The sequence below is a fragment of the Schistocerca serialis genome, chromosome 9 (genome assembly GCF_023864345.2).
Source record: "Schistocerca serialis cubense isolate TAMUIC-IGC-003099 chromosome 9, iqSchSeri2.2, whole genome shotgun sequence".
Classification (NCBI taxonomy): Eukaryota; Metazoa; Arthropoda; class Insecta; order Orthoptera; family Acrididae; genus Schistocerca; species Schistocerca serialis.
The window spans coordinates 350357654-351371022 of record NC_064646.1 but is presented as its reverse complement, the minus strand read 5'-3'; the positions used below and the strand labels follow the sequence as shown (position 1 = coordinate 351371022).

The following is a 1013369-nucleotide window of genomic DNA, read 5'->3' as shown; positions in this document are numbered from 1 at the left end:
AATCAATAAAATTATATTTTAAAATTTAAACCCAATATTACCAAGGCATTTACCCCCAAAATGAAATCCAGATTGTGAAATTCATTATCATTATTTCTGGCTCTCTTCATTCCTTTATACATTCGCTTAATATTACTATCTTTAAAAAATAGAAAATCCCAGTTAGTTATTACTTTGTTAAACCTGTCTGGTAAAATAATTTTAAATCTATTCTCAAGCTCCATACAAATTTTCTCTTCATATCTAGTTTTTAAATATTCACATCCTGTAATGTAATACAATTCATTTACTTATATCTCACTAATCTTTTTAAACTAATTAGAACTGCTTGCATTATTCAGCTTTTTCATTAGAGTTTCCATTTATATAGAACAAAAAATAACAATATGAAACATTTTCACTCAATATAAATATGACTAGAGTGTGGGATGAATTTAAATTTGGTATTTTTGTTCATAGAAATAATAACCAAGAGAGAACAAGCTCAATGTCATATTTGCAAAGAATGTTTTAAACCATCTTTAATTATAGAACATTTGAGACGTGAGGACCATACTGAAAGTATCAGTATATTAAAGCAAAATTATAAAGAAGAATATGAAGTGAGATTAATAGATATGATAAAACTTATATAGAAATATATTAGGAAACAAAAAACTCAGATTCTCTCTTTTTATGACTCTAAAAATGTAGTGCATTATAATTTACCAATAAACAATTTACCAAAAATAATGCAAAACTACATTCAACCCTGTTCATTATTTTTAATACTTTCTCACTCAATAATTAGAGATTTAAATGATAGAGAATACAATTAAAATCAACTAATAAATTTATATCATTAGTATAAGAAATGTAGTATGAATTTTATTTTTACATTAGCAGATACAGAAAATTTACTTTGAACTTATTAAAACTTATCAAATAATAAATAATTTTAATATCGAGAAGGTACTGTATCATAATTGTCCAGAAATACTCTTTTATCATACTGAAATAAGAATTCATTCTTAGTCAGTGTATTAACAACATTTTTACTATCAACATATCTAGTGATCTGACTGTATTCTAACTGTATCTTCACTTAACTCTCAATTAATCTTATCATGGATTTGCCATTCAGCTTTTGAATATTCTTATAATTTAATGTAAGTCCCTTTACTTTCATCTCAGTGCTTTTATCATTTTCTCAAAATAATAACTTTTTGGGCCAGTTGAATCCCAATCTTTAACCCAATAATTTCATAATTCACCAGTCCAACCGTTTAACATACAATCTTTTTCCACAGTATTTTCACACTTATGAATATATACTATATTATCTGTATCAAAATATATAACAGATTCTCCCAGTTCACCTAACATATCATAAAACCTAAGCCTTGTGTTTGATGTAGCGAATGCAGCTATAAAAATATTTGTAGGTGTGTTATTTTCCACATAATAATCCTTCAACTTCAAATTCATTTGAACTATATTGTCATTAAGAACGTTTATATCTATATTATCTAATCAATCATCCTATAGTATCTCATAAAATGGCTGTAACTCAGTTAAATATTCTATTTGAGTCATATTTTGCCTTTGCACAAATTTCCCCCATAATGAATTAAGACATATCATGCCAACAGCTCGTTTTCCTGGATTTTCCTTTATTCTATCAGGATCTAATTTATCTTTAGCTGATTTCATATACCCTTCATCAGTTTCAAATTTATGTGGACTTGTTTCTAATTTTATTTTCAGAAAATCTTTCACATAATTTTTAAACAACATATTGCGTTTATTTCTAAAATTCCAAACTTCTTAGACATCTAAAATGTTATGTCCTTTTTCTACAGCTTTCTTCACATCATCAGCCATCCAAGTTCCACAAAAACTTATTTTGTCATCATTGTGATTGCATTTATTTATTTTTTTCTTCCACATATTTGACACATAATGGAAACAACAATTTTTCATTTATTCTTACTGGTAAAACAGGATGATACAATCCTTCAGATGGCACTACTTTACATTTTATTACACCATACCGAATTTTAGAATAATATCTTGGTCTCTATATTTTTCTCAGATGTTGTCAGGATAAAAGTCATAAAATTGCACAGTAGGATTAAGACAACATACATCAATATATTTTATTTTTGTGCTAACTCCATCAGTTTTAGTTCTTAATTTCATTGCAGTTGTTTGACCACCAGAAAAAGTATCTTGTGGATTCAATGGTTCAACAATTTCAGGTACCTGTTTTAATTCCTTAAGCCCTTGATACTCTGGTGAGTTAAGTCAATTACATTCCCACACATCTACTAAATTAGATCCAGCATTTCGTATTTCTGCGCTTCTTGTTAAAGTCTTTTGACAAAGGTCAGCCGTTGTGTCTTTATTTTTATCGTTAATTGTCTCACGTTTAAAACATTTTTTACAACCCTGCCTGAAACACCCATGTTATTGATAAACAGTATTAGTTTCTTTATCAAAGCTACATTTGTGTTCTTTAGATCTCAAACAAATATTCTTACTCTTTTACATTCGTAACCTGTTTCACAAACATCTTGGTGATTTTTAAGCACTCTTCATTATAACAGTATCTATTTCAGTTTTCATAGTATATCTTGTTTTCCACAGTTTCATGTTCTGGACCTTTACATAGCATACAGATTTTTCCTACTATTTTTCAATTATCTTTTTCTTTGTTGTTGTATGGTTTATTATATTTATAAAAGAAATATGCTGATCCCAAGAAAGCCTTCATACTGTTAATTACATCAAAATTGTTGTGATCATTATACAGATATATCTTTATTCCTTTCTCAGGGGCACTACACATAACTGAATTGAACTTCCCATCCAACATTTATTTAAATATTCAACAACTCTTCATAATTTTTAATGTCATCTAAAGTAAACCCTTCTTCATTGTATTCACTTAATTGATTGTATAACAATTAACTCATTTCGTAATTTGTATTTATGTCCTTCTCTAATTTCCTTAATCTCATTTGTACTTAGTTCTCTACCTAAGATATTTGTCTGGTATGTTAATGCAAGTATTGTTGCTCTAGAACCACACAGATTATCATTATTATTAATTCTTGTGATACACTTTTTAGTATTTTTGTCTTCAGATAATTTTGTTTTTTTGCCTTTATTGCCATGGGGAATTGCTATCATCTGAATATTAAATGAGGTATCTGCTATATCAATAGCCTCATCAGATGTTAATATATCTCTGATTTTATTGCACAAAACTTGAGTAGATTCTCGAATGTTATCTAATGTTGTAGAAATTGGAGAAAATTTTTTTTTTAATTTTTGGATGATCTATTCAACTTATCTCCTTTTTGAAAGTTAGTTTGAGTGCTTTCGTTACACAATCTGTTTTCTCAATAATGGTATCGAGCTTAGCAACAGTAGCACCATTAAAGACAATTTTATAGTCATCAGACCAAGCCCAAAATTTTTCATTAACTCTCGATTTTATTTCTTTTATATCAAATAAATGTTTCTTAGATGGCTCAGTCTCTTCTTCCTGCTCAAATAGTTTGCTACTGAATGGCTAAATTTGATCAAATCTCTTTATTTTTTCTTGTCTTGGTGGTTGAGTTTTTTAATAACATCATCAAAACTGTAGAAATAATTTATATTTGGTACATGTTTTAGTGTTAAGCTAGCTTTTTGGAATAATTCTGGGTGAAATTTTAACTTTTGTAAACCAATAGCATTAACTAACTCTGATTTCTTTAATTTTCTGTATCCTCTAATACGAAGATTTTCAGCTCTAGCTTTGAGTTTACTTACTATCACATTATCTAGAGTTCTTGTAGGAGCAGGTAAATTATTTGACATGATTAAATTAATTAAATCATATGTTCTAAATCTGCAATACATTCATAAGTTATTCTGTCTGCAATACTCAAGCTTCCATTTATCGAGATCAAAAAACATTAGGTTTGCAAAAAACGAAATCAAATATTTAAGAAGCTGGTCTTTTTATGCTTGATTGGTCGTAAATGTCTTTAGAGATCAACTATAATTACTTCTTTTCCACATTTACATACCGTTTTTCTTTTTATCTTATCTTCTAGTTGGCAAATCTTATATTTACTTGACGGTTTGTTATTAGATAAACTGTTAAAGTAAAAACAACTAAAATCTTTAATATCTTCAAAGGTTATACATTTTATAGAATTATCACTATCATCATTTTTCATGGATAACAATATTTTAGAATACTCCTCATACGAAATTTGTTTTAAATGTTCTAATATTCAGATCAAGTATATATTGCTCACACACAAAGAATTTTGATACACTATTTTTCTGATAAAGATAACCACATTGTTTACAAATATGTGAATGCTTACCCAATGTATACATGTATGAATACAAATTATTAATCGACTTCTCTTCTTCGCTTGTTTTACACTTCCTGAATGTCTCCAATTATAAAGATCATTTTTCATTAGATTAATGAAATTATTTCTTAATAAATGAATCCACTTTCATGTTGTTGTGGCACAGACAGTTGTTAGGTAAACAATTTACACTCTTAATTTATTTCCTGTCACCAGCATTTTTATTGTGTATTTCTTATTTCATTTATAAGTTTGCAGTACAATACACATTTCATGAAAAGAGATTGTACTCTATAATGATACACGAGTTAGGAAATAACAGAACTAAATTTTATATGATATTCCAGCCAGGAAAGAGAGTTTTAGAGTTTTAATTTATCTAACATTTTTAATCTGTATAAATGATGTTGATTCCATAGATAGCTGAAGCAGTCTCAAATACATCCACTACTTTTTTTGTGGTTCAGAATCACCTATCATGAATATATTGGAATTTATTCCAAGAAAATTATCAGATAAATTGAGGTACTTGGTTTGAAGATATTCTGGTTCCATTGTTTAATCAAAATATATTTTAGTAATGAATGACATATGTTTTATTTACTTTTGAATTTCAGTGCCTTGATGCCAGCTGCTGAAAAATTAAAACCAGGGCTGCAGAGCAGCACCCCAGAAAATTTTAAAAATATCAAATGACATTTAATTAGATCTTTGACAAATTATAAGCTAGAAAATACTAGAATAAACATGATAATCCTTGAGCTTTAGAATATGAATATATCCAAAATAAGAACAAACAATAAACACAAAATAATTTAGTTCATAAAACTTGGATTTTACTATCTGTTAGGAATTTAAAAAAATAATAATAAGTTTAAGTACTAAAATTGATGATTAAATAAAGGATTATTATACAGCAATTGAGAATATATTAGTTTATTCTCTCAACTACATAAAAGAAATATGAAACTGTTTGTGCTAAACAACTAGCCAATGAATTTGAAAATAAATTAAATATTGAATAACAAGAAAAGAGAATAACTACAACTAGAATTAAAAGAAAAGAAAAAGGAAGTCTATATTTAAAAGATATAGTACATGATGTAGTGGAAATGAAAAAGAATAAATTATTCACATTGAGATATCTAAGCAATATGCCAAGAAAAAGTATTTTAAAGTTGGTGGTGTATTGTCCAAAAATCATTTTTCAAAAAGAGTATCCAGTTATAATAGTGGAAGTGAATGAACTGATTCCAAAGTAGTAGGACATATGCTTAATATTTATTTTGGTGTACACCAAGTAGATAAAAGTAAATAAATGTAAATATTCACTTTAACAGTCTATCTTATTTTGCTGAGAAATTACGTGATCAGTCCAATGATATAGTTGACGAAATAAATCAGAAAAGAAAAAATATATTTATGACGAAATTTTTAATGTGCCCACAAAAGAATTTTAATTTATCTAATATATTTTTACTCTACATAACAACAAGCTTGCATACAATGGTAAGCAAGCAGCTGTCATTATTGATGAAACAGTAATCTGTGGATTAAAGCAGAAGATGTTAATGAAATATTACAATATAAGAATACTAAAAGTGGAATTAATAAAAATCTTGATGTCGATGAAACAAATATATTACAAAATATTAAGGGAGCCGTCAGTCCCCTTTAAGAGGCAATGAAAAAATACTACATTTATCAATGAATCTGGATTATATTGTTTAAAAAAGAAGAAGCAAAGGCATTCAAAACATGAAGTATTACCAGCAATTAGTGAACATGGTGAATACAAGATTAGAACAGAAATGATATATTCCTACAGAAATCATACAGAATTCAAAAATTATTGTATATAACGACTAGAGAATATAAATAAATTGGCTGAAAACGAGTAAAAAATTGAGAGGAACTGTTGATATGGCTTAAGGACCAACTTTTGTTCTTTTGAGATTATATGGTTTTAAATATGAATATTATGTTAATTGAGCAAAATTTAAAAATGTACAAAATCAAATAGATATCAGAAATAAACATCTAAATTGTAAACAATTTTTGTTGTTGTTTGTTGTGGTCTTCAGTCCTGAGACTGGTTTGATGCAGCTCTCAATGCTACTCTATCCTGTGCAAGCTTCTTCATCTCCCAGTACTTACTGCAACCTACATCCTTCTGAATCTGCTTAGTGTATTCATCTCCTGGTCTCCCTCTACGATTTTTACCCTCCACACTGCCCTCCAATTCTAAATTGGTGATCCCTTGATGCCTCAGAACATGTCCTACCAACCGATCCATTCTTCTAATCAAGTTGTGCCACAAACTCCTCTTCCCCCCAATTCTATTCAATACCTCCTCATTAATTATGTGATCTACCCATCTAATCTTCAGCATTCTTCTGTAGCTCCACATTTCGAAAGCTTCTATTCTCTTCTTGTCCAAACTATTTATCTTCCATGTTTCACTTCCATACATGGCTACATCCCATACAAATACTTTCAGAAACGACTTCCTGACATTTAAATCTATACTCGATGTTAACAAATTTTTCATCCTCAGAAACGCTTTCCTTGCCATTCCCAGTCTACATTTTATATCCTCTCTACTTCCACCATCATCAGTTATTTTGCTCCTCAAACAGCAAAACACCTTTACCACTTTAAGAGTCTCATTTCCTAATCTAATTCCCTCAGCATCACCTGACTTAATTCGGCTACATTCCATTATCCTCGTTTTGCTTTTGTTGATGTTCATCTTATACCCTCCTTTCAAGACACTGCCCATTCCGTTCAACTGCTCTTCCAAGTCCTTTGCTGTCTCTGACAGAATTACAATGTCATCGGCGAACCTCAAAGTTTTTATTTCTTCTCCATGGATTTTAATACCTACTCCAAACTTTCCTTTTGTTTCCTTTATTGCTTGCTCAAGATACAGATTGAATAACATCGGGGATAGGCTGCAACCCTGTCTCACTCCCTTCCCAACCGCTGCTTCCCTTTCATACCCCTCGACTCTTATAACTGCCATCTGATTTCTGTACAAATTGTAAATAGCCTTTCGCTCCTTGTATTTTACCCTTGCCACCTTCAGAATTTGAAAGAGAGTATTCCAGTCAACATTGTCAAAAGCTTTCTCTAAGTCTACAAATGCTAGAAGCGTAGGTTTGCCTTTTCTTAATCTTTCTTCTAAGATAAGTCGTAGGGTCAGTATTGCCTCACGTGTTCCCACATTTCTACCGAATCCAAACTGATCTTCCCCAAGGTCAGCTCTACCAGTTTTTCCATTCGTCTGTAAAGAATTCGCGTTAGTATTTTGCAGCTGTGACTTATTAAACTGATAGTTCGGTAATTTTCACATCTGTCAACACCTGCTTTCTTTGGGATTGGAATTATTATATTCTTCTTGAAGTCTGAGGGTATTTCGCCTGTCTCGTACATCTTGCTCACCAGATGGTAGAGTTTTGTCAGGACTGGCTCTCCCAAGGCTGTTAGTAGTTCTAATGGAATGTTGTCTACTCCTGGGGCCTTGTTTCGACTCAGGTCTTTCAGTGCTCTGTCAAACTCTTCACACAGTATCGTATCTCCCATTTCATCTTCATCTACATCCTCTTCCATTTCCATAATATTGTCCTCAAGTACATCGCCCTTGTATAGACCCTCTATATACTCCTTCCACGTTTCTGCTTTCCCTTCTTTGCTTAGAACTGGGTTTTCATCTGAGCTCTTGATATTCTTACAAGTGGTTTTTTTCCTGTAGGCAGTATCTATCTTACCCCTAGTGAGATAAGTCTCTACGTCCTTACATTTGTCCTCTAGCCATCCCTGCTTACCCATTTTGCACTTCCTGTCGATCTCATTTTTGAGACACTTGTATTCCTTTTTGCCTGCTTCATTTACTGCATTTTTATATTTTCTTCTTTCATCAATTAAATTCAATATTTCTTCTGTTACCGAAGGGTTTCTACTAGCCCTCGTCTTCTTACCTACTTGATCCCTTAGAACTTAGAACTACTTAAACCTAACTAACCTAAGGACGTCACACACATCCATGCCTGAGGCAGGATTCGAACCTGCGACCGTAGCGGTCGCTCGGTTCCAGACTGTAGCGCCTAGAACCGCTCGGTCACCCAGGCCGGCCGAGGTCCCTCAGCCAGAACTGATATAGCACCAATGTCTTTTGTATCATCAACCAGGTCGAAAAGGATTACACCTATTGTAACGCAATTTTCGTGGCCATTGCTGGGTTGGAGCAGTGTCTACAGTTAAAAAGGATATGTCAGCCTTATGGGGGAGAGTCTAGTACAGCAGGTGGCATGATTTTCGCTGGGTGGTCGTAGATACTGGTCAGCTCTATCTCTAGGTGCACATGTTCTAGTGCTGCACTAATTCTTACACATACGCAGTATATTTGGTTGAAAATCGGTAGCTCTCCGAATTTAGCTATGATGTCACAAAATCTAGTAACGTGGTGGTGACTTATCGAGGGGGTTACCTATCGTGGTGTGCTATTTCTTACGCATTAAAATTCCAGTTAATCAGATGACTCAGGACTGGACCTAATCCAGATAATCAAATATCCAGATACTTGGATAAATCATGAAAACTGCTCAAAAAAGAAAACTAAATTTGTGTATACACACTACTGCAATATTAGTTTAATGACTACAAAACAATGTTGATTAGATTTTGTCCAGAACTGTACTTACAAACAGTGTCAGTTCTTCGACATATCCATCAGAATTAGGTGTTTTGATCGTCCCCATTTGTTTTCATACTACAAAGTCACGCATTTGCTTCACGGTAAGCAGCTGCATATATTCACACTCAGCCTGTCATTCCTATAAGTATGAACAACTCACCAGCTGACGGTCCTGAGTCTACGTCAGTGTCAATTTCTTCCTCCTAGTCATCAGTCTCTTCTCTCACACTTTGAATGATTTCACCATCACTGGGAATCAAGAGTCCAAAGAACCACAAGCAAGTCACTCACCTACATCCTCTACACTGCAGTTGCAACGTCCAGGAATTAACGAATGGAGCTTTCTTATGTCCTCAAGTGATATTTCGTCTTCTGTTACTTCTTTTTCTTCCTCTTTCTCCTGAAACTACTTCTTTTCATCGTCATCATTCTGTACCTCATCTGTAATTGAAATCCCTTTCAATTTATGCGAAGCTCTTTCTAATGCGTTTGTCCTCGCTAAATTCCACACTCTACCACAAGGTGGCTTTCTGTGGGTGGGCAGGTGGATGGGTGTGCTGTCTGAATTAACATCACCTTATTGCCTTCTTTCCCTGTAGTCTCTGGTATTTTAACTTCAGGTATGGAAAGTGAATTGTATCATTGACAAAACAAAGTAGCAGTCATCCAGGCCTTTGGAAGATTATTGTAAAATATGGGAAGCTTTTTAACATTCTTGAAAGCTCAAGGGTTTTTCAATTTTCATATCAACACAAGGGGGTATTCTGCCAGATTTATAATTCTGACGGAATTAGAATTAGCAATCAGCACAGTAACTCACATTTTACTAACCTGATGGATAGTAACACTAAGTTTCCTTTTCGCAGCTAAAGTTATTTCAGGCAAAGCCTATAAATAACGCCTGTCTCATCCGTGTTGCATGAAAGCTCATGGCCACGAGAGTTTGCATCAATTTTGAATTTTTCAATAAAATTTTCTGCTGCTTTTGCATCTGCTGATAGTTTTGCACTACTTAAAGCGAACTTATGAATACCGCAGCTTGCCTTGAAAGACCACAGCCAACCATTACTTGCCTTAAATGAAGACAAACTGCCGATTTCCTCGGCTAAAAGTTTTGTTTTTTCGCGCTCCGCCCTGAACGCGGTTTCCCAATGCTCGCTGCTGCAAAAACCACTTGAATACAGCCTTCTTAAGCTCTTGTTTTCTGCTGTTTCACATACTTTTCCTTGACGCTCTCATCTTCATTTTTATGTCTGAAATTGTCGATGTTTCCATGCTGAAAATATCAGCTAGCTGTTTACCACCCATTGTTCAAGAACTTTTGTTTTGTCTGTCAGCGATATGACAAAGCGTTTTTTTTTCCTTATGCTGCACAATAAATTAATGCACATGCGCAAAACAAAATAAAAGACATGGAACATGGAACGTATAATAACAAATTGTAGTGTGTTTAAAATTATTTGCAATTTTTGACAGTTCGGCACAGGGCGAGTAGGGGGAAGCATAGTTCCCAGCCGAGCGCATCAGTGGCCGGCAACAAAAGCCACGCCTACCCTACGTCGCGAACGTTAGTGGCGGCCAGGCAAACATTCTTTGCAGGTAAACAAACGACAGTAATGAACAGAGCAGTCAGATCAATGGTCTTTTATACATACTCACAGTTATGGTTTAGGTGGAGCGACCCCTAGGGAAGAACGTCACTGTACTCTTCCTCGGAACTGGTACTGCCCTTGACTGAAATTATCATATCTTCAATCAGTCCTTCACGAATCCAGGTCTCCTCAACCACCTTCTCCATATGGCTGACAACTCGAGACCAGTCCTGTGGGCTAACACTTGCAATGGCTTCTTTTGTCACCGTTTCAAGCTCACTGAGCGTAAACTTCTTTTTAAATGAAATGAATACCCTTAGCTGCACACAGGCGTTGATGTAAATCAACGGGGACAGCTGAAACTATGTGCCCCGACCGGGACTCGAACCCAGGATCTCCTGCTTACATGGTAGACGCTCTATCCATCCGAGCCACCGAGGACACAGAGGATAGTGCGACTGCAACTGACACACCTCCCATGAGACCCACATTCGCAACTTATTGTCCCGCACTTTATTCATAGTGCCCCAGCCCATTATACTCATTATTCGCGGCTTTACTGCCTATTCCCGTAAGAGTTCGGGCACTGTTTGTGCATCTGCACAGAAGAAGATGGCCAAATGGCCGGTTAGCCTTAACTATATATATATATATACACTCCTGGAAATGGAAAAAAGAACACATTGACACCGGTGTGTCAGACCCACCATACTTGCTCCGGACACTGCGAGAGGGCTGTACAAGCAATGATCACACGCACGGCACAGCAGACACACCAGGAACCGCGGTGTTGGCCGTCGAATGGCGCTAGCTGCGCAGCATTTGTGCACCGCCGCCGTCAGTGTCAGCCAGTTTGCCGTGGCATACGGAGCTCCATCGCAGTCTTTAACACTGGTAGCATGCCGCGACAGCGTGGACGTGAACCATATGTGCAGTTGAGGGACTTTGAGCGAGGGCGTATAGTGGGCATGCGGGAGGCCGGGTGGACGTACCGCCGAATTGCTCAACACGTGGGGCGTGAGGTCTCCACAGTACATCGATGTTGTCGCCAGTGGTCGGCGGAAGGTGCACGTGCCCGTCGACCTGGGACCGGACCGCAGCGACGCACGGATGCACGCCAAGACCGTAGGATGCTACGCAGTGCCGTAGGGGAAAGCACCGCCACTTCCCAGCAAATTAGGGACACTGTTGCTCCTGGGGTATCGGCGAGGACCGTTCGCAACCGTCTCCATGAAGCTGGGCTACGGTCCCGCACACCGTTAGGCCGTCTTCCGCTCACGCCCCAACATCGTGCAGCCCGCCTCCAGTGGTGTCGCGACAGGCGTGAATGGAGGGACGAATGGAGACGTGTCGTCTTCAACGATGAGAGTCGCTTCTGCCTTGGTGCCAATGATGGTCGTATGCGTGTTTGGCGCCGTGCAGGTGAGCGCCACAATCAGGACTGCTTACGACCGAGGCACACAGGGCCAACACCCGGCATCATGGTGTGGGGAGCGATCTCCTACACTGGACGTACACCACTGGTGATCGTCGAGGGGACACTGAATAGTGCACGGTACATCCAAACCGTCATCGAACCTATCGTTCTACCACTCCTAGACCGGCAAGGAACTTGCTGTTCCAACAGGACAATGCACGTCCGCATGTATCCCGTGCCACCCAACGTGCTCTAGAAGGTGTAAGTCAACTACCCTGTCCAGCAAGATCTCAGGATCTGTCCCACATTGAGCATGTTTGGGACTGGATGAAGCGTCGTCTCACGCGGTCTGCACGTCCAGCACGAACGCTGGTCCAACTGAGGCACCACGTGGAAATGGCATGGCAAGCCGTTCCACAGGACTACATCCAGCATCTCTACGATCGTCTCCATGGGAGAATAGCAGCCTGCATTGCTGCGAAAGGTGGATATACACTGTACTAGTGCCGACATTGTGCATGCTCTGTTGCCTGTGTCTATGTGGCTGTGGTTCTGTCAGTGTGATCATGTGATGTATCTGACCCCAGGAATGTGTCAATAAAGTTTCCCCTTCCTGGGACAATGAATTCACGGTGTTCTTATTTCAATTTCCAGGAGTGTATATATGAAGAAGATATCTGTGCTTTCGGACCTGTCCGAAAGAACAGACACCTTCTTCATATAAATTTATTTTTGCCACACTACCTGTCACCTGCGGCCATATGTCCTCAATAGGATTTAAGTGAGCGTGATATGGAGAAAGCCTGATTACATTATATCCTTTATTGGTAGCCAGTTCGTCGACCTGATAGCGTGGAGTTTTTGGCTCGTAATGTGCTACAAGTTACATTAACTCTGCCTTATTCATGCTAGGTTCAGCTTTATCCAATGGAACATTTATTTGCACCCAGAACAAATCTTCCCTCCACTGCATTGTTGGAGCTTTATCTATCACAACAGAGTGGTATGGCCCATTGTCCATAACAATTGTCGTATTTGGAGGAATATCCTGTAGCAGAACATCAGAAAACCACTTCATGAAAACTTTGGCATTCATTTCCTCTTGACAGTCACCTTGCTTCCTGGAACGGAACAGCAATAAACAATTTGGAATTAAACTAAGAGCAGAGCCAGCGTGGAGGACGATTATCGCTTGCCTATCGGTGCTTTCGCCGTTCCTTGTGTTGGGCGATCCATCCACCACTTTGTCAACGTGTGACACGAATTAACCCACGTCTCGTCCACCCACACAATGCCTTTGAACGAACGCTCCTCACTACACGCAGATATCGGCGTCTCCACGTCAATAAGTCACTCCTCTCGATGATGAGTGTCCGAGACGAGAACTTTTCGTGCCAGAAACCAAGCTCGTCCAAACAGTTTCGAAGTGACGACCTACCCTCACTGAACAGCTTTGCTTCTTTGAAGCTGAGAAGAGATTTATTTGAAATTGGATAATCCTTGCGCTGATAAGGGTACATATGTCTTCGAATTGCATCCTGCTGGAACGCACCGATCTTCGATACCCATGAGTCACAACAATTTTTCTTGCCAGGAGTTTCTAATAAACAGATGTTGCTTCTTCACACGCATCTTCCTTTCTTTCCTTCTTCTTGCCAATTCTCAGCACTGTAGATCGATGAATGTTAAGTTCAGCAGCTGTTCTGTCCACCGTTCTTGTAACATCTAAAATCGGACCGTCGTTATTGCACTCGAGTTCAAAATAATTGTGCACAGAGCACGCAAATTCAAGACCTTGGCCACGGATTGGAATTCCCTTTTCACACCTCGTTATCTTCGCAGCCAGTGAATACGTTCTTCCATAACCTCTTTTAGTGCGAATCTCATAGTTGGACATGCTGCACTGTTATTATCAACCCAACGCCAACACAAAAACATTCGTTCGCAACACCAGACCACTACAGAACACTTCAATGACAAAAGATAACACATCACAAAGAGAGCTAACGAACGCAGGAGCATCTGAAGGGCGTCACCACGTGGCACTGTTTATTCCCGGCGTGGCAACAGAGGCGCTTTACCAACCGAACTGCTGGCAGCGTGTTAGGGAGAGCCGACTCGCCATTGGTGTTACCTGGGCAACAGCGCCACGTCCCCTCCTGTGAGCCAAACGTCAAAGTCGCAACTTATTTTAAACGCATCATAGTGTATACGTTAAGATCATGACACAGACTGATGTAGGCTGCACAATGAAAGGCATCACAAATCCAACAATGCATGTATTGCATGTACAACAATATGTGTATCTATTGTTCTGTCTTTTAATAGATTCTATGCGGACTGATTGTAGTATGATAAAGAAATGTACAGAGTACTGTACATTGTAACAACTATCGAACAAAACCAACAATTATAGTCATACAGTATCAGTTTCTCCTTCCTCAAAGTCATCAGGATAATTGGTGAGCTGGATAGTTGGAATTGGATAACTGGAGTTCTGCTGTACACGTATTATCTTGTATCTTCAGTTGGAAATCAGTAAAACTGGAGTTGTTATAGAATTTCCTTTGATGACATTAACGTGACATGACATCATTATTTCTACTGTGTTCGTTTCTGACAGGTACACTGTGTAGACACACGTTTGTACATGCACACACACACACACACACACACACACACACACACATACAGTCAATACGGCATTGACATGAGATCTTGACAGAATCCACATAATCCTATAAACTATGTAAAACAAATTACAACATGCAACAATTTGTGAACCCGGAAATCCGTTGCAATTGCTGCATATGTACAGAAACTCTGTCTCCTCCATCTTTCTGTCCATCTCATCTCTCCCCCTTTCTTTTTCCATCTCCTCTTTCGCCTGTCATCTATGTATCATCACCTCCTCTCACTTTCTGCCATTCTTCTCCTCCTCCCTCCCCCTCTCTCTCTCTCTGTCCGTCTCCCCCTCTTTCCCCTGTTCTCTGTGCATCTCCTCCTTCCTCTTCCTGTCATTCTTCTCCTCATTCCTCTCTCTCTCTATCCATCTCCTCTCCCCTCTCTCTTTGTCTGTCTCCTCCTCTTTCCCCTGTTCTCTGTGCATCTCGTCCTCCCTCTTCCTGTTGTTCTTCTCCTCCTACTCCTCTCCCCTCTCTCTTTGTCTCTCTCCTCCTCTTTCCACTGTTCTCTGTGCATCTCCTCCTCCCTCTTCCTGTCATTCTTCTCCTCTTTCCTCTCTCTCTCTATCCATCCCTTCTCTCTTTGTCTCTCTCCTCCTCTTTCCCCTGTTCTCTGTGCATCGCCATCTCCCTCCTCCTGTCTTTCTTCTTCTCCTTTCTCTCTCTCTCTCTGTCCATCTCCTCTCCCCTCTCTCTTTGTCTGTCTCCTCCTCTTTCCCCAGTTCTCTGTACATCTCCTCCTCCCTCTTCCACCTTTCGCAGCAATGCAGGCTGCTATTCTCCCATGGAGACGATCGTAGAGATGCTGGATGTGGTCCTGTGGAACGGCTTGCCATGCCATTTCCACCTGGCGCCTCAGTTGGACCAGCGTTCGTGCTGGACGTGCAGACCGCGTGAGACGACGCTTCATCCAGTCCCAAACATGCTCAATGGGGGACAGATCCGGAGATCTTGCTGGCCAGGGTAGTTGACTTACACCTTCTAGAGCACGTTGGGTGGCACGGGATACATGCGGACGTGCATTGTCCTGTTGGAACAGCAAGTTCCCTTGCCGGTCTAGGAATGGTAGAACGATGGGTTCGATGACGGTTTGGATGTACCGTGCACTATTCAGTGTCCCCTCGACGATCACCAGTGGTGTACGTCCAGTGTAGAAGATCGCTCCCCACACCATGAAGCCGGGTGTTGGCCCTGTGTGCCTCGGTCGTATGCAGTCCTGATTGTGGCGCTCACCTGCACGGTGCCAAACACGCATACGACCATCATTGGCACCAAGGCAGAAGCGACTCTCATCGCTGAAGACGACACGTCTCCATTCGTCCCTCCATTCACGCCTGTCGCGACACCACTGGAGGCGGGCTGCACGATGTTGGGGCGTGAGCAGAAGACGGCCTAACAGTGTGCGGGACCGTAGCCCAGCTTCATGGAGACGGTTGCGAACGGTCCTCGCCGATACCCCAGGAGCAACAGTGTCCCTAATTTGCTGGGAAGTGGCGGTGCGGTCCCCTACGGCACTGCGTAGGATCCTACGGTCTTGGCGTGCATCCGTGCGTCGCTGCGGTCCGGTCCCAGGTCGACGGGCACGTGCACCTTCCGCCGACCACTGGCGACAACATCGATGTACTGTGGAGACCTCACGCCCCACGTGTTGAGCAATTCGGCGGTACGTCCACCCGGCCTCCCGCATGCCCACTATACGCCCTCGCTCAAAGTCTGTCAACTGCACATATGGTTCACGTCCACGCTGTCGCGGCATGCTACCAGTGTCAAAGACTGCGATGGAGCTCCGTATGCCACGGCAAACTGGCTGACACTGACGGCGGCGGTGCACAAATGCTGCGCAGCTAGCGCCATTCGACGGCCAACACCGCGGTTCCTGGTGTGTCTGCTGTGCCATGCGTGTGATCATTGCTTGTACAGCCCTCTCGCAGTGTCCGGAGCAAGTATGGTGGGTCTGACACACCGGTGTCAATGTGTTCTTCTTTCCATTTCCAGGAGTGTATGTATGGTTTTAATCTTCAATTGGGTAGGATTATAAATGTTTTGACAATTCAGACTCTGTAGTATTATTCTAATCATAAGTCCATAAGATTCACATACAACTTTCCTGTTTCCTATCAAAATCGACTGTGAGAAATAAAACGAAACAGCACATTTTTGCAAATGCAAATTTTGTTTGACATTAGACATAATGAGGAAATATATGTTTATAGGAGAAACAATTTGTCTAATGGTTTAAATGCCTTGGAAACACAGTTAAAACTGACTGCCAGAAAGAAAACTAAACCACATATTTTCACAGCACAGCATTGCAATTTTTTTCTTGCAGGTTGGTTTTAATAGTACATCGGGACAGTGTTGTTTAGTAAATATATAGCCTATGTCCATCTGAATGTTTATTAGAGTGTTGTGCAAAAATTTGAAGTAAATCGACCAAGAAATTTTCGACATTTTTGCAACAACATTGGCCTATCCTATAATATATGTCATACAAAACTAAACTCAACTCACGCCGTCTTTCGGTGACGAGTGACCGTTCGGTAAAATCCGGCCGCCGTGTCATCCTCAGCTGTGGATGCAGATAGAAGGGGCGTGTGGTCAGCACATTGCTCTCCCACCCATTATGATGGTTTTCGTTGGCCTGAGCCGCTACTATTCAGTCGAGCAGCTCCTCAATTGGCATCTCGAGGCTGAGTGCACCCTAAAAGATGGCAACAGCGCATGGGGGCATAGATGGTCACCCATACAAGTGCCGGCCATGCCTGACAGTGCTTAACTTCGTGTATGTCTAAATATAAGTTTTATTGCAGCATCATATAGAAATTGAGGTGAATCAGTAAAGAATTTTTCAAGATTTGTGCTGTATGTATTACATTCATATTTATACAGAATATAGATTTAAAAAATATATAGCGATCTCTGCCGAAATATTTAGCAGAATACCGAGCAAATATTTGAAGTAAATTAGTCAAGTAGTGTTTGAAATTTTTCCTAACATCTATCCCCTTCATTTAAAGTGTGGATATTTACAGACCATATATATAAAAATAATGAGTTTTGGTCCAAATCTTCATCAGATCATTGTTCAAAAATTTGAAGTGAATCAATCGGGAACATTTTGAGTATTTTGCTAACCACTTTCCCTTTATGTAGTATGTCACATTTACATACCACATATATTGAAAACATGTAGCCTATCTCCATCTGAATGTTTATTTGAGAGTTGTGTAAAAATCTCAAAATAATTGCTAAAGCACTTCTGGAAATTTTTGACTACTGCTTTGCTTTTTATATTTTAAAAATATGTAGCATATGTCCTTATGAATGTTTATTAAAGTATCATGGAAAATTTTAAGTAAACCAGTGAAGAGCTTTTAGGGTTTTTTGTTGAGACCTTATATACCTGTATATATACACACATCCAAATGTTTATTGGATTATTGTGTCAAAATATAAACTAAATGGATTAAGAACTATAACAACATTAAACTATGACTTACTTTTATATAGTAGTATATATATGGATAAGATTACTTACATACATGCCTGGGTGTGGCCTTCTGCTAGTGCAGTAAATGACGAAAATCACTTAAAACTAAACTGTCACTAACAAAATGGTTCAAATGGCTCTGAGCACTATGGGATTTAACATCTGAGGTCATCAGTCCCCTAGAACTTAGAACTACCTAGACCTAACTAACCTAAGGACACCACACGCATCCATGCCCGAGGCAGGATTCGAACCTGTGACGGTAGCAGTTGCGTGGTTCCAGACTGAAGCGCCTAGAACCATTCGGCCACTCCAGCCACCTGTCATTAACATATAGCCATAGCATAGAACTCTAGAGATGTGACTCAACACATAATAATTAATGTGCTATTCACAAATAGACACAGGCTGATTCTCTCCCTCTGCTACCCAGCTCCAAAGTGACTCCCACACCCTCAAGTGTCCTGGTTATGAAAGATGAAACTGGCTAGGGGCTTCTTCAATTCCAATGGTCCAGGCGGTGGGGAGGGGAGTGGTGAGGGGTTTGTGGTTCCCCGGGTGACCTTGAGCAATTACTGTTGGTTCTCCAGAGGAGGGGAGTGGCGGTAACCTCGAAAATAACTTGCCACATAGGTAACCTGACACTGGATGTGTAACATGACACTGGAGGTGATACGACTGATATGTGCCCAGGTTTTCCTTGATAACCTATATATTCCCAGGAAAGAAGTCGCTGTAAGTGACATGTCGCCTGTAGGTGTCCCAGGACCAGCCCCTGATTACTAGCAGATGATGAATGTAACCCAACTATTCTTTGCTTGAATCAAAAACTGCAGCTTGCCATTCACAATGTAACACACACAATGATTGCTGTATTACATTCCAAGTCCTTCCAGGATGCTCTACATACACACTTTTCTGACAGCCCAAAAAAACACCATTAATTGACAGAAATCGTCAAGCCATTGGGAGCTGCCTTTAAAAAACAGTAAGAATATTTGATGTTTGCTGCTGCTCACAAAACCTTAACAGAGGTTTCACAAACTGAGACAATCATCCCTCAGCCCCTCCATGAATCACAGCAACTTTTCGAAGACCCCTCCAAAAAATAGATTCACAGAATTTTGCCATGGGCTTATTACTATTTAGTGATATTCTGGAAACAATGGAATAACTTTCCTTGTACTGCAGTCTACAGTATCTGTATTAGTGCATTAACTGCAATGAAAGACATGCCTGGTGTACATCTGCAATCTGCTCAAGTTGAATATTCAGCTACAAAAACATTCATGGGTCATGTTTTATTCAAATCTTCAAATAAAATAGTTGAATTATTCACGAATTTCAATCAGCGAGCTTAAGGAATTAGTGGACAACTACAAAATTTTTTACTCTTGGTGCTAATTTACTCTTGAAAGAGTGAGAAGTTTAAAATAAAATGCAGTGGCCACAAGGAGAAAATGATATTTGGTGTTGACAAAATCGAGTCATTGTGTAAAACTGAGGAATCAGTTCCTTTGAACAGTGACAGCTCTATTGTTGTAAAACCAAAGGAATGTCAAAAGGTCAGTCAAGTGAAAAAGAAAGATTTTGTTGGCAAAAATTTTCATGAACTAATGCAAAGGATATAAGTAGCATCAGTAAATTCATCATTTTTTTTCTTTTTCCATCATTCCTTAGTTGTTTCAAAATTCATAGAGGTGTGTTAAGTCTATGCAACTTTATGAAATGCAGTTCGTATTTTGCCATACAAGTTTTGCTTCTTTTATTTGTGAAGCATCCTCAGTAGCCTGTAATATGTGTTTCCTTTTATACATAAAATAAATGTGAGACACAATAAAACTAACTGAATAAATCAACAATCTTCCTACAGACATAATTAATGAAATAGACAAAACCTTCAAAGCAATCACATCCTAAAATTACTTCCAATTTGAAAAGGAATTTTATTTACAAAACTATGAGCTTTCGATGTGGTTCCTAATATAAGGAACATTCACAAACATCTTCATCAGCCATGAAGGAAACATCTTTGATACAGTGATCAAATACAAAGGATCCAAATTGTTTATGGGTACAGGTATGAAGATGAGATTATCTGCATGGTAGATGAACCAACAAGGATAATACACAAACTTCACACAGACATACACAATATACATAAAGATACTCAGTTCACCACAGAAAGAGAACAAAAAAAGTAGTATCCAAATGAGAGTTCTAATGCAAAGAGCAGATTGGGTTACACATTCCAGGATGCAAACCAAGATTCCAATTTCACACTATCTCCCCACCAGATATCTATGCAAAATGAAATTTTTATTCAAAATTTATAAATCTAATAAATTTTATTCTCTAAAAATGAGAGAAAACAAATCTCATCTGCTTATACCAAAAAACCAAATTCTCAATTATTTAAAAAAAAGACGATCTGATAAATTTGACTCTTTATAAACAATATCTATCAAACATTACATATCTATACCATCAATTGAAATTAAAATTTAAAAAACTCAAAGCTACATTTTAACAGTAAATGTTTTAAATTCGAAAAAATTCAGTTTCCTTCAATATAAATACAACCAAAAAATGAACTCCAAAGCTGAGCTATTTCAAAACTTAGAAAATTATAGTAAAGAAAAATATGGATTGAATTATAGAGATTTACAAAAATATTGTAAAGAATATGGTTATTCAAATGTAATTAGGCCAGATCTGATAGAATTTATAGATTATTTCAACAAGAAAAAATGAAGAAGACGCCCTAAAATATAAAAATAAAAAAAGAACTTCAACCAATTGACAATACTGATAACAAAGATAACGATAAAGATTTGAATGAAATCTGTAGAAGATCTTCATAACATCTGTAAAACAAAAAAATTATTCTAAAATTAGAAACAGAGAATTTATCGCTTTATCGAAAGCCCTGAAGATAAAATTAATGATAGTGACAATGATTTGAGCAAAAAATCTTTAAATGATCACGAAAAACATGTAAGAACAATTAAAACTGTTTTTGAGTTTTAATAAACAAAAATTAATAGATCATATCAATAGATATGAGGGTAAAATTAATAATAAGGATAACGAGGATTATTTTCGAAAGCTTCTACCAGATTAAAATGAAACAAAAAAATTATCAGAAAACTTGACCAGCTTTCAATTTTCTAGATGATTAAGATTTTTTCAAATCACTTAAACATTTTTGTAGAAAAGGTTCTCCTTTTAAATCAATTAACAATTAATTAACAATAATGGCAATAGTTATGAGCCATAAGAATTTTTTAATCAAATTAAAGAAGAAATAATTCAAAGGAGAGCAATGAAAGTTCACATAAAATTTTATTTTAATTTTAAAAGACAAGATGAAATACAAGAATTTAATTTTAAAACAACTAATCAATCTTTACTACAAACAACTGACTTCGAAGATTATTATAAAAATCAATGAATTATTTATTAGCCCAAATGGAAGAAATGTAAAGGAAAAAACCTCATTGGTCTTTGTTTTATATAGATAGTTTAAAATTAAGTGTTAATAGACGCGTTCAATTTTTGGTTCGTGTTATATCGATCTACCACAAGTAATTGACGATAAAAAAGCGATTATTAATGTAAAAATGCAGATAAAATATTCTGTCTTTATTCAATAAAATCATCTTTATACCCAGCAGAATGTAATTCAGAAACAATTAGTAAATATAAAAATATAGGATTAGAGTTAGGTGAAATATTTGAAAAAGAGAAAATTAATCTTCCTTTTCAGTTAACAAATATTACAATATTTGAAAAAAAATCAAATATTCCAGTTAATATTAATGCATATGAAAGCAAAGATGAAGAAGGACCAAATATTGTATACCCTATTTATCATACTCACAATAAACAAGAAAAAAATATTAATCTTCTTTTAATTATAGATGAAAATAATTCACATTATTGTTGATTAAAAATCTATGTAAATTAATTAGTACACAAACAAGTGAACACAATGGAAGAATTTATCTTTGTGATCTAAATTTAAGATATTTTTATTCACAAGAAAAATTAGGGAATCATGGATCGATTGCAAAGAACATAAAGAAGTAAAAATAGATGTGCCTTTTCAAGGTCAAAAAACTGAATTTGAAAATTATGATCATTCATTAAGGATACCTATTGTAATTCATGTAGATTAGAATGCATCTTAAAATAAATTAACAATTGTCAAACAAATCCTGAAAATATTATATTAAGAAATGTAAAATCGCCCACCAATTTCATTCAGTTATTATGTTAAATATTCTAATGGTGATTCTAAAAATCTGTTACATAAACTGGAAAAGAAGTAGCAAAAAAATTGTTCAATAGTTAAAGGAATAATCTAGAGAAATTGAAAAAATATTCCAATTATAATGACAAATGAATAAATTTTATAAATTTACAAACTTGTTTCATTAATGAAAAAGAATTTACTATTGATGAAAAGAAAGTAAGAGGTCACTATCATTTAACAGGAAAATACTACCGATGTGTGGATTAGCCACGACAGCAGCTAAAACACCTACTTGGGCATCATCATTTGTTGCAGGTCGTGGTTGATATTTCACATGTGGCTGAACACTTCCTGTTTCCTTAAATAACGTAACTATCTGGCGAATGGTCCGGACACTTGGATGATGTCGTCCAGGATACCGAGCAGCATACATAGCACACGCCCATTGGGCGTTTTGAACACGATAGCCATACATAAACATGACATTGACCTTTTCCACAATTGGTAAACGGTCCATTTTAATGAAGGTAATGTATCACGAAGCAGATACTGTCCACATTGTCGGAATGTTACATGATACTACGTACTTATATGTCTTTGACTATTACAGCGCCATCTATCACAAAGTGAAAAAAGTGGTCCAACTAAAACATTCATATTTCTTTACATACTACACGAATATGTAATACAAAATGGAGGTTCCTATTTAAAAAACGCAGTTGAAATCCGTTTGACCTATGGCAGCGCCATCTAGTGGGCCAACCATAGCGCCATCTGGTTTCCCCCTTCAAGCTAGACAAGTTTAGTTCTCTGTAGTTTTTTCGTTTGACTCTTATTTAGTGAGATATTTGGCACGGTCACACTCAATGGACCACCCTGTATAGTAAGGACTGACTCAACAACACCCCTATGTTTTAATGAAATAATACTATTTTTATCACAGAACATGGTTTATATGATCCAATAATGGGGTCAAAACTTCAAAAGAATTTAAAAAGTGGTTACTCAAAATGTTTCACAATCAATTTGAACATCATGAATATAAAGATTACTGTAAAACGACTCTATAAAGGCCAAATAAATCATTGAAGAGAGTTAAATAAAATTAAGGATAATTATACGAATATAGGAGATGAACGACTTGAGAGAGGTATAGAAATTTTACGTGGAACAAATGAATGAATAAATAGTTTACTACCACATGTTGTTCCTCAATTAAGTGAAGAAATTTAAGACCAACTTTTGTTATTTTAATATTACAAGATTTTAGTTATGAATATTCTGTAATTCAAGCACAATTTAAAAATGTGAAAAATCAAACAGATATTGTCAGAAATACACATCTACATTCCGAAGATTTTTAAGAAATAATGCTTTACCAAATTAAGTATATTTATGTCACCAAATGAAATAAATGTAATTACATAATTGTCACCAAAATTGTTTCAATACATCAGATAATTATTCAAGACAACAATTGTATGATGATGTAATGACATTTTTAATAAAAAGATATAAGGGAAACTATACACTACCTTTACCAAAATTCAACTTTTGTACTTATAACCGAAGTCAGCAATCGGGAAAATCGACTGTTTCTAGTAGTATAAAAATAAATTTCCAAGTACTTTTTAGTTTATAAATTTAGAATAACACTCATATCGATTTTTATAGATGTCTGACATTTCTAAATACATTCCATCTAGTCAAAATTAAAATCTTCAAATAATCCTATCATTAAGTCATTTTTGCTAAGCTTTACTTGAATATCAAAATTATTCTATCTTCTTTAATGAAACAATAAGCATAATGAATATTATATTCAATATCTAACATGTTTAAATTTTCAATAACACTCTCCATTTATATATAAAAAATTTTATTAACATTGTAAGAGATTACACTACTTTTATTTACCCAGCTATTGAGTGAATTGTCAAATCTTAACCATTTAACATATTCTTTACTACCTTTCTTATTTAAAGCTTTTTCAACAAGATAACATCAGGAAAATGTTTTCAGTAGTTCTAGTTCATAAAAAAAAACATTTTCAGTTTCAAAAATTTCTGCTGACCAGTTCACAGTATCTCCTTTTTCGATAGTTCCTTTTAATTTACATATTCTTAATTTATCACCAATTTTACTTTTAGGATCAGTATCTAACAAATTAACCACACATACAATTTTCATTGAGATTTCTATTTTCTTGGTTTACATCTTTCAGGTTTATTTTTATCATCGAATGTTATGCCATATTATATAAGTGAATTATTCAGATAAAGAAATTATTCAGATAGTGAAGGGAGACGAAAATTTAGAAGTCATGGGTGACTGGAATTCGATAGTAGGAAAAGGAAGAGATGGAAACATAGTAGGTGAATATGGATTGGGGGTAATTAATGAAAGAGGAAGTTGTCTGGTAGAATTTTGCACAACTTAATCATAGGTAACACTTGGTTCAAGAATCATAAAAGAAGATTGTATACATGGAAGAAGCCTGGAGATACTGACAGGTTTCAGATAGATTATATAATGGTTGGACAGAGATTTAGGAACAAGGTTTTAAATTGTAAGACATTTCCAGGGGCAGATGTGGACTCTGGCCACAATCTATTGGTTATGAACTGTAGATTAAAACTGAAGAAACTGCAAAAATGTGGGATTTTAAGGAGATGGGATCTGGATAAACTGAAAGAACCATAGGTTGTACAGGGTTTCAGGGAGAGTGTAAGGGAACAATTGACAATAATGGGGGAAAGAAATACAGTAGAAGAAGAATGGGTAGCTCTGAGGGATGAAATAGTGAAGGCAGCAGAGGATCAAGTAAGTAAAAAGACGGGTGCTAGTAGAAATCCTTGGGTAACAGAAGAAATACTGAATTTAATTGATGAAAGGAGAAAATATAAAAACACAGTAAATGAAGCAGGCAAAAAGGAATACAAACGTCTCAAAAATGAGATCGACAGGAAGTGCAAAATGGTTAAGCAGGGATGGCTAGAGGACAAATGTAAGGATGTAGAGGCTTATCTCACTAGGGATAAGATAGATACTGCCTACAGGAAAATTAAAGGGACTTTTGCAGAAAAGAGAACCACTTGCATGAATATCAAGAGCTCAGATGGAAATCCGGTTCTAAGCAAAGAAGGGAAAGCAGAAAGGTGGAAGAGTATATAGAGGGACTATACAACGGCGATGTTCTTGAGGACAATATTATAGAAACGGAAGAGAATGTAGATGAAGATGAAATAGGACATATGATACTGCATGAAGAGTTTGATAGAGCACTGAAAGACCTGAGTCGAAACAAAGCCCTGGGAGTAGACAACATTCCATTAGAACTACTGACAGCCTTGGGAGAGCCAGTCCTGACAAAACTCTACCATCTGGTGAGCAAATAGTTTGAGACAGGCGAAATACCCTCAGACTTCAAGGAGAATATAATAATTCCAGTTCCAAAGAAAGCAGGCGTTGACAGGTGTGAAAATTACCAAACTATCAGTTTAATAAGTCACAGCTGCAAAATACTAACGCGAATTCTTTACAGACGAATGGAAAAACTGGTAGATTCTGACCTCGGGGAAGATCAGTTTGGATTCCGTAGAAATATGGGAACATGTGAGGCAATACTGACCCTACGACTTATCTCAGAAGAGAGATTAAGGAAAGGCAAACCTATGTTTCCACCATTTGTAGACTTAGAGAAAGCTTTTGACAATGTTGACTGGAACACTCTCATTCAAATTCTGAAGGTGGCAGGGGTAAAATACAGGGAGCGAAAGGCTATTTACAATTTGTACAGAAACCAGATGGCAGTTATAAGAGTCAAGGGGCATGAAAGGGAAGCAGTTGTTGGGAAGGGAGTGAGACAGGGTGTAGCCTCTCCCTGATGTTATTCAATCTGTATATTGAGCAAGCAGTAAAGGAAACAAAAGAAAAATTCGGAGTGGGTATTAAAATCCATAGAGCAGAAATAAAAACTTTAAGGTTCGCCGATGACATTGTAATTCTGTCAGAGACAGCAAAGGACTTGGAAGAGCAGTTCATCGGAATGGACAGCGTCTTGAAGGAAGGATATAAGATGAACATCAACAAAAGCAAAACGAGGATAATGGAATGTAATCGATTTAAGTCGGGTGATGCTGAGCAAGTTAGATTAGGAAATGAGACACTTAAAATAGTAAAGGAATTTTGCTATTTGAGGAGCAAAATAGCTGATGATGGTCGAAGTAGAGAGGATACAAAATGTAGACTGGCAATGGCAAGGAAAGCGTTTCTGAAGAAGAGAAATTCGTTAACATCGAGTATAGATTTAAGTGTCAGGAAGTCGTTTCTGAAAGTATTTGTATGGAGTGTAGCCATGTATGGAAGTGAAACATGGACGATAAATAGTTTAGACAAGAAGAGAATAGAAGCTTTCGAAATGTGGTGCTACAGAAGAATGCTGAAGATTAGATGGGTAGATCACATAACTGAGGAGGTATTGAACAGAATTGGGGAGAAGAGGAGCTTGTTGCACAACTTGACTAGAAGAAGGGATCGGTTGGTGGGACACATTGTGAGGCATCAAGGGATGACCAATTTAGTATTGGAGTGCAGCATGGAGGGTAAAAATCGTAGAGGGTGACCAAGAGATGAATACACTAAACAGATTCAGAAGGATGTAGGTTGCAGCAAATACTGAGAGATGAAGAAGCTTGCACGGGATAGAGTAGCATGGAGAGCTGCATCAAACCAGTATCAGGACTGAAGACCACAACAACATATGTGAATTAATTTAGAAACTAAGTCAGACAATTTAAAGTATAATAGAAGTGCAAATTTTTCCACATTTTTATTCTTTCAATGTTCTAATAAACGTATCAACAACAGTTGCTTTTAATTCACTAAAAGTTGAATGATGGTTTATGCCTATATTTTTCATTAGTTCTTGAAATTCTTTATTGTAAAGTTCTTTGCCTTTATCCGTTTGTAAGTTTTTTCGTAATCTAGCGATGAATATTTTTTAAAAGCATCAACTACATTCTTACCGTTTTTACCTTCAATTGGAATAGTTCAAGCAAATTGTGAAAAAACATCTATATTAGTTAACAAATATTTGTATCCTTCATTTATTTTTGAAATTTCTTTTGGATTACCTGAAGCTATTTCAAATAAACCAGCTTGACATAAATCATCTATTCAAAAGGAAAAATAAATTTTTTCTTTTAAAATTCTCTCTGATTGGTTCATGTAAATCAATAATAATTTGTTCACGAATATTTGATCTATTACCTACAAAAAAATTTTAAGGCAATTTATTTTCTTATTTTTCTAAATTGAACAAAGACCATTTTAGTTGCTAATCTATGAGGACTGTGTGTTTCAGTAAAATATTATTGTTTCAGTTAAACCTAATGTTGAATTTGGTGGATCGAAAATTTGTGAGTCAAATCATCTTATACATATTCCAATTTTTGACACTAGATAGAATTTAGAAATAACAATAACTGATGAAAATGTTAAATTGATTGACTTCACTGGTGCTTATGTAACAGCTGTTGTTTGTAATGAATTAATAAATTTTCCCCTAATAAATCATGAACCAAATAGAGAGTTATCAATTTTACTCATTTACCATTAATGATAAAAAATAATTTAATTCTCCATAACATGGAAAAAGGAATTAATAGGTAATATTTGTGATGGATGGATTCATCCTAATTGCTCAGAACTTTATTTGGCCTTTGATGGTAAATCTAATATCAAACAAATTGATAATTATTTATTAAAATTGTTTCATGTTATTACAATTGAAAAAGGAAACAATATTTTTTTCTAGAATAAAACATCCATTTATTTCTTCCTCACCTCTTCTTTGATTAACTTCATCCATATCAAATAGATTAAATATGGAAGGACATATTCTTAAGAATGGTAAAATTAAAGCCAAACACACTGATGTGCTCTATCTACAATAATTATTTGGTGGAATTCTTAAAGATCATAAAGAAACTATGTGGGTGGGTGATTTAACTAACTTTTGCTTGGAGTTCAAGAAAAGTTTAAGAAGATTCTAATCTTCATTGGACTACTAATAACAATAGTAATATGTTCCCAAAAGAAGGTAAAAATGTTGTCAAAAGTGTGGAAATTTGAGTTCCTGTTGTTAAATATGAACCAGAATATTTACCTGAAGTAGAACAAGCAAGACTGAAAAATAATGAAATTCAGAATTCTTTCGTTCAACTCCAAACAATTGAATTTGCTAGATTACAATTGAAAAGAAATTTTGTAATAAATAATACTAATTATTATAATTCTAGTTAATTTGATATGTCTTACTTTATTTTCATTGTTTTGCAAACTAATCGAAAAAATAATCAGTTACATGATCCTTCTTTATCCAGTCACATTAAATTACAAAATACAAATACGAAAAATGGAAGAAATGAATTATGGAATCTTGATCTTCCAATTGAAGCTTATGATGATTTTAGAGATTTTAAAAAAATAAACCAATTAAGTAACGATGTAACTGTAAGTAAATTCTATTTTATTCAAAATTATTCTATCTTATTAATTAATATGTCTAGAAGAATAAATGTTGTAACTACTCAGAAAACAACAATGAAATTGTATGCATTCTTTAATGAAAAAAACCTAATGATACTATTGCATATGTTGTTAAGTATGTAAAATGAATTTGCTTATGATTCCCATGCTAACTGCAAATTTTTAATTACATAAGTGAATAAAAAACAAAAGAATAAAGAAATTTTCACTTCATGTTTTCATTTCCTTTTGAAACATAAAAGACTAAAGAAATTTTCACTTCATGTTTTCATTTCGTTTTGAAAACTTGAAAAGATGAAATCTGAAAACTTTAGGTTTCCAAAAATTAAAATGTTTCCCTTTAAATGTTTCAGTTTTTGAAAACCTTTAATTTTATTCTATACAAATAAAACCAAAACAAAACAAACAAAATCTATAGCATTGAAAATCTAGTAAGTGAACTTAACAGTTATATGAATGGTTGTGTAGAATTGTTCACTAAATTATCAAAGTTGAAAAAACATAAAGCTTACAGTGTTTCAAAAGCTGAAGTTATCTCAACTAAATATGGTGAAAAAGTTTTATTACTATTAGATGACAAATTTAACATCATTCTTCCAGGTCATTACACAAAAATCTTTTCAGAAGATGAAGAAAAGTTAGATAAAATTGTTGGATTAAATTTTATTTATCAAGGTAAAAAACAAAATAAAGTTTGTTCAATTCATGTTACTGAAATGGAATAAATTTTGGAATTTTTATTTATTTTTTAAATTTTAAATGAAAATTTTTTTTACAGTTATTGATAAATTTTTGGTGGGGGATACTGCAAAAATTAGAGTTTAGTTTATATCATGGAATTTTTAATCCAATATAATCTGTGTCAAAACTCTCATTTGGATACTACTACAAAAGCAATTACATTTTTTGGATATAACAATGAAGAAGACAATAATAAGCACACATTTGATATCTTCAGAAACCCAACAGCCATATATACAGTTACACATACTTCATCCAACCACCTGCAAAATCAAAAATTAACAGCCCTACAACATATGTTACACAGACTAAATAATATCCTATTCAGCACACAAAACTATGGAAAAGAATTACGAACAATCCAACACATAGCCACAAACAGTAGTTACAACACCTATATAGTACAAAGACACAACCAAAAAATCAAAACACAATTAAAGAAAAATAAAACCAGCAGAGAACACAAAAATCAAAGAACCCCACAGACACTACAGTACACACGGAAAAACAAAACAATAATACTCGTGACATGACTGACAGAAAGAAATGGTGCACTTTAACATAAAAACACACAGGATTGAGAATATATTAAAGAAACAGGGATTACACATTAATTCCAGAACAAGAAACACAGTACAGTCACATTTACAAATAAAACGAGACAAATCAGATAAATACCAAAGAGCAGGTATATACTAATTAGAATGCTAAGAATGTGTATCAGTATATCTGGGGATGACAGGCAGAAATTTCAAAACTAGGTATAAAGAACATACAGGAAGTGGGAAGTATGATAACAACCATTCTACCTTTGCCAAACACCTGATAAAATATGGACATGAATTATCCAACACAGAACAATACATGAAAATTATTAGAGTGAACAATCACATCAAAAGACTCCTGTAATTACAAGAAAACTTTCACATACAAAGAGCACATGGAACGAAAAAGAAAATAATTAATGACCAAATAAATATAAGCAATAACTCTATGATCATATCAAACCACACACGCAACACAGACAAAAGACGAAAAATAAACACACAGTGACGAGAGAGCAGCACAACACAGTGTGAACATGCACATATTGAGCACTAAATGAAATTTGCAAGTGATGTGTTATAATAAATGTAGGTGAAAAAACGCCGAAATCGGCCAGCTGGAGCATGGGGACTAATGAACACATTTCAAGAAACACACATAGGGACTAACAACACTAGAAACCGTAAGTAACGTCAAATGATAATTTAACATTTCGATATTTGTGATACAGAAGTTGTTTCTAATCCAAAAAACAAGAGAAAAACATGACAAAATGTAACATACTAACATAATGTCACCTTTAAATAATATTTTTATTGTATATATAAAAAGAAGCCAACTTTACTGGCCGCTGAAGATAATTCACAAATAAAAGAAACGAAACACGTTTGGCAAAAAACAAACTGGTTTTCAATTAGTTGCAGAGACAGAACACGTCCATGAACACCAGTTTTCTGTAGAGTATACTCTCATTAAGCTCTAGAACAGAATGCAAAAAAAAACAATTGCTTCTATTATGTTTAAGTTTATTATGGACCATGTTTAAATGATTTTCCATCTGAACAAATTGCAGCAGAATGGATAAGAGCTGGACATCATTCCGCAAAAGATGACTCACATAGGAGACAGTAGGTACAGAAAAAACGTCACGTCAAAGTAAAGTATTTGCATAAATTTGGTGAGTGGGTTGTTCTTAATATTTACATCTAGCAGAACAAGTACATCTTCATTGTTCCTATGCATCAGTCTTAATGGTACTACTAATAGAGGGCGCCGCCGCTAAAACTAGCTCGCCTCCTGTTGAATGCGAATGCAATATTTCGATTTCTGAAATAGTGTAAACAGCTACAACGATGGACAATTTTATGCAATAATCCATTGTTAGTATTCTTCTGTCGGCGTTTCAGTGAACTTCATCAGTGAAGTTTACGGTCTGCAAAATGAAGAAAGCATTGAATCTATGGAAGCATTTGTGAAAACAGGTTCGATTAAGGAAACTCGCGAAATTTTCGGGGTCAAATATCCGGATAAAGGACTACCAGCAAGAGAGCAGTACAGAGTCTGTATGGAAACTGGCGCACCTATGGATCTACGCAAAATGTAAATCGACAAAGAATTCCTTCAGTTCACACACCAGAAGTTATTGCAGACACTCGCCGAAGAATTACTCAGAAGAGGAGTAGATGCCAGTGGATATTAAAAAGTCTTAATCTGAAGTCATATCGTATGACGGTTGTATAGGAATTACGGGAGGACGACGGAAATCTGCAGGTTCCACCACGTAGCTTTCAAATAACATCAGTGATGGTTTGTTAGACCCTTTACGTTACAGGAAGAGTGATGAAGCATGGTTTCATTTTTCCAATCACATGAATTCACAGAACATGAGGTACTGGGCAACGGAGCATCCTGACACTGTGTATCAGCAACTACACTATCATGAAAAAATCGGCATGTGGTGCGGTGTAACAGGGACGCGCATCATTGGACCGATATATTTGGACCGACTGCATATATCAAAATTTTTGACACATTCTATGCTTAACCCACTGAATATGAGAGATAATACTGCTTCCTCCAGCAAGATGGGACAACATACCACATGTCTAAGATATCCCTGGAACGGTGTCCACATCTACATCTACATCTACATCTATACTCCGCGAGCCACCTTACGGTGTGTGGCGGAGGGTACTTATTGTACCACTATCTGATCCCCCCTTCCCTGTTCCATTCACGAATTGTGCGTGGGAAGAACGACTGCTTGTAAGTCTCCGTATTTGCTCTAATTTCTCGGATCTTTTCGTTGTGATCATTACGCGAGATATATGTGGGCGGTAGTAATATGTTGCCCATCTCTTCCCGGAATGTGCTCTCTCGTAATTTCGATAATAAACCTCTCCGTATTGCGTAACGCCTTTCTTGAAGTGTCCGCCACTGGAGCTTGTTCAGCATCTCCGTAACGCTCTCGCGCTGACTAAATGTCCCCATGACGAATCGCGCTGCTTTTCGCTGGATCATGTCTATCTCTTCTATTAATCCAACCTGATAAGGGTCCCATACTGATGAGCAATACTCAAGAATCGGACGAACAAGCGTTTTGTAAGCTACTTCTTTCGTCGATGAGTCACATTTTCTTAGAATTCTTCCTATGAATCTCAACCTGGCGCCTGCTTTTCCCACTATTTGTTTTATGTGATCATTCCACTTCAGATCGCTCCGGATAGTAACTCCTAAGTATTTTACGGTCGTTACCGCTTCCAATGATTTACCACCTATGGCATAATCGTACTGGAATGGATTTCTGCCCCTATGTATGCGCATTATATTACATTTATCTACGTTTAGGGAAAGCTGCCAGCTGTCGCACCATGCATTAATCCTCTGCAGGTCCTCCTGGAGTACGTACGAGTCTTCTGATGTTGCTACTTTCTTGTAGACAACCGTGTCATCTGCAAATAGCCTCACGGAGCTACCGATGTTGTCAACTAAGTCATTTATGTATATTGTAAACAATAAAGGTCCTATCACGCTTCCCTGCGGTACTCCCGAAATTACCTCCACATCTGCAGATTTTGAACCGTTAAGAATGACATGTTGTGTTCTTTCTTCTAGGAAATCCTGAATCCAATCACAAACCTGGTCCGATATTCCGTAAGCTCGTATTTTTTTCACTAAACGTAAGTGCGGAACCGTATCAAATGCCTTCCTGAAGTCCAGGAATACGGCATCAATCTGCTCGCCAGTGTCTACGGCACTGTGAATTTCTTGGGCAAATAGGGCGAGCTGAGTTTCACATGATGTCTTCACTGAAGAACGAACTGCCAGCAAACATTTATGGCCACCACAGTCGCCGCATCTAACAACATGTGATACTTTACGAGGAAGGTCTATGAAACAAATCCACACACAGTAAAGGAACTGAAAGACGAGACTAGCCCTGAAGTTGCCACCATCCATAACCGACCTTTTTGCCGGATGTATCTGTATGTGCTTAGATGTGCACAGCTGTGCGTTGATGTTGCAGGCGGACACTTTCGCATTTTTCATTGTATGTAAACATAAGTCCATTTGAGGTCTTCGTTTCTGTAATTTCACTGCACTTCCTTTACACGCACAGGGGCCACCCTGTACTACTACTACTAGTGTCTGTCACGAAATTAAATACCTCAAGGTTAAACCCCTGCAGTCGACCGTCAGTAAGCGTCAGTCATTCGCCTGCCTCGTATCTTTGTTGCCCGGCCCCTCCCGTCGGAAGTTCGAGTCCTTCCTGGGGCATATGTATGTATATATGTGTGTGTGTGTGTGTGTGTGTGTGTGTGTGTGTGTGTGTGTGTGTGTGTGTGTGTTTTGTTCTTACCATAAGTTAGTTTAAGTACTTTGCAAGTAAAGGGGCCAATGACCTCAGCAGTTTGGTTCCTTACAAAGTCACACACATTTGAACACTTTTGTTGCCGCACATACATTTGTTAACGGGGCAGCATGTCAGCGCCAGATATATGTTCAGTGTTACCACGCAATACCATGTGTTCAGGTGTGGTTTCCGTCTTCCGTGGAACGGTGCACTGACGTGCATTTGGTTGTGAGCAAAATGAAGGAGCAAGGGGCTACTCCGGTCGGTGTGCGTATAGGGCTTTCAAATGACATTTGAAAACAATTTAAAATTATCGTATCGAATATACTGCAGCTTTTTGCTGATCTGATCAACAGTGAACAGGCCAGGAATAATATAAATTTCGTGCTAGTTCATAAAATGACAAGTTGTGGTATTTCCAAACCGACTGTATTCCGTGTTAAGAGTGCAGTAACATCGGCAGAATCTCTCTAGGTGTGAGCACGTGTTTTGATTGTCCAAGGAAGTGATATAAATAAAAACGGAAATTAAAGAATTTGACGATTTCGACTTAAATTTAGTGCGTACAATTGTACTTCGATACTACGACAGTGGAGGGCATCTGACGCCGAGGGGAATACAGGAAGACTACGTTAAAAGTTAAATTATTCTCGCTCCGAGACTCTGTTCTCTGTCTTCCTCGCTCACCTGGATTTTGATTCAGAAAGTGTAACAGTGGACGATAATTTGGAGTCGAATGAAGAGACACAGCAGCAGCAGCAAGAACGAAGATTTGGATAAAATGCATTTATTGCCTGCTGAGGACAACAGTCTTGTAGCAGAGTCGATAAAACTCGTTTCAAAAAATATATATATTTTCCCCTTCAACGTAAATAGGGACCTGACAGTATCTAAAATTACTTTTGTATAACGTATATCGGCGATTTGGGTGATGGGTGCTGTGACGAAGAGTAAGGGCTGCAAAAAAAATTTCTGGGTGGTAGGGTGCTATTAAGGCGAGCCGTCAGCACTAAAATCCTTGCGGCGGCGCACTGTCGCACACGGATTTTCTCGTAAATAAAATGCGTTCATACGTAACACGATACAATAACGATGTCTCAGATGTTGCCAAAATTAATTTCATAGTTTTTTTACAACTTTCTTGCTGGAATTTCTACAAGACCCAAGAGAAGCAAATTCATTAGCGACGACATATTTCGTTATATAGGCGGAAGAGTTTCACACATCTTACGGTATTTTATTTTTTATCTCGAAATGCTTTTATAGGATAAAATATGCATCACATGCGTCTGTAAACTTTGAGGATGTTCTTATATTATTTTCAGTCTAAATATGGCAGTGGTTCTGTTTTTTCCACAAGCTAAAGTAAAAAACAAATTTTTTTCGAAAATTTCTTATAACTTTAGCCTCCTTTTTCATAGCAGCTGACAAGAATTTCCTTTTGGAAAGCACTCCATCATTTTCTAGACTAAAAATAGAGATGCCTAACACGTTTTTCGAAATTTTTACTAACATTTGAAGTTATCACTAACTGGAGACTCTGTAAGACGGTGAGATGAACTTGACCAGCCAATTTTCGTTTTACTTTAATTTACTACGTTTTACATAAATAACAGACTATTACTGCTACTACTACTCGTATTACTATTACCGTAAAACAGGGTGACTTGGGACACTTTTTGTGTTTCTTTAGCTATTTCTCAGAGCCCATGCAACTTATGAAAAGGGTATGTATATCAAAAGTTAGGTCTGGGTCAGTAGATTACATTTATGTATCAAATATTATCTTAAATTCGGTCATTTATTTTTAATTTAATTTTTTGTTGGTGTTCCAAGTCACCCTGCAGGGTGGGGTGACTTGGGACATGTGGGGTGACTTGGGACAACTACAAATATTTTCCACAAAACTGCATTCACCTCACCAAAGAGGTGACTGGGGACTGTGAAAATGTTTTTCTTTTCTCATTTTATATTTGTGACACCAATTTTAGTGTCTTTTAAGATGAAATAATCAAAAGAAATTTTTATGATATTTAAAATAGTGTTTCACATACATAAAAGTACAAAAATGAATTGTTTCATGTTGTTTTTAATTACAGTAATTAGATTTTTTCACATTAGGTGCTCTGCAGTTTCATACAGATACTTGTAACGACCATGACAAACAAAGAGGGGAACAAGTTTGCACAGAACTTCTTGAATGTCTTCTATATTTGGAAAGACATAAATGTCTGATTGCTTCTGAGACTTTCTCATAAATGAAGTTTTCACTTTGGAATCTTTTATGGCCAATATTTTCCTATGAATGTTTTCAGAACAACCTGGGATTTTCGTCCAACATAGTTAAACATTACAGAAATGAAGTCTCCTTCATTTAACTCATCCTCTGAAGTGATAGGTACTGGTGTATTAGTTTCTCTAATTGCGGCATCTGTGTGCTCATTGTATTCATCAGTTGAAAGATGATCATCTGTGTCATTATCATAGCTCGGATATTTTTCACTCTCTGATCTTAAATTGTCTTCAGCAGAAGGCTTAGAAGTTGAAGGTAGTAATGGAGCATTAGTGTCACTATTGTCATGAGAGTGTGAGTCATCAAGATCATTGGAATCTACATTTGAAATGCTTTTGCCAGGTGGAACAGAAAGTCTCCTTTTTGAATAATTCGTGCAAAAATGTATGAAATGCATTGTCCAGTGTTTGAGAGTCATGTTCATTTTCAGTAGTTTGGGAATGAGTTTCAAGACCTGTTGTGGATTGAATGGAAAAATTCCAGTTTTCTTGAATCCGGCTTTTAAGTTGTGTCTCGTTTGGTCATTGTAATTCATAGCATTGAGCGTCTTCTTCAGTGTTGCTGGAAATTTGTCCTTCGTAAAAGGACCCCGATTCTTCAGCTTCCATTCTTCTAAAACTTTGCGCCACTCAGCCTTCAGTGGACGGAAGTAAGCCACGTTAAGAGATTAGCACAGATGTGTTGAATTGGGTGGCAGTAATATAAATTTAATGTTATGCTCCCTGCACTTCTGTAAAACATTTATGGAGATATGACTGGACAAGTTATCTCCTATTACAGCCTTCGGCACTTCTTTGGACAGCTTTTTCACATATGGAAGTTTGATTCCTTCGAACCAACCTGAAAAAAAATTTCATTAAACCATGAAGTTTTTGAACATCCATTAAAGTGCACCTTTTGGGCTGCCCTGCTTCCAAGTATCATACACATGCGATGCACCATAAACTACATAAGGTGGAAGCAGCTCACCACTAGCTGTGCCACAGAACATGACACTAGTACTACTTTTTGAACTGTCCATTATACGGTACACACGTTGTGATCCTCTTCAGCCAATGACCCTTTTAACTCCAGGATTGTCAGTAATGTTGGTTTCATCACAATTGATTATTGCTTCAGGAGGAATGCCATCTAAACTTTTTTGAAGTGCAGAAAAATATTCTTACATCATTGTTTGGTCAATTCTAGCACACGTTCTTTTGATATTCATACACCATCGCTCAGACAGATTTTGCTTGTGTCTTTTTAGGAAAGACATAATCCGGTCCCATCCTGGAAGGTTGTTATTAAACTTTTTCACTCTTTTCCCCAGCCTGTCTAGATATTGTTTGACAATTACTCTAATATCCATTGAAGTCAAGGGAAAACCCCACTCACTCACAGTTACCAAATTGCTTACTATGGGGTCCTCCTCATGAGAACTGAGAGAAGTTTGGCCACCAGCTTTCTTGGGTGGAGAGTCATTTGCTGATGATACCCATCGGTGAGTAGACCTCTTGGGGACACTATACTTATCAGCTGCTTGTCTTACAGACAAAGTTTTAGCTTGAACATCTGCCACAGCTTTTGCAAGATTCTCCATAACATATCGTTTGTAAGGCCTACCACCAACCTTCCTAATATACTCGCTAGGCATCTGAAACAACATTAACAGTTTTCTTGTAGATATTTAAAGTGATATGTTCTTCAAACTATACTGAAAAACCAAACACACTGATAAACAAGTACACACAGTAATATCAAATGTGATGTAACCTAACATAACCTAACCTAACCTAACCCCTTAACCTAACCATAAAACAATAAGCAAATACTAACAATGACTCCAATGTGTATAAGAAACACCAACAACTTCATTTTAATGCGCTTTTGTGCATACAACTCTCTTTAGTTAAGTCTAATGAAAGATTTCTGCCAATCAACGACATGTCCCAAATCACCCCAAGTTTGCTGTCATTTTCAAAGCCGAAACTTTCAGTCCAAAATATGGGCCTAAATTTTCATTTTTCCATGGTTATTATTAGAGATAGAAGTGGGGATCTCATTTAAACATTAACCACATTTCCACTATTAATCCATAACAACCAGCAGGCCTCCCTATTTCACTATTTTTTTGTTAATATTTCGACAATTTTCAAATATTTAAAAGTAGTACATATATTGATAACAAGTTGTTCCTCTCAACCTGAGGATATCAGCACACCATCACATAAACGATAACAATGGGCAGAACACAGTTCTGGCCACCCACTGCTGCCACAATAATAAAAAAGAAAACAGTGTCCAAATGTCCTGAGCCACCCCACTGTCCAAAGTCACCTCGTTTTACGGTATTACTGCAACAAATGTAACACAAACACTGATTCTTTCGTTTCTCCACCTCGTCAGAAGTCTGAGTTGAACACTGACCAGAATGTTTTCACTTCTAACTTTTCTTGTACGAAACTGTCATATTTACCACATTTCTTTATTGTATTTTCTAGATTCCGTAGTTATCCGAAATTCCGGGCAGAGGACTTCAGTAAAGTATATCTCTGTACTGTATTTAGATTGTCTAAATGTATCGACAATTCGCGTGTTTGTCCAGCGTACAATTACAAACAACACACTAGAAACTGAAAAGGTAAGTAAAAAATGGAAGACAACGTAGGCTATCTCAATAAAGAAAAAGCAAATCGTAACCTATGAAACACTGATTGCTGGTTTAAATAGGAGTTTTCAAGACGCATCTGTAATTCTTGCGCATGAAAAGCAAATGATATTTTGAAGCAAGTTAGTTCATTGCAAAGAAAATGTTGCATTTACGGCAATTACGGAGAAGTACGACAAAGGAAGTCATATCTGCTATTAGAAATTGTTCAAAACCACACAACAATATAATGCTATAACAAAAGAAATCTAGCTTACAAATCTGAAATTCTCTTCAAAAGCAATGGTAATTATGCCCTCTGAATCAGTTTTAAAACGTTTATTTACGTCTACTACAGTTTTTTGTCTCTAAATATACATTACTGGCCACTAAAATTCCTACACCACGAAGATGACGTGCTACAGACGCGAAATTTTGCCGACAGGAAGAAGATGCTGTGATATGCAGATGATTAGCTTTTCAGAGCATTCACACAAGGTTGGCGCCGGTGGCGACACCTACAACGTGCTGACATGAACGTTTCCAACCGATTTGTCATACACAAGCAGCAGTTGACCGGCGTTGCCTGGTGAAACGTTGTTGTGATGCCTCGTATAAGGAGGAGAAATGCGTACCATCACGTTTCCGACTTTGATAAAGGTCGGATTGTAGCCTATCGCGATTGCGGTTTATCGTATCGCGACATTGCTGCTCGCGTTGGTCGAGATCTAATGACTGTTAGCAAAATATGGAATCGGTGGGTTCAGGAGAGTAATACGGAACGCCGTGCTGGATACCAACTGCCTCGTATCACTAGTAGTCGAGATGACAGGCATCTTTCCCGCATGGCTGTAACGGATCGTGCAGCCACGTCTCGATCCCTGAGTCAACAGATGGGGACGTTTGCAAGACAACCATCTGCATGAACAGTTCGACGACGTTTGCACTTTACAGCAGCATGGACTATCAGCTCGGAGACCACGGCTGCGGTTACCCTTGACGCTGCATCACAGACAGGAGCGCCTGCGATGGTGTACTCAACGACGAACCTGGGTGCACGAATGGCAAATCGTCATTTTTTCGGATGAATCCAGGTTCTGTTTACAGCATCATGATGGTCGCATCCGTGTTTAGCGACGTGGTGAACGCACATTGGAAGCGTGTATTCGTCATCGCCGTACGGGCATATCACCCAACGTGATGGTATAGGGTGACATTGGTTACACGTCTCGGTCACCGCTTGTATGCATTGATGGCACTTTGAACAGTGGACGTTACATTTCAGACGTGTTACGACCCGTGGCTCTACCCTTCACTCGATCCCTGCGAAACCCTACATTTCAGCAGGATAATGCATGACCGCATGTTGCAGGTCCTGTACGGGACTTTCTGGATACAGAAAATGTTCGACTGCTGCCCTGGCCAGCACATTCTCCAGATCTCTCACCAACTGAAAACGTCTGGTCAATGGTGTCCGAGCAACTGGCTCGTCACAATACGCCAGTCACTACTCTTGATGAACTGTGGTATCGTGTTGAAGCTGCATAGGCAGCTGTACCTGTACACGCCATCCAAGCTCTGTTTGACTCAATGCCCAGGCGTATCAAGGCCGTTATTACGGCTAGAGGTGGTTATTCTGGGTACTGATTTCTCAGGATCTATGCACCCAAAATTGCATGAAAATGTAATCACATGTGAGTTCTAGTATAATATATTTGTCCAATGAATACCCGTTTATCATCTGCATGTCACCTTGGTGTAGCAATTTTAATGGTCAGTAGTGTATTAACAAACTATATGAATATACATATCTCTTTGATAAATATATATGGCAGTATCTCTAGCGCAGAACACTCGAAATGTGATAAGAGTATATATAATAACCATAAGTACGCGTTATACTGGAAAAGGTACATCTGTAACTACAAAAATGCACATGTTTACGTTAGAGTGATGTCATCAGAATAACACAGCAGCACGCACATAGCAAATGACAAAGTTAAGATGGCACAGAACACGAAAAACGCATTTCGTAATAGGAATTATTTCCCGAAACTTGAACTGTAAGTGCAGCTACTCACAGATGCCCAGTTTGGACTGTAATTATCGTATGGGAGCGAAACTTGGCAGATATGTTAATCCGTTAATGCGAAACCGATCTGCGCTAGAACAAGATAGTTCCAGCTTTGGCCACCAGATGTAAATCTGGCGCGGTACAGTATCTCATCGACGTCTCCGGTGCTCGTATTGAACAAATTGTGCAAGTGATAATTCCTAATAAAGTCAACACTATTTCTTTCTCGCTTGTTCGATCTTTTCTGCCCACGTCCTGTTTCTAATTCATTACATAAGTAAACATTTCTACTAGTCTTGCTTGTATTTACAGCGCCAGATTTGCACCTGGTGACCAATATCGGAACTAATTTTTCAACTGTGAATCGGTTCCGCATTAACACATTAGAATATCTACCAAGTTTAGGTGTCCTACGGTAATCACAGCCCACACTGGATTTCCGTGAGTAGCTGCATTTTAATTATAACCACCTCGTTGCAGATGGCCATCTATACTGCTTTACAGCGCGAGCAAACTTTCGACCCCCACATTTTGTGTTGAGGCGTGAACGTCGTGGTTGCAACAGCCGACTATCTCTGCCATTTTAAGAGACGCTCGTTCCCAGACGGCAGGCCATAACAATATGCCTTGTGTCAAATTCGCTTATGTCAGTGGCGTCCCCCATTTGCGACCCTTACCGTCGCTAGAATAATCCCATTTTCTCATCTACTCCCCTTATACAGAGTGAACATTAATAAAACCGACTAACTGCAGGTCCTATGAACATGGGTCCGGAAATGATCGGTGTGCGCGCAACGACGACAAATCGTCCAGAAACACAGTACAGAGCTGTATCACATCCACTTCACAACAGATGTTCATAGTGGCCTACATGGGATTGCAGGTGACAGGGATAGTAGCCGTTGTAATGCAGGATTCACATAATCGTTCTTTGGCTTACACACTGTTGATGGGCCACTTACCTGGAGAGTGTTCTAGGGTTGTCTCAACATAATGTAGAATCCGGTCCTCCAAATCTGGTGTATGGACAGTCCGCCGTCTCCCTGCACGTTCGTCTGTCTGAAAGGACCCATGATCACACAAACGCCCAAACAGGGCTTGACATGCTGTGTGATGTGGTTGGTACAGTGAGAGTACTTGTTTTGGTACAGCGCTGCTGCCTCTCTACCGTTTCCACCTGCTTGGTCATACGTAAACAACATTTCGGCTTGTTCTCGACATGAATACCGAACCATTCTGCTGCTTACAGTACGCTGCCTCAATCACACAGCTTGAAACACACAAGGAACACACGACACGTGGTCAGATGAAATTTCATTCGTCAGCGCCATTTCCATGGCAATGATGCATTTCCAGGTACATGTTCATAGGGCGTTTTTAGCTCCATTTCCAGTCAGGAAGCCGTTCCTGCAGATTATCGGTTTTGTGAATGTTCACCCTGTGTACATTCCTCGCCGTATCAAGTGCCCGCAACGCCACCAGGCAGCATTCAATTTTGTGTGAGTTTTGTTGAGAGTCCACAGCAACTTAGCACTTTTCACAGCACGCTATCCCCGCCTCGAGTATGGGCTGCTGCGTGAGAGGATAGATAGCAGTTGTGACTGAGTTACTTTCACATATCACCATGCCTACTAAAATGCTTTATCGCTACGGCGTGCAATATTGTTTCCTAGATAACGTTGGCAACTGGCGGAAACTATGCGTACATAACGATTTAAATGAAACTAATTATTGTTTAAGCAAGCTGTTTCAGGGATAGTGTCATGAAAAACAGCTGCTCTAGGTGTTAAGCCACAGTCCAGTTAGGTTGTGGTTACACTGAGTTGCACAAAAATGGCTCTGAGCACTATGGGACTTAACTTCTGAGGTCATCAGTCCCCTAGAACTTAGAACTACTTAAACCTAACTAACCTATGGACATCACACACATCCATGCCCGAGGCAGGAATCGAACCTGCGACCGTAGTGGTCGCGTGGGTCCAGACTGTAGCGCCTAGAACCACTCGGCCACCCAGGCCGGCCTGAGTTGCACAAATTCGCAACTTTCAAGGTTATGATTCAGAGCTATACCTAACAATTCGCAGTCTTCTACAGAGACTGAGATTTAATTGAGGTAACATTTCTGAATAGGTCTGCTTACATAATTTCATCTGGCGTAAAAGGTGTGCATTCTTAAGCGCAATCGTTAAGTAGACATCACACGTAAAATTCGCGACCTCATTATATTTGTTTTGTTATACACTGAAGAGCTAAAGAAACTGGTACATCTGCCTAATATCGTGTACGGTCCTCGCGAGCACGCACAAGTGCCGCAACATGGCATGGCATGGCATGGCATGGCATGGCATGGCATGGACTCGACTAACGTCTGAAGTACTGAAGGGAACCGACACCATGAATTCTGCAGGGCTGTCCATAAATCCCTAAGAGTACGAGGAGGAGGAGATCTCCTCTGAACACCACGTTGGAAGGCATCCCTGATAAGCTTAATAATCATCATTTCTGGGGAGTTCGGTGGCCAGCGAAAGTGTTTAAACTTAGAAGAGTATACCTGGAGAAACTCTGTAGCAAATCTGGACGCGTGGATTGTTGTATTGTCGGGCTGGCATTTCTGAAGTCCGTCGGAATGCACAATGGACATGAATGGGTGCAGGTGATCAGACATGATGCTTACGTACGTGTCATCTGTCAAGAGTCGTGTCTAGACGTATCAGGGGTCTCACATCACTGCAACTGCACATGCCACACACCATTACAGAGCCTCCACCAGCTTAAACGGTCCGCTGCTGACATGCAGGTCCATGGATTCATGAGGTTGTGTCCACACCTGTATATGTCCATCCGCTCTATACAGTTTGAAACGAGACTCGTCCCACCAGACAACATGTTTCCAGTCATTAACAGTCCAATATCGGTGTTGACAGGCCCAAGCGAGGCGTAAAGATTTGTGAGGTCCTGTTATCAAGAGTACACGAGTGGGCCTTCGACTCCGAAAGCCCATAACGACGATGTTTCGTTGAATGGTTCGCACGCTGATACTTGCTTGTGGCGCAGCACTGAAATCTACAGCAATTTGCGGAAGTGTTGCACTTCTGTCACGTTGAAGGATTCCCTTCAGTAGCCGTTGGTCCCGTTCCTGCAAGAGCTTTTTCCGGCCGCAGCGATGTCGGAGATTTGATGTTTTACCGTATTCCTCATATTCACGGTACAATCTTGAAATGGTCGTACGGGAAAATCTCCACTTCATCGCTACCTCGGAGATGCTGTATCCCATCGCTCGGGCGCCGACTATAACACCACGTTCAAACTCGCTTAAATCTTGATAACCTACCATTGTAGCATCAGTAAAGTATCTAACTGCGCCACACACTTGTCTTACACAGTATAGGCGTTGCCGTATTCTGCATGTTTACGTATCTCTGTATTTGAAAGCGCACGCCTACACCAGTTTCTTTGGCGCTTCAGTGTGTTAGAAGGTAAGATATATAATTTAGGTGTTGCATGTTACTGCATATAAATACAAAGTGTCACGTGACTGATTATTCACTTGGTAACACTAATAGCAGATATAATACTCAATTTGAGAAGAAGTATTATTAAAAATCAAGGGTGAAGAGAAGTAGTCAATGAATTGGCACTCAAGATACTGTCGAGAAAGTTGTTAAAGATTAAATAAAGAAAAAGAATGCTTGTTAAAGTTGAAGGCATCGAATGGAGGAAGATAAAATTAACACTGAAATTTAATATTGGTTATCCGACTTTGCTTCACTGAAGTATCTCTATTGCCGATTGTTGCACAGATACGAAAATGACTTAGATATAAGATAGTGCGAACCATAAATGAGCTCGTTTGCTTGAAGAAAGGTCACAGGACTTTATGAGTTATCCCCCTCAGATTCTACATCTAATATGTGGAAGAAAATGGTCCCTCTTTTGCATAAGGGAGGTCACCAGATACACAAGCATGTGAGATACATAGAAAACGGCACCAGTTGTTCCAGTCTATAATATCACAAGTTAAATGCCTTTGACTTCCAAAAAGTCTTCGACGTAGTTCGGCAATTAATATTAATCACAAAGAAAGGACGAAATGCAGGCACACTTGCAGATGATCAGCGTCTGGTGCGAAGATTTTCAGGCCATCGACATAAATAAATACAATACCGTGCAATACAATAAGCGTAAATGAACGTTGAGATGTGACTTCGTTCTAAAAGACGATAGGCGACCAAGGACTGAAATGGATGCCAGATTCAAATTTATTGAAAGACTCCTTAGTGTAATTCGCGCAAAAGAGAGATCGTTGAAGTAACGTTCGTTCAGGCAATTCTTGTTTACTCTTCGACGGCCTCAGTCTACAACCAAGTTTAATCAAAACAAAGTCACAGGAGATCCCATGAAGACTCGCACGATTCCTCACAGGCTTCTTTACTCCACAATAATGTTCAACATACTTCAAGAAATTCCTGTGCCTATGTTCCGAAAGGGGTTAAAAGCAATACTCCTTTCACTATAAATCTTGCGTAATGAGCACATTAGAATCAGAGAAATTGGGGCTAATATATCAGTGAATGGTATAAGGCAGGAGGAAAACGCTTCTGCTATCCCACGTACCCTACTCGTCCCTATAGACAGTTTGTCTGATCGATTCTGTTTGGTGCGACAAACTGTTAACGCTAAATTGCAATTGTCACATTGCTATTGCAGAGATTGATGCCAAATACATGCAAATGTCTGCAAATAAGAACAAAGGGGTTAAAAGCAATACGGCTTTCACTATAAATCTTGGGTAATGAGCACATTAGAATCAGAGAAATTGGAGCTAATATATCAGCGAATGTTATAAGGCAGGAGGAAAACGCTTCTGCTATCCCACGTACCCTACTCGTCCCTATAGACAGTTTGTCTGATCGATTCTGTTTGGTACGACAAACTGTTAACGCTAAATTGCAATTGTCACATTGCTGTTGCAGAGATTGATGCCACATACATGCAAATGTCTGCAAATAAGAACAATGAACTCCTCAATCATGTACACTCCTGGAAATGGAAAAAAGAACACATTGACACCGGTGTGTCAGACCCACCATACTTGCTCCGGACACTGCGAGAGGGCTGTACAAGCAATGATCACACGCACGGCACAGCGGACACACCAGGAACCGCGGTGTTGGGCGTCGAATGGCGCTAGCTGCGCAGCATTTGTGCACCGCCGCCGTCGGTGTCAGCCAGTTTGCCGTGGCATACGGAGCTCCATCGCAGCCTTTAACACTGGTAGCATGCCGCGACAGCGTGGACGTGAACCGTATGTGCAGTTGACGGACTTTGAGCGAGGGCGTATAGTGGGCATGCGGGAGGCCGGGTGGACGTACCGCCGAATTGCTCAACACGTGGGGCGTGAGGTCTCCACAGTACATCGATGTTGTCGCCAGTGGTCGGCGGAAGGTGCACGTGCCCGTCGACCTGGAACCGGACCGCAGCGACGCACGGATGCACGCCAAGACCGTAGGATCCTACGCAGTGCCGTAGGGGACCGCACCGCCACTTCCCAGCAAATTAGGGACACTGTTGCTCCTGGGGTATCGGCGAGGACCATTCGCAACCGTCTCCATGAAGCTGGGCTACGGTCCCGCACACCTTTAGGCCGTCTTCCGCTCACGCCCCAACATCGTGCAGCCCGCCTCCAGTGGTGTCGCGACAGGCGTGAATGGAGGGACGAATGGAGACGTGTCGTCTTCAGCGATGAGAGTCGCTTCTGCCTTGGTGCCAATGATGGTCGTATGCGTGTTTGGCGCCGTACAGGTGAGCGCCACAATCAGGACTGCATACGACCGAGGCACACAGGGCCAACACCCGGCTTCATGGTGTGGGGAGCGATCTCCTACACTGGACGTACACCACTGGTGATCGTCGAGGGGACACTGAATAGTGCACGGTACATCCAAACCGTCATCGAACCCATCGTTCTACCATTCCTAGACCGGCAAGGGAACTTGCTGTTCCAACAGGACAATGCACGTCCGCATGTATCCCGTGCCACCCAACGTGCTCTAGAAGGTGTAAGTCAACTACCCTGGCCAGCAAGATCTCCGGATCTGTCCCCCATTGAGCATGTTTGGAACTGGATGAAGCGTCGTCTCACGCGGTCTGCACGTCCAGCACGAACGCTGGTCAAACTGAGGCGCCAGGTGGAAATGGCATGGCAAGCCGTTCCACAGGACTACATCCAGCATCTCTACGATCGTCTCCATTGCTGCGAAAGGTGGATATACACTGTACTAGTGCCGACATTGTGCATGCTCTGTTGCCTGTGTCTATGTGCCTGTGGTTCTGTCAGTGTGATCATGTGATGTATCTGACTCCAGGAATGTGTCAATAAAGTTTCCCCTTCCTGGGACAATGAATTCACGGTGTTCTTATTTCAATTTCCAGGAGTGTATAACATCCTATTAAATGGAGATTAAATAGATATCCGCAAACTATCAGGAATCCATATTAATTTTACTATCCGGTCAGGTACCAGAAAATACATAAATATCCGGCAGATATCGGATTTTCAATAAGTTATGAAAATGTCAAAGTTGACTTAAGTAAATTTATATGTAAGACACCATAAACAAAAACAAAACTACTGTCTTCAAATCAAAAGATCATTTATTCGTTACGCAAAAACAATTAAAACTAATTTAAAGGTAAGATATGGAGAATTAACAGTTTCTCTGAATTTAAGAGGTAATAAGCGATTTCACTTGCTCTCCGGGCGCTGCCAATCAAACTTTCTCGAGACGCTAAGTATTACGAAAAGCTTGTGTCCACTAGCAAGTGACTTCTGTATGCACTTGCTAAGGTGTTTACATTAGAAGAAAAACTTGCTCAAATTTACTTCTTTCAGTCACTGCGACAAGGTTATTTCACAAACTTGCAAGTACGTGTTGCGGCAGTGCAGTTATTCTTAAAAATCAGAGCAGTCGCCACTGTTGTTACATTATTATTATTATTATTATTATTATTATTATTATTATTATTATTATTATTATTGTACGTAATGAACAAAAATCGTGATGAACACAAAAATAAAAAAATATAGAAATATTTATAAAATTACGTATTGATGATACCAAGAAACGCTATTCACTTAACTAAAATCAGAGGACTTAACTTAGATTAAAAACTTCGAGGATATCGTACGCAAATTTCCAACGTCTCTTGTCTATTGTCTAATCAACTATTCGATAACAGGTGGAAAAATGCGGCGCATATCTCATCAAGAGACTACCTTTTAATTGCTCTTCGATTTTTGCAAGCAGTATTTATTATTTTTTATCACATATGTAATGAATTTACATTCAGAGTAACATTAGATTTTAGCTGATTTCTGTTCAAGTTGTCTGTAATGCCATTCTGATATTCTTTCTGATGAAATAAATTTATTGGTAAACTCATTTCACACTTCCTCAACTGGTGGTGCCAATTATGTGTATTTAGGAGCTCCAACTGCACATTTGTTTCAGCATATTTGTTTTCGTGCCATTCTCCTTTCCGACACTGATATTTTCGCACCAATGCTGAACACACACAACTGCCGTACATTTGAGAAAAACTTCCACGAAATGACAAATTCTGCAAGTACTTGCAGAAAGATGCAAGAAACTAGAACGAATTTTCACCCTGCAGTTCATTGTGTGCTCATTTGGAACTTCCTGACAAATGAAGACAGTGTGCCGGCAGAGGAGTCGAACCTCGAACCCCGGTCTGGCACACAGTTTCAATTTGTTGGAAGATTGATGCAAGAAACTTGTTTCCACTTACTAGTGAACTTCTTGAAGTTGACGAAACTACCGGACGTTGACGGAAAAAGGGGGCGGTGGGGGGGTGTTGCAGACGTAATACTCCACCCAGTTCTGCAGTTGTATATATGTGCCATACCACAAACTTCGACAGAATGCCTAATAAAAATGACTGCGATGTTGGAGTCGTGCAATGGCTCAATGAGAAAGGCTAACGTCTATCTAAAATAAAGGAAAACAAACCAGCCGTGAAAATGTACGCTGTAGGTAAAATCGCTGAGAGCAGAGGACACAAAAATGGTCTGTTTACGACCCTACAAATGCGACCTAATTCCGATAGAATAGGCGTGCGTCAAAACAAAACAATTTCAGTGAGAACAGTGTTGAAATGGTTGAAATGGCTCTGAGCACTATGGGACTTAACATCTGAGGTCATCAGTCCTCTAGAACTCAGAACTACTTAAACCTAACTAACCTAAGGACATCACACACATCCATGCCCGGGGGAGAACAGTGTCACTGGTGACATTTCGAAGGAAAGATTGGAGAAACTAGTTAATACTGCTTTCCTTTCAGTTACTGCACAGGACTGGCAAGGATACTGCACGAAAGCGCAGCAGCAGGAGCACGAGTATTGGACGCGGGATGGAAGAGTGAAAGTGGCCACCGTTGAAGTTGTTAATACTACGCCCTCTAGCGATGATGATGACGACGGATGATGATCTTGAATCAACCACAAATGACAGTGATCTTTAGTGAAAGTATTTTTGAAAGCTCTTTCAAGAACAGTTAATTAAACTTTGTAAACATTTACTGCTGTGCTGTGTTGTGTTTAATAAATGTAATGTGCAAACTGATTCTAAAAACGAGTTTTTGACTTTCGATTTATAGTACCATAAGTTGTACATTCATCTAGTTTTGATTTTCATTATTTTCGATAGATAAATAACACACAAATCGCAGGTAAAACTCTCGAGCATACATCAACAAATTAGGTGATTTCCGATCCGACGGAAGCGTCAGTTAAGCGGGCAATACCTCCGCGAGAGCACAAAACGCAGGTAGTGGCGCCAGCACTGCTACAGCAGCCCGCGCTGCCTTCCCTCGCCCCTCGGGAGCTCACATGCAGGGGCACGGCCATTTCCGACAGCCACCGCGCCAACCGTCAACTTACCGTGCACAATCGGTAAGTCAGGACCCTTTGTCTCATCCTTACCTAAATAGGCCTACTTATTTAAAACGAGGCTCAGAATTTTTTTCATACAAATATTGGTTTTACTAAAATGGGAGTTTTACCACTTTATAAATATATAAAAATTCGTAGACGAAAAACATTTTATTGTCTCTTGCCGCAGTGGATCACCGGTTCCCGTGAGATCACCGAAATTAAGCGCTGTCGGGCGTGCTTCCAAACATTGTGCGGCAATAGTTTGATGAAACAATAACGGCTCTTTCAGCCTATCTATTTGCTGTACTTTACATTTGTGATGGCAAACTGCAAAATCAGCACCAAGCGTCGATCCTCTACATTTCGATGCAATTTTGTAGCACCGTGACTTCCTAACCTCCGAGTACGACAGCGTCATCCGCAAATAGCTTCATGAAGCTTTCGATGTTATCCATTAGGTCACTAATATGTACTACGAATAGAAATAGTCCTAAAAAACTCCCTTGGCAACGGCCTTGCAGCAGTGTATAGACCGGTTCCCGTGAGATCACAGAAGTTAAGGGCTGTCGGGCGTGGTCGGCACTTGGATGGGTGACCATCCAGGCCGCCATGCGCTGTTGCCATTTTCCGAGGTGCACTCAGCCTCGTGATGCCAATTGAGGAGCTACTCGACCGAATGGTAGCGGCTCCGGTCAAGTATATCATCATAACGGCCGGGAGAGCGGTGTGCTGACCCCACGCCTCTCCTATCCGCATCCTCCATGAGGATGACACGGCGGTCGGATGGTTCCGGTAGGCCACTCGTGGCCTGAAGACGGAGTGAGTAGGCTGTAAGTCCGTGCCAAAAATGCGCCTCACAGCGCGTCATGGTTTGGGAGAATCGTTGTACAGACTTGTGGCTATTTCTAACACCCATAACAATAGAAAATTCTTAACTTACACCCAAACCTCCAGATGGCGGACCCTCAGATCGGCACCAAACGTTGTGTGTCGATAGAGTATCAACCAACACACCGATATTAGCTCGCGCTGTGTGCTGTCGTCCAGTAGAAGATGCGTAAACGGCAGTTAAAGGTAAAACCAGAACTATGGAGTATAGGGAATTCATATCTATGACCTGTGAATATGAATATCGTTGGTAGATGCGTAGTTAGACCGTCGATCGTCATACTACAGGTCCCACGTTCAACTGCCATTCAAAAGGACGCTTCAGAGTTTGTAACATCGTTCTCTGTAGTGTGCTTTCGCTTCGTTAGTTGAAAGTAGCAAACCAATAGAGTAATTTAGATAGATAAGTGTGGTGATATCTATACAAATGTACACTATAGGTTTGCTACTTTGAACTAACGAAGCGAAAGCAGACTGCCAAAAGAACATCGTTACAAATTCCGAAACGTCCCTTTACATATAAGAATAATGTTCTCCCATATAACAATTTCATGCATAAACTGTTAAAAAAAACCCTATCAATGGGTTTCGAACTAGGGATTTTTAAAACGATGATTTTTTTAAGGAACCTTCCCGGCGCGAAAAGGGAGGTGTGGGGACACTGGTCAGGGGTCGCCCACCCTACAGGAACAAAGGAAAGCGTGGGGAACGTGAAGAAGAGCTACAATGAACGCCATTTATTTATTTATTTATCTTTTCGTTCTTTTTATTTTTATTTATTTATTTATTTTTGTCATTAATACAACAGAGAATATCAGAAAACCAGCATCACGTGAGGATGGCACAGCAAGACGGCACACTGAGAACAACATTCCGATTACCAGAGATATATCGGTTTTAAGTGTGAAAGAAACGGAGATCAACTCTTCATGGCAGGAACACCCCAGCTATGGGGTGGGTTAAGAAAGACACTGCAGAGTAAATTGGAGAAAAATTATCTGTATTTTGGATTGCGGACCACTGCCCAGTGGCGTTCATTAAGGAACTGCAAAAAGTCGAGGATACTTTTCTCGCCATAAGCAAATAAGTAGTGTGCTTCGTGTCAACAAATCCCCCTCACAGAGTTCGCCTTTGCTTGATGGAGGTATCCCACATCTGGAAAGAGAAGCAGCTGAGTAAGTATCTGATGAGGAGTCTTACTGGTAATTAGGAACAACGTCTGTCACGCCAAGAACCAGACACATCTCGCCGATCTGCATACCAGGCGGTGCTCGTCGGTGTCTGTAACATCACAGTCAACACACAATGGGGTGTCTCCGACGTGAATCCTCTGAAGATGTGACTGGCATATTTGCTTCCCACTGACAGTAAGGTACCATGCAGACTGGAAGTCAGTGTCAAGATAAGAAGGGCACACCGATCACCAAATGGCACGCCAGTCGACATGGGGAAGCTTCCCTTAAGCCACATTCGGTGACCTGTGCTGCTGAAGGAAACTGTAGATCATCCTCGTGCAGGTGTTAATTTCAGCACGATATCACAGTACAGATGTATCTCAGTTCAAGGAAAAAGTGGCGGAAGTAGAATAAGAGTGGTGGGACAGCCAAAAGTTGGATAGGTGCTGAGAGAGAGTGTGGCACTAGGGCTTCCATCAGTAGGCTGGTAAGGCAGGCAGGACTATGGCGCCACAACGTAATATGAGAGCCAATGTAAAGGGCTACTGCTCTGTGAGAGACATGATACAGACCTAGAACATCCCTGAGCCATGGGAGGGTGAGGGTTTTGTACCTTATCCTGAATAGCAAGCTGTGGCAAGCAAACTTACCCAATGCCACTAGCATGCAGCAGACCGTGCCACATGGGGAATACCAAATATAGATTTACATATTGTGTGCATTGCTGAAGAGCGAGTGCTCGTAAATGGTGATGTAAGAGCCCAGCTCATAGTTGGGAAAGTAGACGTCAGCAGAAGAGTGCGATTGTCGCCGCAGATCACTTGCGAAATCGAGTCCTTAGCATAGGAGAGTATCAGCTACATGCAAAGGATCAGCGGTCTGCAGGAAGTGCTACAGCCATGGCGCTCGATTTGGGGACATTAAGGCTGCTACCAGAGGCTTCGCCGTAGGTGGTAACCCAAGCCAGTGACTTCCTGTCTTCAGCACCACTACGAAGGATGATAACAAGATCGTCTGCATACGCAGGGTAGCTGGATACATGGTCACCAAGAGACACCCCAGAGAGGCATTGACGGAGGCCGCATAACTATGTTTCCATGGCAAATGCATACAACAGTGCAGACAGCAGGCAGCCTTGATGCACTCACTAATGGATTCAGATCAGAGGAGTTAGACAGCCATTCTAGACTATATGAGATGTAGCTCCATGAAGGAGATGTATTACAACATCGACAGTCGTATCAGGGTAGCCCATATTGCAGAGCAACCCTCCCACAAAGTCGTGATAGACGCGATCGAACACCTGGTTGAAGTCAAGAGCTGCCGAAAATCCAGGCGACCTGTTCATAGAACCCACCTGGATAGCTTCATGGACTTCGTCCTCCATGACGGTAGCAATCAGATCCATTGTCGCATCCACAGGAATCAAGCCAAAGGAGAGTCTGGAGACTGTTGTAATGTTGACAGGGCGGTTACATTGTTCAGAGTACAGCATAACAATGTGCATGGAGGGCAGACACGATATCCCATTGGGTATCAAAACGCTGCCCGTCATCAGTCGTGAAAACATTAATCAAATTCCTCTGACAGCATCGTCATTCCGCTATTAGATGATACATAGATGGACACTCTTGCACTAACCCACTGTGTGTGTGCGCCCTGGCCATAGCTTCTTCAAGGTGGCAGTGAGAGAGGGATGTGAGCTGTGCCTTGGCACAACTCGCTATCACCTGGTGCTCTGGCGAATACAGAGCCATAGTACATTCCTGGAGAATGGTGAAATAGAATCCCTGAGCCCATCGCTGCCAAGTAGCAACCTCCCTTCCGTAACCAAAGGCCTTGTGGACAGCAGACTTCGCACAGAGCACCCACCATGAGAAGGCAGACTGATAGGCACCACGGCATTGACGAAAAGCTGCCCATGTGGTCTCAATGAGCTGCTGGCAGTCAGGTGAAGTAAGGTGGACCATGTTAAATTTACATGGTCACGCCACACCCTTTGGTGGCAGAGATTGATGGCGCAGATAGATGCGTCATGGTCAGAGAACACAGTGGGACAGATTTCAGCAGCCAGCACCTCACCTCATTGACAATATTGCGGGGGATGTAAACACGGTCGAATCGCCTGGAAGAATGGCTAGTGAAATGTGTAAACCCCAGACGATCGCCATGAACATGCTTCCAAGAATCCACTACCTGAGGTGCTAATGAACTGTTGATAGCACTGTGCAGAGAGAGTGTCATGTGGTAGTTGGTCTTTTGGTGCAGTTGCAGTCGCCTACCATGATCAATACATCCTGCCGACCAAGGAACAGAGAAATGACTGTCTCTGAGAAGGAGGTGGAACGTTCAAGGTGGGGACCCAAACAAGGTGGGGCACAGACTTTGACGATCCTGACGGCACTAAACGTGAGAGCCATACCCCTGGCATCACGGAGATACACAACTGCATCAGCGAGGGTACCATCATGTAAGAGAATCGCCACCCCACTACAAGTAGGGGAAGCATGAGAAACATGTGCTGTAAAACCATGGGGAGCACAGAAAGTTGCAACATGCACCTCCTGAAGGAGAGCTACATCAACATTCTCAGTATACAGCATGTCATGGACTAGAGCCACTTTGTGGCATACGTGAATAGTTTTGACATTTACGGTGGCTATGCGGTAAGTCTGAAAAGCTGCCATCTCCACGAGGACAGGCGATTCAAGCACGGGGGAAGCACGGGGAACTCCTTGTTAGGGCCCCCCGAAAGGGCACATCACTGCGACGGGGAGGGAGCCGACTCCACCATGGGGCTCCATCCTCAGCATCGACATCGTCCGCCCAGGAGACAGACGTGTCACTCAGCCGGTTCAGTGGAACATTATCAGAGGTGCGCCCACAGGTAGCGTCAGACACAGAAAGGAAGGCAACCATATCAGACGGAGGTGGTGGAAGGTAGGTGTTTGGAGGTGGACGCTGACTTGAGATAGAGGCAGGGAAGGACGTCGCATCGTCAAGAGTCAGGGCATCAGAGGACTGCACGCCGTCAGTAGCAAGGTCGTCATCCTGTGCACACATCCGATGGATGCGGTCTTCAGAAGGGGTAACAGCGCTGTCTCTTACGTTTCCTCGGCGAACGTTTTCCTAACATGCTGTTTCATGATCAACAACCATGGGATCGGAACAGACAGCTTGTGCCTACAGACGGTCATCGTTCGTTTGTACTGCCTCCGGCAGGGGTGTGGGAGAGACAGGCAAAATGTCCATCGCGTCGTCGAGAGGAGCCGACACGGGTACCGACTGATTCAGAGGTGGTGTAGCAGGCAGCGCTACCGCAGACACAAGTATTTTACAGCGGGCGCCGCAGGAGGAGCGACGTCTCCGATCAGCGCGTGAACCAGTCTACGTCGGAGGCATTCGGAACGGACATGGGCGTCCTGGCCACAACCTGAACGAGAGAGCGGCTGGCAATAGTACATGACGACAACGCTGCAGCCGGCAATAACCAAGTAGGAAAGCACGTGTTTCCGTAGTTCAATTTTTATCTGACGGACACCATTGAGGAGGCTGTACGTTCCGAATGTCTTCCACGTTTCAGCCACATGAGTAACGACGTTGCCGTAGCGTTTAAAAGCTGCTACCACAGCATCGGACGGTACTTCAAACGTTAGTTCGAAAACCCGCAACGTTCGGAGGCCAAAACCAGCGTGATCAACCAGTATAGTACCTGTATGTCCGTCAGAGTATCGAAACTTGAGATCGTTAGCGTGACGCCGTCACCACATCGGCGCACAGTTCGTCATTCCAAGCTTTATGTACACTGTAGTACTAAGGATTGAAAAACGTATTCCGAGAAAGTCTTGTGGCGGGAGACGCATTTCATCCCGTATAAAACGTTCAACTTCATACGCCCTTGGTAGTTCGTAATCTAATGTAAAAGTTAATTGTGGCGTGGCGGTAAGAAGACGCCATGATGGTCAGCGAAGTCGGACTCTTGAGACGAGCCGCTACGCTGAAGTAAACAAACGCGCGGTAGCTCGCGTAAGAGGCAAGACGCAAACAAGGCATATACGCCTCACAAAAGCCAAAGGCCGACTGATCTTAACATTTATAGCTCTCAGATACGCTTTTCCTATACTCCGTAGTTCTGGTGTTACTTTTAATTACCATTTCCAGATGTTTTACTGGACAACAGCGCACAGCATGAACTATATCGGCGTTGTGGTTGATACTCATCGACATACAATGTTTGGTACCGATTTGAGGTGTGTGTGCTAGAATTTGAGGGTCATTACGACAGGGTTTTGTAAAAAATGTCTGAAAAAAAAGCATCTAATTGAAAAACATGTCAATTTCTTTCCCTAACTTCTAATGTTTAAAACTTATATAAACTTCGAATAAAAAAAGCCCTCGGTAAAGTCCCCTAAATTTAATTATCTTTCATTTAAAAAATGAAATGAATCGGTTAATCTGTAGAGGCGCTTTGGCGCTGGAAAATACTGCTTCGAGAAAAATGCGTTTAGTTTGAAGTAACATAAAAACGTTGTTTCGAATGTTTGATAATCTGTGATCCCACGACAATAGAAGCATCGTTCCTTTTCCTCAGACATGCTCTGGTTGTGAATTTGGTGCTGCATTTTTCCAATCCAGGCTCTTTCAACAAACCGACCCGTTCCTTGCTTCGTGGTGTCCATGCGTTTCCTGTCGGATAAATCCGCCAAGTTTTTGCTGTTTGTCCCTACGACGATTCGTAACACGTTCATGGCGAGCATTGGCACCATGGAGTCTAAATAACAATGAAGGGGGCATTCGGATGGGCAGAACAATTTTGTCCGCAATATCTCCTGCAACTCAGGTCACATAATTTTGAGACGGCGCATTTTAGTCCCTATGGTGCTTAGGGTATTTTGAATGTCATTACTTCGCTGCTACTGGTAGATCACCGTCGAAAGTACCGTGAAACTTGGTTTACAGACGTCTTAATAATCTAGTATCAGGAACTGAGGTAGGCTTCAGGACTTTAATGGTATTGTGCTTCTTCGCCACAGTATCATAGCTCATACTCCACTTTATTTACAATTTTTCTGTTGCGGCGTAACACGTGACACCTAACATGTTTTACGTTTTCTGTTGCACTTATTCATACTCTCGAATATCTGTTCTAATTAAATATGTCACAATGACACTGCAGATGGGTTCGATTCCCGGCTGGGTCGGAGATTTTTTTCTCCTTAGGGCTTAGGGACTGGGTGTTGTGTTTTCCTCATTATAATTTCATCATCATCATCATCATCATCATCATCATCATCATCATCATCATCATCATCATCGGAAGGCAACCGGAAACCACCACTGGAATCACTTCCCTAGCAGCTGATGCGGTGGGCCTCTCTGACGAGGCTTTCCCCATGACAAGACCTGCCGTAAGGCCGCGCACAAAGTTTTTTTACGCTGCAGAGGCGCCCGAACGCGAAAACAATGATTTGGAATTATGAAACTTAACAGGAAACACGGTAAGCGATTTGCACCATTTGCTTGTCCATTATCATCAATTTTTCTTTATTCACTCTTCTGCATGTTATAGACAAGCAAAATTACTATAACGTTTTTTCTGCATCTCATCAGGAAAGAAACCATACACTACATACAAAAAAATAAAAAAATACAAGCAAAATGCTCGGATTTTGGAGTAATAAATGAAATGACAGCCAAGAATATTCTTTTACGTTTTCTACTGCACATCATATTGTTAAATCCGTTCTAATTAATCTCGTTACAGTGACACTGTAGGAAACTGTCATGTGCAGAAAAATGTAAGATACACGCAAGGGTTTGACAACCTGCAAAAATTGGATGAAATTAATCAGGCTGTGATTTATAAATTTTATCTGCACATTAACATACCATCAATATGTATAATCTTACAGGCAGTTTACTTACACTTGCACATTTATCTAACACTTGTCTCGTTAATACATGGCCACGAAATCGCAGGAATTATATGTACAATATAAGACTTCACAATACCGTGTTTCCATATTTTTTTCAACATGTAAAGTGCCTCATATCAACACGGCATTCACAATATTATACATTTATTGTACGTATCTATGCAAAGTAACTGATTCTTGAAACTCCCTGGCAGATTAAAACTATGTGCCGGACCGAGACTCGAACTCGGGACCTTTGCCTTTCGCGGGCAAGTGCTCTACCAAGTAGGAGACGAGGTACTGGCGGAAGTAATGCTGTGAGGAGGGGGGCGTGAGTCGTGCTTGGGTAGCTCAGTTCTGAAGTTTTAACACTGTACTTGCCTGACGAAACAATGATGTATTTTCTGTGTGAGCCGAACAGCAGTAACTGTACTTATAACACAAGATCGGAAATGTTTATTGTTTTGGCTGTCATTTTTCTCCTATTCATTATGTAGAATTACAATGGCCTTACTTTAATATTATATTCTTTACTACGAAGATGTACCGCATTTGAAGAAGACAGACTCTATAATGCACATTAACAAGTCTATGTTACATTTGTGTCATAATTTATACGTAGAGTCTGGTCGGTGTGAAGGGCAAATGCCGATTAATTGTCAGTACAGGTAAAAGCAATGAAACATTCCCCCTACCACATCCTTTAACCACGCAGTGGTGGCGCTACTTACAACTTTGCCCCTGACGCCTGCGGCCGACTTCACGGTCGAATTCAGCGGCGACAAGTAAAATTTGCCAAACATTTAAATTTTACTGCCTCTGTAACTAATTTTGTTTGTTACTGAGCAACAAAACTACAATCTTAAAGAGCCATTAACGTTTTGGTTTCGGCTATTAGTTTCTAGCTGCATATTACTATAAGATACGACTGAGCAACGCAGGCTGCAATTTGACGAACCCTGATCTACACTGAAAATCCAAAACATTATAACCAAATCCCACCACGACGTTGGATGTCCCTGGAGGCGTTGCGGTCACGTGTCGCAGTAACAAAAGTATGCAGCGAAGCAGACAAGGGCGGAGTGTCACCCTAGCGAAGATATGGGCTACAAACGGGGAAATCCATTGAGATAAGCGACTTTGAGAAAGGGCAGATTATTATTACGCAGAATTTATGAACGAGTTATCTCGAAAAGGCAAAGCAGGTCGAATGTTCATGTGCTACTGTCGTGAGCATCTACGAAACAGAGGTAGGAGCACGTGCAAGTGTTTCGGGGCACAGCGTTCATCTCACATTGTTGAACATGGAGCTCCGCAGCAGACCATCCCTCTGTGTTCACATATTGACCCAACGACTTCATCAATTACGATGAACAACGGCTCGAAATGTGCAGCAAGCCACGAACGCAGGCTTGTGCGAGCAGTATTATGCTACGGGAAACATTCTCTTGCACTTGCACGGGACATGTAGTAATCGAAGACACGTTGACAGCTGCGAACCACCTCCATCCATTCATGCTTGATGTCTTTCTAACGGCGATGTCATCTCTTAGCAGCATAAATGTCCGTGTCTAGGAGCCAGAACCATATACAGTGGTTTGAGGAGCATTATGGTTAAGTCACGATGCCTCAGCGACCAAAATTCGCCTTGCGTAAGTCGCATGGAATCATCTGGGTCGCCATCACAACGTACGCGAATCAACGGCCCGTTATTTACGGGAATTAAATGACCTGTGCATGGACATCTAAAGCAATATACCTCCACAAACCTACCAAGAAACTGTCAGATCCCTGATACGCAGAATCAGTGATTTATTTACTTTCAAAAACGGAAACACAAGCTATTAAGCAGGTGGTCATAATGTTTTTACTCACCAGTGTATATTTCAAGGATGCAAATTACGTAAGAAAATCATTTTTTCATCGGTCTCGACAACCTTCTCTTACTGCTGCAACATATATTACTCTGAATATGCAGCAGAGTACAATATTGTTATTCCTTCAAATGTTTTCAAAAGCTTAACGCACTGCTCCATCAAACACCACTGATGAAACGCCAAATTACACTGTCCATTCATATTAACGTGACCACCTGTCATAAAAGCCTGCAAACCACCTTTTGCAGCCTGGACCACTGCAGGAAGTGTGAGTTTCTGGAAGGTACTGACAGAAATGCGGAACCATGTCGACTAGTGCCGTGGCCAGCTGCACTAGGTTTCACGGTCTAGGATCTGTGACGCATGCAATCTGATCGAGGTGGTGTGGTACCACCTAGATTGGGTTTAAATCGGTGGAGTTTGACAGTGTGGGAAGTACGGTAAACTCATACTGGTGCTCTTAAAACAACGCCATACACTGCAAGCTGAGCAACACGTTGCTTTGTTCTGCTGGTAGATGCAATCGTGCCAAGGAAAAACAAGCTGAATGTAGGGGTGGACTTGACCCTCAAGGATAGGTGTATACTTCGGTTGATCCACTGTGCCTTGTAGAATTGCATCATCCAGGAAATGCCATGAAAACATCCCCCAGGCCATAACGCCCCTCCTCCCGCCGGTTCCTTCCCACAATTGTTGCAGGGTGTCTGCTTTCAGACGTTCCATTCCAAACACACCAACGCAAAGTAGTCCCATGGAACATGAAACATCAAACATTCATCTCAAAAGGCCACCTGTCGCCACTTTGTAGATGTCCAGTTACGGTATTTGTGTGCAGGTTCCAGCCTCCGTCGCTGATGAACAATCAGCATGGGTGCATGAAACAGATGACTGCTGCAGAGGTCGTAAACAGCAACAATCGCTGAACGGTCATCAAGGTGACACTATTGGAAGTCCTTTGGTTCATTTGGGCAGTCGGCTGCCTAACAGTTGTACGTCTGTCTTCCTGTACAAATCTCCACAGCCATCATTCACCCATGGCCTGTAGTGCACCACAGTTACCTAAGCACGTTTTGGATAGCACAGTATGCTTTAATCATGGTGGCATGCGAAAGTTTTACCAACTTAGTCAATTAGAAAAATTGCCACCCTTGGCCCAAAAGCCCTTTTGGGCGTCAAATCACTCCGTTTCCACATTAAAACTGCACTGTTTTCCGCATCTCCAGCAACTTGCTTTATATACCTTCCACTGTTAGTGGTGCCACCTGCCACCGAGTGGTTGCTGCAAGCTGACATCGAACATAGACGGTGACCACATTAATGTTGCTGGATCACTTAGTAAGCTGTCGTGATCAGCTAAATACAGTGACAGCTGTTTTATTCCATCAGGCATTCTATCATATCGTTTTCTTTTTCCTAGCTTTATTTTCACAGGGTTGGCATGTTAATCTGGACTTCAAAACATTAATGGTGAGAGTATCAGGATAACCTTTGGGGTTTTTGTGTCAATTACATCACAAAGGAATTTCCTTTCACATTGTTGATAGTCAATTTCCCTACTTCGATGCTCAAGACAAAAAATGGCTCTGAGCACTATGGGACTCAACTGCTGAGGTCATTAGTCCCCTAGAACTTAGAACTAGTTAAACCTAACTAACATAAGGACATCACAAACATCCATGCCCGAGGCAGGATTCGAACCTGCGACCGTAGTGGTCTTGCAGTTCCAGACTGCAGCGCCTTTAACCGCACGGCCACTTCGGCCGGCTGCTTAAGACAAACTTTTTTTGGGGGCTGGTTGAACATAGTGCAATCAGGGCAGCATCTCTACCTTTGTTCATTTCTTAGAACATATCTGAATGTTTCATTTTCAAACAATTTTTCCATAACTTAAGTATCCCTCAGACAAAAAATATTTCATTTGGGTTAAGAGAGGTTTATGGTGTTATCAGTATAATATATAACCAAAACAAGTTTAAATACACAGGGTATTCAATACATAGGTACCTACTTAACAATATCATATTTAAGGGCAAACACCTCGCATAGTAAAAACAACAACAAAAGTAGTGCCCGGTACGTACCACCTCTCTTCATCCACCACAAGAAATTTACGTTGGCAAATGGTGAACACTGTCACAGTTTACATTAAAATTTTCAAAAATGGTGTTTTCTTATTTGTCTATAATTAAAACTTCTTTTAACAGTGAGACTGCAATTCACAAGAAATCAGTCAAGTTAATGTCATCTGCTGGTGTCCCAGGTCGCAAGATCACCCATGCCTGACCACCATTGGCTCCCTCAGACCAACATATTACGAAATGGTCCTTAGCAATGTTTAGCCGATTATCAGACTACTTATAGGATGGCCAGAATTAATGTATCTGGCCTATCAACTGCTGCTGCAAATAGATATTCTAGGCACTCTTAATGTCTTGCTCATACCAGTCTGACAGGATTTCCTGGCTACTTGCAATAATAGGGTGACAAGGACCTTATAAAGACTTGCCACTGCACCCAATCGTAGCCTGATACACCTCCAAGTAGTGTTATAGACCACACCGAAATCCTTAGATTAGCTGCATGTCATGCTCGTGAACCCCCTAGCAGATACCTTCACTCCTAATGATACAACAGGTAATTCTATCAACAGTATTGTGATCTTAGTCAAATCCGTACAGGAAGGAATTAAGTAACTGCAGATTCAAGAACCTTGACGAGATATTAATCATGAACTCTGTTCTCCCAACGCTAGTCATGACAAACACCAAGATAACAATGGCTTGTACAAGCACTCTCAGATTGTGGCCAGGGGATTAATAGTACATCCCCCCCCCCCCCCCCCAACAAGTTGAAAATATGACCCGCCCTCCAGCATTCAGTTTAACAATGTAAGGAGTTTTCTTTAGCCGCCGTGAGAGGACTACGACATAATGTAGTCGATTATATACTGACCAGCTGTCGTGTAACCATCCGTACGCCACATATCCAAATAATCTTCTTGGACAAACATGCACGCTAATGCAGAGTTAAAGTTAGATGTTCGAGGCCAAATGTTCCAGCACTGCCTGGGTTTTTTCACAACACTACAATATTTGTACAATAAGTATTACATCTGCTACTGAGCACCTCACACATCACTTACATCTTCTGGCTGGGGTCATATTATTCTCATCGTAGTGTTCTGGAATTCACAAAACCTCTTCTTGGCACCTTGCATAGTTCAGATTGATTACACTCTACATGCAATACTCCTACGTGTTCTCCAATCAGCCCACTTTACAGACTAACCGATTGCAAAGAAAAGTACTCTTCATTCTCATAAGGATTGCTTGAAGAAGCATATTCATCACAAGACTTATGAATCACATCCACACTGTGATTTGTTAATTCCTGAATACTACAACAATACTAAAATGAGCCAACTGACTTGATAGCTTCCTGTTAGTCTTAGTAATACATATCTTTGGTTCCTTTTGGCTAGTATTCAAAATGAAAGGTACATATCCAGCTGGGAAGATGTTACAGAAGTGAAAATTTTTGGCTGCAAAGTCTATGATGCTGGTAGATGGATCTCAATATTGGTACAGGTCATATCCATGGACGAGGGAAAAATAATTACTGGATTTTTCCCAGAATTCCCAATTAAAAGTACACTTCCTCCCAGGTGAAAATACACTTGTTCCATGTTAAGTGAGAGTATACTTTTCCTCGAAACTGTAAAACTTATCAGTCTTTTGAATGGTTATGGTTTTATACACCAGCGTAGGACAGAGATGCATGGAAAAATCTCTTAAAAATGTATTTAATAATTTAAAGAGGCTACATCTTGTATAGATTGAATTTGCTGAGCAATAAATAAATAAAAGACATTATTTGGTCTTAAATAAGCCAAAGTGCAGAGCCACGCCTCTTCACACAGTATCCCTCTATCACACATCACTGTATTTTGCTCTGTGGAATTCAAACGTGTAACATTTTGTAATGGTTGCCATCACACTACATTCAGGACAGTGGAAATTAAAATGTCCTGTGGTGCCTCTCCTCCTCCCAGCCTGCTGTTTTGACAACTTGCCCCTGCTCAAAAAAAACTCGCAATACTTGATGGGGTTATTTGTAACTGGGAGAACAGGAACACTTCAGAAAATTTGCACTCTTTATTGTCTGTTAGCTAATACCTTGATGTTCTGTGTGACATAAAATTAAATATAGGATTCACACAACTACTAAAGACAATAGACAAGCAAGACAGTACACATTTCTTCAATCCTTAAGTCCTTGCACTGCTTTTCTCACTAACCTTAGTACAGCTTCACATGGCGTGCTTTCATTTCGGGAAAGAATCTATTAGCTCATCAAAGTACGTCCAACGTTTAGCTACATGAAAAAAAAAAAAAAAAAAAAAAAAAAAAAAAAAAAAAAAAAAAAAAAGGCCATTGTCTAATACTGAACAGCTATTAATACGAATAGTACCCAAGACTGGTGTGGTTTCTCAATCTGATTACATGTATTTTGTCACCGTCTGCTAGAAAACATGAAATAGGTCTGCCTAATACTGCAGCAATTTTAACACACACTGAATAAACTGCACCATTTTGGCAACATGGTCATTTTTATAACACAAAAGAATGTAATCACGAAGTAGCACTATCAAATGCTTATTAGGCCTACTTCAAGCAAAAAGTTTCTTGCTAGGAAATAGTTTTACATTTCATTCATACACTCTGGCTTCTGAAGCGCGACATCAAATAATAGTACAAAATTTTTATATAAATTTGGAATCGTCATATTCTTCCATAATTTGTGTGACATCCTCATTTCTTCTCCTTCCTCGTTCTAACAAACAATATCATCATCACTAATTCTGTAACTATTCCTGCCAGGGTTAAAACTTATTCTCCAGTTAACTTTACTAACACTGTCACAAGCGCCCTTTTAGTTATCCCGCGTTTACTCTCCGTTTAGGCGTTATTACGTGTTCCTACAACATGTTTTCCACACTACTCCCAAAATAGAACTTAAGCGGCTGCTAGTTGGGGATTGTACAACTGGCTCTTACCAGGGTAGAGTTCTGGCAAAAAAATTTCTGCCAAAATTTCATTTTCTTGGATACACCGAGAAGATAATATGTAATCTTTCCTACCTGTTATTCAACAGGGATGTGTTTCAAAATCATATGAATAATCAATAGACCAACGTGCGCTGGATGCTAGGTGCTTTGTGAAACAAAGTCCCCCCCCCCCCAAGAAATTGCCAACCCGGGAAGATACCCCACATTGTCTCCCACCCCATGTAAATTTTGTTTCCAGGTAGTATCTGGCAGCTTGTTGCTATTGCTTATACAGCTAACTGCCACACTTCTGTAGCCAGAAGCAGGAGAAGGTACTACTCACACACGACCAACTGCGCATGCACATGAGCTCGGTCGCAACTGCTCAAACGAATCTAATGTAAGCAGTTGTGACATCACACTCATCAGAGGCAATTAACATTTTGCTGTTGGCAGACACTTGTGGGAGCACTGTGTTTTTTTGCTTTATATGGCGCATTGCCTTACCAACCGTAAGTTTTATTTTTGTTTGTTTTCCTGTCATGTTTTATTGCTGCAGTATTATTCTGCTGTAGCGAGATACAGTAATATCCCTTGTTAGAGTATTGGTTCTTAACAGTCAATATTACAAAAAGTTAACTGAAAACTAAAACAATGAAAAATTCACAGAATTCTAAAAAACTTCCAGGTTTTTCCCAGTCTTCCCCCAGATGAAAGAATTCCCAGGTTTTTCCCGGATCTCCTGGGTCGTATACACCCTGTGGTAGCGGCAAACTACCCTATGAAAGTCCACAAGTCCTAGGTTAACAATTCAAACGCAGATGAAACTCGAGTGAGTCCCTTTAAATTCAGCATAAGCCATGGCAAATTAGTGTGGGAAGGGAAATGCAGTACAAAGCTTCAGGGGAGCAGGATAAGTGCAAGGCTTGAGAGGCAGGGTAGTGGGGAGGGTGCAGAAACACACAGCTTGAGACAGAGAAGAAAATCTTTGCAGAAGAGCATTCCTATATTCTCTGCTGATGTGTGGAGTGCTTATGAACAGGACTACCGCAACACTGACACTGAAGTGTTGCTGCTGTCAGAGAGAAAATGCTATTTCAGTATTTCAACTTGAGAAGTCTACTTTTATCGCTGTCTACAAGAAGAATGAGGTATGCTGATTAGCGATACTTCTCCCTGTATTCAATGGAAGCAATCTTTTCACACTCTAAAACTAGTATATAATGTTTGTCACCAGTATTCATGTAGTAAACCTCATTTTTGTCTACTACTGACTTGCACTGTATCTCTAGCAGTTAAGGTGCAACAGATAGCAATGTTACTATCACACTTACCTGAGTAACATCCAAAAAAATAATTTTGTTAATATAGATGAATGATATTCCACAATGATACATCATTAACTGCACAATATGAGATTTCAATCAGTTTGAACTTCAGATCTCTGATCACCAAACTTTCTTTCCTAAATGACTATGCGATATTTAATACAAGCTTCTAAAACTAATAGTCATGTAAGAGCAACGTTAAACATAATGTTCCTTTACTCTTAGGGTAGCACATTTAAGTGATACACATTGAATTTGAATAGAAGTGACACTGTCCCATTTTCAGTCTACAGCTCTCTCTCTCTCTCTCTCTCTCTCTCTAATTACAAATGATCAATGTCACTAAAACCATGCACTTGCACACTTGCATACTTTGGTTACATAAACTAATTTTTGTGTGCATTTTCATATTAACTTTTAATTTTTTCATCTCGAGCACCGAAAGTTTCATTCCAAAGCAAACCTGCATGTTAAGGGCAGATATAGGACAAAATTGTGAAAAAATTAGAAGTCTTTTATTGCGTAATTTATTAGATTTTGTCTAGAAATATGTTTTAAATAGGTTTTTCTGGGCATTTGCACCTGCCCTGCCACGGCTTTCTATGCTGTAATCCACACCACCTCTACACTAGAAATTTTTGGGGCATTAATTTCTTGTTCACACAATCTAAACTGCATACCAGTCTATGAGGCTCTCAAAGTTTAGCTCTGCTTGTTCCTTTGTTTACAACATCCTTTTTTTAATAGTATGTCCTACAAATTTATTTCATTTTTTAGTTTTTCATATATCAATCTTTCTTGCTCCATATGGGTTGTAACAGTGGATGCCTATTCAACAAAGTGAGAAAATGGCAAATTTCACTTGTAAAAGGTACAGAAAATTTAAAAAAGTGTTACCGATGCTCCTCCAAAGTGTGAAGAATGATTTTCAACAAGAAAATTAGTGAAAGAATTGATGACGCTGTGTACAGTGCCAAAGATGAGTTTTCCAGTGGATTTCGGTTAACTGACTCGGAAATACTTGCCCATATGATTAATGTTTTATGTGGCAACTGTGGGTCAAAGGGTCTCAAGACTGTATGATGACAGCGACAGAACTGGCTTTGTAAGTACGAGGGTCAGTCAAAAGGTAATGCCTCCTATTTTTTTTTCTACGTTTAATTGTCAGGAAATTTAAATGCAATTACATAGGTTGAAAACCACAACATTGAGGATCATTTTGTCATTTTTCAATGTAATCTCCGCCCATCTCTACAGTTTTGGTCCATCTTTGAACAAGGGCATGTATCCCAGCACGGTAAAAATCACAGCTCTGCTTCCTAAGCCATTGACGCACGGATATTTTGACGGCCTCCTCATCTTCAAAATGAATCCCACGATGAGCTTCTTTTAGTGGCCCGAACAGATGGAAGTCTGATGGTGCCAGGTCAGGGCTGTATGGGGGATGAGGCAAAACTTCCCATCCAATTTTGACAATCTCGTCAGAGGTGTGACGACTGGTGTGTGGTCTTGCATTGTCATGCAAAAGAAGAACATCTGCCATTGATTTTGTTGGGCGAACTCGCTGAAGACGTGCTTTAAGTTTGTTGAGGGTTGTGACGTATTGAACAGAATTTATTGTGCATCCCTGCTCCAAAAAATCAACCAGAATCACACCCTCTGTATCCCAGAAAACTGTTGCCATAACTTTCCCTGCCGATCGCACAGTTTTGAATTTTTTCTTCCTCGGCGAGCTTGTGTGACGCCACTCCATTGACTGCCTCTTTGATTCGGGTTCAAAAAAATGCACCCATGTTTCGTCCCCGGTCACAATTTTTTTCAGAAACTCATCTCCCTCCAAACGGAAGCGCTGCAAGTGTTGGGAGGCTATTGTTTTCCTTGCCTCTTTATTCTGATCGGTTAACATTCTTGGAACCCACCGTGCACAAACTTTTGAGTACCCCAATTGTTTAATAATCGTGATCACACTGCCTTTACTAAGAGAAATAATGCGACACACTTCATCTGCAGTCACCCGACGGTCACCACGAATGATGTCATCAACTTGCTGAATGTTGTGTGGAGTCACTGCACTCACCGGCCTGCCGCTCCGCTTTTCGTCAGTCAACGGTGTTTGCCCTTCAGCTTCCTTACAACGACGAACCCATCGTCTAACAGTGCTGACATCCACTGTCACAACACCATACACCTTCTTCAGTCTTTCATGAATGCGTATGGGCGTTTCACCTTCTGCATTCAAGAATTCAATCACACAACGCTGTCTCAAACGAACATCGATGTCGGCCATCTTACAAACTTCTGCTGTGCTGCCACCTGTTGACACAGAAAGTTACTACTGCAGTGGATTGCAGAAGAAGGTTTGAGGATTGGCGCCAAATTCAAATTTTTCACTTAACTTAATTTCTTTAAGTAGAAAAAAAATGGGAGGCATTACTTTTTGACCGACCCTCGTAATATGCATATTTTGTGTAAAAGCTTGTAAATATGTTCAGTTCAGTTCAAGAATTCTGCTCTCCACGGAAAGATGTACGAGGCGAATACAAGATTGTGTTACACCATGCGATGCTTATGTGTAAGCGAAGAAGGCACAAATTTGGTTTATGCTAGACGAACCAGTGAATAAATTCAGTGATTACAACAGAACACTCCTCCCTCAGTGCTCTTGAAGTTAAGTGCAAGGACGACATGAGAGCAGCTCTTGAGGAAGCTGTAGATAGTAAAAAAGAAAGGGGTGAAGGACACTGCGTAGTGGAGACAGATGTGTGTGTTTCTTGTAATGGAACCTGGATGAAGAGAGGTCATGCATCACTTCAGTGTATATCCAGTCACTGGAGTGGATACAGGAAAAACCTCTAGACTTCCAACTAATGAGCAACTATTGCTTTCAGTGTGAAACAAGAAACAACAATGACAGCAGTGAAGAAGAAAGGTGGCAGCAGCTGGAATGGAACTAATACTCCAAAAGTCAGCTGAACAATATGGTGTTAGGTATGTGAAATATCAGGGTGATCGAGATTCCAGGACTTTAAAGACTGTTTCAGAGACCAATCATTATGCCTCACGAACTAAACTTGAAAAACTGGGATATGTGGGGCATATTCAAAACCATGTGGGGCATATTCAAAACCAAATGGGAGAAAGGTATCTTTGAGTGAAAAGAAATGAAAGGCAAGAAATTAGAAGATGAAAGGCAAGAAATTAGAAGACTGAAAGCCATTGGGAAGTGTTAACAGACTGCCAAACAAGAAAATTCACACTTTCCAAATTTGTTATGGACACACTATCAGGGATAATTAATAGTGTGAAAAAACGCAGCAAGCTGTGTGGGCAATATTCTTTCACAAACTTTCCACAGATGATAATCCTAAACATTCCCTTTGTGACATATCATGGTACAAATATCTTCAGGCAGAAGCCACTGGAAAGCCATATACCAACAAACATGGTTAGTCACTGTTTTAGGTGTTATAAAACCAACTTTCAGGTACCTAGCCACTTCTTAACTGCTGAAAAACTATGTACATGGGAAAAACAGAATACAAATGAGAGCTACGATCACCTTATATGGATGTGTTGTCCAAAAACAGTATATGTGTCCTCAATTGTTATGAGGATAGCTGCATGTGATGCAAATCTAGCGATCGGTAGTGGAAGTGTAGGTAGAACTAAGTGCCTGCAGAGATTGGGCTTCTATCCAGGTGCATTCACACTGAAGACACTCAGAAGCATCAATGAAACCCGACTCGACAAAGCTCAGGCAGTAGAATAAAAAATGCAGAAGTTGGCTAGGCAAAGCAGGCAGGGGAAGAGATTCCACCAGGAACACAAGGAAGAGAATAAAGATTATGGATATGGACTGCATTAGTCACTAAAGGTACAGCTATACTGTCAAAAATTTAAATAATATCTTTAAATGCAAATTGCTTTAAACTGACTTTTTTGGGCGATATTCCACTTTTTCTTAGGAACCATAAAAACTGACACCCTGAAATTTGACAGGGTTCTTAAGATATACTTACTGAATAATCATATGCGGGGAAGATGGAGTAGCCCCAGGTAACATGAAACTGAAAAATTAATTTCAAAGCAACTATGACCTTCAACAAAAATCTATTCCACACAATTTATTATTAGCCTCTTACACTGATGTAAACAGTGAAATTCCAGCTTTATTGCTCGATCAGTTTATGAGAAAAGGTACATTATAGAAATAATGGCAATAAAAAAATTCAAATACTTATAAAATGTATGTTGATGCGCATTTTCAAACAAAAATTGCAGAGAACATAAAGCATTATGTTGTACGTAATAGTCTCAGGTTCTACTGGTTTTTTGCATTTTGCCCTGCATCTGTTGTAATCAAGTTTGGCCATCACCAATTCTGCTTTTTGTGTGTGTGTGTGTGTGTGTGTGTGTGTACCTACCCACAAGAACAGAAGCATTACAGAACTGACAAATCTGGCTTCTATTCGAAACACTGAAAACCGCTTTCTGATTATGACTGGCAACATAATGTCACCTCACTTGTGTTGCACGTCCTTTTAGTTAAATCTGTTGATTTGGGTGTAACTTTTGGCTTTGAGGTCTTCTCACAGTGGATGCAATCTGTTAGAACATTCTAGATGCTTACCACAATGCCAAATTTCTGTATTCCCACATTATCAAGACAATCAAGAAATTTATGTTCAGTGTAGAACTGGGTCATCCCTCTTTTACATGAAGTGGTCATATCCTATAACCGATTAACACAAATTTTGCTTGTTACTATGTACAAGTGTGTGTGTGTGTGTGTGTGTGTGTGTGTGTGTGTGTGTGTGTGTGTGTACACATTTGTATGTTATTAAAACAGTTATTAAAATACAAGTTTTCATCCTTTGCGTGCCACCTAGTGCAACGAGCCTATACAGTGTGTAAAGAGAAATTTATATATGGTTAGTCCAACTTCATTATTTAAAACTTCATAGGAACACATTTTGTAAGCCTCACTTAAAAGAGAAATCATACTCACTCGCAGAATTTGACTGAATTATGATTTAACGCAAATATGAAATAGAAAGTAAAGTTATATCACAATACTGGAAATACATAAAGGAAACAAGGAAAAAGGGAACAACAGAACAATAGCACCTCTTATAAGAAAACTGTACAAAGGTTCTAGAACAAAGACTTTACTGCATAAATAAAGAAACCAATGCATGTAACAAAGTTATGCCAATTATCTGAAAATGCCAAAATAAGTTTTCAAAATCTGTCCATTACAGGATCTTCCTCTTATAAATTTAATAAACAGTAAGAACAATTTTGAGTACCGACTGTAGAATATGTATGGGTGTTTTCGAATGTGCAGTTTTAGAATCAAACAGCCTTCAACGTTTTCATAAATTACTATTTCTGTCTTGCAAAACAGATAAAGACTGGTATGGTTAACAACCAAATGATTAAAATGGGCTCAATATACAGAAGACAATACAAACATAGGTTTTTACACTTCTCATATGTCTACCCTCTGTACACATGAGATCCATAAGTTTGTAAACCTTTCCATTCAAAGCCTGTTTTAACATTTTGCTGCTCTTCAGACAGCTTGAAACTTTTATCAAGCATAAGAGCAGAAGATGTAAACAGCCTTTATGCAGTCATTATTTTTTTACTTTATTTTAGACTTACAATGTATCATAGACTGCTGGATGTGAGATAGCACTCACACATATAAGGTCTGATGGCAATGCTTAACTGTGTCGCGAAAGCCATTTGCTATTTATAACATCGGATATATCTTGCTTAATTTCATGATTTTATCATTATTACTCAAAACTGGAACTAACAACATGATTTCACATGTCTTGTGGTAATAACAAAGATAGTATTTAGTAACGTCTTTAAAAACTTTGGTCGTGGTAGTCAGTATTAAGCAATTAAATATTTTAATTAAACCAAAGTATGAAATCAAACTCATTATTCTGTAAAAGTCTGATACCACAAGATTTGTGATTTGTTTTCCGGAGAGGGCCATCATGTTCCAACCGTTAACATATACAGTTTTAACATAGTTCCTACAACTTTAAAAAGCAATTTTTGTTTCTTCTGTGGTTCCAAAGCACAGATAAATTACATCTGCAAAAAACAAAAACAGAATACACGAAAGCCACTTCATTCAAATCTCAGTTTCTGACTGCTAATTGTTGCTGTCCATTTCACTAGTATATTTTTACACAAGTTAGCTGTGACATTCAGACAGCGCTGCCGATGTCACACAACGTGTGCCTCTTCACTGATGACACAATATCAGCTTCGCTTGCCACACTCAAAAGTCTTCACGATCATTTATCCACAAAAAATGTTGATTTTTAGCAGGAAAACTGGTATGTGCATTTTCGATTACACATAATATATGTACATACAAACTGATTACATTCCACAGGTCCATGAACCTATAAACTCATAACATGCAAACAAATCAATTTAAAACAACTGCCAACAACAGTTTTTTGCTTTCATTTTCAAAAGTTACAAGGTAACTTCTTAACACACACACACACACACACACACACACACACACACACACACACACACACACACACACCTGCTCACTCACTCTTCTCAGTATACCCAGAACACGCGATAATTTATCACTTACTATCACATGCATTCCCCTTCAGGCTGCTTAAATATAACACAATGAATAACCACTGCCTAACAGTCATCTTCCCAGTTTCTCGTAATATGGCGCACAAAGCAAAGCAACTTTATAATTTTCATTTGTGTTATTTTATTGTCTTAGTTTTGAGTCACTTTCTGGGATACGGACAAAAAATACATCCTCAATAATGTGAAGTCTGTCACTTTGCTCTTCAGTGTGGCACAACAGTTTTCAAAATACTTTTCACTATTAACTTCCCTAACACTCTCACTTCGCCATGTACAAACACACATTTCAGCAATATTTAACAATAACAACATGCTGAAATATACCTCTATAACACTCATCTGTGACAAACTGTTGAATTCTATGAGCTCCTATTGGTAAATTCACAGTTTTAAATGCAAGTTACTTGCCTGAAGCCCTTTAGTTCCTTGCAACAAGAAACTAAGGAACATAAAAACGCAAATATATGCACAAAAAAGAAAGTTACAATGCACAAATAGCACTGTATTTTATAGCAAATCACAGCTTATATGCACTTTTTCATTGTCCACTGTAATACCGGACTTTGGCTCCAGACTGTACCGCTGTTGATGACATCTCCTTCAGAACATCATCCCACGCTGAAAGAGAGAGATTGAACTAATTAAAAAAGACACAGTTTCACACTGAAGAAAGAAAACACACATCAGTTATGTTGCTGTAATGTTTTTTATACATCTTTAAACCTCTTTCTACTGGAATGTTGTCTACAAGCATTTTCTCTCTCCTGCATGAAGTTATACATTTCAATATCATTAAGATAAAAGAGAAAATCTATGTTATATTAGCCAAAAATATGTTTGAAGACAGTGAAAAAAAAGGCCCAATGAAGTTGGCAATGTCAAACAACAGAATGCTAGTCACCTCTCAATTTCTAAGATATGTTAGTTCTACAGAAGCTTTTAATGGAGGTCTTCAAGTGTTAACTTTAGTATACTGCATGAATCTTTTGTCTTTTTCATCCTACATTCCCTTTAGATATCTTAGTTTCTGATGTAATTCTCCACTAAAAAGGAGAATAATAGCAAATATGAAAGGCTCCAGTTATAATTCCATTTTCCCCTCTGCATTTTGGGCTTTACATAACTACCTCTCCCTCACTCTTAAATAACAGTGTCACCAAGGCCAGGCACACACTTCACTTGCTCACTATACAAACTTGCAGCACAGTGAAGACTTGCCAGCCTTTTTAACTACCATACCATAATGATGCAGCAGCACTGACTCTTCAGTACCATTGCTGAAAGCTGTTTTGTTGGACTCTCAGATGGCTATAAAAAAATTTTTAAGTAATTCCTGTTCAAGCCAAAGGACAACTAAACGGTTATCACAGATACTTGGGTCACTGGGGTACTTGCTATAAGACTACCCACCACAAGTGCCCAGTTGATAAATTGTTGATATGCTACAGAAGTCAGAGGTTCAGTACTCAGTTGGTCCTAAGTTTTTTCTACGACTTGCAGATTTTCGTGTCTGGCCATGATTTTATGTATATAATACATGCAAAGTTGCACCGTGGTTCAAAGTGCATATTAAAATATAGGTGCCCCTTAAACTTGCATGTTAAGTCAGTTCAAAGACCTGTGAAGGCAAAGATAAGCCAACATGTAACAGGATTGTGCCCACGTGGGTTATCAGTATAAAAACAGAATACAGTATTATCTGACTACTTGACCAAAAGAATTTCACACCTCCACTCACAGCCCATATTGTGATAAACCAAACTTGCTCCCTTCACAATTTGTTACAATTTGAAAGTGTAAGGGAATAGTAGATCTCCATTTAAAAAACATCATGAGACGAAGATGTCCAAAGGAAATATTTTTATAACTCTTTTATTGCAACCGGATTTAAGGTTGTTAATACTATTATACACAACACTGCCCAAAATGTTGCAAGGTGTAGGGACAGTATACGTATATTTAAACTATGGCAACTCAGAATGAAGTTGCACACATGCAGCAGCAACTATTGATTGTTTACTTTGTCTTACATAAACCAATCAGGCACGTGCCTGTCCTGTATCCTCCTCTAACCCAGGTTTCTGGCCAATTTTTCCGAACTCCACTAGTTTCCCTGATCTCTCTCCATCCTCCCCCAAAGTCATTTTCCTTCACTCTTCTTCCTTCCCCTTCAATTCTTCTGCCAGTGCCACCACTTTGTCAGTAAATTGTTTTATTGATTCAATTACTTATATCTATGTTGAGCTTTCTTTTCATTAACAGCATATACAGTCAATTCATTCTTTACTCTCATCGATAGTCACATATCTATTTTGCTATCAACTTTCTTTACATCTAACTCTCACTTCCTTACAGTAACTTTGTCTATGAAGCTACAATAAATCGACTCATTCAGTAGTCTTTATTGTGGCTAAAAGCATACGAAAATGGCTTCACAACTGGAGAGAAAAACTGTTTTCTAAGTCAGTGTTGTAATTCCAGTTCTGGCTGGAAAATGATCTGCAGATGTCTCCCCCCCCCCCCCCCCCCCAGGTAAAAGGGTTAAAGTAGTAGTAATGATACCAAGCACCTGTGAAGTTTAAAGTTTTCTTGCCTTTCATTAAGGACATTACTGATCGCATAGGGAAAAAATCTTGAAAAAACTAAGCACAGTAATCTACAAATCCACCAAGAAGATACAGAATCAGCTAAAACTGACCAAGGATGCTTGCAAACTGCTCGAAAAAAGTACAGATTTATAGGATTCCGTGTAGTTGTGGGGAGGTGTACATGGGCACTACAATAAGAACAGTCAAAAACTGACAGAGCACAAGAGCAATTGTAGAAGGGGTAGATGAACTGGTGCTCTGCAGCTACAAGACAACCACATCTGTTCTGGCAAGACCAAAGTACTGACAGCCACAAGCAGGTACCATGAAAGGCTATACAGAAAGGCCATAGATACTTATCCCAGGAATTTTGATAGAAAGGAGAAAGGCATTAAATTGAGGGACATCTGGATGTCAGTGCTAAAGACGTGTGTCAGTCTTTCGTCATGGGGGGATAGCAATAGTGGTCAATGGCACCCAACAAAGACCAATTGGGCTCAGGTGTTTCAAGCATGTGACACCACGGTACTACGTGGGAATATATGTAAACAGAATTGAGCTGCCATCAGTAGCGAGCCTGGGAGTGAAATAGACATTCAAAAAAGCTACAGTCCCCTTTGGAATGGCCTTCCACAGATGGGAATAAAACATTGGGGTCACTTTATAAATAGCCATGAAAGTCCACCCGGGGCTGAACCGCACAATAACCTTGAAAGAATGGTTCGGTGTGGGGCGGCGGAGGGCTGAAGTGGACTGCAGTAGTCTTCGTGGGGTTGTGGACCACTGCGGCTGTGACAAGGTCAGAGCCTCTGTCATTTCTAGGCCCCCGGTTAACATACAATACAACTAAAGAATTTTCACATTTCAATAATCTTAATGTAGGTTCTTCCGATAATCTTTCAGACTGACCCTCACACGTTATACTTGTAGCCATACACATCTAAATATGTAAAAAGATTATGTAGTGTTATAGTGTAACAGGATACTGTGGGTCACGTCCTGTTCCACTGAATGAAGAATTGTCACATCCGTTAAAGACGTTTAAGTAAAGTATGGGGGTGTAATATCGACAGACATACTGTGTGTGCCAACAGAGAGTGTGTACAACAAAAGATGTAGCCGCAGTGTGCAGAGGCCAGGAGACTGCCGAGTACTAGCTGAGCTTCTGGTATGCAGTCTATGTAACCAGAAGAGGCTCACACAATAAATAGTATTATGAATATCTTAGGAGAAAAACAAATGATATTTTTTATTGTAATTTAAGAAAGAGTTTGTATTACTGTGGGATCGGTGTCTTAACATTATGTTAATGGATTGAATTGTAAATGCACTTATGCAATAAACACATGGAAACGAATGGTTGAAAGTCAAAACACATGTTCAGTTGTCACTTGATAATTTCGTATAAGCCATTAGTTGGAAAGCTTTAGCAATTTCCTACAGCAGAGCAGATGAGTCTGAGAATCACACACGGGTGTGGCACAGCATGGCTGGTCCACAAAATTCTATATGGCATCCAGAATTCCATACAAGCCAGATTCGTAAAAAAAAAAAGTGACTGATTCTTTAACAGAACATTGCGACACACACAGTACAGGAGGCAAGTGAAATAGTATTGAGCAATACCAAACTAAACTCAACCAAAAAACATGACAAACCCAAAATGGTCATTTGTTTATTTTTCACTAAGCATGTATGCAAAGAAAATTAAAGTTGCTACAGGCAACAAGAAAACAAACGATGATACGGAGCTATGCAGTTAGTTGTGAATTTAAATTGAAAATTGCTAACCAGTATCAATTATATTACAGTGTCATTTGATGTGAAAAAGGGATAAATCCCATTCCAATTACTGACAAGAAAGAATTTCAACGGAGATCTTATCTGCGAGACACCGAAATCGTCAGTACTGCAGCATGCTACATCTCAACAGAACAAGCAGAGACAATCTTCGACCACGGACGGCACACAGCCACCTAATTACAGTCTACAAACACAAACGGCACACTGCCATCAGCTGGCACAAGCAGCCACTATTTGATGAGATACTACATGTGCTGAGCAGTTGTCATACTGTGTGTGTGTGTGTGTGTGTGTGTGTGTGTGTGTGTGTGTGTGTGTGTGTGTGTCATCTATAAGAAAGAAGCCTATACACAAAGTCATTTACGATAAATACATAAAACACCACACAAACACACACACACACACACACACACACACACACACACACACATTTATGGCCTACTATCTATTGTCACAAGGCATGGCTTCAGAAACAAACGTGTGGCTTTGGAAACAGAAATAAGTGAGATTTTTTAAGTTGCTGAAGTAACAACTGGCTGATAACAATATACAGTTAACAGCATTAATAAAAATTACAAGAAACTAGTACTCACGTAACATCAGATTTAAAAGATGAATTGAAAGAAAATAATCACAAAAAATTTTTTGACGCTTTATACACTAAATTCAAGACTGAGCACAAATTTCAAAATGTTATCTTTGACCTGACAGACAAACTGGATACTATAAATACAACAACAGTACGTTAAGTTAAATGCAAAACAGGATACCATGCAAGAAACTATTTCTAGTAAGGTAACTGAAGCGGTAAAAGAGGACTTCACAGCTCAGACAACAGAGCAGGCAATGAAGTTAACAGATATTGACACAAAGGTTAACAGTCTCACAGAAACTTACCTGATAAAGTACATCAAATAGTAAATAAAGAGTTTAAGCAATATTTTCATAAATTAGACTTAAGTCTGACAAAGTACAACTAGAGATTTCCAATACGAATATGTGGATACACTCTTTAGAGCACAACAAGCTCTTAAATAATGACAACACACTGAACACTCTAGAAATCAAACTTCAAAATTTTGTAAAAAGTACAAGGTGTTTACAGAATAGTTCAAAAAGTGTGACGACAATGGACTACTCTCATGACGTAAGAAGGACATTAACAAATGACAATTCAGTTGCATCACATTTTCGAGGGGAATAAAGACTACATCAATGAAATAATGTACGACACACTAAATGAATCACATAAATCATGATGAACGAACCCAGTGGGTTATCAATGCACATCGAGAACACTCGCATGCAAGAAATTCATATGAAAACAGTTATCTTTACCACAGGGCAAGGATAGTGAGTAGGACAGAATACCTAGAGAGAGGAGAAAGGGGTGTTGAAATTATAACAGAGGAAAATTTGAGGTAACATATTAACAAACCTCTTGGTTCTTGTTTAATAAAACTGTTAAAGATGCTGACCAGTACTGTCTGACAAAAAATAAGGTCTACAAAGAATGTGGACTCATGGGATTGGATATTATGCAAGTAGACAGATCCTGGAGTGACTAATCTCTACAGTAGGTCAGGTCCATTCAGAACAGAAATCGTCACTACCACTTTTATGGAAATAGTTGAGGGTGGGTCACTTTCACATACAAATAAAAGTAAGTTGTGCCGTACTACCTAAAAAAATGGAAATGGGGTGCTTCAGCTATGACGCAATAAAGAATTTAAATAGGAGTTAGAGGGAGAAGTGATCAACGCTATGGAAGAGGATATCGTACGTAACTAGAAAAGATAATTAAGGAGATTTATATATACCCAAATGTAACTTGAGATATCAAGATCTACTCTGTTGTTGTTGTTGAAACACAATATATAATGAGATTTTCACTCTGCAGCAGAGTGTGGACTGATATGAAAATTCCTAGCAGATTAAAACTGTGTGCCAGACCGAGTGTGAGTCTCAGTCCGACACACAGTTTTAATTTGCCAGGAAGTTTCACAATATATGACTTCTTGCTCTTAAATATAAGAAACCTTTCTATGTTATAAGCCAATAAAATGAAACATAAAGCTAACTCTAAAGAAATAAATCTGTGAGGTTTTATTTTTCTTATCCGTGAGGATAACACACACTCACTCACTGTGTACCAGTAATAAATCTATACGTAATAATATTATAAGGAACACTTATTAATGGTATAACAAAATAATACAACAATTGTATGTAATGAGTAGAAAGTGACAACCTGGAGAATGAGATATAAGAAAATTTACTAACCTATGTAATAATGCAATAAGGAACAAAATTAGCATCAACAGGAAATTTAATAAAAAGGTAATTATGTGCAATGAAATATGTCTAAATTGCATACTATAATAGAAAACGATAAAGCGACATCTTTAGCTTGTACATAGGGATAAGTAATGCAACAGGACATTGTGGGTTGAGTCCTATTCCTCTATCTGAAGAACTGTTGCTTCAGCTAAAGATGTTTGTGATGTTGAAACAAAGTGGGGGGGGGGGGGGGGGGGGGGGTCAAATACTGACAGACCTACTGTCCCTACAGAGACAGCAAACGAGGAAAGATGAAGCCGCAGTGCACGGAGGCCAGGAGAATGACTACAGCGGAGTCCTGATAATCCGAACCCTGATAATCCGAATGTTCGGTTAACGTGAACATGAAAAAATGTTAGTCTAAGTATGGAAAACTGTGCAGGATACTGCCGCGCGCGCGCACACACACACACACACACACACACACACACACACACACACACACACACACTATTTACACATTACAGTAAACATGTATTATAAAAATTGGCAAGAAAACATTAGGTTTAAACAACGCATAAAATTGAAAGAAAAGCTGTCAAACTTACTAAAATACAGCGGACATTTTATCCCTACTTTTTAGATTACAAAAACTCTGTCATTGTTTTTTGGCATAATGAAGACAGTCTGTTATATGACGCATAGTTGCGCCATTGTCTCAAACATCAAATCAGCAGGTGAAGCAGTGGACTGTTGCTCCAAATAACGTAGCGCAAGGTCTGCTCCGTCACCGTGTGGTACCAGCTCTCCTTTCTCACTTTCAGGCTCATTGTCACTACTGTCACAGTGGTCCACTTCTTCCTGTCTTGAGTCACAGCAACTAAATCAGCGTCAGTAAGGTTCTCCACACATGCCCCTTCCACTTCCATCCACTCATCCATGTATCCTTCACTAGCTTCTTCACATCCAGGGGTTGTATCATTTGTAGTAGATTTTCCTCTTGATTTTCAAGTATGTTGTCTTGAAATTCAAGACATGTCCACAGTTTTCTCCATGATTTTCTCAGAATATTTTCTGACATATTATGCCATGCCTCAGCGGCCCAATAAACAACATCCTTCACATTAGTCTTTTTTATTTTGTCCACTAAACGAATGCTATTATCTTGGATCAGCATTCTTAAAAATTGTTTTCTGTAAATAGGTTTTAACGTTTGCAGTACACTCTGGTCCATCGGCTGTAGAAGTGGTGTAACATTTGGCAGCAAAAACTTTGCCACAATTTCTCCATCACAATTCCTCAGTGCTGGGGTGAGATGGCGCGTTATGAATCAAAATGATTGCACGGGGAGACAAATGATTTTCCTTAGAAAACCGTCGAACAGAGGAACAAACTGGCCGTGAAACCATTCTTTGAACAGCTTCCCATCCATCCATCCATCCATCCATCCATCCATCCATCCATCCATCCATGCTTTTTCTGGTTGTGATAATATATGGGCAGGTACTTCATGTTGCAGTTTTTAAAAGCTCTGGGCCTAGCAGATTTGCTGATCAGCATTAAAGGCAGCTTGTGATTACCAGCAGCATTGCTGCACACTAATAAAGTCACACGATCATAGCACATTTTAACACCTGGAGCATGGTGGTCCACTCTTGATGCCAGGCTTTTTGTTGGCAATGCCCTAAAATTAAGGCCAGTCTTGTCAGCATTATAAATTTGTTGGGGATAATACTTTCCCTCTCTTATCATTTTTTCAAACTCACCCAAGTATTCCCTCGCTGCATCACGGTCAGAAGAAAACTTCTCTCTGTTAATTGTTAGCTGACTGATTCGATGACGTTTTTTTAATCTGTCCAACTAACCCATACTCGCACTAAAAGACTTATCACCATTCATTAACTTGTTCAGGTAAACAGCCTTCTCCTGAACCAGTGCTCCACTCAAAGGAGTTCCCCTTTCTCTTTCTTGCATAACCCAATGGAAAAGATCTTCATCCACTTTATCGTACTGGGACTGTTTCAAAGTCTGCCGAATTATCGATTGTTTTCCCGAAGACGTTGCACAGGATTGTTCAAGTTTCACTCAGTTTTTCTTCCAATCATGAACGGTTGCTTTATCAACACCCAGTTCTGTTACCAGTTTAGATACATTCTCACCATTGTCTATGCGCTTCAAAGCATTCAGTTTTTCTTCGAGAGTTAACATTGTATGTGTCTGTTTACTCATGACGAAAGTACGTAAACCACTACACCTGAACGAATACAGTACAACTGTTACACGTGCCAGCAATCGATAACTAACATAACCAAGCACTTTGTGAACCAACTGGCAAAGCACTGTCCTCGGTCACTACAAAGGTCTCAACAATGCACAACAACAAGGGCAGGGAGTGAGAGTGAGCCATTGCTCCCACACTCGTTCCCATTTGTTACCATGGTGTACCTACTTATCTGCCTGGTATACTTCAGTCAAGAAACTCGTCACCATAATTTCAGCTAATCCGAACAAGGTCCGGTCCCAATTAGTTCAGATTAGCGGGATTCTACTGTAGCTCCTAGGCATCTGATACACAGCCCACAGACAGAAGAGGTGCATAGAGAAAACAAGATAATAACAAGATAATGGAGAAAAATGAATGATTTTTTTTTATTGTAATGTACGAAAGTTTTTGTATTGTTGAGACTGGCAGCACTCTTGAGTTCTTATAGGCAAAGAATGTATTAATGTCATGTGACTGACCTGTAAATGCAGTTACACAATAAACATCTGGAAATTGATGGTAGAAAGTGAAAATGTGTTTACTCATCATTTGATAATCTGGTATAAGCGGTTAGTTGGAAAGCATTAGCAATTTCCTGCAGCAGAGAAGATGAGTCTGAAGTGCACACGGTTGTGGCACAGCATAGCTGGTCCACAAAATTCTACACAGTGACCAGAACTACAGACAAGCCAGATGTGTCATTAAAAATAAAAAATAAAAAACATTATGTAATCCTTTAACAGAACATTGTGGCTGTACAGAAGGCTAGTGAAGTAGTACTGGGTGATACCAAACTAAACTGAACCAACTAACATAAACAAAACCCAAAATGGACATTTTATTTATGCTTTATGGTACAAACTACACGCATGATAAAATTTCGTTTAACAAGTATTTACAGAGTTTCTTCAAGAAACAGAATTTATATTTGTGAGAAGATGGTTGTAACACCGAGCACTTTAATTTAGATGACTAATACAGCCTCTGTAGATGAATCTGTAAACAATCTTTGAATCACTACTTTTCACGTTACTTGTGACTACGTACCTAGCAGAAACAATAACAAACCGAAAAGCTCTTCACACAATTGGCATAGCTGTATCTCAAAAACAACATGTGATCACATACGGCAAGGCGTGTCAAAATATGTCTTCACTGAAATTTTCTGGCATTTCTGAACACCTCACCCTAGCAAGAGATTTTACATCTATATAAAGTTGCTTTTAAACTAGCATTTGCTTCCCATAAGGCAATCTTAATCAACAAGAACAAAACAATACACAAGATAATGGCACAAGTGAACTTTTTTTCTTACATACAAAAGCTCCAATCATCAGTGAGATTCAATAAAGAATTATATTTTACTGGCCTTAATTTCAACCACCCATGAATAATGGGCTCACCACGACAGAATGGAGTGACTTGACTGCCTTAACAATACAGCCAGCCATACTATATGTTCAGCTATGATGGAAGTATATATGGGGAGAGGCCATACTAACCTATGGTTCCTGAACAGGGGCAGGCAGCAGGCTTTTTAGTAGTCACAGGGGCAACCACCTGGTGGATCTAGCTTTGTAACATTAGCCAATATGGCCTTGTTGTGGTGGTACTGCAAAAGACAAAGTAAGGGGAGAAACTACAGCCATTATATTCCCTGACAACATGCATCTCTACTGTATGGCTTAATTTTTGTGGCATTCTATGGGTAAAATATTCCAGAGGTAAAAATGTGGGTAATGAGATGACGGACTAAAGATGATGTCACCAAGAAAAACCGAACCGTCATTCAATGGGTAGGACCGTGAAACGACAGTTCCCTTAATCGGATAGGTAGTTTACAGAATTTAATTAATGAGATATGGTTAAGTTCAAGATAGATACACTGGGAATTAAACAAGTTGATGACAAAAAGAAGAGCAATTGAGGCGAGCACAGTGGTTTCAATACAAAATCAAAGAACAACTAATGAGGGAATAAGGTCGAATAAGAAAATAGGAATGTGGTGAAGGTACTATGAACAGCATAAAAAATGTATTATCGTGGCCAAGATATACAAAACCGACACACCAGAGAAGAACACGTTTTATACACCAACTAGCTTTGAAAACAAACTGAAAGAGTGTATGCTGAATAACATTATTTATGTAATTAAGAGAGGGTAATTTAATCATGATGGAAGACTGGAATTCAACAATAGGAAAAAGGAAGAGATGGAGAAGTATTAAACATGAATTAGACGAAAGAATGAAAGACACTGTTTGGCAGTATTTTTCATGGAGACATTTACTTTAACTATAGTGTATGAAAGACAACAGATTTCGAAACCAGACTTTAAGCTGGAAGATATTTCATGAGCGGATGTGGACTCTAAGTAACTGGTTATGAAATGGAGATTAAAACAAACAAAACTGCAAAATGGTTGCAAATTACGGAGATAGAACATTGATTAGTTTAAAGAATCGGAGGTTGCAGCGAGTTTCAGAACTGACAAACGGAAACAGAACACAAATGGGTAGTTTTAAGATATGAAATAGCAAAGATATCAGAGGCTCAAATAGGTGCCAAAAAACTGCTAAAAAATGAGACTGACAGAAATACAAAACGGCTAAACAGGAACAGGTAAAGAAAATATGCAAAGGTGTAGCATGTATGACTCAGGGAAAACTGGGTACTACCTGAAAGAAAATTAAGAGAGACGACGGGAGAAAAAAAAAAGCAGCTGCACAAATATCAAGAGCTCATATGACAAGCCAGTACTAACCAAAGAAGGAAAACCTGAAAGGTAGAAGGAAAACCTGAAAGGTGGAAGGGAAACCTGAAAGGTGGAAGGGAAAAAAGGCCACAGAAGACAAACGAACTTTAAAGCAAAATTATAGAAAAGGACAGAGTACAAAAGATGAGATGCGAGACGATATACTGCAAGAACATCTTTACGGAGCACTGGAATACACAAGTCCCCTTGAATGGATGGCATTCCCCTAGAATTATAGAGACCCTGGTGAGCACAATAAGATACACTATAACATCTGCAGACTTCAAGAAAAATACAATAACGTCAATACCCAAAAGGTAATTGCTGACAGTTGTGAATATTACAGAATTATTACTTAAAAAAATGGAAAATCTATGACAGAATAATGACATTATGGAAAGAATAGATTGCTGCTCACCATAGAAAGGAGACGCCGAGTTGCAGACACATCAACAAAACGACTGTTCTATATTTGGGCTTTTAGCCGAACGGCCTTCTTCCAAAGTAGAAACACACACACACACACACACACACACACACACACACACACCACTTTCTTTGGCTGCTATGGCTGGACTGCATACAGAAACTTCTAGTGTGTGTGGTAAAGGATGGAAGTAGGAGGTGGAGGACTGAAGGGCAGGACCAAAGCATGAGTCAATAGGCTGGTTCAAATGTATGTAGGTTGCAGTAGTTATTCAGAGAAGGGGATTCCACAGGATTCGTTAGTGTTGAGAACTCAATCATGTCAGTCTTGTGACTTTGAAGATCACAACAACAAAAATTCAGTAACAATTGTTGCGTATTTCACTACTGTAAGTAATTTCTTCAAATACATGAAGTAGCTTGCACTGAGCATTTCCTTCGAACACTCCCACAGATCGTAACAGTCAGCTCTACTTCAAATACAATTTCTCTCTAATCCACCGTTTCCTGTAGTCAAAATTACAACAATCTTGTTGGTTTTCAACTGCAGTGAACTCTTAGCACACGCATAGGAGGCAACAGTATGTATGTCTACAATAACTGAACCATAATAAAAAAATGTCTGAAGGGTATGAAACAAAATTCCTAACTGAATTCCTGGTTTTTCTTTTTTACTTCAGATGTGTCTACCAATCATTTCCACTAACCAACTGGACCCATGAGAACAAATGTAGCTAATGCCAAACACACACAAAATAAGAACTGTAGGATAATTAAAGTAGAACAAACAATGTTGTGGAGATTGACAGGATATTCTGAACAGAAACTGGATGTATATATGAAAACTATAAATATGTAACATTACTGAACACAGCCTAACATATATTAGCAAGAGTGCTGAATGGAAAAGTGCACAGAAAATTTCTAATGGGAATACCAGTGTGGTTTTCAACCAAACATACACACTTCAGACAAGCTGCTTGTCCTTACACATACAAAGGAAAACATTGTGTAGATATGATGCACAGCAGCACCTATTAGTAGTTGATTCTTGTCAGTCTTCTAATAATCTTTTAGGAGCGAACAGTTAAAGAGGTACTATAAACTGCATGTCTGTGACAAGAAGGTTAGTGAAGTTGCAAAGGCAGGACAGAAATGGTTCAAATGGCTCTGAGCACTATGGGACTTAACTTCTGAGGTCATTAGTCCCCTAGAACTTAGAACTACTTAAACCTAACTAGCCTAAGGACATCACACACATCCATGCCCAAGGCAGGATTCAAACCTGTGACAGCAGGACAGAGACAAAAGTGAAGGCAAATGACAAAAATGTCATGTGCATTTAACTTTACAGCTAGAGTGAAACCGGATGATACATAATGCAATGTCAAGTTGAAGAAGACAGCATAAACCAATTAAATAACAATATTGTGTTCAGATATAGATTATATTGCAACTGTGGCTAGAAATGAGAACACCCTTAACCCTTTAACTGCTCTGGACGTGTTAACACGCGCGCCTTTGTACCTGTCCCTGTGTGCTCTGAAAGTGTTTATGAGCACCACCAGTCGTCCTATGCGCAGACACGTTCAGAGAACAAGGTAGAAGGACTGGTTGCACACGTTAACACGTTCAGAGTACCAGGTAGGAGGACTGGTGGCACACGTAAACACATTCAGAGTACATGGTAGAAGGACTGGTGGCACGTGTAAACACATTCAGAACACACAGGGACAGGTACAAAAGCACACGCATCAACACGTCCAAAGCAGTTAAAGGGTTAATGAAATTCATTAAGTAATAAGGAGCAAAAACTGGACTCACCATAAATAAGAAAATACATAAGATACTGACATAGTTTAAGGCCAGAACACCAGCAGATGACATAAGAGCCTCTAACAATTCCATTACAGGTTTCAGCTGCTTGAATTATCTGGGTGTCCATTTAGTTGCAGCTTATATGTTGGTTACAACATGTGGAGAGAGTGGCAGATAACATTATGCCTGAGAGAATAATTACAGATAGGTAACATTCCACTCGAAGGGAGGGGGTGCTGATCAACGGGTACGTGGATGGATCTCATGTCAGTTGACCTACTCACGACATGTTCTATATTGTAATCATGAATATCATCTATGCAATCGGATGGAAGACAAAAGTAGTGAACAAATGTATGGAGGTGAACCGATGAAGCAGTCAGGGCCCATCAGCAAGTGGTGGTGGTAGACGGGTATATAACGCAAAATGCAAAATTCATAAATGACAACATCTATCACTGCGCAGGTAAGTGAGTACAGTTATTATAGCTGTCCTCGAACATCAGACTAATCTCTCAGCTGTGCGCTCCAAGTTTCTCCCAGCACATACAATGTTCAAATAACTTACAGAAAGCAGACAGGTGACATCGTCGACAACTGCCGATATTTTTGAGAGGTGCACACCCTGTTCTTTTCAAGGCAAAGCTGCAGCATAAACATGCTATGCAAGGGAATTTATAACCCTAATTAACAGAACAATTCTGGAAAGAAACAAACAAGTGCACACACAATGTCAGAAGTTATCAATTGTGTAAATTAACAATCAATAGGTAAGGTAGCATTAATTCTGTCTCTGTTTTATGGCAAAGGAGAGAACAGGATTCCCCACTGTATTTAAACAAAAACCTCTATCTCTATTTATCAGGTTACTTGCTAATTGAAACTAGTTCCTTAGTAACATCATCCCAATTTTTGGAAGAGCATGCCAGATCTCTGTGGTATGTTCCGTAGGAAGGCCAGTACCAAGGCAATGTTCTGCAACAGCAGATTTGCTCTGCTGTTTTAAGCATGTGTGACACTTATGCTAAGCATATCGATCCTCCACAGTTTATTCAGTTGGTCCAATACATGAGACATCACAACTACAAGTAGTATGGTGGACCCACCTTACACAAACCAATTTCATTCGTTACAGAAACTGAAGAAGGCCCTAATCTTACATTGTGGTCGAGAAACACATTTCTCATACTATTTTCATAAAATATGACCAATACTGTATGAAATGCTCTGTGGGTAAGGCAAAAAGGTCATAGACTTTGATGCCACAGTGGTCAATAGTACAATGCATATTTGATCAGTCATTCACTTTAACCATTCTGACTGAAGGTGACATCAAGATGGGCTAACTCAGAAGACAAAGTCTTGAGTGAGTGAGATGAAGTGGGCCCTGTGAACCTAGGTACAAAGCAGCCCCTCATGCTGAGACAGATGGTGATCACTATCAGCCTGCAAATAAAAGTCAGTGTGAGGGAGCTTGCTACAAACAGCATGCCCAACGTAACATTAACTTTCCTCCTGACCAACACACCAACGCAGGTAGTAAGGCAGCCGTCCTTACCCACCTCCATCATGAAAAGAATATTTGGGTAGATTAAATTCACATTTCTAGAAAGCCGTTCAAATTCTCACTGACATAATGCCAGACAACAGAAGTATCGTCTACATATATGAAATAAACCTACAGGTTTCAAAGCTGCCCACTCAAAGGCATGTTCCTTGAACTCTCCACGAACTAGCAATAATCGGTGACAACAGACTTCCCACCGTAACTTTTATCTGTCTGCTTATAGTACCAATCATCGTATACGAAGTAAGCGGGAGTCAGCATGTCAAAATGAGTTCCCGATTCAACACCAGACCTAACCTCAATTAACTAACAAATAAGACAAAGGAATATGACTGGAGACAGAGACCACTTCGAAACTATGGTCATTCCAACTCATTCCCTCTAACAGAAGTAAATAACTCAAGTTCGTAGTGTTATTGTGGTGTCACCGCCAGACACCACACTTGCAAGGTGGTAGCCTTTAAATCGGCCGCGGTCCATTAGTATACGTCAGACCCGCGTGTCGCCACTGTCACTGATAGCAGACCGAGCGCCACCACACCGCAGGTCTAGAGAGACTTACTAGCACTCGCCCCAGTTGGACAGCTGACTTTGCTAGCGAAGCTACACTGACCGATACGCTCTCATTTGCCGAGACGATAGTTAGCATAGCCTTCAGCTACGTCATTTGTTACGACCTAGCAAGGCGCCGTATTCAATTGATATTTATTATGTGAAGCATGTATCATCAAGAGAGATGTTCTACAATTGTGGCTTAAAGTTAAGTATTACATCATCTACGTACTTTATTTGCAATTCTCAAGATATTGTCCTGTTCCAGACCTCACGCCAGTCAGCGTGTAATTAAACGTGTGCATTTCGGCCTCCTCTAGAAACACAGTGTTGGCTCTTCTGCCAACACTACAGTTATGTTTGTATTGACCTACTTCAGGATCAACAGAGTCCCAAGTCGTTTTGCTACACGGTATATTGGAGCACCAGTGTTACAATCAGTCTAAGAGCAATCCATCCTTGCTGAGGTCCATAAGGAAGGGATTCCTCTTACACTAACTGTGAATGACTTGGTAAGCAGTAGGTAGTTTTAATCAGGTCTCTGTCTTCACTTGTGTTTCTCCGATTCGTTACGGTTAACTGGTGTTTAATTAAGAATCAATTTCAATATGTGTTGATGTCCAGTTACTTACAGAAAGGTGGAGTCGCAATCGGAAGCTCTACATGTTACCTACAGAGGCCCCCAAAAAAATGTACACCCAGTTCGTCAGGCTCTATATAGAGATCAACATTGTCTTTCGATTTGAGTAACAAGTGTGTTGTATAGTCTTAAACTCAACAGATGTTAGCACTTTTATCTCGGTATTGAGAAAACAAGATGGCTGGAGCATGCTTGACATTCGAGCAATGAAGATGTATTGTGAAGTGGTTTTTCAAGTTTGATATTGCCATTGAAGTGCAACGTCAGTTGAGGCGGGAGTATGAAACAGAACCGCCAACCCGCCTAACGATTAAACGCATCATTGACAAGTTTGAATTTCATGGAATTATTTGTGATATTTAGAAAGGAAGATCAGGAAGACAGCGTACAGCCACAAGTCCTGCTTCATCGGCTCTCATGTTGGAAATATTTGTCAATTCACCACAGAAGTCTGCTATGCAATGTGCATATGAAGTGGGGATTAGCAGTACAAGTGTACGAAGAATTCTGAAAGCTGCAAAGTGGAAAGTTTACATTCCACCATTACTGCACGTGATTAATGACGACGATCCTGATTGCCGAAAGCAATTTTGCGAATGGTATCAGCAAATGGTAAACTGATGAACAATTTGTGACTAAGGTAGTGTAGAGGCAAAATTTAAACTTAATGGAACCATGAACTGGCATAATGTGTGTACTGGACACCGGAAAATCTGCACGTTTATGTGGACGAATTGGGGGTTCATGTGTGGTGTGGACTATCATCTAGGGGCTTAGTAGGACCCTTTTTCTTTGATGCTGCTGTCACTGGAGACGTGTACCTGGAAATGTTACATCAATTTTGCTAAGTATACGTGCACTTTATGGAAGTGATTTAGAGGTCTTCTACCAATAGGGTGGGGCACCACCACACTACCACCTAGCTGTACGTGCTTTTCTGGATGACCGTTTTCTGTGGCACTCGATTGGCCGAAGAGGGCCCATTGTGTTTCCTTCACAGTCACCAGATGTAACACCTATGGACTTTTACTTGTGGGGAACTGTGAAAGATAACGTCCATTGATGTAAGTTATGCATGCTGGAGGAACTTCACCAGGAGATTGCAGAGAGATGTGCAGTGATCTCCACTGTAAAACTGACTGATGTAGTTGCAACAACCGCTCGCCATTCTGTTGTGTGTATAGCCACCAACGGTGAATATTTTTAACATTTAAAGTAACCATGTGCTACACTGAAGGTTGCACAACATGTGTGATCAATCTTTAAATTTTAAATAAATACATAAGTAATGTTTTTCAGTCCTTCAAGTGTGTATACATTTTTCTGGTGGACTCTGTATTTTGCCTGTCTGTTTCTGGAATAGCTAAGGGAACTTGCCTTGGAGTTCGTGGCTTTGAAACCCGCGTGTTTTCAGATACACAGATGAAACTTTTGTCGTTTGGCCTCATGGCAGTGAGAATTTGAATGACACAGTGAGAATTTGAACAACTTTCTGGAACAGCTGAATTCAAAGCACCTGAATATTTTTTTCACTGAGGTCACCCTTGATATGTTGGTTAGGAAGAACGTTGATGGTACACTGGGACACGCCATTTATAGGAAGCCACTTCACACCGACATATCTACAGGCCAGTAGTTGTTACTGTCTGGTTCAATGTGAAGGGTGACTTCATAGCTTAGTTCACAGATCCAAATTCATATCAGACCCTGTTAGTGTCAGCCGAATTTGTCCATTTTGAGGTTACCTTCCATCAGAATGGTTGCAGTGAAAGATCAGATGTGCATTGCATTATTGATCAACAGTGCAATGGGTGTGTAATGATAATACCAAGGTGGCATGTAAGCCCACAGTCTTCTTGCCTAATGCAGCGAGCATTTCCAAGAGGATTTGTCACATGTTGCAGAAAAATAATGTGAAATCTGTTCATCCACCATGTAAGGTTAGGATTTTTATGTTCTGTTAATGATTCTCTCTGTCTGTGTAAGGCGGGTGTCTACCGTATTCTTTGCAGTTTTAGTATGTCATTAGTCAGAATATCAAAGCTGCGGAGAATCGATGTAATGAGCTTAAGTGTCACACATGCTTACAATGGCCGAGCTAATCTGGTATTGCAGAACTTTTGTCTTGGCGCCAGTCATTCTATCACACAGAACATGGGAGATTCTGGCATGCACTTCCCACTACTGGGGTAGTGTTCTGGAACCAGTTGGATTAAATTAGCAAGTAACTTTAAAAACAGATATGGAGGTCTCTGTTTAATTTCTGTCTCGAATCCTGCTCTCTCCCCTTGTCAGAGGCACAAAGTTAATGCAACCTTACCCATTAATAATTAATTTTCAAAATAGGTAACTTCAGACATTAGTTGTCTTTAGTTGTGTGATGGTGTTAGTGTTCACAGCCTGTGTGTGTGTGTGTGTGTGTGTGTGTGTGTGTGTGTGTGTGTGTGTGTGTGTGCGTGCGTGCGTGTGCGCGTGCTCCAGAACTGCTGAATGGCAAAAGTCCTCTAAGGGCTGAGCAGGGGGTGGTCCAATTCCGTCAGATTCTACTTGTTTGTATCAGTGTTAGCAACATTACACTCAATTAGATTATTATACTCCAAAGAAATACCTGTTTAAAATAATTCTGCCCTCACAAAGTCCACAAAACTAACAAAATTAAAAGGAATTGCTATGCCTGTTTTAAACTTCTTCCATTCTTCGTTTCAATTTGTAACATTTTTCTTTTCTGGTTGTGATTTGTTTTGTGTGTAAGTCAGTATCCCATTTTTTCTTTTCTGGTTGTGATTTGTTTTGTGTGTAAGTCAGTATCCCATTATTATTTGCAGGAAGTTTCACTGGTTTCTCAAGCTTTCAATTTATTCAGCTCACACTGCTCTCAGTTCTTTACCGATTACTTTAGTCTGGCTTGTGGTAAGCAGCCTATCTGCCACACACACACACACACACACACACACACACACACACACACACACACACACACCCCTATTTCTTTTGTGATATGTCAGGAGAAAAATAATGAACGTTATTTGCTTTTGGTAGTGACACTCTCTAAAAATAAATCTTAGGTGAAATTTGGTGCAATCACCTACAGTTACAGTAATTTTGAAAAATCTAGACACGTAGTCCAGTTGTTTTAGGCACTGTTATCAATACTGGCCAAAAAGCTACAAAAAAATTCAACATATCATGACTAACAGTAAACAATACCTCCTTACACAGAAATGAGTCTTATAAATACACTGTCACATACTTTATGAATGTTAACTGTTATTAACTAGATACATAAAATATTGCAGTTACTTACCCATGCCCACAAAATCTACTATTTTGTCGTAATTTCCAGCTTGGACAGCAGGTTCCCGGAACCTGGCAGAAAAGTCATCACCCACACTGGATGCTCTACCAGTCTTATCAACCACTGGGGAAACTCTTGGCACAGATGCACCTGTTTCATCACTGGAAATTTGTGCATCATTCTCCAGTGGAGATGACAGGTCATTTACTGCGTCAGAACCTGATGCTTCCTCACCATCTAATAGAAGCAGCTGTTCATTCACCTCAAAACCAAATGTCAATTCCACTGGTGCTGAGTCTCCATAGTTTGTTCCACTATCATCATCATTCATAATGATCACTGGTGGACGAGGGCAGCTTACAGATGACACTTTCCTGCTCACCGACCTATGTTTTGCTGGAGGTGGCACTGTACTTTGACTTACAGGTGTGGGATAAATACAAGGTGTAGGAGACATCTCATGATTTTGAGTCACTGATGAGATGGTATGTTGTTCAGGCTGTGGACTGGAGTTATAATTGGAGGTAGGTTTTGCTTCTTGTGAAGCACTGTCTTGACACGGAGATTTTTGGGAGGATGGGCAAGATTGGTTCTGCAATGGATTAGATTGAAGCACAGTTGGTAACACTGTATTCAACACTTTTGTATCTTGCACTGCTGTAGGCACTTGATTAGGCAAACACACTCCTGCTGCAGGTGAGTTTGCCTGCTGTCCTTGAGGCAGTGAATCACAGTTACCAGTTACTGAACTTTGCAAAGGAGCAGCTTGCTGACAAGGAAGTTTACCGAGTTTCCGTTCCGCTTTATCACACACCAAGCTCTCCTCCAGTGACGGATATTCACTGTCAAGTAAAATGTTTACGGGATGTTCTGGTGGTTTCGCATGGGTTTTAGGGTTAGATTCTACTTCAGCAGAGTAAGGAGGCACTAATTTGAAATCTGTAGTTGTGTTCGTCATAGCATCCTTTTTCGTACGAGAATCAGGGATGGGGTTTAAAAATTTGGCAGAAGGTTCAACAGGATCAGTGTCTTGATTCACACTAGATGCTGGAGAAGTATCGTCACCAGATGTTGAACTATTTGGGGCATTGGTGCTTGCATTGCTGTGACTACTGTTAGCACTGCTAGAGTTTGGTGAGGCAGGATTGTTACCCAATTTTGAGCCACTAACTGGGGGAGCTCCAATATTGACTTTGGGTCCAGTTATAAATTGTGGATTACTGCTAGGAGTACTTGTGGAAGAAGTAGTTGGAGGAGATATAACAACTCCTTTAGGAACAGACACTGCTGGCCACTTACTATTACCAAAACCAACACCCCCGTAAACACCTTGTGATGTGGTAACATTTACAGACGCCATTTTTGCAATGTCTGCGTACGACGCCTGAGGTGTTGAGCCACTGGATGTCGATGTTTGGTCCAATGTGGGACGCGCAGTTGTTGAAGACACTGGTAGTGAATGGACACTGTCTAAGTCACTACTGTCAGACTTATCTGATGGTGGTACACTGGAAGTCGACTTCCGACGGCAGTGTTCAGGTGAACGTGGACGACGGTACTGATAAAGCACAACACTGCCACCACTATCATCAGCTGTTCTGTCATGTGGAGGGAAGCCACTGTTACCATTGAATGTCTTTTTCTGGTGGTATCCACTTTCACGACTTCCTTGACACACTGCTGGATACTGAGTTGTGTTATACTGCCCCCCACCAGAACGTCTCCCATCGTCAGCAAACAACGTTACACCAGACGAAGGGTTACTCCGAATACCACTGCTACTGCGTCGTTTCTTCCGACGCTTCTTGCTTTCAAACACACAGAAGCCTGTTTCTTCACCAGTTCCTGAAACACTGCCACTAGCTGGTGCTGGTGTCGCATCACGTTCAGGTCTGCGCCTATCATCACTCACTGGTCCCCTACGTTTGCGTCCACCACCTGGATGAGACGAGGAACTGTCATCTGTGGAGGAAACAGCAGCCTCGTTACAGGAGTATTGATGGTCTTCTGGTCCCCACGAGCGTCTGTCTACTCCAGAAGTACGGCCAACTGAGTCAATTTCTTGTAAAGTTTGTTTCTTCATTCGACGTTGGACTGAAATGTTTTCTGCGTGAAGACCACCTGATTCTGGACCAGCTGTCAGATCCTCTATCTTCCTGTTGGATATTTCTTCCATGCTGTTTGACTTCTTTAGTTTGGATTCAGTGCTTTTGTCAACAGTAGGACCATTCCGATGTTCTTTGGGAATCTGTTTGCTACTTCTAGTACCTTTCGCTGGTTTCTCTTCATCCTCGTCAATTATTATACTGCTGTTGGCACTCTTCTGTTCTTTCCTTGGCTTTGTTCCAGCCACTATCTCATCCTTACGGAGATTATTACGTTGCTGCTTGTTGTTAAAGTTAAGAGGACCATTACTGTGAGATGAACTTTTCGCTTTTCCTTTGCCTTCTGTATCAGACTCTATGAACTTAATAAGTGTGTCCAGATCTCTATCACCTCGATACCCTTCAATGTTATGTGACATGATGAAGTTGCTCTCATTATTTGTCTGTGGAAAAAGAAAACTTAAGTTACCACAGAGAATACCAATATTGCAGCACACTAGTATACTCTCTCTCTCTCTCTCTCTCTCTCTCTCTCTCTCTCTCTCTCACACACACACACACACACACACACACACACACACAGGGAAAGTAATATTTACTAAATGTTTATTTACTGCTGAATATATAACTTCCCAAAATTGTCAAAGAAAGCTGCTCAACAATGGAATTTTAACACATATTATGGTTAAGGCAAGGTAAAACAGAAAAATTATGTTTTCGGATTTTTATCCCATTATAAAATGTGCAATTTTCTCAGTAAAATGATATAGAAATCAATTATGAACTCACATGCACTATATTTTATTAGTTTCTTCCTCTAGAGAATGTTTCTATGAGGGGTCACTCAATAATAATGCAACAGTTTTTTCTGTAAGCGGCTTGATTTTATTTACGATCCAAATGCACCAAACTAGTCCCCACTCTTCGCTACAAAATCCCATTTTTCAACATAACTATTCAATGTGATGGCCTTTTGTCACCTACGCTCGCATGGTACCACTCCACTAGTCAATGACGGAGCCTATGTCTTGCTTCACCAATAACCTCCCCATCATTCACATACTGCTTTCCACAGAGTGCATCGTTCACTGTGTCAAGCAGATGGAAGTCTGAAGATGCGAGACCTGGACTGTAAGGTGAATGAGAAAAAACAGGCCAATGAAATTTGTGAGCTGCTCTAGGGTTCGCAGACTTGGGTGAGGTCTTGCGTTTTCACGGAGAAGGAGACTCATTTGGGTTTTTTGCGGCAACAAACACAAAAACATCAGTTCTTCACTTTCTTGAGGTTAGGCCAATACACTTCACAGTTGATTGTTGCACCATGAGGGAAGACGTCAAACACAGTTAAATCCTTCAGCATCCCACAAGGCTGTCATTATTTTACCAACTGAGAGTGCAACTCTGAACTTTTTCTCTGGGAGGAGAGGTGGTGTGACACACACCATGGATTATCATTTTGTTTCCTGTGAACATTTTTCATTGCCTGTGACAATGTTCAACAAAACATTGTCACAATTAGCCTTGTACCAACGCAAGTAATTCTGAACAGGCGATCCTTCGTTGCTCTTTATGGTCTTCTATTAATCGGCAAGCGACCCAGTGAGCACATACCTTTGAGTTTCCCCAACTGGTGCACAATTGTTGCAGCACTAAAACCAGAGACATCCAGTTGTACAGTAAGATGTTAGATCATGATCAGTCTACCATCTCTAATGAGAGCATCGGCACATTCCAACATTGCAGAAGTTACAACAGCTGTGACCAGCTGGCCGATAAGTTTGTGCAACTATGCTTCAATGATTAAAAGATGCCATACCCAATGACTCCCCAAATATATGACTCCCCAAATATTTGTTCACAGACAGGTCACCACAGATATTCTGCAAGTGCCTATGAATGTCTGCAGTGATCTGGTTTTCTGTCAAAAGAAACCCAATGATAGCGCTCTGCTAGGAAAGCACATCTGTTACTGACAACATTTTCAAGGCTACATATAGTGCCGCCCACCTATCTGAATTTCATCGAACTATAGAGACTGAAGAGGGAATTTCCACATTGTCCCACAACACATTCTGCATTTTTTAAACCAAAACTGGCCTAGAAAACGTATGTTTGAGTATTTACTGAACACCCCTTGCAGGTGTTTCAAGTGTTAAAAATTTTACATGCTTTACGTCAAGATCAAAGGAAGTCATTTTTTGTATAGAAGACTGTGGATTGCAGTATCACAAAGGAAGAATTGCCTATTTCTCTTGGCAGCACTGTAGCTTTTAATAAATATTTTGTATTTATAGGAGGGCCAACATTTTTCTCCAGGAAAGCAAAGATTCTAACAAACATCATTTTGAATGAAAATAATGGAACCCAGTAAAATACCTATGACAGGAGCTATGAAGGAAAAAAATGGTTGATCTGAGGCCTTTATGGTTATTGAAATTTTCAGTTGATCCACAAATGAAAGGGGCATTTGTTACACCCAAGTCCTTAGCTGACTGGTATTAAGAAGCATAGAATACTGTAGTAGCCACTTGAGCCTTACAGTGGAAAGATTACAAATCTTCGTGTTGGTCACATCCAGAATAGCATAGGTACCAAACCAAGGAAGTTTAAAGTGATTTTTTAAAACAAATTTTCTGAAACTGAAACCATAAGGAGTAAGTCGACAAACTTATTTATGGACTACAACAATACTGTAGGATGGTCATTACATATAACACTGCTTTGTTCAGAATGAGGTATTCAGTATTAGATTCTTCCACAAAGTGTTTGATGATATGGCAAAGCATTTGATAACAAATCACAGATGACAAACTGATACATCACAGACCAGATTCATGGTGCTACTACTCCAAGGCCCAGTACTCAACCAAACATATCATACTGCCATAAACATTTCATCCCAGCAGCAGTCATTGAATTCTAAGGCCCACTTACAGAGGCATGGCATATCCTGAAGCGTTTAAATATCTACATTGGCAGACCCGCAAACCAAAACAGTCTTCCAACAATCTCATATGGACTCACATTCCTAAAATTGTTTCTGCTGGGACACTAAAATGGGGGGTCTGTGATGCTGTTACTGATTTTAATGATAGCAACATTGGTATTGTGAAAGTGCTATATGAGAATTAATCCTGCAGTAAACAGGACCAAGGAACTTCTACAGATGGACAAGGTACACATCAATAAAGAATAATATACAGCATAAAATGCAGGATGCTACCAGATGAGTTAAAGGTTAAGCATGCATAGCATGTATTCAATAAGTTTTAGCCATCTCAAATTTAAGTAGCTGCTTTTGAAAAATTGAGTTTTTCCTTAAATTTCAAGTACAGTATTCAAAGTCTCAAGAAGTTTAACCCCCCCCCCCCCCCCACACACACACACACACACACACACACACACACACACACACACAGGAGGGGGAGGGGGGGGGAGAGAGAGAGAGGGGGGGGGGGAGAGAGAGGGGGGAGAGAGAGAGAGAGAGAGAGAGAGAGAGAGAGAGAGAGAGAGAGAGAGAGAGAGGGAGAGAGAGGGGGGGGGGGGGGAGGGGAGAATAGAAAAACAGCATATTTTAAATACAAATGGAATTATTTTGGAGAAAGTACAAAAAAATTATCAAAAATTTAACTCATAGTTAAAGTTTATTTCCCATTAACCAGTGGTTGAAATGCAACAATTTTACTACAGTACACTAACAATATAACATGTAATGTGCAGTAAGCTTTATAGCCACTGCTACAGCTGTATCTTAAATACAGCTACTCAAATTAGGGTTTTTCCATGTCAAGTGTCCCAGTTTAGAACATGCTCCCAGCTCAACCATATTCAATTTCGATGAAATTTATAGTCTGTACATGAGGAACCTAAATGAGCTTTTGCAAAGCTTCAGGTTCACTTGTAACTTCATTGAGGTACTAGAGTCATTTTTGTGAAGACCACTTTTTCGGAGACTGAAAAGTAACAAATCTTCAAGTTTCGTATGCCACTGTTCCAAATCTGTAAGAGCTAACCCCTTGCTTCTGGGCATAGTGGTACAACTTCTTGTACTCTAAATATGGATGATGCAAGTAAAGTTCAGAAATCAATGTTTTTGGCATTATCTCAGTTCAAGGTAGGCAATAAATCATATTGCCACAAATTTCCCCCATAGTTTCACAAGGCATAAGTAGTGAGGAAAGGATCTATGGACCTGATCTTTTGCAAAACTACTGTCTGTGTGGCTGTTAGAGGTCTCACAAATTAGGGCCTAGCTTGTGTGTTTAATTACTGTGTTACTTTCCTGTGAATTTGCTAAAAAATTTGAATGCACAACGTTTAAATTCATGGGTCTCAAAATGGAAACCTGCCATATTACATCCATTAACACCCAATCAACAGAGCCCATGTCATTCAATTAGAAATAAATATTTCCATTTTGGTCTCTCTTTGGGTAAGGTGCAAAAATTTCACCTAAAGTATGAAACTTTGTCTATTAAGTATTCATTGTTTAAATATTCACTGTGCTGTTTATTTGGTGAGTAATAAAAATTGAAACTTGTCTGTGATAGGCTAGTTGTTTGATTCAGAGGAGGGGGCCAAACAGGAACGTCATTCATCCTATCGGATTAGGGAAGTAAGGGGGAGAGGGAAGTCAGCTGTGTCCTTTCACAGGAACTATCCATTTATTTACCTGAAACGATTTAGGGAAGTCAGAGAAAACTTAAACCAGGATGGTGGGACGCGGGTCTGAACTGTTTTCTCCCGCATGAGAGCCCATTGTGCTAGTTTGTGATAGGTTCACTGCTACATTTAACTGTACTAAAACTGCTACATAACTTCTTTGTGAATATTAATTTCATGCTTATTAATTTTGTTGACCAAGAAATGCTGATTCCCCATGCCTTAAAAGGACTAAAAGCTGCAAAGGAACTTTCATTATAACAGCATAAATTGTTTACACGATGGAGTACACACTACTTAAAACACTCAACTACACTTCCATCATGAAGCTTTACTACTACAAATGTTTGAATTTTTGCAAAGATCATGCTGCAACCCTTTTGGTAGGAAAACGCATACTTCACAAAAAAGTTTACGCCCAATTAACATGGAAACAGCTGACCAGCTAAAAAGGAAAACCATATCTGATATTAAACCAGGCTAGAAAATGGGCCCATCCTGTAGAAAAGAATTTGATACAATGAAACATTCGCAGATGGGTGTTATGCTTCAGTCAGTTGATGATGAGACTAATATTTCCCATAATTTGAATGCAAGCTTAACAGCTGTTGAAATATCACCGTTAAAATTTCAACGAATCACCGTTAAAATTTCAACGAATTAGTGCAAGAGAAACCAAAGGCCACATAAAGCAAAAAATACATCACACAGAAGGCGCAATTAAGAAAATTGCAGCAGTTGGAGGATTTGATCCCAGTGAACTGGAGCCACTATACATAAGCAAGCAATGCTTGACTTGTTTAATCAGCTGATCCAAATATTGAAAGAAAAATTACATATTTCAAACCATAATGAGGAAATTCAAATTTTGACCTTTGTTCCCCAAAGCTAAGTCTATCAGAAAAAACTACAGAAGAATTGTGTGTTCCAGAAAGAATGGTAAGAAGGGCTAGAAAGTTAAAAGCTGAACAGGGAACATTGGCACAGCCCACAGGTAAATGTGGGGAAAAACGTTATGAAGGCAAGAGGAAGAACTCAGCCAGATTTGTCTAGATAATAAGGACTATATTCCTGTTCGACTAGATGGAGGAAAGGTTCAAAAACACAATTACTTGTTGCTGTGCATCCTAAAAGTTTGTTTACTGTAATAAAAATAGACTGGAAATTGGATTCTCCAAATTTTGTGAATTAAGGTCAAAGTAGTGAGAGACAGTAGGTGCAGCTGATTCACATTCAGTGTGCACATAATACATCATCAGAATGTGAAACTAATGTTCGCGCACAGTCCAATTAAGAAACGCTACAAAATTTTGCTGGGTAAAACTGTAATTTGGAGAAAGAGGCTGCATGCTTCACTGCTGTGAAATAGTCCAGCAACATAAGCTCTAAAGGAATATTTGGAAAGTGTTTTTGCAGATACTGATCCTGAGGATCCAATTTAGTTTAAATAAGGGATTCACACTGATATGAGGTACACTTGAAACCATAGAAATGACAGCTGATTGACCCTTTCTGCTCACCACTATATTGCAAAGCATCATAGCAAGCAGTTGCAATTGACTAAAGACAGCTACAAATCAAGAGAATTGATTAAATTAATGGATTTTGCTGAAAATTATAAATTATTCTTTTACTATCTAAGGTGCAGTTCAAGGATTTCCTTGGGAAAATAGCCAAGCTATGTTACATCTATTTGTCATTTACTACAATGATAATGAAGAAATAAAAAAGCATCAGCTACTGTATAATTAGTGATTGCCTGATATGATACAGTTGCAGTGCATGTGTTTTTAACTTACTTGATCATATCCCTGAAGTGCATTTTCACAGACATTAAGCATATTCAGTATTTTAGTGACGGTTCTGCTACCTCGTACAAACATTTTAAGAACTTCCTAAATCTCTGCCATCATCAAAAAGATTTTGGCATTACTGCGGAATGTTTCTTCCTTTTTTCCAGAACAAGCCCTGGGAAATCACCATGTGATGGAATTGGGGGCACAGTTAAGTATTTAGCAGGAAGAGCTATCCTTCAGCGTCCAATTGAGAACCAAATCTCAATGTCAACTCACCTATCTGAATATCGCAAAGCAATCTGCACAACACTGAATTTATTTGTATCAAAAAAGAAATTATTGAAGATGCAAAAATCAATTAAGAAAAGCATTTTGAGGTTGGATGTAACCTTGCTTGTGACAAGAGAGTGTCACAATTTTGTGCCAATCGATGAAAAGCAAATTCAGATTCGTAGCATATCTAATGAAACATTATCCTGCAAACGCTGACCAAAATGCTAAAGTTACTTCTGAACATGTTCCCATTATACTTAACCATTATGTTGCTTGGATTTATGATGAAAAATGGTGGATAGGAAGTATCTGTGACGTTTCATATGCAGGAAAAGATGCCTTCACTAATTTACTGCATCCTCATGGAAATGCTCAACTGTATCATTCACCTGTTGATGAGACAATGCTGGAATCCAAAACAACGGATAATTGCAGCCATTCCACTTCCAGCTCCATGAATGATGGGGCAGGAATATAGTTTGCCAGAAGTAATAGTTTTGGAAGTCAGCAACAAATTTAAAGAATTCATCAACTGAAGAATTCTGCATCATGGTTTGGAAACCATAAAGAGACCCAAACAAGGCTTGGGAACCTGCTAGACACCCACATTTAGGCTTGGGAACTTGCAGTAAAGAAACCCACCTGTGGCTGACCTTGCCTGACTGTAGGGCATTGCCCCTTAGTAACGGGGTTGCTAGTCAATGCAGTTGGTAGTAGTGGCATAGCCACCATAGACGAAAATGGAAATAAGTATTTCTGTTAGAAAGAAATTTCCTCTATTGACTGGTGGTTAATGAACGTAACGTGGCGTCCATTTTGAGATGTGTCACTTTAAACACTGCTGTAATGTAGTACATTCACATTTTTAGCCAATTTATAGGATGGTAGCACAGTAATTAAACACACAAGCTGGGCCCTGATTTGTGACATACCTATCAGTCCCATAGACAATAGTTTGGCAAAAGACCTAGTACATAGTTCCCTTTCCCCAATACTTATGACTTGTAATCTGTGGGGTAAATTTGTTGCAACACGATTTGTTGCCCACTTGCATCATTTGTGTGTTGAGCACAAAAAAGTTTTACAACTATGTCCAGAAGCAAGGGGCTACCTCCTTTAGATTAGGAACAGTGACATGCCGAACTTTAAAATTTCTTCGCGACTCTTTAGTCTCCAAAAAAGTGGTCTTTACAAAAATTGCTCCAGTACCTCAACCAAGCTACACGTGAACTTTTCAGAACTTCATGTAGGTCCCTCAGGTACAGACATTATAAAAACCACCAAAATTGAAGACGGTCGAGCTGGGAGCACGTTCTAAATTAAAACACTTGACACGGAATGATCCATTAACAAAAGTTAACTTTATCAATATAGGGCATTCCAATTCCCCTTAAGTAAATACAATATTTATTCCATAGTCATAACCAGCACAACTGAATGGCCTATCTCTGCAGTTTTGTCGATAGCATAACTATTAATATGATACTTTCAATTAAGCATCAAACAATATGATGTAAAACCAATGACTTTTAACTAATTATTAAGTATATCAGCACAACTGGTACCTACATATTCTGAAAGTAGAACCTGTTGCTTATCATACAATAACTACTTCTACTTAGGTTGCAGTACAGCCTGCAGAATGTTACAAGTAATCCAGTCTGAGGGCTATAAGAAATGTCGACTTATGTGGTCCATTATATAGTAGGTAATACAAGAAAGAAAGTCAAGGAAAATCATGGACAACATAGGGAATAAGGTGCAGTAACAAGGAAACAGATCACTGTACTTTAAACAATCATTACAACACGTTTCTTTATCGTGGAGGAAATCAACTGGTAGAGAAATGTCGAGTATGTGGTATGGGCGTGGGGAGTGTTACCTCACTCAAAAAACAGGCTACGAAGCACCCACCTGTTACAAGAAACAGGTACAAATCTGAAGGAAAAGATGTAAGAAATTAAATATTTGAAAAGTTCTGCAATTAAAATATATCTACAACAATAAGAATAAGAATAAGGAGGATGAAAGAAACAGCTCATAAAATATAGACTGAATCCTGCCTGAAACAGTTCACATTCAAACTCTTGTCTAAAACTAATTTCTGGAAGGTTTGGGTAGGAAGCTATGTCAGCAACCTTACACTGAGGAATGCGGTCACAGAAAGGTTCTCTACACAAAATCCAGAAGATGCAGAAAATAAATAAACTGCACCCTCACAAAGTCTGTCAACAGTTTACATAGAATTTCTTAAGAATCCACACACTTATTCCCAAGCTTCTTATCAACCACCAAAAACACACACACATAACCATCCTGTCCGTCCTTTTGTAGCACATTTCAAAGCGTCAACTGAACACATCCAAGCTCAGATATATCACCAACTGCAATGCATCAGAGTTTCCTATTCTTAATGAAAGATAACATTCTTGGGCATCTTAAATCTACACCCACCCCCCCTCTCCCCCCTCCCTCACGAAAGCTTCCTGTTTTCTCTCTTTACACCATCCCACAGAACATGCTTCTGATCCCTATAACACAAACTCTCCCGAAGTCCCTTGACAGCCTCCTAACAACCTTTCACTGTCAAAGTAACCAATTATCAACATTAGCCATAGCTGCTTCACCTTTACACACCAGAACACCTAACACATAATAGGGTGACGGTACTGGGAATCAATACAGAGTCATCACAAGTCAACATGAGCTGCAGAGTAGAGGCATTCTGCAACTAATTCAAAGACAAAAAATTTCAGTAACACTAACTAATGCATACCTGAAGAGGTGTTCCACATTAGCAAAGATGAACAACTGGTTACAGGTATGAACTTCATAGCCCATTTTTTTTGGACTCGTTTCGCAGTATTGGAGATTAAGTGCTCACAGCTCTCAAGCTATGCATTTTAGAGCCCTTGATTATTAGACTTTTTGCTTCGAACAATCTTTCTTCTCGCATCTCTTAAATATTAACCATTCCTCCTGGGACACACTGTGTGTATTCCTTGCAGAGTAACGAATACACCCCGAGACCAGGTTCTTCCTGGGCACAGTTTGAGGACATTATTATTATTATTATTATTATTATTATTATTACTCTTTCCTTTCTCAGATGTTATGTCTGGTTAGAAATGGAAAGTGACGCGGACCTTCATCAAACGTGACTTCCTTTTAACTGTACGGTATATGTTACATTGCATTTAGGAACTTTCGGGTAATTGAACATGTATCAATAATTACAGATTTCTATAGTTGTATATATACGTTTGGATGTAGCTGTATTGCGTTGATGTACTGGTGGATATTGTGTAGTATGACTCCTGTAGTTGATAGTATAATTGGTATAATGTCAACTTTATCCTGATGCCACATGTCCTTGACTTCCTCAGCCAGTTGGATGTATTTTTCAATTTTTTTCTCCTGTTTTCTTCTGTATATTTGTTGTACAGGATATTTGTTTTATGGATATTTCGATTAGTTGTGTTAATTTCCTGTTTTTATTTGTGAGTATGATGCCAGGTTTGTTATGTGGTGTTGTCTTATTTGTTATAATGGTTCTGTTCCAGTATAATTTGCATTCATCATTCTCCAGTACATTTTGTAGTGAATACTTGTATGTGGGAATGGGTTGTTTTGTTAGTTTATATTGTATGGCAAGTTGTTGATGTATTATTTTTGCTACATTGTCACGTCTTCTGGGGTATTCTGTATTTGCTAGTATAGTACATTCGCTTGTGATGTGATCTAGTGTTTCTATTTGTTGTTTGCAAAGTCTGCATTTATCTGTTGTGGTATTGGGGTCTTTAATAATATGCCTGCTGTAATATCTGGTGTTTATCGTTTGATCCTGTATTGCAATCGTGAATCCTTCCGTCTCACTATATATATTGCCGTTTCTTAGCCATGTGTTGGATGTGTCCTGATTGACGTGTGGCTGTGTCAGATGATATGGGTGCTTGCCTTGTAGTGTTTTCTTTTTCCAATGTACTTTATTCGTATCTGTTGATGTTACGTGATCTAAAGGGTTGTAGAAGTGGTTATGAAATTGCAATGGTGTAGCCGATGTATTTATATGAGTGATTGCTTTGTGTATTTTGCTAGTTTCTGCTCGTTATATAAAGAATTTTCTTAAATTGTCTACCTGTCCATAACCAGGGTGTCTACGTGGACAAGAAAAAAAAAATTCCCGAATTTTTCCCGGTTAAAAACACAATTTCTCCCACATGAAATTGTGTATAAAGCGGGTGAAAATACATCCGGGTTAAGTAACAGTATACTTTCCCTCGGAGCTATAAAACGTATCAGTCCTTTGAATCGTAAAGGTCTTATACCGGCGGAAGACGTCCCACCACTTTAGGAAACGAAATCCTGGAAAAACAATGAGTTTGGAAAGTTGTTTGATGCCAGACAATTATTTTCGTATTGCGAAAGTATTTACACAAATTCCACAAATTACAGCACGGTAGCTTCCAAAACTCTAAAACAGAGATTGCGTTGAGCGATGCACTTTTGTCAGCCAGTCATAGCTCATGTCACGTGACCTCGCTAGCGAATGACGGCAGTTATTCAGAGCACGAGGCCTATGAGAAACACAGGCCGCGGCGCATACGTTACGAAGTTACGCCGAGCTCGCCCAACTCAGCTAAGTGCGTTTCTACTCCAGTTAACTCTTAAGCAGATGTGTATGTACGAACGAGAATTGCATCGTCTATTGGCATCCACTGTTATTAGTCCTACAATGATAGGAAGTCTGTAGGCCTACTAACAGGCTCTAATTTGGTAATTAAAATCGTGCCAAAATGATTATCAGTTGCGTAGAAAAGTCGAACTGTTCTGGCATGAAGAGACTTGTGACATCACTCAGTAACACATTATGCACATTTTTTTGAAGGTCAATTACACTTTTTGGCATCGATTGCATAATTTTTTATCTATGAAAGAACAACATTAAATATGAAAACTAACCTGAAGCTCGGTCTTTTTTTTAGCGTGTGTTACATGTTAAGTCATATCAAATACAAATGTGCCGGTAAAATTTTAAATAGTGGCATAAATGACTTATCTTCTGGGTCCGACAGTTTTCAAATGGCTAATCCTCAAAGTGTTACGTTTTGGTTGGTTGTTTTGAGGAAGCAGACCAGACAGCGAGGCCATCGGTCTTATCGGATTAGGGAAGGATGGGGAAGGAAGTCGGCCGTGCCCTTTCAGAGGAACCATCCTGGTGTTTACCTGGAGTGATTTAGGGAAATCACGGAACACCTAAATCAGGATGGCCGGACGCGGGATTGAACCGTCGTCCTCCCGAATGCGAGTCCAGTGTCTAACCACTGAGCCACCTCGTTTGGTTGTTACGTTTTGAATGAGAGTTATAACGCCCTGTGATTTAAGAAATTCACTGCACATTCTTACACGTAACAAATCATCTTGCATGGAAATTTACTTTGAAAGTAACGCATCTCAAGCCACTATTCGTAATATTTTCAGGTGATCTGTTAGAAATTTAAACAATTGTGACGTCACGCGCATCGAATGCACGTTAGTTGTTACGGACGTGCTGCATAATCTTCGACCTACAGCCTTTGACACTTTTCGGTGTCGACAAACTGGTCTGTGCATTGTGTAAATTACCCATTTTCTATCCAACTAAACTTTTATTTTGGTGTTATTCTCTGATTTATGCTTCATTGCTGCAGTATTATTCAGCAGTAGTGGACTAAAGTTCTTTGTCAGCGTATCTGATCTTACACGCCAAACCTACTAAACTAACTGAAATCTAAAACAATGAAAAATCCCGGAATTCTAAAAAATTCCCGGGTTTTTCCCGGATCTCCCGGACTTCCCGGGCCGTATACACCCTGATATTGTAGGTTTTTATGTCGATAAATCCCTTTCCTCCTTCCTTTCTGCTTAATGTGAGTCTTTCAGTTGCTGAATGTATGTGATGTATTCTATATTTGTGGCATTGTGATCGTGTAAGTGTATTGAGTGCTCCTAGGTCTGTGTTACTCCATTTCACTACTCCAAATGAGTGGGTCAATATCGGTACAGCATAAGTATTTATAGCTTTTGTCTTGTTTCTTGTTGTCAATTCTGTTTTCAGTATTTTTGTTGGTCTTTGGCTATATTTTTCTTTTAGTTATTCTTTAATATTTGTATTATCTATTCCTATTTTTTGCCTGTATCCTAGATATTTATAGGCATCCGTTTTTTCCATCGCTTCTATGCAGTCGCTGTGGTTTATCCAATATATAATCATCTTGTTTAGTGTGTTTTCCCTTGACTATGCTATTTTTCTTACATTTGTCTGTTCCAAAAGCCATATTTATATCATTGCTGAATACTTCTGTTATCTTTAGTAATTGGTTAAGTTGTTGATTTGTTACTGCCAGTAGTTTTAGATCATCCATGTATAGCAAATTGTGATTTTGTGTTGATATGTTCCAGTAATATTATATCCACAATTTGTATTATTTAGCATGTTGGATAGTGGGTTCAGAGCAAGGCACAACCAGAAAGCACTTAATGAGTCTCCTTGGTATATTCCAACCTTAATCTGTATTGGCTGTGATGTGATATTATTTGAATTTGTTTGGATATTAAGTGTGGTTTTCCAATTTTTCATTACTATGTTTAGGAACTGTATCAATTTAGGATCTATTTTGTATATTTCCAATATTTGTAATAACCATGAGTGGGGTACACTATCAAAAGCCTTTCGGTAACCAATGCATGCGCAGTGTAGCGACCTTTGTTTAGTTTTAGCTTGATATGTCCCCTCTGCATCTATTATCAGTTGCTCTTTACATCCTCGTGCTCCTTTGCAGTAGCCTTTTGTTCTTCATTTATAATTTTGTTCTGTGTTGTGTATGTGTCATTAATTTCTGTGTAATGACTGAAGTTAATATTTTGTATGTTGTTGGTAGGCATGTTATGGGGCGATATTTTGCTGGGTTTGCTGTGTCTGCTTGATCTTTAGGTTTCAGATAAGTTATTCCATGTGTAAGTGTATCAGGGAATGTGTATGGGTCTGCAATGTAACTGTTAAATAATTTAGTTAGATGTGAATGTGTTGAGGTGAATTTCTTTAGCCAGAAATTTGCTATTTTATCTTTTCCAGGGGCTTTCCAATTGTGAGTAGAATTAATTGCTTGGGTGACTTCATGTTGTAAAATTATCACTTCAGGCATTTGTGGTATCATCTTGTATGTGTGTGTTTCTGCTTGTATCCACCGTGCATGTCTGTTATGTTGCACCGGGTTTGACCATATGTTGCTCCAGAAGTGTTCCATGTCTGTTATGTTTGGTGGATTGTCTATTTTAATGTGTGTCTTATCTATTGTCTGGTAAAATTTCTTTTGGTTTGTGTTGAATATTTGGTTTTGTTTCCTTCTACTTTCACTTTTTTTTGTATCTTCTATGTCGTTTGGCCAATGCTTATAATTTCTGCTTCTTTTCATTTAATTGCTCTATCACTTCTTGTTGTGAGATTTTACCTAACCTTTTTCATTTTTTGTCTGATATTTCATTTCTTATAAATTGTGTTAGCTGTCCGATGTCTTTTCTCACTTTTTCTATTCTAATCTGTAGCCTGTGTTGCCATGCTGGTTTTGTGGGTTTCTTCTGTGTGTTGGTTGGTTCTGATCTCTGCCTAGTGTGTATATTTAGTGTAGTGAGTGCTCCTATATAAACCAGTAGTTGTAACTCTTCCATAGTTGTATTTTCATTTATTTTGTTGTGTATGATTGTGCTGATAGTTGTTATTGTTGTTTCAACTTGTGGGTTATTTGGGGGTCTATTCAAGAATGGTCTAATATCTGTATTTTTGTCTTTGTATTCTATATATGTCAGCTGAAATTTTTCTCCTGTATCTAACGTGTGTCACTTCGTGTTCTATTTGTGCTTGTTCTGGTGGCTGTCTTAAGATTTCATTTTCCTCTGATTATTTAATTGATACCTGTTGTTCTTTGTTTGCTCTGGGATGTTTGAGTCCATTACCATATTTTCTTCTTCTTCTTCTTCTTCTTCTTCTAATTGCACATTATTTTGTTCCAGTATTTGTTCTACTTGTTTGATGTTTTCTAATTCTGACTGAGGTATCCTGTTATTTTTGATTATTACAAGGATCTGATCAGCTAGTCGTCGTTCTGTTAAAAATTTTAATTCTGGGTATCTGGTAATAAATGTTGTGTATACTTGTGAGCATTATCCTGTTGTGTTGGTTCCTAACTTTGTTGCTTGGTAATAACAGAACAAGAGGTGTCGGTTAACTTCATCTGACCATCTCATCCTCTGTCTGTTTTCCTTCTAGGGTGGTTGCAGGAAGCATATCCTGCAAAACACCTCTATTTGGATTTAAATCATTTTCCGTGTGGCTAGCAGTGTCGTTACCACTGTGGATGGGAATAGGGTTCAAGTGTCATCCCCGACCATGACAGCACTTGTCGAAGGCTTCATTAGTTCTGTCCTGAACCAACTAATCACACTAAAAGGCGGGTTAGTCCTATTAGTGGTTTGTTCTTTCCGTCGCCTTTTACGACTGGTAGAACATACCGGAGGCCTATTCTTTTCCCGGGCCTCCACGGGTTTATTATTATTATTATTTACTCATATCAAGTTATTAGTGAGGATCCAAACACACTGTCACTCACCACTTTCACAGGGCAGTTTGTGTCCGACTTGGGCCAAGTCAGCACCAACTAAGGCTAAAATTCCTTACTGCCAAAGAAATTTCACATGCTACAGTTTTGCCACATGGAGGATTGCCAGCTTTCAAATTGCCTTTAGCATTAAGTAGCAGTAGATCTGAGTATGGTCTACAGCATGACAAAGATATCCATTTTTGTGCAATACTGCAGGGTTATTTGGATCCTGCCACCAAAAATGTGCCCCTAAATTCTATAAATGAGAATGTTTCCTCCAACCTGTCCTCACATCTCATCACCCTTCACAACTTCATTTCTGTTTGACCAACTCCTTACTATAGTGCTGTTTGGGGGAATTAAATGTTATTTTCATTAGGTCCTTGTTCATCAACAATCTGTGTGACTACATTTTCTTCTCTTTTTCCTCCCATGTATTCATCAGTCTTCAATTACACTTCTGTTTCCAGTTTTCTACATCTGCGTACATACTCTGGAACCCACTGTGTGGAGCACAGCAGGGTGTGTCTTGTACCACCACTAGTCATTTCCTTTTGTGTTCCAATCACGAACAGAGTGATACAAAAACAATTGTCTATGTAACTCCAGAAAAGCCTTAGTTTCTCTTACCTCTGTGATCCTTACAAGAAATTTGTGCTGGAAGCAATAGAATCATTCTGGAAGTCAGTTTCCAATGCCAGTTCGCAAAATTATCTCAACAGTATTCCTCAAAAGAATGTCGTCATCTTTCCAGGGATTCCGATTCAAGTTCATGAAGCACCTCTGTAAACTCTCAAGTTGATCAAGCCTACTGGTAGTACCATCTAGCAGACCGTCTCTGAATTGCTTCAATGTCTTCCCTTAATCTGACCTGATGGAGGATCCTTAAGACGCACGAATCGGTCACACTAGTGTTCTACATGCAATCTCCTTTACAGATGGGCCCCCTTTCCTAACCTTCTCCAAATAAACCATTTGCCTTCCCTACTACTGTCCCTACACATTTGTTCCATTTCATATTGCTTTACATTACATGCAGATATTTGATGAACATGACTATCCTGAGAGATGTAATGAATGCTGTATATGAACATTCCTACTCCTTCGCATTAACTTACATTTTCTACATTTAAGGGCAAGCTGCCATTCATCACACCTACTACAAATTTTGTCCAAGTCATCTTGTACACGCATGCAATCAATCTAACACAACCCTCCTGTACAACACAGCGTCAACAAGCCACAGATTGGTGCTCACCCTGTCCATCAGATCATTCATATGTATCCAAAATAACGGTGGTCCTACCACACTTCCTGTGGCTCTATTGACAATTCCTTGTCTCCAATAAACACTCGCCACTGAGAACAATGTACTGGATTCTATTACGTAAGATGTCTTTGAGCCATGACATATCTGGGAACTTATTTCATATGCTTGTACTATCATTAACAGTCTGCAGTCTAACACTGTGCCAAAATCTTTCCGGAAATCTAGCAATGCAGAATCTGCTTGATGCAGTTTAAGGTTTGCAGGATACAGGGCCGAGTTTCGCATGAGCAATAACTTCTAAAACTTTAGCGATTTGTGGACAAGATTTTCCTTCTCAGGAAAATTATTATTACCAACTGAGAATATGTTGAATTCTGCAGCAAACTGATGCTAAGGATATCCAGTCTGGAATTTTGCGGGTCCATTACTCTGTATTATACACAAGCGTTGCTTGTTCTTTTTTCCAGTCGCTTGAAACTTTGCACTGGATGAGAGATTCTTGGTAAATGTAAGCTAAGTAGGGGGCCAACACTGTAGCATACACACTGTAAAACTTAATATTCCATCCAGACCTGGCAATGGTGGTAGTTGTATGCTTCATGCATTTATCTTTTTACGGATGCATGAATTTTTGCGCTATTTATTGATCCAACAGTACAACAGTCTCGACTTCCTCAGAATTTCCCATATTTTGTTATTAAACCACAGTGGATCTTTTCCACCCTTAATCCACATCCTGGGCAAATACTTCTACAGAGCACCATTCACAAAGGGTTCAAACTCTGCCTGTAATTCCTCTGTGTCCATCATATTGTAATTAAATGATGACCATTCATTGCCCAAGTGGTATAGTATCATCATCATCATCATCATCATCTATGCACTTTCTACCAAAAATCCTTCAATGGTCTTTTTGATGGCTTTATTAACTTAAGTAACCATCATAATCACTAACTCCCGTCTCTATACTGAAACCATAGATAAGTTCAGGCCCGTTTGTAACCAAAAGGTCTAAATATTTCAACTGCATGTGAGCTAGCTGTCTAAGAACATTTTTCGGAAAACTGTGTTCAAAAGTACTACAGAAGATTGCCTGTTCGTACCACCTGCAATGAGTCCACAGACATCCCACTCTATAATTGAAGAGGTCATGTCTGCACTAGGTGTGCCCGCTTGTGCAAGTGTGTGTGTGTGTGTGTGTGTGTGTGTGTGTGTGTGTGTGTGTGTGTGTGTGTGTGTGTGTGTGTGGGGGGGGGGGGGGGGGGGGGGGTCTTTTCTGAAGAATGCTTTGGCGGTATGTGAACACCCTTTTCATTGTGTCTATCTGCAACTCGACCTGTCATCTTTACTATGAGTAGCCATCTATGCTTTCATCATGTTGTTGGTGTTCCAACCTGGAATTCCTGTTTGGTCTTCCTATGGCTCATTAATGCTATGGCAGCTGCTGTTAAAACAACTAGCTGTCATTCTGTTATTTTCATCCAGCTATAATTAGTAAAATTGCCTAAAGCGTACAACAATATTAGAAGTCAATACCTTTAAAAAATGCTTTTTACCTTCCTTTTTTCTTACTGTATGTGTCTTTAGACATAGATTCTGTAGTGTTGTTGTATGTGGGCCCCCGCCCCCTTCTCCTCTCACTATGTATTAACAAACCCTTCTCCCACACAAAAATTAGTGTTTGCTTCAACTCCTTCCTCTCACCAGGTGATGAATGTATGCTCCAGCAGGTTTTTTTTAGACAATTATGCTTGCTTTTGACCCTATGACTTCTACGAACTTGCTGCATTTTCTGCTGAGTGTGGCTATGTCGTCACCCTATACTGCTACCTGTACTGCGAGACTGTCCTCTGGGCACTGGATTTGCCATAAGGTCAGGCTCTCCTGTGCTGGATATTTCTGGAGCACTGAACGTGGTGATTTTGTCTGCTGTTCTGGGTTTTGCTATTGCCGATACAAAGTAAACACAGTTACTCTAACCAGTTAAGTTTTTCACAATTGAAACTCATTTAGAAATGAATCACTGCATAAACAAACACAAAGGTACGTCAATATTGTTTTACACCTAACAAGGGAACCTCCCCATCGCACCCCCCTCAGATTTAATTATAAGTTGGCACGGTGGATAGGCCTTGAAAAACTGAACACAGATCAATCGAGAAAACAGGAAGAAGTTGTGTGGCACTATGAAAAAATAAGCAAAATATACAAACTGAGTAGTCCATGTGCAAGATAGGCAACATCAAGGATAATGAAAGCATAAGTGTGCCGTGGTCCTGTGGTTAGCGTCAGCAGCTGCGGAACGAGATGTCCTTGGTTCAAGTCTTCCCTCGAGTGATAAGTTTACTTTATTTATTTTCGTAAAGTTATGATCCGTCCGTTCGTTCATTGACACGTCTGTTCACTGTAATAAGTTTATTGACTGTGTTTTGCGACCGCACCACAAAAGTGTACAATTAGTTGACGAAAGGACGTGCCTCTTCAATGGGCACCGAAAACATTTAATCGCAAGGTCATAGGTCAACCGATTCCTCCACAGGAAAACACGTCTGATATATTCTATACGACACTGGTGAGGGCATGTGCGTCACATGACAGGAATATGTTGTCGACCCACCAAACTTATACACTTGGCGAATGGGTAAAAAGATTCTTCTACATTGCCCAATTTAGGTTTTCTTGTGGATGGGAGAATTACTCCCAAAAAAGTGATGAAAACATCAGAGTTTGTCACATAAACTTCAACAAATGAATCCAACAGTTTCACAGTCGCACACTTTTCCCTGTGCTTTGTCAAAACATATGTTTTTAACATTTTCAAATTTTTCCGTGTGTATACTGTCAAATCCTGCATATGTCCAAGCAAATCTGAACATGTCCTGGAATTCTGAAGAGCGAAATTGATTATGTGTGAGCGCCTGAACTATGATAATTGTCTGAAAATAAAAAATAAAATTTTACACTTGAAGGAAGACTTGAACCAAGGACCTCTCGTTCCGCAGCTGCTCACGTTAACCACGGGACCACGGCGCTCCTGAGCTCAGATCATCCTTGATGTTGCCTATCTTCGCATGGACTACTCAGTATATTTTGCGTATTTTTTCATAGTTCCACACAACTTCTTCCTGTTTTCTCGATTGATCTGTGTTCAGTTTTTCAAGGCCTATCCACTGTGCCAACTTATAACTAAATCTGAGGGGTGTGTGATGGAGAGGTTCCCTTGTAAGTAGTACACTATCACTGGAGTTTTTAGTAGAATTTTAGAACACTATAAGGAAAGCAAGGTGTCACTTGTATGCACCTCAGTAACCTAAGGAGTGTTCTTTCATAAATCTGATGACCTACACTATGTGATCAAATGTATCCGGACACCCCAAAACATACGTTTTTCATACTTGGTGCATTGTACTGCCATCTACTGTCAGGTACTCCACATCAACCTCAGTAGTCATTAGACATTGTGAGAGCAAAATGGAGCACTCCGCGGAACTCACGGACTTTGAACGTGGTTAGGTGATTGGGAGTCACTTATGTCACACGTCTGTACACGATTTTTCCAAACTCCTAAACATCCCTAAGTCCATCGTTTCCGATGGGATAGTGAAATGGAAACTTTGAGGGACACGTACAGCACAAAAGCGTACAGGCCGACCTCGTCTGTCGACTGGGTCGACACACACACACACACACACACACACACACACACACACACACACACACACACACACACACACACAGAGACACATATGTTTGCTTGTGTCTGGATGTGTGTGTGCGCGCTGTCAAGTGTATACCTGTCCCTTTTTCCCCCCAAGTTAAGTCTTTCCGCTCCCGGGATTGGAATGACTCCTCACCCTATTCCTTAAAACCCACATCCCTTTGTCTTTCCCTCTCCTTCCCTCTTTCCTGACGAAGCAACCGTGGGTTGCGAAAGCTTTTTTAATGGTCTATCTAAAAACGCTTTCCCGTTTGGTAAGTCACAGCATCTTTTTCTCAAGATACTGGTTTTTATGTCTACTAGAGAGTTGTGCACATGGCACCACTGTTCTATCCATGCACAGCATGAAGTATATGGTCGTAACATCTATATTACAGTGAAACTCTGCTTTTACACTTTTCAAGGGACTTCAAAATATGATGCAAACTGTGTGAAAATGAAAAATGTGGGAAATAATGTTTTAAGCTGTAAAAGTTACGTATAGGATACCCCCTTCCACTTTATGTATGATATATGAACGTATCGAGCACCAAAAGACTTGTCAGGGATGTTTTTACTATCTAATTAAGATTTATTATCTAATAAAAACCGCTGATGTAACTGGAACTGATAACTGTTTGGGAAGTACAAACATTTGACTCAATTTCATGTCATAATCGATGTTTTTGAAAGCCTGCAGCTGTCATTCACTATGTAAGTAATGAAATACTGCACTAATTAAGTATTTTTTCATGCTTAGCATGATGCATTTCGAGAATTTTTCTCATTGTCAAGTGCAAATATGTATTTTGTATGGTGTTTGAATATGTGTTATTCTGCATCTCTTGCAATGTAGTCGTCTTTTTGAGGTTATCAGGGACTGTGCCTGATCAGTTATGTAGAAAGCCAGACACACACGCAAACTATCACTCATTGTTTGTTTGTGTAACAACACAAAATATACATACATAAATGAATAGAGTGCCCTGGTGTCAAGAAACTTAACCACTTAGAATTTGTAAACAATACTGGATGGCGTACATCATGCCAACATCATATTTTCTCCACAAACATTTTTTCGTAATGCGTAAATAGCAGGAAAATTATATGTTGACGAAAAACCAGGTTGTTGTTGTTGTTGTTGTTGTTGTGGTCTTCAGTCCTGAGACTGGTTTGATGCAGCTCTCCATGCTACTCTATCCTGTGCAAGCTTCTTCATCTCCCAGTACCTACTGCAACCTACATCCTTCTGAATCTGCTTAGTGTATTCATCTCTTGGTCTCCCCCTATGATTTTTACCCTCCACGCTGCCCTCCAATACTAAATTGGTGATCCCTTGATGCCTCAGAACATGTCCTACCAACCGATCCCTTCTTCTGGTCAAGTTGTGCCACAAACTTCTCTTCTCCCCAATCCTATTTAATACTTCCTCATTAGTTATGTGATCTACCCATCTAATCTTCAGCATTCTTCTGTAGCACCACATTTCAAAAGCTTCTATTCTCTTCTTGTCCAAACTATTTACCGTCCATGTTTCACTTCCATACATGGCTACACTCCATACGAATACTTTCAGAAATGACTTCCTGACACTTAAATCTATACTGGATGTTAACAAATTTCTCTTCTTCAGAAACGCTTTCCTTGCCATTGCCAGTCTACATTTTATATCCTCTCTACTTCGACCATCATCAGTTATTTTGCTCCCCAAATAGCAAAACTCCTTTACTACTTTAAGTGCCTCATTTCCTAATCTAATTCCCTCAGCATCACCCGACTTAATTAGACTACATTCCATTATCCTTGTTTTGCTTTTGTTGATGTTCATCTTATATCCTCCTTTCAAGACACTGTCCATTCCATTCAACTGCTCTTCCAAGTCCTTTGCCGTCTCTGACAGAATTACAATATCATCGGCGAACCTCAAAGTTTTTATTTCTTCTCCATGAATTTTAATACCTACTCCGAATTTTTCTTTTGTTTCCTTTACTGCTTGCTCAATATACAGATTGAACAACATCGGGGAGAGGCTACAACCCTGTCTTACTCCCTTCCCAACCACTGCTTCCCTTTCATGTCCCTCGACTCTTATAACTGCCATCTGGTTTCTGTACAAATTGTAAATAGCCTTTCGCTCCCTGTATTTTACCCCTGCCACCTTTAGAATTTGAAAGAGAGTATTCCAGTCAACATTGTCAAAAGCTTTCTCTAAGTCTACAAATGCTAGAAACGTAGGTTTGCCTTTCCTTAATCTTTCTTCTAAGATAAGTCGTAAGGTCAGTATTGCCTCACGTGTTCCAGTGTTTCTACGGAATCCAAACTGATCTTCCCCGAGGTTGGCTTCTACTAGTTTTTCCATTCGTCTGTAAAGAATTCGTGTTAGTATTTTGCAGCTGTGACTTATTAAGCTGATAGTTCGGTAATTTTCACATCTGTCAACACCTGCTTTCTTTGGGATTGGAATTATTATATTCTTCTTGAAGTCTGAGGGTATTTCGCCTGTTTCATACATCTTGCTCACCAGATGGTAGAGTTTTGTCAGGACTGGCTCTCCCACGGCCGTCAGTAGTTCCAATGGAATATTGTCTACTCCGGGGGCCTTGTTTCGACTCAGGTCTTCCAGTGCTCTGTCAAACTCTTCACGCAGTATCATATCTCCCATTTCATCTTCATCTACATCCTCTTCCATTTCCATAATATTGTCCTCAAGTACATCGCCCTTGTATAGACCCTCTATATACTCCTTCCACCTTTCTGCTTTCCCTTCTTTGCTTAGAACTGGGTTGCCATCTGAGCTCTTGATATTCATACAAGTGGTTCTCTTATCTCCAAAGGTCTCTTTAATTTTCCTGTAGGCGGTATCTATCTTACCCCTAGTGAGATAGGCCTCTACATCCTTACATTTGTCCTCTAGCCATCCCTGCTTAGCCATTTTGCACTTCCTGTCGATCTCATTTTTGAGACGTTTGTATTCCTTTTTGCCTGTTTCACTTACTGCATTTTTATATTTTCTCCTTTCATCAATTAAATTCAATATTTCTTCTGTTACCCAAGGAGTTCTACTAGCCCTCGTCTTTTACCTACTTGATCCTCTGCTGCCTTCACTACTTCATCCCTCAAAGCTACCCATTCTTCTTCTACTGTATTTATTTCCCCCATTCCTGTCAATTGCTCCCTTATGCTCTCCCTGAATCTCTGTACAACCTCTGGTTCTTTTAGTTTATCCAGGTCCCATTTCCTTAAATTCCCACCTTTTTGCAGTTTCTTCAGTTTTAATCTACAGCTCATAACCAAAACAATACTGGATGGCGTACATCATGCCAACATCATATTTTCTCCACAAACATTTTTTCGTAATGCGTAAATAGCAGGAAAATTATATGTTGACGAAAAACCAGGTGCAAATTAATATTGTGAGCACAGGAAATTTGACGGGATCGATAAAAAAATGTCAAACAGCGCGAATTCCGGGAACGTAAAACGTGGTTATACGGTATTTCATAAATTGTTCAAGACATCGAAATGAGGCTTTTTGCAAATTATAGCACGCGAAGAAGTACCTATATTGTTGTTTTATTAATACTCTAAACTTTGTATATTGACGGGATATAGACATAATTACAATTTTTTCGATGGAAAGAATTACTACTTTTAAAGGCATTGCAAACATTTAGCAAGACCTTTTTTGTGTTGTGTCAGAAGATGTAATCACGAAGTAACTAAATGTTTTAATTATTTCTGTTTCCACTGAGGTCTTTAGTTATTTACAAACTTTACAGATATGTGTAATGATATTAGCTTGCAACTAGTCTCTCCAGCAACATTATTGCAGCAGTATTTATGTGGAGTCTTCTGGTACGCTACTTTCATTCTGTGACACCAAGTAAAGTATAATTGCCCATCACCATCTTCATGCTTTTTCCTCTGTACAATCACAACAGCATGCCATTTATGCAGTCGAAAATGAAGATGAAAACAGTAACATCACAGCAGCAAATGCACACAGGCAAAATGACTGAAAGCTGCTTAGCACTCAGGGCGGAAACATGGCTTCTTAGCCAGTAAATGTGTCACACACTAATGCATCCACGGCACACAGAGGTCCAAGCAGCTGACTGTGTTAATATGTAGGCAGCACAAAGGCAGCAGCAAGATGCACTCATATACATGTTTAGAGTACCTGACTGAAGGTTCAAAGGCGCACATAAATGTGTCCACGGCACCCAGGGACAGTAGCACCACTATGCAGTAACACAGCCAGAGCAGTACAATGGTTAAGTAAAAATCCCCCCCCCCCTCTCTCTCTCTCTCTCTCTCTCTCTCTCTCTGTGTGTGAGTGTGTGTGTGTGTGTGTGTGTGTGTGTGTGTGTGTGTGTGTGTGTGTGTGTGCGTGTGTGTGCGCGCGCGCGTCCTTCAAATTCTAGAATTCTTGCAAAATATTAGTGCTTGGCATAAAAATGCACATTTTGCAGCTTTCTATCAAACTCAGTTTTGATTGTACTCTGAAAAAATGAACCTATGGCAAGTAAATTAATGTAATGTGTGTGTGTACCTGTATAGCCATGTGTGTTTCTGTTACATTTCTATCACATCATCGTTAACATCCACCAGATGATTAGATAACTAAAGGTAATAATTCCTAGCAGAAAGTACTATGGACAAACCACATTTTAAAACACTGTAATGTTTTTATGATAAATTACCTTAGTTCTTCGAGTTTTGCTCTTCCGTTCATTGCTTTGTCCAGACTCCAGTCGATTCACTGCATTACCATTCTCATCAAGAGATTTAGCCTGCACATAAAGGGACAAGTTATCACTAAATATACATTTAACTCGTGAATGTTGTGGAAACGTTTCCATTCTTCACTCAAAACCTTTACTTGAAACAGAAGAATTGAAATTATTTTCAACTACTTAACACACCTTTATATCTGAAGGGAAATCCTTACTGCCCTGGAACACTCGCCCCACTTGCTCTGAAACAAATGTAAATATTGGCATTGTTAGACACCTGTCATACATAATCACAAGCAGTAGTAATCAACAACTCTGTTGAGTACAAGTTCCTTTATTTTCAGGACCATATTTTAGATGGTTGTTACTTATAGTTGTGCTTAAAGCTACCAATAAGTAATGTAATATTTCAATTACGTGGAATGCTCTGACAGATTTCAGCAGTGGAAAGGGTCATAGAACGATAGTTTCATTGCAGATCAACACACTGTGGCCAATGAATGTAGTACAGCACTTCAAACTTTCTACTGAGACCGTATCATCGCAAATAACAAGCTTCCTAAAACTGTGCTGGAAGAAACTTTGTGGCATTGTGCACACCTGTTCTTGTCCTGTCTCCACAACCCAGTCATCCAACAAAAACTGATTCACTCACTCACTCCCTTTTACCAGCCCACAAAGGTGAAAATCTCTGAGCTAGCTCAGGATCCCAGAAGCCCAACAGTTCAAAACCACAACTTTAAATGCACTTAATTGTTTTAGCACTTGCCTGAGAGGAGCTTCCTGGAAACTTGTGCCTTTTGAAAGGTTCTCTCTCTTTCATCTTCATTTTGTGTTTCAGATATCACAGTAACTGTGTATTCACTTCCTGACATTCAGGAATACCGTGTCAACAGTGGTATCAAACTTTCCTGAAGCAGTTTGGCTTGAACCCCTTTACTGTAGCCACAAAGGAATGTTTCCACAGCTTAATCTGGTTAATAGGGACCGACTAACATCTCCTCCTTTATTACTATGTGGTCCAAAGTCTTCTTCCACTTCAAAATGACCGAAATCTGGTTTTTGAATGTCCAAACATTCCTGAGTGTGTGTCTTATCAACTGATGTACTTAACAGGCAAAAATTTTGCAGTATTTTAATAGCTTTATAGTTGACTGCAAATTCTGAGCCATGGCTGATGTTCAACATATGTTGAATCTTGACAAATCACTACCTCAACTTTCTTGCTGTCCTTTTACATTTTTTTTAAGTAAATAGCTTGAACAAAAACTTAGCTGCAAATACATATCCACTTCTTACGTAATTTACCCTCTGTAATTCTTGCAGAATACTGTAGTTGCAGACCCCGTCACATTACAAAAACCAAATTGCTTATCTCATTTTTTCTTAGGTGCATACAAAGAATGTGGTGATAAAATGCTCTGAAATTTTATTTGAACTGAATCATTCACTAACCAACACAGCAAAAGTCCTAGAATTACAGTGAGGTTAACGCAAGACATTGTCGAGTCAAATGTTGCTAACTACAGAGTGGGGTTGGGGGCTTTTCACTTGTCAAGTTGCCCTCAGATATGATCACTACATTCTACTCTTGAATCTTAAGGACATATGTTACATCTTCTTAACTCTGAGTTCCTCTGATGTCATTCACACAAATATTTTACATTAGAAGGTTGTGAAACTGTTGTTTGGATTGTCACACCACCATTGTCGATCAAGAGGTAGCTGCAGTTATTCGAGATATTTGTTCACCACACATTCTTGTGTTATGTGAATTATGCATGTACTGCAAGTATTGTTGAAGGTTATTATGCTCTGTCCCTGTTGCATTATTCTGTGTTCAGGACAGTATGAAAACACACAATTAAGCAGTAAAATTTAGGTCAATATGGCAGATAGGCATCACTAAACAAACTCTGAAATTTTAGAACTCTAACAATGGCTTTCAAATCACACATTCTTCCAGACAAAAACAATTTTTTAAGATCAATATTATTCGTTAAAGCTAGAAAGTGGAAGGTCAAAATTGGCTACATTTGCAGTTACTTGTAAATTCCCATAGTAATTGGTTGAAAAAGGGGAGCAGAGGAACAAAGTTAAGAGAGACACCCAGTATCTCGAGATGCCACAGTAGACTGACTCTCAGCATATTCTTTTCCTGAGAAACTGCTACCAACAGGCAAGAACACACGCCACTAGAAGACACAATGTTTGTTGTGAATAAAGAAAAGCTGCAATAAATGAATGTATGACTGTAGAACATCTAGCACAAACTCAGTTTTTTAATTAGTAAAATGAAAAACAAATTAACATTGCACTAAACAAACATTACTTGTAAGTGGAGTGTTTAGCAGTGTCAGATGAGTGATTTCAATTCAGTTGCCTATCTTACACTGCAAATTACAAAAATTCTGTGAATGTAAGAAAAAAGTTATAATGCTGGGAAAGAGTATGGTTAGAAATCGTATCTACAAATTCATACATGCCTTACCTGCATTAACATGTTTATTCTCAAGGAAGAAGAATTGAAGTTGACGATTCCTAAATAAATTGTTTTTTAGTGAATTTAAAAAAGGAATCAGTATAGCAAGTATAGTAACTCAGTAGTAGTAGTAGTAGTAGTAGTAGTAGTAGTAGTAATCTGCAGATCACTTTTACAAAAATACTGGACACTTCATGGTATTACAGTTTAAGAATGAAAATACATAAGTCATACATACACATTTACATACATAAGATTTAGTTCGTTAAGAACGTGACAGGTAGTTGGCTATAGCCCTACAGTAGGTACCATTCCAGTGTTTGCCTGAAGTAATTCATGAAAACCATGGGGGAACTTTAATCAGGAGCTTCCAGCCTCCTGAATACAAGACCATACTGTTTGTCCCTAGTGTACAATACTGTTTGGTGAAGACATTTCATACTGTAAGACCACACACATTATCAGCTAATTGCTATTAACAGACCAATTTGTAACACTGGCTGATAGAATCAGGTTAAGATAGTTTTCAAGACAGGATGATGATGATTCAAAATTTTGTCCAAAAATGCACCAATGGTTCACTTTAAGAGTTATCATTTGATTGGATACTGCAAAAATGACATACCAGGCATGTTCTAATCTTATAACTATTAAATTTCTACGACAGTGAACATAATTTGGAATTTATGGTTATCTGACACGGATTTCCTTTAAATGACATCCTGTGAAAGGCAATTTTATATTTACTCTATTATTATTATTATTATTATTATTATTTTGAAGTGACAATGATACTAGAGAAGACTGTCATAAACAAAATTTTTGAAGTAAACATGGACAGTTTGTAACTGACAACAGTTTCTGTAATATTACATTGCAAATAAATATAGTCATATCAAACAATACGAAGTCCATGTTGGAATATCAACAAAATTTTACAAGGATAGATTGATAATCACACTGTACAGAGTTGTAGACAGGCACACTGAGAAGACTTGTTACACACTGAGCTTTCGGCCAAAGCACTCTACTTATTCTTCAGTAAGGACTGACTGAAAGACCAATGTAAACGTATTTTTTTCCACGTTAATTAGCAACATACTTTCCCTTGGAGCTGGCTTATAACATCCCAGCATGTTAGGAAATGAAACCCAGCAAAAAAGAAAGGGTTTTTGGAAAGATCTTTCACGTGCAGCAACATGTACACTGTGTATTTTTGTACTATGGAAGTGTAAATACGAATTCCACCAAATACTGCACAGTAGCTGCTGAAGCATTGAAACTGAGATTGTGATCCGTTTTTGTCAGCCAATCATACCTATCCTTATCTCGCATCATCTCGCCAGCCAATGATAGCAGATATTCAGAGCATAGGACATGTGATGTAGTCAGCTAGTAGCAACATCACTGTTAAGTAGTGTGAACACACAAATAGAAATAGTTTATTGTTTAATTAACAACTGGTGTAGCTACAAGGGAACCCAAGCTTTCTGGTCTTTTTTAGCGTGTGTTACCCTTTAAGATACGAGAGACACAAAAGTTTCAAATAATAGCATAAATAGGTGGTCTTCTGGACACAAAATTTTTCAAGTGGCTTGTCCTCAATGTGTTACATTTTTTTTATGCGGGTCAAATGCTCCTTGATTTAAAAAATTCATCAGACATTCTCACGTGTAACAATTGATCTTGCAAAAAAGGAAATTTGCATTGGAATTAACGCTTCTAAAACTAGCAATCGCAACATCTTCCCTGTGACCTGTTTGAAAAGTAAACAGTTGTGACATCATGCTCATCAAAAGCAGTCTGTTGTTACAACATACTGAATAGTCTATCATAAAGCTATTGTCACATTTTGCTGTGTGTGTGTGTGTGTGTGTGTGTGTGTGTGTGTGTGTGTGTGTGTGTTCATTGTTGTAAATGGCAATGGCACATTTTCTTGGCAACTAAAGTTTTATTTTGATCTTATTATCTTGTTTGCATTTCATTGCTGCAATATTGTTCAACAGTAGTGGGCTAAGGTAAAATTCTTTGTTACAGTCTCACTTCTTACCAATCAAAATTAGAATTTTTAAATGAAAACTAAAACAATGAAAAATTCCCGGAATTCTGTAAAGTTCCCAGGTTTTTGCTGGATGAAAATTTCCCAAGTTTTTCCCGAATATCCTGGCGTATGTATCATTTTCACTTCCTCTCTGGTCATTATTTCCATTGTTCTTAATATGTTCGCCTCCTTCCATTTATCTATTTTAATGCTTTGAATGCTAGAACAGCTTCTAATCTGGGAAAGACTAATGCATCAAAACACCTTAGTACAACAATTTACAAAACATTTGTATCTAGTGACATGAATTGCTCTTTAAATAACTGCTACAAAGCAGTTCAAATCACTGAATACACTTACATCTCTTTTGCCAACAAAGTGGTCCATCCACTACAATATGGTGCACATACCTCAAAATACTCAATTTTGTCACACCACTTTTCTTCTAGCCACCTCAATTATCAAAATAGTTAAATAACTGAAATTAGGGCTTGCAGAGTGTATTGCCTGTGTACCATCTGCAAATGGAAAAGGACATGGGAATATGAATCTTATCCATCATGTACCCTTCACTGCACAAATGTCTCATGATACACGAATGTAGAAGCAGTGGGTTAGTCTATCTTGGTTTTGGAAAAATATGCCTCAGTAATTCCCAGTTCCATACCACACCACAACCTTTTCACTACAAATGAATATTTCACAAATTTACCTAGACTGTTGCCTTCCCAGTGTTGAAAGCTGGCTCTGTCAAAACAACTATTCCAGGAAATGTATTGGTCATTAGGTGTCAGATCACCCTGGATCTTTTGAAGTAACATTTTTCAAGAATGACAAATCCCCCCCACTCCACTTTAACTCAAATGATTTAAATTTTGAACTACAAACAAATTTTACATGAAATTTGTCAGGTTTCAGCTGCCCATTTTTACCAAAAAAGTATGAAATTTGAAGAGTCAGCTTCTGCAGTGTAACACCCTGAATATATTAATACTTTCTGCTAGTCTCAGTTTTATTATCTGCATATGGTTTCTTATCCATATGTTACTACTTTCATGAAATTAATTTGGTTTCTGTTGAAAAATCTCCGATTGTTGTCATACACGTTTCTCAGCATGAAGATAATTGCCAAAAACCAATGAGAGCTTTTCAACTAACATACTCCAAAACCATATCACAGCTCATTCAATTTTAATGTACAGTCTAATGTATTAACAATTACAAGCTATAATGAAAGCACCTACCATCACCCAGCACATGCTGCACCTGCCACAGTAAGTGTGACTACTCATTTAATACCATTTGTTATCATAATAGTTAACACTGCGTTAAAAATGATCATATGCTAGACTCTCAACAATTTCAGAAGCAGCAGCTAAGGTATCGACAATTCAAATTAACTGTCATATCAATCGAAGCTAAATCCTTCACATACAGGTAAGATCTCCACACACAACAAAGAACAAATGAATATTAACAGGGAATCTTGCATCAGTGGTAGGAGTAAAATTCAGTTCCAACTACTCACAGATGACTTATCCTCCTGTCAAAGCAACAGAATAACTCAAATATCCATTAAAGAAGTAGCAAAACAACTAATAATTTAATTACAAATGTGATAAATATATTACCTGATCCAAGAGACGTAGCAATCCAGGTATTTGGTGGTAATGATAGGACACTTAAATGTTGCATCTGCATTGGGTAATTGTTATGTATTGCTACACCAGATTTCGCAGCTTCTGCCCCCACTGATCGTTTCAACACTGCGTCATTTCCTGCACTTACACAAAGTAGTGAGTCAGAAACCAGCAATTTCTCACATTTTAAAACAACTCAATGTACTATTAAGGTCACGTCCAAGCTACTACACCACTGGACATTCATAATTACAAAGCTACTGACCTTTCGTTGCAGCAGAGGTAGTGGAGACTGTACGTTCCTCCTGGGCACCACTGCCACTGCGAGCAACTGAACCCATGATGCACTTAACGGAGTTGTAGGACGACGCCAACTGGAGAGGGCTCTGGTCGACACCATTTACCACAGGAACACTTGCGCTGCCCTTCTCCCGCTGCAAGACAACCGGCAGGCTCCACTTTTACATGCAACAAGGATGGAGCCCGAATTTTGCTACCACCATTACATTCTGCTTATTGCAAAACCTATTCTCCTAGCTCTTTTCTGACACTTAAATCAACAAGCCAACTTTATCTTTAACTCTAAGAACATAATACATTATACATTATTTTAATCCAAATGACCTTCATGACCCCCCCCCCAACACACACACACACACACACACACACACACACACACACACACAAAAATGCTCATCATACAGAATTCTCAAGGCTGTTTACCCCAAAATGTACAGTTTTCACCTTTGACAAACCTACCAGATCAAAGAAACACATTCTTTGAGATATTGGTGCCTTAAATGCTCATTTAAAATTGATGTGCACTGCTTGTAATGATATCTCGTTACTGTGAGAAGTACAAGGCTGCAAAAAAAAAAAAACAGTACAGAAAAGAAATGACATTACAGAGAAAAAGAAATTGACAAATACTGCCCCCCCCCCTTCCTAACAAGCTTCATAAAAGTATACAGAAAAAGGAGGGGAGAAGCAATTGCAAATATGGAATCATTTCCTTCAAATAGCATAAGCAATGTGTGGAAAAATAAGTATGCCACTTCCTGCAAGCGTTCTATTTCATGTAGTGTTCTCAGACGTTGATCTCTGCTTTCTCACATTTCTGTTTAGTAACTACATTTTTAAGGTGTAAATGCCAACATTAGCTGTGTAAGATTACTTTAAATTTAATAAGCCAGATCAGTATTAAGCAGTACACACATGTACAAACAGTCGTTTGTAGAACGTATTTTAAAAGACTGTTCATATGACACCCTACTTAACAGTATCAATTACGATGGACAGATGGCCAGTACTGGCCAGCACAATAAATTTAAAATAAATCCTATGCTGCCAATGTCAACATGATAGCTGTCAAAAATTAAGTTCCCCTATTCTGCGCAAGTTGCAGGGCACCAAGTGTATTAAAAATTAAATATCTTCCTTCTCACAATTTCCTCTCCTCTTCCCTTATTTCCAGGAAAGCTGAAGGTTCCAACTACACAACTTTACTTATCCACTGTAACTATAGCTTTATTTTTTATTCATGTACATATAAAAATACGCCTGCATTTTAAACATTTTTTAAATTATGAATGTGAAGCAATGTGTAACTTGTGTCCACTGGCAGTTGTCCAGTGAAACTGGAAAGGTAGAACAACATGCAGCTGTAGAAATAATTCTGTCACAATTTTGCTCTTGAATGGAAAAAAGGCAAATTGTGCTGTGATATCTGGCACCCAAATTAAAATTTCAGCATAGATCCATAAACTAAAGAAACAAACGAAACATGAAATAAAAAATAAATATGAAAAATAGAATTTAACAATCTGATTTCGGTATGAGAACTTGACTCTCTAGAAAGAAAATACAGATTCTAGCTTTGTCGTTCAGTTCACTGTTTAGTACAGGTTCACTATCAGTTAATCAACAATGTTACTCAGGGTAAGGTAATACATTTAGGATGTGAATGCGACACGAGCATACAAATGCCACACACAATTTGAATTACAGTATACTTCCAATCGTTCAGAGTAATGTGGGGGGGAGAAGAGGCACGAATAATCGAGACATTTTCAAATATGAATCTGGGATGACGTCTACTGGACAGGTTAGTAGTAACGTCGGCAGGCGACTTCTGCACATGCTCAGGCACAGTAACCTTCCATTGCTAGTCTGGCTTAGGGTTCACCGCTGCCCCTACCAGCCGGCAACCTGCACAGCTGCTCCCTGTGGCACGACACGTTTGCTTTCTTTTGTAACACACGAAAAATCTGCACAAGAATTATAAGGAGTACACACTACTGCATATCGTTAAAATGTGAAAGTACCTGTCACCAGCATTCAACATATGTAACCCTTGTACGACGTAGTGCATTACTTTGAATGGGGGAAAGGGCTGGGGGGGGGGGGGCGGGGATTGGGGATTATACAAAGATAATGTAACTTACCAAACGAAAGCGTTAGTATGTTGATAGACAAACAAACACACACACACAAAATTCGAGCTTTCGCAACCTAAGGTTGCTTCATCAGGAAAGAGGGAAAGACCAAAGGATGTGGGTTTTAAGGGAGAGGGTATACACTCCTGTGTGTGTGTGTACCTGTCCTTTTCTCCCCCTAAGGTAAGTCTTTCCGCTCTCGGGATTGGAATGACTCCTTACCCTCTCCCTTAAAACCCACATCCTTTCGTCTTTCCCTCTTTCCTGATGAAGCAACCTTAGGTTACGGAAGCCCGAATTTTGTGTGTGTGTTTGTTTCTCTATCAACATACCAACGCTTTCATTTGGTAAGTTACATCATCTTTGTTTTTAGATATTTTTTCCTACGTGGACTGTTTCCTTCTAGAGCTGTTGAAAGGCAATTTCATGCAATTTCCAAGTCACCACATTTCCAAAAGGATAAATGTGAAAGCTGCTGACTGACTCCCATGTTGTACGGAACGCATTCATTTCTAACCAGGCTTTCTTGTTATTATGGACTTCCATCCAGGTGTGTGTGTGTGTGTGTGTGTGTGTGTGTGTGTGTGTGTGTGTGTACTGAAATACCATGACATTGTGTGTGTGTCACTCTCAACTTGTGGCGAATACTGCCAGAAGATGCAAGAGTGACACCCATTGCAATGTCAAGAAATTTCAATACGGTCACCCACAGGAAGTCAAAATGTAAAGCAATGTACATACAACCATTTGAACAAACCAATTTCAGTGGGCTGCATTACTGGTATCTCCTTTCTGTTAAATGTCTGTATTTCACATCTCTATAGAGGGTCTAAATTATTATTCTACTGTAAAACTGTTCATTTTTCTCTTCTGGATAAGGCTCCTGAACTACTGAAAATAATGCCAAGTCAGGCTGATGAAAGAATGTGTGACACCTAATGCACATTATGTGTAGACGGGACACACTAGTACCAATCTGAGGTCAGGGACTTGTAAATATTGCCAGTGATAGTGCCACATTGCTAATCCTACTACTCAGGCCAATGACTTTCTCTTAACTGCAAAGCATTTGTTACAGATCACAACATACTGATTTAGCACAATCTCACAACACAGTGTGAAATGTTGAATTTTGTATTTGACACTATGAAAGCATGCCCTCTACTTCAATCTGAAGGAAAGTAGCAAGGGGCACTACCGTGAAGAGCCTCTCTCTTTTAAGTTCGTGTGTAGCATAAAGTTCTTATGTAGCACACAACACAATTTTGAAGATGAAACAGCAGACCTCAGACGACAACAACTCTAGCTCTGAAAATTGAAACAACCTTTATGAAGAAAATAACTAAAGAGAAGTGTGCTGGGAAATCTACAGGAACCAACAGCTACTCTTTCAACTATAGATGAAGAGTCAGTGTGTGCTGCTAAAACAAAAGAACTGGATCAGGGTTGCCAAAAGTTTCCCCCAAGTGAAATTCCATTTCCAGACAAGTTTCAGCATTTTTTTCTGGCAAATTCTGATATCAAGGATAAGTGAAGATTTAAGTTAACAATCTGTCTATGCAGCTATGGTACAAGAAACTATAGAGCAAACGAGGAAATATCTATAAACAACTTGGAAGCAGGAAATGTTTCTTGACTGGAGCAAAAATCTTAAGTACTAAGATCAACATCTTAGATGGAGGAAGCAAGACAAATTGTATATGTTTTTCATTAATAACAGTAATGTTACTTCAATAAAACAACACAAATTTGTGATAAAAAATGTCGCAAGACAGATTTAAAATATCTTCACTGATTTCAGAGATAACCTCATAAAAAGGTAGGCCTCTTGAGAAGAGTGTATAAGGCGGGGAAGATTTGTGTAAACGAACACTGCAGGTGACCGCCTATAAAACATTGCTTCTATGTTTGTTATTGTTGGTTATTACCCATGTGTCATAACCATTATTTTACAAGTATTGTGGTTTTTCATTCGAGAAATATACGAGTACATAGTGTACGAAGCGTCAGTTACTACCACAATTTTCTTCTTCACATCGTCCGTACTTTCTAACATATAACCTACTTCTGAAGAGCCAGAATATACTATAAAAAATAAAATGTCTATAAAATGCCACACTGTAGAATGTACTTGCAGTGAGAAAGTCCCAATTCCTGAAATCCATCACCTATGGCCTCTGGCCTGCTCAGGATCACTAGTCCTGGGCCCATGGATAAACCATGAAAATCCCCTGCATTACGCCACACACAGACCCGGCTTGCAGGCATATCGGTGAGACTAGATCCAATGGGCAGGGCCTGCACATTAGTGGGAACCAAATAGCTTCAGATCGTTAGGCCCAACACGTTACAGATACCCACATATAAGGCCTGCGGTTTCCGACAGTCGTGGAAATTGACTCGTGTGGCCAGCTATTCACGAGCCACAGACAGCATGTTGATGAAATGAGACCACAGTGATCAATCCATGCAACAGGTTACTTGCTCAAATACTCTGAGAATCAATAACTAGGACAGGTAGCAACTCGCTGTAAAGATGATTGCTAAGCCACACACAGATATGCACAAAACACAATTACACTCTCTCAACTAAATTTTCAGTCTGAGTTTTTGTCAGGAAAGGAGAGTACACACACCCTCACACAATCACTTAGACAACTCATGTGCACATGACTGCCGTCTCTGGTCACTGTGTCTAAGTCTCTGAAATTCAGATCCAAACAAACCTCTCCACATGATTGCTGCCTCTTGTCAGCAGCTGGCTGGGCCTAGTGGCAAGAAGTGGTGGCAGCACTGACTGCAAGTTGAGGTGAGTTGTAGGAAGGAGAGAAGTAGTAGTAACAAGAGAGTAGGGAAGCAGCACATGTACTCAGCTGCACCCAGCCAGCAATGATGCACGACACCTCAGTAAACAAACCATTTCATCTAGCGAGACAAAAAAGTGATTTTCCAGCTCCAGCTCCTACTTGTATCCACATAGATTTATGCGAATTACCGGAATCAGTCTTCAATGCTAAATCATGCAGGAGGAGTTTGTTGGACCTCGAGCTCTCTTTTCACAATGAAAAGTGGCAAATCATACCAATCTCCCCCCCCCCCCCCCCCCCCCACATACCACGATATTGTAGGTAATCATAACACTCCTATTCAACAGGGTATGTCTTCCAACACACACTTCTTGACATTATTTCTTTTTTGCCATCAGAGGTTATTTTGATTACAAATCAACACTTCAACTTAGATGCACTGTCTTAGTTAACAACAGGCATCTAATATGTCGTACTGTTAATAACATTTCTTAAGACAAATTGTGTAGCCTTTCTAAAAACACAATGGCTACAGAGAAGACGAAAGCTTTGGTTAAACAATAATCTCATTTATGCATACAGAGCAGTGCCATCTTATGTTCTGAAAAGGAGAGCTTGTGTATCTTTGCAGAGAACAAGAGAGAGAGATTTACTGATTACACACACACACACACACACACACACACACACACACACACACACACACACACAGAGAGAGAGAGAGAGAGAGAGAGAGAGAGAGAGAGAGAGAGAGAGAGACTCTTGCTTGCTCTTGTCTTTTGTAGGCTTGCTCCCAGTACAGTGAACAGACTCAGAAAGAATGACAGTAACCTTTCTTACTTTCTGAAACATTTGCAAAAGGTAGGAGAGGTGGGCAGCACATAACATCAGAACGAAGTATGGGGAGAACCTTCTTTTCGTATGCACACATTACATGGGTTATGATTCCTGAGAGTACCTACTGACCACTGCATATCTATCTCTCTCTCTCTCTCTCTCTCTCTCTCTCTCTCTCTCTCTCTCTCTGTGTGTGTGTGTGTGTGTGTGTGTGTGTGTGTGTGTGTGTGTGTGTGTGTGTCTGGATTTAGCATAATCAATGTTTCATTTCTAATTAATTGGGTAACAACAAAATATACATTATTTGTGTGTTACAAATGCTATCTAAGTAGTAGTCTGACAAAGCCATTTACGTGTATTCTAAATGAAAATAACCAGAAAAAGTGCTAAGTAAAAACTAGGAAAGCATCAATGCAGACCTGTAACAGTCCCAGTGGAAGCGTAACGGTGGTGTCAACTTCAGAGTCACGATTCGATATACTTTTCCCCCCAACTTCCAATGTGGCGTGGCTGGTAAAATTTGGCACACGAGGCGCCGTCTCTGATCTTTGCACAACCTCCAGCTCTGTGCCGATTTCACAGTCCGAACCACCAGCCACCCCAATATCTCGTCGGTCTGAGATTGTTGAAGTAGGAATAGGGCGTCCACCATCCGAAGCACCACACACACTATCACCGACAGCAGTACTGTCAGTATCACTCGAGGAGTGGCAGACAGGCAGGCTAGCGATGGCACCCGGCCCGCCCCCGCACCTGGCAGGGGCGGTGGCCGCTGCCGCCAAGTCTTCAACTGGTGCAGATGCAGGATCTCTCCGCCGCCTTCGGCTGTCCTCAAGGAGACAGTCACCACCAACGTTCACATTGCTGGGGAGCGAACCCCCCTCACGCTGACGTGCACTCACACTGGTAGCCCTCTGCTCCTTCTGGCGGGCGCCCCGCCTCCGCCCTGCAGGTCCGTGCCCACCGAAGCCCGTCGTGTCGAACTCTGAACTGGCAGCGTGGACTAGGTTCTGCAGGGAGCCGCCTCTTGTCTGACGCTCAGAAACAGCAGTGACATCTCGACGTGAGGGAATACCTCTCCGGCGATTTCCACTGTAGCAACGTGAACTGGCAACACTGGCAGTTCCGGAAGTAACACTGGTACAGCCACTGCGGCGAGAGTCACTCTCGTCTGCCTCTACTTCCTGTAGAAGCTCCTGTAGTCAACATTAAAATTGTGTGTAAGTAAATGAAATATTCAGAAGCAGTACTTAAGTTTCACACACACACACACACACACACACACACACACACACACACACACACACACAGACAGAAAAATCAAGCTTGCACTGTGTGGACGAAAAGCTAAAGATACCGTCCTTACCAAACCATTTAAAATATCAACCTCTCTACAACAAATTAAGACCACCCTGTTATCTACCTTTAACAAACTGTAACTCAGAAATTTCACATTTCAAAGAAAGGATGATTGAAAAGGGGAGCAAGCAATCATCCAATCATCTCGCCTCTCTAAACAGAATGAGAATGGAAACACTTTCAAGACATTAGATTAATCTAACAGTTAAGTGAACAACTTCACAAAACTTAACAGGAGATGAGGTCAAAGAAAGGTTTTTCAACAGGTTAGACCACATGAAATGCAGCCACAAGAAACATGCAACAAATAAGCACCTCTTGCATTCACAAGGTCATATTTTCTATTAGCCACCTCTTAGCTTTAAACCTCACAGTGAACTACAAGGAAGTTTCTTAAACATTCTTGAATAAATGCGAGTCGGCTGCAATTTATTCGTCTCATCACCATTAATTCTATGAAGAAATACTATCACTGTTCGAGCATGGCACCGAATTCCCAAGACTGAGATGTATAAACATAACACTGCTCTATAGCCCAAGGTTAATTCAGTACATTTAATTATTCAGATGTTTTGAGTTCTCCTTAGTAGCTAGTAGCTCCAAAAGCTAGTAAAATTTTCAACGATCTTCCTGGTCTTGTTCATGTAATCCATATCCGTGGTGTGGCTTTTCCCTGCAGGGAACAGTTATTGTTTGATGAGATCAAAGTCTTAGTCTGATGTTTTAAGACATGAGTAATCTTGCTCTCATCCCTCTCCCTTGTATCTAATGAAATACAGGCATTAAATGAGCAATTTAGGGACTGAATTTCGAAAGCACATTCTATCAAACAATTTGTTTTTGTTTTATGTTAATGGAATGAAGCTGATTATCTTTGTAATCCTATAGTAAAATGTCCCAGAGAGAGAGAGAGAGAGAGAGAGAGAGAGAGAGAGAGAGAGAGAGAGCATGTGCAAGCTATCAGTTACATGGGCACCCATGGTCTATGAAGAAAAATCTGTTTTAAACTAAACTTGTGTTTCCCTAGTTCTGTCTCTCTCTACTGCTTAACACTTTGAGTGTGCAGCAAGGTCAGTAGGTCACCAATTCCACTCTTCATGTCCACAATTTTGCAATATTACAACATAAGACTCTGGCAAAGACACATATCATTTATTATAACAAGATCACAATCTAAGGTCACTGTACAGTAGGAGAGTTTGGCAGATAAGAAACTTTAACTAAGGGAACTTATCTGAGTTCTCCAAATTTAGTGAAGAGCACTGAAGCAACCACAAATACATGTTTAATTAAATTTTGTGCACTAAGAACTAAAGGCACAATAGAACACTTCAGTAATTACAAAATTAGATAATCCCATCAATAGTATTTCCATCTAATGATGATATGAATGTGAACGAAATTAGATAGCTGAAATATTGAAAACTGTGACAATGTGCATCTACTCTTTCATTTTTCATGGGCAAGTAACATTTTCATTCATGGGATGCACGTTCCTGTAAAGTAAGTAAGAATATCTAAGACTACAAAATTTATTCACAAACACCAGGTAATAGAAACAAAAATGAAGTACAGAAGACATTAAATTATAGATAACATCAGTAGACACACACTGAAATACATGCGCTATAGCATTTGAGTAACTTAACCAAATCTCATTTCCCTCTCCCCCCCCCCCCCCCCCCCGCCCTTACAAAACCATGGAATGATTAGTTGTGGAAAAACTAATCTGCATATTTTTATTCTTTGTATTTAATATTCTACTAACTTTCACCTTCTACAATAAATAGAGGGCACTAAACAGAGTACTCTGAGATAAGGGAAAAACGACAGGAAAGGGGCATTTCCAGCAGCATGGTGCTTATAATGAATTAAGCACGTGTATGTGAACATGTTTCTTAACAATTGCTTGTCCAGCAATATCTTGAAAAATGAGCAATTGTCTTCTCACTTACACTTTTGGTTAAAAATCACTGGGAGCAGTAACTACAATGAAGAACTTAGATCTAACCATCCAGAGCAAGCTAAATTGAAAGGACTACATAAAATCTGATGCCAGGCTGAGATTCACTGAGAGAATCTTAAGTGAACATAACCAGTCCACAAGTGAAGTGGTTGACAAAACTTGTTCAAAGACTGTACATTCCATGAAAGGAGGATATAAGATCAACATCAAAAGCAAAATAAAGGTAATGGAATGCTGTATGATTAAATTGGGCGACACTGGATAATTCAATTAGCAAATGACACCCTGAAAGCACAACCTACTTGTGTACCAAGTAACTGACGATGGCCAAAGTAATGATGATATAAAATGTAGACTGGCAAGGCAAGAAAAGCGTTTCTGAAGAAGAGAAATTTGTTACCAGATACAAATTAGTGTGATAGGAAGCCTTGTCTTGAGGTATGTGTCTCGGATGTAGCTTTGTCGGGAAGAGAAACTTGGGTGATTAAGTTGTTCAGACAAGGAGAGAATTGAAGCTTTTGAAATGTGGTGCCACAGAATAATGCAGAAGATTCGATGGGTACATTGCGTAACTAATGAGGCAGTACAGAATAGAACTGAAGAAAAGAAATATGTGGCACAATTTGACTAAAGTAAGGGATTTGTTGATAGAACATTTTCTGAGGCAGCAATGAATCGCCAATTTAGTACCAGAGTAAAGTGTGATGGGTAAAAATGATGGAGGAAGACCAAGGGATGACCACAGCAACCCAATTCCATAGGATGTCAGTTCTAGAGGCCGTTCAGAGATAGAAATTCTTGTATAGGATAGAGTAGTATGGAGAACTGTGTAAAACCAGTCCTGAAGATGATGACGACAACAACAACATCCAGGAAAAGTGAAGTAAGCTATTACTTCCAACACACACGTCAGCGTGGTGCTGGTAGACGACTGCAGAAAAATTTTAACTTCGTAGGAGGATTTACCAATGATCAGTCTTACCATGAACCACTGCAAATGGATCATGGAAGGGAAAGTTCATAGTGTCTGTCGTACCCTCCAATACCATCTTCTAGGTGGCTTTCGAAGAATATATGCAGACGTGGAGTTTACTATTCTTTACATTTTGTGAGAAATTCTCTCAGATCGAGCATTATTCACTACAAAAATTTGAAGACATATAAAGATGCAACAATATTAAGTGACTGGAAGTCCAACAAATTTACAGAAAACGTTTCGTGTAAACCATGACCCTAATATAAAGAACCTGACAAGAAAGTGAGTTGTTCAAACCATACAAGGTTCATAAGAATCTGACAACCTATTGTAGACTTAGTTGAATTTCAGGAGATGGTGTTTGATCACATAGAAAAATATTAATCAATGAACAACCATCATCCTTCATGCAAAATTAACATTTCCAGCAGCAATTAGATAACCTACTTTTAACAATGTGTGTGAGCAATGTAGTGAAATTATTTTTAACCAAGAGTTCTGTAAACAGTTTAAACAGCACAGTGCCACATTCCCTACAATTTGTATCAACCATCAACAAAGCCTCTCAGCTGTTAAGTTTTTTTTTTCAACTCGAGCAGAACACATACCCAAACTGATGAAAATCGGTGTGCCATTTTCATCACAGATCATCAGAAATGGTCACCCTCATGGACTGGAATCATACTGATGGCTTATTTGCTGCCTTTCCATTTAAATTGCACACACACTACTTTGAGATCTGCTACAACAGTGGTGGTTTTTCATAATGACTGCATGATGCCATACAAATGTTAATATCTGTTAGTATCTGAACAACACACCTCAGTGTTTAATTGCCAAAAGAGATACTGTCCTACACTTACAACATCAGAGGAAATAATAGAATCTGTGCAGAAACTCTCAAAAAGTCGTGTAGGTCAATAAAGTTTGTTTCTAACCACTACTTCCTAATCTCTAGGTATTGTATTGTGATTCTCTATGATTTCTAGTTTTGACCTTAGAAGTTTGGGACACTATTTATGACCAAATCAAAATTTATATTTCTTGCAAAATGCTTGGAGGTGTGGACTACAAGTATTTTATGGGCTCTGAATTACACAAATTAACGAGTCATCCTGGACAAAAGGTTACTTGGTTTCACCTCCAGTGATGAATCATTTTGCTGCAGAGTATGAACAAGTGCTAAAAATGTCTGTTAATCAAACTGGGCAACTAAAAATATAATTTAATGTTATCACCAAACTTAGCATGAATAAAGATCTCTATCCAATTACACAGTGTTTTATCAGTTAAATTTCCAATGCTGAAAGCTAGGAGACATGGAACTACTCCATCTAAGAAGCTCTAACAGGAATGCTGTTTTCACGATGTAAATGTTTTTACATGTATTATGAAAAATAATAAGTGCTTTTGAACCCACAAGAGGTGAATGAATTCATTAAAATATGTTTGGATAGAAAATTTGTACAGAGTATGCCACAGTTCCTTTTCCGTACAGCGTGATAAATTTAGATCTAGTTGAAAGTGGAAGCAATCATCAAAACCATGAAATACAAAAGCAAGATGCCTATCTTCAGACAATCTGTACTGGCAATATCCAAGGTGAATAGAAATGCAATTATGTGGAGGGATGAGAGATGGAGTGCGGGGTGGAGAATTTCCAACACACTTAATAATGTTAGATACATGAACCAACACACTGCCACTTAAAACGAGTGGAAGTTCATCAAAGGTCGTGTTAGTACGATCCCTTTAATGACACTCCTTCCAACTACCACTGACATTAACTTATAAACCAAATGATTTTGAAAAAGATACAATTCAGAAGAAACAATGTAAAAAAAAAAGGGTTATCACAAATTGATGCACATAAACGAACCACAACATCCGTAAAATTAAGGATAGCTTTGGGATGTGCAAGCTGGATTTTCTTACACAAATTTGTAAAGTTTATACCTGGAAACAAAACTAAGACATCACATGGAATCAACATACAATTAACACAAAAAAAAAAACACTGCAGGCTGAAACTACTCCATCTGTTACTCACCTTAACAGATAAAAACCATGTCACTATTACCCTATTGTGGGCCTATGTTAGTGTCTCATTACATCAAATAAATGGTACAATTTTGACTTATTCTTGACAAAGAGTAATCCGTAAAATACAGCACCCACACTCACCCTGAACAAATCACTTTTTCCTTCACGATCTTTTGGACACTTGTATGTAATTGCTTCATCCAACAGAGCTTTCAGCTGACCATCATCCAAGTTAGACACATTAGGGTTCTTCTCTTCAACCTGAAACATGTTTGTCATTAACTGTGCTAGAGAGAGAGAGAGAGAGAGAGAGAGAGAGAGAGAGACCCAAGACTGGGTACAATACTTCTCAGAACTAGTTAGGCAAGCTAGTTTAAAGATCAGCTAAAGACAAGAAGTTAATCTTATAAATTAATGTAAAACCTACTTTGTTAAACAAGCACCACAATAGCTGACTTCTCACACATACTGCAGGGGTCGATAATTTGGTAGAAGTCTAGTACTTCGCAAATCATAGCAGTAATACTATACAAAATATGAACATCACTTCTCTTTAAAATACATACACGTATTTTGTTTCTTTTATACGGCTGCCTCCCCTATGAGTGGTGAAAGTAAGTGAACTTACAGTTTCCACTCTTAAGCCATGCAGGTCACTGCTAGGATGCCTTTTGTTTGTGATCTTACAGCCTAATCCCAGCTGTCACCATATAAATCATATTCTTTGAACATACTCTATGACTGCTCCAGCAATACAATAATTTTTGTCAAATGTGCATGCTGATTGACAATCTACATTTGGGGTTAATTTAATGTCTTGCTGAAATCCAGGAATTTCTAAATTAAGTATAGCTGGTTGCTATAACATATTTGGCTTTTTCAGCCTAGTTTCAGCACTGGAATAGTTTATACCTGTACACAATCTTTATTAAGGGCTGTCAAGCTAATTACAATCTTGTTTTGAAGCATGGTGTACTTAATTTTTTGTATGCATTTTCAATTAGTAGTTTGGATATTTCATTCCTGAAATACTGTATCGCAAAGCATAAAATGAAAGAGAGAGAGTGCCTAAGGAACAAATCTACTAGACCTTTGCTGAAGCAAGCATGAGGTGGTGAGAACTATCATCCTCTTTCTGATCTAATCTCAGCAATGGGCACACAGACAATCAATTTCCTTACATCAAGTGTCATACTTTTACTCCTCCAGTGACTTTCTGTGTTTTGTGTCAATTAAAACAAGTCACTTTTCAGCTTAATCACCGAATCTGCTATTGCTATTACCCAATTTACTCCACAATAACTATTAAGAAAAACAATACTTCAATCTGTTGTATGCAGAAGTACTTTGGCAATATACGCAATAAACTGACATAACAGCAAAGATTGAAAGACAAGACAAGACAATTCACATCTAAGAAAGAAAATGTCAGGTTACCTCCAGTAATCTGTATGCACTCAACACAAACCCAGAATACACTTTTTTCAGCTTTCTAGTTTAAAAAAATTTTGTCTTCTACTTCACAACCGAAGTGAAATGTTTCTTAATTCGATCTGTTGTTTCACTAATTAGTGGGACTAAATAGATGGTATAACTAGTTCATTTATACTATTAATTTTACAAAAAATGTTCTTCCCACTAAAGTCACAAGTATATTCCACATATGCGCAAATATCTTTAGAATATTTTTAACCTTAAAAACTTACTTCACGTTACACATGATCCAATAAATTAATATAATGGAGCAACGCTTTTAAGAAGTAGCTCAGTTATAAAACTACTACTAATTCTACTGTGAAATTATGATTAGTGGCTAACATCAATTTCCGACGAAACCATGGTATATTATTTAATGCGGTTACAAAAATCCAATAGTAACTTAATAGTTTTCACCCCGGTCGCGTTTACATCGTCCCTAATCTATAATACAAACTCCACGTGCAAACATCCGATGAGAGCCGCGCAATGATACCTTCATGCTTCTTACCAAAGAGCAAACTAATTAAGATTTACAAATTAGAACTGCATTAAATGTGCTTTTTTTAAATACTCTTCGGCAAATACCAGAAACAAAAATTTACCGAAAATATGGAATTAGAATAGCTGACCACACATGCGATTCAACTACCGTACAAAGCACGACTTCACAAATGAAACATGGACATTCATGGTCATTTCTAGCTATTTGGAAAGTTTCTCACTTCTAAACAATCTCCCCCTCCCATTTTCCCCAAAACTCGCCCCAAAACTTAAGTTTCCGTTAGACAAAAAAATTCTCCGTCTACCCTCTGAATGTGATTTTAAGTCCTGGAAGCAGTTCTCTGAACATAACACGGATTAGAAATGGTTTCATTACATATTAAAAAACGATTGAACTTAACTATTTCTATTACCTCTATTGCCGGTGACGTAATTTAGGCCGTTCGCTGTCCAACTGGTATGTCATCAGTTGCTGAGGGTGGAGTTTCTGACGTCACAACTTTTTTTATAAAACCCTGATTTACATTTACTTCACTTCGTGGCCACACAACTGCAATAACGAATACGATACACTGAGATAATAACTACAATACGAAACCTCACTTAGATTCCACAAGTAGGACTGAAACGAGATACAGCAAAACACTGCGTCACTGCGGTTTTAGCTCTTCAAATACACTGCGTATAATGCTTATAAAATCACAAATTGCATCGGAACACTGTTGTCTGTTACCAAAATCTTGCTAATATGTATTTAGATAGCAGTGTCGAGCTTATATGGCACCGCAATTATTGCACAATTGCGACCACGCTCGTCTTAGGTCCAGTCACAAGGTGGCCGCCATATCTAAGCGATAGTTCCTGTATCGACCGGCAACAGCGCCACGCGTTGTGCGAAGAGATCGCAAGTCAGCTATGGGGAATGGAACTATCGATTTCAGTTTACCAAAGGATAGTACTGTACTTTGGTTTCTAAATATCGGTACAAATAACTAAATATTTTCAAGCCAGTTGCATAATTCCGAACTTGCAGTAATATATCTAAAGAGAGACTCAACCCCTGTTAACAGAAAAATACAAGCTAAAATTCTCAGCAGAAGTAAGCTGGTAAATGCCAATGTCTTAGCTAATCTTTCAAATGGGAAAGTGCTGGCCGAACACTTGCTTGTCAGCATGATACATGGCAGAGAGAGAGAGAGAGAGAGAGAGAGAGAGAGAGAGAGAGAACGAACTTACATACTGACAAACATTCTAAGGATTTCATTTCGAAAGCACATCTGTCTACATTTGAAAATTTGAAAGTGTCTTGCCTGTAGCCTCATATTTTACTTTCTTGTATGGATTCGTTATTCTTTTAGAGGGAATTATGAACCTCCAAGAAAAATATTTCATGGGCGATGGGTCAATATTTACTCACCAGCAATTAGAGAAAATTTTTATTAACGCTGCATAGTACGAACAAAACTTAATACACCGACGATTGATCTGTTCACAATTCTCAATATACACCTCATAAAGTGGCGCGTGCCATATTCACCATGAAAAGGCACTGGGACAAGAAGTGTTTCAAATAATAAGTGAAATGTCCTTTCATCTTACGTCTTCTGAATCACCTGTTCCATTATTAACCCTCGAACGGCAACGCAGGTGCAAATATGTTACCAGCTTTTTTAAATGCTCATTGTTTTTGCAGTAATGGAGATGCTTTAACAATGATTTCTAAGAAATTCATAACTTTCTAGTTCATAGCAGTGTCTGCCTATATGAAGTGCATCAGTGGTCCAGATTTGCAGAGCGTCGCCTGTCGTTTAAGTAGTTTTTATATAATGACTAGTTTTCCTTGAACATCTGTTTTGTGGCTCTTTTTAATAATTATTTATTGTATAAAATTTAATTCTATATTAGGATGCACCAAATATTAACTATTTCGTAAAGAGGAGTTATATTGTTCCATAAACTAAACATCACACGAGTTAAATTCTCGGTAAATTTCTTGCACAATTTGAAAATTAATATCACTCTACAATACATTTCCTCTTCATGGCTCAGACATGGTTCAGGGTCTAACAAACGAGGAAATAGAAGAACTTCTTTCCACAACTAACGAAGATCTTTCTGATATTTGTCTGTAGTCCTCATAACGCTGCCAACTTTTAACTGTAGCCAAATCGAAGGACTCTAAAATGTGTTATTATTTATTTAACGCGATAATCACTGTTAACACTGCGAATCAAGGCATTTCTGCGAGCCTTTACTTTCTTTGCTAGTTATATTTTGAAGTTATACTTCTCTTTTGACTTCACAGCTTTAACAAGTTCTTTCCTGTTGTCGGATTTTTACAATTTTACCACATTTCACACGGTAGTTAAAATTCGCTAGTAGTTGGCTTTAACCATTTCCACTTTCAGTCTGGTTCTTTCGATGCCCCAGGAACACACCACACAAAATCCACTCTACAAACACATTGGACGGTGGCACTGCTAGCACAACTTTCAGCAAATTATATACTTTGCATCTCTTAAAAAATATCACCAATTTGTTTGAAATGTTTTGAGTCTAATAAGTCATTAATGAATGGCAAGGAGTCATTTGGTAAATATGTTCGTCACCGCTAGACATTCCAGAATCCTAGTATCGACTCGCTGAGCATCTGGCAAATTTTGCTTGTTCATATTGCGGACATGTTTGCAGTTCTTGTAATCTACATCCATACTCCGCAATCCACCTGACGGTGTGCGGCGGAGGGTACTTTGAGTACCTCTATCGGTTCTCCCTTCTATTCCAGCCTCGTATTGTTCGTGGAAAGAAGGATTGTCTGTATGCCTCTGTGTGGGCTCTAATCTCTCTGGTTTTATCCTCATGGTCAACTTCAACAAAAGCCCGTACTGAGCTACTGAGCGTCTCTCCTGCAGTCTTCCACTGGAATTTATCTATCATCTCCGTAACGCTTTCGCGATTACTAAATGATTCTGTAACGAAGCGCGCCGCTCTCCGTTGGATCTTCTCTATCTCTTCTATCAACCCTATCTGGTACGGATCCCACACTGCTGAGCAGTATTCAAGCAGTGGGCGAACAAGCGTACTGTAACCTACTTCCTTTGTTTTCTGATTGCATTTCCTTAGGATTCTTCCAATGAATCTCAGTCTGGCATCTGCTTTACCGACGATCAGCTTTATATGATCATTCTATTTTAAATCACTCCTAATGCGTACTCCCAAATAATTTATGGAATTAACTGCTTCCAGTTGCTGACCTGCTATATTGAGCTAAATGATAAGGGATCTTTCTTTATATGTATTCGCAGCACATTACACTTGTCTACATTGAGATTCAATTGCCATTCCCTGCACCATGCGTCAATTCGCTGCAGATCCTCCCGCATTTCATTACAATTTTCCATTGTTACAACCTCTCGATATATCGCAGCATCATCTGCAAAAAGCCTCAGTGAACTTCCGATGTCATCCACAAGATGAATCCGAAGAAATTCTATGTCGATTAATAATTTCTGTTATCTGTACAGAATCACTTTCCACGTGTTTTATGGTTTTATTATGCATAACATTGTGGATAAAATAAATGTAACTCTTTGGGAGTGTTACTTTATCGTCCACTCCACTGTCGTTTTCATGAGCTACCACTGTCCAAATATGTTTACCAGTATTTCTTCACCCTGGCTTAGAAATTAGGACTTCTACAATGGTCAGTTCTGGAGCAATCTATCTACAGTAAAAAAAAGAAGAGTCAAAATGCGAGTAGGAACATGACAGTAGTGTTGAGTACTCTGACTGCAGGAACTAAAAAATGAAGTTCCCCCCCCCCCCCCCCCGAAAAAAAAGAGCTGACACTCATAACAAATATCCTTAATTTATTTACACAAAATTGTCAAAGTTACTACACCCCTAGCGAATATGTAGCAATTGTTGAAAAGCTAGAACCATTTGGAAGCAGATGCAGTTTCACATCTTACATTCCAAGTACACCTGCAGAATATGGCATGAAAATGTATGCTCTACGTGATGCTAAAACTTTTCTTGCAACTTAGTTTGCTGTGGGCCTTAATGCCTATCAATCAGCCTACTGATGGCGTAAACAGATTGGCAGATGCAATTTCAGGGTCAAACAGAAATCTCACTACCAATAATTGGTACACTGATTCAAGCAGAAATCTGACAACTGATAATTGGTACACTGATTACTCACTAGCATTATCTCTTCTACAGAAGGGCGTCACTACTATTGGTACACTGCGTAAGAATAAAAGGTAAGTGCTTAAACAGTTTATACAATTGAAGTATCATGCAGTTGCTTGTAATATTATTGGCTTTCAAAAAGCCATTACTCTTGTCTTGCATGTTCCTAAAAAGAACAAGTCTATGTCGGTAGGTTTCAACAATGCATGACGAAGGGACTGTGGGTGAAAAGACAGGGAAGCCTACGTTAATTTTAGATTATATGACGCGAGGGGGAGTACACCCAATTGACCAGTTATGTGGCACACACTGTTTCCCGAGGGACAAGGAGATCGCCATTGGCTCTTTTTAAGCATTACTGAACATAGCAGCAATACACGCCTCAATAATTCACAAAGCCAATCAGCAGAATGAACCAGCCAGTACCAGAACATTTTTGAAGAATTTGGCTCGTCAAATGATGAGACCACATCTAGTTACTGTATCAGCTAATGTGTCACCGCCACTAGATGTCAATGCACTTTTCAGAAGATTAAAGCTGCAAGACCAATGACAAGGAACTTCGATCGCAAGGAACAGACAATGACGTTCAATTTGTGAAGAGTTACGCAGAAATTTACACTTTCAAAATGGAGCCCCTGTCATTGTTTCTTGTGTGCAGATCACTCAAACACCACAACTGTATGTCAAAATTGTGAAGAGGGAATCAAATATCAAAAGTCTGAATTAAATCACTGTATGTGACAAAATGTGTACCAAGTAAATGACATTGCTCTGTTATGTTTATGGATTAGATGGTTTTCTCGCTTACAGACATGATGGAAATTATAATAATTCTGTCTGCATTGTTAGTAAATACTATGTATGGCCTTTAGCTACATTTTCGGCTTTATTGTGGTTTTAAATTTACTTAAATATGTGTAAAGATTATTGTGCAATCCCAAAATAATGTTACATTTCTTTTATTTATGGGCCTAAAATCATTTATGTACTAATTCAAACACTATTAAATGTTATATGTATACCTTTATATACAAACTATGTTTACAATTACTTTCGCTTTGTAGCTATACCGTAGGTTTCTAACTCTAGAAACGCAGTGGTAGCAAATCTGCACCGTGCTGCTGCGCGGAAAGTTGAAATTACTCGAATGCGAGCAAGATGGAAATATCCAACTGGTTACTTTGAGTGGTAATATAAATGTTTATAGTTTTTTCAATGTCTTTTCTGTCATGTTCACTATTTACCACAGAAACTGACAAGAATTAAATGTGACAATAATGGAGAAACCTTAAAACACTAGTAGTTCAGTGCTCAATTTCGACGGGTTTCGGACAACGGAGTACAAATCTCGAAACTGATTCAATAATGACGGTGGCAACTTCTAGTATCTCCACCACCACCTCCTATTCCATTTGAGGAAATATTATTTCTGAAAACTTTACGTTCCTGCACAAATCATCCCAACGAGGCAAAATTTCCGTTTACGACTTTCCAAATGTGGGCTTATCTGATGTTCCGCAGATACAGAACTTCATCCTTTCCGTGACACTGCCCTTGTACATACGGCGAATAGCCGTTAGCTACTGTACTCTATGAGATTTTCACTTTATAGCATCATAACTTTATTCCCGATGAAACAAATAGGAGAGTAACCAAGTATTATATTACGTTATATGTCCCGTGAATAACAGTATGAATTGTTTTCACCCAACAGTCGTTAAATAATAGGCATTAAATAAAACATTGTTCGATTTTCATGTTACTTAAATATTCCGACGGTTGGTAGTGATTTGATCGTTGACGCCAAGTTCATACTCCTCAATTTGGAGGCAGGGTTTGCTCACAAGCGCGATCGGCTGCCCAGACGATACAATCCCACGTAAAACTAATATCGTGATTTTACATAACGAGAAAGATCAATCATACAGACAAACTGCTGCTACGAGGGCCCTTTAGAATCTATATTCTAAAGGAGCAACCAAAGACGTTAACTAGATGAATCTAATACGAAATATAAAAAAGGATCCTCCACTCAGTGCACTCACATTAAAAAGCGAGCTTCTAAACGACACGGGAAAGAACGTACATCCTCAGCCGATCCGTACAGCACAGAGATGCTGGTTACACTGGAAGAGTGGCTACGAAAGAACCGTACGTGAATGAACAAAATCGAAATAAGGATCTCGACTTTGCTAAAGAGTTTATGAAGAATGAAGAAACATGGTAGAACGACATCATTCTTATAGAAAACTAAATTAAATATTTTTGGGTCGAATGGACGGTTGATGGTGTGGCGGAAGGCGAAAGAAGCACTAAGTGACCAATGTTAATGCCGGCTGTAAAGCATGCAGGTGGCATTGGTCTTGTCTGTGGCCGTATCCATGTAGAGCGAACGAATTAGTGTTCACCGATAGTATTATGGTCAAAAATATCTATCTGCATATACGAAAAACAGTTCACGCCAAAGTGTTAAAAGTTTTAGCAGGACAATGACCCGAAAGAAATCCTACATTGTGCGCAAATATTTGTTGTATAACTGCTCGAAAGTTTTACAACCACAACATTATTCACCAGAACTCAACCCTATTGACAGGGTGTGGGGAGAACTAGAGTTATATATTAGAAGAAGAAAAAAACATCAATATCTTCCAAAGAAACTTAAAGAAGCATGGGACGGTCTATGTAATGACTACTTAAAAAAGATCACTAGCAGTATGCTGCAGAATTTGTTGGTGGTGATGATGTTGATTCGAGGTGAGGGACGCTTGACATCTTGGTCATCAGCACCCTGACCTGCAGCTTTTGGAAGAAGTGGTGCAACAACTGGCTGCCCGACAAGATATTGAAACATTTTTTGCACAAAACTTGCCTTGAAATAATTGGTTCTGAAACGTATTCAAATATTAAAAGTGAAAACTGGGTCGATTTTATTTAATTGTATTATTAAGGATCTTTCGTGAGTTATGTTGACAAAGTTTATGCTCATATTTACAAGGGACATAACTTAATGTAATAATTGTTTATGAGTTTTGTTTGTTTGATAAGGATAAAGTCACGATACCACAAAATAAAAATCTCAGTGTCCGAATATTAACGTTACTCACTTTTATGTACATAGACGTTTAAAAAAATTCCTCTCGCCGTCAGTCTGCGCGTAATTTGTATTCCGTATGGAAAATAGTGGTTGACAGAAAGGTGAAATCAATGCAATACCAACGCATTTTCCACAACGGTGCCCAGAGCGAGAAGTGCCCGGGGCTTACTTTGTGCCCAACCTTTAAAAATCTAAAAAAAAAAGTAAAATTCGTTGATCTTTGTTCGTTCTTTTTAAGGAGCGTCTTTGGTGCAAGTAGGGTCCAGAACCTGAAATTATCATTTAGCACATTCTTAGCAATATCAAGGCACTTTCAATGTTGGTTACAAAACGAGTGTGGGTATGGCGAGTGGTCGGAGAACGTCATCTGATAGCGCGTGGAGTGCCAATAGTAAAATTCGGAAGGGGTGGTGTTATGGTGTGGTCTGTTTTTCATGGAAGGGGCTTGCACCCGTTGTTGTTTTGCGTAGCACTATCACAGCACAGGCCTGCATTGATGTTTTACACAGCTTCTTGCTTCCCACTGATGAAGAGCAATTCGGGGATGGCGATTGCATCTCTCAACACGATCGAGCACCTGTTCAAAATGCACGGCCTGTGGCGGAGTGGTTACACGACAGTAATGTCCCAGTGAAGGACTGGCCTGCACAGTCCTGACCTGAATCCTATAGAACTATAGAACACGACTTCGTGCCAGGCCTCATCGACCGACATCGAGACCTCTCCTCAGTGCAGCACTCCGTGAAGAATGGGCTGCCATTTCCCAAGAAACCTTCCAGCACCTGACTGAACGTATGCATGCGAGAGTGGAAGCTGTCATCAAGGCTAAGGGTGGGCCAAAACCATACTGAATTCCAGCATCAGCAATGGAGGGCGCCATGAACTTTCAACTCATTTTCATCCAGGTGCCCGGACACTTTTGATCACATAGTGTATATAAATAATTTGGTAGACAGGGCGGGCAGCAATCTGTGGTTGTTTGCTGATGACTGTGTGCTGTACGGGAAGTTGAGCGACTGCAGGACGACATGACTTACACGAAATTTCTACTTCGTGTGATGAACGGCAGAATGTAGAAAAGTTGAAGTTAATGTGGAAGAGTAGGAAAACAAAGAGGCATTGGCTGCTTGACACTAGCGTCGTTCAAATATCTCAGCGTAATACTGCGAGGTGATAAGAAACGAAACGAGCATGCGAGGACTGTGTTTGGGAAGGCGAAATGGTCGACTTCGGTTTATTGGCAGAATTTTGGGAAAGTGTGGTTCATCTGTACAGAAGAACGAATGTAGGACGCTAATGCGACCTATGCTTGAGTAGTGATCGAATATTTGGGATCCGCACCAGGTCGGATTGAAGGAAGGTATAACGAAGATGTTTCGTGAACTCAACTGGGAATCCCTGTAGGGAAGGCGACATTCTTTTCGAGGAAAATTTACAGGACCGACATTTGAAGCTGACCGCAGAACGATTCTATTGCCTCCCAACATATATTCCACGTTAAGGACCACGAAGATACGTTGCGAGAAATAAGCGCTCATACGGAGACATATAGGCAATTTTTTTCCCTCTTTCTGTTTGCGAATGGAACAGGAAAGGAAAGCCTAGTAGTGGTAAGGGGGTGCCCTTCGTCACGCGCCGTAGGTGGACAGCGGATGAAATGATTCTGGTATTCCATGTACCCTCTGCTAAATATTGCATGGCGGCCTGCAAAGTAGGAACTTCGTACATAATCTTCGCAGTGCTCTGTAGCATGGTAGAGAGAGAGAGAGAGAGAGAGAGAGAGAGAGAGAGAGAGAGAGAGAGAGAGACGGGGGGGGGGGGGGGGGGGGGGGGGGTTGACGCGCTCAGAAACAATTTTTTTCGTGTGTTGTTTTTCATGCACTAACGAGAGCGTTTTCTATTTCCGTAAGTGAAAATGCACTGAGGTGTCAAGTCATGGGATACCTCCTAATATCATATCTTAACTGCCTTCGTCCTGCGTAGTGCAGCAACTCGACGTGGCATGGGCTCAAGTCGTTGGGGCGATTTTATCTCAAATCATACAGGTCAAGAGTGAATGTGTGACATCACTGTTTCAAATTTTGCTGAAAAAAATATATGTTTAAGTTCCACATGATACCTCTCCGAAACTACAATATTTTGGTCTTCTGATGATTTGTCAAAACGCTACAGATGTCTCTCTCAATGAGAGTGTTTGTGAAAATGTCGCAAGGAAAGGAAAAATTGACATACAAAACCCAAAAGTGATACAGAACTGAATCTATTTTCAACAAATACTTTGCTCCCAATACTATAAGACACGATTAATGCACACACACTTCTGAGTTGCTTTTTTTGTTTTTGTTTTTTGAAAAATAAACTGAAAATTTGTAAATTAAGTTTGCCTTGAGAAATGATTAACTGGGACTGCTGACAGCTGTCAGCTATGACATTAATGCTTAAAATTCTTAAATTGTCAAAATATTTGTACCTAAAGAGGAAAGAATCTGACATTTTTCGGTTGTTTAGAAATTATTTTCTGCATCCTAAAAGTTCCAAAAAGTCATCACACGTTTGTTGGTCATTGTACTTAGGGAATGTACGAACCGAGTGGGCAATACTTGTCCGTACAAAATGTGACAAACATTTTAGGGAGACCTAGTTCTACTCTCAAGGTAAAAAATCATGACAAGTATTTAAACTTTCGTCTTTAAGTAAATGTCATAAAACTGGTATTTCTGAATCACAATCATTACTTTACAACATTGTAAGTGAGTGGGAAAACAATTCATAATTTTGTTCGAAAGCATTTTACAATAAAAACGAGATATAGAACATTTATACCCATTTTTCTTTCTATGATATTATTCACAAATTATTATTGTCTTCTGTTATGATTTACTTCATGAATTTAAATTTCCTACAATGTAACAATCAACACTGCACTGTTGAAGAGAGTTTTTTTTTTATCTGCTTCTCACTGATCTTGTATAGGCGAGCTGAATTTGCACACAGACAAGGATGATCCAACAAGAGCAGTACTTGGGAAATGGGAACTGCACACTAATCTTTTGATGATGGCCATTAGAAAGCATTACCAGGACCATGAGGTGTCATAAAGGAGACGGTTATATCTTGCGGCTCATGAGAGACACTAATTATCTGTCCCACCCGCCACTTATTGTCATACACACAAGAAACGAAGTGGCTCACTACAAAGTCTTTTAATGTATGCTGTAGCCTCACACAGTAACAGGCCGTGGAGAACCGTTCTTGCAATGTATTTGCCACCCCGGGATGCTACCCAGTAGCGACCTGATTGAATTCCTACCACATGCGTCACAGCAGACCACGCTTCTCTTTTTTAAGCGGAATTCCCTTGAAGTACTTTCATTTACAATTAAGAGTTTCATATTTGTTACTAATGTTGATATGGTGTGTACAAATCCAATAGCGTCTCTTATAGCACCAACAGTTTCACGCTGAAGATTAAATCTTGTTGCAAGATGTTTACACAGACCTCCTACCCCATCACATGCACTTTTTTCATGACCTGTTACTGAAAATATCCATTTTTGTCTCAATTCCTGTACTACAGTGTCGACCAAACTCAAAGCTGAAAGCGGTTTTTAAAACGAAACGCTGCACCATCAGTCACATACACATGTTTAGGAAAGGCGTGGCCGCTAGGTGCTTTGTCATCAATTGTCATGCTGGCAACGTAGTATGAACTGTGCGCTGTCATGAATGAGATCATCACTGACCATAGCAGAACAGTGTGATGTTCCAAGGAAGTGAGCAACACATGTAAACATTGATACCTGTGATGGGTGCGAGTCGTAACTTTGACTTTCGTTCTGCAAAGCAACAGATCAGTTCTCAGAAAAGACGAAATGAAGAACCAGTGTATCAATGTTCTGGGATATGGCTGATTTTACTTCTGCTATGGCTGGTCTCTGAATCCTCCGTATATGATGGTGAGCTATTCCTCTGATGACCCAATGGCTAAACCCTGTAATGAACTTCTCTGGCGCTACTGTCCTCTTCACCAACTCTCCCTCCCACAATCCCACTGGCTGGTATTTTACCCATTCTGGTCGTCAGGAGAGGAATTTTGTGAGATCAATTTTTACATTTGGGTTCTCCTTTTACATTGGGAGATACGCTTCTCTTATTGGTTTGTCATATATCCTTTTACCTTTTTAACTCTTGCACCATTTTCACTAACAGGCTGGCCGAGCGGTTCTAGGCGCTTCAGTCCAGAACCGTGCTGCTGCTGCTACGGTCGCAGGTTCGAATCCTGCCTCGGGCATGGATGTGTGTGACGTCCTTAGGTTAGTCAGGTTTAAGTAAATCTAAGTCTAGGGGACTGATGACCACAGATGTTAAGTCCCATAGTGCTCAGAGTCATTTGAACCACTAAACAGGCATAACATCAGCCCGGATAGGACTTTGCCTGCTGCAATCTTTGTCATCACTTAGGTAATATTCCATGGTAACAGTTAAGCATATCATCTTGCAACGAATGCCCACAGTAAGAACCTGGGCATGCCCAATTACCTTTCTCATTCTTTACTTTACAAGCTTTTGAAATCAAATAACGTGATGAAGTGGGTAGGTCTTTCTGTGTCTGCTGCTTAGAGTAGTTACCTGGTATCAGTGTCAATATCAGTGCTTTCTCAGTATAGGTGGTTGCTGAGATAGGAGTATTTAGTCTTGAAACCACACATGACATTTCGTGCACTTATCACTATCTTCAGGTTCTGCACCAAGTGCATCTACATTATACATTTCACAAAGTTTTGACGATGTTGCTTCCGTAGAACTCGTTTCAATTTTCTTTTTACATACTGTTTTCTTCTTGTGTTTCTTACCTTTCCTGTACGTTTAAGGGGGATACAGTAGGGGCTAGAGCAGAAATGCTAACATTCAAACATTAACAACTTCACACCCAGGAATATAAACACCTGCACTATCTTCTGCACTATCTTCTTCAGTTTCACAATCGGGTGATGGTGATCGTTCAGGTGGGTTGTCACAAAATTTCTTGTGGTGAGCGTACCAATTCCTGCACAATGGATGTGACGCTAATACCCTTACTTGGGAACAAGATATTTCTGCAATGCCTATGACGTATTTCTAATAACTGAAGTGTTTTTCACTTTTCTTGAACACCACATTCTCGTGTCTTTTTAGATAGTCCACACACCTCACTCTTTCACTGCTGTACTTCCTCACTGACATTGTAAGTAACACAAAGTTCACACAAAACATAAAGTTAGATGTAGAATGGTTTATGTGCAAGTCTCACTCGCTGGAATTAGTCTTGCCGACATGCATGTTTTACACTAAAAATTCAGTAATGCGAAATATGCAGAATATTGAAAAAATTATTGCCCACACTGACTACTAACATGTTAACCAAACAATATTATGTGCAATTCTCAAAACTTTTCGGATGGGTTTTTTCGATAAACTAATTCGTAAAAATGCAATTCCTTGCATCTTTAATAACAAATATTAACATAATACAGATAGCTGGAGCGGAGAGGATACTGTTTATAGTTACATCAGTAGTATCTGGTAATAAGACAGAAAAGACAACGTTCTTCGTAAATTACGAAAAAAATTTGGTGGAAAAATTAACTTAAATTTCCTATTTTCGTCTTAAATTTCTAAGTTAAAGGAAGGCCCATTAGTGTGCAGATGTCAACTAAATTTCAACACACTAAGAGGGAGCTCTGCCAGTTCTACAGTACTTTCGGTTTATTAGTTATATTTTTTTCCACTGTTTTACGAGTTATTTACAAAATACACATTTTTCAAAGGACTGTACCATTTATAAAAATTCAGAAAGAACGAAAATAATTTATTTCTTAACACTTAGAATATAGAGATCTAATATTTATTTTTTCTACAGAAATTCATGGTCACGAGTTGATATGACCAGTATGATAAGGGATGAAATCACACGTTGGAAGCCCGATGCAGGAATATTGTGCCATGCAGCCTCGAAGCCCTACATAATTGCAAAAATATTGCCGCTGTAGGATTTTGTGCACGTGCGGACCTCTCGATCATATCCTTTAAATGTTCGATGGGATTCCTGTCGGGTGATCAGGGAGGCCAAATAAACTAATCGCGAACAACTGTGGTCCGGTGACACGGCACACTGCCATCCATGAAAATTCCAGAGTTGTTCGGGAACCTGAAATCCATGAACGGCTGCAAATGGTCTCCAACCTGCCAAACATAACCGTTTCCGGTCAATGATCGATTTAGTTTGACCAAAGGACCCAATCCATTCCATGTAAACATAGCCCACACGATTATGGAGTCACCACAACCTTGTTCATCGCCTTTGTTGGCAACTTGGGTCCGTGGCTTCGCGGGGTCTGCACCACGCCAATTGTAGTTCAGCAAATGGCAACTGAAATCGTGACTTATCTGACCAGGCCACCGTTTTCCAGTCTGGGGTCCAACTGGTATGGTCACGAGCCCAGGAGAGGCCCTAGAGGCGATGTCGTGCTGTTAGCAAAAGCACTCGCATCGGTCGTCTGCTGCCATAGCCCAGTAAACCCAAATTTCGCCGCACTGTCCTAACGGATACGTTCGTCGTACGTCCCACATTTATTTCTGCCGTTATTTACGCGATTTTGTTTGTCTGTTAGCACTAATAACTGTACCCAAACGGCTCTGAATGAAGGCCGTCTGCCTCTACGTTGTCTGCAGTGAGAGGTAATGCCTGAATTTGATATTCTCGGCACACACTTGACCTCGTGGACCTCCGAGTATGAATTCCATAACAATTTCCGAAATGGAATGTTCCATGCGTCTAGCTCCAATTACCATTCAGCGTACAAAGTCTGAATTCCCGTCGTGCGGCCACAACCACGTCGGAAACCTTTTCACATGCACAACCTGACAAATGATAGCTCTGTCAATGCCCTACCCTTTCATGTCTTGTGTACGCGCTACTACCGACATATGCATACGTGCATATGTCTATTCCACGACCTCTGTCCCCTCAGTGTACTTATTATGCCTGGAATTTAGTATCCCATATTCTCTTTGCACCTACTCTACATCATCTCTCGAATGTAGCATCAATTTTAACCACACAAGCAAAGACTTATCTTTAACGGTGCTACGAAACCTCGCTGGTTGCAAGAAAATAAACTGCTCAATACAGGTACTCCACTACTAGCGCTCCTCGACGTCTTTGTGCAAAACTGGTGAAATGCCTCGCCCTGCAGATTATACTGTATGTTATGTTACATAGTGTTCACACCCACAGTTGTCTTTTAGAATTTTGTGGCCACAAAACGATTAGCTGCGAGATATCACTAATTGAATTAGCTGTATTCGCTGCCATGTCCAATACATAACATTTCGCTTAGCTTTATTCTATGTTTTTTTGTCATCATGGCTGATTTTAGGTAAGTACTGCTGCTGAAAGTAATAACTTGACATTTCTGTAAAAATGGCCAACTTCGTCTGCAATACACAGTGTGTACGTACTGCACTCGCATCATGGACTTCGATGTATCGCTTAAACAGTTTGTCACTGGATCTGTTAGGCTTTCAAACACTTCTGGCAAACGGGCACAGAGTTGTTTTTAAGTGATCTCTGACAGGTAAATATTCTGTTTCAAGTTTTTTGCTACATAAGACATTAACATTAAGGAATCTCAGGTTTTCATCATTCCCGTCTGCAACTGCATTTGTAACGTTATCTCAGTAATTTGATACTAAGGAGCCTAAAAATAGAGGAAGGGAAGGGCTAGCGTATGGCTGGTATGCAAATGTTTCTCAAAACCCTATTACACAATATTCTAAAACGTGTCTCAGTCAAGTGACAAAGAGTCCGTTTTGAAACGTTTGCACCGCGATTTTACATCCACGACAATGCAGATAGGAATTTCTCTTACAAGTTTGTTTTTTTGGTGGTTCTTTAAGAATCGATATAGTAAGTTGTGCTACTACTGTTGTCTTTGAATCGGTAAATAGTATTGTTCAAAAGTTTTTACTGTGTTTATACTGTTCATTACGGGAGCTTTCCGCAAATTACAGAAGCTCTGCGTTCGAGCACCCACTGTACAGGGAAGCTCCCACGAGAATTTCATTTGGTTATTACCTCTAATACAAGAGCATGTTCGAACTGACTAAATGTAGACTACGATCACACACAGCTAACGTATTAGTGTCTCAGTTTCAGCTACATATCATAATATAACTTAGTTTCTTTAAATCAACGTAACTTATACGCCCACACGGTTGGAGATCAACTCGAAAATCACAGGAAATCTGTTCACAAGAAAGTGCGCTTCTGTTCCTTCCTAAAACAATACCAATAAATCACTTCTAACTATTTATTCATTCAGAGTACAATATACAGATCCTTTTGAGTGTCCCTGTTAGCAACTTAACGTGTCTTCTTTACGGTAAGTTGCAATCTATCTTTTCCTACATTGCTGGAGCTTCCGTAGTTTGTTGTGTATCACAGATAATAATTGAATACTCTGAGTACCTGAAAAGGTTTACGTGACAAAATAACAGTTTTATGTAGGACCTACATTCCCTAAGGGGGCAAAATTAACTAAATAACGAAGTACAACAACGAGTGAGGCCTGTCTGACTGGTACAGATTTCTGTGAAGCCCAGTGACGGTGCTTAGCGACAACCAGCGATTTGATTGATTCTGGTTAAAAATTAGGTCCAATGAGCAATCCTTAGGACAAGGCGAACTACAGGGTGTCTAAATCGGTACTTAACAACTTCAATGTCATATAAATCGTCAGACAAAAGTAAAGTTTGTCTGATACACAAAGTCAATTTTTTTTTATAGAAGACAATGAATAAATCTTGCTTTTTTTCTGTTTTCCATCGTTCCTCAGTTGATTCAAAGTTCACGAAGGCTCTTTCCGTCCATGCAACTTAATGAAAGGCACTCTATTGCCATACGCGTTTCGTTTATTTTATTTGTGAAGCATCTTCTGTGGAATGTAATAAATGTTTCTTTTTACACTTTTAATAATTGTATTATATAGCAGTTACAATATGTTACTGTGTTACATTTTTGTATTATATAGCAGTTACAATATGTTACTGTGTTACATTTTTTGCGCGCGCGCGCACACACACACACACACACACACACACACACACACACACACACAAAATAACAATAATAATAAACGAAAGAGAAACTCCCAGCGACAGTTGGCAACACTACACACTGTAAACACACACACATGTTGATCACAAAATGAAAAGTGCAAGTGACATAAGTGATCTGTTGTAACAACTGTGGGTGAAAAACCGCTGGAAATCGGTCAACCTGGAGCCTGGGGACTAATAAACACATCTCCAGGACCACACATATGGGCTAACAGCACTGGAAATCAAAACTAACACCGGATCATGATTTCACCTCACGAAATTTGTGCCACAAAAGTTGATTCTAATCTGAAAAACAAAAGAAAAACATGACAAAATGTAACATAGTAACATATAATAACTACAACATATTACATTTATTAGACGTGTAAACAGAAACGTTTATTACAGGTCACTGAAGATGCTTCACAAATAAAAGAAGCGAAATGCGTATGGCAATATACACTCCTGGAAATTGAAATAAGAACACCGTGAATTCATTGTCCCAGGAAGGGGAAACTTTATTGACACATTCCTGGGGTCAGATACATCACATGATCACACTGACAGAACCACAGGCACATAGAGACAGGCAACAGAGCATGCACAATGTCGGCACTAGTACAGTGTATATCCACCTTTCGCAGCAATGGAGACGATCGTAGAGATGCTGGATGTAGTCCTGTGGAACGGCTTGCCATGCCATTTCCACCTGGCGCCTCAGTTGGACCAGCGTTCGTGCTGGACGTGCAGACCGCGTGAGACGGCGCTTCATCCAGTCCCAAACATGCTCAATGGGGGACAGATCCGGAGATCTTGCTGGCCAGGGTAATTGACTTACACCTTCTAGAGCACGTTGGGTGGCACGGGATACATGCGGACGTGCATTGTCCTGTTGGAACAGCAAGTTCCCTTGCCGGTCTAGGAATGGTAGAACGATGGGTTCGATGACGGTTTGGATGTACCGTGCACTATTCAGTGTCCCCTCGACGACCCCCAGTGGTGTACGGCCAGTGTAGAAGATCGCTCCCCACACCATGATGCCGGGTGTTGGCCCTGTGTGCCTCGGTCGTATGCAGTCCTGATTGTGGCGCTCACCTGCACGGCGCCAAACACGCATACGACCATCATTGGCACCAAGGCAGAAGCGACTCTCATCGCTGAAGACGACACGTCTCCATTCGTCCATCCATTCACTCCTGTCGCGACACCACTGGAGGCGGGCTGCACGATGTTGGGGCGTGAGCGGAAGACGGCCTAACGGTGTGCGGGACCGTAGCCCAGCTTCATGGAGACGGTTGCGAATGGTCCTCGCCGATACCCCAGGAGCAACAGTGTCCCTAATTTGCTGGGAAGTGGCGGTGCGGTCCCCTACGGCACTGCATGGGATCCTACGGTCTTGGCGTGCATCCGTGCGTCGCTGCGGTCCGGTCCCAGGTCGACGGGCACGTGCACCTTCCGCCGACCACTGGCGACAACATCGATGTACTGTGGAGACCTCACGCCCCACGTGTTGAGCAATTCGGCGGTACGTCCACCCGGCCTACCGCATGCCCACTATACGCCCTCGCTCAAAGTCCGTCAACTGCACATACGGTTCACGTCCACGCTGTCGCGGCATGCTACCAGTGTTAAAGACTGCGATGGAGCTCCGTATGCCACGGCAAACTGGCTGACACTGACGGCGGCGGTGCACAAATGCTGCGCAGCTAGCGCCATTCGACGGCCAACACCGCGGTTCCTGGTGTGTCCGCTGTGCCGTGCGTGTGATCATTGCTTGTACAGCTCTCTCGCAGTGTCCGGAGCAAGTATGGTGGGTCTAACACACCGGTGTCAATGTGTTCTTTTTTCCATTTCCAGGAGTGTACAAAGTGCCTTTCATTTAGTTGCGTAGACTGACATACTTCCATGAACAATGAATAAATGTTTCGCCTTTCCAGACGTCTGCGCAGGAATAAGAGGCACAATGTGTCTTATTTTACTGGAACGGTGCCAGACGCTGAGGTTGGGGGAAATTTCAAAAGGCGGTACGGGAAATCACACACTATCGGCCATCGATAAGAAAATGGCAAAGGAACTTCATGGAAACATGGAGAACCAGACAGGTTTTCTAGCGTTCTCTACACCAATCTGTTCGTAGGGCATCACAAGGGCCGCAAATTTCTCGTAGAATAGTCCACCGGGTACCCCGAAAGCGCCTTCATCTGTTTTCGTACAAACTGCAATTGTTACAGAAAATCAAACCAGATGACAAGCCAAAACGTGCACGACATTGCCGATATGGTGGCAAGAATAACAACAGCTATTCCGACAGTCTACTTTGACAGGAGAATGGATTCGAAACGAGTTGGGATATCAATTAGGTGCTGAATGTGTCACAAGTGGAATGCTTGTAAAACGAGATTAAGGAAACAGATAAAGCTTCTTGTGTTGGTGAATCAGAGAAACTTGTTTCCTCTAAGTTAATTATAAGTCGAGTTAAATGACACTCAACCCACGAAGTATCTTTACGGACACCGTGTACATTAGATTCGTGATACAGTTGGGAAAGGGGTGAGGCTGCCACGTCAGAGGTTTTTTTTAATTTTTGGGTTCATCGCTGATATTGCGTTATTGTTACAACATCAAGTAGCACATTGGAAGGAAGCTAATAAATGTTTAGCTATCTATGCAAACCCATGTACCAATTCTAGGCAGTAATTTCTATTTCTGTAGCTAGAGGAACTTTACTTTTAGAGATCACTTCCGTTGCGAACCCGAAATTATGGTGACATCATATGCTACGGTATTACACGCACAAATTAACAATCTGGAATACAATCTGAGCAGATAATAATGTCACAACCGAATTAAAGTAAAAGAAAAAGAAAGGAATGACGCTGCTGTGGTGTAACGTGTTATAGGCAGAACAAAGATGTGTTGCACAGTGCTGCCCTAGCGTTCAACATATAGAGCAGAATTTTTCTTAAGGGCAAAATTTCACTAAAACTGAACATTAACATGTCATCTTTAACTGCACACTCGATCTAGTGGGAAACCTGCTTCGTGACTGAACAGTGCAGCCTTACGAACAAACGGTATGCTTTCGTCATACGCAAACAGATAGTGCGGTTGAAAGGCATTCGGCTGTGTTCAAATGCTTGTGGTGAAATCAGCTTTCATTGTAGCACTGGGCCAGCAAAAGCAGCGGATGTGGTGATTATCAAACCTCTAACACCAGACACTGAACGACAAAAAAGTATACTGAACTACGCGTGCACTGCTCATAGCGTCGCATACACTGGAAAAATATTACGACAGAACACACACACACACACACACACACACACACACACTCTCTCTCTCTCTCTCTCTCTCTCTCTCTCTCTCTAACACGCTTCGCGAAGGTAAGGTGCAACGTTGTGCAAGAAAGGAATGTATTTCCCAGTAGGTGTTAAAACGACTCCCCTCGTGGGCCTCCCAGATAGGAAAGCCGCATGAAGCATTTTCGACTAGTGAAGGAGCATATACAAAGAAGAAATTTGAAAGAATATCTATTCACGAATCTACAGGCTTAGATACGAGGCTGCGAGATACGGCTGTAAACAACTAGCAAAACTAATTATTTTGGACGTCATGCGCTTTCTGTGGCGTCAATCCAGAGATGGTATTAAGAACAATTTTAGACAGTGCCTGCACCTGTCATGACCGAAGTAGCGTCGTGTAAGTGGAAATACAATCGGCAGTAATATATTTATTTTTTCTAATAGTGCGTTAGTACACTCTTGCTAATGCTACGCGTTTGGTAATTCGCCTTTTTTTTTTTTTTTTTGGGGGGGGGGGGGGCATACAGCTGCCTGGAACTTCTTTACGACACTAAACCGTTTTCGATTAATGATAGTCCTCTTGAGTTGATTATTGTCTGAAATACATTTAAAAATCAGATCAACAATGTCCAAGGACTATACTGTCAGATAAAAAAACGAAGAACTTTAGCATAATGTGTAGTAGAGATAAGTGAAGCTAGGCGTCTTTTCGAAGCACGTCACTCAACATATCTTCGACAGAGCAAACGGCTGTAAAGTGTGAAGCACATGAGAGATTCCATAGCTAGTGAAGTTCCAATATCAGATTCAGCACGATCTGATGTCTGACATAGATACCAGTACCTAAAACTGTGTCAAAAACTGACAGTATTGATTGCTTTTGAATTTGTGCTTTTCTTGTACGCTAGCCATTCCTCAACTGTTGCTACACCAGATCCACAAACGTTAAAATTTAACACAGTCGTAAAAGGAAAGATACAACTATATTAAACAAATGTTCGCGAACTGGAAAAGCGAGTGAAGGGCAACAGTGAGCACATCTTTAGACGCAGTGCACAATTGCTGTGTGTCACAGGAAGTGCCAATCCTAAGAAAAGTCAGCAATAAAAACGTGGTAAAGTTGAAATTTATTAAAAATGAAACAGCGATAATGACAGAATCAAAGTCCGAACATAAGCATCGGTAAAGACAATAATCATGAATGCGCAGTAAGGCGCCGACAAATGAACAAAAAACATCGTTCACTTTTTTGTACATGATTTTGTTTCAATATCTTGTATGTAGAAGGATGGTTAAGAAGTATTGCTCGAAGTATGAAGCGCAGCGATTGTTTTGCATTATATGTGATTCTGAATAAGAGAAGACTTAATAACAGTATTAAGGATTTTTATTGAAGTGGAGCTAAGTTGGGAGGAATTTCCTTCATGTTTTATATCATCTTGAGAGGTACTGGTGTTCCCTGGAGTCGGCTGCCTGATCCATAATGGAAATGTAGGAAAGGAAGTCCACGGTCAGATTTTCGCAAAATTAACAAGAGGCAGAAGCTTTCAGAAGTAAAAAATCTATAGTCATGGACACCGAAAAAAAGAGAAACAACGCAAGGTAAAGTGAATGAACAATAGCACAATTTCGTACACGTAAAACATTTAATAATAATGCAATTGTAATATCCTTTAATTTTTCTATTTTAATTATATATATATATATATATCCATCATTTTTTATTATTATAATACATCTGCTGACGAAAACTATATTATCTTGCTTCTACTGGATAAGTTTCCATTATAAGAAATTTCTAACTTAGGTCTTTACGAAAACGTTCAGCTTATGTAATTTGATTCTCGAGTTTTGACTGATTACATTTATTTTACGATTATTCATATCTGCCATATTTTACGGACGTTTGGGCCGCATTTTATCAGCTACTCCGTACATTAAGTGAAAAAAATTAAAAACAAACATTGGTGTCTCGTGGCACATGATACGTTAAGTAGTTGTTTTCTTTCCGCTAGGGGGCGCTTGTGTATGTAACTGTGAGATGGTAACAACTTTCACAGCAGTCAGTGTCACGACTGTATATTGTGATAGGCCGTGGCATGACTTTGTAATAAAACAAGGCTGCGGCTAGTCAGATGACCAAGTTACTTCCACATAGGATCTACTGTCGATTAATAACTTCTTTACGATCTATATGACTCAATCTCGAGCGAACGACCGCATCGTAGTGGTAAACGTGTACTATACTTGAAGATTCCTTGACAATATGCCGACCATTCGGCCTCTTATCAAAATGTTGTGCTAGTGTGCCGTGACGATCCGGTCGTTTCTTCAGGAACATTTCATTCATAATATGTGCCCTGGGAAACAGAGAATGACATCTGTACAGTCTTTTCAAAACTAAGCCGGCTGGAGTGGCCGTGCGATTCTAGGCGCTACAGTCTGGAGCCAAGCGACCGCTGCGCTCGCAGATTCGAATCCTCGGGCATGGAAGTGTGTGATGTCCTTAGGTTAGTTAGGTTTAATTAGTTCTAAGTTCTAGGCGACTGATGACATCGGAAGTTAAGTCGCATAGTGCTCAGAGCCATTTTTTTCAAAACTACATCGGACACCTTTAATCAGAAAGTAAATGCTTCTTGATTATTCCAAGACACTGACATTTTAATCATGAAAGAATTAAACGACAGTATGATGCAAACACTTCATACAATTTTTAACTATTTATGTATTTATTTATATATTGAACTTTATCTGATACTGGGATACACATGTACAGAACCTTTTTTTACATCACAGTTATCTAAGAAGTAAGAATTTTAATATGACAAATAGTATCAAAAAGATTTGAGAGTTTATAATGACAATTTGAGTATGTACGGCTTTGCTCGTGGGAGGCTAAGATCATGCAGACGGATCGGTGACACATGGCAAGTGACGCACATTTTGCTTTAGATTTTTCGACGTGGTACGAGTGGGCAGAGAAGAGAGGTGAGGTTGGTATGGAACTGCACGTTCCCGTGACATGTGCTTTTTCGTCTTTTGAACTTTGCGCGGGCGTTAAATTTGTGAAGTATTTAACTGTAAATCAAGAGCAAATCATACGTAAATGTGACCAGCGAGTCTTTTTTTTTTTAAGTAATTTTATAGCACCAGACCAATCTAAAATCTATGAAACATTAACTTTGCCAGAGCGAAAACGGCTGAAGAGTTGTAAGATATACGCATCACATCGCAAACGAATCAAGCGTCATTTAATTCTTGCCGGCGCCTTAGTAACTACCAAACTATTTCGTCCATGTTTAAAGAGCTATCAACCAATGGATAATGAACTATGGGAATCTGCTGATTTCATAATCTAAATGATGGACAACTGCAGGGCCAAGGTAGTACATAACAATCAGCATTTATCTTTATGGCCACCCGCGAACCCCCCCTCCCCCCCGCCTCCTTCCTCCTGAAGACAGATTGAACGCAAAGGAAGCTGCTTCCAGTAGTAATTGAGAACGCATTTGTTTGAAGGAATCTACTGTCAACAGCAATATTTCGTGTTTGCTTCACATTACAGTTCGTTTCTTCATAATTTCATTGAGATTCAAAAAAATGGTTCAAATGGCTCTGAGCACTATGGGACTCAACATCTTAGGTCATAAGTCCCCTAGAACTTAGAACTACTTAAACCTAACTAACCTAAGGACATCACACACACCCATGCCCGAGGCAGGATTCGAACCTGCGACCGTAGCAGTCCCGCGGTTCCGGACTGCAGCGCCAGAACCGCTAGACCACCGCGGCCGGCCATTGAGATTCGCGGTGCGGTAATGCGTAATCCGGAAGTTGAGTGTACGGGAATTTAATTCCGATTGATCTGTCTACCTTTCTCAGCTTCGTGTATCTCCACGCACACGCATATGTTACAGCTATTCACTTGCGAAACTTCATAACCAATGCTTCCCCTCTGGACAGACTTTACAAACGAACACCCTTTTTATTTAACGGGATATGCTTGTCATAGAAAACGACATATAGAACCGCTACTTGTGTGATCTTTGTCCGACAAATCACAGATGTTATGTATGCCATATGCGGGCCGAATAGATAGGTAGGTGTGTGGTCTACTGTACTGGATTATCAGGTTTAAGTGGTTATTCTCTGTTTACAGGTGGCATCGTCACTAGTGTCTACCATCCTGATTCACAGAAACAGAACTTATCGCTAAATTTCGTTACGTTTCTTTCACAAGAAAAGTAAGGCGGTAGTTTTCAGACCGGTGCCGATCCACATGAGACAGATAAAAAGAACTTTCGCTAAGGTACACCGGAGCAAGGACCGTCCCACATGCTGCTTGTGAGTCAGCACCAACCGCCAGCATTGGGCAACGAACTAGCCAGGCAGGCAGGTTAGCCGCGTGAAAGACAAGCAGGAGGAGGAGGCGGCAGTAATGCCGTTGCGTCACGCAACCGCCGGGTGGGGATACAGCCTATGGAGGGGAGGGGAGGGGAGCTGGGCTCCGATCTCCACTAGCACGTGAGCTCCTGGCAGCCAGACGCCAGTCGCACATTGGCTACCGTTGTGGATGTGCGCGAGCTTTCTGTAGTCTAGTGCGGCCACAATGAGTATGGGGAACTTGTTACGACAGCGTCGCCGCCGCGATTGTGATACCTCGCTTCTTACTGCATACGCACAGAGGGCCTTACGCAGTAGTTGCGTCGTGTTTCCCACTGTGCCTTCCTCAGCATGAATTTCCACCCGAACTTTTGCTGGATTTTTTTTGTTTATTGGGAACAGAAAAAAATGGCGCATACGAATAGATAACACTGAAGAGTGTGGGAAGTTCTGTATTAGAAAAAATTAACAATAACAGTTGTTAACTATCACGTAGTAAGTACGCTGACAACAATCAGCATTATAAGAGCCATGCCTGTAAAACGTAACATGCAATGTTATATATTATTAAACACCGCTAGCTGTTAATTTAAAGTGACTTGCTGCTTGGGTTACCGTCAATATTTCATTCTGTACGGTCGTGGATTTTTATGCACAAACCCTTACAGATGGAATCAGAAACTGAACGTCAATTGTCTTAATAACAAATGTTGAAATGTTGCACTGTTATCGACCATGGTGACTTATTAGCAACAGACGCTATTTTAAAATTTAATATGTATCGTCAAGCACCATTTTCGACATTATGCTACGCCTACTTTATTTTCTGTCGCGTATTATCTTCTAGCGCAAATCGTAGTTTATGTGGTAGTGTTCCGCAGTATTAGTATTAATTCCTTTGGCCATGACTATGTTAATCTAAGGTAATAGTGTGTAATTGTATACTCAGGAGCTGTTTAAAAGAGGGAGTGGATTTTCCATAATCTTCCCTCGAAGTCTGGTAAAACAACAGAGATGTTCATAAATTCTATGTTGTGCAGCGGCAGGGCTACACATCAGGACTTGGCGTTTTATCAGAAGCTTTTACACACACCCGCGCTGTTTTGGAAAATTTTAACACTTCTCTAACCAAACATAATACAGGTGCAAGCGCTTTTCCAGCTACATTGGTGAAGACATTTTTGCATGCCTCTCTGAACAGAAAATCGAAGTGCTTGTGGTAGGCAAGAGGGAGACATGCATATTTTCATATGTTCATCTTTCCTGGAAAGAGTCATTACGCTCAAAGAATACTAGCTGAATAGGTATTTCCTAAATGTCGCATTAACCGAAATCCGTACACACCATACTCCCTAATCTGCCTGAACAACGCACGTGATAGTTTATTTTCACATACGAGTTAAATGCTTAAGCTTGTAAATGTGTGTCCAACTGATGGGAAATTGTGCGCTCCAAGTAAATTATTTTGAAACAAACCCACTGGCCGAAGTTTTCCGCGCTGCACTCATGATACGTTGGAGCAGGTCAAATTAACTTTAATCTCTTGCAACCTGCGCGTTGTAATTTTTGCGTTATCGGCGTGGGCCTCATCAGTCACCGGTAAAATGTAAACTTTGCCCCGGACAATCTATTCATTCCTGCGTCGCCTGTGACGCGGCGCTAGGTTTTTGAGGTATGTGTGTGTGTGTGTGTGTGTGTGTGTGTGTGTGTGGGGGGGGGGGGGGGGGGGAGTAAAGCAAAAGACGTAAAGTTTATCAAAAATGTAATTAATATTAAATAGTAGAGGCATCCTAAGGAGCACACACCCACAATTATATATGCACAGAAGAAAAAATATCAACAAAAAATTGATATGTGGAGTGTATGTATAGTAAAGTATTATAATATTAATAATAGTATTACGATGACTGCCATAATCATTAATATATTGTCATGATTGTTATAACGATGGTTGCAGCAATGTAAGACACTTCTTTTCGCAAATCGGAGAGTCTTATCGACAGAGTAAAGACGCCGTGTCATGGCGGAGCCAAAAAGGCGCTGAGCGACAATGACTGGCAAGAATCAAAGAATATTTTCCTGTTCTTGCTTTGGGAAAGCAAGAAGTAATGATCGTTATGTTAGGACTTGAGAACCCGAGCTCGCGTGTGCTTTCCGAGCCGTGCCTATCTGCTCTTGCACGGAGCTCCCCTCTTCTAGCCGCATCTCGGCGGCACCTGTTTTATGAGTCCCTTGCGGCAGCGCATGCAAATATTTTGTCGCCCTTCGTAGCGAAGCCTTCCAAGATGCGCACGACCTCCAGACAGTGTCTGGTCTCAGCGAGGCCCCCACACTGGCTGCCAAACCCTAAATGAGATGCTGCTCAGAAACGGAACAAATTGCACCGCGGAGTTACGTTTCACTGCTGATGTAAGGCACTAGACGAATATAAGATAAGGCTTTGATTATTTCCTGAATAGTTGTGTCGGTAAGAGCACTGAGATCCAACATATTTTCATGCGTTTCGCGGAAAACAGTTTTCATAGTTCCCAGTTCTTCCGCAGTTACACTCAGCTGCACGGTGAAACAACCATTCCGGGCAGTTTGTCTCCTCTAGCTCAGGTAGTTTAATAAAATCGGCAAGAATTCTTGAGAATGACAAACAAACGGGTCCAAGACGGAGACAAGGTCAGAGGGGTTTTCCCAACCTGACAACCGTCCATCTCATTCGTCAAAATTGCATAGCTTCAAAGCAACTGAATTATGTTCCTGCAGGTCTGATGTTGCCCCATGTGACTGTCTTGTTTTCACGAATGTGACCTGTTGCCATATATCATTGCAAACGTTGATCGAGCTCGCTCCCCCCCCCCAGCTCGTAGAAACTCACTGAAACCATAAACTAATTATTTTCAAAAACGTATAGGTAGTATTATACTGTAAAACATTCGTTTCACTTTTTTGTCATATTTTAATTATTTACAAGTATGTCCGACGAAAGGAAATTCAACCAAGGGAATAGCTATAGAGCAGAATGGTTTCGGTGCAAGAGGAGAGTTTAAATAATAACAAATGCTGATAAAACATTGAATAATGTGCGAGGGAGAAAACAAAAGTGTAGTAAAAATATCTTCAACTTAAGTGTTAGCGAACAATGTTAAGTCATTACAGCCGGACGGAGTGGCCGTGCGGTTCTAGGGGCTACAGTCTGGAGCCGAGCGACCGCTACGGTCGCAGGTTCGAATCCTGCCTCGGGCATGGATGTGTGTGATGTCCTTAGGTTAGTTAGGTTTAATTAGTTCTAAGTTCCAGGCGATTGATGATCTCAGAAGTTAAGTCGCATAGTACTCAGAGCCATTACAAGTAGGTGAATCTCTCTCACAATGCTTCACTGAAATAAGCGAACGTTAAGAAGTTCCTTTTTAACGTTTAGAAGGCGGTCATTAAAGATGGAGCACGAGCTAGACTGGAAGGAAATCAGCCGCGTGGTTTTGGAAGGTACTTAGGGGCAATTCGCCTTAAGATAATAAATGTATGTGAATTGGCGGAAGGGGATTTGAACCCCACTATCCCCAATCACTGGGCCACATCTGTCGATGAAACGAAAAGAGGAGAGCTGTAAACAAAAGAAAGCAACTGAAAGTTTCAATTACTGCATTCGTAGGGGATTTGGCCTCTAACATTACCTTCATAAATCATTTAGTAACAACGAAGGTAACAATCGTAGACTCTAGTAGCAATAATTAGATCAGTGTCTTTCTCAGTTCTCTGATCTACCGTACAACAATTACTAACATTATCAACTCATCAGTCCAATGTAATTAAGGTCTTGGTTTAAATTAATTTCATGTAACACTTATACCCGTAGTGGAGAGTTAAGAAAAATACCTTAAGTTTTGTTTAGCTGTCGATTTTAACCAGTTACGGACAACGGATAACCAGTATCATTATACAGTGGTCACAAACTTTACAAAAAAAAAAATGGTTCAAATGGCTCTGAGCACTATGGGACTCAACTAGTGAGGTCATTAGTCCCCTAGAACTCAGAACTAGTTAAACCTAACTAACCTAAGGACATCACACACATCCATGCCCGAGGCAGGATTCGAACCTGCGACCGTAGCGGTCTCGCGGTTCCAGACTGCAGCGCCAGAACCGCGCGGCCACTTCGGCCGGCACGCAAACTTTACATATTTGATATTCGGTGTGAACTGGAGGAACTGCTTTCTTTTACGTAGGAGGATGGATCGAGTAGTAACTTACAACTGCATATTGCTATGATACTTAACGATAACCTAAGTGAAGAGATTGTGCCTTGTGTGATGCCCAAGAAATCGCAAATTTCTCCGAGTGCGAAGTGCTTGCAGTGATTGATTGTCTAGTGATAAAAGAAAGCATCCACCATAAAATTTGTTCAGTTTTTGGAAGATAACGGCACCATACTTTCGGAACGGAAGAGTCTACCGATGTACTTATGCGAAAGATAGAAAAATAGAGAAAGTACACACGAAATTTCATATCGTTTCGATCATGTTTCACATTCTCTTCAGTACCGTCAAATTGGACTTCCGCTCTTCGGGTGCGTTAATTTCTTTATAACGACCGCTCCAATGCCCAGAATAAGGTAACCGTATTCTCGATCACATTGTTGAAGGTGGTGAAAAATCAAAATCTCTCTCTCTCTCTCTCTCTCTCTCTCTCTCTCTCTCTCTCTCTCTCTCTCTCTCTACAGCAGGACTCTCGAGCCTGTTAAACCTTACCTCGTAAGCAGTTTATGAAATAACGCACACTCCTCAGCAGATGAAAGATTCATTCTGGAAACAATCCTTTAAGGCTGTGGCTGCGCTGTTTCTCTGCAATTTCCTTTCTTTCAGGAGTGCTAGTCCTGCACGTCATTCAGAAGAGATTTTGTGAAGTTCAGGGGGTAGAAGGGAGACACTGTCAAAGAGAAGCTGTGAGCCCATGTCGTTTCAATATCGTATAATGAAAAGTCTAAAAACAGTTACAAGGATTAAGCCAAAACGAACACAGGGCATGGACGGTTCTGGTGTAGTTCTGGTGCACAGCTTTCGTCCACACAAGAGTGATTTGGTTTGCAGTGATTAGCACATACTGAGTATGAAAGAAAGACCATCGTCACAGCGTTCCGTGAAAGATGAGGAGCTGTATGACGCCATCGAATCAGCTGCAGCCGCGGGCGACGCGCGTGTGTGCGGCAGGCGGCTGCAAGTACTTTGTTAAGCCTTTTTAGCTACCAGATGGAAGCTACTTTCCAACCTGCCTTCGTACTATCTAAAATTTCTTGATAAGATAGGACGCCATTCATTACACTGCCCAAATATCCATGCCGACTTATCTGTTGTACTTTATACTGCCAGCAAAAATATGGAAACTGCTAAGTCACTGTCCAAGGTCTGTATCTTGTCCTGTGGTTGCCCAGTGAGGAAGGGCCAAACGCTTTTGTTTACAGCTCTCCTATCCTTTCATTTCATCTACAATTGCCTACGATACAGTGAGTAAATCTGACGAGCGAAGATCTGAGTTTAAAATACCGCAGTATTTTTGTTTGTCTGAATTTTTACGCCAGTGGAAATAGATTGCAATATTGCGTAACTTCAGTTTAGAGTGTTTAACAAACCTAGTCTTCGCCTAGACTATACAAGTTCAAAAGAAAATTAATAGAGGCAATGGATTAGGGTTGCTTCTATGTGAACAGCTGTCAACTTTAGGCATTTCGAATACTACCAGTAAAGACTATGTCATTGACACGGACACCACCTCTCAGTCAGCACATTTATAGTTCATTTCGCTATAAACCGCTTACAATTTACACTTCCGCTTGTCTATCTACTCTAAAAACAAATTTCTGGTTGGCAAGGTATGCCTGCTACTTTCAAGCGCTAAAGGGCTTGCATTTATTATACTCGTGTGAGCTGCATCACACTACATACAGAATCCTGACAGTTTCCAGAACGTATTCTCACTCTGCAGCACATTGTATGTTGATTCGTAAAGCGAGAAAAAAATATTTAAAGGTTTGAAATTAAGTTCAAAGTTTGTTGCAAGTCGCTACCTGCTCTCATTCTCAAATAGTGGATGAATAAAGTCTGGTAATTCATGCGGTTCTTTTTCACCCCCACCCCTTTGATAAGTAGCTGAGTCTTACCCCCACAGAGATTGTTGCCTGACAGTAAGGGATCCATTTATATGATCATCCGGCAGATTTTTTTTTTTTTTTTTTTTTTTGCAACGTCGCAGAACTTTGAAGTACGGAGACACCATTTTCTGCGGGCAGTTCTACAGAAGACGCTTTCGCTGCCGTTTGAGCAGTGTTTGAACTTCATAATGAAGTCGAGCTTTGCTGTGCGTACCATAATAAATTTATATGCCCTTTACTCTCTATTAACTCTGCAAGCCACAATAAATATAATGCACGTACTGTTTCATCTTGAAAACAGACGTATTTATGGGCCGATAAAACCAGGAACAATCACACAACCGAGGAAATTTGTATACGCAGTTTACAGCAAAGCGATTTCTTTCAGAAAATATTTTCAAGCAGCTTTTCGTAACCAATCAACGAAGCGCACACGCGCCCACTGCCACAGCGTGCTCTTTCGCCTTACTGATGGAAATTTAGTTTTAATGAATATGCAAGAGATTCATATGAACACTTCATAAATAAAGACTTATCGAATGAAAATGAAGCATATAAAATGGAGGATATTTTACAGTACGTTTAATATTTTCAATGTATCCATCGATAGTAGGGAAGACGCAGGACGCTCATTTTCAAAGACTATTTGATAGCCTTGCGGAGTTCAGCGATATGACGCAGACGGCTGACAAACGTGGTAAAGGTTACCCAGAAGCAAAGCGCCGTTTCGCGTTCATTACCCCATAAATATCGCGTAGCAGCTGAAACTGCAACTTAATTTGTAGCACATACCCTAGAGATTTTTGATGATAAATGAAATAGCCGTTTTGCTCTTTGCATACCTGATCCAGCTTACTTCCAGTGTCTTCTGCGGGGCGTTACATGTTACACTATGTAATCAAAAGTATCCGGACACCTGGCTGAAAACGAGTTAAAGAGATCGTGGCGCCCTGCATCGGTAATGCTGGAATTCAATATGGTGTTGGCCCACCATTAGCTTTGATGACAGCTTCCACTCTCGCAGGTATACGTCCAATCAGGTGCTGGAAGATTTCTTGGATAATGGCAGCCCATTCTTCATGGAGTGCTGCACTGAGGAGAGGTATCGATGTCGGTCGGTGAGGCCTGGCACGAAGTCGGCGTTCCAAAACATCCCCAAGGTGTTCTATAGGATTCAGGTCAGGGCTCTGTGCAGCCCAGTCCATTACAGGGATGTTATTGTGGTGTAACCACTCCGCCACAGGCCGTGCATTATGAACAGGTGCTCGATCGTGTTGAAAGATGCAATCGCCATCCCCGAATTGCTCTTCAACAGTGGGAAGCAAGAAGGTTCTTGAAACATCAGTGCATGCCTGTGCTGTGATAGTGCTACGCAAATCAACAAAGGGTACAAGCACCCTCCATGAAAAACACGACCACAACAACAACATCGCCTCCTCCGAATTTTACTGTTGGTACTACACGCGCTGGCAGATGACGTTCACCGAGCATTTGCCATACCCACACACTTCCACCGAATCGCCACATTGTGTACCATGATTCGTCACTCCACACAACGTTTTTCCACTGCTCAATCGTCCAATGTTTACGCTCGACCATAAAATCCAAGTTTTCTCACCTTCCGCCTAACTGTCATAGTATTTGCAGTGGATCCTGATGCCCTCTTCAACTGTCGGTGTTCTATGTCAGTCAACGGATGAGGTCGGTACGCTTTTGTGCTCCACGTGTCTCTTCACGTTTCCACTTCGCTATCACATCGAAAACAGTGGGCCTAGGGCCGTTTAGGAGTGTGGAACTCACGCGTACAGACGTATAACACAAGTGACACCTACTCACCTAACCACGTTCGAAGTCCGTGACTTCCGCGGAGCTCCCCATTCTGCTCTCTCACGATGTCCAATGACTACTGAGGTTGCTGATATGGAGTACCTGGCAGTAGGTGGCAGCACAATGCACCTAATATTTTCATATTATGTACGTTTTTGGGGGCGTCCGGATACTTTTGATCACATAGTGTATCTCCCGTCCTCCACTTTCCCGAAGACATTGAAAGACTTTACAATAAACAAGTTAAGTAGGGAAAACTAGTATAATAAATCTATGTACAACAGTTTAGCTATCTGGGGAGCAAAATAAATGATTATGGGAGAAGTAGAGAAGATATAAAGTGAAGACTGGCTCTAGCACGAAAATATTTCTGAAAGACAGTAATTTATCATCATAGAATATAAATTTACGTGCTAAGAAGTCGAATGAAACAACAAGTTTACTCTTACAAGTTACTTTTTAATTTATTTCTACAACGCGTTTAGCCGGCCGAAGTGGCTGAGCGGTTCTAGGCGCTACAGTCTGGAACCGCGCGACCGCTACGGTCGCAGGTTCCAATCCTGCCTCGGGCATGGATGTGTGTGATGTCCTTAGGATAGTTAGGTTTAAGTAGTTCTAAGTTCTAGGGGACTGATGACCTTAGAAGTTAAGTCCCATAGTGCTCAGAGCTATTTGAACCATTTGAACAACGCGTTTCAGAGATGCTGAGACCCCTATCTTCAGGTGGATTTATTTGTATTAATGTGAGATGTGTGTTGTGCTACGATTTTGGGGTGACCTGTGTAGTAGAGAAAACGAAACGCTATTTAAGAACTTGGCTCTATGGAGATCTTTGACAAAAAAAGCTGAACGTAAATTTAAATGTGCAAACAACTAAAAGTACCACCAGTGGTAACAGGTTCTATATAAACCATCGCACTTTGTAGAGAAAGATGGTGTCTAGAAACTGATAGGTGCAAAGAACATTTAGCAAAAACGGAAACACTATTACAAAGTTCAAAGCACGTAAGGCAAAACAAAACCATTATTTTGGAACAAGTCTGGAAGCATTGTGGAGATCATATGGTGTAGCTTAACCGATGTGTCTGATTAAATATTTCAAATGGCGCACGAATTCTTTTCCCTCAAGTTTATATAGCTTGAACTTTTTACTCAGTTATACAATCAGGCAACTATAAAAAACATTATTTGTAATAATTATGTTGCTAACAGTGGCAAATTCGAACATAAACAATTGACATAAACAACAATTTATGTTGGGATTCAAAGATAGATAGTAACAAGAGTGACAGAAGGAGACCGAAGTTTTTGTTATGGCAGAAGTATGAACTTGTTAGGCTCTGGCGTAACCGAAACTTTGCTCTCCTCCATCTCTGTATCCCATCATAAATTGTTATGTATGTAATTTTTACACGGTTGACGACGTAATTGTTGTACGGGGTGTTCAAAAAGTTTGTTCGCAGTGCCGTATGATTGTTAGCCGTGCGTGCCGTATGCCGCAGTGAATATAGCGAAATGAAACTCCGTGAAATACAAGTTATCAATTTATTGACTATTCATTTGTACTTACAAATTTTCACATTAAATGTTGAAAGTGTCCCCCCTGTTGTTGAATACAGAATTCAATTTGTCTAATCATGTTTCCAAACACAAGCTGTAACATTTCTTCTGTAATAGAAGCAGTGAAAGTGGGTATTGCAGTTTTCAATTCATTGATGGATTTTGGACAGTTTTTATAGACAGTTGCTTCCACTGCACCCCAGAAGAAAGTCAGGTGGTGTTAAGTCAGGCGATCGTGGAGGCCAAATTCCCTGTGAAATTATGCGATCACCAAAAACACCAGCAAGCAGTGCCATTGAAACGCGAGCTGTATGCGCGGTTGCACCATCTTGTTGAAAATAGCAGCTCTGTATTTCACTTAACGCAAGTTCTCCTATGAATGGGTAACAGAATATCACTGCAGTATCGTTTTGCGTTTATGGTTTCTTTGAAAAATATGGGACCCACAATCCGACGTCTAGAAATTGCAATCCAAACTCCTATTTTCATAGAATGTAGTGGTTCCTCATGAATACACAATTGATTTGCAGTACTCCACATACGAGAATTTTGCGATTTCATGAACCCGGATAAATAAAACGATGCATCACTGAAAAACGTTTCATTAAGAATATATCCCTTCCATTTTGCTGAACAAAATTTTTGAACAATTGACAATAATGCAGTCTCTTGCCATGGTCAGTATTTTTCAGTTCTTGCACGGCTGTCACTTTAAACGGAAAAAAGTTCCAATTTTTTCCTTACAGCTGTGTGGACCGTTCCGACACTTAACATCGATTTTCGGCGAGTTTTCTTACTGACTTGTTCAGACTCACGGGCATTTTATCGGAAATATCGATTAGTTTTTCCTCAGACAAAACGGTAGGACGACCACTACTTGGTGCATCTGTCACTGATCTCGTACTTCGAAATTTGTTAATCAGATCGCGCACAGTATCGCGATTTGGGAGTGTTGTCTCCGGGAAAACTGAATGAAATGTTTGACGAAGTGGAACTGTGTATTTACCGCCAGCTTTGGACACTTGTTCGACTAAAAAAGACACGTTCTTCAATGGTTAGAATTTTAACAGTGACAAAACCGAAACAAACGAACAAAGGAACTAACTTGAACGTTCACGTCAACAGGTCACGACTCACACCAACGATACTACTGACGCTGGCTGAGATAAACGAAACAGTGGAATGTTAGGAGAGTCCACTTGAAGGGAAGTAACCCAGGCAGGCGAACACTCATACGGCACGTGCGGCTAACAATCATATGGCACTGCGGAGAGACTTTTTGAACACCCCCTATTTTATGTTCTTCATCGTCACCTGATTACACAAATACGTGCCAAGTTCAAGCTGTATACATTGAGTGGATAAAAAGTAGTGGCAACAATTGTAATTTATACCAACCTATACTGACAGGAGGCAACGGCCTTGCCGCAGTGGATACACCGGTTCCCATGAGATCACCGAAGTTAAGCGCTGTCGGGCGTGGCTGGCACTTGTATGGATGACCATCCAGGCCGCCGTGAGCGGTTGCCATTTTTCGGGGTGCACTCAGCCTCGTGATGCCAATTAAGGAGCTACTCGACCGAATAGCAGCGGCTCCGGTCAAAGAAAACCATCATGATGACTAAGAGAGCGGTGTGCTGACCACACGCCCCTACTATCGGTATTTTCACCTGAGAATGACACGGCGGTCGGATGGTCCCGATGGGCCACTTGTCACCTGAAGACGGAGGTTTTTTTTTATTCTTTTTTTTACTGACATACATTCACCTATACGAGGGCTATTCAGAAAAGAGAATTGGTAACAAGCACAGGCGGCTGCCTTCTGTGACGAGGTTATTGGAAAGTTGATACAATGCTACGACAAACGTCTCAGTCAGAGCGGAGGCTCTGCAGAAAAGAAGTAAGGTGTAGCTTGCAAATGAAACATTTTTGATTTTCGCTGTGATTTCCATTTCGTTACCGATCGGACCTCACTTTCGGAACAGCCCTCTTATAATCGCTCCGCATCTATATCACCTTCCCCCACATAGGAAGGCGTCGTACACCGTAAGCGCATTCACGTCTGGCGATCTCGCAACGATTGGTCTATGGTACCGATGATTGCGTCTCTTGTATTGTAGCCCATGCCACGAAGAGTTTCCTTCATATCGCGTGAATACGGTAAATGTTCCACTATCTCTCAATCCCACATACGCAGGAGCAAGGGGTTCGACGTGCGGCAACCTGACAAAAGGATTTGTGTATCACTTAAAATATTTAATCTGACATATCTCTGCAATTATTCAAAAAAAGATTACTCCAAAGTAACGATCTTACTTTGCTGCATGTTCTTTGTGCTCTGAAACAGTGTTTTGTTTTTGCTATATATTCCTTGCACCTATCAGACACTATCTTTGTTTACAAAGTACAACGGTTTGTGTATGACGTAATACAACAGAGAAAAGAGCGAAGTTCTGAAACTTTTATTTTCTGTTTCTATACTAGAGAACTACAAATTACCCCGGAGTCGAAATAAAACACACACACACACACACACACACACACACACACACACACACACTCTTTATATTCATATACATAAAGCCGCCTGATGATGGGGGTCCGTGAATGATAAGCAGTTCAAATAAAGAGAGAACAGAAGCTACTAAGATGTGAAGAATGTTGAAAATCAGATGAGAGGTACATCATCTAAACAGCGAAAAATAAATTTGTGGCAGAAGTCGACTAAAAAAGGGATAGCCTGACAGGACACATCCCGAAGCAAGAAGAAATCGCCAATTTCGAATGGAAGAAAGCATGGGGGTTAAAATTGAGTAGAAAGACCGAAGGGTGAATGCACTAAGAGGGTTCAAATGGAATGTAAAATGGGGTAATTATTGGAGATGAAACGGTTGGTACAGAATAGTGCAGCGTGCAGAGCTGCACCAAACCAGTCTTCAGACTGAAATCACCACCAACACCAACAGAAATTGAGAAAGCTTCTGCAACATACCATAGACGGCAAGAACGCAATTTGTATTATGCTTTCTTCTGCAAGTGATATACACGTCACTGTGAGTTCAGTAACAGTAAATAAACGCAGTCCCATTTTTTCCAATATGAACGATCGCTGTCTAGAAAGTGAAACATGGATGATAATCAGTTTAGACGAGAACAGAAGCTTTTGAAATGTGGTACTACAGAAGAACGCTAATGATTAGATGGATCAGGTAACTAATGAGGAGGTACTGGTGGGGAAAGCAATATGTGGCATATTTAGTGTTGGAGTGAAGCAAGTTGAGGAGACAGAGAGATGAATACAGTAAGCAGATTCTGAAGGATGTTGACATTGTTATAGTTATTCAGAGATGAAGACCTGCACAGGACAGAGTAGCATGGAGAGCTGCATTGAACCAGTAGTCTGACTGAAGACTACAATAAAAATTGGTGGTACCTATCTTCCCCCTAGTTTCATGCTTCCACTGTCTTGCACCTGTCCTCTACAAATTACTGGTTACTTCTTTTCTACTTTCTGCCAATCTCATTTTGTAGACGACTGTATTCTGTTCCGTCAGCTTCATTTGCTGCATTAATTCTACTAAATGGAACTTGAAGCTATACTGTTTGCGTGCTAGTCATTGTTTTTACGGATCAGGGATTGTCTCCAGAATGAGTTTCCCTCTGCAACGACGTGTGCGTTGATTTGAGTCGTGCTGTGATAGCTCAGTCGATGGACCACTTGTCTGCGAAAGGCAAAGGTCCCGTGTTCGAATCCCGGCCCGACGCTCAGTTTTTATCTGCCAGGAAATTTCACTTCAGTGCACACCATGCTACAGAATTAAAGTTCATTCGGAAACAATGCCCCAGGCTGTGTCTCAGCAATATCCTTCCTTCCAGTGGTGCTAGTCGCGCAAGGTATGCAGGAGAACTATGGCAAAGTTTGGAAGGTAGGAGATGAGGTCCTGATGGAAGTAAGAGCTGTAAGGGCGGGTCGTGGATAACTCAGTCGGTAGAACACTTGCCGGGGAAAGGCAAAGTTCTCGGCTTCGAGTTCCGGTCCAGGACAAAGGAAGTTACAATTTGACGTTTTGTTGTTCTGGTTCTATGATGCGTTAATGCTGAGGCTCTAGCATGGCGTGGATCCCAGCGGTCGTGAGGGTAACGCAGATGGAGTCTGTTCGCCAATAAGGCAATGTGCGAGCGGGAGCTCTCAGCACAAATGTTTCGCGATTCCGCGAGCCGCACATCCCAATGGGTTAATAACATACGCGGAGACATATATATATATATATATATATATATATATATAGCAACGTAAACACTTCCGTGTGAAACTTTCAATGAACAGAGTATAGTTCTGCGTATCTTTACTGCAGGCGTCGGCGGAGGCAACTGGGCACTGCCGTGTATGGTCGCGTGCCCTGCTGACCACGTGGGCCGGAAGCGGCCCAGGCACGTGGGCGCGTGACGTGCCGGCGAATTGGCACGGTTGCGGCGCTGCCAGTTCGCCTCTTCCGGATTGTATTTGCAACGCGCCATATTCTGCTCAGTATCGCTGCTCTCGTTGTTAAGTCATTGTTTGGAAGTTGTCTCCGGCTTGGAGACGACTTCTGATCACTTCACTGACTCTTTGGATTAGGCTCCGTGTAACAAGGATACTTAATCTTTAGAAACTTATGCATACCGGTAGCGTTAACGCATTGGTGGGCATCCTGCAAAGGCGTTCCTTTGGCCCGTCCTCGATGTATCTGTCGCTGCTACGAAAGCGGACGAAACGCGTTAAAATCTTCTCTAGAGAGAGTGAAGATTTGCGAAGTTCCCTTACTGCGACCCTGTCTGTCCTCTCCAGTTGCCGCAACAATGACTAATAATCACACATTTAATTATAGTACCTTCAAAAACAAGTTGTGCTTCCTGAACTGTTGCACACACTGAAATAGAATAAAAATGTTGCCGACCCCCCTCCCCCACCCGACAATGCCATGTCTTCAACGCGCTGGGCAATACCATCTGGAAAAGGCTGAGTTGATGACAGAGGTGCTCTATACATACTGCTAACTAGATGAGATTATTAAGAGTTTCTTCCCTTTTTCATACGTACATCTGAAGGCAATGTAACAAGAATATGGTATTCTCTGTCTTACAACATATTTGATGTATTTTATTCGCTAGCGTAGTTCGAAGTACACTTCTATTACAGAAAGGGAAGAACGGAAGAGGAACTATTATGAATATGAGATGGGAGAAAAATTCGGCAGAGCACTGAAAGGTCTATGCCAAACCAAAGTTTCCTTACGTTAAATTGAAATACGGAACTAATTTTACAATTCAGGTCGGATTTTATGTGCAAAAAGTTTTACATTTGTTTCAGTACTACAACAAGATAACGGCGACAATTTACAGCATGTTTCTCCGTGCTACGTCACTTTATAAACCGAATTTTCGCCTCAAACTGGAAATTACGAGCGTATTTTACATGTACTAGTAGAGTAATTTTGAACTTTTGCATCTCGGAAACGAAGAAAATATCAAGGTTCGTGATCGGGAGCTTAGGTACATACCGTAAAAAATTCAGCCCTTTGTTGTGCTTAGCTGTCTAAGTCAGTGTCTCGATTTTCGTACGCCAAATGGCAAATTTTTTTTTTTTTTCGGGTTTCCTAAGGAACCGTCCTTTAACTGATTGTGCCACCGTTAGTCCCTCAAGGTCCACCGTAGACCACATCAAATGCAAAAAGAAACAACCGATTTGCTCCACTGGTCTAAACAGAAGGAAGCGTGTAGTATCATACTTTCACCCTGTACTGTACGATAATGACACAAGGCGATCCACTGTTGGGTGTATAAATCGTCTTTAGCCCAAGGGCCGTCCAAGACACTTGACCCTACCTTTCTATCACCACCAGAACCTGAGGTATGTGCCCCGGAAGAGTTACGCTTTTATGTGCGATGTTTCGGGACATGTTAAGTAGCGCACGCTGTCGGGTGCGTACCAAGACATTTGTTGGTAGGCAGCACAGGTAATTCACACAAAATTAGCAGAACTGGTGTAAAACACACGTCATATTACTCCCACTATGGAATTTATATTCTAGAAAATACTCTCAGTTCGAACAAACACACCTGGAACCAAATAATCTCTACGTAAACTAGCATGAATTCTGCCTGATAAAACATATCGTGTGAAACCAAGTGAAACCAAACTTGCTCTTTTCACAGATTATCCTAGAATCAATGGATTGACATAATCAGGTAGTGTATAAATTCACGGGTTGGCAACGCTCACATCCTACACGAAAAACAAATGAACAAACATAAATAACGCACTACAGAATGGAAACACATGTACGTTGTATTTCTTAAGTGAGGTGAAGTGCAAAGAACGCCAATGCATCGCAAGAAAAAGTACTTCCAAAAAAGGCAAGAGAATGCCAAATGTTTGCGTACAACGAAGTCTCTATCGATCTCGACCTCCGAACGACGAAGGAAAAAGCATCGTTTGCAGAATATATGAACAAGAAACAGAAACACTGTTAGTAAATTGCACGCCAACTTTATAAAGGAACACTGTTTTTAATCTGTAACAACCAGAAGTACAAACATTCGTACGCCTATTTTCAGAATGACCTCAGAAGATGCTTTCGAAATAAAAGCGAAACTCATCTGGCCTAAGATTTTCTCTATTTAAGTAGTAAGCTTAAGTCGGAGGATGCAATAATAATTGAATTACTTGCATGTTTCTTCATCTTCAAAAGTTTTCGATTCTCCAGCTGACTCATCTCTTTTGACGGAAACAGTTTCTGTTGGATCTCTGGTCAGCTTTGCGACTGGACTGAGCACTTCCTCGAAGGTATCACGAAATAAATAATCTTCAATGTTTAACTGTGTGCTTCCCGAATGTCCCGACGAGTTGCTGTTTTCATTTCCTGCACGATATTTCGACGATACGCCAAGCCATCTTTTTCAGGTGCTGCGAGTTCTGCTGTCGTGTGTACTCGCTTTCTGGACTCCAACCAGACTGGCGGGGATCAGGCAGCGAGTGACCGTAACAGCAAAACTCGCAGCATCTGAAGAAGATGGCTGGGCTTATCGTCGAAATATTGTGCAGAAAATGGAAACAGCAACTCGACAGGACACCCGGAACAGGCCGGACCTTATCGACGGCTTCAGTATAGAGGCTGGGATTAGTGACCATGAAGATATGACGACTATGGTTACGAAAGTTAATAAAACCGTTAAGAAGACGAGGAGAGTGTTTCAGTTAGAAACAGCATATGAGCAGTTGTCAGCATCTCACTTGGACAACTCACTAACATCATGTAGTTCCATTACGATGGACGCAGAGGGATTCTGGACAAAGTTTGACATATTGCAAATCGTTCGTTGGATAAGTATGTGCCGTGGACGAAGGACTCAAACGATCCATCGTGGATTAACAAAGAAATTCGGAAAATGTTGAGGAAGCAAAGACTGTTGTACTTTCGGTTGGCCGGCCGAAGTGGCCGTGCGGTTCAAGGCGCTGCCGTCTGGAACCGCAAGACCGCTACTGTCGCAGGTTCGAATCCTGCCTCGGGCATGGATGTTTGTGATGTCCTTAGGTTAGTTAGGTTTAATTAGTTCTAAGTTCTAGGGGACTAATGACCTCAGCAGTTGAGTCCCATAGTGCTCAGAGCCATTTGAACCATTTGAACTTTCGGTTGAAAACAAACGCGCAAATAACGACCAAAAAACGACAAAAAAAGAAAAAAATATGGCTCTGAGCACTATGGGACTCATCTTCTGAGGTAATTAGTCCCCTAGAACTTTAACCTAAGGACATCACACACATCCATGCCCGAGGCAGGATTCGAACCTGCGACGTAGCGGTCTCGCGGTTTCAGACTGCAGCGCCTAGAACCGCACACCCACTTCGGCCGGCAAATAACGACAGGCAAGGTTAGTAGAGATTCATGAGTCTGCGAAAGAATCTATGCACGAAGCATACAGTGGCTCTAAGGCTTCCATCCAGTTTTAAATTTCGCGTTTAAGAAATCGTTCACGCAGAAGAATCGTACAGACATACCGTCGTTTGACCATGGAACAGACTCACGACATCCCCGTATAGAGAAACAACTGAAGAAAGTTGAAAACAAAGAAGTCGCTAGGTCCGGATGGAATCCCAATTCGGTTTCATGAAGAGCACTTATGGTACTGACTCCTTACTTGGCTTGCATTTATAGTGAATCTCTCGCCCAGGCAAAGTTCCAAGCGACGAATAGCTGAATATATTCTCAGTTCGAGTATAATAAATCTACTTAAGAGAGGGAAGCTTATGTTCTCGAATCAGTACGGTTTTGGAAAGCATCGCTCTTCCGAAAGTCAGCTTACCCTTTTGTCACAGGATGTACTGCGACATATGAATGAAGGGCAATAGGCAGATTCAATATTTCTAGATTTCCGAAAAGAATTTGACACGTTGCCACAATGCAGACTATTAACGAAAGGTCGAGCATACCCAATAGGTTAACAAATGTGAGTGGCTCGAAGAGTTCTTAAATAACAGAACTCTGCGTGCTGTCCTCGACGGCGAAAGTTCGTCAAAGGGTTTCATCAGGAGTGTTCCAAGGAAGTGAGATAGGATCGCTAATGTTTCCGAGAAAGTGTCTCAGATGAGTGAATGCAGGATGATGAAAGATGACTTAGACAAAATTGCTAATTGGTTTACTGACTAGCAGGTGAAAATCTAGAAAAATGTACGTTAATGCAAAGGGAGTACGAAAACATGTAAGGTTAAGATACAGCATTAGTAGTGTCCTGCTTGATACACTCTCGTCGTCTAAATATGGGCGTAACGTTACAAAGAAATATGAAACAAAACGAGCATGTGAAAATTGTGGCAGGAAAGGCGAATTGGTCGACTTCGGTTCATTAGGAGAATTCCGGGAAAGTGTGATTCACATGCAAAGGAGACAGCAAATAGGACGCTGATGCACCCTATTCTTAAGTACTACTAGAGTGTTTGGGATCCGCACCAGATCGGATTAAACGAAGACTTCGAAGCAATTCAGAGGTGAGCTGCTAGATTTCTTACTGGTGGGTTCGAACAACACGCCAAGTGTTACGGAGATGCTTCCGAAATTCCAATAGGAATCCCTGGAGGAAAAGCAACATTACTTTAGAGGAACACACACACACACACACACACACACACACACACACACACACACACACGGCTCATACGGAGGCAGTCGTTTTTTCCTCTTTCTATTTGCAAGTGAAACAGGAGAGGAAATGACTAGCAGTGGTATAGGGCACTGTAAGATGGCTTGCGAAGTATGCATGTAGATGTAGAAGCGCACTGTTAATCATTAGCGCCAAGAAAACCTGAGAGATCGAATCTTGAACGTTGTTTACGTGGCTGCCAATATCTGGAAGTCACATATGGCTGAACAAAGATGTGAAATCGAGCGAAGAGAAGAATCTTCAGTTGTATTTAATACCAGTGAGTTGCCTTTCTTCGATCGATAACACCTTTTAGTTAAATGGTTATATCTGTCTGACAAGCCGTGGAGGAAAAGAAATGTTGTATAATCTAAGACAGTACGTATTTAAGTGATGCGTAGTATGTAATGAAACGCACTTCTAAAATCTTAATAAGTGATTATTATAGAGCGATTAATGAACAAATTTGAGCGACCTGCGCGACACTCCCGTAGAAAACGTTAAGAGAAAAACAAAAATAGCTCGCTCAGAGGGGCGTAAACAATAATTCTTCTTATAACTCAGTGTTACTGTTAATGGAACAGGAAAGAAACCCGAAGCTGCGACGACGTGACCCTTACGCTAGTCACTTTTTTCTAGTAATTTGCAAGGTGTACATGTTTATGTGGTCAGATACTCAGTAAGTCTAGACAAGAGTCTGTAGAGCTCGCTGTAAGGTAGGGCGTGTACCTGCAAAACCTTTTTGCACAAAAGAACACCCAAAACGCAGTACCGATGAGGAAATAGAAGCTATACATGCGCAGATACTTTTCCGTAACACGAAACCCAAGGATACCCTTCTCTGACGTAAGAAGGGGAAGATCATTTTGTATCTGTTTCTTCGTCTGCACGGGCTAGGGAATTAGACGGCGTCTTATTTCGCACCTACACACGAGCGAAATTTTATTCACCAATAAGAACCGTCTTCTTAGCACGATATCACCTAATGCCACATAAAATGAGATTATCGATCGCATAAAGCTCTTTTACGTTCTCTAGATATTGCTAACGTTGTTGTTGTTGTTGTTGTTGTTGTTGTTGTTGTGGTCTTCAGTCCTGAGACTGGTTTGATGCAGCTCTTCATGTTACTCTATCCTGTGCAAGCTTCTTCATCTCCCACTACCTACTGCAGCCTACGTCCTTCTGAATCTGCTTCGTGTATTCATCTCTTGGTCTCCCTCTACGATTTTTACCCTCCACGCTGCCCTCCAGTACCACATTGGTGATCCCTTGATGCCTCTGAACATGTCCTACCAACCGATCCCTTCTTCTAGTCAAGTAGTGCCACAAACTTCCCTTCTCCCCAATCCTATTCAATACCTCCTCATTAGTTATATGATCAACCCATCTAATCTTCAGCATTCTCCCGTAGCACCACATTTCGAAGGCTTCTATTCTCTTCTTGTCCAAACTATTTATCGTCCACGTTCCACTTCCATACATGGCTACACTCCATACAAATACTTTCAGAAACGACTTCCTGACATATCTATACTCGATGTTAACAAATTTCTCTTCTTCACAAACGCTTTCCTTGCCATAGCCAGTCTACATTTTATATCCTCTCTACTTCGACCAACATCAGTTATTTTGCTCCCCAAATAGCAAAACTCCTTTACTACTTTAAGTGTCTCATTTCCTAATCTGATTCCCTCAGCATCACCCGACTTAATTAGACTATATTCGATTATCCTCATTTTGCTTTTGTTGATGTTCATCTTATATCCTCCTTTCAAGACACTATCCATTCCGTTCAACTGCTCTTCTAAGTCCTTTGCTGTCTCTGACAGATTACAATGTCATCGGCGAACATCAACGTTTTTACTTCTTCTCCATGGACTTTAATACCTACTCCGAATTTTTCTTTCGTTTCCTTTACTGCTTGCTCAATATACAGATTGAATAACATCGGGTACAGGCTACAACCCTGTCTCACTCCATTCTCAACCGCTGCTTCCCTTTCATGCTCCTCGACTCTTATAACTGCCATCTGGTTTCTGTACAAATTGTAAATAGCTTTTCGCTCCCTGTATTTTACCCCTGCCACCTTCAGAATTTGAAAGAGAGTATTCCAGTCAACATTGTCAAAAGCTTTCTCTAAGTCTACAAATGTTAGAAACGTAGGTTTGCCTTTCCTAAATCTAGCTTCTAAGGTAAGTCCTAGGGTCAGTATTGCCTCACGTGTTCCTATATTTTTACGGAATCCAAACTGATCTTCCCCGAGGTCGGCTTCTACTTCTCCCTTATTAAAAACACCATAGGTGTGACTTCACAATGTGCGAGCCGTATGTCATTACTGACTGAATCTATTTTAATTAATGGCACAAAACCTAAAAGGTTTCTCGTGTGACCACCGTAATAGAATGACTACCAGGTGAAATGCATAGGAATCTGAGAGGGGGACCATGATATCTGTTAATCACGGATTTTGATTAATCTTCGATGTGTTGTAGAGGGGCCTGCCCTGAACAGCTGGGTAGCGACTTTTAGAGTGACGGTCTCTAGTTTGCGAAAAAGACTGTGGAAGTTTCATGCGCATCTACTATACCTCTACCGTTAGTACTTTTTTTGTTGGTTCTTTACGGGGCAAAACTGCCAAGGTGATAAGCGCCCGTATCATAACGTAAGTAGAAACAAGTACTAAATAAAAACATGAGGCGAAAAAGGCAAAAACCAGTCAAGTAAGTTTAAAAGAGGAGCAGCTAAGGGCAAGAACGTGAGTACGGAAAACATCGTTGGTGCAAGTCCTCGCGCATGCGCGCATGGGGAGGGTGTGTCCAATTTGCTTCGCCATGCAGCTGCGGCGAATAAAAAGTAATACGCGATCGACAGGGCGCGTGTCATCCACTGAAACATCTGACATAGTAGACGGCAAACATTGGCGTAAACGTAAACAGTTAAAAGAAATGGGCACCGGATCAGAAAGTGGCTCACCGTCAAGGACACAGCAGAGTGAGGCACGGTCACCACTTAACAAACAGCGGTGACTAAAACGGCATTGTCCTACACGCAGCCGGACTAAAATGACAACCTGGCGACGTGAGGGCCGAAAGGAAGTCGACGACACTGTTGGGAGAGGTTTAATGTCCCCGAGTTTGTTCCCAGCTGCATCGGCAGCCTCGTTCACTGGCACGCCGACGTGACCAGGAACCCACAGGAATACCACGTTAGCTCCCCCCCACAGTAAGCAACCTAGGATCCGTTGTACAGGTGGCTGAGTGCATCGTGTGAAGGCTCTGAAGAGCACTAGGAGAGAGTGAGCAGATGTGACAATTTGGAAGCCCGTGTCGCTGGATGTAGTGTGTGGCCTGATAAAAGGGCGTAGAGCAACGCGGTAAAAATCGGGCACTGGTCAAGAAGCCGACACAGAGGTATCATCGTGGATCGAGTCCGAAATGGACACGTAACTCGGCAGTTGCGAGCTCGCACCCATGGACAACGTGGCAGGCTCATCAGAATCCATGATCAACAGATCTGATGGCCCCCTTGTAAATTGCAGGACTCTCATTTCTCACACAGTGAAGCATACTTCATTCGATTAGCGGGAACGACACGGTGTTGTTGCAGACTGCATGCAAGGTACTAGTATTCGCCAAACTGTCAGTAGCGTCTAAATCTAGAGATACAGTAGCGTAGTTGCACTTGGAACATGTGTCATTCCTCTGAATAAGTCACTTATAAAGCAGGCAACTATGTTTACCCTGTTCCGTCTATCACAAATCTTCGTGTCTGTAACTCCTAAGATAAAGCAGGCAACTATGTTTACCCTGTTCCGTCTATGACAAATCTTCGTGTCTGTAACTCCTAAGATAACTACGCGAACACACTGAATAGATCTCTAAGCAAATGCGATCTTACTAACACGTTTTTAGTAGATTTTTGTTGCACAATTATAAATGAAATACATGTGTGCCACAGTGTACGTCTGAACGAATGCCAAATGAGTATGTGCAGGATAGAAAGATTAGAAATTCCAACACGTGGCGAAATCACATAAATTTCAGAGTTTATTACTTAACATCGCAATTCACGTGGCTGTATTCGACGGTTCATGACGTTTACGTTCTACGAAAGTTGCGTTAATGCACCAATTTCCTTATCAACGCATATATCAATACATCAGACAATGTGAATTTCGCTCGCCTATATAATGTGAATCAAAAATTCTTAATCTTTAAAGACTGATTCTCCATACGAATACAATGGAGCATCTGGTAAATCTACGTCTGAGAATCATTCGTTGACTATATATATAACGACGTCCTGCTTTCTTGAAATCTGTGCTGTCATGCATTCATGTTACTGATGATAAATGCCTTTATTTATCTTGATTGCTGTATTGTAACCTTTACATCGTTTGATTTGAAACAATTCATTTGATAACTCAAGAATAAACATTTTTACCAGTTATGGCGTAGGTTAGCGATCAGTGATGAGACTTGCTTGCTGTGCTGGAGAAGCTTTTGCAGTAATTAATTGAATATATGTATTCATTCCTTTCCTCATTTCTGCCACTGTACGTTCTCCTTTCATTTTTCGTTACTTTCCACTCAAGACTGTCACATATGTGGTCTTGTTTTGTTTCGTTTCATTTTGTATTAGAGCTCAAAAACAACTAAAATGGAAGTCCTGAACTAAAAATTAAATGGCCTTCGCCATACTGCTACGACGGATAAGAAGTAAAACGTGGTCGACAGCCCGTGTGTCGTTTGCTAAACCGGCGGTAACCCAGACGTCAAACCCAAACGGGAACGTAAGAGGGTAAAAAAAGGGGATTCCGTCAGGAAACGGCAGACCGTCCAAAGTTGTGCACAAAGTGATGGGGGAGCACCACTTAAATGGCGATGGCTAAAAAGACAATGCCCAATACGCAACCTAGTTAAAATGAAGTCCTCGCGGCGAGAGAGCCGCTGGGAGAGGTTTAATAACCTGGAGCTTGTTTCCATAAAGGGAGGAACAGTCGTGACGCCAATGTGACACCACCTGCTGACAGACGGCAATAAGAGATTATCGGAGGGTATTTAAAAATTAGTGGGCTGAGGTACGAGGATTGTAGCGTTGGCAGCTGCGTCAGCGGCCTCGTTTCCTGCCAGACCGACGGGACGAGGAATCCATATTAACATTACAGTGGCTCCATCAGGTGTGAACACGTCACAGATTTCCTGGACCCGTTGGACGGTCTACAGAACACAAGAGGTTTCGAAGAGCGCTTACAGAGTCAGAGCAAATGATCCAATGGAAAACTCTGTGTCGCAGGATGTACTGCGTGGCTTGATACGGGGCGAAGAGCTTTGCTGTAAATACTGAGCAGTGTTCCGAAAGCCGATACCGAAAAACGTCGGCGCCAAGGACGAAGTCACACCCGACACCACGGTCAGTCCGAGAGCCATCTGTGTACACAAAGGTACAATCACGAAGTTCCATACGAAGGTCGTGAAACTGAAGGCGATAGAGCAAGGATGGAGTAGTGTCCTTAGGAAGCGAATGAAGGCCAATGCGAATAAGGGCCGCCTCACAAAGCCAAGGTGATGAGGGTTTCTACCCACCGGGAAAGTTGCAGGTAGCGTGAAGTTAGGTTGCCGGAGCAGGAGCCGAAACCGAACTCCAGGAGGTAACATAAGTGGAATACGCCCCATACTGGCGATCAAAGGAGTCATCGAAGGAGAAGGCATAGGATGGGTGGCCACACATGGCAGACGAACGGCTTGCATATCTCCTGAGGAGAAAGTCACAGCGATAGGACAGCGGTAGTTCGGCAGCTTTTTGCCTACAGACTCTCAACTGGGCTGGTGTAAAAGGCACCAGTGGCCAAACGGATGCCACGATGGTGGATAGTATTGAGACGGAGTAAGGGGGATCCACGTGCAGATGCGTAAACGAAACACCTAGTCAGTTTCGAACGGACAATGGACCGGTACAAACAGAAGAGGATGGTTCGGTCTGCTGCATACGAAGTACCACTGACGTAGGACATTGAGGGACCACGTGCAGCGGGCTGCCAAGTAGGTCACGTGGGAGGGGAGCATGAGCACCAGGAATTTCGTAGTTTCAACGAAAGGAAGAGCAACAGGCCGAAGATGTAAAGACGAAGGAAGAAACCAACTGCGCGGCCATAAATTATCAGTGGAAGAACGAAAGCCATCGTCGATGCTATATGAGTAAAGACTATCGAGACATCCCTGAAGACGCCGCTCAGTGAGACAGGTCCGTGGAGAACTGCAATAGATGGCAAAATCGTAATGAAGAGGGAGCCAGAGATGCCCGGCGGGAGACAGGCCATTATAGGATTAATGGCGAGAGCAAAGAGGACGACGTTTGGGACGGAATCCTGAGGCACGCCGTTTTCCTGGATGAAGGTGTCCGACAAGGCAGAACCCACGCGTACCATGAAACCTCGGTCTTCTAAAAATTCCTGAAGTAAACGTTGTATGCGGCCATAGAAGCCCACGTGTAGAGAGTACAGAAGATACCAGTCCTCCAGCAGGTGTCGAAGGCTTTCTCCAAATCGAAAAACACGGCCACAATCGGCGATTTACGCAGAATACCATTCATGACATGAGTGGGCAAAGCGACGAGATGGTCAACTGCAGAACGGTGCGCTCGAAATCCACACTGTGCAGTGGTCAGGAAATTGAGGAAGGTGTTTGTCCTCCAGGGCTTAGGTATGGGTATGACAGTGGCTTCGCGCCAATGTCTGGAAAACGTGCCCTCTGCCCAGATGCGGTTGTACGTATGAAGCAAAAAGTGCTTGTCCGCAAGAGAAAGATGCTGCAACATTTGAATGTGAACATTGTCTGGCCCCGGGGCGGAGGATCGGGATGAAGTGAGAGCACGATCTAGTTCCCTCATAGTAAAGGTGGCATTGTATCACACGAGCCTCCTCCGCTCGTTTCCGACGGAGGAATGCAGGGCGATAGTGGGAGTGGGCTCGAAATCTCCGCAAAATGGCGGTCCGAAGTGTTGGAGATAGCAGCAGGGTCCACGATGACACCGTCTACTGTGCCAGGCTGGAAATTGGGGAATGGATTTTGGTCCTGCAGAGCCGTTGCAGGTTGGCCCACACGACGGAAGGGGGAGTGGAACTGCTGAAAGAACTAGTGAATGAAATCCAGCTAGCTGTTTTCCTATTCCGAAGAACGTGACGACACTGTGAACGCAACTGCTTATAATGAACGCAGTTTGCTATAGTCGGATGGCTGTTAAAACGCGGAGAGCACGTCTCCGCGCGCGTATTGCATCGCGGCATGCTTCATTCCACCAAGATACCGGGAGCAACATCTGGTGCCTCCCCCATTTTTTCTAACACTTAGGAGTAAGCGCGCAAACATTCCTTTCGTATGTTAACAGCAGTGGCTGTTAAACCGCATGCCATCTGTTGCTTGCATTTTCATCCGTGGATGTCTGAGACATTTACACATTACTGGGTTTGGCATGTAGATACCATTTCACACGAGACATCAATGTTCCTTACTATGGCACTTCCACACAAACTTCCATATATCAGTTACTCTGATCGGAACCAAACGTTTTATATCGATGGATTATCAACCAAAACTCCGATTTACTCCGTACTATGTGCTGTCGTCCAGCAGAACGGGCGTAAACGTTAATAAAAGTAACGCTAGAACTGCGGAGCACAGGAAAAGCATAATTGTGAGTAGCTAATACATATTGTTTCCGTGGGGTAATCTGTAGAGCGTTAGATCGTCGTACCAAGGATTCTGGGTTAGAATCTCAATAGTCACAATTTTTTTCATCTGTATTATGCGTGAACCCACACCTGTGATGCAGTTGTTTCTTTATTCTACTGTTCCGATTGTTTGTGTTTATTCTGTGTAGCTACAAATGCACTAGCTGCTTCATCACGAGTGGTGTCTGTTCTGTCGCCAATGTCCGACCGAACGCCACACCTATCTATACAAATATAGGTTTGCTACTTTTAACTAACTAAGCGGAAGCAGATTGGCAAAAGAATATTGCTACGAGCTCCGAAAACTCCTTTCACATGTCAGGAAAATGTTCTGCCATATACGTTACACGCGTAAACACTAAAGTCATCAGTGGGACTTGAACATAGGACCTTTTGAACGACGACCTCTTGTTCTTCCAACTCACCCACACGAGATCTACAAGATAATTGTTCACAGGTACGCTTTTCCTGTATGCGTAGTTCTGGTGCATATAGCACGAACTAAATCCGTGTTTAGGTTGGTACTCTAACGACATACAACGTTTGGAACCGATCTGACTGACATCAGGAGGTTCGGGCGAACCTTCTTTATTTCAATTCTTCGGCTGATGCCAGCATTTACTTTAAAGAAGTTATCTGCTGGAATGACACACGCCAAGGCATCAAGATATAGGTAATTTGGGAGTGCTGCGAAGTGAGGGGAGTAAGAATTGTAACGAGACACGAAAGCTTGCGTACACTAAGCAGGTTTAGGATGCAGCAGTTATGTAGAGACCTGCTCAAGACATTCTAGCGAGGCTGCATCAAACCGGTCTTCGGTGGGGGGGAGGGGGGGGGGAGACCGTAACAATCTCCTCCCCACCCGGGCCTCCTGTTCCTCACACAGAGTAAGTAGCCATGCTTTTTAATTAAAGGAAAAAAAGACTTCAGGGATTATCCAGTAACGAAATAGTCACAGTTCGGCTGTACAGTGATCCAGGAATTATTTATTTTATTATGAATCCAATCACAAACCACTATACATTTATCAAGCAGGTTACTAATTTCGGTCAAATATGACCATCTTCAGACATAAAAACAATCAGAGGTTGCTTGACGTACAATGTTTCCAAATTACACAAAATACAGAATCAGAAATCACGGTAAGCAAATTTGAACGTTTCCATATCTGAGTAAATGCAGTATACTATACAATTCGTGTACGCGTTGTGTGATGGTAAAGTCGCGTTACTTAGCCATAGAAGTGTTGTCAGAAAACGAGAAATTTTGAGTACCATGGACATCATTACACCACACATGTTGCTAATTTTAGGTCACTAAATATACTGCTGTGCAGCAACGACTGACGCACATGCATTCTGGCACGCTAGATATCGCTGCTGCACGTCAGTTAACAGAATTTTAATAGATTTTTAGCTAAATGTACAAAATCTTTTCGGCAGAGTTTAGCGCAAATGCATTTCAAAACAGGGTCTCTCTCCTGAAAGTCATCAGGTGCATTCTCTCTGGTGTTTCGGCAGATATTCTGAATTTCATTTTTGCATTGTGAAGCTGGAGTCAGTCCAGACAAATTAAGCTCACCACATCTTCCATATGACGTGCAATGTCGACAGAAAAGTCGCGTTGTTTCTGTTACAGACAAAATGATTTTTAAAGGGAAATTTTACGTGCCTATCGATACAGCGGTTCCAGATTAGCCTAGTCTGATATTCGGTTTATCGATTTGTGTCAACAGAGACAGTAAAACGCGAAGAATAAACAACAATCCAGCAGTGACAGCACTGACTCGGTACGCGCTGACCGCTACCGCCAAGCATTTACCGCTACCGAGTCGCTGTGGGATCTGTTTATTCTTCGCGTTTTACTGTCCCTGTTAACACAAATCGACAGAACAAATATCGGACTAGGCTAATGTGAGAAGACGTGATGAGCACTGTTTGTTTGGGCTGACTTCAGCAAACACTAAATTCAAAATGAAGTGTAACACGCAATGAAGCTTCACTAAACATTATACTACGTTATAAAATTACGGAGCTTCATTATGCAATGCAGTCTATCTCTAAAACGAAGTGTGCAGCTTGTTAATGAAGCAGAGAAAAAAAAGCCTTTGTAGCGCATACACCGCGCTCGCGCAATAACACAAAAAAATGTATCAAATGTCACTGGACGTATCAGGGCTGTTTATCCCACACCATCTGTTCATGAGCTATAGTTAAAATAAAATTGTAATGAAGGTGGTTCTATTGAAAATTAATAGTAACTATGTGACAAAAGACATATAATACCATAGCAAAATGCGGTCGAATCATGAAATAACAGGTCTGCAGCTCACCGACAAAGCAGAACAAATATTTTTTAACGGACAATCTGTGCCGTCATAATCCACCCACCAATCGAGAGCACATAAGACGGTTCACGATTGCATGTAATTAAATGAAAAACTATTGGCCTTGGACATAATTAGGGTATTTTATACAAATACCACTTCGAGGAAAGGGAGAATTTCTTAAAAATCTAGTTCTAATGATGTTACAAAATTAACAGTACAGTTATTAAACGGAATCCATATGTATTACAAAATGTAAGAAATGAAATTATTTCGGTATCAGCCGGCCATAGTGGTCGAGCGGTTCTAGGCGCTACAGTCTGGAGCCGCGCGCAGGTTCAAATCCCGCCTCGGGCATGGATGTGTGTGTTGTCCTTAGGTTAGTTAGGTTTAAGTAGTTCTAAGTTCTCGGGGACTGATGACCTCAGCAGTTAAGTCCCATAGTGCTCAGAGCCATTTCGGTATCACATCACAAACACGGTTCACTTTTTTCCGTTTCTAATACAAAATTGGCAAAATGAATGCCCAGGCAATGGCGGATTTGTCAAATAGTTGTTAATAAAATAACGCATCTGCAGTTCGCTAGTGAAGCAGAACGAAGATTTTTTTGTCATGTTTGCTTACTGTATTTTGTGTAATTTGGAAACATTGTACTTCAAGCTACCCCTGTTTGCTTATTTTTAGGTCCAAAGTGGTCATCGCTGACCGAAATTAGTAATCTAATTGACAAAAATTTTTGGTCCATGACTGGATTTACAATCAAATAAAAATAAGTTGAAGGATTATATCATTATTCACCCAGTGGCTATGAATGTGTTATACATCGCGCCATCATTAGTTGCTAGCGACAGCATCACACTAGCGGAATAAGTGGTTTTAATCAGAATTTGCTAAACTTTTTTAGTAAACGAATTTTTCTTATGATTGCACAAGACAGACATAATAATAATAATAATAATAATAATAATAATAATAATATTCCTGTCCACCACTAAGATGCGATTAAATTCGGGTACTATTTTTGGTACAACCTGCACGGGAAATTTGATTTCGTAACACTGTTAATATATTCCCCTTCGCATGTGCAAGTAGCCTATATTGAAAGTTGATAAACTTCATAAACTACTGGCGCAAAAGAGGCCGCTCCGGTAAATTTCTGTGACAAAATTTTACATGCCAACTGTTGCGTTCACTATGGGATTTCACGCGATTGCTGAAAAAGCTCTTTATTGCATCCGTAGGATCACGGACTCTTACTTAATTTTGGACTTGGTTATAATGGATCATTCTTTTCTACTTCATATTTCACTATAGTTTAAGGCACCTCCGATACAACAACATGGCTGCTACGTAAGAAATGTTCGTCACGGTAATGCAAAACCGATTTTATCGCCGTGTAATGCCTTTGCTCCATCAAGCTGAAAGTTGACTGATTACAAGCCCCCCCCGCCCCCAAAACACACACACACACACACACACACACACACACACACACACGCTCGCTCGCTCGCTCGCTCGCTCCGTCAGCACCCCACTCCGTCTACCACTACTGTTGCTACCTGGTCTTCCCCCGGTCGAACCGAAGAAACCTTTTAGTGGTACGGCTCACGCATTGTTCTGAAGCAGCGGGCGTTTACTTTCGGGTTCCGTTAGCAGAAGACTGCTGCTTTGACAAGCAACACTGGTGTGTCCTGAAAACAGGTCCACTAGGGTGGTTTCTCAACACGATGCAGAGGCGAAATAGTCTCCGGCGTCCGAATGTAAACAGCAACAGCTACAGTTAGGCTCGACAGATAAAGCGAGACGCAAACAAAGGAGACAAATTCGTTAAATGCGAAGCATGGAGCAATTTTGTCCCACAATGAATCGGAGTGTTACGCTGCAGTTAAAATGCTAGACAGCCGAGCACTCCAACCAACAGAGGAGAGCAGAGCACTAGTTGAAGTTGTGTATATAAATGCAATATATCGATAACATTAGCGCCTACATTCGATCCTACAACTTATCTGGTGGCTTCAGTTCCTCCACAGAACACAGCTCTAGTGCTCTGGGTTATCTTACATAATATAACACTAACAAAAACGGCTGGAGAGAAAAAATAAATAAAAATCAATGAGAGAACAGCATCCTGCGGCAGGAGTTTCAAATTGAATGTAATCAATTTATCATACCTCTACATAAGTGATTTTTTTTCTTTTACCGTTGTTTCCGTAGGTCCTCGAAGACAAGGTTAGACTAATTTCGCCGAACACAGAAGCGTCTATGTAAGCATGCTCAATACGTGAATAAAACGGAAAGATACAATTACGCGTAGTAGAGGGAAAAAATCTGCTGTATGTTTCACAATGGCTTGCGGAGTACCAGAGGCGTGTGTGAGGTAGTTGCTACGCTCGCCTCCTCCGCCAAAACATGGATAACCAATTGTCTGGGGTACATTACTTTTTTGTGCCACATACACAATTTCTTGTGGCATGGCACGTATCGAATCTAAGCAACTCACGAATACAAATAAATGACAATTTCAGCGTCTTGGCTTCTCTTCCCCCCGCCCCCTTGGGTAAGTTTCTGCAGACCCTATTCAGAGTATGGATGATTTAACCAGTGCTGGAAGAATTTAATGTCACGCACACTAGCGACGTTCTATATTTTGTATCTCTGCACGAATTCATAATCATCTTCGTCTAGGTGGCAGCTCCGTATCTATCTATTAGACGATGTCATCTACATAATTAGGGACGCCTGTATCATGTGTAGCTTGTTTTAGAAATTCCAGTCGCTGTCTTCTACGACATGTATGAAGTGCAGATTCTGACGTATTGTGTGACCAATCCACTTCTTCGTTCTGCTGATCTCCTAAATGGCCTGTTTTCATTTGCCCACTTTATCTTTAAACAGGCGTGTCCAGCACCGTAAACAAAATGCTTCAAGAAATTTCATTTCACTTTCCCTGCTGTCCATGATTCACATCCTTGTTTTCCAATCATTTCCTGCTCCTCTTAGAATTTGCAAACATCTAACAAATGTCAAATCGTGTGATATAAAACCAGAACTGACACTGTATTTAGCAGATCTACTTGGGATAAATACGATGTGATTGTACATACGCTTCCGAGAAATTACATGTTTGACCTGAAACAGTAAAACTCTTTTAGAATTTCCGAAAACGGAAAAATAAATTTTTTGTAAGCTAAGAAATTAAAAGATTCCGTTCAAAGCGAGGCACTGTCGTACATAAGCCAGGATCTATTTCGTCACTGGTCGACGTTACTAACAAAAATATAATAATAATTATTATAATGAATCCATCAGTCTATTAAAAACAATTTCAATCCCTTCAACGTCAGTCTGATCACTTTTTCATTAGGTACTGTTTCGGGCACCATCACGTAATGAGACGAACTGTCCAGCATTAAAGTTCTGCATTCCAAAACGTACTTCAAAATCACATCAGCGTTAATCCAAGCCCAACATTTAGCACCAAGTTTTCCAACAACCGTCCGATATGATTTCCCTGACTTAGATAAAATATGCTGCACACTGAAAAGCGAATACTAAGGGATATGATTTTCAGCGGATTATTTTAAAATCAGTTTCTAAACTACAGAAGATTGACGACGACGACGGATGACTCTTGAAACAAATGGCTCTGAGCATTATGGGACTTTAACATCTGAGGTCATCAGTCCCCTAGACTTAGAATTACTTAAACCTACCTAACATAAGGACATCACACACATCCATGCCCGAGGCAGGATTCGAACCTGCGACCGTAGCGGTCACGTGGTTCCAGATTGAAGCGCCCAGAACCGCTCGGCCACAACGGCCGGAACTCTTGAAACAGTGCACGTAAAAATTTGCAGCATCCTTATGATCCATTACGACGACAGTTTCTTTGTATCTCTCATACAAGGTAAAAAGCAGTGGGTTAGTGAATGTGGAAAAGGTCCATCTGTTTCCTTCGATCCCATGAATTCTCAAAGGAAGGACGTGCCTATCGCTCCTCTAATGACTGTCGTTATCAACAGTAGCACCGTGATGTTGGATGTAAAATCATGTTTGCACGTATTCGTCAGAACAAAGTTTCCAGTGGTATTACATGTGAATGGTAAAGGTAGTATGTTACATTTAGGGAGAAGCGTCGGCAAATATCTGCAAAGGGATAGGTCTGAATCACAATACGAGAACAACGCATGCACTTCGTCGAATACATACTGACATCACAGGGGAGACTAAACGAATGCTGCCAGACCTCTGAAAACACTAAAACGGATAAACAACAAGACATACGATAGTTCGGATATTTTAGCAGCAATTTAGTATGAACAACGGCTGGCGAAACATAGTAAAGCGATGCTTGTATAGCAAATATCACAGGAATCGTGCATATGATAATGAGTGATGGAATAATGAGTGATGGAATCTTTCCAAGGTTCAAAAGGCTCTGAGCACTATGGGACTTAACAGCGATGGTCATCAGTCCCCTAGTACTTAGAACTACGTAAACCTAACTAACCTAACGACAGCACACAACACCCAGTCATCACGAGGCAGAGAAAATCCCTGACCCCGCCGGGAATCGAACCCGGGCGCGGGAAGCGAAACGCTACCGCATTTCGCAAGGTGATATGTACGCACATTACTGGTGAGCTTTCTTCCAAGTTGAGAAAGAGAATCTTTCTCCGGAGCTTGATCCAATTTTACGTGACACACGTGCTCTCAATTGCCCCCTAAAGAAAACTATGAACAAAAATAAATCTAAGTATATTTTCACTTCATTTACATCGGAATTTTTTTGATTCCTCATTACTCCGAATGGACATTTTCCCAAAGCTACCTCGCCTGAATCGTTCTTTTGCAGTCTTCCCCAATATTGCAGAGCCGTATTTCCGATGTTACTATATGACAAATTTCTGAACTTAATGTGAACCATGCAAGTATTACAGAGAACCCTAGTAGTCAAGTAGTCTAACGAAAAGGTATAGTACATGTTCTGCCAGCATGCATTGTATCTTGAAGGAACTATGCTACGAAATGTACGTTTCAAATGCCAATGAGAACCATCTTTGCCTTCTACATTGCCAACAGCACTCGGCAGACCAGATGGTCACCCACCCAAGTGCTAGCCCAGGCCAACAGCGCTTAACTTTGGTGATCTGACGGGAACCGGTGTTACCACTGCGGCAAGGCCGTTGGCAGACAGGTCAACAGATGCGAAAAAAATTCTTTCATGCTTTTAAAATGACCGACGACTAAACAGCTAGCAAAGAAAATGTATGAAATCACAAAAGTAACCGAATGATTGTCGGTACAAATTATCCTCTCTCTTCTAGTATAATTTATTATTTATTTCAAGTATAGCTTCGGCATTTTGGGCGTAGTAAAAATAAGTGCACACCGTATCTACAAGTATCACTACTTCTTGTTACTGAACATAGATCAAAATAAGGTAATTTGAACTAAATCAGGCATCATAAATGCATTCCTATCACGTTCATTGCAACAGTACAAATGAAGTTGTTGAATGTGGGAAATAATTCAGCTTTTTGTAGTTTGTTATCGTTTGCTACTCACAACATTCACAATGGCGCTCTTGACACATCGCCTACGAATGGACAATGGCGTTAACAGAATTAGGTAAAATAGGAGTGCACGGAACATCCTTCACCGAGTTTCACGTGTGTGCCCGCTGCGAAAAGAGTTACGTGAGCCGCATACTATCGGATGGTTATAATTAAAGTGCAGCTACCCACAGAGGTCCAGTGTGAGCTGTAATTATCGTACGGCAGCGAAACTTTGAAGATATTCTATTGCGTTAATGCGGAACCAATTTATGTTGGGAAAAAATTTGTTCCAACTTTGGAAATCAGGTGCAAATCTGGGACTGTGCAAGAAAGACGTACAGAAACGTTACCATTCACAAAATGTCGGCAACGGTATGTGGGCAGAAGTAGTCGAACAAGTGAGAAAGGCATAATGTTGATTTTATTATTAACCGCCATTTACATAATTTGTTCAATATGAGCACCGAAGTCTTCGACGAAATGCTGTACACCGCCAAAATTGGAACTAATTTTTTTCACCGTTAATCGTTTCCGCATTAACGCATTAGCATATCTACCAAGTTTCGCTGTCATACGATAATTATAGTCCACAATGGGTCTCCGTGAATAGTTTTACTTTAATTATAACCACCCAGTACTTACTGGACGTTAATATAACTCGCTGCCACATTCGTAACTGTACTATTCACAGCGTATTTAAGCAGCACTTGTCAATCCTCTTTCGGTACACAGGTATCAGTTTAGTGTTAAAGAGATTTTACTGTTGTTTCCTGCTCACGTACGGTACTTTTAATAAATGGCTTTCTGAATAAACAGAATTCCTGAAACTAAGAAGATTGGAATCTGGTATCACTACACGATCTGATGTTTAGTGTAGCATTTATTTGCGCAGTCCCATCGTTAGCATTTTACAGGATGTTTATCTTTCCTTCGGTACAAATTGTGGACATTTTACTTGTCTATAAAATTATCGTAAGGGCGCTAAGCTTCGATTATCGATGATCCCATTTTAATCAAAATGGAATCTAAAAACTTCTTCACGAAATTTATCTTTTAATCATAACGTTCCTAGTTGCAGCCAACAGACTGCTTCCTCGTTTCTCCAACAAAAAGTAAACTAAGCCGACCAAGAAGGGCATCTCAGTAGGCTGTTTATATGCCACCTATAAAAAAAACTGCGCTACACGTATTCGTCGTGGTAAGGTTAAAGCTAAGAAAACTTAAAGTGTAACATATTTCAAACATAAAAATGATAAAGAATGTTAGCCTAATAAAAAAGAATGTTAGCCTATTGTTAGCCTTTTTCGTCTCTATTTAAGGTGTTGCCGCTTTCACTAAAGCAGTCTACAAAATTTCCCTGTAACTACTAAATCACCAATTTAAAACGTGCATCCCTAGTACCTGGTATCATCTGTATGAAAATTGCATTAGCTGTGTCACTGGAACTTCTTGAACTATTTAAGTTCTGTCGCTCTAGGAGTCTTTACTACTACTACTACTACTACTACTACTACTACTACTACTACCACTACTACTACTAATAATAATAGTAATAACGATAATAATATGAAAATCTCGTTCGTAAGATAAATATATATGCTTTCGTGTGTGAACTTTTTACAGTCTTATTATCCATGTGGATTATGAAAAGGCCACATAGATATTAAATAATGTGGATTATCCTTGTTTGCTCAAAGACCCGCCCGGGGATCCACGCGCGTTAGCACGTCGCCTCCGGCATTTGGGGAGGCGCGCCGGCCCCTTGGATAGGTAAGGCCGGCTGATGAACGACTAGGACAGGCGTGGCAACCAGACCTGATGTGATTGGTTGGTGGTTTCCCCACATCCGACAAGGTGAATACCGAGCTGGTACCCACGTTCGGCCTGAGTTACACGCTTCACGAACATTTAGAACACGTTCGCTCACTTTCACATGGAGTAACACCAGTCGTAGATGGGGTGCATATGTTACGTGTGTGAGTTGGCGACGGCAGGTAAGGTGTCCGGCCTCACTGCCTATCGCTAACATTCCAAATCCAATAAATAATCTGCCGACCTCGCAAAGACACAGGGCAAAGCCAGGACATAGAAACAGAAGTGTCTGTGTTAGCTGACAAAACGTTCTGGAAAACTGTATATAAAGACACTGATTCTGAAACTACGAATTGCAAATAAGATAAATAACTTTTATAAAAGAAGTGTCGCAACTTGTCATTCGGAAAGCAGATTAAAAGGAAACTTTAAAAAAGAATAATGTAAAGCAGCAGAATGCGTCGTTTCGTGCACAAATTAAAGACTTTCGTTCACACGGAACTTTTCATCCTGTACTTGGGTCTGGAAACTGCATTACGGCTGCAGCGACTTCATGGCTTCCAAACGGATATCTTACACCAGCAACGCCTTTCAAAAGCGACGTGTGCAATCGACCTCTGAACATGGACGCACAGTACGAGCGATATGGCACGTTATCTGTGGGGCCATGTCACACTATACTAACTCACAGGGCTGCACGCTTCCGTTCTACACGAGCTGACAGCTCAACAGCAAGTTACAACATGCGAAACAACCCAAGGTCTAGACCAAGCTGATTGGATAAAAGGGAAACATTCTGTTTCATGCATGCGTATTACTTTGCACTATATTCACAAAACTGTATTTTAACACATTTTGGATAGTTGGTCGCAGACTCACGGCGTTGCAGACGGTACAGTACATTGCTGAGATCTTAACTGACAGGGATATACGAAAACAACGCAACGAACTGCGGTATTCACCCTTCTCGGTAAGTTACGCAGTTCGCAATTGAATTCGTGTCGATCCAGACGGCAATGTTGCTAATTAGTCCCAGTCCACCTCTCCTGCTTTTGCTTTTAACGATGACATAGCAAGCACTAAAGAAAGGTTAGGAAAAGTTTGCAAAGGAAATTAAAGTTTAAGGAGAACAAATAAAAACTTTGAGAATTGCCGATGATATTTTAATTCTGTTAGAGACGGAAAAGGACTTGGAAGAACTGTTTAACAGAATGACAAGTGTCCTTGAAAAGGGGTTGTAAGACGAATGGCAAGGGTAGAGCAAGGGGAATGAAATGCATTCGAAATAACCCTAGGATACATATACTGGGCCTCCGAGGCCCTTGTGTGTCTTCATTTTTAAAAAAATTCTGTAATTTTTTGTTTGATTTCAAACTGCTTTCCGGGACTCTTTCACTAACACTGTGACATTCCTCCTATCATGTCTGAACGAGATACCTTTTTAAGTTTTTTGTATAATTCAATACGTTTACCCATACACCGTGAATGCATAAGCAGGGCTTCAGAAGCCCTCACACATTTATAAATGTTCTTTAGCCTATATTGTCTTCAACATTTGTTTGGGAGCAGTTATTAATTCAACAATAACTGTAGTGGTACTTCCAGCAACAAGAGTGCCTACAGCAGCAGTAGCTGAAGTAGTAACAGTATAACTAAAAAATAATGCACATTACTTACACATACTGGCGATGTCGGTGTACTATCGATCTTTTTGCTATCAAATGTTTTATTATTGCACAGTATTGTTATCCTGTGCTGCTCTTGTCGGCCTCATTGTTACTGTAGTTTGTTTGTTGCTGCAAGGCCCATACTGTTACGAGTATGACTCTCTTAGCGCTACACAAGCTGCTGTTCGAGAGACACGCCCTTTGCTATGGCTTCGACACGCAAAGCAAGAGTGTCAGTAACGCAAATGCAGCTAATTTTGAAAGTGTTTTGGGTCAGTGGTTTGAAGAAGGTGATTCTTGCGAGGAAGGAAATATTTTTGAAGATGCAAGTAGTGAAGAATCAGCCAATGAACCTGCAGATGTGAATACTGATGCAGATGACAGTCCTTCCGACAATATTACTTCATCAGAGTCTGAAAATGAAGAACCACCAAAAAAAGGTAGAGAAGACCACACATACATTAGTAGGAATGGAACGATTTGGAAATTAGATCCTCCTGCAACTTTTCGTACGCCTGTCCATAATATCGTAAAGAAGGCACCTGTTCCAGCCCGTGATTTGAAAACCTGTAAACCTAAGGATGCCTGGGACTATTTCATCTCCAAGGAAATACTAGAGGAAATCATCAACTGCACAAATACTGAAGGTAAAAGAGTGGCTGCTTTACGTGGTAAAACGTGGAAAAACGTTTCGCTTGCTGAAATGGAGGGTTTTCGTGGTCTTTTACTGCTTTCTGGTGTTGAGAAGAGTTGGGATGTCGCCATTAGAGAATTATTCTTGGATGAAAAGGCAAATCCTACATATAAGGCCACCATGTCAGTAAATAGATTCGAGGATATAAGGAGAATGATTAGATTTGACGACAGACGTACCCGTGAAGCTCGATCTGCAGATGACAAACTTGTAGCTGTTCGCTATGTATGGGAACTATTTCTTGACAAGTGTAGAAATAGAGTGATTCCCATTTATTCGCTCACAGTTGACGAATATCTAGTCCCATTTCGTGGAAGATGGAGCTTCAAACAGTATATGCCCTCTAAACCCGCCAAGTATGGCATAATAATATTTTGTTTATGTGATGCTACATCTGCATATGCTTTAGACGGAATTGTTTACCCGGGAGGAAGCCCCATCAACCCACTCTGAAAAATCTTGGATTGAATGTGGTGAAAGATCTTGCTAAAAGCATTGAAGGATCATCAAAAAATATTACTGTTGACAACATCTTTACTAGTGTACGGCTGGCAAAAAGAGATGCTTCAGAAGCAAATTACAGTGGTGGGAACAATCAAACAAAATAAACCAGAAATTCCTAATGAGATGAAACCATCTGCCTCAAGAGCGATTCATTCCTCCTTGTTTGCATTTAGAGGTGACATTACAATGGTGAGTTATGTTCCCAAAACGAAAAACTCTGTAGTTCTCATTAGCACAATGCATTACGACAGAAACATTGATGAAACTCATGCAAAAAAGGAACCAGATATAATAAAGTTCTATAACTCTACGAAGGGTGGAGTAGAGCAAATGGACCAGAAAATTCGTTATTACTCTTGCAAGAGACAAACAAGAAGATGGCCATTTGCATTATGAATGAATATGATGGACGTCGCAGCAATGAACAGTGAAATTTTATTTTCCGCCCAACATCTGACAAACCATAGTGGAAGAAGTGATAAAAAGCGTTTGTTCGTAAGAGATTTAGCAAAGGAAATGGTAAGATCACTACTGGAACTTCGTATTCAGATCTCTAATCTTCCAAAGAAAATCATTGATGCCATGCAAAGATGTGGTACTCAAAAAGATGTCATATTGCCGAATCAACTACATGTTTCAGGAAAAAGAAGAAGATGCAATTATTGTCCATATAAAAAAAAACAGGAAAAGTGCTATGACATGCATTAAGTGTAAAACCAACATTTGTAAGGAACAAAGTGGCGTTCTTTGTGCTTCTTGATTGTCACATGTTGAAAACTAAGAAAAATGAAATTTTATGTGAACAATGAATATTAACTTTTTGTCAAAATATTGGCTATATACATAATATTTTGAATAATGAGTATGTTTTAATTGAAGAAATTGGTTGTAATAAATGTTATAAAATGTAAACTGCAACTTATAAGTGAATTAATAAAATTATTTGTATATGTTGTATGTAAATGGATGTAACTCATAAAAATTCTCTTAGAGTTTTTTAAAAAATAATAAAATGTTAATCAGGCCCCCCCGATCCTGTTACTGTATCTTAGGAGTCTTTCAATATGACAATAAATTTGACAGAAATAAATTTAACTCCAAAGAATGATTAAATGAAAAGAGGAAAATTTTAAATTAGGGAAGGGCCTTGGAGGCCCTGTATATGCATCCATGTGTGTTCTCGGCACCATGCATCCTAGGGTTAAATCAGGGGATGCTGAGGGAATTCGATTAGGAAATTGGACATTAAAAGTAGTAGATGAGTTTTGTTATTTGGCCAGTACAGTAAGGAGGCCTCAAGGAATGTAGCGTGTCAAAATTGTAGAGCAAGACCAAGGGATTAACGCAGTAAGAAGATGTAGGTTTCATCAGTTATGCAAATACGAAGAGGCTTGCACAGTATAGAGTGGAGCGCTGCAACAAACCAGCCTTCGAACAGACGACGGCGACATCATCTGCATTAAAACAATGCTGTAGAACTCCAGAATCAGATCTGCCACGTATTAAGATACTGCGTAATTTTTTAATCTAACCTATCTGACACAAAACTGCACGAATAATCCATCAGGATAATTTTAATTTAGTGCTTTAATAGGACTCGTGTAAGAAGGCTCTTTGTCATCAGTTTTCTATAGTCTTAGTGGTAATTTTGCAAAACTAACAAGGAACAATGGTTCATGGAACGTGTCCGTAGCACCAGTATTTTTCTGATGACATAGTATACGAAGGAGAAAATTATCACGCTTGGAGACTCAACGCTGATCCACACCATATGCGACTTTCAGAATTTTTTGCGATTTTTGTAAAATAAGTGAACTTTAAATTTCATAGCTATAACCAGTTAAACATCGACAATGTCAGAAAAAATGCTGTTTTACGAAACTAATACTCAACAAACGCAATGTGATACGCACCACATCGAGCAAAATGTTTTGGGAAGATAAAGTATTTCAAAAAGTTCAATACTTTGCATGATTCGTGATATGACGTGTAAGTTTGAAGCTGTTTCCCGGACGGGGAAATTTTACTCTAGAAAAAAATAAATAAAATAAAAAATCTGGATCTAATTACAGTTAAGAGCAGAGTTTTACACCCTTAAACACAATGGAAATTTATACCCTACGTGAAATTGAGGATTTTTTTTGTTGGCTTTGCAGATGAAGACTTTAAAAACGCTTCTGTTATCGCTCCGATGAACAAAGCGCTACCTGCAGACAGTACTACTCGCGACAACGTCGCAACTTGTGCCCTTAAACTATAGCTGTGTGTGCTGCGAATATTGTCTGTTACGCTGGAAACATGAAGATGGCCGTAATAATCCTTTCGGCTCTTTGTTAGAAGTCGTCCCCGATACGATGTTTTTGTTACTTTTTATCGTCCGGTCTACTGTTGCGGCCTCGTTCAGGTGATAGTACGAGATTTCAATGATGAGAATGAACACTGTGCAGTGACGGACATCGCAGTAAATCTGAAGTTGGGCACCACGAAGAAAGTGGCGACAATATCTGACCAGTAGCACTTGAATGAAAAGCTTATTATAATTATCGTTCTTGTCTGCCAACAAGGATTTACGGCTCATCAAAGTGCTCAGTCAACAGTGGAACTGCTTTAAGAAATAACTTGTTATAAAATTAAACGTAACAAACGTAGATGCGGTGGAGAACACACATCCTGGAGCTGGAAAAAAAGTTTAATATTATACTCGTAGACTGTGCGAGTTGCCGATCTTCGTGGTCTCGAGGAAGCATCACTGGCTCGTAAACCAGAAATAAATAGCAGCGAGTTCCGTCCTAGCAATGGGTTGTGACCTGGGATACAACTGAACTTTCTACTCACAACTAGTGTTTCCGAGTGCTAGTCGCCTTGTGAACACACCAAAGAAGTGTACAGCGAAGGAAGAGCGCCCTTGCTATTTCACGGGGCTATTTAGCGCGTTTGTTTACGTCGCTATGGTAACGCGTTACTGTTGCCGCAGCTCGGAAGATGACTCGACTACGGTGAAGTTGCTTGGTACCAGTAGCCTTTCAGGCTCCGCAGCCGAGAGACTGCAATGGCGCTTCATGGTGTCGGAACTCTTACCTCGGCGTATGAAGTACAGGGCAATTCGAAATGAATATGACAATTACAAGTCGCTATATCTATTCAATTCATAGCGATACATCGATGAGGATTACAGGGAATGGAAAGAAAGTTACGAACTTCCATTGCAAGCACTGTGAATCGGATGCCGAAACATGCACGGAGCTGCTGTATCACAACTGTCCGCAGAATCTGCTGGGGTACCACAGGGATCCGTTCTCGGACCAACGATGTATTTTACATACACGTCAGATCTCCCTAGTCTCGACGAGTGGAACTCGCCACCTACGGCCTACGCAGACGATACAGCAGTAACACCCGCAGCCACTGGCATCAAGAACGCTACGGGAAGCATGCCACGAATTTTAATTCCAGCCAGCAAAATGACGAATTCTCTCGGACGTGTCACAGAGTCAAGCAGTCATCTTCACATGGAGGCGAACAGAAGATTTACCTCAACTATATCTCTCCAATGCGCCAATAACATGGACAGCGTCACCCAAGTATCTAAGATATCTTAACAGATAGCAAACTCTTATAGTAGAGGCACACTGAAGAGACACGGCGAAAGGTGGATCAGTGACTGGGAGCCATACATACACTTCACTTTACTCCACTCCGAATTATCAATTAAAGTTAGACTAGCAATCAACAGGGCATTTATCCGCCCCATTGTGGGTTACAGCTGCGCAGAAAGGGCACTGCGCCCAAGAATTACTAGCACATACCGCGCACACTACAAAACAAAGCTCTGGGAACAAATTTTCATGCCCCCATGAAGCATCTAAATATCGATTCAAGGAGACACCAACTCACGTCTACAATGAAGGAGAAGGGTCGCGGAACCCGCTAACAAGGGCGCTCTGAAACCCGTACGACGGTCTAGGGCGTTACAAAAGGAATGCTACAATGGTACCACCACTAAAGACTAAACGAAGCAAGCAAATTAAGTATAAATTTTCCTACAACCTGACGACAAAGTGAAGTTTCCCTGAACTATCCACAGGCACGAATATAGAAGTAAATATTTCCCGAACTACAATCTACATGGGACTATCAAAAAGTTTGCGTTTGAGGGCGTTGCTGCAGGTTGTATGTAACCAAGCGTTACGCCGATGCTGGTATACAAGCACCGACATATAGGCAAGGGATTAGTATAGCATTCGTGTCTTTCCGACGCGCGTGCCGTAAATACGGAAAGGAGAACTATGGTGACTTTAGTACCAAATGCGTCCGAACAGGACCAACGCGCAGTTATTCTTTTTCTTGCCTGCCGAACACCAGCAGACATATACCCGAGAATGAGGGTAGTGTATGGGGCAGCATGCCTGTCGGAAAACACCGTTCGTGGAATGGTGCCCCAAGTCCCATGCTGGTCGCTATTCGACACTAGGCGCCGGTCAATCTATGGGTTGGGGGGTGGGGGAGGGGGGCTGAACTGAGAGACACTCAGGCATCCATCCTACAGACTTGATCTCTCCCCACGCGAATATTGTCGGTTCCTTAATAAAGGCCTTGAAGGGTCGGCGATTCCAGTCGGAAGAGGATGCGCAGTAAGTAGTTAGATACTTCACGCAGCAGGACACGGCGTTTCACCAAACGGGTAGCTCCAGCTTGGTGTATCGGTGGGATGATTGTCTCAATGCTCACGGCGATTTTATCCGATTGGCATACGTCTTCTGGACTATACAGCTGAGCCGTGGTAAAAATTGCTGTTTTGAAGAGCGCGCCGCAGTGCGTAGTGTGAAGCAGTTGCCCTCCGTTTCTGGCGGTGGCGCCGCTGTGGCAATCGCAGCTTTGGTGTCTCCCTCTGGTGGGAAAGGGGAAAGGTTGCCTGTACACGTGCATTTAAGGGGCGCTATGAGCTCGCCAGTCGGTCAGTTTGGCTCAGTCTCTCGTCCCCAGTTTGCTAGTCTGTCTCGTCCGCAGTTAGTGCGTATGTCGTTCGGATCAACCTTTAAAGCTGGCAAAATGACAGTCTTTCCACTCCGCCAGTAAGAGAACTCAGCGAGTGGTCGCCCGGTCGGGGCTTAGTTTCTGCATCTGATACTGCGCGTTAGGCTGCCAGTCTGCTCGAGTTTGCTCAGGCAATGGTCATTGGCAGTTGGATCGATCGGTTGGTCGGTCGCGCACTGAGACCCAAGATGACTTGTCCGTCTTGAGCGTCGGCGCATGTGAGGTCGCCACGTGAGTCCTGTGGGCCGCGGCGAATAGCGAGGAGTAGTGACTTCGCGGTCGACACGAGAGCAACAGCAGTCAGCCCCCGATATCAGTCTGGCCGGTGCGAGCTGCGACGTCTTGAGACGAGAGATCGGCGCGCCTTCCTGCGTCCGTTGAAGCGGCTGGCAGCGGACGGTTCGGGAGAGCGATTTGGGGGTGCTGTGCCAGGTCTTCTCGAGAAATCGCAGTTTATTAAAAGTTAAGTGATTGGTGACATCTTGTTTGATTTACTCTTGTTAAATTCTATTTCTTTTCTTGGTGAGGTCACCAGCCGTTTTGCTTTGGGTTCGTCCCACCATTCTTTTCCGTTTGTCCACCCGCGAGAAGGAGGTTGTTTATAAATTGGGTAGTCCGTTTTTCCCTTGTGGAGTAGGGGCGGTTAGAGCAACCTGCGGTTCGGGTTGTTCGGTAATCTCCCTATCAATCTACCGTACGTTAGTAGCTGCCTCTGTCATGTTGTCGGATTTGGTGTGTTAACGAATTTATAGCTTGGAGTGTAACGGCCTCATACCTGAAATATGTTTTGATCTTTGGGAACTTTGATATTATTGCCTATGATCTTGAGAGGCGGCATCTGTGTACTGTAGAGCATCTTAGCTATTGTTTGGCCACCCTTGTAGAATTTTATATAATCTAGTATATAAAGTTGCCACCCTTTCACCGTAAGACTTTTCTTAGAAGTTAAAATCAAGTTGCACCTTCGGTGGCAAAGTTAATATTTTAATTGCTAGTGTTTTGTACTATTTCCATCCCTCCTACAGGGGGGGGGGTGCATAGTTTGTGTAAATTGTTAAAACTCTTAGTTTAAAGTAATCTGGTGTGTTGCAGATTTGCACCAGTGTAGTCTTTCAGAGGCTGTTGTGAGCCGTCGTAACTACGGCCGTGTCAAAAGGGAGCGGCAAGGTCCTCTGTCCGAAAGCTCATACAGTCAAAACTTGTTTCTTTCTGCCTCTCAATAAATTGTATCTTTGATATTTAGAGGGTGGTTTCTGATTATAATTTTAAAACTTTCTTTTAAAAGATGCTTTTAGGCACTATTAAAGTGAATAAAATTCCCATTTGTTAAAAGAAATTTGGTTGTGATTTCATCAGTTACTCCCTGGCAATTACTTCCATGCTTACATAGCGTGATTAAAGGTGTTAATGTTCTTGATGAATCGCTAGTAAATAAAATAAATTCTTAGGAATATTCATTGAAAATAAATCACGGTTCAGTAGTCACTCTCGAAAGTGTGTATCTTCTAATTATATAAAATGGCTCAACATTATTCCACCCCTCTTTGATTATTTAGAGATCGTAGGTTTTCCGCAAATCTCAAATTTGTATCATTATCCACTTTTCGCTATTTATTCTTAGTTACTGTTTGCAATAGTAGCTCTAATATGTGGGTTTTACACCGGTATTTCAAAAAGAAAAAAACACATTTCAGCTGTTTGTTACAGACAAACATGGCGGCTACACCACAAGAGTATTATTTTGTGTGTTGGAATTTCGCGAAGTCAATCCATAATTCAATTGCATAGCGCCTAGGCACAAGCACATTTATGACAGACATCGAAAATTCTTGGAATGTTTGTTGCATATGCAAAACGAGCAGCCTGGTGTGCTACGTATGTCTGATGAAAATGTCGAGCGCATATGAGATTCATTCACACGGAGCCCTCCCAGCTCACCAGACCCCATACCTCTCTATTTTTTCCTGTGGAGGTTAGATAGAAAGAGTCTTTGTCCCACCTTTGGCAGATAATCTTCAGGAACTGACATACCTAATTGCTGAGGCTGTCGACTCAACCAACAGGAACTTGTTGATTCGTCTGTGGAATGAAATGGACTACCGCTTCGGTGTTTTTCGAGCAATGCATGGTGCTCATTTCGAGTGTATAGTGTCTGCGCGAACATAAAACTTCGATCCTTCCTATTAACGGTGACATGCGCAACGTGCCTATCCTTCAGAGTTTCTAATAAACTCCTTCAGAGTTTTTAATAAACAACTGAAATCTGTTCTTTCTTTCAGAGTTACTCCGTATTGTTTTCATATACGGCCCTGAACACCATTTCTGGAGTTAGAGAAAGTTACCATTTCCTTCAAAGAACCGTGGACTGGAAGACTCGAGTAAGCTAGAAAGCGTAGTATTCCGCTACGTAATAAGGCAGTCCGCGTAGGTAAAGTTCCTTAGCAGACATCGTTTGAAACGAGCAGCAACACTGATCAATATGCAAGGTCTAATTTAAACCCATGTCCTTTATTTCGTAGCGGCTCCCACGCTGTGGCGTACTTTTTAATCTCGAGTCGAGCCCTAGAAGCTTCCCGCAATCCGGGCGCTAATTACAAGTGCGTCTCTCGGTCCGCAAGCGAGGTGGTGCGAGGAAACTCTGGAGCAAGGAAAAAGCGCACGCCAAAGGAGGGTCAGTGGCTCGTGTGGTCGAAGAAAGGGGAGAAACGCACCAAAAGCAGCAGCCGGCAAAAAGGGAATCACCATCACAATTCGCTTCTAGCTGTATTCTTCGACAGTTCAGTTCAAAGATACACGCTTATAAGATACTTGGTAACGCAGTTGCTACACTGCAAGTGGTTTCCAAACCAACTAACCAGCCAACCAATATTCATACTCTCTCTCTCTCTGTCTGTATATATATATATATATATATATATATATATATATATATGCCTCAAAATGCTGAGCTTTCTTCTGAACTGTTGCTTAAGAAAGACTTACAGCAAGCATATACTGTTATCATGGTAAGTAGAACTGTTCCATAATTATCAAGCATCCTGAGGATTAAGTCATGAGAACTGCAAAGCCATCAAATACATAATCAAGTCTACACCAAATACCATACTAGAGGGATATTTCCTTGGTTTTCGCCTTGCGACACTTCTCCCTACATTTGTTTTGAATTTACGTACAGAAACGTACAGCAATATCCACAACATGGCGTCAACTTAAAGACAGCGTCACTAATTGCTTTCGGTCCTGATGACTTGGCTGTATTTTGGTTATGCACTGTATGGAAAAGAAGGTAAGGCATCCGACTGATATTGAATGCGCTCACAGTGCTTTTTCATCATTTGTGTTTACTGGCAGAAACCGAGCGCGGTGGCGCAGTGGTTCAGACACCACACACTTTTCCAGGGAGGACGGCGGTTCAGACACCATCCAATTATCCACATTTACGTTTTCCGCAGTTCATCTCAATCGCTTAATGAAAACGCCGCGATTATTCCTTCGAAGAGGTACTGCGGATTCTCTTCCCCAATACGAGTTTGTGCTTCATTCCTATGACGACCTTGTCACCGGTTGGACGTTAAACACTAATTTTCGTTCCCATTTCTGTCGTAATCAGTCGCTGGAGAAAGTTGGAATTCTAACGGTGGAAGACAGTGAGCTCCAGAAATTGCGCAGATGCATATGCGTCAACGTCGGTTATTGGCAATGTTATCTGCCTGGTATCATGGACGATTTAAAAAATGAACTATTATATCGATATACCCAAGAAACTGAATGACACGGACTGTCTACCTTTAAAACTAGTAGTATAAGCAAATCGACTAAAATCCGTTGAAACTAAGGTACCTTCCATCGAATGTCAATAGAACAAGGGTTTTACAGCCTTACTGTTATCTACTCTGAGAACGACAGTATCTCAGCAACACCGCATAGTGGCCCATTTTCCAAAGGGTTGGACAAAAAAAAAAATAATCAGAAAACTGAAGTTCTAAACGTCACGTGTTAATACGATTTAATCCGATGAAGGTAGCACCAGTGCATAATATAGTGAAAAAGCAGTCATTTGGCCCTTCCAGTATAAACTTGAGAGTAGGATAAAAGTAACTCAGTTGTGCGATGCTCTTTCTGCGTGAATTTTATAGGCGTTGAAAATAGTACTCATTTTTGTTCCAAGCAAAATTTTTCAGTACTTCTAAATAGAAAGTATTACTGAAAATACGTGTCATGTGTCCGTATGTTGTGTAATATTTATTTTTATAGGTACAAAAATTTGACAGACTTTTTACTGTCGTTAGGTATTAATATTTTCGAAACTCAACAATATGGTTGAGTTTCTTCAAGCTTAATGACTTATTCTAACAAAGTGTAGGGTTACAGAGACGGGTCCAGAAAAATGTACACTCTTTGATAGTTAAGATCATTCCAACAAAATGACATATCGTTGCAATTTTGCGTGGTAGCGTAACCATTGTTTTCTCAACAGGTCCTGGCGGGCGGTTTCCATTACATGGCAGTGCAGCAATTAATGAGTAAGACAGACGTTTGAGCAACGCCAAAGCCGTACTGAAGTCGTACTGGAAATACGAAAACGTGATGGAGGCACAACGACAAAGGCATAATGGGTATCGTATAGTATCCGGGATAAATTTTAAGCCGACGGTACTGCTCAGGATGTGCATAAGGAAAGGTATGGTTAACCAAAACCATGAACTAGTCCAGCTTCCAGTGCTGCTGTGTTGCAACAATTTACTGGGTCACCTGAAAAATCCGTGAAGCAGGGTGCACGTGAAAGCGGGGTAAGCTGATCAAGCGTACGATGAATTCTGAAGGCTGCGAAGTAGAAAGTGTACAACACAAGATGGATGAACGAGGACGACCCGGATTGAAGGACGGAATACTGTGAGTAGTTTCAACACATGCTTCGTGAGGATGAACGGTTTGCAGGGATGGTTATCTGCTCTGACAAGGTGCAATTCAAACTGAACGGTATGTAATCTGTCACAACTGCGTGTACTGGGCTCCTGAAAATCTTCACGTTCATGTGGGCAAACACGTTACTCCACTGGGTGTTAAAGTGTATTTAGTCTGTCACCGTGCGGTTTGATTCTTCTTTGAAGGTACCGTAACTGGTGAAGTGTATCTTCATATGCCGATTTTATCTGCCATCTGCGCGGTGTTTGGAAATTACAGATTTTACCTACAACAAGATGGCGCTCCGCCTCACTAACACGGAGATGTCAGAGCCTAGTTAATGGAAGCTCCCCATGGCACCCACCTCAGATTTAGTGGTAAGTTGGCCCACTGGATAGTCCGTTAAAAACTGAACACAGATGGAGCATGAAGACAAGAAGAAAGCATACTGAACTGTGGAAAAAAGAAGAAAATAGTAACAGTGGACGGCCTAAGTTTAAGATGTGCAACACCTAGCATTGTTCATATGTATTGTGTCATGGTTGCGTAGTCACAGTGTTGGACAGCGATGGAGGATATCCGGGTTCAAGTCTCACTTGATCTCTCCCCCCCCCCCCCCCCCCCCTCCCCAAATTACGAACTTTCAGTTCGGTCATTGACATGTCTGTTCGCTGTATTGAAGTTTGTGTATGTGTCGCGGCGTAATGTCAGTTTGCAACAGCGACGTGTAATGAACGGACCTCCAGACGTACGTACCTCCTATTTGTTCTACACAGGTACCACGCTCCGTTTTGGACTTTTGACTCTTTAATTTCTTCGTTGTAACAAAGTTCACACCCGTTTATTTGTTGTTTTCATTTCTGTGAGACGTCTATGCGGCGTCTCGCGTGCTTCACTATTCATCACATTTACTTGCGACGGTAATATATTCTTACCACATGACTTATATTCTATGGTGAATAATGAGAGTAAGCGAGATGCCGCATTGACCTCTCACAGAAATTAAAACAAATAATGAACAGGTGTGAACTATGGGGTACGTGTGGAGGTCCCTTCGCCCTTCGTTACATGTCGCTGTTGCAAACTGACATTACGCCACGACACATACACAGCCTTGAAAACGGCAGACAGACATGTCAAAGACCGGATGGGAAGTTCGTAATTTTGTGAGTGGAAAAAAAAAAAAATTGGATCGAGTGAGATTTGAACCCGCAGCTCCCCCGTCGCAGTCCAACACTGACCACACAACCATGATACGACGCCTATGAACAATGGTAGATATTGCACTTATTAAATTTAGACCGTTCACTGTTTCTATTTTGCTTATTTTTTCCACAGTTCAGTACACCTTCTTCCTGTTTTCATGTCTGATCTGTGTTCAGTTTTTCACGGGCTGTCCAATAGGCCAACTCACCACCAAATCTGTAAAGAAAATAAAGTTCAAGTGTGTGTGTGTGTGTGTGTGTGTGTGTGTGTGTGTGTGTGTATAGTCCTAAGGGACCAAACTGCTTAGGTCATCGGTCCCTAGTCTCACACACTACTTGAATTAACTTATGCTAAGAACAACACAAACACCTATGCCCGGGGGAGGACTCGAACCTCCAGCGGGAGGGGCCGCGTAGGCCGACATGACGCCTCAAACCGCACTAAATCTGTGGGGTGTGTGATGGGGACAGTTTCCTAGTTAGATGAAAATCTATCCGGACGCTGGATAGGTCGAAGAAGAGCTGTGGAGTACCCACCATGGTCTTCAGACCTTACACCACTCGACTTCTACCTGTTGGGGACCTAGAAAAATGACGTTTATCAGCAAAAGCCAGCTACACTGAACGAGGTACGAGGAACTATCGAGACGTCCCGTGCGGCTATCACAACGGCAACACTGACAGCCGTAGGTTAGGTTAACAGTTCAGCGGCATCGACATTGTTTGACTGCTATAAAGGGTGTCCCAGTTATCTTGTCCACCCAAAATATCTCTGGAACAGTAACAGCTATTGGAAAACGACTTTCACCGGTATCAATGTAGGGCTGGGGCCCATGAATGTATACATTTGGAAACATTCTAAAACGAAAGCATATGTGTTTTTTAACACAAACTTACGTTTTTTAACTGGACCTCCTATATTTTTTCTTCAGCAGTCCATAGCATGACAAAGCACATACACAACGGCGTTGATTACATCGCAATATGCCCATTACATCCCGAGATATTAAGACGCGAAGTTGACGCTTGAAACACCCGACATGCGCTGCTAGCGCACGTCCTGAGGCTCAGGCGTGAACCCCATGCTGCAGGATGGCAGCAGACCGTATTATTCGTTTCGGACCTCTTGTTAAGTATGGAAGTGTGATTACGCATGTCAATCACATCGCGATTACGGGCAGCATGGGGTTCACGCCTGAGCCTCAGGACGTGCGCTAGCAGCGCATGTCGGGTGTTTCAAGCGTCAACTTCGCGTCTTAATATCTCGGGATGTAATGGGAATATTGCGATGCAATCAACGCCATTGTGTATGTGCTTTGTCATGCTATGGACTGCTGAAGAAAAAATACAGGAGGTCCATTTAAAAAAACATAAGTTTGCGTTAAAAACACATATGCTTTCGTTTTAGAATGTTTCCAAATATGTACATTCATGGGCCCCAGCCCTACATTGATACCGGTGAAAGTCGTTTTCTAATAGCTGTTATTGTTCCAGAGATATTTTAGGTGGACAAGATAGCTGGGACACCCTGTATAAGGGGAGGGTCACTTTGAACACACAAAATATCTATCGGTAACTACAAAAACTGTTATACTTACCGACACATAAGAGAAATATTTTACTATAGATGCAATATGCTCGTCACTTCCCACAACGTTTTTAACATTACCTATAATACTACGATTCGCGATGCTCGGCTAGCCAAAAGGCGCGCGCTGGAGAGCCGGGACAGTGAAGCTGGTTTCATGGTGTAAACTGAAACCAAATATGTTTGCCTCAATCTCCGTTTCAAATGGCTACCTTTACTAGTTTCTGAAACTGAGTGTTGAGTACTTCAGCTAATACTGTAGATCACAGTCGGCGGTAAATTTTCGATACATTATGCAACAGGAACATTGTGAGAAAGTTGCAAGTATGGAGGAACTGTTTTCTACCAACTAAATTCTGCGCAGATATTAAAATGCAAGTCTGTCATGAATATTGGGTGTTAATGTTTTATAAACAGTGTTGTGTGTATACTTCGAAAATGTCAGTAGAAAATTTTCCTTGGTATTGTATGGCTAGGTCCATTCAGGTCTCCCTATTATCGTAAGGGCACTACTGCCAATTGGGCAACAATCCGAAGAAGCTCAAGCCTCGCTAAACACACACACAGAAAATGCCAATAAAGTTAATGGCGAAAATCTACAAAAAGAGACCACGACATAGTCTAAATTGGCCGCTTGTGTTATCAGATCCGATATTTCCTGTTTGCCATTGTAACTACCAAAAAATTTGAAGTATTGTCATCCGAGGCTACACAATGTTATACTAACTTTCTCACGCCCACGCAATAGCTTTGTTATCATCGGATATTTCTGCACTCTGGTGGGTACGACACTTGTACTTATTTTAGCGAGTGTAAATAGTAGACTATTCATTACACAATGAACTGCAACACATTAGTTTTTCAAATCAACTGAAAAAAAAAAACCAGAACAAAACTTTTCAAAATTAACAATATTCTAAAAACCAGGTAACTCATTTTGCCCGAATGTATAAATCTTAATAGAAAATTCCATAATTTATGAGCTGCATTTAATTTAACGGTTAATGTAACAATGAATGACAGAGCTCGCAAATGTTTTTATAATATTTATTGTTGGAGTCACATTTGCCTATTTTCACACTGAATTCCTAGTTTAGGTCATAAGAAATGATTATCTTGAGATCTGATTAATCACGGACAACAAAGCCTTTTTTTTTCGAATAAATGAATTTTTCAAGAAAGTCTCCTACTTCCGATCCACCACTTTGAATTTTGAAGAAATATCAAAATAATATCAGAGACCCCATAAAGCGAACTATTTTTTTTATTTTTTTTATATAAAAGAAACTGCCGCTAGCATCTAAAAATATAAATTGAGACCAGAAGCGATTCATTAAAAGCAATTATTTGGAATATAGCTCTGAATGGTTGCCAAATATGGACAATGGAGGAACAAAAATGAAACAAGTAGATCAGGCTGACTGATCGAGAAAGGAACTAAGACTTCTTGCAACCACTCTACGAGAGACAATGTCTCATAAACATACCAAAACGATGACAGATAATAGCTGAGCACATAGTAGGATTTATACTGTGAGTGGAAGAGTGACAAACCCGGAAACGAGCGTTTATGACAAGTTATCGATACAGCTTTGTGCTACACTCAAGAGGATAGTCGGGAAGTAATAGAGCTAGACCTAACGGATCTCATGGTTTGCAACCAGAACAACATGAAAATATTTAGTCCCACAAATGGTGACAACGTGATAGCACCGAGAGAGACAGATCAATCGGCTGCCTAGGGCTGCCTTTTTCTTTTAGGTTTGATTACATTTGATGGTCAATGGTCAATGGTAAAAACGAAATGTTAAAAAACACCATGCTTACTGAAGTCCAGTTTACTATGAGTCATTTTCTGTATTGGCATCATAATGATCACGTTCCAGGAATTTTCAAGACGATTAGGGGCATCTCCCGACATGAAGCCCATCGGAAAAAGGTGTCGGTTGCATCTCAGATTAATTCAAAAATAGTTCAAATGGCTCTGAGCACTATGGGACTTAACATATATGGTCATCAGTCCCATAGAACTTAGAACTACTGAAACCTAACTAACCTAGGACATCACACCTGGTTAATTCGATCAAACGCTCAGCAATAGTTCTTCACCACGCTTGAAAAAAGAAAATGGGAATAAATTCCCCCCCCCCCCCCCCCCAATCACACGTAACGCATTTTAAAGGCGTTAAATGCTGCTATAGTAATAAAAGAACACCGTGCGCTATTCATACTTTCGAATTGATATGTAAATAGGGTTGTAAGTATTACTTTCAGCTAACCGATGGATATGAACAGAAAGTTACTGGACGACGAATGAAACAATAAAGCTGTCAACACGAAGGTCTGTTCGAACACCAGTGGTTTACTAGGCATCGTCCTACTGAAGATGGACCTCCTTGCCTTCCCCTACCTCTGAACTGACCTAAGGCTCCCTTATACGCGATCAATAGTTTAAAATGGGCTTCGAACCATGCTGTAACCAGGAAGTTTTTACATTGAGAAATACTGCCAGAGATTAAAGATACGATGAGTGACATGCAAATCCTAGGAGTGATCAGGGATTGAACCAGAGACCTTCCCATCCTCAGTGTGAACGACACAACGAAACACTACCGGGCAATAGAAACTGCCATGTTATCACTGACACGATAAGATCATCAGCTTTAATTTTTTTAAATTAATTTCACCTTTTATCCTTGGTGCCATCAAAAGTAATAAAAGTTAAACGTTTCAGGCATGTAAATAAATTAAGTGTTAAAAGTTCAACTTCGTAGTTCTTTCCGTTAGCCGTGTCCATAAATTAACTACGCAATCTGTGGACAGATCAGATATAAAATTTCTTTTCAAGTTACAAACTAAAAAAAGGTACAGTGAGACGACGTTTGCCAAGAGCAGTCTTCACGGGCGGTGGTTTTCCCTTTTTGTACGGGACATTATCAGTTGCTCTTAGTGGTTAATGCGGCAGCTTTGACCAAGTTTTACTTATCACTGGTCAAGAAAACTGTGAATCATGAGGTAATTAATACTATCCGTATGAACCACTTCCGCGAGAGCCGCCTCGGGCTTCGGACTCTCCAGTGAATCACCTGATATCGAGCGAGTGCCAGCAGGCAATGGGATGCAGCCCGGCGAAATCCTGCCAAGTGTGTCTTTCTTTTGGTTCGAAATCTTTCCCAAATAAAACTGTTCTTTTTTCTGTTCTACCGCTACAATATCGATGTAAGACACGCAATAATTTATTTGAAAATCCTGCCGACAGCTGCAGACGATGCCAGCTGCAGGCGTGATATATAAGCTCATAGTTTAGATTTTATTTCTGAAGTACGAAGGTGTTTTGCACTGCTTACGTAAGAAAAATTGAATGTCGGGGAAGCGGAAGAGAGGAGGGGGGGGGGGGGGTTAAGGGGGCAGAATGAAGTGATAAGTCCAATGAAGTACAAGAATACTAGCCAGATTTTGCATAGGGGTGATACCAGAGGAGAGTACAGCGATGCTCAGACGAACACTCGTTCAAAAACAATTGTGTTGCGAGGAAAGGATTGAAAACCCAGTTCCGAATCCCTAAACAGAAGGACCTTAAGATTATCAAAATACGTTCATAGAACATGAAGGCTGGAATTTATTTTTGTCAATTTACGGCAGTTCGAGCTACTGGAAATATTCAGTTAATGGTTAATTAATAAGGTTATTAATTATTTGAAGATAAAACAAGATTAGAAACTTTAAGTGGTCAATTCACGTAGTCGCAGGTATGACTTTAGTAAAATAAACTGTGCTGTCTAATTACGAAAGTCGGAGAAAAAAAATTACTGGAAGGTCATTGTGGGATATTCTCTTGCATAAGATTAAAAACCAATCGGTGCGAAACGTCGATTGGTACCAAAAAAGTAATTAAACCTCCTTACGAGGTGTCAGAATGCCCACTTTAATACCACGAAAATGAGAAGTTGAAAAAGGAGTGAAAGTCATTATCTAATAGTGAAAAGAAGTTTTGTAACAAAAACTTACATTACACACTTCCTTCTATACAGATTATTAGTGCCGGCCTTCGGCAAACAATAAAAAAGTAAATTTTATGCCAACTGAAGGCTAGTTTGAATTCTCAATTCTTTACCAGGAAAGGAGACTGTAATGAAACGCTACAATCTGTAGGAGGTTCTCCATAAAAAAAGGAACTGAATGTATATCGAAACACAATGAATATCTGATTCACTAGCTGCAACTAAAACCATCAGCTCCTAAGAAAATAAAGTTCGGAATATTTAATCATTTTACTTAGTGTTTTATGCCATTTCAGAAGTGAAATCGTACTGTTTTACTGAGAATGAGGGGAGTAGTCAATACTACGTTTATTTTGAAATAGTGTGCCTCTGCACTACAGAATTTTAGAATACAAAACCAATGGAGGTTCGCGATAAGCTGAATGCATTTCTAAAGCGCTTATAATAAACCTGATTTTCATTTCAGTTACAGACCTAGCTACGCTTACGCATCCTGTAACAACACCTCCACAATATACTATCAACAATTTATGTTGTTAATTAGAAGCAATAAAAATTGAAATTCTGCAACCACCTACTAAGGCTTATGTAAAGAGGGGGCAAAATTTTGAGTAAAAACAGAAAATTCATCGTGTGCCTAAAAGTTTATAGCTCAAGATTTTAATTATATGAGGTGGAGAACTTTCTTTCATCAGAACAGTTACTACATTTCCTCTTTCCTTGGAGCACGGACAGTTTGGAAACATGTTATGTCTTTAAGAGTACATCATGGTATGTTAATGAATGTACTACGTTAATGAGCACTTCAAGATAAAATCGTAGATTTCGAAACCACTTGCATTCTGGGTAAAGATTAGATACAGCAGTAAGATGTTCTTTTGCAAGATGTTTCAGCTGTGGACCCAGTACCCTATCTTCATTTAGATGGAGAAAGCTAAGCAATAATAATAAATAAAAGTAGAAAATTAACCAATACGCATTTCCACTCTTCGAGTTTATTTTAGATCCAACAGGAATATTAGGTCAGTGCCTGGGTACCAATTTCTTTAAGCAATAGCACACACTTCAATACACCGACTCCAAAGATTTCAAGATCGAAGTGCTGATGACTGTAAAATGTTGTCCTGCCCGCCTCTGTGGGCGGGGTAAGTTATTGAAGTTATTTGTGAAAAATGGGTAAGTTCTTGGGAAACGTCATATGTGTGACTCGACTCCGACTCGCTGCGCCGAGGCGGGCGGTTTGAGGTGGCGCTCCATAGGAGTCGGCTGACTCAGAGCGTGTCATGTTTACGGACTGCCACAAAGGAGTCTTGCATGAACAGTTCCTGGGCAGCGGGGGTTTTTCACAATGGCTGTCGAGCTGACAGGACTGCGAGGCTCACCGCTGCAACAGCAGAACAGACGAGGAAACTTCAACAAATGCTTCCCTGCGGAAGCCAATGAAACACTACTCTACCACAAAAAGCAATTTACTGCAACGAAATACCGTCTAAAACGAACGCATGTCAAGAACGACTCTTTGGTTTTGTCGATCAGTGAACTAATGGAGAAACCTTTTACCAGTAGATACTTATTTTTGATGAAGGTTCTTCCTCTGGCATGCTATTTACGATACAGTACCAGGTATCCCAGAATAACCATCGCTGCTTTACTACGGATTATTGCAAAACACAATAATGGATTTGATATTCAAGTTTTCTTGGCGTGAAAGGTTATTGATATTAAAGTTTTCTTGGCGTGAAAGGTTAATGGTATGACTCACAGATGTTCGGCTGAGTCTATTTTTTATGCATTCAAACAACCCGGCTGACACACCCGAAAGCACACCATCAATAACGGATTTGCACACACGAACACACGCGGAGTCCAAGACGAATACAAAACTGATGATGCAATTTATCAAGTGGCAAAGGAAGGAAGATTATGGTTTAACGTCCCGTCGACGACGAGGTTATTAGTGACGGAACACAAAATTGGAATGGAGAAGGATGAGGAAGGAAGTCGGCCGTGCCATTTCAAAGGAACCATTGTACCTCTCGCCTTAAGCGATTTAGAGAAATCACGGTAACCCTAAACATGAATTTTCGAACCCTAATATTGAATCGCCGTTCTCCCAAATACAGGTTCAAGGGTCTTATAGCTGCCCTACCACGTTCGGTTTTGTCACAGAATGAGAAGTGGGAAAATGGATGTCACTTATAGACAGATAGCTTGTAAACTATTAAAAGCGTGGCTTTGGAACCAGTGAAAGCGTTGCTAGTGCGTCCAATGATGAGAAGACAGCACTGCAATCACAATAGCCTAATGTTCAAAATGGTTCAAATGGCTCTGAGCACTGTGGGACTTAACATCTGAGGTCATCAGTCCCCTAGAACTTAGAACTACTTAAACCTAACTAACCTAAGGACATCACACACATCCATGCCCGAGGCAGGATTTGAACCTGCGACCGTAGGGGTCGCACGGTTCCAGACTGAAGCGCCTAGAACCGCTCTGCCACTTCGGCCGGCAATAGCGTAAGGACACACAACTTAAATACGCTGGAAACAATTATACTGGATGAACGTTAATAAAACCGACAAACTGCAGGGGCGGATTCCTGACTGGAAACGGACGGAAAAAGGTCCTAAGAACATGTGTTCACAAAGAGATCGTGGCCACGGTACATGGCACGTGCCGTGTGTTCCGTGTGTGCTGTGTGACTGACGCAGTGTACCATAAACAGCAGAACGATATGGTATTCATGTCATGGCTAAAGCGAAACAAGTATTCTCACAGAGACGAGCGACGTCACAGAACATTTCAAACCCTTTTGGGCGTTCTTGACCATGGGTCCTTACAGGCGGATGAACGTGCAGGGAGGCAGCGGACAGTGCTTACACCGATTTGGAGGACCGGTTTCTACAGGAAAATGCCAAAATACGATTATGTGTATCCTGCATAACAACCGCTATCCCTATCACATACAATCCCATGGCGGCCGCTTTGAACATCTGTCGCGGCGTGGATGCGATGCAGTTCTGTACTGTTTCGGGACTGTATCTTGTGGCACGCGCACTGCCCATTTCCGGACACAGGTTCACAGGGCCTTTTTCCCCTCCCCTTATTTCCTGTAGCAATCCTCCATACAGTTTGTTGGTTTTCTTAATGTTCACCCGCCATAAAGACACGGGTATAATTGTCAGATTCGCGTTCTGGGTTGATGCTGTTAAAAGACCACGTAGTCAATAACAATGGCAGTTACTGAGCATGCCAAATAGCAGAACTAGTGGCAAATTTACACTGTCGTATAAAACAGAGGATGTTCATGTGAAACAATACTTTCCAAATCCAATTTTGAAAAAACTGAGACCTATATAGTTTCTGCTTGCAGCATCATGTAAAGCAACTTAAAAAGTTTTGCGCAGATTTGTTTTATGCGATTCCTTTCGTTTTGTTTGGTCTCGGATGCTAAATAATTACCAAAAATAACACCTCGAGAGCTCGATGCCTGGTGTGATATGTGGAAACGGAATCATCCGTCGGTGTCCAAAGGAATTTCCGACGTGAATTTGAAAGGGAGCCACCAAACGTTGAGACGGTTAAGGCTTGTTATGTATGTTTTAGTCACTGTATGTGAAAACGGTCAGGTTCTGGCAGAAAACGCACATCAGATGAAATGGTAGAAGACATCAAAGAGACCTACGAAAGGAGGCCATCAAAGTCAGTACGCCGAGGATAACGAGAGCCAAAAATCCCTCGCTCAACAGTTCACAAGATGCCGCCAAACGATTTCGCGCGCAAGCTTACAAAGTTCAAATTTTTTAAGCACTGAAGCAAAACGACTTACATGTTTGACACGAAATTGCTACTGAAATGTTAGGTCAGATTCGACAAAACCCGAACTATCTAAGAAATGATTTTTTCTGTGATGAAGTATCTTCCCACACATTTATATGAATATAGTGTGGTGTGGGCTGGGGCACTGCAGATGTGTGTGAACAATTTGTATGTGGACAATAAGTCAAAATGTGGGTCTCACTGGGAGCGTGCCAGAGATAAGTCCCTGCATTCGCACTATCCTCTGTGTACTCGATGGCTCAGTTGGATAGAGCGTCTGCCATGTAAGCAGGAGATCCCAGATTCGAGCCCCGGTCGGAGCACGCATTTTCAACCGTCTCCGTTGATATTTATCAACGCCTGTAAGCAGCTACGAAAGTCTGGATTTCAATATAATTTCATCCCACACATTTGGACAAGTTACTCGGCACAACATTCGCATTTAGTGTTCGGGAAACCTTGGCAATTTTCGGGAAAATGTCAATGTCAGGCAGTGAAAAGATGAATGTGTAGAATGCCCTCATGACAGTTAGCTCTGTTCAATATCTTTTATCCTCACGCAAACAGCAACATGAATCCATTATCTGGGCCAGTTTGCGCAATTCTTCGTCCCTCAACTTCTTCCCCTTCAGCCAAATGTGATCTTCGAGCAGGATAGTGCATCACTGCAGGAGGGGGGGAGGCGGGAGAGGGGAGGGGGGGCGTGATGGACCAAAGAAGTTGCCACAGCGATCTCCAGACATAACTCCGGTGTGGTTACGTGGAAGAGACTGTGTTGTCTCGCCTTTACGTAACTCTGGCGTTCTTCGCAGAAGAACTGTGGATGTTGTAGCTTCCTTCATCCCGGACACGCTTGTACGCACATGAGTTCAGAAAGTATCTTCTAGACATTATACAGCCATGAAGTATAAAGTTTTTTTTACAAAATGTTTTGAGTTACTTGCTTCAAACCAGAATTGCGTCCCAGTTTTTATTTTTTTTTGTTTTTATTTTTTTTAACTGCACTTGGAAAACCACGGAAGATTAATGTGAACACCCGTACTACTACGGCATGCTTACAGGGGCACCGCCGCAATGGGACAAAGAAAAATAGGCTTCAGTCGCAGGCCACTTGCAGCATGTGCGGCTGTAAATCAGGCGCAAAAGGAACTGCAAATTAGGTCTTCCATACCAACACAAGGAAACTCAGTATGCGGAAATGGACCTTGGCAGGCATCAAAACACTTTTCCATGACACTGTTTAGCGTCCGCTTCAATCCTGAAAGCTTTAGGCAGCATTTTTCACCATCTGAAATGGTCTTAATCACCCCAAGCGAATGCGGTGAAGAGGGAGCAAGACTATCATCGTCTCCCTCCCCCCCCCCCCCCCCCTCTCTCTCTCTCTCTCTCTCTCTCTCTCTCTCTCTCTCTCTCTCTCTCTCTCTCTGTGTGTGTGTGTGTGTGTGTGTGTGTGTGTGTGTGTGATCTCAAGAGTCAGATGTTCGCTGCAGAGTCTCATGAAGCATGGAAAACAATTTATTACTCGCTAGTATGAAAACTGCGTTAGCAATCATGTCTTATACTCAACTTTCAGGCGCTAGGATAATACTGTCACAATATACAACACAGTACTGAAAGTGCTGTAGGCTTTTTCTTTTTTACCTACTTCATTTTTGGGGCTATTTATTCACATAATTTTTTAGGACGCAGGTGTCCTGATGTTTTGTGCTACAAATACACTTCCCTTGGCTTTTGCTTAGCTTGAGCGTTTTCCTTGCGAACAATTTAGTGTCAACTTAAGAACGGGATACAACTCGTCGGCTTTGACCAATGACGTCATATTTCAGTCACTGATATTAGTTTGTTTATTTTCGAGCGGTAGCTAATTAATCGGTTATTTTCTGTGGCAAAGCGTCTTAGTCGCAAATAAAAATAAATCAGTGTGTTATGAAGAGATAGATATTGTGTATGCTTTTTGTCGTTATATTAATTTTAAATCATTTGTGTATACATTTTGAATTATAACTTTGTCTGACAGTGAGTCGTTCCAATTGCAGTTTCCCCTGCAACTGATTCGTATACTGTATGTATGTATGTATGTATGTAGGTCAACTGGAGAATATGACACTAGAACTGGCGAAAGCAAAGAAAGTGACATGCATAACAAGGGCATCTTGTACCTCAGTTGAACAACGAAGGTTTTTCTTATTCTTCAGTTGACCTCTATAGATCAGGTACAAATTTTACGTCTGTCGGATTTCTTGTCTTCCCTACTACCAGCATCCTCTTCTTCAGGTGGCATATATAGGACATCTGAAGTATATGATACAAATTTTACGTTTGCTGCCTTTTTCGCCTTTCCTAGTGCTAGTATTCTGTTCTTCAGCTGATGCTACTAATAGCGAAGTAAAAAAAACGACATACGTAAAATTTGTGTCCTGTACTTCACTTGGCCTACATAAGTCACCTGAAACACAGGATAGAATCTATATATTTCGACTGAGGTATTCCATGCCAGTGTCGTGTGTGTGTGTGTGTGTGTGTGTGTGTGTGTGTGTGTGTGTGTGTGTGTGTGTGTGTGTGTGTGTTTTCTCCCTAGAACTAGTATCCTACTCTTCAGTTGACCTATATAGATCAACAGAAGAATACTAGGACTTACTATTTTAGAAAAAGAGATGAGTAACATTACGTTCAAAATATGGATATACGTAATATGTAGCCACGACTCTCAAGACCGCAGCTCGTGGTCTCGCGGTAGCGTTCTCGCTTCCCGAGCACGGGATTCCGGGTTCGATTGCCGGTGGGTTCAGGGATTTTCACCTGCCCCGAGATGACTGGGTGGTGTTGTGTCGTCTTCATCGTCGTCATTCATCCCCATTACTTTCGGAGAAAGGCAATGGCAAACCACCTCCATTAGGATCTTGCCTAGTACGTCGGTGCGGGTCTCCCGCATCGTTCCCCTACGCTCTGTCAAGAAGCATGGGACTTCCATTTCCATTTCTTCTAACGGTAAATCAAACAATGAGCAGTGCCAGCTCCATGCTGGGAGAGTCCGTTCATTTCCATGCACTGTATACGATACCAGTCAGGTGAATATAAGTACCTTAAAACGAATCAATTCTTTAAGCGACTAGGAACACACAAAGGAAATGACCTAACATGTCAATTATGTGAAAACGGAGGTCATCTATTAGTTTCAAATCTTGCCGGTGACGAATTAAAGCCCTTGACAATCGTTGTGGAATGATAAACAATGTTTAAAGTCACTAAGTCATGAAAGCTATTTGGTGTTTCAACCGGCTAAAAAATCTAACTGTATTGTTTGCATAATATTACCTGGACAAAATCCGTATCCAATATAGCCTTCTGAAATCTAAGTGATCTCACAGTTACGCTCCCTTATTGAGAATTTAGTACTTACGTTTGTGAGGTCGTGAGAACCCACGGCTCGTCAGCTGATAAGAATAGGACGAGGAATTCCGCCTTTCCAAGACACCTTTTTAGTTTTGTTTTATCCAGACGTGTTTTAGCACTTTTTGTACTATCTTCAGTGTTTTTTTTATTTTCTTACTGTACAGTTGTTGTTACAGGTTAACATTTAGCGAAACCTTTGGTACATAATATTTACAATTGTGAATGAATAATTGTTGTAAATATTACACATCATTTGTTCGTAGTTCACAACTGAGATGTATATTAACGACCTGATGCACTGTGCTTTGTTTATAACATTATGTCTATATTTATACACAATCTGAAACTTCTCATCTGCAAACAGCAAAACGTAATTTTTAATTTTCTGTTTATTATGCAGTTACAAACGGAAATGAGTAATCTCAGGTCTTGTGTGTAACTTACGTCTTCGATGTTTTAGTGTGTTATGTTGTTGGCCCCCCCCATGAACCATGGACCTTGCCGTTGGTGGGGAGGCTTGCGTGCCTCAGCGATACAGATAGCCGTACCGTAGGTGCAACCACAACGGAGGGGTATCTGTTGAGAGGCCAGACAAACGTGTGGTTCCTGAAGAGGGGCAGCAGCCTTTTCAGTAGTTGCAAGGGCAACAGTCTGGATGATTGACTGATCTGGCCTTGTAACAATAACCAAAACGGCCTTGCTGTGCTGGTACTGCGAACGGCTGAAAGCAAGGGGAAACTACAGCCGTAATTTTTCCCGAGGGCATGCAGCTTTACTGTATGATTACATGATGATGGCGTCCTCTTGGGTAAAATATTCCGGAGGTAAAATAGTCCCCCATTCGGATCTCCGGGCGGGGACTACTCAAGAGGATGTCGTTATCAGGAGAAAGAAAACTGATGTTCTACGGATCGGAGCGTGGAATGTCAGATCCCTTAATCGGGCAGGTAGGTTAGAAAATTTAAAAAGGGAAATGGATAGGTTGAAGTTAGATATAGTGGGAATTAGTGAAGTTCGGTGGCAGGAGGAACAAGACTTCTGGTCAGGTGACTACAGGGTTATAAGCACAAAATCAAATAGGGGGAATGCAGGAGTAGGTTTAATAATGAATAGGAAAATAGGAATGCGGGTAAGCTACTACAAACAGCATAGTGAACGCATTATTGTGGCCAAGATAGATACGAAGCCCACACCTACTACAGTAGTACAAGTTTATATGCCAACTAGCTCTGCAGATGACGAAGAAATTGAAGAAATGTATGATGAAATAAAAGAAATTATTCAGATTGTGAAGGGAGACGAAAATTTAATAGTCATGGGTGACTGGAATTCGAGTGTAGGAAAAGGGAGAGAAGGAAACATAGTAGGTGAATATGGATTGGGGGACAGAAATGAAAGAGGAAGCCGCCTGGTAGAATTTTGCACAGAGCACAACATAATCATAACTAACACTTGGTTTAAGAATCATGAAAGAAGGTTGTATACATGGAAGAACCCTGGAGATACTAAAAGGTATCAGATAGATTATATAATGGTAAGACAGAGATTTAGGAACCAGGTTTTAAATTGTAAGACATTTCCAGGGGCAGATGTGGACTCTGACCACAATCTATTGGTTATGACCTGTAGATTAAAACTGAAGAAACTGCAAAAAGGTGGGAATTTAAGGAGATGGGACCTGGATAAACTAAAAGAACCAGAGGTTGTACAGAGATTCAGGGAGAGCATAAGGGAGCAATTGACAGGAATGGGGGAAATAAATACAGTAGAAGAAGAATGGGTAGCTTTGAGGGATGAAGTAGTGAAGGCAGCAGAGGATCAAGTAGGTAAAAAGACGAGGGCTAGTAGAAATCCTTGGGTAACAGAAGAAATATTGAATTTAATTGATGAAAGGAGAAAATATAAAAATGCAGTAAGTGAAACAGGCAAAAAGGAATACAAACGTCTCAAAAATGAGATCGACAGGAAGTGCAAAATGGCTAAGCAGGGATGGCTAGAGGACAAATGTAAGGATGTAGAGGCCTATCTCATTAGGGGTAAGATAGATACCGCCTACAGGAAAATTAAAGAGACCTTCGGAGATAAGAGAACGACTTGTATGAATATCAAGAGCTCAGATGGAAACCCAGTGCTAAGCAAAGAAGGGAAAGCAGAAAGGTGGAAGGAGTATATAGAGGGTCTATACAAGGGCGATGTACTTGAGGACAATATTATGGAAATGGAAGAGGATGTAGATGAAGATGAAATGGGAGATACGATACTGCGTGAAGAGTTTGACAGAGCACTGAAAGACCTGAGTCGAAACAAGGCCCCCGGAGTAGACAATATTCCATTGGAACTACTGACGGCCGTGGGAGAGCCAGTCCTGACAAAACTCTACCATCTGGTGAGCAAGATGTATGAAACAGGCGAAATACCCTCAGACTTCAAGAAGAATATAATAATTCCAATCCCAAAGAAAGCAGGTGTTGACAGATGTGAAAATTACCGAACTATCAGCTTAATAAGTCACAGCTGCAAAATACTAACACGAATTCTTTACAGACGAATGGAAAAACTAGTAGAAGCCAACCTCGGGGAAGATCAGTTTGGATTCCGTAGAAACACTGGAACACGTGAGGCAATACTGACCTTACGACTTATCTTAGAAGAAAGATTAAGGAAAGGCAAACCTACGTTTCTAGCATTTGTAGACTTAGAGAAAGCTTTTGACAATGTTGACTGGAATACTCTCTTTCAAATTCTAAAGGTGGCAGGGGTAAAAAACAGGGAGCGAAAGGCTATTTACAATTTGTACAGAAACCAGATGGCAGTTATAAGAGTCGAGGGACATGAAAGGGAAGTAGTGGTTGGGAAGGGAGTAAGACAGGGTTGTAGCCTCTCCCCGATGTTGTTCAATCTGTATATTGAGCAAGCAGTAAAGGAAACAAAAGAAAAATTCGGAGTAGGTATTAAAATTCATGGAGAAGAAATAAAAACTTTGAGGTTCGCCGATGACATTGTAATTCTGTCAGAGACAGCAAAGGACTTGGAAGAGCAGTTGAATGGAATGGACAGTGTCTTGAAAGGAGGATATAAGATGAACATCAACAAAAGCAAAACAAGGATAATGGAATGTAGTCTAATTAAGTCGGGTGATGCTGAGGGAATTAGATTAGGAAATGAGGCACTTAAAGTAGTAAAGGAGTTTTGCTATTTGGGGAGCAAAATAACTGATGATGGTCGAAGTAGAGAGGATATAAAATGTAGACTGGCAATGGCAAGGAAAGCGTTTCTGAAGAAGAGAAATTTGTTAACATCCAGTATTGATTTAAGTGTCAGGAAGTCATTTCTGAAAGTATTCGTATGGAGTGTAGCCATGTATGGAAGTGAAACATGGACGATAAATAGTTTAGACAAGAAGAGAATAGAAGCTTTCGAAATGTGGTGCTACAGAAGAATGCTGAAGATTAGATGGGTAGATCATGTAACTAATGAGGAAGTATTGAATAGGATTGGGGAGAAGAGAAGTTTGTGGCACAACTTGACCAGAAGAAGGGATCGGTTGGTAGGGCATGTTCTGAGGCATCAAGGGATCACCAATTTAGTATTGGAGGGCAGCGTGGAGGGTAAAAATCGTAGAGGGAGACCACGAGATGAATACACTAAGCAGATTCAGAAGGATGTAGGTTGCAGTAGGTACTGGGAGATGAAAAAGCTTGCACAGGATAGAGTAGCATGGAGAGCTGCATCAAACCAGTCTCACGACTGAAGACCACAACAACAACAACAAATGTTGTTGGCGAGGTGAACAGGTTGATTTCGTGACCTATGGTCGCTTGAGAACGCACTCTTTCCGGTTTTTCGAATCACGGGCAGAGTTTTCGCAACCATTACATGATCATGGGCAGAGTTTTCGCAACCATTACATGATGTTGTGGCTGTGTAGTATTCATTTGCTTCGCAGCGTGTTCAGCTGGGTGAGGCGCGCAAGATTGAAGTGTATTTGTATTTGGCGCTTGGTTTGTGTGAGTGTGCGTGTGCGCGCGCGTGTGTGTGTGTGTGTTCAAGACTGGGACAGAGAGAGAGAGAGAGAGAGAGAGAGAGAGAGAGAGAATGGGTTTTTCTTTCCTCATGAGTAGTTTTGGTGTGGGTGTTATTTGTATAGTTCTTCAACTGTGACAAAGAGGGTTTTATTGCACAGTGATGTGTATTCATTCAGTACTTTCTTTCCCTGGGCTATTGATTTTTGAATGTGATAGTTTTCTTCTATAACTGATTGTCTGGTATAAGCTGCTACTAGTTTTAAGGATGTGTGAGTCAGTTTCAATGGTTGTTGGGTAGTGATTGTGTGCTATCAAGTGATCTGCGAATGTCGGGTGTGAGCTACTGCTTTTCAGTGCTCAGACGTTCTGTATACCTGGTTCTGAAATTCCTGCACGTCTGACCCAGATATACAGATTGACAGCAGTTGCAAGTAAGTTGGTATACAGTATACCTGATTGGCTGTATTTGTCAGTGTTTGTGGTAATTCTTCCACGTCTGCTTTGTATTGTGTTTTTGGTTCTATATGCTATGTTGAGTCCAACACTTACTGTTTTTTAATTTAACTCCTAAGATGTTAATGTGTTTTGCTGAAGATGGGGCCCTTGACAGCTTGGTATTTTTATCCCATTCGGTGGAGCATCTTCCGCTATTCAGGTCACTAAAATCCAAAGCACCTGATAGCTGCGCATTTCTTCAGCGGTCATATGCAGTGTTCCGAAAATATATATTGGTATGTGTAAGAGCGCCCATCCCTTTGTGGTGGCTATACAAAACACTGACGTGTCCATGCATAACTTTTTTTCCCCCTACATCAAACAGTTTCTTTGGTGTAACAAAATTACTGTGATAATACAGAGACCGATAAATAAATGGTGTTTGAAGTACTATTAATTTATATTACTATCATGCGGAGTACAATTACCACAATAAACGTCGGAAGTTCGGGCAAATGAAAGTAGTATTTATCGCAGTAAAAAACACAAAAGAGGAAGACCAACACATTCCTCAGGAAAAGTAGCACGGTTCTGCAATGGCAGTAGCTGGTTCGGCTCGTCGCAAGAACATGTCTCAGCTAGCTCGTGTCCGCCGGGACTGAATGCAGCGAAGCGTGGGAGGAAAAGAAAGCCTTCGGGCGGTCATTACAAATGAAGAGCGGGCTACGACACTTTTTGTACTCCATCAGTGGACTTACAGCAGTTAACAGCGATAAATGTGAGCCGATACTGGCACTGAATCAGTTTTATACTACAACTAACACGCTGGAGAACGGCAAGGGATCTGATCGAACGAGGAAATATCCGCCAGCTGCTGATGCAGACCAACTCCAATGACACTGAGTCACAAGGAAAGAGAGAGATTAGCCCTTACCGACCCGTCCACGTGTTCTGAGGCCGAATACAAGCTCGGACTCAACAAGGCCGAGGCAGTATAGCTGTTCCTGTGGACCATCCTGACATTCGTATTAATTGACTTACGAAATCACGGAAACGTGGATGGACGCCAACATTTAATATAGCAGAGCCGGAACAGCAAACTGCCTTACGAAGAATATCGCGAAATAAACAATTTCTACGCTAAAATTGCGCTTCACACGCACTAAAACCCATGTCGGAGAAAGAATAACTGAAAAGAATGGTCTGCTTGTGGCGCCTGTGTTAGACCCTTATCGCTATTTTTCATATCAAGATGTGCTGCTGCTAGTAATGCTTGTCAGTTTTCAATGTTGCCTGCAGAAAGCGAAAAGTACCAGCAATGAACATAATACTTTGTCAGTCTCGGGAGGAAAAAAAAGAAAAAAAAATATTGCCACCTGAAACGCCATGTCACCCTTCCCCCTTTGCTTCTGTTGAGTCCAAATTTGACATCGTTGTGCATGAAGAAATTAACTTCGCATTGACATTTAGACATAACGCCTCAGCAGAGTAGCACAACTGCATCTATGCTCCGCAAGCCACCTTACGGTTTGTGGTGGAGGGTACTTTGTATACCATAGTCACTTTCCCCTTCTCCCGTCGCGGATCAGAACGACTGCTGATAAACCTATATGTGGGCTCGAATCTACCTTATTTTACACACATCAAAAAAAGTTTTGCATCAACCCGGTTCCCAAGAACTACAGAAGAAATATTTTATCACAGAGACAATCACTTTGACTGTTCAGAGATGTCACTAAACCCGCCCAAAGATGTAAACAGCCAAGCACGAGTAGCGCCTATTAGACGGAGGGGGTCAGACAGCCGATCAATTCCAGTCATTCCACCAGGAAGGACGTACACGGCTCGTGTTGTCTGTAGTACAGCCATGCCTAAACGGTCAATACCGCGGTTCGATCGCGTCCGCATTCTTACTTTGTGTCAGGAAGGGCTCTCAATAAGGTAAGTGTCCAGGCGTCTCGGAGTGAACCAAACCGATATTGTTCGGACATGCAGGAGATACAGAGAGACAGGAACTGTTGATGACATGCCTCGTTGAGGCCGCCCAAGGGCTACTACTGCAGTGGATGACCGCTACCTACGGATTATGGCTCGGAGGAAGCCTGACAGCAACGCCACCATGTTGAAAAATGCTTTCTGTGCAACTACAGGACATAGTGTTACGACAAACTGTACTCAATAGGCTGCATGATGCCCAACTTCACTCCAGACGTCCATGGCGAGGTCCATCTTTGCAACGACCACCATGCAGCACGGTACAGATGGGCCCAAGAACATATCGAATGGACCGCTCAGGATTGGCATTACGTTCTCTCCACCGATGAGTGTCGCATATGCCTTGAACCAGACAACAGTCGGACACGTGTTTGGAGGCTGAGCGCCTTAGACACTGACCAGCGAGTGCAGCAAGGTGGAGGTTCCCTGCTGTTTTGGGGTGGCATTATGTGGGGCCGACGTACACCGCTGGTGGTCATGGAAAGCGCCGTAAAGGCTGTACGATACGTGAATACCACCCTCCGACCGATAGTGCAACCATATCGGAAGCATATTGGCGAGGCATTCTTCTTTATGGACAATTCTCGACCCCCATCGTGAACATCTTGTGAATTTACCCTCAGGATAACTACATCGCTCCACTGGAGTGGCCAGCATGTTCTCCAGACATAAACCCTATCGAACATGCCTGAGAGATTGAATATGGACGACGTGACCCACCAACCACTCAGGGATCTACGCCAAATCGCCGTTGAATTGGGGCAATCTGGACCAATAGTGCCTTGATGCTGCGACGAATACAACATGCATCAATGCAAGAGGACGTGCTACTGTGTATTATAGGCACCGGTGTGTACAGCAATCTGGACCACCACCTCTGAAGGTCTCGCTGTGTGGTGGTACAACATGCAAGGTGTGGTTTTCATGAGCAATAAAAAGGGCGGAAATGATTATTATGTTGATCTCTTTTCCAATTTTTTGTACAGGTTCCGGAACTCTCGGAACCAAGGCGATGCAAAACTTTTTTCGATGTGTGTATCTTCATGGTCTTTTCGCGAGATTCACATAGGAGGAAGCAACATATTGGTTGACTCTTGCAGGAACGTATCTCAGATTTTAACAGTACACCATACCGCGATGCTCAACCCTATCCTGCAGGGTCTGCCACAAGAGTTGGTTGAGCATCTCCCTGACGCTTTTGCGCTTCCTAAACGCGCTGTTTCTTTCGATTTTTTATTTCCTGTATCAATCCTTTCCGGTACCGATCACGGACTGACGATCATTATTCAATTACTGGTCGAACGAGTGTTTTGTAAGCTACTGCCTTTGATGATACACAACATTTCTTCATGAAGAATGGCTCTGAGCACTATGGGACGTAACATCTGAGGTCATCAGTCGCCTAGAACTTAGAACTACTTAAACCTAACTAACCTACGGACATCACACACATCCATGCCCGAGGCACGATTCGAACCTGCGACCGTAGCGGCCACGCGGTTCCAGACTGAAGGACTAGAACCGCACGGCCACACCGGCCGGCTATTTCTTCATGATTCCTCCAATGATCTCTGTCTTGGTCGCGATTAATTTTATAATTATTCCAATTCAAATCGCTCCGTACGTATACTCCTATGCATTTTACGGAAGTAACTGCTTCCAGTAAGTGTTCTACAATCGTGTAATCATGTCACATTTGTTGATGTTAAACGTCAGCTTCGCGACTGCTCTGTATACAATTGCATCATCCGTGAAAAGTCACATGGAACTTCCGAAGTTATCTAGCAGGTCATTTAAACGTATTATGAAAAGTAATGATCCTGTAACACTCCCATGGGATACGTCCAGAGTTGCTTCAACGATTTCTCTCCGTTCAGAACGACATGCAATTGTCCTGTGAGCCCCTCTTGGGAGAGTTTATTCAGTAAAAGCAGATTCTGGCCGCCTTGCCTTTTGCACATTTGTCGGATACTTTTGGGAAAAACAACACAAATATAAATGAGGGTTATATCACAGTATATACTATCTTTTCAAGAGCTTTCGAATGTCATTAAAAAGTGTATGTCTGTTTTTCTTTACTTGCTACAGCATCTCTGTTGGTTCAAGTGTGAAAGAGTATTGCAACAAAATTGTGCGCCTCTGGGCCTATTATAATTCGCCGAAAAACTCGCTTCGGTATACTGAATCGTTCAGGAATAAACGGGCTGCAAGTTAAGTTTTAGATGATTCAAGCTAGGTCATAGCACTGTCTTAGGGAGCTTCTAAAATTACTTTTACATCTTCCGTGGATCGTATCTGCTAGATAATCCTGAATACAGTCACAAATCTGACCCATTTCTCGGTAATATAGTTCGTAGGTTAAGGACAGCGCACGACTGTACCTAATGCCTCCCAGAAGTGAACAACCACGGCATTAACCTGGGCACCGCTGTCTACGGCGCTCTGCAACTTATGGACGAAATTTTGTAAGACTTCTGTTTATGAAATTCACGCGGCTTCCTGCAACAGATTTTTGGTCTTTGTCAAGCTCACATAATGCACGAGCATAAAGTGTGTGCCGTAATTCTGTGTAAGTGCATTCAAATGAAAACGAGACAGGTGGAAAAGTAATAGTAAACTATTATTTCAAAAGCAACTGCCATAACTTAACATATCCCTTCCACTGTGAGACACGATGGAAAAATATTTGTGGTTGCTTAGGGAAGCATGATTGTACCAAGGCGTACACCCTTCGCCCGAAGCAAATCAGCAGCCACGAATACCTTTCTCCACGGCTCCAAATATATGGAAATCGCATGGGGAACGATCGAGACTGTAAAGAGAAAATGTAAGTTTACCTCGGCAACATGTGGCGAGAGGAGGGGCCATTCTGCTACGGAATTATGCAGTCCGTCAGCATTCCTGGACAGCTTTTGCAAGTGTCCTTTTACCATGAGTAGTGAAAGAAAAGGGTCATGACTTTCCCGGATCGACTACGCTGCCGAAGTTCCACTGGCAAGCCCTTACGAATCCTCCATCCAATCCCGACCTCCCCCCATGCAATTTCCATACTTTTGGGAAAAAAAGACATTCGTGGCCGCCGTCTCGCTTCGAACGAAGAGATGCACGTCTGGGTACAATCATGCTTCCGCAGGCAACCGCAAACATTTTTCCACCCGTCTGGTCTCTCAGTGAGAGCAATTTATTAACTGTGTGATAGCGAACAGTTTACTTACTTTTTTTCCATCTGCTCGATTTCATTTGGCTGCCCCTTATACAACAGATTGAAACCAGGATATATGCCTGTAATTGTGTACATTTATCCGACAGCCCTGCCTGGAAAATGGAAATCGCATGGAAGCCTAACTTTTCGAGCTTCCTACGATAAGCTGCTAGAAGTAGAGCACGTTAATGTGAATGATCTGTACAGAATATTACAACGTATCTCACTGGGACCAGATACCTCTCCTCTTCCGAGGGATGTCCTGTGGCTATCACTGCCACTGAAGTGTAACGAACGCAAGTTCCGTAGGCTGTCGTGCTTCCGCCTCCAGCGCAGCTTGACGCAACTGCGCCTGGGCGACAGCGGCAGGGGCAGAAGAGACGGCTGAGCTGGTCCAGGTCTGCCGTTGGGACAGGTCCGGCGGGCACGCACGAGCTATAAATACTGCGCGCTGAGCCCAGACAAGGACGGCACAGCGCGCCGAAGGACGACGCCCAACACCAGCCGGCGTCTCGTCCCTCACAACAGCAGCGCTGATGGACGACCTACGTCACGGCTGTCGTTTTATGGCACCCACTACGTGCTCATCACTCCTCTCCACAGTAGAATCTTTACAGTGATCAATGTTGCGAAGTAAAAGCAATGGCCGTTTTCGAGTGCAGGAAACACCACTGACGTGCCAATACATTGCCCAGCAAGAGACTGAATGCCGTCTGGAGGTGTTGGGGGCACTTTTCACAGCAAGGTAAGTGTATAGCAGAGCAGACGCGAATGTAGAATCGATATAGCGACCGTATGTGCTGCACATTCGGAAATCCACTAACATATGCGGCTCTGGCAAAGAGCAGATTGTTATTGCCCAGCGCCTTGAACATAAGCTGTTCGCGAGCTACCATCGTGAGCAGATGGAAAGTGGTTGATGTACTGTGAAACCAGGTGTAGGCAACAAAGTACTGGATGTTCACGCCTTATTAGAGAACGCGAGGTCAGGAAGATTCCCCGCTTGGTAAAGCAGGATAGACATCTGACGGCAGACCCCAATGCAGTTGCCGGTATTAGTGTTTCTGAGCACACTGTTCACGGTACTAGTGTTTCTGAGCACACTGTTCAACACGAGGATCTGTATCAGACAACACCTACGTCTTCCCATCTAGATCTAACGACGTCGTGAATTATGACTGCAGTGATCACGAGATCAAAGACTGTAACGTGGTTCAATGGAACCGTCTCGCCTTGTCTAAAGAATCACATTTCTTGTTACATCAGGTCGATGGCTGTGTCCAGATAAGCCGTTATCCAAGCGAATGGCTGCTCGAAACATCCACCGCGTCACGAACACATGCAAATGGGAGCAGTATTGTGCTATTACTGAGGTGGTGGGGGAAGCGACATTCTCCTAGGCTTCCATGACCTCTGGTACTTATCAAAGGGAACGCACCGTGACAGCTATGGACCACATTTAATGCAGACCACCTGCATCTCTTCATGCTCGACGTCTTCCCAACGACGATGGCATCTTCTAGCACGATATCTGTCTGCACCGCAAGGCCAGAATCGTGCTACCATGACAACCGTGACAGGGAAGTCACGTTGATGCCTTGGCCACTAAATTCGTATGATATGAACACGACTGAATGTATCTGGGACGCCACTGGGGCGTCACCTCTGCGCCCACAAAATATTAGTTCGTAATTTAAGGGAGCACGTCTTATCAACACCAAGTATGCAGACGACCTGGTAGTGCTCGCCAAAAATCAGAGACAGCTGCAACACATGAACAATTTGGTGGAAACGGGTAGAAAATACGGCATGTAAATCAACATCGAAAAATCAAAAGTGATGCGCATATCAAAACGTGAGAAACACTAAGATAACTGTTGACAATCGGGAACTGGAAAATGTGAATCAGTTCTAGTACCTGGGAAGTTTTATCACAAAGGACACAAAGGATGACCACTGCACCAACGAAATCCGAGCAAGAATCGCCATGGCCAAAGCTGCTTTCAACAAGAAGAGGACGAGGACTCTTATGACCAGCAAGTTGAGTTTGGCATTGAGGAAAAAAAACTGATAAAGTGATACATTTGGAGCATTGCACTGTATGGAGCAGAGACATGAACCATGAGAAAGAAGGAGAAAAAAATACTTCGAGAGCTTTGAAATGTGGTGCTGGAGGAGAATGGAAAATATCAAGTGGACAGATCGCATAAAAAATGACGATGTTCTGCGAAGGGTAGGAGAGAAGTATTCTGCGTACAATTCTTCAGAGAAAGGCCAACTGGATTGGACTCATACATGATGTCATCGAAGGGAAACTCAGAGGAAACGCAGGACGAGGAAGAAGAAGAATAATAAGAATTCAACATATGGACGACATGAAAGATGGAAGGAGATACAACAGACTGAAGGAAGAGGCTGAAGACAGGGAACAGTGGAATCAGAAATTCTCCGTACGAAGACATGGACCTGCCACTAGGCAGAATACTACATAATAATAATGATATGCTTCCTGCAACCACCCTAGAAGGAAAACAAAGACAGAGGATGAGATGGTCAGATGAAGTTAACCGACACCTCATGTTCTGTTATTACCAAGCAACAAACTTAGGAACCAACACAACACGATACGTTCCCACATACAAGTATGCACCACAAAATGTACTGGAGAATGATGAATACAAATTATACTGGAACAGAACCATTATAACACACAAAACAACACCACATAACAAAACTGACATCATACTCACCAATAAAAAGAAGAAATAAACACAACTAATCGAAATATTCATACCCAATACAACAAATATACAGAAGAAAACAGGAGAAAAAAAATTGAAAAATACATCCAACTGGCTGAGGAAGTCAAGGACATGTGGCATCAGAATGAAGTTGACATTATACCAATTATACTATCAACTACAGGATACATACCACACAATATCCACCAGTACATCAACGCAATACAGCTACATCCAAACGCGTATATACAACTACAGAAATCTGTAATTATTGATACATGTTCAATTACCCGAAAGTCCCTAAATGCAATGTAACATACACCGTACAGTTAAAAGGAAGTCACGCTTGATCAAGGTCCGCGTCACTTTCCATTTTTAACCAGGCATAACATCTGAGAAAGGAAATAATAATAATAATAATAATAATAATAATAATAATAATAATAATTTAAGGGAATTGCGTGACCTATCGGCATACATCTGGTGCTACATACCGCTGGAAAACTTCCACAGACTTCCAAATCTCTGCTACATTGCCTTTCCAAAGGTCTACCAACACATTATTGAGCAGGTGGGTACAATGTCTTAGCTCATCAGTATAGACGTGATGCCGAAATGTTGAAGCAAGAACGACGTGCACACTAAGATGCCCAGTTTCCTGACGGACTGTGCTAGCCGTATAAGGTCATCTGTTTACAAGTGTCAGAGCAGGGGGAGAACGTGGCAGATGGCCGTTACGGACTCAAATGGCAACAGAGATCATACCTGGACGCCCATGAAGAAACTGTGTTATTGTTATTTTATAGTAACGTCGCTTGTTCTCAAAAAGCGCAGGAAACCAACGCTATTATATGATGAGCATGGGATGGTTTACAGTGCTTCGCAAATACTTTACTACGGTCGTGCCACGAGATGTTTGTTGTCTGAGGGGTCAGGGACGCGGGAGGAGGAAAGCAGTCTCTGCAAATGCGCAACCGGGATAGCGAAGTCCCATCGACGAACATCGGCGGTCTAATTGTTCGCATTCAAAGTGGACCAATGTTGGACGTTCAAGCTCTTGGGTCGGTGCCAGTTGACGTGCCCATAAGGCGCTGCGACTTCTGGTTCACACACATTACTTCCAAGAAAGACTTGCTACAGCATTATCCAAACTTATCCATTCCTGCAACTTTCAAAACTTTGCGTCAGTTATGATCGTTGTGCGCAAATCTTCACAATTTCTTGCTGAATATCACGAAAGATAAAATTTTCTGGGCGTTTTGAAGTTTGGACTCTTCCGCTGTGATCACAAGTCTTCTGGTGTGCCTACGTAATCGAACCAGAGTCGCACTCACTTACAAAAGGATGCTTTTTCGAAAAAAAAGTGGAATCGCTGGGTGTAAGTCCTCAGGCCATCATTGGTGGGCTTCGACAATGGGCAGGTGATGACGGCTGGTAGAGAAAGAGATGTAGGGATTGTTAACCAAAATATTATTACTGTTTTTCTGCCACCGTTGTGGCTTGCTCATAGTTGCTTATGTTTCCGCGTGCTGTGGCTGATTAGTTACTTCGTTGATGGTAGGAAGCCGGGAGCCTACAGCCGTCATCTCTATTAAAATTTAGACTTATAGACTTTTCAGCAGTTTCTCAGTTTCCTTCCACGAATATCATATTCTCTGGCCTGCGATCTCATGTTGTTAAAATCTATATCCTGGGCACAGTAGTCCTGGTGGCTTCTCGTTCTCAAGGAAGAAACTCCATCAAAGCTTCCTCTTACTTTGGACACGGACATATTCTCAGATAGGGACGTTGTATAGAACATTGAGCGTTTACTTACCGACGGTAAAGTCCACAGATACCGAGGAGTTCCAACAACTCGTTACAAATTGGACTAATAGCAGTTAGGGACACCGGTACAACTAAAAGCGATCAGTTACTGAAAGGCACCGTTTTCTGGATGCAGAACGAAAGATCCGATATTTCGGCGAACCTACGAGTCTCCATTAACGCATTACACTCAACTAAATTCAAACACTATATCCGACATAATCGTCTTTACAGATTCAGCAACTGTATTTAAATTTAACAAAATTCTCATTTATTGTTGTGTCTCAGTTGAACATTTCTAACTGGATAGGATTTTTTCGATCACTATGTAGGTCCGATGATGATCCAGAGTGGTCGAAACATGCAATCTAAATATGCAAATGAGACTGAATAATAAACGAGAATTATCTTGAATTTATTCATATCCTTTGTCAACCATATACGCTACATACATGAATGTTACTGTGGCTATCGTTTGTTGAATACCGTAATACGAATTTTGCTAAATTACAAATTGACAATGTGTCAAATATTTTAGTGTTGTTGTTCTTATGTTAACCTTATATATAATGTTGGACGGTCAATTCAATCTACTTTTAAAAAACAATATAGTCCAAAGAAGTAAAGTCATAGCCAGGTTCCATTAGAAAATAAAACCGAAAATCAAATTCCACCGACCAAACTGACATCGCAGTACCCAAATGTTCACCGAATGACGCTTTAGTACTTCTAAATTGCTACAAAGATTTATGCCCACGAAAGCATCGTCATCAATATTTTGTTTCAACCACGTACTTACCAACCGTCAGAAGAGTGAGTAAGATTTCTAGATGATTTCCGGTTTTGGTTTGTGGGACAAACCACCTTACCATCTTCTCTGGGAATGTTACAGGCTTTAAAAACTGTTTATGACATAGTTGAAGTACAAGAGGACTTTGGTACCTTCACAGTATAAGAAATAAATAAAGACAAGGAAAAATAGTACTACAGGCAACGTATACTTATTGAGAAAAAGAGGGATAAGAAAATAAGTATATTATACCGAAAATTAACGCACATATAATTCTGTATGTAACGGTCCGTTGTTGTAGCCACGAAAGTGGATTATTATAAATAAATTAATAGTCCGATCGATCAGTACGACGATGTTACGCAAATGCTCTGTGAGCTTAGATGGGAATTATTCGAGACAAGATAAACAAAAAACTTCTCGCTAAATGTTATTAGAAAGTTTAGAGAACCGGCATTTGCGATAGAGTGCAGAACGCTTCTACTCTCTCGAAGTTCATCCCAAGCAGGAAACGTGTGTGTTAAACCTGCACGGAGGTATCACAGGCATTCTTCTTTCCTCGCTCCAGCAAAGGAATGAGAAGTACGGCTACAGAGTACTCTCCGCAGTGCACAGTACGGTAGCTTGCCGAATAAGTACGTAGGTGTAGAGATACACTGTGAGGAGCTGCCGTGATGCCCTGGCGCCGAACGTGCGACCCTGTCTCTGGAGACAAAGATGCGCAGCGAAGTGAGAGCACGACGGAGGTCCGCTACGCACGTGCTGCGCATACCGACGCTACTCACGAGTCTGCAGGAATTCGCGTAGACGCGTCATCGACCGACCTGGAATGCCACCAGCACTCCGAGCCTATCAACGAGAGCCCGATATCGAAAGCCCCTAATGCATCGCAAGCGGCAGTGAGCGCTGTGCTCCTCACGGAGGGCATTAATACTTCTGTCCGCTGCGACCAAATGGGAAATCGGCCATTTGTATTAAGTCGCCGTAACATTTCGATAGCGTCCCAAACCACTGTTTACAGCAGTAGCCGATGTAGTTGTTCAGAGTTTTTCGAAAAGCAATATACGCACCGTCTCCCATAAGTCCAACTCCTCGTCCAAGTCGTGGGAGATGGGCAACGGCACAAAGTAGGGGACTGCCTATAGGGGCGATGTAGAGCGGGGACTTCGTGTGCCCCAGGACCGCTACGGTAGCTGGGAAGGCCCTATGGGAACCCTGAAACGTGACGGCTAACGGGGCTCTGGTGAAGCTGCGATAGGCCTAGCAAGCCAGTAGTGGATAAATCAACTGCTTTCAAAAAGGGAACATGCCTCGGATCACGGAACGGATTTAAAGGAAACCGACCAAGCAATGGAAAAGGATTACGAGATGGTTTACGACTGGGCACCTTAAACGTAAGGACTCTAACTGGGAAGTTAGAAGAAATTGTAGAAATGATGGAAAGGAGGAAATTTGACATCTTGGGACTTGCTGAGACTAGGTGGAGAGGAGTTGGTGAAAAACCACTAAGTAAAGGATGTAAACTGTACTGGATAGGGAATGAGAGGGGAAGAAATGGAGTGGCAATAGTGGTCAGAGAGGGTCTGCAGGAGGAGGTGGAAGGTATCAATGATCGAATGATAAAAGCCAGGGTACGAGTGAAAGGAAAAAGCATTGAAATCATCCAAGCATATGCCCCACAGGTGGGGTGTACAAAAAAGGAGGAGGAGGAATTTGAAGATGACATGCAAAAGCAGCTAAATGGAGGTAATCAGATTATAATAGGGGACCTCAATGCACATGTTGGCACAGACAGGAAAGGATTCGAGGAGATAATGGGACCAGAGGGCTGGGGGAACCGAAATAGAGAACGAAAATTGTTGCTGGAATTCTGCAAGAGGAATGGGCTGGCGATCGCAAATTCCTGGTACAAGAAGAGAAGTAGCCACAAAATAACTTGGTACAGTGGAGACTGGTCCCAAACTTCAGTAGTAGACTATGTACTAGTGGATAGGCAGATGATGAGCAGCCTCACAGATGTTAAGGTCATTCCATCTGAGGCCTTAGACAGTGACCATCGGCTGTTGGTAGCCACCCTGAGAGAGAAAAAAGATAGGAGGGCAACAGACATACAGGAGAAAAGGTTGAAAACATGGATGCTGAAAGAGGATGAACGGAGGACCCAGTACCAGACATTGATCAGGAAGAAGCTGCCAAAGGAAGATCAGAGAACAGTGGAAGAAGAATGGGGAGATTTTATGAGGGCTCTAGTTGAGGCAGCTGAGACTGTGTGCGGAAGAACTAGCACAAAGAGGAGAAGTAAGGAAACCCCATGGTGGAACAACATATGTAAAGAGGCAGTACTTCGAAAAAACAAAGCCTTCAGAGAATGGTTCCAGACCCGAACAGAGGAAGCTAGGGTAAAATATAAGGAAAGCAAGAAAGCGGCACAGACCATAGTAAGGGCGGAGAAGAAGAAGTGGATGGAAAAATGGACAAGAATGTTAGAAGAGGACAGTCAAGGGAACAAAAAAGTACTTTACACCATGGTAAGAAATAAGAGGAACGACAGAAGCGAGTGCCTGAGGATCATGGATAATAATGGAAGAGTTGTGGAGGAAATGCATGAGCTCAAAGAGATTTGGAAAGTACTTTGAAGATCTGTTGAATGCCGTCAAGCGGGTAACTAACAGCGATGGAGAGCCTAAGGCAGCAGACGATTATAATAGTGGGGAAATTGATGATCTAACTTGGAATGAAGTGGAAGAAGCCATAAAGAGGATGAAAGGGGGCAAGGCACCAGGTTGGGACGAAGTAACAGTGGATATGATACGAGCAGCAGGAGAAGTAGGAACCCAGTGGCTATACAGAGTGCTGAGGGTGGTGTGGAAGGAGAACAGAATTCCTGAGGATTGGAAGAAAGGAATTATAGTCCCGATCTTCAAGAAAGGGGATAAAAGGAGATGTGAGAACTACAGAGGAATCACCCTGCTATGGCACTGTGGAAAAATCTATGAAAAGATCCTGGAGAAGAGAATAAGAAGCAGTATTGAAAGTAGACTGCAAGAGGAGCAGTATGGTTTCAGACCGGGAAGATCAACAACGGACCTCATATTTGCGGTAAGGCAACTGCAGGAAGGGCACTATGAGTACGGGAAGGACTTAATCATGGCCTTTTTAGATATTGAGAAGGCGTATGACAGTATCTATAGGGACAAGCTCTGGGATGTGCTGAACGCAAAAGGGATAGACGAAGAGATAACACGAAAAGTCAGAAAAATGTATGAGGGAAGTGAGAGTTGTGTGAAAGTGGGGAGGGAACGTACTGCATGGTTCAAGCTGGAAAATGGGCTGCGACAGGGAAGTGCACTTTCGCCTTTATTGTTTATTATTGTTATGGATGAAATCCTACAGCAAGTATCAGATGCAATTGGAGATCATAAAATGAAAGCAGTGCTTTTTGCCGATGACCTGATGTTATGGGGAAATTGCGAGGAGGAGGTGCAAGAGCAGTTAGATGTATGGGAGGCAACGGCAGCACAATATGGAATGCATTTCTCTGCAAAGAAAAGTGAAATAATTGTCACAACAAGGAAGAAGAACAGGCCAAATGTGGATATAACTTGTGGAGGGGAAAAACTACAAGTGGTAGAGAACTTCAAGTACCTGGGAAGCATGATTGAAAGTAAGGGGGGAAACGCAATGGAAATAAATGAAAGGTGCAGAAAAGCAGGGCAGTTCTTCAAATGCATTAGGGGGCTTATTTGGAGCAAGGAGGTGCCACAGAAATCCAAGGGAATTATATACCGAACCTACTTTGTCCCCATATTGGCATACGGAAGTGAGACATGGGTAATGCACAAAAGCGACAAAAGTAGAATACAAGCTAGTGAAATGAAGTTCCAGAGGAGCAAGTTGAGTGTAACAAGACGAGACAGATTGCGAAATGTGTATGTGAGGGAAAGACTAAAGGAGGAACCAGTACAGGACAGGATAGAAAAATCAAGACTGCAGTGGTATGGACACATGAAGAGAATGGATGAGGGAAGAATTCCAAAGAGGATGTTTGATCTGCAACTGGAGGGGAAGAGGCCCAGGAGGGGAAGACCAAGAGATAGATGGGTGAAGGGAGTGAAGGAATGTGTGACGAGAAGAGGAGAGAACTGGACGAAGGTGGAAGAGGGGGAATGGTGGAAAGACAGAACACGATGGAGAGGCTTGTGTTCCCGACAGACCCAGCCAGTGGCTGGAAACTGTCCAAGATGATGAATATACGCGCCCATCGCAAAGGTGTTCGTCTTTGCAAAATCAGATCAGCAACCATTTAATCCTGCTATTATCTTCGGGTCAATATGATCCGAAAAGAGCTTTTACTTCCACAACTTTTTAACATTTAAAAGGTATTACTCCAAATTTGACTATCGGTAACAGTTACATTTTACCAACGGTCATATGCAGAGGCAGTTCATGTATCTATCTTACAAATTTCTGTGTGGCTATCACGACGAAACGAGTTCTTTCCGACGAGCGATTGGAATCTTTAGTAAATGCCTCTGACAACGAGGAGAATATTTCTGAAGAAGAAAATCACGGCAGTGGCGACAACATTCATCCTTCATCTGTTTCTGAAAACACTTCAGATATTGATACCACATATGACAATGTGCAAGCTGGTCAACTGCTTGAGTAAAAAAAAAAAAAAAACACACACACACACACACACCTTGATCTTGCAACCTCCTCCGCAAACTGGAGGAGCATCTAGTGCAAACATTGTGAAACAGACTCCTGGTCCGACAAGATACGCTATCGTCAGAATAAGGATATAAAATCTTTTTTCACGTTATAATGAACGATAGTATCCGCAGTATTGTGGTGGAAATAATTAAAACTGAGAGTCGAAGAGTTTATGGGGTCAGCTGGAAGGCATTAGATGCAATTACACTTTAAGCCTATAAATGGTTCAAATGGCTCTGAGCACTATGGGACTTAACATCTTAGGTCATCAGTCCCCTAGAACTTAGAACTACTTAAACTTAACTAACCTAAGGACATCACACACATCCATGCCCGAGGCAGGATTCGAACCTGCGACCGTAGCATCCCCGCGGTTCCAGACTGCAGCGCTAGAACCGCACGGCCACCGCGGCCGGCTTTAAGCCTATAATGGTCTGTTCCTGCCGTAGTGTCGCTGGAACGGTTCTGTTTTATCTCATGTGTAAATGACAAGTTGGCACCTATAAGAGTTTTGTGGGATAAGTGGGTCGAAATACTTACAAAACTATATAATCCTGCCACAAATGTAACCCTGGGATGAAAAATGGTGGCGTTCTGAGGACGTTGTCCAATTAAACAATATGTACCGAATAAACCTTCAAAATATGGGATAAAAATATGGACGTTACGTGGTAGTGTTACTTCTTATGTACTGAAGATATAAATCTAACCAGGAAAGTTATCTGGAGAAGCACCTGAGAAAAATAAGGTATGAAGGTTGTCATGGATCTGACCCAAGACCTAAAAAGACAAATTGTCACATACGACAATTTTCAAACAATTTACCGCAATTCAGCCAGGTAATATTTACAGCGATCGCCGATATTTCGGCGGCATTACACACCGCCATTTTCAAGGCACAAACTTTCCGTAAGTTGTTTGAAAATTGTATACGCCAGGAGAAACTAAGGTCTTACATATGACAGTATCTACCAACCATATGTGTTAGTCCAAGGACTTCTCAGAATACATCTTACAGTGCTGGAGACGATGAGAAAAAAGTAAGCCTGAACTCTCTAATAATATATTAAGCAAAGAAGATGTCTACAATCCAAAGCTCTTTTTTACTGAGGATACCATTGTGGTACCTTACCTTTTAAGAAAGAACAAACATGTTGTCCTCATGAGCACAACGCGAATAGTGAAGAAATACGTAACAGAGAAGACAAAAAACCAAAAATGATATTGGGCTACAATGTAAGAGGAAAACCAATCGCTGGCCAATGATGATCAACTACAATATTATTGATACTTCTGCCTAGAATAGTTTGATGCTGTGGAGAGAAATTAATACAGGGTGGAAAAGAAATGTTCTTTACAAAGGAAGAACATTTCTCAACAACTTTAGAATCCTTACATTGAGGCTAGAAAAATTCTGCCACGAAATGAACATCAGCGGCCAATGTCTGAAGAATACAAACAGGAAGTCCATTAACAACAAGCTCCAGAGGCGGCAAGAAAATTTGCAAACGTGCCAGGGGAAAATTGTATCCATTAACTTGCGACAACAAGACACCAATGAAGTGTTCAAATTGTAACAAACACGTTTGTACAGCTGACGTCAGATACCATTGCTCAAATTGTGGAATTCAAGTAAAACTCTATTCTGTTTCCTGTGATTGACTGTTTATACGCTAAGTTACTCAACTGCGCAACAGGTCGCTGAGGGGCCAGAGCTTACATCACTGTTTCGGTTATTGACATGCAACACTAAAAGTTTGTTTATATTGTAACAAACCTACATTTAAAATTATAGTAGTTTTCAACAATATATAATCATCGTGCTCATTAAATACCATACCGGAACATTATGACCAGAAAAAGCATATCTGCATAGCTTTTTCAAGGAAGGTAGCTGTGTTATAAACATGCCCTCGCACAAACGATTAAGCTGTCCAGATGCGGTATTCCGTCAACCTTTGCGTAAATTGATGATCCAAAAAATATTACATGTGATGACACAGGATGCTCACGACGTGTTGTGTGTTACTGAACTGAAGACAAGCACGATCCCTTAATTTTCCTACACAAGTAAAAACCTATTCTAGCGCCATAATCCAGCTAAGCGGTGTATCATCATCAACCTGTCGCGCGCGTTTGATTCTATCTCGTACACGTCTCTGTTACATGATAGCGTGCTATGTGTTAAGCTTCAAAAGCAGGTAAAAAAATTTTATGCGGCCAACTGGTATTTCGAAACACTTTGTACACCAGTAATAACATACAGATCGTCGCAATTTTCAAGCAATGAGAACTCGAGAAACAATTCTACGACAGCGATGGAAGGTCACTGGCAGAATATCTGGCAAAAAAACTTAAGCTTTACACAATTTTCTATCATTGGAAAATGCCCTTTCAGTACTTAAACGCGCAAGGCGTTAGATATTATGTCAGTGACAAAATTTTAAGAACTTCTCGCAAAAGGGTCACGAAACCACTAATGGAGTGTGGACCTACCTGCAGGTTACGTCGAATTCCATTAAACCAGTTTCTGTCATGGTGAGATAGCGCTGGGGTTTAAATATCTTATTCCTATCCGGGAGAAGCGAGATGTAGATAGCCACTTTATGAGGTTTAATTAAATCTCTGGTAAATGGCAGCATGGATTCTTCAAAACGCTCGCGGCAGACTGCATCAACCTTCCTATTCAAACTGAGTTCTTATTTCGTCGCGATCCACCTCGCTGTCGACAGGAACACTTATTTTTAACAGGTCTGTAATGTGAGAAACGAATTGGTCCTCTTGTGAACATAAACTCTATTTCAACGACATCTTAAAGGTGTCACTACACCGTGATGTACTAAAAGCAAATTGAAAAATACTTTACTTAGTTCAAGGGCAGTAATATGACAACAAGAATGGAATGCTTATAAAGACAAAGACTGTCAAGCATTACCGATTTCGAAAGGAATGTATAGCATCTGGAGCGAATCACCCCATCACGCAACAAGTTGCCCTGTTTATTGTACTTTGAGGAACACGAGATGATTTTGCGCTTGGCACTTTGCTGTAGGGTCACAGATAGCTTCCTCCGGTATCAGCGGCTTCGGAAGGTCGCAGGAGTATCGCAGCTGACTTCTGAAGGACGTAACGGAGAAATTTGAGCGTTTTATTGGCAACATCCATCAGAACTTTTTCCATGTGGCTAGACGTTCACCTTAAATTTTTACATTCACTCTAGCGACGAACATTACTGCAGTAACATTTGCGAAATGATACCAGATGGTACCTTCAGTCTGAAGTGAAAGTACAAAACACTGCCGAGAATCCAGAATGAGATTTTCACTCTGCAACGGAGTGTGCACTGATATGAAACTTCCTGGCAGATTAAAACTATGTGCCCGACCGAGACTCTAACGGTAGTGTTACCAACTTAGTGGTAGAGCACTTGCCCGCGAAAGGCAAAGGTCCCGAGTTCGAGTCTCGGTCGGGCGCACAGTTTTAATCTGCCAGGAAGTTTCACTGTCGAGTAGTTAGCTTTGTTCTGTGCAGACGGATGCGATCTATATGCACCACATATTTTGATGTTTACGAGGCGTGACGTGCTTACCAACATCATAACGACCTCGTGTTCAAATACATCATAAATAAGCGATCTGACCTATCCTTTCAGTCCTTACATAATTTTGATGCCTTTAAATTTAATAGGAAAAATGGTTCAAATGGCTCTGAGCGCTATGGGACTTAACTGCTACGGTCATCAGTCCCCTAGAACTTAGAACTACTTAAACCTAACTAACCTAAGGACAGTACACAACACCCAGCCATCACGAGGCAGAGAAAATCCCTGACCCCGATTTAATAGAAACAATTGCAATTCCATGCGGACATAATTAGTTCCTGCAACGAACAACATCTGCACTCAAGCACCAAATCATAATAAGGTATGGTATGAGGAATCTTTCACTGCCTAGCATAGCGGTGGCGTTGATATCATTGGTGGTGGTGCACTTAGCGCCTAAACATGTCCTTCAAACAGCTTGCCAATCCATTCCCGTTCCGCTGTAGTACGGAAAGGAAAAAACATGTGAGTTTCGTGTTCCTTCCACGAGGAGTCAGAGACCGAATTTTAAGTATACTAAGGAAGTCATTTTATTGCCACTCTCATATCTTGCAATTACACTGAGCATTATCTGAGGTGTGGCAGAGACAGAAGTTTCATTGAGGAATTTCTGGTTCTTCGAAGCACACTTCAAAATCTATATCATCGCGTGTCCTCTAGTTATTCGTGCTTATCATTTAGACTGTAACGTGGGCATTGCATTTTGATTTTTATGTTATATATGTGCACTTCAGAAAGAGAGCAAGTCAAGTTACTGTTTGGTCTTATTGTGGCACCGTTTTTGCCTCTGCGCGGTAGTGTTACCAACTTAGTGGACTTTCCACTAAAACTGGTGGTTTCTACCCTTCTTTTAGTGGCGAAATATTGCTTCTAGTGGCTGGTGGATTTTATAATGGTTCAGTAGAATTCAGTTTCATTTACCGAAAATGCTATCTCTCAACCACTAAGCTATTTATGTGTTTCGAAATACGTTATTTCTACTTTATTTGATTTCAGAAGTATTTAACTTTTACTGCGAAGACAACGCTGCTGCATTACAATGTGACATCAAACGAACCATCACACTCGATGGACTAAATGCGAGAATTCCCGGTAGAATGAACAGTAGCACCCAGTTATAGTTTATTTCACGAGCAAAGGCTGCTTGCGCAGGTGCAGGGAGCGCAGCAACAGATTTCAAATAATGGGTGCTCACTTATTTCATTGTCGCTTCGAATAACCAAAGAGCGCTTGTTTGCTCACGCAAGGTGCGTCACGTCACATGCGCAGAAAAATTAACTCGACTGTCATTCGTAGTGTGCACTATACAACTTTGATTCTCAGTGTATGGTGTTATTTCACTTCATACGTGTATAACTACGCCGAAACGACAATATACGCAAAAGTTTCCGGATTCTCCGCGCAGTAACTATGCAGTCTAAAATTGCTTTAAGTCAGTGCCCATTGGGAATAAAAAAAAAGGAAGAAGCAAGCCTTGCATTGTTCACAGCCATGCATACTAGTATACATGAGGTCGACCATTTGGGAGTGGTAATTAATCACAGTCGTGAAAAAGATACCGAAAAAATTCAGCTGCACTGAACCAAGTGCACCTCAGTTATAAAAAAACTCGTTATCACAGCTTTTCACTGACTTTCTAAAACAAGATTGTAAAGATCAACCATATAGCTTATTAACTGATGAATCTACTGGTATTGCTGTACATGAATACTTGGGAGTGATTAAGTTTATTACAGTGAATTACACCAAAAAATATTATCTACATACCTTGACGCTGCTGAACTGCACGAGTGTATGCTAAAGCTGCTGTCTGTTATAAAGAAGACACGTCAAAGATTCGATTTTCGATTTGAATATTTAATGAGCATTGGTACAGATAACGCCTCTGTCATTGTTGGAGTAAATAATGGAGTATATACGAAATTGGAAGAAAAGGTACCACACCTGATTTTAGTATATTCATTGTGCCATTCCTTACAACTGGCTGGTTCAGCTGCTGCAAAAGAATTTTTACGGAGAAATTTTGGAGTTTTTAGTTAGACATATGAATGGCTTAGTCGCTTCTCTTCCAGTCAGTATCTTTATGAGTTATACAAAACCGTCAAAGATAGACATAAACGGTTAAAAATAGTTCAAGCGTGCCAGACAAGGTGGTTATCAATAGAATCCGCTGCATCAAGAATATACACGCAATGGTCAGAGCTAAATACATATTTTTCCATAGCCAAAGTGCGTGAAAGGTGTGACATGGCAGAGTTATTGCACGCTATGTATGCGAACGAGATTAATTACTCATATTACATTTTTATACCCACTATTAATTGAAATAAACAGAATCAACAAAATGTTCGAGTCGAAAGATACAGATCGCACCAAACTCTTTGACGAGTTGACCAACCTGATAGATATGCTTGCAGCAAAGTTACGTTACCCGCAAATAATGTTAATACTTTTACACAAAATATTCGTGATTTCTCCGATGTTATTTGGGATTCTGCTCTGAAAAGCAGCTTCTTGAAATGAGAGAAAAAAGTTTACCACGGGGAGCAGAAGAAATGTTGCCTAATCGGTAAGACTGACTGACTGAAGAAATAAATAACAAGTTACCAGAAAATTTGACGTTGATGAAAAAAATTTCCAGAATTAGTGTTGGACAAGGACTTAATCAAATGTTCAAATGGGTGTGAATTACTAAGGGACCAAACTGCTTAGGTCATCGGGTCCTAGACTTACACACTACTTAAACTAACTTATGCTAAGAACAACGAGCACACACACACACACACACACACACACACACACACACACACACACACACACCATGCCCGAGGGAGGACTCGAATCTCCGGCGGGAGGGACCGCGTAGGCGCTTCTAACCATACGGCACAAGCACTTTAATCACAACAAAGAAAATGTAACTGATATAATGGCTCAGTTCAATAAAAGTGCAGAAATTACAGCAAGAGTGTACGATGGTGTCAGATTCATTTGTTGAACTGGAAAAAAATTGAATAAACTATTGCATTTCAAAGATGCTCAAGGAGAATCCAGATTTAAGGAATTCGCGGCTTTTACGAGTCCTTTCCTAGTACTGCCTCATTCCAGTGATGATGTTGAGAGACTATTTAGCAATATGAATGTAATGAAAAACAAGGAGAGGAATAGAATGAAGACAAATCTTTTAACTGCTATATTAAGAATACGCTGTGGTTTGGGGTTGGAAGGAAAATGCCGCAATGAATATGAAATCCCAATAAATGTTGTAAAACAAATCAGTACCAAAGAATCGTATCAATCTGAAACCGACGACGATGATGGTACAGACAAAAATGATTCATCTGCACAAGACGAATTCATTTAAATAATTAGCTGCTGTTATAGAACTTCTTGTATGTTCCTGACCTTGACTTACTGATTTATTTGTTGTATATTCATTTAATGACTGAATATTTTATTACTTAATAATAAAGGAAACTAACTGCTAATATACTTATTGTTTTCTTTCATAATACTTTTAAAAAATTCAGTGGAAATTTTAGCGATTATGAGAGTAGGGGCATTTTTGTAAGTGGTTTTCTGGTGGTTTTTACACTTGGAACTTGTGGGAAGCTCACTTTAACTGTTGGCAACACTGCTATATTCTTAACTGAAGTGTGGTAGGTGATAGACGTATTTCGTAGTGCTGTGTTGACTTAAGATTATATCTGTTAGCCGAAGAAAGATATATTGTAAAGGACAGCAAGGATGAATATGATGTGTATACTGGAAGGCAAAAAGAATATAAATTTTTAATAATGATGTACTTTTTTTTTAAGAGAAGAAGTTTGGTGTATGACTGCAGCACTCTGCAGCTAATTTTTCAGAATTAAATTGCTCAGAGTTGAGAGAAAGACCATCCCACTATATTGAGTTATGCATTAAGATACCAACTAATCAAGCTCTTCGGTTTTTATACAAATTCTCTGTTAACATTGTACTCTCTTCAAATCATTGTTCCCTTCGTTAAGCATAGTATTATTCAGACTGTCTTTTTAAATACATACTTCATTCTAAAATCGTTGTGTTGGAACATAATTTCATAGGATTAGTTACTCTTCCCATTCCACTGTTGAAGAAGGTTTATCATTACGCATTATCACACTGCTCCATGTGGCAAGCAACAGTTTGAATATTTATTTCTAAATCTAGCTTGCCGCTGCCTGCTTGCTGTTGTGCTTTCGAGGAATCTGCAAAAATCTTGTCAAGACTCGAGGTAAGTGGAAACTTTGATTAGAGCCAGATAACTGATTTATATCAGTTGTGCATTTAATATAAAGGCAAGTTGTATTGAGACCAGTTACAGTTCAGTTCCAATCAGGTTCCGTTCCGTCAAAGGTTAGCACACGAATTGAAGTGGATAACAGTGAGTCCATAGTTTTGGTAATACGTAGACTTCGTATAGAGTGGGAGGTAAAGTTGGGCTAAATTTCCTACAGAAACGTATAGTGGGGAGGTTACAAGGCTCGATGTTTTTATTTTTAAATGAACATTTTCATTTGAAGATTGTGAAACAGTTCAGTCAGAGCTCTTGCAAAACTGTTATGTTCTGTTCGTCAGTTGCTTTTTCCATGACGCCACAGGACATTTTCTGAACATTATGACGGTTACAAATAGTTTGACACTCGCAGATCCTGCCAGTAGGCAGCATTATGATGAATGCCTACAACTGGAACAAAATCTGGCAACGGTGGCAAATGCATGAAACGCTGAAATATTTTAAAATGTCAGAGAGTCTCTCTCGTCGAATTGCCACTGGTCGGGCACAGGTTGTTAGTGGGTAAAACCGTGACCAGGAGGTCCTGTGGGGAGCGGACGACAACATCAACAGTTTTTTTTATTACTTTTTTCGGACGGTAGTCATGTTTCTAAGACACTAGCGGGTTTACGATATAAGTGTGTAGTATAGGTGTGAAGTTATGGCTCACGGCCACCTAATGTGGACTAGACATTAAGACATTTCGAAGGCCTGCGTAGTAGACAGTTAATAACTATCTAGAGGTGACCATTGTAAAAATTGATTGAACTGATATGAAAGGATCGCATACCTTTTAATTATGACACACGCAGTTCCTACATTTTGAAGGTCGTTTTGAGAGATACCAGGAAGGCAGTGGACATGACAAGCGTCATTTTACCTTCCGGCCCAGTTTTCTGATCCGAGGGATTATCTAACCAGCAACCTCAGTTACATACGGCTCATGTTTTGGGCGGGTATTTTAACTCTTTAGCGTCATCTTGTGGATGTAAACGAGACAGCTGATTCTTCAAAAGTCTAGTACTGATGCAAGATATTGAAATCCATTTATCAATTTCATTTCGAAAGTGAGTATAAAAGCAGTAGTCTTCTCGAGTTCCCCGTTCATTAGCGGGTGAAGAAATCCTTCATAGCCTTATGAAAAAAAGCTTTGATGCCATTCGCTGTAAGTGTTGTAGAGAAGCCGGCCGAAGTGGCCGTGCGGTTAAAGGCGCTGCAGTCTGGAACCGCAAGACCGCTACGGTCGCAGGTTCGAATCCTGCCTCGGGCATGGATGTTTGTGATGTCCTTAGGTTAGTTAGGTTTAACTAGTTCTAAGTTCTAGGGGACTAATGACCTCAGCAGTTGAGTCCCATAGTGCTCAGAGCCATTTGAACCATTTTTTTTGTTGTAGAGAAACCACGGGAATCGGGAACGTTTGCGGAAGGGCGATTGTGAAGAGTTAGCCCACTTCACTACAAGAATAAAAACAGCTGCATCAAATGGCGCAGTTAAATCTGTGGCCGTTGAATGCTGCTGGCAAAAGCAAGCTTTGCCATGGCTACGCATTCTAAACCGCGGCTGCGTCGGCACAATCACGCCGTCATCTGTGGCGTGCTTCCAGTTCATCTTGCAAAAGTATCCACGCAATGCTCCAGCTTTCAGTTCATGACGACAGTAAAAGGTCCTATGCCAACATCATAAAAGTACTCGCTTCCGTTAGTTGTAACGCAATAGTTATGAACGTATGTAATCTGTGCAATCCTTTCAATCTCTTCGACAACATCCAGAATATTGCATCTGCTTTGTAGCGACTGTGAGGCAGTCAGCAACGCTAAAGCAAATGGCAGAGGGCTTTAACAAACACGTATGGCCGTGTTGAGAAGTGATACGCTTTATTCTTCGCCCGTCGTAACACAGGAAGGACCACAGCGAACAGAAAAATACAGAATATTAGTGATGAGTTCCTATGTAACGTGTGAAATGTCGCTACTTCACGTACAGTTCAAGGTAACTAGATTTCAGACGAGTTATTAGAAATATACATCCGAGTAATTTGCTCCATTATTTCCAGTCTTAAATTCATAAATAGTATAAAAATTAATGTCTGTATGTGTGTGTGTTTCACGTCTCCTCGTTAACCACGGGAGCGATTTCAACCAAACTTGGTACTCATACCACTTATTCTCCGAAAAGAACTACTATGGCAGTAAGAACCAACTACCTGTCAAATGGGTGGCGGTAGACGTGAAAGAAACGTGTAGCCCACAACGTGCGAATACCCAGACTTTAGTCATCCAGTATTTCAGAATGAGAGCACTTAGTGACTTGCAACAAACTTATACGAAACTTTTTCCCGGTGAAAATCCCCACGAAATGATTAAAGGAGAAAAGTTTGTAGCTCACTGCATTTTCGGTGTTCATGTAGAACTGCCGCTTCAGGCGTGACGTTTAAATGCATTACTTCTTTGCTACTATCTGTATTGTGCAGACATTATTCACTTACGCCTCTGAATGTGCCTAGCAGTTATATCATATACGACAAACTGTGTCAAACAATGAGATGCGTCGAGAACTGCAGCGTCATGCATAACATTTAAATTACATCTTTACTACTAACTCCATTCGCAACACATTTTGCAGATAGTATTCACACATGTCGCTGAATGTGCCTATCAAATTATATCGCTGTACGATACATAGATCAGGATATATGACGTTATAAACACTGAGACGCGTGAGAACTGAAATGCAGCGCAAAATTCGCAACAGATACGGGTTAAATATGTATGTGCAGATGTGTGTTAAATGTGGTATGATATGTGATAAAAATTATGTGCGTATTCTGGCAAAGCCGCAAGTAAAATGCTCGTCTTAACCTCTGCATCTATTTCAACCGAACTTGGCACACACGTTATTTGTATCTGGGAAGCTGTACATGGGGCGCAGAACAACCAGACCGCAACTGAGGTGGGTGAGGGAAGATGGATAGAGACGGGTCGGGGGTGAGGTGAGGAGACAGACTATGGAATACTGGAATAAATATATACCCCGACAACGCCACATATTCAGCTAGTTTCCTACAGTAAAATTATGCACTATTTTGCAAGTTTGAAAGTTTTTGCAGCGAGTTTCGTTATCAGCACATATAAAAGGGGAATATATTAATTGTAAGGCGCTGTGCAAGCATTATTTTTATTTTGGGTTTGTAAGACTAAGCAGAAGAACTGAGATGTGCTGGACCCCCCCCCCTCCCCCCGACATCGCTGCTTTGTGCATTACCACTCTTTTAAAAAAAATACGCCACATAAATAAACCGTTTATTCTAAGAATTTCATCCTTCCAACGCAAAAAAGAAAACGCTAGTACGAGTAGGGTTTAACGTACAGTTAAGGCCAATGCAGACGGGAGACAAGCTCGCAAGCAATTTCGGGAAACCAAAAAAAGCATGACTCTGGTTGAGCGGAAATTAATCTTCGTACTCCCGAACGCGTGTGCAGCATCTTCCCATAGAGCCAGTTCGCCCGATGCGCGGAAGGATGAATGCAAGGGGTAATAAGTGTCATTTTTGGCCAGCGAAAATTATGTAAGGGAAATCATTCAGTGTTGAATATTGGGTCGCGAATGAAAGAAAACATTCCGTATTCGCTCGGCGAGAAAAAATTCTGCTTGAAGTGACTAAAACTATGCCACTGCTTGCCGTCTTTCTGGAAAAGGGAAATGGAATCGCTTACCTTACTGCTGGTTCTGATTCTAAACTTGTCTGCATTCTAAAGTGAGCAAGGTTAGCTGAATGTGGTAATTACAGAGTGAAATCAACACCGTTTAACGCGTAACTGTGCGAAAGGAACGCAGCGCAACAGATTACATCAGGCACTAAATACCTCGGCTAATGGAAACTCAGCTTTTGCTCTCGGACAGCAGAAGAAGACTTGTCACCCAGATCGGCGTAAATCAGTAAGACGAATGTGGAGCGGCTGCGACCGCCAACCCTATTTAGGGCGGCGAATAAAAGCAAAGGCGCGAGATTTGTGTGGCGCGTCGGCTGTGTTTGCGCTGGCTACAGATCGTGTCCTGGCGAGCAGAGTTACGGCCGGTGGCATTGGACACCATAACGCTGATCCACTCGCTTCCCATTATCAGCGAAGCGCCTACCACATGACGCTGTAGTGTGAAAGTTTGGTTGCTAGCGAGCTGCCTAATCAATATAAGGGGGCAGACACGTCGACGACAACATTGTATTAGACCTTATCATAATGAATCTGAATTCACACGTATACGGCAAGCTGCCGCCCCCTTTTCAAGGTCTGTTTATTGCTCAATCCTTTTCAGACGTGCAGTAATATTTATTGCTTGGGACTCTGAACAACAATATTAAACAGACCAAAAACTTCTTACATGTATCACTGCACTTGATAAATAATTGACAGCCTGTAAGAATAGTATTGATATTCTTGTCACTCACACACAAGTGTCCTTACGTGGAGAAATCGTCTGTTTTTGCGATATTGCGAGACATGAATAAGAAACCCTGAAAAATCAAAAATTCTTTTCAGCTGTATCTATCAATAAAGACAACGGTAGCCTACAGCATGTGGAAAGATCTTAAACTTCTTAAAGAACGAACATAGCGGCAACCATTTCCAGAGATGTATCAAATGTTTGAGTATTAATGCGTACAGAGTTCTGTTTTCATCCACCTTTTGTGTTGCAACAAAGTAGAGCAATTCCAAAGCAGCAGTGTTCTTATCTTCCATGATTTCAAATCAGGCTAAATCTTAAACAATATTATTGCACTTTCTTTTTGAGTAGCCCAGGGAAACAATAATATGGTGTACAACAATAAAAATATTATTGTCGGTAATAATGACTGCTACAGGCTGCTGGGTTCTGGCGCATGACGAACTTTTGAAAATCAAAATCTAAAGATAAAAATATGAATTTCAGTATAGTATTTCGTGTCATTTTGTTGCTACATCAAGAAATGCACGTGTTGCTCACCCAGTCTACATCTACATGTATACTCCACTAGCCACCAAGCAGTGTGTGGCGGAGAGCACTAGTCGCGCCAAAGTCGTATCATCTCCCCCCCCCCCCCCCCCCCCCGTTCCACTCGCGGATCGCGCGAGGGAAAAACGAGTTTTCTTTAGAAATATTAATCAGGCAGTAATAAAAAGATATGGCCAACCTTTCAGGAAACATTCATCACACACAGAGGGTTAAAAATGTGTTACATGGACGTAGTTTCTTTCCCATTTTCAACTTTTCATAACCAGATTAATTAAGGGAACCACATACAACCAGAACTGAATGAAAACGTTTGTTGCCTGAAATATTCAAAACACACTCTTCATTACGTTTAGGAAGAATTTTTTATTTTATATTCCACCTAACTTTGGCATCAATACATGACCAAGCTCATTGCGTCGTAGCTTGGCACTGTTTTGTCATATCGATTTTGTATTGTTGGGTTTCGATATATTCTGCGTATTTATCGACTGATTGGGCATTGATATAATTGAAGTGTATTTGAAATAATATTCTGTGATAATGTTAAGGTGCACTGTTTGCATTACGGTTTATACACATGTTCATTCGCTGGCATGCCATCGAACCTCCTAAATAATTTTTTTTATTCCCTATTAATTTGTGCGACTTCAGTGTGGTGCAATGTTTATGAAGAGTTAAACGGTTCGTGGAATATACAAAACGTGTAAGTGTATTCCACAAATTAATATAAAATAAATGATCAACATTTGGCGCACAGTGCAGATGCGCGAGACCCGATTGCAAACGTAGTGCAACAAAAAAATCACGAGCAACGCAAAAATCGTCTTCGATCACAAGCGTTGAAATAAAGGGAGGTGCGTGAACGTGCCACTGATGCACGCAGAACCGATACCATATGCATGCACATCGTGCATGAACGCGTTCTACATTCGTTCGTCTTACGTTTGAATATGGACCGGGCATTGAAAATTCGATGCAGCCGAAAATTGCCATCGGCGAAATGTACAAGGAATGACAATATTGTCGTGCATTAACATTGAAATCAGAGGCACGCAGCATCCGTTGCGTGTCAGGCTAAATCGTGCTTCCAACGTTGAATTCAGCACGAACCACTGAAAGATCTTATGGGTAGTGTGATTCTGACTTCAAAATTGTTTTTGCGCAAATTTCGTGCTCCCAAATGGATTCTTTTTGCGCAACTAATTTACTTCATGGGCGGTGAACACATACCGATAGACACAAATGCCATTCCAATAAGATCGAACACATCGAGAAATGGGGAAAAGCAGCATCGTTGGAGAAATTTCTGAACCATCACAATCAGTTGTTTGGATTATTCAAAACAGTGTCAAGCCGGTTACGCAATGACGCACGCGCGCTCGTCATCATAGCCGACTAAGTGCCACCTGTAGAGCACGCCCACTATAAATGAAGTCGTTATTGTTATATCAAGCGATCAGAGAGAAACACAGTTCAGGCGGTAGCGGACACACGCCGATCGTACGAAGCTCTACAGTAACGCCTGTTATTTTGTGAAGGAGAAGACGAATATCACATTAACATCAAACTGTTGAACACGAACAATCTGCGTTCGGAGAAGTTTATTCACCTGAGAGATGCTACTGTCGGTAATGTAGATAGAAATTTAAATATCAACGAAATAGGAAGCGCGTTCGTACTTCCTTCCATACAAACTGGTACTCCATGTCACATGCAATAATACTTGCAAGGTGCTATGACTTTCTTGAGCGTTTATGGACCACCGGATTTATTTACAACGCTCATATGTAATCCCAAATAGGAAGAAATACAAACTTTGTTATTGCCATGTCAATCAGCAATACATCGCCATTACATTATTGCATGGGTGTTCAAGGAAACATTAACATCATTGATTAATTTAATAACCAAATTGCAGGTTGTTGGCTGTGTTCTGTTGAGTGGAAAAAACGAGGTTTGCCACATCCGCACATTTTGATATGGTTAGTCGACAAAATACTACCAGAGAAAACAGACAACATTATTCCAGCAGAAACATCAGATAGGTCAACTGATGAAGAATAGTTCCCTGTTGTTGTTACACTCGTGATCCATGGTCCATGCAGTGATGTGAACATGACGCCGCCTTGCATGGACAATGAAAAATGTACGAACCGTTCCCAAAACAGTTTATTAACGAAACTATTACCAACTTCCACGACTATCCATTGTATCGTCGTAGGAACATAGACAATGGAGGTCTTTCATTTATAATGTGAATCTCAAATAGTATAGCATACAATCAGTTCATCACATTCGCCTCTATTGTCAAAAACTTACAAAGGTCACATTAATGCGGAGCTCTCTGGTTCTGTTAAGTCAATCAATTACATTCGCAAATACGTTCCTATGAGTGGCGATATGACAGTATTTGCAGTTCAAAATGTAAGTGTAAACAATGAAATAACACGCAACCAGATGGGTAGGTATATCACCAGTAACGAATCTGTTCGGCGCGTTCTGCGTTATTCCATACACGAACGAGAGACCCCCTGCAACGCATCTAGCTGTACATCTTGGAAACAGTCAAAATTTTTGTTTCACAGACTAATGCTCTGCAACGAGCGTTCAATTCGCCAAAAACAACATAGACTGAAATATTTGAATTGTGTAAACGGCAGATATTTTCCATCAATTCGCACGAATATTATTTTATTCTAGTGTACTACGATATTTCACATGGAAAAAACCATCAAAGAAATGGGAGCCGCACAAGCGAGGTGACCCTGTTCCGGCATTTCCTGGATACACACATTTGGCCTATGATACACTGATCACACAAATCAACGTGAGTACTTCATGCATTTGTTATTGGTAAATGTTCAAGGACCAACGTCTTTCGAATATTTACGAACTGTCAATGGCCAACTGCGCGATTCAGACGCAGCATTTGCTTCTTCATCACATCACATCCGTCAATTGTTCACCATTTTGTTGACAGCAATCATCGAATCTGAGATAAACACAAAAATCACAAGAGCGAAGATTTGACACACAGAACATGGGAAACAAATCAAGATCCACAGAAAGCTTACACACCAGAAATATACAACGATCCCCCTTAATTTTGATCGAGTATGTTCGTATACTAATTTCAAATAGGCCAATGATCAATATGGGTATGCCATGGCCTAATTGATATTGATAGACAGCGAGGGCAACAATTCCTTATTGTCGACTTGGCTACAGTTGTTGGAACTAATGAGCACTTGTTAACTGACGATCAAACGGCCACTTACGATCGAATTATGTTTAAGACTGAAGCTCAGCAAGATATTTCTTTTTTTCCTGTCGTGCCTGGTGGCACAGGCAAAACATTCCTCATCACGCACATATTTCAATGAGTACGATCGCAAAATTGCATTAGCCATCGCATTGTCAGGAATTGCTGGTAAATTACTGGATGAAGAAAGAAAAACACATACAGATCAAGATGCCACTGAACACTCCGTAACAACGAAAATGCAGTGTGAAACATCAAAAACCGATCCGGTATAGTTAATTTATTCAAAAAATGCCAAATTACTATCTTGGACGAGTTTCTCTTGATGCATTAAACAGAACGCTGCAAGATTTGAATGGCAATACCAAGACTTTCGCTGGGGCCTTATTGTTGATATCAGGCAATTTTCGGGAGATATCACCTGTCATTCCACGTTCTATGCAGGCGGTTGAGATTAACGTGTGTTTGAAAGTATCCAGTTTGTGGCGAAATATGCAGACACAGCGACTTACCATAAATATGAGTGCGCAGTTGCAAAACTCGCCGACTTGGCACTTTTTAATGGGAAATCATTAACAGCACTGCCCACCTCCGTATCTCAGTGGTCTCCTTGACTTTCTACTATGTGGAGGATCCGGATTCTATGCCAGATACTGCGAGAGATTTTTCCTTGGTGAGAGCACGGGAACGGTGTGCACTAAGCATCGTGAGACCAACTGAGCGCCTCCAAGATCAATAAAGTCGACGACACCGAAAAGAGCGGTGTGCTAGTCTCCATGCCCCTCCATACTTCATCCAAATGACGCCATTGGCAGCAGATGACACGGCAGTCGGTTGGTCAAGACTGGCCCATCTGGGCCATAACGCCGAGCTTCGCTATTTCTACAAATAATTTTTACTGGCTACAGTGCCTGTTCATGTAACCTACGACAAGTGGGGCGTCTAAAATCCACAGCCTCCTACCACCACCACCACCACCACCACCACGAACAGCTATCCTGATACATCTCCCTTTTACTCGCCTGAATATACGTCTCGCTCAGTTCCGCTTCCTACGCACTACATTCTCGATTAAATCTCTAGTTTTTTCACTAATATATTTGTCTTCCTGCCTCCCCAAATCATCACGCATTTCTTTATTACTCATTGATAACCACAGCTATTAAATCTTTTTGCATTAAAAATGTGATGTCTCACTGTTATTGTCGAAATTGGTGCTACACACTGCCAGAAAAACTTTTTGTTCGGGTACACTGCCCAGTTAGTTTCGAAACGCCTGGTACTCCATGATATTTTTAAACTTATTTTGTTGTGCGACTAGTCGCTAACTTAGACTGCCTTACATACGAAAATTCAACTGGTTCAATGACTCCACTGTTAATTTCATCCATAGTCATAGGCGTCAGCAAGGGAAGGGAGTGGGTGCCAAGGGGGGAGGGGCATTGTCTATTCCTGGAATCTTCGTGAATCTACTTTTTATTTATTTCTAAATTCGCACGCGTTTCTACCCCTGACTGCGATCCCACTAAGCTACAGACTTCGGTTTCCCGATACTTTGGGCAATGCAATGCTGCAGCTTTAGAAATCAACCACACTGTATCATTTGGGTTTGTTTGGTTTTCGCTCTATTCAAGGGAAATTGCGTTTTCTTGCGATCGGTGTAGCACTGGAGAGGGAAGAGTATTAACTTGATATTTTCTGCAGATTATATTTCTTTATATCAACAGCATTTTCTCAATCATTTTAATTTTTTTCTACAGTATATTTCAAATTTCCAGTGTCTACCTGAAGTTATTGTTATATAAATAAAAATACTTTTGGAGATCCCAGATTTTATCATAAGTAGTATGAAATTGTAGATCACAAAGTCCAAAGCATTTAACTCACATTCTGTTAATAACCTAAAAGGGTATACGTCGCATATACTAATAAAATACGTGTATAATTTAGGCATCAAAGTAACCTAGGTTAGAATCACTGAGTGGGTACTTATCAACTAAAGTGCGCGTCATTTATGTTGGCAGCCGAGTTTAGGTTCGTTCTGCGCCGTCACTAAACACAGCCAGCCAATGAACAGAGAACGATGTTGCCAGAGCTCGACTGCAATGCAGAGCACGGACGAGTGTCTTCAGTTTTAGAAACGTTCAGTCATAAATAAAGTAATTGGACAAAAGCAATGTCTTGATAGCAGACTTTCTTTTATAGAAAGTTTGGAAAAAGCATTCTTTATACCAACTGCTTCATATTCTATTAATTAATTAAACCAAACAAGCAATAAGCTTCCTAATTAAGGCGATAGCAAGGAAAGGTGTTTGTATCATTCTCACTAACCGCTTTTTCGCAATAAAGAACAGCGGTAATTGTTTATTTCCTATTGTACTTCGACGAAACGTGAGTAATTCATAGTCATACCAACAGTGTTTGTCGGTATTTTGCGTGATATTTTAAAGTCCTCCGGGAGTCCCATTAAATGGCGAGCTGCGTTAGCGTAATGGTTATTGTGTGAGGCTGCCGAGCGAAAGGTTCTGTGTTCAAACCTTGATCGGTGCTTAATATTTTCTTTATTTTTAAAACAATATCGAAGTGTCTTACTTCACGAATTTTATTCGTTTGAATCTAATTTTTTGAAATTTCTTGTGGCAACTAAAATCGACCATATGGAAAGTATACGCTATGGAGTTTTACCTCTGCAAACTCTTAAAAATTTCGTGCACTGGTTTACTACATCTAATGCTGCACAATAACTGCGTTGAACATCGAAACAAAATTAAGTCATTTATGGGGGGAAGGTATCAGTCAAGAAGATGTGTAAAAATCAAATTTTTGGGCCAAATAGTTTTTGTGAAATCGAATGATAAAAACGTGTGTCAAAGCAGTCGAAACACCATGTGTCTGCACAGGCGAACAGTGGAATGATGACAAAATCGCGCACATCGCTGAATGCGGGGAGCACGTCTCTGTAGCAGCGAAAGGGTTATTGCGGCCGTGATGGCTTTTACTTCCATAAACGGCGCGCTCCCTCCTAAACGTAAGTTTGGGAACTATACTATGGCGCTGCTTCTCTTGGCGCGTACAGCTGGCAACGCAGCAATCTCCCGCGTCTGGGCGGGCATGCGCGAACCGCTAAGACAAAAGAATTGAACTATAATTACTGTATACCTTCTCCTAAAATCAATTCTGCGAGAACGATACGTTGTCAAAATAACGAACCAGTTATATAAAAAAAACAGCAATTTCAGAATTTTGCCTCCTCTTTGATAATTTTGGGGGGGCGCTCATGCCTATTATAAAATTTAGATGCGTTGATGTTACTGTCATTTCATATATTTTTCTGGCCAACTCGTAAGCTTGCTTATAACGAATTCCATTAGTTGTTGAAGCGCCTACTTTTTCCCTTCTAGTGCTAGTGTCGTAAGGTAAAATGTGATGGTTTAGGTATGTTCTACTAACCCTAGTTCCTTCTCCGTTTTTTCAGTTTAATGATCGGGAAACTCACTAAAGAAATGCAGAGTGTAATTCCGGTGATATGCAATATCCTTGCTTCACTCCCCTTGCTCTCTCACTGCACTTTTCTACACTATCCTGCTAAAATCCAATACATGTCCTTTGTTTATACAGGGTGTTACAAAAAGGTGCGGCCAAACTTTCAGGAAACATTCCTCACACACAAATAAAGAAAATGTTATGTGGACATGTGTCCGGAAACGCTTACTTTCCATGTTAGAGCTCATTTTATTAGTTCTCTTCAAATCACATTAATCATGGGATGGAAACACACACGTGATGACTGTGTGTTGTGTGATGTCCTTAGGTTAGTTAGGTACAAGTAGTTCTAAGTTCTAGGGGACTGATGACCATAGATGTTAAGTCCCATAGTGCTCAGAGCCATTTTAACCATTTTTTTGGAAACACACAGCAACAGAACGTACCACCGTGACTTCAAACAGTTACAGGAAATGTTCAAAATGTCCTCCGTTAGCGAGGATACATGCATCCACCCTCCGTCGCATGGAATCCCTGATGCGCTGATGCAGCCCTGGAGAATGGCGTATATATTATCACAGCCGTCCACAATACGAGCACGATCAGTCTACATTTGGTACCGGGGTTGCGTAGACAAGAGCTTTCAAATGCCCCCATAAATGAAAGTCAAGAGGGTTGAGGTCAGGAGAGCGTGGAGGCCATGGAATTGGTCCGCCTCTACCAATCCATCGGTCACCGAATCTGTTGTTGAGAAGTGTACGAACACTTCGACTGAAATGTGCAGGAGCTCCATCGTGCATGAACCACATGTTGTGTTGTACTTGTAAAGGCACATGTTCTAGCAGCACAGGTAGAGTATCCCGTAGGAAATCATGGCGGTGAATCGAGGAAGTACAGTACATACTGACGAAACTAAAATGAACTCTAACATGGAAATTAAGCGTTTCCGGACACATGTCCACATAACATCTTTTCATTATTTGTGTGTGAGGAATGTTTCCTGAAAGTTTGGCCGTACCTTTTTGTAACATCCTGTATCTGATTACTGTTGGAGGAATGCTAATCCGGACCAGAGACTGCTCGCCTACAGTTCCTACACGAACTGCAGCTTGTGAGGGTAATATTTTTGACAAATATGGAAACCGGAGCGAAATCTGAGCAACATAACCGAAGCAGACCTATAGGCTTTCGAAGTAGCCCAATAAAACAAAACATGTAGCCCCGGTATACTACGAAGCGAGCGAAAATATTTTTTCGTCCTGTCGGTTTCTTTTTCCAGAACCAATCTAGTTTGTAAGTCTGTAATACATATTTTCATCGTAGTTTTGGAAAAAGACAGACCGCGACATCCAATAAAAAGCCGTTGAAACTTGTTCTACACAATTCTCGAACTCTATTTAGTTTTGTAAAATATTGTATACCAAGATGGTGCCTGTTCCACGGTTTCGTGATAAATAGGTGACTAACTCTGTTCCACAGCGTTTTTACTTGCACTTCTGAAACGCGTTGTTGGCACAAGTTTTATGTCAAGCTGTGTTCTCGGGGATGTGGGTGTATACTGACCCACGTAGGACGACTTGCTTGTCAGAAGCATTTAAATTACTTCGAAATTCGCACCATCTTTATTCTGCAACACTGGCACTCACACTTCACACCATGAAACATCACTATATCACATGACTATCAACTTCCACAATTTCCTACACACACAGTTAACAGCAGTGACTACGTCATTTTTATTAGCGCAGTTCGCGTTAGGCCTACCCCCAGGAGGGCAAAACAAGATAATGGAAAAATATGCTAAATAAAACATCAACAAACATACAGTGGGATAGTGGAATAAAGTAACTATTAAATGATTATATTGCAGACTCTTAAGGAAAAATAACAAAACAATCGCAGCTACAGTTACCGAAATGTGTACAGATGAAGGCACTAGTGTCATAAAAAATATAATGTGGCTCACGTCTTAGTGTAACCCTTCTGTAGTATCCGGAGTTACTTATTTATTCAATTAATCCTTACATCTCCGAGACTCCAAGGGTAACTGAGAACTGAACCAAGGATCTTTGTGTCAGTGGTCATCAAAGCAATACACACACTGCGGAGGCGCCTAATAGTTAGAAACAGACTGGCTCGCTTTTGCATTTACAGCCAGATACTGTGAAACGTCGACTTGCGATGCAAGTAGCAACACCTTCAAGGTGACTAATTATTGTTTTGCATCCTTTCTGAAGTAAGGGAAACAAATATGAATCGCATAGGTTCACACGTGGTGTTCCATTATTATTTCAGTTTTAGCCATATCATGAATAGCTGCATTTGTTTCAGGAAGAAAGAAAGAATGAAAGCAGCGGACGGAGGGGTTTGGCTACAATCACACGGGAACTGACATCTGACGATCAGGTCGATGAGCAACGTCAGTCAACCCGGCCAATCTGCTCAGAAAAGCGTGTTGGCACGTGTGTGGTCAGAGTGCAATTGACTTTATCAACCAATAAACGGTTATTGCCTCGGTTATTTCCGGCGGTTGGCTGATCTGGTGAGGGCAGCTAGCATCGTATTCCGGAGTCGACAGCGGTCCTCTAGTTGGGAGAAGAGCGGAAGGTCTACACCAGAGGCTCAAACTCTGCGGCGATAATCCGATGCGAATTCCTCTACTTTCGCTATCGGGTTGGTAACAGTAGCTCTTTCCACTCACTCAATATGTGCACTACACACAGGAGGCGGTTACTAGGATAACGGAGTACGCGTATTTTGTTTTGGGTTGGGAGAGGGGGGGGGAGGGGAGGGGGGGAGGGGGGGGGGGAAGAGAGAGAGAGAGAGAGAGAGAGAGAGAGAGAGAGAGAGAGAGAGAGAGAGAGAGACTATCTTGGTATCAGTGATAAATTGCCAGTCGAAATAGAAGACAGATTCAACCACATTATTCTCACAGAACATTCGTCCTCGCAGATCAGAAAAAAAGGGTTAATATAAGCGAACTGCAGGGGCATCCATGATTCCATGATAAGGTCCCAAAATTGTTATCGCTTATTGAAGGTAATATTGTCCACATATTCGGTTGAATCCAGAAGCCAACTACAGTGGAATATTGAATTCAGATTAGGATATTTACCGCCAAGGATAGGCTAGGGCCATTGGTAGTGGCAACGTATTCATTGCCGTAAAGAACTCTGTAGTATTTAGTGAGGTTATTACGTATTCCAAATGTGAAATAATCAGGCTGCAGCTAAGCATCAAGGACAGTCTTTTAGCGCGAAATCTTTGTTCCTAAGCCCCAGTTCGCCGTTTTAAAACATTATATTACACATGATGGGAAACAGCTTAGATTTACAAATAACCACTGACTGTATCATCACGGAATCTTGCCAATTAGTCAAGCACGTGCCCCACATTCACAATCAGAACATACACCACTTGGTACGAAATTTAACTGAAGGTTCATTTATAGATATATTCCGCAAGGATTGTGGAGGACAGTACCTTGTGTATCACTGTAACTTAACCACTTTTCCGCTCCACTCGCAAATCGTTTGCGGGAAGAGCGATTGGTAGTAAGCCTCTGTGTGTTCTCAAAACTCTCTAATCTTATCTTCATGGTCTTTTCGCGAGATATACGTAGGACGAAGCAATATAACGATTGACTTTTCTAGGAACGTACGCTCTCAGAATTTTAACAGTAAACAACATGGAATCCATAGCGTGTCTATTGCAGTGTCTGCCACAGGACCTGGCCGAGCATTTCCGTGACGCTTCCGCTCTTACTAAATCAACCTGTAACTAAACGCGCTTCTCTGGATCTTCTCTGTTTCCTCTATCAATTTTAGGTGGATATCATACTGATCAGACATATTCAAGTATAGGTCGTACAAGGGTTTTGTAAGCTACCTCAATTATGGGTGACCTACAGGTGTGTAGATGCTAATGAATTTGAAATGACAATGGTATCTCACTGCTTTCATGAGTAGGTGGAAGTGAAGTACAGACGTTAACACTGCATGGAAATCAGCATGGCATCTAAATGCTGATGCACTCGTAAAACTGATACAGTTATTCGAATAACTGGATCTCTCCCCTCCACTTTCGACGTTTCGGGGAGCCTATGCCACGGCGCATGGCTACCACCGTCGAAGTGAAATGGAATGCAACACACTACTAAATAAATGTGTTAAATTGAATGTAGTATGTAGCAGTCCTCGACAAAATTGTTTGACTAAACATTTGGAATCATTATTTGTTTTAGAATACAGAATCATAAAGACTGTACGTTCTAATCAATTCCTAAACACCAGTGCCGATACAGGAATTATATCTCCGTCAACAATGTACCAGAGAACGAACGCAACAGCTTATATCTAATGGCAGGTACGTACTGAATGTATACTACAATTATTGGCGCTGTTACCTATAAAGTGACGGTATTTTTAGTAGCATTCCCCGCTTACAGATTCTAAGATGCATTTACTTTAAAGTTATCTAACTAATTAAGTTTGTAATAGTTATATTAAATATTTAAATGCAACTTACTCGTGCAGAGGGAAAACTGACTCGCCTTCCGACTACGTCGAGACTCCGCTGTTGGCAACATACCTACAGACAGAAGGGAAAACATACGTTAGTAACAGCGCTGTACGAATACATAATACAGATACTGAAATACGTGGTTCAAACAGGTAATGTAACCTCACAATTAACATCGGTTTTACTAATAGTAGTCCATAACAGCTGAAAGTGAGCATAGTCAATGCTCACATGTTAAAGAGAACAGGCAAAAATTGCGAGGAAATTTGTGAATTCATATCAGTTTCACACTTTTCGGAAACAAACATTTGACAGCAGAAGAGAGAGAGACCTACATCAAACATAATTTAATCGAGATAAATATTTTCTCACAAGCAATAGAGATATCAAGGGCTGGTGAAGCTTCGCATAGATGCTCTCCTTCGAAGAGAGAGAGGTGTGTGTGTGTGTGTGTGTGAGTAAACCCAAATTTCTGGGGCTCAATTTTCAGTCGGACCTGCAACTGTGTCTTTCACTTCTCCGTCTCTTTCAATGATTCTTCAGCGTGGAAAAGACCCAGTGACACCACGTTTCAGAGTCGCCTTAAACTGCAGGTTCCCTGTAACTGGCTGGGTAAGTCAGGAGGAAAATAAGGGGATACAACGTCCTGTAGGATCGCGGTTAGTAGAAGCACTGTGATGTTCAAAGCAACCTTCGGGTTGAGGACAGAGTTGCCTACGTTAATGTCCTGTATGTCTCCTTAAAATAATGAGAAATTTTGTTCTTGGTCATGATCGCTCATGTAGTAGTAATAATAATAAGAAGTCAACTCTTCACTTGAGTAAGTCCATTCGTTCTCCTCAGCTGAACATTACGATGTAAAATCGCACTATCCTTATGGTATCGTCGTTGCAATTGGGAAATAAATCCGAGTATCTTTTAGTATTTATTTAGTAGAAGACCATATTAAGAACTGAATAGTCTATAGCAGCCCTGAAGACCACTTACAACCGGATAAATAAAAAGTAGTTGGAGTACTGCAAAAATTAGCTCATATTGGGCGAGTAGTTCATGTTTTTTCTTAAGGTATTGTCTCTGAAATGTAAGGGGCGTTTAAAAAGACACGAGTCGGAGGCATAATTACAGAAACCAGTACCTGTAAGTTAAAAGTGCTGACCCTGGTCTGTTGAGACCCTTGCCCCACTGTGACGCAAGGCGGTGAATGGCTGTCTCATAAAATTCCCGGGGCTGCGATGTTGACTAGTTCCGCAAGTACAGTTGGACGTCGTCGTCTGAGGTGAATCGTTTGCCCCTCAGAACCTTTTTGAGGCGGCCAAAAATAGCGTAATCACATGGAGAGAAGTCAGGACTGTATGGAAGGTGGCAGAGAACCTCCCATTTGAATTTTTGCAGGAGTGCAGCGACTGTGTTGGCCAAATGAGGTTTTGCATTGTTGTGGAGCAGACGGGGGAGATTGCCTAGTCGTTTTGATTTGATCGCTTGGAGAAGGGTGGTCAAGGTTTGCGAGTAACGCTGGGCATTCACTGTTGTCCCGTGCTGCAGGAACTGAATCAGAAGGGGGCCACTTTTTGTCCTCTTAAGAAGGCTCTGAGAGGCAACGATTCAAGTCGGACGACGACGTCCAGCCGTACGTGCGGAACTCAACATCGTAGCCCAGGGAATTTTATGTGACTAGTGTCTTAACAGCCAGGGTCAATACTTCTAAAATACATGTACTGATTTCTGTAATTATGCCTCCGGCTCGTTTCTTTCTGAATGTCCCTTATACATATTCACATTAGAAGTGAGTCACGTAACGCTTATGAAATAGACGAAGTGATCTCATATCAACGGGTACTCTAGGTATGATTACATTAAGCAATTGAAAGAATGTTTCACAAGCGTTGGTGCCCCGTTTGTTGATTAAAATAAAAACAGTTGACGAAGAAACTTCCAAGGTAATGCAAATGGAAGTGGAATGACAACACTAAGACCTCGTATATCACTGTGGGGTAAGAGCCAAGACAGCTGGCCGTAACAGACATCTTGGCGTTTTTGATCCACACGTTGGTTTGGTCTAAAAGTTGTTTGTGCTATCGCAATCCGTATACACCGATGGGATATACTTACTGGGAATTTAGTTTTATGCGAAGTGTAACGGTTCTGTGAGTCTCAACTTAATTTATGATTTGCATTATTTCGCAATTTTTATTACTGATTTATGATCACTGACTTCCAGTAACTACAATATTCTCAGGTTTTCTATGCGTGACTGATCAATGGCGTTCTTTCGAGTTGTTGGTTTCATTTTACGCACAATATTTCGGCAACAGGCCCAACTGTCGTCTTCAGATGCTGAGAGCTGTGCTGTAATGCCAGGCGGGTCTGGCGTACAACACAGAATAGGAAACTTCGGTTGAATACCCGAAAGCATACCGTAACATCAACACGATTTTTCATTCCATATCAATTTTCATTTCTGTAATGGTGTGCTTTAAAATATGGAGGCCTGAAGAGACAGGAACGAACATCTTTCCCAGACAATGCCGTCCCAAAGTCATTTTAATGGTTTGAGGTTGGGTAGTCGGCATGTCAATGACAGTATTTCACAATGAAAGAACTAGAGAACCAACAAGAGCGTCATAAGGCATTAACGCTAGTCCGTGGAGAACCTCAAACTGCCTGGGGGCAAGATAGCACTTGGAATCACAGTCAGGGACACTATGTGTCACCACAGCATGGTCCCCACACACTACTGCAGTGTCCACACCTACAGACCAGACCCTGCTTGTATTTTTGTGTAACAAAAGACAGGAAGACAAACCTGACAGCCTTATTCGATGACAGCATTAAAACGAGTTTCTCAAGGGTTACTGACAAACTGGAAGCTCGAGAGTACACAGAAACTATATAGTACGGATCAGAAATTCATCGACAAATCTTCAAAAATCGTTGAGTGGTGCGTTCTGAGGATTTTAGCACAAGTGACCCAAGTTGTCCGGTGGTCCGTTATAGAGTAATAATATAATTATGATTTATTTGGTTTGTTACCGCTGTAAATCTCGTTCCTGTAAAAGTATCATCAAAACAGTTGATTAGGCCTACAATATGTCACAATCAAAATGTACACAGAACAATGCAACAACCCTCATACGAAACACTGCGCTGTGGTTTGATTTGCGTCGCTGCAAGAACAAAGAATAGCGTCGTGGGGCCGCTCTTCCATAGCATTCAATGAACGCTTGCACCAACTGCATATCGGCCAATTCTTCCTCAGTAAACCTATCCATACAGCTGTTAACATACTAATAACACTGTTGGAGAAAGAAACCCAAGACAGAACTAAGAAATACTGAATTCAAATTTGAAGGCAATAACTTGAAGAAGACAGTACTATTGTCAACAGCTAATGCCGCAAGTGAACGTGAACTAACCTCCCGGCGCATACGGTCGGCACTGCACAGTAGTGCAGTATTTTCGGCCTAATACAGAAACGTAGCTAGCAATACAACAATACTTCGGCCATGAACTTTCTTTTGTATGCTTGTTCTTCTGCTAGTAAATAATTCCATTGGCGAGATGATGAATCCTACCTGGCCAATCAGATATACACAGGTGACAAAGGTCTAGGGATAGCGATATGCATATACAGGGTGTTTGGGGAGGAAGGGTCAATATTTAAAACAGTTATAGTATAAGTAAGTCTGAACAAAAAAACGTATATGACCATAGGTCCGCAAATATTTCGGTAGAGAGATATGGGTATTGAAATGAACTTTAATTCTGCAAAACTGATGTGCACAACGTGAACGTATACGCAATACAACTGGACCGTAACGCGATTTTCTACATGCCATGTTTATGCTATGCAACCTACTACGTATAATGGTCATGTGACGTACGTAGTACAATCACCCGTTGTTTGCGCAGTTGTGCCGTGTAAACCGCATTGTTTAGTGTACAGGAAACGGGTCCGTAAGCTGTGTGGTGTATGGTGTTAACCGTGTTCGTACAAGCGCTGCTAACAATGCCACACGTCTGCAGTAATGAGGAATACGCAGATATGGTGCATGTTTATGGCTTCTCCGACGGTAGTCCTACCGCTGCAAGAGAAGAATACCACAGGCACTTTCCGACTCTACGATTACCTGATCGCAAGGTGTTTACCAAAGTGTTTATCACTGTGCGTGCAACAGGCTCTCTTCCAAGTAGGCACTTTTCGTCCGAGCGTGCACGTCAACAAACTTTGCAAGAAAAGAAAGAAATTATCGCAAGTGTTGAGCGAAGTCCCAGTACGAGCATACGAAGAATGTCCCTGGGTATGTATGTCATACAGACACGTGTATGGGAAACATTACATGCGGAAAACCTGTATCCATATCATGTACAGCGTGTAGAAAATCTACACGTTGGCGACAATGCCCAACGACTTCAATTCTGTCAGTGGGTAATTGAGAATGGTCATTTGCTTCCATTCATACTATTCACTGACGAAGACCAGTTTTCACGGCATGGAATAAACACCACACGCAATAATCATCGATGGTCACGGAGAAATACACACGCTTCAGTGGATAGCAGTTTCCAAGTACGTGTGGCATGATCGGTAACCTTTTGAGAGGTTCATTTGTTATCAATCAGCGATTGACGGGAGAGAGGTACCTGCATTTTTTGGAAAATTAATTTGCGGAACTATTGGAAGGCAAGCGAACTGATATGTACTTTCAACATGAATGTGCCCCCTCCACATGTTACCTTGCATGTAAGGAACCATCTCAACCGCACCTACCCTAATAGCAGGACTGGCTGTGGCGGTGCTATTAACTGGCCTCCAAGATCACCTGACCTTACACCTTTAGAATTCTGTTTATGGGGTGGGATGAAATCAGAGGCGCACAAAGTGACGGTAAAAACACGAGATGAACTGCTTCGACGCACCACGGACGCTGCTGAATTGATTAGGAACCAACCACAGGCAATTGAACAAGCAACACAACATGTTATCGCTTGAGCGCGAAAGTGCATTGACGTTCATGGTGGGATATTCAAACCTGTTCTGTGAACTATACAACATCTGCACGATAAGTGTTAAAGCCGTTTGTAAAAGACTTAGAAAGTCTTTTTCAACTGTATACATGTAACAAGCATGTTGTAATGCGTAATGTACTAAATGCAAAGTAAATAAACATTATGTAAAAATGTGTAACGTAACTGTACTTCTCTGTAACATTGTTTTCAAGAAAATCATGTTACGGTCCAGTTGTACTGCGTACACATTCACGTTGTGCACATAAATTTTGCAGAATTGAAGTTCCTTTCTATACCCATACCTCCCTAACGAAGCATTTGGGGACCTCTGTTCATACAACGTTTTTTGTTCTACTTATACTATCACTGTGCAAAATATTGACCTTTCCTCCCCGAACACACTGTAAACAGATGGCGGGAGCACCACGTAGACAAGGTATAAATGGGCAGTGCATTGCCGGAGCTGTCGTTTGTACTCAGGTGATTCAGTGAAAGGTTTCCCACGTGATTATGGCCGCACAACAGGGATTCAGAGACTGAACGCGGAATTGTAGTTGGTGCTAGACGCATGTGACATTCAATTCGCAAAATTGTTAGAGAATTCAATTTTCCGAGATCCACAGTGTCAAGAGAGCGCTGAGAATACCTAATTTCAGGCATTTCTTCACACCACGGGCAACGCATAGGTCGACGGCCTTCATTTAACGACCGAAAGCAGTGGTGTTTGCGTAGAGTTGTCAGTGCTAACAGACAAGCAACACTGAGTGACATAACCGCAGATATCAATGTGGGACGTAGCACTAACGTATCCGTTAGGGCAGTTCGGCGAAATTTGGCGTTAATAATAGTTTGCGGCACCAGACGCGTATACATTTGCTATCAGCACGAAATCGCCCGCAGTGCCTCTCCTGGACTCGTGACCATATCGGTTGCACTCTAGACGACTGGAAAACCGTGACCTGGTCAGATGAGACCCGACTTCCGTTGGTAAGGGCTGATGGTAGGGTTCGAGTGTGACACAGACCTCACTAAGCCATGGATTCAACTTGCCAACAAGGCGATGAGCAAGCTTGTTGTGATTCCATAATGGTCTGGGGTACATTTACACGGAAAGGAGGGGGTCATCTGGTCCAAATGAACCTATCACTGACTAGAAATGATTAGTTCTGCCACCTCAAGTAGATTTGCAGCCGTTCGGGAAATTCATGTTCCCAAACAAGTCACTGGGAAACAACTGCTCGCTAAGCCATTGACCCAAGTTGTCAATAAAGCACTGTACAAGCTGCATAATGGTGTGGGCAGTGTTTACATGGAATGGACTGGAACCTCTGGTCCAGCTAAACCGATCATTGACTGGCAATCGTTATGTCTGACTATTTTTAGACCATCTGCGGCCGTTCATGGACGTCGTGTTCCCAAACAACGAAGAAATGTTTATGGATAACAATGAATCATGTCACCTGGCGGCAGTTGTTCGAAGTTCGTTTGAACAACATTATGGGCAACTCGAGCGAATGATTTGATCGAACCGGCCGATGTTGCCGAGCGGTTCTAAGCGCTTTAGTCTGGAACCGCGCCACCTCTACGGTCGCAGGTTCGAATCCTGCCTCGGGCATGGATGTGTGTGATGTCCTTAGGTTAGTTAGGTTTAAGTAGTTCTAAGTTCTAGGGGGACTGATGACCTCAGATGTTAAGTCCCATACTGCTCAGAGCCATTTGATTTGACCGTCAAGATCGCCCGACATGAATAAACATTTATGGGCAAAATTTCGAAACCTCAACTCGTGCACAAAATACTGCACCAGAACTTTTACGGAAGGCTATAATGGCAGTATTGCTTAATATTTCTGCAGGGGACTTCTAACACTTGTTGAGTCCATGAAACATGCTACACGAAGGCCCATGACTTGTCACATCAATGCATGGACACAGACACAGACACACACACACACACACACACACACACACACACACACACACACACACACACACACAAACAATATATATCCCCCTGTGTGGCATATATCAATGTTAGGCTTCATGAGAAACAGATCCTTCGACATCTGCTAGGAGGTCATGTATGCGATGAACCAGGATGTCACGTAACCGATGGCTGTTACTCACAGCCACCCCTACACCAGGCGCAGCATTCAAGCGCACAATGCCTGCCACGCCCGGACAATCAGTTAACACGAGCATGCTCAGAGCCTTCATTGCGAGCACACCGTACGCGTTGACTGGCAATGACAAACACTGAAGTAATGGTCACTGTTCTCTCTCTCTCTCTCTCTCTCTCTCTCTCTCTCTCTCTCTCTCTCTCTCTCCCAGGAAAAGCATATACACAACTGGCCATTAAAATTGTTACACCACGAAGATGACGTGCTACAGACGATAAATTTAACCGACAGGAAGAAGATGCTGTGATGCAAATGATTAGCTTTTCAGAGCATTCACACAAGGTTGGCGCCAGTGGCAACACCTACAACATGCTGACATGAGGAAAGTTTCCAACCGATTTCTCATACACTAACAGCAGTTGCCCGGCGTTGCCTGGTGAAACGTCGTTGTGATGCGTCGTGTAAGGAGGAGAAATGCGTACCATCGCGTTTCCGACTTTGATAAAGGTCGGATTGTAGCCTATCGCGATTGCGGTTTATTGTATCGCGACATTGCTGCTCGCGTTGGTCGAGATCCAATGACCGTTAGCAGAATACGGAATCGGTGGGTTCAGGAGGGTAATATGGAACGCCGTGCTGGATCCCAATGGCCTCGTATCACTAGCATCGAAATGACAGGCATCTTATCCGCATGGCTTAACGGATCGTGCACCCACTTCTCGATCCCTGAGTCAACAGATGGGGACGTTTGTAAGAGAACAACCATCTGCACGAACAGTTCGACGACGTTTGCAGCAGCATGGCCTATCAGCTCGCAGACCATGGCTGCGGCTACCATTGACGCTGCATCACATACAGGAGTGCTTGCGATGGTGTACTCAACGACGAACCTGGGTGCACCAATGGCAAAACGTCATTTTTTCGGATGAATCCAGGTTCTGTTTAAAGCATCATGATGGTCGCATCCGTGTTTGGTGACATCGCGGTGAACGCACACTGAAGACGTGTATTCGTCGTCGCCATACTGGCGTATCACCCGGCGTGATGGTATGGGGTGCCATTGGTTACACGCCTCGGTCACCTCTTGTTCGCACTGACGGCACTTTGAACAGTGGACGTTACATTTGTGTTACTACCCGTGGCTCTACCCTTCATTCGATCCCTGCAAAACTCTGCATTTCAGTACAATAATACACGACCGCATGTTGCAGGTCCTGTACGGGCCTTTCTGGATACAGAAAATGTTCGACTGCTGTCCTGGCCAGCACGTTCTCCAGATCTCTGACCAATTGAAAACGTCTGGTCAATGGTGGCCGAGCAACTGGCTTGTCACAATAAGGCAGTCGCTACTCTTGATGAGATGAACTGTGGTATCGTGTTGAAGCTGCATGGGCAGCTGTACCTGTACACGCCGTCCAAGCTCTGTTTGACTCAATTCCCAGGCGTATCACGGCCGTTATTACGGCCAGAGGTGGTTGTTCTGGATACTGATTTCTCAGGATCTATGCACCCAAATTGCGTGAAAATGTAATCACATGCCAGTTCTAGTATAATATATTTGTCCAATGAATACCAATTTATCATCTGCGTTGTTTTTTGGTGTAGCAGTTTTAATGGCCAGTAGTGTATAAACACCAACTACGATGGGTGATGTATCTTAACTGCGTTTTGTAATCAGTAACCAAAATCAACTTGCCATACCCCGAAAGCGGAATACTCAAGGGAAATAAAACAACTGTAATGGATTTTATTTAAATGCCACTTTGTATCACTAGCTACAAAATTATGTCCAATAAATGTAATTAGCAATAATTAGCTTCCATACGGGTAGCCTAACCAATTGCATAAGTGGCGCAACGTGGGGCTAAATTAATTCTGCTACTATGGTTGTATTAGCGTGAGAAATAAGTCCATTATTTCAGAGCGAGAATGGTTGCTAACAGATAATTTTACCGGTGTGAAAATTCGGAGGTAATCCGCTGAAACATGCGAATGGTGATTTTTTCAATTTCTGGATGGAGTAATACTGGAGGGCACTTTACGGCTACAGTTGGTCATCGCTTACTCTCACGACCAGAGTCATTGCCGTTAGCTGCCTGGTCCAGTCCTGCCCGCCCACGACCACGCAGGCTTCGGGCTCCGGCCGCCGATGCAGCCGTCTCTGAGCTGCACCGTGGAAGCCGCGCGACGACCGACGCTGCACGCCGCGCAGCCGCGTCCCCTGCTGGCGAAATACACTCTTGTATCCCAGGAAACGACAGCCGGCCGTCCCTCTCAAAGACGTTCATATTTATCACCAGACAAAGTGACCTACAGATGGCACTCGTTTAAGTAGGATTATTATTGTGGCTAAAAGACTTGGTCATTTTGGGTCTGACATTTCAGAGTAAAGCAATAAAGTGAACTTGTAAAGGGTAACCACCATCATTTCAGGTGTAGACCTAAATGGAAAATTCAGTTGCAAAACGAAGCAATGATGACGCACATGGCATTTTAAAAGAAGAGTGATGCGATTTAGCAACTTTTATTTATTGACGACCACACACCAAAAAACAAATTTCAAAATACAAATCCGGAATGCTGCTCCGCTACGTTTTTTTATATTATTACAGTTGCTGTTTGACACAGTCATAAAACAATCTAGAATGCACTGCAACATGCATCCCTGGGAAGGAATGTTTGTTGACAGAATAGTGTGGCCTGAAGTTAACCGCAATGCCGTTAGAACACTTCTCAGTCCAACACGAAGTTGAAACGTGTTCGCAGTTACAAATATTATACGAGAATGACCACTATGAAAATTTGTGCTAGACCGTAACTCAAACCACGATTTCCCGTTTCACGCGAGCGGTCGCAACCGCTTTGGCCATCCGTACACACATCATGGCCAGACCCAAACTTCCGTATGTCGACGTTCATGCGTCACAACCTGTATTCGTACGGAGTATGTAATTCCCGTACAGAGGAGGAGACTTTATTAAAAAGTGCTGTTATGAAAAACAATGCGCATGTCCGAAGGAACACTGCATCGTTCTTCTTAACACACAGGCACTGTGATATCCTGTTTAACAGAAAGGTTTGTATCTATTGAGCAGTGGCGCGGCTGGCTCCAGTGTTTTCGCACTTACAATGGCATCGCTGCTATCGATTATAGGGTCATCATCTTTGCCTTCCGCGATTCAGGCCGGTGGTCGGGTGGTTAACGGGGAGAGAAAACAGACAGCGGAGTGGTGATTCGCAGGGTCGGAGGTGGCTTGTTAACGTTTATCGTGAGACCTGTGGTACGACGCCTGTACGCGATGGGCAGGGTCAGCGAGAGATCCCGGCAGTGATTTGACGGGACTTCGTGTTTGGTATCGCGGTGGTGCACTGTTGTGTTTTGGGGCTTTTCTGCTGCGAGGGCATGTATAGGTTCTTGTTGCTGGCCTGTGAAATTGAGATGTGTCTATGGCGTGACGGAGGAAATGTGTGATGCTCGCCGCTGTTGCATGTGAAAACTCTTCGTCGGCCTTGTGTCTGTGCAGGAAATTATGTGAAGTAAATCGCTGTTATCACGGCGACGTCTTGCTCTCACGCGTTGTTGAATATATTTCGGAATTACTGAATGGTGAAGATATCCCACTTGTAAAGCACATGAAGACATTTGCGCCATACTAAGGTACTGTTTTATTCTGCTTAAATCTGTGTCAGTTATATGTGCATTTATATGCCCTTCTTTAGTTGCAGAAGTTATACAAGTGTGTAAACAGAGTGCTATGTGGAAATGGATGTAAAGTCGAAACCCTTCCAATAAGTGAATACACTCGAACGCTGTATTACTAAAGGTGCCTTTCGATACCAGCACCTACCTTGGATGATAAGTGTTATTCGGAGGTTGTCATGGTACTTAAGTAATTATTATACACAAAATTGTTTATTCTGATTATACTAAATGGGAGATGTAAGATCGGTTGTCTGACTCTGTAAATTACTATTGTCTCCTCTGTATGGCAGCCTAGCATTGTCAGTGGCTTCAATCATTATTCCTGTCATATTTCGAGTTTTTTATTCGCGGGTTTGTTTAAGCTGACAGTGTTGAGTTGTAAGACCTATAAACAGGCAAGTCAAACTGAGTACTCTATGAGCTCAAGACGATATTCTATAAGGTGGTACCTTAGTTTGTTATAGGTTAGAAGTATTTTACGTGTTATTAATATTCTGTTGCTTGCTTTGTCTATAGAGGAGCTAGTTCTGTGAAGTAGTAGTTTATATTTTATTAGTGTGTTACGCGTTGTGCCTTTTCATGTTAATTGTTTTTAAGAAGCTACAAATGACTGTGTGTGTAGCTGAAACTGACGTGTTCACGAGAGTCGCGTCCTGACGGGGTTGATAGTGGCCCTTTTTACTACGGCACATCCGGCTATCCTCCTTCAGTACATTTGTCTCGCTTATATCGTTACTACGTTTGTCGAGTGGAATTAGGGCTTACTGTAATCTCCTTATATGTTGAAGTTAATTATCTCCCTTACCAGGGCGCGAACCTTCGTGGATAAGATCGTATTCTCATCTGTAAAGGTGAAACACGTATGTTGTGTGGCGGCGATGGCGAGGCATTGCAGAGTCTCTGATCAGAGAGCCTTTTATCGTGGTTAGTCTGCGCTTGACCGCGCGAGTGTTACGTCTAGTACTCTGTCAGTAGCAGTAGCTCAGTTCAGTTGCGTCCAGTAGTCGGTCGGTAGTAGTCGGGCAGTACAGTTGTGTGTGAGGAGTCGGCGGGCGTCGACATGGCATTCTGGTCAAGATTCAGGACGAGGTATATTATTTTTTGAACAAGGTAATGAATCAGCAATGCCGTTAGCTAATAATGTAAATTAATTGTAACTAATTTGTGCAATAATCGCCCCAATAATAATTTTTGATTTCAAAGCAATTTTTACAAAAGAAGCATTTAATTGAACCAACGATTTCCTTCCATTTCCCTTAAAGAAAAGTTTTAGTTAAATTTAAAAAAAAATATATTAATTGCAATGCAGTTCCTCCAAGCCGTGGCCAACAATAAGAGCAGAAATTTGACATGCAGTTATACTGAGGTAAGAAATTAACTATGATTTTTTGCACAGGGCCAAAGACCGATGTTTCGGTTTAATTGAATTTTCATTGTCACTGAAGTTTCATTAGCACTGAATTATCTTTTATTATATTTTTTGTGGGAGCTTACACCGGAGTCAGATTGGGAATTTCACATTTTTATTGTCTTTGTTAGTACATTTCATTGCAGGGAGGTTACGTTTGGCTCCCATTTCTATTAAAATAATATCTTATAAAATTTCAGTGGGGAGGTTACAAAGGTTGATAGTGTTACTCATTTGTTCTCGTCATATGTATGATTATTTATCTTGCTATATTTAATGTCAGTAAAATTTAAGTGTTAGCGAGGTCCGAATTGGGACGTTGTATTCTCCTCTTGTGGAAACAAATTTAACTGATTTTACTCCTTTTTGAAGTAGTTTTTAGATGCGTACATTTTTGCCTCCATGCTTGGTGTTTTTATGGCTTCCACGTTAATTAAAATTACAATGAAGGTAAATTTGGCAACGGAGGGTTTCGTATATTTATTAGTTGCTAAGTGGATCCTGAGTTAAGTGCAGGAATCCTATCATCTATTTCAGATACACAAGTGTGGATCAGTGACTGAGTTCCAGCGAGCTTTTCGTCAGCGTTTTGGTACTATTCCCCCTGGGCGAAAAAGATCGTCGAAGGCATAGCCAGTTTGAAGTTGTATGAGAAAAAACAATAGCCTGAGTCAACCTTTTATTCCTTATGAAAGAGAACATTCGATAAGCTTTTAGGCAGTGCCCTCGAAAGTCCACTCACCACGCAAGTAGAAATCTTGCATTCCCCAATATGCCAGGTAGGCGAGTGTTAAGTCCGCGTTTTGGCTGCAAACCGTATCTTCACGTTGACGATAAAAAGAAACAAGCTGAAATCAACAACGCCCTCTTCAGAGAACATAAAATACGACCGACTTCTCAAGGTTGAAATTCCGTGACAATTCCCTTATTTCCAGACAGAGTTTTAGCACTTTTCCACTGACAAATTTTAAGATCTGAAGGGCAAAGAAACTGGTAAGCAGACAAAAATTTTAAAATTTCTGTACTTCTGAACGTGCTTTTAACTCTGATTTCGAATGAACAGCGACTTATTGTCCCCTTTGCAATTTATGAGCTGGTAAGTAAACAAGTATGTGAGTTGTGTGCCAGTGACATTGCGTGGCGTCTTCAAAAACAATTTCATCCGTTGAGCCAAAAACGAGATTTTACAGTGTTTTTCTCCGAATTTCCCTGACACTGCCCTGATTCCACTAACGCGTTTCAAATTCCCCACTTAACTTGCGCCAACTCTGCTTTTACAGCAATTAATTTCCCGTGACGGAGTAATGTTTCTAGTTAGTGCAGAAGTTAACTGGCGCTAAGTACCCATATGTAAACTCCTAAACGGACAAGTAATCAATGAGAATGAAATAAATTCGTTTGAAGTGGACATGTTTGAAGACGTTACTTACGGTAATTATGCATGACCGATTCTTTGAAGTCAACATAGTGACTGGGACGAACTATCTTTAAATGTGACAAACTATGCTTGTTCAAAAAATTCAGGGCGACTCCACTGACACGTTGTCTCAAGACAAACTTCTGTACACCAAACCTCGAGACACTGCTCCACAGTCTTAGCTTCCCGCCGACATGAGCGCATGCGACTTTTTCTCGTGAGGATGCGTGAAGTAATGTGTTTTCGTCTCCTCTATGGTGGATGATGTTTCAACCACAAGTCTGTACTGTGTAAGCCTCCTCATCGTTGCATAACTTCTGGAACCAAACTGACGATTCCTTGATGTCTCCCGAAGTGAGCTACTAGCCGATAACATCTTTTATTAAAGTTCTGCAACAAATCTGTTCTCTCCTGTTCCGATAACGTCTTTTACAAAATTCTGTCACAAATTTCTCTTCTTTATCAGATTCAGTACTTCCTATTCGTTATTCTATCTACCCATCTGATCTTCACCACTGTTCTGTAACAGTACAGTTTAACAGTTTCTGTTCTCATTGTCTGAACTGCTTATCGTCCACATTTCACTAGGTAAATAGCTTCATAAAACACCAACTAACACTTCAATTTATGAATGCAGAAGTTGATATACAGCCTTCGGAGAAAATCCGAAATCCCTCGCTGTAAAACAAATTTTATTCTGCGTCTATCTTGCTTTAATTTTTTTGAAGTAACTGATTTCGCTTCCACATGAACTATCCTCGGACCAATGGATACCAATAAAACAACTAACCAACATATACTCTACACGCAGACTTTCCCTATTTTGGTTAAAAGGCGCTACAGTCAGGAACCGCACGACCGCTACGGTCGCAGGTTCGAATCCTGCCTCGGGCATGGATGTGTGTGATGTCCTTAGGTTAGTTAGGTTTAAGTAGTTCTAAGTTCTAGGGGACTTATGACCACAGCAGTTGAGTCCCATAGTGCTCAGACCCATTTTTTTTGAACCTATTTTGGTATGGTTTCAGGATGTGTCGCAACTGTCATTATGTGACCATAAATGGAGCGGTGATTCACCATTACACCAACAGGACCGAACTGCAGCATAAAATGTGGGTTGGCGAAGACTAGTATGCATTAAAAAACAATTGTCGTTGGCAGCAAATGGCAAAGCTGTCACTAGCTCTTACGAGGGGCGTTTGACGAGCCCATGCAAAGTCCGAGAGATGGCACCACCGGCGCGTATCGAGGTCATGTTTAGTAGTGGCATCTTTGGAAAGAAAGCACACCATGTTTCAGCCGTATTGGTCTATTTCATTGTGTTTGGCATTCGTGTGAATCAAGGATGTCGAGTGATTGTCAAAAACTGGACGAAAAAGAATTTCGTGTGGTGATTAAACATTACTTTATGAAAGGCAAAACGCCTCAGGAGACTAAAGAGAAGCTTGATGAACATTACCGTGACTCTGCACCTTCGATTAGAACAGTTTATAAGTGCTTTCAAAATTTCTGGAGTGGCCATATGGGCACAAGTGATGCTGAACGTTCTGGACGTCCTGTGGAAATTACGACTCCAGAAATCATTGATAAAATCTATGATATGGTGATGGATGACAGAAGAGTTAAGATGCGTAAGATTGCTAGTGCTGTGGGCATCTGAAATGAACGGGTACATAATATTTTGCATAAACATTTGGACATGAGAAAGCTATCCGCAAGGTTGGTTACGCGATTGCTCACGCTTGACCAAAAACGGAATCGTGTGAAGTGTTGCAAGGGTGGTTTGCAACTGTTCAGGAAGAATCTGCAGGATTTTAAGCGTCGTTTCGTCACTGTGGATGAAATATGGATGCATCACTATGCTCCTGAGACTATACAACAATCTAACCAATGGATTACCAAAGGAAGGTGAAGACAATTCCTTCGGCCGGAAAGGTTATGCCGACTGTCTTTTGGGATTCGCAAGGGATAATCCTCATCGACTCTCTGGACAAGGGTAAAACTGTTACAGGTGCATATTATTCATCGTTATTGGACCATTTGAAAACCGAGCTGTAAGAAAAACGCCAGCCATTGGACCGCAAAAATCCTTTTTCATCACGACAATGCACCAGCACACACCTCAGCAGTTGTGGTCGCAAAATTACTGGAAATAGGATTCCAACTCTTTTCACATCCTCCCTATTCTCCAGACTTGGCTCCCTCGTACTACTATTTGATCCCCAATTTGAAGAAATGGGTAGTGGGACAAATATTTTATTCAAATGCGGAGATGATTGCAGCAACTAATAGCTATTTTGCAGACCTGGACAATTCCTATTATTCGGAAGGGGTCAACAAATAAGTTCAGCATTGGACGAAGTATATGAGTCTAAAAGGAGACTGTATAAAAATAAAAAAGATTTACCCCAAACACGTAAGTAGTTTTTATTTTTGCACGGACTTTTCAAACGCCCCTCGTACTACAATCATCACTGCACCGTTTGCGCAAACGTTGTGGAAACAGAATGCATTTTCAGAATATTCCACCGAGCTGTCATTATTGAGGCACTAGTTTGGCACTGGTAGCACGAAATATCTGCAGCCAGACAACTTTCCCTGCCTTTCCCTTCACATCCCTTAAACATGAAGTCGACACCAAAACATGTATTCTCAGCAGCTTAATATCTGATAAGTTTTGCTTCTCACGTCGTTTAGTAAGTCGGCGGTAGCTCTCGCCATCATACTGGTAGTGGTAGCTCGCGCAGGCCTGACGCTGAGGTCTGATGGCCTTTTGTCAGTCTACCCATTAGTGAAAACCGTATCAAAATCCCTACAGTAGTTCCTGAGATAGACAAAAAAGCGACGGGGGCCTTCAGTTATATAAGGTGGAAATTATTTAAACCCACAAACTGGGAGGCTGTACGGGACAACAAACAAACATTTTCATTTTCATGAAATGTCATAATTACCTGTGAGCAGTTTTTAATCCGGCAGAGGGCGTAATCGCTCTTAGCACTAGAGCAACTGCGTATAACATAGGGATGAATCAAGACGAATCAAGACGAATTAAGAAACGTCCTTCTTGAGCAATTGTTAATTTATTTTATTTACAGCATGTGCAGAACCTGGAACCAGATGATTATCCACTCAAGAGCACAGTTTCCGCAGTGGTAGCTGGAACAGTGTCAGATGCATCCTACACTTCCGTCCTCTGAGCTGTTTACATATGAAGCAACGTTTGGGCGTGAAGGAAGTTATAATGAACCATAACTCGCATGTTTTGAGTGAGGTTAATCCATATGTCACATTTACTCGCGCTTCTACGTAAATGTGTGGGCACATGTTGTTGGAGACTATTTAAATGGACCATATCTCCTAACTATGCCACTAAGTGACAAGCATCACTACTATTTCCTAGCGAAATCATCGCCAGAGTTGCTGAACGACGTGCCACTCGCTGCAAGACAGCGCGTGTGGTTCCAGTACGACGGGGCGCCGGCACCAATTTAGTCGTCCTGTGCGTCGATTCTTGAAAGACAGTTTTCAGAAAAGTGGATTGGCAATGATGGTTCTGTACCACAGTCTACACGGTTCCCTGATTTGACCCCTCTGGATTCTGTGAAACGAGAGACGACCTTGTTTACATAACCCATGTTGAATCAGAGTATCTGACTGGTCGGATAGCAGCAGCAGCAGCAGCAGCAGGAGGAGGAATTAAGGACACTGCTGCCATCTTCGATCGTGTATCCTCTGTTTAAAAGTCAATGGGGGCATTTCTGAACCTCTTCTTTAGCGGAAGTAAGTGTGTTAATGTTGTTGTCTGTCTGTCTGTCTGTCTGTCTGTAACAACGAATTAAAACATTTGTGGTGCTTTTTGCCCTCACAGGAAAACCCATTAGAAAAAAGTGGTTTCATTGTCCCATGCAACCGTCCAGAGATGCAAAGTTTAATTACTATTCATCCCTAGAAAACACTCTCTACCAGTTTGGAAACCCTCACAGGAATATGACATTAGAGGGAAATATTAGTTTCTGTGTGTCCCGTGGAACCTCCCAGATTTTCTCTATTTAAATAATTTTCACCCTGTACACACTGTCCGTCCAGAAAGGTCCGAGACATTTTATTCCTTGCGTATAAGCGACATCTGCGCAGTAACTGCGGTGGTAGCTAGAACTAACAACTGTAAACAACAGATATGCATTCGACCAGTCAATTGTGAGCAGAAGGTATGGAGTACTGGACGTGCGGCCGTAGAGTGTCAATAATGTTGTGTCACAATTCGCACGGGAGCAACATCTCTAATTCAAGCGCTCGAGACATCCTCCAGAATGTTTTGAATCAAGAAGCGAGTGAGCGACTTCTATCTCGCACAACCTGAGTCTAACAAAAAGGAAGACGTGAGGACGCCTGCTGCAGATTGGAAAAACATCAGGGATGACGAGACTGTAATAGCAATAAAACCTACCACAAAACGATAAAGTGCCGAAATTCACATGAAGAACCAATGCTTTCACGACATAACCGACATTCAAGCAAATGTTACATGCGAGTTGGACAACATCCCCAAGACGGGTTTTTCTCACAGTTCACGTGGTTGCATGAACGTTCAGAGCACTGTACACTACGCATTAAAATCATCTTAACGTTTCTCTGTTTTTTTATTAATCCAGTTTCGACACTTTTGGACGCCCTAAGTAGGTATAGATAGAAGATATAGAATGTTACATAAAATGTATTCGTATTTGCGAAAATTAACAACTAACAGCTGTATAAGGGAATTACGGCAATGAAAATTTGTGCCACACCGGATTTCTCGCTCTATACGAAGAGCCGCCTCAACAGCTTTGGTAATCCGTGCACGACTGATAGCTAGGCCCAGGTTATCCGTGCACAACTGATAGCCAGGCCCAATCTTCCACACGTCGTCGTTCCTGCGTCAAAACCTGTACTCTTACACACATATTGTAATTCCCAAACAACAGGGGAGGAAATTTTAATTGAAGGTTGCTGTATGTGCAAAGGAACACTGCATCGTTCTTTTTAACAACATGGGCACTGGAATATCGTGGTTCACATTTGTATACTGTTTCGCTGATTGCTCAGGTGTAAATCTACACAACGTGCAAACAGTGTATCTAGTCTATGCAAATTAAGCGGCATATAGCGTATTAAAATTTACTAAAGCAGTTCTTTGGATAAGCTTTACACTTTTTTTGGAAATTAAACTGAATTTTTTCTACTCTTACACAGATGGTTCATGTGCAAAAACAACAACCTAGGAAGAATATACCTTGTCTGCACGAACAAAGCTGCAACCAAGAAGCTGAAATTTACTTATGCAGCTCTAAGAAATTCTGACGAAGCCGATATGCCGTGGCGGATGTTAAAGAGCTTTCTTTGATTTAGTTCACAAATTGCAACACCTTCTACACGTCTCGCGCTAATTAAGGCCATACAAGAATTGTCTTTCCCGAATGAACTTCTAACCAATAAACGATTCTGATAGCTGGAGTCAGAGATCGTCTTTAATACTGCCTTTTGAGTTATTGTGGTGAAATTTCCATAGAAACTTATCCACCAAAACGTTTCCTAATCCTAATCTAAGCCTGAAAAATGCTTACGTAATGAAATATTTGCATAAAAATTTCACCCCCTTAGGGGTTGAATTTCTTAAACATTGAAACATATATATTTTTTTATTTCTAATGAAAAATCAAACAAATTTTCATAGATGTAGCTTTAAAATGCTTTAGTAGTTCTTTATTGATGATTTCTTTAACAAAATTTCACCCACTATTTCACCTCCCTGGGTGCTGCGTTTCCAGAAATACAAAAAAAAAAACTATGCACCCCCGAGGGATAGCCAAGTTATAATTATCATGTCGAGGAAGCAAAATTTCGTAAGTAAACTTTTGCTTGTTTGCAAGTACATCTCTGCAGTTCTAGTGCGCAATGAAATCGCGGCCCCCAGTTCCGTAACATGCCGCAACAGAAGCCGAAACAAGGTCGCACAGTGCTCTAGTAAATGGAGATGGGGATCACGTCTTCAGAACTACAGAAAAATACGAGAGGCGTTCAAAAGGTAATGCGAAAAATTCTTTTCTTGGCCAAATTCGGTTGAAAAAACACAGAACCTTTTGTGGGACATTGTGAAATATTCCCGCTTCAACCCCTATAGTTTCATGAAGTTCCAACATGTGACGGCGCTCTATGTAGCCTTCAAAATGGCGTCTGTAACGGAGATGCGTTCGACGCAGAGAGTTGTCCCGAGTTTCTTTTGACGGAAAACCAGAGAATCGCAAATATTCATCGGCAATTGCAGAATTTCTACGGAGACCTTGCACTGAACAAAAGCACGGAAAGCAGTTGGCGAGGCGTCTGTCACTATCGCAACGAAGTCTCGCAAACTTGTCCGATCTCCCGCGTAGCGGCCGGCAGTACACAGCTGTGATTTCTGCGATGTTGAAACGTGCGGACACATTCAGCGTGTTTGTCGCCATAAATATGCAAACGAACATTTTCTTCTCTATAACAACACAAGGTCTTACAAAACTATAATGGACTGTTATTCCTCATCCAGCCCGGATCTCGCATCTTCCGGCTTCCAGGCTTCCATCAGTTTGGCCCAATGAAGGTTACACTCCGGGGAAGCAGTACGTATATGATGGGGAGGTTAAGGCACCTTGCTGTTGAGCGATGAGCGTACCGAGTTTCTGACGTCATCGTGTGGAATTGCACGTTTGGAAGTCTTTCCAAATGTGCAGAGCAATAATATCCAGCATGCCAGATACTCTGAACGTACGGTTGAACGTTGACCAATGAGATGGCAGGGCGCCACCTACGTCACATGCACGCAGTCTCCCTTCGGTGAAGAGTTGTGAGGCGCCATATTGGCTTCCAGTTGAAGTCACCAGAAAACTGGGGAGGTTTCGAAAACCCTGCGTTAATTGTATGATTCGTTATGATAAAATGACAAGAAACGCCATATTCGTGGTAAGAGAATTATTGTAACTTGCGTTTTCTGAGAGTCGGCCATTTGAAATCAACAGCATGTTGAGGATCCATTAAAAACGCATTGATGTTGGTACAATTTGTTATAAATTTGAATTAGTAGTACAGCTACAATTAAAGCTTCCAGGACATGATAACAAGTTAGACAGCTGTCATCCACCACATCAAACGTAGTGGAGTTTTGCGGACTTTGTTGAAAATAGCTTATGCCATTTCTGAGGAGGAACATTTGAAAGAAGAACTTGATCATTTGAAGATTATTTTTAAACAGAATGGATATACGGAACAACAAATATGCCGTGCTCTTCAGTTTGGTCCGTCACGCGAGCCAATAGAGGATATTGTGAAGCTGTTGCTTTTTTACCATTTGCGGGAAGTATATCATCCAAGAATTTTAAGAAAATATGATATTTGTTTTTACGCCGGTGGCCAAGACTAGAGCCCTTCTTGGCTCACTTAAAGACAATTTGGGCTCGAGGAAGCCCGGGGCTTATGAAATTCCGTGTCACTGTGGAAAGAAGTATATTGGTCGAACTATTCAGGACCGGTGTGTGGATCATCATCGGCACACTCGATTGTTCCAGCCTGAGAAGTCGGCAGTGGCGGAACACTGCCTTAACGAAGGCCACAGGAAGATGTATGACAAGAATGTGTTCAAGAATCCATTGAAAATAGATTATCAAGTAATATTATTAACAGGGATAAAGGTTTTCAACTAAGTAAGATATGGAATCCGATTTTTTCCGACATTAAACAACAGCGGTTTTCTTTTCGATCACTGGATTCTTCCAACTGGTGCTGTTGCGATTTATCGTTTCTGATTTATCGTTTCTGCCGTCTTCTCACACCGGCGTGCTGCGTGTCTACTTGCCGCCAGGAGGCGCTGCCCATCATCTCGCGCACGCGCGGTGCTCTGTCCGCGGTGTATAAAGGTTTCCGTCCTTGTGGCTGAAGTTCAGTTCCGGCGAGGCAGTGCACGAGCATTAAGTTACCTGAAGATGGCGGCCAGCTGGTCCGCCGAAATATTGTGTCTGGACGACGACATGATCCGGCTACAAATCCGTGAAGAATATCGGCAAGTTAGATATAGTATCGCAAATCTCGTTGGCGCGGTAGCGCAATGAGCAGCATCACAGTTTTGTAGCGAAATGGAGGAATGTTAGTGGTGCAAGCCCCACTGCACCTTTTTTTTTCTCTCCAAACCTTCACTTTTTCATAGGTGCTGATATTTTCTCATTAGTTAATATAAGTATATAGTGTAATATTTGATCTTTTGTAAATACAAGGGCGCTATTTTTGAGGGGGCGAGTTTGTTAGATTGGCTTAATCTAACGGACACCTTGCAGAAAGATACTTTCCCCTTTTTTTAAGGTTTCTAATTCACATGTAGAGAACAGTGATCAAGTAAGAATAACCTTAGGGTTTCTTTAAAAAGTGAGAATGATGAAATAATGTTTATCCTACGTGGTGTAAGACTGTAAACTTGTATCGCGCTATTTGTAAGGGACTTATACAAGTCAATAGCCTCATTGAGCGGACAGGGAACTTTCCTTTTTACCTTATAACATTTTGACGGACAATGTTTTTATTTATGTATACTACAGACAAAAAAACCTGACTAGCATATGGACAAGAGAGGAAAGTAAGTTTTAATAGAGCTAATATTGAAATTGTACGCGCGTCCCTTTCGTAAATAGTGTGATTTGCAAGCTAGATACAGCTAACTGCCGCTGGAGCGCGTTGCGATCGCGTAAACCCGTATGCACAAGTCGTATCGTTTCTGAGCGTTCGGCAGCACGTTGAACTCGGCACGCTCAACGTTGACGTTTGACAGCGCAGTCCGTGTGCCGACTGCTTTATTGATGGAGGAAGATGGCTCCGACGATCAGTAGACTAGTACCGTCCGGGCGTACACGCCCTTCTAGTAAGGTGGCGTATGACCGTCGCTTTGAACGGAGATTATTTTGAAAAATACTGCTTTGTAGGCAGATGAGTATTGAATAATACGGTGTATTTGAATCCTGAATAAAGCGAATACTTTCACAACAAAAATTACTGTTGCAGTACTTACTGAACGTCCCTCGTACTTGAGCGCAAATTTTATCTTTCTCACATTTTTCCATGTAATATCACATATGCCGGCATTATTTGGTAGGGGTGTTATCCGAAAACATGATATACAAGACACTACATCGCACTTTGCACTCTCCTGGAAGCACATCATGGCTGTCTAACTAGGGCGACGGAATAGGCTGCCCGATTTGGTGCTCGCTAGTACACGCCTGCCTGTCGCTAGTTACGGATGTGTTACGCTGCGGCGCCGACAGCAATCAACGGCTAACAAGCGAAATTACGAGCGCCGGCCCTCGCATCAGCGCTAGATGAGAACTCGTTGCTGATAACACTGTACCACTCTAGAGGCGGTGCCGAAATTAGGGCAGCGGCTGTTGAAATACAATCGGTAGAGCTGCCGGTACTGCGTGAACGTGCATCCCTTCAGACATATCCCGAAACTTCATCCCTGACGCATTGGTATCCACGTTCTTAATACCCTTTCAAAAACAATTTGCTACACCAATGGATAACTTTAACAAAGCTGTTCATACTCTTTCCACCGTTTATTATGGCCACAACGACGGCATCTCTATTGTGCTCTTTCTTTGCCCAGTATCAGGAAACTTATTTCTAGTGCACAAGGTCATTAAATGCAAATCGTTTACACGCGAGCTAGCATTTTGCTGACCTACACGATGCTCTCGATTCTGAAGACGGCGTTATCCTACTTTCCGTTATTTTATTAATTTATCGTACACATTTCCACATCTGTGAGACGAGTGCTTGCCGCCTGTCAGCTGGTCAGATGTGCTACTCCCTACCATATCCACCTAGCGAAAACACAATGTTCGTTACAGCAATCAAGTCGTCAAGTCTTGCAATACAAACATCTCCAACGCAGACGCGCTCTACAGGATAACAACAAAGGTAGCGAAAGAATACCAAAACCCACATAATGAATGCGGAGGAGATTACACCATTTTTTACATACTTTTGCTGCAAATGTGAGTATAACACTATATTTCTAAATATAACTTCAGCTCTTTTGGGGTTACTTGTGTAATGACTGCAGAAATTACGTTTCTACCGTAATTTGATAAAGACATTCTACGTGAAATTCGTTGAAATTTGACATTTTATATTCTCTACTCTATAATGTACTTTGGACTTCCCTGAACATTTTGGTGTATAACACATAAAAATCAGACAATTGTGAGACCTTCATATAATACTTCGAATGTTGACGCGTGACTGTCAAATTTCGCGGCTCCTCATATACCGCCACAGTTGAGCAGTCATATCTTGGGAACTAAACAGTCTAGAAGACTGAATTGCTTTGTTTTGTACCTACTGCTACGTCTCAGAACTTGGCATTACGAAATAAACCTAAAAACCAAGCTGGTTAACAAAACTGTCTCATGGCAAGACAATAAAATGTGCTGGAAGACTAACGGACAAAGTAATTGATGAATTACAGGAATATTATGGGAAGGCCATTAGAAATAACTGTGACTATTTAGAGAACATGGAAAGAGCTGTGTGGAGCACTTTCTTTCATCGAATATCAACCGATGAAAAGCCATGTCATGCTTTGTGTCCATCTCAACCAAACACTAGGTGTAAATACAGGCAAGCTGAATTTTCTGACACCCTGCATGAATTTACACATAAACAAATGGCTCTGAGCACTATGGGACTCAACTGCTGAGGTCATTAGTCCCCTAGAACTTAGAACTAGTTAAACCTAACTAACCTAAGGACATCACAAACATCCATGCCCGAGGCAGGATTCGAACCTGCGACCGTAGCGGTCTTGCGGTTCCAGACTGCAGCGCCTTTAACCGCACGGCCACTTCGGCCGGCTACACATAAACATCCTCTTCCTTTGGCACTAATCGAGGCAATCGAACCTATTTACAGAGATTTGCCAAATCCTGAACTACTAAGGAAGTGTTTACATGGGAAGACCCAGAAGGTGAATGAGTCTTTCAATAATGTGTGGTGCCGTGTGCCTAAAAATGTATTTGTTGGCCTTATGGCTCAAGTTAGCAGTATCTGATGCTGTAGTAACTTTTAATGGTGGGATCTATGAAAGACATGAGGTTCTGGAGAAGTTAAGGGGAAAATTTGGGCAGAACACAGCTAAAGAAGTGTAGGAACTGGATGAGCTTCGTGTACGTGAAGCAGAGTGAGCTGCTCAGCAAATGACAAAAGAAACAAGAAAGAAAAGGAGGAGGCAAGCACTGGGCTGTTGTGACACTGAAGACACAGACTATTAGCCAGGGCAATTCTAGTGCATGAAAGACGCAGAAGTGTAAGTCTCTATAAGAATTTGTAATAAAGTTTTAAACCGCAATATCTCTGAACTACATTTTTTGCAATAAGTGACCTGTTTCCTAAAAAAGTACTGATGGTAGAGACATGAAATTTTCACAGCATGCGAAGTGTGAGAGTCAACACACATGGAACTAGAATCATTAAAATATCCTGAGTTGTGTTGCTTTTACGTTCATTTATTTACAAAATTCTGTCACAAAATTGAGTGTTTGGGAAAAAAAGATAACATGCCCCACAATACAATCTACATCTACATGGATACTCTGCAAATCACATTCAAGTGCCTGGCAGATGGTTCATCGAACCACCTTCACAATTATCTTTTATTCCAATCTCGTATAGCGCGCAGAAGAATGAACACCTGTATCTTTCCGAACGAGCTCTGATTTCCCTTATTTTATCATGGTGATCGTTCCTCCCTATGTAGGTCGGTGTCAACAAAATATTTTCGCATTCGGAGGAGAAAGTTGTTGATTGGAATTTCGTGATAAGATTCCGTCGCAGCGAAAAACTTTCTTTTAATGATTTCCAGCCCAAATCCTGTATCATTTCTGTGATACTCTCTCCCATATTTCGCGATAATTTAGTAATTTTAGTAATACTTGTAATTCAGTGTATCTAGAAAGGTGCATTCAATAATTATGAAAAATTTAAGTTGGTGTCTTAAAAACTTTTCAAGATTCGATAGTTTAACATTGGCTGCTTAGGACATACAGTGTCCCCTCAACGGTTGTTACCCTAGTAAGACATGAGAGACGCGAATAACAGTACTTTATTCATGCCAAGGGCTAAATTTTATGAGAGAGAGAGAGAGAGAGAGAGATGTAATTTATATAAATGAAAGCACAGGAAATCACGTAATATACAATATTTCGCTACAGTGACAAAAAAAATGAACGAACATACATTTTAAGGGAAGAGTTCTAATTAATCCTCCACTTTGAAACGAATGAAGGCGAAATAAGACGTTTTCGCAAAGGAGCTACGGTATTAATGGCCTGAACTGATTTAAGGAATCACTGAAACACTAAGCCAGGTACCGTATTTCAGCCTGTTCATCCCGAACACGGGTAAGTAAGTTTAAACTACCGGCGAAGGTCCATCTAGAAAAGGTCGTGATACTGTACATCTACATCGACACTCCTCAAGCCATCTTACGGTGCGTGGCGGAGGGCATACTGCACCACTACTACCCTTTCCTTACCTATTCCACTCGCCAATACAGCGAGGGGAAAAACGACTATCTGTATGCCCCGCATGAGCCCCAATTTCTCTTATCTTCATGGTCCATACGTGTAACGTACGAAGTTTGTTCAAAAAAATTCCCGAACTGCGCCTAAAAAATTTTCTATGCTAACCTTTCACTTTATGTCTCCCTCTAAATTCTCTCCTCCACAACTGATACACCGCTACATCACCGTTTCTACTTCCGAAAGCAGTCCTGGTACGCCCCTTGCTGGATGGTGCAAAGAACCGTTGCAGGCACCAACAGGGACCGATTTCTGAGCCGAGGGACGAACTTGGCGGCAACATGATGCAATTCCAAGACGCTGTGTCAGAATTTCATTACATGATCCAATATAAATGATACATCCTTCCACAATCTCACTGACAATCAGTCTGCGAATGGCGCGCACGGACGTTTCTGACATGAGCGTCGTCGGTAGACGTCGAAGGGCGTCCTGAACGAGGGTCATCTAACTTCCGTCCGACGTTTTTAAACCGTGTAATCCATTCGTAACACCGAGTACGGCTTAAGCACTTACCACCGTGGGCTTCCTGTAATACTTTGTGTGTGTCTCTGCAAAGGTTTTTCTGAGTTTCACGCAAAATTTAATGCAGACGCGTTGCTCCTCTATCTGCTATCTCGAAATTCGTAAACTGCGCAATACAACATTCTACTGAATACAGCGCCGAACAATAGCTAACGTACATACAACAATGAAACTTCCGGCAGCTACACATTAAACACAGGTGTGTGTGTGCAGCCATGCCAACCAACTTTTGCTCCAACAGTTTCGCGCGAAATTACGGATGTTCCGTAACTTTTTGAACAGACTTCGCATGTTGGCGGCAGTAGAATCGCTCAGCAGTCAGCTTCAAATGCCGGATATCTAAATTTTCTCAATAGCGTTTCTCGAAAAGTACGTCGCCTTCCCTCCAGGGATTCCCATTTGAGATCTCGAAGAAGCTCCGTAAAACTTGCTAGTTGTTAGAACCCACCTGTAACAAACCTAGAAGCCCGCCTCTGAATTGCTTCAATGTCTTCTTTCAAACTGACCTGGTACGGATCCCAAACACTCAGTCCTCAAGAACAGGTCGCACCAGCTTCCTATATGCGTTATCCTTTACAGGTGAATCACTCTTTCCTAAAAGTCTCCCAATAAACTGAAGTCGAGCATTCGCCTTTCCTACCACAGCTCTCACACGCTCGTTCCATTTCATATCGCTTTGCCAAGTTATGCCCAGATATCTAAACGACTTGATTGTGTCAAGCTCAATACTATAGTTCGATTCACGAATGATAGCGGGGATTGCATTGTTGACGATTCCAAAATACAGTTGCGGTACGCGCATTAGCTTGTTTTCCGCTTGAGGAAAGCGTATATCCTGCAAATTACGCCTCACTTACGACCACAATCAGCTATGGCAACTCGCAACAAATGGAATCGAAATTCACTAAATAACTCACAGTGGAGCGCTGAGAACACTACTGAACGCTCATTGTCTGTCGGAGAATTCGGGACGTTGGTGCGCAGGAGCAGCCTAAACTCGACCGCCATCTTTCGTTACTCGAACTACAGTAAACTTCCTAGCAAATTAAAATTGTGTGCCGGACCGAGACTCCAACTCGGGACCTTTGCCTTTCGCGGGCAAGTGCTCTACCATCTGAGTTACCCAAGCACGACTCACCACCCGTCCTCACAGCTTCAATTCTGCCAGTACCTCGTCTCCTACCTTCCCAACTTCACAGAAGCTCTTCCGCGAACCTCGCAGAACTAGCACTCCTGGAAGAAAGGATATTGCGGAGACATGGCTTAGCCACAGCCTGGGGCATTCAAATTTAAGGGTTGAATCCGTTAATTCAATTACTTTATTTTTTTGGTAAAAGGAGGGCACTGTTATCCAAGTAAGCAAATTTCTTCCGACAGTCGTATTCGACCGTAGAAGACTGGAAGACCGTTGCCTGATCAGATGAGTCCCGATTTCAGATGGTAAGAGCTGATGGTGGGGTTGGAGTGTGATGCAGAACCCGCGAAGCCAGGTTGTCAACAAAGAACTGTGCAAGCTGGTGGTGACTCCGTAATGGTTTGGGACTGTCCCCTCTGGTCCAACTGAACCGATCATTGACGATCTAGACCCATTCATGGACTTCATGTTCCAAGGCAACGATGGATTTTTTTATGAATGACAATGTGCCATATCACGGGGCTGAAATTATTCGCGAATGGTTTGAAGAACATTCTGGACAATTACAGTGAATGATTTGGCCACCCAGATCGCCTGACATGAATCCCATCAAACATTTATGGGACGTAGTCGCGACGTCAGTCCACGCACGATACCTACAACTGCAACACTTTCGCAGTTATGGAGCCATGCTCAATATTTCTGTATGGGACTTCCAACGACTTGTGCATGCCACGTCGAGTTGCTGCTCTACGCCGAGCAAAACGAGGTCCGAACCGATTTTAGGAGGTGTCTCCAGACTTTTGTCACTTCAATTTAAGCTTGTATGTGACAATCTGAGCATTTCTCTGAACGATTTTGATTTTTATCGCTTCACGTAGTTTTCTGTGCATATTGTGTAAAACCCATCTGCCTCTACATATATTACCCCACTATTTCGAATGTTTTGCACAACTTGACGTGGTCGAACGATTTTTCTAGGCCAATAAATCGCATGAAGGCCTCTTAATTTTTCTTTAAGTGTTGTCTGCTTCCATTATGGAGTGCCTTTACTTCTCAGAAAGAGCACACAGATAGTTTCTCCCTCGACTAGTGGCATTACGTGGCCGGCGGTGAGATAGAAGAGGGGGGGTTTGCACGCTCGGTAGAGCAGGGAAGCGGGCGCCGGTGGCGGCTCCAAACCGGTCTGCGGTCGCGACGCGGGGTTCGGTTCCAGGCGCGCGCCCTCACGTGTCCGTCTGGGCCAATGCCCTGGGCTCCACCTGTACCACGCCGCCTACCTCATTTATATGGGTAACTGTTGCGGCAGGACCAAGTGCATCACAAAGGATGTTTCCAGCACATTTTCGGTTTCCTAACAAATGGAAGTTTGGAACAGTGATGGGAAAATATGGTAATGTAGTTCATATAATTAATACTAATTTACAAAGAATTTTGATTTGCACGACTCGTTTGTTAATATGAAGTAGCGTACTAAATTGAATGTTTTTGCATGTGCTGAGGAAATGCACCGGAAGATCTGGTGACTTAATTATGCACTCCGTACAATTTTTTCATTGCTTCATAATTTCTCATGGTAGCCAGAAAATTATGGTATTTGACAGTAAGTTTCTCTCTCTAATGTCTCAATTTATAGAAACTAATACCTTTGATCGCATACAGTATTTATTTTCATTATTGATTTTCAATGTTTCCGTCTTAGTTTGTAACGATTTATAAAACGAAGAGCAGATAATCTCGAGGAATTTCGCCAGAGACCGCCAGTTTGTTGGAACAGACAGGTGCTTTATAGCTAACACTCATGTAGTTTTAAATTTATATAACAACATAACATTTACCACGTGCACCTGCTTAACCAGTTCAAGACGGAAAGTCTCACACGAGTGTTGAAAACCCTCAAGATCTAGTTTTGGCTCCGCTATATATATATATATACCGAAAATAAAAGTCTGAATACGGAAGTACGGATAGTAGATATCTAATCATTCGTCTGTTTACGCGTATTGCGTTACGTTTATCTATATTAAGAGACAGCTACCAGGTGTTGAACATCTGTAAGAGCGTGTGCGCGCGCAAACACAGTTTCTGACAATGGCACCTCCCCATACACAACCGTTCTGTCTGAACAGTCTCCTAGAGTTGCAGAAAATTTTACACAGTGTTGCGAAAAGCAATGCCCGTATCACACTATCACAGGGTAAGCCGGGCATCTTTGCACCGACGACGTACTGAATAAAAAGGCCCGTGTGGCCGAACGGTTCTAGGCGCGTCAGTCTGGAAACGCGAGACCGCTACGGTCGTAGGTTCGAATCCTGCCTCGGGCATGGATGTGTGTGATGTCCTTAGGTTAGATAGGTTTAAGTAGTTCGAAGTTCTAGGGGACTGATGACCTCAGATATTAAGTCCAATAGTGCTCAGAGCCCTTTCTTTTTTCTTCAGTACAACTGGATATCTTTGTTGGGCTATTCTGAACTTTTTTATACTAGTTTACTGTGCACAGCTGTCTCTAAGGTTTTTTTTTTAAATTTTTAAGTCAAGGAACATGGTATCAACCTCAACTCTGTGATCTACGACCGTCGGAGCTGACGAACGAAAAGAGCAAGCTGCGTTTCACACGTTGGGTCCCGCATAGGGGTGGTGCTGACACCAATAAAATCCTAAGCTTTCGTCGTTTTTTAGCAGCCGTTCGAAACTATTCGGCTACAGAGACGGGGCCATTTAAAATCGTGCATTTTACAAAACGAAAAACAATGTCCCATAACTACAATACAGTTTTAATCGGTTAACTTCTACAAATACGTGGGCATATGGATTAGTACGGATATGAAATGAAACGACACACAGGCTCAGTGACATGTAAAGCAGGTCGTAACTTCGACTCATTATAACCACGAAAATGCCGTTAGTCTACATAGGAGATTGTTTACAAAAGATTCGTATGACTCATTACAGACTACTGCTGAAGTGTGTGTGATACACGATCCAAATAGGACTAACGCAACACTGAATATATACAAAGAAAGATAACACGAATGGTAACAAGTTTGCTTGATCAGAGGGAGAGCGTCACGGAGGCGCTGAAAAAATTAATTGTCGAATGCTTGTAAATAGAAGTATACTCATCCGTGGAAGCCTACTTCCCAAGTTTCACAAACAAGCTTAAGTGAGGAACCTGTGAATATAGTTCAGCACCTCACGCACCGTTCCAGTAGAGATTGCGATGATAAGGTTGAACTGATTACAGTACGCACAGAGCCGTTTAAGAAATCATCCTTTCCGCGCTCCATATGCGAATGGAACGGGAAGCCATAATAACTGGTACAATGGAAAGCACCGGGTGGTTGTCATTAAATTGCAGTTATTCACAAAGGTCTAGGGTGGGGTGTGATTATCGCATGGCAGCGAAACTTTGTTGATATGCAACTGCGGAACCGATCTACGCTGGAGAAAAGTTCCAGATGCGTATCGGGCGCAGTGAATACAACGAAGACGTATAGAAACGTTTCCATACCTAATGGATTTGGAATGGGACGTCGAAAGAAACAATCAGACACGTGAGAGGGGCATAATGTCCACCAAGGCTGCAGTCTCTCTTCTTCAGCCTGCTGTTCGCATGGTTCCCTTCGCCGATCTAGTTCGCATGGTTCCCTTCGCCGATCTACAGTGTGTTTTATGTCGTCGTGTTGCTCTTTTATGGCACGCACATTGGTCTACACTTCCCGGTAAGAAATCGCGGGACGTGAAAGCTCTTCCCTGTGCTTGGACCTCTTCCTTCCGAAGTAGTCGTCGGGAAGAGATAATTTTAACTAGACTCCGGATAGGGCACTGTCTTTTTCGCCATCGACATCTTTTAAGTGGCGATCCTCCCCAACTTTGACCGTCCACTGTTGAGAGCACTGGAGACAGACACCTTTTACTTGAGTGCCCCTATTTTACTCCGTTACGTGCCCGTCTACAGCTGTTGCCTGATATATCTTCCATTTTAGCAGATGACATGCGCTCAGCCGATCGCGTCCTCGAGTTTATTAGTGTCAGTGAGATGACGTCGGTAATTTTAAGCTCTTTTGGGAATACACCCCCCCCCCCCCCGTCTATAATGGTTTTCTAAGCTTTCCCTCTGTTTTTAGTATCCCCACTTTTTGAGTTTCACTCCCATTGCTGCTGATTTACATTTTTTTTTTAACCTTTCCCTAGGCCACAAACCGGGCGCCAATAACCGTAACAGTTTTGCGCCCTAAAACCATAACAAAAAAAATTAACATTATTAATCACCGTTTACATATTATGTTCAATGTGAGCAACGGGGACGTCGACGAGATGCTGCACATCGCCAGATTTTCACCTGGAAGCCAAAATTCAAACTAATTTTTTTTTTCTTCCAGCGTTCATTGGTTCCGCATTAACGCAATAGCTTATCTACAAAGTTTCGGTGCCATATGACTATTACAGTCCACACTGGACGTCTGTGAGTAACTGCATTTTCATTGTACCCGTCACGTACCTTGTGCCATGCGTACCACACTGTTTGAAGAGCACAGCTGTAGAAGCGGGAAATAAAAACTGAAATCAGTGTCGACAGACTTTTATTCGTGAAATCTATCACTCTGATAACCTTCGTAATTCTGGCAGGGGTCTTTTAGATGGCGCTGCTGGGTACGCGCGGCCTTAAATTCGGTAGTACTTGACGCCGACTCATTGTGAATTCGTCGGCGCGTTCTCGCAGGCGCGGCGCGGCGCTGCATGCAGAACGGCGGTGTCCGGCGCCCCCGGATAATGAGAGCGCGCGAGCGACGGGGACGGGGACCGCGTCCGGGACAGGAAAGCGACGCCTGCTTGGGTTACGCTGCCGGCCAAGGCTGCTCGCTCGGCTCGGACCCACGCTGTTTTTGTGGCGCTCGCTGCAAGGCTACGTGCCGGACAAAGAGGCTGACCCACTCGCCAGGTACGACACAGTCACTTCCTCTACATTTACTCATCCTAGCACCCGAGTTTCGGAAACACAAATGGGAAAACCCAACCGATTACTGTGTGCACCAACATTTCTCTTCCTGAAGAGTCCAGTTCTCTTTCGCGTCCTTACGCATAAATTCTGAAGAGCAGTCATTGGTATTTTATACCGTTCCTGTTCCAAATCATTGTGAGGTACTGAATGGTGAGTCTTTTTCCCTCTAATAAAAAAGATCACAACGATTCGAAGTAACTTCAGTCGTGGTGGTGGTTACGGTGGTGAACGTTATTTCAAAGGATATCACATTTACTGACTTCTAAATCTTCACATGGCCGTCGAAAGCGTAGATGTTACACTGTTCTAACATGACCGATAATATTATACTTTCCACGAGGATGAATAATAAAATGTAGGTGCATTACTATTACCCGATAATAATAGAAAAAACTGAAGACAGTATCCAGTTAGCAGCAAACCGTCTGAACCAAGTATATACAGAACACAACCTTAGAATTTCATTGCATAAGGTGTCTATTTGGTAGCGACAGCAGTTACGACTATGACGAGAATCTGCTCACGTTTGAAGCTCTATGTGGAACAATATTAACACTTTGCCGTCCGCAAGTCTCGTACAAATTTATACGCTTGGCGCCGGCAGCGCTAATTCGGATTACTTGGCTTGTCGCCTTTCCGTTGATGACAAGCTTCAAACACATTGACTTCTGCGCGCTTGAATTTTCCGGAAATCCTCTATTTTGCCGTATCGCTTCACAAACTCGAATTTTCTTTTCGAGTAACTTCTCTGCAAGTTCTACACTTATAATAATTATCCACGCAGAGGTGATGCCACTTTCCATCATAAGGTATCAATAGTTCCATCACTGTTTTTGCTAAAGGCTGTCCAGCGCCGGAACATATCTTGAATGAGGAAATGTATCCCGTAATCGAATCACACAGCATCCGATTGAGTATGCCGTATTTCGTAATTTTCGACGGATTGTGAATTTTAAAATTTAATCGTCCACGCCATGGTATCATTCCTTCATCAACTGAGATGGTATGACTTGAATTAAAGGTTTCTTTAAACTTTTTGGAAAAATAATCGATTACGAATTGCACTTTTACTAGCCGGTCGGCATTATCCGGTTTATTGTTGCTGTCGGAAAAATGTAAAAATGATAATATTTGTCTGAACCGGTTCCGGGACATCGTTTTGCGAAATATCGGTGTGTCTATCAACGGATTCGTTGCCCAATGATCAGGATAGCAAGCCCAAACCATTTTCTAAGTTCGGGTCCCGTAATGTCTACAAATTTGGCATTTTTGTGATCCGGTTTCCTTCTATCGTTCCCAACATATAATTCTACGATATCCTCGACGCTCTGTGTATCTTTGGGAAATATGTTTGGACCCGGAGACACTTCAAATTTCTTATTCGTCCTCGGTAAATCAGAGTCTGACCACCGTGCACTGTCTTCTTCGTCTGATTCAGCCGAATTAGTTGGGAGCCGTAGCGTTCGCCGAATTCTTCTTGGACGTATTTCACTATCTTCCTATGATTCTGTTTCACTTTCATTTTTCTGATATCTAATGTCTTCTTCCCAATCAGCCAAGTCGTCCGAAACGTCCGAGAAGACGTCCGCGCATTCATCGTAAGCAACCCTATTGTCTCTTTCGTCCGCAAACTTGTTGACGTGTTTAACTTATTGATACCTAAACAAAACAACAGAATGCAAAAGACAAAGTGCTGTGACCGGCCCCTGCGCTATACATGCTCACGACACCACTGTGGTGTCGCCGGACGGCATAATGTTAACTGCAAAACTAAAAAAAGAGAGAAAAATTAATATTTTAAAACTACGGTGATACTATTGCTATTGTACGGAAGCGAGTTTGGGATGGATAGAAAGTAGTTAACAACATAATACAAGCAGAGTCGACAACATCCTTCAAAAGGGTGAAGGCCAGCACAAAGAGAGATTTCATGTAGACGCTCGAAACGAGTCGAATGTACGTGCCATTAATTAGGAAATAACGGAAGAGAGGGGACAGGTGGAAACAACGTGTGAACGTAAGAACTGCTGAAACACTGCCCCAGAAAATCCTGATCGACAATGAATGAGGTGTAGGTCGATTAAGGAAACGATGTGTATAAACTTTGTGCAGATGGAAGAGGAATATCCTTAATTCCTGTATGTAAGACGATGACAAAACGTTGTAGCTTCTTAAGTACAAGATGGCAAGGTGTACGGTTGAGGTGATGTTAAGTCTTCGGAGGAGGAGGAGGAGGAGGAGGAGGAGGAGGAGGAGACGACAAGAAGAAGAGCAGAAGAAGAAGATATTTAAAAAATAATAGAAGTTGTGGAGAACCCATCCTCCAAATCGCCTCGCGCCAGGGACATAAGTTGCCAGAGGGCAAAACTAAGATTACTGTGTGAAAATGTTGAACTATAAAGAAATTTATGTTAAATGATACAAAATTATTTTATAGCTGACGTCGCGTCAGGCGCAAAGAACTGCTTGGAAAGGAGTGGGAGGGTGTGTATGAGATGGCTGCTTGCTGCTAAACAAGTAGAGTTGTGGGAAAGTGTCGGCAACTGTAACATCAGCGCAGCATAACGTTACTTTTTCCAAAAATAACAGACTCAAATTACAAATCAGTTATTTTGCTTTGGCGTACAAATCGGCTTATTAGCAGCGAGGTGGCGCACCGACCACCAAGTGGTTGTACAAGGCACCCATTCACTGCCGACCCGTCCGACTGTGTGAAGACACCGGCGACTGTTTGGCGCACCTTACCTGCCTGCACCAACACCGACTCCGTAGAGGAGGCGTTGCCTGTACTGACGGAGACAAACATCGGGGTAAGCAGATAGAGGTCCGCCGGTCGAACCGACGGACCGGAATGCGAATCGTCCACACACACACACACACACACACACACACACACACACACACACACACACGAACGGGTCGGAGCTGACACGCTCTACGAGCGGGTTGGCGGACCAGCCCGCCTTTGTATAGGACCCTTTTTAACCGCCTTTCGACGGTGACATTTCTGACCCGGGCGCAGGAGCCAAGCCCTTGTAAGCAGAGTGGCATGGCGGGTAGCAGGACCCAAGTATCCCAAACAAGCCTATAGTGTGTAAGCGTTTAGATGGCAGACCTCTCACTAGTCCTGAATCGGTAGAAGTCGGTAAGCGTCGGGATGCTTCGGTAGGCACGCAGTTTCGACTGCTGCCAACATTACGTAGCTGACTGTGTTGTACAAGGTAGTCATTGTCGTCTGCTTCGTAATTGTTTTGCGCTGTACTGTTCTGCGCGTTTTTATTGTGCAGTTGTGCTAAATATTATCAAAATGAGTGAAGAGGCAGTTGCTGGCCCATCTTGGGAGTCGCCAACAACCCCTACCGGTAGGCCTACAATTAGAAGGAAACCAGTATTACGTAGCGATGCTCGCAAAATTATATGGCGTGTGATTGAATGCTGCGAAAGGGAAAGGGAGCAGAAAAAATTTCTTCACCCCATTTACAAATCTTCAGTGAGAGCTGCTACATACACAGGACAAAGCATGCGTAGCATTGGAAGATTCAAACTGTTTTCCAAGAATCATCCTGGCGTATCACCACAAACGCCTGGCAAAAAAAGGCGAGTTTCCATTTCAGATATTTTGTTCGCGATCACTTTGAAGGAGCCCCTATTTCGTCCGAATTACCTTATATTTCATGTACATGACGATTTCAGTTTCGTTTACGAACAACATTTAAAGCGAGTTTTACTTCCAAGCCTTTCGTCTGCTTTCGTGTAAGCATGACGCGCAATTTGTAGTGCCAGCACTGAAACTGGTAGGCGTGCCTTGTCCCTCCCCAACGGCTCCTCTCCGCTCGCCAGCCAATGCTTGCTTCCTCCTCTCCCCGCACTCCCCTCACAACTCTGCCGTCTTACAGTTAACACACTGTTAAGTGTTACTTTGTGGGCGGAAGTTTCTGTCTACAGCAGACTGCTTTATAATGAATATGTCCCCCGATGCTGTTGCAAGTACTGTGAATAGAACTGGAAAGAAAGTGCTACTTCAGAATGATTTGCTTGCGGATTCCAAAAAACTGTTGGGCCACGCGGGGTAGTCGTGCGGTCTGGAGCGTCTTGTCACGGTTCGTGCGGCTCCCCCCGTCGGAGGTTTGAGTCCTCCCTCGGGCATGGGTGTGTGTCTCGTCCTTAGTGTAAGTTAGATTAAGTAGTGCGTAAGCCTACGGACCGATGATCTCAGCAGTTTGGTCCCATAGTCCTTACTACAAATTTCTAATTTTCGAAAAACTGTTATGTGGTGTAGTGCAATGGAGTGCAACAGTTTTATTAAAACTGCCTCCATTGAAGACACTGATGTGCTGGAGAGTCTAGACGACCACAACCACGGAGAATAGCTTATGATAAAATTCAGAGGCAGAGAATAGTTTGTGAGGTAAAGAGGAAAGCTGCAGAATATAATATGTGAGAGATCACCAGAAACTAATATATAATCAACTGAAAGGATAACACACAGACGAGATAACCATTAAAGATGTCGACAGCTTACGAAAATCCGTTTACAAAGCAAAGAGGAAAATCGTACCGAAATAGCTAAAGGTATTCTGGAAGTTCATGTTGTTCTGAACACTTCAAGTGTGAAAACTAATGATGGAGGCGGATTTTTTTGTTTGACAATGATGCTGACAAGAATACTGTAATATCCCGTGAATCTGAAAAACTCAAAGTACTTAGTGTGACACAATATGTCGATGGAACCTTCAAGTTTGCACAAAGTTTTTTTTTCAGCTACTAGTCGACCACGTTATTATTTCACCTGGAAGTGAAGGCGCTTCCGTGGAACTCTTGCTATTTTTTATTGTGATACTTCACGAGGACACTGAACCACTTGGTAGTACATGCACAACTGTCTTGAAATCATTCACAATGCGTCACGTTTTCCTTGGTCACCACACTACTTGTTCACTGTAATGTCACCGCTTGTTTCCGACAACGGCCACCGTCCGACAAGTGTAATAATATGGTGATCGGGTTATAGTTACGATTCATGGGCTTGTCAATGGACATTACGTCCCAATGACTTTTTTCTTTTTTGGAGAAAAAGAAAACTCTACCTTACCGGAATTTCATTTCAATAGGTGTTGATAACGTGATAATTTGCCTACTATCATTTTTGTCAACAAAGTTTTCAGTCTTTGAAGAAAGCTTAATGAAAGCTGGAAGTGAACTGTGAATTAATATAAGAATCAAGGTTGCAAATTTCGTCCAACAGAGAGCTGGTAACGACAGATACAAACGTTGGGATTTGCACGTAACTACTATTCCAGAAATGAAATAGGGAAATGTCTGTCATATATTCTGTTTGCCAGTGCTTGATCCCGATATGGTTGGTGACTGTTGTTGAGGACATAGTGTCAGCGATAACTGTGAAAACTACAGACGTTACGTAACTATTTAATATATTCTTACGTAGACAAAAACGCACTCTTTCCTTCACTCACGTCGACAGAACAAAGCTGCAAGGGTCAGAAACCACCAATGCTTGTGAAACTTTCCACAGCACGGACATTAGTCATTTCTTCCTGCAGCCCTGATATACACACGTTTCACTCCTGTACCAAAATTGCTATCAGCACCTTAAAAAAGAGTCTTTATCGGAATGGGAAAAATTAGAAGAGTGCAACATATAAAATTAGTCTCCTATAAAATGAAACCTGACAGTTCGCATCCTCGTTGTGCACCCTGGGTAACGGTAAACGGATCGTTGGTTGATTGGGTTTGAGGAGACCAAACAGCAAGGTTATCAGTCCCTTGTTACAAAGGTGGTCCATTCGGCTGGATTTAAATCGCAGAAGAGTCATAACGATAAAAGGGAAAAGGCTAAAAACATTGTTCAGTTGTGTTGCCAATGCTGAAAACGAAAGGAGTTAAGTCAGCAAGTGGGCAACCCCAAGGCTATGCTAGAGCCAGGAAATATCCCACCTCTGATGCAGTACAGGCAAGACCACCTGCTATTCAAAAGCGTTCAACCGCTGGAATGTAAAAGTGCGTATTGCAAAAGGAGACTCACCAAATCTAAAAAGCGATAAAAACAGTGTAAAAGGGAGATGAAAGAGGATCTTGCCAGGGAGTGGGGGGGAGGTCAGGAATCTCCAAACACAGCTTACAGTAACGGTAAACGAACTACAAAAACCACTAATTCATATTTATGCAATAGCAGAATAATGCCAGCTGCTTTGAGCGGGAGGACTTTATTTCTTCCTCGATCGCGGGAGGGTTAGGTCTCGTGCTCCGGGTGGACTCATGAGGGTCCGAGAGGCATGGTCCTGTTTTTCTGACCGTGGGAAGCCTGGGTCCTGCGCCCGCTGATCATTGTACCACAGTTACAAACAGCTCCCAAACGAAATGGAGGGGGAGGGCAGAACTCTTCAGTGTTGCCACCGCATAAAGTGCTAAAATACGCAACACGACAGGGTATTTTGGAATTCTGGAGGCACAGTACCCTTCATGATCTTCTCGTTCACTATTTTTGTTTCGCTTCAAAACAAAACACGAAATAAGCTAATAAAAGCTGTATTTTCTACTCTGCCGGAATTCCAGCTATCCTGAGCAGATTCATATGATTCGAACGAAGCGCAATTTGTCATTCAGCATCCTCCCCAGCTGTACAGGGTGGTTCAAGAGAAAGAACGGATTTCAGTTGTTTACTACAGCAAACTATGAAAGATAAAACCCGAATTGTGCGCGGCACTGGATACAGAAAGGTTCAAAGTTACATGTTCGCATAGACACTATACCATGTACCCAACATGTGCACCATGCGTTGCGCGAGGAACATCGAAACTGTAGTGCATTTCATCCCACACACGAATCAACAGGTCGCTGTTTATTGAATCGGTAGCTTAAACAATTCGATTTCTCAGCTCTTGAAGAGTAGCTGCCATAGGTGGGACAAAGACACCGCCATCCATGTAACCCCACAGAAAAAAAATCGAATGTGTCAGGTGTGTTGGCATGATAGGCACATCAGCAATGAACAGACATCACAGTAGCGCAGCTGTGTCAAAACTTTGAACCTTCCTCTATCCAGTGACAAGCGCAATGTGTTTCTATCTTTATGGTTTCTGAGTTTGTAATAAACGACTGAAATCTGTTCTTTCTTTCTTTCTTTCTGAATCATACGGTAAATTGTTTAGATTTGTAGGTTCACGTTACCTGTTTCTATACATCAGTAGTCTACGTTTTGTGCTCCTTATGGTACAAGAAACAAAAACTTTGAAGACTACCGAAAACATTTTAATTTTGTCACAGACAGTGAAGGCTTTGGGACAAGCGACGCGTTTAAAGTTCATGGAGTGACTGTACGCCACCATATTTACAGCAAACTGAATTCCCGTCCGCCATTTTTCTGAACTCAAGGACTTCCTCTGCTTTGTCACGACCCCTTGTAATTACATTTTAACTAACTTCAAACAGCTCATGCTAGCTTTATTTTCGCTACTCTGTGATTTTTGTGTGCACTGCCACCAACAAGTAAAGTTTTCGTCGTGGATTTGAATGAATGTTTCGATGCAGATTAAACTGTAGATTTATATTTTGCACAACACATTTCTTCCCCCAAATTCAGTTACTGTAAAAAGATGGCCACAAATTTATAAAGAAGAACGGCTCAGTAACTGCACTGAAGGGTCTTTGGATGAGATAATTTCACGAAGTCAGAGCCAATTTTCAGAGAGTATTGTGACAGTTTACACAAGCTTGAAGTTCCAAAAGTTCCTTCAACAGATCCGTTAAGTTTTCACTGTTTAACATATCAGAAATTGTATCAAATAGTTTTTTCTATACCACCAACTCAAGTTTCTAACTGCATTGTTCTCCTTTTGGTACCATACACAAAGATACTTTACACGCTTCTTCAGTAGCACATTATCTGCTTCTACTCGGCCATACTCGGTTTTCAGATTTTTTTTCGACTTTGAAGACAGTAACTGTGATATAGTAAACATGTGTACTACGCACTAAAAGAATGAAATTGCGCATAAAATTATAGTAATAATTTTGGTGCATAAGAAATAAAAATTATCAGGATCTGTCAGTGTCTCCAGACTTAATCAAAAACGGGAATTGACGAACTCGTTGGGTTCCTCACGTTGTTCTGAACACCGTGGAAATGGCGGCTGTGTTAACGTTGCAAGGAGCGCTGCAGCCCGTGTGTCAGCCAATTTACGAAATTTTACTTCGCTGGGACACCAGCTGAAACACGTGGGGTGCCCTTAAAATACAACGTGAATAAAGTAAAACCGGGGTAATGAAATGCAGAAAAAAATTAGGGAATTAGAAAAGGCAATTAGACACTAAGAGTAGATGAGGTATTATTTGAGCAATAAAAACAACTGATGACAGCCGAAGTAGGATGGAAATACATCGAAGACTGGCAATAGCAAGAAAAGTATATATGAGAAATTTATTAACATCTATACTTATAATAAAACTGTAAAACCGTCGTGTGTCTGAACGAGTTAATCTCAAACTACGATACGAATCTTCATAGGGATTTAACTTGACTGTAGTTTGCTACAATGTATAGGCTTCATTTCATCAAAACCCGTATCGTAATTTTGAAGTTTTATCTAAAATCATCTGCTCAGCTTAGTAATTCGAATGTTTAATAACCAAAGGACACCAAAGAACACACAGATGGCGCTGTTAGTTTTAAGGTACATCAATGAACTAACAGATGGCTCTGTTAGCGTTTCTTTTATAATTATTTTTAACTCACTGTCAGTGACGGATATAATTCCGAAAGTTTACGTCAGTGACAGAATTAAGTGCCGCAATCTTACCTTTACGACATTACTTTGCTTCTTTTGATATGTTTTATCGATATTCTTTGCTGGGTAAAACTAATTTATTAAGTTTGCTTTGCGATTTGGGTGCCTATTCCTTATTTTGTGACTTCGTTTTGTTTATGAGCAAAAATTCTTAGAGAACGGTCGAGTCTAATCCAAGGCTCGTGAACAAGCTTTCACTCGATCTTTGAAAATTCCTTCCGAAAACGTGGCGCGATGTAATTCTGATTGAGAGCATCATCATACGTTATCTCGCTCCTCAGGATCATTCACTCACAAAGGCTTAAAGTTGCTGATCTCCGACATAACATTGTACACGCGGAAGTTTTGACAATAAGTGGCGCAGGCGAGCGAGCTTTTATACCCAGAGTTTCGCTTGTTCCTAACAAATTACTACTTCACTTCAAATATGTACTATTCTCGATGACCTTATGCCAGTAGTAGCGTACTTTTCCCAATGCCCACTAGTGGGCGTTCCAGATTTCATGGTGGGCGATTGACGGTAGGAGTTTTAAAAACATTTCATTAGGTCTTCATTTGTTAAGTAATTATTATAATTATATGCTAAACTTGCTGCAACTCTGTTTTATAAATTTTATATAGGTACTTCACTAACTTGTAAATCAACGTTGGGCGGTTAGAAAATTTTACTATTAGAGATACAGCAAAAGGGGGCAGTTGGTAAAAAAGGATGACTAACCTTGGCTTATCTTATGCCACGAATACGGACAAAGCACACGGCCAGTCGCTGCGGGTGTGGACCTTATAGTCAGAGGCCATTCATACAGCCAGCTCACCCTGTTACTGAAGCAAACGAACTCCTCGTTCATGTCTGCAATCATACTAATTCAAACTCTGTATACAAAGAATCTTTGTACGTCAAATAAATTGCACGCTTACGAAGTCTCGGGCACTGTTATAAATAGACATTCAGGCAACGTCACATTTTTCAGTTAATCTATACAAATAATCAATTGCTGCATGTATGACTGATCACCACCTGAAAAAACAATTTTTGTTGGGGTCGTTATAGTCGGGACAGAGTTTATGCGAATGCAAATTTTTGGAAAATTCAACGAAAAAGTCGGAAATTAAAATCAATTGCGAAAGATCAGCATTTGCCAACGGCTCCACCGATTTGGTCAACTTTATTTGGTCGTAACTGCGGATTGTAGTGGTATTTTTGGTATGAAAAAAAATAAATGATCAGTTCGAGTATATATATATATATATATATATATATATATATATATTCGGTAATAGCGTTTCATTCAACTTTTACACACACTACGCACAATGCCATATCTCGAAACTTTCTTGGGACTCGTAACGCGTAAAACAAATAATGAGTAAAAACGGGCGAAAAATTTAATAAATTTCATCAATTACTGATCCAGTGGTTTCATTTCGAAACCACTCACAATCGCAACAGTAAAAACTCAAATTTACGTTTCAATAACTTCAGGTATACTAAGTTTCACTGCCAATGGTCTCCTCAATGGCATAATAATAATAATAATAATAATAATAATAATAATACACACGCACGTCAAAATTTCTTACAATTGCGTACCAGACAGAAACTACCGGTACTCAAAACGGTTAAAACCTCCCTGATAATGTTAAGGACGTAGACAGAAGCTCCATCGGAAATCAAGCGATTAGATGGTCTTAAAAAAAAAAAAAACCAAACAACTCCTAGGCTCGACCATCACAGTCTCACTGGACGAAAGTTCTTCTAAAGTACCAAACGCTGTTGTGTTGTCCGCCGAGCAGCTACAATGGTACAGTTTGGACGCTGCGGCTGGCAGCAGTTGAAAACATGACGTCACAGTTACGAAGACTTAAGACATTGCTACAGGGGCAGCCGGCAGGAGCTGCTATTTGTTATTAAATCTTGTCATTTTATCGCTTTGATAGTAAGAAACCTAAGAACCTGAATTTCAGAACAAATTTCTAAAAATATGATTTCTCATTTCTCATTGTTGTTATAAGTTTTCAAAACTCGAAACTTGTGATTTTTATGGTGGGGGCGGGAGAGAGGGGGGGGGGGGGAGAGAGAGAGAGAGAGAGAGAGAGAGAGAGAGAGAGAGAGAGAGAGACGGGGGGTTCCGGTCGAAGAGGTGAGTTCCGGCACCTAATATTTTAGAAAATAAGCACTACAACTGTGAGCATGCTTTACGGAATCACGAAATACTTTTAAGACGCCCTGTACACCAACGAAATAAATCAATAGTTATATTTCTACAAAAAATTCAGCATACGGTATTACTGTTTTCCAGCTGCTGTGAGAAACGAAGTACGGTATGCTTATCGTAGTCTACGTGACTTAAAAACGTTCACAATTTATGGGAAGACGCAGATCATACAGTTGTTAGCCTCAGATCCAGACAGCCAATTGACTTCGATGACCAGCAGCTTACTGCTCTCATTCCGTTAACTGCTTATAAAAAAACTTCACGTGTCTGACGCCTGCAGATGCGCCCTGAGATACTAGAGACTCAGAAACAAACACTTGTTGACACACGTTCAGGTTAGAAAAGATAACGCCACGTGCTTTTTTACATAGCTACTGCTGCACTGAAATCACACGTCAAAAACCGTCCCCTCGTCATAAGAGATAAGTCACTCCACATCACCAGCAACGATGACGTAAGTTGCCGAGTCCTGCTCACGTCAGAAAAGCAGGGACCTCCGTAAACGTATTTCGAAAAATTTAGTTCACTGGGACTGTGATACGGTTTTTGTTGGCAAAAAGCCTAAAACCTGTAGAAATTTGTCGTGAACATGGCGACGTGTACGGAAACAATGTAATGAGTGAATGTTCCGTCCGGAAATGGTGCATTCGGCTTAAAAATGGCCGAACCAACGTTCATGATGGAGAGAAGGGTGGACGCCCGAGCTTTGTGACTGATGTCGCTGAAGTTGATGAAACGATTCGTGAAAACCGTCGCTTCACAAGTTTCACGGACTTTGTTGTTTGAAACTGTCACTCAAAAGCTAGGCTACCACAAATTTTGTGCACGATGGGTGCCCAAAATGCTTACAGAGCACCATAAAAGACAGCGAATGGCGGCAACGTTGACATTTCTGGAGGCCTACCACAAACATGGTAATTCATTACTTGATCGAATCGTAACTAGTGACCAGACTTGGGCGAAACACGTCAACTGCGAGACAAAATTACAGTCCATGGAGTGGGGACACACAAGATCCCCCCCCAAAAAACCAAGAAAATGTTTGGAACTCTTGTCGGCAAGGAAGTTGATGGCGACAGTGTTTTGGGATAGGGAAGGTGTGCTTCTCATCGATTTTCTCGAACGTAGAGCAACCATAAATTCAATTCTGCCTGGTACTGTCAAACTTTGCACAGCCTTAGAAGAGCAGTTCAAAACAAATGCCGAGGAAAGCTGATGCCCAAAATTATGTTTTTACACAACGATGCCCGACCCCACACGGCAAACCGCACTGAAGAACTATTCATTCAAATGGGAAATGTTTCCCTCATCCACCCTACGGCCCCGATCTTGCACCAAGCGACTTCCACTTGTTTCCCAAGATGAGGAACTGGCTTGCAACGCAGCGCTTAGATGACGCGGAACTCCAGGCCGGCGTGACTCACTGGCTGAAGTCTCAGGCGGCACAATTTTACGATGAAGGTCTTTCTAAGCTTGTCCACCGCTATGATAATTGTCTCAATGTGTTTGGTGACTATGTGGAAATGTAGTACGTCAGTCGCTCTTTCAGATGTATTTTATTCCTTTTACTTAGCTTTTTAATGCCAAAACGTTCCCTACTTTCTGCATAGCCCTAGTGCATTTCACATGATCCAGTGGTAAAGATTTTTCTTTTCACAAAAAACACTATGAAGAAAAAAAAGCTACCCTCATCAACTGGCGCAGTGAGTAGGCGACCATCTGCAACTACCTTCTACCGAAATTGCTCGGGAGGGTTTGAGTCATATCCGCAATAGACACTCATCCCGAACAGATTGATACAATATTTTTAACGCCTCGGAAGAAACAAACGTTTCTCAATTTATTGTCGGATTTCTACTATTCCAGATCATAGCTTACGAAAAAAGGTTCTAAAAATATTAAGATCCAAGCAGTTCTATGGTATAGCTATTGAGATATGCGTTTTAGAGCCGATGTTTATTCGTTATTTCTTCAAGTAATCGTTCCCATCCTATCACTGAATACAGGCCACTGCTCCTGTATAAAGCCGACTGCGTACAGAACACTTGAGCGACACATTCTGCTCGTGTCTTTGGGATCCCCACCAGGTCGGATTAAAGGAAGACATCGAAGCATTTCAGACATTATCGACTTTTGCCAGCGTGTATAGACTGCAGAATGATTCTGGAGGGTGGTTTCATAAGGCTGGTAAATTTGCTTGAAGGAATTAAACATTTTTGTTACGCCTTCACGGTTGCTAAGCTTCATTATTCCAAGGATCGCATGAAGAATTTCAACGATCTACAGAGTACAGTACATTGTTGCCAGTCATCTGAATTAATTCGTCGACTGCTATTGAAAATGGAGAAAACTGAGTTTAGTGCTGTTGTTAAACATTTTCGTTTGAAGCGTTGGACTAACGCACAAATCGAAACAGAACTGAATGAAGTTCACGCGGACTCTGCACCATCACTGAAGACCAGACACTTTTTGATTAACGAATTTAAACGTGGTCTGGTAACATCAAAGATGAAGCTTGCTCCGGCCGTCTTGCTGAGGTTACCGTAAAGGAAACTGTAGACAAAATCCGTGATATGGTGATGCAAAATCGCCGAATAATCTGCACGGAAAATTGGCTATGAAGAAGCTATGTGCGAGGTGGCTGCAGCGACTGCTCAGTCTGCCAAAAGCACATCCACCACGATATTTCAACACGATGTCCGCTGATATTTAATCGCAAAGCGCAAGACTTTTTGCGTCGATTTGTGACTGTTGATGAAACATGGTTCTACCATTACAAACCAGAGTCAAAATGGCCGTCAAAATCATGGACAAAGGCTGGTGAAAGTGCACCGAACGAGACTAAAATCATTTTGTCAGCCGGTAAGGTGATGGTCACTGTTTTTTGTGATTGCCAAGGAACAACCCTCATAGATTGCTTCGAAAAAGGCAGAACCGTAACTGGGCCCAACTATGCTTCATTATTGGATCGTCTGGAAGTTGCGTTGGCTGTAAGAAAGACGAAGCTTGAAATAAAAAAGTGCTCTTTTACCATAATAATGTGCCATCCCACACATCACTGATAACCATGGCGAAAGTGCATGAATTGGGCTTTGAACTGATTCCTCATAAACCCTATTCACCAGACTTTGCTTGAAGAAACTACTACTTGTTCCCTGATTTGAAACATTGGTCTGCTTAAAGCAATTTTTACCAGATAAGGAAGTGATAGTTGCTGTCATAATTTTTGGAGAGTTTGACGGATGCTATTTTTCCGATGGGATGATAAAGCTGGAGGATCGCTGAACCAAGTGTGTATCCCGCAAAGAGGACTACGCCCAGAAGTACGGTCACCTTCTCGCGAAACAATCATTTTTCTTTTTTTTTACCGGACTTAACAAACCACATTCTGCTGCCAACGTACATCTCACAGAAGTGCAGCGAAGTGAAAGTTAGGGCTCGTACCGAAATTTTTATACTGATACGCCAAAACATTATGACCAGAGTCCACTGCGACTTTAGACGACGCCTGGTGTCGATGTGGGGAAGTGCCGCACTATGGAAAATACGTAAGCGGAACAGACACGGGCAGGGGCTCACCTTAACAGAGACAAGAGCAGGGCAGCAAATCGGGAAATCCATTAAGATAAGCGACTTTCACAAATGGCAGATTATTATTACGCAGAGCCTGTTAACAAATTATCTCAAAAACTCTCAAAAACGGCGAAGATGGTCCAATGTTCAGCTATTGTTGTGAGCATCTTCGGTAAGGAGGAGGACACTTAACCTAACATTAGGCGCTAAATGGTTGGACGTCCGCGACTCTTCAAAGGACGTGGGGTTCGGAGGCTTGTCTGCTCTGTAAAATAGGGTAGATAGTGATCTGTGGAATCTCTGTCGAAAGAGCACAATGCTGGTGTACGCACAAGTGTTTCGGAGCACTCTGTTCATAGTACATTGTTGAACAAGCAGCTCCGCAGCAGACCACCCTTACATGTTCATGTGTTGACTCACCAACATCGTCAACTACGATAGCAGAGGGCACAGGACCATCGGGATTCTACCGTTGACCAACGGAAACCTGTCGGTTCTTCGGGTGAATCAATCACATTTTTGCTACAGTAAGTCTCCACAAACGCCGTCATCGATGTGAACGATGGCTCGAAATGTGCAGCTCGTCGGACCCAGGCTGGCGGGAGCAGTATTATAATACGGGAGACGACCTGCGCTTGCGCGGGGCCCGTGTCAGTAATCTAAGACACGCTGACAGCTGCAAACCATCCAATCGCGAACATACCTTAACGCTTTATGTCTTCTCCGACGGCGATGTCTTCTTTCAGCGATATACCCGTCCGTGTCTCGGACCCAGAACCGTGCTACAGTGGTTTCAGGAGCATTATAGGGAACTAACGTTTATGTCTCGGCGACCAAATTCACCTGATATAAATGCTATGGAACCCGTACAGGTAGCTGTCCCCCATCACTGCGTACGCAAATCAGTGGCTCGTTATTTACGTGAATTATATGACCCGTGCGTTGACATCCAGTGTCACATACCTACACAAATCTACCAACAAACTGTCAGGTCTGTGATATGTACACTACTGGTCATTAAAATTGCTACACCACGAAGATGACGTGCTACAGACGCGAAATATAACCGACAGGAAGAAGATGCTGTGATATGCAAATGATTAGCTTTGCAGAGCATTCACACAAGGTTGACGCCGGTGGCGACACCTACAACGTGCTGACATGAAGAAAGTTTCCAACCGATTTCTCATACACAAACGGCAGTTGACCGGCGATGCCTGATGAAACGTCGTTGTGATGCCTCGTGTAAGCAGGAGAAATGCGTACCATCACGTTTCAGACTTTGATAAAGGTCGGATTGTAGCCTATCGCGACTGCGGTCTATCGTATCGCGACATTGCTGCTCGCGTTGGTCGAGATCCAATGACTGTTAGCAGAATACGGAATCGGTGGGTTCAGGAGGGTAATATGGAACGCCGTGCTGGATCTCAATGGCCTCGTATCACAAGCATCGAAATGACAGGCATCTTATCCGCATGGCTGTAACGGATCGTGCAGCCACGTCTCGATCCCTGAGTCAACAGATGGGGACGTTTGCAAGACAACAACCATCTGCACGAACAGTTCGACGACATTTGCAGCAGTATGGACTATCAGCTCTGAGACCATGGCTGCGGTTACCCTTGACGCTGCATCACAGACACAAGCGCCTGCGATGGTGTACTCAAAGACGAACCTGGGTGCACGAATGGCAAAACATGAATCCAGGTTCTGTTTACAGCATCATGATGGTCGCATTCGTGTTTGGCGACATCGCGGTAAACGCACATTGGAAGCGTGTATTCGTCACCGCCATACTGGCGTATCACTCGGCGTGATGGTATGGGGTGTCATTGGTTACACGTCTCGGTCACCTCTTGTTCGCATTGACGGCACTTTGAACAGTGGACGTTACATTTCAGATATGTTACGAGCCGTGGCTCTACCCTTCATTCGATCCCTGCGAAACCCTACACTTCAGCAGGATAATGCACGACCGCATGTTGCAGGTCCTGTACGGGCCTTTCTGGACACAGACAATGTTCGACTGCTGCCCTAGCCAGCACGTTCTCCACATCTCTCACCAACTGAAAACGTCTAGTCAATGGTGGCAGAGCAACTGGTTCGTCACAATACGCCAGTCACTAATCTTGATGAACTGTGGTATCGTGTTGAAGCTGCATGTGCAGCTGTACTTGCACACGCCATCCAAGCTCTGTTTGACTCAATGCCCAGGCATATCAAGGCCGTTATTACTGCCAGAGGTGGTTGTTCTGGGTACTGATTTTTCAGGATCACCCAAACTGCGTGAAAATGTAATCACATTTTGGATCTAGTATAATATATTTGTCCAATGGATACCCGTTTATCTGCATTTCCTCTTGGTGTAGCAATTTTAATGGCCAGTAGTAGAGAATCAATTATGTATTTTGTTCCACAGACGGTCAAACGAGGTATTAAGTATGTGGCCACCATGTTTTTCATCAGTTTAGATAGTAGTTCTTCCCCTGCTCCATTTGCGTGCGGAATAGAAAAGGGAATGACTGGCAGTAACACAAAATACCGTCTGGTATGCACTGTACGTTGGTTTTCGGGATATATATGTATGTGGACAGCTGTCCAGTGCGGACAGTTCAGAGTAGTTACAGCGCGTACAGTGGCGCTTGAACACCCTTCTTGCCGCGCTTCATTCTGCGGGCGCTGGTAGTTAAGGCGGCTACTGCGCAGTCTCAGCACGTGGTCGCGGCCGCACGGCGGGGCGAGGCGGAACGCGGAGGTTCCGCATCCGGCAGCCGCCAGCCACCGGACGAGCCTCATCAGCAGCGGCCGACGCCCCCGCCATGCTGTCAATCAGTGCGCTGCACGCTGCAGCCGACCGCTAGCGCCACCGGGGCTACTGATTAAGTCATACGCCTCGAAGGAGCGCGCCACGTCGTCTCGCCAGTTTGTACAGCAGCAGCGTGGTGCTGTGCCCGTCGAATGCGGACGACCGCACTGCTGGAAATAGGTACATCATTACGCTGCAGTTCACACTTAAATGTAAGACCTGACTTCGTATGGCGATCTGTATAATGCACTGTAAATTTTAATGGGCTCGATCGCAATATACAATGAGCTGACAGAAGTGATGGGACACCAATTAATATTACGTCGGGCCTCCTTTTCCGCGGCGTACTGGAGCAACTCTACGTGGAATGTGATAAACATGTCGTTTGATGTCCTTTGCAGAAATGATGAACCACGCTGCCTCTATTGTCTTATATAATTGCGACACTGTTGCTGGTGCAGTATTTTCGGCACGAACTAACCTCTCGATCATGTCCCATAAATGTTCAATGGGATTCACGTCGGACGATTTGGATGCCCAATCATTCGCTCGAATTGTCCAGAATGTTTTTCAAACCAGTCGTGAACAACTGTGTCCCAGTGACATGGCGCAATGTCACCCACAAAAATTCCATCGTTGTTTGGGAACAAAAGTCTATGACTGCGCATGTTCTCGAAGTAGACGAACATAACCATTTTCAGTCTATGATCGGTTCAGTTCGACCAGATTATTCCATGTAAACGCAGCCCACACCATTATGGAGCCACTACCAGTTTGCACAGTGCCTTGTTGACGACTTGGGTCCATGGCTTCGTGGGGTCTGCATCACACTTAAACCCCACTATCAGCTCTTACCAACTGAAATCGGGACTCATATCAGCAGGACCTGTTTTCCAGTCGTCTACGGTCCAAGCGATATAGTCACGAGCCAAGGAGAGGCGCTGTGGCGACCAGGAGAGTTGCTGTGGCGATGCCGCAAAGGCGCTCGCCTCGGTCGTCTGTTACCATAGTCCATTAAGGACTATCCGTACTGTCCTAAAGGATACGTTCATAGTGCATTCCACATTGATTTCTGAGGTTATTTCACGCAGTGTTGCTTGTCTGTTAGCACTGATAACTCTACACTAATGCGGCTGATCTCAGACGTCAAGTGAATGCCTTCGGCCAATGCCTTGTCCGTGGTGCGGGGTGCTGCCTGGAATGTGGCATTCTCGGCACACTCTTGACACTGGATCTCTGAATACTGAATTCCCTAACGGTTTCCCAAATGGAATGCACCGCGCGTCTAGCCCCAACTACTATTCCGTGTTCAAAGTCTGTTAATCCCCGTCGTACGGCAATAATCACGCGGATCGCCTGAGTACAAATGACAGCTCCGCCCACGTACTACCGTATTGCCATTTTATTTTATACCTTGTGTGCGTGATACTACCGTTATCTGTAAACGTGCGTATCGCTATCCCAGGACTTTTCTCCCCTCTCAACCACACGTTTCTTTCGTAACAGTGAATACGCATTAAGTCAGCAAAAAATTTCACAGTACTATAGCATGATTCACACGAAGTAACAGTTTCATATGAAACAAAAGAAAAAGTAAAATAATTAAAAGTAAGTTGATGGATTAGAAATCTGGCTCAAAGTAGTTTGCGTCATGATTCCACCAAGCCGGAGGCACCAATCCGACATTGTTTTCTGTGTACATGGGGGAACAGGAAAAGACGAAGTGCACGATTTACTTGATACCTACAGTTTTTTTTTTTTGTTTCGCTTTGCGCGAATGTAAAAGTTTTATTACGAGAGAGACAGCTGGCGCTGGTGGATTCTATGTCGTTTACGTCAAAATTTATTGCAGCCATACTTCACGCTACGGTGTATCCAATTTGCGCTGGATCTTTACACAGTAGTACAAAGTGTTCCGTGACGCTACTAGCTCAAGGAACACGGTGAAACTCCGAGTTTGTCATCAATTTTATTTCAAGAAATACTTCCGCCGCTGTAACAATCCGTTAGAGAAGCTCTATATTCTGCAGTTCTGTAAATACCTCCAAGGCTAACTCCGTACGTGCAAATGCCGTCTTTAATAAGAAGCTCACGTCTCGTTATCACTGCTTCGTCATAGCTGACGGCAAACATCAGATGCACCTGACGTAAGTATTCGCAGAAAAGGTACAGTCACAATAAAAGAAAAAAAGACCTGTACAATGATGACACCATACGGTGCGAGTAGCTTTTGCCCCCGTTCGCGTCGCCATCGCGAATGCGTTGCGATTTCTTAGTATGTATGAACGGTGACTGGAAAAGCTTAGTCAAAGCTCTTATATTATGACAAATACCGAGGACTGTGAAGGAAATTTCAGAATTAAAATCCGTGCATAAAAAGATTATCAGAAATCTTTGGATTTCTTGTATTTATTCGAAAGTCAATGACGATATCTAGATCCTAGTCGAACTGGATGACTCTGCAGAAATCCCAGAAATACTCTCCTCGGACGTAGAACATGCTATAAACAAGATGAATAAAGGAACCGCTCCAAGTAATGATGACCTCTCAGTTTATATTTAAAAGCTGATGGATGAGGCCTCTATAAAGCATCTAGCTTAAGTATTTTCAAATTGATCGGACAGTGGAAAATTACCACGACCCTGAAATAAGTCAAAATAATATGTAAGAAAGATAGTACTAATGATACAAAGAATAATCGCCGCATCAGACTCCTGTCCGTACTGCTCAGAGTTTTTACTAGAATTTCAGCCACCAGATTGAACACTATACCTGACTTGGCCCAACCCCTTGAGCAAGCTGGATTCCGGGCAGGGTTTAGTACACTTGATCATATCCTCACTCTATGCGAAAAAATTAGCAAAAAAATGAATACCATCTACCTCTTTGCCTTGCCTCCATTGATTTTGAAAAGGCATTCGACTCGATCCGTCACTCAGCTGTGTTTGAGAGCAAGGAATAAACAGGCCTGCATCAAAGTCTTATACAACATATACAAAACTTAAAAGCGTTTGTGAATGTAGTTGAAGAAACTAATGAATTTCCCATCAAAATAGGTGTAAAACAAGGTGACTATCACATGAACTATTTGCAGCAATCCTTCGAAAAGCAATGTCTAAATTAGTTTGGAAAACAAAGAGGATCGAAACTCTGGGAAAGAGATTAAATAACCTAATTTTCGCAGGTACTGTACTGTTTGCAAATAGTATAGAAAAGCTTCACATATTGGTTAGCGGACCTTGCGTCAATCTGATCTGAACATAGAAGACTTTCACGACCGGGTGACACAGCTGCTTGTGAACCTTTCGGGATGTGAGATCGTGGTCCAAGAAACTCTTCTGTTCCTGACATTTCGTCCATAACTGCGCTGGACATACCCAGAGGCGCTCCTCCGCCGAGTCTTGCCGAGTGACTGGTCGGACGCCCGAGAGCGACACATATACTATAGAAGAGGGGGTGTGGTCGAAGTAACACGTGATGAGCAGAGATAATCCTTGTCAAAGACATTAAATATCGATTGTCGTGAAGTTTTCTGAAACAGAAATTTCATCTACAACGTTAAATTATAATCGACAACTATGTAGAGAAGCTATTGAAATTTAGAAGCATCAGGATAATTTGAATAGGAAAGTGGAGGCAATGAAACTTAGCGACATATGGACAGTAGCTCTGCAGAACCGGTAGACAATTTTATCTTTGACAAGGATTATCTCTGCTCATCACGTGTTACTTCGACCACGCCCCGTTTTCTAAAGTATATATGTCGCTCTCGGACGTCCGACTGGTCAGTCGGCAAAACTCGGCGAAAGAGCGCCTTTGAGGATGTCCAGCGCAGTTCTGGACGAAACGTCAGGAACAGTAGAGTTTCTTGGACCACAACCTCACATCCGGGAAAGGTTTACCAGCAGGTAAATCTGCTCTAAACTCGGTTAATAATGACCTACGGTAAAACCAAGATCGCGATGAATGAATGGACACGGGAGGGAAACATATGTTGGAAGTACGCAACTATGAGTGCAAAGGGTCACAGAATATGTATGTGGGTAAACTACTAAATATGAAAGGAGATTTGAAACCAGAAATATTTCGACTTATTAAATTAGGCTGGCAAGCTTATTAAAGATATCCTCAAATTTCGAAGTCTAAGATGTCGGCCAAGCTGAAGGAAACAGTTTTTGACTAATGTTTACAGCCAGTAATAACTCATGGTTGTGAAATATGAACATTAAATGAGTTCATTGTTAGACACTTGCAGCTCAAAGAGGAATAACAGATCAACGCTGGACGACACAAAGAAAGACAAAAAAAAGTAGTAGTTGATTTCTGACAGACAACAAAGGTCAGTGACATAGCTGAAAGAGTGAATACCTTGAAATGGCAGCGGGCTGGTCACATCGCTCGAAGAAAAGATGGCTAAGATCAAAACGAGTACTAGATTGGAGCCCAATTTACACAAAAAAAAAAAAAAAAAAAAAAAAAAAAAAAAAAAAAACACCAAGGGGTAGACTACCAGCCAGATGGAAGAGAGATTTAAGAAAGACAGCCGGACTGAACTGATAACACGAAGCTCAAGAAGGCAGAAATGGATGAACTTGCAGGGATCCTAGTGTTGCACGTCGACTCAAAGATGTCACATCACCACCTGATCGAATTGACTAATAATAATTCGAATAAAGCATTGTCTTTATCGACTGACGAACAAACTACTGTACTAGTTTTTCATGGGCAGTACGACGCGTTTCGGAAAATGTAGTCCCATTTCCAAATCCTATGAGAGTTCGCATTATTAGTGACGTAATGACTGCGTTGAGGCGTTCTGCTTCTATTGCCCTTTTTTATCTTTTTATCGTGTTACTGCAATAGAAAAATGCACGCGATAGGTTTAATGGAATTAATAAATTTTTCTAATTTTTTTATTGTGTACAAGAATCATCATATCTACATCTACCTCTATAACCTGCAAACCACCGCGAACTGCATGGCAGAGGGTACGTCCCATTGTACCAGTTATTAGGGTTTATTTCTGTGCCACTCACATGTGGAGCACGGGAAGAAAGATTGTTTGAATGTGTGCGCGCGTGCTGTAATTATTCTAATCTTGTCCTCACGATCCCTATGTGAGCGATACGTAGGGGGGTTTTACTATATCATTTAAAGCTATTTCTTGAAACTGGTAGTAGCTTTCTCAAGATAGCTCGGTTTACGTCTGTTTTCAAGAGTCTGCGAAGTTTTTTCAGCGTCACACTAATATTTTCCCCCCAGTCAAACAACATGTGACCATTCGTGCTGCCCTTCTCTGTATACGTTAAATCTCCCCCTTTAGTCCTATTTGGTGTGGGTCGCACAAACTTTAGCAGTCTTCTAGAACCTGTTACACACGTGATTTGTAAGCCATCTCTTTTGTAGACTGATTAGACTTCTCCAGTATTCTACCAATAAATCGAAGTCTACTGCCTAGTTTACCCGCAACTGGGCCTTTGTGAGCACTCCATTTCATATGACTACATAGTGTTACACGCAGGCAGGCCTATTTGTATGTGTCGGCCGATTCGAACAGTGACTCACTGATATTACAATTACAAGACACTACGTTTCTTCATTTTGTGGATTGCACAATTTCAGATTTTTGTAACATTTAAAGTAAGTGGCCAATCTTTGCACCACTTTGGAATCTTATCAAGATCTGAATATTTATGCCGCTTCTTTCAGACAGTACTTCATCATAGATAACTGAATCATCTGCAAAAAGTCTGAGGTTACTATTAATGCTGTCTGTAAGGTCATTAATAGACAACATGAACAACAAGATTCAAAAAACACTTCCCTGGGGCACACCTGAGGTTATTTCTATATCTGACGATGACTCTCCATCCAGAACACGCTGCATCCCTACCAAACGATCCTCAATCCAGTCACAAACTTAACTGGTTACCCCATACTATCACACATTTGACAATAAGCGTAGGTGTGGTACAGAGTGAAATGCTTTTCGGAAAACAAGACATACTGCATCTACTTGACTGCCTCGATCCAAAGCTTTCAGTATGTCATGTGAGAAAAGTGCAAGTTGGCTAAAGGCAAAGAGCTACGCTTTACTCCTGTGGGGCTTCCAGTATCTCATTTCCTCTGTTTCGGAAATGTATTGTTATAAATGGATTGTAAAGTATAACTTTATTTAAATATAATCATTGTTGTCGCCAAGTGGCAATTTAAAGTATATATAATCCACTGAAACAGAACAACTTTATATTGCTGTGGCTAAAGTAGCAAAGTGTACGAACAGTGGCTGTGTGAACCAATTGTGCTATACTGCTGTCACGGTTGCATTTATTTTCTGTTTAACTTATAACAACGCATTACAAAAATTATTATTTTCTAACATTATCAACTAAAAATTCCAGGTTATATTATCAGCATGGGTTTCGAAAAAGACGGTCGTGTGAAACCCAGCTCGCGCTATTCGTCCACGAGACTCTGAGGGCCATAGACACGGGTTCACAGGTAGATGCCGTGTTTCTTGACTTCCGCAAGGCGTTCGATACAGTTCCCCACAGTCGTTTAATGAACAAAGTAAGAGCATATGGACTATCACACCAATTGTGTGATTGGATTGAAGAGTTCCTAGATAACAGATCGCAGCATGTCATTCTCAATGGAGAGAAGTCTTCCGATGTAAGAGTGATTTCAGGTGTGCCGCAGGGGAGTGTCATAGGACCGTTGCTATTCACAATATACATAAATGACCTGGTGGATGACATCGGAAGTTCACTGAGGCTTTTTGCAGATGATGCTGTGGTGTATCGAGAGGTTGTAACAATGGAAAATTGTACTGAAATGCAGGAATTGAATCTCAATGTAGCCAAGTGTAATGTGCTGCGAATACATAGAAAGATAGATCCCTTATCATTTAGCTACAAAATAGCAGGTCAGCAACTGCAAGCAGTTAATTCCATAAATTATCTGGGAGTACGCATTAGGAGTGATTTAAAATGGAATGATCATATAAAGTTGATCGTCGGGAAAGCAGATGCCAGACTGAGATTCATTGGAAGAATCCTAAGGAAATGCAATCCGAAAACAAAGGAAGTAGGTTACAGTACGCTTGTTCGCCCACTGCTTGAATACTGCTCAGTAGTGTGGGATCCGTACCAGACAGCGTTGATACAAGAGAGAGAGAGAGAAGATCCAACGGAGAGCAGCGCGCTTCGTTACAGGATCATTTAGTAATCGCGAAAGTGTTACTGAGATGATAAACTCCAGTGGAAGACTCTGCAGGAGAGACGCTCAGTAGCTCGGTACGGGCTTTTGTTAAAGTTTCGAGAACATACCTTCACCGAAGAGTCAATCAGTATATTGCTCCGTCCTACGTATATCTCGCGAAGAGACCATGAGGATAAGATCAGAGAGATTAGAGCCCACACAGAAGCATACCGACAATCCTTCTTTCCACGAACAATACGAGAGTGGAATAGAAGGGAGAACCGATAGAGGTACTCCGGGTACCCTCCGCCACACACCGTCAGGTGGCTTGCGGAGTATGGATGTAGATGTAGAGATGTAGATTCCCGATTGCAGTTAAGGCCAAAGGAAGAAAACTGCACGATGGCAGCAGCACACTACACACGCAGATGTTAGTCACATACTATATGTACGTTAACTCCCACAGAACGTGAAAATGAGAATAAATTCCTGAAACGCGTCTTACTCATGAACAAATTTAACGGCGCAGCATTTTATCATTTAAATACGCACTGACACAATTGCAGGCCTACCAAAACCATAGTCTATGATGGATAAAAATAGTCTGTATTCATAAATTTAAGCAAGCACATGTCGTCGTTAGCGGCAAATCCTTCAGGAGAGAGACCGTCACACTTAGCACAACTCGCTACAAACCTTTTTATCGGGATCACATTCTGCTGTAGTCAATCGCAACCGTTAATTTTTCGTCCACTACGGCGGTTTATTGCAGCTTAAACAGTAGTCCGCGGCAAGTAACGTTTAACAGTACCTGCTCCGCGGGTAGCCCCTGGCAACTGACGAGGCCCTCTGTTCTATTGCTGTTGAGAATGCTGGAGGCTACAACATTGCTCAAGCCGGAAGCAGCCCTCGCGGCGCGCAATCAGCGAGGCGACTAGCCAAAAGATTTTGCGCCTCCTGTTGCCGAAACAAAGGAAGTGCGATACCGGAGGACCCCACGGGGGTACAACGCAGCTGTTAATTCTACAATAAATACACCTACATCTGTAGCCAGACGCTGTAAATAAATTGATTTTTACATGCTTATACGCCATTGCCCCAAGTGCAATGGGGAAAATGACCGTTACATTTCCGTCAGTTTTTCAGTTTTGATTCCCACACTACCTAACCTAAATTATCGTAAGCACACACACACACACACACACACACACACACACACACACACACACACCCATGCCCGAGGGAGGACTCTAACCTCCGCCGGGACCAGCCGCTAAAGACATCACACACATCCATGCCCGAGGCAGGATTCGAACCTGCGACCGTAGCGGTCGCGCGGTTCGAGACTGAAGCGCCTAGAACTGCTTGGCCACAATGGTCCGCTTTTGATTCCTCTTTATCTTGGTAAGTAAAAAGTTTAACGAATTCCCGAGTCTCCGAACCTAGTTAAATATGTGTTACGACAATGCTTGTTTCAAACTTCAAGCTAATACATTGCTACGAACACACTGAATTGTGCTGAGTGCACTCCTTTTTCCCGGGCTTTATGCCGTTTCTTTACGAGAATGGCATGTTAATTATTCGTCTTGGCAATGTTAGTGGTAGTGGTGATGTGGAGTCAGGTGGCTTTCCTCTCGCCATCAGTTTCCTCCCGGGGCGCACTTAGTGTAATCCAACTGTCAGTTCCTAGTGTTATCGCATTTGAAAGCGTGCGAACGTTTTCTAAATGTTTGCAAATCGTGTATCTGAGGTAGCACCCCTGTACCCAGTAAGTCGTATGGGGGAAACCGCCTAAAAATCACACCCAGGATGACCGTTACACCGGCCCTCTTTAATCCGCCTGATCCATTCAATTCGGAGCTGGCGGCGCTTACCTAAATCCCGAAAGTGGAGTGTTAATGCACCCGGCCACGCCAGCGGGTAAAATGTACTTCATGCGTTGAAATTACATAATGGATCGAGTAGTATGAGGTCACTGAAGATAGAATAACATTAAATTATATCGGTGCAGGCCGGCCACAAATGCTGAAATAGTAGTGTAACGAATACAGGGTGCAACTAAATTCCCTCTGCAGACTGAGGACAGTATCCTTATACCACACCAAGAAAAACATGCCCAGTAAATGTATGCTCTAAAATGCACACGCACTTTAAGAGCTACGACCAGCTGTTCAATAAAAGGAGATGTGTTCCACGGCAGCGAAGATGAACAAGTGCTCATAGCTCTTAAATTCTGGATTTTGGGGCCCATGTTTACTAAACTTGTGCTCTTATTATCGTGTAAGGAACCTGTTCTCAAAGTCTGTAAATGGAATTTAGTTACACCCTGTATATCCTTACAGTTTGAAGTGTGTGACGGTTTGGGACTGGCACTCTGAATCCAACTTACCGCGAGTATTCGCCTTGACTATGGTAATAACTTATACAGAGTGTAAAGGAAACGCCGCGCGGAGTGGCCGCGCGGTTAGAGGCGTCATGTCACCCCTCCCGCCGGAGGTTCGAGTCCTCTCTCGGGTGTGTGTGTGTGTGTGTGTGTGTGTGTGTGTGTGTGTGTTTGTGTGTTTGTTCTCTCTTAGTATAAGTTACTTTAAGTAGTGTTTAAGTCTTGGGACCGATTACCTCAGTAGTTTTGTCCCTTAGTAATTCACACACATTTGAACATTTTGTAAAGGAAACGTATACAAAGGTTTGGGGTTTTTAGAAGAGGCAACAAGAAACAATCCTTTGTATGAAAGAATGGTACAGCTGCACTCATTCCCCGCTTGTCACTTTCATAGGTCTTCAAACTGCTGTGTGATGGATATTGTTTTAGAGTAATTGCTGAAAATGTCGTCCGTCTAACATTAATGACAACTGCAATCTGCATGTTAATGATGTCTAACACGGAGAACCAAGTGTTTAAAGAATTATGCTGCACTTTCAGTCAAGCGGGTAGCCAGTTCTTCGGCAGTCTATACGTGTCTCATACACCGAAGGCTGCATCTAGCCCCACAAAGAAAGAAAAAAAATACACGGTAGCGAAGCAAAAATGTTCACAGTGCACCTGTGACTATATATATCTTTTAAACGTACTAAAATTTTATATGTGTATCTTGTCACACTATGCACATTTTATTAAATACACCCGCTGTGCATTATTTATTAGGTTTCTTTACGTCGCCAAAGGACTAACAAGCCTTCAGCAATTCAGCAGTTATCTATTTTCACAGGGGGAGAATGCACGGAAAGTTCACTCGTTAATGGATTCCGCCACGTAGCCTTTCCGCAGCTTTTCTTGCTTCAGACCCCTGCGAAACTATCTTTCTATTGGTGTAGCTGGGACAATGAGCCCCAGTTAGTCTTTGCGTAAATCTCATCTCTGGATCTTAAGCTTGTATAATCAGTATTTGAAAAAGCGTATCTCCAGGTGTACAGACGACACGCTTTCTGTTGCTTTCCATGTTTTATGACAGGCGTCGTTGATATATCAGACACTGAACCATTTTTCATCAACTACGTGAGTTCGCCTCCAGGCCTGACTCAAACTTTCATTTTCACTGTTTGCTCGGAATACTGCAATTGTTAAGTTCTACCACGAGTTCTAGTGTAGCATCGTTCTCGAATCAGGTCTTGAGGCCTGTTCACTTAATTCAGTGCTTAAGATGACTGGTAGCGAAACGTAGGATCCCGCGTTCCAATTCGAGTCTTTCACATACTTCCGACTGTCACGACATCTTCATTAAAATACGTCGAATCAATATTATATCTACCTACTTAGGGTATAGCTAATTATGTCCGTCACGCGATGTGCACCGGCGAACAGATATATGAAAGACAGGCACGCTGCACGCACTTTGCTTACACCTGGCATGAATATATCAAACGATTTATGCAAGTTGTGAAGCAATGATGACGTACCGCTTTCAGACCGAGTGCGATGCTTTTGAAACGGTACAGTTTCTGAAAGGTTCGCGTGCCTCTAGAAATGGATTCGTATCAGGAGTGTAATAATGCCACCCTTGTCAATAATCGTGCGGAACTCCGTGTGTTGTTCATGACGCTGTGAACTCAGGACAATGATGGTGCGCAAAGACCAACCGACATGCAATACTGGAATATTTTACCGTACGTAACAACTTTGCCTTTGCTGCTTAATACCTGTTAAGTCCAAACTGTCTCGAGTACCATGTCTTAGTATGCCCCATAAAATAAGAAACTAAGCTAATTTTTCATCTCACATTTTACGTAGTAAACACGGAACTAGACTGCGAACAAGTTTATTGAGCGGACTCGAACCCTGTAAAACAGACTGGTCGAGGAATGGTCGACTAGCCCCTCTACATCAGTTCTACAACTTTCCCTTCAGGTAGCAGACCGCATACAGGCCTATATTTGGGAGGACAAGCCATCTGAGCTTTGGAAGACGACAAGAAAATGCGAGAATTTTCTTTCGCGTTGTAACTCTTCGTGAGAATCAGATCACCGTAACATCTATAGTGTTGTGGCTCATTTGAGAAAAAACTGTAAGAAAACCACAGAAAGACTTATTTTAATCCAAAACAAAGTTTTTCAATGGCAAAGTTGTGAAATGCTCAAACTGCACTATGCGAAATTACTTTCGTACACAGCTTGAAGGTTATCGTTAACATAAAAAAAATCTTCTGAATGAAAGTACTTTGAACTGATGCTTGTTATTATATACAGTAAATCAGTTTCTTTAAACGCTTTTTCGTCATCCTTTTGTCAAATAGAGTATTTAATATTATAACTTACCTTTTTCTAATTTTGTAATAAAAATTTTATGGTAATATTTTGCTTAACATTGCTATACTCCTGCAATACGCCCTGCTGATGTGTTGTTGCGAGTGTCCAAGAGAGAAAGAATCCCAGGTCTGCTACTAGCTGCAGAGTTCGAGTGGTCAGGAGGTAAAAATTGCGGAGTTAGTTGAGCTTGACTCGTTTACTCCAACAGTTCCGCTAAATATGCAACGTATGAGGCTGTGACGTAGATGGATTGGTTGGCTGGTGGTTAAGGGGCGAAAATGTTACACTGTTACTGAAGCATCGTAAATTTTATCACTTCATATTTTATTCAAAGGAAGTCATAATCTATAGTTTACGCACTAGTTAATTGCAATTCTGAGGTCTCCAATGGTACGTCACATACAAAATAAGGCCATGTCCTGTCTCTTACACCCTAGACCAACACCACAAGATTGGCGGGAACCGCGAACTGGTACCAACTGCAGTCGCAAATTTAACGAGAATTTAGTAATTTAGGGTTAAGGGACTACGCAAAGATGATACAGGAACTGAGTAACAATTTAAAGAGAAGTAAAATATATGGGTCAGTCCAGTAAGCAGGTCAGAGAGCACACGAGAGAGCACACGAGAGAGCAGACGAGAGCTCCCCAGTGCTGATCTGTGGCGATCACACCCCACCTACACCTGATACCCCGCCAACTAGATTAAGAACTAAGACAACTGCAGAGTAAAGGATGCCTTCCAGACGGGAGATTCGTAGTAGTACACTCCATGTTCAGAAGAAATAAAGCACTTTAAACGTCGGGAGATAGCTCGTTCATATTCACACGACCTGTACATTAGTATGTTCTGCAGAAATGATTAGCATTTCAGTCATCTCGGTTCAGCATGTGTCCTGTCGCCTAAGACACAGAGTCTGCCATGGGCCCTTATAACTTCTTCCATGCGTGATGGCATAGACGCGTGTAAGGTGCGAATAGTGATTTCCAAGTTGGTTCCAAAGTCCATCTGTAGTAGTTGGCATTGGGCAACAGCACTGCACCCGTCGTTTCAGTATCCCACGCGTTTTCGGTTGGGGACAGGCCAGGGCAAAAAGCCGAAATCACGTGACACCAAGAAGGCACACATTTGTGCATCAACATGTGGTTGTGCATTGCCTTGCTGAAAAATGGCGTCTTAGTTGATTTGCAGAAAGGGTATGGCTACAGATCACAGGAGGTCATTCACATAATTCACATAGGTCACACTGGCCACATGCACGAACTATGATTTGTGGCTGTACCCAATAGCACCCCACATCATAAGGCCCTACGTTAGTCGTGTAAGTCTTGTGCGAGTGCACATCGTGTGGGACGCCTCTCCCCTGTCCGCGACGAACCAAAATGTGGCCATCATTGTCAAACAAACACAACGTGGATTCGCCCGAAAACATTATCAGATGCCAGTCCTGTTCTCAGTGACGTCGTTGCATACTCCATTGCCGCCTACCATGATTCTGCACATTCGTTAAACGTAGAAGGAGAAATGGGCGACGCGCACGTAACCCATGCCCTAATATACGGCGACGGACTGTCACCCCAGATGGTGTACGATATGTTACATTGTTCTAATGTTACGCCAGAGCCGAGGACGACGCAGATCTGTTGCAATGCCATCCCCACGAGATGTCGATCTTCTCAGGGGTGGTCTGGGAGGTGCGACCCGACCCACCTCGTCGTATGCTACGCCTTCCGCGAACGATTCTGCACCCACCCGCTGCACTGTCGAAATACTTCGTCCGACACGAGTAGCAATTTCCCTGATGGATGTACCACATGCTCAATATGGCAGTAACGCGCCCTCTTTCAAACTCACTGATTTGACGGCACGGTTCGTGCACACGTCTGCGAGACACACTACACGTCTGCTCAAGCCACACTGATCCGTTACCTTGGGTTTAAAGCGACGACAGCCGTAGGCACATTTTAACGGTAGTGTTGCGCCGCGATGTCAATGTTGACCTTGAACCCGCTGGTCGACATGGTTCAAATGCTAATCACTTCTGCAAAACATACAAATGTAGGCTACGTAACCTGTGAATATGAACGTTCTGGCTCTAGTCCTTCAAGATGTTCTGCTTGTTTTGAACATGAGTATGAAAGTGGTAAGGTTAAATAAATAATGGACAGCACTTGGATCGACAATAATAAAACATGGCGAGAAAAATAATCAGGTCAGAAGGTGAGAGCGGACAGGTGAGTGTCTCCGGAGTTCTACAAACAACACGGGTCGTCTCTCCCACAGCCGCCCCATCCCTGACCCGTTATAATCAAAGGGTAAAAGACGGCAACAGCACATTCGTCTGTTACACCTAAAACGGAAAATGGCGTCCGGCAGAAAGAAGGCCTAAATGTATATAGAGTGAAAGTGGGATGATCAAGGCAGCTGACAAATGGAGTACGGTTGGAAGCCTTCCACACTCACTCACCCCGGACCGGCCCGCCTCGAAAGTAGTTCAGAACGTTATAGCTGAGAATAAAAACCACTTTCAAAGAGAAGACAAAGAACCAGTTCAACTATCGTGCGCCAACATCAGAGGCAATGAATCCCAAAGCCGATGCTAGGCATGGAGAGCCACAAAGCGGGGCATTCCCGCAGAATATGGGGATGGCTCATTACAGAAGATAAAACTATTGATTAATCTGGTATCATCGAGGCGAAATAAGAGCGTCGATTCCTTCAGAGAGGAATGGGAGTATGAACGCCATGTAACAGTAGCCTCCTCGTTAGTGCGAAGTTTATTAGAGAGGGCAGTAGCCCACCCGCGTTGTTTCATCTATGAGTGATCAGGATTGCACCCGCAAGTCCGCACCTGGGTTCTTCAAAGCGCATACTGGGTGAGAATCGCTTATATACTCTGTCGGCCAGTTCATTCCCCGGGATACTCAAATGATTTGGGACCCAGGGAAAGACAACCGAGCAAGCAATATGATCAAGGTCAGAGAGAAGACCGTAAATGGCAAATAACACAGACTTATAAGAATAACTTCGATTAATAGGCTGGAGACTGATCATTACTCACTGCAAATTAAAACGCGTCAGAGGGAGGTGTGTGTAATAAAATTTAGGATTCCATTAATGGCTATCATCTTCATCGTAAAAAAACCTACACTTTCCCGGAAGTAAAATTTTGTTCCTGAATGGCGGCGGAAGTACGAACATATACCGAAATATCCATCGTTTTAGAGCTGTACGAGTAAATGAGGGTAGCACCACATTACTCTTAAGGGACTGAGAGGAACAGACGTCAAAAGGTCATGGGGTGTCAATCAAGGTTCTCGAAATAGACCAACCATAATTCATGGTCTGGGTACTAACTAAGGAGGGGAGGGGGAAGGAACACAGGGGATCCAGTCTGAGAGGGTAAGCGGAGGTACCAGCAGAGGGCGCCAAGGCGCATTTCAAATGGTAATCTCTTCCAATGGTGGGTGTTAGGTGGTCTATGCCCGTTTTATGCAAAAAGGATTTGGTACGTTGCATAGTTATGAAACTTTCGGATGGTGATTACGTAAGTGCAAGAATTAGCATTTGAACTGGAAAGGGTATATCCCCATTTCAGCTAGGCGAAATCTCCAAAGTTTTGAATTTAACATTTAAGTCAACAGGCGTAAAATTATCTTTAGGACAAGAACACCCTATAGACCTTAACATTTTACTTCTATATAGTTTTTGGTTGGTCTTTCTGTATTTAATGATGTTTTGTTGGGATGACATGAATAAATAAACTCTCCATTGTCTATGGGGTCTATGGGCCTCGTCCAGAAGGCAACTGTGGCCAATCTTACTCCACAATGATTGATCGGGCATAGTTATGCATAGTTATGAAACTTTCGGATGGTGATTACGTAAGTGCAAGAATTAGCATTTGAACTGGAAAGGGTATATCCCCATTTCAGCTAGGCGAAATCTCCAAAGTTTTGAATTTAACATTTAAGTCAACAGGCGTAAAATTATCTTTAGGACAAGAACACCCTATAGACCTTAACATTTTACTTCTATATAGTTTTTGGTTGGTCTTTCTGTATTTAATGATGTTTTGTTGGGATGACATGAATAAATAAACTCTCCATTGTCTATGGGGTCTATGGGCCTCGTCCAGAAGGCAACTGTGGCCAATCTTACTCCACAGTGATTGATCGGGCCCAATGATTTCAAAGCCCATGCTGCTGCTCAGCAGTAAACGTTGCAACCATAGTCCAAACGGTAAGAGACTGGGTCGCGATAAATATGGGGTAGAGTTGAGCGATCAGCATCTCAAAAGCTGTGAGCAAGGGAGCTGAGACCATAGAGCTTCCACGTGCAGCTAGTCTTTGGCAGACGAATATGAAACACTCTCAAAAAGTAAGAGTGTGCAACAACTTTCAAGCACTGGGTACCGAAGTCGAGTTTTGGGTTAGGATTGACCGTGGTAAGACGACAGAAATGCATGACCCGCGCTTTCGCGGGAGAGAATTGGAAGTCACGGGAAAAGATCCAAGCAAAAGTCCTTCGATTGGCTTCGTGGAGCTGGCATTCAGCCAAGGCTACAGATTGGGAAATATACCAAATGCAGAAGTCGTAGCTGTATATAGCAGCAGTGCAGCAGTAACCATTGCTCTGACAGAGGTGACTAGCCCACTGATGGCGATAAAGAAAAGTGTAACACTCGGCATGGAGCCTCGACGGATGTTGTGCTCTTGAACCTAACTCGAAACGATCAGAAGGATAAAAAAGAAGGATTAAAAAATGACTTAACATGTGTAACGAATCTCTTAAGTCCCAGTCATAGACGGTATGTAAAACGTAATGATTTACAGTGGTTTCGTATACCTTATAAAGATTTTTAAAAAAAGGACTGCAAGGTAATGCTGGAGTTTATAAAATGCCTGTTGAACTGATGCTTCCAACCTAACCTGCTAGTTGATGGTGAATCGTTCCTCCTAGAACCACGCTAATATGGGGATAAAAAGCCCCGCGATTGAAAAACCCAGCTTAACCAGCTTTTCAAGCAGTTTGCAGAGCCTGTTGGTGAGACAAATCGGTCTCTGGTTGTTGTCGTGAGGCTTTTGCCTGCCTTAATAATTGAGACAATGACATCTCGTTACTGCGATGGAAAACGCAGTCGAAGACACAGAACACACTCAGTGCACATACGAACCGATTTGTGGAGTCTGAGTAACATTCAGAGGGTCAGCCATACAACGGAGCTGCTTCGAAGTGATGAGGCCGATTTGTGAGTGATGTCGCTTGAGACGTTGCAGGACCCTTCGATGATCTTAAATAGGCATTGACTAACCACGGCCAGCGGGGAAGTGGGACGTTCGAAAAGGGTATAACAATCCCAGTGACGCGAGTGATCGCGTCGTATACGTCTTCCACAACCGCGTCGGTGCAGTTTGGTAGGGGGGGGGGGGAGGGGGGAGTGAGGTATAAACTATTAGTTGGCTCTACGGAAGAGCCCAACGTGGTAAGTGGTCCCTTGAGCTGTGTGACAAGGAAGTGATAAGATCAGTACAGTGTTCACACTCACAAGAAGGATTATCATGTAATGACTAACGTAGCAAAGCTACGAGATAGGGCAGACAGATTTTAAGATTGATAACCAAAAAGGTGCCATGGGCTGCAATGAAATGGGAAGGGGTAGTGTCATTGAGAAGACACTGATCAAGACCGGACAAACGCTTGTCAATCAGAAGGTCCCTATCAGACGACATATTACTTCCCCACGAAGACTCGTGCTTGTTGAAATTTACAAGCAGGATAAAAAAGGAGTAAGGGGGTACTGTTGGATTAAGAAGGTACTCTCAAGGTAAGTACCCAGCCTTCGGGCAAATGAACGTTAAAAATGGTGATCGCACACTCACTACTATTGCTTCCCTTGTAGTACAAAGGAGAATCACTCACTGGCTGCGCGAAGCAAGTACGGTTCCGATAGAATGTACGGTAGCCTCAAAAAGATGGAGAATAATATTCAGTGAAATGTGTTTCTCGCAGAGGAACACGGCTTGCAGAAAACGATGAAATTAGTTGTTGTTCTGCAGGTGACCGTAATATCCACTACAGTTCCGCTGAATTACCACGTGAAGGGCGCCCCGGTCGGCGTGAAGAGACAGCGGGACACACCACGCCTCAGTGTCACTGAAATGTGACATGTAGCCCATTCCCTAGTATAGTATTCGCCTTTCTAGGACATTAATGGTAGTACGGAATTCGTGAAAACTGTTCGATTAGTATTTTAATCAATTAGTGGTTGCTACAGTGCACTGAACGGTTGAGGCTTAATGAACTCCAGGAGACTTCGAAAGGTGGAACCTACACCTGCTGCCATTGGACCCTCCTAGCAGCACAGTTTAATCCTGCGGACACACTATAGTAGTCAATTTCGACTTGACAACCACAGGTGTGAGCGCAAGCGTTTCAAATGATAACCTAACCGCCTGGGATAGTTCAAATTCAACATCGCACATGGAACTATGTCGGCACGGCCCGAGTAGCAGAAAATCTGAGTAGCCTTGCCAGCCGCGGTTCCACAACCGGACAGGTCGTAACAGGGAAACTGGTAACACGAATACGCACGTAGCACAAATTACTGACTGGTAGCTTCTATAAAACTGATCTCTCAGATAATGATTTTCACGCGATGCGAGTAAGAGACCAGTTTCGTTGGCGCAGGGATCGGCATCTGTGCCCAGGAATCACGTTAACAATCCTAATGACAACGATTGCCGCCTTTAAAAAGACTGCCACTGAGAAGCAGATGCCGTCAACTATTCTGTCACCAGCCCAGATAGCAGCAGAAGCTCTTTTCCACTCCTTGCAGTACCACTGAAACCATCTCCCCCTCATTCTCTGTTGAATGAGCGTGCGCTGGCGTCAACACTGCTGCTCGGAAGTAATATAGTACATGGAACCATATGGACGTGCGCACTACATCGCCGCCGTCTCAAATCATGCGACTTATCTACCAGAAAACTGAACTGTGCGTTACTGGTGCAGTAGTGACGTTCGTATCGTTCCAGGGCACGCTTGAAAATCATTTTCAAAAATGGTTCGAATGGCTCTAAGCGCTATGGGACTTAACATCTGAGGTCATCAGTTCCCTAGACTTACAACTACTTAAACCTAACTAACCCAAGGAGATCACACTCAGCCATGTCCGAGGCAGGACTCGAACCTGCGACTATAGCAACAGCGCGGTTCCGGACTGAAGCGCTTAGAAGCGTTCGGCCGCAAAGGCCGGCAACAATTTTCCTGAATAATTTTTCGTGTTTGCACTACTCATGGGACAACAGACTGGTTTTAAAAACCGATTGGCAAGTCAATTACTTTTTCGTTCAGTCGGTTTTTTCAGTCTAAAGGAGGTCAGTTCTCATTGGTTTCAATGTCACTTCACTTCGGAACATTCCACGACGCATTTCAAATGGCGGCATTCACACTGGCCGTCAAGGTTTCTCGGAAACGAAGTTTTGGACTTGGCGTGACGGACAGTGTAAATACACCATAACGTGACGTAACGGTGCCATAGACGGCCAGTGTGAAATGGCCTTGAGACAACCGAATGCAGTCATGTGAGCCATATGAATGTTATTCACTCGCTCTTTGAGTTTCACTGATTTCACTTTCATACTTTATCAGCCTTTCCGTTTACACATGAACCATGACTACAGTTCCAACATTTTTAGAAGCAAGTAACTTGGACCTATCGTACGTCAACGTGATGTGAATAAGAAGAATACTTAATTTTTAAAATATTTTTCAAAAAATTACTTATTTACTTATATACGAATTCTTCGTACTTCTGGCATTAAATATCGAACTTTGGTTAGTTAACAGTGCTGGCAGAGACAAACTTAACTGAAGTAACAACGTGTGAATGTGTTCATACACATGAAACACGATACCTGCTATTTTTCCAAGGCTGTAAAATGTAAACAGATTCGTGCCCATAGGTAAAAAATTTGTACATGCGTAGCCGGTTACGTAATTTTCTGCACGATGCAGGTTGCTCAGAAGGGATGGGCAATGAATCACACATGGAAAATACAGGCTAAAAGTGGCTAAAAACTCCGCAAAACAAGCGTTGTCGAGATACAACATATTTTCTGCTGCGGTTCATCAGTGTTGAGGAACACACGGCATCTCAAAGGTGTTCGAAATGTTCATGCATCTGAACGCAACATAGAACTCATCTCTGAAATGAGTTGCGAATCCTCTCAGGCAGTCCTGAGGAATTCCGAAAATGCTGGAAGACTGCTTCAATCCGCAAGCGTAATTCCTCAAGAGAATTGACCTCTGACTTAAACCAGGGTTTTGACATGACCCCACACACATATCCATAGGATTTAAATCCGGATACCTTCGAAGCTATGGCACAGGTCCTATTCTAGCTATCCACTGTTGAACGTACGTCCGAGTTAGAAGCCGGCGCACTCTTAAATGAAGATGTGCTGGAACACTGTCGTGCATGAACCACATTTTCAGGCGTTGGTTCAGTGGGACGTAATCATGTGCATCTAGAAGTACAGTCCGCAGAAACCACATGTACTGCTGTCCGGTAAGTTTCTATGGGAGGAAGTGTGGTCCCAATTATGCGGTCTCCGAGCAGTCCTACCCAGATGTACAACGAATAACGCTTCTGATGTGATACGTGTGTTGCATTAGGATTAACATCGGCCCAAATGTGGAAGTTATGGTAGTTAAAAAGACCGTCACGGGTAAATCCAGCCTCATCCGTCAACAGAATACTGCTTACAAACAGCAGATTTGGGGTACACTACTGTTGTTGCACCCATTGGCAGAAACTGTATCTAGGATAGAAGTTTGCATTGTTGAGGGCTTGCACTCGCTGGAGATGATATGGATAGAGTACTTGTCGATGTAAAATCCGCCACACACTACTATGACTCAGGACACACTCTTTGGTAGCAATCTTCCTTGATGAACTACTCGGACGTTCGTGTAAAAAGATTGTACACCCTTTCCTTAACATAGGGTGTTATGGACCTGGGTCGAACTTCTAGTATGTGGTGTGCGAAACTCCCGGTTTCTCTTACGCGCTGTTGTAACCAGCTAAATGTACGCCTGTCGGGCTTCTTCACAAATCGTGCAGCCTGAAGGGCACTGCTATCCGCTTTTCCATTATGCCAAAGTGACAAGTGTCCCGAAAAACATCGAACTCTTAGCTACAACGTTGAGTAAAATAACATACATTGAAATATTTCTAGGAAGCAGTGTTTAGTTTCCGGTGCTGTTTGTTTAACCTTCGCTCATCCAGAGGGAAACTAAAATATTAGTCGCTCATTCTCTTTTACCACTAGTAGTACAGTTTCTTAATGGCCACACTCAGAAGTACACTTAATGGCTTGGATATCTGTATAATCTGGAGGCAGTCACTAAGACTGACATATATAAATTTTATCTAAAGGTGAAAATTGCTCCAAGTACACACACTTAAAAGGACTGAATGGCAGACATTCCCACGTTATCGAATTTATCTCTTACATCCATGACCAATATAGTCACATAAATTAGCTCTGAGACAGTAACTTTTTTACACCGTGTCCCGATATTTATAACAAACAAAGTGCGTCTTACTGGCAAGATAACTACGTATAATTAGACTTTTCTGGGACTTAATTATGAAAAATAAGTTTTCCTCCTGTGACGAATTTTTATCTGCATCTACAAATACGAATACTATCCTTAGCGCAACACGCAGACAAACAGTTATTAGTAACACAATTTCAGTTTGATGATCGCGACAGCGCAGTACACTACGTTCAAAAATGGCTCTGAGCACTATGGGACTTAACACCTGAGGTCATCAGTCCCCTAGACTTAGAACTACTTAAACCTAACTAACCTAAGGACATCACAAACATCCATGCCCGAGGCAAGATTCGAACCTGCGACCGTAGCAGTCGCGCGGTTCCGGACTGAAGCGTCTAGAACCGCTCGACCACCGCGGTCGGCACACTACGTTCACTCCATAGATATTTCTGCTCTATGGTTTTCACCTTCCTTAATCTGAGGGCAAGCTCCGTTACACCCTTTCTATAAACTATAAATATTGCAAACTGCAATGTCGAAATGGGTTCGTTTGTAGTTACAATTACTTTGTGTCGCTCGCAAATGTACAATAAAAGCGAATGCTCTTGTTTAAAATATATAGCTACCTGAGCTGCTTCACTGCCTACTACGCGCTCGTCTCCGTTGGGGAGAGAGAGAGAGAGAGAGGGAGAGAGAGAGAGAGAGAGAGAGAGAGAGAATTCCCGGCAGCTACGCTCCCTTCCTTTCCCTTCCTCTCCCCTTCGCCAAATGGCGTCCATATCTTGTTATGGTTCTATATTCGCCACTGGCTTCTCGCAGCCCTCCGACAGCTGACGGCGGCTTCGTTCTAGATTCCGATATCACCGGTGGGCCGCAAGTTCAGTGACCGCACCGCTTTTAAAGCGGACCCCCAGCGCAGGGCACAGTAGTTTTAAAGGGAAACGCCAGCACGCCACTCGGCCGTCACTGGGCCACCGAAATCAATAGGCTCACATCCCTGGACCACGCAAGATGAAGCGTTCTCCCCTCGCCAAGCAGTGTCAAAAATCTTCGCGGACATTTGCCGTTGCTGCTTCTATCCAGTTTCTGGACTGTTGTGACGCAGGTGGAATGTCAACGAAACTACCACAAGGACAGCTGTATATATATATATATATATATATATATATATATATATATATATATATATATATAGCGGCCAGAGGTTATCGCCTCACACGCATTAAATCACAACCAGTCGCGCTCGGGGCCTCTCAGAATTAAATATCCTATTTCTGACACATGCTTATATCGTGAGAAAGGTAATGGATCTGATTGCTGTGTTAAACGTCGCAGTGTTTACATGGAACTATATGAACCCTTTCTGGCCGCAATTTTGTTCTGATACTGTTATACCCAAGAATAATCTGTAACACTTGCGAGGACACAATTGTGGCCAGGAAATGTTCGCACACTTTCGTGTAAACACTACCCAGTAGTCATTTGCAGTTCCGATTTACTTTAATACTCTCCCTCAAGGTAATTCTTGTAGACATCGCTATGATAGCAAGCGATGACGTGCAGTGGAGTTTTAACCGCGGTCATCACACTTGAGCAATTAATTTGCAACATTGTGCGCTTTATGTTCTACTAGAAACAGTTTCAATACAGGAAGACTAGCACACTAAGCACTGGAATATGTTTCAAAGTGTAGTTTCCGTCGCAATGGCACCTGATAGTAAGGTCAGCTAGCAACGACAACGAGGTTGTTAGAGACGGAGCACAAGCTCGGATTAGGGGGTTGAGAAGGAAAACTGCCGTGCCCTTTCAAGGGAACCATCCCCTAACTTGCCGTTAGCGATTTAGGGAAATCACAGAAAACCTAAATCTGAATGGCCGGATGCGGGTTTGAACCGTCGTCGGAAGAATGCGAACAGCATAGCAAAATCACGCTAAGTCGGCTACGGGAGTAAGCACTGTGTATAGCACGTACAAAATCTGCACTATGCACGAGCAAGAAGTCGCCGCGTTTATAGCATGTCCGCTGGCGCCGACGTCACAGTCTGAATTACAAACCTTGCCCACGCACTACAATGAAAGACGGCTGATATTTGCCGCTAGGACTTGGCTACTCGTGTTGCATATGCATCCATGGAACTTTCCTCCTACTCTGCCCCTTGAAATGAAATGTCGTGTGACGAGGGCCTCCCGTCGGGTAGACCGTTCGTCTTGTGCAAGTCTTTCGATTTGACGCCACTTCGGCGACTTGCGTGTCGATGGGGATGAAATGATGATGATTAGGACAACACAACACCCAGTCCCTGAGCGGAGAAAATCTCCGACCCAGCCGGGAATCGAACCGGGGCCCTTAGGATTGACAGTCTGTCGGGCGGACACTCTGCCCCTTATCCCTTTGACAATGAATACATCGAGGCGCGAACGCGATACGTTGAACGTCTAAACAGTACGCTATGCCACAGGCATATCTGAAATTCACAGTTTGACGTTCTGATTCACTTCGCACTTTTAAGATGGAGCGCCGTAGCTACCTCGAAGTCATTTTATTGCTTCAGTGTCACTATTATACCTTTCCATCCCCACTTTTTGCCACCGTGTTTTTCCCAGCCGCTAATAATTTTGGGAGGAGAATCTTGGACGAGAGAAAATACCTTTCAAATCATTCTTCGGTAAAAACAGTGACCCAATTCTCTTTTGAATTCAGTGATACGCCAAGAAACGCTTCCTTTCCTTCTGATGGAACTTTTTTCCACGAATGCCACACTGTATGCTTTGCCAATGTAGTCACAATTTCGCACTAAGATAGTCTGAAACAGAAAAAAAATTAAAAGCAATTTTGAAATTTTCGAGATGTTCTGTAGATCCAGCATTTAAGTAAGTGTGGATCCATATCGTTGACACACACGCTCACCTTGACCAATACTAAAAACCTTCCAATTACATGCGACAGACTGCATATTAATCATGATTTTCATGTGAGGTCATAATTTCAAAGTAGTTCGAGTTAATATTACAGCAAAAAGGAAGCCATCTTACTCTCACCAGGAGATTTCGCTTCCTATACACTATTCATTAAATAATACTTCAGAATATCATCGTCACTTGTACGCCCATTGCCTATTGTCTTCATCCAAGTATACACCGCGCGAGGGAGACATGGTCACTTGGCAAGTCATGGTATGTAGATACCATTATACAGAGCAGACAAACTGCACTATCTTACGGTCAGAATCGGCTGTAATTGACGTGACATGTTGGACTGCCTGCGACACAAGACCAGACGAAACGAGTCTCACCAGACTTGAGGGGAAAGGGTGAAGTGCGGCGGGCAGTCTCCCCTGAGTCGTGCTCAACATACTATTCGGAAATCGTATCGTCGACACCCATGATTACAAAGGAAGCGCATTTCCTGTTTTATCTTTACAATTTATATGTGGTTTGTAAACTGATCAGTGCAATCAACGACCGCAACTGGTATTCGGTAAGTGCTTTTGGAAGAGAGCTGTGACGGTGACGTGGCTCTTCTGTTGTTTCCGCGTAGTGATTTATTAACATGAAAAAAAAAAAAAATCCAGATTCGAACAGTAAGTACTTCGTAGAGATAGATATGGAAACAAAAGGGCACTCATGCAGATTTCCAGAATAAACTGGTGGACTCTGCTCCTTCATATTCAGCTGTTGCCAAGTGGACAAATGAACTTGGTCGGGAGAGCTTAGATGATCCGCGCAGTGGTCGGTTAAATTGTGTCACTACTTCAGAAATCAGTGCAAAAAATGGTCATGGAGGATGGCCGATTGAAAGTACGTGAAATTGCTCACGCTTGCCAGATGTCATCTGAAAGGGTATATTACATTTTAACTGAAGAATTAGAAATGAAAAAATTATTTGCAAGATGGGTGCTGCGACTCTTGACACTGGATCAATGCGCGCCCGCACACATGTGCCATCGCCATGGCAAAACTACAGGAACTAAGGTATGAACTGTTGCCACACACGCCTTATTCATCTGATAAGGCTCCGTCAGACTTCCATCTCTTCCCAAAACTGGAAATTTTTCTTGGTGGACGACGATTCATTTCAAAAGAATTGATAGCTGGAGTTAACAACTATTTTGCAGGCCTGGAGGAAACGCATTTTCGAGATGGGATCAAGGCAGTGGAACATCGTTGGACCAAGTGCATTAATCTACAAGGAGACTACACTGAAAAATAAAAAAAGCTTCAATGATGTAAGTACTTTTTTTCCTATTCCGTTCCGAGAACTTTTCAAACTGCCATCTGATTATAAATAGTCTATTTTCGGCATTCTTATTGCAAAAGCCAACGACTGGAATGTTTTCCCAGTGGCCAGAAATTGTAACGTCACTGCCAGTCTATCTCAGAAAGTAAACAAAAGTTACATATTGGAAGCCTTGGCTGTTATGACACTTTGTGTAAAATACATATGCCTGTCTTGTTTTATGCACTTCCTCATGTTGTATCTAGTCGGTAAAAATCTTTTTCAATGAGAGTGAGCACTTCGAAAAAAATCTCCTCTTCCACTGAAACGAAATTACGAAGCGAATCTCGATTTTGAAATCTATGTAATGAAGTACGCTACTTCAGACTGATGATTCCACCATACGTAAATTTAAAAACTAAAATAGGATGAAGATTCAGTCGAGTCAAGGAGTAACTCCTACTAGTAATACGTCAGATCTTTGTGCAGCATCATTCACTGTTCAAGCCGTCGAAGAGTCCACAATTTCCTTCGTCGTTTCCTCTGCTTTCCTTCGCCAAATCGCAGAATTAATGCAGCTACTTAACGCTCGTCCATTTTCGGAAAGAAACTATGATTCACGGTCCAGATGGCACATACTTCTAACGGGCAGCGCTGTCGCTAATAACGATGGGGCAGACGTTGCGTGGGATGTAACAGGACGTTTCAGAGCGCGCAGCAACCACGGCCGACACTCCCGTCTGGCGTGCTTCGAGATTGATCCTGTATGATTTAACGTAACGGAAGCTCGCAGGCAAAGGCGGCACTTTGCGTCCCACTGTAGAATCTGGAATACAGGGTTTTTATTTAAAGTTGAAGGGGGAGGGAGGAGGGAAAGGAAAGGTAACTAATGATATCAACTTCAGCCCGACTTTGTGCGTAATCAGCGGCGATGACAAAGTATGTGCCATACCTGAATCCGAACCCGAAAGAACGTACACCACGCATTCTTTTACCGAGGTTTTATTCCTTACAGAGTTCTCGTACTCTTCTAGAAGTGATATCCGTCACTTCGCTAAACCTCTCTTTTAGTTAACTGTAGGATTATGTGGCTGATCGCAGTGAAACATTAGAATGGCTTCAGCAATTGCTGAATAACTTATCATTCCATTCCAAGTTTTGAGTGTCATACCTAACTTCCTCCAACCCTCCCGCTCCCGCCGCAGATAAATTTCTGCGGATGTCCGTTCTCGGAGGACGGACCAAAGGAAATTCGGAATTACTGAAGTAGTGCAGAGAAACAACGAAATTGATAAAAAGCGAATATATCGTCAAGGTTAAAATCATCTTCGATCGCGTATTATCGACATGGAGAGAAGCAGTTCTACTTTTCGTAGTTTAGCGTTCAAACCCACCGTCCCTGAAGTGAATTCCGTCCCGGGAATCGTTGGTGGAGTGGAACTCTGAAGTGACTCCAGTACTTGGTCGGATTAAATTGTCTGCTGAAGGGAGGTAGGAGCAGGGCTTTTAGTAAATGAATTCTCACATCTTGGCTCACACGTTCGCTTTGTACGACGCCTGCAGGACACCGCAAGACGCGCCTGCGTAGACCAATATTGACGCGCAGCGAACTCTCCGACCTCTGAACCGAGCCACATGGTGTAACTGCTGATAGTGCTACACACACACACACACACACACACACACACACTCACTCACTTCACTGTCACGACAGGTTTTGCCTTTCCATTTCTGGCTAGCTCAGTTTACATATCCCATCGAAGAAATCATCTTTCCTCAATTTTGAGGTGCATCTTTCTCGTCTGCAGCGCGTGGCAGCTTTAGTAACGGCGTTCAGCAATTTTAACTATCAAGTCCGTATACAACACCAGCCAAGTTGTTTGTCCTTTTAAAGATTTAGACTGCCTTGTAAGATGGTTGACATGACATAATTTCAACGTGAAAATTTATGTCAGAAAACTCATGATTTCATGCAGTAGTTTCGAGATCAACTGTGTTTTACTACATACAAGTCTTTAGAAATACGACTGGTAGAAAGGTTGTAAAAAGTTTTCTATCCCGGATCGATGGCTGTTCAAAGACTTATAACAACAGACATGCTGTGCACGTTCAGTCCATAACAAATTAACGGGCCTTACGTATCGTGGGCACGGCAGAAATTTACTGTTTCCATCATCAATGACCGCCTTGTGAATGTTGTGTATACATGATGTAAACGCATATGTTTATAATGTACCACAGTTGTGTGGAGGAAGTCGAGACGAACAATTTGATACGGAACACGTGTGGTCGATCAATTCGAGTAACTACCTCAAATAGGGCTATAAAAGCCACATAAACGAAACAGCATTCGCGCCGCGCGAGGTTCTGAATACCCTTTGGCCCTTTGTTAAGCAACCGGCTTCGACCGTCAGATTTTTAATTTTTTTTTCGTTTAATTAGTAATTTAAGCTTTCCCGCAAGAGTAATGAAAGAAAAGCTTTTCTAAACGTTATGCGCAATCTAATTAAGTTTATAATACGATCTAAATTTAAACTTGACAAGCATATGAATCACGTAGTAAAAATGCTAGACGAACAAAACACTTTAATTTTACGTTGTTTAAGTTGACAACATTTTGAGGTGCAATTTACGTGAAGGTAATTTTGCAGCTTGTATGTGCAAGAACGAACTGTGTTTAATACATGCAACGGCGATTTCAGCGAGAGAAGAATGGCTGACACCGACTAAACCGGTGGTGTTTGAGGGCGAGAGGATATTCAATACCTCGCGCGGCGCGCTTTGTCTATAACTTAGGTAGCTTTTGTAGGCCAGTTTGAGACAGTTTGAGACAGTTTCTCGGCTCGATAGACCACAAATATCCTGTATTAAATAGTTCGTCTCGACTTCCCATGGTGGTACGTTGTGAACAGTTATCGTTTACACCCTGTACATAGGCCAAAAAGTTTTATTAGACACTCGCCACAACTGTTGTAAGCACTGAGACCGCGCATTGAAGTAATGAACAAGTGATTGAGCGAGGAAACTTTACATTTATGGGCTAAAAATTTCATCGAATACTGTAATAGTGGCAATCGATGGCCTTACACGCCCTAAATGCCCGGCGTTTTTGGAACGAGCAATACGTACCTGGCGACTATACTGCATTATGTACAGCGGATGGAGGAAAATATAGGAAGACTACAAACGCAACACATAATCATGCCTAACACGTTGTATGAAAACAATTGGCATTCTGAACAGTTCCCAGTCTAAGAATGGATAAGTACAGGTCCTGTATGGGTTTCAAGTGAAAATAGTTGTAAGTTCAGGTAACGCTGATGGAGTTTTTGAACGATCACGCACTCTTCTCTCCTGAATAGACCACAAAGGCTCAATATTATTGAAATATGATCACTGTGATGGACAGGAGAGATGCAACAGCTCATCCTCGTGCTCACAAAACCAGTCCTGGACCGTGCGAACTGCGGGACGCTGTATTCTTTGAACGGGGCATCGTCAATGGGGTACAAACATTGTACCTTCGGATGGACCTGTTCAGCCAAAATGGTCAAATAGGCCTTGCCAGTAATGTTAAGGCTCATGGAATACCACCATACGGCTAACCAAATCATCGCCGAACCCCTCACCATGATTCACTCTTGGGACATATGCTCGGCCAGAAGTTTAAGTGTGAAACAAGACACATTCGACCATATTACTTTCTTCCATTGCTCTCACAGTCGATTTTTTTATGGCTTCGGTACCTCTGTTCCCTGTTACTCCCATCACTGATGAGAATTTTTAATTCCAGCTTGCCCTGTAATTCCCTGTTTCTGGGGGTTCCCTTCGTGTAGTTTTGTTGCTGATGGGGTTGGCGAGTGCGACGCTTCAGTTCAGTTGTTATTTTTCGCCACAGTACTCTTCAATACCTGTCATCTGTCACAATCACTCAATAAATCATTTCGCCCGAATTGTGACAGAGGATGATGGTTTTCCTATTTCTCTTTATGTAGTATAGATCTTCGAAGCCGTGCCTCTTGAAACATCAAACACTCCGGCTTCCTTGGTTACTGAAGCACCCACCATGCGACACCAATAATTGGCCCACGTTTGAATCCACTTAGCTCTTACATTAACGCACTCACAACAACATATGGGGTGTTCAAAAAGTCTTTCCGCACTGCCGTATGATTGTTACGTTGGTGTGTGTCGTTAAGTGTTGACGTGAACGTTTAAGTTTAGTTCCTTTGTTCGTTTTTGTTACTGTTAAAATGCTAACCATTTAAGAACGTGTGTTTTTAGTCGAACAAGTGTTCAAAGCTGGCGGTAAATACAGTGTTTCAGTTTGTCAAAAAATTAATTCAGTTTTCCCGGAGACATCACTCCCACATCGCGATACTATGCGAGATTTGATTAACAAATTTCGAAGTACGGATTCAGTGACAGATGCACTGATCGTCCTACCGTTTTGTCTGAGGATAAACTACTAGGAATTTCCGATAAAATGTCCAGGAGTCCGAATAAGTCAGTAACCAAACTCGCCCAGGAAATCTATGTTAGTGTCGGAACGGCCCACACAGCTGTAAGGAAAAAATCAGAACTTTTCCCATACAAAGTGGCAGTTATGCAAGAACTGAAAAATACTGATCTTGGCAAGAGACTGCATTATTGTCAATGGTTTCATTTATCCGGGTACATGAGCTCGCAAAATTCTCATGTGTGGAGTACTGCACATCTCTTGCGTATTCATGAGGAACCATTTCATTCTTTGAAAATAGGAGTTTCTAGACGTCGGATTTTGGGTACCATATTTTTCAACGAAACAAGGAACGCACAACGATACTGCAGTGATATTCTGTACCCATTCATAGGAGAACTTTTGTTCAGTGAAATACTAAACGGTTATTTTCAACAAAATGGTGCAACCACGCATACAGCTCGCGTTTCAATGGCACTGCTTGCTGATGTTTTTGGTGAACGCATAATTTCACAGTGACTTTGGCCTCCACGATCGCCTGACCTAACACCACCTGACTTTCTTCTGGGATACAGCGAAAGCAACTGTCTATAAAAACCGTCCAAACTCCATCGATGAATTGAAAACTGCTATATCCACTTTCACTGCTTCCGTTACAGAAGAAATGTTACAGCTTGCGTTTGGAAACATGATTAGACGAATTGAATTGTGTATTCAACAACAGGGGGGGGGGACACTTTAAACATTTAATGTGAAAATTTGGTAAGTAAAAATGAATAGCCAATAAATAATAACCAGTATTTTACTTTCATTTTGGTATATTCACTGCGGCATAGGGCACGCGCGGCTAACAATCACGCGGCACTGTGGAGAGACTTTGTGAACACCCCGTAGAACAGTACTCTGACCACAACCTACAAACCTGGCCAGCACCTGCAGTTATGTTCAAGGGTGCATTTTTCGCGGTGTTTCCTTTATTTTTGTCCAATCCTTTTACCTCAAAACAGCGCCAAAATACACCGGAGCAGCAGAACCTAAGCTCGCACGTAGCGCACAAGCATTTACACAGTTTTCGGAGTAAGTAACTCGGCTAGACAGATAGGAAACGTCGGATGCTTAGAGACAGTGAAGGTAAGAATGCGCAGCGATGACGTATTATCCCACTTACGCCACATAGGACGAAATTACAGAAAAACTACATCTGAATTTCCTGACGGATTTAAAAAACTGTTTCTTACGAAACCGAGCCCACTGCATAAATTCACTGTACCAAACTAACTCGTTACAAAAGCTATGTAACCTCAGTCAGGAGGAATGACTATGGATTAATAGGCACGTCAATTTTTCGCGGCATCCAGTGCACTGATGACTTCGAGTATATATATATATATATATATATATATATATATATATATATATATATATATATATATATATATATATATATCCAGACTCAGATTCATCGGAAGAATCTTAAGGAAATGTAACTCATCCACGAAAGAAGTAGCTTACAAGGCGCTTGTTCGCCCGATTCTTGAGTATTGCTGATCTATATGGGATCCCCATCTAGTAGGACTCTTCTCCCACGCCCGGGTTCCCGGGTTCGATTCCCGGCGGGGTCAGGGATTTTCTCTGCCTCGTGATGGCTGGGTGTTGTGTGCTGTCCTTAGGTTAGTTAGGTTTAAGTAGTTCTAAGTTCTAGGGGACTGATGACCATAGATGTTAAGTCCCATAGTGCTCAGAGCCATTTGAACCTAGTAGGACTGATAGTGAAGATACAAAGAAAAGTGGTGCGTTTCGTCACGGAATCGTTTAGCTGGCGAGAGAGCCTTACGGAAATGCTAAACTTCACTGGCAGGCATTACAAGAGACGTTGTGCATCACGGAGAGATTTAGTGCTGAAATTTCGGGACAACCCTTTTCAGGAGGAGTCAGACAACTCCCTCCCCCCCCCCCCCCCCCGTATATATAAATTGACCACGAGGAGATATTCGAGAAATTAGAGCCAATACAGAGGCTTACCGACAATCATTCTTCCCACGCGCTATTCGCGAGCGGAACATGGTTGGAGGGATCAGATAGTGGTACCGAAAGTACCCTTGGCTTGCGGAGTATGATGTAGATACATAGTAAGATTTCAACAGATATACACGAGTGACAGACTGAAAAAAATCTTACAGAGTGCCAGGGCCGTAAAAATAAATAATGTTAGTTTCTACATCTACATACATATTCCGCAAGTCATTTCCTTTCCTGTTCAATTCGCAAACAGAGCGTAGGAAAACGACTGTATGCCTTTCTTATACCATAGTGGTCCTTACGTGAAATTTACGTTGGTGGCAATAGAATCCTTCTGCAGTCTGCTTCAAATGCCGGTTCTCTACATTTTCTCAGTAGTGTTCCAAGGAAAGAACGTCGCCTTCCCGCCAGGGATTCCCATTTGAATTCCCGAAGCATCGATTTAATACTTACGCGTTTTTCGAAGCTACTGGTATCGAATCTAGCAGCCTGCCTCTGAGTTACTTCGATGCCCTCCTTAAATCCGACCACGTGCGAATCTCAAACGCTCTAGCAATACTAATGAATAGGTCGCATTGATGTCCTATATGCGGTCTCTTTTGCAGATGAACCATACTTTCCTAAAATTATCCCAATTATCCGAAGTCCACAATTAGCCTTCCCTACTACAATCCTTGCATGGTCGTTCCATTCCATATTGCTCTGCAAGCAGCCTACTACTAATGCTGTATTCAAACATTTCAGGTAGGGTATATATTTAACAACTATTTGCTAATTTTTACGATTTGACTACCATGTAGTCTGCTCGATTTTATGTGCACTAAAAAATGGAACTGACTAGAGACTATCTACGGGCAACGGTTTCTTCGTGATTTCAAATAGTCCGTTACGCCTGAACAAGGTAAAGACCGGCTTAGAAATACGTCTGGCGAAGAATCCCTACGACAAAAATTTATAGCTGATACAACGAATTCAAAAGAGCTCCCGTCTTTTTTCTTGAATTTCGTGAAGCACGCTCAAGAACTGCTGTTACTGAGAAAAATATACCCGCTCTCGAGCAATGCCTGAAGAAGGTGGACGCTAACTTTACTCAGGCGACATTTGGGGTATTGGCACAAGTCAAATCCGGAACATTTCACAGCAACTGATCGAAAAAAAAGCACTGACTGGTGCAGAGAAACTCTGAAAAAATTCAAAGGCTGCACTTCAATTTCGGTTTGGAATGCTGTTACTGCTGATGAATCACGGATTTATTGTTGGAATCGTGGAAAGAAAAGTCAGTTCAGTCAGTCTTTCGAACAGAACTTCAGTCTACAAAATACCGAAGTCCAACGAATTCGCAGTTCGGCTAAGATGATGGTTAATATTTATTTTTATTACTAAAATTGGCCGTACTATAGAATTAGAAGACAAAACGTGCGGCTAGTACTGGATGGTACACAAAATTTTAAAATGTCCGTGAAAAACGCCGGAAAGGAGAAGTAATTTTACTTCACAGCCCATGAACCCTCCACAACGGAGCCCTGATCTTAGGATTTCTTTATAGTTCCAAACTTAACAGATGAAATCCGTCTCCAACGAAGCCGTGGCATCATTGGTTTAAGGACTGAATTAATGAAAGTTAAGTATGTGCTAATGTTAAAAGGGTATATAATGATAAAAGAATAAAATCATTTAAGTTATTTTAAACTAGTTTTGTTTTATAAACGAAACTTTCAGTGTCGCCGCGTACACGAAACTAACATAAAATTAAAATTCTCATTTGTGTTTATTTGCATTTTCCTATGCTCACGCTAAAACAATGAAGGCAGGAAGTTACAAACCAGTTATGGCATATCACGACGAACATCGCTATCTGGCATATCACTCAGCCTGAAAAATTTACATGAGAACTTCCCTTTTTGGGAGCCCGTTCTTCTTGTTATAACGAAAATAATAACTGAGCGTGTTACGGGACTGGGACGTCATCGAACTTCGTACTGGCCGTAGGAGGTGACACACTAACGAAGAAAAAAATATTCAAATGCGTGTGAAATCTTATGGGACTTAACTGCTAAGGTCATCAGTCCCTACGCTTACACACTACTTAACCTAAATTATCCTAAGGACAACCACCCCCCCCCCCCCCCCCCACACACACACACACACACACACACACACACACACACCCACACACACACATGCCCGAGGGAGGACTCGAACCTCCGCCGGTACCAGCCGCACAGTCCATGACTGCAGCGCCCTAGACCGCTCGGCTAATCCCGCACGGCGACAGTTTAACTAAGGACGCGCAATACGCGCAGCTTCTGTGCATCTGAGTCAGTTCACATCGTGGATACTGCGAGACAGACCTGCTTTCGACCTGCGTTCTACACGTGTTAAGAGTGTACCTTGAGTACACGATGTGGATCCGAAGAAAAACGCCGCCACCAGGGTGAAGTTGCGTAAGGGCCACGAAGATAAGATTCAAGAAATTAGGGCACATACGGAGGCATATAGACAGTCGTTTTTCCCTTTATCTGCGAGTGGAACAGGAAAGGAAATGACTAGTGATGGTACAGGGTACCCTCCGCCACGCTCCTCAAACCACTGTAGCACGATTCTGGCTTTGACACGGTCATGTATATTGCTCGAAGATGCCCTCGACCTTGGGGAAAACGTGGAACATGAAGGTAACTGTCCCGCATAGCACAATAATGACTTCCACCTCCCTGCGTTGATGGCGCAGTGCATCTTACGAGTAGCCGTTCGCCTGGATGACAGCTTATCCGGACACGACCATCGACCTGCTGTTACAAGAACCGTGATTCCTCCTACCGGGCAACACGTTTGCACTGATCCATGATCTCCATGATCTCGGGCCCACTGCAATCTTAATTGTTGATGCAACTTAATAAGAGCGCGGAGCTCCATGTTCAATAATGTGCGCTAAACGACGTGCTCCAAAACATTTCTGGCTTCACCACCATTTTACTCTGTCGCCAGATGTCAAGATCCCCGGCTATACTGCTTTAGAGAGCGAACAAGCCACTGAATATACGTTCTGTGATGACGCTTGGATGTCCAAAACGACGTCCTCTAGTCATGGTTTCACCGTCCTTCGCTCACATTCCATAGACGCTCGCCGCGACAGTAGCATGCTTACAGTCAGACTCGCAGTTTCCGAGATGCTCGGTTCCAAGCCCCAGATCATGGCAAACTGCCCTTTGTCAAAGCCGCGCAAGTCAGCGTGTTTCCCCATTTGCGTCACAAAGTTTGAATGATTTCCCACATATTACTGAACGGCTAACTGTGCGCAGACATACAATTGACAATTATTTAGCTATACGCAAAAAAATTAGTTACTGACTACGGTGTGCACACACTTTATTCAACACGTAAACGTCACTACAAATATTCTGATTTAGGTTACGTCACGTTCGATATGTCTACCATCATTGACGATGATGTGGCGCAGACGTACAGCGAAATTCTGCATGACCCGCTGAAGTGTCGGAATATCGATGCTGTCGATGACCTCCTGAATAGCTATTTTCAAATTAGCAATGGTTTCGGGGTTATTGCTGTATACCTTGTCTTTAATATAACCCCACAAAAAGGACTTTCACGTATTCAGAGATGGAGAATATGGCGGCCAATCGAGGCCCATGCCAGTGGCCTCTGGGTACCCCAGAGCCAGCCAGAATGCGGTTCCCAAAGTGCTCCTCAAGAACATCAAACACAATCCTGCGTCTATGGGGTCGAACTCCGTCTTTTATGAACCACACCTTGTCGGAATCAGGGTCATTTTGGATAATGGGGATGAAATCATCTGCCAAAACCTTAACGTGCCGTTCGGTAGGCACCGTGCCATCAAGGAATATCGCACCAATTATTCTGTGACTGGATATTGCACATCACACAGTCACCAGCGGGGGATGAAGAGGTTTCTCGACCGCGAAATGCGGATTCTCAGTTCCCCAAATGCGTCAATTTTGCTTATTGACGAACCCGCCCAAATGAAAGTGGGCTTCTCCGCTAAACCTAACCATAACAATTCCCACCATGCCCCGCGGCCAACCGTGTAGTTTGAACGTCCTAACGCAACCCGTTCAGAAGTTCCGACGATTTTATTTCATACAGTTCAATAATTGTCACGCCGTAGTTGCAGGTTGCCTTCTAAAGGCCTTCGGGGAAACAAAAGTTTCATTTCCTTTATCTCACATAATTTTTGAGTGAAATTAAAATGTTGTTATAATCCACTCATTAAGAGACATAATCTCATCTTAAAGGTTTAAGAGAATAAGGCAAATATCACAGTTACAAACTATGTGTGTCCTGAGGCAGTATAGCGATAAGACGTTTGAAGTTTATTCTTCAAGTCAAAGAAATTATGAGAGTTTACTACTTTGTTACTGTTGCGCTTACATGCAGTGGTGTGCAGAACCTAAGGACGAAGCTAACTTTCCCATGATGTGCCAATAACAAGTAACATAGCTCGATGAAATTTGGGCCGTACACAAAGTACTGCTAAAGTGGAGTACAGAAGATAACAAAGAAATAAGAGACTAGCAGAAACGACACTTTTATTCAAAGACTATAATTACACTGAAGTCACCGCTATTTGTGTTCCTCTGACATTGCAAAAGACAGGGGTATGGTTATTTACAGAATGTACTGCATGTTCCAAGACATGCCCCCATGCTGGGCACAAGTTAGATAAGGAGTTCTTGTGGTAGGGAGTTCCATTCATCCACCAGCGCAGTTAACTGCTATCTGGTCTTTTGTGCCGGAATTTAAGTCGGAGGAGGAGGAAGGGGAGGGGTGGGAGGGGGGGAATGGGCAGGCCAGTCCAATCGCCGAATACCCTCTCGTTCCAAGAGCTCCCCGCCTGCGTTCTTCGGTGCGGCCGTGCATTGCCATCCACGAAAATAAAGTCAGGGGTGAATGCATCCCTGGGAAGACGCACATGAGGAGCAGTACGGTGCTACAGTAACGTTGACCGGCGAATATACCGTGTTTAGTCATTAGGCCCAAGCTCCGGTCAATGTCATTGTGACACTGTACTCGTTCCCGTCTTTTCAGGCATGTATTCCGCTTCAACTTCAATTTTACGGATGAAAAATGGGAGACGTCATCGAACAGCGCAGGTGGAACCGTTCTGGAACGAGATTATATTCGGCGAATGGACTGGATTCGAATCCAATCGAGCGTGTGTGGATGCACGAACAACCATCCAGCAGCTGTCGACCGTGTTGGTGGAAGAATGGTACGGCCTACTACAAGAAATCCTTATCAACCTTGTAGCCAGCGTGGAAGCACGTTGCAGAGTGATCTCACACACTATTAAGAATCATGTCCCGCCTTGTGTTATGTCCAGGAGATAATCATAAATCGCGGCGACTTCAGTGCAATTGTTGTCTTTGTTGTCTTGTTTTGTTGTCTTGTTGTGTTCTATCTGTTCGTCTCACAGCGTAATTCTGTTAGTTACCTACTGTACTATACTGTATAAGTTCTTTCTATGTACGGTCTAAGTGTCATCGAGTATATTATTGTCAGTGTCACATTATACGAATGTTAACCGTCGTGCTTAAGTTTTGCACACCACAGTGCTTCCCTTGCCTCGTTATGTTCCTAGAATGTCACCAGTAAGTATTTAGTCTGGCGGTGGGCAGTGTTGAGTTCTCGGCGCACATAGGGCTGCTCATTGCAGATCACAGTACAAGGTTTAACATGAGTGCATAAATATAGCCTCTGGACGACTCAGCATGGGAAAGGTGGCGCAGACTGAAAAATAGCGGTACACATTGGAACATGGCAGAGGCAGGGTACGAATACATCGGAAACCACGTGAGGTGATACATCCTGCTTGCTAACAGGGCACCCCTTCAGGCAGGTAAAGGAGATATTCTCGTGCTGGTTATGTTTACAAAGTACGAAACTGGTTCGTGGTACCTCTTGCCATCATCCCTCGTCCGTCTAAAATACGCATCTCCCGGCCATACGTTACAGATACATGCCTGTACGTTCACCTACAGCGCCTCAGAAAGGTAATTCACAACACCATCATTTCCAAACTGTGTGAGAATCGTTTGAGGAAGAGGTAGTCATGCACGGTGCTGGTTTTGGCCAAGCATACGGGACGTACGACAAGTAGGCCGCATAACGTCACCAAGCCGGTGTCACGCCAGTGCAAGTCCTTATCCCATACGTTACGGTTGCGGGCTTCATTCTCCTAATACCCATTTAACGTTTGTGCGAGGACCATCTGATGCGTCTGAATATTATCAGAATTTTTCCCAAATTTGTTCAGCATCGCATCAGAAAATTTTTCACAAAATGACAAACATTAGTCCATATAAAATTTTCGCAGGCTGGAAATATGTGATACTGGGTAAGTTTCAGATAATCATCTAGAGAATAGGTTCGATGCATGTTATGTGTCAGTTTGTCACCAAGTGACATAACAGCTGTATTTCTGATATTAGATCAAGCTCGAAGGCTTTCACACAAGGTTGTAAATCAAGCAGGTAATCGCGTTAATGTAAATTTGTGTTTAAGGCAATACTGTTTAAGAATAGTTACAGTCTTTATTCCCATTTCTCAGTTACCCCATTTTTTACTTTTACTTGAATTTTATATCCTTTAAGTACAGTTCCCAGTCACTTGAAAACTCGACTATTCACAACAAATTTAAATCGGGTACATAAATGGGAAATTTGTTTTGTTCAATATAATGAAAACTCTTTTTTCGGGTGTCTTTCTGAAGTGTGTCGCACTGCTTTAAGATATTGACGTCCTGACACCGAGCTCCAAATCCTGTAAGCACGAAGTACATTGAGTAGCATATGAAATGTATTCGCAGTCACAGCGTGTACAAAAATCAGCCGTATAATAAAACAATGGAAATTTGTGCGGGACCGCGACTCTAATTTCCCTCTTATCGCGAGCGGTCACCTTACCATTAGGTTATCCTAGAACGTTCCACAGTCAGACCCAAACTTCCAAATGTCGTCAACCATATGTTTACAACCTGCACACTTACATCCATTATATGTATTCCCGTACAGGGGAAACATTTTAACTGAAAGTCGCTTGCCCCGTGTCGGCGAATAAATACGATACTTCAAATTCCTGTGTTGCTCTGAATTAAGATGCAACGTTGCTTAAGACATGCTTGCAAGGGGCAATGCCGTTAAGGTCCATCAGAAAAACGATTTCTGCACTATACACGTATCCTTGAAAGATTAAACGCGGAATTTTTTGATCCACTACTTTACTTGTAATGGCTGCGTAATACACAAAATAATCTTATATTCGTTGGCAGAAAAAATTCACTTCAACAAGAGAAATAAGAAGCGATAAAAACTTCTGATATTCGACTCACTATAAAACGAGGTATCCACTTAAATCATTGTCTGTTCAGTATACTAACAAAAAAAAAAACACCTACACAAAAACTTAAGGGAATTTACTCTGATTTTCACGTTGATGAAAGCACTCCGATAACAAAATGCTGACACTGCAGTTGCCTGTCACGACATTAGTTTCCGTTAGAGGACGACAGTTGTATAATTTGCAGATCTGTCTTTTCAATATCAGCAGTTGTTGTCCCGGTCTTCAGTCAGAAGAGTTTTTGTAGGTGTGTGCAAAGCATTGTGAAAATATCTCAAATAATAAAGTTATTGTAGAGCTGTGAAATCGCTTCAATCATTTGTAATAACCCTGTATTAATGCACTGAAGTATGCACACACATTAAGACTGCTTCCTGCAAAAATTTCACCCAGACTGGTTACTATTTCTGATAAAAAAGTTTGCGGATGGGAACAGAAAAGGAAAGGACTAGTCGTGGTACAGGGTACTCTCCGTCACGAACCGTACGGTGGCCTGCGGAGTATCGACGTAGATCTAGAAATAGAAACTTATGGTAAAATGGATTTTAACATCTTATCGAAAAACGAATATGACTACCGGCACCATAACGTTTTCCCTTTCTACTTATATGAGGTTGCTTCTTGTAATTTCAAGATCAGGGTACACTATTTCTTGAATTTTCTGAATAAAAATCTGTCTTCTTGAGGTGTAGTGATGGAGGTATTTGATTGTAAGTTAGTGCCTATTTCCTTGGAGCTTGTTGATTGTACTGATCAGGACTTCAGTGTATTCCCTAAATTTGAATTTACACAGTCAACAAGCTACGTAAATGATTTCCAGCGACTGGCTGGTAGTTGTTTCGCTTCAGTTTTCCTGGGAATCTTGCAACGTGTCCTTCCCAGTATGAGTTTATGCCAAGTTTGGAGTAAAGATGGTTCTGTTTGATGGTAATAGAAATCAAAAATTGTCTTTGGTATCTTTCGGTGTGCCACAGCCCCTTATGCAGTCCGTGTTCAAACATTTCTCAGAAGTACTTTTAACTAGAATACAGTCAAATCGTTCTGGGATTTAAGAGTAAACACTCTAAAGATGTGAAATAGACATTTTTTTTAAATTGAAGTTTTAGGATGGTGTCTCCCCTTAAAAGGGAGAGTAGCCGTTTTTAAAGGGATGAAAAGTGCCATCATGGTCGGATTGGGATCTTAAAAGCGGTCAGACCCATCAGTGCAGAATGCCTTGTCTATAAGTTTATTGTGTGCAATGTTGTCTTCAAACGCTTAGTGTTCCATTAATATTCTTCAAAACTTTGAACACAACGAAAAAATTCAGTTTACAACATTACAACAGATTCCATGGAAAGATTGTGGACATTTGGAACGTGAACAGCGAGAAGCCGATGTGCGTGTGTAAAATACGTATATTAATATAACACTAAACGTATCAAGCCACCATTGCATACGATAAACATATAGAATAGGCATCCTGAGCTGGTACGTTGACGATGTGTCTGACCGCTTTGAAGTTCCTAACACGACCGTCATGCTACTTTTTATCGGTTTATACATATACATATTCATTACATGAGACCAGAGAGACAAACGTCCTCAGTAGTTTTCCCAACATTTTCACTATGAAAATATATTTTTATTTTCAGGAGCAACTCTCAGCGCATGAATCTGCATTTGTATCAAGTTACCATACTACTTTTCATCTTGCAAAGGGTTGCACAGTTTCACTGAATTTCGGGTTATATTGTCAGTGCTGAAATTCGGCTACATTAAATCTCATACACCTACTGCGTGACATTTGCATGACTAGTTTTGTAGCAAAATTAATCTCGCAGACATCTGTTGCTTCAACGTAAATTTCCACGCCTTTATAAGACTGCAGCTACTATTATGCCGATGTTTATATTTACATGTACATTCTGCTATTTTACGCACGGAAGAGAACGAATCCACCCACAACAGCTCACTGGCAGACTTCAACTTAAGAGCTTGTCTTTGAATTCGCAATACTCGAAAAGTGGTACCAGACATTGATCCTTCACTGAAAAGCAAAGTGCATAATATTCATCGGCATTATGTATTTTGTGTTTAAAGTTTAAATAAAATGGTAAAGAAATATAAATTAATTTCGTCCTAAAGCTGCAGTCATCAAAAGGCTGCAACAGACGTAACAAGAAGTACGACTCCTCTAAAGAGAGACTAGGTTACATTGTTTCATGGCTCCATCACCCGCGCCTATTTCTGAAATAATATGCCCTGTCTGGTCCACCACGGATCGTCCTCTGTGCTGCAATACGGAGACAAAACATCGCATTCCGTGTAAACATGTATAATAAATGTGAAATTTTGTCTGTGAGTATGTTTCTCTTTCACGCTGAAACGGCCGGACAGATTTGTTCCAAATCTGGAATGGAACAAGCTTATACCCTGACTTAACACACAGGCTACTTTTAGAAGTCTGTACTGCAAGATATTTATTGATTTAAAAATATAACGCGAAACGTGAAACAATAACTACTCTCAGAAAAAAGCTATTCTTTGACTTGTGAGCTGTATCGTATTTGTGAAATTGCTTTTATTGTTTAACATGTCCTACGTAATACGATCCAAAATAATTAACACAATATTTGCACAATCCTCGAAGTGTTCAATCCACACTTTCAAACAAGGCCGTTGCACTGTAACCGGTGAACGTATAGCATATCTCATAGCTTCCGAGACGCTTGCAAACTCACGACGACGATGTCATTTAAATGCAGTACGACAGAGAGACGCCCTGCCTGTACTTGTAGATCGTGGAAGACTTTTAGTGAGGCTGGATATGATTATGAAATGCGAGCGTATCCATTGGTAACAGGCGCACACGTGAGGGCAAACGACGTTGTTGCACGTACAAATATAAAATTGGCGCTGGATTGAAGTAGAAATTGCTTGCTTTCTTTCTTCGTTGAGTTAGTACGTTTGTTACACCTACATGCTGAAGCAGCTAGGCGGATTTGGATTAACTCGGGCTTGCAGATAACCTTTATTCTGAATTAACACACAGGCTACCTCTTATTCCGAGGAAAAAAAAAAAAAATCACTGTTCCCGTGGGATGGGTAACGCGGTTGAGAAGTCGTCCATGAAATCTTTTTCTCATCCATCTATCAAATGACTATACTGAGTTTAGCGTAGAGATTAGTGTTTAACTATTTTGACAAGGAAGAATGGCCCACTCTTTTAGAACAGTGCAAACTGATTTTGTGGGGCAAAAGCGGGATGTCACACAAGCATTCGATCTAAGCACTCGATCGGAGCTTGCAAGACATCAGCGGCCACCGAACGTTGGTTGGTGGAGCGGCTGTCTTGCTCCCGGACGACAGCCAATGGACGCTGCCGGTCATCTACCGAGGCACTGCGGCACACAGTTCATCGTTTTGAGTCTCAAGCCTTCGCCACTGCGGGCAAACTTTAAAAGATATGAGAGTCTACCTCTACAACGACCGAGAGCCTGGACTATTTGCTCAATAAACCACCTCGAGATCAGCGAGAGCCGCACTGCAATGGATGCGGAAGGCTTCATTAAATTTTGAAACCCGCTTCTGCCATGTTGTAGGCTCAGATAATCTAACTAATGAAGTTCTTTCGAGCTAACAGCAAAACTTGGGCAACGATGATATGTTATGTGAATGAGCAATTCTGATGCCCAACCATGAATCGGTGAAAAACGTAATAAAAGAACTATCGATGAAGTACCTGGTGATGTACCACCTACAGGTCAGTTGATACAGTGATGACAACAGATGACACTACTAACCGTAGAGTTTCTAAATTCATTAGCCATCACGGGGTTGCTGTCCGATAAGTTGGAGCTGAAGGTGGATGTGCCGGACATACTGATCCGCAGCCTGGATGCATCAAGGCCGTGCGATGGCACAGGTTACGTCTCACGGAACTGAGAACGTACATCGCGCAGGCCACCGTCACCACCAGCGCAGTCAAAGACAGATAGCATTGATACCACCGATTGCTATCATCCCAACAAACTTGCCTTTCCTGTTTGATAGGGCCTTCTCGATCACAATATATAAGAGCCAAACGATAAACGTTAAAAATGGCAGGTACTCATCTGGGCACACCATAATTTACGCACGGACAGCTCTACGTTGACTGCTCGCATGTATCGAGGGCCAGAAATCTCTACATACACGCAGATAGCACGAAGTCTCTGAATGCTGTTTACCGAGACTCATCATTGTAGATTTCTGGCGCTCTAAACACACCAAGACAATTATGATCTTTTTCCGTGCTAGGCATGTAGCTAACAGTTCTGAAACGTGCTTTCCTGGAACATATTTGAAATTCGCTACCCGGTCGCGTAAAAATTTTGCCTCAAGTAAACGAGTGAGTTGTGAGCGACATGTATTCTTTCAGCTTCGCCCATCGTCTCAAAATTTGTTTTTCCCTTGTCGCGCGGTTCGCTGCGCCCTAAGAGGTTCGCGCCTCAATACCTCAAAAAAATAACTTCAAAAATCAAATGGCTATCAGCACTATGGGACTTAACTTCTGAGGTGATCGGTCCCTAAAACTTAAAACTACTTAAACCTAACTAACCTGAGGACATCACACACATCCATGCCCGAGACAGGATTCGAACCTGCGACCGTAGCGGTCGCGCGGTTCCAGACTGTAGCGCCTAGAACCGCTCGGCCACACCGGCCGGCAAACTGTTGTGGTTCCTTACACGTGTGGATAGTGAGTTTCGGCATTAACATTCCTTAACAAGTAACTGTTTAACAGCGGGTAACACCGCGGAAGGCAGGTACTGTGTAATACAACTGCCGTATCTTACAACTCAAATCTGTATGGATCGCTTACGAGTTTCGATTAGGTTTTAGATTTCTCTTTCAAAATGCCTCAGTCTAATGTCTCGATACACGGGGAGAAAACCTTCCAGGAGTCGAAAGAACAAGCATAATTTGTATTCAGTTCTTCATATGGGACAGCTCGTTTTGTAGATGTACCAAAGATTGAATGAATCAAGTTTCCCCTCTAGGGGAATGCTTGACTGGAGAATTTACTGTCCCCGTGGACGTAGTGGTTTCTGCCCCAAAGAATACAACAATAAATAACGCTATCGTTTTGAGGTAAAAGGGAATACTAACAAGCTGGGTTCTGGGCAGGGTGTAACTTATCTGCTGTCATTTGAGACAGCTGGATGAACACCTAACAGCAACCTACTAGCTTTTACTAAACGTGATATACGAATCACAGCAGAGTGTATCGCTTTCACTATGCTTGTATGGCTACACATGTTATAAACATAGGTTTGCCTTTCCAATTTGTACAGAAACCAGATGGCAGTTATAAGAGTCGGGGGACATGAAAGGGAAGCAGTGGTTGGGATGGGAGTGAGACAGGATTGTAGCCTCTCCCCAACGTTATTCAATCTGTATATTGAGCAAGCAGTAAAGGAAACAAAAGAAAAATTCGGAGTAGGTATTAAAATCCACGGAGAAGAAATAAAAACTTTGAGGTTCGCCGATGACATTGTAATACTGTCAGAGACAGCAAACGACTTGGAAAAGCAGTTGAACGGAATGGACAGTGTCTTGAGAGGAGGATAGAAGATAAACATCAACAAAATCAAAACGAGGATAATGTTATGTAGTCGAATTAAGTCGGGTGATGCAAAGGGAATTAGATTAAGAAATGAGATGCGTAAAGTAGTAAATGAGTTTTGCTATTTGGGGAGCAAAATAAGTAGAGAGGATATAAAATGTAGACTGGCAATGGCAAGAAAAGCGTTTCTGAAGAAGAGAAATTTGTTAACATCGAGTATACATTTAAGTGTCAGGAAGTCGTTTCTGAAAGTGTTTGTATGGAGTGTAGCCATGTATGGAAGTGAAACATGGACGATAAATAGTTTAGACAAGAAGAGAATAGAAGCTATCAAAATGTGGTGCTACAGAAGAATGCTGAAGATTAGATGGGTAGATCACATCACTAATGAGGAGGTATTGAATAGAATTGGGGAGAAGAGGAGGTTGTGGCACAACTTGACTAGAAGAAGGGATCGGTTGGTAGGACATGTTCTGAGGCATCAAGGGATCACCAATTTAGTATTGGAGGGCAGCGTGGAGGGTAAAAATCGTAGAGGGATACCAAAAGATGAATACGCTAAGCAGATTCAGAAGGTTGTAGGTTGCGGTAGGTACTGGGAGATGAAGCTTGTACAGGGTAGAGTAGCATGGAGAACTGCATTAAACCAGTCTCAGGACTGAAGACAACAACAACAACAACAAGCTTGTATGGAATATCAAAGTACCAACTGGATAGCGAAGACAAAGTTTTCTCGTCTTGTCCGAAACCATTACTTCAGTTCTTAAGAGGATTTTTTTTTAGCAATCGATATAATCCTTTCTGATAAATGTTTCTGACGTCAACAAGTGTAATAAGTCTTCACAATTAACTGAATGGCACAATATGTCACATACATTTTTACGCTGTTCTGTCACGAACAAACATTTAACGGTACACTTGTGTTTCACACAGAAAGCATACACCCAATGCGTCACAAATTCTGCTCATGTTTTGTACTATTGTAGTACATACCTGCAATTACAAATGCTGCGCGTTAGTAAGATTCGCCACCCAATTTTTGCCGATAAATCAAAATTAAATGATTCATGAGCCTCTTTAATAAAATACGAGAGCGGCAGATGAGAAGCAGCGGCGTTAGTACATTCGGAAAAGGCGGCAGATTAGAATTCTGGTCGTACTGTGCTTTAGCCTAGTCATTTCTATTCGATTCTTCCTCCATACGCCAGTGTCACTGTCGCATGTCGTTCCCTGGTTGCCGTGTTTGCTGGAGCTCTGTTTGGTATTTTAGTCGCCTGGGCCAGTATCCAGCTACAGCGGGGAGTGTATTTCTCCTTCAACCTGAATCTGCTGGGCGTTCCATAAGCCTCCTATTATTGGGCTGGGGCCGGAGCCTGCACGGCTGCTTTACCCAGAGTGCATTTTCTCAGACGGTAGGTATTTCCAACGCCCGCTGCACAAAAAGTTCTTAATGAGCTGCCAAGAGGTAGCACGTTACAAAAGTGTGGTAAGCAGGAGCAGAAATAAGAAATAGTGAGTTACAGTCCTTACATTAACTCCTGATTATGACAGGCTTAAAAGTCAGTATGTTGAATGATTTGGGCTCTTCATTACTGACTTTTGAGTTGTGACACGTTTAACCTAGCCGCGCGGTCGCCACGCAGGTTTGAGGGCGGACCAAAAGAGCGTTTCATCGCTAGTATCAAATTCCACTTCTTAGGAAAGAAATAATAATAGTGGAACATTCGTGGTGAAACATAACCGAGGTCTAACTACCAATCGGTATGAAAATTAAATTTATTTATCGGAACTGTGTTTTTTGAAATGGAGCCATTACCAGGACCTTCCGTACTGATTTAAGAATAGTCATGGTAGTGTGGGCTGGAAAATTAGGGGAAAAAAAAAACAATGTGGAAGGCAATACAGGCAGAATTCCAGTGCGCTGTTTATCAGAATTCCAGTGCGCTGTTTATCAATCTCACAAAACTCTGAACCTCGATTTCTCGGACACTCCCGAGAAGCGCGTCTTTCTGGACCAGCGTTTGTTACACTTAATTATTTACTACAATCACTGAAAACATGAGCAAAATCTGTGACCCGTTGGTTGTACGCTACCTCTGTTAACGTTTTCTGGACACCATTCCCCTAGCTCTCTCATACAATTTACAACCGTTATTACTGTGAAACTTATCAACGGATTTCTGTTATTTGAAAGTAAATAGTAACAGTCTAAATAACGCCGCAGAGATTCTACTATTCAGAGATATGGCGACGAGCCTTACAGATATGCTTAGGACATTTAACTTTAGTCAAACAAATCCTCTATGAGGACACTATTAAAAAATGGACGGTACTGTATGACTAATATTTTCTACGATATGACAAATTTTGCACGAGTGTCTGCATAGATTAGCATTCTAATAAAAGCTGGCAACAGAGTGCCGCTGCTGCTGGAATTTGGAAAAAAAAAAAAAAAAAATCAGCTATTGCGTTAGCAACAGAGGTTTTGCGCGTACTTGAAGTCCGGTTCATAGACTTGAAAACAAACTGCACGTGTGTTTTAGTATTTACGAAAGAATGTCCGCCCCCTTAGCTGAGTGGAAAGCGTGTCTGTCTGCCACGCAGCGGCCCTGGCTTCGATTCCCTGCCGCTCAGGGAGTGAGCATTGAATCATCATCATTATCAATGTGGCGTCAACTAAAGAGACTTGCAACTTGGCGGCCAAAGGGGCTTCCAGAAAGAATGGATACTGTATCCGAATTAAGTTACTCTCTCTAAATTCAAAGGTATCGTATTCTAATCTTACTTTGTCAGCTGGAACGTATTTGTGGTGGCCACAGAAAAAAATTACTTCATTGAATCTACGTGCCTTTTCCAAGACATCAGTAAACATCAATATAGACTGTTTGAAATTCATTCCAGATTAGGAATTTCGTGACCAATCTGTATTACTAAACGCCTAACCTAGTGCTCTGCAGCATTTGCAGTTTGACTAACGGCTTCCAGGGACAACAAAAATTTGATTTTCTTAATTTCATATAATTATTCATCAAATTTAAAAATTTAACATGCCATCATAATCTATTCATGAAGAAGAATAAACTTATATTAAAGAATTAACACATTACAGCACGTGGCTTGAGGCAGTGTAACTCACTGCGCAATAATACCCATACTATATCCAACAACTATTTGAGAGTAAGATTATTTAGTGATTTGCCACAAATTTTACACGTAATTTCAAACTATTTCCAAAAAATTTCCTTGGTGACCAATACAATCTGTATTACTAAACACTTTAGCTCTTGTTGGAAACCAATCTTTTGTGAAGTAATTAGATATTTGAAGCCATTTTCTACATTGGAATTCAATTCTTTAAATAATCTGGGGTCATACTGGTTTATGCCAAAGGCCTTGCAAGAGTGGTAACGCCGGTTCTCGTCATATGACCGAAGCTGAGCGCTGTTGGGCTAGGCTAGCGCTTGGATGAGTGACCATCCGGTCAGCCGAGCGCTGTTGGCAAGCGGGGTGCACTCAGCCCTTGTGAGGCAAACTGAGGAGCTACTTGATGGAGAAATAGCTTCTCTGGTACCGTGAACTGACATACGGCCGGGAGAGCGGTGTGGTGACTACATGCCCCTACATATCCACAACTACTGACGCCTCTGGGCTGAGGATGACACTGCGACCGGTTGCTACCGCTCAACCTTCACGGCCTCTTCGGGCAGAATTTAGTTTTTTGTTTTACTGGTTTATAGAAAAATGAGGAGAGAATAAGGAAAGCGAGAAAATTTTGAAACAAGACGAAACTTTTTCGTGTGTTAAGGCAATAACAACAGAACTACTTTGAAATCTGTGTCCACAGCAAGGCTGACTATTCCATTTCTTTTTTCACGAACGACCTAGATGTTCTCAATAAATCCAATTCGTGCGATTTCTCGGAATCTAGTAAAAAATTACCATTAATAGCAGCCTTAAGAGACACCAACAGTAACTCGGTACAGATGTAAGAATTCCGTACGGTGTGTGTGTGTGTGTGTGTGTGTGTGTGTGTGTGTGTGTGTGTGTGTGTGTGTGTGTGTGTGCGCGCGCGCGTGTATGTGTTGCCAAGTTAGTCTAAGTAGTGTGTAAGCCTAGGGACCGATAACCTCCTCAGCAGTTTGGTCCCACAGAACTTACCACAAATTTTCAAATTCCAAAAATGAACCGACGGCTGCAGATGGTTGGAGTTTAAGAGACTAAATAGTGAGATCATCAGGCCTCCGGTCGCGAGAGTGAGCTCGTCATGAGATGGTGAAGTCAGCCAGAAATTTTATCAAATTATGAAACTGAGGAGGAATGGTAAAATCGAGGCATTGAAAGTAATACTGATGCCAGAACTAAGATATAATTTAAGAAGTAAAAGTATAATGGTGGCTCCAGTGGCGCCAGGGCCTATGTTAGAACAGACGGGGAGTGTCGTAAAGCTCGTCTGTGGCGAGAGAAACGGCACCTGCAACTGCCCCACCAGCCTTCCCGGCCAACCTGATGAAGTGTGAAGGCAGTAAGAAACCAAAAGAAAGTTGGATGAGCTCTCATCTAAATTTTTCCCACCTCAACGTTTGTAAAGTTGAGCAGCAACATCGCGAACACTACTATTGTGATCTATTTTAATACTTTTTTCTAGATTATTTCAAAATTAGTTCAAATGGCTCTGAGCACTATGGGACTGAACATCGGGGGTCATCAGTCCCCTAGAACTTAGAACTAGTTAAACCTAACTAACGTAAGAACATCACACACATCCATGCCCCAGACAGGATTCGAACCCGCGAACGTAGCAGTCGCGCGGTTCCGGACTGAAGTGCCTAGAACCGCTCGGCCACCGCGGCCGGCGAAAATATCTCTCTTCAACCACAAAGTTTCCTGCAGAGGATAAATCAGGTCAAAAGCTTCCCTGCGTCAGTCCGGAACAAACATTAAGAATCTTGCTCTAGTTCTTAAGGTGATCAACGCATATTCACGAACAAGATGATTTTAGTTCAGTGAGTCTGACGTGTTCGTGTAACATAGCATTCATATAGCATTACAGTACAGTATTAGTTACTGCTCAGAGCAGAGTCAAATATCAATGATACACTGAGTGTGAACCAGCTAACCTTGTACAGAACATTTAGTGTGAGGTAACGCTGATGCATCTGCGGTGTTAATTCGTCACGTAGCCAACATCAAACCAACGAAGTCACGCAATTTTCGGAAGACGCTGTTTCCAATTTGCACTAAAACTTTTTACAGTTAAGTATCTGCTTCGTGTTTACACATGAATTTACTAACAACAACAGTGGCACAGAATTGTTGCTGCTACATATACAAATTGGAATCCGTCACAAGAGGAAAAATTACTTTTGAATATGCAAGTACTACAGAGGTCTAGCCGCAAGCATACTTGCACGTTTCTGGTTTGACAAAGACTTTCTCAAGCATCCTATTCCACTTCGCCTGACCCGTGAAATCACTAATTCGTGATCCAAATGGGTCACGTCTGGGATATTTGGTAGTGGATGGAAAGTAACAATCAATCCCCACAATTTTATCTCTCCAACCATCACTTGTTGGCTCTGAGTAATGTGGTACATCAAAAGAAACTTGTTAACTTTTCGTCGCCGAACTGAGGCCACGTGATCGTCGCTGAACTGAGGCCATGTAATGTCTCTTTTGATTACTTGTCAACGTGCGAATCCAATTTACGTGTCACAAATCTGATCCCGCCCCACTCCGACGTCTAACAAAACAATTCTGGCCTCTTTCTTCTGAGCTGAGATTCTTCTCTTTATCTTATGCCGTAGCACTACATTTCAGAACGTCTACTTTCATACATAGTGCCTGTTTCTTGAATGGCTGTGAGGTGAAACTGTCGTAAAAAAAAGAAAAAAAAGCTGTCTTGTGTATGGCAGTATTTCAGGCAAAAATAGCGTGATATTTCTGTCTAGCGGCCGTAGCTTCGTCACTAAAGATGATTGCACCAAACGGCATTCGTTGACATTTCCGTATAGCAGAATCATTCGGATTTAATGGTGGCAAAGCCTGGGCGTGCAGTGTATACGTATTACAGTATCTTCTGATCGACCAGAAAAATCTTATTTCGGCAATAGTATCAAGTAAAACCTGAGGTTGTGGTGGGATTAAGTATGTAGCCGGTACAAATGTAAGAAGACTAAAGGGAAGTTGCACAGTAGAATGGTTACTAGAAACCGCGCAAGCGGTTGGTATCGCGACACAAGAAGCTACTCAGAACACTAATGGCGTCAGACTCCCATACGGGTTGCAGCGGGTGGTCTTCGGGCCAAGGCGGCATTGATTGTGCTGCTGCGCCAACAGAAGGTGCCAACCCTGCTTCACTGAACTGTCACAATTCCCATGTTGCGGAGGTGTTACCTTCTACGTGTCTGCTCGTTCAAGCTGGGCCAGTGATGTAATAAAGTGGCTAGCATTAAAAGAGTTATACTAACCAAGAAAGATGATTCGAAGGGCGGGGTAAATAAAGCAAAACTTATCCTGGAAGAAGCGGTAGAAGACATTAAAAATACAAAGAAGAGAAAATGGGTACGAAAATAGGTTGGGCGACGGGTTTTATATGGAGCATCCGACGCGTTTCTTAGTTCAAATGGATCTGAGCACTATGGAACTTAACTGCTGAGGTCATCAGTCCCCTCGACTTAGAACTACTTAAACCTAACTAACCTAAGGCCATCACACACATCCATGCCCGAGGCACGATTCGAACCTGCGACCGTAACAGCAGCGCGGTTCCGAACTGAAGCGCCTAGAACCGGTCGGCCACAACGGCCGGCTCTACAAGGTAAAGTACAACGTAAAAACCAGGATACCCATGTAATAGAAGCCACTTCTGCAGAAACAAAACTGCACGGACTGGTGTCCCTTATTGCTACTGGGTGCACTTTAAAGACCCTGACACTTCTTTCGACTGTGGTCAACTGTTTATTCGCGTGAGAAGAATGTAAAGCAATTTGTGAAATGCGGAATGACTTAAAGAAGTCTCACGTTGCCTTATGTACACTTACATTTTGATGCGATGTGTCTGAAACAATTATCGTACGGTAAGACAAAAACAATTTAAGACATGATGATATTAATCCCATGTACAAAACACCTTCGAACGTCTAACTACCTTATAAACGAGTTGAAGTGACTTCTGATTAATATGCAAGTGAGTTAAAGTGTTAAAGATTTGCCTTTCAGCATTTGAGAGAGAAAATGTTTAGAAAAGGCTTGAAATAATGCTTTAAGTTTGTTGGCAGTCGCTAAGTGCTCTCATTCTCAAATACAAGATGACCGACATCTGTGTATTTTTGGGCGCCGTCAATTACGCTGGTTCAAGACAAACACACAGTTTGTAACTATAGTACTGTGTTAAAGTTTTAAAGTAAAACTATACTTCCTAATAAGTATTTTATGACAGCATTTTAAATTCGGTCAATAATTATGCACAATAATGAAAATGAATTTTCGTTTCCCCTACGCTGCAACAGATACCGGGTTTCCGCACAGCCATACAGTTAAAAAAATCGAGAATTAAGATGAATACCATTCAGTGCTACTGCTTTTTAATTTTCTATTTTATCTGCTGTTGAAACCACGGTATTTCCACTGCCTTTCAGAACTCAGCGACTGCAGCTGCCACAGCTGTTGTATTTATTTTTTCTTCACAGGGCACATAACACGTTCCACAAGCGATCCACACTAAATAGAAGATTGGAAAGAGGGAGAGCGGTCTCAGAGACAGATTACTACCAATGCTCGCCACTAAATAACGTTCACACTTGCGCAATTTTAATTTGGGGTGCGGGAAGCTACTTGATCAGCTACTATCCAACTTAGTGAATCCAATCCACTAAACCATTCCACTGATGTACACACGTTTAATTACTGAATCATTCGCCACGTGGTTTAATTACTTATGTAGTGTTAACTCCATGTCGCATATACGACTTGGTGAATGCCTGCTAACCCACCGGCACTGCTTTATTACAAGGATCATTGCGGACTTGACCGTCTCCGTGAGATACTGGGTGGAGGGACTGATGAAGTTAAAGGGACGAAACTACGAGGTCATTGATCCCTTAATCCTTTGAGTGTCAAGCCGGGAATAGTCCCTAGAGAGAAAAGGTACAAAAGACAAATCCCAATGGATTCGGTGGTATCAGAGAATCAAGATAACCAAGAAATAGGAGGAAGTAGAAATGAGAGAAGCGTAAAAGGGTGACGGTGGGAGACCTTCCCCACCCAGAAAATAGCTGAAGGCCCCTGAGGACATGTTATGCCAACGGAGTCACATCATCTGCATCCAACTGGTGCTTCCACACCCTTCATTACCTCAAGAAAACTAGCAACACACCCAAGTTAATCAAATCACAGGAAAGGTAACAACAACGATAAGACGGTAAACAAACGACAGATGTAGAAGAATAATTAAAAAGGTGGGAAGGGCAGGAGCAAGGCTGGACAACCGAGCAAGGGCAGCAGTATGCCCTTAGACTGCAGCAGGCGACGAGGCACCCCTCCAATCCCTGAGGCAGCCGACAAGGTTCATGTGCCCTACACCACAGAGAGGAGTAAAAACCAATTTCACGGGTAAAACGTAAAACCAAACTAGCCACTTTGGTATAGTCTGCTGGAATGAGAGGTACCGTGTCAGCAAGGTAGCGACATTAGGGCAGCCCAGCAGGATGTGGGTCACTGTGAGATGGTTACCACACCAACAGTGCAATGGATCCTCAAGTAGGAGGATGTCGCAGTCAACCATGTGTCGCCAAGTGAAGCCGACAGAGGACAGTAGATTCCCTTCGAGATGCACGAAGGGAAGACTGCCACATGGCCGTGGCCTCCTTTGTGGTGCGCATTTTATTCAGGGAAACAATGGCATAGCAATCTGCGTTCTAAGCATCCAGTAACAGTAGGCGAAGAGTCCAGCAAAGGTCCGGTTCCAGTATCCCCTTCTCCAATGTCGGCATACTGGTAACCAACTTGGCCAACCGGTCAGCACGTTCGTTTCGTGGGATCCCACAATGGCCTGGGGACCATACAAAGACGACCGACCGACCGACCGACCGTCCGACCGACCGTCCGTCCAGTGTGGTAGAGATCATATAGCAGGTCTGGATAGTAATAATCAATGGGTGTCGTGCGTAGCGCTGGTCGACAGCTTGAAGACTACTGAAGGAGTCACTGCTGATGGACTCGCCAGTGCAAGAACGAAGATAGCTGAGGGCTCAAGCAATGGCCACAAATTCAGCAGTGAAAACACTGCATCCGTTCGGCAGGAAGCGTTGATCACTGCATCTTGCAAGTGTGTAAGCAAAACCAGTTTGTCGGTCGACCGTAGAGTCGTCAGTGTATACTATGTCAGACTGGAAATGCGTCACGGACGTCCAAAAAGGCGGCGAAAAACGATATGGCCTACTGAATCATTCGGTCAAAAGGAAAGGTCGAGGCAGATCCGAAGACGAGGTACACACCATAGGGGCGCACGCTATTTATTCCTGACAAGACTTAGTTTATAGCAGACACACTGTACACGAACTGCTATTGTGACTCAAGATCTTTACGTCTGTTGTGAGAGGTCTCCCTCTCTCTAATAGGAAAAAAAGACACGATATTTCGGAGGTGCAGGGGAGCAGCGAATGTGTAGTGCATAGTTGAATAGCACGTGTTGTCACCTGATCAGTAGGAGAGGGACGCCAACTTATGGGAGTAAGCTGTTCACGGGAGTGGTCCGAAAGGCACCTGTCGCAAGTCGGACTCCCACTATGGACTATTGTGTCCAGCATCCGCGTTGCTGAAAGCGACGACAATGATAGAATCCACGGGTCCCATGTCAGTTTCTGGTGAGTACTTCATACTCATCAGTTTATTTGTTTTGTTTTTATTGTTGACCTAAAATCAAAACAAAATAAATGGTGATGTTATAGTTTTTTGGCCTTAAACCGAAAATCAACCACGAACCTTGTCTAATATATTAGCAGAAATAAAAGGAGACCAACTGGAGATGACACACAGGTGTTTAAACACATTTGTGTAAAGAACAGAAAAAATACGTTGTGATTTGCAGTATTCGGAGTATAAAACGCCTAAATTACATTCGCAGGCACAGAGTAAAAATGTTCAAGTCCAGCATGGCAATCAGGTAGACTAACATTAAACTGGTACAATCTGTGAGAAGGCACCCCGTTTGCAGTACATGATTTCGATCATCAGTCAAATACACGTCAGTTTCTTAATTTTGGATAAATCATTTCACAAAACGTTTGACCGTTTTTTTCTAATTTTTTTTTTATTTTCATAGTCGGCTATGCGCAACAAAAGGGTATAATTTTTAGTGTATTCTTACGAGCCAATCTCTACGAACCTGCAAAATTTTCTTGGTATCTTCCTCCGTTTCCGAGATACAAAGGTTCAACGTTAACCTACTTGTAAATGAAGCACACGCACGTAAAATCCGGTATGACTCGAAAACAGGATTTATGAAGTGATATAGCACTGAGAAACACACTCTGTGAAGTGTCATTATCATCAGAAGGGCTCTGGGAAACCCATGTTGTAGAACTGAAGCACATGCAAAATTTTTGTGCCCCTTATTTCCGGTGTATGGTGCAAAATTAGTCTTGCGTTATTTCAATTTCAGATAAGTAAACCTCACAAAGTCGATCATCAAAAAAGCTATTTTTGGTCCTATCAAAGTACAAAAAAGGTGAATAAGATCCTGTTTAAAAGACTGACTGAAAAGTGGGGTATCAGCTTCCTCGTTCCACCTCCCTCAGCACCTTCAAAAATTATCGCAAATATTTTGTCGTGCAAACATATTCGCGCTTTTTTATGCTGAGACAGAAGAAAATAGTGGCAGTGGGAAAGAGGCAGAAAAGTAATGAATACTGGAAGATAGTAGACAGTGCCTGTGGTATACAGAGAGCGAAGAAGATAAAGGTAACATGAGAGAAAAAGAGGGACACAGTAGCAGTGGAACATAATTGACTGTAACGGGACAGTACTAGGATAAGAATGAATAGGACAGAACCAGGTGGAGCAGGAGGAAGTGGGTGAGGGCCAGTGATAATGAGAGAGAGTATGACAATGACAACGAGGGGGGAGAGAAATAGTGACAGTGGGAAGAGAGAGACGGATTGGGAAGGAAGGAGTGACGTGATAGCAGTAACGGAGAGCAAGAGGGCGACAGTCACAGGAGACAGTAGTAGCAGGACAGAAGGAAGAAGACTGTGGCTGTCAGGCAGGAGACAGTGACAGAGAGACACAAACAGATAACGAAAATGAGTTGGGACTGGATGGGTGGGTGAGTGAGTGAGTGAGTGAGAAAATGGGCAAGTGGGGGTGGCCAGGTGTGAGCGATTTTAGCGATGACTTAGTGTTGGGGGTGAGCGCGTTACAGTTAGGGAAGCTTGTGGGAGTGAGATTCTTGATAAAAAGAGCGCGAGTACGCCGTACTGAAAAACTTTTGGGAAACATTTTAAAGGAGCCGTGGAAGACATAATGAGGCAGTCGGCATCCCACTTTTCAGTCAGTCTTTTGAACACGAACATATTCGCCATTTCTGTGCTCCAATAGCAGCATTTTACTGCTGGCATGATATATTTAAATATCGACCGGTACTCAATATTACACAGAGTAGATAGATGAAGAGAAAGCAAATGAGGTGGCTTTTGTGAATCTAATGTTCAATGTTTAAGTTAGAATTTTATTGAGTACTAGGGGTATTTATTTGGTGGAATTTTCTAAATTACTCTGTTCATTTTCAAGTAATTCCATCCTTTCCAGAATGAATTTTCACGCGCGCGCTCTGATCTGGAGCTTCCCGGCAGATTGAAACTGTGTGCTGGGCCGGGACTCGAACCTGGAACCTTTGCCTTTCGCAGGCACGCACTTTACCAACTGAGAAACCTAAGCGCGGTTTATGATCCACCCTCACAGCTTTATTTCCGCTCATATCCCATCTCCTACCTTCTAATTCTAAGTAACTTTCTTCCAAGAGCGTTAATACGCAAATATGCAGGTGAATTTCTGTGAAGTTTGGAAGGTAGGAGATGAGGTACTGGCAGAAGTAAAGCTGTGAGGATGGGTCGTGAGTCGTGCTTTGCTATCTTAGTAGGTACAGCACACGTCCACGAAAGGCAAAGTTCCCACTTTCGAGTCCCATTCCCCCGCAAAGTTTTAATCTGCGAAGAAGTTTGAACTGATACGTTGAAGAGCAGAGTTTCAAAACGTTTTAAATGCAGCCGCGGTCAAAATACAGTTTGATGCAGTTTCACCGCAACTGTTGTATGTTCTATAACGCTGTTGAGTCAGATCGGGTGATTTCATTTTCTTTCCAACAGTAATTTAGTGCTGAAAAACATGAATCTGATCCCATCGTATTATGTAAACCGCAGCCGACGGTTCAGTCCGCACCTTTGTTAGCTGGTCCCACTATTTTGATCTTGAAACTCACAGTGTGGTGTTGATTGCGTGACAGGTCTCATTCGATCATCATGAGGGGAAAAAAGGGGGGGGGGGAGGGGGAAAGCTATTTACCCGTCGGCGAGTGATTGAAAGGAAGTAGAATGAGAGTCAGAGCTGCGAAAACTAAAAGACAAGAGATGGTCAGTAATTAAAAAAATGCATGTTTCTGTACTTTGATCGAGCTTTACTACCTGTAGTTATGACATGAGGAGACGTATTTCACTTTAGGGACTTCAAATGACATCCATATTTAAGTAAATTTCATCTGCCTTGTAATAACAAAGACGGCAGATTGAAGTGTGAAAGCATCCTAGTACTCAACCCGAAGACGCAAAAAATAAAATTTACAGCATCCCAAACAAGATGGAACATGATCGCACTCAGTTACATCTCCAAAACCACGAAGAACTGCATAGCACTATGCTGGACAGCGCAATCCAAATTTCGTCGTTATGTCGTATGTAGCAGGTTACAGTGGTGTTTATACTACCGCTACTATACAATACTGTTTATAGTACCGCTACAAAAGCGTTAAATTGTTCTGCTGTTTTGGAGACGTTATTTGTAAATTCATGAACTGTGCACTTAATACGATTTGAAACTGCTCCACATTTTTGTTTCTTGCAAAACTAGGTTTCACGCTGGCCAATTTGATTCCCTGTGTATCCGTTTCCGACTCTTCATTTGGCTACATAAACTCAAGAGGAAAATCCATTGTGTAATTTATAGGGAGTCTGAAAACCATAGTTTGTTTTTTTTGAAAATTCATGTTTACAAACCTAAATTTAATTCGTAAACACGAAATTAACTGGTGCAACCTCAACATGGTGACTATAGTCCTTTTAAAATTACTTGATAGTTGACATCTGTCAGTTGACGCTACAGTGTTGCCACATCGGCTGCCGACTGGCGCTCGGTTGTGTGTCACACACACACACACACACACACACACACACACACACGGCTGTCACTCCACAAATGCTGTTGATGTGTAACGTTGGAAGTAGTCGGCCGCGAGGTACGTTGGAACTGCGAGATGCTCTGTCGGAAGCTGATTTTAACTGACCAATGACTGAACTGGGGCAGACGACGTGTTTTGTAGCCCTGAATTTAAACTCCTGTCGTAAGCGACTCACAACCTCGTAATGTGCAATGTATCCGAGAAAACGGCGGTCTACAATCTGAGGCAGAAGTAATATCACGATCGCTTTGTTCACGGCAATAGAAGCAGGAGTAAACTCAAGACAGAAAAAATTGTTTCAGCGCTAAAAGCAAACACTAATTTATCGGTATCTGGAACTATCCTCATACAGCAAGATATGTAGATCAACAACCAAGACCATTTTTTACTGCATCCCAATTCCGTCTAAATGAAACTAGCAATTATCGTGCAGTGACTGAATGCATTAGTTGTTCTTTTGTCAGGTCTACCTCGTACAAGCGAAATGTTTTCTTCATCCAATACATATTCCGCATTTTTGTGATAACTACAGGGAATATACAAGGCTACGCGAGCTGCCTCGTTACTAACTGATCAGCAGTCCTCGCTGACACTTTGTTGCAGATTGTAGGCGACACATGCTGATTTTCGAACGGAAAAGGAATGTTAGGAAAAAATAAGAGCAAATGAAGCCAATACGATCATGAAACTGCTGCGGCAAATAATTAGAAATAAAAAATTACATTTAAAATCAATCAATTGAATAAAAATAATGAAATACTTTTGATTAGATTTAGAAATAAAAATGATTCGACACAGTCGACGAGATTTGAACCTACGACCTTCTACACGACAGGTTTCTGCGCTAACCAATGCGTTAAACCGCAAAACTTGGTAGCACGCTCATATCTGTGACTGTGGTGCTGCTGTTGCAACGATGACCTGCAGCCTTCAAAAATTCAGTTTCACGTAATATCGTGTGAAGCTTATCAGATGTAAGCTGATCTCTGTGATTAAGATAATTACACATGTTGCGATGAATCACTTCTTGTACGGAAGTATACAGCAGCGTTTGGTTAGCGCTGTGCATAAAACGCGTATGTTGCATTAGCACCGTTGGGTGCGTGTTTTTTGCTGTGGTTATGTAACACGAAACAGAAGTGTCAGACCCATGATTAGGGATCCGAACATATCAAGAAAGAATCCCGCATAAGGAATTGGAAATGAACTGACCGACTGTTGAGGCAGTCTGGCAACGGTAAACGGTTGGGCGTGGTGATGATCTCTCGGATGGGAGGAAACCAGCTCCTCCAAAGCGTGAATTGTGAACTATCAATTTTAATCGGAATACAGATATGTCAACATTAACCAGTACCTGGTATAGTCCGTGAGACCGCTGCCGAACTTTCCGACGGCCATCCTCTCTCGTTCTGCGGCGGTCCTGCCGTTTTCCTTCGCGCATCCTTCAGCAGGACCTGCAACGGATCGTTACCGGAGCCGCGACGGTCTGCGAGTGCCGGTCGCTGTTTTGAGTCACAATGCCAGTTTGCCGGTGTGCGTGGGACTGCTCTACTCCGGTTTGGAGATAAAGGGCGGGTTTCTCTTAATCCGCCTAACGGGTGCTGGCTGGCCTGGTCCAAAGGGGTGGTCTGCCAAGGCGTTTCCTACACAATGGCTGGCCTTCCATGGTACCCTTTGAGAACAAAGTTCTCAAAGTGTCGACAGGTAGCAGCACTTCACAGGTGCTCTGAGCGTTAACAGTTGCAACCGCAATCTATAATAGGTTCGTTTGAACAGTTACCAGAATTCCAGAGACTACCAGAGAACAGGCGCTACGAAGTCCCTAGCTTGTGTTTCTCTGCCCATATCCTTTCCGTCACATTTCTGTTTGGAATTTAGTGCGTGCTGCGGCATCATGTGACCATGTGAAGCTTTGCGGCATGTTGTTCGGAGGGGCACTTGCGAAGTTCAATGTTCTTTGAGTGTTTGTTGTTCTGGATGTGGGGGTTTATTCTGCTTTTTATTTTATAATGCTTGTCATTGATTGCAAGACGGCACATCGCAGAATTATGCCATCAATTTCGATAAAACGGGTTTTGAATTCTTCTGGAAGTGACCACAAGTACTGACTTGTTGGCCGCGTTTTACGAGAACGGATTTTTCACAACAAAATCATGCTGAAAGATAAGAAGTTGTGTGCACCTTCAGAAGGATTCGAGACTCCGTTTATCGAAAGTGATGGCATCATTCTGCATGCGTCATCTGCGAAGTAAATATTGAAATCGATGACAAGCATAAAAGAAACAGAATAAACCAGCACATCCAGAGCAAACATTCAAAGAACACTGAACCGTTAAATTCATGTCACCAGTAATGGATTTAAGTTTCAACTGTTGAAGCATCACTGTTTGAATTTTAATTGATTTCACACCTTTTTAAAATGCACAAACTCAAGAAGAAAACTGTCTGCACGATAATGCTATCATTCAACGACTCGCGTATGAACCTGTGGCCAGGGCATACGATACGAAAGTTGGGCTCTTGGTGACTACGTACGCTAACTATATGCTTTCGGCTTTCCAACTAATGAAAGGCATGTACGCCAACCTCAACCACGTGACATATATTGCACATGGTCTACGCCGAGTTTTCGAAATTATCGGGGAGAATTACTGGGGGTAAATGACTTCATTGATGCTCGGATGAAGATTCTGGTAGAAGTTCCCATCTGTCAAGTTTTGTAGGCATCAAGAAATGACAGGGCTCCATCTTGCACAGTTCCTCTGATCACAAGGTGGGGTACGTGGGTAAGATGAGCAGTTTTCATGTGAGAAAACTCTAATAAAAAGAAACACTTCATATGTGCTCTAGGCTCAATTGATGCAGATGCCATCAAGCAGATCCAACAATCGGTCAATAACAAAGATCTATAGTTTGAACTTTTTGCAGTGTATAGATACACGTATTTGTCCGAGGTGATGAGGTATGGAGGAGGAGAAACAGTGGAAGAAGCTGATGAAATGTTACTGACAACCTTCACAGGTTTGCTACAGACAAATTCGAATTAAATTTGTAGAGCAATCCAGAGGTGGCAACCTTTGTATCTTTGACTGAACTTCCATTATGGGTGCTGAAAAAATATGCTCCTCTGGTTTATGTAGATGTCGAGAGTAATTCCTCCGTACATAAGGAGTACAGACCTCGAAGCGCCAGCGACTTGATGTCAAAAACATTGAGATGATAATTATATGTAATCCAGAACGACGGAACCCTGTAAACTCGACAAATAATGTTAGTGTAGCTGGCTTAAATTCAAATAAAGTAATTTAATCAGCACCCTCTTTGCACCTTTTCGTAACGTTTCTTCCCTTTTTCGGACCATAATTTAATCCTTAAAATCCCTTCACTAGTTATAACCACTGCTGCCTGTATGATCAATGTTGCCTAACGAAAAAAGAAGCCTCCAGAAGTGTAGTACTGTATTACGTGTGTACGCCAATGCTTTCTGTAGCATAGTTGACACAGACGAGCAGTTTTGTTTCAAAATACACCTCGCACAATATCACTGTGACAATATTTATTAACAGTGAGTGTGTATGAGTCGCCGTTTCGTCTAAATAAACCACTAGCCGCTCTAGTTCGGATACTTCATTTTTTCGTAAAATGCAGTATAGATTTTCTGGAACTATATCGTCTCGGTCGCAGATGATGACTATTTTAACACTTTCTAAACCAAACCCTGTGAACAGAACCATTTTTCTGAGAGTTTCTTTACTAGCTTTGAAGTCCAGTTGTATGTGACAAAAGATTTCAAGGGTTATCACAGTTGGCGTTCACTTTTATTTTTGATAACATGGCAGGAATTTCTGCCTAATAACACTTCTATCCGTATCATTAGCCCCTAACTCACGAGGTGTCATCTCTCAGTCCGAGCGGAAATATTCAAACTCGCTCTCCAAGGTCAGTTGTGTTGTGGCGGAATGCTTCTGTACGTCCCCTACACTCCTTAAATAGCCAACCCTATAATGTCCCGTTGGCTGCGTTACGCCTCATTTTTTTTGTTGCTGACACTTGTTACCGACAGGTGTTAGGGACTCTTAGATAGTGCCTCGTGAACTACGTACCTATTTTCTTCAGTAGCCGGCCGGTGTGGCCGTGCGGTTAAAGGCGCTTCAGTCTGGAACCGCGTGACCGCTGCGGTCGCAGGTTCGAATCCTGCCTCGGGCATGGATGTGTGTCATGTCGTTAGGTTAGTTAGGTTTAATTAGTTCTAAGTTCTAGGCGACTGATTACCTCAGAAGTTAAGTCGCATAGTGCTCAGAGCCATTTGAACCATTTTTTTCTTCAGTACTGCACAGTACAAAAGGTGTTCGCTGGATCGCATCAGTTTACACTTTCTCCAGTTTAATGGAACTGATAGTGGATGGAGGAAGGTATTAGTGGTGATGTAGATAAATCGAGAAATAGACGACAAATAAGATTATTTTACAACAGCCAGTGGTCACACTTCTATTATCGAATAAGGCTATCATTCAGTAACTGTGACGGAGATCTGTCTGTTTCTCCAATAAAACACTGAACAAGTTAGTTACAATCGAATGTCTTGCGAGTGGTGATAAATGTGGATCCCAGTAGTTAACAGCCATTTTTAAGACTTTTTGTAACTCTCGGGTGGTTTTGCGCAAACATAAACCCTGTGATTCAGTTTTGTGCGTAAATTTACTTGCTACAGAGATAGCATAATTTTTCAGAATATAAAATTAAGTTCTCTTTAATAGTCTATTTGCGTGTACTATTTAAAAAACACAAAAGTATGATTGTCTGTGAAATTGTAAAATGCTGCAGGTTTTACTTAGTGCAATAAAGTAAACAAGGAGCATTTAAACAACACAAATAACTGTAAAAATAAATTTAGGAACCTCGTAGTATACGTTACAGGAACGTCGCTTCGTGAATTAAGGGTTAACAGGATATTTACTGCTTGCACTTTGCTGCTGCTTCTTTGGGACAGATACTGTAACCCTCACTCCCCATCAGCACTGTGTCCCTCCAGCCGTGAAGTTCACACCCTCGCCTTACTCAACTTGAAAATCGGTAAGCCATATCATTAGCGTGTTGGTCCACTTTTCAAACAGTGGTTCTGCTTGGCATGGATTCTTCAAGACCTTGATACATTTCCCGAAGTATGTGACACTAGATGTCAACCCACAGGTAACGCAATTGCCGCAAATTACACGACAGTAGGTTGTGGGCACGCAGCTGGTGCCCGATATTTGTTCCAATAGTTACAGGTCAGGTAAATTCGTTGGCCAAGATATCAATGCAAATTCGCGTCCCTCACACTGTTGTTGTTGTGGTCTTCAGTCCTCAGACTGGTTTGATGCAGCTCTCCATGCTACTTTATCCTGTGCAAGCTTCATCTCCCAGTACCTACTGCAACCTACATCCTTCTGAATCTGATTAGTGTATTCATCTCTTGGTCTCCCTCTACGATTTTTACCCTCCACGCTGCCCTCCAATGCTAAATTTGTGATCCCTTGATGCCTCAGAACATGTCCTACCAACCGGTCCCTTCTTGTCAAGTTGTGCCACAAACTCCTCTTCTCCTCAATTCTATTCAATACCTCCTCATTGATGTGATCTAACCATCTAATCTTCAGCATTCGTCTGTAGTACCACATTTCGAAAGCTTCTATTCTCTTCTTGTCTAAACTATTTATCGTCCATGTTTCACTTCCATACATGGCTACACTCCATACAAATACTTTCAGAAACCACTTCCTGACACTTAAATCTATACTCGATGTTAACAAATTTCTCTTCTTCAGAAACGCTTTTCTTGCCATTGCCAGTCTACATTTTATATCCTCTCTACTTCGACCATCATCAGTTATTTTGCTCCCCAAATAGCAAAACTCCTTTACTACTTTAAGTGTCTCATTTCCTAATTTAATTCCCTCAGCATCGCCAGATTTAATTCGACTACATTCCATTATCCTCGTTATGCTTTTGTTTATGTTCATCTTACATCCTCCCTTCAAGACACTGTCCTTTGCTGTCTGACAGAATTACAATGTCATCGGCGAAATAAAAACTTTGAGGTTTCCCACTACGGCGATGACATGCAGGATAACTATCCGTGTTGCAAGGTCAGAATTGCGCTACAGTAGTGTGAGCAAGCAGTAAAGGAAACAAAAGAAAAATTCGGAGTAGGAATTAAAACCCATGGAGACGAAATAAAAACTTTATGGGTTTTAATTCCTACTCCGAATTTTTCTTTTGTTTCCTTTACTGCTTGCTCACACTACTGTAGCGCAATTCTGACCTTGCAACACGGATAGTTATCCTGCATGTCATCGCCGTAGTGGGAGACTTCATGCATGAAGAGATGCAGGTATTCAGCAATAATGTTCATGTAGTTCACTGCTGTCCCGATGCCTTCGATTATCACCACAGAGCCCACGGAAGCCCAACTCAGTGTACCCATAGCATAGTTCTGGGCTCACTGGCCTGCATCCGTGGCGCAGCCCTTCGCCTGGAACCAGTCATCGACCTGGCGCAGCAAGAACATCTACATCTACATCTACATCCATACTCCGCAAGCCACCTGACGGTGTGTGGCGGAGGGTACCTGGAGTACCTCTATGGGTTCTCCCTTCTGTTCCAGTCTCGTATTGTTCATGGAAAGAAGGATTGTCGGTATGCCTGTGTGTGGGCTCTAATCTCTCTGATTTTATCCTCATGGTCTCTTCGCGAGATATACGTAGGAGGGAGCAATATACTGCTTGACTCCTCGGTGAAGGTGTGTTCTCGAAACTTCAACAAAAGCCCGTACCGAGCTACTGAGCATCTCTCCTGCAGAGTCTTCCACTGGAGTTTATCATCTCCGTAACGCTTTCGCGATTACTAAATGATCCTTTAACGACGCGCGCTGCTCTCCGTTGGATCTTCTCTATCTCTTTTATCAAGACTATCTGGTACGGATCCCATACTGCTGAGCAGTATTCAAGCAGTGGGCGAACAAGCGTACTGTAACCTACTTCCTTTGTTTTCGGATTGCATTTCCTTAGGATTCTTCCAATGAATCTCAGTCTGGCATCTGCTTTACCGACGATCAACTTTATATGATCATTCTATTTTAAATCACTCCTAAGCGTACTCCCAGATAATTTATGGAATTAACTGCTTCCAGTTGCTGACCTCAATCTTAACTGAAGATGTAATTAGGTCAACACGGGAACACACAGGGATTGTGTGCAGTGAAGCTCTATGTTTGACAATGGCCTTTTAACGGTGTGCTCCGAAACACTGTTGCCTGCACAAGCACTATACCCTGTCATCAGACCTATCACAGATCGTTGCCTATTCTGGATTACCTAGCGGGAGATCCTCTGACTGCTCGGTTTTGTGATGAGACGTGGATGTCCAAAGCCATACGGCCTACTCGTCATTTCACCATCGTTTAATCACTTTCCACAGGTGTTCACGACAATAATACGTGAAAAGCCAATCAGCATCGCTGTTTCAGAGATTCTCTTTTCCAGCAGCAGCGGCGCAACAATGTGGCCTTCGTCAAAACTGCTTGTGCCAGTAGATTTCTGAATGTACGGCCCACATCTTCGCGACGATGACAACTCATTCATCATTGTTCTGTTTCTATTTTTTCCTTCCCGTGTCACGTACCCACACCACCAACAGAAGGTGTTCAACCTCACTGTGGGTAGTGTATTTTTCAAGTATGTTCTCTCACTTTTTCCGGAAGCAGTGTCGCTCCTATCTCCTCCACACCGACAACAATTTGATAACGTTAACAGCAAGGAGTCACGGTGGTCCGAGCACATATTTTCCACTGCGAGCTAACAACAGCGCACTATCTTTACCTGGAAAGGCCAGTCACATGACTTAAATTAGTTCCCGCTGTGACTGGGTGTAAGGACAGCTTTGTCGAGTAATACCTTAAAAAACACACGGTTCCCTACAGAAACTTCTCTGTTACGCCGTAACCAGCCAGACATTTTATAACATCCTGTAGTTTGTCAGTAAGCCTGTTGCTCTAAATCCAATTCTTCGAGTGCAGGCGCCAAAGATTAAAGCGCAACATCGATCGCTCCTGCGGCAACAAGAGAGTCGCCTTTTTGGGTATCCGTCCGCATGTGCCATCGGGGAGGCGGGCGACTCACGAGGGGCCTTACTTCAAAAGCGGCAAAAATAGAGGGCTCTCCTCGGGCCGCCTTGGAGGCGGGATGCGGCGCATCAAATCGTTAGCGGGCGGCGACACATTTGCATCCAAAAGGCGGTCGCCTCGTCTGCGCTGCGCAGCCAATCCGCGCCGGAGCCGTGTCACGGCCGCCGCCACACTCTCACCTAATGGCTACTGTCAACGACGCAGGCTGCCGCACATCTACTCGAGATCATCTGCGCCGCAAGCTGGAAAGTTTAACACCTGCGGGTGCCGCTGATTGAACACGCAGACGCGCACACTTATCAGAAATGCAACTAAACGGCCGCGCAAAGAAATTTAAGAACTCGGTATGCAGAGCATACACCTAGGTGACAAAAGCCATGGGGAAGTGATATGCACGTACACGAGGTATAAAAGGGCAGTGCATCGGGGGAGCTGTCATTTGAACTCAGGAGATTCAAGTGGAAAGATTTCCTACGTGATGATTGCCGCACGGTGGGCACTAACATACTTCGAATACGGAATGGTAATCGGAGCTAGACACATGCGACATTCAATTTCGGAAATAGTTAGGGAATTCAATATTAAAGGATCCTCAGCGTCCAGAAAGTGCCGAGAATACTACAATTCATGCATTACCTTCCACCACTTGTAACGTTCTCTGGCAGCACGCATCCAAAGTGAAAGTTAAAAGAACATTTCGATGTATAATGCTCACTGTAACAATTTATGTGTGTTTCTGTCAATTGAATTTCGAAGGGACACTTAATTTTATGAGGAAAGGTATAATTACGAATTTTGCTACTATAAATTATTATTCAAAGAGTGTGAAATACTATCTGTGGCGGAGGATGTGAAAACCGCCACAGGAGAAACGATATATCAAATCTGCCAAAGACTGTACAACAATTAGTTAAGATATCAATAGGCAATATATTGTAATAGAATCGGTTGTCTTCTGCACGGACTGAATGGAAGAGGAACCCGTGACGTTGCTTTAGGCTCTTAGGTAGTTTTCATTTGACATAAGTCGATGATCGACGACATTTGTAGCTGGGATTCTAAAAGGTGTGTAAAGATTTTAATTGTTTCTGTTAAAATATATTTATCTAGTAAAATCTGTTTGTCAGAATTACTGCAAAGTTCGCACCGGTCATTACCCATTTTATTTAAGAAATTTCAGCATTTTATTGGATATCGCTGGCGGTGCGGAGGTGTGCCGCGAGCGAGTAGTCCGAGTCTGCAGCAGCGACAGATTTAAATGTACGATCGCTGTAACGACCACATCCTAAAAGGGTACAGGTAGAGGTGAAAATAATAAAGTGTTTCTTTTCACAGCATTCCAGGCGCAGAATAAAAGGAGATAGTGTATTTTATCTTGTGCATTCACAGGTGGATACAAGCTCCAGCTTTTGTAAATTTTCATTCAATAAGTGATAAATTCTGAACATATCGTAAAGTGTATTTAAAAGCGCATTATTTTTCAGGAGAGCTTAGCAATATAAAAGAAAACATTTTCACATAGTAGAGAGAGTCCTATGCTTCAAAGCTAGGCGGGGTATATCTAGTTAAACAAAAATCCACTGCAACGTGAAAATGTTTGCTAAGTTCGATGGACAATAATATTTTCATTCTTGCACAAACAGCTTTAGTGCTAGAATAAAAGAAAATTTGAATAATTATTTTGGAATATTCAAAGAAATTCATTTTTATTAATCTGCAACAGAATATTTCATACGTAAAGTAATACTCACAGATGACAAATTTATTGCAACCTTTCATTTCTCATGTCCATCTATGTATACGTCAAGTTCAATCTCAACGGTTTCCCAATCAAATTAAACGCAAAAAGCAAAGAAAGTTTAAGACCAGACGGTCAACTCCCGAATAATTAAAACAAACAGAATCGCATTGAACACTGACAACGCAGTGCCCGACGGCCTTCACTTGACGATCGAAAGCATTCAAGTCGAATTGTCAGTGCTCATAGACAAGCAATGCAGCAAATAGACAAGCAATGATGCATGAAATCACTGTAGAAATTAAAGTGGAACATACGACAAAAATCATATCCGTTAGGACACTACGGCGAAAGCCGGCCGCTGTGGTCGAGCGGTTCTAGGTGCTTCAGTGCAGAACCACGAGGCTGCTACGGTCGCAGGTTCGAATCCTGCCTCGGGCATGGATGTGTGAGATGTCCTTAGGTTAGTTAGGATTAAGTCTAGGGAACTGATGAACTCCCATAGTGCTTAGAGCCATCTGAACATTTTGAACTGCGGGGAAATATGCCGTTAATGGGCTGTGGCAGCAGACGGCCGAAGCGTGTGCCTTTGCCAGCAGCATAAAATCGCCTGCACCGCCTCTCCTGTACCCGTGATCATATCGGTTGGATCCTAGACAACTGGAAAACCGTGTTCTGGTCAGATGAGTCCTGATTTCCGTTGTTAAGAGATGATGGTAGGGTTCGAGTGTGCCACAGACCATACGGAGCCATGGACCCAAATTGGCGACAAGGCACGATGATGATGATTGGTTTGGGGCCGCACAAGTGCGCGGTCATCAGTGTCTGTTCAAAGTCCCAACTTTTACGGAGTCCAATCTTTTTTTACGGAGTCCAATCTAGCCACAGTCACACATGATGTTGATGATGAAATGATAAAGCTGGCCGGAGTGGCTGAGCGGTTCCAGGCGCTACAGTCTGGAACCGCACGGCCGCTACGGTCGCAGATTCGAAACCTGCCTCGGCCATTGATGTGCGTGATGTGCTGACGTTAGTTAGGTTTAAGTAGTTCTAAGTTCTAGGGGACTGATGATCTGAGAAGTTAAGTCCCGTAGTGCTCAGACCCATTTGAATCATTTTGATGAAATGATAAGGACAACACAAACACCCTGTCCCTGGACAAGGCTCTTTGCAAGCTGGTAGTGGCTCCATAACGGTGTCGGCTGCGTTTACATGGAATGGACCGAGTCCTCTGGTCGAACAGAATCGATCACCGACTGGAAATGGTTATGTTCGGCTACTTGGAGACTATATGCAGCCATCCAAGGACTTCATGTTCCCAAACGACGATGGAATTGTCATGGATGACAATGCACCATGTCACTGGACTGCAACTGTTTGCGAGTGGTTTGAAGAGCATTCTGGACAATTCGAGAGAATGATATGACCACCCACATCGCACAACATTAATCCCATCTAACAGATATGGGACATAATCGACAGGACAGTTGGTGCAACAAAATCCTTCTCCCGCAATAATTTCGCAATTATGGGTAGTCATAGCGGCAGTATGGCTCAATATTTCTGCAGGGGACTTAAACAACACACAGCAATTAGGTCGCTTGTGTGGAAAAACGTTCTCGAACCGGCCCTGAATTTCCCGTAGGTGTTTTTACGGTGCGTCTTGGCAGTACACATCAGTTCACGGTGCGCCGCAGGTCATCACAAACCCGGCCTTTCCCGTTAGGTTAGATGCGTTCTTAGCGCTTGCTTTTGTGGCCCGGTAGTTCTATTGTCTGTTTACCGTTCACGGTTGCGTTTATTCGTTGCAACAGTAATTTGTTAATGAAGTGGACAAATGGTTCAGTGCCTACAAAACAAGTTTGATGCATCACTAAAATTATAAACGCTCTAAATTAAGTTTTTCAAACGAAGACCTAATAGATTAACCACAGGAATTCGACGTCTATTTTTGCTTTCGACTGTTATTTTCACTGTATTCCAGTTGGAGTTACTGAAAACTGATGTAGAATGAAATTATCATCGTCTGACTTTAGCTCTGATAAATCATTTTGAATATTCCTCAGAGGCCGAGTGTCATAATTGGGTGTCATACCATGTACCCGCTTCCTGTGGAAGAGCCATATTTCGTGAAACGGTTTACAACACGTAGCGTCCAAGATACGCAGATGACGCGACCTGCGTCAGTGAATAAATGAAGGCCCGTCTTTTTCCGCTCGAGTAAATCTGAACTTGCTGGGCTAATTTCGTAACCAGGTGCTATCACGTCTTCCTGCACTTCAAGAGATCGATTGCGTTTAAGATGATAAAACCTTTTAAGCTTTAGTTGTGGAATGCATTAAAGTTCAGGCAAACTGGAGCGCGCGCGCGTTAGTTTCTCGTCTCCGTATGACGATCGGGTAATGATGCTTTCTTTTAGGCCTTGTTTGTATTGTTTGTATCAGTTACATCTCGCTGCATTTAGAGCGTTCCACGAAACTCATTTACGTAAAATCGTAAGGTCGAGAACCACCATCAGAGTATGATGAAATAACACCGCATGACAAGTATGGACCGCGACCCGATTCTCGCGCGACGCGAAAGACGGCGGCTCAGTAGCTGGTGGTGGCCGGCCCTTGTGTTTTGGCTGGTGACCAGGAGACGGCCCGTTGGAATGCCGGCCGAGACGGAGCTACCACGCCCATGAGGCACAGTGGCTTCCACTGGGCACAATGTGAGCTCTCTGCTTTAATCCTGCTGGGTCACAGACGCTGAATTGTTAGCAAGTTCTCGTACTCAAGGGCGAACGCAGCTATCTACATCGGGTAACAACTTTATCAACTATCGATTTGGAAACAAGAGATAAGCCAAAAGTTAATCATCCAGATTAAGATTCAAATGCTACTAGCTGTTACCTGTAACATAACGGTAGCTTTGTTATGATGTAGTAAGCTATTACACATGCAGTAACGTCAGCTGCCCTCGTGTGTCTACCTATTCGGGTAAGCAGAGCTTGTGATATGCGTCCTGCCCCTCTCCCCCCACTCCAAGGCACTACGATGTGGTATGGTGTGTGTAGAGGAGCACGGGCATCTATACATTACACAGCGAATTAAATCATTTGTTAACTTATGTTGACAAATGAAAAAAGATTCCATTCCTTACTTCACCCTTATGAGCGTAGATTTTTTTTAATTTTATGAAATAACCTATGCTCCTCCTCAGGGTTCACGTTATCTGTATACCGATCTTCATCGAAATTGCCTCATCCGTTTAGTCATGAAAACGTAACAGAGTTACTTTCTCATTTAATAATATTAGTGTGAAAGTAAGGATTTAGCACGTCGAGGATTGTATAAACATTGCAGTCTAGCTGTTTGTCGCGCATGTAATCGCACATCTATAAATGAAAATGAAATGAGCGTATGGCTTTATTGGCCGGGAGACACCGCATTGGATTTTCGGCCGTTTAATGCACATCCTTTTACTTGACGCCACTTAGGCGACTTTCGTGTAGATGATAAGCGTAACACACAGTCACGAGCGAAAAAAATCCTACAGACGGAAATCGAACCTGGGATCCCGTGATCAACGGTCAGCAACGCTGGCCGTAAGACAATGAGCTGAAGATGAGTCATGGTGAAGGTACTAAAAATGTCGACACACTGCAACTATTAAATAGCGTCAACCTGACAGACAAAGGAAATTAATGTGCAGCGCAAATTGTACCTGCAATATCAGCTCCTCTCAAGAATCTGTGTTGCCCATGGCAGCGCACACCCATCAATCAAATGTAGCCTCACTAAAGGCCTACAACGTTCTACATCTGAAGATGCGTCGTCTCTGTGATACAGTACTTAAATGACGTCATCAGTGTGGATCGTCAAGTGTCCCGGAAGCTTTAAAGAGACGCTCAACGCTCAGTGGCTAAAATGGGATGGGCTTGGGACATATTAGTATGGAAGCATGGATTAAACGCGTTAGGGACTGCATTGTATTTATTACACTGATTCGTACTGTGTAGAATATATCGAACACTAAAAGGATTGTCACAAATACGACAGCTCAAAAGTCAAAGACCAAATTGCCTTTTGAAAGAGTATGTAATGTTCCATATTTCAAGTTATATTCTTCGAATCAATATCTATTTTTATTATATATTTTATAAAGTGTCGTATGTTCTTCCTCAGCGTTAAAGTTGTTTCCATACAAAATTTCATCAAAATCGGTTCAGCAGTTTCGTCGCGAAAGCATTACGTAGTTACTTTCACATTTAGGAGGGGTACACAAAAAAACGGAATTAATTCTTAAAAGCTATGTATTGTTTACAAAAGAATATTAGCCCCTTTAAAATACTCTGCATTACAACTAATACTTTTGTCCCACCGGTGCCTCCACTATTCGAAACATTTTTTTGCAGTCATCTTTAGAAATAGCTGAAGACCCTCCCTCGCTTTTTTTCTCGACTACTTCGATGTTGCCCCTTTTCATCCGTGGAAATAGGAAAAAGTCGCAGAGAGCCAGGTCAGGTGAGTGGAGCAGCAGAACAAATGCCATTTTTAGCCAGAAACTACTAAGTAGAAACGGCTGTGTGGGCAGGTGCGTTGTCGTGGTGGAAGAATCAGTCTCCACAAATCGAGTCTTTTTTGACGAACACTGTGGCGCAATCATCTTAAAATTCCAAATAAAAGGTTTGATTGACGGTCTGACCTGGGGAAACAAACTTTAAATGAACTACTACGCCCTTGGCATCAAAAAGCAAACAAGCATAGTTTTGATGTTTAATTTGGCTTTACAACATTTTCTTTGACGGCGCGACTGTGATATCTTCCACTGGCTTAACGTGCTTTGTTTCTAGAACAAAGGAGGCACTGAACTGGCTATGAGTTGCGCTATTCACAAGTAGCGGCAGAAATGCGTACTACACAAGCTCCGCCCACGGCAATGTTATGCCCGGCCTTTTTTCTAGTACCCCACGGTTAATATTATTATGGATTCCACACCCCGAATTCCGTATTTGTAACCTTACATCCTGTTAATCTTTTAGGAACTATATAAAAACCAAATATTTCAGTACTCTGCAGTTGTTGAATGAAATCTGTGTGGCCGAGCGGTTCTAAGCGCTTTAGTCTGGAACCGCGTGACCGCTACGGTCGCAGGTTCGAATCCTGACTCGGGCATGGATGTGTGTGATGTCATGTCCTTAGGTTAGTTAGGTTTAAGTAGTTGTAAGTTCTGTGGAATGATGACCTCAGATGTTACGTCTCACAGTGCTCAGAGCCATTTGAACCATTTTGGAATGAACTGCTATTACACTATAATGTATCCATCGGTCCGCTGTAGGCTGTAGGAGGTTTTCCTGGCGTCTGTAGCCGGCGTTCGCTTCAGTGTTTCGTCTTTGAAACAAAGTGTGTAGTGCACTGATCATTGTTGTGTTATGTTTAGTACACAGAGTGATTGTAATTAAAGTTCTAGTTTAAAAACGCTGTAAGAAAACCACTGTTCATAATGACTTCAAATGTGAAAGAAATATATCTAAGAAAGGGGATCTTTATGGAAACAACAAAGTTCTGCGAAAATTTTACCACTAACTAGCGCTGTAAGTGGCAGAATATGTAAAATAGAAGACGCGGGGTACACGGCTGTTCCTCTGCTTTTGAGGCGATCGGCATGACTGTCAATTTACCATCGCGCGCGCTGCTGAGGCTCATAGCTTCAAGACAGTGAAGGTTAGGAAAAAAGGTGTTGGTCCAATGTTTGTTATGGGTCTGGATAAACTGATTACAAACTTCGAAAAGACTGGGTTGTTTTAAGTGCAATGGCAGAGGGAGGAAAACAACTGATCCACCGTCAGTACAAGATGGACAGCTTTGCAGTAGGAGTCGAGCTGTGGTGTGGAAACATGCAGTGCACGGGGAATTGCCCGAACTTTGGACATGAGTGTCATAAAATTCTGTCAACCATTCTGCTTTGCTATATATACAAAATTACTCGATGTCAGGAGTTGCTTCATGCTGACCTGCCAGTAAAACAAAACTTCCGCTGTAGTATTGCTTTCTCACACGAAAATGAACACTGAATGGCTATGGAACATTCTAAGGGCAGACGAAGCGAATTTTCATCTCCAAGCACATGTCGATATACATTAACTGCAGAAGATGGCCAACGGAAAATTCGCTCGCACGTCAACCGGTACCGCTGTTTCTGCAAAGGTAACTGTAGTGCGGGTCGATGTCATCATTTATCATCCCTGTACCGTCATAGGTAAACGCTAAGAGAGCCTTTTGCGCACCAACGTCACTCCAACCCTTTAACAAGGTGGATGTGTGGGCAGGATAATTTCATTGCGAGATGCTGCTCCAACGCACATTGCACGGCCACTAAAGCATCTGCTGTAAAGGCAATTTGGAAATGCTACAATTATCCGCCGTTATTTCCCTACAGTCTGGCCATCCAAGATCACTCAATCTTAATCCGTGTGACTTCTGACTGCGAGGTTACCTGAAAGTTACTGTGCTTGGTGCTCCGATTAGAAACGCAGCTGCACTGAAGTCACGCACTGCACGACGCATTCTGAACGTAACCAGTGACACACGCCGGCCTGTTGTAGAACATGGCGTTTCTCCACTTCAACTTTTGGCAGAAATCTGTGGACAGCATAATGGACATGTCCTGCGCCAGTCTCACGACAGTTAATACCGTTTTTGGCCTATTATCCCATTTGATGTTGAACGACTTTGCTGTGGTTGAACTGTTGAATGCCAAATTTGTGCACTCATGTATATTGCTCTGCATGGTTGGTTTAATGTGCAACTCCAGCCATAGCGTCGTACTGCGATTCATGTGTCATTTGTAGCAGAATCCATTTACGTTATGACACACCGCCATCTGGTATGAAAGTTTTCGCTTCCATAACTTTTCTCACTTCTTCGGAAACATTCCGTTCAAATCTGACAGTGGTTCAAGTGTGTGTATTTTTGTTCATATACAGCGTTTTGAAATTGCAACTTTAATTATAACCATCCTGTATACATATGTAAAGTAATGAAGTTTAAGGTAATACTAGCGCTCACGTAACATTTAATATGTTTTGTTTCTCGTGAGAAGCCCACTAGTGTATTTCAATACTTCTCAAAACAAAGAGTCTCTGCAATACTACGTTTACTTGAACTTGCATGTTGCTAAAATTTTTGCACAGTTATTCGGCCATGGCAGGAATTGTGCGCTAGCAAATTTGTATTTGGTGTATTTATTCATTCATTCGGCTACAAAACAAAAACGTTTGCACAACGTCCTGTTATTCTGACATTTATTTACGCGCGGATGCAAGAATGGGCCACCACCTACGCAATATGGTGTTCTGTCACCCGCAGCATCCAAAACAGCCAGGACCATCATTGTCGAAAAATCTCGTAAAAATTTAGGGTCTTATATGCAGTACAGATTGAAACCCACAGATGTACTAAGGCTTGATGGTCAAAATTAGAATCCCGTGCGGAATATCTTGAAATAAATAATCAAAGGGTGCAAATTAACATTTGAGTCTGCACACGTGAAGATAGTGTTTGTACACTTCACAGGGAACAACAGCCTGCCAAAAAGACGTTTGGTCACGCTATCTTGAAAAACAATATAGAAGCGTCTGCAGTGTTTCCACGACGCATTTTAACTACGTTTACGTTTCACGACTGTCTACCGAAGATGAAGCATTATGCGTTGCAGGAATTCTTAGATACGTATTGAGTTTTATGGCGTTGCAACAAGTAATGCCGGCAAAGGCGAACCATGTACGGAGGAAAGATCTGCAACTAGCTTCATGCTGAAGTAATTATCGTCGCGGATGGGAATTTGAGAGAAACTTGTTGGTTCAAGACAGACGTTACTGACGTTATCGACAAAGAATTTGTTCGCACAATAGAATTCTACACTGCTGGCCATCCAAAATGCAACACCAAGAAGGACAAGGGATTATCACAGCCAAACTGATTTGGGAGATAACACGTTGTACAATGATCACATGGCTGAAAATACGGCCACATGTGAAGTGAGGAAGGTTACGAAATTAGCAACGAGTAGTGTAGCCGCCGCTGCTAGCTGCGACCGCTGCTACCTGCCTCGGCATTGAATCTAAGACTCTGGATGTGCTTTTGAGGTATCGCAGTCTATGCTGCTTCCACATATTGCCAAAGTTGATCTGGTGCAGCGTGTGGTGTATACCGCGCCAACCGTTCCGTTGTCATCGATCGGATATTTTCGACAGGCGAATGATTGGGAAAACAAGGAGTCCAAGGCAGAAATGCAACCTGATCGGCGACGAGGGAATCTTTAGATGACAACAGGTTCCAACGCTTCATAGCTGTGACGCTGGCTGGTTTTTAGAGGACAACAGGTTCCAACGCTTCATAGCTGTAACGCTGGCTGGTTGGTGTACTGGCAATGCGTACCAGAGACGTACGCGAGTGTAACCCAATACCCCACCAGTGCAGTACTAGTATGGTGATGCACGCTTTATAGCTGTGACGCTGGCTGGTTTTTAGAGGACAACAGGTTCCAACGCTTCATAGCTGTAACGCTGGATGGCTGGTGTACTGGCAATACGTACCAGGGACATACGCGAGTGTAACCCAATACCCCACCAGTGCAGTACTAGTATGGTGATGCATAGGACAACAGTCTCACCACGGTGTCTCCAGACTAATCTGACCATCGTGATGGAGCAGGCAGAATCGGGATTGGTCGGCATAAAACATCGTCGTTCCATTCGGTTGTCCATGTGCATGTTCATCGCATCATTGTCGGCGCAAACACTTGTGGCATTGAGGATAGTCCACTCTGCTGCAAACAAAGTCGAATGGTATGCGCGGACATTTCTTGTTGCGCAAAAGACCGAATCTGATGTGATATGATTCGTTATGCGGCAGAGCGATCCATCACTGTCAAGCGCACGATGCGCTTGTCATCACGTCTAGTGGGGCAACGAAGAGGGTGCAATTTGTCCCGCCGGTCCATCGTTCCCTCTTGCATCCAGCGATTATATATCCACATCGCAGTTGCTTTGTTTCGTCTGACATGAACACCGATCTCTATGAAGGACAATCCGCAATCCCTACAGGCAAATAATCTTCTTCGCTCGAGCCCCGAACCGTGGGCGAAAGAGGCTCGCTGTCTTCTAGGAGACATACTGAAGCTGCTTACATAAAACAACCGCACGAAAGAACAATTCCAGTATATCCACACGACCGTCTGCTCTCCCTTTACACGGCGCTCACAGGTGGCGGTACTGGCGCCCTTGATGTGCGCCTGTGCTGAAATGCTAATCATATGCACCTCTTGTCGCCACAAAAGCATGCTGCAAATTTCACCTGACCTGAATGCTGCTTTTAAGGTGTTGCATTTTGGATTGCCAGCAATGGAAGAAGGTTCACCTCACCCGTGAAATGAACACGTCGAAGAACAGTGTATGGAGAAATGATTTTAAATTCTCAGTTCAGTTGTGTCAATGGGTTATGTTGTAAAGCAGGTATTGGAGAATAACGATCGTATCTTTCAACAGTTATCAGCTAAAGTTTTTGCTCAATGTGTAAGATGTTTATATCGATAAAAAACTTAAGACTGATTTCCAACCATTATTCCCATGTCGCAAAGTATTCAGTTTAAGATCCTATACCATCTCTACAGGCGTGATTCTAGAGGTTTGGGACAATCTGCATGGTGACTATCAGTCAACGAGTTTATAATTACCTTTTGGCTAAAATCAACATTTATCAATCGAGATGATTTATCAATGTAATTCAGTCTCATGAAGAAAAGCTGAAAGCCTAAAACTAAACAGTATGGAGTGTTCGTAATTCATCATCCGTGTTTTGCATCCTTAAATGCACCAAGTTTTACAGGACTATCAACACGTATGAGCACATCTGTCTTCACGACGCTAAATTGGGGGGGGGGGGGGGCGGCGAGAGAGAGAGAGAGAGAGAGAGAGAGAGAGAGAGAGAGAGAGAGAGAGAAATTGCGTAGTCGCAAACTTTTACACAGTGCCAGGAGGACGCGTCCTGAAAGACTAGAAGCCGCTATTTTCGAATTATTCTAGAAAACCATAAAAAGGTTATCTTTAAATCCACCCCACCTAAATGCTCACACACCACTTGTCAGAACGTTTAGTGTGTTGTTCAGGACACTCCATCTTAACAATGGGCAAAAATTTTTGACTACACGATTTTCCCCCCTAATCGACCCGTTTTGTTCTTCGTTGGCTGGGATAATGTGACTATACACATTCTTTTCGACCCTTTAACGATGAAACACCGTATTTTACACATTTAAAGTAATTCCATTGCTGCGTTTATCCTTAGACTAAAAAAGTGAAGCTGTCATCAAGCCAAACGATGGTTTGAACACCACAGAGCTTTAATACGTATAGTCCTATTGAAGGCTGTATGCTGTTGCCTTCTTACGACCTCTGAATTTACTCACCTAACTACTTACAGGGGCACCAACAGATTAACTTGGGCTCTGAACCACGTAGCAATGAGGCATTTTTCGCATTAAACAATGACAGAAGTGGAAAGTTATATGTGACTTAAAAATACTACGACGAAGCGGGCTTCGAACCCCGTGCTTTCGGATCCGTCCGGCCGATTGTAATTTTATTGAAAGAGGTTCTGTTTTTAGCACAGACTACTCCGCATCCATTCAGACCCACTAATACCTGGCACCAAAGGGACTGGAAAGATTAAGTGTGAGCCGTGACTAACGACGACTGCATTTAGCGCTTCTACCAGACATCACTAGCCAGCTGCTGTCTCTGGTTCCCTCGACTCGGCCTGTGGAGTGAGAGGAGGCATGCAGGTGGTCGGTCGATGGCGTATGGAGCGGCGAAAGTGAAGGAAGCAGCCGTTATGGAGACTACGCCACGAAGCAAAAGCCTGCTTTAACTGTCAACAAACAGCCTAACTAGCTCTCCACAGCGCCAGTGCCGTGCGTCAGTATGGGCTTGCCGATTAGTTTGCACGCTCGGACTGGTTAACACTGCGGTGTACGCGATATGGAGCGTTCTTCGCCTACTGTTGTTTTGTGGCTGTATAGCAGGAGTGAGAGTTTGAGATGTGCGCCAGCGCTTGTGTCACACTTGCTGCAGTGGTGGATCTTGTGCGTGTGAATGTGTATTCGACTGAATATGGTACAATTTTGGATTAAAGCCACTGAAATGAATTTCGTTGATTTAACTACACTTGTTAATTCTCCCATCCTGAACGAACCCCGACCTAGGCTTTTGCGGCTAGCTTATGCAAACAGTTTTGTTCTCAGAAGGTGTGCCTCTATACCTTACATGTATCTCTATAGGAATACACCACTGTGTGTGCGTGTTTACCATTATCTAGCAATGTCAAATACTGTGTCCAAATCATTTGTAAGATAATTGTTTTTGGTCTTGGGGCTCCGGGTGTCACCTTGGGCGGTTCCTAGGATAGGTCTGTTGCAATAAAAATTTTGTTGTGCTTGAATTAACTCATAACTGCGTTTAGGTAATTATTTTCTAGAGGAAAAGCCCTGTGTTATCTTCTCGATTTCACGATGAATTTTTCTCTTGTCTCAACTCCTCGAACGCTGTTAATCTGTGGACAGTCCTGTTGGCAATAAATTGTGTGTAACTCTTATGTTTAATGCTTGAGCTTTCTTTTGGGGTTAAAAGAAGGAACTTGTGAACACGGAGACATCACGGCTCAGAAATAAAAAAAGGAATTTTGAAAGATATTTAATTCTTCCGTGAGCAAACCTACACCAGTATGCGCCTCTCCCTTTTAATCTGTTCCCAAATACCGTCCCACAGTGTAAGTGTGTGTGTGTGTGTGTGTGTGTGTGTGTGTGTGTGTGTGTGTGTGTGTGTGTTTGGGGGGGAGGGGGATTTACATGTATTACCAAACCTTTTTTTGTAGAACGGTCTAGCTGCTATAGAATTCTGAAAAGAAAAGGAAGTTGTATGAATAATCATGGTCATCCGTAGGAGTCCTCCATACCGATAATTTTGTACTTATCGCGCGTATTCCATTCTAGATTCACTGACTGACTCCAAATATCCCACAGGGTCGATGCGTCTCTGACATGTATGTCCTAGATTTTATTCGCTAAAATCTTTCGCAGCCCAGGACGTACATCTAAGGACCGCTCTTCGTCACATGGCAATGTACGTTGCCTCATATTGGTAGGGCACAGTATCGCATGAAATGGGGAGGCGGACGTAGCAGCTGTGACGCTGAAAGCTGTTTCATTGAAACAATGCAGCAAACACTTCACAATGGGTGCGTAATAGGACAGCTCGGATACAGATACTTGGGTAAATGTTCCTCTTCTGATTTACACTAGTCCAAAGGTCGTGATGTGCTATGTAGCATGGCATATTTGGCCAAGTATTAGCGGCAAAATTAGCCGTTCGATCTATGCGTCGTACTTTGCCAAGTGTACGACTAACTGTTTCTTCTGCTTATTACACACGTCTTCAATACTTTCTGGCAATACAACAGAGCTTTCGCTCAACGATAGTCTAACAGAGAGAATACCATATCTGACACGGCACTATAACCGGTATCGCCACGTTCGAATCACTTAGAAAATAGTTATTTCCCTCTGAATACACATCTGGACTGTCCTGACACATGTCTCCACACCCCACACCCCACCAACACAGATTTTGTGGAAGCATCAAACGCAGAGAATGATCAGGAGCCTCGCTGTTTCTTGTCGTTCGCCACGCGCTTGGGAGACCATTCTGACCTGCAGGTTTCTTTAAGTTTCTCTCTGAGGGACTGCTGGCTATCTGTGTATACAGGTATACAATGTGCTCATAATTCCAAGCTGCTTGCGGTTGCGGGAAAGGACTTAGTACACTAAGTTCTGGCAAGGAATATGTCCGAAAATTTACTGTTTCGATGTAAAATACGTTTGAAGATCTAATCACTTTCAAATCTCCCAATACACGGTACGCACACAGTACAAACAATTAGCTCTGATCTGTATGCTTTAAGGGTCTCATGACATGTGAATTGTTTCGAGTACACGGCGTCGGGTTTTCTTCCACGAGAGAAAGGACGTCCTCTTCGAAGTTTACAGAGTGCGGCGCATCCGTGGAGCACCACAGCAAATCTCCCGGTTGCCAACTTCGCAGTTTCTCGCAGCCATCGTTGTTTGGCGAAAATGGTATGTGATGTCAACTACAACAAGAAGTGACGACGGCGCCCTCTTCTCAGTTTGCGTGCGTACCATGAAGCGAGAGACCTGAAAGCGATCCGATATTCAAACTTATTTTACATCCAAACGTTATGTCTCCGGACAAGAGTTCCTTTGAAAGCTCTTTCTACTAAGCACCCTCTACAACCTCTAGAGCCTAAAAATTGTGAAGCGCACAGGTATAGCCATAACCTGTGCACCCTACCAGTGGACTTTACTACTGGCTCGCCCGCCTCAGCAGAAGCCGTGAATTAAGGAGAAAAAATCGTGTAATCGCTAATTTTTCTACAGGGGCACTGGTACATCTAATGAGTAACGAACTAAAAATCTTGACCGAAGGTGTGTGTGTATGTGTGTGTGTGTGTGTGTGTGTGTGTGTGTGTGTGTGTGTGTGTGTGTGTGTGTGACGAGGCGTGGCAATTAAAGGTCTATTTTTTTAGGTTTTTCTTTAGTATCTGGAAAACTGCGGCTCCTAACGAAAACTTTTTTCCCAGCACAAAATTATACTACATTAAATTTCCTAGAAAAAGTCTCCCGTTAATTTCTTGTTAGGATTATTATACCCGTTATTAGTGAAGATGATACTGACGTTGTCGAATACATACTGACAGCATGTTACACTTCGGGTAGGGTTTTTCTGTGTGGTACACAGTTGAGAGCTCCATCTGTTGAGATTTTTTTTTACATAATAGCTCACTTAACAACTGCAAATAAGTACTCAATAAACTGAAAATAACTACACTACATAGCTCAGTGAAGTTATTTTACTACTCTCATGAGAAAACTGGACACGAAACGCTGGGGTGGTGTAGTCTGTCTGTGAACTGAAAAGCGAGCAGCATTCGTGGGGAAGGTGCCGGAAGAATACTATAGTTCCCGTACAAGATGACTAATCAATTTGCCTCTAGCACTGTAGAACAGCGTGCAGAGATTTACGTGGATTCTGTCCATATGCGTTTCTTCTGTTATTAGTAATTCGTATCTGTATTCAATGTTAGTGCTGACGCAGTTTGTAGAAAATAACACCCCTCCGCATGTCTGCACAATTTGTCACCAGTGACTCACAAGGCAAGCTGCGGAAGAATCGGTATAATTTTATTTAAACACCCTTCAGTTGCTTTTTCTGACGTAGTGCAGTAGAGAGGAGGGGTAATCATCCGCTCATACTTTATCTTCAGGCTTATGAAGGAGGGAGAAGTGCGTGACCACAATCCAACGACCTTTCGGCTTCCGCCTTTCCACCTTGTTACATCCCCGGAAGACAATTTAACCCTTACTGCGCTTACATGTGTTGCAATTACATGTGGTACAAACATTTAATATTTGTAACCACGTTATTTAACAATACACATTAATTTTGTATTATTAACACACTATTATTAATAATCAGAGTCTTCCATTCCCCGCAGCGCGGAAAAAGAGAAAAAAAAATGATTAGTACCTTTTTGCAAGAAATTATCGTTTAATTTTTTACTGGGGAAACATTTTGGTTAAACTACACGTTTTCGAGATGTTAAAGAAAAGCTAAAATGTCTTTTACATGCCCGCTCACACTCACCGGTCTTTACCTTTTAGTGTATTGTTGATGCCACCTCCTCCCCCCTCCCCCGCACAAAAATTTGGGTCTACATGAATTTTCCCCCCCTCCCCCTCCCCCCCCCCCATGGGTCGACATTTATTGTTCTTCATTGGGTGGGCTATTCAACTCGCTAAGGGAGTGTTAGCCACTTGTTTGATTTTTCGAACTGCTCTATTCAGCCAACTGACCACGCGCCAAGATGTTCCAGTTACGTTATTGTTGTTGGACTAAATCATACTTAACAAGAAGAGGCCAGACACTGCGAACTGCCGATGTCTACGAGCATCGTCAACTACGACGAAAATAAGGAAATTCTGACTACGCTATTTATGCATTTGGGGCCACAATCTAACAGTTTCTGAGAAACCTAAGAATTAACGATTTCCGTACTTGAAGATGAAGACCCGTATGAACCGAGGCAATGGGCAACTGACACATACTCAGTTTCCATATGCATGGGTTCGATTCAGAATTCTTACAATAATTTCCCTGTACAGATCCAAAGTGTGTAAGATATTCAATTATCTGCCTCTTATTTAACACGATTATATGTTTGTTTCACGGTGAAAAGATAGCTTTCTTACTTCACGACAAATGTGTCTCGACGCATTAGCTACTAGTCAGTATCTGTTATATGTTCTGGCATTCTTCAAAGTGATAGTGATAGTTTTACACGGCTGGCTCGCTGGCGGGACAGAATGCGAGTTTGGCTTGCAGAGCTTTTTTGTTCTTCCGGAGGACGTGGGAGGGGGGGCGGGGGGTCCTTGGCGACAGCCGCACACTCATTTCTTTAAAAACCAAGCTCACAAATTTTTGCACTATTTCGCAAAGCCTTTTCTGTAAGTGGATCAGCAACAGTTCTGTGAGCCCCTTGTATCGTAAAATTTCTTTTTTGGTGCGCTAAGAATTCCGTCTATTCCTTTCGTAATGATAACAGGTCCAACCTTTTTCTAGCGGATGCATAGTGACATAAATAAACACCTTCACAGAGTTAAAACTAAATGCACTTCAGCCGATGCCCTCCTGCCTGTTTCCCCTCTTCTACTCGATCGATGACTTCGTGGAGGCTGTGTGACAATTCGAATTCCACTTTCCCCCTGGGGCGTGCTTGTTGTGCCACCTCGGACCGCCCGCTCGTAATTACGTTAACACGAAGAAAAACGGAAACTGAAGGTCCCTCGCATTTTGCAAGAGATAAGTTAATATTAGGCGACGTTCTGCCGCGGCAAGAGAACCTGTTGGAGGAGAATTGCTTGCTCCTCGTATCTGTGGACACTCTCGGAAGTCATCAACACCGTCGGAGGCGCTCTGGCGGGTGATTTATGGGAAGACTAAATCAGGGCGGCTGGGCCGAGTATTAGAGCCCGGTCGGGCGCCGCGCTCCATTATGAGAGTCCGCAGCTGCGACGAGACCCGCACCGCATTTGCACCAGCTCCGAACCACGTTTCCGCGTTTCGTGGTGAATGGTGCACGGAGCGGCTTCCCAAAGGCGATCATTCATTCACCTTTATATTAAAAACTCACTCACACACACACACACACACACACACACACACACACACACACACACACACCTATAGGCTTACAGAAATTTGGAATATATCTAATGCTCGCACATTATGAGCTTGCAGTAGACTGATAATCTCCTTTGTTGGAATTAACGTGGACTCCTAACAATCGTGTGAAATTCAGCATGCTGTGATCGTCCAAGAGGCAGTAGATACCGCGTTCCTTGAATTCCTGAAGGCATTCGATACAGTTCTGTACTGTCACCTAACGAACAAAATAAGTGCGTACGGATCAGACCAGCTTTATGATTGCACTGAAGAGTTATTAACAAACAGAACACAGTATTCGTAACAGAGAAGAACCGTTAGACGTAGACGCAGTTTCGTACGTCCCCGAAGGAAGTGTTATAATACCTTCACTTTTCACAAAATACATAAATGACTTGGTAAATAACGCCAGAAGTTTTACGCAGCTGTTCGTGGACGATGCTGTTACCTACAGAGAAGTCGCAACGGTAGAAAATTATAGCCAGATGCTGGAAAACCTGCATACGATAGACTCTGGGATTGAAAATGACCGTCAACATAAACAAATGTTAATCATGTGGAACTGTGCGTTTCAGATACATATTAAGACTCATCTTTATATATAATGAATACAGGCCGAAGAAACGAATTATATTCGTACCGACACCATGATTCGACCCCTCGTCTCCGGAACCTAAAACTGCATACGATTAATTTATCGCATTTGCCTCAGGTACAGGGAGGGTTTTCCCCGTTTCTTTCGATCCTAAGGTCCTATTCCAATGTTGGAGAGCCTGTGTAATGCCTGTGCGGGTTAAGATGGGGAATATCAAGATCAGTGCCAAGGTAGCGTTGTGGTTAGCGCTTTCCTCTAATGGGCAGGAGACATGGGTTCCAATTCTGGGATTAGTAAAATTTTAATTCATTGCTTCGGCATTGACTGATCACATACAAGATGGAGCAAATAAAAGTGGCCTGGACGAGAGGGAACGATTGGACGCGAATTACGCACGTAACCACACCAAATGACGCGCACATCACGTGTACGCCCGCCACGTGATCCACACCGCTTTAGAACACAGTGCAGGCTGTGTCAGTGGGAGTGGAGCAGTGTAAACGGTACCATGACACATTGGAGCCAGCGGGTGTTCGTTGTGGAAAGTTACGTGACAACGAAGTCTTGGAAACAGTGGTCAGTTGTTTGCTAATAAGTTTAATGGTTCAAATTGCCAGCGAAGAGTGCCATGAAACACTTAGCCCGAAAATGGCGCAAGACAGGATCCAGCATTTCAGCTTCGATCCGCCTTCAGCAACTTTCTGACCACGACCCAAAAACATCATGAGATTAATGCTGGTCACTTTCGTCTGATTTGTTTCTTTGTACAAAGAAAGCAGGTGTTGACAGATGTGAAAATTACCGAACTATCAGTTTAATAAGTCACAGCTGCAAAATACTAACGCGAATTCTTTACAGACGAATGGAAAAACTTGAAGCCGACTTCGGGGAAGATCAGTTTGGATCCCGTAGAAATGTTGGAACACGTGAGGCAATACTGACCCTACGACTTATCTTAGAAGAAAGATTAAGGAAAGGCAAACCTACGTTTCTAGCATTTGTAGACTTAGAGAAAGCTATTGACTCTTTCAAATTCTAAAGGTGGCAGGGGTAAAATACAGGGAGCGAAAGGCTATTTACAATTTGTACAGAAACCAGATGGCAGTTATGAGAGTCGAGGGGTATGAAAGGGAAGCAGTGGTTGGGAATGGAGTGAGACAGGGTTGTAGCCTATCCCCGATGTTATTCAATCTGTATATTGAGCAAGCAGTAAAGGAAATAAAAGAAAAATTCGGAGTAGGAATTAAAATCCATGGAGAAGAAATAAAAACTTTGAGGTTCGCCGATGACATTGTAATTCTGTCAGAGACAGCAAAGGACTTGGAAGAGCAGTTGAACGAAATGGACAGTGTCTTTAAAGGAGGATATAAGATGAACATAAACAAAAGCAAAACGAGGATCATGGAATGTAGTCCAATTAAGTCGGGCGATGCTGAGGGAATTAGATTAGGAAATGAGACACTGAAAGTAGTAAAGGAGTTTTGCTATTTGGGGAGCAAAATAACTGATGATGGTCCAAGTAGAGAGGATATAAATTGTAGACTGGCAATGGTAAGGAAAGCGTTTCTGAAGAAGAGAAATTTGTTAACATCGAGTATAGATTTAAGTGTCAGGAAGTCGTTTCTGAAAGTATTTGTATGGAGTGTAGCCATGTGTGGAAGTGAAACATGGCCGATAAATAGTTTAGACAAGAAGAGAATAGAAGCTTTCGAAATGTGGTGCTACAGAAGAATGCTGAAGATTAGATGGGTAGATCACATAACTAATGAGGAGGTATTGAATGGAATTGGGGAGAAGAGGAGTTTGTGGCACAACTTGACAAGAAGAAGGAACCGGTTGGTAGGACATGTTCTGAGACATCAAGGGATCACCAATTTAGTAGTGGAGGGCAGCGTGGAGGGTAAAAATCGTAGAGGGAGACCAAGAGATGAATACGCTGAACAGATTCAGAAGGATGTGGGCTGCAGTAGGTACTGGGAGATGACGAAGCTTGCATAGGATAGAGTAGCATGGAGAGCTGCATCAAACCAGTCTCAGGACTGAAGACCACAACAACTCCACCCTGAACTCTGTTCTCCGAGCCACTTCTATTTGCCCAGACCTGTAATGCAAAAGTAGGACTTATTACCGTGTGATTACACTACTGCAGAACACAACTGGAGGTACATACATACATTAAACGCCTTTGAGAGTGGGCACGGAGCGATTTAAAGTAGGACACACAAACCACAGATAAGGCGGATGCCAGACCATTCATTGGAAGAATCTTCAGTTGATCCAGTCCACCAATAAAAGCGGTAGCTTACAAAACCAAATACGATTGATAGACGAAGAACAGCGGTTCGTTCTGCCACTGGTTCATTCAGTGTCTCCGAAAGCTCACGCAGACGCTCATCCAAACTCCCGTAGCAGATGCTGCATCACAGTGTGGTTTACTGTTCGAATTCCGAGAGCGTACGTTTCTTGAAGAGTTAACCAATATAGTACTTCCTTTTACATACAGAAGGTAATGAAGACAAAATCTGAAAAATTCGGAGGCTTACCAACAATCTTCCTTGCCGGTGACCACCCGCGATCGGAAAAGAATAGGGGGAGAAGTGACAGTATGTAGGGAACGTAATACGAATGTGATTACAGCTACTTTATCCACTCGTGCAGATCGGTGGATCGTTCACTGTATGCGGAATATTTGAATTTTCCCTTTTTTTTAAGTTGCATAACTCATTCCAAGTAGAAGCAATGTACTGTCACAGCGTTCTTCGCGAAGACGACGAGCAAGCTGGCAAATATGCAAACAAACTTACATTATTTATACGAATATGAGAACTCCGATTAGAACAGTCTGCATCGATGGATTAACGATTTTACGAAATGGAAGCCAGAACTTAAGACAGGCAGTACACTGCGAACTCAACTACAACCACCGACACTGCTAGGAATGGAGCAGATTCACTAGACTTGCGTACATGAACGTGTAGAGTGTGAGTGTGAGAGTGAGAGTGTGAGTGTGTGAGTGTGTGTGTGAGAGAGAGAGAGAGAGAGAGAGAGAGAGAGAGAGAGAGAGAGAGAACAGGGGTCATCTTGTTAATTGAACCGGACTGAAGGGAGAGGAAGGTGGAATTTCCATCTGATTGAAGCGCTAGAAGCGAATAAAAATCCTTATTTTTCCTTCCGATCTAGTGACAAGTGTTTTTTAGTTCCACGATGCAGAGTTCAAGAATAAACCCGTAGAATATTGTCAGACCTTAGAAAAAAAATTGTTATTGTGATCCCTCTTCGTTTTCTTTTCATTTAGTGTGTAACTGTTGTTCTATTATACCCAAACAGTAAACCTTCTCACGAGCGTTGAGGTAATGGAAAGTAGTTACACGCGTGACCACGCCTTACCAACGTATTATACACCTGTATGCCGATTAGTATTTTCATTGACATAGTAATAAGTAACAACAACAACGAGTAACTATAGTAATTTCTTAACTACATAATGCCATTCCAAATACCAAACATATGCAACACCATGTGATACAACAGTCTTGTGCTAAGAATTAATGATTGAGAATCTTATGCGTTCATGTGAAGTTTCCCATGCACTTCATCAAAAAGAGATAGCTAAATAAAGGGGCCCGAGATTAAGGCTGCGAACAAGTAACTAGTTAATGAACAACAGAGTAGACGATTTCATCTGAAATCAGGTGATTCGTGTGCATCTGTGGAGTCAGAAGTCGAACAGTTGATGCGTTTGCTGTGCCTCTCTAAATTTAGATATTAATGTCCATCTCTTGAAAATATTTTTCTACTAGACACACATTTTTCGATGTAGAGCAAGTTAGCGACTGCAATTGAGCGGGAGAACTCCCAGTTTGACGACTGCTTCGTACAGGTTGGCCTGCTCACTTGAGTAACGGAGCAGCCGCACTATCTTCCAGTTCTGAAGAATTATCTTCGATTTATGGAGATGTTATGATTCTGTGGGGATGTGTTTATTTCGCATTCGTATTACTGATGTGTGACGTTGTGAAGCCGTTATATTTTAATGTAAGGGCCGATCAAAAATTTTCCGTTCGAAGGCCGTGTAGTCCAAAATCGGTATGCCAATCGGGCAAAATCGCCGTGAGCGCTGAGGCAATAATCTGTCCGAAGCATCAGTTTGATGATACCCGTTTGGTAGAACACCGTGTCGTCCTGTGTTAAGAAGTCCGTAACTGCCTGCTGCACTTCCTCGTCCGACAGGAATCGTCGACCCTCTAAGACCTTCTGTAAGCCACCGAAAGCATGATGATCGCGTGGGGAGAGATCAGCACTGCAGGGTGGGTGCCCGAGTGTCTCCAACTTGAGTTAACGTAACTCCTGCTGAACCCCCAGATCGACCTGCGCCTTGCGTCGAATCGCGACCAATACAGAACTTCACGTACCATTCCACAATGGTGGTTTTCGACAGACATTCTCCTATAGATGTCCGCCGGGGTTTGTCCTCCGGCAGCCAAGAAAGAAGGAACTGTTTGGACGCATTTGGTGATAACGTCTCTACAGTTGACGTTGTCGAATTTAATACACGCAGGTCAAAAAGACAGGAATGCCACGCTAATCCCTTGACTACATGCCGGTGCTTAAAATCCTTATCAGAGTCACGCTATGTTGGATATACGTTGTTGCACCGCACTCTAACGGACATTTTTTGATCGCCCCGTTATTTCACGTCCTTTTAGGAATGAACGATTCCATCGTTACGAAGCTTCGTCGTCTGAGATGTCTCCCAGAATAAGGTACCATTCCTCTTATTGCCACTTTTATTACGGTGCAACTGCTCTGAGACAAAGAGCGCTCCTGGATCAAAGGGAGCGAACTGTCTGAAAGTATTATCACGAAAGGGATACCTTGTATATACATAACACGTCTGAGTGATCTCATTTCTGCCCTGATAAAGCGCAGACGTGATTATCTTCCCGGTGCAATTTTGTAATTGCTACAGTGCTGCACTACCAAATAAGTTTTCGACCTGCTAACTATAGGTGAATTTGTGTCAGATTCCAGGGACGTAATTTCATGTCCACCGTGGATTCACTCATTAAGTTTGTAATAAAAGTGTTGTTTCTGCTAACAAATGTTTGCAATAAAGTATATTTAGAGCATCAACGCGTACTGTACACGAATAAAGAAAATGGTGTATCCACAAAAGTTGTTCAGTTAGACAAGAGGTTTTTTATTTTGTTCGCACACCGATCGGTTTCGGTATCACTGTTAAGCGCACCTGTATTGTAAGTAACACAAATTAGATCGGTCAAAAAATACAAAAATTTATTCTAGTCAATAGTACATTTTGCGCGCTCACTTCGTTAAATCTGCGGCGATTTCCGGTTTACAAGTTGTACGGTTTGGCAGCGCAGCTGTTAATCTGCGCACATGCATTGGAACAGTTTCAGTAAAACTTGCGACTCCACGTGTAGATCTTGCGCAGCTCTTAAAATCGGCGCAGATTTTCGTTCCACACGCTGTATTTAGTCTGTCGAGACAAGATGTAGATACGGACGGGCCTGTGTGTATTTCAGCGGCAACTCGCAATACTGTCACCCCGCCGAGCCTGAAGTATCTGCGGCACTTATGGCATCCCCCCCCCCCCCCCAAACAGAAATGGTGATGCAGTTAGGCAGCCGCTTCCACTTTGCGCGTACACTCGCACTTGAGACGTGGCGGAAATTACAGCTGCCGAGCACTACCCATCAACACACTGTGCCCCCTTCTAGCCAGGTTATAGGTGTAACAGAAATCTCGGATCAATAACACAGAAAACACCGTGCTAGAAATTTTAGTGCCTTTCAAGAAGTTGTACTCATTTATTAATAAACCGAGAGGCTACTGTATTATTGTAGCCCTTTAACGATACTGCCATTATCACGGAAACGTACAGTACCAGACTCATTTTCCTACGCCACAAATCATGCTCCGTAAACTGTTTTTAATTCAAAAAGATCGACTATATGCTTCCACAGCTTATGACTGTATCAAATGACTTGACTCCCACGACGTGGTCTAAAAGTCGTATTTATTTGGAGCGTGCAGTTGCGATGACCACTGTGCCTAGATGGCTTAGTTGTATTGGCCGGCACGGTAGCTCAGCGTGTCCGGTCAGAGGGCTGTCAGAGAGCCGGTTGGCCTCTGTAATAAAAAACTGAGTGGAAGGATCAACCACCGAACATGAACAGGATGTCTTGTGACATCAGCAACGGAAAAAAAAAGAAGAAGAAAGAGGGTTAGCTGCCCTCTATAATAATAAAAAAAAACTGAGTTAATCGATCAACAAACGATCTTAAACGGATGTCTTACGACGTCCGCCCTGAGCAGATGGTCGAACAAAGTGAGATTTTAAAAAAGTTGTCAGAACGTCTGCCTAGTAAGGAAGCGACCGGGGTTCGAATCCTGGTCTGGCACAAATTTTTACCTTTGCCCTCTGATTTAAATCATTGTCCACTGGCAGCCAACGTTTGTAACTTGTGTCTTTGTCCAGAACTGTTCGTTTCGCAGTATATGTACTGTGTGCACACACGGCACACAGTGAATCTTATGGCCAGAACGAAAAGTTTTCTTCGATATCACTTCATGCATCCTTGTGTTGCGTGGATGTGCGTTCAGGAATCAGTTACTGAAGAACATAGTAACACTTCTGAGGATATGGTAATACGATATGGAAACATGCAATGACTAATACGAATATGTATCTGTATGCAGCACACTTTCGGCAATTACATTAGTTAAATGCTCGTAATTAGATGTACTGAGAACAAAATTTTGCGCACACGCACACACCTTTCACGTTTAGCCATCGTAAGGACATGACAATGTTCACCAGCACGCCGTATCAAACCAACAATGATGTCGCCTATGTACCAAAAATGATTGTTTAGCCTTGCAATCACACTTTAGTATTACGAGATTTACATTCAAATATTTAACTTCATAATGAACTAGATAAACTAATTCTGCAGGAAGTGCTTTCTGCGTTAATTTCGCAACAGAAGGACAAAATTTAGACACTATATGGTCAATTTACCATCTAACTTAAGCATAAATAAACTATACGCCCTATGATTAAATTTATTGATATTAAAAGTATCGAAAGGATTGTGTGGTTATAATGTGTCAAAAGGCGCTTTAAGCATTCAAATTACGTTCAGTCTTCTTAAAGAAAAGCGAAATTTATGTACGCTTGCAGAAACGACAAAATCTGCTTGCTACGTAATATCACTTGACGGTATAGAACGAACAAACATGTAGAGAGCATTCACAGTAACTTACAACCAGAGAAACCTCGCCTAACTAGTATAGGGTTTTTTTTTTTTTTTTTTTTTTGTAATCAGCAACATAGTTGATGTCTGAGTGTGACCGAGCTATAGGATTCATGGCAATTCGTACAATTCAATAACCATCCATGCATTTCGGCACGCACGCACGCACGCACACACACACACACACACACACACACACACACACACACACACACGTAACAGTGTAGACAATGATAGTAAGACGACATTACCTTACGAAAAACTTTCACATTTTCAGATCTTTTAAGTGAAGATGCTTCCGGCAGTCCAGTTTCTTCCACGGAGGGCAGCTCGCACGGAAGCGTCATCGGTAATACCACACTAACGAGCGGAACTAACTGTACTCCGAGAGCTACGACCGCTTCGCGGTATGCGGTGCTGATTTGACTGCCGGGAAAGGAACTCCTGGACATTAACAGCTACGACATCTATTGACACGGTTAGGCATTACTATGTACAGTCGGGTGTCCATGCTCCGGAAACAGACTACTACTTTGAAAAGGGGATAACTTACAAAACCCTTGTCCGACAAATACTTTAATATTACTCGTTAGTATGAGAGAGTTAATAGGGCAGAAGAGAGGGAATCCAACGAAGACCAGCGTGTTTCATCATAGGTTCATTTAGCAAGCGCGAAAGCATCAAGCTAGAATTTTACTCTTAAAATGTGGCAAGCGTATGTTCCAACACGAGTTAACCAATATACTGCTTTCTTTTAAAAACAGGTCATGATGGTAAAATTGGAGAGATTCGAGCTCACACGGAATCTTACCGGCAATAGTTCTTCCCGAGAGAGTGTGAGTGGTACATAAAGCACCCTCCACGGGACACCACAAGGTGGCTTGCTGAATATAGAGCTACAAGTTTCTAAACACTCGTTTTTATACGTTTCTGAAAGTATTTATATGGAGTGTAGCCATGTATGGAAGTGAAACATGGACGATAAATAGTTTAGACAAGAAGAGAATAGAAGCTTTCGAAATGTGGTGCTACAGAAGAATGCTGAAGATTAGATGGGTAGATCGCATAACTAATGAGGAGGTAATGAATAGAATTGGAGAGAAGAGGAGCTTCTGGCACAACTTGACTGGAAGAAGGGATCGGTTGGTAGGACATGTTCTGAGACATCGAGGGATCACCAATTTAGTATTGGAGGGCAGCGTGGAGGGTAAAAATCGTAGAGGGAGACCAAGAGATGAATACACTAAGCAGATTCAGAAGGATGTAGGCTGCAGTAGGTACTGGGAGATGAAGAAGCTTGCATAGGATAGAGTAGCATGGAGAGCTGCATCAAACCAGTCTCAGGACTGAAGACAACAACAACAACAACAACAACAACAACAACAACAACAACAGTTTCCATTGCAGTGATACTGTGTTGATATCTTCTTCGTAACCTACATTGTAAGCCATGAAATAATAACAATAATAATATCGACATATTAGCATTGTAACATTTACTTTTTTAATATTTAAACACTTTCTAATGTTCTGCAAATTTATATTTATTTGGTCACAAACGCGCTTTCAGTTTCTTCGCGCTTTCGGATTCTCAGGCAATCTTCAAGTGACAACGGAATGTCGCAAACACAGATAAACATAATGTGCGACTTACACGGATATTATTTGTACCAAAAGTGACGAAGTATTTAATAGGAAAATATTACAATAACTACCTTAACTTACGGAAAGGGGGTAAACGAAGTTTTTCTATGGAGATACATGTAACAAAAGGAGAAAAATAAAATGAATTCACACTTTGAATCTAGTAATTTTAACGAAAACTTAATTTAACAACGCGGGAAAATAGATATTGTGTCTGACCATTTAATACTAGGCTGGCATTCTGTGTCATGTGTTGGCTGATTTCCATTGTTTGCAGTCGAGTCAATTTTGTTTTTTTTCCTCCAGAAAGTAGAACTTCACATTCTACACTATCAGCTTTATCAGGATGGTGTTCTGCTAAAAGATGATCAGCAAAAGGTCTAATCTTTCTTTCTTAATGGCCAGCGTAGCCTAATTGCCACAGCTCTGCCTGACTGACCACCACACTTCTCCCCACTGCTTGCAAGCGGTTTGATATACACCACTCTGCGCCAAGGGTTGCATGTATAAAATGCACATCTGTAGTTGCGAGACTAACATTTTTTGCAAAATTGATATGTTGCAAGTCTGTGGAATTTTGTACCAAGCTTTGAAGCTGTTGATTGATTGCTGTTAGCCAGCGTACAAAAGTGTTGTGATTTTATTCATTTTCTTTTTTCGCAGAATATTGTGGAAATTGAACAATCACCGGCGAGGACTATCAACCTACGATTTAGGTGCCTGACACTGTGGTCTCGCCACGGGAAGTCCGCTTTCAAAGGAGCGAGGGGCGAGGAAAAGTAGCCTTGCAGATGTACAACACGAGTAGCAAAGTAACAACGGCAACCGTAAGCCGCTTCGTTGTTTGCGTGCTAAGTGGGCCAATGTTGGCTGTTCTGGCTGTACCGTCGGCGCCAGCTGACGTGACTACAGGCCGCCATCAGGGTGAAAGGAGATGTTACACGCAACTAGGTAGGTGTGTCTAATGTAATTGCTCACGACTGTGTGCGCTTGTCACGGCCGTTAACAGGGCGCAGCTCAGCCCACGCACAAGGTAGTGTCAAGTACTCCTAATCGTTCACGTCTTCTCAACGTACCTTATTTGAAAATTATACGCTGCCTTCATAAAATTACAATTTTCGTAACGAAGATGGTACAAAAATGCAGACTAAATTACATCCGACTGCGAGAAAATTTTTGCGCCTGTATCTACATTCTGCAAACCAATGTGAAGTGCATTGAAACAGGTACTTCCGATTGTACTGTTTATTGTGGCTTCTTCACATTTCATTCGCGTGTGGAGTGCGAGAAGAATTATTGCTTGAACGTCTCTTTTCGCTCTTTAATTAATCTAACTGCGTCTTCATGATACCTGTAGGAGTATGCGTACTAGCCTGTAGCACGTTCCTAGATTCCTCACTTAAAGTTGATTTTTGGAACTTAGGACGTAGGCTTCCACGAGATAGTTCTGCGTGTATCTTTAAGCAACATCCAGTTCAGGTTTTTTCTCTCGAGCGTCAAATTTGCTACTATTGGCGTTGCTCTTCCTTGTATATGCACAATATTCCATGTTAATCGTATTTAGTATGCATTCCATGCACTTCAGTAATGTTTCACTAGGAGTATGGGTTGGTTGGTTGGTACAAAAAGCGTTCAAAAAGTTTTGCACAGTCGTCTAATTTTTTTAATTTTTTGCAGAAGGGAAATGAAATTTTGTGTGAACATACTTCGGACATTTAGCTACACATTTAGCCTACTCAGCGTAGCCTCCATCAGCTGTGACGCATCTGTCCAACGTTGTTTCCATGATGTAAATGCGCTTTGGTAAAATTCTGGGTACTGACTTTTACATCATCGCCTGACACAGGAAATTAGGTCTTTCTCACTATCAAATGTTTTACTGCGCAGCCTTCAGACGACCAAAGACTTAAAAATCAGACTGAGTCAAGTCCGGACTTTATGGAGGATGAGGAACAATTTTCCAACTCATTTTCCTGATTTTCTCCTGCGTCATAAGGGCTGTATGGGGTTTGGCATTGTCATGGCGTAGTCTGATGAGCTGAACCTGCAGCTGTGGTCTGTGGGTCTTGATGACACGTCGCAGCTTGTCCAATGACAAACAGTAACGGTCCCGGTTAATTGTGGAGCCATGTTCCAAAAACTCAATGAAAATGACACCGCACTGAACCCAGGAGAAGGAGATCACCGTTCGGCCTGCTGTTCGTGAAAGTCTTGCTTTCTTCTTCCGAGGGGAACCCGGATGACGCCACTCCATGGATTGGGTTTTGTTCTCAGCTTTGGACAAAAACAACCATGTTTCATCCTAGATAACGACGCCATCGAAACACTGTTTCCACTCTTCAGTTAAGGTCTTCATGAGACCCTCGCACACATTCTTCCTCATCGTTTTCGTTTCTCTTGTCAATAATCGAGGCACCCAAAGTGCACTGATTTTTCTGTACCCCAGTGACTGTACCAGTGATACCACACTACCCAATGACAAACGAGTCATTTCAGCAAGCTGTAGTGTCGGCACACATCTGTCATTCTGGATGATTTCATCAATGGTCTCCTTATTCACATCACTCACTGCCGTCGATGGTCTACCTCATCGTGTATTACCCAGCAGAGAGAAATCACCTTCTTGAAACCTCTGCAACCACCGCTGGATACTGCTGCGATCCACTGTGCCCTCCCCATAAACAGGGAGCAACTTCCTGTGAATCGATTTGGCATAGTCACTAATCATTGTCGCAACATGACATTACTTGACGGTCCATTACGGCTTACCTGTAAATAAAAGAAAATACTTTTATATACCAAGTTATAGCTAAACGTTTCAAGTATGTTCACAAAAAATTTCATTCTTCTGCAAAAAATAAAATTAGAGACGACTGTGCAAAACTTTTTGAACTCCCTTTGCATAAGAGTTTTGTATGCTCTGTCCTTTTCCGGCTGCATTAGTCTAGCATCCTAAAAATGAACCGAAGTCTGCCACCATCTGTACCTACCACTGAGCCCATTTGATCGTTCCAATTCACATCTCTACGAAATGTTTAACCTAGGTATTCGAGCGAGTTTTCCGATTCCAACTGTAACTCACATTTTAGTTCAAGGACACTACGTTATTTCGTTTCTGGAAATAATTTACATTTATAAACATTTGATAGAAGTTAGCAATCTCTGCAACATTTTGAAACCTTATCATGATATGAAAGAATAAAAGTTCAGTTTTTCTGAGGCACTACTTCTTTACAGAGAAAGTCTGAGATTGCTATTAATATGTATGCTATGTCATTAACATACTTTTTGAATAACAAGTTCCTCAACAGACTTTCCGAAACATGCCTAAAGTTATTCTACGTCTGTCGATCATATTTCACCCAAGGTAATATTCTGTGTCCTCCCTACCAGAAAATCATCAATTTACTCAAAAATTACACTTGATATCACATACAATCATACTTTCGATAGTAAGTGTAGATGTGGTACGGAATCAAACAGTTTTCGGAGTTCTACCTGACTGTAAAAATCCTGAGTTTCGGGAAGTCATGTGTGAAAAGTGCGGGTTGAGTTTCACATGAGCGGTGTTTTCGAAATTCATAGGCTTGACATGGTGGAGGTCATTCTCTTCGAGATAACTCATTACATCTGAGTTCAGAATTGTTCTATGCGTCTACAACAAACGGATGTCAAGAATATTGGACGGCACTGTTTTGCAGATGAGTGTGATCGTACTTTCTTGCAACAGCTGGGCACAGTATTTTGCTGGATGGATGTACGATATATTGTAATTACTACTGAGGCTAATTCAATTTAATGGTTATTAGTCTTCGGACTGATGTCAACAACAATATTAATAATATTAATTAACAATTAACAATATTAACAACAATATTAATTACATTTATGATGGTAACGTTTGTTTTTTGTTACAGGTCTACTAGGGAAGCCACGAACTTTCTGTACAGCTGTGTCTCATTCAACACTTTAACCACTGGGGTAATGAGTGAGCTATAGCGTGAAAATGGCTTCCCCCACCAGAAAGCTCAATGTGTGGCTAACAGACACCAAATCACCGTTTACTGTGTAGCAAAGGTTTGTGTTCCTTTACGCAAATGAAGCACCTAATGTCACGTTAATTAGAACACGTATGGAAACTTTTTTTTTTTTTGCAACGGGATCGATTCAGTAACCGACAAGCAGCGTCGGACCATGTTTCGGAGGAGACTTTGCAAGCAGTTCAAACCGCATTCACGAGGTCGATACAAAAATCGATTAGACAAGCTTCGCGTGAGCTTCCAAGTGCCAAAGAGTACAGCGTATAAAGTGGTTAGCAAACGTCTTAATTTGTTTGCGTAAAAGGTCCAAATTCTTTAGGCATTACAACCAGATGATGGCCCAAGACATGAACAATTTGTAATTGACATGCTGAACCCTTTGGATTAGGACAATTATTTTTTGAAGCGTGTGTGTTGTTCCGATGAGGCTAGTTCTCATGTTTGTGGCTCAGTTAACCGGCATAACGTCCGGACTTGGGGATCAGAAAACCCTCGTGTAGTACGAGAACATATTCGGGACAATCCATGTATGGATTGGGTTAATTTGTGATCGGTCCATTTTCTTCATTGAAAGCAACGGAAGTGGATTATGTTTACCTAGGCATGTTGGTAAAGTAGGCCGTTCCCAGCTACAACATGTGCAAGACACTGTCGTCTCTCAGGAAGACGGCGCTCCCTCTCGTTGGACTCTAGAAGAAAAAATAACTTTTAGTGCCCATTGAGGTGGAGCGCCATCTTCCTTCTAAATGAAACATTCCCCAACAGGTGGATTGGCAGAGACGGGCCAATTCCTTTGAGATCACCTCACATTACGCCCTAAATCTATTTCTTTGGGGGTATATGAAAGATTGTGTATGAAACTGCAGTTCCTGATAACGTGACACTGCAACAACGCATTAGAGATGCCACTGGCACAATTACACCAGACATATTGCACAATGTGTGGCAACAGATTCAATACCGGCTTGATATTTCGCATGTTTCGAGTGGTGCTCCTGTTGAAATGATTACATGAATTAAATGTTTATGTAAGATTCAAAACTTTACCGGCAGAGGCATATATTTCATTACCTGCAGCCAATAAGGAGTTATCAGGGTAAACGGTTATGGACACCCTATACTGAACGCTGAAATGGGCATTTACGATGTATCGAAATTTTCTGCCGCATTAAGAATCGAACCAGATTAACTGCCTCCCATATGTGTAGTACTCTTCCAAATGATCCATCCGCAGCATCTTTAGTACGAAACTGCACGGCGACGCTGTCCCATCACAGAGGGGTGCTCAGAAACGTATTGGAAGTGTGATATCCTGAAATAACTCGCTCATCGACCAGATTCTTGTAAGCATTTAGTTTTTAGCTTTCAACGCCAACTAGGATTTACGTAAATCCATAACTCACTTCGACAAATATGTGGTTTTTTCATTCTCAGGCCTCTTCGCGTCCAGTCTCATGAGAGACGGATTTGTTTGAACACAGAAACAACAATGCCTTGACTCAATGAGTACTGAATGAACAATGGCCACTTTGTTGCTAAACAAAGCGCTCAGTTATTTTGGTGTCAGGAGTCGCCTTTCTCCAGCGGTTTCTTTTTTTTATGTTTGCCAACTCTATTCATCTGACAAATTAGGAGTGGTCTAATAATCGAGCAAAGAAAAGAAAAGTCACATTTCGAGCACAAACATTTCAACATAGAATTGGTTATTAGCCACTGATTTTTTCTCCTAGTGGTAATGTAAGAATATAGTAGGTCTCAGTCCTGAAACATTTAATGAACATTTGGCATTAGTTGAGGAGATATGCGGTAACGAAATTTCACAATAATATGTAACTTTCGAATAATCAGGCTGTGATTCGAACTACATGGGCTGAAACAGCAAAGCCTCATAAGAATACCAGTCGTATGGGATTGTTGGTTGGGAAATCCCTAAATGTAGTACTCAGTCGCCTAAACGGGGATGGTGTTTTTTCATCCGCGTATTATGGCTTCTTTCCTCGCCGTGTATGAGAGATGTGCTATGGTGCTATGTTTGAGTTCTATGATGACGGGGGGGGGGGGGGGGGGGGGGGGGGGGGCAAGAAACGCCGCTGTTCTATAGTCCACTACTTTGCCGTGCTGTGCATACAGTGTAATTCGAAAGTACTTCTGGGGTTTCAGAACACGACTGCGTGAAAGCTGCAATATATACAGAAATAGACACGTATCACCGTATTGAGAATGTCTCCACTTTTTTAACTCGCTTTACAGGTGTTCAGTACGGGGCACCACATGTGACGCGGAAAACGTCAATACTTTAGTCAAAGTCTTCCCATACACGTCTCAACACATCGTGGTCGATATAGTTGAATGCAATAATTTTATCTCCTTGCAACTATCACACATTAAGTGGGTGTGAAAGCAAGAAGAAGCGACCTTTGAACAAAACCTCTAAGAAGAAATACCAGAGTCAAATCAAGTGATTGCGATGGTAACGGAAGAAGGGAAGAGTCAAGATGGCAAGTACGTCCAATCCAACGCTGAAGCAGTTTAGCCATAGAGTAATAGCGAACGGAACGCCTGAAAGAAAAAGTCGTGGAGCACCGTCTTCTTGCAGAACGCAATGTCTACTCACTACTGTCTTGCTGTAGCTGTGGCATAAGCCTGCAGCATATCCAGTTACAAGAAACCAGTCAAAAATTTCTGCAGCTTTAACGGAACTACTCTCTGTGTGTTAACATTTGCTAAGGAGTTACAGGAAGTCAACACAGGGTGAAGGTGCGAGAGAACATGAAGGGAGGAGAAACGTTTACTCTGTTCGTAATATGAAACAACTACATCTTGCGATGATAGATATGTGCCTAATGAAGTTTGTACATATTTTTGTTCACAGTGTTCCGCTACATGTTTTGAGGCAATGTAAACGTTGTGCGACACCTTAACCACATTCGCATACAAATCGCGGAACGCTTGGAAGAAAACAGCATAAAGACTGTCAAAGAAGCCGTATTCGCCCTTAGCAGCACTGCATCCGCAGCCACGTTCGGTTTCTTTTTATACAGACAAAGCACTTCTCTTACAGTATGTTGCTGTGAAAAATTCAAAGTTCTACCGTGGATCGCAGTCCACGTTGAGCTGTAGCCCCCCATCGGGATTCGATCGTCGACCAATGGAAACGTGTCGGCTCTCCCGGTGAATCACGTTTTTGCTACATTAGATCGATGGTCGTCTCCACAACCGCTGTCATCGCTGTGAACGGCGGCTGGAAATGTGCAGCGAGCCACGGACACAGGCTAGTGGGAGCATTTTGCTATGGGTGACATTTTCCTGCGCCATGCACTGGACCTGTGGTAATAATCGAAGACACGTTGACAGCTGCGAACGACCTGCAGGCCTTCATCCTTGATCTCTTCCCCTATGGCGATGTAATAATTATCTGTGTCACGGAGCCAGAATCGCGCTGCAGTGGTTCCAGGAGCATTATAGTGAACTCACGTTGACGTCTCGGCGACCAACTTCGCCTAATGTAGACCCTACGGAATCCATCTGGTCGCTACCCAGCGCCAGCACCGCGTACGCAAATCAGCACCCCGTTATTTACATGACCTGTGCGTAGACATCTAATGCCACATGTCGCCAAGAACCTACAAAAGCTGACGGATCTATGATACAGAATCAGAGACGTATTTGGTTCCAAAGACGGGCAAACAAACTATTACCCACCTGGTCATAGTGTTTTGGCTCATCAGTGTTGATGTTTCACGTTTATATAAGAAATCTCAGGTCCGCGTTACCCCAAATAATCCGCAGTTTGTTGTATTTTAATTACTATGAAAATGGACAATAATTCATTTGTGGCGTTTGCTTGTTATATATATAGTACGACATATCAACACATCGGTACTGTACAATGGTGCCATAAGGACAGACAGGAGAATTTTTAATCAGCCGCGAATCTCCAGGTGAAAGTTCAGAATTAATCTGATGCGTTTACTATAGCTTACGAGAGCACACAGTGAACTTACTGTAGATAGCTCAATAAAGAATAAAGCACTGAAGTCTTGTTATAGTCCTACAACAGACACATGCCTATATTAATAATTGGCAACCAATGCTGTACAACCGCAGTAAGGCCATGAGATGTTCAATTGACTCTTATGAGAACATTTTACGCGTTTCGGGTTTACACCAATCTTCAGACATCGCAACCAACCAGACCGGCCGCTGGTGGCCGAGCGGTTCTAGACGCTTCAGTCTGGAACCGCGCGACCGCTACGGTCGCAGGTTCGAATCCTGCCTCGGGCATGGATGTGTGTGATGTCCTTAGGTTAGTTAGGTTTAAGTAGTTCTGTTCTACCAGACTGATGACCATAGAAGTTAAGTCCCATAGTGCTCAGAGCCATTTGAACCATAACCAACCAGGCGTACAGCCTTGACAACTCAAAGTGTCGAATAACATATGACCGACACATGCAGTCTTGAAGCAGAGCGTTATTCGACACTGAGTGGTCAAGGCTGTACGCCTGGTTGGTTGGGAAGTAGTTGAAGTTCGTGCTGTCTGAAGATAGGTGTAATCCCGAAACGCGTAACATGTTCTAATACAAGAGTAAATTGAACATCACATGACTTCATTGCGATTGTACAGCATTGGTTACCATTTATTAACATAAAAATGATCGCAGGCCTCAGACGGGATTTTATGTTCTGTATATCAGACACATGCCTTGCGCGGCTCGGTGGACGACCTATTTTTGGTTCTGCTCATATAGGAGAGGCCGCAGACCTGCGCCCACAGCTACTTCTTTTATTATTGCGGCAGCCTGTAAGCCGCCGCGAGTGCATTCGGAGCGGCTCCGGCCGGCCGCGGTCCGCGCTAAACCTCCGAGACGGGCCTGTGACGATACGGCGACTTTAACAAAGGCGTCCGTCTCGAGGGCGGCATCGATCTGCCTCCCCCGCCAGAAACAAGTCCGTAGACCAAGAAACTCGACTGGGCCACTGGGCTTCCAGTCGCTTACAGCTGCCCACAGAGACGCGCTAAACGAAGGAAAATTGCCGACTTTTCGAGCGCATAGTAAAAAACACTATTTCGGGTATAGCTGACTGCAACAATACAGCTTCGTCCGCCTCGATAGCTGCGCGATCAGCGCGGCGGATTACCAAACGAAAAGCGTGAGTGTTGTGTTGTCCTTACGAGCATTTAGTCGCAACTGACAGTTCACTATTGAGTGGACTGCAAAGAAACACATAGCAGGGAGTCGTAATCAACAAAGAAAATAAATATAGGACTTCAGAACATATACAGGTTGGTCCATTGATCGTGACCGGGCCAAATATCTCACGAAATAAGCGTCAAACGAAAAAACAACAAAGAACGAAACTCGTCTAGCTTGAAGGGGGAAACCAGATGGCGCTATGGTTGGTCCGCTAGATGGCGCTGCCATAGGTAAAACGGATATCAACCGTTTTTTTTTAAATAGGCATCCCCTTTTTTATAACATATTCGTGTAGTACGTAAAGAAATATGAATGTTTTAGTTGGACCACATTTTTCGCTTTGTGATAGATGGCGCTGTAATAGTCACAAACACATGGCTCACAATTTTAGACCAAGAGTTGGTAACATGTAGGTTTTTTAAATTAAAATACAGAATGTAGGTACGTTTGAACATTTTATTTCGGTTGTTCCAATATGATACATGTACCTTGGTGAACATTTCTGAGAAAGCATGCTGTTATAGCGCGGTTACAAGTAAATACCACATTAATGCAATAAATGCTCAAAATTATGTCCCTCAACCTCAATGCATTTGGCAATACGTGTAACGACATTCGTCTCAACAGCGAGTAGTTCGTCTTCCGCAGTGTTCGCACATGCATTGGCAATGCGCTGACGCATGTTGTCAGGCGTTGTCGGTGGATTACGATAGCAAATATCCTTTAACGTTCTCTACAGAAAGAAATCCCGGGACGTCAGATCCGGTGAACGTGTGGGCCATGGTATGGTGCTTCGACGACCAATCCACCTGTCATGAAATACGCTATTCGATACCGATTCAACCGCACGCGAGCTATGTGCCGGACATCCATCATGTTGGAAGTACATCGCCATTCTGTCAGGCATTGAAACATCTTGTAGTGACATCGGGAGAACATTACGTAGGAAATCAGCATACAATGCGCCATTTAGATTGCCATCGATAAAATGGGGGCCAATTATCCTTCCTTCCATAACGCCGCACCATACATTAACCCGCCAAAGTCTCTGATGTTCCACTTGTCGCAGCCACATCGTGGATTTTCCGTTGCCCAATAGTGCATATTATGCCGGTTTACGTTACCGCTGTTGGTGAATGACGCTTCGTCGCTAAATAGAACGCGTGCAAAAAATCTGTCTTCGTCCCGCAATTTCTCTTGTGCCAAGTGGCAGAACTGTACACGACGTTCAAAGTCGTCGCCATGCAATTCCTGGTGCATAGAAATATGGTTCGGGTGCAATCGATGTTTATGTAGCATTCACAACACCGACATTTTTTCAGATTCCCGATCTCGCGCAAATTGTCTGCTACTGATGTGCGGATTAGCCACGGCAGCTCTGAAACACCTACTCGGGCATCATCATTTATTGCAGGTCGTGGTTGACGTTTCACACGTGGCTGAACACTTCCTGTTTCCTTAAATAACGTAACTATCCGGCGAACGGTCCGGACACTTGGATGATGTCGTCCAATATACCGAGCAGCATACATAGCACACGCCCGTTGAGGATTTTGATCACAATAGCCATACATCAACACGATATCGACCTTTTCTGCAATTGGCAAACGTTCCATTTTAACACGGGTAATGTATCACTAAGCAAATGGCGGAATGTTACGTGATACCACGTACTTAGACGTTTGTGACTATTACAGAGTCATCTATCACAAAGCGAAAAAAGTGGTCCAACTAAAACATTCATATTTCTTTACGTACTACACGAATATGAAATACAAAATGGGGGGGGTTCCTATTTTAAAAAAAAAAAAAAAAAACGCAGTTGATACCCGTTTGACCTATGCCAGCGCCGTCTAGCGGGCCAACCATAGCGCCACCTGGTTTCCCCTTCGAGCTAGACGAGTTTCGTTCTTTGTAGTTTTTTCGTTTGATGCTTATTCGTGAGATATTTGGCCTGGTCACTATCAATGGAGCACTCTGTATAACAAATAAATTTGCTCTTTTTACTCATTTCAATACTTCCACTTAAAGAGGGCACAAATTATTTAATGTTTACAAGTTTTTTTACAAATGTTCTGAATGCTCAGTACACTCAGCATCTTCATGTGTGTCTGAAGTGCCACCACTGGTAATGGCTCGGTTAGTAAATCAGCCTACTGGTCCTTGGATGGAACATGCTCCGGCACAAACTCATGCTCCTTCTTCTTTATTGCGCACAAAATGATAAAAGTACATCAATATGCTTCCTTCTTTTACGAAACTCTGCGTTCTTATAAGTTTTCCTGCATTTAAATTGTCAGTTTTAAAGTTGTCTTTATTTTGTTAAACCCACGTCACTGAAAAATAAACCCACGTCACTGAGCAATCTTTTCACTCAAACAATCTCTCTCTCACAGTCCAACTGGCTGCAATATATTCACCCTCAGTTGTAGAAACCGCTACCACTTTCTGTTTTGTTTAACCTCATGCAATTGTGGATTCACCGAGCTTTAAGAACATACCAGTTGTGGATCTTGTTCGACATCACCAGCACAGTCTGCATCACTGTAAGCATGGACGTGATTTTCCTACTTTGGAGGAAATTAAGCCCAGAGTCCATAGTGTCTTTAACATATTTCAGGATCCTTTTTACAGCACTCCAATGTGTTTCCGTTGTTTTTTCAAGGTGCTAATTGGCACTGTTGACTGCAAAATCAAGTCTGGCGTTCGTATTGAGAAATACAGCGGACTAACCACACCTTGCCTACATGGAACATTGGACATGTCCTTCTCCCCACTTTTATGCATACCAGCACACGTCTGATGATGACAATCTGCAGGTACTCACATTCTCCATCTTGAAGCGGCATAGAATCTTCCTGGCATAAGCCTCTTGATGCAGAAAAATAGAACCATCTGCTAGCTGTCCTGCTTGCAGGCCCAAGTAGCTACCCAATTTTCGGGATGTGATGTCAAATTCTCTTCTTAGTTTGCTTATCAAAAAATTTGATGGTGATAGGATCTTTAGCAGTTACCTGATCATCAACCACATATACTGCCAAGATTAATGGATTATTTGTTTCCTGATTGGTGAATACACAGGTATCAGCATTCGTTGGCTGAAGTCCAAACTCGCATAAAACTGCTGTGAATCGTCGGTTCCAACATATGTAAGCTTGTTTCAGGTTATACAAGCTTCCATTTAGTTACCATCAGTCCCATCTTCAAAAGCTTTTGGTTGATTCATATAAATGTTTTCTGCTAAATTTCCACAAACAAAAGCAGTTCGGACACCAAACTGCTCAAGATATGTTTCTAGGTACTGCAATGGATGACTACACGAGCTGAGTCAAATCTAGTCACTGGAATGTACGTTTCCAGATAATCTATATCTGCAACTTGCTTGAAACCTCTAGGCCCACGTCTAGCTTTGAAATGTGGAGCATCATCGCTGTTAGAACACTAGATTTTGTACACCCAACGGTTGTCAATGACTGATGCGCAGGTGGACCCACTAATGTCCAGCTTTGGTTAACTTCCAAGGAATTAACTTCTTCATTCATTGCATCTTTCCATTTTCTGCCTCTTCACAAATAACTACTTTCTCAAATGTTTCTCATTGAACAATATCTAAAACGGATACATGATTCTCGTATCTTGATGGCAATCTTAATGATCTGCGATCTCTGAACTGATATTTCCTACACAGCTTCATCTGCTACTGCCTCCTGTTCACTGATATCATCAGAATGTGGATCACGGTCTCTCTCTTAACACACTTCTGTAGAATCCTGCCTCACAGGAACATTCTGAAGGAGATCTTCTACAGATGATAACTTATTTTCAGCCAGGAAAAAGTCAATTGTTCTTCGTGTTTATGTTCCATGTGTGCTGCAGTTTTCTTTTCAAAGTCTTCTACATCTGGTAAGCAAAATATGAAATACAAAGCAATGATTTTATTGTTGCTATTTGATTTTAATATTTTAATTAAATTTGTTATTAAGCTATTACTATTATGCACCGATCCTTTTTTGTATTGTCTTAAACTTCCTTGGCTATGTAGAATGGCGTCTGGTATATACACTCCCCCCCTTCCGCCCCTCCCAGTGTTTCCGTTTAGTTTCGTGTAAGATTGGGTGTTTCATGATAGTATTTTTCTGGTAGGATAATGTATTTAGGCAGATGTATCGCTGCTGCCATCATCGTCCTTTGTCTGATGGAGAACTTTATCTCTGAATAAATAGGCAAGTTCCTCGGCATTTTTACCCCTATTAATCAAATAAAGCATATTTTATGAATCGCTAGCATTTTATTGACTACGTCACCATTTTCCTGGAGCAAAGCAAACGTAGTCCAGTGACGTCGCTTAAAAAAAAATTAAAAAATCACGTAATCTAAAATACAGGGAAGACATGCACAGGAATAGATAGCTGAAACCAGATAAATAATTAGGTGTAGCACATGCTTAACGTGCTTCCTAAATGCCAATACCAGTAACGTTCCTGGGAAGGCAGCGATGTGAAGGCGGGTGGCCATCAGTGTCGCACAGGATGCAGGCCATCTACATCGTTTCTCTGCAATTCACACTTAAGTGCCTGGCAGAGGGTTCATCGAACCATTTTCATACTATTACTACTACTACTACTACTACACCATTCCACTCTCGAATGGCGCGTGGGAAAAATGTTGTGTTGGCAGAAGAGCCAACACCGTGTTACTAGAGGAGGCCGAAATGCACGCGTTTTAGCTCACGCAGGCTGGCGTGAGGAGGGAAGGACTATACTGACGTGAGGTCTGGAACGTGACAAGGAATTAGAATTCAGAAAGCGGACGGAATTAGTTTGATAATTTTAATCCATTAATGATGAACGTCGCTCTTGACGGTACACGATTCACAATATTATCTGTTCAGAATACATTCGTAGTAACTGAATATGGCGCCTTGCTAGGTCGTAGCAAATGACGTAGCTGAAGGCTATGCTAAACTGTCGTCTATGCAAATGAGAGCGTATGTAGTCAGTGGACCATCGCTAGCAAAGTCGGCTGTACAACTGGGCGAGTGCTAGGGAGTCTCTAGACTAGCCCTGCCGTGTGGCGGCGCTCGGTCTGCAGTCACTGATAGTGGCGACACGCGATTCCGACGTATATTAACGGACCGCGGCCGATTTAAAGGCTACCACCTATCAAGTGTGGTGTCTGGCGGTGACACCACAAAAAGGAACACCTAAATCTTTCCGTTCGAGCTCCGATTTCTCTTATTTTATTATGATGATCATTTCTGCCTCGATTCGGAAGAGAAAGCTGGTGATTGAAATTTCATAAATAGATCTCGCCGCAAAGAAGACCACCTTTGTTTCAGTGACTGCCACGCCAACTCGCGTATCGTATCAGTGACACACTCACCCCCATTGCGCCTGTGTACTTTGAAAACTGCGTCTGGCGCGTCACGTTTCCGCAGGCGCAGGTGTTGGTGTAGATGTAGGTAACCACTTCGGGTTATCCTGCTCAGACTCGCTGCTCACCCCACACCCCCAACGTCAACTCCAACCCGGGCTACGCAGTAATGTCCTCCCTGGGACCTCGTAAAACTTCGTCACTGTCTCAAATGCAGTTCCCGAATAGCTCCAACTGTTTAATTAAAAGCGAGCATGCTTTTACGCAGCAGTTGCGAATTCGATACAAAACTACGAGACGTTGCAGAACGGAACGGTGGGCCTGCTAGAAACACGAATCGGCAAGGTAGCACGACAGCTTAAGGCGCCCGTCCACACGTCCCTATGTGAGTTTGCAATGTTGCTTATAAACCGTCTTGATTTCAAAATGTTGATTCATATGACCGGTTTCGGTTCCTCTAGAACCATCTTCAGATATATTTCGGTTACAGGAGTAACCCGTCCAAACACAGCACTGCGTCACATAAAACGCAGCATGCGAAAGTTGCTGTTTGTACGGGTTACTCCTGTAATCGAAATATCAGATCTGAAGATGGTTCTAGAGGAACCGAAACCGGTCATATGAATAAACATTTGCAATCAAGACGGTTTATAACCCAACACTGTAAAATCGCTGATTGCGGCTATCCTATCAGACATTATGCCTGTTTTTGCAAAGCCGATGTGAGTGCCTGAATGAGATCATAGGAATGTCAGTAGTTCGTGTAAATATATCAAGGGCTCATTTTCTGCCTCCAGTCTAAACTTGCGTTCCTCATCCAATAATTACTAAGTGGGACATTTTTTGATGGCGTGGCGGTTGGCAACAGCTCTTACACGTTTTTTTTTTAAGCATGATACGCACCTGTTTGCCTTTTTATAACTACATTCGGTTTACATCATTATGGTAGCTGCATATATCGAAACAACTGACATTGAATTTTATTGTAAAATTTTTATTATGTCTTATTTTATTGTGTCTATTACGTCTAGAACCAATGTTTTATGTAACATATTGGAATAATAATGAATTCCTAAACAAGCATTAGTTATATCTTTGCACTTTTTTTTCATAAAGCAGATCTATGGCTGAATACACACTGTCATGTTAACACGTACCTGACGTTTTTGTAAATGTGGTTCCTAATTGGACCCACCACGTGTTGTGCACAGATATTTGTTTGTTCTGTAGATGATAGCAATTCATATGGGGCAGTAATTATATGGATTGTCATAATACTGACACGACTTTTACTGATATTTAAATCCGTATCAGTATTGATTTACACCGTCTATGTGTAACTGAACTTCGTGCATTTCTGGTTCTTCCATGCTTTGTTCTGATGTATATAGATACCGTGATGAAAGGCAAACAGCGGCGTATCGTGGATTTAAGAAATCTCTATGTCGTTGAACTCTGCACAATATTTACTACTTCTTGCAGTATGCGAGACCATATATGAGACCATCACTGGTACTACGTTATAGTTTATGTTCATGTTACCAGAGATGATGATCTTCCTAAAAACTGTACCATCGTGCTCTTCTGCTAGGATGTTTTATTCCTAGCCCAGACGCAAAATTAATATTAGTTCACCAGAGCTATTTCTGTATCGAATAAATGAAGTGGAAAACTTCGGATATAATGAGTTACCTATTTTGAGCGGCGTCAATCTCCCTGGCGTTCAAAGTGTCCAAGTAGGATGTCTTTAACTAGAAAAGTTGGACTTTAAAACTTATTTTTCTTCTACACTTCATAATAACTAACCAGAAATTACCTCCTTCTCTCTTCCCCAAGTTACTCGTCTCAAAAGGGACTTACGGTATAAATTTCCTTTACTTCTCGTCTGTGGTTACAAATTTTTTTGTCATCAGACTACCGGTTTCCGTCTAATGACCATCTTCAGATCTGTTAAAAAAAGAAAAAACCATCTCCTAATATAATGGCTCTGAGTGGCATTTCCTGTGTCTGATCTAAACTATCGGCATACTCAGTAGTGAACATTAATACTGGTTGTGTCAAATCCTTTAGTTTATGATGGCTTTAACGCTGCAGGGGACAGTTTTAATGAGGTATCTGAAGGTTTATGGAGGAATGGCAGCTCATTTTTTCCTCAAGAATCGATCCACAGGAAGCAGTGATGTTGGGCACTGAGATGATCCTAAAAGCACTCCATCGGGTTCAGGTCAGATCTAAGGGCAGGCCAGTCCATTTCAGGAATATTACTGTCATTATCATACTTTATGATATGGTACATTGTCGCTCTGATAAAGTCAACCACTGTCTTTGAACTGTTCTCTACTGTATGCAGCACACAATGCTGTGTAATGCATTCATACCGTTCCTCATTTAGCGATTTGTTAAACACCTTAAGGGGACCACACACTAATCTCGCAAAACACTCCACCACTTCTTTCTTACTTCACTGCTGGCACTATACATTACGGCAGTTACCTTTCTCCAAGGTTTCGCCAAACTCTTCTGACTGCCACAGGTTGTAGCGTGAGTCATAACACCAAATTACTCGTTTTCAGTTATCCACTGCCCAGTGACATCGCTTTTTATACCACCTGACTAGAGAAATGTGCCATATGAAGGGAAACTGTGCTCGAACACTGTACCCCATTATTTCTTTCTCGCGCAAATATGCCTTTCCTTCGCGACGTGTCTTATATTCATACGTCTACAGTAGACAACGGATGAACGTGTGTAGAAAGTAAAAAGTTGCGCAATGTATGTGGATGGAAGGAAGGAAGGAAGGAAGGAAGGAAGACAGCAGGGGGTGGACGGGAATATGGCGGGAGGGGGGGGGGGGGTTAGAGAGAGAGAGAGAGAGAGAGAGAGAGAGAGAGAGAGAGAGAGAAGTGAACATGCTGACGGCAGGGTTGGGAATTTAATTTGGACATTGATGCATAGTCTCATGATGAACTGTACGCTGCCACCTCTGGCCCTTTGTCTCTCAAATACTGGAGATGATTCGAACCAGCTGCCGCGCAGAGGCGCTTTAGCGACCTGGACCACGAGGCCGGTTAGCAGTTTCTGTTGTATCACTATGAAGTTAATCAACCTGCTATGTAGCTGACGATTTTTACGTCATCAGAAAGCTGAGCATCTTAAAATTTCATGAACTGTTCCGAACGTCCGTTGACCGGCCCATCCGACATCAGCCGAGGACTGTAATTTAACAAAACCTACCGGTTGACCACGTGGTTGGACGTAAAAATGTTGCAAATTTTTATCGTACTGTCTTACAAAAATGAGTATCGTTTGTCAAATTCTCACCTTTTCACTAATGGGGCAGCAGAAAGCACAGCAAAGGGCTGTTAAAACACGAGCACGGAATAAAAATTACGAGGAACTGCTGTCGACAGGCCGTAAAAACCGGTAATATGTACATGCAAAGCTTAAAAGCAGTGATCAAATTTACTGCCTTGTGAGTCTACCGTAAAATAACGCAACTAAAAAATGAGAAAAAAGTTCATCTGCGAGACGTGGTGGTGGTGGTGGTGGTGGTGTGTTGAGGCTTATGGGCGCTCAACATCGAGGTCATCAGCGCCCTGACACACATTAAAAGGAACGAATGTGGACAGACCTAAGAAAACTAAAGCACACACTCAAACAAAGCAGGAAAAGAAGGAAAATGCTACCTAAGAAAGTAAAACCTAAGGAAAGGGGAAACATAGCAACAAGAATGTCACAGGAAATTGTTATTGGCTGGCCACTTACATAAAATATGGGCGAGCTTGTCACACAGTGAGCAAATTAAAATCCTCTCCCTAAAATCTTTGTAAAAACATTTGACAGGGCACAGAACTTTAAAACTTTAACCACATTCGTCCGAGTTTTGCCTAAAAGAGATGGCAGGTCCGGTGGCAAGTCAGCCGCGACCTGCTGGTCAGAAAATAAAACGCAATCCAATAAAACGTGGCGCACAGTGACCTGGACGCCGCAAGCACCACAAGTTGGAGGGTCCTCTCGCCGGAGCAGGAAGCCGTGCGTCATAGGGCTGTGGCCTATTCGAAGCCGAGTGAGGAGAACCTCGTCCCGTCGATGGGGCTGGAAGGAAGTACACACACGCGTTGTGGGCTTGACTATACGGAGCTTATTGTCAGTCACTTCCAGCCACTCATCCTCCCACCGACACATGACCCGTGAGCTCAACAGCGAGGTGAGTGCGTGCAAGGGGATAGCACACTGAGATACTTGTGGGGCGAGACACGCCTCCTTGGCTGTGAGATCTGCCCTTTCATTCCCAGCAATGCCAACATGCCCCGGAATCCAGCAGAAAGCTACAACCTTCCCCAGTCGCTGTAGTCGGAGGAGGGCATCCTGGATGGTCTGGACAATTTTGTCTGCCGGATACAAACATTGCAATGAGTGAAGGGCACTGAGTGAATCGGAACAGACAAGAAATTTAGGAGAGGAAGAATGTCTCATGTGCTCCAGTGCCCGCAAGATCGCAAACAATTCTGCATCAAAGACAGTAAAAGTCTGAGGCAGTCGGACCTTGAGGACACGATATGAAAGAACAACTGAGCAACCAACAGAATCCCCTTGTTTCGACCCATCTGTAAAAACAGCTACATAGTCGTGGTGCTCAGATAAAATGGCAGAAAATGCTGCATTAAAAGCGGTGGCAGGAGTGCAATCTCTCTTGTACTGCAATAAATCTAAAATCACTCCGGGCCTCTTCAGTGACCAGGGTGGCAGGCGGTTAAACCTTGGATTTGGGGTTGTACAGACTCCACACCGAGGGACTCTAGTACACGTTGCACACGGATCCCAAACGGCAACGTAGCCCGGGGACGGCGGGAAAAAAGGCGGTCCAGAGGTGGATGGGCAACAAGATGGTGAGCAGGCGATCTGGGAGCTACAAGAAACTTACAAGCCTGGCGCACCAGCAGGAGCTGCCGCCGGATGGTAAGTGGCGGTTCGCCAGACTCAGCACAGAGGCTGGGTACGGGACTGGTCCGATAAGCACCCGTGGCCAGTCTGATCCCAGCATGGTGAACAGCGTCAAGGATCCGCAAATAAGACGGCCTCGCTGACCCATATACTGTGCACCCATAGTCCAGCCGTGAACGCACAAAAGCTCCATAAAACTGTAGGAGACGCGCCCTGTCCGCGCCCCAAGACCTGTGGCTGAGCGAGACTCCTGCTGATGAATTCTCACCGGCCGCTGTGACCGAGCGGTTCTAGGCGCTTCATCCGGAACCGCGCTGCTGCTACGGTCGCAGGTGTGTGATGTCCTTAGGTTAGTTAGGTTTAAAATAAGTGTAGGGAACTGATGACCTCAGATGTTAAGACCGATAGTGCTTAGAGCCATTTGAACCATTTTTTTTATGAATTCTCGAATAGCCGAACGACTGATTTTAAAATGTGTATTCAGGGATGGAGTGACATAATAACAGCTCCGGCACATGAAACTCTGTTTCGATTTTCTTAACGTTACAAATTATTCATTTATTGGCGTTTAACAATGGATACAGAACAGTTTACGGCGCATGTCGGGGAAAGAAAGGAACAATGGGAGTAAAGTACTAGAAATAGTTTTAACAGTAGTCACAAAGTGTTCATTTCTGCTGCGCGAGTTGTATTAAATGACTGCCGAGACAGTACATAGCTTGACGTTTCCATTTCTGTCACAGAACATCGACCTTAAGCTTAGCGAGCTGCCTCAGTGAATAAACGCTCAGATGTTGGGAATATCTTCGAACGTAAGTGTTTCACTGAAAACGTCTATGCAGCCAAAAATGTAGAGCAGTGAAATTATACGCCGAGTACCAAAAATTTACTGTTTGATTAAATTTTCCAACAGAAAATCCACGTGAGAATAAAGGTAATTTCTCTCACTTTTCGAAAAAACACCCGTCTCATTGCTATAAAACGCGCAGCATCTGAGAATTAGCCAATATGACACGTAATTTTATAGGAAGTACGTTGCAGCGCATCAAAATTTGTTTTCACAAAGTCAAAGTTACAATATAAATACAGTCATTATTAAGTTATAAGTAAATTATACAATTAACGATCAACATCAACTTTATAATTTCTATTCGCTAAATTTTTTCGAATATTCGCTTTATTTTTGCTGCCGGACCTAATCCCTAACCTACAAGTTATCGAGATAACTATCGAATTAGCAGAGTAATCCATACTAATACTACAGATGTGAAAGTAAATCTGTTACGCTTTCACGACTAATCTGCTGAACCGATTTTGATGAAACTTTGTACGGACATACGACGAACGCTGAGGAAGATCGTACGCTGCTTCAGAAAGTACGTGGGACAAGATAAGCTCTACATTTTTCGTAACCTTGACTTTTTCGACCAAACGCTTAGTTTTGAAATAACGGCTGAAGCTCCACTCCGTAATCGGGACAAACGAGATTATTTATACCAGAGTGTCGTAATCTCGAGTGATTAAAACAGTTTTCAAAATTTCATTAATTTCTGGGAGATACAAGCAATATTCTTGGCCTATAAGGGGAACGATGTAAAAGTTCTGTAACGAATTTTTTATTATATCTCTCACGCTCGGGACACAGATAGTTCCATTGCCGGTTCCGACAATTAGCACGTCACCTTCCGATGAACTGTTAAGAGTAAGGACGATAATAAAATGGCGAGAAAGTAGTTTACAAATCTAACTTTGTACATAACTACAAACGTGTTCCACAGTAGCTCGTCAACCGAAGACCGTAAGTGGCGCTGATTATGTGAACATATCAACGCTCCGATAGTGCTATTGTTCACTACGTAATAACTCAAAATTAGTTCCTCTTAAAACGGCAAATATAAGATTAAATCCTTGTCTGTTAGGCTGACGAGTTGCAAAGTAACATTTTCAAGTGCATATAAATGTGTACCGCAATTTGGTTTGTAATTTATTTTATTAGTACCCATCCTTTTGTTTCTTTTTGTCAAGTGTTTGGGCTGAATGAAAACAAGACTCCCGCGAAATTATGCAACTGACTTTTGTCCAAATTTTCAAAGCCACACGTAGAGTGGGAAATTGACAAACGGGGTCTCAAACTGTCCAGCGAGACGTCTAATTTTAAAGAAAAGGTTTAATTGCTTGGAAGTAATAACAGTAATTTTTTAAAAAAGTGATTTGAGAAACAACTGAAATATTCCAAGAACGGTCGCCGCTAGTTATGAAACTGAAGTGTCAAAAAGTTGCTCTCCTCAAGGCCAGCAATTTTGCGCATAAAAAAGTAACGTCGTTGTATTCATCTGCCTAGATGGCTTCCTTCAAATCAAGCTCTAAATTTTTGCCATTTCGAGAATAGAAGACGCTAGGAAAGTAAATAAAGTGTCAAAAAATTGATCTCTTCAAGACCGAGCTATTTTGCCTAAAAAAGCGCATTGGTGTGATATATTTGATGTTTAAAATTAGTCCTTTGAATCAAGAACCTAATTAAGGTCATTTCAAGTCTCGCTGGTCCTGGAAATAAGAGATATAATACGTTTATGATTTCTTTGTTATGCATGTTTATCATTTTACGGTAGTAGCAATTTAATAAGAGAAACTGTTTTCTTGCAAGCGGCTTTAATAATGGGTAAAATGCTTCGGAGACCACTTTCTGATTAATGAAGTCGCGCTGCCCGCCCGTCGTCACGTAGCATACGCAAATACTTCATGCTTTACACACTCCAAAGGCGGCAATGTGGACAAAGCGGGAGTACAAAAATAACAAACTCTCAAGGATGGTATGAGTAAACAAGTGGACTGCACCGATGAAAACATCCCGTAACTGTATTAAATATGCATTCTGGGAATCCTCATCAAATAAAATCCATCCCTGAGTAATGATTCTAGGCAGCAAGCGTGTTTGTAGGCGGGCCTCATTTCTAGAGAGATTTGTAATTATTATGTCAAGACAATTTAAGATTTATATTACAGTGAGATTACCCCATATTTTTTATTTTTAGTAACTCGCTTTAAACTTTTGAGCCGTCCGACGATTGTTTTGACGATCACAATGCTTTGCTGAGCATTGTCCTATTGGACGTGGTATACTCTTGCCTTCCTCCGGCCTTTGAATTGACTTATCCAGCCTGTTATAGGAAAACCTACTGTTTGACGGGCTTTTCGAACCACGGTGCCACTCCGTATTATCAAAAAATATTGCTAGAGTTGTGAGAAGTGATAAGTGAGAGATACAATCCTTGGATCTGTAGTCTGTCTGGTACATTATCACTTAGCCACTTCCATTTATGACTTAGGAAAACTAGAACTGGAAATTAAATGATTCACTCACGGGACACTTGGGAATAGCAGTACTGACAGGGGGTGGGTGCAGGCAGAGGGTGTAATATAAAGAGTGTGAGAAGACCTTGGTGTTACGCTGCAGATTCAATATCTCTGACCGTCGTTCTGTTATTTCATGTCAATGGATTTTTATCGATTTCATCCCAATGATAACATTAATTTCAACCGACTTCACCCCGTTATTCAGTCATTTGTTGAAATGTTGCTCCTCAAGACGGCATAAACTAATGGCTAACTTAATTAAATATTGATAACTGATCGAACAAATGCTCTTCGTATAGCTCCTAGTGTCAAGCAATCCTGTTATTGAGCTTCCGCGGGGACGAAAAACCCACCGAATGAATCTTAATGCATGCGATTTCAGTCTTTCTCGGCGTATTCCACTGATGAATTCTTCTCGAGTTATCAGCCTTGTGGTAGCATCGTCTTGTCGCAACGTTTCAATGAGTTTCGTACCCATCATCTTCTAACCCGAGAAGAATTCATCAATCATAATGTATTTTCAACAGCTTTAGGAGTAACCTCTGGCTTTACCTAGAAACACACCTGCTTAGTTTACATTACTACAGTATTTGATCAAAACGATCTGGACATATACACGGAGTGTCAAGACTCGCCTTTACGACAGCTGTAATTCTGGCGAGGTCACTTTCAATTAGATGTCTGAATGTCTGCACAGGAATGGCTGCTCATTTTTCTCAGAAGTCGACTCAGAGGAGGCAGTGATGTTCAATGCTGAGATCTGGAGCGAAGTCTACGCTCGACGCTCTAATTCATCCCAAAAGTGTTCCATTGAGCTCACGTCGGGACTCTGGACAGGACAGCCCATTTCAGGAGTCTCATATCCACAAACCATTACCTCACAGATGTTGCTTTATGACAGAATGCACTGCCATGTTAATACGATCATCGTCTCCGAACTATTCCTCTCCTCCATATAGTATACAAGGCTGTTAAATGTTTTGACATCCTTCGCATTTAGAGTTTTCTTAAGCGCAGAAAGGGGCCCACAAAATAACACAAAAAACATCCCCATACCATAAAACTACTTCGTCTTACTTCACAGCTGGCACTACGTTTAACAGGTACAGTTCTCACGGCATTCGCCAAACCCAAACCTTTTATTCGGATTGCCACAGGATATAGCGTGATTCGTTACAGCAAATTAGCCGTTTCCTGTAATCCATCGTCGAGTGGCGTCGTTAAAGCGTCACTCACAGCAGGCTAGGAAAATCTGCGGTTTATGAGGAGCTGCTCGACCATCGTACTCCATTCATTAACTTCCTACGCACTGTCACTGTGCTAGCTGGACTGCTGGGAGCACTTTGAAACACTAGTGGTCCCGGCGATTTCATGCGTTTTTTTTTTTTTGTTTTTTTTTTGCAGAGCCCTCCGCAACGTGAGTTTTACAGTCGACTTGGGCAGCTTGAGAAGGGTTGAAATGTCCCTGATGGATCTGTTACTCGGCTGGCATCTAATGAATAATCCACGTTCGCAGTCACTGGACTCTCCTGACAGACCCATTCTGCTGTTACTGCTTCCCCACTGACAACGCAGTAGTCCCACCACCTTTTACTGACCGATCCGCCTCTCGTGACATCTAGTTGTCAATTGCCCATTACCTAGACCTGTTTAGGTACGTTTTACAGGATGTACATTCGTGACAGCTTTTGAATTAAACATTTATCACATGGATTCGTCTCCAATGGGAAAAAACACATAGGAGTTTAAGTCGAGAACGAGGAAGCTAATCAGCAATGGCGTTGTTACGGGAGTTGCCCAGCATTCCCCTGAAACGATTTTTGGAAATCAGAAAAAAATTTGAGTGCCAGGATAGGATTTTCAAACCACTTTTGTTCACTCCCTTGTTGTAGCTACAGCGAGACCAATGAAGAGCTAGAACTGCGTCTATATCTACACTCCGCAAGCCACCTCATGATGAGAGGCGGATGGGACTTTCGGTACTACTGTCACTTTGGTTGGTTAGTTGATTGATTGATTCGATCGAGGAGACCAAACAGCGAAGTCATGGGTCCATCGGATTAGGGAATGATGGGGAAGGAAGTCGGCCGTGCGCTTTCAAAGGAACCATCCCGGCATTTGCCTGAAGCGATTTTGGGCAACCACGGAAGCGCTAAATCAGGATGGCCGGACGCAGCTTCTTCCGAATGCGAGTCCAGTGCGCTACCTATAACTTTCTGTTCCTTCAGTCGTGAATGCCGCGCGGAAGGAACTACTGTTGATAAACCCCCATAACGGCTCGAATGTCTCATTTTACGTCCAGAATTCTTCAGAAAATGTGTGTAGGAGAGGTAAATATGTTGCTTGAATATTCTTCGAACGTTCGCTCTCGAAAATTTAATAGTAAACCACACCGCAACGCACAATTCTTTTGTAGCGTTTGTCACTGGACCTGAGACGCTCTCGTGTTTGCTTAATGAGCCCGTACCGAAACGCAATGGTCTTCTCTATCGATTGCACCTGGTAAGACTCTAGATGAATAGGCAAGTATATCATTAAGTAATCACGCCGAGAAAATGTGAGAGACCACAATGCCTACATCGGTGTACTGTATTTCCTGAAGATTTTCTCAATCAATGTTTGGCTTCTGCCTTTCCTGAGATTAACTTTAAGTGGTCGTTCCGCTTTAAATTGTTACCTACGCATACCTCAGATATTTAATGGACGGGACTGCTTCCAGCGACTCTTCACAGTATTTGCAATACGTTCATTTGTTTACGGTGAGGAACAACTGACAATCCCCATTAAGCACTGTTCTTCCGCAGGTCTCCCTGCATTTGGCTACAGTTCTCAAACATTGCGACGTATCTATATACAACAGCATGTTCAGGGGCAAGAGAGGTTTAAAGAACGATTCTTAATGCGGTCTATATGTGACTGGAATAGGGATGTGCCCCAATACCGATACAATGGGAAGTATTCTCTGCCATTACTTCGAAGTGGTTTGCGGACTATGAAGGTAGATAGAACTGCACTGCGGTACCTACACGCTGTAAAATTTAATCGATGGCATGCATAGCAGAGTGAAGTATCAGATATCCGAAAACTTACCAGTGGCCACAAGCAGGACCGGAATATGTTAGGAATGGGAACAGGGCGCTAGCGCCAAGGAATGCCAATCTGGCCAGGCTTCACCGATCTGCAGCTGCTCCACAATGATGTATCTTCCGGCATACAATGCAAATACCGTGTCGCAACACGGCACTCGTGACCGCTTCCGTCCATTGTGCGCGCCCGCGGCACGAGAAACGCGCTGCCTACCCCTAGAGGCGCATACCGCCGCAATGGCACTGCCGTTAGTCCCGGTAGAGTCAACAGCGTTATGAAAGTGATCTCGGTACTCCGAATGGGAAAGTTTCTGTCACCTCTTTCTCGACTCTGCTCGGCCTCGTGATGAGGCTGGCAAGACCAATTTCAAAAACCGAAGCTTATCGCTCAAGCGAACATGACTGACACCTGCCATCACGATGGTTTTAAGGGGACCACACCCTGCCTATCTAACCTATGTTAATTCAGGCAAGTATTTGCCCCAAAAAACTATTTGATGCAGGCCCTTAATATTTTTACTGTATGTTACATGATGCTAATAGAGTCAACTGTACTAAAATCTACTGTATCCATTTTATAGTTTTTACGAAATACTTGTTTAAGTGTATTAACAAAAAATATTAAGTTTTCTCTGCAGAAAATATTTTTGTGAACTTCCTAATGGGGGAATATTAATGAATGTAGTCAAGAGGTGGCTTTTTATGTTATGCAGAGTCTCTGAAAATTTCATTCATTTATATATGACAGTTTCTGATATAATGGGGCATATGTACTGAAAATTTTAGTTTGCGGGAAATTGCCTTTAAAGAAAAAAACTTTTGAAATTTGTTACTAACCGTCAGAACTGTCCTGCTGCGTATGATGGCCCTTCTTTGGCCTCTAGCAGGTCTTCCGGCTTCTTTTTCACCTTCTTGGATGTTTGTCTTACTTTCTCAGCCATATTCGATGCAGACCTGTCTGTATCGGCTATCCTCATTTTATCGCAATGTTGCAACCCAGTGATCATATTTTCACCAGGCTTAATTCCCAGCTTTTTCAGTAACCAACACTTCCTCATATTACCACAATTGAATGTAATAACAGCATCATGAACTTTTAGTTTCATTGTATGCATACCTACAAATACAGTTTTAGGAAGGTGGTTCCAAATAATGCTGTTGAAACATTTATTTGGGTTCTGTGTCTGTCCAGGCAGACATTTCTTTAGAAGGTCAGGAAGGGACAAGTCTCTGAAAATAGGTTTAATTGTTGTAATAACAGCAGCAGGAAGAGCATGCTGGTGAAAATAAGATTCTCCAGTTGCCTGAGCCCTATTGTATTTGCACCACAAATTTTCTCCTGATGGACACAATACGTGACATGGCTTATCAGCAGTAGAGGGCTTATGGAAGAATATGGCCCAAACTTCTCTCTCCATTGCCTGCAGATTTTCTTTACTTCTCCTAACTGCCTGCCATAGTATACCTGCAAGTTTTCTTTAACAACTACTCGCATCACACTTTAAATAAAACTAACCGCGTGTTTGAAAGCGTGTTATTTACAAACAGCAGAAACAAAATAATACCAACCGTTGCATTCCAAGGATAGCCACCACAAAAAAAAAACCTAACGTGCAATGTAAGGGATATAAAAGATCTAAAATATATGCAGAAATGTGGGTGACAGGAAAGTGGACGTGGCACGTAAATACTCGTGGTAGGAAAATGCTCTGTAAATGCTCAAAAAAAAAAAATTTTTTTTCAGCAAATCCTTTCCCGAGTACTTACATAAAACCTAAATCTATCAAAATATGATGAAAACCGAAAATCGATTTTTTTCGATTTGAACCACGGTGTGGTCCCCTTAAGGGCGCCAGACTGCTCTGTAATCTGCACCCTCACACAGAATGAGACGAGTGTTATTAAAGTCGACTAAAACAAGCACTAAAAACTAACAAGGGCGCAAACTATCATACAGGAAAAATGGTAAGAATAATTAGCAAACTAATTTATTACGCCTTGTTTTTATCCAGTGCTGCAGGGTACAATACGATACAATTCCTTAGGGCCACCTAAAAATGCAATTAACGTATTTAAATTACAAAACAAGACACTGAGGACAACATGCAGCAAGGTACCCAGAGCTCATTCTCAACTTAGCTTCAGGGAACTAGCCATTATGACTACTATAATAATGTATCATACAGTGTGTAATTCACATCAAACACAACTTCAGTAAATAACAACCGTATGTCACGTTCTGTAGCTACAGTACCAAAACAAGCATGATATAGGTTATTTATTAAATAATCAAACCGGAAATCGAATTTTTATAATTTGTTTATATTTATGGGCAAGTACCAGTGTGGCAAAACAGTTCGACCACTCAAAAATTCCACGTAATTTTAATCCATTAAAGGTAAGGCGAATTTCAGGCTGGGTCGTGTGGCTCATTCGATAGCGTTAGACAATGGTAATGGGTGTCCATTGGATTGCCGGTTCCAATCTTTTATTTCGTTTTGTTTTTTAGATCAATTCGAACGCCTACATCACTTGAGTATAAAATTCGTCAATTATATGCTAACTAACACATATTTATTTATAATTTTTTTTATTAAAGATGCATGTCGTCTTATTTCTAACCACATATAAGACGCGTTGAAATAGCTATCTTTTATTTTCCTAAAACAATGTTAACAAACAGTGTTTACATTTTCAAAAATGCCAATTTGAAAATAACTTTTTATTTTATAAAATTTAAAAAATCTTTATTAGAAATCTTTTATAAATATTGATAATTAAGAATTTATAATGAAGTCTTCTCAGGTTATAGCTTCGCGTGAAGATGACTAGAAGGAAACTTGTCGAAACGTTGCCGCAGAATGACGCGATAACCGGAGAATACTTCCATCATCGAAATTCGCAGAGAAAGCCTGATTCTCATATTACGAATTTGTGTTTGCGAAGCACGTAATATGTAATTACGAATAAGACATTCATTTTTCATAAGAAAATAATTGAACGTGTTAATCAGCATATAATTCACGAGTTTTATATTTAAATGATGTAGGTATTCGAACTGAAAGAAAAAATAAAACGAAAAAAAAAGACCATAGCAAGATTCGAACCAACAATCCAATTAATACCGTATTACCTGTCCACAACACAACCCAGTGAGCCACAAGGCCTCGTGTGAAATTTGCCTTAACTTTGGTGAATTAAAGTTCCTTGAACTGCTTTGGCACACTGATATTTGACTTATGAACTTCATTTATCATAAATATAAAATAATCTGCAAAATTCCGACTGCCGGGTAGTCTCCGTGAGAGTCACTTGGGGTCTTGAGGCCCTATTGGATTGATATGTGGTTAATATTCCACATTTTTAGCTGCCAAAATAAGAACATAAATATGACCCTCCTTCAAATGGAAACAATGTTTTCTTCCTTTACAATGGCGGTCGATGAAAGTACAGCCACAATGCTCATTCAGTATTCACGTGAGCTTTCTAATATCTGCGAGACCCATATAATGTCATAAACGTGTTACAAATATGAACTTATCGTTCATATGACATCCTCACAAATAAAATAGTTAACTGCACATCAATGTTCACCCTCTTAACTGTCGTTTGGTGCAGACATAGCTTTCTCTTCGACCGACCTTGAATTATTACACGGATACTTCACATATTATTCAAATATTGTAAATATATATGGAGGTGATCCATACTGGGCCCATCACAGAAAACCCCAGTTTCCACAGCCAGTATGTCTATATTACCTGTTCCGAAGATCAGTGGAACTCATGTACAATTTTTTCATACGGAAGCTGTACCGTTCGTTCTTTCACTAATTAATATTCCAATAGGGTAAGAATGAATGAAACCATCCAAAAGAGTGGCAGAGTTGCTGAAACCAGCGACAGTGCGAATAATAAACTTGAAAAAGTATGATTGCGTAAATAAACAATTATTCGTTGTTTATTATGGTCACGTGTAGGCACTGTGTACTATACATACGACTAGTTATGGTACCTATAAAAAAATATACAACCTTTCATGGATTGGACCTCGATAAATCTTATTTCGATGCAATGGAATTAGATCAGTATTTGTCATGCATTGATGTTATCGGCTCATCTAATCAAAACTTTTCTACCATGTTATTTTATAGAATTTTGGTATTAGATTTCTACATTGCCATACATACTTCCTTGTAAATACTTACACACTTTAGATTCATTCAACAGTTATACAATTTTCTTAACATAAACGCCCGACAAAAACAAAAAAAATGTTTCTCTGTGAACCAATTACTTTTCATGAGTTTTAACACTTACATTTCCGTTGACGTTATAGCTACCACCTCGGACGTACCTGCAAAAGACAAAACAGCATGTGTGAAACGTCACTGCACCTCCTAATTATAGGTTGAGATTGACTGCAAGTACCAACGTTTACCTGAACGTTGCTGTAATTATTTTATTTGTGTGTACGTATGAAAAGCTTTTTTCAGGAAATGTGCAAACGTCTATTCGCAGTATAAAATTCGTACATCTCGTGAAGATAGGAAAATGAGCATACGGTAGGACCCTCAACATCGCGTCGTATTATCGACCGTTGTTTTGGTACTCCGAACAAGCTACGCACACACGGTCTTCAGAAAAAAAGTTACACATGTCGTCCCACGCGAGGAACATTGTGCAACAGGAGTGGCACTTTCTCAGAAGACAGTAAATGTTGTCAGTTTCCTGCAGAGAAAGTTCCGGAATGGATAAGATTCATCATAGTGTGGGGATGAAATGGTGTGGCAACTGGAGAAGTACTCCGAAGTTGAAGTACGCGGGGCAGTATGCTATTTGTTGGCAAAACGTCTATACTGCTCACATATTCTGCATTAACTTCTGGATACATACGGACCAAATGCAATATCACGATCAGCTGTGGAGAAACGGTGCCAACAATCTGACCAAGGCCGCACAAACTTGCATGATCCTGATCGGGAAGGAAGGCATCGACATCGACCGCAGAGGCAGGCGATATCCAGCCAATCGACGAAGAATATTTTCTAACGATGAGGATGTTCAGACAGCGGTTCTCTGTTATTGAGGAGGCGATTTCTAGTGTCAAGAACTGAAAAACTGGAGGAAGTTCCGACCGTTGTTTACAGAGACTGGAGGACTATGTTGACAAATAGTGGTATGCGTTTGTGTTACTCAAACATAGTGCAGAATTCAATACAAGTTACTTTGCATGCCATAATAATGTGTAATTTGTATAAGACAAAAAGTACCACCACAGCTGTATCTTGAGAATGTCTTCATTGTAACACCCGACTAGTTTCGGCGGTACTTAACCAACATCCTCAGGCCCCATCATTGCCAACAGAGTATTTGATTTCCTTGGCGCATTTACCGTGGGATCCTTGCCACTAGCGCATGTGGTCTAGCTTTCATCAGAGGTCTATACTCCACATCGTGCAGTCTCCAATGCCAATGGGCATAAAGATATTCTCAAGATACAGTTGTGGTGGTACTTTTTCTCATATATATCATCAGTTGAAGTCCCTCGACCATGCAATAACATGAACATCCATAAAATGTATAAATTACTTCTTTAAATTTGTAGCCGGCCAGAGTGGCCGAGCGGTTAAAGGCGCTACAGTCTGGAACCGCACGACCGCTACGGTCGCAGGTTCGAATCCTGCCTCGGGCATGGATGTGTATGATGTCCTTAGGTTGGTTAGGTTTAAGTAGTTCTAAGTTCTAGGGGACTGATGACCACAGCAGTTGAGTCCCATAGTGCTCAGAGCCATTTGAACCATTTTTTAAATGGGACCAAACTGCTGAGGTCATCGGTCCCTAACAAACTAACTTAAGCTAAGGACCACACACACACACACACACACACACACACACACACACACACACACACCCGCGCGCCCCTGCGACGCAAGGTATGCCAATACGTGCTCTGCCATTTTCAATGTCAGTACATCGCTCATATAGACCGTTCAAAAGTATCGACGGTTATGTCATCATGTTTCATAGATTCATTAACAATCTGAATTCGGTACCGGGAATGAACTTGGACAAGGTTTTGAAGTGAGGTTTGAAAGGACATTTCGCTTTTATGCGATGTCACAGCTCAGACGTTGAATTTTGTTTATTATTGTAGGATAAGATGGGATTGCCTCCACTACTTTTAACTTTAGTGTAGCACTTTATCGTACAGCCGACACTGTGTTTTATTATATTATGCTACAGCAACATTGTGAAATGGGTTCCCAGTAAGCAGAAGAGAAATTGTTCCGGAAAACACATCAAATTTGGAGTTATGGAGCATTTCTGTTTTTCCTTTTTTGGTTACAAATGCTTAATCATCTTACAATTTTCGGGATCTAAAATATTGTTCGCACCTAATTCTCTACGAAATGGCACTAGTGCTAGAATTTCATATTGCGACTACAAAAAAAAGCAAAACGGATTACAGATCTTCGTAATCTGCTTATCTGCAATTGGAAACTGTTATAAATGGTTGTATATTTATCAAATTGGCTGGTAGCACATTTCCACAATATCGGATTTATCTGGCACTTATCTTACAAATGTACAGAAGTCGTCGTCATCGCCTTTAGTATTACGAGTGGTTTCATGCAGCTCTCCATGCTGGTCTTTTTTTGTGCAAGACATTTCATCTCTGCTAATGCAAACTCCATTAATTTCAACCTATTTACTGTACTCATCCCTCTACTATATCTCTCCCCCCCCCCCCCCCCCCACACACACACACACTACCTTCCATTACCAAATTGACGATTTCTTGATATCTTAGGATGTGTGTCACCAACAGATTGCTATTCTGACTCAGTTTGTCAAAAAATTGAGTTCTCCCCACTCAGTACTTCGTCATTAGTTATTCGATCTATGCCAATGATCTTTAGTATTCTTCTGTAGCGCCACATTTCCAAAGCTCCAATTCTCTTCATATCTACACTGGTTATCGCGTATGTTTCACTTCCGGACAGATACCAACGCGTTCCAACATTTAATTTATATTCCATGTTAACAATACTCTCTTCAGACATCCTTTTCTTGCTATCGGCAGTCTGCATTTTATATCCTCTCTACTTCGATCATCGACGACTGTTTTGTTGCCCAAAACGCAAAACTGTTCAGACTGCTTTCAGTGAGATATTTTAACCTATCAGCGTCACCTGCTTTATTTCGACGATATTCAATAATCCATCGTGCTTGTTTTGCTTTTATTTGTGTTCATCTCATAATCTCTTTTGATGGCACTATCCATTCCGTTCGACACGTTCTCCAAATCCTTCGCCATGCCTGACAGAATTACAATGTCATCGGCAAACCTCAAAGTTTTAATTCCTTATATCTGAATTTGAATTGTCGTACCAAGCTTTTCCTTTTTTTCCCTTTTCTGCTTGCTCAAGGTACAGATTGAAATCATCGAGGATAGGCTATAAATGTGTACCATTTCCTCCTCAATTACAGCTTCCCTTGACTCTTCTAACGGCAGTCTTGTTTGTGTACAAGTTGTCTGATTATCATTTGCGCCCTGTATTTTATCACTGCTACCTAGTTTTTAAGTGTTATAAAAGTAAGTTTACACTTCTTAACCTACTTTCTCTGGCAAGTCTGCGCTGTCTGGCGTGTTCTAGCATTTCTCCAGAACCTAAACAGATCTTCCGTGATACATTAAATTATTCGCAATTGCGAATATGGACAACCAGCAGCTATATAACGGAATGACGGACAGGGACTCGAACCCGGATTTATCGGAGCGGTCGCCTTACCTTTTGGCAATCCGTGCGCGGCTCACGGACAGACCCCAACTTCCACACGTCGTCAACCAAGCGTCTACAATCTATGTTCTTACATCCACTATCTTCCGTGAGACGGCTTCTTCGGGTTTTTCCACTCTTCCGTAAATTATTCATTTCAGTATTTTGCAACCATGGCTTATTAAACTATATATACCTATCAGCATATTTTTCTTTAGAAAATACATTATTACATTCTTGGGGCTAAGAAATGAAAGAGGAAGCCGCCTGATAGAATTTTGCACAGAGCACAACTTAATCATAGCTAACACTTGGTTCAAGAATCATAAAAGAAGGTTGTATACATGGAAGAAGCCTGGAGATATTAAAAGGTATCAGATAGATTACATAATGGTAAGACAAAGATTTAGGAACCAGGTTTTAAATTGTAAGACATTTACAGGGGCAGATGTGGACTCTGACCACAATCTATTGGTTATGAACAGTAGATTAAAACTGAAGAAACTGCAAAAAGGTGGAAATTTAAGGAGATGGGACCTGGATAAACTGAAAGAACCAGAGGTTGTACAGAGTTTCAGGGAGAGCATAAGGGGACAATTGACAGGAATGGGGGAAAGAAATACAATAGAAGAAGAATAGGTAGCTCTGAGAGATGAAGTAGTGAAGGCAGCAGAGGATCAAGTAGGTAAAAAGACGAGGGCTAGTAGAAATCCTTGGGTAACAGAAGAAATACTGAATTTAATTGATTAAAGGAGAAAATATAAAATTGCAGTAAATGAAGCAGGCAAAAAGGAATACAAACGTCTCAAAAATGAGATCGACAGGAAGTGCAAAATGACTAAGCAGGCATGGCTAGAGGTCAAATGTAAGGATGTAGAGGGTTATCTCACTAGGGCTAAGATAGATACTGCCTACAGGAAAATTAAAGAGACCTTTGGAGAAAAGAGAATCACTTGTATGAATATGAAGAGTTCAGATGGAAACCCAGTTCTAAGCGAAGTAGGGAAAGCAGAAAGGTGGAAGGAGTATACAGAGGGTCTATACAAGGGCGATGTACTTGAGGGCAATATTATGGAAATGGAAGAGGATGTAGATGAAGATGAAATGGGAGATACGATACTGCGTGAAGAGTTTGACAGAGCACTGAAAGACCTGACTCAAAACAAGGCCCCGGGAGTAGACAATATTCCATTAGAACTACTGACGGCCTTGGGAGAACGAGTCCCGACAAAACTCTACCATCTGGTGAGCAAGATGTATGAGACAGGCGAAATACCATCAGATTTCAAGAAGAATATAATAATTCCAATCGCAAAGAACGCAAGTGTTGACGGATGTGAAAATTACCGAACAATCAGTTTAATAAGTCACGGATGCAAAATACTAACGCGTATTCTCTACAGACGAATGGAAAAACTGGTAGAAGCTGACCTCGGGGAAGATCAGTTTGGATTCCGTAGAAATATTGGAACACGTGAGGCAATACTGACCCTACGGCTTATCTTAAAAGCTAGATTAAGGAAAGGCAAACCTACGTTTCTAGCATTTGTAGACTTGGAGAAAGCTTTTGACAATGTTGACTGGAGTACTCTCTTTCATATTCTGAAGGTGGCAGGGGTAAAATACAGGGAGCGAAAGGCTATTTACAGTTTTTACAGAAACCAGATGGCAGTTATAAGAGTCGAGGGACACGAAAGGGAAGCAGTAGTTGGGAAGGGAGTGACAGGGTTGTAGCCTTTCCCCGATGTTATTCAATCTGTACAGGGCTATTACAAATGATTGAAGTGATTTCATAAATTCACTGTAGGTCCATTCATTGACGTATGGTCACGACACACTACAGATACGTAGAAAAACTCATAAAGTTTTGTTCGGCTGAAGCCGCACATCAGGTTTCTGCCGTCAGAGCGCTCGGGAGCGCAGTGAGACAAAATGGCGACAGGAGCCGAGAAAGCGTATGTCGTGCTTGAAATGCACTCACATCAGTCAGTCATAACAGTGCAACGACACTTCAGGACGAAGTTCAAAAAAGATCCACCAACTGCTAACTCCATTAGGCGATGGTATGCGCAGTTTAAAGCTTCTGGATGCCTCTGTAAGGGGAAATCAACGGGTCGGCCTGCAGTGAGCGAAGAAACGGTTGAACGCGTGCGGGCAAGTTTCACGCGCAGCCCGCGGAAAATTGGCTCATGCCAGAACTGGAGACCGACAGCGCCGACTTCATCTTTCAACAGAATGGTGCTCCACCGCACTTCCATCATGATGTTCGGCATTTCTTAAACAGGAGATTGGAAAACCGATGGATCGGTCGTTGTGGAGATCATGATCAGCAATTCATGTCATGGCCTCCACGCTCTCCCGACTTAACCGCATGCGATTTCTTTCTGTGGGGTTATGTGAAAGATTCAGTGTTTAAACCTCCTCTACCAAGAAACGTGCCAGAACCGCGAGCTCGCATCAACGATGCTTTCGAACTCATCGATGGGGACATGCTGCGCCGAGTGTGGGAGGAACTTGATTATCGGCTCGATGTCTGCCGAATCACTAAAGGGGCACATATCGAACATTTGTGAATGCCTAAAAAAACTTTGAGTTTTTGTATGTGTGTGCAAAGCATTGTGAAAATATCTAAAATAATAAAGTTATTGTAGAGCTGTGAAATCGCTTCAATCATTTGTAATAACCCTGTATATTGAGCAAGCAGTAAAGGAAACAAAAGAAAAATTCGGAGTAGGTATTAAAGTCCATGGAGAAGAAATAAAAACGTTGATGTTCGCCGATGACATTGTAATCTGTCAGAGACAGCAAAGCACTTGGAAGTGCAGATGAATGGAATGGACATTGTCTTGAAAGGAAGATATAAGATGAACATCAATGGATAATGGAATATAGTCGAATTAAGTTGGGTGATGCTGAGGGAATTAGATTAGGAAATGAGACACTTAAAGTAGTAAAGGAGTTTTGCTATTTGGGGAGCAAAATAACTGATGATGGTCGAAGTAGAGAGGATATAAAATGTAGACTGGCAATGGCAAGGAAAGCGTTTCTGAAGAAGAGAAATTTGTTAACATCGAGTATAGATTTAAGTGTCAGGAATTCGTTTCTGAAAGTAGTTGTATGGAGTGTAGCCATGTATGGAAGTGAAACGTGGACGATAACTAGTTTGGACAAGAAGAGAATAGAAGCTTTCGAAATGTGGTGCTACAGAAGAATGCTTAAGATTAGATGGGTAGATCACATAACTAATGGGGAGGTATTGAATAAAATTGTGGAGGAGTTTGTGGCACAGCTTGACAAGAAGAAGGGATCGGTTGGTAGGACATGTTCTGAGGCATCAAGGGATCACCAATTTAGTATTGGAGGGCAGCGTGGAGGGTAAAAATCGTTGAGGGAGACCAAGAGATTAATACATTCAGAAGGATGTAGGCTGCAGTAGGTACTGGGAGATGAAGCTTGCACAGGATAGAGTAGCATGGAGAGTTGCATCAAACCAGTCTCACGACTGAATACCACAACAACAACACTAACAACAACATTCTTCCTGAAATTTGAAAGTATTTCGCCTACTTCATATATCTTGAATACTAGGTGTAATTGCTTTGCCATAACTGGTTCTCCCAAGGATGTCAAAAACTCTGAAGGAATACAACCAAATAAATTAGTCCTAGGATATTAACTTTTCGTAACACCCTATCAATATCTGTGACATGGTGATCAGTGTGATCTCGTAAGGTAAATGATGGCAGCAGCTTTTATTTACCTTTGTTGTTACTAATAAATGTATGTGTAAAAACGGAGCAACTAAGTATTATTACAGTTTGTCTTAGCTCAAATAATAAACAAAACGCGACTATTTTGGTTTTATGCTGGCGGTATGTGCAGTGTGCTATGCTCACTCCAAACGTACTCTATGCCGTAGGCCAGAGACGAATGTAGACAGCCGCGAATGGGTATATTCCAGTCTCGTCTAGAGGTGCAGCTACTGATAAAGAAGACGATAGCCTTGATCTTTCCAGAGTTCTCAATGTACCTGATAAATGGTGGAGTTTTCGGGTGTTCAGCCAAGCTACGAGGGCATTCAATAAGTAATGCAACACTTTTTTCCACGGCCAATTTCGTTTGAAAAAATGCGGAATTTGTCCTGGTACAACGTGCACTACTCCCATTTCAGCCCTTATAGTATCTTGAAGCAGCGATAGGTGGCGGCGCTGTATATAGCCTTCAAAATAGCGACTGTAACGGAGGTGCATTCTAAGCAGAGTTCCATTTGGCAGAAAACGCAGATATTCATAGGCTCTTGCAGAACGTATACGGATACCCCTCCGTGAACAGAAGCACGGTGAGTCGTTGGGCATGGTGTGTCTAACCGCAGCAAGCCCGGTTCCTCGACCACCCTACAGCCCGGATTCCCGCACCTACAAACTTCCATCTGTTTGACCCAATGAAGTATGCACAGCGGAAGCGTACGTAGATGACATTGATGCAGCAAGACGTTGACCAGTAGAGTGGTATCATGCGGGCCTAAGGCCCTCCCAGTATGTCGGCGTAAAGCTTTCGCAGTGAACTGAGATTATGTTGAAAAATAGTGTTTTTGTAGCCAAAAGAATAGAGAATGATGGAATCATGAATAAAACCAACCTGCTATCAGATGTTCCACAATGGACAGAAGCTAGATAAACTCCGCCAGAAGAAAGATCGATTTCTGAGTACGCTAGCTCATAGTCTGGTGTATATGCGACGAGCACGCACAATGTACCTTACAGCACCTAAGACTGCCAACAATCAAACCCACTACTCAGGTGAACATCATTAATTGAGGCCAAAATACGAAATGGAGCAACGAATTTTACCTTAGTCAGGAAAATACGTCAGAGTCCTAACTTTTATGGATGGAACAACAAGTCTCCGTCAGTCAAGAAACTGCAGTTTTGATAAGTAAACACACATTTTGGGCACCTTAGGCATCATACTACGAGCGCGAATGGCTGGCGAACATGGAACTAACGGGGCCCACACAGTGAACGGCGGTACGAATTGTCAGAGACTCATGGGAGAGCATCACAGAATTGCTGATAAACTGAACAGGCAGACGCATGAAGATAGACGCAAACTATCTCACGGAAGTCTGCTTATGAGGCTTCGTGAACCAATATTAAGTGCGGAATCCATAGAATTCTGAACTACCTACGCATCGCTCCCTTGAGAGCGCAACGAGAAAATCTGACCGTTTGCAACGCGCACTGAAGCAATTAAGCAGTCTTCATTGGGAGCTCTATACATGAGTGACATAGAAAGAACGCCTGATATGCAATACAATGGAAACCTCTGTCAAGCACTTCACAGAGGTTTGAGAGTGCGGATGTAGACAAACAAATGTTATTAGCCAATACACCCCGTCAAAAGTTTAAGAGAAGTAAAATAATGTTTACTGGCTGTGAAGTTTCAGCCTCCACAGTGCTCTTAAAAATTAAATGTGATCATCATCTCCTGAATCGCTTCTGGAATCATTTATTCGCTACAAAGTCAGACTCCCCTCAATCTACAAGTGAACTTCATTCCGCCACCCCAACAGCACTACCCCAATCGTGCACGCTTAGAATTTTATAGGTTTTTCTTCTTTTTTTGCCCTCCTACCTCCGATAGGTCGCGAACGTGAAATGGAAACTACAGTGAAAATATAAAATGTTTTATTTGTAACATTTTGCTCTACCTTCCAGCAGTTTCTCTACATACCAACTTTACAATACCCTCCCCTCGACACAGAAGGCAACTGTCTGTGGTTTCGACCAATTCCCTACACTGGTCTGCAGCTCGTTGTCTCTGCCCAAATGCTGTCCTCATATCCAGCGGTTCATGTGAGGGAAGAGAGGAAAATCAGAGGAAGCCAAGTCCGGGCTGTATTGAGGGTAAGAAACATTTCCCATCGGGAAAAAAACAGCTTCGTATGTCGTTGGCATTGTCGTTATTGAAGACTAGACGTCATAGACAAGTAATCGAACGCATATAGTAAAACAATCTTCCTTCCCTTCGGCGACAGTGATTTATGGAAACCAAAGAAAATTTAAACAACTTTTGGAAACCGAGGAAAATTTAAATATCTAGACAGATTTGAATTCAGTTGTACTACAGGGAAGTCAAGACCTTTTACACGTGCATTTATTTCATTGCAGTTTTAGTAACATGCTATTTATACAAAACGTTTCACTGCACAGCTGGATACGCCTTTGAAGGTTTAAGCTGAATAATGACCACTGGTCGGTCGGAACGTTCGCAAGCCTGCGTCCACTTTCACATGGAGTTGCGTCATGGAGCTTTTAATTTCAAGTTCTGCAGCGCGCTTTCTGGTAGTCTTGCGGAGCGAATGCATCTCTGGCCCACAAACTGCAGCACATGTTTCCCTTTGGGTTAATGAAAGACCAGTGCGGGAGCCATACAAAACAATTTCCAGGAGAAAACCTTTCTTCTTCCACGTGATCGAAGGCTGACAACGTGGTGGCGTCTTACTGAACCGATCATAAAACTTGTGCTTCACTTGTGTCACCTTTTCTTTTGTTGACATGAAGTTCATGAACTTTTATACTTGTCACTCGCGTTCCTCCAAAGTGAAGTCGCTGGTATCTGTCACTGTTCTTCACCAAACACAGAAAGGGGAAAAATAAACTTTACTCTCTTCCCCGAGCAGACATCTCAGTCACGCAACAATTACGTTGCAGTTCACTTGAGGAACAGTTGCCATATCAGTCATCCGGATGAGAGGCCCAGGTGACTGCAGATAAAGTAAAATATGCTGCAGACTTCCTGTTGCATAGAACTTTCCGAAGTGCATTACTGTCGAATTTATTTAAATTTTTGTGAAATAAGAACTATGAATCAAACAAGTAAATTTTTAAAAATGTTGCGCGAGTTTTAAAAATGATGTTAAAAACTGTTACATAGATTTGTTTATCTAATTAATAAGAACAACCTACCACAATTTGGAAACGATGAGTAAAGTAATCTTCGAGAAAATTTTACTCTTCTGAAGGTTGTGTTCTGAAAGCACGCAGCAACGACCTGATTAAATTATTTGACAAAATATTGAAAAAATCCAAATTATAGCCAATAACATAATGACAAAACGTGCAAAATTTGAGTCAGTTATTTCTCAAGCAGTAAAAATATATGTAAGCGTTTATTTTCTCATACGTCCGCCCTTAGAAGATCCAATTCGCATTTATTCCAGGGCAGTTCCTTCGTCGAACTTTTCTTCGACATTCCCCATAAAATAAGTACGTTTCATTGTTGTGAAGGAATACTATCTCTCCTAGTGCGAACTAAATATTGGGCATGTTTTTCGATACCTTGTTTCCTAACACTCTCCACTGTGACAGTCGGTTCTACTGTACTATTATCGTCCACGTGACTCGAAACGATAAGCAAAAAAAAAAAAAATGGTTCAAATGGCTCTGAGCACTATGGGACTTAACATCTGAGGTCATAAGTCCCCTAGAACTTAGAACTACTTAAACCTAACTAACCTAAGGACATTCACACACATCCATGCCCGAGGCAGGATTCGAAACTGCGACCGTAGCGGCCACGCGGTTCCAGACTGAAGTGGCTAGAACCGCACGGGCACACCGGCCGGCAAGGATAAGCATTCTACTCTTTGGGTTACTCGGGGAATTACAGGCTCAGGGAACAACCATGCGATCACTGCATTGTCAGATGGGCCATAGTCGTTGGGGGACATACTGACCACGTCACGTTGCACTCGTTTCAGTGTTCGCCTTTTAGCAGTAATTTTCCATGCACTGAGAATGCGTACGTGATCGTCATACATGATGGGTAGGATGCAACCTACGGTGGCCTCACCAAACGATCCGCTCTACAGACCAATTTTGAAAATAGAAAAGGTAAGTCAAAGTCGAAAGCAGGGGCAAGATTAATTTGCTGAAAGGTTGATGGAAGAAAGCAAATGGCAGGATCTAATTCAGAATCTATAGAATAGCCAGGTCGGCATAAAGATGTACGTAATGTTACGGTTACTAGTCTCATTTTAAGTAATGGGCAGGGAGAGGGGTGGGAGAAGAAATGCAGCACAGGAAAGGAAGAGAAAAATGCTGCAATCGCTTAGAGTCCCAAGCTTGCCTATCTCGTACTCACCACAGTCGTGGAGAACGGTGATGGAGGGAGGAAGGGGGGGGGAGAGAGGAGGAGGAGAGGCAGACTGGAACGACATGAGCATCCTATAACTACCACCTAGCTTATGGCAACGAAAGCACTAGCGTCGCAAATTCCCTCGTCCGCACATCACGGGGTACACTAAGTAACAGCTCGTCTCGTTAACTTAACAGCGTCGTTCTCCACACGTCTCGTTTATGACGGAAAGAGCATTAACTAGGCATTCAGCAGAGGAGCCAAAAAAGGAATGCATCCCACTTCCAATTAACAGCATTTCCACGACAGGGTTACCAGCTGTGCTCATCAAGTATCTGAAGTGATTAAATTTTTATTCTTTCCTCTGATTTAAGTACTCTTCTACGTCTACGTCGTTGAAAGCTCTTTCAGATTTAACGCTAGCTACGTGAGTAATTCTACGTTTAGTCACTCAGATTTCATACGGAAACCACTGAAATGATATTCAGGGAGCGTCGATTGCGGCACTTTAACTTCTGTATCTCTGAGTTATAGAAATGCATCCTACCTATTCCATGCACTGCAATAGAGCTGTCAATCTATACACCGTTCTTTCGTGTACAATGGTCGCTGTCTGACGAAAGCCATTATCAGGTGTCTGGGAAATCAGCTTTATTACCATTTTAGTTGTATTTAAGCATGACACCGTCTTTCAAGTGGCTGACTCGAGAAATACTGGACTATAACCACAGACATTTTCAGAAAAATCAATTTTAAGTTCAGAGTCAGTAATTGTCTAAATAATAAAACACAACACCAGTTTTTTTTTTCAGGAATAGCACGGCGAGTTTCAGGAGTTTATTCCCATTATCAAGTACTGCATGAATTTATATTAATATCTTATGCAGTCTCCGTGTGAGGTAATACTTCTCTTACCCTGAAGTCGCATGTTTTATGGTTTTACTCTAATCGGAAAACATAAATCTTGGAATTTTTAAACGATAATGTTAGAAAATACCGTTGTGTATACTTACTTAACAGGTGTTGTCAAAGAAAATGCACAGGCTCCTAAAAGCGGAAAAAACTGCGAAAGAAGAGAATGAAACAAAGCTTTTCAACTACAACTACTGTTAGCAACGCCGGAACAATTTTCTTTCAAAATGTATAAAAAGGTGCAAGAAACGCTAAACACTAATGATGCTTTATCAACAAAAGTGATAGGTGTCTGCTTTAGCATTCCCTTAATTTACAGTACGTCCAACACAGGACGGGGAGGGGAAGTTAATATATATTGAGGAAGACCGACATCCAGACATACTACTTTCTCGTAAGGAATCCACCTGTGAAGCTATCACGGACGGTCACTGCTACTTTACCAAGCTACAGTCAATTGTTAAGCCAATGATGCTGATATTATGAAGTTACATGTAGATGAAAAGTGCACTTAGTTTTTAAGCGATTCGTGTTATGCGATTCCTGTATTACGATAGGTCCAATCTGTGAGTAACCTAGCCGAACTCTGATTACTCATTCCATCATTCTAGGATGTCTAGTACTGATTTTAAATTCTCATTAATAACGACATCTACTCTCGTTGCTGTTTACCGCGTAATGTGTATTCTTTATTGAAACACAGAATGTAATGGTTCAGATGCACAGATGCCATCATTGGGCCAAAATCGACCTTTTCTTTCCAGGCGTATTAAGTTTTTTTTCGGGCAGTGCATACTGTATTTAGAAAGCAAAGATTGAAACGTAAATACCATGTACAGAATGATAAGAAAGAAAATATAAATTGAATGATTAAAACGTAAATATTGTACGTAGGAAGTAAATGGAAAACTCAGTACTTGAGCTGTTCTAGCTTTAGTGCACACTGAGATCACAAAAGCCATGAGATAGCGATAGTATCGCGTACACAAGGCATAATAGAGCCAATGCATGACCGAGCTGTCATTTGTCCTCAAGTGATTCATGAGAAAAGGTTTCCGTTGTAATTATGGCCGCAAGATAGGAATTAAGATATTTTGATTGCGGAATAGTAGTTGGAGCTAGACGCATTGGACATTCCATTTGGAAAATCGTTAGGGAATTCAGTATTCCGAGATCCACAATGTCAAGAGTGTGTCAAGAATACCACATTTCAGGCATTAAGTCTCACCATGGCTGGCGGCCTTCACTTAAAGACCGAGAGCACCGGCGTTTTCTTAGTTTTCAGTGCTGACAGACACGCAACACTGCGTGAAATAACCGCAGTAATGAATGTGGGACACAAGACGAACGTATCAGTCAGGACAGTGTGGCGAAATTTGGCGTTAAAAGGATACAGCAGCAGACAACCGACGCGAGTGCCTATTCTGACAGCACGACATTGCCAACAGCGCCAATCCTCTACTCGTGATAATGTTGGTTGGATCCTAGACGACTGGATAACTATGGCCTGATCAGGTGACTCCCAATTTCAGTTGCTAATAGCTGATGGTAGGGTTCGAGTGTGGGGCAGATGCCACGAAGCCATGGATCTATGTTTTCAACAAGGCAATGTATAAGCTGGTGGTGGCTCCATGCTGGTGAGGGCTATGTTTACATGCAATGGACGGGGTGCTCTGGTCAAAGTGAGGAGATCATTTACTACAAACGGTTATGTTTGCCTACTTTGAGACCATTTGCAGCCGTTCTGGAACTTAATGTTCCCAAACAAGTGACCGGCCCACAACTGTTCATAACTGGTTTGAAGAACAATCTGGACAATTTGAAGGAATGATTAGGCCATCCATACATTGCCTGACATGAATCATACTTATGGTACATAACCGAAAAGTGCACGAAATACTGTATCAGCAACACTTCTGCAATTGTGGATTGCTAGACGACATGTTACAGTATTTTGCAGGGGACTTCCAACGACTTACTGGGTCCACACTACATCGGAGGCTGCACTACGCCGGATAAAAGGAGTTCCGACACGATATTAGGCGGTATCAATGACTTGTCACCTTAGTCTACATTACGTGATACTCAGCAGTCATGAGAAAAATTACTTTGTAAATAAAACCAATGTATATATGTAAGAAAAAATCCGTTGGTATGAAAACACTGTTTACAACAAATAGCTTTGTAAATCTAAAAAGTATTAATAAATTATTGTAAATAAATGTTCAGCAAAGAAACAATTGTTAATAACAGTCCGTTGTGTTGACACGTGTGAAAATTACCGAACTATCAGTTTAATAAGTCACGGCTGCAAAATACTAACGCGAATTCTTTACAGACAAATGGAAAAACTGGTAGAAGCCGACATCGGAGAACATCAGTTTGGATTTCGTAGAAAAAATGGAACATGTGAAGCAATACTGAGCCTACGACTTATCTTAGAAAATAGATTAAGGAAAGGGAAACCTACGTTTCTACAATTTGTAGACTTAGAGAAAGCTTTTGACAATGTTGATTGGAATACTCTCTTTCAAATTCTGAAGGTGGCAGGGGTAAAATACAGGGAGCGAAAGGCTATTTACAATCTGTACAGAAACCAGATGGCAGTTATAAGAGTCGAGGGGCATGAAAGGGAAGCAGTGGTTGGGAAAGGAGTGAGACAGGGTTGTAGCCTCTCCCCGATGTTATTCAATCTGTATATTGAGCAAACAGTAAAGGAAACAAAAGAAAAATTCGGAGTAAGTATTAAAATCCATGGAGAACAACTAAAAACTTTGAGGTTCGCCGAAGACACTGTAATTCTGTCAGAGACAGCAAAGGACTTGGAAGAGCAGTTGAATGGAATGGACAGTGTCTTGAAAGGAGGGTATAAAATGAACATCAACAAAAGCAAAACGAGGATAATGGAATGTAGTCGAATTAAGTTGGGCGATGCTGAGGGAATTAGATTAGGAAATGAGACACTTAAAGTAGTGAAGGAGTTTTGCTATTTGGGGAGCAAAATAACTGATGATGGTCGAAGTAGAGAGGATATAAAATGTAGACTGGCTATGGCAAGGAAAGCGTTTCTGAAGAAGAGAAATTTGTTAACATCGAGTATAGATTTAAGTGTCAGTAAGTCGTTTCTGAAAGTATTTGTATGGAGTATAGCCATGTATAGAAGTGAAATATGGACGATAAATAGTTTGGACAAGAAGAGAATAGAAGCTTTCGAAATGTGGTGCTACAGAAGAATACTGAAGATTAGATGGGTAGATCACATAATTAATGAGGAGGTATTGAATAGGATTGCGGAGAAGAGAAATTTGTGGCACAACTTGACAAGAAGAAGGGATCGATTGGTAGGATATGTTCTGAGGCATCAAGGGATCACCAATTTAGTATTGGAGGGCAGTGTGGAGAGTAAAAATCGTAGAGGGAGGCCAAGAGATGAATAAACTAAGCAGATTGAGAAGGAAGTAGGTTCCATTAGGTACTGGGAGATGAAGCTTGCACAGGATAGAGTAGCATGGAGAGCTACATCAAACCAGTCTCAGGACTGAAGACCACAACAACAACAATCCGTTTTTAATTTGTTACATCAATATTATTTGCCAATCCTACCAGTATAGAATTACTGTCTGTAACAAACCTGTACTTCTCTCCTTGATGCACGGACCACGAATGAAAAGGCCTACACAGCTACACTAGTTGGTAAGTGCGAGCTCGAATTTTATTGTCCCTGGGGGAAGGAGAGGGGTTTTCCACCATTTTAATGTGCCCTATTGGTCCAGGGATTTTCCACCAATGTTTGTATCACACAACTGTTATCCAGTTCCGTCATGACGTAACCCATTTTACTAGGGTGTGTGAATAGGCCTGTGATTCTCCGGATGATCTAGAATGTAACTCTCAGAGCTGCCTAAGGGGTGTGGGGATTGCTCGATTACCGGTGGTTCCCTTGGAGGGAGGGGAGGGGAGTCGTACTCAATGTAGGTCCGCCAAGTGTGTAGCCTGACACCAGATGTCGTCCTCAGTGACCTTGATCTTACATCCTCTATCTAGAATGCCCACTGCTAATCCGCTGCTTAACAGTTATAGCGTTAGCATATTACGGGACGTGTGAGTTGCCTGTTCCCTTGTCCATGCGCTTGAATGAACCCGGCTATCCTATCTCCAAAGCAGATGGACACTTTTTATATCTGTTTCCCTACCAGGTCATCCACATTTTACGAATAGAAAAGCTTTTATATCTTGGTGGACGAGTTAGCGAGTTACAGGCAGCCATCAGACAGTAAATAAAAAATCCCAACTGTTCAAAAGCAAAGTAGAAGTCTCGATTATGTATGGACGCAATGTGCTTGTCTCCAATGTTAGTAGTGAACGGGCCTTTATATTGTCAATTTATAGACAGCTGGTAACATTCCATGTACATACAAGTAAATGGATACATATCCGAACAACGGTGTTTATCAAAGAAGCTTCTTATAAAGTAATCTGAATATAATTCCCACGGTTATGTAAGTGAGGAGATTAGCACTAGTTATTTGTTGTTAGTATACATTATAGCCGCCCGAGTGGCTGAGCGGTTCTAGGCGCTACAGTCTGGAACCGCGCACCGCTACGGTCGCAGGTTCGAATCCTGCCTCGGGCATGGATGTGTGTGATGTCCTAGGTTAGTCAGGTTTAAGTAGTTCTAAGTCTAGGGGACTGATGACCTCAGAAGTTATGTCCCATAGTGCTCAGAGCCATTTGAACCATTTTCATACATTATACGAATAGCCTGCGTTGGTGTCTTGACTTGTTTAATTTCCATAAAGGCTCTCTTCTAGAATCACTGGAGCAGTGTTTGTGAATCAATAAATGAATTAATCCCAGTATTTATTTACAAAAACGCTGAAAATCTTAATTTGAAAAGCCTGAAAGGAATCTGAATAGAGTCCAGTGCCTTTGACTATTGCCACATCTCACGACTCAGAAACAAGAAAATAACATGAGTGCTACAGCCTCATAGAAACACTAAAGATATACAGCTTCAGTGAACTTTGGGCGGAGTAGCTGCAGCGAACAGTTGAAGTAAATCGTAAAATGTGCTGACAGTCTATGGCACCACACTACAAGAAGCGAATGCGAATACAGCGGAGAATTGTTAAGCAGAACACGTGACACTTCACTTCAGACGACAGCTGCGAGACGCCTGCGTCTATGTTACGCAGCGAGCATAACAATTTCTAACGCGAAAACTTTTCGCAGCACGACGTCAAAAATTCAACGCAATCGACGAGAAGCAGCGAGCTCACAGCATGCTAATGCAGTCGTTTTATGCGAAGGCCGGCGCCATCCTAGGATTGCTTTTGGTATGTAATTAATGGACGTTCCCTTAGGAAACTGATGTCCTGGTAGTGACATATAAATTCTCTAAGTATGAAGTAAATCGGAGAGGCTCAGTCACGTCCTTTGTTACATGAAAAATACCAAGCAGTATTACACAAAAAAATTAAACTGCTCATGTTAGCTTATCAAACCGACTATTTGATGGGATTGAGGAAAATTGTTATTCGACAGTTAACAGTAACCTGCGAAGCTTCATACAACATTACCTTGGTGGTACTGGACAAGTAGCTTACAACAGGCACGTACTTACTCGTACATCACTACTCTGCAGACCATGAACGGCTCGTGGCAGGCCGATTACAGCAGATCACTAATTTCCCATTTTTTGAACTGTTAGCAGAGGTTGGGTCCGGTCGTAAGCTGTAACTTGTCTAATTCTACGTCATAGTCTACCGCGATGTACCACTACCACCACCCGTCCGCTACTGGATGAAATACTTATCCGGATTTCTCCTTACTAATATAAGCCTGAAAGGCAACAACCGATACATCGGCGTTTTCGTAGAGTTGTCAGTACTAACAGACAAGCAAAACTGGATGAAATAACCGCAGAAACCTATGTGGGGCGTACGACAAACGTATCCGTCAGGGCAGTGCGGCGAAATCTGGTGTTAATGGGCTACGGCAGCACACGACCGCTACACACACGGATGATACTACTACATGTTTACCATCATCCATCCACATTCTATTAAGTGGTCGTCTCTCATGACGGAAACTAGCAAAGAACTTCCTCAGTCTACTTGCGTTCGACTACATGTCCGACCCACCTCTATTTCAGTAGGTATTACACTTACATCTGTTCCCTGTGCGATGTGTTTATTTTTCTAATTCTCCCAGTAATTCGCAAGGAACATCTCTCCACTGTCGGCTGAACAATCCTCAGTGCAGCAGTTTTCGCATAGAACGTCCCTATGCCATTGTAAAACAGAAATTGCAAGTCGGTTTATGAAAGATATCAAAATAACTCCAGATTAACTACATTATAGACCACGGATATTGTAGCTAGAACGACGCGCTGACAGCTGCGTTGTCGTTTTGGTTTCAACAAATCAAAAAGAAAAATAGAGTTTATTTTTTAAATTGCTGGCAGTTACGAGCAAATATTTAAACTATGTAACGAGCTTCAGAGATTTACTCCTAATCTAACACGTAAAGGTATCTTAAGCCAGACGAATGGGGCATTCCATTTCGAAATTCAATATGCCGAGATTCAGTGTCAGGAGTGTGCCGGGAATATCAAGTTACAGGCGTTATCTCTCACCAAACGCAACGCATTGATCGATGGCCTTCACTCAACCGAGAGCATCGTCGTTTTCGTAGAGTTGTCAATACTAACAGACAAGCACCACTGCGTGAAATAAACGCAGAAACCTATGTGGGACGTAAGAGAAACATATCCGTCAGGGCAGTGCGGCGATATCTGGCGTGAATGGGCTACGGCAGCACATGACCGATGCGAGTGCCTTTGCTAACAGCACGACATCGCCTGCACCGCCTCTCCTGAGCTCGTGACCCCATCAGCTGGACCCTACATGACTGGAAAACCGTGACCTGGTCAGATGACTCCCAATTTCAGCTGGTAAGAGCTGATAGTAGGGTTCGAGTGTGATGCAGACGGCACGAAGCCGTGGACCCAAGTTGTCAAGAAGGCACTGTGCAAGCTGGTGGTGGTTCCGTATCGATGTGGCCTGAGTTTACATGGAATGACTGGGTCCTCTGGTCCAACTAAAACGGTCGTTGACTGCAAATAGTCATGTTCGTCTACTTCGAGACCATTTGCATCCATTCATGAATTTCACATTCCCAAATAATGAGCTCATGTTCCGTGCCACAGTTGTTCGCGACTGATTTGAAGAAATTCTGGACAATTCGAGGGAATGATCTGGTTACCCAGAGCACCCGACCTGAATCCCATTGAACATTTATGGGACATAATCTAGAGGTTAGTTCGTGCAGAAAGTCCTGCATCGGCAACACTATCGCAACTGTGGACGGTTATAGACACAGCATGGATCAGTATTTCTGCAGGGGACTTTCAACGGCTTGTTTCTTCTACAACACGTCGAGTTGCTGCACTACGCCGGGCAAAGGAGGTCCAATACGATATTTGGGGGTATCCTACAACTTTTGTCACCTAAGTGAATACGGCGTGGCCGGCGTCAGCATCAAAAACATGGTTCAAATGGCTCTGAGCACTATGGGACTTAACATCTTAGGTCATCAATCCCCTAGAACTCAGAGCTACTTAAACCTAACTTACCTAAGGACATCACACACATCCATGCCCGAGGCAGGATTCGAATCTGCGACCGTAGCAGTCCCGCGGTTCCGGACTGCAGCGCCTAGAACCGCACGACCACCGCGGCCGGCTGCATCAGCATCCTTTGTGATCTTTGCTATATATGCATGTCTCCGTGCCTATCGTATAAACAGTATGAGCTTGTTTAGGTATGAAACTATGATCTGAATCCTTGGACAGTCTTTGATGATGTCTCCAGCATTAGGACGCGAAACTTAAGGCAGACAAGTGCGTAGAGCCAAGAGCTAATGCGCAAATAGTATATAAATTTGCCATTTCTTATTGTTAACACAGAGTGCCATGCCTGTAATATTACGTAGTCTTCCATGTTTCAAAGAATGGCGTGCCCGTAATATTTCGGGTACATCATCTTAGAAGGAGACCACACGGCAATCGGACCTAGATATGGTAAGTAAAGTTCAATAATCTAGTATCAATCTAACAAAACAATTCCGTGTAACTCTCAAATATTCTCGGGAAAATCGACTTTGAATTTTTTCGAACGTCTTTAACTTCGTGATGAAGATATTTTTTCTTTTCCGACAGGCCGCTTGCCTATGTGAGCGGCTGGTTTCGATACCCGGCTAGGGTTAATTTTTTAAACAAAGTTGCATGTTCTACAACCGTTTCCGTGGAGAGTAAAATACATTAAGATGAAGAAAATTTACTATTTTTTACGTTCAAATGATCTCTATTAATCTGTTATATTTACATTTGCAATGAAAATTGGACTTTTTGTGAGGTATGTAATGAGAAACAAGACGACGTTCATTTTCCATGAAAAACGAGCAATATATTAATTAGCACATATTTGATGAATTCTGTCTTTAAATGAACTGAACGAAAAAAAGAAAAATGAATAAATAAAGACCGAATTGAGACCCGCACCAGTGATAACCAGTCTGGAGCGCTAACTATTATTTCCCCTAGATATATTTTACGAATCTTTGTTTAAAAATTGTCATTGGCGGGGAAGCGAACCCACGCCACCCACGTGGCAGGTGATTACTCTACCACAGTCACACTGCCTGTCGGAAAACAGACCTTATATTGTAAGGTGTTACAGACACTCGAAAACTCCCAAACCAAACTCGAAAATCAGTCTCCAAGTGCATTAGATGCAACTCTAAGAAATTCTTGAGTTCTGCGCTTCACGTATCATAAATACAAAAAGTTACAAAAAACTGACTGCCGTATGATGTCTTGTTAGTGGGGACTGCCACGTCCTTAATATTACGGGCACCACTCTTCAGTTAACAGTTAGCTCACGGGACTAATATCACTCGCACAAACAACACAAAGCACATAAATACTCCTAGTACATATTCATGCGTGTTTCGTTCGACAATGCAGTCTGATAACCGGAAAACTTAACAAATCAGCTGTGTGCGAGACGCCGCTATTACCGCAGTATGTACTCTAAGCGCTGTATCTTGCAATATCCCACTTACTGACGCAGAGATTATTCGCGTTCTCGAAAATCTGGAGATGACCGTAGCGATCGTTTTGTTGCTGGCAACACGGATGAAGATCCGATATGAGATTTACCTAATACAGAGAACAGAGTTCCTGTACTTTTTATGCTGTATACATACTTTGTTAGCTTAATGTATCTGATGAAGTAACGTAAGAAGAGTGTTTTCTTTGTTGTCTCTTCACTTATAATTTATGCAACATTTCAGTATCTAATGTGGAGAGTGAAACTGTAATACCTGCTGAACTGCAGGCCTTTGCCACAAGCAAACGAGAGAGAGCGATTGGTATACTTAACGTTAGGTTTTGTATGCGACCATGTTTCCAGCACTACCACACAAAAAAGAAGTACCAGAAATATTAAGCCATTCCAATAATAGATTCTTCCTTTTAAACTGATGCTTTTTAATTGCAAACTGTAAAAGAGATGCTGAAATAATTTTTTTGAACCTGAAATGAGGTACTTTTCCACGTCCTCTGAAGATCAGAGGTTTACCAGAAGACACTAATTCACAATTTTTTTTCCAAAGGTAAAAAAATAGTATAACGTATCTTGAGTTTATACCACAGTTTTAGTGAAAATGTCTGGCACTGTATGGAGGAGACAGCGATAACACTTCAGAAAGCTGCCGATAAGAAACGAGAAAAAAATGGAATTTCCACGTAAAAGTTTTCGCTGGAAGATTAGATGCAATATCTGTAAACACTGCCTCGAATCACTTCGTCCAACTTTGGTATTCAAGTTCAGAAGAGAGACTGCCAAACTTTCGTAGAATATCGTCGTCGTGCTGACGCCAGCGACGAATTTCGTGAACGTCAACCCATATATGCTATTCCAAGAAGCATGGATCCGTGCGCAACGTACGATCTGCAAATGACTTACCGTGAGATCGAGACATCATTACGTACCTTTGATGTTGCATGAACATTTAGCAGTTCAAAATATTTGTTCGCAACTTATTCCGTACAATTTGAACGAAGCTCAAAAAAGAGATCGTATCAATTGGAGTAAGGAAACGATCATCTTGCGTATGGTCAGCAATCAACTGCGTGGGAGTACGTTCGCAAATCACTTCCCGCAAAAGGTTCGCTTAAATCTTTGGTTACACGGGGTAGGTCATGGCTATTGCTATACAGGATCAAAAAACACCTCACAGTGAATTGTCTATAAACATTTGTTTGCCGCAAGTCACCGCTGAATTCAGGAAAAACAACTAAAATGTCACATCATTCTTCATTATGACAATGGTATCTGCTAATGTAAATGAGCAACTTTGTTATTTTAGTTATTCTTCTTCCAATGCTAAACACATCTTCAGAGATTTTTAACTTCTTTTGCATACATTGCTGCTACCACATCACGTCATTGAGAGGAACCATGATAAACCGCGATACAGTATCAAAACTGCTCATAATCTCTCTCGGACTCAGCTTCAAGAATTTTAGTTGTCCTACAAAGTGAGCAGAATCTTAAACACAGGAGTAAGTTTTTCCCAAAAAAATGGTTGCAAGAGAGTCGTCAAGTGTTTGGTGTTACACAAATAGGCCACAGCCCGTATGTAATGCCAATGTAACAAAAACCACCACGACGTATCATCCCGAACGAAATATACTGTTTCGAGGGTTGGAACTTTAATAGTGGCAACTATTTATTTACAGCTCGTACAAAATAGATGTGTGTTTCAAAGTTTTATCGACCTTCAAAGTAGTCACCAGCATTGTGTATAACCCGTTGCCAGCGATGTGATAGTCGTAGGATACTTAGCAGTGCCAGTTGTGTTGACAGTTTGATCGCCGCGGTCTATTTCCCAACGAGTTTGTAGCAGTTCTGAAGCGAATGCCATGAAGTGTTTCTTTATGTTCAGAAATCGAGTTGAACTCACGAGGGCTTAAGTCAGAGGACTGCAGTAGGTGGTATAACACTTTGCCCCAAACAAATTAGTAACAGCCTGCACTGTACGTGCTTGAACACTGTCCTGCAAAATGACGTCAGGTTCTGCAAACAGTGTCACCACTTCTGTCTCTGTGCTGTTCATTTTTGGAAGAGAGAGAGAGAGAGAGAGAGAGAGAGAGAGAGAGAGAGAGAGAGAGAGAGAGAGAGATAGGGGGGGGGGGGGGGGGAGTGGATATACCGTTAGATAATGATAAGGTTTCAATGTCTTACCTGGATTGGCAACTTGCTTTAAAGATTCATAAATGTAAAAATGGACAGTTCACAAATCGAGAGAAGGTGTTTTATATGACTATAATATCACAGTTCCAACTGATATCAGTCAGCTCACATAAACACATGAATGTAACACTGAGTGTTGATATTAAAGGGAACGATTACTTAGTCTCAGACAGGTGTCAAGACTTAAGTTCATTCGTAGGATACTAGGAAAATGCAATCAGTGTACAAAGCAGACTGCGTACAAAACACTAGTGTAACCATTCCTAGAATATTGCTCCAACGTGTGGGACCCGAACCAAATAGGGCTAAGTTTCCTTTAATTTACGTCTATGGTCACAAACTTTTTGCTAACCGATTACCGGTTTCGATCTATAATGACCATCATCAGATCTGCAGCAAAAAATGGGAAAAAACCAATATACTCGCAGATTTTCTACAGCTTAAAAACAATAAATAGACCATAATGAAAAGTGCTACTGACAAATACATGCATTTATGCGCTTCAAGTATGAAGAGGCATACCTATTTTGTAAAAACAGAGTCCTAATGTAGTGCACCCATTGTGGCATCGTCAAATGTTAAATGCAGAATCAGCACCAGCATCGTCAAATACCGGGTGATCAAAAAGTCAGTATAAATTTGAAAACTGAATAAATCGCGGAATAATGTAGATAGAGGGGTACAAATTGGCACACATGCTTGGAATGACATGGGGTTTTATTAGAATCAAAAAAATACAAAAGTTCAAAAAATGTCAGACAGATGGCGCTTCATCTGGTCAACAATAGTTGTAGTCGACGAATGATGTTGTGAACAGCACTGTAAAGCATGTCCAGAGTTATGGTGAGGCATAGGCGTCAGATGTTGTCTTTCAGCAACCCTAGAGATCTCGGTCGATCACGATACACTTTTGACTTCAGGTAACCCCAAAGCCAATAATCGCACGTACTGAGGTCTGGGGACCTGGGAGGCCAAGCATGACGAAAGTGGTGGATGAGCACACGATCATCAACAAGCGACGCGCGCAAGAGATTTTTCACGCGTCTACCAATATGGGATTGTTCTAATAAACCCCCATGTCATTCCAAGTATGTGTGTCAATTTTTACCTCTCTATCTAAATTATTCTGTGGTTTATTAAGTTTTCAAATTTATACCGACTTTTTGATCACCCGGTATATAAGATCACATGCACGAGTCATGTCAGTAGCACTACTGTTCAAAACAAGCTGCCGTACAGAAGCCACAAGATGTTTGTGTTTTAAGTTCATCAGATGTCGCTAATGTCGGCATACACTAGATTTTTTGCAATAATTAATTGAACAGCGAAAATAAAGGGGGATACAATAGTTTAAGTCTGTAATGAGATTATAACGTATAAAAGGCATTACAGTAATAAAAAGCAATGAATTTGAAGAAGACAAAAGTAAGATCGTTAAAAAGAGGAAGAGTTAAGAAACAGTAGTTGACATTGCTCTAGTGTCAATATTCTAGATAATGACATAAATAATAAATACCTTTGGTAGTGTACAGGATAATTGGGCAGGAAAAGAGGGCTACCTTGGGATATTTACAGGATACAAATAAAGGCACCACAAAAGGTAACACCTTTGTTTAAATCCATTGAAGAAAAATCTGCACCGTCAGATTATTTACGAAGCCAACTTTCAAACCCAATTGTAAATGAGGAATTTAGGAATATACTACAACCCCTACTTATCAATCTCGTAGGTATGGCGAAGACAAATTAGACTATCCGAAGTTGTCCCGGCGTATTTCCAATTTGAACAGTTCTCGTGGCCGGCCGAAGTGGCCGTGCGGTTCTAGGCGCTGCAGTCTGGAACCGCGAGACCGCTACGGTCGCAGGTTCAAATCCTGCCTCGGGCATGGATGTGTGTGATGTTCTTAGGTTAGTTAGGTTTAACTAGTTCTAAGTTCGAGGGGACTAATGAACTCAGAAGTTGAGTCCCATAGTGCTCAGAGCCATTTGAACCATTTTGAACAGTTCTCGGGTATCCGACCGGGAAGCGCCGTAATTTCTCCACAATATTCCACCTGAAGATGGTAGCGTGTACGTCTGCCGAAATATTGTGGAGAAATTACGACGCTTCCCGGTCGGATACCCGAGAACTGTTCAAAAAAGATTAGACTATTTGCAACGAGCACAGAAGTTTAAGCAATCATTTGCCCACGCTGCATGTTAGAATGGTCCGGGACGACGCCTGGTACAATGCGAAGTATATTCTGCCATGCGCTTCACAGTGGTTTTGGGGGAAAATGAAGATTTGGGAGTTTCTCGAGCCGAAAAAATATATGTCGCAACGTGAGTGAACTCCGTCGGTGGCAGTGGAGAGCAAGCGAGAGGAAACAGACAGGTGTGGGGCTTCAAGGACCGCTGGGTGCAACGCTCTGCGGGCGAGAGAAAGCGCTACTGTGTGGCGACTCGCCCGGCGCTGGGCTGCTTGGCAGCCGCAGTGTTTGTGCAGTGCGGCAGCGATCCGGGTCGCCGGACTGTGACTCACCCGAGCCCGAGTCGCGGCCAGCTTCCTTTTGCGGTGCAACCCGCTGCTCGCTGCACACTGGCTCCCGCCGGCCCCGTCCGTGTACGAGATTCCCCCGCCGTTCTGTGCTCTCCTTTCCTCTCTGCTACAGCTCCATCTTTGCCTCGCAATCCCTCTTCTGGAGTACGGGGTAGAGTACTTCTGGTACCTCTATCAACTACCATCAATATAAATACTTCCGAAGCCATTGTACACAGTACATCGTACCAATACTGTCAATTTTCTTTCCCATTCCCTTTTCCGCATTGAGCGAGGAGAAAGTACTGTCTAAGTGCCCCCGTACGCACCCAACACTGTCTCTTTTCCCCACGATCCCTAAGCGGTACGCAAGGTGATGGCAGCATAATGGTCTACATCTACATTTATACTATGCAAGCCATCTAACGGTGTGTGGCGGAGGGCACTTTATGTGTCACTGCATTACCTCCCTTTCCTGTTCCAATCGTGTATGGTTCGCGGGAAGAACGACTGCCGGAAAGCCTCTGTGCGCGCTCGAATCTCTCTAATTTTACATTCGTGATCTCCTCGGGAGGTATAAGTAGGGGGAAGCAATATATTCGATACCTAATCCAGAAATTTACCCTCTCGAAACCTGGACAGCAAGCTACACCGCGATGCAGAGCGCCTCTCTTGCAGAGTCTGCCACTTGAGTTTGCTAAACATCTCCGTAACGCTGTCACGCTTACCAAATAACCCTGCAACGAAACGCGCCTTTCTTCTTTGATCTTCTCTGTCTCCTCTGTCAACCCGACCTGGTACGGATCCCACACTGATGAGCAATACTCAAGTATAGGTCGAACGAGTGTTTTGTAAGCTAACTCCGTTGTTGATGGATTACATTTTCTAAGGACTCTCCCAATGAATCTCAACCTGGCACCCGCCTTATCAACAATTAATTTCATATGATCATTCCACTTCAAATCGTTCCGTACGCATACTCCCAGATATTTTACAGAAGTAACTGCTACCAGTGTTTGTTCCGCTACCATATAATCATACAACAAAGGATCCTTCTTTCTACGTATTCGCAATACATTACATTTGTCTATGTTAAGGATCAGTTGCCACTCCCTGCACCAAGTGCTTATCCGCTGCAGATCTTCCTGCATTTCGCTGCAATTTTCTAATGCTGCAACTTCTCTGTGTACTACAGCATCATCCGCGAAAAGCCGCATGGAACTTCCGACACTATCAGTTATCTTCGAATACAGGTTCTCTAAATTTATCCAACATCGTTGCGTGACAAGTCAACTTTTTTTCACGATTTGAGACGACGAGCATTCCTGTTACGCTTTCATATTGGCTACAACTAACTGTTACGATCCTAGCATCGCGTTTTTGAATTCTTTCGATGTCTGTCATGTCTCCTTGATAATGAATCCAAGCACTGGAACAGTGCTCTAGAACTGGTTGCAGTAATCTCTCCTACGTATAACGCAGATGCACTGCACTTTCGTAGAACCATTCCTACAAATCAAAATTTTCCATATGCATTCCCCAATACTGATTTTAGGTGACCGCCCCATCTCGTATGACTTCTTACAAGGGAAATTCCCCATCGCGCTTCCCTCAGATTTAGTTATACGATAGCTCACTCAGTAGATAACCTGCCAAAAACTGAAAACAGATCAAGCACGAAAATAGGAAGAAGGTTTACTGAAATGTGACAGAAGAGACAAAATATACACAGTGAACGGTCCAAGCTCGAGATGTGCAACATCGAGTGAATTTGAGTCGCCACGGCGTCATGGTTATGTTGTCACGGTGTTGGATTGCGAAGGGGGAGATCGGAGTTCAAATCTCCCTCGTGACCCCCCCTCCCCTCTTTTTTAACAAAATTATTAACTGTCCGTCCGGTCAATGACGTGTGTGTTCGCTGTATTCAAATCTGTATCTATGTAGTGTTGTAACGTTCATCTGCAACAGCGAGGTGTAAGGAAGTAACCTCTAGACGTACGTACCTCCTAATTGTTCTACTCAAGTATCGCATGTTATGACTCTTGCGTTCCGTTTGAATGTTCTGGCTCTTGAATTTATTGAATTTATTTGGTGTAGCGCAGTTCATCCTCGTTTATTATTTGTTTTTATTTCTGTGAGATGTCTATACAGCATCTCGCCTTCTCTCATTATTCATAACATTCACTTGCGACGGTAATATATTCTTACCATATGATTCATATTTCATAACCAACAGTACAGAAGAACTACCAACACTACAGAAGAAAAAAAAAACAGACACATCAACGACCGTACGCACAGGTCATAATTTTGTGAAAAAATTACGCATAAGGGAGATTCGAACACTGCTGTTCCACTTAGGAGTCCAACACCATGACCCCACAACCACGACGCTGTGATTCTTGCAATTCGCACAATCTGCACATCTTGAGCTTCGACCGTTCACTGTTTCTATTTTGCTCTTTTTTTCAGTTTAGTACACCTTCTTTACTACTAAATCTGAGGGGGCGCGATGGGGTGTTTTCCTTGTTTGTTGTATCACTCAATATGGGTGTTAAGGGTAATGGACGGTAGTTTTATGGACTACTACCGCTACGCTTCTTCAACTCTGGGCTTTTGTTTTTTCCCCTCTCGCTTCGAGAGAACAACAGCATATTATGGTGACAAAGAGGAGCTAACTTAGTTTCAAATTCTGTACAGAACCAAACAGGGAACCCTTCGGCCCGTGGAGCAACGTTACATTTTAGCGATTTCATTGTTTCTAATATCTTTGCAGTGGTGAGAGATTTAAATTGGGGCAATAATAATAGATATCCCTTAAAAGGAACTTTTATGAATGGACTTCAGTATTACTGCTTCTGCCTCTATTTACTCAATTTCATTTATTGTGTCACTCATGAGTGTATGGACATTACTTTGGAGCCATTAACTGACATCAGTAGAATTTCTTTATACGTCCCAACATGCTTGAAATGCTCACTACTAACTTCTCAGTACGTACTACTTGACATCCTCGCTCTGTTGTAGGCATTACCTTACATTTGTCCATATTAAAACAAGAGTTGGTATTCATCATACCAAGTGGAAATTCTAATTCTGTCGAAGTTTTTGTTCAGTTTCTTACGATTCTCCGTCGAGATACTTTCCTGTACACAAGTCCACAGTCTGCGAACAATAATATGGTTCTCTTGCTCAAATACAGGGTGTTCGGAAACGTACCCTTTCCGTTCTGCGACGGTTTCATTTCAGATGTTTAACTCGTCCACTTCTGACTGAGGAATTTAATTAGGCATCGTTGGGTTGTTTTGGGGATGAGACCGAACAGCTAGGTCATCGGTCTCATTGGATTAGGGAAGGACGAGGAAGGAAGTCGGCCGTGCCCTTTCAAAGGAACCATCCCGGCATTTGCCTGGAGCGATTTAGGGGAATCACGGAAAACCTAAATCAGGATAACCGGACGCGGGATTGAACCGTCGTCCTCCCGAATGCGAGTCCAGTGTGCTAACTACTGAGCAGTACAATTCGAAAGGAAACAGTCATTTATATGTAACGGGACATTGTAAGTGAAATTCGTTGAAATTGGACATTTTCTGTTTTCTATTCCGTAATGTACTTTGGACTTTCCTGAACATTTTGGTATATTATACATTAAAATCATACAATTTTGAGACCTTGAAAAATATTTTGAATGTTGACGTGCGACTGTTAAATTTTACGACTACGCATTCACTGCCAGAGTTGAGCAGTAATATCTTGGGAACTACAGTGTCTACAAGGCTGTGAATTGCTTTGTTTTGTGGCTACTGCGACGTCTCAGAAGTTGGCATTACGAATAAACCTAAAAACCAACCTGGGTAACACAAAACTGTCTGATAGTAAGACAATAAAACGTGCTGGAAGACTAACGGAGCAAGTAATTGATCAATTACAGGAATATTTTGGGAAGGCCATTAGAGATAACTGTGACAATTAAGAGAAGATGAGAAGAGTTGTATGAAGCACTTTCTTTCATCTAATATCAACCGATGAAAAGCCATGTCATGCTTTGTGTCCACCTCCACCAAACACTTGGTGTAAATACAGGCAAGCTGAATTTTCTGGCACCCTCTATGAATTTACACAAACATCCTCTTCCTTTGGCAGTAATGGAGGCTATCAAACCTATTTACAGAGATTTGGCAAATCCTGAGCTACTAAAGTACATGGGAAGACCCAGAATGTGGAGCAGTCCTCAAATAATGTGTGGTGCCGTGTGCCTAAAAATGTATTTGTTGGCCTTATGACTCAAGTTAGCAGTATCTGATGCTGTAGTAACTTTTAATGGTGGGATCTATGAAAGACATGAGGTTCTGGAGAAGTTAAGGGGAAAATTTGGGCAGAACACAGCTAAAGAAGTGTAGGAACTGGATGAGCTTCGTGTACGTGAAGCAGAGTTAGCTGCTCAGCAAATGACAAAAGAAACAAGAAAGAAAAGGAGGAGGCAAGCACTGGGCTGTTGTCACACGATATAGGCTATGGGCCGGGGCAATTCTAGTGCATGATAGACGCAAAAATGTTAAGTATATAAGAATTTGTAATAAAGTTTTAAAACTAAATATCTCTGCAATAAATGACCCGTTTTCTAAAAAAGTACTGATGGTAGAGACATGAAACTTTCACATCACGCCACACGACATACAATGTCCCCTTAAGCACATTTCGTTTCTATGAACACTTAGATTGCGTGATTACGTTATTCCAAAATAATAAATAACCCAGCATACTGTACGTACAGAGCAGTACCGCTGAATTATAACAGGAGCTCAAAGTGGCGACCACAAACGTTGTCATATACATTGTACCTACGAAGCATGTTCTGGTGCACATTCTCCTCCCACCTGGTGTCCCTTCAATTTCTAGTGCAGCGGCCAGAACTCGTGCCAGCAGATCTTCCTCTGTCTCTATAGGGAGTATTGTAAATTACACTTTGCATACGACCCACGAGACGTAGCCCATTGGGGTTAAATCCAGCGATCGTGGCGGCCGCCTCCAACACCTCCGCCTGGCCATTTTTCACCGTATCGTCTGCTGAGATGTCTCCAAACCGCTCGTGACAAGCGAGGTGGTGCACCATCATGCTGAAACCACATTTCCTGACGGACATTCAGTGCCACAGCTTCCAAGAACGAGTCCAATACGTTTTGTAGGAAGATGAATCATGCAAGACGAGTTAGCTCGAGTGGAAAGAGGTATGGCCCAATCACATGACCGTCCAGAATACCTGCCCACACGTTAATACCGAACCGATGCTGAAATCCCTGAACACCGTTTTACGTGTGTTTTCGTCTGCTCAGACATGAATTCGGAACACAGTCCTAACTGAACTTACATTCATCTGTGAATAGAACTCGACGTGGAAGTCTTAGAATTGAAACCGTCGTAAAAAGGTACGTTTCCGGACATGGGTTCCTATTCAAAATATTATGTAATTACTCCCCTCTACAAGTCCTAGAAGTTTGTTAACGGAAATTTCGGAACATCATGTACTCCTGCAATTAACCGCATATTTGTGAAGCTACGCCAGTTGATTGTATCTAAGAAGAAGCCGTCTGTTCACCTGCATCTACTGTTTGCAAGACGCCGCGAATGAAAAAAGCAAGCTACGTTTCATGCGATTGGTTTTTTCTGAGAACGTTCCGATTGTTTGAGAGATGTCTGTTTTTACATCCAGGAACGTCATTCTCTCCGAGCTTGGAATATGCTCTAGGATGCCGAAATACACTGACGTCACTGGTAATTAGTATACAATTCTGTGCGCCCAATCTATTATCGCTTCTTTAAACGTGAGTGACCCGTGCCCTTTTCGAGTATTATTCGATAACAGTGCGGAGAAAAGAACAACTAATGGCGTTCCCTGATGTGAGCACTAACTTTCTCGTCGTCATTTCGCGAGACTGGGAGGAAATAATGTGTTGCAAGATTCTTCTTGGAACTTTTGACGGAACGTGTTGACCTGTATCTTCTACAAGCTGACAAACCCGGCACTGCCCAGGTATTCCTTTTGCCAATGTTCTATTACAAACGAAAACAAAAAAATTAACTATGTCTATAGTGAAGTACCAAAAAAATTTCATTTTCATGTATTCGTGAAAACATCTTTCAAATTGTGATAGAGTCGCACAAAGAAATATGCATCATGTACAAATGTTTAAGGCCTGACAGTAAGGGACTAGTGTACCAAATTTGGTTGAAGTCGGTCCAGTATAGTGTAGGAGATGTGAAATTTACACACATACACACACACGTACGTGGGTCCGTTTCTGTAACATGTATGGATTAATCAAACTTTGTAATGTGTGTAGACTGATGCGGTAGCGAAGAACCGGTAGGAGTGTTTTAGAAATTATTTCTTTCATAGATCAATGAATTTCCATAAGGCTCTTCCAATCAGTCTTTGCCAGACAAAGGCATTTACAATAACTAGTTTCATGCTATCATTCCACTTAGGTAATAGTAAGCGTATGGAGCAACCTCTTTTAAACGGTCGATTCACTTATTTAAGGGAATAATGAAGGCTCTTTCCACCAATTTACACCTAATACGTTACATTTTCGTTGAGGGTTAATTCCCACTCCTGGGCTTCTGTCACTTATCTTTGCAGGTCTTCCTGAAAAAAGTACTCTACCGTTGCATTCTTACTGTAGACAACAGCATACTCCGTTAACGGCCTCACGGACCTTTCTACGTTATTCACTATATATCATTTATATACCGGGTGGTTGTAAAGAAAGTGCAGCTACTCACAGAAGTCCAATGTGGGCTGAAATTATCGTACGGCAATGAAACTTGGGGGGATATACTAATGCGTTAATGCGGAACCGATTTACGCTGGGAAAAGTTCCAATTTTGGCCACCAGGTGTAAATCTGGCTCTGTGAATGCAATAAAGACAGCGGAATGTTTACGTATGTAATGGATTAGGAACGGGACATGGACAGAAAAGATCAAACAAGTAAGAAAGACAATATTGCTTTTATTATCAATCGTCGCTTACACAATTTTATTCAATATGGGTGGCAGAGAGGTCGAAGAGATGATGGACAGCCAAAGATTTACACTTGGTGGCCAAAACTGGAACTATTTTTTTTTCTCTCAGTGTAAATCTGTTCCATACGATAATTACAGCCCACACTGGACCTCTGTGAGTAACTACACTTCAATTAGAACCACGTGGCCTATTGGTAAGCCAAAACATTACGACTATTAGCTACTGCGGGACTCAATGCAATCTACAGGTGCTGCAGGCACGCGGCGCAGCAGGACAAGTATGCGAGTGGAACAGAGGCGAATGGGAAATTTTATCAGCGACGATCGGTCCCGGGCCGCAAAAGACTAAATTCAATGACGTCAGCGACTTTGACAACGGACTGACTTATTACCCGTTACCTGGGAACATCTCCGTCTGCTCGCGTGCTGTGGTGGCCATCTATACAAAGTAGCTAGAGGACAACGAAACCTCTAGTAGGCGACATGGTGTTTGACGTTCGCATCTGATCACTAAGTGCAGAGGTTGGAGAGTTGCCCACTTTGCAAACCAGGACAGGCAGCGTCTGTGGCAGATCTAACGGCATAGTGCTGATTTATTTGGCATATGGCTTACACAATTTTATTTTACATGTACACACGTACACACATTTAGTTTGATTCGAAGTAAGATACGAGTGGCGTTAAGTAACGCAACACCTTCTTGCCGCTAAATGTAGGTTGCTTTCATTCAAGATTCCAGTACACCGTATCAGTCCCCACTCTTCTGGCTACAAACCCCTTTTTTCAACATTATCTCCGTTCAATGCGACGGCCTTACCCCACCTTACTAGGAGGGCCTGTATGCCAGCAAGCAACCGTTCTCCTGGTCTATTTCGGAGCCAAGGTCTTGCTCCATCAATAACCTCCCCGTCATACATGTACAGCCTCCCGCTGAATGCAATTTTCTTTCGGCCAAAGAGAAGGAAGTGGGAAGGTGAGATATCCGGGCTGTAGAGTGGACGAGGAAGAACAGTCCAATGAAGTTTCTGTGACATTCCCTCGTGTGCACAGACTTGTGTGAAGCCTTGGGTTGTCATGTTAGAGAAGTTCGTTTGCATTTTTGTGGCGGCAAACACGACGAAGTCGTTTCTTCAATTCCCTAAGCGTAGCACCAATACACTTCCTTTTCAGAGTCCCAGAAGACCGTCGGCATCACTTTACCGGTTAAGGGTGTGACTTTAAACTTTTTCGTCGTAGGAGAGGTGGTGTGTTGTCACTCCATAGATGGCCGTTTTGTTTCAGATCCGAAGTGATGAACCCAGGTTTCATTGCTTGTGACAATGTTTGACAAAAAATTGTCAGCCAGCCTCTTCTGTTAGGCGGCGAAGAATCCAGCGGGCACACACCTTAGGGTGCCCCACCTGGTGGACGAGTGTGGCATCAGCACCACCAACGGAGGTCCAGTTGAGCAGCGAAATGTTTGTGATCCGTCGATCGCCTCGAATGAGAGTGTACGCACGCTCCAACATTGCAAAAAACTGCTGTGTGCGGCCGGCCGGCACGAGGGAGATCTCACACGTCTGCGCGACCTTTTTGCAATGGCAGAGCATCGCCAAACGACTCGTTCGTGCTTTTGTTCACTGACAGGTCTCCGTAGACACACGAATATCTGTGATGCTCTTGTCGTCAGCCTAAAGAAACCCTGTGACAGCTCTCTTCTGTTACAGACGCCATTTTCAAGGCTACGTATAGCCACCTATCGGGTACTCAATGAAATTATAGGGTCTGAAGGGGGATTATTCCACCCTCTACCACAACCTAATGTTTTCAACCGAAACTGGCCGAGAAAAAAGTTGTTGCATTACTTACTGAACGCTCCTCGTAAAATTACACGAATCAGCACACACACACACACACACACACACACACACACACACAGAGACACACACACAGAGACACACACACACACACACACACACACACACACACACACACACACACATATATATATATATATATATATATATATATATATAAGCTAATAATGAAACTAAAAGAAGCCGAGAGATACACTTTCAATTATAGTTGGATATCCCAAAACTCTAGTCGTGTTGCTGCAGGTGTTGCGTCGACAAAGTCTTTCCAGGTGCCCATGAATTTTGTTATTGGGCAGTCGTGCAAAACGTGGTCAAATGTTTGTTTCTATGTTCTGCAGACTGACGGCTGGTTCTACTCGAAACAGGAGAACAGTATTCGACGATAGCAAACGCAAGTGCTTGTGCTGCTGTTCTTAAGATGCGCAATCACGGTCCAGAAGAAGTGTTTCAGATCACACAGTTCTGTGGACGTTGTTGACCATTGGGTTACGCAGCAGATAAATCCTGCTTGTTCACACGTTGATCCAACGCAAGAGTCAATAACGATTGCAGTACGCATGGGGTCATCGAGATTGGACCGTGGATCAGTTGAAACGTGTCGCCTGGTTAGATGAGTTCCGTTTCTTATTACATCAAATCGATGGTCGTAACTGAATACATTCTCATCCAGACGAGCAGCTACTTGAAACATGCGCCACGCCCAGACGCAGCCCTCTGGTGGCAGTATTCGCAGTGGGAGACATTCACCTGGCAATCTATGAGGCCCATTGCAGCAATCGAAGGCACCATCAACAGCTGTGGAAAGGCTGTCTGAAAACTGAAGGTGACCTACGATAAGAAGGCAACCTTCAGTGTCAAATCTGAGGCAATATACAGGATGCGATATTGACAAAGTGCTATGCAAAGATTAAGAGAAGAATTTAAACAATAGTGGCGAAATGGTCGACTTTCGGTATTTTTCCTGTTACAATCATGAATTTGTTTCCAGTTAACAATTAGTGAGGTCGTTAACATAATGAACGAATTCATTCTTGCTAATTCTGTAAGGATGTGTGTGAAATGTCAATATAGTGTGTGTTTTGGTTACGAAACCACGGTCGGGGAACTACTCCAAATGGTCCCAGAAGTGTTTTTCTCGGGTGTTAACTTCTGCGAATGTTTAGTACGATCGCAGCTGGGTTTCCATACTAAACTGCAGTTTACTACGTGGGTCGATACTCTTCTCGGGGGGGGGGGGGGGGGGGGGGGGGGGGCGGAGGCCGGCCGCTGTGGCCGAGCGGTTCTAGGTGCTTCGTCCGGAACCGCGCTGCTGCTACGGTCGCAGGTTCGAATCCTGCTTCGGGCATGCATGTGTGTAATGTCCTTACGTTCGTTAGGTTTAAGTAGTTCTAAGTCTAGGGGACTGATGACCTCAAATGTTAAGTCCCGTAGTGCTCAGAGCCATTTGAACCACTGGGGAGGCGGGGAGGGATTTGGAGGCAAGGGCATTTCCCCTTTTCAACTTGTCAATTTCTTGGAAAGCACAGTCATATTTAAACCTAACTTCGAGATGGCTGCTTTATTTAGAGCGTTAAAAAGTTAATGTTGACATATTACCGTAGACAGAAAAATGCCAGCATCGAACCACTCTACTGGCCGATGTCGAAGCCACGGTCTTGCTGCGTTAACAACCTCCCCATCATCCGCATACTGCTTTCCGCGGAGTGCATCCTTAATTGGGCCAAACGGATCGCTACTGGAAGATGTGAGACCCAGACTGTAGGGTAGATAAGGAAGAACGTTCCAATGAAATTTTTTGAGGTCCTCTCGGGTTTGCGGACTTTTGTAAGGTCTTGTGTTGTCATGGAAACGGTGAAGTTCGTCTGCGTTTTTGCAGCGACGAACATGCTGAAGTCGTGTGCCGGACCTAGACTCTAGCTCGGGACCTTTGCCTTTCGCGGGCAAGGAGAGCTTCTGTGAGGAGACGAGGTACTGGCGGAAGTGAAGCTGTGAGGACGGGGCGTGAGTCGTGCTTGGGTAGCTCAGCTGGTAGAGCACTTGCCCGCGAAAGACAAAGGTCCCGAGTTCGAGTCTGCCAGGAAGAGCCCGCATCTCGTGGTCGTGCGGTAGCGTTCTCGCTTCCCACGCCCGGGTTCCCGGGTTCGATTCCCGGCGGGGTCAGGGATTTTCTCTGCCTAGTGATGGCTGGGTGTTGTGTGCTGTCCTTAGGTTAGTTAGGTTTAATTAGTTCTAAGTTCTAGGCGACTGATGACCTCAGCAGTTGAGTCGCATAGTGCTCAGAGCCATTTGAACCATTTTTTGCCAGGAAGATTCATATCAGCGCACACTTCGCTGCAGAGTGAAAATCTCATGCTGAAGTCGTTTCTTCATTTTTCTGAGGGTAACGCAATACACTTCTGAATTGATCGTTGCGCCATGAAGGAGGGCGTACAGACGAATAACCCCTTCAGAGTCCCAGAAGACAGAACGACCGTCGCCGTCACTTTACAGACTTTTCCGAAACAGGTGGTGTGGCTAACTCCACGGATTGCTGTTTTGTTTCCACTTCGAAGTAATGAACCCATCTTTCATCGCCTGTGACTGTTAGACAGAAGAAACTGTCGTGATCAATCTCATAACGTGCATGCATTTTCGCACAGATGCCCCTTCGTAACTATTTATGGTCTGCTAGGCGGCGAGCAACCCAGCGGCCACTCACCTTTGAGTACTCCCTTTGTTGGACGAGTGTGCCAGCACTACCAACAGAGACGTCCAGTTGAGCAGTGAGATGTTTGTGATTTGTCGGTCACCTCGAATGAATGCGTCCGCACGTTCCAACACTGCAGGAGCCACAGTTGTGTGCGACAAGCTGGCAGCCGGGAGATCGGACAGGTTTGCGCGACCTTTTTGCGATGACAGAGCCACGCTCAACGACTCCTCGTGCTTTTGTTCACTGGTAGGTCCCCGTGGACATTCTCCTAGCGCCTATCAGCATCTGCGATGCTTCCGCCAAGGACACTCAAAAGGAAACTCAATGACATCTCTGCTTGGAACGGACCTCCATTATAAACATTTTGAAGGCTACGTATTGCCCTTCTACCTATCGGAACTTCAGGAAACTATAGGGACTGAAGTGGAAATAATCCGCAATGTGCCGTAACAAATTACGCATTTTTTTAAACCGAGAGTGGAGGAGGAAAAAATGTGTTGTCTTACTTATTGAACTCCGCCCGTATTAGGGCATCTTCCCGTTCCGTTCAAGTACGGAGCGCGGGAACACTGAGTGCTTAAATGCATCTGTGCGAACTCTAATTACTCCATACTTGTCTTCCTACGGGAACGAGAAGTGGAATGTCCTAGAATATTCCTAGCGTCCTCACTTAAGGATACAGGGTACGTATAAATGGTGGAAAAATCGAAATTTTTTTATCGACTTTATTAAATTCTGTAGTCTTTCCTGATTACATTGCTATATACATTATAGGGTTTCAAATTAAAAAGATCTATATATACCAAATTTTGAAGTTACGGTCATGTATGCCGCCACGCCCCCTTTATGACTGTTACAGAAACCTGTATTATTTCGAAAAGAACTGTGAACTTGTTTCCAGCGATTATACGTACGGTACATTGTATATGTTGGTAACAGCGCAGGTTTCTAGTGTCTGTAAGTGATTACCTCTGCAAGTATTTACTTTTTTTCCGCTGAAGCAGTTTGTTCACGTGTTACTGAATTTATCTTGCCCAAGTGCTACATATATTTGTTGAAGTACATATCCTTTAGTGTGCAATAAATACGAACTATGTCACGCAACAAGAAATTCAACAAAAGGAAATTCCGTGGTAACCATTTCAAGCCACACTGTTGAAAGTGGCCTATGTATCAGTTTTTCAGGGAAGAAACTCCTACATGGCACCACACCTGGTGATTCAAAATTTTGTGTTAACAATGACGCTGTTTGTAGTGGATTTGTTGCTGTTGAAGTGGGTATCTTCTTTGATAAATGAAGTGGCGAAATGTAAACAATGTGATGGTGTAGGCTGTCTGGAAATAATTTAACAACAAAGTAGCAGGAAGGGTTTAGCGTCAAAATTAGCTGTTCTGTGTAGATCCTGCAATAAATCTACCTCGAAAATTACTTCGAACACTGCATATTTCATATGATGTGAATTTGAAGTTAGTGTATTCAATGCGTGCAATAGGAAAAGGAAAAAGGGCTGCTTAAACGTTTTGTCGTTTGATGGAACTTCCTCCTTCTCCCAGTAGGTTTAGCAAGTACATGAAAACACTTTTAGGTGTCTTGATGGTTGTGTCTAAAGCATCTATGAAACGTGCAGTAAAAGAAACTGCAAATATTAATTTAACCAGGGGTCATTGCTGTTGCACTTGATGGGACATGGCAACGTCGAGGACATCGTTCCTTGAATGGTGTTGTAAGTGCTACTTCTCTGGAGAACGGGAAAGTTGTTAGTGTTGACTGATTAGCTAAGTGCTGCCACACCTGCCATGTTAACACTGAAGGACTATTAAACATTAGTGTTCTAAGAATGATGATGATTACAGTGGAGGTATGGAGCTCTTAAAAATATTTCAGAGGTCGATGCCCGTATATAACGTTAGATATACGAAGTACCTAGGCGATGGGGGCTCTAAAGCTTTCAATAAAATTAATGAGTTCAATGTTTATGGTGATACCATGGTAACAAAACTGGAGTGTTGTGGACATGTGCAAAAAGAGGATGGGTGCTAGGTTGAGGAAGCTACGAAGAGAATTTAAAGTTGCTATCTGCTGGAAAATCTGTCTGGCCGAGCAGATTGACAGAAACTGAAACAGACCATCTTTAGAGTTATTATGGACTGGCCATTAGACGAACTGCATCTCTGAATGATGTTACAGCAATGAGAAAAGCTGTATGGGCCACCGACTTTCATAAGTTGTCCACAGATGACCACCCTTTTCACGGGCTTCGCCCTAAAGGAGCAGGTTCTTGGTGTGGTTACCAAAAAGCAAAAGAAAGTGATCAAATACACCATCATTAGCATTCTCTTCCTGAGCCTGTTATGAATGAAATAAAACCAATTTTTAGAGACCTGTGTGACCCTGTTTTGCTCAGTAAATGTCTTCATGGGGGGCAGTCAGAATACAAATGAAAGTTTCAACCACTGCATATGGGAGAGATTACCCAAGAATGTTTTTGTAGGACTAAATACATTAAAAGTTGGAGTATTAGTAACAGTGATATGTTTCAATGATGGGATGATAGGAAGTCCTGAGAAATATAGGCATAAAATGTGGCTCTAATATGGAAGGTCAACTGCTTGCGTGTAACAGACAACGGACACATGAAGCTGAAAGATTCGCTCTTCAAATTACCATAGAAGCAAGAAGTGCTAAAAGAAATGCCAAGAGGAAGCTCGAAGATGAAGAAATGCTGCAGGATGAAGACTATCATTCAGGAATGTTCTGAGGCACAGTTTAATTGGACTCTTATCTTTATTCACAATTCCCCGAAAATTGAATTTTTCAGAATTCAGGCATAAATATTTGCTAAAGTTTGTAAAGCATTGCTCTAATTTTTTTCTGTAACTTGCAATAGCCCATACTTATGTAGTAGACCAAAGCTTTATTCCAGAGTCAACTAAACTATAGAAAAAAATAATGTTATTAGGAAAAAAATGTAAGACGTGATATTTTGTATCCTTGTAATATACATAATAGGTGGAATTAAATAGGTCTAGTACCGCAGGAATCGTGTCATGCATATCTGGTAAAAATCTGGTCTCCTTCAAATGTATAACATTGGATTAAATCGTACCTCAATTTGAGGAAGCATTTTGGAAAAAACTGCATCAATTTCTTTGTAATATTTTAATAACCCTAAGCAGGTTCAAAAATATTCAAAATTACTTCTAATTTGTTTAGAAAGTGTGCTGCTTACCTGATATCAACAAAAAAATCTGTAAAACACACACATTATAAACAGTGCCTGAAAGAAACAGGTGTTGATTTTTACAAAATATTGAGCCGGAAAATCCTTAAAGATGGTTCTTGAAACTTTGTAAGAAGGCTTTTGTGAACTTGCTTGCATTGTCTTCAAGCGTGTGCTAGTTCTGATTTTTCAGCGTCTCCGCAACGCTCTTCCATGGATCAAACAAATCTGTGACCATTCGTGCTACCTTTCACTATTCTGTTAATCTTATTTGGTACGTGTCCCACAGACTTTAGCACTATTCTACAATGGTTCACACAAGTATTTTGTAAGCAATCTCCTGTGTATATTGATTGCATTTCCCTGGTACTAATGAATCTAAGCCTGTCACCTGCTTTATCCGCGAATGACCTTATGTGATCGTTCCATTCTACATCCCTACCAATTGTTACACCCAGGTATTCATATAATCAGTTGACGTATTGCAGCTGTCGCTGATATTGTAGTCAGAGTACTATACTTTTTCGTTTGTGAAGTGCACAATTTTACTTTTCTGAATATTTCAATCAAACTGCCAATTTTCGCACCACTTTGAAATCTTATCAATATCTGAAAGAGTATTGTTCTACTTCTTATATACAGTATATGGATAATTGCATCATCAACAAAACATCAGAGGTTACTATTAATATTGTCCGCAAAGCCATTAAGATAGAACATGAACAGCAGGAATATTCACACTTTCCTGGCTCTCACCTAAATTAACTTCTACATTTCTGACTGCCCACTCAGGGAAACATGCTGTCCGACCTTGCACGAAATCCCCTATCAAGTCACACGTATCGTTTGGTAACAATCTTAAATTCGCCAGTCAGCGCTGGTGTAGTACAGAGTCAAATGCTTTTCTGAAGTAAACAATCTATCTGGCTCTCTTGATAAGTAACTTTCAGGATGTGAGAAAAACCCAAGTGTGAGAAAAGCCTAAGCTGCATTTCGCATGACCGATGTTCTCGCAGTCGATTTATCTCATTACGTTTGAGATGAAAGTATGTTCTGTACGAATGACACAAGGAGAAATTTGAATGGGCTACAATGGAAGGCACACTCTTCCACCCACTTCACACTGGTTTGCACAGTTTGGTTGTTGAAGAAGTACACAAATCTTAGAAAATAAAGTTATCGTTCTATTAACGAGATCAGATAGATAACACTTTGCCGTCCGCACGTCTCGTACAAATTGATTCGCTTGGCGCCGGCAGCGCTAATTCGGATTACTGGGCTTGTCGCCGACCGTTCTTGACATTATCGGGGGATTATAAATTCTTAAATGTTACTAACCTCATCGTTAGTTAAAGTTCTCAACCCTGTTCCCCCAATTTCATGAAATTTCGAAGATATACATACGTAAATAAACACAAAATTTGTTTCAAATACTCTTATTTAAACATTTTGGAAAAATAATCAGTTACGAATTGCACTTTGAAAATCCAGTCGGCATTATCCGGTTTACTGTTGTCGAAAAAATGTAAAAATGATAATATTTGTCTGAATCGGTTGCGAGACATCGTTTTGCGAAATATCAGTGTGTGTATCACATTCTTTGACCAATAACCGGCGTTTTTTTTTTTCTCCACACACTTCCCGTAAGGATAGGAAGCCCAAACCATTTTCCAAGTTCGAGACCCGCAACGTCGACAAATTTGGCATTTTTTAATCCAGTTTTCTTCTATTGCAATTTTGACTGTAGTACTTGCTGGTTTCGTCGCTAATACGAGGGCTATCCACAAAGTACATTACGTTTTGGAATTAAAAATAAATAAAGTATTGGAAAATTTTTTATTATATACAGATGAAAGCTACACTTAAATACTACTTTTCTACATAGTTGCCATTTAAATTAAGGCACTTATCGTAGCGATGGACGAGCTTGGAAATTCCTTCGTCGTAAAATTCGGCCGCCTGCGCCTTCAACCACGTGGTTACCTCTTCTTGAAGCTGTGCGTCGTCATCAAAACGCTGCATAGCCAACCACTTCCTCATTGCTGGGAATAAGCGGAAGTCGCTCGGTGCCAGGTCGGGACTGTACGGCGGATGAGGAAACAACTCCCACTTAGAAGATTCGAGAACTTAACGAGTGGCATTTGCCGTGTGGGCCCGGGCGTTGTCGTAAATCAGCAATATCTTTGAGCCCAACTTTCCCCTGCGCTTGTTTTATATTGCTCTTCTGAGGTTGTGCAGAGTTTGGCAATACCTTTGAGAGTTTTTGTAGTGCCTCTGTCCAGGAAATCCACAAAAATCACACCTTTTCTGTCCCAAAAGACAGTCGCCACGTGGTTGAAGGCGCAGGCGGCCGAATTTTACGACGAAGGAATTTCCAAGCTCGTCCATCGTTACGATAAGTGCCTTAATTTAAATGGCAACTATGAAGAAAAGTAGTATTTAAGTGTGGCTTTCATCTGCATATAATAAAAAAAATTCCAATACTTTATTTTTAATTTCAAAACGTAGTGTACTTTGTGGATAGCCCTCGTATATTCAAATAGATCGTTCCCAATATATAACTCTACGATATCCTTGACGCTCTGTGTGTCTTTGGGAAATGTGTTTGGACCCGGAAATCCTTCAGATTTATTACTGGTCCTCAGTAAATCAAAGTCTGACCACTGTGCACTGTCTTCTTCGTCTGATTCATTGAATCGGTTGGCAATCTTAGAGTTCGCCGAATTCTTCTTGGACGTATTTCACTATCTCCCGACGATTCTGCTTCACTTTCATTTTTTTTCTATATCCAATGTCTTCTTCCCCATTGGCCAAGTCGTTAGGAACGTCAAAGACGTCCGCCCATTCATCGTAATAATCTTATCGTCTCTTTCGTCTGCCATGATGAAAGGACACAAGTACGTGTAAAAACAAAAAACTTGATGTGTGTATTTTATTGTTACCTAAACAAAACACCAACAGAATGCCAAAGATACTGAAGTGGTGTCGCCGGCCACAGGGCGATACCATGCACACGACACCACTGTGGTGTCGCCGGCCGTTGACCGCTTTTTCGCGCACGACACCACTGTGGTGTTGCCGGACTGCAGAGTGTTAAGACTGGCCACTTACAAATAACAGTGGACGACTGACAGTCTTCACCCCCCCCCCTCCCACTCCCCCCTACCAAGGAAGGGTGGTGGGCAGTCTGCATAAAAAAACCGCTTAAAAGCAGAATCACTTTAGTAGGCGGTATTCAGTCTCGTCTAAAGTACGATGAACCAACAGCAAGTACACTCACACTTTTACGTGCGTTGTGTTTTGTTGTTTAGCTTTCTGCCAAATCGTGCGCCAAACTTGCCAAAAGGAGAGTGACTGTTTTACCAATAGAAACAAGATTTTTTTAGTTCATCATCAGCTGTGAGGTAGCCTAGTGAATGGTACATTCCATAATCTCTCGCTCGTACAGAAAAACCTGCTCATGGAGAGGTCTGCGTTCGTTTCTGATACGCTGCGAGAAGGAATTCGTGCATGTGTTTGCACTCTACTGACAGTTATGGTATAGCATACGTACGTCATTTTATTTTCAGTCAAATCTAGCGAAGAAGAAGCGACTATGGAAAATGACGGCCGCGTCAGCGATTGCCAAAATGTGCTGAGAGACAGAAAAGAGCTTGTCCCTTTTTTTCCCTTCCTCTCTTCTTTGTGGAGGGAAGAGGATTCCCGCTGGCGTTTGTTGAGTACCTTCACCGACGAAAAACCGTGAGCGCTACGTGCTGGTGTTTGTTTTTGTATGGCACGGGCCTCGTCCATAACAATGAGCCCCTCAGACAGGAACTTCGACGTATCAGACCGCACGACGCTCGGAATACACAGTGACACTTTAAAGTGCGATACTCCTAAACAAGAAGAAACACACTGGAAAACTGACTACGAACATGTCGTTCCTTTAGCAGGCACACGTTTAAAAAATTTGGTGCACGAGCTATCACAACCAGACACTCAAAACAAAATAAATTGCTTCTATTTGAGAACAATGCACAATGAAAGTTAAGGAAGATCCTACGCAAAAACACAAAACCTAAGGAAAAACGGGCACAGTAATAGTTACAATCCGATGTCATCCCACAACCGCCATAAATTGAGAGCATGAACATTAATTACATACGAAATACCCAATTAAGCCCGTAAGTTCAAGTAAAATACAGGTTGTTTCAAAACGAACATTCGGGTTTTAACGCTATGTAGAATTTATTACATTGAAATTACAATAATAAATAACGCATCAAATAAAAGGCAACCAAGTTATGCCTGTATACCGGCGCGCATGCACTCTTTCCTGTGTCTTCCGTTAGAAAGACCTAGTAGCAAAGCGAACGAGAGAGAGAGATTTTTTTTTTTTTTTTTTTTTTGTGGCTTTAGGGCGCAAAACTTCTATGGTCATTAGCGCCCAGCCCGTGACGTAGAAAACAGGAAAAAAACGAAATTTAAAATCAGCAGCAATGGGAACAAGGTCATAAAATTTGAGAAACTAAAGGCAGAAGGAATGCTTAAAAATCCACTATAGAAAGGGGTTGGTTGTCCCCCAAAAAAAGCTTCAAATGACTGACGTCATTTCACTGTCACTAATAAACTGTAGAACGCGGTCAGCTGAGCGCGTGTCATCTGCTAAAATCGACGATAGATCAGGCGATAGCTGTAGACGGGAGCGTAACGGATTAAAATAGGGGCATTCAATTAAAAGGTGTCTGACCGTCCACAGCTGAGAGCAGTGGGGACAGAGTGGGGGAGGATCACCGCTTAAAAGATGTCGATGACTAAAAAGACAGTGCCCTATCCGGAGTCTAGCTAAAATTACCTCCTCCCGACGACGCGTTCGGGAGGAAGAGGTCCAAGCGCAAGGAAGGGCTTTCACTTCCCGCAATTTATTATGGGGAAGTGTTGACCAATGCGCATGCCATAAATGAGCAACTTGGCGACATAAACCGCTCCGTAGATCGGTAAACGGAAGAGACTGAATAGCTGCCCGAGGAAGAGAGACTGCAGCCTTGGCCGCTATATCGGCCGCCTCATTTCCACAGATACCAGCGTGTCCCGGGAGCCAGAGGAACGCCACTGAGACGCCCCCCAGGTGGAGCAAGCGCAGACAGTCCTGAATCCGGTGGACCAGAGGGTGCACAGGGTAAAGAGCTTGGAGACTTAGGAGAGAGCTGAGAGAATCTGAGCAGATTACGTACTGTATCCGCTGATGGCGGCGGATGTAGTGGACAGCCTGGAGAATAGCGTAAAGCTCCGCAGTATAAACCGAACACTGGTCGGGAAGCCGAAAGTGATTTGGGGTGACGCCAACAATATAGGCACTCCCTACACCTAACGATGTTTTCGAGCCATCGGTGTAAATAAATGTGGCTTCCGTCATTTGTGCACATAGAGCAGTAAATGCCCGACGATAAACAAGTGTAGGGGTACCATCCTTGGGAAATTGACACAGGTCTCTGAGCAAGTCGATCCGGGGACGGAGCCAAGGCGGTGCTGTACCCCAAGTTGTCAAGAAGGTTTTAGGAAAGCGGAAGGAAAGAGAATGGAGCAGTTGACGGAAGCGGACTCCCGGGGGTAGTAGGGAGGAGGAGCGGCCTGCATACCCGACATCAAAGGAGGCGTCGAAAAAAAGGTCATGGGCTGGATTAGCAGGCATGGAAGACAGATGGCTAGCATAACGACTCAGAAGGACTGCCCGCCGATTGGACAGCGGAGGTTCAGCAGTCTCAGCATAAAGGCTTTCCACAGGGCTGGTGTAAAAAGCTCCAGACACTAAACGTAATCCACGGTGGTGGATAGAGTCGAGACGCCGAAGAATAGACGGCCGAGCAGAGGAGTAGACTATGCTTCCATAATCCAATTTCGAGCGCACTAAGGCGCGATAGAGGCGGAGAAGGACCACTCGGTCCGCTCCCCAAGAGGTACCATTCAGGACACGGAGGGTGTTAAGGGAACGCAGACAGCGAGCCGAAAGATAGGAAACGTGGGAGGACCAGCACAGTTTTCTGTCAAACATAAGACCCAAGAATTTAGCGACGTCGGAAAACGGAAGGTTGACAGGACCTAGATGTAAGGAGGGCGGAAGAAACTCCTTACGTCGCCAAAAATGAACACAAACGGTCTTACTGGGTGAGAAACGGAAGCCGGTTTCGATGCTCCACGAGTGGAGGCGATCGAGACATCCTTGAAGTCGTCTTTCAAGAAGGCTGGTCCGTTGAGAGCTGTAGTAGATCGCAAAATCGTCCACAAAGAGGGAGCCCGAGACATCAGGAAGGAGACAATCCATAATTGGATTAATGGCGATGGCAAACAGTACAACACTCAGCACGGAGCCCTGGGGTACCCCGTTTTCTTGGGAGAAAGTACGGGAGAGAGTAGTGTTCACCCGCACCCTAAATGTGCGCTCTGCCATAAATTCGCGAAGAAAAAGGGGCAGCCGGCCTCGAAAGCCCCAAGAGAACAGTGTGCGGAGGATGCCTGTCCTCCAACAGGTATCGTATGCTCTCTCCAGATCAAAAAATATTGCTACCGTTTGGCGTTTCCGGAGGAAATTGTTCATGATATAAGTGGAGAGAGCAACAAGATGGTCAACGGCAGAACGATGCTGTCGGAATCCGCATTGGGATGGTGTTAAAAGACTGCGGGATTCCAGCCACCAAGCTAAACGGTAATTCACCATACGCTCCAAAACCTTACAGACACTACTCGTGAGAGAAATGGAGCGATAGCTAGAGGGGAGATGTTTGTCCTTTCCAGGTTTCGGAACGGGAACGACAATAGCTTCCCGCCATCGCCTGGGAAAGGTACTGTCGGTCCAAAGTCGATTATAAAGGCGAAGGAGGTAACGCAGGCTATGGGTTGATAAATGCAGCAACATTTGGACATGGATACCATCCGGTCCTGGGGCGGAGGAGCGAGAAGAAGAGTGTGCATGTTGGAGTTCGCGCATGGAGAAAACAGTATTGTAGCTTTCGCGATTTTGAGAGGAGAAAGCAAGATGTCGCACTTCCGCCGCACGTTTCTTCGGGAGAAACGCTGGCGGGTAATTTGAAGAGCTCGAAATCTCAGCAAAGTGCTGACCCAATGAGTTAGAAATTGCGACGGGGTCCACTAAGGTATCATGCGCGACAGTGAGCCCAGAGACTGGGGAGAAACTAGGCGCGCCTGAGAACCGTCGAAGCCGACTCCAAACTTCCGAGGAGGGAGTGAAGGTTTTAAAATGAGCTAATAAAGAATTTCCAGCTTGCCTTCTTGCTATCGCGGATGACGCGACGGCATCGCGCACGGAGCTGCTTATATCGGATACAGTTGGCCAAAGTTGGATGGTGACGGAAAATGCGAAGAGCACGTCGCCGCTCACGTATTGCGTCACGGCATGCCTCGTTCCACCAAGGGACTGGGGGGCGCCGGGGCAATTCGGAGGTGCGTGGTATTGAACGTTCCGCAGCTGTGAGAATAACGTCGGTAAAATGTGTGACCTCATCGTCGACGCTGGGAAAGCGACGGTCATCGAATGTCGCTAGAGACGAAAAAAGTGTCCAATCGGCTTCGCCAAACTTCCAGCGTCGCGAGCGCATATATGGCAGTTGAGGCTGCAGTCGAAGAACACATGGAAAGTGGTCACTCGAGTGTGTATCATCAAGAGCGAACCATTCGAAGCGCCGGGCTAGCGGAACAGTACCGACCGCAAGGTCCAAATGAGATAAATTTGCCGTGGAGGCAGACAAAAATGTGGGGACCCCAGTGTTGAGGCAGACTAGATCCGCTTGGTGGAAGACGTCTAGCAATAGTGAGCCACGTGGACAAGGATGTGGAGATCCCCAAAGCGGGTGGTGGGCATTGAAGTCCCCAACCAGCAAATAGGGGGGTGGAAGCTGATCAAGAAGATGAAGGAGATCAGCTAGTGCCAGTGGTGTAGACGATGGAATGTATACCGTACAAAGAGAGAACGTGTATCCAGAAAGGGAAAGACGGACGGCGACAGCTTGGAAGGAAGTGTTTAAGGGGATTGGGTGATAATGGAGAGTATCATGGAGCAGAATCATGAGTCCTCCATGGGCTGGAGTGCCTTCAACAGAGGGGAGGTCATATCGGACGGACTGAAAGTGAGGGAGAACAAAGCGGTCATGGGGACGCAGATTTGTTTCCTGAAGACAGAAGATGACCGGCGAGTAGGATCGTAAGAGGATCGACAATTCATCCCGATTGGCGCGAATGCCGCGGATATTCCAGTGGATAATGGACATAGGGTGAACAGAAAATGGAGAAACGTGACCAAGGGTGCTGTCAACTCAACGACTGCTCAGAGCTTGCGACCGACAGCATGGAATGGCATTCAGTCGAAGGCAGAAGATCCTGATCCATAGGTTGGTCAGGAGCAGCTCCTGCCACCAACGATCGGCCAGTTGACCGGCCACCAGCAGTGCGCCTCGGCGACACAGAAGATGGCCGAGGGCGATTTCCGCCAGGTGGTGCTGTAGATGCGACACGCCTTGGCGGAGAAGGAGAGGAACTGTGTTTCTTCGTAGCCTTCTTGGAGGTATGATGTTTAGATGAAGGAGGAACCGATGGTTGTGAAGTTGCAGTACGTAAAAACTCTTCACGAGAATGCTCTTTTTTCGAAGACTTGGCGTCTGACTTTTGGGCTCGAGATTTAGCAGAACCCGACGAAGGGTGAGCCATAGAGTGGGCAGGCGAAAGTGGTGAGGTTGAACGGGCGATCTTTGCGCTGGCCGATCTGACGACCGTGGTACTAAATGTGAGGTCGCAAGTCTGCGTGGCCGCCTCCTTTGTTGGCCGAGGAGAAGCAAGGATAGTGCTGTATTTTCCTTTCTGAGGCACGGTGGGCTGTCGACTGGCGAGTAACTTTCGAGCAGCAAAGGTCGACACCTTTTCCTTCACTCTTATTTCCTGGATGAGCTTTTCATCCTTAAAAACGGGGCAATCTCGAGAGGAAGCAGCGTGGTCACCCATACAGTTGATGCAGTGAGGGGATGGAGGTGGACAAGCACCCTCATGGGCATCCTTGCCACACGTAACACATTTGGCCGGATTGGAACAGGACTGGCTGGTGTGATTGAACCGCTGACATCGATAGCAACGCGTAGGGTTTGGGACATAAGGGCGAACGGAAATTATCTCATAGCCTGCTTTGATTTTTGATGGGAGTTGAACTTTGTCAAATGTCAAGAAGACAGTGCGGGTTGGAATGATGTTCGAGTCAACCCTTTTCATAACCCGATGAACAGCGGTGACGCCCTGGTCAGATAGGTAGTGCTGAATTTCTTCGTCAGACAATCCATCGAGGGAGCGTGTATAAACGACTCCACGCGAGGAATTTAAGGTACGGTGCGGTTCCGCCCGGACAGGGAAGGTGTGGAGCAGAGAAGTACGCAGCAATTTTTGAGCCTGGAGGGCACTGTGTGTTTCTAACAACAGGGTACCATTCTGTAATCTGGAACAAGACTTTACAGGACCCGCAATTGCGTCGACACCTTTCTGAATAATGAAAGGGTTGACCGTGGAAAAGTCGTGACCTTCGTCAGACCGAGAAACAACAAGGAACTGTGGCAACGATGGAAGAACCGTCTGTGGCTGAGACTCAGTGAACTTACGTTTGTGAGCAGACATAGTGGAAGGTGAGGAAACCATTGCGGAAGAATCCCCCATGATTACCGGCGTCTCCGATGGCGCGCTCCTCCCTTGTGGGGGCCCTCACCGAGGGCACACCCGCCTGAAGTGATTGTTCACACCTCAGGTCACACCTCCCGACAAACGGACGGAGGGACCAATCGGCACTTTCGGAAGGTATCAGCTCGGGTAATCACCCCTCCCTGGGCCTGGCCGTTACCAGGGGGTACGTACGTGTCCTACCTGTCTACCCGGGGCGGGGAATTACGCGTTACCCCGTCACCGGCTATGCATGGAAGTGCGTGGGTCGGCCTTCAGACACGCACAGGGAGGAAAAAAGAGAAAGGGAAAGGAAAGAAAAGGGGGTCTCAAACGCCGCAGCGGAGAAAAGGGCAAGGAGAAGAGGGAAGGAAAAGAGAAGGACAGAGGAAGGACGAGGACTTGCAAGTGTAAAAGCAAGGAATTTGGAACAGTTTCGAGCGTCCGTCTCCGGACGTAGGCACAAACCATACTCCCAGAGGGGGAGAAAGGGAAGGAAAGAGACAGAGGTGAGGGGGGGGGGGGGCGAAGATGTGGGACGGGGAGGGATGCGGAAAGGGAAGGGAAGGTATGCAGCCCGGAAAGGAAGGAGGGCCACATTAGCTCGGGGTCCCGTGCTCGCTACGCACGTGTCCACAAAAGAGTTGTGGACCCCCTGGGAGAGAGAGAGAGAGAGAGAGAGAGAGAGAGAGAGAGAGAGAGAACGCAGGTGTTTCTCACACACAGCCCCAAGAAATCAGTTCGTAAGGTTAGTCGTGAATTCCAGTAACGTCCTTATTGTTCGCTATTGTTACAAGCTCTAAAGCCTGTCGCTTGCGTGCCAACTGTGCAAACGAAATTTTGCTACACGGTGATAAAGATTTTCTGGAACATGTCGTCTTCAGTGATGAAATGACACTTCACCCTACGTGGAAATGCGAATACACGTAACGTGCACATGGGTCATCAAATCAACACGTGATGGTACGGTATCAGCGAGCCCATGTCCTCCTCCCCCAAATTTAATGATTCTTGTGTCATACCCCGGCGGAAAGGCTATGGGCTGGCTTTTCTTTTTCGGTGAATCAACTGTAAATGATGTTTCTTATCTTGAAGCGGAAGAACTATGGCTCTTTCCTCAACTTGAAGAAGCTGAACCACAGAACTTTTTTTGGCAACAAGATGGTGCGCCATCTCACTGACGTAACAGAGTACGGAAGTGGTTAAACGACGCTGTACCCAACCGCTGAATTGGCCGGAAGGGGCCGGATGACAACATGGTCTTCATGTTCACCCGAACTGATGCCATGTGATTTTTACCTTTGAGAGGTTCATAAAGGATCATGCATATGTGCCTCCGCTACCAGCGGATCTACCCAACTTAAGAAACGAGACTGATGCACTTGTTGCAACAATTATTTCAGACTCACTGATCAAAGTTTGGAAAGAACTTTCCGTTCGACTGTGTGCCGTGTGACGACTGGTGCTCACAATGAACACTTTTAAGAGAAACTGAGTTATTTCATTTGATGTATTATTTATTATTGCAAGGGGATCAAGTCCTAAGTTCAATGTTCACTCTGTGTGCGTACTGGGAAGAGTCATTCCAGATGTGAAACGGATGCTTCCGGATGCCTTGAAGAGCACATGGTGCAGCCAATTGCAGGTGGTGGTTCATGTTGATACACATGATGTGTGTCGCTTTGGATCGGAAGAGACTGGTGGCGAGCGTTATCGGAAGTGGCAAAGCCTGCCAGACTTGCTTCCAGAGCGCACCATTTGCAGCATAGTCAACAGGACCGACGGCGGTCCTTTTATACAGATCCGATTTAAGGAAGCGGCTACACGGGTAGTGGGGGCTGTGTGGAGGGGACTTTGCTGTTTTATAGGTTAGAGGTTCTCGAGACCATGCAGAAAGGGCTTCAGTTTCAAAGAGTGCAGGACGAATACAGAAGGTGTAGACATAGAACCAATCAGTACTGTAGGTGTGAACTGTCGTAGCCGTGTTGGAAAAGAACCACAGTTCCAAGCGCTAACAGAAACCACTGAACTAATCGTTATAGGTGCGGAAAGTTGCCTAAAGCTAGAAGTAAGTTCAACCGAAATTTTTATGAAGGACCTAACCGTGTTAAGAAACGATAGATTAAAGACAGTTGGTAGCGGAATGTTTATTGCTGTCAGTAGTAGTGTACCTTGTTATAGCAGATAATTCCTGCGAGTTAGTACGGATAGAAGTTATACTTGACAAGCGCAATAAATTAATAATTCGTTCCTTTCACCGACACCCCTCCTCCCACCCCCGATTCGGAGGATACAGTTACTGAACAGTTCAAAGAAAATTTGAGTGTTATTTCAAATAGGTACCCCACTGGCACAATTTAGTTGGTGGTGAATTCCATCTACTCTGAGTGAATGCCTCCTGTCTCCTCAGAAAATTATTTTTAACAACTAGTTCAGAAGCCCATATGAAGTGTAAGTGGTTACGAAAACGTACTTGACCTCTTGGCAACAAATAATCCTGAGCAAATAAGAATCATCATAACAGATACAGGGATTAATGATAAGGTGGCAGTAGCTACAATGAATAGCTCAACATTCAAATCCACCAAAACTAAACGCAAAATATAACTATTTAAAGAAGTGGATAAAAATTCTGCTTGAAATCTTCCTAAGAGAGAATCTCCACTCCTTCCAAACTTACTATATGAGTGCAGGCCAGATGTTTAAATTTAAAGAAATAGTATCGACGGCAACTGAGAGATATATACCAAGTAAATTAGAGATGGTACTGATTCCCAAAATACACAAAGGTCCCGAGTTCGAGTCTCGGTCCGGTGTTGTTGTTGTTGTCGTCTTCGTCTTCAGTCCTGAGACTGGTTTGATGCAGCTCTCCATGTTACTCTATCCTGTGCAAGCTGCTTCATCTCCCAGTACTTACTGCAACCTACATCCTTCTGAATCTGCTTAGTGCATTCATCTCTTGGTCTCCCTCTACGATTTTTACCCTCCACACTGCCCTCCAACGCTAAATTTATGATCCCTTGATGCCTCAGAACATGTCCTACCAACCGATCCCTTCTTCTTGTCAAGTTGTGCCACAAACTTCTCTTCTCCCCAATTCTATTCAATACTTCCTCATTAGTTATGTGATATACCCATCTAATCTTCAGCATTCTACTGTAGCACCACATTTCGAAAGCTTCTATTCTCTTCTTGTCCAAACTATTTATCGTCCATGTTTAACTTCCACACATTGCTACACTCCATACAAATACTTTAAGAAACGACTTTCTGACACTTAAATCTATACTCGATGTTAACAAATTTCTCTTCTTCAGAAACGCTTTCCTTGCCATTGTCAGTCTACATTTTATATCCTCTCTACTTCGACCATCATCAGTTATTTTGCTTCCCAAATAGCAAAACTCCTTCACTACTTTAAGTGTCTCATTTCCTAATCTAATTCCCTCAGCATCACCCGACTTATTCGACTGCATTCCATTATCCTCGTTTTGCTTTTGTTGATGTTCATCTTATATCCTCCTTTCAAGACAGTGTCCATTCCGTTTAACTGCTCTTCCAAGTCGTTTGCTGCCTCTGACAGAATTACAATGTCATCGGCGAACATCAAAGTTTTTATTTCTCCTCCATGGACCTTAATACCTACTCCGAATTTTTCTTTTGTTTCCTTTACTGCTTGCTCAATATACAGATTGAGTAACATCGGGGATAGGCTACAGCCCTGTCTCACTCCCTTACCAACCACTGCTTCCCTTTCATGTCCCTCGACTCTTATAACTGCCATCTGGTTTCTGTACAAATTGTAAATAGCCTTTCGCTCCCTGTATTTTACCCCTGCTACCTTTAGAATTTGAAAGAGTATTCCAGTCAACATTGTCAAAAGCTTTCTCTAAGTCTACAAATGCTAGAAATGTAGGTTTGCCTTTCCTTAATCTATTTTCTAAGATAAGTCGTAGGGTCAGTACTGCCTCACGTGTTCCAACATTTCTGCGGAATCCAAACTGATCTTCGCCAAGGTCGGCTTTTACCAGTTTTTAGATTCGTCTGTAAAGAATTCGCGTTAGTATTTTGCAGCTGTGACGTATTAAACTGATAGTTCGGTAATTTTCACGTCTGTCAACACCTGCTTTCTTTGGGATTGGAATTATTATATTCTTCTTGAAATCTGAGGGTATTTCGCCTGTTTCATACATCTTGCTCACCAGATGGTAGAGTTTAGTCAGGACTGGCTCTCCCTAGGCCGTCAGTAGTTCCAATGGAATGTTGTCTATTCCGGGGGCCTTGTTTCGACTCAGGTCTTCCAGTGCTCTGTCAAACTCTTCACGCAGTATCGTATCTCCCATTTCATCTTCATCTACATCCTCTTCCATTTCCATAATATTGTCCTCAAGTACATCGCCCTTGTATAGACCCTCTATATACTCCTTCCACCTTTCTGCTTTCCCTTCTTTGCCTAGAACTGGGTTGCCATCAAAGCTCTTGATACTCATGCTAGTGGTTCTCCTTTCTCCAAAGGTCTCTTTAATTTTCCTGTAGGCAGTATCTATCCTACCCCTAGTGAGATAAGCCTCTACATCCTTACATTTGTCCTCTAGCCATCCCTGCTTAGCCATTTTGCACTTCCTGTCGATCTCATTTTTGAGACGTTTGTATTCCTTTTTGCCTACTTCATTTACTGCGTTTTTATATTTTCTCCTTTCATCAGTTAAATTCAATATTTCTTTTGTTACCCACAGATTTCTACTACCCCTCGTCTTTTTACCTACTTGATCCTCTGCTGCCTTCACTACTTCATCCCTCAGAGCTACCCATTCTTCTTCTACTGTATTTCTTTCCCCCATTCCTGTCAATTGTTCCCTTATGCTCTCCCTGAAACTGTACAACCTCGGTCCGGTACACAGTTTTAATCTGCCTTGAAGTTTCATATCGGCGCACACTCCGCTGAAGAGTGAAAGTTTCATTCTGGAGATGAGAACATTATTCCAGAAGCAACGAGAAGTACGCCAAATTTGAAAGAACGCAAAATCCCCACGATTTGTGAATTATACAGAAGCTTGAAACTTTGCGTGAACTTCAATGCGAGATGCTTTTAACAGTTTCCACAGCGGAACTCTCTCTCGAAATCTGGCTGAAATCCCAAAGATACTCTGATCGTATGTAAAGTACACCAGTGACAAGATGCAATCAATACCTTCACTGCACGATAACATTGATGGTGTTATTGATGACAATCCCAATGAAGCAGAGTTACTAAACAGGGTTCTCCGAAATTTCTTCACAAAAGGAGGCAAAGTAAATATTCCGCAAAATCACGAACTACCAACACGAGTAACTTACAAGTCGATATCGTCGGTATAACGAAGCAGCTTAAGTCACTTAATAAAGGCAAGGCTTCAAGCCCCGATTGTACATCACTCCTGTTTCTTTCGGAGTATGCCGATTCAATTGCTCCATAATAAGCAATTATACACAACCTCTCGGTCGTAGAAAGATCCGTATCGGGGGAGTGGAAAGTTGCACAAGTCACACATATACACAAGAAAGGAAATAAATGCAATCCGCTGAATTACAGACCCATATCACCAACGTCGATTTGCAGTCGGAGTTTGGAACATATGCTGTGCTCTAACATTATAAATCACCACGAAGAAAACGATTTATTGACGTATAGCGAACACGCATTCAGAAAATTTTGTTCTTGTGAAACACTGTTCTCACGAAGTAATGAGTGCTATAGATAGGGGACGTAAAATGGATTCCATATTTTTTGATTTCCACAAGGCACAATTCCACACATGCGACTTCTAATAAAATTGCGTATCTAAGGAGCATCGTCTTGGTCGTGTGACAGGATTCGTGATTTCCTGTCTGAAAGGTCACAGTTCGTAATAACTGACGGAAAATAAATCGAGTAAAACAGACGTAATATCTGGCGTTCCCCACGGAATCGTTATAGGCCCTCTGTTGTTCCCGATCTACATACAAATGAGCAGTCTTCGATTGTCTGCAGTTGATGCTACCATTTACCGTCATGTAATGTCATCAGGTGATCAAACGAATTGAAAAAGAAATAAAAAAAGAAAAAAGATGAGAAAAGATATTTATACATGATATCTGCACGGCGCATGTTGCGAAGGGTGCCAATTTACTCTAAATCATGAAAAATTTGAAGTCATCCACATGAGCACTAAAAAGAAACCGGTAAATCTAAAGGTTGTAAACTCAACTACATACTTCGGGATTACAATTACGAAGTGTTGCGGGAACAGCAAACCAAAAACTGCTATTTGTTGCCAGAACACTTATAAAATGTTAACAGGTTTATTAAATAGAGTGCTTATACAACGCTTGTTTGCCTTTTTCTGGGGTATTTCTGTGCGATGTCGGATTCACATCACACAGGATTGACGGGGGCATCGAAGAAGTTCGAAGAAGGGCAGCCTGTTTTCGATTATCGCGAAATACGAGAGAGGACCATGGATATGATACATGAAATGGGGCGACAGTCGTTAAAACAAAGGTGTTTTTCGCTGCGGCAGGTCCTTCATGTAATTTCAGTCAACTTTTTCGTTAGAGTGCGAAAATATTTTTTGGCGCCCAACTACACAGCGAAAAATCGAAATAAGAGAAAACAAGAGCTCGCACGGACAAATGTATATGTTCGTTTTTCCCTCGCGCTGTTCGAGAGTGGAACGCTACAGAAGTAGTCAAAATATCCACGGGTGTGCTGCCGGTCTATAGTGTCCAACGGGCACAATATTTCGGCGATCATACATGTCGCCATCATCAGGTGAACTGACGGACTGAGCTCCTGTGAACGTGCCGGCACGGAGATCCGTACGCTATGGCTGCTCAGAGGGAACTGGGTTCGGTCGCGGCGGCGGCGGCGTTGGACACTATAGACCGGCAGCACACCCGTGGATATTTTGACTATCAAATACGCCGGGAGAAACTCAAGAATCGCTACAGAAGTAGCTTAATGGTGGTTCGATGAATCGTCTGCCAGGTACTAAATTGTGAATCGCGGAGTAGTCATGTCGGTGTAGATAAATGTAATAAATGCTACAAAGCGTTAAAACTCAGATATACATTTTGAAGCACCCTGCATGATACATAAGATTTTCTTACATCCACATCGATACTTCACAAGCCAAGCCACCTTTTCATGAAGTGTCTGTGTACCAATGTCACTTCCTCTACCTCCTGAATCAGCCGTGAATAGTGGGCGAGAAGACTTAACACAGTGGTCTTTCCCTATTTTCTGTATAAAGCCTTTCTGGTGCAGATCCCAGACTGACTAGCAATATTCAAATACTAGTCGAACGAAGGTTTTATAAGCCATTTCCTCTGTCGGAAGTGGAAGGATCTGGCGCCTCCGGAATCACCAGAGTGGCCTTGTCCAAATTCTCCTCCTCTATCTTTGGTGACCGGGATTTTTGCGGAGGCCTACCCGTGACGAGCGTGGGGATAAGACTGGGCGCCCTGGAATCCACAGGTCACAGTTCCTTCAACCATTGGCTGTTGTCAGGCCTCTAATCTGAGGGTTTCCAGGAGGGGGGTCCCGAGAGGGAGCCGTCACTGGTAGAGGCTGAAGCTGCTTCTCTGGCGGAAGCCACAGGAGAGGGCAGTGGGGAGAAAATATAGGTAGTGGGAGTCATGTCTGTGACTTTCGCATAAATCTACGTCATATAATAAAATATAAAGCTGTTCCATGCAACTAACACACTAAAGTGTTCGTGGTGTGATCGTCTGCAGTTACATTTTGAGTCCGCCTCGCAGACGGAAGACAAACCACCAAGTGCAAGCATTGAAAACACCTATAGGGTGGTGGGCCTTTCGTTTCACGTTATAGCTGTACAATATGATTTTTTGGGAGGACATTCCCTTAAAAGGCAAAGATGCAAGCGCTTCTACCAACTATCCCTAGGACTCTTTTGGACAAAATGTACGCCTCGTCGCTCAAGTTTATCCAGCAGCTTCTGTTTTGAGGATGATTACTTGGACCATGTTCAAAGTCTTGTGTGGGGCAACGATCACTAGTATGTCATCCAGAAATTGACATGCCTGAAAAGCTATAGATTGTGCAGCAGAAGCGGCTTAAATCAATTGCGAGCCACATTTTTCCTAATGGCTCAACTTCTCCAAATTTTTCATCAATACGTTCCACATAAAATAAGCAGTAAAAGTATCCACTGGAGTGCATACTAAGTATTAAATAAATTGTTTCGGTCTTACTTCTGGTTTGTCACTTTTCCCATGGGGTAGCCAGGGTCGGAAAACTGTATGGTTGTACCGTCCGCACTGAAATTTCTATACCTGTCTGAAGATACGGCCGGATCAGGATGGCCATTGTTCTGGTGAAGTTAGATACGTTTCATGTACGAAACGTCCGCCCTCATGCCATCTACTCCCATCAAGGGCTCCCCCACGAGCGCCATTCAACCGCAGCAAAGGCCATCCAGCACGATGGCAGTTGCCCCAGGAAGACGGCGGTCTACAGCTCAGGCATCAGCAGTGTTATTCCTGTGTTGTCAGAGGGCTCGACCGAAAGGGTACATAACGATCCACCACGTCAGACTGGGTACTGTGTTGGCTCTGAAATGCATGTAAGAGCCTACGCAAGTATTGTACGCAGACGATCTTTAACACGGCATGCATTGGGCGCTATTGAAAGTTTTCTTCTCCAGTTGGTCCACACTACAGACAAAACTGGTAAAATAAAGATCAAATTTTTGTAGCGGCCAAAAATTACTTCAGAGAAAAGATAGTGAACGAAAATATTCCAAGAGAGGAAGGCAGAACCTAGGGAATGGCCATGTCGACATTAAACAGAGGAAGAGAAGGAAGGATAGCGATGAGAGATTGCAGTAAAGGAAAGGAAGAGATGCTTCAATAGGTTGGGGCCGCGTGTTCGCCACGCACACACTCACGAAAGCGTTGAGTCCCCCTGAGAGAATGTGATACAAAAATTTGAACAATGCATGTTTCACTTCGTGTTCTCTACATCTACGTGATTACTCTGCTATTCACAGTAAAGTGCCTGGCAGAGGGTTCAATGAACCACATTCAAGCTGTCTGTCTACCGTTGCACTCTCGAACGACACGCGGGAAAAACTAGCACGTAATTTTTTCTGTGCGAGCCCTGACTTCTCTTATTTTATCGTGATCATTTCTCGCTTTGTAAGTGGGTGCCAACAGGAGGAGAAAACTGGTGATTGAAATTCCACGAGAAGATCCCGTCGCAACGAAAAACGACTTTGTTTCAATGATTGACACTCCAATTCACGTATCATGTCTGTGATACTATCTCCCCTATTTCGCGATAATACAAAACGAGCTGCCCTTCTTTGTACCTTTTCGATGTCATCCGTCAGTCCCACCTGATGCAGATTCCACACCGCACAGCAGTACTCCAGAATAGGGCGGACAAGCGTGGTGTAAGCAGTCTCGTTAGTAGACCTGTTGCACCTTGTAAGTGTTCTGCCAATGAATCGCAGTCTTTGGTTTGCTCTACCCACAATATTATCTATGTGATCGTTCCAATTTAGGTTATTTGTAATTGTAATCCCTAAGTATTTAGTTGAATTTACAGCCTTCAGATTTGTGAGAGTTATCGCGTAATCGAAGTTTAACTGATTTCTTTTAGTACTCACGTGAATAACTTCACACTTTTCCTTATTCAGGGTCAATCTGATATAAAAGTAACCGTATATGGCTCCTGCTTTTAGATCCAGCCTTTTACAGCTTACTTCCATTTTCCAGTTTCAAGTACACATTCCGTAACTTTAAAGTCATTATCTGCATCGTGCACGCTATTCATTAAGTTTTTGAGTAAAAAAACACCACTCGTATGTGAACGATTACGTACTTCTGACGAAAAATTTCGGAAAAGCTCCTTTCAGAATATAAAAATACGTTCGAATGGGAATACTTCCTTCACTACTTTCACCATCATCGCTAGATGCAGATGTAAGTAGCAGTATCTATCTGTACTCATTTTCACGCTATGTGCAGATACTTAGATGCTTTGTCAGATGACTCTTCAGCTGTAAGGAAGGCTAAACTGCTGTCATAATAAAGAAACGCAAGACGGACTTTATGTCTTAGCGAAGAATGCAATTTTAAGGTATTGGGGTACAGAAGTTTGAGCGAATTTAGCCAAACACAATGACACAGTAAGAAATAAAAATTGGATTATTGTTTAAAAACAAAGTACATCCCGTGAGTCTGGTGACGTAGAAAGATTCTTTTAAATTTATACATATTTGCTGAAGTCAAATTTTATTTTATTTGGCGGTTTTCTGAACGGGGTAATCACGGTGTTTATGTATAAGCTTCACCAGAATTTCCGTGTTTGTGTGAAATGTACTGGAATGTTTGTGATTTGATTACGTGTATGTATAGCACAGTTAATTTTCCACTCCGAACTGGCACGTTTTTCGACTAAAACATCGCATCTTTTTCCTTACATTATTACACTCAAATATACTCGGGCTAGTGATGAGTGAAATCGCTACGAGCATCCGGCAGTTAGGAAGGCTGCCACTTTAAGATAAGCCATTTCCATCTGTATAAACTGCAACCTATCAATGATTTAGTGATGTACTTTCACTAACGAAACAGTTCTGTCGTTTGCTCGGCACACAACCACCGTTCTCGGATTCCTGTCTTCCATCCTCCTCGCAGAATGATACAATCCAAACAAAGTTTGCAATGTCAGGCCCTGCAGCGAAACGTACACAGATCCGCATACGACTAACGTTGATCTAGGAACTGGCAATTGACCAACATAAATAAATGGAAAGTATTGCGTATAAACAGGCCAAGAGACCTCGGATTGTTGATTACATTACTACCGATAAACTAATGGAAACAGTAATAACCACAAAACACCAGAACAATCGTTCTGTGTGACCTACAGTGGAATGAAACTACATGTAGAAAAAGCAGTTGTCAGAATAAGTGAATCTTAAAGAAATTTAACGCAATTGAGAAAATTTGCTTACATAAAAACCATTCAATCCATTCTTTAGTACTGTCTTTCTGTATATGACTTTTACTTCACTGTATTCAAAGAAGAGATGGAGAGGAGATTCGACGAAGAGCGGAATGTCTCGTAATGGCTTCGTTCAGTAATCACGAGAGCGGTACAGATACGACCAAGATAGATACAACAGAGGCGGTGGTGTTTCATCTAAAATTTCGAGAATGTACATTCGAAGAAGTGTCCCGCAACATGCTACTTCTTCCTTCCTCATATCTATCGTGAATTGACAACTACGGGAAAATTAGCGATTTTATGGAGGTTTACAGACGCTCTTTCTTCTCAAGCATAATTTGCAAATGAAGCAGGAAAGTGGGGAAAATTATGGGGTAGCTGAAATACACCACACCGTAAGTTAGTTAGTGCAATGTAGATAAACGATAGTCCTGATGAATATATGGACGAGAATTTAGGAACATTCAGAACAACTCTAGGAGAGTAAGAAGTCGCCAAACATGACGTTGCTTTATATGAACACACATATAAAACGTAATAATAGTCTATTTAAAAGGAAATGTCCTGATTGATTCCATGATTCATCACCTCCCAGTCCAAACCGTTAAGGATGGAAACTTGAAAGCTAGAGACAGTGTTGATGTTATACTGTAGGCATCGTTTAGGACGGCGTTTTTCAGATTTCCGTCCCTAAGAGGAAGAAACAAACAATGAAAGGCTTTTTTGGAAATTACGTCGTTATTAATGTTATTTTGGTGCTAGAATCTCGAAAATTAGTATTTGTTTCTCTGCCAGAAATAAAAAATAGGTGTTTAAGTATCTTTTGAAAATTAAGTCCCTAAGGGGGTGAAACTACGGGTAGGAGTTTGTTTAAATAAATCACTATTAGAAAACTACTGAACCATTTTTAAAGCTACTTCTATGAAAATTAGTATTTGACTTCTCAGTTACAGATTTTTTAAAAAAAAGAGCTTTTATCAGTGTTTTGGAAACAAGGGACGAAGAGTTTTATAAAAATATTTCATTATGAAAGCAGAACAATTTTTTCATCAGTACATCCTAAAATTACAGTGCATCAACGTCCTCAATCAGCGTGAATACTTGAGAAATTGATCATTAATACGTTAATTTTTCAGTAGGCATATACATGTTTATTGAACTGTTTTTGTAATTACTAGCAAAGTAATCAAAATTGATGACAAAATAGATACCACGTTGAAATCTGCTATGTACAGGAACATCCGTTTGAGATGGGAGTATTCAGCAACGGGTGTAATACTGACACTAATAATTATAGAACCACTTATCCGAGGTGTCTCTTTTTAACTCGGTATATTAAACTGAACACGTTGGAACACTTTCAGTATGCAAAGACTGGCAGCCACGAAAAGAGCTCAAGTCTTTTGTAGATTTTACACCCTGTAGATTTACACATGAGCAATGGGTGTAATATAAAAATTAAATTACAGAAAAACTAAATCTGTACAGAGCCTACAGTCTACTCGAACGAAGCAGCGAGCGCTAAGTTAAGTTTACATACGAGTAAACAGCAGTAGTAGAAGAATCGTGGAGGTGATATTAGTAACCGCAGTGTTGAGGTACGCACAAAATGTACAATATTTAAGTGCCATGTTAAACACTGCATTCCTCCACTACCACAACACAAATTAACACTGATCACTCATCCCATTAATTACTCAATTTACAAACTCCCATGTATTGCTTGTTCATCCAGCATTAGCACGAGTGTGAAACACATTGTCTCAACTGTTCCTTCTAGTATGACGAAAACTTCGAGTCTACAGGCAACGGTACAGAGTTATTTATGAAGCAAGCACTACGCTTCATGTTAGGAGTTCGTAAGCGTTATTTACAAATATTCATTTACAAGCATCGACGGTATGTACGAGATGGTAGTGTCTTGTTCGATCTCTAAGATGAAATCCAGGAAAAGTTAACGCAGACCCCCTCCTGTAAGACGTTTTTCAGAGCTCATAATACAAGTTATCGTGCTTCGACTGCATCCGAATCAATAATTAAGCTGTTAAGCGCGGCTCAAATAAAAGTGCTATGAGAAACTGTCTTGCTGGCACAATACTTGAAGTGTCATCGTGCTCTGCAGAATACTTTAACAGCAGCTTTACAGTAATTTGTGTGTTTCGTTCAAGTGGATAGACTGGAATAAAGTGCAGTCATACATTTCTCACCTTTTGAAAATAAATTTATAGGCAACTGAAATTCTTCAAAGTTCCATTTGCAACAATTCAAGAATGTGTGGCTTAACGTAAACTTTACCGTTTCTTGTAGATCACTGACATAAAATACAAACAGTAATCACACATGAAATTGTACATAATGTAGTATTAGTTGATTTGCGATTAAAGATATATGGAATAAATGACTCCACGTGTTTATCACGAACAAAGACTGGGCAAATTTTAAACGAAGGAAGTTCTATGGAGAACGGGTCCCGTTATTGTCCAGCTCTGGCAAAATGCAAAGTTACAGTGGATGTAACATGCGCCCCAGAAATGAAACAAAGAAGCGGGTATGAAGCTGATTTCACCTCGTGGTAACATGTTTTTCGATACAAAATAGATTCTTGTTACTGCTTACCGTGCAAATGGTTAATCAATACCTCTGACGCTATCCAAGTATTTTGGATCAACTAAGATCAGGGTACTTTTGAGAAATTCAGTATTTCATTGCGTGGGCAGGTACTTTTCAGCCCGTCCTCTTACGCTTAACATAACACGTCAAGAGAAGAGTGAAAGAGTTGCGTTCGGCGACTCATCGACCGTGCCTGGAGCCAGCTGAAGAATCGACAGTTGCAGAGCCACAGATGGTCCCCTCCTGAATATGGAGGTTGCGAGATGTTGAGTTCATGGTCTCCGTGCTCCCCTGCATATCTGCGAGCTTCACAGAGGTGCCTCGAATTTTTGCTGCTTTCTACCTGCAGGTGCTGTGGGGTGATTGGGGTTGAGCTGGCTTTGTTCTGCAGGCAGCTCGACCATTCTACGGCCGCTGCAGAGTGGGTGCTGTCCATACTAATAGGAACTGTAAATGAATCGCTATGCTGTATTACCGATGTCTACAATAAACGTGGTTGTAACTGACAATAACTAGTCAACAATAACTAGTCTGATATGGGCGCAAATGCGAGAACATAAATAATACTGACAGTTTTTTATTTTTTTTATAATTATGTAGCACGTTATATCAAGCAATACAGGTCTCGAAGCAATAAATATCGAAAGGCAAAGACGCGGAACTCTGATATATAAGGTGATAGTGACTAAAGATTTCAAATTTCAACAGACTATCATAGCATGATTTGGGTATTCTGATTGGTACAATGGGAACGCGTATCAATAGCACGAAATATGGCTAACATTGTTACCTACTAATTGGTAGGTTACACACGAGTTTGAGCTAATTTAGATTTCAAAACAAACTACCGATACATGCGGGTGTTTCTAACTATCACGTCAAAATTAGTTTGATTTTCTGACATTTCGTATGCAGTGCAATGGTTTTGATGCTAAATGTACCTTTACCATATCCAAGCGGCAGCATTAGGGTCAAATGGCTTTCGCATCACAGGAGTCGACAAAGGCACGGCCTTTATTACCATTGCTGTTTATTCTTGCGATGGACACTGACATCAAACCTGCACATGCCACTACCATGGATGCTGATACAGTATGTGATCAAAAGTATCCGACACCCCCCAAAGCATACGTTTTTCATATTAGGTGCATTGTGCTACCACCTACTGCCAGGTACTCCATATCAGCGATCTCAGTAGTCATTAGACATCGTGCGAGAGCAGAATGGGGTGCTCCGCGGAACACATGAACTTCGAACGTGGTCAGGTGACTGGGAGTCACTTGTGTCACACGCCTGTACGCCATATTTCCACACTCCTAAACATCCCTAGGTCCGCTGTTTCCGATGTGATAGTGAAGTGGAAACGTGAAGGGACACGTACAGCACAAAAGCGTACAGGCCGACCTCTTCTGTTGACTGACAGAGACCGCCTACAGTTGAATAGGGCCGTAATGGGCAATAGGCAGACTTCTATCCAGACCATCACACAGGAATCCACACTGCTTCAGGATCCACTGCAAGCACTATGGCGTTGAGGCGGGAGGTGAGAAAAGTTTGATTTCATGGTCGAGTGGCTGCTCATAAGCCACACATCACGCCAGTAAATGCCAAACGACGCCACGCTTGGTGTAAGGAGCGTATACGCTTGGACGATTGAACAGTGGAAAAACGTTGTGTGGAGTGACGAATCACGGTACACAATGTGGCGATCCGATCGCAGGGTGTGAGTATGGCGAATGCCCCGTGAACTTCATCTGGCAGCGTGTGTAGTGCCAACAGTAAAATTCGGAGGCGGTGATGTTATAGTGTGGTCGTGTTTTTCATGGAGGGGCCAAGCACCCCTTGTTTTGCGTGGCACTATCACAGTACAGGTCTACATTGATGTTTTAAGCACCTTCTTGCTTCCCACTGTCTAAAATTGAATCTTTCAATACAATGAGCACCTGTTCATAATGAACGTCCTGTGGCGGAGTGGTTACATGATAACAAGATACCTGTAATGGACTGGCCTGCACAGAGTCCTGACCTGAATCCTAAAGAACACCTTTGGGATGTTTTGGAATGCCGAATTAGTGTCAGGCCTCACCGACCGACATCGATACCTCTCCTCAGTGCAGCACTCCGTGAAGAATGGGCTGCCATTCCCCAAGAAACCTTCCAGCACCTGATTGAACGTATGCCTGCCAGAGTAGAACAGGTTTGATCACCAACACCAAACAAGAGTGGAATGACCGACTCGAGAGGTATGGCCTGCGGCTCAACAAAAAGTAAACTTAGTACATGACATCGGATCCGCGAGAAGTTGGGACGATCAGCGTAGATGGAGAAGATCTACTATGAGTCGAAAAATTAAAGTATTTGGCTTCCACGATCTCTAACGATGGCCATCGTACACACGAGGTCAAAGCAACAACGCAGGCAGCCTGGAAGAAGTGATTAACAACAGGCGTCATCTGCGTTCCTCGGATTAAGGATCGTCTGAAGTCAAAGATCTACCTGACTGTCATCTGTCCTGTTGATCTCTACGCCACCGAGTGTTGGCCAGCAACAAAAATATGCAGAAATATGATTGGGGGCCATGGATAATAAGATGCTTAGATGGACAGGTGGCACCACTCGACTGGATCATGTCTCAAATGGCACTATCAGGGAACTTTTCGGGATCGCACCGATCCAGAAGAAAATGCGAGAAAGCCGTCTGCGAAGGTTTGGACATGTGCTGTGAGCAAACAACGACACCATTGCAAAGACAGCAAACTCAGTGGAAGCCATGGTTAAGAGACCCAAGGGACGACCTAGACAACGATGAGTCGACACTCTGCACAACGACATGAAGGCTGTAATCTTCATCCAGACATGGCTAACGATCGAACAAGGCAGACAGAGTCCTGCCGCCAGGCGGACAAACGCTAAAAACGGAAGACCCTCCAACATGCTGTTTTCAAATGCAGTAAAAAAAATTATGCTATTGAAACTTCTTCGGAAAATTGTAAAAATTCTAACATTTCGTAGACAGATTGGTTCACACAATAGGACGAATTGAATTTTCAAATGACTTAATATAGGTGGAGTCCTCTAGAATTTTTTGTCGAAAGAAACGAAAATATGTAACAAATGATTACATACACCTACATTACCAACATCTTAATTATGTATGCCAGTTGTGAGCAACGTTACACATATGACGGTATGCACGTGCTTTTACGCGTGTGCTCCATTCCGTCAAACAAGCATTCGTCAAACACATGCGCGGAGCAGAACAGAATGTCCTAGTACTAACGTATGGAGTACACTGGCTCAAATAGCGAAAGACTAATAGTAACATTAGACTTCCGCTATTTGAGCTAGTGTACTCTGAGGTGACGGAAGTCATGGGATAGCGATATGTACACTACCGATGGCACTAGTATCGCGTACCCATCGTATAAAACGGCAGCGTATTGGGCGAGCTGTTATTTGTATTCAGGTGATTCATGCGGAAAGGTTTCTGACGTGATTATGACTGCACGACAGACGCATGGGATATTGTTAGGGAATTCAATACTCCGCGATCCACCATGTAAAGACAGTGCCGAGAATACCACATTTGAAGCATCACCTCTCACCAAGGACAACGCAGTGGGCGACGGGCTTCACTCGATAACCGAGAGCAGCAGCGTTTGCGTGGAGCTGTCAGTGCTAACAGACAAGCAACAATGCTTGAAATAACCGCAGAAATCACTGTGGGACGTACGACGAGCGTATCCTATAGGACAGTGCGGCGAAATCTGACGCTAATGGGCAACAGATAACCGACGCGAGTGCCTTTGCTAACACAGCACAATATCGCCTGCACCGCCTCTCTTGGGCTCGTGACAATATCGGTTGGACCCTAGATGACCGGAAAACTGTGGTCCGAACAGACGAGTCTCGATTTCAGCTGGTAAGAGCTGATGCTAAGGTCAGAATGTGGCGCAGACCCCCATGAAGACATAGACGCAAGCTGTCAGCAAGGCACTACGCAAGCTGGTGGTGACTTCATTACAGTGTAGGTTGTGTTTACATAGAATGGACTGGATCCTACGTAAGCCATCTTGACTGGACATGGTCGCGTTCGGCTACCTGGAGACCATTTGCAGCCATTTATGGATCTCATGTTCCCAAACGACCACAGTATTTTTATGGATGACAATGCACCACGTCACCAAACCAAAACTTGGGTTGGGTTCTTCGGGGAAGGAGACCAGACAGCGAGGTCATAGGTCTTATCGGATTAGGGAAGGGCGGGGAAGAGCCGTGCCCTTTCAAAGGAACCATCCCGCCATTTGCCTGGAGCGATTTAGGGAAATCACGCAAAACCTAAATCAGGATGGCCGGACGCGGGAGGACCAAAACTGTTCGTGATTAGTTTAAGGAACGTTCTGAACAATTCGAACGAATGATCTGGCCACCCCAGATCGACCGACATGAATCCCACTTCAACTTTTATGGGACATAATCGAGAGGTTCGCGCAGAAAATCCAGTACCGGCAACGCTTTCACAACTATGGAAGACTGTAGAGGCAGTAAGGTTCAATACAAAGGTTACTAGCAAAGTTTTGCAATACGACCCAACAATAATTCGCAGGAGGCTGATTGTAGTTGTGTTCTGAGAATACAGCATATCTGCATTATAGCCGCTGTGCCAAGTCTGTGAGGCGCAGTCGTTCGCTAGCGCGGTTCGTTTGAAGTGCTTGCCATGGCATCGTGGTCACAAATTGAGATTCGGGCAGTTTTGCGGTACAGCTTCGCGCGTGGACTCAACGGAGACCTGGGCTTTGAAGAAGTGACTCTTGCACTCGATGATGTGTGTCCGGATCTTACAACTATATTCAGGTAGTACAGAGAATTCCAAAGAGGGAATTTCACTCTGGAGCACACTGAGAGGATGGGAAGGCCACAATCACCAGTTGCAGAGGCAAACATTGATGCTGTGAGGAAAATTCTAGACGAAGACAGCCGAGTGATCAATAAGCAGATAGAAGATACCTTAGGGCTAAATGCACCAGCAATTCGTTCGATTCTGCATGATAATATGCAGCAAAGAAACTTTGACGTCTCTGGGTGCCGCATAGACTCACGGAAGAGCAGATGGCACGACGTGTGACTTGGTGCCGGAAGACGTTAAAGAATTTTTCTAAGGGACAATCTCAGTATGTGAATACAATCGTGACAGGTGACAAGACTTGGCTGTACTATTACGACGTACCGACTAAGGCTAAAAAACAAATTTTGGATCTTTGAAGATGACACACCCGTAGCTGCCATAAAATTCCTATCAGTAAAGATGAAAATGATAGCTTTTTTGCCAAATCGAGTAGAACTGTGGAGCGTGTTATTTTGGTCATACAGAATACAGTTACAGCTAAGTGATACACTGAGCAGTGCCTGGCCAAAGTAATCCAATTTTTGAAGAATCTGCAATCGAAGTCAAGAATAGACACTTGGTTCCTCCGCCACGACAACGCTCTTGCTCACCGCGCCAAAGCATGGACCAATTTATTTGCAGGCTATAAGACAAACTTCTTGAGCACCCTCCCTACAGTCCAGACTTTGCTCCTGGTGACTTTCCACTGTTCCTGCGTGTGAAATGAAGCTGAAAGGAGTGCAGTTTTCAAGTGATGAGGCCCTCCTGAGGGCTCGGGTCAACGAGTGCGCCTAACTTCCTACAGAAACTTGGGGGAGTTGGTTTAGGGATTGATTCGGAGTATGGACAGGTGTATTCCATGTGGTGGAAGTTACTTCGAAAACATTAAATAAATAAAGCTACTTTCCTAGTATCCTTCGTATTTCTGCTGGACGTCCAACGACTGAGTCCATGCCATATAGAGCTGTTGCACTGAGCCGGGAAAAAAGGCGTCCGACACGATATTAGGAGGTATCCCATGACTTCTGTCACTTAAGTGGGGACGGTGAACCACTCACCGCGTTGGTACCTAACTTCACAGGAATGATGTTCAGACTATGCACTGTAGTATTTTGCGTTGTTAGTAGAGTGTCGAAGCTTCCCGTTAGGCGCCGGTACTGGTGCGGCGACACAGGGGTGAAATAAGCGTCAGTGTACATTACAGCTGCAGGCAGTTAACAACGGTCTGGACAAGGTCAGCAGGTCATAACTTGTAAAACTGTTTTATCAAAACAGCAATAGTGTGCTGTTCTTCGCGAGTAGTAATGCGTTAGAGGAAATCGAAGAGATCCGTCCTCTTTCCGTACCGGAGTTGAAGAACATGATTCGGAAGTTCGAATTAATTGGCGATTTGGGACTTGCTCCTGAGGGAGGCCGATCGTCGACGGCGCCACAAATTCCTGAAGAAATTACTGTTGCCATGCTGAGAATGCTGGACGCAATGTGCGATCTTCACGCAGTGCACGAGCTGTTTCACGACACCTAAATATGGCATGGTCCACAGTTCGGAACCTGCAGGGAATTACTGTGGAATGGTATCTTTAGTGCGTTCCGGACTGTCGTGGATGCACATGGTCGTCACACTGAGCAACTCTCGTAACCTGCAACGCAAACACGATACGCAATTAACAAATTTTACTGTGTTATATGGAAATTAAGATGTGGTTCTTTCGATAATTTATTCCATGTTTCTCTTCAGCATGTCCTTACAAACTTTCCCACAAGGTTTCATTGTTCTTCAATCTCTCGTTTTTCGTGGGGCCCCAAAAGCAGGGGAAGTGTGCTCCCTGCCGCCGTTGGATAAGCAGCTGCCAGCAGAAAGTCGTATACTCCTAGCTCACTCATTTGTTACATAGTTTAATTCTTAATTTCTTTGCGTGTTTTTGGTACTTACATTGTTTAATTCATAAATTTCGGGCGTAGTATAGTATTTGAGAGTTGTAGCATCGCGTTTTAGTACCTGAATAGTGTAAAATCGCGTAGTCTCCTTCCGCCGCCAAGCAGTGTGTCAGCAGTGCGCAAGTAGCAGCATTACTGCATTTACTAGGCAATCTTGTATTTTAATAACCGTTTAAATTTTGTGTCGATTTGTTTGTGCTCGCTGCAGATTAACTCAGACGTTCTTTGCACAACAGTTTTTAGCATGGAAAGGGACTGCAACTGCTGTGTTCGGATGCAGGTTGAGTTGGCATCCCTTCGCTCCCAGCTTCAAGCAGTGTTGGCTTCGGTCACGCAGGCTTGAGGCTGTTGCTAATGGGCATCACAGTGGGGGTCTGGATAGGGGTTTGTCGGGGACGGCCAGCTCGTCCCACGCATCCCCCGATCGGACTACGACTGTGGCTGCCCGGGATACTGCCCACATTGAGGCTGATCCCTCACCTGTGGTAGAGTGGGAGGTCGTCTCGAGGTGTGGCAAGGGCCGAAAGACCTTCCAGAGGGCTGAACGGAAGGCCTCTCCAGTTTGTCTGACTAACCGGTTTCAGGCTCTGTCTCCGGCTGATACTGATCTTCGGCCAGAGATGGCTGCTTGTCCTGTTCCAGAGGTTGCCCCTCAGTCTGCAAGATCCGGGCAGTCGCAGAGGGTGGGCTTACTGGTAGTTGGGAGCTCCAACGTCAGGCGCGTAATGGGGCCCCTTAGGGATATGGCAGCAAGAGAGGGGAAGAAAACCAATGTGCACTCCGTGTGCATACCGGAGGGAGTCATTCCAGATGTGGAAAGGGTCCTTCCGGATGCCATGAAGGGTACGGGGTGCACCCATCTGCAGGTGGTCGCTCATGTCGGCACCAATGATGTGTGTCGCTATGGATCGGAGGAAATACTCTCTGGCTTCCGGCGGCTACCTGATTTGGTGAAGACTGCAAGTTTCGCTAGCGGGATGAAAGCAGAGCTCACCATCTGCAGCATCGTCGACAGGACTGACTGCGGACCTTTGGTACAGAGCCGAGTGGAGGGTCTGAATCAGAGGCTGAGACGGTTCTGCGACCGTGTGGGCTGCGGATTCCTCGACTTGCGCCATAGGGTGGTGGGGTTTCAGGTTCCGCTGGATAGGTCAGGAGTCCACTACGCGCAGCAATCGGCTACACGGGTAGCAGGGGTTGTGTGGCGTGGACTGGGCGGTTTTTTAGGTTAGATGGCCTCGGGCAAGTACAGAAAGGGCAACAGCCTCAAAGGGTGTGGGGCAAAGTCAGGACATGCGGAGACCAAGCAGCAATCGGTATTGTAATTGTAAACTGTCGAAGCTGCATTGGTAAAGCTGTTAGTAGTAGTTTATCCTGTAGTGAAATAGAAGTGGATAGTTCCTGTGAATTATTATGGATGGAGGTTACACTCAACAACCGAGCTAGGTTAATAATTGGCTCCTTTTACCGACCTCCCGAATCAGCAGCATTAGTGGCAGAACAACTGAGAGAAAATTTGGAATATATTTCACATAAATTTTCTCAGCATGTTATAGTCTTAGGTGGAGATTTCAATTTACCAGATATAGACTGGGACACTCAGATGTTTAGGACGGGTGGTAGGGACAGAGCATCGAGTGGCATTATACTGAGTGCACTATCCGAAAATTACCTCGAGCAATTAAACAGACAACCGACTCGTGGAGATAACATCTTGGACCTACTGATAACAAACAGACCCGAACTTTTCGACTCTGTATGTACAGAACAGGGAATCAGTGATCATAAGGCCGTTGCAGCATCCCTGAATACGGAAGTTAATAGGAATATAAAGAAAGGAAGAAAGGTTTATCTGTTTAGCAAGAGTAATAGAAGGCAGATTTCAGACTACCTAACAGATCAAAACGAAAATTTCTGTTCAGACACTGACAATGTTGAGTGTTTATGGAAAAAGTTCAAGGCAATCGTAAAATGCGTTTTAGACAGGTACGTGCCGAGTAAAACTGTGAGGGACGGGAAAAACCCACCGTGGTACAACAACAAAGTTAGGAAACTACTGCGAAAGAAAAGACAGCTCCACTCCAAGTTTAAACGCAGCCAAAACCTCTCAGACAAACAGAAGCTAAACGATGTCAAAGTTAGCGTAAGGAGGGCTATGCGTGAAGCGTTTAGTGAATTCGAAAGTAAAATTCTATGTAACGACTTGACAGAAAATCCTAGGAAGTTCTGGTCTTACGTTAAATCAGTAAGTGGCTCGAAACAGCATATCCAGACACTCCGGGATGATAATGGCATTGAAACAGAGGATGACACGCCTAAAGCTGAAATACTATACACCTTTTTCCAAAGCTGTTTCACAGAGGAAGACCGCACTGCAGTTCCTTCTCTAAATCCTCGCACAAACGGAAAAATGGCTGACACCGAAATAAGTGTCCAAGGAATAGAAAAGCAACTGAAATCACTCAACAGAGGAAAGTCCACTGGATCTGACGGGATACCAATTCGATTCTACACAGAGTACGAGAAAGAACTTGCCCCCTTCAAACAGCCGTGTACCTGGAGTCTCTAGAGGAACGTAAGGTTCCAAATGATTGGGAAAGAGCACAGGTGGTCCCAGTCTTCAAGAAGGGTCGTCGTGCAGATGCGCAAAACTATAGACCTATATCTCTGACGTCGATCTGTTGTAGAATATTAGAACATGATTTTTGCTCGCGTATCATGTCGTTTTTGGAAACCCAGAATCTACTCTGTAGGAATCTACGGATTCCGGAAACAGCGATCGTCTGAGACCAAACTCGCTTTATTTGTTCATGAGACCCAGAAAATATTAGATACAGGCTCCCAGGTAGATGACATTTTCCTTGACTTCCGGAAGGCGTTCGATACAGTTCCGCACTGTCGCCTGATAAAGTAAGAGCCTACGGAATATCAGACCAGCTGTGTGGCTGGATTGAAGAGTTTTTAGCAAACAGAACACAGCATGTTGTTCTCAATGGAGAGACGTCTACAGATGTTAAAGCAACCTCTGGCATGCCACAGGGGAGTGTTTGGGACCATTGCTTTTCACAATATATGTAAATGACCTAGTAGATAGTGTCTGAAGTTCCATGCGGCTTTTCGCGGATTATGCTGTAGTATATCTACATCTTCATTTATACTCCGCGAGCCACCCAACGGTGTGTGGCGGAGGGCACTTTACGTGCCACTGTCATTACCTCCCTTTTCTGTTCCAGTCGCGTATGGTTCACGGGAAGATCGACTGTTTGAAAGCCTCCGTGCGCGCTCGAATCTCTCTAATTTTACATTGGTGATCTCCTCGGGAGGTATAACTAGGGGGAAGCAATATATTCGATACCTCATCCAGAAACGCACCCTCTCGAAACCTGGCGAGCAAGCTACACCGCGACGCAGAGCGCCTCTCTTGCAGAGTCTGCCACTTGAGGTTGCTAAACATCACCGTAACACTATCACGGTTACCAAATAACCCTGTGACGAAACGCGCCGCTCTTCTTTGGATCTTCTCTATCTCCTCCGTCAACCCGATCTGGTACGGATCCCACACTGACGAGCAATACTCAAGTATAGGTCGAACGAGTGTTTTGTAAGCCACCTCCTTTGTTGATGGACTACATTTTCTAATGACTCTCCCAATGAATCTCAACTTGGCACCTGCCTTACTAACAATTAATTTTATATGATCATTCCACTTCAAATCGTTCCGCACGCATACTCCCAGATATTTTACAGAAGTAACTGCTACCAGTGTTTGTTCCGCTATCATATAATCATACAATAAAGGATCCTTCTTTCTATGTATTCGCAATACAGTACATTTGTCTATGTTAAGGGTCAGTTGCCACTCCCTGCACCAAGTGCCTATCCGCTGCAGATCTTCCAGCATTTCGCTACAATTTTGTAATGCTGCAACTTCTCTGTATACTACAGCATCATCTGCGAAAAGCCGCATGGAGCTTCCGACACTATCTACTAGGTCATTCATATATTTTGTGAAAAGCAATGGTCCCATAACACTCCCCTGTGGCACGCTAGAGGTTACTTTAACGTCTGTAGACGTCTCTCCATTGATAACAACATGCTGTGTTCTGTCTGCTAAAAACTCTTCAATCCAGTCACACAGCTGGTCTGATATTTCGTAGGCTCTTACTTTGTTTATCAGGCGACAGTGCGGAACTGTATCGAACGCCTTCAGGAAGTCAAGGAAAATAGCATCTACCTGGGAGCCTTTATCTAATGTTTTCTGGGTCTCATGAACAAATAAAGCGAGTTGGGTCTCACACGATCGCTGTTTCCGGAATCCATGTTGATTCCTACAGAGTAGATTCTGGGTTTCCAAAAACGACATGATACTCGAGCAAAAAACATGTTCTAAAATTCTACAACAGATCGACGTCAGAGATATAGGTCTATAGTTTTGCGCATCTGCTCGACGACCCTTCTTGAAGACTGGGACTACCGGTGCTCTTTTCCATAATGTATTACGAATACATAGAAAGAACGATCATTTATTGTATGATTATATGATAGCGGAACAAACACTGGTAGCAGTTACTTCTGTAAAATATCTGGGAGTATGCGTGCGGAACGATTTGAAGTGGAATGATCATATAAAATTAATTGTTGGTAAGGCAGGTGCCAGGTTGAGATTCATTGGGAGAGTCCTTAGGAAATTTAGTCCATCAACAAAGGAGGTGGCTTACAAAACACTCGTTCGACCTATACATGAGTATTGCTCGTCAGTGTGGGATCCGTACCATATCAGGGTGACGGAGGAGATAGAGAAGATCCAAAGAAGAGCGGCGCATTTTGTCACAGGGTTATTTGGTAACCGTGACAGCGTTACGGAGATGTTTAGCAACCTCAAGTGGCAGACTCTGCAAGAGAGGCGCTCTGCATCGCGGTATAGCTTGCTCGCCAGGTTTCGAGAGGGTGCGCTTCTGGATGAGGTATCGAATATATTGCTTCCCCCTACTTATACCTCCCGAGGAGTTCACGAATGTAACATTAGAGAGATTCGAGCGCGCACGGAGGCTTTCAGACAGTCGTTCTTCCCGCGAACCATACGCGACTGGAACGGGAAAGGAAGGTAATGACAGTGGCCACACACCGTTGGGTGGCTTGCGGAGTATAAATGTAGATGAAGTTTAATTATAACCCTCCTGTACCTTAACACAATTATAGCGTTCCGTGATAAGAGCTGTAAACCACAAATACCACTTGCGGACTTGATTGTAAAGTGGGTTTGTGTTTAACGCCCCGTTGACATGAAAAGACGGAGCAGTACAAAGGCAAGATAGAACGTTGTCAGCTTTCTAGGGACGCCGTTGAAGCCACAAAATTTTTTTGCGGCCGAAACCGAACGTGCCCGTAATTCTTGTTCAGAGGCGTTCCAAGGGCTAAACCATGGTTGAAAATATCGATCAAATGTATAATACTGCACAGGACGATCCGCGATTAAATGTGCACGAAATAGTCCAGACCTTAATGTTATCTGAAGAATGCGTAGTATTGATGTTACATAAAGAATAACGTTGCCAAAGTTTTGTGCACTATGAGCGCTGCATTCGAAGAACCGACTAAAATGAACTGCGAAACTACACTACTGGCCATTAAAATTGCTACACCACGAAGATGACGTGCTACAGACGCGAAATTTAACCGACAGGAAGAAGATGCTGTAATATGCAAATTATTAACTTTTCAGAGCATTCACACAAAGTTGGCACCTACAACGTGCTGACATGTGCACATATTTCCAACCGATTTCTCATACATAAACAGCAGTTGACCGGCGTTGCCTGGTGAAACGTTGTTGTGACGCCTCGTGTAAGGAGGAGAAATGCGTACCATCACGTTTCCGACTTTGATGAAGTTCGGATTGTAGTCTATGGCGATTTCGGTTTATCATATCGCGACATTGCTGCTCGCGTTGGTCCAGATCCAATGACTGTTAGCAGAACACGGAATCGGTGGGTTCAGGAGGGTAACGCCGTGCTGGACCCCAACGGCCTCGTATCACTAGCAGTCGAGATGACAGGCATCTTATCCGCATGGCTGTAACGGATCGTGCAGCCACGTCTCGATCCCTGAGTCAACAGACGGGGACGTTTGTAAGACAACAACCATCTGCACGAACAGTTCGACGACGTTTGCAGCTGCATGGACTATCAGCTCGGAGACCATGGCTGCGGTTACCCTCGACGCTGCATCACAGACAGGAGCGCTTGCGATGGTGTACTCGACGACGAACCTGGGTGCACGAATGGCGAAACGTCATTTTATGGGATGAATCCAGGTTCTGTTTACAGCATCATGATGGTCGCATGCGTGTTTGGCGATATCGTCGTGAACGCACATTGAAAGCGTTATTCGTCATCGCCATACTGGCGTATCATCCGGCGTGATGGTATGCGGTGTCATTGGTTACACGTCTCTGTCACCTCTTGTTCGCACAGACGGCACTTTGAACAGTGGACGTTACATTTCAGATGTGTTACGACCCGTGGCTGTACCCTTCATTCGATCCCTGCGAAACCCTACATTTCAGCGGGATAATGCACGACCGCATGTTGCAGGTCCTGAACGGACCTTTCTGGATACAGAAAATGTTCGACTGCTGCCCTGGCCAGCACATTCTCCAGATCTCTCATCACCAATTGGAAACGTCTGGTCAATGGTGGCCGAGCAACTGGCTCGTCACAATACGCAGTCACTACTCTTGATGAACTGTGGTATCGTGTTGAAGGTGCATGGGCAGCTGTACCTGTACACGCCATGCAAGCTCTGTTTGACCCAATGCCCAGGCGTATCAAGGCCGTTATTATGCCCAGAAGTGGTTGTTCTGGGTACTGATTTCTCTGAATCTATGCACCCACATTGCGTGAAAAGTTAATCACGTGTCAGTTCTAGTCCAATACATTTGTCCAATGAATACCCGTTTATCATTTGCATTTCTTCTTGGTGTAGCAATTTTAATGGGCAGTAGTGTACACACAGGGAAGGTGGAGTTTTGTTGTTCGGCTGTCATGGTGCTTTTTAAACGCTATCGAGCAATGTCTACAGGGCTGTAAGGAGCCAAGCATTACGTGTACCAACTTGTTACCGTGAATGACGCGTGCACCCACCACTTCATGTCAAAATCGAAACAGCAAGCACAGCAGTGGCTAGGCGATGGGAGACTACAGCTGACAGCACAAAAACGGCGAATTCGACGCCCTTTGCCAGAAAAGCTATATTCTGTTTTACTGAGTGGTAAACAGATCTCTCGTTCGATTACCTTCGATAGAGTAAAGCCAAAACTGGCGAACACTAAGGATGTTTTCTTGGTAATATGGTGGATGATATTACGAAGTTGGTTTCCAAAGCAACCAACAGCCTGGTTGTTAGTTCCTTTATCCACATAATTAACGAGTATATACAAGAGCTTTGCGATTAATACAATAGTGTCGCAAGGGACTGCTTACGGAGAACAGTGAATTAACAGAGTATTCTTAAAAGACGCTGTGGGAATGAATGTATGAATTCTCCGCCCTGCGAACTTTCCGCCTCACTAGAAATCTGCGATCTCTCCGCCTCGTACCTGCGTCCATTGTGTCCCGTCCTACCTGCAGACGGACCGTCCTAATCACCCTGCTCTACCTGTTCCCTGGACTCGGCCGAACTCCGTCCGCACAGTCCAATCTGCACTTCACGTCGTGCCATTTGAACACTACCATCTAAGTAGTTGTGATATGGAAGTTTCAACGACAATTCGTGGTAAGCCTAGTTGCCACTATGAAGGCTGTTCTTACAAAACGAAGGAAGATGGGGGCTGTGATTTGGCGCTGTTCATAACAGAAAGAGCATTGCCGAGGAAAGCTTAAAACCAATGATTCTATAGTGCTCTTTTCGCACGATCATCAATGTGGAGCTCCGGATGACGCAAGGTTGGAAGTACAGAGGACTCTGAAGCAGGTAAAAAAGATGGCACGATAGGAAAATACGTCTATTTCCAAAATCTATTCAGAGGAGCTAGGTAGCTTGCATAATCGAAGATACGACTTTGTGACAAATGCCAGAGCAGCGAACAACGAAGTGGACGTTATACAAGCAAAGGGCAAAGCCGCTGGGAATCCAGAGACAAAAGGGAAGAGATTGAACTTCAAACAGAGCTATTAACTATGAATGACAGCAGTTTCCTTTTAAGCGACGATATATTAGGAGACAGGATAATAGTTTTTTTTGTGGAAGAGCAGGAAGAGAGTAAAACGAGACTTTATGGATGGTACGTTCAAGGGCTGTAGCAAACAGTTTTCACAGAGAGATACAATTCATACACATTTTGGAAGTAATAAAAATGAGTTGCATTTGCTTTATTACCAAATAAAAGGAAAGAGACATATATCCGACTTTTCAAAAATGTGCTGGAAAATATTCCAGAATGGAACACTGCACGTGTGACTGTAGATTTAGAGTCAGCAGCGATTTCCGCTATTATACATAACGTCGAAAAGTTATTATTATGGTGCTACGCTCGCACGATTAACTTATTCTTCCCTTCCTTTCTCCGGAACTATGACGACTCGTTATAACTACCAGTCGACCTCGTATAATGCAAAGTGAACACTATTTTGCACAACTGTATGTATGTACAAACAGTCGTTGGGAATGTTTCGGCAACGGCAATATGGTCGGATCCAACTGGAACGCAACATGCCGTAGATTTAGTATTGGGAAACGGTGCCACCTGGCGTGATTTATGACTCTTTACTGTCCAAGATTCATAAATTTTGCTCGCTATTTGGATACAGACCACCTGTCGCAACTAGACACCAGAATGCGACACCATGTAGTGGCTCTCTCCGGCAGGCACGGAGAGCAAATCAGTTCATGCTCCCTTGTTGTTTTTGAACGTGGAGGTCGGATCACACGAGCTCCCCAACTTCGCTGTCAACACACTAACTTGGCCGAGACTGCCCGTACCACCAGTGCACCAACTACGGAACTAGCAACAGACACTTAACGTTTTCTTGATCACACTCTGCAACATGTCAGTACGTCACATTGCAGGAGTGCAGTGATGTTAAGCTGTCAAGTACCACTACATTTGTATTACAAAAAGGTAAATAATAGTTGTTTCTCTAACTGATAGGATGACGAAGAAGTATTTAAAGAAAAGAAATATAAGAACAAGCTTCAATTGCAAGTACTTTTATTCAGATTTTTTAAAAATCTAACTTCAAAAAGTGCAATCTGTCCATTTTGCCACAGCATAATTTTGTTCTGGATGACCGCACATTTCTTTAGCTTTCTTGACAGTTTTTGGTACGGAACCAGAACCGACATTATTAATCCGGATAAACAGTGTCGGTATCCAATTGTCCATTTTGCAGTGAGATGATTCAAAGAAAGAGAGAACGAAAATGGGGACTCTTGCACGTGTATGTCGTTCTCAATAGCGCAGAGCACTCACTGCACAAATACAGGGAGAGAAAGAGGCATCTTTCTCGTAAATATAATTTTCTATGAAGTAGACAGCGAAATGTGTGAGTAATGGTCTTCAAGCATGATGCTCATTAGGTCACAGACCGCATCTCCTACTTCATGTTTCAAATTAGCGAGAAGCAGTAATGAAGTAAATTCTTTTTCACACTAGGTTGCTTTTTTATTGCAGTTGTCGATTTACGGTATATGTTGCACTGAAGATGGTCATGAAATCTCATTTTCGGCGTGACTAGACAAATAATGATCTTTTTCTATCGTGAATACTTTAGCATTAAAACTGTTCTTGTTCTAGCATCTCCTAGTACGTTCAGCGGTAGATTTCACTTTCCTATAAAGTCTGAATACAAAAATTTTTATGAAGTCGAATTGTCTGGCCCCTTTCATTGTAGATCACTTTTACACTACTATTAATCTTCAGTATCACTACCTTACATGTCTAAACACAATTTTCGTTTAATTACTTTCTCGGCACTAGACTCAACCACTACTATGCCCATATCTGCACCAGCTTAAAAGCGACGTTACCGGCGGAAAACACGCTTATACCTGAAGGGGGATTATTTGATTTAGGGGAGGTCATCGGTCTCATCGGATTAGCGAAGGATGGGGAAGGAAGCCGGCCGTGCCTTTCCACAGGAACTATCCCAGCAATAGCCTGAAGCAATTTCGGGAAATCACGGAAAATGTACATCAGGATGGCCGGACGCGGGTATGAACAGCCGTCTCCCGAATGCGAGTCCAGTGAGCTAAGCACTGCGCCACCTCGTTCGATACTTCAGGCGCGAGTTGCGTAGTTCGGGTAGGGTTGTTCGTGAACCCTTCGACCTTTTCTGAGTTGTGGAGACGATAGCGACGATAATTACTCACAATCTTACTTTACAGCCTCTGTTATTGTTTAACACGCAACTGGCATTTTCAAAGATAGCCGCTGATCATCCGCAAGGGGGGGAGGGGGGGGGGGGGAGAACGCGAGCGAGAGAGCGAACTTCAAACGTTTTAGAGACGGAAAGACCTATATCGAGGACGAGCTGTGTTCGAGCCAACACGCGCGATACCAATAACATCGAACTAGTGCACCGGATCTTTGCGGACGATCGGCAGCTGATTCTGAGAGTGAGAGAGAGAGAGTGAGTGAGAGAGAGAGAGTGAGTGAGAGAGAGTGAGTGAGAGAGAGAGAGTGAGAGAGAGAGAGAGAGAGAGAGAGAGAGAGAGAGAGAGAGAGAGAGAGAAGAAGCGTTGAACATGAACAAAGATAGTGTGAGCACCATTGTTCATTCCCAGACGTTGCGGATATCAAACAACGCGTGCACACGATACTTCGAGTGATTCCACAAGAAGCGTTTGCTGGAGAGTTTCCAAGAGTTTTACAACCGATGCATTTTACACTGTAAACTGGGACACAAAAAACATTGTTTTGGAGATTCAGCGGCTTCATTAGGCAGTTAAAATGATTATATCCCACTATTTTTAGTTCGGCATCAGGAAACAGGTGACGAGTAAGATGAATACCGGGAAGAAGATAATGTTTTTTCCATCAAAAATCCGTTGTTTGATGTGCTGTGACACTGGCATGATGAAGTCTGAAACGACGTTTCCTGTTGTTTTTCCAGTCTTCATCGATGACTGGAGACAAACAAATCGTTGAATACCACTGAGCATTGGCTGTTGTTCGATCCTCTGAAGCAATAGGCTCTACATGCCCAGTGCAACCGGAGGAACAAACGATCTTTTTCTAGGATGTGTTCCCAAACACTTTAATTGGTTTCGGTTCATCTTGCAACACCAAAACAGTTGATTGCTGCTTAGTTTCTTACTCGTACGAATATACCCAACTCTCTCTCTCTCTCTCTCTCTCTCTCTCTCTCTCTCTCTCTCTCACACACACACACACACACACACACACACACACAAAATACTTCCTGCTACGACGTTTTACACTGATTTCCTACGATTCAAGCATTTTCCTCACACCAACTGCTGCGAGCCTATTTTTCAGCTGAGGTCAAATTGTTCTGAATCCACCGCTAATAGACTTTTTCCACAGCTAAATGTTCATGAAATGTCGAACTCTTCAATAGGCCACTAGCTCACAAAAAGTCTAACCTGTCGATCCTCTTCAATACATTTGAGGAACAGCACCAATGTGTTTTGTAACGGACTATATTGATCGACCTTAACGAATTCTAATTCTGCAGATCAATTTTAAACTGTATTACACTGTAACAAGCAACAGTTTTTTAAAAAATTATTTTATTGTACCGTTACTAGTTTTGGACCTGAGCCCATAGTCAGATGGTAGCGTTGATTACATTTGCGTCTTCACGAATAGCTCTCCTTTACATATTATAAGGAAGAGGTTTGATTCTCTTTTTCGATTCATGGGTTAAAAAAATGGTTCAAATGGCTCTGAGCACTATGCGGCTTAACTTCTGAGGTCATCAGTCGCCTAGAACTTAGAACTAATTAAACCTAACTAACCTAAGGACAGCACACACATCCATGCCCGATGCAGGATTCGAACCTGCGACCGTAGCAGTCCCGCGGTTCCGGACTGAGCGCCCAGAACCGCTAGACCACCGCGGCCGGCGATTCATGGGTTAAACTAAATACAATGTAATTTATGAAAACAACTATAGTCTTTTTTAAATATGAATGAAGCGATTTGATACACTTAAGTTAGGTCATCATGAAAATCGTAAAAAAAAATACCCACCGGAAAGCTGGAAGCGAAAGTTCTATTTTCACAACACTTTCCTTAAATGCTTACTGTACGCCAAGTACTCCGTCAATGTCTGAAATGCCACTGTTTTATTAATAAGAAAGGACAAATTTTAAAACACAGAAATGTCCATCTCAACAGCTAGCTCTAAGTAAAAACTTAAATACACTCAAATCCATTAACCAATTTATTAAATTAACTTTTTTTATCGGTCAGAGTTCCACTGTAAGGCATGTTTAACTTTCAGGTAGCACTGAAACGCATACAGTGACGTAAAGCTCTCCAGTGATAACGTGGACAACGCTGACTTATTTTTATTTTTCTTTTCTTATACATAACCTTTATGTAAACTGAATGAGCTATAAACCAAAGATACAGCATAAAGCAAATTAACGAGTTGTTTTGCGGCAAGGATAATGTTTTGATACATCGTTAAATATCTGTATGAAACAAAAGTAAGAAATGCGCTCTTCAATTTATTAATTCATGCAACTTCACCCTTTTGTTTCGGCAAGTGGTAGCGTACGGACGTATGTTTGCATCCGTCGCACCAGCATTGTTAAAAATGCTTATTTTAATCGTTCATTAAAAGTATTATGAAAAGTCTTTAGAAAAGGAATATTTATTCGCACGGTTATAAATTCAACTCCTATCTGTTATCATTTCACTCCCTGCCGAAATCCTGCATCGAGAGGTTCGGTGCAGGAAAGAATAATTAACGCCTTATCTGGAGGAGCTTTCCCGCATCGACATTGTCACACTCAAGACTAAACACAATGGAATTAATGTGACGGCAATTACACAGACTTGATAGGCACCTACTGAACTTTGTTGACTTACACTAAAAATATTGTGCTTCTTATGTTTAAGAACTTTTAGACAGATCGACAATTTCAATGGTTGCGGTGATTATTTGGCACCGTACACTACTGGAAGCAGCAATACGTAACGCAAATTATGTTTATTGAGCTTGAATGAAATGATATTCAAAGTCTGTTGATATGGTATCAGTTAAAGTTCACCCAAGATTGTGCACAGATTCATAAATTACCTTCAAAATTTTCTCAACTATTCCTTTCCAAACAATTTTTCCAATTATTTAACCAATTGTTAATCCATTTCCATAGCGCTGTTCATTATACCTAAGGAAGGTACAAACACCAAAAGACTAGCGAATTCAGGAACACCTAAAGAGAACAGAAGGTTGGTGCAGGAACTGGCAGTTGACCCTGGATGTTAATACATCTAAGGTACCGTGCATAAATAGGTGAAGAGATTCCCTTTGTTCTTTTACGTTGTTAGCGATGAATCAATGGAACACTAAAGTATAACAATTAGGAGAGCCACCTGAAGCAACTTCAAGTGAAAAAAACGGGAAAGAAGGTGCCAGGCTAAGAGTCACTGTGAGAATCTTATTACAATGAAAGAAGTGACTTACAAACCGGTGGTTCGTCCGAACACGTTCATCGGGCTGGGATTTTTACCAGGCTGGATGGAGAGGGAGAGAGAAGATCCATGGGATCGTTTAGTGAAGCCGCCCTGAAACGTGACGAGTTGACGTGGACGCGGACGGGACATCCGACCTTGTGAGATAGACCGCCGTCGGCACACGGGAGGGGCCGGTTAACCTGACTTGCGCGCTCAGCGGCCGTTACTGGCTTTACTTGGCTCGCGAACACACAGTTTACGAAAACAGACCGAAGACGTGCGGAAAAAATCGTGAAGGAGATTCTGCACTAGCCCAAGACTTGAACAGCGAATTGCTGGTATAGGAACACAAAATAATGCAGTACAACAATCTGACATACGTACTAGTAGAGCCGGCACGGTAGCTCAACGTGCTCGGTCAGAGGGTTAGCTGCCCTATGTAATAAAAAAAAAAAAAATTGAGTGACTGGATCAATAATGAACTTCAACGGGCGTCAGGGGACGTCCGCCACGAACAAGTACAGCGAACTATAATGAACAAAATGAAATTAAAAAAAAGTAGAAGTTATCTGTTAATACGATTCAATTTTCGTTCCATTTTCGGTTTTGAATTGACTATGATTAAGGCATGATCCCAAATGTCAATTTGCGCATGCATCGTATCCATATTCTCCATGTGCCTACAAACACTGGGAAATAACGTACTTCATCATACTGGGTTCAAGATGGAGATTTGTAATTCCATTCGAACGGAAGATGAAATTTTTTCCAAGCTGCTCACCTTCACTGAAAATGATATTTAACGGTAAGATACAAACATGTGGCAATCCATAAAACTAAGAGATAAGTGTATATATGTGTCACACACAGTTTTGTAATAGCAAAGGCTTTCAGCGTGTAACTTCTGTTTACTGCCTGATACCGACTGGCAATTAGGTTCAGATTCCCGACCACCATGGAAACATTCCAGTCGTTGGCCTTCGTAACGACAATTGCAGCAAATACATTATTTATAATAAATACATCGACTTTTGAGTTAATACTAATATTAAACGAATTAGAAAGACCCTTAATTTTTTAGAAAACAAAAGTTGGACGTGAATCTGCAACCTTTTTCTTCACCACTCAATAGCTCACGACGCTATCAACGGCGCTACAGCTTCGAGACACCAATTGGTGCTCCGTATACGGCGTAAGTCTAAAGACTATACCTACAAAGTCATTATTTGATATTTAATACGCAAACTGTACCAAAAAGACGCGCATTTGAGAGATCATCATTGTGCCGTAGCACTGCAACGGTATACTTGCGTAGCACTCATGTTATAGCACTACAAACAACAACTATAACAAGCCTGCACCTGCCGATATGTAGTTTCCCGTTATTTTATAATAACAAATCGTAGTTAAAACGACGCGTTTTCGAGAGATCTTCAACTGGTGATACTCTGAAACAGCTTACATTCGTACCATGTACTGTATGATAAAGAAAACCCACCAAGTAGTTTAACACAGTACAATCTGGCGGCAATTGTTTTGAACGGCTTGTGAAATAAAAAAGGAAAAAAAAATTTAGGGATGGATGGGGACTGCGCCTGTTGTGTACGGATTCATGGGGAATTGGTCACCGTCCGTGAACAGCTGGAAGCTGTTGGTCGACAGGCTCCAGGCTGTTGCCCTGGGCCGCGGTCGCATTGGGACACTCGAGGCGGGCGCTTTGGAGCCTGTAGCATCGCCTGGGATCTCTGATGCCACTTCGCCCTCGGATTCGGACGTCCTTGCCGGTCGTCACTTGCCTGACGGTGATTGGCGAACCGCGACGGCGTCGCGAATCCCTGGGCGGAAGGCGAAAGTTGGTGCTGACCTCAAGGCTGTACCCTTACGCCTCCGTAACAGGTTTGAAGTACTGCCCTCTGCTGAAAGTATTTCTGAGCCAACAAGGGCGGCCTCACTTGTTGCGGCAGTGGCCGGTCTTCCTGAGAGGTCCGGACAAGCGCAGAGGGTGGGATTGCTTGTCATTGGGAGCTCCAATAATATTAAGCGAGTGATGGAGCCCCATAGGGATACGGCAGCTAAGGATGGGAAAAATGCCAATATGCACTCCGTGTGCATACCGGGGGGAGTCATCCAAGATGTGGGAAGGGTCCTTCCGGATGCCATGAAGGGTACAGGGTGCAGCTAACTGCAGGTGGTGGTTCATGTCGGCACTAATGACGTATGTCGCTATGGATCGGAAAGAGATTCTCTCTGGTTTCCCGCGGTTATCTGAGTTGGTGAAGACTGCCAACCTTGAATGAGATTTTCACTCTGCAGCGGAGTGTGTGCTGATATGAAACTTCCTGGCAGATTAAAACTGTGTGCCGGACCGAGACTCGAACTTGGGACCTTTGCCTTTCGCGGGCAAGTGCTCTACCAACTGAGCTACTCAAGCACGACTCACGCCCCGTCCTCATAGCTTTACTTCTGCCAGTATCTCGTCTCCTAACTTCCAAACTTTACAGAAGCTCTCCTGCTAACCTTGCAGAACTAGCGCTCCTGAAAGAAAGGATATTGCGGAGACATGGCTTAGCCACAGCCTGGGGGATGTTTCCAGAATGAGATTTTCACTCTGTAGCAGTGTGTGCGCTGATATGAAACTGGCAGAAGTAAAGCTGTGAGGACGGGGCGTGAGTCGTGCTTGGGTAGCTCAGTTGGTAGAGCACTTGCCCGCGAAAGGCAAGGTCCCAAGTTCGAGTCTCGGTCCGGCACACAGTTTTAATCTGCCAGGAAGTTTCACTGCCAACCTTGCTAGGAGACGAAGGCAGAGCTCACCATCTGCAGCAGTCCGCAGCTCGTGGTCGTGCGGTAGCGTTCTCGCTTCCCGCGCCCGGGTTCCCGGGTTCGATTCCCGGCGGGGTCAAGGATTTTCTCTGCCTCGTGATGACTGGGTGTTGTGTGATGTCCTTAGGTTAGTTAGGTTTGAGTAGTTCTAAGTTCCAGGGGACTGATGACCATAGATGTTAAGTCCCATTGTGGTCAGAGCCATTTGAACCATTTTGAACCATCTGCAGCATCGTCGACAGGACCGATTGCGGACCTTTGGTAAACCGAGTGTAGGGTCTGAATCAGAAGCTCAGACGGTTCTGCTACCGTATAGGCTGCATATTCGTCGACTTGCGTCATAGGGTGGTGGGGTTTCGGGTTCCGCTAAATAGGTCAGGTGTCCACTACACACAGGAGGCGGCTACACGGGTAGCAGGGGTTGTGTGGTGTGGAATGGGCGGTTTTTTAGGTTAGACTGTCTTGGGAAAGATCAAAAAGGGCTCCAATCTCAAAGGGTACAGGGCAATGAAACGACGAGAATCGACCGAGCAACAGTCGGTATTGTAGTTGTAAATTGTCGTACCTGTGTTGGGAAAGTATGAAGAGCTTCAAGCGCTGATAGAAAGCACTGAAGCTGAAACTGTTATAGGAACAGAAAGCTGGCTAAGACCGGAGATAACTTCTGCCGAAATTTTTAGAGGCGCACACCATGTTCAGAAATGATAGACTAAATAAAGTAGTAAGTGGTGTGTGTATGTTTCTGTTGGTAGTAGTTTATCTTGCAGTGAAGTTGAAATAGGTAGTTCCTGCGAATTACTATGGGCAGAGGTTATAATCAACAGCGTACCAAAATAATAATTGGCTCTTTTTACCGACCCCCCCTCCCCACCCCGACTCAGATGATATAATGGCTGAACTCTTCAAAGAAAACTTGAATCTCATTACAAGTAAGTACCCCACTCATACAGTTGTAATTGGTGGAGACTTCAATCTACCCTCGATTTGTTGGCGAAAATACATGTTCAAAGCCGGTGTGGTAGACCGAAAAATCTTCCGAAATTGTACTAAATGCTTTCTCTGAGAATTACTTTGAACAATTAGTTCATGAGAACACACGAATTATAAATGGTTGCGAAAACACACTTTACCTCTTAGCCACAAATAATCCTGATCTACTAGAGAGCGTCATGACGGATACAGCGATTAGTGAACACAACGTCATTGTAGCGAGGCTTAAAACCATATCAACCAAAACCGCTAAAAATAAACGCAAAATGTATCTACTTAAAACAACAGATAACAATTCGCTTGATGCCCTTCCGAAGAGTGAGTGTCTCCATTCCTTCCAAGCTAATTATGTAAGTGTAGACCAGATATGGCTCAAATTCAAAGATACAGTATCGACAGCAATAGATTCATACCGCAGAAGTTAATAAGAGACGGGACTGATCCACCATGGCACACAAAACATGTCAGAACACTGTTCAGAAGCAACGAAACAAGCATGCCAAATTCAGAAGAACGCAAAATCTCCAAGACTGGCTAAGTTACATGGAAGCTCGAAATTTAGTGCGGACGTCAATTCGAGATGCTTTTAATAGTTTCCACAATGAAATATTGTCACAAAATTGGTAGAAAACCCAAAGAGATTCTGGTCGTATATAAAGTACACCAGTGGCAAAAAAACAGTAAATACCGTCAATGAGCGATAGCGATGGAAATGTTACCGACGATGGTGCTACTAAAGCGGAGTTACTAAATACAGTTTTCCGTTATTCCTTCATGAAAGAAGACGAAGTAAATATTCCAGAATTCGAAACCAGATTAGCTGTTAGCATGAGTGATATAAAAGTAGATATCTTGGGTGTTGTGAAACAACTCAAATCACAAAGTCAAGTCTTCAAGTCCAGATGGTATACCTATCAGGTTCCTTTCAGAGTATGCAGACACAATAACGCCTTTCTTAGCAATCATATACAACCACTCAATTGACGAAAGGTATGTTCCTAAAGACTGGAAAGTAGCACAGGTCACCCCAATATTAAAGAAAGGAAATAGGAGTAACCCATTGAATTACAGACCCGTATCACAGACCTCAATTTGCAGTAGGATTTTGGAGCATATATTGTACTCTAACATTATGAATCACATTGAAGAAAATGACTTATTGATACATAACCAACACGGATTCAAAAAATCTCTGTTGTGCAACACAGCTAGCTCTTTATTCCTATGCAGTAATGAGGGCTGTCAACAAGGGATCTCCGATCGATTCCATATTCCTAGATTTCCAGAAGGCTTTTGATACCGTTCCTCAGAAGCCACTATTAATCAAATTGCGTGCATATGGAGAATCGTCTCAGTTGTTTGTCTGGATTTGTGATTTCCTCTCAGAGAGGTCACAGTTCGTAGTGACAGACGGTAAATCATCGAGTTGAACGTAAGTGATATCTGGCAAGGTAGTGTCATAGGCCCTCTGCGCCGGCCGCGGTGGTCTAGCGGTTCTAGGCGCGCAGTACGGAACCGCGCGACTGCTACGGTCGCAGGTTCGAATCCTGCCTCGGGCATGGATGTGTGTGCTGTCCTTAGGTTAGTTAGGTTTAGTAGTTCTAAGTTCTAGGGGACTGATGACCACAGATGTTAAGTCCCATAGTGCTCAGAGCCATTTGAACAATTTTTTTAGGCCCTCTGCTGTTCTTGGTTTACGTAAATGATCTACGTGATAATCTCAACAGCCCTCTTAGATTGTTTGCAGATGACGCTGTAATTTACCTAGTACAATCATTAGACGATCAATTCCAATTACAAAATGATCTAGAAGAGAATTTCTGTGTGGTGCGGAAAGTGGCAGTTGGCACGAAATAAAGAAAGTGCGAGGTCATCCACATGGGTGCTAAAAGAAATCCGATAAATTTTGGGTATACGATAAATCGCACAAGTCTAAGGGCTGTCAATTCGACTAAATACCTAGGAATTACAATGATGACCAACTCAAATTGGAAAGACCACATAGATAATATTGCGGGGAAGGCGAAACAAAGACTGCGCTTTGTTGGCAGAACACTTAGAAGATGCGACAAACCCACTAAAGAGACAGCCTCCATTACACTTGTCTGTCCTCTGCTGGATTATTGCTGTGCGGTATGGGATCCTTACCAGGTAGGATTGACGGAGGACATCGAAAAAGTGCAAAGAAGGGCAGCTCGTTGCGTGTTATCGCGCAATCGGGGTGAGAGCGTCACTGATATGATACGCGATGTGGGGTGGCAATCACTGAAACAAAGGCGATCTTCTTTGCGGCGAGATCTATTTACGAAATTTGAATCACCGACTTTCTATTCCGAAAGGGAAAATATTTTGTTGACGCCCACCTACGTAGGGAGAAAAGATCATCATAATAAAATAAGAGAAATCGGAGCTCGAACGGAAAGATTTAGGTGTTCCTTTTCCCCACGCGCCATTCGAGAGTGGAATGGTAGAGTAGTAGTATGATAATAGTTGGATGAACCCTCTGCCAGGCACTGTGAATTGCGGAGTAGCCATGTAGATGTAGATGTTCTGCTTGTACCGTAGAACGATGTCTCATCTCTCTGGCCGCATTCCCCTCCAAGAAGCAACATTTGACATGCGAGATTCTTTATTTCACGCTCCGCTTTGTAGTGGAAAGCGGACGACCACTCTGTGACCTCACCTCACCAGCTCCTCATTGACGTACATCTACACGTCTCGCGAGGATGGCTTCAGCGTGAGGGCATTACGGACGTGCTCCACAATTTCCAGTGGCAGACGCTATAAGAGACGTCACGCACCACGGCGGCGTTTACTATTTATAATCAGAGCACGTTCCGAAAAGAATCGGGAAAGGTGTAACTTCCTCCCACATGCGTCTCGCGAAGTGACTGCGACGAGAGAATCCGAGAAATCAGTACTCATTCGGCACTATACCGACAAAAATTCTTCCCATATGCAACAAGGGGGGCAGGGGGGGAGGGGAGGAGGAGGGAGGGGGGGGGGGGAGGGAGATTGATCAGATAATGGTATCAGAAGTATCCTCTGCCACACACAGTAAGATTGATTGTATAGTATAGATATGGATTACACAGACAGTACCAGTATTTAAAAAAAAAATATTTTTCACCTGGTGGGGTTCGTTGCGTAGATTTTCGTGAAAACTTTGTGATAAAATCATTTGGTAAAAATACCTTAAGCTACCTATCTCTTTAACACAGGGAGTTTAAAAAATGACCTGATTTAAAACTCCGTATTTACTGAAAATACTTACCGGGAATGAAATGTAAAATATTTACAAAATCTTAAAGTTTTAGCAATGCTATTACAAATGCTCTGTGTGCCCAGCAAGCAGCATGAAAACCATACAGACAATGGTTAAACTCGCCATGAAGTTTACACGTTGTATCTGCTTTTACAGAAGTTATGGCAGGTGTTGGTCCATTCTTTACTTCTACGTTACGGGGTAAGAGAGTAATTAACACACTTTCCTTCACACATCCCCGCAGGAAACAATCGCGTGGTGTCATGTCTGGCGGACCTTGGGAGGCTAAAAGGAGGGCAGTGTCTCTGTGTCCCGAGTGCCCTATGCAGCGTCGAGGCAGAGCCCGATTGGAAAACGGGTACTTTGCTGTGCCAAGGTGTTGGAGCTCCATCCTGCGGAAAATAAAGTCATCGGAGTCGTCCTGAAGTTGAAGAAAGTCAGTTCCGCGGTATCTGAAGATAGCTCAAGGCTGCATAGGGCGCTCGCGACACTGTCCTGCAATCCTGGCCTCCAAGGTCGCCAGATATGACCCCATGCGACCTTTTCTTGAGGGAGAAAGTGAGGAAAAGTGTGTTCATTGTGTAAAGGTTGCGCTGAATTTAACTATGGTCTAGATTTTGTGTGTGGTGCTGCTGCTGCTGCTGCTGCTGCTGCTGCCGGCCTTTGAGGCCGAGCGCTTCTAGGCGCTTCAGTCTGGAATCGCACGACCGCTACGGTCGTAGATTCGAATCTTGCCTCTGGCATGGATGTGTGTGATGTCCCTAGGTTTAAGTAGTTCTAGGGGACTGATGATCTCAGATGTGAAGTCCCATAGTGCTCAGACCCATTTGAACCATTTTTGTGCTGCTGCTGCTGCTGGACACACACAACAGCATAGCTAAAACAAGTTTGTGAATACTATGCAATTCATCCCATGTTTGAAGTATGCTTTTTCAATAAATATTAAGTTTTGAAATCAGGTAATTCTTTTTGAAAAACCCTGTACAACGTTTACACAGTAAAATAATGGCTACAGAATGCATAAATACCTAGTTTAGACTGTATGCCTTATGGGGCAGCAACGTAATCGCTCCGAACCATCTTTCCATTTCCTTTTCGACGCTGCCGTAATTGTCGCATTGGCTCGGCACTGAACTTTCTACATTTGATTCCTTTAGACGCGAGCTTTTCGATAATTCTGGGCATATTTACGAGCCACATGGAACGATATCTTTCATTAATTTGTGATTTTCAGTTTTATACCGATTTCACTCCGTAGAACATTTCTGTTTTATCACTTTCGATTCTCGAAGTGCTCAGCAAGCTTTTCACATTGACACCCGAATCAGTGTCCTAGCGAAAAGCGTTTCAACCCTACGCCGATATAGCTATTTCGTAACGATCACGCGTGTGGACTTAACAATGGTACGATGGCAAATGCAAAACAAACACTGAGCGACCAACATGTACCGACATCCTCTATTCCTTGTGGGCTTTACCACTGCTTACGCATTATTACTATTGTAGTTTTTGGCGATAAAAATCTGACGGTATTTCATCACACAAGAAAGTTGAACCGATGAGCAAATACGACGTTTTAACATCAAAAAGTATTATTTACAGCTTTCACTGAAACTTCCGTTATCAGTTTCCTTCTTTCTGGGTGCTGGTGAAACAATTTTATACCATTGATTTTTGTTTTGTTCTGTGATATTTTGCTCTTTTATAAGTGGTACTGACAAGCAACACGCACATAGCACAGAATAGACTATTATCCTATGTCAAAAATACGGTTCGAAGTTTTGATGTTCTGAATGCTATAAAATTAAAACTGCATTTTGGGTAAATGTTTCAGACACGGAGTTATTTTTGTGCGATTAAAGCTCACAAATTATTAAATTTCAAGATTTGTTCAGTGATTGAAAGCACTGTGTTACTGGATGAAGACGAAGCTTTAATATACTCACAGACTAAGTTGACGTTCCGCTCGTAATAGCATCTCCCAATTTCATTTGTTCCCAGTGGACACCACGTCGAGTGTCAACTTAGTTTGTGTACACAGCATGGGTGAAACTGGAGCGATAGCCGAAGTTACTAGTATTTTTCGTACTTTTTCGCTAACGGTTTAGTTATTTAGTGACATAAGGCATTTACAACTTTTAAGTAGCAACAGAAAGGAATGTTGTTAAGATTGCAAATGGAAACCTTCCGAGCTTTTATATTCCGGAAATATGGAACCCGAAAACTCATTTTAAGTAAAATATACTTACACTTTAAAACTAATTATTGCTAGAGATATTTTATACAGTTAAAACAAGTACTTGTTTGTGTCGAGATACTGACTCTGAAGTCTCTGCAAACTACAATAGCCGGCCGGGGTGGCCGAGCGGTTCTAGGCGCTGAAGTCTGGAACCGCACGACCGCTACGGTCGCTGGTTCGAACCCTGCCTCGGGCATGGATGTTTGTGATGTCCTTAGGTTAGTTAGGTTTAAGTAGTTCTAAGTGACTGATGACCTCAGAAGTCAAGTCCCATAGTGCTCAGAGCCAAACTACAATAATACATACACCATAAAAGTGTGTAAAAATAAGGATTGCTACTTTGATTTAATAGTCGTTTTTCTATCACATGGTTTGCGAGGGTTCCAACTACACGACTGTCACTGTTGTGCAATCTATCCCTGACATTTGCGCTAGTGTCTTACCTAAAAATAATGAAAAACTTCGGCTGGCGGAAGACGTAGAGCATTGGGTGTGCAACATTTCCCTATAATTGTGTGCAACCACCTCTTTCGAAGAACGCGGCACAGACGTAATACAGGGACTTATTATACCCACTAGTGCCGCCAGGATGCAAGCGCCCGGCTAGCTCAGTCGGTAGAGCATGAGACTCTTAGGCTGCGTTCACACTGCCGGCCGGGCCGGGCCGGGCTGACGCGTACTGGCTCGGCTCGTGCCTATCCTGCTCAGGCCGACGAGTAGTGTATTCACACTGCGCGCCGCGCCGAGCCGGGTCGGCGAAATGGGGGAAAATCCACTTCTCCGATTTTCATGCTCTAAAAATTCTTAGCGGCATATAAGACTGCGCCACATCGTTTTATGAACTCATTTTTTCCTTAAAAGCGTTACTTACGTCATGAAAAAAGAAAAAGTCTACTTTTCGTTTCGCGTGATTTCTTAGTTTCGTAACGCTTCCCAACCGATTTTGAAGAAAGTATGCGGCTAAAAAATCTGATTTTTGTACACGTGCTAGTGTAACATCTTAGCTTCGTATTGAATCATTTATCTTTTCATATTTCTTAACAGTCCTTGTGAAATGATGCTATTTGTCAACGTTGTGCACTTGATTTACAAATCTTGTAGTGAAAAAGTTATGTAGCGGGTAGCTTACTGTTAGATGCGTTTTACACCATACATTGTTGCGAATAAAATGTAGCTAAAAGTACCAAAAAGTTTTTGAAATGATAATGACACTGATATCTGTCTCTGGTCACAAGGAATGCGAGATATTCAGTGGCGTCAGTGCCGCGTCCGCAAGCCACGGAGTTCGAGCGGTTACAGCTTGGTTTAATGTAGTCATATAATGCAGGACAGAAAAAAGTTAATTACTAGTGATCAGTGGTGTAAAACTAATCACAAAAACAAACTGGAGATTTGTGATACGTTTACTGCAGAAACTGAAGCGCAATTCTGTAGTCTCGTTGTCTACTTTGACAGAAAAAATAATGGAGAGTTAATGAAACTACTGTACATCGACACAGATGTGCGTTTCATTGTTCTTCATTGTTTTTTTTTTTCTTCCTTGGCGGGCTGCGCTGCACTGTCAAGGTAATACCCACTCTTTGGCTAAATGGATGTCAGCTGCCGGAGGCCAAATAAATAAATTTTAAAAAATCCCCACCCTTCGACAGCTGACAAGCAAGTCAGTAGAAAACGCAGCTGCAGCCAACAGCTGCTCGCCTTTACCTAGTCTGTGCTGTGTAGAACAATGTCTTCACTCTTTTATTGGTATTGTTTTGACTCTGCATTTAGGAGAGTTTTTCTCTTTATATGAAGAACTTAAAAACTATCCTGAAAAATTTTATTCAAATTACAGAATGAATCATCATACATTTCAGTATGTGCTGCAGAACATTCAAGACAAAATTTCTAAACAGAACACAAATTTTCGCAGAAGTATAACAGCAGAAGAAAAATTGTGTATAACGATAAGGTAAGATTCGTTAGTACACACTTTTTGGTTTGCAGTAGAACTTTGTACAGCATTCGCTACCTCCAGTTAATTGTAGTCATGCTTTTGTATTTTAAATTTCACAAACACTAACCTCTGAGGGGAAGAGAGTTTATGGGACTCCTGAGAATCATTAGGAAGTAATTAGCTTCATCATTTTGGGTAATGTCTTGCTGTGCCTTCAACGAAGAATCGCAGAAATACTCCTTCAGAATTTTCCAACTTTTTTCTTCTTTTTTCTTCATGATGCAGCGCTTGGCAGTGGTGATGGTTCATCATGTGGAGCCACTGATGACCTCACAGAATTCTTTTCATTACCTTGTAAGATAGACAGATTGATAGGCGAAGAGTTTTGAGATAATGCCCTTTGACTCAGTGGTTCTATCTCCACTGATAAGGAACTGCCACAGCATGACTTTACAATGCATTATCATCTGGTAGGGACACCTTTCCGTCCCTCAGTGACACTCATATCTGTCTCCGTTTACAAGTAAATGCGAACTATTCAGTGGCGGCAATGCCGCGGTCGCTTGCAAGCTATTGTTGTAAATGCATGCAAATACGGTAGATTAAATTAATGAAATAAAAGTAATTTCGCATGTATCATCATAATAAACGTAATTTTTCCTCACTGATTGTGAAATGTGAGGTAACATCTTAAAATAAGACGTGTGCAGTCACACTTGTGAAGAAAGCAGAAGGGAGACGTGTGATGCGTGTACTGCAGAAGCTGTAGTGCTGCTCCACAGGCTCGCGCCTGCGGTCGGCTCGCGCCGGCAATATTAAACACTCCGAATGTCGTCGGCTCGGCTCCGGGAGGCTCACGCCGTGTCGGCGCGGCCCGGCCGCCGGTGTGAACACCGCAATTCAAAACCATGTGTTTGATATCGAAGCGGGCGGCGGCCCGGCCAGGCTCGGCTCGGCCCGGCCGGCAGTGTGAACGCAGCCTTAATCTCAGGGTCGTGGGTTCGAGCCCCACGTTGGGCGAATATTTTTATTTCTTCGTTACTACCACAACATCAACGCCGAATACAGCAAGTTTCTAATAAGTTAAAATACGTAGACCGTGGACACATTTTTTATTGGCAAATAATGTTAAAACGAGTGATGGAGCAACTGAATGGGAACAGTAGATTCAGTTGATCGTTCGAACAAAATCGAATAAAAGCAGTCGACTCAGTCACTAAACTTTGATGCACCAAGTACGAAAACTGCGTTTCGCTTGTAAACGAACATTATTATATGAGAAGTCACGGTACTGTGTGTTATCTAGACACTAGTCTCACTCACCAAACAACAGAAGCACTGCAGAGTTAAAATCTCATTCTAGAAGCACACTAATTTGCACATAATACTTTAGACTTTTGCAGCTGCAGTGCGTGATACTTAACAATGGTCTAATAGAATAATAAGTTTCATATGAAGCGTTTGCTTACATAAAAACGAACATCACAGAATTAAACACACTGCCTCATCTGCATCTGTACGAGAGAGTTGCACACATTTTATGCATCTTCTCATTCTTTGGAACGTTTGACAATGTTTACACAGTCACACTTAAAGTGGGAAAGCTAGACGATAGTGAACCTGAACAAACCACCAGGATGTAACTGGCCTTCTTAGCCTTTACAGTCACCGCAACACTTCAGTATCGTCGCTGGAGACTTCAACAGCCATCATATAGTGTGTTGCAAAAATCGATGGCAAAACTTCAGGAATCCATTTATCATCTAATAAGGAGAAATAACAGTCTTGTAAATGTGGGCTCTAAGACGCAAACGTTAAGAGCTATAGGCACCTCTTCGCCTCCGATACTATGATTCAGTTCTCTTCTACTGAAAGCTCTTTGCTTTCAGTGTTTTATGGAGATCGTACTAGGGCCAAAGCAAGAAAAACATTTCTAGTAAGCATGAGCTCTAAAATGTATACTTTAAGCTACAAGCAATTGTTCATTATAAGAGAAGCGTTTCACAATAGCGGAGATCAACAAATGCTCATAGCTTGTAAGATATGCGTTTCAGAGTCTATGTTTACTGGATTTTTTGAGATGAGGCATTCATTCATAAGGTTTTGCCGTCGATTTTGGGAACACCCTGTGCACTCTGGGGATGTCAAGAATGAGACTAAAATGGACAAAATCTCAAACTTACAGCCACCTTCAACAAATACAACAGATTCATTGGTGTATTGAAAAGCGCGCAGCAAAACGATTCTTAACAAGATGTTATCGCAAAGAATACATTCCTGGCTGGAATGAAGACAGGAAAGGCTTCTCAAAGAATCTGAAGATAGTGGTGATTCTGCTACTGCCTCCGACCTTGTGCAGTCACAAAATAAGAGCAGATAAAACAGATGGAAACAAATGGTAACTTCCTAGAATCATACTCCCTCCAGCTGGAAGGCCTGGTCTTTGATTAGAAAGCTGAACACATCGAACACCACCACACGACAACGAAGTAACGAATTTAGTTGATATGGTCAATTACATGGTTTCCATCTCCACATCAACCAACGATAAACACATCAAAAGGGAAGTCAGACATCTCTTAAAAGTAACGACACGGTCGGCTCCGCAAACATCTGAGTTTTCCACCCGCACTTCAACTGGAAGAGGCCTTAGAAGCTGTAAGGAACATAACATCTAGGAATGCAGCAGGCGTGGATGGTAACTGCCTCGAGTTTGTGTTGCACTTTGGTCCTGCAACTATCAAATGGATGAACACATTTTCAAATAGCTGCCACCTCTTTTCCAGGTAACTTAGAACAACCTTATGCTCAAATTTAATAGTCTCATTCCGTGTCTGAAGACGACGATGACGACGACGACGATGATGATTCGGACTGTGGAGAGCTCAACTGCCCGTACAAATTCCCAACTTTTACTCGATCCAATCTCGCCACTTTCATGAATGATGAAACGATGAGGACAACACAAACACCCAGTCATCTCGATGCAGGTGAAAATACCTGACCCCGCCGGGAATCGAACACGGGACCCCGTACTTGGAAAGCGAGAATGCGACCGCGAGACCACGAGCTGCGGACTCCGTGTCTGAAACTAACCACTATAATTAGCATTATGTTGAACAGTCACTTCCACGTTTTCTTAGAGAACTCCAAAAGTAGTGTTCTTAAGATAGATGATGGTATCCTACAGTGTCCTGTTTTGGCTTTACACCTTCTTAATTTTTATATATATGACCTTCTAAGAACCAAGTCCAGGAAATTATCTCCGTAATGTTGCAGCTAAATTCGAAACTCCCAACAATATACCTCAGAAATTACCTGGAACTGCCTTGAGTGCCACTCCAACAGTGGTCAGACCATGAGCTCTAGCTCTCTCAAACTCAGTCGCAGAATACCGCGGTTCCACTTGGCTAAACAGTGCTCACACTAAAGTAATAGGCATATAGCTCAATGAAGTACTGCGTCTCATTACAAGAGTGTATTCGTCAAACACACACACACACACACACACACACACACACACACACACACACACACACCACTGGCTACTGGTACTTATTAAAATTCTGCCTCTGTCCACAAAAAGACCACAGTCGCTGTTGAAAGTGTGAACAAGAACTTAAAAAAAAATCAGAATTACCAATTCACTGAGAAATGTCATCAAAAAGCGAGCGACTGAGGTCTATAAGACCCACTGTGGCGTGAAGCACTCAGCATGCAGGCCACTAACTTCAACATGCAAGAAGCCTGGAACAGTCTTCCCTGAAGCATCACCCACTAATCAAAATTCCCTGGAAGCGACCAGTAGACCTTCATCTACCCCAACGACACTGGTGCATACTGAATCACATCAAAACTGCCGGGGACAGATGTGGAGCATTGCTGCACAAATGGGGATGGAAGTCCTCCCCTGAATGTGTGTCGACGAGCAGCAAAAGGTACATCTTTTAACATTTGGATGTTCCCTCAGAGCATTCACAGGGACAATGGAAGATCTTGACAATTTCTCTACCATATGAGAAAAAAAAAATTATTTGGAACACTGAAAAATAATTTTTCAATAGTTTTAATAAATGTATTTGTACACCTTGGTGCTAACACCATCTGTAACCCATTTTTCGAAACATCCAGAACAGGGTATCACTGTGGATGAGCTTTACGACAGTAGGAGCAGCGTGCTAGCCAGTGACGTCACAGGCATCACATGACCCAAACTGAGCGTTTAGAGGGATTTCAAATTATTTTAATTTCCGTTTTATTAATAGCAAAAGTCACGAGCAAAAAACAATGCTACGAGCATAAAATAACATAATTAACCATTTAAGACGATTTCCAGAAAACTTACAAATATCCTATTATTTCTAAAGTCACACCTCATATATAAGAACTACGTTCACTTTTCACGTTCATATTTTTCACTTAAGTGGTTTCGCATATTTTATCACATCATTTCGGTGGGTAGGACGATGGGTACAATGACGCCAAACCTGTACGAGGATGGTTTGGTAAGTCTGGCAAACTACCATGAAAGAATGGAGCATTTTTTTGTGCCTACATGGCTGGTAAGACTGATTATTCCACGAATCGTATAAGGAGTTTTAACGACGTAGAGCGTACAGGTCACGTAACAGCTGGCTGGCCTGCTCAGTGCGTCGACTGCGATTCAAAAATGGGGAAGTTAAGAGTACTGTTATTAAACCAAGACCATTTACTTTTGTATTAATGTATTTAAACGTGGTCAGATAAGCACCGAAGACGAAGCGCATTCCGGCCGTCGAACTGAGGTCATCACAAAGGAAACTACCGACAAGAGTGCCAAATAAAAATTAGTGGGACTCCTGAGACTATAGGCTTCTTAACAGAGCGAGTGTATAATATCCTGAACGGAGAATCGGCTATGAAGAAGCTGTGTGCAAGATGGGTGCCCGATTACTCACTGCTGAACAGAAGCGCATCTAGCACATTTCAAAATTATGTCTGATGACGTTTAATTGCAATTCCCAAGACCTTTTGCGCCGATCTGTGACTGTTGATAAAACCTGGTCCATCGTTACATACCATAATCAAAACAGCAGTCAAAAGAATCAATGGACACATGTTGGTGAAAATGCACCGAAGAAGGAAAACATTTTGTCAATTGTTAAGGTCATGGCCACTGTTTATTCGGATTCCCAAGCAATAATTCTCATAGCTTACTTGGAAAAAAAGTAAAACCATAAATGTTGGATCGTCTGAAACTTGTTTTGGCTGAAAAAGACCACCAAGGTTGTGAAGCAAGAAAGGGCTCTTTCAACAGGGTAATGCAGCATCACACACGGCAGCGACAGTTCCTCATCCAACCTGTTCATCACAATTAGTCCCCAGGAAACTTCATGAGTTTGATAGAACCTGTTTTTCTCATGAGATGAAAAAGCTGAAGGATCCCTGGACTAAGAGTAGATCCCTCAAAGAAGAATATGTCGAGAAGTAAAGCGAGTTGTTTACAAGACAAATAGTTTTTCTTGGTATTTTACCAGACTCATCAAACCGCCCTCGTAAGAGCTGAAAATATATTATTTTCCCAAATTCTGTTCTCCGACGGCGAGCCACTGGGAAAAGTTTCATGGCCGGCGCTACGCGAGTAATGAATATCTCGTTCATAAACCGCGTTCTCCGGTAGCACGACAGAATAATGGTGTGTCACAGGTTACCAAAATTAACCCCATTATTCTATGAACAAATTTCTGACTAGAAGTCTAAGAGATTCAACGGAATATAAATTCCTGTGCAACAACTTTTTTTGTTGCAAAAGGAAGAAGTGAAGCGTTTACGGGTCCTGTCGACCAGAAGGTCATTAGAGGGTTCGGGAAGGAAACAAGCCGCAATCTTTCAACGGACTCATACCACATTCACCTTAAACGAGATAGGGAAACCATGGACAAACTTAAAACTGGAGAGCTTGAGGGTGTTTTTTAACTGCAGTAATTTTTTCGGCGAATTACTTGTAATATTATTTCTTTCTTTTTCTTTAAGATGTTATTAAACATTCCATTTGAAACTGACCTCTGAAATTTTTTTCGGACTTACATATTTGAAACTGTAACATTTACTACGTTTTAAGTAGGTGTTAATCCTGGTGTACTTGCTCCCGTTACTAGTACTATCAATTAAATCCTAGATTCTTCACACAATCGAACTACCAAGTATTAAAACTGATCCAAACTTCTGATTACCTTACAAATGCGTTAATATGTTAAATAATTCACGTTAAGCATTTACGCGAGAAAAAATTGAGAAAACGTTTGAAACTACGTTCAAAGTTTGTTGGAAGTCGCAAAGTAGTCTTTCTGAAATATAGTCCGGGTACATGCGCGCCTTTAGCTACACTGCGCCGAGATATACGAGGTGTTCGGAAACTCCCGTTACAAACTTCTAGGGCTTGTAGAGTGGAATCAGTAGATAATATTTTGAATAGAAACCGTGTTCTAACACTCCGTGTTTACATTATTCCACAAGAAAAAAGGACCCACCATACTGTACGTAAAGAACAGTAGTGATGAATTACAATAACGGTTCGATGCGGCTACCAGCAAAGGTGTTACAGACACTGTACCTATGAAGTATGTTCTGGTCCACACTCTCTAACCCCCTCTGGTATGTCTTCAATTTCTAGTGCAGTGGCCAGTACTTACAAGGGAACCTCCCCATCGCACCCCCCTCAGATTTAGTTATAAGTTGGCACAGTGGATAGGCCTTGAAAAACTGAACACACATCAATCGAGAAAATAGGAAGACGTTGTGTGGAACTATGAAAAAATATGCAAAATATACAAACTGAGTAGTCCATGCGCAAGATAGGCAACATCAAGGACACCGTCAGCTCAGGACCGCCGTGGTCCCGCGGTTAGCGTGAGCAGCTGCGGAGCGAGAGGTCCTTGGTTCAAGTCTTCCGTCGAGTGAAAAGTTTACTTTCTTTATTTTCGCAAAGTTACGATCTCTCCGTTTGTTCATTGACGTCTCTGTTCACTGCAATAAGTTTAGTGTGTGTTTTGCGACCGCAACGCAAAACCGTGCGATTAGTAGACGAAAGGACGTGCCTCTCCCATGGGAACGGAAAACATTTGATCGCAAGGTCATAGGTCAACCGATTCCTCCACAGAAAAACACGTCTGATATATTCTATACGACACTGGTGACGGCATGTGCGTCACATCACAGGAATATGTTGTCGACCCACCTAACTTGTACACTTGGCGAATGGGTAAAAAGATTCTTCTACCTTGCCCGATTTAGGTTTTCTTGTGGATGTGATAATCACTCTCAAAAAAGTGATGAAAACATAAGGGTTTGTCACATAAACTGCAACAAATGAATGCAACAGTTTCACAGTCGCACAGTTTTCCCTGTGCTCTGTCAAAAGATATGTTTTTAACGTTTTCAAATTTTTCCGTGTGTAGGCAGTCAAATCCTACATATGTCCAAGCAAATCTGAACATGCCCTGGAATTTTGGAGAGCGAAGTTGATTGTGTGCGAGTGCCTGAACTTTGATAAATGTCTGAAAATAAAAAATTAAAATTTTCGCTCCAGGGAAGATTTTAACGAACGACCTCTTGTTCCGCAACTGCTCACGCTAACCACGGGACCACGGCGTTCCTGCGCTCACTCTATCCTCGAAGTTGATTATCATGCGCATGGACTACTCAGTTTGTATATTTTGTTTATTTTTTTCTTAGTTCCACATAACTTCTTCCTGTTTTCTCGATTGATCTGTGTACGGTTTTTCAAGGCCTATCCACTGTGCCAACTTATAACTAAATCTGAGGGCGGTGCAATGGGGAGGTTCCCTTGTTAGGCCCGTAGCTCTTCCTCTGTCCCTGCAGCAGTCTCGTAAATTAAACTCTGAAGAGGAACTAGTCGATAGCAGTTAAATCCTACAATCGCGGCAGCCACGAGGTTGGACCACCTCGGTCTATTTATCTTTCACCATTGCCTATTGAGATGTCCCCGAACCGCACGTGACAAGTGAGGTGGAGCACCACCATGCTGAAATCAAATTTCCTGACGGGCATTTAGTGGCACAGCTTCCAAGAACTGATCCCATACATTCTGTACGAAGATCAAGTATGCAGGACCATATTGATGGAAGGAGGTATGGTCCAATAACATGACCGTCCGGAATATCTGCCCACACGTTAATACCAAACCGGTGCTGAAATCCATGAAAATGCGTGGCGCGAGGGTTTTCAGCTGCCCAGACATAGCTGTTTCGCGAATTCAGAACACAGTCCCCAGTGAACTTACAGTCATCTGCGAAGAGATCTCGGCGTGGAAAACTAGGTGTGTCGATGCTGCAGTGGAGGAACCACGTAGTGAAAAATCGGCTGGACCCAAAGCTTGTAACTTTTATAAGGGAAGTAATTGTTGCTCACGCAGAACATCCCAGACGATACTGGGTCTAAGAATAACTGCACGCGCAAGTGTTAAGAGTACTCGTTGACGAGTTCTCTTGCGGTTCAGTACATCATCAAAATCCGGGGGTGCGACGTTGTCATGGATCACCACAGTCCCACTCCCTCACGACGGAAGTGCCTGTTCCTCGGAACCGCTGCGTGACTTTGGACAAAAAAAGTATGGTGGCGTGCTATTTTGCGGAAAATGTTCGTGATACGGCCAACTAGCAGCTCTTCTGTTATCTCTAGCTTCGCCATACACAAGGAGCATGTCTGTGTATTCCGAAAATGAGTGTCGAAACATGCTGAATGTATCGGAGACGCACAGGCATTGAATAGGTCTCGCAGCAAGGCAAGCGTTAAGTGACACCACGTGACCGTCTGACGCACTACACGTCATCCTGTGTACACTATTGCATACTAGGACAAGCAACTCAAGACTTTTCTCATTCCCCAGAAGGCGTGGATGCGTTACACATCTGCACTGAAAACGTCGCAGAACGAAGACGGTACGTTTCCAGACAAGAGTTCCTATTCGAAATATTATGTACTCGCTCCCCTCTTCACGTTCTGAAAGTTTGTAAGGGGAATTTCCGAACATGGCGTTTTAAATGTTTAAATTTGCTCAATAATTATACAAAATACAGAAAATCACATTCTTCTTGACCCTGGAAGCAGATGGCAACCTGCAACTGGGACTGGGTACCATGAACCAGGTCCGCCGTTCGGCTATACACAGTGTTCTGAAACTATTCGTTCAGATTAATAAAGGAGGTAGAGTACATCACAACAAATATATTTCGATACAGTATATATCGTCTCTGAGGTCAACTTGTAATGTTAGGTAACATTTTGTTAATGGTGCTGACATAAGCTGTTGTTTCGGTTTCGGTGACGTAATATGTACTGAAATTCAAAACATTAAGCACTGGGACGTCTAAATTGCCTGCTATGTGAAACGGACCCTTTCCATCCACATATGCACGATACAGGTCGGTATGTAACAGTGCGAAATACCTAAATGAAAGAAGAGATTCTGTGGCGTGTTGAATACACTCTACTTGTAAGTACACGACGTACTGCACACATCCTTGGCGTCGGACATAGCATTGTATGGAACGTGTTACGTAACCAGCAGCTCCACCCTTTCCATCTTCGGCACGTGGCAGCACTAGCACCTGAAGATTTTCCCCAGTGCGAGCAGTTCGCACAGTTGTTTTTGCAATAGACCGTCCTGCACCCCTAATTTCCGGCACAGGTTCTGCACATCGACGAGACTTTGTTTACTCGTGAAGACTGTTTCAATACCCACACTTGGCATGTTTGGGCATACGTGAATCCACGACGTACTCGACCTCGTTCTCATCAACAGCGATAAGGTGTTAACGCGTGAGACAGCATTCTCGGGGATAGGTTGATGGAGATATCTCATCCTCCTGGAACATGTGTTGCCAGAACTGCTGGAAGATATATCTAAAATGTTAGACAGGGGATGTACTTTAAGCACGGTGAGGTGCGGCCCATGTCAGCATTGCTTTGAGGAATTATCTGAGAGCTACCTCCAGGAATCGACGGATCGGCCGAAGTGGCACTATGGCCTGGCTATCCAGGTCCACGAACGTCATGTGTCTGGATTTCTTCCACTGGGGGCATATGAAACCGTTGTGGAAACAGGAGATCACGTCGCTACACCTTAAGTCACAGCTGATACCATTGCTGACTTTACAGGAATATTTGAATGAAGACGACAGTCAATGGTCCGACGATGTACTGTGTGCACACAGACCAAAGGCACAGCTGGAATTAGCACATTGAACTGCCTTACAACTGAATGTGTGTGTGCTGATTTTCTCTGCCTTCTGTATTAATTTGAATAAATAGTTTCAGAGCACACTTAATAGATAACACAATCAAGTTGAAGCGGGAAGCGTATGGGAGTTCCTTTGAGTATCTTGCGAAAGGTCTTTCGTACACCGCAAAGCAATACTTGGAGGGTGGTGGTACCGCAGCGTTGTAACTGGCACAACAGTTCCCGGGCAGACAAAGCTCTTCACAATACATGTACGGATCGACTGTTACTGCGGCACACCGCTTTGCGCCGTTAGTCATCTCCGACAGTGACTTCGCTCTCCTCGGCATATCCACCCCCTCCTCTCCCTCATGGTTTCCCACTCGCAAACACGAGCATTCAGAAAGCCACGAGCCGAGGGAGTAATTGCGCGTAGACTGGGTGCAGTTCACGTTTCCCTGAAACTGCCGTACGTCGGTGGCGGCTGCGGGAGTGGGTGGGGGTGGGGGGGGGGGGGTTGATGGGTGGGGAAGGGGGAGGGAGGGGGTGGGGAGCCGTCAGCTATGAATAGCACGCGCAGCCGCACGGAGCAAGAGCAGGAGCACGAGCGCGCTAGACGGCCGCCTAAGTTAATTACCAGTGGGAACCACGTGACGCGGCCGCAAAGGGCTCTGTCACGACATCGCTGTCCTAGGCCGATATTCCTTAGCTAACCGCACTTCACAGCGGACCGACAGACCATATGCAGATCAGATTAACTGGCCACACCACACCGGCCTTCAAAAGATGCGAGGTTAAAACGATAAAGGGCTATTATAACTTGTTTACAGTATAGCATCGAGTATCCGAAACAATTCGGGGCGTGAGCGTACGAATAACTTTTTTTTCGGATAACCGATCATATGTTATGAAGGGATATATTGATGGGGCAGATTCTGAGGTATCAAGAAGTATTTCAGTTGGTAATGACGGAATACGAGTGTTTGTGGAAGGGGACGGAACGAGGTAGAAATTTTAGAGAGACCAACGATCGTCACCAGCAAGTAGGTTGAAATGTGTGTAGGGTGCACTAGTTATTAATCAGGAATGAGGATAGTCTAGGGTGGGAAGTCCATCAAACCAGCCAAAGAGCACGACAGAACAAGGGATTTTACTCTTTTCCTGACAATTTTCCATTCTACTGTGTCTTAATTTTCACAGTCGCTTTGAATATTGCCGATGTATCTTTCGTGCAGGCGTCCAATGGGTAGTTGTCCAGTACGAAGCTTCTCTTGGAACCTGGCTAGGTCGTCTTCAAATAACATACTCTATCCAGTGCAATCTTGACGCCTTAATTTGACCAAGTACATCTGCTTACGTATACAGTTCAGGAGCTTTACTGTGTGTTATTCATCACTTTTTATCCAGAGCTCTTCCGTTACATATTGCGTTCAAAATGGATTTCTTTATTTTTTGTGCAAGTCCAGATTTCAGATGTATACAATTAATGATTTGCAAATACGCAATTCAGCTTTGTTAGGAAGTAAATTGCTTTTGGAAATTTAAGGCCCTAATAACGTATGTTGCGCTTTTGAATTCGCCGTATCCAGTTTAGTTTGGAGCTCGGAGGATTAACGAAATTTTGAAAGCATTGCTACACTCGCCTCATCTGAGTTGTGGCGCCATTAAGTTGGAAGACTGTTCTGTCTGGCGCCAGTAGCTCAAGGCTAGTATCGACTATCCCTCTTGCGACCCCGTTGCCAATATCTATGAAGAAGAGATGATATCTGTGGGTCGCGTCCTCAGAAGCTCTTTGCCGGCCGATACATATACGGGTTCGCTGGTCCGATGAGGAGTTTCAAGTCTGGGGATTTGCGGTGGCGTCGCGACAAGAAGCGGTCACGAGGTCCGAGCGGCCGAAGCCACGAGCTACGCAAGGAGGGCCTGCGCAGAGTAACGATACCGCATTACTTCACCGGGGTCAGCGCCGACTACAAGCAACAGGCTGACATGCCGTCGGTTGTTTGGCAACATTTGTGTCGGACGATCGCTCGTGGCCTGGCTGCCCCTTTCTACCTAGCTGTCATCGGCACCACTCAGTAATTGCCGTGACGCACCGTGGATTCATGGAGCCGCTTTCTGATACAGGGGAGTAACATTCTGTAATCCTCATGGTGAATGGTGTCACTGACTACCGATCTAATTATTTTCTGGTTTGTACCCGACCCTCAGTTTCACTCGGTCGGCTCTTTGGTCGTAAATATAGACCATAGTATTGTACTAGACACTAGTTTTCGTTTGAAAATTTATACTTATATTATATTGCCCTTCCTTTCTAGTTGATACCCAATCATTAATGTAGTAATTAATCGCCGGCCGTGGTGGCCGGGCGGTTCTAGGCGCTACAGTCTGGAACCGCAGGACCGCTACGGACGCAGGTTCGAATCCTGCCTCGGGCATGGATGTGTATGATGTCCTTAGGTTAGTTAGGTTTAAGTAGTTCTAAGTTCTAGGGGACTGATGACCACAGATGTTAAGTCCCATAGTGCTCAGAGCCATTTTTTTATTTAATCAACTCCTGGTCGGAAATACAGTTGGAACAATTGTACCAAGGCACAGGTTGCCGTTGGCAACTACCTGTTGTACTAAATTGTGCATTCCTGTCTTTCAAAGACTGGGTCATTATTGGTGTATTTTTGACTGGATTTTGTGGTTCTGCCGAGTGAGTGCTCTTGTCATAAGTGCTCATACGTAATGTTTTAAAACATTCGTTCAGAGCGGCCTTCATAACTGAGAAGCAATTTAACTTTTGAAATATTAATAGCCAACTGTCATCAGGGCTTTAGTCAGAGTAAGATTGTCAAAAGGGACGGGTTGGAATCCAGTCGCGCCTTGGTTGCTAATTGAAATGAAGAGGTTGCTAGTTTTTAAGCAAGCCTTATCATTGTCAGAATGTTTCCTAATTTGTTTAACCTTTGAGAATAGGTGCGCATCTTAACCCCGAACCTTTCCAAGTTAAAAAAAAGTGTCACGTCATTTATTTGAGTAATTGAAGCACTTTTGTCATAAATATTACTTGTATGTTTTCATGTGTTGCAGAAGGGCATTGAATGACAGAAACTGTGACCAGCGCGGTAGTCAACACCCCTGTTTCACCAGGTAACGGGCGGGCTGCAGGTCCGGGCCCTTTTAATTATTTCCGTGTTGCTCTTGTTTTGATTGCTCTTGCAAAAGCTTACTCATTTCAAAAATTCGTTGATTAGTGAAGAAAACAGATTTATAATTATATATTGTCAAATAAACAGGTTGTGTGAAATTAAAGATACATTGGTGGGTCCTCCCTTCCTTAATGCCAGTGAATATCACCTCAGCTAAATGGAGATGCCAGTTAAATTTCACTTAGAAGTGGACAATGAATGGCCGAGGAGCACGATTCTACGAAACACCGCGATTTTTCTATCCGTACCAAACAACCTATACTCAGGGGTGGCTATCTATACAAAATTATCCATGCCCAAGGGCAGCTGCATACCGACCCGCCAATAAGAAACATTTCCAGAATGAGATTTTCACCCTGCAGCGGAGTGTGCGCTGATATGAAACTTTCTAGCAGATTAAAACTGTGTGCCGGACCGACACCGAACTCGGGACCTTTGCCTTTCGCGGGCAAGTGCTTTACCAACTCTACTACCCAAGCACGACTCACGCCCCGTCCTCACAGCTTTACTTCTGCCAGTACCTCGTCTCCTACGTTCCAAACTTTGCAGAAGCTCTCCTGCGAACCTTGCAGAACTAGCACTCCTGAAAGAAAGGATATTGCGGAGACATGGCTTAGCTACAGCCTGGGGGAGACGAGGTACTGGCAGAAGTAAAGCTGTGAGGACGGGGCGCGAGTCGTGCTTGGCTAGCTCAGTTGGTAAAGCACTTGACCGCGAAACGCAAAGGTTCCGAGTTCGGTGTCGGTCCGGCACACAGTTTTAATCTGCTAGGAAGTTTCAAGACAAACATTTGCTCAACAATCTCTTGTTCGCATGGAAGCGGACAACGAGTGGCCGTGGAACACTGCTATACTCTTAAAGGAATGTAAAAGCCACTCTACTGAAGCCATGTCGCAAGTCAAGGTATGTTGCAATTTACAACTCTGGACAAGAAAATCCTGTGCTTTCAATGCAATGGAAGTAAGGAACTGCCTGTATTCGTGCTAACACGTCGAGAAAAATCAGAGGGAAGAAATTGTGTGCAAATGAAAAATCAGTGTAACAGCACTGAATTTCGGAGATGCATTGACGGCGGAAACGTGATTTTACATTTACACCTTACATTACGTCCAGACAGTGCAACCAAGCCAATAGGACACATCGAATGACAAAATAAGATGAGGCGCCTGACAATTATTGCAACAGGCATCTTCCTCAAGGACGAGACAACGCCATCACAGTTCACTTTTTTTTTGCACTAGAAACCTTTGCAATTGGTTTTCATACAATAGCTTTAGGTTCCTGTGGCTGAAAGTGTAACTCAAAACATAATATACCACTCCATTTCAGGCGAGCTTCAAGTGCGGCCTGATTAAATGTCACATGCAAACGGAAATACACTTATCAGCCACAACATTATGACTACCGAACTACTAACGATATAAACCCGCCCTAGCGAATAGCTGCGTCACCTGGCGAGGAACGATGCTAGTCAGACACATGCACTGTGCATGTAGTTATCAGTGAGCGTGCTGTCCGCATGTAGAATAGGGAAGGCTAGCGATCTGAATTTTACAGAGGGCAAACTGTAACAGCCCGGGGGCTCGGCACGAGCATTTCGGAAATTGCACGATTCTTCGGGTATCGACGAGTGCTGTTGGTTTGGGTTGTTTGGGGAAGGAGACCAAACAACGAGGTCATCGGTCTCATCGGATTGAGGAAGGAGGGGAAGGAAATCGGCCGTGCCCTTTCAAAGGAACCATTCCGGTATTTTCCTGGAGCGATTTACGGAAATCACGGAAAACCTAAATCAGGAAGGCCGGACGCGGGATTGAACCGTCGTCCTCCCGAATGCGAGTCCAGTGTGCTAGTCACTGCGGGCGAGTGCCGTGGTGTCTTCAATACGTGGCGAAACCAAGGTGAAACCACGTACAAACGTCGTGAAGTTGGGCGGCCATCCTCATTACAGATGTCTAACGTCGTAGGCTGCGCGGACTGATAAAACAGGACACACAGCGAATTGTTGTGGAACTAACATCAGACTGTAATGATGGGCATAGTACAAGCGAGCCTGAACACACAGTGTAGCAGACACACCTAAGATGGGCCTCAACAGCCTACGGCCCATGCAAGTGCTACTGTTAACATCACGGCATCAGCAACTACGACTGAAATGGGCACATGACCAACGGCTCGTTGGCGTAGTGGCAGAGTGCTGCATAGTCTGATTAATACCGATACCTTCTTCATTATGCCGAATCCTTCGTCTTCCGGGGATAGCTCCTTGGTATCTGTATCGCAGGACGGAGACAAGCTGGTGGCGGCTCCATTATGCCTTTGGAACACTTACGTATGCATCCAAGCGTCCAGTGGAACCTGTGCATGACGGCCAAGAAGTACCGCACATTGGTTGTAGACCATTTACACCCCTTTATGATGATCATGTGTTCAGCAAGATAATGCGCCACGTCAAAGGACCAGAAGTGCGATGGAGTTGTTAGAGGAAAACAGTGGCGAGTTTCACTTGATATCCAGGCCCCGCAACAATTGCCGGCACGTCAGCTCAGCGGGTTCGATCAGAGGGTTAGCTGCACACTGTAATAAAAAACTGAGTTAATGTATCAACGATGAACTTTAACAAGTGTCATAGGACGTCCGCCCAGAACAACTACAACAATCAGTTACGAACAAAATGAGATTTAAAAAACCCAGGCCAGATCAGAGCCCGATCGAACACATCTGGGATGGCATTGAACGTGGCGTCACAGCTCATCCCCCTGTACCCTGAGTTCATGGGGATTAAGTGACCTGTGTGTGCAGATGTGGTGCCAACTTCCTCCAGCAACCTACCAAGCCCTTGCTGTTTCCACGTCACAACGCATTGCCCATATTATCCCTGCCATAGGTGGTCTACTAGGTAGGTGGTCATAATGTTCTGGCTGATCAATGTATAAACCCTCTGAGGGATTTACTTCCATTTCACAACCATAGCACACATCCTGCAGTCACAAATTTCCCATCTACAGTCTAGCACATAACCTCTAGTGACCCCTTGTATCATATATGATACATCCGTTAAAGTAATACGGCGTGTGCCAGTTTTTGTAAAAGCGCCGACTGCATTGTACTCGATACACTATGCAGAACGAGCAGGCAGCCTATTCTTAGTTCTCATAATGACCACTAGTTGTCAGGAGCAGTCAGTGACAAGTGTGTTTTGGATGAGTAAGAATGGCTTCGAGAAAGGAAGGTTAGTATTGTTCATTCATCATTTATTTTCTTCTAAAGCAGTATTAAAATATTGTTAACAGTTCCCTGAATATAATTTTATACACGAACGTGATGTGAAAGACAATTTTACTTCCGAAACATCGCATTTTAGTAGATGTATCACACTTGATACATTGGTTCTATGTGACTACATTTCATATGCCTGTGAAGCTCATCACCTAGAGATCCAACAACACTGGCGCCACAGAACAGAGTACGTAATGTTTTTAGTATTTTTAATAGTCATGAATGTTAATTATTGCAAAACAATCGTTTTAAAGCAATATTGTTCTTTCTATTTTAGATTTTTGACCAGTATCTCAACTGCCACGACATCAAGTTGTGATGTAGAATATCGTTACAAGAGTTACGAAACCGTCTCAATATTTTAATAAATATTCTTCAGTGATGTGACAGAAAAAACTAACATGAAGCATGTTTCATCGCATGGAAAATCTCTCAACACCTCCCCTGTACTGATGCGATCAAGAAATACTGGGGTCCAAGTATTGTGATTTCACTTCTTGCTTTTCATAAGCTTAGAATCTGTTTGGAACAACGTACTGGATATCTAATGGTTGCAGAAAACGTCAGCAGAGATAGTTTCTACTGCCTTAGAGCATCTATCAAGGTTGTTGATGACAATGGTGTCAGTGTCAATGAAGAAACAACTGACAGGTATTGGAAATTAAGACCAATGTTGTGAATGATTAGAAATGCGTGTCTGCAACATCCTCGTCCAAAAATGGTTTCTACTGACGAACAAATAGTACCATTCCATGGGCAAGTCCGCATGAAACAATACGTTACACGAAAACCTCAACCTGTGGGCCTGAAAAACTTTGTAATGGCTTCATCAAGTGGACTATCCTTTGATTTTTTTTTAATGTATGAGAGTGGACCGAGACCAATTAATTTAGAAATGACACCTATGCATGAAAATTAGATATTCGAGGAAAAGTGGTATTGAAGTTGTCTGATACACTGTCAGCAGAAACGACGATTTTCATGGACCGATTTTTCACTTTTTGCCTCTTCTGAGTTCTCTTATCAATTACAGAGCAATTCGAGGGTGTTTAACAATGACAGCTCAAGGTTACCAAACAGCGTTGGTTTGGAAAAAAAAAAAAAAAAAAATAGACGTCTCAAATGTGAGGGAAGAGCAAGTTTCGACCAAGTGGTGAGAGGTGATGACGCAATTGCAATCATAAAAATGGCACAATAATAGTGCTATTCATTTGGCTTCTACCTCATGCAGGGAAAATCCTGTGTAAACTTAAAGGTGGGGCAAGCATTGGCATGTTTCCTTTTGCTGTAAAGATGTATAACCCTAACATGGGCAGTGTGGATCTTATGGACAGGGTCATTAGCAAATATGCCAAAAGAGGTAGAATGAAGAAGCGGCCAAGAAGGGTACTGCACCTTTTTTTTATTTTGCTATTGCTGCATCATATATTGAATACAAGAATGCTGCACTTTAAGAGAAATGGCAAAGGAAACAAATATATTTCTCCTTCAAGATGGATATTGCTGAAAATATGATGTTCAGCACCATCGAAAGAAACACGAACAACCCAGATAGATATGAAAAGGAAGGTGATGAAGAGGAAAGTGAAGAAAAGAAAGAGGAGAATGAAAAGAAGATTTGTTCAGCCTATACCATCAATGGCCAACAGATACATGTGCTTTACACATGCCAGAAATGGGGACTGAAAAAAAAAAAAATCAAGATGCAGAGGAATGGTTTGCTCGAGGCTAATGAATGTAAGATGTTCTAAATGTATGGTGTTTTGTGCTTTACTTCAAAGAGAAACTGTTTCAAAAAGTTTCATACTTCATAAGAATATCCTGCAACAGTTTTAAAAATCAGTAAAAAGTTTTGTAATTTTTATTTATTATATCTTTAACAATTTATATTTCAACAAGAAGGTGTAATGAGACAAATGTAACAATTAAGTGCATTTTCTAGCATGAGGAGGAATGTATGTCACCCAAATAAGTAACATTTATTTCTTCAGTGTGCGGCAGATTTTCTTGTTAGCAACCCGCGGTGTATCGTATATGATACATCGCCTACAACAATATGTAAATATAAAAAAATTATTCGTGAATATATTTTGCAAACAGTGATGCTAACCAACACATTAAGCTTGTTTTGTTCGATTTACTGTATAACTCTGACTTCACGTCAGTAGAGGGTAAAATACCAGATGACGTACTATATACTTGACTAAACTGAAGGAGAGCATTTAAAAAATAAAACTCAGTACTTCTGTCTCAATGGTAAAAAGTGTAAATGAAAGTAGTATACCAGCGACGTGTTTGGGCTGATAGTATTCAAAACATGCTGGTGAGCCACAACAAGGTAACCTGCTTACTACGGCATGTTGGTAAATTTTTAGAACGCGATGCAGCTGACGACATTCTGCGTGGCATGGACTCGAGAAGTCATTGGCATGTTTCTGGAAGTACGTCGTACTACATGTGTACGCGCAAATCACACAATCTGCGTAAGTTATGGGCCAATGACTTGTGCTCGGAGAGCTGGCGCCCAAGTGCACCTGACGTATGTCCCACCAGGATCAGATAAGGCGAATGTGGTGGCCAACATATCGACGTGAGGTTCACTATCATGCTGCTGAAACCACTGTTGCACGATTCTGGCCTTGTAAGACATGCAGTCATCCTGCTTGGAAGATGTCATCGATGTCGGGGAAGACGTATGGTCCGCAACGGTGTTCATGCAGTCCGTAGTAATTATGGTGCCTTCGATTATTATCAAAGGTCACATGGCAGACCAGTCCTATAGCATAAGTAATCCGTCAGCCTGCAACCGTGGAGCGGTAAATGACTGAGCAACTGTTCGTCAGCAGCGTAATCTGTCTTCGGATCAGCCACAGAGCGCCACTTAGACTGCTTTAATGTGGGAGCGATTCTCCGACCTTCACGTACTATGATGAGACATGGACGTCTATATTATACCTTCTCGCCTACTTGTGCTTTCCAGCGTCCTCCAACTACTTTCCACCGCTTATCACAACACTAGCACGTGAACAGCTTCGCCTTTTACGATATGTTCGTTCTCACCGCCGAAACGTAATTAGTCCTTTGTAAAAGGCGCCTATGTAGGTGGACCTCCCCGTTTCTGGCCAATATCGTCACTGGAATGATTCCACACTCCTCTGTGGTCCGTTTATATATTTTCCTTATTGCGTTACGTATCCATAACGTCAACAGACGGCGTTCAACATCACGGTGGTCAAAGGTCAATGTTTTGCCTCATCAGTGTATTCTCAGGTGCAAGGAAAGCACTTCGTATTCACGCCAGAGCAAGGTAGACTATAGGAAAATTTTCTCTTTTACCGTAGGTCGGAAACACGTCCTTAAATTATTGTCGTAATCAATATGCAACAAGTGTAAGAAAGTTTGCGCATTTATCCACACTTATTCCAGATATCAACATGTAGCAACACAAAAATTGTAAGCTCAACATATCTGAAAGACTCACTGATTATTTCACGTCACTGCATTTCTGTTAATTTATTCCCATCGATACATCAGTTTTTTTGTCAGTGTATTTAATTCATTTCTTATTTATTCAAGTCAGCGTAAAATCACGCTACAGACGAACTGGTTACTTGCTTAAGCTAACAGTCCAATCTGATATCTCGTATTTAAGGGAGACCAACACATGCCAGATTATCAGCCCGATTCATCGCAAAAAATCTCGGCCAATATTCTGATAGTACGCAATTATGACCTTCTGAAAGTAAGGCTTTTAAACACGCGCGCATCGCTTGCTTGACTCTCGCTCCGTCCCACTGCGCCCGCTTCTGGTCCCAGCGAGAAGTACTGTACAGGGAGTCGATAAGAGCTTTGTATTTATAATTTCGGTGAACCAACCAGCGATACCTCAAGGAGTGATACGTAACCACGCGACTGGTAAACAATCATATGTGCCTAACTGATATACAAGGCAAAGGGAAGTTTATGGGGGCCTGTTTAGTGCTATTATTTAAACATTTAATTTCATTGCAGAAACAATAGGCAATTTCACGATGGAAGATGTGCTAGATACAGAGCAAAATAGTGGACTGACGTTCACTGGTTATTTACCAGAGGATGAGGACGATGATAAAGAGGTTGCCCTTTCACCGAAGTCACATTCGTCGAACAGCGTCATTACTGTAACAGAACAAGGACTCGAAAACGAGGAAGAAAGTAATGATGAAGCCTCCTTTCAAGATGTAATATCGTCGGATACCACTTTGCCTCCATCCGTATCAGAGGAGTATATGGAAAGTGCTGTCGACTTTTGGAAAAGTGGAAAGGAGGGGAAATGTCCCCCAGCACCGTCAAAAAGAATTTTAAATTACTAATATAAAAAAGTTATCTGTAAATCAGGAGTAGATACCTTGAAAAGCAGCGTACGCGCCAACAAAAGCTATCTTAGATAAACACGTTTAGATGAATTTCGTAACACATTCAGAGAAGAAGACGACGATCCAAGATGTTAACATACAGGAGTGGCGCGTTCAAGCTGCAATGCAGGTGGCACTTAAGTTTAAAGTATCTGCTTCGTGGGTGTACGCTTTGAAGAACAAAGCTAAAAATAACCCGTTACTACAATTAAATATCTGAGTAATAAGACAGACATTTTTACTGCATCTGAGAAGTTTGTCGCTAATACCAGAGCTATTATGGGAACAGACAGACAAGACTGTGGTTTTAATTTAGAGATAACGTCTGGCCGATCTCTTGGTAGAAAAGGGATGAAAGACGTCGACACAATCGTACGGTGTCAGTAACACGACGCGTAAGTACACAATAATGCCAACGGTATCTGCAGATGGACACTTGCCGTCACCTCTGCAGTTTTAAACTAGTGGCAGTATTGTAGCACTCGCCTCGTCTTCTGGAAAAGGTAACAACGAACATTTACGTATGTAGCGACAGAAGATGATTTCTAAAATCTTACATGATGACAGAACAGCGTTAATCGTGGGTCATTTTCCGGCCACAAAGCTTGTCAATGCATGAAGAGATCCGAAATCAAGGCACCGCCGTTTACGTATTGGCGAGACCATCAGATGGAACAGGATGCTGTCAACCGCTGGATGTATTCGGCTTTTGAGTATTCAAGGGTTTTGTCTGCAGACTTACCAACTCGACACGACTTCCAGGCGTCGATGTGAACTTCGGCCAGCGTGACAACATTCTTCAAATGCAGTCTCCTCTTTAGTCAGTTATGAGCACCAGTATAACGGACAGTCTTTCAGTACGCTTGGTTTGAAGCGGCTACACCAATGCCCGGCCAGTTTATTTTGAACGTCCACTGTAATATAGGGTGTCCCACTCAAACCTCCCTGTTTTCAAGGACCCAGGAGAGGTAAACCACAAATTCGTCAAGTATCTAGCCAACTTTATGTAAGCTCAATCAAGCTCATCGTGTAGTTCACTAGCGTCTTCATATGCGTGCTTACAAAGTGCAAATTCTGCAACATCTGACAAGCCACGCCAACAACAATTTGCTGCGGATATGCTGCAGCGTATTGATATCGGTGTCAGAGTCCTGAAAAGATGTTTATTCTCAGATGAGGCAACCTTTCATCTATCAGGAAGGGTTAATACGTGTAATGTTCGGATTTGGGGTTCGAGAAACCCGCACGTTGTCATTGAACATGTTAATGATAGCCCTAAAGTAAACGCCTGGTGTGGGCTAATGAACAACAAGATTGTTGGACCGTTCTTCTTTGCGGAACAAACTGTGAATGGGTCAGTGTATTTGGACATGTTGGAGCAGTTTGTGTGCCCTCGATGCAAGACTCGCAACCCAAAATTTTTCAACAAGGTGGAGCTCCGCCGCATTGATCAACGGCTGTTCGCAAGATCCTGGATAGGAAATCTCCCAATCATTGGATCGGACGCGGAGGACCCATTTCCTGGCCACCACGTTCACCCGACATTACGCCGCTTGATTTCTTCGTGTGGGGATTCGTAAATGACCGCGTGTATGCGACCAAAGTGGCCGATATACCTATGTTGGGACATCGCATCAATAATGCGATTGCAATAATAACAGAGGAAATGTTATAAAGAACTTGGCAAGAAATTGAATATAGACTCGATATTCTCCGCGCTACAAATGGTTGACATGTAGAGGTGTACTGATGATGGATAAATTCTTTGAGATGTTCTACAATGTGGTGCATTTTTCACTGTCGTATCTACTGTGGTATTTTTTTCCTGGGTCTTTGAAATCAGGGAGGTTTGACATTGTTAACGTGCTGTCTTCACCGTGTCAAAGTGCGCTATTTCTAACATGTAGCTGGCACCAGAGATCTCTGTTGTGAACATTTTTGTTACTTACTTATCCATGGCTTGGGTCTTAGTGACCATATGCCTGCTCTACACTACTACTCCATCGTTCCCGATTGCGAGCCTCCTGTCACCACTCGCCCGCTCCTAGTACAATTTCCTCAGTGTCCTTGTCAATATTGTCCTTCCGTCTGGCCCGCGGTCGTCCCAGGTACCTCCCAGAAACACATCATGGCGTATCCTCCCTTCATTCATCCATGCTACATGTCCAGCCCGGGTCAACTTCCTAATTCGTTTTATAATGTCAGGCTGTGTGTAAACCTCGCAATTCTAGGTTTTTTCGAACTCTTCATTCCCCGTTTGTGAATCTATCACAGGACCATATATTTTTCGGAGGATTTTTCATATATTTTTTGGAGGATTTTTCGTTCGAAAACAAGTAGCTTCTCTTCATCTGTTCTCCTAAAGGTTTCACAACTGTACATAACCACTGGCATAGTCATACTCTGGTACAGCCTGATCTTTAAACTTCTTGACAGGGATATTTTCTTCAGCACATCCTGACGGCTAAAGTATGCTCTGATGCCTCCGACAGTTCTTGCAATTATTTCAATTTCACAGTGGTTCTGATCACTGCAGAGACTACCAAGGTATTTGAAAGTATCTGACCTTTTGAATCGGAGACGGTCCACCGTGAGCGGGTCCCCATCTCTCGCTCAGTACCATGTATTCTGTCTTCTGTATTTTTATGTTGCAATGCAAAAATGCAACGTAAATTAATGAGTGTGTCACTCAAGAAGCAGCGAAGCGCTATTCAATCACTAAAGCTGAATTACAGAGGATGCAAAGTTTTAGTAGAGTACATCTGCAGGAGTTACGCTATTCTTCAGTAGGAGAGCATGGATGTTAGTCTGCTGGACAGTACTTCGCTCGCTGTCCTTAAGCGGGTCCAGTGGGGCAGAGCGAATGACAAACCAGGAATGCACGCGGTGTATAAAAGCCGTAATTGCAGAAAGTACAAACTGCGTACCCGTAAAATACGAGGTCGAGTTGATAATGTTTCCTTGCGAGTGAACTTTCGCTTCATCATATCGAAGGTAATTTCTTTCGTAGTATTTAAGAGGTAAATTTTTTTCAGTTTAGCCACGTGGGGATTCCTCCAATAATTTTTTCAAACTATACGCTTGTCATCGTGACAAGGTCCCACGCACGTGGTCATTTGGAATACCTCAGCACTCAGCAGCACCTCACCTAGCTCCGACATAACGCAATCAACTACACAGAACACTATTTTGTCCACGATTGACGTTTGCAGTATACCGAGGACATTGTACAGGTGCCGTTAGTGGACAAATACAGGATGGTGCACGAAATGTGTTACCAATTGTTTCTTTCACAATTTACGACGCACATTAGATATCCCACTGGGATCTCTACAGCAGTACCAGCAGAGCTTGGAGAAACAAACGAGTTACGAAATGACGTGTAATTCACGATACTGCCGCTTGGAGACTAGTAAGCAGCAATGGCTGACAACGGAAGACTGACAACACAGCAACGATCGGCAATTGTGTTACTTTTTCATGAAACGAAAAGCCATGCTGTGACTCAGAGGCGTTTTCGACAACAGTTTAACACACGATGGGTCCAGTCCCTTGCAAGAAGACCATCCACAGGTTGTACGATAAATTTGTACAGGAAGGAGCAGTATTGGAAGCGAAGCGACCTCGGCCTAAGTGTTTGTTCGCCGGAGAATATTGAAGCAGTACGAGTTGCTGTACAGAGAAATCCCGGGAAATCGTGTAGAAAGGCAGCAGTGCAACTGGGAATAGCTAGACGCTCCGTTCAACGCATTCTTAAAAGTGACCTCCATATGTACCCATACAAGATGACCTGCGCACAGAAGCTCACTGAAAACACAAGCAGCAGAGACTACTGTTTGCTCAGTGGGCGGAGGATAGGGAAGAAACTCTCAACAACGTCTGGTTTTCAGACGAGGAGCATTTTCATTTAGACGGTGTGGTTAACAAAATGTACGCTTTTGGGCCACTGTAAACCCACAAGTGCTTCATGAACGACAATATTATGCTCCGAGGATTACAGCGTGGGCAGCAATTTCCAGTCACGGACTTATTGTACCCTTTTTCTTTGAAGAAACTGAACAGAGAGCGTTAATTGAGCATGCTTCGCAATAGCTTCATTCCACAGCTTGCCCTTCAACACGCAGTGGTTCATGCTAGATGGAGCAAGGCCACATGCTGCAAACACTGTGTTGGAGTTTTTACACGAGCATTTCGACATGCGGATCATTTCACTCAGGTTTCCAGATCACTTCAATGACGGACAAAATTGGCCCCCTAATAGTCCAGACCTAAATCCATGTGACTTTTTTCTTTGGGGGTACTTACAGGAAAAAATTTTCCCGAAACGTCCACTTGATGTAATGTGGCTCAGAAGACATTCTTCAAGCTTGCAGTGAAATTACGGAACATGTGCCGTAGGGTAATCATTAACTTCAGTGTTCGTTTGAAGGAAGTTAGGAAACGAAATGACGGACATCTTGAGCATGTGTTGAGTTAGAACAAATCTTCATGGGCGGATCTTCATTGTTCCTTTCAGGATGTATTGACAATAAAGTTTATATTCAAAAACAAAATGGTAACATTTCGTGCGCCACCCTGTACAACAGCGCAAACCTAAAAACTTTGCTAGCGCCTGAATTTATGTTCAAGCATGCATTTTCTCGCGGTGTTCTCGTATTTTTGTCCGACCCCTGTATGTGGGAGGAAGTAATATGTTTTATGACTCTTCCCGGCACATACACCCTAGAAATTTCAATATTTCCACTCCATGATGAACAACGCCACTCTTATAGCGCCTATTACTGTAGATTGTTGAGCATCTCCGTAACGCTCTCGTGCCGGCTGACCGACCCTGTGACGAAACACACTGCTCTTCGTTGGATCTTCTCTACCTCTGCCGTCAGTCCTACCTGGTAAGGGTCTCAGAGTGATGAGCTGTACACAAGAATCGGGCGAACAAGCGCTATGTACACCATTTCTTTCGTGGATGCATTATACTTAATATTCTTTCCAGTCCTGACAAAACTCTACCACCTGGTGAGCAAGATGTACGAGACAGGCGAAATACCGTCAGACTTCAAGAAAGAATATAATAATTCCAATCCCAAAGAAAGCAGGCGTTCACAGACGTGAAAAATTACCGAACTATCAGTTTAATAAGTCACAGCTGCAAAACACTAACGCGAATTCTTTACCGACGAATGGAAAAACTGGTGGAAGCCTACCTCGGGGAAGATCAGTTTGGATTCCGTAGGAATATTGGAACACGTGAGGCAATACTGACCTTACGACTTGCCTTAGAAGAAAGATTAAGGAAAGGCAAACCTACGTTCCTAGCATTTGTAGACTTAGAGAAAGTCTTTGACAATGTTGACTGGAATACTCTCTTTCAAATTCTGAAGGTGGTAGGGGTAAAATACAGGGAGCGAAAATCTATTTACAATTTGTACAGAAACCAGGTGGCAGTTAAAAAAAGTCGAGGGGCACGAAAGGGAAGCAGTGGTTGGGAAGGGAGTGAGACAAGGTTGTAGCCTCTCCCCCAATGTAATTCAATCTGTATATTGAGCAAGCATTAAAGGCAACAAAAGAAAAATTCGGAGTAGGTGTTAACATCAATGGAGAAGAAATAAAAACTTTGAGGCTCGCCGATGACATTGTAATTAGGCCAGAGACAGCAAAGGACTTGGAAGAGCAGTTGAACGGAAAGGATAGTGTCTTGAAAGGAGGTTATAAGATGAACATCAACAAAAGCAAAACGAGGATCATGGAATGTAGTCGAATTAAGTCGGCCGATGCTGAAGGAATTAGATTAGGAAAAGAGACACTGAAAGTAGTAAAGGAGTTTTGCTACTTGGGGAGCAAAGTAACTGATGATGGTCGCAGTAGAGAGGACATAAAATGTAGACTGGCAATGGCAAGGAAAGCGATTCTGAAGAAGAGAAATTTGTTAACATCGGGTGTTGATTTAAGGGTTAGGAAGTCGTTTCTGAAAGTATTTGTATGGAGTGTAGCCATGTATGGAAGTGAAACATGGACGATAAATAGTTTGGACAAGAAGAGAATAGAAGCTTTCGAAATGTGGTGCTACAGAAGAACTCCGAAGATTAGATGGGTAGATCACATAACTAATGAGGAGGTATTGAATAGAATTGGGGAGAAGAGGAGTTTGTGGCACAACTTGACAAGAAGAAGGGATCGGTTGGTAGGTCATGTTCTGGGGCATCAAGGGATCACCAATTTAGTATTTGAGGGCAGCGTGAGGGTAAAAATCGTAGAGGGAGACCAAGAGATGAATACACTAAGCAGATTCAGAAGGATGTAGGCTGCAGTAGGTACTGGGAGATCAATAAGTTTGCACAGGATGGAGTAGCACGGAGAGCTGCATCAAACCAGTCTCAGGACTGAAGACACCAACAACAACATTCTTTCTACGAATCTCAGCCTAACATCTGCTTATCATACTAGTTTTATGTTGTCATTTCACTTTAGATCTCTCCGGTATGTTACCCCTAGGTATTTTACGATGGACACCGTTTCCAGCAATTTGCCGACTATAGTGTATATATACTGTAGTGGATTTCTTATCCGTGTGTTTATTTACGTTCCGGATCAACTGTCTGATACTGCATCACTCATCCATCCTCTACAGATCATTCTGTAAATCAGTAGCGTCTTCCGGCGTCGCTACTTTGTTATCGACGCCCATATCGACAGCGACACAGTCTTACGAAGCTTACGACGATTTCTACTAGATCACATATATACGTAGTAAACAGTAACGGGGTTCTATCACACTTCCTTGGGGTACTCCTCAAATTAACTTTACATCTGTCAATTTTATGTTAAGGGCGACGTGCTGCGTTCTCTCTGCCAGGAAGTCTTGAATCTGGTTGCAAATCTGGTCCGATACTCGATAAGCTCTTATCTTGTTCATTAAACGGCAGTGCGGGACAGTGTCAAATGCCTTCCTGAAGTCTACGAACACGGAATCAACCCGAGAACCGATGTCTACAGCACAGTGAATCTCAGTGAGGAACAGAGCGAGCTGAATTTTGCAAAATATCTGATTGCGGAATTCATATTTATTTTTATGCAGATGACTTTCCTTCTTCAAAATACGTGAGCAAAAAAACATATCTGATAATTCTACAGACTGACGGCAACACGAGCCCAGTCAACGATGGAAAATTAGGGGAAAAATTCGTGTAGTCTCCAATCTTTGTACGGTGGTAGGAGGAAAAAAAAAATCAGATGTGTTTCAGCAGTATAATGTTCATGTTTACCATTAAAAACAAATATTAAATGTGTGTATTACGTGTTGCATTACTTAACGGATAAACTGTGTTCTGAGAGTGTAGCACGGTGGAAGGGTACGATGTGTGGGGTATAAGCTCAAGGGAAGGTAGATCGCCGGATTCTGTTCATGCATGTCCCTTGGTAATAAGTCTGCGAACTGAAAATCGAGCAGGTGAATCCTCAATATCTACCCCGCTACGTTAGAAGAAGCAACTACACGGTGTTTCAGAATTTTATATCAACTCTCCACAGTTCACGTAACAGCTGCCAGTAAGTACTGAATGAACTGAAAACTTTTCCGGAAGAACACGACGGCTGCCGTAAGGGATGATTAAGTACGAGGGACATTGAATAAGTAATGCAACACCTCCTCCTCCTCCTCCTCCTCCTTCTTCTTCTTCTTCTTCTTCTTCTTCTTCTTCTTCTTCTTCTTCTTCTTCTTCTTCTTCTTCTTCTTCAGGAGTCCGGTACACTATATTCCTCACTCTACTGGCTACAAAACTATTTTCCAACACAATTTCGGTTCAATACGACGGCCTTATGCAATCTTAATGGGAGAGCCTATACGCCCGCAGGGTACAACTCTACTGATCGATGTCGGAGCCGACGTCTCGCTGCATCAATAACCTCCCCAGCATCCACGCACTGTTTCCCGCAGAGTGCATCCTTCACTGGGCCATGAATTTTTTGTTTTGTTTTTCTTGTTTCGGGTTTAAGGGCGCTCAACTACTGAGGTCATTAGCGCCCAATCACAATTGTTAGAGCACATAGAATCTAGTAAAACTCAAGGGGCGGGGGGGGGGGGGGGCAGAAAGTTCTTACAAATAAGTAAAAGAGTTAGATGTCTTTGGACAAGCCAGTCAAAGTTATAAAACGCATAACACGAGCAGCTGCTCGGGCGTCATCAGCTAAAATATCCGGTAAAGTAGATGGCAGGGACAGGACAACACGAGATTGACTAAAGCGGGGACACGACAATAAAACATGGCGCACTGTTAATGCCTGACCACAAGGGCACTGCGGGGCTGGGTCACCGGAGAGCAGGTAGCGGTGGCTAAACCGGCAATGCCCAATCCCCAACCTGGTCAGAAGGACCTCCTCTCGCCGAGATGGTCGGGAGGAGGTTGTCCAAGCAGTTGGGAGCGGTTTTACTGCCCGGAGCTTGTTTCCTTGGAGGGATGACCAAGCATCCCACCACAACGACACAAGCCTCTTACAAACATTCCCACGAACGTCAGATGACGGGACACAATGGGAGGCTGGCCGAGGCAGGAGGACTGCAGCCTTGGCTGCAGCATCCGCAGCCTCATTCCCAGGCACTCCTACATGTCCGGGAACCCACAGAAAGCTGACAGAACCACCATTATCAGCGAAAGAATGGAGGGACTGCTGTATCCGTTGAATCAAGGGATGGACCGGATAGGGAGCTCCAAGGCTCTGAAGAGCACTGAGTGAGCCAGCACGGAGTACATACGATGAATGGCGGTGGCGGCGGGCATACTGAACGCCCTGATGGAGAACAAAAAGCTCGGCCGTAAAGCTGGAACATTGGTCGAGGAGTCGGTATTTAAAGGTGGCGGCCCCGACGACAAAGGCACAGCCGACACCATCGTCAGTTTTGGAGCCATCGGTGTAAATAAAGGTGTGACCGGCAAGTCGAGCACGAAGTTCGACAAACCGTGAGCAATACACTGCAGCCAGAGTACCCTCCTTCGGGAGTGAGCTGAGGTCGAGATAAATATGAACCGGAGCCTGGAGCCAAGGTGGTGTCGGGCTCTCACCCTCTCTGAAGGTGGTAGGGAGGGCAAAATCCAATTGTCGGAGCAGGCGACGGAAGCGGACTCCAGGGGGCAGCAGGGCAGAGACATACAACCCGTACTGACGGTCGAGAGAATCGGCGAAGAAGGACTGATAAGAGGGGTGGTTGGGCATTGACAACAGCCGGCAGGCATACCGACACAGCAGTACGTCGCGCCGGTAGGTCAATGGTAATTCGGCAGCTTCAGCATAAAGACTCTCAACGGGACTAGTGTAGAAGGCTCCGGTCGCAAGACGTAACCCCCGATGGTGGATGGAGTTGAGACGGCGTAAGAGGGATGGCCGAGCGGACGAGTAGACGAAGCTCCCATAATCCAGCTTCGATCGGACTATGGACCGATACAAGCAAAGCAGGACAGTGTGATCCGCTCCAAAAGATGAACCACTAAGAACTCTGAGGACATTAACGGAACGTGTACAACGGGCCGCCAAATAAGAGACGTGCGGAGACCAACAAAGTTTCCTGTCCAATGTGAGCCCTAGAAACTTAGTTGTTTCCACGAATGGGAGAACAACGGGACCGAGATGTAAGCATGGCAGAAGGAACGCTTTATATCGCCAAAAGTTGATACAAACCGTCTTCTCTTCAGAGAACCGGAAGCCATTTGCCACGCTCCATGAGTATAGGCTGTCTAGACAACGCTGAAGGCAGCGCTCCAGGAGGCATGTTCTCTGGGCACTGCAGTAGATCGCGAAGTCATCGACAAAGAGAGAGCCTGAGACATTAGGTGGAATGCAATCCATAATTGGATTGATCGCGATGGCAAAAAGGGCTACACTCAAGACGGAGCCCTGAGGCACTCCGTTCTCCTGGAGGAAGACGTCGGACAATACGGAACCCACACGTACCCTAAACTTTCGATCTGTTAAAAAGGAATCAATAAAAAGGGGCAGGCGACCGCTAGGCCCCACCTGTGCATAGTGCAGAGGATACCTCCTCTCCAACAGGTATCATAAGCCTTCTCCAAATCGAAGAACACGGCTACAGTTTGGCGCCTTCGCAAAACGTTGTTCATGATGAATGTCGACAAGGTCACAAGGTGGTCAACAGCGGAGCGGCGGCGACGAAAGCCGCATTGGACATTGGTAAGTAGCTGTCGAGATTCAAGAATCCAGACTAACCGAGCATTAACCATGCGCTCCATCACCTTACGGACACAGCTTGTAAGAGAAATGGGGCGGTAACTAGAAGGAAGGTGTCTATCCTTCCCGGGTTTGGGTATAGGAACAACGACGGCGTCACGCCAACGCATGGGGACCTGACCTTCGGTCCAGACGTGATTGTAGGTACAAAGAAGGAAGCTTTTGCCCGCCGGAGAAAGGTGTGCCAGCATCTGAACGTGAATGGCATCTGGCCCCGGAGCAGAGGACCGGGACAGTGCAAGCGCACGTTCGAGTTCCCGCATAGTAAAGGGGGCATTATAAGTTTCCAGATTCAGCGAGTGGAAGGAAGGTCGCCGAGCCTCTTCTGCCTCTTTCCTGGGAAGGAAGTCAGGGCGGTAATGGGCGGAGCTTGAAACCTCCGCGAAAAAGCGGCCGAAGGCGTTGGAGACAGCCACAGGATCAACAAGGACCTCATTACCTGAGGTCAGGCCAGGTACCGAGGAGTGTACCTTAATGCCCGACAGCCGGCGCAGGCCACCTCAGACGACAGAAGAGGGAGTAAAACTATTAAAGGAGCTGGTGAAAGAGGCCCAACAAGCTTTTTTGCTGTCTTTGATGACTCTACTGCATTGCGCTCGGAGTCTTTTGTATCCAATACAATTCGCCAACGTAGGATGGCGGCGAAAGGTGCGTAAAGCACGTCCTCGAGCACGGATAGCGTCTCTACAAGCCTCATTCCACCAGGGGACGGAAACGCGACGTGAAGAAGAGATAGTATGAGGAATGGAACGTTCGGCAGCATTGACGATAACAGCCGTGAGGTATTCGACCTGACTGTCACAACTGAGAAAATCGTGGTCCGGAAAGGTCGCCAGGGAGGAGTAAAGTCCCCAGTCAGCCTTCGGTACGTTCCAGCTCGAAGGACGTGGGGATGGAGTGTGATGCAGGAGACGAACGACACAGGGGAAGTGGTCGCTCGAATAGGTGTCAGAAAGGACATACCACTCGAACTGACGGGCAAGAGTAGTAGAACAGACCGAGAGGAAAGTCGTGGCGCCAGTATTGAGGCAGAGAAGACTGAGATGGTTGAAGACATCCGCCAAGAGGGAGCCTCTCTGACAGGATGCAGGAGAGCCCCAAAGGGGATGATGGGCATTGAAGTCGCCAAGCAATAAAAACGGCGGAGGAAGCTGAACAATCAGGTGCATCGTGTCAGCCCGACTAACTGCGGATGACGATGGAGTGTAGACGGTACAAACGGAAAAAGTAAAAGCAGAAAGAGTAATACGGACAGCTATTGCTTGGAGTGGGGTGGTCAATGGGATGGGATGGTAATAGACATCGTCCCGAACGAGCAACATGACCCCACCATGAGCTGGAATACCGTCTACAGGGGTGAGGTCAGACCGCTCCGAGGTATAGTGGGGAAAAGCAATACGGTCAGTTGGGCGCAACTTGGTTTCCTGGAGACCAAGGACGAGCGGACAGTGCAGGCAGAGGAGCAGTTTTAATTCCTCCCGATTAGATCGAATACCTCTTATGTTCCAATGTAACAAAGCCATCGCTAGTCAGAAAAAAGGGGGAACGAAACGTGTGAAGAGCTGGTCACCTCGACGGCCGCGGAGGGCCAGGTTTCGAGCGAACAACGCTACAACCGGCGGGAGGCGGATCCTGTTCCATCGAGTCGTCGCCAGCTGCGGCCGCTTTCCCGGGTTGCGTAGGAGGGGCAGCATCATTCGCCGACGAGAGGCCAGCTGAGCGCCTGGCAGCAGAGCGTCCAGGCGAAACTGAGGACGGCTGGGAGCAGCGACTCACGGATGGAGCGTCAGACGAAACGCGCCGGGGTGGAGAGGGGGATAAAGACTTCTTCTTGGAGGCCTTCTGGGAAGTCCGATGAGGCGCGGGGATGGTGGGCTGGACCCGAAGAAGGTCCTCACGCGCGGGGTCCGTTTTGGAATGCCGGACCTCGGAAGCCGGGGTCCGGAACATTTCCCCAATGGACGCCTGAGAAGAGGATCGCTTCTCAGGCGGCGGAGGGGGAGGAGGAGGAAGGGTGGCCCCTGGGGCAGAGGGGGCAGGGGCCGTGAGGGAGGAGGATTTGGAAGGGAGGGATTTGAGAGGCGGAGGCATAGACCCCGGATGGGGTGAGGAGCTGGAGGGGGGACAGGATAGGGGTGAGGATACTGTGGAAGGATTGGACACGACTGAGGCAAACGAAGTTGTCAACGTCACGGGATGGAGGCGGTCATACTTCTTCCTGGCCTCAGAATAAGAGAGGCGTTCGAAAGTTTTGAATTCTTGAATCTTCTTCTCCATATGATACGCGGGGCAGTCGAAAGATCTAGGCGAGTGGATGCCAGGACAATTGACGCACCAAGGTGGTGGGGTGCATGTATGTTCCTCACGAAGAGGACGTCCACAATCGCCACAAAGTGGCTCAGCCTCACACCGTGACGACATGTGCCCAAAGCGCAAACACCGAAAGCAGCGCATAGGAGGCGGGACGTAAGGTCGCACGTCGCACCGGTAGCACATCACCTGTACCTTCTCCGGGAGAACGTTCCCCTCGAAGGCGAGGATAAAGGCCCCGGTGTCGATGCGGTGGTCTTTGGGGCCGCGCTGGACTCGCCGGACGAAACGCACGCCTCAGCGCTCCAGGTTGGCCCTGAGCTCCTCATCAGATTGCAGCAGGAGGTCCCGATGAAAAATAACCCCCTGCATCCTATTCAGTGCCAGATGCGGGACAATGGACACTGGGATGTCCCCTAGTCGGTCGCACGCCTGGAGCGCCGCCGACTGAGTGGCGGAGGTGGTCTTTATAAGAACGGACCCCGAACGCATTTTACTGAGACCCTCGATTTCCCCGAAGATTTCCTCGATGTGCTGGACAAAGAACATGGGCTTGGAGGTGGCGAACGTCCCCCCCATAAGTCCAAGAACAGACTAAATAGCAGGGGAAGTACTTCGCCCCAAGCCGGCGGGCCTGTCCTTCCTCCCAGGGAGTGGCCAAGGAGGAAAGGGCAGGAGAACCAGAACCAGAGACAGTACCTTTATTTTTAAAAGACTGCCACAGAGCGACCCGATACACGTTGACGTTTCATCTGCGAAACGGGGGACGGGCATCGACTCCTTGGCCGACGTGGGGAGGGTGCAGCTCAGGTATCGGCAGTACGATCCCTGTGTTGTCAGGGGGCTACAACCTAGAGGGTACATGACAACCCCACCACAACGGGCTGGCTACCGTGCTGGATTTCGGGTGCCATGGAAAGTCCATCATGATCGTAGGTGCAGTTAGGGACGCACTATCGGCGTAACTTGTGCAACCCATCAGGCGTTTAGGCCCAATTTGAGGAATAGTGGGTGTGGTTACAACGCCGTTACAATGCTGAGTGCCAAGGTCTTAGTGCACTGAGGACCAGTGAGACACCACATAAGGCGTCCTTCCCCAAAAGTCTTGTACTTCTGATGAATTTTGAAAAATGGAGGTCAAACCCCAAGGGGGACCTTCACATGGAAGGCCAAAACGGTTGAAACTCCTTGTAGTCGCCTCTTACGACAGGCAAGAATACCTCGGGCCTATTCTTACCCCGGACCCGCAGGGGGGTGGGCCACGAATTGGGAAGTCGGTAAGTACGAAACCTGTAGGTTGGATACCAGTGGGCACACGCCTTTGAATAACCGAACACGTGGATAAGTGCGTCAGGACCATCAACAGGGACGTACAGTTGTGCAACGAAATCTTTGGTTGCGATCCCTCAATCACTTCGAATGAGTGTGTCCGCCCGTTCCAACATTGCAGGAATTACACCTGTGTGCGGCCGGCCAGCACTCGAGAGATCGGACAGGTTTACGCAACACTATTGCGATAACAGAGCATCGCCAAACGACTCGTCGTTCTTTTTTCACTTGCAGGTCTCCGTAGACATTCTGCAAGTGCCTACGAATATCTGCGATGCTTTTGTCCGCCAAAAGAAACTCTGAGACCGCTCTCTGCATGAGCGCAGTTCTGTTACAGACGCCATTTTGAGGGCTGCGTATAGCGCCGCCACCTATTGGGACTTCGTGAAGCGGAAATACCGTATTTTACGGACTATAAGACGCGCCTTAATTTTTATGCATTTTAAATAACATTTTAACCATTTTTATTCTTAGATTGCAAAGCCAGACTAATAAATCTTAGTTTATAAAACCGAAATGACCTTTAAAAAGGACTGAAAATCGTCAACTGCTTCTTATTCCTCTTCATCGTTTTCCTCTTCATATACAACATCGTCTTCACGGCCATCGAGAGCGTTACTTATGCCGCACTTCCTAAAAGATTTAGCAACAATGTCTTCTCTCACTGTAGACCACGACTGTTTTATCCACTGACACTTGCTTGATCGACGTAGTTTTAAAGTTCCCTTCGGCCCTGAATTCTTGATGGGTTTCATCGATCATTCATTTGTTCCATTCCTTTCTCATGAACACTTTAAACTGTTTATTTAACAAGACACCAATAGGTTGCAATTATGAAGTAAGTCCTCCAGGAATAACAGCAAGGTCTACAATAAGGCTATGGGAAGATAATATTTACTCTTCATACCCTCCTGACATTTTTTGAGATCTTCGTTTTGGTTCGCATACTACGTCCATGACGCTTCATAAACCTATGGCAGCAACCAAGTTCACCCTTAAAGCTGTTAAGTTCCACTGTAGCGCTACCTTACGAGCGTGTATTTGCATCATTTTTTGTATTAATTCCATTGCTATTTTGAGTGTGCCCTTGAATCCATTTCAATACATCATCATCTAGTTTTGGCCAATCAGGCTTTTTTCACTACTTCTTTACTAGCCCGGCCGTTTGTGGAGGGTCGAGAGGTCACTCAGCTGCTGTTTTTCCAAGTTCTCCTACTTATGTCATTACTTTTAATTTATAGCCCGCACCATGTTAATATCTTTTTTTTTCCTTTAAGATACCAGCTACTAACAAAAATATTGTACTGTTATCGATAACACAAATCACTTTCAATTAAAGTTCACTGGCACCGCGGACTGCAATGACGCACCACAGGCTAGACAGTGTTCTGAGTTTGTGATGGCGGCGCGGAAGGGAGACAGTGTTAGCAAGCTTGTGAATCCCCGCAACTCGTGTTCGTCGCATTGGTGCAATGCTGTTGCCTGTTGAACCCAATGTTGCCAGATAGAGAGAGGTTCCCTGCGGCATCAAATATACGGCTACTTTTAAGATCGGCGGGAATTTGAAATTAAGCATTGTTATATTAATTTCGAGCATAAGATACCCCTTAATTTTGGGAGGCAATTTTTGAAAGAAAAAAGTGCGTCTCACAGTTCTAAAATAAGGTATTCCAACATATCCCACAACTAATTTCCCATTTTTTTCCAACCTAAATTGGCCGAGATTTCCCCTCTAGCATTGCTGAAATTCTGTCCATATGCGTTTCTTCTGTTAGTAATACATGTAATCAACTCATGTCTGCATTCCACTGGTGTTAAAGCACCCCGGCATGTCTCCCCCTACCGACCATGCCTGCGCACCGCGTCGTCAGCTATTCATATTTTGTGAAAGACCGACGGCCGAGATGGCCGAGCGTTTCTAGGTGCTACAGTCTGGAACTGGGGGACCGCTACGGTCGCAGGTTCGAATCCTGCCTCGGGCATGGGTGTGTGTGATGTCCTTAGGTTGGTTAGGTTTAAGTAGTTCTAAGTTCTAGGGGACTGATGACAAGTTCTAGGGGACTGATGACCACAGAAGTTAAGTCCCATAGTGCTCAGAGCCATTTTGTGAAATACCTTATAGCTTGGGACCTACTGAAGTGGAAAGAATGAGGATCATCTGTTCGATCTTCAGTTTGCAGGCGGATGAAGCGGGGAAGTGCATAACCACAATCCGGCGATCTGCTTCCTTAACGATTCTAGTCACCACCCCCACGTTTTCCCGTAACACGGTTCCGCTGCACTTACACGTTGTACTCAACATTTAATATTTGTTCATAACACACTTCGTGTAACAATATACATCAATTTTACACATTAAAACACTAGTTTCAATAATCCGCTATTTTTTCCATCCACTGCAACGAAGGATCTATCAGTTATAGACAAACGATTACGTGGACGTTTTTTAATTCAATGTAATTTAATTTTATACTGCGAAACATTTTCGCTAGACGCTGCCGTTTTCGAGGTTAAAAAAAACAACAACATATAAATTGATCACTAGAAGTGCCTTCCCCCCCCCCCCCCCCCTCACCACACCACAAAGCACACACTCCATCGCTCAGGATTTTTAGTGCGTTGTTCATGGAGCGCCTACCATCGTACAAACGTTTGTGACTACACAACTTTTTTCCCCACTCGACCTTTTTTGATTTTTGTTGACTGGGCTAATATGGGCCTGCAATTCTGTGTATCTGTCTTACAACCCTTCTTGAAAACAGGAATAATCTATTTTTTTGTAGGTACCCTTCGGCTCTGCAGCGACCTGCGCTAAACTGCTGCTAGAATGGATGCAAGTTCTTTCGCGTAATCTCTGTAAACGTGTCGCATCTGGTCTTAACGCCTGTCCGCAACTAAGCGATAGGTCCCATATGACTATATGCCTGAGACAAGCATTCATTGCTACCTGGCCGTCTCCATCGTCTTTTACGACAATCACTAGACGTTGCTCATATCCTGACATTAATATAGCCTGCGTTAATAACGAGCATCAAAAATGATTCATGGATTAGTGAACACAGGGTTGTCGTAGCGAGAGTGAATATTGTTATTCCCCAATCCTCGAAAAATAAGCGAAAAATATACCTATTCACAAAAGCAGATAAAAATTCACTTTAAGCCTCCCTGAGAGACTATCTCCACGCATTCTAAATTAATAATGTAAGTGTAGACCAGATGTGGCTTAAATTCAAAGAACAGTATCGGCAGCAACTGAGAGATTTATACCAGATAATTTAACAAACGACGGAGATGATCTTCCTTTGTACACAAAACGGGCCAGAACACTATTGCAGAAACAACGAAACAAACATGCCAAATTTAAACAGACGCAAAATCCCCAAGATTGGCGTCTTTTACAGAAGCTCTAAATTTAGCGCGGACTTCAATGGGAGTGCTTATAACAGTTTCCACAACGAAACTTTCTCTCGAAATCTCGCAGAAAATCCAAAGAGATTCTGGTCGTATGTGAAGTGTGTTAGCGGCAAGAAACAATGAATAGTCATGGAGATACTATCGAAGCCAGTGCTGCCAAAGCAGAGTTACTAAACACAGCCTTCCGAAATGCCTTCACAAAAGACGACGAAGTAAATATTCCAGAATTCGAATCGAGAACAGCTGCCAACATGAGTAACGTAGAATTAAGTATCCTTGGAGTAGTGAAGCAACTTAAATCACTTAATAAAACCAAGTCTTCTGGTCCAGACTGTATACCAATTAGGTTCCTTTCGGAGTATGCTGATGAATTAGCTCCATACTTAACAATCATTTCGCTCCACGAAAGATCAGTGCCCAAAGACTGGAAAGTTGCACAGGTCACACCAATATTCAAGAAAGGTAGTAGGAGTAATCCACTAAATTACAAAAAATGGTTCAAATGGCTCTGAGCACTATGGGACTTAACATCTGAGGTCATCAGTTGCCTAGAAATTAGACATCACACACATCCATGCCCGAGGCAGGATTCGAACCTGCGACCGTAGCGGTCGCGCGGTTCCAGACCTAAGCGCCTAGAACCGCTCGGCCACCACAGCCGGCACTAAATTACAGGCCCATACCGTTAACGTCGATATGCAGTAGGATTTTAGAACATATATTGTATTCGAACATTATGAATTACCTCGAAGAAAATGGTCCATTGACACACTGTCAACATGGGTTTAGAAAACATCGTTCTTGTGAACCACAACTAGCTCTTTATTCGCATGAAGTGTTGAGGGCTATTGACAAGAGATTTCTTATGTCTGCATTTCCGGAAGGCTTTTGACATTTTACCACACAATCGGCTTGTACTGGAATTGCATGTTATGGAATATCGTCTTATGTGACTGGATTTGTGATTTCCTGTCAGAGGGGTCACAGTTCGTAGTAATTTACGGAAAGTCATCGAGTAAAACAGAAATGATTTTTGGCGTTCCCCAAGGTAGTGCAAAGGCCCTTTACTGCTCCTGATCTATATAAACGATTTGGGAGACAATCTGAGCAGCCGTCTTAGGTTGTTTGCAGACGACGGTGTCATTTATTGACTAATAAAGTCATAGAAAAGATATCTGAATGGTGCGAAAAGTGGCAGTTGACCCTAAATAACGAAAAGTGTAGACTTCTGGTCAGGTGACTACAGGGTTATAAACACAAAATCAAATAGGGGTAATGCAGGAGTAGGTTTAATAATGAATAGGAAAATAGGAATGCGGGTAAGCTACTACAAACAGCATAGTGAACGCATTATTGTGGCCAAGATAGACACGAAGCCCACACCTACTACAGTAGTACAAGTTTATATGCCAACTAGCTCTGCAGATGACGAAGAAATTGAAGAAATGTATGATGAAATAAAAGAAATTATTCAGATTGTGAAGGGAGACGAAAATTTAATAGTCATGGGTGACTGGAATTCGAGTGTAGGAAAAGGGAGAGAAGGAAACATAGTAGGTGAATATGGATTGGGGGACAGAAATGAAAGAGGAAGCCGCCTGGTAGAATTTTGCACAGAGCACAACATAATCATAACTAACACTTGGTTTAAGAATCATGAAAGAAGGTTGTATACATGGAAGAACCCTGGAGATACTAAAAGGTATCAGATAGATTATATAATGGTAAGACAGATTTAGGAACCAGGTTTTAAATTGTAAGACATTTCCAGGGGCAGATGTGGACTCTGACCACAATCTATTGGTTATGACCTGTAGATTAAAACTGAAGAAGCTGCAAAAAGGTGGGAATTTAAGGAGATGGGACCTGGATAAACTAAAAGAACCAGAGGTTGTACAGAGATTCAGGGAGAGCATAAGGGAGCAATTGACAGGAATGGGGGAAATAAATACAGTAGAAGAAGAATGGGTAGCTTTGAGGGATGAAGTAGTGAAGGCAGCAGAGGATCAAGTAGGTAAAAAGACGAGGGCTAGTAGAAATCCTTGGGTAACAGAAGAGATATTGAATTTAATTGATGAAAGGAGAAAATATAAAAATGCAGTAAGTGAAACAGGCAAAAAGGAATACAAACGTCTCAAAAATGAGATCGACAGGAAGTGCAAAATGGCTAAGCAGGGATGGCTAGAGGACAAATGTAAGGATGTAGAGGCCTATCTCACTAGGGGTAAGATAGATACCGCCTACAGGAAAATTAAAGAGACCTTTGGAGATAAGAGAACGACTTGTATGAATATCAAGAGCTCAGATGGAAACCCAGTTCTAAGCAAAGAAGGGAAAGCAGAAAGGTGGAAGGAGTATATAGAGGGTCTATACAAGGGCGATGTACTTGAGGACAATATTATGGAAATGGAAGAGGATGTAGATGAAGATAAAATGGGAGATACGATACTGCGTGAAGAGTTTGACAGAGCACTGAAAGACCTGAGTCGAAACAAGGCCCCCGGAGTAGACAATATTCCATTGGAACTACTGACGGCCGTGGGAGAGCCAGTCCTGACAAAACTCTACCATCTGGTGAGCAAGATGTATGAAACAGGCGAAATACCCTCAGACTTCAAGAAGAATATAATAATTCGAATCCCAAAGAAAGCAGGTGTTGACAGATGTGAAAATTACCGAACTATCAGCTTAATAAGTCACAGCTGCAAAATACTAACACGAATTCTTTACAGACTAATGGAAAAACTAGTAGAAGCCAACCTCGGGGAAGATCAGTTTGGATTCCGTAGGAACACTGGAACACGTGAGGCAATACTGACCTTACGACTTATCTTAGAAGAAAGATTAAGGAAAGGCAAACCTACGTTTCTAGCATTTGTAGACTTAGAGAAAGCTTTTGACAATGTTGACTGGAATACTCTCTTTCAAATTCTAAAGGTGGCAGGGGTAAAATACAGGGAGCGAAAGGCTATTTACAATTTGTACAGAAAGCAGATGGCAGTTATAAGAGTCGAGGGACATGAAAGGGAAGCAGTGGTTGGGAAGGGAGTAAGACAGGGTTGTAGCCTCTCCCCGATGTTGTTCAATCTGTATATTGAGCAAGCAGTAAAGGAAACAAAAGAAAAATTCGGGGTAGGTATTAAAATTCATGGAGAAGAAATAAAAACTTTGAGGTTCGCCGATGACATTGTAATTCTGTCAGAGACAGCAAAGGACTTGGAAGAGCAGTTGAATGGAATGGACAGTGTCTTGAAAGGAGGATATAAGATGAACATCAACAAAAGCAAAAGAAGGATAATGGAATGTAGTCTAATTAAGTCGGGTGATGCTGAGGGAATTAGATTAGGAAATGAGACACTTAAAGTAGTAAAGGAGTTTTGCTATTTGGGGAGCAAAATAACTGATGATGGTCGAAGTAGAGAGGATATAAAATGTAGGCTGGCAATGGCAAGGAAAGCGTTTCTGAAGAAGAGAAATCTGTTAACATCCAGTATTGATTTAAGTGTCAGGAAGTCATTTCTGAAAGTATTCGTATGGAGTGTAGCCATGTATGGAAGTGAAACATGGACGATAAATAGTTTGGACAAGAAGAGAATAGAAGATTTCGAAATGTGGTGCTACAGAAGAATGCTGAAGATTAGATGGATAGATCACATAACTAATGAGGAGGTACTGAATAGGATTGGGGAGGAGAGAAGTTTGTGGCACAACTTGACCAGAAGAAGGGATCGGTTGGTAGGACATGTTCTGAGGCATCAAGGGATCACCAATTTAGTATTGGAGGGCAGCGTGGAGGGTAAAAATCGTAGAGGGAGACCAAGAGATGAATACGCTAAGCAGATTCAGAAGGATGTAGGTTGCAGTAGGTACTGGGAGATGAAAAAGCTTGCACAGGATAGAGTAGCATGGAGAGCTGCATCAAACCAGTCTCAGGACTGAAGACCACAACAACAACAACAGTTCATCCAGATGAGTGCTATAAGGAATTTGTTAAACTTCGGTTACACGATAAATCAGTCTAATCTAGATTAAAGCCGTAAATTCAACTAAATACCTAGGTATTACAATTACGAACAAATTAAATTGGAAAGAACACACAGAAAATGTTGTGTGGAAGGCTAACCAAAGGCTGCGTTTTATTGGCATGACACTTAGAAAATTCAACAGACCTACTAAGGAGACTGCCTACACTACGCTTGTCAGTCCTCTTTTACAATACTTCTGCGCGGTGTGGGATACTTACCAGATAGAACTGACGGAGTACATCGAAGAAGTTCAATGAAAGGTAGCACGTTTTGTATTGTCGCGAAATATGGGGGAGAGTGTCACAGAAATAATACATGGTTTGGGATGGACATCATTAAAAGAAAGGCGTTTTTCGTTGCGACGGAATCTTCTCACGAAATTCCAACCACCAACTTTCTCCTTCGAATGCGAAAATATTTTGTTCACACCGACGTAGATAGAGAGAAATGATCACCACGATAAAATAAGGGAAATCAGAGGGCGTACGGAGGGATATAGCTGTTCTTTCTTCCCGCGCGCTATACGAGATTGGAATAACAGAATTGTGAAGGTGGTTCGATTAACCCTCTGCCAGGCACTTAAATGTGATTTGCAGATTATCCATGTAGATGTATATGTCTTCGAAGAAAACTTGATGCCATTCATGGACGTTCCATTATAGGTGTTCCACACGCCACTTCCTCCGCGTACCAGGGTACTGGGAGGCGGTTAACCGTACGTAATGGACGCCTACAGGGCAAACTGGTCCTGCAAAAGCGGTTGTGTAATGCCCGAGTCGACACGGCCCACCGAGTACTCAAAAAAAGGAAGCGCGCAGTCCTGTTGCACTCTGCTCCTGGTACCTACGACCCGTAATGTAGAGAAACGTTCATCAGCTGGTGTTTTTGAGCGTGGGACGATTACTGTAAGGCAGATTCTCAATGTCCTGTGCCTCACCAAAGCTGCTGAATCTTCAAATGACGGTTCTGTGGCGTGCTCTAATTTGGCGGGTAACTTCCGTTGTTGACAAGCCGCCTTCTAAAGTGACAATGCGCACAAGTCTGAGCTTGAAGTGGTCGAGATATGTCGACATACTGTGTACACAAAGCCGCATTGTCGCCTGAATTGGAGAGTGTGCGCTCTAAACGAACAACAGCGAGAATGCACCTTTACTTTACCATCTATTACATGGATGGCAGCATGTAGCGATTCGTTATGGTAAAAAGAATATTCAGGAGGTGGTCACCGGTGAAAAAAAATATCTAGTCGAGTTATTAGGGCACTGAAAAAGCTTTTCTCAAGGGATTATGTGACTTTGGAGTAGAAATATTCTGTAACTACTGGCATGTGCTTCATTATCGTATTCTACAGGGTGAACCCGAACTGTGAATATTCTGGTGCAAGAGACCATATGTCTCCGTTGTCCCAATTATAGGGTAATAATCGAATTACAATTTATTCGGTTGATTACCACTTTCAACCTTGTTGCTGTGAAAAGAATCTTCTCAACAGTGAAAAACCACGAAATATGCTATAACCAAAACCTACCACACAAAACTGTAGCGCAAAAACAGTCATGTTAAAGTAATGTGATATGGTACCCACCGCTGCGAGATCAATCAGAACAGCGGCGTCATTTAGTCGTCGTCATTCGGCGGACCCATACACGAGGTGCATTACGGCCGACTCTGCCTGCACCATTGAACTCAAAAATATTGCTGTATACTATATTTATTGTATAACTAGCACAGGTGGAAAAAAAAAACACATCCGAGGTAGAGTGAACATTTCTGAATGCAAGCTTGGGTGCAATAAGATACATACTGCATACCGTTGATATCTGCACTGTTGTGCACATATTTTCGGTGCAAGACAGATGAAACAATAAATACGAGTAAGAAACAAACGCAATACAATTTTCCTTAAAGAGCCACCACAGATCACGAGACACTTATTAAAAAAAAAATAGGTATCTCTGTACAACATTGGCATACTGTTAAGAGGAGATCAAATCACCCACTAGGGGGCCTATTTTCGTGACATAAGAAAGAAAGACGGATGAAACCTTGCAAAACCGATAGTAAGAGATACATAGCCCACCCTTCCCCCCTTACACTTGCTTTTTTCAAACCTTATTTACCATATACGTATAATTCAAAAGAAAAGTCAACCAAATCCATTTACATATCTTTTCAAAGAAAGGAATGGCAAGATAAACCAATTAAACATACGATTTAAATCTTTTCAAGTTTTACATAATTTATTAAGCGCTTAAATGGATTATTGTGCAATACTATACAGACTAACATATTACAGTTATTGTTTGGAAGGATGAAAATTATCGATGTATGGGACTTAATTTTCCTTTAGAAATTTTAAGAAAATATCCAAGATTTATATCATCTAGGAATCCCAAGCTTCGTAGGTACATTCTAATACAAAAGGAGAAAAATGCAACGGGAAGGAATTATCTGAAAGGGACAAAAATCTGTAGATGTGATGTACACACAAACAAATGACCACTGTTTCAAAAAAATTGGCTGATCTATTCAATAGAAATAGCTTCACAAATTCAGCAAGTCAGTAACACGTTGGTCCACCTCTGGCTCTTACACAAGCAGTTATATGGCTTAGCATTGTTCAGAGTTGTTGGATGTCCTCCTGAAGGACATTGTGCCAAATTCTAACTGGTGCCTCGGATCGTCACAATCTCGAGCTGGTTGGAGGGTCCTGACCATAATGCTCCAAACGAGTAGAGGGGTGAGCCGAGCAGGGGGATGGTAGATGAACTGAGCGGAGGGGAGCGGTGGTTGGTTGGTTGGTTGGTTGGTTTTGGGGTTTGATGGGGGCTAAACATCGAGGTCATCAGTCCCCTGTTCCAAACAGACATACTTGTAAAAAGGCCTATACAGTAAAAGCGTAACCTCTGCACCGAGAGGGAAGTAACACCAAGGGGTACAGAGCTAAAATGAACACCGCAATAACACAAAATAGAGGACACCTAAAAGGAGCAGAGCAAATAGTTGACTAGAATAAAACAGACTACAGTGGTTGATGGATCAGGTAAAAGGTCAACAACTCAACTACAAACGAAGAACCTCCAGCTGGAAAGCGTTGATAGAGGTACCAACACAACTTGTTACCACGAAAGACACTATTTTGGTATCCACATCACAATTAAAAGTCGCTGGAGTGGGTGTAGCCTGAGAAATCATGCGAGAGCGCCCACGCTAGAGTGAGTGATAAATCCCAGCTGCACGGATAAAACGTAAAACTGAGTCAGCTATAGAGGCATCGTCACCTAGAATTAAAGGAAGTGCAGCTGGTAAAGGACTGCCGCAAGGGGGCTAAGAGGGCGCAGTCCATCAGAAGATGGACCACTGCCAGCCCTGCTACACAGCGACTCTTGAGCGGGTTCTCACAGCGAAGGAGATAGCTGTGGGTCAACCACATATGTCCAATTCGGAGAAGGCAGAGAACAACTGAGTTCCTACGCATGCTCCTCAAGGATGAGTTCCATACGGCCGTGGACGATTTTACCATGCGGACCTTACTTGGCGTGTTAAAGACAGACCATTCAGAGCTCCAGACATAGCGGACCATGCGATGTAGGGCTGACCAGAGGTCTCTTTCCACGGCACCAAGCACCAGGGGTGGCGAAGTGGTGGCCTGCTTGGCCAACTGATCGACACGTTCGTTTCCTGGAACGCCGATGTGGCCCAGGGTCCACACAAACGTCGCTGAACGACCACACGCGGCGAGAGGAAAAACAGCATCTTGAATATCGCGCACCAAAGGGTCCCGAGAAAAACACTGGTCGAGTGCTTGCAATCCACTCAGGTAGTCACTGCATATGACAAATGACTCCCCAGGGCAGGAGGAAATGTGAGCGAGAGCACGATAAAGAGCATACATCTCCACAGTGAAAACACTGTTTCCACAAGGCAGGGAATGCTGCTCAACATAGTCGCCGTGGATGAAAGTAAACCCAGTGCGTCCATCGACCACAGAACCATCGGTGTAGACGACAACTGCGACGCGAAACGAGGCAAGAAGAGCCATGAATTGTTGACGAAGACTGGCATGTGGAACGGAGGACTTGGAGTCGCAGGACAAATCCAAGCAAAGCCGCAAGCGAGGGAGGGACCAAGGAGGGGTAGAAGAAGAGGGCCCGAAGGATGGAGGAAGGGGAAAGGACTCTAGTGACGAGAGAAGGGAACGAACGCGGACCGCGATCGGGAGACCCGACGTAGGCCGCCGTCGTGGGGAGGGGAGTGCAGAAGATGGAAAAAGGAGCCTGCGGTTTGTGTGGTCGGGCGAGGCATGGACGCAGCGATGTATGATGCAAGCAACTGTTGTCGGCGGAATCGTAGGGGAGGGATTCCAGCTTCTACAAGAAGGCTAGTCACCGGATTAGTGTGGAAGGCACCCGCCGCCAGTCTGGCGCCGCAATGGAGAATCGGGTCGGGGATCTGCAACGTTGAAGGTGCTGCTGAGTCGTACACCATGCTCCCATAGTCAAGACGGGACTGGACTAAGGCCTTATAGAGCTGTAAGAGGGTTGTTCATGCCGCCCCCCAAACAGTGTGGCTGAGGTAGCGAAGGAGCGAAGGGTGTTGAGGTGCCGCCAGCACCATTGTTTAAGCTCACGAAGATGAGGTGTCCAAGTGAGCTGAGCATCAAACAGCATGCCAAGAAAGCGATGCGTCTCCTCAATACGAAGGAGTTCATTGGCAAGGTAGAGCTCTGGATGGAGGTGGACCATTCGACGACGACAGAAATGCATCACTCGGGTTTTAGAGGCTGAGAAATGAAAACCATGGTTGGATGCCCAAAAATGTGCCTTATGGGTAGCTCCCTGCAGCCGCCGTTCAGCGACACTGATGCTTGGGGAACTGTAATAAAGACAAAAGTCGGCATATAGAGAGGAACAGACTGATGAACCCACCACAGCCGCAAGACCATTAATCGCCACCAAAAAGAGGGGAACAGTGAGAACCGAGCCCTGCGGGACACCGTTCTCCTGAATATGAGCAGAGCTAAAATAAGTGCCAACTCTAACCCGAAAGGAGCGATTGGAGAGAAAATTCCGTAGAAAAATCGGAAGGGAACTCCGTAAGCCCCATTCGTGCAGCGTAGAAAGGATATGATGGCGCCATGTGGTATCGTACGCCTTCCGAAGATCAAAGAAAACAGCAACTAGATGTTCTCGCCGAGTAAAAGCTGTACGAATAGCCGAATCTAGCGAGACTAAATTGTCGATCGCTGAGCAGCCCTGACGGAAGCCCCCCTGTTGCTGGGCCAGGAGGTCCCGAGCTTCGAGGATCCACATGAGCTGCCGACTCACCATCCGTTCCAGGAGTTTGCACATAACGTTGGTAAGGCTTATAGGGCAATAGCTATCAACCACCAGCGGATCTACAGCAGGTTTCAGCACCGGGATGATAACGCTATCCTGCCAACGAGTTGGGAAAATGCCCTCTGTCCAGATACGATTAAACAGGGCGAGTAATTCACCCTAACAGTGCGCCGAGAGATGGCGAAGAAACTGGTTGTGAATTCGGTCTGGACCTGGAGAGGTATCGGGGCAAGCTGTAAGGGCACTTTGGAACTCCCATTCACTAAACAGGGCGTTGTATTGTTCCCAACGGTGCGTGCGAAACGACAACTGCGTACGCTCAGCCAGCTCTTTAATGGCGCAGGATTCTGCATTGTAGCCCACTGTCGAGGAACTACGAGCGAAGTACTCTGCCAGGTGTTCGGCGATGGTGATTGGGTCAGTACAAAGTGTACCCCAAAGAGAAAGGCAAGGGACAGACGCATGAGGGCGAAAGCCAAAAATGCGCCGAACCCGCGACCACACCTGAGATGGGGAGGTCGGAGAACCTATGGTGCCAACACATAGTTCCAAGCAGTCCTGTTTGCTCCGCCGGATTAACCGCCTAGCCTGAGCCCGCAGCCGTTTAAAGGCAACCAGATTCTCTAGGGAAGGATGACGCTGGTGTCGTTGCAGGGCTCGCCGGCGGTCCCGGATAGCTTCTGCAATCTCTGGTGTCCACCAAGGGACTGACTTACGCCTTAGGGTACCTTAAGAACAGGGGACAATCGCCTCAGCAGCACAAACAATGACCATAGCAACCGGAGCAATGGCCATAGTAGCTGAGGTGCAGACTGCCCAATCAGTTCCATGAAGAGACCATCATGGCAGCTGGTCAGGGGGTTGGGATTGAAGAAGAGAAACCAGGATAGGAAAGTGGTCGCTACCGCAGAGGTCGTCATGGACCCTCCAAATGAGGTATGGAAGAAGACCTGGGCTACTAAGAGAGGTCAATGGCTGAGTCTGTGCCATGAGTCCAGCTAAAATATGTGGGAGCACCAGTGTTAATGAGGCAAATGTCCTGCTGTGTCAAGAGAGCCTCAATGTTCCTACCCTGGCCCGTGATCTGGGCCCCACCCCATAAAGGGTGATGGGCATTAAAGTCCCCCAAAAGGAGGAATGGCACGGGGAGCTGGGCGAGCAAGGCAGCTAGGTCTGCAAGAGGGACTACCTCATCTGGGGGAAGGTAGAGAGAACAGATGGTAAGCTCCATTCCTGCCCGGATTCTAACAGCCACAGCCTCAAGAGCCGTGTGAAGTGGCACTGGGGCACTAGGAACAGTAGCAAGAACATAAACACAGACACCACCAGACACCCTGTCGTCTTCTACGCGGTTCTTGTAGTAACCCTAGTAGCCACAGAGGGAGGGGGTCCACCAAACAGGAAACCAAGTTTCCTGTAGGGCCAGACAAGTGGCAGGGAAGTGGCACAAAAGCTGTTTCAACTCAGCAAGGTTGTGGAAAAAAAACCACAGCAATTCCACTGAAGGATAATGATATCTGACTGAAGACATGAAAGAACCTGGGGGGGATAGGTCACGCCTTAGAAGCGCTCGCCGCCACCGATTGCGAAGTAGCCTAATCAACTTCCATAGGAGCTGCGGGTTGAGCAACATCTAGCTCCTGAGTGGACACTAGATGCTCCACATCATCTTCAGGTGCAGTGGTGAACTCCTTTTCTGTCTCTATGTCCTTCTGTTTTGCGTTTTCTTCTTTTTGGTAGGGTCCCATTTGTTCTTCGGTTTATCAGGCTGGGTGGGCTTTTCCGACCCAGTCTCATGGACCAAGGAAGACCTGGAAGCCCTATGGCCCTCAGGTGGTGGCTTTTTCAGCCACTGGCTGACATCTAGAGGGGCAGTAACCATGGAAGGAAGGGCACCAAGCGATCCCTTCCACGCGAGGGGAGCCGGAGGAGGCGGGCACTTCTCCAGCTCAGAGGTGGGGACTAAGTCCCAAAAGGAGGTGGTGTTACTCCCGATGATGAAAACAGGGGAGCAACAGAAGAGGGTGTTCCTCAACTACCAGGGGGCAGCAATAGACAGCCGGGCTGCAGAGCCCACAAAAAGTGGCTGAGCATGGGGGCTCATCGCCAGGGATGGCGACATCGAAGCTGCTGCAGCATACGTCGATGAAATGCACACAGGGTGAAGTCTGTCGTGCTTGCATTTAGCCTCGCTGTAAGTGAGCCTGTCCAAGGTCTTATACTCCGTAATCTTCCACTCCTTTTGATAAACCGCGCAGTCTGACGAGCAAGGTGAATATTTCTGTCCGCAGTTGACACAAACAGGGGGTGGCGAACATGGGATTTTGGGGTGGGAGGCACGTCCACAATCCCGACAGGTAGGGTTGGCGTCACATCTCGATGACATATGCCCAAACCTCCAGCACTTAAAGCAGCGCATGGAAGAAGGGACGTAAGGCTTAACATCACATCTATATATCATCACCTTGACCTTCTTGGGCAGGGTGTCACCCTCGTAGGCCAAGATGAAGGCGCCGGTGGCGACCCTACTATCTTTAGGTCCCCTGAAGACACGTCGTACAAAGTGGACGCCGCGGCATTCCAGATTTGCACGGAACTTGTCGTCAGACTGCAACAACAGGTCAAAATGAAAAATAAGTCCCTGAACCATACTGAGGCTCTTATGAGGCGTAATGGAGACTGCAACATCACCGAGCTTGTCACAAGCAACCAATGCCCATGACTGTGCTGGAGATGCTGTCTGTATGAGGACTGCTCCAGACCTCATTTTAGACATGCCCTAAACTTCTCCAAACTTGTCCTCTAAATGTTCCACAAAAAACTGAGGCTTTGTGATCAGAAATGTGTCCCCATCTGTTCGGCTGCAAACCAGAAATCGAGGTGAATTCGTCGCACCAGGTAATTTAGACCGCCGTTCCTTCCCTGGTGTGGGTAGGGAAGGGAACGATTGGGGGTCACACTTTAAAGCATTGAAGTTTCCTTTCTTAGAGACTCATGCTTGCACACTATTCGTATTTCTTTTCATGGTGGTCCCACGAGCAGCTAGGGAAAGTAATGTCAACCCAGACAGAGCCCCACTTGCCTCGGTAGGCCTAATACAACCGGAGGGGCGGCAGGTTCCCCAGAGGTCGCCCGCTAACAACTGTTCTACCTCAACAGCCATGCGTCTCCTCGGCGCGCAGCACACCTTGAGATTGAGGGTTTTTTATAGTGTATACCATCCTCGCGACACAGGCAGTTAAGCCAAGATCCCCGGGCTCTGTACCATACAACGTCCCACCATCGCGCCTTACGATGATCATTTAAGCATGCTCAGAGCGCTGGTGGCGCTTCCCAGTCCCCAGCTCAGGGACCCCAGGGTCACAAAGCCCGTACCCAGCAACTAAATGCTGAGCCCCCTGGGGGGTGGGGGAGGAACGGTGGAAGGTCGGTTGGTTTAAAGGGGGGGAGGGACTAAACAGCAACGTCATCAGTCCCTTGTTCCCAGTATAACAATTACCCAAGGGAAAGAAGGAAACGAAGGAGACATACGGCACAATAACAGGAGAAAGGAAGAACCAGAAGGACAACAACACTACAATGTTCAATACAGGACAAGAAAACCACAGAAAGACGCAAGAAAAAGGGAGAAGAGATTAAAAACAATAAAGCAGATTACCCTGGCTGGCTGACCATGATAATAAAAAAGGAGAAGCTAGCCACTCTGCAACACATTAAAACCTACCCCATAAAAGTCTTAGGGTGGAGGACACAAAGGACATGCGCTAAAACTCAGATCAAATGATAAAACCCACCCTTATGAATAAAACGTAAAACTAAATCAGCCAATGAGGCGTTGTCAGATAAAATGAACAGCAATGAGTCTGATAAACCAAGATTTCGTCGCTGGGGAGTCAAAGTGGGACAGTGCACCAGAATAAGGGCCACTGTCAAACGGGTGCCGCACCGACACTGAGGCAGGTCTTCACAGCGCAGGAGGTAACCATGGGTCGCCCAAACGTGGCCAATGCGGAGCTGGCAGAGGACAACTGATTCCCTGCAAGAGGCCCACACAGAAGACTTCCACACATTCATAGTCTCCTTAATGACACACAGTTTGTTATTTGTACTGTTATGCCATTCCATCTCCCAAAGCCGAAAAACTCTACAGCGTAGGTCAGAACGCAGGTCAGGTTTAGAGACACCCATTTCCAGATGGGGTTTCTGCATAGTCTGTTTGGCCAGCCTGTTGGCAAGTTTGTTGCCTGGCATGCCGACATGTCCTGGGGTCCACAAGAACACCACTTAATGATGGGACCGGTCAAGGGCATAGATGGACTCCTGGATGGACGCCACCAAAGGATGGCGAGGATAGCACTGGTTGACAGCCTGTAGGCTGCTCATGGAGTCAGTACACTGAAGAAACCATTCCTCGGGGCATGAAAGGATATACTGAAGTGCACAAGATATGGCCACCAGCTCTGCAGTGAATACACTGCAGCCATCGGGCAAGTAATGCTGTTCAATATGTCCTCCATGGACATATAAGAAGCCAACGTGAGCATCAGCCATCAAACCATCAGTGTAGACCACTTCGAGGCCTCAATGCTTGTCAAGAATAGAGAGGAAGTGGCAGTGGACAGCCCCGAGGTTAACTGAGTCGTTAAGGCTATGTGAAACGTCCAGGCGAAGCTGCAGCCTAGGTTTAAACCATGGAGGTGTACGCGAATAGACCTCTAGTATAGATGGTAAAGGCAAGGACTCCAGTTCAGAAAGAAAGAATAGGACATGAACTGCTATTGGAAGCAGTGACCTGGGTTGCCGATGTGGAAGATGGACTGCCGTAGGTGGGAAAAGGAGACAGTGATTCGGATGCACTGGAGAACTATGAATGTGTGCTACGTAACTGGCCAGCAGTTGTGCACGCCTAATCTGCAATGGGGGCACTCCGGCTTCCACAAGGACGCTGGTCACCAGACTCGTCCTAAGAGCTCCTGTCGCTAGGCGAACAGCAAAGCGGTGCACTGGGTCGAGTAAAAGAAACGCTGAGGGCGCTGCCGAACCATAAACCAAACTTCCATAGTCAAGGCGGGATTGAACAAGGGCTCTGAAATGCTGCAGCAGCATAGAGCGATCTGCAGCCCAGTTGGTGTTGCTCAGGCAGGGGAGGGCATTGAGGTGCTGACAGCACTTCCACTTAAGCTGACGAAGCTGAGGAAGCCAAGTCAATCGGGCATCAAAAACCAGTCCTAAGAATCTATATGTCTCCACTACAGTGAGTGGATCGTCATTAAGGTAAAGTTCTGGTTCTGGATGAACGGTACGACGCCGACAGAAGTGCATAACACGCGACTTTGCCGCTGAAAACTGGAAACTGTGGGCTAGAGGCCATGACTGCGACTTGTGGATGGGTCCCTGTAGGCGCCGCTTAGCAACTCCAGTACTGGTGGAGCAATATGAAATGAGAAGTCGCCTGCTTACAGAGAGGGTGAGACAGACAGCCCTACAACTGCTGATAGACCATTAATATCCATTAAAAATAGAGTAACACTCATTCTCCTGGATATGGGGGGGGGGGGGGGGGGGGGAACTATGGGAGACACAATCATGGACATGGGAAGTACGAAGCGACAGAAAATTTTGGATAAAAATCGGGAATGGGCCTCTGAGAACCAACTCCTATAATGCGGCAAGGATGATGATGTCGCCAGGTCGTGTCATACACTTTTCGTAAATCGAAAAAAGACGGCAACCAGGTGTTGGCGTCTGGAAAAGGCTGTTCGGATGGCAGACTCTAGGGACACAAGATTGTCAGTGATAGAGCGACCCTGGCGGAAGCCGCACTGATATGGAGCCAGTAGGCCATATGACTCCAGGACCCGATACAACCGCCGACACACCATACGTTCCAGCAGCTTACAAAGAACAACGTTTGCCTCGTTTAAAGCCCATCTGGGCACGCATCCGTGGGCTTGACGCCGGGGCTGTGACAGGAAGATGGGGAAGTGGTCACTACCACACAGATCGTCATGAGCATTCTAGTGGATAGATGGGAGAAGTCCTGGGCTGCAAATTGATAAATCAATGGCCGAGCAACTACCTCGATCCACGCTGAAATGTATGTCGGCCACAGTATTTAAGAGGCAGAGGTCGAACTGAGACATCTCTGCTTCGGCCAGTAAGCATGGTGCCACCCCACAAGGAGGTATGGGAGTTGAAATCCCCCAGGAAAGGTTTAGAGAGTTGATCAATCAGGAAGTAGGAAAGGTTTAGGGAGTTGATCAATCAGTGCAGTTAATACATTCAGAGATACTACACCATCTGGAGGAAGGTATACACTGCAGACAATTATTTCCTGTGTCATCCTTATTCTGACAGCCACAGCATTAAGAGGGGTTCCATGGGGCACAGGCCCACTACAGACTGAGTTTACGACATAAACGCGAACTCCACCTGACACTCGATTAGAGTCACTACGATTCCTGTAGTATCCCTTATAGCTGCGGAGTGCAGGTGTCCATATTGCTGGGAACCAGGTTTCCTGGAGGGCAATGCAGAAAGCAGGTGCAAAGCTTAACAGTTGCCGTAACTTGGCCAGGCGGTGGAAAAACCGCCGCAATTCCACTGGAGAATGACTTCATTGTGAGACTGGGGAGGCATGGAACATTCAATGAGAGAGTTTACGCCTCAGAGTCACCTGCTGCCACCGATTTATTGCCTGAACAGTCTATATCCATTGTGCCTGATGGTCTGGTGAGATCTACGCCATCAGCAGACGCCAAAATCTCCACCCCTTCCTAAGCCGCATAGCTTGTAGGTAGTGGTGGTGTGGGTGCCACCACAATTTCCTTGGTCTTAGGGGTTTTCTTTTTGGATTTCTCTCGCTGCTCCTTGGGTTTCCCTGGCTGGAAGGATTTCACTGATTCAGGGTTGAGAATGAGCGTCAATACGTGTGACCAGCTGCTTTTGGGCTCTTCTGCCACTGCAGGTGTCATCTTTCCCACTAGCAGAAACTTGGGAAGGGAGTGACCCAAGGGACCCCTTCATAGCGAGAGCAGCCGAAGTTGTATGCTTCTCTGGCTTAGAAGTGGTGCAGGAGCAATAGGGAGGGAAGTGCCCCCACCATCAAGGAATGAGGTGTAGTCTTCTGGCTGTGAGAAGTGACTGGGGTTGGCGAAGCTGATGCGGCTAGAACTGTTGTAGCAGCGGTGTAAGACAATGTCATGCGTACAGGATGTAGGCGTTCAAATTTCCTCTTAGCCTCAGTGTAGGTCAGTCGGTCCAGGATCTTGGAATCCATGATTTTCCTTCCTTTCTGGAGAATCCTGCAGTCTGGCGCAAGGCAAATGATGCTTTACACAGTTGACAGAGATGGGAGGCAGGGCACATGGATTATTGAGATGTGATGGGTGTTTGCAATGTCGACATGTGATGCTGGTAGGACAGCAGCAAGACATATGGCCGAACTTTCAGCATTTGAAGCACCACATTGGTGGGGGAATATAGGGTTTTACACCACAGCAGTAGACCATCACCTTGTATCTCCCTCGAAGGCCAAGAGGAAGGCACCAGTAGTAACCTGACTATCCCTTGGACCCTGGTGGACATGCCGAACGAAATGTACACCTCACTATTCTAAATTGGCACGCAGTTGATCGTCCTTGATGTTCCTACCATGGCGTGGCCAAGGAGGGGAACGATTTGCGGTCATACTTCTGCGCACTGAATTGAGTCCATGAACATGCTTCTACCCACCTAATTGAGCCCATGAATACTTAAAGACCCCTGTGTTTGACCGCCAGCAAGAGATTATGTACTACACTTCATCGCGTGTCATCCGCCCTGATGCCACCCACTCTGACCATGGGCCCTCCCCACAGGCGCCACCCAGCCGCAGCAAATGCCACCTGACAGGATGGCCATTGCCGGGAGTCTAGATGCCCCAGGCGGATGGGTTGGATGGTTGGTTTAAAGGCGGGAGAAGGGACCACAAACAACGAGGTCATCGGTCCCTTGTTCCTAATAAAACACTGCCACAAGTTTGAGAGTAAAACGAACGAAACATATAAAAAGGAAAGAAAGGAAAAGTCACATGAACGCAGGGAAGGCAACGAACACTAAAAGGAACGAAAGAGGACAAGAAAACTGAGACGCTAGAAACAGAAGAGAGTAAAACATGAAACCAGATTACAGTGGCTGGCCAACCACGAGAATAAAAAGAGAAATCCAGCCACTCTGCAGCACATTAAAAAAATGGTTCAAATGGCTCTGAGCACTATGGGACTTAACTTTTGAAGTCATCAGCCTCTTAGAACTACTTAAACCTAACTAACATAAGGACATCACACACATCCATGCCCGAGGCAGGATTCGAACTTGCGACCGTTCCGGACTGTAGCGCCTAGAACTGCTAGGGCCACTCTGGCGAGCCAACACATTAAAACCTCCACCCCAAAAGCACTAGGGTGGAAGACACAGAGAGACAAAGAACATGCGCTAAAACCTACATAGAAATGTAAAACCCACTCTCACAGGTACAATGTAAAATTAAAGCTGCTGTGGAGGCATTGTTGCCCAACAACGAAGGCAGGGTGCTGGGAAAATTAAAAATCTTCCACAAAGTGGCTAAAAGTGGGCAGTCCAGCAAGAGGTGGACGAGTGTCATCTGGGAGCCACAGTGACACTGAGGTGGGTCCTCGCGACAGAGTAGGTATCCCTGTGTTAGCCAAGTATGCCCAATGCGGAGCCAGCAGAGGACAACTGATTCCATGCGAGAGGCCCACATGGAAGACTTCCACGCATTCATAGTCTTATTAATGACACGCAGTTTGTTATGCGTGCTGTTATGCCACTCCATCTCCCAAAGCCGGAAAACCCTTGCGGTGTAAGGCAGAACGCAGATCAGCTCCGGAGATGCCTATCTCCAGAAGCGGTTCCCGTGTCGCCTATTTGGCCAGCCTGTCGGCAAGTTTGTTGCCGGGGACTCCGACGTCTCCTGGGGTCCACACAAACACCACAGAGCGGCGGGACTGTTCCAGGGCATAGATGGACTCCTGAATGGACGCTACCAGATGGTGGCGTGGGCAGCACTGGTTGATAGCTTGTAGGCTACTCAATGAGTCAGTAACACAGGAGAAATGACTCGTCAGGGCATGAGTGGGTGTAGTCAAGAGCATGATATATGGCCGCCAGCTCCGCAGTGAAAACACTGGAACAAACTGGCAAGGAGTGTTGCTCAAAATGTCCTCCATGAACATATGTGAAGCCTATGTGACCATTAGCCATTGAGCCGTTGGTGTAAACCACTTCAGAACCAGGAACGTCAAGAATCGAGAGGGAGTGACAGCGGAGAGCAGTGGGGTTAACGGAGTCCTTAGGACCATGCAAAAGGTCCAGACGAAGCTGCGGCCGAGGTGTACACCATGGAGGTATATATGAACGCGCCACAAGCAGCGGTGGTAAAGGGAAGGACTCCAGTTTGGAGAGAAGGGACCGCATGCAAACCGCAATCGTTAGCCCCGATCTGGGCCGCCGATGCAGAAGATGAACTGCCACGGGCAGGGAAAGCAGACTGTTATTCGGATGCGCAGGGGAACTATGAATGTGTGTTGCATAACTGGCGAGTAGTTGAGCATGTCTGATCTGTAGTGAAGGGACACCAGCCTCATCTTAAAAGCTCCTGTCACCAATCGAACCCCACAGTGGTGCACAGGGTCGAGTAAATGCAATGCTGAAGGCGCTGCCAAACCATAAACCACACTCCCATAGTCAACTCGGGATTGGACAAGAGCTCTGTAGAGCTGCAGCAGCGTGCAGCGATCTGCACCCCAATTGGTGTTGCTCAGGCAACGGAGAGCATTGAGGTGCTGCCAGCACTTCTGCTTAAGCTGACGAAGATGAGGGAGCCAAGTCAATCGAGTGTCGAAAACCAGTCCTAGCAATTTGTGTCTCCACTACAGAGAGTGGATCGTCATTAAGGTAAAGTGTGGGTTCCGGATGAACCGTACAACGCCGACAAAAGTGCATGACACACGACTTTGTGGCGGAAAACTGGATGCCGTGGGCTAGAGCCCATGACTGCGTCTTGTGGATGGCTCCCTGGAGGCGCCGCTCAGCAACAACAGTACTGGAGCAGCAGTACGAAATGCAGTAGTCGTCTGCATACAGAGAAGGTGAGACAGAGGGATCGACTGTTACTGCTAGACTGTTAATAGCCACTAAAAATAGACACTCAATGCAGAGCCCTGTGGGACACCATTCTCCTGGATATGGATGGAACTATGGGGGTCACCAACTTGGACACGGAAAGTACAGAGCGACAGTAAGTTTTGGATAAAAATCGGGAGTGGTCCCCGAAGACCCCACTCATACAATGTGGCACGGATATGATGTCGCCAAGTCGTGTTGTATGCTTTACATAAGTCAAAAAAGACGGCAATCAGGTGCTGCCGTCTGGAAAAGGCTGTTCGGATGGCAGACTCGATGGTCACAACATTATCAGTGGTAGAGCGACCCTGGTGGAAGCCGCCCTGACATGGAGCCAGCAAGCTACGTGACTCCAGGATCCAACCCAACCGTCAACATACCATACGTTCCAGCACCTTACAAAGAACGTTGGTGAGGCTGATGGGCCGATAGCTAGGGTTTTTACCGGATTTGAGCACCGGAATGATGGTGCTCTCCCGCCACTGCGATGGAAAGACGCCATCGCACCAGATCCCGTTGACGATGACGAGAAGTTGTCGCTATTAGTCAGATTAGAGATGTTTTATCATCTGGCTGTGGATGCGATCAGGCCAGGAGCTGTGTTGGGACAATGTGCAAGGGTGCTGAGGAGCTCCCACTCTGTAAATGGGGAGTTATAGGATTCATTGCAGCGTGTAGTGAATGAGAGGACGTTCCATTCCAGCCGCTGTTTGAGAGTGCGAAAGGCTGGGGGGGTAATTCTCCAACACAGAGGCTCGAGCAAAGTGCTTGGCAATCGCGTTTGCGTCGGAACATAACTCGCCATTTATGGTAACACCAGGGACAGCTGTTGCTGCCTGGTACCCGAAAAGATGTTTTATCTTTGCCCAAACTTGTGAATGTGACGTGTGGCATCCAATGGTGGAGACGTATCTCTCCCAACACTCCTCCTTATATTGTTTGATAAGGTAGTGAGCACGGGCACGGAGCCGTTTAAAGGCTATGAGGTGCTCCAGGGAAGGGTGCCACTTATACCGCTGTAGAGCTCGGCGACGCTCCTTAATTGCTTCAGCGACTTCCGGCGACCACCAAGAGACTGCCTTACGCCTTGGGCACCCTAAAGAGAGAGGGATCGCATTTTCTGCAGCAGAAACAACTGTGCTAGACACTTGCTCAACCATCACATCAATGTTATCACGCGCGGGAGATTCAGCGGTGACAGCAGAAGTTCCCCAGGCCGCCTTGTTCAAAGCTAACCTGGGCAGACGTCCGTGTGCCCGATGCTGGGGCAGTGACAGGAAGATGGGGAAGTGGTCACTACCACACAGGTCGTCATGTGCTCTCCAGTGGATAGAAGGGAGAAGTCCTGGGCTGCAAATTGATAAAGCAATGGCCGAGTAACTACCATGACTCACACTTAAATGTGTGGCGGTCCCAGTATTTAAGAGGTAGAGGTCGAATTGCGCCAGTCACGTTTCAACATCTCTGCCTTGGCCAGTAACATGGTACCACCCCACAAGGGGTTATGGGCATTAAAATTTCCCAAAAGTAGGAAAGGTTTAGGGAGTTCATCAGCCAGTGCAGCTAATACATTCAGGGGTACTGCACCATATGGAGGGAGATATACAATGCAGACAGTTATTTCCTGTGTCGTCGTTTTCCGACAGCCACAGCTTCAAGAGGGGTTTGAAGGGGCACATGTTCACTACAGACCGAGTTTAGGACATGAACAGAAACTCCACCTGACACACTATTATAGTCACTACGGTTCGTGAAATATCCCTTATAGCCGTGGAGGGCAGGGGTCCGCATTGCTGGGAACCAGGTTTCGTGGAGGGCAATGCAGATGCAGGTGTAAAGCTTAACAGTTGCCGCAGCTCAGCCAGGCGGTGGAAAAAACCGCCGCAATTCCACTGGAGGATCACATCGTGAGACTGGGAAGGCATGGAACATTCATTGAGGCAGTTTACGCTTCAGAGTCACCTGCTGCCACCGATTTATTTACTGAGCAGTCTATATCCATTGTGTCTGAGGGTCTGGTGAAATCTAGGCCCTTCTTAAGCCGCATAGCTTGTATAGGTAGTGGTGGTGTGGGTGCCACCGCAAATTTCCTTGGTCTTAGGAGTTTTCTTTTTGGATTTCTCTCGCTGCTCCTTGGGTTTCCCTGGCTGGGAGGACTTCACTGGCTCAGTTTCTGGAAATTAGGATGAGCGTGAAGCCGTACAACCAGCTGCTTTTGGGCTCTTCAGTCACTGGCGGGTGTCGTCTTTCCCACTAGAAGAAACCTGGGAAGGGAGTGACCCAAGGGTTCCCTTCCTAGCGAGAGAAGCCGAAGCTTAGACGTGGGGACGGATGTCCCCGTTGGTTGGAGGGGGGGGGAGGGGGGGGGGCGTGTCGCTTCCAAAGTAGGTGGTGCAGGAGCAACAAGCAGGGAAATGCCGCTCACCATCATGGGGGCAGGTGTAGTCTTCCGGCTCTGAGAGGTGACCTGGGCTGGTGGAGCTGATGGTGCCACAACTGTTGTAGCAGCAGCATAAGACGATGTTATACACACAGGATGCAGACTTTCAAATTTTCTCGTAGCCTCAGTGTAGGTCAGTCTGTCCAGGGTCTTGTACTCCATTATTTTCCTTCCTTTCTGGAGAATCCTGCGGTCAGGCGAGCAAGGCGAATGGTGCTCTCCACAGTTGACAAAAATGGGAGGCGGGACACATGGAGTATTGGGATGTGATGGGCATCCGCAATCTTGCCATTTGATGCTGGAAGTACAGCAGGAAGACATATGGCCGAACTTCCAGCACTTAAACCACCGAATTGGGGAAGGGATATAGTGCTTTACATCACACCGGTAGACCATCATCTTGACCTTTTCGGCAAATGTATCACCCTCAAAGGCCAAGATGAAGGCACCAGTGGCAACCTGATTATCCTTCGGACCCCACAGGACACGCCAGACGAAATTTACACCTCACTGCTCTAAATTGGCATGCAGCTCGTCGTCGGACTGCAAAAGGAGGTTGTGAAATATGATACCCTGGACCATATTTAAGTTCTTATGGGGCGTGATGATTACAGAAACATCCCCCAGCTTGTCACAAGCGAGTAACACCCGTGACTGGGCAGAGGATGCGGTTTTGACCAAGGCTGACCCAGATCTAATTTTGAACAAGCACTCCACCTCTCCAAACTTGTCCTCTAAATGCTCAACAAAAACTGAGCCTTCATCGTCATGAAAGATTTCCCCCATCAGCTCTCGAACATACAAGGTACCGGGCGAATAAGATCCGCTGCCATCCTTAGCCTGATGTTCCTCGCATGGTGTGGCCAGGGAGGGGAACGTTTTGGGGTCTTACTTCTGCGCACTGAATTGAGCTTGTGATCGCTTAGAGATTGCTGGTGTTTCACCACCAGCAAGAGATGATAGACTACGCTTCATCGCGTGTCCCCATGGGCGCCACCCAGCCGCAGCAATGGCCACCTGGCAGGATGGCCTTGGCCGGGAGTCCCGATGCCCCAGGGGCATGGGCATCTACCCCTTGGCATACGTGGGGTCATGTCATAAGTTTTTCGTAGATCAAAGAAGACAGCAACCAGGTGTTTGCGTCTGGAAAAGGCTGTTCGGATGGGAGACTCAAGGGAAACTAGATTATCAATGGTAGAGCGATCCTGGCGGGAACTGCCCTGACATGGAGCGAGAAGGCCAATTGACTCCAGGTCCCAACACAACTGCCAACTTACCATATGTTCTAACAGCTTACAAAGAACGTTGGTGAGGCTGATGGGCCAATAGCCATCCACATCAAGTGGGGTTTACTGGGTCTGAGCACCGGAATGATGGTGCTCTCCCGCCATTGCGATGGAAAGACGCCACACACAAGATCCAGTTGAGGATGAGGAAATGTCGCTTGTAGTCAGATGAGAGATGTTTAATCATCTGACTGTGGATCCGATCTGGTCTAGGAGCTGTGTCGGGGCAATGTGGAAGGGTGCTGAGGAGCTCTGTAAATGGGGCGTTGTAGCATTCACTGTAGCGTGTAGGGAATGAGGGGACTGTCCCTTAGAGACTGCTGGTGGTTGGCCACCAGTAAGAGATGATGTACTATGCTTCACTGCGTGTTATCCGCCCTGATGCCACCCACTCCTACCAAGGGCCCTCCCCACGGGCGCCACCCAGCCTCACCAAAGGCCACCTGGCAGGATGGCCATTGCCAGAGTCCCAATGCCCCAGGGTGGCGGGCATCTACTCCTTGGCGTACGTGGGGGGTTAATGGCGCAGGCATCAACAGAGTGATCCGTGTGTTGTCAGGGGGCTATAACCAACAGGGTACTTGGCAGCCCCACCACAACAGACTGGCTACCATGCTGGTTATCAGGTGCAAAGAAGTCCATGACATCGTTGGCGCAGAAAGCGACACTAAATAGTGCATGGTGGAAAACGGACCCAGGAATGTATCCTCGCCCAAGAGATGGAGAATGAGCGGAACTGCAATGCGAAGACGAGAAATCAGGCTAAAGATCTCAATGTACGATGGACACGATGCACCATGTAAGGCGCCCTTCCCCAACTGGCTCCATCTCCAGAAAAATTCTGAAATGCCGAAACATGAGAGACTCCATTTAGCCGCCGCTTACGACAGGTAGGAATACCTCGGGCCTATTCTTACCTCCAGACCTGCGGGGGGGGGGGGGGGGGGGGGCCCACTCTTGTGACACGCACAGTTCTGACAGAATGCACGATAACCATGGAGCATAGGATGAGGAGGAGATTAGATGGCTCTGAGCACTATGGGACTAAACATCTGAGGTCATCAGTCCCCTAGAACTTAGAACTACTTAAACCTAACTAACCTAAGGACATCACACACATCCATGCCCGAGGCAGGATTCGAACCTGCGACCGTAGCGGTCGCACGGTTCCAGACTGAAGCGCCTAGAACCGCTCGGCCACTCCGGCCGGCTGAGGAGATTAGAGTTTAATGTCCCACTGACAGTGAAGTTATTAGAGGGTGAGGGGAGAGGGTCGAGGGAGGGAAAGAGGGAGTGAGCAGAAGCTAGGATTATGGAATGATGGGAAAGGAAATCGGCCATGCCCTTTACGAAGTAACCATCTCAGCATTTGCCTGGAGCGATTTAGGGAAATCACAGAAAGCCTAAATCTGGATGGTTGGACAGATATTTGAACTGTTGTCCTCCAGAATGAGAGTCCAGTGTGCTAACCACTGCACCACCTTGCTCAGTGGAGTGTTGGAGAATGGTCATCAATGAAGCGCCATTTCTTGGACAGCAACAAAATTCAAACTGGGAAGAAGAGGATAGAAGGTGCTGTAGTTCCAGCAGCAGATGCCAGTAGTACCCATTATTATTCCACTGAATGATCAAGTGACTGGTCAGGTCTGCTCATGCTGGAGTATCACTGCCAGTCACCAGTAGGGACGGAACTACATCAACAAACATCTGCTCAGAATAACACTAAATGGTCGGTTCTGATGCCTCTGGGTGCACCAGAGGAACCTTTTCCCAATTCTCATTCTTTTCCTTTGTAACCTTTGGTGGGCAAAGTTCGACCAAGTGGCTATCCGCACTGAGCAGAGATGGATGGGGAGCAGACAGCCCTGGGACCTTGGGACCTACAGGCTGTGGCTCCTGCAGCCACTGTTCGATGTACAACCTTCGGTCTGAGTGTTGTCAGGGAGGCGGATCATGAGAAGGATCCCAGTCACCAGTCGACACTGATTAAGGAGAACACTTGTCTTGTCTTAGGTGCAGGAAGTGGTTCCCAAGGAAGGTGTCCTGGGGACCACAAAAGAGGACGCTGGTGGAAGATCTGGTTCAAATTCTTCTGAGCACTATGGGACTTCTTTGATCATCAGTCCCCTAGAACTTAGAACTACTTAAACCTACCTAACCTGAAGACATCACACACATCCATGCCCGATGCAGGATTCGAACCCGCGACCGTAGCGGTCACGAGGTTCCAGACTGTAGCGCCTAGAACCAATCTGCCACAAGGGCCGGCTGGAAGATCTGGTTTGGGTAGAGCTGTCGATAAAATATCGATATTTTTTCCACAGGTAGCGATATTTACAGGCGGCATTCTAAACAATGATTTATCGATATATCGATATTAAAATGTTACTATCGAGTACCAATACTTTTATACTTTTTTCACAATTTTCGGTAAATATTTGAAGTTCTTTCGAAATTTTAGTACAACGTAATTTTACTTTCACTGTGTGACGGAGTCTTACTGCTTGTTGCGCTTTCACCACGTCCAATCTTTCACTTTGACTGTGTGGAGCAAATATATGTGGCACAGCAGTAGTAGTCAGATTGCACTGGGGAGAGGGGGTGAATGGACTAACAAGATTTCCGATTTGAAAAAAATAGCACACCAGTACGTTAAATAAAAACAAATAAAAAATTAACGAAAGTAGTGTGCCATTTCTTCACATCGGCATTCTTCAAAAAACAGTTGCTGAAAATGAACTAAAATCTAAATCGCAAGGCTGGTCTATGCGTTGGGTAGAGGCGTGTGAGTGGAAATGCTCACGTATGTGATGGTCGGCGCTATCAACAGAAACTGCAACGTTTCGCTTCACCACGCAATTTTGACACTACAACTGCTAGGGCACTGGAGTTGGGAGAAATGAAAAAACTTACGTCTACATGAAGTGTTCCGAACAAATCCGATATGTGACGAAACTGAACGAAGTACCCATTGGACACCTTTTATAGTGCCAATTACGTGCAGTTACCATTTTTAGCAAAGTAGTTGCTGCCAATCGTGAACTTGCATCGTCTCACTTTCAGTTCCTGCTCTAAGGATAGACAGGCTGCTAGCTTGTTGAAGTACAGAATATCTAACAATAAATACTTGAATATACAGCTCTAAAACTGGCTGTATATTTACAATGTGAAGCCGATATTATTATAGGCAGGTACGTCGGTATTCTTTTATTCTTTCAGTCGACATACCTATACTTCTTTCGATATATCGAGGGCCGATAACGATATTTTCTCTGAATATAGATACATCTGATACCCGGTATTTTTAAAAATGTCAACAGTCCTAGTTTGTGGTAGGCTGAGATAGGGGAGGCGATGGTCATGATGTTAGCGTGATTGATCATCTTCAGACAGCAGAGGCATTCATTCATATTTCTTACGTGCATCAGTATACGACAATAAGTCAATAGATTTGTACAATAGATATTCCATTCTTTCTTGAAAACTAGGTAAACTGGCAAAGCTGAAGGGTGATGCTCCGCACAGTTGGACGCAAAGGCGGATGTTCGCAAGGACTATCTTCATGGAGTGATCATATATGCTGCATTTTGGGTCATCCGTGCAGCGTGATGACTTACGCCCAAGCATAAACATCTGCAGCATCTCCTACGCAGTGGGACATACAGTTTCAGAATGGGTAACTTTCTCCAAGAGGATATTCTCTTTAACGCCTTAGATAAAGGAACTTGTATGCATACGATTATCATTGGTCCATTTTGTGCAAATCTGAAAATACGTTCGCCTCAATACTCGAGATTAGTCTAGAGCTCCTTATCTGTTTGGAGCGTAATATCTCTGGGGAACATGATTTCTTGGACGACTTTCGCAGTTTTGTCTGTGGGCAATGGTCACAGGAATGTCACCTCGATGATCACATGCTGAAAAGCTTTAATTTGGGCAGCAGAGGAAGTTTTAATTAACAACGAATCATTTCGCATTTTGCCTCGAGACTTAACTTGCCCAAATTTATTTTCAATATTTTCGACAAAAAACGTTTTCTTTGTAGTAAAAGTATCCCTACCAAGTGAACTGTTTCACTGGCTTGCCCCTCTGCTAACGGGGTAGCCACGGAAGGAACGTTGTGGGGTCGTATCTCTCTGTATCATAATAATCTTTCCTGTCTGAAAAGAGTGCTGGGGCCTTGAGGTCACCAGCGGAAGGAAGTTCATGTGCTAATCTTCCGTCGTGCTACTGCTCACTCCAAACAGGGTCTCCACCCATGGTTGCCACCCTGCCACAGCAAGAGCAACGGTTATTTGGCCAGTAAACCGTTGCTCGGAGTCCCAGTGTCCCAGCCATGACGAGCACATAATCCTTGGCTTGAGTTGGGAGTTTCCAGCTCTGGCACTAACAGTGCGATCCCTGTGTGGTCGGGCGGCTACCACGGTACAGGTACCTGACGACCACCCCTTCCCCAACAACGGGATGGCTACGGTGCTGGGTTTTGGACGCAGTACCTTTACAAGAAAGCAAGCGCGCTAAGAATGAAAGGCACAAAAGGTGGGAGGCCTTCCCTGCACGATCCAACTTCTGTAAAATCTAGAAATGGAATATCAAGTCAAACACAACATGGGAACCACATAGTTAAGAACAAAAATCATTAGAATATTAACAATGGAATGGCAAGGAGGAAAAGAAAATAGTTAAAGGATAGACTTGCAGCACGGAAAGGGAAGTAATGGTGCAAAGACTGGGCCCCCGTGGTGGCCAAGAACGTATTCACAAAATAGATAAGGGCCCCGCGGGGGGATTTGGGAGGCTCGCGCATTCTTTCGACTAGAGTAGCTTTTTACGATACGGCACGCATGATAGGAAGATAGTGAATCAGGTCACCAGACAAATTGCACTTTGCAATTGTTACTAATAAAAAAAAACGTGTGGTGGATCCGCCTCCGAACATTGGTCCGGAGATATATCACACGGCAGATCCACACACTAACGCTAACTTGGATGTGGTATTTGTGGATCTGAAGCCCAACACCGCTTCGTACATTGTGCGTGGCAGATCCACCTTCAAACTCCATCCTGTGTGTGGCATAATGTGGATCTGCATTCCAACATCGCTCTGGATATAACACGTGGCGGATCCACACTCAAACGCTAACTTGGGTCCTGGGAGCTTTCCGTGAGATGTATGTACACAGACATACATAAAATAGAGCAAATGCTGTCCAGCGTGGAGGTGACAGGACACAATCGAGTACAGTGCTATGCTACACCACCTGATCAGTGCATCTGGCCTAGGTGTTGGCATCTGTTTACAAGCAATTATAGAACACAGTACGCGAGGTTATGTCATGATCGCATGGATAGATCTGACATAAAATCGATATAATTGAGAAAAATGACGGGGGAAGAAGTATAAATTGACCGAATATACACCGAAATGCGTGGAAATTGAGGAAGTGCTTCCGTATCTTCTGGTTCGCGCAGAAAAAATTTGTACATGGGAACAAATATGCGATAGCAAGAGCAATCCGAGAAAACGTCGACATGGAAGCGAAGGGAATCAGGGAAGCAGTCAATTTTTCTCCGTCGAGGCAGCATTATACTGTATGTCTATTGAGGTACCAGTGATACACGCGAGTTGACTATTGTATCTGACGCTTTTCAGGAAGACGAACACTTACCACTTCAAAATATAAGTTGCAGCTAGCACCTTATACAATACAATGGACACATCAATGTTTTACACAATGTAGTTTTTCCCTCGCCTTTTTTTTCAACGATTTTCTGCATTCTCAACTCACTCTTCATACTTTGACAATAATTTGTTTTAAGTATGCCATGGTACCGCGAGTGATTCATCGTTCTATACCCTGTGTTCATCTGAAAATCTCTTTCGTTTCAGTAGTCTTCGGTTGTGGAGAGAAACCGAATTCAATCCGTGGGTAAGGAATATTACGAAAAAACATTTAGAAGGGTACAAAATTAGAGTGATTGTACTGGGAAGCAAGTAGGCGAATAAAGACAAGGGTCTGAACATAACAATAATAGTAATATTTTACGACGCATCCACAGGCTAGACCCTACAAAATATTACTCGGTATGTCTGAACTTGGCGATGAAGAACGAACAGTTTTTGTCTCCATTTGCAACGGATGGTCGAAAAGAGCGGCTCGGGATACCTAATGTTTCGCATACGGCATCCGTGTGACGGGTTTTTGAGATTTTAGCACTAGAGTTTTAACACTCCTAACGATTATTAAAAAGGTTCCCGTTCGTAATTGGCTCTAGGATTGCGGAACGGCACCCGCTTCTAGTTTTGCGACACTGAGTAAAACAGTATTCTATACCCAATCATGTTTCTTACACAACAGAGTTCGCTCTAAATTTTTGGTATACCTCTGAGGCACAATTCGGATCTGACTTGTCGAGTGTGGTAAGCTGTAATAATTTAACTGCTTTACACTTATCTGCTCTCGTGTCGTACAGCACAATTTGAGCGCACAAGCACGGAGTTTAAAGAGCCTGGCGGTAATACACGCATGTCTTTTCCGTCAGTTCGTATACCAGTGTTACTCTCTTCACTGACCTGCTAAGTTCTGAGTGGGAAGAGTCGTCATGGTTGAGGTTTCTCTTCAGACAATAATTTGAATATAGTTGCACTCTTTACATGGAATGCACTCTAAACCACTGAGAAAATTTGTACCACGAAACTGATCGCTGGTCTGTTGGAGCGGTAGTTCTTGATGCTAACAGATCCAATAACTGATAATCTCTCCTGGATGCGCTAGGGCTACGTTAACTGAACGTGTTCACTTTGGAGTCCGTTATAGTACCCTTTTAGTCCAAACTAGCCTAGAAACTTTTCAAAGCAGTTTTAAGTTTCACTAAAAACTCCATTGCGATATGGAATTTCGTATTTACGGGTACATAGCCGCACAGGTAACAGGGAGAAGAGTTAAGTATTTGTCCACTGCGAAGATCCAAACACGTATCATGCATGTGTAGATGTGTGAAATGCCGGTGCAGTTGCTCGTGTGCAGGCGTGGAGTGTGCGAATGACAGCTGGCGTACGGTAGGTCGGTCAGCTTTTGTCTGTCAATACGAACGCATCATTTCACTAATACTGCGTTTTTTTCTATTCTCCAAACACTTCTCGTGCCAAAGCAGAGCTAGAGAAGTCATATCTCTCGATTTCTTTATTATTAGGCAAAACCCTCGTGTATTACACTAAAGAAAGGTTAAATCCAAATTAAACGTCGAATCCTTTAACATTAAACACACAATCTGAAATGTGCGAGCACTATTTAAAAGAAATTTACAATTAGCAAGTATGCAGACAAACTTCGATAATATCCACTCTGAACACCCCCCCCTCCCCCTGTTTAAAGAAAAAGACTAATGTCAGTAAATGACATACACTACAAATTTGCGGCTATTCAAAGGAAAAGCTTCCAAATAATATTTTGTGGCAACATATATTACAGTAATTCCACAATCCGTTATAGTTCGAACGAAAATAAAGAGCAAGCAGGTGACAAACATTGTTCCCGATTATCGGTACTAACATTTTGATAGTAAAACTAAATTATACGCTGTATTAAGCGAATGGTGGCTGGCGATATTACTTTGACGCGTAAAAATTACACACTGAGTCCTATCGAAAGGTAATTCAGTTCAGAATTTCCTGTCACCACACACACACACACACACACACACACACACAGAGAGAGAGAGAGAGAGAGAGAGAGAAAAAATTTGTTTTCTCGACTTCCATTTTCATACGATATATAGTTCATTTATGATTTTGCATAAAAACTTATAAGTTTACATTTCTTTCGTCTCAACAGGTTACGAAGACAACTACAATCCTCCACAAAATTCAAGCAATAGAAAAGTCAATGAACGTAACTGTTCAGATTGTCGGGAAGCACAAGTGGCACCTTGATAATTTACGGCACGTCGATAGTAATTATTTTTCTAAAATTATGCGGCTATAGAATAAAATTCCTCATTTAACTGGCGTAACTTGTACATACAGGTGCTTTGACATCAAACACTGAATGTTCATGTCACGTAAGATGAAATAACGAAAACAGCGTTCAACAGACAGTACGAATCAGCAACACCAAGTATGGATGTATAATCCACTGAACATTTATGGGCGTTCTGTCTTAAAAATTTTCATTCAATGACAATACATTTGTAGTGCAACAAATGAGTTACATTTTGCTTGCAGAAAATTTATAGCCAGAGTCCTGTAGCTACACCGTAGTGTCATTTTCCGCAGCAATGCAGTAACGACAGATTATTTCTCATCCACTCCTGCGACAATAGTACACGAAATGTCGGGTTCTGCATTTTCTGGTTACCAATGAACGAAGACCGACGATATATAGTCCCCGAAAGGAGCGAAGTCTGCAGAATGTGAGAGGTTATTTAAAATTGTATTTTACCGGGCTGACAAAGGATTCTTGAAAAGATAACACTCGTTCTTAAAGACAAGCCGGTTTCAAGCAGAAATGTTGCGTTCAAGAGTAATCTTTTTGTACAGCATTCGCATTGTCTACTGTAAACAATATCGTCACTTGACATTAACAGTGAAGGGAACAAAATTCTTAGCCGATTCACATAATGGAAGTTACAAATTGTAAATAATTCCTTATCTGAATTTGTAGCAGTCTACAGAAACTGAACTTTAATGTCAAAAAGCACATTCACTATTTTACTTCCGAAAAGTACGTATGCCTGTTCCTCGTCCTTGAATGTCACGTAATAAATATCCATCTACGGCACTCGGAACGAATATAAGCAAATGATAAGCTGTCTCAGATACACGCCGCAAAATGCAAACTCCTTTATAAGCGATTACTAAGGATCAAAGCTGACAAATACATTTAACAATTAGCAGATACACACAATCATGAACTTCCATACCTGTTTATCATCACTTTTGTTCAAAGTGGCACTCACTTCAGCGTCATCTGAAGCACAGCAACTCACTCTCGATGTGTCCAATAAAGCATTTTCACCAGTTTTACCACAAATTTTATCAGGTGCCTTGGGTTCGTTGCCTTGTTCAGGCCATGGTGCCATCTTGAATGTCAGGGTATCTAGTATAAGCTGATTGGCTAAAGGGGAAACATGCTGCTTCACGCATGCGTATTATTTTGCACTATATTCACATAAGTGTATTTTAACACATTTTGGATAGGTGGTCGCAGACACACGGCGTTGCAGACGGTACAGTACATTGCTGAGATCTTAACTGACATGGATGTATATGTCTTCTGTTTTCAGCGAAATCGAAACACATGTAAACCAAGGAGTATCCACATGCAGACGATTTTCTTGTTTTCCCTAAGATCATCAATCAAAGAAATCATTATCGACATGATTATAGCTCCCCAAAGTATTTGTGGTAAAATCACATGTTTTCAAGGCATATTTTCACCTGCTCCATGTCACATATTCGTAACACCATCATCCCTGTATTTTAACTGACTATAACCACGACACTAACCTAGCGCCTCTTAATCATGTTAGTTCGAATAAACTGCAGTCACATTTAGCGTATCTCATGTAATTTACAATATAAGCAGACAAATGACTGCAGTATTTATAATGTCATCATAATTTTGTCAGTCATGAAGCGATTGTCTTTACAAAATCTGACAGCCATAAGGCACTTATATCATTGTTACCAACGTAATGTGCAGTTACGCTATATTTAGATTAAGTTACTTTAATTACATATCGGTTTTGCGTATTCTCATTGTGATATTGTTGTGTACGATGGAAATATGCCAAATAAATGTTAATGGAGGTAAGATTATTTCGTACCTATGAACTCAACAACGAAGGACCTAGGAGGTCTAATAATTTTATGTTTGTTTACGGTTTTGCACAGACGACATTGTATTAGATTATCAATTACGCTAAAATATTATATATTGCTGAAGGTAGCTAACTTGTGTCGGTTTAATTTGCACGTTGAAAGAAAAACCGAGTAACACAAAACACACTGCATTTATATTCATTACTTTATGTAACATGTTGGGTTCATTGAAAACCGGGACGTATTGACACAGACACACAACTTTGTGGCTTTAGTTCCGAAATTACCCATACATCTCATGGAAAAACTGTTTCCTTGCACGTTGAAAAAGCTCTGTGACATCACATATTACATTCAGATGGATGATAAAATTAGTATGGTAGTTTGTAGTACTGCTTCTCAGAACATGTACACATTCTAGGCAAATTGTATTTGTTGTGAAACTAATTTCAGACCACTTAGTTTATCAGGCTACCTTGGGAAGTTAAAACTGGGTAGATCCACACTTATTCATTGAGTGTGCTGGTTCATCTGCCCGCATTCTCAAAGATATAAAAATTATCTGTAGTGGAAGGAAGCTGGTCCAAACACTTACCATTGATTTCTCCACAACCAGAAAAATGAATTTTACAACTTTTTCGTCGCTGGTCAGAATATCATCAGAGGAAGGCAGATATATCAGTCGGGCCTCTAGCAACCCTGTCCAGTATACACTAGGTGCCACAGCCAGAAGAGCTTGGTGTGACATGTGAATAGTGCTGCATTCCAGCAGAAACAGGCTCTTAGTTGTCTCAGCCCATGACCAAGTGCTTCTGAGATCAGACTTTTACATCAACACAATCAGTGTGCATGTTTATGACATGCTTGGAGAGCCCTTAAGACAGTACTAAAATTTAGCTGTCAGTTGCTCTACAATCATTGAAGTGAAGGGGTTGCAGACATGTTTGCATATGGATGGTGAGCAGCCCATCAATGTGTATTCCCCACTAAACAATACATCAATATACATTTAGTAGAGTAATATTTTCCACCTTTGTCTCATTTCCAAAATGTCATCAAAATTCACTTTTATTTATTTATTTTTAATAGATACCATCAAAGTCATAGACTTGACTTTGTGAGTGATGTCACATAGTATGCAATGCTTTGGTTTAATATAGAAAGATGGTAGATGATTTTTGTGGATAGTTGTAGAAATAGTATTTGTCTCAACAAAGTGTGATAGATTACTTCTGCTTTGTGTGTGCAAATGATCAGTGATAATGAGGAACATATTCACTGATTATCTAAAAGAATATGAACTAGTTATAGCTAAGAAAGTTGAATATGTGAAAGATTATGTTATCAGAAACTCGCTAACTGTCTGTTTACTTGCTGTAGGTGACAAACTTATACTATTGGGAGATTTCTAAGAGATATTTGAATAATATTCATGGAAAACTGTATTCTCTGCTCAGAAGAAAGGAAGGATAAACATGGGAGGAAATATTTAATAAAAAGATCAATAATTTGACAAATTCTACAAGTAGGATTAAAGCATGTTATTGGATTCCTTCAGGAATCTTGATTGAGGCGACAGACTGATCTGTAGTGCAGCCTGAGGTCTAGGCTAGTTTGAAAGGTGACAGTTTGGATGTGAGTTGGCAAAGCCACTGAATCTGAAAGCCAAATGAAGATTGTGGTGATAAATTTACCTATAGCGAAGCCTAATGTTTATGTCAATGCCATATTGAAAAATGCAGGGGGGGATCCCAGTAATGATGTAACTTTTACCCACACAAATAGAGCTGTCTCAACAAAGATGATATGACAGAATACTCACCCTTTCACCTGTACATTGACTTATGAAGTATTTGTGTAGCTGTAGAACGAAGAGTTTGACTTTATCACAGCTGATTAACCCTTTACACGTCCGCTGCTCATGGCCTAGTGGTTAATGTTGCTACATCAAGATCACGGGGTTTCTGGTTTGATTCCCAGGCTAGTGAAAGGTTATCTTCACTTGGGAATTGGGCTTTTGTGTTGCCCTAATTATTTTGTCCCTTCTTCATCACAAAGATGCACAAAATCCCGAAGTGTCAAATGGAAAGACTTCCACCAGGTGGCCAAAAAACCACTGACAGGGTCTCCTGGCCAATAATGTTATGTGATCATTTCATTTGAATCCATACATACATTTTATACAAGACTGTCATCTTTAACTATTCTTCCTTTTCTTGCTCTCTTTGTCATTATGGCAGGCTTTGATGTTGACCTTGCTATTTCATAGGTTCCTTCCCTTTTGTGAAATGTTCATTAATTAATCATCTTTTTGCTGAAGTAATTTTTGGTCTCCTTCAGGGTCTGATATTTATTTTCCAATTTTCTTTTTTTTTTTTTTTTTTTTTTGTTTTCTTTAGTGTGGACCAATTGGGGAAGAACACCTTCAATAACACCCACTGCATGCAATGATGAAGATTATCTGTGCACAATACCTGCATAGGTCTTATATGTGCTTCAAAGCCAATATGGTGTCCAGTCTGACATGGTGGGCTCATTATGCACCCTTTCGGTTGAGCCCCTGGCAACACAGGGATCACACTGCAGATGCCTGAGCTGCTAGCTCCCCACACAGGTCTGACTGCGTGGGGCATCATGACATAAAACATATTAAATTACCCCATTACAATGGCTGTCTCATCAGACAGGCATAGAAATTTCAGTGTGGACAGTTATAATCCTGTTTTCCCTATCCTTGCTACCATATGGGAAGAGGGACAAGCCAGATGTCTGGGAGCAAAACAATATCCAATATTCAGTATGTATTCAGAATGATGGGAATACTTTTACTACAACAAAGCCAATATTTTTTGTGGAGCATATTGATGATACATTTAGAGAAGTTGAGTCATTAGGAAAAATGTGCAATGGATCACTGTTCAGTTAAGTTTCCTCGGCTGTACGATCTATAACTCTTCAGGCATGTGAGCTAGTGCGTGATGCACCAGTGACCATTGCCCCACACAAAACTTTGAATGTGAATCAAGGAATCTTATTCCACAGAGCCTGTACACTTCAGTCAGATGAGGAGCTATGGGCTAATCTCGAGTGTTGAGGTGTACATTTTGCCCGATGCATCCAAAAAAGTCCCAAGAATAATTGAACAGATAGAGGCAATTCAAGGGAATGTCCTCTCAAAAAATGTTAGTCATGTGTACTGGTGCGACGAGAGACATTCCAACACCTGTGAGCTGCTTCCGATGCTTACGCTTTGGTTATTTGTCATCTCACTGCACAGCATACCCAAAATGTGGTAACTGTGGATGATCACTGTATAAAGGTAGTTGATGTGAACAACCACCTTTGTTTGTCAATTGCAAGGAACACCATCCTCCACATTCTCAGGTTTGCCTAATCTTCAAGAAAGAAAGGGAAAGAAATTACAGGAGTATAAATCTATGGAACGTATTCATATACTGAGGCATGAAAGAAATACGAATGTTTACATACTGTTCCTGTGATAACCAGTCATGAAAATCACAGCCATCATTCCCACTATCTCAACGTTTTCCAAATAAGTTCTGCCACCATCTTCCTGCATGCAGCTGGAGTTGCAGATTCCTCTTCTGGCACCTCCAGAAACCCACATTTCAGAAGCCCAGTGCCAGCCAATGGCTGCAGGAACTGCAGCATTTGGGTCCCAGGGCTACCTGCTCTTCATCTGTTCATACACTCGTCACCGATAGGCCCTTGCAAGAATTCTGATCAGCAAAATCTATGGAGGAGGAGGACGAGAAAAATAAGAAGAAGAATTAGGACAAGGCTATTCCGGTAACCCCAGAGGTGGCAGATTTCCCCATGATGCCAGATTCTGAACCAATGCTCACTGATGTGGTTCCGTCCTCATTGGTGATAGAACGTGATCCTGGGGTGTGGGTGGTCCTCCTTGGCTGTTCACATCTAACCTGGACACCTGTGACATAATCACGCAGTGGAACTGTAATGTGTTTTCTGCTGGAACTGCAGCACCTTATCTCCCCCCCCCCCCCTTTCCACTATTTGTGTTGTTCTACAAAAAAACGTTCTTCACTGATGACCATTTCCCAATGCTCCATGGCTGTTGTTCATTCTTTCAGAACCGTATGGGCCACGAGAAGACATCTGGAGGAGTTTGTACATCGGTTAGCACAATATCATCGGTGAATGGATTCCCTTTCATGCCACATTGGAAGCAGTAGCAATGCGGGTCCAAACAGCCTCAGCAATCATCGTTTGCAAATTGTGTACTTACCTCCAGGGAGACCACTTACTTACACTGAGTTGACCACATTACTACAACAGCTAGCCCCCCCCCCCCCCCCCCCTCTCTTTTCCTGCTATTTGGGTACGTAAAGGCACACCACCACCCTGTGAAGCAGTACCACTTCGTCTGGTAGGGACCTTCTACAATGGAACCTTGCTTAATGAGCACTTCCCATAATGCGCAATCTGCATAACGAGCAAAGAATTTGTAAAAAATTGACTTGCATAATTAGCAGTGTTGCACATGAGCAGTGACGAGTGACAGCGATTTAGTGTGTTTTCATCGGCCATTTATGCGCAGCAGGAAAAACTTTCAGCAATATGGACACCTTTTATTGTTGGCAGTGGCATATGAACAATGTCTTTAGTATGTACTGCAGTCTTGGTTTAGCACTCTTTCTGCTTCCATCTTCATGAAGCTTGTATCTTCATGCAGCTTGTGATCGCAGATTTTTAAAAACTTGTGTTCACTCAGTGGTTTTTTTTGTGCAAATTTTAATAAACTTTGTAGAAATGTCTCTGAAGATAAAGCTGTAAGGAGATGACCGTAAGAGAAGGAAAATTACCTTAGAAATGACATGTAAAGTCATTGAAAAATACAAACATGGTGTGAGCAGTGCTGATTTAGCATGCATATACAATTGGTCTACATCAACTATTTACACTATTCTCGAGAACAAGGACAACATTAAGGAGATAGAAGCTTCAGAGGGAGTGACAAAGAGTATCTAAACAACAGTTTCATATTCTGGGTGATGTCAAAAGGCTGCTCCTTATATGGATAAACGAAAAGCAATTAGCAAGGCGACGCTATTAACATTCATGAGAAGAGGAGAATGAATTCGCTGACCTGGTTAAAGAGATGCCAGGATCATCAGTGCCCTAAAAAGTATTTAAGGGAAGCCATGGGTGGTTCAAGAAGTTTAAGAGAAGAACCGGCATCCACAGTGTAGTGAGGCACAGCAAAGCAGCTATCTCCAACACCCGGGCAGCAGAGAACTTCGTCAGCAACTTCAAGATGCTCGTAGATTCTGAGTGTTATCTGCCGCAACAAGTTTTTAATTGTAACGAGACGCATCTATTCTGGATAAGGATGCCAAAGCGTATGTTTATAATAGGAAAGCAGAATACATTGCCCAGTGACAAGCCAATGAGAGACAGTCTCTCACTGCTGTTCGGTGCCAATGCAAGCAGTGTTTTGAAAAATTAAACTGCTGCTTGTTTAGCATTCAGAAACTCCATGACCTTTAAGAAGTGTAAAGTCCAGAAGAGCAGGTTAAATGTGATGTGGAGGTCCAACAATAAGACTTGGGTGACACATGATCCTTTTTGTGAGTGGATCAATGAACTGTTTGGTTCTTCAGTGAAAAAATATTTGCTTTAGATGAATCTCCCACTCCACTTCTTGCTTGTTATGGGCAATGCCTCTGCCCATTCTCCAGGTCTACAAGACAATCTCTTTCAAGAATTTCAATTAATCAAGATCCAGTTTCTGCCTCCCAACACCTCTCCTTACGCCAACCTATGGACCAGCAGATTATATCTAACTTTGAGGAGCTCTACATTAAATTACTCTTCGACCATTGCTTTGAGTTGACTGAAGCTACCAATCTCACTCTGAGAGTTTTGGAAATATTACTTCAGCATCGTTGCCTGCATCAAGATGATTGAAAAGCCATGGGAAGGGGTTGCCAAGAGAACTATCACTTCTTGGAAGAAGCTTTGGTTGAAGTGTGTTGTCGAATGTGACTGGATCATTTGGGTCAGTACCTGTGGAGCCTGTAGTCAACGAGATTTTATCTGTGACCAAGAGCATCGGTCCAGAAATGGATAACAATGATATTGATGAGCTTGTGGAAGGCGTAACCAGAGGTGGATGGTCTGCAAGAGCCAAATTGGAAACACATATGACCTACACATGCTGCTGCAGGCGATGGTGCTGCTGGTGCTGTGAAAAGGACGCCACAGGAGGAACGGAAGAGGCAAGAAAATGTCTCCTTGTCAACATGGATTAATGGGAACTTGAAAAGGTGGTGCACCTGGGGGGTGGGGAAAGGCTGTGATGATGTGGCAGGAGTGCTGGTGGCTTTGAGTATGTAGACAAGAATAAAGGAACAGAAGGTGTCGAGGAATGGTGTGGATGATGCTGTGGAATGTACAAGGTGTTGAAGAGGGAGGAGCAGGATGCAGTGGAATACGTAGTGTGCAGATGAGCACTGAGAGTAGGAGGAAGAGGATTCATTAGCCTTGAGGAAGACGCCGTGCAGAAAAAGCAAGAAGAAAACTGAAAAAGACAGTAGGCATTGAGAGTACACATGTGCAAGAAAAAAATGTGAGGGGGGGGGGGCAGCATTCTGAATCAGTACACGGGGATGGAAGGCTAGATTCGGCAAGCACAGAAAGCCTGGCAGTCTGGATGGTGAATCTTTGTTCTTAAGTGTTGTAGACTGTGACTGAACTTTGCAATATTTTATCCTTTGTGCCATTGACAAATAAGAAACAGACAGAGCGAAAGTTGAACCTCATCGCCATTATTGTGGAGGGAGTAGTGTGCAAACATTGCCCCTTTCTGCCATTGTAGTGTGGGACAAGGAGGGAGAAAATGTTGATCCTCATCGCCATTGTGGTGTGGGACAAGGAGGGAGCAAATGTCGATCCTAGTCACTGTCGTAGTGTTCATAACCAAAGGGAACAACACACTACAAGCACTGTGCCCAGATAGTCAATAGCAGTTGAACCTTATTGAGTCTAACAAACAAAATACAACAGATGTCTGGAATGTGGGTCAGCACTATTCGGTTTGGTCTGATAGTTCATAGAAAAATCTTCTGCAGCCAAGATTGCTTGGTATTTTTGTTTTATTTCATAGGGACTGGTTTCAACAGACTGTTGCTGCCACCACTGTATCTTCAGAAAATTCTTAACAACATGCATAGATGCCAATACAATGCGACTACTTTCTACTCGTAGGATACAACAGCACATTGGCTTGCCAGACACATAAAAAAGAACACAAAATATCCATCGTACACCTGTGTGTCCAGGAGTGGAATCATGGCCCAAGCACATCATAGAAAAGACCCCCTTAAAACTCACTTAATCGCTGAAGCACTGGAATGTTGTAGCAAGTAGGCTCTGAAATTGTCATGAAATGACCTAGTGGGTAATCACTGAAAATGCACCGAGATGTTCATGTCTGGATGAAGTCCATGATGATAGTCTCCCATTAGGCAGTGTCCTTGGAAACTGGTCAGAGACGAAGTCCGCAGAAGCGTTGAGCTGTGGTGGACTGCTTGTCAGCTTAGGCCGAGAAGGGCAGAGGATGCTTGGCAGAACAACTCTGTTGAGGGACTGCTAGACACAGTTGGCATAAAGCTTGGAATGTAAAGTGGCTGCAGAGAGGTCAGGCAGTGGCTTAAATTCTCAACTGGTGGAAGAACACTGAAGGAGGCACGTGACTCACATGCCATTTGTGGCGATGCTTCTGCCTCTGGTGTTAAGGATGGAACCGTGTGGTACTGTGTTGTCTGTGGCATTTTGGTTGTAAACAATGTGGCGTATTTTTTTCATAGCTTCGAGTTGTTTTTGTCTTATCTTCAGAAGAGCTTTCATCAGCAGGTCGTAGCTGCAGCAACCCACAGTACAGAACTCTATGGTAGGTGGCTGTGTCACCAGGAGGGTTGAGGATTAATCCTAAAAGTGGCACACAGCATTGGTTTATTTTGAAACAACTCATATTGATTGATCTTCATGACCTTGATGAAATTCTGCATAATGGTTGTAAACAGTTTTATCTTGAAATGATTAGTTATTGTAGTAGAACAAAGCAATTTTAGGCATTATTGTTATTGTTAGGCTTTTACGAAAATTGTAAAAAAATCATCCAATGAAACCGTCATTTGAAATTTCTATATTTTTTTGTAACACTTTCCTTAAAAGCTCACTTTAAAAAGTACTGGGCCAATTTCTAAGCTGCCTTAAATGGCAAACTTTAATACAATAGTTATGTCACATTGCAGTAGCACCACCACCTAGCTTTTGATTCTAAAAACGTAAAAGGCTCTGCCTGTGGTATCTGTATCTCAGAGGAACACAGATAACATAGACTGTGGCTTAAACAAGTATTGTGATCTTGCTGTTGTCCTACACTGGTGGGTCAAAGTAGGGGGTTCCTCCAGATATCAAGCTACTTATGCTCCAAGATTAATTACTAACTTAGTTTGACAAAGAAATCAGTAAGTTACATTATTGTGCAAATTTTCCTTCATTGATATCCAGTGGGATAACATTTTGTGGTAACTTATAGGCAAAAACCATTCATTGGACAAAAGCAGGTGATTATTAAAATTGTATGATAGATTCACACACGCGTACATACTGCAAATGTCTGCTTAACAAATTGTGAGTATTAACCACAGCCTCATTGTTCATTTTAACTGATGACAACAGAAACAGTGTGAATACATTTTTCTAAATTTTACAGGAGAGCAAAAATCTCTCTTTCTTTTCGCACTGAACAAATATCTCTTAAAGAAAGAAGAAGAAGCTATTTTTAGAGGCAGTAACTATTTCATCACCAAAATAAATGGAACTCAAAATATCATACAGCAGGTATTTTCCAGATGAAAAGCAAGCATTGAAATAATACTACATAACATTTGACATTTTCAACACTTTTATGAGAACAATTGGCACAAAAAACATGATGTACAAAGCAACATACAGAATATTTATGACAGTAGTGTAAATAATACACAATAGATTCTGTGAGAGTGATAAATAAATAAATAAAAAAAATAGGAGCAATGTCACTGTTTGCCTTGCAGGGGAAGTACAGCTAAATGCCAATAAAAATGGTTTTAAAATACGGAGAAATGTCTGCCCTGTTACCCAACAAGGTCATTTATCTGTGAAACTCCACATTTGTATCCAGTTGATGTTTGGAGGTAAATGAATCTACAGACTACAGAAGCCCATGTCACTGAAGAAACAGTATCACACCTCATAAATGAGGTTGCATTTGGCAGAAGGCTAAACATTTGTTTGAAATGACATATACAAGTTGGTCAGAAAAAGTCTGAAAAGCTTGTAACAGTGTTTCAGGGTAGGTTGTGCTGAAACATAACTGTTAGAAAGAAATTCAATATGTTGTGCTGTTTCAGAGCTAATTAGCATTGTAATTAACCAATCGGGCCATTGTGTACGCGAATTCAAGTGGCCCATCAGAAATAGTGTCAGTGATTCTGATAGCGCACAAGACTCTCAGCCTTCGACTCGGGTTCTCAGTAGCAGGAAACCAAACAAAGAACACATTTGGTAGCACCGTTTCTTGCAGGCATCTTGAATTTGTGCGTGTGGTGGGCTGATTAGCTAACTTCGCTGCTAATTAACTTGGAAACAATGTAACATATTGAATTTTTTTTGAACAATTACTTCTCAGAATAACCAATCCTGCAACGGCCTTACAAGCCTTTGAGACTCTTTCTGACCTCCCTGTATGTTAGCACATCCTTTTAGAGGGCACAATAAATCAATGTTGTTTCTGCTTCTTTGTTTTCAACTGCTTTTTCCTTTGGGCCCACACACCTTTTAGTCTTTAAGAATGTTGTTCCTTCTCTTCCTGGATCCACTTTCTTCCAGTTCTTGATTTTTCCTGCCCTGAAAACCTACCTTTTCTATTACTTCTGCAAATAGTGTTCTGTTTCTTATTGTGTCCGTATCAACTCCCACATTTTTATCTCTTTTTCTATTTTGTAATTCTGGATTTTTAATTGTGTAACAAGTCAAAGATTTATTATTATTATTATTATTATTTGAAAGGTCCTCTCCATTTTATGTATTATAGTGCCTATTTGCTATGTTTTCCTTCAAGTTGTTTTATATCCATTCTCGAACAATAGAAAGTCCAGGGTGGAATAGCAACAGCATAGAAACAGTAGATTGCTACCGAACACACAAGGGAGGCATTGAGTCGCAGAGCAGCTCAATGAAAATGAGTGCTAAAATATGTTAAGCTTTTGGATGAATTTGTCGTTCTGAAATAAAACACACACACACACACACACACACACACACACACACACACACACACACACACACACAGATAAACCACCTATTTGGTGAGCAGCGATCTGTTCTTTGTGTATTGTTGATATCTGTTCTACACATTTAAAAAAACCCACTTTAGTTATTGTGTTATTTATTTAAAGCTTTTGAGATGCATTACTCGTCTATTCTCATGAACTTTTTTTTTCCCCCCCTGCCAACTTATATGTGTAAGCATACTTTCCCTGTTTGGTGTTGTGATTCTAGTGCACTTTCAAGTGAGTCTGTAATAAGCACCGTCATCTGCAAATGCCAAGCAGTCTAGTGTTCTTGTTTGAATTTCTTCATACTTTTATACCCTTTGTATATATGGCCTTCCTCCAATATCCAACAAAGTCTACTTTAACACTATAGTAGATGTTGCTATATGAAAAATTAGATTTTTTGAACACAGCATCTCATGCTTATTACAAGTCCTTACCACTTCTGAGAGAGAATAAAGACGTATTTGCAAATAAATATGAGATGGTCGACCTAGTGGATCAACTATCCCCCATTTCCTTAAAGGGGGCACTTATCCATACACAAACCCATGTGCAGAAGCATTAACAAATCTAGAAGAGGCTATCTCAAAACTCAAGTTCCAATTACTTAACAACAGAGTCCTTACTCACTCCAATGTAGCCCTTGGGATATATATTGCCACATACCATTTAGTTGGCGGTTCAAATCACTCTCTTATGTATGTAACAACACATGTGACAGCAATCACTTTCCAATTGTTGTTTCACTTTCCACACCATAACAAATACAAAGATGCTCACTTAAAAAATCTGTGGTCCACCACAATGGAGTGAGATTTATACCTGGAGCATTTCAGCAAGCCCAGTTGACACACTCCTAGCAGAAGCAGGTCTCCTTTCACTGTGGGTGATAAGCCATCAACTACTCTAACGTTTTGACAACACGAGAAGCAGTGCAAAACTGGATTGCATTCAAAATTCACACCTCCCTCTCATCAGTTGACTTACTTGATGCGTCTAGCCAATCCTCTTCTCTGGATAATCAGCTAGCTCGATCTTCCAAAACTTCTTCTCCGAAGACCTTCACCAGTTATAGGAATTTAAAAGACTCTACTTTTGAAGTAATTGGTTGCTCGCTGAATACTTTCAGTTCAATCACAATATATTTTCAACTATCACAATAAACAACTTTGCCATTTCTCGTATGAACATTTAAACTTGTGCAAGTCAATTTAGTCATCAAACATTAGAATTCATTAAACACAGTTTAGCGTCCAAATCATTTATGAACATGACATACATCTTGCTTCGTTCAGAGCTAAGACATGAAGTAAGTAAAAGTCTATGGTCAATTGTTTGTTTGTCTTTTTTACAATAATCACAGTATCAAAAATTATGGAATATTACACAGACACTCCTTGTACTTTTAATACAACTTCCAAGGAGTGGCCGGCAAACACTTGTCAATGCCACTTGTCTGATGCAGCTCCTGTCTTTCCAAGATAAACGTCAATCCTGCACACACAGACGTGTTGTGCAGTAAATAGGCTCTCTCTCACACTTGTATTTAAAATATCTCATGTTCGAGGTGGCAGAAGGTCAAGCAGTTCCAGAATTTACGTGTAAATTCTCGAAGCACTACACTACTACTAAATATGGTATGCCCAGAAACACAAGTTCCCCAGAACTGTGTAATAATTGTTTCAACTCTACATTATTTATTTTAGATCAGGCAGACACAATGAAAAGACTGCTGTACACATGTATAGCATTCTTTTCATTGTGCCTGTCTGCGATTTAATGTCTCCGCTATATGGTAAGTAGCAATCTATGCTTTTCATGTATTGTCCTTATTCCATCCCTGACTTTACATTGTTTTCTTTTAGAACAGGTAGAGCAAGTGGGGTATGAGTGGACTGTACGTACAGAGCTCCTTCGTGAGCTTCCCAATATGTATAATCTAGGTTGGTTCCTAGGACAAAAGAAAAGTACTGACTCCACTGTCAAAAGAAATTTATTCATCCCGCTATCAGTCACATATGAATATTCTGATTCAGGAATAATGTGCACAGATATTCTGAAAGTTAATGTACAATTTGGTTATGTTTTGCCCAAATAGGGTGCCATGAACAAGAGTGTACAGTTTGGCTATGTTTTTACCCAAATAGGGTGTCATGAACAAGACTCCTCATCAAACACTATAACGTGTTCATACCCATCACCAGAGACATGACACAACAGCACACGAACACTGAAGAACTTCATGTACAGCAACTCAATTGCGACTACCATGTCAATGAGATTGTGATTATTTTATTCAGCTGTTATATGGCACAGCTATCAGTCTTTCTGTAGTGTAAGTACACGTTATAGCATATGCAATCATTATTTTTGTATACTTGCACTAGAAAAGTATTAGTAGTAGGTCGAAAGCTTTTCATGTCTCCGTGCTGTAACTAGTGTACCCATGCTGCATACAATTGGTTGTATTTGAATTCTTTACTCATTTTTGTTTATTATTTCAGTCTTAAAATTTCTGTTATTGCTGTGTTCTTCAGCATGGACTTAGACAGAATTTTGCAATCATATTCAGAATTGGTTCCAAAGAGACATATGAATTAAGCTTGCGTGATAAATGCAAGAAGTGTTGGACATGTAAATTTGTATTCTGAACCATTGGAGCTATGTACATCACCAAAACACCGTGAACTGGTTACATGGCCAAGGTGGCAGCACCATCATCTTTACGATCATGAAGCAGGGAGAGGAGATAGTAACAGTATGCACACTAGTACTCTTACAAGTGGAGTGCTGTCACATGCTACACAACACTTGAGTGAAGTGCCCATTTAGAACAAGAACACAAACGGGACATACAGTATACCTTACCTTGGATGCTAATGACACTTTGTTGGCAGTACTCGTATAACTACCTTTCCAGTTGATGTCACTGTCTTTCACGACTGTGTTTGTTAATTCATTGCCTGGCATTTCAGTTGCGGGTGAGAATGCTGACTCTCTGTTCAAATCTATGCCAAGTGATTTTATTATATTTTTGGTTTCTTCATATGTCGAAGTATTTATCATTCAGTAGTCATTACACCTTCTTTGGAGTGATAAACAACCTTTGAAGTATTGTAATGTCACAAACATAAAAGCTAAAGCCACAGCAGTAAAAACCAACTGGTCTACTGGTTGGCATTTTTGTCTAGTAATGCTGAGACCCCAGGTTTGATCTCCGGTGATATAATCAAAATATTCACTGTTGGAAAGGCCTGAAAGGAAGCCCACTCAGCCTTTTGAGGCCAACTGAAAAGGTGCACGAATATAAAAGCAGCTAAACTGACACTCAAGTCCCCAAAGTAGCCTAATATTGAAGGTCTTGTATTGGGCTAAATGACACTTGACATTTACTTATTAGCAATAAAAGCATAATTCATTATTTTTTCAGATTAGAGAGCAAGATGGTTGACAGTTTCATGTATACTAAAGTTTTATTGTTATAACCATAGGGGAGAAGTGAACCCAAAATGGAACTCTGCATTCACAACAATGAAAGGTTACTCTTTGTACAACCTTGCAACTGCCATTCACAATGACATTTGTACGAATTCACGGTTCGTATAGATAAACAAGTGGGCACTTTCATTTTGATGCTTTTGAAGATCTTTAGTAAACAATCAATTTGTAAGTACTGTATGTCCCCTAGTTCACACACAATGGCTCACTCATTCCGGCACCTTTCAAAATCAAATGCTAAAGATGGAAAACTTTTCCTCATAATTTCTTTGCTACCTTGTAAGTCTAGTTCTGTGTGACAAAAGCTGTGAAGTTTTTGCACAGATGGTATTTCCTTGTATTGTTCACGATTATCACAGAAATTGAAGTTGATTAACACATTTATCTATATCATCAGTGAAGTATTTATTGTGAGCATTTTGATTATTCCACTTGAGGGCAGATACTTAATCCTGCTGCACTCTGCATTGTGTCCTCCCTCCTGTAATTTGCATGCCATTGACTTATTTAACTTTTGCTTGTCGATATTTCCTTGCCCGTTCCATTGTCTTCTCTGTCAGTGCTGCAACACTTTTCTCATTCTAGTGTCGGTAAAATTGATGACCTCAACAGCAACTTGGCCATGGCTGCCTGTGTAGGTATTTTCCGCAATAACTTCTCACGATCAGTTTTTGTGCTCGCACTGCAAGATAACTGCTTTGAACTGGATCGTGACTGTACTTGGATCACATTAGTTCCTATTTTATGAATATAAAACTATCTCGACTGCATTTTTAAAAAAATTGTAACGAACGGTGTTTGGCAAACTAGGTTATCTTGAGTTCTAAAATACAGGATAAAATGGTAGCCACCAATGACATCACCTGGCATGTGTCTCTATGCAGTTATGTTGTGACAGTTGAAAAATACAAATGTGGCAATGAATTTCCAGGTCACATGTAAAAAGAACTTTGCCCTCCTATGCACCACATTCTGGTGTCATGCACGCTGGGAGATATATGACTACCAGCCATAGAGAATTCCTTTACATTTCATTTTCTTAGTGTAAAGGTATTTTGGGCTGTTCTAAATCTGTTTACATTTTGGAAGCAAAGCTCCATGTTACAAAAGTACTCAGAACCCCTGTTTCTCAATTCTTAAACTGTTTTAACAAATGTCTGTAATGAAATTGGCTGGTTCTCTTTGTAGAAGTGAGAATGTCAGGTGCAAATAAATACTGTAGGTTTTTTTTTAATAATATTCCAATAAACATTTCAATTTTTCCACACAGTGGTACAAAAATTTATTTTGATGTTCAATTCATATACAACTGTTTTAAGTCCATAGTGTCTCATCTATTACATGAACTGAAAGTATAAATTGACTTTATTTCAGTAACAAAAACAACACTTGAAGTCCTAAGCACAATGAACTTTGTGGATGAAATTAATGCATGTACACAGGGTTATTCATAAGTATCTTCAGGATTTCAGAAGGTGATTGTGCGAAAAGCTACAAGACATACAGAAAATATCCACACATCAGTGGATAGAGCACCTCTCCTAGTTTTTAACTCATGTTACAGGTGATCAATATGGGCAGTGAATACCAGTCGGGCAGGAGAGCATATATATGTAATTCATTGCTGGGACTGCCCAGGAAGGGCTATAGCAACAGCCTGCTTTGGAAATCAGTTCATTGGGTTGCCTATTGGCATGAACAAACTAATTTGATGCAATGATACGGAGTGGATGATTTGTCTACCATGTGCTGACATCTTTACCCTACAGTGCTGTGCTCTGCAATTACACCACAGTGCATGTCACGTATCAAAATGATTAAGAAAGTTTTAAAAAATAGTTGAAGAAAAATTTGAAACATTGTATGAGAAAATATTTCGATGTATCATCAATGCACACATTCAAAGCATGTTTAAGTGTGTCTTTAGTTTGATGATCTTATATGTAATAATGATAATTTTAATAATAATTAGTTAAGTTATTGTTGTTGAACAGCAAGCATATTTGTATGTAACATTATTGTAAAGTTTTATTGAACTCTGTAGATACACTGCTGTTTGCCCATTTATTGGACTTAAGTCATTTCTAGAGTTTTCGCTAGTTCCAGTCTTTAATCTCCTGTCAGTTTAACAAATAACTTTTGTGTGTTCTCTGGTGCTGCAGAATTCCTTATTGTTTATGTTTGGGTATCCTGACTTTAAAAGGTGTGAAGTGATCGATTTAAGAAATTTGTTACTAGCTTTTTGCTTCTCTAGTTTGTTTTTCTGACCAACCCATTTCTTCCATATGTACATATGTATTGCTATGCTTTCTGCTCATTACTTAATTTTTATGCTACTAATGGGTTATATATAACATGACTTTATTAATGAAAAATAAATTTAGGAAGATAAAACATGAATGACCTATACTCTGCAGAGGGAGAGGTGATAGTTGTATAACAGTTGTAATTTGTGTACGTGCCACATAATTTTGTCGTTGTGTTGCAAGTTGTTGTGATCTGTTAAAGCACTTTTTTTTCCTTTCTTTTGCAAATACCAGCAATGTAAGGAAAAGCTAGATTGCTACTCACCATAAAGATGACACGCTGAGTTGCAGACAGGCACAACGGAAACACACTTACACATTAGCTTATAGAAACTAGCTGTGAATTTCAGTAGTAAAGTTATTTTCTACACAATTAGTCAAATTGTGTTTCTGCTAAGCAGCTCTACTGTACACTAAGGTGAAAGTAAGTGGCCACTGGAAGCTAAGTATTGGATTTTGTCAACACTTGTGTTTCTTGTACTAACTCATCTACAGTGATATTTCTCACATGAGAGAGGAAAGACGAGAAGTTTGATGGTCTGATCCCATGTTACATGGTTAAGGGCACGATTATTATTCTATATTATTTGCTCACTGTGGCATTTATGGCTTTGATTAATGAAATAATTAATATTCTTGGCCTTGGTGTTTTTTGAAGGTTGGTAGAAAACAGAAACATTTAGCCTACATCTCACCTGAAAAAATAAAGGTATCAGTGCGGATAGTGCAGTATAAAGGGAAATAAATTACAAGAAACATAGTATGCAATAAAATCCTTATGTGGATTAGTACAAAAAGCACTATTTTTAATTTAATATATGAAACAGTTTTCAAATATAATTCACATTTTAAATTAAATACTTCATTTTAATAACAATGATAAAATCTAATGACACAACTTTCATTTGCTGAAACTGAGTATTGCAGGAGTTGTGCCTGTAGACTCTACACATTTTTGTGGCCTTCCCCCATGAGTGTGGTTCTCAAACGGTGAAATTATAAGTAGTAAACTTCACTAACGTTCTTCTTCATCACCACTAAAGACAAGCCTCAACAAGTACTGGGCATACTCACGTATTTCCTAAATAGGAAGAAAAATAACTGTGGTTAGTGATCTGTACTAAACACTATTTTCTAAACAGTAGGAAAACATCTCTCTGAAATAAAGGTAATAAATAATGTCAGCTATTAAACACAAAGTAACAGATGTATTATCCATAAATATTATTTATGTACTTACTGAATATTTTGGGAGCTGGTGGCTCAATTGATATTTGTTGCAGTCACTGAGCAGAGGTTTCACTCTTTCAAGACTCAAAAGGTAAATGGGGACAGAGAATAGAGGGAAGAGTATTTTAGTGACAGTAACACATAGTTTTCAAAATCTGCTGCACAAAGGGGTAGTTGCCTCAAAACAACTAGAAAAGACCAGCTACAGAAAATGAAATGAGGTGAGAGTAACACACAAATAATGAAGCAAAGGAGAAGAAATAATCATGGCCAGTTGAGACAAGATATAGGACTTGGTCAAATATATAAGAACATTTTGTAATGGAAGAAACATATATATACAGATCATAAGCATAATGCAGCTAATTTTTTTCACTTAGAGAGTTGGACAGTTGATGGTAGGAGTGTGTGGCACACCCAATGCAAAAATCGGCCAAGTGGAGGCTTCAACCACTGCTTCACAATTCATACGAGACACTTATAATGATAATCTATGATTGATTCTATAAACATTAAGTATTCCTTGTTGGATCAGGTTTGGCAGATAAACCACTGGTCCACACGATTATTCCTTTGGTCAGCAGTCTGTTGATTTGCCAAAAGGTTTGGCAGTTTCAACCGTTATCCATTAATTTCTGTAAACTGTAAGTGTATATGTTAACCTCGAAGATGGTACAAAGTATCAAGCAAAGTATTTGAAAATGCAGTCTAGGGACCACGCTCCCTTTCCTACCAAATAATATAAGTGAATGGATGCCTTATAAACACTTTTTAATACACTTTGCACTATCAAGTGACATCAAGGAAGCCTATTCATACACTTCTCATGGTCAAAGTAACACTCCAAAGCAATGAATTATGTAGCACATTTTTGAAGCCTTTTTCTATGTTTTAAAGACAACTTTAAGAAACATTTATAGGGAGTGGTTGTAATAAAACAATATCAACATCGACACAATATGGAGTAACGCTACTTTCAGCATTCAGGGCAGCCTGAATCATCCTAGTTATTAATGCATATAAATCTTGAATAGCAGTCAATGGTATTTCAGACTGTCACAAAGAAACTGTTCACATTTCTTGAGATGTTGGAATGAGGTAATATATAGCAAACAGCACCCCCCCTAATAATCAAACCTCGTAATAATGGACGGCAGAAAAGGCATCTTATTTTATACAGTCTTGCACATGTACTGCTGTTTAATTTATGGCATTATAACACTGCATAAACTATCTTCTTGGAACAATTCCTGTCCCAGTAAATGGACATAAAAACCTAAAATTGTTTCATATACACTGCCCTTTCTTGGTGTGAAAATCATAATGACTGCTCAAACTATTAAAAGCCCTCCATCATGCTCCATAAATGGAAGTATTTATTTGCACTTGATACTATTCACATGTAACCACACCCCACAGAGTACATTCCATATTTCCAGTAACGCAACAGCTGAGGTTCTGTCCTCCTTGCATAATTCAAATCTGTTCTTTAGTTTTTCTGCATTGTAAAAAAAAAAACTCTTTGCCTTTACAAATGTCTGCTTGTGTCTGTGCGGATGGATATGTGTGTGTGTGCGAGTGTATACCTGTCCTTTTTTCCCCCTAAGGTAAGTCTTTCCGCTCCTGGGATTGGAATGACTCCTTACCCTCTCCCTTAAAACCCACATCCTTTCGTCTTTCCCTCTCCTTCCCTCTTTCCTGATGAAGCAACCGTTGGTTGCGAAAGCTAGAATTTTGTGTGTATGTTTGTGTTTGTTTGTGCGTCTATCGACCTGCCAGCGCTTTTGTTTGGTAAGTCTCATCATCTTTGTTTTATATATATATATATATATATATATATTTGAAGCTTTACCAGTAACATTTCATTTATGCCCCAATCTGTCTGCAAGAAGAAGAGAGGATCCTGAGGGATCAGAATAAGCAAGCACCATCCACCGACTCCCAGCACATAGGCTCCCAAGGGTAACAAGCTGTGCTAACATCAAACAGCACTGGCAACACACTTGCATTGACATATAATTTGTGCTTCAATTGGCGCTGACAGTGCCACCTATTAGCCACTGTCATAACAACCGTCTACTGCTACTTATTACATGTCTACGTAAGTAAAAATTGAGATAAGGATGTAAGACAAGTTTACAGGATTTGTGAAATCAAACTTGATAGTTTCGTGTTGAGTGATGGTGGTTGTTGCTATTAATTCCATATCAGTTCTCACGGACAATTCGAATTTAAAAATAACCAGTAGTAAATAAAAAGAGAATGCGTAAAATTTTGAACATTTGCGAGCGTAACGCTGAATTGTGTGAACACGTAAATCACTGAGAACCACTCTCATTATGTTCTTCACCTGTCGACAATGGATTATTGTCACAACTGTCTGATTCAGCAGTAAAATTAATCATTTTGTCTATTGTGAGTTCCACAAGACTGCTGCACATGTAGTAATCTTCTTCCAGTTGTTGGATCTTCCTGCAGTATCCTTCCCAGTCACCAGCAGTTAACTCACAGAATGGATTCACTTGCAGTTTGCAGGAGACTGTCGTTCGACATGGCCCCTGAAATGCTGTGCTCCCTAAACAGTTGTTTTACTTTTGCCCATGCCTGTTGTTCTGCACTCAAATTACAATTATTAGGTGTCAAGCAGACAAACATGCGGCCTTTATCTTTTGCCATTTTGTTGATCATATACATTTTTTTAGCAGGTCTGTTCTTGAATTAAAGCGAACAGAGCCTGCTTCCTCATATTCTCATTACCGCCAACATGCCTCTTTTGCAACAATTCTAATATCTTCACTTTGGTATCATACTGTGTGGGTGTTTTGTCCACCACAATGACTGACTGTGGTGGAAGATTCGGGAGAACCATATTTACAAACCACCTTACAAAGTTAACATAAATAATAATGTATTCACACTCTAGCAGTAAAGACCTCTTATTACGCACATTTCCGCTTTCATCCCATGGACGACTAAATATTCTACAGAGATTTAATACCCAAAATTCAAGTCCAGCCAATCTTTTTCTTGAGTTTTGGTCAAAGTTTTGCGGCAGTCTTCTGCACCAAGCTGAAGTCTTCAATTGTTTTCCTCAAGACACCCCTGTTGAAGTTATCCAACTGGATTTTCCCAGTAGATCTTGGCCTAAGGGAAAGAGAATTAAAAGAAAAAGTCAAAAAGTACAATTCCATTTTATGCAGAGTGTGACTACAAAAACACAGAGACGTCTCCAGTGAAAAGATGGGCTTTTTGAAACCACTTATACAGTAGTATAGGCTATGATCCCAAGTATCTCAGGATGCAGTCACAATTGACTGAATAAAAACATAGCCATTTCTATCGTGATGTAAAAAAAAAAAAAAGGAGACTGACACATGACAGGACTCATGCTCACTACTTCCAGCACACCAGCCAAGTATCTTAATCATTACTCTACATGGGGGTTTCTGAATAACTGACTTTGTTATTGAACCTGGATGACAAGAAATTCTTTTACACATGCAAACAAAGTGCCCACTTTAACCTACCAATACCAAGGCATTTTCCATAATCTGCATTAACAGCGAGGGGCTGCTGTTCTTTATGTCCACAAAAAGATTACTTAACTGCTCTTGAATTATATTAACAACACACTTTTTACTGATTTGTAAGTAGGCTTCAGAAGCTGAAAATACCTTTTAGCACAAACTTACAAGTAACCCCTTGAGTCTGAAGTTATAAAAGGCCAATTACGTTTACAACATTTGATGCTCCATGTATTGTCTACAAGCAATCACAATATTGGCTGCTAATGGCAACTGGGGCAGAACTGGTGGTATCCAATGGTAAGCACAGCCTGAGGCTACAGAGCATAGTTGAACTGCTTAGTCAACAAGTAACTCACAGCAGTGCTACAGTGCTAGTGTTCTTGGTACAAAGCACAGCAATGGCAACGATAAAGAAAGCCAAACACTGTATTATATCTATGACAACAGTTGCCGTAACTGAGATTTCATCAGAAATCCCAAGGAATTTCGCAACTTGAAATAGAAGTGGCAAATGAAATATTTATGTTTCTGCAAGATGAGTCAGTGGAACGGGTGGTGTCATGTACGCTCAACTGTAGGAACAATGTACGTAAGGAATAAAATGATGACGATACATGCTTGACAACTGAAGGTGATATTAAAACCGATGTCAAGACGTGTTCTTAATCATCCTTGTCAGATAGGGAGCCACAAATCCTGTCTCCATTGAAACATAGTAAAGACAATTGTTGTCCAAGAAGTGGATACTAAACATAATTAGGTACATGGAAGATCATCTACAGCATAGAAGGAAAAATGAAAAAAAAGAAGATTATGACAATATTTTGAACAATTCTGCAAGCAATATGACAATGTAGTGCATAAAAAAACTATGGATATTCAAGGGAGGACAAGGCGCTCTTGATACAAAAGCTGGTGTTTGTGTGTTTCAAGGTTGCACAATACAATTTACAGGATGTGCACGATAGTGACCTCCTACATTATGCACATGAAACTGTGCATGACATAGATTACAGTGATTTCAAGGGAAGCAGTGGATCGTTGCATAACTTCAAACAGCGCTACAGAAATGGAAAATGTAAGACAGCGAAATTACAAACAAAGCATCAACTTGACAAAGCACAACAAAATGTGGAATCAGCCTGAAAATTTGTAGATGAGATAAACAAACTTACTCCTTCATTCAGTAGGGAATTTGTTTTCAATTCCAACCAATTGGGATTTGAAGAGGAAATGCATATGAAAAAACAACCCCTAGAAATTAGAGGTACCAACAGAGTTTTATCAAGATCAACTAAAATCAATGCCGTAACGCATTGGTATACAAGTACTATGACTGTGATATTGGCTGGAAAGTTATTTATTGTGCTGTAAGAGGTCAGAGGTGTTCTACTCCTACGCTTCTTTCTCATGTGAATGATCTTGTAAGGGCAGTAGGGAATATTTATGTCACAGCAAGCGAGAGTGGGAAAATGGGTCTAAGAGAATTACAACTATGGTAAGAGCACTGCTTTTGGCCAGTAGCTGGTCAAAATAGCTTGCTTTCACTTGATTCCTGGTCTGTGTATTAATGTCCTGCATTCTTTGTAACTCTTAAGGAGTTCGCCTTCGATCTTGATGGTGAGAACCTTTGTGAACACTGGGCACATCATTTTTCATTTGGCGTTCATGGTGCAAGTTAATGGTTTGTTTTGAACATATCTTGAATGTTGACAATGTTCGTTTTCCGACATGAATATCCCATAGAAGGCTGCATCTCATGGACGATTGTTCTCTGTTGCCCTCCTGATGCACTTGTTGCATCATTAGCAGCTAATATTTTTCCTGTCATACTTGTTAACACAACCCTTTCAAATGAACACAACACTTTCAAATGAGCCTTAACAAAGACTGGAATTGTGATCTTACACTCGAGCTGTTCTTTATTAGCAATATCAATGCACTTTCTGTATTGTGTACTACTGACTTCATGACCACCACAAAACATTTAAAAAATGCAAATTTAGTTCATTGTTGTTGACTTTTACTCTCAACATAATTTTTAAAGAGATACTGATGTGGAAGTAAGGCCCTGAACCTGGAAATATTGAATACAACATTAACTGGGGAAAGTGAGCTCTGCTGCGGGGACTTTTTTTTGGGTTTAGTTTAACTAAAAAGATTAAAACTTGTGGAATCTGGTAGAAGAACTATTACAAAATAAATATTTTTTCAAAATTTTAAAGTATCAAGTAACCGACTAGAATATAATATTGTCAAGAGGTAGACACAGAGTACATGCCCCTTAGTATTGTGAAAAAAACTTGTGTTCTGCCTTATGGCAGACCTTGTCATGGGGGAAACCTCGTCAGAGAGGTCCACAGCATGAGTGTCCAGGGAAGTGATTCCAGTGGTGGTTTCCCATTGCCTTCCACTGATGATGAAGATGATGAAATGATAATGAGGACAACACAACACCCAGTCCCTGAGCGGGGAAAATCTCCAACACAGCCGGGAATCGAACCCAGGCCCCTTGGTGTGACAGATCACCTCCCTGACCACTCAGCTATCGGGGCGGAGTATTGTGAGGGTTAAAGTAATTTAGGCAAAGGAGGAGGCAGCTTCAAAGCATTGTAGAATAGAAAATTTTGAACTGAAATTTACCTCTCCCCCCCCCCCCCCCCCCGAGAGATTCTGGTGATTTTCCAGGGTTATCTTTCAAAATTTGTGAATTCCTTTCTCAGAGCTGAAGCTTGCCCCTGTGTATCACACCGTTATCTTATCAGTTGAGAGAGAAGTGGAACAACTTCTTATATTTGATCTCCTGATCACAACACTCAGTGACATTAATATTTATTTTCTTTGTTCCACTTCATGATTTATTGCCCCTTGCCCTCCTCCAAGGAATGGACGGAGTATCTGGTGTTGCCCGTGATGGACCAGGAATCACTTCGTTGCTCATCGAGAGATGTATTACTTTACTATGGAACACAACACAGCACAACAATCACTTCACAATAACTACAACATAAGTTTCTGTATTAGAATGGTGAGGTTGGGACGTAGGCAGGGGACGTATGCATAATGTGAGCGCACCGAAGTTGACTGACTTGTGCTAATTCTGGACTAGGGAGCTCTAGCTCTTCTCACTATGAGCAAACCATAGATATCCATAGTTGATTTGAGCCAGTTGTCATTGACATGACCAAGTTGATACTGACAGCTAGAATATTCCTCCATCCCCCCCCCCCCCCCTTTACCCTAGTTTGTTGGTGATGGATAAAATTACCAAAGGAGAAATAATTACTTTTTTCCATGTGATGAGCAGCTTCTTGATGCTTGCCTCAACAGAGAAGCACTTGTACAGCCAATTATACTTGTACTCCTCAACAAAAGAAAAACTGGTGCATTTTTATTAACCTATCACCACCTTCTGAAGTCTAAACATGCTGTAGTCATCTATGGGAAAATATCAAGAATTTATCTATTTTTACGAAGTGTCCATCCAGTATATTTCATAGATTTTATAGCTGATTAAGGCTAGTGTGTATAGAAGCATAATATTTCCTGAAATAAACAACCTTCACATCAACCATGAGCTGTGCCGAGGTGGATACACCAGTTCCCATCAAATCACCATTGGGCGTAGCCAGTATTTGGCTGGATGACTGCCCAGGTTTACCATTTGCTGTTGACAATTTTCCCTTCACCTTTACAGCAGAGGGGAGAGGAGGAGGGGTGGTGGCATAAAGTACCTGATCACCTGTTTTTGTGCAAATGTCCTGGATTAAATTCCAAACCTCTCCGCAGTGTCTTGTGAAGTGAAGATATGTGATACTGTTGGTTGGTGTCTCTCTCTCTCTCTCTCTCACACATGCGTGTGCACGCACACACCCCTCCCCCCCCTCTCCCCACACACACCATTACAGTTATCTACACTTAACAGCTACACTTCCACACAAAGTACTCATATTTTGCGAAGCAATGAAGCAAAGATGCCTTTCCAATTGGATGGCTGAAATTGCCCTTTGGGATCTCTCAGCCATTCATGTTGTACAATTTCACTTACCAAGAGCGGGTAATAATATGCTGCATTCATTGTGTATCCGTTGTGAAGAGAAACAAAACTACTGAATCACAGAAGAATGTTGCTAGAAAATTTCCTCTTGAAGGGAGATTTCAGGATTAAACCCCTCTTCCTCCTCTTTTCTATATCTGTTCTCTTGTGTATCCATATCTTATCACAGATTACAGCCATTGTAAAAACTTTTCTCCATCTTACGCAACAAATCAAATAAAAATCTGCGAACAGCTATTCACCCGAACAGTTCTCTATCTGAATGAGATGATGTGGTACCTACTTCACAAAATGCAGTGGTGCTTTCTGAGAATGGTGTGAACACTAGCAACATTTAAACCTGCCTCTAATGAGATTTCTGTGGTAGTTAAATATGGTTTATATTCCATAAGTCTGCAAGCAGCAATATTTTCATTTGCGACATTTGACCCCAATGCTTATAACCTCTATTTTTAGCTACATCATGACCAATGAGCAATTCTTTAATTTGTAAACTGTGTACTGAATCTAATGAAAATTTCATAAGTTCCATCACCTTCTTTCAAGACAAAACAAAAAATGTGTGCACAACAGAGTAATGCACATCTTACTTATTGTTACAAATAATGAGGGAACAGGTGTTATGGGATGATGCAAGAATAGATAGATCTTGTATATGTCCCTAACTAACTACCTGGAAATTGTAATTAAATTGCAGTTTCCCCATGGAGGTTGAATGTGAGCTGCAATTACCATGTGGCAGTGAAACTTTATAGATATGCTAATGCATCAATGCAGAACTGATTTATGCTGGAACAAAATTAGTTCCTATTTTGGCCACGTCCCGGTGAAAATCTGGCAGTATACAGCATTTTATCAATGTCTCCGGTGCTCATATTGAACCACTTACGAAAGCAGCAGTTAATAATAAAATGAACATTATGCCCTTCTCATTTGTTTGTCCTTTTCTGCTTGTGCGCCATTCCCAAACCATCGCATATGGAAACATTTCTGTACATCTTTCTTCCATTCACTGCACCAATTTGCATTTGGTGGCCAAAACTGGAATAATTTTTTTCCAGTGTAAATCAATTCCACATTAAAGCATTAGAGTACCTACCAAGTTTTGCTGTCATATGATAATTACAGTCCACACTGGACCTCTGTGAGCAGATGCTTTTTAATTACAACCATCTCGTACATTTAGTGCCTTAATCAAAAACTGACTCCTCTCTTATCCAAAGTGCAAAAATCCCGTTTACATTTTAATGGCTCTCCTATGTTAGGTATGGGTCCCACTCACTAGTGAGATCCATCCTATATCATTGTTCAAGTTTTTTATAAGCACTCTCCTTTGTAGATTGAGTCAATTTTCTCAATATTCTACCAACGATTCAAAATCTACCATCTGCTTCACTTACAACTGAACCAATTTGATCACTTCATTTTGTATTGCCACAAAATTCTGTGTGTGCAATATTTTCTCTAAAACAAGTAGAAAGATAAATATATCTTCAATAAACCAGGGGGAAAAAAAGACCAGTAAAGTCATGCCTCAATGAGGAACTTGGAACTACCAGCACATGACAGGAGCATGTAGAGGAACTACAGTTCAAGTTTAAAAGAATAGTCAACTATGCAATGAATTTATGTGTACTCAGTACAACATTTCATAACAGGAAGGACCCTCCATTGTATACAGTCACTGGAAAGAAACTTCTAAAGAATCAGAGATGTCAGCATAATACATGCAAAACAAAGCCTAGGGCTATAGATAAAGAGATGCTGAATGAAATGCACTTGTCAAGAAAGCAACGCTTGAAGCCCTCAGTGACTTACTGTAGCAGAATTTTGTCACATGATCTTTCACAAAACCCAGAGAAATCCTGTTTGTATATAAAGGCTTTGGGTGGCACCAAAGTTAGTGCAAGACATTCATGGATGAGACGGAAAATGAAATTGAGGGTAGCGAAGCAAAAGCAGAAATGTTTAACTTTGTTATTGAATGCTCCTTTACAAAGAAAAGCCCAGGAGAACCGATCCAATTTCATTTTCATACCTCTTAGTGAAATAGATACCAGCACCAGTGGCATTGAGAAACAGCTGAAATTGTTGAGACTGATCAAAGCTCCAGGGCCCGATGCAATCCCTGTCGGATTCTATTTGCAGCTGAGTTAGCTCCTCTTGTAACTATAATCTATTGTATTGAACAATGGAAACTCCTGGTAGGAATAAGACAGATTGGTACTTACCAAAAAGAAGATATGTCAAGTTGCAGACAGGCACAATTGAAAAATACACTTACATATCGCTTTCGGCCACAGCCTTCATCAGCAACACACACACACACACACACACACACACACACACACACACACACACACAATGTAAGTACACATGATTGCCAACTCCAGCATCTCAGGCTGGAATGCAACATCAAGTGAGAGGCAAGCAGCAATCTGGAGGGAGTGGGGGAGGGCAAGGGATAGTAGTGTACAGGTGGGGAGAGAAATGAACACTGTCTGGTGGAGTGTGCAGGGACTAGACTGCCAACAGGTGCAGTGTCAGGAGATTGTGGGGAAAGAAGGAACATGAAGGAGAGGAGTGGGGAAAGACAGGCAGGTGTGTTGGCAGAGGGCTGCAAGTAAACTGGATGGGAGATGAGAATGAAGAGGAGATGACAGGACAGAGTGGGTGTAAAATGTTGGATGGAGGGCATGGGGACAGTATCTTTTCATAGGTTGAGGCTGGGATAATTACAGGAACAGACAATGTGTTGTAAGGATAACTTACATCTTTGCAGTTCAGAGAAGCTGGGGTTGGAGGGAAGGCTCCAAATGAAATGTGTTATGTTCGGCTGCATGTTGTGCCTCAGGATGGTCTACTTGGCTCTTGGTCACATACTGACAGTGGCCATTCATCCTGGTGGACAGTTGGTTGGTAGTCATACCAATACACAAAGCTGTGCAGTGATTGCGGCAGAGCTGATAAATGACATGGCTGCTTTCACAGGTGGCCCAATCCCTGATGTAGGATAAACCTGCGACACTACTGGAATAGAAAGTGCTGGGTGGGTGGATTGGGCATGTTTTGCACCTGGGTCTTCCACAAGGATATGATTGTTGTGGCAAGGAATTGGGATTGTGAGTGGCATAGGGATGGACTAGGATGTTGTGGAGGTTGGGTGGACGACAGACCACCACTTGAGGAGGGGTGGGAAGTATCTCAAGTAGGATGTCCCTCATTTCTGGGCATCATGATAGGTAATCAAAGCCCTGGCAAAGAATGTGGTTCAGTTGTTTCAGTCAGAGGTGATACTGGGTGATGAAGGGGCTGGTTCTTGGGGTTGGTGGGAGGATTGGGGGTGTGAGGGGAAATGGCATGGGAGATCTGTTTGCAGACTAGATCTGGGAGATAGTGTCTACCTGTGAAGGCCTTGGTTAGACTCTCAGCATACTGAGCAAGCGAGTTTTTGTCACTGGAGATATGCCGTCCACGGGTAGCCAGGCTATATGGGATGTACTTCTTGGTGTGAAAGGGATGACAACTGTCAGAATGCAGGTAATGTTGGTGGTTAGTGGGTTTAACGTGGACAGAGGTGTGGATGGAGCCATGAGAGAGGAGGTCACCATCTAGGGAGGTGGCACGCTGGGTTGAGGAGGATCACGTGAAGCGGATGGGAGAGAAGGTGTTGAGATTGTGGAGGAACAAATATAGGGTTCCTTAGCCCTGAGTCCACTTCATGAAGATATTGTCAATGAAGCAGAACCAGAACCAGGCACGGGGTTTGGTGTTTTGGAAGGCTAGGAAGGCCTCCTCTAGATGACCCATAAAAAGGTTGGCATATGAGGGTGCCATGCAGATGCCCATGGCTGTGCCGCAGATTTTTTTTATTCTTCCCTTCAAATGGGAAACAGTTGTGGGTTAGGATAAAGTTAGTAAGATGTATGAGGTAATGGGTTTGGAGTCTGAAAGATCTTGGGAAAGGTAGTGTTCAATAGTGGTAAGACCATGGGCATGAGAAATATTTGTGTATAGGGGGGTGGCATCAACTGTGATTAATAGGGATCCAGGAGGTAAACGGATGGGGATGGTGGAGAGTCGGTGAAGGAATTGGTTGGAGGTGTTGGTCAATGAGGACCAAAATTTTTCAGTGGGGGCACAATAACCAGCCACAAGGAACGTCCAGGATTCTTGGGTTTGTGGAGCATGTGGAAGGTGGGTGTGCGGCGTGTCATAGGGGTCGGGAGGGAAATGGATTCAGGAGAGGTGTTCTGGGAAGGGCCTAAGGCTTTAAGCAGGGATTGGAGTATGTGATGGACGGCTGAGAGCAGTGGGGACAGAGTGGGGGAGGATCACCGCTTAAAAGATGTCGATGACTAAAAAGACAGTGCCCTATCCGGAGTCTAGCTAAAATTACCTCCTCCCGACGACGCGATCGGGAGGAAGAGGTCCATGCGCAAGGAAGGGCTTTCACTTCCCGCAATTTATTATGGGGAAGTGTTGACCAATGCGCATGCCATAAATGAGCAACTTGGCGACATAAACCGCTCCGTAGGTCGGTAAACGGAAGAGACTGAATAGCTGGCCGAGGAAGAGAGACTGCAGCCTTGGCCGCTATATCGGCCGCCTCATTTCCACAGATACCAGCGTGTCCTGGGAGCCAGAGGAACGCCACTGAGACGCCTCCCAGGTGGAGCAAGCGCAGACAGTCCTGAATCCGGTGGACCAGAGGGTGCACAGGGTAAAGAGCTTGGAGACTTAAGAGAGAGCTGAGAGAATCTGAGCAGATTACGTACTGTATCCGCTGATGGCGGCGGATGTAGTGGACAGCCTGGAGAATAGCGTAAAGCTCCGCAGTATAAACCGAACACTGGTCGGGAAGCCGAAAGTGATTTGGGGTGTCGCCAACAATATAGGCACCCCCTACACCTAACGATGTTTTCGAGCCATCGGTGTAAATAAATGTGGCTTCCGTCATTTGTGCACATAGAGCAGCAAATGCCCGACGGTAAACAAGTGTAGGGGTACCATCCTTGGGAAATTGACATAGGCCTCTGAGCAAGTCGATCCGGGGACGGAGCCAAGACGGTGCTGTACCCCAAGTTGTCAAGAAGGTTTTAGGAAAGCGGAAGGAAAGGGAATGGAGCAGTTGACGGAAGCGGACTCCCGGGGGTAGTAGGGAGGAGGAGCGGCCTGCATACCCGACATCAAGGGAGGCGTCGAAAAAAAGGTCATGGGCTGGATTAGCAGGCATGGAAGACAAATGGCTAGCATAACGACTCAGAAGGACTGCCCGCCGATTGGATAGCAGAGGTTCAGCAGTCTCAGCATAAAGGCTTTCCACAGGGCTGGTGTAAAAAGCTCCAGACACTAAACGTAATCCACGGTGGTGGATAGAGTCGAGACGCCGAAGAATAGACGGCCGAGCAGAGGAGTAGACTATGCTTCCATAATCCAATTTCGAGCGCACTAAGGCGCGATAGAGGCGGAGAAGGACCACTCGGTCCGCTCCCCAAGAGGTGCCATTCAGGACACGGAGGGTGTTAAGGGAACGCAGACAGCGAGCCGAAAGATAGGAAACGTGGGAGGACCAGCACAGTTTTCTGTCAAACATAAGACCCAAGAATTTAGCGACGTCGGAAAACGGAAGGTTGACAGGACCTAGATGTAAGGAGGGCGGAAGAAACTCCTTACGTCGCCAAAAATTAACACAAACGGTCTTACTGGGTGAGAAACGGAAGCCGGTATCGATGCTCCACGAGTGGAGGCGATCGAGACATCCTTGAAGACGTCTTTCAAGAAGGCTGGTCCGTTGAGAGCTGTAGTAGATCGCAAAATCGTCCACAAAGAGGGAGCCCGAGACATCAGGAAGGAGACAATCCATAATTGGATTAATGGCAATGGCAAACAGTACAACACTCAGCACGGAGCCCTGGGGTACCCCGTTTTCTTGGGAGAAAGTACGGGATAGAGTAGTGTTCACCCGCACCCTAAATGTGCGCTCTGCCATAAATTCGCGAAGAAAAAGGGGCAGCCGGCCTCGAAAGCCCCAAGAGAACAGTGTGCGGAGGATGCCTGTCCTCCAACAGGTATCGTATGCTCTCTCCAGATCAAAAAATATTGCTACCGTTTGGCGTTTCCGGAGGAAATTGTTCATGATATAAGTGGAGAGAGCAACAAGATGGTCAACGGCAGAACGATGTTGTCGGAATCCGCATTGGGCTGGTGTTAAAAGACTGCGGGATTCCAGCCACCAAGCTAAACGGTAATTCACCATACGCTCCAAAACCTTACAGACACTACTCGTGAGAGAAATGGGGCGATAGCTAGAGGGGAGATGTTTGTCCTTTCCAGGTTTCGGAACGGGAACGACAATAGCTTCCCGCCATCGCCTGGGAAAGGTACTGTCAGTCCAAATTCGATTATAAAGGCGAAGGAGGTAGCGCAGGCTATGGGTTGATAAATGCAGCAACATTTGGACATGGATACCATCCGGTCCTGGGGCGGAGGAGCGAGAAGAAGAGAGTGCATGTTGGAGTTCGCGCATGGAGAAAACAGTATTGTAGCTTTCGCGATTTTGAGAGGAGAAAGCGAGATGTCGCACTTCCGCTGCACGTTTCTTCGGGAGAAACGCTGGCGGGTAATTTGAAGAGCTCGAAATCTCAGCAAAGTGCTGACCCAATGAGTTAGAAATTGCGATGGGGTCCACTAAGGTATCATGCGCGACAGTGAGCCCAGAGACCGGGCAGAAACTAGGCGCGCCTGAGAACCGTCGAAGCCGACTCCAAACTTCCGAGGAGGGAGTGAAGGTGTTAAATGAGCTAATAAAGAATTTCCAGCTTGCCTTCTTGCTATCGCGGATGACGCGACGGCATCGCGCACGGAGCTGCTTATATCGGATACAGTTGGCCAAAGTTGGATGGTGACGGAAAATGCGAAGAGCACGTCGCCGCTCACGTATTGCGTCACGGCATGCCTCGTTCCACCAAGGAACTGGGGGGCGCCGGGGCAATTCGGAGGTGCGTGGTATTGAACATTCCGCAGCTGTGAGAATAACGTCGGTAAAATGTGTGACCTCATCGTCGACGCTGGGAAAGCGACGGTCATCGAATGTCGCTAGAGACGAAAAAAGTGTCCAATCGGCTTGGGCAAACTTCCAGCGTCGCGAGCGCATATATGGCAGTTGAGGCTGCAGTCGAAGAACACATGGAAAGTGGTCACTCGAATGTGTATCATCAAGGGCGAACCATTCGAAGCGCCGAGCTAGCGGAACAGTACCGACCGCAAGGTCCAAATGAGATAAATTTGCCGTGGAGGCAGACAAAAATGTGGGGACCCCAGTGTTGAGGCAGACTAGATCCGCTTGGTGGAAGACGTCTAGCAATAGTGAGCCACGTGGACAAGGATGTGGAGATCCCCAAAGCGGGTGGTGGGCATTGAAGTCCCCAACCAGCAAATATGGGGGTGGAAGCTGATCAAGAAGATGAAGGAGATCAGCTCGTGCCAGTGGTGTAGACGATGGAATGTATACCGTACATAGAGAGAACGTGTATCCAGAAAGGGAAAGACGGACGGCGACAGCTTGGAAGGAACTGTTTAAGGGGATTGGGTGATAATGGAGAGTATCATGGAGCAGAATCATGAGTCCTCCATGGGCTGGAGTGCCTTCAACAGAGGGGAGGTCATATCGGACGGACTGAAAATGAGGGAGAACAAAGCGGTCATGGGGACGTAGCTTTGTTTCCTGAAGACAGAAGATGACCGGCGAGTAGGATCGTAAGAGGATCGACAATTCATCCCGATTGGCGCGAATGCCGCGGATATTCCAGTGGATAATGGACATAGGGTCAACAGAAAATGGAGAAACGTGATCAAGGGCGCTGTCAACTCAACGACTGCTCAGAGCTTGCGACCGACAGCATGGAATGGCATTCAGTCGAAGGCAGAAGATCCTGATCCATAGGTTGGTCAGGAGCAGCTCCTGCCACCAACGATCGGCCAGTTGACCGGCCACCAGCAGTGCGCCTCGGCGACACGGAAGATGGCCGAGGGCGATTTCCGCCAGGTGGTGCTGTAGTTGGGACACGCCTTGGCGGAGAAGGAGAGGAACTGTGTTTCTTCGTAGCCTTCTTGGAGGTATGATGTTTAGATGAAGGAGGAACCGATGGTTGTGAAGTTGCAGTACGTAAAAACTCTTCACGAGAATGCTCTTTTTTCGAAGACTTGGCGTCTGACTTTTGGGCTCGAGATTTAGCAGAACCCGACGAAGGGTGAGCCATAGAGTGGGCAGGCGAAAGTGGTGAGGTTGAACGGGCGATCTTTGCGCTGGCCGATCTGACGACCGTGGTACTAAATGTGAGGTCGCAAGTCTGCGTGGCCGCCTCCTTTGTTGGCCGAGGAGAAGCAAGGACAGTGCTGTATTTTCCTTTCTGAGGCACGGTGGGCTGTCGACTGGCGAGTAACTTTCGAGCAACAAAGGTCGACACCTTTTCCTTCACGCTTATTTCCTGGATGAGCTTTTCATCCTTAAAAACGGGGCAATCTCGAGAGGAAGCAGCGTGGTCACCCATACAGTTGATGCAGTGAGGGGATGGAGGTGGACAAGCACCCTCATGGGCATCCTTGCCACACGTAACACATTTGGCCGGATTGGAACAGGACTGGCTGGTGTGATTGAACCGCTGACATCGATAGCAGCGCGTAGGGTTTGGGACATAAGGGCGAACGGAAATTATCTCATAGCCTGCTTTGATTTTTGATGGGAGTTGAACTTTGTCAAATGTCAAGAAGACAGTGCGGGTTGGAATGATGTTCGAGTCAACCCTTTTCATAACCCGATGAACAGCGGTGACGCCCTGGTCAGACAGGTAGTGCTGAATTTCTTCGTCAGACAATCCATCGAGGGAGCGTGTATAAACGACTCCACGCGAGGAATTTAAGGTACGGTGCGGTTCCACCCGGACAGGGAAGGTGTGGAGCAGAGAAGTACGCAGCAATTTTTGAGCCTGGAGGGCACTGTGTGTTTCTAACAACAGGGTACCATTCCGTAATCTGGAACAAGACTTTACAGGACCCGCAATTGCGTCGACACCTTTCTGAATAATGAAAGGGTTGACCGTGGAAAAGTCGTGACCTTCGTCAGACCGAGAAACAACAAGGAACTGTGGCAACGATGGAAGAACCGTCTGTGGCTGAGACTCAGTGAACTTACGTTTGTGAGCAGACATAGTGGAAGGTGAGGAAACCATTGCGGAAGAATCCCCCATGATTACCGGCGTCTCCGATGGCGCGCTCCTCCCTTGTGGGGGCCCTCACCGAGGGCACACCCGCCTTAGGTGATTGTTCACACCTCAGGTCACACCTCCCGACAAACGGACAGAGGGACCAATCGGCACTTTCGGAAGGTATCAGCTCGGGTAATCACCCCTCCCTGGGCCTGGCCTTTACCAGGGGGTACATACGTGTCCTACCTGTCTACCCGGGGCGGGGAATTACGCGTTACCCCGTCACCGGCTACGCATGGAAGTGCGTGGGTCGGCCTTCAGACACGCACAGGGAGGAAGAAAGAGAAAGGGAAAGGAAAGAAGAGGGGGTCTCAAACGCCGCAGCGGAGAAAAGGGTAAAGAGAAGAGGTAAGGAAAAGAGAAGGACAAAGGAAGGAAGAAGACATACTAGCAAGGAAGAAGAAGAATGTGGTACATTTACAAGCGTCCGTCTCCGGACGTAGGCGCAAACCATACTCCCAGAGGGGGAGAAAGTGAAGGAAAGAACCAGGGGTGAGGGGGGGGGGGGGTGAAGACAGGGGATGGGGAAGGATGGGGAAAGGGAAGGTATGCAGCCCGGAAAGGAAGGAAGGCCACATTAGCTCGGGGCCCCGTGCTCGCTACGCACGTATCCACAAAAGAGTTGTGGATCCCCTGGGGGGTTTCAAGGTTGTGTATGGCTGTTATTTCTTCCACTGAATCGTTGGTGTTCTGAGGAAGGGACCTGGGGAATATCCCATGACAGTATCAGTGAGTCATAATGGAAATCAATCAAGTCATACATCTACATCCATTCTCTGCAAACCACTGTAAAACATATGCCAGATGGTACATCACACTATGGTTCCTTCACATTCCCATTCATGTACGGAATGTGGGAAGAATGATTGTTTAAATTTGGAAACTCTGTAAGTAGGCTTTCTCGGGAATGTACACAAGTGATTTGTAAACAATATCCTTTGTACGTCTATTTTACCAACAAACTGAAATGTACCACGACCTTACCCGTGGCTGAGCCTATGTCATCATTCCATTTCATTTCTCTTCAAAGTGTTACATGGAGGTACCTGTATGAGTTGACTGATTCCAAATGTGATTCACTGATATTGCAGTCATAGGATGCTACATTTTATCATTTTGTGAAGTGCACAATTTTACATTTCTAAACATTTACAGCAAGTTGTCAATCTTTGTACCATGTTGAAATCTTATCAAGATATGACTGAATATTTATGCGGCCACTTGGACATTAATATGCAATACGAACAGCAAGGGTCTCAACACACTTTCCGGGGCACGCTCAAAGTTACTTCAACATCTGACGATGACTCTCCAAGATAACATGCTGCATCCTCCCTACCAAAAAATCGTCAGTCCAATCACAAATTTTGCTTGATACCCCATATGATCAAACTTTTGATGGGGCACTGAGTCAAATGCTTTTCAGTAATCACGAAATACTGAATCTACTTGACTGCCTTAATCCAAAGCTTTCAGTAAGTCGTGTGAGAAAAGTGAGGGTCGGGTTTTGCATGATCTGTCTGTTCAGAATTCGTATGGGTTGGCACGGAGTAGTTCACTTTGTTCAAGCTCAGGATATGTTCAAATATTCTACAACAAATCAGTGTCAAGGAGACTGGGCAATAATTTTGTCGAATCACTTCTGCTACCATTGTTGTAAACAGGTGTGACCTGTGCTTTTTTCCAAACTACTCAGCACAGTTCTTTTGTTTGTAAACTCCTGTCATTTTTCTGTGTATCACACTCAGCTGACCATAGGCAACATTCCTCCCCCTCCCCCACCAGATTGCTGCTTCCATCCCATGTGATGTTGCATTCTGGTCTGAGATGCTGGAGTTAGCGGTCGTGTGTGTGTGTGTGTGTGTGTGTGTGTGTGTTTTGTACTAATGAAGGCTGTGACTGAAAGCTATATATGAGTGTTTTTTAACTGTGCCTGTCTATAACTCTACAGTTGATTATAACTTACTTACCAAAAAGAAGACATGTCAAGTTATAGACAGGCACAGTTAAAAAACACTCATATATAGCTTTCAGTCACAGCCTTCATTAGTACAAAACACACACACACACACACACACACACATACACACGACCGCTAACTCCAGCATCTCAGACCAGAATGCAACATCACATGGGATGGAAGCAGCAATCTGGTGGGGGAGGGGGAGGAATGTTGCCTATGGTCAGCTGAGTGTGATACACAGAAAAATGACAGGAGTTTACAAATGTATAGGCAGGTACATCTAGTGTATGGGTGCCACAAGATATCCAAAGTCATTTCCCTGCAGTGATGGCTGTTGTTCACTGTTGCAATGACTGCTGCTCTGACACCACTGACATCTCAAGCTGCAATGGGAACTAAATATAGATAATTACGTATTCAACAGGAGTGGATCTTATCTTTTCAAGATAAATCATCAAGCAAATATTTTTCACAAAGTTTTAGTAGTAAAAAAAAGACATGTCATTGAATTCTAGCCAATATCCACTGCGGTAATATCGAGTCTCATGTCGTTTGGGCTGTACAGGGGGTTTCTGTATGCAGCCAACACAATTCCTTTCTCATCATCCATGTTCACTCGAAATGCCACCAACTGGCTCAGCTAGTTTGCCTGCATTGCTTCCCTGTACTTGTTTCAAATATGGTTCATAAAACAGTGATGGACTGGCGTTGAATGAGTCTGGCAATCCTTGCCCCAGCAAGATTTTTAGAACTCAGGCGGAAACCAGTGGAACACGAAAGGTGTTATGAACCACTAAATTAGTGTTTAGTACTGTTATAGTTTGGTTCCTTCAATGGTTCTTTGTACCCTGCTCAGTACAATACTTGAATTTGGTGTAATAGCTGCTGCAAGAAGGTAGGAATTAAGGAGAAGGGACCTGGGTAAACTGAAAGAACCACAGGTTGTAGAGAGTTTCAGAGAGAGCACTAGGGAGTGACTGACAGGAACAGGGGAAGGGAATACAGTAGAAGAAGAACGGATAGCTCTCAGAGATGAAATATTGAAGGCAGCAGTGGATCAAGGAGGTAAAAAAATGAGGGCTAGTAGAAATCCTTGGGTAACACAGGAGATATTGAATTTAATTGATGAAAGTAGAAAATATAAAAATGCAGTAAATGAAGCAGACAAAAGGGAATACAAACATCGAAAGAATGAGATTGACAGGAAATGCAAAATGGCTAAGCAGGAATGGCTAGCTGACAAATGTAAGGATGTATGGGGTGTTCAAAAAGTCTCTCCGCAGTGCCATATGATTGTTAGCCACACGTGCCGTATGATTGTTCGCCTGTCTGGGTTACTTCCCTTCAAGTGGACTCTTCCAACATTCCACTGTTTTGTTTACATCTCAGCCAGCATCAGTATTATCGTCGTTGTGTGTCATTACGTGTTGACGTGAACGTTTAAGTTTAGTTCCTTTGATTTGTTTTTGTTACTGTTAAAATGCTAACCATTGAAGAGCGCATGTTTTTGGTCGAACAAATGTTCAAAGTTGGGGGTAAATACACAGTCTCAGTTTGTCAAACATTTAATTTGGGTTTCCCGGAGACAACACTCCCACATTGCAAAACTGTGCGAGATTTGACTAACAAATTTCGAAGTACTGGTTCAGTGACAGATGCACTGAGAAATGGTCATTGTAGCATTTTGTCTGAGGCTATACTCGATATTTCCGATAAAATGTCCATGAGTCCAAACAAGTCAGTAAGAAAACTCGCCCAGGAAATCGATGTTAGTGTCGGAACAGCCTACACAGCTGTCAGGAAAAAATTAGAACTTTTTTCATACAAAGTGACAGTCATGCAAGAACTGAAAAATACTGATCATGGCAAGAGACTGCATTATTGTCAATTGTTCAAAAATTTTGTTCAGCAAAATGGAAGGGATATTCTTAATGAAACGTTTTTCAGTGATGAGGCATCGTTTTATTTATCCGGGTTCATGAAATCGCCAAATTCTCGTATGCGGAGTACTGCAAATCTATTTTGTATTCATGAGGAACCACTTCATTCTGTGAAAATAGGAGTTTGGATTGAAATTTCTAGACGTCGGATTGTGGGTCCCATATTTTTCAATGAAACAATAAACACACGATACTGCAGTGATATTCTGTACCCATCCACAGGAGAACTAGTGTTTAGTGAAATACTGACTGGTTATTTTCAACAAGATGGTGCAACCACGCATACAGCTCGCGTTTCAATGTCACTGCTTGCTGATGCTTTTGGTGATCGCATAATTTCCTAGTGACTTTGGCCTCCACGATCGCCTGACTTAACACCACCTGTCTTTTTCTTCTGGGATGGAGTGAAAGCAACTGTCTATAAATACCATCCAAAATCCATCAATGAATTGAAAACTGCAATATCCACTTTCACTGCTTTTGTTACAGAAGAATTGTTACAGCTTGTGTTTGGAAACATGACTAGACGAATTGAATTGTGTATTCAACAACAGGGGGGACACTTTTAACATTTAATGTGAAAATTTTAAGTACAAATGAATGTTCAATAAATTAATAACTTGTATTGCACTGAGTTTCATTTCGGTATATTCACTTACTGTGTCATATGGCATGCACGGCTAACAATCATATGGCACTGCGGAGAGACTTTTTGAACACCCTGTAGAAACATACATTACTAGGGGTCAGATAGATGCCACCTACAGGGAAATTAAGGAGACCTTTGGAGAAAAGAGAACCACCTGTATAAATATCAAAAGCTCAGATGGAAAACCAGTCCTAAGCAAAGAAGGGAAAGCAGAAAGGTGGAAGGAGTATACAGAGGGTCTAGGGAAGGGAGATGTACTTGAGGGCAATATTATGGAAATGGAAGAGAATGTATATGAAGATGAGATGTGAGAGATAATACTGCATGAAGAATTTGACAGAGCACTGAAAGACCTATGTTGAAACAAGGCCCTGGCAGTGGACAATATTCCGTTAGAACTACTGATACTTTTGGGAGAGTCAGCCATGACAAAACTCTTCCATCTGGTGAGCAAGAGTTATGAGACAGGCGAAATAACCTCAGATTTCATGAAGAATATAATAATTCCAATACCAAAGAAAGCAGGTGCTGACAGTTGTGAAACCTACCAAACTATCAAAATTTAATAAGTCACAGTTGCAAAATATTAACATGAATTCTTTACAGAAGAATGGGAAAACTGGTAGAAGTCAACATCAGGGAAGATCAGTTAGGATTCCAGAGAAATGTAGGAACACGTGAGGCAATACTGACCCTAAGACTTCTCATAGAAAATAGGTTAAGGAAAGGTAAACCTACGCCAATAGTACTTGCAGACTTACAGAAAGTCTTTGACAAAGTTGACTGGAATACTCTCTTTGAAATTCTACAGGTGGAAGGGGTAAAATACAGGTAACGAAAGGCTATTTACAATTTGTACAGAAACCAGATGGCAGTTATAAGAGTCGAAGGGCACAAAGGGGAAGCTGTGGTTGAGAAGGGAGTGAAACAGGGTTGTAGCCTACTGCCGATATTATTTGATCTGTATATTGTGCAAGTAGTAAAGGAAACGAAAGAAAAATTTAGAGTAGGAATTAAAATCCATGGCGAAGAAATAAAATCTTTGAGGTTTGCTGATGACATCGTAATTCTGTCAGAAACGGCAAAGGACTTGGAAGAGCAGCAGTTGATTGGAATGGACAATGTCTCAAAAGGAAGATTTAAGATAACCATCACCAAAAGTAAAATGAGGATAATGGAATTTTGTCTAATTAAATCAGGTGATGCTGAGGGAACTAGATGAGGAAATGAGACACTTAAAGTAGTTGATGAGTTTTGCTATTTGGGAAGTAGAATAACTAGTGATGGTTGAAGTAGAAAGGTTATAGAGTGTAGACTGGTAATGGCAAGGAAAGCATTTCTGAAGAAGAGAAATTTGTTAACATCCAGTATAGATTTAAATGTCGTGAAGTTTTTTTCCGAAAGTATTTGTATGGAGTGTAGCCGTGTACGGAAGTGAAACACAGACAGTAAACATTTTAGACAAAAAGAGAATAGACACTTTTGAAATGTGGTGCTGCAGAAGAATGCTGAAGATTAGATGGGTAGATCACATAACTAATGAGGTTGTTGTTGTTGTTGTTGTTGTTGTTGTGGTCTTCAGTCCTGAGACTGGTTTGATGCAGCTCTCCATGTTACTCTATCCTGTGCATGCTTCTTCATCTCCCAGTACCTACTCGAACCTACTTCCTTCTCAATCTGCTTAGTTTATTCATCTCTTGGCCTCCCTCTACGATTTTTACTCTCCACACTGCCCTCCAATACTAAATTTGTGATCCCTTGATGCCTCAGAACATATCCTACCAATCGATCCCTTCTTCTAGTCAAGTTGTGCCACAAATTTCTCTTCTCCGCAATCCTATTCAATTCCTCCTCATTAATTATGTGATCTACCCATCTAATCTTCAGCATTCTTCTGTAGCGCCACATTTCGAAAGCTTCTATTCTCTTCTTGTCCAATCTACTTATTGTCCATGTTTCACTTCCATACATGGCTACACTCCATACAAATACTTTCAGAAACGACTTCCTGACACTTAAATATATACTCGATGTTAACAAATTTCTCTTCTTCAGAAACGATTTCCTTGCCATTCCCAGTCTACATTTTATATCCTCTCTACTTCAACCATCATCAGTTATTTTACTCCCTAAATAGCAAAACTCCTTTACTACTTTAAGTGTCTCATTTCCTAATCTAATCCCCTCAGCATCACCCGATTTAATTTGACTACATTCCATTATCCTCGTTTTGCTTTTGTTGATGTTCATCTTATATCCTCCTTTCAAGACACTGTCCATTCCGTTCAACTGCTCTTCCAAGTCCTTTGCTGTCTCTGACAGAATTACAATGTCATCGGCGAACCTCAAAGTTTTTACTTCTTCTCCATGAATTTTAATACCTACTCCGAATTTTTCTTTTGTTTCCTTTACTGCTTGCTCAATATACAGATTGAATAACATCGGGGAGAGGCAACTCACTCCTTTCCCAACCACTGCCTCCCTTTCATGCCCCTCGACTCTTATAACTGCCATCTGGTTTCTGTACAAATTGTAAATAGCCTTTCGCTCCCTGTATTTTACCCCTGTCACCTTCAGAATTTGAAAGAGAGTATTCCAGTTAACGTTGTCAAAAGCTTTCTCTAAGTCTACAAATGCTAGAAACGTAGGTTTGCCTTTTCTTATGATGTACTAATGAGGTACTGAATAGAATGGAGGAGAAGAGAAATTTGTGGCACAACCTGACTCGAAGGGATCAGTTGGTAGGACACATTACGACGCGTCAAGGGATCACCAATTTAGTATTGGAGGGAAGCATGGGGGATAATGCAGTAAGCAGATTCAGAAGACTGTAGGTTGCATTAGTTACTTAGAGATGAAGATACTTTGCACAGGATAGAGTAACATGGAGAGCTGCATCAAATCAGTCTTTGAACTGAAGACCACCACCACAACAACAACAACAACATAACAACAGCTACTACTACTACTTTTACTACTACCAACACTATTCACAGTCAACCAGTAGCCTCACCCACTGTGGAAGTGCGAGGAATAAGTTATCCGATTAATAGTGAATGCCTGAATGGTGTGCGAATCCTGATCCCTATTAAGTACATTGCTGGTTGTGGTATCTGAGCAGACCTTATGGATGGACTCAACACCGCAGATTGTTATGCAATGAGTACCACTGAAAGAAAGGCTACATCTGGGAGCTTTAGCTTACCAATAGCTTCACAGTTGTTACTGAGAAAGATAGTTTTTATCTCTTACTATGATTACGCGCTGCACTGAATGTATGTAACAAGTTAAACCTGTGAACCCCAACATCTGAAAAGTATTTTTCATTAGTAACATATGACCTTGAGAGCTTGGATAAGCCAAAACTCCTTACTATGCAATTTCTATTGGAGATGCTAAACGTGTAGCACTATAAGAGAGCATTTACAGAGTTTGGAAGTAAGTTCGAACTTTGAGCAACTCTGTCAAAATGTTTGGCAGTGCACTTAATTTGTCACATATATTCAACACGGAGTAAAAGATTTCTTTTTCAGAACTGGTAATGTTAACTACAGTATAAAGTTGTTTTTGTTCATGTGCAATGTACAAGAAATATTAGCAAATTAAGTGCAATACAAGAATATTGCACGTTTCATAAAATAAGTTAGGAAGACAGTACACTAAATTAATTGTTGTTAAAATTTTATGCATCACATTAATTATTACTGGTGATGGTGTTAACAATAATCAAATAATTATGTAATTACAATATTAGAGAAGGAAAGTGAGTACTCACTGTATAGCAGAGATGCTGAGTCGTGATAGGCACAACAAAAAGATTCACAAAATTATAACTTTCGGCTATTAATTTCTTTGTCAGCAATAGACACACATATGCACACGCACGCACACACTCCGCAAATGCAACTCGCACACATGTCTGCAGTCTCAGGCAACTGAAACCACTCTGTGAGCAGCAGCACCAGTGCATGATGGGAATGGCAACTGGGTGGGGTTAAGGTGGAGGCTGGGGCGGGGAGGGGGAGGGATAGTATGGTGAGGGTGGCAGACAGTGAAGTGGTGCAGTTTAGACGGAGGGCAGTAGAGAACTTCTCCCTCATTGCTTCACCTGGTCCTACTCAACCCAACAAGTCACCTTCCTAGATGTTGACCTCCACCTCAGAGATGGCAACATCAGTACCTCCTTCCATATCAAACCTGCTAACTACCAGCAATACCTCCACTTCGACAGCTGCCACGCATTCCATACGAAGAAGTCCCTTCCGTACAGCCTAGCCATCTGTGGGCATCGCATCTGCAGTGACGAGCAGTCCCTCTCGGAATATACCGAGGGTCTCAGTGAAGCCTTCACTGACTGTAATTATCCTCCCAATGTAGTACAAAAACGAATCTGCCATGCCTTATCTTTCCGGCATCCCACCACCTCCCAAGTCTGGCCACAGAGAAGCATTTTCCTTGTAACTCAGTGCCATCCAGGACTGGAGCAACTGAAATACATTCTCCGCCAGGGTCTCGATTACCTCTTGTCGTGCCCCGAAATGAGAAATGTCCTGCCCACTATCCTTCTCACCTCTCCTACAGTGGTATTCCGCTGTCACCCGAACCTACGCAATATACTCGTCCATCCTTACACAACCCCTGCTCCCAATCTCTTACCTCATGGCTCATACCCTTACAACTGACTTAGGTGCAAGACCTGTCCCATTCCTATCACCACCTACTCAAGTCCGGTCACTAACATCACCTATCCCATCAAAGGCAGAGCTACCTGTGAAACCAGTCATGTGATTTATAACAAGCTAACCACTGTGCCGCATTGTATGTAGGCATTACAACCAACAAGCTGTCTCTCTGCATGAATGGCCACCGACAAACTGTGGCCAAGAAATAAGTGGACCACCCTCTTGCTGAACATGCTGCCAAACACATTATCTTTCATTTCAATGACTGCTTCACAGCCTGTGCCACATGGATCCTTCCCATCAACACCAGCTTTTCTGAATTACACAGGTGGGAACTTTCCCTGCAATACATCCTGCGTTCCTATAACCGACCTGGCCTCAACCTTTGTTAGTCACTGTCCTCACCCATCCAGCCCCCTCCCTGTTCCCATTCCAGCACTACACAGCTGTCATTTCACCGCCACACCCATTCTTTTAATTTCTTTCTATTTCTCTCCTTTCCACTACTCTCCCCCCTCCCCACCTTCTCTCCTGCCCTCCGTCTAAACTGCTGCACTTCACTGTCTGCCAGCCCCACCATACTATCCCTCCCCCTCACTGCCCTAACCTCCTCCTTACCCCCACCCAATTGCCACTCCCATCATGCATTGGAACTGTTGCTCGCAGAATGGTTTCAGTTGCCTGAGACTGCAGACGTGTGTGCGAGTTGTGTGTGTGTGTGTCTATTATTGACAAAGGCCTTAATGGCCGAAAGCTATAATTGTGCAAATCTTTTTGTTGTGCCTATTGCGACTCAGCATGTCCGCTATATGGTGAGTAGCAACTTTCCTTCCCTAATACTGTTACGTTCCATCCTGGATTTTCCATTGTTTAATTATGTACTTACATATGTTCATATCCAGAATTGCAAACAAATTCTTCATTTCTATTGAACAAGTTTGTAATTAGTGATTTATCTTCATAGCAGTTTTAAGGAATTCTGAGAGTTACTTTTATTATATGGTCTGAAATATACTTAGAATCAAATACAGTAATTTTGTATAGTTTTGAGATTATTGTGTTGCTCGCACTTTATTTCAATGAAAATTATGGGGAAAATTGTATGAAATACAATTACATAACACAACTTCTGCCTGTCACTTGTTCATACTAACAGAGCATTGTCAATTCTTCATTAAATGGCATCCTACACTTTTTATGCAAGTTTTTAGCATGAACACTTCACAAGCTCTGTTATCACACATTTGAATGCAGAAGAGTTATGTCTAAATAACGCATACAGTTTGCAGTATGCAGCACTGCACTGATAATATGAACTAATACGCCATCAGTAATACTGAATGAACTGAATATTAAACAATTACAGGACAAAATATTAGTCACCCATCTCCCTCTTACGAGAGCACACTGGTATCAAGTGATGATGTGACCAATGCGGACATAGGTCATAATAACAGTGAAGTGAAGTGATGTGTGTGTGTGTGTGTGTGTGTGTGTGGTGTGTGTGTGTGTATATATATATATATATATATATATATATGAAGGAAACATTCCACGTGGGAAAAATTATATATAAAAACAAAGATGAGGTGACTTACCGAACAAAAGCGCTGGCAGGTCGATAGACACACAAACAAACACAAACATACACACAAAATTCAAGCTTTCGCAACAAACTGTTGCCTCATCAGGAAAGAGGGAAGGAGAGGGGAAGACGAAAGGAAGTGGGTTTTAAGGGAGAGGGTAAGGAGTCATTCCAATCCCGGGAGCGGAAAGACTTACCTTAGGGGGAAAAAAGGACAGGTATACACTCGCACACACGCACATATCCATCCACACATACAGACACAAGCAGACATATTTAAATATGTCATATTTAAATATGTCTGCTTGTGTCTGTATGTGTGGATGGATATGTGCGTGTGTGCGAGTGTATACCTGTCCTTTTTTCCCCCTAAGGTAAGTCTTTCCGCTCCCGGGATTGGAATGACTCCTTACCCTCTCCCTTAAAACCCACTTCCTTTCGTCTTCCCCTCTCCTTCCCTCTTTCCTGATGAGGCAACAGTTTGTTGCGAAAGCTTGAATTTTGTGTGTATGTTTGTGTTTGTTTGTGTGTCTATCGACCTGCCAGCGCTTTTGTTCGGTAAGTCACCTCATCTTTGTTTTTTATATATATATATATATATATATATATACTAGCAGGTTGTACAGAACCAGCATGATAAGATGGGTGAAAATGGAGATTTAATAGAATGGCAGAAGGGAGCTATTGTATTTGGATGTGTCCAAGACCACATTGTGAATTAAGTTGTCAGATTTGGTGATGAATTGACATGGGCTGTCCAACATGTCTGCAAGGAATGGAGTACCACTTGTAGCCATGAATGAGGGCACTTCAAAAAGTAAGTTACACATTATAACACTGTGTAACACTTCAAAGTGATTCAGGTACATGATGCTATCTTTCAATATGGTTACCAAGTTTCCAATAACTGTCAGAATGTTCTGTCAAATTGTTCAATACCTCAACAGCAGATATCTACTCCTCAAGTCATGGAACCATTTCTGAAGCAACGTGTGAATGATCTCATTGTTGGAAAATCTCCTTCCACTCAGACGCTATTTCAGCTTTCTGAAAATGGTGAAAATCATATGGTGAAAAATATGGACTTCCTGATAAGCATCATCTGTGACTTTGTGGCCTTGGCACCATTTCACTATGGCTGGACCTGACACAGCATTTGATCTGTATACTGCCAGAATTTTAAGGTGAACCTGTGTGCAATTTAGACTTTTGTCCACAAGAATTGTACTATACTGTGCACTTCTTTCCACGAACAATACGAGACTGGAGTAGAAGGGAGAACTGATAGAGGTACTCAAGGTACCCTCCGCCACACACTGTCAGGTGGCTTGCGGAGTATGGATGTAGATGTAGATATACATTCCCAGTTACCACACCATTTCACACACACACTGTAATGCACCTGTTATGTGCAACTAGCAGTGAATGCAGGTCCATTTCAGCCAGCTTTCGAGCAAACAATGTGAAGGGAACTGCATTCAATGGATATTTGCAGACTGAAATCTCACAAAAGGCCATTGCTCACAGTGGGACATAAAACTGGAGTGGAAGCTTTTAGTATATCCAATGGGTCGACATTTTGCCTCTTTTCAAAAGAGACAAGGCACTAAGTCACTTGATGGTCCAATAAAGTGTTTAGCTCACAGTGTGTAGAGGGTGTAGTTTACTCTGGAAGCGATTCTGTGTTGTTTTGGGATTGTGTTTTTGTACCGTGACTTAACGTTAGCTAGGATGTTTTATTTCAACATTCTCAGTGACCAAGTGCTACCCTTTCCTGTACATCTTCATGATGAGTAAACTGTGAACATTTCCATCTGCCAAAATCATAACATCCATGTTCACATGGCTTCACGTATTCGTCATCGGGCACCCAACTGTACCTCAATTGGCCTGCTAAGTCGTCTGATCTTAACCCTGCAGTAAATTTCTGGGACTGTAGCACTCAACATCCTTGCAATTTGGTAGCTCTAAAGGATTATAATTATCAGTGAGTGGCTTCTTTGGGATATGGCACATTGGATGAAACTTGCAAATACTCTTCCTCCCAAAATTGAGGCCATTATGAAGGGAAGATGTGTTATGCTCTATTACCATGATATCTCGAGGGAATGATAACTTTTTTTGGCAAGTGTGCTTATGAAAACATATATTTTTGCAGTATATTGTTACTCATTTAATTACAATTCTAATTTAAGTCAGCTGGTCCTTTCTGGGCCATATAACACCCTGAGAAAATCACAATATCTTCGGTTAAAAATCACGAGTAGTTGTAGAACGCTCTACATGATGAATGTCAATACCTGTACTTATGAATACCAATTAATCATGTATTTCTTGCTAGTAGTTTTATATGCCTGAAATGGGTGACACTATTTTAACGGACTTCTGCTACTCAATTTGTGTGATTTGTCATCTAATGAGAGGTATCATGAGATCATCACTCCCTTCACCCTTCCCCCCCCCCTCCCCCCCCAAAACTCACACACTAAGTGAGCTCCACTACTATGTTGCCAATGCAATGAGACACAAGTCATTCAGAGAAAGATGCGGAATGCAGCCAACAATGATCTACTTAAGGACCCATCCTATAATTTAAACTGTGGTGATTTAGGGAAACTATGAGAAACCTAAATCAAGATAGACAGATGATATTTGAGTCTCAGTCCTCCAGTGTCTTAATCATTATGCTAGCTTGCATAAAGTGTATAAAAAAGGAGAGGAGAATATTTGAGGAGAGGAGCAATATTTGATCCCTTTTAAATAGTTTAAGTATAAAACTATATTTGATGACATTCCAAGAAGCAAAAATAATTTAAGAATATCTTCAAACACAGATTATGTAGGCTTGAATGATGTAAACTTGTTGCAACAGCTGTTTCAGGTTGTATTTCTCATTTTTACTTACTCTGAATTCCTCCTTGCCAGACACGTTTTGCATAATCTGGAACAGTTTATCGCGAAGGTGCAGTTCTGGCCTCCGACACTCTTGCTGAGATAATTCGTGATCTGACACAAGTGCAACAACTGCTGATAGCAAATGTTCAACAGCTGGGCTACCCTCTGGTCCAACCAGTCCTATGAGCTGTTCTATAAATCCCATCTTACAAAGCTCATCTGAGAACAGAGATTTGACGGATATTTTACATTTGTTATATTTTGAACATAAATACAGAAATGACAGTCAAAAGTACACATTTGCATACAAGAGAAAGAAAAAGGATAAACATGATTTATTACTGCTTATAATATATGCTACGCTGTTACTGCTGTACCATTCTGCATGCAGTTTGTGTTAAGCAACAATTATGTATGCCTTTGTTAAATAAAAATCTTACACAGCTATTTATGCACAGCATTCATTATTCATAGTAAGACTAAACTGTTCTTAATCAAGAGTCAATGAGATGACATGCTGAGTAGTGGGCAGATGCCCAGCTGAATAGTGTTATAAGCTTTTGAATATGATTAGACCTACATATTTAAGGTACTCATTAGTTTTCTAGCTTCTAATTGCAATTATCACAACACTGATATTATTATTGGAATTATTTTTTCTTGGAGAATGGCAACATCCATCAAAAGCAGTGTAGATTTATTAGCAGATGACTAGTTAATCAATTGTTTTTAGCTTAAGCATGTCACGACTGCAACTAAAAACAGTTATGTATTTGATGCCAAGGACTTTTCATTAAACTTGATGCACTGTTAATTCATGACAAAGATGCTTGCTTGACCAAAATTCACTGTCCATGAATAAATATACACTATGTGATCAAGAGTATCCAGACACCACGAAAAACATATATTTTTCATATTAGGTGCATTGTGTTGTTGCCTACTGCCAGGTACTCCATATCAGCAACCTCAGTAGTCATTTGACATCTTGAGAGAGCAGAATGAGGTGCTCCACAGGACTCACGGACTTCGAATGTGGTCAGGTGATTGGGAGTCACTTGTGTCACATGTCTGTATGTGATATTTCCACACTCCTAAACTTCCCTATATCTGCTGTTTCCAATGTGATAGTGAAGTGGAAACGTGAAGGGACATGTACAGCACAAAAGCGTACTAGCTGACCTCGTCTGTTGACTGACAGGGACTGCCAACAGTTGAAGAGCGTCGTAATGTGTAATAGGCAGACACCTATACAGACCATCATACAGTAATTCCAAACTGTATCAGGATCCACTGCAAGTTGTATGACAGTTACGTAGAAGGTGAGAAAACTTGGATTTCATGGTTGAGCAGCTGCTCATAAGCCACACATCACGCCAGTAAATGCCAAACAACAGCTCGCTTGGTGTAAGAAGCGTAAACATTGGATGACTGAACATTAGAAAAATGTTGTGTGGAGTGACGAATCACAGTACACAATGTGGCGATCTGATGGCAGGATGTGGGTATGGCGAATGCCCAGTGAATGCCATCTGCCAGTGTGTGTAGTGCCAACAGTAAAATTCGGAGGCGGTGGTGTTACGGTGTGATCATGTTTTTCATGGAGGGAGCTTGCACCTCTTGTTGTATTGCGTGGCACTATCACAGCACAGGCTTACATTGATGTTTTAAGCACCTTCTTGCTTCCCACTGTTGAAGAGCAATTCGGGGATGGTGATTGCAACTTTCAACATGATCGAGCACCTGTTCATAATGCATGGCCTGTGGCAGAGTGGTTACACGACAATAACATCCCTGTAATGGACTGGTCTGCACAGAGTCCTGACATGAATCCTATAGAACACCTTTGGGATGTTTTGGAACGCCGACTTCGTGCCAGGCCTCACCGACCCACATAGATACCTCTTCTCAGTGCAGCACTCCATGAAGAATGGGCTGCTATTCCCCAAGAAACCTTCCAGCACCTGATTGAACATATGCCTGCGAGAGTGGAAGCTGTCATCAAGGCTAAGGGTGGGCCGACAAAACACTGAATTCCAGCATTACCGATGGAAGACACCTAAGTCATTTTCAGCCAGTATCTGGATACTTTTGGTCACATAGTGTATATTACAACAGCTTTTGGTGAGTCCATGATGCCATTATTTAAATACATTGAAGATATCCAGTACTGTCTACAGAGAAATTACTGATGGTATTGAGAGTGCAGTGTGGGCCAGATGCTGAAACATTACAGGTATGTTGACTAATTAGTTTCGCTTTCTGCTACCAGGTGAAAATGTGGTGCTGTAAGCAGTCAGAATGTGATGTGAGCAGGAAAAGGGGAGGAACAATCAAACACATGATAACGGTGGTCCTGGCATGTTCATTAAGATATACTGTCAAGTTACAACACCTGTTCAATATGGTCTCCCGACTTAGCAACATGCTGCATCCTAACATGGCATGGTCGACAGTTGCTCACAGCATATCCAGTGTAATCAGAGCAATATGCTATCCTTCAGATCTGGAAGAGTCCAGATACACTACTGGTCATTAAAACTGCAACACCACGAAGATGATGTGCTATAGATGCGAAATTTAACCGACAGGAAGAAGATGCTGTGATGTGCAAATGATCAGCTTTTCAGAGTATTCACACAAGGTTGGTGCTGGTGGTGACACCTACAACATGCTGCCATGACGAAAGTTTCCAACTGATTTCTCGTACACTAACAGCAGTTGTCCGGCGTTGCCCGGTGAAACGTTGTAGTGATGCCTCGTGTAAGGAGGAGAAATGCGTACCATCACGTTTCCGACTTTGATAAAGGTCAGATTGTAGCCTATCGTGATTGCGGTTTATCGTATCATGACATTTGCCCGCGTTGATCGAGATACAATGACTGTTAGCAGAATAGGGAATCAGTGGGTTCAGGAGGGTAATACAGAACGCCGTGCTGGATCCCAATGGCCTCGTATCACTAGCAGTCGAGATGACAGGTATCTTATCCGCATGGCTGTAACGGATCGTGCAGCCACGTCTTGATCTCTGAGTCAACAGATGGGGACACTTGCAAGACAACAACCATCCGCATGAACAGTTCGATGACGTTTGCAGCAGCATGGACTATCAGCTCGGAGACCATGGCTGCGGTTACCCTTGACGCTGCATCACAGACAGGAGCGCCTGTGATGGTGTACTCGGCGACGGACCTAGGTTCACGAATGGCAAAACGTCATTTTTTTGGATGAATCCAGGTTCTGTTTACAGCATCATGATGGTCGCATCCGTGTTTGGTGACATCGCGGTGAACACACATTGGAAGCGTGTATTCGGCATCGCCATACTAGCGTATCACCCGGCTTGATGGTATGGGGTGCCATTGGTTACACGTCTCGGTCACCTCTTGTTCGCATTGACGGCACTACATTTCAAATGTGTTACGACCCATGGCTCTACCCTTCATTCGATCCCGAAACCCTACATTTCAGCAGGATAATGCACGACCACATGTTGCAGGTCCTGTACGAAGCTTTCTGGATACAGAAAATGTTCCGACTGCTGCCCTGGCCAGACATTCTCCAGATCTCTCACCAATTGAAAATATCTGGTCAATGGTGGCCGAGCAACTGGCTCGTCTCAATACGCCAGTCACTACTCTTGATGAACTGTGGTATCGTGTTGAAGCTGCATGGGCAGCTGCACCTGTACATGCTGTCCAAGCTCTGTTTGACTCAATGCCCAGGCGTATCAAGGCCATTATTACAGCCAGAGGTGGTTGTTCTGGGTACTGATTTCTCAGTATCTATGCACCCAAATTGCGTGAAAATTTAATCACATGTCAGTTCTAGTATAATATATTTGTCCAATGAATACCCGCTTATCATCTGCATTTCTTCTTGGTGCAGCAGTTTTAATGGCCAGTAGTGTACATCCCTGGTAAACATGATATTTTATTTCGGGGGATCTGGAAGGCCACACGTCTTGAAATTGCCTAGATATGATACGGCTCTTACTGAAGATTTCCCAAAGCAAATCTTTCACCTGGCAAGCAACATATGGTGTAGTCCCATCTTGCATGAAAATTAGTTGTGTGGGCACAGTTGCGTTCTTGCAAAGCTGGAATCCTGTGTTGCACAAGAAGTTTCTTATAACATGCTGATGCCACTGTATACCTAACAAGTGCACAAGGTGTCACCTCCTCGAAGAAAAACAGACGGAGAATGAAGGAGTTTGTGAAACCACACCACACAGTCACATAAGCTGAGTGCAGTGGATGTTCCTGCACAACATGTGGCAGAGTAGAGCTCCATACGTGACAGTTCTATGCATTCATGGCAATGTACAGAGAAAAATGTGCCCCTTCCATCCAAATAATATTCTCGGTGACATGTCATCCATTTCTATATGTGCCAAAAAATGAAGGGCAAAATCATGGCATTGTAGCCTGCCTTGGGGCTTTATTTTATAGACATTCTGGATCTTGTACAGATCCCAGTGTAAAATGGCCTGCAAAATCTTTTGAACTGTGGACCATGGAAGATACAATTCCCACGATTTGAGCACTGGCTGCAGAATCTGAGGCATGTGCTGCATGGTCAGCTATAGCTACAGCAACTTTATCAACAACTGCTATGGGAATGGGCTGACCCCCTCTCCTTGCTGCACCACGTAACTTGCCTGTTTCTTCAAATTTCTTGAACCTGTTCTTTAGCCCTTTTATTGACATGGGGCCCTTTCGCTGCTATTTCTATCGGCTGCTATTACCACTATTCTGATAAAACAAGTTTACCAGCAGTGCACAGACTTTCTCATAAATTGCCTTTGTGTTTAATACAGAATACTTCAACTGTCTTAACCCTTTACACCAACAGTCACTTTTCAAACAAAATCAACATGCACTGCCAAGCGACAACAGCATACCGACATCAAAACAAGAAACATTTCACATTCTGTTTCAGCATCATGTGATTATATCGATTACTTGCAACTAATCATTTAACATTGTACTTGCTACTTTATCTTTGGTTTCTACAGAAGGTTGTGAAAGACTGAGGTTTATTAGCCTATACATTTTGTGTTTGTATCAGCTCTGTTCAAGATTTTCTAGTTTTGACGATGGGAGAAATAGGAATAAAGTGCCTCCTTCACAACTGCAGGAGCAATAAAGGCAAACACACAAATTAATCTCAAAATTGTTCAAACACTTGCTCTATTGAGAGACACGGAAAGTAAAAATGCGACAACTTGAAAGCTAAAATGTACATGCAATGGAGGGGAAACATATTCATTCAAATTCCTGGATCATGTTGTTACAGTATAGGTAATATTTGTTACATCATGTCTGTGCATATGCATCTGCAATTATTACAAAAAATCAGACACGTGAACTAGAAACTATGTACACCATGGGAATACATCACATTGGTGACAAAGATAATATAAAGTGGTTGGCAGAAGAAATGATAACCCACAAGAGGGGTATTTGAAGTTGTTACATGTTGTATGACACATTAAACTGCATAATAAGAACATAAATACGAAACAAATTATATAGCAGACAGCTCTATCTAGCAGTATATATATATATATATATATATATATATATAAATATAATAGCGGGAAACATTCCACATGGGAAAAATATATCTAAAAACAAAGATGATGTAACTTACCAAACGAAAGCATTAGTATGTTGATAGACACACGAACGAACACAAACACACACACAAAATGTGTGTGTGTTTGTTTGTCTGTCTATCAACATCATCTTTGTTTTTATATAAGAAACATTCCACATGGGAAAAATATATTAAAAACAAAGACTCCATGACTTACCAAACCGGAAAGCGCTGGTAGACAGACACAATAAAAAACACACACACAGAATTTCAAGCTTTCGCAACCAACGGTTGCTTCGTCAGGAAAGAGGGAAGCAGACATCATGTCTGCTTGTGTCTGTATAATTGTGGATATATATATATATATATATATATATATATATATATATATATATATATATATGTGTGTGTGTGTGTGTGTGTGTGTGTGTGTGTGTGTGTGTGTGTGTGTGTGTACACACACTTCCTGATGAAGCAACCGTTTGTTGCGAAAGCTTGAATTTTGTGTGTATGTTTGTGTGTCTATCGACCTGCCAGCGCTTGTTTGGTAAGTCCCATCATCTTTGTTTTTAGATATATTTTTCCCACGTGGAATGTTTCCCTCTAATGTTACTGCATCTAGTGCAATCAGAATCAGTGGCTAGTGTGATCAAACTAATCCTTAATAAAACAATGGAAAATCTGCGATATGTTGCAAACCTTTTATTTCTGTGCTTGAACAGAGACTCGACAATAGGAATGCAGATTTCACCTGCAACTTCTCAACATTGCTCTGCATAGCACGAAGGAGGACTGAGTATCCCGCATGTTTTATAAACTCTTGAAGAGCATTTTTATTCTCACGTACAAGACCTAAAATCAAAGGATGATGTCAGCCAATAAAACTACATAAAGTCCCAATGAGATAGATAAATGTGAAACATAAACATGCACTTGCAGAAGAAAAGTGAGAATCATACATTTAAGAAACCAAACTTTCTATGAACAGGACTTATGTAATGCTCCAATAATTCGTATAAACATTTTTTTTGCATAAAGGTCTTCAGTATGTCACAACTCCTCTCAGATATTGAAGAAAAAGCATTTTTTCGAAGTTTATACCATTATTATTATTATTATTATTATACAAATTTGGCCGTTAAAGACCGTGAAAACAGTTATTTCTTGCGCTTCTGGGAAGTCTTCTTTCTCTCAGTCCACACTTCCTTCATTCTTGCGCTGAAGGCGGCTTTTCTCTCTTCAGACCATTTAGTTCCACAAGTCTTCTTAATTTTCACACCGAAACCCGTGAATGAATTCAGTTTTTTTCTAAAAAGGTTTCTGTTAAATATTGTTTCCTGATCTATGTCCATTTCTTTTAGATCTCTTTCTGTGTTGATAAACCATAAACTTTTATTTTTTAGATTTGCGATGTACGAAAATATTTGTTTTGTAAGCCTATTCGGGTTCATCCTCATGATGTGAGAATAAAAGGAGCATCATCTTTTTCTAATTTCATCTGTAATTTTGCTGCACTTCGTATACACTTCTTTGTTGCTTTTTAGTCTGTATACAGGCTTGCATTGATCATCTGTTACTTTCCTGTGTCCAAGAATTGTCCTCACAATTCTTCTTTCACGATTTTCTATCTGTTGTGCGTATGTAAAATTTGCCAGTGTTTCTGATGCATATAGTATCTGCAGTCTAATGACAGTCTGGTAGTGTCTGAGTTTATACCATCCTGTTATCTTCCGCTAAGCCTCTTTATCCAGCGCATCTTCCTAGTCGATTCTGCGATTTTCCATTACTCCACTTATGTGGTCTGTCCAAGAATGTCGTGGCCTTGCGCACTTACGGCTGCCAGGTGGTTTCCATTCGTAAACCTTCTTTGGCCACCGATGATCTGGCATTCTCATCATAGGTCCGTACCATTTTAATGATTTTCTTTCAATTCTATCCATCACATTATCATTTGCCTTCATTCTAGCTCTTACTTCATCATTAGTTTTTCTTTCGATTCTTGATATTCTGGCACTCCATTTCCACAGCTATTAGTCTTCTTTTGAGATCTGCATTTAAGATCCATAGTTCTGATCCACAGCATAGCACTGATTCAACCATTATCTTACCTACTCTTTTCTTATTGCTGTTGGAAATATTCTTATCCCACCAAAAAGAATACATACACCGTAACACTTTTCCGCTTCGCTGTATTTTACTTCTGTATGGACCAAACCATTTTTATCAATATGTGCCCCGAGATATTTAAATTTCTCTACCTGTCTCATAACTGCTTTGTCATTGATGTGTACTTCAAATTTAGCATCACTATTCACCACCAGATACTCTGTTTTTGTTAGACTCATTTGTTGTATCATGAACTCAAGGTCATAATCATCTTGTGCTATAATAGGTTGGTCATCAGCAAAACCTAATGAAAATATCTGTACATTGTCAACAGTGATTCCCATTCCTCTGCAACTGTTCTTCCCATTTCAGAGAGCAACTTCTACATATAAATTGAACAAGATGTGTGACATACTGCAACCTTGTCGCAAACATTTAGTGACATTAATAGGTTCTGATAACTTTAAACCTCGTTTAATCTGTACCACATTATCTCACATTTCAATAATAATTTGTAAAAGGTGATCATCCATAACTATACCTTTCATAGCTTCCCACAGCTTAGCTCTAGGAACTGTATCGTAAGCTTTTGCTAAATCTACAAAGGCAATGTGTAGCTCCTCCCCTACTGCTATAAATTTCTACATTAGTTGTTGTAAAATAAATAGGCTATCTGTCCAAGATCTGTTCTACCTAAACCCGCTCTCGTCTTCCACAATATGGTGGCCAACATTTTGTCTAATTTTTTCAAACATTATCTTGCCAAATAAGCTGCTCATTGTACAGTTGACACTAATGCCTCTATAGCAGTTTGTGTCTTTTTTATTCCCTTTCTTGAAAATAGAAACCATATATGACTTTTTCGATGAGTGAATTTCAATCCTTTTACAACAGTTGTTCACCAGGCAGGTTATTCGATTCTTCAGATATCTTCCTTCAGCCTTCAATAATTCAACAGGAATGTTTCCTGCACCAGGTGATTGGCCAGTCTTTATTTTAGTTCATGCACATTTCACTTCCTCTATTGTAATGTTTATATTTCGATCAGTTACTTCCATCTTCTCTTCATTCCCTTGCGTGTAATGTGGCCTATCTTCAATTTAAAGGTCTGCATAATGCTTTTTCTATTCTTTTAAGGGAATTAGGTTGTCTACTGATTTGTTTACTTGTGTTTTCTCCATACTGGTAACTGTCCTCCACACTTCTGTTGTTTCTGATCCACCTATTAAGACTCACAATTTCAATACATTTCTGTTCCCACATCTTTTCTAATTTGATTCTGATTCGTAATTTGTTGTCTGGTAGTTTTGCCTGTCCTGTAGTGATTTAGTTGATAACCATTTTTTGTAGAGATTTTTCTTTTCCCTATTCAACATCTTCAGGTCATCAGACATCCATGGAGGATCCCATTTACCTAGACTCTTACTCTCAGTCCTTATTATCTCTAGAGAAATTTTGTAAGTGCTTTTTTAAATATTTTCATATTCTACTTCAACATTTTCATCTTCTGGAATCGCTTTTAGTTCATTTTCTAATCTAATTTGAAATAAATCCTTGATGCTGAACTGCTTCAGGAGAAAGAGCTTATACCTTTCCTGCTCTAATTTCTCACGATTGCTGTGGATCGACTTGTTCAGTTGTTGATGGTTTTCTCCTAAATGGGAACGTCAACTTTGCTAAAACTAAGCAGTGATCAGACCCACAGTTGACTCCCCGCATGACTCTACAGTCTTGAATTACCACTTTTGGCTGTTTCTTGGTAATGATGTAATCGATTATTGATTTCTGCTGTAATAATTGTCTCTCCCATGTATATCTGTGGGTATCTTTATGTGAATAGTGTATGTTCAGAATTTTCAAGTCGTATTGGTTACAAAATTCTACAAGATTTTCTCCAGAACTATTCATGACATTTCCTCCATATCTTCCTTGTCAGTATTATCATCAAATTACATGGCACTGAAACAGTTATAATAGGAGTGTATGCACCAAATGCCGATGCGGCACAGCAAACCAAAGATCATTTCTACCAGAAATTAGACCATCTACTCAACCAAGTCAAAAAGCACCAAGAAGTAATAACAGCAGGAGATTTTAATGTGAAGGTTGGCTCACAAGAAAATGAAGTTTATACCTAACCTCCTAATTATTTATTGGCTGACTAGCTTTTGGATTTGGCCATTTCCTCGAGCCACCTATTTACAGAGAACAAAATCTGGAGTGAGTCGTTATGTTGAATGTGGAGAATAAGGTATCAGTAATAATATTATCCATGTGGTAATTACTTATTTTGTAAGGTGCTGAAAAAGAAAAGAAAAAAATTACTGTACAACTGTGATGTGATGGAACGCTGTGTTTCATACTGAATATTGTTAGTGAGATTAGTGCAATCGTGAAATAACTGGAATACAATAGAGATTACATATGACCTTATAATAAAATTCTTTGCATCAACATCTGTAAAAATTATAATAATACCTACAAAAAATAAACCACGTGTAACACAGTGTAATCCAGTGAGAAAAAATTCTTGTCTCTATTCCTCCATACCAAACATATCCTACATACAAAATACATAAGTAGTTCCCACAGGAACCATATTATTATGGATATCTTTATTAGCCTCTTTCAATGCATCCACTCATAACAAAAATGTTGTTCCCTGTAATAGGTGACTTGTGAAAATTGAGCAAAGTCTGAAACTAGTCAGCCAATAAATAATTAATAGCTTTGAGATAAACTTTTTTTTTTAAGTCTTTCCTTCAATCATTTTGTTTGTCTACATCAACTCAGGCTTGCAAAACTGCTCATTGTTAATGCTTTGTGCAGTCTGATAAACTGAGTACCCTCAGTTATTTTCAAGATTGACTTTCCCAATACTTCACAAAATCTCTAAGACTTACGTCAAACACTGGTACAAATTAAATTGAAATCATGAAAAATACTGGCAAACTCATCTTGAGGCCTCTAATTAATAACTCCTCTTGTTAATACATGAATGATACCTGCAACAATTAAAAATATAGTCACTGTAGCAAAAACAAACTTTACCATTATTATGATATGGATATATCTAAACAGTTTGTTTGTAATGAGTGCTGTTTACTGGTTTTCCTTTCCTAATTACCTGCATGGATAAAGGCTTATGAAGAATGGCATAAATTGTAATAAATTATATAAATATAATTTAACTACAGTATCTGAGAGTACAAAATACGAAGGACTACGATATTTTTAATAAGTTTTTACAGTATCATGACTCGTTTGTCTATTTCTTTTCTACAGTCATTTGGATATTTTGAACCAAGTAATATGGTAAAATATAATAGTAAATAACTAAAATTAAATACAGAAAAATGCTTAATGTAAGAATATTGGTTGTTGGACTGCTGGTAGAGAATAGCTCTTGTTCTGGTTTAAGAAAATGTGAAAAAGTGTGAGCTAGACTCCTAATAGTTCCTTCCTTGGGAAGGAGGGGGAGGGAGGGAGGGAGGGAGGGAGGGAGGGAGAGAGAGAGAGAGAGAGAGAGAGAGAGAGAGAGAGAGAGAGAGAGAAGGAAGGGGGGGGGGAGGGAGGCTGGGTAACGTTAAAAAAGAGGGGCAGGTCACTCAAGGCTCCACGATGAGAGGACAATGGCAGACAAATATTTTTGTATACCCTCAACCTGAGAACAGGTCTCAACCTATCCCTTTCTCCTCCCAAAGAAAGGAACTTTTAGTTTTGAAAATAGAAGAATGTAAGCACTTTTATTTAGGTGTATAAGCAATACTGAAATTATGCCTCTCAAAGGTAAGTACTGGCTAGCAATTCGTCTCATAATTTTCTTGATTGAATTATCCTTTTGGTACAATAAACACAAGTAAACTCACAAGAAATAGCATAGAGGGCCTTAACGCGGACCTGGCTGGCTGGATCATTATCTATGAGATTCAGCAAAGGCTGTAATAAATTAGCCTCCAGAATGCGTTGCTGGCAGTAAGGGTTATTCTGCGTCAGTTCGGCAATGATTTCTGCAGCACGCCAACGTAAGCTGCTGTGTGCCGAGTCCAGGCATGGATGGAAAATACAAAAGCCTCCAATTTTGTGGAAATCTGTAAGGTGGAAGAAACAAGTGTTATAACAGAAAGCTCACAAGCCTATTTTATTCTTTGTGTTGAAAAGGAATACACAGTAAACACTACCTGTAAAAATAAATACATGTTCTAAACTACAAATATTTATCGCCATAAGGTGATCTGTGTACTCTCCTTGTGAAGGTCTTCATTTGAACTGTTGAGTGTGAGGCTGACTCAATTGCTAAGCCTGATTTCCGCTTTTCTCACATGATACACTGAAAGCCATGGATCGAGGCAATCAGATGTATGCAGTATTTTTTGACTTCTGGCAAAGCACTGGATTCAATTCCACAAAAATACTTCTTAATTAAAGTAATACCATATGGGGTATCAAACCGAATTTGGGGGCTGTATTGGGGATTTGTTGGTAGGGTGGATGGAATTATTGACAGAAGAGTAGCAGTTTCAGGCATGCCCCAAGAACATGTGTTGTGATACTTGCCATTCACTGTGTACATTAACGATCTGGAAGACAATATTAACAGTAAACTTAGACATTTCGCATTTCCTGCAATTATCTAAGTACTCTACCTAAACAGTTGCACGAATATCCAGTCATATTTTGATAAGATTTCAAAATGGTGCAAAGAAAAGCTGCATAAATATCCAGTCACATTTTGATAAGATTTCAAAGTGGTACAAAGACTGACATGCTTTAAATGGTTAGAAATGAAAACTGTGCACTTTACAAAACAAAATGTAGGATCTTATGACAATAATATCATTGAGTCACAACTGGAATCAGTCAACTCATAGAAATAACAGGGTACAACAATTTGTAGGAATAGGTAATGTAATGAACACACTGGCTCAGTCATAGGTAAACCAAGTGCCAGGCTTCGGTTCATTGGGAAGATACTAGGTTGATTTGACTCAAGGGGGAGCATCAAAGAAATGGCAAAACGCTTGAAGTGGCGAACACACAGTGACATTTGATGGGTTCTTCTTCCCACACTCCGTTTGCAATCGGAATGGGAAGGAAATCTAACATGTGGCACCATGCTAAGCATTCTCTACCACACATTTAAAAAAATCCGACTACACCTACATGAGATTGAAAAAGGTAATTTCTCCTTAAACTGCATTGTTCTTGATGATGAATTCTGGATTGGGTGATTCAGGAGGAAAGGTACATATTTTGAGGAGAGGTAGTATTAGTGACATAAAATACTTACAAAGGTGATATTAAATGTGTTCTATATTAGAAACCATTCAGAATAGGGCATATGTCCATATGAAGTTTTTTATTCAGAATCATTAATAGTATCACCTGTCAAAACATGTACCTTCCCTCCTGACTCACCCTGTGTGTGTGTGTGTGTGTGTGTGTGTGTGTGTGTGTGTGTGTGTGTGTGTGTGTGCGTGTGCACGCACGCACGCGCGCTTGCTTTCCTGTGCCAGCCTCTTCATCTCAGAGTATCATTTGCATCAAACATCCTAAATTAATAGTAGATATATTCCGATCTCCGCCTTTCCCTAAAGTTTTTATCCTGTGCAGGTCCATCAAGTACCATGGAAGTTTTTCCTTGATATCTTAATGACATGTCCTACATTCCGGCCCTTCTTCTTGTCGATGTTCTCCACATATTCCTCTTGTAGCTGATTTTGTGGAGAACCACCTCATTTCTTATATCTTATCAGTCCACCTGGATACTTAACATTCAGTTAAGACACTGAATTAACAAAGAGCTGTGACTGATGTATTTGCTGATACACCATACAATTCTTTCTTCTGGAAAAGTAACGCTCACACTCTTTTGAGATGGAATACAGGAATCTCTAAACACTATGTTCCCAATGTTTGCACAGTAAACAGCCAATCTTAATGTGATTTGCTAGACACTATTTGAAACCTGCAACTAGATAAAGTTATCACAGTTTCCTGAGAGAGAATATACATTATGTGATCGAAAGCATCCAGACACCTGGCTGAAAATGGCTTACAAGTTTGTGGCGCCCTCCATCAGTAATGCTGGAATTCAACATGGTGTCGGCCCACCCTTAGCCTTAACAACAGTTTCACTCTCATAGGCATACATTCAATCAGGAACTGGAAGGTTTCTTGGGGAATGGCTGCCCATTCTTCATGGAGTGCTGCACTGAGGAGAGGTATCGATGTCGGTCATTGAGGCCTGCCATGAAGTTTGCGTTCCAAAACATCCCAAAGGTGTTCTATAGGATTCAGGTCAGGACGCTGTGCAGGCTAGTCCATTACAGGGATGTTATTGTCATGTAAGCACTCTGCCACAGGCCATGCATTATGAACAGGTGCTCGATCATGTTGAAAGATGCAATCAGCATCCCTGAATTGCTCTTCAACAGTGGGAAGCAAGAAGGTGCTTAACATATCAATGTAGGCCTGTGCTGTGATAGTGCCATGCAAAACAACAAGGGGTGCAAGCCCCCTCCATGAAAAATACGACCACACCATAACAGACCGCCTCTGAATTTTACTGTTGGCACTAAACACGCTGGCAGGTGACGTTCACCAGGCATTTGCCATAACCCACACCCTACCATCGGATCGCCACATAGTGTACCATGATTCATCACTCTACACAACATTTTTCTACTGTTCAATCGTCCAATGTTTACACTCCTTACACCAAGTGAGGCATCATTTGGCATTTACCGGTGTCATGTGTGGCTTAAGAGCAGCCGCTCGACCATGAAATCCAAGTTTCCTCACCTCCTGCCTGTCATTGTACTTGCAGTGGATCCTGATGCAGTTTGGAATTACTGTGTGATGGTCTGTTATGATGACTACCTATTACACATTACGACCCTCTTCAACTGTCGGCAGTCTCTATCAGTCAACAGATGAGGTCAGCTTGTACGCTTTTGTGCTTTATGTGTCCCTTCACTTTTCCACTTCACTATCACATCAGAAACAGTAGACCTAGGGATGTTTAAGAGTGTGGAAATTGCACGTACTGATGTTTGACATAAGTGACACCCAATCACCTGACCACATTCGAAGTCCGTGAGTCCCACGGAGTGCCCCGTTCTGCTCTCTCATGATGTCTAATGACAACTGAGGTCGCTGATATGGAGTACCTGCCAGTAGGTGGCAGCACAATACAACTAATATGAAATATGAAAAAGTATGCTTTTGAGGGTGTCCAGATACTTTTGATCACATTTTGTATAATTCTGAATATTTAACATGTCTTGCACATCCATCTGATCTGATGTAGCACCAAGTAATTGCCAAGTCTCGGGCCCCTCAAGAAGTAGCCCAGAAGTTTCAAATCATAGATGAAGGGCAGAGGTGATGCATGGTTTCAGTCTGAATAATTTTTCTTGTGGAATTTAGGCATTAATGAAATTCAGCACACTTATTAATCACAACAGAGACTACGTTCAACAGCAATAATTCCTTTTTACTCTTTGAGTAGTGAATGCAGTATCTACACAGATGAGATGCAAAAGACTTACTAAAAATTAAATTACGACAATGGATAGCAAGTACATTAAATAATATACAACAAGCAACTGATTATCTGGTTTTCATATTACCTGTTCATAGTGTAAAATTAAAAATGAAGCTTGAAGTATTTTGTTGTAATTAGGACAAAATATTTTCATTTAGAACAGACTATTATGCATGTGACTTGTGTTTTACTGCTGAAAACAACGCAGCTCACAATACCACAATCATGTATCCCTAAAATATTTTTGGGTTGTTTCACATTTCATCTTCATGTAAATTTACAGACTTTAGCCTTGTAATATGCCTGTGGCTGGCTTTCTGTCTATATGTTTGCCAAGCCCTTCCCATGTGAGCTAAAGGGCAACAATTCCATCTCACTCAAGGTCAACAGGAGAAGAAAATTACTTGCGTTTTGTCCGAGTAGGTTCCTTCAAAATATTTGGTCATGTTGGCATGAAATGAAACCATACTGTTAAACATCACCAGCAGGAATGCATTGTTGGTTGCACTTTTCTATTTGCAAACAGATCTCAGTAACATGAGCAGTTCCTAACCTGGATCATTGACAATATGTATTAATGTATCTCATCTTTCTTGTCTCCCCTGAAGTTACATGTGCGTGGAAGCTGACAGATAAATGCAAATGTATTGTTTCAAGGATTGAAAAGATTGTGTGTTTGGAAGGTGACAGATAAACACAAATGTCTTGTTTTAAGGTTAAAAAAGAAATCATTGGTGAAGGGCGTAATGAGCCATGCTTATGAAACTGGATTTGAGCAAATCAGTGAAGCAGAGATATAGTGGCCAAAGTATGCTTGGTAGAAGAAGATGAGGTGATTGAGGAACATGTTGTCATGCATACCAAGGCACTGAAATGTATTAATCTGTTACTATAGTATGCACGACAAAATTTGTTTTAAATATACTGCTGTTATGACTCCCCCGAAAATGAGAACCGTCATCAGGAAAAAGAGTGAGTGTAAGCAACTAATGCAGAAGGCTTTGAAATGTGGCATGACTTTTTTTGCAAATAAATTAATGTCAGTTTTTACCAAAAAGTGGATATTTTATATTATCCATGTTTTTCAGTTGTCTGTGCAGTCTTGGGTCCACATTAACCTATATAATCAGAAGCTTGCTGAAGTTACAAGGACATAAGATAGTGACAAAGACTTGGAACTGACCTAGTTTCAGCTGATAGGTAAGCCTGTTACTTTGTAGGAAGAAACTTACCATTTGCAGTGTCCATGTTATCAACATGCTGTGTAATAGTATCCAATGCTGCTTCACATGCAGAGGGATCGTCCTCCAGCTCCAGTGTACCAGCATTTTTCAGGATGTTTATTGCCTTTAACAACTCTTCTATCACATCAAATGTCAGACTCTTCAGAGCTGCTTCCAAAAATTTTCGTCTCTGAAAAAAAGAGGTTTGGAACTTTAATTAAAACTACAGCAGTTAGGCAGTGCAGGAATATCCCTAGCTCTTAAATTACATGCTTAGTAAAATTTAATCATTATATCTCAACAGATTTAAATATTTATCATTATGACTAAGAACAGTTGGCTGCATACTGGCATGTTCTTGTGAAACATGCAAATGAAAATAGTCATCTTATTCAAAACTGTAAATGCGCATAAAAAGTTTGAGAAGAGTTGCCCAAAAAAAAAGTGCGTGTGTGTGTGTGTGTGTGCGCGTTAGTATAAATGTACAGAAGAAAATTTAACAGCAGTTAAGTCAGGAGTGAAGAAATTACCTTTTGCACCATTCCATGTCAATGTAACCATAAACATATGAATATAATAGAGGGAAACATTCCATGTGGGAAAAATATATCTAAAAATAAAAATAAAGATGCTGTTACTTACCAAACGAAACTGTTGGTATGTTGATAGGAGACAATAAAACACACACACACACACACACAAATTTCAAGAAAGCTTGAAATTTGTGTGTGTGTTTGTGTGTTTTTTATTGTCTCCTATCAACATACCAACGCTTTCGTTTGGTAAGTAACCATAAAAATAATATTGTGAGAAGGAAAGTTGCTACTTGCCATATCGTGGAGATACCGAGTCGCAGATAGGCACAACAAAAAGACTTTCACAATTAAAGCTTTCAGCCATTGGCCTTTGTCAACAATACACACTCACACACGACTGCAATCTCAGGCAACTGAAACCACACTGCGAGCAGCCGCACTGGTCCATGATGGGAGTGGCGACTGGGTGAGGGTAAGGAGGGGGCTAGGGATGCGAGGGGGAGGGATAGAACGGTGAGGGTAATGGTCAGTGAAGTGCTGCAGGTTAGACAGAGGGCAAGTGGGAGGAAAGGAAGAGGGGGGGGGGAAGTTGCGGAAATTGGGAGAAATAAAAAGACTGGGTGGGGTGGTGGAATGACGGCTGTGTAGTGTGGGAATGGGAACAGGGAAGAGGCTGGATGGGTGAGGGCAGTGACTAAACAGCATGAATAGCCACCGGCAAACTGTGGTCAGGAAACAAGTGGACTACCCTGTTGCTCAATACACTGCCATCCTTCATTTTACTGACTGCTTCACAGCCTGTGCCATATGGATCCTTCCCACGAACACCAGATTTTCTGAATTGTGCAGGTGGAAAATTTCCCTGCAATACATCCTATGTTCCTGTAACCCTCCTCGCCTCAACCTTCGTTAGTCACTGTCCTTGTCCATCCAGCCCCTTCCCTGTTTCCATTCCAGCACTTCACGGCCATCATTCCACCACCACACCCAGTCCTTTTATTTCTTTTCTTTTCTGCTACCCCCCCCCTATCTCCCCCCTGCCCTCTGTCTAACCTGCAGCACTTCACTGTCCACCAAGCCCACCATACCATCACTCCACCTCCCTGCCCCAGCCCACTCCTTACCCCCACCCAGTTGCCACTCCCATCATGCACCTGTGCTGCTGTTCGCAGTGTTATTTCAGTAGCCTGAGACTGCAGTCACTGACCTGTACCACCAAGACTTGATGGACTAAGGTCCACAAAGGGGGGAGGGATTGCCATTACACTTCACTGACAGCAACATCTAGGCTCCTACACATTTGCTGGTGAAATATGGGGGGGGGGGGGTGTTTCAATAAGTAAGGAAACACTTTTTTCCTTGGCCAGTTTCTGTTGAATAAATGTGGAATTTGTTATGGGATATTGTGGAATATTCCCACTTCAGTCCCCATACTTTCATGAAGTTCCAAATAGGTGGTGGTGCTATGCATAGCCTGCAAAATGGTGTCTGTAACAGAGGTGCATTCCAAGCAGAAAGCTGTCTTTGAGTTTCTTTTGACAGAAAACCAGAGCAACACAGATATTCATAGGCACTTGTAAAATGTCTATGGATATGTGGCAGTGAGCAAAAGCACGGCGAGTCACTGGAGGAGGTGTCTGTCGTCATAGCATGCTCGCGCAAGCCTGGTGATCAATGGATCACAATGAAACACCTCACTACTGAACCGGACGTCTCTATTGGTAGTGCTGACTCATCCACTATTTGGGGCACACAAAGGTGTGTGCTATTGGGTTCCTCGCCACCTGATGGAAGGCCATAAAGAACAATGAAGGACTGTCTGTGCAGAATTGCTTGCGCATTTTGAGGATGATCATGTCAATTTCTAGCCGAACTTTGTCATAAGGGAATAAACATGGATTCATCAATGGGAAACAAAATGACAATCCATGCAGTGGCACAACACCACTTCTCCTCCGAATAAAAAGTTCAGACTATCCCTCAGCCAGTAAAGTCATGGCAATAGTCTTCTGGGACACTGAAGGGGTTATTCTGTTTGATATCTACCATCATGGTGCAATGATCAACACTGACTTCTCCTTCTCCACGATAATGCCAAGCTTCACACAAGTCCGTGCACCAGAGAGGAGCTCACAAAACTTAATTGGACTGTTCTTCCTCATCCACCTGACAGCCCAGATCTTGTTACCTTCCAACTTCCATCTGTTTGGTCCAATGAAGGATGCTCTGTGTGGGAAGCAGTATGTAGATGATGGGGAGGTTATTGATGAAGCAAGACGTTGGCTCTTAGGTTGACCAGTAGAGTGGTACCATGCAGGCATACCGGCCCTCCCAGTAAGGTGATGTAAGGCCATGGCATTGAACAGAGATTATGTTGAAAAATAGGGTTTTGTAGCCAAAAGATAGGGGAATTATGGTGTACAGGAATCCTGAAAAAGACAATCTATTTTCATAAAAAAACTGTTTTGCGTTACTTATTGAATGCCCCTTGTACCTGAAAGACATAATAAATCCTTATGTGGGTAAATGCCTGCATCATACTCAAAACTCTGTGGATTTTCTGAAATTTCTTAACATCTTGCTTAGCTTGTTGCTGTTGCACCAGGATGTCATATGTCATTAGAACTCATTAGTCAGATATCTGACTCTCAGACCCTCCCCCCTCTTTTCAGGTGTAGCCTGGCCTCCATATATTTTCTATTTAATGGAGAATATTGGATGGATGGAGCTGAAATGGGCAGCCCACTCTCACCTGTGGTTGCAAATCTGGATATGGAACACTTTGAGGAGGCAGTCCTGAAGTCACCCAAATGGAAACCCACTTGTTTTTTCCATTACATAGATGATACTTTTCGTGGAAAAGACAAGCTCCATGACTTCCTCGCACATCTGAACTCCACTGGCTGCATGCAAACATCAGATTCTCCATGGAGACCAACATAAATGGTTTCATGATATCCAGAAGAGTGGATGGCACTCTGGGTCACTGTGTATACTGGAAGCAAATGCAGACTGATATGTCTCTGCCACAACCAGTAGGGTGTTGAAAACATTAGTATACAGGGAGCACATCAACTCAGATAAACTGGAACACCTCAAAACAGTGCTCCAGGAAAACAGTTATTCAGAATGGGAGATCAGACCACTCCTGCATAACCTTTTTCAAGACAGATGAAGTTACACAGAAAAAAAAGCCACTGCCTTTTATACTTTACACCAGTGTGGTATTGGGCACATACTGAAAAAGCACTGAGTAAGAACACCCACAAATGCGTAACTAGCGATGCCTGTGAACTGACATTTAAGCAACTCAGTGATGCAGATATAGTGACCAAAATGTGTTTGGTACAGGAAGATGAGGCAATTGCCAAACAAAACATGGTAATTATTGTGGGACACTAAGTATGACACTGGTTTACTTGAAGACCACGATATACCAGATTCCGTGAGAAAGTGGCAAGCCATTTACTGGACAAACAGTGTGCACCATCATTTATTGACACCAACAACTGAAGTGGCATACTTGACTAAGGTATTCTAATGAATCAGAGATCACAGAGAACTGTTTGTCTGACACTCATATGACGGAATGTGAATGCACCAGAATTTTAACACACACTGAAATAATGGGCAGTGTCACTAGAGGAGACACTGAAATATGCACCAGGGACAATCTCATCAACAGGACTGTGGGTATAATCTCAACAAGCCTTGAGAACTAGCACAAGCTCTAAGGAGACACTAAACAAATACAATGAACTGATAGACAGAGTGACTAAAATCCATACTACTTAGCCTACTGCAACTGAGGTGCCCTGCCAGGTATTGCTGGCCACAGAATCCGACACAACTGCTTCAGTAGCTGCCTTCATGCATTCTTTTGGTGGTATATGTACTGAGTGGCCTGCAGGGCGAGGGGTCGTAGGTCGGTTCTGGACCCCCATGGAAAGTCAGTTTGTCAGCTAACCTAATGATGGTGACATGTCTAACCGGCAAATATTGTACCCTTTGGATACTGTGAATCATCAGTATACCTTCAGACTGTTCAAACAAGTAATATGCTGGGTGAAACCAAACAATAACAGAAAATGGGTACTTTGTTCTGCTGTTATTTCTTTAACAAATGTTAAGTTTTTGATTTTTTGTTGGCAATCGAAAATAAACACTGAAATTTCTGACTCCTTAAAAAAATATGCATTTAACAAAACTGAAATTATAGTGATTACATTTATTAAAAGAAACAGGCTCAACCAGCAGAACCTAACAAAAAAACCCTCAACTTCATTCAATTTTCTTAGACGACACCGCATACATACAGCACATGAAATTTGCAACACGCACCTTTTTGTCTGAATAACACACATACTCTCCTCTGAAAATTTATAATTTCAAATTGGAAATATCGCGCCTGTTTTACAATCAGTAATGTGACTAATCTATGGAATGTGTATAAAACCTAAAAAAACCGTACCTCTTCGTCTATCGCAACAGCATTATTCTGCGTCATTTGTCCACCTGCCGCCTCGACGCTAAATCTTAGAAGGTCCTGCAATGTTGTTGGTTGTCTTGGCTGATTTGGTGAAACTGTGATGTTATTCGGTCCTGGATATTCTATAGCTGGTGGAAGAGATTCGCGTGCTGCATTTCTATCAACATTTTCACCCGCACCACTGTTATCAGATGACATTTTAGGAGGTTCCAACACTAACCACAAATTTACAAACAAAAAAATTACACTACCACTACCTTTCCTACAAGCATGTATGGAACTAGTGATATAAACAAAACATAATCTTTCAATATGTCACACAGTACTGCCAAGTTAATCAAACAAAACAACGTTGTTTTGTAAGCTTACGTCCTTACGGAATTATAAATAAATTAGAATCAATAACGAAAAAACTTAATTAGCAGACATATAGAGAGATTTAGAGATTAGCTGCAAAGCTAGAGTGTTCTCTACACGAATCTTCGATGTTAACTTGGTAGTCTCTTACTATTTTCTAGAAAGTAACTCACGTCTGCACAGTTGCAGTATCTTTGAAATGCGAAGTTAGTGCTGATAAGGCTTGCTGCTATATATTCGTTTACGTGATTCGTAGAAGGAGGGGTGCGCATTATTGGTAAGCGGAAAAAAATGTAATGCTCTTGCGGTTTGGTTGATGTGTATAAGGAGCGATTGTAAGCAGCATAAGCGACACTTCTCAAAAATGTGTAATGTGGAGCTTGATAAATCATCGTTTTCTAAAATACGAGCAGCGCAATGTGGTATAAATACGCTTTTGGCATTTATTTCTGAGTAGCTAGGTGATCACCCTTTAAGCTGTTTTTGCTACTTTTTGAGAGTTGTAATCAATGATAATTGGCTTCGTGCCCGTGCTTTTGTGTTGAACGATTAGCATAATACTTGGGACAGTTCTCAAGGTTTGATCATGTGTTGACGTATGAATATTAAAAATACATTTACTTTGCTTTCGCAGGAAGTTATACTGGAAAGTCACAGAGATCGCCGTAGACTGGAAACACCCAAAAGTCTACATTAAAAATAATGGCTCATAGTCAGATGAATGTGGTGAAGTTCTATCAAAGCGTTATAGACGATGTCATATCTGGTGTACGGGAAAACTTCCTTGATGAAGGAATGGATGAACAGGTATTGCAAGAATTGAAACAGTTATGGGAAACGAAAGTCCTGTCTAGCAAAGCTGTCGAAGTAGGTCCAGACAATTCAGAACCTCAGCCACCTCAGCTGTTAATGACAAAAGGTAATGGTGTGAGCCTTGGCATGGTAGCGAAAACTGTTGCAATGCCTGGACAGACGCAAATACTAACGCCCGTTACGACGTCAATGCATAATGCCAACAATTCCCAGCTCCATCTCCAGCAACATCATCAAACACAACAGGTAACTATTTGGTATCTTAAAGTATTCCACTACTTTATTCATGGAATTGTCATACTTATGTGACATGGTAACGTGGCTCATAGGATAAAAATCACCTACTTGATTTGCGGACCTAATTTCTATTCTGTGTTGCTGGTGAATTATTAGAAGCACCTGGGAAGACAAATGCCATATCCTGATACACCAAAGAAAGAAATAAGTCCTTGTAATATTGTATTTAGTATGAAGTCCACTGATTACTTTTTTAATAAGTCAGTATATATTGTGCTTGCAAGATATTTTATTTTCCACTTTGATACATTTCTAAGTAGTGAATTGGATGTACATGCCCTCTTCCCTTCCCCCCTCAATGGTTGCCAGCTATAAAACAATCATGCACAAAGAAATGTTTGACACCGTTATTGATTTGTCTTGTAGACTGGGAATATGTGCTCAAGAAAATTTCTTATTGTGTGTTTTAACACTGCTCAAGGTACACACATGTTGGATGTGGCTTAAGGAATTTCAAGGTGTAAATGAGAATGAACAAATTGTCTAAAGTGTTATTTTTAATTTTTGATTTACTGACGTGTAGGAACCTGAGGTTAGGATAGGATTTGAATCTCTGTTAGTAAGTTGTTACATTAGATTGTTGCAACTCTGCCAGTGTTCAGAATGGTTTTGATTCACTTTAATGTCTGCAAATTCTCTGTATTTAATACTTACGTTGTTTCAAAGGAGCAACTTAATCCCTCAAGGTAGGGGTTAAGTGTTTCTTTTCAAAAAGTTTTTTTTTTATCTTTTTCAGCATATAGTAAATTGACAAAATCTTATGTCACAGTATTACAATAAACCTGTCACTTGCATTCAGTATATTAAAAACTGATATTTAACCAGTTGTAATTAGTAAAGAGATGAGTATTTCTTTTGAAATTACAGTAGGCTTAGCTTTGTTGTGGATGGCTCCTGTGCAGAGGGGGTAAAAAAAAGTAACAGCTAACAATGAAACCATAACTTGAAGTGTTGAACTCCGAGCAGTGATATTCACATTACAAATGAGGGAGCTCCCCTTACACTGCACTTAAACAAAAGGGGGGAAAAGGGCAACGCTATACTCAGTTAACAAGTCTTTTAACAAGTGTGTGGTTGGAAGGCAAGTCAATAAAATGGACAGATGAAAATTCCTCAGACATCCTCTGTATATAACAATTTTTGTGTTAAAACAGTGTTTAGTGAGAAGATTTTGTCATAGGTGACAGGAAACAAAAATAACACAGATGGAAATTATAGTGTGTGGTTGCCATTGTGTGTGGAGGCCATTCTAAATAAAGATTGTAAAAAAAATATAACATTTTGTGTGATCTGACATGTTTAATGTCTTCCACAGTGTAACAGTAACAATTTTTTGTAATGTCTTGCACCTGTAAATATTTATGCATAAAGGGTTCATAAATTGCTAACAACTAAACAGAAACAAGTTCCAAAGAAATACCAGCAATGTTTAATGGAACATCAAAAAGATCTGAATGTCATTTAGCTTTGTTTTGCCCTTACACCAAGGCACGACCAACTGTGGTATCAAGTATTGGCCAGAAGAAATGATGAGAGAATGTGCTGTATACAGCATGCCAAGTGCTTAGTTTGTTTCTTTGGCATACCCTAAAGTGAAAGGTGTGTGGCAAGAACGTTGTACGTAACAGCTTGTACTTCGAGACACACTAAGGAAATGGCACAGCCTGTGAGTTACAATTGTTATTGTACCTGTGAGAATGCATAGCTGAGTTGCTTTTTAGGCCCAATATAGTCTGTTGTTGAACTGAAATTGATGGTCTTTAATAAATAAAATTGTGGTACAGTTGTGTGTTTTATATTTTTTATCTTCCTAAAAGCTGTTGAATACTGTCTACACAAAAAAAAAAAAACCCTTACATGCTCAGTGCACAGCACTGTAACTTGAGTTGGAGGTGCACTAGATTAATCAAAGTGTGTGTTTATCTGGTAATAAATATGCAAGCAGTTGCTTTATTACTATATAAATGCCAATTTAAATCACAGTTCGTCATCCACAATGGATATACTGAAAATGATCAAAGTGTATTAGCCAAACTGACAGCTTTTGCTCACACTGTAGGTAATTGCTCAATATAAAACACCAAAAGATTTATCAAGCGGAGAAAACGAAACAGGACTCATCTGCTGTGTGGTGCTTTGGAAACCAAATCCCATGTAATAAATAAGTTTACAAGGTGTAGAGGTATTGGTTTTTACCAAAAACCACAAATAAGTCCATGTACTGTACAGAAACATCATGTTCTGAGCAATCAATGTAACAGCATTTTACTTGGCTATCAAATAAAACAAATACAAACACTTTATGAATCAAACACAAGCAGATCTTCCTCAGAAGATACAACATTCCATTCCATTACGGATGTGAAATTGTGTAGCAGTTCAAACAGAATCAATGTTTGTGTGGACACGATATGCACACATTGTACATTGTTTCCTCACAGCTTGCTTCTTCCCTTCAATTGTGTCCCACTTTGCACAACGTGCGTGTCTTTACGGTATTTGTTATGCACACCTTTTGTAATGTTCATTGGTAGAAGTACTCCCTTTATTATTTGTATTCTGTAATCGTACATCATTTTATGCACTGAATATTTATTATATAGGTAATGTGAATTGACCATTAGCATGTCAACTACATGGAAGAATAGTTACTTCGGCCAGCAGATAGTCTTTGATTCACGTAAATAATACATCATCTGGTCCTGCCCATTGGTCCCAGACATACTACTATTATATTTGATAATTGGCAGTGGTTTTGAGACTATTTGCTTTGCTGGCTTGCATTCAGCACACGTCCCATTGTCTTATGATAGTCTGTGGAAATATAGGAGACCTCTCGTCTATCCTTCCACCTGGTGATCATTATGCCATGCGAATATTGTGCAATGGTGTTTCCTTTCCCCAGTTTTGCGCATACCACGTCTTTAGGGATATTTCTCCTATTAACCTTAGTGTCCTGGTGCAATGTGTTTTTGCATTCAACAGGGTTTTAGCTAAATCAAAGCTGTTGTAAAAATTGTGTATGTGAACGTGATGGCCAACATGCAGCTTCTCTTCCAACAAATGTAATACTATCTTTTCAACACGTCCTTTTCCTCCCATATCACCACGCATCCCTGTGTACACAGCGCATTTATTTACGAAATTGTCTGGATTATTTAGCGTCTACAATTTGATGCCATATTTATTCCTTTTGTTCTTTATATATTGTCTAAATGACAATCGCCCCCTCCAAAGAATCATGGATTCATCTAAAGGTAGGTCCCTACCTGGATAATACACATGACACATGCTGTTGTTAAAATAATTCTATATAGGGCGTATCTTACATAGTCGATCATCTGGTTTTGGATCTCCTAACTGAATTTTTTTGCGAAATGCAGTGAGCATAAGATGAGCAAATATCTGTCTCTGCCCATAATAATCACTATTCCTCTATTTTCGAACAGCAGGTCTTTCTTCCAGTAGTCTTGTAATTGGACGTATTTGACATTACCCATGTGTAATGAAATACCCAGGAAGACTAGTATTTCTCGTATACTTACAGGTTTCCAATTACTAATCTTAGAGCCCTCTTTCGTATTTTCGCTCACAAATATATTGCGTGTGTTACCGTTCGTTTCATCAACTACGAGCGTGGTATGTCTTCTGTAACCAGTAGCCTAAAGAAACCCATTGGCGTATTGTCAGCAGGATTTATCTGCAAACATTCTGCTTTTGTAAATAGACCATATTGCATCCTATGTGGTTCTTCATGCCAAGTCGCACCTGGTTTGCTTACATCGGCGAGCTCTAGTTCTTTATCGTCAGCGGTTTCCTCATCATTATTGTCTGATTCCCAACTGCCGCGAAACATATTCGACAGTTCTCCTTCCACACTGTCATCACTATGGTATGTTTCTGCAGTCTCCAAATTACAGCCACCCTCCTCTGGTTCGTCCCCTCTGAACTCTACATCACTATCTTCTAACACACTCAGTAACTAATGGTCAGTATATTGTTCACTCTTCCTACTGTCTTTCAGGTTAGGTGCTGGTACATTCGCCGCCATTGCAAACAATGCACAACACAGACGATTAAAGACAAAAACACACAACTGCAGACAGGAAAATGTTACATGATATTTTGTTGGTTGCTTGTATTAACACGAGTGCACAATCGAACAAACTAAACTGAGTATTCAGTTAGTAAATGCACGGCTTATAAGCCGCACTGGCTTGTTGATTGCGGAAACAGTTATAAGCGTTGGCCGCACTGGCGTATTGATCGCAGAAATGGTTATAAGCATTCACTAGCTGACATACGCCAGGTCTTATCACAATATGAATGGCATTGAGATCCTGCTAAATGTCAACTACCCCGTTCCTGCTCTAGGATTGACAGTTTTTAAGGAAGTTGGTTTTTATCTGTGTCTTGCTGCCCCTACTGCTTCAAGCTATCTGGGAAATGTTTCAGAACTGCAAGTTAATGCACTGTACAAAATATTTGAGGTTCTGTATCAGTTCAACATACATTTATGTATAGTGTTTAGGAAAGAATACCTTCTTTCCCCTTTTCTGGCACAGTGAAGATAAATCATTTTTGCCATTTACATTTGCAATTAAATATGATCTCATGAAAATAAAGTTGACTGGATGAGTGAAGAGGTCTGACATTGAGGTGTGGAGAGAGGTGAAAGGAAAAAAATATGCACAGCTTATTAACAGAGCAAAATTACATTGCACAGAAATAGAAGATTACGAAAATAATTTAGTGAGGAGGGAGCACTCCAGCATTATATGATTGGTAGCTATAAAGTTTTAATTATTACTTTGAAATATAGTCATGTAAGTAATTTTTTTTAGAGATATATGTGTGCAGTCGTGGTACAGACTGAAATCCTCACATAACAAAACTGTAGAATGCTGCTAGAGGAGCTAAAAAGAAAATGATGCAGCCCATCTCCACTTTACCAGCAGCCTTGAGCCAATTTTTATCTTTGTCTCCTCTAGCAGCATGCTGCAGCACTCAAGCATGGAGATGTCAACATGTACAAGGACTGTACACATGTACTTGCAGCTAAACAAAATAATTATGTAACTTTATATTTCTGTGATGATAGTGTCTTTATGATTTCCCATTGTATTTGTGTAAAGAATCAACAATATTGAGAAAAGGGTAGATTGACACATACCATAGAGAGACAGATTGAGTTGCAAACAGCCACAAGAAGAATACTGTTACTTTTTAGAACTGGTCTTAAATTCTCAGTCTACATGGAGTCCACATCTTTGCCAGCTTAAGGGAAAGTGCTGGCTGCACATAAATATGTTTTGCTGCCCAAGTAACTAGCAGCTGGGGTGTTGATTGTGCTACCATTCTGCAGCTTTACAAAGTCCTGATACAGTCCTCTCTTGATTATGGGAATTGGCATATGGTTCGGCATCCCCCTCAGCATTGCGATTACTGGATTTGATACACCACTGCTGTGTTCAGCTTGCGACAGAAACCTTTTAAACTAGCCCTGTGAACAGCTTACTCGTGGAGGCTGACGTCCCTCCATTGCAGATCAGGTGCCAACAACAGCTTGTCAATTATGCTACCAACATATGCAGCTACCCTAAGCATCCAAACTATTATCTCATCTTTCCAAACATGAAAATCCAACTCCCACAATGGTGGCACCGATCAGAGATCATGATCGCAATCTTTGTCCGGTCCCTCCTCTATGAACTCCACGTTTCCTCTTCTACCTGTCCATCGACCCCACTCACATACACCTCCGTGGTGCATCCCTTGGCCCCTGATTTGTCTTGACCTCTGTTGAGGTCTTTTCACAGGTCTATTCTTGTTGAAACCTGTTTTGGACAACATTCTAGTGATGTGGTACAATTCTTTTGCATCACATCTTGCTGGGGGGGGCTGTCTCTGCTCTCAGAGCTTGCTTATCCATCCACTTTCTCTAGTCATTCCTCACACTCCTCTTTATTTGAGAGTCAGTAGCTGCTTACTAAGCTTGCATTCGAGTTTTCTGCTGTCTTCTTTTACTCATATTTAATTTTGCCTTAATCTTCTTCCTACAGCTGATCAAATTCCATGACTGCGATGACTCCTTAAGCGGTTTGCAAGCCCTTCACCAGTGTAACCCTCACCAAGACCTTTGTCTGGACCCGGGCCACATTGGGAACCTGGGTAGTGAACTCGCTGATAGCTTCGCCAAACTGGCTACCAGTAAATGAACTCTTGAGATTGGTATTTTGGAAAGATCAGTATTACGGTCAAGTTTTAGTAACCTGGAATACAGAATGGCTCATTCTGACTTCACTTCACCAAACTAACTACGGGTGACAAATGAGAGGTCCTCCATGCAGGCTTTTGACAGGGACTCTACCATCTTTTGCTGGCTGCACATCAGCCATAGTTCACTGACTCTTGGCCATCTCGTCCGTCATGAGGACCCATTGTGGTTCCCGTTTGATGGTTGTCCACATTTTGCTGGACTGTCACAACCACGCCACTTTGTGGGCAGACTCTTAATCTCTCTGATTCACTACCCCTGGTATGTCCGCCCCGGTAGCTGAGTGGTCAGCATGACAGAATGACAATCCTAAGGGCCCGGGTTCGATTCCCGGCTGGGTCGGAGATTTTCTCCGCTCAGGGACTGGGTGTTGTGTTGTCCTAATTATCATAATTTTCATCCCCATCGACGCGCAGGTCGCCGAAGTGGCGTCAAATCGAAAAACCTGCACCAGGCGAACGGTCTACCCGACGGGAGGCCCTAGCCACACGACATTTCCCACCCCTGGTGTTAAGAGACGATGCCTCGGCAGTTGACTTAGTTTAATGTTTTCTTTGTGAAGGGGGCTTTTACAACTCTTTAACAGAGGGCCAATTACCTTATCGACCCATTGGGTGCTGGCAGAACACAGACTGTGGCAGTCTGGGCTTGATGGGTCAGCCTGGCCCTCAACCTACATGTCATTTTACTCTCCCCCCCCCCCTTCCCCCCTCTCTTGTGTGGTGTGTTAGACTTGTTCATCTCCTGTCTCTTTTTGCTTCTCTTGCCCTCTCCATGTTGCTAGCACTTCCTGGGCAGTTTCATAGTGGAGTATCTTTGGTAAGTGGTGGGAGCTGAAGGATGTATGTCTCCTCATTGCACTCTGTTTTCAGGGATTCTGGCTGCTCTCTAGATCAGGCACCTTGCCTGCCTTTCTTCCCCCACCTCCTTTTCTTCTTTTTGTCCCTTATCTCTCTTCATTGACCTTGGGGTTTTCTTTCCCTAGGTTTTGTGTGGTAGGCTATCTCTGATCTACAGTCATGTAGACCTGTCTGAGGAAAAGGGGCTGATGACCTAGTATTTTGGTTCCTTTAATCATCCAACCTACCTCACGCACACAACTGCTACTTCTGGTGCTCCGACCACAATTGAATTCTGGCTGAAATGGCCAGAGGTAGTGATTTTGTGTGTGTGTTTGTTTTTTCTTTGGAAAAGGCTTTGGCAGAAAGGTGAATGTGTGCAGTCTTTTTGTTGTACCTGTCTGCATCTCTGTGTTATCTATGGTGAATAGTAATCTGTTCTTTTCACAATATTGTTGATATTCGAACCTAGACTTTCCACTGTTTCAACAAGAAGTCAGTAATTCAAACATTTAAATAACACACACACACACGCACACACACACACACACACACACACACACACACACACACACACACACATGCGCAAAACCTATTTCCATCGTCTGTTAAACCTACGACTTGTGACAAACATAACATATACATATACTTCTAAAGTTTAAAGTGTTGCTGAAGAATTATGTGTTGTTTAGTTACAGCAGCAACAGCAGCAGCAGTCTCATCAGCAGCCTCATCAGCAACAAACCTTGCAGCAGCAACTGGTGCATCAGCAGACGCAACAGGCCAGTGCGCCTCCACAGCCCACACAACAAACTGTAATTGTGGCAGACCCAAACAAGACAGTGCCAGTACAGATAACACTGCCTGCTCCTGCAGGCACTGTAACCATCCACGTGCCTGTATCAGCTTTGCAGGGGAATACACTACAGACGTCGCTGACGGGGCCCGTCATTACTGCTGCAATGGCCCTGCCTCCCCAGGTTGCTACCACATTGCTGCAGCAACATGTACTGGCTGCACTGCAGGCTGCACAACAGCAGCAGCAACAGCAGCAGTCACAGCAACAGCAGCAGGCTGCAATACAACAAATCCCACGACAGACTGATGGCCAGGATGACTCTGACACACCTGGTGGATCAGGTCACTCTCAGAGAACTACCGAAGTAAGTACAGTGTAAACACTCCCCCCCCCCCTTCCTTCTCTCTCTCTCTCTCTCTCTCTCTCTCTCTCTCTCTCTCTCTCTCTCTCATGAATATTTGGAATTCCTAGTAAAAACTGCTCCTTTTTCAGTAGTAGAGTCATTGATCATGCTATGTCAGTGCACACTTGAAAGTATCGTCAGTAGAAATTCACACTACGTAGGAATACCTGCAGTTCCTCCTCATTTATCAGTTCTGGATGGTTCTTGGCTTCTATCAGTTTTAAGTTAAGATGGAATTCATGTGCCATTATCTTGTGTCTTAAATATTCTACTTGAGAGACAGCACAATGTCATGGATAGGGGAAGATTCCAGTGCACAGAGTCTCAAATATGGCTCAAGGTAAATGACATTGAGAGTTGGTGTTAACCCTCAAGTGAACCATTCACAAATAACATTGTTTTGTACTGCCCATAACTATTCCTTCATTATTGCTTCAGCTAACGTAGTGTGTTGGCATACATCCAAGTGAGCAGCAATAGTATAAAATAAACGGCAAGCTAAGTTAGAAAAAATTTGCGATTGATGCAACAAAATGGCCCAGATTACAAGCTAGCAGTGCAATCCCACAGTGAAGCAATTATCTAAGAGATAATTAGTAATCAAATAAACAGGTGGCAGGGATCTGATGGAACCATGCTGTTTCATGTTTTGAGTAGGTCATTGGTGGTTGGTTGCAGCGTTTTTAATTTAGTAAACTGCTCTTGTACGGTTGGTTAGAGTGCTTCGCGAGTTGATTTCTTGATGCTGTCATTTGATGGACAATAATCTACTACCTGCACATATTCCTTCTTGGTAGGTACTTCTATCACATCTTGTGAATCTATGTTCGACACTGTGATAGTTCTGGTTCTGCGTTATTCAAATTGCCTATGCTTCCTGGAACACTCAATTTTCCACTTGGTTCTTCTTTAATGACACTGACATTTCCCACTGCATAGCCATGCCTCTGGTGTAGCAAGTTACCATTTACTGACATCTCAGTTAAAAACAAATGCCTTCTTTTGCATTTTGGCATTTTCACATCAATATACAAAGTTTGTGTTCCTTTGGGGATTGGGGGTGGTGGGTTGCTCTCACATTCAGCCAAATGTATGTCAGAAAGGAGTAACTGTGTCACTACTAGGTTTGCCCATTATGTCAGCAGCATTGAGATTCCTCTGAATCAGCCTTAGAGTTCTCATTGCAGCAATAATCGTTAAGACCAAATTGGATTTCTCTTTCTCTACATATATCTGAGCATGGTTAGCTGCCTGGAAATCTAACCCCCATACACTTTCATAGCATTTCTCTCTTCTCCTCATCACTTGCATTTTCACCACATATTTATCTTGGCCACTTTGTGATTGCGCACCAGTTGCCATTTGATTGTACAGCTTGGGTGCCGCTGGTTTTCTTTCTTAGCACCACATCAAAGAAATTGGAAGTGCAATGAGTGTACAAAGGAGATTGCTTATGGATCACTCATGACATCCATACTAAATAGGACTAACAGGGGATGTTGAACGTATATAGAGAAAGGAAGTACAAATGGTCACAGGTGGGAGAGTGTCAGAGAAATAATGAAGAAACTGATGTGGCAGACTCTTGAAGATAGACGTAAACTATCCCAAGACAGTCTACTAACAAAGTTTCAAGAACTGGCTTTAAATGATTACTCCAAGAATATACTAAAATCCCCTGTGAATCGCTAACATGGAGATTGGGAGGACAAGATTAGAATAAAACACACACACACACACACACACACACACACACAATCGAACATTCAAACAAACAGTCGTTCTTCCCGTGCTCCATAAGAGAATGGAATGGGAAGAAACACTAATAACTGGTACAATGGGATGTACCCTGTCCCATGCATTTCACGGTGGTTTGCAGAGTGTAGATATAGATGTAGTGGTGGCACTTCCATCACCTCCGTTGTTTAACATACTCCTCTCAAAACTATCCATCTTCGGCATTGCGTCCCCCTTCTTACTGTTTCATGCTGTGAGACCTTCTGCTCCATAGGTGCAGTATTGAATCTTTTTCATACAGGTTGGGCTTTGTTCATGTGGTAGCTGGTTCCTAAATAAGCTTCAAACACACAGTGATCCAGTTTGCGATCAATTTGGGATCTGTGTAGCTCTTCAGCAAATTGAACTTCTGTTTGTCTTGCAGTGTGGCAATGTTACTTGCTTGGCCAACTTCGCACTCTCCAGCTTCAAACAGTGTTCTCTCTTTGTGCTAATCATTGTCCTTGGTGTGAGACCTGAGTTTCTCCTGGCATATATAATGTTCAAATGACTAACAGAAATGCAGCCAGCTGCCTTACTGTAAGTTATTTGAAAATTTTCACTGGCTTCGTACAGATTAGCATTAACTTTTCTAAAGCAAAATCCTTGATGGATTCTCTGTCCAAGATAAACATGCTGTGGAATTGCTCCCTGTAAGATCATGCTGTGTTTTTTTTCCCCTTTTGTACAATTGCATAAATGTCTTGTTTAAATTCACTGTAGGTAGCTTCATGACTACATGTCGTAGTACACGTAACGAAAGTGAGTCCATCATCTTGGAGTCACAGTATTGCCAGTTATTTTATTAGTCATTCCACTGTCCTAAACTTGCTGCATTTTCTAAAAAGCACTTGAACCGCCTCATCAGATCTTCTGCAGACAACTGCAAAGGTTCTTAACTATCACAGAGTCCATTGGACTTTCATTGGGCACACTCAGAGGGATGCTGTTTACTTGACTTGCGTCTCTCCTGCCTTCTGCATCTGGTTTAAATTGTTGAATTTTGAAGGGTATTTGTGCTATAACAGTCTGCAAATCCACACCTTGCTGTGTGTCTGTCATGATTGATCACCTGCTTACTCAAGTTATTAAAAATTTACCATCATTGCTGCTTGCACGCATGCTGATCAAAGTCAGTATCTGCAGCAGTTCTACCTTCAGTGCTGGATCTCATTGTGCTTTATCACCGAAGAGAAGTTGGTAGAATGGCGTCTGCCTCAGCCATGCACTAGTTCCACATACAGATACCCCACATGAACTTCCTTCCGCCAGTAATTCTGATCTCTCCTGCAACGTATGGAAGACTAGGTTTTCTTTTCTCCTCGTGAATAGTGATGGGTAAAAGGACACTGAGGGTCCCACTGCTAACAACATTTTATAAGGGATACGGTCACGGATGAGTGGTAGCAGGGTGTGGGGTCATCAGGGCAAGTAGGTGACCAGGACTCATTGCCATAGTCCGCTTACTGTTACATAGCTTTTATGCATAACATGATAGATACGTACACACTAACGGTTAACGCCCCAGTGGCATACTGACGCAAATGCAACAAGGATGAGCTGCATAGATAGCTGTTTTTTTGCCTTTCAGCGAAAGAGTGTCAAATAAAATTGGTATGTTATGCACTCTCTGCAACATACCACCGTAGCTTGCAAAGTGTTGAAATTCCTACCATGCTTTAAGAGGCAATGGCTTTCTTGCAGTATCATGTCCTTGTTTTGATAAAAATTAAGACAGTGTGTAATTAATAAGTGTTGTCTTAATTTTTATTACTTGGACAAATGAATATTAGGATGCAACAGCAGCTCTCTCTTTCTCTCTCTCTCTCTCTCTCTCTCTCTCTGCTATATCTACAGTGTAATTAAAATTACTTGTTACTTGACTGTTCATACTTTGGAGCATGCAACGTGCATGTACTAACTTCCACTGTTGTCAACGTGTCTGTTGACTTGCAGGATTAGAGAAATGCAGAGCAGTCAATGCTTCAGGAACAAGCACCATTTAACCACTGGAAAGGAGCTCTACTCATGGGCTGTTTTTTCTATTGGTGACCCCAGAGGGCAGCAGTTCTTTGTGTCTATGCGTGTTGCCGAAGGGAGCTTACAGCTGTTGGGGCAATACTGTAATGGCATGTGACGGACATCAACGAAAAGTTACTTTAATAAACTGCAATACAGTTGTTCACAACCACTTATCGAGAAAAGCAGTGATGGACCAACAGCACAACTCTACAGTATCTTGTAAAGTAAACTGGCATTACATCTGCCTCAGTGCTTTTGAAATTACCAAATTAGTTGTAGGTTCTTTCCCCATTAGAAATTCGTTCAAGGTAAACATTTCTTCTTGTAATTATGTTTTTTGTTGGCAACATCTACAATTAGGTGTTGTGTTATTAATTTCTTATGAAGAAGTTGCTCATGAAGACGCCAGTGAAGATTATAATTTCTACTAAAGTATTGTTTATGTGTAAATCTTTATATTGATAAATCGAAGAATTGCTTGAAATATTATATTACAGATATATAAAAAGGGAACAAAAATTAAACTAGTGTTACTGCCTAAAAGAGCAGTATTGCATGAAAAAAATAAACATGTAGCAACATTGCAGGTGTCCATGGCAGCTTGTATTGCGACTCTCGTATATCGTGCTGGCCCAGTCATTCGCATCATTTCTGCACTTAATAGTATGGCAACAGGCTAACACAGCTGTTTGCTATGAAGTTCAGCTTGTCATAATTTTACATAGCTCTTCACGTGCCTTGTTATATTTTAAACATTGAAACTATAAATCATGACCGTTTGAGGTGAGGCAGGCTCACATAACATAAATTTCTAAATATTCGTTATCCTGAAATGTTTACTACTATGATGTGAATTAAGGCTAACGTTGTAACAAGTGAGGTGACTCAATTGTTAGCAGTCTTAATTTTGCATTGGGATGACCAGGATTTAAATCATTGTCTGAATATAAAGGTTTGGTCCCTAAATCATTTGAGGGAAATAATGGAATTGCTCCTTTGAAATCTAGGCTCACAAGTTGCGTGGCTATGACATTAATTTTTAAGCTTCAGATTTCCAAGGTTGCCACAGAGTTCTTCACTGTATTTTGACAGCTTCCCCACTGTCGCCTTCAGGTGACACTTGTGTCAAACAATTGTTTGCTGCTGCTGTAATTTAGTTTATCTGTGGGGATTTTCATATGGCTATCCATCTTAAAGCTGCTTTCTCTCATGTTTCAATTTGAGAAATATCACAATTTCTTGAAAGAGCCATTCAGGCTGCATCAATGAAATCACTAATTCAAGAGAACCGTGTTGCTTAACTCGGCATTTATTGAGTCTTAAAAGATTTTAATGAAAGGGTTGTACATGGATAAAAGAAGAAATATTTGTATGTATCAATGAAGCTTGTGCCAAATGAGATGTATTATAAGAACATTGATATCTCAACTTTGTACACTTTAATTATTTTACTGATAAATAAAGAGCTTAAAGTACATTTTCCTTCATATTATAGTATTTGCTCTAATAAAATTCTGCAATAGTCCAAATTATTGATAAATCGCTTTCACGTGAGGTGCTTAATTACTATGCTGTTGAATAGCCTACTTTGTAACAGTATGGCTGATGTGAAGTATTGAGATTACAGCATTGTGCCAGCACAGACTTTTAAACTGTCTTGCATTTAGTAAGAGGCTGTGGTGTCTTACTTATGAGGAATGTTAGACAGTAATAGTGCATTTGGTTTCTCATTATACAAAGCAAATTTCCGAATGAACCTATTTGCTACTTATTCTCAGTACAAACAGAGCATCATTTGGTGGGATATACTACAGTTGTGGCCATAAAATCACTTTGACTCCCTCATAACCCATATAGTTTTCCTGCTGAAACACTTGCCTTATTTGCAGGTAATATTGCAGTTAGATGGACACAATGATACATCTGACGAAGAGGATGAAGATGTTGACGACGATGGTGATGATGATGATGAAGACGAAACGGAGGACCGTGTTGATGATGATGAGAATGAGGATGAAGCAAATGGTGGTGGCCAAGAAGAGGAGCCACTCAACTCAGGTGATGACGTATCAGAGGATGATCCAACAGATCTCTTTGACACTGACAACGTCATTGTTTGCCAGTATGATAAAATCACCCGCAGTCGCAACAAGTGGAAGTTCTATTTGAAAGATGGTATAATGAATCTAAACGGCAAAGACTTTGTGTTCCAAAAGTCTAATGGTGACGCTGAGTGGTGAGCCATGATACTTGAGACAGAAATTAAGTCAGTTGTTTGTGCACGATCACCGGGGAATTATTTTTTTTTTTGTTTATTAGGGCATTTTGTGCCCTATATTTCTATCTTTGGTTTCTTCTATGGACATTTTCAAACACAAAAGTGCACTGCTGAGAGATGCAATTATACAGATAGACTTTTAAGTTTCCTTTTTGTCACATACTTGTAACATTTAATTACAAATTATGAAAATTTGTTGAAATTATCACATACCAAATATATATCTATACATATGTACGTGGGTGAATGAATGAATGAGTGAGTGGATGAGCGTGTGTGGAAGTCAAATGAGAATGCTGATGACAAACTCCCTCTCAATCTGATTTAACATTATAACATACTGGTCTTGTAACAGGTTTAGTGTTGGAAGTTTTGTGACATTATTCAACAAAGGTGGTGTAAACTTCACTAACTGAGTGCTGAAACTTAGACTTATCAGTGGACTTTGTTAAAGGCAATGGAATGATTAATTCTGATCTCTAAAATAACTGTAATTGATTCCTACCTTTGCGAGGAACTGTGACTTGTTAAAGTAGTGTAGATACAGAACATTTAATGTGTAGTGGTGCCACTAGGTCTGCCAGGGTAAACTAAATCCCATCTTGGGCTGCTGCTGATTCTTGTACTTGCTCAATTGAAATCTTTCATTTATTGCAGTACAATTACTTTTCATAGGTTCAAGAAGAGAATAAGTAACAATTTATTGAATGAGGCAATGCTTTTAGCGTTTGGTTCTTTTAGTGCCCTACTATGCATGTGGCCAGTGTTCAGAATAAGGCTGAGAAAATGTTTTTATTTACAATATTAATATATTGTAAAAGACTGTCATTATGTATACTTCAGTAAATATAAATTAAAGCAGATTTAAGAGGTGTTAAGATTCTACTCTCTGATGCAATATGCCAAATTTTTAAATGTGATCTTGTTTTTATTATGTTTATTGAATGTATTGTTTAAATATTTACAGTTGGTGCAAGGGAAGTCTGTATCTTGTGCATAAGGTGTGCCCGTGATGCCCTATAACTTTATATAACTCAAGTGTGTGAAGGTATTTTCAACAGAAGATACATTCCTGTCCCTTTTAATCTGAAATAGATCATTACATTAAAAAACTGTAATGTTAGTTGTCACTCTATGGAATGAGATGCCTTTCCATATTTCACATGGACTGTAACAGTGATCTTTAAACAAAAGAAGTGGAAGATGTATCAAATGTACAGTGCAAAATGAGACACTTCTAATGGACTGCAACTTAGTCACAGTGTTGCTTTTTTTGTAATGTGTAGATAATGCCATCATTTTGTGCACTTGGAATAGGCACTTTCACTGAGAAACTCGAAAGACTTTTTATATTCACAATTATTGCTTGCTGTCATAGGTCACTGCATCATGGATATGAGAGGGAGTGGGATATTTGTCACCTGCAAATTTGGATTGAAGCTGTGAAAAGTTACTATTTAAAATTTTCCTGTATAAAATGTTAAATTTAAGACTATTTTAATAAATTATTATATGGCTATCCGATGTATTTTTATTTATATTTGCTGGAAGAGTATTTAAGACTACCCAACCCAAAGTTTCAATTTGAGGTAAATTTTCATCATTACTTTTGTGTAGCCATCACCATAATTTTTTAGATATCACTTATAACAGCTGTACTGTAGAAGTTCTACATTTTGATGTTCACTTGTAGTGAAGCTGAAGCTGCAGGAAATGTTAACTGCAGCCCAAATGCATAAGATACAGAATTCCAAAATAACATTACCTTCTGATAATCACAGAAAATAAAGGTTTCCTCTCTTACCATAGACATTAAGGACTAGGCAAAAATCTGCAAATTACTGAGAACTATGGTAGCTATAAACTCAATTCCATGTTTAATTATACAGGGTGTTACAAAAAGGTACGGCCAAACTTTCAGGAACCATTCCTCACACACAAATAAAGAAAAGATGTTATGTGGACATGTGTCCAGAAACGCTTAATTTCCATGTTAGAGCTCATTTTAGTTTCATCAGTATGTACTGTACTTCCTCAATTCACCGCCAGTTGGCCCAATTGAAGGAAGGTAATGTTGACTTCGGTGCTTGTATTGACATGCGACTCATTGCTCTACAGTACTAGCATCAAGCACATCAGTACATAGCATCAACAGGTTAGTGTTCATCACGAATGTGGTTTTGCAGTCAGTGCAATGTTTACAAATGCAGTGTTGGCAGATGCCCATTTGATGTATGGATTAGCACGGGACAATAGCCGTGGCACGTTACGTTTGTATTGAGACAGATTTCCAGAACGAAGGTGTCCCGACAGGAAGACGTTCGAAGTAATTGATCGGCGTCTTAGGGAGCACGGAACATTCCAGCCTATGATTCGCGACTGGGGAAGACCTAGAACGACGAGGACACCTGCAATGGACGAGGCAATTCTTCGTGCAGTTGACGATAACCCTAATGTCAGCGTCAGAGAGGTTGCTGCTGTACAAGGTAACATTGGCCGTGTCACTGCATGGAGAGTGCTACGGGAGAACCAGTTGTTTCCGTACCATGTACAGCGTGTGCAGGCACTATCAGCAGCTGATTGGCCTCCACGGGTACACTTCTGCGATGGTTCATCCAACAACGTGTCAATCCTCATTTCAGTGCAAATGTTCTCTTTACGGATGAGACTTCATTCCAACGTGATCAAATTGTAAATTTTCACAATCAACATGTGTGCTGTCGAGGATCCGCACGCAATTGTGCAATCACATCATCAACACAGATTTGGTGTGGACGTTTAGGCAGGCATTGTTGGTGATGTCTTGATTGGGCCCCATGTTCTTCCACCTGCGCTCAGTGGAGCACGTTATCATGATTTCATACGGGACACTCTACCTGTGCTGCTAGAACATGTGCCATTACAAGTACGACACAACATGTGGTTCCTGCACGATGGAGCTCCTGCACATTTCAGTCGGAGTGTTCGTACGCTTCTCAACAACAGATTCGGTGACCGATGGATTGGTAGAGGCGGACCAATTCCATGGCCTCCACGCTCTCCTGACCTCAACCCTCTTGACTTTCATTTATGGGGGCATTTGAAAGCTCTTGTCTACACAATGCCGGTACCAAATGTAGAGACTCTTCGTGCTCGTATTGTGGACGGCTGTGATACAATACGCCATTCTTCAGGGCTGCATCAGCGCATCAGGGATTCCGTGCGACGGAGGGTGGATGCATGTATCCTCGCTAACGGAGGACATTTTGAACATTTTCTGTAACAAAGTGTTTGAAGTCACGCTGGTACGTTCTGTTGCTGTGTGTTTCCATTCCATGATTAATGTGATTTGAAGAGAAGTAATAAAATGAGCTCTAGCATGGAAAGTAAGCGTTTCTGCACACATGTCCACATAAAATATTTTCTTTCTTTGTGTGTGAGGAATGTTTCCTGAAAGTTTGGCCGTACCTTTTTGTAACGCCCTGTATAAAGAGGGCTTGGTTCTATAGGTGTCCAATATATATACATTAAGCATTTAGTAAGGAATTGAATTAGTGACTAAATGTGTATATGTATGAAATGGTCTAGGCATGATAGACATCAAGTAATTCACTTGTAGTTGTAAATTGGAGGTCACGTGGTGGCAGTTTGTGAAGGGCAGCATTTGAAAAAAATACTGCCTGAAATGCTAGTGGAGACATGACATGTCCTAGTAGGACTGTTCTTCACTAATCAGCCACATGTCAGTACACAAATAACAGGCTAGTCATCTTGAGTACATATCCCACTCAATATGGAAAGAATAATTTTATTACAGAAGGAAAGTTGCCACTCACCATATAGCAGAGATGCTGAGTCGCGATAGGCACAACAAAAAGATTCACACAATTATAGCTTTCAGTCATTAAGGCCTTTGTCAGCAACACACACACACACACACACACACACACACACACACGAAAACGCAACTTGCACACACGTCTGCAGTCTCAGATAACTGAAACCACTCTGCGAGCAGCCGCACCAGTGCATGATGGGAGCGGCGACTTGGTGGGGGTAAGGAGGAGGCTAGGGCAGTGATGGGGAGGGATAGTACATTGGGGGTGGCAGACAGTGAAGTGCTGCAGTTTAGTCAGAGGGCAGGTGTAAAGGTGGGGAGGGGGGAGAGTAGTGGAAAGGAGAGAAATTAAAAGAATGGGTGTGGCGGTGAAATGACAGCTGTGTAGTGCTGGAATGGGAACAGGGAGGGGGCTGGATGGGTGAGGACAGTGACTAATGAAGGTTGAGACCAGGAGGGTTACGGGAACTTAGGATGTATTGTGGGGAAAGTTCCCACCTGCGCAGTTCAGAAAAGCTGGTGTTGATAGGAAGGATCCATATGGCAAAAGCTGTGAAGCAGTCATTGAGATGACGGATATCATGTTTGGCAGCATATTCAGCAACAGGGTGGTCCACTTGTTTTTTGGCCACAGTTTGTCGGTGGCCATTCATGCGGACAGACAGCTTGTTGTTTGTCATGTAAAGTTCTCTACTGCCCTCCGTCTAAACTGCAGCACTTCACTGTCTGCCACCCCTACAATACTATCCCTCCCTCTCCCTGCCCCAGCCTCCTCCTTACCCCTGCCCAGTCGCCACTCCCATCATGCACTGGTGCTGCTGCTCGCAGTGTGGTTTCAGTTATCCGAGACTGTAGACATGGGTGCGAGTTGTGTTTGTTTGTTTGTGTGTGTGTGTGTGTGTGTGTGTTGCTGACAAAGGCTTTAAGGGGACCACATCCTGCCTATCTAACCCATGTTAATTTAGGCAAGTATTTGACCCATTTCTGAAAAACTATTTGATGCAAGACCTTAATATTTTTACTGTATGTTACATGATGCTAATAGTAAACTGTACTAAAATCTACTTTATCCATTTTATAGTTTTTAAAGAAATAATATTTTTTTGTTAATAAATTTAAAAAGTAAGTTTTTTTGCAGAAAATATTTTTTTGTGAATTTCCTAATGGGGGAATATTAATGAATGTAGTACCAGAGGTGGCTTTTTGTTATGCAGAGTCTCTGAAAATTTCATTCATTTATCTATGACATTTTCTGATATAATGGGGCATATGTACTGAAAATTTTAGTTTGCGGGAAATTGACTTTAAAGAAAAAAAAAACTTTTGAAATTTGTTACTTACAGTTAATTAGAACTGTCCTGCTGCGTATGATGGCCCTTCTTTGGCCTCTAGCAGGTCTTCCGGCTTCTCTTTCACCTTCTTGGATGTTTGTCTTACTTTCTCAGCCATATTAGATGCAGACCTGCCTGTATCCGCTATCCTCATTTTATCGCAATGTTGCAACCCAGTGATCATATTTTCACCAGGATTAATTTCCAGCTTTTTCAGTACCCAACACTTCCCAATATTACCACAATGGAATGTAATAACAGCATCATGAACTTCTAGTTTCATTGTATGCATACCTACAAATACAGTTTTAGGAAGGTGGTTCCAAATTATGCTGTTGAATCATTCATTTGGGTTCTGTGTCTGCCCATGCAGAAATTTCTTTAGAAGGTCAGGATGAGCCAAGTCTCTGAAAATAGGTTTAATTGTTGTAATAGGAGCAGCAGGAAGAAAATGCTGGTGAGAATAAGATTCTCCAGTTGCCTGAGCCCTATTGTATTTGCACCACGAATTTTCTCCTGATGGACACAATCCATGACATGGATTATCATCAGTAGAGGACTTATAGAAGAGTATGGCCCAAACATCTCTCTTCATTGCCTCCAGATTTTCTTTATTTCTCCTAATTGCCTGCACATAATATACCTGCAAGTTTTCTATTTCAGTTTTGTTGACCAGACAGGGTCAGTTAACTAATTTTCCATCTTCTAATTTTTTTCCTCTCATATCAACAATTAGTTTTCTCAGCCTTGTTCCCAAATGTTTTTGAACATGGCCCACACATTCTATTTTGTTAATAATGGCATCTCCATATGGCTTAGAGTTCACCACATTGTTGTATGCCTTACTGTCACCATTGCCCAAATATTTGGTGTACCATACGCCTCTTGTTTCTATGGAGCGATGAAATATTTGTTGTTCTCCATGAACTTCTGTACCACCACTTGTTCCTCTAAAATTAGCCACCCAGTTGTGTTCTTGATGTTCATTGACTTTACAACATTTGCAATATTTAGACATTATCTCCACATCTAGCACTTTACCGGTGTCTACACTTGTGGCAGTCACTACGCCACTCAGAGAAGTATGTCCTCTTTTCTGCCAACTTCCATCAAGTGCAACTGCAATATCTGAACGTCCATCATTTTCTTCCACTGCTTCCCTAGCAGCCAGTTTCATGCTTTCCTCACTGACCTCACATACAGCTTTCTCCAATATTGCAGTCAGATTTTCAAATTTATTTGGTGGTTGATGTAAGTTCATCACTGAACAAAATGTTCTCCCTGCAGCCATGCCCTTGCCAATGGATTGTAAGGCATAATAAACTAATCTAGTATTGATTCCATAAGGGCCACTTGCACCTGGTTTTGAAGAACTCATAAATGAAATCACAGCTGAGCATTTAGTCCAAATTAAATCCAAAGCAATTGCTAGGCCTTTTCTCCCACTGGCACTCTCCCAAATTTTCACACTCTGTGACTCACCACACTGTCTACAGTGTACAAATTTAGAAATTACATCAGATAATATCCTCAGATTTATAATAATGTTACTGCACCCCTTGTCACCTACTGTAAATTCGTTGTAACACTCTTGAAATGGTGAGAGCTTCTTTGATGATGCACTTGTTGAAGAATTACAATTAGAAACATCGTTGCCAGGTGACACAACCTCTTGTACAGAAAGCTTTCTAAACTTGTTTCTTCTAAATTGTCATTTCTTGAAAATGCCTTTACGTTTCGTCAAACAGCAGAAACAAAAGAATACCGACCGTTGCATTCCAAGGATAGCCAACACACTCGGGAGTAAAAAAAAATCCCTAAGGTGCAATGTAGGGGATATAAAGGTCTAAAATATATGCAGAAAAGTGGGTAACAGAAAAGTGGGCATGGCACATAAGCACATGTGGTAGGAAAATGCTCTTTAAATGCTCGAAAAAAATTTTCTCAGCAAAATCCTTTTCAGAGTACCTAAATGAAACCTTAATCTATCGAAATATGATGAAAACCGAAAATCGATTTTATTTTACCTGAACCACGGTGTGGTCCCTTAATGGCCGAAAGCTATAATTGTGTGAATCTTTTTGTTGTGCTTCAGCATCTCCGCAATATGGTGAGTGGCAACTTTCTTTCTCTAATATTGTTACATTCCGTCCTGGGTTTTCCATTGTTTGAAAGAATAATTTCTTTTATAGTTACTAGCTGTACAGTGCCAAAAGGCAATCTTGAATTTGTATTTTGTAATAAACCTTTTATTTCCTAGTGTATACTGAAGGTCGATGAATGGAGAAGAAATCTGGGTAAGTCAGAAGTAGTTTGGGAGCCTGTCATCAGAAAACTGACCATTTGACTTGATTTTTGATGGGAAGGTGGAAAAAGGGAGCAGTGGGTCTCATCAAGTCCCTCTTAAATCTTGATTCTTATATCAGATGCCATTTTTTCTACTTATCCCCAACTTCCACTTGTGTACTTGATGGGAATGATGTTCTTTAAATGCTAATTCGTGAGTTTCCATCAGCTGTTCTCTTTACAGATTTTATGACACTTCACGAAAATTATGAACTTAAGACTCGTAATGAGACTGGCAACAATTTTGGTGTATAGTTAGTCTGAACCAGGTCACTATCAAATGAATTAAACACACCTACCTAGTGACATGTAGCAGCTGCTTTCTTCATGATGGTGATGGCACTTAGTGGCATGGATACACTGAGACAATTTAAGTGTTGGAAAGCAATCCTGATCCATTACAAGTCACATGCTGCCCATATTTCATGATGAGTTGGAGCTGGGTTCAAGGTGCACAAATCTCCCTTAATGAAATCTCAGTTTTGCTGATCCATAATGTCCATGAAGTGTCAACAAAATCTGGTGGCAATGTGAGACATAGTCTTGTGGAGGTACAGGTTCTCTGTAAAGTGGCATAGTTGAACAAATGGATGGACATTCATTATACAGTAAGTTCCCATGATAAATCCAGATATATCAGGGATCACATTTCATTGCACATAAGCGTCCTTAACACTAGAATAAGCCTATCACCTACATGAATTGTGTCCTGCCAATAGGCGAGTGGAATTAATGGCTTCATACTTTCAGCATGCTATTAATCCTCCTTTCCATCAATGCATGTACAACATCTAACATGTCTCAGAAGTCAAGACGATCTTTTACTAAAGCATCAAATGGTAATGTTTCTGCAGCCATGCTAATCTTTGTAACATGTAGTGAGCAGAAGTACGTGTGTTGGCAGTGGCATCTGTGCCACACAGCGAAATAGTGGTACTGGATCCCATGGGTGCTCACTAGATGATGTGAACAGTGAATTTGTGAGTAATTTTATGCAATGTGGCCCATAAGTGTGCTGATACAACCTGCGATAGTCAGTGGAAGTACCCGACATTAAAACCTCGTGTCCCTGGCAGATGCTTTCCCCAGTTTTTGGCACTCATGGTAGACAATTAACATGGTGGCATAGGAAGAGCACAGCCTCAGGAACGAAGTGTCCCATGTGTTAGATACCTACAATTGGTCTGCAAGTAACTCTCTTGCACTAGGCTGTCATGCTGATGACAGTACAAGAAGGAAGTGTTAATCGTCTCACTGATGATGATGTCATTAGAGACAGAGCCAAGCTTCCACAGTACAATAATAGAGAAGAAAATAGTTTGTGGTTTTCCAAAAGAACCATTTGGATTTACCTTAACAGGTGTGTTGAAGGAACTGAAAATGGTACCCAGAACTAAAAATGAAAAATAAAGAAATGGAGAAAGCATGCACAATGAATGAGCTCAAAGAGAATCCCAAAATCTGCACTACAATACCACCCCAGTGGTGCAACATCGCCAGGTCGACAAATGAAATGATGTCAGGAGAGCTGCTCGACCAAACTGTAACAGATCGAATCTGACACTGCACCTCCCAAATGAGACAAGTGCCACCCCATCTCTCAGGCTATTATATTTGCTGTGGTGACAGGCACATCCACCGTCAATCAGCAGCTATTCTAAATTATTACACTGTTCATAGGACGGTGGCAAGTAGATAGTAGAATTTGTGGCATTAATAAAAGTGTCAATACTAAGCCTTTCTTATCTAAAATACATGCTGTAGCTTAGAAAAAAAAAAGCCATCAATTAAGATAATATGCTACGTAAATTGTTTGCTCATAGTGTGATATGATGGGCAAAAAAATTAATTTACTGCTAGTAATAGCAACACCCAAACATTCCAAATCAAGATTCACACAGCACGTGGACACGCGCGAGCCGCCGCCCCCCCCCCCCCCCTCCCACCCACACACACACACACACACACACGTATTATGACATAAATGGCTACAAGATTGCAGTCTGTGTACACGCATGCACGCACGCACACACACACACACACACACACACACACACACACACACACACACACACACACACAGAATTGTTTTGTTATTAGCTCATTCACCAAATCTAATGTCACCTGATTTTTCTTGTGGTATCATATAAAAAATTTGTGAAACAAATACTAACAAAGAGATAGAGGGGCTGGCCAGTACTTACCTCAGCTCAGTACAGCCAATAGATACACAAAACAGAACAGAAAATTTACATTCCTAGCTTTCGGAACTTTGTTCCTTCATCAGGGAGGGGAGAGGGGGAAAAAGGGAAGAAGGGAAAGTGGATTCAGTTACTCACAACCCAGGTTATGAAGCAACAGGGAAAGGTAAACAGGGAGGGTAGCAAGGATGGAGGCATGGTTGTCAGAGGGAAGCCAAAGATATTCTACTATTAAGTACTGTGCCAGCTTCAAACCAAAGAGGATGCATGCAGAAGTAAAGAGGTATATAGTATAAACACAATTAGGTAGGATGAAAAGACGCGTGAATGGCTAAAGAGGAGAGGGGAAAAAGGACAAGACTGAAGAGTAAATGGGAGTGAGGTTGGTTAACATAGGTTCAGTCCAGGGGGATGGCGGGATGAAAGGATGTGTTGGAGTCCAAGTTCCCATCTCCGCAGTTCCGAGGGACTGGTGTTGGGTGGGAGAAGCCAAATGGCACGTACGTTGTAGCAGGTTCCTAGGTCCCTAGAATTATGCTGGAGGGCATGCTCTGTTACTGGGTATTGGTCATCTCCTAGGCGGACAGTTCGTCTGTGCCCGTTCATGCGCTCAGCCAGTTTAGTTGTCGTCATACTGATGTAAAAGGCTGTGCAGTGCAGGCATGTGAGCTTTCCCTTCTTCCCTTTTTCCCCCCTCTCTCCTCCCTGATGAAGGAACAAAGTTCTGAAAGCTAGGAATGTAAATTTTCTGTTCTGTTTTGTGTATCTGTTTGGCTGTACTGAGCTGAGGTAAGTACTGGCCAGCCCCTCTTATCTCTTTAATAGTATCTGTTTCACATCTTTATATGAGATTTTCCATTAATCATTCATATAAAAAATTTTGTCTATGAGATATCTGTTGAGGCTGAGAAGAATTCGCCACCTGTGACATTGTTAAAACATTAGAGTTGTTCAAATGCATGAAATTGAACTTTGTTCAATGATGTCATGCCTGAAAAGAAGCTGGCATATGTCACTTTGAACAACCATAGTGAATGTAGCAACTTGTGGAGGTAAATAAAACTATAAAATGATTGTTATCAGCATTGGAAAATCAACAAATGTATATTCATTCACTCATTTTTGCTTATAATTTTTGTCCCAGTCTTTCTGGAACTGGGTTCCCCTATCTCAAATTAATACATCTATCCTTAAAAAATTGTGTGATCATCACATAACTCCCCTTATATAATACAACAAAAGTACTCAGAAATGAATGTTCTTTATTTATACATAACAGTGTGAAAAATGCTGCTGCATGGGCATGAATGTATTATAACAAACAGAAAACACACAAACTTATAAGTACTTTCTTTCACAGAGCATTCCACAAGATGAGCAAATTAGAATAACAAAATCAGTCTTGATGCATTCTTATTTCAAACTTTAGTTAAAGTTTCTATGTTGGGTGCTCCTTTCTTCAAAACGATACTTTTCAATGACCGAGTTTCCCCTGGAAAAAAGGGAAAGAAAAGTCACTAGCATACACTTATTAATGAACCAATATAAATCATCTAATATGAATATAATTTTCCTTTTACGGCATTTAAGTGCTACACAGCTTCACTAGTTACCATTAGCACTTAGCACAATTGAGAATACCTTCAAGATCAGTCAACTTACTTTGCATTTCTTGTGACCCTGTAATAGTACTTCAGTTTTTCAACATTCATCAAACGATCCAAGAAGTCTTCATCGTGTGTTATCAGTATGAGCTGAAAATTCTTGTTCTCCCTCCTTAAATTTATAAGGCTAAAAGAAAAAGAAAAGCAATATAAAAAAACATATATGTAAGATTTGACTGCAAAGTACCGTACATTGGATCATAGCAAAGGACAAGCCTAGACTGGATAAGGATGAGGAAGAACCAGCTATTATCTATTTCAGAAAATCATGGGAAACTTAGTCGGTTTGGCCAAATGAGAAATTCCACTTCCTCTGCATGCGAGTTCACTGTCTCAATTACTGAAGTGTCTGGTCAAGTACTAGTTATAAATCTGCTAGCTCCAATTAAATCCAACAAAAAATTAAAATAAATAACATTAAAAATGCTGCTGTTGCAATGTCTTAGGGTGTTTCGTTTATGGCCATCTAAATGTTTTACAAAGACTGCAATAACGGAATTGAAAATATAAAATTAAATATTGGGGAATGGCAAGGTAAAAAAGGAAAACAGACTGGGATTTGCATTTGTTTCCTTGGTTTCTAAATTGTGAAATATTTCAAGGATACCTACATGCTAAATACAGGGCACTATGCACTATAATGTAAATTATGGAACTCACAGGACGGTGTGAGGAAATACAGCGACCTAAATACACATCACCAAACTGTCATGCCACTTGTTAATCTAAAGTGTTACTTTCACAACCAGGTTGAAGAAAATACTGTTCCTGTACCACACAGCTCACATTCCAAAAGCATCAGCTTAATTTCAGATGCAAAGAAAAATAATGTGTATATGGCCACTGGACAGTAATACAGGGTGTTACAAAAAGGTACGGCCAAACTTTCAGGAAACATTCCTCACACGCAAAGAAAGAAAATATGTTATGTGGACATGTGTCCGGAAACGATTACTTTCCATGCTAGAGCTCATTTTATTACTTCTCTTCAAATCATATTAATCATGGAATGGAAACACACAGCTACAGAACGTACCAGCGTGACTTTAAACACTTTGTTACAGGAAATGTTCAAAATGTCCTCCGTTAGCGAGGATACATGCATCCACCCTCCGTCGCATGGAATCCCTTATGCACCGATGCAGCCCTGGAGAATGGCGTATTGTATCACAGCCGTCCTCAATACGAGCACGAAGATTCTCTACATTTGGTACCGGGGTTGCGTAGACAAGAGCTTTCAAATGCCCCCATAAATGAAAGTCAAGAGGTCAGGAGAGCGTGGAGGCCATGGAATTGGTCCACCTCTACCAATCCATCGGTCACCGAATCTGTTATTGAGAAGGGTACGAACACTTCGACTGAAACGTGCAGGAGCTCCATCGTGCATGAACCACATGTTGTGTAGTACTTGTAAAGGCACATGTTCTAGCAGCACAGGTAGAGTATCCTGTATGAAATCATGATAACTTGCTCCATTGAGCGTAGGTGGACAAAACTAAAATGAGCTCTAACATGGAAATTAAGCGTTTCCGGACACATGTCCACATATCTTTTCTTTATTTGTGTGTGAGGAATGTTTCCTGAAAGTTTGGCCGTACCTTTTTGTAACACCCTGTATATGGAAGAGAGAGGCCAAAAATATTAATGCTTGCCCAAAGTTAGCGAATGCATTGTGCAAAATAGTCACAGATCATCTTAAGACCATAATGTTGACTTAAAATCCATCAGTGTTAGAGTCAAAGAATTTACAGTGGAAGTTGATAAAAGTGTGACTAACATCTGGGGTCAAAATACATTGTACTAGGAGGAAAAGTAGCTTAATTACTGCAAGGGACTAGCTACATCAAGACTTAAAAATGTTGTACAAGCAATATTGCAAAAAAACTTCTGCCTGTTGTTAAAAAAGGCAAAACCCAGGGACTATACACTAAAAAATCAAAATTCCAATAATAAGTGAAGGAGAAATTGGAACATTGTTAGGAATAAAACAATCATGGTAAAGCTTAGGATATTGTACTCCTAGATGAGAGTAGCAATAAGACAGATAATATGAAATTCAAATAATTGGCACTAAATTCAATGAATTATACACAAACAGTAGGTGAAAATATGGAGGAAAAAGATTATCAGCTGAAATCAGATCCGTAAAACAGCAAGGTACATAAGTTTTGCCACCTCATTTGTTAGACATAACTATGTAACAAGGCCCTGGTGGTCACATCAGTACCATCAACTGCCTTGACACACACTGCCAATGGCATCACTGGATGAAATATGGAAAGGCATGGGATCAGCACACTGCTCTCCCAGCTGATGTCAGTTTTTGTGACCTGGAGCTCCCACTACGAAGCAAGTAGCTCCTCAATTGACATCAAAAGGCTGAGAGCACAACATGCAACTCCTCCTACCAAGGAAAAATCCACTGCACTACCAGGAATCGAACTCGGTCCTCTGCATGGCAGTCGGTCATGCTCACCACTCAGCTACAGAGGTGGAGTCATTTGTTAGAGTGATCAGAAAAATAATTTGGCACTAAAAAGTAACAACTCTTCTGGTTATGATGGTACCTCAGCTGCAGTGCTAAAATCTTGTGCTGACTTGGTAGCACCACCCTTGAGTTACCTTCTGTACCCAGTTAATAAGTCAAGATAGATTTCCTTAAATACTGAAGTACGCAGTAGTACCACCAACATACAAAGGTGGAGACAATCAACTGACCTCCAATTATCGACTCCTCTCCCACATTCTTGCATTTTCAAAGGTTTTGGAGAAGGTAGCTGACATGAGAATACTGGACAATTTTTCTACAGTTAAACTTTTACTTTCCTGAATTGGCTCTTGTTTTGAAGATAATTGTTTTTGGATTTTATTTAAATGCTCCCAAAGATGCTAATTCTCTGGCAGTATTGTTGATCTTCATTTTCATCTAACTTTTTACCCTCTTTCGTATTTCACAAACATTGTATTAAAATCCTTAAAATTTATTTTGTATTTTTATTTTAGCTGTTTTGAATAAATATGACTCCCTCATAAAGAGGATGCATAAACACTCGCAATGTGTTGTGTTGTATTTGTGGTGAATACCACCTACAGAAGCAAAGACAGAATATCACAGTGTTTGTAAAGAATGCATATCTTGAATATTTTGGGATGCAGCTCGGAGACCATGAAAGACCATGGGCTCCCCACACTGTTTGTAAATACTGTGTAGATTTTCTTTGACAGTGGAGAAATGGACAAATAGAATGTTTAAGTTTCGGTGCACCAATGCTCTGGCGAGAACCAAAAAACCACCATGACTGTTTCTTTTGGGTTGTAGCTGCCAAAGGTTTCAATCTATTAAAAAAAAAAGTAAATGGGAGTATCCAAATTTAGACTCAGGCAGGATAACTGTGGCACACATTGAAGTAGTTCTTATACCAGTGTTTACTAAACTACCTGAACGTATAAGAACCTGAAGAGATACAGAACTTGGAGTACAAAAGCAGCATCAGCAGTGGAAGTGAATATGAAAGAGAAATTTGTACACCTAAATTGTTCACTCAAAAGAAACTAAACGATCTGGTATGTGGTCTTAATTTGTCAAAGAAAGGACCAGAACCAGGCTAAAGGAAAACAACTGTCTTAGTCCAAGAGCAAAAATTTCAGAATACTGTACAAGGGAAGTAGGTCTTTTTCAACACTTTAGTCATGATGAAAATCTTTATATTTCAATAGCAACTGCGGTCTACTCATTCAGATGGAGTTACAGGAATATCACCCAAATGCTGGCAGCTTTTTGTAGACAGCTGAAAGCCTAAAATGTGTCTTGCTCCACAACAGTAACATCCTTGCATCCATTCCCATTGGCCACTCAACAAAACTAAAAGAGGAATCTGAAACTATCCAAATTAAATTGCACAAAGTACACTGACATGAACATCAATGGTCTATTTGTTGTGATTTGAAGATGGTAAACATGGTCAGCAGTGTGGGTACGTGAAGTACCCTTGTTTTATATGCTTGGGCAACTCCCCTCTAAAATAGGGTGCACTGTACTATAAATAAAAAAATTACATTAAGTACAGTATTATAAATCTGTCTGAGTACGGTACCTATTTTTGTGGAATGAAACACATTGATCTATTCTTTACAGATTCCTATGGAAAAGAGTAGTTCATGTATTGAGAGTCAGAAATGAATAATGCTCGTTAAGTGATAAGATACACATTAACTGACATGTGTAATTAAAGGACATTTTGAAGAATTCACCTTATTACATCTTGCACAATTGGCCAATTTCGGTCTTGCAGGTCATTTTCAAGTGGAGCAGGTGTCAAAGTGTTGTGCAATTATTACTCTGTTAAAAGAGATACAGCCCATCTGAAAGCGAGCACATAATGAGCCAGTGTCGGAATTAAAAATGGGAAACTTACTGGATGCAGTAATAGTTGTCTTTGTGGCTAATGCCATCTTATAGGATAATATGTGTGTTCACATTCATTGTCAAATCGGTATTCGACGATGAAAGCGTTACAAAAACATCTGAACTGTACCGAACAGTTCGAAGCATGCCTCAAGAAAACTTAGTGAATAGCTAGATCTTGGCCCTTGGGACTTACTGGAAATGCTAATGTGGCCCTTAGGCTAAAACGTTTGGAGAACCCTGGTCTAAATCAGCTACTCGTGTCCTCAATCCTGATACTTCACTTCTTTTAAACGAATCTAATGCAGTATGCTCAGTTTGCAAGTATGGTCTCTAGTCTGCACATGATGACTTGTTCATTCTGGTTTCTTTCAAAATCAAATTCCATAGGTGAGCACTTTTTCTCTGACTTTCTTGTTAGATTAGAATTCCTGCTGTGTGTGACAAAAGGTGTATATCACCAGTGGAATATTTTTTGTTGGCATTTTACTTATTGTGCTGTGGGCAGATACTTAGATCCTACTCCACACACAGCATTATGTCTCTCCATCTGTAATTTTAATTTTACACACAGTTGAGTCACTTAATTTTTCATTGAACCTTCTGTTGCCTTCCCTGTTGGTACTATCACACCTCTCTCCTTCTCATTTGTGTGTGAAATTAATTGCATTAATAGCAGGTTTTCTGCAATCACTGTTCATACTTTCACTGTGAGGCAACAACATGTACTAGTTTGAATTAAACATTAAGTTCATTCCTGCCACTGCCAGGTAACCAGTTCGCCGCATCAAGTACTGCTTGGAATTTACAATACTGGGCCCAAATATTCTAATAAATTGTAGGAGGAATGGCTAACGAAGGCCGTCGTACAAGAAAATAAATTTCCTTTTGGAACTCTAGAGGGTGAAGCATAGTATATATGGAAATTATTTCCACTTCTAATGTTGTGGTTGTGAATTTCCGAGTTAAATCTTAAATTCAACCTTGTTATTGACCACCAATATCATTAGGAGGTAAATTTAGCTGTACCTGCAGTGTCTTATGTAAGATGTTCAGTCATCAGCTATATACACTATTCTTACTGCATGCTTCTGTTGAATACAATCTTATCTGCAAAGCAGGTGAAACCAGAACTTCTTCACATGTTGGACCACTTCAGTTTATTATCCAACTGGATGTCCAGAAATTTTACACACTGTGTCTCATCCAGTGTACGACTATTATTTCCACTTTTATTTGTTTGGAATTGCATAATATTAATTTCTTTAAGATTAAAGTTGAATCTGTTGGATGACAACCCATTGTAAACTGTTCTGTTTTATGCTGCTAAACACAGTTTTCCTTCCCAATGATTTTTAAGGGATTTCAGGAACATCATATGTTGCTGAATGCAAATATGGCCTCAGTTTTCCTAAGCTGGCTCCTGTTTTATGGCAGTTTAACATTTATTGATGAATATAAACAAACAGCAATACGATATCATATGTGAATAGGTGTCTCCTGATCGCAAGTCACACGATTACTCTCTCAGATAACACCACAATGACATATTAAGTACTGTAATTAACTAATCATGTTGCATTACTTCATAATGGAGAAAACATATGCCTACATTTAGTGAGACTATAGTAATAACTCCTCATGAAACAATGATGGTTTGATTTTCTTCTGTACTGGTCTTCAGGACAATCACGTTGGAGGCACCAACAGTAGTCAGCCATCATATGTGTGTCCCACCTGCCTTCATATCTGTCTTCCATTATCTTAATTTCTTGGTGGAACCTCTCCACTAACTCCTTGCTGTAATCGCCTAAGTTGTCTGGAAATCTGGATAACAGCCTGTGAAGGAAATGCACTTTGATACTTGTATTAACACCCAACTTTTTAAAGGCTGTCAACATGTTCTGCACAATTTCTTTGTAATTGTCTGTCGTATGATTGCCTAAGAAGTTTTCCACAAGTAAGATATAACAACGCCAGGCTGACAGTTATAAAACATTCACGAAATTTGTCACATTGGAATCACTCATGAGTCTGCAAATCTGCAGCCCATCAAATATAGCTGCTTTCAATTTTTCAGTGTTAAGTGCAGGAAAAAATCTACATAGGCATTTGAAGCAATTGCCTCCTCTATCTGGGGTCCTAACAAATTGCTTCATCAATTCTAGCTTTATATGCAATGGCTCCCAAATGATGTTGGCTGCACCTACACTAAGACTTTAAGGGAAAGTCCATGTCACTGCCTGTGCTTCAAAATATGTCCAAAAAGAGACATAGCCTTATTGTTAATTAAATTTATATCACCCATAGCTACTGTCTTGTGGGCATTTTTAATGAATTAGAGTTAGTTAACAATGTCAGATTAGAACTGAAATTCATAAACACATACTGCAAGGGACAGGGTTACCACACACTGACAAAGATAAGATCCTAATGTTGCAGAGGATTTCAATATTGCCATGGAAGACAGAGTAGTTGCACAGGTGACAACAATTGTGGCACGAAGTGCATTGCGACCTGTACAGCTGAATGAAGACAGCATTGTCAGAGCTTCTACTTTATAGAGTGGTAGTTTATAGGAGAACATGTGACTTAGTGTTAATTTATAGTGTCCAAAGAGACCGATCCAGGACAGAAGGTAGTTTTTGAAATGGTTATTAAATACTGAAAAAATAATACTAAACAGACTCTTTATATGAAACATCATTCAGTAAGCGAGTTAATTTCTTACATTTTCACCTACTTCTTGTGCAAATCACTCATTGCGAGAGGTGCTCAATAAGCAAGGTTCGACTGTAATAAAAAACAAAATTTTGACAGACCAGATACCATGCGTGTCAAAGCCTTTGCTGTGGGGCGGTGTTGGTCAGCGGTCCATAGTTGGGAGACACCTGATTCAGAGGAACCGCAGGTTCATACGCACTAAACAGCGAATAAATGTTGCAAAGTTCAGTGTGGGAAGACTGTTCTTCAAGAACAGAGCCAGATAATGTTGCAATGTTGTAAATGTACAGTTTCATTAGTATTCACTTCTCCTCTACGACTATAATAGGAAAACTTATGACTACAAAGAACAAATAGACAGGAAAAAACTGTTAAAAATACATAGACACAAACAAAGCCTAACTTTTGGCAGAATTTTGCAAGAAAATGGTTCCCTTCCTACAGCTGCCATTCCATCTAAACTTAAATCCCATATAACTGGTCTGTAATCCTTCAAAGAATAAGATCTGTGCCCTCATATATGCCCACCTCACATGGCCCCATATGTCATCAATTCAGTCTTAGTTGTACCCTGGGCACTACCTTTTCTATGAGTCAGGGAGAGGAATCTAATATACCACTGCTGCAGCAATATGGAAAATGCCGCAAAGATTGGCAGTGATAGCATGAGTACAGATAGTTCTGCCTGTGTTGGCCATGACAACAGAGTTTGCAATACACATGACAACAGAGATGGCCCCTGGGCTAAAATAGGAACTAAATACACAACCCAAAGCTCACTCAGCAGTTTGTATGTCATCAATGCACTTATACAATGTCCACTCAATAAATAACTGGAAGAGTTGTATAAAAAATACAACTTTTACAAAGTTTTGTGCTTCTTTTTTTATTTTCTATTGGTGACCTAGAACTACATTATCACATGGGGCTGGCATGCCTGTCTCGCAAACGTGATGCTGAGAATCAATTAAACAAGATGGTGGCCACTTTGTAGGTTTGCACCTATGTGGAGCAGTGTAACGTCTTTAGATTTCTCATTGAAACCAATCTAAATTCACCGTTGGGTGTCAGTGCAATATCATGAAAGCTGAATCTAACACAAGTGTGTGAGAGGACAGATAAGTTAAAACGAGATGTAATAAGTACTGAAGATTTATGCCATGCTCAGGATGCTCTGCCTGTTCAGTGACAGAGAACAACATTCACAGAGTTGACACAGAAAAGCAGGCATACCATGGTGACATATATTGCAGCAGTGACAAATATTAGTGTTGGATCAGTCCACCATATTGCTTATGACATACTAATGTGCAAGAAAGTGTATGCAAGATGGTTTCCACCATACCTGGTGTCAGAAATGAAAGAGAGGCACATAGATATGTGCAGGGAGTTTTTGCAATAGTATGAGGGTGAAGGGAAGGCATTTCTTCACTGTTCTACAAGTTGGGTGCATTTTTTAGCCCACTGAAAGAGACCCTTAGTAGTTCAAAGTTTGATGATGAGAAATTCCAGCCAGTATTGCGTAACTCATTACACACACATCTCTAATAATTCTTAGCACATGGAAATGAGAAGCCTGTCTAACACTGGCACAAGTGCGTAGAATTTGGTTTTTTGTTGAATGGCACTTGTATCAGAATACAGCTGTTACCTTACTTTTTCGATCTGGATTTTGATTTTTTGAACTCTGATTGGGTCGTATGAATAAAAATGAGAACATTCTCCACAGTAGATACTCAGAGTAAAAGCACATTCTCAGAGAAATTTCTCAATTTCATATGAATAAAAACTACGGAGCATAATCTCTGACCCGGGAGTACTTTCTCACTACCTCCCCTCCTTATTGAGTAAGCTCTCAGCAAAGAGATTAAAATCTAACATCTTTGGTTCACAGTTTGTTTTCATTTGCACGTGTGTGTGTTACCAAAAGTTTTTCTTAACGTTATTTCAGTGCCAAAATGAAAGATTTCGAATTAGCCTTTGTGAATATTATAAAAGATTATACTGCTATTATCAGCAAGTCACAAACTCTGGCCAAGAAGGAAGAAAGCAGATAGTATAAAGGAAATACAACATCGTTACAGGGGCTAGTTTTGGAAAAGACATTTCAGATGGGCAGATTATGAAAAAACTGCACAATATGAAGTCGCGCATCGAGTCTAAGATGGATGTAAATAAGACGGGTAACATTAAGATCTCACAAAAAATTGGGAACAAATGTTTTTGAAGCTTTTAGAGGGAGATGACTGCAACTTAACTATCCACGGAATTCCTGGTAAGTCCCATTCTTTCCATTTTTTTTTTATGATGTGCTTAATGTTTTGAAATCGTGTACCAGCAAAATATTTATTTTTAACATGTGAAAATAAAACAATGTTTGGTAAAATGCATCTGATATTTGACAACTTTTCTGTAAAAGTATCACAGCGTACTATGCATGAAATCAGACAAACCCCTCCCACAGTTCTGCATAAAATTGCTTGCTCTATGTACAAACTAGAAACTGAATTGTGACACACGTTACTATTATTTTTTTATTTTTATTTTTTTTAATTTTTATTAGGAGTTGGTGTAGTGGGTGGTTTCACCTCTGCTATCATCTATTCCCCAGAGAGTAGTTTGGAGGTAATTGATACCGACTGTACATTCTTCGAACCATAATTAGTTCTGCAGCAACCGCAAATTGTCACAGCAGATACTACAGATCTGATGGGTCCAGAAATCATCATAACTTTGCAGTCGCCTGTTTTGGGGCCTGCGAGAAAGTTGAAACAACGCAGACTAAGCATGAAATGGATGAGACGATGAACTTGTTTGATTCTGAGTTGCAACTAGTTTTACTGTAGCAATTATATATCCTGAAGACAAAGCAGCAGAAATTGATGCATCAAGAAAAAGACAACAACAGAATGAATTCTGTAGTCACAGTACAAAATGTTTTTATGAATAAAAACATGTTTTTTAAGTGAATGTTTAATTACATTCTTCATTTACCAAATTCCATATTCTCTTAAAGAGATAATTCAGTTCAAATTTCTTTTCAATGAAACAATAAGTGTTGCATAATCAAATTTGAACTGCTAAAAAATGTGTGCACTTATTTACTGTTGTTCAGGCAAATACCTTCACTACATCCTTGAAACAGTTTTTGGGAAAGTGGAACAAACAGATTAACTCATTCTTTTTTAAATGTTACACATAAACAGTTAGTGCAATTATTTACTGTAGCACCTGGCAAATACCTTCACCACATCCTTGAAACAATTTCAGGGAAAGTGGAAGAAAAAGATTTAACTTTTTCATGTTTTAAATGTGCATGTTAAACAGTTTGTGCTCTTACCATAGCATCTGGCAAATACCTTCGCAGTACCCATGAAACAAGTTTTGGTTAAGTAGAACAGAAAGAGTAATTCGTTCCTATTTTAAATGTTACAGGTTAGACAGTTTGTGCACTTATTACTGTAGCACCTGCCAATGTCTTCACCATATCCTTGAAACAATTTTTGGGAAAGTGGAACAAAAAGATTAACTTTTTTCTGTTTTAAATGTTACTATTCAAATAATCTGTGTACTTATTTACAGTAGTATCCGAAAATTCTGTTCCAGTTTGGACTGTTACAGGTTAAACAATTTTTGGTGAAAGTAAAATCGACGAGAAAGGATGAAGAAAAACACTAAACTGCATTTTATTATGCGACACAGAGCACTGTTTTTTATTTTCATCAAAATATTATTTAATTGTACCTGAAGAAGAAAAAAATATTTTAATAAAAAAACAAACATGAATCATGTTTAATTATGCAATGTTTTGACAGATTTCCATACACTACAGTTGACATATTATACTAACAATTTACCGTCCTCTATTTGTTCCACGTTTGTTACTTCCTCTTCTCCCAAGACTGGAAGATTGTTGTCATCGTCACTAGGTGCCTGAAAATCCTCAACCCCTCTATGTTTTACTACACTGCGCAAAACAAAACAGGCTATTATTACACTGAGGATTTTGTTTGGGCAAGCATTATTTTATTTTGCAGAATTGGGTAATGCCTTTTTGTCTGTCCAAAGCATCATCCATATCACCCTATCATTTGAGTGAAGTCTGTTGTACACCCTCTTATCAGGCATTTCGGGATTTTGAAAGTGTCATCAACCACAGTGCAATGCCATATCCTTCAACTCCTAAAATTAAGGCATTGCACTAGTTCTCTTGCAATATATGGTACATATCTGAGCTTTTCCATACCCTAGCATCATGTACCGACCCAGGCCATGAAGCATCAACACTTGTACACATTTCACATAATCACATGTTGCCTGCGCATTTATAGACGGAAAGCCCTTTCGATTAACATATTTGTCTCTATGTGCAGAAGGTTTCATTATAGGTATGTGTGTGCAGTCTAAGACCCCTACCACGCGTGGAAACTTATACCTACACTGCCACTTAACTTTAGCTGTTTCTAGTTTGTTAATGTTTCTCGGGAATCGGATCCACAATGGTGATTTTCTGTTAACCTGCTGCAGAACATACGAAAATGTTAGTGATACTGCTGTTTGGTTATTCGTAAGTCTTCTCCTACACCAGTTTGAAAGCCTGTATCTGCTAAATAGTGCAAAAATGTTTTCATTTTGCATTCATTGGAAAGGGCGCCTCCTCTTCTTTCTTGATTTTCGGGAAGAAAGAGATTCGCCAACCAAATACTGTTTTCACTGTTAAATCTATATAAACTTCTAGTTCCTTGCTTCTGTGTTCCTTTGTACTAGGTGTACCTTTTTTTGCCTTTCGAGAACCATAATTACTTATTGGCACTGATTTTTAGCTCAATATTCGGAGTCTTAACATTCGCTTCCTACTAAGATTTTGGCCAACTTAGCATTGACCTTTGTTTCCATAGAATATAATTAGCAGCAGTGACCTGCTTATTTTCTTTATGAGAGAAATAAATGCCTTTGCATTCCTCCAATCTGATAACTGGCTCACTCAGCCAGTCATGACAGAGCATATACTTAGTATGGAATTGCAGCCATAAAACTACTTTATTTTTAACACTCCTCAATATTTACTACCCACCAAGGTAAATCTTACCAACTAAAGTATAGCAGAAACATCTGTGCCTTGCCTCTAGAATTTCTTTCTTTTGTATGCAGCAAATGGCATGTGCATGGATGTCTGCTGTGGTCATTTTGTACAACTCACACAATCAGAGGTAAGAGGAATCAAACTTTCCAAACTACCCGTAACCACCACAAGCAATAAATTACATTATGGTCAATTCTTTCAGATATTCATTACTATGCCCAAACAGAATTTACTTGAAAGACTTGCTTTCCCATAAAATTCATCAATGGTGGGCTTACTGAGTAAATGACATGCTTTTTCAATGAATGAAATGTCTGAAAACTTACTCTGTGAGTGTTTCTCCAAGACTGTCTATGTTCTCCCTATCCAAATTTGTGGTTGGTTCATCCAGAGCTAAGATTCCACAATTAATACTTAGAATTTCTGCCAAAGCAATTCGGATAACAAGCGACGCTAGAACCTGCAGAGACAGTATTACAGATGAGAATCTTGATAAATGACTGCAGGAGATATGTTACTTAAACTTTATTACCAAAAAAATAATTTAAGTGATATACTTTAAATACTTAAAATGAGAATAAAGTAACAACACTACCTTCTGCCCAGCACTGCAGCGTCCCTTCATATCAATCTCAACATCATTCTTCACCTGAACAACCCGATAGTTGAATGTTCGCTTCTTGTCTGCACCTGATGATTGAACAATGAATATATATGCCACTTGTAAGAAAGATAATAAAGTTAGGTAAATACACAAAGATTAATGTCCTAGATCACACACTGAGCTGCTACTCTACAAAACATTCAGCATGTAGCACACAATCATTCCTCCACTTCATATCCCTTCACTTTATAAATTCTTTAAGAAATTTATATTTTGGAGGTTTTACTGTAGCAAAATATTTAGTGGTGTGTTTAGCACTTTATCTGTCTGATGATTTCTGATTAGTCAACTGTCCACATTCAGACATGTTACACTAGTCTTTATTTAATGTTTATAAGTGTCTTAATAGTATTTCGACATAAGAACAGACAGCAACCTAAGACTTTACAAACTGCCTCATTAACTCAGCGAAGGCAAATGTCATTTACTTACTCGTGGTTTCAGGAGCATCTGTTTTAATTTCTATATAATCAATATCATTCCCACGATAGATTTTTCGCCACAGTTCTCTTATAATCGTATTAATCTTCCTCATACGCTCCTGATGAAAGTAAATGAGTGACCAATCCAAAGCGACAAAGTATTTGTTCAGATCAGCTGATGCTAGCTGGTTTACCTGTAAATAGAGCAAAGAATTACGTCCAGCAACATAAACACATGTCACCTATTTATCTGATTTCATTTAGACTGCCAATTTCTAAGTAAAGTGTATATGGACATACCATAATTTAAACTGAAATATTACTATTTTCTGCATTACACAATTCCAGGCACATTACTGCAATTTAATTTATGTAACTTTTAAATACATACTACACTTCTCCACTGACAGCTTACAGTGTAATCTCTTCAGTGGATCACGTTCTCCATCCACTGCATTCCTGTCTTATATTTTGTCATGTACGTTTAGTTCCATATATGAGCATGTAATTTAAAACAATCTCTAATTGTCTCTGCGCTAAGAACTGCAACTAACTTGGAAATGGAAGTGTGAAGTTGTTGACAGTTTACTAAACCAAAATTGTCAAGGTGTATGACAGAAAAGCTTGTGTTACTAGGTTTTTCAAACTTAGTTACAAGACATTCTTTGGCAGACAACCCATATTTTTGTGCAGAATTAATAATCTTGATATGTTATTTAAATGTCCATACAAAAGTTATATCAAACCTAACTCAAAAAAATTTTTACCCTTCCTTTTATGTATTCAATATATATGAATGGCACCAATAATGTACTACTTGCAAATGCTAGGTTAGTTAATTTATAAGTTCACATCCCACTTCACATGGAACGAGGTGAGATCTTGTGCCTGGTAGAGAGGTCAAGGGGACAAAAAAGGCAGAGAGGTCTGGGGAAGGATAGCTGACGGCTCAGGGGAAGGCAGCAAGTGTACGAGATCAAAATGCAAGATGAAGAGGCAGCAGGAACATGGGACCAGAGTGTGGCACATAGGCACCAGCACCAGTGTGTTCTTGCAGTGCACAAAGTAGACTGGATTGGAGGAGGTGACCTAACTGAGGAAGGACAGGCTGAGGTGAAGAGGGTGCGGGTACATACAAAGTGTAAATGGGGTACTGGGCAGAGTGGACTGGGGGTGGGGCAGGGGTTAGTGGAGACTGAGGTCAGGGGCAAAGTTGGAAACCCAGTGGGTGTTATCCTTGAAATGCTCTTCCCCAGTCTTTCCTTCTGTTGTTCTGTCACACCTTCCCAGTCCATTATCCAATCCAATTCCCCCCCCCCCCCCCCCCCACCAAATCACCGTCATCATGCACTGCAAAAACTCACCAGTTCCAGTGCCACGCGTCACATTCCTGTCCCGTATACCTGTTGCCTCTTCCTCCTGTATTCCAATCTCTTACAAGTGCTGTCTCTCTTTGAGACATCAGACGATACTCTTCCTCAATCCGTGTGCTCTACCCCAAAAAAAGTCTTTTTAGAAAACTAGCAATCTTGTTTGTATGCCTGTTGACAAATTAGCATCTCTACTATTCTTTATTTTTTATTTGTTAAATCTGAGCCTCATAATTGTGAAACATTTTTCTTGACGTGACACCCGTGAAGTTTACAAATTAGATATAACTGATTTATTAAAAATGAATGGTTTTGTCAAATTACAAAGAAACCATGCTGATCTTTTGACTTCTGCTTCTTGGGGGAATCTCACGCTGTAATCTAATTGATGGTAAGAGTAACCCTATTACTTTTGTCTTTCTGGAATAAAGTTGACCTTAATCTTAAAGGGTTCTTTAGTTATACTTTGAAGTTGTTTTAGAGCAGTCGTTTAAAATACTTTAGCTAAGACTAGCGTGACAAAGTTCAATATCTTCTGTCTATTTATTTTGGAACAAAGGTTACTCTTGGCATAATAGAAAAACACACATTGTATGACTAATTTCTAACTGCAGACAGTGCATATGGATATAAATGATTGAACATCACTTAAAATGACAGATACTTCGTCCCATACTATATACTATTTATACACAGTATGTGGTGTATGTTTTTTTGGACATTTCTGTGTGTCTTCATTCATAGTGCCTGCAGGATCGAAATGTGTGCGACAGGTCTGAAAGAATAGACACCACATATATAATTAAGGTGAGGACAACCAATTGTTCACTTCAGTGCAGATGCACACCACACTTGAACTCTTATGACAATCTATGAAATGCCCTGAGTAAGGGGCACTACATCAGTGGTGTGAGGATAAAATGAGAATTTGGGTCAGATTGAAGGGATGCTAGGGTAGTCTGAGTGGTTGTGATGACCACCACGTGCAGATGGTGCATTGGACTGTGCATCTATGTAGTAAGCAGGAGACCTGAGTTTGAATCCCGGTCTGTCAAAATTTTCGACTTTCTCCATTGATTTAAATCAAAGCTCACTAGTAGCTAAAGCCAATCTTTTCTTTGTGTATAAAATGCATATTTGAACCATCAGCTGTTTTTATTTTATATCCAAATATCTATCAGTTTTTTTCTTGGCCCATCTTCATGGATGAGGGTTAAAATGATTTAAGCCACCATACGGCATCAGTTTTTACTTAAAATTTGTAGTGCATGTCATGAATTTAAATACATGACACAGGACTTTAAAAGCAAAAATAGAAATCCTAAATGTATATAGAGCAATACTGAAGAGAAGATCAGGACTCACAGCTGATGGTTCATATATGCATTTTACACACTATTTAACAGCTGTTGACAGTCACCTTCCAACAATGTTTTGTTTGTGCCTTTATACAATTTGTATTTGTGCTTTTTTGTGTCATTTCATTAAATTCTATTCAATGGGCATTCTCTTGCTCACTCACTAACCTCTACTATTCTCAAGAAATGCAGTGTTCATGTTTTTTCTGCTAATTATAAATTACTCATAAAACGTTCAGATAAACAGGTTTTACTTACTATTATGCAGACAATTTAACATGTCAATTTTAAGTGGGGGTGTTTTGAAGTATGCTTTGCAACATATTGTACTATTAGAGTTTGGGAGTTTGCTACTTTGTTTATGGCACTGCCAATCTCAATAAGCAACTAATGATGCCATTACCAAATTCTTTGTGTGCTCCACTTTGCAGTGTGTTGCAAGATGTTACAACAGGTCTATTATGAGGTTAGAGTATGACACCCATTACCACAAAAAGTATTAGTGATTGCTATCACAGCGTATCAGTTCTGCTTTTGCATAAGTGCAAATTTAAAATGTACAATATGGGAGGGAGAAGGTTTGCTGCTCTTGCATGTCTCTTCTCCTTATGGCAGTCTAAGGTTTTTTTTTTTGCTGTCGACTGACATTGAAGTATCTGCACTACACAATGCCATCCATGTGATAATGATGATAAAAATACACAACAAGACACTCAGTTAAAATTCCTGCAGCATTCAAGAGAGAGAGGAAAGTACTGCAGGGAATCAGGAAATTTTTATCTAGAAATTTAAGGTTTTTATTTCAATTTGCTATTGCAAATGTTTTTTGGAGTGCATTCCCCAAAAAATAGAATTAAATAATGTCTCTACTTGGTTATCATTTCATTTAAGAAATAATTTTCTTAGACATAATGATTCCACCATAGTACAAAAAGACTACAAAAATTACCTTAATTTGTCGCTGCAGATCATTGTATTTTTTTTCTGCATTTTTATATATGTCCTTATTTAGATCTCGTCGCAGAGTATTCACACTATCTCTTAATTCCTTAAATCGTCCTTCTGAAATTGATTTCTGAAACAGAAAGAAACTTTCCAGTATGTTGAAACTGCTAGACAAAGACAAATATTAAAAATATACACTGAAATAATCTGTTCATGTCATAAAATTTTCTATTTTTATTATTCTGTTCAAATTACCTAGACTATTTGTAGAAGTAACTGTTTAAGTGTTCTGAGAATTCACATGCCATGATTAAAATGACAAATGATGACACTATTTGCAGTTTCCAATCCTAGAAGATTTTGCTTGACAGTGTAACTTTACATCTGGTTTCAAAGAAAACACAACATTTCACATTTGTTGTTGTTGTGGTCTTCAGTCCTGAGACTGGATTGATGCAGCTCTCCGTGCTACTCTATCCTGTACAAGCTTCATCATCTCCCTGTACCTATGGCAGCCTACATCCTTCTGAATCTGCTTAGTGTATTCATCTCTTGGTCTCCCTCTATGATTTTTAGCCTCCACGCTGCCTTCCAGTACTAAATTGGTGATTCCTTGATGCCTCAGAAAATGTCCTACCAATCGATCCCTTCTTCTAGTCAAGTTGTGCCACAAACTCCTCTTTTCCCCAATTCTATTCAACAGCTCCTCATTAGTTATGTGATCTACCCATCTAATCTTCAGCATTCTTCTGTAGCACCACATTTTGAAAGCTTCTATTCTCTTCTTGTCTAAACTATTTACCGTCCATGTTTCACTTCCATACATGGCTACACTCCATACAAATACTATCAGAAACGACTTCCTGACACTTAAATCTATACTCGATGTTAACAAATTTCTCTTCTTCAGAAACGCTTTCCTTGCCATTGCCAGTCTACATTTTATATCCTCTCTACTTCGACCATCATCAGTCATTTTGCTCCCCAAATAGCAAACCTCCTTTACTACTTTAAGTGTCTCATTTCCTAATCTAATTCCCTTAGCATCACCTGACTTAATTTGACTACCTTCCATTACCCTCATTTTGCTTTTGTTGATGTTCATCTTATACCCTCCTTTCAAGACACTGTCCATTCCGTACAACTGCTGTTCCAAGTCCTTTGCTGTCTGTGACAGAATTACAATGTCATCGGCGAACCTCAAAGTTTTTATTTCTTATCTCTGGATTTTAATACCTACTCCGAATTTTTCTTTTGTTTCCTTTACTGCTTGCTCAATATACAGATTGAATAACATCGGGGATAGGCTACAACCCTGTCTCACTCGCTTCCCAACCACTGCTTCCCTTTCATGCCCCTCGACTTTTATAACTGCCATGTGGTTTCTGTTCAAATTGTAAATAGCCTTTCGCCCCCTGTATTTTACCCCTGCTACCTTCAGGACTTGAAAGAGAGTATTCCAGTCAACGGTGTCAAAAACTTTCTCTAAGTCTACAAATGCTAGAAACGTAGGTTTGCCTTTCCTTAATCTTTCTTCTAAAATAAGTCGTAGGGTCAGTATTGCCTCACGTGTTCCAACATTTCTACGGAATCCAAACTGATCTTCACGCAGTATCGTATCTCCTATTTCATCTTCATCTACCTCCTCTTCCATTTCCATAATATTGTCCTCAAGAACATCACCCTTGTATAGACCCTCTATATACTCCTTCCACCTTTCTGCTTTCCCTTCTTTGCTTAGAACTGGGTTTACATCAGAGCTCTTGATATTCATGCAAGTGGTTCTCTTTTCTCCAAAGGTCTCTTTAATTTTCCTGTAGGCAGTATCTATCTTACCCCTCGTGAGATAAGCCTCTACATCCTTACATTTGTCCTCTAGCCATCCCTGCTTAGCCATTTTGCACTTCCTGTCGATCCCATTTTTGAGACTTTGTATTCCTTTTTGCCTGCTCCATTTACTGTGTTTTTGTATTTTATCCTTTCATCGATTAATTTCAGTATCTCTTCTGTTACCCGTGGATTTCTACTAGACCTCGTCTTTTTACCTACTTGATCCTCTGCTGCCTTCACTATTTCATCCCTCAAAGCTACCCATTCTTCTTCTATTGTATTTCTTTCCCCCATTCCTGTCAATTGTTCCCTTATGCTCTCCCTGAAACTCTGTACAACCTCTGGGTTAGTCAGTTTATCCAGGCCCCTCTCATTATATTCCCACCTTTTTGCAGTTTCTTCGGTTTAAATCTACAGGTCATAACCAATAGATTGTGGTCAGAGTCCACATCTGCCCCTGGAAATGTCTTACAATTACAACCTGATTCCTAAATCTCTGTCTTACCATTATAAAATCTATCTGAAACCTTTTAATATCTCCAGGGTTCTTCCATGTATACAACCTTCTTTTATGATTCTTGATCCAAGTGTTAGCTATGATTAAGTTATGCTCTGTGCAAAATTCTACCAGGTGGCTTCCTCTTTTATTTCTTAGCCCCAATCCATATTCACCTACTACGTTTCATTCTCTTCCTTTTCCTACTGTCGAATTCCAGTCACCCATGACTGTTAAATTTTCGTCTCACTTCACTACCTGAATAATTTCTTTTATCTCATCATACATTTCATCAATTGCTTCATCATCTGCAGAGCTAGTTGGCATATAAACTAGTACTACTGTAGTAGGCGTGGGCTTTGTGTCTATCTTGGCCACAATAATGCGTTCACTATGCTGTTTGTAGTAGCTTACCCGCACTCCTATTTTTTTATTCATTGTTAAACCAACTCCTGCATTACCCCTATTTGATTTTCTATTTATAACCCTGTATTCACCTGACCAAAAGTCTTGTTCCTCCTGCCACTGAACTTCACTAATTGCCACTATATCTAACTTTAACCTATCCATTTTCCTTTTTAAATTTTCTAACACACCTGCCCTATTAAGGGATCTGACATTCCACGCTCCGATCCGTAGAACGCCAGTTTTCTTTCTCCTGATAACGACATCCTCTTGTGTAGTCCCTGCCCGGAGATCCGAATGGGGGACTATTTTACCTCTGGAATATATTACCCAAGAGGACGCCATCATCATTTAATCATACAGTACAGCTGCATGCCCTCGGGAAAAATGACGGCTGTAGTTTCCCCTTGCTTTCAGCCGTTCGCAGTGCCACAACAGCAAGGCCGTTTTGGTTAGTGTTACAAGGCCAGATCATTCAATCATCCAGACTGTTGCCCCTGCAACTACTGAAAAGGCTGCTGCCCCTCTTCAGGATTCACAAGTTTGTCTGGCCTCTCAACAGAAACCCCTCCGTTGTGGTTGCACCTACGGTACGGCTATCTGTATCGCTGAGGCACACAAGCCTCCCCACTAACAGCAAGGTCCATGGATCATGGGGGGACATTTCACATATATGTGTGCAATCTCAGTTCAAAATCTCATTCATTCATTTGTTCTGTACATTCTATATAGATTTGGAATGAGTCAAGGTATACATTAACAAAAGGAAACCAACTCTAAAAAACTTTATCTGTACGTTGCTTTAATAATAAACTATCACCATACTGTTCCATATTATTCATGCGTACATTAGATAACTTTCAACTACCAAATTGGAAGGAAAGCCAATACTTTTGAGCATAATCTGCTGCTAATAGTTTTATATAACATACTTGCTAATTATCTTCTATCAGAAGTTTCATATTTCCCACCAAAGAAAAGTTACTACAAACCCACTACCACTTATCATGCAACTATACAATGAACACTCTTGCCTGCCACAGATAACAAGAAATTTCAATATTTGAGCCTGACCAAATATTCAGGTAAATTTTTAATTTTCTTTAGAACTGGTAAGAAATCTCGACCTCTTGCTTTATATTGCTTTGGAACTTGCTGAATGCCATTGCATGGAGTACACAACTCCACTTTAGATCTTACTCAAGGAGTGCTCTATATGAAATTATTTTCACGTGTAGAATTGCAACTGTACAAATCACAGCTGAAACTGACTTTTTTATCAGTTCCAAAATCTCAAGGTAATTGGACTGTAAAGTGGTTGTAAGAACTTCAGTATCGTTACAGAGATCTTTCCAAGATGAACTGTTACCTATTTTAAATAATGTTATTATTGCTGAACAAACATCTTATTCATTTTAAGTGAATTAGTCCAGAAGACAATCCTATAACACAACACGGACTGACAACATGCAAAACGAGCAAACACCCTTGGCTTTACATCAACATTGCTTCTAATGTCGAAACATGCTAAACTGATATTCTTGATCAATTTAACTGGATGATGATTCCATTTTAATTTCTTATCCATTTGGATCCAGAGGAGTTTTACACAAAATGTATCAAATAGATTATGGTTGTGTCAGATTTGCTAGTTTGAAATGGCATGAGTCTTCATGAAATTAAGGCTTAAAACATTACACTAACTGAAACACCCCTTAAAGTCACTAGAAGGACATTTACGGAGGTTCAGAACAGAGGTGAACCCAGTACTGTACATGCAGCCCTAATAAAATAAGATTGTGGTTGACAGATGGTAGGGGCTGGAGGGGAGGTGTTGTCCGCTGGTACACAGTATATCACATACTTACCTGACTAAGAGTTGCACTCACACTACAAAATCAAACAAAAGATTTAGTTACAGACTGTTGCCACTGTCTTTACTGGAAGTACAAGGTTATCATAAATGATTAAAGCACTTTCGCAGATTTACTGTAGCTACTATTTGACATACTGTCACCTCAGCTGTACAATATCTACACAGAGTGTGTAATAAGGAAAGTGCCGATGGCTGGAACGGTGGGATTTCAATTGGCGGCAGGAAAGTCAACAATTTACGCTTTGCAGATGATACTACACTCATAGCAGGAAGTGAGAAAGAAGTTGGTAATCTGTTCTCAAGAGTGAAAGATTTTAGTCTAAACCTTGGCTTAGAGATAAACATGAAAAAAACCAAACTAATGATTACAAATCGCCAAGGCATCGATCGAAACTAACTTACAGGATGCTTAAGGAATCTGGAGATAGTGAGTGATTCTGTGCATCTAGGCTCTCAGATCAATTGCACAAGTAAGTTTGATAAAGAGATAAGATGACGAATCATTCTTGGCCGAGTCGTAATGGTCAAACTCACTAAGATATGTCAGAATTGGGCAATATCCAAGACAATGAAGATGCACTTGTTAGAAGCATTCGTGTTTCCTGTATTCTTATACAGGTGTGAGATCTGGGCCGTGAAGGGTAGTGATAAGAGCCGCACTGATGCCTTCGAGATGCAGTGTTTGTGGAGGAAGCTACGAGTACTGTGGACACAAAAAAGGAGAGATATTTCAATAGAAGAACTTAAAATCACAAGAAGGTTTCCTTCTCTTGTCAGCCAAAGATACCTTCAGTTCCTTGCACACATCTTTAGACGGAAAGGAGATAATTTAGAGAAGACCACTGCGCAGGGAAAAGCTGAGGGTAGGATACCATGTGGGACAGCTGCAAACAGATGGTTGGATCAAGTGAAGATTACCAGCCTGCCTCTACACATCATATTAAGAGAGGCCGATCGCTGTGGATGAAGACAATTGTCTGAAGTTTCAACTACGTAAGAATGAATAAGGAAATGAGGTCACGACACTCAGCAATGAGCAAATTGACAAATGATGATGTCTATCTGACATACTGTCACACTAGCACCAGGGGAACTTCGCCTCTGGCACACTATGTCACACTGCATTGACATCACATCCTGGTAGACAACCAGCGGCACAGTATCTACTGCAAGTACTCATAATGAGAGCTAAAGACAATGAAATGTCATGTTTTCACTAGATTGTTCAGAACAAGTAGCACAGGACCGGCATTTCATTAAGAGAGAAAGACTTAGGCTAGAAAACCTAAAACTGATTTGAGTATTTAATGCGGTAACTTGAGGAGACTGATGTAGAGCTGCAAGAGGTGAAGTGTCCGCAGAGTACTTTAATTGGATGCAGTGCTTCGTGTGTACAGTCAGTGGCGTGATATGCAATAAGTATAATTTACAAGGCTACTATGCAAGGGATTGCCGCCAAGCAGTGGGTCAGCAGTGCGCAAGTAGCAGCAAGTGGCTTATTTAGTGTTCATATAAGTGTAGTAGTCAAGTTGAAAATTTGTTTGAGTGTTCTTAGCGCACTTGTTAAGTTAAATCCATCAAATCATTGTGTAGTTTCGTATTTTTTAGCAGGGGCAGATTTGCATTTTAATACCTGTGACGTGTAAAGTCCCGTAGTCATCTGTCGTTTGTTTATTTCTTTCAAACAGTCTTTGTACGTTACCGACAGTACAGTTAGCCTTCTGCCGCCGAGCAGTGTGTCAGCAGTGCGCAAGTTGCAGCATTACTGCATTTACTAGGCAGTCTTGTATTTTAATAACCGTTTAAATTTTGTGTCGAATTGTTTGTGCTCCCTGTAGATTAGTTCAGACGTTCTTTGCACAACTATATTTAGCATGGATAGGGACTGCGACTGCTGTGTTCGGATGTGGACTGAGTTGGCATCCCTTCACTCCCAGCTTCAGGGAGTGTTGGCTTCGGTCACACAGCTTGAGGCTGTTGCCAATTGGCATCACTGTGGGGGTCCGGACAGGGGTTCGTCTGGGACAGCCAGCTCGTCCCACGCATCCCCCGATTGAACTACGGCTGTGGCTGCCCGGGATACTGCCCACATTGAGACTGACCCTTCACCCGTGGTAGAGTGGGAGGTTGTCTCGAGGTGTGGCAGGGGGCGAAAGACATTCCGGAGCACTGAATGGAAGGCCTCTCCAGTTTGTCTGACGAACCGGTTTCAGGCTCTGTCTCCGGCTGATACTGATCTTCGGCCGGACATGGCTGCTTGTCCTGTTCCAGAGGTTGCCCCTCAGTATGCAAGATTCGGGCGGTCGCAGAGGGTGGGCTTACTAGTAGTTGGGAGCTCCAACATCAGGCTGCAAGGGAGGGGAAAAACACCAATGTCTACTCCGTGTGCATACCGGGGGGAGTCATTCCAGATGTGGAAAGGGTCCTTCCGGATGCCGTGAAGGGTACAGGGTGCACCCATCTGCAGGTGGTCGCTCATGTCGGCACCAATGATGTGTGTCTCTATGGATCAGAGGAAATCCTCTCTGGCTTCCGGTGGCTATCTGATTTGGTGAAGACTGCCAGTCTCACTAGCGGGATGAAAGCAGAGCTCACCATCTGTAGCATCGTCAACAGGACTGACTGTGGACCTTTGGTACAGAGCCGAGTGGAGGGTCTGAATCAGAGGCTGAGATGGTTCTGCGACCGTGTGGGCTGCAGATTCCTAAACTTGAGCCATAGGGTGGTGGGGTTTCGGGTTCCGCTGGATAGGTCAGGAGTCCACTACACACAGCAGTTGGCTACACGGGTAGCAGGGGTTGTGTGGTGTGGACTGGGCAGTTTTTTAGGTTAGGTGGCCTCGGGCAAGCACAGAAAGGGCAACAGCCTCAAAGGGTGCGGGGCAAAGTCAGGACATGCGGGGACCAAGCAGCAATCAGTATTGTAATTGTCAACTGTCGAAGCTGCGTTGGTAAAGTACCGGAACTTCAAGTGCTGATAGAAAGCACCGAAGCTGAAATCGTTATAGCTACAGAAAGCTGGCTGAAGCCAGAGATAAATTCTGCCGAAACTTTTACAAAGACACAGATGGTATTTAGAAAGGATAGATTGCATGCAACCAGTGGTGCCGTGTTTGTCGCTGTTAGTAGCAGTTTATCCTATAGTGAAATAGAAGTGGATAGTTCCTGTGAATTATTATGGGTGGAGGTTATACTCAACAACCGAGCTCGGTTAATAATTGACTCCTTTTACCGACCTCCCGACTCAGCAGCAATAGTGGCAAAACAACTGAGAGAAAATCTGGAATACATTTCACATAAATTTCCTCAGCATGTTATAGTCTTAGGTGGAGATTTCAATTTACCAGATATAGACTGGGACACTCAGATGTTTAGGAAGGGTGGTAGGGACAGAGCATCGAGTGACATAACGAGTACACTATCCGAAAATTACCTTGAGCAATTAAACAGAGAACTGACTCGTGGAGATAACATTTTGGACCTACTGATAACAAACAGGCCAGAACTTTTCGACTCTGTATGTGCAGAACAGGGAATCAGTGATCATAAGGCCGTTGCAGCATCCCTGAATATGGAAGTAAATAGGAATATAAAAAAAGGGAGGAAGGTTTATCTGTTTAGCAAGAGTAATAGGAAGCAGATTTCAGACTAACTAACAAATCAAAATTAAAATTTCTGTTCCGACACTGACAATGTTGAGTGTTTATGGAAAAAGTTCAAGGCAATTGTAAAATGCGCTTTAGACAGGAACGTGTCGAGTAAAACTGTGAGGGACGGGAAAAACCCACCGTGGTTCAACAACAAAGTTAGGAAACGACTGCGAAAGCAAAGAGAGCTTCACTGCAAATTTAAACGCAGCCAAAACCTCTCAGACAAACAGAAGCTAAACAATGTCAAAGTTAGCGTAAGGAGGGCTATAGGTGAAGCGTTCAGTGAATTCGAAAGTAAAATTCTATGTAACGACTTGACAGAAAATCCTAGGAAGTTCTGGTTTTACGTTAAATCAGTAAGTGGATCGAAGCAGCATATCCAGACACTCTGGGATGATGATGGCATTGAAACAGAGGATGACACGCGTAAAGCTGAAATACTAAACACCTTTTTCCAAAGCTGTTTCACAGAGGAAGACCGCACTGCAGTTCCTTCTCTAAATCCTCGCATGAACGAAAAAATTGCTGACATCGAAATAACTGTCCAAGGAATAGAAAAGCAAGTGAAATCACTCAACAGAGTAAAGTCCACTGGACCTGATGGGATACCAATTCGATTCTACACTGAGTACGCGAAAGAACTTGCCCCCCTTCTAACAGCCGTGTACCGCAAGTCTCTAGAGGAACGGAAGGTTACAAATGATTGGAAAAGAGCACAGGTAGTTCCAGTTTTCAAGAAGGGTCGTCGATCAGACGCGCAAAACTACAGGCCTATATCTCTGACATTGAACTGTTGTAGAATTTTAGAACATGTTTTTTGCTCGCGTGTCATGTCATTTCTGGAAACCCAGAATCTACTCTGTAGGAATCAACATGGATTCTGGAAACAGCAATCGTGTGAGGCCCAACTCGCTTTATTTGTTCATGAGACCCACAAAATATTAGATACAGGCTCCCAGGTAGAAGCCATTTTCCTCAACTTCCGGAAGGCGTTCGATACAGTTCCGCACTGTCGCCTGATAAACAAAGTAAGAGCCTACGGAATATCAGACCAGCTGCGTGGCTGGATTGAAGAGTTTTTAGCAAACAGAACACAGCATGTTGTTCTCAATGGAGAGATGTCTACAGACGTTACAGTAACCTCTGGCGTCCACAGGCGAGTGTTATGGGACCATTGCTTTTCACAATATATAAATGATCTAGTAGATAGTGTCGGAAGTTCCATGCGGCTTTTCGCGGATGATGCTGTAGTATACAGAGAAGTTGCAGCATTAGAAAATTGCAGCAACTGACCCTTAACATAGACAAATATAATGTATTGCAAAAACATAGAAAGAAGGATCCTTTATTGTATGATTATATGATAGCGGAACAAAGGGTGCCAGGTTGAGATTCATTGGGAGAGTCCATAGAAAATGTAGTCCATCTACAAAGGAGGTGGCTTACAAAACACTTTTTTGACCTATACTTGAGTATTGCTCATCAGTGTTGGATACATACCATGTCGGGTTGACAGAGGAGATGGAGAAGATCCAAAGAAGAGCGGCGTGTGTCGTCACAGGGTTATTTGGTAAGCGTGATAGCGTTATGGAGATGTTAAGCAAACTCAAGTGGCGGACTCTGCAAGAGAGGTGCGTTTCTGGATGAGGTATCGAATATATTGCTTCCGCCTACTTATACCTCCCGAGGAGATCACAAATGTAAAATTAGAGAGATTCGAGCACGCACGGAGGCTTTCCGGCAGTCGTTCTTCCCGTGAACCATACGAGACTGGAACAGGAAAGTGAGGTAATGACAGTGGCACGTAAAGTGCCCTCCGCCACACACTGTTGGGTGGCTTGCGGAGTATAAATATAGGTGTAGTAGACGTAGATGTAGAATGGCCAGTGTACAGAAATAAGAGCAAGCTGAAAATGAATGTAATGTGATAACAAATATAATTGCTCTTTGGGTACTCTTTTTTTTCCTTCCTATTACAACTGCTTGCTGTCCTAGTGTGTACTCTTTGCAATGATCAGTACAGAGACTAACCACACAGGAGACAGTCCCGCTTTAGCTAGATCACATGACTCAGATAATATTCAACCAAGTAAGCAATTAAGTGCATTAAGAGAGGGAAAGTCAGAGAATATCTTACCTAGAGTTTCACTGCCTATTCTAGACATCAGTAATGCCAACCCAGCCACACTTTCCTCTGGTAAGTCATTAGAGGATGTCATGACATTTGTAGACAACCAGATGACAGCATGAAGCTAAGAAGTGTAGCTGAACTGCTTAGTTGACAAGTAACTCACAACAGTGCTAGTAGTGTTCATACAAAGCAGAGCAACGGTAATGATAAACAAACTGAACACTGCACTATATTTACAACAATAGTTGCCAAAGTTGACATTTTTTCAGATAGGAACCCAAAGAATTTCACAGAATGGCAAATGAAATATTAGCATTTCTGCGGGATGAGCCAGTGGAATGTGTGGTGTCGTATAAGCTCAACTGTGCAAACAGGGTCCCGAGCCATGTAATCCATCATCGTTGTCAAACAGGAAACCACAAATCCAATCTCCAGTGCTAAGTTCTAACAGGGAGGACATGGTGTACTTTTTATATATATATATATATATATATATTAAAAAAAAACAAAGATGAGGTGACTTACCGAACAAAAGCGCTGGCAGGTCGATAGACACACAAACAAACACAAACACACACACAAAATTCAAGCTTTCGCAACAAACTGTTGCCTCATCAGGAAAGAGGGAAGGGGAGGGGAAGACGAAAGGAAGTGGGTTTTAAGGGAGAGGGTAAGGAGTCATTCCAATCCCGGGAGCGGAAAGACTTACCTTAGGGGGAAAAAAGGACAGGTATACACTCGCACACACGCACATATCCATCCACACATACAGACACAAGCAGACATATTTACAAAAATAGTTGCCAAAGTTTAAATATGTCTGCTTGTGTCTGTATGTGTGGATGGATATGTGCGTGTGTGCGAGTGTATACCTGTCCTTTTTTCCCCCTAAGGTAAGTCTTTCTGCTCCCGGGATTGGAATGACTCCTTACCCTCTCCCTTAAAACCCACTTCCTTTCGTCTTCCCCTCTCCTTCCCTCTTTCCTGATGAGGCAACAGTTTGTTGCGAAAGCTTGAATTTTGTGTGTATGTTTGTGTTTGTTTGTGTGTCTATCGACCTGCCAGCGCTTTTGTTCGGTAAGTCACCTCATCTTTGTTTTTTTATATATAATTTTTCCCACGTGGAATGTTTCCTTCCATTATATTGATATCATTAATTTGAATCCAACAATTACGTTTGTTATTGTCACTGTTGCATTTCGAAATCTTTTCTGTCGTCTTATTTTCCTCTTTCTGTTTTTGCCAGTAGTTTCACTTTGTATTCACCTTCTCCTTTTTACCGTAATCTGCTATACTATTTTATCCCGCCTATATATATACTCAATAATACGTAACCCACTTCCAAACCATAACCAAAAAAATATTTTTTTGCCGCTTTCAGCACTACCGCCGCTATAATATCCACCGTTTCTAGTTCACAAACAGCTCCTTTCACCTTTTAAACAACCATTTCGGCCAGTTCTAATAACTTTCGCTTTATTTCCATTTCCGTTTTTCCCACATCACTGATCATTTTTAGCCGCTTCCCACGGGTTTTAACGCCATTATTTCTTCGCCAGACAATTGTTAGCCTCATTTTCATAATCTGCCACCACAATACCACTCCTTTTAATATACTACACGCAGTTTTTTCGAAATTTTCCCGAATTTCTCCGTCCTTTAACGTGTTTTGGCGGTAACACAACCACCTAACCTTTATGCACATCGTTGTCTACCAACCCAAGTCCAACATAGCCCAGCTGTAACCAACACCTTTTCGCCTTTTCTTATTCCAGATCTCCAGTTTCTTTCCGGTTCACCTTTATCTCTCGCCATATATTTTTATTTTTATTTTCATTTTCATTTCACCTCATGTTACACTTTCCACCTTGGTCTTCAAATATGTCTGCTTGTGTCTGTATGTGTGGATGGATATGTGCGTGTGTGCGAGTGTATACCTGTCCTTTTTTCCCCCTAAGGTAAGTCTTTCCGCTCCCGGGATTGGAATGACTCCTTACCCTCTCCCTTAAAACCCACTTCCTTTCGTCTTCCCCTCTCCTTCCCTCTTTCCTGATGAGGCAACAGTTTGTTGCGAAAGCTTGAATTTTGTGTGTATGTTTGTGTTTGTTTGTGTGTCTATCGACCTGCCAGCGCTTTTGTTCGGTAAGTCACCTCATCTTTGTTTTTTTTATATATAATTTTATATTTTATATATAATTTTTCCCATGTGGAATGTTTCCTTCCATTATATATATATATATATATATATATATATAAATAAATTTGTGTTCGTGCGTTTCAAGGTGCTTGATACACTTTACAGGACATGCGTGACAGTGACCTACTACATTATGCAGATCAAATTTTATGTGACATATACTACACTGATTTCAAGGGAAGCAGTGGATTTCTCCATAGCTCCAAACAGTGCTACAGAATTGGAAGCCATCAGATAACAAAATTTCAAGCAAAGCATCAACTTGGTGACGTACAGCAAACTGCAGAATCGGCCCGAAAATTTGTAAATGAGATAAACTTATCCCATCGTTCAGTAACAAATTTGTTTTCAGCTCCGACCAACTACGATTTGAAGAGGGAATGCCTATGAAAGGAACCCTGGAAAGTAGAGGTACAAAGAGATTTGTCTAATGTCAATGGCTTAACACATTCATATACAATTATGCTGAATGTTAATCTCGAAGATAAATGGGCTGGAAATTTATTTATCATACTGCAAAAAGTTGGAGGTGCTCAGTTCCCTACAATTCTTTATCATGTTTGTGATCTTGCACGGACAGTAGGTAATACACTGAAAAGCCAAAGAAACTGATACACCTGCCTAATATTGTGTAGGGCCCCCATAAGTACGCGTAAGTGCCGCAACATAATGTGGCAGGGACTCGACTAATGTCTGAAGTAGTGTGCTGGAGGGAATTGACACCATGAATCCTGCAGGATTGTCCATAAATCCGTACGATCATAAGGGGGTCGAGCTCTCTTCTGAACAGCACAATGCAAGACACCTCAGAAATGCTCAATAATCTTTATGTCTGGGGAGTTTGGTGGCCAGGGAAAGTATTTAAACTCAGAAGATGTTCCTGGGGCCACTCTGTGGCAATTCTGGATGTGTGGTGTGTCACATTGTCCTGCTGGAAGTCCATCGGAATGTACAATGGACATGAATGGATGCAGGCGATCAGACAGAATGCTTACCTTACATACGTGTCACCTGTCAGAGTGATATCTAGACATATCAGGGGTACAATATCACTCCAACTGCACACGCCCCACACCATTACAGAGCCTCCACCAACTTGAACAGCCCCTGCTGACATGCTGGATCCATGGAGTCATGACGCTGTCTGCATACCCGTACATGTCCATTCACTCGGTACAATTTGAAACGAGACTGTCCGATTAGGCAACATGTTTCCAGCCATCAACAATCCAATGTCGGTGTCGATGGGCCCAGGAAAGGCGTAAAGCTTTGTGTCGTGCAGACATCAAGGGTACAAGAGTGGGCCTTCTGCTCTGAAAGCCCATATCAATGATGTTTCATTGACTGGTTCACATGCTGACACTTGTTGATGGCCCAGCATTGAAATCTGCAGCAAATTACGGAAGGGTTGCACTTCTGTCATACTGAACAATTCTCTTCAGTCGACGTTGATCCCGTTCTTGCAGGATCTTTTTTTGACCACTGTGATGTTGGAGATTTTATGTTTTACCATGTTCCTGATATTCACGGTACACCCTCGAAATGGTCGTACTGGAAAATATCCATTTCATCGCTACCTCGGACATGCTGTGTTGTCTAAGGGTGGCTGGTCCCGGCAGAGGTTTGAGACCTCCCTCGGGCATAGGTGTGTGTGTTTGTCCTCAGGATAGTTTGGGTTAAGTAGTGTGTAAGCTTAGGGACTGATGACCTTAGCAGTTTAAGTCCCATAAGATTTCACACAGATTTGAACATTTTTCTGATGCTGTGCCCCATTGCTCATGTGCCAACCATGACACCACATTCAAAGTCACTTAAATTTTTATAACATGCCATTTTAGCAGCAGTAACCAATTTAACAACTGCACTAGACACTTGTTGTCTAATATAGGCACTGCCGACTGCAGCATCACATTCTGCCTGTTTACATATTTCTGTATTTGAATACACATGCCTATACCAGTTTCTTTGAGACTTCAGTGTATTTACGTCACAGCTAGCAAGAGTGGGAAGGTGGACATAGATGAATTACAACTATGGTATGATCACTGTTTTTGGCCAATAGCTGGTCAAAATAAATTACTTTTGTTTGAGTCCTGGTCTTGTATAAAAATCATACTCCTTTTGAGCAAACATCCCTCCTGAAAAGCGTGTTACATTGCGCTTGACACCATTTGGAACCACTTCACAAATTTAGCCTGTGGATGTTTGTTTTTTCCGTGTCTATAAAACACTATCACACTAACTGCAGCTATGCCTTAAAGGGTAGTCAGTTTCATGATAAGCTCCAAGACAGAATGTTTCACATTTGGTTGCATGCCATCAAATTCCATCAGTTCTCAACACCCTATTACACCAATATTATTCTATATGCATTCTTTAAGGGTGGATACCTAGCTGAAACCCTGCATGGTTTGTAGCTCCCAAGGAGTTTGCCTTTGATCTTGATGGTGCAAACTTCTGTGATCACTGTGGTGCACCATTTCTCATTTGGTGTTCAACCATGAAAGGTTTGTTTTGAACATTTTTCGAGTGTCAATGTTGTCCATTTTGCAAGGTATAATACATATATCCCATAGTAGGTTGATCTCTGCACCTCCAGGACACTCATTTTATGTCACCCTCCTGATGCACATAGTGAATCATTAGCAGCTAATATTTTTCCTGTCATAATTGTTAACACAACTCTTTTAAATTAGCCTTAGTAAAGATTGAACTTGTGGCCTCCCACTCAGGGGGTACCGTGTCAATCCAATACACTTGTTCTGCTCTGTTAATGACCTGCTGATGCAAAATGCTCGTTTTCCCTGCAGTAGCTAACTTAACTGCTTCATTAACTCTGACTTAAGATTCATCCCTTGATCCATAGCCAAAGCTTTCTGGGATTTCAAACCTCAAAAACCCATCCACAGCCTATGCTACTGCTCCAGTCTGCTAATTTGGAATGACAGTTGTCACCAGGTAATGTGAGAAGTGATTTGTAATGGACAGTATGTAATGGTCAACTGTTGGGAGTTTGCTTATTAGGGCCTAGAATGTCCACTCCAATCACCTGAAACTGCATGCCGTTCTCAGGTAACTTTTGCACTGTTATTCACTGATGGCTCAATTTTGCTTGCTGTGGGGATTGTATACAATTCCTTACATACTTGCCCACATCCTTTTTTCTGGATTGCCACCATTAATTTTCAGCAACTAGGCATTCTGTGGCTCTACATCCTCTGTGGCGTAGTAACATTAAATCACATGCTTGTCTCAATATCTGCACATGAAACAGCTGATACAGCTATTCACAGCCCCTATCTGCTTTTTCTTACATAACACACCACTGTAAATAACAAACTGTGATTGTGATGTAAACTGTTGACGGTCCCATTATACTGGGTGATCAAAAAGTCAATATAAATTTGAAAACTGAATATATCACGGAATAATGTAGATAGTGACGTACAAATTGACACACATGCTTGGAATGACATGGGGTTTTATTAGAACCAAAAAAATACAAACATTCAAAAAATGTCCGACAGATGGCGCTTCATCTGATCAGAATAACAATAATTAGCATAACAAAGTAAGACAAAGCAAAGATGATGTTCTTTACAGAAAATGCTCAATATGTACACCATCATTCCTCAACAATAGCTGTAGTCAAGGAATAATGTTGTGAACAGTACTGTAAAGCATGTCTGAAGTTATGGTGAGGCATTGGCGTTAGATGTTGTCTTTCAGCATCCCTAGAGATGTCGGTCGATCATGATACACTTGCGACTTCAGGTAACCCCAAAGCCAATAATCGCACAGACTGAGGTCTGGGGACCTGGGAGGCCAAGCATGACGAAAGTGGAGGTTGAGCACACAATCATCACCAAACGACGCGCGCAAGAGATCCTTCACAAGTCTAGCAATATGGTTTTTTTTTTTTTTGTTCTAATAAAACCCCATGTCATTCCAAGCATGTGTGTCAATTTTTACCTCTCTATCTACATTATTCTGTGGTTTATTAAGTTTTCAAATTTATACTGACTTTTTGATCACCCGGTATTACTGTGTGTCTTACCTGGCTGATGTACAACATTAAAATCAAAATTGCTGAGCTCGAGAGCCCATCATATGAGGATTTTAAACCTAATAACAACTTTAACACTGCATAGTCTATTATGATCTTAACCTCCTAACATATACACCAATCAGTCAGAACACTGTGATCCCTGACCTACTCTCAATATAATCCTATTCAGGTGGCAGAGCTTCACTTGGCAAGGAATGACTGCTAGTAAGACAAATGCACAGTACATGTAGTAGGCGTGCGATCTATATGAGTTTGACTGAGGATAGATTGTGATGGCCCAGAGGCTTGGTATAATCATTTTGGAAATTGCATGACTTGTCGGCTGTTCAAAGAGTCTTCCAACATGTGGTGAAATCGAGATGACCTCCAGACATTGTGGCATAGGGAGCTCACCCCTCATTACAGATATCTGATGTATGTAGTCTGGACACACGGGTAAAACAGGACAGATGGTGAACTGTGGCAGAAATAACACAAGACTTTAGTGCTGGACAGCGTACAAGTGTATCTGAACACACAGCACACCAAATACTCATAAAAATGAGTCTCAGCAGCCGACGGCCCTTGCATGTGCCAATGTTAACACCACGATGTCGACAACTGTGACTGAAATGGGTATGTGACCATCAGCACTGGACATTGGCATAGTGGTGGAGCATTGCATGATCTGATGAAACCCGATACCTCCTTCATCATACTGGTGGGAGGAGACAAATCTGTCACTTCCAGGGGAACAGCTCCTCGACACGTCTACTGCGCGACGGACACTAGCTGGTGGCCACTCCATTATGCTATAGGGACATTCACATGGGTGTCCATGGGTCCAGTGGAGCTCATGCAAGGCATCATGATGGCAAAGAAGTATTATACACTGGTTGCAGACCACGTATACCACTTCATGATGATCATGTGGTGTTCTTCAACAAGATAACATGCCATGTCACATGGCCAGGAGTGTGATGGACTGTTTCAAGGAACACAGTGGCAAGTTCCAATTGATGTGCTGGCCCCCAACTTACCAGATCTGGACCCTATCAAACACATCAGGGATGCAATTGAACATGGTGTCAGAGCTCATCGCCACCCTCCCCGGAATTTACAGGAATTACGTGACTTGTATGTGTAGGTGTGATGCAAACTCCCTCCAGCGACCTACCAAGGCCTTACCGCTTCCACACCATGAAGCATTCCCGCTGTTATCCATGCCGAAGGTGGACCTACTGGCTATTAGGTAAGATGGTCATAGTGTTTCGGCTGGTAAGTGCACATAGCATCTAAAATAAGTTACGTTGTAAAGAAGTCTTAAAATTTCCTTTTCTGAAAGTTATTTTTCTCTGCTTTGTTTAGCTGATGTGAGTCATATGCCCCAGGATATTTAACCATATCACCTGCCTTAGTACCTTCCAATGAGTGATTAAATGTGTCGCAAGATGGAATAACTTGTTTTTGATAGTCTGGAAAGGCCAACGCAGATCCCATTGTTAATACATCCTTTAGCTGCTTAAAAGCTACTAAACACTCTGCTGCTCAATTTAATTTTAGTCCATCCTCGACTAAATTTGCTAGTGACGGCACAATATCAGTGACTTAAGAACATATTTCCTATAATAGCTTGCTGGGCCCAGGAAAGATAGCTATTCCTTTTCTGTGTGTGGGGCTGGAAAATACTGTACAGCCTCTACAATTCTGTGGTCTTTTCGGACACTCTCTTGGCTGATCTATAGTAAAGGGAACTACTGAATGAAAACGATCACTTCTTTCAGTTGTAGTTACGTGTACTGACTGAATTATTCATTCTTTATTTTGCGTGAAACTAGTCTGTGGTAGCAACTGAATGAAAACAATTGATTCAGTTGATTGGACCACTGATTCATTCTTTTGATTGAAAACAGACTGTAGGAGCAACCAAATGAAAACAATCATACAATTGGTCAGACTACTCATTCATTCCTTTGAATGAAACCGGTATGTGGGAGCAACCCAATGAAAACCGCCATGTCAGGTGGTTGTAGTTTTATCTGTTGGATGGATTATTATTTATTTACTTTTTTCAAGTGAGGTTAGTAAATGCTAGCAATCAAATGACAAGATTCAACACTATTATAGCTTTACATATTGGCTCAATTATTCATTCTTCCTTTTCAAGTGTAAACAATCAACAGTTTTTCTGTCAGTTGAACATGTGTTTAATCTTTTAACTGATACCACTCTTTAGTATTTTAGATGACCAAGCCATATCTATTCAGTCTTCTGAGTGAAACCAGCCTGCAATAATTTAATTAGTTGAACTAAAGCAATGCTGCATTATACTGACAGACAATGGTCCTAAGTGAAAATATATCACAGGGGTATGCCAAAGTTAAAATAAGCAGTATGTGTGTTCATTTAATTATGTACTGAATGGAGTAATTTTTCTTTTCATCATTTAAAACTGATTCATGTATTGTTGTGGGTTAAACTTTTCAGGTGCAATTAAAGTGTAATTAACCCGACATTATTGCTGGGGTAGGACTGCCATCATTCAAATAGCTGACCTCAGACAAAAACTTCAAAAGCGCTGAAGATCTGGGTCAAATCGGATTACTTTCCCAGACATAAAGTCTGTAGTTGATAATCTGGTCCATGGCCATCACATTGTGTGAGTGGCAGGGACATGACAGGGGGGAATGTTTCCTCACTTGCATTTTAGTGTCGACAATGCCAGCAGGTGCACGCCTCCATCCGCCAGCAGATACAAGTTATATACGAGAGTGACAAGGGCTTGTGAAAGTGCATTACAGAGATGTTCATGTTAAGGCGTAGTACTAATTTGCAGTAAAGAATATGAATATAAATGGAATCAGTTTTATGCAACTCACTGAGTAGAAAGCAAATGACAAGATATTCAATTGTCTGGTGAGTGAGGCAGCATCACAGTGTATGCAATTTTCCATTGGTGGTAGTTTCTCGTTGTCTCAATAAAGCAGTATGGGAAAATACTGGGTGTTCTAAAATTGTCTTCACAACTTTGATCGCACATATTCAGAAATGGGAATTGGCAGAAAAGCATGGTTTGTGGCATAATGTTGATACATACCTACAATTTTAGTAGCTGCTTAACAGAATTCAATGTGTTAAGGTGACCACATTTGCTAGAGCCAAATTTTGGACATATTAAAAAAATTTAAGATTTCAAAACAGTCTTAAGTGACTGTAATAGATGCAAACTATCACTTTAATGTGTTACAAAAAGAACATTAATTTCTACTTTAATAGTACCTTCTAAGATGAAGGGCTGTGAGCAGATATACAATATTCATCAGTGGTGTAAATTTTCTTCAAAATGTCTATATTCTTCAACAGCATTATGAAAACATTCACCTCAAGTTTCATCATAATTCACTTAAGTCACTAGTACTGCTTTCGTAGTTTCTACAGCAAACTGTTTTTTGTCATTGCTTCATACATTGCTAATTTGGGAAAATACTCTTTCAGTAACAGCAAAGCAATAAAGGTGAAATGAACATATGATTCAGGATAAATCATTTCATAAGTGCTAAATCAACAACAAATAAGTGTCCCAAATTTCTTTTAAAAGATTTCAGTATAGGTGGTCACCTCAAATAAGTACGCAATCTGCAGCACACAGATTATCTAAGGAACAATCCAGTTCCATGTCCAGCATAGGAAGTCCTCATTGAACTGTGCCATTGCTGCTCTGATGCGAGCTCACAGTTTATGTCAAGTCCCACCCAAGTGAGGGTTTGCAGGACCTGGTTGTCAGATATGGTCTTTACAAACCATTCCATACACTGTTGCAAATGCTGGAGGATGGCCAGTCAATAACTAATGTGGGGAAAATGAGGAAAAAAAATCAGCTTTAGATGTGTGTGAACTGTATGCTATAAACTCCATCTTTCTACCTACTCCTATTTATACAATATACATGATCAAGTTTGTGAAGATCATTTTGGAACATACTGTATGCATATAGGAGAGCATCTAAGCATGCTTGCCACTGTATTTTTAACCGACTAAAATGAAAAAAAAACCATCTGTGTTTTAAAACTTTGAACATAGCTGCTAAGGTTCAGTGACCGTGTCAGAATTATATTGTAACAAATAAGCCCTCGGTCACAAATATTAAGTCAAAATTGACCTGGTTTCGACGCTACTATGAGCGTCGTCTTCAAAATTAGACTAACTGTACTAAAACATTAGGTATATAGTACGAGGGCGGTTCAGAAAGTAACCTCCGATTGGTCACAGTGCGGTTTGTGGGGGGAGTAGCGACGCCATCTGTGCGTTCACGCACTCAATAGGTCAGTCGGCATCAAGCCGTGGTCGAGTGAACGTCGTACCTGCGCTAGTTTAGTTTTTGTGGCAGTTTGAAATGTGTGCTGCAATAGAAATCCCCGCCAAATGTGAAGTTCGTGCTGTCATAAGGTTTTTTACAGCCAAAGGATATTCTGCAGCAGCTATTCATCGTGAGCTTTGTGCCGTGTACGGACCAAGAGTTATGAGTGAAGGAGTTGTCCATGAATGGGTACGTTTATTTAAAAGTGGACGAGAAAACGTTCATGATGAAGAGAGGAGTGGTAGACCATCATTGGTGACTGACGAACTCGTTCAGACAGTTGATGCAAAAGTTCGTGAAAATCGACGTTTCTCAATGTCGGAGTTGTCTACTGGTTTTCCACAGATTTCTAAGACTCTCTTGTACGAGATAGTGACAGCAAGATTGGGTTACCGTAAGTTCTGTGCACGATGGGTGCCCAAAATTCTTAACGACCACCACAAAACTCAAAGAATGGCCTCTGCATTAGACTTTCTGTCACGTTATGAGGATGAAGGAGAACCATTGTTAAACAGAATTGTGACCGGTGACGAAACCTGGATTAAGTACGTGAACCCTGAGACAAAAGAACAATCAAAGATGTGGGCACATTCAAATTCGCCTACCAAACCAAGAAAAGCCTCGCAAGATTTTTCTGCCAGAAAACTGATGGAAACGGTGTTTTGGGATGCCAAAGGGGTGTTGTTGGTTGAATTCATGGAACGTGGTACGACCATTAATCAAGACGTGTACTGTGAAACAATAAAAAAGTTACGACGGGCTATACAGAACAAACGCCGTGGTATGCTGACTTCCGGTATCGTTTTTTTGCACGATAACGCCCGTCCTCACTCTGCTCGCAGAACAACGGCCCTTCTTGAGTCCTTCAAGTGGGACGTTATCAACCATCCACCTTACAGCCCAGACCTGGCGCCAAGTGATTATCACCTCTTCATGCATTTGAAGAAATGGCTCGGGTCACAGCGGTTTGATGACGACGAAGAGCTCAAAGATGCAGTCACAGGCTGGCTCCAGGCACAAGCGGGTGATTTTTATGCAGAAGGAATTTCAAAGCTTGTGAAGAGATACGATAAGTGCCTCAATCGCTATGGAGACTATGTAGAAAAATAGTGCAAAGATGAAGTTGTAAGATGTATATATTAAAATATTTTTATTTAACTTGGTGTATTTTTTTAAATCAACCGGAGGCTACTTTCTGAACGGCCCTCGTACATTAATGAAATTGAAGATTGTACTGACTCGAAAAGATGCAGTACTTACAAGTCACATATTAAAAGAGATTTAAGCCGGAAAGGCGATGTCATGAACACTTGTAAGATGACGAGGCGCTAAGGGCTGCTCGTACTGTGGACAAGGGTTGCAACAAGACTGAGGTGCCCACTTTAGAAAGTGTGGGCAAGTAAACATGGTGTTGCTACGAGCGCCATCTAGTAGCCGCAGAAACAACTAGGCTACTGTACATTCAAAATTAGACACATGAAATTGTGATGCAGCTGATTCAGGCATAACGTAAGCATTAATAATAACAGGATGAAGTTACATATTTATCAGCTTTAAATAGAGATACATTTTGTAACGTAAAAACGTTAGTTATGACATACAAGAAAACAGCAAAGATGTGACAGGAAAACAACATTTCGGTAAACTGCATGAGGAAATCTGAATCAAAGATAAAGCAATGGCTTTATACAGTCAAACATCTCACTCGTCATGATGGCCTCATTCTCAACGAACAGCTGCAGCTGTGAAATGAAATAAAAACTTTTTTGACTGTATAAAGCCATTGCTTTATCTTTGATTCAGAATGACATTGAGGGATTGCAGACAGTGGTCTGCCAGATAAGACACATGGGAGGACCAAGAAAGGTTCCTATAGAGTGTGAGCCCCAGGAATTTCAAAGTTTCAATGAATGGCAGAGCAACAGTCCAAGATGTAAAGACGGTGGAACAAACCAACTGCATGGCCAAATGTCACTATCAATGCTCCATGAATGAAGATGATCGAGACATCATTGAATATGCTGCTCAATGACACAAGTCTGTGGAAAACTGCAATAGATGGCAGAATCGTCAATGAAAAGGGAGCCGGAGATGCCCGCTGTGAGACAGGCCATTATAGGGTTAATGGTGATAGCAATGAGGACAATGCTCAGGACAGAACCATACAGCACACCATTTTCCTGGAAAAAGGTGTCCAATAAGGCAGGACCCACACGTACCTTGGTTACTTGGACTTTTAAAAATTCCTGAAGGAAACGAGGCATGTTGCCATGAAAGTCTCACATGTAGAGATTACGGAGGATACCAGTCCTCCAGCAGGTGTCATAGGCTTTCTCCAAATCAAAAAACACGGCCACAGTCTGGGATTTCCACAGAAAACCATTCATTACATGGGTGAATAAGTGACGAGATGGTCAACTGCAGGATGCCACGCTATAAATCCACACTGTACAGTGGTTAGTAAACTGCAAGGCTCGAGCCACCACACCAACTGGTCACAAATCATATGTTCCATTGCCTTGCAAACACAGCTGATGAGTAAAATGGGGACTGTGCCCAGAAGAAAGGTGTTTCTCCTTAATGGGCCTAGGTATGGGTATGACGGCGGCTTCATGCCAACTACTGGGAAATGTGCTATCTGTTCAGATGTGGTTGTACGTATGAAGCAGAAAGTGCTTGTCCACAAGAGAAATGTGTCGCAACATCTGAATATGAAAATCGTCTGGCCCTGGGGCAGAAGATTGGGATAAAGTGAGAGCAAGAGCTAGCTACCTCACAGTACAGGCAGAATTGTAGCATTCACGATTCTGAGAAGAGAGAGGCATCACTTAAGCCTCCTCTGCTCGTTTCCTATGGATGAAGGCAGGGTGACAGTGGGAGGAGCTCGAAATCTCCGCAAAATGGCAGCCCAAGCTGTTAGAGATAGCAATAGTGTCCACTATGAAAGTGTCTGCTACTGCTGCGCCGAAAATTGGGGAATGGATATTGGTCCCAGAGAGCCGTTGGAGGTTGGCCTACATGACGGAAGAAGGAGTGGAACTGTTAAAAGAACTAGTGAATGAAATCCAGCTAGCTTGATTGCTATCCCGAAGAATGTGACAACACTGTGCATGCTGGTGTTCATAATGAATGCAGTTTGCCACCGTAGGATGATGCTTAAAAACACGGAGAGCACATCTTTGGGGCCTCCAAGTGACCAGGATGCAGCGTGGAAAACAGGAAGCGCAAGAAATGGAACATTCTGCGATGGTAAGGATAACGTTTGTAAGATATTCTACCTGATCATCACAGCTGGGCAAATATTCGTTGAAGGTCGAGAGGGATGGGTAAAGCGTCCGGTTGCTTTAGAAAGCTGACATTTGGGTGCGCATGTAGGTGAGGTAGGACTCAGTAAACAGATAGCATACGGGAAATAGTCACTTGAGTATGTGTCAGGGAGAACAGACCACTCGAGACTACGGGGAAGTTGGGCAGGACACAAAGATAGGTCCAAATGGGAATAGGTGTGCATGGAGTCTGAAAGGAACGTGGGAGCTCCTGTGTTAAGGCAGAGGAGGTTAAGTTGACTGAGGAGATCAGCCAAGAGGATAGGTTCTGGGAGAACCCCAAAGGGAATGGTGCATATTAAACTCACCGAGCAGCAAAAAGGGGTGAAGCAGCTGCCCAATAAGCAGGAGGAAGTCTGCCCTGGCGACATCGAATGATGGAGGGATGTAAGCGGTACAAAGGGAAAAGGTCAAGTGAAGAAGGAAAGGCTGAACTGCAACAGCTTGAAGGCTGGTAGTCAGGGAGATGGGTTGATGAACAGCACGACTCCCCCATGAGATGGAATGCCATCCTCAGGGGGAAAATCAAAATGGACTGGGAAGAAATTCCTCGGCAGCTGCGGAGTGCCAGCCTTCAAAGACTCATTGCTACAGGGTGCAGAGGCTGGAGGATCATGCTATATGAGAGCTGCAGAGGCATCGGCATTCTCCCTCTGTCGATCTGTGGAGCCCAGGACAGAAAAACGGTTGGTGGTGCGCACTGGCGACACAGAGGTTGGCCAGGCGAGGGTATTTCTTGGCGACACCATCGAAGAGGATCTCCGAGTCAACCAAGGAGAAGATCGTTTGCCTTTGTTTGACTTTTTGGAGTCTTTCTGGTTGGCCAAGGAAGACTCAGATGTTTGTTGGGTGAAGGGATGTAGGAAGTCTTTGAGGGAGTATACCTTCTGTCATTTCCATCCTGCCGGTTGTGTAGCAGGTGACTACGGCCCAAGAGGCGAAAGTTTGGTGGCTTGTCGCAGAACTGGACAAGGAGACGGCAATGCTGTCATGACACTGGGAGATTTCACAACTGCAGTGCTGAATTTGAGTTTGCATGTCAGCATGACCATGTCCATGGAGCGAGAGGTAGCAAGAACAGTACTGTAAGTGCCAGATGGTAGAATGCAGGGTTTCAAACTAGCCAACAACTTCTGAGTGACCGGCTAAGGCACTTTTTCCTTTACCAAGATGTCCTGGACAGCCTGCTCATCGAGATACATAGGACAATCTCGAGAGGTGGCGGCTTGGTCGTCACTGCAGTTGATACAATGGGAGAAAGAGGCGGACAATCTCATCCACTGGTTACACATTTTGACGGGTGTCGACAAGACATTCGAGTGTGGTTGTAGAGATGACACTGTTAGCAGCGCATCGGGTTCGGAATGTACAGTCAAACTGGGATAACTTAATAGCGTATTTTGATCTTGGACTGAAGCATCAGCCTACCAAAAGCAAGAAAAAAGAGTGCATGTGAACACTATGGATGCGTCTGCCTTTCTCATCACCCAATGGACTGCAATGACACCCTGATCAGAGAGGTACATCAGGATTTCTGCCTCGGTCAGACCATCAAACAGCCTAGCATAAATAACACCATGGGAAGAATTCAGAACTCCCGGCCTTTAGGAGTGCACAGGGAGCAAGAAGAAAAAGAGGATCCTCACACGCCGAAACGGAGGAATGATAGGAGAAGGTGGACAAAAGTGGTAAGACTTGTTATTACGGCAGCCCTTGAAAATGTGGAACACATTCCGAAAAACACTACAGACATGTTCCCCATGACAGGGGAAAAAGAATAGCAAGAGGATAGACATGCAGCACAGAAGGGAAGAGATGCTGCAAAGGCTGGGATTCTGTGGTAGCCAAGTACAAACCCGCCAAAGAGCAGCGAGCCCCCTGTGTTCTGTCATAAATAGCTTACTGAGGATCGCTGAATGATATGAGGTGTAATCTACAATTAAATGCTAAATTTAAGCTAGCCCAAATTCTTACCTCAGATTACTGATGAAAGGGTACTTCCGTTCATTTTTTCTCATCAGTCAATGGTTTTCTTTGATCTGAACACCAATACAAAGTTTTATCTGAATGTTGCCAATACACTTTCATGTAGAAAATTAATTATACTAGCTATTAGAATGGGTGGTGGTTTGTTGCCAGACACAGTTTTTGTGATAAGTTTTCCTGTAAATATTGGTTTTTGTTATACCACGGCACTTCTCTTTTCTTAAGCTATCAAATGTAGTTACATTGTTTCCCTTGAGAGAGTGAGGAAGAGAGGTTGAAGAAGTTACTTCTGCATGTTCCTACAAAAAAAAGCACCACTTTCAACTGCTAGCTTATAGCAAAATAATTGCCACTTACATGCAATACCTCAGTCTGACAAGGGCTGCTTGTCATATGACAGTAAAAAATAAATACTGATGGAAGTAAACATCCATCCCCAGAGTGGTAGAATGTAGTAAAACAAAAGAAGTTACAATGAATGTGGGTGAGAATGAATGTTTTGTGAACAACACTGAGCAATTCACTGTGTTCTTACATTCTGACAGCAATTTCAGTAACCATACAAATGACAGTGGAAGTTTTATATAATTTAAGTCGACTGCATACATTGGTGTTACAGCTTGAGTTGACAGTATTGGATACTCTTCACTTAAAACTTCTGGGTTGATAGGCCATGGTCGATGTATAAAACTTGACCCTGATGTTTTGTCTCCAACTGCAGGAGATATCCTCTGAGGTAATGGGCTGAACTACAAAGAGAATTCGAGGAAGTGCTGATTATATAGACAATGCAGAAGGCGCCATTGTCCATCATGTGGCATCGGCTATGAGACTGTCTGGTAATGCCAACATTCTCGATTGCAAGTAATTGATCATCACACTTCTGGTGCAATGCTGATATCCAAATTTTATCCAATTTAACACCTTCCTCTTTCCTGTTAAAATAATCATGGTGTTTATCAATTTTTATAGCCTCTCTATACATGTGCACATAATAATGACCTTATTAATGAACGGAAGAAAAACCTTGCCACTGGGCAGCTGCTGTTCATCGTTGCTCCTGATTGTATGCCTAGAGCCTGCTGTTGGGCCGCTGTTGTTAGTCATTGCTCCTGATCCACTGCCTAGAGCGAAGTGCTAGCAAGGAGATAGATCGAGCACTTCGCTCTAGGCAGAGAATTAGGAGCAACAATGAACAGCCGCCGAACGGCAACATTTTTTTCCGTTCATTAGTACGGTCACAGATTGCACTGGGAAAGTGTTAAGCACATATGAGGTGGAAGCTATTTTTAGACCCACCGGAATAATAAAAGAATATTTAAGATCAGCAAAAGATCTACGACATCATTTGGCTACACTGAGGTTATACAAAATTCCTTGTAGCTGCAGACAGCTTTATATCGGAATCACAAAGAGAAGTATTAACACCCGTCTTGTTGAACATAAGAGGAATTGCCGCCTGGGTCACATGGATAAATTGGCTGTAGCAAAACATGTTTACCAGGAAAGTAATCATGAAATAAAATTCAGCGAGATAAGCATCATACCTAAAATCTCCCATTACTACGAGAGCATGTATAGAGAGGCTATCGAGATTGATAAACACAGTAATAATTTTTACAGGAAAAAGGAAGGTGTTATATTGGATACAATTTGGATGTCAGCATTGCACCGAAAGCGTGACAATCTATTACCTTCAATCGAGAATGTTGACATAACCAGAGACAGTCTCATAGCCAACACCACGTGATGGATAATGGCGCCATCTGCATTGCCTATACAGGGTGTTACAAAAAGGTACGGCCAAACTTTCAGGAAACATTCCTCACACACAAAGAAAGAAAATATTTTATGTGGACATGTGTCCGGAAACGCTTACTTTCCATGTTAGAACTCATTTTATTGCTTCTCTTCAAATAACATTAATCATGGAATGGAAATACACAGCAACAGAACGTACCAGCGTGACTTCAAACACTTTGTTACAGGAAATGTTCAAAATGTCCTCCGTTAACGAGGATACATGCATCCACCCTCCGTCGCATGGAATCCCTGATGCGCTGATGCAGCCCTGGAGAATGGCGTATTGTATCACAGCCGTCCACAATACGAGCACAAAGAGTCTCTACATTTGGTACCGGGATTGTGTAGACAAGAGCTTTCAAATGCCCCCATAAACGAAAGTCAAGAGGGTTGAGGTCAGGAGAGCGTGGAGGCCATGGAATTGGTCCGCCTCTACCAATCCATCGGTCACCGAACCTGTTGTTGAGAGGCGTACGAACACTTCGACTGAAATGTGCAGGAGCTCCATCGTGCACGAACCACATGTTGTGTCGTACTTGTAAAGGGACATGTTCTAGCAGCACAGGTAGAGTATCCTGTATGAAATCATGATAAGAAGCTCCATTGAGCATAGGTGGAAGAACATGGGGCCCAATCAAGACATCACCAACAATGCCTGCCCAAATGTTCACAGAAAATCTGTGTTGTTGACGTGATTGCACAATTGCGTGCGGATTCTTGTCAGCCACACATGTTGATTGTGAAAATTTACAATTTGATCACGTTGGAATGAAGCCTCATCCGTAAAGAGAATATTTGCACTGAAATGAGGATTGACACATTGTTGGACGAACCATTCACAGAAGTGTACCCGTGGAGGCCAATCAGCTGCTGATAGTGCTTGCACACGCTGTACATGGTACGGAAACAACTGGTTCTCCCGTAGCACTCTCCATACAGTGACGTGGTCAACGTTACCTTGTACAGCAGCAACTTCACTGACGCTGACATTAGGGTTATCGTCAACTGCACGAAGAATTGCCTCGTCCATTGCAGGTGTCCTCGTCGTTCTAGGTCTTCCCCAGTCGCGAGTCATAGGCTGGAATGTTTCGTGCTCCCTAAGACGCCGATCAATTGCTTCGAACGTCTTCCTGTCGGGACACCTTCGTTGTGGAAATCTGTCTCGATACAAACGTACCGCGCCACCGCTATTGCCCCGTGCTAATCCATAAATCAAATGGGCATCTGCCAACTCCGCATTTGTAAACATTGCACTGACTGCAAAACCACGTTCGTGATGAACACTAACCTGTTGATGCTACGTACTGATGTGCTTGATTTTAGTACTGTAGAGCAATGAGTCGCATGTCAACACAAGCACTGAAGTCAACATTACCTTCCTTCAATTGGGCCAACTGGTGGTGAATCGAGGAAGTACAGTACATACTGACGAAACTAAAATGAGCTCTAACATGGAAACTAAGCATTTCCGGACACATGTCCACATAACATCTTTTCTTTATTTGTGTGTGAGGAATGTTTCCTGAAAGTTTGGCCGTACCTTTTTGTAACACCCTGTATAATCAGCACGTTCTCGAGTTCTCTGTGCAGTTCTTCACTTTACCTCAGAGGATGTCTCCTGCAGTCGGAGACAAAATGTCAGTGGAGAGCTTCATACATCAATCAAGGCCTATCAGCCTAGAAGTTTGAAGTGAAGAGAATATTGCCGTGAAAGCCTACATTGTATAATCAGTATTGGATACTGTCATCCCCATGAGATGGTTTGGAGTAGGTGTACGCTTTCTATTCCATCCTCACCTTGAACATGCAGATTCCCTTGTCGCCCAGCAGTTACAAAATGGAATCATGGAATAAAACATTAGTCTATGGATAGCAATCATAGAGATTGTACCAAAAAAAGAACACATAACAGAACCAAAACAGTTTTGATGTGATTAGAGGTGCTTGAATACATGAACAGTTACACATGTGTATCCAATCCCAAACATTACAGAAACATTGGATAACACTTGGGGTGTTTTTTAGGCTGAGGTGACTCTCACTGCAAACAAATATAGAATTGGGTCAGGAACAGTATACCTCCAACAGACACCTAAACAAAATTAAAGCAAATATTAATGCAATACAAACTCTGATTGTGACCGAGTTCTTGATAAACGGTGAACAAAAGAGAGACACAGAACACCTAAATGATTTTGGCACTGTAGGTGACAGTATCAACTGCAGCAAAATATGGTGTACTGAAGCTATAAATATAACATATTTACTCCAGATTGGAGTGAGATATTGCTGGGCACTCTCTTCTTTGCCTTTGACAATGTGTTGTGCCTGGCAAGACTCTACTTGCATGTGGAAAATCAGGTAACTAAATGGGCACATACCACTCAAGGAAGAATGATCTCTGACTGATTTCTGGTACCTACCACTATTCACTGAAACGTCCATTACAAAGTCATTTTTACCAAAGTATAGTGGGACTCATGTTTTACATTCCACTATTCTGAGTTGAGCTTTATTCCTGCAATGCAATCTGTCAATGCCACACTCTGCTTTCTGTTATGAATTTAAGATTCCAAACATGGACGAGAAATGCCATGATTGCTGTGACATTTTAGTTAGCAAAAACAATCTTGTAGCCCACATACTCTAAATCTTTGCCAAAGCACAGATTTTATGAACAGGATAATTCATCTCACTCATATTTGCTGGATCATGTATACAGAATTCTTTATGAAGTCAAACTGAGATGTAATTAACAAGTTATATCAGAAATGAGTCAAGAGTCTGTCATAGGCTATATGGTCAAATACATTGAAAAGAGTGAAATGGGTCTGTAATTACAGATGGTTTGGTGATCTGATGTTTTATAAATGGGTGTTACTACAGCGTACACCTATGTACATACTCCGCAAACTACTGTACAGTGCATGGCGGCGAGTACCTTGTGCCGCTACTAGTAATTTCTTTTCCCATTCCACTCGCAAATATAATGAGGGAGAAATGACTGTCTAAAAGGATCCATATGAACCCTAATTTCTCAAATCTCTTCTTCACAATTCTTATGTGAAATGTGCATTGGTGGCAGTAGCATTAAATGCAGTCAGCCTCAAATGCATGTTTCTAAATTTCCACAACAGTGCTTCGTGAAAAGAGTGTTGTCTTCCCTCCAGGGAGTCCCGTTATGTCACAAAGCATCTCCGTAATACATGCGTGCTTGTCAGCAGCACACCTCTGAATTGTTTTAATGTCTTCCTCCAATCCAATCTAACGTGGGTCACAAACACTCTACCAGTACCTAAGAACGGGCTGCACACGCTTTCTATACACCTAAACTTCCAGGTAGATTAAAACTGTGTGCCGGACCAAGACTCAAACTCAGGACCTAGAGCACTTGCCCGCGAAGGTAAAGGTCCCGAGTTTGAGTCTCAGGATGGCACACAGTTTTAATCTGCCATGAAGTTTCATATCAGCGCACACTCCACTACAGAGCGAAAATCTCATTCTTGGTTTATACACCATCTCCTTCATGGACTAGCTACACTTTCCCAAAACTCTCCCTATAAAATGAAGTCAGTCATTTGCCTTCCCTACTATCAACCGGATGTACTCATTCTCTTTCATATCGGTGTGCAATATTACACTTCGATATTTAATCTATGTGACTATGTCAAGCTGCAACCTACAAATGCTGTACTCAAATGTTACAGGACTGTTTTTCCTACTCAGCTGCACTAATTTACATTATTCTACATTTACAGCTAGCTGTCATTCACCACACCTACTAGACATTTTGTCCGAGTCATCCTCAATGTTACAGGACTGTTTTTCCTACTCAGCTGCACTAATTTACATTATTCTACATTTACAGCTAGCTGTCATTCACCACACCTACTAGACATTTTGTCCGAGTCATCCTGTATAACCTTACAGTCACTTAGTGACATCATCTTGTACACCAAAGCATCATCAGAAGAAAAACTGTGATTTTATGATCAGCCAATCTGTCACATTATTTGTGTATATAGAGAATAAAAGAAGTCCTATTACACTTTCCTGGGACACTCCTGATGGCGCCCTTGTCTTTTAGAAAAACTTGCTGTTGAGGACAACATACAGGGTTAAATTACTTAAAATGTCTTGGAGCCACTTGCATATCTGGGGACCCAAACTGTATGCCCGGACCTTTGTCAGCCGACTGCATAGGGGCACCATGATAATTGCTTTGCAGAAATCTAGGAATATGGAATCTGCCTGTTTCCCTCCATCCATGGTTTGCAGCATATCATGTGAGAAAAGGACAAGCAGAGTTTTGCATGCGTGATTCTTTCTAAATCTGTGATGATTTGTGGGGAGAAGCTTTTCTTCCTCAAAGAAATTTATTACGTCCAATCTCAGAATGTATTCAAGAATTCTGCAGTGAACCATTGTAAGAATATTGGTCTGTAATTATGTTTCTGATATACAGGAGTCACTTGCACTTTTTTCCAGTCGCTTCAGACTTTGTGCTGGGCGAGAGATTCACAATAAATGTACGTTAAGCAAGGGACCAATGCCAAAGAGTACTCTCTGTAAAACTGAGTTGGAATTTCATCTGGATCTCGTGACTTTTTTGTTTTCAACTCTTTCAGTTACTTTTCTATGTCATAGATGCCAATTTCTACATCCTGTATATGGGAGTCATATGACAGGCAAACAATGGTGTATTTGTATGATCCTCTTGCATGAATGATCTCCTAAATGTGAAATTTAAAACTTCAGCTTTCCTGATTTTATGAATGGCTAGAATTTTCTCAGGTTTTCAACAAGATCTTTTGCTAAGGTATGATGGTGGAAATTATTGTTTGCTGAAGCATTGATCATCTTATGGACGCACAAACTACTACTATCCTATCCCTGTCAACATTAGCGTGCTCATTTTTGAACCAGGGGTGCAATAGTCTGTTTCCTCACCCTTTTCTGAATTTTGTTACTGAACCACAGAGGATCCTTTCTGCTCTTAATCCACTTCCTTGGCACATACATTCCCAAAGCACAATTTACAATCTGATTAAACTTTGGCCATTCAGTAACTGCTTATCTGCTTTTTCTGGCATAAACCGTTCCCTGGCATTCTTGATTGATATATTAACATTAGTAACCATTTTCACAATGATGGACCACCATCACTAATTACTGTCTCTATACTGACACTATCAATAAGGTCAAGCCTGTTTGTAGCTACAAGCTCTAAATTTTTTCCATTGTATGCGAGTTGTCTAAATAGTTCTTAAAGGCAGTTTTCTGAAAATGTGTTCAGCAGTACTTCACAAGAATGTCTGTCTGCACCACCAGTAATGAATCCATAGACATACCAGTTCACACGCTATAGATTACAGTCATCCCCATCTGGTTATTTCTGCACTACTGACCATACATTTTTCTTTAAGTGATTCTAAAACTGTGACAGCTGAATCAGGTGTATAGCATCCCCAGTGAAATAATAAGAAAAGACTAAAAAAAAAAAAAAAACAGTATTTATCAAGAAGAGACATTTGAAAATTGAATAATATACATTTTTCTCATGTATCTGTATCATAATAATTTCTCTGTGTAAGTTTCGAGGGCAAAGAAATATAACAAAATGATCTAAAGAGACGTCAAGATACGCTCTTTTGCTAATTTTTTAGTCGTCTTCACTTCTTCTCTTGTCTTGGTTGTGTGTAGATGGACATCTTGCGAGTGCTGGCAAATGTAAGCATATTTGTACTAATTAAGCAGATAATATACTGATTTAATATTATTGTGCACTTTTAATTTGTAAGAGGTGATCCCGATTTCATGTCCACCTTCCTTTAATTAACCTGCATTCGAGTAATTTACAGTGCAACAACTGCAGCGGCCGATACAGCCAATGACGCCATTATGTGGCGATATTAACTTATAAAAAATTAGCAGAAGCAAAAAACTCACACGCTATTAACATAACATTCATTTTTCTCCACAGCCGCCCGACGCTGCAGAAAATACGTAGCTTTAAGATTCTTATTTTCAGTACCACAGCCGAGAGCCAGAGCCAGGACTCTGACTACAATGCAATGGTTAATGGAGGTAAGAAGAAATAGTCTCGCGCGCGTGTGGGCTGCAATTGTAATTAATAACTAAAGATTTTTTGCTTTAAAGTGAACTGACTAGCCGAGGAAATTAATATGAAAAGTTTATTCCATTGTTAAACTTATACACTCATGTTTTAAGATTCAGCAAGTCTAATTCCACTGAAGATCAATATTGTTAAAAAAAAAAAAAAAAAGGGAACTTCACAAAAGCGTTTAATTGTAAATCAAAATTAAAATGAAGTATCATTTTGATTAAGGCCCACCACATAAGTCGGCAACAATTAACGTTACCAATAAATAATATATTAAATTACGACAGCCGAAGGACGCGAGTTTGGCACCGCAACTTTGGGGCCCGATCAATATGATACTTTCCATTGTAATGAATGTAATTAAGTATGTGCCTAATTGTTGTAAAATATTAATGCCTATATGAATTCTTTTACATGTACAACAACAAAACCACACCCTGAGGAGATCTGGAGAAGAAAAAGTGTAGAAAAGAAAAAGAATTACGTAAAAGAGAAATAACAAAGGTAAGGCCTATTGTGCAAGCATCCTGTGCAGCTCTGTGCGGAATATCGAACCCATATGCACATGAGATACCTTCGGTGAAAAAATAGTAAGTAAAGTGCAAATTAAATTGTGAGTATTTGTGTGTTCATGTGTTTATTTTTGGAAGGGATAGTTATTCGTGTATGTATCAGTGTTAAAGATTTGTCCGTGGCTTAAAGTGAATTTATTATGGGTAAGATAGGACAACCTAAAGCATCTGTACCAGACGAACAAAATTCTGTGAACATGGAACATGAGGATCAATTGCAAAACGTAAACGAATCCCAAGCCACCGCCTCAGATAACATAATTCATAATTTCCGGAGCGGGAGGGGGGGGGGGGGGGGGGTCTGTGGATAGTGAATGACGCTCCACAGCAGAATGGGTATAGAACAATGACATCTCCACTGCATGGGCAGGGGGGCCAATCGAGTGCTAGATTAAACGGGGCACCAGTATGCTCACCAATTGCAAACCATTTGCAGAATTTCTGCGCAGGTTAGAAGAAAGAGATAGGGAGAGAGATCAGAAATTTGCTCAGATGCTCTATGAGCAAGAGCAACAAAGAGAACAGAAAGAAAGGGAAAAAGAAAGAATGTCAGAACAGAGGGAAAAAGAAGAGATGAAAAACTGGCTCAGATACTACATGAGCAAGGGAATAAATTTACTCAAAAGCTCAGTGAGCAAGAGCAGCACAGTGAAGCGAAACTAGGCAGTATCCAAAGCGAACTTGCCGAGATGTGGGACGCTTGCAAAGAAATACCCCAACTTGTGTAAATCTTAGCCGGTGAGATGCAAAAATTACAGATATCGCAGGCTAGGCTTGAAGACAATGTCCAGACTTTAACCAACCGCGTGTATAATGTGGAGATAGATGCACGGAAAAGCATTGATACATATTTGGAAGTGCAAGCTCAAAAAGTCGAAAAAGAATTTAATGAATGGCTAGAAGTAAAGGATCGCGAGATATCTGCAAAGATTGAAAGTGACGTAAAAACAGCTGTAGAACAAGCGACTGTGGTCACGTGTGTAAATATTGATGCTAACACTGCTGCATTAAATGCCGAATTTACGAATATCGAATACCGTGTGACAGCGGAGTTGCCGAATTGGCAACAGGGGGTCACGCAGAGACTGTCTGTGTTGGAAAGCAATGTAAACAGTGGCGGACAGATGAATCCGACTCCATGTACGGATTACTATAATAATCCTGACGGTATGCAGGGTGCGAGTCAGCAACCACAACCTAATGGGAATTACGGGCATGAACAAAATGAGATACCGTGCAGCGCACATCGTGAAGTAATGGATGCCACAAAAGGCAGCAATCAGATGTGCAAAAAGGAGGACAATGTGGTAAAACAGAGGACATTCCAACCCTTCAATAGCGAAAAATGAAATGTTCACCCTGAGCTTCAGGAATGTGTTTCCCAGTACATGGACGGAAAGACAAAGAATACAGTTCGTGGTCTCCTTTATTCAAGGTGATGCGGGACTGTGGGCCACCGACGTGCCCGAAAAATGTCTAACAACGCAACAGTTTGAAGGTGCATTCTTGCAAAAATTCTGGTCCGATAGCGTCCAAGAAAGACTATGCAAGGAGTTGTACAGTTCAGAAATGTACAATCCTAAGGTGGGAACATTACGCAAATATTTTGAAAAGTATATAAACAAAACCAGGTACTGGGATGATCCCATGTCTGATCGTGACATAATCAGATTAATAACAATGAAGTTGCCCAGTGAAATTAAAAGATATTTCATCAATGTGCCAGAATATGATATAGAACAATTCATGGAAATAGCGGATTCTGTTGACTTACTGATCGAAGACATGAAAACCGAAAGCAAGTGGAACCATGCAGGCTGTAATCAACAAAAAGCCGATTACAATGGCAGCAACAGTAGCGGTAGTAACTTAGTACCAAATGGTAATGGGAATAAGCAAGAGCACCGGCGACAGAATCGAGGCACAAACAATGGGAATTGTTTATAACGGCAACGGTTATAATCGTCAAAATCGGAAGAGACATCATGATGGACGCATGACTAACGGATATAATGGTAACGGCAATCCGCAATGGCAGAATAACCGAAACCAGTGGTGTGGTTGTAATGAACTGACACCACAGTGGCAACAAAAGACAGCGCCACAATGGAATGCCAACACAGGTCCATCACAGAACATGTCAGGAAGTTACAACTGACCACCGCAAAATCAGAGCCATACACAGTATCAAAATACACCATCTGGGAGGCGGGGAGGCAGGGCGGCCAACCGAACAGTAGCAACAACAACCAGAACCACAATGTGAGGTTAGTGGAAGTGACAGACAACTGTCAACCCACTAATGCTCATCCGTTAAACTAAAGACAGCCACAATACGCTCTCCGTTGTTGGCTGCAGGATGGTGTAGTGAGAGCACATTCACGGATGACAGCCATAAACTTTGTATGCTGAGATACAATAAGGGAATAAAAATAGAAAAGGAACTTGTAGACATACCGCAGAAATGTAACCGAACCGACAAAAGTGTTGTGCAGGCCATATTGCAAGCAGATATGTACGGAGCACCAATACAGATAATAGTCTATACCGGTGCGTCAACCAATGTCATGAGTGCAAATCTTTACAAGTACTCGAGTCAAAATAATAGAATACCAGTATTGCCAGTGAAGAATTGTCGTGTAACTGGTGCAATAGGTGCACAATCTCATATCATAGAGCACCAGGTGCAAGTCGAGTTTACGGTAGGAAATGAAGCAATGAAAAGCTCGTTCCTAGTAGTTAAGGGATTAGGTGTTGCATGCATCCTGGGGATGGAATTTTTACGCCAGAGGGACGCAAAAATCGACCTCTTGTGCTGGGAAGTAAGCCTTATGAATGAGGGTAGACATGTAATTTTGTCATTATTGAGGACACGGGAAGTGCACAGTAAATATTGCCGGAGCTTTCAGTCTAGATTCAAAGGAATACAGGTAATAAATTTATATTCTGACTTAAGTACAAGACAAGCATGTAATGAAGAGTTTATTACTGAAGACAGAGAGGAGAAAAGGAAACTGATAGCCATGAAAGTCAGGGAGTCAGAACATTTGACTGAAGCACAACAAAATGAATTGACTCAGCTACTTACAGATTATGAGAATGTGTTTTCGGAAAAACCCGGTGTTATCGAGGGCTACACCTATAACATCGAAGTGGTACCTCACGATACTTTCTGGCACGCAAACTACACCATCCCGTGGTCAAAGAAGGAGACAGTTACAAAGCAAATAAGAAAAATACTTGCAAAGACTTAAAGACGTTCACGCAGTAGAGCAACTTTTACATATGTGTGTAGTAGGTTAAGTTTAGAGTGTATTTTTTTCTGTGTGTAAATGTTCAGATTTTAGTGTAACAGGTAAAGACAATGAGTCACACAGGATTGGTGTGATTCGATTATGTAGATGTTAAGGAAGAACAGTATTTTTAAGGAATTGCATTTTGAAAGAAAAATGAACATAGGTTTAAGAATATTTTACAAATTTCATTTTTAAAAATGCTTTAAAAATGTTTTTAAAAAAATTCAACAGCATGTAATGATGAAAGAATTTTTCATTAGTGTGTCATGAATATTTTTGATCTGTAGCAGTAATGAAACTTATGAAATTCAATATTATAGTGTATATGTTATTCCATGTATTTATGTCTATACCAATCCTGAAATATGATCAATCATAATTTACTAAACAACATGAGTGCAGAGTGTATATCACCCAAGGTACCTCATGTGTTGTGGACAAGGTACAAAGCAAATTAGTAAACGCGACTAACGCTAAGCACTGTTAAAATATATTGTCATCTGCTAAGGCAGAGATCTGCATGAATTTATCATGCAAACAAAAGTCACAAATCTAACACTAATCTAGGAACTTGCACGCTAGGTCTAGATTAAAAAACGTGTAAAATAATGTGAGAGGCAAAGTTTTGTAAAGTCGAGCCTGGCTCTGGAGGGCAAGTACGCAATGAATAGGCAGACATGACATGGGGACTTAACTCAGATCAGACGTCAATACAACTGTATAGTCAAAAGTCTGAAGGTAAGTACGGCTCTGTAAGTGGAAAATGGAATGAGGTAATTAGTGCGAGAGACTGGTAAAATCCAGCACGAGCCAAAATCCAGTTCAGACTGAATGAAATACATTAGTGTTTGTGAACTAATCGAAACAGTTACTTTAAGCAGTGTGAAAAACTGTGAAGGTGAAACTGTGATATGGACAGTGGAGTGCTAGTTCAAATGGCTCTGAGGACTATGCGACTTAACTTCTGAGGTCATCAGTCGCCTAGAACTTAGAACTAATTAAACCTAACTAACCTAAGGACATCACACACATCCATGCCCGAGGCAGGATTCGAACCTGCGACCGCAGCGGTCACGCGGTTCCAGACTGAAGCGCCTTTAACCGCACGGCCACACCGGCCGGCGGAGTGCTAGTATTGAACGTTCAACAGCGGTGAGGACGCCAAACGCCAATATTACGCACGAAAAACTGTGAATTTGCTTATAAATGTGAACTGTGAACTGTTAACGTGAAGTGAACCCACAGTCAATATTTTTGGGACAGAGTGTAATTTCAGTGAGTACAATAATGCGAGATTGGAATGCGATGCGTGGACGGTTGCAAAACAGAGACCGCAGAAACGGCGAATGTTTGTGCTACGCTCATATTGGGACACTCACCAGTGCCGGCGAGTGCGGTGAAAAAAAAAAAGACACCACGATCTGATGTGTAATAGAAACAGTATCGTATCAAACTGCATTCATGGGAGAAGATCCATGTCATGTATTCTGCAAGACACTCGGAAACTGGCGAAAACTTAACAACAATTGCCAAACTAATAAATGCTTCTTTTCCACTAGCGTAACCATCTGAAGCGGGAGGGAAATATTACGTTGGTTGTGTGTATGTTTCATGTACTACGTCGGAGGTGCGTAGCAGAGCTGACTCCTGCCAACAAGCGCGAGGGGCGGATATCATCCCACTCCGCCACACCCGGCCGAGACAGAAAAGCATCGCCAACCGTGCAGCCGATTCTGTCGTTCCGCATTGGCGAGAGGCACGCTGGCATCGAGCGGGCTTTGACCTCTCTGCAGCTGCCGCGAACGCTGAGCACCGAACACACCAGCTGGTGCCATCGCAAGCTAAATGTCTCAGTGTAGATCATGAACGACACCGCAATCAATAACGACGATATATTAATTCTTATAATGACCTCATTTCTTTTCATAGTGCAACGAAAATTTGTTCATAATGTATGCAAATCCTGTACTCAAATGACATCCCAGGAAGAATTAAGTGAAAGCAACCAAAGCAGTTACTCTGTCGCTCCGCCGAGGTTTTCCCCAGGGTTTCCCTATGGCCGCGCCAAATGGGGAGCAAACAGTTGACACCCATGGGACTGCTAAAATTACAAACTAACTCGTAATTGTATACTTTTGAACACTGCATAAGCTGCAGCCCCCAAGAAGAAGCAGCCAAAATGAATGCACCAATGTAACAGGTCATAACGTAACTATCAAACTAATTGTATTCTATGTCCTTTTCTTTTGTACATGACTATGTTCGTAACCAATTGTATATTACATTGTTATGCAAATAACTTCATCTGTATTACACTTTGTGTGCAACAAACATTATTAAGTACAATGACTAAAACATACGATGTGACATTTGTAGACTGTGAAACAAAAAAACTGCGTGTGGACATGAAATAGTAAATATTTATGTCAAAAAACACGAACATTTTTTATGACATAAACATTTTGGGGGAATATAGCATCCCCAGTGAAATAATACGAAAAGACTTAGAAAACAGTGTTTATAAAGAAGAGACATTTAAAAATTGAATAATATACATTTTTCTCATGTATCCGTATTATAATAATTTCTCTGTGTAAGTTTCGAGGGCAAAGAAATATAACAAAATGATCTAAAGAGACAACAAGATATGCTCTTTTGTTAATTTTTTAGTCATCTTCACTTCTTCTCTTGTCTTGGTTGTGTGTAGATGGACATCTTGCGAGTGCTGGCAAATGTAAGCATATTTGTACTAATTAAGCAGATAATATATTGATTTAATATCATTGTTCACTTTCAATTTGTAAGAGGTGATCCTGATTTCATGTCCGCCTTCCTTTGAATTAACCTGCATTCGAGTAATTTACAGTTCAACAATCGCAGCGGCCAATGCAGCCAACGACGCCATTACGTGGTGATATTAACTTACAAAATTTAGCAGAAGCAAAAAACTGTGCCCGCTATTAACATAATATTCATTTTTCTCCACAGCCGCCCGACGCTGCAGAAAATACGTAGCTTTAAGATTCTTATTTTCAGTATCACAGCCGAGAGCCAGAGCCAGGACTCTGACTACAATGCAATGGTTAATGGAGGTAAGAAGAAATAGTCTCGCGCGTGTGTGGGCCGCAATTGTAATTAATAACTAAAGAATTTTTGCTTTAATGTGAACTGACTAGCTGAGGAAATTAATGTGAAAAGTTTATTCCATTGTCAAACTTATATACTCATGTTTTAAGATTCAGCGAGTCTAATTCCACTTAAGATCAATATTATTAAAAAAAAGAAAGGGAACTTCACAAAAGCGTTTAATTGTAAATCAAAATTAAAATGAAGTATCATTTTGATTAAGGCCCACCACGTAAGTCGGTAACAATTAACGTTGCCAATAAATAATATATTAAATTACGACGGCCGACGGACGTGAGAGGTGGATGGTAAAAACATCCAACAATTAACACGATTTCACTTACACCTGTTATATGCGCTCAGGCAATGTCACTGCCACATCAAATACTTTGATGGAGCACAAAATGTGGTTTGTCTGGAAAGGCCACCTGCTGCTACTCACTGGACGTCCAGCTGCAATGTTGGCATGCAAATTCCAGCCTTCATTAATGACAAACAGCAGTCAGCATCAGTGCACGAATCAGATGCCTGCCGCAGAGGACCACAGGCAGCAATGTTCGCTGAACTGTCACTGAGGAGACCCTGTTTGTAGCCCCTTGGTCCAGCTGGGAAGTCAGTAGATGCTGCATCATGGCAATGCCCTATGTCACATGGCCAATTCCATCAAGGGATTTTTGACTGCAATAGGCATTCCTGTTGTTCCACAGCCCCTCCCCCCTCTCCCATTCCTGTTCACCTGACCTGAGTCTTTACTGTTTATCTGTTCCTGAAATTATAAGAACGTCATTTTGGGACTCTGGAGAGCATTCAAAAGGATGGTGACAAATGTGTTAAAGGCCCTACTTACTGAAGCCTTTCATCACAGCCACCAAGACTAGGAACAAAGACTCCACTGGCTTATAGCTGCCAAATGGAACTACTTTGAAGGGGACAATACTGTTGTTTTTATTTTTTTCAAACTCTGGTAGATAAAAATAATTTCACTAGCTTTCTCAAACACATTGTATATATGCTTTGACTATGTGGCAAAATATTTCTGAATATCATACTAAATAAGTTCTGTGGGAGATCAGTCTAGCAGAACATAATTCCTAATGCTTAAATGAAGATTAGACATTGAAATGGAGTGAAACGAACACCTGCTGAGTACATCACCTGTGTCTTTGGACACACAACAATCTGTGTCCAAAGACTTTTCGTCACAATGTGTATATACTGACCTTCCTTACTACAGCCATTTCATTATTATGTTTGCAGGCACTACGTGGTCTAGTTAACTCCAAAAACTATAAAATTTACTTCACTCAATGCTTATATCCATGTGTATTCCTATTAAGACTGACTCGTCATTGTCAGTACTCCATAAACATTTCTTGGCTTTTTGGGCTATTGATAATGACTAGTTGGTATTAATAGGTATACCTACTCAACAATGTATGTGAGCACTGACTGAAATGCTCTTTATAATGTGTTCACTGATGCTCTCTGCAAATAACATGGCAAATATTCCCCCACACTTATATATTATGTTATTAGTTCCCAAATTTTCATATTTTTACTATAATTTCTCACCTCCTCTTTGACAGCTGAAATTTCTCTGCAGAGACGACTTTTCTCTTCTTCAATGGTTTTCACTTGGAACTTACCAAGGCGCTGTTTTACTTTATCTATTACACTCTTCAGTTCTTCAGCTTCTACCTGTTTCTCCTTCAATATTTTGTTATCTTCAAGTTCTCTTGCTTTCAGCTGCAAAATTTCAGTATCAGAACATATTACAGATCATTCATTACATTCACAATTAATACAAAGTATACAACATTCAGTAAAAGTACCAAGTTGAAGAATTCTTACCTGCTGATTTGAAATTTTTTCTTTAAGCTTATCAATGTTTTCACACGTTCTTCTGTTTTTATCTGCAAGGGTCTCCTTTTTAGAGTCCAGTTCTATCAATCTTTCTTGAACTGACGTAAGTTTCTCTTTCATGCCGCTCTGTTCATACCGTTGAATGCTCTTATGCCAATTACAAATTTCATCATGTTTCCTTCCTTGCTCAACAATCTGAAAACATTACCCGATCAGTTAACAAAGAAAGTTTGCGAAGACATGCACTCTGTGGATGTGATTTTCTTTTCACATCTGGAAACATTTGCTACCTGAATTACTTTTAATTATAACATTGTTGAATGCATCAAACATGTAGCACAACTGCTAATTACACTATAGTTCCTTCAGTTCAGTATTTCTAGAAAAGCACATTTTAACACTGTAAACACAAACATTTATTTGGCTACACCTCATTCATTTACGCACAATTTACATGTAACGTGCCTGAACAAAAGCTGGTCTGATACAAGATAGGCCAATTCTGCTGGTATAGAAATACATTTAAATTAAGAATGCAACCACCGACCATTTACATCTGTCATCACTTGGTCCCATGGCAGAGTGGAGCTGCCTAAAGCTGCCCAATTCATCTTCCAGTGCCTGTATCATTTTGGCCCTCCTCTTGATGGTACCATATATTCCTGCCTTGCCTATACAAGCAGACCACAATGCCAACCCAAAACTTAAGATTTTATTCAAAATTATTTACCTTTAAAATCGGTAAGATTTTATTCATACAGGATGTTTCAAAAAGAATATTCATTATGACCATACTGCAAATTAGGGAGATATGAAAAATACCTGCTGTTGTGGTCTTTAGCCTGAAGACCCAGTCTGACACATGTCTCCAAGCTAGTCCCCCCCCCCCCCCCCCCCCCCCCCTTGCACGCACTCGCACGCACACACGCACAATTTCCCTTTATTTTGAAACAGACAATTCATTGATGCCTCAAGATGTAGGCTATCAACTGGCCTCTTCTTTTAGTAAGGATGTGCCATAAGTTTCTTTTCTCCTCAATTCGATTCAGTACTTCCTTATTAGTTATCCATTCCACTCACATGACCTTTGGCATTCTTCCATGGCACTACATTTCAGAAGCTTATATTCTCTTCTAGTCTGAACTATTTGACTCCTTATTTCATTTTGGTACAAGGCAATACTCCAGACGTACACTTTCAGAAAAATAATTCCAACATATATTCAATGTTTCTCTTATCACAGAAACCTTTCTTACTATTGCCAGTCTACACTTTACATTTTCTCTACTTCAGTCATAGTTAGTATTTTTGCTCCCAAATAAGAGGATAGCTATCTTCTAGATGGGTGCCACAACTCTTTCACACAGATAAAAAATACATCAGAATGAAAATGTCCGAACAATTATCAAAACAACCAACAAGGCTTTTTGACCAGTGTGTGACTACTGATGGAACTTGGGTCCACTACTATTCCACAGAAACAAAACAGCAGCCAAAGCAGTGGAAAAATGTTGATTCACCATCACCAATGAAAACAATGGCCATAAGGTCAGCCAGAAAGGTTGTGGCTTCAGTGTTCTGGAATGCAAAAGTTATTGTGCTGTAAATTATCCTTCCACTGGTCAAACAATTATGGAACGATGCTATGCTAACCTGAACCATCTACAGCAACCGAGAACCGATTCCACTGTTAAAATCTGATATGCCAGTTCAGATGACATCCCAAGCTTCTGCTATTTCTCGGATTTTCAGTTAATGATCTGCCATGACCATTCTACGCACTTTTGCAATAATTTCTGAGACACCTTGGCCAGTCATTATACAGATCATCATCAAAGCTGCCTTGGCTAAATTTAAACTCGCTTGTCCTCTTGCTAACAGTTGAATGTGAAGGAGCTAAAAATCAGCATTAATTTCCTTTGCTTTCATACCTTCCTTTATGAAGTACTTGATCAACACTCGATTCTTGGCTTTTTTCATCTTCACAAATCGCTACATGGGAACAACAGAGGCGCATCCACACAAGAGATTTCTATTCTAAGCTCTGATCTGTCACATTTTTTGTCATAAAAGATGATTTATTATTATGCGGGAACCTCACTGCGCGAGCTCCAACATTTTGTGGTCCCCCCGTAGCATAACTCATCATCTATTTTTAGTGTATCATTTCCTGATCTAATACTCTCAGCAAAGCCTGATTTAATTTGACTACATTCTATTATTCTTGATTTACTTTTGTTGTTGATCATCTAACAATTTTTTTCAAGACACTATCCTTTTTTTGCCCACCAAGATTGCAAGCCCTTTGCTATCACTGATAAATTACAATGTCATTATCAAATATCAAAGTTTTAATTTCTTCTCCCTTAACATTAAATATCTCTCATAATTTCTTCTTGGATTCCATTGTTGTTTTCTGAACATATGGACTGAATAACATTGTGGACAGGCCACAACCCTGTCTCACTCCATTCCCAACTACTACTTTCCTTTTGTATCCCTCAACTCATATAACTGCAGTCTTCTTTCTGTATAAGTTATGGATAACCTCGTTTTTCATATTTTACCCCTGTTACCTTCAGAATTTCAGGAAGTGTTTTCCAGCTATATTGTCAAAAGCAAAATACTCATGAAACCTTTAAGTTTTTTTTCTATGTTATTACAACTGTTCTATGGCCCAATTATAAGCAACAATGGACATTCCATGACTGAAATGTGTCTTGGCCATGCTCAAACCTGTCTGAAGCACAATGGCACTATTCAGAAGCACCTTTTTACCTGTAGTTGAACAAGCATGAGTCAGTAATGTGATGCACTGTGTTTTTCATTACTGTTTTGGGATTGTTCCACCCATAGTGCAAACCGATGATACTGGAATTTCCAATCTGGAAGAGACAGGATGTCTGTGCAAAGTGAAGAGTCAAGATCAGCCACACATTACTGACGAAAAAATGGAGAGCATTTGGTGAACTTTTGAAAGGAGCCTACAAATGACTGTTACCCACACTAGTGGAGTACATGTTATTCCCCACATGGCTATCTGGCAAGTATGAGACACCATTTTGTCTTCAAACAATACTGACATAACTTAGACAATCTCTTCAAGTTGATGATAAAAATATGTTTTGTATCAGCAATGCTGTCTAAGATGCCACAGAAGACAACATATGTGCAGAATCTACTTGATGAGGCTATCAAGAATGTTGCTATGGAAGGGTGGATTAAGTAGCTTTGCCATGCTGAAAACTTGCATGAAGACAACCTTCTGTTTGAATGCAGCTGACAAAATTTTGCAGAAAGCACTGTCATTGGTTCAAATGACAGTTCCAATACTGAGTTTGCTGATAAAGTTAGTTCTTCAGAATGGGATGATTAAGAAATAATATATCGCATTACATGATACATTTTTTGTTCCTTTTATTGAACCAAACTTGTGAACACTGCCTCCCCCTCCCCCTTTCCTCTCTCTTCCCATATTTTTTGTCTTGTAACACGGTTACACCTAACAGACATGGCACGTAAATGCAGGCCGAGATTACTGTATAAACAGCAATAAAACACATTTTGCTACAATATACCTAACGATTAACACAAAAATATATTAAAATGTAGAAGTGTGGAGTTATGCCTACTGTTTCATTACATTATTTTGAAGCATTCCTTGACATATGAGTCTGCAGCAATTGTTGACAATAAATCCCTGGCAACTTCTGGCTATAAAATTTTACTGAAATGCACTATCAGTAGATTTTAATTAACGAGCCATTTTCAGCAAGTATTTCGGTGACACTTCATACTGGCAGTTTGCGGAGGAGGATGTTTAGATCTATGATTGCTTAAGATATCGGCAGAGATCAGATCTAAACTACCAACTTTGAAAACTTTAGCTAACAATTGCATTGTAGCCATTAGTGAATGCCTTGTGTTGTGCACTGCTGATTTTTTTATTTTGCAATTGGTGAAGAGATTAACTTTGTTTTCATGGGATTTGAGTACAACTCTCGCAACACCAGAAGGGACAGGCGGTCCCTATGATCATTACGAAAGTTCTGCTTCTGCAGGAGCACAGAATATGGACAGAGGCTGCAGATCCTGAGAGAGGCAGGGTTTGTTCCCCTGCCACACTTCTTTCCTCTCCAGTCGTGCAGTGCAGCCCAAGTTGTTACTTGTTTATGCTGCGACTGACTGCCATAATTTAGTATCACCACTATACCTAGTAACACACTGTGCATGGCTATCTCACACGTCAGCCAGCATTGTTGATTGTATTATTCAGTGGCATAGTTTGGTCAAAATGCTTATGATTATGGGAACTGTCCCAGTAACACAATCTTTAAAAACAAGTATAGATTACATCTAGAATTTTCCATTTTTTTGTACCAATTGCCACTTAGTGATGCACAATTCTACAATAAATTACTTGTGCAAATGGCTTAATAATACATCTTACAGAAACGGGAATCTCAAACTACACCGTATATTAAAAAATAATACTACTATATTCCCTTCCCCCCTAATTCCCATTTGTAAGCTATTGCCAACACAATCATTAGACAATCTTCAGAACAACTGAAGCGCAGAACAGCAGTACAAATATGATATTTACCTTATTTTGTCCCTGATCTACATTTTTTCGATTTTCTGTAACTCTAATATTTTTTGACTGCACTGCAGAATCAAGTGTCTCTCTAGCTTCTTGAAGTCGGGTCTCGAGCACCTCAATTTCTGACTGTATCATCACATGCATACTTTGCAACTCCTGCAAACGTTCCTCCAGTTGTCGACGTTTCTGCTGTCCACTTTCGAGCTGAAAAACAAATGAGACTGTCAGTATTTATGAATTTTCAAAACGTTGCCACATTATTTTTATCTTAGGTTGACCAACGTATCTCCAATATTTAGGTATCAGTTTTGTAACATGCAGTCAAATCTGTAATGGACCAGAAATGACACATTTGTAGCAGGCCATGGTTTTAACTACTGTTTACGCCATTAAAACCAAAGTTTCTTCGACATGAAGTTATTTGAAAGATGCAGAAAATGGCTCTCTGGTGAAAGTAAAGGGAAAAGGAATCAGTGAAATATACAAGAGATGATTCCTGTTTTGGCAGCAGCAGGCCAGTTTTATCTTTTTGAAGGTGTGTCTGTGAGATTAAGATTTAACAAGTCTATTGTCAGTCAGTTGTAGGCCTGTTCACTTATTGCTTGGCCTGTGTCTGGTGTTACTGAGTTTGTGTCCTTGATTAGAATACTTATTTCATCTGCAAACATTAATTTTTGAACAGTCTCTTAGTCACTGGAATTTATGTAAATTAGAAATCAAAGCAGACTCAGCCTCAAATCATGGGGGACTCCTTTCACTGCAGAATTTGACAATTTTGGACACTATGATTGCAGATGCATGAGAAAGCAATGGTACAAGTAGAAGACACTTCTTTTTGCAAATTGGAGCCAATATTTCCAATATTTCATGAGAATTTAAAAAGCACAAAACAAAGTGTAACTTTTTAATCGCTCTCCACCAGTGTCCAAAAACCAGGCCTACAAATAGTATAAAAACATCATCACCCTGTTTAGCTTCAAATAAAATCTAATCGTGATGTGAAATTCTCCCAATGAATTCATTCGTGATCTAATCGAGATGCTGCTATCGATCTCCCACCGTCTCCACTTTTTTTTAATGAAGGCACAGATTTTCATGTTTCTATGTTATAAGTATTGAAGGAAGGCTCAAGAATCATTAACATGTTATTCTTTTTGACTGTGGATGCAAATTTCAAGCAACTTTATTTTTGTTGCTGTTACTGAAACTTTTATGCTGTCACAAAGTAAGAAATTACATTTGAACAAGTGCAATGTTGTCAATGATACGACATATTGCATAAGCAAGCATGATTTGCTGGTTATGTAGAGTGAGAATATGATTTTAAAATATATTGTGCTACTAATTACACTTGCTTTTATTCCCTGAGTCAGGGGTGTGTGACAAATAACAATAAAGAAAAAATATGAAATGTGGTTTTAACTAGTGATATGTGGTGACTAGACACTTCACTGTAGAAAGCTGTGGCATTCCGGAAGTCGAGGACAACATTTTTGACTGTGAGAGTAACTATTAGTATCTACATTTATACTGTTTAGAAAGTTTAAGCAAAAAATTTGGTAGGTTCGACTTTATGGAACCACTTATATGGTGGTGCAGGATTGGCTCCCAAGTATCACATCCCGCAAACATTTACCATTGTGGGCCTTCATTTACAAGTAACCGACAAAAAAAATTTCAGAATTATCTGTGATCCACCAGAGCCTCAAAAATAGCAGCAATTTTAAAATGAGGTCATAGTCTAGCATTCAGTTATTTGAATAGACTGCTGAAGATTGTAGGTTCGAATCTAATCAGTGCAATTACTATTTTTCATGTCTTTATAGAAATGACTGATCATTATTTTCATTCAGTTTCTTGATTTAAATACATTTTTTTCATTTCTAATCCTTTGCTGCACCAATTTAATCATCATATCAACATCCTTATTTGCTCTCTTTTTTTCTAAACCATTTTGTTCTTTTTCCATATGGAATCTTTGTCCTAGAGATTTTACATATTTTTATTTATCATTGTAATATTAAACATTTGAAAACACCAATCTATTGGTTAGAAAACAAAATATGAAAATACTAATTATACTGGTTATGCAATGGTTTCAAAAAAGCTTTTTCATTACAAAATGTATATATTTTATGGTAGTTAAATTCTGTCCACACCCTGGAGAAAATAATGCAGATAAAGATTTACATCAAAGACAGTTTCATAAAAAAAATTCAATGAGTAATTGATACAACAACACTAATGTAGATATCAATAACAAAAAATGATAAGGACGAAGCTAAATCAAAGTAAATACGCAAGAATATTTAAAATCATATGGACAAAGATTCCAAATGCAAAATAAAAGGCATTAAGTATGAGACTAATGGTAAGACAGAGATTTAGGATCCAGGTTTTAAATTGTAAGACATTTTCAGGGCCAAATGTGGACTCTGACCACAATCTATTGGTTATGAACTGTAGATTAAAACTGAATAAACTGCAAAAAGGTGGGAATTTAAGGAGATGGGACCTGGATAAACTGAAAGAACCAGAGGTTGTAGGGAGTTTCAGGGACAGCATAAGGGAACAACTGACAGGAATGGGGGAAAGAAATACAGTAGAAGAAGAATGGGTATCTCTGAGGGATGAAGGAGTGAAGGCAGCAGAGGATCAAGTAGGTAAAAAGATGAGGGCTAATAGAAATCCTTGGGTAACAGAAGAAATATTGAATTTAATTGATGAAAGGAGAAAATATAAAAAAATGCAGTAAATGAAGCAGGCAAAAAGCAATACAAATGTCTCAAAAATGAGATCGACAGGAAGCGCAAAATGGCTAAGCAGGGATGGCTAGAGGACAAATGTAAGGATGTAGAGGCTTATCTGACTAGGGGTAACATAGAAACTGCCTACAGGAAAATTAAAGAGATCTTTGGAGAAAAGAAAACCACGTGTATGAATATCAAGAGCTCAGATGGAAACCCAGTTCTAAGCAAAGAAGGGAAAGCAGAAAGGTGGAAGGAGTATATAGAGGGTCTATACAAGGGCGATGTACTTGAGGACAATATTATGGAAATGGAAGGGGATGCAGATGAAGACGAAATGGGAGATACGATACTGCGTGAAGAGTGACAGAGCACTGGAAGACCCGAGTCAAAACAAGGCCTCGGGAGTAGACAACATTCCATTAGAACTACTGATGGCCTTGTGCTACAGAAGAACTCCAAAGATTAGATGGGTAGATCACATAACTACTGAGGAGGTATTGAATAGAATTGGGGAGAAGATGAGCTTGTGGCACAACTTGACAAGAAAAAGGAACCAGTTGGTAGGACATGTTCTGAGGCAGCAAGGGATCACCAATTTAGTATTGGAGGGCAGCATGGAGGGTAAAAATCGTAGAGCGAGACCAAGAGATGAATATATTCAGAAGGATGTAGGTTGCAGTAAGTACTGGGAGATGAAGAAGCTTGCACAGGATAGGGTAGCATGGAGAGCTGCATCAAACCAGTCTCAGGACTGAAGACCACAACAACAAACAACATGAGGCTAAAGAAAGTTAAAACAGTACAATGATTTAGGTGATGTGGCAAAAGATTAGAAATGAATGAAACTTAAATGTTAATAAATTAACTGAATTATAAATGGTATCTGTCATTTCGGAGAGGGCGAGTGTGGGAGGAAGAGTAGAATGTGCTCTATGGTATTCAAAACCACAAGCTCCAATATTCCACCCAAATAAATTAACTGCTAGTCTACTGCACCCTTCTGAAATCATTGCTCTTGTTAATGCTCTAGTGAATCACAAGGAATTCTAAAAATTTGTTGTTGTTCAGTATTTGAAACTGGAGAATCACCAAGACGAATAGCTGCAAGTTACACCTGGTAGCCTAACCTATACCACCACATAAGTGATTTCAACAAGGATATGTAAAGTCTGCTATGAAGCTTGTGCCAACCAACGATGTTATTGTGTTCAGTGGTGCAAAGAGAGAGAGAGAGAGAGAGAGAGAGAGAGAGAGAGAGAGAGAGAGAAAGTTACCTGCGAATTTTTATGTGATTTTGTTTGCTCCTTTTTTTTTTTTTTTTTTTTTTTGTGTCCAGTCTTTCACGGAGACAGAATCAACAACCGTTTGTTCTGTTTTGCCTCTTCTTGAGTTATATGTACATTCAGAACATTTCAACTGCGAGTTAAACATTTGGAATCATATCCATCTTGGACAGTAACCACTTGTCCTATCTGTTTGGTCAGACACTGTTACTGAAGCAAGGAATTTTGTTCCATGAAACCTCCAGACTCCGTTTGTTCACGCCAAGCAAAGGTCAGTTATCTCTAATCGTGCTAATCCAGACAAGTTGTCCCACCCTTTGGGACCTTCCTTTGAAAGACAAACTGACGAACACTTGTTATTTTATGGAGTGTGGTAAGCAGTACTGAAATACAATACTTTTCTAGCATATTAAATGCATGTCATTGCTTTTCACACTTCTACTCATTCAAATAATGCTTCTCTAAAATAATAGTCTTAGTAAAGTACTTCACATATTACAATAACCCAAAGTATTACCTACTAATGTAAAAAATAATTAAGTTCTTATTTTTAATAGTTCATATTTTATTGCGAGTGTTATAGATTCACACTGCACTTTCTGCCCGACACCATTATTGCCACACACTTCCACAAATTCAGTATGGATTGTTGCAGCATTTTCCCCCTCCAAATGCAGGAAGAAAGATATAAATTCACATTACACTTTCTGCCTAACACTTTCAGGAAGGACTAAATGTTCTTCCACTGCACATTTTACAAAATGTGTTATGTACAAGAGAAAAAGTACAGCACTCTTTTCTTACAAAATTCACAGAACATTTCTGTGATTTCAGTTGGTTATGACGAATGGAAAAACTGGTAGAAGCGGACCTCGGAGAAGATCAGTTTGGATTCCGTAGAAATGTTGGAACTCGTGAGGCAATACTAACCTTACGACTTATCTTAGAAGAAAGATTAAGAAAAGACAAACCTACGTTTCTAGCATTTGTAGACTTAGAGAAAGCTTTTGACAACGTTAACTGGAATACTCTCTTTCAAATTCTGAAGGTGGCAGGGGTAAAATACAGGGAGCGAAAGGCTATTTACAATTAGTACAGAAACAAGACGGCCGTTATAAGAGTCGAGGGGCACGAAAGGGAAGCAGTGGTTGGTGAAGGGAGTGAGACAGGGTTGTAGCCTATCCCGGATGTTATTCAATCTGTATATTGAGCAAGCAGTGAAGGAAACAAAAGAAAAATTCGGAGTAGGTATTAAAATCCATGGAGAAGAAGTAAAAACTTTGAGGTTCGCCGATGACATTGTAATTCTGTCAGAGACAGCAAAGGACTTGGAAGAGCAGTTGAACGGAATGGACAGTGTCTTGAAAGGAGGATATAAGATGAAAATCAACAAAAGCAAAATGAGGATAATGGAATGTAGTCAAATTAAATCGGGTGATGCTGAGGGGATTAGATTAGGAAATGAGACACTTAAAGTAGTAAAGGAGTTTCGCTATTTAGGGAGCAAAATAACTGAGGATGGTCGAAGTAGAGAGGATATAAAATGTAGACTGGCAATGGCAAGGAAATCGTTTCTGAAGAAGAGAAATTTGTTAACATCGAGTATAGATTTAAGTGTCAGGAAGTCGTTTCTGAAAGTATTTGTATGGAGTGTAGCCATGTATGGAAGTGAAACATGGACGATAACCAGTTTGGACAAGAAGAGAATAGAAGCTTTCGAAATGTGGTGCTACAGAAGAATGCTGAAGATAAGGTGGGTAGATCACGTAACTAATGAGGAGGTATTGAATAGGATTGGGGAGAAGAGAAGTTTGTGGCACAACTTGATTAGAAGAAGGGATCGGTTGGTAGGACATGTTTTGAGGCATCAAGGGATCACAAATTTAGCATTGGAGGGCAGCGTGGAGGGTAAAAATCATAGAGGGAGACCAAGAGATCAATACACTAAGCAGATTCAGAATGATGTAGGTTGCAGTAGGTACTGGGAGATGATGAAGCTTGCACAGGATAGAGTAGCATGGAGAGCTGCATCAAACCAGTCTCAGGACTGAAGACCACAACAACAACAACAACAACAACAACAGTTGGTTATTCATATGGATGCCCAAATCCTCAAACATGCAGTTTCAAGAGAGTAAGGAAAAAAATAAGTTGCCACTCACGATGACTGAGAGAGGTGGCGCAGTAGATAACACAGTGGGTTAGCACTGGGGAGGACAATGGTTCAAACCCATGATTTCCGTGGTTTGCCTAAATCACCTCAGGCAAATGCCAGGATGGTTCCTTCAAAAGGACATGGTCGATTCCCTTCCCTATCCTTACGTAATCTGATGGGACATATGACCAACAAACACACACACACACACACACACACACACACACACACACACACACATGCATGCGCGCGCGCGAATGCCTTCTCTGGCACTTTCGACCAGAATGCATTCCGGTCTGAGGTGTTTGAGATTGTGGTTATGTATACGTGAGATGTGCTTGCTTGTGGGAATGTGTGTGTGTGTGTGTGTGTGTGTGTGTGTGTGTGTGTGTGTGTGTGTGTGTGTGTGTGTGTGTTGTGTTTTTTTTCTTTGCTGAAGAATGCCTTGGCCGGAAGCTAAAAATGAGGCGCCTTTCCATTGTGCCTGTCTGCAGCTCGGCGTATCACCTTTATGGAGAGTGGCAACCTATATATATTAATGTAGAATGAAGAAATTTCAGGAATACATTTTTCTAGGTAACATACTTAGCTGATTAATGTTTCAAGATCACAGATAAATGTAAGTGCAACATAAGCTGTTGCAGATGTGAAATGCTGGTACATTAATAACTGATGTAACTGCCAAAATGTTGAATGCAAGCACGCAGATGTGCATGCATTGTGTTGTACAGGTACTGCATATCAGTTTTTGGGGTGGGGTTGCATGCCTATTGCACTTGATCGGTCAATACAGGGATGGTTAACGCTGTTTGTGGACGACACTGGAGTTATCATTCAATGATGTCCCAAATGTGCTCGAATTGAGAAAGATCTGGGGATTGAACAGGCCAAGGCAAGACGTCAACACTCTGTTGAGTATGTTGGATTACAACAGCGGTATAGAGGTGAGTGTTATCCTGTTGGAAAACAATCCATGGAATGCTGCTCACGAATGGCAGGATAACAGGTCGAACCACCAGAATGACATACAATTTTGCATTCAAGATGCGTGGGATAACCACGAGAGTGCTCCTACTGTCATACATAATCACACCTCACACCATAACTCAAGCTGTAGGTCGAGTGTGTGTGTCGCATGCAGGTATGTTGGGTGCATGTCCTCAACTGGCCTCTTCCTTGTCCAACATATGCCTATCACTAGCATCAAGGCAGAACCAGATTTCATCAGAAAACACAACAGACCTCCACTTTGCCCTCCGATGAGCTCTTGCTTGACACCACTGAAGTCACATATGGTGGTGGCTTGGGATCAGTGGAGAGCACATTGCAGGGCATTTGACTCTGAGCTGTCCTTGAAGTAACCGATTTGTAACAGTTCACTGCGTCACTTGCTGCTGCAGATGCAGTATGATACAACAGAGCCATACACTGAACACGATGGCCTCCCCCCTCGGTAGTGCCATGTGGTCATCCAGAGCCTGGCCACCTTGCGCCCACACATTCCTGTAACCACCACTGCCAGCAATCATGTACAGTGGCTACATTCCTGCCAAGTCTTTCTGCAATATCACACAAGGAATATCCAGCTCCTAGTAGCCCTATTACACAAACTCAGTGAGGCCTTAAAGACATTATGGACTAATCTTAACTCACCATGTCCAATGTAAAAAGTAATTAATGTTCACTACTGTTACATCGTGTATTTAAAGCAAAACTCATTTGCATTCTCATAGTGGCGCTACTAGTGCCACTCTTATGTGACTGATGTGAAATTTGAATAGACATCATCTTTCAGATGTAGAAACATGTCTACCTACTTTTGTTTACATCGCACAACTCATTCTTGGTGTTGCGATCTTTTTGCCCCGTCAGTGTCTGAATGTGGACATCAACATCAATTCTTGAAGTTGTAAGTCATCATTTGTTTTCAACTTCATAATATCATTTTCTGATACACTGCAGATAAGTGAGATTAAAAACTAGTATCTTGACAATGTGCAGGTCATTAAATACAGGGAAATCATGCCAACACCAGAGGGTGATTTGTACCTTGCTCCTTCAGAACACGAGTCCAGTGCCTTCTTCACAGCGGTACTATTTTGAAAGATGCAGAACTATACAATATAAGGTTACAGCACCAACATGGCCTAATTTTATAAACTAAAATGAAAAGCAGCCCATATACAGTAGAGAATGCTATTTACGAGGGTCGTTCCAAAAGTTCGGCACACTGTGCATGCACAACCGTTAAAGGTGGCGTGATCAAGTTGAAAAAGCGTCAGTTGCAAGTGAGATTTTGTGTGTGACAGTTGTACATGTGTTTACTAGCTTATGTGGTTGTGTTTTGAGTAATTCAGTTTTAAAGCGGAAGTTGAAACAGAGTCAGGTCAGATTAGAAATAGTGACCAGTATTCCTACATCAAAACTGTATCCCTAAGTGGAAAGAACCAACATAAATGAACAATGCTTTGAGAGAGGTGTGTGGGAATAGTGTGGTGGGTCAAAGCAAAGTATCACAGTGGTCTGCTCTTTTCTGTTAAGGTCGGGTAAGCACTGAGGAGAAACCAATTGGTGGAAGGCCATCAACTCCAACACGCTATACCTCTCAAGTGATTGTTAATTATATTTTGAGAGAGGATCAACAAAAAACTTACGGTGAAATTTCATGCGAGGCCTGAATGTCTGTCATTTTAGTTTACAGTCTCATGACTGAGAAGATGAAGACGGGAAAGTTACTGTCAGATTGGTTCAGCATGATCTGAGTGAAGAGCAGGAAGTAGGTCGAAAAAAGAATTGCAGGAGAACTGTTTCAATTATGGAACAGAAAGAAAACAGTTTCCAATCAGGATTGTTGCAGCCGATCAAACCTGGTTATGAGATTTTGAGCCAGAACTTAAGTCTCAGTCATCACAATGGAAAAGTTCCAATTGTTGACACTCGAAAAATTCTGCTGCCAACAATTAAGGGTGAAAATGATGATGATCTTTGTGTATGGTGTGAATGGAGTCATAGCTACAAACAGAGTGCCCCAGGGGACGCCTGTAACAGGTGCATACTACGAGCTGTTTCTGCAACATGTTTTGCACCTGAAAATTTTTCAAAGAAGGCCCGACATGCTTGCAGCTGGTGTCCTCATTTTGTGTGATAATGCAAGACACCCTTTTGCCACATCGGTGGCAGAAACGTTTGACAAATACAGATGGGAAATACTTCCCACCCACGATTCAGTCGTGATATGAGCCCATCAGACTTTGTTTTTTTTTTTTACCAAATCGATGGAACAACTCCACGGAAAATGTTTTGATACAACTGATGAAGCTTTCGGAGAGGTCAGCCAAGTTACCAGGCAGCTCAACAATGAAGGTTTCTTATCCGGAATACAGAAGTTGCTAATGTTCAGAAGCTGTCATAAGCAAGAACTGAGATTATATGGAAGGCCTGTAAAGTTATTTTGTAAAATAAATTATTTTCTTCAGTTATATCTTATAGTGCGTAGAACTTTGAAGTTACCCTTATAATGCATACACCTACTAGAATCTAAGAGAAGATGCACATTTTAGATGTGTGAGTAAAGTTCAATGGCCGAAGAACAAACCTTCAATTTCTTTTCCATAAGTACATTTTTGCGCTCCCTCAGCTGGTTGACTCTCTCTGAATGCCTTCTCAGTGACTCCTGTTTCATGTGGAGTGCACGCTGAATAGCACTGACTTGTGCTCGAAGCTCCTCCTGCTCTGCCAGGGCTTCCTCCATGGAGCGTGACGATCCTGTTACAGCCAAAAAATGTTGGAGGTTCAGTATCATTTATATGGCCTAGAATAGTCTGAATGCTAGCCAATAACATCATAATTCTGCAAGACACTTTCACCATCATTTCATCAGTTTCCACTATAATGTCAATGTATTCTTAAATCCCTCCTCGATAGAATCGTCCCATGTTTACGAAAATGTTTAAAATTTCTGTGTGCACAGCAAGGTGGCTACCTAAACCAGAATCGACACATTAAAAAGTTGAACAAGAGGTGCAGTTTTTAACAGCTTATGTTTAGGAAGATGTTATTATATTTACCTAAGGTCAACTGGAGTAATTAAGCTTGAGTCAATGAATACATTAAATGTATTTGTAATTGTGAATATGGCCAACCATCAGCTGTAGAATGGAAGGACGACAATGAAAATTTTTTTCAGACCAGGACTCAAACCGGATTTCCCTCTTATCGCGAGCAGTTCCCTTAGCATTTGGCTATCCATGCACAACTCATGGCCAGGCCATGCCGACTCCAATTTCATGGCCAGCTGCGATAGGTTTCTCAGTTGAGGAACCATGGAGCGAACAGCCCGATCAATGTGGCTCCACAGAGTCTTGATGGGTTTAAATAAGTGGAGTTTGGTGGCCAGGGGAGTATGGTAAACTCATCTTGCAGTTATTCAAACCAAGTACATACACCTTGAGCCATGTGACACATTGGATTGTCCTGCTGATAGATGCTATCACGACGAGGAATCAAAAATTGCATGTAGGGGTTGAAATGGTTTCCAAGGACAGATGCATACTTGTGTTGATCCACTGTGCCTTCCAGCATGAAAAGATAACCTAGGGAATGCCATGAAAACATTCCCCAAACCATAATTCATGCAGGGCATTTGCTTTCAGGTATTTCATGCCGTGCATGCCAATGGCCATCTGTCCGATGGAGCATACAAGTGACTCATCTGAAAAGGCCATCAGTCACCACTCGGTGGAAGTCCAGTTGCAGCATAAGCGAGCAGATTCCAGCTGTTGTCCCAAATGAACAGTGGTCAGAATGGATGCACGAGTATACACCTGCTGCAGAGGCTCGTGTGCAACAATGTTTGCTGAGTGGTTAGTGGAGAGACACATTTATTTAGGCTGTCAGTAGTTTAACAGCTGCATGTCTATTCTGCAGCCATTTTTTACCCATCACTACAGCCCACAACTATCTTGGTGCCTGTTTTGGATAGCACCATTTTGCCATGCATGTATTCTTTCACCACGGTGGCACACGGACCACTTACTTTGCCGTTGCTGAAATGCTTCCATCTTTTTCCTACAAGACAATGATCATGCCCTTTCGGATGGTGGATAAAGTGCTCAGTTTTTGTGTTATAACAAAGACTGCTGATAGAAGTCACAATAATATGTACTGCAGAAACAAACAATATGTTTCAACTTCAAAGTAGTGAACTCATGACAAAAAGAAACTGATTGCTATAGCAGATTTTTTGATACACCTGCTGCAGTGTACTAGCACAATGTCAGGAACATCCAGAGGGGGTAAGACATATTATCATGAACATTGTGTAAAACCACTAAGTTGTTCATAAGTATGTTTCCCCAAGTCTCCAAAAGAAATATTAATTTTGTGGTAAGTATACTTCCTGTGTCTCATAGATGATGATGATGATGATGATGATGATTGGTTTGTGGGACGCTTGACTGCGTGGTCATCAGCACTTGTACAAAGTCCCAATTTTGACACAGTCCATTTTTTTTGCAATCCAATCTAGCCACAGTCATGAACAACGATGATGATGATGATGACGATGAAATGGTCCAGTCCTTGGGCAGGGAAAACCCCGAACCTGGCCAGGAATCAAACCCGACACCCCGTGATCCAGAGGCAGCAAAGCTAGCCACTAGACAAAGACCTGTGAACATGTCTTGTGCAGAAACTACTTTAGTGGTATGCATACTTCCTAATGGCCTTTAAAATAACGTCATTTGGTAGTGCGTATACTTCCCTTACCCTTCATGCAGCGGACTACTACTAGATGCCAAGAGTGTACAGAAATGGTACAACACATTTATATCAACACAGTAAAGAAATACATTCCACGACCTGCGAAAGGGTTAATGAACTAGATTACACTTACAGCTGCACCTCTCCCCCGCCCCCACACACCTGTGCAGCTGCAAACTGCGCGGCCACTCCGAGCAGCTGGACACACAATGTCAAGAAAGCAGTTTGGCAGGTAGACTGGATGGAGAGGTTGTGTCGGGTGGTGTGGTTAGAGGGCAAAAAAGGGGAGAAGCAGGTGGAGCTGGGAAAGGGTATCTGATGTCTTAGCAGGAGGTCACAGAGCTGCAAAATAGGAATGGAACACATGGACACTGAAGGTAGTGGGTTTGTGCAGCACACGATGACAATGACATGCAGGAGTGGTTTGGGAGAAGGTGACAGGATGGAGGAATCAATTGTGGCCAGGAGGATTACGGAAGTGAAGGATGTGTTGCAAGGATGACTTCCATCAGTGTAGTTCAGAAGAGCTGGTGTTGGTGGGGGAGGGGGTAGTAAGGAGGCAGTGAAGGGTCAAAATGGCACAGGTTGTGAAGCAAATACTGAACTCTAGCAGCATGCTCTGTTACTGAGTAGTCAACTCTATTCTTGGCCACAGTTTGAAGGTGACCATTCATTCTAGTGCACAACTGGTCACTGGGTAACTGATGTGAAGCCGTCATACAACTGTTGTTCAAGCAATATTGAGGATATTCAGTTGCCAATTGTGTGATTATTTTACCACAATATGTTTCGGGACAACATTATACTATTTTCAAGTGCTAATAACAAAAAAACCATATAGAACAATCCTCCTTATACTGGCAGACATATAGGAATTACAGACGTCCTGAGTTAAAAGTTCAATGGTAAGTTTTATGTACAGGATAAAGTTTTAGCAATGGGATGTGCACTAGCAGGGTAGATGGTAAACATCATCTCGAATAAGTATGAAACAGCTTTTTTAAAGGCAAATGTTAAATACAGTGACAAAGTGCAGATGTACAGGAGATATGTTGTTGATATTTTCATAGTCTATCAGAGGTCCAAGGAAGAAATAAATGAGTTGATGAATGACTTCAATAATATGCATAAGGACATAGTTTTTATAGTAGAGCATGAACAACATGGAGTCTTAAATTATCTGGACCTGAGGACCAATACAATCAAGACAGGAATTTTTAGGAGGCTCAAGTTCACAGGGGCAGTTAATAGTAAGTCCTCATGGAACCCCCAACAAAAATGAATAGCACTTTTCAAAAATGTGGTGCACAGGGCTAATTCCACACCTCTAAGTCTGGAAAACAAGAATGAGGAAATGAAAACCCTTAGACAAATAGTGGTAGAAAATCGTTTGGATGTAGCAGCTAAGCATGGTGACCAGCAAGATGATAAAAGTCCAGACAAATATAGTGTTGTGCCATATTGCATGACCAAGTCACAGGAATTAGTGAGGTGGTTTAGCAAGAAAGGCGTTAGAACTGCTTTCAAGATGGACACAAATCAGGACAGAGGCTGAGGCATAAGATGGACACAGGTGAGAAATTGATGAGAAAATTAGGTGTGTATGAAGTAAAATGACAGGATTGTGAAGTGAGATATGTAGGGTAGACGGGAAGAAATTCTAAAGTTAGATTTAAAAAGTATAATAATGGAGAGAATAGCTTGTCAGCTGTAGCAAAGCATCTCAAGAATGAGCAGCATTTGTTGGGAGATATAACAGAAAGAATGACGGTGTCGCGCACTGAAGCAAAAGGGTGGTCGCTATCAAATTTAGAGGAGGTAGAGATTTGTTGTGCCTTGGAAGGGAAGTGCGTCAGAGGGTGGCAGTGTCTAAAGGGCATTTCTGGGCACCCTTTAATGATGTCTTCCTTAAGAAGCAGCCACCAATGTATTTTACCTAATGGCATATGATTCACACATGCTATTTCCATTCAGACTGCTGCATAAAGGGAATTTTATGTTAGAATGCGCTAGGACCAGACAGACGGTTCTCAAAGATTTAATGAGAGACAGTAGTATCTTTGGTCCTGAGTAATAGGCTTCAAGTAAATATCATCACTGGCAGGTCAGGGCAGCAGCTTTCAGTTTGCAACTGTACCTTGGGGATAGTGGATGCACCGGCTTGTGATGATTCAGGTTTTATGGTTTTAGTTAACAATGTTCCCTGTGCAGCTTGTTTTTATGTTTTCATGAGGCTTAATGTCATAATTTTTTTAAAACTAGGTTTAACTCGGGACATCTGTAATCATTATATATCTGCCAGTATAAGGAGGATTGTTTTATCTTGTTTCCTTGTTCTTGAAAATGGTATAATGTTGTCCCAAAACATGCTGTGGCAATAACCACACAGTTGACAACTGGGCTGGATATCCTCATTATTGATTAATTGGTTGCTGGTTATACCTACATAATATGCTGTGCAGAAATTGCAACATGGCATGGCGTGGCTGCTTTTGCAGGTGACTGACGAGATACTAGAGCCTATGACAGGACTGGAGCATGGTGTGCTGAGTAGACAAATTGAACATGACTTGCTCTTGGATCTTCCACAGGAATGTGAGCCATATGGAATGGGGTTGAGAGTGGGAATGGCGTAGGGATGGGCAAGGATATGTAGGTCTTCAGGAGGAGAGCGAAGGATCATGGGTAGGTTGTCCCCCATTTTTGGGCACGATGATAGAGAAGTCAAAGCCCTGATGGACATGGCCGAGTTGCTTTAGTCTGGGATGGTATTTGGCAATAGGGGAATGCTCATTTGCAAGTAATTATTACTGGTGGTGATAGGGGTGTGTAAGGATATGGTGTGTGAAATCTGTTTGTGGACTAGATTTGGGAGTTGCTGCCTTTCTGTGAAGTCCTCTGTGAACCCTGCAACATACTGTGCAACAGAATTGTCATCACTGCAGAAATGCCATCCACAAATGACAAGGCTAAATGAGTTAGTTTGTGTGGAAGAGATGATAGTTGACAAAATTCAGGTATTGTCAACGGTTAGTGGGCTTGATTTAGATAACGGTATGAATACAGCCATGACAGATGTGCAGCTCATTTTTAAAATTTGGGGCATGGGCATGGGCACACACACATGGTGTCTTCCAATGTCAATGTATTTATGCATCATCTATTGCAAAACTTCCTAGCCTCCCAAAACTCTTGCTTGGTCCAGGCAAGATCTGGACCCAGAGCCAATTTCTCCACATTCTCAACACACACTCTCCCATCTGCTTCATCCGGTGATCCTCAGCTCAACATGCTCTCTTCTGACATGTTGACCTCAACTTCTAAGACGGCGTCATCGATATTTCTGTCACATAAAGCCTGCTAACCATCAACAGTACCTGCATTTTGACAGCAGTCATCTATTTCACATCAAAAACTAACTCTCATTTAGTCCTGCCATTCATTCATGGAAGGCATACCTGCAGTGATGAGAATTCCCTTGCCCATTATGTTGAAGGCCTCACAAAGGCCTTCACAGACAGGCAGCATCCCCCTAATCAAGTCCACAAACAGATTTCACACATTATATCCTCACACATCCCTAACCCTGTCACCACTCCTAAAAAAACAACTGAACCATATCTATCGTTGTGCCCAGAAATGAGGTACATCCTACCCATGATGTTTCCCTCACCTATTGAAGTGGTATTTTGCCACTCATTCAACTTACACAACATTTTTGTCCGCCCTTGTGCCACATCCCCTCACAAGCTGTTTCCACAGGGGTCATATTTCTGTGGAAGGCTAGGGAGCAAGACTTGCCCAATTCTCCTACACAACAAACCCTACTCCAGAACTTTCAAAGGCTTATGCTATCTCATTAGAGGTAGGGCAACCTGCAAAAGCAGCCATGTCATATACCAGCTCTGTTGCTATTTCTACACAACATTTTAGGTACCCATGATCAGCAACTAACATGTTCAAGTTCAATGGCTACTTCACAACCAGTGGCATGTGGATGAATTACATTTCCTTAACGTTCTTCCTATGAATCTCAGCCTGGTATCTGCTTTTTCTAAAACTGTTTTATGTGCTTTAGGTCACACTGGATGGTTACCCCTATACTCAGCCAGCTGAAACTTTGCACTTGATGCATGTGTTTCAAGTGATGATGCCAAAGCTCCCACACTGCTGGCTTTGTTTTATGTCAACATATACAATGAGAACTTTGGTTGGTTTCTATTGTGTGCTTGCAGTATACTGTAATTTATAAAATTGTGATACATGAAAAATGCCACAGAAAAAAGTTATTTCATCCAGTGACAATCCTTTGCACTGAGGGGTTCTGGTAAACAGCCAGGCACTGGAGTAGCTACGAACTCTCACGTTTTACAAGAAGGAGAAAGAATATGTAAGTATTCATGGACAGCCATCAGATCTGAAGATCAAGTTGTGGAACAAACATAAAAAAAACCCTTGTAATTAGTGCAAAAACTGAAGAATGGGGTATGCTGAGAGATGTAGACATCAGCTGTAATGATTACAAGCCGTCTGGATCAAATAATATATTTTTAGCTATGGATATTGGTTACTTGTTGCATTACTGTCTTTACAAAACACAGAGCGGATGCATAAATAAAAATAAAAATTTCGCTGTGCAGCGTGCAAAAAAGGCACTTTCTTTGAAACAACTGCAATTTCTATACAGCTGCTGAGAAAATGGCCACTACGAGAAACGTGCTTTGTATAATGTCTCTCTGTACTTATGTTTTTCTGTTGTGTTTAGCCAGTAATATTCCTGTTTAAGTTGATCTGCAAATTGAGAGGTTAGTACTGTGATTCGGAAAATGATTCTAAATGTTGCAAAATGCTGTGACATTGAAAAACAGCAGAACAAACTGCAAAATCCGCTTTCTGAGTCTCGAAAGTGCCTGTACAGTAAAAAGTGTGGCCAGCCTGAAATTTAGTAAGACTTATCCTGGCAAACTTTTGTGTGTTGTGTCTACTTTCATTTACTGGTATGAATACATGCTGAATTCATCTGCTAACTATGGTTGGCTAGGTTGGCTGTGCCAAAACAGAAGTCGCTATTGACTAAGGCCATTCAGTTAATAAAGGAACAGTGACTCCCATCAGTAGCTGCAGTGTGGTTCTTTACAAAGTGAATAAATAGTAATATACTGTATTTACCCAATAAGATAAGGTTTCTCCCAAATTCACCATTTGAAAAATACAGGGGTGTCTTATACTCACAGATTAAACTATTGCTGCTGAGGTCAACATTTTTACATCATTTAGCAGAGTATATAGAGATAGTCACACATTTATAGAGGCTGTCTTACATTTAGGGATGAAACTTTGGTTGCTGAGGTGATGTGCAGATTTATTTTGAAGAATTTGGAAGAGCAGGGCTCTGTCAACAATACTCGCTTGAGATTTCCCAATACACCAAAGCACTTGATACGGCATCGATATTGCTTGAACAATCATGTGGTACTAACTTGCGTGGTGCTAGTGCATGAGATACATGAGAAACTGTGAACTAGCCACTACATCAGCCTATTGCTCTGACTAAAAATTTGACAATTTTGTGAAACACAGGAGGAAATAGCATTAAATTCTATCAGCTTACGATTGTTTGTTGTATCTGAACAGGTTTGCAGAAAACATTGTCATGCATGTATGGATACCACATCCAAACATTAATGCCAGTTTTTAAATAAAGGTAACGTTCAAAATCAGAAATATTGTCCTCCGAAAAACATTAGTTCATTCAGAACCAATATTATATTTCGTTATGAGATACTGTAGTGATTTACAAGGTAAATAGCAAATGAGAAATTTGGTCGCTGCTTACATATTAGAACACCGGGTAAAAACGTTACCACCTTTTAATCAGCTTTAGAGAATGATGATGATGATGATGATGATGATGATGATGATATTCAGTTGAAATATGAAGGAAAATTAATCCAGAATGAAATGTCTAACAAAAGAAATAAATCACATTAAACTGACTGTAATTGTTACCGCGAGAATAAATTACAGTGGAAAAACCTGTTGTATAGATAGTAACAACAGATGACACTAGAATGTGGGAGAAGAGAAAGTTCGAGAATCGTAGTTGTGATCTTTTTTTTATGTATCAGTTGGTGTTGTCACATATGACCTGCACACTAGAAGATATTGCAGTCTGCTTTGCACAGTTGTTCAAGCTCAGCACTATGGAAGGGTTGGAAGGCGAATAGTGCCACCAACTTGGCTGAGAGCTAAGATAACTGTGACGAAGGGAGTTAGAGAGAGAAGTAAATTTTGCATTGCCAACCATGAGATTCTATACTACGTACTTTGGATTTTTATGAACATCTGCCACATTTAAACTGCAGTTTGCCTGAGTTCAGTTTTAGTTCGAATCTAACTGAATAAAGTTGGACAAATATTCAACAAGAGTACCAATTTCTGCAGGAGATGGTAAAAGTATAGATAGGGGGCAGTGGTGTACTTAAGTGCTTCTTGCTACATTGTTGCTGACACTCGCCATGATGTATAATGGGAATGGAAGGGGAAGTGACAGCTGGTTCTACACAGCCAATGAAAGAGCAGTGGGCAAGTGATTTGTTTGAAAGCAAGAGACATTGTAACATTCCCCACATCAGTATGTAATACAAATCTGATATGTATTCAGTAAAAAAACAGCTGTGTTCTCAGGTACCACCACAATGACAACCTCAGAAATAACAATATACTTGGAAGAAACCGCCAAATATTTGTGACAAAAAAAAAGCTAATAATTCCACAGCTGTGCTATTAGAATGATTATTGTTGTTATTATGATTATTATTATTATTATTACTGCTATTACAAATAGTGATACCACAAACAACAACGTTAGCATGCAAGAAAGGCAGAAAAGCAAATGGTCTGAAAATTAATGTAAACCATTTGTTTCTGCGTATTTTATTTCTCCTAGTGTTATCAAAATGTAGACAATTAATAAATGGTGAAAGTTTAGAGATGCATAATGTTGACTTTTTGGCAGTTACTTTACATCAATAAAACAGTTAGTAGTTCGGATTAGTCAGGATGTGTTAAAAACAAATTTTTGTCTCAGAGAACATCTTAAAAAACAGGATGGTTCGTCTTATACTCAGGTAAATATAGTAATAAAACTCAGGGATTAATGTTGCCTACATTAAGAATAATTCAATAGAGGAGCACACCTCAAAAACCAAAATGAGACTAATACCAACAACCTGATATCTACCAGTTCAATTACAAGGACTAAAACGAAATCTACACCAGGATGATTTTGACAGTATAAAGAACACACCAGAGCATTGAAATACAGTACTAACCTCTCAATTTGCAGATCAACTTAAACAGGAATATTACTGGCTAAGCACAACAGAAAAACATAAGTACACACAGACATCTCACTTTTTAAGGACATTATACAAAGTACGTTCCTTCTAGTGGCCATTTTCGCAGCAGCTGTATATAAATTGCAGTTGTTTCAAATAAAATGCCTTTTTTGCATGCTACACATTGAAATTTTTATTTTTATTTATGCACCCAGACGCGTTTCGCCTTCTAAAAAAGGCAAAACACGCCTGGGTGCATAAATAAAAATAAAAATTTCTATGTGCAGAAGGCGAAACGCATCTGGGTGCATAAATAAAAATAAAAATTTCGATGTGCAGCATTCAAAAAAGGCATTTTCTTTGAAACAACTGCAATTTATTGTACAAAGCGTTAAACCACAATAAACAGCTGATTAATGAGCAGATAAATATTTGAAACGAGGCATTATGTAAAATCACTGAACACATCACATAGAAAAAAGTAACAAAAGTAAACCACCACCTCCTGCATTTCATCTCTGTTTCTCCCGTTCTTCCATTTTATTACCAACACATTCTTCTTTCCTCCTCTTGGAATTCACGGTTCACTACATTTACTCATCATTACCACCTCTCCTTTTTCTACAATACTTTCCACTTAGATGGACTTTCATACTTCTCCTTTATTTCAATTATATATTAAATAAGTGCCCACTAACATCACTAAAATGATGACAAACCACAAATGAAGAGAAAATTTTTAGATCAAGTGAAAACCAAATCAAGCCATTAAGTTCACAATACTACACACACACACACACACACACACACACACACACACACACACACACACACACAAGATGTTGAGCCATAAGTATGTAAAGAAACGCTAGTGGCACTATATTGCATCATATTCCACATCGAGAAATGTGTAGTGCTGGAAATCAAAGTGAACCTCAGAAATGTGCTAACAGATAATACTTCCTGGCGTAAGCGAAAATCAGACATAAAACGACGCAATAGAAGCCATGCCTCAGTAACTTGAATAATAAAAAGACTTTCTATCTAGAAAGCAAACTAAAATTGTGACGTTGTTACACAGCATGCAAATGATTATGTTTCATATCAATAAAATGAAATATGTACTGTGATATATGTATGTTCTAGTAGTTTAATGCAGAAATTTTAAATACCTTTAATATTGGTTAATGGACATCTGTGTTTCAGTTGATTATGTAGGCAGCCCCAAATCATTTTCAGTGATATCTATGCAGCATGTGTAATATTCATTTACAGTTACCTACTCCCTGTCATGCTCTCCTCCCATCCTGCACATCTTGTGTCAGGTATGGAAAGTGTCTGAAGCAGTGTGAAGGGAGCTTGCCTACTCTGTAAAGCAGGAAAGGCAGCAATATGTGACAGATTTGACAAAGAGAGTAAAATGCTGGTGTAGGTACAGAGCATACAGTTCAGTGCACATTGTTGAACATTGGGCTCTGCAGCAGAAAACTCCTGTGTGTTTCCTAATAGACCAAACGACATCTTCAATTACAATGGCAGTGGGCATGGTATCATCAAGACTGGAACGTGGATCAATGGAAATGTGTAACCTGGTTGGAAGAATCACGTTTATTGTTACACTTGCATGATGAACTTGTATTCATGCACATTCATCCAGGTGAAAGTTTGCTCGAAATGTGTACCACTCTACAGATGCAACCGGTAGGGCAGTATTATGCTATGGAAGATATTCACTTGGGATCCCACAGGGGATGTGGTAGTAATCGAAAGGACCATCACAGCTGGGGACCACGAAAACATTATATGGACCACCTGCATTGCTTCATGTTTAATATCTTCCACAAGGGCTGTGGTATCTTCCAGTAAGATAACTCTCTGTGTTGCTAGATCAGAATTATGCTACAGTGGTTTGAGGAGCATGACAGTGTATTCACTTTGATGTCTTGGTCACTAGATTTGCTCAATCTGAATCTGACAGAACATATATGGGACACTTTTGGGCATTAGCCCTGAGCTCATGCACCAATGACCCATAATTTAGAGAAAAAGGCTGATCTGCGTGTATATATCTAGTGCCACATTCACCTGGAACCTTATCAAGGAATTGTAGGAATCCACACCATGCAGAATCACTACTGCACTGCATTTAAATGTGAACCAATTGACTATTAAGCAGGAGGTCATAATGTTTTGGCTCATCAGTGTATGGGCAGTTGAAGATGGCAGATTCTTAAAATAAAAGACTGGTTTTATAGGAAATTGACTGTTGGAAGAGGTCCAATAATATTTTATCAACCTGTGGGCATCTTAGACTGCAGCTCCTGAATTTCTTTGTCTATGCGGCGCAGTTCTGTCTGCAACTGATCAATGCGGACTACATCTCCTTGGATATCCTTTGCCATCTGCTCCTTTGCTTTTGGACCCAGTAACTGCTCCTTCAAATCTTTAATCTGTTTCCGAGCTGCATCTAAAGCCTCTTCTGTTTGATGAAGTGACTCTCTGAAAACACGGAAATACACTATTGTAAGATGAATAATAACCAGTAAAGTTATCAATTTACTGTTTAAATCCAATAGAATTTCACAAGCAGACATGTGTTTACCAGGTGTACCGGTATGAAATGAGCGTTTTTTTTTTTTTTTTTTTTTTTTTTTTTTTTTTTTTTTTTTTTTTTTTTGAGAAAATGAAACACTAATTTTGAATTGAAAAGTAAAATCATTTTATTCAAAGTACTGACCATTGCTTTCTATACATTTTGACCACCTTTCAGGCAATTTGTGGACACCACGCCAATAGAAATGTTTGTCTTTTGAAGCAAACCAATCAGACACCCAATTTTCAACTTCTTCGTAGGAAGTGTTCCTCAGCCATTGCGTGTCCCATTGACGAAAACAAATGGTAGTCAGAAGGGACCAAGTCTGATGAATACGGCAGGTGGGGTAGCAGCTCCCAGCCAAGTGTTTTGATTGTATCCTGAACCAGTTTTGCTTTGTGTGCAGGTGCATTGTCATGTAAAAAAAATACTTTGCCATGTCTTCTAGCCCATTCTGGTCTTTTGTCTTTTTTTGATCAATGCATACTTCAAATTGATCATCTGTTGTCTGTAGTGATTAGTATTCACAGTTTCACTGGGTTTTAGAAGCTCAGGATACACCACACCTTTCTGATCCCACCAAACAGAGCATTGTCTTCTTGCCGAATCGATCTGGTTTTGCAGTCGATGTTGATGGTTGTCCCGAATTAACCCATGATTTTTCCCATTTAGGATTCTTAGAATAAATCCATTTTTCATCACCAGTAACAATTCGGTGCAAAATTGGTTTTCTTTCAGGTCTCTGAAGCAAAATTTGACAAATGGTTTTTCGGTTTTCCATCTGTATTTCGTTCAATTCATGTGGCACCCATTTTCCACAGTTTTGGATCTTTCACATAGCTTTCAAACGGTCAGAAATTGTTTGTTGTGCAACATTTAGCATTGCTGCCATTTGCTTCCGACTCAAAGTATCATCGTCATCCAATATTGCTTGCACTTCAGCATCTTCGAATTTTTTTGGTGGTCTTCCACGTTCTTCATTTCTTACATCAAAATAATTATTTCTGAACCATTGAAACCATCTTTTGCATGTTGCTTTTGATAGAACATGATTGCCATATGCCTTGACAAGCATTTGATGGGACTCTGCAGCACTTTTTTCCAAATGAAGACAAAAAATTAATGCTTTTCGCAAATCATCACTTTCAGATACAAAATTCGATATTGTTAACACGATGAAAACATGATGTTGTTTGTTCCATGACTTGATGTATACTAAATATCTTTGACAGATGTCACACCAACCAAAAAAAAAAAAAAAATTAAGGCTCGTTCACAACAAATGTTCCGTATCGACACATTTGTATCTTAACACTCATTTCATACCGGTACACCTGGTAGCACAATATTTACTGAAAATGTGGTGTGCCTTCTTGTGCATTTATGGCAATGCACAATTTTCTATTATTATGATAACTGCTCATCTTCCCTTTAATGTCTACTCATATTTTCTACAAAGTCAATTTGTGGCAAGATAAGAAAATGGTTTTGGTAATTCTAGATTTCAAATATTCTATTCTAAATCTGTAGTTATTTAGTGCAACTACAAACTACGTGACTATATTTTAATATTTGTCAATATTTAACATACATTCTGAATATATGAAGGTGAAAGCATGAAACTGGTGCTTACTTCATTTCTGGTATCTCCTTGGTGCGCATGATATCAGTTCTTTCATAAGCAGGTTTCATTTGCAAAAGTTTATCATATTCCTTTAGCTTATTTTCTAGTTCTTTCTTATTGTCCTGAAGGCGTGCTGGGACTTCACTGACTTTATTACTCAGCTGTAAATGCAGAAAAATACGTTGTTGCAGGTGGTACTTCATACATGAAATGGGTATAGTTTCTGCAAAAATTAAAAGCACTCCTAATTTGATATCCATGACTTATTTATAGAGATGGGAAAATCTTGCAAAAACGGTAACGCGAAAAATAACACCCAATTGGTGTTTTCTTTTGAAATCGACAATTTGCCCCTTTCCTGTATGAAAAATAAAAAATTGGAGGACAATAGTTTACCAATATTCATAACCGATAAGAACTGAATGTTGAAACTGCATTATGTTATTCTTTTTCCTCAAGACTGAGGTTCTCGTATAATCTGAAAATGACACTTCACCTCCCACATAACTATGATGCAATGCCAAAAACAGCACTGAAATCAACAAAAAAGTAATACCGAAATTGGCAAAAAAACACTGAATTTGGCAATACACATACCTAATTTGGTAATAAAAACAACGAATTTAATAATAAACACATCAAAATGGGTAAAAAAGACTATAATTGGCAAAAACAGTGAATTTGGGGAAAAGCACCGAATCTGGAAAAAATTAGACTGAATTTGGCAAAAGAAATACTGAATATGGAAAAAAGTAAGATGAAATTAGGAAAAAAATGTAACACTGAATATGGGGAAAAACCCCACATTGAATCTGGAAAAAAACTAATGTCAAATCAGGCAAAATCACAGAAACTGGCAAGAATTAGTACCAACATCCTAAAAAATTATACCAATTTGGTAAAAAATATCAAATTGGGCAAAAATAAAAATGAAGACTGCAAAAAAAACACACAGAAACTGGCAAAAACAATGAATTTAGCAACAAAATTGCTCCGATTGTGGAAAAAATAACATTAAAATTAGCAGAAAATAATGCCGAAATGGGTAAAAATAACACCTTATTTGGTATATGAATTTGGAGGGAAAAAAAGGGGCGAAATTGGCAAGAAAAAGAACAGGTAGGGGGAAAAATAAACACTGAATTTGTAAAAACAAAGGGAAGAAAAAAAACAACAAAATCCTTTAAAAAGAAAAAGCACTGAAATTGTCAAAAAAATAACACCAAATTTGGCTATCAAATACAATGATTGTTTCCTGTTCCTGCTTATTTAAAACAAAGAAAATTTGGAACAGAATAATGTTCAATAATTGAACATTAGATCATCACTTGCAGCAAGCAGTGTCTCAAGAAATTTGATGAAAATTTCTGTCAAAATACTATCTGCAAATTTTATCTTCTATTGTTCTTGATCTGTATAAAGCAACATGTTGGTCATCAGTCTACTGACTGGTTTGATACGACCCGCCACGAATTCCTTTCCTGTGCTAACCTCTTCATCTCAGAGTAGCACTTGCAACCTACGTCCTCAATTATTTGCTTGACGTATTCCAATCTCTGTCTTCCTCTACAGTTTTTGCCCTCTACAGCTCCCTCTAGTACCATGGAAGTCATTCCCTCATGTCTCAGCAGATGTCCTATCATCCTGTCCCTTCTCCTTACCAGTGTTTTCCACATATTCCTTTCCTCTCCGATTCTGCGTAGAACCTCCTCATTCCTTACCTTATCAGTCCATCTAATTTTCAACATTCGTCTATAGCACCACATCTCAAATTCTTCGATTCTCTTCTGTTCCGGTTTTCCCACAGTCCATGTTTCACTACCATACAATGCTGTACACCAGACGTACATCCTCAGAAATTTCTTCCTCAAATTAAGGCCGGTATTTGATATTAGTAGACTTCTCTTGGCCAGAAATGCCTTTTTTGCCATAGCGAGTCTGCTTTTGATGTCCTCCTTGCTCCGTCCGTCATTGGTTATTTTACTGCCTAGGTAGCAGAATTCCTTAACTTCATTGACTTCGTGACCATCAATCCTGATGTTAAGTTTCTTGCTGTTCTCCTTTCTACTACTTCTCTTACCTTCGTCTTTCTCCAATTTACTCTCAAACCATACTGTGTACTCATTAGACTGTTCATTCCGTTCAGCAGATCATTTAATTCTTCTTTACTTTCACTCAGGATAGCAATGTCATCAGCGAATCGTATCATTGATATCCTTTCATCTTGTATTTTAATTCCACTCCTGAACCTTTCTTTTATTTCCATCATTGCTACCTCGATGTACAGATTGAAGAGTAGGGGCGAAAGGCTACAGCCTTGTCTTACACCCTTCTTAATACGAGCACTTCGTTCTTGATCGTCCACTCTTATTATTCCCTCTTGGTTGTTGTGCATATTGTATATGACCCGTCTCTCCCTATAGCTTACCCCTACTTTTTTCAGAATCTCGAACAGCTTGCACCATTTTATATTGTCAAATGCTTTTTCCAGGTCGACAAATCCTATGAAAGTGTCTTGATTTTTCTTTAGCCTTGCTTCCATTATTAGCCGTAACGTCAGAATTGCCTCTCTCATCCCTTTACTTTTCCTAAAGCCAAACTGATCGTCACCTAGCGTATTCTCAATTTTCTTTTCTATTCTTCTGTATATTATTCTTGTAAGCAGCTTCGATGCATGAGCTGTTAAGCTGATTGTGCGATAATTCTTACACTTGTCAGCTCTTACCGTCTTCGGAATTGTGTGGATGATGCTTTTCCGAAAGTCAGATGGTATATCGCCAGACTCTTATATTCTACACACCAACGTGAACAGTCGTTTTGTTGCCACTTCCCCCAATGATTTTAGAAATTCTGATGGAATGTTATCTATCCCTTCTGCCTTATTTGACCGTAAGTCGTCCAAAGCTCTTTTAAATTCCGATTCTAATACTGGATCACCTATCTCTTCTAAATCGACTCCTGTTTCTTCTTCTATCACATCAGACAAATCTTCGCCCTCATAGAGGCTTTCAATGTATTCTTTCCACCTATCTGCTCTCTCCTCTGCATTTAACAGTGGAATTCTCGTTGCACTCTTAATGTTACCACCGTTGCTTTTAATGTCACCAAAGGTTGTTTTGACTTTCCTGTATGCTGAGTCTGTCCTTCCGACAATCATATCTTTTTCGATGTCTTCACATTTTTCCTGCAGCCATTTCGTCTTAGCTTCCCTGCACTTCCTATTTATTTCATTCCTCAGCGACTTGTATTTCTGTATTTCTGATTTTCCCGGAACACGTTAGTACTTCCTCCTTTCATCAATCAACTGAAGTATTTCCTCTGTTACCCATGGTTTCTTCGCAGCTACCTTCTTTGTACCTATGTTTTCCTTCCCAACTTCTGTGATGGCCCTTTTTAGAGATGTCCATTCCTCTTCAACTGTACTGCCTACTGCGCTATTCCTTATTGCTGTATCTGTAGCGTTAGAGAACTTCAAACATATCTCGTCATTCCTTAGTACTTCCATATCCCACTTCTTTGCGTATTGATTCTTCCTGACTAATGTCTTGAACTTCAGCCTACTCTTCATCACTACTATATTGTGATCTGAGTCTATATCTGCTCCTGGGTACGCCTTACAATCCAGTATCTGATTTCGGAATCTCTGTCTGACCATGGTGTAATCTAATTGAAATCTTCCCGTATCTCCCGGCCTTTTCCAAGTATACCTCCTCCTCTTGTGATTCTTGAACAGGGTATTCGCTATTACTAGCTGAAACTTGTTACAGAACTCAATTAGTCTTTCTCCTCTTTCATTCCTTGTCCCAAGCCCATATTCTCCTGTAACCTTTTCTTCTACTCCTTCCCCTACAACTGCATTCCAGTCGCCCATGACTATTAGATTTTCGTCCCCCTTTACATACTCCATTACCCTTTCGATATCCTCATACACTTTCTCTATCTGTTCATCTTCAGCTTGTGACGTCGGCATGTATACCTGAACTATCGTTGTCGGTGTTGGTCTGCTGTCGATTCTGATTAGAACAACCCGGTCACTGAACTGTTCACAGTAACACACCCTCTGCCCTACCTTCCTATTCATAACGAATCCTACACCTGTTATACCATTTTCTGCTGCTGTTGATATTACCCGATACTCATCTGACCAGAAATCCTTGTCTTCCTTCCACTTCACTTCACTGACCCCTACTATATCTAGATTGAGCCTTTGCATTTCCCTTTTCAGATTTTCTAGTTTCCCTACCACGTTCAAGCTTCTGACATTCCACGCCCCGACTGGTAGAAAGTTATCCTTTCGTTGATTATTCAATCTTTTTCTCATGGTAACCTCCCCCTTGGCAGTCCCCTCCCGAATATCCGAATGGGGGACTATTCTGGAATCTTTTGCCAATGGAGAGATCATCATGACACTTCTTCAATTACAGGCCACATGTCCTGTGAATACACATTACGTGTATTTAATGCAGTGGTTTCCATTGCCTTCTGCATCCTCATGTCGTTGATCATTGCTGATTCTTCCGCCTTTAGGGGCAATTTCCCACCCGTAGGACAAGAGAGTGCCCTGAACCTCTATCCGCTCCTCCGCCCTCTTTCACAAGGCCGTTGGCAGAATAAGGCTGACTTCTTATGCCGGAAGTCTTCGGCCGCCAATGCTGATTATTTATCAAAATTTAGGCAGTGGCGGGGATCGAACCCGGGACTGAAGACGTTTTGATTATGAATCAAAGACGCTACCCCTAGACCACAGGTACTGGACACTTTGTTCTTAATTGAAATAAAATATCCCATTAACTCTTTGTCTGCTACAGACACACTCTCTGCATTCAATGCTGAGTGCGGCTTTGTTGTCACTATACTGCTTGTCTAATGGTGCTGTCTGTGCTGAGAGACTATTCGGTGTGTGTGTGTGTGTGTGTGTGTGTGTATGTGTGTGTGTGGGGGGGGGGGGATCTTGATTTTTGCACATCTTATAATCTAATATCTCAATTCGATAAAGGACTGAATTTCATTGTATTATTGTCTTAGTTACTTCACTGCATCAAATTAAGTAAGGCATGGCATGAAATTTTTAAAGAGTTTGTAGAGGCAAAAACGCAAAGACTTTGTGTGCGCTCATACATTGCTGTTATGAAATATATATGACGTATTGAAGTTTTAGTTAAAACTGAGAATAGAACAATATCTCGATTAGTTCTCGAGTTATTGGTTTTTATATCTGGCGGATAACTGCACACAGTGCACCCAATTCGGGCCCTCCACATTGGAAATCATCTCGTCATAACAATCATCATATTTGATAAATGGTTCAAGGTATCAAAACTAGGCTTATTGCAAATGATACCAAACAATGTTGCATGATGAATACTTGAAAAAGTTTTTATTCACTGGAGTATGGAAGTGACTCGTCTGCAGCAGTGTGAGGGTCCCTGAAATGGGATGCGTAAAAATGTCAATAGTGCTTGGGAGACAAAGCCGCAGCATAGCTCAGGCCAATACTTCGTGTTAAAAAGACTGGGCTGAATTTTCTCTGCATGTGAGCCATTTATCACTTCATGTGAGAACAATCTACGTACGTCCCACTCTCTGTCCCTTGACTGGTGTTGCATTCTGTTGTCAATTTCTAGAATTATTTCAAAAGAAACATTAGTGGACTTATGGCTTAGTCAACATGATCACACTAACGTAATTTAGTGTGTGTGTGTCACAGTTTGCTGTAGTTCTGCAACAAATATACCCCTATGTTGAGTGAACAAGAAATTTTGGAAGCTCAAGTGGAAGAAATTGCTCAATAACTCATTTCTTACTTTTTTTTGGAGGATAATTATACTTTCTGCCACCATTATTTAAAAATTTGTAATCTTTCAAAGAACTAAAGTAAAAATGACAAATAAATCTTGAAGCAGTATGTATTGTGCTTGGAGATAGATCAATTACATATGTTCCATTAACACTTTAAACAACTGCATAAATGGCTGGTTTCCTAGGCCCTATATTCTTCTAAATGGCTAGTCTCCAAAACATTAATTATCCTATTGGCTGGCAACTGGGAAAACACTTGATGAGAAGACTAATTAGAAACGCGATTTACAGTATCAGATTACAATTTCTCTATAAATCTAACACATTCACTGAAGCCCCTGCCTCAACACTGTGTAAATTTCTCTACACCCTCTGTATCCTGAGCCACCAGATCATGTGTCCACTCTTTCATATTGGGCCGAGGTTATATATTATTGCAATGGTCTTTCTTGTTAAATATTGCTACAGGTGGGAAAACAGTGAAAGGTGCTGGTTTCTAAGTCAAGCCAATGACATAGATGATCAAATATGTCCCAAGTGAACTTCTATAGCACCAAAATTCCCCTCAGTTTGCTCTTAATGGCCCTTTGCTGATACTGCAAAATTTCAGTGTATGTGATTGTAGTTACAGGGTTTTCAGGAGCCACAAAAAAGGCAAGAAGGCTGTGTTTAATTTATCGTTGATGATGAGTCAGTAGAAATTATTGACACACAATGTCCAACAGAGAAACATAGCAGGCCAACGATAAGTAGACAAATTCAGTCCTGATTGTAATGAAGTAACAGAATGAAATTACCTGTGATGCTGTTCACACAGCTTAAATATTAATCAAAGGCATTAAAAATGGAGTAAAAGCCGAGACTGGACAAGGATGGGGCACAGAATTGGCCATGGCCATTTCAAAGCAAGTCTAGGCAGTCACTGTGGTCTTCATTTGTCACGGCGATGTTAAGCCTTAGTTTTCCTGTATCAGGATGATGTTCCCTGCAGTCTGCTCTATTTTAAATTGGACTACTGACATCCTGACAATTAAACAGTTTTATCACAACTGGACACAGAATATTGGCCATCTATTAATTATTGTTTGGAATAAATTATAAATCTGTATCCCTGAACATTGGTTCTAATGCTTAATTAGATCAGAAATAAAGAAGGGTGCACATAATATTGTTAAATAAAATGGTATACTATTTCCAATAGCATCTGAAAGCTCTTGAAATATCAGGATTGTTGTATGACATTTGTTAACGATCATATTAAAAACTAAAAAAAAAAAATTTTTTTGAGGAATGTGCTAAAATTACAAGGCAAACCAGCTAGAATCCACTATTGTAGTGCCAGGGACAGTTGCTGTTCCAAGCCTTCTGGCTATTTCCTTATTTGCACTGCAGAGCTAGCACAATATGTGCTGTGTATCCATCATGCTGTCAAGTGATATCTGCTTCAGTGTATCATGGTTGCAGGTGTGTACACCACTGAGGAGAAGTTTATGGTGAATGACAAACAAATGCTGTCCAAACTGTGTGGTTTTATAACACATATATACCCCAATTGCTTGTGTCCAGCGTGCCATGCATTTACAGCGCTATCAGGACAATGGTGCAAATGATCAGCTCGAATGCCAAACAAAGGATGAAGAATCTAACAGTAACTAACAGAGCACATGAAGCCTTTCAGTCAGTGACACATTCCACATCATGGCGTAAGGCTTATCACCATGGAATGTGGCGTCAGCCAGGCTTATTGATCAAACCTACAGGTTGCATCAACATAAATTCCATTCCTTTCTCCTTCCTTTACACATTTGAAATCGTAATTTCAAATGTCACAAAGAACATTGACACTTCGCTTTGCAATACCTGAGAGACAGTGCTACATCTTTGAAATGTTTGCTAACTACAGTCGTGTAAATTTACTTAGTGTGTATTACTAGGTAGCAGGAAATTCCCACTGATGTCATGTATAACAGCAATGACAGTAGACGATATATGGTGTGGCATTGCAGGAAATTACATTGTGGGAAATTACTTTATTCCAGGTACATTAAATATAAAAATGCATGCCCACCATTTTCACAAATATGTCACCCATTTTTCTAGAAGAAACAGCACTGGGCAAGTGACAATGCATATGGTTCAAACATAATGGCTGTCCAACTAATTCTTAACATGTTGCAACAAATGCACTGAATAAAAAATTTCATGGTCAACCGATAGGATGAAACAAAATGCTATAGTTTGACACCTGTCAAGTTCAACAGTTGGACTCCTCTTCAGTGCTATGTGGTGGAGGTTCAAATGACTAAGCACTATGGGACTTAACATCTGAGGTCATCAGTCCACTAGACTTAGAACTACTTAAACCTAACTAACCTAAGGACATCACACACATCCATGCCCGAGGCAGGATTCGAACCTGCGGCCGTAGCAGCAGTGCGGTTCTGACTGAAGTGCCTAGAAACGCTTGGCCACAGCAGCCGACTATGCAGTGGACGGAGGCAGAAGCACTCTACCATAAAGACAGACCCCATGATACCAAATGACTTGTGCTAATTAATCTTCTTCTTCTTCTTCTTCTTCTTCTTCTGCTACTGCCTTTATCCCGCATTGTGCACAGGGTCGGCAGGGTTAAGTACAAAATTGGCATGGTTAATTTTAAGGGATGGCCGGATGCCCTTCCTGCCGCCAACCCATACCCCCAGGGATGGAAGTAGTGTACCCCAGCTGTCTGCGTCTAGTGTAAATCGGGAAATAGTGTGAATGTGTTTCAAATGTCTGCGAGTTGTGTAACTGAAGCGGGACGTGGGGACTAGCCCGGTATCCACCTAGTAGGATGTGGAAAAGATTTGTGCTAATGAATGTCTGCAGGAAACACTGCTGAACACAATTTATTATTTTCTGGTGTATCTCAAACTCTGATTCCATCTGTGTATTTAAGTCAGTGGGAACCAACCTGAGCACATGCTAAAATTAAGGAACTTGTTCATTTTGTAGATGTCCAATATTCATCAATTCAGTGAGAGTAAAATATTTCATTCACTTAAGTGTTGTCAACGAACGAATGGAGGAGAAAACAAGATGACAGACTGATTTTGTTTTTGGCATGATGAACTGCAACTTGCTCTGAATGTAAAGAAAGGTAAGTGGGGAAAAACAGTCCTGTAATGTTTGAATATAATATTAGTGGTGTGTTGCTCGACACAGTCACACTAATTAAATATCTTTGTCAAATGTTGCACAGCAATATGAAATGGAACAAGCACATAAGGTCAGTTGAAGGTAAAGTGAATGGTCAACTTCTGTTTATTGGGAGATTTCTTGGGAAGTGGAGCTCATCTATAAAGGAGACTGCACACAGAACACTAGTTCAGCTTATTCTTGAGTATTGCTCGAGTCTTTGGGATCCTCATTAGCTCAGATTAAAGAAAGATACAAAGCCATTCAGAGATGCGCTGCTAGATTATTACCGGTAGGTTCGATCAATAAGCTTGTATCTTGGCAACATTCTGTAACACAAATGACAATGGCTGGAAGGAAAGGAGATGATGCTCTATCGAGAATGCTTAACGAACCAACATTTTCGGCAGACAGCAGAACAATTCTACTATCATCAACATACATCTTGCGTCAACATACACCTTACATGATGATCACAAGATAAGATAAGTTAGGGCTGGTTCTGGAGCACATAAACAGTCATTTTTCCTTCCCTACAGTTGCATGTGGGACAGGAAAGGGAATAATTAGCAATGGTACAAGTACCCTCTGCCATGCAACATATTGTGGCTTGTGGAGCACAGATGTAGATGTAGATACAGATCACCACACTAGTGAATCCTGTTTAAATCTCTCCTGCTCTGCATAACTAGTGCAATCAGCACAAAAACACTGTTTGATCGGTGTTTGGGGGTCTGTTAACAAGAGTATGTGAATTGTAATTTAGTTTTAATACCAATAATTAGTTATTAGTAACATGATATTTACAAATAACTGTGATAACTTGACATTTTTGGCGAGTCATTAAACAATTGAACAATTAGTTATGAATATAATAGAGGGAAACATTCCACGTGGGAAAAATATATCTAAAAACAAAGATGATGTGACTTACCAAACAAAAGTGCTGGCAGGTCGATAGACACACAAACAAACACAAACATACACACAAAATTCAAGCTTTCGCAACCAACGGTTGCTTCATTAGGAAAGAGGGAAGGAGAGGGAAAGACGAAAGGATGTGGGTTTTAAGGGAGAGGGTAAGGAGTCATTCCAATCCCGGGAGCGGAAAGACTTACCTTAGGGGGAAAAAAGGACAGGTATACACTTGCACACACACACACACACACACACACACACACACACACACACACACACACACACACATACCCATCGCACATACACAGACAAAAGCTTTGCTCCCGGGATTGGAATGACTCCTTACCCTCTCCCTTAAAACCCACATCCTTTCATCTTTCCCTCTCCTTCCCTCTTTCCTGATGAAGCAACCGTTGGTTGTGAAAGGTTGAATTTTGTGTGTATGTTTGTGTTTGTTTGTGTGTCTATCGACCTGCCAGCACTTTCGTTTGGTAAGTCACATCATCTTTGTTTTTTGTACAATTAGTTACTATTACAAAAGTTTGTGTGTTCCACATCACACGGATATGTACAATATAGGTAGGAAATGAAGAGGTAGCTCAAGTGTAGGTTATTTTTCCACTCAGTGCAGGCAAAACTCAAAGGAGTACTGGATAGCAATATAATAGAGATTGACTAGCATTACTCACTTTGGTTTTTTATATTTTCCTTAACTACTTAGGTTTTCTTTACATATATACTTATTATTACGTCACATTGTAGACTTTAGTATCGCATTATTACAATTAAAAAAAAAGTATAACATTATGTAGAGAATTTTTAATGTATTTACTTTTGGAACACAGGAGAGCAGGTTTTATGACTGCAATAAATAAATAGTGAAATCTAGACCCATTTGAAGCTGCTTACTGTAAGCAAGCCTCGGATTCCTACTATTTTTTTTAGCCCCCCCCCCCCCCTCCACCTACCTCAACGATCAAATTAATTATTCCTTCGTGGCTCATGATGTGTCCTATCAGCCTCTCTCTCCTTTTGTTAAGTTTTACATATTTTGCTCTCCTGCTCAGTGCTTCGAATTTGGTGAATAGTAACTCTTCCTTTATCCATTCCTATATTGACAGTAATCATTTGTAGCAGAACAGAAGAGTGTAAGGATTAAAAAAAGACTGTGATCAAGCTATGTTAGTCTCTTGTTACAATAATGGGCCCAAGTAGCAACGATGCACGTTTCAATTGAAGTTAAGATTAGAAGAGTAATCAGTCTACGCAGTTCTGACAAATTTTGTTACATACAAGGTATAATGATGAAGATTTAATGCCATTGAGGGGGTCACTAGAGGCAGAGCATATGCTAGAAAAAGCAAGGATGAAGAAGAGAATCAGTAAAAATCCCGACATTCTCCTAAGATGATTTACGGAAACCACAAAAAAAAAACCATGAGGATTTAAACCTGCTGTTTCTCAATGTGAGTTCAATGTGCTAACCACAGTGTCAGTCACAAGAAACTGCCTCCTGTGCAACACTGCCGATAAGAGAATCACTAAATAACAGATCGATATTTATATGTAAGTGTGCATCTGACATCTGAGTAATCATGTGAGCCAATGTGTACTGCTCCTTACGGAAGACAATGAATGATGCTGGGTGGTGGCTCTGTCCTTCCTGCAACATCACATGCTCCAATTTTAGCATCAATCCCATGGGAAATATCCAGGATGAAACAAATAGTACATCTGCTGGGCACGTATGGACGACAATCTTACAGTTGCAGAGTCGTTCGACAGTGTGCTATTTGTCAGGCACACCATCTCGCCTCACCGCAGTTATTCTCTCTGCAGCTCTTGCCGATACAGATGTGAGAACAGCTCCACACCGAGTACATGGGATCTTCCTTGGGGTCCGTACGGTTAATTACTGTCACCTCTTCTCCACTTCTCGTACACCAGACACCGCCAAGACACGGCAATCGCGGCCACAGTGGGAGCCTTGGAGCAGATATTTGAAATTGAGTGTGCATCCTGCAAGCTGTGGCAGACAGGAGACCCCAACTCACGAACTAATGATTTCAAATGATTTTGAAACTACAATGGAATTAAAAATCTTACCCGATGCCCCTTGCACCTAGCCTCAAACAAACTGACAGAATGGTTAGTTTTTGCACTTGAAACTCAAATGTCAAAATCATTAGGGTCTTCTGAATTGGCTTCAATGCGAATTGCCATCCAAAGTTCTTACCTGTCAGCACCCGTCAATGACCAAAGCCCAGCAGAGCATCTCCACCTGTGCGATAAAAAAGCTGTTATAGATGTTGCTTCCAGCCCCTGAATATGAAGCAGTCACAGCCACACTGTTGAGTGGTATGAGGACATACATTTGGATGGAACCTAAGTGGATCTGTGGGGCTGTGGGAGAACAACAGGGGCGCCAGGTGGCGATGAATGCATACAACACTTGGGCTGCTGCATTGATAGCACAACCAACTCCAGTTTCTACACTACGGTTAGTGGCCTCCCTGGTGAAAGATTCCACTGTCGCAACTAGATCGCACCACTCTTTACTCCCAGACAACAGAAGACAGCTGTGTGATTCTCCCTGCCCAAGAATTCCTGGAAAAACCCATGGATAGTGATCTAATTTCACAGATTGTCGAACTATCAGATAAATAAGTCTCTGAGGCTATGGAAGATGCTCTGGATATAGCACCACTGTACTGCTGTTTCTGAGGGTAGAAGGGATTTAGCACCTCTGCTGAATGTGCAAATGGAAATAATGGACATTCAAATGTGTAACATTGCCCATGTAAATAAATGTTTGTTGGACCTAAAGTGAGGATTACAATAGCTTTTATTGTTCCCCAGCACCAATACTTTACTGGGAGGTTACACATATTTTTGCTGCTTAATTTGCTCATTTATGTGTTGAGAGTAATGTACCTTATGGGAGCTCACTCTAAATTCCTCAATTAACCTGGCTGTTTTATCTTTTTATCTTATTAGCCAACTAGCTCTGCAGATGATGAAGAAATTGATGAAATGTATGATGAGATAAAAGAAATTATTCAGGTAGTGAAGGGAGACGAAAATTTAATAGTCATGGGTGACTGGAATTCGAGAGTAGGAAAAGGGAGAGAAGGAAACATAGTAGGTGAATATGGATTGGGGGAAAGAAATGAAAGAGGAAGCCGTCTGGTAGAATTTTGCACAGACCATAACTTAATCATAGCTAACACTTGGTTCAAGAATCATAAAAGAAGGTTGTACACATGGAAGAATCCTGGAAATACTAGAAGGTATCAGATAGATTACATAATGATAAGACAGAGATTTAGGAACCAGGTATTAAATTCTAAGACATTTCCAGGGACAGATGTGGACTCTGACCACAATCTATTGGTTATTAACTGTAGATTAAAACTGAAGAAACTGCAGAAAGGTGGGAATTTAAGGAGATGGGACCTGGACAAACTGATTAAACCAGAGGTTGTACAGAGTTTCAGGGAGAGCATAAGGAATCAATTGTCACAAATGGGGGAAAGAAATACAATAGAAGAAGAATGGGTAGCTCTGAGGGATGAAGTAGTGAAGGCAGCAGAGGATCAAGTAGGTAAAAAGACAAGGGCTACTAGAAATCCTTGGGTAACAGAAGAAATATTGAATTTAATTGATGAAAGGAGAAAATATAAAAATGCAGTAAATGAAGCAGGCAAAAAGCAATACAAACGTCTCAAAAATGAGATCGACAGGAAGTGCAAAATGGCTAAGCAGGGATGGTTAGAGGACAAATGTAAGGATGTAGAGGCTTATCTCACTAGGGGTAAGATAGATATTGCCTACAGGAAAATTAAAGAGACCTTTGGAGAAAAGAGAACCACTTGTATGAATGTCTAGAGCTCAGATGGAAACCCAGTTCTAAGCAAGGAAGGGAAAGCAGAATGGTGGAAGGAGTATATAGAGGGTCCATACAAGGGCGATGTACTTGAGGACAATATTATGGAAATGGAAGAGGATGTAGATGAAGATGAAATGGGAGATACGATACTGCGTGAAGAGTTTGACAGAGCACTGAAAGACCTGAGTCGAAACAAGGCCCCGGGAGTAGACAACATTCCATTAGAGCTACTGACGGCCTTGGGAGAGCCAGTCCTGACAAAACTCTACCATCTGGTGAGCAAGATGTATGAGACAGGCGAAATACCCTCAGACTTCAAGAATATAATAATTCCAATCCCAAAGAAAGCAGGTGTTTACAGATGTGAAAATTACTGAACAATCAGTTTAATAAGCCACAGCTGCAAAATACTAACGCAAATTCTTTTCAGACGAATGGAAAAACTAGTAGAAGCCGACCTTGGGGAAGATCAGTTTGGATTCCGTAGAAATATTGGAACATGTGAAGCAATACTGACCTTACGACCTATCTTAGAAGAAAGACTAAAGAAAGGCAAACCTACATTTCTAGCGTTTGTAGACTTAGAGAAAGCTTTTGACAATGTTGACTGGAATAGCCTCTTTCAAATTCTAAAGGTGGCAGGGGTAAAATACAGGGAGCAAAAGGCTATTTACAATTTGTACAGAAACCAGATGGCAGTTATAAGAGTCGAGGGACATGAAAGGGAAGCAGTGATTGGGAAGGGAGTGAGACAGGATTGTAGCCTCTCCCTGATGTTATTCAATCTGTATATTGAGCAAGCAGTAAAGAAAACAAAAGAAAAATTCGGAGTAGGATTAAAATCCATGGAGAAGAAATAAAAACTTTGAGGTTCGCCGATGACATTGTAATTCTGTCAGAGACAGCAAAGGACTTGGAAGAGCAGTTGAACGGAATGGACAGTGTCTTGAAAGGAGGATATAAGATGAACATCAACAAAAGCAAAACGAGGATCATGGAATGTAGTCGAATTAAGTCGGGTGATGCTGAGGGAATTAAATTAGGAAATGAGACACTTAAATTAGTAAAGGAGTTTTGCTATTTGGGAAGCAAAATAACTGATGACGTTCGAAGTAGAGAGGACATAAAATGTAGACTGGCAATGGCAAGGAAAGCATTTCTGAAGAAGAGAAATTTGTTAACATCGAGTATAGATTTAAGTGTCAGGAAGTCGCTTCTGAAAGTATTTGTATGGAGTGTAGCCATGTATGGAAGTGAAACATGGACGATAAATAGTTTAGACAAGAAGAGAATAGAAGCTTTCGAAATGTGGTGCTACAGACGAATGCTGAAGATTAGATGGGTAGATCACATAACTAATGAGGAGGTATTGAATAGAATTGGGGAGAAGAATTTGCAGCACAACTTGATTAGAAGAAGGGATCGGATGGTAGGACGTGTTCTGAGGCATCAAGGGATCACCAATTTAGTATTGAAGGGCAGCGTGGAGGGTAAAAATCATAGAGGGAGACCAAGAGATGAATACACTAAGCAGATTCAGAAGGATGTAGGTTGCAGTAAGTACTGGGAGATGAAGAAGCTTGTACAGGATAGAGTAGCATGGAAGCTGCATCAAACCAGTCTCAGGACTGAAGACCACAACAACGACAACAACAACAACATCTTATTAGCAATGTTTGTGTTTCCACATTCCTTCATTTTTTTCCAGTCGCCCTCCAAAATAACTTTTGTTTATTTAATTTTTCTTTATTGATGTGCTGTCTCTGTGACTGACATCTATATCTACGTCTACACGGATACTCTGCAAGTCACATTTAAGTGCCTGGCAGAGGGTTAACATCTCTACACCTACATTTACCTCCTTACTCCACGTCTTCCCTGCCAGAGTCCTCACATATTTGTTCCATTTCATATCACTTAGAGATGTTACACCCAGATATTTAAATGACAACTGTGTCAAGCAGTACACTACCAATGTTGCATATGAACATTACAGATTGTTTTTCCTACTCATTCGCATTAACTCACATTTTTCCACATTTAGAGCTAGCTGCCATTCATCGCACCAGTTAGAAATTTTATCTTCATCTCTATCTTCCTACAGTCACTCAACTTCAACATCTTACATACACCACAGCACCATCAGCAAACAACTGCAGATTGCTTTCCTCTCTGTCCTCTAGATCCTTTATGTATATAGAGAACAAGAGTGGTCCTATCCCATTTCCTGACAATACCCTATTCTCCGTTGAACACTCACTGTTGAGAATAACATACTAGGTTCTATTACTTAAAAATTCTTCAAGTCACTTGCATATCTGTCAACTTATTCAATATGCTCTTACCCTCATCAATAACCTGCAATGGGGCACTGTGTCAAATGCTTTCCAGAAATCTAGAAATATGGAATATGCCTGTTGTCCTTTATCCACAGTTCACAGTACATCATGTGAGGAAAGGGTAAGCTGAGTTTCGAAGAAGCGATGATTTCTAAAACCATGCTGATTCGTTGAGATAAACTTCTCGGTCTCAAGAAAATTTAATATATTTGAACTGAGAATATGTTCAAGGATTCTGCAGCAAACCAAAGTTATGGATAATGGTCTGTAATTCTGCAGGCCCATAGTTTTACCCTTCTTATATACAGGAGTTACCTGCACTTTTTTCCAGTCGCTTTGGACTTTTTCCTGAGAGAAAGAGATTTGCGATAAATGTAAACTAGGTAAGGGGCCAAAGCCACAGAGTACTTTTTGTGCAACCGAACTAAGATTCCATCTCGACCCAGTGATTTATTTGCTTCCAAATCTTTCAGTAGTTTCTCTATGCCGGGGATGCATATTACTATGTTGTATATATGAGAGTCTGCCCTACTGTCAAACGATGGTATCTTTGTACAATTCTCCTGTGTGAATTATTTCTCGAATGTGAATTTAAAAACTTCTGCTTTCATTTTGCTCTCTTCAACTGCCTCACCAAATGAGTCAACAAGGGACTGAATGGAAGCCTTAAACCCACTTAGTGATTTTACATAGGACCAGAATTTTCTCGGGTTCTCTGCCAGATTTTTTGCTAAGGATGACAGCAGTGGATGTTATATGCTTTATGCATAGCTCTTTTCATGCACACACGAATTTGTATGAACCTCTGGTTGTCATCATTTGTGCATCCACCTTTGGATGTCATCATTTGTGCATACTCTTTTGAACCGATAGTGCAACAGACTCTGCATCCTCAGCATCTTCAGAATCTTGTTACTGCAATGCTGGTAAAAAATTTCAATATCAAGCAATAATTAATGCAGAGTAATGAAATGAAATTTTGGGAATACATTTGTCTGGGTAACAGAGTTAAGTCATTAATGTTGCAAGATCACAGATTAATGAAAGCACGAGATAAGGCCATTGCAAATGCGAAATGCTGGTACATTCATAACTGGTGTAACTGACAGAAAGCTAAGCCCAAGTATGCAAACCTGAATGCATTTTGTCACACAGGTGCCGAATGTCTGTTTGTGGGATGGAGTTCCATGCATGGTTCGGTCAATATGGAGACAGTTAATGCTGATTCTGGACAAATCTGCACTTGGCGTCTGACGATGTCCCATATGTGTCCAACTGGATACAGATCTGTTGCTCCAGCAGGCCAAGACAACTTGTTGACACTGTAGACTTTTTTGGGTATGTGGGTGAGCATTATCCTGCTGGAAAACATCCCCTAGAATGCTCTTCACGAACGGCAACGCAGTTGGTTGAATCACCAGACTGACATATAAATTTGCTGTTGGAATGTGTGGAGAGCCACGAGATTGCTCTTGCTGTCATGTGAAAATTGCAGCCCAGACCGTAAGTCCTGGTGTAGGTCCAGTGTGTCTAGCACAACGACAAGTTGGCTGTAGGCCCTCAATTGGCCTTCTCCTAACCAACAAAAACAACCATCACTGGCAATGAGGCAGAACCAGCTTTCATCATAAAACACAACAGACCTCCACCCTGCCCTAACCTGTGCCCCTACCTGACAGTACTGAAGTCACAAATGGCGGTGGTCTGGAATCAGTGGAATGCATGCTAATGGGCGTCTGGCTCAGAGCTCTCCTTGACATTACAATTTGTAACAGTTCGTTGTGTTGCTGTGGTGTCAGCTACTGCTCAAATTACTGCTGCAGATGCAGTACAACACTCCAGAGCCACATGCCAAACATGAAGGTCTTCCTTCTTGGCACTGCCATGTCCAGAGTCCGATCTTGCGATTCATTCAAACTCAGCAAGGTTTCGATATTTGTGTCTTAAATGCATTCTTGACTAACATCATCCAAGCATGTCCAATCTCAAAAGTAACTAATGCTCATGAACGTTACAGAGTGTATTTAAAGTGAACCTGATTTGCATCCTCATATGGGCACTATTACCACGACTCTTATGTGGCTGGCACGAAATATGAATAGAAATCATCTTTCAGATGTAGAAACAAAAAAATGGTTCAAATGGCTCTGAGCACTATGGGACTCAACATCTTAGGTAATAAGTCCCCTAGAACTTAGAACTACTTAAACCTAAAGACATCACACACACCCATGCCCGAGGTAGGATTCGAACCTGCGACCGTAGCAGCCTCGCGGTTCCGGACTGCAGCGCCAGAACCGCACGGTCACCGCGGCCGGCATGTAGAAACAACTTTCATTTACCTCGCACAATACCTTTTTGGTATCGTGATTTTTTTTTTTTTCTGTCAGTGTATTAATTTGTTTGCAAACTACGGCTCGAGTTCCTTTTGAAAATTTCATGGATCTTTTGATAAATGACATTTTCAACTGGAAGTATGCAACCATCATCAACATTTGTGTAATAATTTATTATGTCACAATCGCTTAAAATATGTAATCCTCACATTACTATGAAAAGTAAAGTTGCCACTCACCATATAGCGGAGATGCTGAGTCGCAGATAGGCACAACACGCGCACCCGCGCACACCCAGGCTCTGGTCTGGGCCTGGTACCAGGCCCACGCACACGCACACGCACACACTCACACGCAAATTCAACTCACACACACATGACTGCAACCTCTGGCAGCTGAAGCCACACTGTGAGCAATAGCACAAGTGCATGATGGGAGTGGCAACTGGGTGGTGGTAAGCAGGAGGCTGGGGCGGGGAGGGGGAGGGATAGCAGGGTGGGGTGGGGAAAGACGAGGTGGAGAGACGGTAGGGCAGCTAGGTGCAGTTGGGAGGTTAGATGGAAGGCAGGGGAAAGGTGGGGGCGGAGTTGCAAAAAGGAGAGAAGTAAAAAGACAGGGTGCGTTGGTGGAATGAGGGCTGTGTGCTGGAATGGGAACAGGGAAAGGGCTGTATGGTTGGGAACTAATGACTAATGAAGGTTGAGGCCCGGGCGGTTATGGGAACACAGGATATATTGCGTGGAGAGTTCCCACCTGTGCAATTTAGAAAAGCTGGTGCTGGTGGGAATGATCCTTACAGAACAGGCTGCGAAACAGTCACTGAAATGAAGGATGTCATGTTGGGTAACAGGCTCAACAACAGGGTGGTCCACATGTTTCTTGGCCATGGTTTGTCAGTGGCCATTCATGCGGACAGACAGCTTGTTGGTAGTAATGCCAACATAGAACACAGCACAGTAGTTGCAACTCAGATTGTAGATTACATGACAGGTTTCACAGGTCACCCTGCCTTTGATGGGACAGGTGATGTTTGTGATCGGACTGGAGTATGTGGTGGTGGGAGGATGTATGGGACAGTCTTACATTAGGTCTTTCACAGGGATATAAACCATGAGGTAAGGGGCTGGGAGAAGGGGTTCTGTAGGGGTGGAAGAGTGTGTTGTGTAGGTTCAGTGGATGGCAGAATACCACTGTGGGATGAGTGGGAAGGATAGTGGGCAGGACATTTTTCATTTCAGGGCACAACAAGAGGTAGTCAAACTTGGCAGAAGGACTCTGCCAGCTGTCAGATACATCCACCTACAAACCTAGCCACAGTGACCCCATTCCAGAAATCCAGCAGAATCTCCAGTCTCTCCTCAAATCCTTGGGCCCACTGCAGAACCTCTCCGTGAGTCCATCTCTCTGCTCACCCCTACAACTCCTGGAACTTTCTCTGGATAGTTTACATCTATTCTAAAGAGTCTTCCAGTTAAGTTCCTTCAATATCTCTTTGGCACTCTCCCATGGATCAAACAAACCTGTGACCATTCGTGCTGCCCTTCTCTGTATGCGTTAAATATCTTCTGTTAGTCCTATTTGTTATGGGTCCCTCACACTTGAGCAATATTCTATAAATGGTCGCACAAGTGATTTGTAAGCAGTCTTCTTTGTAGACTGACTTAACTTCCCCCGTATTCTCCCAATAAACTGAAGTCTACCACCTGCTCCTTTACCTGTGACTGAGCCTGTGTGATTACTTCATTTCATAACCCTACAAATTGTTACACCCAGGTATTTGTATGAGCTGGCTGATTCCAATATTGACTCATTGATATTATAGTCATAGAATACTATGCTTTTGTGTTTTGTGAAGTGCACAATTTTATATTTTTGAATATTTAAAGCAAGTTGGCAAACTTTGCACCACTTTGAAATCTTATCAAGATCCTGCTGAATATTTATCCAGCTTTTTCAGGCATTGTCAATGACTGCAGCATCTGCAAAAAGTCTGAGGTTCCCATTAAAATTGTTTGCAAGGTCATTAATTCTTGTAGATGGTTGTGAATTGCGCTTTTTGGAAGGACTAAGCACAGTTTTTGTTTGAGGGATTTACAATAGATTGTAGTTAAGATCATAGTTACATAAACAGTACGCGTCCCAACACCCTTCCCTGGGGTACATGCGAAGTTACTTTTACATCTGATAATGATTCTCTGTCCAAAACATTACACTGCTCCTCCTTATCAAAAAGTCATCAATCCAGTCACAAATTTCATTTGATATCTGACATGATTGTACTTTTGGCAATAAGTGTAGATGTGGTACTGAGTCAAATGGTTTTCGGTAATCAAGAAATACTTCATATATCTGAGAGCCGTGATCCAAAGCTTTCAGTATATCATATGAGAAGAGTGCAAGTTGGGCTTCACATGATCAATGTTTTCAGAATCCATGGCACTGGAGAGGCCATTCTGTTTAAGGTATCTCTTTATATTTGAGCTCAGAAAATGTTCTGAGCATCAACAGTAAACTGATGTCAAGGATATTGGATAGTAGTTCATTGAATCACTTCTACTGCCCTTCTTGTAGATGTTGTGACTTCTGCTTTTTGCAAGGACTGAGCATAGTATTTGTTTGAGAGATTTACAATAGATTGTAGTTAAGATTATTGTTACAAGAGGGGCTAACTCAGGTGCAGATTCAGTGGAGAATCTGACAGGGATCCCATCAGGCCCTGGAGATTTGTTCAATTTTAACAGTTTCAGCTGTTTCTCAACACCACTGACACTGATAGTTATTTCATTCACTTTTTCAGTGGTACTAGGATTAAATTGGAGCAATCTACTGGGTTTTCCTTTCTAAAGGAAGATTTGTAAACAGAATTGAGCATTTCAGCTTTTGCTTCGCTACCCTCAATTTCAGAGCATGCCCCATTCTCTAGGGACTGGACACTAACTTTGGTGCCACTAACAGCCTTTACATATGACCAGAACTTCTTTGGGTTTTGACAACATCCTGCTATGGTAGTCATTGAAGGCATCACACACCACTCTCTTGGCAGCCAAACATGTTTTATTCAGCATCTCTCTAAGTATAGGCCTATACTTTGTTTTACGCCTATCATGAAGTAAGCTCTGTTCCTTTACACTGAATGTACAACATGGAGGTTCCCTCCCATTATGAACTCACTGGATGTCTTATCACACTCACCATTAACAAAACTGTAATTTTCCCAATTAATTGTTGGATGATTTAAGTCTCCACCAATTATTACGATATGACTTGGGAACTTGTGTATAACTGAACTGAGAATTTCCCCAAAATTTTTGGTTACATCAGGAGATACGTCGATAGAAGGATCCAGTTATTTTATGCTGCCCCCCCCCCCCCCCCCCCCCCCCAAAAATTGAGTCTTGCCCTAATTTCGATTTCTTTTTCCATGTGATGATATATGATGTACAATCATTAAAGTATTTTAGATTTCACAGTGTTTACCATGCCCAATGTAATTACTATATATCTTGATTATGCCTTTTAGTGGGTAAATCTCATCAGAAGATGACAACTTGGTGCCGAAACCAGTAACGAGACAATAACATATTTTTAACCAACTGAGGCATAATAAACTACTGCATAATTTCTTTTTTTTTTGTCAGAGATTTTGGTCATTTTATTTTCCATGTTTCCATTTCCATGCCCCTTTTGCGGTGTGTCCTCTAGTAGACCAAGACATATTGCAACAAATGCTAATATATGGTATTAAGGCATGAATCCTTAACAGAACTATGCTGCTAATTCCTGGGAATTAATGCATGAAAGCAAAGTAAGACAATACAAAGAGAAACAAAATGAGAAGTAATCACATTTTGAACCCCACATCAGGGAGGAGTATTAAAATTTAGTATCAAACTGGTACTTGAAATTGGAACCTTACTTTTTACATCAATAATACTTCCAACTAAGCTCTAGGAATGACTGCAGACCTAACTTCACAGTTTTCATTTCTCACAGAACCGCTCTCCCACTTTCTACTATTTGCAGAAGTTCTCCAGTATACACTGCAACCAGCACTCCTGGAGTAAATGATATTGTAGAGAAATGGATTGGTTAGAGCTTGGCACAGTGTACGAAAGAGCTTTGGAGAAGTTTGGAAAGTAGAAAGAGGTGTTATGGTGCAACTGAAGCAGGGCAGGCAGGTTACAAGTCATTCCTGGATGGCTCAGTCAATAACAACACTGCCTGTGAAAAGCAAGGGTCAGAATTCAAATCCCTATTAGGTACACAGTTTTAATCTGCCAGTATGTTTCCAAACACCACACAATTTTTCATTCTGGCTGTAAATGAAATACAGAATCTTAATGAACATAGGTTTATCAGCACACAGGTCTCACATGGTGTTAGAATAACCATTCTCTGAATATTTCATACCTTATCTTTACACTTCTCAATCATTTTTCATGCTCGTAAGAATAATGTAGGAAGGAACAGCTTACTTCATATGCAAGTTCAGCAGCTTCAGAAGCGGCTTCAAACTCCCTATGACACAATGGACAGCAAGGATCTTCCTGTTCCAGTTTCTGAATGTAGCGACGGAACATGTATTCCGAAGCACTGAGCGTTCCTTTTTGGTCCTGTGAATACAAGAATTAGGCTTAGAGAATTTCTGCTAAAAATAAAATTATAAAAACAGATTGAGAGAGTGCAAGCTGGAATCTCCCATCTGTTCTTATTGCACTTCTACTATTAATTCATTTTTTTCTTATTTTTCAATTTCTGTACATTTTCTAACTGGTATACAGGTGGTAGGTGCTCAAATACTTTAAAACATTCACTAATCAAGCAATGGAAAATCCAGAATGGAATGTAACAATAAAATAATATTGTTACAAAACATAAACTAAGTTTTTCACCACTTAAATTCATTATTCAAGATATTATTTTCAATGCACTGATCCCAATGATGTACCCAGCTTTCGTGGAAAAACTATCAATAAAAGAAATGACTAACTGAACTGTTTACTGCGGTTCGATTTTGCAATTTTCGTGTGAGCTAGTATGTATTGAAGGATTTAACAACACATCTCATTACAAAAATTGACATTCCAACTCTTCAGTGATATATTTCAATTTCTGTGAAACTAATGAACTTACAAGGTAATTAACATTACAGTTCAGGAGTAGGTACACTTTTTATTGCAGATTTTGCCTCTGTGGCTGTTAAATTCCATTCTTTATCATTATACACTTGTTGACCTAAGTTTTATGCACAAGGTGGCATACTTCACTAACTGACTGAGCTGTTAACTAGGATTTTTGCCTAATTTACAGTAATTTACAATATGACTCTTATACTGTAAATAGGGTATTCCCAACGCACATGCATAAAATCGTTTCATAAACTTTTCCAATTTTCTAGACCATCACATACTTCATAAACAAAATTACAGTTAACATTCATAGATCATTCTGAGTGGAATTATTTATTATTTTTCAAATGATTATGTTATTTCCGAAGTTACAATACATTCATACACCAATCTTTAAATAGTCTGCTGACACCACCTACAATTTTTAGTCCGAGCTCATATATAGCAAGCATGTATGTGCACCCCACCAATAAAAAGACTGCAGTTGGGAAGGAAATGCAAAACATCCATGCTTAACGTTATCGTGAAATTCCCGGTCGCGCAAGTAATGGAGAAACATCTATGCTGAAAGCATCTGGGTCCTGCTAGCACTCGTGTTACATCCACGCGAAATTTCAAGAAACCACAAATACCCTTAGCTGTTTTTAAAGTTGATTTTTGTGTTCTATATTTAAAGCATCAGTGATTTACTGCATTAATATGCATACAGCCGCTCAGTATTCATGAAGCTCACATTTAATATTTCTATGAAAACTGTTGCATGGTGCAGGTATTTATGACTAGCATGTGGGTGTGGATCATCTGACACATTTTTAACAAGTCTGTCTCAAGTCTTCTGAACTGATGAATGTCTTTTACTTGGATCTGCTATAGAATTATGTGCTTGATATTCAATCATCTCTGTGACTTTCTCAAAACTTGAGTGTGTGCACTGTTTGCACAATTCACAGCCACTGCATTTTGCAAATATTGTGTTTAAAAAGTAAGCTGTGATACTGTGCCATATGACAGTCCACTTGTCTAATTGCATAAAAGCTTTTGATGTGTAATTGAATCTGGTAATCACAGTGTTTGTGATGGTACTAACTGGGGAAGAAAGCCACATTTCACGGCAATTGTGTAGTGTATGTAATTTTTACACGTCTAAGACATCAATCTACAGATATTCCACCTGACTTTGATCATGGAGTCTCTGAGGGCTTAATGAATAACGCATGTAGGCACTGTCACAAGATGAATGTTTGCTCATAAAAAGTAGCTTTCTAAATAAGACTACAAATGTCAGCCAAGAGTTTACAGCAGAATACGAACCTGCAGTTCTTGTATTCTATCAGAAACACTTTGTATGTACTCATCAAAATCTTGCCTGCCACACAAATCATATATTTCTTCTTCAAATTCTGTAAAGAAAGTATGAAATCAAATTAACAGACTGAAAGCTGGTTCCACAAAAACTCAATCCAATGATACGCATTAAAACAGAAGGATTTTTACATATCTTACACTTTTTTGGAAACAGAAAAAGAGAGAAACTGTTATGACTTAAATAATTAAATTTTAAAAAAATGCAAATTTCTAAATTCTTGACAGACTAGTAAAATTACTGAGAAATAAAGACAGAATAAATTATTTATACACAGCTGCACATCAACCTTCCACAACTGCTGCCAGCCAATGCGATTTAGTATCCTTGCGCGTACAACACAGAGAGCATTCACTTCCACAGTCTAACATAGTGCCACAGAAGAATGCTGAAGATTAGGTGGATAGATTGAATAAAAAACAAAGAGGCAATGAACCTAATTGGGCAGGAAATCTGACTAAAAGGAGAATTTGGTCTATAGGACACATGTATGAGTACGTGAGGGCGCACGCGTGCGAGCGCGCACTCGTGAGTGTGGGGGGGCAGAGTTACAAATATAAAGGGAGACCATAGCACTGAACTCAAGTTTCTACTTACTTCGCAGCTCTCTTTCTTTCAAATCCAACTGCTCCTTGTGATGGGCTCGTTTCACTTCAAGTGCAGCCGCCTCATTCTGCTTACTATTTATCTTCTCATTGATGTTGTTGATCTGACGAGTCTACAGCAGGTAGAAAATTGAAAAACAAATGTATCTCACCACCAGCAAGAACTTATAAATTAATAACTACCCAACATTATATATTAGGTCTACAACTTTGTTTCTGCCGTTTTGCAACAGATGGCAGTAGCGGCAAGTGGGGTTCGGTTGGTTGGTCATAGGTGTAATACAATAAGCTTAGGCAGATGTAAACATATTAGTTGATTTGTGATTGCATCATATGGTTATTCTCGATTAACGACGTCAACTTACGTACCCATTGCCACTGATGATGCTTCCCAAATAAAAGAAGCAAAATGCATATGGCAATAAACATACTGCCTTCAATTAGTTGTGTAGACAGTACATACCTCAACGAATAATGTATGTGTTTAATTTTCCCAATTTCTTGCCTATATTCAGTGGGGGTTGCTTCATTAATTTTATAACTGTGTACATAAATCCATTCTGAACCCTAGACAAGAAGGCAAACTCTACACAGAAATTATTTTTGTGTCTTACATTGTTTTCATGCAAATCACTGTATAGTAGTAAATATACTGTGAAGTGAGTGTAAGAATTCTTAGATACTTGAAGAGAACTCTGCAAGATTTACTATCTACTTTGCACAATATCTTTACCAGTCACTTCTGTTGTATAAATATTTTATTTACTTTGGGTGTGCTGTCTCAGAGCATAATCTCCCAACACACTTCTCTTAAAGTCAGCACAGTGAGAGATGTTTCTAAAGACAACAAATGCAGCGCTAAATTTCTTAATTCCCTTATCCACATGTTGACTACTTCAATTTGTTATCCAGTTGGATGTCTAGGTGCTGTACACACTGTTTTTCATTTGGTGTAGGACAATACTGTCTTACTTCCAGTACCTGCAGGTCGTTTTTGTCAGTCTGAAGCTGCATGTATGAGTATTGGTGAGATTAAGCATCAAAGCATCTGCAGTGAGCCAGTTGTTGGGTGGACATCAACTGGACTTGCAGTTGTTCCAGCCTCCCTTTCTACGGACGATAATGCCTGCCTGCATCAAGCTGCCCAAATGGATGAATTTCTTGATGATGGTGATATCTACTGTACAGGTTGTCCAGCAATGTCTCTTGATCTGAAACCTTTAGTCCAAGTCTCAGATGCACTGGGAAGAACCATCATGTGCCACCAAGGACTCTCCCAGGTCTTCCCATATAAGCTTCTTGGGAATGAGGCAGACTGTATATAGAGTTTTCTTTTTTGAGAGAAACCGTATTTTTACTAAGCATAATGCATATCTTTGGTCTTCAAAAGCTTTTTTACTCCCACACTTTCAACAAAGCTGTATGTCAAGTTTCTTGTGATTAAATTTACTCTTATTATGTGAGTCTTATAACTTCCTGTTCATGAAACTGCTCCCATCTCTTTACTAAAATTGACATTATCATAGATGTGGAAACAGAACTGCTACTAAAGGTCTGAACTGTTTCCTACATATTAAACATACAGTGTCTCTGGAATGGATGATAAAAACCTTGGTCATACAATAAACAGATAAACGAATCCTGTCCCAACTCTAGCTTATCTATATTACTAAGTGGTTACCATTTTCAGGTTACCTATCTAATGGCTAATTTCATATAATTATTGATGGAGCTTAAATATTTCAAATGCTGCCATAACCTACCAATTATGAGGCATAATCTTATGTTAAAAGTTTAATGCAATAAGAGAAGTATTAAAGTTGGAAACTGAGTGCGTCTTGAAGCAGCATCCGTTGCATTTTGTGAATACCCAAACTTTATTCATCCAGTATTTAAGAATAAGAGCACTTAGCAACTTCCAGCAAACCTTTACGAAACTTTTCCTCACTGGCACCCCCTAAAAAATTACAAAGGGAAAAAGGTTTATTGCTTACCACATTTTCGTTGTTCATGGAGTAAAACCAGCATCAGACATGACATTTCCATTTATTACTTCTTTATTATTGACTCTATTTGCTACAAAGTTTGCAGACAGTATCCAAATATCACGGTGAACATACTGCAAGATTATTCATATAGTTCGGGATATAAGATGTCATAAACATTGATATGCATGTAGAAATTGCTTTTATTTAAAATGGAGCGCAAATTACCCATGCTATACTCATCCACTGTTTCACAATGAGACCATTTAGCAACTTCCAACAAACTCTAAGCATAATTTCAAATCTTTTCTACACTTTTTCTTGCTTAAATCAAACAATGGAAAATCCAGAATGGAACGTAACAATATTATAACAAGTAAAGTTGCTACTCACCATATAGCAGAGATGCTGAGTCGCAGATAGGCATAACGAAAAGACTATCACGAATAAAGCTTTTGTTACCAATAGAAAACACACACACACACACACACACACACACACACACACACACACCACACACACACACACACACCTCACGCAAATGCAGCTCACACACACACACAACCGCAGTCTCAGGCAACTGAAACCACACAGCATTTCTTGCTTACATGCTTAATGTCAAATGTTTAATATATTAAATCATTTGTAAAATAACCAGGCATTTGAAACTGTTTTGTGAAAGTGAACTTGGTTTTTAAAGAATCAGGGGGTTTACCGGTGTAGCCACTTGCAACAGTTCTTTAGATGTCTACTGTGCTAAGAGTTTCACATCACTTTGAGAGTACCTACCAGTTGAAGCATGCAAGCATCCAAGTCATGTTTCAAATTTTGTTGTGGCACTGTAAACAAAAGGTGGCGCAGTGCTTCATTGTGTTTGTTCTTTCTGGAAGAAAAAAATTGGAAATAACAGTCAGTACTCAAAATGGAAAACATAAAACTCATAGGAACAAAATAATTACAAAAACTCTTACAGTTTTTTGAGTTCGGACTCCTTAGATGCCTTCAGTTTGTTCTGGATATCAAGCTGTGCCTGCTCACTACTCAACAGCTGCAATGTCTGAACTTCTTTATCCACAATAACTAGCTTATCATCCAGCCTAGATCACAGAAACAGAAGAAATAAGTGTCAAAATTGTCCTAGCACTTTAGTTTTCTATTAGTTTAAATCTCAGCTTGTTATGTCCGTGATTCTTTTGACATGCTGCAACTTTTGACACCTCTTTAATATTAAAAATGACACAGTGAACATAACACTGCTAACACCTGATGAAAAAAAAAAAATCACAACACCAAAACACAATTAATGTAGAGTAATGAAAGTTTGCGAATAAATTTGTCTAGGTAACATATTTAAGTGATTAATACTGCAAGATCACAGGTTAATGTATGCACGAAGTAAGACATTGCAAATGTGAAACGCTGGTACATTAATAATTGGTGCAACTACCAGAATGTTTAATGCAAGCATGCAAACTTGCTTGCATTGTGTTGTACAGGTGCCAGACTTCAGTTTGAGCGATGGAGTTCCACAACTGTTTTACTTAGTCAGTCAATATATGGACAGTTAATGCTCTCTGTGGATGATGCTGGAATTATTGTCGTGAAACTGAAGGTGATAGAGCACAGCTGGAGTAGTGTCCTTAGGAAGCAAATAAAGGCCAAGATTAACATGGGCCACTTCATGAAGCCAAGGTGGTGATGGAATCACACCCACCAGGAAAGTTGCAGGTAGTGTGAAGTTAAGCTGCCATAGCAAGTGCCGAAAGCAGACTCCAGGAGGTAACGGAGAAGAGGGATGCACCCCATTCTGGCGATCAAAGGAATCATCGAAGAAGGAGGCATAGGATGGATGGCCAAACATGGCAGATAAATGGCATGCATACCTGCTGAGGAGAAATTCATGGCGGTAGGACAGTGGTAGTCCAGCAGCTTCAGCATACAGACTCTCAACCGGGCTTGTGTAAAAGGCATCAGTGACCAAATGGATGCCACGATGGTGGATAGTGTTGAGATGGCTTAAGAGGGATGGACGTGCAGACGCATAAACAAAGCACCCTTAGTTGAGTTTTGAATGGACAAGGGACCAGTACAAATGGAGGAGGATGGTTCAACTGGCACCCTAAGAAGTACCATAGGGACACACAGGACACTGAGGAACCGCGTACAGTGGTCTGCCAGGTAATACACATGGGAGGACCAAGAGAGTTTCCCATCGAGCATCAGCCCCAGGAATTTCATAGTTTCAACAAACAGTAGGGCAACAGTCCCAAGATGTAAAGATGGTGGAAAAAACAATTTGCGTGCCAGAAATTCATACAGACTGTTTTGTCAGTGAAAATACGAAAGCCATTGTTAATGCTCCAGGAGTAAAGACGATCAAGACACCACTAAAGACGCTGCTCAGTGAGACAGGTCTGTGGAGAGCTGCAATAGATGGCAACATCATCAACAAAAAGGGAGCTGGAGATGCCTGGCGGGAGACAGGCCATTATAGGGTTAATGGCGATAGCAAAGAGGACGACGTTCAGGACGGAACCTTGAGGCACACCATTTTCCTGGATAAAGGCATCCGACAAGGTAGAATACACACACACACACCTTGAAAACTTGGTCTTTTAAAAATTCCTGAAGGAAACGGCAGGCGGCAACAGAAGCCCCACTTGTAAAGAGTACGGAGGATACCAGTTTTCCAGCAGGTGCCATAGGCCTTCTCTAAATCGAAAAACACCGCCGCAGTTTGGGATTTCCGGGCAAAACCATTCATGAGATGGGTGGACAAAGTAACGAAATGGTCAACTGCACAATGCCACGCTCGAAATCCACACTGTGGATTAGTTAGAAAATTGCGAGACTCAAGCCACCATACCAGCCAGTCATGAATCATATGTTCCATCACCTTGCAAGCACAATTGGTGAGAGAGATGGAGCGGTAGCTAGAAGGAAGGTTTTTGTCCTTACTGGGCTTTGGTATGGGTATGACGGGAGCTTCAGGTCAATGTCCGGGAAACGTGCCCTTTGCCCAGATGCGGTTGTACGTGTTAAGCAGAAAGTGCTTCCAGAATGAGATTTTCACTCTGCAGCGGAGTGTGCGCTGATATGAAACTTCCTGGCAGATTAAAACTGTGTGCCCGACCGAGACTCGAACTCGGGACCTTTGCCTTTCGCGGGCAAGTGCTCTACCATCTGAGCTACCGAAGCACGACTCACGCCCGGTACTCACAGCTTTACTTCTGCCAGTACCTCGTCTCCTACCTTCCAAACTTTACAGAAGCTCCCCTGCGAACATTGCAGAACTAGCACTCCTGAAAGAAAGGATATTGCGGAGACATGGCTTAGCCACAGCCTGGGGGATGTTTCCAGAATGAGATTTTCACTCTGCAGCGGAGTGTGCGCTGATATGAAACTTCCTGGCAGATTAAAACTGTGTGCCCGACTGAGACTCGAACTCGGGACCTTTGCCTTTCGTGGGCAAGTGCTCTACCTTCTGAGCTACCGAAGCACGACTCACGCCCGGTACTCACAGCTTTACTTCTGCCAGTACCTCGTCTCCTACCTTCCAAACTTTACAGAAGCTCTCCTGCGAACCTTGCAGAACTAGCACTCCTGAAAGAAAGGATATTGCGGAGACATGGCTTAGCCACAGCCTGGGGGATGTTTCCAGAATGAGATTTTCACTCTGCAGCGGAGTGTGAGCTGATATGAAACTTCCTGGCAGATTAAAGCTGTGAGTACCAGGCGTGAGTCGTGCTTCGGTAGCTCAGATGGTAGAGCACTTGCCCGCGAAAGGCAAAGGTCCCGAGTTCGAGTCTCGGTTGGGCACACAGTTTTAATCTGCCAGAAAGTGCTTGCTTGTAAGAGAAAGGTGCTGCAATATCTGAATGTGGACAGTGTCTGACTCTGGGGTGGAGGATCGAGATGAACTGAGAGCATGATCTAGCTCCCTCATAGTAAGGGTGGCATTGTAGCACTCATGATTCTGAGAAGACAAGGGTATCGTCCAAGCTGCCTCCACTCGTTTCCGATGAATGAAGGCAGGGTGATAGTGGGAAGAGCTCAAAACTTCCGCAAAATGGCGGCCCAAGGTGTTGGAGACAGTAACAGGGTCCACGATAACATCATCTGCTACTGCCAGGACGGAAATTGGCAAATGGATCTCGGTCCCAGATAGCCATCGGGAAGTTGGCCCACACGACAGAGGAAGGAGTGGAACTGTTAAAAGAACTAGTGAATGAAATCTAGCTAGCTTTTTTGCTATCCCGAAGAACGCAATGACACTCTGCATGCATCTGTTTATAATGAATGCAGTTTGCCATTATAGGATGATGGTTAAAACTCGGAGAGCATGTCTCCGAGTGCGAATTGTGTCGTGACACACCTCAGTCCAGCAAGGGACTGGGACACAGAGTGGTAAAGAAGAAGTGTGAGGAATGGAACATTCTGCAGCAATAAGGATAATGTTTGTGAGGGGATGATGTGCATTAAAGTCACCGAGTAGCAGAATTTGGGGTGGTAGCTGCCCGATAAGCTGAAGAAAGTCTGCCATGGTGACATCGAATGACGGAGGGACATAAATGGTACAGAGAGAAAAAGTCAGGTGGGGAAGGAAAAGGCGAATTGCAACAGCTTGAAGATGGATAGTCAGGGAGATGGGTTGACTATGAATGTCATCCTGTATGATTGCATAACGCCCCCACGAGATGAAATGCTGACCTCAGGGGAAAGGTCGAAACGAACCAGGAAGAAATGTGAAAGCACAAAGCAGTCGTGAGGGCGCAATTATATTTCCTGAAGGCAGAGTACGAGGGGATGCTGGGATGCTAAAAACAGCCATAAATCCTCTTTGTGGGACCGGAAGCCGCAAACGTTCCATTGGAGGACAATCATGATGAGGAAGAGATGTAGGGGTGTCACCTTAGTGGCTGCTGAGTGACAGCCTGTGAAGAGTCGCTACTACAGGGCACAGAAGCAGGAGAATCCTGCTCCATGGGGTCGACAGAAGTATCGGCTTGATTGTTCTGTGTGTCTGTGGAGTCCAACGCTGAAAAATGGTTGGTGGTGCGCACCAGCGACACGAAGGCTGGCCGGGCTAAGGTATCACGTGGCAACACCGTCGAGGAGGATCTTTGAGTTGGCGAAGGGGGAGACCGTTTGCCTTCGGTGGACTCCTTTGAGCCTTTCAGGTTAGAGGAAGACTCAAGTGTCCTTTGGCTGAAGGGATGTAGGAAGTCTTCACGGGAGTACTCCTTCTGTCGTTTCCATCCCACCAGTAGTGTAGCTGGTGGCTTCGCCCCTTGAGGCGAGAGTTTGATGGCTTGTTGCACAGCTGGACAGGGGGATGGCAATGCTTCCTTGACAATGGCTGATTTCACAACCTCAGAGCTGAAGTTGAAGTCGCATGTCTGCATGGCCATGTCCTTCATGGACAGAAGGGTAACAAGAACAGAACTATAGGCGCCAGATGGGAGAACTCAGGGTTTGTGACTAGCCAGGAACTCGTGAGCGACTGGTTATGGAACTTTTTCCTTTACCCAGATCTCTTGGACAGCCAGCTCATCAAGATACATGGGACAATCCAAAGAGGAGGCGGCACGGCCACCATTGCAGCTGATACAGCAGGGAGAAGGAGACAGAAAGTCGCCCTCATGTGCACCCCTACCAATGGTTACACATTTGGCTAGGTGTCCAGAAGACGTTCTAGTGTGGTTGAAATGATGACACTGGTAGCAGCGCATCGGGTTCTGAATGTGCAGCCAGGCTGTGATAATTTCACAGAGCAGCCTAGTGTGAACAACACCACGGGAACAATTCAAAGTTCTATGCGTCTAGACACGAACATGGTAGCCGTGGAGAAGCGAGGCGGCAAGCTGTTGTGCTTGAGAATAAGTAGCAGCCTCCAAAAGCAAAGTGCCATTCCATAAATGAGAGCAGGATTTCACAGGGCCAGCAATTGCAGCAACACCTTTCTGAATAATAAACTTATTTACTGTGGCCAAGGACTGATCATCTTCAGTATGGAAATTGTGGTGCAGCGGGAAGGGTCTTTGAATGATTAGCCTTATTACGTATAGGTTTTGTAGGCGTTGATTGGCTCATTGTGAGAAAATCCCTCATGATTGCCAGCATTTCTGATGGTGCGCTCCTTTCAACTGGGGCCCCTCCTTAACAAGGGGATGCACCCACTTTAGGTAATTGTTCACACCTCCCGAACACAAGACAGAGGGCCCAATGGGTAATTTGGGAAGATAGCAGCCGAGGCAATCAACCCTCCCTGGGCCTGGCCTGGACCAAGGGATATGTGTGAACCCAACCTGTTGACCCGTGGCTGGGAATTACGTGTTACCCAGTCACCTGTTATGCATCAGATGTGTGGGCCGGCCTTCAGGAGTTCACTGGGAGGAAGAAGAAAAAGAGGAACCTCAAATGCCAAAGCGGAGGAACGAGAGGAGAAGGAAACAAAAAAAGGAAAAGGGAGCGAAAAACAGTGGTGAGACTGTTCTTACATCAGGGACAGACAATGTAGAACATTGCCAATAACATTCCAGACATGCTCTCCAAGGGAGGGGAAAAAGAACAGCAAGAGGATAGACATGCAGCACAGAAGAGAAAAGATGCTGCAAAGACTGGGGCCCCGTGGTAGCCATGCACGAACCCACCAATTAGTGGCGAGCCCTCTGGGGAAAGCCATGGAATGATTCCATTTAAAATTGATCACCATAAATGTTAAGACATTTATCCCACTAGGAGACAAGAAGATCAATTCCTGTTCTGCAGAAAGTGGTCGGCTGCTGCTGGATCCACAAATGCACTCACTCTTGCACTTCCTCGTCCGATAAAAACTGACATCCATGCATGTCTTTCTTCAGCTCACCAAAGATATGAAAATAACACGCTGAAGAATCCAAGCTGTACAGAGGACATCACAATGTTTCCCAATCAAATTGCTGAAGTGTAGACTTTGTCTGATTGGCAGTGTGCGGGTGTGCGTTATTATCCAACAGTATGATTCTGTCCAACAGCATTACTGAGTGTTTTGACTACATGATGGAACTCAGTTTCTGCAAAGTGTCTTCATAATACTGCACACTTGTTTTGGTTCCAGGATTGAAAAACTTGACAAGCAGAGGACCTCTGCAGTTGAAAGAGGTGGTCATCATGATTCTACCAAACTTGAGTGAACTACTTTAGATTTCTTTGGCAGGAGGAGATGAGGTATGTTTCCACTGCTGGCTTTACTGTTTGACCTCGGTCTACTGGGCAGAGTCATCCTGTTGCATGATAATGCCTGCCCCCGAACCATCAATCGGACGAAGGCTATGCTTCAGTGATTTAATTGGGAAACACTGCAACATGCCGCATACAGTCTATATCTTTCACAGAGTGATTTTCACATCTTTGGCGACATGGTGGAAGACGTGTGGATGTTGGTTTCATTCGAACAACAAAGTGCAAGAGTGAGTGCAGTGGTGAGTGTCAGCGGCCAACTGTATTCTACGAACCAGGAATTGAGTGTCTTGTCTCACAGTGGGATACGTATCTTCAACATGTGTGGTGATTAGTTTTGAATGACGCCATTCCATGGTCTCCCTGTGGCATGTGTGTGGTTTGCATTTGACTGCCCTACATGTAAAGTCCCAGCCACAGACCAAAGGCCACTGTATGATGGTTTGAAGAAAACTGGTTGGGTTTGTGGGGCTAGCCTGCTAACGGCCCCAATCTACACAAATGGAACTTATCTGCTATTAACTAAAGCTTTGGTTTTATTCTAGATCAGTTTGCCAAAAAAACTTGGCAACAACAATTCAGCCCACGTCAGGAAGAGGGCAACCAATGACACATTCAATGTCTCAGAACTTGGTGGGGCACTTCCTTGAGATTTACATGCTGTGATAGGGCAGAAGCAATGTAAATACAAACAACATTAAGTAAAATAGGCACTATTAAATTCTTACACCTTAAATCAGAGCACATTCAGGAGAACTCACGGTATTACACTATTTTAAAAATTAATATGTATTTAGAACATTTCAGTGTCAAGCTCAAATCATTATGCAAGTGTAGTATCACCAAGGCACTTCAAAACAAAGGATGACATAAACGTTGAAGAATATTTTAACAAAACATTGATTACTGTAACTTATCACCTGTTGCTCTCTTGATGCTGATCTCTAATTTCTTTTTTCAGCTGTTCTTCATCAAGTTCTTGACAAGCAGTTTCCCAGTTAGTTTTTGCTTGCTCCAGTTCTCTTCCTAATTTGACAAGTTCTTCACCAGATTTCTCTATCTATAAAACAAAACAACAAACCAGTTTTTCAGCAGATGAGATTTTGGAAGCAACGTGGGTGTGTTGTAACATATGTTATTTTTAGCAAACAGCCTCTAAATTGATGACATATATTTTATTGAATAAAATGTTCTCGGGTTTCCAACCACATCAATTGCTTAAAACTACATGAGCTTTCGGCCAAGCACTCCTTGGCCATTGTCAAGTGGTATGACAGCCAGTGGTCTGTTGGTGTGCCCTTATATACGCTAGCCATCGGCTGGTGCCCATGACATTGCCATATATGGGCATGTTTTGAGTCGGTGTTTGATGTGCCCTCTTGGACTGCGCGATCGCTGGATTCCACGCAGCGCTAAGCTGCAAGCCACTGTCTCTATTCAGGTTGTTTGTGGTAATCTTTATTTCAATAGCTTCCTTTATTTAACTGTCCCAGAAGCCATTAGTGTGAGCCACGACAGAGGTATCGTCAAATTTTATGTGGGAACCGTTTTCTAATGCATGCTCAGCTAACGCAGATTTCTCTGGATAGCTTAGGTTATAATACCTCTCATGTTCTTTCATGCGTTGTTCCACAGTGCGCACTGTTTATCCAATGTACTTCTGGCCACAGTCACAAGGTATTTCGTAGACTCCAGGTGTCCTGAGACCTACTGCATCTTTAACTGGTCTCAGAAATTGATGGATTTTTGTTGGAGGCCTGAAGATTGATTTGATCTTGTGTCTTTTCAACAGGTGGCTTATCTTGCATGACACAGAGCCACAGATTGGCAGCAAAGCAAGTTTCTTTTCCTGACAATACCTCTGTCATGGCTCACACTAACGGCTTCTGGGACAGTTTAATAAAGGAAGCTATTGAAATAAAAATTACCGCAAACACCCTGAAGAGAGATGGCGGCTTGCAGCTCAGTGCTGCGTGGGATCCAGCAAGAGGGCACATCGAACGCCGACTCAAAATGTGCCCATATATGGCAATGTCACGGGCACCAGTGACGTCACAGCCGGCAGCTAGTGTATAGTAGGGCGCACCAACAGCCCACTGGCAGTCATACCACCTGACGATGGCCAAGGAGTGCTTGGCCAAAAGCTCGTGTAGTTTTAATCAATTGACGCGGTTGGAAACCCGAGAACATTTTATTCAATGTTATCGCCGTGAGACTCTGCATTCATACATACATTTTATTATTTCTTTCTGTTATCAGTTTATAACATTTTCATCGTCACATGATGATTGCACTGCATTTACAGAATGAACTATTAATCAACTGTTGAATGTTTTGAGTGCCATGGTGCCAATGAAAGTGTCACAATTATTTCAGAAAACTTTAAATTTGATATGGTTACAAGTTAAATAACAAGTTTCATAATAAAGTACAAGTCTAGTTATACAATAATTTCTGTTGTGAGCATATTTTAAAGAGTGAATTATACCCTTCCTACCAAACAAAGGCAACGGCCGGAGGGGGAGGGTGTAAGGAATAGAAAAGGAAATATATCATTATGGAGTGAAAATATAATCTCTTCTTGAATTATATACTATATTCTTTGCTCTGGTTTACTAAAACTGCTTATTCTTTACATCTTGGATAATGTATCCCACAAGTGATACACAGTGAAACATCTGTTGGCAAATTGTTGAGAGATATGCCGTCATTCATCGGTTTCTGTATCTCTCTGTGGATATCTTATACCCAACATCACAACACGATAACTGAAGTGTTCAGATACGCATTATTTTCATGAAGTATCTTTTGTCATGTCTTATTGAATGGAAAATAAACAATTTTTGTAGAGATCATCTCTCACTATTGTCACTTTTATCTCTGCCTGGCCTCAAAAATGGTTTCAAGAAACAAATCTCGTTCAATGCAGGAATGGGTAGAAATATGAAGGTACCAAATACGGTGAGCACTGTGCATGTTCAACAATTTTTAATTCGAATCTCTCATTTTGTAAGGCATCAAGTTAGTCAACAATTTATGTGGACCTTTTCCTCCTTAAACACAATGTTCTGCAACAATAAGACAAATAAAGTAATAGTTGTTGATAGATTGAAATTATATGCCACATGACACTATTCTCATCAGTAAAAGGATTATCTTAAACTATGAATCACCTTCTTTAACTATTTTGTATTTATCAATTTTTAAAAAACCTTGTGTTTTTGGTTGGGTAGGAAAATACAATAGTAAATATATTTTTCCAATAGATTTCTAGTCATACTGTTTAGCTTTTGTGAACTGCAGGTCCTTCAACAACCTTGGAACTATAGAGCAGAAATACCTGCATCTCAATGATAGAAATGAGTTGATCAAACAATGGAAAATCCAGGATGAAATAATTAAAATATTATGAAAAAGATAGATTTCTAGTGATCATACAGTGGAGATGATGAGTCGCAGACAGGCACATCAAAAGCCGAAAGGCTTCTTCTGCATTGGACAACATACACGCACACATGTCCATACAAACTCAAGTCCCACTCGCATGTCCACTGTCTCTGGCAGCTGAGGCGATACTGCAAGCAGCAGTGGATGATGGGAGAAGCAATCTGGGTGGACAGAGAAAAGAGAAAGGAGGAGGCTGGGGGGTGGATAGCAGGGTAGGGGTGGGGGACAGTAAAATTCTGCTTGTGGGAGAATACAGGGACAAGGCAGGGAGAGGAGAGGGTAGGGCAGCTAGGTGCAGTCAGCAGGTTGACCAAGGGCAGGGAGGGTTGGGGAGCAGTGGTTGGGGGTGGGGGTGGGTAGAGTAAAAGGAGAGAAGTAAAAATACTTTGGGTGCGTTGGTGGAATAGAAGGTTGTGAGGTGTTGGAGAGGGAACTGGAAAGGGGATAGGTGGATAAAGGATGGTGACTAATGAAGATTGATGCCAGGAGGGTAAAGGGAAATTAGGATATATTGCAGGAAGAGCTCCCACTTGTGCAATTCAGGAAAGCTGGTCTTGGTAGGACAGATCAAGATGGTACAGGCTGTGGAGTAGTAATTGAGAATAACTTCTGTGATTCAGCATCTCCACTATATGGTGAGTAGCAATCTACACTTTTCATAACACTGTGTAGACATGGGTTACTTTGACAAAAAAAGTAACTCCCTTCACTTCTCTCTTTACAAAAGATCAAAGTTTTTACTTTCTGCACAAATAACTTAAATGTCTTGGTGATTTATTATCACACACACACACACACACACACACACACACACACACACACACACACACACACAGTTAAATATTACTTATAACCACAGATGGAATAATTTTTTGAGGCATCTCATAATTTTCAATCCCCACCCCTGTTCCATTGCAAAATTATCATTAAGAAGATACTCTTCTAGAGCCTGGAAAATATTGGCCACAACCTTTCCTCCCTATGAAATCAGTTTCCCCTCTTTTGCCACAGGACCACCACTTTTCCCCTATTGCTTTGACGGCCATTTTATTTTTAAATTGAAATTGTGGGACCATGCAACACCAACAGTAACAAACTGGCACATCAAATCAGTTGCATTCTTTTCAAATTGGGCAAAACGTTGATGACATATGGTCACATTTGCTTTTGACCAAAACTCAACAGGTACAGCATCCATCTTGCACAAAACTGAGATGTGTCAATAATCTTAGTAGATGTGATACACCGTGAGATATGAACTAATAAAACCAACTAAAGAAATCACACACCATACCTGACCACAATATCCCCGTAGCATCTTAGGTTTTCTCTGTGTGACTGATGGTATGTTTTCAGTTTCTAACTGAGACAATGATATATGAGTGCAATTTCTCATGACAATATCATTGTATGATTAAAAAAAGAAAGAAAGAAAGGCAAATGTTTTGTGAAATAATTTGTCTACAAGTAATTTATTTATTTTATTCATTTATTCACGTTTGATAGATCCAGTATACTAGAGAATTGTATGGATATGGAATGAGTTATAATTATACATGAGAACAGTAGCCTACTTACAGATGCTAATAGAAAGTAAGAAGTAAAATCAGGGAATAATGACATGCTTCTGAAAGATGCTCAAAATCATGTACAGTAAATGAGATGCCAATTGAGAATTTAAAGTTTAAGGTTTAACTTAGATTTTGATGATGATGTTTGATTTGTGGGGTGGTCAACTGTGCAGTCAGTGCCTGTACGAAGTCCCAAATTTTTGCAGTCCAATTTCTTAGACAATACAATCTAGCCAATGTCACGAATGGTGATGTGAGGAAATGATGAGGGCAACACAAACACCCAGTCACCGGGCACAGAAAATCCCCCACCTGGCCAGGAATCGAACCCGGGACCCCCTGATCCAGAGGCAGCAATGCTAGCCACCAGATCACGAGCTGCGGGCTACTTAGATTTTATACATGACATTAGAGGATATTTGCCCAGTGGAACTTTAAATTTTCATTAGCAACTCATTTACTACACATGACTTTGAGCATCATTTAAAGATGTGTCAAATGCTTCTCTAATCTATTTTATCTCTTACTTTTTGACAAATCATTCCATAAAACATTTGACCTCTCTTTCTATTTTTTTCTTTACTTTCAAGCAATCATTCGTCCTCCCCCCCCCCCTCCCCCCCGCCAAACCAGACTGGTCAATTTGGTAACCCATTTCCCACTCTTTCATTGGTTATGAAAATTCAAATAAAATTTTTTCCTCAATTGACCTAATTTTTTCTTAAATTACCATAACTTCTTTAAACCAATTAAAATGCATTGCTTCATTCTACATGTACATCTAGTGCAACCATAAAAACAAATAGTACTTACATCTTCAATTTCTGTTTTGACACTCCATTCTTCAGCTTTATTATCTTCTGCTTGTCGTTTTTTTGAGGTGATTTCCTGCTCTAGCTTTGCTTTAGTGTCTCTAGTGAACAGAAACATAAGAGAAAGAAAAGTTAATGTCCAATAGAACAAATGAGAATTAGATCCAGCAACATGAAACTCTGAAACACAAACACAGTGAGAGCATACAATATGGAGAAGGTAATATAAATAATAAATTATATTATTCCACCAAGAAAAAGGAAATTTCAAGACAGAAGCTATTAAATTAAATACAAAATAACAAATGCTTCATCTTATTAACTGTTCATTACACATTTTACTGCATGTGCTGTTGTACAATTTCAAACTACAGCTACAAATGCAACGTTAGTTTTGCTGTAAAACAGATAATCCACATATTTATGTGATGTACCTCTAAATTACATCAAGCCCTGCCCTGTATGTAAACTCTACAGAATATTGAACTTTTACACACAAGCTGAAGTAACCCAAAAGAAATTGTGGTCAACTCGTAATAGAACTGTCAATGTAACAACGTAGCTGCTGCAATGGTGTGTTGGTTACTTGGACCAACATAGGTGCAATCTTTTTCTAAAAGCTTAAAAACTTTGGAAAGATTGTTTGTGCTTTAATATCTGAGAATTCCTGACAGACTGAAATGCTTTGTAAATAAAAGCGAAACGCGTCTGGTGTAATTCTTTTTAATTAGATTGCAGGCAGCTCAAAACAGATAACCTATAACAGATATTTGCAATTAGTTTGAAGTGATGCAGAGAGAGTGCCACAGTAGCTATGATACCCACGTAGGAGAGACCACTCCATCAACTAGTGAATATGATGGGTTGGAGTCTAGGACACTGATAATTTTATCAGCCTCAATCAAAATGGGGTGTTGGATTCACAAGTCACAAATGTTAAACATGTAGAAATTACTTTCTTTACAACAACATGAATTAGGGCAGTCTTAAATGATCCTGTCCACTATTCAACACCTCCTATATATGGTGAGAAGAATCTATTCTAATCCATATTACTATTATTCTAGCCTGTATCTTCCGGTGTTTGATTATTTTTACAAAACCTACTTTATTTGCTCTTTTCTTAGAGCACTACCAGTTTCGATACAAATGATTTGATTTTGAAGTTCACGCCATCGGGTATTCACCTTAGCCATAAAGAATGACAAAACTCTCAATCATAACTTTGCTTTAGAGATATCTCTTCTGAAATCCTGTACAAATCTTGCACAGCCACCACATACATCATATGACTAAGGCATTAAGGATGGGGAACTAGCAAGCAATCTGCCTAGACCTGCATGGACAAAATTCCTTAAAACTACACTCAGGCTAGCCACAATATCAGAATAATAATTGTTAACTCATTATGTACATTCTGCCTGTGTCTGGTTCACTCCCTGTCTTCTGAGTTAGGATGCTGCATGTTAACTTAGAAAAATTTCTCTGTAACTTTTCAGCAAAAAGGAAAGAAACTTTTTCTTCTTCCAATGCCTAGCAGAGTAATTCGTGTCTCAAAATAACAATACATCACACCGTATGAATTTAGTTGAAGACAAAAATGTCACTCCAAAAATTTGTCAGGAATAACCCTTTCCCTGTTACAGCTTACATCTATGTCTCTAATTCGGGATTTACAAATTCAAACAGTCACAACTAAAATACTGTACACAATAACTCTTTGATATTCATAGTAAGACACTGCTGGCTCTGAAAAACATTAAAGTAATCAGCACAGATGTATCTACTAATGTCTAAAAGGATAAAAGTAAATATTATCTCTTCATTTATCTATCTCTTAGTCGAAAGTCAATGAATATGTTATGGTTCATGTATGAGTTGCCATAAAAACACGAAACTTAGCTGTTGTGATGAAATTTCAAATTGTGAAAATAAGATACATTGATTCCCTTAGTGAATAATTAAATCAACTTACCTAGCAATGTCTATTTTACTTTGGAGTTCCTGTTCTTCTCTTTGAAACCTGTTCCGTAACTGCTCAAACTGTACCTTTGACTCTCTTATTTTATCGTCGACTTGATGCATTAAATTTGAGACAAGAACTTCTGAAGAAAATGTATCTTCTTTTACTAAAACAAGGAAAAAGAAAGTTCACACTGTGCAATTACATCAAAAATCAGAATGTTTAAAATAACAGGAAAACCACACTAGAATTTGATTACAGACTGACGTACATTTTTCACACTGTGTGTACATGTTGTTGCACAGTGCACGAGATTAAAATCATGGATGAGTAGTTACTTAGAAAAATGCTTATACAAGTACTCAGTACGAAACAGGCCTTTGGCAACTGTCTGTAGCATGAGGCTTTAAATGATGTCCTTCAAGAAAGAAAATGAGAGAGGTGCATCAACAATCATTACTACACATTTCTTTACGTGGCATTTTGGTATATCATCACCTTTTCCAATATCATTGATCATATGCAGTCACTGGAGTGCAATATCAGCTTGATATTTCGGCAGTAAATCTTCGCTCCAGTTATCACTCATAATATTGTGACCCAGTCGTAAGTAGAAGCCACGACTAAGCCTTTTGGTAGTCAACAGGGGACACTGATGAGATGTGGGCAGGGAAGGAGAGGGGCATGCGGGCCACGCTCTGAGGCACTTACGAATATATGTGAAGTTCTCCAATACTACGCATTTTAACCATTATGAATATGGTCTAACATTCATAATGAAAGTGACAAAACAAGAGGAAATAGTCTGCCTAGTTTCATTAATATGATGGATACTGTAAATGTTGCAACTAAGTGCACTGGCTCACTGGTTGTCCAGACTATAAGGAAGGCTTTAAATAAATACAGGGACAGGAAGGTTAATACTTAGTCAAAATACACACTCATCACAAAAACTGCACAGAGAACATGTAATGACACATGAAAGAGAGAGAGAGAGAGAGAGAGAGAGAGAGAGAGAGAGAAAGGAAAAAGGCGCCACATTTACAACATGGTCTTTAGAGATTGAAATCGACCTTGGTTGGATAAGGATGGAGGGACAGATTACTCGCGACCTATTTGAAAGGAATTTTCATGTTATAAACTGATAATCAATTTGGGGAAATCAAAGAAAATCTGCAACAATGGATGGAAATCAGAACTCCATTCCCCTGAGCATGCATTCTTATAGGGAACTAGCAATATTTTTAGCTCAACAGATTTCTTTACTGCCTTGTAGTACAAGGCAACGGCCTTGCCACAGTGGATACACCGGTTCCCGTGGGATCATTGAAGTTAAGCGCTGTCGGGGGTGGTAGGCACTTGGATGGGTGACCATCCAGGCCACCATGCGCTGTTGCCATTTTTTGGGGTGCACTCAGCCTCGCGAAGCCAATTGAGAAGCTACCTGACTGAATAGTAGCGGCTTCGGTCAAGAACACCATCATAACGACCAGGAGAGCGGTCTGCAAAAGCCACGCCCCTCCTATCCGCATCCTCCACTGAGGATGACACGGCGGTCAGATGGTCCCGGTAGGCCACTCGTGGCCTGAAGACGGAGTGCTTTTTGTAGTACATAGTACCAGCCAAAATGCAGCCCCACTGTGAATGCTGTTCTCAAACACGGGATGAGTTGTTTGATGCCTGTAAGCAGCCAGAAATTGCCCTGCCTGCTGCCAACCGATCGGCAGCTGCTGCAAATAGGTACGTTGGAAGAGCTCCCGGGAGCCGTTTACGTGTGACACCTCTCCAGTGGATCCTGTCTACTGTGCACAGGATTTGTTATTGCCTGTCCACCTGACTGCGAATGATGTGTTAATGGTACATCTAGGTGTCCTGTACAGGATGGCAGAGACCAGGGAGGACACAGGGTGTCATATTGATCCCCCTAACAGACAAGTTTGAAGTGTTGTCTTTCACTGAAACCAAATCTGAGCCAGTGGGACTCAATTCACATGTTTTGGGGAAAGCTGTTTCGTCCAATGTCAAGAGCAGGCAAGCAAAAAAGGGCATGGGTCAATCCACTGTCGGCGTTCAAATGTAAGACGAATAATGGTAACCCTTAGGGAAATGGTAGCTAGGGACAGGAGAGGACACCAGGTGCACTCAATGTGTATGCTTGGGGGAGGGGGGGGGGGGCCTTCAGCATGCTGAAGAGGCTATTACAGCAGCCATTGAGGGAACAGGGTTCAACCAACTGCAGATTGTGGAGCATGTAACAAATTATGCCTGTCGTCTGGGCTCCAAGGTCATTTCCGGTCATTGTAGCAACTGGAAGAGAAGGTCGAGAAGACCAGCCTTGTTTGTTAAGTTTCAAAGAATGTGGACCTTTGGTTCTGAGTCGAGCGGAAAGACTGAACGAGAGATGGTTCTGTGACAAGCTAGGCTGTGACTTCCTGGACTTGATAAGAACTGTATGGTCTCCCTACACATGTCACACATCAGAGGCTGCCACTCAGGTAGATGACTGTGTGTGGGGTGCCACAAGGGTTTTATAGATTAGGCAACTCTCCATCCAATCCAGATAACAATAGCTGCAGGAAACTCAAAAAATATCAGCGTATAATTGAAAGAAATGCTTCCCACATATGATATGATTTAAATGCAAACTGTGAGCTGCCGAAGCTTTCGCAACCAAGTGCCAACGTTTGAAGTGCTCATGAAAAGCAGTGAAGCTCACTCAATACTAGGTACAGAAACCTGGCTGAAACCTGAAATTGATAGCAGTGAGATTTTTGGGGAAAATTTAGATGTGTATCAAAAAGCTAGGCAGATGGGAAATGGAGACGGTGTAGTTGTCAAGATAGGTAAGAAACTCAAATCCAAGAGAAACTGAAGCTGTTTGCGGGATTGATTGGGCAAGCCTCCGTTTCAGGGGTGGGCATAAAATGATAATTAGATCATTTTATTGCCCACCAGACTCAATTCCTGAAGTAACCATGTAATCATCGGTGGAGACGTTAATCATCCTACGATTACCTGGGAAAATTACAATTTTATTAGCAGTGGGCATGATGAGATATCATGTGATACTTTACTGAATGTCTTCTTTGAAAGCTATCGAGAAGAGATAGTTGGGGACCCCAATCATGATTGAAATATTTTGGATCTAATAGCAACAAATGGTATCAGTGACCATGATGCAGTTGTGGCAATAACGATTACCAAAGTACAAAGGACAACTAAAACAAGCAGAAAGATATAATGTTCAGTGAACTAGATAAAAAAGGTCAATAGTGTCATATCTCAATGAGGAACTAGAAAACATTCAGCACAGGGCAGGAGCGTGTAGAGGAACTCTGGCTCAGGTTTAAAAGAATAGTTGACCGTGCACTGGACAGATCCAGTAGAACAGTTCATTTTAGTATGAAACCTCTTCATAGTATACAGTCACTGTAAAGAAACTTCCAAAGAAATAGATAAAGACGCTGAAGGAAATGTGTTTGGTTGTCAAAAGAGCAATGCGTGATGCCTTCAATGAGTAACGTAGCAGAATATTGTCAAGTGATCTTTCACAGAACCCAAATAAATTCTGGTCGTACATAAAGGCTGTTAGCAGCACCAAAGTTAGTGTCCAGTCCCTAGTGAATGGGACAGGCACTGAAACAGAGTATAGCAAAGCAAAAGCCTAAATCTGTTTTCAAATGTTCCTTTCCAAAAAACCCAGGAGAATTGCTTCAATCTAATCCTAGTGCCACCGAAAAGGTGAATGAAATAACTATTAGTGTAAGTGGTGATGAGAACAGCTGAAACCATTAAAATTGAACAAAATCTTCAAGGCCTGATGGAATCCCTGTCAGATTCTTCACTGAATGTGTGGCTGATTTAGCCCCTCTTCCAACTACAATCTATCATAGACACCTTGAATACAAAAACATGCCCAATTCTTAGGGAAAAAAAGGGCACAGGTCACAACCACATACAAGAAAGAAACGGAGCAGAAGTGATCCACAAAACTGCTGTCCAGTATTGTTGACATCAATTTGTTGTACAGTGTTAGAACATATTCTGAATTCAAATGTAATGAGGCATCTTGAACAAAATGATCTCCTCAATGCCAACTAGCATAGATTACGAAAACATCAACCATGTTAAACCCAACTTGCACTTTTCTCATATACATACTGATAGCTTTGGATCAAGATAGGCAGGTAGATGCAGTGTTTCTCGATTTCCGAAAAGCATTTGACTTAGAACTGCATCCACACTTGTTGTCAAAGTATGATCAGATGGGGTATGGACTGAAATTTGTGACTGGATTGAGGACTTTTTGGTAGGGAGGACACAGCATGTTATCTTGGATGGAGAGGCACTGTAAGATGTAGAAGTAACGTCGGGTGTGCCCCAAGGAAGTGTGTTGGGACCTTTGCTGTTCTGTTGTATATTAATGACCTTGTGGACAATATTAATAGTAAAATCAGGCTTTTTGCAGATGATGCAGTTATTTTGTAAAATTCTGCACTTCACAAAACGAGAAAAGGTAGTACCCTATTATTATAATGTCAAGGAGTCACTGATGGAATCAGCCAAATCATACAAATACCTGGGTGTAACACTTTGAGGGATATGAAATGGAATGATCACATAGGCTCAGTCATGGATAATGGAGGTGGTGGACTTAGTTTATTGGTAGAATAATGGGGAAGTGCAATCAGTCTACAAAGGAGATTGTTTACACATCACTCGTGTGACTGGTTCTAGAATATTGCTCAAGTACATGGGACCCATACCAGACAGGACGAATGGAATGCTGAATGTATACAGAGAAGGGCAGCACAAATGGTCACAGTTTGTTTAAACCGTGGGAGTGCGTCACAGAGATACTGAAGGAACTGAACTGGAAGACTCTTGAAGATATGGATCATGAGGATAAGATCAGAATAATTACTGCATTCACAGATGCATTCAAACAATCATTCTTCCCATGCTCCATACATGAATGGAATAGGAAGAAACCATAAAAACTGGCACAATGGGACGTACCCTCCGCCATGCACCTTACGATGGTTTAGAGAGTATAGATGTAGATGCAGAAGCCAGTAATGTTGTTATACACTGAGGAGTCAAATGACAAGGGCTGACGATTTGCACATGTGAGATGGTGGTAGTATCACAAACACACACAGTATAAGAGGGCAGTGAATTGGTAGAGCTGTCACTTGCACTCATGCAATTCATGTAAAAAGGCTTCCAGCACGATTATGGCCACATGGTGAGAATTAAAACATTTTGAATGCAGAATGGTAGTAGCAGCTAGATGCTTGGGACATTCCATTTTGGAAATCATTAGGGAATTCAATATTCCAAGATCTTCCATGTCAAGAGTGTGCTAACAAATGCAAATTTCAGGCATTACCTATCACCGTAGACAATGCAGTAGACTACAGCCTTCTATTAATGACTGAGAGCAGATGTGTTTGAATATAGTTGTCAGTGTTAACAGATAAGTGACACTGTGTGAAATAACCACAGAAATCAAAGTTGGACACGAGACAAAATGATCGTTAGGACAATGTGGCGAAATTTGGTATTAATAGGCTGTGGCAGCCGACAACTCATGCAAGTGCATTCGATAATGGCATAACATCACCTGGTGCACCTCTCCTGGGCTAGTGACCATATCGATTTGATACTAGACAACTGCGAAACCTTGGCCTGTACAAATGAGCCCCAATTTCAGTTAGTAAGAGCTGAGTTTAGGGTTCAAGTGTGGTGCAGACTGCACGCAGCCAGGGACCCAAGTTGTCAGCAAGGCACTGTGCAAGGTGGTGGTGGCTGCATAACGCTGTGGTCTGTGTTTACATGGAACGGACTGGGTCCTCTGTTACAACTGGACCTCTCATTGACCAGAAAAAGTTATGTCCGTCTAATTGGAGATCATTTGCAGCCATTCATGGTCTTCATGCTCCCAAACAACAATGGAATGTTTATGGATGACAATGCACTGTCACCAGGCCACAATTGTTCGCGATTGCTTTGGAGAATATTCTGAATAATTTGAGCAAATGATTTGGCCACACAGATCACCCGACATGAATCGCATTGAACATTTATGGCACATAATTAGAGGTCAGTTTGTGAACAAAATTCTGTACCGTCAACACTTTTGAAATTATGGATGGCTTTAGAGGTAGCATGGCTCAATATTTCTGCAGGGCACTTCCAACAACTTGTTGAATACATGCCACATTGAGTTGTTGTACTTTGCCGGGCAAAAGGAAGACCGACACAATGTTAGAGGTATCCTGTGACTTTTGTCAACTCAGGGAATATGAATGATATCTGTATTCTGAAGCTGGATATGGCTGGAGGATTAAGAGCTTGAACAACGATCACCTCTAGGACCGACAATAGTAAGGTGAGAGAAATAATTAGTTCAAGAATAAAGGAAAAAGGATTTTCTTAATTTATTGAAATAATTAGTTCAGTGATGAGTGGATGCAATCAAGTGTGCCCTAAGGAAAGGATTACAATGCAGCGGGTGGTGTCCTTCCCACAACCATCCCGTTATTGTCAAAGTCTTAAAGATGGGAAAGAACTCACTCTCTTGGAGGAAACTATCAACTGATCAACTGTTCTTTCATGATCAGCAAGTATTGAGGATAAGGAATCGTCAAGGTCAGACCTTCATAAGAGTGTTACATGAAGAGGCACTCCCAAAAAAGGAAAAGAATAAGGTGTGGTAGAAAAAAAAAGACTAATGACATATAAAAGTAATTAAAAGAGAGTAAAAGAGGAATGACCAGGGCAGCAGGTGGAGGAGGGAAAGTCGAGGGCCTCTCGGAACTACCGTGCAACAACCATCCCGACTCTGTCCTGAAAGCTGCTTGAAATGTTAGATCTAAAACTGAAACATATTTTCTTGGAGGAAATTAAGAACTAGTTCAATTGTCCATAAGTTGTCTGGCATACACTGTTATAAGGAAAGAGCATTCCACTGAGGACATGAGCTGCTGTCTGTAAGCCTCTTTAACCACAACACTGGTGTGGTTCATTACATAATACAAAATTATGGAATAGTCCGTATGTGTGTATGTGTATGTGTGTATGCGGACAAGAAAAAAAAACTTCCACGTTTTCCACAGATTTCTCAGTTAAAAATACTCTTTTTCCCAGGTGAAAATGCACTTTTTCCCAGGTGAAAATATATTTTTTCTATGTTAAGTGACAATATACTTTCGCTTGGACTTGAAAAACTTACAAATTATTTGAACAGTAAAGCTGTTATATACTGGCAGTTAACTTCCCAGCCCTTTAGGAAATGGAACCCAGCAAAAATATGACATGTTTTGGAAAGATTTTTCATGTGTGGCAACATTACACCGCATATTTTTGTATCGCAAAAGTATAAATATGAATTTAACCAAATATCACATTGTAGGTTTTGAAGCACTAAAATCTAGATTGTGATGCACTTTTTGTCAGCCAATCATAGCTCACGTCACGTGATTCACCAACTGATGACAGCAGATGTTCAGAGCATAAGACATGTGATGTAGTCAGCCAATAGCAACATCACTGTTAAGGGGAGGTTTACTATCTTTTGGTTTAAAAAAAAAATCAGTTTTTTTTAATTGCATTTTTGGATCCACAAAAGTGTTTAGCATCCACCCCTGCAACGGTTTTTCCGAATACAGAATGGAAATGTTTGTTATTCGTGGTTGAACAAAAAAAATGCACCTGCCTGAAATTGCCCTTTTTCATGCAGCAGTTTTTTTCTTTCGGAGGACAAATTATTGTACTGGTGCTTGGGAGGAAACAAACAAAATTTAAATGAAAGTTTGAACGTGTGTCTTTGGAAGTTAGCCCCAAAGCATTTGCATTCTGGTGCGAAGACTTTGGAGATTGCGACTTTCATGGCAGTGAGCAGCTTCAACGAAGGGTATTCAGCAATTCTGAAGACCATGAAGTTGATGGACGCCACCCTGGGACTCTATTTGACACAGTTTGCCAAGCATCGGACGACCACAGAATTCAAGTGGCCGAAAACCACTTGCCACCGCCCATACGAGCGACTCTGGAGCAGCGCAGGATGGCCTAATCGAGCAGAACGCCCTCTATGAGGAAGAGGAAGGACTAGTTTATGGACTCGGAATAGCAGATTGAACATAAGTTGCATAATATTGCATTTATATGTAGTCAAAACTTGAAACGCGTTTTTCTCGAAATGACTTTTTTTTTTATCGCGCCGTATGGTAACTTCAAATCTACTAAACCGATTGGCATGATTCTTTGTTTCTGATGATGCTAACTGAATTGTCTATGAGTTTTACCACTTTTATTCCGATCCATCAACTACAAATATTTTTACTTGGCCTACGAAGTCGAAAATTGATGAAAAAATCCTATTTTTTTCAAATGGCCGCCATTTTGTTTCTTATGGTCCAAATAACTTAAGCGAGGTACAACTCCTAAAGACTCTTATATACTTCGCTAACGTCAACTCAATTTTGATTTCAGATGAATCGGCTGACCTGTGACATACCACGCGTGGAGGTCTACTTGAAATATTGTTTCGTTCTGACGGCACTTCCGCCTTTGCTCTTCGACATTTCCGGTCGAAAAAATTCCAGTTTGTAGAGGAAATATCACTAAACATTTTGACCAAATTTGATATTGATATCTATAACACATCCTAAGAAAAAAATTCTCAAAAACATGCTTTTTTCGGGCCAAAAATAGTAAACCTCCCCTTAAGCAGTGCAAACACACAAATAGAAAAAGTTGATGGTTTAAATTTGTATATACACAGTGTAGCTACAACAAAACCTAAGGATTCACATATAATACTGCTCGTTAAAATTTTTTTGCTGTTTCTTATGAGGGTGTGGTTAGGCAGGATCCTAAGCACACAGCTTAAATTGCAGCAGCTGAATGTATCTGACAAGCACAAAATTTCACTTTCGTGCGCCAAATGTTCTGTGGGTTACCTGGCTGGATAAATGTTCCATCCAGCACTTCGGCTTTTCTGTGGACAAGCCAATCAAATGTGACATTGCTCAAGAATTCACCTTGCACTTGTTCTTGGTGGCCAATTATACTTTTTGCCAACTTTATTGCAATATTTATAATCTATGAAACAACTAAAATCAATAAGAAAAACTAACCTTGAAGCTTGGCCTCTTTTAGCATGTGTTTATTACCTTTAAGACACATCAAACACAAATGTGCCAGTAATTTTTTAAATAATGGCATAAATGGCTGGTTTTCTGGGCCCAAAAGTTTTCTAAGTGGGTGGTCCTCAGAGTGTTAAATTTTGAATGACAGTGAAATGCTTGGTGATTTAAGAAATTTATCACACCTTTTCACACGATATAATTCGTCTCGCGTAAAAGGTAATCTCCTTTGAAAGTAAAGCTTCTCAAATCACCACTTGCAAAATTTTCCTGTGAATTACTAGAAATGTAAACAGTTGCAGTGTCATGCTCATCTAAAGCAATGTTTGTTGCAATGAGGTATTGCATAGTCTTAGTACTGGAGCCTTTGACACATTTTGTTGTCTGCAGACGCTTGCATGTACATTTTGTTTTGTTGTAAATGGCACATTTTCTTTGCAACTGAAGTTATTCTTTTGTTTTATGCTGCAATATTATCCTGCAGCAGCAGGTTAAATTAACATTCTTTGTTAGAGTATCAGGCCTCACCAGTAAAAAGTTACAAAAAAAAACTGAAAATAAAAAAATGAAAAATTGTCAGAATTCTAAAAAATTTCTTTGTTTTTCCCAGATTTCCCAGGACATATACACCCTGTGTATCACTGTTTATAAGGTGACATAGGAAAGTAGACTCCTTCAGGGAGGAACACCGTGAAACTGCAGTCTCCTTGATAGTACAGTGTTTATAGGAGGGGCAATAACCCACCAGATGATGTTCCATCTCTGACTGAGTAAAGACCTTAACCCACATCTGAACATCTACATCCAGCATCGTCGAAGTGAATTTTGGGTAAGCACTTGCTTCTCCAGTCAAATAGCTGATTCCTTGTGTCACTCACCTGACTTGGAACCCAGAGAAAAATCAACTGAGCAGGTAGTACAACTGAGGTCAAGAAGAAGAGTAGTACAACTAAGATCAAAGAGAAGACTGTGAATAGCAGATATCACAGGACAAGGATAAGATCGATCAATAGCCTGCAGACTATCAACTGATCGAAGGACGTATGTTTAATAAAACTTATGGTTCTATTAATGGCAGTCAGCTGTGCCGTAAAAAACACTATATGTTCTTGGCAACAAACACTGTTCCTGACAAGCACAACCTGTAAAAGTATATACTGTCCTATTCCTGATTTTGGAGCCACTGGAGTAAATGACACTAACAACTCAATATTACTGAGGAATGGATGCTGTAAGCTCATGTGGGTAACAAACTCTAGGTCCTTTAAGTATGTAGATTGGACCTAATCCATGGTCTGGGTACTGAGAGCAAGTGTCAAGGGGTCACACTCCCTGTATCAAAAAAGAAAACGCTACGTTGGATGATCAGAGAACTGTCCTATGTTGATTGCAGTGAATTAAAGTTGGCTCCATTGGAACTGACGAAAAGCTCCCTGCTTCAGTGAATAAACTGTCTACAGGATTAGGCATGAAAAGTGCCGGTGGCCAGTCTCACTTCATGATAATGTACTGAATCCAATAATTTCAAAATGTCACTGAGTTATAAATGTGGCAACCATTGTCCAGCTGGGATGAGTCTAATGCAGGGTAAACATGGATGAATATAGGACAGCTGTGTCAGCTTTCAAGTAACAGAATGACAAGTGTTGGGTGTCTAAACATACTTCTTGACCAGGATGAAATATGGTACAAGGCCAGAAATACATGTCATGTTTCTGGAGAAGAAAACTGGAAGCCTTGGCAAGCAATTCTGTAATAAATCCAGCATTAATAGGACACTCACATCTATTAAATATTTATATAATAGAGGGAAACATTCCACATGGGAAAAATATATCTAAAAACAAAGATGATGTAACTTACCAAACAAAAGCGTTGGCATGTTGATAGACACACAAACAAACACAAACACACACACAAAATTTAAGCTTTCGCAACCAACGGTTGCTTCATCAGGAAAGAGAAAGACGAAATGATGCGGGTTTTAAGGGAGAGGGTAAGGAGTCATGCCAATCCCGGGAGCAGAAAGACTTACCTTAGGGGGAAAAAAGGACAGGTGTAGGCGCGCGCACGCGCGCGCGCACACACACACACACACACACACACACACACACACACACACACACACACATATACAGACACAAGTAGTGTCCACTTGTGCCTGTATATGTGCGGATGGATATGTGTGTGTGCGCGCGCGCGACTGTATACCTGTCCTTTTTTCCCCCCTAAGGTAAGTCTTTCCGCTCCCGGGATTGGAATGACTCCTTACCCTCTCCCTTAAAACCCACATCCTTTCGTCTTTCCCTCTCCTTCCCTCTTTCCTGATGAAGCAACCGTTGGTTGCGAAAGCTTGAATTTTGTCTGTGTGTTTGTTTGTGTGTCTATCAACATGCCAACACTTTCGTTTGGTAAGTTACATCATCTTTGTTTTTAGATCTATTAAATATTTAGGCATAAGTAACATTGCAAAGTTATATGAAATGGAATGAGCAGGTCAGTTTGCTAGTAGGGAAGGCGAATGCTCAAGTATTTTAGGAAAGTGTAGATCACTCATAAAGGAGATGGCATACAGAATGCTAGTGCATTCTTCAGTACCCTACCAGGACGGATTAATGGAAAACATTAAAGCAGTTCAGAGGAATGCTGCTAGATTTGTTACTGAAAGGTTCTATCAACATGCAAGTATTACAGAGGTGCTTTACAAACAAAAATGGCAACTCCAGGAGGGAAGAAGATGCTCTTTGTGTGAGGTACTTCTGCAGAAATTCAGAGAACTGGCATTTGAGGATGTCTGCAGGATGATTCTGCTGCCACAGATGTATACAGGGTGTATCAAAAAGAATCTTCAGATTTTGAAAAAATCATAACTGTTATGTTATTTGAGATATGTACATGAACAACATACTGCTGGAAAAAGCAAACTCTTGAGTTCTACATGGTTCCCAATAGGTAGCAGCAGTGTGCACTTCCTTCAGTTCTAGTAAAAATGGTGTCGGGACAACAAAAGCATTTTGTGTTATAAGCTTTGTGCAGTGCGGATCAGTGATAATTGTACAGCGTGACTTTCGTACTAGGTATGGCGTGGATCCTATTACAGTACAGAGCATTAGATGATGGCATGAACAATTGTGAGAAACGGGTTGCTTGCGTAAAGGCAAATTGCTTGCGTAAAGGCAAACCGCCGGGCCATCCCTGAGTGTCTGACACATCCGCCATAGTTTCACAAGGAGTCCGCACATATCTCGATATGCTTGACAACTTTCTTTTCTCATAGTTGAAGACTGGTTTTAACAACTTCATTTAGCAACAGGATAGGGCACCGCCACACTGGCATTTGGAAGTGCTGCAATTTTTAAATCAAAGGATTACTGAATGACGGATTGATCACACTGGACCAAATGATTCAACCTTACATTACTGGCCTCCAAGGTCACCGGACCTGACTGTACGTGATTATTTCTTGTGGGGATTCATAAAAGACTGTTTATGTGCCTCCGTTACCAACAACAATGAATGAACTGAGACCTCGCATAAAAGCAGCTGTGGAAGCTGTAACTCAAGACACGCTCGTTGCTGTGTGGGAACAACTTGAATACCGCATGGACAAGTGCCTTGCATCTCAAGGGGGGCATGCTGAACACCTATGAAAACGTATGGAGAGAAAAAAAAACCACTTTGAGTATCCCATTCATCAAAAACAAAATTCATCGTATATGTTTATTAGTTTCAGAAATATAGATGTTCCAAAACGGATGAATCTTTTTGATACATTGTGTATTTCATGTAAGGACCACAAAGATAAGAGGCGAGAAATTTGGGCTGATGCAGAGGATTTCAGACAGTATTTCGCTTCACTCTATTTGCAAGTGGAACAGGAATGGAAATGACTACTAGTGCTACATGGTACCCTCCGCCATGTATAGTAGTATGGTGGCTTGCGGAGTATGTAACCATATTTAGATGTAGAAAGTGTTCAAGCAGAGGCCCTTCATATGGCTTCTTGGAGCTGGCCCTCAGTCAGGAGTGAAGATTGGAAGCTATATCAAATGCAAAAACCATTTTGATCTACAGTGCAGGGATGACCATTGGTCAGACGGAGGACACTAACCCACTGATGGCTATAAGGAAGATAGTAACACTCAGCAGGAAGCCTTGGGAATGCTATTCTTTGGACCTTAAGGGTGTCGAGCAATGTACCAACTCAAACCAAAAATGATCAGAAGGATAAAAGATGAATAAATAGACATTTGCAGAGCACATTGATGAGGCTCACTGGTCGGTAACTGTAGATGGACATTGTGTTTTTGCTTGCTTTATGGACTGGAATGATGACACATTTTGTTATTGTGGAGAGAGAACATCTGTGAGCCAAGTAAGGTTGAAGATCCTGAATAAATTGAGTTTGTGAACTGCATTCACGTGCTAATCATCTGATTATGAATAGAGTCAGAGGCTGGTGGTGTATAGCGAGACGAGTTAAGAGCTTGTAGTAGTCACAGTCAGTAAAATGTTCATTATATAATTCAGGGTTACAAGGGGTAATAAATAATATCATGTCTTCAACTTGTCTTTATGCATTTGATAATTAGCCAACTAAGAAGTGGGTGCCGATATTGTCACAAAGTGGGATGCTAGGTGTTCACAATACATCAATAGAAATACACCATGAAGGAACAATTATTGATCTTTGGCAGCCAGTGGGCTATATAGGTTGGCTCACACCTAGGATGAAGGCGAATGTGTTCCCAGGGAGAGACTCTGCACAGACACAATTAAAAGTGATGTTTATGGTCTGTGAAAGATGTTAGTTGAAACACTGCAGGGCCCTTCAGCTGTCCATATAGGAATCATGAGATTGGGGAAAGAGATCTTCATGTTTACTACTGAGAATGTGCCATGGGCGGAAACACAGTGTGTACGGGTGTCATCATTGAGATCAGAAAGAAGTGTTCTAGCTTCAGCCAACCCGGGTTGAGTAGAGTTTCTCTCATTAGGGAACATTTATGGGCAGTGTGGACTATATGAACTTTATAGCTACTCAATGACAACATGTGTATGTTTGGATTCTCGTACTCACGACAAGTTTCCGAGTTGAAGAGTGAACCTTTTCATGTAATACAAGCTACTCAATGACAACATGCGTATGCTTGGATTCTGGTACTCATGACAAGTTTCCGAGTTGAAGAGTGAACCTTTTCAGGTAATAGAAGCTATCATTTCAACACAAGTTATCATTTCAACCCAATTGTCTGCAACTTACATAATTTAAGGAAGGTTATTTTCATCAGCTCCCCTTTATAGTAGCCATGTAACAATCACCAAGGTGGTGTTCTATACCATGTCACCACAATAATAAGTTATTGAATTTTGTCTTAATTCTGACATCAAAAATTTTGAGACACAGTCATTTCTATTGATAACAGTAAATAAAGTGGGACTAGATTTCCGTAAAACATCGTGTGTTAACCACTATGTCCTTTTGCTCTGTGAGGAAAATTAACTTTACTGCTTTTTTTAATATGCAAGGTTCATCTATTCCTTTCATAAATGTCGAAACACTTTCTTCACACCCTAGCTACAACTAAATGACTAACAGCTCAACAATTCTTCAGTAAATGTTACATCCACCATCATATAATAGTGCTTACACTCCAATTGTATCATATCCATCCTAAATGCTCCTTCCCCTATACTCTCAACATTTGTGGTACTCACACTTATTTGGATGCAGAGTTGCTTTACAAATACAAAGCAATCACCACCACTGCCTTTCAGATTACAATTATAATGCTAGTGTGGCTATAAGGATAGTGTTTTCATTCCATCACTGCTATTTCTAGAACTGATTACTCATGGCTGTAGTGTAACAAAATTACTAGAGCCCTGACCTAATAATGCCATAAAAGACCGCAATAAAACAAGTTCTACATCTACATCTACATTTATACTCCGCAAGCCACCCAACGGTGTGTGGCGGAGGGCACTTTACGTGCCACTGTCATTACCTCCCTTTCCTGTTCCAGTCGAATATGGTTCGCGGGAAGAACGACTGTCTGAAAGCCTCCGTTCGCGCTCTAATCTCTCTAATTTTACATTCGTGATCTCCTCGGGAGGTACAAGTAGGGGGAAGCAATATATCCAATACCTCATCCAGAAACGCACCCTCTCGAAACGTGGCGAGCAAGCTACACCGCGATGCAGAGTGCCTCTCTTGCAGAGTCTGCCACTTGAGTTTGTTAACCATCTCCGTGACCCTATCACGGTTGCCAAATAACCCTGTGACGAAACGCGCCGCTCTTCTTTGGATCTTCTCTATCTCCTCCGTCAACCCGATCTGGTACGGATCCCACACTGATGAGCAATACTCAAGTATAGGTCGAAGGAGTGTTTTGTAAGCCACCTCCTTTGTTGATGGACTACATTTTCTAATGACTCTCCCAATGAATCTCAACCTGGTACCCGCCTTACCAAAAATTAATTTTATATGATCATTCCACTTCAAATCGTTCCGCACGCATACTCCCAGATATTTTACAGAAGTAACTGCTACCTGTGTTTGTTCCGCTATCATATAATCATACAATAAAGGATCCTTCTTTCTATGTATTCGCAATACATTACATTTGTCTATGTTAAGGGTCAGTTGCCACTCCCTGCACCAAGTGCCTATCCGCTGCAGATCTTCCTGCATTTCGCTACAATTTTCTAATGCTGCAACTTCTCTGTATACTACAGCATCATCCGCGAAAAGCCGCATGGAACTTCCGACACTATCTACTAGGTCATTTATATATATTGTGAAAAGCAATGGTCCCATAACACTCCCCTGTGGCACGCCAGAGGTTACTTTAACGTCTGTAGACGTCTCTACATTGAGAACAACATGCTGTGTTCTGTTTGCTAAAAACTCTTCAATCCAGCCACACAACCGGTCTGATATTCCGTAGGCTCTTACTTTGTTTATCAGGCGACAGTGTGGAACTGTATCGAACGCCTTCCGGAAGTCAAGAAAAATAGCATCTACCTGGGAGCCTGTATCTAATATTTTCTGGGTCTCATGAACAAATAAAGCGAGTTGGGACTCACACGATCGCTGTTTCCGGAATCCATGTTGATTCCTACATAGTAGATTCTAGGTTTCCAAAAATGACATGATACTCGAGCAAAAACCATGTTCTAAAATTCTACAACAGATCGACATCAGAGATATAGGTCTATAGTTTTACGCATCTGCTCGACGACCATTCTTGAAGACTGGGACTACCTGTGCTCTTTTCCAATCATTTGGAACCTTCCATTCCTCTAGAGACTTGCGGTACACGGCTGTTAGAAGGGGGGCAAGTTCTTTCGCATACTCTGTGTAGAATCGAATTGGTATCCCGTCAGGTCCAGTGGACTTTCCTCTGTTGAGTGATTCCAGTTGCTTTTCTATTCCTTGGACAGTTATTTCGATGTCAGCCATTTTTTCGTTTGTGCGAGGATTTAGAGAAGGAACTGCAGTGCGGTCTTCCTCTGTGAAACAGCTTTGGAAAAAGGTGTTTAGTATTTCAGCTTTACGCGTGTCATCCTCTGTTTCAATACCATCATCATCCCGGAGTGTCTGGATATGCTGTTTTGAGCCACTTACTGATTTAACGTAAGACCAGAGCTTCCTAGGATTTTCTGTCAAGTCGGTACATAGAATTTTACTTTCAAATTCACTGAACGCTTCATGCATAGCCCTCCTTACACTAACTTTGACATCGTTTAGCTTCTGTTTTTCTGAGAAGTTACGGATGCGTTTAAATTTGCAGTGAAGCTCTCTTTGCTTTCGCAGTAGTTTCCTAACTTTGTTGTTGTACCACGGTGGGTTTTTCCCGTCCCTCACAGTTTTACTCGGCACGTTCCTGTCTAAAACGCATTTTACAATTGCCTTGAACTTTTTCCATAAACACTCAACATTGTCAGTGTCGGAACAGAAATTTTCGTTTTGATCTGTTAGGTAGTCTGAAATCTGCCTTCTATTACTCTTGCTAAACAGATAAACCTTCCTCCCTTTTTTCATATTCCTATTAACTTCCATATTCAGGGATGCTGCAACGGCCTTATGATCACTGATTCCCTGTTCTGCACATACAGAGTCGAAAAGTTCGGGTCTGTTTGTTATCAGTAGGTCCAAGATGTTATCTCCACGAGTCGGTTCTCTGTTTAATTGCTCGAGGTAATTTTCGGATAGTGCACTCAGTATAATGCCACTCGATGCTCTGTCCCTACCACCCGTCCTAAACATCTGAGTGTCCCAGTCTATATCTGGTAAAATGAAATCTCCACCTAAGACTATAACATGCTGAGAAAATTTACGCGAAATGTATTCCAAATTTTCTCTCAGTTGTTCTGCCACTAATGCTGCTGAGTCGGGAGGTCGGTAAAAGGAGCCAATTATTAACCTAGCTCGGTTGTTGAGTGTAACTTCCACCCATAATAATTCACAGGAACTATCCACTTCTACTTCACTACAGGATAAACTACTGCTAACAGCGACGAACACTCCACCACCGGTTGCATGCAATCTATCCTTTCTAAACACCATCTGTACCTTTGTAAAAATTTCGGCAGAATTTATCTCTGGCTTCAGCCAGCTTTCTGTACCTATAACGATTTCAGCTTCGGTGCTTTCTATCAGCGCTTTAAGTTCCGGTTCTTTACCAACGCAGCTTCGACAGTTTACAATTACAATACCGATTTGCTGCTTGGTCCCCGCATGTCCTGACTTTGCCCCGCACCCGTTGAGACTGTTGCCCTTTCTGTACTTGCCCAAGGCTATCTAACCTAAAAAACCGCCCAGCCCACGCCACACAACCCCTGCTACCCGTGTAGCCGCTTGTTGCGTGTAGTGGACTCCTGACCTATCCAGCGGAACCCGAAATCCCACCACCCTATGGCGCAAGTCGAGGAATCTGCAGCCCACACGGTCGCAGAACTGTCTCAGCCTCTGATTCAGACCCTCCACTCTGCTCTGCACCAAAGGTCCACAGTCAGTCCTGTCGATGATGCTGCAGATGGTGAGCTCTGCTTTCATCCCGCTAGCAAGACTGACAGTCTTCACCAAATCAGATAGCCGCCGGAAGCCAGAGAGGATTTCCTCCGATCCATAGCAACGCACATCATTGGTGCCGACATGAGTGACCACCTGCAGATGGGTGCACCCTGTACCCTTCATGGCATCCGGAAGGACCCTTTCCACATCTGGAATGACTCCCCCCGGTATGCACAAGGAGTGCACATTGGTTTTCTTCCCCTCTCTTGCTGCCATATCCCTAAGGGGCCCCATTATGCGCCTGACGTTGGAGCTCCCAACTACCAGTAAGCCCACCCTCTTCGACCGCCCAGATCTTGCAGACTGAGGGGCAACCTCTGGAACAGGACAAGCAGCCATGTCAGGCCGAAGATCAGTATCAGCCTGAGACAGAGCCTGAAACCGGTTCGTCAGACAAACTGGAGAGGCCTTCCATTCAGCGCTCCGGAATGTCTTTCGCCCCCCGCCACACCTTGAGACGACCTCCCACTCTACCACAGGTGACGGATCAGCCTCAATGCGGGCAGTATCCCAGGCAACCAGAGTCGTAGTCCGATCGGGGGACGCGTGGGACAAGCTGGCCGTCCCCGACAAACCCCCATCCGGACGCCCACAGTGATGCCCATTGGCAACAGCCTCAAGCTGTGTGACCGAAGCCAACACTGCCTGAAGCTGGGAGCGAAGGGATGCCAACTCAGCCTGCATCCGAACGCAGCAGTTGCAGTCCCTATCCATGCTAAAAACTGTTGTGCAAAGAACGTCTGAACTAATCTACAGAGAGCGCAAACAGATTGACACAAAATTTAAACGGTTATTAAAATATTAGATTGCCTAGTAAATGCAGTAATGCTGCTACTTGCACACTGCTGACACACTGCTCGGCGGCGGAAGGAGACTACGCGATTTTACACTATTCAGGACAATAGACTTCTAATACTATAACAGAAAATAAGTCCTTCCATAAACAAACAATTTGGAACCAACCTATTTTGCATTGAGAAGTACCTCGTAAGGTCTTGATGTCTAGAAATAATATCATATTTGGCATATGTCCACTTTTCTTGTTTTACAGGGTAATTTCATAGGGCATGACAGAAAACAAGAAAAATATATTTATTCTACAAAAACAAGCAGAAAGAATAATCTCTAACCAGTGGAGTGAATATCTACATCACATACATATTCCTCAAGCTACCATATGGTGCATGGCAGAGAGTACCCTGTACCACTACTAGTAATTTGTTTTTCTGTTCCACTCTCAAATAGAACGAGGGAACACCAAATATCAAAATGCCTCCATACAAGCCCTAATTTCTCTTATTTTATCTTCATGGTCCTTGTGGGAAATGTATTTTGGCAACAGCAGAATCATTCTGCAGTCAACTCAAATAGTTATCGACTAAATTTTTGGGGTGGGGGGAACAAAAACAAAAAAGCTGTCTTCTCTCCAAAGGATTCCTATTTGAATTAATGAAGAATCTCCTTAATACCCATATGTTGTTCAAACCTACCGGTAATAAATATAGATTAGATTAGGTTGGATTCAGTTTTTGTTGCATATACCCAAAAATGAGATGATCCGTGGGTGTAGAATATGTCAGAAATCATTGCATAAAAAAACATATAACATTTGAATGTAACACTCACTCCCTGATCATTTGTCAGGAGACTGTCAAGATATGTGAATACATTACAATAAACTGGGACAACTAATATTAATGGGATTAATACATTGCCAGAATGAAACATAGTTATGCACTTTCAATAAATTTATCATAAACAAAATACCTGATCTTAAGTGCTATCAAAACTGTTATCGAAACAGACATCTATACTTAAGATGGTGATGGATGGATGGCTGGAGATGTTTGTATAGGGACATGACAGCAAGGTCTTTAGCACCCACGTAAAAACACATTGAGATGATTGTGAGTAAAATACACTAACTGGGAAGATAAAAAAGCATGTAAAACACAGGTAACAAAAGTTGGAAGACTATGTGTGTACCCACACAGAAGTTGAGATGAAGTATTGCATCAGTAGTAATACATTAATGACATAGGAAGAAAGTGGTATAAGGAGTTCAAACAATATAACAGATCGATGTGGCTGGCTGGCCACAAGATAAAAAGGAGGAGCCACCCACTCTGCAAAACACTAAAACCTCCAGCCTAGAAGTTTAGGCCAGAGTCCAGACACATCACAAAAATTTAAAGCCTTTGTTACACTCATCTCATAATCAGCTAAACTAGAGGGCAGATAACTTCCAATATTTGCTTCTGCCCTTGCATCACAGTGTAAAATTTGCTGTGTTAAAACATGGCTGATAGAAATGTGCATCGACAAGCATCACAAAACGTGGATCATCTCGCCATAGTAAAAATCTACTTGTGAGAGGGCAGTGCCCAATTCTAAGATGTGTGAGGGTCACTTCATCCCGCCTAAGCAACTGGCAGGAGAAAAGCCACTTCGCTAACTGCAGCTTATTGCCCGTCACCGCAAGCCATTCCTCATCCCAAAATTGCATGCACTTCTTGTGGAGTGCAGAAATGACAGCCTACAAGGGTATAGGACACTGTGCCACATCCTACCCTCCGTAGGCCTCCTTGGCAGCCTCATTACCCAATATCCTTACATGAACGGGCACCCAGCAGGATGACGTCTGCTTACCCTGCCATTGGAGCGAGTATAGTTGGTCATATATCAGCTGGACCAACTCCTCAGCTAGGTACAGGTTCTGTAACAATTGTAAGGCACTAAGGGAATCGGAGCAGATGAGAAACTGTTTGCTCTGAATATGATGCATCTGCTCCAGTGCCTTCAGGATTGCATGGAGCTCCACTGCAAAAATGGTATACCTGTCAGGAATGCGAATCCTAGTGACATGGTCAGGGAACACTACTTGTTTGGAGCCATCAGTGTAAACAACTGTGAAACCGTGATGCATATCTAAAATGTTAGAAAACAGAGACTGGAATGTGAAATCTGGTGTACTATCTTCCTTAAAATTAGTCAAATCTAAAATAAGTCGAAGTCTCTGGTGGAAGTCTGCTCCAACCCCAACATAAAACATTATGACCAACCACTTCCATCTCTAAAAGGCAATCCTGTGCGCAAGTCCCTTAGGGCCTCGTTGCTTGTTGCTGGTTATGGAAAAGCCATGCCAGTGGAAGCCGAGCAATGGTATGGTACGGTATGCAAGTGTGTATGGTGGGGACAGTGTTTTATATAGTTGGTGCACCGTAAGTATCAGTCACCTGACATGAAATGGTGATTCACCAGCCTCTGCACAGAGGCTTGGTGTGAGGCTTGTTCTGAATGCCCCAGTGGCCAATTGAATCCCTTCATGGTGCACCATTTCCAATATCTTTCAATAAGGCCTCGCTGACCCATACACCATGCACCCATAATTGAGCCGATATCGCACAAATGGCCTATAAAATAGAAGCAGACAAATCCTGTCAGCTAAGACACTTTAAAATACTGAGAGCCTTAAGTGACTGTTTCTTCAGGTACTTAAGATGTGGCAATTGTAGTTTTGGTGTTGGAAAAATGTTGTACAAAAATTTTGTAATAATGATCGTCAGTTACAGTCATCAACAGTAGCCGCCCATCACTATCCAACCCAGCCACCACAGCAATGCTTGACCTCCACTTCTGCAGAGATTACAGCTTTTTTAAAGATGCCAAAGACATTGTACAATGGCCGCACTGCCAGCAGACTTATCATTGTAAGGTGAGGACACAGACTTATGCACCTCCAGTCACAGTCCACCTCCCAATGTTTCACTTGTTTCCAGGCAATAACTGAAACCTAGGACAACTATAATTTAATATGATAGGCATATTACTGATTTCCTATTGTAGTTTTGGTGTTGGAAAAATGTTGTACAAAAATTTTGTAATAACTGTCTAAGTTAACAGGTGTGTTATTACATGCCCATTATCGCAAAATTCATTGTTATGTTGCCCATACTAGCTTGATGTGCTATCGTACTATCCATATTCAAAGCTTTGACATATTAATTTTCTGAATTATGAAACAATTTGTTCCATATTATTTTAGTTTAACAGATTAAGCACTTGGTATGGCAAGAAGTAGGCAGTAAACTCTCAGAGACAGCACATGTGTGTATGTCGTACACTGTCTTCTAATGCATGTGAACTCAAATGTTGTTTTAATAATGTCCACCTCCCAGACCCCACTTTCTACATTTGCCAATTCTGTGTCATTAGCGTAGTCTCTGGATCACCTACTAGTATTGTGTCAGTGTTATAGTCATCTTATTTAGTAGGAGTTAGTTAGAAAGAATATCAGAGTCAAAAATTGAACATAATTAATGACTGAGGTCTGGGACAAAAATTAACTTGAGTTCAAAGGAAGCAATGGTGAGTATGTGTTCTGCACTGGGGAACCGAGAAGCAGGAAGTTTGACAGAGCATGAAGAGAGTAGAAATGTATATCACAGGCAGGGAAATATGTCCCAAAAATCTAATACAAAATGAAACAATACTGTAGCTGTTTGCAAAGGTAGAAGGATGCTCATCAGAGAGAGGCACGGTTCAAAGACACAAATTCGCAATTTTTGGAGATCAGGAAAGTCTTTTTTCCTTGAAGATTTAAAAGATATCTAAGAAGTATCTTATTATTAATTCTAATTACTTTGGCTCTGTACTTTTTTTTGGTCATTCAATGGCCATGCAAGCTCTCTATTACATTTTTCTTTATTCAAAAATTCTCCAAGAGTGTTTTCTGTTGTTCTGAATGAAACAAAAAACAGAGCAACCTTTCATTTTCAAACACTGATTATCGCAAAGGTCACTCTATAAGATGATGATCATTGTAGCTTTTACTAATGACCATGAATGAAGTAACATTAATAACAATTATATTCACACCTCTTATTTGAAATGTTTCTGCCAATCTCTGTAGATTCTTATTGCGTGCATCTATTCGAGTATTATGATCTTCTTCCTCTTTCTGAAGTTTTCCAAGAGTCATCTGCTCTTGGCTTGTTTCTTCCAATACTCGCTCCTCATCCCTAGATATCTGCTGAAGTTCAATCTCCATCTGAAAGCAAATCAAAATACAACACTCAAAGAAGAAACATAAACACAGAGCAAGGGATGTGATAGGCTATGGATAAAATACATCTAATCTTTATAACAACAATATAATTCATATACTCCCATAAAGCATATCTTCTTTGGTAAATTTAAACTTTTATTAGGAACATAGATGATACAGAAAATCAGCACTAAACTGTTTTCATCACAGCATAAACTATGTATTTATTTATTCTTTCTTTCAAACAATGGAAAATCCAGGATGGAATGTAACAATACCAGAGAAGGAAAGTTGCTACTCAGTATATAGCGGAGATGCTGAGTCGCGATAGGCACAATAAAGAGATAAAGAGATTCACAAACTCATAGCTTTCGGCCATTAAGGCCTTTGTCAGCAGGACACACACACACACACACACACACACACACACACACACACACACTCCCGCGCGCATACACACACTCACGCAAACGCAACTTGCACACACGTCTGCAGTCTCGGAGAGCTGAAACTACACTGCGAGCAGCAGCACCAGTGCATGATGGGAGTAGCGACTGGGTGGGGGTAAGAAGGAGGCTGGGGCAGGGAGGGGGAGGGATAGAATGGTGGGAGTGGCGGACAGTGAAGTGTTGCAGTTTAGACGGAGGGCAGGAGAGAAGGTGCGGAGGGGGGAGGGGGTAAGTAGCGGAAAGGAGAGAAATAAAAATAAAAATAAATTAAAAGACTGGGTGTGGCGGTGAAATGATGGCTGTGTAGTGCTGGAATGGGAACAGGGAGAGGGCTGGATGAGCGAGGACAGTGACTAACCAAGGTTGAGGCCAGGAGGGTTACGAGAACGTAGTTTGTATTGCAGGGAATGTTCCCACCTGCGCATTTCTGAAAAGCTGCTGTTGGTGGGAAGGATCCACATGGCACAGGCTGTGAAGCAGTCATTGAGATGAGGGGTATCATATTTGGCAGCGTGTTCAGCAACAGGGTGGTCCACTTGTTTTTTGGCCACAGTTTGTTGGTGGCCATTTATGCGGACCAACAGCTTGTTGGTTGTCATGCCTACATAGAATGCAGCACAGTGGTAGCAGCTTAGCTTGTAAATCACATGACTGGTTTCACAGGTAGCCCTGCCTTTGAAGGGATAGGTGATGTTAGTGACCAGACTGGAGTAGGTGGTGGTAGGAGGATGTATGGGACAGGTCTTGCATCTAAGTGTATTACAGGGGTATGAGCTATGAGGTAAGGGATTGGGGGCAGGGGTTGTGTAAGGATGGACGAGTATATTGTATAGGTTCGGTGAACAGCAGAATACCACAGTAGGAGGGGTGTAGTTTCAGCTCTCTGAGACAGCAGACGTGTTACAAGTTGTGTTTGCGTGAGTGTGTGTATGTGTGTCTACTGCTGACAAAAGCCTTAATGGCCGAAAGCTATGAGTGTGTGAATCTTTTTATCGTGCCTATCGCGACTCAGCATCTCCACACACACACACACACACACACACACACACACACACACACACACACAAATGAGCGCAGATATGCATATCTGATTCTCTATATACAGGGTGCATAAGGCCTGAAGATGGCATTAACGTGATGCCAAAACTTTTCCTTGGTAAATATCTGACTGGCAGCTGCCCCTACCCCCAATAGATCAAAAGGGACTGCCACCAATTGTTCAAGTGCGCGATAGCATGCACTGTGCTTTCCTCTATTGTAGGTTAACCATAAAGTTTTACTCATTTTTATATTGGTCAAGCTCTTATGAATGTTTTGGTGTCTGTGCACGCAAGGGTTTGTGAGCATGAAGTTTAGTACATATGTTAATAGACTATGATGTTCTGCAAGTTTTGAGGAAAATTGCTATGAAGGAGACAAGTTCATTCCTCGAAGTGATAATACGGTATCTCTCCTCCAAAAACAATTACAATTCTTCGAAGCGATAATATCTCTCCTCTGAAATCAATCACATTGTGCCTCACTGCAAACAGCATGAGAAAGTGAATGCATGCTAATCAAGGACTTACTATGATTTGTTAACAGAATCTTCTTGGTAGAACAACATTATAATAAATGAAAAGCATCAGTTTGCTTTTGTTCTACAATATTACTTTTATTGTTAATCGGTTTTCGGTTTACAAGGCCATCTTCAGACATTTACTGAGTCAGTAAATGTCTGAAGATGGCCTTGTAAGCCGAAAACCAGTTAACAATAAAAGTAATATTGTAATACTGAAGCAAACTTGTGCTTTTCATTTATTGCTATGATTTGCTTTTGATTAGGAAAAAGCAGAAATAATCATCAATGCAGAGACAAATTTCTTACACATTAAAGTTGGAAGATAAATTTGCTGCGAAAGGTATCACACTTCTTAAAAATCATTTCCAATAGTTGCCCAATAACACTAGTCAACAACCATTTTGCATCTCGGATGTGATAAATCAACAAGTATGTATTTTGGTGTGTAGAATCCGAATATACCTTTCAAAATGTTCTAGAACGTACCATTTTTGAGTTTTTAAGGGTTTTTTAATTTTTTGTATTCAGTATTTTACTTTTTACTGTTCTTCTGTTAGGATGTTTAATTGTTTGTTTTTGATTTGCAGAGGAGAGCTAGAAGATCTACAAGTCGTCTGGAAATGGTTGGTGTGGTAATCCAGTGGTGTGAGAGAGCCCCTCAGTAAGTGTTTCCTGTGAATGATAGTGGAAACTTTTTGTGTGTAAACCTTACACTAAGAAAAAAGGCAACTAGTAATTCTCGTTGCTGTCCAAACCACCCCGACAACTTTTGTTATGTGTGTGGGAAATTCACTCCAAAGTCCAACGAAAACCAATCACTGATTTGGTTAAGAAGGCAAATACATTGTATTTTGATTGTCCTGTTGGTGATCTTGATAACAATTTTGCACCTCATATTACCTGCATAACCAGTAATACAACCTTAACCATGTGGTTGAAAGGAAAACGCCGAGCCATGCCATTCACTGTTCCGATGGTGTGGTGTGAGCCTAAAGACCATTATTCAGACTGACTTCTGTCTTACAAGTGTTTCGGGACATTCAAACAAAACTAGACATAAAATAAAGTATCCAAATGTATCTTCAGTGCATTTGCCTGTGCCCTATGATGAGGGGTTGCCTGTTCCTATCCGTAACTTGAATGCCATGGAACCAGTAACCACGTCAAAGAGAATCAGGAAGTATTGAACATATAGAAGAGTACTGCCCTCAATATCATGGCACTTCACCTCAGCTCTGTAATCAAAAGGAATTGAACAATTTGGTTCGCAATCTAAAGCTTTCAAAATGGCTCCTGGGGTTGAGACTGCAATAACGGAATCTTGTAGCTCCAGGGACAAAAATTTCCTAATCTCAATGAGGCAGATAAAGGATGAATGACCTTGAGAAAATCCTGAATAGGTGGTGAGAGTACTTTGAAAGGCTATTGAATGAGGATGGAGATGAAGGAATGACCTTAAGTATAAGTAGGGAAGAAGTCGAACACACGATGAAGAAAATTAAAAATTGGAAGGCCCTAGGGGCAGACCAAATCCCAGTAGAAGCATGAAAAAGTCTGGGAGAACGGGGAACTGATATTCTCTGGGATCTAATGCAGAAGATCTGGAAAGGAGAAAGAATGCTGCATGCGTGGAGAAGTAGTATACTGGTTCCCATATATATGGGGGAAAAGGGATATCCAAAACTGTGGCAATTATAGAGGGATAAAACTGATGTCCCACACAATGAAGATCTGGGAAAGGATAATTGAGAAGAGGTTGCGTCTAGAAATCAAAGAATGTGAAGAACAGTTTGGATTTATGCTGGGAAGAGGAACAACCGACACAATATTTGCGCTAAGGCAAAGAAGAGAAGTACAGGCCGAACTGCATATGGCCTTTATTGATCCTGAGAAGGCATGTGACAGCGTGCTGAGGCAAGAGATAACAAGATGTCTGAGTAGTAAATGTGAGCCAGAAAAATATATCAGGGTAGTAGAAGACATGTATGAAGGTGCAATGACACAAGTCGGGAAAAGTGCAGGTGCAACAAAGGCATTTCCAGTGAGAGTAGGACTACAGCAGGGATCTGCTCTCAGCCCATATCTCTTTGACCTTGTCATGGTGGTGGTTGTTGGTATGTTTAAGGGGGACTAAACAGCGAAGGTCATCAGTCCCCCATTCCAAAATCAGGCGAGCCGAAAATCTACGAAGCAGATAAAAACCAAAGGGGGAGGAGACGTCCCCCCAGGCGCTAAAAGCACACAAATTCAGCAACAAACACTACAGACAAGAACAGGACAGAGGAACACCAGACAGAAAGAAACAGAAGAAAGGAAGATGGCCGGAGACTGGTTGACTGACCACGAGATCAAAAATGGGAAAGAGTCAACCATCTCACGGCACACCAGAACAGCAACAGACACAAGGACATTAGACACAGAAAGGGAAAGGCGCAGGACCTCCCTAAATCGAACCATAAAACGGACTACCACGGATAAAATTTAAAACGGTATCAGCCATGGAGGCATCGTCGGATAAAACCAAAGCCAAAGTGCCCGGGAGATTAAAAGATTGCCGGAGTGTGCGCAGTCGAGGACACTCCAGCAAAATGTGGCCGACCGTCAGCCGGGACCCACACTGACACAAGGGGGGATCCTCCTGACGTAACAGATGGCCGTGCGTCAGGTAGGTATGGCCGATGCGCAGCCGACACAGGACTACCGAGTCCCTGCGAGAAGCCCGCAGGGAGGAACGCCACACATCGGTTGTCCCCTTGACAGCCCGTAGTTTATTCGGGGCTGTCATGCCACACCACTCAGCAGCCCACATCCCAAGTACCTTACGGCGCAACACCAGCTGCTGGTCGCGAGCCGTAAGGCCGATCTCCAAAGCTGGGGCGTCTATCGCCCCTTTGGCCAGCCTGTCAACACGTTCGTTCCCCGGGATGCCAACGTGACCTGGCGTCCAAACAAAAACCACTGAACGACCAGAGTGGGTAATGGTGGAAACAGACTCCCGAATAGAGGACACCAGAGGAGAAGAGGGATAGCAGCAGTCGATGGCCTGGAGGCTGCTCAGGGAGTCACTGCAGATGACGACGGACGCATCTGAGCAGGAACGCATATGCTCAAGAGCTCGCAAGATGGCCACCAGCTCTGCAGTAAAAATACTGCTGCCAGCCGGCAAGGAGCGTTGCTCAACATGGGCAGCGTGAGCAAAAGCGTAGGCAGTGCGACCATCAACCAGGGAACCATCAGTGTAGACAGGCTCACAGCCCGGAAATGAGTCGAGGAGCGCTAGAAAACGGCGACGGAGGGCCACAGGCGGAACCGAGTCCTTAGGTCCCTGTGCCAAAGCCAGATGGACGGACGGCAGGGACAAACACCAGGGAGGCGTAGGTGTACGGACCCGGAAGGGAGGCAGAAGAGGGAATGACCCCAGTTCTGACAGCAGGGACTGGACACGGACAGCGACGGAAAGCCCAGACTGAGGTCGCCGGTCGGGCAGGTGGTGGACCAAGGCAGGGAAAAGCAGGCGACGATTGGGATGGCCTGGCGAGCAATGTACGTGGACAGCACAGTCGGCGAGCAGACGATGGCGGCGAATCCGCAGCGGGGGAACCCCGGCCTCCACCAGTAGACTATCCACGGGGCTGGTGCGAAAAGCGCCAGTTGCAAGCCGAACCCCACAGTGATGTATGGGGTCTAACAACTGCAACACTGAGGGTGACGCAGACCCATAGGCCAGGCTCCCATAATCAAGCCGGGACTGCACAAGGGCTCTGTACAATTGCAGTAGCGTGCAGCGATCTGCACCCCAAGACGTGTGGCTAAGGCAACGGAGGGCGTTGAGGTGCCGCCAGCATTTTTGCTTCAGCTGAGTAACATGAGGAACCCATGTGAGCCGGGCATCAAACACGAGTCCCAAGAAGCGGCAAGTGTCCACCACTTCAAGCAGGTGGCCGTCGAGGTAAAGGTCAGGATGAGGGTGGACCGTCCGACGCCTGCAGAAGTGCATAACCCGAGTCTTGGCAGCAGAGAACTGAAAACCATGAGCCAGAGCCCATGATGCTGCCTTGCGAACGGCGACTTGCAACCTGCGTTCGGCGACTCCCGTAGTTGTGGAGCTAAATGAGATGCAGAAGTCGTCGGCATACAAAGAAGGAGACACCGACGACCCCACTGCTGCAGCCAGACCATTAATGGCCACTAGAAATAACGAGACGCTCAACACCGAGCCCTGCGGGACCCCATTTTCCTGTATATAAGAGGAACTAGAGGTGGCACCGACTTGCACCCGGAAAGAGCGGCGCAATAAAAAGCTTTGAAGAAAAGCCGGGAGCCGACCACGAAGACCCCACCCATGCAACGTGGCGAGGATGTGATGCCTCCATGTGGTGTCATACGCCTTCCGCAGATCGAAAAATACAGCAACAAGGTGCTGACGTCGGGCAAAAGCCGTACGGACAGCAGATTCCAGCCGCACCAAATTGTCCACTGCAGACCGGCCCCGACGAAAGCCACCCTGGGATGGAGCGAGGAGACCGCGCGACTCAAGGACCCAACACAAACGCCGCCCCACCATACGTTCGAGCAATTTGCACAAAGCGTTGGTGAGGGTAATGGGACGATAGCTGTCCACCGCCAGTGGGTCCGCACCGGGCTTCACGATGGGGACAATAAGACCCTCTCGCCATTGCGACGGGAACACGCCCTCGCTCCAAATGCGGTTAAAGATGGTGAGGATGTGTCTCTGGCAGTCCCTGGAGAGATGCTTCAGCATCTGCGCGTGGATGCAGTCCGGTCCTGGTGCTGTATCAGGGCAATCGGCGAGGGCAGCGAGGAGTTCCCTCTCACTGAAAGGAGCATTGTATGTTTCATAATGACGCGTGTGGAATGAGAACGGCGTCCGCTCGGCTCGCTCCTTTAGAGAGCGAAAGGCGGGGGGATAGGATGCAGTCGCAGAGCTCTGAGCAAAGTGCGCGGCGAGCCGTTCAGCAATGGCGGCAGCGTCCGTGCAGACAGCGCCGTCCAAGGAGAGCCCAGGGACACCCACAGGGGTCTGGGAGCCATAAATCCGCCGGATCCGGGACCACACGTGCGAGGACGAGACACGGGAGCCCAGGGAGGAGACGTACCTCTCCCAGCACTCCTGCTTACGCCGTGCAATAAGTCGACGGGCGAAGGCACGGAGCCTCTTAAAGGCGATGAGGGTCTCCAGAGACGGGTGCCGCCTATGACGCTGGAGAGCCCGCCTACGGTCGCGAATAGCCTCAGCAATCTCCGGCGACCACCAGGGGACAGCCTTCCGCCGAGGGAGGCCAGAGGAACGGGGGATGGTAGCCTCGGCCGCTGAAATGATGGACGTGGTTAAAACACGGACCACCTCGTCAATGTCACCCTGTGGGGGAGACGCTATGGTTACAGCGGAAGTAAAAGCTGGCCAGTCAGCCCTGTGGAAAGCCCAGCGGGGCAAGTGCCCAGAAGAATGACACTGTGGCAGTGACAAATAGATGGGAAAATGGTCACTACCACATAGGTCAGGATGCACCCTCCAGTGGAGGGATGGGACAAGTCCAGGGCTGCAAATAGAGAGATCGATGGCCGAGAACGAGCCATGGGCCACACTGAAATGCGTGGGAGCACCGGTGTTTAAGAGGCTAAGGTCGAGCTGAGCCAACACATGCTCCACGGCCCGACCACGATCATCGGAGACAGTCCCACCCCATAGAGGATTGTGGGCATTGAAATCGCCCAGCAGCAAAAAAGGTGGCGGCAGTTGTGCTATCAGAGCAGCCAGGACATGCTGCGCGACAGTACCATCAGGTGGAAGGTAAATACTGCAGACGGTAATGGCCCGGGGCGTCCACACCCGAACAGCGACAGCCTCTAAAGCTGTTTGTAGAGGCACAAACTCGCTGTGAAGAGAGTTCAGGACATATATGCAGACGCCACCAGACACCCTTGCATAAGCTGCCCGGTTCTTAAAATAACCCCGATAGCCACGGAGGGCGGGGGTTCGCATTGCTGGAAACCAAGTTTCCTGGAGAGCAATGCAGAAGAAAGGGTGAAGGCTGATGAGTTGGCGGAGCTCAGCGAGATGGTGGAAGAAACCGCTGCAGTTCCACTGGAGGATGGTATTGTCCATGGCTGAGAAAGGCGTGACGGGACGGGGAAGGCAGATTACGCCACTGGGTCACCTGCTGCCTCCGATTGAGCACCCGTGCTAGTGTTATCCATGGCGTCTGAGGGACCGGCGAGTTCCAGGTCCTCAGCGGACGCCAGGATCTCCACCTCGTCCTCAGACGCAGAGCTGTAAGGTGGCGGTGGGGTGGCTGCCACCGCGAGTTCCTTGGGCTTAGAGCTCTTCTTCTTTGATTTCTCACGCTGCTCCTTGGGTTTAACTGGCTGGGAGGGCTTCACCGATTCAGTCTCCGGGACTGAGGAGGATCGTGAAGCCCGTCGACCAGCTGATTGCGGGCACTTACGCCACTGGCGGTCGTCAGCCTTCCCACTGGTGGAAACCTGGGAAGGGAGGGACCCGAGGGACCCCTTGCGAGCGTGAGAAGCCGAAGAAGTTGGACACTTCTCCGGCTTAGAAGCAGGGACGGACGTCCCTGATGGGGGGGATGGTGTTGCCCCTGAGGTAGGTGGCGCAGGAGCAGGAGCAACCCGGTGGGTAGAGCCCCCCACTGGTAAGGGGGCAGGAGGAGTCTTACTGGTTATCGAGCTGGCTGGAAGTCGTGAAACTGATGGGGCGAGCACAGGTGTTGTAGCGGCGGCGTAGGATGACGTCATTCGCACGGGATGTAATCGGTCGTATTTCCGCTTGGCCTCAGTATAAGTCAGTCGGTCCAGGGTCTTATATTCCATGATTTTGCGTTCTTTCTGGAAGATTCTGCAGTCTGGCGAGCAAGGTGAATGGTGCTCCCCGCAGTTGACACAGATGGGAGGCGGGGCACATGGAGTATCGGGATGAGACGGGCGTCCGCAATCGCGACATGTGAGGCTGGAAGTGCAGCGGGAAGACATATGGCCAAACTTCCAGCACTTGAAGCACCGCATCGGGGGAGGAATATAGGGCCTGACGTCACATCGGTAGACCATCACCTTGACCTTTTCCGGTAACGTATCACCCTCGAAGGCCAAGATTAAGGCACCGGTAGCTATCTGATTTTCCTTCGGACCCCGATGAACGCGCCGGACGAAATGTACACCTCTGCGCTCTAAGTTGGCGCGCAGCTCGTCATCAGACTGCAAAAGAAGGTCCTTATGGTAAATAACTCCCTGAACCATATTTAAACTCTTATGCGGTGTGATCGTAACAGCAACATCCCCCAACTTGTCACAAGCAAGTAACCGTCGTGACTGGGCAGAGGATGCCGTTTGGATCAGGACCGATCCAGAGCGCATTTTTGACAAGCCCTCCACCTCCCCAAACTTGTCCTCTAAATGCTCGACGAAGAACTGAGGCTTTGTTGAGAAAAAAGACTCCCCATCAGCTCTCGTACAAACTAAGAATCGGGGCGAATAAGTGCTACTGCCATCCTGAGATTTACGTTCCTCCCACGGCGTGGCCAGAGAGGGGAACGTTTTCGGATTGTACTTTTCAGCATTAAATTGAGCCCGAGAACGCTTAGAGACTGCTGGCGGCTGGCCGCCAGCGAGAGATGATGTACCACGCTTCATTGCGGGTCATCCGCCCTGATGCCACCTACTCCGACCAAGGGCCCTCCCCACGGGCGCCACCCAGCCACAGCAAAGGCCACCTGGCAGGATGGCCATTGCCGGGAGTCCTGAAGCCCCAGGGAGATGGGCATCTACTCCTTGGCATACGTGGGGAGTGAACGGCGCAGGCATCAGTAGAGCGATCCCTGTGTTGTCAGGGGGCTACAACCAAGAGGGTACATGGCGACCCCACCACAACGGACTGGCTACCGTGCTGGATCTTAGGTGCAAAAATGGCCAAGGTCGTCGTCACAGTTAAAAGAAACACTGCAGAGTGCAGCGTGGTAATAGCCCAAGAGATCGAAAACGAGCGGGACACCATTGCAACGACGAGAAAGACGGTTATAGGTCTAATTGCACAAAGGATACAGTGCACCATGTAAGGTGCCCTTCCCCAATTGGCTCGCTCTTCGGAATAATTTAGATAGATGGAGGTCAAACCCGAGAGGGGACCATCACATAAGGCCGAAACGTTTGAGACTCCTTTTAGTCGCCTCTTACGACAGGCAGGACTACCGCGGGCCTATTCTTACCCCCGAACCCGCAGGGGGGCCTTGTCATGGATGTACTCGTCAAAGATGTGAAAAAAGAGGCACCTTGGAACATGATGTTTACCGATGTTGTAATCTCTGAACCCACCCAGGAGGCACTTCAAGACAAGCTGGAACAGTAGAGAAAAGCTCTAGAGGAAAGGGGAATGAGAATTAGCAGAGTGAAAACAGAGTATATGTGTACAAAGGATGCCAAAGATCTATATATTAACCTGCAAGGAGAATAACTGCACTGGTCAAGAAATTTAAATACCTAGTCTCTTACATGCAAAGTGATGGAGGACTGGAGGCCGAAATACAGCACAGGATAAATAGTGGATGGATGAACTGGAAGAAAATGGAGTACTGTGTGATAAGAAGGTTAGCTGAAGAATGAAAGCTTAACAAGTCTGTGGTGAGGCCTGCGATGCCGCATAGTGCAGAAACTTGGCCAATTACAGAAGCCCAAGAGAAAAAGATGGAAATGCCAGAAGTGAGAACATTAAGGTGGATGAGTGGGGTGACGCAAAAGGATAGAATAAGGAACGAGTACATCAGGGGAACAGTGAAAGTGGGGCCCATAGGGAAGAAGATACAAGAAAGTAGGCTAAGATGGTATGGACATGTGCAGAGAAGAGGGGAGTACTACGTGAGGAGAAGAGCTGAAGACCCATAAATTGGAGGATCAAAGAGAAGAGGAAGACTGAAACTTAGATGGAAAGGCAAGTTAACAGGGGACCTACTGGACAAAGGATGGCTCAGAGAAGGAGCACTGGATAAGCAATTATGGAAGAGAAGTTTCCAGCAATGCAAGGCTATGATGATGATGATGATGATGATGCTGATGATGAATGGCAGCTTTGCTGCGATTTAAAAGTTGCTGCACTGCTTACAGGCTGGATTCACAAAATACTGCTGTTTTTTGTGCCTTTGGGACAGCTGTGACACCATGAACCACCATACAGTTAAGGAATGGCCTATAAGGAAGTCATATGTTCCCGGAAATGTAAATGCGAACAATACCCCATTAGTTGAGCCTGATAAAATCATTTTGCCTCCCCTTCGTATCAAGTTGGGCTTATCAAGAACTTTGTAAAAGCTCTGGATAAAAAAGGTGAGGCCTTCAAACACTTTAACAAAAACTTTCCTAAATTAAGTGAGGCAAAGCTGAAATAGGGTATATTTGTTGGACCACAAATAAAATTGCTGAGAGATCCAACCTTTGATACCAAACTCATAGATATCCAATTAGCTGCTTCATCTTCTTTTAAAGCAATTGTGAAGAGCTTTTTGGGTAACAGAAAAGACAAAAACTACATTACCATTGTGAAAGATCTGTTGGACAACTATAAGAACATAAGGTGTAAAATGTTGCTTAAAGTTCACTTTTTACATTCTCACCTTGATTTCATCACGAAAAATTTGAGAGCCATAAGCAATGAACATGATGAACGCTTCGACCAAGACATTCTTACCATAGAACACTGTTACCAAGGCCATTGGAACCCTCTGACAATGGGTGACTACTGTAAGGATCTTTTTTGGGAGAGTGATAAAATGGCAAACAAAAGAAAAGATCCGTCATTGCATTTTTCAAAACCAAAGACGATTAAAGGTGAAAATATCTTCTGAACTAATTTGGACCTTTTATTGGCATCATTCCCATATATACATACAAAATAGTATTGTTTCAAATGTTCTGAATTTTTTTTGACTTAATTGGGTCAATTTTCGCTATTAACATTTTTTATTCTGCTGTGTATCTATGACATGTGATGTCAGAGAAAAACAGATTTTGCCAGTGTATTCAGCACCCCAAAATTTGGTAAATTCACCCATTTACAACAAGATGCAGAAAAAAAGTTTAAATTTGTTAACTAGTGCAATTTGTAATCAGTCCGTATACATGGAGAGTAATAATATGTATTCTGGACGAGTTGATCAAATCTTGAGTATCATTTATATCTTTACTTATCAAATTCTGCTGCTATTAAAAACATACCACTTTTATTTTATTTATTTATTGCAACACTAGTCACGCTTCAGAACTGACCAAGTAAATTATCGTATTTCAAATGAATAATTTGTAAAATAACATAAATAATGGAACTAGTGTAAGGGAGAGATTTCACAACTGGTGTTAAATCAATATTTGAGGTCCACGAGATTCAGACTTAGGTTTACTACTGATCCTCAAATTTGTCACTGGCATTTTGTTTGACACACAATGAGCAGAACTACTCATCTTTGGAGACGACAAGTATTGTACTCAACCCTAATAGATACCATACATAGCAAAGGACAGAAAAACAACACAAAGCCATTATAACAATTACTAAGTGTTCCAAAAGAACACACTATATTTTCCGTACGTTTCACAACTTTTTATTTTACAAGACCTAAGTATCAGGTTACAAATTGATTTCTACTGAACAATTTGTGCTTTGCATTAACATGCAGTTCTGATGACACTAAGTAAAGAAAGCTGTGCAACTATCACCTTGGTTACATAAGAAATGAAAGCATGTGGGTAAGAAACTTCAATTTATGGTTTTCTAATAAATGTAAAATATCTGGTGCAGAAACATCTGTCGCAATTGCTCAAGTTGTAAGATGTGCTGCCTTGATATCATAACATTTGGCCATTTCAAGCTATCATGAGAAGAGTGTTAACCGCTAAGCATTTATCATTTGCTACTACTATGCAAACCTGTTTAGAGGAATGATAAATGGAAAGACTAGTGCTTGATTCAAAGTGAGGAATCTTAGTACAAGAAAATTTGTGCTTGGTATTAACTGAACTTAAAAGTAATCTGACTTAAATGTTGTTGATTGCTGCAAAAGTGATGAACCAGAATTTATGTTCATAAGACAGGATGTATTCTGTGCATTACAGATTACTCAGTAGCATTATTAAGATAGTTTGTAACAATAGCCTAGGGAGACTAGAATTTATGTCCATGAGAAAAATTGGGTAAAATACCTCGACTTCAAGAAGAATGCAATTAGCCCAATTCAAAAGAAGGCAGCAGGTGATTGTGAATACTGCTGTACCATCAGTTTGATAAGTCATGGTTGCAAAATATTAACAATAATTATTTACAGGAGAATGCAAAAAAAAAAAGGAGCTGGAAGAGCAGTTGAATGGAATGGATAGTGTCTTGAAAAGAGATTATAAGATAATCATCAATAAAAATAAAACAAGGGTAATGGAATGTACTCAAAATAGGCAATGCTGAAGGAATTAGAAGTAGTATATGAGTTTTGTTATCTGGGCAGTATAGTAACTGATAATGGCCGAAGTAGTGGGGATTTAAATGCAGACTGGCAATAGCAAGCAAGGCATTTCTGAAAAAGAAGAAACTGTTAACATCTAATATAAATTACAAAGACTTTTCAGAAGGTTTTTGTCGGGAGTATAGCCATGTACAGAGATAAAACTTGGTTGATAAGTTGTTCAGACAAGATGAAAATAGAAAGTTCTGAAATTTGGTGCTATAGATGAATGCTGAAGATCAGATGGGTAGATAAAATAACTAATGAGGAGATACTAAACCAAACTGATGAAAAAAGAAATTTATGGCACACAAATTGATTAAAAGATGGGCTCAGCTGACACTGAAAATGAGAGACATCATCATGGAATAGCCTACTTGGCAGTGAAGGTAAATGTGGGGTGGGGGTAAAAATTGCAGAGGGAGACCCAGACATGGACATAATAAGCAGATTGAAAAGGATGTGGAGAGCTGCACCAAACCAGTCTTCCAACTAAAGACCACAAGAACAAAAGAGAGAAGACTGTTCTGTCCATTACAGATTGCTCAGTAGGATAATTATGTAAACTTTTGTAATAATAGCCTCAAAAGAATATTACATTACAACTCCGCTTTTACGTTCAAAAAATTAAGGTTTTTCCCGCCACTTACAACATTTTTTTTTTTTTTTAATCCCTCCCATCAAATTTCCTATGTTCACAACGTTAACTCATACCTTTTTAAGCATTAACATGTGTCTATAATTCTTTAAAGGATTTCATCCTGCTTTCAGCTGTTTTTTTTTTATTTATTTATTTTCCGCGAGAAAATATTTATAATTTTTCCACAATTTACACTTCATGAAATAATGTTCATGGAGGAAAAAAAAAAACCACCTTATTTGACGTAACATAGTGCGGATTCTGTTTTGTTTTAGGGCACAAAAACAACTAGGGTCATATGTGCCCATGCCAGAACCGTAGAACATGGGGGAGGAAGAAGAAGAAGAAGAAGAAGAAGGAGTTAAAAATGACTACAAGTTAAGCCCAATCGGTGGAAGGAAAGACAGTTAAAAACAAGGAGAAAGGTCCATAAAATACGCCACAGAAACACTCAGGTCCTGAACAAAAGATTAAATGTCATTCACATATGATGAATAAAAAGTAAAACATGGTCAACAGTCCATGCTCCATACACTAAAACAGCCAATAACTCAGACGGCAAACGTAAACGAGAATGTAAGTGGTTAAAAAAAGGGCATTCCATCAGGAAATGGTGAACCGTCCGAGGTTGAGGGCAATGAGCACAAAGTGATAAGGGAGCATCACTTAACAAATGGCAATGGCTGAAAAGCCAGTTCCCAATATGCAACCTAGCTAAAATATTCTCAGGGCTAGAAGGCCGAGAGGATGTCGTCCAAGCCGCTGGGAGAGGCTTAATTCCCTGGAGCTTGTTCCCATGAAGGGAGGACCAGTGGTGATGCCCAAGTGACACCACCTGCCGACAGACGGCAACACCGAGATCATCGAAGGGAATGGAAGAACTAGAGGACGGAGGTACAAGGACTGCAGCCTTGGCAGCAGCAGCAGCAGCAGCAACAGCTTTGTTCCCCGTCAGACAATTGTGACCAGGAACCCACATAAACATCACAATGGCTCCCTCAACAGTGAACAAGTGCTTTCCTGGACCCATCGCCTAAGGGATGAATGGTGTACAGCACACGGAGACTCTGAAGGGCATTGAGAGAATTGGAGCAGATGACGCAATTGAAAAGCCTGTGTCACCGGATGTACTGCATGGCCAGATACAGTGTGAAGAGCTCTGCTGCAAATAGTGAGCAGTGTTCCAGAAGCAGATACCGAGAATCCTCACTGTCAATGACGAAGGCATACCCGACACCACGCTCAGTCCGAGAGCTGTCAACGTACACAAAGGTACCATCATAAAGTTTTGTGCAAAGGTCGTGAAACTTATGGCAATCGAGTGAGACCAGAGTAGTGTTCTCGGGAAGCAAACGGCAGCCAAGATGAACACGGCCTGCCGCATGAATCCAAGGTGGTGAAGGGTTCACTCGTCGGGAACGTGGCAGGTGGCATGAAGTTAAGCTGCTGGAGCAAGAGCTGATAGCGAACTCCAAGAGGTGACAGAGACGAAAGGCGCGCCCCATACTGGCGGCCAAGAAAGTCATTGCAGAAGGAAGCGTAGGATGGGTGACCAGGCATGGCAGACAGATGGCACACGTATCTACTGAGGAGAAAGTCACATGATAGCGATAGTTCAGCAGCTTCAGCATACAGACTCTCAACTGGGCTAGTGTAAAAGGGTTCAGTGGCCAAACAGATACCACAATGGTGGATTGTCTTGACACGGCATAAAAGGGACGGATGTGCAGATGATAAAGGAAACACCCACAGTCTAGTTTCAAATAGGGGAGGGTAGTCAGACCTGCTCCCCACCAGGAAGTACTACTTAGGACACTGAGGGACTGAGTACAGCGGGCTGCCAGGTTACACATGTGGGAGGACCAAGAAAGTTTCCTAGTGAGGATGAGCCCAGGAATTTTGTAGTTTCAACAAACGGAAGAGCAACAGGCCCAAGATGTAAAGACAGTGGAAGAAACCAATTGCGCCGTCAGAAATTCATACAAAGGGATTTATTAGTGGGAAAGTGAAAGCCATTGTCGATGCTCCACGAGTAAAGATGAACCAAACATCCCTGAAGAGGCCATTCAAGAAGACGAGTCCATGGAGAACTGCTATAGATTAAAAAATCGTCAATGAAAAGGGAGCCAGAGATACCCAGCGGGAGACAGCTATTATAGGGTTAATGGGAATAACAAAGAGGATGAGACTCTCAGGATGAAACCCTGAGGCACACCGTTTTCCTGGATAAAGGTGTCTGACAAAGCAGAATCCACACATACCTTGAAAACTCAAGTCTTTTAAAAATTCTTGAAAGAAATGGGGTACGAGGCCATGGAAGCCCCATGTGTAAAGAGTACAGAGGATACCTCCAACAGGTGTCATAGCCTTTCTCCAAATCGAGAAACATGGCCAGAGTATGGTATTATTGCAGAAACCCATTGATGACATGGGTCGACAAAGTGACAATATCGTCAACTGCAAAATGGTACACTCAGCATCCACACTGTGCAGTGATTAGTAAACTGTGAGACTCGAGCCATCACACCAGCCACGCACGAGTCATACATTCTATCCCCTTGCAAACACAGTTGGTGGAGAAATGAGGTGACATCTAGAAGGAAAGTGTTTGTCCTTGCTGGGCTTAGGTATGGGTGTGACAGTGGCTTCGCACAAGTGTCTGAAAAACGTGCCCTCTGCCCAGATGCGATTGTATGTATGAAGGAGAAAGTGCTTGCGACAAGAAAAAGGTTCCGCAACATCTGAATGTGAACACCACCCGGCCCCGGGGTGGACTATCGGGACGAAGTGAGAGCAGGATCTAGCTCCCTCATAATAAAAGCAGCATTGTAACACTCATGATTATGAGAAGAGAGAGGTATTGTCCAAGCCTCCTCCACTCGTTTCCGATGGAGGAAGGCAAGGTGATAGTAGGTGAAGCTCAAAATCTCCACAAAATAGTAGCCCAAGGTGCTGTAGACAGCAGTAGGGTTCACTACACAGGGTGTGTATGCAGGGGGGGGGGAGGGGGGGGGGGGAAAAGAGAGAGAGAGAGAGAGAGAGAGAGAGAGAGAGAGAGAATACACTTTTGCCGCGGTGAAAATACACTTTTTCCTTGTTAAGTGACAGAATACTTTCTCTCACCTACTGCGTATTTTCGTATTATGAAAGTGTAAATTCGAATTCCACCAAACACAGCATGTTAGTTTCTGAAACATTGAAATCGAGATTGTGATGTGCTTTTGTAATGTAACCATAGCTCATGTCATGTGATCTCACCAGCCAATGACAGCAGGTACTCAGAGCTTAGGACATGTGATGTTGCTATTGACAAACAACATCACTGTTAAGTAGCGTGAACACACAAATAGGAAAAGTTAATGGTTTAAATTAATATACATAGAGTACATATAGTATACATATAATATTGGTCATTTTTTGCATGTTACCCTTTCAGATACATCACACAAATGTGCCAGTAAAATTTTAAATAATGAATAAATGTCTCGGTGTTTTGGGCTTGAAGTTCTTCTAACTTTAATAAATTCATACAACATTCTCACACGTAACATAATTCATGCCACCTAAAAGGAGATTTACTTTGACACTAATGCTTCTCAAACCAACATTTGTAATATTTTCCCATGACCTGTTAGAAACAGGTTCGTTTCAACAGCTGCCAGAAAGTGTCACAAAACAGAAGTTACTGCGTGTGTGCACCTACAATGACATAGGAAGCTCGTATCTTCATACGTATAAAGCATTGACTTACATTACATCATAAAAGAAACAGAACATCATAGGCTACTCGAAGAGCATCAGAATTTGGTAAACCATACTAAAATGCATAATTCGGCTTAAAGTGCGCATTCATATATCCAGATTCACAATGAAGTAGATCCCACCCTGATATTAAGCTTTTCAGTGTGGTTTTTGGAACGTAAATTTTCTTGGCGTACCAGTATTGTATTATCTCATGTTAGGTTCGTTATGGCATACCGCCATATGTGTCAGAAGACGAAGACATGCACTTGAAATTCAGCAAACAGTTGAAACTACCTAACAGTTTGAATTGCAATACTTAATTTCAAATAAACTGACTGCCTCTGTAGAAAAGATACATAAAAGTGAAAGTGCTTTAGCAAACTGACAAAAATAACTTCACTGTTTTGCAAGGTTGATTGCCGAAAACATGGAAATAAAATAATCAGAAAATACACTAATAACATCTTTTAGCCTTCTGTAATGATGTGAATGTACTTTAATTCACTTGATACCTCCCGGCCACAGAAATCCGTTTAGTTTTCCTATGATGTGAGAGCTGAAATGAAGAGGAAACAGCAAAATCACTAATAGCCACACCTCAAGTAGTCAGAAGGGGGAGAAGGTACTGCTCATATGCAACTCAACTACGAATGCGCTTGAACCCGCTGAAAAGTGCTCAAATGAACCTATTGCAAGCAACTGTGACATCATGCTCATCACAAGCAGTTTGTTGTTATGAAGTATTACACAGTCTTCGTCCCATAGCCTCAGACACATTTTGCTATTGACAGACATTAGAGTATCATCAGTTCCTACCAGCCAAAATTACGAAAATTTAACTGAAAACTAAAACACAAAATATTTCCCTGAATTCTAAAAAATTTCTGGCTTTTTCCCAGTTTTCTCCTGGATGAAAAAATGTCCGGTTTTTTTCTGGATTTCCCGGTTGTCCCAGAGCGTATACACCCTGACTATGACATTATCTACTACTGTCAGGCGAGAAATTGGGTATGGATCTTGGCCCCAGAGGTTGGCCCACCCGACTGAAGGAGGAGTGGAACTGTTAAAGAACTAGTAAAGGAAACCCAGCTAGCTTTACTGCTATCCCGAAGAATGCGACGGCACTGTCCACGCAACTGTTTGTAAAGAATGCACTTTGCTGTCATAGGATGATGGTTGCAAATTGCATCGCTGCACACCACAGTCCACCAAAGGACCAGGACATGACTTGGTAAAGAGAAAGTGCAAGGAATGGAACATTCTGTGGCAGTAAGGATAACATTTGTAAGATGTTCTACCTAGTCATCACAACTGGAGAAATCATGTTGGTCGAAGGTTGCGAAGGAGGAGTAAAGCCTCCAGTCAGCCTTACTAAGCTGCCATGTGGGTGTGCACATTGGTGGGGTAGAAGTCAGCAATTGGATAGCACATGGGAAAAGGTCGCTTGAGTACGAGTCAGAGAGAATGGACCACTCAAGACGATGGGCAAGCGGGACAGCGCAGGAGGAGAGGCCCAAATGGGAATAAGTGTGAGTGGAGTCTGAAAGGAGCATGGGTGCTCCTGCGTTAAGACAGATGAGGTTAAGTTGATTGAGAAGGTCAGCCAAGGGGGCATATCTCTGAAAATTTCTGGGAGAACAAAAAAGGGGACAGTGCATGTTAAAGTCACTGAGCAACAGAAAGGGGTGAGGGAGCTGCCCAATAAACTGAAAGAGCTCTCCCCTGGTGATATTGAATGAAGGAGGGATGTAAACGGTACAAAGTGAAAAGGTCAAGTGAGGAAGGAAAATGTGGACTGCAACAGCTTGCAGCCAGGTAATCAGGGAGATGGATTCACTATGAACATCATTCCCAATGAGCAGCATGTGATAACTTCATAACCTACTTTCATCACTGATGGGAGCACCACTCTATCGAAAGTGAGAAAAAGAATTTGCGTGGTCAGTAAGGACACATCTATCTCTTTCATCACCTGATTGACTGCAATGACATCCTTATCAGAGAGGTAAGTTTGGCTTTCTGCCTTGGTCAGACCACTGAGCAGCCTAGTGTAAATAACAGCACAGGAAGAATTCAGCATTTGATGAGCCTCAAACAGCATAGCTGTGGAGGAGCAAAGCTGCAAGCAGCTGTGCTTGTGAATCAGAAGTAGTCTCCAAAAGCAAAGTCCCATGGTGTAAATGACAGCAGGATTTCAAAGGGCCAGTTATTGCATCAACACCTTTCTGAATAATAAATAGGTTTACCACAGCAAAGGACTGACTGTCTTCAGTAGGTGAAACCACGAGGAACTGTGGCACAACTCTGAGTGTCTTCAAATCATTAGCCTCATTCCGTTTATATTTAATAGACACTGACTGTGAATATGATGACTGGCTCACTGCGAGAAAATCCCAATGCCGCGCTCCTTCCAAATGGGAGTACCCCTCCTAAGGGGCGCACCCACCTTAGGTGATTGTTGACACCTCAGATCACACCTCATAAACACCTGACAGAGGGACCAACCAAGAATTTGGGAATGTAGCAGCTCAGGCAATCATCCCTCCCTGGGCCTGGCCTGTAACATGTGAACCGTGCCTGACAACCTGGGACTGGGAATTACGTGTTACCCAGTCATCTATGACATGTAAGATACAAGGGCTGGCCTTCAGGAACACACTGGGAAGAAGAAGGAACAGAGGAACCTCAAACGCTGAAGCAGAGGAAGGATAGGAGAAGGGAAACAAAGAAAGAAAAAAGGAGCGACTGTTCTGACAGCAGCTACTGAAAATGTGGGACACCTTTCCGAAAACATCTCAGACATGTTCCCAAGGGAAGGGAAATGAATAGCAAGGGCAGACATGCAGCAGGGAAGGGAAAAGATGCTGCAAAAGCTGGAGCCCCATGGTAGCGAAGCACAAACCCACCAAAGAGTGGCAAGCCCCCTGAGGGTGCATGATGCTGGCAGGGCATTGGCCTTAAAGTAGTGATTACAAACATTATGTGGTTAAGTTTCTTGACATCTGGGTGCTCTACTTAGCAGATCTGAATTGGTAATGTCAGAACTATTTGTGCTTCAGCTCCTGCTGCTGCCAAGCTCTACTTGGCGTTGCTCAAATGTTTCTGGTTTTAAAATGAAACACTGCACCACTTATGTTATTTTTTTGTGCCCAGCACAATGCATTTCAATAATTAGTCTCATTCTCAAGTGCAAATATTTATGTAAGCATTTTCTGTGATGTTTCACAAATGAACAGTGTGAGTAGTGGTTTGTCTACATGTGGTTTTCTGCATAATGGAGAAGACACAGTACATTATAACCTAAAAAAGATGATTATAGTGCAAGAGAGGCACAACAACACACACAGAAGCATTATACAAAAATTCTTATGCAATATTTGCACTTTTACAATGAGAATAAATTTTCTAAACACATCGTGCAACACACAAAATTATGTACAACTGGTGCAGTGTTTCATTACATAAACAACGAATGACACAGTTGCAGGCATTGCCAAAACTATCAATTACGATGAATAAAATTAAACCAAATGCTTCTACTTCCCAGACAGTTACCAGCTTTAGTTACATCAGTGGCAAACATAGTACAAAATTCATATAACCTTTACTAATAATAAACAAATCTTTGGCAAGTATTTTGATGCCTATCAAGTGCACACATCATGCGTAAGCTATAAAACCCAAGGAGGGGATCCTATGTGAAACTTTTACCACTTAAAAATTAATTTCCCGCAATTTTTTGAAGTCCCTTGAAAAATGTATAAGCAGGGTTTTGTTGCAATTAATTTAAAACAGAATTTCTATATCAGCTTTTCAAGAAATTCTCAATTTTGCTGAGACATCCAAATGGCCCGCTGAGTAAATAATTGTTATGCTGAAGACAAAGTAGTAAGAATAAGGGGCAGAACAAAAATGAGCCTCTTAAGAAAAGCACGTATGTGATAGCTCCATGTTATCTTACACAGGTGCTGGTTGTGAGCAGGCAGAGAAATTCAGATGCTGGATCTGATGCAGACAAAAATAATCTGAAGCTTTGTATCTTAGTTTGTACAATGGAGGATGATGTGTGGAAGACGTGAAAATGCGATGCAGCATTATCATCCAGTAAATTTGTAATGCGTGTAGCCTCTGCTTTATGTGGGTGATGATTTTCAATGTAAGATGCAACTGAATCCCACAGTGTCAGCATTTATCTTATTGCTCCAGAAGATTGCTGCTTTGCAATTACTGCCTCCTCCTCCTCCTCTGAAGAACACCTCTCCAAAACTTCCTGCTGAGAAACACACTGCAACTCCATAAGCTCTTTGGTGGTCATTTCTTGGCTTTGATCTTCCACAGACTCATCGATATCATTGTGGTTGTAGTCCCATGCTCTTGGCCAAAGACACAATCTTGTTTACTACGGGCTCAAATGCCTTGGAGTCATATTCAATAACACACTCCAGCCAAAGCTTCTTCCAAGTGGAAGAGAGTGTTCTTTTGGTAACCCCTTCCCACACGTTTTCAATCATCTTGACTAAAGCAACAATGCTGAAATATTTCCAAAACTCTCTGAGAGTGAGATTGATAGCTTCAGTCTACTTGAAGCAACGCTGAAAGAGAGCTTTAGAGTAGAGCTTCTTAAAGTTTAGAAATAATCTGCTGTTCCATAGGCTGAAGTAACAGGGTGGTGCTGGGAGGCAGAAACTGGGTCTTGGCGAATTGAAATTCTTCAAGGAGGGGGTCTTGTAGGCCTGGAAAATGGGCAGGAGCATTGCCCATAACAAACAAGACATGGAGCGGCAGATTCATACAAGCAAACACTTCATTGATCCTATCACAAAAAAGATCACGTGTCACCCAAGCCTTGTTGTTGGATGTCCACATCACATTTAACCTGCTCTTCTGTACTTTATACTTCTTGAAGGCTTGTGGAGTTTCTGAATGGTAGTAAACAAGTAGTGGTTTAATTTTCAAATCACCACTTGCTTTGACACAGAATAGCAGTGTGAGACGGTCTTTCTTGGCTTGTGACCGGGCAATCATTCTCCTCTGCTGTTATAAAGGTACACTTCGGCATCTTTTACCAGAATAGACCCATCTTGTCACAATTAAAAACCTGTTGTGGCCGATAACCCTCAGAATCTAAGAGCAACTTGAAGTTGCTGATGAAGTTCCCTGCTGCCTCTGTGTCGAAGCTGGCTGCTTCACTTAGTCTCACAACGTTGTGGATGCTGGTTCTTCTCTTAAACTTCTTGAACCAGCCACGGATTCCCTTATACACTTCATTGGCTGCTGATGATCCTCCCATTTTTTTAACGAGGTCGTTAAAATGATTTTCTCATTAATAATGTCACTTTGCAATTGCTTTTCATTTATCCATATAAGGAGCAAACTTTCGACATCGTCCAGAAAATGATACTGTTGTTTAGATACTCTTACCACTCCCTTTGATGAAGCATCTATCTCCTTCATCTTGTCCTTGTTCTTGAGGACAGTGCAAATAGTTGATGTAGACCAATTGTATACGTGTTCTAAATCAGCAACGCTCACACAATGTTTGCGATTTTCAATGATTTTATGTTTCATTTCTAAGGTAATTTTCTTTCTCTTATGGTTGTTTTCTTGCAGCTTTATCTTCGGAGACATTTCTACGAAGATTATTCAAATTTGAAAAACTGTACATCCCTAAGTTCAGAAAAATGTGTGACTATAAGCCGCAATAAGAATGTACCGGAAAGAGCGCTAAACCCAGACTGCATTAAATGTTAAAGACATTCATTGTTCATGTGCCACTGCTGGCAATAAAAGGTGTTTATACTATTGAACGGCTTCCTCCGTCACGTACAAATGGCTGGTGACGTCACACTAAATCGTCATCATGCAAAACACGACTCGTTAAGCAGGTCTTTTTTTGCAATTTGTTTTGCTCATTATGCGAATTGCGCATTATGGGAGGTGCTCAATAAGCAAGGGTCCACTGTATTGTGATTTAGGGGTCGATGAACCCTCTGCCAGGCACTTAAGTGTGAACTGAAGAGTAACCATGTAGATGCAGATGTAGAGGAGGGGGGGGGGGGTTGATGTAGATGTATATTTTGGTTCCACTGTATTCTGATTTACGCCTGGCAACACTGTGTTTACACAGGCCACAGTGAAAAACAACTCTTGATTTGATAGCCACATTGGATTGAGAAGTTGACATATGGTATGTTTATTGTAAACAAATGTAACATTTTGGTCATGGGTGAACTGCAAACTGAAAGAAAATAATAAAAGAGTAGTAAAATACCAACTATATTAGTCAAGGTAAATAAACAGTGCATTTATATTGACGTCATCAATCTGAGGATTGTTTTGAACACCGCAGTGCTTCACTATGCATGAACCTGATGGAGCTGGTCTACACCATGGTGCAATTAGGCAGTTTTCACATTGACAAACATGGATAGAAGTGAAGTAATCTTAAGTAATTCCATTAAGCAACAAACGGCTTAATGGAAACCAAGATTATTATGTACACAATAGGAGTGTATTTTAGGACTGTAGCATTTCATGAAAGACAGACACAACAAAATACAATGCAATGAAGAGCCAAAGAAACTGGTACACCTGAGTAATGTTGTGTAAGGCCCCCGCGAGCATGCAGAAGTGCCGCAACACAATGTGGCATGGGCTTGACTAATGTCTGAAGTAGGGCTGGAGGGAACTGACACCATGAATTCTGCAAGGCTGTCCATAAATCCGTAAGAGTACGAGGGTGTGGATATCTCTTCTGAACACCAAACTGCAAGGTATTCCAGATATGCTCAATAATGTTCATCCCTGGGGAGTTAGGTGGCCAGCAGAAGTGTTTAAATTCAGAATAGTGTTCCTGAAGCTTCTCTGTAGCAATTTTGAACGTGTGGAGTGTCGCATTGTCCTGCTGGAATTGCCCAATTCTGTCAGAATGCAAAATGGACATGAATGGATGCAGGCGATCAGACAGAATGCAGATGATCAGACAGGTGTCACCTGTCAGAGTCATATCTAGACATATTGGAGGTCCCATATCATTCCAACTGCACATGCCCCACACCATTACAGAGCCTCCACCTCTTTAATAGTCCCCTGCTGACTTGCAGGGTCCATGATTCATTAGGTTGTCTCTATCCCCATACAAGTCTATCCACTCAATACAATTAGAAAAGAGACTCTTCTGACCTGGCAACATGTTTCCAGTTATCAACAGTTCAATGTCTGTGTTGACAGGACCCGGTGAGGCATAAAGCTTTGTGTCATACAGTCATCAAGGGTACACGAGTGTGCCTTCAGCTCCACGAGCCCATATTGATGACGTTTCGTTGAATGGTTTGCATGCCGACACTTCTTGGTGGCCCAGCATTGAAATGTGCAGGGTCTTTCCACATGAATACACGCAATAATTCAAGGATTTGTAACCCTCTATCTCAGAGATTCACAAAACTTTGCACATTTGCTTGTACTTACACCATAGGAACTTCTGCAAAATCTTTTTGGTGTCAGACTACAACTTTATTTTATATCGAATTTTAAATGTAGTGATATTCTGATAACTGGGCTCTGCAAGAATATCAATGCAAAATGGTACGTATCTACATAAATAGCCATAACTCAAGTGTTTATGCGGCTTTTAATCTGGAATTTTTTTTTTTTTTTTTTGTAAGTTAAGAGAAAAACATACTCAACAAATTAATTATTTAAGCAGTTAAGTCACACAGAAATTTTTTTAAAAATATTAATGTATGTCAGTTTCCGAATACAGAAAGATTGTGAGGATGTTGAAAAATGATTGTATCATATTTCTCCAACCTGCAGGGAACCACATTTTGGTCTTAAATAATTCCCTAGATTATAAGTTTTCTAATAAAATAAAAATTTCAGCCCTTAACTCACGAGGTGTGGTCTCTCAGACTGCACAAAAATTTTCGAACTCGCTCTCCAAGGTCAGTTGTGGTGTAATGCTTATATTCCGCCTACCCTCCTTAAACTGCCAAGCCTACGATGTTTTGTTGTCGGTAGCATTATCGCCTTCTGTGTTTATTGTTGACATGTGTTATTGATACATGTTGGAGTCTACTAGACCATGCCTCGTGAACTATGTACCTGTTTTCTTCAGTATGGTACCGTATAGCTCAAAATGTGTTGCCACGAATGTGTCATTTTTAACTTTCTAGAGTTTGATGAAATTGTTGTTTGGTCTACGGAGGTAGGTGGTAGTAATACAGATCAAGAAATAAACGAAAAAGATGACAATTTTATATTAGCCAGTGATCACAGTTCTGCTGTCGATCAAGAATATCATTCAGAGGAAAAAACGTCAGGTAAGTTGTTATGGGGATCTGTCTGTTTCTTCAATGAAATACTTAAAGTGTCTGTTAAAATCAAATGTGTTCTGAGTGATAAGAGAACTGTAGTTCCCAGCAATGAATGTCAATTTGTCAGACTTTCTTTTTGTACCTATCAGGTGGAATTTTTATGCAAAAATTTAAACCATGGAATTTAGTTTTATTTGGAAATTTATTTGCTACAGAGATTATATAATTTTCAGAATGTAAAATTCAGTACTTTACCAGTCAATTTATGTGTACTGTTTAAATAAACCACACAAAATTATGTGCTTTTGTGTGATAAAAATGCTACAGGCTTTGTTTAGTGCAATAAAGTAAACTAGAAGTATTTAAATAATACTTAAATGATTGTAAAAATAAATTGTATATAGGATAAATTAAAAATTTCAAATGATTTTAGCCTTGAATCTCGGTTTAAACATAGGGGTCCTGGAGATCCCCACCTTGTGGTATACTTCACAGAAAAAGTCAGGGGTCAACAGGTCTTCTGCTAACTGACGCACACATCTGAAATCAAAATACTTTTTGCTGTGATGGAAAAGTAAGTTTATCCACTCATTGTCTCACATGAAAGGGTATCAAATTAGCATATTTAAGTATAACTCATTCTAGGCAGGCATGTTAACATTAATTGTGAAAATTTATTTCGTTTCATTTGACTAATTCAGCAATTTTTAAAGACTATAATATATATGATTCGTATGTTCAACCAATCACCTGCTCACAGTGATAAAAATATGTTCTTAGACAGCAGTAGCTTGTTTGAAATCTTTATAGGCATGAAAACAATGCAACAATTGCTGAAATTCATTGTTGAGAATAACTGGTATGCAACAACTAGTCTATTTGGCCTCTGTTGCTCTTTATCTTTCTGTGAGACAGGTCACATCTGTATGTGGAGTGGCCCCATCATTCCACTTGTATAAAGTATGTTGTAAGTGATATATAATTAGAAGAGCTGAATGAAGACCAATGAGATGTGATATTGCTGTGATCCAATATAAACTTTCCACAAGATCAAGAAAATGCTACTATATGTGGACATCACAGATACAATTACTTAAAAGTTTTTGAAAGTCATCAAAGAACTTCATGTGATCCTTTCAAAAACACAAACAAACAGTTAAAAAATCTTTGGGGTCAGTTTGCTTGTCTTTGTCTAAAACATTAAGTGCTAAAAGTATCTATGTAAAACCAGGCCAAAAGCTGTGCACAACATGTCGTAAGATTTGTGGACGGAAAACTGACATAGTGATAGAAATGAAAGTGATGCAGATGACGCGGAGGTGACATTTCAAGAATCTGTACTAAAAAGTCGAAGTATTGAGGATGCAAATAAAACTTTACATGATTTGGGGTGCTCTCCCTTATATCTTCACTCCATTCCAAATCACAGCAAGGCTTCACATGACAAAAAGAAACTAGAAAAAGTGAAGCATATTTTGGAAAGAAAAGTGTGCTGGGCATTAGATTGCAGTAAGAAGAAAAGTTTGATGACGAAATTGTTAAGAAAGCCAAAGATTTTGATGCCATGATATTGTTAATGAAAGAAAAAGTGGCTAGTCTAAGAGTACTTGAAAAAATTAAAATTTTAACTTCAGCTCCACCCTCTTGGTCAAAAGAAAAGATAATGTCAGAATTCAATGTTAGTGAGTATGTGGTTCGACAAGCAAGGAAACTGAAAACAGAAATGGGTATTTTAGCAATTCCTATATCAAAAAGGGAGAAAGCTATTGCTGATGAAGTGGTAAAGATTTTAACTGATTTCTACCAAAATCATGAATATACATACTCAAATCGTAACAGGAGCAAAAGACAAAGTTAGCATTCAGAAGAATGTGTACGAGCAAAAAGACTCATCATTTGCAACTTAAGAGAACTGTACTCTTGTTTTAAATGTGAGAATCCAAAAATTAAAATTGGTCTTTCTAAATTTTGTTCGCTGGTGCTGCTGACACTCATTCTGTGTGTGTGTGTGTGTGTGTGTGTGTGTGTGTGTGTGTGGTATCCACCAAAATGTAAAACTGCTTTTGGATGCGAAACACACTGAAGAAACATACAAAGAACTTATAAAATTTCTTGTATGTGACTCGGAAAACTACACCTGCACACTTTATCACTGTCATAATTGTCTCAGTGATGACAAACTGGCAGAGTCATTAAAACAGAAATTAGTGTTCAAAGATGCTGATGATGAAACTGAGCTCGGTCAGTGGATAAACACAGATCATCGGACAGAATTGGTAAAGCAGTCTGCAACTGTTGGTGAATACATAGACTCGTCAGTAAAAAATTACAGGCACTTAAACCACACTCAATTATATCAAAGTGTCAGTCAAAAATCCTTGAAAAAACTGAAAGAAAATCTAACCCCAGAAAAAAACAATTCTGTTAATGGACTTTGATGAAAACTGTAGTTTTGTAATACAGAATGAAATTCAGAATTACCGCTAGACAAGAAGCAGTTGTACAATCCACCCATGTGTATTTATGTGGTAAATGAAGAAACTAAATTGGTAACAGTAAACTACTGCTTTGTAAGTCATGATATGGAACTTGATGTAGTATTTGTAACTGCTTCCCAGAAAGAAATGGTTAAGTAGCTGGCAGAGCATTACCCAGAAGTGAAGACAATGCATTATTTCACTGATGGATGTGCTGCTCAATATAAGAATAAAAAGAGCTTGAAATACTTGTGTGAGCACAAAAACGATTTTGCTACTGAAGCTGGACATTCCTTTTTTTGCTACTAGCCACGGTAAATCTGTGTGCAATGATTTGGATATTGAGAAGAGCTAGTCTTCAACAAGCGGATGATGCACAAATAACAATTGCATCTGGTGTTTACGATTTCTGCGAAGTTAATATAGACAATTTTTTTTTAACTTCTTAGAGAAAGTCAATGTAGATTTCCTATGCAATAAACTTGTAAAGAGATTTCCAACTACTCACATAATACCTGGTACCAGCAATTTTCACCATTACAAACCACTTTCTCTCAATTCTTTAAAGATTAGAAGAGCAACTTCTTCTGATAAGCCTTCCTTGATTTTTCATTCAATGAAAATGCCCCACAATGGACATGTACTGGCCTCAACAAAATTCTTTTGTAGCAGGTGTATGTCATGACATGTAATACTTTGCCTTCATCTGAAATGTCTGTGGTGAAGAAGAAAACGTTGAAGTACTTTTTCTCCACCCACCTGGACAAGCAATGTCATTCTTTTGGCCTGGGAGGGAAGACTCTTGTTTGTGCCCTTGGAAACATTTTATGTGCTGTTAGTTTACCTACATCAACATCATTAGGCAGAATGTATTACTTTGATGAAAAAGGTATGAAGTCAACAGAATGTAATTTGTCACAGTGGATTAAAAACAAAGATGCTCTAAGAAGTTTCATTATTAAGTTCAGGGATCATCACTGCTAAAGGTGTACATTTTAAATTAACATTAGTGTGGCTAGAATAATTGTATAAAGATGCTAATTTGACACCCTAAGTAAAGTAAACCTGTGTAATGAAAAAGTTTGGATTAAACTGATAACTTTTGATTCTGTACTTTCATGAGGCAACCTTACTATAGGTTGTCAGTTTACACAATCTGATTTGAATGCTCTTCTGAACAATGATGTAATATATGTTAAATAAACATCCACTATCTATCAAAACTCATGGTGCTGCTTCTTTTTTTTCTTTTTTTAAAATATCAGAGTTTTGAAAAAATAAATCTTGTATCAGCTGTCAGAAAGTGTTTTACATATTTATGTTTGGACCACAACAGCTTAAGTTGATTTTCTATATTCCCATAAGTCAAGAATAATTATTAACTTCTTTTTCAATACAGACACATCCCTTCTGTGACATCTGGGGAAATATGACAGTGATGTGTTGAAAATAAGGTACTTTCTGTTATTATTATTATTATCTGAAGTAATGCAATCCAAATGACAAACTTCAGTTGTGGGACTTACATTTGTAGAAAAGATTCCATTTCTTCCTGTCAAACTACATGAAGTAAGTGAGAAATTCTGCATTGACTATTGCCATGCAGAAGTACAAAAAGTTTTTGTTAAAATCTGCAGCAGTGGGTGTCAGGTATAAATGATCTTACTCAGAATTTTTTATTTTTTATTTACACGTCTAGTCCTGTAGGACTAAATTGAGGAGCACATCTCCAAAGTCATGGAAAGTGTCAGTACATGAAATTAAAACATAAAAGTAATAACAGATAAAATATGATGTTGATGAACCCAAAAAAAGTCAAGCCACGAGTTTAAGTAAATGAAGTCAACAATATATTATTTTTTTCGTCACAACACAAAGTATTGTGATTTCAGATTTATTTGTGTGTCCATTCGTAGGAAACCCTTAATAATTTTATGTTATTACAATGCGTACTGTCTTTGGAATTATTTAAGACCAATTAAAAGTTCCCAACAGACTGGAGAAATGTGATATAAGCTTTTTCAATGTGTGTGTAATTTTTCCAGAAATTGGGAAGTGACGCATATTATTTCTTTTGTACTGTTCTTTCTAACATTACTGCTTAAATAATTACATGTCTGTTAAGTATGTGCTTCTCTTAACTTATGAAAACAATTCTAAATCAAAAGCTTCATCAACACCTGAGTTATGGGCATTTATGTAGGTAAGTACCATTTTGCACTGACAGTCTTGCAAACCCCAGTTATCAGAATATCACTACATTCAAAATTTGATATGAAAAGAAGTTTTAGCCTGAGAGTAAAAAGATTTTGTACTAGTTGTTATGTTATAAGTATAAGCAAATGTGCACAGTTTCATGAAAATCTGAGATGAAGGGTGACATGACCTGCATGATTTGACATGGAATGACCCTGCAGCAATCTGCGGAAGGGTTGCACTTCTGTCACATTGAACAATTCTCTTTAGTTGTTGTTGGTCCTGTTCTTGCAGGGTCTTTTTCTGGGTGCAGTGATGTCACAGATTTGATGTTTTACCAAATTCCTGATATTCATGGTAAACTTGTGAAATGATCATACAGGAAAATCCCCACTTCATTGCTATCTCAGAGATGCTGTGCCCCATCGCTCGTGCACAGACTATAACACTGCATTCAAACCCACATAAATCTTGATAACCTGCCATTGTAGCAGCAGTAACTAATCTAATAGCTGCGCCAGACATTTGTTGTCTCGTATAGATCTTGCTGACTGCAGCACTGTATTCAGCCTGTTTACATATTTCTGTATTTGAATATGCATGCCTATACCAGTTTCCTTGGCACTTTAGTGTAGTTTCGTCATATCAGTGAACAAGCTTCCATTTTCTACACAAACCAGCGACCTGTCCCAGCTTCACACAGTGGTCAGATGACTTGTCTGGCATAGCAGTAATTTTGTTTATGGACCAGTCCATACAGTAATGAAAAAATTTATACAATTATGTTAGATATCTCAATATATATCAATACTTTCATGTAATTTTAATGATTTAAGAAGCACAAGCAAGAAAGTTCTCAGGTGGCGCGAACGTTATTTACACTGCCAGGGGAAAAAAAAAAAAATCAGTACACGTAAAAAGACAATGTCAGTTTTGATCTGGTGACAGCATATGCCACATGGAGGACAGAAGATGTACTGATAATGGTTTCAGCATCGTCTGCCACCAGATAGTAGTGGCATTGCTGCCAGAGCATCTTGTGCATCTACCATTTAATAAAGAATGCTTACAACCAGAAGGCTCAGTGTGGTGCAAATGTGTGAAGCAAGCAAGCAACAGTGCCAAAGAGATGCACTCGTGCTTACTACAGCCAACTGAGCAAGAGTGAAATGGGTCAAATTGTGGTCTTCCGAGTAATAGGATGGTCCTTTGGAGAATTGGATCACAAGTTTTATGTGCTGCGTCAGTTGTGCAACAATGCTGGTATCAGTGGTCATGGGATCATTCTCACACCTGTACACAAGGTTCTGGACATCCAGGCAGCACAGGGACAGATGCCCATCAGCACTGTCCTATTTTAAGGGCAGCAGTGGCAGATTGTACAGCTACCACAGTACAGTTAAGAGGGCTCGTGATACCACATGTGTCAACACGAACTGTTGCGAACCGGTTATTAGCAGTTGGACTATGGGCACGCACATCTCTAACCCGTCTTCCACTTATGCCACAGCATCAATGTGCACGGCTTGAATGGTACTTTCAGAGGATCACTTCAGAGATCAAATGGAATGCCATGCACTTCGGCGATGAAAGCCGATCCTGCTTGCACGTAAGTGATGGTTATTTGTATGCACAACGTTGACCTGGTGAGCACTGTTTTGTACAGTGCATTTGCCCAACACACTGGCCCCACCCCAGGCTTTGCTACAACTCTGGTTTATCCTTGCTACTTCTGGGGAGGACACTAATCAGCGCTCAGTACATGCTGGATGTTGTTAGGCCCATTCTTTTTCTGTTCTTACATCAGGAAGGTGATGTGTTATTCCAACAGGATAATGTAAGCCCACACACTGACCGTGAAACTCGACATGCTCTGCAAGACATGCAGCTACTGCCCTGGGCAGCTCAATCTCCAACTTGTCTCCAATAGAGAATGTGTGGCACGTGATGGCATGTTAAGTGACTTGTATGACTCATCAACCAAAATCTCTTACAGAACTGTGTGAATAGGTTGAGCATGAATGGCATAATGCATCCCAGGACACCATTTGTACAGCAGTCTGGATGACAGAGCTTGTGCACACATTGCTGCATTTGTACACCACATAGTAATATGGGTGTTTCAGCAAGGGTTGACATCTGGTACCTTAGAACTGCTTGATCTGCAAATGTAATCTAAGATGATTATTTTTTCTGTCAGTGTATTATGTATTTAATTGGCATTTGAGTGACATCTCACGGCACTTGGGAAAAGACATCATGATGTAACTATTCTATGCAAATCTTGGTTGAAAGTGTGTGTGTGATTGGATTTGTATTTTAATATGTAGCATATCATGTACTGGTGGATGGCTGAGTGGATCACGTCTCAATGCCAAATGCTATTGAGACTCGGTGCCAAAATTCTTTGTCACAGACCTTTCATGGCAGACTTTGTCACCCTATCATACAAAGAATCGTGTTCGTATATATGTTTAAATTGAGAAAAGCTGAGCCATCTCTATCTGCTGTGCTGCTGAAAATTTTTCTTTATGTAAATTAAGCCAAGTTGCATCCCATGCTGAAATAGTTTTTCAGAAAACATTCTACTTTTTTGATAAAAAGTGAGTACTACAGATTTCGGATTCACATGATTTTTCACTATCCATTTGTTCTGAAACGACTGCAATCAACTGAAGTCACTTAAGTGATTTGCAAGTCCATAACCAGTTATCACCAGGGGAAAGGGGATCTCTACTGTAACATGGGATCCAAACCACACTGCATCCCTGGCGAATCTCCACACCACAGAGGGGTGAATGCAACATAAAAATATAAGTGTGGAATAACAAAATGCTCTGGCCGGGATTCGATTCCACGTACATTATCGCTAGACCGCCAGGCCCAGTATAGTATGTAGTTTCCACTATGTGATCAAAAGTATTCGGACACCCCCAAAAACATGTTTTTCATATTATGTGCATTGCTGTGCCACCTACTGCGAGGTACCCCACCTCAGCGATCTCAGTAGTCATTAGATATCGTCAGAGAGCAGAATGGGGCACTCTGCGGAACTCTCATACCTCGAATGTGGTAAGGTGATTGGTTGTGTCTTATGACTGTACATGCGATTTCCACACTTCTAAACATCCCTGGGTCAACTGTTTCCAATGTGATACTGAAGTGGAAACGTGAAGGGGAACATACAGTACAAAATCGTACAGGCCGACCTTGTCTGTTTACTGACAGAACCGCCGACAGTTGAAGAGGGTCGTAATGTGTTACAGGCAGACATCTATCCCGACCATCACACAGGAATTCCAAACTCCATCAGGATCCACTGCAAGTACGACGACAGTTAGGCGGCAGGTGACAACACTTGGATTTCATGGTTGAGCGGCTGCTCATAAGCCACACATCATGGCGGTAAATGCCAAAGACACCTTGCTTGATGTAAGGAGCATAAACATTGGATGATTAAACAGTGGAAAAATGTTGTGTGGAATGACAAATCACGGTACACAATGTGGCGATCTGGTGGCAGGGTGTGGGTATGGTGAATGCCTGGTGAACGTCATCTGCCAGCACGTGTAGTGCCAACAGTAAAATTCGGAGGTGGTGCTGTTATGGTATGGTCGTGTTTTTCATGGAGGGGACTTCTACCCTTTGTTGTTTTGTGTGGCACTATCACAGCACAGGCCTACATTGATGTGTTAAGCACCTTTTTGCTTCCCACTGTTGAAGAGCAATTCGGGGATGGCGATTGCATCTTTCAACATGATTAAGCACCTGTTCATAATGCACGGCCTGTGGCGGAGTGGTTACACAATAACATCCCTGTAATGGACTGGCCTGCACAGAATCCTGACCTGAATCCATCCTTTGGGATGTTTTGGAATGCCAACTTCGTGCCAGGTGTCACGGACACACATTGATACCCCTCCTCAAAGCAGCACTCTGTGAAGAATGAGCTGCCATTCCCCCAAGAAACCTTCCAGCACCTGACTGAACATATGCCTGCAAGAGTGGAAGCTGAAATCAAAGCTAAGGGTGGGCCAACACCATACTGAATTCCAGCATTACCGATGGAGGGTGCCACGAACTTATAAGTCATTTTCAGGTAGGTGTCTGGATACTTTTGATCACATAGTGTAGCTTTGCTGCTCTCTTCACCTCACTGCCACTCCCGAGAGTTGGGGCAGCTGCAATGATAGGTGGCAACGACATCATTTTCAAAGGGTTGCAGGATTTCAATTCATCACAATTCAGACAATTTCCATCTTTCAAAGCATTGCAGGATTTCAATTCATCACAATTCAGACAATTTCCATCTAATATTTATAAATTATTCACACAGACCTTCCTTGTAAATCAGATAATACCTGATCAAAAACCCAGACATTAGTTCCTGAGATTACACCGAACATACAAACTAAAGTGAGGAGGCAACTTCAATTTATACGTGTAGAAATTACATGTAACTGCCAGAAGATATATCACCAAAATATATTTGAGTTTGTTTCACTCTGCATGTGTTACCTGCTGCTTATGTTAAACGCTTCAAACCGTACAGTCCACAAATGAGAAAATAAATTACTCAACCATTATTTACATATCTGTGTAAGGAGATTAATGACAATGATGTGGACACCATACAGCACTTTGAAGTGCACTATATTACCTAAGAAAAATGATTAACAACACAAAAGAAACTGATGTTTAGTAATGTTCATGACACTGTAATGCTTACCCTATTTGTAGCTCAAGACTAGCTCAGTGCTGACTATCATCATCCTGAAACCACACTGTTGCAGAATAAAACAGCTGATGGGTAAACTAAGAGTAACCATGTCCAATTCTTGCTAATTTGGAGGTGAAATACACTCATAATTTGAGATCAATGGTATAAAATACTATCTCGCAACACAGTAAGAACATATATTCATTAGATTAAAGTTAAAACCTGCCCTTTTTTAATTTAATTTAAAATTTTCAAATACAAACAAAAAGAAACTGTTCCAGTCACAGCTTACAGATTTCAAGTGCTCCTGCCAGTTCCTTGCTTCAGTTTTAAAACTGTTGATTAAATCAGTTATTTCTTCTAAAGTTTTCCACTCAAGCACTTCCTTAATATTCTTCTTTAAATCTGATTGTTGCGATTCTAGTATTTTCATCTTGTCTTCAGCTCTTTCTGGAAAATAAAGAAAAATTAATTACAAGGTTTATGTTTTCTAGCATTTTCTCAAGTTTCTTTTTCACTACATTATAACAAAATTATCTCTCTGTAGACAATTACGTACCATTAAGCACAAGGTACACATTTAAAAATGGTTCTATAACTGCTGAACATGTGACGTCCATAATTAAAGTTCCAGTTTTGGCACACTGTAGAAACGAAACCACTCCTCAGAACGATTTCAAATTTGAACAGCATATTATTAATACAGGGGTAATGTCTTGGAGAAAAAACAATATGACCAACAGATGGTGCCGTACATGTCAGAAAATGCACACCAACAGATGTACGGCACATGGTTGTCTCTCAGTTTGCATCCACGACACCCAACATGAAAGTCTGTATGAACAATTGTGCGCTGCTGGTAGCTGTTTTACAAGAACGGTAACTGTGCCCCAGAAGCTCTGCAGAAGTTCCAGGGACTCAAGGGTATGAAAAAAGGCAATGGTCCAATGTTTGCTAACGGTATGGAAAAGATGATTACAAAATCTGAAAGACAGGTTTTTTTGAAGTGCAATGTGGCAGTGGGACAAAAGCACCTCATTCAATGTTTGTCAAAGATGTGGCCACAGCACTGCAGGAGGAGTTGTGCGGAAGTGAGCAAATTTGCAGTGCACAGGGAATTGCATGAACACAGGACATGACTGCGAGCACAGTGCATAAAATCCAATGTAACATTATACATTGCTATCCATACAAAACTACCTGTTTGTTTTGTTTTGTTTCAGGGTGCAAAAGCAACTGACGTCACAAGCGCCCATGTCATAACTCTAGAACACCAATAAGCAAAAGTAGTTAAAAGCAACTATACATTAAGCCCAATCAATGGAAGGAAAGAGAGCTAAAAACAAGGACTTCCCCTTGGAGAAAAGCCCACAGAATACGCCATAGAGACAGCGGAGATCCCTAACCAAAGATTAAATGTCCTTCCCCCATATTGCTAAGATGCACAAAAAGTAAAATGTGGTCAATAGCACGCTCGGCATTCGCTAAAATGACCAATGACTAAGATGTGAAACATACACTGGAAAGTATGCATTAGAAAAAGGGCATTGAATCAGGAAAAGGCAAACCATCAAAGGTTGGTGACAATCAGCATAAAGTGGTGCAGGATCTCCATTTAGCAAATGGCGAGGGCTAGAAAGATAGTACCCAATAGGCAGCCTAGCTAATATGATCTCCTCACGAGAATAGGGCAGAGAGGTGGTCGGCGAAGCCATTGGGAGAGGTTTAATTCCTTGGAGCTAGTTCCTATGTACAGAGGACCAGTGGTGATGCCAAAGTGACACCATCTGCCAACAGATGGTGACACAGAGATCATGTGAAGAAATGGAAAAACTAGTAGACTGAGGTAGGAGGACTACAGCCTTGGCAGCAGTGCCAACAGCCTCAGTTCCCATCAGACTGATGTGATCAAGAACCCACATGAACATCAGAGTGGCTGCTTTAAAAGTGAGCAAATGGAAGCTTCCTGGGACCCATTGCACTAAGGGATGGACTGTGTACAGCACACAGGGGCTCTGAAGGGCACTGAGAGAATCAGAGCATATAACGCAATTAAAATGCCTGTGTCAGCGGATGTACTGGGTGGCTTGATACAGGGCGAAGAGCTCTGCAGTAAAAATTGAGTAGTGTTCCAGAAGCTGGTATCGAAAAGGGTCAGTGCCTTTGGGGAAGGCACACCCGACATCATGGTTGGTCTTGGAGACATCAGTGTACAGAAGGTGGTATTGCTAAGTTGTGTGTGAAGGTCAAGAAACTTACAACAATAGATTGAATCTGGACTAGTGTCCTTGGGAAGCAAATGAAGTCCTACATGAAAATAGGCGGCTGCACGAAGCCAGGGCTGCGAAGAGTTCCATTGAGAACATGTCGGGTAGCGTAAGTTAAGCTGCCGTAGCAATAGCTGAAAGTGAATTCCGTGAGGTAACGGAGAAGAAAGATGCACCCCATTCTGGTGGTTAAGGCAGTCATTGAAATAGGGGGCATAGAATGGGTGGCTGTGCAAAACAGACAAACAGCATGCATATCTGCTGAGGAGGATATCATGACAGTATGACAGTGGCAGTATGGTAGCTACTGCATAGAGACTCTCAACAGAGCTAGTGTAAAAGGTGCCAGTGGCAAAATGTATTGCACAATGATGGATTGTGTTAAGATGGAGTAGAATGGATGGACAAGCAAAAAAATAAAAAAAAATAAAAAACACCCATAATTTAGTTTTAAATGGACAAAGGATTGGTGTAAGCAGAGGAGGTTGGTCCGATCCACACCTCAGGAAGTACTGCTTAGGACACATAGGACACAGGGGGACCGGGTACAGCGGGTGGCCAGGTAACACTTGTGGAGCGACCAGCAGGCCAAAGATGTAAAAAAGGTGGAATAAACCCATCGCGCCACCAGAAATTCATAGAAATGGTTTTGTCAGTGGAAAACAGAAAGCCATCGTCAATGCTCCACGAGTAAAGACGATTGAGATATCACTGAAGAAGTCACTCAAGAAGATAAGTCCATGGAGAACAGCAACAGATCGCAAAGTTGTCAACAAAAAGGGAGCCGGAGATACATGGTGGAAGGCAGTCCATGACAGGGGTTATGGCTATAGCAAAGAGGATGATGCTCAGGACAAAGCTTTGCGAAAACTCAGTTTCTAAAAGTTACTGAAGGAAGTGGGACAGGCAGATTTGGAAGCAATCGTCTAGCAGGTGTCATAGCCTTTCTCCAAATCAAAAAGAACAGTCATAGTCTGGTATCTCTGCAGAAAACCAATCATGATATGAGTTGACATCATGACTTGATAGTCAACTGTAGAATGGCACACATGAAATACGCATTGTGCAGCAGTTAGCATATTGTGAGATTCATGCCACTATACCAGCCAGCCATGAATCTTATGTTCCATCACCTAGCAAAAACAACTGTTTATAACAAATGCAGTTCACCATTGGAGGATGACAGTTAAAAATGTGCAGAGTATGTCTCGGCATGTGAATCGAGTCATGGCACACCTCAGTCCACCAGTAGACTGGAACACGGCAAAGGAAAGAAGAAATGTGAGTATCAGAACATGCTGCAGCACTAAGGATAACTTTTGTAAGGTGCTCTACTTGGTCATCACAATTGGAGAAATGTTGTTCACCGAAGGTCACCAGGGAGGAGTAAAGCCTCCAGCTGGCCTTCGAAAGCTGCCAATTGGGTTTACACACTGGTGGGTTAGAAGTCAGAAAACGGATAACGTGCGAAAAGTGGTCGCTCGAGTATGTGTCAGAGAGGACAGGCCACTCAAGACAACAGGCAAGCTGAGCAGTGCAGAACAAGAGGTCCAAATGGGAATAGGTGTGTGTAGCATCTGACAGGAACATGAGTACTCCAGTTTTAAGACAGATAAGATTGAGCTGACTGAGAATGTCAGTCACAAGGGAACCTCTCAGGCAGGTTCTCGAAGGGCCACAAAGGGGATTGTGGGCGTTCAAGTCACCGAGCAGCAAAGAGAAGTGAGGGAGCTGACCAATAAGCTAGAGCAAGTCTTTCCTGGTGACAGCGAATGACGAAGGGATGTAGACATTACAAAGAGAAAAAGTGAAACGAGGAAAGAAAATGCAGACTGCAACAGCTTGCAGCCAGATGTTCAGTGAGATAGTTTAGCTATGGACGTCATCCCAACTGAGCAGCACAGTTCCTATTTTTGTTTCCTGGACATGGAAAACAACCGTACACTATAAGTCCAAGAACAGTCATAATTCCTCCTTGTTGGATCTGATGCCACCAATGTTGTATTGGAGAAGAGTTATAATGGGGAATGGGGAGGGGCAAACAAATCCTCCACGACTGTCAGCGTCTCTGATGGCGTGCTCCTTCCATTTGAGGCCACACTCAGAGGGGAACACCCACCTTAGGTGATTGTTCACACCTCAAGTCACAACCCCCAAACTCCAAACAGAAGGACCAATTGCCAACTGAAAAGGTAACAGCTCAGGCACTCACCTCTTCCTGGGCCTGGCCTGTACCAAGGGTATGTGCAAACTCTACCTGTAAAACTGGAGCTGGGAGTTAAGCATTAACCAGTCACCTGTTACGAGCCAAACACATGGGCCAGCCTTCGGGAGTGTACAGGAAGGATGAAGAAACAAAGAGAGATCTCAAGCACCAAAGTAGAGGAAGGAAGGGGATAGAGAATGAAGATAGAGGGGAAAAAGCAGACTAGGGACTGTTCTACTGCCTATCTACCAAATCTTCAGAATGCATTTCCGAAAATATCTAAGACGCATGCCCCAAGTGAAGGGAACAAGAATAGCAGGAGGACAGAGTGCAGTAGGGGAAGGGAAGAGATGCTGTAAAGGCTCTGGGCGTTTGATAGCCAAGCACAAATTCATTAAAGAGTGGCTAAAGAGCCCCCCGAAAAGGAAATCACCTGAGTTGTCCTCCTGCTGACCTGCCGGCACGACAAACATTTTCTCTGGAATTTCTTGCTTGCATGGAAGTGGGCAATTCTCCGAATGGTAGAATATGGATAACGGAATATCTGCATGTGCATCAACCTGTACCACTTCATTCTGCAAAGGTGACTGTGCAGTGTGGGTTAATAGCATTGTTTATCATAGGTTTGTATTTTTCTGAGGAGGTAAGTCCTGCGAGTCCTGTTACCTGGCATCACTGATAAAACAGATATTGAGAATCTTTTGCACACAAACATCATTCCAACCCTTCAACAGTATGGATGTGTGGTTAGGATCATACTTATGCACGATGGCACTCATCTGCACATTGCACAGCGAGTGAAGTCACTTCTGCAGAGGCATTTCTGAAATGCTAGAATTATCAGCTGTCATTTCCCTACAGCCTGGCCATCCAAATCACCTGATCTTAATCCATCTGACTTCTGGCTGTAGGGTTATCTGAAAGACGTTGCATTCAATGCTCCAATTATGAATGTAGCTGAATTGAAGGCACGCATTGCGCAATGCGTTATGAACATCACCCCCGAGACACACTGATATGTTGTGGAACATGCTGTTTCCTGATTTCAGTTTGCAGAAAACAGTGGATAGCAGCATACCGAACAAATCTTGTGCCTGTCTCACGACAGTTAGAAACCAATATCATTCTGCTTTTTATGCGGGGTTTGGCCACAGGACAATTAAAAAATGATGTCATTTTCCTTTTGATGGAGTTTTTAGCTTCATGACAATAAAAAACTGATTTTTTCCTATTCAATGTGGTATGACCTAGCTGTGATAGACAGGCTTACCTAACTAACAGTGCCACAACTGGTCACTGCTGAACTTGTGCAGTCGTGCACATTGAACAGTAAAGATGGTGTAATGTGCAGCTCACACAAATAGCCATCATACTGTGATTTGCCCGTAATTTGTAGCTGACCTGATTTGCATTAAGACACTTACAGCGCCATCTATTGGTTAAAAATACTTTTTAAATTTCTTTTTGTTCCATGATGTTTCCCCATGCTCTTCAAATCTGATGCCATTCTGAGCAGTGGTTCTCTTTCAAGATCGTTTTGAAAATTGAACTTTAGTTAGAGACACCTTGTACATCACATTGGCTCCCCCCCTCCTCCCCCGCCCCCTCTCTCTCTCTGTCTTCAAGAAAAAATTTTATTGCTGTAGAATTTTGAGTGCTATGGATCCCACTGTTCAGCCAGCCTCAATATATGTATGAACATAACAATAATCTACAGGTGCATAGCAGAACATCCTAAATATTTCTCTCTTAATCTCTTCGCTGTCTTGAATGACATGCGCACAGACAGGATGTTAACATATCTTTCTTTCTTCATCCTTCCTTCTTCTCTCTTCAGATGTTAACAAATAATCTTTATTCATAAAAACACTCGACTAATGTGACCCTGATTCTGTGTTGTTATATGGTGCTAGAAGTCATGTCCACAATGGGCTTATCCCATTTGTTGACACAACAATCCCCTAATTCTGAAACATATTTTGGCTAGTAAAAATCAAATTAACTGGAAAACCTCCAGATTTATTTACTGATCAGAAGATGTGAGAAAGAAAAGCTGTGAAAGATGGAACAAGGGAAAGCATTCTGAATTCTAAGTACACCAGTTTGAAAAATTGTGGATACTAATAGTTGAGAGGAAAATCCTAAGCAAATAACTACATATTGGTCATGAGAAGTCAACTGACAATTCTGTGAACTAATGGGTGGTAAAGATATGACGACAGAGCAAAAGAGAAACAGAAAGTAAGCTATAATAATAATAATAATAATAATAATAACAGGATAGGAGGAAGCACAGAAGGAGAATCAGAAGAAATACATCGAAAAGAGTGGAAACAGATAATAGATGACAGATGGGCAACCGGCAGCCTGCAGGAAGAAATTAGTGGGCGTGAACATGTGGATGTATTAGAAAATTGCAGCTGTTGCAACTGAATGTAATTCATAATGAATTAGTTTCAACCAGTTGGTTTTATAGGCATTTATTTTTGCATAATTACGCTTCAAGGTGCCTGGCATCACATCTTCAGATGTTTACATTTATTTACATGTCATGAACAGTGTTCCTTCACTAATATCACAGCAGAAGTTTACAACAAAAGTTTTTAAGACAGATATTGTAATATGTCATAAGAAAAGAAACAGTGTTCATGACATAAAAATTAATGTAAACTTCTGAGTACATGGCGAACATAAAATGAATGTATTCTCAAAAACACAAATTTTGAGGGATAATTTGCTGGTGTGGTGTGTCGTAAAATGCGTGCGGTTCGTACTGGTGTGTTACCACAAAACATCAACGTTAAAAACTCTATAGTTTTGAATTTATGTGCTAGAAGCACTGCTGTCGTGTATGTAATGAGGCAGCATGTGAGCTTCATTAAATATGCGAATCAGGCCCATGGGTCACCAAAGGTTGCCCATGCCTGTAATAGACAGGAACAAGAGAGAATAAGATAACAGAAGACTGTACAGGGTTTGGTATGGACATTGTCACTCATGTCACAAATGACACCCATATCGACAGGATGTCAGCCTGAAACCTTCCTTCCTTCCTAATATCTCTTCAGGTGTTGATCAATAATAGTTGTTCATAAAAACAATGACCTACAATTACCCTTGTTCTATCCTATTACACACAGCTAGAATCATGATTACAATGAGCTTAACCCAAGTCCTTGCACAACAATTTTGGAATCCTCCATTTCTCACATTCAAAACTGTTATTGTGGCTATTTTCACAGAAATACATAACTGGTTTTCACAGCATTCCCTGCCTTAACTTCTGTATACAGGAACAAACTGATTTGGCCTTATGTATTTTGTTGTAAACTTCTGTATACAGGAACAAACTGATTTGGCCTTATGTATTTTGTTGTCTTTCCTAATGCTACTGACTTTTTCCAGTTGGCTTTCCACACTCGCAATTCATCATTACCACCCCACCCCCAAATTCTATGCCCACCTACCATATTTTGGCCTTACAGTCAACTCTCAGGCTTGTCAACAGCCTAATTTCCAGAAATGGTTTATCAGACACTTAGAACATGTGTTACCGACACATCTTCCACATAACACACCTCTCACACATGCCTATGTGACAAGCAGTATTTCCTTTTTTGACACTTTTCTCTTTATCCACATAAAGTATCAAGGCTTGATTTGGGATACTTACATTAATCTTTCTACAGTTCACAAGATGTACTTCCTCAAAAAGTTTAAAATCCTGGCTACACATATACACAAGCCATAACATAATGGATTTACATTCACTCTAAAAGTAATGTTCTATTAAATACAGTAAGCTGCTTTATTTTGAATGAGTTTTTATAGACGTGGGGGTTAGAAACCAGTTTCTGATTCAAAACATTAGCCACAAGTTCATGCCTCACAGAATTAAGTTGCTCATACAGAAGAATCATCACACTCTAATGATGAAATATCACAGTAAGTGCAATTTACCTTTCTCCCTGGTGAGCTGAAGGAAATCCTTTTCCACATCACAAATTTCATCTAGTTTTTCTAGCAAAGGTGATAGTTTATCGCTCAAGTTATCTATTTTGTCCTGAGTTACTGCCAGACGACTCTCTGCCTCTTGTAAATCCTTCTTTTTTGAAACAGTCTCATCTTTTATCTCTTGTTGTGATTTCAGAAGTTTCTCATCAGTGCTGATTTCTGCTTGTGATTCACAGTTCAAAAAAAAAAAAAAAAAAAAAGAAAGAAAGAAAGAAAGATCAATACATAATAAATAAATTTGATTTTCACAGAGCAAATTGCTTACAAATTAGTTGAATTTCAGCTTCACAATCCCTACAAAACCACATGAATGGAACTAAAGAATATTTCTACAGTCAACTGTGACAAAATAACTGTTTGAATTTATCATGAATGTTTTCATCAGATGGTACTGATGTCTGACGCATAGGCGCACTTCACATCAAAGAGACTTTATTGTTCAAGCACTGCTCTCTTTTTAGTTTGTGTACACCCTGTCAGACAAACAATCAAACATGTGCCCAAACACATCCATCCGAGGTACCCATGGGTTGGCGTGTTAGAGCACGTGCGTGGTTGTGTGTGAGAGAGTAACAGAAACCCTGAAGAATTTTAGCTACATATATTAATTTGACAGAATACTTAGCTCAGATGACAACTGACTGACCTGTATTTACTGCTTTCCTAAGATCTCTGATGTGTTCCAAACATTTATTAAGTTTTGTTGCATCGAATATGGAATCAAACTTCTCCTTGAGTTTCTTTCCCTCATCCATTGGCCTACAAAGACAAAAAAAATTTTTTTAAACTTTCCTCATAATGCAGTACCTCAGAGATGTATCAACAGTCTAGATATATACTGACCAGTTAGAATCTTCTTGATGGCAAAATATAACATTGCTCAGAACAGCTTTTGATACACCGAAAACATGAGACATTTCTAAATTTACATCAATGCACCGTCCACCAACCTGTACAACCTGTGAAGAAAAGCATATGGTTGACACGAAATATGATAAAGTAAGAAGAGTCTCAGTAATGTTGAAAATATAAACAGTGCATCAAGCAGAGTGAAAAGAACACATACTTCTCTCTTTTTCTTACCTGAGACTATACTTGCAGAGACATTAAATGGAAAGTTTCAAAATGTCAACATCTGGCACTTCAGATTCCCATGAAAAGTACATTTATGACAGACAGCCAGGACTACAAAAACACAGATTGTTGCATTTTTTTGGTATTCATTGAGAGTAAGGCAAATTGTCCTGTGCTTGCAACACAGATAGCACTGGCATCAATGAAATATTTTTTTTGTTACGCTGTTACAGTCTCACAATCAATTATCATCTGAACTGTAGAGTAATTTTTTGAAAAAGTTGTTTTGCGTGAATTTAATTTGACTGGATACACTGGAATAATATCCCAACGTAAAGTTTTTTTTTTATCACCAATGAAAATTCTTGTAGAGTGGCAAACATTTATTACCAACCTGTTAATCAGTTTTAAACAGTTGAGAACTGGAAGACTGAACTCACATGTAGCTGTACGTAATTTTTAAGATGACCCACATGAAGGATGCTCCATACAATATTGGATGATCTACAATAAAAGGTGTATGAACTAGTTCTCATATGCATAATGTTGGAAAGAGATTGTACCTGACTGATCAGTCACAACAAAACATTTTCCATGACAAAATCACGTTTTTTTAAAAACGAAGGGACGTGTTAACTCTCTGATGAAATTCACATTTTCATCATCTGGTTTGCAGATGACTAAAGCTGTTAATGCAGCACACCATACAGATTGTATTGCAAAACCATATAATGTATAATCATGGCAAGAAGCGAAACGAACAAAAACTTTCTTTAGGCTTCACTTTGTTAGATCAGTTACAACCTTTTATATGTACACTTTTTACAGTATTCAATAAACACGACCTACTGAAGATGATACAGAGGTGCCGAAACATTTTGATAAAAAGATAAAACAGTGTTTTTGTGTAAAAGCAGAACCTACAACTTACCTGTAAGATTTACTCTCTTAATTAGTTAGATTTTTGCTTGACAACTTACAGTAAAACAGGGAACTGTCAGAAACTAGAACTAAGAGGAAATACAAAGCAAATGTGGCTGGGTGGTCAAAGAATAATACATATGTTCTCAAACACTGCCAGAATTATGCGCGTCATACACAGCCCCCCCCCCCCCCGCCACACTAGAGTGGAGCTCCAGGGATGTGCGGCTATTTGCGTCGTACCTGTTGACTTGCCCTCATGTAAGTTACTGGCTTCTTCAGCACTTCCTGTGGGCTTGTTCGCTGAGCTAAGTCAAGGGTGACATACCTGTGGGCAGACCAGTAGCATTATCCGGTTGGCTCAAGGTCGCTGAGGTAGTACCCAAGGTATCTTGTGTCGGTATGTCTGGAGTTAGCAAATATGCAGGTTTCATCCATTCTCATGACATCATCAATGGCTTGTTGTTATACATTATCTGCACCATATGTTAGTCATGCTTTAGCACCTGGAAAGGTACAAAGTACAGTGGTTGCAACAGCAAGCATACTGCATCTGTTTGCAACACCACATGTGAGCATGTTTTAAGGTCTTTATGGACGAACTCTCTCCAATTTTCATGACAGGACACAGCTTAGCTACTTCGAGCTTGACTTGTTGCAGCATGTATGGTAGCTCTGTATCCATTTGTGTGGGTGCTGCTAAAAAAAAAATTCCAAAGGCAGGCACATTCCATAAACCATCTCTGCAGAAGATGCCCCAATGTCCAGCTTAAAGGCTGTGCAAAGTCCCAGCAACACTAGTGGTAGTACAGCTGTTGAGCTGTTCTTGAGGCACTTAAGTGCAGCTTTCAACGTTCTATGCCAATGCTCTACTATCTCGTTGCTTGCAGGATGGTAGCTGGTTGTATAGTGATGCTGGAACCCACTCAATCTAGATAGTTCCAGGAGCGTATCAATTCAAATTGTCAGCCAGTGTTCACAACCTCAGCCATTCTACTGCAAATGCCACCATTAAACTGATGACTGAGAAATAGGTATGGCCTTGTATTAAGAGTATGTACAGCGTGTCTGTCTACAGTGAAAAGTTTGCAGACATTATTCAAGTTCATGGGAGAATTTCCTGCATCAACAAGTTCTTTCTCTCACATTCACATAGACCTCATGGGCCTGCTTTCACCATCAGAGGGATATCTTTATATGTTTACAGCCACAGATAGATATAAATGCATGATGGAGGCAATACCAATCTGTGATGTACAAGTGAAAGTGACATCAAAGGCCTTCCTAAAAACACTGTCAAAAACGTTCTTTGTAGCATTCCAGGAACAAATGGTCTAGGTGAGGGTCTAGCCATGTCACACCAAACAACATCCTTTGTGCCAAGTAACTGCGCTTGTTTGAGCTCAAGAGTTGTCGAATCATTGTGCACAAACTGTTGTAGCTGCTCATCTGTAACTTGTGCTGCCATTAAGTTGGTCATAATTTACTGTGAATGAGATTGTGCTGATTCTAGGGAAAAATCTACCACTATATATTCCTCCTCCTAATGTATCTTACATCTGTAGTGAACTGCCCAATAAATTCTAGCTGGCAGAATGCCCAGGGCGAACAATTTTATTTGAATTGCTAAAAGCGAAAGTGATGGCTTATGGTCTGTGTAGATTGTAAATGGTTTAGCCCCAATACAAGGGCAGAAGTGTTATATAGCTTCATTAACAGCCATGGGTGACGAATTCGGTAGTAGGAAAAGGGAGAGAAGGAAACGTAGTAGGTGAATATGGATGGGGGGAAGAAATGAAAGAGGACACCGCCAGTTTTGCACAGAGCACAACTTAATCATAGTTAACACTTGGTTCAAGAATCATAAAAGAAGGTTGTATACATGGAAGAAACCTGGAGATAACTGACAGGTTTCAGATAGATTATATAGTGGTAAGACAGAGATTTAGGAACCAGGTTTTAAATTTTAAGACATTTACAGGGGCAGATGTGGACTCTGACCACAATCTATTGCTAATGAACTGTAGATTAAAACTGAAGAAACTGAAAGAAGGTGGGAATTTAAGGAGATGGGACCTGGATAAACTGACTAAACCAGAAGTTGTACAGAGTTTCAGGGAGAGCATGAGGCAACAACCGACACAAATGGGGGAAAGAAATACAATAGAAGAAGAATGGGTAGCTTTGAGGAATGGAATAGTGAAGGCAGCAGAGGATAAAATACGTAAAAAGACGAGGGCTACTAGAAATCCTTGGATAACAGAAGAAATACTGAACTTAATTGATGAAAGGAGAAAATATAAAAATGCAGTAAATGAAGCAGGCAAAAAGGAATACAAACGTCTCAAAAATGAGAGCGACAGGAAGTGCAAAATGGCTAAGCAGGGATGGCTAGAGGACAAATGTAATGATGTAGAGGCTTATCTCACCAGGGGTAAGATAGATACTGCCTACAGGAAAATTAAAGAGACCTTTGGAGAAAAGAGAACCACTTGTATGAATATCAAGAGCTCAGATGGAAACCCAGTTCTAAGCAAAGAAAGGAAAGCAGAAAGATGGAAGGAGTATATAGAGGGTCTATACAAGGGCGATATACTTGAGGAGAATATTATGGAAATGGAAGAGGATGTAGATGAAGATGAAAGGGGAGATACGATACTGCGTGAAGAGTTTGACAGAGCACTGAAATACCTGAGTCGAAATAAGGCCCCGGGAGTAGACAACATTCCATTAGAACTACTGACGGCCTTGGGAGAGCCAGTCCTGACAAAACTATACCATCTGGTGAGCAAGATATATGAGACAGGCAAAATACCCTCAGACTTCAAAAAGAATATAATAATTCCAATCCCAAAGAAAGCAGATGTTGACAGATGCGAAAATTACCGAACTATCGGTTTAATAAGTCACGGCTGCAAAATACTAACGCAAATTCTTTACAGACGAATGGAAAAACTGGTAGAAGCCGACCTCGGGAAGACCAGTTTGGATTCCATAGAAATATTGGTACACGTGAGGCAATACTGACCCTTAGAAGAGAGATTAAGGAAAGGCAAAACTACATTTCTAGCATTTGTAGACTTAGAGAAAGCTTTTGAAAATGTGGACTGGAATTCTCTCTTTCAAATTCTGAAGGTGGCAGGGGTAAAATACAGGAAGCGAAAGGTTATTTACAATTTGTACAGAAACCAGATGGCAGTTATAAGAGTCGAGGGACATGAAAGGGAAGCAGTGGTTGGGAAGGGAGTGAGACAGCGTTGTAGAATTTCCCCGATGTTATTCAATCTCTATATTGAGCAAGCAGTGAAGGAAACAAAAGAAAAATTCGGAGTAGGTATTAAAATCCATGGAGAAGAAATAAAAACTTTGAGGTTCACCGATGACATTTTAATTCTGTCAGATACAGCAAAGGACTTGGAAGAGCAGTTGAACTGAATGGATAATGTCTTGAAAGGAGGATATAAGATGAACATCAACAAAAGCAAAATGAGGATAATGGAATGTAGTCGAATTAAGTCGATGGCAAGGAAAGCATTTCTGAAGAAGAGAAATTTGTTAACATCGAGCATAGATTTAAGTATCAGGAAGTCGTTTCTGAAAGTATTTGTATGGAGTTTAGCCATGTATGGAAGTGAAACATGGACGATAAATAGTTTGGACAAGAAGAGAATAGAAGCTTTTGAAATGTGGTGCTACAGAAGAATGCTGAAGATTAGATGGGTATATCACATAACTAATGAGGTGGTATTGAATAGAATTGGGGATAAGAAGAGTTTGTGACATAACTTGACTAGAAGAAGGGATCAGCCGTTAGGGGTAAAACCCAATGGGACTCGGGGCAAGTAAGGCTAGCAACCTGCTTCCCTGGTACTTTAAATATGATGCTGGCAACAATCAGAGCAAAATGCCTCGGACCTTCGGAGGTGACGGAGTCCCACCTCTAACTGACAAACCAGGGACTCCTAAGATACGACTTGGCAAACAAATGGTAATGAGATGGGGAGCTATTAATATAAATGGGGGCTACTCTTGGAAGAAGGTAGAGCTGGCAGAGGCTGCAAGTAAGATGGGGCTGGACGTTTTAGCTGTTAGTGACATTCAGGTAAGGGGTGAGAAAGAAGAAGAAGTGGGAGAATACAAGGTCTACTTGTCAGGAGTCAAAGCAGGAATAGCACAATGGGGTGTAGGGCTTTACATCAGGAGAGAAATGGAACCCAGTGTAGTTGCAATAAGGTATGTAAACGAACGACTGATGTGGATAGATTTGACAGTGTCTAGCAAGAAAATTAGGATTGTGTCAGTATATTCGCATTGTGAAGGGACAGATCAAGATAAGATGGATAGTTTTTACACTCCTGGAAATGGAAAAAAGAACACATTGACACCGGTGTGTCAGACCCACCATACTTGCTCCGGACACTGCGAGAGGGCTGTACAAGCAATGATCACACGCACGGCACAGCGGACACACCAGGAACCGCGGTGTTGTCCGTCGAATGGCGCTAGCTGCGCAGCATTTGTGCACCGCCGCCGTCAGTGTCAGCCAGTTTGCCGTGGCATACGGAGCTCCATCGCAGTCTTTAACACTGGTAGCATGCCGCGACAGCGTGGACGTGAACCGTATGTGCAGTTGACGGACTTTGAGCGAGGGCGTATAGTGGGCATGCGGGAGGCCGGGTGGACATACCGCCCAATTGCTCAACACGTGGGGCGTGAGGTCTCCACAGTACATTGATGTTGTCGCCAGTTGTCGGCGGAAGGTGCACGTGCCCGTCGACCTGGGACCGGACCGCAGCGACGCACGGATGCACGCCAAGACCGTAGGATCCTACGCAGTGCCGTAGGGGACCGCACCGCCACTTCCCAGCAAATTAGGGACACTGTTGCTCCTGGGGTATCGGTGAGGACCATTCGCAACCGTCTCCATGAAGCTGGGCTACGGTCCCGCACACCGTTAGGCCGTCTTCCGCTCACGCCCCAACATTGTGCAGCCCGCCTCCAGTGGTGTCGCGACAGGCGTGAATGGAGGGACGAATGGAGATGTGTCGTCTTCAGCGATGAGCGTCGCTTCTGCCTTGGTGCCAATGGTGGTCGTATGCGTGTTTGGCGCCGTGCAGGTGAGCGCCACAATCAGGACTGCATACGACCGAGGCACAAAGGGCCAACACCCAGCATCATGGTGTGGGGAGCGATCTCCTACACTGGCCGTACACCACTGGTGATCGTCGAGGGGACACTGAATAGTGCACGGTACATCCAAACCGTCATCGAACCCATCGTTCTACCATTCCTAGACCGGCAAGGGAACTTGCTGTTCCAACAGGACAATGCACGTCCGCATGTATCCCGTGCCACCCAACGTGCTCTAGAAGGTGTAAGTCAACTACCCTGGCCAACAAGATCTCCGGATCTGTCCCCCATTGAGCATGTTTGGGACTGGATGAAGCGTCGTCTCACGCGGTCTGCACGTCCAGCACGAACGCTGGTCCAACTGAGGCGCCAGGTGGAAATGGCATGGCAAGCCGTTCCACAGGACTACATCCAGCATCTCTACGATCGTCTCCATGGGAGAATAGCAGCCTGCATTGCTGCGAAAGGTGGATATACACTGTACTAGTGCCGACATTGTGCATGCTCTGTTGCCTGTGTCTATGTGCCTGTGGTTCTGTCAGTGTGATCATGTGATGTATCTGACCCCAGGAATGTGCAATAAAGTTTCCCCTTCCTGGGACAATGAATTCACGATGTTCTTATTTCAATTTCCAGGAGTGTATGAGGCACTCAGTGATGTAGTTGTTAGAGTAAAGGACAAGGACAGTGTTCTGCTCATGGGTGATTTTAACGCCAGGATTGGAAATCGAACAGAAGGGTATGAAAAGGTTATGGGTAAATTTGGAGAGGATATAGAGGCCAACAGGAACGGGCAGCAACTCTTGGATTTCTGTGCCAGTATGGGCTTAGTAATCACAAACTCCTTTTTTAAACATAAGAACATTCACCGGTATACTTGGGAAAGCAGGGGAACCAGATCTGTCATTGACTATATAATAACAGATCAGGAATTCAGGAAGGCTGTGAGGGACACACGTGTATTCAGGGGATTCTTTGATGACACTGATCATTATTTAATCTGCAGTGAAATTGGGATTGCGAGGCCGAAAGTGCAGGAGGTCAGGTCCGTATGTAGGAGGATAAGAGTGGAGAAACTTCAGGATAAGGGAATCAGGCACAAGTACATAACAGCGATCTCAGAAAGGTACCAGTTAGTTGAATGTAGTCAATTACAGTCATTGGAAAAGGAATGGACAAGGTACAGGGACACAGTACTACAAGTGGCTAAAGAATGTCTTGGAACAGTAGTGTGTAAAAGTAGGAGGAAGCAAACAGCTTGGTGGAATGACACAGTCAAGGCAGCCTGTAAAAGGAAAAGGAAGGCGTATAAAAAATGGCTACATACTAGAACTCAGGTAGACAGAGAAAGTTATGTTGAAGAAAGAAACAAAGCCAAACAGATAATTGCAGCATCCAAGAAGAAATCTCGGGAAGACTTTGGAAACAGGTTGGAGACATTGGGTCAAGCTGCTGGAAAACCATTCTGGAGTGTAATTAGCAGTCTTCGAAAGGGAGGTAAGAAGGAAATGACAAGTATTTTGGACAGGTCAGGAAAACTGCTGGTGAATCCTGTGGATGCATTGGGCAGATGGAGGGAATAATTTGAAGAGTTGCTCAATGTAGGTGAAAATACGATCAGTAATGTTTCAGATTTCGAGGTAGAATGGGATAGGAATGATGATGGAAATAGGATCACGTTTGAGGAAGTGGAGAAAATGGTCAATAGATTGCAGTGCAATAAAGCAGCTGGGGTGGATGAAATTAAGTTGGAACTCATCAAGTACAGTGGAATGTCAGGTCTTAAATGGCTACACAGGATAATTGAAATGGCCTGGGAGTCGGGACAGGTTCCATCAGACTGGACAAAAGCAGTAATCACACCAATCTTTAAACATGGAAACAGAAAAGATTGTAACAACTACAGAGGTATCTCTTTAATCAGCGTTGTGGGTAAAATCTTCTCAGGTATTGTTGAAAGGAAAGTGCGAGTATTAGTTGAGGACCAATTGGATGAAAATCAGTGTGGGTTTAGGCCTCTTAGAGGTTGTCAGGACCAGATCTTTAGCTTACGACAAATAATGGAGAAGTGTTATGAGTGGAACAGGGAATTGTATCTATGCTTTATAGATCTAGAAAAGGCATATGACCGGGTTCCTAGGAGGAAGTTATTGTCTGTTCTATGAGATTATGGAATAGGAGGCAAACTTTTGCAAGCAATTAAAGGTCTTTACATGGATAGTCAGGCAGCAGTTAGAGTTGACGGTAAACTGAGTTCATGGTTCAGAGTATTTTCAGGGGTAAGACAAGGCTTCAACCTGTCTCCACTGTTGTTCATATTATTTATGGATCATATGTTGAAAACAATAGACTGGCTGGGTGAGATTAAGATATGTGAACACAAAATAAGCAGTCTTGCATATGCGGATGACTTAGTTGTGATGGCAGATTCGATTGAAAGTTTGCAGAGTAATATTTCAGAGCTAGATCAGAAATGTAAGGACTATGGTATGAAGATTAGCATCTCCAAAACGAAAGTAATGTCAGTGGGAAAGAAATATAAACGGATCGAGTGCCAAATAGGAGGATCAAAGTTAGAACAGGTGGACGGTTTCAAGTGCTTAGGATGCATATTCTCACAGGATGGCAACATAAGTGAAAGAACTGGAAGCGAGGTGTAGCAAAGCTAATGCAGTGAGCGCTCAGCTACGATCTACTCTCTTCTGCAAGAAGGAAGTCAGTACCAAGACTAAGTTATCTGTGCACCGTTCAATCTTTCGACCAACTTTGTTGTATGGGAGCGAAAGCTGGGCGGATTCAGGTTACCTTATCAATAAGGTTGAGGTTACGGATATGAAAGTAGCTAGGATGATTGCAGGTACTAGTAGACGGGAACAATGGCAGGAGGGTGTCCACAATGAGGAAATCAAAGAAAAACTGGGAATGAACTCTATAGATGTAGCAGTCAGGGCGAACTGGCTTAGATGGTGGGGTCATGTTACACGCATGGGAGAAGCAAGGTTACCCAAGAGACTCATGGGTTCAGCAGTAGAGGGTAGGAGGAGTCGGGGCACACCAAGGAGAAGGTACCTGGATTCGGTTAAGAATGATTTTGAAGTAATAGGTTTAACATCAGAAGAGGCACCAATGTTAGCACTGAATAGGGGATCATGGAGGAATTTTATAAGGGGGGCTATGCTCCAGACTGAACGCTGAAAGGCATAATCAGTCTTAAATGATGATGATGATGATGATGAAGAAGGGATCAGTTGATAGGACATGTTCTGAGGCATCAAGGGATCATCAATTTAGTATTGGAGGGGAGCGTGGAGGGTAAAAATCGTAGAGGGAGACCAAGAGATGAATACACTAAGCACATTCAGAAAGATGTAGGTTGCAGTAGTTACTGGGAGATGAAGCTTGCACAGGATAGAGTAGCACGGAGAGCTGCATCAAACTAGTCTCAGGACTGAAGACAACAACAACAACAACAACAACAACGGCCAGCAGCTCAACAGTACGCACTCCTATTTGTTTGACCCTCTGTCAGCTTCCAGGAGAAAAACCCCCAAAGGTTTTTAATAATTCTCAATATATTGATGGAGAGCTGTCCTGACAGTCTATTGGTTGGCATCCATCACTATCATTAACGGTGAATTATGGATCGGACGGAGTACGAGGGTTGCTTTTGCAAACTACCCCGTAACTTTTCACAGGCTTCCTGCATCATGGGTATGTGGCAGGACTTGCCTGCCAGTAGCGTTATTACCTGCCAGTGCGTATGCCACGGTCACATGCATCTCTGCTGCTCCTGGTAGGTGATGTCAGGAACAGTTGACAAATATTTTTAATTGCTATTAATACCGGCAGCTGACAGAGTATGACTGAGAAAAGTCACCTGTTTTTGAGGTAGAACACATTTTGCCCAATTTATTGTCAAGCTATATTTATGTATTCTGTCAAACAGTGCCTCAAGATGCCCTGCACATAATTTTGCTGTCTCTGAAAATATCAAAATATCATCTTGGTAGACGAAGTAGAAATCTGAACCCCTCAGTACTTTGTTTGTAAACCTCTCCCATGACTGAGCTGCAGTCTTTGAACCAAATGACATGTCTAGATACCTGAGGAGACCGAAAGGCATAATTACAGCCATCTTGGGAATACCTTCATTTGCGATCGGAATCTAGTTATAAGTTTCCTTGCAGTCCACCATGCTAAAAATTGTAGCTCCGACTAAAACATTCATGAAATCCCTTAGGTAAGGCACGGGAAAACATTGGGGATTTTTCATGCATTTAGAATCTCACAGGGCCTCCTGGTACAGACTTTCTTGTCAAGTAAGTATAACGGTAATGCCCATTGGCTGTCACACCTTCATATGATGCCCGCATGTAACATCTCTTCAAATTATTTCTCTGCTGCCAAGAAATGGTTAGGTGCTAGTCTCCTTGGCTATCGAGAGATTGGTGACCATTGTCATGTTAATGTGATCCACCTTGATTTGCAATACTTTCTGTACCTGGCCAAAAACTTCTTGTTTAGCTTCTGGACTAACTTAACTATTGGCTGAGGTGACAGGATTGTTAGCACTTCTGCCAGAGAACCGGTTACCACTTCACTTTCCAATATGATTTGTAACATATTTAGCTTTATTTCCAGTCCTTCGTGTTATATGAAGTCTGCACCTAATATCTGTTCACTAACATCTGCCTGTTTGAAACTCCCCTTGGGTTGGGAGTAGGTATGGGGTTCAACGAAATACGAGTGGAACAGGAAGGTACAGAAAATCACATCTGAAAATATGTGAGGGTGACAAGGACGTGTAATCAATTTGGAGGTATAAGGATCATTACATTGTCAGGAAGAATGTGGGACACAAGATGCTGCACCAATGACCATGCAGTCATGTAGCCAACTTGTAGTTGTGGACAGGTTTACATCGGTACCACAAAGAGAAGTGTGAACACCCGTCTTGTTGAACATAAGAGGAATTGCTGCCTGGGTCACACGGATAAATCGGCCGTAGCGGAACATGTTTACCAGGAAGGTGATCATGAAATAAAATTCAGCGAGACGAGCGTCATATCAAAAACCTCGCATTATTATGCACACTTGTATAGAGGGGCTATCGAGATTGATAAACATCGTAATAATTTTAACAGGAAAGACGAAGGTGTTAAACTGGATAAAATTAGGATGTCAGCATTGCACCGCAAGCGTGACGATCGATTACTTTCAATTGAGAATGTTGGCATCACCAGAGATAATCTCATAGCCGATGCCACGTGATCGACTGTGGCGCCCTCGATACTGCTTATATAATCAGCGCTTCCTCGAGTTTCTTCGCAGTTGGCCGCTTTACCTCCGAGGATGTCTCCCGCAGTCGGAGACGAAACGTCAGGAGAGAGTTTTATACTTCGACCACGGCCTATCAGCCCGGAAGTTTTAAGTGATGACATCATTTCAGTTGTTATTCTGTTTGATGTTGACCTCATTTTGTTGTGATGCTGTAATACAAGTAATTAAATGCAATCTGGGAATCATCAGTCATCAATCAACTATATGCATGCAGTTTGCAAAAAACGAAACAAAAATCACAGTGAGGAAAAGCTCTCACAAATAGGGTTGTCAAATCTGAAAATAGAGAAGCCAGACTCGGTATTATACTTGGCCAGACATTTCGACCTAAAAATCGGACTGTCCATTTTACAATAATACGAAAAGGATGGTTGCTATTCACCACACAGCAGAGATGCTGAGTTGCTGACAGGCACAACAAAAACACTGTCAGAAAATGAGCTTTGGGTAGGAGCGAATACAGCAGGGTGGGGCAGACTGGCATTGGCTGATTGGCACATTCTGCAGTACTTTCTTTGCCTTGCTTGTTCTGCATGTAGCGTGTCTGTGACAGTGTGTGAGACTCGTTCAGCCTCCAGATAAAAACATAGGACACAGGCATAAAAACAGTGTTGGTCCGTATATCTATGTATCCTTATTTCTCCTTACACTTATTCTTTGCACTTCTGTCATTACCTTGGAACAAGCCTTAGTTGTGTGTTCTCTACTTCATCGCTAAAAAGACCAACAAAATCTGTGCATGCGGAACTTCTATATATTTTGCCAGACACAAGCGTAAAAAGCCATACATGTCTGGCTGAAGCCAACACCTGACAGTGCTGCACAGAAAAATAACTTAAAATTGTTAACTATTGAACAATGCAGATTATCATGACAAACGAGGTGTTAGACTGTAGCAAAGCACAACAGGTGTCATCACTGAACGGCATATATTTATACATACTTTATTTATTACCTTATTATGTATTTTTAGTTATACAAATGTGTCAGAGCATTATAGTCTTCACAATCAAACAACAAATGAATACAATATTACATTTTTCATATCTGTCCATATGTAACCGCGCTACATTTGACCAGATTGTTAATTATTTTGTTTCGTTTACATAAGAGTACATTCGGCCATTATTTAAAGCACTTGTAACTTAAAAACGGCATGTTGTTCATAAGTTTTGATACCATCACTAGACTGAACATGAAAAGACTCAGCAATTGAGACGCCATGCTTACTATTTCCAGTCATGCTTACTATTTCATATGTTTTAACATTTATTTCTTTGTTATTTGTTGTAAGTGTGTATGTGTAAGATCCATGTTTTAATTATGTATTTCTTCACTTTTATACATAGAAAATATAATGTACATTATTAAATTACATTACATTAATACTTGATCCGTAGAACACAAGTACAACATTTCTTAGTGATGTAGAACGTGTCAGTTTAATGTGAGTTTTCTTTACGCAATAAAAATTCAATTATTAACTAGAAGAAGATGTTATTTAGAAGTTCTTTTAATTTGTTTTTAAATGCTGATTGGCTATCTGTCAGACTTTTAATACTATTTGGTAAATGACGAAAGATTTTTGTGGCAGCATAAAATTCACCCCTTTCTGTGCCGAGGTCAGATTTAATCCAGAATAGTGAAGATCATCCTTTCTTCTAGTGTTATAGTTATGCACTTTGCTATTATTTTTGAACTGGGATGGATTATTAATATGACCGTGAGTGGGCTCCAGCTATTATTTTGATTACACATTTTTGCGCAATGAATGCTTTTTCTCTTAGTGATGAATTGCTCTGAAATATGAAGCCATATGAAAGCAGTGAGTGAAAATAGACACAGTAGGCTAATGTACCAATATTTTTACCATTCAAATTCGCAATAACCTTAATAGAATAGGTAGCTGAAAGTAAACATTTCAGTAGATCATCAATATGTTTCTTCCAATTCTATTTCTCATCAATGCACACACCCACAGATTTGAATATTTTGCCTTAGCAACAGACTTCTGTTCAAAGTCTATATTTATCAATGGTGTTATGCTATTTGCTGTACAGAACTGTATATACTGAATTTTCTCAAAATTTAATGAGAGAACCACTTAATCATTTGCAGAGAACCACTTAATAATTTTGTGAAAGAATTTATTTATATTTCCTCAGCTAATTCTTGCTTGTTGAGTGTGATTACTAGATTTGTATCATCAGCAAAAAGAATTAGCTTTGCATCTTTGTGAATACAGAGTGGCAAGTCATTAATACATATCAAGAACAATAAGGAGCCAGGTTGAACCTTGTGGGATCCCAAGCTTAATACCTACCCCGTTTAAGCAATCTGCTGATTTTTGCACATTATGTGAACACTTTTTTCAACCTTCTCTACTCTTCTAGTTAAATATGAATTTACCCATTTGTGCACTGTCCCATTAACACCACGACACTTAAGCTTGTCTAGAAGAGCTTCATGATTCACATAGTCCAAAGCCCTTGAGAGATCACTAAAAATCCCAATGGGTGATATACAGTCATTCAAAGCACTTAATATTTGATTGGTGAAAGCGTATAATGCATTTTCTGTAGAAAAGCCTTCTGAAAACCAAACTGACATCATGTTAGTACTTCATTTTTACAAATATGTGTAGCTACTCTTGAATACATTAGTTTTTCAAGAATTTTGGTTAAAGCTGTCAGAATTGAGATTGGGTGGTAGTTGTTAGCATCAAACCTATCCTCTTTTTTATGCAATGGCTTAACAACAGCATATTTCAGCCTATCTGGAAAAATGCCTTATTTCAGTGAGCTAAAACAAATGTGACAGAGAATCCTAATTATCTGTTGGGAACAAGCTTTTAGAACTCTGTTGGGAATGCCTTCAATTCCATACAAGCTTTTATTTTGAGCGAATTTATTATTTTTGTAATTTCTGTAGGAGAGGTGGATTAAATTTCAATTTTATCAAATTGCATAGGTATTGCCCCTTTCCTAGACGACCTTGCATTTTTTAGTGAACAGCTGGATCCTATTTTCTCTACAACACTTAAAAATTACTATTTAAAACATTTTCTACTTCATACTATTTGTTAACAAACTTTTCACTGGATTTAACAGAAATACAGTCTTCCTAGCCTCTTGGTTGCCCTGTTTCATTTTTAACAATATTCCAAATTATTTTAATTTTAATTTTACTATCAGAGGTGCTAATCTCGACATATTACACATACTTCTGGACTTTTTAATAACTTTTATTAACACACTGAAGTAGTTTTTATAATGTTTGACTGTTTCTGGATCATTCTCCTTCTGCCTATAAGATACATTTACCTTTCCTGCTTACGACATATTTTTATCCCTTCAGTAAGCTGCAGCTTTTTAAATGGTTTCTTACAATTATGTTTCACTGTTTTCTCAGGGAAACTTTTTCAAACGTACTCACAACGTCATCATGAAATAGGTTAAATTTTAAGGTTCCCCGTGCACCTCATCCCAGTCTAACTGTCACATACTTTCCCTAAAATTTTCAATTTTTAAATCGTTAATTGAATGCACTACTTTGGAGGACTGTTTTGCATTACTGTATGGCGCTATGTCACATACTGGAACTAACTGACTATCATGATCAGAATGACCATTTTTAACAAGAAAAGTTTTTATTGCATTACATTTATCTTGGTCAATAGAAACATTAGCTACCAAAGTGGACAGATAAAAAAATCTACTTGCCATGTGGTGGCAGGACAACATACATGTAAAGGTATTAAAGTTGGCAAGCTTTCAGTGCTATTGCCTCTGTAAGCTCGCAAACTTTAACACCTTTATATGTGCGTACTCCTGCTGCTACTTGGTAAGTAGATTTTTTTGTCTACCCTACTACAAAATATTTCCAAAAATTGATCATTTTCTTTTATATGTAGAATATTGTATTTGAAGAAAAAGAGCTTTTATTTCAGTGATATGTCAAATCTTTAACTTCATAATTATTCAAATGGTGGTCCATTTTCCGTATTTTTAAACAAGTTGTGCGTTTTGGTGGGGGAACACAAGATCTCACTGGTGTGAGCGGACAGTCACTCGGCCATTCTGGATTTGGATCATGCCTAAGGCCGGTATTACACTATCAAATTTCTTTGTCAAATATCTTTGTCCAATATCTTTGTCAAAGATATTTGATGGCCTAATAGGGAACTATGTCAAATGTCGTCCAATATTTGATCAAATCTAGGGCCTCGCTGTAGATTTGATCAAAGAAGTCACTTGTCTTCTGTTCACTGCTATGTGACATGTTACCACATGGAGCGCTAGCATCACTGCATTCTGTCGTCTATAGTGTTTTTATAAACATTGCCAGTAAATACAATTGGTGTGTGCCGACAACTACAAAATTAATAAAGATGTATGAAGCTGATGAGGTGCTTTACAACGTGAGGCTCGCTGAATACAAAAATAGATTACGAAGATTGGAGACCTGACCTGACCTAACCTAAACTAACCCTCTCCTGTAGCAAGGAATCTGAGTGTTACAGTGAGCCTGTCTTCTGCAGATGTAACAGTTCTTAAGTCAATATTGTGCTTTGTTATATGAGGATACACTTCATTGAACACATACAGAAATGTGTTGAGTGGAAAATGGCTACATGAATTTTCTAAAATTTGGTTGTGCTTAGAAAAATTCTGATGCAAGTGGGGTTCTGATTCTGAGCGTTAGCAGAAATTTTAACAGTTCGTGATCATCATAAAATTTGTATAATACAACTTTGATGTTATATGCTTCTTGTTTTGAAATTAATACTAAATAGATTACGCCAATCTGCTCATATTTTTGCAAACTTTCATTTGTTGATTTCCATTATGGACTACATTTAATAACGAGTTGGAAATTTTTTGTGTGTAGTTCAAAATTACGGGATTCTGGTGCTTTTTTTTTTTTTCTGACAACTGAATGATATCTGGGGAATATGATACTATTCTAGTTATGCATCACACAAGTTTTATTGCAACTGAATATTTTTATTAGTTTATTTCTTGTTAAACTCAATTATTGTAGGACCACCATGCCTACATTTTTCTTTTAAATGACCATCTGAATAAATTTAATGTTTGGTTACAATATATCTTGTGGTGTGGTCTACATCCATTTATCAGTAGATAGTGCTTTTTGCTAATTTGTTATTATATATTTCATTGCAATTTGTTATTATTTAAAATTCACATAGCTTGCTACAGCATATACTATTTGACTGTATGGCCACAGACTACAACTATTTCTTCAGATAAATTAGCAAATGCTCATGAATACAGATGTGTACAGCTCGACCCTTTGATTACATCGAACCAGAGTTTCACATAGACCTGTGCATCTCCAAACACTGAATGTCCAGGCCCTATCGCAGTTGGTTGATCTAGTCCGGGATTAATCAGTGATAACGACGGGTGAAGTTGCAACTTGCCCTGAGGAAACTACAAATTTGCGTTAGTATTCTCGAGCCAAAAATTGTGCTTTAAGTCTAAATACATTGTCATGTAGCATATAGTACCATTCTGCAGGGACAGCAAAAGGCTACAACCAATATACTCAAATTAAAAAAGTAGGCAGTGAAGAAAATATGCAACATGACACCCAGAGTTCATTGTTGATCTAGCCTCAGAAAACTAAAGATTATGACTCTACCATCATTATATACTATACCGTGCGTAATGCACATCACTGAGAACTATTGCAGATACAAGCAATATTACACACGCCATAAGGACAAATGCAAGGCTATAGAAGTACGCATAACTAGGGGAAAGATAGATGGTGACTATAGGAAAACTGAAGTGACCTTTGGAGGATGACACACACACACACACACACACACAAGCAAGCATATATGACCGCCAACTCCGGCGTCACTGGCCAGAGTTTGTGGCTTGCAAGTAGATGCTGTTTTGCGGCTTGGAGGGCAGTGAATGAATATAAAAAAGAATCTGGCCCGAGATGCGGGAGTTGGTGTGTGTGTGTGTGTGTGTGTGTGTGTGTGTGTGTGTGTGTGTGTGTGGTTTTTTTGGTCTCTCTCTCTCTCTCTCTCTCTCTCTACTGACAAAGGCTATGGACGAAAGTTTGATGTTCGTGCCTTTTAATCATGCCTGTCTGCAACTTGATGTGTCTTCTTTACGTAAGTAGCAATCTATCTTTTTCTACATTATTGTTTGACACTGTGAGGTGAATTTGACACATGTTGAGAGATCAAAGTCGAAACCAGGCCCCTGAAGTAAGTGGCAATATATCAAAATTAATTATATTCTTGGGAGAGCCAGCCATGGTGAAACTACTCCACCTGCTGCTTAAGATACGGGAGACAGCTGGGCTACTGTCAGACTTCAGGAGGGATGTACTAATTTCAATTCCAAAACAGACAAGTGCTGAGTGGTGTGAATATTACTGACACATTAATTTAGTAAGACACGGTTGTAAAATATTAAAATGAATTATTTAGATTACTAGATGGCTTAAACAAACACCTGCTCAACTAATCCCAGCTGTAGGTTGCCCATCAAAAAGCTTCGAACAGCAACAAAAATTGGGCTTTCAGTATTTCACATAATCAATAAATGAATTTAAAAATTTAAAATTCTGTAATTGTGCACTCCTTAAGACATATAATCTGACATTAAAAGTTTAACACAATAATTCAAGTCCTCTAGTATTTGAGAATGTGACCACTGAGTGACTTCCAACAAACTTTAAACATAATTTCAAACCCTTTTGAAACTTTTTGTCATTAACATTACACATAAAATAATGAAAGAAAAAAAGCTGATCGCTTGCTACACTTGACTTTTTAGTTAGCCTACAGGTGAATAATTTGAAACTATTAAAACCAACATAATTATGGTTCTGCATCTTCAAACATAGAAGTGTTACATGCTTAATGTCAAACATTTAGTAGATGAACTCATTTGCAAAGCAATCAGACATTTGACGCTGTTCTGTGCAGGGGAGTTTGCTTCACCAAAGAATCAAGGTTGAGAGGTTTTTGATTTACAGAAGAATGGAAAAACTGGTAGAAGCTGGCTTCAGAGAAGATCAGTTTCGTTTCTGCATAATATAGAAACACGCAAGGCTATACTTGCCTTACGACTCATATTAGATGACTGTAGATTTAAAGTAAGCTTTTGACAATATTGATTGGAATTATGAAGGTAGCAGGGATAAAACATGTGCACGAGTAAGGTTATTTAATACTTTTAGAAAAAAGGGACTGCAGTCATACGAGTCAAATAAATGAAAGGAAAGCAGTAGTTGAGAAGGGATTGAGACTGCTTGTAGCCTATCCCTATGTTATGCCATCTGTATACTGAGCAAGCAGAAGTGGACACTGGAGAGTAATTTGGAAAGGGGTTAAAGCTTGCAGCGGAGAAACAAAAACTTTGAGGTTTGCCAGTACCATTGTTCTTCTATCAGACACAGCAAAGAACTTGGGAGAGCAGTTTAACAAAATGGATAGTGTCTTCAAAAGAAGCTATAAAATGAATATAAAAAAATGTGAGACAAAGGTAATGGAATGAAGTCAAATAAAATCACACAATGCTGAAGGAACTGGATCAGGAAATCAGACGTTAAAGTAGTTGATAGGATTTGCTTTTTGGACAGTAAAATAACTAATGATGGCCAAAGGAGAGAGGATATAAAATGCAGACTGAAGTACAACAACCCTTTGGGATCCTATATCCTTTTACCAGTCTCATTCCCATTTTCCTGAGGAGGGCATATGTGTAATATCAGCATGCTGCTTTGATTTTGTCATTTCTGGTCTCTGGATTTGAATACACTGATGATTTTATTTTGCAGCAAATTAATACTTTGCATTAATTTAAGCTATTGTTCTGACATTGTTTACATCGTGCCTCACCAATATGCAGAATGAAGGAAACATATTGGACTAAAAGCTGACGGACTATCACAATTTGTACATTATACAAACTTCAGGCAAAATTGCTATTATAATTGTGGAGTAATTAACAATTAAAGTTCTGATATTTCTAGTCACCAAAAGACAGCTACTTTTATGTTTTCCAACTAAAAAACAAATTGTATCCATAATAGAAATATGACGTGATAATTTTTCAGTCAGAATTAAGCATACTAATGTTTTAATTGGTGTTAGTTAATGCCATTGTAATTGCAACTACACAGAAGTGTAAAGTTTTACGCGTACAAAATTTAAGTAATTGGATCTCAGCCTTTCCTTCAATAAAACTAATCTTTCTGTTCACTTGAAAATGGTAGGATGATTATCCATTAAGTATGTAAAATGATATATACAAATTAACGAAATATATTTTAGTAATGATAAAACATGTAATATAAAGTCTTAATAGGAACAGATTGTTTTCTGTCTTTGTATGAAATTATTCACTTTTATTTCATGTCAATTTCTATGTGAATTGGGAAGATGAACATAAAAGTTCTAATTGTTAAACCAAAAAATTTAATATGTAACAATGCCAGTACCTGTTTAAACTCACATAAATAGAGGCGATTTGTATGCCGCCGTACCTCAGTTGCAGTTCAGTTTGACGTCAGTCATGAGACAGTGTTAAATCAATTTCACATGAAGTTTCCCGGCAAACATCTAGCATGCGAAATAAAACTCATTGTGAACACAAAATCCCTGAAATTATTTCTACCATTGCACGATTCCTGAGTGGCGATGCAGTAACATCAAGATGAAGCTACAGCAGCATTAAGAAGCAGCACCCCGGATTACACAAGATACGTATTATTTATTTGATGGAGGATGTCTGTAACATGACATGGTAACCTGTTTTCTTGTGTTAAGCAACAATACACATCCCAAACTTCACCACACAAAATCATTTTTGCCATGCTGTATTACAACTGGCAATAATAAGAAAAGCATTTCTGAAAGAGATAAATTTATTAATATCTTACATCAATATAAGTGTCAACAGGTCTCTTCTGAAGGTGTAGCCTCGTGCGCAAGTAAAACATGGACGATAAACAGTTCAGAAAAGAAGATAAAAGAAGTTCTTGAAATGTAATGCTAAAGAAGAATGCTGAAAATAAGATGGCTAGATTGAATAACTAATTGAGGTGATAGTGAAATGAACTGGAGAAAACAGAAATTTATTGCACAATCTAACTGAAAGGCATCAAGGAATCATGAATCTGGACTGATGAGGTTCAAGGGACCAAACTATGAGGTCATCAGTCTCTCTATCCTATATCCGTCAAGCTACGAGGAGTTCCCAGAGAGGAATGGCGAAGAAGAAAAATCTTGATGAACCTGACTATAACCAGAATGCATAAAACCAAGAGATAGAAGCAAGTAGAAGTTAGATACAGGTGAGATGATGAAAGTGGGTGAGTTGCTCCACCCAGAAAGCAGCTGGAGGTCCCTGTAGCACATTATGTGAAGCATTCTGAGCATTCGATCAGTGTTTCCTCATTCTCCATTACTACAAGAAAACTAAAAAATCAGACAAGTTGTTGACGGTATCTAAGGAAAGAGAAAAATTATAATGGAGCATTAAAACATCATCAAATGCAAAAGAATAAGAAGAATAAAAAGGTGGAAAGGCAAGGACCAGGCCTCACCACCAAGCAAGGGCAGCCGTGGGACCCCTGGATTGGAGTAGACGACAGGACACCCCACCAATCCACCCATGTGGCCAACGAGGCCAGTGTGCCCTATCTCATAGTGAGGAGGTAAAACAAGCTTCATGGGTAACATGGAAAACCAGGCCACGACCATGGGAAACAGGATGGCTCCTTCCTATGCCACCCTTTTCACAGGTCACTTGGAGGGGGCTGTCTCGGAATCCATAAGCCTTCAGCCCCTGGTTTAATTTAGATGCAATGATGACATCTTTGCCATATGGACTCAGGGTGAGGCTGACCTGTTAAAATTCCTGGAATCTTCAGATAAATTCTTCCAATTAAATTTCATGTAGTCCTATTCCAAATTCCATGCCCCTTTCCTTGAGGTTGATCTCACCCTCACCGAAGGTCAGCTATACATTTCTGTCCACATTGAACCTACAAACAAACAACAGTACTTACATTTTGACAGTTTCCATCCTTCCCTCATATACAGCCTTGTCATTTGAGGCAAACGTATTTGTTTGGATGCAGGCCCTTTAAAGCAATACAACACCGTTCTCACCTCAACCTTCACTCGCCGTAATTATCCCATCACCCTACTTCACACGCAGATTTCCTGGGTCATCACATCCAATCCTGGTACTGCTGATCCCTCCAAAAAATAGCTTCAGAGCACACCACTTGTCACTCAGTATTTTCCAGGTCTTCAATGTATTAATTAGTTATTTAAAACAAACTAATGACTTCCTAAAATCATGCTCTGAAAAGAGGTCTGTTCTGTCCGAGATTTTACCCACCATATGTATAATAGCATTTCGATGCCCTCTCAATCTCCGCAATATCCTTGTCAGATGTTATGCTTCTTCTGCACCCATCTCCCTACCCTATGACCTCCACCACTGCAACCGTCCGTGCTGCAAGACTGCACTCTTCAACCACCACCTATACCAGCCAAGTAACCAGGTAATCACTGTTTCGCCCTTTAAATCGGCATGGCTACCACCAAATTATCAGTTAGGATGATTGGACATAGGCAAAGGGTGTATACTGGCAACACACAATATCCTGTTGCAGAGCATGCTCTACAACATGACAGTCACGACCTCGCTGCCTGTTTCGCCATACATGTCATCTGGATTCTTCCCACAGACACCAAATTCTCAGAATTCCACAAGTAGGAACTAGTGCTACAACATGTCCATGGTTCCGCCAGTCACATGGTCTTAATTTACATTAATTCCTTCCATCTCAGCATTTCTTCACAATAACTACTACACTCTTCAATCTGTTTTAGTTTTCTACATCTTTCATTTTCCGATCTGTCTATTTTTTAGTGTCCCTCTCCCACCTCTTTTACAAACAATGCAGTTAGCCACTTAGCTTTTCACTCTTAAAAACTCATGCATGATGTTTTAGCAGTAGTGTCTTACATTATATTGTAAAACCAGATCAACTGCCTCGCCATTATCTGCTAGCACCAGAGGCAGTGCATCAGAAAGTTTAAGGTTTCGTCATACGGTGGACAAATTCGGGCAGTCCAGAAGGATGTGGGACACTGCCACACTGACAGTGGTGTGGATCCTCATGCCACATGATATGACTACAGTTCAGCTAAGTGATGCCAATGCGATTCCAACTAAATAGAATTCCCTGCGAGAAGTATGAAGGGAAGACTGCAACACAGTCGTCGTCCCCCTTATTGTTCACAAGTTTTTCCGAGGAACTCAGGCTCACCAATCCAAGTTCCAAGCCTCCAATAATTATTGACGACAGAGTGTTGACCAGAGATCCAGCTCCAGTACCAGTGAACACGACCAACCTGAAGCAATTTCCACGAATTCTGCAGTTAATTCACTACATCTATTCGGCAGGAAGTGTAGTTCACTGCATCTTGCAAGTGAGTAGGCAACACCGATTTGTCCACTGACTGTGGAGATGTCAGTGTATATTACTTCTGAACCTGGAAATGCATCAAGGACAGCCAGGAACAGTCAGTAAAAAATCGTGGTGTGAACAGAGGGGTTCTGTGGGAAGCATCAACTTGAACCCAGGAAGTATGATGTGACAAGAAGTTAAAGACAAAAATCGGGAGTAGGCCCCAGAGACCCCCACTCTTGTAGAGTAATGAAGATATGATAACATGTGGTGTCATACACCCTATGCAAGCAAAAGAAACCAGTGATAAGATGTTGACGCCTGGTAAAAGCTGATCAGATAGCAGCCTCCAGGCACACCAAATTGTCAGCAGTAGAAAGAGCTTGGCGAAAACCACTCTGGAAAAGAGCCAAAACACCCTGAGACTCAAGGTACCAACACAGTCACCATCTTGTGGCGAAACAAGCATTGTATCATTTGAGAGACACAGAGGCGAACGAGTGTGCTGGGACTTACCCCAGTTTACTGCTACTAGTGCCACATCGTCATAATGCGGCTGTGCGTAGCATACAAAATATTGCACCATAATCTAAGGACGAAATTAAAGTAGCTTTTCCAAACTTTGTCAACATATGCTTCAGAATATTAATGTTTAAATTATTAAATCTCAAAGTGATCAGATGAATATGTTTCCCCAAAAACATTGTTTTAAGGGGAAAAAAACAAATGGTGCTAAATAATAAAGGTAGAAAGCCAAAAATTGTGGAGAATGTGCAAATGTATGTCAAAATAAACTCTTACAAGTCTCAACCTGACTGCAGCAATAATTTGGTCCAAATCGACATTTTTATGAAAAATTGAAGGCGCTAAATATCAGACTTAGAAAGATCAAAATTGGTACAAAGTATTAGTTTGATATAAAAATCTTAACTATGTGACCCCATTAAGCTACCTCTAATAGTTCTCACGTAATTTACTAAAAGCTAAATGTGGAACAAAAACATCCTTATCTGTAACAGATTAAGTACCATTTACATTAATGATAGAAATTTCTGATTACAGCTCCTGATTACATCCATTAAATAGTGAAGATCTAACAAGAACTAATTTCAAGACTTCGATGTAAATAACAATCAATACAAGGTCTCTTAAAGATGTAGTTGTCAGTCCTAGAAATTCTAGTCAGCAAAGTTTAAATTCAGTACAGATAAAACCTTTTCTGTGATTAAACCCAACTTAACTCCATTCATATAAAAATTAAAAAGATTGTAAACTGATTCATGATCGAATTATTAAATTATACAGTCCAAGAAAATGGCCATTTAGATGCTATTACCCAGGGATAGAGCAGATGATGGCAAATGTTCCGTTTGGCCATCCACTGCAACCATATGTAAATATGGCTGAGAGGCAGTACCACTACATTTCACACCCCGCTATCATATGGTCTGCGTCAGTCAAATGCTGGCTTACGCGCTGCCTCGGATGATGTCACAGCCATGTTTTCGGTACAAATAGGAAGTGAACTCGTAAGTACTGTACACTGTCCTGGATCGTTTAGGTTTCACGGAAGTAACAGTTTATATGCTGCCCATAATGTTAACAAAACTACGTGACAAGTAAGATATTATTTTCCAATTACCTTTGATTACTAGAAGTCAGGGTGAAAGACCATTAAATGAGAACTTACAGTACAGCTCGTCTCTGAAACACTCATATTGCTGTTTATGATAGAGAATTCAGTACTATTATTATTATTATTATTGTTATTATTATTGTCAGGAATATAACTATGTTTGTGTGTGAAACTATTTACTTAATACATGAATCAGTTAGAACTCAAAACTCATATTTATAATCACCGATCCTGCTCCCACTGACAAGGGAACCTCCCCATCGCACCCCCCCCCCCCCCCTCAGATTTAGTTATAAGTTGGCACAGTGGATAGGCCTTGAAAAACTGATCACAGATCAACCGAGAAAACAGGAAGAAGTTGTGTGGAACTATGAAAAAATAAGCAAAATATACAAACTGAGTAGTCCATGTGCAAGATAGGCAACATCAAGGATAATGAAAGCATAGGTGCGTCATGATCCCGTGGTTAGCGTGAGCAGCTGCAGAACGAGACGTCCTTGGTTCAAGTCTTCCCTCGAGTGATAAGTTTACTTTTATTATTTTCGTAAAGTTATGATCTGTCCATTTGTTCATTGACGTCTCTGATCGCTGTAGTAAGTTTAGTGTCTGTGTTTTGCGACCGCACCGCAAAACTGTGCAATTAGTTGATGAAAGGACGTGCCTCTTCAATGGGCACCGAAAACATTTAATCGCAAGGTCATAGGTCAACCGATTCCTCCACAGGAAAACGCGTCTGATATATTCTATACGACACTGGTGACGACATGTGCGTCACATGACAGGAATATGTTGTCGGCCCATCTAACTTGTACGCTTGGCGAATGGGTAAAAAGATTCTTCTACCTTTCCCGATTTAGGTTTTCTTGTGGATGTGATAATCACTCCCAAAAAAGTGATGAAAACATAAGAGTTTGTGACATAAACTGAAAATAAAAAATTAAACTTTCCACTCAAGGGAAGACTCGAACCAAGAACCTCTCGTTCCGCATCTACTCACGCTAACCACAGGACCACAGCGCTCCTGAGCTCACCCACTCCTTAATGTTGCCTATCTTGCACATGGACTACTCAGTTTGTATATTTTGCTTATTTTTTCATAGTTCCACACAACTTCTTCCTGTTTTCTCGATTGATCTGTGTTCAGTTTCTCAAGGCCTATCCACTGTGCCAACTTATATATAAATCTGAGGGGGGTGAGATTGGGAGGTTCCCTTGTGAGTAAACAGAGAGTACTTTCAATGAGCAAAAGAAGAATGTGGACTTGCAGACTGGAAATTATGGTCAGTATGTTCTCCATCGCTTTCTGACACACCGCAAAAAGAATTATCATGCTCTCATAAAAGAGGGCAACACAATATAATTAAATCAATATTCTTATTCGAACCACCGCGCCACATATTGTGCATTGGCCAGAAAATTGAACAGTGAAAGTGACCGGAATAAAACAGCGAACTTGGTTGGCATTAACAGGTTACCGAAGTGAAATATGCTGAAACCAGTGTGAGAACAGTGCTAAGATTTACTCACGAGTGTGGAAACTAAACTGTGAATGTTAGCCATAGTAACCTTGATCGTGACAGGAGGAGGGAAGAAGACGACACTACATAGCAGCTACCAACAGCATCGAGATGAGAAGACGATGCTGTATCATCAGGGAGCTGCGTGGAACTGCGAGTTACCTACAAGTTACTGCCCATGCTCACCGGTGTCCAGTGTCCTGCCCCCTCTGGAACTACTGCAGTGGGTGATACTCGTCGCCAGGTACTTGTGAACCCTATCTGTTGACCGAGGGCTGGGAATCTCACATTACGCAATCACCTGTTACGCTTTAGACGTGTAGGCCGGACTTTTGGAGCACAATCGAGGAAGAAGAAAAAGAGGAAGCTCAAACACTGAAGCAGAGGAAGGATATGAGAAGATGAACGAAGAAAGAAAAAAAGGTACGAAAAACAGTGGTAAGACTGTACTGATGGCAGGTACTGTAAGTACGGAACACAGTCCCAAAAACCCCCCAGACATGTTCCCCGAGGGAGAGGGAAAAAAGAATACCAAAAGGGTAGGCATGTAATAAGGAAGGGAACAGATGCTGCAAAGGCTGGGACCCCATGGTAGCGAAGCACTAACCTGGCAAAGAGTGGCGAGCCCCCTGTGTGTGTGTGTGTGGGGGGGGGGCACACTATATTTTGTAGACCTGAAGAAATTCTGTTCTGCCTATACCAGCTTCTGTAGGGAGTCTGCCATTCTTTGGCAGATACACAGTTTGGCATACCGTGCAGTCCCTGCTGGCTGAAATTTTATTTCCCTTTCACATTCCATTCTCTCCTTCTGTCCTATCGTAGTAAGGTATATACGTATTCATGTTGTACATATGCTATTAGCTTGTAATGTCTTCCTAGTGAGTAAGGATGATTCCCAAAAATGACTATAACTAAATGAGAACTTACAAGAGAATATGAGAGGTAGTTTGCAGTTGTAAATTCTAAATTTTAAAATAGCAATGGGTAACTTCTGAGCATCAAAGACAAAAAATTAATAGCTAAAGTAAGTAAACAGTAACTACAAAATACGGAACACTTTGCATTATGAGAAGTTATTGTAGCTGGAAAATCCTAAAATCTGGACTAATAGACTCTGCATTAATTAAGAATTTTCAGTTGGGAGTAAGGCTGTCTGAAGGTAAGAGAGAGTAGTAAAATGGTGCCACTAGAGGCAAGCCAAAGCGTTTCGATATTAATTAAAGGAGATGTGTGGAAGTGGTGTGAGGATCACAGCAAAAATACATGTAATAATGAGGTCAGTAGGCTTACAGAAATAAAACGAAGAAAGATGAGTTGAAATAAATGGATAAGGGAAAAGAGAGAGAAATAGGAGTAATGAAGTCTGTAGCCTGACATATATGGCAAACAGGTGGAAAATTGTTGAGTAATTCCCTCACATCTAATAAAACAGTTTGAGAAACATGTAATCTCGCTTAAGGCAGATGGTCAAATAACAGATAAATAAAGACAACAAAATACAAATAAACAAATGTGTTAAAAAAATGCAGATCGTAAAATACTGATAAGGTATAATAAAAACAGCTTTCTAATTATGCGTGTAACAAATAAATGTAACTGATGTCGAACAAATGACTTCTTTAGCATGCTAATCCAATGGCAAGATTTGTGATTCAGGCTCAATAATGAAGTAAAATGTTACGATTTTATGATTTAATGTATAGCGAAACAATTGTTTTCAAAAATTAATAACAATTTTCCAAATAATGAAATTCTTTCTGGTAACTTCTCAATTACTTGAATGGTAGAAGGAAAATAGAATATAGAATGTGTTTTTTCCTCCCTTGGATGTAAGTTGAGAACAGGAGCTTATGTTACGTTATCTGTTTCTCATGGACCTGGAGACATCATGAAAGGCAGCCTATAAGCTGTAGTGGAGAAGGAAGCGAGATGGACACGATCTACATTGAATCCTCCCCATTCCCTTTTTTTATATTGGAAAACACCATACAGTAACTTCCCACCCTCTACCTCTAATGTTTTAGTGAAAGTGGTTCGTATAGACACTCACAGTGGTGTCTACAGTTGTGATTAAATAAGTGAATAGTGAAAATTTTTGTATGTTTCTCTTTGCGGTAAAGACTGAAAAACTTGCATAAAAAAGTACTATTGTAATTACTGAAAAGTTTATTTTATGTTTCTATGTAATTTGTGTACATGATTTGTAAAAATCCATTATGGTACGTTTTTCTATATATATTAAAAAAAGATGCTGTGACTTACCAAACGGGAAAGCGCTGGTAGATAGACATAATAAAAAAAACACACACACACACACACGCACACGCACAAAGTGTGTGAGTGTATACCTGTCCCTTTTCCCCCCTAAGGTAAGTCTTTCTGCTCCCGGGATTGGAATGACTCCTCACCCTCTCCCTTAAAACCCACATCCTTTCGTCTTTCCCTCTCCTTCCCTCTTTCCTGATGAAGCAACTGTGGGTTGCGAAAGCTTGATATTTGTGTGTGTGTTTGTGCGCTTTTTATTGTTAGAAATTCCTGGAAGATTTGGAGAGGGTGATTTTGAGGAAGAGGAGGTGAGTCCCACTGTGACGGAGGACGGAACTGTTCCAGGAATTTCTCACTTCCAGCCTTGCCTCTCAATACTTCTTGAAAAACCTACTACCAACGTCACCACAGCTGAAGCCCAGGCTATCTGTGATCTGAAGGCTGACCGATCCATCGTCATTCTTTTGGCGGACAAGGGTTCCATGACCGTGGTACTTGATCGTCGGGAGTATGTGGCTGAGGGACTGCATTAGCTTTCAGACAACACTACATACAAAGTTTGACAAGGTAATCCCATTCCTGATGTCCAGGCGGAGGTTCAAGGAATCCTCAGGACCTTAAGCCCCCTACAAAACCTTTCACCTGACACCATCAACCTCCTGACCCCACCGACACCCTGCACCCCTACCTACTTCCTAAAATTCACAAACCCAATCATCCCGGCCACCCCATTGTAGCTGGTTACCAAGCCCCCACAGAACGTATCTCTGCCTACGTAGATCAACACCTTCAACCCATTACATACAGTCTCCCATCCTTCATCAAAGACACCAACCACTTTCTCGAACACCTGGAATCCTTACCCAATCTGTTACCCCCGGAAACCATCCTTGTAACCATTGATGCCACTTCCTCATACATAAATAATCCGCACGTCCAAGGCCTCACTGCGATGGAGCACTTCCTTTCACGCCACCCTACCTAAAACCTCTTTCCTCATTACCTTCATCCTGACTAACAACTTCTTCACTTTCGAAGGCCAGACATACCAACAATTAAAGGGAACAGCCATGGGTACCAGGATGGTTCTCTCGTACGCCAACCTATTTATGGGTCGCTTAGAGGAAGCCTTCTTGGTTACCCAGGCCTGCCAACCCAAAGTTTGGTACAGATTTATTGATGACATCTTCATGATCTGGACTCACAGTGAAGAAGAACTCCAGAATTTCCTCTCCAACCTCAACTCCTTTGGTTCCATCAGATTCACCTGGTCCTACTCCAAATCCCATGCCACTTTCCTTGATGTTGACCTCCATCTGTCCAATGGCCAGCTTCACACATCTGTCCACATCAAACCCACCAACAAGCAGCAGTACCTCCATTATGACAGCTGCCACCCATTCCATATCAAACGGTCCCTTCCCTACAGCCTAGATCTTCGTGGCAAATGAATCTGCTCCAGTCCTGAATCCCTGAACCATCACACCAACAACCTGAAAACAGCTTTCGCATCCCGCAACTACCCTCCCGACCTGGTACAGAATCAAATAACCAGAGCCACCTCCTCATCCCCTCAAACCCAGAACCACCCACAGACCCAGAACCACCCACAGAAGAACCCCAAAAGTGCCCCACTTGTGACAGGATACTTTCCGGGACTGGATCAGACTCTGAATGTGGCTCTCCAGCAGGGATACGACTTCCTCAAATCCTGCCCTGAAATGGGATTGGCTAAAATTTACAGACGCGCGAAATTTGGCACGGACTTCAATGCGAGATGCCTGTAATAGGTTCCAAAACGAAAAATTGTCTCGAAATTTGGTAGAAAATCCGAAGAAATTCTGGTCGTATGTAAAGTAGACAAGCGGCAAGATGCAGTCAATACCTTCACTGTGCAGTGCTGATGGTACTGTTACCAACGACTGTGCCACTAAAGCGGAGTTATTGAACGCAGTTTTTGGAAATTCCTTCACCAGGGAAGACGAATGGAATATTGCAGAATTTGAAACATGAACAGCTGCTAGCATGAGTTTCTTAGAAGTAGATACCTTAGGGGTTGTGAAGCAACTCAAATCGCTTGATACGGGCAAGTCTTCAGGTCCAGATTGTGTACCGATTAGGTTCCTTTCAGATTACGCTGATACAATAGCTCCCTACTTAGCAATTATATACAACCGCTCGCTCACCAATAGATCTGTACCTACAGATTGGAAAATTGTGCAGGTCGCACCAGTGTTTAAGAAGGGTAGTAGGAGTAATCCATCGAACTACAGACCTATATCATTGACGTCAGTTTGCAGTAGGGTTTTGGAGCATATACTGTATTCAAACATTATGAATCACCTCGAAGGGAATGATCTATTGATACGTAATCAGCATGGTTTCAGAAAACATCGTTCTTGTGCAACGCAGCTAGCTCTTTACTCGCACGAAGTAATGGCTGCTATCAACAGGGGATCTCAGGTTGATTCCTTTATCTGGATTTCCGGAAAGCTTTAGACACCATTCCTCACAAGCTGCAGGCCTATGGGGTATCGTCCCAGTTGTGCGACTGGATTCATGATTTCCTGTGAGGAAGGTCGCAGTTCGTAGTAATAGACGGCAAATCATCGAGTAAAACTGAAGTGATATCAGGTGTTCCCCAGGGAAGCGTCCTGGGACATCTGCTGTTCCTGATCTATATAAATGACCTGGGTGACAATCTGAGCAGTTCTCTTAGGTTGTTCGCAGGTGATGCTGTAATTTACCATCTAGTAAGGTCAACCGAAGACCAGTATCAGTTGCAAAGCGATTTAGAAAAGATTGCTGTATGGTGTGACAGGTGGAAGTTGACGCTAAATAACGAAAAGTGTGAGGTGATCCACATGAGTTACAAAAGAAATCCGTTGGAATTCGATTACTTGATAAATAGTACAATTCTCAAGGCTGTCAATTCAACTAAGTACCTGGGTGTTAAAATTACGAACAACCTCAGTTGGAAAGACCACATAGATAATATTGTGGGGAAGGCGAGCCAAAGGTTGCGTTTCATTGGCAGGACACTTATAAGATGCAACAAGTCCACTAAAGAGACAGCTTACATTACACTCGTTCGTCCTCTGTTAGAATATTGCTGTGCGGTGTGGGATCCTTACCAGGTGGGATTGATGGAGGACATCTAAAGGGTGCAAAAAAGGGCAGCTCGTTTTGTATATCACGTAATAGGGGAGAGAGTGTGGCAGATATGATACGCGAGTTGGGATGGAAATCATTAAAGCAAAGACGTTTTTCGTCGCGGCGAGATCTATTTACGAAATTTCAGTCACCAACTCTCTCTTCCGAATGCGAAAATATTTTGTTGAGCCCAACCTACATAGGTAGGAATGATCATCAAAATAAAATAAGAGAAATCAGAGCTCGAACAGAAAGGTTTAGGTGTTTGTTTTTCCCGTGCGCTGTTCGGGAGTGGAATGGTAGAGAGATAGTATGATTGTGGTTCGATGAACCCTCTGCCAAGCACTTAAATGTGAATTGCAGAGTAGTCATGAAGATGTAGATGTAGAGATCCATCTTTCACGAAATCCTCCCTACTCCACCAAGAGTGTCTTTCCGCCGTCCACCTAACCTTCGTAGCCTCTTGGTTCATCCCTATGAAATCCCCAAACCACCTTCCCTACCCTGTGGCTTCTACCCTTGTAACCGCCCCCGGTGTAAAACCTATCCCATGCACCCTCCCACCACCACCTACTCCAGTCCTGTAACCCGGAAGGTGTACACGATCAAAGGCAGAGCCACGTGTGAAAGCACCCACGTGATTTACCAACTGACCTGCCTACACCGTGAAGCTTTCTATGTGGGAATGACCAGCAACAAACTGTCCATTCGCATGAGCGGACACAGACAGACAGTGTTTGTTGGTAATGAGGATCACCCTGTGGCTAAATATGCCTTGGTGCACGGCCAGCACATCTTGGCACAGTGTTACACCGTCCGGGTTATCCGGATACTTTCCGCTAACACCAACCTATCAGAACTCCGGAGATGGGAACTTGCCCTTCAATATATCCTCTCTTCCTGTTACCCACCAGGCCTCAACCTCCACTAATTTCAAGTTGCCACCGCTCATACCTCACCTGTCATTCAACAACATCTTTGCCTCAGTACTTCCGCCTCGTCTGACATCTCTGCCCAAACTCTTTGCCTTTACATATGCCTGCTTGTGTCTGTATGTGTGCAGATGGATATATGTATATGTGTGCGAGCGAGTGTATACCTGTCCCTTTTTCCCCCTAAGGTAAGTCTTTCTGCTCCCGGGATTGGAATGACTCCTTACCCTCTCCCTTAAAACCCACATCCTTTCGTCTTTCCCTCTCCTTCCTGATGAAGCAACCGTGGGTTGTGAAAGCTTGAATTTTGTGTGTGTGTGTTTGTTTGTGTTTGTTAGTGTCTCTATCAACATACCAACGCTTTCGTTTGGTAAGTTACATCATCTCTTTGTTTTTATATACATATATGAAATTAAAAACTAAAGTAGCTTTTCCAAACTTTGTTAACATATCCTTCAGCATATTAAATTATTAAAACTCAAAGTAATCAGATGAATATGTTTTCCTAGGGGCGGAGGGGGAGGGGGGGGGGGGGGGGGGGAGACTGAAGGTGCTCAATATTAGACTTAGAAAGATGAAAATTGGTATGCAGCATCAATTTGATATAAAAACCTTAAGTATGTGACCCCATTAAACTACCTCTAATAGTTATCAGGTAATTTACTAAATCTAAATCTGAAGCAAACCCATCATCATTTGTAACAGATTAAGTATCATTTATATTAATGATAGAAAGTTCTGATTACAACAGTTGATTACATCCACTAAATAGTTAAGATCTAAAAAGTGTTAATACTTTGACATAAATAACAATCAATACAAGGTCTCTAACAGTCCTAGTTCAGAGGTCATGTTCTACTGTTGGTTCCGCCTAAAAATTCTAGCCGGCGAAGTTTAAATGCAGCAGAGCTAGAACTTTTTCTGTCATTAAAGCCAACTTAAATCCATTCATATAGTAATTACAAAGACTGTAAATTTATTCATGACCGAGTTATAAAATACTACAAGTATGAGAAAGTGGCCATTTAGATGCTGCTACCTGAGGGTAAAAAGATGACTACAAATGTTACATTTGGCCGTCCACTATGCCCATATATAAATACGGCCGAAGAGGCAGTACCAATAGACTTCACAACCTATTATGATACAGTTCACATCAGTCAAACGCCGACTTACACGCTGCCTCAGGTGACACCACAGTCCAGCTGCTCCTTAACGTGTGTTCGGTAAGAGCAGAAAGTGAAATCATGAGGACTCTACACCGTCCTGGATTGTTTAAATTTCACTAAAGTCACACTTCACACCGAGCTATCACTATGTTGGCATCAATCAAACACTGGCTTGCACCCTGGCTCAGATGACGTCACAGCCATGCTGCTGCTAAATGCATGTTTTTGGTACACGTAGGAAGTGAACTCGCAACGACTGTACACTGCCCTGGATCATTTAGATTTCATGGAAGTAACTGTTTGTGTGCCGCCCTTAATGTTAATGAAATCTCATGGAAAATGCTGATACTATTTTCCACTTTTGTAGCGAGCAATTACCTTTGATCGGGGTGAAAGACCATTTAACGGGAACTTATCGTTGTGGTCACCTCTGAACTGTTTGTAGTGCTGTTTTGATAGAGACATCAGTATTATTATTATTATTATTATTATTATTACTGTCAGGAATATAACTTTGTTTGTGCTTGTGAAACTATTACTTAATATATGAATCAGTTAGAACTCAAAATTCATATTTATAATCACAGTTCCTGACCCCACTGAGTAAACAGAGAATAGAAACATTTCTTTCAGTGAGCACAGGAAGAATGTGGACTTGCAGACTGGAAATTATGGTCCGTACGTTCTATATCAGTGTCTGGCTTACCGCAAAAATTATTTTCAGGCTCTCATAAAAGACGGCAATAATTAAATCAATATTCTCATTCCACCTGCCATCCAACAATCTCACCATACATATGAGGAACTTGCAGAGGGCACTACTGAGACTAAGTGGGAGATCGCTGTCCATCCGAAAGTGGTGTTTACCTAGTTACAGTACTGGGACGATCATGCTTTCTTGACTGAGATGGGGAACTGACCCACGTTCCAGATACAGCTGAAAATGGCAAGGTCATGACATTGGCTATAAACTGACAAATCGTTGAACATTTGACTGTGGATGCAGTCTATTCCTGGAACTGTACCAGGACAAAAGGCTAGGACACTGAGGAATTCCCACTCACAGAATGGAGTATTATATGGCATCAGGTGATATGTAGCAAAACGTAAGTGAAATCGCTCCGCTCAACTGTGGACCAGTGCTCAGAGACAATGAATATGTTTATGCGAGTTGTACTTGTGTGAATGTGTATGTGTTTTCTATTTTGGAAAGCAGACTTTCCCAAAAGCTTAATACTCCATATCTTTCTTTTTCGTTGTGCCTATGCCTGTACCATTGTCCCTGTCTCCTCTATGTGATGAGTGGCAATCTATTCCTTCCATATTGTTGATGTATCTCCCAGATGCCACAGAAGCCATGTACAGCACAAAGATCATGAGAGACAATATGCAATGTGGACTTACGTATAAAAGAACTGAAAAGATATTTATCCAGCTTGTGGCAGCTGCCATTCGTAATGAAAAATCAGTCACAAAAAGGGATGATCCTTGCCATTCAGGTGAAGATCACTAGTATTTCCCAAATGACAAAATCTGTGAGCACAATGCAGGTAACTTAACTGAAGGTGAACTGTGAACAGACAGTCAGCACCATTGTGAGCAACAATCATGGAACTGTAACTTCACATACCACTGATGTCCAAGATAAGAGACAACGAAGGGGTGAGAAGGCAACAAATGTTACAGTGACTCTAGGGCTAGCAGTCTGTGCATACCTCTACAACACAGTGAACCTGCATACAGGGCTCTGAAATAGTTCATGATGTCTGTGCTCACTTCCATGGTCCACTGACAGCTAAAGCTTGTATCTGCTCAACAACATCAATGGTAAACTGCAGCTGATGGGTGATGAGTAACTTCGGTCTGATGACCTATATTTCCTGCTCCATATTATCAATAGATACCACCGTGTCCAAGGAGAAATGGAGCAGAAATGCTGCAACCATTGTTGGAAGAACGTGGGACAATGGTGGTAAGACAATGGCCCAGGGAGTGTTATCATGGCATTCTCCAAAACAATTAAGCCATATAGAGGGGGGACTAGAGTGACTTGGTTACTAATCTACATCTACATGGATACTCTGAAAATCACATTTAAGTGCGTGACAGAGGGTTCATCGAACCACCTTCACAATTCTCTATTATTCCAATCTCATATAGTGTGCGGAAAGAACAAACACCTATATCTTTCCGTATGAGCTCTGATTTCCCTTATTTTATCATGGTGATCGTTTCTCCCTACGTAGGTCAGTGTCAATAAAATACTTTTGCATTCGGAGGAGAAAGTTGGTGATTGGAATTTCATGACAAGATTCCGTCATAACGAAAAACACCTTTGTTTTAATGATCCCCAGCCCAAATCGTGTAACATTTAAGTGACACTCTCTCCCCTAGTTTGCGATAATGGAAAATGTGCTGCCCTTCTTTGAACTTTTTTGATGTACTCCGTCAATCCTATCTGGTATGGATCCCACACTGTGCAGCAGTATTCTAGAAAAGGACAGACAAATGTAGTGTAGGCAGTCTCCTTAGTAGATCTTTTACATTTCTTTAGTGTCCTGCCAATAGAACGCAGTCTTTCATTAGCCTTCCCCACAACATTTTCTGTGTGTTCCTTCCAATTAAAGTTGTTATAATTGTAATTCCTAGGTATTTAGTTGAATTTATGGCCTTTAGATTTGGCTGATTTATCGTGTAACTGAAGTTTGACAAATTTATTTTAGCACTCATGTGGAAAACCTCACACTTTTTATTACTTAGGGTCAACTGCCAATTTTCGCACCATTCAGATATCTTTTCCAAATCGTTTAGCAATCTGTTTTGATCTTCTGATGACTTTATTAGTCGATAAACGACAGCGTCATCTGCAAACAACCTAAGATGGTGCTAATGCACCCTTGGACATTGTGTTCATCCAAACACATTCTTCACTGGGTAATAAAAGTTTAAACAAGTAACTTCAAAGAACAATCCCTCATCCAGAAATTATCCAATCCACCCTCAATGACTATCTATGAGGCGGCCTCAATTCTCATGTTCACTGATGTGTATCCTCCACTATGCATCTTCTGACATCTATGTGGAACACTACAAAACATGGATCTAGATATACTCTAAGACCTAGCAGCATCTAACTGAATCACTTCAGGTTCATCGAGCTGCTGTGTGTACAGCAATCCTGTTACAATAGGCAGCTGTTACAACAGGCAGTTACAATGATGTGAATGGACAATGTACATAGCAACATACATATGCCTCAGTTTGTAAGATAACTCATACTCTGATAACATGGAACATTTAAATATTGTCTTAATCTTCAAATATGCTTTGTTGGAAGCACCAGATTCCTTTGGTCTTGTTTACGAGTACAACACCAATCAATGACACTGAACTTATCCTCTTGGATGGATGTCACTTATTGCGGCTAGCAAGAGTTGGTGCTTGCTCTCCGCTCCCAACACCTCCTGGTGCACCCCCTTCTCCTCCTACTTTGGTTAATTATAGTAATTCTTTCTACATTTCTTGTTTTTCTTCTTTTATTTCTTACATACTGACTGCTCTGTTTGGCACTTGAAGTAACCACAGAGTTCCAAACTTCAGTATTCAGTTCCCTTTAATCCAAATGCAAATGCACTACCATCATTATTTTTATGCTTGGTCTAAAGTTATCTCATACCTACAGCATCATTTACATTCTGTGGTAACATGTTCTGTAATTGTTCAATCACAGGTCCCAATGTTCGCTCCCTGGATGACTAATAAACTGACATTTAATGTGCCTTTTACCTCTAATAGGGCTTTGTGAATATGAAAAATGGCAGTGCGAATGTTGATTGAGATTTGACAACGAACTTTAAGTCCTTCTAATATAGAAGATGGAGACAGTGCTCGGATAGATAAAGGTGAAGACCCTATAATAGTAATGTGCATGTTAAGGCATATTCTGCAAACAGTGGCCCCACAGCTTCATGAATATTACTTTTAATTACAGAGAGAGTAAAAGAAAATTCAAAATGCAATATTTTACTTACTTCACCACTAGACTTCTTCCTATGAATTACTGGATCCAGTGTTTTCAATTGCAAATTTTTTGCCTTCTGTGTTGTTTGTAACGTACGTGTGATGACAACTTCTTCGCCTTTGCGATCAGCCATCAACAATTTTATTTGGCCCCTTGTCTAAACAATAAAACCAACAAGATCAATGACATTTAACATTAAAACATGCAACATCTATTACTTAGGTACTTAACAATGAAAAATGAGTCAGTTTACCAGCAGTATTATATGGATGAAACAGTGATAAAGTAACTTCATGCATAATTCACAAAGATCCAAACAGACTGATCCGTCCTTACCTTCAAGTGCCACACCTCCCAGTACTGCCAATAGCAACTAACGGTACTGCTAGATTTCTGAACGAGAGAGAGAGAGAGAGAGAGAGAGAGAGAGAGAGAGAGAGAGAGAGAGAAGGGGGGGGGATTCCAACGGACATAAATAAATTAATATGGTGGATAATATCAAAATCTCCCTGACACTGCTCATAAATGATACTACTACATACGGTGCAGCAGAAAGAACTCCCTGATTTGAGAGGCAGCGCGCAGTGACAGAGTGTTGTGGGGGGCGGGGGGGGGGGGGGGGAAGGGGGGGGGGGGGGGTAGCACAGCCCTGAATAGCTGCATATGTGTCATTTCCAGTGTATGACATGACTTGGTTAGGTGAACTTCGCACTTTTGTCATGGAGCAGTTTATTCAAAATAATGGATCACCAATAACTACTGAATGTGCCTTCTGCATTCATTTTTCACTTTGTCAGCAGGACCCTATTCCTGATAAGAAACCATTTATTCACTGGTTTCGAATTTTCAAGAGACAGGATCTACATTAAAATGAAAACCCCAAAGTAGGTGACAGTCTACAACAGGCCCATAAAATGTTGCTGCATTGAGAGGTTCAGTTCAACAACCTTCTCAACCTTCTTAACATTCTGCAAGAAAGGGCGCATTAGCCTTCTGATCATCTGATCGACATGGGAGAAGAATCTGGCAATGAGATTTGAAAATTTATCCCTACAAGACATGTTGGTTCAGGAACTGAGAGGATGAGATTACAAAGTCCGTACAACACTGTGTGAAGACATGCTTCAAAATGTTCACCGAGAAGATGTGTTTTTTTAAGACAAGGCACATTTTCATCCATCAGTCACAGTAAACAAACAAAATTAAAGGTACTGCTCCGAAAACAACTCCCTACGAACTCCGCCAATGACCACTCCATAGTCCCTAGTAACAATGTGGTGTGCTGTTTTTAGTTTTGATGTGATTGGTCCATATATTTATACTGAAAAAGTCAGAGTCTTACTGACATCATACCCAGCAGCACTCATGAATGCATCAAAAGAAGAGGTGAGATATGAAAGGGTGGGGTGTACGATGTGATACCTGAAGAACACTCTGTGACACAACTCAAGGTGATACAACTATATAGGCTTCAGTTAACATAAAGTCTTTGGATATTGCACTAAGTGGCATTGGGAATACTTGACAAGAAGAAGGGACCGGTTGGTAGGACATGTTCTGAGACATCAAGCGACCACAAATTCAGCATTGGATGGCAGCGTGGAGGGTAAAAATCGTAGAGGGAGACCAAGAGATGAATACACTAAGCAGATTCAGAAGGATGTACGTTGCAGTAAGTACTGGGAGATGAAGAAGCTTGCACAGGATAGAGTAGCATGGAGAGCTGCATCAAACCAGTCTCAGGACTGAAGACAACAACAACAACAACAGCATTGTGAATAACTATCATCAGAGTGCCCCCCCCCCCCCCCCCATGAATCATGGACCTTGCCGTTGGTGGGGAGGCTTTCGTGCCTTAGCGATACAGATAGCCGTACCGTAGGTGCAACCACAATGGAGGGGTATCTGTTGAGAGACCAGGCAAGTGCGTGGTTCCTGAAGAGGGGCAGCAGGCTTTTCAGTAGTTGCAGGGGCAACAGTCTGGATGATTGACTGATCTGGCTTTGTAACACTAACCAAAACGGCCTTGCTGTACTGGTACTGCGAACGGCTGAAAGCAAGGGGAAACTAAAACTGTCATTTTTCCCAAGGGCATGCACCTTTACTGTATGGTCAAATGATGATGGCGTCCTCTTGGGTAAAATATTCCGGAGGTAAAGTAGTCCCCCATTCGGATCTCCGGGCGGGGACTACACCAGAGGATGTCGTTATCAGGAGAAAGGAAACTGGCATCCTACGGATCGGTGCGTGGAATGTCAGATCCCTTAATCGGGCAGGTAGGTTGGAAATTTAAAACGGGAAATGGATAGATTAAAGTTAGATATAGTGGGAATTAGTGAAGTTCGGTGGCAGGAGGAACAAGACTTTTGGTCAAGTGAATACAGGGTTATAAATACAAAATCAAATAGGGGTAATGCAGGAGTAGGTTTAAAAATGAATAAAAAAAAATAGGATTGCAGGTAAGCTACTACAAACAGCATAGTGAATGCATTGTTGTGGCCAAGATAGACACGAAGCCCATGCCTACTACAGTAGTACAAGTTTATATACCAACTAGCTCTGCAGATGACGAAGAAATTGAAGAAATGTACGATGAAATAAAAGAAATTATTCAGATAGTGAAGAGAGAGCAAAATTTAATAGTAATTGGCGACTGGAATTCGGTAGTAGGAAAGGGGACAGAAGGAAACGTAGTAGGTGAATATGGAATGGGGTTAAGGAATGAAAGAGGAAGCCGCCTGGTAAAATTTTGCACAGAGCAAAACTTAATCATAGCTAACACTTGGTTCAAGAATCATAAAAGAAGGTTGTGTACATGCCTGGAGATACAGACACGTTTCAGATAGATTATATAATGGTAAGACAGAGATTTAGGAACCAGGTTTAAAATTGTAAGACAGTTACAGGGGCAGATGTGGACTCTGGCCACAATCTATTGGTTATGAACGGTAGATTAAAACTGAAGAAACTGCAAAAAGGTGGGAATTTAAGGAGATGAGACCTGGATAAACTGAAAGAACCAGAGGTTGTACAGAGTTTCAGGGAGAGCATAAGGGAACAATTGACAGGAATGGGGGAGTGAAATACAGTAGAAGAAGAATGGGTAGCTTTGAGGGATGAAATAGTGAAGGCAGCAGACGATCAAGTAGGTAAAAAGACGAGGGCTAGTAGAAATCCTTGGGTAACATAAGAAATACTGAATTTAATTGATGAAGGGAGAAAATATAAAAATGCAGTAAATGAAGCAGGAAAAAAGGTATACAAACGTCTCAAAAATGAGAGCGACAGGAGGTGCACAATGGCTAAGCAGGGATGGCTAGAGTACAAATGTAAAGATGTAGAAGCATGTATCACTAGGGGGTAAGATAGATACTGCCTAAGAGACCTTTGGAGAAAAAAGAACCACTTGCATGAATATCAAGAGCTCAGATGGAAACCCAGTTCTAAGCAAAGAAGGGAAAGCAGAAAGGTGGAAGGAGTATATAGAGGGTCTATACAAGGGTGATGTACTTGAGGACAATATTATGGAAATGGAAGAGGATGTAGATGAAGATGAAATGGGAGATACGATAATGCGTGAAGTGTCTGACATAGCACTGAAATATCTGTGAGTCGAAACAAGGTCTCAGGAGTAAACAACATTCCATTAGAACTACTGACAGAACTACTGAGCCAGTCCTGACAAAACTCTACCATCTGGGGAGCAAGATGTATGAGACAGGCGAAATACCCTCAGACTTCAAGGAGAATATAATAATTCCAATCCCAAAGAAAGCAGGTGTTGACAGACGTGAAAATCAAACTATCAGTTTAATAACTCATGGCGGCAAAATACTAACACGAATTCTTCACAGACGAATGGAAAAACGTAGAAGACGACCTCGGGGAAGATCAGTTTGGATTCCATAGGAATACTGGAACACGTGAGGCAATACTGACCCCCTCCCCCCTTTTTTATGGTTTTAGGGCACAAAACTGCTACGGTCATTAGCGCCCGGTCTGTGACTTAGGAAAAGGTAAAAAAACGAAACTGGAAACCAGCAGCAATGGGAACGAAACTCAAAAAATTGGAGAAACTAAAAACAATTTATCGCTAGTGGCAGGAATGGGACATTTTATGTTAGAAGATGTCCTGTAGTGGAGCGAGTGGGGTGCTGCTATTTTCTATTACTTCTTGCAGTGGCAGCCATCAACAAATGGGGTGTAGATTCTTATTTTCCTCATGCTGGATGTGGACCGTGTGGTGGTAGTTACTTGCTGGTAACATCCACGTTTCATGTTGTTAGTGTGGCCTGTTGGGCTTCGATTATAGGCAGCCAGGATGGTGCAGGCCCGAGTCCATCTTCTCTATTTACATTGTTAGTGTTTCAGTATCTCAATGGTCTTCCTGATCAATTTTACCCACTGACATCGTGACAGCTTTAACATGAAACTGTTATTTACAAATATATCAGTGGACAAAACTGTTCACATTCTGCAAGAGCATGTCCCGCCAGACATATGTGATCCGGATGATTTATGTTTGTCATCAATATAATTCAAATAGCAAGGAAAATACTATGAGCAGATGAGTGATATAGCAATGGATCCCCACCCAATCCCAGATAGCAGCTGACATGTTCATGGAGGCCTTTGAAACAATGGCACTTTGTTCAGCTCCTTTATGCTCCTGCAGCTGATTCAGATGCATGATCCCATGGTAAGACGCAGCTACACAAGTTTCATGAATATTTGCACAAAATTCACAAGGACATTCCGTTTGTGCTCACAGAAGAGAAAAATGATGTAATTCCATTCCTAGACATGGAAGTATATAGGATATCAGATGGCACACTAGTGCTTACAGTATATCAAAAGCCAACACGGCAGTTAGCAGTGCACTTATCTTATGTGACGAATGTCACTGACTGGATTAGTGGACACATACGCAGGGTTGGTGTCCAGCCTTTCTTCTACAGCACCTGCAAGTTCCATAATGTGCTACGCTGCACCAGTGACACGATAGATGCTCTGCACACTACAGGATCATGCAAGGTAGACTGTGACTGTGAAGAAGTTTACATTAGCAAAAGTGGCAGGACGGAAGCAATGTACATAACATAGAATGAGCAGTACATTTGACTTTAGCAGGCCAACAAAATTGCAATGGCTAAACACAAGAAGGTTGGAGCAAAAAAACAAAATTCAACGAAACATGTGTTCTTGCCAAGCAGCCTGTCATGCTGAAATGCAAGATCAGAGAAGCCACTGAGAGATTAAAACACCCCAACAACAAGAACCGATGAACTCAGGCTTGCACCATCCTGGTTGCCAGCCATCAGAGCCCAACAGGCAACACTAATAACACAAAATGTGTGTATTACTGGCAAGAAACTGCTGCTGCTTGGCCTACATCCAGCATCCCATTTGTTTATAACTATTAATCATAGCACACATCATAAGAAGTATTAAAAAACAGTAGACCCCCTTCCTTCACCACAGGACACCTATATTATAACAAAGATTTTTTTTAATATTTTTTTTTTTTTTTTTTTTTTTTTTTTTTTTTAATTATGGCAATGTCGTGCTCCACTGATCAGGCTACAGAAAGTGTAAGTGAATGTGTAAAACACGAAATACAGTAAGGAAGTGAATATCGAAAAAAACCAGTGAGACAGATCTACATAAATGTTCATACATACAATGTGGGCCTACAGCACAGATAACCTGACCCACCATAAGATCAACAGATATCAGAAGCATGAAGATATGTTACAGCCTCACAATCGATGATGATGTACTTTATGGTTATCAGGGCCTCAAATGGATTACTGTATGATAAAATCAGAAACTTAATATACTATATCCCATTCAGAGTCTTACAAAATAGGTTTTTCTGTCAGTATAACTATAACATATATTGATGTCCAATCTAATTTCACTACATAGTGAGTGAATTGGCATATCTCAGGAGCGTGCTACCGTCAAGTGGAAGTTATGCCCAGGGAACAGGCATAGAAGTCTGCTGCAGTGTGCTACCACCTGGTGGCATTGACATAAACTTGCAGTTGAGTGGTAAGGACTACCTGTGCACACTGTGAACTGTGCAGATTGTTTATCAACTCTGTATGTATTTGGCCCATAAGGCAATTACATCACACCAGCTGCTCATGCGCAAATGCTCCTTAAAATATGCACAACTGAAGGTATGCTTGGGACCCTAATACCAACTTTCACAGTCGGTAGCAAAGCAGCACGGCGTAGTAGATTTAGTTCCGTTTATTGTAGATTATCACAGCTACATTACACTTAACAGCACACTCAACTTCAGAGAGTACTCATTCTATTAAGAAGCCTCTTCTTAAATGCTTAGCATTTCCCCAAATGGGGTTGTCAAACATTAAAATCCTTTGAAAGAAAGGTTAGTGGTGGTAACTGTTGCATTAAATTGAATATCTGAAGAAATTATCTCCCTGTCCAGGGTTGGTAATCATTCAGAGCAAGAAATTATCTCCCTGTCCAGGGTTGGTAATCATTCAGAGAATTATAAACATAGTTGCAAACTCAGTATGCAAAGGGAGACAGCTATCTACCGTACATAATGAGACAGTCAAGGATGGAAACATATTTTGATGACCTCTGAGAATCAGCTCAGTTTTAGCAAATATCTCTTTTAAGAACTACACAGCTGCCTGATAAAATAACAACTGGCACAATTAAGCAAAGGATAAGGGGACTGAATGTGAACAGAAGAGTATATTATGTCCTGGTGTCTTCACTTTCTGCTGGCTGAGGAATTATACCAGCAATCAACATTGACACCACCTTCACCAAAGATTCCTATTTTTACTTTATTTTTCTTTCCATACTGTAAGGCTTTATGTGATTCGAGTTCTGAAACTGAAAAGGAATGGGCAACTCTATTACCTGTGCTCCACCAGTCTACAGAATTATGGTGGGGGTTTCCCCAGAGAACTATCTTCCACCAAGGGACTCCAGTTGAATGCAGTGGTTCTCTGGCCAAGATTGAGGGGTTATGGTCATCGATACTGAAGAAGAAAAGTTTGGATAGGTTTCCACTCATCATACAAAGAGGAAAGATGTCAGTTGGTTGGTTTGGTTGGTCTAAAGAAGGGCTGAAGGGACCAAACTGCTACGTCATCGGTACCTTGTTCCTGAAAAATAATTGCACAAGGGAAAGAAGAAAAAAGGAGACATACAGCACAATAACAGGAGAATGGAAGAATCAGAAGAATGACAGAAGGACAACCAACACTACTATGGACAAAACAGGAAAAGAAAACCACAGAGAGAAGCAAGAAACAGGTAGGAAGGATAAAAACAAGAGAGCAGATGACCATGGCTGGCCAACCACGAGAATAAAAAGGAAAAGCCAGCCACTCTGCAACACGTTAAAACATTCAGCCTAAAAGCATCAGCGTGGAGAACACAACGGGACAAAGGACATGCGCAAAAACTTACATAGAATGGTAAAACCCACCGTCACATATAAAACATAAAACTAAATTAGCCAATGAGGCATTGTCAGCTAAAATTAATGGCAACGAGTCCAGTAACTGGAGAGTCCATCATACGGCAGCCAAAGAAGGACAGCTCACCAAGATATGGGTAACTGTCAGCCAGGCGCCGCACCGACACTGAGTTGGGTCATCACGGCGCAGGAGATATGTGTCACCCAAGTGTGGCCAATGCAGAGCCGACAGAGAACCACAGAGACCCTGCGAGAGGCCCGCATGGAGGTCTTCCAACACTCATAGCCTCCTTAATGGCACGCAGTTTGTTGTGCGTACTGAGGTTATGCCATTCCGTCTCCCAAAGCCGCAAAACCTTGTGGCGTAGTACTGAACGCAAGTCAGTTGCAGAGAAGTTGATCTCCGTAAGTGGTTTCTGCATAACCTGTTTGGCCAGCCTGTCGGCAAGTTCGTTGCCTGGGATTCTGATGTGACTTGGGGTCCAGACAAACACCACTGAACAACTGAACCACTTCAGGGCATAGATGGACTCCTGGATGATCGCTACCAAGGGCAGCACTAGTTGATAGCTCGCAAGCAGCTAAACGTGTCAGTATACAGAAGAAACAACTGCCCAGGGCATGAACGGATGTGCTCAAGAGCACAAGATATAGCCACCAGCTCGGTAGTGGAAACACTGCAGCCATCGGGCAAGCAATGCTGTTCAATATGTCCTCCATGGACATACGTGTAGCCGACATGATCATCAGCCATCAAGCCATTGGTGTAAACCACATCAAGTCGTCGGTACATGTCAAGAATCGAGAGGAAGTGGCAGTGGAGAGCCACAAGGTTAACTGAGTCTTTACGACCATATGAAAGGCCCTGGCGAAGCTGCAGTCTAGCTGTGCACCATGGAGGTGTATGTGAATGAACCTCAAGTATAGATAGTAAAGGCAAGGACTCCACTTCGGAAAGAAGGGATCGAACACGAACTCCAATTGGAAGCCCTGCCCTGGGTCGCCGATATGGGGAGATGAACTGCCGTGGGTGGGAAAAGGAGACTGTAATTCAAATGCGCAGGAAAACTATGAAAGTGTGCAATGTAACTCACCAACAGTTGTGCATACCTAACCTGCAATGGAGGGACTCCGGCCTCCACCAGGATGCTGGTCACCAGACTCGTCCTAAAAGCTCCTATTGTTAAGCGAACGCCACAGTGGCGCAGTGGGTCGAGTAAACGCAAAGCACAATGCTGAAGGCGCTGCCAAACTGTAAACCGGACTACCATAGTCAAGGCGGGATTGAACAATGGCTCTCTAGAGCTGCAGCAGTGTAGAGCGATCTGCACCCCAATTGGTGTTGCTCAGGCAGCAGAGGGCATTGAGGTGCTGCCAGTACTTCTGCTCAAGTTGACAAAGATGAGGAAGCCAAGTAAATCGGGCATCAAAAACCGGTCCTAAGAATCAATATGTCTCCACTACAGTGAGTGTATCATCATTAAGGTAAAGTTCCGGTTCCAGATAAACGGTACAATGCCGACAGAAGTGCATAACACAGACTTTGCGGCCATAAACTGGAAACCGTGGGCTAGAACCCATGACTGCGTCTTGTGGATGGCTCCCTGTTGGCGCCACTCAGCAACACCAGAACTGGTGGAGCAGTACGAAATGCAGAAGTCGTCTCAGAGAAGGTGGGACTGAAGGCCCTACAGCTGCTGCTAGACCATTAGTGGCCACTAAAATAAACATACACTCAATACAGAGCCCTATTCTCCTGGATATGTGGGGAACTACGGGAGGCACCAACTTGGACATGGAAAGTACGAAGTGACAGGAAATTCTGGAGAAAAATCGGGAGCGGGCCTAGGAGACCCCACTCGTATAATGTGGCAAGGATATGATGTCGCCAGGTGGTGTCATACGGTTTTCATAAATTAAAAAAGACGGAAACCAGATGTTGCCATCTGGAAAAGGCAGTTCGGATGGCAGACGCAAGGGACACAAGATTATCAGTGGTAGAGCAACTCCGGCGGAAGCCGCCCTGACATGGAGCCAGCAGGCCACATGACTCCAAGACCCAACCCAACTGCCAACAAACCATACATTCCAGCACCTTACAAAGAACGTCGGTGAGGCTGATGGCTCAATAGCCATCCACATCAAGCGGGTTTCTACCAGATCTGAACACCGAAATGATGGTGCTCTCCCGTCATTGTGATGGAAAGACGCCATCGCACCAGATCCGGTTGAAGATAACGAGATGTCGCTTGTAGTCAGATGAGAGATGTTTAATCATCTGACTGTGGATCCGATCTAGCCCAGGAGCAGTGTCGGGGCAATGTGCAAAGGCACTGAAGAGCTTCCACTCCGTAAATGCAACATTATAGGCATTATGTGACGTGTAGTGAACGAGAGAACTTTCCCTTCCAGCCGTCGTTTGAGAGTGTGAAAGCATATGGGTAATTCTCCGACGCAGACGCATGAGCACAGTGCTCAGCAATCGCAATTGCGTCGGTAGATAACATGCCATTTACATTAACACCGGGAACACCTGTTGGAGTGTTGCATCTTAAGTACTGGTGCCGCCACACATTTCAGTGTGGTTCATGGTAGTTACTCAGCTATTGCTTTATCAATTTGCAGCCCAGGACCTCTCCCATCTATCCAATGGAGAGCACAAAACATGTTTCATCTTCGCCTAGACTTCGGGAGGTGATGTATGGCACCCAATGGTCGAGACATATCTCTCCCAACACTCCTGCTTCTATCATTGGCAAACGCGTGCACAGAGCCGTTTAAAGGTGCTCCAGGGAAGGGTGCCACTTATGCCACTGTAGAGCTTGTCAACGTTCCTTAATTGCTTCAGCAACTTCTGGCAAACACCAAGGGATTGACTTTCACCGGGGCCACCCTAAAGAGCGAGAGATTGCGTTTTCTGCCACAGAAAGCATTGTTGTAGTCACCTGCTCAACCATCACTCTCTGCTACTGTGTGGGGGAGATTCAACGGCGACAGCAGAGGTGACAGTTTCCCAGTCTGCCTTGTTTAAAGTCCATCTGGGCAGGCATCCGTGTGCCTGACAGGAAGATGGGGAAGTGATCACCACCACACAGGTCACCATGTGCTCTCCATTGGATAGATGGGAGAGGTCCTGGGCTGCAAATTGATAAAGCAATAGCCGAGTAACTACCATGAACCACACTGAAATGTGTGGCGGCACCAGTACTTACGATGCAAAGGCCGAATTGAGACAGTAAAGTTTCGACATCTCTGCCTCAGCCAATAAGCATGGTGCCATCCCACAAGGGGTTATGGGTGTTAAAATCTCCCAAAAGTAGGAAAGGTTTAGGGAGTTGATCAATCAGTGCAGCTAATACATTCAGGGGTATTGCAAGATCTGGAGGAAGATACACATTGCAGACAGTTATTTCCTGTGTCGTCCTTATTCTGACAGCCACAGCTTCAAGAGGGTTTTGAAGGGGTCTGTTCACTACAGACCGAGTTTAGGACATAAACACAAACTCCACCTGACACTCGATTATAGTCGCTACGATTCCTGTAATATCACTTATAGCCGCGGAGGGCAGGGGTCCGCATTGCTGGGAACCAGGTTTCCTGGAGGGCAATGCAGATAGCAGGTGTAAAGCTTAACAGTTGCCGTAGCTCAGCCAAGTGGAGGAAAAAACCGCTGCAGTTCCACTGGAGGATGACATCGTGAGACTGGGAAGGCATGGAACATTCAATGAGGCAGTTTACACTTCAGAGTCACCTGCTGCCACTGACTTTTTGCATGAGCAGTCTATATCCATTGTGGTGGTGGTGGTGGTGGTAGTTAGTGTTTAACGTCCCGTCGACAACGAGGTCATTAGAGATGGAGCGCAAGCTCGGGTGAGGGAAGGATTGGGAAGGAAATCGGCCGTGCCCTTTCAAAGGAACCATCCCGGCATTTGCCTGAAACGATTTAGGGAAATCACGAAAAACCTAAATCAGGATGGCCGGAGACGGGATTGAACCGTCGTCCTCCCGATATATCCATTGTGCTTGAGGGTCCGGCGAGATCTAGGTCCTCAGCAGACACCAAAATCTCCACCTCACCCGCTGACGCGGAATTTGTAGGTAGTGGTGGTGTGGGTGCCACCGCAATTCCCTTGGTCTTGGAGATCTTCTATTTGGATTTCTCTCGCTGCTCCTTGGGTTTACCTGCCTGGGAGGACTTCACTGATTCAGTCTCTGGGACTGAGGATGAGCGTGAAGCCGTAAGACCAGCTGCTTTTGGGCTCTTCAGCAACTGGCAGGTGTCTTCTTTCCCACTAGTAGAAACCTGGGAAGGGAGAGACCCCAGAGACCCCTTCCTAGAGAGAGGAACCGAAGAAGATTTACACTTCTCTGGCGCAGAAATGGGGACTGATATCCCCAATAGTTGGGGGTGGGGTGTTACTCTCGAAGTAGCTGGTGCAGGAGCAACAGGGAGGGAAGTGGCCCCCCACCCTCAAGCGGGCAGATGTAGTCTTCTGGCTCTGAGACGTGACTGGGGTTGGCATATCTGATGGGGCTATAACTGTTGTAGCAGCCATGTAAGATGATGTCATACGTATGGGATATAGGCATTCAAATTTCCTCTTAGCCTCAGTGAAGGGTCTTGTACTTCATGATTTTCCTTTCTTTCTGGAGAATCTCGCAGTCAGACAAGCAAGGCGAACGGTGCTCTCCGCAGTTGACACTGATGGGAGGCGGGGCACATGGAGTATTGGGATGTGATGGGCATCCGCAATCTCGACATGCGATGCTGGAAGTACAGCGGGAAGACATGTGGCCGAACTTCCAGCATTTAAAGCACCGCATTGGGGAAGGGATGTAGGGCTTTTACATCACAGCAGTAGACCATCACCTTGACGTTATCGGGTTATGTATGATTCTTGAAGGCCAAGATGAAGGCACCAGTGGCAACCTGATTATCCCTCAGACCCCGGTGGACACGCCGAACGAAATGTACGCCTCGCTGCTATAAATTGGAGTGCAGCTCATCAGACTGCAAAAGAAGGTCCCTGTGAAATATGATACCCTGGGCCCTATTTAAGTTCTTATGGGGCATGATGGTTACAGAAACATCCCCCAGCTTGTCACAAGTGAGTAATGCCCATGACTGGGCAGAGGATGCTGTTTTGATCAAGACTGACCCAGATCTCATTTTGGACAATCCCTCCACCTCCCCAAACTTGTCCTCTAAATACTTAACAAAAACTGAGGCTTCATCATTGTGAAAGATTCCCCATCAGCTCTCGAACATACAAGGTACTGGGAGGAATAAGAGCCGCTGCCATCCTTAGCCCGATGTTCCTACCATGGTGTGACCAAGGAGGGGAACAATTTGGGGTCATACTTCTGTATGTTAAATTGAGCCTGCGAACGGTTAGAGACTGCTGGTGTTTGGCCACCAGCAAGAGATGATGTGCCATGCTTCATCACATGTCATCCACCCTGATGCCACCCACTCCGACCAGGGGCCTCCATACGGGCGCCACCCAGCCGCACCAAAGGCCACCTAGCAGGATGGCCATTGCCCGGAGTCCTGATGCCCCATGGTGACAGGCATCTACTCCTTGGCATATGTGGGGAGTTAATGGCGCAGGTATCAGCAGAGCGATCCCTGTGTGGTCAGGGGGCTACAACCAACAGGATACATGGCAGCCGCACCACAATGGACTGGTTACCGTGCTGGATATCGGGTGCAACTAAGCACACAAGTCAATTATCATTGTCAGTGTAGAAAACTATACTGCACAGTTGATGGAAAACCTAGGAGGATGACCTCGCCCAACAGTTGGAGAGTGACCAGAAGTGCAGATCCATGTCAAGAAGGATGCAATAGGTCTCAGCGTGTAAAGGACATGACACACCATGTAAGGCACATTTCCCCAATTGGCTTGCTCTTTGGGAAAATTTGAAAAATGGAGATCAAACCCTACAGGGGACCATCACATAAAGGTCAAAATGTGTGAGACTCCTTTTAGTCGCTTCTTACGACAGGCAGGAATGCCTCGGGCCTATTCTAACCCTGGACCCAAAGAGGGGGAGGGGGGGGGGGGGGGGGGGGGAAGACGTATTACCATGCTGTGAAGATTCAGTAACTAAGGAATTGCAAGCTTAATTACTGAGCTTTCTCGTGAAGCTGGTTTCGATAGCAGAGGGAGGCATTCACACAGTCTCACTGTGCCGAAATACAGCATTTAGTCAAGGCTCTAGTTTTCTTGTATTTTTCCATCTTTTTAATAGATGTGACACAGCGGCAAACGAGAAGGGTTTCGACCTTGTTGGTTGGCGCAGTAAGGAGATATTCACAAGTCGTTCCATAGCCCTGTAATCGCTCAAAATTTCATTACATGGGGGCATTCATCCACTGGAAACCATGGAAGATGTACAAATGCAAGACATTTAAAACACTGCATAGCTAGAAGTGCATATGGCTCAAAGTCATACCAGTGAACCAAATTTTCCACCTTTTACAGCAATGTGTTCCCACTCAAATGACAGAATGTGTGTCCCAGTATCCACTCTTGTTTTCCTTAGGCCCTTTTCAGATGCAGCAGATAACTGAAATCCACACTCTTCCAGATTAGCATGCAGTTCATATGATTGCCATATGGAATCAAGGTGGACAATAATGCCCAGAGTCATACTGAGTCTTTTGTGGGGAATAATGGTGAACAGAATGACGTCCAAAGTTGTACAGAAGAGCAAAGTCTGTGATTGAATGGAGTTCAGCATCTTGGTTAAAATGCTTATCATCATCTCTCGCACTGCTACGACCACTAATTTGTCTTCACTGTATTAAAATGTAGGGGAGGGCGGGGGTAGGGGGAAACCACTTAGTCATAGAGAAGATTTCATCATATCTTCGTACAAACCAGGCATTTAGGTAAATATGTTCCTCCAGGTCTTTGGGACTGGCCTTCCTCCAATGGCACGGTCGGGGGCCAGGGCATGACAGACAGTAGCACAACAGTGTACATCTCAGTTAATCAAATTGCCTCTCTCTTAACTCACGAGAGTTTTATCCACTTTATCAAAGACCGTCTGCCCTGGTGTTACCCACTGTTTCCAGAGGTTCCAACCCACAATAGCTGCTCTATGTAAGGCACCGGTGATTATCTTGTAAAGGCTGCTGACCCTTGTAGTGCACTGGGTGGCCTTCCCCATATGTTTTGCATTTCTGTACAATACAGAAAGTCGTAGAACAAATCTATGTGGCTCGATGCCACAGACAATCTGTGTCTGACAACAGATTCAACAGTTTACTGTTCAGTTCCAAGATGATGGTTAAGATTTTTTAGTACTAAACTCTTATATCACCTCAAGCAATGATTTGTTAATATGAAATAATGCCAAGTTGACAGTCCATGTTAAACTGCAGATCACCCCTTTAATTGCCTGGCTAACTCAGTTCCAATGCTGGAAGAAAGTGAGGTCATAATTTGTGAAATGGGACCATACTCACAAGAGAAACTCCCCTTTGCAACCCCCACCCTCCTCCCTCCAATATAGTTGTAAGATGGCCCAGTGGATAGGCTGTAAAAAATTGAACAAGAAGACAGGAAGAAGGTGTACTGAAATGTGAAAAAAAGAAGCAAAATATAAACAGTGAACCATCCGAGCTCAAGATCTGCAACATCAAGTGAATTTCAATAGTCACGGCATCATGATTATGTGGTCACAGGCTTTCTTTTCCTCACAAAATTATGAACTGCCCATCTGGTTACTGTGGTGTCTGTTCACTGTATTCAAATTTGTGTCTGTGTCATGGTGTTATGTCCTTTTATGTAAGCGAGGCGTAAGGACAGGACTTCTAGACGTAAATACACCCTATTTGTGCTACAGATGTACCACATGTTATGACTCTTGCATTCAGTTTTGGAAGCTTTGGCAGTTGAGTTCCTTTGTTCTAACATAGTCCTCACCCATTTATTTGTTGTTTTCATTTCTGTAATAGGTCTATGCGCATGTCGCCTGCACTCCCAACTCATCACATTCTCTTACCGCATGACTCATATCGTATAACTGGTGCATAGTATGACAATAGGCAAGACTACAGATGGAGAATAGACATGTCAATGACTGGACGGAAAGTTCATAATTTTGTGTGTGAGGGAAAGAAAAAAAAAGGTCCAACACCGTGACCACACAACCAGAATGCCGTGGTTCTTGCAATTCGCTCGATGTTTTACAACTTGAGCTTGCACGATTCACTGTTTCTATTTTGCTTCTTTTATCACAGTTCAGTTCACCTTCCTTGTGTTTTCATGCTTGATCTGATCTGTGTTCAGTTTTTGACGGACTATGCACTGGGCTACTTTAGCACTACATCCGAGGGCAGTTTCCCCACTGGTAAAGCATTGTGGTGTTCAAACTAACCTTTGGATTTGAAAAACTTTACATACAACAAGTAAGGAACCCTTTAGTCAGTGTGAAAATAAATGTAAAGGGACGTTTACACGTGTGCAGCTTGGGGCTCGCTCACTGCTGTGTGGCTGTAGCTTTCCCCACAAGCAATTATAGGTATGCATGTAAGTTGCATCCCTCTTCCTCAACATGTGCATGCGAGTGACTGCATTCACACCTGTGTTCACATTGAGCGCTGCTATTTCCGTGTGGGGCAAGCTACAGTTGCAAGGTGACAAGCCACAAGCTGCACAGGTGAAAATGTACCATAAGACATCAAGAACACATCACAACATGTCTAAAAGAAAGCTGTAATGTCACCAAAACATCTAGCCTTGAGTTCTAGTATGCAAGAAAACAAGGCATCTAGACACTAAAAGAGCAGTGCAGAAAAGGGAAAGTGTACTGTAAAGGCTTGGCGTTCCATGCTGCCAGGTACATAATTGCGAGCCCTTAGGAAAGAAGGAGGGTGGTTTGTGTGTGTGTGTGTGTGTGTGTGTGTGTGTGTGTGTGTGTGTGTAAAAGTGTACACTTGTACTAGAGTAAGAATCACAGCTTGATATAAAATTCAGTCTGTCCCTCCATTTTTTATTCTGTCTATCCACCCCCAAACCTTTCCCAGTCTGAGAGAGGGGTGGAAAGGATAGTGGGTTGTACATATCTCATTTCAGAACAAAACGAGAGGTAGTCGAAATTCTGGGGGAGAATGTAATTCAGTTGCTCCAGCAGTAAGGTCATGGACATTAGGGATGTTGGCATAAATGGAGGTGGCATCAGCAGTGACAAGTAGGGTTAATGGTTTATGACACCTCTTCCAAAACAAACTTTTCATTGACAACATGATGAAGCAGTCATTCTTAGATGCACTTACTTTACAGGCAGCTGTTATACATGGTCCAGTCACATTATGTGACCATGGCATACATTTTACATCAATGTGCAATAACCATACCCATACACCAGGTGGCAGCACTCACAGTTGAGGGTATATAAAGTGTCAATGCAGTCATTGTCTTCATACGAAAATGGGATAATTTATCTGATCTCCAAAAGGGCACAACCACTGGATTTTGGAGAAAGGATAGATGCATTTCCAAAACAGCTAATTTGTAAACTGTCTGGGTGCTGCTATGGTTAAAGCATACTGTTCACTTCAAAATGGTGCTATCTAAAACTGGCCCTGGGACACAAATGACATGGGTGAACTGCAGTTGCTGAGATATGGTAGGGTGAACATATGTGCAACTGTTCAGTAACAGACTTCCCAGATTGAACAATGGGCTAAAAACTGTGTCTTCTCAAAGACTATTCGATGAATGTTGCTGTGTATGGGTCTCTGCAACAGGTGCCTGGTCCATGCACTCATGCTATTCATGGACGATGAAGGCTGGAATTTGCATGCCAATACCACAACTGGACGTCTACTGAGAGGTGACAGTTGGCCTTTTGAGATGAATTACATTTTCTGCTCCATCAGAACGAAAGCAAACACACCGCAACAATCGTTGGAAAGGTTCAGGGCAGAGGTGAGAGTGTTATGAGCTCTAGAATGTTTTCGTGATATTTCCTTGGTGATTTCGTCATTCTGTTATGCACAGTGGATCACTGCAGATACGCATCTATCCTTGGGGATGACAGCCACTCCTACATTTAGTTTACTTTTCCTCCTCAGGTGGCACCTACCAACAGGAAAATGCCACATTTCCACAGTTCCCAATGTATATGTGTGTGGTTTGAAGAGCACCAGGATAAGTTTACCATACTTCACTGGCCACCAAACTCCACGAATTTAAATTCAGTCAAGAATTTGTGAGACTATCCAATCGGGCTGTTCACACCATGGATCCTCAACCGAGCAATCTAGTGCAGGTGGCCACAGCACTAGAGTTGGCTTGGTTCCAAATCCCTCTCAATATCTTCCTTCATGTCTTGCAGCGGTCTGCAGTGCAAAATGTGGTTATTCAGGATTTCGACTTGTGGTCACATTAATGTGATTCATCGGCATAAGAAGAGAAAGGCATTCATAATAATATGCAGGATTGAAACAGTTGTGATTATTCTTTCTTGAAAGCAGGAAATATGAATAACCCATATACGTCCACTCTTCCTGGCCTGTGAAGTTTACTATTTAAAATGCACCAATAGGCATCAATCATTGGAAACAGTTGCAACAGATTTTGTCTGGAGCAGTTTATGGCAGAATTACTACATGGGAACTAGTTGTAGGGAAGGAGGATGCCACACAGGGATGCACTGGAAGAAACTCAAGAGAATGCAATTCTATACCTACATCCATACCCTGGAGAGAGTACTTCCCACAGTTCCATTCATTAGGGGGTTCTTCCTGTTCCATCTCTGTACAGAGAAAGGACTGCCAACATGTCTCTGTGATTATTTTAACCTTTATAATTTATGTCACCATACTTGTTCTTGAAACCATGCACACAGATGGCAACCATATGACTAAAACTTCCTGGCAGATTGAAAATGTGTGCTGAAACCGAGACTTGAACTCAGGACCATCTGAGCCGCCCAAGCACAACTCACACCCCGTCCTCACAGCTCTGATGGTAGAGCACTTGCATGCAAAAGGCAAAGGTCCTGTGTCCGAGTCTTGGTCCGGCACACAGTTTTAATCTGCCAGGAAGTTTCATATCAGTGCACACTCCGCTGCAGAGTGAAACTCTCATTCTGGAGGTTTTTCTTTTCTTCCCCCCCCCCCCCCCCCCCCTCAGCTCTATTTGATGTGAGTTCCACATGCTTGAGCTACATTCTAAGATGCATGGTGGTGGCAGCGGCGGTGGTGGTGGTGGTGGTGGTGGTGGTGAAGACTATGACGATTATGACTGTGACTGTAAATATAAAGGGATTCAACTATGTTGTTATTAGTCCCTGAATCCTCTCATGGCATTTGAAGTTGTAGGTATGAGCTGCTTTCTTTTTTTAATAGTAATACATCTGTCATATTTTTGTATAAAGTATATGAATGGTTAACTACACTATTAAAATTCAGCTGTCAAAATCATACTAAGAACACTGCGTAGAAAGTTAAAATAACAGCATAGTATATATAGCTAGTATTTTATATTCAGTGATAGAAATAAAAAATTTTGTAGTCCATGTTAGATTCGGATGTGTAAAGTGGATTGGCTGATGCCTTGGGGCTAAATCGTTTACAAAGGGTATCCCTTCCCATCCCTGCTGCCTAAGCCAACATCTCGGTGTGCTAACTCATCACAATATCCACTCCTTCATAGGGAGCAAACTATGAGGCTTATGGCTGTTACATCCTCCAGCAGAATACTGATAGATGGTTCCCTAGTTTCAGATGACATCATATGTCTTAGAGGTTGAATCGCCTTCACAGAAGTGATGAAAATGTTAGAGCTGCTCTACTGACATGCTCTTAGTTCAGAAATATGAACAGAAAGATATTTTGTCGTTCTTGTCGGTTTCATGAACTAAAAGTAGATTGGGTATAGCCTCTGGGCTGAATCCGCAGTGACAAATATCCCCTCCTACCTTGGTCTCTGAATTGAAGTATGGAGGTGTTTACTTTAAATATTATTGCAATATCTACTCCTTTGCAAGAAGTGTAGCACACAGCTTGTAGCTGCTTAATCATCCTCCAGAATCTCCGACAGGAGGCGTCCTTGGTCCATGTACCACTGCAGGTCTTAGGATACAGTACAATCTTTGATGATTTAGTGAATGGTTAATGTTCCTCCACAATTCATGAGTTATTTTTGTATGTCCAATTCTGTGTTATCATATTGAAAATGTTCTCTTCTTCATGTCTGTAATGAAATCTTCCAAACCGTGGTTAAAGGAAGACTGTTGGCATTCCCGTACCACAGAGAGCATATAATTGATCATGGATGACAGATCAATGGATGTTTTGGACAACGCTCGTCTATTCTTTCATTTTACTAACGCATTCCCTATGTAGAATGTAATACTGTTGAGGAAAGATGTTATGTTTTCTAGTGCTCTATGTATGGCTATCTGTTCTGCAGTACAAATGCTGGATTTTTTCTTCATGTTGTTCTTGGTTCTGTTTGTGTACATATGCATAGCTGACTCACTTATTATTTTTGGAACAATCTGTATAAAGGAGAATAAAATGTAGGTACTCTTTCATGACTGAATACAACGCAGCACACTGATAAAAATTGGGAGCTGCATAGTGTTTGGTGTTGTACCATAGATTCATCCCTACTACTAGTTGCGAAACATGCCAGGAAAGCTTTCACAATAGGGAGTATTGCATGCAGATAATCAGAAGAAGCTTAAGTTCTCATCCGATGTCTTGAAGCCTTACTGCTGATTGTCATCATGCCCTAAGGCTTGTTGTTGTTGTGGTCTTCAGTCCTGAGACTGGTTTGATGCAGCTCTCCATGCTACTCTATCCTGTGCAAGCTTCTTCATCTCCCAGTACTTACTGCAACCTACATCCTTCTGAACCTGCTTAGTGTATTCATCTCTTGGTCTCCCTCTATGATTTTTACCCTCCACACTGCCCTCCAATGCTAAATTTGTGATCCCTTGATGCCTCAGAACACGTCATACTAACTGGTCCCTTCTTTTTGTCAAGTTGTGCCACAAGCTTCTCTTCTCCCCAATCCTATTCAACACCACCTCATTAGTTATGTGATCTATCCATCTAATCTTCAGCATTCTTCTGTAGCACCACGTTTCGAAAGCTTCTATTCTCTTCTTGTCCAAACTATTTATCGTCCATGTTTCACTTCCATACTTCCATACATGGCTACACTCCATACAAATACTTTCAGAAACAACTTCCTGACACTTAAATCTATACTCAATGTTAACAAATTTCTCTTCTTCAGAAATGCTTTTCTTGCCATTGCCAGTCTACATTTTATATCCTCTCTACTTTGACCATCATCAGTTATTTTGCCCTCCAAATAGCAAAACTCCTTTACTATTTTAAGTGTCTCACTTCCTAATCTAATTCCCTCAGCATCATCCGACTTATTCGACTACATTCCATTATCCTTGTTTTGCTTTTGTTGATGTTCATGTTATATCCTTCTTTCAATACACTGCCCATTCCATTCAACTGCTCTTCCAAGTCCTTCGCTGTCTCTGACAGAATTACAATGTCATCGGCGTACCTCAAAATTTTTATTTCTTATCCATGGATTTTAATACCTACTCCGAATTTTTCTTTTGTTTCCTTTACTGCTTGCTCAATATACAGATTGAATAACATCGGGGAGAGGCTACAACCCTGTCTCACTCCCTTCCCAACTGCTGCTTCCCTTTCATGCCCCTCAACTCTTATAACTGCCATCTGGTTTCTGTACAAATTGTAAACAGCCTTTCGCTCCCTGTATTTTACTCCTGCCACCTTTAGAATTTGAAAGAGAGTATTCCAGTCCAGCCCTAAGGCAGTTTATAAGAAATCAGGTCAATAGAGAGTGAAATAAAATGGGACGACAGGCGTCATACAGCATTTAATTAATCATGGTTGTGTAGTTATCTACATTTTGTTGTGTCTTTTTTTCAATGTTGGTATTCCTACTACCACAAAAACGCTATCAACTAGGCTCATTTGGAAAGCTCCAATTGTCAGACTTACTCCTATGGCCTTGGCATCTCTGATGATTGCAGCCCAATACTGACAATCTCCTGCTCATTTCCTCCATCTTCTTTTCCCATCTTTCTCAAGTCAATTCCCACATTATCCAGCCTTTGATCTGTGGTCTAACTTTGTGCATTCTGCTACCAGGATTTCCTCTGTAGACCTCATTGACACATCCATAACCTGAAATTCAATTTAGATTACACAATCATTTTAATCTGTAGCTCTTGATTTCTGACTCTAGGTCAGCACAGCTGTATAATTCTTCCAATTCCTTATTTTTCAATATTTTTCATTGTCCTGCCTCATTCACTCCTCCAATTTTTTTTTTTTTAAATATTTTCTTCTCTAGTTTCTCTCTTCTGCCACAATCATTGGCAATGTTTCTGAGCCATACATTACCACCGGCCTTGTGAGAGACAGACACCTTTGATTTTCTGCTCAAGTTATGTGACTAAATAACCTTAATCTGTGCTCAGTAAGCTTTACTTACCACGGCAATACTTTTATTTCCTTCCTTACATTGTTATCAGTTACCAGTGCTCCCAAGTACTGGCACTTCTCAGGTCTCCCACAGTCAGACCCATTCAGTTTGATATCTCTGTCTCTCTCTGTCTCTCTCTCTCTCTCTCTCTCTCTCTCTCTCTCTCTCTCTCTCTCTCTCTCTCTCTCTCTATAAACAGTGTTTTGGTGTTATTTACTCGAAACCTCAACTGTTATGCCTTCTTTTCTAGTCTGCCAAATCCTTCTTCCATCCTTTTTAAGTCTTCTAGGCAGCATATAAACACCATCGGCATATGCTTGGTTTCAGTTTTACGGTTAAACAGAGTGCCACCTAGGTTATTGATCTCCAGCTTTCTCATCACTCTCTCAAACATTGTGTCACCTGTCATAACCTTAGTTAACTTCAAATTCTTTAGTGAGTTTTCCTTCCACTTTCGTTTGGCATTTCATGCTGGTGAGGGTGCCTGTTGTCTGGGCTCTAAGGTCATACTTGAGTCATTCCAATGACTGACAGAGAAGGTTGAGAAGATCAGCCTTGCGCATGGAGTTCCAATGAACTCACGATTTGCAGCATTGTCCCCATAACTGATTGTGGCCCTTTGGTACTGAGTTGAGTGGAAAGACTGAACCAGAGACTTCAAAGATTCTGTGACAAACTACGCTGTGACTTCCTGGACTTGCGCCACAGCGCTGAGAATTGTAGGGTCCCCCTAAATGGATCAGGTGTGTACTACACATCAAATGATGCTACTAAGGTAGCCGATTATGTATGGGGTGCACACAAGGGTTTTTCTACATTAGGCAACTCTCCATCCAATCCACATAACAATAGCTGTAGGAAACACAGAAGCATGAGTGTAAGATTGAAAGAATGCCTCCACACAGCTTAGGGTACTGAAATCCTAATGGCAAATTGCCGAAGAATTTGCAACATAGTGCCAGAGTTTGAACTGCTCATAAAAAGCAGTGAAGCTCAGATAATACTATGTTCAGAAATTTGGTTGAAACCTGAAATTGATAGTGATGATATTTTTCGGAAATTTAAGTGTATATCAAAAGGGGAATTGGAGCTGGTGTATTTGTCGCAGTAGACAAGAAACTCATATTCACCGAGATAGAAACTGCAGTTGCATGTGAGATTGCTTCATGAAGACTCAGTATCAGGAGTGGGCATAAAATGATAACTGGACCCTTCTATCACCTAACAGAGTCATCTGCTGCTGTAACCAATATCTTTAGAGAAAGCACTACTTCACTTGTAAGTTAGTTCAGTTGTACATAATCAAATTACCTATCATTGTGCCCTGAAAATGAGCGACATCCTGCCCAAGATACCTCCCACTCCCTCGTAAAGTGGTGTTCTATTGCCTACCCAATCTCCACAACATTTTGGTCCATCCCTATGCCACTCCCTATTTCAACTCTTTGCCACAAGGATCATAACCCTGAGGAAGACCCAGGTGCAAAACCTGCCCTATCCATCCAACCAGCACTTTCTATTCCAGTCAAGTCATAGGCTTATCCTACCCCAACAGGGGCTGGGCCACCTGTGAAAGCACCCATGTTACTTACCAGCCCTGCTGCAATCACTGCATACGTTTTATGTTGGTATGACTACCAACCAGCTGTCCACCAGGATGAATGGCCACCTTCAAACTGTGGCCAAGAGAAAAATAGACCACACTGTGGCACAATAAACAGCTGAACATAACACACTTGATTTCAATGGCTGCTTCACTACCCAAGCCATAAGGATCCTTCCCTCCATCAGCAGCTTTCCTTAACTGCGCAGATGGGAGCTACCCTTACAATACATTCTCCGCTTCCGTAATTATCCTGGCCCACATCCTCCACCCAACAGCTTCCATCCTCTCTGTCCAAACATCTCCGTCCCTTTCTCATCTCTCACCCTGCTTATTTGCAGCCCTCTGCCAAAGCATCCAGCCATCTTTCACAGCTCCTCTCCTTTTTGCTCCTTTCTTTTCCCACCTCCCTGCCACACAGCCCCCTGACACTGTGCCTGATGGCAGTCTAGTCCCTGCACACTCCACCTAACAGCGTTCCTCTCCCTCCCCGTACGTACTGTCCCTTTCCCTTCCTGCCCCTTCCAGATTGCTGCTTGCATCCCATGTGATAGTTACATTTTGGCCCGGGATACTGTAGTTGGCAGTTATGTGTACATGGAGTGTGCTTGCTCGTGTGTGTGTGTGTGTGTGTGTGTGTGTGTGTGTGTCTTACTGACGAAGGCTGTGGCCGAAAGATATATGCGAGTGTCTTAATTGTGCCTGTCTGCAACGAATATAATCTAATCTTGTGGGAACTTCTTAAAGGTAAGTAGCAATCTGTCTTTTCCTACATTGTTGTTTTTCTACCTGGAGTTTCTATTGTTTGATTTTTGCTTATCGTCAAATGTTTGATCATATGGAGTACCATATGACTGGATTGACGACTTTTTGGTAGGGAGGAAACAACATGTTATCTTGGATGGAAAGTCATCATCAAATGAAGTAACTTTGGGTGTGCCCAGAGAAGTGTGTTGGGACCCTTGCTGTTAAAATTTAAATGTCGTGTGACTAGGGCCTCCTGTCGGGTAGACTGTTCGCTGGGTGCAAGTCTTTCAATATGACGCCACTTCGGCGACTCGCACGTCAATGGGGATAAAATGATGATGATTAGGACAACACAAAATCCAGTCCCTGAGTGGAGAAAATCTCGAACCCAGTCGGGAATCGAACACGGGCCCTTAGGATTGACATTCTGTCACACTGACCATTCAGCTACCGGGTGAGGACGTTCTTGCTGTTCATCTGTATACTAATTACCTTGCAGAAGATATTAACAGTGACCACAGGCTTTCTGCAGATAAATCAGTTATTTATAATGAAGTACTGTCGAAAGAAGCTGCATTAATATTCAGTCAGATCTTGATAAGATTTCAAAAAGGTGCAAAGATTGATAACTTTCTTTAAATGTTCAGAAATGTAACATTTTGCACTCCACATAAGAAAAAGAACATAGTATCCCCTGACTGTAATATCAATGAGTCCTGTTGGAATCGGCCAACTCATAAAAATACCTGGTTGTAAAACTCTAGGGATATGAAATGTAACGACTATATAGGCTCAGTCCTTGGCAAAACAGACACTAGACTTTGGTTTATCAGTAAAATACTGGGGGAAGTGCATCAGTCAACAACGGAGATTGCTTACAAATCACTCATGTAAGTGTAACCCATCCTAGAACACTGCTCAAGTGTGCGTGACCCCTAGCAAATGTGACTAACAGGGGATATTGAACATATACGAAGAGGGGCAGAACAAATGGTCACAAGTTTGTTTAATCCATGGGTGAGTGTCACAGAGATACTGAAGGAGCTGAACTGGAAATCTCTTGAAGATAGAACCAATTAGGCTATCCCAAGAAAGTCTATTAGCAAAGTTTCGAGAATCAGCTTTACTACAATCCCCTATGTATCGCTCACCCAGAGACCACGAGAATAAGAGTAGAATAATTACTACATGCACTGAGACATTCAGTCAGTCTTCCCGTGCTCCATATGTGAACAGAACAGTAAGAAACCATGATACCTGGTACAACAGGACTTACGCTCTGCCATTGTGGTTTGCAGAGTTTAGGTGCAGATATGCACTGCAAACTTTCTCAGTGGTTCAAATGCTCAGCTGTTTTGAGTCAGCAGGTGCCTGACAACAAATCCAAATGTTAGAAGATTTGATACCTTGTTTTGTAACATCACTTTTTTTGTTATATTTGGAAGTGTTTTCATCTCTACTAATGGTCACTAAAGCAAGATGTTTAAAAACACAAACAGTAATCCTCGTATAAGCGACCTAATGCGGCTTGTCACAGGTCGGGGGAAAGCAAAGTAAGCACTGAATAGCAAATTGACTTCATAGATATGTAAAACACAAAGACAAACAGTAAACATAACCCAGTGAATAGATTGTAACGTCAACTACTTACCTCTGGCTGACGAGCCATCTTCGGGTCATGAACAAACGACTGCCCTTGTTTCGTTCCTGCTGGCACCTCACCTGTAGCTGCATACTTCAGGGCTTCAATTGTCGTCGTCTTACCACATCCGTTCTGCCCTAATATCAGCGTCACAGGTGATTGAAACGTAATCATCTGCTGATCACTGTCGTTCGGACCAAAGCTTCGGATTCCCTGTATCTGCATCTTAAGTAATCTAGCCATTATATCGAATTTTAAAGGACCGAATACGAACAAATAACTGTGAACAATATCAATAGTGATACAATCCGTCACATCACGGAAGGGCGCCTATCCTCTAATCAGTGTTACCTACATTAATGTACCAATGGCGCTTTCATAATATGACACTATCTTTAAAACACAAATCATCAACAATTTCTGACAGCCAAATTTCCACGCTGAAAACACATGCCATACACCCGCCAATATCTAATCATGTTTACCAACATGCACCTCCAAGTTTGGCCAGACTTCTCTTCCAGTTTCCAAAGATATTATTGCATTATTTGTAGTACACTGTTAGTAGATTATTTGTATGTTGGTACACAGTTGTAATCAATGGTGCGCAGAAAGTAGCGGTTGGTTTTGAAATTTGGTTTTGTGTTGCGAGGAAAATAATGATGTATCAAGAAGCGTTTTGCGACGCGTTAAAATTCAGGCGTAATGAACTTGTTACGTCCACCAGAAGAACCACTAGAAGAAAGCTTCAAGACAAATACGACAGAGAACAATCGTGCCCGTCGGAACTGAAAGTGCAAGGAAAAAGAAAACGAGAAAAATTATGGAGTGGTTTAAATCTCTCGAATATACAAGTGACTCGTGAAGATGCCACGCGAATATTAAGATCAGGAGCAACTAAAATTTCAAAGACTCTGAGTTCCATGCAAACAACATTTGGTGTAATATCACAAGTAAGGATTGATCGTTTAATTTATGGGTTCTGTAAGTTCAAGTGAGTAATGTTTCTCGTCTTCGTGTAAATTATTGGAACTAGTTAGTATGATGATGGTGACATCATGCAGGACAGTATTTTGACTGGCCCAAACAAATAGTCATTGTGTTTCTTTAACTCATATTCCTGTTCTCGGCCTTGTTGGTATAAGTGCCCTAGAAGTGTCACGGGTATGTTGTAGATTTTGCAAACCGTTCACTCGGATCTAATCTTGGAATAAATTTCTGTGTAAGAGTGCTAAAATAAGCTTATAATATGAGAAAAGTGCATAGTATTTATTTATTATCTTTTTTAGTCATTTATTTAATTTTTTATTCATCAGTCTTCTGACAGGTTTGATGCGGCCAGTCACGAATTCCCTTTCTGTGCCAACCACTTCATCTCAGAGTAGCAGTTGCAGCCTATGTCCTCAATTAATCTCTATCGCCCTCTACAGTTTTTGCTGGCTACAGCTCCCTCTAGTACCATGGAAGTCATTTCCTGATGTATTAAAGGATGCGCTATCGCTCTGTCCCTTCTCGTTGTCAGTGTTTTCCACGTATACCTTTCTTCTGCGATTCTACGCAGAATCTCCTCATACCTTACATTATCAGTCCACTTAATTTTTAACAATCATATGTAGTGCCATACCTCAAATGCTTCGATTCTCTTCCGTTCCCATTTTTCCACTGTCCATGTTTCACTGCCATACAAAATACTGTGCTCCAAATGTGCATTCTGAGAAATTTCCTCCTCAAATTAAGGCCTATGTTTGATACTAGTAGACTTCTCTCACCCAGGAATGCCCTTTTTGCGAGTGCTAATGTGCTTGTGATGTTCTCTTTGCCCCATCCATCATTTATTTCATTGCCTAGGTAGCAGAATTTCTTAACTTCACCTGCTTCATAACCATCAATCCTGATAAGTATCTCGGTGTTCTCATTTCCGCTTCTTCTCATTACTGTAGTCCTCCTTCAGTTTACTCTCAGTCCACATCCTGTACTCATTAGACTGTTCATTCCATTCAGGAGATCATGTAATTCTTCTTCATTTTCACTCAGGATTGCAATGTCATCAGCAAATGGTATCATTGATTTTCTTTCACCATGAACTTTAATTCCACTCCTGAACCTTTCCTTTATTTCCATTGTTGCTTCTTCACTGTACAGACTGAACAGTAGGGGTGAAAGACTACATCCCTGTCTTGCACCTTTTTAATCCAAGAACTTCATTTTTGGTTGTCCACTCTTACTACTCACTCTTATACACATTTCATGTTGTTCATCTCTTCCTATAGCTTACCCCAATTTTTCTCAGAATTTCATTTTGCATCATTTTACATTGTCAAACACTTTTTCCATGTTGACAAATCCTATGAACGTGTCTTGATTTTTCTTTAATCTTGCTTCTATTATCAGTCGCAATGCCAGAATTGCCTCTATGTTGTGTTTATGTTTCCTAAAGTCAAACTGATCATCTAGCACATCCTCAGTTTTCTTTTCCATTCTTCTGTATATTATTATTCTCAGCAAGTTGGATGCATGAGTTGTAAAGCTGACTGTGCGATAATTCTCAAACTTGTCAGCTCTCGCAGGCTTTGGAACTGTGTAGGTAATATTTTTTCGAAAGTCGTTCTGTTGCCATTTCCTCCAATGATTTTAGAAATTATCTATCCCTTCAATGACAAGAATAATGTGAGTGTACTATCCCTCGAAATTAACCATTTTTAGTGGATCCATGATTGGTGGCATGTATGCAGGGAGTATCTGTACCTGTGTACACAGAAGAACTTTAACAATTGTGAACAGAAGTTCAAGTAAGTAACAGAATGAAAATTGTTTCAAGTGAACATCCAAATGGTCGCAGCTATCTCCTTCCCTTTTTTTTTTTTTTCAATTGGCTAAATGAGTTTGTGGATTGGAAATGTGAATATGTATACTGATGTGAAAAGTAAATTATGTAAGAGAAATAAGTTGTGGGTCATTCCATGTCAAGTGTCCGGGGGCTCCTAGTTCGACCATCTTCAATTTTGATATATCTTATACAGCCTGTACCTGTGTACCTGAAGGACATACATAAACTTCAGTGTCAGATTCACCTATAGCTTGGTTGAGGTGCTGGAACAATTTTTGTGAAGACTACTTTTTCGAGGACCGAACAGTCACGAAGAAGTCTTCAAGTTCGGCATGTCACTGTTCCTAGTCTAAAAGAGGTAGCCCCTTGCTTCTGAACATTGTGGTACAACTTTCTGTGCTCAACATATAAATGATGGAATTAAAGTTCAGAAAGTAATGCTTTTCTCATAATCTCAGTTCAAAGTGGGCAGCAAATCATGTTGAGACAAATTTGCCCCATAGTTTAACAAGGCATATAAGTAGTGAGGAAAGGGAACTATGGACCTGATCTTTTGCCAACTTATTGTCTGTGTGGCTGTTAGATATTTCACAAATTAGGGCTCGGCTTGTGTGTTTAATTACTGTGCTACCATCCTGTAAATTTGCTACAAGTGTACCAAATTATACACATGTTCAAAGTCATATGTCTCAAAATGGACACCTACCATATTACGTTCATTAACACCAGTCATTAGAGCACATTTCTTTTTATTAGAAGTACATATTTCCGTTTTTGGGTCTCTTTGGGTAAGGTGCAAAAATTGTGCCTAAACTGTTAACATTTTTTTTGTAATTCAAGAAGAATCCTTGTGTTGCTGCACAGTAGCAATCCCACTACCTGTCTCAGTGACTGGTAAGCCCATTGCCAATGTGCCTTGCACAATAGCCAGACAAGGTCAGCCACGGGTGCAGGTTCCCAAGCCTCAACATGGGTGTCTAGCATGTTCCTAAGCCTTGTTTGCATCTCTTTTGGTTTCCAAGCCATAATGCAGAATTCTTCAGTTGTTCAGTGTTTTAAATTGGTTGCTAATATCCAAAACTATTACTTTTGGCAAACTGTATTACCACCCCATCATTGATGCAGCTGGAAGTTCTTAAAATTTTTGTAATGGGCAGCAGAACCACCACTAAAATAATGAGAATGCTTAATTTCTGTGAAAGTTAAAGACACATTCACCGCAACTGTATATCACATCTGAAGCAATCACTGATTATGCAGTAGCTGATGCATTTTAGTTATTTATCATCATTGTAGTAAATGACAAATGGGTGTAACGTAGCTTAGCTATCTTCCCAATGAAATCCTAGAAATGCATCTTGGACAATAAAGGAAAATTTCCAGCAAAATCCATTTTGTGTAATCAATTCTCCTGGTTTGAGACCTTCTTTAGTCCATTGCAAATGCTTGCTCCAGTGCTTTGCAATGTAGTGGTGAGCAGAAAGGACCAAAAGTTTTGTAACTAATTCTTCAATGTGTTCAACTGTCATTTCTCTGGTTTCAAGTGTAACTGTCAATGTGAGTCTATTGTTTAAACTGAATTGGATCCTCAGGTTCAATACCTGCAAAAACAGGTTCCAAATATTCCTTTAAAGCTTATATTCCAGGACATACTTCACAGTGATGAAGGATGCAGTCCTTCTTTTCCAAATTCCAGACAACTTAGTAAAATTTTATAATCTTCTTTTATTGGCCTGTGTGCCAAAATTAGTTTCACATTCTAATGTATTGTGCAGATGCAAACTTAAAGTGAACCAGCTGCATCTCTACAGCAACACACCATTTTGGCCTTAATTCACAATATCTGGAAAATCCATTTTTATTGCAGTAAGCAACAAACATTTCTTTTTACCTGCTCAGTAACAAGTATATTTGTTTTTGAACCTTTTCTCCATCTGTTCAAACATTAATACAGTCTTATTACTTGGACAAATCTGGCTACATTCTTCATCATACAAATACTTTGTGACTCTTGCCTTCACGGACTCTGAAGATTTTTCCCCACATTTACCGTTGGGCTCTGCCAATACTCCTTGTTCGGCTTTTAACTTTCTAGCATTTCTTAACGTTCTGTCTGGAACACAAAATTCTTCCATAGTCTTTTGGGTCAAAATTTGACTTTTCTCACTATGGTTTGATATCTGTAATTTTTCCTTCAGTTGTTGGATCAGGTAGCTGTAATCTAAACAAGTCAAGCATTGCTTTCTTGTGCATAGTTGCTCCAGTTCACTGAGTCCAAATCCTCCACCAACTGCTACAATTTTCTTAATGACTGCAACTTCAGCTTGATGTATTTTTAGCTTGGGTCATTCCATGCCAAATATGCAATAATTCAAAGGTTTATGACTCTGTATCTCAGATTTTCACTAAACCTTGTGCATTGGCTTATGCTTATAACATAGAAACTAATGCAAAATCTTTTTCGTCTCAGGCTACAACTTTATTTTATCAAATTTTAAATGTAGTGATACTCTGATAACGGCTCTGCCACATTGTCATTGCAAAATGGTACTTATCTACATAAATTCCCATAACTCGGGTGTTTAAGAAGCTTTTGAGTTTGAATTTTTTTCATATGTTAAGAGAGACACATCCTCAACAGATGTGATTATTTAAGCAGTAAAGATGCAAAGGTTTTTTTTAAAAAATGTATGACAGTTTTTGATCCACCAAAATGTAAAACCGCTTTTGGATGCGGAACACATTGAAGAAACATACAAGGAACTTATAAAATTTCTTGTATATGACTCTGAAAACTACAGCTGTACACTTAAGTGTTGTGATAATTTTCTCAGTGCTGAAAAAGTGTCAGAATTATTGAAACAGAAATTAGTGTACAAAGATGCTGATGATGAAACTGAATTCAGCCAGTGGATAAACACAGATCATCGGGAAGAATTGATAAAGCAGTCTGCCACTGATGGTGAATACATAGACTTGTTAGTAAAAGATTACAGGCACTTAAACCACACTCATTTATATCGAAGTGTCAGTCTAAAATCCTTGAAAAAACTGAAAGACAATCTAACCCCAGAAAAAACAATTCTCTTAATGGACTTTGCTGAAAACTACAGTTTTGTAATTCATAATGAATTTCAGAGTTACCACTGGACAAAAAGCAACTGCGCAATCCACCCATATGTGTTTATGTGGCAAATGAAGAAAGTAAATCTTGGTAATAGTGAATCACTGCTTTATAAGTGATGATATGTAACATGATGTATTTATAACTGATGTCCAGAAAGAAATGGTTAAGTAGCTGGCAGAGCATTACCCAGAAGTGAAGAAAGTCCATTATTTCACTGATGGATGTGCTGCTCAATATAAGAAAAGAAAAAGCTTTAAAAATTTGTATGAGCACGAATAAAATTTTTCTATTGATGCTGAGCGTTCCTTTTTTGCTACTAGCCACGATAAATCTGTGTGTGATGGTTTGGGAGGAACTAAAAAAATGTGTATTCAGAAGAGCTAGGCTTCAACTAGTGGATAATGCACAAATGACAATTGCATCTGGTAATTACAATTTCTGCAAAACTAATATTGACCCCTTTCTTGTGTTGTTCTGTGTTACTTTACTGCTTCAATAATTACATGTCTGTTGAGCATGTGCATCTCTTAACTTATGAAAAAAATTCCAAGCTTCATAAATACATCAATTATGGGTATTTATGCAGATAATTACCATTTTGCATCGACATCCTTGTAGACCCCAATTATCAGAATAGAACTACATTTAAAATTTGATATTAAGAAGAAAGTTTTAGTGTGAAAGCAAAAAGATTTTGCACAAGCTGAATATAAGCAAATGTGCAAAGTTTCATGAAAATCTGAGATGGTAGGTGACATGACTTGTGTGATTTGACATGGAATGACCCCCTTTGCATCCAGCCTTTTGTATCCATTGCACCAATTCATTGAAATTTTAATGATGATATTCCCACAGCTGTTAAGCAAGCACTCAAATTGTCAGAGATATCAGTCTCATCATTTTCATCTGACTAATGTGTAACTTTCATTTGTGAACATTTCATTGTATCAGATTCTTTGCTACAGGATGGGCCCATTTTCGGGCCTGGTTTAATATCAGACATGATTATCCTTCCTATCTAGTCAGCTGTTTCCATGTTGATTGAGGACAAACTTTTTCATACAGTATGGTTTTTGTTATGAAAAGGGTTTCAGCATGGTCTTTGCAAAAATTTAAACCTTTGTAGGAGTAAAGCTTGCCAACAGCCTTGCCACAGTGCTTACACTGGTTCCCGTCAGGTCGCCAAGGTTAAATGCTGTCTGGTTGGGCTAGTACTGGGATGGGTGACCGTCCAATCTGCTGAGCACTGTTGGCAAGCATGGTGCACTCAGCCCTTGTGAGGCAAACTGAGGAACTACTTGACTGAGAAACAGTGGCTCCAGTCTCGTAAACTGACATACGGCTGGGAGAGCGGTGTGCTGACCACATGCCACTGCATATCCACATCCGATGACGCCTGCGGGCTGAGCATAACACCTCGGCCGGTCGGTACCATTGGGCCTTCCAAGGCCTGTTCGGACGGAGTTTAGTTTTAGGAGTAAAGCTTCTTGAAGGAAGCATAGTTCAGCACTTTCAGTAGTGTGTAAACCACTCCGTCGAGTAAGAAATTCTTGTTGTTCTAATGAAAATTCCTTCACAGTTTTCAGTCCTTTTAAAGCACTGTATTTCATTCAGTGGCATGGGGAATAAGCACTTCTATAACTGCATGCATTGACTTGATCTTGTTTCTTCATTTTAATGACAACTTGATAAGCTTCGGACACTGATAATTTGTTATTAAGTCCTAAGAAAAGAAACAAAACTTATAAGCATGCAGTTAATTTTCACAAGAGAATTATGTAGCAGTTTTTAGTACAGTTATATGTAGCAATGAACCTACCACAAACTTAGCACAATGACTCACATTTGGGAAAACGACAAAAAGCATTGCTTTCTGAACTTTACTTGCATCATTTATGTGTGGAGCACAAAGGAATTGTACCACTGTGTCCAGAAGCAAGGGGATAGCTCTTCTAGATTAGGAACAGTAGCATGCCATACTTGAAGATTTTTTTGTGGCGTTTCAGACTCCGAAAAAGTTGTTTTCACAACAATGGTTCTAGTACCTCAACCAAGTTACAAGTGAACCTGGAACCTTTCAGAAGTTCATGCAGGTTTCTCAGGTACAGACTGTATAAATTTGATCAAAATTGAAGATGTTCAAGCTGGGAGCGTGTTCTAAACTAGGACACTTGACGTGGAATGTCCCTCATTAGAAGGGATCCTTTGAGGTCTATTCTGCACAAGAATGTGGTAGGCTTTGTTTAAAAAGACTGAGTCGTCTTCATTATGATATAGGTCCTAGAGATGAGAGACACATGTACTATGTTCAGCCATGGATATAAAACTGATGGTTTGTTGAAAATGTTTAGGGCCCTATTGTGTATCTCATACTAGGGGAAAACCCCTTGCTTTCTCTAATTTTGTTTAGGGAAGTAGATGGAAGTGTGTTACACATTTATACATAAGAAGCAAAACCTCTTATTGTGTAGACAGTAACCCTGTCAGGTAACAGCAGCAGTGCATATAAGCTTCCCAAAAGTTGTTTCAGTTCATGTTGACATGCCACCGGTAACAATGTATAGTTTATTGTATTTTGATTGAATGATAAAAGGTCTAGCTTTTGAAATCAATATTTTCTTTTTCCTGTTTTTAGAAATTTCGGCGCTCAACAAGACGCAGGCATCGCTTGAAGAGTGATTCTCCCCGTTCTCCACTGTCTCCACAAACAAGATCACGTTGTCTTTTAGGTCGCACACCTACGAAACTGTATAGCCCTTTTGGTATAGAAACTCCATGTTTGAGTGAAAAAGAAAATGGGAGACACATTAAAGCTGTAAAATCAAATGTGTAAGTAAAAAATAATTGTTACTTTCTTACCTAAAGTAATTTGATTTGAGAGAAAAGTTCGCGGTTGAACGACCAGATGTCAGTGGCCACAAGGCGCTATATTTACCACAGTGCTATTAACAGGTTCACTCATGAATTGACTGATAGGGGCCTCTGTGACCAGTGCCTTTTCTTTTCCCTCTCTCCAACCTGCCATTGCACCTAGCATGTACTCCTCTACTGCTCCCAGCGACACATTGCTTGATCTTTCATTCACACCCATATATACTTACCGGCAGCACCCCCATCGTTCCTTCAACCTACTCCTGAAGTCAGCTTCTTGTAGGATCCCTCTCTTTCCTCTCAAGTCGTGCCACAGTTCGGTCATTGTTCAGTATTGTCATGTCATCTGCATACAATATTTTCTTCTCTCTCTTTTCAACACCTGTGTGACTGATAAACACAGGGTTCCCACAAGTTCTGGAAATCAGGGAATTTCAGATGTATGAGGGAAACGTGGAAAAAAAACTGGAAAAATCTTTTTTTTTGTCTCAGTAGATGAAATGATTTGTTTATGAGATGTCATGCATTGTCGATGGCTGTGCGCCATTTCCCTACTTCCTCATTCTCATTGCTTCTCCCCTTTCTAACACTCCCCTCAGCTTGCAGTCAGTGCTGCCACCACTTCTTGGCACTAGCCTAGCAGCTGCCGATGAGAGGCAGGGAGGTGTGAGGAGGGGTTTGTTTGGATCTGATTCTCAAAGACTGTTGACACAGCAGCTGGAGATGGCAGTCAACTATGCATGAGTTGTTTCTGAGATATTGTGTGATTGTGTATGTGCTTTCGTTTTCTGACAAAGGCTGTTGCCAAAAATTAAGTTGTGAGATTGTGATTGTTGAGCCGCAGACAGGCATATAGAAAAGACAATCATCTGTAAGGTGAGTTGCTACCTATCCTCAATAGTACTGGTCATCAGAGTATTTGCGCAAGTTATTTGTTGCATGAATTGATCACTGCGGTGTCATTTCATCAACATGGTGTCTGTGACACTCGAATAGCTAGCCACACGAGTAGATTTCCATGATGGGCCAAAACTGTAGGCCATATCTGCTGATCTGAAGCCCATCGTTTCACACTAATGTGCAAGCACTGCCTATTGGATCTATTCGCACTGATCTACCTGCAGGCCGGATCTGTTTGTGTGTGGCATAATGTGGCGGATTATCCTAGATTATCCATGGACCTGGGACTGCGGTGCTCCTCAGCAGGCCAAAGGCCACAGGCAGTGGATATCAGGAATTGCGACTGTCTCACCACAATTACATTGTACAGTGCGGTGTTCTATAGACATATTATTTATTCTAGTACATTTTGGCACCTCGGAAGTAGTTTATATTTTAGAAAGCATGGACCATAAGAAGAAGAAAATTGTGGCAGTCACTGGCAGTTTATATGCTATGTACTCATATATTTCTTCAAAGAAAAATCGCACAATACCTGTAAAATAGTGGTCATAACACAGTGGGTAATAACTGTAAATAAGGAACATAGTAGAGCCAACATTTTGTTGGTGGTCATCTATAGTGTTCGTTTACACAACTCTTCCCCGCCTTGTACACTTCTTTCAAGATGCTGGCATTTTTCTGAAGTTATTTCTGAAATCAGTGAAGGTAATTTAATATCTGCCTTACAACTCCAAGGAAATGTGTATTTTTGTCACCAGATGTGTTTCATTTTATTGAAATAAAATAACAACATTGGCCTTAATGAAACACACATACCATTTGGCTTGCTTTCTCCATCTAAAAACAGATCATTACAAAAGATGTTCATATTAGTACTTTTGCTGACACAGGAGAGAATCTCAAAATTTATCAGGGAAAAATGCTAAAACTTGTCTGGAAATCAGGGAATCTCACTTGGGGAAACTTATGGCAAGCCTGAAACAGATTAAACAGCACTCCATATTTGATAGTTTCGATTTGTGACTGATATTTATCCCCTATTGATACATATTACTTTCTGTTGCATAGGTATGATTCTATCCACTTATCAGTATTTCACAGTCAATAGTGTAGATAATCAACTAATCTGTTACAATAAGCTTTTCCAGGATTTTTGAGAACCCTGCTCACTTGCTTGCTTTATTACATGATTCGATATGTCCTCATCACCAGCTGATTTCTTGGACTTAAGTTTTCGTATAGTTTTCCTCAGTTCATCTTCTGTTACTATCCTGTGCAAGCTTCTTCATCTCCCAGTACTTACTGCAACCTACATCCTTCTGAATCTGCTTAGTGTATTCATCTCTTGGTCTCCCTCTACGATTTTTACCCTCCACGCTGCCCTCCAATGCTAAATTTGTGATCCCTTGATGCCTCAGAACATGTCCTATGAAACGGTCGCTTCTTTTTGTCAAGTTGTGCCACAAAATCCTCTTCTCCCCAATCCTATTCAATACCTTCTCATTAGTTATGTGATCTACCCATCTAATCTTCAGCATTCTTCTGTAGCACCACATTTCGAAGGCTTCTATTCTCTTATTGCCCAAACTATTTATCATCCATGTTTCATTTCCATACAGGGCTACACTCCATATAAATACTTTCAGAAACGACTTCCTGACAATTAAATCAATACTCAATGTTAAACAAATTTCTCTTCTTCAGAAACGCTTTCCTTGCCATTGCCAGTCTACATTTAATATCCTCTCTACTTCGACCATCATCAGTTATTTTACTCCCCAAATAGCAAAACTCCTTTACTACTTTAAGTGTCTCATTTCCTAATCTAATTCCCTCAGCATCACCCGACTTAATTCGACTACATTCCATGATCCTTGTTTTGCTTTTTTTGATGTTCATCTTATATGCCCCTTTTAAGACACTGTTCATTCCATTCAACTGCTCTTCCAAGTCCTTTGCTGTCTCTGACAGAATTACAATGTCATCGGCGAACCTCAAAGTTTTTATTTCTTCTCCATGGATTTTAATACCTACTCCGAAGTTTTCTTTTGTTTCCTCTACTGCTTGCTCAACATACAGAGAGGCTACAACCCTGTATCACTCCCTTCCCAACCACTGCTTCCCTTTCATGCCCCTCTAACTGCTATCTGGTTTCTGTACAATTTGTAAATAGCCTTTTGCTCCCTGTATTTTACCCCTGCCACCTTCAGAATTTGAAAGAGAGTATTCCAGTCAACATTGTCAAAAGCTTTCTCTAAGTCTACAAATGCTAGAAATGTAGGTTTGCCTTTCCTTAATCTTTCTTCTAAGATAAGTCGTAGGGTCAGTATTGCCTCACGTGTTCCAACATATCTACGGAATCCAAACTGATCTTCCCCGAGTTCGGCTTCTATCAGTTTTTCCATTCGTCTGTAAAGAATTCGCATTAGTATTTTGCAGCTGGGACTTATTAAACTGGTAGTTCAGTAATTTTCACGTCTGTCAACACCTGCTTTCTTTGGGATTGGAATTATTATATTTTTCTTGAAGTCTGAGGGTATTTCGCCTGTCTCATACATCTTGCTCACCAGATGGTAGAGTTTTGTCAGGACTAGCTCTCCCAAGGCTGTCTACTCCCGGGGCCTTGTTTCCACTCAGGTCTTTCAGTGCTCTGTCAAACTCTTCACACAGTATCGTATCTCCCATTTCATCTTCATCTACATCCTCTTCCATTTCCATAATATTCTCCTCAAGTACATCGCCCTTGTATAGACCCTCTATATACTCCTTCCACCTTTCTGCTTTCCCTTCTTTGCTTAGAACTGGGTTTCCATCTGAGCTCTTGATATTCATGCAAGTGGTTCTTTTTTTCCAAAGGTCTCTCTAACTTTCCTGTAGGCAGTATGTATCTTACCCCTAGTGAGATAAGGCTCTACATCCTTACATTTGTCCTCTAGCCATCCCTGCTTAGCCATTTTGCACTTCCTGTCGATCTCATTTTTGTGACGTTTGTATTCCTTTTTGCCTGCTTCATTTACTGCATTTTTATATTTTCTCCTTTCATCAATTAAATTCAGTATTTCTTCTGTTACCCAAGGATTTCTACTAGCCCTCGTCTTTTTATCTACTTGATCGTCTGCCGCCTTCACTACTTCATCCCTCAGAGCTACCCATTCTTCTTCTACTGTATTTCTTTCCCCCATTCCTGTCAATTGTTCCCTTATGCTCTCCTTGAATCTCTCTACAACCTATGGTTTAGTCAGTTTATCCTGGTCCCATAGGCTTAAATTCCCACCTTTTTGGAGTTTCTTCAGTTTTAATCTACAGTTAATAACCAATAGATTGTGGTCAGAGTCCACATCTGCCCATGGAAATGTCTTACAATTTAAAACGTGGTTCCTAAATCTCTGTCTTACCCTTATATAATCTATCTGAAACCTGTCAGTATCTCCAGGATTCTTCCATGTATACAACCTTCTTTTATGATTCTTGAACCAAATGTTAGCTATGATTAAGTTATGCTCTGTGCAAAATTCTACCAGACAGCTTCCTCTTTCATTTCTTACCCCCAATCCATATTCACCTACTATGTTTCCTTCTCTCCCTTTTCCTACTCTCGAATTCCAGTTACCCGTTACTATTAAATTTTCGTCTCCCTTCACTACCTGAATAATTTTTTTTATCTCATCGTACATTTCGTCAATTTATTCATCATCTGCAGAGCTATTTGAGATATCGTTCTGCTCTCAATTTTAAATAAAATTTTGATATCTTGTCTAGATTTTTATTTGCTGCATTGTATTAGCTAAAATCAACTGTACACAAAATCTACACAAATTGATTTTATCTCCGCAAACACTTCCAGTATTTTACTCAGTTTTATGCTGCACAGTGACAGTTAGGAGTAACAAAAAGTAATGTAGTCCTTTATTGAGCAAATATATCAAATTGTAAGGTGAACAAAAATTTAATTTTTTTCACTGGGTGGGGCCTGTAAAATCAGTTAATAAGTGTTTCACAGCAGCCGGGACACCGTCCCTTAGCACAGACGAGCCATACACCATAAGTAGCGCTCAGCACCCTGTCTGAGGGAGCCCCACCAGTTGGAAGGAGCGCACTATCAGAGACGCTGGCAGTCATAGGGAATTTTCTTGCAATGAGCTGACCATCATCTTCGCAGTCCATGTCTACCAAACATAAACAGAATGAAGCTCCCGATTCAAAGACCCTCCCAGCTGCACCACGGTTCCTCGTGGTTTCACGTGCTGGAGATGGTCAGTCCTTCGCTATGGTCAATCGTTTATTATTCACAAAGGTGTTAATGCAGTTGCTGGCCCTGTGAATCTCTGCTCTCGTTTACGTAACGGCAGTTTGCTTTTGAAAACTTCTTAAGATTCTCAAGCACAACAACTGCTTGCAGCTTCACTTCTCCACAGTTATCCTGCTCATGCCGAGGCCCATAGAGCCCTTAATTCTTTGTGGTAGGGATATGCATGAAAGCGACTGCCCACCTCCTTTTCCCTGCTTTATCAACTGAATGGCGACCATTCCGCCTCCTCTCGAGATTGTCCCATGTATTTCGATGAGTGGGCTTTCAAGGAAATCTGGGTAAAGGAGAAAGTGCCCTAGACGGTCGCTCACAAGTTTTTGGGTAGTCATAAACCCTGCGTTCTACCATCTAACGCCTACCATACTGTTCTTGCTACATCTCACTCCATGTAGGACACCACCACTAAGACATGCGATCTCAAATTCAACACTGCAGTTTTGAAATAACCTAGTGTCATAGTAGTATCCCTGTCTCCTCTTCCAGCTGTGCCACAAACCATTAAACATTCGCCTCCTGAGGCAAATTCACCTGCTACGCCACTGGCAGATCGGAAGGGACAGAAGAAATACTTCCACGTAGACTTCCTACGTCCTTCCAGTCAACAAACATCTGTGTCCCCCTCTGCCGGAAAGGCTCCAAGAAGTCAAACAAAAACAATTGGTCCTCTCCTTCGCTAACTCGAAGTCCTCTTCGATGGTGTCGCCACACGATACCCTCACCTGGGTGACCTCCATGTCACTGGTACACATTGTCAATCATTTTACTGTTCTGGTCTCCACAGATCGACAGAGGGAAAATGCTGGTGCCTCTGTAGATATCATGGAGCAGGATCCTCCAGCCTCTGCACCCTGTAGCAGTTGTTCATTGAAGGCTGGCACTCGGCAGCTGCTGAGGTGACACCCCTTCATTTTTTCCGTCCTCCCCTTTCCTTGTTGTGACTATCCTTCAATGGAATGTTCATGACCTATGATAAAAAAAAAGAGGATTTACGGCTGCTCTTATAACTGCAGCATCTGCTTGTTCTCTGCCTCCAGGAAATAAAATTGCGCCCTCACAACTGCATTGAGCTCTCACGTTTATTCTTTATTCCTGGTCCATTCAGATCCCCCCCCCCCAAGTGCAGCATTCCATCTTGTGGGGGAGTCATGCTGCTCCTACAGGATGACTTTCATAGTCAGCCCATCTCCTTGACTATCTGCCTTCAATCTGTTTCCCTTTGTACCACTTACATCCCTCTGTGATTTAATGTCACCAGGGCAGATGCCCCCAGCTTATTGGGCAGCTACCTCGCCCCTTACTAGTACTTGGTGACTTTAATGCACACTATACCCTTTGGAGTTCTCCTAGAACCTGTTCGAGAGGTGCCCTCTTGACTGCCCTTCTCAATCAACCTAACCCCCTCTGCCTTAACACAGGAGCACCCACGTTCCTTTCAGACTCCATGCACACCTATTCTGATGTGGACCTATCCTTCTGCACTGCCCATCTTGCCCATCGTTTCGAGTGGTCTGTTTTCTCTGTGACATACCCGAGTGACCATTTCCCATGTGCCATCTGTTTGCTGACTCCTACCCCAATTATGTGCACACACAAATGGCAACTTATTAAGGCCGATTGGAGGCTTTACTCCTCCCTGGCAACTTTCGACGAACATTTCCCCAGTTGTGATGACGACCAGGTAGAATATCTTACAAATGTTATCCTTACCGTCACAGAACATTCCATTTCTCGCACTTCCTATTTACCACGGCATGTCTCGGTGGCCCCCTGCGGATCCGGGGGTAAGAATAGGCCCGCGGTATTCCTGCCTGTCGTAAGAGGCGACTAAAAGGAGTCTCAAAAGTTTCGGCCTTATGTGATGGTCCCCTGTCGGGTTTGACCTCCATATCTCAAAATTCTTCCGAAGAGCGAGCCAATTGGGGAAGGGCGCCTTACTTGGTGCATTGTGTCCATTTTGCGGTCAGACCTTTCGCCAGCTTATTCATTGGCGCATTGCAGTCCTGCCCGCTCTCCATCTCTTGGGCATGGATACGTTCCTGCGTGCACTTTCCGCCATGTGATGTGCAGTGCCACTTTCTGCATTGACGGCGACCATGGACTACATGTCACCTAAAATCCAGCACGGTAGCCAGTCTGTTGCGGTGAGGTCGCCATGTAGCTTGTTGGTTGTAGCCCACTGACAACACAGGGATCGCTCTACTGATGCTGCGCCGTTTACTCCCCATGTATGCCAAAGAGTACATTCCCATCTACCTGGGGCATCAGGACTCCCGGCAATGGCCATCCTGCCAGGTGGTCCTTGCTGTGGCTGGGTGGCACCCATGGGGAGGGCCCTTGGTCGGGGTAGGTGGCATCAGGGTGGATGACACGCAATGAAGCGTGGCACATCATCTCTTGCTGGTGGCCAGCCACCACCAGTCTCTAAGCGTTCGAGGGCTCATTTTAAAGCTAATGTGTATGACCCCAAATCATTCCCCTCCCTGACCACACCATGGGAGGAACGAAAGGCTATGAATGACCGTAAAACGTATTCGCCCCGGTATCTCGTCTGTACCAGAGCTGATGGCGAATCCTTTGTATCTGTGAAGCCTCAGTTCTTTGTAGAGCATTTAGAGGGCAAGTTCGGGGAGGTGGGGGGCTTGTCCAAAATGCAGTGCGGTTCGGTTTTGATAAAAACAGCATCCTCTGCGCAGTCACGGGCCTTGCTCACTTGTAAGAAGCTGGGGGATGTTTCAGTTACTATCACGCCCCATAAAAGCTTAAATATGGCCCAGGGCATTATTTTCCACAGGGATCTCCTTTTACAGTCTGATAACGATCTGCGCGCCAACTTAGAGCGACGAGGTGTCCATTTCATCCGGCGCGTCCACCGGGGTCTGAGGGATCATCAAGTTGCCACCGGTGCCTTCATCTTGGCCTTCGAGGGTGACACATTACCTGAGAAGATCAAGGTGATGGTTTACCGCTGTGATGTAAAGCCATATATCCCTCCCCTGATGCAGTGCTTCAAGTGTTGGAAGTTCGGCCATATGTCTTCACGCTGTGCTTCCAGCCTGATGTGTCGCAATTGTGGTCGTCCATCCCATCCTGATACTCAATGTGCCCCGCCTCCCATCTGTGTCAACTGCAGAGAGCACCGTCCTCCTTGCTCGCCGGACTGTCCGATTCTGCAGAAGGAAAGGAAAATAATGGAAATCAAGACCCTAGTCCGACTAACCTACACAGAGGCTAAGCAGCACTTCACTCCCTGTTGCTCCTGCTCCATCTACTTCAGGAGCAACACCCCCCCCCCCCCCCCCCCCCCAACAAAGAGGGACATCTGTTCCCTCTTCCCATCCGGAGAAGCATCAGACTTCTTTGGCTCCTCTCGCCAGGAAGGGGTCCCTTGGTGCCCTCCCTTCGCAAGTTCAGACCAGCGGAAAAGCAGATACCCACAAGTGACTGAAACAACCACCGGTCACTGGTCGTAGGGCCTCACGCTCGTCGTCTGTCCCTGAGCCTGACCCAGGGAAGCCCTCGCAGCCAGAACCACTGAAGGCACAGCGAGAGAAACAGAAGAATAAAAAGGTTCCCAAGAATCCCAACATTGCGGTGGCACCCATCCCACCACTTCCTGCAAGCTCAGCGTCTGAGGATGAAGTCGAGATTCTGACGTCTGCTGAAGACCTGGATCTCACCGGACCCTCAGATGCCATGGATGTCACTTGCATGGGTACTGAATCAGTGGCAGCAAGTGACCCAGTGGCATAAACTGCTTCCCCAGTCCCTTCATGCCTTTCTCAGCCATGGACAATACCATCCTCCAGTGGAACTGCAGCGGATTTTCCACCATCTAGCTGAGCTCCGACAACTTATCAGCCTTCACCTTTTCATCTGTATTGCTCTACAAGAAACTTGGTTTCCGGCAATGTGAACCCCCGCCCTCGGTGGCTATTGGGGTTATTATAGGAACCGGGCCACTTATGAAAGGGTATCTGGTGGCGTCTGCATCTATGTCCTTCACTCCCTCCACAGCGAGTCTGTCCCTCTGCAAACACCTTTAGAGGCTGTCGCTGTTCGGGTGTGGACGCCACAGGCTGTTACTGTCTGCAGTCTTTATCTTCCACCGGATGGTGATGTCCCGCAGCATGTCCTGGCTGCGCTGATAGCCCAATTGCCGCCGCCTTTCCTGTTACTGGGCGACTTCAATGCCCATAACCCTTTGTGGGGTGGGTCAGTGGCAATAGGTCAAGGCGCCACCGTTGAGAATGTATTGACACAGCTCGACCTTTCCACTTTAAATGATGGTGCCTTCACACATTTCAGTGTGGCGCATGGCACATACTCCGCCATCGACCTTTCGATCTGCAGCCCTAGCCTCGTACCTTCTGTCCAATGGAGTGTACATGACAACCTGTGTGGTAGAGACCACTTTCCGATCTTTCTGTCACTGCCACAGTGTCACTCTTCTGGGCACCCATGCGGATGGGCTATGAATAAGGCTGACTGGGACTTGTTCTCCTTCATGGCCACTATTGCACCTCTTTCTAGTGAAGCCGTTGATGCGGTGGTTCACTCCGTCACCACCGACATCGTTACTGCCGCAGAATCTGTCATTCCCCGTTCTTCTGGGTCCCCTCAGTAGAGGACTGTGCCTTGGTGGTCGCCTGCGATCGCTGAGGCGATTAAAGATCGCCGGCGGGTGCTCCAGCGTCACAAGCGACATCCCTCCATAGAACACCTCATTGCCTTCAGACGACTGCGTGCGCAGGCCCGCCACCTTATCCGCTAACGCAAGCAGGAATGCTGGGAACGGTATGTCTCCGCCATTGGCCTCCATGTCTCTCCATCGCAGGTCTGGGCCAAGATTAGACGCCTCTATGGCTATCGGACCCCTGTCAGCATCCCTGCGCTGTCACTGAATGAGGAAATTTGTACTGACTCTGACATAATTGCAAACCGCTTAGCACACCATTTTGCTCTCAGTTCCGCATCTGTGAATTACCCACTGGCCTTCCGCTCCATTAAAGAGCGGTTGGAACGACAGAGCCTTTCATTTCACACCCGCCATCCTGAATCCTACAATGTCCCATTCAGTGAGTGGGAATTCCACAGTGCTCTAGCAGCTTGCCCTGATACAGCTCTCGGGCCAGATCGCATCCACTGTCAGATGCTGAAACACCTCTCAGTGTACTGCCAGCAACGCCTCCTCGACCTTTACAACCGTATCTGGGTCGAGGGTGAGTTTCTGTCGCAGTGGCGGGAAAGCATTGTTATCCCCATTTTGAAACCTGGTAAGAACCCATTGGAGGTGGACAGCTACCGCCCCATTAGCCTCACCAGCGTTCTTTGCAAGTTGCTCGAACGCATGGTGAGCCGGCGGTTGAGTTGGGTGCTTGAGTCTCAGGGCCTTCTAGCTCCGACTCAGGGTGGGTTCCGTAAAGGCCGCTCTGCTGCCAACAATCTGGTGAGCCTGGAGTCAGCCATCCGTACGGCCTTTGCCCTCCGTCGGCACCTCATCGCTGTCTTTTCGACATGCGGAAGGCGTATGATACAACATGGCGCCACCACATTCTCTCTACGCTTCATAGTTGGGGTCTTCAGGCTCCGCTACCGATTTTCCTACGAAATTTTCTGTCGCATCATACCTCCCGCATACAAGTCGCGGCCTCCCATAGTTCCTCCTGAGTTCAGGCAAACGGGGTACCACAGGGATCTGTCCTAAGTGTCTTCTTGTTTTTAATTGCAATTAACGGGCTCGCTGCGGCGGTGGGAACGTCTGTCTCAGCTTCGTTGTATGCTGACGACTTCTGCCTCTACTATAGCTCCATTGGCATTGCAGCTGCTGAACGTCAGCTGCAGGGCACTATCCGCAAGGCGCAGTCTTGGGCTGTAGCGCATGGCTTTCAGTTTTTGGCTGCAAAGGCCTGCTTTATGCATTTCTGCCTTCGACGAACAGTTCACCCTGAGCCGCGGCTTTATCTTGCCGGCGAACTTCTTGCTGTGGTGGAGACACATCGGATTTGGGTGTGGTTTTTGATGCTCGGTTGACTTGGCTCCCACATATTCGGCAGCTTAAACAAATGTATTGGCGGCATCTTAATGCTCTGCGGTGCTTGAGCCACACCGGCTGGGGCGCCAACCGATCTACCCTCTTATGGCTCTACAAGGCATTAATCCAGTCCCATCTGGATTATGGACCAGCCCCGTGGACAGCATACTTGTGGAGGCAGGTGTCCCTCCACGCCGCCAATGTTTACTGGCCGCTTATGCTACGCATGTTTGTAGCTTGCCCGGGCATCCTAATTATCGTCTCCTGTTCCCACAGTCAGTCATCCGTCTCCCAGAATGTTGGCCCTGGTCGGGTTGTATGATCGTGGTCCGCATGAGAGAGCTTCTCTCCGGGCTTGGGGTTTTTCCTCTTCCACGTCCTTTCCTGGCCCCTCTGCATACACCCCTGTGGTGTGTGCCCCACCCTTTCCTTCAGCTTGAATTGGCACAGGGCCCGAAGGACTCGTCCCTCCGGAGGCCTTCCGCCGCCGCTTTCTTTCCATCCTTGCCATGTATCAGGGCTCTGGCGTTGTTTACACTGACGGTTCGATGGTTGTTGGTCGTGTCGGTTATGCTCTGACTCTAGGGGCCATTACGAACAATATTCATTGCCGGCTGGCTGCTGCATTTTCTCTGCTGAGCTGGTCGCCACCTTTCGTGCCCTAGAGTATATCCGCTCCTGCTCAGGTGAGCGACTCCCTGTGCAGTTTACGAGCTATCGACCAGTGCTTCCCTCTCTCTCGTCTGGTAATGGCTGTCCAGGAGTCCCTCCATACTCTTGCCCGTTGCGGCCGCTATGTGGTCTTTGTGTGGACCCCAGGCCATATTGGGATACCCGGCAATGAACATGTAGACTGCCTGGCCAAACAGGCAACCAGTAAACCATCTCTAGACATTGGCCTCCCGGAGACTGATTTGCGAGCGATCTTACGCCGCAAAGTATTCGAACTTTGGGAACACTGAATGGCGCAACCTGACCACGCCAAACAAACTCCGTCCTGTGAAGAAGACGACAGACGTGTGGCAGTCATCCACGCGAGCCACTCGAAGGGTCTCAGTAGTCCTTTGTTGGCTCCGCATGGGCCACACCCACTTGACCCACAGCCATTTACTGCGCCATGAGGACTCGCCTCTATGTGGCTGCGGGTCGGCTTTGACGGTGGTCCACATTTTGTTGGCCTGTCTCCTTTTAACTGTGCTCAGGCAGATGTTTGCGCTCCCTGATACGCTCCCTGCCCTTTTAAAAGATGACACTGCTATGGCAGGCTTAGTTTTGCATTTCATTCGGGCCGTGGGCTTTTATCACTCAATCTAAGTGTTTGTCCTTATTCTATTGATTCTGGTCTTTGGCCTGCGATTTTAATCTGAGTTTTTAGTGTGGTTCTCGGTGGTTGGCTTTTCCTTTTGTGTCTCTATGGTCAGCCAACCACTGTCACACTCTGTGTGCTTTTAATTCCTTTTGTCTGGTCTCTGTCTACGTCTTTCTTGTCCTGTGTCGTCTTTTCCATTGTCGTTTTTATTCTGTGTGGGTGTTTTGGAACAAGGGTCTGATGACCATAGCAGTCTGGTGCCTTTAATCCCCCAAACCAACCAACCATGTCTCGGTCCCTTGGTGGCCTGAGGCGTGCCGAAACGCAATTCGCTCACAGAGACGTGCTGTCCTGTGTTTTTAACTGTTATCCTAGGATGGCAAACTACATTCATTATAAACAGCTACATGAACAGTGTGTCGCGATATTTGGGATAGCAAAAAAGCTAGCTGGATTTCATTCACTAGTTCTTTTAACAGTTCCACTCCCTTTGTGTGGGCCAACCTCTGACAGCTCTCTGGGACCAAGATCCATTCCCCAATTTCTGGCCTGACAGCAGCAGACGATGTCATTGAGGATCCTACTGCTATCTCCAACACCTCGGGCCCCCATTTTGCGGAGATTTTGAGCTACTCCCACTGTCACCTTTCCCTCGGGCAGTGCCCATCTCTTCGCAGAACCATGATTGCTACAATTCTGCCTCTACTATGAGGGAGCTAGATCATGCTCTCAATTCATCTTGATCCTCTACCTTAGGGCCAGACATTGTTCACATTTAGATGTTGCAGCACCATTCTCTCGTGGGCAAGCATTTTCTGCTTCATACATATACAACCACATCTGGTTAGAGGTCACGTTTCCCAGACGTTGGTGTGAAGCCACTGTCATACCCATACCTAAGCCCGGTAAGGACAAACATCTTTGTTCTAGCTACCTCCCTATTTCTCTCATCAACTGTGTTTACAAGGTGATGGAACATATGATTCATGCCCAGCTAGTATGGTGGCTTTAGTCTCGTAATTTACTAGCCACTGCATGGTGTGGATTTCGAGTGCGCAGCTCTGCAGTTCACCATCTCGTCACTTTGACCACCGACGCCACGAACGGTTTCCTTCTGAAATCGCGGACTGTCCATGTTTTTCGATTTAGGAAAGTGTACAACACCTGCTGAAGGACTGGTATCCTCTGTACTCTCTACATGTGGGGCTTCAATGGCTGCATACCCCATTTTGTTCAGGAATGTTTAGAAGACCGAGTTCTCAAGGTACAGAGAGGCTTTGCCTTGTTGAACACCTGTATTCAGAAAAACTGTGTGCCTCAGGGTTCTGTGCTGAGTGTCGTCCTCTTTGCTATTGCCATTAACCTTATAATGGCCTGTCTCCCACTGGCCATCTCCGGTTCCTTTTGCATTGACGATTTTGGTATCTCTTGCAGTTCTCCACAGACTTGCATCATTTATGTCTCGATAGTCTTCACTCATGAAGCATCGACAGTGGTTTTCGCTTTTCCTCTGATTTCCAACTGATTTCACTTTTCCACGGATTTAACAAAAACAACACGCAGGGTGTCGACTGAATTTTACTTTTTATCCATCATAGCAATATGGAGAAGGACATTTAATTTTTAGTTCAGCACATCTTGGTCCTGTTACTCTTCCATTCGTTGAAACTACAAAATTCCTAGGAGCAGGCTCGATATGAAATTTTCTTGGTCCCCCCACATTGCTTACTTGGCAGCCCGCTGTATGCTGTCCTTCAGTGTCCTACATGTCCTCAGTGGTACTTCATGGGGAGCAGATCAAACCCCCCTCCTCCATTTGTACTGGTCCCTTGTCCATTCAAAATTAGACTATGGTTGTTTTGTTTATGCATCTGTACATCCGTCCCTTTTACGCCATCTCAGTGCTGTCCACTGGCCACTGGCGCGTTTTACACTAGCCCAGTTGAGAGTCTGTATACAGAAGCTGCTGAACTACCGCTGTCCTACTGCCGTGATTATCTCCTCAGCAGATCTGCGTGCCGTGCAGTGCAAAGGGTCCAAGAAAGCTGTCACTTGCTCAGTCTTTATGGAGCCACTGTGATGTTTATGCAGGTTCCTAGTCATGTCGGTCTGGCAGGAAATGAGGCCACTGACGCTGCTGCCATCGCTGCAGTCCTCGTACCTCAGCCTGCTAGTTCTTATATTACCTTCGATGATCTCTGTGATGCTGTTTGTCAGCAGGTGGTGTCACTTTGGCATCACCAATGGTCCTCCCTTCATGGGAACGAGCTCCGGGTTATTAAGCCTCTTCCAGCGGCTTGTACAATCTCCTCTTGGCACTCTTGCCGTGAGGGGATCATTTTAGCTAGGCTGCTTATCAGGCACCGTCTTTTTAGCCATCGCAATTTGTTAAGTGGTGCACCCCCGCCACTTTTTGCCCATTGCACCCAACCCTTGAAAGTCCGCCATTTCCTGACGAAATGCCCTTTTTTGTTTAACTACTTACATTCACATTCGTGTTTGTCGTCTGAGTTATCGGTGGGTTTAACAAATGACATGCAGGGTGTTTACTGCGTTATATTTTTTATCCGTCATAGCAATATGGCAAAGGACATTTAATTTTTAGTTCAGCACATCCATTTCTATATGATTTTATAGGCCTTTCTCCATGTCGCTGTTTTTAGCTGTCTTCTCTTCCGTCGATTGAGATTAATGTGTTAGTTGTTTTTGACTCCTCTCTCTGTCTTTGTGTTCTATAGTTTTGACATGGGCGCATATGACCCTAGTTGTTTTTGTGCCCTAAAACAAAACAAAGAAACAAACAACTCTCCTTTCATTCATCTTTTCAGTGATATGGGGGTTAAATTGGACAATTCTCTTTGGGTTTCCCTTGGTAAAGGAACATTTCAAAACAGATGTAAGCATTCGGCTTTTGCTTTGCTACCCTCAGTTTCATTTCCTGTCTCAGTTGCAAGTGACTGGACACTAACTTTGGTGTTACTACCAGAATTTGGGTTTTGTCAAATATCATTGGAGAATATTCTGCTACAGTAGTCATTGAGGGCATCATGCATTGCTCTCTTGACAGTCAAAAGCCTTTCATTGAGCATCTTTCTGTCTGTAGTCATATGCTTTGTTTTATACCTATTATGCAGTAACTTCTGTTTAAGTAGTAGTTTCTGTGCAGTGACTGTCTACCATGAGGCCCTTCCCAATATGAAGTTTTCTGCTGTGTACATATCTGTCTAGTGTGTGTTCAATTATTCTTTTAAACTTGAGCCGTAGTTCCTCCACATGCTCCTGCCCTACGCTGAAAGTTTCAAATTCCTCATTCAGATATGACTTTTCTGTCTTTTTATCTACTTCACTGAACGTGTATACCTTTATACTTGTTTTCAATATAATGGAAGGAAACATTCCACGTGGGAAAAATTATATATAAAAACAAAGATGAGGTGACTTACCGAACAAAAACGCTGGCAGGTCGATAGACACACAAACAAACACAAACATACACACAAAATTCAAGCTTTCGCAACAAATTGTTGCCTCATCAGGAAAGAGGGAAGGAGAGGGGAAGACGAAAGGAAGTGGGTTTTAAAGGAGAGGGTAAGGAGTCATTCCAATCCCGGGAGCGGAAAGACTTACCTTAGGGGGAAAAAAGGACAGGTATACACTCGCACACACGCACATATCCATCCACACATACAGACACAAGCAGACATATTTAAAGACCAATATAAATATGTCTGCTTGTGTCTGTATGTGTGGATGGATATGTGCGTGTGTGCGAGTGTATACCTGTCCTTTTTTCCCCCTAAGGTAAGTCTTTCCGCTCCCGGGATTGGAATGACTCCTTACCCTCTCCTTTAAAACCCACTTCCTTTCGTCTTCCCCTCTCCTTCCCTCTTTCCTGATGAGGCAACAATTTGTTGCGAAAGCTTGAATTTTGTGTGTATGTTTGTGTTTGTTTGTGTGTCTATCGACCTGCCAGCGTTTTTGTTCGGTAAGTCACCTCATCTTTGTTTTTATATATAATTTATACTTGTTTTAGTGGAGTTGCTGAGCCGTGATAGGCACAGCAAGAAGATTCATACAATTATAGCTTTCTGCCATTAAGGCATTTGTCAACAATACACACACATACACACAGGCCCACACACACTCATGCAGATGCAACTTGCACACACGTCAGCAGTCTCAGACAACTGAAACCACCAAACCTCTAATATTGTTACATTCCATCCTGGATTTAACATTGTTTGTTTTCTACTTGTTTTAGTTTCATTTGTACTTTGGTAATCTTCGTTACTACAACTCCGCCTTGTTCATTGATACCTGTTTTGACGTGGGCATCCTCAAACAGGTCAGGCGTGTTTGTTGCCATTAGATCTAATATACAGGGCGTCTCGTGAAAGATGCCCAGTAGGGGTCCGCGGGTCGCACGGCATGGCCACCGACTGCCACCATCTCATCTGCCGGCCACTGCTGTGCCCAGCTCTCGGACACTAATCTGCCAGCTGTGCTCACGCTTCCCCTGAGTTAAGCAAAAACAATGTCGCCATCTGATTAACATTAAGCTTACCTTTATTTAAGACAGGTGCTCAAAATGATGTCCCTCTGTGGTAAGAGTAGCCTGATATCTCCTGAACACATTAGCAAACACAATATGAATTTCACCTACCGAAATCTGGGAAATGACTAGCCAAACCCTGTCTTCCAACTTGTTAAGCGTGTGGTGATTAGTTGTGTACATCTTGTCTTTTAACATTCCTCGAAGATAAAAATCACACAGATTTAGATCCGGAGAACGAAGAGGCCAGTCAACTATCCTATTATCAAAAACACTTCATACTGCTGTCTTTGAGACATTGGTGACTTGTGGTGTTGCATTGTCCTGCATGAGGGAACCATATATCCCTTCATTAGGTGTTCTCGAAAAAAAGGATGCAGTATATTGTTTACATACCTGTCAGAACATATTGTTTTGTGAAAAAAGATTGGTCCAGTAATTCATCTTGCACTAACTGCACACCATACTCCTGTTTTCGCATCATGCAGAGGTCGCTGATGTAATTCATGAGGATTCATAGAGCTCCAACATCGATTATTCTGAGAATAGAAGCCATGCTTCATGAGGAAAATAGCATCTCAGGATCAACTTCCCTATCGTGCACAGGTTGTAACAGGCAGTTGCAAAAACAATATCAAGCAACAGTATCTGAGTTCCTCAGTTGATGCACTTCCGTTATTTTGTGTGGTTTCAATTTCAGTTTGTGCGCAGCTCTGCATATTATTGAATCATTGGGAGCACTCACACTGGGAAATTTTCGTATGAATTCAAGCCGTCATTCCACATACGGTTCTGGTTTTACATAGTTCAATCCAAGAAACGTTCATAGAGCCTTCATGTATAACATACCAAATGGAAACTCGACAGGAAATTCAAAGCAAAACACTCGAACACTCAGTCACACAGTGAAGACCCGCATGGTATTTCTGTCAGAGGACCGGGCCCAGCAACATACGGGCAGGGAAAGTCCTGGACTCGGTGCAGTTGCAGTAATGATGTTCAGCAACAATATTTGAAACGCATAAACTTGTCAAAAAGAAAACTCCAAAGGAAGCACCAGTACACTCAGTCGCACAGTGTAGGGGGCACGCGCAAGGTATTGGTGTCTGAGAACTATGCATAGCGGCAACCAGCAGACACAGCGGCAACAGCCAACAAACACACTCATGACAAGCAGACCACTCCAAGGCCTCATTCATGAGACACCTTGTATTTCGATCATAAGTGGGGTTCTGAACGACTTGTTCTAGGTGGTTTTCAGAGAAGGCATTTAGTAATGTTTCGCAAGATATTTTACCACACCCACTACTAACAAAATTGCAATTTTCCTAGTTGATTGTTGGATGATTCAAGTCTCCACCGATGGTTACAGTATGATTGGGGAATTATATGCAAGCCAACTGAGGTTTTCTGTAAAGTTTTCGGTTACATCAGGAGGTGAGTCTGATGGACAATAAAAGGATCCAGTTACCATTTTATGCTCACCCCTGCTACTGCAGATTGCCCAAACAATCTTGCATGCAGCTTCAATTTCTGTTGGATTTTAGTTTCTTATCTACTGTAACAAATACACCACCTCCATTTCCCTTTCACTTAGCTTTTTGATATACATGTAAACTTTCCCCAAAAATCTCACTGCTATCAGTTTCAGGTTTCGGTGAGTTTTCTGTAGCTATTATTATGTGAGCTTCACTGCTTTTCAAGAGCATGTCAAACCCAAGCATTTTGTTGTGAATGCTTCAGTACGTAACTACTAGGATTTTAACTCTCACGTGTGCAGTGCATGCTTTAGACTCTTTGCACTTATATTTCTGGGTCCCTACAGCTGTTGTTATCTGACCAGGATGGAAAGTCACATAATCTAAAAAGCCCTTGTGTGCACCCCACACACAGTCAGCTACCTGAGTCCTAGACTCTGATGTGCAGTGCACACCTGACCCATTTAGGCGGACCATACAGTTCTCAAATCTATGGCGCACATCTAGGAAATTGCAGTCTAGCTTCTCACAGAACTTTCAAAGTCCCTGGTTCTCTCCTTGCACTCGAATCAACACCAAAGAGCCACAATCAGTTCTGGGAACAATGCTGCAAATTGTGAACTTCATTGAAACTCCATGCCAAAGGCTAGTCTTCTCAACCTTCTGTTAGTTGTTTGAATGACCCAAGAAAGACCTTGGAGCCCAGATGACAGGCACCATCTGTTCCAACATGTGCCGCAATCTGCAGTTAGTTGCACTGTTGCCTCAGTAGCTGCTGCAGTAGTCTCTTCAGCGTGCTGAGTGAGACCCATGGCATACACAGTGAGTGCACATGGTGTCCTTTCCTGTCCCTTGCTGTCATTTCCTGTTAGTTAGGGGTATAGTCATTCGCTGTATATTTGAACTGCCAACGATTAACAGATATCTGCCCTTTTGTGTGTGCCGCCTCCTGATGCTGAACAAAACAAGTTTCCCCAAAACAGGTGAACTGAGTCCCATAGGCTCAGCTTTAGTTTCAGTGAAAGACAGCACCTCAAATTTGTTGGTTAGGGGGATCGGTACAACACCCCGAGTCCTCCGTGGTCCCCATCCACCCTGTACAGGACGCCTAAATCTACCATTGACACACTACTCGTAGTCAGTTGGACGAGTAGTGACAGTTCCTGTACGTTCTGCAAAGGAGACAGGATCCACAGGATAGGATAGCACATGATGTACCTTTGGTATGGTATCACAGGTATATGACTCTCAGAAGCTCTTCCAACACACCGATTCTCAGCAGCTGCCAGCCATTTGACTGTGGTCAGGGCAGTTTCCAGCTGCATATGAATGTCAACCAACTCATGCTGTATTTGAGAACAGCGTACAATGTGGGATTGCGTTTTGGGTGGCGCAATGTAGTATAAGACAGTGAACAAATAATTTTAAATTAAGCCAACTGATTGTGCTTTAATCTGTTGAGTTATTAAATTGCTAAATTACAAATTCTGATTTACTATGAATTATATTATCACAGGACGGTAGTAACTTCCAAAAATTCTTTAAAATGTATGTTTATTTGCATTGATATACACTGAAACTTGGGATGATGTACTGTGTGGCAGGAACTGTGCATCACAAACCTTGGTGTGTTATGAAATAAGTTACCCACAACACTTTTACCAGACAGTTTTTGTCAATATAGAAAAAATGTGAAACAACCCAGCTTAACTTACTGGGTTGATTTATTTTAACAATATCTAGGTTTTTCTCAACCATGCAGATGCATGCCCAAAAGATGATGGAATATTCTACACACAGATAATAATTTAAAAAACTCAAGTCATAAGATGATTATACAAATTGTACAATTCTGTACATGGTACAGAACCAGTCATCTGTTGGTACCAAATCTATTCTTTGCATTTGTTTAGTGATGAAACTACATTGTCCCCTTTCTTGCTCAGCCTTTTTTAGTGGCCAGCAAAGTAGCTTTACTAAATACCCCTGTTTCTTAGGCAAATGGGATGGTACTGAAAGGATCAAGATAGGTCAAGAATATCTTAACACATAAGAAAAGCTTTGGAGGCTGGAGAGAGGAATGTTTTGCACAGTTACCTCGTGGACCCAGAAAAGAAAACCAGTTACCACCTCTTCAAATTAAGTTAGGCCTAAGCAAACCATTTGTGAGGACAATTGCATCTATGCATTCATAGAAACTTGTTTTGGAAGATGAGAGGATGGAGAATCCAGGTAATATGAGTCAGTAGTAAAGCCCCATTTGCAGTTGAGTGTCTTGTGCGCACAATGTTATTGTGCCATGGGCTATCTACTTTGCTCCTGGCTACAGTTTTATGGTGGTGATCATTCATTTGGGTGGTCATGGCTGCACCAGAGCAATCTCACAAGTGCCACATTCCTGTTCTGTCCCCTTACATTCTCTCCCACCTACCATTGCCTTCCCATTTTTTTGATGAAGTGTATATCTCCATGCATTCTCCACAGACATGATTAATGCTGGTTTTGTGTACAAACATTGTTACTTGTAAGTAATTGCTTAATTCAGAGGCACATGTTGTGACAGGCATTCAATATGTCTATTTTTCTGACAGCTACATTCCATTGTTTTATACATCTACAGCCCAAAGCCTCAATATTGTGCCTCCTTTAAGTGTCAATTTCTAGCATGTCAGGGAAGATATCCATTATGCAAGATTTATCTGTGAAGTAGTGTCATAATTCCTGTTTTCATCTTTGAAATTTCAAGTTGTGGACAATTTTAATTTAGCACATATCATTTCCTGGCTGTTGATGACCATGCATCAGTGACTGTGCTGAGTCATTGATCTCTGAGAGCAAGATTTTTGTGCATTTTTTTGATGACCATGAAACATTTGGTACGTGCCATTATTTTCATAAGATAAACATGCTATTAGAGACTCAACACCGGATGTAATATTAGATCAACTTTGTATATTGTTTCAGTAAAGCTTGCTGCAATTCAGCAGTGATTCACTTGCCAGCGGGAGCGTTGTGTAGATCAAAACGATGTCGATACTCGACTGTGGAGAATGTGTGCTGTCATGGCAGTTGCAAGATGGAGTACCATGAAAACATCAGTGCAGCCGTCCAACATAGGATGCGTTACTGAGATAATTTTTGAGAAAAAGTCTGCTTTTATTTCTTGCTGAATTTGTCAACTGTGTGACTATTGGCAGCTATAATTATTATTATTAATGTTTTCATTTGTACACATTATTATGATTTATATTTCTGTCATATTCTGAGAACTGTGGTAGTTGATTAGTTCATGTATAATTTTAAAGCAGTTTCATGTATGGAACTGTGAAATATTTTTCAATGTTTTGTTTCTCCCTGTCGATACACCATTGTAATAAGAATTTATATATTTTGATTGATCAAGTTCAACTTTATGGCAGTGAAAAGAACTGTGCTTCATTGTGGTAACTGTTTTCTAGAGTTTTATTTACAAGATAAATTAGGAATTACGTTTTTCTCTTCAATCCATGTTGCATGTTTGATGTAGAACAATGTAGAAGGCTTTTCTGAATTCTTTGCTAAAATGTCAGTTGCTTATGCTTTAGTTCTTGTTCTCTGGCAAACACAAAAATTAGTTAGCCGTGTGCACGTAAGTTATATGCTATTGTATATAGATTTGTATTTTTCATCTATTCTTTCAGAACTGATTGATTGACACTTTCATTTGACCACTGGAACCTTTTTTTATACATAAATTTAACTAGTGAAATACTTTGTGGTTGTAAATCTCTTCACCTTCGAAGTGTACCATGTAAAATGGTAGCCTTAATCAACTGATAGTTCAATTATTTCTGTTCATCACATTTTGGTTTTAATTGCATTAGCAGATAGTTTTCAGTTGTTACCTATACACTACATCAAAGACTGTTGTATGCCAAAGTTTTTAATAATCCTGAATAGTTGCAATGTATGTAGATTACATTAAATATCTGTTTAAATGTAAAATTTATGTCTTTTTCAATGCAGATGAGTCACTGACTTTCCTGTAGGTTGGTTAGATGGCAGAATACTGCTTTGAGATAGGTAATAAACAAATTCCCCATTTCATGGCTTTGTGGAAGGTAGTGAACTCCCAAGAGCTGATGTAATTTATCCGTTATATCCAGAGTGGTGCTGTATGGAGATGCTTTTAAATGTCTTATTAAAAGTGTTGGTTTGAAGGTAGACGCCGGCCGGGGTGGCCAAGCGGTTCTAGGCACTTCAGTCTGGAACCGTGCGACCGCTACAGTCGCAAGTTCGAATCCTGCCTCGGGCATGGATGTGTGTGATGTCCTTAGGTTAGTTAGGTTTAAGTAGTTCTAAGTTCTAGGGGACTGATGACCTCAGCTGTTAAGTCCCATAGCGCTCAGAGCCATTTGAACCATTTGAAGATAGACTATGGAAGTATGCGTGGTTACCTTGTTTGTGGGCCACACATGGAGAGTAACACCAGTGCTTAAGTAGTATCTGCTGCTCACCAAACAAATGAACTAAGCTAATCCTTCCAAATGCCACAGCTACTTCCAACTGCTTTCCACGACGTAACCATGTGAAAGTTCCAAGGGAAAGGCCTATTCCACGCGTTTACCTAGCACATTCATGTCACTAGCATATTCAATGACAGGTGCATTAGTTTAAAGAAAGGTTTGTTATGGATGAAACTAGTTAGTTCCACAAACACAGCTTACCCTTTTATGGAGAACTTTGAAGATATTGCCTTGAGCATAGCTCCAGCAAAGCATAATTGTAATTCACCAGCACATTTGTTACATGGCTGCATGAATCTAAAAAAGCAATTGGGATTTTGGAATAGCAAACATAGCTATGTAAAGTTCACCTCCTTGTTGTCATCCTCCACTGAAAGATCAGTACAGTTCTCAGCCATATTGTGTACAAGAAACAGATCCATACTGACTTATCTGCAAGTTTTTGGTCAGTGAAATTCAGCAAAGAAGCATAAGATTTTTGGAGGCTTTAATGAACTAAATAAAAGTTGCTGAGACTCATTCACAAAATGTAAGCCACATACAAGTTCTTTAAACATTCTACACTTACTACCAGGTTATTAGACTATTCACATAAGGTGTGCAAGCGGAATATATCTCCCTCCAAGTCCAAGAATGTTGCATTTTTTAGCTCAGTGATGGGAAATATTAACTAGCTTTTCTATGAAAGGTGATATGACTCAAAACTCACAACATATTCTGGGTGGGCAAAATAAATATTTATAAGACTGATGCAGAAGTGACACTCATTAATGGACAGAACTACCCACACAGAAAAGTAATTTTGGTGCATCAGTCAGTCCAATCATGTATCTGCTTGCGTATTTCCCACGTGCTCTCTTGCGCATTTCCCACATGCTCTTTCAAGAGTACTTTGCTGTGTTCTTACATTTGAGTTTGTGAGTGGAGATGACATGTTTATTGACCAGTTGTATGCAAAACACATTGAAACAGCACAGGCTCATTTTACAGTATTAAGTATTATTTGTTCAAAATTCATGCAGAACTGTTTGTGTAAGAGTTTGGGCAAAATCTCAAGAAAAGGGCTCTGTAGCAAATAAACTGTGATGTTTATTAATAAGGGTCAGTCTCTCGTCAACCTTATTGTGGATTAGTTTTATTTTTTCCACCTTGTATAACATACCTTGTCATTGTGGCTCTGGTTACATTTGGAAATAGGGTATACTCTATGACATGCACTTCAGAAAATGGCCACAGCAGAAGACACTTTATGAAAGTGATACGGAATCGAATTTCAAGACACTTATGTGGTTGTACAAGGAAATGATCTCTGACATAACATAATGAATTGGGTGATTAAATTTAGTGTCAGAAAACACCATCAATAACAACAGCTTGCATTTTAGAGGAATTCCAGATGTGCCAGTCATTGTGAGATTAAAACTTGCTCGGCAGATTTATCACACAACATTGCCTTGTTGCAGGACTGAGTAACAGTGATATCACAGACAGCAGCATGGCTCTGTAAGGGTGAGACCATATGTGGCACAGCAGACAGTTATCTCTTACCAAAACCAAGAAGTATTTGGTCAAATACCGGACAGTGGTGGAAATCACATTGTCATCAGTTGAAACACTGTACAGGACGAGTCAAGTAGGTACACGCGAACAGCTGCTGCAGACCTAGTTCACTTGTAGAGATGAAGTCAGGTAATAGCAAATGACAATGTGTCTGCCACTGGGCAACCTTATATTTGACAAACTGCCTGTAGGTTTCGGTCTCAAATACTTTGCTGATATCTGTCTGATAATTTCTCTGATATGTTGCCAGTACAAGTGCCTGGCATTGTAAAAGTCTCTCCCTCCATTGATGATGGTGGACTGGAGTCAAGCTCACTGTCACAGATTACCACACCAATGTCTAAGGGCTTTTCTGTGGTCATTTCCGGTGCATTTCTCCCATTGCTGACTGCAACGGTTGTTCACTGCAGTGTGGGAATCCATTATGCATTCACCTGGAGTCTTTCTTCTTTCTTGTTGAAGCTATTGTCATGTTCATGTATTTATATAGCTTCTGTGAGCAAGGTGTGATAACTCCTGTCTACAGAAAGAACTTCTGACAGGAAAGTTTTTGCTGCAGAGAAGAGTTATTACACTTGCTTGTCAGGGTCTGGTACTGCTGGAAGGTGAAAAGTGAATTTGCCATTAGAATGATGAGCAGAAGTGTGATAGTGAATGTGGTATTGGAAATTTGTCAGATAGCCCATTGATGAAGGCTATATGCTCTGCCTTAACTCCAAAAAGGGACAAACAATGTTGACCTTGTATTTCCTTGTTATGGACATTCACATGACTGACCTGCAATATCGGTGATGTTCCCGCAGCAGGTGACATCGGCATTGTGGATGATGTTAAACTTATAGATAAATTGTGCTGTCCATATGATTGGGATTACCAAATCTCTGCCCCCCTTGAACCGAGATGTAGGGCTGTTGCAGGGGAGGGTGGCATGGCTGGTGGCTGAGGGTTGTTATGATGGAAGGCTCCAGGGAACCATCCAGTTTGTTGGCAATGATGATTCTAGATTCAGAGTGTCTTGTGTAGAGACTTCTGTTTAGTGGAAGTGACCCTGGGGGACATGGTGATCCTGGTGATTTATCTGTGAAGCCAGGTCATTGTCCATGGACATGCCCCTCAGCTCTGTGACTCTATAAGTTGAGATATATACGATGTAGTTGTGGTGGTGGACAGGCCAACAGGGAAGGTCATTAACCAAGTTGCTGCTACTGGAGTTGATTGTTGTGTCAGAGTGGCATCCCACATTTTATAAACACCACCATGTGGCACCAGGACTGTGCTGACACAGACCTCTGGATCCATCTCGGATGTGGTCCAAATGAGTGTAGGCTCACGTTCTGGTGCAGTTGTGGCTGTGTCTGCTTCATGTACCAGGGACGGAAGCTTGAGATCCAGAGGTGCCCTGTGAGGGCACACATGAAGGAGTGCCACCTGGCTTCAACCACTGATGGGGGGTGGACCTTTAAGAAGCTGGGAAGGTCTTTGGTGCTGAACATGATTTAGCAGACCCTAAGGCTTTTAATATTCACACTTTAGGAGTGGGAACAGACCGTTCTCTTAGCCCGTTTGAGGCTGAGTAGAAAGTAAGTGTGGTAAAATGATATGTTCCATTGCTGGTTCAAAATCTTTTGGCTTTGGTTGTTGTGAGTTGGGTACCGTTGTCCGCCACAAATGTGCAGGGCTCCTGCTGTGGCTGCTATTGTTTGCTATAGGCAGCCAATATATGGCAAGTTGGAGTAGTAGTCCACAACAGTTAACTACATGGATCCTGAGAAAGTGCCTGTGCAGTCAATTCCAAAGCTGTGTCAATGTTGTTCATTGAGAGAATGGCTGGTGTGCCTTGAAATCCCTCAGTAGTTTTAATGCAGGAGTTGGAGCACCTGACATTGCCGGGATGGTTTATGGACCCGTTAAATAAGCTGATTGCACTTAGATGTCATAGCGGTGTCCCGGTAATTTATAGGGAATCTGTGAATCAATTGCTCAAGTTGGCTGCCTAACTGAGGGGAAAAAAAACTGTGCCCTCGTGGTCAAATTCAGGGTCTGGATCCAGTGGGAGGCGAGAAAGTGGAGTATTGGAAATTTGTCAGATAGCCCATTGATGAAGGCAATGTGCTAAGTTCTCTGCCTTAGGTCCAAAAAGAGATGAACATTTTAAGTTCTGGGGTAAAATCAAACTTGAACTGTTTAAAAAGAAATTTGTGGTCACAAAAGATGGTCAATACTTCCTTTTCAATCTGTGAGTAATGTTCTTGAGCTGGAGTAACGTCTTTGAACACAATTGACCTCTCCATACCACCTTCTGTTTATGAGAGAGAGTACATCTCCAATGCCATGTGGGGATGCAGCTGCTGCCAGCACTAACAGCAAGTAGATCTGGTAAGTCACCAGACAGGATGTAACTTCTAGAAAGCTAGAGGGCAGTGTTCTGATCATTAAAAAAGGATTGTTTTCACAGAGATGACCTAATAGGTGGTCTTCGGAGACTGCTTTGAGAATAATTTGTGCATATTAGTTCACTTTGCCAATAAAAACTTGGAGGTCATGTTCTGGTCAGAAGACCCTCTTCACTGACAGCATTGCCAGATAAGTAGCATATGTCTGATATAAAGTGCATTTGAAAAGTTACACATAAGGCCTTTGTGTGCAAAGCTGCAGAAACGAGATGTGATTGGCCTAATGTTCTGTTATACAACAAATGACGAATGTATCAGTGAGATAACTCACTTGATACAGAATTCTTACTGTAGTCTGTTCAAGGAATGTTTGGAACATGGTGAATACACTAGGCACACCAAAAGGCAACCTGTATTATTGATACCATGGTGCAGTGTGTTCAATTCAAAAATTTTGCTAGAGCCTTTGTCAAGAGACAACTATAAATCTACCTCCACTAGATAAATTTAAAGAAGTTTTTCTACTGATTGTGTAGAAGAAATTCATCAGCCTCCTCTTTAATGGCCATATCAGGCAAACTTTGCAAAATCTCAGACTTGTTGTGGACTCAAAGGCAATGAGAGTAAAAGGTGACTGCCTTCCCCAAACCTGCTTCAAACAATGGTGCAGATTGCGTACAAAGCATATCAATAGCTGCATAGTGCACCGGAGTGCATTTGATGATGTAGGGAAAAATGAATATGCATCAAGACCAAACATATTTCCAACTGAGGGCTCAGCTCCAACTAAAGATGACATTTGAGACATCTGATTAGAAGGGACTGTCAGTTGCACATGATCTGAAAATTGGTACCTTACGGTGACAGTGTGCCCACAACTTTGGATTTTGCTGAGTGAGGGTGTGCCCATACTAAAGTGCGTAAATTAGTTAATGGCTGAGAATGGTGGGTGCTATTGAATAGTCACAGAAATTTTTTGCACTGTTGCATGTAACATTTTATGCAGTGCAAGCACATTATCACTGCCTGAAATGTTCATCTGAATCAGTGGGGGATGATGTCCGCTGCCTGCTGTACAGCATACTTTTGCAAAGTGACTTCTGTACAAATGCTGATAACTCTTGTATTCATAAGGTGGACATTCCCATCTCTGATTCAAGAAAAAACAGTCATGACCATTTGAAAACAAAGTGGATCACCACAAACAATGCCTGGTACTAATCCAGTATTGTGCTGGGAGCTGGGTAGTGGCATACTATATCACTACAGCTGCGGGCACATGTGAAATATCAAAGTCCACTGAAAAAAATTTGTTGCTCTACTTGTGATATATTGAATACACATACAACTCTTTTCAGCCATGGAGAGATCAGACTGTATTAAAGCTTCTCTGTGGATCTCTTTATCCAGGGCTGAGTGAATCATTATAGCATGTATCAACTTTTCGCATAAATAGGATTTGTCAAAAACATACACACACACGAATTTTCTAAACAGCTCCTGCAAAACTGCTATCCAAGAAACGTAACTTGGAGCATCTGACTTGCGGTATAAGAATTCTATCGTTGTGCTACAACATGTATTATGCTAGAAAAATAATTAGATGATAAAGAGACTGTCAGAGGATAGTAACAAATGGATCAGACAATGGGGCCTACTTTCGGAACAAGTAAAGTAATTGTGGATTCGTAGACAGCAAAAAGGCCCAGTGGTGATCCTGATATTTGATATAAATTACTTTGAAGTACAGTTGGAGGCATTTTTTATGTACTTCCCAGTCTTCTTGAGCTTCATTAAGTGGCTGAAATGCCAGGATGACTGGCAGAATCTGTTGTTACTGCAAAGTCGTGGACTAATTAAGTGCTTGAATATTCCTGATGCTGGTTTAGCTGTTGCTGCCAAAGTTCTAGAAATTTTTCGTGCTTCGTAGTGCCTGCTGAATCAAAGATAGGACCACGTTGTTGCCAATGTTGTAATCCTGACTTTAGGACCAAAAACATTTCTTGAACACAAATAAACTTGTGTAATACGAGGGCGGTTCAGAAAGTAACCTCCGATTGGTCACAGTGCGGGTTTTGGGGGGAGTAACGACGCCATCTGTGCGTTCACGCACTCAACAGGTCAGTCGGCATCAAGCCGTGCTCGAGTGAACGTCGTACCTGCGCTAGTTTAGTTTTTGTGGCAGTTTGAAATGTGTGCTGCAATAGAAAACCCCGCCAAATGTGAAGTGCGTGCTGTCGTAAGGTTTTTTACAGCCAAAGGATATTCTGCAGCAGCTATTCATCGTGAGCTTTGTGCCGTGTACGGACCAAGAGTTATGAGTGAAGGAGTTGTCCGTGAATGGGTACGTTTATTTAAAAGTGGACGAGAAAACGTTCATGATGAAGAGAGGAGTGGTAGACCATCATTGGTGACTGACGAACTCGTTCAGACAGTTGATGCAAAAGTTCGTGAAAATCGACGTTTCTCAATGTCGGAGTTGTCTACTGGTTTTCCACAGATTTCTAAGACTCTCTTGTACGAGATAGTGACAGCAAGATTGGGTTACCGTAAGTTCTGTGCACGATGGGTGCCCAAAATTCTTACCGACCACCACAAAACTCAAAGAATGGCCTCTGCCTTAGACTTTCTGTCACGTTATGAGGACGAAGGAGAACCATTGTTAAACAGAATCGTGACCGGTGACGAAACCTGGATTAAGTACGTGAACCCTGAGACAAAAGAACAATCAAAGATGTGGGCACATTCAAATTCGCCTACCAAACCAAGAAAAGCGTCGCAAGATTTTTCTGCCAGAAAACTGATGGCAACGGTGTTTTGGGATGCCAAAGGGGTGTTGTTGGTTGAATTCATGGAACGTGGTACAGCGGTTTGATGACGACGAAGAGCTCAAAGATGCGGTCACAGGCTGGCTCCAGGCACGAGCGGGTGATTTTTATGCAGAAGGAATTTCAAAGCTTGTGAAGAGATACGATAAGTGCCTCAATCACTATGGAGACTATGTAGAAAAATAGTGCAAAGATGTAGTTGTAAGATGTATATATTAAAATAATTTTATTTAACTTGGTGTATTTTTTTAAATCAACCGGAGGTTACTTTCTGAACGGCCCTCGTAGATTAAAATTGTCTATTAGTCCTGAAACCAAACAAAAATAGTTCTTGTTGGGAAATAATATAAGCCATAGTTCCACATGGAAATTAATATGCAGTAGTTCCTGACTGAAATTCGTGGTAGCCCAAGCACTACTCTTTCGCTATGCACATATGTAATGTTGTCACGTTATAACCACAACCAACTCCAAATCCAAAAGCAGGTCATCAGTGAAGTGCAGTACTTAGCACTGAAAGCACATTTATTATAGAGACCAACTTACAGACAGAACAGAACTGACTCCTTCATAGGGTGCTAGTGTATGTGCAAACATCGGACATTGTAGGAAATCGAAACAATACAAATACAAAAAAAAAATTGAGAACCTTCTAGAAATGGGGTATACTGAGTAACAGATACTGACTGGTGATTGGATTTGAACTAACAACCAACGGCATGCAAGCCAGTGACGCTAATCACTTCTTCACTTTGCATGCAGCACACTTCATGGCATTGTTCCCTCACCTGGAGAAACAGCAACCTACTGTTTCAGAAGTTCTCATTGGAACCAACTACACAATCCTAGATCTTGTCAGTGGTCCTCTGTATGGCAATGATGGAGGATTCTTGTGTCTGAGGTCACATTGTTACATCTTCTTCACTACAACAACCATTGAATTTAGCCCCT

General features: G+C 41.8%; 5 protein-coding genes and 1 pseudogene across 13 annotated transcripts; 2 read left to right on the top strand and 4 right to left on the bottom strand.

The window, feature by feature from the left end:
* Positions 1-71520: 71520 nt before the first annotated feature.
* Positions 71521-613750, bottom strand: LOC126418526 (mucin-19-like). Of its 4 annotated transcripts, XM_050085330.1 has the most exons (11): positions 613459-613484; positions 446689-446725; positions 271663-271725; positions 138906-139025; positions 132840-133616; positions 126607-126799; positions 126333-126479; positions 120368-120420; positions 120146-120235; positions 93013-95551; positions 71521-73634 (listed from the first exon to the last, which is right to left on the bottom strand). In XM_050085330.1, the coding sequence occupies exons 1-11, from the start codon at positions 613467-613469 to the stop codon at positions 73555-73557; spliced, it is 4110 nt and encodes a 1369-aa protein (XP_049941287.1). In that variant the 5' UTR covers positions 613470-613484; the 3' UTR covers positions 71521-73554. The 4 variants fall into 4 exon arrangements, with proteins under 4 accessions (XP_049941287.1, XP_049941284.1, XP_049941285.1 ...); XM_050085327.1 differs by lacking the exon at positions 446689-446725 and having other exon boundaries at positions 613423-613750; XM_050085328.1 differs by lacking the exon at positions 446689-446725 and having other exon boundaries at positions 126607-126775; positions 613423-613749.
* LOC126420297 (5S ribosomal RNA) lies at positions 198690-198807 on the bottom strand (annotated as a pseudogene).
* A 448-nt stretch (positions 613751-614198) lies between the features above and the next one.
* Positions 614199-701175, top strand: LOC126418528 (transcription initiation factor IIA subunit 1-like). Of its 4 annotated transcripts, none has more exons than XM_050085335.1 (4): positions 614199-614311; positions 684787-685211; positions 693071-693541; positions 699268-701175. In XM_050085335.1, the coding sequence occupies exons 2-4, from the start codon at positions 684855-684857 to the stop codon at positions 699616-699618; spliced, it is 1179 nt and encodes a 392-aa protein (XP_049941292.1). In that variant the 5' UTR covers positions 614199-614311; positions 684787-684854; the 3' UTR covers positions 699619-701175. The 4 variants fall into 4 exon arrangements, with proteins under 4 accessions (XP_049941292.1, XP_049941288.1, XP_049941290.1 ...); XM_050085331.1 differs by lacking the exon at positions 614199-614311 and adding an exon at positions 684324-684429; XM_050085333.1 differs by lacking the exon at positions 614199-614311 and adding an exon at positions 684436-684574.
* On the bottom strand, positions 631261-684117 carry LOC126418529 (hsp70-binding protein 1). 3 transcript variants are annotated; one of them, XM_050085338.1, is made up of 7 exons: positions 683778-684117; positions 678780-678960; positions 673868-674089; positions 668592-668744; positions 662302-662510; positions 634675-634871; positions 631261-631578 (listed from the first exon to the last, which is right to left on the bottom strand). In XM_050085338.1, exons 1-6 carry the CDS (start codon positions 683991-683993, stop codon positions 634839-634841), a joined length of 1014 nt encoding a protein of 337 aa, XP_049941295.1. In that variant the 5' UTR covers positions 683994-684117; the 3' UTR covers positions 631261-631578; positions 634675-634838. The 3 variants fall into 3 exon arrangements, with proteins under 3 accessions (XP_049941295.1, XP_049941294.1, XP_049941293.1); XM_050085337.1 differs by having other exon boundaries at positions 634726-634871; XM_050085336.1 differs by lacking the exon at positions 634675-634871 and having other exon boundaries at positions 683778-684113.
* Positions 701176-710593: 9418 nt separating the features above from the next.
* LOC126419037 (DNA repair protein RAD50) lies at positions 710594-974185 on the bottom strand. Its single transcript, XM_050086099.1, has 27 exons — positions 973735-974185; positions 947763-947909; positions 909957-910072; positions 909760-909872; positions 909060-909272; positions 900919-901076; positions 864843-865014; positions 841746-841899; positions 839772-839871; positions 834861-835000; positions 827691-827816; positions 827509-827602; positions 824727-824847; positions 824078-824166; positions 822113-822250; positions 799189-799340; positions 797259-797461; positions 785458-785627; positions 775678-775878; positions 771060-771266; positions 770781-770954; positions 727991-728116; positions 724324-724507; positions 723823-723917; positions 723554-723687; positions 711014-711142; positions 710594-710843 (listed from the first exon to the last, which is right to left on the bottom strand). The coding sequence occupies exons 1-27, from the start codon at positions 973966-973968 to the stop codon at positions 710777-710779; spliced, it is 3957 nt and encodes a 1318-aa protein (XP_049942056.1). The 5' UTR covers positions 973969-974185; the 3' UTR covers positions 710594-710776.
* Positions 974186-974320: 135 nt separating this feature from the next.
* On the top strand, positions 974321-1005069 carry LOC126418862 (uncharacterized). The gene is made up of 3 exons (XM_050085855.1): positions 974321-974678; positions 982315-982508; positions 1004097-1005069. Exons 1-3 carry the CDS (start codon positions 974385-974387, stop codon positions 1004260-1004262), a joined length of 654 nt encoding a protein of 217 aa, XP_049941812.1. The 5' UTR covers positions 974321-974384; the 3' UTR covers positions 1004263-1005069.
* The last annotated feature ends 8300 nt before the right edge of the window (positions 1005070-1013369 follow it).

What these genes read in the sequence shown, in the direction of transcription:
- LOC126418862 (XM_050085855.1), top strand. Translation starts at nt 974,385, where the DNA reads ATGATGTATCAAGAAGCGTTTTGCGACGCGTTAAAATTCAGGCGTAAT. An exon ending in CATTTGGTGTAATATCACAA is followed by an intron (nt 974,679 to 982,314) that starts GTAAGGATTGAT and finishes TCCTGTTTTTAG; the next exon opens with AAATTTCGGCGCTCAACAAG. An exon ending in AAAGCTGTAAAATCAAATGT is followed by an intron (nt 982,509 to 1,004,096) that starts GTAAGTAAAAAA and finishes ATATTGTTTCAG; the next exon opens with TAAAGCTTGCTGCAATTCAG.
- LOC126418526 (XM_050085327.1), bottom strand. Translation starts at nt 613,581, where the DNA reads ATGGCACCATGGCCTGAACAAGGCAACGAACCCAAGGCACCTGATAAA. An exon ending in ACAAAAGTGATGATAAACAG is followed by an intron (nt 271,726 to 613,422) that starts GTATGGAAGTTC and finishes TTCTGTCTGTAG; the next exon opens with GTATGTTGCCAACAGCGGAG. An exon ending in TTCCACTGGGACTGTTACAG is followed by an intron (nt 126,800 to 132,839) that starts GTCTGCATTGAT and finishes TGCATGTAAAAG; the next exon opens with TGGAGCCTGCCGGTTGTCTT.
- LOC126418529 (XM_050085336.1), bottom strand. Translation starts at nt 683,993, where the DNA reads ATGTCATCTGATAACAGTGGTGCGGGTGAAAATGTTGATAGAAATGCA. An exon ending in CTGTTGCGATAGACGAAGAG is followed by an intron (nt 678,961 to 683,777) that starts GTACGGTTTTTT and finishes TCTTTTTTTCAG; the next exon opens with AGACGAAAATTTTTGGAAGC. An exon ending in TAACATGGACACTGCAAATG is followed by an intron (nt 674,090 to 678,779) that starts GTAAGTTTCTTC and finishes TCCACCTTACAG; the next exon opens with ATTTCCACAAAATTGGAGGC.
- LOC126419037 (XM_050086099.1), bottom strand. Translation starts at nt 973,968, where the DNA reads ATGGCTAGATTACTTAAGATGCAGATACAGGGAATCCGAAGCTTTGGT. An exon ending in AGATGGCTCGTCAGCCAGAG is followed by an intron (nt 947,910 to 973,734) that starts GTAAGTAGTTGA and finishes TTTATTGTTTAG; the next exon opens with ACAAGGGGCCAAATAAAATT. An exon ending in TCAAAACAGAAATTGAAGAT is followed by an intron (nt 835,001 to 839,771) that starts GTAAGTACTATT and finishes TTTGTTTTATAG; the next exon opens with ATAGAGAAATCTGGTGAAGA.
- LOC126418528 (XM_050085335.1), top strand. Translation starts at nt 684,855, where the DNA reads ATGGCTCATAGTCAGATGAATGTGGTGAAGTTCTATCAAAGCGTTATA. An exon ending in AACATCATCAAACACAACAG is followed by an intron (nt 685,212 to 693,070) that starts GTAACTATTTGG and finishes TGTGTTGTTTAG; the next exon opens with TTACAGCAGCAACAGCAGCA. An exon ending in ACTCTCAGAGAACTACCGAA is followed by an intron (nt 693,542 to 699,267) that starts GTAAGTACAGTG and finishes CCTTATTTGCAG; the next exon opens with GTAATATTGCAGTTAGATGG.